The 1,115,000-nt window shown below is 41.1% G+C and overlaps 4 protein-coding genes, 1 long non-coding RNA gene, 1 other non-coding gene and 1 pseudogene across 26 annotated transcripts; 4 read left to right on the top strand and 3 right to left on the bottom strand.

Annotated features, from left to right (window-relative positions):
* Positions 1-124,465: 124,465 nt before the first annotated feature.
* Positions 124,466-130,038, top strand: LOC127697778 (uncharacterized). Its single transcript, XR_007980527.1, has 3 exons — positions 124,466-124,632; positions 128,630-128,708; positions 129,397-130,038. It is a non-coding gene; the product is annotated as an uncharacterized LOC127697778 (long non-coding RNA).
* A 45,415-nt stretch (positions 130,039-175,453) lies between these two features.
* Positions 175,454-183,928, bottom strand: Zbtb18 (zinc finger and BTB domain containing 18). Of its 6 annotated transcripts, XM_052200386.1 has the most exons (5): positions 183,620-183,928; positions 182,129-182,235; positions 181,403-181,483; positions 178,455-179,142; positions 178,245-178,342 (listed from the first exon to the last, which is right to left on the bottom strand). In XM_052200386.1, the coding sequence occupies exons 3-5, from the start codon at positions 181,413-181,415 to the stop codon at positions 178,333-178,335; spliced, it is 711 nt and encodes a 236-aa protein (XP_052056346.1). In that variant the 5' UTR covers positions 181,416-181,483; positions 182,129-182,235; positions 183,620-183,928; the 3' UTR covers positions 178,245-178,332. The 6 variants fall into 6 exon arrangements, with proteins under 6 accessions (XP_052056341.1, XP_052056342.1, XP_052056343.1 ...); XM_052200381.1 differs by having other exon boundaries at positions 175,454-179,142; positions 183,620-183,927; XM_052200382.1 differs by lacking the exon at positions 183,620-183,928 and adding an exon at positions 183,445-183,591 and having other exon boundaries at positions 175,454-179,142.
* Positions 183,929-365,047: 181,119 nt separating this feature from the next.
* On the top strand, positions 365,048-643,638 carry Akt3 (AKT serine/threonine kinase 3). 3 transcript variants are annotated; one of them, XM_052200144.1, is made up of 14 exons: positions 365,051-365,246; positions 374,657-374,840; positions 501,615-501,740; positions 529,081-529,192; positions 543,383-543,527; positions 552,949-553,080; positions 575,575-575,640; positions 576,974-577,042; positions 592,593-592,715; positions 601,636-601,764; positions 611,618-611,832; positions 618,018-618,105; positions 630,167-630,269; positions 638,229-643,638. In XM_052200144.1, the coding sequence occupies exons 2-14, from the start codon at positions 374,795-374,797 to the stop codon at positions 638,312-638,314; spliced, it is 1,440 nt and encodes a 479-aa protein (XP_052056104.1). In that variant the 5' UTR covers positions 365,051-365,246; positions 374,657-374,794; the 3' UTR covers positions 638,315-643,638. The 3 variants fall into 3 exon arrangements, with proteins under 3 accessions (XP_052056105.1, XP_052056104.1, XP_052056106.1); XM_052200146.1 differs by lacking the exon at positions 365,051-365,246 and adding an exon at positions 415,933-415,991 and having other exon boundaries at positions 374,663-374,840; positions 638,229-641,632; XM_052200145.1 differs by lacking the exon at positions 592,593-592,715 and having other exon boundaries at positions 365,048-365,246; positions 638,229-641,632.
* On the bottom strand, positions 391,912-392,018 carry LOC127698008 (U6 spliceosomal RNA). Its single transcript, XR_007980652.1, has one exon. It is a non-coding gene; the product is annotated as a U6 spliceosomal RNA (small nuclear RNA).
* Sdccag8 (SHH signaling and ciliogenesis regulator SDCCAG8) lies at positions 643,281-838,555 on the bottom strand. Of its 5 annotated transcripts, none has more exons than XM_052200139.1 (18): positions 838,386-838,552; positions 827,728-827,877; positions 826,351-826,436; positions 823,670-823,783; positions 821,421-821,546; positions 815,613-815,753; positions 811,017-811,081; positions 810,554-810,742; positions 800,292-800,430; positions 791,030-791,182; positions 785,151-785,285; positions 781,824-781,940; positions 743,502-743,644; positions 716,900-717,027; positions 714,798-714,906; positions 707,554-707,685; positions 652,252-652,378; positions 643,281-643,600 (listed from the first exon to the last, which is right to left on the bottom strand). In XM_052200139.1, exons 1-18 carry the CDS (start codon positions 838,450-838,452, stop codon positions 643,571-643,573), a joined length of 2,151 nt encoding a protein of 716 aa, XP_052056099.1. In that variant the 5' UTR covers positions 838,453-838,552; the 3' UTR covers positions 643,281-643,570. The 5 variants fall into 5 exon arrangements, with proteins under 5 accessions (XP_052056099.1, XP_052056102.1, XP_052056101.1 ...); XM_052200138.1 differs by lacking the exon at positions 643,281-643,600 and adding an exon at positions 650,504-651,649 and having other exon boundaries at positions 838,386-838,553; XM_052200140.1 differs by lacking the exon at positions 643,281-643,600 and adding an exon at positions 707,306-707,408 and having other exon boundaries at positions 652,290-652,378; positions 838,386-838,554.
* An 881-nt stretch (positions 838,556-839,436) lies between these two features.
* Cep170 (centrosomal protein 170) lies at positions 839,437-920,124 on the top strand. 10 transcript variants are annotated; one of them, XM_052200130.1, is made up of 20 exons: positions 839,437-839,533; positions 859,963-860,107; positions 860,922-861,011; positions 864,394-864,475; positions 868,750-868,805; positions 868,891-869,050; positions 870,808-870,942; positions 876,047-876,523; positions 879,516-879,673; positions 879,860-880,153; positions 887,913-888,062; positions 890,836-890,956; positions 892,543-894,360; positions 899,471-899,597; positions 907,800-907,977; positions 910,345-910,515; positions 913,527-913,615; positions 916,292-916,385; positions 917,009-917,060; positions 917,827-920,124. In XM_052200130.1, the coding sequence occupies exons 2-20, from the start codon at positions 860,003-860,005 to the stop codon at positions 918,120-918,122; spliced, it is 4,653 nt and encodes a 1,550-aa protein (XP_052056090.1). In that variant the 5' UTR covers positions 839,437-839,533; positions 859,963-860,002; the 3' UTR covers positions 918,123-920,124. The 10 variants fall into 10 exon arrangements, with proteins under 10 accessions (XP_052056090.1, XP_052056089.1, XP_052056088.1 ...); XM_052200129.1 differs by having other exon boundaries at positions 899,363-899,597; positions 907,800-907,896; XM_052200128.1 differs by having other exon boundaries at positions 899,363-899,597; positions 907,800-907,947.
* Positions 920,125-1,027,440: 107,316 nt separating this feature from the next.
* On the top strand, positions 1,027,441-1,032,118 carry LOC127697090 (40S ribosomal protein S2-like; annotated as a pseudogene).
* Positions 1,032,119-1,115,000: the final 82,882 nt, after the last annotated feature.

The raw sequence follows: 1,115,000 nt of genomic DNA, 5'->3' as shown, positions 1-1,115,000 counted from the left end.
TGCCGCCGCCTCCTGAAAGCTTGTAACTCCCCTGGCCAGTTGGAGGAGGGCCTGAAAGGGCAAGCTCCCTTTCAGGAGCTTCTGGTGGGGGCATTCCTGGGCTCAGGACCAGCAGGAGCCTGCAGCAGGCAGGGCGCCTCCCCCTCATCGCCACACCCGACTCTTCCCTCTCACGGGGAGGACACAGGCATGACTTATTGATTTTTGACCCTGGAAGCACTAAACTAGTTTCTGATGGATTCTCCCCTGAAAGAAACCTTGGCAGCCGTGGTAGCCTCTAGTTTCTGTTTTTAGAAATAGCAAAGGCGACATGAAAGGAAGGCACTTCTGAGATAAGGACTCACCAGATAGATCTCAGCCTCCCCTCTGCAGCCCGATGCAGGGGATGGGCAGGGGGAGGCCACTGCCTTAGAGGCTTAGGTGAGAGCACTGAATTCCTGAGCCTAGAGCCTCCTCTGTACTGTCCCCTCTGCCTGCCTGCCCAGGCCTTCTACACACACACACACACACACACACACACACACACACACACACACAGAGAGAGAGAGAGAGAGAGAGAGAGAGAGAGACAGAAAGGTGGTCACACATATACATAGACTAATCTATATATTATATATTTGTTTTTCTCATGTTCATATAAGCCATATATGTGAATATACAAATACTTGTGTATAAAACATGGATTAACTCACTATATATATATATATATATATATATATATATATATATATATAGTTTTTTACATACCAAATTATATTCATGTATAATTTACACATGCATATCTAGGTATATGTGTGCACACATTTATACATATATATATATATATATGTGTGTGTGTGTGTGTATGTGTGTGATTGGTTTGGACTTTTGCTATGGACTGTGCTTAGCTCTTCACTTAGGCAAACTCATGAAGTAGGGGCCATTCCACAGACGAAGAATTTGAAGCTAGGACTCACCAGTTAGCCATCCATCCAGGGTGACATGAGGCGTGAGTAGCAGAGCAGGAATTGAACCCAGTACCTCTCCTTACAGACGGTGCCTTCGTCTGCTGCTGGCTAGGCTTCCCCAGTCAGTGTGCTGTTGGTTCGAAACCACGACACACCCTGGCTTGGGTTCCTTTTGAGATAAGCCAATGTGGCTACGCTCTTGTTCTTTTCCCAGACTTGGCCCATTTCTCCCCCTCCATAATTTCTGATGCTATCAAAACAAACAGCCAAGGTTCCTGGCTGCATGGGGCTTAATTTGCCTTATTATATAGATGGCACATATTCCTTAAGAACCCATCAAGCTTAATCTAGTGCAGGCCAAGCCGGTGCCTGAGGAAGGGCCAGAGTTCATCCACAGTTCATGTGGTAGAAGTGAATGAGTCACTCCTTAGTGGCACAGCCAGGGCTGGATCACCCCGCGGCTTCCTTCCTTAAATGGACAGAGATTCCAACTGCTGCGTGAATAACAAAGACCTTAATGTCCCACTGGCCAGTGGAGGGCAGGCCGCGGAGCAAAGGGCCCGCAGCAGCTGTTTTTTTCCAGCTGAAGGCTGCAATCTTAACCCTGCTCAGCTGTCATGGTGAGACCTCGTGGGGTCCAGCCGAGAGGGCATAGATGGCTCAGGGCCATGGGTTCCACCCCTGGAAAAAGCGCTATCAGAATCTGTCCCACGGTGTGCTTCACAGCCAGCTCCCTGCCCGGAGAAACACTGCTCTCTGAAGGAAGAGTGGACAGTTTCATTCCGGGGCGGGGCAGTGTTTAAGAATTCAAAGGACGACAAGCCTCATCTTTAACATGATGCCGTTAAGGTCTTCTCTGCTCTCCACCTTCTTCTTCCCCTCTTTTCATTCTTGGCTCTCTAGTCTGCCTTTCTGAACGGGTCTAGATGTTAGGTAGACGGACTTGTTAAACAATCATTATGCAGTGTCCTCCTCCTTTGTTAGAGATGTAAAATGTTACATATAATCAGAGGTCACTCTTCTAGAAACTTTTAGTACTTTCCTGCACGAAGTGCAAGTCTATTAGAAAAGAAAAAGTACTGTAAGATTCCATGTGAATTATGATCGCTCGGGAAAGCGTATTGTTTTCCTGGTGAACAGGGTAATGAATCAAAAAGAACTCCGAGTGTGTGAGCTTGGGGCCAGAATAGCGTAGAGGTTAAGAACTCTGAAGTATTGGGGCTGGAGAGATGGCTCAGCGGTTAAGAGCACTGACTGCTCTTCCAAAGGTCCTGAGCTCAATTCCCAGCGACCACATGGTAGCTCACAACTCTGCGCAGCTACAGAGTACTCGTATACACGAAATAAATAAATAAATCTTTAAAAAAACAACAAGAAGAAGGTGAGGTATGGAATCAGGCTACAGGGCTCTGCTTACTGCTTCCTTAGGGATCTCCGGACAAGTCCCTGACGCGAGATCTCATCCTCCACTTTCTCATCTGAGAATCAGAAACAGCCTTCTCTGGGCTAGTGTTAAAAACAATGAGGTCACATGGAATGGTCCACGGCTAGCAAGAGCTTAGAAAATGAAAACTCTATTTCTCTCCTTGTTTGTTCTTCTCCCTACCCTGTCCCTTAAGGAATCCATATTTTACACACTTAGGGTCCAGACATCACCAGATAGACTTGGCAGATCGTTGAAGGCACAAGTTGGCTACCCAAAAGAATTCGCTCAGTCCCAAGACCTCTCTGTGTTACAGGGCCGATTGTGCGATGGCTGACGGCACCCCTGGTCCCCAGCCAGGCTGCAAAGGCATGAGGGCCTCTTTCATGCTCATGAATGACTGGGGCTGGGGAGTGCCTTTGATGAGATTCTTTGTCCATATGCAAGGGAATGGGGTCAGTGTCCCTTCCCTACAAACACTGTGCCCACATGGCCACCCCGGAGAGAGCCTGCTTTGTTGCTGCTGCTGGTGTTTTATCTAAATGTTCTTTAAACTGACCTCCTTTCTCCCCTGTGTATGTGACAATAATGGGCCCCCTATCAAATGTTTCTGAAGGGAGCCCCAATGGCCTTGGTCAAATGCCAAATAAACAGTGCCCCCCCACCTTCTTTTTGACAGAGTCTGGGGGGGGGTGTACTGACCACTATGGTATCAGCAAGATGGAAGGAATCTTGGGGTTCCTCCCTGCTGAAGAGAGGCTGCAATGCCCTGCTATGTCTGAGCTCTTTGTCTCCCCTGTGAGGCATCCCTGTCCTCTGGCTTGGCAACTGGTCCAGAATCAACAAACATGTTGACTTATGCTAAGTCCCCTTGGCTCTCCCAGCCTCTGCTCTCGCCTGATGCCCAGGGCTATGCCATGGAAATAAGTGTGGCCAAGCGCCCCATGAAGCGCTTGTGGTTTGAATCTACTGAGCATGACCCGCCGGTCCCCAGGCTGCTTGGGTTTCAGGACTAAAAGTGCCCAGTGTGCTTAGAGTTATTTCTTGACACTAATTTTGTCATATTAAATAGCCTTGCAAGTGGGGGCAGTGTGCATTGTAACCTCATCCTGTGAATGAATTTGACACAAACAGGCCTGGAAGAAAACATATCAAAACACCAGGGCAGGTTGCATTCATGGCGGCACCACAGTTAATTTTATTGTATTATTTTATTGCTTAGGTAATTTTTTATTGTTTTATTTCCACAGAAAGTGATAACGATGTGTTTTGCAGATTACCAAAAAACAATTGACCACAAAGTATACGTTCTTTCCTCATCAAGGCGCTAAGTGCTGTCCTCTCCGCCTTATTTTCAGGTATAAATCATTATTTGCTTTGTGTGAGCTGGCGAGCGCTATTTACAAGTCTATTTTAAACTAACAAGCTTACTTTGGAAGGTTAGGGTAGACTTAGAGGGAATTACAGGATTTGAGTTGGGCAATGTCTTGGATGCAGCGCCCGCTTTGATGGACAAGAGAAGAAATGACGCAGTGGGTCTCTGGCTGAGAGGAAGCAGAAGCACACACCGCTTTAGGTTTTCAACGCGCTCAAGTAATTGCTCTTTTCATAGTCAGTTAAAAAGTCGGTACCCCCTGGGAAGCAAGCCTGAGTCTTCCTCTCCCACTGCTTCTCCAAGACTGTAAGGTTCAGAAGAATCTTGGCGTAATTAGGAGAGAACGGGCTTATATTTCACCTGTGTCTAAGGACAGCGAGGCTTTCTACCTGTTTGACCGAAGGAAGCTGGGTGCCTGTTTTCAAGGCAGGGAACCCCCACAGGACCTGCACTGACTCCAGCAGGAGGCAGAGGGCGCTGTACATGGCTCTGACATTACTTCGTTTCCTTGTCCCCTGTTAGGAGGGTCCCCATTCTTTCTCCTCCATTGCTTCCTCTCTGTCCATGAGCGATGGACACATTGATCCAGGGTTTCAGTGAGTGTGCTCTTTCTTTTTCCCTTGTGTCCCAGAGAGATGAGCCGGTGCCGGCCTAGAGCCCGTGTGCAGGCTGCGGCTGCTGAGGGCTGGCACTGCCTGCTGGCCCGTAAGCTACAGCGTAGGAGCAGGGGCATGCCAAGTCTCCACAGAGCAAGTCTCCACAGAAAAGCTTGATGGACGCTGGCTCAGTGCAGGCAGGGTGACAGTCCTCCATTTTGGAGAGGGTGAGGAAATGTTGGGAGACCAAGGGCCAGGGCTGCACAGAACACCGCTGCCTCACTACCTGTTTGGATTTGACGATGAGTATATGGGTTTAGGAGGCTAGTGGGGGACAAAGGGCAAAGAGATTTTCAAATACCCTAGAGCTAACCTAGGGAATGGCTGGAGATGCACTCTGAGGATTTGGAAGGAGGAAGCCTGTGGTGTTTACACAGGCAGTAAACCAACACGTGGAAAACATTAGCTGCCACGGTTACTGCTGGTCCTCACAAATAGCTCTGGTGCAGAGTCAATAGTATTGTTTGGGGTCCAGTGTTGAAAAGAACCAAAATGGGGCCTATGAGATGGTTCGATTGCTAAAGACACTTGCTGCCAAGCCAGACATTCTGAATTCAATCCCTGGGATCCACATGGTTGAAAAGGAGAATCCAAAAGTCATTCTCTGAGTTTTGCACTAAAGAGAACATTCAGGATCGGGGGCTGGGAAAAGAGGCTGATGGTAAGTTCTCAGAGGCGCAGTTTTGCTGTTATGACAGGAGTCTCTGACAAAGGTGTTTATAAGTGATTTATTTGATGGTCTATGAGCAAAGCCAGTTACTAAGCAAAAGCCTGTGTTTTCCCCCTTTATTAGAAATAGATTTTTCTCATGTAATATATCCTGATACAGTTTTTTGCTGTCTGTACTCCTCCCAATTCCTCCCCATGTTCCCTCCCAGACTGATCCACCCCCCTTTTGGCTGCTCATTAGAAACATAACAGGCTTTTAAGGGATAATAATAAAAGATAAGATAAAAACAAAAACTAACACATTGGAATTGGAAGGAAATGAGTCCAAAGAGAAGGACAAGAATCAGAGACCCACTCATTCCCACACTGAGGAATCCCATAAACACACTAAACTGGAAGCCATAATACATAGGTAACAGACCCGGTGCAGACCCACGCCGACCGTCTGTATGCGGCCTCAGTATCTGTGAGTTTAGATGAACTTTGATCATGTTGACTTCGAGGGTCTCCACCCGCCCTGGCTCTTACACTCTTTCTGCCTCCTTTCCCGAGGGCTTCCCCGAGCTCTGAGGGGAGGGAATTGATGGGGCATCCTATTTAGGGGTGAGTCTTCCAAGGTCTCTTACTCTCTTCCTAATGCCTGGCTGTGGATCTGTGTTTGTCTCCATCTGCTGTAGGAGGAAGCTTCTCTGATGATGGCTGAGAAAGGCACTGACCAAGGAGCTTAGCAGACGTCATTAGGGATCACTTTACTGCTATTTTTTTTTAAGAACAGTAGTATTTGGTTTTACCCTAAGTTTCAGGTCCTTGGTTACCCATGCAGCGTCAGAGATGGGCTCCCTCACACGGAGTGGCCTTAATCCAAGTAAGGTATCGGTTGGCTACTCCTGCAAGCTTTGTGCCACCACTACTCTAGCATATCTTGCAGGCAGAACACCTCGTGGTGTTTGCTTTTCTTTTGGTAGTGTGCAGAATGCCTTCCTGTGCCAAAGCTCTACCAGCCCAATCCCTCATGGTCGATGAGTTGGGTAGGTGTTGCCTTCAGCCATGGGGCCTTGCCATCAGTGTGTAGAGAGCAACCTACAGTCTTTGTCAATAGCCTGGGTTGTTTGGAGACTCCCACAAGATGGATTTGGTCAATGATTCAATTAGCTATAACACAGTCCCAGTTTGGGAAGCTTCACTTGGAGTTCTGTCTCCACCATTATTTACTAATTTCATTTAGATTGCCTGCATATATGTATGTATTTTAGGAGGCATCTATTGTATTAGGTTGCTGTATTTCCCCTCAAGTGATCCTTAACGTTAGCTCTCTTGGTATACCCTCCTGTCTCCATCTCCGCCTCCTCTGCTCATGTCACCCTTCTCCCATTCCAATGCTTCCCATGCATTTATAACTATGTGTTCTATGTTCCTTTCCTAAAGATATCTACATGCCCCTGCCCAGTCTCTTACTCCATTCCTAACCTCTGTGCTGTGGTTCTATCGAACGTAGCTAGGTTGTTATTGACTTAACAACTAATATCCACATATAGATGAATATATATCATATTTATTTGTCTTTCTGGATCTGGGATATCTAACTTAAGATGATTTTTTCGTAGTTTTATCTATTTGCCTGTGAATTTCATTGTTTAAAAAATGGCTGAGTAATATGCCACTGTGTAAATGGCCTGTGTTTTCTTTATCCATTCTCCTGTTGAGGAATTGAGCTTATTTTCCAATTTCTGAAAAGCCTGTTTTCGTTGACTTACATGGTGGCTCATGAATTGCCAAAAAGATAAATCTTCATGTGGGGCTGGACTTTTTAGCCAAAAGATTAAAAAATAAAGTGGGAGTGAAAGACAAATCCAAGGGTAAAAGGTAAAAAGGGGGTGTGGTCATGGCTGAATGATGTAGCTCGGGGGTAGAGGGCTTCCCAAGAGTGTACAGGGCCCGGGTTAAATCACAGCCAGCCACAATATTTTTTAAACCTTTACTTGGTCTCTTATAAGTTCAGAATCTGTGATAACTCAAATGTGAACCTATGAAGGTATACCTTTGTTAGCTGCTCCTTCTCAGATAATACACATTAATGAGGAAAACATTTGAACAATATTTAAAAGTGTTGATGGGAGAAAAGACAGCTGCACAAGTATCTCAGAAGCTTAAATATAGAAAAAAAGTCCTTTCTAAACCAACGTATGCTGGACCTCATGGGGTAACACCGCAAAGATGAGGGGTAACACCACAAAGACAAGATGAGGCCTTCATACGGCTTCTAAAATCAGCAGCATCGAGGGTGGCAAGATGGCTCAGCAGAGCAGAGTGTTCATCACGCAAGCCTGGGATCCATCCCATCCCAGGAATCCACAATGGAGGGAGAGAAATGACTTCTGAAAGTTGTCCTCTGACCTCCACACATGCCTTTGTATGTGAGTGCTAGAGGATACATGCACACACTCTAGCACACACACACACACACATGCACACACACATACACACACAGACACACACACACGTGTACACACACACACACACACACACGTGTGCACACACACAAGCACACAGGCAGTGGTATGTATTCAAATGACCTGTGAATTCAACAGATTAGTCTAAAATTTTAAACATATTCCTTTTGTGCCCACCTTCTTAAAAGGAGAAGTCACAGTTCCACTGTGTGCCTTGCGGTGAGCGGTGAGCCTACCAATGGGCTGTAATCTACGGACACTCTTCAGTTCTGTTGCTCTGGATGTTGGCAGCATTTGACGCTACCCACTGTCTCCAGTTCACAATTACTTCTGCGTCCTTTCTCAGTGTATGCCCAGAAGCATTTTTTCTGAGGCTCTTCTTTGCTCTTCCATTGGTCTCCTAACTCTGCTAGGGTTTCATCTCAACGGTTTCTCTTCTTACTCTGAATACTTTCTCTGCACTTGCTCATAAGTTCCCATCAATGAACTAGACAGACAGGCAGAAGTGTGAGCTGCCACACCTTCAGAGCGCTGAGCAACTCCGAGGAAGGCTATTCTAACAACACGTAGGGGACACTGATGGTGGTACCACAGAGGAAGCACCGTGCTAGAAGGCTTTGTGTTTCTGGAGATGCAGGCAGTGACTTTTACAGTTCGATCTCCAGCACACTTCACTTCCATTCTGCATCTTGCTACAGCATCTCGAGTGAGGGGTTTTTGCAACCCCCCTCCATTTCCAGGCTTGGAGAGGAAGAGCGGACTTACATCTTTATATGTTTAATCAGCTCAAAAGAGAAATTGTGGCATGACTTACTTTGCCGATAGGGCATCTGGGATTGGAAGGAGGAAGCCACTGGGACGCTGATGACATCTGTTGATGGTACTGGTAGACCAGTTGGATGTGAGGACGTGGGAGGCGTTGGGGAAGACTCAGTGCCAAACCAGGGTGGCTGGGGCTGATGACACCGTTATACGAGGGAAGGTGCCCAGGAAAGAAAGGAACAGTGGAGCGGTGTGCTGGGCTTGGGTTGCAGACATATCAAGATGCTGTGAAATTTGGATGGAGAGATGTTTAGGAGGCAGATGGAGACACAACACTGTGCTGATCTGCCGTGACTCATTCCAGGAAGCCAAAAGCATCTGAACTGGAAACTTAAAAAATTATATCACACACTGAACACCGGCATCACAGGGATTAGAGAGGTCCTTAAACACTGCAGAGTGCAGTTGTTTATTGACCACCCAAATCCTCTAGAATTCACCCGTTAACCTTCCTGCGCTTTGGTCTCCATTGGCAAGCTTTTTCTTTACTTATAGCTGTTTCCCTTTTTGATTCACTTTCAAAGACTCAAAGGTTCGGTGAACTCTTCGTCTTAAGTCTCTAGCAGTTTCATTACAGATTTTTATCAGTCCGACAGAGATCGTCTATTGAACATTTATTGACTTGGCTTGGGTTTTCCATAAGTGCCCTGTGGAGACTCTCTGAGACTATTGTTCTAGATTTTGTGAGAAGCTTTAATGAAGCTCATGGCAAATCCTCTAAACGGTTCTGGGGCTGGAGCATGGGCATGCCGCTTCAGAGCAGAGCTGGGCATGCACTGCCTCCCTCATGTGGACTCAGCTCTTCTACAGCTGGGAGACCCTGGGCAGGCGACTCAGCCACTTAGAAGTATTGTTCCTTTCTGGAAATGAAGACACTGATGGTGTTAAATCTAGAGTCCTTGGGAGGGTTCACTGTGAGGGAGTTTAATCATTGTAAGTCTTAGCCATTGTTCTTACCGTCTCAGACACAACTACCAAAGAAAACACAACCTGCAGCACAGGGCCATAGTAGATGGAATAAGACGGTGGCAGAAGTGCTTCTTGTCTTGCTCATCAGCAAAGCAGGGCCATGACTAGACTCTCTTGGGTCTAAATGGTGAGGGGAAGCGGTAATATGGAGCCAAGAGTCACAGTTTTCTAAGGGAGAGAAGCTTGTGGAAGGAGCTGCTTCCGGCATTTAGAAGTGAGAATGTTTGCATCATCATTGGGAGGTCTGTTTGAAGTACTTTGGCTAATTAGGTGATGGTTAAATCATGCAGCGCCCATCTGCTGAGCCTTCTTCCATGCAGAATGCATCTGCCTGAAAAGTTCTAGGTATATGCTTTTGTCAAGGAACTCTTGCAGTTTGCACACTGCAAGCCCTTGTGCCGTGGATGGTAAATTACTTTATGAGGCTAATAATAATCATCAGAACCGAGCTAGTTGGAGCACTGAGCATGCGCTTTGTGAAGTGATTTCATTTAAACCTTGTGACTCTGACACTGTTATTATTTCCTCTCAACCCCTGGAGAAACTGAAGTCTAGCAAGCTACATACAGCTCTATGACAGGGCCCAGACCTCCCTGCCATTTCTCTGTGTCTATGTGGATTTTTTTGCCAATGGCTATTTATTAGAACATAGTACACCTGCAAAAAAAAAATGACTTACGATCTATTTCTAAGTACACCTGGCTACTCAAGAGCCAAGAGGAAGCAGCACAGGGCTAAGCTGATCACAGCACCCTGAGATAGTGGGGTGAGTCTTTGAGATGACAGACAGAGGGGTGAGGAGGGAGAGGGAGGAGGGAGAGTGGCCTGGAGATACTTGTGACAGAAGACAGTCAGAGAACTCTTAGGCAGGTCCATTTATAACAATCTAGAAGGTTCTAGCTTTCTTTTCTCCCTAGACAACACTGGGCCCATTATAAACCAGCTGACTAGTCTATTTCCTTTCTCTATACTTTTCTCCTTTCAAGACAGATTTTATTTTTCCAAAATATACTATTTTTTTCCTATCTCTGTTTTCCCACATGTTTACCTTTTACCTGAAATGGCCGACTTCATAGCCCAAGGTGATAAATGCAATAAAATTACTGTTTGTTTTGTGTTTGTCCCTTTGGCAAACACTTACCATGGGCTGTTCCCAAATTCCTATGACTATTTTGCAAGGTGGTGATTCTTTGCATTATGAAGATGGAGAAAGAGAGGCCCACAAGGACTAGGATGTAGGTCTGACTGATTTTTAAAGGCTGTCACTTTTCCCTCTCCCTATGCCTGCCGGGATTTCTAGTCATCACTTAAGATGCAGACCTAATGTTTTCTCTTCAGTAAAGATTTCATGGAATTCTCAGGAGGTGCATACTATATAGCAGTTCTTTCACAGGACATGGATATAGTCAAAACTGGTACATACCAAAGGTATGTTACCATTCAGCTTTCACAGTGTAACTTAGTAATGACAGGGGCAGGTGTATCTTCTTACACCCATGCAATGACACGTCTCCTCCCTCTCTTCCACCTTCCAAGCTAACTTTCTCCATAGCTCATCATGTCATATGCCGCGAATAAGTTATTGTTGAATTAATGGATAAATTAATCAGTGCTGAGGAGCTTGTCTGTAAAGCTGTGAACTTCCTCCTCTAAGTATGTTCTGGGTCTGCATCCCACTCTGCAGTGATGAGCATGGAGCAGATGGTTGGCCACAGGGACCTCCATCCTTGGAACCCAATGCTTCCCAAGCCGGTGTGATGGAAATGATTGAAGACTGAACCAGGCCTTTGGCCACTCCCTTTGTGGCCCCAACAACTACAACATCAGGACTAATAGTGAAAACAATAGTAGCAACTGCACCAAACCTAAGGACTGTGTGAGACTCTGGTCCAAACCCACCACAGAGCATGCAGGAGTCCCTCACATCAAGATTAGTCCACATGGATATGTGTTAAGTGGCTGTTGTGTCTCTTGTTGTCTCCCGGTGTTTGCTCAGCCAAATGTCCAAGCCATTTATGTATTAACATGAGAAGAAGTTATTAAGTGTAACCTCCTAGAGATTCGCCCGCCTTCTTTGTCAATCGTCCCTCAGTCTGTGTCAGTCTCTGACCTACCTTCCTCCAGATTCCGGCCACATTTCTTCCTTCAAAGCATGGTGTGACTTTCATCTCTGCAGTCTGAGCTGATTGCGAACGGACTGAGCTGGCCTCTCTGTTTGAAAGAGTTAACACACCTTCCCTAGCAACTGAGAAAAGCTAAGTTGTCATCCAACAGAGAGTAATACATCTGTACAATGAGGGCTCTAACAATGGGCGCTCGGAGTCCAAAGGAGGAGGCGCATTTGCTCTAATGCCCTGGCCACAGTGTGAATGGCAATAGGTCATTTAACTGCGACTCTCAGAGTTGGTTTTCAAGGAAATAGACTTCACACTGTGCATGTTCCTTCTTACCTTAATATCATCCACCCTCTTTGAACCCCTTGCCCCGGGGTCATTCTGTCTCTCAATTGTCTCAGGCAGAAGTATCCAGGTTCAAGAGATAAAGGTTTCCTTGCTCCTCTGCCTCCTCATCCACCCCAGGGCACAGGTCCAGCTGTAAGTATGTTTTCTGTTGTGCATCTGAAGTAGGGGAGACTGCCAGACAGGAAAGGACTGCCGGCCAAGCAGATCAGGGCTCAGGAAGGCAGGCGGCTACTGTTGGGACATTGGATTCACCTGAAAGTGGTCCCTGTCACTCAAGGCTCTCCTCTCTCGTCCCATAGGCATTCCTGGCCTGAGAGCCTTGGGGAGGTTACACTTTTTTTTCAAGCTAAAGACATTATGCAAATGCTTAGGGAAGGGCCATTAACTGATTAACTGATGAGTATGAATTGCCTTGTCTGATTAGGTGATTAATACCTATTGTGAACTAGCAGAGCCCAAAGAGAATAGAGTCTGATGGAAGGGGACTAAATATTTTGCCCATAGCGTTACCAGCATTTTAGGTAGGTGTGCTTTATCTCATTTCAATCTGACATACAACAAAATTATCTCATCACAGGGGACGAAGAGATGGAGGGTAGGGAAGAGTAGTCTTCAGGGAAACCCAGCTGTGCCTTCTATTCCTGCACACCGGCTTTGGTAGCATTCTCTATAGAAATGGCTGTTTTCCCATTTAGATGAAGAGTCAGGATTGGAAGAGCCATCAATCTGTCCAAGACCCAGAATCAGGAGTGGGACAGACTCACTGCTTTCCTTCAGGATCAACTTTCCATTGGGGTTGAAAAAGTTAACCAGAAAGCATGGCTGGGTTTTAAGAATTGGGCTTGACTGTGAAGATGATGGCTAAAAAGAAATTATGGAACTGGTGGTAGTGCTGTTCACACTTATTATTTTATTTAATCTTTTAATTGTTTGTCTGGTTTTTTTTTTTGTTTTTTTTGTTTTTTGTTTTTTATTTTTTCCTCAAGACAGGCTTTCTCTGTGTAGCCCTGGCTGTCCTGGAACTCACTCTGTAGACCAGGCTGGCCTCGAACTCAGAAATCCACCTGCCTCTACCTCCCAAGTACTGGGATTAAAGGCATGTGCCACCACTTCCTGGCTATTTTATTTAATCTTTACCAAAAAATGCTCATGAAGTAGGTGTTATGAACATTATTTTACAAATGAGAAAACCGAGGCTCAGAGACAGGAACCAGGTGTTTGCATCAGAGTTTGTGCCTTTCTTTCTCTGAGGATGAAGCAATACGGGGCTGGAGGAGAACTCAAGTATAGATGAAAACCTCCCATCTTAGCTTTTTCCATTACTGTAACAAAACACCTGAGATAATCAAGTTAAAAAGAGAAAAGGTTGTTTGTATCGTTCATGGATTCAGAGGCTTCAGTACCTGGTCAATAGGCCCTTGTAAAATACTATTTAAGTTGTACCATTGTTACTAAGAAACAAAGAGGTGGAGGGGACAGGGTACCAATGCCTGCACTAAGGGCATGATTGGGGGATACTTTATATTCAAACTGTGGCAGTACTCAGCGGCAGTATGATGTTCCAGCACCTGGAAGCTGTAAACTCTAGTACATTGAGGTAGCACCTGCTCTCCATAAGGGCTCTGATTTAGAAAAATCCTTAGTAATTTATCACTAAAAGAAAGTGCAGTATTGCCGGGCAGTGGTGGTGCACACCTTTAATCCCAGCACTTGGGAGGCAGAGGCAGGTGGATTTCTGAGTTCGAGGCCAGCCTGGTCTACAGCGTGAGTTCCAGGACAGCCAGGGCTACACAGAGAAACCCTGTCTTGAAAAACAAAACAAAACAAACAAACAAACAAAAAACCAAAAAAAGTGCAGTATTAAGTCCGGTCTAAAACAACAACATACTAGGTAGAAAAATATTACCTTCTCCAAAAAATTGTCTTCTCCATGTTGCCTTCATTAGGAGTTGGGAGTCACATTGATGCCTATTAGGATTAGGGCAAAAAGAAATTCAGTCTTTCTACGTACAGTCTGTTCTAGGAAGGGACTGAATATTCAGCAGACAGCACAAGACCTCTGGGTGCTCAGGGTTGGGGACTCACAAAGAAGAATGCAGGGTAAAGCTAGGGTGCTGAGACCCAGGGGTCTTGCCTGAGACAGGTGAATGGAACCCAGACACGTTCAATGGAAAGACTGTAACTGCCTACATGACAGTGGATGTCAGTCACACAGGGAAGCAGGGCAACATCTGTGCTTCCCTGCCCCGGCATTCAGAATCCCCTTCCCTGCAGATGAGTTCCAGGATGCTAAGATGCCTTCAGACATCCCGAGCCTTGGTGTAGGGGAGCCCCCTAGAAGGTTCCACACTTCTCCAGGCTTCTTCCCACCATCTTTGCACAGTCTTGGGGTGGGGTGGGGGATATTTTCAAACCAATCCAGCAAATGAACAAACCCATGTGGAACCTGAGCAATTTGTTGTTCAACTTTACAGTAAGGCTTGCCTCAGCCATCGTGTGTGCACATCTTAGGATCTGGGTTGGAAGGGAAGGATCTAGCTGGGATCGGGGAAATGTCTGCTGGGTAGGCCCCGATGGCTGAGAGACCATGCGGCCACACATAGGCCACACACACACACACACACACACACACACATGAGAGAGAGAGAGAGAGAGAGAGATCACACACACACACACACACACACACACACACACACGAGAGAGAGAGAGAGAGAGAGAGAGAGAGAGAGAGAGAGAGATCACACACACACACACACACACACACACACGAGAGAGAGAGAGAGAGAGAGAGAGAGAGAGATCACACACACACACACACATGAGAGAGAGAGAGAGAAATATCTTTTTATTTGCTTCTAATTCCTGAGATGCTTTCTTTTTATTTTTACTTATTTACATCCTGATCACTGCCCCTCTCCTGTCTCACTTCCACAATCCTTCCCTCCCCCTCCCTTTTTCCTCTGAGTGGTTGGGGGCCCCCTGGGTATCCCCCCACCCTGGCACATCAAGTCTCTGCAGGGCTAGGTGCAACCTCTCCCACTGAGGCCAGACAAGGCAGCCCAGCTCAAACATCTCCCATGTACAGGCAACAGCTTTTGGGAATCTCCCCAGGGCGGGATGGTTCAGGATCAGGTGTGGAGGGGGACAGGAAGGATTCCTGATACTCTTGAGGGCAGAAACACATTAACTCCATGTGAGTCAAGTATCCATTGCATATGCAGCTATTGATCAACACCACCAAGGCTGATGAGAACTTTTCAGAAACGGTCTATCCCCAACTAGCTCACACACCTGTCTTCCCCGTGGCTCTGGGATCTCAGCCTGCCATCCCGGGATGTGACGTTAGAGCTGTCCTCTTACTTTACTGTTCAGCCTCTGGCTTTTACATAGCTATGCATTTTATTTTATCGTATATACTTTTGTAATCCACTTGTGTAATGAGGCCATGTGGGGAGCTCACGGTGGCAGGGACAGCACAAGTAACTTGCCTGGCCATATTTCAAGTCCTCTCTAAAGAGCATGTGCAATAGTGTGTCAAATCACTTCCTGCCCAGTGGCTGTGAATGGTCTCTTCCCAGTTCCCATCTTTGTAACATGATGTCAGAATAAGGGATGGTCTAGATGTCAGTGTGGTGTGTAACTTGCCCTTGAAGGTCCCTGTATCCAAGACACATTTTCTGTGCTTAATACCTTTGAAAATTTCTGCTAAAGTCCTCTGACAATGAATTGAACTTGAATTCTGCAAATGCATTTGAGCTTTGACTTTCTCAGTATTTGTAAATAAAGTTGAAAAAAAAGATCGCCCCTCCCAAGAGAGGGACACATCAATTCAGTGGAAAACTGGGGCACAGACACATTAGGAGGCCTGGACCCAGAATCCCTGGAGCAGGAAAACAGGTAAATCAGAGCCCAGTTTGTGCCCAGTGTTGGCCATGCTGCCCTGTCACTGGGGTTGGGAGGCAGCTGATGCCAGGTGGGCGAGGAGCAGAGCGGCTGTGCGCTCTCTGAGGTGGCCAGATGGCAGGGAGAGGCCTGCTGGGCACGGTAATGGCCAACCGAGGCATGGACACTTTTTGCTGGAATTTGCTTTCTGTTATCAGGGCGCCAGGTGACATGGGTCATCTTCCGCTTCAAGCCAAGTTACAGGACAACAGAAGAAATTACCACCTGGCCGAGACACCTCGGTGAACAGCTCGCACGCGGCTGAGCCGCGAGTTCGTCCTCCCGGAACAAAACTCGGGCTTGTCTGATTTTAAAGGGCTCCTACTGTCCAGACCTGGGCAGGCCTTCAAGGGCTGAACCCGAAGCCCGGAGCTTTGCAGCTGACCCGAGGGCTCTCACGCCTGCTCCGCAGACTGTGACTCTGTCCCACTCGGCTCTCTGCCTGCTCCCCACCCACCCATTGTCTTGCGTGCAGCTTACATACTGGGAAGGCTGGTAGAGATGGATTTTGCAGACACTGAACAAAGAGACTTTATCAAGAAGTCATTTTACGTTGAGAAAAGAGAAGAAAAAGTAGGATGTTTGTTGGAGGGAGGTAATATAAGTTCACTGCAGGCACTGACTGGCAGGCTTTCCATAGAGTGTCCTCTGTGGCTATAAGATCTGCCGTTCAGCTAAATGGCCCTCTTCAAGATTAAAGATGCTCCCCCCCCACCCCCGTACTGCCCCCAGCCCTCCTGCACGCCCCTCCCCTCCCCCTCCCCCTCCCGCACTCTCACCCCCACTAGGGTCCTGTACCTTCTAGGCAAATGGTAGTTGCTAAAAAAAAATCACAAACCTGAAGAGGCCCCTTCTGGTAAGGTATTGCTTCCCCAGGGACAGACGGCACATTTTAAGTGGCAGGTGTTTTTGATGGGATCCTCCCTCCCACACATTTTATTAACACACATTAACATTTATATATATCTGCAGTGGGGCAAACCACTGCAGAATTAAAAAAAAAAAAAAAGAGCAGGTCCCCATAAGGGCAACTCTGAATCTCATTTGTACTGAACTCCAAGTTAGAGGCAACAGAGTTTCAACAACGAAGGGTGGGAGATTTGACTCAGGGCAAAAGGCTGGTTCTGTCCCTTCTGGGATCACTTCTTTGTCCTCACAAGCTCAGCCTCAGCCACCGGGAGGATGTCACAGAGTCTCGGGGCAGTGCCAAGGCAGAAGGAGCGGGCCCTGAAGGTGACAGGCAGCCAGGGATGAAATGTGTGCTCATCCCTCCTTGTCCTCCTTGTGTGTTTGGAAGAGAGGAAACCTGCGCTCTGCCACCAGGGAGGGTCCCTGAATGGGAGACACGGGCAGGGCAGCTCTACACACAAACCGACCCAGGAGTGTGAAGAGAGGTTCGTGAGAGCTGGGGTTGCAGAAATTTCCCGCTGGATGGCTCTGGGGTACAGCCTAGATCCTTGTCTTGGGTCTTATCAATGGTTACCTGAAGAAGTCTGGGCAGGCTGTGGCGGGCAGAGGAAGGCCCTCAGGCACGAGAGGAGAGGCGGCCAGGTCAGATTTCTGCTTTTGCTCCTAGCCTTTTTGCCTCTCCTATGGCTAACTTCCTTTCCTCCCCTAGACCCTGCTGTGGTGATTTCTCCTCTCCACCAAACGGCCGCAGACGCCATGTTAGCCTGGCTTTCAGTGAGGGGACGAAGATGACCCACAGTTGAGCATGGCCCAGAGGCCAAAGTGGACCCAGTCCACGCTTTCCAGTTTAATGTCCTCTTGCACCATGGAAGCAGCTTGTAAAAACATGGCTGTAACATTGGCAGGGCTGGGTTAGGTAGGGGCTTTGCCTTCGCAGCCAGTACCCAGAGAAAGCCCAGTTGGTGGTTGGAGGCCCTCACCGGAAGGGAAAAAAAAAGGAGAGCCCAGCAATCTTTTTGGAAACATCTGAGACAGGGCCTGGACGCTGCCTGTCACCCAGGGTCATCCTCAGAGATAAGAACACCCCTCCTCCCTCAGCTGAAGCTCCGGAACGGCTGCTCACGAGAAAGGACACGGTGGGGTCAAGCTGGAGCCACCAGCTCAACGCCGAGGCCAGATGGTTCCCAGGAGGTCCTGATGGCTTCTCTGGTAGCCCTGGGCTTTGGGGATGGCAAGAAGATGTAGGCTCAGGGTTGGGGTTAGCCAAGGCAAACTCTACACTGAAAGGTGACATTGGTATCTCTTGTCTCAAGGTTGTATCTCTGTTCCACCTCTTCCAGAGCCTTCTCAGCGTCTCAGGATCTTAGCTCTTCCCTTTTGTCTGTTGACATCCTTTCTCCTATAAATAAGTCTTCAAGTCCCCCCCCCCACCCCCCCCTGCCCCACCCCACCCTGAGACAGGGTTTCTCTATGTAGCCCTGGCTGTCTTGGAACTCCCAGAATCTGCTGGCCTCGAACTCAGAGATCTACCTGTCTCTGCCTCCCGAGTGCTGGGATTACAGGCGTGCACTTCCATGTCTGACATTCTCCATGATTTTAAGAACGGCAAATCTTCACCCACAGGAAGGAAGTTAGGATAGTGTCAAATAAAGTCCTGAATCCTGTGTGGTTTGGTATATCCTAGGAGATCACTGCAAGCATTAGTCTCTCCCTAAATAGAATGGTTGCTGTTCCTGCAGGGGCAGTGGGTCCCAAAACAGCAAGTGGTTGTGTCTAAGAAGACTCTTAAAAATACCAATTTTCTTTTTCTTTCTTTCTTTCTTTCTTTTTTTCTTTCTTTCTTTCTTTCTTTCTTTCTTTCTTTCTTTCTTTCTTTCTTTCTTTCTTTCTTCCTTTCTTCCTTTCTTCCTTTCTTTCTTTCTTTCTTTCTTTCTTTCTTTCTTTCTTTCTTTCTTTCTTTCTTTCTTTCTTTCTCTCTCTCTCTCCCTTCCTTCCTTCCTTCCTTCCTTCCTTCCTTCCTTCCTTCCTTCCTTCCTTCCTTCCTTTCTTTCTTTCTTTCTTTCTTTCTTTCTTTCTTTCTTTCTTTCTTTCTTTCTTTCTTTCTTTCTTTCAAGACAGGTTAATGTCAGCTAAAGACAGCCCTATCCCCAGCCCAGGAACTTTAATTCTTAAAGTCAGTATGAGATTCCACCACAGTGAATCAGAAGAATTCAGGATGCTAGACTAGGTGCCATCGAGACAATAGTTCCCAGCTTAATGGACTACCGAAGACCTGGAGTTTTAGAGGTCAATGTCTGCAGTCCATTACAGTTGTTTTCAAAGCTGTGGGGAGGGAAGCAGAAGATTAGCCTCTCAAGGAAGGACCAGTGTCTCCGTGAGTGTGTGTGTGTGTGTGTGTGGCCCCAGCACGACCTCAGGCCAAGGCCAGCCCGTTGACAGCAGAGACATAGAGCTTGAGATTTCCTCATCCTTTCCCAGGGAACAGAACGGAGGTGCCGTTCCCGAGAAAGCACACCCGAACAGACTTTAGCCTCTGCCAGCTGCTCCTGCGATTACATTTAAATTCACTTAGGCTAATTTCTCATACTTGATAAAAGCAGTTGTCTGTCCAAGTTATTCCCACATTCCTCCACTCCAAACACACCATGAGAAACACGACGGCCCGGTGAGGGGGATCTCCCACTCCTCTCGTCTCTGGCACCCTCCACCCCCCCCCCCCTTCGCTCGCTCGGGACAGCGTCTGGCTTCTGCGGTTTTCAGTCGGGAGCTGAGAAGTGCAGCCCTATTAACATAATATGCTGTGACTCACTGACTCACAGATTGTAGATCAGACTAACATTGGGCTTTAATTAATTATATTAATTTTAGGGGGAAAACAACAAAACTCAAGAGTCTGTGGTGCTTCATTTACTGAGAAGCTCCAAAATGTCTTTTATTTTTAACCACTGCCATAAAAACATCTTCACTGAAATAATGTAAAAAAAAAAAAAAAATCAAGGAAGGGCCTATTACTCAGCGTGATCACGCCCTTTAAAAGGCTTTGACATTTTCTTTATTTTTTTCTAAGGTTTTTTTTTCCTTTTTTTTGAGGAAGAAAAATATGTATATGAGCTATGACATACACATCCATACGAGATCTTCCCCGTTCTGCTGTGCTCTGTAGGCCCTAGTTCCCAATCAGGTGTTGTCCTCGCAGAGAGAGATCAATTACCAAATTATCATAAAGAACTCGCATTTCGTTAGCTTCGTCCCAAAGAATACTCCATGGTAGAGAACTCTCAAATTTCTGTTCCGGACACACGAGTGTAACCCGCTTTCAGTCCTTCCTCATTCAGTGCCTACCCTGCTCCTGGTGCCCGTGCTGGTGTTGAAAATGTGACGATGAAGGTGGAATCAGCAGAGCACGGGCTAGAAGGGAAGGAAATGGGGTGTGGCTTGTTGTGTGACAGAATGAAGAACAGGGCAAGGAGGGAGCGCTAGGAGACATGGGAAATGAGCGCAGACAGGAAGTAGAGCTGCCATGAAAGTCTGGCACATCCTATCATCCATGGACCGACGATTTCTGGCCTCTGAGGGCCAGACACAGGCTGTGTTTTGGGGAGACTAGTGAACAGGGTGGACACAGCCATTATGCTGGTGGAGTTTACAGTCTAGCAGAAAGGTGACAGATGACCAGAAGAACACAGGAGTTACATTGCTATTGTGGAAAGTGCTATTAAGGAATAGCATATCTTTGTTCGTTTGTTTTTCTTTGCTGTTGTTGTTTTGGTTTGGAGGCTAAGGATTGGACCCAGGGCCTGCTGCATGCTAGGCAAGAGCTCTCTCTCTTCCTGAACTGCATCTTTCCCCTTCTTTTAAATTTTATCTTTTGAGACAGGGTCTCATTAAGTTATCCAGGGTGGCCTTTGACTTTCTTTCTCGTCCTATAAAGTAGATAGGATTACAGACCTGTCCCACCAAATCCAGACAAGGTGCTGGATATTGTATTACTGGGGGTTAAGCAATATGCTGAAAGAAAGGCCAGGTTTCTTCGAGAAAGGGACCTGTGAATAGGGACCTCACAGGTAAACAGGAAAGATCTATGCCACTAGGCGCAAAGAAGGGTAAAGTGCATTCTAGGCAGATATGCAAAGTATGAACAGGTGAGGAGGAAGCTTGGAGTTTTCTAGAAGCTGATAAAACCCCACACTGGAGCCCAAGAGAACAGTCAAGGCTGTCCTAGGACCAGAGTTGGACAGGATGGCAATGCGAGAATATATATGATTTAGGCTATCTGATAAGAGCAATAGGAACATCACACACACACACACACACACACACACACACACACACACACACACACACACAGTTTATTTAAAGAGAAGTATGCATGTGCCCGAGGCCTAAGAAAATTAATTATGTCATACACGCAATTTTTTTGCCCCAGCTTTGATTCTTCTATTTGGCTGGTGTCTGTAGACTTCACCTTTCTTGGTCTGTCTGGGTGTGTTCTGTCTGTCCTGTTCATTCCTAACCTAGTCTATTGACTGTCAACTGCTTCCACAACAACGTATTATGTCTACAACAATAAACCATTTGATGACGGACTAGGTTGTTTAGTTACGATATAATTAGTGCCTATTGAGCAAGCAGAAAGCCACCTGAAGTGGTTTGAATGAGAAGCGTCCCTCCACAGGCCCAGGTCTTTGGACACTAGGTCTTTGGTGGTATCACTCGGGAAGGTGGTGCAGCCTTGCTGGAGGAGGTACATCATTAGAGGCAGGCTTTGAGAGTTGATGACGTCACTCCACTTCCAGTTCACTCGCAGCTCCACACTTGCCATCACAGATGCCATCTCTCGGCTTCCTGCTCCTGCTAGCACACCTGCCACTTGCTGCCCTGCCTCTTCCATGCCACGATGGATCCAGCCCTCTGAAACAGCTTGTAACCCAAAATGGACTCTTTTAAAAGTGGCGTTTGGCCATGGTGTCTTACTGCAACGACAGAAAAGTAACTAATGCACCATCCCTCACTGAGCTGACTGCACCGAGAAGGTAAAAGATACCTACACAAAGAATATGATGATGAACACGGTCTCAATGGCTCTAGGGTGTTGTTAACCAACTCTGTTACTGCCCCAAATACCTGAGGTAGAGAGAGTATACTTTGGCTCAGAGTTTTGTGGACTTTTGGTCATCGTTCATTGGTTCCAAGGTGTCTGGGCCTGTGGTGAAGTAGACACGTGGTGGGAGACACAGGGGAGCAGCATGGTTTAGTCCATGGTCATGGAGCAGAAGCAGGAGGAGATAGAGGACAGAATTCCATAATTTCCTTTCAGGACATGACCCATGAATGCAATTCCTACCAGGCTGTAGTTCTTATGGGATCTGTCACCCCACACCCTACAGCCATGCTAGTAGGTACTAACTACCATGTGGTAGTTTGGGGTGCACAGTCATGCTGGATACTAACTATGATGTTGGCCTTTGGGGTGCTTTCAAGATCTAATCTAGAATAGATGCAAAGCCAGTTGTATTTCCATAAAGTAGAAACAAAATATATCATAAGATATAAAGCACAACATGAATATATATATTCATATTTGTATTTTAAAAGACGAGACTTTTGTGGACCACATTTAAAGGCATATTGAGAGATCTATATATGGAAGAGAACAACTTGGAGTTTATTTGTCCAACTACACACTCACTTCTGTGACTTCTCAAAGTGTAGGGCTTTCTCCCCACCAGCAAATAAGCAAGCAGTCCTGCAGCAGATGCCACAGTCTGTGCTCTAATCCAGTTCATTTCTGACTCTACCTTCCTGGAGGTAGTAACAGATCCTTCACACTAAGGGGTCAGGCCCAGAGACAGACTCCTCCCCACTTCCAGGACCAGTTGGTTTGTTGTTGTTGTCATTTTTGAAATAATACATTTATTTCTGCTTTCACATAAAAGGTGAGCTTTATCGAGTGTTTACGAGGGAAGAATGTCCGCCTTGACTTTTACAGGTGTGTCTGTAAGTTAAGATTTTCACACGATACTCCTTGCTTCAGTTCATTTGTGTGAGTGGCTCAGGGCAGAGCTCATGGTCCACCGATCAGTATAAAAGGTTACAGATGGAGCGAGGCACAGGGACCCTGGCTTTCACGGAGACTTCATTGCACAGGTGTGACTGTAAATAGCTTAGACGGGGAAGGCCAGCAAGGTCTACTTATTCAGAGTCTTCTTGGCTTTTCTCCACAGTGTTTCTATATCCCAAGCACAGGACAGGATTCCTCTGGAATGAGGAAGGTCTTATACTGTCCTACATGGGCATGCTTGAGAACTTCTTGATGGTCATCTCTGAAACAGAAAGATGAACAAAAATATCAGAGTTTATATGACTTGCCTTAGGGGGAAGAGAAATTCCCTGCTGAGGGGAGGGATCTATGAGCCAGGAACCACAAATGAAAACCAAATAAATACATTATGTTATGATATCATGACTGAATAAAGCTGAAATCCAGAGGTATACCATATCAATGAATAAGAGGACCTGGCTTTGTAAAGGTATGTGGATCACCTTTAATTGATTTGTAGATGCCGTGTTTTCTAATCTTAAAACAAATCTCAGCTAGACTGTTGATTAGCTCAGAGGGAAGACAGATCAGCAGTGGAACAGAATGTGAACGGCAGAAAGGAATACTCAACACCTGTCAGAGGGTCATGGTTGGTCAAAGGGAAAAAGAATGCCTTTGCTACAACAACAGTCTAGGTAAAGACTTAAACGTGATGGCAAGACTCTTACAATTTTAGAGAGACATAACAGGTAATCTGCTTGGAAGGATATATACAATCTCTCCTTGAGACCTGAGCATGAGAGATGTGTGAGTTTATTACATTATCGCTAGAATGTGCCAGTGGGATGGCTCTGTAGGTAAGAGTCCTTGTCACCAAGCTGGATAACCTGAGCTCAGTCCTCAGAATCCACAAGCTGCAAAGAATGAACAGAATCCTGGAAATTGTCCTCTGTCTTCCACATATGGGCCATGACACTGGCACCCACACCCACCATAAGCAAGTGTAAAATGATTTTTTAAATAAATTAAATTAAATTGAAACCTGTGTCCATCAAAAGGTACAATAAACATAATAAAAAGTCAAATTCAGGGAGGGTCAAGCTGTAAATGTTTTACATCACAAACTCTGAGTATATTAAGAATGACTCCCCACATGGAGCGACCCATGGCACTGGCCACATATGTGACAGAGCATGGCCTTGGTGGACATCAGTGTGAGGAGAGGCCCTTGGGCCTGAAGGTGTTCGATGCCCCAGTGTAGGGGAATGCCAGGGTGGGAGGACAGGAGTGGGTGGGTGGGTTGGTGGGGGAGCACCCTCAGAGAGGCAGGGGGAGGGCGATGAGATGGGGGTTTCTGAAGGAGAGATCTGGAAAGAGATTTGGATTAAAATCACAAAACGATAAAACACAAGGATACCACAAAGAGATAACGACTCTCAGGTAGGCAAGGGGTGATCTCGACAACACAGGTTGCCAACAAGTCAGTTGGTAATGATGTGTCATGCTAGGAAGCCTTGTAAGCTGCTGGTGAGGGCCCAGAGAAAGCTGAGGGAACTATCTTGGAAGACAATCGGATGTTACCCACTATGGTTTAAGATGTGCCTAAAAGTCAGCAGCTCTAGGACTCTCATCTTAGAGAAACACATGTGTGTGCTCAAGGACCTATGTACCAGGTAAAATTGTTAATAGTAACTGAAAACCAAGCCAAATATCCCTCTACAGGAAAGGATAAGTACCCCACTTAAAATTTTATTTTTAAATGCATTTAAAAATTTTAATTAGCATGTAGCAATTGCACTTACTTATGGAAAAACACTGTGATGTTTCATTCCATGTAAGATATGGTAAAGGTTAGATATGAGTAACTGGTCTATCCAGCCCTCAGATCTTTATCTGTGCTGGGAATATTCACAGTTCCTTCTACTAAGCTATTTTGAAAGAATCCAATTAATGGTTATCAATCATAATTATCCTACATGAGAAGTCATGCATTCTATTCAATGGTACCTCTGCACCCACTCAAGGTCCTTTCTCCATCTCTCCCTGCTCTGAGTCCGTCATAACCTCTGGTGACTACCATTCTATTCCTTACTTCCATGAGATCAATTTCTTAAACTTTACACATAAAAATCACATTTAGTATTTATCTCTCTGTGCCTGGCTTATGTCACTTAACACAGTGTCCTCCAGCTCCATCTATGTTGCTGAAAATGGCAATGAGTTTTTAATGTCGAAATAATACTCCACTGCGTGTCTATATATAGATCACATTTTCTCTGTATAAACTGGGTAGTCCTGCAAAGGAAGACCAGTTATCAATAAAAATAAATGCATTATTTGCAACAGGGCCGGACAGTAGATCTAAGAAGACATGCAATGGTCCAAAGAGATGGCTCAGAGCACTGACTGCTCTTCTGGAGGCCCAGATTTGAGATTCCAAGCACTCATAGGGCTGCTAACAGCCATCCGTAACTCCAAATCCAGAGGATCTAACTCTTCTTCTGGCCTCTGTGGGCAACAGATGCATGTAACATGTTACATGACACGATGCACAAATGTACATGCAGGTAAAAATCTATATACCTAATTAAAAACAAAGACTTAAAAAAATACACACAATATGTTTTCTATTTATGTTCCTTCTGCATCTGCCTCTTCAACCTATCCTAACCTGACTACATGGGTCAGTAGCCCTAGGCAAGAACTACTACTATTTTCTGCTAAATTAGCATAATAGTAAAATAATTAATGACTAATTGGCACAGATTAGAGCATCTCTTAACCTTCATTAGAGGAGCTTCTTCTTGTAGATTACACAACACAAGGACCCACAAGTGGTCAAGTACAGTCAATGAGACTTTGAGGTGCTCAGTCCTAAATCAACACCCCTCCCCTCTAGGCTCAGGGATCATTACAAGAAGAGGAAGCAGAAAGATAGCAAGAGTTCTGGTTCTTATCATGCTCTGGGTGGTGCACAGCCACAAGAAAATGGTTTTCTGGACACAACTGGTCAACCGCTTCCTAGGGCAGGCCCCATATGCAAGAGCATTTGGACAACACAATGGTTTTAAAAGATAGAGGACACAAAGCTGGGTAGTTGTGGCCTGTTGGGAGGATAGGGTAAGAAGAGAGTGCCATCTTCTTCCACACTGTGGTAGCTGGCAAGCCTCACTTCCCCATCTAGCACAGATTCAACTGTTCTCTTATGTGCCACTCCCAGGTAAACAATTCAAGATGACTAAGAGAAGCGAATACAGAAGTTACAGTTGACTACAGAGGGAAGTCTCTAGCCAGAGACATCATGGGCATATGACCTACATTGTCATAGGGAGCTGTCTCTTTCTGAAAAGGCTAGTCACCCTCACTTAATCCCTTGCTGTATCATTCTGACATTTTATAGTCATTGTTAAACAAGAGACCACACACCTTTTCCTTATGCATCCTACAGATTATGTGGTAAATTTTGCCTTTGGGAGCCCTATTTTTTGCCAAAGATCACTGCCATCAGATGAAAGATTTATTTTTAATGTTGGGAGTGAAACCTCCGGCTATATGCATGCTGTGAACATGCTCTACCACTGAGCTGCACCTCAAGCCCAAGATAGCTAGTTTGTGAGCCATCACATTCTTTATCTGAAAATTCATCTAGAGTTGGAGATTGGGAATAGAAATCAAATCGCAGAAATGGAGGTCTCATGGAGCTGGGATGTGGCTCAGCTGCTAGAGTGTTTGTCAAGCAACCATGGGTTCCGTGACCAGCTCTGCACACACTGGTGTGACAGTGATCCTAGCACTTAGAGGGAGAGGGAGGAAGAACGGACATTCAAGCTCATTGTTAGCCAGTGAGTTCAAGGGTATCCCTTGGTCACATGAGACTCTGTCTAAAACTAAACTAAATTAAATCCTAAATCCTAAATCCAAAATGGTAGAAGTCAGGTGAGGAGGTGCAGAGAAATATTGCACTGGGGGTCACAGAGCCCATTGGTTCTTTCCAAATTGCTATAATTCTACTCTTCATTAGATTTCACTATGTGCGTCATGCTTTCAGCATTTCTGTGTGCTTGATCTAATTGTGTTCAGATTCTATTTCTTGTGATCAACAAATGTCTCTCTGTCTCTCTGTTTCGTCTCTCTCTCTCTCTCTCTCTCTCTCTGTGTGTGTGTGTGTGTGTGTGTGTGTATGTGTGTGTGTCTGATATTTGTGTGGATACTTACAAATGTGTGTATGTGTGGAGGCCAGAAGTCAGTATTGGGAGTCTTCTAGAATTTCTCTCCACATTAAATTTTGATATAGAATCTCTTACTGGGCCTGGAACTCATCAGTTTTGCTAGACTTTCTGGGCAGCGAACTTCAGATATTTGTCTGTCTCTATCTCTTCAGCCTTCAAACTAGACATGCCCCACTGGGCTTGGCTTTTACATTAGACCTTGCTTTGTCGACTGAACCATCTCTTCAGCTGGTAACCAATGACTGTTAATGAATTCCATTGATTTTGTTATCTCCTGGTGCCTTGGGTAGGACTGTACAGTAAGTAGAATCTGACCTAGGTATGGGTATGCTGGTGGGATTGTGTACACATGTTCTTGAATCAATTCCATGCATATTTTCCTCATTCTCATTTCTACCACTTCATGCACACAGCTTAGAATCCACTACAGTAGGAGTCCTTGCACCACATGCTGCAAACTCTGCCGATGAGGACTCTGACCCTCTACCCCACAAAGCGTCTGTTTGTAAACAGACTAGACCACAGTTGGACCTCATTATGTTTTAGATAAAAAGAAGGGATTACATGGGACTGTTCTCTACTTGAATGAAAGGCCACAAGTGTAGGAACACAGGAGGTTATTATCACAGTGAGCATTACCTACTCAACAGAAACCAGGAAAGCCTCTATGTTCAACTGGTAGGCACAGAATTGTACATGCTGATTGTCTGGCCGTAGTCCTTCCTTCTGTCCATCTCCTGGAAGGCAGCTCAGAAGAGACAAGGGGTGCACAGCCTGAGGAGGACTGGAGCCTCTAGAGTGGATGACAGAACCCTCTAGTTCAGCCTTCTCACTCCTTATTTAGAAGTATTTTCAGCTCTAAACCTGGTGCTGCAGCAAGCAAGCTACCTTGTCCTTTGTTTTGGAATGAAGCTTGCCCCTGAACAAATGCTCATGGTCCCATAGAGAAGGCTCAGAGGGAAAGAGTGCATCCTGCTCTCCCAGAGGACCCAAGTTCAGTTCCCACCACCCATATTGGGTGGTGACCACCTGTAACTCCAGCTTCAGAAGATCCTGTGAGGTTTTCTGGCTTCTGTGGGCACGTGCACACACATGAACATACCCACATACAGATGCGTACATGTAAACACAAATAAATAATAAAATTTAAAATAACCCCAGATGCTCACATCTACAATTCTTCTTCAGTCAAACATCTATTTTGTAAATGGGCAGAAGAATAGACATATACATACCACAGTAGGAGAGAGATACCCAGCTACCCGTAAGCAAAGACAATACATCTTCTACCTTTGATTGGAAATAGGCAAAGTTAACCGGATCTTACAGTTTAATGAGTAGCATTAAAACAAGCAGAATGAAACCCAATAGGATGAGTGTTGGGGCAAGGGAAAGGCGAGAATTAAAGGTATGCAATAGAAAGCTGAAAATTAAATAACAATACAAACACCAGACTAGTGTCATAAACAGGAGACGAGAAACATCACATTCACAGAACAAGAACAGGATGCTTTGAGGAAGGAACAAAAGCAACCAGTAAAACCCAAACCAAACCAACCAACCAACCAAGCAAACAACAACAACAAAACAAAAAACCTCAGAGGCCATAAGAAGTGGCTCAGTGGTGTCAATGTTTGTTTTTTATTTTTGTCAGAGTGAAACTCTAATTTGGAGGCGGCCATTTTCTCATTGTGGTGTGGAATGGAAGAAGAAACTCCATTAGGCTTCCCCTCCCTGACTGAAAGAGGGCGGACAGAAAGCCAACCTCCAGAGAAGAGAGGAGCCGACAGGGAACAGAGAAAAACCAACAGAACAAGAGCGCAGCCTGGATTCTTGACAACTCTCCAGTTCTTACTTGTGCTCTTGGAGAGGCCCCACTGCCTGTGGGTCCTGTGAGATGACCCAGTAACTTTTTAATAAATTCTCCTCTCGGTTCAAAATTAGGTCAAGTTGGTTTTCATTAGAAGACATTAAAAAAAAAAGTCTTCAAAGAAGACAACAGGGCTAAAGGACTGGAAGGTGGTCAAGCCCCAAGTCCCTTGGGATCCGGTGAGACTAACGACGAGATCAGAAGCAGAACTGACTACAGTAAGGGCGCTGTACTCTTGTTCTTGTGTTTAACTTTTCCTAAATATTGCACTGACATTCAGATTATGAATTTGGGCGGCAGGTGCCCCACATGCCGGGCTTTCTGCATTTACATTTATTTTCTTAGCATCTTGAAAGAAAGATGGGGCTTAGCCTGCCAAGTCTCTAAGCACCTTATAATAACCTCTTCAGACATCATATGGAAGGATTAATTTAGCCCTTTCACACATCAGCACAGTAGCAGACACGGACTCGCCTTCTCATGCACCCAAGGCAGCCCGGAAATTTGAACAAAAACCTGTGGCTTTCCCTGACAATACTGTACTCCATTGTTTAAATCTTTAAAGCCATACTTAGGGTATAAATGCCTTTCTAGTCATTTGAATGAGAGAAGACCATCACTTCAGGTTTTGGTCCTTTTCTTTCAGCCCAGCATCCTCTTTGGATGTCTCTGGAAGTTAGGTATTCAGGACCCGGAAGATAAGGCATCCTGGATGGTCTCTGTGGTATGAGTCCAGTAGAGAAGACAGACACAGCTTTAATGAGGAAGCAGAGGGAAGCACAGATGCAAGGCACAGTGACTAGAAGGAGGGGCGATTCTTTATCTCCAAATTGGCGGTGACTTTCCGGTGACTTTCGGCATTCATTTTTCTTTGTTGACTTTGGGTTTTTTGTTTGTTTGTGTGTTTGTTTGCTTGTTTGTATTCCAGGCTGGGACAAGTAGCTTTCTCAACCCAGTCATAGTCCATGAATTGGTGTTTAACCCAAATCCCATTGAATGCTTGGGGAGAGAGTAGAGGAAACATCCCACACCCAAGTGGCCAGCGCCATGAACAAAGGGGAGTCTGGCGGTGCCAGCTCTTGGCTTTAGCTGGGCCCAGCGGGAATCCGAAGTCCCCGTGCCAGGGTGAGGGCAGCCACCGAAGCAGATGCTGGGCAGCTGAGAGGAGCGATTGGTTTCAGAGGCTCCAATTCCTTGCGGTGGGCACCTTCCTCCTTCTCTTGGTGGGAGCTTGGAGGTGGCTGGGGCTGTGCTGTCCACCGCTGGCTGCCAGCTCAGCTCAGTTTCAGAGAGTTGTCACCGGTCTCTGGCTCTAAACACATTTGTTAGGAAGCAACACTGCCTACTTATGAAGATTTATGGAGAAGCAGACAGACATTAGGCTCTGACGCAGACCTCAGGTGAGCGCTCTCCCCGAGGTAGAGGGCTCAGGAATGATAGAGAATGATTTACTCTTCCCTCTGGCTCCGTCAATATTCCAGCCCTGGGCCTGGCCCAGGAGGAGAAGCGAGACTGAGGCAGGGCTTTCTGGCGGTGTTCATTCTTCTTCAGAGAGAAAGAGAGAGACTGGCACTTTTTGTGGCATCTCTCACGGAGGGGGAAGGCCAAGATAAATGGATAGTTTCAAGGTCATTAGCTTCCTGAGCTCACGGGTTGCTTCCCTCTGCCAGAGGGCTGCTTGGAGAGGTTACGGATGCTTTGTGGCTGGACCAGGGAAGCCCACATTTGGATTAGGGGCCCTGGGACCTGCTGCCAGTGGAGAGCCCAGGCTCTGGGCCTGTGAAGTCTCTCTCTCTCTCTCTCTCAAAAATCTGCTCTGAGAGAACATGGGCCATCAGACATGAGGCCTGCTCTCATGAAAATCTCTAGAACCTGTGTTATAGGCAGCAGCCAACTCATCATTGACATTTAGCCTTTCTTATTAAAGTTGAAAAATGTAGATGAGAAATGAAGATGGAGTGGGGTCAGGGGCGTGCCAGGGACCAGAGTTATCCTGGAAACGGGAACAAAGGGCAGGGGATGGGGGCAGGGAGACTAGGAAACCCATTCTTACTCCATTCTGGATCTTCCAAGTTCTCTTGGCTTATACCACACACCCTCACTTCTCCTTCATAAGTTCGGTTTGTATTGCGGCCTTAAATGCTTGAGAGGGAAGTGATACGGAGTTAAAGTTGCATGTATTTATAGCTCTCCAAGTTTATCTCCAAGGCCCGAAGTTGTACACGTATACACACGCCTTTTGACACTGGTGTCTACCTACTACTTTGTGCTTCTCTTGGTGGACAAGTGTGATTCCTGTACATGTTTTCATATTATCATAGAGCACATTATCTGTTTTTCTAGCATTGGGGGTCAAACTCAGGACCTTGCACTTGCCCGGCAAATGCTTCATCTCGTGCCTGCAGCCTCAGCCTCAACCATTGCTGTCTATGGAAGGGTTGACTAGGTCATTCCAGTAATGTCATAATGGGTGTGGTCATTCCACTATTCCTGGCTATCTGGGTTAAACACCCACACCTCTACATCTGTCTATAATTCCATTGCTGTCTGCATTCCTAGACTAGATCAGCGTGCTCTCTCCTGTGCAGGATCGCTGCCATTGTCTCCGAGACTCTATACTTTATTATACAGCTCATTCAGCCATGCATGTGTACGTGTTCTGTGCATTTGCACAGACCTATAATTTTCTATCTCCATTACTAAGGTACTTTATTGAGTGTCTTAAAAAATCCATGTATTTAGATTATTTATGTATTTCTAATTACATCCCCAGCTATTAAACAATTTATCTTCCGGTAGTCTTTGGTTCTCTCTCTCTTTCCCTCTGTCACTCCACGGCATCAAACATGCTAAGTAAATAGTCTACCTTAGACCAGAACCATGTCCTCAGCCTTTCTAAGCTATACCTTTAAGAGATTCAATTGTCTTTGCCAAAATATATATTTCATCATCCTTGCTAACTACAACCATTTGGTTCTCCAAGAACTAGAAAGCCAACCCTGATGTGTGGAGTTGGTAGATGGTATGGATGAGGGAGGAGGTGTTTTGTCTCACTGAAGTCACCTTGGATGTTTATTCTCCCTTATTTGTTCTCACAAAGGCTGCCCCTTCCACCTCTTGTTTGCTCTACCTGCCCTTTTCCCCACAGTTATTTCCCATCTGTGGTCATGCACACCCTGCTTCCGCTCCTCGCCACTTGTGGCCTGGTGGAGCATCCAGCCCACCGTGTGGTTGGCAAATGACCGCCCCCACACACCTGCCGCCCAGTAGAATGACCCAGAAGGGAGCTTGCTACCAGCCGGTTAAACCAGCACTTCTGAGACTTGGCCTCCAGACATGGCATTTCCGGGCAGGAAGGCTTGCTTACTGTTGCTGCGTGCTGAGACCTGGGTGTTCTCCAACCTGGACTTCAGGATTCCCTTAGTGGGCTGCTGGAGGTGGGAGGGGAGGTTGTGACTACAGTCCAGGCTGTCCACCTGGCTTAGCATTTTGGGAAGGGAAAGGCAAGGGTGCAAGGTTACATTATTTCCAGACGGACCTGGCTTGGACAGCTCTGAGATATAGAAAGCCATGAAAATGGATGCCTTTCTCCATCCCAAGGATTCGAGCATGCGGCTTGCATTGTGACCAAGCGGGATATGTGTTTCCACACACTCTGCAGAACTGACGAATGCAGCAGGGGAGCTTCCCTGAGGTGAGGACAGAGTTAAGGGGCTGGAGAGCGCACCCAGGCCAGAGCTTTTCTTCTGCCTGGCCTGGTTGATGGCAAAGGGTATCACAAAGCACACACTCGAGGACCTTCTCAGAGTGGGGCATAGAGCTAGAAGATATGGGGCTCCCGTGCTCTCTTCAGGACCCCCAGCCTCTATCAGCTCCACATCCAAACCAGAGTGTTCTTGCCATGTGAGGATGTCCTAGGAGCCTAGATCCCAGAGACTGGGTGTCTCTCAAGGAGTTGATCCCTTTGGGGTGTTACTGACGAATAGGCACTGATAAAATAAGAGGCAAAGTGAAGTAAACACCCCCTCCCCGGGAACATTGTCCACAGTGGGTTTGTGATGCTATTAAATGTTTTATTTAAGTAACTGCACTTGTAGGTATTAGACAGAACAGTAGTTGCTATTTGTAGTTTAAAGGACCTGGCAAGTTTCATCTGGAGGATATTCAGTCACTTTTCTCAGTGGTATTACCTCCATACCCCAGACAGGCAGATGACAGAAAAGGCTTCAATAAACAGGTGCTGAACAAAAGACCTTGCCATGACATGATTATCATTATGCTTCCGTGATGGGGAGACCTTGATCAAGGGAGAGCTCACTGCTTGTAATGGATGGGGCTGAGGAGACATACAAATGGCTTGGAAACCTGGACTGAGGCCCACTGTCCCCTGGCTGGACACTTGCCCTCATTCCTATTTTATAAGGTAGCAATGACTAATTTCTGCTCATTTTCTTCGGACTACAACCGTCTGCTTTCTGTTGTTGTAATGGGATGACACAGGTTGGATGATTTATAAAGGATACAGGTTTGTTTGGGTTGTGAGGCTGTGAGGCTGTGCTTGGAGAAGACTGTCTTGTTCATGAGCTCACTTCTCCCATCTCACTACAAGGTTAAGACGGGGTGAGCATGTTCTTTTTTTTTTTTTTTTTTTTTTTTTTTTTTTTTTTTTTTTAGAATTAAAGCTTATGGAAAATTTTATATAGATATAATAATGGTAGGGATAAAAGTATTCCTAAGTTGATTGAAAGTAGAATTATAAACATTTTCTGATAAACTTGAAGATTTACATGGAAAATATTTCTGATAAAATTGAAGAAATATATAGAAAAACATGTTAAAATTAAAGATTATCATGAAAATTTTACAGATAAAATGATAGGCATAAAGGTAATTCTAAGTCGAGTGAAGGTGGAATTATAAATTTTTCAGATAAATTTGAAGATTTACATGAGAAATATTTCATTAGCTTATGTCTTTTTATTGGGGAACTGAGTCCATTGTTGTTAAGAGATGTTAAGGAATAGTGATTGTTGCTTCCTGTTATTTTTGATGTTATTTTTATGTTTGTGTGGGTATCTTCTTCTGGGTTTGTTGGAAGAAGATTCCTTTCTTGCTTTTTCTAGGGTGTAGTTTCTGTCCTGGCATTTTCCATCAATTGTTCTTTGTAGGGCTGGATTTGTGAATAGGTATTGTGTAAATTTGGTTTTATCATGGAATATCTTGGTTTCTCCATCTATGATGATTGAAAGTTTTGCTGGGTATAGTAGCCTGTGCTGGCATTTGTGATCTCTTAGGATCTGTATAAAGTCTGCCCAGGATCTTCTAGCTTTCATCATCTCTGGTGAAAAGTCTGGTGTGATTCTGATAGGTCTGCCTTTATAAGTTACTTGCCCTTTTTTCCTTACTGCTTTTAATATTTTTTCTTTATTTAGTGAATTTGGTGGTTTTTTCTTTTTTTATTCGATATAATTTATTTACATTTCAAATGATTTCCCCTTTTCTAGCCCCCCACTAAAGATTTTTTTGTTTTTTTTTTGTTTTTTTTTGTTTGTTTGTTTTTTGTTTTTTGTTTTTGGATAGAGGATTTCTTTTCTTTTTCTTTTTTTTTGTTTTTTGTTTTTTTTTTTTTGTTTTGGTTTTTCAAGACAGGGTTTCTCTGTGTAGCCCTGGCTGTCCTGGAACTCATTCTGTAGACCAGGCTAGCCTCAAACTCAGAAATCTGCCTGTCTTGCTTCCCAAGTGCTGGGATTAAAGGCATGCGCCACCACTACCCCACCGAATTTGGTGTTTTGATTATTATGTTTTTGGAGGATTTTCTGTTCTGGTCCAGTCTGTTTGGAGTTCTGAAGGCTTCTTATATGTTCATGGGCATCTCTTTTTCTAGGTTAGGGAAGTTTTCTTCTACAATTTTGTTGAAGATATTTACTGGGCCTTTAAGATGTAAATCCTCGCTCTCATCTCTACCTATAATCCTTAGGCTTGGTCTTCTCATTGTGTCCTGGAGTTCCTGGATATTTTGGGTTACCAGATTTATGCATTTTACATTTTCTTTGACTGTTGAGTCAATGTTTTCTATGGTATCTTCAGCACCTGAGGTTCTTTCTTCTATCTCTTATATTCTGTTGTTGATGCTTGCATCTATGACTCCTGAATTCTAAGGTTTTCTATCTCTTCAGATGTCTCACTTGGTGATTTCTTTATTGTTTCTGCTTCCACTTTTAGATCCTGGATGGTTTTGTTCAGTTCTTTCACTTGATTGTGTTTTCCTGTAATTCTTGAAGGGATTTTTGTGTTTCTTCCTTAAGGGCTTCTGCCTGTTGACCCATGATCATGTATTTCTTTAAGGGATTTTTGTGTTTCCTCTTTAAGGCTTTTTACCTGTTGACTGATTTTCTCCTGTATTTCTTTAAGGGAGTTATTTAAGTCTTTCTTGAAGCCCTCTATAAGCATCATGAGATATGATTTTAAATCCAACACTTGCTTTTGTGTTGGGGTATCAGGGACTTGCTGTAGTGGGAGACCTGGGTTCTGATGTTGCCATGAGGCCTTGGTTTCTGTTGGTAGGGTTCTTGTGCTTGCCTTTCACCATCTGGTGCTAGTTGGTATTGTCTCTGGCTGGAGTTTGTTCCTCCTGTGGGCCTGTAAGCCTGTCCTTACTTCTCTGAGCTCACAAGTAAAAGCACTGCTGGGAGATCTCTCTCTCCTGGCAGGCTATGCACAGAAGGTTGTGGAGTCTCCTGGCTCCCTGGTGCCAATGGCAGCAGGAAGACTTCTGTACCAGCTGCTCCACTGATTTTATGCCCTGTGTGCTCCTAGCTGGTACCCTCCAGAGAGAAGGTGGAGATCTCCACTCTGTGCTTAGATGTGAAGGCACTGCTAGGGGATCACTCTCTCCTGGTGTGCTGTGCACAGAAGGCTGTGGACTTTCCTGGCTCCCTGGTGTAAATTGAGCATGTCCCTTTATATCTCATAAAGTCACAGCACCATCATCGGGCCCCCACCCTCATGTCCTCGCAAAGAGCCAACCTCCATCACTTATAATGTTAGGAGTAATTCTCAACTTGACACCTCTCATCAAGGAAAGTTCTCTTTACAACAGATGAAGCCTGTTGTAAAAGCCACAAACTCCCTCAAAATGCAGATGTAGAACTTGGTCCCAACTCCCCCTTGAGACTGAAGGATCATTTGAGAAGAGAGAAAAGATGGTAAGAGCCATAGGGGATAGGAAGTTTGCTGTGTCTCCTAGGAATTGGGTCAGAAAAGCTATACCAGGCTTAGGGAAGGCTTTCTTGTTGATGAGCCCTCTTTCTTATTATATCATAAAATTTCCCAAGTATGGCTGCCTAAACAAACTGAACAAAGGCAACACCAAAAGACTTGCCAATGTGAAAGGAAAGAGCTCACAAGGTCTCAACCCTACAAAGACTTTAGGTAATTAAGGAATGCCAAGAGCAGAGAAGTAGTGTCCCACGGGGTATAGCACATCGGTCGATCGATTATGTTTTTAATTGATTATTTAATACCAATTGATTATTTAATTCTGAAACTGAGGAATCATTTCAGCCCTGAAAACATAGACATACAAATAGCATTACATGCACTGAATAGGTTATATTTATATATTTAGGAAAATATCTATATATGTATATCCATATCTATATCCTGTACATACAGACAGACAGAAAGACAGACACACTACCACCACCACCACCTCCTCCTCCACCACCACCAACTAAAGAAAAAGGCCATGAATTTGAGAGACAGCAAGGGAGGAGGTGGAGGGAAAGGGAGAAAATAATGTAATTATAATCCCAGAAGATAAATTTCAACATGTGTTTTTAAAGATTCAAACTTTGTGACTATAGCAAGAACCAAATTTGAGACCTGATGTTAAAGCAACATGGAGAACTTCTTTGCCTCTGGACAACAAGTATCAGCCTACAATCCATGTGGATTCTGGAATCTCTCTCCAGAAGAGATTGATTTTTTTTCCCAATAAGGGCAGACACATCATCCATTCCTGACAGTATCACCCTATCACTCAGCCTTCGCATAGCTTTGTGCTGCTCACAGAACTCCTACATGTGTGTGACCTTGTTTGGTTCCTCCGACTTCATAGCCATGCCTATCACTGTTGCATTTACCTGTGTGAAAAACCAGGAAACAGGGCGACCTTGTCCTCTCCACGAATACACAGCCTGTGAGAGACAGAGCCAAGGACAGCCATCTAGTATTTCCCCTAAGAGATCAACACCAGGGATGGAGGGAAAGTCCTGGAGAATGCAGTGTCCTGGGATCTTACAGTCCTACATTGCTGAAATGTAATGTCACTCATCCGTAGCAAGAACGTTAACTCCCCGTCTTCTCAGAAGAAAAGATCAGAGGTATTTGGAAGAGGAACAGAAGGCTGGGGATGCAGCTGAGTGGTTAAGCTCCTGCCTCAAAGGTTCAAGGCCCTGGGTTCCATCCCCAGAACCACAATAAAAACACTCTAAAAATACAACCACAATAATTAAAGATAAGCTGGGGGTACGGCCCATCCTATCCTAACCAATAATCAAGACTTATTGAGCATACCAGAAACACAGTCATGGCTTAACTCTGTGGAGTTCACCCTGGCTGCTGAGAGCAGAAGATCTGAGAGGGTGGTGTGGGATCCATGAAAAGAAGGGAAATCCTACAAAACTATAGAACCACGCATATCTACTTCATCAGCGTCAAGAAATGGCCCTGATACTGTGGTCACCCTCCTCAGCCCAAGAAATGGGGTTTGTTTTTTGAGTTTTCTTGACTTTGCTCTTATGTGCTTGAGTTGACCACCACATCCCCAATGTCATGGAGAGATGGGAACTAGAGAGAGCTGTTCCGTGAAGTGACTTGGCCCTGGTAGTTGAAGGTAAGTTGGCAGGGCTCCTTGTGGCCTGGGCTGCTGAGGTAAAACGCATGACTGCTCCCGGCAATGGCCCAGACTCTGAGCAGGGATCGGCGCCCACAGCCTGGGCTGCTCACAGTCGGGCCTCTAGTTCCGGCTTTTGCTGAAAGCTGTTACCTTGTTTTTTTCCTGAATCTTCTCTGCTCATGGTGTTCTATTGGAGAGATGAGGTTGCATGCTCCAGGGTCTCTGTTTCCCAACATTCCCAGTTATTAACTTATCCACGAATCAGTAGAGATCACTCATGGTCTTAGGAACTGCTCCCTGTAAGCTCTGCTTGTGCTAGGCTCTGCAAATACAGGACACCCACCCCCCTCAAGGAGTGTCTAGTTTTATTTAGGTCAAAGAAAATAATGGGCAAAGAATACAGAAACAAGGTTCTGAGAACTGCTGTACCCCTAAGATAAAGAGAGCGTTCTGGGCTTGTGGTCTGCACGCCTCTCACGATAGCTGTAAATGAAGTCAAACTCAAAAACATAATCAAAACTTTGTGAGATAGATTTTGATACTATTTTTTCACTTTTTATTAGCATACAAGATATTAGATATCTTTATGGTGTTTTTGAACCAGAGGATTTTTTTAAGCCAATTGTGTAATTCTCAAATGCAAATTTTGGAGATGACCTTACCACATTGAACTGTCAAAAAAGTTAGATGCCTGCAACTTTAGAATGTCTCCCAAAGGCCACGTGAAAACACTTTGGTCACCAGCTTTTGGCATTGTTGGAACGGAATGACAGCTTTAGGATTTGGAAGGAAGTTAGGTTATTGGGAACATGTCATTAAAGTGGATATTGGGACCTCAGCTCCTCACTCTCTTTGCTTTGTGGAGTCATTAGGTAAGCAGGTCTTCTCTGTCATGGACCACCTCCCCCACCCTTCTCCCCCCCACAAGCTACTGTGTCCTCATAGCCCCAAAGTCACAGAGCCAGGCAACCATGCTCTAAAAGCCAAGAATCAAAATAAACTTTCCCTCCTGTCTTAAAATTTCTGCTGCTATGAAGAGACATCATGACCATAGAGATCTGTATAAGAAAAACACATTTAATTGGGGCTGGTTTACAGTTCCGAGGTTTAGTCCATTATCCTCATGATGGGAATCATGACAGCATGCAGGCCGACATGGTGCTACAGCTGTGAGTTCTACGTCTGGATTCTCAGGCAGCAGGAAGATTGAATAAGCCACTAGGCCTGGCTTGAGCTTCTGAAATGTCAAAGCCCACCCGTAGTGACTTCTTCACCCAACATAGCCACACCTATTCCAATAAGGCCACACCTCCAATAATGCTACTCCCTCTGAGTATATGGGGCCTGTTTTCATCCAGACCACCACACCCAATTATAACATGTTTGTTACTAGTATTTTGTCACAGTGATGTAATATAAATGAACTCAGTGCCCTATGAGGTGACCTTGCACTTTCTGTGTCTTTAGAGAGGTGACACATGCAACAAACTGGAGGCGGGTTTGTTTCCTTAGATAGTCTAATGACATCTGCTTTAGATGGTTTTGATCTTCTCATGAAATGAGAAGGATCTTCTCATCTAAGGACCTCATGAAATAAGGAAGGTCAGTCATCTGCCCAGGAGACTGGGGCGTAACAACTGCAGGGGTGGGGTGGGGTGTATTCTCTTAGAAAAGCCTCCACAGTGTGAATGCTGCCACCAGTGTTAACTGTACCACAGACATCATGTCAGTCATCTGGAACCTTGGAGAAAGCATGCAAGATGGGCACTATCGTCTCTTCTCTGCTTATACAACAGCGTGAGGCCTAAAAGGCTAAGTAGCCACAGCTGGCCTCACAGCGAGACACCTGGTAAGTGTTTGAACTCAGTATCAAAGACTCTCCAAAAATAGTCAGGAAGGGAAGTTATGGCCAGCTGTTGCACTTGACACCATATTCCTGGATGCCCCAGGACTTGGGGACAATGACTCAGCAGAGCTATCCTGTAGATGGACTCAGGAGGAAAGGCAGTGGATTGGCTATGTGAAATTTGTCTCCTTTTGTCTGTGTGTTTGTGGAGTACTTACGGAGAAGCAAAGCTTTGCACCATGTTCCCATGTGTGAGGTGACTTGGGTCTGTCACAGTTTGGGTCTGTCACAGGGTAAAAACCTAAAGAAAGAAAATGGAAATAGGGTAGGGGGCCTGCTTGAGATTCACTGCCTCTGATGGAAGTCACTTGTGGAATAGAGGTGGGGGCATGTTCCTTAGGAGGTTGCATATTAGGAGGCTTTGTTATTAGCTGGAAGGAAGAAGGCAGCAGGATACATCTTACTCATAACTGACTGCATTTCTTTTTGTCCTGAGGAAAAACCCCAGGAACATATAGGCTTCCTTTCTTGTTTTACAGATGAGGAATCAGAGACATAAAGAAGGAGAAAGAAGAGGAAGACAAAGAAGAGGAGAGGAAAAATGACAACGAGGAGGAGGAGCAGGAGAAAAAGCAGGAGCAGCTAGAGGAGAAGGAGAAGATGAAGGAGGAACAGCTGGAGGAGAAGGAGCAGCTAGAGGAGAAGGAGAAGCTGAAGGAGGAACAGCTGGAGGAGAAGGAGCAGCTAGAGGAGGAGCAGCTTGAGGAGAAGGAGCATCTGCAAGAGGAGGAGCAGCTGGAGGAGGAACAGCTGGAGGGGGAGCAGGAGGAATGGAAGCAGCTGGAGGAAAAGGAGCAGGAGAGGAGGAGCAAGAGGAGCTGGAGGAAGAGGAGCAGCTGGGGAAGGTGCAGGAGGAGTGGGAGCATCTGGAGGGGGAGAAGCATCTGGAGGGGGAGAAGCATCGGGAGAAGAGCAGGAAGAGGAAAACCGATACATCCTTAGCCACAGAGGTAATTAAAGATAGTGCAGGGTCTTGGCTGATAACTTTTTTCTTCCTTTCAAGAGCTGTTTCCACCATATGGTATTCATGAGGTACTGACAGAGGTCAGCGAACTCTTCCTATAAAGGGCCAGATAGACTCAGTAGGCCATACAGCCTGTTGTAACCCATCATAGCCACTGACAGCACACAGACAAACATGTGTGGCTGTGTTCCAGTAAAATGGTATTTGTAAAAGCAGGTGGCAGCCCTCACTGGTCCACAAGCCATGGCTTGCTGACTCCAGTCTCAGTGTTTTTCTTTCAAACATACCTCTGTGTTAGAGCCAGTGGTTGGTGATTTGGCTCTGGGCTGTGCCCTTCAGAGAAATAGTGGAAGGAGAGTGGTAACGGTGTCAGTCAGAACGGAAAGAAATCACCCAAGGAGGAGTTGAAGAGGAGAGAAGTGGAGGGGAAGGAATGGGAAATGAAGAGACCAGAAACAACCCTTTCCAGTGCCATAACGATCCTCCGTGTGGGGTGCTGATAGCTCAGTGGGTGAAAGTGCTCGCCACCAAGCCTGATGCTCTAAGTTCAACCCCGGAACCCACGTGAAAAAGAACTGACTCTCTCTCAGATTGTCTTCTGAAATCTGCATGTGCACAGTGCCATGAGCACACACGCCCTCCCCTTCTCTGACCCCCTTTCTCACAACAAACAAACAAACAAGATTAAAATGGAAAAGATGCATGGGTGCATATACTACCTGTGTCCAGTGGTGGTACATGCAAGCTTTGCAATCTCCACGGTTGACCTCTCCTAATTTTGAGTGCATCCAGATTATACCTAAAACTAAATTCAGATTATTCTAGAACTAAAGTAGATCACAGCAATCCTTACTCCCCAACCTTCCCCTTAGCCACTCAGGGAAAGCAGGCACATTTAACATTAGTCCACGGTTTCATCCTGTATTCTGTGTAGCAAGTCAGCAGCTGTGGGCAATTGAAGGTTCCTCAAGGACAGCGATGGAGAATTAATATGAGTCCCCAAAGCCCTTTGCTCAGACAATCCAATCCTAGTACTAGTGAGACTGAGATAGGAAGATCATGGGTTGAGGCCAGCGTAGGTTACACACTGCCTCAAGAAACAAAAACAAACATAAACAAAATCAGTTTAAAAGAGCTTCTTAAAACCAATACTGATGGGTTTACATGGTTTTTCAGTTTAGAATCTAAAGACCCCAACAGGATAGATCTTCAAGGCAGCCACTTTCTTTTAAAGAGATATTTTAGATTTGAATTATATGTGTGAGTTGTGCACGTGAGGTCAGGTGGCCACAGATCCCTGGGAGCTGGGGATATAGGCATTTGTGAGCTATTCACTGTGCCTGTGGGACTTGTGCCTTCTGAGAGAGCAGGAGACACTCTAGCGCTGAGCCATTTCTCCGGCTTCAAGAGGCTGAGTCAGGCAGTTTTGTTCGGCATGGTTTTGTCTGTAGACTTTGTGTCTTTCTGGTAGGAAATGCCCCTTCTCCTTCCAAAGAGGCATGGCTTTCAAAATGCCTAAGCCTCAGATTGCACAATGAAAATACTCCCAAATGGTATTCTTCTTAGTTTCATGATTTTGGGATCACCTGGAAATATACACAAGGTAAAGAGCCACAGAGGATCCTTTTTAGTGTCCCTTTCAACTCCGAGGTACTGGCCTTTTCCAACTTTCTGCTACTCCACCTTGGGAGAAGTGGATGTCCTTGGAGCCTAGAGCTTTCTTCAGTTCCCTTTGGGCCTTCCAGCCCTTTTCAATACATTCAGGGCCAGGGAGACAAGAGGTAAAAACAACCGATAACAGATACTTGTGATATGCCCAATTACAGGACCCGAGTGTAACTTAGAGATAGGTTCAAGACAATTTGCCAGGGTCATTTCTAGAGCTCAGTGTGGCAGGAGTAAGGGACCAGAGATGTAACTTAGAAAGCTACACTAGAAGCATTTGTTACTGGTCTTGGTGCCGACTTTCTTTTCTTTTCTTTTCTTTTTTAAATTTATTGATACATTTATTTACATTTCAAATGATTTCCCCTTTTCTGGACCCCCACTCCCCGAAAGTCCCATCAGTCCCCTTCCCTCCCCCTGTTTTCCCACCCAACCCTTCCCACTTCCCTGTTCTGATTTTGCTCTATACTGCTTCACTGAGTCTTTTCAGAACAAGGGGCCATTCCTCTGTTCTTCTTGTACCTCATTTGATGTGTGGATTATGTTTTGGGTATTCCAGTTTTCTAGGTTAATATCCACTTATTAGTGAGTGCATACCATGATTCATCTTTTGGTGCCGACTTTCTATGATTCAGTCAGCTTGCTCCGAGGTCAGCAATCTTGAACACCTAATGCTGTTCCTAGGGAACTGTTCTGGGACTCATGGTGTCTGTACCTGCCACCTCCTGTTCCAAAACCATCTCCCTTTTGGGATGGTTTTGACTACTCACAGAAACAATTAAAAATGGTTGCTCCTCCCCATGACGCTATCTTAACTTAATTTGGATTCTGTGAAGTGGATTTTGATTGCTAGGAGGCTGATGCTTTTTCATTTGAGTGGAAAGAATATGGAAACATTTCTGCCTTGCCCTTCACATTTGATTGATACTTTTCACTTTGAAAGCTAATTTTAACCGATGTGAAAGAAAAATGGGATTTGGAAATATGGGCTCTTTTCATGAATTTTCACTCTGAAAATTCAGGTCATCTGTTTCATTTTCTTATACCTCAGTTTACTCACCAGCCAGGCGGCTTGCTGTGGATGTTAGCCATCTTTCTGTGGCTGTGACAAAATACCTGAGGAGATAAACTCAGAGAAGAAAGGTTTATCGGTCTATTGTTGCTAGGTCCTGTTTCCACTGGGCCACAGTGAGGCATGGCAGATGGTGTCTGGGATATGGAGAGGAAACAGAGGGGAGAGGGGCAGGAATGGATGGTGATAAACAGACACAGAAAGGGGATGTGACCTAATGCTCTCCCACTGAGTTCTATCTCCCAAAATGTGTCTTTCCAACAGCACCAAGGCTGGTGGCACATGTCTTTTGGGGGATCTCTCATATGTAATCCATATACTCATCCTCTAGCTACTGTGAATTCCTTCTGACCCCCAAACACAGCAAGTTATGGATCTGACTTGCTATTACCCGTATTGATCTAACAGGATCCCAGCCTGTTAAAGAGCCCTTTGCTCAAAGCAGTGGGGTTCATGCCATTCCTGGCAAGCGGCAGTCATCCCCATGCATACTCTTCCTGGGACTGTAGACATCTATATTCAAAGTGTTCGTTTCATCTTTAAATCCAGACTGCTGTTGGAATATCCTGCCCCCCACCCCCCAGCCATCTTCCCATGCTCTCTACCTGCATGTCCCAGCTCTGCCTTCTGAAGTAGAGCAAAGCAGACGGACTTTTTGTGTCATCATAGCCCTTCAGGTCTGATTGCTCTTTTACGGACATTCTTTGCAAGGTGCTTGAAGTGCACAGAGGAAGACCATTTCAGGAAAGGCAAATGCACCGTTGTGTTCGTGGTGGTCCCTCCTGCTATTGCCAAGCTCTCAGTTAAACAAACAAAGATGTGTTCCAGTGAAGTGGGAAACCTGTCGGGTGTACTTGTTCAATACATTAGGTTTCTGAGATGGAGGTAGCCCCATTTCGGATTCACACATCACTACATCCTGCCTGGATGATGATCCTTCTCTCCTTTGGAGTGTTTACACAGTTAATGAGATTGCTGCATTTTAAAGTCTGCCCAGGAATCAAAGAGCTGGAGTCTGTTTAAGATTTTAAGAGGGATCCTTTGGCTCCATTCATAGACATTAACACTTGACATCAAGAATCTATAGCACTAGTTAGGAAAGATTTCTTGTCGTGTGAATCTTTATCTCAGTCACTGAAAGAGATACTCATTCACTTGCTCAGCTCATGTTTGTTGAGTGACTATTGAATGTCATGAACTGTTGTAGACATTTGTTATGTAACAGAGAGAAAAGAAAAGAAAAAAAAAACAGACACAAAGCTCCTGTTCTTGTAATGCTGACATTCTGGAAAGGTAATATTCTCAAAATGTGCAAGATGACATTATAATAAATAAATTACGCTGTAAGTTAAAAGATGAGTGGCTGAGGTGTATCTCAGGGGTAGAGCACTTTGCTTAGTGTGTGGGGTAGAGTGCTGGGTTCCTCTCTAGCATCAGACAAAAAAAGAGTAAGTAAGTAGGGAATCACAGAGGCTAAAGTGATAATCAGAGCCTGCAGGGTTTGCACTAGGCCCTCTACACGTAGGTTATGGTTGTGTAGCTTTGGGGCTCTGTGGGACTCCTCACAGTGGGAGCTGGGGGTGTTTCTGACTCTCTTGCTTGCTCTTGGGACTCCTTCCCTCCTAGTGGGTTCCTCACCTACCCTTGAGGTAAGGGTTTGTGCCTGGTCTTATTGTATCTTATGGTACCATGTTCTGTTGACATTCCTGGGAGGCCCGCTTTTTTGGGGGGAGGAAAAATGGAGGGGGTAGGTCTTGGGGACGGGGGAGATGTGGTAGAACTGGGGAGAGTGGAGGGAGGGGAAGCTGTGGTCAGGAGGTATTGTATAAGAGAAGAAAAATTTCAAAAACAGAACAAGGAGAGTAGGCTGAGGCAGCTCTGGGGAGCAGTCAGCAAGCAGCGCCTCTGCATGGCCTCTGTGTCAACTGTGCTCACACTGTCCTTACTCTCTGTGATGATGGACAGTGATGTGGAAGCACAAGTCAGATGGCAGCTCCCTCCCCAATAAATAAGTGAAAGGTGGTAAGCTAAAAAGAACTTTTACGTTTAAAAAAGCTAAAAACGTTTTTAGAAGCCATATGTGTATGTTATGGTAGTTTTGTGTGTGTGTGTGTGTGTGTGTGTGTGTGTGTGTGTCTGTGTATGTGTCTGTATGTGTATATGTCTATGTTCCTGTGTGCCTCTCTGTATGTGTGCCTGTGTGTCTCTGTGTCTGTATGTGTATATGTCTGTGTGCTTGTGTGTCTGTGTCTGTGTGTGCATGTCTGTGTATGTGTCTATGTGTGTGTGTGTGTGTACGTCTGTGTGCCTGTGTGTCTCTGTGCCTGTGTGTATGTCTGTGTGTCTCTCTCTGTGTGTATATGTCTGTGTGCCTGTGTGTGTGCCTGTGTGTCTCTGTGTCTGTGTATATCTGTGTGCTTATGTGTCTCTGTGTCTATATGTGTGTGTATATGTCTGTGTGCCTGTGTGTCCCTGTGCCTGTGTGAATGTCTGTGTGTGTGTCTGTATACGTATATATGTCTGTGTGTCTGTGTGTCTCTATATGTGTGCCTGTGTGTGTGTGTGTGTGTGAGTGAGAGAGAGAGAGAAAGAGGGGGAAGTTGAGACTCTATCTCTCTTGCTCTAGGTCTTATTCACTCTGGTCAGGGTCTTTTATTGAATCTGGAGCTTGCAAGTTTTGGGATAGACTGGGTGGGCAACAAACATCTGTGATCCTCCTGCCTCTGCTTTTCCCTCTCCCCCAGTTCTGGGATTAGTGATGCATGAAGATACATCTGGCCTTTAATCTGGGAGTTAGGTCCCCATACTTATGCAGCAAGTGCTGTCACCCACCTAGCCATCTCTTCAGTCCCCAAATTGTGAGAGCTTTAAAGAAGAAAATGACAACTGAGTCAGGAGCAGGCATGCTGGGATGTAACTAGGGTACACAGGTCAACAGCTGAAGGTGATTTGGAGATAGCGTTTCTAAGACCCAGGCATCAGAGCATCCAGATTTGGCGCTGCATCCCTCACACATTAGAGGATAGTAGCTGGTGGTGTGGGGAATTTGGATAAAAAGAAATCATCTGAAGGATTAGATTGAGGAGAGAGTGGGGTGGACTGCACAGCTGGGAATAGGGTGTCCAGATATGGTCAATAGGCATCAGAATGTGACAGCGGAACAAAGAGATGACCAGAAATGACCAGGAAGTCAAGAAGAATCCAAGAGGAACCAAAATACAAAATGGTTGTCTTAAGTATTTTAACAGCCATAAAGGAAGTCCTGATAGGATGCCTGTATTTGATTGTTATTAAGGTTTGTTTGAGACAGGAACTTACCACGTACTGCCCTCAAACTCAAAGCAATCCTCCTACCTCAGTTTCCCAAGTGCTGGGCTTATAGGCATGGAACTCCACATCCAGCAAGGAAGATTGCCTTTACTTTGTGTGTGTGTGTGTGTATGTGTATGTGTGTGTGTGTGTGTGTGTGTTTGGGTGTGTGTGTGTGTGTGTGTGTGTGTGTGTGTGTGTGTGTTTGGGTGTGCATGTGCATGGATGTGGAAGCCAGAAGCTGATGTGAGGTGTCTTTAAATGAATGCAATTTGGTCATGGCATACTACTGCTTTGGGTTGGGGATTTGATCTTGGTGGGAATTAGGGTGAGTGATATTTCTGCTTAGTTAAGAATAGATGGTATCCATAGGAGAGAGGAAAAGAGTGAGGGAGGGAGGGAGGTGGGGAGGGAGAGAGACATTGAACGCCACAGGTGATATGTGATAACTCTGGAAGATGGAGGCAAAACCCCAGGGTCAAAAATCACAGACCAAATGATCTGCCTATGGCAGGAATTGTAGCATTGACACAATATGACACCTCACCAGCACAGGAAGCAAGAAAAGACCTGGCAGCATATCCAAAGACAAGAAAAAGGTCAAGAAAGGGTCCTTGCCTCTGCATGTTTTACTGAAGGGTGTAGTTGGCATATCTGTCACGGGCTGTATATTATGTACTGTTCTGAGAGCAAACTAAGCCAGGGAGGCAAGGAAAGGAGATGCCCTTACTACATTCTCCAGCTGAGCCAAGATGGAGGTGCTCACACCTCCTCTTAGTCTGTGTTGCAGTTCAATATATCAGGAAGTGTATGCCTCAGGCCTAAATCCTAAGGCAGCTAATGACGTGCTGATTTGAATCTGAAATGTCCCCACAGGCTCATATGTCAGTTCCTTGCTCCCCAGACACTAGTGCTATTTTAGGAGGCCATAGAACCTTTTGGGGGTCTTGGGGGCTACCTGTTGGAACCACGTCGCTGAGGATAAGGCTTTGAAGGCTATATCCACATCAGGTTCCAGTTGCTCTTTCCTTCCTGATCTGCTGGGATGTGGGGGCCGCACAGTGGCACCGCCCTGAACCATGCCTTCCCCAGCACAATGCACTGAAACTCAGAAACCATGGGCCAAGTCAAACTTTCTCCTTTCTGGCGTTTCTGTCTGGTGTTTTGGTCTCAGAGATGCAACAGCAGCTAATACGCTTGAGTGGTGGACGGGATGTTGATTACAAACATTCATGATGAAGGACAGAGCCCTTGTCAGCATTGACCGTCCTCTCCAGGATTCAGGGTCTCCTGAAAGAGGGCTCAACTATCAGGATCATGTGCAAGGATCTGGAACTGTCTTGTGTTTGAGTCCCAGAGGCCACTCTGTGCTAGGCTTCTACAGTGGGCTGTGGACTGGCTCAATGGTTCTTCTATCACAGGACAGCTTTCTGGGGACTCACATGAGTTCTGGGTGCTTAACTGTGAGGAGATTATAGAGGAAGCAGAGAGCTGGTGGGATGCAGTTCACAGAGATGCAGAACGGAATGAGCAGAATCCCCACTGCCTCGTGCGATGATTTTAACTCTTGAGGGTTTATGAGTCAGACTCCAGCTTTAGATACAGGTGTTTAGGAATCTATAAAAATGGATGAGGATTGAACACTTTATTGGGCCCCAAAGAAAACTATTAAATTGAATTAATAAAATTTCAATTTGTGGAAATGGCATCATAATGACTTATTTAATTGCTTAGCTTAGTACAATTGTCCTTTAGTGTCCATGGGGGACCAGCTTGGGACAATGCTCCCACACCTAAATCAGACATTCCTGTGCTATACAAAATGGTAAAATATTTGCATATAAACATATGAAACCCCCAAATAATTTAAATCATCTCTAGATGGCTTTAAACACCCAGTGTAGATTGAAAGTATTATTGAAATAATTGTTTTACTGCATTGCTTAGGGGCTAATATAAAAAACATAAATAGAAGCCCATATGAGTTCATTATAGACACACTTTCCCCCGAGTATTTCCTATCCAACATGGTATGCAGAACTTCCAGATACGGACAACTGACTGTTAATTAAATGACACGTTTGAAACCAACAAAATCTATAGTTTTGTTTTTTCACAAGAATTCCTAAGCAGGCTCAAGAACTGCCAGGAAGCCGCTGCCGCCAATCATCATTTAAATTACTTGTAGCCAAAACATTTCAAAAGCAAAAATTATCATTCTAAGATGTATTTTTGCATCAAAAGAAAAAAAAAAGACTCACTAGATTGGCTATGAGACGTGGGATTAGGGTCCAGAATTGAGAAGTTGTTAGCAAGGTTCTGACAAGGACCCACCCATTCTGGGCAAAAATGAAGCCATACGCCTGCTGCAGGTTAGGAAGGCCTTGTTGCTCCAGCCCCCCATGGGCATGCCTGCCTCCCCCCTCTGCCTTCCACACCATGGTCTCCTTCATGTACTTCAGTAACTCTTTTCTGGAGCAAATCCTCCCATAGTAATCCTCTCCAGAACGCTACAGCAACAAGAGTTCTCAAAGGCTTTGATTGATGGGGTTTTGAAACATGCCTTCTTTTGGGTAATATTTACATTTGATCCCTTTTGGACCAACTGCACATAACTAGAGATTATCACATTGCTGGAAATTATGGGAAGACTCGGAGGCACAGGAGCCTGCCGAGCCCCGAGAGAACAAAGATTAATACCCATTTGTGCCTTGCTGCCCCTGACCTCTGCTATCTGTAAATAATGTTTGGAAAGGATGGGGCGCATCATGATCTATGATATGGTGGCGGCCATTCCAGTTGTTCTGTCTTCAGATGTGATTTATCATTCTCTATGGTGACACAAATCATGGCCCTAACTTGACGGGCTGGCTGGATCTACTGACTGTAGCAGTGAGGACCTGAGTTTTGCATCCTAACATTTTAAACCTGAGTTAGACCTAACACCGCCTGCTTCAATTCAGAACTATGCTGAAAAAGGACACTTTGCAAACTCTTTGGTTTGCTGACTTGGAGCAGAAGCTTCTTTCTGACTCTTGGGAAGACCAATGAGAAGGTGTATGAATAGTGAAACGATCTACTTTTTTAATTTATTTTTTTTCATATTCATTTTATGGGTCTGAAGAGATGATTTAGCAGTTAAAAGTGCTGCTTGCTCTTTCAGAGGACATGAGTTTGATTAGCACCCATCATGGTTGGCTCACAACTGCATGTAACGCCAGCTCCGGGGGAAACCAATGCTGTCTTCTGTCAAGGCTGTTGAGGTGAAATAGCTGTTCCACTATGTGTGTCTGTGTGAGTGTGTGTGTACATGTGCAGGAGGATGCCAGAAGAGGGCATTAGATGCTTCAGGCATCTAATGCTTGGAACTCTTGGCCAACCTACCAGACCAAACAAGGTCTAACTGAAATGAAAACTTGTCCTCGCTTTTCTCTCTTGCCTCCCTTCCTCTCAGCATAAGTAGAACCATCGAAACCAGCCTGCATCCGGCTACCTGCAGATAAAGGGGATGAGGCCTTGGTAGTGTCTTCTCTTGGGACCTGAGACCCAGGTGCATGCTCATTAGCTCTGTCATACACGGAGGGCCGGCAGGCTTCTATAGGCGAGTGCGGGCCTCTGTGGAGAGATGCATTTGTCCCCAAAGCAGGGTAAACAATCAAACTAGATCTTTGCAGTCTGCTCCTCAGTGTAACATGCTCCCTGAAATGAATGGGAACAAGAGGATGTGAAGAGATTCTATGGGAAAACACCCCATTTCTTTGGAGCCTGTTATTTTCTGTAAAGGGTGATTCCTATAGAAAGCACAATAACTTTAATTTTTTAAAAAAAAGACAGTGCATAATTTCTCTTTGGAATAACCTTTGTATTTAATATGATTTATTATTATTTCCTTATATAAAGAATCCAAGGATCTTGGATTCAAAATTAATTTGACTGTTTATTTTTTCCCTTTTGAAACAGAGACTCACTATGCAACCGAGGTTGGCTTAGAATTTGCTCTGTAGCCCAGGCTGGCCTCAACCACCTCACCCTACCTCAGTCTTGAAAGTGCTGAGGTTTCCAGCATGTGACAGCACACCCAGTAAAAGTAACAATTGAGTTACAATGATTCACATTGCAGCCTTCCAAAAGGCTGCAATTATAGGTTATGTATCTATGTTTAAATTTTTTAAATTAAAAATAATTTCTAGATTCATGTTCTGTTTAGACAGAAATTCAGTATCCTAGCCTGGTGGAGCAGTGCGGGGGCTTTTTCTCCTCTGGGGTCCTCTCCGTCTCCTTGTTTCCTTCACAGATTGTTCCCTAGTTTCAAATGCCTGTCAGCGAGCTAGGATGACAGATTTGCCCGTGCTGGTGTGCTGAGGCAGTACATACTTGAGCTCAAGCCTCCTGGAACCAGCTCCTGCGGCACTGCTGTGCCCAGCGGTGACTTTGGGGGCAGGAGTCAAGGTGATGGTGAATCCAGGGGAAGGGGAAGCAGAGTGGTCTAAGTGACTCCCAGCATCCCGCTGGGCAAGGATGACGCCATCCCACACCTTCCTCTATTTTTCTAGTTTTTAGATGTAGATTTCTGAGCCACTCTGGAAACAATAGAACCATCCCCAGTAATGTCCTAAGTGGCACTTGCTCATCTCAGCCCCAGACGGTGAGTGACAGTGAACTTTCGGTGCATAGCAACACTTTGTCATATAGAGTGGGTTATTAATACTACCCCGGAGCCTTGGCAAACGCCATCTTCCACCACATTCCACATTATACTTTTTTCGTAAACATCTTATCTCATCCAACCCAACATAGCTCCTAATTCTTTATATAACCATGAAACTCAGCACCCCACCTTCGTTGGATGGGTCCTTCTCAAACTCGCTCTATATTACAACAACATTAATTGCTATTTTATGCTCATCCACAGACAGACATCTTCACAACTTCTTGGTAACTTACAAGTGCACTAGTTGACAGCATCCTCAATTAGCAGAGTCATTTCCATATCCTGGACATATACATTGATCAGAAAAGATGACAATTTATTTTTAGACAGACGCAGCCTGCATAATTTAAATATATTTCCCATTTGGCAAAAATGGTGTTGTAGCTAATGTATGTTCAATATTTCCAAAAACATTGGTACTTTCCCATAAATATCTTCCATATTTTTTTTCAGTGAGTAATAAAGAAGGTTGAGGTGGGATGTGTTTTAGCCCACCACATTATATCACTCCTATTTTTCCTCTTTGTTGGATGGCAATCAGGGGCCCCGATGCCAAGCTTTGGAAGCAACAGCATCTGGCTCCTTGGCAGAACCCGCAGGCAGACTTGTTGCCAGCCTCTAAGCTGTGTCTGGGTCTGTTGCAGGGTTTGGCTGCAGATGGGCGCTCTGGGTTGCCTCGTGCTTCTGGAAGCCAGTCCTGGCTTTCCTTTTATTCTGAGGACTTTACTCATTTTTATTCATTTGTGAAGAAGGGCCCATCCAAATGTTTTATGAAACCAACACAGGAGAACATTAATGGATCAAGTTTTGCCTTTGAAGAGGCAGAGGTCAGTGGGTGCGTTTAGGCAGGAGACACCACACGCTGGAGACAAGTCCACGCGTGGGCGAGCCTCGTCCCTTGAGCTTCTTTCTATTCCACAGGGCTCTGAAGGAGGATGGATTTGTATTCCTGTCCCTCCCTCCCTCAGGATGGGGCTGTGAGCTTACTGGAAAAACAGAAATGGGGAGTTCAGCCATCCTCAGATGGAGAAAGCCTCCTGTTTCTTTTGTCTTTTTAATAGAACCAGACCCTGAGGATGCAGAACCATGCTGGTGGTCCTCCTGCCCTGCTCTCATCTGTGTTATTGTTCATCTGAGTACGAGCTACACTAAAGAAAAAAAGGGTGCCCATTAAGTCTTAATTTAGTTTGAGCTAAGCACGGACATCGAAGACAGAGCACTCCACTAGCTTTTGCCAAGGCTGTGTGGCCTCTAGGGTAATAGTTTCCGGGGTTTCTTAGTGTTTTGAAATGCTCTCTCCAGCTCGCTGGTGCACTCCTGTGATCCCAGGAATTGGTAAGCAGAAGAAGGATAGGAAGTTCAGGGCCACTCTGGGCAACAGCACAGTAGATTCCATCTCTTAAAAACAACCCAAACCAAAGACACCCAACTCATAGCAACTCACCAACAAAAGAAACACTCCTATCATCTTATCACTTAGACCCACTGAAATCAAAACAAATAAAAAAACCCAACAAACAAACAACAACAGCAGCAACAAAAACTTCCAAGTCTGGGAGTTTGAGGAAGAATTAAGAACAGTAGCTGCTCTTGAAGAGGACCTGAGGTTAATTTCCAGTGCGTACAAGGTGGCTCACAACCATCTGTAACTCCAGTCCTGGGGGATCTGATGCATTCTTTTGGCCTCTGTGAGTGCATGGTACACAGATAGGCATGCAAACAAATCATCATACCCATAAAATAAAGATAAAGGAAAAAAACCAACATGGTACACAGATAGGCATGCAAATAAATCATCATACCCATAAAGATAAAGGAAAAAAACCCAACATGGTACACAGATATGCATGCAAACAAATCATCATACCCATAAAATAAAGATAAAGGAAAAAACCCAACAAATCTGTCTTGCACATGCACTACCACTATTTTAATTAACATATATTTTATTCTTGTTGTGAAGATGTAACCATTCTGTGTTGTCTCCTGGGTGCACTCCTCTCATTGACTCTTTTATCAGCAGCTTATGATGGAATACCTACTATTTAGTCAAACACCAAGTCCTTCTCTCATGGTGTTTAGTTTCTGTTAGAGGAAGGATGCTATGAAATCGACTCCCGAGATCACTGTAGACAGCGAGAGTGCTATTAGGGAAATAAAACCGTAACATGCAGAACATTGTAGTGGAGGTGGAGAGCCATTCAAGATGGATTTGGGCCCACTTCTGGGCATCTATCCAAAGGAAATAAAATTACTATCTCAAAGAAAGCTGCAGAAACTGGGAGATGGTTTGGTTGAGAGCGCCGGCTAGTCTTGCAGAGGACTCAGTTCAGATCCCAGAAGCTATCCTGGCAGGCCTGCAACTCCAGTCCTGGGGGGTCTGACACTCTCTTCTGGACTCCACTGGCACCTGCGCATACATGTGCAAACACACACACACACACACACACACACACACACACACACACACAGTAGTTATGAAAGGTGACGTATATGTCAATCAGCTTGTTGATGCAATCTCTTAAGTATATATCCAAAACATATTTAATATGTGAACTATTTTTTGGTTTTGTGTGACTCTGTGTGTGTGTGAGTGTGTGTGTATGTATGTATGTATGTATGTATGTATTCATGCATGCATATGCATGCTCATGTGTACGCATGCAGAGGCCAGAGAAGGGTATCAGGTGTCTTCTTCTGTCAGTCTCTGCCTTTCTCTCACTGCACCAGAAGCTTGTCTACTTAGGCTACTGGCCAGAGAGCTCCCAGCACCCACTTGTCCTAGTGTTGGGGGATGGTCATATGTGACCATTCATGTTTTTTTTTTTTTTATGTGAGTGCTGGGGCTTCAAACTTGGGTCCTTACGCTTGTGTAGAAAGCATTCTTATTCCATGAGTTGTCTCTCATACCCCTTGAAAATATTATTGTTTCTTCTTATTATTTGGAAGTTCTGTCACTATAGCTTGAGAGTGGCATGACCAGGAGAGATTGTTTAAGAAAGTGGGATTAGGTCTAAGAGGACCTCAGCATAAAGGAGTCAGCCAGTGCTCTTCAAGGGCAGGAGAACTGCAAGAGGCAAAATCAAGGCAAAGGTATCAATGAGGAATGGCCCTGGCACAGCTGAGGCCCAGAAGGGCATGGAGTAATAATCCTGCTGGGTGTCAGGCAGGGCCTTACTCACTGAGAACAGGTTTGTGAGTCATAGAGCATATTCTAGTAGCAATGGGAAGCTAGTGGTGTTTTTCAGTAGGAATGACATGGTTAGTTCCTAAGTTTGAAAGGTCACTTTGGCTACAATGTAGAGGAAGAAAAGACATAAAGAAGTAGTGAGGTTATATACAATGATCCAAGTCCAAAAGATGATATCCATTAATAAAGTTTATGCTGGGTAATACACACACACACACACACACACACACACACACACACAGAAAGAGAGAGAGAGAGAGAGAGAGAGAGAGAGAGAGAGAGAGAGAGAGAGATGCATATGATTTTGGAATAATCTCTTGTATCTAATAGGACAAAATATAGGATTTGGGAAGACTTGCAACTTCCTTGCACCATGAAATTGAAGAGGAGAAAAGCATTATGCTTTCATTTGCCTTCAAGTAAGAACAAGACTAAGCTAAGCCTAGGTGTGGTAGTATATTCCTGTGATCTCAGTACTCTGAGAGGTAGAAACAGAAGAAACAGGAGGTTAGGGCTAGCTTGGGCTACAAAGTGAGAACATAGGAGGGGAGGGAGGGAGGGAGGGAGAGAGGGAGATGGAGAAGAGTGAGAAGAAACAAGCAATCAAAAGGATATAGTCAGCTGGGGTGGGGTCATAGTACCCTGAATCTCAGCACTCAGGAGGCAGAGGCTGTGGGGCTCTGCAAGTTAGAGGCTAGCCTGGTCTACATAAAGAGCTCTAGACTAGCAAGGGCTTCATAGAGAGAGCTTGTCCTAATTTTTTTTTGAAGGTCCATAAAAGCTGGGTGCTGGTGGTGCATGCCTTTAATCCTAGCATTTGGGAGGCTGGGGCAGGTGGATCTCTAAGTTTGAGGCCAGCCTGGTCTACAAAGTGTGTTCCAGGACAACCAGGGCTACACAGAGAAACCCTGCTTCAAAAAACCAAAACATTTATATATCAAAACTTTATATGACAAGAAAATGAATCAAGCAATCTGGGGGTAGGGGATGGGGGCTGAAAACACAGCCTGGCAGACTGCTCAGAAAATAGGAGCAAATCAGACAGAGGTGGCTAGGCAGAGGGGTCTCGAACGCTTTTCTCTGTGTGCTCAGGGTAGGGGCATAGACTTGCTCCTAGCCCAAACAGCTGAGTTCTTAGAACTTCAGCTTCTCCCTCACCCCAAGTTCCAGCGCTCCCCAGATGCTCTCACTGTCTTAGTGTGCTCATAGGACATGGAAGACAATCTCTTCCCTTGGGCTTGCCCGGTAGGCCCTCACTCACGTTTTAGTTCTGAGTTATTGCCCTCCCTAAGCTGAAAACTCCCACTAACACCAAGGAAACTGAGTTTCAACAGAAATGGAGGAACAGTCTCTTCACCATGTGTCAGGAAAAAAAAAAACACAAAGGACTGAAAGATGCAGTCACTAAATGGTGACTACTGTGGGGAAATACAACGTACATTCATGGCATCTGTCGGACTCGCGGGCATCTATAACTGTGGTGACCTGATGGGACTCAGATCTCACATCCCCAACTCTTTTCCTCTTTTAAAAATCACCACGAATGTCAAACGTTGTCACTTCTCGATTGCTTCCCAATCCTGGCATGCTACTGTTTTCTGTGTTAGTCGAAGGGTTGTTGGGTTTTTTCCTTCCATTTTTAGTAAACTGTTATTAAACATTGCCAAACCTCTTCAATTAGGCTAAATCAGTATAATCTACTTAATGTAAATTGAAGTGTTCCGTCCCTTTTGAGTGAGCTAACGCCTCCACCACATTATGCCCATGTGGACAGCAACTCGTCTTTTAAGTAGTTAAATATTGGACTGAATTGACCAGTCATTTGCCTGACTGTATCCATCAATTTATAAAAAGAAATATGTATGTATACACATATACATATGTGTATATATGTATATCAGTGTATATAAGTGCATATGCATCTATATGTATATTTATATATGTGTGTATGTATATATGTGATCACGGTATTGAGCTCAATTTCCTTTGAACTTACTTCTGACTAACATCATATTGGGTAAACCATTGTACATTTCCCCTTTTATACAAAAATTTCACATGTTCTTCTACATTCTATCCCTTGGTTTCTATCCATTTTTGGAAATGTGATGTCAGTTGAATTTGATATCATATATGGATTTGTCATTACAAGTTATGACTGTAATGTGGCTAGTTTCTCATCCTTATCATTGGAGACTTTCAGGATGTTGACAGGGACCTTGAAGTTCCTCATTTAGACAGAGAAAAATCGCTGTTGCTTCTGAGGAAGAAACAGAAGAGTCAGGCTGATGAACCGTGTCTCCTTGGGTAGATGACTCAGGACTTTCCTAAAACATTAAAGTGTTGTCTGGCCTCAAAATTAGCAACTTCTGGGCTTCTTTTTCCTGTGGAGTTCTCTGAAAGCACAGTGCTTGAGTTTGGGTGACTGGGGTCAGCTCCAGGAATAGAGCCTGGCCAGAGCAGGCTGCCAGAACCTGAAGCATCTATGGGATCGTCCCCCCCTTGGCAATGAATTTGAGTGGATACCAGTGTACCCAGCCCATGTGATAATAGCATCTCACAGCCCACCTGGCAGTGGTTCCAGTGGCAGGGTTTTCAGAACCATTAGATCTCCTGATACTCTTGAGTGTGTTGAAAGGTGTAATGCTGATAATCTCTAGCCCCAACCACCACCTAGCAGGAATTAGACAAAGTCTGAGGTGTGTACCTCTGGGGAGGGAGATGGTTCAGTTGGTAAAGTACTTGTCCTCTGAGCATCAGGACCAGAGTGCCAATCTCCAGCCTCCATGTTAAAAAAACCAAACCAAACCAAACAACAATACCCCCCCCCCAAACTAGCACAGCTGCATGCATCTGTAAACCCAGTGCTATATCTACAGAGTCCGTCAATGGCCAGTCAGTTTAACCAAATCATGAACTTCAGGTTCAGTGAGAGGCCTTCATTTAAAAAAAAAAAACATAAATTAAAAGTAAATAAATACAAATAAATAAGAGGTTTGGGGGTGTACTCATCAGAAAAACACTTGCCTCACATGTAGGAGGCCCTGATTTCAATCTGCAGTATTGTCAAATAAGAACATTAAATAAAATCAATCAAGTGAGAATTAACTAAGGAAGTCAACCGTCTTTGAGCTTTGGTCACCACATGCACACGAGTGCACGTGCCCGTGCTGGCAAGTACACACACGCGCACACACACACACACACACCTTGCCTGCATACAAACATTCTGTGGCATGGATGGAGCTTTGTGTCTTCCAGACAAATAGCCCTTGTCTGACTGGAGTAAAAGCTGAGCATGCCCAGGTGCCCCACTTCAGCTGTCCTCAAAACTCCTGACAAAACTCAATTATCCTTCCCTTTTGCTATTGGAAAGTTTACTTTGCTACTCGGATATAGCTCTGAGGACCCAGCTTTCCCTGCAGCCCCACATCTGTGTGTCACATCCTCGGAGGCATGCTGGCTACCCTGGCCGCTCTGTTGACATCTCGTTCCCTCTTCCAGTGCATCCTGTGAAACAGATGAGCTCATTCGTTCACCCTTCCTCCCCCTCCTCCTCCTCAGAACCCAATTGTCTCTACCACTCAGGGAAGACCTTAGCTCCTGTCCTTCTTGAGCCCCCTCCCCCCATGGCCACTGTTCCTGGACACGTCATCATCCACAGCAATGATCCAGCTCACACCCTGGGCCTCTAGTTCCTGAATTGCTTCGTTCATGCATATTTTCCCTCAACTCCTGTGGACAAATCCAAGTTGCCTTTACTCGAAGCATCTATCTCCATGCAGACCATGCCTCACTTTTTTATGCTTCCCATAGGAGGAAAGTCTCCAAGTTGAAGGTCTTATTTATCGTTGGCATTTCTTAATCCCACAGGCTCTCCTAAAAACAATCTAATCTAACTCCCATTTCATTTACTGAACCAGCACGGCTCTGCTCCCTGCTATCAATACCAATGTCCTGCATCAGCACTCTGCCTTCTCCCCACAGGTATTTCAGTTGCTGGGCACAGGCATGCCCCTCTCCCAGAATCCTCTAGTCCTGGGCCTTCCAGGATGCTGTTCTGCCCGGACTCTTCTGCTCCACTCTAGGCTGTGCTCCTTTAACTGTGAACTATATCCTTCACATTTTCCCAAGGCAGCTCTCACCCATCTCCACAGATTCAGGACATGTTTATTCCCCTCACTGTCACGTCGGCTTATGTCGCACTGACACTCCTGGAGTCAATGCACAACTGCCTTCTCCTGACCCTCTCTGGGCTCCTTACAATAGGCTATGATTTTTTTCTTCCTTAATATAACTGAGCTTTCTTTCCTCCTCTTAATATATGTCACAACCACCTACCCAATTGCCCACATGAAGAACCTTGAGGTCATTTCTTATTCTTCTCCTTCCCTTGGACTCTACATACAACCCATGAATATGTCCTAGCGATGCTGCTTTCAAAGCACATCTGCACACCGACCCCAACCCAGTACCACAACCTCTACAGCCCGAGTATCAGGACTCATCATGCAAACCTTTGCTTCTTTTCTGCCTCCACCGTGCCACCTATTCCTCATCTTGCACAAGGCAGAGTTCCCTGAAGCATAAACCAGGTTATGTCTCCATGCCCAGGGCTCTCTGCTGTCTTTGAATTGGGCTTCAGGTAATCCAAGATGGCTGCCCTGCCCTGCTCCTGTCATCTGCTCTTCAATGCTTCTCTGTGTACTCCAGCCTTTCTGTCCTCAACCGCATTCATTCCCATCTTAAGACCATTGTGCCTGCTACCCAGATGGTCTGAAGCATTCTTCCCTCGGGTCTGTGTGTGCCTCCCACACTCCTTCAGGCCTCGGCTCACACGGCTCCTCTTCACAGACTTCCTTGCTCAAGCAGTGCCCTGCTTCCCCCTCAGCCCACAGCCTCTCCCTCTGACAATGCTTATTTTATCTGTTCGGGTGCATAGAAGAGCTCGAAGCTGTCACACTTGTTTGTTTTCTACATCTGCTACTTGTCTCTATCACATTATAAAATGGTAACAGCCCATGGATTCAAGATAAGATGGTATTTCTTTCCATCAGTCAAGGGACAATATCAAAGATGAATATGTCTCTTCCATGTAATCATCATCACCAGTATTAGTCATACTCAGAGAAATGTAGATACATACACACACATACACATATGTATGTATATATATATATGCATATATGTGTGTATGTGTTTACATATGTGCCAGTGTGCTACTCAAGGTGAAATATTAAAAGATCATTGACCTATTAATGTACACATGACTTCTCTTCCTTATAGTTCATGTTGATTAACTGTCCAGAACAGGTGTCTGGAGCTGAGTGGCAACCTCTTTGACTGGGTTTAGTGCATCTAAGGTTTCACCAAGAATTGCCCATGTGCCAGCACTTGATCAAAGTACATGATGGGTCTGGGGAGAGCCCCGTGAGACCTTTGAACTTGAAGCTTTTGTTTGGCTAACACTAGGGGTCATGGGTTGCCTTCACTGATGTGGAGGGCACATCCATGACTATCTGGGGTATAGGCATAAGATCTGAGAAAGCCCTCTGATGATGGAGCTCCTACAGGCATGGACCACAGCTATCTGAGGTGCTGGGTGATAATCCCCAGGGACCAGTCCAGTATAAAGGCCATTTTAGGTAATGCCAAGAGCTATAACGATGGTGTTGTGTGGCTAAAACACCTTCAGCAAAGCCCAAGAACACTAAGGGGGGTCAAACTAGAGGAAGGCAAAGGCATCTCAAGAATCTCAGTGCATTAGGAGTTCACATGGAGGAAATCCTATCCACAAGGGGAAGTGAGTCAGAGCTTGCTTACAGTACTGCAAGAAGACAATTGTACTTCAGAAGAGATTGAAGATTTTATACCCTTAGGTTTTTAATATCCCACCATGTCTTTTCATAAACCACTGTTGAATTTTTCAAAAGTTGTCTTAGGAAGGGTCATCAGGTGAAGCCATCTATGAGAGAACAAACCTAAGGCACACTTGACAGTCAGGTCACAGTATTAAGAGGGCTCCCCACAAGAAGCTTCCATTTCCGATGTTCTCAGAGCCTTCTTGAACATTTGGCAACCACTCAAGAACTATACCTTATCCCATCTTGTGTGAATGTGAAACCAGTGCTGGGTGTATGTAGTGCATGGAAGCAGGTGGTCTGCCTATATAGTTCTCATGCTACTTAAAATTCCCCAAGCCACCTACGGCAAGTGCTTGAAATAAATGGTGGGAATTCATTAGAAGAATCTTGCAAGCATTCATGTAACCCCTAAAGGCCATCCAAAGACCAGGGAGAGGCTGCCAGCCTGCTGTACCTAGTGCCCCAGGGAGCAGTATGGGGAAGACACAGGATCTTGCCCCATCTGAGAATCAAGAAACCCGTCCATTCTCTACTCTCTTGCCAGAATATTTCACCCAGTCATACTGTCATATTTAATAGGCAGCCATTAAAAATATCACCATGAGCACTGGGAGGGTCTATTTCAAGGATAATAGTCTGAGTATACCCATCATCTTCCTGCCTCCTGGGGCCTCCTTGGGACTCATTCTACTGTTTGGTATAAAATTCTTCTTGGGACCCTTGGTGGCTTTTGGAAGGGAGGATTTTAATGCCACCACTCATCTCTGTACAAGGGAAATGGTAAATGAACTATAAAAGCAAACAAACTAACCTGTGCCCAGGCAAACAGTGGCCAGCATGCCATGCCATAGGCAATTGGAAGCAGCAATGAGCCCACTCTCTGTCATTTCACAACTGCTGGGCCATTCCATGTCTCGGAGCTCCCTGGCTCGAATGTCATCTGCTCTTTATATCCTTCCAAGGGCTGATGAAAGCATTCATTACCCTGTTGGGTTGAGACTCTTGACATATACAGTCACCTTGGAAGGATTCCTTCAAATATGATTTACTCATATTTATTTGATCACCAGCCTCTTGCTCATTCTCCATAGATCAGTAGAATCTCTAGAGAGCCAGAGAAAGAAAAGAGATCATCCCTGCTCTCAAGGGGCTGGTGGGTAATGGGAAAGTTTATAGTAAGTCCCAGGCCAACAAGTTTATAGTAAGTCCCATGAGTTGTGAGGTAGGAGAAGGACCGTGTTGGTTGGGATACAGGAGGGGTATCTGACTCAACCTCAGAGGCCTCCTAAAGGAATGCTTTAGGAAGGAAAGAACTTTCACATCTCCCGATCTCCAGGAAGAATAGAAGCTCAGAGAATTGGAAGACAAAGAGAAATTCAAGTGTGGTCCAGATAAATGAGTGAGCAAGGGCCTTTCAGGTTATAGAAACAGTGGGTGTGCCCATCTGAAGGAGGTTAAGGCAGGGACTAAGCAGTGGAGAGTCTTCTAGACTACTCTGTGAATGCTGCTATTTTTTGTGGAGCCTGTGAGAAAGCTGGCCTGATGCTTGCTAATAATTCATTCTGGCAATGAGGACAGAATGCAGGGGAGCGAAGCCAGAGAACAGGTGAGATGAAGGTGTGGGGTTGAAACTAATCAGAGTCCATAACCCACCAAATGTAAGGAGTCTGGTGTGGTGCCCAGCCTTCTGATACAGACAAGCCACTCTTGATTTTCAATTTTATATATGTATGCATGTATGTATATATATATCAACAGCTACAAAATTTGCTTCATTTCTATAGGAAACCCCTCTTTCTAAGGTTAAACTCGAAATTCTTTCAACTCAAGGAGTTTACTCTAGGCCACACTTTGACTTGGAGAATCACAAGTCAGAGTGTGAACCCCCAGGGGCAATTTGGATCACAGAGCTGAGTTATGACGGGCTTGGTGTTCTCAGGGTGTATTACAATTCTTACTTAAATGGGGTGTGACCTCAAAGACACAAAGGATGGGGATCCCAAGAATAGAGGTTGGGCTGCCATGCAAGAAGATATATAAATATGAATGTCAAGCCACTGGGACGTATGAAAGGCTTTTAACATGCCAGAGAGTTCCAAAGTGCAGTGGGCCTCCTTGCCACAATGAGATGATAATGGGAGCGACCCGCGGCAGGGACCACCCACCAGTGGCTTCATTGCCGTGACTAGGAATGAAGGGTCTCCCTGGAACGATTGACACTGGATGGCATTGTCATTTTTAGCACATGCTAACTCTGTGCCTGTGAAAGAAATTGTCTCTGTTAAGCCAGAGCCAGACTATTTATGGACATCCAGGCTCCCACCGCATTCCGGTGCCATGGCCATAGGTAAGAAAAAATGGAAAATGTCTGCTTGGTTTCCACACACTGACCCATAAATTCTCTGTCTGTGCTTAATTAACCGAGGAAGAAATATGCTTCAGGGTCCTCTTTTCTTTCTTTTTCTCTTCATTTTTGGGGGTGGGGGGCCTCAAGCTTAAGTTCAGCACAAACCCCTACCTTCTTATTCATTCCCTTTTCTTCGGCCAACCTTAGGTCACAGTGGACACTGGGGCCACCCACAAAGCAATAGGTCAAAGGCCTACACTTAACCCTTTCTTAAGCCATGAAGAGAGACAGAAATCACTTGCATTCCTTTGTGGAATTCAAAGATCAGACAATGATTAGTCCATTGCCCTTGCTTTAGAAATATACACACATGCACACATACATGAATACACACACACACACACACACACACACACACACACATGCTCACACTCTTGCCATCTGTGCTGTAAAGAGCGAGTGTGAAGCAAGTCTAGCTGACTTATCTATTCCTCCATAGCTCCATAGTTGGGACGACTCAGTGCATGTGGAGAGGGGGAGGCTTTTGTGATTTTCTTTCCTACTGAATGTTCATCTCTAGACTCCACCTTTGTAATGGGGCAAGCCAGGAGTTGAGAGGTGACAGTAGACAGTTGGTGTCGTCTAAGTGGGCAGCACAGTCTTGAGGGTAGGTAGACCAAGAAAAATGAAAATGTGGTGGCGTCTATAGAAGTTAGATGATAGGCATCAAACACGGTGTAGGGGGAAGCAGACATCTATCATGCTGCACTGCACAGCTGGGTTCTAGAGGTCACAAGAGCCCCACTGAACATTCTAGGGACAATGAGAAAGGGGAAGTTGAAAGGCTTTAAACACAAAGAAACAAGAAGACAATGTAACCTTGACTCAGTCATTAACACATTTTATATATACATTTTACATTGTATGTTTTATACATGAATGGATAATATTGCATTACCCATAAATAAGTACAAGTTCTGAGGCAGGAGTTAGGCTTTGCTGGTGCAGTAATGGTAGGGCCTGTGGTAGATCCCTTGACAGTCAGGTAGTATACAGGACCAAGTCCCTGAGTGGATGAGTTGTATGGTCTTTACACTGGCTTGGCCCTTGGACACTTGAAAATGTGCAGTTTCAACAAAGCAACTCAATCCAATTTTTGCTCTTTCTAGAAGATCCATAGAAGACCACTGGGCAGGGTTTCACGTCTTATTTCTTTCCTGGAGCCCCTTTCTACTCCCAGGAATTCTTCTCATTTTTTTAATTTGATTTAAAATTTAATTAATTAATTAATAGTGTGTATTGTGTATATGTGTGTATATAAATGTATGTGTGTTATCTATGTGCATGTGTGTATCTGTGTGTGTTTTCACTTCCTCATTCCTTGTGTATGTTTTCTTACCTATTCGGGTATGAGACAATTAACTCAAGCTACAGGTTTGGAGTGGCTTTGGTCATTGGTCATTGGGGTGGCATTGATCATTTAGCCTCTTAGATCCTTGAGTTAAACTCATCAAGAGCTGAGAAGGCCTTGGTAGCACTTCAAAAGAACTCACGGGAATGTTATACACTCCTGGAAAGTCATTAAGACTGGGATGTCAGTATAGCAATGTACTTAGCATGTGAGGGGCCCTGGAATCTACTCTTAGCAGCAACAACAGCAAGAAGGAAGGAAGGAAGAAAAGAAGGAAGGAAGGAAGAGAAAAAGAGAAAGAAAAAAATGAAGTTTAAGGAAAATATTAAATATTTCTGGTTTGATCATTTCATACTATGTCCATGTATCAAATTGTGACACTACTCCCTAAATTTGTACTATTAAAATTAAAAAAAGAACCTAAATAAAAGGAGGGGAGAGAATAAGTTTTCTTATCCCAAGTGGTCCATTTCACTGGGCATCTGTCTCATTCTTAGTTTATGTTTACTACCTGGCTGTTAGAATAGGCAATTCATTTGTTCTAGACCCTGGGGACACTGAGGGCTGGATCCGTGGAGATTTCTACTCACTGTAAGAAGATTGGGGCTCACAGTGTAGGACGTGTGGCCAGCTGACAGGCCCATAGGAAACCATGAAGACCAAAACTCCACAGAGTGTGAACCAAGGTCTGGTGAGTCCTGACGTAAAAGAGATGATCAGGGTCACTGCGACTGTGACTGCCCAGGAGTGGTGGGGGCATTAGGGGCAGGCACAGGAAACACAGAGGCCTGTGTCAGAGCATTGTTCAGTTCCCAGGGCGCTCAAAGAACCATTAATGACCCCTGAGAAGTCGGAAGTGTTTCTAGCTTGGATTTTGTGCACCTAGCTGGGATCTCACTGTCACCCTTCATGAGCTGGGTGACCGCAGAAAGATCAACCTTGTGAAGCTTCAGAACTGGGTGTGAATTGAATTCCTGTGGAATTTTGGTGGGATTGGGTAAAATGTTTAGAGGACCCACCCAGCATGCAGTATTATGATCCACTTTGGCTGCCCTACCGGACTGGGGTAGAGGCAGGATATTGACACCTAGCAGCTCTGAGAACGGACTAGTGACTATTGTGACTTCCAAATAAGGAGTAAGGAGTCTACCATAGGGATCTTTGTTCTCATTCTTTGCCCCTCCCTACTACCCCATGTGACATACCAGGATGCAATGGCAGACCAGCAGAGAGGCTCACAGCATCAAGGGACACAGACAAGTAGCCTTGACTTCCAGTCCCCAGACAAATAATTAAAGTACATGTTTAGGAAGCTACCACCTTTATACCGTTACATTCAACAGAATGGGATTACAGGCCCCTGTACCCAAGGGGCCTGAGGCTCAGACTCACCATTCACAGGTGGGGAAGAGAACCTGCTTTCCATTGGCTGAGGCTACAGGGCTGGCAAAGAACAGAAGGGGACTCAGAGGAGCTGTGAAGCAAGGAAGTAGAGAGAAACAAAGCAGGCAGCTGGGAATATATTAGCATTACCTACCTGATTACTGCTTTCCAGAAGAAAAGTCTTCCATTGAGAAAACATCTCAGTGGGGTTGGAGGTGTGGTGAGGTTTGAAGGCAATCTGATGACTTCAGCTGACAGGTGATCACTGGTCAGCAGATGAGACTTCTCAGTGCTTACGGTTTAAAAGAAAACTGTAGGACTAGATCTCCACCCATGAGGTACTGTTTCTGTCACAAAATGCAAAATTAGGGGGTATTGCGGCACAGATTATGTAATTCATGCAGAAAATTGTATATTTGTACTGAAACAATGGTTTCCTCCTGTCTCCCATCATGCAAAAACTCCTGGGGCCCTGTGGCTAATCTAATGTCTGGGTGTTGCATGTTGTGATATTGACTGCTTCTAATAGACATGAAATTGTAGCTAATGCTTCTTCATATAAATTCTCCGCTGCTATGTTCTCATTTTTTTAATAGCATTTGAAATTTAATGCCAGAGAGAGAATAGCTACTTGCCTCTACCTAAAGACTGTACACACACTGTGAGTTTAGTTAAAATTTTTCATGAACCCTCATCCTAAAGACATACCTCTGTTGTAAGTAAGATTTAAGCTGTTTTCCCTCAAAAGGCAACTAACTTGGCAGCTCTCACACAGAAGCAGAAGGTCACGTGAAATACCCCCCCAACTCCCCCATGAGCCCCCACCCACCGTGGGCTCCTGTGCCTGTCCCCAGACCGCAATGCTGCTTTGGGATGTTGTAATAAGTTTACAGGCTGCCTTTAGCCTAACTGGAGGAAGCTGGTTACTGGGAGAATGAGTCTCCCTTGCAGCCTAAACTATAACTATCTACTTCCTGTTCCGGCCAGCCGAAACAAGTTGTGTTCCCAGACATAAAGCCTTCCCTGGCGCGATGGTCCAAGGATTGATCTCCTAAATCTTAAGTGCAAATAAAGCTCTCCTCCCTTAAGCTGTTTCAGACTTTTTGTCACAGCAAGGAGGGAAGTGCCTAGCACGAATGGAAACATCTCCACACTCAAGCGGGTGAACACTGTGGCATACCACACTGTGGAGGTTCCTTAGCCACTCAAAGAGGGAAATCTTGACACAAGCTCTGACATGGATGAACCTAGTAAACCTTACACTGAGAGAAAGAAGACTCTCCCAGGATAGATTCAGTGTAACAACTTAAAGGAGAGACTTTGACCTGTTATAATCAAAGACACAATCAACAGATTCTCAAGGGCTAGGAGAGGGCATAGTTTCATAGTTACAGTTTCTATTTAGGGCTGGGGATGGAGTTCAGTGGCCAGGGCACTTACCTCTCTAGGGCCACAAACAAGCAAAACCCAGAGCTTCCATTTACAATGTTGAAAGCCCTCCAGACAGAGAAAGTCATGGGTGCCGGGTGTCACGAATATACTTAATGCCACACGGCTGTACACTTAAAAATGGCAACAATGTTACCCTTAGCTTTAGCATAACCATCAGCAAGCAAGCAAACAGAGCAGTCTGTTTTGCCCTCTGCTCTTCTGCCTATAAAACTGTTTGGTGTCTCTGGAGTCTAATGATAAACTCCTAAATTCTTGCTTGCTAAGTGCCCCGAGGGGCCTGAGGAGGGCAAACCCAGCACTGGCACTGAGATGAGTTGTTTCTGAGACTCGCAGGTAGCTGTATAATGAATGAACAGGGGAGGTGGGTGGGATTCAAATATACACAGTAGAAAGGAAAAAAAAATCAAAGTTTCAAAACAAAGAATGGCTTATAAAACCATGCATAAGGAACTCAAGATCAGAAATGCTATGTACAGGGATAGTGTCTCCAGTCTATGTATTTCTGCTAAGACTTTTGAAAAAAAGAAAAATCAAACATATTTTTTTCTTTTCAAATGCCCAGAGCTGTGTAAGAAATTATTTTGTATTGTCTTCTTCTGAGCGCTGGCTGGCCAAGTGACTGCATTGTGATACAAAGGAAACCATCCAACCTTTTCCTATAGTTGATTGTAGTGTGTGTGTGTGTGTGTGTGTGTGTGTGTGTGTGTGTGTGTGTTGGGGAGTGAGCCTCCTACGCTTGAGACGCATTGCCACAGAGTTCATCAGCTTGGTCCTAATAAAATGAGAACAATATACACAAACTAAACCAAAACAAAAGCCCTGCATCTTCAACTGGAGCTGTTTTCAGGTATCCTCAGAGGAAATCAAGGAAGTACACAAACTGAAGGGCTGAGAGAAATTGTCTGATGGGCTCTCAAATTACAGTGACCCTGGCACCACACATCCATGGGTTTGGTCCAGGTGACAGGTGCTGAGTGCTTACGACGATAACAGGGCAGTGACTGAGAACTGGGGTGCATACCTTCTTATAGGTATCCAAGTAAGTTCTCTCAAAGTGATCTTTCAGTGGTGACATCACTGTGGCTTGCCCCAGAAAGCTTTCATTGCTTCCCACGAGAGTTCAGAGTGGCAAGTATGCATCTATCAAGGAAGCCCATTTCTCCTGGGGTGCAGCTTGGGGGGAAGACACAGTTGCAGCCCAGTAAATGAAGTGGACAGGACAGACCATGGGTTCGCCACCTTCCTAGAGCTACGACCCTTTAATACAGTTCTTCATGTTGTGGCAGTCCCCAACCATAAAGTTATTTTCCTTACTACTTCATAACTGTAATTTTGCGATTGTTATGAATCTTGATGTAAGAAGTTTTTTGGAACTAGAAGTTTGCCAAAGGGGTCTCAACTCACAGGTTGAGAACAGCGTTTGTGCCTGGTTCTGTATACTTAGGCTGACAGCCACAGAGCTAGAGTCTCTCTCTCTCTCTCTCTCTCTCTCTCTCTCTCTCTCTCTCTCTCCCTCCCTCCCTCCCTCCCTCCCTCTGTCCCCCTTCCTCCCTCTCTCCTCCTCTCTTTCTCCCTTCTCTCTCCCTCCCTCTCCCTCTCTTTCTCCCTTCTCTCCCTCTCTCTCCCCCTCTCAGTGTGTGTATATGTAAGTACACATATGTGCATGTATGTATATATAAAGACCAGAGACAGATGTCAAATGTCTTCCTCTATGACATTTCAACTTATATTTCTGAGATAATATATTTTTGAGCTAGGGTCCCTCACTGATCCCAGAGTTTTCCAGTTTGGCTAGACTGACAGGCCGTTAGCCTGCAGGGATCTTCCGATCTCCTATCTTCCTCATATAGGATCACAGGCTTTTACATGGGTGAAAGAACTCAGAGCCGCGTGGTTGGAAGATAAACACTTTACTGACTGAGCCATTTCTCCAGAGCTGGAGTTTTGGCTACAGTCATCAGCGGCAAAAACCAAGGGAGCAGGACGTACACTTGCACAGCACTGACCGGAAATCAGGCAGAAGAGGGACGTAGCAAAATTGTCTAGATGGTTCTTCCAGACACTAGTTAATACGATATCAGAGCTGTGGGTTTCCTGACTGAGCTAAGGAAACGTTTGTGTGACCTGTGACCAGAGCCCCGTCCAGGCCATTCACATGTAAAGATATCTTTGAGCTGGCTCGCGAGCGCAGCTGCCCAGGAAAGCTTTGTGTGACTCTGCACAATAGAGTCACTCCACCCTCCCTGCCAGGGTGCTGGGGTCCATTTGTTGTCCTTGCCACTGCTGCTGTTCTTCAGCTGTCTGCGTGAGACTGCGTGCTTGACGTTGGGCACAGTGTCCCTTTGAGGTGGCTCTTTGGCTTGTCCACTGCAGCTGTCCCACTTGCTCTGGCACCGAGGGAGCAGCTGCCCAGGGGCCCCCTGCACACATCCGGCCCACAAAGCCCAGCATGGGCTGTGTACGCTCTCATTCTAAGAGCTTGCTCAAGCCACGCCTCAGCAGTCACCACTGACCTTGTCCCACGCCCGGTGCTGGCTGCTGTCTTTCTGCCAGTTGTTTTCAGCATTACCTGGGCCCAGTCAGTCAGTCTGCTATCCACAGGGTCTGGCTCAGTGCACACTTTATTTGTGAGGCCCAACTAACCCCAAACCTTGTAAAGATGGAGCTTAGATTACCTGCTAAGGAGACTGGACCAGAAAGCAGGGGCTGAACCCATGAAGAGTCATGAGGAAGCCTGATTCTACTTATTTTAATTTTAATTTGGTTTTATTTTATTTGATTCCTCTTTTGCACCGGGCCTTATGCTGATAAGCAAACCTGAACTCCAGGCCCCCGACCCTGAAAGTCCTGTGTAATTGTACCTTAATTAAAGGTTCTTCTTACTCGGGTTTCCTTGTCAAGTGACCTGCCTGACTTATTAAGATTAGATTATTCATGATTTGTGAAAATCACAAGTTCTGTAGGGCATATCATTAAAATAGAAAATAAGCTCGGTTATCTTGGTCTTCCAGTGTAGGGTGCTAAACTAACAAAATGGACAAAAATACGCTCGGAGTTGCTCTGTCCATAACAGGCTTCAGAGCCTGCCTTGTTTTCAGACTGTGCTCAAGGTGCCCTGATTTGAAAGTGTTTCCCACTCTGAGACAGGTCTTCCTTCTTTCCCTTTCTTCCTTTCTTCTTTCCTTCTTTCTTTCCTTCTTTCTTTCCTTCTTTCTTTCCTTCTTTCTTTCCTTCTTTCTTTCCTTCTTTCTTTCCTTCTTTCTTTCCTTCTTTCTTTCCTTCTTTCTTTCCTTCTTTCTTTCCTTCTTTCTTTCCTTCTTTCCTTCCTTCTTTCCTTCCTTCTTTCCTTCCTTCTTTCCTTCCTTCTTTCCTTCCTTCTTTCCTTCCTTCTTTCCTTCCTTCTTTCCTTCCTTCTTTCCTTCCTTCTTTCCTTCCTTCTTTCCTTCCTTCTTTCCTTCCTTCCTTCCTTCCTTCCTTCTTTCTTTCCTTCTTTCTTTCCTTCCTTCCTTCCTTCCTTCCTTCCTTCCATTTTTTCTTTCTGATTTCAGTTACTTATTTTTTTGCATTTTTAAATTTATTGATGCTTACTTTTTAATTGAATGTTTTGAGAATTTTATATATGACTATTAGAGTTGTATCACTTTTATCCCTTTCCTCTAATTCTTTGTGTCCCCTACCTCTCAAATTCAATTATTATTGCTTTACACACACACACACACACACACACACACACACACACAACCTGATGAGTCCGTTTAGTCTTGCTCATATGCACACATGTTTAGCTGACAAGCTGACCACTCTGGGCTTGGTAACCTAACTAGAGACTTGTCCCTGAAAGGATTGACTCTCTCTCTCTTAGCAGCTATTAATTGGCTGTAGCTCTTCATCTAGGTGTGGGACCTTGTGAGATTCTTCCTATCAAGATTCTGAGCCAATGTCTTCAAGAAGCTAGGTTCCAGGCTCTCTGTGTCCCGCAGCTTTCTCAAATACAAAAATAAATAAACAAAAAAACCCCAAAACAACAACAAAAAAACCTCCAAAAAACAAAAAAACAAAAAACAAACAAACAAACAAAAACAAGTGATAGTACCCCAGTATTTAATTCTGCTTTTATAAATTCAGGGCAAAGCAGGAAGTCACTTGGCAGAAGAAAGATGTAAAATGGTTTATGGAAACATCTTTTAATAAAAAAAGAGTAAGTAGCACTTTGGTGAGGCGATGCTTGACCTCCCATAGTACTCATAGAATAAAGAAGATTGACAAATCATTCAAATGCTTCTTAATGAGTTTTTTTGGCTTTTTTAGAGACTTAAAGGTCTTAGAAACAAATTCTTAGTCTATCAAAATTGAAATATTTTACAAAATTCACAGAATAGTTTTCCCTCAAGCCTTTAGGTTTAACCTACACATCTTGTTATCCTATTTGTACACTGTACAGATTTTTACAACTTCAAGACTTTTTTTCAATTCTGAATTAAAATGTATTAAATACTTAAAGGTATTTATAATGATATGTTAAATTTCTTTTAAAATTTTTAAATCGTCTGATAGAAAAAACTTTCCCAAGTGTCTATATCTCTCCTTGAATTTAATAAAATAGGAACTTCCACATTGGTGGATCTCAAAATGGTTCAGTGAGAGTGCTCAGTGGGTCAAGGGGCTTGCGACAGAGCGTGGTTTAGTCTGAAACACAAGACCCACCTAGTATGAAGAGAAAACCCACTCCTTGAAGTGGCCCACCACTTTCCATGTGGTCCCTGTGGCATGAGTATTCCCCTACAAACATTTGTTAATACCATAAAAAGTAAATGCCTGTACTTTTTATGGTATTAACAAATAAAAAAAGTAAAGTTGTATTGTCTTATAGTTTTCAATTTATAACCATAAATCAAATTAAGTTACATTTGAATTGAATTGTGAAACTGGATTGATTCTTTAAATATATACTGGAATGTTCCCATTCCTTCTAAATATTCAAAATATTTGATATAGCATATATATATATATACATACATATATATACATATATAAGTTCTAAATTTAGTTTAAAATCTTACAATTTTGTTTTTATTCATTTTTTCAGGCTTTAAAATTTTTATTTCATGTTTATTGGTGTTTTGCTTGCATGTATATCTTTGTGAAAATACTGGATCATCCGGAACTGGAGTTATAGAGAGTTGTGAGCTGCCATGTGGGTGCTGGGACTTGAACCTAGGTCTTCTGGGAGAGCAAGCAGCCAGTGTTCTTAATGTTTAATGCTATATATTCTGGGATTGAGACCTTAAGAAAATTGAGACCTATCAATAAAATGAATTTGGGACTGATAAGATGACTTAGTGCACAAAAGGGCTTGCTGTTCAAACCTGCTAACTTGAGCTTGATCCCCAAAACCAATGAGAATAGAGAAAATCAACTCTCTTTACATATATACATGCACCCACACAGAAAAATTTTCTGAATATATAGTATATAATGTATGTATATACATATATATACAAAAACTATATATAATGTATAACACATATATAATACGCATATGTATGTTATGCATGTATGCATATAAAATTATATATATATATATATATAAATAAATAAATTTTTTTATCACACAAATATACTTAGGGACTTGGAGATAGCCATGAACCTAATTTTTCTGTAATCATGTTGAAACACCATGAGATTGTTTATTATCAGTACAACTAGTGCTGGCCTCTTGTTCACACCCCTTAGTTAAGTCCTGTTGGGTTTTAATTTTTTGTTCACTCTTTGAAATCTTCAATCACTACTAAAATATAGCTAACCTCCTCTACTGTCTCCATTACATTTGCCCCTGAATCTTGTGATACACTACTAAGGTCTTACTGCATTGTACGTATTTCCCCAAGTCTTCGCCTGTCTGACTCTCTGTAGGCAGGCAACACAAGGGTAATAGTGTCAGCGGGGCACACTGCTGAGACCCTGTGCTTGAAGGGCCCTAACCAATCTGCCTGGGTAGTTCCATTTTCTGCTGAGAGCGGGTGACAGCAATGGGGTAGTTATTTGCCAATCCTAAAAGCAGGGAGGTGGCTGCAAAAGTCCTGCTAAGGGAGGTAATTGGCCAGTGAACTGTGGTTGATAAATGGTAAGGACAGAAGATGTCAGATCAAGGTAAGGAAAGAAATCCAGTGCTTTGAGCAACTCCAGAAGCAATTGACTTTTGTCTGAATTTTTAAACAAGCATCTTTAGGTAGCAGCTCCATGTCACCGCTCTTAAAGTGAGAGCAGAAGTTTCTCAGTGACAGCTGCGTTAGGCTTGGGTAGGAGAACAGAGCGCTCATCCAGATCCAGGCATTCAGGAGTCAGACGGCCTCACACTGCTCTTGAAGGCCGTCTCCAGGAGGGAAGAACCTCTTCTCTCAGACTCACATTTCTCCTGCTCCCTAGACTTTTTAACCGTGCATTCAAATTGTGATTCAGGAATTATTTGTATGATTACTGGAATGATATCCATCTCTCTTACTCTCTGTGAATTAAGGCCAGGTCTGTTTCACCTCCTAATAATGTCCTCAGCATCCAGTTCAGAATCTCATATCTAAAAGGTTCGCACTGACTCTTTATTGGAGGATGAAGAATGGCTGATTTAATTAAGTAGGCAATTGATTTGTTTATTTGTTTTTGTGTTTTATTGAGTCACTGTTTCTCACTGTAGCCCTGGCTGTCCTGGAACTCACTCCATACACCAGGCTGACCTTGAACTCAGAGATCTTCCTGGGTTCTGGGATTAAAGGCATGTACTACCTGGCTGAAAATTAATTATTTAAGGTAATAGATGGTAGTCTGTCGTGGTCAACACAATTTAATCTATCGTTTTAGTGGTGCTTAAGATGTGTCCAAACGCACATGGATCACCTTACCACAGTGGTTAAGTCACATTGGGTTTTTCCCTAAGACACACACACACACACACACACACACCTTAGTTAGGGTTTAGCAACTTGGTAAGGGAAGGCTTTATTAGATTTATACTTCTATAGCATCATCCAAGGAAGGACAGGAACCCAAACTTGGAGACAGGAGCTGATACAGAGGCCAGGGAGGGATGCTGCTTATTGGCTTGCTCCTGGTGGCTTGTTCAGCTTGATTTCTCACAGCTCAAGATCATACAGGGATAGCATGACCCACAATAGGCTGGGCCCTCCCCGAATCAACCGCTAATTAAGGAAATGCCTTACAGCCTTGCCTACAGGTCCATCTGTGGAGACATTTTCTTAATTGAGGTTCCCTTCTCGAAGATGACTCAAGCACGTGTCAGGTTCCATAGAATTATCAGGTACAACTGACCCCTGTTGACTTGACACACAAACACATCACTTTTAAGCCACAACCTTTCCTTTTTCATTCATCCCCAAGATCTTATAAATAACTTTAAGAAATCCCACAATCTTTACAAAATCAAACACATTAAAAGTTCAATCTCTTTAAAATAGCCAATCTCTTAAAATCCAAAGTCATTTAAATTCAAATTCTCTCATCTGTGGGCTCCTGTAAAATCAAAATTAAACTGAATACTTTCTTACTTCAAAAGGGAAGAACCAGGGCACAATCCCAATCAAATTAAATCAGAACCAAATTTCAATAGTATAAATAACTCAGTCTCCAATATCTGGGATTCACTCACCAGATTCACAACCTTCTGGGTTCTTCCAAGTAGCTTGGGTCATTTCTCTCTCTGCCTTCTTCAGCACACATAGCTTGTCTTCTAGGCTCTGGATTGGCTCCACTCCACTGCTGCTGCTGCTCTTGGTTGTCATCCTGTGGTAATGGCATCTCCAAAATGCTGGGCTCTTCTGCAACAACTAGGCTGCACTTTCATCAATAGCCTGTCCTAGGCTTTCTTCGTGGTGCCAAGTCTCAACCGCTCTCCATGACTCCTTTGATTCCGGGGCTTCAACTACCACTAAAGCTGCACTTTACCAGTGGTCTCTCCAGAGCTCTCTCCGTGCCAAGCCTCGGTTGCTCTCCATGACCCTTTCATGCCTCCAAAACCATCTGGGTGACTCTTACATTACCAAGTTCAGGTACCAGTAGGAGGGATAACCTTGGCTGTCTCTGCATTACTATTGTGTGCTGACTCTCTGGAAACACTTCCCGAGAGATTTCACCTCAATGATACTGGTCTCTTTTTCAATCACAGCTGATTCTTCAGCCCTAGACAACCAACATCAGCTGTCCCAGCCAAGCAAAGGTTTTACTTTAGTTTCTGGTCTTTTGTTAAAAACATCTGATTCTTCTGCCCTAGCTAATCAGAACCACAGATTCTTTACACACCAAAAAAACCCTGATAGGGACTTTGCTTCCCTCTAAGACTTCACAAGTCAGGCCTCTGTCATCTGCTCGGCTCTCAACACTCTTCCCCCTCCCAGCATAATATTTTTAATTATTTAGTAATTTTATACAATGCAACTGATCACACTTTCTTCCCATCCCTCCTTCCTTTGCTCCCCGCCCCCAACAAAACAAAACCCCAAGTCCAAATGGTGTTAACTGTATACTTATTGGAACATGGTCAAACTTTCAGTGGCCTGCCCCTAATATAAAACTGAGTCTCCCCGCTGGACCTCCACCCTTGCCAGAAGCCACCAGCTGTGAAGAGCCACACTTCAGCATCTTTGTCACAGTCTCAAAGGACTCTCTTCTATAGCTTGCTGTCTCGACTGTTTCTTTTTTGGTGGGGAGGAGATTGGGGGCTTTTCACAGAAGCCTTCAATGTCCGGCATTCTAAGCTGTGAATCTGTAGTCATGGATGCCATTGAAAAAAGAAGCTTCCTTGCCCAGAGCAGCCATCAGCAGCACAGACCCTGGACCTCCACATGTTCTCCAGTGTTGATGTCTGCAGTCTGTGCTGCCTCCGGAGGCCATGTTGATGTCTGTTATCTGTGCTGCAGCCAGAAATCATGTTGGTGTCCATGGTCCAAGCCGCCACTGTAGGATCTCAACATCCCTGTCTTCCGAACAGTCACTGAGCTCTCAACAGTCAATGGCTTTTCTAGCCCAAAGTTTCAAAGTCATTTTACAGTCCTCCCCCAAGACAACATGGCCCTGTCTGTCACAGTAACCCCCCACTATCATGGTACCTACCTGTTTTAGTTAGGGTTCTATCACTGCAATAAAACACCAAGACCAAAGCAAAAGGGTTTGTTTTGGTTTACACTTCCATATCACTGTTCATCATCAAAGGAAGTCAGGGCAGGAACTCAAACAGTCGGGAACCTGGAGGCAGGAGCTGATGCAGAGGCCATGGAGGGCGCTGCTCACTTGTTTCCCATTAGTTGCTCAACCTACTTTCTTATACCACGCAGGGCTGGCACCACACACAGTGGGCTGGGCCTCCCCACATCAATCACTAATTAAGAAAATTCCTTAGAGGCTTGCCTACAGGTTGATCTTATGAAGACATTTTTTTTTTAAGTTGGAGCTCCCTCCTCTCATATGACTCTAGCTTGTGCTGAGTTGATATAAAATTATCCAGCATGATATACATATATATGTATACCTGTACATATGCATACATACATACATACATACATACATACATACATATATACACATACACATCTATATATATGTTGGGTAATCACAAACAATTCACTTAAGCTCTAGGGCTATAGTTTTTCTCATTTGTAAAATGGGAATAATTATGGTCTAGGGTATGGGGGTTTGGGTTGGTTTTAGATAGGGGATTACCTATGAAATAATTTTCCACTCTCCCTTTGCCTTATGTAGAAAGGTGTAGAAGTCTTCTAGAGTGGGCAAGCACGTCCATTTTAGAAGCTATAAACAGAAAGGGGTGGATCAGAGGAGGGCTGGTGGTGGATCTGAGATCCCAGAAAACTCTTGAAACTGTGTGTGCAACTTTCAAAGAATACAAAGGGAAACACTATTTTTGTGAACTGTCTTAACCAAAGATCTAAATGATCAGAGCATTGGAAACATTTTAAATGCTGTGATGGTGTTGCACCTGCGGGCTCTCTGCCTGGACAGCTTCATTTACAGTTTCCTCACACATTTAGCATAGTGATCAGTTTAGATTTTTGAAAGGTATCTTGAGTCCACTTTAGACTTCATAGGGAGATCCTGTATTAGGAAAAAATTAACGCTAATTATAGTCTTATTACTGGGGATTCTGACTTAAGCCTTACATAAAAGACAGTTTCTCAAATCTGTTTGCTAGGTTTATGATCCTTTCATTAAAACAACCAACCAACCAATCAAACTTTAGACCTGTTTGATTCCCAGAAACTTCTGACTCCTAGTCTGAGAGTGAATGTTGTCTCTCAAGCTCATTGCCATATTTACAGTCTTTGGTGATGCTGTGTAACGGCAAAAAGTTACCACCAAACACTCTGGTTTCTTAAACCACAATTACCATAATATTGTGGCTTGGCATTTTTGTCCTCATTCATGGTCCACGGGGTAAGGATTCACTGAGCATCTGCTCTGCCGATAGCCCCTTCCTTCTAAAAGTAAGCAGTCTCATTAAGGGTTCACCGAAACGTTCCTGTTACTTCATGAGGGACAGTTAAGGACGGGCTCAGGATTTGTAACAATTTAGGATTCAATGGAGGTAAATTCATGCATTCACATAAATATTAGGAGTAAGATGGAATATGAAATCAAGATGACTGTGTCTGTTCCGAGACTTGCGTATTTCAGCGCTTCCTTTAGTAACAGGAAGTGAACAGGTTTCCAGACCGCTAGGGTGCACGAGAGATTCCTGGATCCTTCATGCCTTCAATTTGGTTGTCAAGGGAGCTATGCCTACTCCAGATCAAACTGTCCACACGGAGGATGAGGGAGCTTGACTACTGGGTAGTACCCACTACATGTGACAGTTCTAGAGAGTTCTGCATAAATCTAGATAGAGGAAATGCTAACTTAGGGCAAGATGTAAACTAAAACCCATGACCATTCCCACTTGCTTTGTGGAAGAGCAAACAACAGTTAGAATTTGTGATGTTGCCTGACTCCCCGCATCCTCGGCTAAAGGAGAAAGGAGGCCTATTTACCATTTTCTCAGAAGTGTGGGCTTTCCAAAGATATGGCAATCACTTTACTTTCACATATATATATCTTGGTTTAGTCATACTGAAGAGGAGTTGGTTTTGAAATGTCAAAGCGCTGGCCTCCAGCAAGTGGGCGCAGTTCCATTCCTAAGGCAGAGTGTGGAAGCAGGCTTAGAGAGGAGGCGGGGCATTGAGCTGGATCCCTATCTGTGGGCTCGCCCTCTACTGAGTGGCACTACGCAGGCTCTGTAATGTAAGCAAAGCTCAGAACACCCACCCAGTCAGCCTGCTGTGTCCGCCTTGATCTTGGAGTCAGCTTCTGGAGTTTGCTTCCTCCGTGTGATGGTTTCTGCCGTGTCCCATGGGGGCGAGTGCACAGTTCAAACGCTGTACAATGTGGCCTCAGCATGGTGAGCCAGAAGCACGTGACAGATGTGTCAGAAGAGACGGCTAGCCCTCCCTTCACGCCTGTGCAGGAGGCTTGAATGGCAGTCTAGGCAATCCTTGAGACATTCCAAGCCTGGGACTTTTAATCCCTGCTGTGCTTCGTGTGACCCTCGCAAACCCCCTTAGTGTTTCATCCCGCATTGGGGTCCACATCTGTAGGAGTGGAGGCCCGGTCGCACAGCTGCTAAAGATTAGCAGCATGTTACTGTTGAACTGACGGATGAGCGCTACTCTGCTGCCTTCTCCTTAGAGAATGAGGAAGGTTTCTACGACATGCATCCGTTTAGGGCTGTGGGAGACCCTCCACTCAATCCCTTGCTCATTCCTAGATCAAACTCCACCTATTCCTCCACTCATAACCATCTCTGCCAGCTTTTCAGCAGTCACCATTGGATGGTAGGGGTGGGCAGAAGCCACAGTCATTGAGAAACTGAAGCATGAAGAAGATGGAGAGGCTGGCCGAACTGGATGTGGTGGCCCGTACCTCTAATCTCAGCATTTGGGAGTCAGAGGTAGATTATGAGTTTGAGGCTAACCTGGACTACATATCCAGGCTATATCTTAAAACAACAAAAGCAAAAATGAGGAAGCTGGCATTGGAAAATAAGTACACATGTACCAAGGAAGAGAGGTTCAATATGTCTTAGAGACTCCATGGGACTCAGGCAGGGAGACCTAGGCTCACATGCCCCATGAAGCTGTTACAAAGTTGTTCTCCCCACCGCCCCCCCCCACTCGAATAGAGTGAGCATGGGTTAATCTGAGATGAGGTTCATATGTATGCAGATCCCCCCACCCCCCATACACAGTTGGTGCCAGTGATAGCCATTAAAATTCATGTCATGTCCAGTGTATCACATGGTGTCATGGACACCTGTTTGTCCCCCCTCTCTGAGTTACCAGTGCTTCAGAGGCAGGGATCCTAAATCCCAGGGCACTTAAGGAGGTAATGTGTGCAGAGTGCCCAGTATTTTTTTTTTTTTACGCTAACACTGGTGAGCTTTTAAAGTTTGTGCCTGGCTTGCCAAAGTAGTTTGACATCCTTAAGCCTATAAAGTAAAGAATGATAAGGAAAAAAAGTCATATTTTGTGCGAAACTCCAGGTAATGTTGTAGCCAAATATCTAGAATAGTGATTTCCCATTATTATTGGCTGGGAGGTAACTCACAGGTAAGTTCTCATAGCCCTCCCTGTGTCACTATGTGTCCGAAACATCCCAGAGAACTCATTCTGAGCCAAGTGAAACTGAAACTATCTTACTTCCGGAAGAACGTTGCTCTTTTCCATCCACTAATGTTTCATTGAACCACTTAGATCTTCCCCCTTTGCTGTAGGTCGAAGATAGTTGGACGTTGATGTCATAATAACAGAAGAGACTTGCACAATACATTTATTTCATTGACATAAAAGGAGGGATTGATTGTCTATGACCAATGCTTTTAACGGTCACTTTCTTAGATGAGAACAGGAGGTCAATAGTTCCCATTCCGATCCCTGAGGATTATGATCAAAATGAACCACACACTGCTAGTTCTTCAAAGGTGTGTGTGTGTGTGTGTGTGTGTGTATTCCTGTGTTATATGAAAGATATCACTCCTCAGACACTGTCCATCATTGTTTACTTGTTTGTCTATTTCCACACACTTCTGCCTTCCCCAGTGCTGCTGCGATCACAATCACGAGCCACCCTCCAGGGCTTTTTAAAATTTGGGTTCTGTGGATCAAACTCAGCAGGCACTTTTTCAACTGAGCTGCTACCTCTACAGCTATTTTGTTGTTGTTGTGATTTAAAAAAACCAAAACAAGACCAAAACCCCAGATGAATTCATTATATGCCAGGCATTGCCCGCAGCACTTTTGAGCCTTGGGCTGTCACTAGCCACGTGGTTCTAAGTTTATGTAGGTGCTGCTGAAGTGAGCATTGGCCTCTTAATGGCAACGGGAGTGGTACAATTAGTGTCCATGTTTTGCAAACAAGGAAAGTGAGGTATAGGGGTTAAATCTTCCATGAATTCACATAGCTCTGCCACAGAGGAACACTGAAGAATGGCTAAAACGGGCACAGCTTTTCTCTTGGATTTGTTGAATGTTTTTATTTATCGTGCCTGTGAAAGTGTGCGAGCATGTCAGTGCTACAGGGTTCTTGTGAGGGACTGAGAGCGCTTGCAGGAGCCAGCTCTCTCTTCTACCTCTGCAGACTCTGGTTCCCAGGCTTAATAGCATGTGCTTTACCCACGAAGCCATCTCGTTAGGCCTTCACAGAACTCCTCGACTTAATAGTCCTCTTTTTGTTAATAGTCTGGAAAATTATTACACACAAGCTTTAATTACTAGTATGTGAAACTGCTCCCTGCCTTAGAGATGTGTATGTATGGAAATGTCTTAGTTACGGTTCTTATTCCCAAGATAAAGGCCATGATCAAAAGCAACTGGGAGAGAAAATGTGTCTTTCGTCTTGTGGTTATTGTCTCTGATGAAGGGAAGTCAGGGCAGGAGGAACCTGGAGGCAGGAACTGATGCAGACAGAGGCCATGGAAGGGTGCTGCTTACTGGCTTGCTTGCCACAGCTTGCTCAGCCTGCTTTCTTATACCATCCAGGACCTCCTGCTTAGAAATGGCACTGCCTACAGTGAGTGAGCCCTTCCACATTAATTCTAAATCCAGAAAGTACCCTACAGACTTGCCTCCTGGCCACTCTGGCAGCGCATTTTCTTAATTGAGCTTCCCTCTTCCCAAATGACCCTAAGGTGTATCAGGTTGACAAACAGCAACAGCAAAAACAAACAAAAAAAAAAAACAAAAAAAAAAAACACCCAACTGACCAACCAAACAGCAACAACAAAACACCTAACCAGAACAATAAGTAAATAAATAACAATCTCAATGCCTTGTGTAGCTAAGCCTAAAAAAAACATGATATTCATATTTATTCATTCACCTTCGAGTGTTTTGAGGGTGATCATTGAGAACTAGGGGTTCACCACACATTTACTCAGCTGACTGGACACTGCACAGACACTGGTTTCTGTTTGCATCTGTACATCTCTCTCTCTCTCTCTCTCTCTCTCTCTCTCTCTCTCTCTCTCTCTCTCTCGGTGCTCTTGTAAGCATTTAAATGAATTCTTTTAGATATAGTCCCACGGGCATTTAATATAGACAAAAATTAGCATTTGGAAAGTTGCAATTTAGCCTGTGCCCCACTCATAATGAACAGTCATAATAGCATGAAAGCACATTTTCCAACTATCTGTACAGGTAGCAGATGCTGCAGTCATAACTTAAGAGACAAGAAAGCAGTCATCAGAGTGCTTCCTGTGGCTCCAGCTAAAACCCTAGCCTATGGCACAAGAAAGAGTGTCTTGAATCCTGGTCAACAAGCTTTCCAGAGAAGAAGCTGGCTCCATCGAACAAGACAGCAATTTCTGAACGGCTTAATTGAATCAACAGGAAGACCATTCTCTTGGCAGTATGTTGAGTGTGTAGTGGGGAGTGGTAACTGTTGGTTTCAGAGCAGACTGAGTCAGACGCATTGGCCACTGCTGTCAACTTAATTGGTGGTGTAGATCCTGCCTCTGAGATTTCAGCCCAGCATTGGGTGTTAAAGCAAGTGTCAGTCATCCTAGGTCTCTTTGGGTGAGTGTGTGAATCCTCTGACATGGTAGCTTTCTCTTGCCTGCCCATTCCTTCTACCTACAGTGAACTCCTGGTAGTGTGCAGACAGGATATGGCACAGGTGACTCTCAAAAGGGAGAGGAGAGTGAGGTTGTTTACTGAACAAGGTTGCCTTTCTGTACCTCCAAACAGCTTTCCTTCGTGAATAATTTGAGGTTTTCTTTTGAAGAGACATGAATAACCACTCCCTACTATGCTAATGGCAGGATCTTAGGATTTGAACCTTGGCTTCGGCGTCTGGTTTGTGACATTTAAAGTTGCATTTTCTAAAATGATGAGAGTTGGGGGACTTTGTTGATTTTGGTTTGTTTTCTGGTTGCTCTATTTTTTCATATAATATATCCTGATTACAGTTTCTGCCCCCAACCCGCTTCTCCCAGTTCCTCTCTACCTCTCCTCCCATCCAGATTCGCCCCCTTTCTGTGTCTCATTGGGAAACAGTGCCCCTTCTAAGGGATAATAATAAAATAAAATAAAATAAAATAAAATAAAATAAAATAAAATAAAATAAAATAAAAAAGACAGAACAAAAATGAACTCACTAGAATAGGACAAAATACAACCAACAGATGGAAAGAAGCCCAAGAGAAGGTACAAGCAATGCTAGAGATGCAGAGACCCACTTGTTCACACACCTGGGAGTCCCATAAACATACTACATGGAAAGCCATACTATGTATGCAGAAAACCTATAGAATGAAAAGAAGAGAGGACAGAACTAAATACGTAAATAAAATAAAAATTTTAAAGCCCTGAAAGGAAAGGATGAGACAAGAAACTTCCAAAAGGGCCGTTGAGTTTGTTTTCTGTTGGCCATCCACTGCTGGGCATGCAGCCAACCCTTAAGAGTAGTTTGTTTCCCTAGTGAAACCCTTGGAGAAAACTAAATTTTCGTTTGAAAGTGGTTATCAATTGCAAATTGCTTCTGGGCTATGGACTGGGGCGCGTGTTCCCTTCTTTAAGCTCTAGGTCTCCAGCTGTTAGAGATCCATGCGGGTCTTCTGCATGCCACCTCAGGTTCTATGAGTCTCATGAGCCTTGATCATGCTGATTTGGAGGGTCTTGTTTCCTTGGTTTCCACCCCTCTTGTTCTTACACTCTTTCTGCTTCCTCTGGTGCAAAGTTCCCTCAGCCCTACGGGGAGAGATCTGATAGAAATATCCCATTTAGAATTGAGTGTTCCAAGGTCACTCACTGTCCCCATATTGTCTGATGGGATCAGAGGGGAGTCTCTGTGTTTGTTCTCATCTGCTGCAGAAGGAAGCATTTCCAATGATGATTGGGCAAGGAACTGATTTATGTTTAGCAGAATGTCATTAGGAGTCATTTTACCATGTTCTTTAGGTTTCTGGGCTATCCAATCTCAGGTTCATGGACATCCAATCTGTATCAGATATGGGTTCCATATCATCAGTCAGATCAGGTATTGGTTGGTTACTCCCATAACCTTTGTGCTACTATTGAAGTTACACATTTTTTTCAGACAAGGCACTATTGTAGATCTTAGTCTGTAGTGGGGTAAGTGTTTAAATTTATTCTTTGGTAGAATTTATCCTTTCAATAGTGTACCTTCCTGTGCCAAAGATGCTAGCCAGTATGGGTAAAGGTTCTGTGTAAGCCCTAGCTTGACTTCTCCATATTCAATGAGTTATTTGGGTGCTGTCTTCATCAACAGGGCTTTGACATCAGTTTATTGAGAGCAACCTATAATCTTGGCACCAGTCCGGGTTGTTTCAGGAGGAGGGGGTTCCCAGGGATCTCTTCAGTCTGGTTGCTTTTAAAAGCAGTCAGTGACAAGATTGGATGTTCCCACAGTGGAGGCTGGCCCCATGAGATGCTGTGTCAGTCTGACCAGTTCCAAGAGATTCTGGACTCATCTATCTGATTCTTCTGATTCCTTGGCTTTCACCTGATATTCTCCACTAGCATTATAATTATGGATCACAGAGGCTGAGATGACATCAGAAATCCCCTCTTGAATATAGTATCTATAGTCCAAGACTGGATATATAGCTTAGGGTAGAGACTTGCGTAGACAGAAAGATTGGGACAGGACATGGGTGTAAGAATGGGGAAATGGGAGAGGGGAGGAACCATAGGAGCTGGTAGAGGTATCTGAGACAGATGTAACATCACCACCACCTTGCCTGCATGGAGTCCTCCCACCCAGAGATACTGAGAGAGTACAGAATAAAGATGTGTGTGTAGACCCTTCCTTTTGTTAAAGATTGGGACCTCCTTTTCTGACATTGGAAAGGCATTTGAGGGTCATAACACACCCTGAGTGAATAGCTTCTTTTCTAGTTAGCTTCAGCAGCCAACTTGACCCAGTCCTGAGTTATCTGAGAGGGTCTCAACTTAGGAGATTTCATGAATCAGATAGGCTTGTGAACATGTCTGTGGAGAATTCTCTTGATTCTAATTGATGCGGGAAGGCCCAGATTACTATAGGTGGTGGCATCTCTTGGCAGGTGGGACAAGGCAGTGTAAGAAACATATCTGAACATGAGCCTGAGAGCAAGTTAGTAGGTAGCATCCCTCCATGGTTTCTGTTTCAAGTTCTTGCTCTGCTGGAGTTCATGCCCAAGCTTCCCTCAGTGAGTGACTATAAGATGAAATGAAGTCTCTTCTCTTCAAATTGCTTTTGATGGTGATGTTTATCAGTTACAGAGAAGTTGACTAGGGCATCCTCTGAAGACTTGATGTTTCATAACCATTGCCATAATCATTAGTTCCAGAAAATGGCCCTTCTTCTTAGGCAGGAAACAGAGTTTGTTTATCTCTGAAGTTGGCCCCTGGGATGTCTGCAGATTAGTTCAAAGAAGACTGGCAAGGGGGCTGTGGCATAGGCTCATAAACTTAAATGTGTTGTCCCAGCCTGGTGGTACTGTTTGGGAAGGTTATGGGATCATTAGGAGGTGGAGCCTTGCTGTAGGGTATGAATCACTGGGAGTGGGCTTTGAGAATTTATAGCCTCAACCCACTTCCATTTCAGTCTGTCTGCTTTCTGCATGCTCTAGAAAATGTGATCTCTCAGCTTCCTGCTCTGGCCGCCCCTATACCTTCCCATCATTATGACTTCTCTCTCTCTGGCACTGGAAGCTAAAGTAAACTCTTCTTTCTATAAGTTGCTTTGGTCACAGCAACTAATACAGGGGCTTGTGGACACTCTTTAGTATAAAACACACACACCACACACACACACACACACACACACACACACACACACACATGGTATAGAGCTAGCCTCACCAACCTTTCTGTAAACAAAGGCATGAAACTTTGAAGCCTAAAATTCTTCCAAGGACACTTCAGTATCCTCTAGCCACCTGCAAACACAATTCTATGATGCCCTCTAGGAAGGAGTCCCATCAGGTGCTGTGTCATAATTTTAGTGTTGTCAGTCTCTGTGTTCTCAAATTTAATGGCTCCTCTCTAAGATGCACATCTTTATTTACATAGCAACTGATGAGGGCAATTTGCTTCAAATAGAAGTTATGACTTATAGGACCATCTATGTGCTTGAAGCACTCTAGAAATGTCATAATTAAGCTGTTACAAGGATGTCGGCTGGGAAACTGCCTTGTATGCATGGTATTAGTCATGTATAATCAACTTTAAAAGGTTTTAAGTGTTAGCACGTGTAAGTGATTTCTTTAATGTTGTCATTCCCTTGAACATAACACTATGGCTTAGGGCTTAGGGCTTGACCATTCCCCAAGGACCCATTATGGGCCCAGAATGCACTTGGCTCTTAACTTGGTGTTTTTGGAAGGTGACAGAGTATTTAAGGGTGGAGACCTGGTGTGGGAGTGAGAGGGCTTTTTAAATCATTGAGATATGGCCTCAAAGAATGTTGAAATCCCCCCTCTCTCTCCATCCTCTGCCATGATGTGTTACAGGCCCAAAACAATGGGTATCAACCAATCACAGATCGAAATCTCTGAAACCATGAGCCAAAATAAACATTTCCTCTGTATAAGTTGATTCTCTCGGGTATTTTCTTATTATGGAAAGCTTGGCTTTCACTTGATATTTTCCACTAGCATCATAAGGTGCTCTCATGATCTATTGCTGTTCAAGACCCCACCCACAGTCATTCACGTCTTATTATGGTCTGTCCTGGGCTCGGGAGATCAGCACATAGTCCTCAGCGCTCGTTGAGTCAATGTCCAGATTACAGTAGGCGAGGCTTCCATCCCCTGGATGGCTTCCTCTGTGACATACCCGGCAGTTGGCCCTGATTGACAGCGTGTTTTATTCTGAAGCTGAGATACTTGGGGTTCTTCTGAGGATGAAGGAACACTCCTCCTAGAACTGGTAGTGAAGGACTCTCAGATGCAGGCCAACCATTTAGAGCCCCTACTATAAGCACCCTCTTTATTAGGTTCTTTCAGACTGGACCACTGTCTACCTGCCATTGTCGCCATGGAAGTAGGTGCCACACAACTAAAATAGCCTTTATTTTCTAGAGCTGCTTAAATGACACAAATAAGCCAAACCTAAGATTCTAAGTCCACGCTTCCCATGATGCATCTAGAGGCAACCGTGTTAAATAAAATGTCTTTTCTCCATCCCTGTCCCCTTGATTCCTGACCCATGCTGATGCACTGTTGTGTGACCCCCATGGTGTGCCATGCTTTCTGTTTCTGGAGATCTGTAAGCAGAAAACTTCCCTTCTTTCCCAGAGTCCTTTCTGTATCCGGGTGTCCGGGCACCACACTTGACGTAGTTTAAAGCTAGGACCTCGCATCTCCAATCTCTACCTTCATGGAGCATGTCTGTGCCAGTCGGGCGTCCCAGGATGTCTATCCCAGGAGACAGAGCTAGGTAGAAGCTGTGTGGCCCTTCTCACTGTTCCTCGGATGCTCCTGGAGTGAGTCACTGGGAAGTCCAGGCTGACCCTCAATCTGTGACCATCCTTCCTCAGCCTTCTGAGTGCCAGGAGGCACCATGCACAGCTGTAGTCTCATTCTCATTGGTAGAATCTAGTTGGTAAGGCAAACCTACACTTGAAGGGAAGGCTTTTAGACCACATCCAAAAGTGCTAAAGGAACTGGAGCCACAATCCACTCGTGGGTCTCCAGCAAGCTACTTTATGAACAGTCCTGCTCGGTTCTGACGCCCCATTTCCCACAGCTATTTTTTGCCGCTTTCCCTTCGCTGGTTCATGGTGGAAATCTGCATATTCAAAATGTATATTTCTTTCAATATTTTATGGCTCCTGCATAGTAATCGTTAACGCCTCAAATTTCTGGGTTGAATTGTTCAAAATATTTTAAATTTGAATTCGAAACTTAAGTTTGTCTTCCTGTCAAGTCATTTCCTTAACACGAATTTGAAGGAATAATAATATACACCCAGAGAACTGAATTGTGGTCCAAAATTAAAAGTAAAAATAGACATTCAAAAACCAAACTATTAAAATGTAAAAATTAGGCTCTGTGAATGTGAAAAGTTGTTACTAGGATTTTAGCTATGGCATTACTTAGATGACAGGAATTTATATTTTTTTGGTGATTTAAATGTTAGTTTGATTTTCATTAATTTAAGAGGAGAATATGTTGAAGAAAATGGTAGATGGGGTATTCAGTCTCCTAACTGATGTGCAGCAATTAGTTCAATGAAGGAGGAGGGGGAAGGAGAGAGGTGGGAAGGAGGGAGGGAGAGAAAGATTTGGTTTCACAGGCAAATAAGAACAGCGAAGCTGAGCCCTCTACATACCAACTTCATAAAGGCGTCTTGAATGGGCTAACCTCAGCATCAGGAAAGGGCAAACCTCAGCAATATAGAAAAGAATTAACTCTTTAAACATAGACAAAATTAAATGAGGGTCCTGTCTTGGAATGAAGGAGGAGTATGCAAGCATAAAACGTTGAGGTGAATGATAAAACCAAAGCAATCAGGGAAGTGCAGGGCAAAGTCCAGAGAAACAGGAAATACTCTGAAGGAAGAATGCTTGAGGAATAATCCCCAGCCCCTCCCTCTTTTATAGACTATAGACAGGCCCCATGCCTTGGAAACCATGCAAGAGGCAAGGTAGACCGGCAGTAACTGGGACTCAAGGGGTAATCTTTGGATCTACAAGTTCTGAAGTTTCCATCCCTTGGATTTTCCATTTCGTTGTGGAAGTCATGGCTTTGTACTATGATGAAGTCAAACAGTTACAGAGGGATCCATGATAAGTGTGATAAACAGAAGGCTCCTAGATACCCAGTCCTCCCATCTTTTAGGAAGGACCTTGTAACATCAGCTAAGCACTCACTATCTTAAAAGCTGCAGGACTGTCTCAAGAGCAGGTCCCAGGAACATGCTCACCCAAGACAGCCCTGTGGCCCCAGAAATATGCTCGCCCTGTGGCCTGCAAGAGGAACGCATGTGTCACTGGCCCTTTGCTGAAACAACCTGTTCCATCTGCCTTTCTTTATCAGAGAAAGAGGAACTCTCTTTATCAAAGACAGAGGGACTCTCTCTTTGTTGTCATGTATAAAATGAAACATTTTTATTTCCTCCTAGTTTTTGACCGTCTTTCACACTGTGCTAATTCTCTTTGTTGTCATTTATAAAATGAAACATCTTTATTTCCTCTTATTTTTGACTGCCACTCACACTGTGCTAATTCCCTTGCTGGAATCACAGCTATTTAAATTTTATGGCCCCTTGATGCTTATTATATAATGTATGGGGCACTCTGATCCTAGAATCTTGTTCTATTCCATTCACAATAGCAATAACCACTCACAGGTCCCCCCCCCCTTGAATTAGACACTGGCATCTGTCCCCAGTTTTAAGATGCTATAAATTACAGTATAATTCAGAGTGTAAATGGCACATTCTTTTTTTGTGTGTGTTAGAAACATTCATTGTATGTGTGTTTTATTTCTCCTCTTACTTTAAGTTCCTGAAGGGGAGGATGATTTCTTACTTACAATTTCATCTTTTGAGGTGTTTAATCAAGAATCCCCAGAAACCTTCATCGACTGTATGTTAACATGTCTATTTTGTGTCCCTTATACCTAGTAGAATCTTCTTTTGTACTCTTGCATATTTCCATAGTCAGACTGTGTTTCACACAGTTTTCTATATTCAACAACAAATATTTAAGATTCATGCAAAAATGCTTTTTGAATGAAGCGTTAGTTGAATAAAGACTGGTTGACTAGGTGGTTGGGTGGGTGGACGGACAGACGGATGGGGAGATGACTGATGGATGATGGATGAGCAGGTGAGGAGATAGGTCAATGAACAGAGGAGCATCCACTCGTAATACTAACCAAGATCTTTTTCAAAATAAGTTTGGATTTACATAAGTCTACTCTTCCTGCCTTCCTTTTAGGACATCTTTAATGCAATTAATTAGTTATCCTAAATTCACTTCAAAAGTTATGAAATTGTTCAGAAGTATTTTCATTTACAAATGATTCAGAGGTTAGGCGACAGTGATGCGCTGTATGCCCCTGACCCTGAGCTCTCCCGAAGCCCACACAGTGCTCCTTCACATACTGCGGGTCTCTGAGCCCTAAGAGAACCACCAAAGCCCACTTCTCTGTTGTTCCTAACAGCAGCAGAACACTCTCCAAAGAGGTCATGAGCTGCCTTAAGGAAAAAATTGATCTGAGGAACAGTAGGGAGGGGAAGAAGAGGAGGCCGGAAGAAGAACCCAGCTTCCTGCTGCTGTCTTGGCTATGCTGTGGCGCCTGCCAGAGTCTCAGTTTCCCCATTAGGAAAATTAGGGCCCTGAGCTGCTTTGTTTCAGGAGTTCCTTCCCTCTCTAGAGTGTCCTGATTCTAGGTGTGCCAAAACAAACAGAAATCTTATCACTTTGTGTACAAGTTCTGCACCGGAAGCCCGAAGCCTGTGTCCCCCCGCCTCATTGCTTGTGGGATACTAAGCCAAAGTCTCCCATTAATCTCAGGAACTCTGTTTGAAATCCTTATGAAAGTGTGGACGAGTTGTATATGGGCCAGGATGTGGGGAGGGGCAAGCAAGAGAGCACGCACCCTGTAGTATTTGAGGCTGAGAACCAATAACAGTCATTTTCAGAGACTTGTACTCTGATTACACAACCTCTCATTTCTAAGTCTATACCGTTCGTAAGACATGACATTGGGTCACTTGGTAATTTTTAAGCCTTTATAATATTTTAAATTCGAATGTTTCTAAGACATACTTTTCCTTTTTTTTTTTTGTTTTTTTTTTGTTTTGTTTTGTTTTGTTTTTTTTTTGCTTGTTTTGTTTTGTTTTAACTGAAGGACTGTGAGCTGGGAGTATAGCTCAAGGAAGATTACATGTGTCTTTGTTAGGGTCTCTGGTGTTGTGATTAAACACCATGACCAGAATTAACTTGGGGCTGCTTGTGGCTTGTTAAGTTTATTTTCTCATACACCTCAGGATCTCTTGTGTAGGGGCAGCACCACTCCCAGGGATCTGGGCCTTCTGATATCAATCACTAATCAAGAAAATGCCCCTCACAACCTTATCTATGACCCAATTTTAAGGAGGCATTTTCTTGACTGAGTTTCCCTTCTCTCTGATGACTGTAGACTATGTCAAGTTTATAAAAACTATATCCAGTACAACATGCTAAGCCTTCATGAGGCCTTGGGTTCTCTGCTCATCAGTAAAAGAATACTTACACCTGTGTAACACTTACTACTTTCCTCCTCCCCTTCTTCCTCCTCCGCTTTCTCCTCCTCCCCTTCCTCCTCCTCCCCTTCCTGTTCCTCTCCTTCCTCCTCTTTCTCCTCCTTCCTCCTCTTTCTCCTTATTCCCTTCCTCCTCTTCACCCTCCTCTTCCCCTCTTCTCTCTCTCTCTCTCTCTCTCTCTCTCTCACCTCATTCTATCAAAGAGATGTATGCATTTTGTTGCAGTTGTCTTCTTTGATTTTGAACCATCATAAAGTTGCTTTTAGGGGGAGCTCACATGCATGGAATAGGAAATGTGTCATTTTGAGCACGGGGTCCCCAATGGAGGAGCTAGAGAAAGGACCCAAGGAGCTGAAGAGGTTTGCAGTCCCATAGGAGGAATAATACTAAGTACCAACCAGTACCCCCAGAGCTCCCAGGGACTAAACCACCAACCAAAGAGTACACATGGAGGGACCCATGGCTCCAGCTACATATGTAGCAGAGGATGGCCTTTTCAGCCATCAATGAGAAGAGAGGCCTTTGGTCCTGTGAAGGCTCAATGCCCCAGTGCAGGGGAATTCCAGGTCAGGAAAGAGGGAGATGGGGTTGGTAAGCAGGGGGAAGGGGGATAGAATAGGGGGGTTTCCGAGGGGTAACAAGGAAAGGAGATACCATTTGGAATGTAAATAAAGTAAATATCTAATAAAAAATAAAAATAATTAAATAAACCCATCAGAAACAAACAAACAAACAAACAAAAGGAAATGTGTCATTTGCCTGGGAAAGAGTAGGAGAGAGACAGATGTTTCCCTCATTCTTTTTGTTCGCAGTCACCCTTGCTGTTGCACATGTTACCACATAAGAGGACAACCCGCACAGAGCAGGACGGCTGTGTGTTGCCTGTTCTTGTGGCTTTCCCAGGACAGGAGGCATAGCTTGAATTGTTTAAGTCTTACTTTAGAGACATAGGTTTAGTGTACATATATTGAGCAATCATTTGTTCCCAACTTCATGAGACTGCACTGGACTATTCCCTGTCCACCGAGCATCTTATTAAGTGGCTCTTGGTGGTTGGACATTTGGTAAGAGACTTACAATCAGACTACCTCCAAAGAATGGATGTTCTTTTTCCTTCTAGTTTACTTTAACACACATGCAATAAAGTTATGTGTTTTTACTGCATATAAGCACCTTTGGACCTGGTAAGAAGTTTCCTAAGAAGTTTCCATCTCTCTCTCTCTCTCTCTCTCTCTCTCTGTGTGTGTGTGTGTGTTATACAGTAATTGTATTGTATGACATATGTATGTCTGTCTGCATGTTTGTGATGATATGCACATAAGTATGTGTATGTATGAAGGGCAAAGGTCAACATTGAGTGTCTTCCTTCATTACTCTTCACCTTAGATTTTTAGGCAGGCTCCCTCAGTGACCCTAGAGCTCATTAGTTAAGTTAGGCTACCTGGCCAATGATCTCTGCGGATCCACCTGTCTCCAAGCTTCCTCGCTCTGAGGATAGACCCTGAGCACTGTACCCAGCTTTAAGTGGGTGCTAGGGAGATGAACTCAGTCCTTGGGCATTAAACATTTTCCCAGTTGAGTCCTCTCTCCAGCCCTCTAGCTTTCTTGTTCAGAGAATGTATCTTTTCTGGGTTAACTCAGAGTCACCCTTGCAAACACGCAGAGCTCCCGGAAGTCCAGGAAATGCTGCAGTCTTGTCTGTGTTGGGCAGGATTTCCTGCAAAGGGTCAAGAAAACATACTTTCCAAATGGTCTTTGTTTAAATTGCAGAAAGTCCTTGTCTCCAATTGGAGAAGCTGGTAGTTGCTGCCATGGCAACAAAGGAAGATGGATAGACCACTCCTTGGCCCTGTTCAAAAATCCCTAATGGTCACCTTCTCAACTAAAGCAGTGGAGAGACCTATGTGTTTCTGAACCTACCCCATGGCTTGCTGCGCTGCTCTAGTTTACCTCATTGGTAAAACAGTACAACTGGAACCAGGAGACGTGAGAAGAGATGAGCTGTCATGCTGGAGGTCTAGTCTTGTCACTAGTGCTCCTGCTCAAGGCATCTTCACCATCTGTCTCCTTGTGACTGATAGAAAGGAGTTCCTACATCCAGAGCCAGAAATAACCCCGTAAATCTCAGAGTGACAATGTCTTGCCTGTCATAAACTTATAAATGGGGTGAGTAAGGGACAGTCATCAGGTGGATAACTGGTCTAGAAAGTGGGATGCCTGCCTCAGGGTCTAACACTAATCTCGCAACAATGAAAGCAACAGTTGGGGCGATGAGCAGAAGATCTTGGATGTGACTCCAAAGATCTGTAGAGCCCAAGTTCTGTCCTCAACAACTAGAAGCGGCTGGGCTCCTGGCTGCAGGTGTCTGTGAGTTTATGATTGTTAGGCTTTCCTATAGGCCCTCTAGGATCTTGTCCTATGGTGATGTCATAGGGTTTGTTTGTGGCTGTTTGGAGGTGGAAGTCCACAATAAATACCCAGGGCCACTTTCCTGGTCAATGTTTCCCAGAATGGTCCCATTAGGAAGCTGCTTTTCAAGGCTTTCTTTCCTTGTGTCCTCAGAACAATCTAATTGCTGTGGATCTGAGTGTAGAGTGAAGGTCAATGCCAACCAAAATACCAGGGATGAAGAAGGCTTCTAACAAGGCTAAAAGCAAAGGCAAGTGATATGGAAAAATATACCAGAAAAGTGGAATGCCACCAGCCTGGCTTTTAGAAAGAGTTAATAGTAGTCATCTGTTGAAAACCAAAAAAGAGGTGCAGTCAGTGATAGGCATAAGAATCTTCGAATTATGGTATGGTAGCTCAGAATTTCCTAGCTAGGGAAGAAGGGAAACTTCCTGCCATATGGCCATTGATAGGACCCTTTGATCAAATCGATAGGATCCCCTATCAATCAATGAAGTCACTAGAAAGAAGCTATGCTGGTTAGCTACCTCAAAAGGAAACAGTATGTCAACTTCAGTCTGGAGTAACTTTATTAATATAATTAACATGGGGGCTTCTATTTTCATTCATGCACTGTTTCAGAAATCCTGGTTACTTTAGATATTAATAAAGTGACACAGAAAATTTTCATACACACACACACACTTCAGAATGTTAACTAGAGTAGAAAATGGAATCTTCATTTCAGTCAACTTCATTATAAGGTCTTAAAGCCACATCTTCCTGGGCTCAGGTCAACTGAATGATCCAGGCATGTCAAGTGTCAATGTATTTGGTCCCAGGTACTATTTCAGAGTCCATTCTCCTCTGCCAGGAAGTTAATTAGGGAATTTAGCTTTCAGTTTGGGTGTCTGAGGACACATAACACTTATAAAAGACAACTACCCACTTTATAAAGGCCTAAAGAGAAAAGCAATATGATTCAATCTACTTAAACGTGAGACAGTTAAAGCTATGCTGCCAAAGGCAGGATGGTAGTGCCAGTTCTTGGAAGGTGAGAGCTAATGTTCTAAGACTTCTGGGGTGCTGGCTGGTGGCATTAGCTTATTGATCTGGGTACTGGTTACAACAGAATATTCAGTTGTAATCATATGGATTTGTGCACACAGTTTGTTTACAAGTTGCAGGCCAGTAACATTTAAGCTGATAGGTAATGCAGAACTGTGGTCAGAGGTACCCCCACAGCGGGATATAGCCTGCTTTATGAAGTGAAGTTTATGCGGGGTTGAGATTGATGGGAGCCCCATGAATCAGTGGTGCCCACTCATTCCTGAAACCTAGAACAATTCTTGGCACATACCAGGCTCTCAATAAACAGTTGTCAAGAAAGTGAATAGATTGATGAGTTAAATATGCACATTTTCCAAACAAAGGATTCAATAACACAGTTGTGTGGATCAGGCAGCCGGGTGATGCTTCTATCTTGCCATGTCCTGAACTTACCTCTCAGAAACCACAGTCTAGGAAGCACGGTCAGCCCTGTGCTGCGAATCATTTAAAAGTCTCATGATGTGTATATGCAGATATGTCTGCATGTGTGTCTTCAGTCTCACACACCCTCAAAGGCTATGTGTTAGATGTTCAGTCACCAGGCTATTGGGAGGTGGCATGCCTTTAAGAGCTGTGATCTAATAAGAAGAGGTTAGCCCCGTTGGGGCTAGCCCTCAAAGGGGACTGTGGGACCACAGATCCTTGATCTCATTGGTTTCCTTTACAGTCATAGTAAATTAAGTAGTTTTGTTTCACTACCCACTCTTGACAGAAGGTTCTGGTATCACCAGGCACCAGAGTAACGGAGCTAACTGATCATGGACTGAGGCCTCCAAAACTAAGATAATATAAATCCTTCCTTCTTTAAACTGGTGACCTCAGGTAGTCACCATGGCAGGAAGAGTCGGCTGCCGCATCTACGTACCTGACAGTACCCACGGTCTCTCACTTTGGATCCAGTTTTGTTCGGTGGGTTTCATAAAGGCTATAATTAAATGAGGCAGAGACCCAATCATTTCTTCAAATAGTTACAACCTCAGTTTGTTCAAGTGCACTCTAGAGTGTGAACTGTTCAAGGGCATTTCCCATCTTTACAAGGCCCTAACACAGAGGCTGGCACATGGCTGATGATGAGTGAGTGTTGGATGAATGGATGCATTCAAGACCGTCACCAGTCTTACTCTATCACAGAAATCTTGCTGCATCTACTTTGTGTTTTTGAACACCGCAGTAAAGTTCTAATCTGCCTTTTCAGGGTTAAGGGCACAGAGGAAGAACACTGCCTGATGGGTTGAGTCTGCACCTCCAAGAGGCATATGCTTTTGACACAGTCATCATAAGTCCAGGCCTGGTCTTTATGGGTCAAGAGTTATGTTATATTAGTTCATGCAGGAATGATGATCTGTGGAAAATGACTTATAAGGATCGAGTGGCACACCTGTGGGGAATCACACATCTATCCTGCTGGATATCTTTGTTATTTTTTTCCTGAATGTGATAGTCCAGATAGCTCCAGAGTGTCTGGGGACTCTCCTCTCTCCATCTCTTACTTCCCCAGGAGGGCTTGGATTTCAGATGTCTCTCTCCATGCCCAGCATTCTCTATGGATTCTGGGGATTCCAGGAACGCTGGGTTATGTTCTGAATGCTTGTACAGTACGTCTTTTTTTCCTACTGAGCCATTCGCCTCAGGCCAAATGTGATATTTAAAGACGTGTTGACTTACAATGAGAACAATACATCAATTCCTTCTTCTTTTTAAAAATTTCTAATTACAATTTTCTGGAAGAATTAGCATGAGGTTGTTGACTGATAAATATAGTCAGAGTAGAGAGAGCTAGATGATCTTGAATATGCATTTAAATTTTTATCAGCATCTTCTGTGTATAAAACAATGTGATACAACCTAGAAGATAACTTCTGACCTCTGGTATTCATGGTTATTTCTGTGAATTTTATATTAATGTTTTTTATGTGACAGATGAATTAATCAAGGTACAGAAGGGACAACTGATAATCCTAACATCACTGATAGGAGTAAATACACAAGTAGCCAGTGCTTGATTAGATCAATGTATAAGTTAGTCACATGGGATCCGAACTCACGCACCCTGGGTCCAAGTTCCTCAGTCTGGAGTGCCAATGTAATAGCTGTGCTTTATGGGCAGCATGAAGATTTACTCAGCAGGTAAATTGGAATAACTCTAGCAAGGAGTCTTCCCTGGGTTGTGGTAGAAATACACAGACAAGTTGATTTCCCCATGCATACTCTCATCTATCTTGTCAATAAACTTTAATAATCATATATTATGGAGCTGGTACTGCTTGTTAAGTACTCTGAGATTTAGATAGATGGCAGGCAAGGCAGAATGAGGAATTTCTCCCTTACAGGATTATTATGAGAAGCTACTAACTCTGGTAGGGACACAGGAGTTCAGTCTAGGGAGAAAACAAATGACTTCTGCAGGGGTGCATGGGAATTCATGGGCGAGCCTCAGAAAAATAGCATTTTTTTAAAAAAAAATTCACTTTAATAATTATTTTCCTTTTAAAATGGTTTTGTCTCAGTTGGTAAAGTGCTTGTTATTATGCGAGTGTAAGTTTCTGAGACGGTTCCCTACATAAGGAGTCTGGGCATGGAGGTAGCAGTCTGGGCATCTGTAACCAGTGTGTACTGATGGTAGGAGGAAATAGAGGCAGGGGGAATCCCTGGGGCTCACCGGCTAGTCAGCCTGCTCAGTCTATGAACCAGGTTCTGCAAGAGACCTAAAGAATAAAGAAGAGATTGGCTGAAGAACATGTGTACACACCCATACAAACACATGCACATGTGAGCACCACGTGCACACACCATACCATATACAACCAGAGATTAAAAAAATAAAAATAGTGTCGTTTCACTTCAAACATATTCAGGTGGCAAGGGGTGCAGTTCCGCGTGGTCATGGAAGGGAAACACAATCAACATTTCCATGGCTCAGCAAAAGCTTCCGTCCCTGCACACAGTGGTGAAGGGAATGAAGCTTGTCTTCTCTGCAGGCTTTTACTCATCTGGGAACCTGTCACAAGAAGAAACTCAGGTATCTGTGCTTTTGTCTCTGTATCCGCAGGTGCCAGCTACAAAGCTTCAGTGTTGTTGTGCGGCCCAGGCCCTCCCAGGAGAAACAAAGCCAGCATAAGCCAGTCACCTCAGCAAGTCAGGCAAGGTAGATATTTTTGGTTGGAACGTTACCAAAACACAGCTTTGCTTCAACACACACACACACACACACACACATACACACACACACGCACGCAAACTTTGTTTTTGTACATCTCTCAAAGCTGCTTATAATATTCCTCAGGAAAGGAATCCACACACAATGTTGAAACCACATGTCTTGGAAAGGAGTCAAAAGATTTATAGCTCGGAGTGGAGAAGTATTAAAATAGCATCTCTATCAACCATAGCCATCCACTGCAAGATCACGGATGCTCTTTCAGTCCACGGGTGAAGGTCATGCAGGGTTTGGCTAACAAGCCATTTTCCTTAAAGATAATTGTGGACACCTTCCTATGAATCTAAGTTTTGTTTTTTATCCATACACACTGATACTATCAGAAATTCCTACTTCATAAATACCTTTTGGAAATCTCAAAGGCCATGGCCATCTCCAAAACCATAGTAGACTTTACTAATCAGACATTTGGCATATGTATGAAACCTAAATACACACTGGTGTATGAAGTCCATGCTACAACTGGCTTTAATGTGTATGACACATTTTCTTGGTAAATAGAGCGGTAGAGTATACCACCAAACTCTGTCACCCTTGACACCAGTGTGTGCTCGCCTCTGAGACTTGACCAACAAGTTTGAAATCATGTCCATCTCTGCCTAACATCTATTGATTTCCTCAGCATCAGAGCCTTGAATTATCCGTTAACCAGTTAGGAGACATTTTATTAAGGCCACAAAAGAGAGTATGACTTTCTACATGGCACATTTAAAGTGTTCATTTGAACTTCAGACAAAAAGTGTTTGGGGATGGGGAGATGCCTCAGTTGGTAAAGTGGTTGCCATGGAGGTGTGAGGACCAAAGTTCAGTCTTCAGGACCCAAGTAAAAAGCTGGGCACAGTGGGACCAGCTTGTTATACCAGTGTTGTAGAGGTAGAGACCCTGGATCCTTGGGGCTCACTGGCTAGCTGAGGTCATTACTGACTTCTAGGTCATTAAGAAACCCTGTCTCGATAAAATGTGGTCACCATCTGAGGAATTTCACCCAAAGTTGTATTTTGACCTCAACAAGCATGCCCACACAGGTGCACACTCACTCACACATGATCAATGTAAACAAACACATATGTACTCATACTCACAAAAGTCATTTGCAAAAGGCACTGATTTAAAAGAGAATGGCTTTGCCCCAGAACTCAGCACTACACTAAGCACAGCTTTCTGCTGTGACAAAATGCCTGAGACATTCAGCTTAAGAGGAAGAAAGGTCTATTTTGATTCATAGTTTCAGAGGTTTGGGTATTGAAGCTAGCAGAAAATGCCTACTTCATAAATTCCTTCTGGAAACCTCAAAGGCCAGGGGCATCCCTCAAATCAGACTCTACCAGTCAGACATCTGACATTGGCACAATATTTTGTACCATTATAACAATGTCAGTCTTCCCATTAAAAGTCTAATTGCCATGATCATGGGTGATGTCACTCTGAAGAAGAGGGGTTCTACTTAGTAGACTGAAGTTAAAAGTGCCAAACTTGATTTAAATCTTTGAAGGAAAACAATCTCTTGCAGGTTTGGCAACAGCTGAATTTCTAATATCCCTATATATTCATTTCATAGATATTTAATTTAGCATATAGTCATATTCTTTTATGTTGATCTATATGATTTTCCATTTCTTTCTTTTGAAATTTTTTGTATGTTTGTGGGCATGTTCACATGGCTGCTGGTACACACATATGTACATGCATGAGAAAGTATGCACATATGTGCAAATGTGTATGGAAAGTAGAGGCCAACCTTGGGTATCTTTTCCTAGAAAAATTGCCACTTTTAAATTAGTTTTTACACTTATCTATTTATTGTGTGTGTGTATGTGTGTGCACACATGCATGTGTCATGGTGTGAATAAGGAAGGTCAGAGGACAATTTGTAGGAGTCAGTTTTCTTCATCCATTATGTGGGTTCTAACAATTGAAATGAAGTCATTAGGCTTGGCAGCAAGCACCCTTACCTACTGACCTGGTCCTTACCTTTTGAGATAGGGTATCATAGTGTGCTTTCTGATGCTGTGGTAAGACATAGACAAAACAACCTGGGGAGGAAACAGCCTATTTCAGCTTACAGTTTAGAGTCTATCATCAGAGGATGCCAAGGCAGGAACTCAAGGCAGAACCTAGAGGCAGGAACCAAAATAGAAACCACAGAGAAACATGCTCACTGACTTGCTTCCTCTGCTCATGCTCACCCCGTTTTCTTATAGAATCCAAGATCGCCTGCTCAGGGGCAGCATTGCCCATAGTGGGCTGGGCACTTCTACATCATTAATCAAGAAAATGTCCCACAGACATACCCACACTCCAATCTGATGGAGGCAATTCTTCAATCGTGGCTTCCTCTCCCCAGGTGTATCAAGTTGACACCCAAGATTAGCTTTCCCAGCTCCCAGCTCCCAAGTCTTCTATCTTCTATCCGCAATACAGTCCAAATCATAAAAGCCATACGGTCAGGTTCTTCACAGCAATGCCCCACTCCTACCAAAAGCAACTTATGGATAACAAGTTTATCTGGGCTCATGGTTCTGGAGAGAGAGTTTATAAGTGGCAGGGGGCATGACAGCAGATGGCCACAGCAGGAAGCTGAGGTCACATCTTCAACTCAAACTACCAGTAGAGAAAATCCATGAACTCTCAAAGACCACCTCCATCAAGGTTCCACTTTCTAAAGGTTCCATGATCCCCTCCAAACAGTTCCACCAATGAGGGACCAAGTGCTGGAATAAATATGTCCATTGGGACATTTCTTATTCCAACCACCACACAAAGTCTCTCACTGGCCTAGAAGTGGCCAACTAGGCTAGGGTGGTTATCCAGTGAGCTCCAGGGATCCAACTGTCTCAGCCACCTCTGACTGGAATTGCAAGTGTTTGCTGCCACACTCAGCTTTTTCTCTGGATGCTGGTGTTCCTATTCATCATCTTATGCTTTAAAGACAGCCATCCCTCCCACCTGACACCCATTTCCACTACCTTCCTTTCCAATTGTCCTCTGTAAAGTTGTATCCCCATTGAAGAGGAATACCACTTCTGAGGTCCCAGTGCTATCCTGGAAAGTCATCAGAGTCACGTGCCAAGGTGCTAGAGAAAAACACGAGATAGCTTCCTCAACCAGCCATACCACACAGGCCTTGTCTCAGAACACAGCATCATGGGAATTTCCTTTCTGCCTGATTCAGCCTGACCCTTGGTTAGGGGTAGAACCGGCCTAGAAAGACTCACTGCAATTAAGTATTTGGTCAGGGTTTCAGAGATACAGTTTTTAAATGTAAAATACAAATTTTATCTAGATGCAAATTAAATACTTTTTTATCTTTAAGTTTGACTGAAAGGGTTTTAGATTTAGTTAGGCCTCGAAGGAAGTTCACTTTCTTGTATTACTCAGCAGACAACATCTGCTCTAACTCAGGGCCATAAGTTTCCGATCCAGAACAGTGGTTCTCTCTCCTGCTGATGTGCAAGCCTTTAACAGTGCAGTGGTTTTCAACCTTCCTAATGCTGTGACCCTTTAATACAATTCTTCACGTTGTGGTGACCCCCAGCCATAAAATTATTTTGTTGCTACTTCATAACTATTATTTTTCTACTGTTATGAATCTTAATGTAACTGTCTGCTATGCAGGATATCTTATATGTGACCCCTCCCAAAGGGATTTCAGCCCACAGGGTGAAGTCTGCTGACCTGGGGTGGGGGTTCTTCCCCACTCTTGCCTTCCTTGAAGGCAATAGAATGAAAGAAATATAAATAAACAGGAAAATTTCCCACAGATTTCAAAGATGTTTTTTGAATAACATTAAAGATATTGATCTTGTTGTTGTCTAGTTTATTGTGAGATATCAATACATTGACCAAAAAACAATTACTAAAATTCAGAATATTCTATTACCTTTAGCTAAGTTATTAAATATGAGAGAATATTATCATACTCTTGAAATTCTAAAGAAAACTAAAAGTTAATAAAAAACACGAAGTAGAATGCTTTTTTGTTTGTTTGTTTGAGACAGGGTTGTGTTTTATAGCCTAGAACCCGGGACCCTCCTGCTTCATCTTTCCACTGCTTGAAAGCAGCATTCGGGGGCTCTTGGGGAGCAAGACTGAAGTGTTAAGTGGCCCATTCCACTCTTTGAGGTTGTACCTTTATTTTCCACAGCCATTTTCTTCTCTGCATTGCTTTGAATTTTGAAGAATTTTCCCATCATCTGTGTGTCCTAGAGTCAGTTACTGATTCCAAATAGAATTCTCAGATACGAGAAATAACAGAACCCAAGTGGACATCTCTTACTGCTTCCATAACAAATGACCACGGACTTAGCCACTTAGAACACATTTCTTATCTTACTGCTGTCAAAGATGGAGCCAGGGGTGGGTCTCCATGGGCTAAGATCTCAGTGTCCAGAGGGCTGCAGTTCTTTCCGGACTTCCTGGGGGAGAGTTGCTTTCCTGGCCTTTTATGGTTTTTAGATGTCTCTGCATCCCTTGCTTCCGAGTCCCTTCCCTCATTTTCAAAGCCATGCAGTTGAGTTGGGAGCCTCTCCTGGTACACAGCTCTCTCTGTTGCCTCCCTTCCTCTTGCTTCTCCTCAGCCATTCTCCTCAGTTCTTGAGAATTCAGGATCATTTGTTCATTACAAGATACTTAGTAACATCTATAGAGTCTCTCTTACCACAGAAGGTCATGTGTTCGCAGGAATTTAGGATGCAGACAGATGTTGGTTCTGTTCCTTGGGTTCTGAGGCCTGGGATAGTAAAAAACTTACCCAGCAGATGTGGGTCCTTAGTTTGATCCACATTGTCCTAAAACAGTAACAGTGTTCTTCAGGATATAGTGAATTCTTCCTGCTGAAAAAATGGTGTTTTGACAGTTACAGGAAGCAAATAAATTTCTCCAAAACTATACCCAGAATATTGAGTAGACAGACATGGCAAAGAGCAGTAGAAGCACCTACCTCCCTGGGCATTACCTTCCCCATGACCTGACCATTAAAAGGACGGGGGCGTTCCACAGCCAGTGAGCTAGCTCAGTCAAGCAGGGACCATGTGTCTCCCAGAGCCCCCACCAACTGCTATTTTAAGGCTCCATGAGGTATGCAGCATTGGTCCTCTAAGAGTTACTGTTACATTTGGAAAGCTTTACTCTTAAGCTTTATTTTTAAGAATATTTGATCCTTAGGGAAGAAATGTATGTCCTAAATTTGCTACACTTGAAAGGAACCAAAAGGGCAGCCAAGATTATTTTCCATTTGACATTATTCTAGCTTCTCCTCCCAAGAGGCAGACACTTCATGGGTCCGCATTTTGGATTTTTGTTGACCATTTTCTTGATGATAATCAATGGTTTTGGATTTCAGCAAGCCATACATTTTTAAAGTCACGCTTTAAAAACAAAACAAAACAAAACAAACAATAAGCTCTCTAAAACTTATAATACATTTTCTTATCCAAATCCTTCCTTTCTCCCGTCCACTCTTCTCTCCTTCCTCCTGCTCCTTCCTTCTTCCCTTTTCTTTTGGGGGTGGGGTACAGCTCTGGGGGCTTGAAGTCAGGGCAATGTGCGCCCACTCTGCTGCTCAGCAGTACCCCCAGCCTGAACTTCCTCTTTTCTTATTTTCATAATTTAGGATTGGAATTATGTAGAATTACATGATAGTCGCCATACTCTGACAGTGTGGGCTGGACTCCATAATTTAATACCTTCATGAGATCCACCCTGTTATGATCAGAGGGAAAACTGTTCATCGGTCAGAAGTTTCTGCTAAAGGAGACATTCCACATGTAAATTCAATACACCTGAAAATGCTACCTGGCATTCCAAGCTTGAAATGAGAGGAAACAGTGTCCTTCTGGGCTCCTTAGGTAGGAGTCAAGACTAAAGTGAGCCAAGGAAGATTTATTTCTTTGCTGGACAAATGGCACAGAATTCCCTTTGATGGTACACCTATAACCAACACAGAAAGAGACTCAGTGTCCGAAAACTCTGCCCTTGATCATGGATCCATTCAAAGTCACAGTAAGGATGACTGTAAAGCATGTGCAGCCCACATTTCCCTTCCTGCTAAAGCAGCCTGGACACATGCACAGGTGGTTTCAGTTACTCAATATGTATGTCTAATTGCTCAGATGTTACCTGCATGATATGGAGAGCCCATAATCTTTGGTAAAGTCTCTTTGTCCCCTCCTGAAGGTTGCCTGCGCCTTCTTCAGAACAAGGCCCCTTTTCTGCATGCAAAGGCTGAAGCCTGCCTTGTTCCTGCCCCACCCTTTGCCATGCAAGTCTCTAGAAGCTGGGCCTGACAAGCACAGCCGTGAGGGGGTTGGGGGAGGGTCTGCCGCCAGCTGTTGCTAATAAAACAACTGCAGCCCCTGCCTCAGTAGCTTCCTCTGACTTCTCATCCCGGTGGTGTTGGCGGTAATTGGGAGGGGAGTTAAGGGAGCATTCCCCTCTCCAGGGAGACAGTAAGAATATTAATATTAATGTGATTTCTGTTCCCTCAGATGGGAATGGATAGAATAAAATGTTTTAAGGGAGGCTGATCAATCATTCCAATTCTGGCAAGAAAATGATGCCTTTGCATTTAAGGGGAAAAAAACATCTGGGTAGAATCAGGGGTGGTTTAAAAAAAAAAAGGAGGGGGGTGGTAATCCCAAATTCACTTCTGTGATAAAGTTCACATTTGCTCCTTCTGAGACCTTTGGCCCCGTCGGGGAGGAAGGTAAAACTTTGAAATGCATCCCTGGAAAATTCAGCACTTGTGTTTCAGTACTCCTTCTGTGTCCTAGGGCTTCAATGAATTATTACCAGAGTCTATGAGGGTGTCTGGGGTGGTCGGTCGGTTATTGGATACGGAGGACAGAGTGGATGCGCCATGGCCTTTCTGACCTTGTGAACCCACATCTGCCCAACGAAGCACTATTCTGATTTCTGGGCAGCTTGAGAAGTGTCTGCGAGCACAAGCCCTGCAGAGTCACAAGGACACGGAGCCCCGCCCTTTCGGAGTCTGGGAGGCGGCTGCTGGCCTGCGATCTGGGCAGCAGTGGGGCCCGGGCCCCCGCCCCCGGCACAAAAGACTTCGGAGGTGGGCAGATAGACATGGGTTTCTCAAGACTTGAAAGGTTTCAAGGTTTTGTTCCTGGAAGTACAAGTGGAGCCTTGTGTGGGAGACAAAGATGTGTGGGCTCGGGGAGGGGGTAGGGACAGTCTGGCCCTTTCAGTGTCCTCTTGCTCAATAGTGACGGGCCCAGCATGGAGACATTTGTGACCTCCAGCCCCCTTGCCAGATGCCAGACGGCCATTAGTTAACCAGAGAAGCGACCTTTCCAGTGACATTCCGCCACCCGTTCACTCCCCCTGAGGAGGCTTTGGGAGTCGGAGCTGGAGAGCAGAGCAAGGTGCAGCTCAGTGGGGCACAGTAAGCTCACAGACAGAGTTTGGGAAAGCACAGGAAGGCAGAGGCACCAACTCCAAGGCAGATGGAGGAGGAGGCTGCATTCAAAGACGCTTTCTGTCTAGTAGGAGTTTTAAAGAGCATTGCGAGAGCCCAACGAGCTGGCTCATTTTCCTGAAGAGCGTTTGCGCGCACACTGTCCATCCCCCAGCCTTTATGTTTTTATGGGAGTCCCTGCTTATCCAGACCCATACGATCTCTCTTCTGCTACTTTAGCGGTGAGACTCACTCAGCTGAGGCTTCTCCATCTCGAGATCTGGCAGAGCGACCTGCGAGTCTCCCTTTCTCATTCCCGGTCCTCCGTCCTCTTTCCTCTCTCTGTCTTTTATCCCCACGTTGGTCCTCTTTCGTGTTCTACTGCGGAAAATTTAAAGTATCATTAACCACATGGAGAAGGCCTTGCACTGGGCGATCCCTGTTGTTTAGAGAGACTTGTTTTCCAGTCAGAATGTCACCACTGCACTGCCACTGAGGCCTCACCTGATCTGTCCCTGAACAGAAGTTTCTGATAAGTTTTGAACCTAATGGGTGAGGAGAGCGTTACCGTCCATCCACTATGATCACAGATCCCAAGAAGATATCATACAGTGCCCCATGGCAGGAGGCTGGCCTCCTTTAAGTGGGCAGATAAGTACCTGCCACCTTTCTTTTCCTAAGCAGATGACTGATTCAGTTACCATTGTTCCATTTTGGACCACACCCAGGTGAGACACTTCAAAACTCCTCCTAGGAACACGCATCCTTACACGTGGTTTCTAAAGAAACCCTATTCTACTCTTTAGTACATGATGTTATTGCTATGGAAACGACGATATTTTAAAGAAGAACACTGGAACTTTCCAAATACAGTATTTATTCTTCTGCTGCTAGCAAAATAATGTGTTTCGCCTAAGAACTTGTTAGGTGGCCTGCAGCTAAATATAAAGAGACAGATTCTTGTTGTGTATAAGTCTATGGGAAAATTTGGACCATCAGCTTTTCAGGATACATGTGAAAATAAAACTCCCTGAAAAAAAATTCTAGACGTAATTGGGGTCTTCAATGAGGCATGTAATATGTTAGAGTTTCTTTTTTGAGATAGCGAAGCCATTTAGATGTGGACCCTGGAAACCCCCTCTGCAGGGTCCACACTGGCGATGCCCCATCAGGTTTCTAAGATTCAACGTTGCTCAGTGGTTTTATCCATCTGCTTCAGTGGCCGCTTATGATCCCTGAGGCTAAAAGGAACAGAATAGGAGATTATATGCACATAACTCTTATGTGCACATTGCACTCTCAACATTAGTTGTAATATCCAGCGACAGCCTTGCCCTGCTAAATGATGTTGGTGTGTTAGTTTGTATATTTGTGGTGCTGGGGACTGAGCCCAGGGTTTGGCACACAGTTGTTAAGTTTTCCCCCTTTAAGCCACATCCCTAGACTCCTCATCTTTAGAGTACAGCTTGGTATTAAATGATGTAGCTTGGGTCTTAAATGCCCTGACCCTCTGTCAAGACCCTTATAGTGGTGCTTGGTTCTCAGCTGGGCACTTCTCAGAGATAGTAGAAACGTTAAGAGGTGGGGCTTGGCAGGACACAGTTAGAGCAGCTGAAGGCACGCCTCCCAAAAGAACTGTAGGACTTTGGTGTTGTCCTCTTCCTTCTCTTGTTGGATGTGTGCCCCCTCAAAACTCCAGCTTCACAGAGTTCTCCATTATTTTTAAATTTGTTTTAATTTATTATGATTATTATGAGTGTGTGTGTGAGAGAGAGAGAGTAAGTGTGTGTGTGTGTGTGTGTGAGAGAGAGAGAGAGAGAGATAGACAGACAGAAAGAGAGAGAGAGAGAGAGGAGAGAGAGGAGAGAAGAGAAGAGAGATTAGATGAGAACTGTCAGAGGTTAGTTCTCTCTTTCCACCATTTCTTCCTGGAGATCGAACTCAGTTCCTCAGGCTTTGGCCATGAGCCCCTCTACCCACTGAACCATCTCACCAACCTGAGTTCCCCATTTTATAGGACTGCCTTGAGGATTAAATGGGAATGCATACAGGCAACCTAGAGCAGGCCTTAGTAAACACAAATTTCTTCTATTCCTTGCTCGTATAAAATAAAATAACCACCACACCCTTGTCCCTTTATCTACTTTCCTCAACCTGTTAAAACTCTGGATTGTTTTTGAATACTCAGTGGCAGGAAGTGTTATGGATCCTGTTTCCATGGGCATCGTTTACTTTACCACACATCTCTCCTGCTAGTAGTTGAGCTCGGGTGTAAGAGCTCACCTGACAAAACCTGTCTGCTGTTCACGCTCTTAGAATTTGCGATGCCTTTCATGCGAGTGCCCTGAGGAGAGGCGGGAGCCATGGTACAAGTCTCTGAGTTTTTATACGCTGGAACGTTCTGAATTTTCAGATCAGAGAGGCTCACACTCTAATAATAGACTGATTTAGACAATATTACACACTGCCCTGATGATATAGCTGAGAAAGTCACAGATCTTCTCATTTTCTGTAATCTTTCTACACTGCCTGAATGGACGGTTGCATGGCTTCTGTGATCTTGCCTGAGGACCAACATCCATCACAGGGTGTCTCACGTTGATCCCCGGAGTTTGCAACACTCAGAAGTCTAGAAGACCTCCATTGCACAAGAAGAGTTGGCTTATTAGTGTAAGTTCATCTTCCCTGAGTTAGAAGATTTCCCCAAGTTTCGATTTCACTAAGGATATTTTTACATTTACACAGGGGAATGAAAGGTTTGCTCATGAACTTCCATGTTTACTAAAAACAGTCAGTGAAAATATTCTTCTTTGCCATTTTAATTGGGCCAGACATAATTAAATTCCCAGCACAATAGGCCTCAGAATAAATCATGCCCGTATAATTCCCCAGAGCTTTGTTCAAGCCACCACGTGGCTCACGGCCTGCAGCCTGCCTGCGTTCCAGGGGACACCTCCTCTTCTTCCCTTGCACCATTGGCCTCTTCTTGGCTCTCTGTCCCTCATTTGATTAGGACACTGTGCCATTACTTTCCTGACCTAATGCACTTTCAGGGCCTTTCTTTGAGTTCTCTTAAAGTTAGAAATGAGATCAAGAGTATGGTCATGCCAGGCATGGTGGTACATGCCTGTAATACCAATACTTGGAAGGCAGAGGCAGGAGGATTAGGAGTTCAAGGCCAGCCTCAGTTCCATGTGGACTGTGAGCCCAGCCTAGGTGTCCTGAGTCCTTGAGAAACAGAGAGCACAGCTCAGGAAGATCATCTAGCCAGCAAGCAGCATGCAAACAGGCAGGAAGGTGTTCATGGAACCTCTGCCTGCTAAAGATCTTGGAGGTTCACAGAAACCTCTGTGCTTCAACCCTCTGCTGCCTGCCTTCTCGCTTGCTGTGTCTACCTGGGGTACAGTTCTACCTGTTTCTGGGCCTACAAATCCCACTTTCCTTTTAAGACCTAAACTAAATGAAATTTTTTTCTTCCTGATAACCCAACCCAAGTAAGTCCTCATACTCAGGTAGCATCTGTGCCAGCTTTCCGAAGGCATTTTAAGCACGTGTATTTTATAATGTACACAATGGGAGCTAAATCAGTAGTGAATGAATGAGTGCATTCTGGGTGATGTTATCCAGAAAGCTTGTGGTTTTGTTTTTTTGTTTTTGTTTTTTTAGGAAAAAAAATCTGAAGTTTTTGCCAGGTGTGGTGGCACACAGCTACAATCCCAGTCCTCACCAGGTCACCCTAGGCTAGAAGACAAAATATTCCATTTTACACAGAGAGAGAGAAAGGGGGTAGGAATGTGTTATGGGGGGGGGGGGGAGAAGTAAACGGTAAAGAAGGAGGAAAATGGAAAGAGGAAGGGTGGGACATGGAGGAGGAAGACGACAGGATGGAGGTCATGCTGAAGACAGAAGGACATATTTGTTTCTCAAGTATGGGAACAGAGCACACGGCTTCACTCATGCCAGGCAAACGCATTTCCACAGAACTACAGCCCCAGTTCAGGTAAGTCAGCTCCTGTCAAGCATTGCAGCTCCTGCAGCCCGGCATGCACTTTACAATAGACCTGAGGACTGAAGCTCTGTTCTCTCGCCCTCCCTCCCTCCTTCCCTCCCTCCCCCTCCCTTCCTGCTACCCCCTCTGTTTATCTCTCTGTGCATTTATGTAGGGGAATATATGTGTGCATGTGTCTCCCCCCCCCTCCTCCTCCTCCCCCCCTCCTCCTCCCCCCTCCCCCTCCTCCCCCCCCTCCTCCCCCCCTCCTCCTCCTCCTCCTTTAGATAAGGTCTCTCACTGGTCTGGAACTCACCAATCCCTCAAGGCTGGCCAGTCCGAGCTCCCCAGGGACCTCCTATCTCTGCCTCTCCAGCACCAAGATTATAAGCATGCATTTCTGCATTTCTGCATTTCTGCATTTCTGCATTTCTGCATTTCTGCATTTCTGTGGTGCTCTCAAGTTGTCACATTGAAAGGCCAGCTCTTCACTGTCACCCTGCCCTGTCCTTCTCAGTGTGCTTCATTTCCATGTTTAGGATTTTGGCAAATGAGCGTATTTTTTAGATTCTAGTGTAAACATCATTTGTTTTCAAATTCTAGCTGCCAAGTTCTGATTCTCAAGGTCAAAGATAAACCTTTTTCCAGTCATAAGTTATTAGATGTTTTCTTTGTGTTCCCAAAGGTCAATCCCAACAAACACCTCACCGAGCCAGGGGACAAAAGTCCAGGTGATTAAGGAAACTGGTCAAAAGACTTCTCTTGTTTCCTTTGTGTAGGTTCACATGGGATGTAAATTCTCATCACATGGGATGTAATTCTCACATGCATCCAGTTGGGAACAACTCAACTGAAGATGCAGGTACCCTTCTTGCTGTTTATGAGATATGCAGTCACTGAGGCTTACCTAGGTTTAGTTTTATTTAACTAGACAATGCTAGGATGACATAGAAATCCTCAAATGCCACAGGCATCTTCAGGCCAAAGGACAAACCCTTCATAATAAGTGGCTTGACCGTGTTGAGGGGTGCGTGCTCTGTCATTGCAAGGTACGCTGGAGTTCTCAATAGAGCTGGAGAAAACAGTACCTCAAACCCAAAGACTCTATTATCTATTAATGTAAGGAACTCTTGTGCTCCTTAAAGAGGCTTAGTAGCCTCCCACAGATTATCACACTCAAACAAGGAAAGGGGGCATTATCCTACAGCCAAATTTCCCAGCAAACTTCATAGGAACTGTAAGTGTGTAAAGGTAGACTTAAAAGATTTACACAACGATGTAGCACATCTAGGTGGCTCAAGTTAAAGTTGGATGTCCTTGTACTTCCATACTGTCCTAGTTAGGTTTCTGTTACTATGAGAAGACACTGACCACAACAGCTTGGGGAGGAAAGGGCTTATTTGGCTTACACTTTCCCATTACAGTCTACCACTGAGAGAAATCAAGAAAGGAATTCAAATAGACACAGAGGAAGGAATGAGTCCTCGAGGAAAGCTGCTTGCTCAGCTTGCTTTCTTAAACAACCCAGGACCACTTTCCTGGGGTTTGGCACTGTCCAGGGTGGACTGTGACTTCTCATGCCAGTCAGTAATTAAGAAAGTGCTCTATGGACATGCCCACAGACCAGTCTGATGGAGGCAATCCTTCAGCTGAGGTTCCCTCTTCCCACGTGACCCAGTCTGATGGAGGCAATCCTTCAGCTGAGGTTCCCTCTTCCCACGTGACCCAGTCTGATGGAGGCAATCCTTCAGCTGAGGTTCCCTCTTCCCACGTGACCCAGTCTGATGGAGGCAATCCTTCAGCTGAGGTTCCCTCTTCCCACGTGACCCAGTCTGATGGAGGCAATCCTTCAGCTGAGGTTCCCTCTTCCCATGTGACCCAGTCTGATGGAGGCAATCCTTCAGCTGAGGTTCCCTCTTCCCATGTGACCCAGTCTGATGGAGGCAATCCTTCAGCTGAGGTTCCCTTTTCCCAGGTGACCTGGTTCATGTCAATTTAACAATAACCAGCACACTGTCTGTGCTAAGGAGCCACAGGACTGAATACAATAGGTTAAAATATATTCCAATTGCTTAATCAAATGAGCAGACTTTGTATCTAACAGAGACCTGCACACATCGCTGTGGGAGGGTCCCTCATGGAGATGAGGAGTCAGTGACAGCGCTGGTTTGCAGCTACCTAACACAACTTGTCTCCCCAGAATGGATATTTTAATCTCTAATTTATTAAAAGATGAAATGTTGGAATGTTGGAGAGATTGAAATCATTTGTCAGATCACGAAGTCCTCAAAACATTTCTCAGCCTTAATAACACATCTGCTCTTAGAATGTGGTCTCTTGGTAATAGCTGTCTGAAAGTGTCTGAATTTAGGGATTATTTGAGACAACAGATTTCCTTCTATTTGGAATTGAATGAGGCATCTGCTCCCTCCCCGTTCGCTTTATGCGATAGTCTCAAGGCATTCATCAAAGGCCAGATCATTTTGAACATCATGATAAAGAAAAAAAAAGACCCCTGTGGATGGTGCAGATTCAGAAAGGAATTAAGAACCTGTAAAGGCAGTGGTTAATGTTTAGAGATATTTTTCTGTAGTTTGTTCTATAATTTTGGAGTAGGGGCTACGGTAGCTCACATTCAAGGAAAGGACACAGTTTTCCAAAATCAACAATTGAGGGAAATTTCTGATAGAAATCTCAGTAGATATTCACGTTTTATCTCATTTGATTCAGTGGAAATGGGCCACTTTGATCACTCCAAAGACCATATACCAAGTTAATGCCCAACAGAAAATTGAGACTAGATGCAATGAGAAACCCCACATACAAATTACGCTCTTGAGCTCACTTCCCAGAGAGCATCTCCTCAAAGATGAACCAGCGCCAGCTTCTAGACTATCTAAGAACAAACACAAGGAACTCAACGAAGTGCAGGGCGGAGCTCGGGCGTTTAAAGGTGCTTCACTTATGAGCGAGCGTCTGGTGCCAGCTTGTCAACTGCAGGTACTTGTTCAAAATCATCTTTTGAAGAGCTGGGGGAGTCGTTGTTCAGTTGGTAAAGCATTTGCTGACCACAAGCATGAGGCCCTGAATCGGATTTCCCAGCACCCATGTGAAAAGCCGTGTGTGGTAACCATACTTCCAAATCCAACATTGGAAAGATAGAGGCAGACAGATCCCTGGAGTTCCCTGGCCAGACAGCCTAGCCAAGTCAGAAAGCTGAAGTTCCCTCTGAGACACCCTGTTTCAAAGACAACAGCTCTGAAGGAACAACATCCAAGGTTGGATTCAGGGAAAGGCGAGGTACAGAGCTGCCAAGAAATCACAATGTGTGGCGGAGGATCTGAGGACCCAAGCTAAAGGGTCCCCAAGGGGAGGGTCATTACTGGTGGCAAGTATAAAAGAAGGCCATCGAGTATGGACACCCTGGAAAACAGAAGGCAATTAGACAGGTGTTCCACCTCTGGTTATTGTGAAGCAGCCGGGCTGTCCTGTATGGGCAGTGATCAGCCAGCTGTACTGTCCTTAGGCAGGGCTCACTGCTACACTTCATCGTCATACTTATGTTTGCTAAGTGTCACCATCTGAGAGTCTAGCTCATTATTGGGCACACTGTGCATGTATATTTGTACATATCCATGGACTGATTTATAGGAAGAGTACTTTTAACAAAGTTGCGGTCTGCAAGATGACAAGATGGAAAATTTCAAAATTCAAAATGAATTTGCCCAATGATAAACCAATCTCTCTCTCTCTCTCTCTCTCTCTCTCTCTCTCTCTCTCTCTCTCTCTCTCTCTCTCTCTTCTCTCTCTCTCTCTGTGTGTGTGTGTGTGTGTGTGTGTGTGTATGTGTGCACTTATTTTTATGTCAGGGTTGGTGTGCATGCATATTCTTGTGAAGGTCAGACATCAATCTTGGAAGTTGTGTCTTAGTAGCTGTCTTCTTTGTTTTGTGAGACAGGGTGTTTCACTAGTATCCGAGGCTTGGACTGGAAGATCCACAAACACATCCAGGGCAGCTTGGCTCTAAATGTGGCCCTTTCCAGTTCTCCCCATGGCTGGAAAGTACCTCTGGCATTTCATGGGGAGCAGAGGGAGAAGGAGGCGTGGAGAGGTGCAGGAGCCGAAACTGTTCCGTGGGAACACAGATGGATGCCTGCTCTGGCAAAACGCAAGCAGCACCACACTCCTGAGAAACAGTCCTGAGCCCCTTGCTTCCACAGGCGTGGGGTGAGGGGTGGTGGGGGTGGGTGGGGGGTGGTGGTGGGGGTGAGGCTCCTACATATTCACAAGGCAGCCCCCCACCGCACCCCAGACATCTGTCTTACCTCCTCCTTTAGTGTTCTGCTGACCCATCACGCCAGTTGCTGCTAAAGGACTCCTGACATCCACCCAGAAGCCTGGCAACTGTCACCTTCTGCTTCTCTTTCTCCTTTATGCACCCGACTGCTTGGGCTCTGCGGTTCTGAGCACCTATAGTGTCTCTGGGCCCTGTTTCTTTGTCAGGGACACAGCTAGCTAGTCCTCCACAGACACCTCTGGGACCTTCTGTTTGTCCCAATGGGCTTTCCCCACAGAAAGGCTCCCTTTACAATGTACCTGTCACTCAGTCCTGGGCGTCTCCAGGACAAATCCTGCCTATTGGCTGTCATTGTGACCTTCCTTCCCTCCCCCACGCTCTCCCTATCGTTCCCCATTGCACTGCTCATTCCATTGACGCTGTTGTCTGTTGTGTTTTCTCCTTCAGTGTTTTCGACACAAGGTCTTACTCCCCCAGGGTAGGCAATGCACCAGGTCCACTGCACTTACTACGTTCTTGCTCCCAAACAGACTCTGCTCTGTTGTGATGGAAGCCAGAGTCAGCCACGGTGACCAGCGGATGTGTCCTGCACGGGATGCGAGTGTCATGTCCAAGGACAGAGTGAGGGGGGAGCACTATCAGTATGAAAGCTGTACAGGGGAGGGGAGGAGGAGCCAAAAGCAGGGGGATGACTGTTGAAGGGTGCTGAGCCCACACTTTTGGTCTTTTTGATACTGATGTTTTGAAGCTAAACATCTGACCAGTGGTATCCACACTTCTAGACTCCGTCGCCCATCATATCTGAAGCCATCACTGGGCATGAAATGACTATGCCTTCATGCTGCCAAGCTGAACACAGGCCTCAGTTTACAACAATGGCTCCTGACAACTGCATCAGAGCCTCAGAGGGGCTTTACAGAGATGGACTCCCAGATTCTATCAGTTGCCCTTGTGCAGGTCTGTCCACGTCAGGACTAGCGCACAATCAGGGCTGAGCACCGTGAGGCAACCTGCAGCTGCCCATGCTTGCCTGGTTTCCCCGTCTCTCACCCTGTGAAACGACCGAGGTCAAACCAAATCTGGAAAGGAAGAGTGGTCCTGACAGTGATGCTACAGTGTATAATCCCGGCCCCTAGGAGTCTGAGGCAGAAGGATTTACCAAAAGCTTGAGGTCACCCTGGGCTATGCAGTGAGTTCTAGAGTAGCCTGAGCTACAATGGGATATCATGTTTCAAAAACACCCCCCCACACACACACACACAACATACAGAGAGAAAGACAGAGACAGACACAGAAACAGACACATAGAGGGAGACAAAGTCAGACAGATAGGTGAGGAAGGGAAGGAGGAAAGGAGAGAGAGAGAGAGAGAGAGAGAGAGAGAGAGAGAGAGTATGAGACCAAAATGTGAATTTTTAAAGGGTAGAAACATTGTTTCTTCTTTTCTTATTTCACTTTCACTTTTCTGAGCTGGGGGAGAGGGTTTCACTTTGTAGCCCCGCCTACCCTGGACCGCTCCACCCCCTTGCCTCTGTATTTGCAGGCCCCCCCCCCCGCCCCCCGGGGTTAGTGGCATGAGCTGCCCCAGCCCACCTTTCCACCCTGCCCCACCCCTCATTCCTTCATCTTGCAGCATCTCCTCCAGACCATCAGTCCCAACACAGCCCATCTCCCAACAGGATTGTCTGAATTTGCATATTTTGTCAGCATCTTCCCAGCCACCTCTGCCACCAACTCCATAATCTTTTCCTCCCACTAGAAGACTCTAAGGGGAGCCTGGGGGGGGGGGAGGAAAATTCAGAATACTAATTGTGTCTTTCTTTAACATTGTGGCATTTAAGTCGGTATCAATTTTTTTAGTTGTAATCTGAAAAATACTGCATTCAGACAATCTTTTTCTCGATGCCTGAGTGTTGAGGTTTCACACAGGAAGCTCAGCTGTCCCTGCCTCCCCTGCTCTCTTCTCTGACCTCCCCTCCTTTCTTTGTCTCCTCCAGACAGGTCCTGCTGGAGAAGCCATGTGGGGTGCACCTTTGGACCCCACTTCTAGCACCTACCTAACACTTGTCTGCTGTCCGGTGTCCTGTGGGGTCTTTCCCAGGATATCTCTGTCCTCTGCATGTTTGTGGTGTTCGGTCCTCTCTGGAACCATGACATTTTCTTCAGCAGAGGGAAGGAAGCACTTTGCCCTCCAGCCGGTGGATGCTCAGGGGTCATTCTAGAACACAGTAGCTGGTTGGATGCTCAGTGGTCATTCTAGAACACAGTAGCTGGTTGGATGCTCAGTGGTCATTCTAGAACACAGTAGCCGGTGGATGCTCAGTGGTCATTCTAGAACACAGTAGCTGGGTGGATGCTCAGTGGTCATTCTAGAACACAGTAGCCGGTTGGATGCTCAGTGGTCATTCTAGAACACAGTAGCCGGTTGGATGCTCAGTGGTCATTCTAGAACACAGTAGCTGGTTGGAAGCTCAGGGGTCATTCTAGAACACAGTAGCCGGTGGATGCTCAGTGGTCATTCTAGAACACAGTAGCCGGTGGATGCTCAGTGGTCATTCTAGAACACAGTAGCCGGTGGATGCTCAGTGGTCATTCTAGAACACAGTAGCCGGTGGATGCTCAGTGGTCATTCTAGAACACAGTAGCCGGTGGATGCTCAGTGGTCATTCTAGAACATGTAGCCGGTGGATGCTCAGTGGTCATTCTAGAACACAGTAGCCGGTGGATGCTCAGTGGTCATTCTAGAACACAGTAGCCGGTGGATGCTCAGTGGTCATTCTAGAACACAGTAGCCGGTGGATGCTCAGTGGTCATTCTAGAACACAGTAGCCGGTGGATGCTCAGTGGTCATTCTAGAACACAGTAGCCGGTGGATGCTCAGTGGTCATTCTAGAACACAGTAGCCGGTGGATGCTCAGTGGTCATTCTAGAACACAGTAGCTGGTTGGATGCTCAGTGGTCATTCTAGAACACAGTAGCCGGTGGATGCTCAGTGGTCATTCTAGAACACAGTAGCCGGTGGATGCTCAGTGGTCATTCTAGAACACAGTAGCTGGTTGGATGCTCAGTGGTCATTCTAGAACACAGTAGCTGGTTGGCTCTGCACCTAAGTTAAAGCATCAAGATTCAATAGTAGCCTGCGGATGTCAGAGACATGGAGAAACAGTCCACATGTCTGCATGCCATTCCACCCTTAGCTTCAGTCAGGATGTAGTCGAGTACCTAGCACGGGAAACCGTCTGCGAAGAAGCCTTAGCTAGGCAAAGATCCGGGAAGGACATGGATAGGAAAGTTCAGAGATGGGTCAGTGGTGGCTTGGAGGTTAGCCACTGCAGCACCTGGCCTGTGTGAAATGTTCACCACCACCACCACCACGATTTGTAGCCCTGGGAGACCCTCTCTATTCACGTGGTCTGCTCCTTCTTAGTGGAAAAAGTGGTCCTGTTTCTCCTCCCTTAGTGTGAGGCACACAGCTATCAGATCACAAGGTTCAGTATTCCTGAAGCATGTGGCAGAATAAATTAGTTTCATCTCAATAGAGGATGGATACATACCCTGTAGAAAGGGAAACAGATGTGACCCTGAGGGTGATCCTTCAGGGGCTGAGTGAGACCTGCTGATACCGTCTGGAAACTGAGTGGGTCAGACATTTGGACCTTGCACTTCAGGCTTCTGGAGGTCCTGGTCTCTGCTCCTCCCTGGCAGCACTGAACTGAGTTCTGGTGTCCATGGAGTGGGCATCTGGGAATCTGGGTCAAACCTGCTTCCTTTCTCCTCCGTCTCTCCGTCCTCCCTCCCTCACCGCCTGTCCAGCCACTTCCTCTTCCATTTCCACCCCAAACCCCACTCCTTATCCCTAAGATGAGCAATAGTCTTCACATCCTAAGAGTAAATGTAAAGCAAGTTTTGTGGCAATAAATTATTCCTGTGTGTATGCCCTGCTACATAGTGTCTGTATATACTTTTTTGTGGGGTGGAGCAAACACACACTTTATACATAGGCTGTTCTGGGGATCTTCTAAATTGCAATAATTTCTCTGAGATTTGGTCACTTTGGACACTAAATGGGACAATAAGAAATATATTTTTAGTATAGCACGGAGCATGAATATTCCGATGCCCATTCATTCAGGGCTGATCTCCAGTGTGATGATGGTCTCCAGTGTGACGATGCTCTCCAGAGCCGATGGAACCTTTAGAAGTTGGTGCTCAGGAGGAGGTCATTGGATGATTTAGGGTGTGTCCATGAAGGAAACTGTAGGACCCCACCCCATTCCTGTCCCTTCTAGTTCTCTCTTTTTATGAGCACCATGAAAGATGCGCTACCTGTAAAATATGTCAGTATATCCATCAGGATATACTGAACAGCCACAGGGACAAAGCAACAGAGCCAAGAAACCATAGACTAAAACTAAGACCCAGAATAACCCTTTCCTTCTTTGAAGCTGATTTTATCAGGCTGTTGTTGTTGTTGACATCGTCATCGTCATCGTCACAGGGCGATTTGTTACAGCAGCTAATACATTCTCCTCTGTCTTTTTCATACTTCCGGAGTTGTTTTGTCGTCTTCCATTGAACCTCACCCCTCCTTTATTTTTCTTTATGCACACTATTTATATTTCTATAAAATACATTCTTATGTGTTCTTGTAACATTCAAGCTCACCAAACTGATGGCTTTCTAGCTAACGAGTATATATTTTCAACAGGACAGGATATAGTAGTCAGGAAATGGTGGGATTCACTCAATCACCCTGCTCAGACAGGATGATCACAGAGAAAAAGCAAAATATCTGGAGGGATGGAGCAGCAGCGAAGAGCAAGTACTGCTCTTGCAGAGGACACACCTTTGGTTGCCAGCACCCACATCAGGCAGGTCACAATCACCTGTAACCCCTACAGCAGTGGGATCTCACTCTTCTGTCTTCCCCTGGCATCTGCACATATGCACGTGCTTATGTGTGTACACACACACACACACACACACACACTAAAAATACCAGAAATAATTTTTAAAAGAGAAGATGGGATTCTCTAGGGCCGTGCTGGATGTTGGGGTGCAGAGGAGGCTCCCCAGGGGTCACTGGTTTGCCCTATCTTTTAGCAAGGCCTCTTCTTGCCCCATCAGCTCTATTGGCATCAATAGACTGTTTAGTACAAACATTTCATTTACTGAACAAAAGATCTCCTCTGTTAAAAAGCAACAGATGAACATTCTTCCACCATCAATATCTGAAAACCTCAGGAAGAGGTTTGAAAAACTATTATCTATTTCTCTAAACAATGTCTTACATTTCCTGATCTAATGTCTAAGAAATCCACAGAGTTGCAGGGATATGGTTTGGTGTGCTCAAATGTTACAAGAACACATACAGAATGTATTTTATAGAAACATAAATAATGTATGTAAAGAAAAATAAAGGGGGGATGAAGGTTCAATGAAAAAAGATGACAAAACAAAAGTATGAAGAAGACAGAAGAGGATGTATTAGTTACTTGTGGTGGCTGTAACAAATTGCCCACTGGGTTAATGGCTTAAAGCCACAGAACTATATTGAATAAGAATTCTTAGGCTGAGATAGGGGTGTCAGCAGCTGTCCATATTCTCCCAGGGACTAGAGGACTATGCTCTGGCTGCTCATTGTCTCTTAGTGTCCTCCACCCTACCTTGGTGATCCACTGTACCACCTTCTATGTTAGATCTCCCTCTGCCTCCTTTTTACAAGGCTGTGTGTGATTACAGTTGGGGCCCACAAGGATAAGCCCATGTCCTTAATGCAATCATATTTTCAAAGTCTTTTCCCATGTCTGAAATAAACAGGTTCCAGAGATTAAGACTGATGCTTCCATGAACCTTAGTCAGTCTCCTGTAGGGGCGGAGACTCTGTGCTAACAGCCACAGGGGACACATTTAGACATAGACATAAGGAACAAAGAGGAGCTAGGCCTGTGTCTTAGGGGTAGAAAATTAAACAAACAAACAAACAAACAAGTTAGTTCTAAGTGCTTCCAATTTCTCCAAGGAGAACTGCTTTCACATTTAAAATGGCTGGCTACATTCCATTCACTGATAATTGAAGACAAGGCTGAGTGACGAGTTACTGTGTGTGTTTGTGTGTGTGTGTGTGTGTGTGTGTGTGTGTGTGTTGCTTAACACAAATCTGTATGTCAGGTTCTCAAAGAAGTGGTAAATATAATCTCAAGACTACCAGAAAAACAAACAAATAAACCTCATTTATGGAGTGCTTCTTTGTCCTTCAGAATGTGCCTTAACATCACAACCTCTAAGAGTGGACACTGGTCACCGTGAGCTCTGCCCCCCCCCCCCCCCACACACACACTACTGCAAATCCACACCTCATGTCTCTTTCTCTTTAGTCACCAGGTTACCCCATGCCTGTCATGGTCCTTGGCACACAGGAAATACTTAATTGGTATGTGTTAAATGAATACTCACAGTCAATGCTTTCGAGTACTTCACGTGTCAAGCGCTTTTTCGAGTGCTTTATATTTACTAAACGTCTTAGGTGATTTGGGAGGAGGGGAAACAGAAAGAGAAGAGAAATGAGAATAAGAGGAGTATAGGAAAGCAGTATGGGATGAACAACTGACTGCGTTTTTATAAAGGAGATAACAGAATATAAGAAAGATGAAAATGCTGTAACCCCGATGTGTATTCAAAACGAAAGTTTTGAATGAATTATGAAATGGACATAGGGTGTGAATGCTGTCAGATCTCTTCAAGCTTGGCACAGATCTTGAATTTAAGCTGCCCTACACCTGTCATGCTGGTATATGAACAGAATGGGATACAAAAAAAAAAAAAAGAGAGAGAGAGAGAGATGCTCATACCCTGAGCTTGCTGTAGATTTAATATGGGTTGGCACACTGCTCTGTACCTTTAATTTTTTTCAAACTCCTATTTATAATGAGGTTCTTAAATGCTTTAACCTCCATTTTAGCCCACCAACCCCCAGAGGGTGGGAAAGAAAGGTAAAGGTTACAGGGGAAGTGGACCTGTTTAGAAAGGTTCTTTGAAGCAACTCCTGTCTGTGTTGTCTGGAAATCGGCAGTTCAGTTCACAGGTTAGCAGAGGCAGCTCGATCCACTTACAAACACCTCAGGGATACACTAGCAGTCTAGCAGTGGCCTAGCACTACCTAGCAGAGACAGCCAGGCCCCAGCCTCAACTTGGTCAGGACAAGAGGAGCTCCAGGAGAAGTTCTGGGCTGTGCCTCTCTCAGTGAAGAGAAGATCAGCAAAGATTTGAGACCCACAAGCATTGCATAGCTAGCTGTACCAGCAAGCCAAGCTCTGCCTCCAAGTCTGTCCATGTGGTCCCATTTATACCCTCGAAACATCAAGTGTCCTCCACATGCCTCAGCTGACATCACTCTGCCGATCAGCCTGAGTCAGCAGAAGTGGCAAGAAACTGCAGCACACCTCCAGAAGTGTTTTGGTGTGCTTCTCTCTATGGAGTCCCAACAAACACAGCTTAAGTATGCAGTGTAAGGCAGACCAATACATGTCTGCGGTTAGCAAAGAATCCTTCATCACATGTCCCTTTACATGCTTGACTTAGCAGAACATTCTTTCATCAGCTTTTTGCCCCAGAAAAACACCATCCAACCGACTTTCTAAGGAACCCTTAAGTTTCCATTTGAATGCTCCATAGAGAAACGTGATGATCTCATGATCTTGTGATAGAAGCAGAACACACCAGTCGAGAGGAGAATAGAAGCCACAGGGAGCATGACAAAGCAAAACAGGAGTTCTTTGACATTGATGACATGAGCTAGTGACTTGAAATGTCAAAGTTGTTTTTGGTTTGTTTTGCTTTGCTTTTTACTTAACTACCTATTACACACCTCACCTTGGAGTATCCACAGGAACTCCAAGAAAGAAAGAAGGGCTTGGCCCATACTGTGCTTTACAATGAGCTTTTGCTTCTCCTTTTCCTTCAAGCATACTTTGCATGAGGTCAACAGTGGGTGAGTAGCAAATTTAACACTGGACACGCTACTTTAGGACAGGACAAACTGTAGAAATTGGCAGAGGAAGGGTACTAGCCAGATGAATTAGCTAGAAACTATAATAATACTATCTTTTTATAGTAATAGTTAATAATAATAATAACAATAATAAAAAATCTTATATTAACATTTTTTGTTGTTGCACAATATTTTTAGCAATTCCTTGAGAATTTCATCTATCACATTCAATGTACTTTGATCATGTCCAATCCTCCCCATAACTTCTCCCAGATCTACTAGCCCCACCCCCACCAGTCTTATGGTATAACGACTGAATCCTTAGAGTGTTTGACTCACTCAAACAGTACTATGAAGCAGATGAGTGTTAGAATTGCTGTCTTATATATGAATCTACAAAGGGCCAGAGTGATCAATGGATTCACTGAAGGCCGCACCACTGATAAAAATTAGAGGTAAGACGCAAATGTGTGCTTACTGATCATTAATCTAGTTTTCATTTTTAACAAAGCCTCCCTTACTATAAATGGTAGGAGGCTCTGTGAAGCATCATTCTAGAGATGCCTAAAGAAAGACATGATAACTGTCAGAAAATGTTCATTCGATTGTCCAGAAGTGCTAGGTGACAGCTATTGGCAGATGAACTTTGGCTGAACAAGTGTCTCAGTGGAGTGGGGGCTTGGGGGAGAGGTAGAGGGAAGGAGGCTGCTCTGGAGCCGTCAGAGGTAAGCTCTCATAGACAAAGATTGACTAGAAGATTAGTAAAATATTCAGGAATAAGATGAGATGCCTGTCCTGGCACATCCATGAAACTCAATTCATTCATTTATTCCAAGGTTAAACACATAATTATTGACCAAATGCTAAGATAGGCATTGAGAGAGATGAGTAGATTCTTCAGATATCTCTGGGATGGAAATCATCTCAGATGCCCTCCGCAACTTTAGAAATCATGAGTGTTTGACATTTTTATTTAAACAGATTTCGAAGACATTTGGGGAAACACAATTGGCATAGACAGCCAAGACCTTCACAACTGACAGATCAATTGTGCCCACCTAAATGTTGCCTCGCTTGCAGTACTGAACGGACACACAAAAAGAGGGCATAGCTCTGAGAACCTTGTGTTCATCTTCCCAAACTAGAAGCAGATGATGTGACGGTGTGGCGGCTGTTTTCTTTCTCCTTCTTTCTGAGCAAAATCATTCCCTTTATTCTCATGCACTCTCGAATGTGAGCTGAAATTCTGAGAGAGGTCGGGTCAGTTCAGTCCCCATGCCTTTGAAATTTTGAAAAGGTAGCCACGTGCTCGTCCGAGGCCTCTCAATATTTGCATTTCTAAGCCCTATAAATTATAAGCATTTGTTTTATGGAACTTGGAAAGATTACTGTTTGTCTCAAATTACACGGGTTCTGCCGGCATCCCACCAGAACACAGAATGCTGGAGCATATGAGATAGAAACCTGACACTCAGTTCTCTGCGATGTGTTAAACAGAGAGGAAAAAAAGAGAGAGAGAATGTACTGCTGTATAAAAAGCTGGATAATCAGGCTCGGGCTGCAAATTAAAAGATTAAATTAGTCAGAGGAACAGAAATTATGGGAAAGGTTCCCCCAATTCTGAACATCTGAGGGGGTGCAGGAGCGGGAGTCAGGGAAATGATGAGGTGCAATCTAATGCTTTTTACCTGACCTTGAGTCTACTTATTTGGTTTAATTTTTACTATTTATTTATTTATTTATTTATTCATTATTTAGTGGTCGGGAATAATTCTAAGGTCTTGTGCAGGCCAGGATAGTTCTTTACCACTGACTTACAGCCAAGCTATTGAGTTTATAATCCAGGTTCACAGTGGGTTTTAGGTAGACCCATAATGCATCTCTAGTTCCTCTAATGTGTTGACGTATGTTTGGGGCATTGGGTAATTGTTCGTTGTGTTTTTTTATTGATGATTTTAAAAAATTATTTATTTTTATTTTGTGTACATTGGTGCTTTACCTGCATGTATGTCTGTGTGAGAGTGTCAGATCCGTCTGTCTGGAGGTACAGACAGTTGTGAGTCGCCAAGTGGGTGCTAAGAATTGAACCTCTATCCTCTGGAAGAGCAGCCGGTGCTCTTAATTGCTGAGCCACCTCTCCAGCCCCTTTTGTTGTTAACTTAAAATATAAAATCATTGCAGTCCCCGCCATGTACAATAGTGTTTTCCATGATTGAAAGTAAAGGGGAAACAAAAATGATGGCCTTTCCTGGTACATTAGCTTCAAAACTAGAGCTTCACCACACAAGCAATCTCCAGCCTGCACCATTTTCCCAGACCACGCCACATTTGTAAGTGTCGGAATAATGATCTCTCTGATAGCAGTAGGCCACAAGAACCTAACAAGTCACCAATAGAGATGCTACAGGCCAGGCCTCCAAGCCCTAGCATAGCTCTGACTTCTATACGCCATGCGCTTTGCTTTAACCTTGCCAGAGGTGATGGCTTCAGACTCCCGTGTCTCCCCCAAAGAACTCACACACAGCGAAATCACTAGCTAGATCAGATCCTGAATTCTTGATGAAACCGATATATACATAGAGATCCTATTTGATTAACAGCTAACTGCTTTAAGGAGTAAAATCTAAAAAGCTGCCTTATTGCACAAACCTGATTTTTTTTTTTTTTAAGCATTCAAACCAGAAGTGAGTTCCCAATGGAAGCTCATGAATGGTTGGAAATTTCATGTGGAGCAGCAAGATGGCTCAGAGGTCAAGGTGCTGGCTTCCAAGGCCATGGTAAAGACACACATACGGGCACACACACACACACACAAACACACACATCTAAATTTAATATGGCCACATCGCATGTAGTGAGCAGAGGTACTATTTTAGGCATCATAGGCCCTGGTAACTTCCAGGCCTTTTCTGGATATGTGATCAGGAGCTGGTTGCTTCCTATGGGGAAACACGTAACCCCTCCCTCAGGACTCTTAAGATTATACCAGTAACCGAGCAACCAGGTGGGTATATGCCAGCCTGAGTTGCATCCTAAAGTCCTGTTTGAAAAAGAAGGAATAGTTGAGAAAATTCAGTTTGACAGTGTACAGAAAACATTCAGTCCACTGTCTATGCAGCAGGCAACCTTTGTAAATTAAATCTTAGTCAATGCCTGGTAAGTTCAGACACTGAGCTGTGATCGACCTGGGGAATAACCATAGTCGGTCCATGTTTGACACTGGTTCATGTGAAGTCTGATTTCATTTGGCGCCCGAATCACTTCCTGTAGTACGAAAGCTCTCGCAGTGCACGGGTGCCTCGGCAAGGGTCACGTGGATAGAGGAAGCAGCAACGTGAGGGCTTATGGGAGAAGAGCCGCATAAGGGCAGAGCCCTGCATGCAAACTGCAAGAAAGGGTCTGCTGTGGTAAGACCAGGACGCCTGTGAGGAAGGGCGTAAGGGGAAGATGAGAGTGACATGTGTCAAACTGCTTGACTTGCCGTGGTGGGTCCTGACGTGAGATGATCGACGGAGGCAAGAGTGGGGCTGGAGCGAGTCAGGCAGCTCACAGGCAGCCTTTGTGCTGAGGAGTGCTTGTCCGACGCCCATTCTTCTATAAGAAGAAGGTGTGCGGTTGTGTTGAGCAGGAGTCGGGGGACACACTTCCCTGTTGTTCCTCTGCTTTCTGAACTGCTGCTAAGAATCACGGGATATGTTAAAAGGATTTTCTAGGTTAGGTCGCATAACGGGCCGAATGCTCTCAGAGTGCTAGGAAAGTACCTAGTGTTCCATATCGCTGAAGTCTCCGCATAGAACCGCTTCAGTAGTTGGGATGGAGATGCCGCAAACACGGGTACCGTGGTCACAGTCACGAGTGTACACAGGTGCTAGGGGCTAGCATGCAAGCACCTGTCTGTCCTTCCTTTGTCTTTCCTTCCTTCTCCCCATCTCCGCACCTCACCTGCAAAGGACCCTGCAGCTTCACTCAGCCTTCCCTTCTGGATCCTTCAGTTTCTCAAGCAGACCTGAAATGCACGCCCAGGACAACAGCTTACCAACACACAGTACTGAATGAGGTGCTTATGAAACAAAATGAGAAGGGAGTTTCCTCGTTATATTTTCAGATAGCATAATTCATGTGTATGAAAGCGTGCTCGCGGCTGAATAGAAAGCAGGGACTGCCAGTTGTAGTGTGGAATCAGAAAGAAAAGTTTTGCTATTCAAAACTGCTTTCTGGGGCTGGGGGATGGCTTCGTTGGCAAAGGGCTTACTGCCCAGGCATTGGGACCCGAGTTTGCCTTCCCAGCACCCATATGGTAGAGCCAGGCATGGCTGTGTGTGCCTGCGGTCTCAGTGCGGGGAGGAGGGAGACAGAAAGATTCCTGGGTGCTTGTGGGCTAGCCAGTGTAGCTGAATCTGTGAGTCTCAGTGAGAGACTCTGCCTTACAAAATAAAGTATGCAGTGATCAAAGATGACCCCAGGGCTGACCTCTAGCCTCAGTGTCAATGTGCACACATGTATTTACATGCCCACATGCACATATGTGCACACACACACACACACACAACCGATCGCCTCCCCACACACATACTCAGTAATTTCTTAGAGTAGGCCTCACTCACTCACTATAGCATGTGCCAACCCAGTAGGCACGATGAGGAGGGCACCTGTTTCTTCTCTATTGCTGTCCACTACCAGGGCTCTGCCGTACAAGGAGCAGTATCGATTTCAAACTCAAAACCACCAGTTTCTTCAGGGAAATTACACTCATGAGTAGATGCTCTTCCCAAAGTAACATCAGCACAAGGGAACACATGGCTGTGGCTTCAGGGCAGGGCATCACGAGGGAAAAACCTGCATTGTTTGCTCATCACTGTCAAACCCTGGGCAGGCAATGTTTTCTTTGGAAAGCTCGGGGTCCTGTTTCCCAGGATGAGTGGATCAGAACAGGGGAGGATGCTGGTCCTCACCCTGTCATCTAGTTTTATAATGGGGAGCCTGAGACGTGGAGAAGGTTAAGTGACTTGTGGGTGATCCCCGGTTATTAATCAGCTAAAGCAGAAAGAGACACAAAAGGTTGTGGTTTGCTCTCTCCCCTCCCCCCCACCCCCACTGCAATGTCATCTTCTCTCTTGACAGAAATGGAACCTGCATCAACAATCTCCTGAGAGATGTCATGTGTGTGTGCGCGCGTGTGTGTGCGCGAGTGTGTGTGTGTGTGTGTATGTGTGTACGTGTGTATGTATGTGTGTGTATGTATATGTGGATATGTATATGTGTGTGTGTGTGTATATATATATATATATATATATATATATATATATATAGTGCATTTTGATTCCACTTTGAGAAAAATGCTGCCAAGCTACTCTCTGGGGAATGGAGCCTCGATGAGGAAAGGAAGGCTTCTGTGCTTAGAGATCACAATGAATAATCATTCCTTTCACACCTAGACTGCATCCCAAAGGCCACAGCCACCCAGAGGGAGATGATCACATGGAGGTGGGCATGTGAGCTGACTAAGGAGGAAAGCCCCCAAGAAAAGCAGAGGACTAGAGCAGCCAGGGACACTGGGGAGAGGTGACCAACAGGGAAAACGAGACATCGAGAAGCCTCATCGGCTAGAGCTCACGTCAATATTGTATTCTTTTTGTACATGTGAAGTATCTTTCTTAAATAGCCATAGAGTCCCATGAGGAACTAGATGGATGCCATTTGGCTAGGCTGTTGAGGGGACCTCTAGCATCTTTCTATGTGGGCGTGCTTTCTAAATTCACAAAGCCATTGGGAAGTAGAGGCCAGCTATAGGAGGAGAAGACTTTAGAAGGGTTCAGGCCAAAATAAAAGCAAGAAGAAGGGCGTAGACTTGAAATGTACATGGGACAAGCAACAAGGGGTCTGTGGCCAACTCGGTGAGGAAAGGCAGTTAGTTACTTTAAGGCAGAGACATTCTGATCTCCCTGAGTTTAGTTTTTCTTTTGTGAAACATTTAAAATAATAATTTACTTGATATTCAGTTATTTATTGAGATAAAGCCCATTATGTTGTCCAGGCTGATTTCCATCACTGGACCTAAGGGATCCTCCTGCTTCAGCCTCCCCAGAAACTGGGAGTGCTGGTGTGTGCGGCCACACCCATTCCTCTTGGTTCTGGAAAAAAAAAAACCCTTGGCTTCCATCCTCATCCTCATCATCCTCATCTTCATCACCATTACTACGAGAGTCTAGATATTCTCAGCATACTAATGTTCCAGATAATATCCCAGATATCAGTGGATATCACATTGTATAGTGTACTTCCTCACCTATAGTAGGTGCTGAAGAAATATCCGCTGGCTTGGGTGTCACCCAACACTTCCCTAAGGACTTGGCGTGCTCGAACCCAGGAAGCCAAAGGTAGAGGGAGAAGAAATAAAAGCTAGCTCTCGCTGAGGTGAGAGTCTCACACTGTCATCTCCAAATGCAGACAGCTGCCTGCTGTGGCCAGAGGCTCCCCACCACAAACGTCTGCATGGTCCTCCAGCTTCCAGAGAGTTCCAGACTCTGGCCTAGTGGATGATATTTGCCCTGGAAGAGCAGCCCTAATTTCTAGCCAAATTTCTCACTTGCAATTTTTTTTCATGAAGAATATCCGAAAATATGTATTTACCAAACCATTTCTCTTCCCATAAAAAGATGGATTCAACAGAAGGAGTATACTTTTCTCAGCCCATACAAGTATTCAAGTTCCCACATGCCTTTGACAAAGCGAACAACAAAAAGTGCCCCAGGGTTACACAAGCAACCCAAGAGCTACAGAGGGACCACACCCTCTCATGAGGGGTTTTCCTAGAGAAGAGAGAAGGAGAGAAGGACATCCCATTTTATTTACAAGAATAAGGATCCTGGACATCGATTTCTTTGTCATGTAAAACTCCCTTAAGGCGACTCTGCTTGGTGTCTTTTTCTTTTTTTAAAGACAGTTTTGGATTGAACATTTATCATTTTGAAATATGACATTTTCAACAGTACTACTGTTCTTATCAAATTGTGACAGTTGCTATTATTGTTATTGTTATCATTATCATTATAATTAAAGCCTAAGGCTCTGGGCTTCCATGGTGCTCGCTCGCAGCAGCTTAATCAAGGACTATCCTTGAAAACACTGCTCCATTTCACTGTTCATGTGAATTAAAGTATTCAGAATTCAGTATCAACAAGCACCAAATGACCTCTCTAAATACACCTAATTTACTGCATCCATTAGGTTTATGATAATAAATAAAACCTCTGCAATGCTTCATAATAGCAGTAACGCCTTTCAAACGACTCTGCACTTAATGGCCAATTTCAGAGCATTAAATGTTGTTAACAATCAATTGACTGGGTACCACTGTGCTTCTGTTTATAAATATCAAATTATATAGGTCACAGTGTTACCTTTGCAGGCTAGTTGCAGAATTTATATCAATGTTCCGAAAAGTAATCGCTAGACATTTGATTACACCTTTTTTTTTATTAGAAATGAGAAAATCCTGACTCTCCAATGGTCCCAGGATCTCTCTCAGATACTCTCTCTAACTTTCCCCCCTCGGGATCAGGTAATTAAAAGTGTATTGATGCGGAGGGAAGTGGAGCACCGCATGGCTTGGCAAAGTGTTTCTGTAAAGTTCTGTCCTGTAGCTGTGGATACAAACTCAAGCTGGTCATGTGCAGAATTCCAGCATGTCAGCCCACTACCCCTCGGCACAGCCAAATGTTTCAGCAGCTGCCCTTTTGTCCTGTTTCTTAAATAAACAAAGAACAGATACAAATTAATGACCTAAATTTATGGCAAAACACACTGCCTTCCCAGAGCAAACAGCCTTAAAAGAACAGATGCTAAACCAACGTTTCTTACCCACAGACCCCCAGAGATCATTCCGGAGAGCACTTCTAGTCCATAGAAGTGAAACTAATCATGTGTTAAAATGTAACGGTTTTGTGCAATGTCACGTTTACAAGCCCATTTCACAAGCTCAGGGTGTGGCCAGGAAAGCACCCTTGGTTTGTTTGTTGGTCTGATACCCCTGTCCTGTTCCAGGGGTCTCAGCAGCTTTTTTGTTTTTGTGTTTTTGCTTTTCCCCCCGAGAAAGATCAAAAGGCCATTTTCTTCTGGGATAACGTCATCAGGAGGATAGAAAACCTTTGTTTTAGCTTCTTCACTGGGAAATGAGAGCTTTATGAAGATGGGGCATTTCGGTGGAACTCAGTACAGAATTTGTTTTCTGCATTTTTTTTTCCTTGCAGTCTGTTTTACTGGATGCCAGGCACACATCACAACTGCCCTCCCCTCCACAGGAACAATGAAAACCTGAGCTCCTCAAGGCTAACTTTGCATCCAGGGACGGAGCTAGGTCACCTCCAAGCAGACGTTAAAGTGAAGAGGTAGAGAGCCCGTTGGCCACACGCCGTGCACTCTCTTTATCCCACACTGTACAACATTTCCAATCTTATTCAATAATTTAATATACATTTTCTTGTCAAGCTTCTTGGCAGCCGGCTATGCAGCTTGCAAGATGGACTGAGAATGCCACAGGTGGGCTGATTAGCGGGTGGCATTTCTGAATTCGAACAAGCTGTTAGCATTATGTCTGTTTGCTTTAGGTACAGATGTGAAATGATTTGACAGTAGATTTCAAAAGTGTGTGAGTACATTTTTTGTATGTCAAACTATGGAAATCTGTTTTTTTTTTAAATTTCACACATTGATGGTATGTATTGTATTTATTAATTTCAGAAAGTATATGCCGTTGGCATGGCATAAAAATTAAAAAGCACTATCCATAATGTATAAAATGAACAGATTGGATAAGCACCCACCCCCAGTTAATCAGAAAGTCTTATCTCGTGCTTGAGAAGAAGTCAGAGGTTGGAATATCATAGCCAGAAATGAGAATCTTTGCAAAGTTTGTTTTAATTGGTTTTGCAAGTGTGATGGCGATTTTAAAAAGAGAGAGAGAGAAGAGAAAAAAAGGGAGAAAGAAAAGAAGTAAAAGGAATAACAACAACCACACAGAACAAATGGCGTGTGGGACATTTGCCAGTCACATCAAGTGACATCTGCCCTTGTCTAAAATTTCAAAGGTGATTTCAGGACTTATAAGGGAAAGTCTGTTTGACATATTAAAAAAGAAAAAGTTTAAAATGAATCTTAGGAATTTAAATGTCCGCGTGCGCTCGCTCAGGCTACCAGATGAATGTGAAAGCTGACATGTAGGAGCTGGTGGGCAGCCTGGGTGGTACAGGTGACTGGCAGAGGTGGGGCTTTTGGCGGAGGGGTCAGTCACAGCAGTGGGGGAGTTCAAAGGGACGATTCATTATCGAGGTTGGTGGGCACAAGTCCACTTTGGAGCTGTGAACAGTTTGGATGGCTCATTGTTGTCTGATGGGTATGCTCCCAGAGTCCTTGGAAAAATCCATCGTTGTTACATTCAGCCGCATCTCTGCCCGTGGAAGAATTCTGCAGAAGCAGGAGATGGAAGAACGCTTCCATCTTTCCATGTGCCCCAGCTCCACAACAGTGTCTCCAGGGGAGGCTCGAACCTAGTAGAAGTCTACACTAATCCACTTACATACAGGCTTGTATGCACAGGAACACAAGAAGTAGGGAGGATCCCAAAGAAACTCATGCTAGAAGCCTAACACCTGTAGGGAGAAGTGGAGACCTCTGGGTAAAAGAGCACTCACCCATTGTCACTTGTCATTACAGCTGGTACCAGGCAACAGGAGAGAGAGGCTCCCATTCTTGCCCCATCATGACCATGGATGTAAACAGCACTAGGCAACCTTGAGGAATAAGCTAACATGATGTCCCAGTCTTACAGACGGAAGACCCACAGCTTAGAGAGGGAATGTGTCGAGGCATTTTACAAACAGACTCCGTTTGTTCGTCTCAGCAGATTTTGTGGTGGGCTGAAAAAGCCTGCTCCCCGAGAGATGGAAAAATATGGGGAGAGCCATTTGCTCTTGGCTGCACAGGTGGACGTTGAAACTCTAAGTATAGCTTAAGATACATTTCTTTTTCCAGATCAGATCCGTTCAACATTTTCCCTGGACATTCTCTGTCTCCCAGGGCACTTTGAGAATGAGCATAGAAGAAACTGGAGCAGTACCTTGGCCCATAGGAGTCTGCTTTCTGGTCGGAGAGACCAAATCATACAGACAGACAGTGTCTATGGTGGTGACAAGAGGAGAAAAGGCTACGGTGGAAAGGAGGTGACCAAAGGGGACATCAGAGGTGGGGGTAGGCTGTGAAAGTGAAAGTCTCTTTGAAGGGAAAGAAGTGGCCACCTTGATTGGCTGGCACCAAAGGCATGCAGCTAAACACGCAATCTTGAGATGTAAGTACTTCGGTGAGATTATGAAACACTGAATCATCTTGACTGGAACAACGTGAGCTAGGAGACCATGATCCAGAGACTGTGTGAGCCTGGGGCTCTGGGGTCACGCTAGAGAGAAAGAAGGCATTCTTGGGTGTTATCATGAAAGCCCTGATAACAATGACTATTCCTCATAACCATGAGGCAAAGCATCCGAAATTCTACACAACAGATATACAAAACAGCTTCGGGAGCACAGCTCCCTGAAAACTGGGTTTCACTATGTGACAAGCAAGCTCGCTGACAGTCATGGATTCAAGTCCTGTGAATGCTGCTTTCAGTCCCCACTCTGGTTTTCCTGGGCACTTGTCTACCTACCTCTGACCCTGTGTATGTATCATTTCCATGCATTTGGAAGTAAATAATTTGAAAATTTGATCCTCTTAGCCCCTAGACCTTTATTAAGACCATTTTTCTGATTGTTCTTATAATTGGTGTCCAGTTATTAAATACATACAAGTTATATATTATGAAATAATAATCAAAATAAGAAGTCACAAGGGAAGGGACATGAAATATAGAGTCTATATAGAAATCTTCAAGGACCCAACCCACATGTGTCTTTGTATTGTTATACCTTGCCCTTGATACCATACTGTAGGCATCTAAACAAAACCTGGTGAATGTTAAAAGGTATTTTCATCATTAGAATTAAGCGGCCTGCTAAGAAAACTTTTCACATTTTACATCTTTGATATGATTGGAATGTGGGTTGTTTTCTCCTCCATCAAAACCAACTTCTAAAATTAGCACATGGCTCCATCCTGGATGTGTGGAGCTGGAATGTTCTCCTGGCAAAGCATCTCAGGAGGTGGGGAGCGTCACACACAGAACCTGCCCTGGGTGTGGTTTCCCCCCCACAGGGCTTCGATGAAGCCCACCTTTCAGAAACGCCGAGGAAGAAGTCAGGACTGCACATCCTTCTTGACATTTGCCCAGCTGCTGTGGCCGTGTCAGCCTCCCCACCGTGGCCCAGCTGCTCCACACTGCTCTGTGTGCCTGGCAGCCCTCATCTGCACCACTGGTTCTTACAACCTGCAAGTATTCCCTGAACTTGATCCTTATCTTCTTTATCAGCCACATTCCATAACTGCTAATTGTGTTCATGCATACATACGACCTTCAAAATAAACCCCAAATCAGGACATAAGTACCAGTCTACATTTATTTTTCAGGACAAGAAAAAGAGTCGCCTTAAAAACAAAACAAAACAAAATACACACACACACACACACACCCCAAACAAACTTTCAAAAATAACAAACTCCGTTGCAATGTGTGCATCTCTGCTAGGAAGCGGGTGCTGCTGGCTTGTCACTGTGAGGGCCAGCGCTTGAGTGATGCATGCAGGGGGATGATGGATTTGAGCTGATCCATCTCCTCTCCCAGGTTGCCTGGTCCCCCCTGTGACCAATGGCAAGTATTTGTGAGACAGCTGGCTGGATCAGGGGTGGGGTGAGGCTGTGTTTCTAGCCCACCGGCCCCTGCACAGATCAAAGGCTCATTAGCATCTCACTCTCACCAAATCAACTCATTGGCTCAGCTGATCTGTGCTGCTTTAAACCTTTCGACAGCTGTAGAATTTGTCAACTGGGCAGGGTTAGGATCTGGTTTTTGACGCTTCAATACACAATCCCTATACTACAAGTACCATATCCGTGGTAATTCTAGGGTTTTGTGTTTGGTTTTGTTTGTTTGGAAGGCTAACCTTTTTTTTTTTTAAAGTATTTCCCAAAGTAATACAATGCTAAGTTTGGGTTATAAATGTGATGTCTAGGCAGAAGAAAATTGAGGGAAAAAGTTTCACCTCACATCAATCAAAGTACTCAAAAAGTGAACTCAGAGTCTCTAGGAAGAAGTAGAAGGCGGAAACTGCAGGCAATGTCACTTGTGCTTCTAGGTCTGTACAGTGTCTCTGTTCATGGGCTCAGCAAACATCATTAAAGTGGACAATATGGGGCTATTGCCTTCCAATTCCCAATTCATTTTTTTCTATCGTTTACTTGTGTATTTGTGTATTTATTGATTGATTTATGTTGGATACAGGGTCTTTTTATGGTGTCCAAGGCCAGCTTTGAACTCCTGTGTTCAAGTGACCCTCTTGCCTCAGCTCACAGACAGCTGGGATAGATAGGTCTGGTGTCACCAGTCTGCTGGGAATTCAGTCCTGTCACCTGACTGCCTATGGAACCACAATCTCCTTCCTGTCTCTACAATCTCCTTAGTCTCCCAGATAGAGACCAAATTACCAGGTCCAGATACATGTCCCTCGGATAAACTCTGGAATGACTTCACACACACACACACACACACACACACACACACACACACACACACAGAGTCTTTTACAAACACAGATGGTCTGGTTATAAGGCCACGAGACTCACTTTTCCCAGAACGGACATTGAGACAGAAGTGGGAACTTTCCGTTTCGTCTCTGCTTGATGGAGGCTCCCCAGTTCTCTGTGTAGGGTGTCCGGTCTTTTGAAACAGGAAGCACATGGACTGCTTTACTCTGCTTTCTCCTTTTAAGAACCTACTGGTTCCCTTTTTGGGGTGGCCTGGGAGGGAAGGGAAGCAGCAGCCGGCTTTCCACACGGTCCCTGACTCGAGTTGTGTTTTCCCCAGTTTCCAGCAGGGCAGCAGCATGATACTGGCCATGAAGCTGACATTACAGGGAGGACTGAGAAGGCTGTGCCCTCCTTACCCGCAGTGACCTTCTCTACCAGTCCGGTTCACTGAGAGTCTATCCTGAGATAGCCAGATGCTTAGGCTATCAAATAAAATAATGAGAACAGCCATTTAGTGAGTCCCAAAATGAAATCACAAAAACTGCTTAAACATCTCCCTACCCTCCCTCTAAGGCTTAAAATAAAAAAATGTGAAAACCCTCTCGGAGCATGGAGAGCAAGCAAGAAACAGCTGTTGAGAGGACCGCATAATGGATAACGGGTCTGGCGAGCAGCTCGGAGAGGATGGCTCTGTGGTCCTAGGCAGGGGTGAGGATGCTCCTGGCAGGGAGAAGGGAGGATGCTAGGATAATCAATCAAGTCGGGAATGCCAACCTTTCCATTTGCAGTGAGGACTTGCTTCTCAGAGGGCTGCATTTTCTCACTCATAATTCTCTTCAGTGGAACATATGAGTGTGACACACACACACATGCACACACACATGCACACACACACACACATACGCACACACATGCACACAGACACACACACACACACACACACACACGCGCGCGCGCGCGCGCACACACACACGCACACAGACACACACACACACCACACACACACACCACACACACACACCATACACACACACACACACACACACACACAGAGCCTTAAGGTAGGACCTTCTTGCTATTTTTTTTTTACTAAGCATGCAATTATGCACGCAAAAGCCCAGTCACACTGCCTTAGGATGCAGGACCTACATTAGTATAACTTAAAAATGACTTGAACTTGGTCCCAGCTACAGAGAGAACAGAGGCAGGAGGATTGTTTGAGCCCACAAGTCAGAAGCCTGGACAACATATCAAGATTCCATTTTTTCTGAGAAAAATAAAAGGGCTGGGTGATCAGTATGGTGGTACGGCAGACTCCGGAGGGGCCCATCCTCAGTACCATTCCCTGCCCAAAGGAGCGAGATGAAGGAGACATTTGAACCAAACACTCCAGTGTTTCCTGAGCCAGGGTGTTTCAGAGTATCCATCCTGAGATCTCTTTTTCTCTTTTATAATGACCCCTTGCATAGCATTTTTATATGGATTAAATAGTATTTCTACTATTTAATGTCTGTTCACTTTTTTTAATAGTTTAAAGTCTTTCTCTGGCCTATCTATCAAGAGTCTAGCCATACTTATTCATACAAGGTTAAATTGTTCTCAGATTAATCCGTCAGTACACGACTTCAATGATGCTAACACAATGTGTCAGGGATCCTAGTTAGCAGCATGCCTTCACATCCAGATTGAGCATCTTGTTAGCACTGGGTAGGTTTTTTTCTTTTTTTTTAATCCTATGCATTTTACTAAAAATAGTTTACCAAAAGAAAATCTGCTGTAATTTAATTGTGCTTAAAAAAAAATCCATCATCTGCCAGGAATTAGTTACATTAACATTAGAATTTGAAACTATGTAGTCAGCAAAAGGAAACTCCGCATAAAAGAAATGTCACCTGTGTTGAAGAAGTAGCTGAATGGAAGAGCACACAGAAAGGCCTAGGGTTCTGCTCCCAGCACCAAAAACAGGGTGGGGGTGGGATGCCAAAATGCATTCGGGGGAGGGGCATTTACCTGTCTTTCCACCTTCATTTCAGTGGGAAACAGAGAAAATCTAGGGGCGACCTGGAGCTGAGGTAGGTAACACAGAAAGCCTTGCTGGGCGTATGAGATAGCTGCATCCTCTTGACACTGACAGGGACAAGGGCTATAGCTGCCCAGGGCTGTCACAGCAGAGCAGCAGCCTCCCACCATGGGTGCCCCACCACCGGCACCCCACCATGGGCACCCCACCACCGGCACCCCACACTGGCACATGCTTCTCCACTCAATGTCTAAGGTAACAGAGCAGTGCCTTCAAAAGCTATAGACGTCCCTTCTCTGCAACACTTCCTCCCAGAGGTGAACAGCCTTATGTGGTCCAGAAAATGCGGGGAAGCTCAGTTTTCTTCACGCTTACGAGCTTGTTTTAACTTATCAGCAAGTTCTGGTGTATGCTGTTTTCTCTCTTTCGATCATGCTGAATCAATGGCTCAGCAAACTCAGCCCGCTTCAAACTGGGGGGCTGGGCAGGGGCTCCCTTTCTGAGGTGTTTGCTAAACATTTGGGAAAGTGGGTGGGGAGACAAAAGAAATGTAGGCAGAAGGGGTACAGAGGGAGAAACAATGTCAAAACAATGAGAAAAGAACAAACAAACAACTAAACAAACAAAAGGCTGTATTGCCTACTTGTGAGGGTGCACCAAGATATCCTGGACAGTGTGGAAGCAACTACAACAAAATTTTAAGGCTCACAAAGGTCAGAAGAACAAGGAGAACCCACAGAAAGTGTAATCTTGATGCCCAGTTGGACACTTGAGAGTCAAGGGATGCTAGAAAGACGAAGAAAGGAACATGTGTCGATAAATCTGTACTATTTGGGCACATCATCTTCAGCTCACTTGAAATCTGGGTGAGCCGAAGCCAGCCTGAAAACCTCAACAAAAGGATGAGCTTTAGTCCTAGCTGCTGGGATCCTCAACTTGTCAAATTCCCTCTCCCTGCTGACCTGCCTAACCCATCCCCTAATGCATTGTATATTCAAGGCAGAGACAGTTGAGAACCCAAGAAAGCAAGCTCATCATAGCTGTGGCATGGGAAATGGGTCCAGATTGATTAGAACTTGTTTCCTGTCTCCTCATACTCATGGAAGTAGTAATAATGGCACAATCAAGTCTTGCTGAGCAGTTGTAATGTGCTAAGGCGAGCACTGTGCTAAGTGACTTACACCACTGCCTCCTTCTAGCTCCGCGGCAATCCCACGGCTAAGTCACCATTACTGTTGTCCCCTGGTCAGGTGAGTTTTAAGCAACTCATTCAAAGAGGAAGCCCAAATTTGACCCCAGGTTACATGGTCCCAGAATCCACGCTCTGTCCCCCACTGCTGTTCTCAATCACAGAACAGGAGTTTCTAGCAACGGGAAAGAGCTGAGATTCTAGAAGACTGGAGGGCTTTAAAAAAAATAAAAAGCATTCAAGGGCTGGAGAGACAATTTGGTTGTAACAGTTCAGTCTGGCAAGATGGCTTAGTAGGTAAAGTAGCTTGGAGGCAAATCCCCGAGTTTGATCCATGGATCCCACCTGGTACAAGGAAAAAATTCACTCTTCCAGGCTGTCCAATGACCAGTACATGCATATGATGGTATATGTGTGAATTCACACATGAATAAATAAATAAATAAATAAATAAATAAATAAATAAATAAATAAATGTAATAAACAAGGATCAGAGTTCATTATATTCACTTATCTGGTCAGTCTGAGGTGCCCAGGCTAACTTGTGTTATAATGTACTTCACCTCCAAGCCACATTTAGAAATGTCCTGTTGTTGTTGCAATTGTAAGATGGAAGGCCATTACTATCCTCTATCCCTACCTCCAGTACCAGGGTTTTAATTCTCTCTACAGTAACGCCATGTATTGTGTAATTAATTAAGCACCTTGAAAATTTTGTGGGAGACAGTTGTCACCTTCTTCCATGTGAATCCTGGGAGTTGAACTCAGGTCTTCAGGCTTGGCTGCAAGCATCTTTTATCCACTGATCCCCCTCACTGGCACCTTCAAATCATTATTTAAAAAAAAAAAAAAACAACTGTTGAGCTTTAAATTACTTGCTAAAACTGGAATAAGATAATAAACAAAGAAATAACTTTGGTTAGAGGGCTGCAGCAGCTTCAGACAAATTGGCTTGACAAGACTCTGGAGTTCCGGAAAAGGACACTTGCGTGCTCAAGAAAGATTACAGAACCCCAAGTCTCAGGGAAGACAATTCTGTTGGGGAGAACAGAGATTGGGGATACTCAGGATGAACATGTATGGGCAAGGGGAATCTAAGAAAAGAAGGAAGGTGTTTGTAAATTTTGTTTGGTTTTTCTTTCACTATATGAAATTTATGCCTCAGAATCTGCTCATGCGATACAAGGAGGTGGTCCCTCTAAGTCCCTCAGGTACAGCTTCCCAAGAACTGACCTTACTCAGGGTTGCCGGGATGACAGAAGGCCCAGCTTGAGATAGGATGACAGCAGGCTGCCTGACTAATCGTGGTTATCACGGCAGATGGAAAACTAGGCAAAACTTTCCACTGCTGAATGAATCTACCACAAAACTGCTCGACAAGACAGAAGGATGTTAAGAATTACTCCTTACTTAACGGAATAAAATTGCTAATTCTTATCCACCCTTTTGATAATTTTCACAGGTCTATCTCCGGTGACCTACGTTTTAAAATCAAACCCCTCCATTGTGTGAGAAACTCACTACAGGGATGTGTGACAATTCCCTGTGCCCAGGATGGTGGATTTCTCTTTAAATGCCTGCTTCTGGTGTCTGCCTGATAGAGGGGCTCTCCTGGGTACCTCTCGGCAGTCATCTGTGGGTCATTCCTGTGGGTATGCACACTTGGATTTGCATTGCCGAGAGAAAGTATGTTTTACACCCACCGCCAGAATGTTTTTTGATCATTTTGGTTGTTTTGTCTTGTCTCTGCTTTTTGTTTAATTTCGTTTACAGTGCAAATAGCCTCAGCAGAAGCTGACCATAAATTCTGGGAAACAGAGCCAGCATCTCATTCTAATTCTTCCTCCCCCATAGACCAGTCCTGCGTGGACCGGGAAGGGCCTCACTCAGTCTCCCTCCACTATTGCTGGAAGGGGAAAGAGCCCCGTTGTCCCCTCACGTCTGCTGCAGGGCGGGGGCCCAGAAGGACCTCAGCACACTGGCGGTGAGACAGAGGGAGGTGGTCAGAGCCAAGGCTGGAGTGGCAAGGAAAGGCTCCCTTTTTCAGATCCAAAGAGCCTTCCAGTGCTGGGTAAGGATGCCAGTCAGTGCTGGAGCCTTCAAACGCTGCTGCGACCCCCTTCCCCATACCAAGGGAGCCCCCTCCAGCAACTTAGCTTAATTAACCTGTTCTGTGATGCCGGGAAATCCCCTCAGCTGAATAGCCCACAAATTGAGCCTGGACGCCCAGCAGATTCTTGTCATGTATGCGATTCAGAGTATTAATTATACTACTGAACCCTCTGTGTCTGCTCTGCCATTAAAGAAGCAGAATTCAGAAGAGTATGCATTTGCTAAGCCAACCCATGCACAGGAGTTGTGATCCGTGAGAGGTTTTGAGTGAGAGGCACCAATGTATGCCTGTACACTCATGTTTCAAAGGACAAAAGTCATGGTAGGGAGATGGATCAGCAGGAGTGAAAGCAAACACGAGGACCCAAGTTCCAATGCCCGGTACAAACCCGGTACAATGCCCGGTGCAAGCAAACTGGGTACAGCTGTTCACGCCTGTGGCTCCAGTACTGTGGCCAGGGCACAGCGACAGGGACTTTCTGGATTCCTGCCTCACTCCAGGTTCAGACATGAACCTGCCTCAAGGGAATTAGGTGGACAATAATAGATCAAGGCAACTTCCTCTGCACAGATGTACACATGCAGAAACACACATACATGTGGTCTCAGTGTCCCAGCAGATGCACACACACACTGCAGAAGGCGCCCAACCTCGGGTGTGCTGCACACGACTGCATCTACAACTTATGGTAAAAGCAGTTTATAAGTTGGGCCTGGAGAAGTATGAATTACTCATAATCGGGACTAGTGTAGTAAGTGAAAGTTAGGTTTGTGTGAGTGTATTCTTTCTCACTCTCCAAATACCTGAACGAGCCATCCCTATCTTTCTTGTGATGGAGAAGAAACAGCAGCTATGTAAAGAGAAGGGAGCTGCATGGCTTAGTCACAGGGTAGTAAGTCTCTATGTCAGGGTTACCTGAGGACCATGTGACCATGACAGTGTGGACTTGATAATAAAAATGGCTTGCAAGTGAGTAGCAGGTGGGTGGTGCATACAGTATGGACATTCATAGCCAAAGGAAGACTCACGTCTAGAGATTTCATAATGCTACCCCAAATGGCATGCCATTTAAAGCTCATGAATTGTTTATTTCTAGAACTTCCCATTTTATTTTATTTATTTATTTTTTGAGCTGTGGTTGACTGTGGGTAACTAAAACCACAGAAAATGAAACTGTGGATAATAAATAAATAAATAAATGGCTACTGGCGGTTCCTCCAAATGGTGTGGGGGGGGGAGGGTCAAGGTCAAAGGATTCTGGGCTCGGGATTGAGGTCTAAGTTCCGATTCTCAATCTCACTTGTCACCTGACTGTTTCTTAGGAATCTGTCTCTCATCCTCCCTTGCAATGAGCTTCCAGTGATTAAAATTCCAGGGAGGAATTGCTGGGATGGTTACAAGGACCTATGTCATAAGTGAAAGCAGTGTGCAAACACTAGTGGGCTATCCAAACACAAGGGACAGAGGCATTTTCATCTCCGGCCACGCCTTCTATGTCTCATGTGGTCTGTGTGTCTGCTAACCTGTTTCCATTGACAGTGAGACTATTGACCTTAGCTCCATGGCTAGGTTAGGCAGCGTGGAGTTCACATGAAATAGGGAAATATGAACTAGCTCAAATTAAAAAATCAAATTAAATTAAATTAAGTGGAAGTTTCAGAGACGGAGTTCAGAACCTTTCTTTGCTCCTTGCTGTGACGTTGGATAAGTTATTGACCCTCACTACTGCCAGTTTCATCTTTCTTTGCTTTCCCCCATTGCTGTGATAAAACATCATGACCAAAAGCAACTTGGGAGGAAATATGTTTATTTGGTTTACACTTCCATGTTACAGTCTACCACTGAGGGAAGTCAAAGCTGAAACCTGGAGGCAGGAACTGGAGAAGAGGCCATGGAGAAAATGTTTTCTTCTCATGACTTGTTCACCTACAAGGGCTACATGCCTAGGTAGGGATGGCACTGCCCATAGTGAGTTGGGCTGTCTCACATCAATCATTAATCAAGAAAATACCCTTACTAACTTGGTACAGTCATTGTGATACAAGAAAAATGTGATGGAGGCATTGTTTCAACTGGGGTTTCTTATTCCCAAATGGCCTTCGTATATGTCAAGGTCACCAAAGGCTAGCCAGCACAGTTTCTTTTACTATAAAGTGTATGTGGATTGGGACAATGGCGTCCCTTGCACTGGGCTCTACCATGCTTACATGGGAGAATGCATGAGAAGCCTCTCTGCTCCAGTGCCTGGTGAATGGTCAGACCAATAAATATGACTCACATCTGTACACGCGCAGCCCTTAGCACACGCACAGCTTCTGCCAGGTGCTGTGTGACTAGTGTGTGCACCATTTGTTGAAACTACTTTTCCAAATCCCACTCAAATGTTATAATTTCCATAAAGCTGTTCTTGATTCAATTTCAACCCAGGCAGGTGAGTTAGAGTGCTGTTGGTCATGAGCTCATTAACAAATCGATAATGTGTATGAATGAATACGAATATACATGGAAATATATTAAGATTAGGATGTGTCTTGATGTCATTGCTGTTGTGATAAAAACACCATGACCACAAATGTCTTGGTGGAGAAAGGGTTTATTTTAGCTCACAATTCCTGCCTGTAGTCCATCCCCGGGGTTGAAGTCATAGCAGGAGCTTGAGTTAGCTAATCATATCACATCTGAAATCAAGAGCAGAGTTAAACGAATGCATACACACTCATTTGCTTTCCTGCTTGTGCCCACTTTGACTTCTCCATTCCTATACAGTTCAGGATACCTCATCTAGGAAATTGTACCACCCACAGTGGGCTGGGTACTCCCACATCAATCAACTTAATGTTAAAAGTCCTCTCCCACAGGCATGCTCACGGGACAGCCCACAGCAGACTATCCCTGCTTTGGAATTCTCTTTCCCTGGAGATTCTAGGTTGTATAAAGTTGACCGTGAAAGCTAATCATCACCAAATATGTTGATCAATTGACAAAACTCTGAGCAGAAGCTTGAAAGACCGTAGCCTGACATTTCTTGCTAGGATAATACCCAGACCTCATTTAATTCAGTGTTCACAGAAAGTTAGCAAGCATAACCATCCCTTGTCACAAGAATGACCTGTAGCTCCTTTTGAATAAGGTTAATAAAACATGGTTTTATTAATTTTCTTATTTTTCTATTGTTTCAACCCCATGGCTGACTGCTACAAACATACAGGTTTTCACAAAAAGTTAGCTGACTTGTTAGGTGTGTCTGGGGAAGCTTAAGTAGTTACTTCTAGATTCTGGACCCTCGTTGCTTGTTTTCTATGTAACCGAAGTCCCCTTATGATACTGTGATCATACAAGGTGGCTCTGCTCAGCAACGTTATCAGTTAAAACATCTTTTCCTCCATAAAATGAAAAGACCCAGCAGTAAATGGCTATGGGCTAATGGGACTAAAATTTTTTCAGTCCTCTAGCAAAAATCTTGAAAATCTAGTTTGAATATGTGTTGAGGAAAAAGATACCATGAAGTTCCAAAGGGGTTGTTGGGCAACTAAAAAGTCTGTATTTTGCAGGAATTTCTGCATAGTGGAGGGATTTGAATGAGAAACGTTTGTCAAAGGTTATCTGGACTAAAATCCTGGTGAGAAATGGTACCCACTACTCACCACTGGAGAGAGGCTCGACAGACTTCTGAGATAAGCTATTGCTTTTGTGTCTGATGCAGTTAGGTCTGCTGGACCTCAGACTAAGAGGCCCTAGAGTCTGCACAGTCCAGAAAGGAATAAAGTCTTTTTCTTCTTACTGCGGGGCTGATGCCCACTCTACTCTCTCATGGGTGACTGATAGTGGAGTCTAGTTTTCTAAATATAAATATCATCTATTCTCTATTGGTCAAGCGCAAAAGCTTCTACTGAGACTCACCATGGCCTTCTTTAGGAGGAAAGTCGTTGGATTTAGCCACCTTTGTACTTGATGAGCAGCACATATATTTCATCTGAGAAAATGACTCAACAGGTCTAACATTTGCCTGTCACGCATGAGGACCTGAGTTTAGATCACAGAAACCACATAAAGCTAGCTATGGTGGTATGCATCTGTGGTCCTAGTACATGCCTGTAATGAGCTGGGGGTTAAGACAGGAAAATCCCTGAAAGCTTCTAGATCAACTAGCTGGACACATGTGTTGGAGAGGGTAAGAGGTGAGGAAGAGGATTAATAAGAGACTTTTTCTCAAACAAGATAGAAGAGAATCAACACCCAAGGTTGCCTTCTGACACCCACATTTTCACTGTGGCACGGAAACACCCACATTTATAGACTGCCTGTGTACACACACATATCTACATACTTAAAAAACAAATTATGTGTATAGCTAAAGAGGTTAAAGGAATGATGTCTGCCACTTGGACACTATGGCTCTGTCCTTACCACTTCCCATTACCCCCACCCAACTCTTGTCCCTTCTTTCATAGCCAGACAAGATTCTTCAAGGAGACCTTCTTCAGAAGTAGCTAGCCCAGGCTGGTAAATAAACAAGGTCGACCTGTTCCTGAGATGGCAAAGCACAGATTTATCTATTCTACAACCTATTGATAAGGTAGACATGAGTCTAGATCAAGTAAAGAAGAAACTACTGGTGTGTCCTGACAACCATTGTAATGTGGCAGATGATATCTCTTTTGAGAAAAAAATTATAAAGGAACACCTTGGTCCTTGATTACATTGGGGGGTTGCCTTGCAAACCGCAACGACCATGTATATGAATGGAAAGACTTGGGAGACTAAGGGGTTGCAGGGGAAGGGCATGGAAATCTTCAGATACCAGGAGGGAGGAAACAGCAAGTGTACAGAGATGTAAAGAAGTCTCATGGGTGAAAATGCAGAGTGTGGAGGTAAAATATGGGAGGGGCAAAGAGAATAGAGCCCAAATTGCTCAGTGAAGTCCAATAACAGCTTCCTGAGCCGAAGGTAAAGGAGTGTGTTAGCTAAGACACAATGGAGAGTCACTGGACAGCTCTCAGTGGGAGATCACAGTGCCTAGAACTGCAGTCCGGAAAATAAAAGGGTCAGAGTGCAGAGAAAGGCAGGGCTATGCAAAGGCTCTGCCAGGAGTCGGCTGAGCCACTGGAGGCACCAGGGAGGGAAGGTGGGCATCTTCAGTCACGGGCAGGAACACTGGCTCTGTGGGCTTGGGAACTGAGCCTACGGGGCAGGGCACTCAGGGAGAAGGAGACTCAGAGGCTGGGTTTGGAGCACAGTGTCTGGGAGGTGGAGGTGTGTGCTGAGTGAGGTGGAGGGGAGGGTTTGGCGTGTGGTGCTTAAGATGCTGGGAGCAATTGAAAATTGGCAGAGTCTCCACATGACTTCATCTGAATTGCATTTCAGATATTAGCTCACCAACTGTTCCGACTTTGTTTCTTTGTTACCTACCGGTATTTCCCGAAAAGAGTGCGTACAGGCCTGATTTCTCAGACCACGGCTGCCCAAGTGGAGTTTAGTCTATCACTGACAAAGTACTTGTTAGAGAAAGTGTTCTCAACAAAGGCTGCGTGAGGATCCTATCCTTAGACTCTGGGCTGCCTTATGCTAGCCGTAAAAATCTTGATCTGATTTTTTTTTTTTTTTTTTGCCCAGTCCTTCTTTCAGTCTCACTTCCATATAAACACACACACACACACACACACACACACACACACACCATGCACACATATACACATGCACACCACAGACACACACTACACCAAAATACATACACACTACACCACGCACACACACAGACATACACAGACACACACATGGACACACACACATGGACACACACACATGGATACACACACACCACACACACAACACTACACACACCACACACACACCACATTAAACTACATACACACCACACCACACACACACACACAGACACACACACATACACACACACAGAGACACACACACTATTATTTTAAGCCCAGATGCTATCAACTGTGAAGGACTGATATACAGGTGAATAACCATGTGTCCTTAAAAGAGTTTACAGATCTGTTGAGGACTCAGTAACAGCTGTATTTTTGGTTCCTGAGCATCCAGTATGCTTAAACAATGAGTTAGGCAGTGTTAACTGCTGGGCTGCCTTCCTAGCTCCAGGTTAGTCTTTCTTCTCTTTGTAACCAAGTATCTGACAGAAACAATTGAAACAAGGAAAAATGTAATTTGAATCCATGGTTTTAGAGGGTCAGGCCATGGTTTTTTGGTCCTTGAATAGCAGAAGTGTGTGGTAGAGGATATTCTTCACCAGGAAGCAAAGAGAGGGAGACAGGAAGGGACTAGGGCCCTCACTTCAAGGAGCTGGACCAGTGAGCCACTTCCCCTAGCTAAGCCCCAACTCCTAAACCTTCCAGAGTATCCCCAAATAGCACCAACAATAACAAGCCAGATAGCAGAATGTGAAAGATTGCTGGACTGCTTATTAATAATGAGAACTTTGATTAAATTAGTAAAGGTCCTAGTGCCTTCTTACCTGTAAAACTGTAGTAAAAACCTTGCTCTGTAGGGCCTTACAAAAAACTACATGATAAAATTAACACACTTGAAGCACTGCTAAGGACTCACTTATGTTCCTAGTCTATGTTAAGCAACTGACACATCTTGGTTTTTATTTATTTTGTTTTGCTTATCTATCATCTATCTATCTATCTATCTATCTATCTATCTATCTATCTACCTACTATCTAGCTAGCTAGCTACTTACCTACTATCTATCTATCTATCTATCTATCTACCTATCTATCTATCTAATCCATCTAGTTTTCAGGACAGGCTTTCTCTGTGTAGCCATGGCTGTCCTGGACTTGTCCTGGAACTAACTCACTCTGTAGAGCAAGCTTCCCTCAAACTCAGAGACCTGTCTGCCTCAGCCTCCCAGTGCTGGGATTAAAGGTATACACCACTACTGCTGAACATCTTGGCCGTGCATTCAAGTGTTAGGCTTAGCATTGGGGTTAATTTAATCCTTGTAGTAGTTCCACAAAACCAGTATTATTTTCTCCATTCATATATGAGAACTTCAAGACCCAGAGAAGAGAACCAATCTCCCCCAAGTGTATGGCAGTTCCATATGTCTTGCTTCAGGGCAGACTGCATTAAGGAAGTATGCTCTCACTCTCAAACTGACCTCTAGCCCTGAACTGGAGACAAATTAAAACTGGCCAGTCAATAAACAATTGGTAAGGATGAAAACTCTTAGTTGCATCCCCTGATTTAAGCGTATCCCACAGATAGCCAGTTAGCATTATTTGATTGTGATAATAAATTAGATTGGCCAGGTATTTTCCTCTTTTATTTTGTGAACTATCCTGGGAGACAAGGCTTATTGAAAAATTAGCTTCTAATTTCCCATGACTGAAACTAGTTTGCTATAATTAATAAGCAAATTGATGGAGTTTTAGACAGTGTGAGCGTATAGTCAGAAGTCTCTGTGAAAATGTTAACAAGAAGTGTGTTCTACACAGAGATGCAGGGGGCAGCTAGGAGGCTGCAAATAGCAGCTCTGGGCTGCACAGAAATGGCTGGCCTCATAGGGGCTGCTGCTTCCCACCCACCATACCTACTCCAGGCGGGCACCCCTCAGGCGCTTTCTTATTCTTCCTTAAAGAGTCTTTTCCCTTTCTCTTCCTTTTTTCTTCTTTTTTTTAGACAGGTCTCATTACTACACAGTTCTGGCTGGCCTGGAACTTGAACTCACAGAGGTTCTCCTGCCTCTGCCTCCTAAGTGCCAAAATTAAAGGTGTGCACCATCTTGGCCAACTATGAAGTCTTTATTTTATTTAAGATTTATTTACTTTTATTTGAGGTGTATGAGTGTTTTGCCTGCAGTATCTGCAGAAACTGGAAGAGGTCCTTGCATCCCTCGGAACTGGAGTTTTAGATGACTGTGAGCTGCCATGTAGGTGCTGGGAACACTCTCGGGTCCTCTGGAAGCAGTGCCCTTAACCACTGAGCCTTCATGCCAGGCCCCCAAAGAGTCTTTTAAATCTCTAGCTTCTTTGCCTTCTAGTTGAGCTGTCAGAATGAATTTGAGGCCAGATTTCCTCTCAGGCTAAACGTTTGTCTAGAGTGACCTCAGATCATATGATTAACCGTGTCTCAAAGCCAAAGCCACCCATGAATATAGAAAGAATTACATCAGGCACCAAGACAAAGAAACAAAGGTAAGGCTGCAGGGAAAATTCACGTGGAGGCTCAAAAGATTGCATTCTAGGAAAGAGCACTTACTGCTCTTGCAGAGAACTGCCTGTCTGTCTGGTTCCAGAAGATCTAACACCCTCATCTGATCTCCAAAGGCACTCCACACACGTGGACCACATAAACTCACACATACACATACACATATATTCACACATACATACACACACACACACACCATACACATATACCCCACACACTCACACATACACACAAATACGCACACCACACACATGCTCACATACACACACTATACACACTCACACACGTACACATATATGCATGCCACACACACACATACACACTAGACACACTCTCACACATAATATACCACACACAGAGACTCATATACACTCACTCACACATACATACACACATATATACATACCACACACACACACCACACACATACACACAGTCAGACACACACACATACATACACCTCACACCATACACATACACTCCCACACACTCCCACATACACACAAATACACACCACACACACAATCATATATACACAGTGTACACACATTCACTCACACACATACAAACACCATACACACTCACACACGTACACACAATATACCCCCCCACACACACTTATACATACACACATATATACACACCACACACATATACTCATGTACATATGAACACCCACACATACACCCTGACACACACACACATACATACACACACGCACAGATGTGGCTAGGGACTGAGACGGTGTCTCAGTGGGTAAAACACCTGTTGTGTAAACATGAAGAAACTGAGTTCAAATTCTCAGTACCCACATAAAAAGCTAGGGGTGGTTGCAGAGGCCTGGAACACTGTGGCTGGAGGGGCAGAGACAGCAGGTCGTTGGATCTAATTGTCCAGCAAGCCTAGCTCCATCAGAGAGCTCTGGATTCAGTGAGAAATCCTCCTCAAAAATAAGGTGGCGAGCGATGAGCAAGGCACCCAGTGGTCCAGGACGGAGAGCGCTGAGCGTGAGTCGGCACAGTTCTCACGGAGCACACAGCAGCAGCCAGGCCTGTTCCTATAGGAGCTCACTGGACCAGAACAGGGGCAGAACAGTTTGTCTGTGTGTCTTCTCTACACTAAACTGAAGCCTTTGTTGCAGCTTGTCATTTTGTGCTCCCCATAGAGTCTGACAGATGGCCGACACTCAGAAAATACCTGTCAAATGAGTGAACCAGTAAGGAGCATTGCCGGAGATGTACCTGCTGGTACTGCGCTAGCCCCACCCTGTAGTAACCACCTGTCGACTGCGAGACACTTACTCTGTGCCCAAAGTTGTGCCAAGTGAAATGCACAAGGATGTCTATTAGTTAACTGATCCTCACAGAAGTTTTTACAAGGGAGATTCTCTTAGCCCATTTTTGTAAAAGAGTAAACTAAAAGACTTAGAGAAATTTTCTATTCTAAAGACTGAGTCACTACCACATATCAGAAATAGTAATCTGTCTGAGTTCCCCTCAGTCCATGAATTTGATCACTCAAATTAATTGTTCTGTTCTAGAAGCATGATTTTCTTTGAGTCAGAATTGGACTCCAAAAGTTGCGTCAAGAGACTTCTTGTGCCCTCCAGGATCCTCAATCAAGCTAAGGTCATTGCACTTTTGGCAAGGGGCAGAGAGAGACTGAGGCAGGGTCTCTCATATCCCAAGCTAGCCTTGAACTTGTTGTGTAGCTGAGGATGACCCTGGCTTCTTAGTCTTCCTGCCTTCACCTCTTACATCCTAAATGCTAGGATTGCAGGTGTGTGTCACCACAGCCAGCCTCGTTGCCCTTGCTGTGCACTCTGTGGGCATGTCTCTACCGGCATATTCAATACATCGTCAGATAATGAATTATCTGGTTAGCTGAGCAGCCTGACAACAGGGACTCTTGTTCACTTACGTTCCCCCATTGTGACTAGCGCAATGCCTGGAATACTGTAAGCGCTAAATAAATGTTTGTGGAGTTGATTAATTATCAAACTCTGAATAAACAATGGTTATTTAGAAGACATGTTGGCTGGAGTCGATTTTGACTCTGATCCAGGGATTTCTTCATGCAAGACCTGAATGGTCCAGGTGATAAGATAACACAATGGTTTCTGCACTTCTCCGTAGCCCATGTGGGGCTGGATTTATTGCCCTCTGGAGTGCAAAGCTGGCCCTCAACTCTGCTGCTCGGTCAACCGGTGACTTTAAGTGTGGGACTGTTGACTGCCACACAGGCTGACCATGGAAGCCAAAAGCTCTGGCTAGTGCTGGGATGGGGGATTTATTATGAGGTGCTAACAGGACCTCTGGGTCCCCTAGGAGGGTGAGCATAAGAGGCTAACAGGGATGGGAAACATGGTACTCTTATTTAAAAGTTTTAATGGAAAAATAAAGGGTGACATTCTAAGCTAAAAAACAAGAAAGGCTTTAGTAAAACACCAACTATAACATTTTAGAGTAGTGAGTCGCAGTCCAAGCTTGGGAGGTAAACAAATTCATTTTGGTCTGAACTTCACCTTCTCTTTCTATCAGAGAGGGGGAGTTACCCTCCATTTTATCAATAATTTCTACTGTACATAATCTGTTTGCTTTTTATTATTATAACAAATATCTAAAATGAACTCATTTTGAAAAAGAAAAGGTTTATTTTGGCTCACGGGTTTTGGGAGTTCAGTCTGTACTTTGGGGGTTAGCTTCCTGGTTGTGGGACTTGTCTTAAGTTATCACACCTCATAGCTAGGACACAAAAGAGAAAAAGAAGAAAGAATTGTTTCATAATCCCCTTCCGGACACACTCTTAATGACCTGTAACTGCCTAGCAGGTCCCGCTTCTCAGAAGTCGCACCATCTCCCAATAGTATTATAGTGGGGTCCTAGCCTTTATGGCATGGGTATCCGAGGGGCCTTTCTGTTCCAGACTGAAATAGATAATACACAACAGGCCGTAGATACTGCACGTGAAGCTGTTAAAGTAGGCCAAGGGTGTGGCAAAGTCTCAGGCAAAGATACCTACATTCAAGCAATTAAAGATACAGTTGGGGGCTGAAGAGACTGTGACTCAGCTCTTTTTTTCTTTTTCCAATATATTTTTTATTTACATTTCAAATGATTTCCCCTTTTCTAGCCCCCCCACTCCCCGAAAGTCCCATCAGCCCCCTTCCCTCCCCCTGTTTTCCCACCCAACCCTTCCCACTTCCCTATTCTGGTTTTGCCCTATACTGCTTCACTGAGTCTTTCCAGAACAAGGGGCTACTCCTCCGTTCTTCTTGTACCTCATTTGATGTGTGGTTTTGGGTATTCCAGTTTTCTAGGTTAATATCCAGCAGTTATTAGTGAGTACATACCATGATTCATCTTTTGAGTCTGGGTTACCTCACTTAGTATGATGTTCTCCAGCTCCATCTATTTGCCTAAGAATTTCATGAATTCATTGTTTCTAATGGCTAAATAGTACTCCATTGTGTATATATACCACATTTTTTTGCATCCACTCTTCTGTTGAGGGATACCTGGGTTCTTTCCAGCTTCTGGCTATTATAAATGGGGCTGCTATGAACATAGTGGAGTATGTATCCTTATTACATGCTGGGGAATCTTCTGGGTATATGCCCAGGAGTGGTATAGCAGGATCTTCTGGAAGTGAGGTGCCCAGTTTTCTGAGGAACCGCCAGACTGATTTCCAGAGTGGTTGTACCAATTTGCAACCCCACCAGCAGTGGAAGAGTGTTCCTCTTTCTCCACATCCTTGCCAACATCTGCTGTCTCCTGAATTTTTAATCTTAGCCATTCTGACTGGTGTAAGGTGAAATCTCAGGGTTGTTTTGATTTGCATTTCCCTGATGACTAATGAAGTTGAGCATTTTTTTAAGATGCTTCTCCTCCATCCGAAGTTCTTCAGGTGAAAATTCTTTGTTTAACTCTGTACTCCATTTTTTAATAGGGTTATTTGGTTTTCTGGAGTCTAACTTCTTGAGTTCTTTATATATAAAAGCAGGCCCAGGCTTTGGTTCCTAGAACTCACACTGGCAGTTTATGATCTCCTGGACTGACTCCGGGGAATCTGATGTCTTATTCTGGCCTCCACAAGCACCAGTACTCAGATGTAGCCCTCCCCGCACACACATACATAACTAAAAATAGTAAAATAAACACATTAACTATGGGGGGGGGGCTGGAGAAATGGCCTAGCAGTTGAAAGAAGGTACTATTCAGTGCTCAGCACTCACACCGGATGGCTCACAACCTCCTGTCAGTCCAGCTGCAGGGGGATGCAATGGCTCTGGGCCAGGCACTGTGCCTCTCCCTTCTCCATGGAAAGGTGGACAAACATATGCAGGTTCTATGCTCTCCCAGAACTGGGAAAGTGAACCACAAGCTCTTCTCCCTGCTTCCACGTCCCTGAGTTCCTAGCCAGTGCCTTCGCACCGGACCATGAAGTCAGCCAGCACTCCGACTCTGAGCATTGCAGTATATACAGACCTGAAGCACGCTGAATGCTGTCCTGAGTGCTCACAAAATCACATGGGAAACCCAAGCCAGCCCAGGGCCTGATTGTCACCATCACATTGACCAATAGCCACCAACGGCAAAAGAATGTGGGCAAGACGATTTTAATTAAGATCACTGCCAGGCATGGTGGCACATACCTTTAATGCCAGCTCTCTGGTGGCAGAGGTAGAAAGAGTTCTGGGAGTTTAAGGACAGCCTGGTTTACATAGTAAGTTTCAGGACAACCAGGGCTACCTAGAGAGATCCTGTCTCAAAACAAGAAAGTAAGGATGAAAGAACAAGAGAAAAAGGAAAAAGAAAAAGATCACCGCCAGGTATCTACCGGTTGACCACAGACACATTGGAGATCCTACAGACGCTGGCTGAGTAGGCCTAGATCTGAAAATAAATCAAACTTAAAGAATATAAGCTCAAAACAACTTGTATTTACTCTAAACAATTAAGTCCTGGGGTCAGTTTCTTATGCGGCTGGAGCTAACTAATACAAGCTTTCAGCCTAGACTGGGGCCAATAAGTTTTTTCTGTGAAAGGCCAGATAGTAACTATTTTAGCTCTGTAAGCCATAAGGCCTTTGTTGAAACTATTTAACTCTGCTGCTGTCACCAAGGGGCCACAGACAACACGGAGAAAGCCAGTCATGGCTGCCTTTGGCTAGAAAGTTGATGCTTGCTGATCCCTGTTCTAACACTGCAAAATCATCACACAAGAGTGTGTACCAGCAAGTTGCCATTGCATACGAACAGCCGAATCTTACATTCTATTAGAATCATTGAAGAGCCCACCACAGACTTGTAGACTGGATGAGATGAAGTATTCAATCTGCCCTTCGCCAAACAGACCCCAAGCTAAGGGTATTGTTGCAAGCAAACTCTTGGCAGGTGATCTTGACCTTGGTAATAGTGAGGGGATGTGATGTAGGAAGGAAATCAATATGGCGTCAGTTGGTGAGCAGGGTAGCAGAGGCAAGTGAAGTCTGGTCCACTGGCACCTCCAGGAGATGGCTAAGGCCATAGAAGGGACAGGAAGCTGCATCCAATCCTCCCCAACTCCACTGTCCTAACAGAGTTTTCCTTGCTGCATCAACTCTACAGTATTGGGGCCTGACCACAACCTCCTACTGCTGCCAGAGAACATTCTGGAACAAAGGGCATCAGCTTACAAAAGAGGCTGACCTAGGAGTGAGGGGCAGAAAGGGAGAGGGCAGCATCCTCTCATACAGAAGCCTTCCCTATGGGGGAGGTGTGGGTGGGAATAAGATGAGATTTTACAAGTGAGAGAACCTACCATTGAAGGGTAGGTGGAGGACACCCAGAGAGAAAGCTGTGTAGAGAAATGTGAGCGTCTAGAGCTAGGTGTGGCTGTTTGACTGTGAAATGTCTCCCACAGGCTCAAGTGCTAGAACCTTGGCCCCATTAAGTAGCACAACATCGTGAGGTGCTGGGAAATTGGGGAGGATCACTAGGAGGAGATAAGTAACCCGGGGCATGTCCTTGGGCCTTCTCATGGCTCCTTTCTCTCTAACTCTTTATCTCTGGTTCCTGAACACCATGAAATGAGCAGGTCTGCACTGTCTAGAAACCAAGCTCTCTGATGCAGTAACTCAAAATAAGTCCTTCAGAAATCAACAGTCTTAGGAAAATCCACATCCAATGTTAGTTGCTGCTGGGAGAATATATCCAAGGCTGCTTTAACAAATTGTTACAAACTTGGGGGCTTACACAACGGACATCCATTGTTCTTCTGTAGTCAGAGGGAGGAAGTCTGAAATGAACATGTGAACCTGTGCTTTCCCTAAACACTCTAAACAGGACCTTCCTCTGCCGCTGTCTAGTTTCCGGTGGATTCTGGCTACTGTGCTGCCTCCATCACCACATCCCCCACACTTCTCTCTTCTTACTGATATTGGACTAAGATCATCCCTAACCTGCTGTGACCCCATTTTAACTTGGTTATATTTGCAAAGTTCTCATTTACAAACAAGTTGGTATTGCTAGGTGGGAGGAGTTAGGACTCAAATCTGCCGTTTTAGGAATGCAGCCCAGACCACAGAGAGAATGAGGAGGCACAGCTATAGGAGGATTGCACACAGGTACTGTGTTGTCACATGTACTCCAAGGACTCACCCATTAACACATATTGAGAAGAAAAGTGTGATTGTCATAAGAGGAAGATGGAAATACGCCTGTGGGATTTCGAAGTGCGGACAACGTGGCTCATTAAGAGATGAAATGATAGATAGATAGATAGATAGATAGATAGATAGATAGATAGATAGATGATAGATAGATGATAGATAGATAGATGATAGATAGATAAATAGATGATAGATAGATAGATGATAGATAGATAGATGATAGATAGATAGATAGATGATAGATAGATAGATGATAGATAGATAGATGATAGATAGATAGATAGATAGATGATAGATAGATAGATAGATGATAGATAGATGATAGGTAGATAGATGATAAGTAGATAAATAGATGATAGAAAGATAGATGATATATAGATAGCCAAATAGATAATAGGTCTAGATGATAAATAGATAAATAGAAGATAGAAAGACAGATAATATATACATAGACAAATAGTTAGGTGATAGATAGATTGATCAGGGGCAACAGTGACAGAGATAAAGATGGACAAGGATAGGCCCGAGGACCTGGAGAGAGTATGGATTCAGCCCCATTGAGATGCTGAACTGTGAAAAGGAAGAAGTAGGCAGGGGCATAGCTTGATGGGATTGAGGGTGGGTTTTATTTGTTTTCTTTTGTCTGCTTTAAGTAAGACCAACTGCATCAGTAGAAAGGACACCATTTCATTTCGAGGGAGGTACTGAATGTGGAGACCCTGAGGCCTACAGCCAGGGGCTGTGACGCAGAGTTCGATGGGTTACCAGGGTCTGGCATCTCTGGAAGATGAAAGAGGAGCCTGTGAGCACAGGTCCTGGAATCCGTTCCTTAGAGTTTTATGACCCGTTGCTCATGAGTGATCCCATACGTTGTCATTACAACAATCCTCCTTGCAACAACCATCCACCCATCTCCCCGCCCAACACACACACACACACACACACCGCAGAGAATAGTTGAACTACATCTTTCTAGAGTTGCCCTTTTGTGTTCCTTTGGTCAAAACTTATCAATAAATGCTTTCTATAGATCCTGTCTCCTCAGGACTGAGAGGAGGAAGCATCAGGTTGCAGGGTGGGTAATTCAGGCCATATTCTGCTGATTGTGACTGTAGTCCCTTAGGCAGGCGGCACAGGATAATTATCGTCACACTACACATAGAAAAGTAAGCTAGGCTCCATCAAGGGGAGCACTCTAGAGAGCACTACTGAGTAGTGAAAGTTTTAAGAGGTGGAGCTTGGATGGAGGTAGGGTTTGAAAGAACCTCTTTCCTCCTCCTGCAGTGACAGGAACAGGCTTGCTTCCTCAAAGGTAATGAATCCAGCTGATACTGGACAGAAGCCTCCAGACTCAAAAGCTCAAGGAAAGCACCTCCTCTTTTTAAGGAACCTCTGGTGTACTGTTATCAGAAGAAAGCTGACTAGTATACCCAGGATCTGAAGAATAGGCAGATATGGTACAGATCATTTTGGTCACACCGGTGACTGGAGCCAAGGAGCACATAGGCTTGAGAAGCAATGACATGTCAGGTAAGCTGAGTTGGGGCAGAGACACAGTCTATAAGAAGAACAAGTGGGGGGGGGGGGAGGGGGGGAGGGGAGAACGGTGAGTTCTAGAATGGAAAGAAGAGGAATGAATCCAAAATGGCGATCATTAACAATAACATACAATCTCAATGTGGAATGTATGGCTTACAAAGCATTTTTACATAATTTGTTTGCATTTAAATTTGCATTTAATCCTTATAATAGCCCTTGGAGAAGCAAGCAGAAAGGTACTTCCTCCCCCCTCCCCTCACTCCCCCCCCCCACAGATGATTACAACTATAAAATGAGTGCTCCTAAGCAGCAATATATTCAAAAAGAATACAGTGAGAATACCACTGTTGTTATATGTCATCGTCGTCGTCATTGTTGTCATTGTCATTGTTGTTGTTGTTGTTGTTGTCGCTGTCATCGGCGTCAGCGTCGTCATATCCTCCTGGATTGCAGTGGACAGCTCTTCTGTAGTTAGGGTTCCTGCTGACTCCTCACAGCCAGCCCAGGCAGGAATTCTCTGGTCATTTGTCTTAAGGTTTCCCACCGCCCCAGCTGATCTCTGCTTCCCCAGCCAGTTGTGTGTGTCCTCCCTGCCTTTCTGTTGCTTGCCACTAGTGAAGGACTAAGAGTGAACAGCCCCCGCTGGAAAACGCAGTTAGGTGGAGTCCCAAGCTGTCTCTCAAGGGTGAACTTCCTTCTTTACAAAATGACTCATCCACCCACCTGTTCCTTAAGCAAACCAGGGAATGCTCAGCGTGTACAGGACTCCTGGGCAGTAACCTCCAGTGATCAGGAGACACCTCTGCCCTCGAAGGCAGAACAAAGTCACACATGAGAAAGAGGTCAGGGCTGTGCAGGGCATGAAATGCAGAAAGGGGGACACACACACAGGAGTCCTTTCTGCTTTCTGTCACAGTGCCGACAACCCTGGAGTAAGTGGCTTCTATGGGGCAAGGGGCTTCTATGGGGCAAGGGGTTCTGTTGTTGTTTGTTTGTTGTTTGTTGTTGTTTTGGCTCACAGTTTTGGAACCTCCAGTCTATGGTCCCATTGCCTTGGGGCTTGTGGTGGGGCAGCACACCAGAAAGAGAATGCTTGGTAGAGCAAATAACTGTGAAACAATTCAAGAACCAGGAAAGGAGCTAGGGTCCCATAATCTCTTTCAAGGTCACATCTATGCTGAACTAACTTCTTCCTGCTAAGTCCCACTCCTAAGGATTCTACCAAACCCAGTATAGGCATGGACTGCTAAAGCAAACTTTTCTGAGCATGAGCCTTCTCTGTCTCTTCCTGTTACTATGATAAACTATCCCGAGGAAGGATGACCATATTCAGGCTCGCAGTTCAAGGGAATATATTCCAGTATGGTGGACAAAGCATGGTAGCAAGAGCAGGAAGCTTCCTGGCAGCCTTTCCTCAGCAGTCAGGAAGCAGAGAGAGGACAGGAAAGGGGGCTGGATTATAAGCACTAAGGCAGGAAGAAGTCATGAGTTCTAGGCCAGCCAGGGCTACATAGCAACATTCTGTCTCAAAACAAACAAACAAACAAACAAACAAAAAACAAAAGAAAATAAAACAAGATTAATGGAGAGGAATGAGAGAGAGGAAGGGGAGGGGGATGGAAAAAGAGAGGAAGCAAAACAAAGGTTACACAAGGTATAAGACGACCTGTCGCCAGTGCACCGTCAGTGTCGTCAGTGACCGTCGTTTACACGGTACAGCAGGCTCACTTGGAGAGTGTTTGGAAATCTCAGAATCTGAGAAATGCGAAGGAAAATCACCTGCCTCCCCTAACAATGGCCAAGGGTTGGTGACTGCAGCAGGGTTCCTAAGTTAAGCAGCTGCAGTGCCAGCTTTGGAGATAGGCAGAGCTCAACCCATCACTCCGTCGTGACCTTGGGCACGCCACTTCATCCTCGGAATCTTGGTTCTCCTGTATCACAGTTCTTGAGAAGCACCAGCTTCCTGAGGCTTGCTGTGAGAATGTGAGAGTCACTATTAAATGCCCGATTCACAGTAGGTCTCAGTGGTCTCAATGGGAATGAGAACAGACGCTCAGGTTACAGGCAGTGAAGGCCATGGCATGTAGGGATGACCATACAGAGGGAGCACGGGAGGCTGGGAAGGGCAGCAAGGGCTCTCTCCAGAGCAAGCCTGGAAGGCACTGACCTCCACACTCTATGGTTCCTATCCTCTACCTCTTTCCTTTCCCTCCAGGTCGAGATGCTGGCAGGAAGCAGCCTGTGGGTGGTGTAGAAGGTGTGGAAGCTGTGACAGTAATACCAACAGTAGCTGTAGTAATAGCTGGCACCTTCCCGGAGGATCGCTGTGTGCCAGGCACAGAGCCAAGCCCCTTTCTCACCTCCCCCTCAATTCCAAGAAGGGGGATGGAAGGATGGAAGGATAGAAGGGTTCTGCTACAGAAGCTAGGTCTGTAATCGGCCTCCTGGAGATTGGGAACCTACATGGATGATGCCTGATTCCCTACCACCAGACCTTCCTAAACCCACCTCCCTGAGACCTGTGTAAGTTTGTGCTTCTGAGAACAACCAAGTCAGTGGGAAATTACACAGAGCCTGATACACAGTCCAGAAAGACTCGAGCGAGGAAGAGGCTGCTTTCTTCTTAGATTGGAACCTGCCCCATGAACCTCAAATCTACACCCCCACAGAAAGCAAGCACCACCACCCTTCAGCCCTAGCTCACAATATGCTGAACATCAATTAAATGTAAACTAAGTCCTAAACACAAAAAGGAGATGCAGTAGGATTGAGTTTGCTGGCCAGAATTTGTCCTGTTAGAAGGCACAGACAAGCTTTGGGTATTCCAGGGCACACACAGAGTCAGAAAAATTAATGGTAGTTTTCTCCATCAAACACAGGATGGTCTCAGTGGTCTCAATGGATCCCTGCTCCGTGGATGATGTGGGGTACAGCCATTTCCTTTACCACTCTGAGTAGCAGCAAGAGGCAGGAAGCACAATGCGAAACAAAACAAAACCACAACAACAACAAAACCAAGTCTCATATCCACACTCCAACCCAGCTATGTGACTCAGGCCGGTCACTTCTCATCACCTATCTGAGCCAGAGATTAGACAAGGTTGAAATCCCATTTTGTGGCTTTCAAGACCCTCTTTAGTCATTCCAATCTTAATTTCTGGGCCATCAAATCTGAGGCAAAAGAAACTGGTTCCAGGCTTCTTCTAGATTCAGCCTTAGTCATCACTCTTGCAGTAGGTTAGGGCATTTGTGAGGCTATGGTGGAAAGTCAGGCAGTTAGGAACTGTACAGCAGGGGTCAGTAAACCGGTGTGTGTGTGGGGTCTCTGTTACCAAGGGGGAGTGGGCTACAAAGCAGAGTGAGTGAAACACACCAAGAGGAAAGGACGGTTCAGCTTGCGTTTTCTAGAGCCAGGCAATGCAAGCTTGCTCGGAATGTTTGCTGGGTAAGTGGGGAGAGAGAGGGGGAGAGAGGGAGGGAGGGAGGGAGGGAGGGAGGGAGGGAGAGAGAGAGAGAGAGAGAGAGAGAGAGAGAGAGAGAGAGAGAGAGAAGCCACAACCACAGAGATAAGCTAAGCAAGCATTCGAGGTTCCGGCACTCGGACTACCCACCTCACAACTTGTTCCCAGGCACCAGGAGAAGACGTCGACTGAATGTTCCAGGTCGGTGGAGAGGGTCCCTCTAAGGACAGGCCCCAGGGGACAGAAACTGCAGGTGGAATGGCAAAGAGAAGTAAAAGCTGAACACAGCTGAGCCCGGGGGAAGTACTAGCCGGAAAGGGGACAGGCCCAGCAAGAGGAAGAGCTGGCACATCTGGATGCCAACCCCTAGACCTGTACACACCCTGCTCACATGATCTTTAATTCTTTCAAGAGATCTGTGAAGTCTGTATTACTAGCTCCATTTTATTTTTAGAATAGAAAACCACAGCTCAGGCACTGGGAACACAAACATCAAGAATCAGGGAAGTGGAAGGAACGTCTGGGATTTGAACCCAGACTCTGCCATCATTCTTCCCATCTCCCAGGGCTGTCTCCTGGGAGAGCAGTATGGAGACTCAGAACGGGGTATTCCAGTGCCTCCACCCCGCCAGTCACCCTACTGCCCCACTACCCCAAGCATATTGACTGACTAGGCCTATGATCCAAACCCTTTTGATCACCCCTTGCTCTGGTGAGACCTTAGCCAGTCCCCTACCTTCTGCCCCAGCAGTGATCTCCAGCACTGTAGATGCCCCTTGCTACTACCTATCTGCTTCCACAAGATAATGAGGATTTCTTCTGGAATATGCATGGAAATGACTCCCCTTGCTCAAGACCCTATAAGAACTGACCCCATCCAACACCCAAAACACACTCACTGTTCTGATCTCTGTCGTGGGTTGGATGGTGGCTTACTAAAAAATACATCTTCACCCTAGCACCCAGACCCTGTGAGTGCGGCCTTACTTAGAAAAGGAGTCTGCAGATATAACAAACTCTAGGATGTTGTCACATCAGCCTTAAGTCCAATGACCAGTGTCATCAGAAGAAGCTAAAGGAGAGACAGCAGAGGCTAGGAGGCCACATAATGAAGGTAGGGGTTAAACTGCAGCCACAGGAACACGTGGCACCATCGGAAACCTGAAGTGAAGAGTTGGGAAGTTTCCTCAGTGGAGCCTCTGGAGGGAGCATGGCTGTACCAACATCTCCCTTCCCTTCCCCTCCCCTTTCCCTCCCCTCCCCTTCCCCTCTCTCTCCCTCTCCCTCTTGCCCTCTCTTCTTCCTTCCTTCCTTCTTTCCTTCTTTATTTCACTCTAGCACTACAAGACAATATGTTTTAGTCACAGAGTTTGTGGGCATCTGTCCTAGTGGCTCTGAGATGATGAAACGCCCTCTTCACGGTGCTCCAACCAGACTGATTAGGCTGAACAAGGCCTCAGGGTGTCTGGGTCTCCGGGTTCCTCGCCTACGCACACCCATCCCTGACTCCAGTGTGTTCTCCCTCCTGCTCACGGCTGGCTAATCTCTGTCCTCCTGTCCTTTCCTTAGAAACGCCTCTGACGCATCCTGCAAGCTGGCCCCACTTGCTGGGCGTTCCCATCCACCACTTTGCTTCTTATTTTGCAGAACACTCTTGAGGGCTTACGACAGTTTTGTTTTTTGCTTGCTTGTTTATTTCAATCCCCAGTAAATGTCATGGTTAGGGACTTCTGCATTCAGAGACAAGTGGACAGTAGCAACTTTTAAAAATTGCTCTAGAGACAACTAAGGTGCTGGGGGTGAAGTCATCGGAGAACCTCCCAGGCCCACACGAAGCCCTGGGTTCCATATCAGCTGTCTTAGTCAGGGTTTTATTGTTGGGACAAAACACCATGACCAAAAACCAAGTTGTGGGGGAAAGGGTTTATTTGGCTTAGACTTCCATATCTTTGTTCATCATCCTTAAGTCAGGACAGGAACTCAATCAGGGCAGGAACCTGGAGGCAGAGGTTGATGCAGAGGCCATGGAGGGATGCTGCTTACTGGCTTGCTCTCAAGCCTTGCTCAGCCTGCTTTCCTATAGAACCCAGGCCCACCAGCCCAGGATGGCACCGCCCACAATGGGCTGAGCCCTCCGCCAGCCGTCACTAATTGAGAAATGTCTTACTGGATATCTTACTGGATGGAAATATTTTCTCAACTGTGGCTCCTTCCTCCCTGATGACTCTAATTTGTGCCAAGTTGACACACAAAACCAGACAATACACTAATCCTTCCCCAAATAAACAGGCCTGGTGACACATGCCTGTATTTCCAGTACCAGAGAGATAGAGTAGAAGGATCAGAACTGTAGGGTCATCCTCAGCTACATGATGAGTTTGAGGCCAGCCTGTGGTACCTGAGAACCTGTCTCAAAGCACAACAGCCATGTTATCCACTGTACCCCTCTGCTTCCTAGTCTCCCAACTCAGAATGACTTCCTCATGGAAGTTCCTTCTCTGGTCTGCCCTTCAGGCCTTACTAACTCTATTTCCATCCTAGAAGACCTGAACAAAGGCTTCTGTATTATCTCCACGCTGGTCTAAACATAGATCCCCTTCCCAGGGTAGCTTAGATAGCTCCTCCCTTAGGAGTTAAATACAGGCATTCAGAGGGTGCCATTCCCTTCCCACTGGGGCCACTAGCTGGGATATGATCATCTTTGTCCATGAAGGTGGACATCATATGAAGAAAAGTTTATCTTCCTCTGGAATTATGGGAATAAACCCAAGAAATGTGGGAAAGGAAGAGGGAGAAAATGAGAGTAATGCTATCATCCAAGTCTTCAGCTCCCTCCCTTTACCTGGTTACTGTGAAGGCTACCATTGTCCCGAACTCCTGTTATATGATTTAATAAATTCTCTTCTTTTCTGAACGCAGCCTGAGCCAATTTTCTGCGTCTTGGCTGAGACAATGTGTGCACTGTCTAGATGGTGTCAACTCAATGACAATGTCGTTCAAAGAGAGTTGGTGAAATTCTGTTTTAACACCGAAGCCAGACTTCGAGGTTTGTGGTGCTCAGAATCATTGACCTTCAGGGCTCACCTTCTGAATCTTTAGCAACAGGGCCTAAGGTGGTTTGAATGAAAATAGCCCTCGCAGCCACAGGGAGTGGCACTATTAGGAGGTGTGACCTTTTGGAGGAAGTGTGTCACTGAGGGCAGGCTTTGGGAGTCCCATATGTTCAAGCCAAGCCCAGTGTGACCCTTTCTTCCTGCTGTCAATCTGGATGTAGAACTATTACCCACCTCTCCTGTACCATGTCTGCCTTCCTTCTGTCAGGTTGCCTACCATGACAATAGACAACTGACTAAACCTCTGAACTGTAAGCCAGCCCCAATGAAATGTTTTCCTTTATAAGAGTTGCCGTGGTTGGGGTGTCTCTTCACAGTAATAGAAATCCTAAGATAGGACCAAGAGCATCTAGGACTGTCTTCCATTAAACTAATTTGTGTGGCTCTTTTTCTTGGGCACTAGACAGCAGGTGTCCCCGAGACATGGTCTTCTTTCCAGGAGGCAGGGAGCCATGAGAGGGTTACTCATAAGCTCACAGCCCAGTAGCTAACACCCTGGCTATCAGACTCTGGGAACTTCACTCACATTAATTCACATCAGTAACTCCTAGCCCCTCAATGGGTTCCTGCATCCCTAGATGGAAAACATACCTTTCTCACCTATGCCAGGGAGCAGCCTTTTGTAGACACAGAACCACCCTTCTAGACTCCAAGCAAATAGAGCAAATATGCTTTCTCTGTTCTGTGCTCCGACTGTCTGACTACCCACTGCTGGCTCACAAGACACACCGGTCAGCATACAGTAAGAGGATCCCTGTTTGCAGTTGGGATCCATGGGCTGTGCAGAACAAGCCAGGTAAGAACACCGGAAATGCGCACGTGGAGATGCTCCAAGACTATGAAATGATAAGCGAGGGAGTTGACACGAAAATTAATTTTTTCACAGCGCTTTAACAGACATGCATTATTTCACTTAGTGCTTGACCGTGGGTTAGAAATTAACTGCTGTTACACCACAAGGGAGAACATATTATTCTCACTTCCAAATAAATATCTTTTCATCGTTTTCCTTTAAATTCAGTCCAGAAACATGATGGGCCCCTATTGTTTTGTCAGCCTAGCACCGGCCTCATTTCTGGGAACCGTGTCCCTGGCTCCTGGGAACTATTCCTCTGCCCCGGCCCCCTGAACATGCAGGCCCCTGAACATGCATATGGCACCACAGGAGACTGCCTGTTGGCACAATGGGACGCACTCTTGGCCCAGCCATTGGTGGTGAGGTGGGCACCTGATCCAAGCTGACCAATCAGAGTCCTCCCCCAAGATTTGGGAACTGCAACTGACAAAAAGAAGTCAGTCTCCCTCTGAGTGTCTGAAAATGAAGACATGTAAATGCAGAAGCAGTTGGCAGCCCTGATCCACCATGTGGACTGAGGGATGGAAAATGCCAATCAGCAGAAAGAGAAGCAGAGGCAAGAGAGGGAGAACGAATCCAGACAGCCTCTGAGGCGTACGGTCTAGCTGCTCCCCCGGCCCAGCCATATTCCTCTTTTGGATCCCACTGAATCCACGTAGCCTTGTGACAAAAAAAAAAAATTCTTTTTGGCTTCAACTAACTTAAGTTGGATTTCTCTCCTTTGCAACCCCAAGACTTTTTACGAGAGCATAGCCCCATTTCAATCTGTGTCAAGCTTGAATTTCTCAATCATTTGTGACTTCAAAATGGAAAAGAGAAAAATCAAAATACCTTAATTAGACTCCCATACAAATTAACTTGCACTCATTCATGTTCCTGGATGACTTCCACACAGAAAATTCTGGGTGCATTTTCTTCTGTCAGGAGTGGATTAAAAACACACTAGAAATAAGGGTGTGTCATGAGATTCTCCATTAAGAAGTTAGTCTTCTTAGGGTCTGGTTGAAGGCGCCACAGTGTGTGAAGTGCATGGGCAGAGGCACCCGAGTTCACTCCACAGACTCCACGTGGAAAAAATTCAGCATGGTAGCAAGCTCTTCCAGCCCTGAGAAGGTGGAGACAGTCAGGCAGATCCCTGAAGCCAGCCTGCAGGCTAAACCAGCAAGCCCTACCTCCTAGTAAGAGACCTTGCCTCAAAACAAAATGAGAGTGGGTATGGAGGCTCATACTGTAACCCCAACACTTGGAAGACTGAGGTAGGTCAATCACTTTTAGGTTTGAGGGCAGCCAGCCTGGGCTACATAGCCTGTCTCACAAAAACAAGGTGGATTGCTTCCGAGAAATAACATCAAAGTTGATCACTGGCATCCACGCGCGCACTTGCACACACACACACACACATACACACACACACACACACACACAGAGAGAGAGAGAGAGAGAGAGAGAGAGAATATCTCTTCTCTAATTTTAAAGCCCATCTGCACGAACAGTATGGTCTTATATGATAATCTATGTAACTAGGTAGCGTCTGACTTCTAGACCTATAGGAATCCCTTTGGCCACTCAAAGCCCCACCAACCGTATCTGAGGAGCAGTCATCTTTTGTGTGCTTTCCTTTGACAGCGGCCTTCTCATACACATGGACCTGTGATGCGAGGTGGCTGAGAGCTGTCCAAAAAAAAGAAAAAAGTTCTGTGGGGAAACTGAGACAGAAAATCCCTTTGCAGAACTAATGGGAGCGTGCTTAGCCAGGCGAACTCCTATGTGATCTTTGATTGTTAAAATGACCAATGACGAAACGTAAAACATACCCGATTCTGTCTCCATCCACTTTAAGTGTGTCAACAAAATAAAACAAATCATGAAATAAGTTCTTGCAGTATAATTTATTTAAAATCTCTAGGGATTTTGTTTTTGTTTTTGTTTTGGGGGGGGTTTTTTGCCTGTTAAAAAATAAAAATTAACCCCAAGCCCACTGAACTTGACCACAGACAAAAAAGCATATTTCTAGCACATGGCTGACATGTGTAAATGTGAGTGCCATTAGATATTAAAATCCCACCAGCCCGGAGAAGCCGCCCACCCACCCCCCACGCCCAGCCCTGCCCCTGCCCACCCTTATCTGAGCAAGCTTGTCTTTGATCACAGGCGCCTCAGAAGCCAACTGGTATATTAGTCACCATTTCTACTCTAATTGGAAAATATTTTCCTGTTCAAGTTCAATCAGTGTTTCAGCTAAATAGGTAAAAGATACCCAAGAACTGAGAGCCGGGAAGAACGTCAGAGGCGTCTGGCTCGAAATGTTTATTTTCAAGATGAACCGATAAAGTCTCTTGTTCAAGACAATCCGACTTAGTTAGCAAGGAACAAGAGCTCAGATTTCTCGTCGTCACCATCCTCCCTTCTGGTTTCTGGTTTTTAGACGCAAGATCTTTCCAGAAAGCTCCCAAACCCTCTCTTCAGCTCCTGGTCAGTCTTGCCTGAGGCAAAGCTATGGATGTCCAAGAAAGTTCCAGGGCCCTGGGGGCTGGTGTTGCTGGGTTGTGGGAGGGCATGCCTCAGGACGTCTGTGTTCAGGGGTGAGGTCCGCATGTCCTCACGTAGCCTTTGCACATGCAAGCCTCACGCTGCCACAGTCCTGCCACAGTCCCGCCACAAGACAGAAGAGCTGCAGGAGGATTCCAGAAGCCCTGGGGGATGTATTCAAAGGATACCCAGAAAAGCCGAGCTGAGGATGTTACCCACACTGGAAGGAAAGGGAGCCCATTAGGGGTGGGGGTTGTGGATGCAGGGCCCTTGCCCTCCTGTGACCTGCCAGCCTCCTCATTAATTGTGGTGGGGCACGAGAAAACAACCCAGTGGCATGGCGCACAGAAGTCACACTGACACAGCCACACGTAGAAGAGAGAGGGGCCCAGTTGCTCGGCAGCTTGAGTGGGAATGTGAGAAAAAAATCGTGGGGATTTCACAGCGCAGGTGGAGTTCGGCGCAAACAACCTAGAGTGTCTCACTAATCATTAGCGATGGCGCCTCTGTTCAAAGTGGGGCTTCAGGGGGCATTTCCTCCTCTTTGGAAAAGACCCTGTACAGATAAGACACATCTCCTTCAGCTCAAGGTGTGCAGCAGGCCATTGCCAGCTCCCCAGGTAAGAGGTCGGGATGGGAATTCAGTCCCACAGCCGCTCTCACTACTCCAAGACTCGCACACACAAAGAGATAGCTAGGTACCCTGCTCTGTGCGCCATCTTCTTTTGAACAGTAGCCATGCCCAGGGGACGTGTGGTTTTCAGAGCTGCTGCTGGAAGGGCGGAAAAGCTTTCTCTCTCCCGGCCATCTCACTGCGAACGGTTTTCGCATTCCTTGCTACCTGAACAGAGGTGATGGCGATTCCACATAGGCTGGCCACCGAGAAGAAAGCCGTTCTCAGGCAGCTCCTATAAATTACCCCCTTCTCGCTTTAATATCAAGTATGATATGTATTAGAGTGCAGGCTTTGGGCTAGACTCAAGTTGGAAGGCTGTCAAATAAAACACAAAATAGAAAAATAAATCCGAAGTGAAATTTATGACATGATTTTTCAACTCCCATTACATTCCACTTAACAAATGCATATGTTTTACAATATCTTTAATAATAATTATTAAACATAGTAAAATACTTCCAAACTTGGCTCATTGCATAATTGTACTTCGAGTGGAAAAAAAAAATTATCTGAGGCCTTGTCAGTGTGCCACTTCCTCCTCCCTCAGCTTTAACAGAAGCAGCCTCCACTGGGATAATCCAAGCTGTGTTCAAGGAGTTGGCAAGTAGGTCCAATTAAATGTGGTTTTACTGTATTCTGGCGTTTGCATATCTAGTTTGCCAAGAAGTAATCTTTCACAAAAAAAAAAAAAAGAAAGAAAGAAAGAAAGAAAAGAAAAAAAGAAAAGAGAAAGAAAGATAGGGAGAAAAAAAACTCTATACTGGCCCAGAATCAGACTGCATGGTATCACATAACTTTACCCCATGGCTAAGATAATCTCTTTTTTTCTTAAATAGCTATGGAACATGTATCATCTATCCATTATATTCCTGTGTGAGCCACAAACACCAACCTGTGTGGAGCATCTTACATTTATCCATGAAAAGACTGGGATTCATCTCAATAGGTCTGTTTATTTTAATTATTAAACTCCGAGGGGTTAGCGCTCAGCCACCTGAGCGTGATGTATTTATTCAGGTGTACTCCCGTCAGATTATTTGAATGAGGCTGTAAATGATCCTATTGACTATTAAATACCCACTCTTCAAAGCGGGAGTCATACACATTCACAGATCTGGGTACCTGGCCCCGGGAGGGACACTTCTCTGCTTTGCAGCTGAACTGCTGGGCAGTTCCTTTGCTGGTGTTTTTACGCTGCCCCCGGGGCCTTCATGGAGGAGCTGACTCGAGCAGAGCCGTCCTGTCCTTTCCGGCTAACCCAGGCTCTCCATGAACGGCCGGCCAGCCGTATCCAAAGTCCAGATGGAAAGCTGTCAGCAAAGAGACTCCTTCCGCTCTGCCTACTGCATGATTCATCCCTGGCAAGAAGACAGGCCCGGAGATGGCCCCACCACCTTGACTCCCATAGGTGAGCCAGGGGAGCAGCACAGGTGCCTACTCTGCAGGTCAGCGGGAAGGGATCGGTCCGGAAAAGAAAGGCCGCAAACCACACAACCTGGCTCATGAGCTCATTAAAAACACGGGCAGAAATGGTTAAACAAAACCCTCTAAAATCTTTACAAGATCGCCAGTCTATTAGGGAGACAGAGCCCGCAGCAATCTCACCCTCCAATGTGTGCAACCGAGCAGCTAATGTCCTTTGGACTCTTGTCTATGGCATCAAGCAGAGGGAAGGTTGTGTCCTTTTTTTTTTTCCAGGGGGAGGGGGTGCTTGTTTGGTTTTGGTTATTTTTTGTTGTTGTTGTTGTTTAAAAAAAAAAAAAAAAACAAATGGTTCAACACAGCAACAAAGAACTTTTTTTTTTTTTTTTTTTTTTTTTTTTACCAGACATGTATTATTCTGCTCAGTGCCTTTTATACAAGCTGATGAAATTGGTGAGATCAAAAGGGAAGATTGTATCATAATAACAAGAAGGAAAAGAAAAGAGAAGAGAGATGACTGTGGCCGGACTGCTTTTGTGAAGTGGCATGGTGTCAAAGAAGGAAGTGGACAGGCTGATTGGGAACTCTGAAGCCATCCAGTACTTGGCCCTGCTACACACACACACACACACACACACACACACACACACACACTGTTGGATCATAGCTTAGCATTTAAAAGTGTCCGACTGAGCACACAGCACAGTCGTATTCTGCTGCTCTTCGGCTAGATGCGCTGTCCGACCAGTGGATGGGCTCACACCCATTTGCACGGCACCATGGCATGACTGTGGCAACACGCAGGGCACATCGGTGACACAGGCCTGACACCGAGACGCTCTGAGCTCTGACCTGGTATACACCACCTTCTCCTGGCTACATGGGCATTGGGCACTCGTCTGTTGGCATTCTGTATATTCGTCATAGTGGTTTTTATACTTAAGACACTCCAGTGACCACCAGTCACAGGTTTTTTAAATTTTTGATTTCTTCAGCAGTAGTGGAGGGGTTGAGGAACTTGACAGCTCTTCCCTGACAACAGTGAAGTCTTCTTTTATACCCCCTCCCCCAAAAAGAGGTGATGTGGGTGTGGTACCCCAGATCAATCAGAACGGGCACAGAGAAAGTTGTCGGAAGGGACCAGCAGTGTATGACCCCAGTGAGGAAACTTACACACGTGTGTTTGCACCACGAGTCCACCTTAAAGTGTGTAAGATTTTCACAATTATGACCCTTCCATTGTCACACAGCATGGAGAAATTGCTTTCCATGAGGACATGCTGAAAACGAAATAAAGTCGAAACTATTACTGTTTGCTGAGTTTAATGTTTTTAAGAGAAAAATCCACATTGAAAAAAATGAAAATAAAAATAATAATAAAGCCACATTGCTGGGAAGGCTTTGTGATAGAAAAACCTTTCACCTTGGTGTAAGAACAGGTCATTTTTATAGCAGCATTGCCCCCTAACATTTTCATAGTGTCTTTCCTCTGAAAGCTTAGTAGTCCTGTACGAACATTCACAGCGGCATTGTGTCAAGGAAGAAGTAATAGGCTGTAGTCCTCCTGTTTTTAGAAATGAAGAAACGGATGTGGCAGAGTGGGACTCCACATTTAAGGCATGGATACGTCTCCCCGAGTTTCCTTTGAAGCTTCTTTCCAATAGCTGACGGTGAGAGGAGGTGAGAAATATTCTAAGAAAATGGGGCCAGTAAGGGGAAAGCCAGAGACTACCACTTGGGCAGCAGAGGACTTTTGAGGTTCCTGGAGGCTGGCACCTCAACACCAGGTCACACTTCTCTGCCTACCCGAGTCTAGCAGCACTGACAAGTGTCCGCTCCCTGCCTGTCCCTGCCTGTACTGAGCACTGCCTCGTTGTGACTGAACAAGTAACGCACTTTATGGAAACCCAAGCAGTCCATTCCTAGCTGGGAGTGTGTGAAGGGAGAGTGAGACGGGAGGATGCTGTCGGGTTTCAGTTCTTGAGGTGAAGGTGACGAGGCCAACAGAGCTCAGGGGGCAACAGAGAGTGCCCTGCTGTACAGAGCCGAGGACTGGGTCAGACTGGAAGGCAAAGCCACAATAACAGCAGCCACCTTCCAACCAACATTCCAATAGTAACTGTTTGTAGCAGACAATGGGTATGGTAACCGTGACAAATATTATAGTGAGAATTTGACCTCAGAGGTATATAACCAGGATGGAGATTTCAGACTTGGTCTTGATCAAAGATGAACCTGAAGCAAGGGATCTGACCATTGTCAAATTTGGCTTCTAAAAGAAGAGGCCAATCCATCTTTAAAATGCCACCAAGGTCTGGGGCATGTGTGAGATGTTTGCCAAGAGCTCGAACCCTCTTCTCCCCAACACCTTGCTCTCAGCCTGCTTCTCACCGCACCAGAGTGAAAGACTTGGAAGTCACGTCTGTGCCAGGAGCTTCAGGTGTTCAAAATTCTAGGTTACTGCCTACCCGGGAGAACACGCCCAGCAGCGACGCGACCTGTGAGAAGAAGCTATCAGACAAACACCACAGGTCTTGACACTGTGGAGAATTTCGGAGCCACTCCAGCTAGACCTTAGATTTTCATAATTTGAATAAAAATTAATTTATTATCTTAAAGACTATCAGCCCAGAATCCAAATATTCATATTTGAGATACAGTTTTGTTTTTTGTTTGTTTTTTTTCTTTTTCTTTTGTTCTTTCTTTCCTTTTTTTCTTATAAGGCTCAACTATTATTTTTGGAGAGATTAAAAAAAATACATACCAGTAAATAAAAACATGAAGATTGAGAGCCTTATTCTTCGAGGCTGTTATTTGACTGACTTTTAAACAACACATCAATCATTTAAAAACCCTTCCATACTGGTCAAGCCTACAGAACGCCTGTTATATTCTCACTAAAGTATTATTTTTACTGCAAGATAAGCACCTTTACATAGCACACTGAATAGACGATGAAAGCTTCCCTTCCCTCCCCCTTTGCACACAAGTGGCTCTAGCATCGCTTTGAGGCATCCCTCAAGTAAAATAACATATAAATAGAACGTGAGAAACCACCACATTTTTCTAGACTTCACACTTACTATGAAAAGCAAAAGTTCTTTGTGCCCCAACATATCCTCTAATTTCTTTGCCTTTTGCTGAAGGTTTACATCCAGTTTGATGTCATTTATTGTAAGGAGCCCCAGAACTATCTGTTCCCTAATCTACAGGTTCAGCCCCCCCCCCCCACCCCGTGTATTAACACATAGATAGCTGGTACTCAGGACAGTAAATAGGCCAATCTAAATTGGAATTTTCATTTCAAATTTATTTCTCTTGCCCCCCCCTACCCCCACCCCAAAATGGTAGAAAGACATGAAGACAACTTGGCTAGAAACCTCAGTTGTGCCGTGGTGTCAAAACCACTCGACACCATAGCTTTCTCCTCTTGTGGTAAATAAACGGACTCGGAGAAAGCTAGAAAGCAGAGCACAAGGTGAGAATTTCAGTTTGTGCCTCAGCAATAATCAGACCCAAGGAAACACCCAGCAGACATCAGTTTCTTTTAGATCATTCACTTGCAAGATCTTGAGGGTTTGGTAATGATCTTAAATTTTCCTTAAGAGATGCCTGTCCTATGACAGTGTGCAGGTTGTGAACCTGTGTCATTTCTCCTCCTGGCATATACAGGGGCACCTTCTTTCTCATAGCCAGGTAGCTACAGAAATAACTTTATAAATCTTGAGGTTTATTTTATTTCTTGAGATATTTTTTTCTCCAATTTATTCTCATTGAGAAGGATTTTAAGTGTTGGAGAACTGTTGAAAGTTAGAAAATGGGATTTTTTTCCCCAGTAAAAACACATAGATGTCACTACCTTCTATGGTAGTTCCAGCTCACTGAACATAGATATTTCTCTTCAGTATTTTAATTATTGAACTACTGTGCTTTCTGCAAAATTGTCCACAGCGACCTGCTTAGGAGGCATTGCTGTCTAGTAAACATGCAAATGATGTTTCAGTATTACCAAGCCAAGGTTAGAGTGTCAAAGAACAGGTACGTGCACATTTTCAATCTCCTAAAAAAAAAAAATCTTTAAGAGATTTGAAAGAAAATTTGAAATACTTTGATCAAAGCTCATCTCAGATAATACGATACACAAAGTGTTAGAGTCATTAATAATCCTCTCGGAGGTAAGGGGAGCCGCATTAAGTATGGTTTTTTTTTTCAATAAAATGTGCACATTGTTTTTATAGGTTTGAGTAAATATATTCATACATGATTTACACTTTTTCTAAATTCTGTCACATACCAAAAGTTAGCTCTGGTCTGGTATGACACATGAATAAAATCATGCTAGTCATGCTTCGGTGACATCTACACGTTTTCTATATTAGGACAGATATAATCTATTTGCACATGCTTACCAATATTAAAACATTTGTTCATGCTCCAGTTTAAATGAACTATAAGTACACCTGTGACAAACTTGAAAATTTGGGACAACTTTTCAAAATTCCTATAGAGTCGAGTTAGGCATGCACATTGACACGTAACAAAAGCCACCTGATTTAATGATTAACCGCAAAGATCTGAAGAGGCTGTGTGCCGGTAGTTTGAGTGAACACAGTCTGTGTGCCACTGGTACTCTGAACGCTGCTCTGCACCCACTCAGTGAAGCTGTTCCTGCCGAAGTGTGCTACATTGTAAACCCAAAGAGCTTTTATTTTTCCTCTCATTCCCCAAAGAGTTACAGCTTCCTACAGCCTAATGGCAAATCCATTTCCAAAACTTAGAAAAAGGGCATACCTTATTGGGGGGGGAATAAGTGACCACAAATTCAAGACAGCCTTTGTTTTTAAAGGATATTGTTAAAGCTACCCTTTTCAACTAAAGAAAAAGCATCATCCCACAGAAAGCTTGAAATTGATGAGATTCATAAATATCAGAGTAGAATTAGAAAAGGTAACTGGATACTTCACACACACACACACACACACTCACACACACACACACACACACACACACACACACACACGTGTCCTAGCTGCCCCCCCCCCCAGAAAAAGCTGATCTCTCTCTCTCAAGTGCTTGGATATACTAGAGGAAAGTAAAACTGTTCTGTATGTCTGAATTGGAGAATTAATTGCAATGTATTTAGCATAAGCAGAGACATGATAAGGTATTTGGATTTTTAAAGAAAAAAAAGCAAAAAGGACTGTTCAAACTATTGGTGCTCCCCGGTTCATTTCTACACAGCCAACCCGTCTCTTCATAGTGCTTCACATTTGGGGTTCAGTTTCTTCCATAAGAAATCACGAAGGTAGGTGAGGATTCTTAAAGGTACTGGTTTGCAAAAAATACTAAAAGCTTAATTTCTGAATGATCTATCAAAATGAATTTCTGAAACTATCAATGACCCCCTAAGGTACGGGTGACCCCTCTGCTGCTGTTCTCTGAGGCCGGGGTGAGGCTGAGCAGTGGAGGCTGGAAACAGAGTCTGCTGGGGCCAAGTGGACTTGCAGTCAGATAAGTGACTGCACACATTTAAACCAAGCAATCACGGATATTTTGCCAGGAGTCCGAAGGCAAAAGGTAAAAATAAATAAATAAATAAATAAATAAATAAATAGAAATATTCTAACATAAGGGACAAAACCGTGTCAGTGTAATAAAGTTGGACTCTGGCCAAAATTAAATTCCTAAAAGTCATTTATTTGCTTTTAAAAACTAAGGCCACCGCTTTATTTTTAAAATGACATTATCTCCAGTATTTTAGTGGCAGAGGACTTTAATCAAAGTGACAAAGCTTTTCTGTTTTGAACTTCAAAATTCACACTTACCTCATCCACTATACTTTATCAGCAGTTTCAAATATTGCAATAAATAAATATAATAAACATTTAGCTCGGTATCTACAATTAAAATTTTCCTAACCAGAGGTATGTGAGATTTCGTTAGGCTAGAACTCAAAGATTTTAAACATTAGAAGAATGAAAACATATAGGCAAACAGTGCAGGAAATTTTGAGATCTGAAGAGATTAAAAAAAGAAGATTGTATCTGATTTTTAAAAATGGGATTGCTCAAGGTTTTTTATAAAATGCATTTTATGTGAATTTGATCTGTAAAACTACGAAATTCAAGGTTAAAGAAAATACAGCTATTTCTCTTATGGTAGTTCAAATAAAAAAATTACTTTGGGAAACAAGCATTTTTTTAAATACTTAATATGAGTAAATATATCATTTTAAATAGTGTTCATCTTTTTCTAACCTTCCAAAAACCTGTTTTTAGAGGCCCATGTGAAGTCCGTTAAGGATAAAATCACTTGGTTCACCTATTAATCTGATAGCATAATTAACTAGGAAGGAAATCCCCAACCAGCATCCTTAGTGTCTTCAACTCCTCGGCTATTCCCCAGGGTACACCTAGCACACAATGCTGGGCCCACAGCAATCCAGGGCCTAATTGATTATCTGAAAGAAACAGATGTTTTCAAAAGTAAGTGAAACCATATTTTTAGCGTGTATTTAGGAATCAGCCAGATGTCAAAGGAGGACCTGATTTTACAGGTTTCCAACTGGATTGCATGACAACTTTCTTCAGTGCAGTGGAGGAACAATAGATTCTTATGACCCTTTGTATAATAACATTCTATGCCTGTTGTGCGGTATTTAGAAGTTATTTCTAAATCTAAGTCAGAATAATGTTGAGTCTATCCTGTGAAGCCTGGTAAATGAAGACAGTCATGGGACTGATGATGTGAGCGCTCAGCCTCTTCAGAAAGCTTTAACTCACAGGAAAATGGGAAGAGTCTCTCACTAGCTAGCTGCTCAGGGACAGCTATGTAGAGACCAAATGAAAATTGCCCCTTCATGTGCAGTGTTCAGTTGTTTAAAGCCAATTTTGAGGTGTGTTAGTTGTATCATTTCCTCCGTTAAAAACTCAATGTATCACTCCAAACTGGAAATTTTTATTATTATACTTTATGATTAAAATCTTTGTGGGTTTCTAGCCAAAGCCATCGAAGAGCTTCTAAATGGTGTGTTTCACACTCTGAATTCCCCCACAAAAAAAAAAAAAAAGTTAACCTTATTGTGGGCTTTTTGGTGTAATTACCTTTGACAGTAATAATGGAAAATTATTTCTATATTTGTCTTTAGGATTAGGAGTTATGGATAGTTTAAGATTTTAGCATTTATACCACCTTAGGACCTGGGCCCCACTGCAATGTAGGGCCAGTGTGCCGAAGTCCTTCTATATACATGTGTTCTATGAATTCCAAGAGTCAGCCAGCCCTCACCAGACACAAACCCAACAAGACAGGCAAGAAATTGAGGCAGGGACAAGGACAAAGGGGAGGGATAGTTCTAATAGTGCCTTACTTAAATATGTTTTAAAATTAGAACTCAAACACTGATCTTTTGAGTGCGGTAAGGACATAACACAGCTCATCTTGAACAACTGAATGCCTGCTAATCCAATTGCCTAGACTTCCACTCATTAGCCAAGCAGTCTTCCAAATTAAGACATCCGGTCTCCTTCAATTTTCCACTTAAAGCCAGAACATGGCAGAATGGATTTGACCAATCAACTTAGGATAAAATCTCGCATGGAAAGTGACTTGCATTGTGTATGGATTTGTAGTTGTGCGACTTATTATGAAAACCTACCTTTGCCAGTTCAAGTTCTTATCTCAACAGTCTTGATCTACACTGGAGAGAGAGATATTTTTCAATGTGCACTTAGTGTCTTCTTAAATAGTGAGAATGTGCACATTTCCATTTGGGGAACCCTAAATCAGTCTAATAATGAGGATGCCATGCACTATACCAACGTCAAAATCTGCCGTGCGACTATAATACAAAAAGCACACAGGGAATTCTCAGTTCATATAATTTATTGCAGTTAGCACACAGTTTAAAAATTCACCAACACACCAATAGTACAAAACTAAACAGCATTATAAGTTATTCCCCCTCAGGAAATAAAACATACTATGATTGTCAAAGCTAGATGTCAGTCTAAGATTTAGAACAAAGGAAGAATGTGAAACTAAGGAAAAGAAAAAGCAATCACTCACAATGACCACAAAAAAAGAAAGAAAAAATCCAAAAAAGTCCGTTCTTTCACAGACATTGATTGTCTTCTCTAAATTAATAAAGATTATTTTAACATAAACTGTATTAAAAAAAAAAACTAGAAACTCTTCAAGTAACTAAAGATAATGCTCCAAGGCCATTTTCACAGCTTTTTTTTTGTTTGTTTGCTTTAAATGCCATTACAGCCAAATTAACATACATTTGACCAAATATTTCCAAAACAGTCCAGCAACACACAATGGAGTTTTCCATTCAGTATCTTAAGCACAAAAATAGGCTATGTTTACAGTAGTTAAGGCGATCAAATTTTAAACAAAAGCAATTAAAAAAGAAAAAGGGAAAAACAACAACCGTCTTCCATGCTACTCCCATAGACCTTATTTGTAAGTGCAAGACAGGAAAACAAACAGTGTGCAAAATGCTTCTGCCCTGCACGCTGGCCATCAGAGCCACACGGCGTCGGGCTGCAGCCTCTGCTGCTGATACACAGTCTACTAACCCCCTTCCCCACGTCAATCAAGGCGGTTCAGTCCTTTCAGCCTGGGGCTTTTTCAGTCCATAGAATCTTTTCATGAGTTAGGGGGTAGGGGGAAGGAAAGGAAATAGGGGAGAAAAAGAAAAGGGAAGCAAAAGGGAGGGAGAGAGAGAGAGAATGACCTATGACCTATTGTCAATTTGTGCAGTAGTTATTCTAAAAACACTCGGCTGGGTACGTGTGTACACCTAAACTTTGAGCTGGCTTGGGTTCTGTGCAATTACAAGTGTGGTATGAATGCACACTGCACATGCGATTCTGGAAGCCGTTTGTAAACATTTATATGTTCCTTGTAATGTAGCGAAGTTATCAATTTGCAGCTTAAGTTTTTATTCAGCTTAACAGTTTCAAACTTAGAGACGTGGGAAAAGTCAATTTAAATTAGATAAAATAAAAATAAAAATAAAAACAGTGCATTTATGTTCTTCGTAACACCAGTTTTTTTCCCAAATGGTGCTATTCTTCTAAGGAAATTAAATAATTTTAAACTCACTCGTTAAAGTTATACAATGCAAACAAAGACAAAAAATATATTGAAACTCATGCATTTCTGTAGCGTTAATATTTACTTTTCAAGACTCAACTAAGAGCATCAACACAACCTGTCAAGTTCTTTGACACCCCCCCCAGCCCGTGTAATCAATTACAGTATACAAGAACAGTAATTCACATTTTAAACACCCAGTTCAACACTGCTGAAGCTGCAATATCCTTTTTCATCTCAAGCAAACCTTCCCAGAGACAGTCCCAGTGACCCAGTGTACTGTCAGATTTCTCTCACTGGGACCATCAGAAAACCAGAAGTTGCCACAGAGAGTTTTAAGTCAACTGCTTGTTTAAAAATAGATAATCCAGCATTTCAGAAATTTTCCATTTGGGTCTAAAAGCATTCAGGTTTCCAACAGCCAGAAAATATTCATGCAATCTGAGACATATGAAGAGGCTAATAAACTGGAGGGGATTTCTACTCTGAAAACAAAACAGAACAAAACAGTGTGGAGCACAGGGAAAGCGCTCAAGACAATGCAGTGTGTACAAAAGTAAGCCATGTGAAAGCGTTTTGTGACAGAACCATTTGTTGAGAAGGTTTTATTGGCTAACTTGGCCTAACCCTCAAAAGAAAGACAGCTCTCTACTTGTGACTTGCTCTAGTTTCTTTTATCAGAATGCTAAGTTAGTGAGATTCTCATGCTATTATTCTAAAGTGCAAAAACAAGTTAAGATCCCAACTTTTCAGTTCCAGGAAACAAGACTGCTTTTAGACCGTACCACAACTATATAGAGATCTATGTATATATATGTATATATGTATATATATATATATATATAATTTATATATATATATATAAAATTATTTCCAAAGTTCTTGAGAGCTATCTTCTAAGGTCCAGTCTCTGACAGTGGGCAAGCTCAGCGCTTCACTTTTGACCGACAAGGAGTTCACCAACTCACAGTGGAACTTGCGGATGTGTCTGTACAGGTCTCCCGACTGCGTGAACCTGCGCTCGCACCACTTGCAGGCATGGGGCTTCTCGCGGGTGTGCACCACGGCGTGACGGCTCAGGTTGTGCGAGTACTGGAAACTCTTGCCGCACTGGGTGCACGTGTAGGGCTTCTCCCCCGAGTGAGTCCTCTCGTGGCGCTTGAGGGTGTACATGCAGGAGAAAGTCTTCCCACACAGGGAGCACGTGGGCACATTGACATCGGCGGCAGGCTTGCTGCGGATGCCATCCTGCTCTCGGAAGTGGGTGCTCAGGTGGATCTGCAGGATGTGGGGGCTGGGGAAGACTTTGTTGCACAGGGGGCACATGAAGATCTGGCCCGCGGGGCTCAGGATGTTGGAGACGTAGGGAAGCAGGCTGCTCTCCATGCCCCCTTCCACCTGCACCCGCTCGCTCTCTGGGGTCATCATCTCATCATCGCTGGCTTTGTCCTCCCGATCCAGCTCCCTTAAGACGGAGTCCTCCCTCAGAGGAGCCAGGTGGGCCGGCTCATACTGTACCCTGTTGTTAGTGCTCACACTCTCTTTCACAGTGCTATGTTCCATGTCATAGTCATTAGTGCCAACATCACTCTCATCACAGGACGCCTCTTTCTCCACCTTCACCTGCACCAGGTTGCTTCTCAGCACGTCCTGTGAAGAGAAATAAGAGCTGTTCAGATTTTCAACTCCTGAAAGGCTGGACTTGACAGACAGGTCCAGCACACAGTCAACATCTGCCGAATCCCTCACGGAGGTGACAGACCTCTGGGACAAAGACTCTGTTGAGCTGCAGGGGCTGGCTACTGTTTTTCCAGCTGCTGTGGCGTGTGGCTCGGCCTCTCCGCCAGCCTGGGGGATGCCTGCTGAGTCTGAGGGCAATCGCATCCACATGTTCCCAGGCTCAGCTGCCAAGTCCCTTTTGCTGGGTAGAATGTTCAATTTGTCATCTTCGCCTTCATCTTCATCACTGGGCAGGTCACCTGCCATGTGGCTACTGCCGTCTGAGAGGCTCTCGACTTTATCTGAACAACTTGAAGCATCTTCTTCTTTTTTGGTGCTGTCTGCCTCTGTGGTGGCTTTCTCTTTCAGCTTCTTTTTGCAGACTTTGACAATGTCATACATGTGGAGATAACTGGCAGCTGCTAGCACGTCCTCAATGGGCAAGTCTTTGAACTGGAGTTTCCCTTCGTACATGAATTCAAGCAGGAGAGCGAAAGCGGGGGCTGTCACAATGTCGCTGTTCAGATGAACAATGTCTCTTTTGTCCAGCTGGTCCTTGTAAAAGAGGTGGAAATACATGCTGCATGAAGCCAGTACAGCTCGGTGTGCCCGGAACTGGGCATCTCCCACCAGAACAGTGCAGTCACAAAGAAAGCCCTGGTGCCTCTGCTCGCTCAGACACTGCAGCAAATGTCTGCTGTGGTCTGGAAACTCCATACTGTCTTCATAACCTGGGGAAAGAGGAGTTTCTCATTAGAGTCTAGTCAGAAATTTAGACTCTAGTCCCCACTTAAAAAATATCCGCCTTAGTGGTGGAGAGTTACATGTCTGAATTTTAAATCATGCTTACACCCCAAGGTCTCCCAAGTCACACATTCGACCTAAATGCACTCGCCAAGGTCTCGCTCACCCCTCTCAGAACTCCTGGTCAAGTTTAGAGCCTTCCTTTAGCTTATTACTGAGAACAAGAATTCAGACCTCTTCCAGAAATTTAACCAACAACTCAATAAATGACATCCCGCAAAACCTAAAAGACAGCTTTAACTTCAAAGGGAAAGAACTCAAAATATCAGGCAAAGTCCCACACAAATTCTGGAAGAGTTGAGAAAACATGTCCAGCCAGTCTTTGTATCACTTCTGATAACCGACTACTGAGAAAGCACAGACTGAACACACACATGTGGCTGAATTGAGGGGAAAAAAATGAAATTGCATAATTAGTCCAGAAATCAGCAAACAACTTACTTTTAAAGTCAGAGTGTTACAACAACAAAAGCCCTGTGTATAAGAACAGATGTTGGTGCTGTAAGATTTGCAGGTACTGTACACACAGAAGATCAGACAGAACTGCACCGACAGATGGGAAAGATCATCTTTACTATGAACAAATCCAAACATTTTAAAAATAAATGGGGGGGGGGGCTGTTTCTTTGTAGATCCTCTACTTCAACAATATTAGCAACCAGAGAGGCTGTTAACTCTGAAAATTTTCATCTGAACTTGATCTGCTATAGGGCAAAAGAAACTTCATATTAAAATTAATCAAACTTTTAGCACTATAAAATGAGGTACAAAAACTTTGTAAGTTAAATATTTAGTATTTTTAAAGCCTTCCTAGAAAAAAAAAACAAAATAAATAAACTTTTTTCTGGCTCTGCCTTAGGTATCCAACAAAAAATACTTTGTTTCAATAATAACTTGATATATTTTGTTTTCCCAGTACCTTCTATTCTTCCAATTATGCATCTTTGCCATGTTTTCTGGCAAGGGAGGAGGGTGAAAGGGAAGGCAAAGATCCGTCAAAATTCATCTGTAGTGGCTAAAACTCCCTTAAGATCAGCGGAACCCACTTCCCCATCCTGGGACCAAAGGCAGGGCTCCCCACCATCTACCTCAGCAAGTGCATCTGAGGATGGATATGAAGTTAATATTCAGAAACGACTTCTCTCCTCCACACTATGCTGAGACAGAGAAACTTTCATCCTAACCCCATACCTTCTGAAAGACACCACCAAGAGAATAAACCAAGATTTACAATACAATCACTTTAAGTGCCCCACAGCTAACATCAATCCTAATCCTTGAGAGGGCTAAAAATAAAGACTGGAGGGTAGCTCACAAGGTAGCCGTGATCAAATTAGGAGGCTGAGAGGACAGAGAGGGACGGAGAAGGAAGCTTATAAACATCTGATCCAGCTGACTGTGGCCATATGGCAGCTGCTGCCCAGATAAAGAGATTAAGAATAGAGGAGTGCGATTACAGCTGTCTGGCCAATTCAGGCAGCTCACATCTACAAGTTCTAAATTAGTCGCTAACACAAAAACTCCTGCAAATAATTATTGTTATGTTGAAATAAAAGATCTCTTAAATATATATTTGAAAGAGAAATGAGGAAACTGGTCAAACTATTCTCCTAAGAACAAAAGTTCTTTTTCTTTCTTCCTTCCTTCTTAAAAAACAAAAAACAAAACAAAAAAACCCCAACAACAAAAACCCTCCGGTTTCAAAAGCACTACAGCTGTATGCTGCTTTCGGTAATGCTTGCCGAATGTTTTGAAGAATAAAGTTTCACAGTGGAATTAATTACACGACCTAGCTTCTTAACCAGAATAATCTCGTGTAAGTTTGAAAGCTGGATTCCAGACAGTTTACTATTTCTGCCCCCCTCAAGCAAAAAGAATCTAAACAGCAGTGAACAAAAGACATCTTAATCCACAGTGATCTCCAAAAGCCATATTCCAAAGCATTTCTTACCATCTGAAAACTTGAAATATTTCTATGTATTAAAGTTATTTACTTGCTCAAATAGAAGAAATAAAATTGTAAACCAAGCAAGCCCAAGACTTTCAACTCCAGTAAGACCATCACTTCATGCTCAATTTCACATATTATTCATAAAGTGGATTAGAAAAGTATTGTGATTTTTAAAAAAAAATGAACTAAAACACCCAAACAGGAAGATGCTCAGCCTAGCGTCCTGCTGCTCCTACCTTTAGGACACATAAACTTGATTAAGTCCTTCCCTCCGAGGCTTGCCGGCTGCAGGTCTGTTACATCGGGGGAAAAGCAGACTAAGAGAGACAGATGCAAAGTGGAGATGATGTTGGAGAGGAATGAGATACCTTCTCCACCACAGATCCGCACACACTAACTCCCTGTCTGTGTGTTAGAATAAAAGGCTGAGGGATGGCAGGCTGTCAGCTGCGCTGACATCATGTTCAGATGGAAATGCTACCTCCAGCTGTGCTCCTCTAATGCCATATGCTACTCCTCTACACTCCTGCCACCAGCTTTTTCTTAGGAGAACTTTTCTCTTCTGTTAGTATAAACAAAATACTTCAAAGTCTTCCTTTTTCCCCCCAAACTTTCTAACAGAAGAAATGGAAAAACTCAGCATATGGAGTCCTACTGTATTTATGGAATCGCAACACTTCTGCCTCAAGTTGGTGGACTGGCTTACATATGACAGCACACTAGCTCCGTGCTATTCAGGAAACCCACATTCACTTTTATTCAACTCCAACGTCTACTTTCAAAGGCAGCTTAGGGATATTTTTAAACCAATCCATTTGACATCTCTAGTCCCGTTTCAACATTATTACAGCATGGTTTTACCCCCTTCCCCTGCAGAGATAATGGCAGCCCTCTCCAAATTGTTGGCAGACTTATTAAGAACTATTACTTCAGCGTGGTTCACCTTATTGTTTCACTCTTACCTAAGCAACTTATCTGGAACCACCTCCCAGGAAAATAGTTCACACTGCCACCGTTAGTGCAAATTTCCACTTCAGCATCAACAAACTCAAACTGCCCTTCTGAAATCCTGGAAAGTATTTCAGTTCAATGAGGCAAATTAATAAACTGACAAAACCTGCTACAGCCACTTAGAATGGCTGTTTGACCACATATCTGTCTTCCTGCTCAGAAAAGTCGTCACTTTTGTCTCGCCCTTGGTCCCTATCACTTTGGGCAAAGGGGTTGTGAACACCAGGAGGGGTGGGAGGCCGAGTGTAGACTTTGAGAACTTTTTGGCTACAGTTTGTGGATCTTTTCTAATGGCTGATGAAATGTTAATGTAACCGGGGCTGGGTCGCTGGGTGCCCTGCAAGGTGCTGCGACATCTATGAACATCAGACATATCTCCACCGACCCTTGGGGAGTTTGGGGAGTAGAAAAAAGAAGCTGGGGCCTGAGGCACAAGAGTCCCAACCCAGGCGACAACCACTTAGGCTCGCCTTTGAAAACAGGCAGGGAGCTGGAGAACAAAACCCCAACTGTGTCCTGCTCTCGCTCACGAGTCACAAACCTAACTTTCTCTAACTTCGCGGTGAATGACATAATTCTGAACTCGTTCGGCACTCTGTGCACATAGATACATTACTTCCCTGCCACACACACACCCTCTTTTCCACAGATGTCCTCGCCCCATTCCACTATATCCGACATTAATCACCCCGTTTACCCAGTGGGGTGATGGTGGGGGTGAGTGACAGTTTAATGAGTCCCAAGCACCGCAATGGCCCGAAGACGTCCACTACACGGATCAACCCAGCCACCTCCACCGCGGACCCTCGGAGGTTCTGTGAGGTTAGGGGGTTTGTTTTTCAGAGGTGGGGGCAGGGTGCCCCGGGTGTGTGAGAGGTTCGGGGGTGGGAGAGGAGATGCAAATCTTCGCGCAGTTCGCGGTGCATAAAGCACTCAGGGAAAGAGGAAGGGTAAAACCACGGGGAAGAAGGTGCAGGGCAGAGAGCCGGTGCAGCAGGAAAGCACCTTCTACAACGGCCGAGAAAACAGACCGGGTCGCGGCAACAACAAAAGAAAAGTCGCAAGAAGCGGCGCGGCGACCGCTCCCCCGCCGCTTGCCGCTGCCGCGCGCCAGCCCCCGGGGCCTCCCGGCAACCGCAACCCGGGCGCCGCGCCCTCCCCCTCCCCCGGCCCTGCAGCTGCACCGGCCCCGGAGCCGCGGCCGTCCCGGGCGCTGCAGCTGCGGCGGCCCGGCCCCCTCCCCCGCCCGCCCGCCCGCCCTCCGCACCGGGAGGCGCCGCCGCAGCTGCACCGAGTCCGCCCCGCGCCGCAGCTGCACCGGCCGGGGAGCGCGGCCAGGCGAGGCGAGGCGAGCCCGCACCGCCTGCCTCCGCCGCACTAACTAACTCCGCCCGGCGGGAGCCCACGGTCGGCAGCGGGGCAGGGCGGGCGCGGGGACTCACACGGAGCGGCCCGAGTCGCCGCGTCCCCGCCGCGTCCTCCTCCTCCTCCTCTGCCGCCGCCGCCGCCGCTGGACTTGTGGGCGTCCTCCGCCGGCCCCCGCCCGCCCGCCGGCCCCGGCCCGGGCCCCGCGCGCCCCCGCCGCCCCCCGCCCGCGCTGGCAGCCTGAGGCGCGCGGCCGAGCCACAGGGCCCCACTCTTTCAACGGCTCCCCATGGCAGCAGCCCAGCGGCGGCCGCAGCCTGCCAGACGCACGGGCGGGAGCGGGCGGGCGGGTGAGCGCGGCGCCGGGCCGGGGGGCGGGGCGGGCGGGGCGCGGGCGGGGGGCGGACGACGCACACGCACGCACGCGGCGGCGCGGCCCAGATGTGGCCCCGCCCGGCCGGGCCGCCCCGTGCCGGCCGCTCAGCGATTGAGCGAAAGCGGCGGGCCCCGGTCTCCGGCCCGCCCCCGGCCTCGGTAGCGCCCAGTAGGAGAGCGGTATTCCGGGAGGGCGGAGAAGCAGCGGGACTGACGGGGAAGCTCAACCAATAGGAGTGACGGTCAGGAGCTGCCGCCTGCGCGCGCCAATCGCAGACAGCGACTGTTGGGTGGGCGTGGTCATTTCGGGGAGGGGCGGGGCTCGCGGACCGCAGCGGTGGCGGCGGCGGCGGCGGCGGTGGCGGCGGCAGTGGCTCCCCTCTGGGTGACTTGGCCGTGAGAAAGTGAAAGGAGCCCGCAGGCGGCGGCGACAGCTGCGTGGGGAGGGGCCTGCTTCCAGGCTGGAGACAAGCGCGCTCCGGGGGTGTGGAGCGAGCGAGTCCTCGTGCACCGCGACGGCCATAAGTATACTTTTTCTCGGGGCAGGTGTCCCGGGGAGGCCGAGCGCGCGGGGCCGCAGCTGGCCAGGGCCAGCCTGGGGCCGCTGGGTCTGGCCCTCCTGCGGTGCACGCCCGGGCCGCGTCCTCGGGGACGCGCCGCCTCCGGTCTGCCTTGTCGGTCACCAGGTGCACGCGAGCTGCAAGCTCCTAGCGGCTGTGCGGGGCGCCTTTTCCTGGCGTCCTCAGTTCAAGTTGCAGCTGCGTTTCTTTTCACGATCCCCCGCGTCCCGTCTGTACTCTTCGTGTCAAGCAAAGACATTGCCCCGAGACCAGTCTTAGACCTTTCCAGTGAGATTGATCCTTGTAGACGCTTTAGTTTGTTCCTTAATTGGTGCGCAAGGAGCCACGGCTTTGTAAGGAAGAGGGAGAGACTTGTGTGGCACCTCTCCCTTCAGTTAAACTTCCTTCTTACCTGTTCTTTGTGACTAACCAGCAAGGAGGAAATGTAGAAAATTTCTGCTCTCAAGATAATGGAAGAAAAGAATAACACACAAGTAAAAAGTTGAGTAACAAGCAGGGGAGAAAATGATTCAAGACAATAAGACAGAAAGCTGCATAGCAAGGAAGTCAACACACTCGTAATTGTCTAAATGAAATGTGTTTACTCTTTGCTATGTGAACCCTGACTGGCAAGCCTTGTTGCTAACCAACTCACCAGGAAACCTTGCAGCTGAGCAAAATCTGCTTTCTCTTTCTTCCAGGACAAATGAGTAAAGAAGTTGAAAGTAATTGTGTGGGCAAATCAGACATATTGAATTGCTAATGAACACACGCACACATACACTACCCCAAATTCCTAAAACTTTGATCTTCTGTTGGAAACAGCGATGGTTTCTACTATTCCCTTAACTCTCTTATATCCTCATGATGGACTGGGGGGGGGGGGGAGGGAGGACGGGGGGGGGGGGGGGAATGTCTGTACTGGTCTTCAGATTCAACCCGAATTTCTTAACCCCATGCTTCCCAGAAGAAAGAACCACTCTCAATCTGTTACACATTATGGGAGTTTACAGGTGGTTTTTGTTGTAGTTTAGTTTGGCTTTTTGAGACAGGGTCTCTGTATACATAGTCCTGGCTGTTCTGGAACTCATCACATGTAGACTAAGCTGGCCTTGAACTCACAGAGATCTGCCTGCCTCTGCCTCCCAAGGGCTGGGATTAAAGGCATGAGCCACCAGAAATACAAACATGTGTGCATGAGCACGTGGGAGGGCTACCAGTATTCTAGATGAATGAAACACTTAAAAAAGCATAAAAAGGAATCTATATGCTTAATGGAGAATTCAAGAGGATAAAAGGAAAAGGGTGTTTGTATTCATAAAGCCATGTTTCACCAATTAAAAGCTAACAATAGAGAATTAAACCTCTTGATAAATACATATAAAGTAGCTGCTAATGTTAGTATATCAAATCATAAATTTGAAAGGAAACTGGGACATTCAGATTATCCACCAGAACTTAGACTCAGTTTAATGGTGTCCAGAATGAAATCACAGCTCTGACACTGGTTTTACACAATGTACCTGAAATGTCTTGTCTCTGGGAGCTAACAGTCCTAGAGACAGACAGAAGACACTGGTGGGTCAAAAGTCATAAATATGGCTTGCTTTATTTTTGGGCTGTTTTCCTGTGAGCCATAACTAGTATCCATTTTGAGAACAGAAAAGTATGTCCAAGAAATACAGATTAAATGAATATTTAAGGAAGCCAGTCTGTCACCCCTCTCTGTTATGACAGTTCTATCCAAGGTCCCTGGTGCAATTGTATTTTCTCTCCTCCCTCCCCCACCCAGATTCATCTAAACTGTACCTTTAGTTCTGGTTGGAAAATCAACATACAAAACAAATAATAAAGTATGATTGGTATCGGAGGTGCTGTATACAGAAGGCTACTGTTTGTATTCTCCATCCGTTGAATCCATGGCAGATAAAACAACGTCAGAGTCCAGATAACTCCCCTTAAGTATGTTTCTGGGCAGAGGTCTGTCCCCTCCTATACAATAGTTTAAACAAATTAATGATGAAACAAACAGACTTGACAGAGCTCATTGTTCTTTTAAAGCTAATAAACTACCCTCAATGCCCACCTCACACAGTGAAAACAAATTTGGGGGGAAAAAAGATACCCACACTAACCTATTGGAAAAAATACTCCACTGCGTTCTCTCTGAAGGAGTGCTGTTGCCACACAGTTCTGGGCTGCCCAGGCTTCTTGGGAGGCTGGAAGTTTAAAAATAAAGTGATATAAGAGATTTCTTGCTAGAGAACAAGTCTTCCACTTCCATAACATACTAGTCAAACCTGACAATTGTCACAGAGTAAATGTTGGTTTGATGAGTAGCACCAGAAAGCCAGTGGCCAGTGAACCACAAGTCAGAGGACTGAAAACCATGATTGAGTTTTATGACAGGTAACATAATCGTGATGAAAATAAATTTTAAATATTGGGTCCATAAACTTACCAACTTCATGTATAGTTGGAACCTTTACTAAAAAAGTAGAATTAGAAGTGAACAATAAAAGATTAGCTAACCCAAGATGTGAGGTTTCTAACAACTCTTATAGGAATCAAGGTATGACTAGAATTCAATCTGATTAATGACTTTTAGGTAAGAGCTTCCTATGTCGCCGAGGCTACAATGGAGCTGTAGAGTCAAGTAACCATCCTGCTTCTGCAACACAAACAGCTACCGTGCTTGGTTCTGATTTCTAATCTATAGATCTGTAGAGAAAAGGCACACTAAAATTAAAAAAAAAAAGTTTGTTCAAGCTTCTATTACTACCTTCCATACATCCTGTGAATGGGATTCTATTCACTTTCTATCTGAGACAGACACACTATGGACTGCTTGAAATCTGTAATCCTCCTGCCTCAGCTTTCCATCGTCCCCCAACCCCTTCCACAGCTCAGGTTGAAATGACTGAAGGAAGGAATAGGCACAGAAACACAGCTGCAAGTGATTTTTTAAAAGTAAATGAACTCATGCCACAATGGCGATCAAGGAGTATATTCCTTAAAAACCTGTGTGTGTGTGTGTGTGTGTGTGTGTGTGTGTGTGAGAGAGAGAGAGAGAGAGAGAGAGAGAGAGAGAGAGAGAGAATACATACATTTGGGACTAGTGAAATTATTCAGCAGATAAAAGTATTGGGTGCATAAGCTTGAGAACCCGCATTTTTAAAAAGCCTGATTGGTACACAAGGTTAGGACACTGAGAGCTGTAGAGCCCCTGAGGGCTGCCTAGTCTGCAGTAAGCTTTACGGCAGCAGAAGCAAGATTTTCCCTCAACAATGTGAGAGGTATGAGCACACCCCTGAATGCTGTCCCCTAAGTCACACGCGTACACTCAGTCACCTGTACTCACACACGTACACTCACTCACCTGTACTCACACACGTACACTCACTCACTCATCTGTACTCACACACGTACACTCACTCACTCACCTGTACTCACACACGTACACTCACTCACTCATCTGTATTCACACATGTACACTCACTCACCTGTACTCACACATGTATACTCACTTACTCACCTGTACTCACACACGTACACTCACTCACCTGTACTCATACACGTACACTCACTCACATGTACACTCACTCATCTGTACTCACACATGTACACTCACTCACCTGTACTCACACACGTACACTCACTCACCTGTACTCACACACGCACACTCACTCACCTGTACTCACACACGTACACTCACTCACCTGTACTCACACACGTACACTCACTCACCTGTACTCACACACGTACACTCACTCATCTGTACTCACACACGTACACTCACTCACTCATCTGTACTCACATATGTACACTCACTCACCTGTACTCATACATGTACACTCACTCACCTGTACTCACACACGTACACTCACTCACTCATCTGTACTCACACACGTACACTCACTCACTCACCTGTACTCACACACGTACACTCACTCACTCATCTGTATTCACACATGTACACTCACTCACCTGTACTCACACATGTATACTCACTCACTCACCTGTACTCACACATGTACACTCACTCACCTGTACTCATACACGTACACTCACTCACATGTACACTCACTCACTCATCTGTACTCACACATGTACACTCACTCACCTGTACTCACACACGTACACTCACTCACCTGTACTCACACACGTACACTCACTCACTCATCTGTACTCACACATGTACACTCACTCACCTGTACTCACACATGTACACTCACTCACCTGTACTCACACACGTACACTCACTCACCTGTACTCACACATGTACACTCACTCACTCATCTGTACTCACACACGTACACTCACTCACCTGTACTCACACACGTACACTCACCTGTACTCACACACGTACACTCACTCACTCACCTGTACTCACACACGTACACTCACCTGTACTCACACATGTACACTCACTCACTCATCTGTACTCACACACGTACACTCACTCACCTGTACTCACACACGTACACTCACCTGTACTCACACACGTACACTCACTCACCTGTACTCACACATGTACACTCACACACTCACCTGTACTCACACACGTACACTCACTCACCTGTACTCACACACATACAAAATAATAAAAGATTTCTTTTTTAGAGACAGGGTCTCACTATGTAGGCTTTCCTAGTCTGGAGCTTCCTCTCTAGACTAGACTAGCTTTGAACTCACAGAAAATACCTGCTTCTGCCTCCCAACTGCTGGCATTAAAGGCTGCACTACCACATTCAGTCAATAATTTTTTTAAAAAACTTAAATAAATTTGCACACATTTATAATCTCGCAGAGCACATTATATATCAAGCCATTCCCCAGGCTATAGACTGTGTGGAATAAGAGCCTATACACTAAATCTCTGAAGTATGATTGTCCAGCATTGGAGGTAATTCCATTAGATTGTCAGCCCCAAAGCCAGAAACGGTGTCAGGAGTTAGAAACTCTTGAGGAAATACTCTTGCATGGGGTGCAGGGGCATTGGGGTCACTCCTGTGTTGAGAGCAGTCTAAGCTACACCAGTAATTCAAAACAGCTGAGGGTTAAGGGCAAGAGAAACAGGTAATGCCGTGTTCCCAGAATGGTTTTTCCTGTGTAGCAAGTTCTCAGCTGCCTACTATAAACTGGAGCTCTGATAGTGTAGCAGCTAAAGCAGGCCAATAGGTCATGCTTGCTTGGAACCAGGACTGTTTACTTCCAAGACTTTAGGAAGAAATGGAAGCAAACGTATTCAGTAGCTTTTCAACCCATAGCCCATTCTGTTTCTTTTCTCTCTTATAATATACATCATGCAGTAAGGCATATGGACCTTTAAGAACACACAGTAGTGCTTTTATAGTCACTTCTCTGCCTGCTTTGTGCATATCCATCATTTGCTTCATGCATAATATGAGGCCTCTCTCCCTCCTCCCCCCTCCCAGTTATGCTAGTAATAGAACTCAACGCCTGTGTATCTAGACAAGTGCAGTACCACCCACCCCAACCCCAACTCCACCCCAAGCTGGAGAAACAAAAAACCTGGCTACCATTTCTTAATGGGAGTTTAAACAGCTAGCTTTTATTGAAATGTCAACCTAATAAACAGGTACAGGCAATGCTACCATCCTTGAAGATCACACATAGACCCCTGAAACCAAATGCTGAAATATAACTGTTGTATTGGAAGGTACATTAATTTAGGTCACTGAAAAATATCTTCATTTCATCTGTGGGTTTTTCTACAATAATCTTACATACATGACTTTTCCAATTGAGTGAGTTCTAACAAGAGAGATTCTGACATTAGTATCCCTCCATTCTCTCTCTTTCCCTCCCTCCATCCCTCTCTCCCTCCTTCCCTTCCTATATCCCACCCTACTATAAATCTCCTAAGGGTATGAATTTCTCTAGAATCCCAAAAAATACATAGTAAATAAAAGTATTTGTTTTGCTTTGGAAAAAGAATAAAGGTTCTAAAGATGTAAATGCTAGCATTCATGATTGCAATTGGCCACTTCCACTGGGCTGTGCTGATGAATACAGAAGTACATCTTGGGTACAGATGAACACAGAAGAAGCCAATGAGGTATTTTCTTCACTTTAGAAAGAAAGCAGCTCAGGGGAGTTGGGGGTAGGGTGGAGGTTAGACCACACACTTGATCTACTTCAGGTACTGAGCAAAAGACAGAAACAGCATCCACTCATCTGCATTCCAAACAGGGAAGGAAGGCTCTCTGTGGTCTGCCTTATTTCCATCCTTCATGGAATTGAACAGGCAGAGAGGAAAAAAGATAAAGATCTGTTCCAAAGTTATCAGTTGAGCACCTGCATTGCGTCAGAAAAACAAATATGGACCGATATTCTCAGGGGTCCTGCAGAATTTCTGCCTTGTGCTAGGTGTCAATGACACATGAATTAATATCACCTCCCTTTATTTATCCTATTATGTATAGATGTCATTGTGATTCTCATTTCAGTGGCTAATATATTGATGTCTGATAAATGTGTAGCAATCGCAACCATTATTTTAAAAGACTTTTAATTAAAATCCTTGATAACAAAGAAATTCTAAACATTTACCACAGAAGTCTTGATATACACCAAATCCAAACTAGTCTCTGTAATAAAAGCAGACAGAAGGTTAGATCTCACTCCAGAATTTACTTTGCCCTTAGTGATCACATGCAATTCAGGAAGTTACTTCCTTTACAAAGAACTAGCATTTATGCTTAAGACTAAAATGATTATTTTTAAAGTACCCATTTTACAATGCAAATGTGTATCTAAATTAAACTCTGTAAAAAAAAAGCATCTTAAATTGAATCTACAGTAATGACTTTATGGGAGACAATAGGGAAAGTGGTTCTTCAGTATGAACTCAGAGCAAACAGATTTTAAATCCCTCTTTGAGGACTTTTTTCTGTCTCTGCAAGCTAATATCTGGCACAGCTTGTACTGAGAACCCATTGCTCAGAAAGTTACTTTGTAGCGCTGAGGCTATTCAACCAGATCTGATCCAAAAGGAAACATTGGGTAAAAACAACAAACAAACAAACAAACAAAAAACAAGCAATCTGTTTTGGCAGTACATGTTGTTACTCCCAACACTGGGGAAACAAAGGCAAGAGACCCAAAGAAAGTTCAAGGCTAGCGGAAGTCTACAGAGTGAGTTCCAGGCCAGCCAGGACTAAGTGGACTGAGCCTGTCTTAAACAACAAAACAAATAACCCTAACTAACAGTCAGTCTACAATGTCAAGCCTTATCTTAGCACTTGGAATAGGGGACAGTTGCAGACACCGGCTCCCCGAGACAGACCGGCCAGTCACAAGAGACTGGGGAACAACAACGAATTCACAATAGGACAGAGACCAATGCAGGCAGAAAGAATGCTTAAAGTGGGGTGTCCATGGTCAGCCTAGGCAGACTAGTAAGATTCCCAAGGGGGAGAAAACCCTTCATCTTTATAGATGAGTTAACTCTCGAACTTAGAGGTGTAAGGGGTGTTATTTTCATCACCTGGAGGAAGGAATGGTTAAGTGACTTAGCAAGATCGTAAATCAAGACTGGTGGGTTCCAGAGCTAACTCATTATAGTCATCAAGCCCATGTGTAGTGCTAGCCAATCACAGGGAAGGACAACGCACGAGTGTTTTCCTGGCTAATAGAGTGAAACTGTTTCTTATAGAGCAGCAAAACAAACACGCAAATAAAACCTTTATCTAAAACAAACGGACCCAAAAAACCGAAAACCCAAAACCCAAAACCAGAATTTGTGGTATTTTATAAAGAAATTATCTATTGGTTTCCTACATTTAAGGGAAAAGTCCATAATCTCTATTGAACCAGACAGATAAGCTTAAAAAAATATAATCGAATAAATTATCTCCAACATCTCTGGTGAAAACATATACTGTCGGCGGATAAAAATGAAGACGCTTTCCTCTCCATAGATGATGATGAGAAGAAAGGCTTCTGAGAGCAGAGAAAGCCACACTGAAGAGAGCTGGATAAAAAAATGCTATCTGGGTGCATTCTGCGACAGTGAGAGATAAAAGATTATATTTTCATTTGCATGGTTTGCTGGCTTTTATTTGGCAGATATAATAACACGGGCGACGCGGAGGCCCATAAAACAAAGTGAGAGCAGCAGTTCATTCGGCGGCAGAATGGAACGGTTATGGCTAAAGGGCTTACATAATTCATTTCAAACCCTTATGCCTGTATTTATTGTTGTTTAAATGAAAATTAAACTCTCAGAGCCATAAGGAGGGATCTGGTCAGAAATGTGATTGAGACTCTTTCTTCGTGCGTGGCTTCTGAGATTGTCAGTCTGCGGTACTTGAAGACGGCCGTGGAGCTAGAATACACTCAGAGCAAGGGCTTTACTTACCCGTTGCCCCTTTTCTGCCTTGCTAATCAACGCTACAACTACAGCAGCATTGAAGTGAGGCATGAGAGAGGTCCTGGGCACTAGCTGTTGTGGAATTTCTAGTTATTGGACTGACCGGAAGTTGTGGCGAAGAGGCACTGTTTAATATAGCATAGGGTTACACTTTGGGGAATGGAGAAGTAATGTGAAAGAAAGGCATAAGCAAAGGATAGGGGCCCAAACATTTTAAAAAGTGGAGTGTCTCTAAATATTATTAAAAGCATCTCCACTACATCATATCTCCAAAATACTTTTAAATCCATGACTTTGAATTACTCTGGCCTTGATTATGAGTGCTTAAGCTGTTAAGGAAGGATTGGGAGCTTTGAAGAAACAAACACGAAACATTAAAATGTTAAATGAAGATCTAGCCTTTCCCAGTCCTCCGCTGTAGGCTCTGAACCCTGGGCCTCACACATATTACACAGGAGCCAGGTCTGGATAAGATTGGAAAATACCAATAATTTCAATACCAATGTAATGGAAATTCAACTGCAAGCTTTACAACAAGCATCTAAAATATAGCTTTACTTTTTTCATATCTCATGGAGGTAATCTATACTACTACCATACAAGGATATAATTTATAATGCCAGTTAAAAACTGCATGCCAGTCAATGTGCTAAAAGGTTAATACTTCTAGACCATTATAATACCTATAATCAAAGTCATCTTAAGGATGAGTTAATCTCTCCTTTCTAAATTTTATTTGTTTTTCTTTTTGAGAAAAGGTGTCACTCTGTAACCCTCAGTTGCCTGACCCTTGCTCTGTAGACCAGACGAGCCTTGACGTCACTGAGCTTCAGCTGTCTCTGCCTCCCAAGCACTGGGGTGAAAGTTATTCGCCATCACATCCAGCTGAACTCTTTCAATCATTTTTAACGACAGTATCCTTTATCTATGCAAGTTCAGTTAAACCCATAATAGTCAGGAAACTCAATGAAATAATACAGCCTAAATTTTCCTCAACGCGAGCCTGGGCACAATGGCGGTTTGTGAAGCTGAGCTGTCGTTCTTCATCTGAGAGCTGCTGCATTATTTTTAGGTAAATCAGTATGGATGTGAAAGCCATTAGCTTGAACTTTCCAAATCTGAAGATTTGATGCCATGTAGGTTTACTATACATAAACCAATGTAGAAAGAAAGATGAATACAAAAGAGAAAGTTATTTTAAGCCACAACTAAGTATAAGAAAATAATTCATTTTCTCACTAATGAGATAATTGATGGATTACATCTTCCTTTGGTAGTAAGCCCAAGCAGTGTGTGTGTGTGTGTGTGTGTGTGTGTGTGTGTGAAGTCTTAATTGCATATTCCTGTAATACACTCAACAAGAGGAAAAAACTACAAGAAATAGTAAAAGCAAGTATTTTGCCTTTGCGTCTGAGACTAAAATGTTACTGTCATACATACAGTGTAGCCCCATACATCTCACTCTTCCTGGGAATACATGTCTTTGTAGTTTATATTTCAATCATCTGACTTTGATAGGCTCCTAGTGGCTGTAAGAAAATCTGAGAAGTAGACAGAAATGGTCATCTAACCTTGATAAGAGGAGAATTTCAGAAAGAAAAGGTCAAAAGCAGGCAAAGCAGATGGAGAGAACCAAATAAGATTAGGCAACATTTAGAAGCACGGTTTTACCAGTTTTCAGTCCATTCATCTTTCACCAATACACACTCATGCATACAGGTATCCACATACCCACATACCCACATACATATACTTGGGTATCCACATACCCACACATGTATATACATACATACACACAGGTATCCACATACACCCATACATACACACAGGTATCCACATACACCCATACATACATACATACATACATACAGGTATACACATACATATATACATATGTACGTACATACATACACACATACATACATACAGATATACACATATACCCATACATATCTACAGATATACACATACACACAAATATACATATAGGTATACACATACCCATATATATATACAGGTATACATATACATATACACATACATACAGGTATACACATACATGCATGCATATATGCATATCCCATTTTAGGGGATAAAACCCAAAGCCTTGTGAATGCATGTGAGGCAAGTGCTTTACCTAAACCTAAGTTAGAGTTACAGTCCCCACAATCTTGTTTTCTTCATGGAAAATACTATGTTTTATTTATTTATTTATTTATTTATTTATTTATTTTTAAAGACAATCTCCATTCGCTGAACTAAAATCAAGGGACACGGCATGGGCAAACATGAGCGTTCCATACTTAATGCCTTGCTCATGAGTCAGCTCCCGGGCACTGCACTAGAATTTTGGGGCCACCACTCAACTGTGAGGTCTACAAACTTTGGAAACAGGAGGATCTTCTGAAACAAGAAGATCTTATGAAAAAACAGAGATTTCTGTTTTCTTTGACAGACCCTGGAGCCAGGAGAAGCATCCCATTCCGCAGGGCCTCTCAGCAAAGGGAGCAATGTTGGCTTACTCAGAAGGGGCATCCAGAGATCGCATTCTCCAAGATGGTTTACATGTTTCCTACCTCGTGCCACGTGCCGCCAAACCTCTCCTCGACCCCAAGTACTTTCCTTCACGCTTTTTTTTTTTTAAATTTGAGTTCTCACAGCTAGTATTATTATTTTTAGGGCTGCAATCTCCCATAGCCCTTATTTTCACTCAAAATTACAATACAGGGGACTATGGCCAATGCTATGCAGATGGCCAAATAGATAATAAAGACTCAGTTCATGAATAATACCCACTCGGAAAGAGGACAAAAGCAACAGGAAAAAAGACCCAAATTGGACAAAATGTGCATGCTATATTTAAAAAAAACCACACACGAGACCATTGTCAGAGATCATTAAGGGTGCCCTGTAGTTTTAATTACATGCCAGTGGCACCAATTTGATGTGACTGTTTGCTCCTATAGTCAATAAAAAAAGTCATAACTGCCATCAAATTTAAATTTAATTTATTTTCTACACAGCCCTTTCTGTTTTCCTTGTTTTTTTTCTTTTATAACATTAACACTTTTTTTTGTTGAAAAATGTGTGAAAGATTAATTTGTAGAATGAGGGAGCCGTGGGTGCACAGCAAAGGACAGATGGAGTGGGTGGGACATGACAGTTTTTGTCTGTGGCATCATTTTGTTGTCGCTATTGCAAGAGAAAGAGAGCTCCTGCTGCCACCACCCTTTCTGGGGGGGTTGCTCTGAGAAGGTGTGCTTCTCTCACCTCAGGCTGGCCACTACCATCTCAGGGTACAACTCCCCCACCCCCCAACCCCCCACCCCCGTATTACCAAGACGAGCCATGAGCACTTCCATTTCCACCACTGAGTTTACATAGAATCCCACCGTACTTTTGTAAAACAGCAGAATGAGGCAGAGTTGTAAGATGAATCTGCTGAAATAAAGTCACGATTTATCTCCTCTGAACGCTGTACTGTAAAATCAAGTGCGCACAGGTCGTTGAGAGCTATCATTTAAATGTAAATGTTTGGGGGTAACAGTCAAAAATTCTACTCGTGTTGAAGGGAGTCTTTTTTTTTTTAATGTCAAAAATCACAATGTAGAATTTTCAACTTGATTTTTTTGCCTTTAAGCAGCTCTGGTTTATATGTAAGTGTTGTGGAGGTTCACTGTTCTAAAGTTTCTTATTGAAGAAGGCAATTACCAAGGGAAAATCACTGTCATGCGGCACACACAGACACTCTGAGAAAAAGTAAGACTTGGAGGAGGAAGAGGGAAATTCAGGACAGCATGTGGGAGGGGAGATGGGAGTTCTTTTTATGCACAAAGAGCTCCATTAACAAAAATCTTTATCTGTTTCCTTCCCCTTGTGAACTGAACCAATGTGCAGTGCCCAGAATATGCGAACGTGATTGCAAATAAACGACTCGTGTGGCGCGGAGGAAATGAGCGAGTGCGTACCGAAACAGACTGCTGTTTGATTCTGTGGCAAGATACAATTTGCATGGAGGAAAATCTCCCCAACACCTTTGCCTCGAAGGTTCCCATCTGTCTTTCTGAGGCAAAGCAAGGCGAAGCGTCCTACCAAAGGAAGTCAGTAGATCCAAAGGAACCGCCCAGTACTGACTCTTCCGCCTCCCCTGCCACTTCAGCTGATTTTCAGTGCTCCTACGGAGAGGGGATTTGAGAGTCAGGTCATTGTATATCCTTATGCTATTTTTCTAACTAGACAGTAGGCTGTCCTGGGGAGGGAAAGTGTCTTGAAGCAGAGTACGATATAAGGGGCAGTGTTCTGCAGTTGTGCCTTGCTGACATGATCGCTCTGCTGGGTTATGGGATGATAGGAAAGCAGTCTGTCTCTGGAGTGGACCACCAGCATCTGACATCGGGCTAGCTGCCTTCACTGCACCCTTGGGACCAGTACACCCACACAGTTTCTGTTTCTGTAAAAACAGTCACGACACTAACAGTCAGTGGGAATTTAGATCCTATCTGGCAGGGAGTCCATTGGCTCTAGCTTGTTAAGAGTCAGGTTTTGGATGTTACCACCATCAGATCGCTGAGGACACTCAAGCCTCCAGATACTTAGTATGAAACAGCTATTCTGTATCATTAGGGAAAATATGGTGTTAAGAATAGATACAATTTAAAAACATACTGCACTGTGATACAAATTATAATATTGTCCGGAATGGGAGGGGGATGAGTCTAGTGTATATGCTACCAACCAGTAAATTATAGTCCACAGAAAGGAAACATAAAGCTGTCTATCATTTTAACTAATTTAAAGAGAGTTGTCTATGCTTTGTTAGTTCTCGCATACTTTCTCCATGGTTCTGTTTGGTAGTTGGCAACCCAGAGATGGAAGGAAAAATCCAGCAAGGTTTTGTTCATACGAACACATTCACAGACATAAATGGGCTCTGAAGAGAGTATCTATCCACAGATCAGTACAACAGTCTCAACACTGCTGCAGATATTGAGACAGTTGCAGCCTGTTATTATATGCCTGTATATGTGTATAATTTTCTCCCTCCCCGGCGAGGACCACAATGCAGAGTGGACTCCTTCTTCCTTTCCTGTAGGATGCATGTAAGTGATACCACACTTCAGAGGATGCCTAGCTCACTGACTACAGAGGAATCCTCATGGGCTAAGAATGGGACGGATATGGTGACCATCTGCATCCCATCTGATTTCTTTTATGGTCCTAAGGATGGGAATGAGATCCTCACTCACACTAAGCCAAGAGCTCTGCCCCTGAGCTACACCCTCACCCTGCTTATTTATTTTTAAGTATAAACAATTACAAACAAGAAAATGTCCATATGTATATGTATATAGATGCATATATAAAATTGCACTTTGTACAAGCTGACTTTCCCGAAGAAGAGTACATTCTCAGTGATGAGAGTGATTTTTTTTTCGGGTCATTACTCTCACTCACAGCCGTTCTCTTCCTTAGTGATAAAACTCAAGCACATGATGCCTTCAAATAAACCGTTTCCCAGCTTCCTTTGCAGCTAGATATCCATATGGTGAGTTCTGGGCGTGTAAGTTGAAGCATTTTGGTCCTCATTAAGAGACAGTCCACATGCCTTTGGTGTCTTTTTGTTCAGTCGCTATCTAATGTCGGAAACATATGTGTGAGGGGTGGAGCTTGGGCTGATATAATGGACCCCAGTGATGGGACGTACATCCGTGTGATGGTTTCTGTTGATTGTAACTAGATGGGATATAGCCTTTCTTAGGAGAAAGCTTCCAGGTGTGTCTGTGAGGGATTATCCAGATTAGAGTAACTGAGGCAGAAAGAGCCACTCACCGTGGAGAGCAACATTTCATTGGCTGAGGTCCTGGACTGAGTAAAAAGAAGAAATTAAGCTAACTCTAAGGATCTGTTGCTCTCGGCTCCTGCTACAGATGCAGTGCCATTGACTTTCTCAAGCTTCTACTGTCCTGCACTCTCTACCATGACTGACAGTGCCCTCACACACAGAACCCGAATAAACCCTTCTTTCCTAACTACCCTCAGAAGCACTGTCCATCTCACTGACTGGAGCTCACAGTCTGGCTAGACCGGCAGGGCAGCAAGCCCCAAGGGTCCTCTCTGTGCCTCCCCAGTGCTCAGTCTATGAGCATATGCCATCATTGCCAGATAGTTGTATGGGTTCTGGGCATCGAGCACAAGTCCTCCTGATTGTGCAGCAAGCACTTTGTCACCTGAGCTATCTCCCCAGACCCCAGTCCTGTTACATATGTAGAATTTTCTTAGAGAGCAGATCTTAAGTGCTCTTGACACACACAATACACACACACACACACAGGTACATGCACAGGCACACATGTATGTACACATAACACATATACATATACTCATATACACACATGCACAGACTTATATACACATTTATACGTAATACTCATATACACACACACATTTGTATACACACACATATATATACACATATACATACACAATACTCATATACATACACACACATATATACACACCTACTCACAAACATGCATACACATACATATATATATACTTATACACATGAACATACATATAATATACATGTAACTATAAGAAGTACACATGCGGGTGCACTCACCTGTGTGGAGGCCAGTGATTGACACTAGGATGTCTTCCTCAAGTTCCCCTCCCCCTTATTTTTGAGTTGGGTTCTCTCACTGAACTTGAAGCTTGCTCTTTCTGCTATGGCCTAGTGAGCCTGCAGGATCCACCTGTTGCTGTTCCCAGCATCAAGTCCTGGGGTTGCAGGGACATGCCAACATACTTGGCTTTTTACCTGGGTGTTGGAGAACTGAACTCAGTTCCCATACTTGTACAGCAAGCGCTTTACCCGGTGAGCCATCTCCCCAGCCTATCCGACTTCATCTCTAAAGGGCCAACTATAAAGACCATGTACTCGAAGACACAGAGCGTAATATTCTTTCATGTTATCTTTGTAAGGAAACATCTCAGGCTCAAACATTTCTCTCTTCTGACGTAAAAAATTAACTATTTCTCAAAGTGAACTCCACAGATGGGTGTGGCATGTGGGTGTGGCAGATGGGTGTGGCTTCGTAAGTGGCTGCTGCTGTTCTCTCAGTCTCTGGTGCTGCTCCATCTCCTCTTTCATGTGCTTCACCCATGATGAGGGAGAATTTTTTAAATTCTATAGAAGGCTTTAAGAAAGCTTCTGTGAGGTTTTAGGTTGTGAAAGACAAAGTAGATAGGATGTTTAAATTTTCTTTCATTATCAGTGTTCTATGCTTTATAGGTTATTTTGACTGGAAGATTTCTGATGCTTATACAAAATAAAATCAGTTAGGATATTTTGGTAGTAGGGTTAGAAAGTCCAAAAAATGGAAGGAAGGAAGGGAAGGGGAAGAAAGGGAAGATAGAGGGAAGAAGGAAGGAAGGGAGGGAGGAGAGAGAGGGAGAGAGAGGGAGGGAGGAAGGGAGGACAATAGACAGGTAGATGGGTAAATGGATGGTTAGACAGACGGATGGATCACTTTTTCTAGTCCTTGAAAAATCAGTCATGTGTTATTGAATCATTGTTCCCATCCAATGTAGGACAATTATCAGAGAGCCTGTTTGAGAAAATATAACTTTAAAAAAGAATCACAGATATAACACAGAAAAAAAAATTCAGTGGGAGTGAAATCCAAGCTCCCAATTCAGCTTACTGTGTCTGTGGCCTGCTGTGGCCTGCTGTGGCCATCAGAACATCATTTTTTGTTTTGCTTTGTTTTTTTGTTTTTGTTTTTTGTTTTTTTATTTTCTATATTCTTTGTTTACATTCTAAATGCTTTCCCCTTTCCCGGTTTCCCCCTCCCCATAAGTACCATAAGCTCTTTTCCCTCCATCCATTCCCCAATCACCTCCCTCCCATTTCTCTGTCCTGGTACTCCCCTATAATGCTGGATCAAGCCTTTCCAGGACAAGGCACCTCTCCTTCCTTCTTCCTGGGAATCATTTGATACGTTAATTGTTTCTTGAGTATTCAGAGCTTCTGGGCTAATTAATATTCACTTATCAGTGACTGGATTCCATGTGTATTCTTTTGTGATTGGGTTATCTCCTGGGCATATACCCAGAGGATTCCCTGGAATGCAATAAGGACACATGTTCTACTATGTTCATAGCAGCCATATTTATAATAGCCAGAAGCTGAAAAGAACCCAGATGTCCCTCAATGGAGGAATGGATACAGAAAATGTGGTATATTTACACAACAGAATACTACTCAGCAATTAAAAACAATGAATTCATGAAATTTTTAGGCAAATGGTTGGAACTGGAAAATATCCTACGTGAGGCAATCCATCATCTTTTATCATGAGGTGAATATTTCCCCCAAAGGTTAAGTGTTGCCACCTTGGTCCCTAGTTGATGGTGCTATCACAAGTGATGGTGTCTTTAGGAGCAGGGCCTAGTTGGAGGAAGCAGGCCTTCAGCAGGGTACAGGGGTCCCAGCCAGCTCCTCTTTCTGCTTCCGGTTGCTATAAGTGAGCAATGCTCTTTCTTTGACCTCCCTGCTGTGATTTATCTCAGCTTAAGCACTGAGATAACATATGCTCTCAGACTGAAGCCACCAACCAGGATAAATCCCTCCTTTTAAAGTTGATTGTCTCTGGTATTCTGTGACAGCAATGGAGAGCAGACAAGACTCCTGAACTTTGATAAAAGTTTATTTCTATGTTCAGAACTATCCAGAAGACATTACTTCCCTTAGCAGTGTGGCTTTTTTGAAGTTCAGTACCTCGCTAGAAGGCTGGGGATCATGAGATAAAGGTATGTGATTGGTTTGTTGACTGCCTAAACAATTTAAAGTAATATTTGTATTAACTACAGAAATCCGAGGTATTAGTGTTCATATAAGGTATATTTGTTTATATTTCAAGGGAACCCATTTTTGGATTATAGGGGCTACCTGCGTAACAAGGCTGGCATACATGACAACTCGATCACTTTTGAATGTTGAGTGTGACTGACCAGGACCCCAGGGGACAGCAGGAAGAGCAGGGAAGAGTCTTGGTGGCGTTTGCTCTCAGTTAACAGTGGGAGGATATTTGCACTTGCCTGGTCCTGCAGGCTTTCAGTAAGAAGGCCACCTGGTTTAAGGGAACGCCTGCATCTCCAGGAGAAAGGAGAAAATACTTTCAACATGATGTGGTATGAATACTCCACTCCTCATCCTACAAAGAAACCACCTAGTATCTTGTCTGCTTTGTGGCTTAGAAGAGGAGGAGGAGGAAGAGGAGGAGGAGGAAGAGGAGGAAGAGGAAGAGGAGGAAGAGGAGGAGGAGGAAGAGGAGGAGGAGGAGGAAGAGGAGGAGGAGGAGGAGGAGGAGGAGGACATTTTTGGCTGCCTGACCATATAGCTCATGAGCTATAGGAAAACCATAATGAGTTCTTCAGCCTTCTCATGTGCTACAGTATGGAACTAGCCCAGACACTTTTTCAACGACATGTCCAAGCTTGAAGATATGACACCTTAGGTCACTAGTTCACAACCTAGAATGTTTACCAGAACTCCCTGGGTGCTGTCTACCTCACCCCAGACTTAACTGGATCCAAATGAACTGAACCCAAGGATAGCATCTGGACATCTAAGGGTATGTGCCATCGAATGCCTCTTGAGTCTAATACTCACTAACAATCAAGAAACCCTGCCCTGGAATGGTTTACCCTGGTAAGTGAACAAAATGCATTGTTCTTGAGACACTGAATGCTACCTCAATATGCTATGGTTTTGATCTTAAATGTCCTGTAAAGACCACTGTTGGCAGATGGTAGCATCCTTAGGCCAAGGAGCCCAGTGAGAGAAGATTTAGTTCCTGAGGGGATGGCCTTGGAAAGGATTCTGGGATCCTAGCAGCTTTCCTTCTTGTCTTCCCATCTTTCCACCAGACACCTTTACCTTTATGTTCTGTGCAGCAGTCACAGGTTCAAAGCAATGGGGCCCAGTGGCCACAGGCTGAAACCTTTGAAAGAAATCCAAGCTGATGACCTCAGGTATTTTGTTACAGCATCAAAAGCTGGAGACTAGAACACAAAAAGACCCAGCTCCTGTTTTCACTTGCTGGTGGCCAAGCAATCTCAAGTAAAACATTACCTTACTGAGGTGGGTGCCCACCTCGAAAGCTGAGGGACAGTCCTGGCATCTTTAAAATGTCTTATCACATTGAACGACACACCCAGCTCCCAAGCATTTGGCCTGAGTACTTGTGAGTATCTGAGCACTGAGAAAAAGAAAGATTGAATAGTTGCCTTTGGACGATTAGCAATTAAGAAACGGTACCCAACAGCCGGGATACTTAACACAATTAGAAGAATTAATGAATAGCTTAGATCATATTTAGTTAGGGACAATCTGGTCTATAGTTAAAAAGATGTTTTCAAAGAAGAGACTTTCTAACCAAATGATGGGCAGCAGCCAGGTTATCATGGCTAAGCCTCTTTCTTACAGCCAGTGCTCTGAAATCTGCAGGAGGGGAGTGCTACTTGAGATAAATGTTCTTTGGTATTTTTTTAATTTGGCCTTCTGTCTTTCTACAATACCAACTTCCATCTACCGAGTCTTTAGATATAAATCTGTTAAGCCAGAATGAATAGAGCTTTTCGGTCTAGTTTGCTTTATCTTAATAGCAAGAATGGAGCACGCTTTTTTTTTCCCCTTCAGGAGTTTATAAATAGTCCATATAAAACCACCCACTACCTTTTCATACACACTCGGTTCATTATTGAAAAATTACACTTGCTTACACCTCCAGGCCTTGCCGCAGCTAAAAGTAAGTTTTTGCACTTCAATATTCATGGCAGGGGAAAAAAAATCAGCAAATACTAATGTTCAAACCCCAAGGGGGCAGCCTGCACACAGATGAAAATATGACCAAGCAAGCACCAAGATTTTGCTGCATGGCACCAGGTCCAGAGGAGACCGCCAAAGCCAAAAGATCCATCCTAAGAAGTTAAAAAAAAAAGAGAGAGAGTCCTCCCCCATATTCCAATTAGCAGTAGCTCACGGGCTAAAAAGTCCACAGAAACCCGATACTGTCTCAGGCCTCAGCAGAAGACTAACAGGGCAGCAACCACATGCAATTTTTTTGCTCGATTCCCATTTCCTTAATAATATGTATCACCATCTTTGCTGTCAGATGTTCTGGTAGCAGGCAAAACAAGTTATTTTGGGTTGTCTGGTCAAACAGTATTGACTCTTTCATGACAGTGTAATCTAAGGAGCCCCAAACACCAAGACAGGCCATTACTGGGGCTATGCTTGCAGGACCAAGACACCTGGTAAGGGAAGCACTGTCACCAGGGATGGAGAAGAGGGCTGATGTGTGGCTACCACGGGTCCACTAGGGGTACGGAAGGAATGAGCAGAGGTGTGCACCCAGAAGATGCAGTCAGAGGATTTTACACTCAGAGGCTCATTTATCCATTGGTTCTGGCTGAAGGTTTGATAAGGGGACATAACAGGTAGAATTCACCTGAAGATGAATTTTCGTAGGAGAGAGATTGAGGTTGGAAGACGGTAGCAATTCTGTTGACAGACAGACCGGCTGGGCTCCCCACTTGATCCCTGGTGTTTGCTAACTGCTTGCAGAGAGCTGTGAGATTGCAGCTCTCTGTTCTCATCAAAATGAACTGCAGCAAGTCAGCAGCGACTCTCGGCGGGGTCGGGTGGGGGTGCGTGGTGCAGAATGCTTTTCTGGCGTGGTATGCTAGTGGAAGCCTGGCACAAGAACCACCCGGTGAACCCGCAGGCACGAGACCACTCCTGGCTCATCCCACTGTTCAGAGAGGCTCTGTTGAGCTGCTTCTCCAGTGTCCCATGCGGTGCCAGGTACCAGGGACACCAGGGCACACACCACACTGACCCAAAGAGGTTACATTCCTGTCATTTGCAAATAATAAAAATGCCAACCACTCTCTCAGTTGGAGTATAATTCATTGAGCTTACTAGGACAGAAAGGGTAGAAACCGAGTCACCAGGGATCAGGGATTCTCGCTACAGTGTGACGGTATTTACTGCTCACTGTACTTTGTCCTTGGAGAAGTCCTGTGAGCATCATGGGTAGAAAGGGAGGTGAGGTACCTCCATCCACCCCTTCAGCTGTCTCCTCCTTCACCTAGGTAGCTAAAGACAAGACCAGCTTTGCTGGTGGAGGAAAGTAGGAAGACAGACACCTGGTAGGGGAACTCAGCTCACCCGGGACCTCACAAGTGAGACATAGTCTACTGTGGTGTGAAATCACCAATGTTTGGCACCCCCTTTTAAATCACAGTGTAGCATAACCTGTGCTGGCTGGAACCTTTAATGCATGATTGTTTCACTTAGGACTTCTAGAGGAGACAAGAAACCACAGACTATAGAGATCCAAGACGCTTTGCAGATTAATAATTGTCACCCAGGCAAGTGCAGCTCCGGACAGGAAGGGATCTCCCCATTGTGTCTCCTCCTTTCAGCGTAGCTGTCACACCTCCCATATGTGCTGCTGCCTTCACACCTGGTTCATGCAACACCCGTTACCTGGGAGGAAGCATTCCCCAGGTCGGTGCAGACAGCGGTGGGATTTTCCAAGCCAATTTCTGTTACTAAGAGGGGAGGATAAAAAGATGTATAAATAGGAGCTGGCTGGCGAGGTGGCACAGAAGTTAAAAGCAAGCTCTGCTTTCCCAGAGGGTCTGAGTTTTGTTCCCAGCATCCTCAGCAAGAGGCTACTCCTGCCTGTAATTCAACGGCGGGGTGGTGGCCTGTCTCCTCTGACCTCCACGTTCTGACTCTTGTATCCCTTAAAGTCTACCTGGAACCAGAGGGGTGAGATTAAAAGTGGCTCATGAAGGCCTGATGCCGGTTTTGCTTGCCCATCCAAAATGGTGCTGTATAAGCTCGTTCTTTTCCGTGGAGCGATCATTTCCCCCGCGAACAATATAACTCTTCAAGAGCAATAGTCTCATTAGCAATTAATTTGTGATTTTAGAGTGTGTTGTGTGTTCCTTGCGCGCTGCCGTAGCATGAACAATACCACTCATCACCGTATTTTAAGTCTATTCACGCCCAGGAAGAGAGTGAGGAAGTGCATTATAATGTAAATTATTCCTAAATTCTAGACATTCAGTTTACCCTGATAAACATCACTTAATTTCAAATTCTCCTATTAAAATATGGAACTGTTGGAGCAACAAGCTCCCCCCACGTAATTGTCAATTCTTAGAAGCCAAACCACCACTGAATCTTGCTTTGAGAGGAATGTGATCATAGACAGGAAGTTCGTGCTTCGAGGATATGGACTGGCTATCTGGAAGAAGCCAACTATTTCATTCACTCTGCCTTCTTCCATTTCTTGGTGTGTGTGTATGTGTGTGTGTGTGTGTATGTGTGTGTGTGTGAGAGAGAGAGAGAGAGAGAGAGAGAGAGAGAGAGCATGCACGCACATGCACACACGCTCGCTCTCTTGTGCATACGTATATGGAAGGTAGAGGTCAACACTCAATGTCTTCCTCTGTACTTCTCCATCTTGTGTTTTGAGGCGGGGGGGGGGGGGGTTGGGGGGGTGGGGAGGTGGGGGGGTGTCTCTCCTTGAACCCACAGCTCCTGGGTTGGCTAGGCTGTCCAGCCAGCAAGCTTCGGGAATCTTCCTGTCTCTTCCCCTCCACACTGAGATTACCAACTTTGCAGCTACACCCAGCTTTTCCATGAATACTGGGGATCTGAACTCAGGTCCTCCGGCTGGAGCCATCCCTCCAGCTCTAAAATACTCTTCCTGTGTGCACTGTGTCTTAAGATGCTGCAAAGCCACAGTTTCATTGGCAAGTGTGGTGCAAGGTTTAGACCACAGACTCAGAAGTTAGACTTCGGGGTTTTAATTGTACCTCTGCCAGTGAATCTGAACAAGTTCCCTAACTCCCTCTTGGGGGGGGGAGGGGTCGAGGTCCTCATCTTGTCTATAAAATAAAAGATGATGTCCCTATCCCCACTCAGTATCTGGCATAATATATGCAATTACAGTGACTACTGAATTTATATCTAATTCTAATCTAGTTCTGAGGCAGGCATCTGGCCAATCCGCAATACTCCACAGTAGAATGAAGAAAAGGTAAGCTTCCTCAGCTGATAACGCTGATAACTAACGGGCGCAGAGACTGGATACTTGGAGGGTATCCAGGAGGGCAGCACCCCTTGCCCTCCTACCTCTTGGTTGACACTACCACACCCACAGCTGCCACAGCTCTTCAGGAGAAACTTAGTCTCTGACAGCACACAGCTCACAGCTCACAGCTCACAGCTCACAGCACACAGCACACACCACACACCACACACCACACACCATACAATCTTGAAACAGGCCTTCCTTCCTTCAGTGTCTTGTATGCCTCTTGCCTCTGCCAGAGAATGTAGCCATTGTCTTTCTCAGAGAACTTCATTTTAATGACACTGCACTGTTCCCAGCAGGAGACTGGGGGTGGGGTAAATTCAGGAGGGCCAGCCGAGTGAGTGTATTTTGTCAGGCATCTCAACTGCTCTGAGGAAGAGCAAGCCTCTCTCAATGAAATTGGCTAGGTAGACGCCATCTCTACAATTATAAATTCACTCAAAGTCTGTCTTCCTCGGGTCGATTCAGGGCCACCATCTTCATTGATAAAACTGCTTCTGGAAGGCTGGTTCACAATGTGATTGGGTTAGAGGCAGAAAAGGAAGTTAAGCCCTTAACCCAATCATGTTTTTGTTTGTTTCAAACCAATCATAGTTAGGAAGCAAAATAGGAGATTAATCTATCAGCTTTGTTTGAGCTGTCATATCATCTTAGTCATCGAAACACATGCCCATCACACCACTAAGATGGCAGCCGGACTCAAGAACCAGGACAAGAATGAACTGCTTGGCACGCATTTAATCCCAGCACTTGGGAGGCAGAGGCAGATGGGTTTCTGAGTTCGAGGCCAGCCTGGTCTATAGAGTGAGTTCCAGGACAACCAGGGCTACACAGAGAAATCCTGTCTTACCCCCCCAAAAAACAAACAAACAAAAAACAAAAACAAAAAACAAAAGAATTAATTGCTGGAATACTGGGGAAAATGGCTTTTCCTCTCCACAAATCAAACACTGGGCACTTACTTGATTGATAAAACATCATTGTTGGGGATAAGGATTTTATTTAGTGAACAATATATGGGATTGAATTTCTGATAAATAATACATTGTTTTTGTATACATATATTCCAAACATTGTCCAAGATACTTTAAATTGCTTGGGAAATGCTTATATAAAATAATTATTAAACACTCTTTTGCTGTGTTAAATTCAGATTTTAAATGGGTGTTTGATATTCTATCTGGCAGCTTAAATTGCACAGTGCTTTTACTTATGGATGCTAATCTGTATTTTTTTCTAAAGTAGCATAAGAGAAGAGAAAACTAAGCATGCACCATAGATGCAGTCTTCTTTACTATTCTCAGGGTTGTACTTTGGGTCTTAGAGAACAAGGCCCAGGAGAAGCTGGCCTGGGTATGGTACCAAATAAGCACCAGGGCCCCAGCCCAGGTCCCTGGAGGTCCAAAGGCAGTTCTTCCCCCCTAGTCTGTTGACAGGTTCTTATACATACACGCAACCATTGCTTTTCTTTTTAAAACGTGATAAAATGCATATAATATTAAATTTACCATGTTAACTACACTCCCCTGTGCCTGCTCAGCCTCTGGCAAAGCTCATCCTATTTACTGTCTGTAAACATGGCCACTTTAGATGCTTCGTAAAGGTGGCATCATACAGTTTTTGAGTCTCTGTGTCTGACTTGTTTTACTTAGCTTAGTCTCTCGAGGTTCCGGGTCTCATCTATGTTGTGACACGAGCCTAATCTTCTTCCTTTCCAAGGCCAAATTGTATAACATATATAACTATTCCCATTTTTGCTTTTTTCACTCACCCATCAATGAATCGCATTCAACTTTTGTCTATTATGAGTAATGCTGCTTGAGCAAATATCTGCCCACGAGCTTGTTTTCAGTTCTTCTGGGTTTATACCTACAAGAATAATTGCTGGATCATACAGTAATTATAGTTTTCAAAGGTTTGCAATTTTAGGGCTTCACGGCAGAACCTTGCACATGCTAGGCAAATACCTGAGCTCTCCCCTAGCTATAGACTGTTTTAAATTCTTTTTTTGAAAGACTACTACACTGGTTTTCCAGCATGAATGCAACACTTCAGCTTTCTACAAATATTATGCATTCTTGACAACATTTGTACTTTCTGTTTTTCTATGGTACCCATTCTAACAGATGCAAAGGGAGATTGCTTATGATTTCCGTAACAAAAACCAAATGAGGAAGTTCAGCTAATTTTTAAAAAAACAATTTGACTGTTTTGTTGGAGTCTGAGGAGCTAATTTTATGGTTCTATATACATCTATTTTTTAAATTATTTTTTAGTGTGTGTGTGTGTGTGTGTGTGTGTGATGCATCTATATGCCTAGAGAGGCCAAAAGCATCAAATCCCCTGGAGCTAAGATTACAGGTGGTTGTGACTGCCAGTGGTGGGTTCTTAGAACAGAACCAGAGTCCTCTGGAAGGCAGCAAGCACTCTTAACTGCTGATCTTTCTCTCCAATCTCTGGACCTATATATTTAAAAACCACTTCCAGACTGCTAACTATATAGTTGTTTTAGTACTTTAGAAAAAAAAAAAGACAAGAAAAAAATTACTCAGACTCAAGTTTTTAAATACTGGCTATTTTTGATTAGTTTAATCTTTGGATGTGGGAAACACATAGGGCCAACCAAACTTCACCTTTTTTTAAATGGCTAATAAAATTCCTTTGTTTAGTATACTATAGTTTATCTATGGCATTTGGATTGTATCCATCTTTGGCTGTTATACATATGTGTGGACAACTCTTTACATGGTCATGTGTTTCCATGTCTCTTGGAATACTTTCTTAGTCTCCAGGGCTGCTGTAACAGCTGGGTGGCTGTGGACAAGTGAAATTTAATTCCCCATGTCCTAGAGGCTTGGGAGTCCATTAACAAGGTGCTAGCTTATTGGATGTCAATGGGGGACTCATTCTTCACAGAGGGTAAAGAAAATGGAGTTCTCTGAGGTATCTTTCAAAAGTATACCAAATCCCATCTACAATGGTGGTGTTTATGTGACCTAATGACTTCCTGAAGACACTGCCTCCAAGATTTAATGCACCAGTTTTAATATATAAATGGTCAGTCTGAGGTAGATGTCTGGAAATGGAATAAGTGAATCACAGGCTAACTCTGGGTTGAGTGAGTTGGGTGCAGACAGACTGCTTTTCAATGACCCTGAACCACACACTTGCTCTACATTCCAACCAGGGACATATGATGAGTAAAATCCAAGGACTTCAGTGGGGCTCATAAGACACAATTCTCAGGGCTGGAGAGATGGCTCAGCAGTTAAGAGCATTGACTGCCCTTCTAGAGGTCCTGAGTTCAAATCCCAGCAACTGCATGGTGGCTCACAACAATTTGTAATGAGATCTGATGCCTTCTTTTGGCAGGTCTGAAGATAGCAACAGTGAACTCACATACATAAAATAAATAAATGAATTTTTTTAAAGGACATAATTGTGATTTGTATCTACCATTTGAGTTTTCTGTCCTTGGTGAACATTCAGCTTTATCAATAGCTCACCATGTCATACCATGGAGAGTTAAACAAGTACTGAACTAGAAGCTTTATCCAACTGGCTAGTCCTTTTTTTTTTTTTTTTTTTTTTTTTTTTTCTGGAACATGCTATACACACTCTCTACTGGAGGAGAACAATGATAATAAATTTTTCTCAGCTTCAAACCCATGAACTACAAATAATGACTGTCCCAGCAGGATACGTCCATGAGTGCACTAGTGGCACAGATGTTATAAGAATAACCAACTAGTTTGTGATTGGCTGCAAGACCCACACCACAGAAGAAATGCATACTCAGTACTGTAAGTCTGGTCAAAAATGGTTGAGAAATCTCGTCAGTTCCAAGGATAACCCTTTTACTATTAGTTTGCTAAATGGTACACAACTGCTCTTGAAATTTGTATCTTTAATCTCACCAGGTACGTTTCTTTGTGTGATGGACACCAGTTAACATAGAAGCTCATAGCTGACCAGAGTGTGGAGAGTAGGTTTCTGTAGAATGCTGGGCCAGCCTTAAACGGGACATCTAGAGCACACTCCCTACCCAAGTTGCAGGGACCAATACAGAAGAGGGAGTCAATGTGTAAAAGTTAGAACTCAGGAAGGGCTGGTATGAAACAGAGATGCTGGGCCGTACAGGACCACTCATGTGATCACAGCAGTGGTCTGCACAGTCCTGTACAAGATCAAGTCAGTCAGCACTCCAGCACGGAGCATGGAGAGTTTCATGACCCCTTAGCTCAAGAGCTGTTGATAGCTGATAGATTTTTGGTTAGGTATGATGGCACACACCCATGACCTCAATACTCCCGAGGTCAAGGCAGCATGTTGAAAGTCTACTTGGTATGTATAGTAAGACCATACACACACACACACACACACACACACACACACACACAGAGAGAGAGAGAGAGAGAGAGAGAGAGAGAGAGAGAGAGAGAGAATTTAAAAACATCGACAAACACTGTTTTCCTCCACAGGGGCAATATAATATACTTTACCTTTAAACTGTAAAACCTCAGTGCTAAATTATTTTCTCCTTCAAGGAAGATGTAATCTCATATTTAACCAGCACAGCATTTGCAGGCTTACAATTAAGTCTGCAGAAGCAATTATTTTCACCCTTATGGTTACAGTCTCCCCCACCTAGCAGAAACCCAAGGATGGAACCCAAGGCCCCACCTAAGGAAGAAGGGAAGCAGGCAGCTGGAGTGAGCCAGGCTGGGCTCCACCTTTGGAAAGCCACATGTGCTCTTGCTGCCCTCTCATTAATAACCAGGCATCTCGCACACACAGGGGCATTTCCACGTATCTTGGAGTAGGGCTTTTTTTGCATTTGATTACACTCAGAGTTCCGTTTTGCCTCATAATCTCTGTTGGCATTCACAGTGAACTTGGCTTTTCCTGGCTGGCTCCATCAGACAATAGAAGTAACCATTTGAAAAGTCCAGCCATGGGAGTGGGGTTTAGAACCGTAGCAGCCAAGCTGATGCCTGGCATTGGCTTCCTTCCCGGGGAGGGGGGGGGGGAGGATGCTGCTGGTTGGAGCAGAAGCAGTTCTGGGTGTGAGCAGAATGGAGAGTCTGGTACAGAATGTCTACTAGAGTGGTGACTTCTGGGCTGGAGTGAGCCTTGAATTAAGTTGGTAATTCAAAGTTGCCATAGAAACCCTATAGGAATGCCCTAACTTTTTACAGAGTGGATTTCATGCTTAAATGTTAGTCTTTTACATTTAATGGTGTACGAAATAGAAGATAGAAATTAGAGAAAGAAAATACACCCCGAGATCTGAATCATCTAAGATACTGAGGTCTTCCAATATTGTCACTGTCCAGCTGATGTAGGAAGAGGTGGGTTCCTGCCCCGGGAGCTGTCCAGGAGACTCTGCGTGCCTTTGCGTGAATGCTGCATTCTGAAAGGCCCTGCTGTAATTCAGCAAGCCCGGCCAGCACTTGAAGCCAAATGAAATGCAAAGATCTTTTCAGCAGCAAACCTCAACCTCAGGGAGGAAAATGCCTGTTAGCTAGCGACTGTGAGAAGTTCCAGCTACTATAACCACCCCTCCCCCCATTGGATTTTACCACTCGACACCCGTGAGAAAAACATCGGGAGGCTCTTTAAAAAAAATGGTTACATTATCAATTAATCTATAGTATGTTTCAAATAAATATTTCCAGTAAATGGAACAAAACCCAACATTTATATGGCTTGCACCTAAATTATCGTCATCTCGAAGCAGATGCAGAATGCAAGACAAGGCGAACAATCCACACTGTAATTTGCCCAGTAACATTGTCTTAGATCTAATTAGTGCTTATGCAGATCCTTTACAAAAATGTGAAAACGGCACCAGGATGTAATTGTTTAATGAATTTAGTGCAAAGCACATCTGCATAAATTCCATTTTAGCTGAAAAAACTAAGTTCAACCGCTATTTGCTCCAGAGCCAAAACATTGAGGATTGTGCTCACTGTACTGCTCTGCTGGCTTGGAGATTTCAAATAAATACCACAGAGTTAAAGCCTCCAGCTGCAGACCAGCCCATCTGTAGATGCTCGTTATATTTGGCAGTATTCTAGAATGATTGTGCCTTACTGCTTGGAAAGTGGGGTGGAGGGTGGGGGGAGGGTAACCGAAAGTTTTGTCAAGAAAAAAAAAAGGTGATACTTGAAATATTTATTACCCGGAAAAAGCTCTGAATCTGACTCTTATCTACTTAGTAATTTTTAAACACCTGTCTGTATGGAGCCTTGCATGCAAATCGGAATGATGCTCTCCTCCCACAGTTAGCTTTGCTGGAAAATCATAGAATGCTGAATTTGGACATAGGTTTATTGAAATTGGAATTTGAACCTGCCCTTTTGCTTTTCTGAGATTTTATTTGACCCATGATCAGTGTTTAATACAAAATATTCAGTAACTTCTATGAGGGGGAGAGAGAGAGAGAGAGAGAGAGGGAGAGAGGGGGGGGGAGAGAGAGAGAGAGAGAGAGAGAGAGAGATGAATCAGGTAAGCTCATTTATGCTGTGGTTAGCTAGGGCTACTCTGAGTTGGTTCTGTTTCTTTCTTCTTTTTGTCATTGTTGTATTTTTTTTTCCAGCAGAAATAAACTGTTAAATCAAAACTGCCTTTTCCCTTTGCAGGCTCGGTTTTGGATGGAGTGGGTGGGGGTGGGGCTTCTGTGTATGTGCTAGGAAAGATGTGGGGGCTTGAGTCAGCAGAATTCTGTAAAATGATAAACTGAATTTGTCCTTATTCATGGCAGTGATCCAGTTTAGGTGCAATCAGCCCGAAAGAAGCATGCCCTGGTGTCCTCGCTGAACCAAACAGTATTGCTCTGTCTTTATTTGGTTTCTATGGTAGATCAAGTTTCAGGCAAAGGTTCCTTGGAGACACTGCAAGGAAGAGATGTCTGCAGCACACTCACAGTGAAGTACCTTGGAGGGGTGGGGCCTAGGACTGTGAAGAAGAAGATGCCTCTCAGAGCAGCAACAGACGCCTCTGACCATGGTACCTAAGGGTTGGGGGCAAGGCGGGGGGGGGGGGGGGGGGGGGTGTGTCACTTGATGCTAGGACAGAACTGAGACAAAAGGGTAGGACCTTATTGCCCCCCTGACTCCTCCTCTTTCCCATCAATTGGGTGTTTGGTGTGCTAGGGAGAGTATAGGTGTGTCTGGGTTCTATGGAGGGTGGAGCACACTTCCCTGTGGGGCTGAGGGACATCTGTGAGCTGACGACAAGTCATCTGCACTCACAAAATTCAACTCACTTATTCTGCCTAATAATTTTGTCCCAGTTGGGAACTGTGCCTGCAAGAGTCTTGTCATCTCTTTTCTTGAAGAACCTGAGAGGAAGGTCAGAGAGATGAAACGTAGGAGCTGGTCTTGAGACTACAGCTACACATCCCTCCATCTCACCCCATCCATCCCACATGACCCTCTTCCTCTGCTGTCAAAGCTTAGGAGCTATGGTACAAACACCTCTCCTCAGCCCCTGTCATCCTGTGTTATGCAAGCTGTACTTGTCTGATATCATGCTTTGCCAGGGGAACATCAACAGAACCTGACATGGGTCACCAGGACAGTAGGAACACAACCCTTTGCCCCATTACATATCAATAGCCCTACCTCCTAATGATCAGAATAAATTTTTCCTGTCAAGATGACATCTCTTGCCCTTTCTCTATTAGAAGTGATAGTGCTTAAGTCTGGAGGTATAAGGTAACCCTTGCTTTGACCCCTGGTGGAAAATTCTCCTTAGAGCCAAACTGCTAATCTCATAAAAGCTGTTAGTAAGTGGCTGGGAAGCACAAATTGCCCAGGTAGGGACTCAGGAATAGGGGTGGGACCATGCCTCCCTTCTATGATTTGGTTACCATGCTCTTTTATTCCACAGGCTGAGGATGCAGTGTCATGAAACGGTCGTTGACTTCAGGTCCTAGAGATTGGTGTCCCACACTGGCAGCCTATCATTCCCAGGAGGCATCACAAACTCCTCTTTGACACAGCTGGTCTCATCTCTCCCTCAGATACTGTGGTTTAGGAAACAGTTGACACTGATCATGGTCAAATGCTTCCCCTCATGTCTCTATTGCTGTGAAGTAGATTGTCGAATGCAATGCAGTGTTCTATAAGGTCCTGTGTCAATGACACAGATACCCAGTGGGCCTCCCAACAGTAGCTGAGGGTCTACATGCAGAAAAACAAAACCTGGAACATGCATCAATTCTAATGAATATAAATCATTTCTCTTTCTGAGCTAGAGCCATGCAACCACACCATCTCCTGTCAAATGACTGCTTGTTTTCTCTGAAGGATGGTGCTCCATCTGAGAACGAGGGTTTGCCTCTGGCTTGCAGGCCAAGACACTTATCAGTGAAAATGACCAAGTCAGTCTTGATGAGTACCGAGTCCACAAGTTTGAGCACCTACAGAGTTTCCGGACTTATGGAAGTAGCCAACATATTTGAGTGCCACCAGTTGTACCAGCACTTAGGTGGCCAAGGACAGAAGTTGGCTGACACTGCCTGGTGAGTCATCTTGTCTGTTTGCTAAGTTTTCTATTCTGCAATAGATGTTCTAATATACTAGAAAGGACACAGTGGAGTGCTTCCCTACCATGTGTGAAGCCCTGAGTTGAAGTCTTGAGCTTTGTCCCCAGAACGGGTTTCAAACTCATAATACTCTTCTTGCCTTGACCCCTTAAATTCTGAAATTACAGGCAAAAGATGCCTAGTTAATGTCCCCAGGGTTTAAAGTCTTTCTCTTTCCAGGACCTTAGCCTAGGCTTTTGCTACTACCCATGTAGCCCTACATGGGATACTTTCCTTCTCTCAAAAGTGGATAATGAAGGCTAAAAAGCTCTTCATGTTGGGAGGGCTTCCCCTTGCCTACCTTTAATGTCACTCCTAGGAGGGACTACTATGCAGTCAGTGCATATCTCAGGCTTGCACTTACAAACACGTATGATTCCTCCATGAACTAAAGCCTAGTCTTGTTTTCTTTTTCCCATTGTCCAATAAGGGATGGTGTGACCCTTGCTACTCTGCGGACAATGGACCATTGTCTATATGAACTGAGGAAGAGAAGCTGGTGTGAAGCTGATGGTTAACGTGGAGACCTGAAACTTCCTTGTGCCTGCTTGCCCTGTGCAATTGGGATACACCATTGCTGTCTAAAGATGGATGTTCCCCAGTCCACCTGACCTTATGACTTGATGGGTTGGAAAGAACTCAGATTAACACGGACTGTTTGGCCACATGGTCACTTGATACCCTTTGTTAAGCACTTCATCTCAACCAGGGCCCACTGGCATGCCAAGAGCTATTCCTCCAAACGGTATATAATTCTCTGCTGCAGATGGCATGGCCTTACTCCAGAACCCCAGAGGTTTTCATTGTGAGTCTCTTATTGCCATAAACTCTACATGGTATCGTTTCCCACCACAGATACCTTGAATCACAGAGTCTCTTGTCATGGTGTCCAACTGGGGTCTCTAATTCTACATTTTTGTTCATCTAAACTTGTTAACATGATGACAGTATTTTAGTGAATCACGGTTTTCCTTATGCAGACAGACTAGTCCTTTTTTAACTGCTAAAACAGAAGAAGAATTAGCACAGGTCTTGGGCAAGATGTAACTATATAGTAGCATCTACTTCATGTCAGTGTAGAGTGCTTCTGAACTCTCTCCTGGAAGGAATGGAAAAGAACACTTTCTCTGGGCACAAGGCCATTTTTCTGTGCTCTGCAAAACAACTACAAACTCTGTCTGTAGTAACGGCAGGCATTAAGACTATTGGTTGCCTGAGTTTGGCTTGTAGTACATACATTCTGAGAGTCTCTCTGGTTTCTGTGGGCCCAAGACTATGATTGGCATGAATCCCTCTGGATACCTTGTCTTTGTGGCTGGGAGTCTTTAGGGTGAAATGTCACTTTCATTGTCATTCATTTGTTGGATTAGGAGGAGGAGCCCTTTTAACATCTTCTCATGCAACTCCGTTCACTTTGATTTGTGACTCTACAGACTCACAAACACACAAAAAAAACTCATCATGGGGTTCTGCCAACAACCAACCATGTCCATTCTAGTGACATAATCACAGACTAAGGAAGTGCCCATTTGGTGGGTTCCAAGGTCCAGTGAGCCTATTGCAAATCATTCAGGCCTGGATTTCTACTTAATACCTGGTTCCTATATGCCCTGTTCCAATAAAGAAAAGCATGAAGAGTCTCCAGATCCTGGGTTACATTTAGAAAAACCAAAAACTTGTGTCCAACAGTCTTTGAGCCTGTGAATATGTTCTCATGGCTCTGTGTAATGATTTGAGTAAAGGGACATACATCTCTTCTGGGAAATAGTATTTAGATCATTGTCATATGTAGTTGCTATGGTAATCAGGGTGTTTCCTCCTAAGGGCTCAAATTCATTTTCAATTAGTGGATGCCAAATCTGAAAACTGGCTCAGGTATAGATAAAGGATTATGCAGTGTACACACACACACACACACACACACACACACACACACACACACACAAAGCCTATGGCCAAAAGTATCCATCCATGATTTTTTAAAAGATTTTGTGTGTTTGTGTGTGTGTGTGTGTGTGTGTATGTGTACACATGTGTCTGTCTGTGTCTCTGTGGAGGTAAACATGAGTACAGGTTCCTGAGGAAGCCAGAGAGGTTAGATCCCCTGAAACTAGAGGTACCAGTAAGTAAGTCACCTGATTATGGTGCTGAGAACTAAACTTGGGTCCTCTGCAAGAGTAATTGTCTATCTTAACCACTGATCAATCTCTTCAGCCTAACTTCTTTTGATGTCTACATGAAGAGCAACACCCTTTGCCAGCTGCCAGCTGTTCTGCTCCTAGGAACATCAAATACCGTTAACCATTTGTACCCACCTTGACTCTGATAGACTAAATCCAACGTTTAACCTCTATGATTTGGAGTCCTACCCTCTTCACAGTTGTCAGGGAGTGGAGTTCTGAACCATCGTGTTCACACTCAGTGGGTCCCATAGAGAATAGCCGACTCCAGGTTACTCAGTATTGAGACCTCTTCCATCAGTGTTTTCTGTGCCATCTCAAGGGCAATGTCCTCAAGTGCCTGGAGTACTGGATCCCTCTCATTCAGTGATGTAAATGGCCACCGGATCTTTTTTCACTGTTTGGCTCATCTTCCAAGGCTTTCCCTGTCAGTAGGTGGATGTTCCTAGGGTAGCCAATCAACCCACTCGCTCCTCTAAGCCTTCTGAGTGGTTGCTCCACCAGTTCTCACAGAGATCACTTAGTGCTTCTGTCTTGCTTGGAGTGGAGCACACTCTCCCCATGCTTCTGGGAGTGAATCTGATAATATGTTCCCAGGGCATAATCTCTCAAGGTCCTGGCAGGATATACAGTTCTGTAGCAAAGGAGAAGGGAACCACATTGACAAGGTTTCTTCTTAGACTTTATCATTCTATTCTACTTAACCTCGTGCTCTCAGGGTCCTGCTCTATACAGTTTCTCAGCGTCTGGGTACACATTAGCTAGTTCTACAGCTTTGTCAGTATGTAATCCCCATTCTCACTCGCCAAGCCAGACAAAGACATAACCACAGAATGCTATGACTGGATTCTGGATATCGTATTATATATAATATATGATAAGACTTGGGCCTGGGATAGATTCTGAAGTGGATGGCGATTAGGCCCACCAAAAGCACCATGGATTTAGGGATACTTTTGATGGCCCAGGAATCTAAGGGAATTTAAATGTTCAGGGTTCTGGAGTGTCTGGAACAGGTGTTCCCACTCCAGGTCTGAGGTTCTCGGTACTATAGTTTAGACAGTGGCTCGGACTCTTCAAAGGAAGCAGAAGAGCCCAGTTGGCTCAGAGGTTGCCATCTGAGACTCATGTCAACCTCCCCCCCCCCCACCCCGCTCCCACTTCCTGTGGGCTCTTGAGATGGTCTTGTTAGCAACTGAGCCTCAGGACGTGTGGGTCACAAATTTTGACCAGTAGTCTCCGGGAGAGCTCCTTGGAGGCTTAGTGGCTATCCTCCTCATAGGAAAATGTCTTGTCTTCATGTGGCACACATACTGCGGCCACCTGCTCACAACAGAGCCAACCAACAGATGAGGGGGAGCTCACATCTGGGAGCTGAGACACTGATATTGCTGATTTCCCCAAACAGCTGTCTCCTGCCTCATCTGCTTTCTCTTTTGAGGAGCTTTTGAAAAATATTTTCTGAAAGGAAAGATATACCTACATAGAAGAATTGAGACTACGGAGTCCCCACATATCTTACCCGGTTTCCTCGTTAGGAGCACCTTGTATTAGTGTGCTACATTTGTTATGATTCATAAGCCTGTAATAGCATATTCTCACCAGCTCTATGGCTTATTCATATGTCTTTTGCTTCATGTAGTGTCCTTTTCTGTCCCAGGATACCAAACTGCATACTACATGACATTTAATACTCAAGTCAGTCCCCTTGAAGTCCTCTGAGCTATGACACATTCTCAGATTTCCATTATTTTAAATGGCTTTGAAATTTTTGATAGTTATTAGAAATAATTTTGTAGGATATCTTTTTTCCTGGGGCTAGACTGATGTTTTTCTTATTGATATACTGGGACTCTAAGGCTTGGTAAAGAGAGCATAGAACATAGTGTCATTGAAGCCATATTATATTAAAGGAACCGTGTCAGCCAGCTTTCCACTACTGTAACAAAGATTGAAAATAAATCATTGTGCGAAGAATGTATTTTTACTTTGACTCATGGTTTTGGAGACCTCTATCTGTGATCAATGGGCCCTGTCATTTTGGAACCCATCAAAATCAGTGTATTATGGCAAACAAACAAAAAAACAAAAAGAACAATAATGTAGAGTCCCATACTGGCCTTTGTAAAAATGATCCCAATAACCTAAAGACCTCCGCTGGGCCTCACTACTTCCCAGTAGTCCCTCACTGGGCACAGAGATTCTAACACATGGATACTTAGGGTGACACGCAAGAGTCAGAGCATAGAGGGTTCACACTTACAGCATGATTTATCACTTCTGGTACTGGCTTTGACCTCCAGAGTACAGCTCTGTCTGTGATGGGTTTCACTGTGCGTTTTCTTACTCTCTTTCTATACTGCCTTTTTGAAATGATGGTTGCTACTCGCAAGCCACACTTGAGGAGCTGAGTTGGGCCCCACCTCCTTGAAGGTCACTATCGATATAAAGTGCTTGAGTTCTTCTGCAAAGGGGACTCGCCTTTTCTCCCTCATTCATTTACTCAATCATCTACTTGAGTCATTATGAATTCATGAATATTTTTGTTTTATGTTTTGTGTTATAATCCCATCCTACTCTAAATTGCTTTTTAAATTGTTCTAACTTTGGTCATTGGGAGAAATAACACATTTTTAAGGAGCTATATTCACTTGGATTGATTTGCTATTTCCTGACATAGTAACGTGGTGCTACTAAGACCACAGAAACCCACTCAGCTCCCCCTCTTCATGTGTGACTCAACCCCATTAACTAGAAAAAAATCATTCTACATAGAAAACGAATCCTAGTCTTTGATCTACCAACCATCTGAGAACGATCATGAGCACAGTGGTCAGATGAATGACAACCAGCAAATCACACTTCATCCACCTGTGCACATGTCAGAGGGAGTAAACTACTTTATTAAAAAAAAAAAAAGAACTCTCAGGGGAAGACTGAAACACACAGCTAGTATCATACACAATTATATTTTAATGCCCAACATCAGACTTTTTCTTACAGTTCAGGTGTGTCTGATAGCCAGCATTATCAGACAAGTGCCAAAGCCTTCCTGACACAAGTGCTCTTGTCTGTTCAAAGGAAACAACCTAGGGGCCGGAGAGATGGCTCGGAGGTTAAGGGCACTGCTGCTGTCACTTTAGAGTACCTGAGTTCAGTTCTCAGCTTGCAACCTCCTGTATAACTCCAGCTCCAGAAGAATTCATGCTGTTTTCTGCCCTCCATCTGTTCTACCCATACATGGCATTCAACACACACACACACACACACACATACACGGGGGTGGGGGTGGGGGGGTTGACGTGGGGGGGGTGGGGGAGTGGAGAGAGAGAGAGAGAGAGAGAGAGAGAGAGAGAGAGAGAGAGAGCTCAGCAGAGTGTGTTTACATGCACCTTAATCCCAGCACTTGGGAGATAGACAATTGGATATCAACTTGATATCTGTTCAGTGCTAACCTGGTCTACATGGTAAGTTTCAGGACAGCCAAGGTTACATAGTGAGACAAAAACAATAAAACAAAATAAAGTATTTCCAAAAAAAGAGCCAACTGACACAAAGACTGCTTTTCAGGGTGGGTACCTCGTTCAATGACAGCGTAACCACTTAGTAAGAACAAAGCCTTGAGTTCTACATCTAGCAACACACACACACACACACACACACACATCTTGTCACTAAAAGTAAATGAATTTGAGAAAATCTCAAAGAAATCTGCTTGCCAAATCTATTTAATTGTTATGCATATCTTGTTCATATTAATGTTCATGAATATTTGGCAAATTATAGGAAGCAAATATGGGGGCAAAGAAGACCTTTCCCTTGTCACACGAACCAGGGTGACACTGTTATTTCACTTCTCTTGGAAACCTAGCCCCACATAAGTGGGATACACACAGGCTCCTAATTCTTCTCTTCTTTCTTTCTCGGGTTGCTGAGCCTATCAGATACTTCTTATAAACTACTCGAAGTTCCTGCCTCCTACGTGGCCTGGAGAACCGTGAGGGCCTATATTTGCTGCTTATCATATGTTCTTTGCTCTGTAAGGATGGCGCATTCTGTGTACCTGAAATGTAGACATGGCTAACCTAGAAAGCATATTAGAAGCACACACAGCTTTTCAAATAAAAAAAATTAGACAAGGAACAAACACTTCCACAAATGCTAGCTCTCCATGACAAATGCGTGTGTTTATAGTGCTAGCCTAACAAAAACACTCTTATCTTGGGAAAGAGGGGAGGGATATGCTGTTTCACAGGTGGAGACACGGGGTTTATTTGTTAAAGTAAAAATGAGTTAATAACTACAAAAAAAATGCTGTAAAGTACTTAAGTTCACAAACACAACTCTGCTCAGAAAGTCACCGCCATGAAAGAAATTATGTAAATGATATCTAAGTCCTGACATCATTACAGAAACAAGTGACCAAGTCTATGCACTATTGGGATCATCATGATAGGATCTAATTTGGTTGTCGGAAGTACCCCACGCCCCAAAATGGTTAGGTCTCAGACTGTCCAAATATCCTGAAATGAACTCAGGCTGGACTATAGGATTTCTGGTGGCTAGATAAAAGCCAGCATTTCTTAGGAACTTGTCAAACTGGTTCCCATCTGCCAAGAGGAGTCATTTCCTCACCTCTGGCAGAAGGGACATATGGCTCCATTTACATGTACCTGTGGTTGCATATCAAAGCCCACACTGGCCTCTAGGACCCCAGGACCTTCTGCTGGCCCTTCTGTGCCCCCAGCTACTCGCTCTCCTTATAACCCGCTCTGTCTCTGCCTTTTTTTGTCTGTCTCTTACCGTCGGATATCTTCACTGTTCTCTCCTGCTTCCCTAGCCCTGGCCCCGCCTGGTCAGTTCTTCCTTTTCTCTGCTCTGGCCTCTTCTAGATACCTCTTTCCTATCTACAATAAACATTTTCTCTAATGATGGAGCAGCCGTGTTGAGAGTCTCTCTCTGGGCCCCCTTGTTTGTAAAAACACCTTTCTAAGGCCTTATTCGCCTCCGTGTTAAAAAGATTGACTGAGCTTCAGGGCTTTCCGGTCCCTGGTTGCAGGGCACTTGCGTATTGCTCCTCCAGGCTCTCAGAAACTGGGGTACTGAGGCAGGAGGAGAACTTTGATTGGGAAATGGCCCCTCCTGGAAGTCCTAGAGATGACAGAAAGCAGGCATGAGGAAGGTACTCGGGGTAAAGAGGACAAAGATCAACATCATAATGGAGGGCCTGGGGCAAACACTGCCTGAGCTGAGCCAAACCAGAGCCTTCTCCACTGTAATGATCAGGGTGATGTGGCAAGAGCAGAACTGAGAATACCCCTGACCCCTTCCATTCTGTCCTCTTCACAGCGCTGGAAATATATGTAAATATATTTCCATATATATATATTTGGTACAGATAAAAATGAACATTAAGAACATGTGAGGACAAATACAGAGGGGGACACTCTCAGCCAGCCATTGAACAGAGCACAGGGTCCCCAGTGGAGGAATTAGAGAAAGGACCCAAGGAGCTGAAGGGGTTTGCAACACCATAGGAGGAACAACAATATAAGACACCCAGTACCCCCAGAGCTCCGAGGGACAAAACCATCAACCAAAGAGTACACATGGAGTTACCCGTGGCTTCAGATGCATAGGCAGCAGAGGATGGCCTTGTTGGACATCAAAGGAAGGAGAGGCCCTTGGTCCTGGAAAGGCTCGATGTGGAAATGTAGGGGAATACCAGGACAGAGAAGCAGGAGAGGGTTGATTGGGGAACAGGGGGAGGGGAGATGACTTAGGGAATTTTTTGGGGGGAAGGGGGACCAGGAAAGGGGACAACATTTGAAATGTAAATAAAGAATACACCTAACTGAAAAAAAAGAAAAATGAAAAAAAAAAAGAACGTGAGGAGAAGAAAATGAGCCAGGAAATGGTGCATATGTGCATGTACACACACATGCATTTGTGTGTACCTGGATGTGAGTGTACATGGATCCATACACATATGGATCTCCTTTCTCTCCCTCTCCCTCTCCCTCTCCCTCTCCCTCTCCCTCTCCCTCTCCCTCTCCCTCTCCCTCTCCCTCTCCCTCTCCCTCTCCCTCTCCCTCTCCCTCTCCCTCCCTCCCTCTCTCTCTCTCTCTCTCTCTCTCTCTCTCTCTCATTTGTGTATGTATAACTGGACATGAATTTTTATGGGGTGCTTTTATTTTTTCTTTTCTACCATCATCAACAACGCCCCCTTTCCTTGACCTCCTGAACCTGACATGGTGGCCAAAGGGGGAAAAAATCATGTCCAGGGAAGCTTGCGGCCATGCCCTCTTTCCTAGGAGCTCTGGTCCTGTGTCTGGACCAGTCATCTGAGGAGCAGCAGGCTCTCTAACAGGAGCAGTTTCCCAGATGACTACCAGAACTTGAAAAATCCCTGCACAAGTGTGTGGAAGGGACGAGAATCAGTATCTCACGATTAGTGAGTTCTAACACCCATGGGCAATCCTTCCCAAGGGTGATGGGATAGTTATGGGCTTTGGAGGATGGTGGTCTTCAAGGTTTAAGGAGCCGCTGCTTCTGAAACTGAGAGGTTTCTGGGGAGTGGGATCTGGTGATTCCGGTTGGGAAATCCTTCCTGGACACTGGGCAGGAGGGGAGCAGAGGTGGCCTTTTCTCTCTCTCTCTCTCTCTTTCACAACTCTGCTGTTTGCTGTTGCTCCTGCACAGGTCTTTGTGTGTTTCTCACTGTTCCCAGTGTGTGTGGGGCCACACTGAAATGCTCACCTGATCCCAGCCAGGGTTCGAGCCTCTCCTTGATCTACCAAGAGATGAAAGAGAAGATTCTTGACAGATGAGAGTGAACCCTAAGGGGGTTGACAGGAGATCTGAGCTGACAGGATTGAGGTAGAAGGGGAAAAAAGAGGAATGGGGACATCCTATGGATCACACTCGTGAGATGAGAAATACAAACTCCAGCATTGGGAAATGATCCTGACTAGAGAATCTTGAGGAAAAAAAATTGTTAAAGGAGAGGCCCAAAGTTGGATTTCTGTGGTTTCTAATTACATAAATATGAACTATGCGTGCGTTATAATGACAGATTTTATAAACTGAGCATTTGTAAAATTTAATTGAGGCTCGGGATTCTAAGAACCTCTGGAAAAATTCCTTCTATCAGGAAAGCATTTTAGAGTCATTCAGAGACTGTTTTCCTATACACAATGCTGCGATGGATTCAGATTCTTTGGGTATATTTCAATTTCTGAAAAAAAAGAAAGAACCCACGTGGTGTGTATCTTCCCATCTTTTAAAAAATGATTGCATGCTAGTCTTGGAGATTAGAATTACAAAAAAAATAATATAAAGAGGAAAATGAGTCCATATGCATTTATCTAAGCAAAACATCCAAATTTGATTTAAGATATTCCAAACAGACCCCCAAAGCTCTTAACATTTAAGAATAAAAACGACTTAAAATGAACCAGAGCCACATGTGGTCACAGAGGCTGACACTGAAATCAGCCAGAAATTGCTGATTTTGCCTCTTCAAACAAAAATGAATTGTTTTGATGAATGAGAACCCTTTAATGAGTTACCATATGACATGCCAGCAGTGTTTTCAATGTCAACCACAGAACATTTTCGTTTGTCTTTTGTTCTGCTACAGCTGCTTAAAAATAATAGAAGGTCAAGGCCACCAGCACAACACTTCCCATTGTGGCTGTGGAGAGGCAAGATGTGCCCACCACCCTTCACCTCAGGAGAGGAGGGCGAGGCTCCCTCCGAGCTCCAAGCTCCCGCTGCCCTTCTTTTCCCCACGCAGAGATGTGTGGCAATTTTGTGATGTCCAAACAGACATCGGTGGAATCACACATTCTGTAATTGAGTGGCTACATTGAATTTTAGGCTCACAAGTTAAGGATAACGTGGGGGAAACTTTAGGAGGAGGCGTGGCATCAGTGGGGGAAGCTGAGTCAGCAGAGAAGGGCACGGGGCGGGGCATAGTGAGAAAAACTACAGTTATATCTTGTTCCAAAGTCCTGGAGATTTCTTCTGTACTCACATACACTTCAGTACTGACACCAAATGGGTATAGAGGAATACTTTCCCACGCCATCCAATTGTGTCCTACAGTTTAACAGATCTTCACAGTGGCTTCCTAGAGTTAGCACAAGCCCCCCAACCCCACCCCATTTTCCATCCCTGAACAGGTCCTACAGGAATATCCTCACTGCAGGTACAGTTTGATGGTTTTGTTCTGGCCTATCAAACCTCTTTCACTCAGGAAATTGCAAGGGATTATAGGATCTCAGCTCTAGGACCTGGGGATAAAGACAAACTTTGCTTTTCTTATTGTATCACAATATCACACAGCGTGAGGGTACGAATGGAAGATTACCCTAAAACCAAGAGCATCAGGCTGGAGGCAATATAGTGCGGAGGTGTGCCAAACAATCCAACTTGGAAACTACAAATGAAAACCCGGATTGGGGGTGTGAGGAGAACAGCAACTTGGGAGCTTTTTTTTGCTAAAAAAGCATTAGCTCCCCACATGGGGCCATGAAGAACAAAGAACTAAATGAAAATCTGGAATCCTTGTCTTCTCTTTGTGTTTGTCTCTGTAGAAGACATGTTAATTACTCATAGGAATGTCTATCAAAAAACAAGTGAGTCCTAACCTATCCCCACCTCCACCCCCACCCCCAAGGCCAAAGGCACAAAGATGAGGGTAATACAGGCATTTCAATGTCCTCTTTGTAAAAGTCTTACTTTACTCCATATTCTTTTTTTTTTAATTTTTTTTATTATATGTAAGTACACTGTAGCTGTCTCCAGATACTTTTCTTCCTTCTCACTCTGGCCCCACTTGCTCGCTGTAGCTATCTTCAGATACCCCAGAGGAGGACATCAGATCTCATTATGAATGGTTGTGAGCCGTCATGTGGTTGCTGGGATTTGAGCTCACAACCTTCAGAAGAGCAGTCAATTCTCTTAACCACCGAGCCATCTCTCCAGCCCCTTCACTCCATATTCTTAAAAGGCAAACTTACAGTCCCCAGTCATTGCTGAACCACATGGTCATGTTGGCTTCTAGGAATAGCAAAGCCTCACAGGTGATGGGCTAGGACTCACCACTTTACCCCATTCCCAGCACAAGCAAAAGCAATCTTTGGAACTAGGCTGCCCTCTCAAGCAATACTTGTTTGGATCATCCTGAAGAACGAGTACTGAGCTAACGAACAGCCAGCTCACACTTTAACCTCAGCTGTTTAATTATGCATGCCCTCATCTTCTGTCTAAAGTGTTCCTCTCTTTAAACCTTAAGTTCATGATTGCACAACCCCCTTCATTTCCCACCCCAGTGACTCTGAGTCATTGGGTCCCTTTATCTGATCCTCCCAACACATTAATTATGCCTCTTTCTTCCATTCACGATTTCTGGACTCTTTAGTTGAGATATTGGGATAGGTAACTGGACCTTTTCTGTCAGTATTCCAAGAGATTAGCCTTTTGCCCCCAAACCCCAGAAACATTAGCAATTGCAATTCTGGAGATCTAGGCTCAGATAGTCCTGAATGTGTATTTCAAAGTCAGTTGTACAAGGGTCATCAGAACTTAGTAGAATAGATGGGTGTACACAGGATAAGGCAGGTTGGCTAGGTACATCCCCCAGCCTTTGGAAGGTTTCAGACTCAGCCTGCATTGGTGCTCCAGGGGACATCTGTGCTCTTTCCTGCCACTCTCTGTCCACCTGAGTTTTGTGCGGCCGACCTCACCTCTGGCTTGCAAGGGTGACTCGAGGCCCGAGCTGCTCAGGCACAGAACCAGAGGCCACATCTAATGAGCTCAAAGCAGTCTGGCCATCCAGATCAGGCTAGCTGGAGCCTGCAGGACTCAGTTCCAGGACTTGTATTACATCTGTTGGGAGGAGAAAGATCCTGCATCCTGAGAAGGCAGGGCTAAGTGAGGCCATCCTTCTGAGACATATGTCCCTGTGAATAGAGAGCTTCGAAGGCTTTTAGTGGATCCACAGTAAAAGTGAAAGGGCTTCTTTTGATCTCAGCGAAGTCTGTTCCCGCTGAGTTTAATGTGCACACTCCATCAAGTGTCCCTTAATTGCCATCTTCCTGGAAGTCAACTGACCTGAGATTCCATTCACTTCAAACTTGGGGTTCTGGGATGGCAAGGTAATTCAGTAGATAAAGGCACTTTACCATATACATCCTTTACAAATAACAACACTGTAACAATAAATAGTAATAATGATGGTTATAATAATAAAAACTCTAGGATCCTGCATCCTCACTTTGAAACAACAAGACCAAGGGTCCTAAGTGTGGTCCAGAGATAGCACAAACAAGAGAAAGAAACTAATAGTAACTGTGAGCTACATAGATGGAAACACATTGGTACCATGATGTTGTCTCAAAGGATCTGCTTTCTATTGGAAAGAGTCCGCCCTCTGGCAAAGCCATCACTCTATGCCATAGTTGGCTGATCAATCATTTTGCTCCCATCAACTTTAATACTAGACTTGAATAATAAGAAAGTTCACAAGAAATGGACACCATGGAGTAAGACATAGGCGTCATTCAGCCATGAGTTATTTTCCTGTTTGTTAGAAACAGAGTTCAGTCAGGTTCATATGTTGACTAACAGAAAGATCCTGATTAGAAAAACCAGAGATGGTATTCACAGCACTCAAGAACCAGAAGCAAGAAGATCTTGAATTTGTGAGCTGTTATGAAATCTGTTTAAGCAGGAAGAAGAGGAAGAAGATGAGATGTTAAGATTACTGTCTACCAAAATGCCGGTTTTTATTTTTGATCTTTTATCTTTAAAACCAAACATCAAACCCAAATCCAAGGGTCATCTGGCGCCACATATTGTCAGTTCTAAATTTCTAAGCTCCCCAGCCACCACGAAGTGAGCAGCCCCTCGGTCATGCCTTCTGCTACCGTATCTCGTCACCACAGAACACCACGGGCCAACCAACCACAGGCACTGAGAAGATACTTGAGACAATCTAGAAAGGGAAAAAGTTGATTTTTTGATTGTTGAGGTTTGGAGTCCACAGTTGGCGGCTCTGCTGCTTTGGGCCTGTGCCAACATAACATATCGTGGTGGGAACACTGTGGAGCAAAATGCTCACCACACAGGCACAAAGTAAGAGACAGAAAAGGGAAGGGCCAGGGTTCTGTAATCCCATAATCCCTGGGGAGAGAATACCTGAAGTGACCCAAAGAATTCTCATTCGGCTGAGTGGCACTATTAGAAGGTGTGGCCTTCTTGGGGGTAGGTATGGCCTTGTTGGCGGAAGTATGTTACTGTCAGGACAGGCGATAATACCCTCCTCCTGGCTACATGTGAGCCAGTCTTCTAGTGGTCTTCAGATGAAGGTGTAGAGTTCTCAGCTCCTCCCACTCCCTGCTTACCTGGATGTTTCCATGCTCCCGCCTTGATGTTAATGGACTGAACTTGCAAACCTGTAAACCAGCCCCAATTAAATGTTGTCCTTATAAGAGTTGTCTTGGTGATGATGTCTGTTCACAGCAGTAAAACCCTAACTAAGACATACTCCATCCCTTAAAGATTCCACTGCCTCCAAATAGCACTAAGACAAGGAGCAAACCTTTAACACACACACACACACACACACACACACACACACCCCTTTTGGGGGACATTTCAGATCCAATCTACCATATGCATAGTTCTTTGACCACAATATTCACCTGAGGTCAGCTACTTCCCTGTGATTGTCTCCCAGTCATGTAGACCATCATGTCCTACATGTAGCACCCAGATGTCCTGTCTGTCCACTTTTTCAGTGACTGTGAACTTGTCTTAAGTGTGTCAGGATTAACTCACTCATGCTTCTCAGTGAGTTCACACCCTCCCAAGGTGTGGGCTCATCCAGTCCTTACACAGAGGAGGTCTTCCTCTACCATCCTTAGCAAAGAAATTTGCTGTATCCCCACCCCAACCCAGGAAGAGGACCTACATACTGAGAGGACAGAGCTTATAAGCAAGGTGGGACTCCTTTGCTACCAGGGGAAGCAGTTGACTTATTCTGTAACACCCAAATTGAACCAAGGCTAGCTTGCTTGTTAGATGAATCATTCTAGATGTTCTTCAACAGTCAGGCAAAGATACAGGAATGGGAGGTACTGATAGCCACTGGTCTCTACCTCATGTAGAAGCACCAGAAGCTTCTTTTCAGTTCCCTGGAAATGATCTGCACAGAGAGCAACATCTGTCTTTCCATCACTAAGACAAATACATGGGAGAAAGATTTAAGGAGGAAAGACATTTTGGCTCGCTCATCATTTCAAAGGTTTCAGCTCATCTTCAGCAACCTCCATTGTTTTGTTTCTCCTCTCTGATGAAGTAGACTGTCCTGGTAGATGGTGTAATGGATATAATCTTTATGGAGATCAGAAGAAGAGAGACAGGGAGAGGAGGAGAGGGAAGGAAAAAGAGTTGGGTTAAAACACATCTTCCCACTTTCTGCTCATGGAGACCCCTGAAAAGCAATAGTGCCCATCTCCAGTTTCTTCCCAGCTAACTATACAATCCGTTTGGACCACCTAGATGTTTTGTTTCTATTTTTGGGGGTGGAGTGATTTGTTTTTCATATCTTTAACACAGTAATAGAGAGGTCTGTCCCTCTCCAAGGTAGCAGTAGAGTTCATGTTTACAAGCAGTAAATATCCCTGTCTGACCAAATGTTTTTGTCTTGTCAGCCTTTTGGGCTTCTGTTCATAAACTCCAAGGGGATATGAAAAGAGCAAAGGACTCTGAAGGCAGGCAGTCTTCATTAGACAGTGCACATGGAAGCACACATGCACCAGGAGAAAAAGCTAGTAACCAGTAGCACAGTTGATGTTTGGAGCATAGTAATGCAGGGACATTTTTTGGAGACCAAATTATTCAGAATCTTCCTTTCCTGCCAATCCCTGGGCCAAGACTTTCACATTGCTCCTGTTATTTTACCTAAGGGTCTTCTCACAGCGGTCACCAATTAGTTTAGAAGCTCTCTTCCCCTTTAGAATTGGATTATTAGCAGCAGAAGGCAGAGATCACCAGAGGATATGGCTTAGCTCTAATGACAATTCACCACCTGTCATCTTTGAATTCTGTCTCTCTGACCCAGCCAGCACTCTAGGGACCATTTCTGGATCATCCCCCTGACTCAAACCTTTCCCTCCTCCTCATCCTAACCACTATAATGTCCTACTGAATGGGCTTACTCTCTGTATATCCCTCACATCTACCTATTTCTTTTTACTTCTGTGATGTTTCACTCCAAGCCACTGCCTCTCACCTGCAAACTGCCTAGCCTGTGGCTTTGAAAATCCCCCTCCCGTTTCTCCTCCTCATGGGTCTTCCCATATGTTCCCTCATTTTGAAATCTGGCTCTGGCAGTTCAGTCCTGTTATCCCAGCAACTCCGGAAGCTGAGGCAGGAGGAGTACCACAAGTTCAGAGCCTGCCTAGTCCACAGATTGAGTTCAAGACTAGCCTGGATAACTTAGCAAGACCACGTGTCGAAAGCAATCAATTAATCATCAACAGTAAAAAGCTGGTAACATATATAACAGATACTGCATTTGTCCAGCATGATTCAATCTAGAGAAAGAGAGGGAGAAAAATTCCAGGGTCTCATTGTCCCCATTAAGGGCATTCTCCCAATGACCTAACTTCCTCCCATTAGGTCTCTCCCTATATCACTTCCCAATACCAAGTCTTATGGATTCATGTCTTTGAAGAGTTGATTTAATTAATTACTTTTCTCATTGTTATGTCAAAATAACTGGAAGATGCAACTTAAAGAAGTGTTTGTTTCAGCTCATAGTTTGAGGCTACAATCAGTCTGTCATGGTGGGAAGGCATAGCAGTGATGTGAGGTGATTGGTCACATAGCATACATACACAGTCAGGAGACGATGCAGTCTGGCCCTTAGCTAGGTCCATCTTTCCCCATTTTTATTTTACCTAGGACCCCAATCATAGGATGGTGACATCCACACTCACAATGGATCTCCCCACCTAACCTAAACCTCTCCTGAAACATCCTCACAGAAATACCCACAGATGTGTCACTTGGTGATTCTAAATCCAGTCAATTTGTCAATAAAGGTAAAGTGTTGCCCAGGTCCTAACTGTAGTCCTGTGGTCTCTGCCCAACTTTCCAGTCTCCTCAGTGGCATGGTGCCTAATACATTTGGTAACTAATGGAAATGCTATACACAGTTGTCAGTTAAATGTATACATTTAAGAAATAATTATGCATGCCTTCAGAGTTTCCCATTAGCACTGTGCAATAGTGTCTCCACACCATGTCTTCATACCATAACAACAGACACAAGGCTCTATTAAAAGTCAGGTCCTAATATGGCCCAGAGCTGCCATTCAGGTCACTAAGCACTTTCCAGCTGCCCTTCACCTAAGACTTACCTTTCTTCTTATAGTCTGTCCTGACAAGGATTCCATAATCTTGTGCATTTGACATTTTCATATACTTTGGCTGAACATGCTCATTGAAAATTAATTAATTTAATTTTTTGATTAGTTAATTATAGTTCTCTTGATATATAATCTAGTTTCTCAGGACTTGGGATCTTGGCTATTGTATGAATAATTTTTTCATTTCCAGTGACAACTCCTATATTGCTCCACCACTGTGCATCCCTTGGGGCTCTCCTCTTCTTCCTTGTGTCTGCTAGCCAGAATGCTACCTGTTTCTATGCCATGGGTCTGGATAGGTTATTAGCCATCTTTCTAATACAGCATTCTAGAATTATCAAAGTACTATTGAACTATAATTGCATAGTTAACACAGACCAAGTTTTATTACAGATCCAGAATTTTCATAAAACAAGATAGTAGGGTCCCTTTTCCTGACTGAATTCCCACCATTATGAAATGTATGATGAAGTTACCCTGTGATTGACATAGGAAAATTCTGCCACAGAGTAAATAATTTCTGATTTGTTGTAAAGAATTTCTAAATTAACCTTCCCCATCAAATGCACCCTTCCTGGATGTGTTTTCTACTAATCATGTTGCATCAGCATAATTAGTTGATGCCCTTGTTTGTGAGGTTTTTGTTTGTTTGTTTGTTTGTTTGAGACAAGGTCTCACTCTGTAGTCTAGAGTGACTAGGAACTCAATTTGTAACCCAGTCTGGGCTTGAATTCACTGCAATCCTACAGATTCAGCATCCTGACTGCTGATATTACAGACAAGAACCACAGTGCCTGCTTAATAGGTTGCCTTTGGAACCAGGGACAGCATTTGTAGAGACAGGATCTTCCTGAATACTCTCTATATTTGGAAACTGACAGCCAAACACCAACTAAATTCTGCCTGACTTGGGCCAGGTTTACTCCGTAGGCTCCATGTCTGATCTCAGTTTCTATTGAGATGAAATATTCAACAGATCATTGATTGAAATTTAAAGTAGTCTCATTTTGTGTATAAAAGCTATTAAGGTACATGGAAAATCTCATGGCTTACACAGTTCTCTCTGAATGCCCTACCAATCAAATGTTAAAATAGCCTTGGCTGAAGTTAAATTAGTATTTCTCTCATAGTTGTAAAGCCAAATGAAATACAGAAAATTAGCATAGAAGTCAATGTAGAGACTTCTTAAAAAACTAAAATTAGAGCTACCTTATGATCCAGCTATAACCCTCCTGGGTACACCCAAAGGGCTCTAAGCTAGCCTATCACTGAGATTCTTGCACATTAGTGTATATAGCTGTGGTAGTCTCAACAGGCAGGAAACAGAACCAATGTAGATGTATATCAACAGATAAATGGATAAGCAAACATATACAATGCAATTTTATCCAACCATTAAGGAAAATAAAATGATATTTTCAAGGAATGTATGGAACCAAGGAGCATCATGTAAAGCAAAGTAAGCCAGACATAGACAAATATCTGTTCCCTTTCATATGTACAATCTAGCTTTAGGTGTGTGTGTCTGTGTGTGTGTGTTTGTGTGTGTATGTATATGTGTATGTGCATATGTGTGTGTATGTGTATGCTTGCATATGTGTGTGTGTGCCAAGAAAGTAGGAAGGGAATTATAAGAGGAGGGGAAGAGATATTAAGGAGAGAGAAAGCAGAACACACGTGACAAAAAATCAGAAGGGGGAACTATCTGGAAAGGGAAGGACTTTGCTGAGGCTCTAAGCAGACACCCCTCTTCTGAGCTATACTCCTAGCTCATAGACAACAGAAGAGATGCTATTAGTTCTTTCTTTATGCATTTTTCTATTTTTGCATTTTTTTAAAGATTTCTTTATCTTATGTATGTGAGTACACTGTCGATGTCTTCAGACACACCAGAAGAGTGCATTGGATCCCATTATAGATGGTTGTGAGCCACCATGTGGTTGCTGGGAATTGAACTCAGGACCTCTGGAAAAGCAGACATTGCTCCTAACCACTGAGCCATCGCTCCAGCCCTATTTTTGCATTTTCTTCATATATTGCTAGCATGTATACACTGCATAAAATAATGAAATCAGTGTGGCATGGTCACACCTGTATATCATTTTATGTTACTAGCCAACACACGTGTGACATTTCCATACATATAGACCATTTAATGTTACTATCTAACACAGTGTGACAATTCCATACATGTATATCATTTTATGTTACTATCCAACACACCTGTGACATTGCCATATGTGTAAACATTTTATGTTACTAGCCAACACACGTGTGACATTTCCATACATATAGACCATTTAATATCACTATCAAACACAGTATGACATTTCCATACATGCATATCATTTTATGTTGCTATCTAATACACTACCCCCTTTTACCCCCTACCAACTCCTGCTATTTCCTTTTCTGTGCATATTTATTTAAAATAGATGTGATAGTGCACACTAGTAACTAGCACTCAAGAGGCTGAGGCAGGAGGATGGCATGCTTGAGACCAGCTTTAGCTGCATAAGGAGGTTTTGTTTCAAAAAGCTCAAAATGTACATGTCAAACTTTCAAAACATACTTTAGTCCTTTTGGTATAACCACAGAGTCATGGGACTGTCTGTGCTCCCTTTCCAGAACAACTCCTTCCCTATACCCATTAGTGGGCACTGCCCAACCACACCACTCTCCCTGCCCGGCTGGCCTGGCAGTCATTACTCTGCTTTCTATCACTGCCGATTTTCCTAGTCATGGAATTGCCTGCAAATGTCACCACACAAATGTGGCTTTCACTGCTCTTTTACTACCAGGTGCTTTCAAGTCTCCCCGTGCTGTATTATGAGGCAGGACCTTCTATGTCCTGAAAACTTCCTTTTTCTAGATCAATTTCCTTTCTTAAAAAAAAAATTCTTTCAAAAATGCATACAACATCAGCATAAATTTCCCCTGGATCCATGCTTGATCATTCATACTCGTGCTTACATGAAATATTGGCTAAACATAAACGTTTAGAGTCAAAGTTTCTTATCTTCATCATTTTGAAGATCACCTCTCCATGGCTGTCAACAGTCCCGCCATCCACCTGACTCTTGCTGCTGCTGGGGATGCTTCAGTACAGTCGATGGAGTCCAGAACCCAGGGTCTGTCAGGCGGTCGCTCTACCATTTAGCTCCACCCTCTCCCTTATTCCTGTTCCCATTAAAGTGGTCTGCCTTTTCCATAAACTTTAGGAATCCCCCCGCCCCACTTTGATCTCTTCCATTTTAATGCAACACATCTCATTGCATAGTTCCATTCTTTTGATGGCTTAGTACTGGCTACAACCCTTCACTTCGAATTTTTCTTCCTTTTTTTAATTCTGGAAAATTGTCTCTCACGTTGTTGATGTGACACGAGGGAGTGAAGAGAGAGCTCTTTTTTGGGGGTGGTTTAGACCAAGAACTAGCCCAAATTCCAATTCTCTGTTTCTCCCCATGTCTTCCATCTGCCTTTAATTTGTGGTCCATGGCTTGTCTGTAGTCTGTCTGTTGTGTGTGTCTGATTGTCCTTGGCTATCCCTATTGCCTGCTCTGAATTTCTTGAACACCACAGAAAACTGGTTTGGAAAAAATTGTGGATACTCTTTCAACCTGATGCCTGCTTGCAACAAGTGATGAACACACACACACACACACACACATACACACATGTACTCATACACACATACATGCATGCACACACACACACATACACACATGTACTCATACACATATACATGCATGCACACACACACACATACACACATGTACTCATACACACATACATGCATGCACACACACACACATACACACATGTACTCATACACACATACATGCATGCACACACACATACACACATACACACATGTACTCATACACACATACATGCATGCACACACACACACATACACACATGTACTCATACACACATACATGCATGCACACACACACACACACACACATACACATACATGCACACAGAACCCCCCTTCTTCCCTCCCTCCCTCTCTCCCCCCTCTGGTTAGGTGAATGAAAGAGTACATAATTTATCATTAAAGCTATGCATTAGCGTACATTGTCAAAACTGATTATAGGGGAAGTGCAGGGCAGAGTAAAGTTATTTATGTTGTTCTCTTACCGGCAGGCAAATCTAAACAGGCTGAACGCACAGTAGGAGAGCAGGTTAAGAACATAATCATAAATGATCGCAAGGCATATTACTAACTTGGTAGCAAAGTCTCGAAAAACATCAGTCTCTTTGAAGGGGAAAGGTGTTTTCAGGAAAAGACAATGACAGCAGTTTCTTTAACTATTTTGTTCCCTGTTTGGTTTCATCCTTTTTTGGGGGGAATCCCTGTGATGCTCTCTCTAAGGTGATCACTAAGCTTTGGTGACACTGAACCTCTCTCTTATCCTCTTCTTTCTTGATGCTTCTTTGAGAGTTCCCCAGCTCCATCTTCCAGCTTTACTGGATCTGTCTTCATCTGAACGTTATGTCTGTTGTGTCCAGTGAATGTTTCCTTGAAGACTTTGTATTTCTAAGATATCTAAAAGTTATATTGTAAACTCTTCTCTTCTAGGGGGTTATTAATTACATGTATTTAAATATTCTTATTGTCTCCCTAGTCCCATATTTTCCTTTTGTTGCCAGGGATTAAACATAGGATACACCGAATGGTAGCTGGGGGCTTGACGGCCGAACACAGCTCCAGTCCTTTTCTCGTACTAAGGGTGGGATGACACTGATAAAGAACAATGTGCAGTGATGTTCATACACATCTGAAAACGTACAAGATCCATTGCCTAGCATGTTAACTTAAATGTTCCGTTTACAGGCTAGATAGAGGGCTGAGTCCTTAAAGAATAGGCTAACAACCAAAATTTTCACCTAAAATTTTAAAGAAGGAAACTAGCACGTGGTGTTTATCAGAGGGGTACAGGCTAAGGCTGGAGGACCTCAGAGCCCAGTGGGAAGGAAGCCCATGGTGGGTGTGCTCTGCAGTGGGAAACAGAGTCCCTAGCTCCTTTCCTTCCATTTCTTCCTTCTTTTGCATGCTGTGTGGGACACAAGTGCAGTGCCTGGGGAAACTGAGGCCAAGAGGTAACCGGAGGACAGCACTAACACAGGCCGGGGCACAAAGCACAGCAAGGCGAAGGTGAACAGCTGGCAGGAGTCCAAGCGTCTTCCTCTCCTATCCACATCCCGACCTTCCCGGGAGATCCCCTGGAGGACAGAGGGGCGAGAGGTGGTTCACCTCTGAGACACACCCGCTCCCAAACCAGGACCAGCCTGGAAAGCACAAGCCAGTCTTTCTTCTTTCCTCCTCCCAAAGCGAAACCCGGGCGCCAATGTAAGACAATGAGGTAACTGTTCAGAGAAAGCAGACATCACTGAGAGGAGCTGAAGGTATGGCTCAGAAGTTCAGCACTTGCCTGTCATGCAGGGGCCAACACCCAAAAGATGGAGGGACAAGGAGGTCGTGTAAGAATTTTAAGTGAACATAATTGTTAGCCCTGGATGGAGAAAATACATTTAAGGTAACTAGTTCTTTGTCATTAAGCGGTAGATAACTGATAAATGGATAAAAGCACGGCGCGTCTAGTGCAGACTCTGATTCCTGACTTCACTGGATTGAAAGCAGTTCTTGGGCTGGGGTGATGGCTCACTTGATAAAGCACTTGCCTTGCAAATGTGAATACCTGAGTTGGAGCCCGACAACCCTTGTAAAAAAGAAATCAGAGCAGCAGCACGGGCATGTAATCAGCACTGGGAAGGTGAGGACAGTGAGTCCTTGGGGCTCACTAGCCAGCCAGTCTAACCTAACCGGTAAATCCTAGGCCAGGAAGAGGATTCTTTCTCAAAAGTTAATTAATTAATAACACTGTGTGTCGTAGCCTTTTCCCTTTGCTGAGACAACTACATCACTGAGTAAAGACCATAACACTTCCAATGTCACATTTGATGGGATATATATTCACCATGTTTAAAAATAATATCCATGGTATTCAATCTTATTCATGAGGTGTTACAAGTGTCACTTGTGACTTCTAATTAATTCGTTAATAAGGTAGAAAGCTCCTGAAAATGACACCCATGTCCAAGGTTGTGCTTCTGGCCTCTACACACATGTGCACTTGCATGCCCACTAACACGCCCACATCTATGCCCACACCCAGTCCCACACTCATAGCTTTTAAGGGAAATAAGAAATAGAGGCCTAAATGTGAGCTAGGAGTGTTGAGAATAGAACAGAAGTAGATTTTATAACAGAGAAATTCATTTGGGGAGACATTCTTTATTTTATGAAGTGTTTCCTTACTTGATAAAACCTTCAGCATACACTTGCCTTAAAACTGAATCTTTAAAAATATGACTTTACCTAACATAAATGTATTTACACTCTTACTTCCTTGAGCTAGTTTATTGCTTTGAGTGCACCTCGTTGGTATTGATATTTTAGGTATTATAATAATGTAAAGGTGGCAAATAAATGCTTCTACTTCTCAGGGAAAAGAATTCAGCTTCATGAAGTGTTAGCATGAGGACGAGGAGGAGCATGAGGATATTATGGGATGCTGCACACACAGCGACACTTCCAATCCGATTTGTTGTTCCAACACCTTCATAAATCATTAAAGATTCTGACTTAAGAATATTTGTGAGGGAGTCAATGAGCCGGGAACCCTGGGTAGTCAGAATGTCTGTATTTTGGAAAACTATCTCCAAACCTGGTCATTGCACACCTAGATCCAAGGGGGATTCCAACAGCCATTTCATCGAACCCTCTCCTTCTCACAGGTGGGATCCAGGGCCCTGGGATGTTGTGTATGAACACAGTACTTGGAGTGTGTTCTCTGCTGTATCATTCAGTGTTCATTCCACCAGCTGGTGTGATTTATTCTCCCAGTGATGCTTTTACAAGTCTGCATCAGCTCAGTTACTCCTCCCTGTTCAAGCCCAGTTGAATGTCCATCACCTATGCTTCTGAACACTGTTTTCCGGGGCGGCGGTCCTCCATGTGGAGGTGCCCTTGCCCTTGGTTGAGACAACCCCCTTACCTAGAGACCATAGGGCTTCCAGTGTCACATTTGGTAGGACATATATTCAACATGTTTAAAAATAATATTTGTGATACTCCGTCCTATTTGTGAGGTGGTACAGGTGTCACTTTTGACTTCTACCACAGAGACCATAATTTTTAGAAATGAGACCAGTCGTGTGGGAAAATATTCTCACCGCTGGTGGGAAAAAAAATCACGTTTTCACAGAGTTTGCAAACAGGGAAATATTTGTGGGTTTGTCTCATATGTTTTGCTTTTTTTTGGCAAAAGCAAAAGGCAGTTTTCTTTGCGACGAAAACGGCCTTTCTTTTTCGCCAATGCTTCACATCCATTTTTGCCAAAGCAAAAAGCTGTTTTCCCAGGAGAAAACGGCTCGAGCTGAAGTAAAAGGGAAGCACTATTTGTGAAAAAAAAAATTCCCATTTCTGAAGACAAAAATCACCTCACTCAATGCAAATGTCACCTGAGGGACCTTGCAGGAAGGAAGGGAATAGGAGAGTGGCTATGGCTGTGACACACATTGAAATGAGAAGAACCAGGAAATAGAAAAATAAGTCCAAGATCACATGAGAGGTAGATTTTTAAATCATGCTCAGAATTAAAACACACACACACACACACACACACACACACACACACCATAAACTCAGAATAATAAGGGTTTGTGGGGAACTTTATGTATTTACCACAAGAAGGGAAAAAGTATGCTTTTATTTTAACCAAGGGTGTGATTAAGTATGCCAATCTTAAAAATAAAGTATCTGACACTTTCCTGCTGTGACTTGGGCTGTTTTGTGTGTGGTAAACACGAAGTCTCCTTGATACGATTGATCATAAATTTCCTGGAAACCTGAATCACGTTCATACCCAACCCTGGTCCATCCCAAGACTTACGTATACAAGTGTGACACAGCAAACCATAAATCAATAATTACTGATAATCTAAGAAGGCTTTTCTTATCTCTGAATACACTTCAATTTAATGCCCCCACCCCTTTTTTAAAAAAATACTGATGGGGAAGGCAGCTTTATGGAAAGTGGAGATGTCAAAGCTGCCCGCTAATAGAATCTCATCAATTTTATTCGTGTGGGTGTGTATGGGGAGTGAACTGAGGGACCCACGAGTGCCACGCAAGCGCTCTGCCACTGGGCTTGAACTATAATTCCAGGCCTCTTCTGGAGACAGGATCTCTCTAAGCCGGCCAGGTTAAAGTTGAACTCTATCTTTAGCTGGGGAGGATCTCGATCTTGTGACCCTCCTCCTTAGACACTCAAGCTTGGATTGAAAGCCCATTTCGTCGTTTTAATTTTTATCACCACCATTCTTTCCGTGCATCAGGAACGGAAATGCAGCCTGCCCTCTGGAAGTAAACTGCTGTTTGTAGCGACTAAGCCTGATACCTTGGACAGCGCCTAAGCGGGTGGGGGATCCCACAATGGGTGGGGTATTTGACTAAGTGAGCCTTCCAAAAACACACTACCGAGAAAAGAGGAGTGGACAGGGAAAGAAGCAGCGTGGAAAGCAGCACACCCTGTTACTCAGTCAGAGAATTAGAGCACTCCGGAAACCCCCAGGGTGCCACTTGGAAGCCTTGGGTTTCCTGTCTCCTAGAATGTCTCTGGAGGCTGGGCACTCCTGTGAGTCTACATCAGACAGATGGTAGCAAGACATCTGGAGTGTGTGTCTGCGGGTGCCGAATTGTCCCTAACCAACAAGGGAAAGGGGCTGTGGCTGGCTTCAGCCCCAGTGGCTCTGGTGTGTGTGTGTGTGTTAATGACCCTCCAGTGCTCTATGGAAGGGTTGTCTGTCACTCTTCCTTCCCCAAAGCAAATGGTAAGGAGCTGACATTTATGAACAGGAACAAACACCTGCCGCCAGTGACTGGTGCCCTGAACAAGAACACATCAGGAGTCTATGATGAGAACTGTTACACTGAGCGTTACCAACAGCAGGCGTTCACTCACACCGAACACGGCATTTATTACAATCAGCCCCACAAGGAGGAACTGCTGCCATCCACACTTCACTGTACAGATGGGGAGGTAAGAAAGTGTCCTGTTTCCTCTTGTGGTGTAGCCCAGAGCCTCTGTCTCTCAGCTCGCATTCGTCAGATGCAGCAATTCATTTATATTCCACTGGGCTTCTGCACATAAACTCCATCTCTGAGTGGGTGGAAGTAGCCCCAACTCACTTCCATGCTGTTCACAGAGTTATTTTCATTATTGGTACATTACGTGCTATCTCTGAAACTCACTGTACTTGGAGAAACAAATGTTGGACTCTGGAAAGAGGAAAATCTGGCTTAATTGCTTTAACTCTCTGGTCACCGTCAGGGTAGGTATTACTCTCCGTCATCACTCACCAAATGTGTGCATTGCTAAGTCTGGATACAATACTGGATACAATACAATACAATACAAAATTGTCAACAATACTGATAGAAACATAATCTGATGGTACTCTGCCCACCACCCTCCATTTCTATGTACAAATTAGGTAAATTAGAAAATGTGCATGCTCCATATATTCTGCTTGAAAACTTGTTTGCACATCATGTAAGGTTGCTTTGTGTAATATACACGCACATATATACATGTATTTATATATATAATTCATATATATGTACATATATATACATACATATACATATATGGATTAGACTCAGTGCTTTCCACATTAGCGCATGGTCTACCACTGAGCAGCATCTCCAACCTTCTTTGTTTTCCTAAGTTTAAATTTTTTGTTTCAATACTTAGAATTGGAGAGAATATCTTAAACATAATTTAAATTATTTATAGGTAAGGATTTGGTCTAGTTTTGGGGAGAGAAAGCTAACACTTAACTTCTCTGTGTTAAGCATTTTCACAGGGCTATCTTATTAATTTTGTCTTGTAATGGTTAGTGTTAACTGTCAATTTGACCAAATCAATAATCACCTAAGAAGGGGCCTCTGAAAATGTCTGTGAGGAGCTATTGTGATTATGTAAACTGAGGTGGGAAGACCTATCCTCTGTGGGTAGCATCATTCCCTACCAGGGAATCCTCGTCTGTGTAAGAGTGGATAAAGAGCTGAGCATACATGCACGAATTCATTGTTCTTTGTGTTTGACTGTGGATGTCGTGTGAGCAATTGTTCTTCAAGCTCTTGATGCCTGAAGCTCTTGTTGCCTGTACATCCCCATCATGATGGACTGTACCTGTAACACTGATCTAAAACAAATTATTCTTTCCTTAAGTTGCTTTTGTCAGGGTATTTTATAACAGCAACAAAGGAAACTAAGGCAGGCCTGCAATAGTCCTGGGTGGTGAATCTTGTTAATTCTATGCTATGGGTAAGGAAAGACAAGGGTGGAGAAGTGGAGTCCCTTGCCAATACATATGCAGCTAATAAGTGGCAGAGCCAAGATCTAAATCCAGGGATGCTGCTTTTCACATCTTACCTATTGCACAACCTTTCCTAGTGTGCAGGGCTCATGGGACAGGTGCTAAAGTCCAGAATCTTTCAGAGTGCAGCAGAAGGTGACAGCTGGACTCTGCTCAGGAAGCTGTGAATGCAGTCTGTTCCGACCCACACACCATACTTGGTTCTTGTTTATAGATGGCAGATGCACACCTGGATCACCACACATGTGTTCTCTCACGTTCATTGTACATTTTAATGTCCAGTTAATCTTAAATTACTCTTTTACATCTGATCTGAGTTTTCTCCTTCTAGAAACAATAGGATCCACTGAGATGGCTACCCAAAACATCTCTCTTTAACATCAGGATCTCGGAGCTTTAGGATACAGCTCAGTGGTAGAGTGTATACTTAGACAAGTGGCTTTGAGTTCTAGCTATAGCAGAGAGAGACGGGGGTGTGGGCTGGGGTGGGGTGGGGAGACAGAGACAGAGAGACAGAGACAGAGATTCAGTGACAGACACACACAGAAAGAGACAGAAAGAGGCAGATGATAGACAGACCCTCAGAGATAAGATCTGTGTCCCCATAGACACTTGAGCTTCTATTATAGGCCCAGTTACTTACTGATTAAATTGCTTCTCTTTGTATGACTTAGTCACCTCATCTGTAAAAATAGAAATAGTAATAGTACATCCTCCACAGGCTCATCTGGGGACATCATGAAGTAATGTACCAGCCCTTGGATGACACCTGACCTTATCTAGGACCCTAAGTCTTTGCTGCCATGGACCAGTCCTAGAAAGGAGTCCTTTCTTGCTGAGGAGCCATGGCGTGGCTGACCAGCATTCTGTGGACACTTACACGCCCTAGTTTTGGGAGCTGTGATGTTTGGTTTTCTGTTCAATGGACCTTGAAACATTCCTGGAGTTTTTCTGTGTACTGGGGATGGACTCTCCCTTTCATGCCTCTCTTGGGAAAGGCCAGGGCATAACTGCTGACATCGTACTCTGGTTATGTTCTAAGACAGAGAGTGGCATCTACACCAGATCCTCATCTTGACTTCCCTGGCATTTGTCTTGACAACACCTCAGTCCACTTCAGTGTTAAAATTCATGAGGGAGAAGCAAGCATCCTATTTAAGACAGGGAAAGCATGCTCATGCATCCAGACCAAGGAAGCCAATGAGTAGCACGTCCAATCCTTGTGCTGAGGGCCACAGCCAATGACAGGAGTGTCTGTTCTTTTTTCCTTTCTTGGGACAGATGTCTCCTCTAACCTTAAGCACCAACTGCCTACACCAGAAATGCCCAGCACTGCCATAGGAAACAAAAAGAATCTCAGGAAGGGCTCACTTTCTTTGTTTTACCTTACGGTCTTTGAGATAGGGTCTCGTTGCATAGCCCTAGATAGCCTCAAACTTGCTATCCTTTAGTCTCTCCCTCCTGAATTCTGGGATTACAGGCAGGGGCAGCCAATCCTCACTCAGGATTCAAGCTTTAGATACTTAGCCAAGAGCTAGACGAAAAGAGAAAAAATAAACCTTCAGTTCTGGTGCTCCTATTTTTAAAGTTGTGGTGGCTTTCATCTGGTCTGTTATGAAGACAAAGATGGCCAGGGAGCAGCAATCCAAGCTTCTTTGGGTAACGCGTTTAATTGCTTTAGCATGAAGTATTGGTATCGGAAAAGGAAAAGTTAATCTGTTATAGACACATTCAAAAATCCCAGACACAATCCATCAATTCTCTCACAGAAATAACAGCTTTACCCTTGTCTCGCAATCTGAACCTAAATGAAGATGAGGTGCTTGCAGCTAGTTTGGCTGTTATTTCCTGAAAATGCATAGGCCAATGTTAACAAGAAAAAGCTAGAATAAGGGGGTGACACAAATCCCTGTGATGAACTGAGTGTGAATGAAACTTCAGATAACTCTGAAGCTCTGTACAACTTGCTGGTTTAAGTGCTAAGTGTCATTGCCCCGTTCTAACAGGGTGCTGATTTCTTCTAGGACGTTACCCAAGCTGCTAGGTTACATAGCTAATGGAGGAGCATTTAAGTGGTAAGTGCATTCTGTTTGAGTCTTTCCCTTTTGTTTGCTTTCACTTTGTCTAAAGCTTTGAGTCTGCTCTTTATAACACCTCAAAAGGAAAAGGATGGAAAGACCTTCCTCTCTGGAAGACTACACAACACACTCACCCTCTCACCTCCAGGAGGAGGAGAGACCCAGTGATTTAGGAACAAGAGCTTCCTCTCAGGCAGATTTAATTAAATACCGAAATGGTAATATACCACTTGTCAGTGATCTCTTTAATTACCTCGAAAGCAACACCTTCCCCCATGTTCATTTTCCGGATGACAAAATTGAAAAATCAAGATTTATGAAATAATCCCTAGGACAATTAAGACAAGGTCCTCTACAATCTCTAGTCTGAGAAAAAAAGGATCATTTCACCTTCCCTCAAGTCTTATGAGGCCAACGCTCATCACGGAAACTTCCTTATGATCCGTCCTAGAAATAATGACCTCTCCAAACTTCCAGAATGAAATCATTTCTTCCTAATATTTCCTGTAAGAGTGGACTTTAAATAAAAACTTAAATACCTACATGTCGCGTCTCCATGTTTGTATCTTCTGCAATTATAACAGAGTGACTTTTAACTCAAGAAGCACGGCAGCTTACATTTTAAGAACAGATTAGCCTCGTCAGCTGATACCAAACGTTGCCACTCCAGCCTTTGTTCAGAGGCTCTTTCCTCGGAGCGCGCTGATCTCGTCCGGGCCACCAGAAGTCAGTCTCCTGACTGGAGGGTAGCTATCCACAGAGACATTTTGGCAGGTCACTTCTCACCATCTTTTGCAGACATCAAGTGGACCAAAAAGACAGGAGGAGCTCAGCTATCTGAGGAAAGCATTTGGTGGGGACCTTGTTTCAAATGGCCACCTCCGTGAGGAACTGCATAGAGAAGCTCCTGGAAGACGTCTGTGGGGGGGTTGACAGATGAGCAATTTCATTTCATTCTGAGTGGTGAAGGGTCAGAGCCAAAGCCAATCTAAGGAATTTGGAACGAAATGCAGGAGAGCGATGCATTTTGCAGCCCAGAGCCTCCCTTCACTCCCTAAAAAGACACTTTTCTCGGCTGCCTAGCTGTCGCTGCCTCAGTCTGAAGAAGCGTTCCTTTCTGTCAGTGTCAGCCTTCCGTTTTTATGACAATTACACTTGAATCATGCATATTTTTTGTGGGAGGGCTTGGAGTTTTTGTATTATATTTTCAGTGTTTAAATGTATCATCATGATGTGATTATATATAAATAATGGGTTTGTGACATTTCCTTACCTGTATATAAGGAGTTCTGATCATATTCACCTCTGTCACCCTCCTTTATCCCCTCCCTTCCAGGACCTGGTTTCTCTTCTCAACTAATCTACTTTCGTGTCTTCACGTGTGTGTGTGTGTGTGTGTGTGTGTGGTGTTTATGAATTATTTTAATTAGTTGTCTTAGTTAAGGTCTCTATTACTGTGTTGAAGTACCATGACCAAAAACAGAGAGGAAAGGGATTATTTGGTTTACGCTTCCACATCACAGTTCATCCTCAAAGGAAGTCAGGACAGGAACTCAAGCAGGGCAGGAACCTGGAGGCAGGAGCTGATACAGAGGCCATGGAGGAGTGCTCCTTACTGGCTTGCTCCCATGGCTTCCACAGCCTGCTTTCATGTAGAAGCCAGAACCACCAGCCCATGGGTGGCCCCACCCACGGTCACTGAGCCCTCCCCATACATCACTAATTAAGAAAATGCCCCACAGGTTTGCTAACGATACAATTGCACAGAGGCATTTTCTCAATTGAGGCTCTGTCTTCTCTGATGACTCTAGCTTGTGTTGTGAGTTGCTATAAAACTAAACCAGAGCATTAGTGTTACCTGTAGGAGCTTGGGAGGTTTACCAGAAAATGCCTCTCCCTCTCCAAGCAACCACGGGCTGGTTATAGGTCATAAGAGGCAAGTCAGCCCTTGTGAGTCCCTCTGCCCTCTGTAGTGACATGCTAGCATTTTCAGTCTAGCATGGGGCTGCCTAGAGTCCAGGAGTCCAATGGCAATGCTGTGCCCAGGAGACAGCATTCCACAGCAGTGCACCCGACCCTAGCTCCTCCACGCGCTCTGCACCCTCTTCTGTGATGCTCTCCAAGCCACAGGGGATAATGCTGATGTTTATTAGGGCGATACATAAAGACATTGATTATTCAAACCTGTTATGAACTTCCGTGGTAACTGCCAGCCATGACAGAGAGGCCTTCCTGACAAAGCTGACACCATTATTTATGAGCATAAACGTGCATACTTACAAGGCAATTCAACAGACACCTCTCATCCATTTAGCCTAACAGCAACAGTAGCCTGCCCACTTGACCCACTGACCTTCCCAGCCACAAGTTTTTGACCAGGTTTACAGTACCACACATGAGTTTCCTCCTATGAAGAGAACTTGAAATCTAGTCATAAAGTGGTTACTTCAAAACAGTCACGACACTATAGCACTGTGGGCACTTTGTAGTACCCAGGGTCCACAACTGAGTAAGACTGTTGATGACGATTCTCCCCACGTGGCCTGCACAGGGCCTTCTGGCAGTAGGAAATCTAGCCAGCGGGGAGGGAGCTTCCAGATGAGTTCCAGCTTCATTTCCCCGTGTTCTGCAAACAAGGCATGTGCTGTCTTCAGCCATAGGGTCTTACCATCTAGTTTGGGTTGGCCATCGATGGCAGTGGAGACCTTTTGAACTGTTTCAGCAGCCAACAACTCCTAAGGAGGCAGCCCATTCTGGCACTGGGACTTCCATCTAATAACCGCATGGCTTCTGGGAGCAGCTTAACCAATCATACAAGGAGCCTCCGGTTCAGCGCTCTCCTACACTGGAAGCTTCTTTTCTTGTTTACATTTTATGTGAAGCATATTCTCTCTCACATCTCAGACCTCCTTTTCCCTCCCTTCCTTTGCCCATATGAGTCTCCTTTGTCTTCTTAAACAGTTGTACGTGTATTTTCAGGTCAAGCACACACACACACACACATTTGTATGTACTGACAGATATATGATGTTATGTATCTGTATAAAAATCTAGGAACTGCAAATGAGAGAAACATTATGGTATTTGCCTTTTTTGTGATTGGTATAGTTTATTTTCAGTCATATCCACTTTCCTGCAGATGATACAACTTTCTTCCCTGTGGCTTAAAAAATGCCATTATCTATCTATCTATCTATCTATTATCATCTATCTATCATCTATCAATCATTTATCTATCATCTATCTCTATCATCTATCAATCATCTATCTATCTATCTATCTATCTCTATATCTAGATAGATAGCACATATCCCTTATCCTCCTTAGATGGACTTCTATACTGATTCCATAATTTAGCTATTATGAGAAGTCTTGGGGGGGGGAACCCTGATGTGTAAGTATCTCTGTGACACACTGATTTAGGGTCCTTTAGAATACTCTTAAATACAAGTGCACCAATCTTGTGACTCCCTCAAGCCGAGTCCCATGGGGAGCCACACAGTTCCTCCTCCTCCAGCCATTGCATGTTGAGCACCTTTGCTGTCCTGTGCTGATCTTACTCTCCGCCTTCATACCTCCTTAAAGAGCTGAGCGCAATATTCCAGGGGTGATCGTGCCAAACGTGCTAAATTACCCCACGCCTTCCTCATGATGTGATGCTTCTGCACATGCAGCCCCAAATCACCTCAGCTTCTACGGCATATTGCGAACACGTCTAATTTATTGTCTTCCACTGCATCAGTCTCTGTTTCCTGCACCTTCTTTTCTCCATGCTTACTTCTGCAGACTCCATCTTCACCCCCAGCACTGGAATTAACCTGTCTGCTTCCCTTCTCACTTCATTTGATCCTCCAGTATCTTTAACCTCAGAAATCCCACACCGTACTCTCAATTGTGAGTTTGCAACTCTTTCTGATTCAATTTCATCTGCAACTCTAATTAACATGGTGTTTACTACATCTCCCCTCCCCAAACCCCACCCTCCCGCCCAGTTTACAAGCAGAAATGCTCAGAAAAAAACAAAACAAAACAAAACAATAAGACAAGAAAACCCGGCTAGCATTAACAGGGATTCCCGGAAACCCTTCCCAGCGCCTTGCCTCCTGGGATAGCCTGAGAAAATGCAATTAACTTTCTCCAGCTCAGGGGACGGTTGTTTCAGCCACTTTACACCATGTTGATGGACAGCTGTGTCTCTTCCCCTAATCAGCCAATTTGGAGATAGAACAATTACAAAAGATGGCAATTATTGAATGCAGTCTGTCATGGCAAAGATGGGGGCTGAGAAGGGAAGGAGGGAAGAAGAAACGGCCTGAATTCTAGTCAGAAGATAAAAAGATCTCTGCTCTCTTGAGGGAGTGTACTCTCACAGGGGCACACTAAAAAGACTGTCGGGGACGGTGGTCAGGCAGGCTGGTTTTCTAGCCCCTTTCCCAGGCTATTCCTAATCACAGGCCAATGGTTGCTTTCCCTGTGTTTTGTTTTGATTAAAGACTCTTCTTGGAGTTTGTTTTTGTTCTATTTTTAATCACACTCTTGTATTTAAACAATTGCTCGAAAGGCATTTCCTTTTATCTCTTTCTGATTTTTTGTTGCTGTTGTTGCCAAAACTTAACTATCTCTCACTTTTTTTTTTTTTTAAGTATTCGAAACAAGTGGAAAGATCTTTTTGGTAATAAGCTCAAGCCATAGAACTTTGAGGAGACAGATGCCTGCTTCCTCTTTCCTCTTCAGCCTCAGAGACTTCAAGTTCTTCCTCTGAATTCACTTAAGCAATTGTCTCAAAACACCATGTGCCTTCTCCGTATCTAATATGGAAGTCTGGCAAGTGAAAACATATCCTCTCCCAAATACAATAAGCATCGATGTTTGTGGTTAGGTTAAGAAAACATCACACACACACACACACACACACACACACGTATCTCTATTACAGCCATTTAAATATATGTAATTGGAATGATTTCTAAGTGCCGTTTTAAAAAAAAAATACAGGAGCAGGAGAACAAGGCAATAGAATAACTCAAGTTAAACCTTGTGGAGCGTGGCCAAAAAATAAATAAATAAATAAAATCCTTCCCAGCATAGGCTGTCAGAACATCATGAAGGAGAAGGGCATAGAGGAGAGATTCACGTTAGAAGATCTTATGAACATTTTACAAAGCCTTTGCCTCTCTCTAACTTTCTTCTGTTCTCAGTAGGATGGTTAAAAAAAAAAAAAAACCTCCACATAAAGTTCTACCTTTCTGGTGAGCGAGGGAAAAGGGAGAAGAAAAAAATGTATGGTTAGAGATGCCCAAGGGAGGTAAGAATTACTGAAGTCAACTGCGTGTGTCCTCCATCAAGTAAACCGAAAATAGATCACGGGAAGCTTGTACCACACAGGCTAGAAGCCTGAAGCAGGTGGAACAGGCTTAGACTAGAAGCTCCTACTGTGTCTTGCACAGATGCACCTTCAGAATGTCTGTAGGAGAAAGCAAGGTTAAACAAGCTGAGGTAAGCCAAACCGAGTTGAGGGGTTGAGCACAGAGCTCGCCTTCCCTTGGTCACGTGGCCCTGCGCTGGTCACGTGGCCTTGCGCCAGTTCCCCTCTCCCTGCCCCCACTCAACCAACTCACTAATTTGTCATGTGCCTCCTCCAATCAGGTTGCAGCAACGATCGAATGGCATGATGGGAACAAAACCTCAAGCTTCATAGATAGAAATAGTAGATCCCTCATACTTAAAGTTTCACAAAGCCACTGGGCGGTGGTGGCACATGCCTTTAATCCCAGCACTTGGGAGGCGGAGGCTAGGCGGATTTCTGAGTTCGAGTCCAGCCTGGTCTACAGCCTGAGTTCCAGGACAGCCAGAGCTATACAGAGAAACCCTGTCTCGGAAAAGCCAACATATATATATGTGTATGTGTGTATGTGTATATATATATATATATATATATATATATATATATATATATGTATAAAAAGAAGGAGGTTTCACAAAGCCTTAGGTATTTTATTGTCGTTGAAGGCAGAATTACTGTCAAACACCACTTGGGGGGAATCAATTTTGTATTCATTAATCATGATCCAGGGATATTAATGCTTTGATTTGCAAACAAATTTGATGGAGAGGGAGTGTAACTCAAGAGTAGAGTATGCTTAACATTTATGAGGATCAAGGGTTAATCTTCAACACCAAAACCATCATCGTCATAATAAGCTTAAAAATTAAAATTACTAGTAAATTGCTCAATCGCATATACTTTTTGTATTTTTCCAGCACTAATCTATTTCAGACAATCAAACTTACTAAGTATTTCCCCACAAGATTTCAATCTTGAAATTGAAATTTATATTTTGGAATTATTCTACCATTTAAATTCTTACTATTTTGCTTTATTTTCCATTTATTTATCAGTGATGTGAAATAAAACATTGAGTAAATCAATACCTGACATACTGAAATACAAACAACATTTATTAGTCAATGATGAGTTACTATGTATTAAATAATACTGTTGAAAGGTTAATTCAGTTCATGTAGGCAGAAGGACTCACCAAACCACAACAACAACTATTTGGGAAGAGGCTATAAGTCAACTCACTTTGCTTGCAGTAATAGAGCTGAGATTAACCAGAGTACAAATATTCAACGTGAACCCTGCAACTGCTACGTGATCCTTCCATGACCTAATTTATTACTCACTGGTCAATCTGCAAATAGCCTGAGCGTTTGAACATGGAAAACATGCCAATTTTTATATTTAGCTTCCAGTGAAACATAAGTGACAAGACCACATATGTAACATGCTATGGAAAAAAACCTGTGTGTGTGTGTGTATGTGTGTGTGCGTGTAAAGTTGACACTGTCCCTTGGTAGTAACACATCATATACTTTTCTTGTTGCTAAGACAAAATACCCAACAACAGTACAACAGTAACATAAGGGAAGAAGGATTTCTTTCTTTCCTTCTTTCTTTCTTTCTTTCTTTCTTTCTTTCTTTCTTTCTTTCTGTTATGGTATAAGAAGGGGAGCAGTTCATAGCGGAGGAGACGGCAGGGGAGCGGGTAAGCTGGTGTGTGTGTGTGGCATTGTACCTACAGTCGGAAAGCAGAGGAGATGAACACTCATGCTCTGCTGGCCCCCTCCTTTTTATTTAGTCTCCTACATTCAGGGTCAGTCTTCTTGTGTCAGTTAAACCTCCCTGGAAACTTCCTCAAGGAAACATCCAGAGGCATGTCTCCTAGACGACTTCAAGTCCAGTCAACTTGACAATGAAGATGAACTGTCCAGCAGCTTGCTAATAAGATGAATATCAAAGAATTATTTGTTTACAACCAAAGGGCTCCTTGGTGGTTAGACAATGATACTGAGACAAAATTAGCATGTGTTGAAAGAAGCTGAATGATCAAGACTCTGGGCCATCTGGACTCCCTGAAGAATCTTAATGTCATGAAAAGTGGGAGAATCAGGTAGCCTGCTCCTCACACAGTGGTGTGCTAAGAGACAGATACCCAGCACCAACTACGAGGTGTTCTTGTCTAAAAATCAGCCCTGCACCTAGTTTGCCTCAAGATCTAAACATCAGTTTGCAGGAAGTACCTACAGAAATGTCCCTACAGGAAATGTGTGGGATGTGGGAACAGGCTGTAATAGTTACTTTTCTTGTGGTCCTGACAAAAACTATTTAAGGGAAGTAGGACTTATTTTGGCTCAAGGTTTGTGAGCATACAGTCCATCATGATGGGGAAAGCGTGGCAGAGAGAATAGGTAGCTGGACTCTAAAATCTCAGTCGACCAGAAGAAGAGAGATCTCAAAATGGGCTATAAGTCATAACATGACCCTGTATCTGTCAGTTGGACCCTATGTCCAAAAGCTTCTACTACGCACCAGGCATTTACCAGCAGGAAACTGGTCAAACGCAGGAGCCCATGGAGAGGGGAGGGGCGGGGGAGAAGAGTTACAGAGGCCAACACACAGTCTTAAAAGCCTAGGCACGAAGACCTGGTACAGCCAAGGAGTCCATGAAACGAAGCAAAACAAACAGCAAAAGAGAAACAAACACTTTGATCTATGGTACACATATAGAGGGGGAAGAGAACGAAGTACCAGAGCTGCCCTTTGACCTCTGTGGTATGTGTACATAAATAACCCCCCCCCCAGGAATGATGTTATTTCATTAACAGGAAAATGAATGCAACTAGAAATAATCATATTAAGTGAATTAAGCGCAGTTCACTGAGGCGAATATCACACGGTATGCACACCCACACACTCTCTAAGTAAATACATGAACAAATAAATCAATGCATTTTTAAAAAATTAAAAAAAGAAACAAGCACAAGAAACAGTAGCCCTTGGTGGGTCCTGATGGGGAAAAGGCAGCCACACCAACACCCCTTTGAGAGGAGCAGGGGACTCTCAAGGTGGATCAGGAATTGGATGGTGCTGAAACACAAAGCTGTCTTGTTATCATTTGATTGTTAGGATTTTTAAAAGCTGCCTCTGCTCAATAGGTATGAGGACTATAGACTTTGAGAGTGAAATGACCTCTGGAGTTTGGTTTAAAATACTCCAGGGAAGGAGGGGAGAGAAGGGTGGGGCAGGATGAGAAAGGAAACAGTTACAAAATGTTAAAGTGTTGACCCAGGTGACACATATGGGAGCCATAAATCACTGTCTACTTCTATTGTGTGTTTAATTTTTTTTCACACTGAAACTTAAAAAAAAATTCTTTTAACGATTTATTTATTTTATGTATGTGAGTACACTGTCACTCTCTTCAGACACACCAGAAGAGGGTATTGGATCCCATTACAGATGGTTGTGAGCCACCACCATGTGGTTGCTGGGAATTGAACTCAGGACCTCTGGAAGAGCAGTCAGCGCTCTTAACCGCTGAACCATTACTGTGCCTCCTGAAATGTTTTTTAAAGAGTCAATGTGTCTACACTTCATTTAATCTGCTCACATCACCCCTCAAGATACTTACATGATAGTTTTGGAGAACATTCGGATAAACCCTTATTAATAAGATCAATCTAAGATGGAAGGAAACAGCAGTCCAACCTCAATTCTGAACTAGTCTGGTCTGCATTAAAAACAAGCAAGGCGTAGTGGTTTAAATAAGAATCGCCACCACAGGCTTGTAAATTCAGACGCTCAGTCACCTGGGTGTTGCACTATTAGGAGGTGTGCCCTTTTTGGAGGAAGTGTGTCACTGAGGATTGGCTTTGGGGTTTCAAATGCTCAAGTTGGCCCAGTGATTTTCTCTCTTCCTGCTGCCTGCACATCTGGATGGAGAACTCTCAGCTGCCTCTCCAGCACATCTTCCTGGTGGCTGCCATGCTTCCCACCACAACGATAAAGGAATAAACCTCTGAATGTAAGCAAGTCCCAATTAAATGCTTTCTTTTATAAGAATTCCTGTGGTCATAGTGTCTCCTCACAGCAATAAAACAGCAACTAAGACACAAGACCACAGGAGCTCACCTCCTGCTCTCTGGGCTCTGCAGAGCCTGGTGATATCAGGGTCAGTCACCATACCTCAAGTGATGACATTTTTTTTTCTTTTTTTGCCCAAATTAAAGATGCAGTGAGCGTACAGGAATGGAGAATTTGTAGTTATAAGATGGCGGTGCACTCTGTTCTTCCTCTTTTTCTATCAGGAGAAGGCTCAGCCTTGCTCCTGCATGGTTGTAACTGCAGCTCAGAATCCCAGACTCTGGAGTGCCCTGCAAAGAGATGCACACCCACTGTGTATAACCTAGAGCTGTATATAACCTAGAGCTGCACCTGGTGGTACACACCTGCAATCCCAGCACTTGGGAGATAGAAGAGGGAGGATCAGGAGATCAATATCATCCTTGCCTAAGTAGTGAGTTCCAAAGCCAGCCTGGAGTATATGAGACTCTATCTTAACAACAACAACAACAACCATCTCACCTAAGTTTTCCTTCCCTACTTCCAACGAGAGCAAGATGCCTTATAGCTCTGCTCTGTCATTGTATCTGTAAGTAGTGCTGGAAAGTGAATCCTGGGTTGCAAGTGATCTAGGCAAGATTCCTTCCACTGAGTGACATCCAACTCCAATCTGTGCATCTTTGTCTATGTGCAGCCTTCCATGATAGGTGAAGGGAGGGAAACATTGCTTTCTTGGGAAAGACCTCTGCTCTATGCATGAGTTCTTCACTCCGGAGAGCTGGGGCTGGCTGGGGTTTAGGGTTTGTGAGTGATGTACTTGGAGAACACAGGGAAGACAAAAGAGAGTGTCTGGGTATAAATGTGCCTTAAGTTTTAAACATAATTTATGGACAATTTCCCTGGGGTCTTTGTTTTGCTGTGCTAACGATTTATTTTAGGTGGCTATGCAGTCTTCATTTTATTCACTAGCTCCCCAATGCAAACAGATCTCTTTTTATACCCAGGAAAAAAATGTGTATCGCGAGTTACCATGTGCAGAGGACGAAAGCTGCTATACTTAAAAGGACCCCTACTCACACCTCATCCTGCAAATCCAAGCACACACAGCTCCCCAAACCCTCTAGGGAGGACAGAGAGGCAGAACACCGAGAGTGACTGTTTGAAGGGTGGAACAAAGGCACATCCACATGTCTTGGAGCAGACAGAAGGAAAAGGACATTTACATAAGACGGGACGCCAATAAATCGGAAGTTCAATGTGCTTACAAATAGACAGCGGCAGGGACAGTGACGGAGGAATCAAATCTCTGCAGCAGATTGCATCTTTCATGTTTCATTTGCCTTTAATTCCTAAAGAAGGCAGAGGTTCAAAGGAATGGCTTACCCCCAGTCTCCTCCTGAAAAAAACTTCTGCCCACCCCTCAAATGCCAACGCCCAGAGACACCCCTGTTGGTTGTACTTGAACAGATCATTTTTCATAAGATACTTATTGATTAGAAGCGATGCTCATCTGAGTCCCAGCCACAAAGTAGGGCTTCAATCAAGCGAAGATGGACACTTCCAGCCTGTTCCTGTGCGCTGACCCATCTGTCACCATCTCCGTGCCCAGAGGGAACAGCAAGCCCTCTTGCTTTCTCTCCCTTCTCTTCACGGCTCTTTGTCATACGCAAAAATATACAGGCAACACATGGATGTATTTTATCTGCTCTAAGCAGAAACTTTTTTGTCAGCTCCGTCAAAAGATGTTTTTTAAATGGGTAGAAATAAATCTCTGAGTAGCCAAGAACAGTTTCACTGGGTTCAACAAGAGGCTAGAACAAAGTAGGAAAAACAGGGAAATTGAAATCAGACATGTTTAAATGACTTTAGACAATGTTTTTTATTTATGTGTAACACTATGCAGAGACATCTGGAAACCAAGACCACATGTTTCTGATGGCCACGAACTTGACACCCTGTGAGAGACAATTAAAACCTTGTTGGAAAGTGCTTTCTTTCCTAAAAAGTCTCAAGATTGTTATTTTGCACTAGCGATGGACAGAAACTGCTTTTTGGTTCAGGGTAAACTGGAAGATGTAAAAAGCTTAGAGTCAGGGCTTACCCGAGGACACAGAGGAGGTGATGTCAGCCAGTGTCCCCATCTGTGCTTGCCCTTCAGGGAAGGAACAGAGCTAAGTGTGAGATGTAACAGTTCTTAGGATAAAATCGGAGGCCTTAAGCAAGACCGCAGGCTGGTCTGCCTTGTTTTCTTCTAACAGGATGCTAGTCATTCCTAAGGGTGGTTATTGCTTTTTTAAAAATTCTTAATATTGATATTTAAACTATAGGTTCATCCAACAAGAATTTAAGGTGCAATTTAAGGTATTCAAGACATTACTGTTTAAAATTTAAAACCCAGTATCTACTCCCTTATTAGGTTTCTTATTATTTTACAAATAGGCAATTTCTTTTAAAGCTTTCCTATGAGGGGAAAAGATTTGGATTCTAATAAAAAGGATTTGAAGTAAAACATGGATCCTGAGATGGCTCATCAGGTAAGGATTCTTGCTGCCAGGCCTGACAACCTGAATTTGATTCTTAAGATCCACACAGTAGAAGGGAAGAAACAACTCTGAAAGGTTGTTCTTTGACCTCTGCAAAACTCTATGGCACACACACACACACACACACACACACACAGATGCACACACAGATGCACAGACATGCATACATACATGCACAGAGAAAGAGACAGAGAGACATGCACACACAGACATACATACATGCACGGAGAGAGATACACATACACACATACATACATACATGCACGGAGAGAGATACACATACACACATACATACATACATACATGCACACACACAGTAACTACTAACAAGCTGCTTTGTTCTTTCAACTTCTCATTTGATATAAAATATCATTGCCCAAAAGATTATGCTATATTGTATTCTTAATTCAAGCCCCAAATTATAGCATTTTAAAATAAAATCAGAGCCAAGTCCCACTGGTATTTGAGACTGTCAAATCATCCTTTCTCCATATTTTCTATTCCAGTGTTTTTTTTTGTTTTTTTTTTTTTTTTGGTTTTTTTTTTGGTTTTTTTTCTTCTTTATCCAACCTGTTCTGTAGACAGGTTTCCAATTTTCATATCCCATCTTCAAGTGTGATTCTACAGGAAATTGCATACAAATGGGAAATACTCATTCTGCTCCAGAAACAAATAACCCTCTAATTTGATAACAAATACATTTCACTTAAATGCAAAGCTCACTTTCACTTCCAAAAATCTGACCTTTATTTCCCACAAAACTCCTATGAAGAAATTCCATTCATGAATTTCATCAGTACCAGAACAAAAAAAATATCTAATTGCCTCTTCTATGAAATCTGTATTTATCAATTATGGCTTTCTCGGGGAAATTCTAATTTGCAAAAATGCTCTGCATTCCAAGCTCCAACAGTTGGAGGTGGACGTCCTTAAGGATGGAGGGGAGAAAAGTTCTTTTTTAAATGGCACATTTACTAATTATAAAATGCTCTTATCTCGCCGCAGCCCCAGCCAACATGAACATGTGCCTTGCACTCAGAAATCCCAGGATTGTCACAACTTGTGCCAGCTGTTGAGGTTATGACACCTGTGCCAGCATCGCCAGCTCTGCCCACTGTCATCTGTTCCAACTGTTCCATCTGCACTGTTTGTACCAATTCTCCCATTTCTGCATCTGTACCTTCTGCAGAACCGTTTCCAACAATGCCAGCTGTGTCATTGGTGCCAAATATGCCAGATGTTCTATTTGTCCACCCTGGGCCAAATCAATGCAGTTTTGTGCTCATTAGTTTTAGCTGGTAGATTCTATTTTACAATTTTTTGAGATGTATTTAGATTGAATCCAGGCAAATATCCCCCTTATGATGATAGCACATCTCTCTGTCCATCTTTTTTGCAACCCCAACTTTATATCTGACACCACGAACTTGGTCAACATTACCTGGATCGTAGTAAAACAGCTCACCAGAACTGGCTTGATATTAATTGTGGTAGAGGATCTCCTACAATGTAAGATTATACACCGACAAAGGCCATGGAACACAGCATCAAATTTCGAAAGTAATTAAAAGAGAATAAACTTTGTTCTGAGAAACAAATTGAGAATGCTCAGAAATCAATATGGTGAGCCGATTAGAGTAATCTGCCACATAATGTCCTATTAGGCTGTCTGTTTACTGGTCTTTTATTGGATAGAGTTTCACATGCAAATTAGTGGTTATGTCATATCTCCCGTCCTCCTCCCCTTCTGAGTTCTGCTCTGGAGAGTATTAGCCAAACCTGTGCCTGGGTGGCAGGGTGAACCCCACCACCCTTGTTACCTCTCAGTCGAATGAAGCAAACTCAGGGTCTAGTCCTCCGACTAGAATCTAGTTTTTCTGCTCTCCCAAATGTCATTTCCACTTGGTGCCAACACAAGCCACTCTTATTCATAAGCTCTTCCAGCTTTAAAATTGGAAGGAAAAAAAGCATTTTCAGGACCACGATCTCAAAGTTCCACATTGCCACAAACCAAACCCTATTTTTTTTTCCATTTTTCTCATTTAGGAAGTTTCCATTAAGGAACTCTGATCCTTAATCTAACAAATTCCCCCCAATTCTTTCTTCTCCCATCATTCTTGGGTGGAGAGGAGAGGCTTGTTGACATTTGAAGACAGATGGCCTACCAGGCATATAGGAAGGAATATCTAAGTACCAAGAAAACCACCTCTCATTTGCTGACCCTGGAATACCTAACTGTACCCTTCAGATACAGTAAATTGCACCCATTACTTCAAACTGTTGGTTATGAAATTTGTTGTTGTTGTTTTGTTTGTTTGTTTGTTTGTTTTTGAGACAGGGTTTCCCTGTATAGCCCTGGCTGTCCTGGAACTCACTCCACATAGACCAGACTGGTCTCACACACAGAAATCCACCTGCCTCTGCCTCCCAAGTGCTGGGATTAAAGGCACGCACCACCACTGCCCAACTAGTTATGAAATTCTTGACCCTAGGTAGAGTGTCAGCTCACAGTGAGAATCACAGATCTGTGACCCATCTATGCATGCATGTGATGACGTACACTCAGCGTGCTTCAACATTCCATACAGGAAACGCTAAGCTCAGAAGGGCATCCATTGCTGATAAACTCACCTAGATGTGATGGTGAATTTCTAGTTATACTCTTCCAGACTGAGGCCTGTATACTGAGGTCCTAAGACCATGGGGCAATGGTCCTTGCTATATCACTGGTTGGGGATCCTCCCTCCATTCGGCATATTCTTCCTTTATAAGGCCTGTGGCCATTTCTCACTATGGTCTTCCATTCCTTGTACCTAAGTTTGACCTGTTTCTGACTCTTTTCCTCGGAACCTTCCCCTAACCCTTTCTAAACATGGGGAGGACCCTGGACCAATACCAATTTATTAAAAGTAGTAGCTTCTTAACAACATATGCCCAGTTCTGAGCTAGAGGGATCCATTCTGAGTCTGCTGACCCTCCTTCTAGAAATGTCACCAACTTCTTAATTCTAATTTTCTGTGTTGTGAGATGCTAGGAAGGAACATCTTAATTAGGATTAAAATAGTCTTCTGACTCGTCGGGAGTGCACCCTGTACCTTCTTAGAACATTTTAATTAATACAACTTCTGCTCCCTGCTGACAAAGATGCTTCCGATGGTGTTTTGGCCCAACATATTTACCGCCTTCACTGACGTGAGTCACTTGAATACTTGGAGGAATCCACACACTTTATGGCCTCATGTAAAATAAGTGGATCATTAGAACTGTCAGGTGGGCATACACAGCTGAGAATACTTCCAAACACCTCTCCGACCTTTTGGACACAGTTTCTTAATTCAAACACCCCCTGGCTCCAAGGATTTGCATATACAAAATAGAAAACTATACAATTCAAGGTTCCGATGGTGTACTGGCTGGTTTTGTGTGTCAACTTGACACAAGCTGGTGTTATCACAGAGAAAGAACCCTCTCTTGAGGAAACGACTCCATGAGGTCCAGCTGTAGGGCATTTTCTCGATTAGTGATCAAGAAGGGAGGGCCCCTTTTGGGTGGTGCCATTCCTGGGCTGATAGTCTTGGGTTCTACAAGAAAGCAAGCAGAGCAAACCAGGGGAAGCAAATCAGTAAGCAACATCCCTCCATGGCCTCTGCATCAGCTCCTGCTTCCTAACCTGCTTGAGTTCCAGTCCTGACTTCCTTTGGTGATGAACAGCAATGTGGAAGTGTAAGCTGAATAAATCCTTTCCTCCCCAACTTGTCCGCTACAGTTTCACACCGAGTCCCACACTGACCTGAGAAACAGTTTGAAACCCTAAAAAACAAATTAATTGATTAAAAACAGTATCTCTGAGCCAGCTGTTGTACTGCACGACTGTAATCCAAGTACTGGGAGGCTGAGGCCGTATTGAGAATCTGTCTCTGGAAACCAACCAGCCAACCCCTCTGAGACTTGGTTTTCTCATCTGTAAAAGAGGAGGGGAGAATATTCCCACATAGCAGACCAAAAGCTCTCAAACTGGGATCTGACAGACAGTGCATGCTGCATCACACTATAATCATCATCGTCTTAGTTGTCGTCCTTAAGACTCATTTTTTAAAAAAGTGGTTTTGTGTGTGTATGTGTGTGTGTGTGTGTGTGTGTGTGTGTGGTGTGCTCATGAACCTGGGTGAGTCTAAGTGTATCTGACTGTGTATATATGACCCACATGCAGGAACATTTGGAAGCCAGAGGAAGAGTCAGGTCCCCCCTGGAACCTGAATTTCAGGAGGTTGTGAGCTACCATGTGGGTACTGGGAACTGAGCCTGACTACTCTGCAAAAGCAGTAAGTAATATTATTATTATTATTATATGTTTACTTTATTTACATTTCAAATGGTATCTCCTTTCCTCATTACCCCTCCAAAAACTCCCTTTCCCATATCCTCTCCCCCTGCTTCCCCCTCCCCCCCCAATTTCCTGACTTGCATTCCTCTATTCTGGGGAATTCAGCCTTCACAGGACCAATGGCTTCTCTTCTCATTGATGTCTGAAATGGCCATCTTCTGCTACATATGTAGCTAGAGCCATGGGTCCCTCCATGTGTATTCTTTGGTTGGTGGTTTAGTCCCTGGGAGCTCTGGGGGTACTGGTTGATACATATTATTGTTCTTCCTGCAGTACTGCAAACTTCTTCAGCTCCTTGGATCCTTTCCCTAGCGGCTCCATAGGGGACCCTATACTCAGTCTATTGGTTGACTGTGAACCAGGGGTATTTTGATCCACCTTCCAAGAAGGATCAAAGTATCCATACTCTGGTCTTCCTTCTTCTTGAGATTCATGTGATCTTTGATTGGTATCTTGGATATTCTGAGCTTTTGGGCTAATATCCACTTATCAGTGAGTACATACCATGTGTGTTCTTTTGTGATTGGGTTACCTCACTCAGAATGAAATTTTCTAGCTCCATACATTTCCCTAAAAATTTCATGAATTCACTGTTTTTAATAGCTGATTAGTACTCCATTGTGTAAATGTACTACATTTTCTGTATCCATTCCTCTGTTGAGGGACATCTGGGTTCTTTCCAGCATCTGACTATTATAAACAAGGCTGCTATGATCATAGTGGAGCATGTGTCATTATTACATGTTGAAGAATCTTCTGGGTATATTTCCAGAAGTGGTTTAGCTGGGTCCTCAGATAGTGATATGTTCAATTTTCTGAGGAACCACCAAACAAATCTCCAGAGTGGTTTTACCAGCTTGCAATCCCACTAGCAATGGAGGAGTGTTCCTCTTTCTCCTCTCCAGCATTTGCTGTCCCCTGAATTTTTGATGTTGGCCATTCTGACTGTGTGAGGTGGAATCTCAGGATTGTTTTAATTTGCATTTCCCTGATGACTAAGAATGTTGAACATTTCTTTAGGTGCTTCTCAGCCATCTGGTATTCCTCAGCAGAGAATTCTTTGTTTAGCTCTATACGCTATTTTTTAATAGGGTTATTTGGTTCTCTGGAGTCTAACTTCTTGAGTTCCTTGTATATATTGATATGAGCCCTCTATCAGATGTAGGATTGGTAAAGATCTTTTCCCAATCTGTTGGTTGCTGTTTTGTCCTATTGACAGTGTCCTTTGCCTTACAGAAGCTTTGCAATTTTATGAGGTCCCATTTGTCAATTCTTGATTTTAGAGCATAAGCTATTGGTGTTCTATTCAGGAAATTTACCCCTGTGCCCATGTAATCTAGGTTCTTGCCCACTTTCTCTTGTATTAGATTCAGTGTATATGGTTTTATGTGGAGGTCCTTGATCCACTTAGACTTGAGCTTTCTACGGGGAGATAAGAATGGATCAATTTTGCATTCTTTTACATGTTGACTGCCAGTTGACCAGCACCATGGTTTTAGCTCCTTTGTCAAAGATCAAGTGACCATAGACGTGAGGGTTAATTATTGGGTCTTCAATTCTATTTCACTGAATTACCTGCCTGTCACTGTCCCAATCCCATGCAGTTTTTATCACTATTGCTCTGTAGTATAGCTTGAGGTCAGGCTTGGTGATTCCGCCAGAAGTTCTTTTATTGTTGAGAATAGTTTTTGTTATCCTGAGTTTTTTGTTATTCCACATAAATTTGGAAATTGCTTTTTCTAACTCTATGAAGAATTGAGTTGGAATTTTTATTGGGATTGCATTGAATCTATAGATTATTTTAGGCAAGATGGCCATTTTTACTATATTAACCCTGCCAATCTATGAGCTTAAGAGATATTTCCCATATTCTAAGATCTTCTTCAATTTCTTTCTTCAGAGACTTGAAGTTCTTGTCATACAGATCTAACTTAGTTAGAGTCACACCAAGGTATTTTATATTATTTGTGACTATTGTGAAGGGTGCCATTTCCCTAATTTCTTTCTCAGCCTCTTTATTCTTTGAGTATAGGAAGGCTACTTATTTGTTTGTGTTCATTTTATATCCAGTCACTTTGCTGAAGTTATTTATCATGTTTAAGAGTTCTCTGCTGCAATTTTGGGGGTCACTTATATATACTATCATATCATCTGCAAATAGTGATACTTTGACTTCTTCCTTTCCAATTTGAATCCCTTTGACTTTCCTTTGTTGTCTAATTGCTCTGGCTAGGACTTTGAGTACTATATTGAACAGGCAGGGAGAGAATGGATAGCCTTGTCTAGTCCCTGATTTCAGTGAGATTGCTTCAAGTTTCTCTCCATTTAGTTTGATGTTGGCTACTAGTTTGCTGTATATTACTTTTACTATGTTTAGGTATGGGCCTTGAATTCCTGATCTTTCCAAAACTTTTATCATGAGGAGGTGTTGGATTTTGTCAAATGCTTTCTCAGCATCTAATGGAATGATCGTGTATTTTTTCTTTGTTTATATAGTGGATTACATTGATGGATTTTCATATACTGAACCATCCCTGCATCCCTGGGCTGAAGCCTACTTGATCGTGGTGGATGATAGTTTTGATGCATTCCTGGATTCAGTTTGCCAGACTTTTATTGAGTATTTTTGCATAGATATTCATAAGGGAAATTGGTCTAAACTTCTCTTTCTTTGTTGGATCTTTGTGTGGTTTAGGTATCAGAGTAATTGTGGCTGCATAAAACAAATTGGGTAGTGTTTCATCTGTTTCTATTTTGTGGAATAGTTTGAAGAGTATTGGTCTTCTTTGAAGGTCTGATAGAACTCTGCATTGAACCCATCTGGTCCTGAGGTTTTTTTTGGTTGGGAGACTATTAATGACTGCTTCTATTTCTTTAGGTGTAATGGGATTGTTTAGATCATTTATCTGATCCTGATTTAACTTTGGTACCTGTTATCTGTCTAGAAAATTGTCCATTTCATCTAGATTTTCCACTTTTGTTGAGTATAGGTTTTTATAGTAGGATCTGATGATTTTTTTTTTGGATTTCCTCAGTATCTGTTTTTGTATCTCCCTTTTCTGATTTTGATGATTTGGATACTGTCTCTGTGCTCTCTGGTTAGTTTTGCTAAGGGTTTATCTATCTTGTTGGTTTTCTTCAAAGAACCAGCTCCTGGTTTGGTTGATGTTTTGGATAGTTCTTTTTGTTTCTACTCGGTTGATTTCAGCCCTGAGTTTGATTATTTCCTGCTGTCTACTCCTCTTGGCTGTATTTGCTTCTTTTTGTTCTAGAGGCTTCAGCTGTGCTGTTAAGCTGTTAGTGAAAGAAATTCTCTCCAGTTTCTTTTTGGAGGCACTCAGAGCTATGAGTTTTCCTCTTAGCACTGCTTTCACTGTTTCCCATAAGTTTGGATATGTTGTGCCTTCATTTTCATTAAATTCTAAAAAGTCTTTAATTTCTTTATTTCTTCCTTGACCAGGTTATCGTTGAGTAGAATGTTGTTCAGTTTCCATGTGTATGTGGGCTTTCTGTTGTTTTTGTTGTTGCTGAAGACCAGCCTTAGTGTGTGTAGATCTGATAGGGTGCATGGAATTATTTCACTCTTCTTATATCTGCTGAGGTCTGTTTTGTGGCCAAGTATATGGTCAGTTTTGGAGAAGGTACTGTGAGGTGCTGAGAAGAAGGTATATTCTTTTGTTTTAGGATAAAATGTTCTATAGATATCTGTTAAATCCATTTGGTTGATAACTCGGTTAGTTTCACTGTTTCTCTGTTTAGTTTGTGTTTCCCTGATCTGTCCATTGATGAGAGTGGGGTGTTGAAATCTCCCACTATTATTGTGTGGGGTGCAATGTGTGCTTTGAGCTTTAGTAAAGTTTCTTTTATGAATGTAGGCACCCTTGTATTTGGAGCAAATATATTCAGAATTGAGAGTTCATCTTGGTAGATTTTTTCCTTTGATGAGTATGAAGTGTCCTTCTTTTTTGATTACTTTAGGTTGAAAGTCAATTTTATTTGATATTAGAATGGCTACACCAGCTTGTTTCTTGGGATAGTTTGCTTGGAAAATTTTTTTTTTTTTTTTTTTTTTTTTTTAAGGTCTGATAGAACATTTTACTCTGAGGTAGTGCCTGTCTTTGTGCCTGAGGTGAGTTTCCTGTATGCAGCAAAATGTTTGGGCCTGCTGATGTATTCAGTCTGTTAGTCTATGTCTTTTTATTGGAGAATTGAGTCCATTAATATTAAAAGATATTAACGAATAGTGATTGTTGCTTCCTATTATTTTTGTTATTAGAGGTGGCATTATGTTTGTGTGGTTCTCCTCTTTTCGGTTTATTAAAAGAAGATTAATTGCTTTTTCTAGGGTGCTTTTCCCCCTCCTTTTGTTGGTGTTTTCCATTCATTATCCTTTGAAGGGCTGGATCTGTGGAAAGATACTGTGTAAATTTGTTTTTGTCATGGAATATCTTAGTTTCTCCATCTATGGTAATTGAGCATTTTGTTGAGTATAGTAGCCTGGATTGGCATTTGTATTCCCTTAGGGTCTGTATGACATCTGCCCAGGATCTTCTGGCTTTCATAATCTCTGGCAAGAAGTCTGGTCCTAATAGGTCTGCCTTTATATGTTACTTGACCTTTTTCTCTTATTGCTTTTAATATTCTTTGTTTGTCTAGTTCATTTGGTGTTTTAATTATTATCTTATTCATGGGTATACATATTCCTAACTTTCTGTAGGTTAGGAAAGTTTTTGTCTATAATTTTGTTGAAGACATTCACTGGTTCTTTAAGTTGGAAATCTTCAATCTCTTCTATACCTTTAATCCTTAGGTTTGGTTTTCTCATTTTGGCCTGGATTGCTTGGATTTTTGGGTTAGGAGCTTTTTGCATTTTGCAATTTTTTTTTTTTTTTTTTTTTTTTTTTTTTACTGTTGTGTCAATGCTTTCTATGGTATCTTCTGCATCTGAGATTCTCTCTTCTATTTCTTGTATTCTGTTGTTGATGCTTGGATCCATGACTCCTGACTTCTTTCTGAGGTTTTCTATGTCCAGAGTTGTTTCCCTTTGTGATTTCTTTATTGTTTCTACCTCCATTTTTAGATCCTGGATGATTTTGTTCATTTCCTTTGCCTGTTTGGTTGTGCTTTCCGGTAATTCTTTAAGGACGTCTACCTTTTTACTTGTGCTCTTCTGTATTTCTTTAAGGGAGTTATTTATGTCCTTCTTGAAGCTCCTTATCAGTATCATGAACTGTGATTTTTAAATCCAAATCTTTCTTTTCTGTTGTGTTGGGGTATTCAGGACTTTCTGTTGTGGGAGAACTGGGTTCGGATGATGACTTGTTGCTTTGATTTCTGTTGGTTATGTTCCTACGTTTGCCTTTGTCATCTGGTTATCTATGGTGTTAATTGCTGTCTGTCTCTGGCTGGTGCTTGTCCCTCCTGTGAGCCTGCAAGTCTGTCTCAGCACCCCTGGGTGACTGGTTGTCCCCTGGCACAGAGTGCTGTGGCACTGCCCAGTTCCTGGGTGCAGGTGGAGCCCAGATGGACCCTGTCCCAGCTGCTCTTCCTCTTCTGTGTTCCCTGTGTTCCTGACTGTACCCACCTGCTCAGTCACCAGAGAGAAAATAGCTGCAGTAAGTGATCTTAACCACTGAACATTCTCTCCAGCCCTGTCATTAGGACTCTTGAATGAACCTCACGATTCTAACTTTTCTAGGTCCTACCAGCTAAATCTCACGAGTTACACCATCAGCTGAAAGTGACACTCTCATCCTGAATCCTATTTCCATTTTTTTATTTTGATGATCAGATTTATGACAGAGGAGGTTGGGTGAGCATAGAGTCAAGCATTGATGCAACAGCTTGCTTTTCTGACCATTAATACACAGGGCAGATTCAATCCATGTAAGGAATGGATTCCAAATGACCCAAGTTAACAGAAGGGAAAACAAAGCATGATTAATTCAGAACAATAAGTGGCACTAAGCTGTGCCATTTAGCAAAAATGTCTTTAGAAAAAGACACATCATCCGTCAACAGCAGTCCTCACCCAGTTTTAAAAAGACATTTTCCATAAAATTAATGTCTAATTTAATGTCTTAAAAGTATTGTTTGTGTATGTGGTGCTGAGGCCCAGGGCCTCTAGCATGCTAAGTGTAAATTCTACAGATGACCCATACCCTATGGCCTGTTCTTTATACTTCAGAGATTTTTGTTTTGTTTTGTTTTCCTTACCATCTGAAGCTTCAGTATTTGGTGGGTGATTAGGATCACCAGACTGTAGTGGCTTTGAAGAAATAGAATGTCAGGATGGAAATGTGGCTTAATAGTAACATACTTAGCATGTGTGAAGCTCTGGGTATAATCCCTAGTATTAAAAAGTCTTGGTAAAAAGTAGAACAGATCAATCGAATGAAACTCTCTTAGGGCAAAGAAAGGTCAGGTATTGGGTTGGGGGCTGCTGTTGGCTGGTTGGTTGGGTTTGTTGTTGTTGTTTGTAGTTTCAGTGCTGGGGAATAATCTCATATATGCTCACAGACATAACACCCCAGAGCTTCACCCACAGCCTTCAGGTGTCTGTGTTTACAGGCTGCTCTGATGCACTGTGAAGGTTGAAAAGATACCTTGCTTTTTAAAATAGACATATTTTTATATGATTTATTTATTCATTTATTGTGTGTGTGTGTGTGTGTGTTTATGAGCACCATGTGAATGCAGGAGCCTAGAAAGAGGGTGACAAGAGTCCTTGGAATTGGAGTTACAAAAGTTGTGAGCCATTATGTGGATGCTGGGAACCAAATATAGGTCCTGTGTAAGAGCAGTGAGTACTCTTAACCCCCAAGTCATCTACTCAATCCTGAAAAGCAACTTTTCTAAGGTCATACCACACGCTTCCTTCTTCACTAAAGCAATCCTCTAGCTGGGGGGTGGGGCTCAACAGTGCCCTAGTTGCAGTGTAAACCCTTATCACCAAAAGAAAAAAAAATAGCTGCTTCTAATGTTGAATTTTGAGGTTTAGGTTTAAACAGGAAAGCTTTGTTTGTTAGTTTTGGTTTGCATTTTTTACCCAGAATGTTAAATGCTAAAATGGTTCAGAAGGAACGGAGTTAATTTTTCCTGTCTGAGCTTCTGTTTCTAGTCCCATTCTTTACTTCATTCGCTCAATCCATTGAAGCATTCAAGTCGATCTGAGTCACAAAAGCCAGAGACAGAGATAGAACATTAGCTCCCAGTTTGTTCCATATGCTCCTGTAGGAGTTCGCCTCACTGTTAACCTTGCTATAACTCCAGATCCATCAGAACACATGTTGGAAGGAGTGATGACACAGACAGAAGCATGTGGAGGAGACGGGTCAGAGTGCTGGTACTTAGTGTGATCACAAATGCACAGTGGTATCTAAACTCCTCTTGGTATGCTAACTCAGGATCCATAGGGACAAGCAACAAACCAGAAAATGTTTCAAATCATCTTAAAAGCAACACATAGCACTTTGTGGTCTAGCCTGTGGGCCATGGCAAATATGTGTGGCCCAGATGTCTCGTGAGGGTGGACAGAGCAGTGACCCCCTTATCCTGAGGCAGCCAGTCCCTCTGGGCTAGTTATATCCAAATATCAGCAACCTCATCCATTGGTCACAAATATTACTGTCTCTGTACATACAAAGAATTGTTAGCTGAAGTTCCTGGAAAAAAAATCACACCTGCATTGAATGCCTATGTAGTAAGCTGATTAATTGATTAGGATGGTCAGTGATTATGAAGAGGCTGGGATGTCGCAGGTCCAGAGCCTAATTCTTCAGGGCTGTCTTTGCTTTCCAGATGGACATGTATTAGTCACCTGTGGGTATGATCTAGCATCCTGTGACTTTTGGGTGGATCCTTTTAGGATGTGCAAATAGATCCTGATTGTCCACTAATCCAGTGGCTAAGGACATCATCCGACAGTACCTCAGGCTTCTAGGTGAGGTCTGCTTGCTTCGCTCTGACCTTCCCACCTGATGTTTTGATTTATGGACTTTCTCTGTTCTGCTACTATAAAAACTTCATGAAACTGTCCCCACATTTGAACACAGTGTTTGGGGTAACCTCAATCTGTGTAGCTAGACTTTGGTTACTTATATTTGGCTCCAAAATAAAGTATCTCTTATTTTCTCTGAGGTAAGGGTTATGTGTTTTTTGTTTTTTTTTTTATGTTGGCTGAACGCTGAAGAACACTGAACAACATAAGCTGGGTACTTAAACGTGTCATTCAGGAGAGGTCCGAGTCTTTAAAGAAAAACAAAACAAAGAAAAATCATGACTTATTCCTTAAAAAAATCCCAGCACTTGAGAGCCTGAGGCAAAAGGATCAAGGCCAGCCCCACCTGGATTGTTGATGGCCTCCATGTTGTAATGATGTCTAAATTCTTTTCAGGGGCATGTGTTTATGTTCTTCCTCCCTCTCTCCCTCTATCTCTCTCCCCTCTCTCTCTCCCTCCCTCCCTCCTGCCCCTCCCTCCCTCCCTCTATCTCTCTCCCCTCGCTCCCTCCTTCCCTTCCTTCCCTCCCCCCCTCTATCTCTCTCCCTTCCCTCTCTCCCTCTATCTCTCTCCCCCCTCTCCCTCCCTCCCTCCTGCCCCTCCCTCCCTCCCTCTATCTCTCTCCCCTCGCTCCCTCCTTCCCTTCCTTCCCTCCCCCCTCTATCTCTCTCCCCTCTCTCTCTCCCTCCCTCCCTGCTGCCCCTCCCTCCCTCTATCTCTCTCCCCTCCCTCCCTCCCTCTATCTCTCTCCCTTCCTTCCCTCCCTCCCTCCTGCCCCTTTCAATTACAATTGCTTTACTTCTGATGTACATAAAGCATTTTAACAGATAAAACCTTTAAAGAGTCACATTGACCAATATTATGGAAGTATAATCAATGGTATATAACAAAATGATTGATTGTCTAAATCATAGTATTCTTGCTAAAACTTCAGGGAAAGGGTGGTTTTACATTTTTCAGAGGCCTGTTGGTACCCAGTGCCACCCTCTTCCCTGTTTTATGTCTTTCAACCTTCAAAGTGTAATGAAGAATGTGCCTTCTCTCTAGTTGTACGGTCAAACAGTCATTCAGAATCTTAAGGTTCCACTCTGAAGGCTGGAGAGAAAGTTTATCTTTTTACTACAGTCTACATTCTGAATTCTAGAGTCATCCTACCTTTTCCAGTCTATGGGCTTCAAATTCATCATGTGTTAAACAATTCAGAACATGACTATGGAATGAAGACTTTAACATGCAGTCTAGTGCTTAAGAGATCTTTATAATTTTCTTTAAAACAATCAAATGGTGTAGACTAATGTTTCTCAACTTATGTGTCGTGACCTTTCTAGAAGTTGCACATCATATATTTATATTACTATTTATAACAGTAGCAAAATTATGGTTATGAAGTGGTAATGAAATATTTTTGTGGTTGGGGGTCACCACAACCTGAGGAATTGCATTAAAGGGTTGCAGCATTAGGAATGTTGAGAAATGCTGACATAGACAGTATTTTCTTTTAGTTTTCTGTAAGATTACTTAATGTGCTATTTAATGACCAGTGGGTTTATCTGTTTTTTGTTTTTTGTTTTTGTTTTTGGTTTTTTTTTTTGTTTTTTTTGTTTTTTTTTTTTTTTTTGGTTTTTCTGAGACAGGGTTTCTCTGTGTAGCACTGGCTGTCCTGGAACTCACTCTATAGACCAGGCTGGCCTCAAACTCAGAAATTCACCTGCCTCTGCTTCCCAGAGTGCTGGGATTACAGGCATGCACCACCACTTCCAGGCTGTTTATCTGTTTTTAAAGTGGGTAATTTCTGGCTGAGAAGATGGTCCAATGGGTAAAGCACTTGCCATCCAGCTTGGCATGCATGAATGCATGGAAGAAGGGAGGGAGGGAGGGGAGATGGAGGGACAGAGAGACAGAGAGACAGAGAGATATGAGAGGAGAGAGGGAGAGTGGGAGTTATAACTTTTAAAGGGAAAATCTTGGAAAATAGAACAAAATAGAACTGTCATCTAGGTTTAGGATGGAACACATGAGTTATTATTTCAGTGGTGATAACGGATCCCCTCTAACCATGAATAGCATCCTCTCCTACCTGAGAGTCAGGTTAGGGGCAGGTGGTAGGTTGATACCCACCTGACAGGTTATCGGGCAAAAACAAAACAAACAAAATGCCACCATGTCCTTTAGAGAGATGTTCAGTGTTACATCCTGGAAGATAAAACTTTGTACCATTATTTATTGAACTCAGATTTTTTTTGCTGAAATCTCAGAATGACCAGATGCCTTCTATTGGTAATCTCTAAATTGTCAACAACACAGCTATGCAGTGTTCGATGCCTGAGCTCCCACAGTGGTTGTGGATAACAAACCCGTGTCATCTTCCTGGACTCTCTCCTTAGGCCATTCCACTTAGGATCAACACTATAGCTTTTAGTTGCTAGTATCCCTCTGGACTTCTACGTATCCTAAAACCAGGAATCATTGGTATGATACAACCTGCCTGTCTAAAAATGAAAATACATATTCATAATCCTTCCAAAGGCTAACACTATGCTAGAGACTATTCACCTACAGAGGAGACACAGAAAGTCTCCAAGGATTAACGAGCTTATTCATAAGTAGCAGAGCATCACAAGCAGAATACAAATGCTATAGGAAACTGTGGGTCTGGTGGAGGTAAGCTTCGAGAGGCAGTGTGAGGGAGGCTGTGGAGGCTCAGTAACTCTTCGACACAGGCATCAGTAGAAAAGACAACATTACTCCAAGGTTGGTGTCTTCAGATGTGTTTTTCTGTGGGAGGCTGAGATCCTACTGGACCCTTTCATGATAATTCTCTGTAAAAGACAGACAGGTGTGTGACATCCTCACTTTACAATCTGCCACAGTTTGTTTTTGTGCTAGGGTTGAACGTGAGCAACTCAATTTTGATTCTGACAATTTTCACAAGATAAAAAAGTCCTACATTTACATGAAAACATGTGAGCTTATGGTTTTTCAGAGATATCGTTAAACATTAAAAGCTCTGCCTATATGAAAATGTTAGCAACACCATTAATTTTGTTTTGAGCTCCTTGAATGTCGAGGGTGGAACCACCGTGCTCCACTGAGTCACAACTTAATCCTCATTTGAAATGTTTAACAACCAGATCGAGTGTGTTAGGATTGGCAGAGCCTAACAGAGCTAGAAATGTTGTGTGATGGCACTGGGTTAGAGAACTTTGCTGACAGGAAGGTGGAAACAGAGACAGCAGCTGTAATGCTTCGAGTGCAGACTGCCTTTGCTGATGTGTAGGACCCTCACTGCCAAAACACAGCACATAGGGTTGAGCTAGGGTCACACTGATGCTTGCAACCCAGCAACTGTCCTCATGTTGAACAATGACCATGTAGTCAGTGCTTACATAACCAAGATGAAGGGGATCTGGTTTGGATTTTGAGCATCTCCTACAGTCTCATGTGTTAAGGATTTGTACCTCAGCATAGCCCTCTTGGGAGGCGTGGGGAAGACCCTAAGAATGGGGACTAGTGGGAGGTCGTATGTTGTCTGTGAGATTCTAGACTCTTCCTCCTCATCTTTTACACATCCCAGTAATACTGTGTTGTCCCGCCACATATGCAAAAGCAATGTGTCCATGTAGCCATAATCTGACTCCTCTAAATCTGTGATTCATAGTAACTGTCCTTCCTTGTAATCTGATTATCTTGGCTATTTTGTTACAGTCATAGAAAGCTGACTGCCTCTTCTTCAGCTTCCTCAGAACCAGCCTCGCTGCTTGCCACTAAATTAGGACTCAGGAGTAAATTAGAGTCACTTTTTCCTCCCATTCAGCCATGCTTCCATGATGTAACTCCAATCTAGGTGCTTATCAATTAAGAGCAAGAAGACACCCCCTAATGAACAGTATCAGGGTAAAGCTCTGTGATAAGGTATGCCTTAATCAAGGCCAGGGTAGCTGGGAGTTTTGAATATGACCTCTAGTGGAGGGCAATGAAGCTAATGATTTGATACTCCTTGTTTTGCTCTTGATGAATTTTAATTTAGAATGTACTAAGTGTGTATGTGTGTGTGTGTCTCTGTGTGTGTGTTGTGTATATGTGTGATTGCAGGCACACATAGCCACTTCATGCTTGTGGAAATCAAGGGACAACTTTGTGGGATCTGCCCTTCCACCTTTATGTGAATTCCAAAGAGCAAACTCAGCTCATCAGGCTTGTGAGACAAGTAACTTTACTCACTGAACCATCTCACTGGTCCTGGTGATTTTAGAGATGGGGTCCTACTGGCCTGAAACTCATTATGTAGCCCAGGCTGACCTCAAACTCACAGCCACCCTCCTATCTCAGTCTCCCAAGTTCTGAGATTATCTAAGTATGGGCCACTCTACCCAGCTACTTACTTGTGGTTTGTGAAGTACTAAGTGGTACTTTAGGTAAAAGGGAAAAAAATTGTGAATTTTTATTCTGCGTTTGTTGCTCCCAAGATGTACTTGATATACAAAAGTTACTCATTTTTTATGCTGTAGCTAAAAACATTGTAGGCGTGTGTGTAAGGAAACAGATCTAAGGTCTTACCTGAGTTTCACACCAGGAAGAACACATGAGCCTTATTCTTAAAACATATCAGGAAGAAATAGAAAGTAAAATAATCAATTAATTAAAAGAAAACCAAACTGAAACTTGGCATCAGAAATCTGATCCAGGGCAAAGTGTAAACCATTGCCCCGTACACGTCCCCACAGCCTGCCTTCTTCCTTGAGCGTCCTGTCAACTGCTGGCTATCCATGAGAGTCTTAACAGTTCATGCTCTTTCCCTGCCTTCTTCCCAGAATGCTCTTCCCAAATGCCCTGAGCGTGCTCTACAGATCACCAAATCTACCTTCCCAACCAGGTGAAGGCCACCTCCACATGCAGAAGCCTCCTTTTCCTTGTCCCTGGACCCTCGGGGTCTCCCTCAGTGTCTGTGCATAGCATATGCTCAGTAGGCTTTCCTTCTAGAAAAGTCAGCTCTAGGCTAGCCCTCCCAGTCAGGATCATTCACTTCATTGAGTTTTTTCTTGAAGCAATTGTCCCTCAAGTCAGCAAGGGACTGAGATTTCACATGGAGGCCTATGTTTCTGGAGGAAAAATGGAAAGGGTAGAGTTAGGTTTGGGGGTTGAACATTTCTCCATGGTCATAGCCACTTGGGCAACTCATACTATTGCTCTTCTTAGATGAGGCTGAGCCAAAGGTGCTAAAGGTTTATTCGTCAGTTTTATTTATTTACCAAATGAAGGTTACATGCATTGTACTTTGTGCAGCCAAAGGCAAACCTATCACAGTGTGACTACCAGCGAGGATGGGCTTTCCTTTCTATAGAGGAAGCCAAGTGGAACAGTAAGATAAGCAGGCTGAGGGAGAGGACATGTCACACACATCATCCCTTGTGCATGCCACAGTCCATGTCTGAGCCGTTGACCTCTCTGGCCTTTCCGATTCTACTCTTCAGTGTCTCTCTGTCACCACAGCAGGGGCTCACCACAGAAAACGACATTTACCTTTTCGTCCTGTTGTTTGGCCTTGAATAAGGGATTTTGCAGACACAGAGATGACCCAGTCATGTGCACACAGAAGAGACTAGGAAGAAGACCAAGTTTTAGTCTCAGGGTCCCTTGCTTGCCTAGAAAGCTTGGAAGACTCCAGGAAGATCCTTGGTGACTTTGATGTGTAACATTAAGATGTTCATAGATTTGTATAAATAGATATACTTTCCAGTGTCTGTCTCTGGTCTTAAATAACGTCCTATGCGTTTGCAGTTCTTTTCAGAATAGCTGCACAGACCCTCTAAATCCAGTTCCTTCAGTTTTCCCCAGCCCCCTACCCCGACCCCAACAGTGGTCTTTTCTGCCTCCTGGCTATTTATCTCACATCAAGACCAGTCTCTGATCTTGGCTTGTCTTGACCAGAACCTGGGATTGGGCTGATGAGAGCCTTGTCTCTACCTGGACTCGCTGCTTTGTTTCCCTGGGGGCATCCTCTTGCTTCTTGCTTGTCTTTCCCTCCCACTGAGAATACAGAGCTCTCTATTTCTGTCTCTGTCTGTCTCTGTCTGTCTCTGTCTGTCTCTCTGTTTCTCTCTCTCTCTCTCTCTCTCTCTCTCTCTCTCTCTCTGTTTTTTTAAAGCATGCATCATAATATAGAATAGAATTCCATTTGTAGCAAAGGAAAGCACACCTAATGTAAGTCTTAATAGAAAAGATTCAAGGTCAGCCCATTTAGGGAGACTCCCAGGGCTCTGTACCTATGTTTAATACAATAACTTTTGACTAAGCTCACAATTGCTAGTTAACTTCTATTACTCGATTAATCCATCTTCATGTGGGCAATCCTCCCACCACTGACTGTCAGGAAGAGGTAGCTCCTCCAGTCTCCTCTCCTACAAGGTCATTAAAGCTCTCAAGGGAGTGGGCACTTTCTTACCACGGGGCGTTGGAACGTGGTTCTCTCTCAGCACAAATAACTCTTAACCCCATATGCAGGCACAGGCTGGTGCCTTCTTATCCTTCATAACTAAGTATTAAATACCACTTCCTTATAAGCAGTCTCCCCGTGCTCTCTAAAAGGACTCCTCTGCCCTTCCCTGTGCCCATTGCATTTCCTTCTCAGAATATGTAATTACATATGTATTTATTTACTTTCCCCTCTGTACTTTCCTTCAGACCACAGGCTGCACAGAGGTGTGTACCATGACTGTCTTTACTGACAGGAACCCATAATATGAAGCACAGCCTCTAGCTCTGGGTAAGCCCTTCCACTGATCTCTAGGAGAGAGTTATCGCCGTGAGAACAGAAGGCCTCATTTCTTTTTGCAAGCTGTTCCCACAGTGCTCAAGAAGGTACAGCGTCCTCATAACTTGGGCTGTGGTTAAGCATTTCTAGCAGGCAGGATTTGGGGAACTGGTTGTGACAGGAGCCTCTGAGCACAGGGTGTGTGGGATGGGTGCCATGCACAATGTTGTCTGCAGCCTTTCTCCAAAAGGCTAGTTCTGCTGCACTTGCTTTGTGAGCCTGCATGGGCTAGCCAAGGGCAACTCACCGGTGTCGACGAAATGGTCTTACCAAGTTCATCTTTCCCATGGCGTATTTGGTTCTCAGACACAGGTTCCATTTATACAAATCTCAATGAGGAGGCCAGGCCGGCACATAGCCCCTTTCATCAGCTTCTCAGAGCCTGAGGGGAGAAGCAGGGAGACTTCTCCACTCTTTCTCTGCTATAGCCTTGAGCCACAGCAGTAGCCTCAGAGGGACATGGGACGGTTATGTTGAATTCGGGGTAAATTGTCACTAAGCTCCAGAGTAATGGATCTCTCCACATGACCTTGTGCCACAGACACTGTGCATATCTGAAAAGTAACATAAGTGAGAAGAGGAGAGGCAAGGGGTGACGGAGGAGAGCCATATTTCCAACAAGAATTCACAGTCTTGTCTAGCCTGGGTCCATCTCTGCAAAATACTAGCTTGGAAGTTGTTTGTTCCAGCTATGTTTTCCATCTCCCCATTTCTACACAGTGGGATGTAAGTGGATACACAGTCAGGACACCTTAGGACCTGATTTTGCATCTAAGATTCATTAGAACTAGGCAGGTCCCTCATGTTGGTATAAATCTTCAGAATCCCTATCCTCCATTAGCCTTTAATGATCTGAACAGTCAATACGAGGTTCATATGTTAGGTCAGACTTTTGCTCACTGTGACAAAAACGGATGAGAGGATCAACTAACTAAAAGAAGGAAATGGATTATTATGGATCATGCCTTGAGGCTCTGATCCATCATTGCTTTGTCCTGTTGCTTTGGGCCTTTGGTGGCACAGAACATCATGATAAGAGGGCTGTCACCTCATAGGTCTCAGGAGGCAAACTAGAGAGAGAGGACAGTGCTGGGATCTCAGTACCCCTATACTACCAAGCCAGTGATGTGTTACCTTCCTACCTTCAAAGGTCCCACCCATCTTTGGCACCATAGGCCAGAGACCAGACAACTATGCAGGAGCCTTTGGGGGGATACTTTCTAGTCAATAGCAGCTCCAAGAAGGGACTGTTGTCCCTCCCTGGAAACCTCACCAGGAGGCAGCTGTGACATGTGCCCTAATTCAGGACAGGACACTGTCTGAAGATAGCTGTGGCAATTGTTCAGCAGTGGGTCAGCCAGACACCCCTGCCAACTGCAAGATTTGCATTGTAGAAAAGTGTGTGTGTGTGTGTGTGTGTGTGTGTGTGTGTACGAGTGTGTGGGCTCATGGGTGTACCTCCATGGAGTGCATGTGGAAGTTGGACCCAACTGTCCCCTTCTGCTGTAAAATCTGGAAGTCGAATCAGGTCATCAGGTTTATGTGATAAGCACTTCCACCCACTGAGAGCCATCTTGCCAGTCCAGAATAAAGGGATTCTTAGGAGCTCTGCACTGTACTACGACCCAAGGAAGTCAGTATCCCTGAGGGTGGCGAGTGAGGGAAATGACTACAACCACAGCCCAGCTCTGGTTCTGACTTCATCTTATGTTGTTACACTTGTATTTTTGGCACCCACTGATCAATGGAGAAGACTCACGGTGATAAAAAGCTGTCATGAATTCAGTCGTGCTTTTAAATAGAGCCTTCTCTAATTAAATTAGATACAGAAGCATCTACACACATTTTCAAAAACGGAATGAGAATCCTTATATAAAGCATTCTACATTGGGTCCCTAGACAAGGCTTGGTGGGATGTCTGGATTCCTTGAAACATGCCATCCCTTGCTAGGTGCCGACAACCCTCGTGGTTTAACCATTGACTTGAGATACTGTACCAAAGGGCCTTTCAGGCAGGGTGCAAAAAGTCATCATGGGATGACAAACCCAGGCATACCTTCAGGTACATATGAGTGAGCCCCAAGGGGCAAGGCCAACAGAACTCACCACAGTGGTGTGAAGAAACCCATCCAGCAGGCTCAGGCTCAGGGCAGGATACAGCTTAGTTGACACTATTAAAGAAAGAGGTGGCAGAATAGGCCGGTGGCTGTTGGTGGATGGAGAGGCACAGGGTATGGCTCAGAACGTAGTAACTGGAGGGCATGCAAGAAATTGGGAGTCATTGTGGAGCCATAGGACAGCAAAGGACGGTGGGTCCTGAAATGCTAGCAGACATGGCACTGCATTGTATTCACTTAATACTGCTGAAGTCTGCAGTCATCTTTTCATCATCAGGGCTGATTCTAGGACCTGGGGCTAGACCAGAGGAGGCTGAGAAACAGAACATTGGCCAGAAAGATGCTGACAGGGTCAAGAGAAGTAAGCAAATTCTTCCAACAAGCCTAAGAAAATGCAGAACATTGCATTCCAGCAATATCACAGAAGTGGAACCAGGCAGAGATGGAGATAGAGACCAGTAGTGAAGAGCACAGTTCTGTTCCCAGCGTCCACATTGGGCAACTCACAACAGCCTCCAACTCCAGCTGTAGGAAGATCTGACACCTCTGGTATCCTGTGCACAGATGTCCAATGCTTGTACTTATACGTGTGTGTGTGTGTGTGTGTGTGTGTGTGTGTGTGCGCACACACGTGTGCAAGCAAACACACACTCACTCACACACACACACAGACATGAGTTAAAGTACTTTTAAAAATTAAAAAGAAAACAGTATCACAGGAATTCAGCACACACTCCTCAAACTCCTGAGAACTTAAGTCGTGGGGTGGGGGTGAGGATGGGGGGCGGGGAGAGACCTTTCCAAGTCTCCCCTCTTTGTGTACTCTTCTTGCAAAACGAGTTCTTTGGTGGGTAAAAACATTAATACTTGTGGCCTTACTTCCCAAAAAAGAAACTGAGCGTGGAACAGCTTTCTGGGCAGAATCTTTGCGAGCTCTCTTGATTCAAATCCTTATTGTAATTCAGGAGCCAAAATCTTTTCCACACCGCCCCCACAGCTCAGCCCGGAGCTGCCTCTCCAGACTGGAGGAGCACTCCCAGGAACAGCCCCTCCCCAGACCAGGCAAAAAAGCTGTGAAGCTTTTGTCTGCGCCTCAGAAACAGGATGATTAATGTGAAAATGGCAATGCTTTAAAAAGGATCCCTGAGAGCCGGGACATCATCTAACTACACTTCTCCACAAACCTCAAAGAATTCCCCACCAAACACACCCACTGCAGCAGCGGAGGACCAGGACAGTGCAGCCTAACAGAAGGCAGGCACACAATGACAATGTTTAGAACAGTAAACAGTTCCTACAGTAATGGCCTAAAGTTGAAACAATGCCTTGTACCAGGGAGGGAACTCCGCCCTGGGGTTAGTCTTTGTGCAAGGTAATACACAAACCCTTCAGAATGAAGAGGAGAGGCACAACCCGGGAGCCCCGCAAGCACACGGCACACTGCGGTCTTGTCTTGTCTTCACTCTAAGGACGGCACATCTTGCCAACTTCTCCCTGAGAAAGACAAGAATCTTGGCAGCAGCGGATTTTGGTTAATTCAAGGGGAGAATTACCAGGTGAACTCGTTAATCTTCCTTCAGGTCTAGGCTAGCCCAAAATTGTCCTTCCGGATAGCAATGGTTCCTAGTCAAACTAAAGTTTCCACCCAGCTCACGTCTCAGGCATCCCAGTCAGATCTGAGGGCTTCCTCGTATTTCTTCTGCCCTGGCCATTCTCAGTATGAAGAAGAATTTCCACAGGCTGGAAAGGCTGCGCTGCTTTCCTTCCCTGCTTTGCCTCTTCCTTACACAATACGGGCCAAGTTCAACACACGTTGTTAATCCCACAGGCCACCAGACCCTGATAAGCAGAACCAACAGCATGTCATCTACTCTTTACTGCATGTGGCTTTGAGCCAATGGTCCTTGGGACGGAGTGACCCACCTCTGCTTTCTTCTTCCCAATGGAATCCTGATCAGCCTTTTCCTGCTTTAAACCAGGTGACACAGGGGAAATTGAGGGCAGAGGGGAAGGGAGAGAGAGGGAGGGAGAGGGAATGCCATGTCTCTAAGAATCACACTGTTTGCTTGGGATTGGCCTAGGAGCACAGGTCTGTCCTAGCCACCGTTCCTGGTCTGGGGTCTGTATTGGATCTAAGTTGGCCAAATTGGCTCAGAGAAGATTTCCCTCTCTGTTTTCTATCCACGTAGCCGAAGAAGCATGCTATACCTGCCACTGTGCGTGGCCATCTCAGAAGCACAAGCTGACACATGCAGATAGGTTGAGTGAGGAGTCCTGGAGAAGAGGAACCAAAACTTTAATTGAGTTATACTAGGAGGCTGCTTGACTCAGGGCTTCCTGGTGTGTGCAATAATAGATGTAATTATTTTATAAAGCTACTTTGGATCGAATGTTGTTACTCACAGCCAACTGTGAGCAACAGGATACTCAAGCATCCTGACTGATATAGTTTATCTCTATTCTTTTCCTTTTCTCTTCTACCTTCTCTCTTCATTTCCCCCCAATTCCTTCCTTCCTTCTTCCTTCTTTCTTTCCTCCTTCCTTCCTTTTTCCTTCCTTCCTCCTTCCTTCCTTCTTCCTTCCTTTCTTCTTTCTTTCCTTCCTTCCTTCCTATCTACCCTTGCTCTTTATTCCAGCTATGCAATGTGACCTTAGGTAAACTCTTTAGCCTCACCCACCTTTGGCACCTACATGTTTAAAGGAGGAGCTAGATTAGAATAATCTGTAAGGTCCTTTCAAATTTCACCTACAGAAGACTGTAGAGTTGAGAGCACGTCTACTGAAAGGACCAGTGCCTCACTGAGGAGGCACGCCACCAAAATGAGCTCACACTTGTTCAAGCCGAAAGCAGAGAGTTGCCAAGGCAGTGAAAAGGTGCCCGGAGAGACCGCAGAGTGAGCTCCCGCTAACGGCAGCCTTCGAGTCAGTGAGCACAGAAAGTCAATGAGGCGAAAGCTGTGCCCCCCCCCCCCCCCCCCCCCCGAGAATGAACAGGGTGAGAATAAACTGACCACAAAATTGTATGTTCCCTTTTACACTTGGCCAGATATACAGTAGATTACCCATCACTGTGTGCCTGCTAGATCTGTCGACCTGGAGAAGACAGCCTGCACTCGTGGAGAAAGGATAGTGGAAAGTGCTAGAACAATCAGAGGGACGGAATGCTGCTAGACAAGTCCAGCGGCTCTGACTGTCCATCTGTGCGTATCACGAGAACATCTTTATAAGTCTACAATGTACTTTGGCCACACTGTTTCGCCTACCCCATCCCCAGTGTTCATGCAGATGTTTTGTTTATTTGGAGTCTCCAGTTATTGTGTTCTGTAGTCACCAAGCCTTGGCTCAATCCAGATGCTTCATAGACACAGGGATTGGAAAACCAAACAAAGATAGGGACAGATGGGAACTCTGCCTGGAAATAATAATAGCATGGCTACTAGTCATTATCAACTCTGGGTGACCACAGAATTATGTGAAGAAATTTAAAAATCTCCACCATGATGCTTAAACTCTACCTCAGTAAAGTTATATTCTGCTGTTCTGTGGTGGAGCCTAAGTTTTGAAGCTATGGGATGGAAAAGAATGGTCCAAACTAGCCCTTACTGCTGGAATTCCCCAAAGGCCCATGCACAAGGCATGTGTCTGTTAAAGGACTAGTTCTCTGCTTGCAGTATTGGGAAGTAGAGGCTAGTGGGAGGTCTTCTGCTCATGGGTGTACCCTTGAAAGACATAATGGTTTAGAGGTTAAGAGCACCTGCTGCTCTTGCAGGGGACCAGAGTTTAGTTCTCTGCACACACACCAGGCAGCTCACTACTACCTGTGACCCTAGTCCTATGGGATCTGACACCCTCTTCTGGATCTGGGAATGCCCATATGCACATGTAGATACACAACCAAGCATGTGCATACATAAATTAAAAAATAAGATATTTTACTTTCCTACGTTGTTAAAAGCAGAATCATAAGTTTTAAGAACAGTGATTAAACTCATGTCTACACGCTTGTATGCTCTAGAAAGCAGTCAAAAAAAAAAAATGAAGGGCACTCATAGATGCTGGGAACTTTCTCCAAGATAATACAGTGAGCAGGACTGTGGTGGCTTGAAGTCATGGGAAAGGTTCTTGATTCTTGAGATTGCATTTTTTAACTAGTTAACACAACAGGATTCAGTAGTATTTATTGTTGTTGTTGTGTTTGAAACTGGGTCTCTCTGTGTAGCCCAGGCTTTCTTTGAACTCACAACCCTCTTGCTTCAGCCTCCATAGTTCGGGGATTACAGGTGTGCACCATCACACCTGGATTGTTAGTATGTTTGTTCAAACTCAGTTCACCAAGTGCACACACCTTGAGTCTCCCGGCCATGCAAGCACATAGCTGTGCTCTCAGTCCATGCACCTGCTGAAATGCTTTCATTCAGGTATCCATTTTTCCTCAGGCCACTATAAAAGCTTGCGACGGACACACAGCTTACTCTTACCACTGTACAGAAGCAGGAAATCAGAGCCGGCAGGGTGTAGAAACTGAAGGCGGCTCTTTGAAACATAAATTTTGCAAGAAAAACCAAGGGATACGGAAAGGTGATTAAAGACCCACTACCCAATGGCCCAGAAGAGCTGCCAATGAGCCCCAAATGTATGAGCCCCACTGCAAGCCTCCAGCCCCGATGTGCAGCCTGCACAGAGCCTGATTCTCATCAGTAGTTCATCACGCTCCATGTGCCAGGCACTGGGCCCAGGAGTCAGTCACATGTGCATTTTTCATTTAAGTTAATAATCTCTGTAAACCTGCGTAGCAGACTTTTCTCCCCCTTACACGCAAGCTCTTTCCCACGTTTAACCCTTTATGTTCTCATCTTCTCTCCTAGAAAACTCTTCCTTTAAACCTCAGTACATGCATTGCCTCTTCAGAAAGAGACAGGCAGAGAATCACTTATTTCAGGGCTCTCAATTATTTTGAAGACTGTACAAGACCTTTACACTTTAAAAAAATATTTTATGTAGGTTATATTTACTAATATTTCCATATGAGGAATGCAAAACCAATTAATTTGTCACTCCATTTAAAATAGCAATAAATATCTCATTGTAAAGTAACATAAATCATATATTCTTAAGATAAAAAGATCATATTTGTCTAGAAGATTACTTAAGTGGCAGTGGTTTATTGCTTTGCAATTCTCTTCAATGTACAGAGAAGATGGATCTGGCGTCTGTAGAGCCTTCCCCATGCAGCCTGCTGGGATACATCGTGCTTGTTGAAATAACTGAAGAAAATCTGGCTTTGTAGAGTTAGTTATGTAGTTAGAAAAGTAAGTGATATATTCGCCCTTTCAGATAGCTACATATTCTTCTTTGATATAGAAGTTGCCGACAGCAGTGTGAAATCAGAAATCAATCATGTCTATGACTTTTTCTACTTATGATACGAAACTATGTTGCCAGGCTCGCACTTGGGGTGGATCTTTCACTCATCCTGAATTTTGGAACATGATGCACTGGTTACGGGTATTTAGAAAACAGTACTCCGCAGAGCTCTCAAATGTTGATACATCTCATTATGCCCAGTCAAAAATTCAATGCAGAAATCTCAACACTGACCTCGTCAAAAAAAAAAAAAAAAAAAAAAAAAAAAAAAAAAAAAAAAAAAGCACTGGGACTCTCCAAGTTCACAGTGGAAGATAAATGTTTTCCAAAGGTTTAGTTTTTACTTGGAAACTTGATCTTGATTATTGGTAACAAATATTGTCAGTTATTTTCCCTCAGCATAGCTGGCTTTGCACGTGTTTCTGTTTTTGTTTTGTTTTTGAGGAAAAACTATCCAAGTCTTCCTAACAGTAATCTCTCCATCAATCATCTTTTAAAAACTATAAAAGTATAGTTACATGAAGAAAACAAAGGAACAAACAAACAAACAAATAAGCACCTGATGTATCTAGTAACTCAAATCATCCCCAGGTGCATTTACCATAGATAAACTAGTGTTCTGCCTTGCAACAGATGTACTCTGTGCATCCTTTCTGCTGAAATTTAGATCTGGAATGTTTCCAAAGGGCCACGTAGTTGAGAGTTGTTTCACAGTCCATAAAGCTATTGGGCATCAGTAGGGCCTTTATTGAGGGGCTAGATGGAGCTTTAGGAGACTATACTAAATCCTAAGTCCTTATATGTGTACAGGGGATACTGGGACAAGGCCCTCCCACTTCCTACCTTTTCCATAGCCTTACTACAAAGTGAGCATCTCTGTGTACCATCTACTCCCAATGGCACAGCACCATGCTAGAAGCCTCACATGCTGAAATCTCTGACACTGGAAGCCCAAATTAATCTCTTTGTAAGTTGATTGTTTCCGGTATTTGCTACAATATCAACATACTTGTAATTTTGATACAAGTTATTGTTAAACATGTGGCAACAATGACAAAATAGAGCAATTATCATAGCATGCTGTAATTAATGCTACGAGGACACCTTTTCTCAATCTAAACGGTATCTTAGTATACTGCATTCAGCCTTTTTCCTGTGCTGATAGGGGAGGAGGTAAATCTTGGGAGAGACAGCACCAGAGTCGGATGTTAGGGTTACTTAAACACAAGGTCTGGGCTATCTCCGCAGTTGATCTGCTAACCAATATGGATACTAAGTAACAGGCGGGTAGCTAAGTAACAGGTGGTAGTACCTAGAACGTAGATAAACTTGAGAATGTTGCCCTCTTTCCGTTGTTCCACTCTGTTGACCTGGTAACTTCTAGCATAACCCTTCCATTATATAGAATTCTCTGTCCCTCCCTTATTTATGTCCCACACTCAATGTAAGGTCCTCTTGAGTTCTAAATCCCCAGTGTCCAGCTTTGTAACTGCCACACTACAGGTGTTCAATCCTTTTATCTTTGAAGGTTTTGTTTTTAAAACAGGATCTCAGTATGTAGCCCAGGCTAGCCTCAAACTCACCATGATTCCTTTGCCTCTGCCTCCTGACTGTTGGAACTGCAGGCATGTGGTGTCACACCTGAGTGATTAATTAGTTTTGGTTGATCAATAAATCCCTCCCTGTTTCCATATGAAGAAGCCCAAACTAGAATGACCGGTGTTCACCCAAGTTCGTGCAGAAATGAAACGGAGTTTTCTGCTGATGTCTCACCAGCTGCCCACAGGGGAAGATGAATCAGATAGACGCTTCCACAGAATAATGTTTTATTCTTGGCCACACTAAAGAATAGGTTTCATGTCTGTCAGACCTAAAGAAATTACTTCCTGGCTTTAGTTGGTTTCAGCTGGTTTTATTGTAGCAAATAACATAATCCGGCCCAGTTGGAACCCTAGCCTAAGGTAGGAATACTCTTGGTCTTTGCCTATAAGCTTGAAGCAGAGGTGTGGACTGTGGAGCAGGACCTCTGTCCAGCCCTCAGCAAGCTGGCCTCAACCCTTTCCTGCCTCCTTGTTCTGCCCCTGCTGCCCACAGCCTGTCATCTCTGCCCTACTCTGGGGACCTGCTGGAGTGTAGCAGTGAATAGGAAATTAGAACCCTCCTACCCTAATCACACTGAAAATGTCAAGCAAAACCCTGAGTGCCTCGCACAGACCTTACACACCCTTTCTCTCCCTTCCATCCACTCCCATCCAGAGACAGCGTCTCATTCAACAACTGAATAGCCAGCTAAAGGTGATATTGGGACAGGGGCACAAAAGGACCTGATGCTTCAGCTGTGGCTCCTGCTTGGGGTTCCAGCTAAAGAGGAGGCTGAGGCAGGAGGATTAGTTGAGCCCAGGTACTGGAGATGATACTGGACAACAGCACGACCTGAAGAGAAAAGAAGGATCTGAGTTCATGCATTTCTAATTACCAGCCTTCCAGTCTGTTCACTTTCTTGGATGTAAAAGAAAGACAGAGACCAAGATTCTAATCCCAGCGCTACTTACAATTATTTTCTCAACTCAGTCCTGTAAAATGATAGATCTTGTGACTACTAGGCCTAGCACCAAATGCTTTCTTTCTCACACAGGTCACCAACAAAGGTCACAGCAGAGTGAGGTCATTATCCCTGTGCGATTCACAGGACCTTCCTCTGTTCTCCACCCTTTGCAGGAACAGTCTTGAAAACAGCATGAGTGGTGAGACCCTTTCACAGGAATAGCCTGAGACCATCGGAAAACAGATATTTGTGATTGTGATTCAAACAGTAGAAAAATTACAGTTATGGCGTAGCAACGAATACAATTTTACGGTTGGGGGGGGGGTGGTCGCCACAACATGAGGAACTGGATTAGAGGGAGGTTGAGACCCACTGAATGGTCTTTTCATCGGATGTCTGCCAGTCAACCCAAGCATTCAAAAACCGCATACCCTCAAACTAAACAAAACAAAAACAAAAACAAAAAATCATTGGTTGGACCCAGCATCCTCTCCTTGAATCAGAGTTTGGGGCAGCCTGGGTGCTGAGGGGATGGGGCAGGAGGGGTGAGCAGTTCCACGCAGGTCCCTTGATCCCAGTGATTTTCCTGTGCTGGCCCCGCGGAAATCTTCAAAGGCACGAGAGGAATGAGCGAGGTTACAGGGGAGCATTATCAGCCGCTCGCCCCCTTTCACCAGCAGGACCATAATCCCCTCTTTGTGCTCGCTGCGAGCGAGCGCAAAGCCACTTGTAATTCCTCTCCCTTTTCCAGGTCCGCCGTGGAGACCAGCCTGGCTCTTAAGTCTCTCGCTCCTGTACCGGGCAGTGCCGGGGCGGGTGGCGGATTCCTGCAAGGCCCTGGGCCCACACAGCCGCGGGCAGCGATTCCCACACTCTCTGCCCGAGGGTGGTGATGCATTCAGATGAGGGGGAGGAAGTGGCTCAGCCAGAGCCTGGGGCAGGCCGAGGCGATGACGACGCTTCCCTTCTGAGTTGTTCAACGAAAACAGCTTCAAGATCTTTAAAAGTGAAAGTGCTCAAACAAACAAAAACCCCTTTTTGGAATCCACACTAAGGGCGTCCAGGGGAAAGAACTAACGTGAGCTCACGCTCAGATCTACTTAGGGCTCAGGATTCCAGGAATTGGTCCAAAACTCCCTCATATGAGTAGAATGGGGGAACATGGGAATTTCTTACTCTAGGGACGACTATTGTGCCAGACCTAGTTATACACTAACCGCTGTAATCTCACACAATTCCGGGTGTGAGATTCACGTTATTATTCCTTTCTTGCTGATGACACTAGAGCATGCATGCACGTGTTTGCACACGTATGCATATATGTACACATATATGTATGTTTACATGCAGACATCTTAGTGTTTATCTGTCCGTCCAGGACCCCACAGACAGGGAGCCCTGAACTTCACATTTCCAGAACAAGTGCCCCGCCTAGAGATTTTCTGCAAATGCCACAGTAAGGAGAAAGTCCCCTGAGTCCTGTTCCTTTTGTTTTGCAAAACAAGGCTAGAGGTCAGAGGCCTGGGAACTCTCCGGGTTTCAGGTGAGTTCTAGCTCCACCTGCTTCCCCAGGTCTTTCATCCCTCTGAGCCCCAGTTTCTTTAACAAGGCTGAGTGTGATCACCGTTGATTTTGGAGCAACGTAGAAATCAGCGTTTGGAAGCACGTTGCCACGTAGAAAGCACTTCTAGATTGTGCCTGTGATAAGACTGGCTTCTGCCTCCACAATGGATTAGATGGAGGATGGGAAAATGCCCTGTTCCAAGTACACCTCTCCCATTCTTTATTATAATTCTTTTTTTTCAATGAAGTGCACGCTGAATTTGGGTTGCTTCCCACAGGCACTTCTTGTAACTTAGAAACAAATTACTAGGTATCCTGTTGGGTCTCTGGTTAATATCCTAGACTAGGACAGGAAAAGAATTTCTTTATTAGGCATGGGGACAGCAAGGGAAGAGCCAGCTCTCTTCACTGACTGCTTGCCCAGGTCATGGCTATACAGCAGTGGTTTTCAATCTTCCTAATGCTGCAATCCTTTAATACAGTTCCTCGTGTTGTAGTGACCCCCCCCCCACACACACACCTATAAAATTACTTCATTGCTCCTCATAACTTTGCTACATTATGAATCATAATGTAAGTATCTGATATGCAACCCCAGGGGTCTTGACCCTCAGGTTGAGAACCACTGCTATGTAGGAATTTCGGTGAGATTTTTCTCAGGCCCAAACTATTTTTTAAAATTCTCCATGGGGATGTGTTCATGGACATCCTTCGGCAAAGGAACAGGAAATATGCTCAACCCTGTCCCCCACTGGCTTGGAAATCTGTGTTCTCTGCACACAGTTGAAAGCAAGCGCTTCTCTGGCCTCTAGAACCAACGTGGGAAGACCTAGCCCAAGCAGTGGAGTGCTTCTGGAGAATTGCTTTCTATACAGTACAAGGGAGCGGAAGGTGGCAAGGATAGGGCTGTGTCTTGCTCTAGTTAAATCTGAAATGTCTCCCAGACTCAAGTGTTAAATGCTTCAACCAGCCTGTGGTGCCATTGGTGCATGGCTGAGTTTAGTAGGTGTGATCACTGCAGGCATGGGAGGGATATCCTGACTCTACCCCCTTTCCTCCATCTTTACCTCCCTGATGCTGGGAGAACTGTCTCCAGCAGAAGTTCTCAACCGGGGTCGTGACCCCTTCCTTTGTCAAACCTCCATCTCAAAAAAAAATACATTACTATTCATAATAGCAGCAAAATTACAGTTATGAAGTAGTAATTTTATGGTTGGGGAGTCACCATGACATGAGGAACTGTCTTAAAGGGTCGCAGCATTAGGAAGGTTGGGAACCACTGTCCTATGTCATGTTCCTGCCATGATACTGTGTCCTCACAGGGCCAAGACAGCAGGGAAAAAACTACCATGGCCTGACCCTCTGGGTCCATGAGTCACAACAAACCTTTCTTTCCTTGTCAGTTTGTCATAGTGATCAAATCTGACTAACAAGAATGTCGCCTGAGGCAAGGATATCCACAACCTGTGAACCCTGATTGAGGTCTGTGAGGAAGAAAAGGCACATCTTTTGAAAAAATAGAGTTCTATTCACTGTGAAAATGTAAGCTTTCTAAGAAAGAATGGTTTGTTTGATTTCACAATTCCCATTCCACATTTTCACTCCACTAACCAGAGAACTTTGACATAAACTTGTAGCTTTGGATTTTTTAAAACCTATTTTTTTTTAATAATAGTTCTTAAACGCTTTAACCTCTCTTCTATCCCAACACCAGAGGTAGTGGGAAAGAAAGGATACAGGGGAAGTGGACCTGTTTAGAAAGGTTCTTTGGAGCAACTCTTATCTGTGTTGTCTGGAAATCAGCAGTTCAGTTCATAGGTTAGCACGGCAGCTCCATCCACTTGAAAACACTTTACAGATATATCAGCAGTCTACTTTGGCAGAATCAGGAGAGCAAACACAAATTAGCAGCAGTGGCACCACCGAGTAGAGACAACCAGGCCTCAGCCTCTCTACAGGTCAGTAGGAGGGACCAGGGTCAACAGGAACACCAGGCCTCTCTCAGCCAATAGAAGATCAAAGAAGATGCGAGCCCTGCTCAGCCCCTGTCATTGTCCATTGAGTTCTATTTATTCCCTCCAAATAAACTTGTTGTTTTAGTGAAAGTATAAGATTTCATGATGTATACCTCCATACCATCTCACAGTGTAATGTTCTGTAGCCCCGGGCTCAATAATTTCTCTGTTATTGTACTATATATTCTATGTGCTGTATTTGTGTCATGGGACAACAGGGGAATAGAAATAAAATAAGATAATAAAGGTTTTTGAAGTCCTCTAGCCAGTACCTTAACCAACAACCCAAGGAACAGCTGCCCGGATGTATAGAATTCAAGTGTGAGGATTCTGCATATATTTGCACATAGTTGCATATTAATTGTACTAATTAATATTAATGACGTATTTCCTCTGGCGAACTTAAAGCCACTTCAGAAACAGAGTTTGTCAATGAAGCTGCAATGACCCAGGAAGTTAACACTCTTTGTAAACCAAGCAATGCTCCATCTCTCGGTGACAGCTCCTGCCCCCCCCATCTGTTTCCCCCCCATTCCACCCTCTCCCCCAACCCCAGCCTTGGGGCTTCCATTGCTTATGTTTGTAGGGTTGTGTCTGCTTGGCTTTCCTTTTCAACAGCTTCTAAAAATGTCAATGTAATTGAATGTCACTTCACTTTGACTCTGGACCCTCCAGGAACCTAACAGGAAGTACACGTAAGAAACAAACTGGCATATTTTCGTGCCAATATTGAATATATTATGCAAAGTGTCCAGCTATTTCTCCTTCGCTTCTTATATCCCTAGACATTTTCCCATGCCAGTACTTAAATTATATTGCCCTTAAATGGAAATACGATGCTGAGGACACTAACTTATTTAATCCTCAGAAGTCACATAAAATAGTGTCTAAAAGGGATTTTTGTTTCAGATAGCTTGCAACAATGTCTCTTAAATTCATAATACCTTCTCAGCAGAGCAGGGTCACACTAATGAGATGCAGAGGTATCTATGACTATCTTAGTTGTTATACCTACCTAAAAGCCTGCTTTGTTTCATGGTGAAAGCCAGGAAGGAAAGTGTCACTGTCCAAATATTTCCCATTATGGAAGCAGGAGACGGGACAGACGGCACTAGGGTTGGTGCCACCTAAAGCTAAATTATCACTTAATAGACATAGTGAGCAGCTGATGTCCAGAAGTGGAGACCAAGCTTCTTGCTAACATGATGAGCAATGGCCATCTGTCCCCACAAAGCCAGGCAGCAGCGTGACCTTCAGTCCCAGGCCTTGCCAGCATTACCCTTTCCCCATGATGAAGGACCACAGAGAGCAGGGGGGAAAAGGCCTGAAGAAATTTCTGTTACCATCAACAGCAAAGCCAAAGTTCTTGTCCCTACGCTATCCCAAAATTTCTCAAAACAAACCACCACCAGCAACAGCAACAGAGAAAGAAGCAACAGGAATCTGGGCAAAAAGTGAAAATGGAGAGAGTGGGGTGATTCTGTTTTCCTTGTAGGAAGATCACACACATAATTAATATGCACTCACAGAGAAAATGCACTGCTGCGTGTGTTATGTTGGAAGTTCCTCCTTGTCTCATTAATCCAAACTACATGAGAATATCGAGCTGGAACAAAAGGCACAGATCAAAACCCCTGATCACTAAACCAAATCACTGGTTGGAGGCAGCTGATCACTAAACCCTGATCACTAAACCTCTATTGAAGACCAGTAACTGGCATTCTGAGGCGACTGCTGTGGTTAGCAGGAAGCACACATTCAAAGAAATAGGTGAGAGCAAACCACTGCAGAGATATGACCTTGCCAGGGAGGAGTTTGTACTTCAGAATTGACTTAGTAAATATATGTGTGAATTTCACGCGTTCCCCCATCTGTCTGTCAACGGAATGCATTCTTTGGTGTGTCTGTCATATAGGAATCATTAGCACCATCAGGACATAAAGAGGGGGAAGAGAAGGCTGCCTCTCGGTGGGAATCTACCACTGGACAGACAGTAAGTTAACCACGTCCAAGATCAACATTATCAGACATGTTTTTCAAAGCCAATGCTGTTCTCATAAAATCTGGCAAATATGAACATAGCCTGTTGTTTTTGAAAAGAACTCTATTTTTCCATAACCTTTTGCTTAGCTCTCAGAATTTTTCAGATTTTTAAAAAATGTATTCCATTTCTTCAGGACTTGATATAATGCATCATTTAAAGAAATCGGAAACATTCTAGAGGGTGGTAGAATTGTCTTGGTTGGTTGTCAATTAATAGAGAGTTCAAAACAACTATTATAGGAGATTCCCAATGCTCCTAGCACAAAGAAGTGCTAAATGTCTAAGGTGACAGAAATGCTAATTAGTCTGATATGATAATTCCATATTACATACAGTACATGTCACACTGTAACCCATAAATAAGTAGAATTACTATGTGTCAATTGAAAACAAAAATTCACTTAAAAAAAAAACATAAGAAATAGAAACACATGAGAAGGGAGTTCTTTGGTTCCCTTAGCCTGTGTTGGATTATGATGAAGAAAACAGTTCATCATAGTGAAAACCATAAAGATTAGTCATAGTTGGACTGAGGGTATAGTTCAGTGGTAGGCTGGTAGTTTAGCATGACAAGTCTCTAGGCTTGATCCCCCCAGTATTATAAAATAACAAAGGTTATTCATTATTTCCCCTAAAGAGTCTGGAGGGTGCACGACTTCAGGGAAGGTTTGAGCTCTAGAATACTCTTCCCATTTTTCTGCTCTTCTATGCTTTGTGTATTGGTTTCTTATGCAAATGTTTGTCATCTCAGACTTCAGAGTTGGTTCACAGTGCTTCATGTATCCTAAGTTTTCACTTGCATTTGGTCAAGGAAGGGGCGTTCTCTGCAAATGTCTCCTGTGTACTCGTTACTTTTCTTGTCACACTGACTAAATACCCAGCAGAAGGTGCTTTCAGGAGGAAAGGTCAACTTTGTTGGCTCATGGTTTCAGAGGCATCAGTCAATCATGGCGGAGAAGGTCTAACTAGCAGCTCATCAGCTCCCACCCAAGCCGCCAAGAAGAAAAAAGGACAACAACAGAGTAAGGACAGACCCACTGATCAACTTTCTGCAAAGGCCCTGCCTCCTATTAGTGCGACCATCTTATTCATCAATTGAAGGATTGGTGCACTGTTTAGATCAGAGCCCTCAGGATATAACCATTTCTGCAAACAAACTCCCAGAAACACCCAGAGGTGTGTCTCACTAACCTTCTATGTACCTCTTAGTCCAACCAAATTGACAACTAACACTAAACACCAGACCTTCTATCCTGTTAGCAAGAGTCTCAAGTCCACACCCAGACCAATCACTGACTAGAGGAAAACAGGCATCTGCCAGTCACAATTGACTTCTGAGATGAAATCTCTGGCCAGCTGCTGCCAGGAGTAAAGATGGGGGCAAAGGCTTCTGGGTGGGTGGAGTATACTACCTCAGTGTCTAATCCAAGAGGCCAGGCCTCATTTTCTCCCCACATTTCAAGCACCTTATAGCATATGGGACTGTCTGGGACTGAAACATGTCCTGTGCATGGTATTTATACTCAAACCTGTTTCTATGTCTTTTAGATATAGAAAAAGGCATTTTTCTATGATTTTTTTCAGGCATTTCCCTGTGATTTTTTTTTTTTTTTTTTTTTTTTTTGCCATTGTTCTAATGTCACCTTTGCCATTTTTTTCTGTCACTTATCAGCATCTCTCTGTTAAATCTTAGGTCTGTCTCTGAGCCTTCTTTCATGTTACACCCTATGTCTGAATTCCTTTGCATGAATAAATCTTACTTTTTCAATTCCTTTTCACTAAAATCAGGAAACTCAAGTTGAGTCTACTTATGGATATTAAATTCAAGGTGATATCGTTGAAACTGTGACTTCAGTTTCTGGGATCAGAACTGCCCATAGCAAGACCATCTGGGTAACTTCCTTCAGTGCCACCCAACAGTAGAGGCATTTAATAGAAGCTGGGAATACAATGGTTTTTGAAAGAAGGGACCTTGTCTGACCACCCAAGTACTGACAGCTACTTTCTGCCTCTCCCCAGAGACAGGCTCATCTCTATTCTAGGTGACAGGTTCTAACCTGATCTATGTCAGGACGTGCTCAAGCATGATACTGCCAAGCTCTGGACATATTGTTTGGCTCTTCCTTATAGAACACTATAAGGAAACGGTTGACCCTCCCCCAAGGAAAATGATATAAACCAAATGTGTGACAAAGAAGGCAGAGTTTGAAACTCGGATTCTTCTTCTCTGTGAATAAGCCACGACTGATGACCTAGGTCTCCCAAGGTTGGCTTTACCTGGTAGGTCAGTGGAGAGAGCCTTTAGCTCCAAGCGTGGCTACTTTGGTCTTACACTTTACCTTTTGGGCTGCAGCTGAGGCCAGGCTGCAAAGCACCAACTACACCTTTCTAAAGACGAAATAAGAAGGAGGTATCACTTATCATAAGTCTCAGGGTCTGTGTCCAGCCTGACCCCAGCTCACCTTTCTATGTCAGAGGTCATTTGCAATAGCAAAAGTGCCTGTGTGGTACCTAGGGCTGATTGCAACTTAAAATTCTAAAGCAGTGGTTTTCAACCTTCCTAATGCTGTAACTCTTTAATACTGTTTCTCGTGTTGTGGTGACCCCCAAACATAACATTATTTTTGTTGCTACTCCATAACTGTAATTTTGCTACCGTTATGAATTGTCATTAAACGTCTGTATTTTCCGATGGTCTTAAGTGACCCCTTGGACCACAAAGGGATTGCGACCCAGAAGTTACAAACCACTGATCTAAAGCACTCTATCTTAAGCAGGGGTGATGTGCACCCAACTTTTATCCCCACCAGCATCCTTATCCCCACCCAACTTCAGGGAACATGTGGCGATGCATATTTCAGCTCTCTCAACTAGGGGAGATGCTAAGACTGCAATGGGGTAGGGGACGCTCAGGCGTTGCTGCATCTTTAGTACTAGTGCAGAAGCCAGGTCTCATGGCAAGGAATTCAGCAGCCCTTTCACAAGTGTCCCTGCCTTAGATGAAGATGCAGCCCAGACTGAAGGAAAAGCGTGGGCTGGAGTCTTAGGCGGGAGGAGGACAGGGGGCAAAGATCTGTAGTGATCACCAAAGCTCTAGGATAGGAACACAATATGGCCAGAATGTATAGCTGAGCAGAGTGATTTGTCTCACAGCTGGAAAACCATAGGGAAAAAGGAAGCGCCTGGAGACCCAGAACCTCCTTCTAGTGGCCAGTAGGCCTCTCATGAGACGGCAGTGGTTAAAGCTTCTACCTGCTTCCTACAGTCACACTGGGAACTTATGTCTTCAGCACATGCCCGGCAGAGAGAAACACATCTAAGACACAAACTCACAGCATTTCCTCTCTCTCCTCTTCTGCTCATTCCCACACTGGCTGCCACTGAACTGGTAAGGTAAGCCAGGGTAGACACAATTCTTTCCACCATTTTCCTTTCCACACCAGAGAGTCAGTACACAGGCTTGAAGAGACAGAATGCGGAACCTATCTTTATGTGTTTTCTTAAAGTGCTCTGCTATTGCCCTGGGCACACAGCAGAGTGCTGGCAGCTGGGAACTAATACTAACTAGAGGAGAGACCACTGATGTGACTCTGCTTCCTAACTGTGAACTTGCGAGCAAGGCCTTGCCCTTGAAATCCTTTTGCCACCATTTTATTGTCTGATGAGGAAGCCTTGAGCTGTTAAAAGTGACCAATGAGATGACATGCCTTGTAAAGAATAGGGTTTCCATAGCTGTCTGCCTTCTGTGCATGGAGAGGGGCCCCGAGTGATACTCATAGAACTGGGACAAATCGGACTTTCGGGTAATTTTAGCTGTACTTGTGTGTGTGTGTGTGTGTGTGTGTGTGTGTGTGTGTGTGTGTGCGCGCTCATTTCAAGAAAAGAACTATTTTGTCCTGTGAGACTGACATACGTGTCACCATGCTTTCTACCTCATACATGTTGCTTTCTGTTGCAAGCAAGCTTTAGGCTTTCTAGCATGTATTTTCTCATTCTAGTGTCAATGGGTGACCAAACCAAGGTCATGTCATTCTTTCCTTCTTTCTGTTCCCTTGTTCTCAGTATGGTGGCTTTTGGTTTCAGGCATATTGTTTTGCAGTCACAAGATGCCTATAGTAGCTCTAAGACTTGTATCATTAGGCAAGAACATTAGAGAGGTAGAAAAACAGGGACCTCCTCTGCTATTTCCTTTTGAAAAGCCTAAAATCCCTGAAAGAAGCTAAGGAGAAGGGCAATCCTGTAGGAGGACCAGAAATCTCAATTAATCTGGACCTCCCCCCAGATCTCTCAGACAGTGGACCACCAAACAGGCAGCATACACCAGCTGACATGAGGCCCCAAACACACATACAATAGAGGACTGCCAGGTCTGTGTTCATTCAGAGATGATGCACCTAACCCTCAAGAGACTGGAGGCCCTAGGGAGTTCAGAGGTCAGGAAGGATTGGGCGTGGAGACAGGGGGAGGGGAGAAAGTATGGGATGGAGGGTGGACAGGGGTGGGGAGAATAAAATATGGAAGAAATTAATTAATTAAAAAAGAAATAAATTACACATATCCACTAGTCAAAAAAAGAAAAAAAGAAAAGAAAAACCTAAAATTCTTTCATAGGTCTTCCTTTCATATTTAACTGTCCAGAACTGTATCACATGTTTTTGATTAATCAGTCACTGGCCAGAGTAATGTGTGAGGCTTAGACCTGTCAGGATTCACCCAAGGAGTACAGCAAAGTACAAAGACAGAGAACGAATAGCCAAGGAATGGTGGACTCCCACATCTAAAACATCATACCTGAGCTAAGACATATGATCTTTACTCTTTACCCCCAATTTGACTGGACTTAAAATCATCTAGGACAGTGGTTCTCAACCCATGTGTCATGACCCCTTTGGGGGTCAAACAACCCTTTTACAGGTTGCCTAAGACCATCAGAAAACACAGATATTTACATTCCGATTTCTAACAGTAGTAAAATTATAGTTATGAAAGCACAACAAAAATAACTTTATGGTTGGGGTCAGCCAGCCTGAGGGACTGGGTTACAGGGTCTCAGCTAGGAAGATTGAGAACCTCTGAACCAGCACACCCTGGGCTTGTCTGTCAAGATGTTTCCAGAGAGGATTAGACCCTCCTTTGTTAAACGCAGCCCCATCCTCACACTGGTGGAGGGCTCAGGAGAAAGCAGGGTTCCCACGCCTCCTTCACTCTGCTTCCTGGTGCATGTGAGCAGAGAAGTGCATGAAGCCAAATGGTCATCTTCAAAAGTGTCAGGAACCAAGGGCCAAAACAAATCTCTACTCTTTATAAGTTGTTCTTTCAGTGCTCTCTCTCGCTCTCTCTCTTCCTCTCTCCCCCTCTCTCTGTCTGTCTGTCTCTCTCTCTCCTTGGTCTCTTGAATAACCCCTTTCCCATGTTCCTGTCATGTTTCTGACAGATTCCATTTAAATTTTTTATAAAAGTAATTATGCTAATATTTTATTCACTTTTAAACTGAGCGATTCAAAAAGAAACAATGAAAAGGTTAAAAAACAAAAACAAAACAAAACAAAACAAAAAAAAAACAACCAAAAAACACTACAAATCCTTTTGCTCCAAACTAATTGATATTAAGATTTGATTGGCATGATTGAAGACATCTTTGTCCATGTAAATGAATACCAAAATGGAGATTATATTTAATTTAATGGTCTTTGAAAGAAAGGTTCTTATCTAGCCATCCAGGGACCAACAGTCATTTTCTGCTCTTTCCTTCTTTCCTTCTTTCCTTCTTTCCTTCTTTCCTTCTTTCCTTCTTTCCTTCTTTCCTTCTTTCCTTCTTTCCTTCCTTCCTTCCTTCCTTCCTTCCTTCCTTCCTTCCTTCCTTTCTTCAGTGCTTTTATCAGGTACTTTGTCATAGCAACAAGAAAAGTAATTAATTCAGTATCTGAAAGCAGCATCTTCCAAGCTGACTTCTTACAGGATTTCTATGGGAGCCGGCAGGGGAGGCTGTGGTGCTGGTGGTGGTGGTGGTGGTGGTGGTGGTGGTGGTGGTGGTTGTGTTTTACTATTCAATCTTCTAGTCTTCTTGCATATGCCCGTGTGTTATTTCCCCAAGTAAATCCTAAGGACAGGAACTAAATACAAAGCTACAGTTTTGCCCAGCAGCAGGCCAAGCAAACAGAAAACTGCCCAGTTAATATGACCATGCATGAAGTTTTATAAAAGCAAGATACTTCTGCTTAGAGCATGTCATATGCAGAGATACCTACCTAAACCTATTCCCCATGATGGTTAATATCCATTTTCATGTTGGTTGGATTTGGAATCCCATGAGACTCATCTCTGGGTGTTATCTTTGAGGATATGTCAAGAGATGTTTGGCCAATGAGAAAAGTCTCTCCTTGACTGTGGTCAGCGGAGGTCCCTGTCTTGTCGGCTTTCTATTATTGTGATAGAACACTGATCAAAACCAACTTGAGGAGGAAAGGGTTTATCTGGCTTACAGTTCCACATCACAGTCCATTACTGAGGAAAGTCAGGGCACTGCAGGGACTCAAGCACGGTCAGGAAGCAGGAGCTGAAGCAGAGACCATGGAGGGACACTACTTACTGGTGAGGCCCCCTGCTTCACTGAACTTGCTTTCTCATACAACCCGGGATCTCTTAGGACTGGAAAGTCCCTTAGTTGGCTGGGCCCACCCACATCAGTCACTAATGAAGAATATACTCCCTGGCTTGTCCGTCCACAGACCAATCTAATGAAGGCAATTTCTCAGCTGGGGTTCCCTCTTCTAAGATGACTCTGAACCATACTAGCTAGCATAGTCTCAGTCTGAGTAATAAAGGGGCGGGGAGGGGGCCAAGCGGAGGACTTGCACTCAGCTTACTCTGCTTCCTGACTGAAGTCACGACCTGACCGGCTGCCTTATATTCCTGTTATCGCGACCTCTGTACCATGATGACCCCACCAAACTGGGAGCCAACATAATCGCCTCCTTCTTAAACTGCCTCTTCTGATTGTTTTGGGTTTGTTGTTGTTTGGAGGGAGGACCTCACTAGGTAGTCTTGACTAGCCTGGAGTTTGCCTGGAGGACAGACTGGCTTCAATCTCATAGAGATTGCTTGCCTTTGTCTCCTGGACCACAGGCGCCACGCCACCATGCCTGGCCTTAAACTGCTTCTTGCAAGGCATTTGATCACAGTAATAAGGAAGTAACCATCACTCCCTGTTTGTAAATCACAGATGGCTGGTGGCCTCCAAGCCCCTCATGCCCTCTAGAAAGAAAATATGTCTTTCAACTAATGTGAGGCGATCCTCAAAAAAAAAAAAAAGTATCATGTCAGGTGGGAGGTGGTGGCAGTGCCTTTAATCCCAGCACCCAGGGGGCAAAGAAGGCAAGTGGTTTCTGTGAGTTCAAGGCCAGCCTTGTTTACTTAGTGAGTCTCAGAACAGCCAGGGCTACACAGAGGAACCCTGTCTTGAAAAACAAAACGATACCAATGAAAAAAAGGGTCATTTTCTGTGTAACCATGTAAACAATTTAGATTTTTGTGTGACTGGTGGTTGTCTTAGTTTGGGATTTGTTGCTGTGAAAAGACATCAAGATCAAGGCAACTCTTATAAAGGCAAACATTTAACTGGGTCCGGCTCACAGTTTCAGAGGTTCCGTCCATTATCGTGGTGGGAAGCACAACAGCATGCAAGCAGACATGGTGCTGCAGGAACCAAGCGTTCTATACGTCTTGATCCAATGGCATCTAGAAGGGCATCTGCGGGCAGCCAGGAAAGGCCTCTTCTGCATTGGCCCACCAGGGCCTCGTACATGCTAAGCACATGCTCTACCACTAAGAGTTACGCACCAGCCCAGAGTTATGTAAACCCTTGCTCATAGATGTGGCACCAAATGACAAGAAGGATGGCTCGATAGGAGGGATGTCTTCTTTAAAATATTCCACAGTATGTTGCAAATAAAGACAAGAAAAATAACCAGAGGTGGCACGCGCCGCAATGGTGCTTCTCAGACCCGTGGCTTTAATTATGAAATAGGATGAAAGCACCGAAATCTCCTTTGATAAGGAAATTAATAACTCTTTCCATTTGCTGCTCCAGTAGCTCATGGCATTGGCTGGTCTCAGGCTCAGGATGGAAGGTCCAGGTCCTTACACTTGTGCCTTATACAATTATTTTGTTGTTGTTGTTTTGTTTTGTTTTTTTGTCAAATTAGTTTTAAATGCTTGGATTTTGCATTCTGCTTGTGTGGAAAAGCTAGATGTTCTTTAACTGTAAAGTGATTACCAAATAAACACTGAGATCTTAATCTAGTTTTTTTAAATGCTAGTTTTAAAAATGTTTATTTTTATTTTGTGTGTATGTTTTTGCCTACATGTATATGTGTGCCGCATGTATGCCTGGGACCCAAGGAGCCCAGAAGAGGGTGTTGGAGTCCACAGAACTAGAATCATAGAGTTGTAAGCAGCCATATGCATGCTAGAAACTCCTGCATAACTGGTGCAGAAATATGAAGCACATGTTTCTGAGACCAAGGGCTCTGCTAGTCACCATGGAGAGAGAAGGTCCCAGCCATCTCTGCAGTATTTGCACACGCTGCCCCATTAACCATCTCCTTCCAACCATCACTGTTTCTGGTACTTTAAATGGAACCAAAGCTTAGGGAAGTACCATAGAGTAGGTAAGATGCTGGGCCGGGTGCATCTTAGAGGAAGGAAGCCTCGGGATTGGCGGGAGACAGGGAAGGAAAGTAAGAATGACACAGAGAAATTCTCTGGTCCTCTGCAGAGATGCTAACTGTACCGAGTACGGAGTTAGAGACTTTTTGTCAGGATCTTTGTTAAGTCATTCCAAATTGGGACCCATGGCTAACAGTCTCTTCAAAGGGGCCCTGTCCTGTCCTGGCCTCTTTCACTTTTCCCAAGGGCTGTTCTGTATTGACCCAGATCCCTCTTCTCCCGCCACAAGCAGAACATCATATTATTTTCCTAATCCTAACAAAGATTCCTTGGAGTCTTTTAATCACCTTTAAATGGTTGTGGAGTTAAATAATAAATAAACAAAACAGGAAAAATACCTTCACTCCTTTTTTGAGAACAAAGACGCTTAGACGGTGCTTGATCATTTGGCCCCGTGGGCCTTCGAGAATCCTCTGTGTCTTTTTGTGCGTGGGAAGACATCACCAAGCTATGAGGAAGTTCTGGCTCCAGACCCAACTCCAGCATGTTGGTGTGTTTTGTGCCTTCAATTAGGCGTGGGGTCACCTCAGATTTCACCATTCACAAATATTTAATTGTACAGACTCACAGGCCTGAGATAGTCGGTTCTGAGAGAGATCAAATTCCAGTTAAAGGGGAAATGTGTTGTTTGGGATTCTTAACAAGGTCCACTTTATCTTCTGGTTTCTACAAACACCATGAAGACTCTCTTTTGTTTGGTTTGGTTTGGTTTGGTTTTTAACTTCTTCTAATAACTCGCTGTTAAATTAGCTGTGCCTGGATAGTTTTACATTACAATCTTCTGAGATCCTCAGTCATGGAAGGAACTAAACCAGGGAAGCAACTGTGTAAACACACAGGAATATACAAGGGCCAAAGCCGGTTCTGTGTGCAGAAAGGCAGCCTTGCGCTTCTGTCTCAGCTGCCCAGCCGCTCTGGGCCGGGACTGAATACATGAGAGGCAACCGTGCCGGTTCCCCACACTACAAATGAAAAACAAGCCGAGGACGTAGCTGTTTAGGAATGCCAGCATTGCGATGCATATTTACCACGGCCCTTCTTAAGCCTCGCTGCCGACGCGTTCACAATATAAACAGGAAGGATTAGAGTGACCCGCGTCCCCAAAGACTGCGGCAGCCCGGGAAAAGCTCCGGTTACCTTGCATCCTGCGCAGCCTGCCCCTTGATGACAAATGCCCCAGATTCGAGCATTCTTTTGTAGTTCATGGGAAAGCAGGCTAATCCGTGCGAGTCCGCCCGCACACAGCCCTGCTCCATTCAACGCTCCCGCACAATGCGCTCTCTCTGCGCGCCCGGCAGCCCGCAGCCGCAGCTCCTCCACCTCGACCTGGCCCGACCCGCGCCGCGGGTTTTGCTCCTTCTCCTCCACTTGCGGGGCTGCTCTCACCCTCTTGCCAGCGGCGTGGGAAAGTCTGCAGCAACAACAAAAAAGACAAGACAAGCCGGTCTGCTGACCTCCCTCCAAAAACTCAGGGTGGCCTCTGTGTTCACCTAGACAGTCCTCTCCCCTTTAAACCTTTCCATCCATTCCCACTCCTTCCCATTCCTTTGCATTATTAGTTCATTAGCTCGCCCCACCTCCCCCAACTCAGGGCCTTATGCTCTACCATCCAGCCACACCCTTACTCCTCCGTTAGTGCTCTCAATAAGCCAGGCCAGGAGAGCTTTTCTGGAGTGAGGAAATCATCTCAGTATCTCTGTGAAGGAGGTACGTTTCACCGAAGTGAGAACTGAGGCACGAATGATCCCGGTGGTTATAAGTTGCCTTGACTGTAAGTTGCCTTGAGTGTCAACAGCACAGATCAATCCCAACCTACAGCCAGTGTCAGTAGGCAGAGACACATCTGGGTTTCCATCTCAACTGCCTCCTTCAGAGAGAAGGAGGTCACGTGCCAATCAAAGAGAGCACAGGCCCAAGGTTGATTCACAGCTCAGGAAAGCATTTGTAGCCAACAAAGAACAGGTCGTCTAGGCGGGGCTTCCTGCTCAGTGAGTGCTTCTACTTCCACTTCCGTCTGCTCGAGGTTTTACCAGGAGAGCTCCCTCCAGAAAGAAGTTGCAACTGTAAGCTGTAACCCAGCAAAATAGAGCAACCTATGGTCTCAGCTGCAAGAGAGGCTGAGGTGGACGGATGATCTAGACCCAGCAGTTCTAGGCAGGCATGGGCAACACAGCAAGACCCTGTCTGGTATCAGTACTCGGAAAGCTGAGCTTTGAGAAACAAACAGAACTCAGCATGGTGACACAAGTCTAAATCTCTGTACCGGGGAGGCTGAGGCAGGACAATTGTGACTTCTAAGTCAGCTGGAGAGAGAGGACCCTGTCTTAATAAAACAACAAAGCCTTCTGCCTCCGACTTTTTTTCATTTCCCTGGATGAAAGGAGGTTGATCCCCAGGGGCCTGTTGACTGGCCTCAGGATCCTGGAAAACACCTGAGGCAGCTGTGCCATGTACCTGAGCATAAACGAAGAAGAGTATAGGACAGGACCAAGGAGCATTCAAAATCCAGAAAGGCTGTGAAGACGTCGAAGGGGCTCAGAGCAGCTGGAAAACCATGCTGAATATACTGAGGGTCAGCGCCAAGTTCGGACATGATTACAGAAATGAAATTCGGGGCTCACTAGTAAACTGGTGTGCCTAGCACACTCAAGGCCCAGCAAAACACACACACACACACACTAAACTTAAACAGCAAAAAGATCTCAACCCTTCCCCTTGCAATAATAGTGAGGGAAGAAAGAAAAGCTCATCATATCCAGGCTCTTTAAAGCCTTTATTTTGTTATTGTCCTGGGGCACGATGTGTGTTGTAGGGTATCATGGTGTACATGTGGGGGTCACGGGACAGCTCTGTGGATCTGGTTCTTTCTTTCTACCCTTATGTGGGTGCCAGGGACCAAACTCAAGTCGCCACGCTTGCCTGCCAAGTGCTTTTGCCCACCTAGCTTCTTAAACTGCAGGCATGATCACACAATAGGGTTTTATACTCATCTGTGTGAGTGTGTGAGGCCCATGAAATTGGCAACTGTGGAAGGGTTTCTGAACCCAGAATGACCAAAAATGAATTTAAAACTAAGCCACAATGAAGTCAAAGCGTTTCCTAAAGCAGTTTCTCACAAGGTATCATATGACGTCCTGCAGCCTTGGTTATAAATGCAGAACACCGTTTCCACTGCGCGTGCGCTCATTTCCCACAGTGCCAGTAAACACTACCCAGAATACCTCAGCTCAGACTTGAGAGTATGTTATGAATTGCAGTGTATTTACTGTAAACACAAAGGCTTCTGCTCATATAGTAACATAGCGGTGTAATTATGGGGAAAAACTTTTAATATTTTCCTCAGCACTTAATCACATTAGTGTTGTATCATCTTTGTATTGTGTTCTGTTAGGATGTCTGAATTTAAAAACTGCCATTTGAAGGCTGAGAAGATTGCTCATCAATAATGTGCTTGCCTTATAAGCCGGAGAATATAAGCTCAAATGCATATTTATTAAAAAGCTGGACATGGTGGTATTTGCTTGTAATCCCAGTACGTGGGAGGTGGAGACAGGAAACCTGGGTCTCACTGGTCAGTCAGCCTTGCCTATTGGTGCGTTCCAGGCGACAGAGAGACCTAATAGGGAAACAGAAAGATGGGATGTGCTTGATGACACCCACATTTGTACTTTGACATCTACAGGCACATGCACGTGCATCAGCACACACACACACACACACACACATTCCTGTTTTAGTTGCTGACTGACTCGAATTCATAACAAATCATTAAATGAATTTTGGCTTGGGATTAGGACAGAACGTCTAGCAGTTCCTGAAATGGCTCTAAGCATACTTCTGCGTTTTTGTACAATGTATTCATGAGGCGTGGTATTCTTAGTATTGACAATTATAAAATCAAAATATTGATCAGCTCTAAAAATGTTGCAGAGAGGCTGGGGAGACGGTTGATTGTTAAAGTCCTCACTACAGAAGTACAAGTTCTACAGTCAGATGCGCAGATGTCCCAGGTGGCCAAGCAACCTCCAGAATTCCAGCTCTGGAAGGTGGATCCTGAGAGCAAACGGGCTACAGGAGGAGCTATGTCTCTGAGCTTTGGGTTTGATTGACAGACTCAGCCTCAACAAGTAAGGTAGACAAGCTATGGAGGATGATTCTTACCATCAACCTAGAGCTTCTGCATACGCGCACACACATACAAATGTGTAATTGCACAAGTGTGTGCCCCTGCAAATGCAAAAGCTTTTGTACGCATACATGCATACCATACACGTGACAAAAAATAGAAAAAATAGAATTAAAAATGTTGACGATGTTCTGTCCTGCAGTATTCAGCCAAGATTTCATTCTTTATGTAAAAATAAATAAGCACTAGTATGCAAACTCTCTTTCATAGGCAATACAATTATATTTATGCCAGAGAATTGTTTTAAAGTAAATTTTTTTAGGAGCTATTGCCAGTAAATTTTTGATTTGCATACCCATTTTATACACTCAGTTTCCCAAGATTTTCTAAAAGATTCTCAAAATCTTCTAAAAAGGAGTTGTGAACAGAAAAAGTTTAAGATCTGTAGGCCTTCTCCTATATTGTTATAAGGGTACAAAACAAAGCAAAGTTGTGAGAGACACTGTAAATATGTCTCAAATGTTTTAAATGCATATATTTTATCATATTAGTTCTACCTGCAGTTATCCTAAGGCAATAATTTAAATATGTCAAATAACTTAAATTTAGCAGTTAATACACAATAGCACAAGAGTAGATCTAGATGTTCATCAACAAGGGACGGCTTAGTTAACCTATGGTAATCCATAAAAGAGAAATGATATTAGTAACAGGACACAAAGCACAGTATAAGAATATCATTTTACCATATTTTGGAGGGGGATCAAAAGTATAACGAAATAAGTCTGGAGGGATAAGTAAAAGTTGTGCTTAAGGACCAATGACTGTTTTGGGATTTCCCCTTTGTGTGTTTTTTCTTTTAATATTTTTAATTGATCTTCAGTGAATACATATTATATGGGTATTAGAGAAAAACAAACTTGCTTTTGAGTTAGGATTTTGCTATCTTCTAGGCCGACCTCAAACTCCTGGTCTCAAGCAATTCCCCTGCCTCAGCATCCCAAAGTAGCTGCCCTAGCACTGTGCCCTACTAAAGCATTTACTTCTAAAGGAGTAGGTGCTCCTGTTCCCTGTATGATGGTCAATGAGAACAGCTTCTCATTTGAAAGGGTTTCTCCATGTGAGTGTAAACGCCTGCCAGGCATCGGAACGTTCACAAGAAAGAGTCGGGTCCCTCTGTATTAATATGTCCACAGAATGCAATGTCCTTAGATCTGTAAACTTAGATCCAGGAAACTTCACTGGAAGGTATTGTTGCTAATGCTTGGCAGATGCCTTCCCTAGAGAAGTGATGTTTGTTTGAAGTGCACAATTCGATTGGCTTGCAGCTCTTGCAGGTGAGTTCAGGTGACTGTAACCGCACACCAGTTAGACCAGTAGCTCCACAGACATGGTTAAATCAGTGAGTCCCAGAGGCACCTGTGCTGAGCTGTGCCTCCAGGTTAACCCTAGGTTTCCACCTGAGCTTACCGTGAAATGGTCACAGGAGGAGTAACTTTTTAAGTGTCCAATGCTTTTATATTGTGTAATATCCTTGCATTGACTTCCTCCAGCTCCCAGGAGCTAATAAGGGACCTCAAGGACCAGGAGCCTCTTCCCTTTGTACTGTAGAGGGCAGATCTACAGTGATGCTCTCCCCTCCAAAATGGACCCCTAGAAAAGAAGAGTTCCTTTATATTTATTCCTGAAATACCTCTGTTATATCACAAGTTAGTGAACTAATTATCGTATTATCATTTTTAACTGTGTTGTTCAAGAAAGACTCCTCTCTCTCTCTCTCTCTCTCTCTCTCTCTCTCTCTCTCTCTCTCTCTCTCCTCCCTCCCTCCCTCCCTCCTTCCCTCTCTCTGTGTGTTGGTGTGTGTGTGTTTTACTGTGCAAATTGTGCAAATAATGTCACATTCCAAGATATTGGGGATTCAGATTTTAGCATATCTTTTGGAAAGATACAATTAAACCCATAACTCTGTCTACACAATTAGCTTCCTGCAGTCAACTGTCTGGTTTTGTATACATGACATTTGTGTCTTGAGGTAAAGATAAAAGGACCCCTCCGTGTTAAGCAAGTACTATACTACTGAGCTACATCCCCAGCCCTGGGATTTTCAAGACAGGGTCTCACTGTAATGTCTAGACTGGTTCTGAATTCACAAATGTCTTCTTTTCTCTTCCACTCCCTGTCTCTGGAATGGTGGGACTGCACACATGCACAAATGCACACACATGCTCACATATGCACACAGCACACATGTATACATCACACTTGCACACATGCACACACATGCTCACATATGCACACATGCACACAACACACATGCACACATGTACACATCACACTTGCACACATGCACACACGTGCTCACATATGTACACATGCACACAGCAAAAATGCACACATGCTCTGCTACCCACAAATGGCCACAAACAACAACAACAAACCCAAATTCTTTGAAGCTAGTATTACTTTTAAAGAAAGCAGAGAAAGTTAGATTTAAGTTGCTTTTTCTAGAGTTATGTCCCCACAATTGGAAAATTTGGATGCCACTGAAGCATGCATCTTAAAGGGCAGTTTAAAAAGAAGCAATAAAATAAGTGACTATGTAGTGAGAAGACCTCAGACATGTATTATATTTGTTTTCAGGACTATTGTAACAAAGCACTGATTGGCTTAAAACAATAAAAATATATTTATTGTCTCCCAACTCTAGAGGCTAGAGTAAGGTGTCAAAACCTTGCTCCCTGAAGCCTGCTGAGGAGAATGCCTCTTTATCCCTGTAGCTTCTGGCGCCCACTAGCAATCCAGAGCTTCATCTGATTCCTTCTACTATAACACATTGTGGCCTTTGCCTTGTGTGTGTCTCTGCTTGTCCTTTGAGGACAAATCATGGTGGGTTAAGGCCCTCTCCACCCCAGTATCATTTCCTTGTAACAAATTTGCAAATAATGTCACACCCGGAGGTACTGGGGATTACCACGTTAGTGTATCTTTTGGAGAAACATAACTAAACCCATAACTATGTCTATAGAATTAACTTCTTATAGTCAACTCTCTAGTTTTTTATAAATGACATTTGTGTTTTGAGGTAAAGTTATAGCAACTTTATAATATGTAGAGCCAAAGACTGCCAAATCAGGAGTATTTTAGATGAGACCAAAATATTACAGATGACTCAAAAAAAAAATCCATTTGATGACTTGCTTCATGTCAGCTTTCAGTGACTATAGCCAAAAGTTTTACTTTGGATCATTGTTCCAAAGTCCCAATCTATAATGTGTTGGTGCTGTTGTTCTTTGGGACAGTAATGGGATAGCCTGCTGTGGTGCAGAACACACAGCAAAATAAGCTGTTCACCTTATGGTGGCCCAGGAACAAAGGGAAGAAGAAGAGTGCGGTACCCTTTGACAGTTACTGGGGAATAACTAGACAGCCTCACAGTAGATCCCCCATCTTCTCAATGTCAGCACACTGGGAATAGGAAGCACACTTAAACCTGGGGCCTGTGGAGGACATGTCAGATCAAAAGCAGAGCAACACTGATGTTTAAACTTCGTTCAAGCTGGAGGTAGTGACTCACGCATGTGATCCTGATGACCACCAGCTCCATCAGTTCTGGACCTGTAACAAGGCAGAGCATCAGAACCTGGGGACAAGGTCTCTTTCCAGGTCATGCTCCAGTGACCTACTTCCTCCAGCGAGGTCCAGCCTCCTAAAGTTTCAGTCATTTTCCAAAATAGTGTCACCATCTGGGGACCAAACTTTAACATAAAGATTTATAGGAAATGTTCAAACCATAATGGTTCCCTGTTTTAACTAATCCAAAAAAAACCCCCAAAAAAACAAACAAAAAAAAACAAACAAAAAAACAAAAAACAAAAAACAAAAAAACCCCACAGTAACAAGATATGTGTACATATCATCAACAGAAGCTACCGGGAGTTGGAGTTAGAGATTACATTAGTTTTATTGATATCACCAAATAGCACTTCATCCCAACTTCAAAATTACAGTGATCACCAGACTTAAACATACCACTGTGATGAACCCCTCTCGCTCTGTCTCTCGGCCCACCTCATTCTCACTATCGACTTTCGTTTTCAAACTCTAGAATCTTTCTAACATCCCTAGTTAATAAATGTCTCAATGATAAAACCCCCAAAAGACGGCTCCAGCTCTCTCCCCTAACATGTTCTTCCACCATTTACGCAGTTGCTTCCGGCAGCACGCACGAGCCCGGCCTTCATCCGCCTACCTTTTCTCTCATTCCTGTTACCAAATTCTGTAAGGGACCCTTGCCCTGCCCCTCATCTAAACCCAGCAGCTTTATATAATTTTCCTCCATCTCTGACTATCTCCCTCACCAGACTTGCCCTCCTCTAGGCGAGATGTACTCACTGAGGCCTTCTTCTGCCTCTTGGTTGTCTCACAAGATTTCCACCTCTGTGTCCTTCTGTCTTAACGCTGCTGCCACCCACAGCTTATCTTCCTGCATCCATGTTTCAGGCCTGTTTCTTGTCTCCCCACCCTTTGCACACACACCCAAACAAGGGGGCAAGTGTGTCGTCTGTCTCATCCTTTGGCCATATAGTAAAAGAAGAAAAAGGCATTGAGGAGGTTGGGAAGATGTCTCAGTGGGTAAGTGCTTGCCACACAGGGGTAAGGACCAGAGTTCAGAGCCCCAGAACCTATGTAAAGCCAGGTGTCATTGTGCTCACCCCTGGTCCCAGGGCTCCTGGGAGCAAGATGCAGGACAGAAACAAAGAATCCCACAAAACCAGTCTAGGCCAGCTAGTTTGGTACACAGAGCAGCAAGAAATCAAAGAGACTCTCTCAAATAAGGTGAAAGGTGATGACTGACACCCGAAGTTGTGTTCTGACCTTCATATGTGTGCCACGGCACACATCTACGACCACACATGCACACACATGCACGCACACATTGAAGGTACAGGGGAGATGGCCCAAGAAGTAAAGCTCTCACTGCACATGTATGTGGGTGTGGTGGTATGCATTTGTAAGCCTAGTGTGCTTGATCACCTACTTTGTATATAGTTCTCTCTCTCTCTTTTTAAAAGATTTATTTATTTTATGTATATGAGTACACTATAGCTCTCTTCAGACACACCAGAAGAGGGCATTGGATCCCATTACAGACTGTTGTGAGCCACCGTGTGGTTGTTGGGAATTGAACTCGGGACCTCTGGGAGAGAAGTCAGTACTCTTAACCACTGAACCATCTCTCTAGCCCCATATGCAAGTACATCTCTCAGAACTACCTGACTGTGTAGGGGTGTCAATCAGCTTCCCTCCAGAGCCCTCTTTTTGTAGCAACTGTCACCTTGGTGACTATCAGTGAGGACACAAACACAAGTTCAGCTTAAATCACGGTAGAGGACACTGCATGCAGTCAGAAAGGTATTTGAGAAAAATGAAAATAGGTTCAGGATCCACTTAGGACATAGACAAAAAGAGTGTGGGTTTTGAAGAAAAGTAGCCTGCATGACTCCAAGGCTCACTGCTTTCATTTCTAGCATCACATGTTGGTAATGTATTCCATACCTCTGGGGTATACACAGAGGCAACAATATCTGCCTTATGGGTTGCAAAAAGTAAGTGGTAGACACACCCTATACACTACCATCTTCGAAGGCCCATTCCATCAATCCCGCTCTTAAAAGAAGCCCTTAGAATTGCAAGGTTCCTTACAGAGCTCTGATTGTGTCTTGTGATATTTAGTGCTAGACATGGTGATATTTTTTGTTGTTATTATCTTGTTTTGTGTTTTAATCCACACACCCTTTGCAGGATAGACTGTTACACACAAGGAGAATTTACACTAGATTATTTATGACATACTCTTCATTGTTTTTCAGCATTACATTTGAAAGGATTTTTTTCCCAGGCAATCTTGCTGACACAGAATCATGTCTGTATTCAGCTGGGACTCCCACTGTTCTTTAGGGATAATTTTCAAATCTTTCTACACAAGTCGAAGTGTAGTTCCCATTGATAAATAACAGCCTCAAGCTTTTACCTCCACACACTATTTTGACAGATCACTACTCCAAGGAAGCCTTTGTGTTTGAGAAAACTAATTTGTCTAAAGGAAGAGGATACTTTCAAATCATACTTCACAAAAAGAAATCATGTCAAAGGACAGGAATAAAGGAACAAATGAGCTCGGGAGTTAAGGCACAAGACAGGAACAGGGAAACTCTCCCATATAAAGAATAAAAAGATCAAAAGTAACACATTAGGGGAAGTATGAATCCAAATATTTCTTAGCTGTAGAAAATAAAGGGACAATAGCAATCCGTGCAGTTCTAAGAGTGTTCAATGGCACAGATGTCAGGGAAACAGGAAAATCCTCAAACCACTGTGTCATGGATTGGATGTGACAGACCTTCTGAAGGCTCATGTACTGAGGACACAGTCCCCAGCTGGCAGTGCCACCGGGGGAGGTGATGGAAACTTCTGGAGGTGTACCTAACCAGAGGAGATGGCACTGGGAGTACTTCCTCAGGGCGCGTGCCCTGACCCCTGTGTGTCGTGACTGCTGTGAAGTGCACAGCATTATCCTACCATGTCCTTCTGCCATGATGATCTATTTCACCGTAGCCGAGAGGCAGTGGACTCAGTGACTGTGGACCATCTGAGCCCACAAGACAAAGTAAAGCCCCCTTCTGCCTCGTTTTCTCAGGTATTTGGTCACAACAGCACAAAAATCTACTTTAGGAAAAGTCTCTGAGGTGTACCTATGAAATCTCAGCAACTCAGAAGGCTGAGGTAGAATGATCACATGCTCTAGCTGCATAGCAAGACCTCAGACACAGACAGACAGGCAGACAGGCAGACAGGCAGACAGGCAGACAGGCAGACAGGCAGACAGGCAGACAGGTAGACAGGCAGACAGGCAGACAGGCAGACAGGCAGACAGGCAGACAGGCAGACAGAGAGGGGAGGAGAGGTAGGGAGACAATTTCCTCATTGCAGCTAAACTTGGCTTCATTATTTTAATAAATAAGTGTTCTAACTTCAAATAACTTGCAATAAGAGGCTCAGCTATAGTCTCATTCCCAACTCCATAAAAATGTGAGCGCCACACTGCTCACCCGAACTACTAGATCATTGGTTGCTGCTGAAAACCAAAAACTATAAGCTCATGGGCCCAGTGTGGTGACATGAACCTGAGGTCCCTATTGCTTGGGAAATAAAACCATGATCATTTCCTGAGCCCAGTAGTTGAAGATCAGCCTGGATAATGTAAAGAGTCCCTGTTTAGAAGAAAAAAGTAAACCGCACAATCATTATTTGTGGTGACCTGTATATGCTTGGCCCATGGGACGTGGCACTCTTAGGAGGCATGGCCTTGTTGGAGGAAGAGCATCACTGTGAGGGTGAGCTTTGGAGCTCCACCCAGTATAGAAGAGGCCCCCCCCCCCCCGGGGGCTGGAGAGATGGCTCAGCGGTTAAGAGTACTGTCTGCTCTTCCAGAGGTCCTGAGTTCAAGTCCCAGCAACCACATGGTGGCTCACAATCATCTGTAATGAGATCTGATGCCCTCTTCTGGTGTGTCTGAAGACAGCTATAGTGTATTTACATATAATAAATAAATAAATAAACAATTCTTTAAAAAAAAAAAAAGAAGAAGAAGAGGGCCCCCATATGGCTGCCTTCGGATCAAGGTGTAAAACTCTTGACTTCTCCAGCACCAACTCCCTTTGCATGATGCTCTGTTTCCCACCATGATGTTAATGAGGAGTGAACCTCTGAAACTGTAAGCCAACCCGAATTAAATGTTTGCCTTTATAAAAGCTACCTTGATTTAGGCGTCTCTTCACAGCATCAAAACCTGATTTTCTTCTGCAGATTCCTTAATAATTGAATTTCCTTATAGAACTTCAAATAGTCATCACTTTAGAGGAGAGCTTCTCATTGACTAAAGCCCTTAAATCCATTTTTCTTAACTAAACTTCATCCCTAGTACCCTCTCCCTATGGCTGTTTAAAACATATTCTGTGGTTGTTGACCTATTGTGGGCCTTTACTAATCTAGCCCTCTGGGTTCAGAGGCTGGCTAAAAGAAAGATTAATTTGAGAGAAGACTAGTAGACACCCAATAAAAATGTTATACTTCAAAATGTTTCCAAGTAAACAGATATTCTAGGATCTAGCTGAAGACTGACTTGGTGCTGGAGTTGTCAAGAGGTCTACATTTTGATCTGAAGGTAGTCAGAAGGGGACCCTCTTTCATACTAGGTAGAGCTTCAAACAGATATATTTGGTTTTGATGTATTTATTTGTTTTTTTTCTGCCTAAAATTAAGGCACATTATAAGGTTTACAAAATGCTTTCACAGAGTTATTAGTCATGTGCAATTTACAACCACCACGCAGACAGTAGAATGAAAGAATCTGGAGAGGAGGGGACAAACTGTCAAACCATACAGTAGCAATCGGCATGGCTGTATGGGATCTGCCTCCTCTCCTCCTCCTCTCCAATCCCCATTCATGTCCCTTCTCATTCTTCTCCTTTGAGACAGGGTCTCTCTATGAAGCCCTGGCTGTCCTAGAACTTACTATATAGACCAGGCTGGCCACTAACTCACAAAGATCCATCTGTCTCTACCCTACAAGTGCTGAGATAAAAGATGTGCATTAACATGATTGGCCTGGACTCTTCCTTTTGAATTTTCAAGATGCTGGTTTCAGGTGAAAGTCTGGAGTACTAGCTCTACCTCTCTGGCTGTTACAGTTCTTGTAAACAAATATTCCCACAGACTAACACACAGGTAGAATACTGTCACTTCCTATGGCCCAGCAATGATTTAAGAAACACTGAATGTGCACTTTCTGTTTGCTTTCATACCCCATCAAAGATGAGAGACACAAGGTTTTCAGGAGAGTAAGCCGATTGCTTAGGGTCACCCAAGTGTAGATCTTTGACTCTATGGAGAGGCAGGTACAATTTTTTGTTTGTTTGTTTTTTGAGACAGGGTTTCTCTATATAGCCCTGACTGTTCTGGAACTCACTCTGTAGACCAGGCTGGCCTCGAACTCTATTTGCCTGCCTCTGCCTCCCAAGTGCTGGGATTAAAGGTATGTGCCACCACTGCCCGGCAGCAGGTACAATTCTTAGGGGGAAAAATAGAATGCTAAGTTTATAACCTTGGAGCATGATTATCTAGTCATAGACTACTTAGAATCCCACCACCACCATTTTCTTAGGGTGCCAGGGATTGAACTCATGTCTTTGTACAGGTTAGGTCACCAGTTTACTACTATATTTTCAGTGTTATGTACTATCCTACCTTTCTGAAAATACATAGTAAAAACAGAAAGGAATGGACCTCTTAGAGACCAAATTGGTTTTATGTACTAACAAGTTGAAACTTAGTATTGACCTAAATTACAACCCAGTTATGAGTGCTCAACCGGGCATGCAGGAAACACTGAGCAATGGCACAAGCCTGTGATCCCAGAGCTTTGCAGAGGAAGAGGCAAAGGATTGGAAGACCTAGGTCATCTGCAGTCATGTAGTGAGTTCAAGGACAGCCTAGGCATGTGACCTTGACACAAAATAAATAAATAAAACATATGGGTGAGGGCAAGAATGGCTAGTTATTTTCATTAAAAATAAAAAAAAATAAGAAAAATAATAAGCTGTTGATAGACTTTCTGGTATGTCAATAGAAATATAGGAGAGGACTGTGGAGATGGCTTATCTGGCAAGGTGCTTGCTATGTAGACTCAAAGACCTAAATTTGAATTCCCTAATACCTATGTAAAAATCCAGGCAGGGTGGTGCATACCTACAATACCAGAGCTGGTGTGGTGGTGACTAAGACAGGTATATCCCAGGGGGCTTCATGGCCAACCAAAGTGGTAAGCTCTAGATTCATGGAGAGTTCCTATCTCAAAATACAAGAAAGAGATAGAGGAAAACATTGAACATTGCCCCGTGGCTTCTGCAGGAGTACACCCTGACCCCCCCCACCCCACCCCCACACACTCGGAAGAGTAGGAGAAAACACAGGAGGTTACACACAGAGTGGTTCTACAGCTAGTACCACAGCCAAAATGATGCCATTGAGCCACTCTACAGATCCCACAGTGAAATCACACCAGACATGAGTCACAGCAGCCCGAGCAGAACCAGCACGGGGCACTGGGCACTGCTACCAAGCATCTATCCCCTTGGAACCCAAGGCGACTGCCCTTTGCTACTGTAGCTGAGACACCAGGCAGCTTCTTGCTTCCTGATTTTGAATCACCAGAGCCTCATCAGAAGTCTAGGGCTGGGGAATCTTATTCATGTGCCAGGGTCCCATGCATCAAAGAGGAATAAGAAATGGACGTCTAGCTTTTTACCGTCCTAGTAATGAGAAGTGTGATTGAGATTCCTCTGGTGACAGATTCCCCTTTAGGAAGAAAAAGACTATGTTGTTCGTGCCTTGCCAACTTCACCCATGTAGCACTCCACTTTCCACCAAGTACATTTCCAGTTAGTACATGCGTTTTAGGTTTTGGTTTTCATTGTTGTTGTTTGGGTTTTGGTTTTGTTTGTCTTTTGATACTTGTTATGTAGGCCAGGCTGGTATCTACCTACCTCTGTCTCCTAGGTAGGTAGATAGGATTAAACGGCTAGGATTAAAGAACTGAGCCACCATGAAACACTTGTCTCTGGGAGGAGATCAAGGAGACAGAGAAAACACAGAAACATATTACCACTGTGTGATAATGCTATGGATAGACAAGAAACTTTCGAGGACAAACTCGGATAGGGGACAAATAGAGCACAAAGCCTCAAGGCAAAAGCAAGGGCACTTTTCCTTCCAAAGTATATGATCGCTCTTACCCCAGCAAGAGAACAGATCTAAAGAGGGCCAACCCTCTTGTCTAGTTACTGTAACTATTGCCAGCCAAAGGAATCGACCTACTTGGAATCAGTGGGCAGCTGCCAGCTGCCCAACGTTATATAGACACTATATCAGTAGTTCTCATGAGAAAATATCTCACAAAAGCAACGTGAGAAAGGACTTATTCGGGCTTACCATTTAAGAGAGGATCTTTTGCAACATGACACAAGACATGGCCCAGGAATGTGAGATCATTGATCAGTTTGCATCTGTAATCAGATGCAGAGAGACACAAGCACTGATGCTTAGCTTACCTTCTTGTTTTATTCAGTCAGTACCCTCAATATAGGATGGTGCTGCCCACATTCAGTCCCAGACTTCCATCCCCTAATTAAATGTCTATGGCATCACCCTCACAGACACAGCCACAGGTATGTCTTCTCAGTGATTCTTCTTAGTGATACCAGCAAGTTGATGCTCAGGATGGTCGTTATTTCATGCAATGAGAATACAGCCTTGAGATCCAGTTCCTCTTTTATTTAAGGGGCTCTGTGTTAGGAATAACTACTTAGGATCAGACAGACCAGAGTTCAAACTTTGACTTTCCTATCCCATCCGCTGTGTAATCTTGAGTTAGACATTTGCCTCTCTGTGTCTATTTCCTCCTCTGGGGATGAAGAGGCAGGTAGTTAACAACGCCCCTGGACTTGTAATCATCATACAAAATAAAGAAGAGAACAATTGTGGAGGTTCCCCTTTATACCCATGTGCAGAGAAGACTCAACATCTGAAGTTTGTGAGCCGTATTCTGTGGCAGATAGAGCCTTCTATGCCTCCCTCCCTTGTGAGAAACAGGCTCTTCTATGAGCAATAACTGTCCTTTATTTCTCTTGGCTCTTCTCCTGATACAAGTCATATAAACAGAGAAAACATAGCCTCCTAGACAACTGGCTAGGTGGGTTGATGGGTAATTTAAAGAGTAAATACACTATCTACATAATCTACAAGAATTTAAAGAAAAAAAAGAGAAAGGGAAGGAAGGGGGGAGAAGGCTATTGTATGCAACTCCATCTTACAGATTAAAAGAGCTAAGGTTAAGAGGTTGGCTTGCCAAGGTTGTGTTTCTAGGAGCTGGCAGAATCTAGCTTTGTATCCGTGTCTTATTGAGTCTACACCCCACCCTTACAGACACTCAATATAACATAATGCAACATAACTTAAATTATGAAACTAGGTCATTGCAGAAGGCATTTCTGTCGCAGAATTCACAAGTCTCACTGTCAAGCTATCATTTATTATTTCTTTTTCTTTTTTCTTTTTTTTCCAAGAGAAATCATTGTACTCTTGAGCTGGCTGGGGTGAGAGAAATGGAGGCCTGGGCTTGATGCTCTCCAAGGTTCTGAAAAGTAAGGTTTGGAATTTAAATTTTAGCTGCCAGTGGAAAGGTAGCATCCTTTTATATTGGCTCTTCAGTTTTTACACTCAGGGCAAAACCATCTGTGAGCGGATGAAAATGAAATAATTATGAAATTTAGGCAGTTCTTAAAAGATGAAGTTTTCAACACACCCACATCCATTCACTAAAATTAAGGGATATGAACTCTGCAAACAGACTTCCTTTATGCAGTTTTGGCTTTCCTCCACAGTTATGAAAGTTAGTCCCTGCCAGCAATGTCTAAATTCATGATGGAGATTTTTTTTTTTTTTTTTTTTAGCACTGCAGTGAATATATCCTCCTACTGATGCATCATTGGTCCTGGAGCATGGCTGAAGCCAGGGTAAGCATCTGGAAGCAGGTACCTGGCAGCATAGGTAAGAAACAGCCAGTAGAGTAAGGATCAACATCAGAATTGGCAGGCTGGAGCCTGGAAGAGGAAAAGTAATCGGAAGGAAAAGAGGGGAGTGGAAATCTGAAATAAAGGGACAAAACAAACAAATGAGCAAACGAACAAACAAGTAAGAAAATCCAGAAAGCTTGAATGGGTCCAGTCAGAAAGGACATGGAGCTGTGGGCGGTGGCGAGTCAGGTCTTACAGCTCCTGGGGAGAAAGGTATCATTTGCTGTTTCTTTCTCTTAATGCCAACTGCAGCAATGCTGTTTCTTTCCAAGTCTTTCTACAGAGCTCCACGGGGGTTGACACTGGGCTGGACTGACATCTGCCGCTACTTCTTGCTGCATTCTGTGCTATTTGGAGATATTCTATTGATATCATCTTCTTTGACCTTGCCTCGCTTCTCCCCCCTCCCATCTCTCCTTCCGCTGTCCTATTTGTAGCAACGGTTCTCGTCCACTAACAAGGGCTCTTTTATCTACTGGTCTTTCTCTTGCTTTTGTTTCTCTCGTCTATTTGGAGTTAGCTTCTTGATAGAAAGCCAGCACGGATTCACTCTTGTCCTTGAGAAACTGTTGAACGCGGCCGACTTGCTAGAACCAGCATGTGACAGTATAAACGAATCTCATAGCAGTATGCCTAGCAGCTTTAAGTTTGAGCCGAGGAAATGACCATTTTCCTCAGCAGAAATTGTCATTGTGCCTTTACAATGACAATCCCAGGTCACCGAGTTGCAAAGACCACATGCATTTAGAATAAATAAATAAAAAGAACCAGCTCCTGTCATATGGATTCTGGCTTCGGCTGTTTGGATGATACCATAGCAGCTGAAGATGTTTGCTGTTCACGGAATACTAATGACTCGGACTATTCTGAACTGAGCTTTCTTGTGAAAGGGGGAAAAAAGATATAAAAGGGAAGCTTATTTTGAGTTGGTCACTTAAAATCATAAGCTAAGTTGAGAAAAATTCTGTGTCACCAATATATGAATATAGACATATACGCATACATCTAGATATACAGGCAGAGTTTTTTTTTTTTTTTCCTGCGTTGCTTTTGGGTTTACACCAAGTCGGAAGTATCACGACTTTTTAGTTATTTAAGTTTTGTGTGCTAACTTTGTCACAGCAGTCTGTCAACAACGGTTACTGACGTGCGTATACACAAAACAGTCGGAGGCCAATGTGCGTATACACAGAAAAGTCGGAGGCCAATGTGCGTATACACAGAAAAGTCGGAGACTGCTCTTGTTTGCCTGACTCAATTCAGCTGAGAACAAATTAACGTAAAATCCACTTATTAGAGATTCACTATTGGTCACATATCATGTGTGCTTTGATGTGCTCTCCATCTCTTCAGTGACTAACATGCTGTGTTAGGGAACACGGAGAAGAAGAGAATTTACTGTCGTACCTAGACAAAGGATTTCCCAAGTGGCTCTGATACTTCACGTTGAAGGAACATAAGCAGATCAGTTTCTTTCTTTTCTTCCTTCCTTCCTTCCTTCCTTCCTTCCTTCCTTCTTTCTTTCTTTCTTCCTTTCTTTCTTTTTTCTTTTTTCTTTCTTTTTCTTTGTTTCTTTGTTTCTTTGTTTCTTTGTTTCTTTCTTTCTTTCTTTCTTCCTTCCTTTCTTTCTTTCTTTCTTTCTTTCCTTTTTCAACTCTAGTTTACTCTGCCTAAAGTGAAGGGGTCAAAAAAAAAAAAAAAAAAAAAACAGCCTGGCCTGACTATATCACAAATAATCATAAGGATTAGGCAAGGCCATGATGGGGACTATCGTAAGCCACAAAGCCTCTATAGTGCAAGGGATTAGGACAGCAGTTTAACACTATGGCTATGAAACAGTGACCACAATTCAGAAGCTAGCCACTTGAAATTGTCAACCTATTCTTCCAAGTACAAGTTAATATGGTTATAATAAATTCAAAATGTACTTCAGTCACCTCCTAGGGGGATTTCATTCCATCAGCTGAATTATTCAGAAATGAAAAACATCATTTGTAGGGGCAGGGAATAACTTGGTTCAACACAGGTCTTTTCATTTTAACAATATTTTTTTATGATACTGTGCATATACTGTGAAGAGGATCATTTAAATAATCCAGGAGCTGGAAGAAAATAAAACACTACTTTATATTTTTTTAATTAATGGCTACCTCCCAGGCACCAGGTTTGTAACAGCACTGTTGGGAAGGGCTTGTTGAGAGATATCCACCCTCAATAAAGAGTTAGCCTTCGAAGTTTGGAGACATATGAGGGAACATTTGGGGCATTCTCTCCAAGGAAAGGAACGTTCCCTGCTTCAAATGAAGGTTGAATGAATGCGCCATAGACTGGAGGAAATCTTTCATGTGCCAGGTCAGTTATCTTCAGTTAAAGATTGCCAGCCTTTCCCCCAAAGTCAAACAAACAAACAACAAAACAAAATACCAAACACACACAAGAACACAGCATGAACTGTCACCACAATTTGATACACCTTTTCAAACAAAGAGAGTTATTTTAACACCCACAAGCTGTGGCTGGCTGGAGGGGGTGCTGCTGTTCACTGGTAGAGTGCTCACTTAACAAATGTGAGGCTTTAGATTCAATCCCCAGCACCACAACAAGTAAACAGGTAAATAGTGAGATACCCATAATCCCTCATACCATGCAGCCCTGAAAACACAATCATTTTGCTTACTGGAAAACTAAAATTATTGTCCTAAGAGTTGTCATTGTCTTGCAAAATGGAAAACCTTTCCCCAGCCCCTCTGGTGCTGGTTGCTGCATTGATTTGATGGGCTCAAGGTTGTCTAGACATCTTTTACTCCAAAGTTACTACGATCACCTAAAATCTATTTAGGCAAAAACAGTTTATTAGCCTTTTATCTCAAACGAATACTCTCCAGTTGGAATATATGAAGAACTATTTGCATGGTGATTGATACTTTTGCCCTTTCAGGGCCTCAAATGGTCATGTAAGGTTTTGGTGAAATGTTGCTTTCATCAATGAATTTTGGTCATTCTTCATCATCGAGTGATTTTATTATAACAGGAAAAAAATCTATTGATAACCATTTTTTCCCAGATATTATCACAGGCATTTGACATGTCCCCAGTGCATGGACGGTGGCATGCTCCATTTCTGTTCCGAGGACCCAGTTGCTGTTTTTTGGGGCTGTGGGTCTCACCTGCTACCAGCTACCTCTCTTTGCTGAGTCATCAGTGTTCCATCTGAGAACTTGACTAAACTTAGCTCATGCCAGAGAGAGCAGCTCGCGCTGGGAAGGTGTCACTGGATTAAATCTCGTGACCTAAGTGTCTGGGAAATACAAGGTCTGCAGCTTTTCTCATTGTGAAACAGGAAAAAAGATCTGTGTTATAATGTGTCATTGATTTTTCCCAGTCACTCTCATATTTTCACTAAGCTGGACCGTTTTCTACAGAAACTCAAGTGGATCAAAACAAAGAAGTGAAACAAACAAGCAAACAAACAACCCCAAACCAAAAGATGTATTTCCTGTAAATAGAATGAATCAGATTGCTACTATATGTTAACTTTTGAAACTTTGTAAATATGCTATACATAGCTTTTCCATTTAGGCTGCCTCTGCCCAGTAGAGTGGCTGAAAAGCATAATAATTGTTTCTGTCTAAATCAGGTTTCCTTTTTTAAAGCTCCTGGAGGGACTGAGTTGATTTCCTGTCCTTATTTCCTCCCAGTCTCACAGCCTAATCCAAACACCAGCAAATGCAGATGAGTTCAGGGAGAATTAGCTTGCACCACTCTAACCCATCTACTTCATTGGGAGGATTTGTCACATGGCCACCCCTGTAAGGCACTGTGCTAAATTTTGTGATTGTCAAGGTGAAAACACAATTTCACATTGTAATGCGATCTGACGTGGGACCTTAGTTAACATATAGCAAGTCAGAAGTGACAATATTTCTCAAAATCAAAGCATATAAAACTACACTCTACAATGAGGAATAGATATATCCTGACAACCCTGGATTTATAGATTATGCATAACTGCCTGGTCACTCAACCAGCACCAGATGAAAAACAAATCTTTGACAAACTAAACTGATGCTTTTTGTATGTGTTATAATGAAGTATTTTCCTTCCCATTTCATGCAATTTTATAAAAGACGTATGTGACCAACGAAGCTGATAATGGATCATGATTTGCAAGTAGCAGTATGGGAGTCTGTGTGGGTAGTTCAGTATGTAACAAAAATAGCAATAAACCTGGGATAGACACTATATGAAAATAAAATAAAAGACAGTGTTAAAACAATGCTATAGTACCCCCTCCCCCAGCTGATTTACCTTTAGAAAGATATTTCCTACCACAAAAGCAGAGGATATTCTTTTACCTGCAAGTGTTCAGTTTAGAACTGATGAAGAACAACTTTAGAAATGGTACTAAAGTTGGGCAGTGGTGGTGCATACCTTTAATCCCAGCACTTGGGAGGCAGAGGCAGAGGCAGGTGGATTTCTGAGTTTGAGGCCAGCCTGTTCTGCAGACTGAGTTCCAGGACAGCCAGGGCTATACAGAAAAACCCTGTCTCGAAAAAACAAAAAACAAACAAACAAAAAGAAAAGAAAAAAGAGAGAAAAAAAGAAATGGTACTAACTGGTGGTCAGGATATTTAAGGCCTTATGTGGCAAGAAAGGTAAATATAGGGAAAAAAGGAAAGACAAAAATTCCTTGGTGTGAATCTGTTTTACTTCCATTCCCCACACTTGCCCCCTATCCGTGATATAGTCCAAAGACGAGTGGACTGCCTCTCACTGTGCAAAAGCCCTTCAGCTGCCCCAGTACTGGCCTGGGCCTCCCAGTTTGGCAGGGAAAAGTAGGACGAGAGCAGTTATATGTAGAAGGTGAAAAACACTAAGGGTAACTTTGCTCTATAGCAACCTGCTCTCAAGACAGCTAAGCCAGCCCTGTGGTAGTGAGACTGCACTCACTCCCAGGAAGGAGTATGGTGCTAACTGATGTAGGAAGGCTCCAAGCACCTTGCACCAGCCCCATCTCCCAACTTCATTAGCTTCATTAAGGTATTAAGGTCCCGACAGTGAGTTTGTAGGAACGTATGCAAACGATAGCAGGACCTTTCAGCTTCACTTCTCTGAGAAGACATAAGAACTACCATTTCTGGGTAGTTCTTAGGCCAAGTCAGTGTGGTTACCATGAGTGCCACACCAGCCTTGGCTGATAAAGGGACCAGGCTGAGCAGCAGTTGATTGAAGGCCTGTGGGGGAGATCCAGCACCAGAGCTCTGCTAAAGCTGGGGGATTTCTATTGCTTCAGGGACGAAAGCCAGGTTTAGAGAATCTCAACATAGGATTGGCCTCTCATCTGAATACACCAGTTAGGGACCGGAAATGGTTAAAGAAAGGCGATTGAGTCAACACAGCCATGTTGGAAGGTAAAGACAAAAGGGTCCACTGACCCCAGGGACACATTCCAGGTGTTAACACAAGCTTGGATTTTAAATGGAAAGAGAATTGGGACAGGGACAAGAGGACCAAAGCTAACCAGGCTTGGCTGAAATGCAAGCTCTGGTTCTGCAAGTGGGCTAGAGGACATCCCTGTTGCTTGTTGAGGACCCAGGTCAGTTCTCTGAGACAGTTGTTTCTGCTTGGAGGGATCTCTTCACGGAGTGATAGGTCTGTAAGATTTTGTTGTTCTCAAACTCCAAGTTGATGGGAGACTTTCAGGTGCCTTTGTGGAGGATGGGCGGGGTCTGGAACAAGGCATTACAGAAACTGAGCATAAGGCGTCACAGCTACTTTTACTTCTGTGCCTTCACCCTTGAAGGAGGATGGAAGAGAGGGGGGGGATAGGGGTGGAGAGGGAAGGAGGGGGAGAGGTATCGTTGGCATTTAAATGGAGACTTCATGAGGGATGTGTATCTCTACACATAGAATAAAACAGGCAGCTGACTAGGAGTGAAGGGGGCAGATGAGGGATGAAGGCAGAAACCTGGGAAGATGCTCAGTGGTAACAAGTACTTTCTGTGCAAGCAGGGTACTCTGAATTTGGATTCTTAGCACCCACATAAACACCAAGGCACGGTTGCATGACTGTCAGCTCAGTGGTGAATGGCAGAACCAGGTAGATCCTGGTAGCCCACCAGCCAGTCAGCCTTGCCCAGAAGCTTTGGGTTGAGTGAGAGACCCTGTCTCAAGATGGAGATTAACAGACAATGACACCAGATGTCCTTGTGTGGGCTGTGCATATGTGTACAGGGTACATGCAGGCATGTGTGCACCGCTCCGCCCACACACACACACATGAAAGTAAAGACTTGAGGCTTTGGTCTTACTTTGAGTTATTCTGTGAGTCAGTGCTTTGGGGGAGAGCTGTTTCTTTCTTCCTTTCCTTCTTCTCTTTTTTGGTTTTGATTTTTTGAGATAGGGTTTCTCTGTGTAGCCCTGGCCCTGGACTCCCTCTGTAGACCAGGCTGGCCTCAAACTCAGAAATCCATCTGCCTCTGAGTGCTGGAATTAAAGACTGTACCACCCTAACCTGGCAGGAAAGTAGATTCTGAGTTGTGGAAACCGAGATATTCTGTACTGGATTAAAAATTGTTTCCAGCCAGGCAGTGGTGACGCACACCTTTAATCCTAGTACTTGGGAGGCAGAGGCAGGCAGATTTCTGAGTTCGAGGCTAGCCTGGTCTACAGAGTGAGTTCCAGGATAGCCAGGGCTATACAGAAACACCCTGTCTCAGAAAAACAAAACAAAACAAAACAACAACAACAACAACAACAAACAAAGGTTGTTTCCAGTTGAGTCCTCTGTCTTCAAGAACAGAGACCACAAAGGGCTGCAGAGGCTGCAACTGTGTGCATAGGCAACAAGAATCTGGCAAACACTGAATGCCTGACAAGCCAAGGAAGAGGTCAGGGCTGTGAACAGCTTTGTTTTCATCCACTGTGCAGTGGTTAATGTCATTCCTTGTCCTCACCATGTTGTCAGTGAATCTAGAAACCCCTCTACCCTGGACCAGCAAGTCTCACTTGCTCACACACTCTAAAGAGTCTAAAACTGCTTGCTTACTTTCTCCAATCTACCTCCTACATGGTTGCCAATGATTCTCCAAAACACGAACCAAGGGGCATTCATGATTCTTCAAGGCTTCTGCTTCCCCCACTGGACAAAAGCCTCGAATCTGGAACACATCAGGATCTAGCACTTCCTATTGCCCTGGGTCTCAGCTCCTGCTTTAGCACCAGCCTGGGTAATTCTGACCTAGCTGGGTATTCGTCATATCTCTGCTTAAAGTTCTCCTTTAATGCTCAGCAATGCTTTTCTTGTCTCCCCAACAGTTCCTTGTACAATGTTCCATGAAAATAATTACCAGCACACCGTAAATCTTCCAATCTGTATCTTGCCTATCGTCACACAGAAAGGCAAGGCAAGAATTTCTTGTTAATTCTTAATTTTTTTTTTCATTTCTCTTCTGATTAACTGTTGTGTGACAAAACATTTTCTGGAGAGATGAAAGGCACAGGACCATTCACTGGAGACAGGGAAGTCACAACAGGCCAAAGTACAGATACCATTCAAATCCAATTTGTTGAACTAATGAGTTTTACTGGGTTACTTACAGGAATATGGCTAATGTTACTCACAGGAACAGCAATGACTCAAAGACATTTACATCACCAAAGCCCACCCTAGCATGGGTGACAGCTCACAAAGCAGAGTGCGGGGCACTCACTGCCCAGCCTGCAGGCAGCTCAACAGGTGGAACCATGTTCTTCCATGTGCCTGAGTTGGATTAAACCTCTTGTGGGCAGCTTGGGTAGTTTCTGCTTTTCCCTGTCAGCTTGTCTGATCGGAGTCTTCTCCTCTGGGAATCTTGAAAGCTCAGCTTCACTTCACTGAAAGGGACTCTTGCTTTTATTGCTTGCGCTATCAGGGAGGGGCTTAGTGAATCGGCTCAGTTTCATGGACTTCCTGATGTTATTTGAGTTGTTTACCTTCCTGCTTAAGGAGCTTCCCTAGAGGATGATCTATTTCCATCTTAGAGGAGACTATTATGTAGCATTAAACAAGTACTTGTTAGCCCCCTAAATAGATGATCCTTTAAAGATACAACTCTGAACAAGTGAGATGTAATCCTCACCCTCTTCCCACCATCATGCCAGCCTACCAAGTGTGCAGCCTGGCACCAAAGATCAACATTCAGTAAGATGATGTTACATGTCAAGCGTAGACCAGGACCCCAAGGGAAGCGTTGCCTAGTGAGAGTTACATGAGACCTAGGTAAGGAGCAGGGAACTATGGGAAAGAGTTTGGATGGGAGGAAGGATGGGGAAAGACTGACATCAAAGGAAACCATATACAAAGTAAGACAGAGCTTGGTGGGAGAGTGGTCAGTTCAGTGCTTTGCTTTCCCCAAATTATAAAGAAAAAATCTCCGTAACATTGACTAGGAAGAGGAGGAGGTCATGACTTCACTTGTACTAGCTGCTATACTTAAGATCTTACTATGTTTGTTGACAAAAATAACAAACATTCGTGATATGTGATGTAATGTTTTGATATTCAATATGTAATATTTGATGTGGAATGTTGACTGATTAAGCTAATTAACAAGCTAAGTAGTTGTACTGGCTGGTTTTGTGTGTCAACTTGACACAGGCTGGAGTTATCACAGAGAAAAGAGCTTCAGTTGAGGAAGTGCCTCCATGAGATTCAGCTGTAAATCATTTTCTCAATTAGTGATCAAGAGGGGAGGGCTCCTTGTGGGTGGTGCCATCCCTGGGCTGGTACTCTTGGGTTCTGTAAGTAAGCAAGTTGAGCAAGCCAGGCGAAGCAAGCCAGTAAGAAACATCTCTCCATGGCCTCTGCATCAGCTCCTGCTTCTTGACCTGCTTGAGTTCCAGTCCTGACTTCCTTTAGTGATGAACAGCAGTTTGGAAGTGTAAGCTGAATAAACCCTTTCCTTCCCAACTTGCTTCTTGGTCGTGATGTTTGTGCAGGAATAGAAACCCTGACTAAGACAGTAGTATAGACATTGTATGATATATTTTAAAATTTTTGTAGTGAGGATATTAAATTTTAGTCATAGCTATTTTAAAGCATATTTTTAGCTAGACTCACCACAATGGACAATAGATCACCTAAATTTATTTTCTTTCCAATTGAAACTTTGTATCCTTGGCCAGGGTTAGGCTAGAACTCCTGATCACTCCTGCACAAGGGGGAAAACCCTGTCTGCCCTCTTTCCCCCAACCACATTCACACAGAAAACTCCAGGCTAACATGTCATCACTCCTTGTCTCCACATTTCTGGCCACTCACCCTATAGTGCCCATCTAGGGGCACAGTTTTTGACCATGTATGTGAACAGTCCCAGCTCCTAGCTGACATGACATCACTCCTTATCTAAGATCTATAAAACCACCTTACTTTACCTCCGGTACAAGACTTCACTGACCTCCACCTGTGAGATTAGTGAACCTGCCAGAGAGCTGACTCCTAATAAATCTACCTTTATCTACCCTTTAATCTGGTCTAATCTGGCCTATATATGCATCGCTGAGGGAGAGGGGAAAGCCTATTAGCCAACTTCTCCCATTCCAACCCTCTCCCATTATAGTCTCTATTTCCCAGTCAATTGTGACAGAATTATTTTCAACCTCAAGTCTTTGGGTTTTAGTGCCTCTCTTCCAAATGACAACAGTCTAGCAAGCAGCATGTCTGAATAATTCTGTCTCTCAAAAAAGGTCACATTAGTCGAGGGAAATGTTACACATTTGAATTGCAATTGCTTGTTATATGTATCCCTTAGATGCTCCTGAGAGGCACATGGTTGCTTTAGATAAAAAGTTTTACGGGTCATACTGGTGTATACTTAGTTTCAATATTAGGATTGTGATGTTAGAAAGAAACTAACCCTGAACTCCTTTGCTAGATGTTAAGGAATCAGCATAATTGAAAAGCTTAAGCCTCAGGTTTTCTTACATAAAGTTTTGTGCAGTGAAAATATCACACATGCTCAGGTTCCTCTGTGACTCAAGGCTATCTCTCAACGCTCTGCTGGAATAGATCAGCCACGAGCACTCATGCTGTCCGAGAGAACATGGAAGTTAACTGACAAGCGACCCCACAGCAGTGTGCCAGGACCAGGATTTACAACATTCAGTTCTAAATACCTGGTCCTTTCAAGTCAAATTCCAGCAGTAGATGCCACGTACATTACATGTCTGAATTGTAAATTTGAATCTTTTAGAGAATTCAGCTTACTGTTTTGGGTAGAATCCTGGAAAAAACACAATCCAGAAGAGTATGAATATTAAAACTATAGATAGTCTTTTTACAAATTGAAAAGCACCTTAAACCAACTGAGCATATAAGGCAATTTTGTTCTTTAATGCCAACCCACAGATGTTTGTTTGAAATAATCATCTTAATAATCAATGATGTATGGAGACTCACCTAGCATGTATTTTAAGGGATGTCTTGTTTTGAGCAATCAGTTTAAACACTAGTAAAACGAAGAATTAATTAGCCTGTACAGAGACTCAGCAAACCAATGCTTTAGTCTGTCAAACCATCTGTTCAGGACCACCCTTCGCAGATTTTGGCATTGTTGAGGATGGTGGAGACAGTACTTCTGATGCTGATGCTGATGCTGGAGGCAGGATCTAATGCTGATGCTGGAGGCAGGCTCTGATGCTGATGCTGGAGACAGGCTGTGATGCTGATTCTGGAGACAGGCTCTGATGCTGATGCTGGAGACAGGCTCTGGTGCTGATGATGCTGGAGACAGGCTCTGGTGCTGATGATGCTGGAGACAGTCTCTGGTGCTGATGATGCTGGACACAGGCTCTGATGCAGATGCTGGAGACAGGCTCTGATGCTGATGCTGGAGACAGGCTCTGATGCTGATGCTGGAGACAGGCTCTGGTGCTGATGATGCTGGAGACAGGCTCTGGTGCTGATGATGCTGGAGGCAGGCTCTGGTGCTGATGATGCTGGGGACAGGTTTCTCCTTTGTATTTTCTACCTCACCTTCCAAAGGTATGGTAAGAAACAAGCTTATAAAAGACCTGGCTCCCTCTTCACTTACATCCCAGCCACAGAGTAAAGCCAAACTCTACAAGCAAGGACCAGGAGTATTGTCCCTTTCAAGTAAGTGCCAAGATGGTTCTATTAAAAAACAACAACAACAACAAAATTCTTTCATGTTGATCATGTCTTAAAGTTTCGTTTTGGTTTTCACCAGCATTGTTTTACATATTCACCCTTAAACAGTTGGGGGAAGGACCCTACTCTTTGTAGAAGGGAAAGACATTTCATGTAAAAAAAATTACCTGAAGGTAAATTAATGAGACAGATTTTATGGGCTTTAAACTATTTTAAACTGGCTTGGGAGGCAACTTAAAAATAAAAGTCTAGAATTCCTAAACCATGTGGAGTGAAAGACAATGTGATTTGAAGCTGGGCTCAGTGATGCAGACTTACAGTCTCTGCTACTTAGGATGGGAAGAAGGAGGGTTAGCTTAGTTACAGATTAGGTTCAAGGTCATCTTGAGCAATTTAAAGGGACCTTGTTGCAAAATTTAAGTATTTTAAAAGGGTGGGGAGTTACAGTTCAGAGGTAGAGCACTGTGGAATATCCTTGGGGCCCTAGGTTCAATTCCCAGTATGGGGGGAAAAAGATACATTTTACATAAGCATGTGGCTTTCTAAAGTAGTTGCCATGTTTGAGTATAGAGTTCCTTAAAAATCGTCAGCCTCCTGCTCTTAAGCCAACTTTGTATAGGGCTGGGAGTATATCTCAGTGGAAGAGTGCTTAGCATGCTCAGACCTTGGAGTCAATCATGTTCACCAAACCAAAGCACCGCGTATTTACGCACTGAAGTATAAACCTGTTTGTTGTTTTTTCTGCTCAGCACTAATCCTTCCCTCTTGTGATGACTGAACTCTGATTCCCTCCAGGGAGCCGGTACTTTATCCACTCACTGTTCACTTAGCCCTGGGGAGAGGACACAACTTGGACCAGACCTTGGCTGACACAGTCTATTGCCATGACTACAATCATTGGCTCAGAGACAACCCCAGACCCAAGCCAGACTAATACGATTTAATTCCAGGACCATGGCTTCAACATCAGTGGGAATGATTGGCTTTCTTTTGGGGTTATCAAGAATGTAAAACTACTTGCTAAGAGACAGCAGATGGGGAACTCAAGCTGAGTAAGGCAGAGGTAAAAGATAATCTTGGGGGCATTGTTTTGGTAGATGTATCCTAGCATGGAGTCACATCTCTGGAATTTTCAGTTATATAAACCAAAAAAAAATATTTCTGGGTTTATAGCCATTTAGTGTGTTTCTATATATGTAGGTTCAGTGAAGAAAAAAAAAACACTAGAGAGAAGTATAGGTTATATACCTACAAGCATGGTATATTGTCCTTCCTTATCTTGCTACCATTAATAATTTGCCTATTTGTGAACTTCATAGCTACACAAAGTGTTTTTAATTGGGGATTTCATTTACAATTCTGAAGACTTAAGACTGAGAAAGAAAAGATGGGTAATCTTTAAGGCTCCTTTCATTGGTGACTTCTGTTTGTTTGTTGTTTGTTCTTGGTTTGGTTTGGTTCTGGTTTTTTGAGACAGGATTTCTCATTGGTGACTTCTTATGTTTAGAATGAAATAACTGGGGATAAGAGATGTCCAAAGTCAGCAAGGAGTCCTTACCTTAGAGCCTAACAGAATGTATGCAAAATCAGCCCTGACATCTCTGGCTTTCCTGTTAGTGCCTGCCCTTTGCCTCGCAGGTTAGCAGCTTGGGACCAGATATGCTGTGGCTATCATAAAAGACACTCCTTGTCTGTGACATCCCAGCCCTGTGAAGCCATCATAGGCTGCTCTTCTCAAATAATAATAATAATAATAATAATAATAATAATAATAATAATATCAGGTCAATATATTTGTTTCCCCAAGGGAAGAGTCAGAGCAAGCACCAAGTTCCAATGAACCTTCGCTGACACTGTTCACTTCTTCAAGTGCTATCCTCAGCACACGGTTAGCACTCCTGCCCTTAGCTATTAATAAGTCCCTCTCAGGGAGAAGTGAAAAGCTCTAATTTTATCTAGATGCAGGCAGCATACATAACCAAGCCACTCACCCCAACATTTTAACAGAGCTGCTAAAAGCATGGCGGTACTTCTGAAACGGTCCTCTCCGTCATCCGCCTGAAACCCCAGTTTGGAGCAGGATGCCCCCCACCTCCCGTGATTGACTTTTCAGCTACTGTAGTTCACACTGAGGCTGTGGGATGTGCTCCTCTGCTCACAGAGAAAGGCAGTTACAGATGAAGAATTCACTCAGGAGTTCAGCGCCACCACATCCACCAAGTCCCTCAGAGGCAAATTACAATGAGGCTTGCTGCAAAGTCTGAGCTTCATCAAAGGAAGATTTGTAAACAAGCCCTTTGCTCCATTCCTGAAACTTCTGAACGCAGAGGCAGGAACACATTATTCTTTCAGGTCCCACGGAGAGAAGTAACATGCAGCAAGCAACCTCTTATAAGCTGAGCTCAATCTTCAAACACACGCAGTGTCCTGCCCGGAATTTCCAGAAACCCACTCATCAGGTCCCCAGTTGCTCAGAGAAATTGTCCCACCATCTTTTCTCTCTCCTTTCCTCTCCACAGTAATGTTCTGCATAGTAAGTGCTCCTGAGAGGCAAAAGTATTAAATAACCCTAGTAAAAAATTCTAAGAGTACTATTCTGGAACTTTTGTGATTGAAAATTTAAGGAAAAAGATTTCAACTATTAACAAGTTTATATATGAAGCACTTAGCTATCTGTACCACACCTCTCTTCTTGATGTAAGGCTTCCTTAATCAAATACATTTCCAAGAGAAAAGTAAGTGCATGGTGGTCCACTTGAACTCCAGGACACTTGCCTAGCATGCACAAAACCCTGGGTTGGTATTCAACACACACACACACACACACACACCACTAGGAGGAAGAAGGAAGGAAAAAAGGAAGGAAGAAAGGAAGGAAGGAAGGAAGGGAAGAAGGAAGAAGGGAGGGAAGGAAGGAAGGAAGGAAGGAAGGAAGGAAGGAAGGGGAAGGGAAAAATGACTCAATGAGTAAAGTGCCTGTATGTCTCCAATCCTCAACACCCACACAAAAGTCTAGACATGGCTGTGCACATCTGTAATCCCAACTCTGAGAGACAGAGACAGGAAGCTCCAAGAACTTGGTGATCACGCTGCCTAGCAAGCTGGTAAACTCCAAGTTCACTGAGAGACCCTGTATTAAATAATAAAATGGACAACAATTGTAGAAGATACCCAGTGTTGATCTCTGGTGTTTACATTCACACATGCATTTGTGAGAAGAGAAAGAGAGGCAGGAGGTAGGGAGGGAGGGAGGGAGAAAGATGGAAAGCCACTGTTTCTGTCTTGGAATAATTGCTGGCTATTTGTAACACTTCAGAAGTTTGAAAGGGGCTAAATGTTTTAGAGCATCCTGTTCCCAACTATAAAATGGATATTTATATTAAATGTTAAGGAAAAAAATGGCTTGGTCAAAAGCTGTGCCTCCCTTTTCATTTTAAGTTACATTTTCTAAGGTCTTTGAAAGAAATGTATACCCATGACACAAATATTTGGTAAAGTTTTCTTTTGCTCTTATATAATTTTCAGCATTGATAAATAGTCTAATACCATTCACAATGTTCACAAATTATGCAAATCAAACATAAGACCTTTAGTTGTGATGCTCAAGTCACCATACAGAGTGACTAATTTTTCCAACTTAGTAGAAGGTAGAACTATGAGTCAGTCAGTGGCTCACCCTAATGAACAGAAATAAAACTTATGCTTCTCCCAGATGGACTGCATTTTATTTTTAAAATATTTATTAAGGCTTATTAGTCTTCTGCCTGAATTTTGTTAATAGATCTTGTCCATATGTGTTTTAAATCTTCAGAATGCTATAGTGTTTAGACATGAATAGTCTAATATTGAGTCACAGGCATGGAATGACTTGGACAGCTAATACACATAATGATCTAATTCACACAGAGCCATAGACATTCCACTAGCTTCTATTGCTGCCCTTGAAAACCATTTTAATATTTAACAGAAACTTTACACTCAGGTAATAGTTCTGCACCATGTGTTTAAATATCATCTACTACACTATAAATGCAGTAATAAGACCATCATGTGTCTGTTGTTCAGACCTTGTCAAATGCCACTCATAGCAGATCTTACTCAATGTCAGGAAATAGTCTTCTTTGAGAGGGCAACAAATAGATGAACAATTGTTGTGGCTTGGTGCTGTTCTTGTGAACCAATCCCCTAGTGAATAAAGGAGCCAATCACAGGTGAGTAGGCGGGACTTCCAGGTTGGATTGAGGAAGAGAAGAAGGAGGAGAGAGTTAGGTCTTTTTTGGGCAGGGATATCATGAGGATAAGATGGAGCTATGAGTGTCTCCAGGTTTCAATGGCAGATCCATCAGGATTCTCCATTGGAGGACTTAGATTCAATAAGGCTTACTCGATTAGGATTTTAGTTGTCGTGCCCTGCAATTGAGTTAATACTGTTTTGGAGCTAAGTTTGTCTCGTGTCTTTCTTCATGCAGTGGCTTGTCTGGGTTCAAGAGAGAAAGGCATTGCAGCAAAGCATGGGTTTGCCAGATGTGCACCACAAAGGCTGTGGGGGATTTGAAGCATGGTGCTGGTGTGATAGCAACTTGCCAGCGGGAACCCAGTGAGCTGGGTGGAGAGATTTTGGAGCACTGAGTCAGAGTCTCCACGAGATAAAACAGGTCGGCCATTGCCTGCCAGTGCATGCCAGTTCTTTTTAATATCTCCCACAACTAACAATCTCAAATTATCAATTGACTTATCAACTCAACAAACCTTCTTAAGGTCAGAGTAAATATTGAAATGAGTCTCGAGAATGTCATATAATCTGTATGTGTGTATTACCTACTAATAGCTATTCCATACTGATGAATTAATATGAGATGGTTCATATACAACTACTGCAGGATACTGAAGAGTCTAATAAAAAACAAAAACACAGATTCTACCTCCTAGGAAATGCATTCAGATGTGGCCTTGTTAATAGATGTAATATGGGAGTGTCACACTAATGGATTTCCAAAAGTATAATGTACTGATTTAAAAAGTTGTTTTTTAAACATTTTAATTTATTCATTGTGTGTGTATACCTGTGGTGGTTTGAGCATGCCATGGTACTCCTGTGGAAGTCTGAGGACACCCTGCAAGGGTCAATTCTCTTCCACTAAGTAGGTCCCAGGCATCAAAGTCAAGCCATCAGGCTTTGAGTCAGGGGCCTTTACCTACTGAGCCATCTTGCCAACTCCAAGATTCTAATTTTAAAGGGCTATGGCTTATGATCAAGAGAGGAAGCAAGGCCCATGAAGAACTCCTTTTAACTTTAAAAGCAAACAGAAAATTATCACGAGTATCATTTGAAAGTTAACAGTGTAGTTGCAATTCCTCAAAGACAAACAGAAGAATGAAGAGAGAGACACTAAACTTCTTTAGAAACTCATGTTCATAGCAAGATTATATAGCAGTCAAAAGCTCGAACAAGTGCTATGAACAAGTCCACAGGGAACTGAATAGCAAAGTTAGATAGCTATGTAGAAGCCTACATAGATGGCCACAGTGGAATCAGAAAGAATAGTAAAGTCACCTTTTAAGGAGGGTGCTTGAGAAATCTTTTAATGTTATGTCGGCAGAACATCTCAGCGTTTCACAAAAGTGCTTTGACTCCAAAAGAGATTCAGATGGGGCATTAGACAGGGGTCTCTAGGGGAACACAACTGGTGTCGGTGTGTGTGTGTTTGTGTGTGTGTATGTGTGTGTTTTAAATTAGATAGATTATCTTACAGATAGGGACGGGTGTGTCCAGCAATGGCACGCTGGAGAGACTGAGAACCTGGCAGCTGTCTAGTCTATGAAGCTGCGTTCATGCAGCCAAAAGTAAAGGCAAGAAGGCACTCAACAGTGTGTTTTTTTTTTTTTTTTTTTTTTTTTTTTTTTTTTTGACATTTCTACATTTGGGTCATTTATGAAAGTACCACTACCTCTAAGGGAGGGTCTTCCCCCACCCTTAGTTAACCCTTCCTAGAAATGTCCTCATAGACCCACCCAGATCCTGACCACTTGACATTCAAGATTAGTTATCACAGATGGATTCTATCTCCCTTTTTCTAATGTTTGCTGCTGAATTATAAAGGAAAATTGGGGAAGGGAGAAATAAGGATTACGAATAGACTAATTATAAAGGGACTATGCTTGCCTTGACACTTGATTTCTTTTCATGTTTATTCTACTATAGTTCAATTGATTCTACTATTCTTTAACAGGCACAAAGTCATTATGGAGTTGTTGCCCTGTCTTTGCTTAGCATTGTAAATTCACCAAAATGATCAAGATATTAGCTACATGTGTGTGTGTGTGTGTGTGTGTGTGTGTGTGTCCCCCAGAACATCTGATGGCCTTCCATTTATACATTATGAGTAAGATGGGGCTTTGCTTGTAACAAGATAATATAATATGTTTATCTAAACAATTATAGGAACTTCCAAAGTTTCTGGTGATGATCTTGTCAAAGATGGGAAAGCCTAAGACATATGCCCTGGATGAGGAGGACTCTGCTCACCATATAGGTTTCTTTCTCTTGCACCGCTGAGTTTCCTTCCCTCCCTCTAGAAGCTCTTTTGTATAAGTGAGTTCCCCATGATGACAGTCTTCTTTGGTGAGGGAATGGTAGTTTCCCCACCCTCTCAAGGTGCTGACTTGAATACTCAGGGTTTCTTCTTCCTCTTTGCCTCTTGTACTTGCAGTTCATAGTTTCTTAGGCATCAAGACCCAGAGACATAAAGGAGGGAAGACAGATGCTTAATGAGAGTATCATAGATCTCTTGATATCAAAGCGAGATGATTTCGATTAGATCCAATTTCTGTGGTCCTTCAGTTTCTCATCAAAACAGTTTCAAAATCTCTTTCCCCAAAGATTCAAGCTTTTGGGAAGGACGATATAGGCAAGGAGGAGATGTCAGATGGGCAGGGAGTTTCGTTTCCCTCATGTGAAGCCATGTGGAGAGGCACTTGAGGAGGCAGAAGTCTGAAGGAAGAGTGGGAGTGTTGAGTAGTTGTGATTCAGGGGTAGAAGCAGCAAGTGGAGGGAGGGGAGGAAGTGACAGAGCTCAGCTGAGCAGTGGGCCTAGCAATCTGGCAGTAAACTGGGAGCTAACAAGGCCCACCTGGAGTGGTTAGTGACAAAAGAAGCATTTGTAGCTCACCAAGAACATTTAATTGAGGAGAAAATAATACGGTGTTTGGCTAGCAGGAGGCTCATGCTGTATCTTGGCCCCAACTTCTTTTGGAACTTTGAAATGGGCAGGAAGTGACGGACAGGTTTGTGTTTCTGGGATGGAAACTGGGGAGGGGGGTTGGTGATATTTCAGCACCCATGCCAGGATTCACGTTATTGGCACTGCAAAGATGCTGCCCTCTCTCTCATGTTTTGTAATCTGAGACATTTCATTGCTACCCTCCTTATTAAAATTGTTCCATTTTATTCTCTGATTAAGTTCTTGGCACAGATGTGCTCTGAGCTAATCATAGATTTGTGCCTTTTAACTTTTTATATTTTTTAATCTTTTTCACAAAAGTTCAACTTCGTTTTTTTTTCCTTCTGTATATTTTATAAGACCTGTCTTCTCTGTTTAGTCATAAGAGCTTCATTCACCTTAGAGACTCCAGTATTCATGTTTTTAAAAAGCCTACAATCCATCTGTTACCATCTTCTCTGATAAATTGTGTCACCCTTTTTTGTTTCCTCCAACTTTTGGCAGGAGAAGCTCTCCAATAAGCCCACTTGCTTCAGATGGCAAGAAGCACACAAGCTTCTGATCACAAGTAGCAGATTAAAACCCCAGGAGGTCAGTAGTCCAGGTATAGCCAGCTGAGTCCTCACATAAAGATCTTGCAAACCTGAAATCAAGGTGCCAGCAGTGACGTATTTCTTTCCGCAACTTGCCTTTCAACCCCACGTGGCAGTTGGTAGAATTCATTTCCTTGCAGCTAAAAGACTGAAGTTCCCATTCTCTTACTGGCTGTTAACTGACCTAATCTGGACACCTTGAGGTCATAAACAGTTAGCTGCCCAGGGCCTCCTCTCCCAGTCCGACAGCTTCTCAGGGATATCATATATTCTGATAATACCTCATATGCAGGCTGGTACCACCCAAAATGGGCTGGCCCTCCTCATCAATCACTAATTAAGAAAATGCCCTACAAGGTTACCTGAAGCCTACTTAGAGAGGCATTTGCTTACTTGGGTTTACTCCTCTCAGACTTATCTAGTACATGCAGGAAAAAAAAAGGTTGGGAGGCAGAGAGTGGGGTACAAGGACTATATTGGCGGCACATGACAAAGTATGGCTCCTTAGGCACAGTCTTCTGGACTGTGATGGACACTGAGCTGAGGCAGGGTCTCTGCTGTCGCTGAAAGGCCTCTTTCTCTTGTGTTCTTGCTGGGGTCGATGGACCAGAGTTGTCATTCCTTAGAGGCCACATGGACCCTGAAGTCTATCACCCTGATGTTTGCACCCATTTCTGTTGTCAGACAATGGGTTTGAAAAAGTGGTTGTTGAGGATAATACCACGCCCAGCAACCAAGGTGGGAAGGACGGAAACATGTCTGTTCTTGGTGTAGCCCATGGATGCCCCTCCAATTCCCACTTTATAGTTTTCTTGATGTCATTTGGCAGCTTTTCCAGGCAGATAATGAAATCAGTGACTGACATGTTGGGGTTAGGCACATGGACAAAACCACACTACCCTGCTTGCCATTCAACTCCCAGATAACCTGGGAAGCCCAGTAGACACAGAAAGGATGTTCTGGGCCCCATGGCTATAACACTACAGTTTCCCAGCATGTGTTTCTGTGTGTGTGTGTTGGGGGGGGGGTGTTGTTCACAGCCTTCTGAGTGTTGATGATGTCATAGATTGTAGTCATGAGTCCCTCAATAACATCAAAGTTGTCATTGGATGATTTTGCCTAGCGGGAGAAACAATTGGTGGTACAGGGGGCATCATTCATAAAGCTGAGGAAGCTTGCCCTCCTGGGGATTCATCCCCTCACAAATATGAAGGCATTTTCAGAAAGGGCAGAGACAATGAACCTTAAGCTCCACCCTTCAGGTGGAGAATATATCTCTAAGGATACTAGCAGTCTTCACAATAAATGTACTTGGCCTTATGATTCTTCCATCTGATGACTGTGCTGGTTAGTTTTATGTCAGCCTGACACAGCCATAGTCATTTGAGAGGAGGGAACCTCAGTTGAAAAAAATGCCTTCATAAGATCTGCCTGCAGACAAGTTTGTAGGGCATATTCTTAACTAGTGAGGGAGAGCTCAGTCTACTGTTGGTGAGGCCACCCCTGGGCTGGTCGTCCTGGGTTCAATAAGAAAGCAGGCTAAGCAATCCAGCCTGCTTTCTTATTGAACCCTCCATTCCCAACACCCCTCCATTCCCTTTGCATCAGTTCCTGCCTCTAGGTCCCTGCTCTGAGTTCCTGTCCTGACTTCCTGTGATGATGAACTGTGATGTGGAGGTGTAAACCAAATCCTTTCCTTCTCCAACTTGCTTTTGGTCATGGTGTTTTAATCACAGCAGTAGTCACCCCGACTCAGATACGGACTCTCAGTCCTGGAAGAGGGAGATGGCCTTTCCTTATTTGCAATCTTCCTTTTTCTTCATCCTGACTGTGGTATGGAATCCTACAGGGACATGGAAACCATGTAGTTGAGATCAAAGAAAGATGCACCAATGGTAACAATGTCCTTTTGCTGAATATGAAGCAGGTTTGGTGAACAGGTGCTCCATATTGAAAACTCAACTACTCCTGTGTCATCATCATGCCTTAGGGATGCAGCTGGTACTGCAGGAAGTGATGCAGTCCCCCAAATGGGGAGGAGCAAAAAGCGGGAAATTTCCAACCTTAGCAAAAGACATAAGCCTTTTTTTCAGGAAGCTGAAAATTACAAACAAAATAAATGTGTATGTCTGTGTGAGTAAGGATAGATTTTTTTTCCTGGTAAGACTGCTGTATGTATTAGTAAGTGTTCCCTTGAGTAACAACTTATAGAATGAATGAATGTATATGTATGTGTGTGTATATATATATATATATATATATATATATATATATATATATGATGTATTGTATATATGTATGTATACATAGAATGAAATATATTCACATATAGAATGAATATATACTTACAGACATAGAAACACACACACATGATTTATTAGAATGACTTGCAGGCTCCACCTAATCCAGCAATGGCTGTGTGTATGTACAGAAGGTCCAAGAATCCAGTAATTGTTTACTCCACAGGCAAGCCTGGGTTTCTCATCTGGCCTCCAGTGTACACTAGAATCCTGAAGATGTAGGCTCTAATGCTAGAGAAAGAATGGCTTTGCTAGCAAGGTACAAGCAGCAGGCAGAGAGCAAAGACTTCCTTCTTACCTGCCCTTTCATGGGCTTCCAGCAGAAGAAAGGTGTGGCCTAGATTAAAGGTGTGCCTTTTCCCCTTGGAGTTCTGGATTAGAAGTGGATCTTCCCATTGTTGGGTTTTAGTTAATCCTAGGTGTAGTCAAAGGAACAACCAAGAATAACCTTGCAGGTCCCTGGCTTTCAGGTGCTCTGTTTTGTGCTTTGTTTTAAAAATGAAGCAAGTTGAAAAGCCACTCATTCAGAAAAAGAGTATTTGTGTATTGGTGATATTACCTTCAACAAACTGAACTTCAGTCTCCACACTCGGAGGCTGGAATAATTAGGATTATTCCACATGAAGACTGGGTTTTGTACAAGTCTAACAAGAGCTTATGAATACCCAACGTTCTACCCGGAAATGATGAATGTGATTAACTCATTTCTCTCCTTCCCTCCAGCTTCTCTTGCACATTGTATCCGGCTTGTTTACCAACCTTGTAATTAGTTTTCACATTCACTTCTGGCTTATGCTATCCTGCTTCCCCCCTTCTCTTTGGTGATACCCTATCTTATGCCATTATATTGAAGATACAGTAGTCTTAGTGGAGATTGTTTTTACTATCTTGGGGGTTCTGAGCATCATTTAAATCTGATAAAATTGCTATCGCTGTTAATAAGTTCTTTAATCTCTTGTTGAAGAGATGTCTAGAAGGTTGCAAAGAGCTAAAGAGATACTGCAGATACTGGTCACTGGAAGAGTTTCATACAGCTAGCAGTTCCTTAGGGGCAAGCCAGGTCTGGCCTTTAGCTACAGCCAAGGACCGAGGAATTTCAACACTTGCAGTTGCCTAGGCTAGCAGTTCTCAACCTGTGGGCTGAGACCTTTTGGGGTTGAATGGTCCTGTCACAGAGGTCACCTAAGACCTCTGTAAAGCACTGACATTTACATTACAAATTATAGCAGTAGCAAAATCCCAGTTATGAAGTAGCAACAAAAACAATTTTATGGTTGGAGGTCACCATACATGAGGAACTGTATAAAGGGTCATGGCATTAGAGAACTACTGGCCTAAAAGCTGTGATTTCAGCTGCTGCTAAGAGCTAAGGACTCCAAATACATCAGGTCTATATAACATGGTAACGCCTGTAAGGGTGCATGCTCTAGGCTTACACAGAGCTGTAATGCCAGAGGGTTCTGTTTGGTCTCCAGTCTGTGTTGAAAAGCTGAAGAAGCTGGGTTCCAATGCCAGCAAAGGATAGCAGCGGTAGCAGCAGCAATAGAATGGGTTCACTCACCATCAGGGAGTGAAGGCAGGCAGGCAAAAGCAGCATTGCTTTCCCTCCAGACGCCAGACCTCTTTTAATCTGAACTGCCGCTAGAAGGTACGGTCTCCTCTGGACAAGGGTCTTCCCCAGCCTCAGCTAATCCAAGCAAATAACTCCACACACCAACATAGAGGCAAGTCTCTTGATTCATCTCAGATTCAATCAAGTTGGCAAGTCAGGATTAACCATCACCACAAGTTTATGTAAAACTTGTATAAAATTCATGAGTTCAGACAGCAATATCTTATTATATAGGATCAATGCATAAATGCTAGTTTCATTTCTATGTGCCAGCAACAAATAATTAGAAAGTCAGATTTATAAACAAGTTCTATTTAAGATAGCTTAAAATAAATTAAGAATAAAATTAACAAATATATAAGATCTGAATATCAAAAATTAAGAATTATTCAAAAACAGACCTACTTTTAGGGGAAAATATTTGAAAAGAGACCTGTATTTAGGAAGGACCTTGACAACATCTTCATATACTGGGAAGCTAAAAGGTAAGGATGGATGATGCATAAAGCAGAGGGTACAGAGAGAGAGAGGAGCTAAACTTCTTTTATCAGGAACTCAATTCTATGTGCTGGAGATTGAACCTAGGTCCTCATGCATGTTAGACAAGTGCTCTGCCACTGAGCCATGTCCCTATCACTGTTATATTAGAGATAAAATTTGGAACACATGTGCTTCATACTTTTAAAAAGTACAAGCATATGTCACGATCATGAATTGGAAATGTTAATATTTTAAAGATGTTTTTTCTCTGCTAATTGATTTTGAGATTCTGTGCACTACTGATAAAAATACCAGTGGGGTGTGTTCATTCATGCATGTGTGTTTGTGTGTAAACTGACAAGATGATTCTAAAATCTTTATGGAAATGAAAATAATCCAGAATAGTCAGAATAATTTTAAAGAGTGGCAATGTTTGAAAATTTACAACTACTTGATTTTGAGACTTATTATAAAATTACCATAATTAACACAGTGTGATATGCACATAAATATGGATGGACATCTGAATTAATGAAATTAGAGACTCCAGAAATAGATCCCTGTGTGTGTGTGTGTTTGACAGAGATTTAAGGATGCTGGAATAACTAGATATCCATTTGTGACAAAACTAAATTCAATCAATCCTTGCCCTTGCACTATATAGAAAAACTAATTGCAGAATAAGTTGGTCTGGCAAACTATTTCAGTAGATTAAGGCACTTGATACCAAAATGGATGACTGAGCCCAAGCCCAAGCCCCAGACCCCACATAATGGAAGGAAAGGATGTCTTCTGACCATCAATGTGCACTCTATGGGCAAGTGTGTCAATTTTCTCCACCTTTTAGATTCTACCAGGACTTCATGGGGCTGGATGACAATCATTCGTGGAGGTGGGAATCGCCATCTTTAGTCATTGTACTGAATAAGCCCTGGTGATATTCCCCACAGATATTCTTAGACATCATGGTTTACCTGCTATCCGGGCATTTCTCAGGCCAGTCAGGTTGACACATAAGATGAATCCTCAAAATTATATAAATAATAGTATTTTCTTGATTTTTATGGATGATAAAAAAGTATTACTACATATTTCCCCAAAACTTCACACAGGAAAGCTGAGATTAGTCACAAGTCCCAATTATTAAAAATTTTTCATTAACTCTGCTTTATTATATATTTATTTACAGACTTGTCTAGGAGATGCCCAAGTGCTTTCTCTCTCTCTCTCTCTCTCTCTCTCTCTCTCTCTCTCTCTCTCTGTATAGAAATACTCTGATGAGGTTCATGAGTAAGTGACCTCAGAAGACATCTGCCTCATTTCCTGTTTTCTGTTATTCAACATTATATAGTGGTTTCCTTTGAGTTTAAAAGCGTTCCATTTTGGAATGTAATTTCTTAAGACACAGGATGTGAAACGGGAAGTGAAATAAAAGGATATTTTAAGATAGAATGGTTATAGGGGAGATTTTAAAAACCAAAAAAAAAAAAAAATCAAAACAAAACAAAACAACATTCTAAAGGGGAGATGAAATACTCCATCCTGCAGGGAATCTCATTAAAGTGAGGAAGCAGACAACTCAAAATAGCTTCCGGAAGTCCCTGAAACTGAGCATATTGACAAGGCCTGTCTTTCCTCAAGAATATAAAAACAGTAAAAAGAATGCTGAAAGCCACCCTGAAGCTAGTCCCACTACTTGAAAGAAGCACAAACAAAATAAATCCCCTTGAAGAAACAAAGACTGAATGCACTGCCTAAAAGAAGCTCAGATCAACTGAGCCCCTGGGAAAAGGTACAGTGAATTATTGTTACATATAATCCAACTACAGGGCAATACATCTGGACTCTTTACTTCCGTCTGCCTGAAACTTCTGATCTTTCTCTGTTTCCCTACTCAGATGAGAGGGTATCCTGGGACTTGGAAGCCCAGGCACCACACATCTCTGAGAGAAAGCCTCCTCAGCTTTGGCATTGTAGCTCCCAGGGGAGGGTATCCCCAGCTGAGGAGCTCAGGAGCCTCAGCCCTGCCATTTTTTTCCTTCTTCTTTTCATTGCTTCTTGGCTTCTTCCAATGATAGAGTCACACCAGGCAGAAAATCTCATGAAAGATATTTATTGGAGGGTTCAGGATATAGAAGGACAAATCCAGTGTGGCCGCCCGCCTCTGCTCCCCTGCAGTGGAGTGGACAGCAGGGAATTGAACCAAGAGCAGGGCTTATGTAGGATTTCTTAGTGGGTGGAGATTTTCAGGACAGATTTCCCAAAGTGAGGATTGGTGGGATTTCAAGTCATGAGCTTGGGGAGCTCAGGGATTCATGGATTTTCCTGTTCTGGGATTGTCAGGCCTTGTGAGAAGCTCAGGGATTGTTGGGTTTTCCTGCTCAGGGATTGGTGGCTTTTTGTACCTGTATCAGGGGTTGGGATGGGAAGATCTTCCCAGCTGAGGCACCATTGCTGCTGAGCTGTTAGGGGAGCTTGGAGAGGCACTTCTGTGGGTAGCTCCTGCTGGGATATTTTACCAACACCTTAAGCTGAGGTGGGAAAGGAGATGCCACCAATGTGGACAACTCCTGTGACAGCTTTAGGCTGAGGTGGAAAATGCAGTGGTTTTGAGAGGTGTGGCCATTTTGACAGCTCAGGCAGCAAGTCTACACTCTCTCTTCTGGTAACCCCCATTCTATCCTCAGTTTCTACAAGATGAGCTTTTTAAGGTTCCACATATGAGTGAGGTTGTGCAGTACTTGCATTCTGCTTGGCAGTACTTAGTGATGCCATAATATTCTATTATGTATGTATGTCACATTGTCACTCATTAGCTGATGGATATTTATGCTGTTCCACATTTTGGCTATTGTGAAGGAGTCTTTTACTCTTTAATATCATACGTTCTTATCATGTCGGCCAATATTCTAGCCTCTGTGAGATGAGTCAAGAGCAAAGAATCATTAAATATTATGTAATTAATTAATAATTTCCCTTCAGAAAAAGTACTACCTCTCCATTCTATACCAGTGGAACGGAGGAACTGGAAGGAGATAGTTATCATATGGCAAAATAATATAAAATAAAATTCACTAATAAGACAAATATAACAATTTATCTGTAAATTGTTATACTCATAAATATGTATATACATATGTGCTGCAGAACTACTGTACTCAAAATGGAATTTAGCAAATTTCATCATGAACTTCTGAATATATTTGTAAGAATTATTAATTAACCTTGAAAATTACACAGTCTCCTGCTATGAAATACAAAGCAATAGCATAAGTTGTAGTTTGTAGTAAAGGTAGGTTTCCACATGAGGAAATGTGACCAAAGTCAAGCATATATATGTCTACATGGAGCTGCCATTTCTAATTTAGGTATTTATCCCAGAGGAATGCATATATTTGTGTGTTAAGTGACAGTCAAGTTGTTGGTTTTTCTACGCAGGTCTGTCTGCCTACTCCACAGCACAGGTCACCTGTCTGCCTGCCGCGCAGGCTGCGTGGGCCACGTGGGCCAAGGGGATGCGGTGGAGATGCGGGCCGCAATGAGATACACCAGGCCAAACAGTTCCACGTGGGACTTTATTTAAGATGGGGAAAGGGATAGTGGGCGGGAAGAAGGAAGGAAAAGAAAGAGGAGGGGGGAGAGAAACACTGCCCAGTTATATATGGGGAGCGTTATATACAGGTGATAATATAAATTACAGGTAAAGGTGGGCCATTGAATTCTGGGTATATGGCAGCTATTGCCTTGGCAACAGGCCTATAGTTCTAATTGTCACCTATATGATGTCACAGGCCTTGTAGGTCTCAGTACCAACACAAGTATGCTCATAGACATACTTGTCTTTATACTACCTTATAACTACTCCACAATGACAGCAACTTAAATAGTCATCCAAATGGAATAGGTTTTCTTTCTTTTTGGCTTTAACATCTATCTGTCTGTCTGTCTGTCTATCTGTCTACCTATCATCTATCTATCTTTGTGTGTGTATGTGTGTGTGTGTGTGAGTGTGATGTTCTATGCCACATCGATGAAGGTCAGAGGACAGTTTGTAGAATTGATTCTCTTCTTCTACCATGTGGAGTCTGGAAGCTGAGCTCAGGACATTGGCAAGCACCTTTTGGTGGCAAGCACCTTTTCCCTTTTTAAATGTGACATAGCCATACCTGGGATATATATAGCAATGCATTTGTATCTTGAATGTTCCCCCAAGGCCTGCATGATTGTATCAAAGGCCTGGTTTCCAGCCTGTCCTGCTATTGGCATAGACGTGGAATCTTTTGAAGGTTAGGAGTCTGTCACCATTTCTGTTTTGCTTCCAGAACACCATGAAGTGAGTATAACCACAGAGTCTGTCACTGGTCCAACTCACCAGAGACTAAAATCTACAAAACCATGAGCCGTCATGAGATGTACATTCCTTAAACATGTATTATCTAAGGTATTTTGCCACAGACAGATACATAGAATATTGAGAAAAGAAGCTAGACTTTTAAAACATATACAGCATGTTTCCAGATGTATGAGTTTTGATTTTAAGTGGGTAGAACCAGCCTCTGATGTTAGTAGTTATGACTGTGGTTACTGTTAGGACGAGAAATATGGGTAGGGCATGTGTGAGTGTGTGGGCTCGCCCTGCTTTATGTTTTGGCCTAGGTGATAATTACATGAATAGTTCTGCTTTTTCATAACTCACAGAGGACTCACACTAATCATGCTTCTGTCAGGCTACAAGTGGAACGGTTTGCTTTAACTCAGCCTCAGGTGTGGTCTTGGGCCTTCTTGCTTGGAGCCTGTGTAGCAGCATAGTGTGTCATCACAGTAAGAATGGGAGGGAAACTCTCTCACCTGTGCTTGACATGAAGCAGAAGAAAGAAAGACGCTGGGATGGGGTTGATGCTCTAATATCCCCTGCAAACACACACTCCAGTGTCCTAATGTCCTTTCTCTGGGCCCACCTCTGAGAGTATACATCATTGCCACATAACACCACAGTCTGAAGACCAAGCCTTGGGGGCGGGGGGACTACTACAGACGGAAACTATAAGGCTAGTTTCCTTAGTTCCATATCCATGCCTCCACCTTTGGTGCTTTGCTCTCTCTCTCCTCCCCTCTGCTCCCCTCTTGGCTTGTCTTCCAATTCCTCTCCTCCTCTTTTCATCCCTTTCCTTCCTCTCTTGATTTCCTTCTCATACATTATCAATAAACATTTTTTTTAGATTAAAGAGTTTAAAAAGGTAATTCCAAATTCATAAAAATCGAGGCAATACATAGCTAGCGGACAGTTCCTCACTAAGGGAAAGTGTTGAGCTGAGCTACTCCAATTGAAATCCACAGACTAACGCATGTCCGAAAGTGTTTGCAGTCAGTCCATATCACAGAAGCCCAGAGACGGGGAATAACTATGCAGAACGTCTTATAGCACCAAACAGCTTTTATTTCGATTGACTCTAATAATAAACACCCAAGGTTTGTATTGTATATGTCCTTTATGTTTAATGTTATGTTCCTAGTAATTCAAATTGTTGTGTTTTCTTACATATTAGTGTGTCGATGTAATATGTGTGTGTGTGTATGTATGTGTATATAAAGAAAGAGAGAGACCACTCTTTCTCAACATAGTTTAAGCTTGTTAAAGGAAAGATGATCAGAGATGACCAGCAGTAATAATGTCCTACACATCAAGGCACATAATGCGTGCCTTTATTCCCGAGCTCTGGGGGCAAAGGTCGGACAATGGTATCTTCAAGATCAGCCTGAGTAAGACAGAGTATGAATCCACGGCTCATAGTCTGCATACTTGTCATTGGTTAGTGACACATTATTTTTTCTTTTGGAGGTTGCAGAACCTTGAAAGGTAGGATACAACTGGAGGAAGTTAGTGTCCTTATAGGCATGTTATCCCTGGGTGGTTTATTTTGTATGTGTTTTGTTTTTTTGTCTTGTTCTCTTCCTAGTCCACCATTTAATGAACTCTGCTGCTCTACCATACCTTCCCTGAATCTTCTGAAGTTATGAGCAAACATCTCTCTCTCTCCTTTACATCTGCCACAGTGATGAGAAGTAATTAATAAACTAGGCTATTTCAAATGGGAACTGTGAGGCAAGCCCAGGCTACACAGGAAGGTCATGTCTTCAAAACAACAAACCAGGGCAGTGTCTTTCAAAAAAGAGGAAAAGAATCCCAGGACAGGTAGGACAAATGGAAGCCATCAAGAAGGTAATCACCAAATTGTGCAATGGTTATAGCAAGTGTAAATAAACTATATGCTTAGTTACAAGATAGAAATGGCAAGACTTCATGTTTTAAAAATTCATATAAAATATGAGTCTACAGCAAAGTGTAAGAACAAGACACCGCTGTGCAGAAGAGAGCAGTGAACACATATGTGTGATGTGCTCAGCTTGCTGTCTCTATTCCTACCTGAGATAAAATCAAGCACAAGAGAAAATCATGAGGTCAGGAGAGAAGCTGAGCACAAACTACGCAGAAATCCACTCTTTACTTCTTACTTAGAGAACACAGCATGTTGTATTACAGCAAATATTTGAAGACCATGCTCATGCATGATAATAAACTATATACTATAAACACACAATAGAATGAAACACAATAGAATCAGCCATAGTTGGTGCTGTGCTTTTATATACATACAGGCAGGATCCAAGACTTCACGCATTCTAAATAAGTGCTGTACTAATGGGTTGTACCCAAGCTTACGTGTTTTGTTTCCACACAATTGGGAGTTCAGTTGGTATGTTTACACTAGCATTACCACAAGCACACGAGTATTGTATTGTACTCTGGATGTCAAAAGGGGAGAAATATGCAAATGTTACAGAACTACATACATAAAAGGATGGACCCGTTTGTATATATACTTGCATATTGATATTATGCATGCATATGAATGTGACTACCTCAACCCTTTTATGTTGTTGTTGTTAGTACTTACACCCTTCTTTTTGTCCTTTGATTTTAGAATACCCTTTTTGTCTTTTTCTGCTCCTGATGCTGTCCCTCCCCTCTCTGTAATGGCTCCACACCTCCCAATAGTATCCTCCTGGAAACTGAGCCTTTAGCACTTATCTCAGCAAAGGACATCTGGCATCCATACTGTGACAGTTGTCTTTGTAAATTTTTAATTGAAAGTTTTTGCCTTAGATAAGTATATGCATTAGATATATGTCAAAGTTCTAATTCCAAAAAAGACACAAATTTAGCACAACCTGTGTGACAGTCTATTATATTTTAAAATTAACTTTGTGTTCATGCACGAATATGTTGAGGTTCAAAACCTAGAACCCTGTATCTGTTCAGTATGTGCCCTACCATGGAATTACATCTCCAGCCTTCAATTGCCTTCTTATAGTTGGCCATTATCCTTGCTTGCAAGAATTGCCATACGCATCAATAATTTCTCAAAGTCACGTATTTTGAACATTTCTGTGACAGGAAAATATGGTTTCTAATTGGAGGGTTAGACAGAATCCTCTTTCTTCTAGATCCCAACGTTGTTCTTATTATTTACCTCTAGTAGGTTTGTTATTTAACCTTTTCATCTCCACTATACTGCAGTAGCTGTTGTAGCACATGTCATCGACAGTTTGGAATTTGTTTCCACAGGCATGATTTATATATTAAGAATCAGTTGAATTTGAGGAAGTTATTGTGTTAATCATGAAGAAAATGGAGAGAGAATAGAAAAACCTTTGAATTTGTTGTGTTTTATTGAGATACATTCCTTGAGTCAGAACTAAAGAAAGGGCTTTAGTTCTGTGGCTATAAAATATAGTAGTTTTGTTTTCCCAAAAATCAAGCTACTAATCATGTAATTAGTAAATGGGTTTTAAAAAATGCTTTGGGGTAAAAATTAAAGAAGCTCTTCTGGTTAATATAGAACTGAAGATGACATAAAGGTAAGGCACTGTGGTGTCAGATTTAACTCTGATGCTTTATAGGGAAAGCTGGGTAGTTGGGGTGGCCACCCTCTGTGTAGGATCTAAAGGCCCATCTTCACAATTTTGGAGAGTAGCTATGAAATTTGTAGTGAAAAGAACAACTTAGTGGGGTGCTGACTTATCTCCTGTTGTTGCCCACGGCATAAGGATATTTAATTTAAAAATAATTGGCACATTCTAGAACATTTATTATTTAATGTATTATGATTTTCTTGAAGTGATTTGGGTTGATAAATCACTTGTAAATTTTAAAAGTCACCTATTCCTGTTTCTAAAGTTATGATATTGTGATTTTTAGAAAGACATTGATTGAATTCAGGACAGTTCTCAAACACAACTGGAGTCAACTGCTGAATCGAGGGGTTGACAAATGAGGACTCTGTTACCAGTTTAATCCCCATATGGGCCAATTAGTTTCACATTGAGAAGAACGCTGTTCCAACGCCACAGATTGCACCATTAACCCCAGTCAGTAGTCTTCAAATTGAGTGTCATTGATCACAAGAGGCCCAGGTTTGAGTGTCAATAGCTCAGCACAAACCCATCATCACCTCTGAGACAGGGGCGCCTCTTACCGCCTAAACCTTCATCTTGGATGTGACAGAGAATATGGTAGTAGGATGAAGATCTAGGCCCCTCTGTCCTTCCATTTCCTGTAACTCACTACATTATTATAAAAGGGAAAGTCACCTTTGCATAGCTTCACATTTTTTTTAATGGAATCTGTATGCTGTAGTAAAAGGAGGTAATTGCATTATTGATTAGCAATACCAAGGGCAAGCAACAATGAATGAATTCATTTTATTGATACTTCATGGCACCTTAGAAGTTTTAACATTGACCCAAATATAGAAGAAAAAGCTAAATGCATATTTTCTAGCTTCCTGAAACCTGTAACTTTTAGCAAATAAAAATTAATCTCAAAAGTAGAATTGTATCAAATGTGGCATCTAAAAAAGGTAGTGTCTAAAGCAACTGACTGATTCAGTGTATAAATTTGACTTCCTCCTGTTTATTCTCAAAACAAACAAAATCTTAACTAATTTCTTGCTATAGAAAACTTTCATAGTTATCTTGAATTTGAGACTAAGCTTATAAATTATTTCAAAGGGTAATTTGGGGTAAAATGAAGTCAAATTAAAGTAATTTAAAAATAGGCATTAGAACAAATAGTGTCATTCTTACAGTTACTTCTGCAAATCCATAATAGATGTTTTGATATGAGGATTCATTTAGCATAGCTATCTTTTAGTAATAAAATGTAATTAAGTTAATGGTAAAACTGATATTAGCAAAAAGCTGGTTTAGCTATTCTTTGTAACAAAGCCAACACTTTTGAATCTTTATGAATCTTTTGAATAAAGCCAAAAAAAAAAAAAAAAAACCCATGGAGAATAAAGGAACGATGATTTGAATGTGAGCCTGGGAGCCTGGGTGAATTCCATTTGTGGTTCATTCCTCAAACAGGAACTGCTATGTCTAGGTCCCGAGCCTGCGGGCATTTTTTTAACACCAGAACTCATGCTGTTCTCTGTCATATCTGCTGCAGCACGACTATTTTCACACCCTCAACACCTTCCACTTGCTATCTCTCCCTGTCATGAGCTATCCAAATTCCCAAGAGTGTTTTTCTCCCCCTCCCAAAAGTACAGGAGCAAAGGTTTCAATGAGTAAAGTGGGTTCCTTGTTCTCATCTTGTGAATGTGGAACCCAAGTGAGAAATACCAGCGGTGCTGAAGATGAAACAGTAAAAGCTGTAATGTAAGTGCAGCCCTGACAAGGTCTGGCTAGCACTCCACTAGAGACTCAGAGAACCGAGGCCACCCTACGGTTGGGCCTCTTTGGGTAGAGGAGGATAACAAAGGTCTGTAACAGAGAAGTTTTCTGGGGAGTGTTCTTGGGATAAGTAGCTGGGGGAAATATAGGAGGGCAAATAGGGTAGATGGTGCCACTATTACAAAGACCCTGTTGGTACTCCAAGGACCATGGCAGGTGAGTTTTGTGAGGAGCCTGTAGATGCATCATGAAAAAGCTGGGAGAACTTATATCTCCCAACCCATAGTAGTATCCATGTTGTGGTGATACAATCTATATAGTACAGGGACTTTTTCAGTGGAATAAAAGACAGGATACTTATCAAAGTTAACATTCCCAGTACTGAGAAAATGTCTAATTTATTCACCTGAGGAATGAGTTGCAGATGTGGGCATGGATCACAGCAGCCACTAGTGTGCTATCTTATAGTTAGGTTACTATTGCAATGGTAAAACACCATGGCCAAAAGTTAGTTAAGGAGGGTAGGGTTTATTTGACTTAACTTCCACATTGCTATTCATCACTGAAGGAAGTCAGGAGAGGAACTCAAACAGGATCATAATCTGGAAGCAGAAGCTGACACAGAGGCCATAGTGGCTTGCTCAACCTTTCTTACAGAATTCAGAACCACCAGCCCTGGGAAAGCACCACCCACAATGGGCTAAACCCTCCACATCAACCACCAAATAAGAAAATGCCCTATTGGTTTACACACAGCCTAATTTTACAGAGGCATTTTCTCAATTGAGGTTCCCTCCTCTCAAATGACTTTAGTTTGTGTCAAGTAGACATAAAACTATATCACACAATATTAACATTCCATCTTGGGGGGGGGCATAAATCAGAAAGGAAAGAGTCTAATTGAAAAGTAATGTTTGTGTGTCAAGTCAGCAAGCAGACACACTGGCTAGTGTTTTATGTCAATTATGCCAACTTTTCTTCCACTGCTGAATACTTTGTATCTATGCAAATATTTTTGAAGTGGAAACTTAAGGGTTATTTGGAGAGTCAGCTGGATGGTGTTTTGCTGGGGCAAATACATGAAGGAACATTTCATTAAAGTGGACCCAGGTGTGAAAGACTAAGGCCTACTCATGAATGTTTCACTGAACCAGACACAGGTGAAAGTATGTTCTGCTAAAGCAAGCACTAGAAAGGACACATAAGGATTCTTTGTTAACAACACATATATTGGTCCACCTTACATTTTATAGTTGAGCTGCATTTGTCGTGACCCCATAGAGAGAAATTCACCAAAAAAACTTGTGGTGGTGTGCTGCAGTTTCATGATGCTTCTGCCAACTCAGGCTGATTGGCAAAGTGATGTCAGCTGTGCCAGATGCATGTGCTGAGGCGAGACACATGAAAGGCACGTGATGTTTGGAGGGCTATAAATAGAACTCGACAGACAGTGACAGAGGCTGAGTTAGGCTTGCTTTAGAGCTGGCTGCTATGCTGTTTGGTCTGGAGTCTTTGCTTCCCTGAGAGGCTAAGCAAACTTCTCCTGGCGTCCCTCTGGGTCCTGACTGCTGATTTGCACTGAGGCTGAGGCCTGGCTGTCTCTGCTAGACAGCATCACCACTGCTGATTCGTGTTTGCTATCCTGACTCTACTGAACTGGACTGCTGGTGTATCTGTATCTGTGAAGTGTTTGTGAGTGAAACCAGCGGCCACTGCTAACCTGCAAACTGAACTGTTGATTTCCAGACAACACAGATGGGAGTTGCTCCAAAGAACCTTCCTAAACAGGTCCACTTTCCCATATCCTTTCTTTCCCACTACCTCTGGTGGGTGGTGGGCTAACAGGGAGATTAAAGTGTTTAAGAACCATCATTAAAAGTAAGGTTTGAAAAAATTAAACAGGTTATAAAATGTTTAAGAACCATCATTAAAAATAAGGTTTGAAAAAATTAAAGTTACATATTTTCACTTCATATTCTGTCTGTCTGTCTGTCTCTTCCTTTCCCCTTCTCTCTTCCCGTGCTAGAGATGGAACCCAGAGCCATGCACATGCTGGACAGCACACACCCACACTCTCCTAGCTCCCATATTAGCTGTCATGCTGTAGAGCTCCCCACCGACCCTTCTTTTAGTATTTATCCCTTTCTTTTGTTCTTCCCGTGACTATTTAAGAATGATTCTAAGAAATTATCCATTTTTCCCTTATTTTCAATCTCTCTCCTAGCTGAATCCTTCCAAGCTACTGTTCTGTTTCTCTCATTCTCAATGTTAGTATTAAGGATAAAACAATATATACCATCTCTTGGAGCCCCTGGTGGCCACAAGTTAGTTTTCCTTCTCTGCTAACATTCCTGAGGCTAGCAGGAAGAAGACCTGCTGGGCTATACCCTGACTGTGGGTGAGGGTCCTTGAGGTGTTGCTTGCTGAACTGGGAAAGCTCCTTAACCCCTCTAAACTTATGCTGAGTTGATAATTCCATAATTGTCAAGTTATAGGACTGAAACTCGGTGCTCAGTGATAGGAAATTTGCCTCATTTGGATGAAGCCTTGGGTTCAGTCTCCAACAATGTAAAAAGAAAAAAAAAATCCAAACTATAGCAATTACTATATGTAGTTGAAGGTTTCAGAAGCATATTTAGATTTTATCAATATAGTTTGTCTTCTCCATTTTATGCATATCTTTATGTCTAAAATTTTGCCTCTTAACAACTTTTTTGTATCACACACACACGCATACACACACACACACACAAACACACAGCATGCCTGAATCTAAGGGTTTTTAATGGTTTGGTGTAATCCTCGTCTAAGTAATCTTTTCTCTGAGAACATACCTTTACATTTTTACTCTTTATTTTGTGGCATCTGTATCTTGTAATCTATAGAGTTGAAATTCCATTGGGTTCAATGTTAACATTTTTATGTAGACCACTCACTATGTAACTCACTATGTAGAGCAGGCTAGTTTCCAACCTGCAGAATTCCACTTGCTTCTGCCTCCTAAATTCTCAGATGATTTTAAACCTTTTAAGAAAAAATTCTGAGGAATCAATTCAGGGCAAGATTCTCTAAAATATTTAATAACATTAATGTAAATAACAATGTACAAAAATAGAAAAAAATTGGCACATATTTATCAAACAAAAATATAAACATAGAGAACATATTAATTAATTTTGTGTCTTTAACACCTGCTAACTTAAATATATTTTATTCTGTATAATTTAATATTCTGTATATTATTCATGTGCGCACATATCCAAATAAGAGAAAATATTTACACATCAGGATATACTTTGTTTTGAAGTGGATATGAAAACTCTTCATTTTGTCTTCATAGTGAAATCAGCTTAGCACAAGATCAGTTGTTGGCCCTTTGGCTTCTTATCTCTCTCTGCTGAGTTCAAAATGGTTGCATCTCCTAATATCTGGAATTCTCTTGGGTCTCAGTTAGGCTTAACACACACAAACCTCAACATACCCAGCATAATCCTCTTTGTAGTTATAGCCTTTTTCTTCCAGAAAATAGGCTTAGAGTGTCCACCAAAGCCGCCGTGTTTCTTGACCTAAGCACGCCTTCCCTGGGCAAACAGGGCGTCCTTGCCCTTTGTGCACCATGTCATTTCATCAGGCTGGTACTTGCCACACTTCTTGCAGAAAACCCAGCATTCTTTAGGAATGTTCTCCATATTTGCAGAAGAATATCAGCTCAGAAGGAGATAGGCAGGGCCCAAAACAGAAACATTGACAATCTACTTTTTAATAGGAATTAAAATTTGAAGTTTCAACAGAGAGTTCAAGATATAAAAGGGACTATTTTTAAACAACCCTATTATGAAGAAAAATAGAATTCAGATGCATTCATTTTTTTTACAAATATAAAATAATGGAAAAATAACAAATAAAGGAGATGTGCAAGGTAGGTTGGGCCCACCACCCACAGTGGGAAGGAACTGTGGGAAGGAACTGGAGGATGTTGTTGAGCTCATCATGCCAGTGGGCTTCCATGGCATTGGGTCAAAAGCCCAAGATATGGTCCCCAAAATTAGAGGATTCTGTGGGCTCCGATCTAACTCCAACTTGAGAATTTGCAAATAAGCTTACTACATGTTTCAATGCAGAAAAGAGAGGGAGAAGGGAACAGAATAGGGCCTTCTGGCAGAGTGAGAAGATTCAAATAGGCTGGGCAAAGAGAAGCTAAGAGTTGATTGGGAACAATGTGGCACCCATGTCACAGGGATTGCAATGGAGGAGCTGGTTCTAACACTCATAAGAACCCCAGGGCAGATGTCCTGAAGCACTTGCTCATGGATATGTGCCCTGCAAAAACCTGTGCTTGTTCGAGTGGTTCTTGTTACTATTGTAACTATCTTAAAAGTCCTAATTCTCCTTCAACAAAGGGTATGGCATTTTAATTTTGTACCTGGCCCTGCAAATCACTTAGCGTCTCCTTCACGCAAAGCTGGCTAACACGGATCCATGCGGGTAAGGACTGTCCTGCCCCTTACTCAGACTGCCTTTGGGATGGAGGAAGCATACAAGGTGGAAAAGTGAAGAAACAGAACTGGTCTGCTGTCCCTTCTATTGCTACTGGTCTAAAGATGTCTCAAATTCGTAGTTTGACTTAAAATCACATTAGGAATCGAGCACTTGAAACTTAAAAGTGGCCATAGTTTTGTCTATTAGCGAAATGCCAACTGAAAATTTTGCAACTAGATTTTCTTCTATCATAAGCAAGCCTTGCTAGAATGTTTGTATCTTTCTACAATGTCGGAATCTATTAATTAAGGATACATTTGAAGGCTACTCCAGTTTTATTGGCTTTACTTACTTCTCTGAGTATCTTGGCTTTGCTTGAAAGTCTTGACTATGGTACCTTCCAGTTTTACATTCCACTTCATCCCTAAATACCAACCTCTGTAACAATCAGATTATAAGTCACAGGTATCAGGAAAGCTGAGAAAGGGTTAATTAAGAATGCCCACTGGATTGAGATAGACTTTATCCAGAACATGGGTGGAGAGCTCATGCAAATGTTTGGTCACTTCATAACCAATATCAGATCTATCTAGGGCAGAGCTATCTGGGCGGGGTCAGGCTGGCTTGCAGTTTCAAACTGAACAGTGTACAGCAATGAAATTGGGCTGAGCTAAAGCCAGGGACAGAATCGTAAACCCAGCAACTGGAGACCTTGTAACATACACACTGGGAGGTTTGGCAAATGGCATGTAGTTGTGTGATATGGGCCACATTTTTAGGCATTCTTCCTCTTCTGTTTCACGTGAGGAGCTTTTACTGTTCATTGCTCTGGTATATTTGATAAACACATGCATGCTGTTTCTGATTAGGTTTGATAACTCCATGTATCCAAGTTCTGTTGACTTAATTAGAACAGTAAGTGGTATTTTTAAAATGGACATAATAATATCAGTTTGTGCCTTATGATTATGCTAAGCAGCTGGTGGCTGTTCTTTGTAAGTTCTGTGTGCCCAGCATCTTGAGGCATCACTTGCTCAGACAAGTTACCAAGTCATTTTGTGTTAGAATTTGTACTAACATCAGGTGGGTTTTTATTTTTTTATTTTTTTAAATCTAGGACAAGGTATAAGCCTGAAAGGTAAAGCTCTATACAACAACAAGGAAGTATCTATCCTATGATGAGCACAGCCAAATCTCCATAGCTCCTGCTAAAAAGAATTAACTTGCACTTATTTAATAAAATAGCACAGAATCAACAATTGAAAAAATAAATATAATAATGAACTTGGAGTATATTTGAAATGTTCCATTTGATTCTGTGCATATTTTAATTAAGAGAATTTTTCTTTTTTTTTCCTTTCCTTTTTTTTTTTTAATGAATGAGGGAACTTTCTGGAACAAGACTGTATTTACCTGAAATAGTTGAAGAGTTTGGGTAACTACCCAAGTGAAGGTTGGAAATTTACTGCTATTAATTCTCTGCTAGTCGACACAGAGCAGACTCTATAGAACTAGAGATGCACACCATCTGAGGAAGATAATATTGTGTGTTAAAGCAAGGCTCTGGGATGGCACTATGTATACACTTACTGCACACAGAGATGCCCCTGCCTTGCCAGCAATAATTACTATGTGTGTTTGTTGCTTCGGAATTAGAACGTGAGTTCTAGTTGGAAGCTCCATCAACAGTTGTTTGATGGTGGCTACTACCTTCCTGTGATCCAAGGATCTTGAAAGGTAAGTATCTAGAGAGTGCTTAATTTGGTAACAGATTTATCTAAGAGAGAGAATGAAAATATAAATAAAATTCATTTATACTTTAGTAACAAACTAGGAAAAAAATAAGGAAAGTGGGAACTTCCCCTAGAGGTTTAAGTATTGCACTTTCCTATAACCCCATAATGGTGACACCATCTGTCTTCAGGATTGTTCATATAAGTGAAGGGCTTATGCCTTACAGTTAGAGGAAAGGGTGAAGGACAACTCAGAGTGGTAACCACTGCAACAGTTAGTAGTAGCAACTCATAGTCAGTTCATGCTGCCACAACAGACAGGTGGCTTAGCCAGCAGAACTTTATTTTTCACAGTTCAGATGACTGTGAATTCCAAAATCAACCATACATCTCACATAGTGACTGGTAAGGGCTTACCTCCTGGATTGCACTTAGTAATCTTGTCAGGGAGGATACAGGCTCATGTCCTACATTCTTTTAAATTTTGATTTGGTTTAGCAGTTTTGAGTCAGTGTCTTGACATATTCTAGGCTAGCATTGACTAGTGATCTTCCTATCTTAGCCTACTGAGTACTGGGGTCATCTGGATGTACCACTATGTTGAGTGTGGTGGGCCTTCCTAGGAGGGAAGCTAGGATGTTCAGGAGGGGGTTCACTCCTGATCTTGTTAACCTTCAGAAGACATCATAAAGCCATTACATTTGGGTTAGAATTTTAGTCCTAATGGCAAAAAATTGGGGGAGGGCAAAAATCTTTAGTCCATTAAATATGGAAATAATATGGAAATTATATGGAAATATGGAAATAATGTCTGTGTTAATCACCTTCCTGTTGATGTGACAAAATACCCAACAAAAGCATCTTAAAGAAGAGAGAGAGGTATTATGGTATTATTTTGACTGCCAGTTTGTGGGTACAGTCCATTGCAGTGGTTAAGTCATGATGATAGGGACTGGGGGCCCATGGCCACATGTAGTCAGGAAGCAGAGAGAGAGAGGGGGGGGGGGAGAGGAAACAGAGAAGAAAGATGTGCTTTGTCCTTTCATAGGACATGAAATGGTGTTGTCCATAGTTAAAGTGTGTCTCTTCACCTTAGTCTCTGCACTCAGTCTAGGAACTCCTTCACAAACATGCCCCCAGGTTTCTTTCCTTGATGATCGTAGAGCCTATTATCCATTCTTAACCATTAGTCTCTTGTCAATCTGACACCAACACATATACTTTTAAGCCATCTCTCTACCTCTTGACCTCATGGGCTCATGGCTATCTCGTGATATAAAATGCATTAAGTCCAACTTGAGAAGTCCTCATAGTCTTTAATGGTTTAAACATCTATCGAATGTGCAAGAGAAGGTTCTCCTCTAAGACAATCTCTTTATTGTGAGCCCTTACATTAAAAAGGAAGACATGTACTTCCAACACATAATGATACAAAGTAAACCTTCTCATTCTAAAAGGCAGGGATGGATTAGCAAGCAGATATGGGGCTAAATCCATACCAAAACACAACAGAGAAAATACCAGTTCTTAGAGTTCCCGTGCTTAGCACCTGGGAATTATGATGGCTTTGTCCGGACTCCAAAGGGCTTGGATATTCCCTACAGTCTGTCTTTTCTTCCTGTAACAGAGCTTCTCTCTCGGTTCAGATCTACTCTATGCACGAAACTCCCATTGGTGAACATCCCAAGGTCCTGTTATCATCAGGATCATAGGGTCTTCACTGAAACTCAGACTTGCCATCACAGCTTCGCACAGTGGCTGCCAATCAGTATTAACCATCACAACTTCTAAGTTATCACATTGGGAATTCTTTATTAATCATCCATGATCTTCACTAGTTACAGCTTTGGCTGACAATGTATGCTCTTTCCCCAACGTTTCTCTTGTTGAGCCAACCTCACTTCACCACCAGTCTTAAGTGATTTCTTACTAGCACAGCATCTGTGGGAGTGATTTGCATAAAACTTCCCTTGAGCTATCTTCCATGTTTCCCAAAACTTCTTTCTGAGCTCAATGTTTTTATTAGGTATTGAACACGTCAGAGTTCTATTATGGAAGAAACTCAGGACATAACTTCTTAGTGGATACTTGCCTGTCATTCAGGACTTTAGAAGAGTGAGTAATGTTTGTTTTGTGAGCCTGGAGATATTTGTGTCTGTGGTAGCAGCTATTATATCAATCTGAATATACTCACATTTACAGTAAAATAATTTTAGCTTGTCTACTACTCACTATTTGGGTATTTTTTCTAAAACTTTAAGTCACATAGGTTATTAAAGCAATAATAATTGCCATTTCCAAATGAGGAAATTACATCCCAGAAAAATTAAGCTAGTTATCTGAGATGACGCAGAGTATGTGGAGGGAGGATTTGGACTCAAATTTACAAATTCCAAAGCACCTGTGTCTTTTTCAATATACCATGTACATCTCCACTGGAAAACACTATGCAAACTGCATACACTATATGTAGATCCATTTGTCCTTTTATTTCTTCAGTCATTAATGTGGTCAGTATTCTGTGTTTTGTGCCATGTCTTTTCATAGGGAAAATTCACTTTTTTATTCACACAGTGAAACAACCACTTGTTTGCTTAGTTTGCTTTGTTACATGATATTCTTGTCTGAATGTTTAAGTCTCTTCCTGCACCTCAGTTTATATATTGAAATTCTAATCCCCACGGTGATTGCATCTACAGGTGGGATCTTTAAAGGTAATTAAACCCTAAGGTAGGAGCCCTCAAGAATGGTGTCAGGCCCTTACAAAAGAGGCCCAAGGTCTACAGAGTGAGAGAAAGTCTTTACTAGCTATGTATATAACAGGGGATTGTTATCTAGGTCATATAAAGAACTTAAAAAATTAAGCTATAACCAAATTATCCACTCATCTGTATCCTATATATGTAGACGACTTGAAACAGAGAGCTTTCAAAAGAAATATAAATGGCCCATACATGCATTAAAAATGTGTAATATCCATAGCCACCAGGGAAATGCAACTGAGATTCCATTTCACCTTGGTGAGAATGGCTATCATCAAGCTAGCAAGCAGAGGCTGCAGAGATGGCCCAAGCAGTGGGTTAACAAGGCACATGTTCTGGGTAAGCGTAAGAGCCTGAATTCACGTCCTCAGCTGCTGGCTGAGGTCCTCCGTGTCTCTTACTGTAGCCATAGTGGGGGTGAAGGGTGGGAACTGCTGGCAGCAAGTTCAGGGAGAGCCCGGCTCAAGGGAATATGGTGGAGCCCCCCTCCAAAAAAATCAATCTACTACCAATGCTGGTGAGGATGAATTGGGCAGATACATATGGAAATTTGTACGGCACTTCCTCAAGACACTAAAAATAGAACTACCGTGTGGCCCAGCCTTATCACTCCTGATTGTATGCCATAGAAATACCTGCCCTATGTTTATTGCAGCATTTTCCACATTAGCCAAGACATGGAATGTCCCAAGTTTTCCATTAGTAATTCCATTAGTGAATGAATGAAGAAAGAGAGTGTAGTGCACATATACAATGGAATTTTATTCAGCTATAAGGAATAAACATCAGTTTCAGGAAAATGGGTGTAACCAGAAGTCACCTTGTTAAGGGAAATAAGTCAGACTCATAAAGATAAATGCGTCCTCTCCTATGTGGGATCTAGATTCAAATGTATATATATTTGCATATATATGATATGAAAGTGAAAGGAGACTCTTCAGAGAGAGTCGGACAAGAGAGGGTAATGAGGAATGAAGATAGACAAAGTACCTGAGATGCATACACGAAACTTCAATGAAAGCCACTATTCTGTATATTCATTCAAATAACACCTCAAACAGCGTTGTGATGGTGAATTTACAGTAACTGATTCACTACTGAAGGGACAGTAGTGAAGAACAACGCTTAAAATGAAATAACCTTAAGAAAATGCCATTTCTGTGAAGAAAACTTGCATTTCAATTAAAAAAACCTGACACGCTCAGCAATTTAAATGGGGAATACCCACTTAGATAGAATGCCAGAATACCGAAGGTGGTCTGCGTCTGATCTCAGAAGAAGCCCAGGAGTGAATGATCAATCACTCAGGGCCCAGCAAGGCATTCAGAAGCAGGAACTGGGCCTGCACCAGACACCAGTCTCCAAGTGTTGTCACCTTGTACTTCAAGGTCTTCAGAAGAACAAGAGGTTTTGGCTATTTTATAAGCTACTGTGTCATTTATGGCAGCATCCCGAGGACCAAACAAACCTGATACCTTGAAATTCCCAATGCCCTTCTAGTTTAAGGTAGCCCCAAGAACAGGTGGAAATACTGAAAGAAGTACCTCTCACCATTAAACTTACTCCTCAGTAGGAGTGAGCATTTTCCTTGCAGTGGATGTTCACTACTTAAGACTGTTCTGCCTGTAAAGAATGAGAGCTTTCTCTCCCAAATCAGGAGAGACATGCTATGGATCGACACGCAGCTGCACCCAATGTTGCTGGACTATAGCGAGTCCAGCTTGGAAGCGTGGGGCGCCAGCCTGCCAGGCTTCTGCCAGACGTAGAACAGCTCCTGGGAAGAGGAAGAACAATGGCATAGGAATGCAGCGCTGGTTAATAATTTGGTACTAAAAGGCTTGATTATAGGAGTTTGTGAAACTACAAAGCTCAACAGCAAAAACAGGGCAGAAATAAAGGTGTGCAATTTTCCCCAATTATGGTCTATAGTGTATGACCTTGTCTAGGTAATACTTTAAATTTTAATTTATCTAGGATTTGATATGATTCGATGAGACTAGTAGCGTTTTTGAGGCAGCTTGGCCTGTAAGTTTAGTTCTTATCAATTGGTAGATGTTAAAAATTACAAGCAAATGAAAATCTCACTGCTGATGAAATCCAGCAATTCGGGAGTCCCACAATGTCAAACACTTAAGAGCTGGGGCTAGACAGGGTGTTGCAGGCCTGCAAGTCCAGCTCTCAAGGTCGCTGAGTCAGGGTGATCATGAGGTCATGACATCACTGAACTGTAGAGCAATTGAAAGCCAGGTTGGAGTCTCTCTCCTCCCTGAACACCAAACTCATGGTGGGGATGAGGAAAAGGGGTGTGTGTGTGTGTGTGTGTGTGTGAGAGAGAGAGAGAGAGAGAGAGAGAGAGAGAGAGAGAGAGAGAGAGAGAGAGGGAAACAGAAACAGAGACAGGGAGAGGAAGGACACACACACACACACACACAGAGAGAGAGAGAGAGAGAGAGAGAGAGAGAGAGAGAGAGAGAGAGAGAGAGAATATGGTAGGCACGAGCAATCACAAGGAATCCCAGGGAAACAGATGAGCCCCTCTACTCATCTACCAGGCACAAGGCTCAGGCTCCCCTCCCTGCCCTAGTTCTGGCGGTGGTACTAGGGGGTAGGAGCTTGACATTATTTGTAGCAGTGCTATTATAAGGACTATTTTAAAAATATTTACTTATGTGTCTGTGTATGTGGAGCTGGAGTTACAGCCATTGCAAGCTGCCCGACATGTGGGTGGGCAACTACACTGAGGTCTTCTGGAATAGTAGGGAGGTGCTCTTAACCACCAAGCCAACTCTCCAGCACTGCTTTCTTAAAACAAACAAGTCCAACGACATGTCTTGGGTTAGTATAGCATACAAATCTGACCCATTTTTGTGTTTTATATATCATGAAACCTGAAACACCATCATTTTGCCAACAGTCAATGTTAGAGGTCTGATAATTGTAGGAATGGGTGCTTTTTGGACAAACTGAACAGAATTAGGACCTACTCATGCTAACTCACAACTTTCATGTACCATGGGGGAAGGGGAAAGGCAGTGAAGGAGGACTTAGACTTTTCTGTTTCCATGTGTTTTGTTTTAGCTGGGGGTTTTAGCTTTACATATAGCTTGCCAAGTACCTTGCCACTGAGAAAGTTTTGTTTTAGAAACAGCCACAGAAACCACGTTTCACTTACAGATGTGGAACATAAAATGAAACACCTCCACTAATCTTTTTTTCTCTCTTATTGGACTCCCAATTCCTGACTACACATCAGGCAAGCATTTCATAAGGAAAAAAAAATGTGGTCTTTAGATGGGTTAGAGGGATTCATTCCTTCCTCAGGCAATTTTTTTTCAATAGATAAACATTATTAAATAGTGTTAAAAATAGGGCTTTACTGTAAGGAACTTTTAATATTTACTTTTCCTTTAAATGGATATACTATTAGAAACCAGGTCGATTTGAGTGATAATCAATCCTTTGATTGACAGCTGTCAAACTTTCCCAGTGCCTGGGAGAGGGGACCTAAGTGGGCCACTGAGCGGTCAATGCAGTAGTCATTTTGGCAACTAGCCAGATTGACTCATTATAAGAGCCTGACTGCTTTGATCACTCCAAGGACATCTTGAGGAGACTATACTCTGGTTGCAGAGAAACTGAAATTGAAGTCCATGATTTCCTGCTTCACAGGTCTTTCAGAGATAACCTGTATCAGCTTTGGAAAGCAGTACTCCAGGCAAGAAAAATGTTGGCATGCTGGGGATTGAACCTGTGACCTTCTGCACCCTAGGCAAGTATTTATCACTAAGCTACATCATTCTTAAGGGGTGTCCTCAGGCAAAAGGTACCGTCAGCATCTCTGCCTTAGAAGAAAGACTTGGTACAAAGTAGCATAGAGTAAGTATTGAATTAAAGAAAGAATAAATCAATGGATAAGTCTGAGAATTATATAGAATTTGGCAAGACAGGATTCCTTTGTGCAGCCCACACTGGCCAGTTTGTGATTGGGTCCTTGAGCTAATGAATGTCGGAACTGGGCGCTGTGTTGTGATTACTACAAACACAATCATTTCCTCACCTCCTAGTGTCATCAGGGTGTTTTGGAGTCATTGGGCCCAATGAAGGATTTCTCAAATGGCCTTTCCATGCTTCCCGGGGACATTTGCAGAATGTTCAATGGGCAGAAGTGGGAAGAGGAAGAGGCAGCTCCAGCCCTAAGAAGCCATGGCAAGTGGTAGAGCAGCCAAGGAGTGGGGACAAGAGGCGGCTGGTCATGGCAGTTAGACAATACAGACTGCAGGACGGATACACGGCACTACCACCACTAGCCTAAGGGTTATAACCACAGCCCACATTCATTGCTGCCAATTATTCAGAGAGCCAACTGTTGCACTTCAAGACTTATAGGCCACTGGCAACCAAAGCCAGAATAGTCTTAACCCAACTTCTTAAAAGCTGTTTGGTTCTAGTTTTTAAGGTTTGGTAACATAAACTCTAGTTCTCTGGCTAGAGCTATATAAACCTCTGAAGTCTGTCATCCCAGCCTTAGCAGCTCCATTAGACCTCCATCATGACCAGTGATTTTTCATCTCGATGGAGAGCCAGCCAGCTCACTGGTAACTGTGCAGCACACACAGACATGACACACTCTATAGTGTAAAACAATAGAGCAGGAGAAGAGACAACAGAAGAAATGCTACAGGAAGAAACCCAAGGTACTCAGCTGATTCTTGCAATGGGAGAAAATAACAGGTTCTTCCCAAAGGCTAGAGCTACTAGGATTACTATCGGTTTGCCAGGTGTTTCTCGAAGTGATGAAGCAGGCTCAGAAAAAGTAAACTTTTATGACTTCCTGAGGTGTGAGCCCATGGTAAGATAAGGATCATTTTCTAAAAACCAGTCTCTTCTGTACTCACTCCCTAAGACATGAACTTCAAAAGCAACGTCTTCTTAGCACCCCAAGTCCATGCAACCAACATCTCCCACGAGGTGATCTGAGGGACTTGGGATGCCACTGCAACCTCAAGCCCACGTGTGCCTGGCTCTTGGACCGGTCGATGACACCTCCTGGGACTGCCAGATAGATATCTGGCTCGCACAGCCCCCGGCTCCACCTCGCCCAGGTGAAGTCGAGAACGCGTTACCTCGCCCTGGGCCCTCTCGGTGCGGTGGGTGTGCGCGCGCGGGGAGGAGGGGGAAGCCGGGCCCCGCCTCGGGTGCCTCGCGGAGCGCCACGCGGCCGGGGAAGCCCACAACTTCCCGGCGGGAACGCTGGCCCCGCGGCGCGGGCTGCTGGGGAAGGTGTTCTCGCGAGAGGAAGCCGAGGGGCGCGGGTCGCCGCGGGTCTGAGGGGCGCGGGGCAGCCTGGGGGGCGAGCGCCCGGCTGGGGCGAGGAGCTGAGGCGGCGAGCGGGACCGGGGCGCGGGGAAGCCGCTCCTGCTAGACGCGGACAGCCAGCCCCTGACGTCAGGAGTTTTCCTCAAAGTCAACAACAAGCCCCGCGGCGGCAGCGGCAAGGAGCTGCGACGGCGGCCCCCGGAGGGAGGAAGGAGGGGGCGGGGAAGGCGGCCGCCCGGTCCCCGAGGCGAGGCCGCAGTCCGGGGCTCCGAGGCTCAGCGCGCTCGACCCAGCGCCTCCGCCCCGCGGCCCCGGCGGCTCGCCCCGGCCCCCCGCCCGAGCGGTGTTTTCTAGTGATGAATCGAATTTGTAGCCGACATCCGATTCCCAAGTAGAGTCTCCGCCTCCTCCTCCTCCTCCTCCTCCCCGCGCCGCCGCCGCCCGCCCTCCTCCTCCCTCCGCCCGCCGCCGCCCGCTCCAGCGCCGCGGCCCGCCCGCCCGGCCGGCTCCCTCCCTCCCTCCCCTGCAGCCCTTCGTCTCCCCTCCCGCCGGCGGCACCGGGCTCCAGGGGGCCAGAGGCTCAGCGGGGTGGGGGGGAGGACAGGAGGGGAGGAGGAGGGAGGGGGACCCCCGAGTCGCCCCCTCTCCTCCCCCCGCCCCCCCGCTCCATCCTCCGCCACCGCCCGAGCAGCTGCGGGGCCGCCGCCGCCGCCTTTGCAGGTAACAGCCACCGCCCCCAGCTCTCGCCCCCTCCCCGCTTCGCCGGCACTCCCCGAGGGCCCCGCGGCTCCCTCCCTGCCTCCCTCGGGCGGGGGCGGCGGCGGCGCGGGTGGGTGAGGCGGGGGCGTCTGGGTGTCACCGCGGCCGCCGGGGGCGTGGGCGGGGGGCCGGGGTCTCCCCTTCCTCCTGAAGCTTTGGGGCCGTGGGTGTGGAGGTGGAGGCCGGGGGATGCCCCGCGTGGGTGACACCGACATCCCCCTAGCTTTTAGGGGTGGGGGAGCGGCGGCGGTGCGCGGGCGGCCCGGGAGGGGGTGTTCCTGGCCTAGCGGTACCGTGAGCTGCGCGTCTGCGCTGCCCGGCCCGGCGCCTTTAGCTCGAGTCCGGTGCCTTCGCCCAGACTCGGTTGGCCGCGCGGCGTGGGGAGGGGGCGGCGGGCCGGGGCTGGGGGCGGCGGCGAGGTTATGTAACGCGAGCAAGCGGCCGGTGGCAAGTCGGTGTTTGGGTTGGGGGGGAGGGGCCGTCTGCGCATGTGGCGGGAGTGCGGGCGAGGATGCACCGGCGTCCCCGGGGTCTCCTTCCTTAGCCAGCTACCCACCCCACCTCACCGCACCCCGCCGGCGCCGGGGAGAGGACGGTGCTGATGGGGTGCGGGTGTGCGTGTGCGAGGTGGGTAACGTGCAAGTCTGTGTTTTTAATAGTAGTGGGGTTTTGATCCGCTAGGGAGTTGTGTGCTAAGAATAGAAATGTGCGGAAGATGCTGGGTTTGGCTGATCTACTGATGCTGTCGCTGCTGGCGGCGGCGGCTCAGGCTGCAAGTAAACAAACCAGCTTCTTCCTTGTCCACCTCCTCTGCCTCCTGCGCATCTGTCTGCATCAGCCATGATGCTAGCTAGTGAGGCCCCTTGGAAGCCCGAAGTTGAAGCTTAAGCTGGTGGCATCCATAGTCCTGATGCTGAGGCGGGCTCGCCCCTTGTTTGGGATTTCCTGGGAATCTACACTTAGGTTAGAGATAACTGAGTCTCTTTAGGGCAAGGCCTTTTTTTTTTCCCCTTTTTTAAACAGTACTAGTGTTTAATGTTTATCTTTAGAAAACCGAAAAAAAATGCTTACCCGTAAGTCAAAGCTTAGATTCTCTCAAATGTCTTCATCAAAATAATGTTATGAAAATAAAATTCATTTCACAAGTGTGAATATATTTTGGTTCAAAGCATTGATGGATTGTAATCGATAAAGTTTACAGATAGAAATTCAACAATAAAACCTGTGTATCTGTATAGATTAAATTATGTTATTAATAGAGTCAACACACTTTTGGTGCGTTCTGAAAAGGGTATAGAACAAGAACTTCCTATGTAATAAAATAACAGTTGTCCCAAATCTTTAATTTAGACATGTGTTCTGTATTTGGTAAAGCAAAGTCCTTTTTTGCTAGAACTATAAATTTCCATACAGCCATTGAATTTTGTTTATGGTAGAAACTCATTCATTATATTTGCATTTAGGAAAATATTGGAAAAGCCAAAAGTGGAAGAGTCTAGTAAAGATGGTTTAGGGATTGAAGATGGATATGAATATTCCAGAAGATAGGATGTCTAAAACGTGTTCTTTTAAAAAAGTATTTTCATAAGTTGTCTTATAGAATGTATTACCAGATACACAGTTAAATTCAAGATGCAGTTCAAGAGTGAATTTTGTTCCTTTTGTCAGTATAAAATTTTGATTCTGTTTAAAAATCACTTTTTAAAAACCAGAGATGATCCCAGTATCTATAGCTTGAGGTTCGAATTTTAAAGTTAGGGAGAACATATGTTATTTTAATGTTTGTGTTTTGTTCATTTGCAGTAGCATAGAGATAATACCTATCCCAAAGTAGTACTACAAAAAATGATGAAATTGTTATTCAGATTCATCTTGTCCCCTCTACCATCTTCTGTAATGATGAATGATTAAATTTCAACTTAAGATTATTTTTTTCTTTAATTTTGTTCTTTTGCATTCTATGTGGAACAATACTTGAAAATTCTTTGGACTTTCTTCTTCTTCTTTTTTTTTTTGTAATTATATTTATTATAATTTTGGAGTAGACAGTCTTCCTGTGTAATTTAGGCTGCCATGAAACTCAGTCTGTAGCCTAGATTGGCCTGCTAGGGATTTTTCTGCCCCAGCCTCCTGAGTGCTGGGATCACAGGTGTGTGCCGCCATTACAGGCTTGTTTATGTGATTTTTTTTTCACCTAAAATATTTTAAATACAGTTTCACTCACGAAATAAATATTAAGATGAGGAGTGTGCTTTGGAGGGGTAATGGTTGTTTTGCATTACATTCAGAAGATCAGTGTCATTAAAGTTTGTACATTTAAAGATAACTGTACATTTCGTCTTTTGGTTAAACTTCTGGGACAAAAGTTAGCATGGATTTCAGTGTGGGGGGTTAGGAGTTTTAAACTCTCCAGACTTTGATATTAATTAACGTGGAAGTTTCTTAGGCTTCTTTCTGAAGAGGAACTTGTTTCATACATTGTTGTAGACGTTTAGCTTTCATTTAAACTTTGCATCTTTTCATGAAGTGATAACTAGTTATAATTTACTTTGTAATGCCCTTTAGTTGAAGACTTTGTTCCTAGGATGGTGATTCTTGGTAGTGTGTTAACTGGATGGGAGTCATGGTTTGGTGAGAGGTTGGCTTTACAGTGATTGTGTTTATGGCCCTAAAAAGCCAACCAATTTGGGATCATTTTAGACTTGTAGAATAAAATGCAAGACAAAAATTTATTTGGTTTATTTTGTAATTTGACTTTCATTTTCAAGTTACTCTGAATTAATAATGCAAATATTCTTTATGGAAGGTTTGTGAGCAAGTCTTTGAGTAATTTAAAGTTGCTGTTGAGCTCCAGATTTCAGCATGTGTATCTGTATTCTTAATCTTGTTTTAGTGCACTAAGTGCTCTTAGCAAAGGTAGGCTAATGTTAACAGATGTGTTATTAGAGTCTTTAACATCTGATAGAGTTAGATTCAGTTTCCAGTTAATTGTAACTATGTGCCCAACCTTGCTATATGCGCTTTATATATTGTAATTCATTTACTTCAGGACAATCTTGCTGCAATTTTGAAAGTGAATTTCACATGAGAAAACACTTCATGCAGCACAAAAATCCTTTCATTTAAACATTTGTATTAAATATACATATATGTATCTATTTCAAATTTATAATTTCAAATATGTAAATGTATTTCAAATATATAGTATAATATATGTTATATAGTATACATTATACTGTATATTATAATCTATACTATTAAGTTCCACAGAATTAAGTTAATATCGTTTTAAAAACTATATTGATTAAACTAACATCTCTTTCATTTTAATTGTTTCAAATGCTAAAATATGTCAACTATTTACATATTTTATTGTGGTGTCCTTCATCCACTAAGAAGTTAATTTATTTCTTCAATAAGGAAATCTTTAAATAACAGTTGGTGAGTAAGTTAGCATATGCTTTTGACTTATAAATATGCTTTTAGTTCTTAAAAAATTTAAATATATTTAAAGATTAATTGTCTGCTCTAGGTATTTTATATTTCTAAATGGGTACTTTTGCTTGTATTCTAAAAGGAAGGTAAAATAGTTTACTAGAAGAAAACAGAAAATGTTCAGATGAGACACTGTCTCTTCTATATTAATTAAGAAGACCTCTGACTTTATTTGGGTGTCTGGGGGATTTGGCAGAAAGGAAGGTAGAATTTAGCCAGTAATGTAGTTTAGCCCAGATGTGGTCTGAGTTGAACGACTACTAGTTGCTTTGTATTAACTGTATATTAGAGTTTTAGGATAGGAACTATACATAATCATGATTGTTGTCTATAATTCCGCTTCTATATATGAAGTTGATTGTAGATTTCAGTGTAAAGAATCTTAAAATTTATTGGCTCTGAAAAAGCTATCAAGCATCCAATGCTGCATTTTCTTCACAGCTGAGGAAATTGAAGCAGAGTCGAGAACAGTTATCTAAGTTTTTTGGTCTGTCTGGTGCTCTTTTTAAAGGAAACCTTGAGATAAACTTTATTAGGGATTCTAATCCTGGGGCTGTGTTGGAGGGGGAAATTTGTCAGTAATTGTTGGCATTTAGTTTTTGTGTGTGTGTATTAAGCATTTTCATTTTGTAGTTTGAGAAGCACCTGAGGCAGATTTTGGCATTTTTTGTATATATTGAATTAACGGGCTGCCTGAGCCAATGCTCTGTAGTTCTCAGCCTCATACACAGTTATGCAACTTTTTACATTAGAAATCAAGGGACTCTTTTCATCAACAGCTTGTCTATTGGTTTATATGAAGCTGAGGATAAGCATTTCCCCAGTGTTTTAAATCAGAATATTAGATATACGACCTAGCACAAGCCTTTTAATAATGGATATGGTTGAGATTGTACATTGAGGATATAAGAGAAGAAAAGGGGGAAATGCTTTGCATTTTTGTAGATAGATTCTAAAGTTATAAAGTGTGTTTTAGGACTTAGCTAACTTTCAAATTTTAAAGTTCTTATGGTTCTAAAATTTTCAGGCTTTAGAAAAAATATTGCCCAGGGTGTTCTTACGGTGTTCTGAAGAGAGGCACTGTGAATAGGGTAACAACTCCTGGTAAGGGCAGATTACCTCAGAAGTATTTAAGACAGAAGCTGCCTTGAATGCTGTTTCCACATCAATGTGATCACTTTTGCATATATCCTTTTGAAAGCTTGATATAGCCTTGTGCATTTGTCGTGGCATATAAAATAGTCTTTTGGAGGGGAATTAAACCAGGGTATGTGTGTCCTAACCCCACATAGCTCCCTCTTTTTACTACTTTTATCTTGAGTCATGGTCTCACCAAGTGGCTTGGACTAACCTTGAACTTAACTATATAGACCAGAAACCCTCCTGCCTCAGTCTCTAGACGAGTGGAGATTATAGTCATGTGCTACCATCCTGGTTTAGATTTTCTTACAACATAGCTATTGAAATCTGAAACTACCATAGACCCTAAAGTAGTTCCTCCTGGTCATCGTTTATTTTTAAAAATATCAATTGTATTTGAATTAGTTTCCTTTATTAATCCAGAAATCACAAATAAAGTCTATAAAATTGTAGCATAGAACATTATAGCCAAAGAAGATCTATAGTTTAAAGTTATTTTGTGTTTTAATTTAGAAATAAACATCTAGGAAGCCATGTTTTGTGGGTCATGTTTGTAATCCTGGCACTTGGGGAATTGAGACAGGTTCAAGCACATTTTAGGATACATAGATAGCTCTGGGATAGTGTGGGATAGTGCCTCAGAGATGACCCCCCCCCCCCCCCCCCGCCCCCAGCCCCCAGGAGGTAATTTACATTTAGGAAGTTACTAAAGTAAGAACTTTGCACTTGTAGGAAAGGGTACCTTTCAACCTCTTTTAATGTTATTTCATTGATGATGGTTTTGTTGATACTTTAGTTTTATTTATTTTTTGGTTTACTTCAAAACAGTTTGATAATTACATTTGAAAGTTCGTATTTGATAGGAAGCAGAGGAAGCTGATTACTTTAATTACAGGTGGTTGCTTTCACTGAATGTCCCTACATATGGTAACTTTGGGGAATATTGTCTTTGCTTTTGGCTACAATTTTCTTAGGTTCAATTAAGAGTCCAAGTAATATAAGTGAAAGATCTTGGATAACAAATACATAATAAACTTGGAAAATACTTAAGATTCTTTTTTAGTTCTTATCTCAGAGTAGACAAAAGGTATTAACTTACTAAGTTTCATATTGTTTTGAGTGATATCCTAAAATATGTTCGATACTTTATAGTTTTAAATTGCATTATTGGTTGCTGAAGTAAACAAAAAGACTTTTGAAAACTCTTTAAAGTACCAATAAGGAAATATTCACTTCTTTACTGTTTCTTCACATAATGAGTAATTTTAGGTAGCAATGAGGTTTCTTTTAGTTGGATTTGAAAATTGATGATCTTCACAAAAAGTGCTTTAAAATGTCAAGAAAAAATAGAGTAGTTTTAATGTAATCTTTTCTTTGCAGAAGACTATGGAAGGCCCTAAGTGTTGAACATGGTTTAATATATGTGAATTTTAATTATTTAGATATAATACTTTCCTAATGTTTAAATTTAGTTTTGTTTTAAACATGGTGTCTTGCCATTCTTGCTGTTGACTTACTAAACTTGTTTGCTTAGTTTATTCTTTGTTATCTAAAGCTTTTACATCTTTGTTCATTCATCTACTTACTCACTAATTCTCTATTTGTTGAATAAGTGCCAGACACAGTCAAATTGCTTTAATAATTTATGTTATGATTTAATGAAATTAAATATGGGAAGTGTTTTGTACATTATAAAATGATATTCAAATAAAATTATAATCATCAAATTCTGTAATAGTGTATCATGAATGAAAATATCTTTACTACTGAACCCACTATGAATTGTGTGTGTAGCTTTTTTTAATAAGAATGATAAAAATTAGATAATCTAGGACTGAAATTTTGAATGCAGTAGACTTAAAAATAAACCAAATTTTATGTTAACTTAATGGAGAGATCCTATTTCTGTGGAAGTTAATATGGAAGGCAAGTGGAGCTTGCCTTACCATTGGAAACAGGTGACAGCATGTTAGCTCACCTTATGAACTAGTGTTTCTGTAACTTGGAGACTGAGTGGAGAGTGAGGGTGACTGGAACAGTGGGCAAGAACCTTGAACACATGGGCACAGGGAGAATTTCCTGAATAGAACACCAATGGCTTATGCTCAAAGAACAAGAACCGACAAATGGGACCTCATAAAACTGCAAAGTCTAATATTTAGATTTTAAAGTTTTGTTTCAAGATGGTACCATTTTAGTCATTAGACACAGGAATGATTTTTAAAGTTGAAAATTGTGATTATGGATAGAATTTAGCAACTGTTTAAGATACAGTGGAATAAGACTATCTCTAATACTTAGGTTCAGTGACCTTGATAAAGTTTGTTGTTTTAACTTAATGTACATTTTAAAAATACAATTCTAATATATAAGCATTGATTTCTCTCTCTCTCTCTCTCTCTCTCTCTCTTTCTCTCTTTCTCTCTTTCTCTCTCTCTCATTTTCAGAAACAAGTCCATTATAAAAAAGATAAATTGATTTGGATCAATCTGATTCAATTTCAGGAAGACTTATTCTCTTAGTGTTCTTCATAAGGATATTCCAGAATAATTTACTTTAATTGGAAGTATCTCTTGGATATATCTACTTATTCTACCTGTACTCCCAAGAATGATACAAATTCTCTTTCCTTCAGCTTATGGAAATGGAAGCAGAGTAAAGCTTGCTTTACCATTAGAAACAGGGGGGGGGGGGGGAAGGAAGGGCGGAAGGGCGAGAGAATGAGAGTGAGCGAGGGAGCAAGAGCGAGAATGAGCAAGTGAGCGAGAGAGTGAGAGCGAGAGAGCAAGCAAGAGAGCGAGTGAGCAAGAGAGAGAACTAGAGCAAGCGAGCATGTGCCCAAGCGAGCTGATTGTTCTTACTGGAGATGGAGCTCAGCTGTGAGAGCAGTGCCAACAGGAAGTTATGGAGTGCAGCTATGGTGGTGACATTTTGCACTAGTCTTTTCCAGGATTTAACTTACAATTCCTTATGCATTATTTGGAGTTAACACTTTCTTTCTAGTTTTTTTTCTAACACTTTTTTTTTCTAGCTCTATAATATGTAGTCACTTGGGTTCTTCAGGATATGATGTAAATCAAAATAAAATGAAATTTCAGTGCTATGTTTAGAGCTTTTATTTTATCTTGTTTGTACTGCTTTTAATTTGAAGTGGGTATTAGTTTAAATAATGTGACTGCTTCCTCTATCAGTATTCAGTGTGGGAATTATTGGTAAATTATCTCTTATTTTAGAATATTTAATGTTAGAGATGTTTCATGGGGACAAAATTGTAAAAATTTCCCAAACTTACTTTAACAAAGGACTTATTTTCTATAATTTCTTTTAGTTCAACACTATCTTGAACACGTCCCCATGGTTATGCTTTTGAGTAGTCCTGTCCCTGCCTTTGTGTATTGTGCATGACATTTGCAGAGCCCATTATAAGGGGGGTCTTCTGTGGAGCTAGTAGCCTCTGTCAGGTTCTATGGAGGATGTCTAGTTTTGGTCACTGATTGATAAGTGGGTAGATTTATATTGGAAGAGGACTTGTAGTCTTGTTCAGCACTATCTGGGACTCCAACTTTGAATTTAATGCTATGTACTATTTATGAAGGTCCAACATTATAGAATAGTACAGTTAGTCTATGTACCTATTTTTTTTTCTGTTTTCTTAAAGTTTATGTTGTGTGTCACTTAACACTGGTCCATATTTTTGCAAATGTGGAAGCACTTTCACAAAGTTCTGTGGCAACATTTCCCCTTTTAGATTGGTAGGGATAATAATGGAGTTTGTTAAGCTTATTGCTATATATGTAAGGATGCTTAGAAGAAGAAGCCTTTTTACTAAGTTATCATGTAAAGACCTAGGGATAAATTTGTAGTCAATAATATCTTAGGAAACACTGTTTCTTCTAAGCAGTTCTTTTCTTCTTTGTATTACAGACATTAATATTGAAACCTATCATATTTTTGAATTAGTAGTTTTCCTAAAACATTTCATTCCAAATTTTTGACTTACCTTTTACCAATAGAGTTTTGAAATGAGGAGTGCCTGTTTAGGAGTAAGGCACTCTGAATTCAGATTTTGGCTCTACAACTTACTACCTTAAAATCTAGTAACTACTTATTCTCTGTGAGCCCCAGTTTCTCAGTTCTGTGATATGAAGTTGTCAGTAGTGCCCTAACAGTTGTGAAGTTGTCAGAGAATGCAGATGAACAGTTTTGGCACTTCTTTTCTACTTTTGTATTTCCTTTGTTCCACTGTATCTACCTAAGAAAATAAATGACTTCTTGTTGTATACTTAATGTAATTTACCTAAGATATTTTTAGGACAAGGAAGATTATATAAATGTTAGTTTCTTGCAACATTGTATTTTACATAAAGCAATTAAAACTACTTACAAATACTTTGACATAAGTTTTTGAAATTAAAGGGATTTGGGCCACTTTTATTCTTTCTCCCCTTTATCCCAAGTACACAGTGCAAAACATGCATTCTGTAGTTTTGTAGATCTGACAGTGATTTTGTTAGGACATTTAATTTCATTCTCTGTCTAATTAATTTCACTACCTGTCACAGTACTAGAGTAGTGTACTCACAGAACTATTTAATAACCCCATGTTTGAAAAGCCAGACTTCATGTGCGGTGAGGCCAACTGAAGACATTTACAAAGACTTAGTTGTTTGTTATTTCTTTGTGAGTCCAAGAATGGAGAAAAAAAAAGAAATTCTTTCTTCAATACTTCCTTCCAGGCTGAGTCATCACTAGAGAGTGGGAAGGGCAGCAGCAGCAGCAGCAGCAGCAGCAGCAGCAGCAGCAGCGAATCCAAACCCTAAAACTGACCTGCCAAGCACCATTTCTCGGAGTTGGGGGCTCAGAGGGGAGCCATCATGAGCGATGTTACCATTGTGAAAGAAGGTTGGGTTCAGAAGAGGGGTAAGTTCAGTGCTCAGCAGAACTACTGAGCAGTGAGTGGGATGCCGAGAGCTGGTCTGTCCTCTGGCGCTGCTACATCAAGAGGGATGTGCTGTGTGACAGGGCTGGAATAATGTTTACCATGCATGGTAGGAGTCTGCTCATTTAGGGATTTCCTTCTAATCCTTTGACTATTTTATAGTTTTAAATTATAACATTAGATTTTTGCATGCATTGTCCTCGGATTCAACAGACTTCACAGAATTTAACATAGAAAAGAACTCTTATGTCTATATAATATAATATATTAATATTTAAATAAAAATATAGCATTGTGCCAATTTGTATGGTACCATAAAGGCTTAATATAGTAAGGCAAGGGCTTATATTTAAACTTTAAACAGACCCTAAATTAGGTAAATTAAAGCTCTTCCATAAAAGTTCAAGTGTGGACAGTGATTTTCTTTGTTTAATTTTATAATTTTTGTTTACGTGATCTATTTTTACTATGTATTTCTTGTCTACTCTTTTTAGATAAAGGCATTATTTTTATTATTAAATAACTGCTGTAAAATTTAGTTTTAATTTGAGTGATCACCTCCCTACTTAATCTATATGTTCAGTAGAGACCTGGACTTCAGGCTAGTTGCTCAGCAACTGTTCCTGTCTACTACATGGCCAAGTGCAGTGGGATGAAGGATCCTGTTAGGTCCTATTTGATAGTTGGAAGTTACCTTTTAAACATGCATTTTTATTTCTTTGAGGATCTTTGGTTAATGCCTATGCTAAAGAGCTGTTGTCAGTTGTTGAATGTAATTATACATTACGGAATTTTAAAATAGGCCTTATCAAGTTAAAATTTACATACAATAAAATTCCAAATAGCATTTTAATGAGTTGTGCCTAAAATTTATGGTGATGTAACAAACACCATAGTCCTGAAATAGTACATTTATGTCACTCGAAGAAGTGTCGCTTTTACTTCACTTACTGCTTCTCTTTTAACTTTGGTAATTACCTGATGTATTGTCTCTGACTATAATTATGCTTTTCAAAGATTTCAGTTTAATTGACTTATAAAACCCATAGTCTTCTGTGTCTGTTTTCTTTCCTGTTCACATTTCTCTGATTTATCCATGTAGTTTATGTGAAAAGAAGAACTACTTCTGGAAATACAATTCTTCATTTATTTGTTTATTTTTAACTAATTTTCTTTTTGAAACAGAATCTCACTTTATACCCAAGTTGAAGTTAGACTTAACGTGTAGGTCAGCTTGACGATCCTCCTGTCCATGGCTCTTTAGTACCGGGGCTAGAGGCATGTTTTACCACTCCTGGTTTTGACTTTTTAATACCTGGTAGAAATTTGGTTTGTCTCTGGATATTGTGAATAAAGTTTTTATGACATTGAGTACATGCCTTTTATGATATATTTTCATGTGTATTGGGTAATAACCAAGGTTAAGCTTGCAGGTTATATGGTAAGTGCCTGTTTACTTTTATAAAACTGCCAGTTTATTTTCCAAAGTGGCCGTTTGTGTTGTGATGTTTGTCTTTTGCTTTATTCTCATATACTTGGAAAGCATTCTTGGATTTTAGAGTTGTGTTTTCTGTTTTCTTTCCTAACTAGTTTGTATCATTTCTTTCATTTTTTTTTAGAGGGGAGCAAAGGAGAGGAAATGGCAAGCCACTTAAACCTTTAAAAATTTCCTTTATTAGTTCCTAAAATTAGATCCTAAGCTCATTTTAAGTTTCAAATGAGATAATGAATCTGGCTGTCTGTATATTCATGCTGTCTAAGGCCTTAGGGTGGGTCTTGGAGTCTGTAAAATTGTATCTTTTCTAAAGTACCATGATGAAAGGTTAGTGTTTAACTCATAAACTATATAATAGAAAACAAAGAAAATGGTACATAAGAAATTTTGTTGTAGCCGGGCAGTAGCGGTGCACGCCTTTAATCCTAGCACTTGGGAGGCAGAGGCAGGCGGATTTCTGATTTTGAGGCCACCCTGGTCTACAGAGTGAGTTTCAGGACAGCCAGGGCTACACAGAGAAACCCTGTCTTGAAAAAGCCACGCGTGCATGCATGCATGCATGCATGCAAGAGAGAGAGAGAGAGAGAGAGAGAGAGAGAGAGAGAGAGAGAGAGAGAGAGAGAGAGAGAAATTTTGTTGTTCCTGCATTGGTCAGAGAAGGTCTCCCTCCCTCTCTTTTTTTCTCTCTCTCCCTATCCCTCTCCCCTTTCCTTCCCCCTCTGTTTATCTGTTTTCTGCATTCATGTTCATGCTTATTGAAAATAAGCCATCTGAACATAATGTGAGTAGTACTGAAATGTATGAAATGAAATTTAAAAATCCTTCTATACTTTACCTCTTCAGCTGGTTCCTCTCTTTAGAGAAAGTTATTGTAGACTTTGTTTTTAATTCTTCTGTTGAACAGTATCCTAATTGTGCATACCATATACAATGCTGTATTTTCAGATAGCCGTTTTCTCATAATCTAGTGTTTTTGTAACGAAAATGAAAAAAATAGCTTGAAGACCTGTTCACCCTTTCCTACCTTCCTTTTTGGGAGGAGTCGGGTTTCCAGCTAAGACTGATGTTAGACCATCACTTTTGAGAACTTTTATTTCTATATTTGCTTTTTGTAAGCTACATTGAATACCCAACATTCCCTCCACGGATTGTGTCATCTATAATATTTATTGTATATTGTCAAGGCTTATAGTAGTTACACTTGTTGAATCTGAAAATCAGTGACTAATATTATGATTATTTAATGCTAGTGATAGGATAGTGCCCTGAATATAAAAGAGATTTTCACACATCAGCTCTCAATAGCATGTCTTCTGTAGTTTGCATAATGATTCTTTTTCTTGAATTCTTTTCTTTCTTTTTGATTTTCTTTTCTATTTTGACTTTTCAGACAAGGTCTAACTACATAATCTAGGCAGACCTTCAGCTTGTGTTTCTCCTACCTCAGTCTCCCAAGTTTGGAATTGTAGATATTGGCCAGAAGGTGACTTTCCCCTGAACATTCTGATGGCCATGTTTCCCCCCAATGGTTGTAGGACATATGCCTTATTGATTGTTTAGCTTTTTATTCACAATGTTTGAAGTGCTAGTGCACTGTGTTTTGGACATGGTACCCACAAATACCATGGAATGTAATTCTCTGTCAAGTTCCACGCTGTCTTCGTTCTCATGCCATTATTCTTCTGTTTTGGACTCATTTTACACTTTTCTAGAGTGTCTCCTGAACTGATCCTTGTTTTCAGGAGGAATGTGTATGGGTGGTTGGCAATGTAGTATTTAAAACTGTCCTTTTGACTTTCATGTCTGGTACATTTCTTGACTGTATATAATTCACATTTAAATTGCTTTCATTCAGAACTGTGAAAGTTGCATTGTTTTGCTTTTAGTAACCAGTTTTGCTGAGGAGAGCTTTGCTGTTCATGAGTTATTTCTTTGTAAGAAACCTATTTTTCTCCTTTGGAACCTGTTGATGCTTCTGTATTCTTGGAATTATGAAATTGAAGGAAGGTGAATTGCATACTAATTTTGTTCATTGTGTTTAAAGTTTTAGTGGACAATTTGAATATGAAAGTTTAGGTCTGTCTTCCTTTCTATAGTTTTTTTTTTTTTAATGTCTTTGGTCATTTTTTCTCTTGTGTATTTTCTTATTGCCTAGAGCATCTAAATTAATCTGAGATGTAAAAAGTTTCTTTGTTTTCCATGTCTTTCTAGGAAGGAGGAGAGAAATATTTCTTGGACATTTTATTTACTTTTTCTTCCAGTATGTTACTGAATTGCTTCTGCTTCTACTTTATATTTCTAGGAATTCTTTGCAGTTTATAGTTGCTTTTTCTTATAATAGTTCAGAACACGATATTTTATATAGACGTTTCCTTCTCTTTAGGTGCTTTGGTTAGCTGATTACAGTTTCTTCTTGGTGGCAGTTTCTTTAGTAGTCTCAGGTACTGCCAGGGTTGGGGACTGGCAGTGTTCCTCTGTTTTTACTGTTTCCTCTGTATTGTTGACAAGTAGGTTTGCTGAGTTAGAATTTGTGATGATAATTAACTGTACTCTTGAAAGCATGAGTTGAAACACTAGAATGAATACAATTTGGCACCTTCCACTATTAGTTCTTTTAGACAATTTCAGTATTATTTGAGTAATACTTTAATGTTTTAGTCAAACATATTTTACAGTGTAAACTGTTGCTAGGCATTTCTTTGGCTCTAAGAATTTCTCTTACCCAAAGCATTATTTTTTTTATACTGGTCAGATAATTATAACCTGGTCTCTTGTGTATTTGTTTGGAAATATCTGTCTCCTACACAGTGTGGTTTAAGCAGTATTAGATTAGGTCTGAGTGTAGAAAGAAGGTATTAAAATTACTTACTCTAGTGAGTAAAATATAAAAAGTTAGTATGAAGTTATAATCATTGCTGAGAGTTGCTCCGTGGTTGTCCAGTGGTTGAGCTCATCCTCCAATCACTGAAGAAAGCCAGAATCCAGTTCCTAGTTTGAATATAGTCCTAGTTCTCAAGCCTATACGTTTGAGTCAGTTCTTGATAAGTTAGCTCCTTTCTGGATACTACCTTATTTGTACTTTTAATGTTAAGTCCGTTTTTGAGTAAATACTTTCCCAGACAATAAAGAAAAGGAGCTAAATACTGGTATTTATGTAGGATAAATGCTTTCTCAATCTCGTTTGTTAGAGATTTATCAATAATGAAATGATCTTGGGTACTTTGTTATAGCAGTTGAAGATGGTGATTTTGATGGCACACACATAGCATTACTAGTGTAGAATTGACAGTGATTACTAAGTATGGGCTAAGCTAATACCTGCATTTTCCTCTGTGGTAGACCTAAGGAGCACCTTCCAGGCTAGCTTTGTGTAGCATAGTAAGCACCTGTATATGTAACAAATGCTTATTGTATTGTTCAAAAAATAGTCTATGGATGTATTCTGGGTGACTCCAAACCTTTTAAGCTAGATGTAGAGCTTTGCTTCCAGTTTTCTGAGTTTATTATATCTCTTGGTAATGTAGGAATATAGTATATTAATAAAATGGGAAATTCAACAAGTTTACAAGATTTACATGATAAAATTAAATAAACTGCAGTAATAATAAAGAACTTTTTGTAACTTCTAAAGTTTTACTTTTTTAATAATACTATTTTTAAATACCTAAATATTTTAGCCTACTGTTTAATACTGTGACGAAATACCTGAAATAAGCTATTTTGTGAAAAGAAGAGGTTTATTTAGTTAGTATTTTGGAGGCTCAAGGGTTTGTTACCTACATGTGCTCAGATTTCTTGTAAGTTCCCTGTTGGGTGGCTGATGGTCACTCTGGGAGAGTGAGCTCCCACATGTGAGGACAGGAGATAGACAGAGGGGAAGAGAGGCAGGGATTGCTTTGTTATAAGTGTTCTCCTGTGTGAACTAAAATGATCTTAGGAAAACTGCTCATGAGGAGCATGGCACCAATGATCCAAAGGACTTCAACTGTCACTTCTAAAGCTTTTACCATATCTGCAAGCTGCTACTAAATCTAACATCACAAAAGATGCTTGGGTGTCCTTATCACACCCCAGCTGGAGCACTAAGTAGTAATTTATGAATGTAGAAAGTCAGTTCTTTGATCACATATTAGGATTTAATGTCTTAGCAGTCAATTAATTCATAATATGACTTGGGAAATTAATACAAATTTATGAGATAACTTATTGAAAACATTTTCATTGATACCTATGTGTTACGCTATGTTGTAACCAGTTGTATCTTTAAATAACTATTTTTCTTATTTATTTTCTATTTACAATACCATCATGTTTGTACCTGTCTTGCATTATATGAAATGGTTGAGTTAAAGTAGATTTGGTAATGTAACAGTTTTGTCCATAAAATGTCTCATAGGAACTAAATCCTACCATGCAAAATACAGTGTAGTAACATAAGGATCCTAAGCAGGCTTTGTTGTGATTTGTGCTATTGTTCATCTAGTAAAATGAAGTAATTTGTTGTGGAAAGAAAAACATTTGCTTTAGGTGCAAAAGATTGAGAGTCTTTCATTTTTCTTTACTTTGTATGTGTTCCTTTGTTTACATTTTATTTATGAAATCACTTTAGAAATAAATTGTAAAGTGGATAAGGATGAAAACAACAACCTGATGTCCTGTTTACTACTTAGCATCAACTTTTATCCATAGAGAGTAAATAGCTGTGATGACTGTGTAAGCCATATGTCAGGGCAGAGAAGTATATTGCAACTAACATTGAATTAGTTAGTTTAAAGTTTTTGTTCTTATTTTTTTGAGGCAGGTCTCATGTAACCAGGACCAGCCTTGAACTTGCTCTGTAGTGAGACTGGCTTTGAACTTTGATCCTCTGACTCTGCTTCCTGGGATTACATATGTGCACCACAAACAATTTTCAATTTATTTTCTAATGGCTGTGAAAATTAGAGATTTAATTAAAGTATGTGTAATATGAAATTTATTTTCTTATTTTTTTCAGTTTTCATACACTTATTTTTTTAAATTGTAAGCAAGAGAACCTAATAGAGAATACCATCAAATGATAAACTTTCATAGTTAAGTTTAATAGAGTTAAGGAATTGTGAAGTTGCTGTGATGCTGGCATATACTTAGGTGTTTCCAATTAAGAGTGAAATTGTGTATACTGACTTGAAGTTTCATTCAGTTTACTTATGAATGTTAGTTTGTTTTCTGTATGTACAAAGCAAATACTTTGCCAGGAAAACATATCTATTTCTTAATGTTAGTTTAAAGATTTTCTGTTTAGGGGAAAGGATATTCACCAACCCTACATCTGATAGAGGGCTAATATCCAATATATACAAAGAACTCAAGAAGTTGGACCCCAGGGAACCAAATAACCCTATTAAAAAATGGGGTACAGATCTAAACAAAGAATTTTCACCTGAAGAAATTCAGATGGCCGAGAAGCACCTTAAGAACTGCTCAACATCTTTAGTTATTAGGGAAATGCAAATCAAAACAACCCTGAGATTTCACCTTACACCAGTCAGAATGGCTAAGGTCAAAAACTCAGGAGACAGCAGGTGTTGGCGAGGATGTGGAGAAAGAGGAACACTCCTCCACTGCTGGTGGGGCTGTAAGATGGTACAACCACTTTGGAAATCAATCTGGCGGTTCCTCAGAAAACTGGACATGACACTTCCGGAGGACCCTGCTATACCTCTCCTGGGCATATACCCAAAGGATTCCCCGGCATGCAATAAAGACACATGCTCCATTATGTTCATAGCAACCTTATTTATAATAGCCAGAAGCTGGAAAGAACCCAGATGCCCCTCAAAGGAGGAATGGATACAAAAAATGTGGTATATTTACACAATGGAATACTACTCAGCAATTAGAAACAATGAATTCACAAAATTTTTAGGCAAATGGTTTGATCTGGAAAATATCATCCTAAGTGAGGTAACCCAGTCACAAAAGAATACACATGGAATGCAATCTCTGATAAGTGGATATTAATTGCCCAGAAGCTCTGAATATCGAAGGCACAAATCGCATAACAAATGACTCCCATGAAGAAGTATGGAGAGGGTCCTGATCCTGGAAAGGATTGATCTAGCATTGGAGGGGAATATAAGGACAGAGAAAAAAAGGAGGGAGGTGATTGGAGAATGGATGGAGAGAAGTTTTATGGGACATATGGGGAGGGGGGATCCGGGAAAGGGGAAATCATTTGGAATGTAAACAAAGAATATAGAAAATAAAAATATTAAAAAAAATTTTCTGTTTATAAGGTCAAGTTATCTTTAAAGAATCAGAATTCTTTTCATTTCTACAAATCAGGCACAAGCCAACTTGTGGCTCATGGTGTGATTGTAGCCAAGTAGAGTTGTAAACACTGCCCAACATTGCAATCTTAATTAAAATATTGAGGATTTTTTTCTGTTGTTTAAGTTCTGTAGTTTGCATGTGAACTTTGTAGATGTCAAAATCATGTTGCCATATCTAAAGGTTGGACATTCCTGCATGCATTTTAATTCTCTTTTGTGCTCATATTTTACTGGGTAGGATCTCTAATACAGTGTTTAATAAGAGAATGTGTATTTTTACTATAAATTTACTGTTAGCTTTTATCTTTCCATTTCTACTATTCATCAGGCTGCAGTGCCTTCTCTCTGGTGTACTGAGTTTTATGAAATGCTTTTCCATTTTTTCTGAAATATTTTATTGTTTCTATTGAAGTGAACATTTTCTTTTTCTTTTAATATATTGATGTGCGAATTGTCATTCTGGAATAAATCCTCTTTAAACAACATGCACTTTAAAATGTTCTATTTCGTTTCATTTTCTTGAAGTAGTTTTTAAAGAATTATTTTATACAGAATTAAAAATTTTATATGTAAGTGGATTAGTTTGTTGTAAATTATGCTACTACTGCTACATAGAACCTGCTAGGTATGTATTTTAAAATATAGAGATAAAATGTAAGTTTTGTTATTTGCTGTCTAATGGGATGCTTACAGGAATTATTAATACCAAGTTGGGAAGGTTTGAACTGTTGGACAAGAAGACTTAAAACCCCCAATAATAGAAAAGGTGAAAGTTTTTTTCTTGTGGATTCCGCTTGTTTTTATGTCAGTTACTGCTTAGATCCTAGTGGGAAATACAGAGCTGTACTTGTTGAGCTCATAGTTTTTCCTGAGTGATTGTCTTTACAGCTTCTATTGTCTTTGCATCAGAAAACTTCTTTAATTACTTGTTAGCATTCTGAATTATCTCTTGTGCTAACACATTTCTGCAATGGTATTTTTTTCTGTATTTTAACCTATGCTAGTTTCTTGTTGGCACTGCTATATTTTTCTTTTTGTCAGTGAAAATCTCCTTCAAAGCTAAACTTTTGGATCATTTCAGTATTTTTCCATAGCTCACAGTCTTTCAAAGGCAGAATGTTTGCTCTTGTTTGTTAGATTCCTGAAATACCTGATCTTTGCCTTCTTATGGCTTTGTATTTGGTTATTATATACATCTTTCTATTGAAAACTTCCCAAGATTGGGAGCTGTTTGCTAGTTACTTCAACATGCAGCTTGATCATAATAATTAATGAATGCATAAAGAAGAAATCTCTAGAAATTCACAGGGGCACAGTTTTCAGGGCAGGGAAAAGGCAAAAGTGCTAGATCAAAGATATGCAAGCAGTCTGTGTTCTGCACAGCGTCTGTCTTTGTCAGGGCAGTGCTTGGGCTCCTGAACCATGCCTCTCTGAGCCGAATGGTTCTAGAATTGGTCCACATTATTATTAGTTAGGAAAGAGGGACACTAGAGTGGGAATATAGTAGTGTTTATAATTCTGGAGGATTGTTATACATACATAGGCTAGAGACATTGATTTCTTTCTTTCTATCTATCTATCTATAATATGTATATATATATATATATATATCATGGATATGATTTCTCTACTTTTAGTACTTATAGTATACTTCTAAGTTTTTCAAAAATAAATTATCAAATTTCAAGTTTGAGAGTAGGGTTTTCTCCTACAATGTGGGTCCTGGCAGTTGTCAGTCCTTTATTTATTGAGCCATTTTGCCAGCTCTGCTTCTGACATCTTTAATTATAATATTACAAGACTAAGAAGAATCTTTCTAGTATTGTATTATTTATTTCATATATTGTAAGTGAAATATCACTATATCAAAAAGCATGGTTTTAATCATTGTAAATTTGTTATATTAGAATATTATAATCTATCATCTTTCTGTTTAAAGTGTTAATTTGCACATTCATGACATATTTATTAATACATAAACACAATTTTATGTACATTATTTGTTTGTTTGTTTTAAGGAACTTTCACAATAGACTTCCATAGTGGCTCTGCAACCTGGCAGTCTCATCAGTTCTTTTTCCATGTTGTAACTATATTTATTTTCAGTTTTGAAAAATTGACTTATTTTATCTATATATTAGTGTATGGCTACCATGAATGTGCAGTGCCTGTGGAGGCCAGAGGAGGGCGTTTAGATGTCCTTGGAAGTGGAGTTACAGATTGTGATCTGCGATGTGGGTTCTGGGAACCAAACCTGGGCTCTTTGCAAGAGCAAGTGCTTCTACTCTAACCTCTGAGCCGTGTCACTAGCCTGTTTGTTTTCTTGGTGATAACCGTTTTGACTGGAGTTAAGTAGAATCTCAAAAGTTTTAATTTATACTTTCTGGTGACAAAGGATGGTGACTACTTGCAAATATTCATCTTTCAGTTTGTATTACTGTTTTGAGAAGCTTATTTGTTATAGTTTAGCAGTTCTTTATTTTGCTTTCCTGAGCAGTGTAACAAGTTCTGTTTTTCTACTTTATAGGCATTGAACTGTTTCAAGATGGCTGTGATGTTTGCCCTCCTGTGTTCTCTAATTACTGTGTGACTAATGTCTAGACACACAATACATAATATTATACATCATATTAGTGTCTGGTATGGAAATATCTTGGTTTGTCAGTATTTCTCTTACAACAGGATACTTAGATGCAGACTTGGTCAGTACAGGGAAGGACGTGTGACAGTTTGTGTATCCCATAGGCATCACTCTGCCATGGTGTTGTCAATAAGTTGAAATCCAGAGGCATTTTCCCTGTTCCATTATCCTTCAACAGAATTTATTTTTATGTTTTGATTATATAGCATTTATCTGTGTCAGTTTGCTTTATAGATATTTACAATTGGCAGTTCTAGTACAGTGTTGTGTAAAGGTTTCTATTTTTCTTTTTAAAACAATAATTACATTTACTTACTTGTTTTGTTTGATGTGTGCCCACCGTGGTATATATGTGGAGTTGAGACTACAGCTTTATGGAGTTCTTTCCTCCTAACATGTGGGTCGCAGTGACTGACCTCAGGGCATCAGGAATATCTGCTAGTGCTTTTACAGATGAACCATGTGAGTGGTATAATTCCTGCTCTCTTAACCCATTGTTTTAACTAGTACATATTAATATTTTTAGTTTTTGCTATTACATTGCTATTTTATTTTACATTTATTTACTTCTGAGGCTTAAGTAAAAGAATGAATGGTTTTTAATTTTTAGTTTTTATGCTATGACCACTCTTTAGTCTTACATCCTTTATGTTCTTATTTTTCTGTAATTCCTTTTTTTTAACCTTCAGAATACTTTATCTTATTAATCATTTTTCTAAATACATTCTTTTGTATGTCAATAAGACCCAGAAAAGGTAAGTTATAACTTAATGATATAAGGTTTAAGGTAAGACAGAGGGTAGACAATCTGTGTTTAAAGGGTGAGAGATTATAAAGATCTTGTCTAATCATGAGGCAGGTAGAGTTTCAGGTGTACTTATAATTCCTATCCCGTAATGTTCACACCTTAAAATAACCTATATTTCTTGAGTGTAAGAATGGACCATGACTATCATCCATTCAGTACAATGTACACCTGCTGCTATTTCCATTACTGGTTTCAAGATGTAGGTGATCAGGCAGCAAGGAGTAACCAGCTCTCTGCTGTAGATGTTGTCTGTGGTAAGGACATCTTCTAACTTAGTGGTCTATTTTTGTCATGTAAAAACTTTTGAATCATTACTTTTTTTCTTTAAGACAGGATCTTTCTATGACAGAGGTTGTCCTTGGATTCTGAATCCTCCTATGTTAGCTTCAGGCTTGCACTCCCACATATATGAATACGTAGTTTAATATACCAAATTTTCCCCTCCCAGTGGAGATCATATTTAGAAAGTCATAATCTGTATTATGATTATGACTAAGAAAGTATTTTGTTTAGTTAAGTAACATACAAATTTCTCTTAGAGAAGGTTCAAGAAATGCATAGTATTTGATAGTAATTTCTTCACATCCTGTTTTCCTCCTCAGGATTTTTGAATTTTTAATGCAAATATTATAACTGTGTGTATTTGATGTGTTCTTTGTACTTGTTAGTGTAAGATATACATGTGTGCATACAGGTATACAAGCATGTGGAAGCCAGAAGTATATATCAGGCATGGTTCCTAGATTGCTTCTCACCTTTATATTTTAAAATAGACTCTTTTACTCACCCTGAAGTTTATAGATTTGAGTCGACTGGCTGACCATTGCACCCCTCCTCTTGGTGCTGGGGTTATAGAATGGGCTACCATGCCCAACTCTTCACATGGGTTCTGAGGATTTGAACTCAGGTCCTTATACTTGCTCTCCAAGCACTTTGCTGACCAAGATGTTTCCCCAGATTCTAGAACTGATTTTTAGAGGAATTGTACAGGATAGTTTTAAAATTCTTATAAATATAAAAAGTTGGTGTCTGCTGACAATACAGAGAAGTCAGCTAATAGTAAGAAAAGCAAAGATCCTTCCCCATTGTGCTGATCTGGTAGAAGACAAAGCTTCAGTCAAGCTTGTTTATAAGTTTCAGCTCTCTGCTTGTTGCTTTAGTGTCTCAGTGACCACAAGTGTGGTTTCAAGACAGACAGAGGAGAAATGGCTGCTGACTGTTTACATGGCCCTTGATACTAAGAAAACAGCAGCATTCTCAGAAATTTGCTGTTTTTTTGTGGGCAAAGGCCAAGTCAGTTTGGTATACAACTTGGAAAAATACCATCCTGAGCTATGTAGAGGTGGAGTACCCTTAAGTTCCTGTCTGTCATGAATATGATTATAAATGTGATACTTTTTTAGTTGTCAAAGGACTCAGCCTGGAATTCCCTGGGAAAAGAGATTCAAGTTTTGAACCACCTAGATGAGCTTCTCTTATCCACTGAATGAAGCTGTAGATTTAAAGTCCATAGCATTGACGATGCTAACTCTTGGAGTAATCTTCAGGCAGTGATAGAGAATCAATATAGATTTTAGCAGTAGGATGGTTTTGTTTTGCCACAATAGAATTGCAGGGCTGCCTTGAAATTTCTGAATGGGACAAAAGTTTGAAGAATTTTGAGATAGAAAATAAATCATGCAATATGAAATCAAAGAACGAAACTAAAATTCCACGCTTCTTCATATACTTAATTTAACTAAAATCAAGAACGTTCATGTGCGTGGGAGACCAGTGTAGGCTATACACTGAATGCTTGCTAAAAACCTCAAGTCTTTCCCACCTCAGCGTACCCCAAAATAAAAGAAAATGGAAATTTTTTTTGAAAAAGATGTCTAAAACACTTGTGAAAAAGCATAGTTACAGGTGTTAAAGTACAATTCTCTAAGACCCTGAAATGAGCTAAGTTACTGTATTAAAGCAGTAGTTAAGCCTTTCCTCTTTTCATTTCTACCTCCTCAAAATATCATTAAAGACTATCTTTGTCCTTCTCATACTTCCTTTTCTCCCTTTCTCCAAATATTATTAATGACCGCCTTCCTCCCTTTCTGTAACTACACTAGCTTTGCAAATAGAGGAGGTGTTATTTGGTTAACAGATAGCAAGTTTTTTATTCCTTAAATCAATGACTAGGAATACTAACATTCTCATTCAATATGTCTGGTTTGAAACCCAGAAACCAGTCCATCCCCCTGTGCCTTCCTCTTTGCATCCTTCTCTGTCTAACACTCATTATGTTGCACAGGCAGTCCTTTTGCCTGAGCCTTCTAGTACCTAGCCACTTTATTTATTAATTAGTGAATGTTTATTGCATTCTTTCCTATCATATACTTAATACTATGTGTGTAGTTACTGTTGAAATGTGTCCCAGGTGCCTACTCTCTAAGGGGAGGATAGAGATAATAAACAAGTAATTAACAGGAACATTTTATGCGGTGATACATGTTATGAAGGAAGTAAGCCATTGATATGTGTTAGGAAGTTGTGGGTAAATAAGATAACTGCAGGGGCGATCTTTGATGTAAGTCTTTGAATAGGCTGGTCTATATACATACACATAGAAAATTTGTCTTTTAAAGTGGTTTAGTTCACTGCCATTTATCAGTTCTATTATGGTACAACCATTCCCTATGACTTATATAATTTAGGTTTTTTTTTTTTTTGGTCTTGAAAGTTTGTGTTCATTAAACATCAGACTCTTATTCTTCTCCCAGTGCACAGCATCCACTGTCCTTCCTGTATTTATGTGTAGATAGAATCTGTGAAAGGTTGTGATGTGTAATACTTTGAGGAATTTTCACTGTAATGAGCCCTCCAGTCTGTATCCTGACCTTAAAGGCAGATTCTAGCAGGTTTGAATAACAGTCAGACATACAATAATAGCAAACATTTATCTCCTTTTCTTTCTCCAATCCCTATCAAAATGGAAGAAAAAGAATGAGATAAGAAGAGATTACTACAGAAGACAAAAATAAATTTCTATTCTTTACAAAATAATGCTGGTAGACTGGCAGTAATGGACTCCAATGAGAACATTACAGCCTATACAGCACAGTGCTAGCCATTTAAAGTACAATACTGTGATTTTCTGAAGTCTCCAAGAACTTCAGCATTTGAAGGCACCAGATCCTAGGGAAGGTAGGAGTCAGAATATGATTGAGAAGCTAACAAGTATGGGCTTCCAGTTTTACACACATAGTTTTGAGATGGATAGTTAGTTTGAACTCAACCCATAGATATAGGAGATCAAGGTTTATTCTTTGCACAGTCATTGAGAACATGCCTGGGTTAAAAAACAGGGTAGTAGATAGCTAATTAGGTTAAAATGGAGAACCCAAGGTAAAATATACATTTGAATACAGGAACTTTGGGCTGTCGTTTTCTACTTTTTTCCCCCAGAACTTCAGCTCCACCTCTCCTGCCTACCTTCTGTGTAAAGCTGAAGATATGCCAACGTCTTCGTATGCTGGTAGCTTACCACTGCAGCTCCCAATTGTTAAGCCCTTTCTTTATATTGATATTTCAACCATTTCTTTTCAGTGTCTTATGATTAAATATAAACCCAACAATCGGGGCAAGAGAGATGGCTCAGCGGTTAAGAGCACTGACTGCTCTTCTGAAGGTCCTGAGTTCAAATCCCAGAAACCACATGGTGGCTCACAACCATCTGTAGCAAGATCTGACACCCTCTTCACTACAGTATACTTACATATAATAAATAAATAAATCTTTAAACCCAACAATCCAAGGCCATTGTACATGGCGGAAATCCCAAATATAAAAATGAAAGGTTAAACCAACCAAACAAGAGCTTGTAGAGGGACTCACTGACAGGCGAGTGCAGTGGGAACAAATAGATATCAGAAGAGGGTCAAAACACAAAACCCCCAAACAGTAAAGTGGGTTGGCATAGATAGTTCTGCACATAAAGCATTTGTGCTAGTCTGATTAGAGTTTAATTCCTAGAGCTCATGTGAAGGTGCTTGGAGAACATCAACTTACAGTTGTCTCTAACCTCCACATATTGATCCATACCTATATTACACACCATATGCACAATAATGATAAAGAACTAAATTTAGAAAGCTTAAAAAAACTCCATGATTGTCAGAAAAGACACTTAAATGATATTAAGAGAACATAAATAAATGTGTGAACATCAACAAAATTAGAGAACTCAAGATGTTGCTCATAGAGTGGGTAGTTGAGCAACTAAACCTTGATTTTGCTTTAATTAATGCTGTTTTGTGTTGTCCCCCTCAATGTCTCTCTTTAGCCCCCACCCCCCACCCCAAGCCACTATCCCACACACATGGTTTTGCTTGGCTTTGGCTGAACTGGTAATTAACATGAAATTCAGGCAAACCTCAAACTCCTGCCAATTATATGTCAACCTTCTAAGTGCTATAGATTCTAACTTCACCATATCCACCTTCTGTGTAGTTCTAGAGAAGTTGAAACCATCAGTGGACTGTCTACTAATGGAGAAATCAGAATGCTTGAAATGCAGGTCTTATTTTCTTCTGGTTCTCTTATACATTAAACCCTTCATACTGCTTATATGCCAATTTATCAGGAGCGTATATATAGTGAATACTTTTTATGGATGGTATTGATAGTGAAATGGAAAAGAATACTTGAAAAGAAATTGCCATCAATGTTATATATATAGATGTGTTCTAACTTCTGTTTGTCACATACTTGTTTGAAACTTGAGTCTTCCTTTTTGAATACTGTGATTAATTTTAGCTAGATTCTTAGACCAAACTTAGAAAGTGAATTCTTTTTTTTTCATTTTAATATTTTTATTTTCTATATTCTTTGTTTTCATTCCAAATGACTTCCCCTTTCCCAGATCCCCCCTCCCCATATGTCCCATAAACCTTTTTCTCTCCACCTATTCTCCAATCACCTCCCTTCTCTGTCCTTATATTCCCCTCCAATGCTAGATCAATCCTTTCCAGGATCAGGACCCTCTCCATACTTCTTCATGGGAGTCATTTGTTATGCGATTTGTGCCTTCGGTATTCAGAGCTTCTGGGCTAACTAATATTCACTTATTAGAGATTGCATTCCATGTGTATTCTTTTGTGATTGGGTTACCTCACTTAAGATGATATTTTCCAGATCAAACCATTTGCCTAAAAATTTTGTGAATTCATTGTTTCTAATTGCTGAGTAGTATTCCATTGTGTAAATATACCACATTTTCTGTATCCATTGCTCCTTTGAGGGACATCTGGGTTCTTTCCAGCTTCTGGCTATTATAAATAAGGCTGCTATGAACATAATGGAGCATGTGTCTTTATTGCATGCCGGGGAATCCTTTGGGTATATGCCCAGGAGAGGTATAGCAGGGTCCTCCGGAAGTGTCATGTCCAGTTTTCTGAGGAACCGCCAGACTGATTTCCAAAGTGGTTGTACCATCTTACAGCCCCACCAGCCGTGGAGGAGTGTTCCTCTTTCTCCACATCCTCACCAACACCTGCTGTCTCCTGAGTTTTTGACCTTAGCCATTCTGACTGGAGTAAGGTGAAATCTCAGGGTTGTTTTGATTTGCATTTCCCTAATGACTAAAGATGTTGAGCAGTTCTTAAGGTACCTCTCAGCCATCCAAATTTCTTCAGGTGAAAATTCTTTGTTAAGATCTGTACCCCATTTTTTAATAGGGTTATTTGGTTCCCTGGGGTCTAACTTCTTGAGTTCTTTGTATATATTGGATATTAGCCCTCTATCAGATGTAGGGTTGGTGAATAAAAATATGGAACGCTTAACGAATTTGCGTGTCATCCTTGCGCAGGGGCCATGCTAATCTTCTCTGTATTGTTCCAATTTTAGTATATGTGCTGCCGAAGCGAGCACGCTTTTTGAATTCTTAGAAACACCTAATAACTTCGTATTTTTTCTGTGGGGGAAAGATCTTTCATTTGTGGTAATTAGATTCTTGGATTCTCAACAACTTTTATGTTGTTCCTTTGGTTAAATACTTTAAATTTACAGGGTCTTTATAGCATATATGTAATTAGAGAGTAGCTGTGATGATTAAGTGAAAATAAAGTAGTTTAATCACTCTAGTTAGCTACTGGACCTGAAAGGACATATACATTTTAAGTTTTTGTTTTCAGTTTTTCTTTTTCTATAGTTTGTGCTTGGAGGGAATACTGTTTTTCTAGATCTTAAGGCATGTTGTATATGAGTTGATGATATGTATGTATGTATTTATATTTTTGGAGTAGCAATTTTGTGCTTTGAAATACTTTCTTAATTATCTGACCTCTCATACTGTGAACTAGATGAGTGTCCAAACACATGGACACTCATCTAGTTCACAGTGTGAGAGGTTCAGACTGTAGTTCAGTGGTTTAGTAGTCACTTTTGATTTTGCCAAGTAAAAGTCTTATTCCAGTATAATTTCAAAACATTTGTTCTGTTTTTTTTTTTTTGTTAGTTTTTGTTTTTGATTTGAATCCCGAATTGTGTGACTGTTTGTGATACATTTACTTTTAAAAGGGTAGCTTCATGTGTTTGGAGGATTGAGGTTATTTGACTGTTTGACTTTATTGTTAGAAAATGATCTGAGTTGTGAAATCTAGTTCTCAGTGAAAATAAACTAGAGGTGGTGGTCATTAGTTTTCTTCCTACAGAGATAAAATGGGATTTCTTGATGCCTGCTTGAAGCTGTTGTTTTATTTTTAGAGCCATATGAATTTTGTCTTTTTCTGTACTAACTTTTTTCTTCCTCATAGTTTGGCCTTTTTATTCTTGGAATGATAGAAAGGAAGGGGCATGTTTATGCGTGTGTTTACAATTCTGATTAATGTGCTAAAACTGTAGCTCAGAAGGCAAAGTGAGTGGCTGTGCAGTGTGCACAGCAGTGATGTAGGTCCAGTGTCCAGCATTGCCTACACATGGCTGCACAGGCCATACTTGTAGTACTCAGGAGGGGGAAAGGAGGACAGAAAGCGGAATTGTATCATGCTGCACGTAGCACGGCAGGGTGGAGGCTAACCTTGACTACATGAGACCTGGCCAATTAGTAGTTGCAAAGGTGAGTTCAGTCTAGTTGTCATTGCCAAAGGGATTCTTTATAATGTCTGCCAGCTTGAATCATGTTACTTGCTTTCATTGTTTCTTGTCTTTGTGGCCTAGATTATGTATTTGGATAAATTCCATAATCTCAGCTGGACTAAAAGCTCTTTTGCTAACTTTTATCTTTTGAATCTAGCATATAATTATCATTCATGACATTTTAATAAAGTAACAATTCCTCACAAGTAAATGAATAGAAAAATAATGCCAAATAAAGGCTCAGACTTTTCTTTAGTATTATAATCATATCCTTTGCTTTGGTCAACACTGAATTTAAAAGGAAAGACTAATCAAGGTGGTTCTATAAATGACTTTTATTATTGTTTGTCCAAGAACAGTGAACATTCCCTAGAACAGGAAGTGACTTTTCAAAAACTTTTGGCAAAGCTAAGAAGCAGTACTGTCCTTGACCCTTAGATCAAATGTTTTAGAGCCTGAATTTTTAAAATAATCTTCATTAAAAAAAAATAAGAAAGAAAATGAACATTTTGATTAAGTGGAAAATTTATTTCATTTTTATTTGGGCTTTTTGTACAAAGAACCTGATTAAATTTGCTAACAAAGTAAAATTTAATTTTTTCTAGTTTCATTTTAAAAAATGTTTTCTTTCAACCTTATAATATTATAAAATGAGCTCAGCTGTGGATTAGCAGATAAACATGTTGATTCAGCCCAGAGCTACTGAATGGAGCCTGGGGACACTTTGTTCATTACTCTGCTCCATGGCATGGGGTTTCTTCCTTTTGTCTATGTTGAGGGAAGGGGACTGAAATAAGCTTTACCTGAACTATTGACAAGAGCAGGGAAAAAGGAATTTTCTACTACTTGTGTGTAATTTTTGTTATTAGCATAAAGACAGTGCACACATCCCATGTTTATTGTGAAATACCCATGTTGAATGATTGCTCACAACCCTGTTTTGCTCATGCTTTTACAAAGCCATTCTGCTTCATGCTTTGTTTGGAATAGTCTGTCATTTAAATATATGAGTTGGGTGTCTTATGATGTATTACATTTTTAGGGCCTACTTGAGTTGGGAAACAGAAAGCACTCTGCTATAATCGGCAGAGTTTTATATACTCATATGTATAAGGCTATGGTAGGGATTTCATAAAGTTTACATAAACTTGTTATAATAAACCAGAGTAAGGTGATCCTTGGTATTTCAAAGTAGCTTTTAGAATGTAATCAGGATATATAAGAACTAATGTAACATAGCCCTATATTCTTTTGTATATATTTTGCTGTGAATTTTAAATGAGAAAGGAGACTTTTTTTTACAAGCTTACTGAGCAGTTTAGTATCATTTCCTAAAGGGTGTATTATTAATAATGTCTTTTTATGAATAAATTGTTGTTTGAGAAATACTTAGAGCAAAGAAAATACAAAGTTTTGAGGTGCTGAAATTTAAAAAGATTAGATTATACAATTTCAAAATATGCTTTGCTAGGTTTTACAGACTTCATTGAGAGTGTTTTTGTCTGGAACTTCTAGAATGGAATCTGATGGAAGTTGGAGGTGGGAGACAATGGGTAGTAGCATATTTAGTTAGAACATAATGGTTATGTTTAATTATAATTTCACTATAGTAGTAATGATTATAATTGACTGATTAATATTCATATTCTGTTTCTCTGACTACTGTCTGATGTTTGCTGTAGAATCCCTATGCTTAACTTTTTATTGGTAGAGTGAGGACTCTTGAATCTTTTGATTGAATTATTAAGTTGAAATTGATTACTAAATAGAACCTGTTGCCTCTAATTTAGCCTGACTCAAAATAGACTAAAGCAGTTTTGAGAACTGTTGTAGGTGTTGGCTGTGATGTCTCGATTCTGTTGGTTTACCTTTTCTAGGTGCGTGGGCTTCAGAAAGGTCACTGCTGCCCTTTATTTCCCTCACTCAGCCCTGCCCAACTTTGGTCATGAAATACCTAGTCAGGTTTCATCAGCTTCCCTCCTATTTTCTGAACTAGACATCTAGCTGAGAGTTATATGAAGGGGTAATTAGTAAGCATTAAAATTTTTCAAATGATTAAATCTAGAGTTTGTGATACATGTGCTTTTAAGCCACTGGTTCTCAATTTGGGGGTCACAACCCCTTTAGGAGTCACATCAGTTAACCTGCATATCAGATATTTGCATCACAATTAAGAACAGTAGCAAACTGCCAATTTCTAGACAACACAGACGGGAGTTGTTCCAAAGAACCTTTATAAACAGGTTCACTTTCCCCATATCCTTTCTTTCCCACTACCTCTGGATGGTGGTGGGCTAACAGGGAGGTTAAAGTGTTTAAGAAACATCATTAAAAATAAGGTTTGAAAAAAATTACACTTACACAGTATAGGAGCAGTGTCTGAAGAATTCTGAAGAACTGTCCAAACTAATGTAAATAAAGTATTAACCAAGTTAAATAGAATTGCTGAAAATTTTGTATCCTACAAACCCTCCAGGAAGCTAGGAAATGTAGTCTCATCAGAATATGGGACTATAACACTGAAGAGGAGGAACTGGGAGCTGTTCAGACTTAGGAGAAGAGTGAGAGAAACACACATTGATAGCTGTGCTTCTGACTTTAGGTTCCAAAACCACTTGGAAGGTAGGGAACAGGTTCTTGCAGAAGATAAAAATGAAAAACTATGATGGGAATAGGGTGGATCAGAAGTAAATATGTAATAGATACACATGTAGAAGAAAACAAAACTCTTCTTCCTCCTCATCCTCCTTGCCCTTGTCCTCCTCTTCCTCTTCCTCCTCCTCCTCCTCCTCCTCCTCCTCCTCCTTCTCCTCCTCCTCTTCTTCTTCTTCTTCTTTTAAGGCAGGGTTTCTCTGTGTCTTTGTGTGGACTTGGGTGTCCTGGAACTCACTCTGTAGACCAGGCTAGCATCCAGCTCAAAAATCTGCTTGCTTCTGCCCATCAAGTTCTGGGATTAAAGGTATGTGCCACCATCACTTTGTGAGAAATCAACTCTTAATTTCAAAGAAAATGTTATTTAGAAAAAGAAAATAATCCATTGGAGTCCCTATGTTCAGTCTGTTGGTTGGCTGTGAGCCATGGGTGTTATGATCCACCTTCCAAGAAGGATCAAAGTATCCACACTTTGGTCTTCCTTCTTCTTGGGCTTCATGTAGTCTGTGAGTTGTATCTTGGGTATTCTGAGCTTTTGGGCTAATGTCCACTTATCAGTGAGTGCATACTGTGTGTGTTCTTTTGTGATTGGGTTACCTCACTCTGAATATTTTCTAGCTCCACCCATTTGCCTAAGAATTTCATGAATTCATTGTTTTTAATAGCTGTACTCCATTTAATAGCTGAGGTACTCCATTGTGTAAGTGTACCAGCCTTTCTGTATCCATTCCTCTGTTGAGGGACATCTGGGTTCTTTCCAGCTTCTTGCTATTATAAATAGAGCTGCTATGAACATAGTGGAGCATGTGTCCTTATTACATGTTGGAGCATTCTCTGGGTATATGCCTAGGAGTGGTATAGCCGGGTCTTCAGGTAGTAGTACTATGTCCATTTTTCTGATGAACCACCAAACTGATTTCTAGAGTGTTTTCATCAGCTTGCAATCCCACCAGCAATGGAGGAGTGTTCCCCTTTCTCCATATCCTTGCCAGCATCTGCTGTCCCCTGAGTTTTTGATCTTAGCCCTTCTGACTGGTGTGAGGTAGAATCTCAGGGTTATTTTGATTTGCATTTCCCTGATGGTTAAGGATGTTAGACATTTCTTTAGGTGCTTCTCAGCCATCAGTATTCCTCAGTAGAGAATTCTTTGTTTAGCTCTATACCCCATTTTTAAATAGGGTTATTTGGCTCTGGAGTCTGTCTTCTTGAGTTCTTTGTATATATTGGATTTTAGCCCTCTATCAGATGTAGGATTGGTAAAGATATTTTTCCAATCTGTTGGTTGCTGTTTTGTCCTATTGACACTGTCCTTTGCCTTACAGAGCTTTGTAATTTTATGAGGTTCCATTTGTCAATTTTTGATCTTAGAGCAAAAGCAATTGGTGTTCTGTTCAGCAAATTTTCCCCTGTGCCCATGTGCTCCAGGTTCTTCCCCACTTACTCTTTTATTAGATTCAGGGTATCTCATTTTGTGTGGAGGTCCTTGATCCACTTGGATTTGAGCTTTGTACAGGGAGATAAGAATGGATCAATTTATATCCTACATTTTGACTGCCAGTTGACCTAGCACCATTTGTTGAAAATGCTGTCATTTTTCCACTGGATGGTTTTAGTTCCTTTGTCAAAGATCAAGTGACTATAGGTGTTGAGTTCATTTCTGGGTCTTCAATTCTATTCCATTGATCTACCTGCCTGTCACTGTACCAATATCATACAGTTTTTATCACTATTGTTCTGTAGTATAGCTTGAAGTCAGGGATGGCGATTCCACCAGACATTCTTTTATTGTTGATAATAGTTTTCGCTGCCCTGGGTTTTTTGTTTTTCTAGATAAATTTGGAAATTGCTCTTTCTAACTTTATGAATGTTTGAGTTAGAATTTTGATGGGATTGCATTGAATCTGTAGATTGCTTTAGGCAAGATGGCCATTTTTACTATATTAATCCGACCAATCCATGAGCATGGGAGATCTTTCCATCTTCTGAGATCTTCAGTTTCCAATGGAGCAGCTAGAGAAAGGACCCAAGGAGCTGAAGAGATTTGCAGCCCCACAGGAGGAACAATAATGTGTACCAACCTGTACCCCCAGAGCTCCCAAGGACTAAACCACTAACCAAAGAGTACACATAGAGGGACTGGACTCATGGCTCCAGCTACATATGTAGCAGAGAATGGCTATTGGTTCTATGAATGCTCGACACTCCAGTTTAGGAGAATGCCAGGTCATTCCCCTAAAAAAGTGGCGGGGGTGGGGGGTTGGTACAGGGTGAGGGGGGGATGGGATAGGAGGTTTTTGGAGGGATAACAAGGAAAGGGGATACTGTTTGAAATGTAAATAAAACAAATATCTAATTAAAATGTTAAAAAAAAGAAAAAGTATTTACTTCTTGGAACACCTCTGAATACTTACTTAGCCATCCTTATGATATAAGACTTATGATCTAACCAAATTTTAAGGTACAAATGCCTTGAAATGGTGTGAGTGGGAGGTGTGGAAGGTGTCAAACTATAAAACATTTAATATAAAACAGTTAAGATGCATGTGGTTCTTTATATATATTGGATATTAGCCCTCTATCTGATGTAGGATTGGTGAAGATCTTTTCCCAATTTGTTGGTTGCCGATTTGTCCTCTTGATGGTGTCCTTTGCCTTACAGAAACTTTGTAATTTTATGAGGTCCCATTTGTCAATTCTTGATCTTAGAGCATACGCTATTGGTGTTCTGTTCAGAAACTTTCTCCCTGTACCGATGTCCTCAAGGGTCTTCCCCAGTTTCTTTTCTGTTAGCTTCAGAGTGTCTGGCTTTATGTGGAGGTCCTTGATCCATTTGGATTTGAGCTTAGTACAAGGAGACAAGGATGGATCAATTCGAATTCTTCTGCATGCTGACCTCCAGTTGAACCAGCACCATTTGTTGAAAAGGCTATCTTTTTTCCATTGGATGTTTTCAGCCTCTTTGTCGAGGATCAAGTGGCCATAGGTGTGTGGGTTCATTTCTGGATCTTCAATCCTGTTCCATTGATCCTCCTGCCTGTCACTGTACCAATACCATTCAGTTTTTAACACTATTGCTCTGTAGTATTGCTTGAGGTCAGGGATACTGATTCCCCCAGACTTTCTTTTGTTGCTGAGAATAGTTTTAGCTATCCTGGGTTTTTTGTTATTCCAGATGAATTTGATAATTGCTCTTTCTAACTCTGTGAAGAATTGAGTTGGGATTTTGATGGGTTTTGCATGGAATCTGTATATTGCTTTTGGCAAAATGGCCATTTTAACTATATTGATTCTACCGATCCATGAGCATGGAAGGTTTTACCATTTTTTGAGGTCTTCTTCCATTTCCTTCTTCAGAGTCTTGAAGTTCTTGTCATATAGATCTTTCACATGTTTGGTAAGAGTCATCCCAAGATACTTTATACTGTTTGTGGCTATTGTGAAGGGGGTCATTTCCCTAATTTCTTTCTCAGCCTGCTTATCCTTTGAGTATAGGAAGGCCACTGATTTGCTTGAGTTGATTTTATAACCTGCCACTTTGCTGAAGTTGTTTATCAGCTGTAGGAGTTCTCTAGTGGAGTTTTTTGGGTCACTTAGGTAGATTATCATGTCATCTGCAAATAATGATAGTTTGACTTCTTCCTTTCCAATTTGTATCCCTTTGACCTCCTTATGTTGTCGAATTGCCCGAGCTAGTACCTCAAGTACAATATTGAAAAGATAAGGAGAAAGGGGGCTGCCCTGTCTAGTCCCTGATTTTAGTGGGATTGCTTCAAGTTTCTCTCCATTTAGTTTGATGCTGGCTACCGGTTTGCTGTATATTGCTTTTACTATGTTTAGGTATGGGCCTTGAATTCCTGTTCTTTCCAAGACTTTAAGCATGAAAGGATGCTGAATTTTGTCAAATGCTTTTTCAGCACCCAATGAAATGACCATGTGGTTTTTTTCTTTGAGTTTGTTTATGTAATGGATTGCATTGATGGATTTCTGTATATTGAACCAACCCTGCATTCCCAGGATAAAGCCTACTTGATCATGGTGGATGATCGTTTTGATGTGTTCTTGGATTCGGTTGGCAAGAATTTTATTGAGTATTTTTGCATCTATGTTCATAAGGGAAATTGGTCTGAAGTTCTCTTTCTTTGTTGGATCTTTGTGTGGTTTTGGTATCAGCGTAATTGTGGCTTCGTAGAAGGAATTGGGTAGTGTTCCTTCTTTTTCTATTTTGTGGAATAGTTTGAAGAGTATTGGTGTTAACTCTTCTTTGACGGTCTGATAGAATTCTGCACTGAAACCATCTGGTCCTGTGCTTTTTTTGGTTGGAAGACTTCCTATGACTCCTTCTATTTCTTTAGGGGTTATGGGACTGTTTAGATGATCTATTTGGTCCTGATTTAATTTTGGTATTTGGTATCTGTCAAGGAAATTGTCCATTTCCTCCAGATTCTCCAGTTGTGTTGAGTACAGGCTCTTGTAGTAGGATCTGATGATTTTTTGGATTTCCTCAGTTTCCGTTGTTATATCTCCCTTTTCACTTTTAAGTTTGTTAATTTGGATACTTTCTCTGTGCCCTTTGGTCAGTCTGGCTAATCTTGTTGATTTTCTCAAAGAACCAGCTCCTGGTTTTGTTGATTCTTTGTATGGTTCTCTTTGTTTCTACTTGATTGATTTCGTCCCTGAGTTTGATGATTTCCTGCCTTCTACTCCTCCTGGGTGAAATAGCTTCTTTTTGTTCCAGGGCTTTCAGGTGTGTCATTAAGCTGGTAATGTATGCTCTCTCCATTTTCTTTTTGGAGGCACTCAGGGCTATGAGTTTTCCTCTTAACACTGCTTTCATTGTGTCCCATAGATTTGGGTATGTTGTGTCTTCATTTTCATTGTGTTCTAAAATGTCTTTAATTTCTTTCTTTATTTCTTCCTTGACCAAGGTATCATTGTGTAGAATTTTGTTCAGTTTCCACGTGTATGTGGGTTTTCTGTTGTTTTTGTTGCTATTGAAGACCACTTTTACTCCATAGTGATCTGATAGGAGGCATGGGATTAGTTCGATCTTCTTATATTTGTTGAGGTCTGTCTTGTGACCAATTATATGGTCGATTTTGGAGAAGGTACCATGAGGTGCAGAGAAAAAGGTATATTCTTTTGCTTTAGGATAGAATGTTCTATATATATCTGTTAAATCTAATTGGTCCAAAGCTTCAATTAGTTTCATTATGTCCCTGTTGAGTTTCTGTTTTCCTGATCGGTCCATTGAGGAAAGTGCAGTGTTGAAGTCACCCAAAATTATTGTGTTAGATGCAATGTGTGCTTTGAGCTTTAATAAAGTTTCTTTTACGAAAGAGGGTGCCCTTGCATTTGGAGCATAGATGTTCAGGATTGAGAGTTCTTCTTGTTGTATTTTTCCTTTGACCAGCAAGAAGTGTCCCTCAGAGTCTCTTTTGATGACTTTGGGTTGAAAGTCAATTTTATCTGATATTAAAATGGCTACTCCAGCTTGTTTCCTGAGACCATTTGCTTGTAAAATTGTCTTCCAGCCTTTTACTCTAAGGTAGTGTTTGTCTTTGACCCTTAGGTGTGTTTCCTGTAAGCAGCAAAATGTAGGGTCCTGTTTACGTATCCAGTCACTTAGTCTATGTCTTTTTATTGGGGCATTGAGTCCATTGATGTTACGAGATATTAAGGAACAGTGATTGTTACTTCCTGTCATTTTTGATGTTATTTTTTAAATTTGATTGGTTAACTTCTTTTGGGTTTGATGAAAGGTTACTATCTTGCTTTTTCCAGGGTGAAGTTTCCCTTCTTGTATTGGTGTTTTCCTCCTATTATCCTTTGTAGGGCTGGGTTTGTGGATAGATATTGGGTAGACTTGGTTTTGTCATGGAATATCTTAGTTTCTCCATCTACGGTGATTGAGAGTTTTGCTGGATATAGTAGTTTTGGCTGGCATTTGTGTTCTCTTAGAGTCTGCATGAGATCTGCCCAGGATCTTCTAGCCTTCATAGTCTCAGGTGAAAAGTCTGCTGTGATTCTGATAGGTCTTCCTTTATATGTTACTTGGCCTTTTTCTCTTACTGCCTTTAATATTCTTTCTTTGTTTAGTACATTTGGGGCTTTGATTATTATGTGAAGGGAGGTATTTCTGTTCTGGTCCAGTCTGTTTGGAGTTCTGTAGGCTTCTTGTATATTCATGGGCATCTCTCTCTTTAGGTTAGGGAAGTTTTCTTCCATAATTTTATTGAAGATATTTGCCAGCCCTTTAAGTTGTAAATCTTCATTCTCATCTATGCCTATAATCCTTAGGTTTGGTCTTCTCATTATGTCCTGGATTTCCTGGATATTTTGGGTTACAAGCTTTTTGCATTTTGCATTTTCTTTAACTGTTAAGTCCATGATTTCTATGGTATTTTCAGCATCTGAGATTCTTTCTTCTATCTCTTGTATTCTGTTGTTGATATTTGCATCTCTGTCCCCTGATTTCTTCCCAAGGCTTTCTATCTCCAAAGTTGTCTCCCTTTGAGTTTTCTTAGTTGTTTCTACTTCTGATTTTAGATCCTGGATGGTTTTGCTTAGCTCCTTCACTTGCTTGTTTGTGTTTTCCTGTAATTCTTTAAGAGATTTTTGTGTTTCCTCTTTTATGACCTCAGCCTGTTGACCAAAGTTCTCCTGTATTTCTTTAAGTGTTTTTTGCGTTTCCTCATTATTGGCTTTTGTATTCTCCTGGATTTCTTTCAATGATTTTTTGTGTTTCCCTTGCAAGGGCTTCTAACTTTTGATCCATTTTCTCCTGAATTTCTTTAAGTATGTCCTTCATGTGTTCCTGTACCAGCATCATGACCAGTGATTTTAAATCCAAATCTTGTTTTACTGGTGTGATGGGGTATCCAGGACATGCTGGTAAAGGAGAATTGGGTTCAGATGCCTTGATTTCTGTTAGTGACGTTCCTGCGTTTGCCTTTTGCCATCTAGTTCTCACTGGTGTTAGTTGGTCTTGTCAATGCTGGACTCACCAGTGCAAGCTGCCCCTTCCCAGGTGGCCTCTGGTGCCCAGCTTATCTCCTGCACTTCCTGGAGACAAGGTGCTGTTGCCCAGGCTGTTCAGATCCCAAAGCAGACACCTGAAGGCTCCCGCTGGAGGCCTCAGGACTGGAACCTAAGCTCCGTGCCACAGGAGCAAGCTGTGCTGTGAGCTCCCAGACTGCTTCTGGGTGCACACCAGGCCTCCCGCACTTCCTAGAGCTTAATGCTGTGGCCCAGGCTGTTCAGATCCCAAAGCAGGCACCTGAAGGCTCCTGCTGGGGCCCGCTGGATTCACCGGAGCACACTGACTTCTCCCTGCTGGCCGCCCGGAAGCCCCTCTTGCCTCTTGCAGGACCTGGAGATGTGGTGTTGCTGCACAGGCTGATCCGGATCCGGAAGCGGAGAGGTCTGAGGGCTACTGCCAGAGGCCTCAGGACTGGAGCCTAAGCTCTGTGCCACAGGAGCAAGCTGTGCTGTGAGCTCCCAGACTGCCTCTGGGTGCTCACCAGGTCTCCTGCACTTCCTGGAGATGAGTGCTGTGGCCCAAGCTGTTCAGATTCCAAAGCAGGCGCCTGAAGGGTCCTGCTGGGGCCCGCTGGATTCACCGGAGCACACTGACTTCTCCCTGCTGGCCGCCAAGAATTGTTTTTGATATTCTGGGTTTTTTTTGCCTTTCCAGATAAATTTGAGAATTGCTTTTTTCATGTCTTCGAAGAATTGCATTGGGATTTTGATGGGGATTGTACTGAATCTGTAGATTGCTTATGGTAGGATGACCATTTTTACCATGTTAATTCTGCCAATCCATGAGCATGGGAGACCTCTCTATTTTCTGAGATCTTTTTCCATTTCTTTCTTGAGAGACTTGGAGTTATTTTCATACAGATTTTTCACTTGTTTGGTTAGAGTTATCCCAAGATATTTTATATTATTTGTAGCTATTGTGAAGGGGGTTGTTTTCCTGATTTCTTTGTCAGCCTGTTTATCATTTCTGTAAAGGAGGCTACTTATTTATTTGAGTAAATTTTATATCCTGCCACTTTGCTGAAGTTGTTTATCAGCTGGAGAAGTTCTTTGGTAAAATTTTTGGGGTTGCGTATGTATACTACTATATCTTCTGCAAATTGTGATACCTTTACTTCTTCTTTGCTAATTTGTATCCTCTTGATTTCCTTTTGTTTGTCTTACTGTTCTAGCTAGCACTTCAAGTACTATACTAAATAGACATGGGGATAGTGGGCGTCCTTGTCTTATCCCGGGTTTTAGTGGGCTTGCTTCAATTCTCTCTCCATTTAATTTGATATTGGCTGTTGGTTTGCAGTGAATTGCTTTTGTTATGTTTAGGTATTGCCGTTGAATGCCTGATCTTTCCAATACTTTTAACATGAAGGGGTGTTGTATTTTGTCAAATGCTTTTTCTGCATCTAAGGAGGTGATCATGTGAGTTTTTTTTTTTTTAAGTTTGTTTATATAGTGGATTACGTTAATGGGTTTTCATATATTGAACCAACCTTGCATCCCTGGGATGAAGCCTACTTGATTGTGGTGAATGATGGTTTTGATGTATTCTTGGATTTGGTTTCCAAGAATTTTTTAATAGATATTTGCTTTATTTTCATTTCAAATGTTATAACCTTTATTCTGAAAACCCACCATCCTATCCCCCCTTACCCTGCTTACCAATTCTCCCCCCCCTTCCACTTTCCTGACTTGCATTCCCCTGCACTGGGGCATTGAGCCTTCACAGGACCAATGGCCTCTCCTCTCATTGATGTCTGAAAAGGCCATCCTCTGCTACATAATGTAGCTGGAACCATGGGTCCCTCCATGTGTACTCTGGTTTTTGGTTTAGTCCCTGGAAGCTCTGGGGGTACTGGTTGGTACATAGTATTGTTCCTCCTATGGGGCAAATTGCAAGAATTTTATTATTTTTTTGCATTGATATCCATAAGTGAGATTGGTCTGAAGTTCTCTTTTTTGGTTACCACACAAGGTTTAGGTATCAGAGTAATTGTGGCTTCATAGAATAAATTAGGTAGTGTTCCTTCTGTTTCTATTTTATGGAAAAGCTTGAGGAATGTTGGTATCAGGTCTTATTGGAATGTCTGGTAGAAAAATCCATCTGGCCCTGGGCCTTTTCTGTTTGGTAGGTTTTTAATGACTTCTATTTCTGTATGGGATATGGGCCTGTTTAGATAGTCTTTCTGCTCTTGATTTAACTTTGGTATGTGGTATCTGTCTAGAAAACCATGTATTTTATCTAGATTTTCTGGTTTTGTTGAGTATAGGCTTTTGTAGTAGGATCTAATGATTTTTTTGAATTTCCTGTTTCAGTTGTTAGGTCTCCTTTATTTCTTCTGATCTTGTTAATTTGGATACTGCCTCTGAGTACTTTAGTTACTTTGCTAGGATTTATCTATCTTGTTGATTCTCTCAAAGAACCAGCTTTTGCTTTTGTTGATTCTTTGTATTGTTCTCTCTGTTCCTATTTGGTTGATATAGGCCTTGAGTTTGACTGTTTCCTGCCCTCTACTCCTCTTTGGTGAGTTTGCTTCTTTTTGTTCTAGAGCTCTCAGGTGTTATTAAGCTGCTAGTGTAAGATCTCTCCAGTTTTTTTATTGGGGCACTTAGTGCTATGAATTTTCCTCTTAACGTTGCTTTCATTGTGTTCTGTAAGTTTGGGTATGATATTCCAGGAAGTCTTTACTTTCTTTCTTTCTTGACCAAGTCATCATTGAGTAGAGAGTTGTTCAGTTTCCACGTGCATGCATCTGGGCTTTATGTTGTTTTTGCTGTTATTGAAGATCAGCCTTAGGTCATGGTGGTCTGATAGGGTGTATGGGATTATTTCAATTGTCTTTATCTGTTGAGGCCTGTTTTGTGACCAATTATGTGGTCAGTTTTGGAGAAGGTACCATGAGGTGCTGAGAAGGTGGTGTATTCTTTTGTTTTAGGGTGAAATGTACTATAGATATCTATTAAATCCATTTGGTTCATAACCTTTATTAGTTTCACTGTGTCTCTGTTTAGTTTCTGTTTCAATGACCCGTCCATTGGTGAGAGTTGGGTGTTGAAATCTCTAGTATTATTTTGTGGAGTTCAATGTGTGTTTTGAACTTTAGTAAAGTTTAATTTATGAATGTGGGTGCCCTTACATTTGTGACATAGATGTTCATAAATGAGACTTTCTCTTGTTGGATTTTCCCTTTGATGAATATGAAGTGATCTTCTTCACCATGCTTCATCACATTTGGTTGAAAGTCCATTTTATTGGACAGTAGGATGGCAACTCCAGCCTGTTTCTTGGGACCATTTTCTTGGAAGACCTTTTTCCAACCTTTCACTCTGAGATAGAGTCTGTCTTTGTTATCAAGGTGTGTTTCTTATATGCAACAAAATGCTGGATCTTGTTTGCATATCTAGTTTGCCAGTTTATGGCTTTTTATAGTTGAGTTGAATCCATTAATATTGAAAGAATTAAAGAGAGATGACTGTTGGTTCCAATTATATTTGTTTTTGTGGGTGCTTGTGGTTCTCTCCTTTTGGCTTTGTTGTGAGATGCTTAATAACTTGTCTTTTCTTTGGCTTCTTGTCTTACCTTCCTTGTGTTGGAGTTGTCTTTCTAGGATCCTCTGTAGAGCTGGATTGGTAGATAGATAGTTTGAATTTGGTTTTGTCCTGGAATATTTTGGTTTCTCCATCTATGTTGACTGAGCATTTTGCTGGGTATTTGTGTTCTTAGAGTCTATATGATCTCTGACCAGGCTCTTCTGGCTTTCATAGTTTCTGCAGAGAAATCTGGTGTAATTCTTACAGGCCTACCTTTGTGTGTTACTTAGCCCTTTCCCTTGCAGCTAGGATGGCTGAGTGATCTAGGTGTTGTGTTCAGGTTGCAGTCTCCCCTGGAGGTGTGGGTTTGAATCCCACTCCTCACATTTTCATTTTCTTGCTAAAAAGATAATATGAGATGAGATAATTATTCATACCAACTACTCTGGGACCAAAATTAACAATAATCTAATCCTATAGTGCTTATGTTCTATGTCTCCCACTCCTAAACTTAAACATTTTATTTGTATATGCTTTCAAATCAAATCTTTTTTTTTTAAAAAAATTGGATATTTAATTTGTTTACCTTTCAGATGTTATTCCCCTTACCAAGTTTCCCCTCTGCAACCCCCCATCCCATCTCTCCTTACTCTGCTTCTATGAGGGTGCTCTCCCCCACAACCCACTCCCACCTCACCACCCTAACATTCTGTGTTCACAGGAATCAAGTGTTCACAGGACCAAGGGCCTCCCCTCTCATTGATGCCAGATAAGGCCCTTTCAGCTCCTTCAGTACTTCTAACTCTTCTATTGGGGTCCCTGTGCTCAGTCTGATACTTGGCTGCCAGCATCTACATCTGTATTGGTCAGGATCTTGCAGAGCCTCTCAGGAGGCAGCTCTATCAGGCACCTGTCAGCAAGCACTTCTTGGCATCTGCAATAGTGTCTGGGTTTGGTGTCTGCATGTGGGATGGATCCCCAGGTGGGGCAGTCTCAGGATGGCCTTTCCTTCAGTCTCTACTCTCTGTCTCTATTTCCTTTAGAGAGGAGCAATTCTGGGCTAAAATTTTTGAAATGGATTGGTGGCCCCATCCCTTAACTGGTCTCGACAGGTTCTCCCTCCCATTTTGTTGGGTATTTTAGCTAATATCATCCCCTTGGTGTCCTGAGAGGTTCTTGCTTTCCTGGCACCTGGGACTTTCTGGTTGCTATCCCCCAGTTCTCCATCCCCCATTGCTACACACCTCTGTTCAATTTCCTGACCCTCTGTACATCTCCTCTATCTCTTCCCATACCTGATTCTGTCCTTTTTCCCCTCCCCCTCTTCCCTTCCTGTTCCTCCCTCCCAAGTCCTTCCCACCCTCTACTTCCCTTGATTATATTGTTCTCCTTTTAAGTAGGACTGAAGCATTCACTCTTCGGTCTTCCTTCCTCTTGAGCTTCATGTGGTCCATGAGTTGTATTGTGTGTTTTCCACACTCTTAGCAGTGAGTACATACCATGTGTGGTCTTTTGTGACTGAGTTACCTTACTCAGGGTGATATTTTCTAGATCCATCCATTTGCCTGTGAATTTTGTAAAGTCATTGTTTTTAATAGTTGAGTAGTAAATGCATTTGGTTCATAACTTCTGTTTGATTTCATTGTGTCTCTGTTTAGTTTCTGTTTCCATGATCTGTCCATTGATGAGAGTGGGGTGTTGAAGTCTCCCACTATTATTGTGTGAGGTGTAATGTACGCTTTGAGCGTTTGTAAAGTTTCTTTTATGAATGTGGGTTACCTTGCATTTGGAGCATGGATGTTCAGAATTCAGAGTTTATCTTGGTAGATTTTTCCTTCGATGAGTGTGAAGTGTCCTTTTTTATCTTTTTTGATAATTTTTGGTTGAAAGTCGATTTTATTTGATATTAGAATGGCCTTTTCCAGCTTGTTTTTTGGGACCATTTGCCTGGAAAGTTGCTTTCAAGCTTTTTACTTTGAGTTAATATCTGTCTTTGTCACTGAGGTGTGTTTCCATGTACAGCAAAATGCTGGGTCCTGTTTATGTATCCAGTCTGTTGGTCTATGTCTTTTTATTGGGGAATTGAGTCCATTGATGTTAAGAGATATTAAGGAATAGTGATTTTTTTTGTTAGAGGTGGAATTCTGTTTGTGTGGCTATCTTCTTTGGGTTGGTTGAAAGAAGAATACTTTCTTGCTTTTTCTAGGGTGTAGTTTCTCTTCTTGTGTTTGAGTTTTCCATCTATTATCCTTTGTAGGGATGGATTTGTGGAGAAATATTGAATAAATTTGTTTTGTTATGGAATACCTTGGTTTTTCAATCTCTGGTAATTGATCAAATAAAAGGTGGGTCCCTCTTGGGCCAGGAATTTGAGTAGAAGTGGTTGTCTCACCTGTGTTCTCAGGATTGTCAGCACTCCTGGGAGACCAGCTCTCTATAGGTAGGATTTGGGTATGGACAGCTGTGGCACAGGATCAGCTCCAGATGCAGATGGAAACTGGAAGGATCATGTAATCCATATCTTGAGGCTGGAAGATACAAGTTTCTGACCTGGATCTTAGCATGGAGATCTTGTGGCATAGTGGTTATGAAAAGCTTTCAAACCAATTCTTACACTGTGTCTCTTTCTCCCTCTCTTAGTTTTGTCTTCTTTGAAGTCTCTTTTCTTTAGCATTTCAGTAGTAGTGATTATTTTATAACAAGGTGCTTTTGTGCTTCTCTATTATTTGCTATTGTATACTTAAAAGTTAGGTTCAAGGTTATTAATTGTTTATAAACAATGGGTACCTTTTTGTATTTTGCTAATTTAAATGGATATGAGATTCACTGAAGATATTGGTTATTCTCTTAACAAAGGATTACAATAGACAATGGAGGTTCAGGCCATATAGCTAGAGGAGGTACTTCCATTTTTAAAATAGCTGTGCGCAGTAATTGAGTATCCTGCTTTTGAAGGTTACTGGTTTTTTTTAAACATATAAAGATTTATTTATTATATGTAAATACACTATAGCTGTCCTCAGACACTCCAGAAGAAGGCGTCAGATCTTGTTATGGATATAGATAGTTGTGAGCCACCGTGTCGTTCTTGGGATTTGAACTCAGGATATTCAGAAGAGCAGTCGGTGCTTTTAACCACTGAGCCATCTCTCCAGCCCAAGGTTACTGTTGTTTATTACATTAATTAGCTATTATGCTCTCTAATGATAAACTTGTAGCTTAGGATGCTTACTACTTATTATATAGGAGTTCCTGCTCTGGAGGTGTTGATACCCAAGATTTATACGTTTTAGAATTTAAATTAAGAGTACATCAAAAGAGATCATTTGAATTTTCAGGAGATGAAAGCATAACTTTGTTCTGGACATCCCTTTGTGAGGAGAGTTAGAAGACAGCCTTAGATCAGTGAATTTCTTAATGTTTTCATATTAAATCATGATTCAGAATCCTTGATTAAAATCTTCCATTAGGTTCTCATCTTATACACAAGAAAAAAATCCAAACTGATTGTGATAATCATGGTTCAGACTTTCCTAGTCAGAGGTAGAATTCCAATGAAACTAATAAGGCTTTTTAGTGGGAAAGGACTGTTTGCAAGATGAACAGAGTTGGTTAGCTCTAGTTTCACACAGCCTTTTCTCCATCACCATTTTCTCCATCGTTTCATTTTGTATTGGAATGGACACAGGGACTTTTGTAATTCTAAGGAAAGAATGAATAAGAAAATTTTGTTTTACAGTCACTCTTATGATAAGTCTTTTGCTAGCTGACATTGTATAAGGAAGGCTACTTTGAGGAGGTCCTTCTGGTCATCCACTCAGCTAGTATTGTCAAATGAAGGTACAGGCTCAGAGGACACATACAGGTATGGACTTAGGGTAGTCATCAAACAAATCTGCAGTCCTGTACAGAGAGATGGGGCATGGAAGCTCTCTCTAGGAGGCAGGTTTTTTTTTTTTTTTTGTTTTTGTTGTTGTTGTTTTTGTTTGTTTGTGCTAAAACATACTTCAAGATAATTTCCCAAAGATAGATTCCTGAGTACAGTGGAGCTCAGTCTTTTATAAATTTTTGGCTTCCTTGTCCTCTGTATAAGGTTATGTATAACCCGGTTGGTAATTTTGAACTACCAGGTATTTATTAAAAATGTGAAGAGTGTGAAGGGAAAGGGCATGAAATTCATCCCAAAATGGAATTCAAGGCACTGATTGTGATCGTTACTTTGATTTTTTTTTTTTTCTTCTTGGCCCTTGGAAATCTCTATGATAGAATGGTCACCTTTATTAAATGTGAAAGACAAGATTGGAGAGAAGCCTCAGCAGTTAAGAATACTGACCCTCTTCCAGATGACCTGGGTTCTACTCCAAGCATCTCCATGGTGGCTCTCAGTTATTTGTAATTCAGGTTCCAGGTATTTGTGGGTCCCAGCATGTACACGGTGCAAAAACATACAGGCAGGCAAACCACTTACACACACACACACACACACACACACACACAGATAGAAAACACTTTTTATGCGGTCAGTAATTTGCAGTGTTGCCATTTCCCCCTTGAGGCAAATGTTTTGTGTATGCACATGCTTCAGTGTAATATCTGCTGTTCTAAGTTGAAAACTTAGGAAATAGGATGTGATCATTTTTCACCTTTACTCGGTTTTGTACATTGCTTTCTAAAGTGATTCCTGTCAGTTTACTTCCATTGGCAGTTATGGAAATGACCAGGGTTTTTATGCATTTACCATTGTGTTTTTCAACTTCTAGTTGCTTAATGTATAAATTAGCATTTCTCTAGTTAATGGTAGGATTTCTTAATTCTCTTTCCTATTTATTACCATGTAGTTATTCTTGTAACTGCCCTTTTGTCATCTATACTCTATTCTCACATGTTTTTATTACTGAATGATTTGTCATTTTAAAACTTATTTATTAGAATCGTAGTATTCTTGATATTAGCCATTATATTACTTGAATGGTAACTATCTTTCAGTTTGTGGTTTTTCTTATATTGTTACATATTTTCATAATGCCAAATTTTTACTTTAATATTGACACTTTTACCTGTCTTAAAGTTTTGATTATGTTATCCCTATTATAACTTATGTTGAATTTATAATTTATTATTTATTGCTATATAGCAGATTATCATCAACATCTATTTTATGAACAAGAAAACATCATTTTTTTTCATTTTCTTTCTTTCTTTCTTTGAGCAAGAGGATGGGAGCAAGGCTGAGGATCCCTTCTAAGAGCCTGGTCTCACTTAGGTTGAAGTGAAGTTGAACCTCATGGCTGAGGTTATCTGAAAAAGTATTGCTGGAGGATTTGCTTGTAAAGGTAGTTCATTCCTCTGCAATAGCCGTATGAGCTGTTCACTGCTGAATTATTTTACCAGCTCTCTTGCTACCACTTTTATGATTGATTAAATCACTGGATTAATTCATAATCCCTCTCCCCAAAGTATGAGATTGAGGAGGGGTTGAAAGTAACAACCATTCTGGCAACAAATCTGTGTTATGGAGCTATCTAGGGACCCCAGCCACTGATAATCTGATTAACATACAAAAGTCTCTTCACTTGGGGAGTTTCAGGGATCCTAGAGACTTTTGTGTTAGGAATGGGGACTAATACAAACATAAGAAAAGTTCTCCTATCACCAAGGAATTTATAAGGCTTTTCTGCCAGGAACTTATGAGCTAGAGATGAAGCTCATATATGTGTTTAGTATTAAATAACAGGCTTCAAATAAGAGTGTGAAGATCATTGGAGGCCAACTACTAGACCTCAGTAACTAGAAAAGGCCAACTACTAGACCTTAGTAACTAGAAAAGGCCAACTACTAAACCTTAGTAATTAGAAATTCCTTTTTCCTTATAAGCAGCCTATAGTTCTTTAATATTTAGTTCTTCTTTACTCCACCTGGATTGGAGTATATGTGTTTGATGCTAAGGTGTAAGTCTTGTCATATTCTCCTTCCAATGGTATAAATGTTTAATGAAAATCTGCTATCATTGTCTGTTTATGCATGGGTATGTTTTGGAGGTTTCTATTCATGTACTTCTCCGCTATGATCTAAATATTTTCTCTATCCTCCAATTTGTATGTTGAAGCCAGGTAATCCTGGTGTGTCATAGGCCTTTATGTTCAATTTATTATAGCTGTCCTGACAGACTTACTCCTTTAGCTCATTTTCTTTGCTCCTTTTTTGTATATATAATTTATGTATTTGTTTATTTAGTTAGAGACAGGCTCTCTGGAACTCAATATGTGGACCAGGCTGACCTGGAACTCAGAGATTGGCCTGCCTCTGCCTCTTAAGTGCTGGGATCAAGGGTGTGTGCCACCACTTTCTTTTTCGTATTTGCTTTGCTGCTCTTGTCTCTAAAAGTCATCAAAAGAGGAATAGTTAAATACATCTATCAATCTTTTCTGCATTTTAGTTTTTTAAGTCCTGTGAAAAATTCTGTTGGCAATCTTGCTTTATAAAAAATATGTAAATATCTCCCTTTTACTGAGAAAGTAATGGGTAAAGATTTGTGAAATACAATTTTATGTTAAAGCCATCTGCATTGCTGTTACCCAAATGTCGCTATTATAAGCATCTGAAATTCTTACAGGTTTGGAACTATAGAAATAATTTTTGGTACACAAATAAGGATAGATAAGTTATATAATTGTATTTACATTGCTGTAAAATACTGGGAAAAAAAAAACCAGTAATTAACCTTAGGAAAAGAAGCAGGTTGTGAATGGAGCAGTTCTTACACAGGGCTCTGTTGGTATTTTTTATTGTAGACCTTATTAATATTTGAGTTTTGACAAATGGACATATGACCTGTTTAATCATTTTATGAACTAAGCCTTGTGTTGGCATGGTACAAATTTAGACTTTAAAGTTCCTAACTACCACTCTGCAGCACAATATCCCTAGCATAGCACATAATGCCATTGTCTTTCTTTAGAGGATCATCATTTCCCAGACAAGCTTCATAATTTATATTGTAGAAAGTTGTGTAGTTTTTCTGCATATAACACTATTTCATAGTTGAATTTCATCTGTATCTTCTTCATATTTATCTCGGAGAACCAGTTTGTGACTTCTTAAGGAAGCAATCTTCAGATTTTGTAAGATTAAGTTGAGTTTTTGACTATCTTGTGTAGTTTTCTATCATTACTCTTACCATACTGTATTCATGATTTATTTCTTTATTGTCCTTGCACATAGCTACCAAAAAGCCTTAGTCTAGTTTTTTGAAAAATATTTTTATATGTAGAAGAGGTTTCATGCTCTAATAGCCTACAGTGCTTAATAGAGACACACATGCAGAAAAACAATATAATAAATGAGGCAATATAATAGGCAAGGATTCTAACTTTCAGAGGAAGTCTTTGATATGAGTAGTGGTAATAGGCTTGGAATCCATCTTGATGGAAGCATTTTAACAGGTCTTGCTTAAAGCAGCAAACATGGTAAGATATAGAGGATTCATGACTTGTAAACATGAGAGAAAAGGAAGAACAGGGACAGATTGTATCAGGCTTAATTGGGAAAGCAAAATATTACTGTCTAGGGAGAGTTAGGCTTTCAAGTGCTTTTGAACAAAGATTTAATATGATCAGCTCAGTGCAAAATGATTACTTTTATGCTTTGCATAGTGTTTGTTTATTGGGAAAGAGGGAGATGAGAGATGAGGGATCTGTTAAGATATTTTGTATCAATCCATTATTATCTAAAATACTCATTTTCTGTAGGCATGTTGGCATATACTTTTAATTTCAACACTGGGGAGACAGGTGGGTCTCTGTGAGTTTGAGGCCATGCTGGTCTATATTGTGAATTCCAGGACAGCTATGTAGGTATGCAGAGAAATCATGTCTGAAAAATAAACAAATAAAAAGATATTTTGTGCTCAAAAGTACAGTGTTAAGGTATCAAATATAGAACAGTCAGCCATATTTTAAGCATGTTTGTCCATATATTTTACCTAGACTAGATTTTACTGTAACTCTGTTAATAGTTTTAATCTTTTCAGAAGGTGATGTATGTTAGTGGATTTATTGGCAAGTTCATTTTAAATGTAAATGATTATGCCTTGTTCTAGCTGCATTGTGTTTATTTTATAACTTTGTTCACACTCTACTCCTCTCACTCCCTTGCTTTAACCTTGACAGTTGCATCCTCCTAGTAATGATTGCTTTACACTGTGTGATCCCCTCACATAATGCTCACTACATTATCATTGATCATTTTTTCTTTTCTTTCTTTTTATCAGTAGAAGTTCTTGTGTTTCAGGCCTCAAGGAACTGATTGTTTATCATTCCCACGGTTTGTCTATGCTGTATGATTAGATAAACTCCATTGAGGCAGATATTTAATTTGTTATGTGTAGCGAAGCACTGAGTCGTGTAAGAGGCAATAGGGGAGCAGTATTGCATGAAAACTGCGTTTAAATTCTGGTTTTAGTTTCTTTAAGCTATATTTTCCTCTGTTATAAATTGTAAAGTCTCTCAGTATTTTTCTGTTTAGATTATCATAACAAAGTATAGACTAGGCATATAACAGAACCTATTTCTCAAAGTTCTGGAAGCGGAATGCCTGAGATGGAGAGACCAGCAGGGTGGAGCTTGGGGGACCATGGTTCCTTGCTTTGTTCTTCCACACGGAGGAAAACACAAGAGCACGTTTGCCTGTGTTTATTCCTTCAAGGGCCTTACTTCCATCACATGGACCTGTTCTCATGACTTCACTGAACTCTAGTCCTCTCCCAAAGACCCGTGTCCAGATATATCACACTGAGGAGAAACACTTCAACATGGAAACTTTGGAACAGACACATGTAGTGTACAACACTGTCTTATGTTGCCTTTATAGTAATTTATGGAAAGGATTCCACACTGTATCTCTAACAGAAAGAGTGAGACAATCAGTCTGTTTTAATTATTTCTCCTTGGCATAAATTTTGCTTCTGTTTTCAAATTTTCGAAAGAACAATTCTTTTAATAGTGAGTCGTGATAGCATTAGTTAAGAAGGGGACTATTGGAAGAAGAACAAGGTTGCAGATGTGGTCTTGAGAGGTTTTCTTCACTGCATCAGCTGGCTTACAGAGATAGTACTAGTGACATTGAGTAGAATAGAGATGCTCTATATTCAGACACACATAACCTTCAAATAGAATTTTTTGTTTTCAAGCTTTTTTTTTTTAAATTTCAGTGATAAATTGAGTGCTTCTGTGAGCTTTGGAAAGCAGAAGTATCATGTAGATACATGTCTACAAATAATTGTAAACTTATTTTAATGGACATGGAGCAGTTCTACTTTACATATATTTAGATATTTTTAAATTATACGTAAGACCTGTTCCTACTTCTGGTCTTTGCATCTATACTTTCTGTTTTCTAAGTTAGTCAAAGGCCGATTTTATTAACCTTTCTGGAACTGTTAAGAAGCTCTGTTCTTTCATATTTGGCAATAATTGTCTCCACATTTACTTTATAGAGTCCTCTTTGGTGGAACCTACAGGCGGAGAGGAAGCACAGGATTCATAAGATGGGCGGGTGAGTGACGGAGAATTTGGGGTAGAACCTGGTAGTGGTTCTTTTTATAATGTAGGTATAAATCATTTGGGCATTAAATTGTCCAAGTGAAAACTAAAAGAACAGAAATGGTATTAAGGCTTTTTAATGCACATTTACATGGAATACCTATTTTGCTACCTATACTATTGTCTACTATGATTTTCTTGCATTTCGTAGTGATTTGGCATAGAGCCATAGTTTGGAGCATCAGTGAGCAGATAGTATTTACCAAAGTAGATGTTTTCTTGGTGACTGTGGTCAAGGATATATCATTTTATTGGGGTTTCAACTTCTCTGTTTCAATAAAAATTCAGTTCTTTAGCAAAAATTCAGTTCTTTTAAGCAAATAAGCTTCTAGAACCAGAATTCAAACTAGACTGTAAGAAAATAGAAAAGTCTCTAATTTATATGAACATAAAATAATCATTTATAAAATCCTTTATAAATAAAATATTTCATTCAGAAGGAAAATGATCACCTTTTCTATGTTATACAGTATATAAGCTGAAAAGGGGATTTTGGACAATAATTCAACCTTATAACAATGATGTAAACAAAGGGGAAAAGGCAGTCCTGGCAGGAGAGCCACCCATGAGCCAGAGTGAAAGCTCTAGCAACTGTGGCAGATAATCCACTAGTCCTGCTCCTTCAACTCCCTTGAAAACTTGGTGTGGGTTGTTGCACACTCTTGGTTTACTCATGAGTTTCTGCCTTTTTTTTTTTTTGTTGTTGTTGTTTTGTTTTGTTTTTTGTTTTTGTTTTTTGTTTTTATTCACAGAGTGGTTCTTTAGTAAAATGGGACTGATTGTAATACTGAAAAAGAAAATGTTTCTAGGAATTTTCCCAAACTAAACCTTGCTCCTTAATTTTCTTCTTTTTCTGTTTTGTTATAAACAAAAGAGCCCAAGTAACTTTGAAAAGATGAGTAAGCACACTAGAACATATGATTATTTTACATTTAATTAGAGTTCTTGAAAATTCAAACAATTTGCACATGGTAAAATGTAAACACTGACTTTTCTTGGTTACAGGGTGCATTATTTTAGAGAAGCCAGTTTTTTGAGTTTGACCCCTGAGGCAAACCTGTTGTCATGTAGGAAAGAAATTAACATTGCTATAGTCCTCTTAAACATGTTAGTGACTGTATCTCTAAAACCTTTTACTTAGGGTGAACTTGTAAGTATCACCATCTTTTTAAAGTTTAATATTTTTTCACTTGTTCACTTTACATCCTACTCACTGCCCCTCCCCTTGGTTATCTCCTCCCACAATCCTATCTAGTTTCCTCCTCCTTCTCCTTTGAGCTAGTTAGCCTCCTCTCCCCACAGCATCCCCCCACCCTGGCACTTCAAGTTTCTTGGAGGCTAGGTACTTCCTCTCCCACTGAGGCCAGACAAGGCCGCCCAGCTAGAAGAATATATCTCATCTGCAGGTGACAGCTTTTAGGATAGTTTGTTCTAGTTGTTTGAGATCCACATGAAGAGCAAACTGCACATCTGCTACATATGATCAAGGAGGCCTAGGTCCAGCTGATGTAGTTCTTTGGTTGGTACTTCAGACTTTGAGAGCTCCAAGGGTCCAGGTTAATTGGCTCTGTTGGTTTTCCTGTGGAGTTCCTATTCCCTTTGGAACCTATAACCCTTCCTCCTATTCTTTCATAAGAGTCCCCAAGCTCCACCCACTGTTTGACTGTGGGTGTCTGAGCTACTGCTGGGTGGTGGAGCCTCTCAGAAGACAGCCATGGTCCTATCTGCAAGCGTTGAGTATCATTAATAGTGTCAGGGGTTGGTGCTTGACCATGGGATGGGTTTCAAATTGCGCTGGTTATTGGTTGGCCATTCTCAGTCTCTGTGCCATCCCCTGTGCTTGCATTTCTTGTAGATGGGATAAATTTTGGATTGAAGCATTCTTTTTTTTTTTTTTAATTTTTTTAAATTTTATTCGATATATTTTTATTTACATTTCAAATGATTTCTCCTTTTCTGGTCCCCCACTCCCCGAAAGTCACATAAGCCCCCTTCCCTCCCTCTGTTCTCCCACCCACCCCTTCCCACTTCCCTGTTCTGGTTTTGCCCTATACTGCTACACTGAGTCTTTCCAGAACCAGGGGCCACTCCTCCGTTCTTCTTGTACCTCATTTGATGTGTGGATTATGTTTTTGGTATTCCAGTTTTCCAGGCTGATATCCACTTATTAGTAAGTGCATACCATGATTGATCTTTTGAGACTGGGTTACCTCACTTAGAATGATGTTCTCCAGCTCCATCCATTTGCCTAAGAATTTCATGAATTCATTGTTTCTAATGGCTGAATAGTACTCCATTGTGTATATATACCACATTTTTTTGCATCCACTCTTTTCTTGAGGGACACCTGGGTTCTTTCCAGCTTCTGGCTATTATAAATAGGGCTGCTATGAACATACTGGAGCATATATCCTTATTACAGCATTCTTAATGACAGTATACTTACTAAACATGAACCGAAAGAATCATGGAGAGACGAATGACCTCCTAAAGAGGCTACTGGAGAAATTGTCATTTACTGACTGTAAAGGCTTTTGACTTATAATGAAATAATTTTACAATAATTTTATTCCTTTGCTCTACTTGTGTTTAGTGAGCCCATAAAAATACCTTTACATTCTTTGGTAAATCAGTCTTGACTGCTAATTTTTCCCCCCAACTTTTATTTCTGAATGCTGTTGGCTAAGTGATTGGTTGTTTGCTTTTTAAAGCATTCTAGCTAGCTCCAAGATTTGTGCCTTGGATAAGAAAAGATTTATGTGAGCTACAGTATTTGAGAATTAGCATAGCAAGAATTAATACATTTCTTATGATTGATACTTTTGAATATATTCACTTTTTATTATGTTTGGAAAATATTTATTTAACGGAGTTATAAAGTATTTACTATTTGTTAGTGCTATGCAGTGTTGTTCAGTGGTTCCTTTCCCCACGGATGAATACACAGTAGGTCATGTCCATGATTTCATTGAGAGGGCAGTTTAGGAAGGAGACAAGCCTGTAAGGTAAATTACTATTGGCATACACTAAATAAAGTTGGACAGAAGGAAGAGCCAACAGCTGTTAACTGTGCTGGAATGACAGAGATAAAGAAGTTGTATCTTAAATTTTATTTTCTTTCTCTTACTAATATTAAAATTAGCATAAAAAACAACTGGTTTCATACTAGGGACTTGCATTTTAACTTGATGTAATCTCGTTTGTCAGTTCTTAGTGGTGTTCTAGAGGTCTTTTACCTTCTTCATTATATTTGTAGTTATTTTACTGTTTTCAAAGCTTGTGTGAGTGAGATCATTTTTCCTAATTTTTTCTCAAGATGCTTGTTATTAATATGTAGAAGAAGTAGTGGATTTTGTGTGAATTTTATATACTTCTACTTTGCTAAAATCATTTATGAGATCAAAGAGATTATCACATTTTAGTGTGTTTAAAGTATAGGCTTATATATATTATCTGCAAATGGGGATAATTTGAGGTTTCCCTTTTTTCTTTGCATGTCTTTTATTATTATTATTATTATTATTTTTAACCTTTTCTGATACAGATGTTAAAAGCACTGTACTAAGAGTGGGGAGAACGGACACCCTTGTCTGGCTCCTGATTTTTAGAGGAAATACATTTTTTTCCCTGTTTAGTCTAATGTTGGCTGTATATACCCTTTATCATGTTAGGGGGTATTTTCTTTCTAACTTTTAAATTTTTGTTATAAAAGGGGTCTTTTTTGTATTAATTGAAATGATCCTATGATTTCTGTCTCTGAGTCTACTTATAAGTTGTATAAGACATATTTTACTGATTTGTATATTTTAAACCATCCTCTCCTTAGAATGAAACCTTGATATTAGAGAATTTTTAAATTGAATTGTTGAATTCCTTTTGTAAGTATTTTATTGGAAATACTGGTGCCTATATTCATTTAGAAAACTTAGTGTGTACTTTTCCTTTTTGTTCCATCCTTCTCTGGTTTGGATATCTTGATATACTTGTTTTTTAGACCTAGTTTGCTACCATTCTTCCGCTTCTTGTTTTATGGAATAGCCTGAAGAGAACTGGGTGTTAGCTCTTTAAGGATCTTGCAGAGTTGACAATTCACCTAGTACTGGACTTTCCTTTTGCTCATTACAGACAGATCTGTTTGTTTGCATGCTCCTGGTTTAATTTTTGTAAGTTGTGTATATCTAGAAGTTTCTCCATTTTTTCTTTTAGATTTTCCAGTTTTGGAAATATGTATGATTTTGAACTATTTCCTAAGGAGCCCCAAGATTTAATTCATCTTGTAATATGAGTATTTTCACTATTAATTTTACTAATTTAGTTCTTATTCATTGTTTTGGCTAGAGGTTTGTGGATCCCAAAGGTTTTAGTAAGTTATACTTTCATTTTATTTGGGGGATTTTTAATATTTTCTTCCTAACTTTAAAAATGATTTATTGATATAAGTCAGAATTAGACTATTCAGTGTATATATCTTTGTAGTGTTTTTGTAGTTTCTTTCTGATTTCTACTTTTATTCCATTGTGATCTGATAAGACACAGGAAATACTTTGATTTGTTTTCTTGTTTAAGTTTGTTTCATAAATTAATGGGCTTCTAAGAAAAAATATATACCATAATTGGATGGAAAATTCTATAGATGTCATTTAAGACCATTTGATCTATAGATAGATGAACTCTGAAGTTGCTTCGTTAATTTGTTTTGTACAGGTGAACTATCTATTGATGATAGTGGGGTATTAAAATTACCTGTCATTACTGTTTCTGGACCTGTTTGCCTTGTTAATTATATCTAGTAATGTTTGTTTTATGCAGTAGGGTATACCAATGGCTGTTGTATACATACTTGCAATCAGTTTATCATTATGGATTGATTTCTGTATTGATGTATAATGATCTTTATTTCCTTATTTTTTCATTATTTTAAAAATGTTGTGTCCATGTGCACATGTATGCACGGGTGCATACCTGTGGAGAGTCGAGGAGGGTGGGCTCATCCCCATGGATCTGCCTTAGTCCCTTGCTGCAGGATCTCCTACTAGCTCACAGCATCTGACTAGACTGGTGACTAGCAAGATCCTATTTCTCCTCAAAGTCCACCCTTCCCTGAGTACTGAAGTTCCAGGTATGCTTATATGGATGCTAGAGATCTCAACTCAGAACATGTGCTGATACAGGAAACACTCTTAGCCACCGAGCTGTCTTTAGCCTCTTTTTTACTTCCTTTAACTAATTTTGAGATAACTTTTGACAGGTATGTGGATACTCATCCTTGCTTGTCAATTTCCATTTGTTTGTGGGATTTGTTCTTCTACCTTTATTCTGGGTATTTCTTTGCCAATAAAGTATGATTATTGTAACAATAATTAGAAATAGTTTTAAAATACTTTACTATTTTCAATTAATTGATTATATTTTTGTGTGTTTGTGCATGGGTGCATGTGCATGCATGCACACACGTGCATGCTTGCACATGCATGTATGTGCTTCCACATACCAGTGGAAGTGAGGGAATGGGAGTTTATTCTCTCCTTCTCCTATATGAGCCTTGAGTATCAAACTCAGGTCATCAGGCTAAGTGGCAAGAACCTTTACCACCTGAACCATTTTGTTGGCCTGGATTTTGTTTTTAATTCAGCGAGTTAATCCAGAAATAGGCAGCGTTTATCCATTAGGGTTATTGTTGGGATGTTTGTCAAATCCCTCAATGTTTTTCCTGATTAGGTTGAGTTCTTTTTTTGTTCTGTTCTTTCTCCCCTATTCATATAAGTGGTTTTCTGGTTCAAGGAGTTGGACATTATTAATTTCTAGTGCTCATTTACTCTTCCATTTCTTTCATTACACGATTCTTTCCTGACATCTTTTTTGGAAATGTCTTCCTTCTGTGTGTGTTGGATACTTGTATGTGTTGTCTGAGCTGCTAGCTTAATGACTTGTAATTGCTTAAGTTCAAGCCTTTTCTCAACTGATCTTTATTTCAGTTTTAAAAGAGAAATTTGCTTAGAAACAGTAGTTCTGGTCAACAGTTTACTTTCAAGACTTGAAATAAAAAAAAGCTATTTTTTGCTGCCTTTTAGGGTATCTGCTGAAAAATTGACGCTATTCTGATTTGTTTGTCTTCATAAGTGAGTTCACATTTTCCTTTTGCAGCTTTTCCTATTGTATCCTTGTCTCAGTATTCTTAGCATGGTGGAGCGATTCTTCAGTTGCTGTCCTGTCTCCTAAGGGTTATAAATGCTTCTTGTGCTTGGATGATATTTATTTTCATAGACTTGATGAACTTTCTATTATACTTTCACTGAAGAGATTTTTTAAAATAGCTTTAGTTTTTATTTTGATTCTTTTTGCAATTTCATAGATTCTTAGGTAAAGTTTGCTCTGTCAGACATTTGCTGTACTTCGTTGTCTGTGGATTGGCTTATGTCGAGGGCCTGTGACGTTTTCCTTTTCAGACTCATCTTGCCTTGCCTTTTCATGTTCCTAGTGATGTTGATTTGTAATTTCCGCATCCGTTGGATGGCTGTCTTCAGTTTATTTTGAGAGTATTCTTATTGAGCAGGCTTCTCTTAGGGGCTTCTTCCTTTGTACCACTCACACACAGAAGAGAAAACAGTTTGTAAAAGCAGTAACATCAAACCAAAACACATACAGAAACATATTTGGAGTCAGTTGATTACAGGGGTAAACTACAAAAATAAGGTATGTAGTTGATTAATTATTTTTTAAAAAAATGATAGAGATAGGGAAAAAGAAGAAGGAAAATCACACAAAAAGAAAAAAAGGAATGAGAAGGATCTTAGAAAGATGGTAAAAAAAGAGGATTGGCTAAAACTTCTAACTGCCCAATATAGTAAACAAAAATAAGGACAAATGTTAGCAAAGTCAACATTCCATTGTGTTCCAGTAGGAACTTTACTTTTCACTGCCAGGAGCTGCTGCTTGCCTTGTCTCCTCAGGGAGCCTGTGGACTATACAGATTGTCTGTCATTGCAGTTCCCTAGTTTGTACACTTTGAGGTGGTTTAATGCTCAAACAGTGGGGCTCCTCCAGTGCATTGGAGAGTGTGGGAAGTGAACAGAGCTCTAGCCACAGTATTGGATGCCAATTCGATTGGATGCTTTTGATTCGATTTTCTGCTTTGTACCTCTCATCCCCTCCCGTACCTGATACTGTCCCCCTTTTGTTTCCCCCTCCCCCTCCTCCCTCACTCCCAGGTCCTCTTATCACTCCACCTCCTGCAATAATCCTGTTCCCCCTCAATGCAGGACTGAAGCATCCACCCCCTGATGCACTGTGGGTTGTATCCTGGGCATTGTGAGCTTTTGGGCTAATAGCCCCTTATCAATGAATACATCTTATGTGTGTTCTTTTGTATCTGGGCTACCTCACACAGGATGATATTTTCTAGTTCCATTTGCCTGTGAATTTCATGAAGTCATTGTTTTTAATAGCTGAGTAGTACTCCATTGTGTAAATGTACCACATTTTCTGTATCCGTTCTTCTGTTGAGGTGCATTTGGGTTGTTTCCAGATATTATAAATAAGACTGCTATGAACATAGTGGAGCATGTGTCCTTTTTGTATGTTGGAGCATCTTTTGGGTATATGTCCAGGAGTGGTATCGCTGGGTCTTCAGGTAGCACTATTTCCAGTTTTCGGAGGAACCACCAGATTGATTTCCTAAGTGGTTTTACCAGCTTTCAGTCCCACCAGCAATACTGGAGTGTTCCTCTTTCTCTACATCCTCATGGAGCATCCATTGTCACCTGAGTTTTTGATCTTCGCCATTCTGATTGGTCTAAGGTGGAATCTCAGGGTCATTTTGATTCACATTTCCCTGATGATTAAGGATGTTGAACATTTCTTTAACTGCTTCTCAGCCATTCAAGATTCCTCAGTTGATAATTCTCTGTTTAGCTCTGTACCCCATTTTTAATGGGGTTATTTGGTTCTCTGGAGTCTTAACTTCTTGAGTTCTTTGTATATATTGGATATTAGCCCTCTATCGGATGTAGGATTGGTAAAGATCTTTTCCCAATCTGTTGGTTGCCGTTTTGTCCTATTGACAGTGTGTCTTGCCTTACAGAAGCTTTTCAGTTTTGTGAGGTCCCATTTTTTTTTCCAGTGCTGACCTGTCACAGTGAAGACATTGTTACACTATCTCCTACAATGAGATTTACACCTTGTGCTCACTTTGGACCTCTCTTAAGGATAGAGATGCTAGGCTCTTCATTGCCTTATCTTATAGAGGAGGTTTGGCTTCAACTCCGTTTCTGTGGCACTGGGACTCTGTCCTTGGGATTTATTTTCTTAACTTTCCCTCCCTCCCTCCCTCCCTCCTCCCTCTCTCTCTCCCTCCCCCTCTCCCTCCCTCCCTCCTTCCCCCTCTCCCTCCCTCCCTCTCTCCCTCCCTCCTTCCCTCCCTCCCTCCCCCCTCCCTCCCTCTCCTCTCTGTATTCCTGTTTTGTTTTACTTTGTTTCTCCCCCTTCCCTCCTTTTGTAGCCCAGCTGGCCTGGAGATTTGGGCAGCCTTCATGCTTCAGCCTCTGGAGTGCTGAGTTGAGGCAGCACACAGGCTCGCCTTGTCCTCGAGTTCATTCTTTCTCACTGTTCTATCACTTCTCTTGTGCCTTGTGCTTCTCTTTGTCTAGGGAGTACTCTGTCCTGGGTGCTCTGCCTCCTCTTACTCAGGGAGTCACTTTTTTCTATTCTGCTACATTGCTCTGAACTTAGTATTTTATTCTGACCAAAAGAAAATTTATAGCTTATTTGTACAGACTACATTGGCACATAGTATATTTCACTCCCTGTGTTGAACACTTATTTGTTTTTCTCCAAATTACATGTTATTCCCCTCTCCTTAATACATACTAGGCTTCTCTCCTTTAAAAACATTCTCTGTAGTTTTTGCATGACAGCTTTTATATGTCTCTGATTTTTTAGAACCATGAAGATCCAATTTCTGCATTCTTTACAGCACTTAGTGGTGATATGCCATAATTGTGGGAAATGTGGAAGAGAACACTAATAGAGCCAGAACATGCATTATTCTGCTTCCATTTCTAATTGTTACACAAATGCTTTCTTTTCTTTTGTTTAGAATATTCTGAAGACAGGAAATAAAACTAACTAGGTTGTTGAACTAACAAACAAGTTAGAGAGGAGTTAGGTGGAAGAATGCATATGCTGTGCTGTTGTTTTCTGGGCCAATTTGATTACAAGGAATCTTGGTCAGGTATAAAGAGTCCAACATAGTTGAACTTTGCTACCCATACCATCCCCGTTTTTTTATATACATGCATATTTTCATGAAAACATCATACATGCTAAATCTGTTAGTTTTATTTGAAAAACACTGGGTCCATGTACATGAAATGTCTAAAATAGTCAAATTCTTAGGGACATAAAAAATTTCTAGGTACCAGGGGAGGAGCAAATGAACACAGATAATAAGTGATTCAGTGTTTCTTTTTGAGAGGATGTAAAGTTCTGAGATCAATGGTGGTAATTGCTCAATTTTGAGAATGTATTAACATCATGAATGCTTGTATTCTTTAAAATAGTGATATTTTAAGGAATGTAAATTGGTTCATAAATAATGATTTGGAACTTAACTCAAAAAATTTATTTGTAATAGTTTTGTGATAGAAAGCTCTGTATGAAGACATAGGTTGACATTCTCTACTACAGTTGGGTTTGGAAATAGATTTCTTGATATACATAATATTTAGGCAAAAACTATAAGAATGATTTGGAGTAATTCAGGTGAAGTTACTGGGCGTACAGTTACAGTTACTAGCTGCAATGCAGTCAGCTCTCACAGGTACTTCATTTTGTCACTGTATTAGATGTAAATAAAGACTTGGCTCCGGTACTGTAGCCTGTAGGCCAGTGGGCTCTCAACCTGTGGCTTGTGGCCCCTGGCGGGTGCATTGAACAACCTCTCACAGGCTCATCTAAGACCATCGGAAAACACAGATATTTACATTGTGATTCATAACAGTAGCAAAATTTAAGTTATGAAGTGGCAATGACAATAATTTTATGGTTGAGGCTACCACAACACGGGATTTATTAAATGGTCACAGCTTTAGGAAAGTTGAGAACCATTGCTATAGGACAGTCAAAAGTGATAAAACGGTTATTATAAAAATGGTTATTATAAAAAAATATCCTAATGTTTGTGGGGGAAAAGTGATTTTTTTGTATTTCATGGTTAGATTATAAATATTTTTTATAATTTAGATCATAACATTTTATAATTTTAAGAATTTCATGAAACCGGAATTAAATTCTAGTACTTGTTTATATGAGGCTTTTCCCTCAAGTGTTCAACTTTTACTATGTAGAGATTTTTGTGTTTAATTCCTTTGACAACATGAGGTTAATAATCATAGAAACTTGTAGATATTAACTGTTGTATCTGTTTGCAAACCCATTTATTAAGAAAACATTCAAACAAATACTTTTATAAAAGAGGAGCGTATACCCAGTGCCCGTGCCGTCTGTCACTGCCAGTTTAACATGGTGTAGTTCATTTATCTGCATAGAGCCTTACTTCTTTCTTCTTTTGCTATTTTCCATCTAATCACTGTCACATATTCATATGGACATTTTATTTATTTTCAAATGACAAAAATTTAAAAAAATATGCTACATTGATCATTCTTTAAACATTGAGCTTTTAAAATGAAAATATTTTTCATTAAAAGCTATTGGTGAAATTGAAGCTATTCATTAATGAACTCTTAATTTTTTACATATACATTTTTCTAAATATTAAGTATGCTTATAGAATAAATTGTTATGAACATAAATTATAACATAAGCAAAATGCTAGAAGAAAATCATTTATGTATTCTTATTATTCCAAATACTCATTTTACAATTAATAGTAATTTACTAGGACTTCATAATTTTTTTTTGTTTGCTTGTTCCCTACTTAAATGTATACCTTACTTGACTTCCTCATATTTTACATTTCAGATATGTCTCTTCATTGGAGTGCTATTTTATTGACTTTCTTAGCTATCCATAAGATATGAAGAGAGCCCTTTCTTACTCAGTTCTGAGCTGCTTTGGCTGTGTAAATTCTTGGCTTTTCTGCTGTTTGACTATATATTTTGTCTATTATCAGTGAGTTCCAACTATTTCTTAAAGTGTAGTGTGTTACTTTACATCACTGTAACAAAATAACTGAAGCACTTACAAAGAGAAAGGACTTACCTTAAATCCCATATAGGAGGAAGTTTATAGCTTGAGACTGAGCACCCACATTCGTTTTCACATGTGATCAGGGTGTCCTACATGATGAAAAAGGCTGCAGAGAAAATTGTTTACCTGGGAAAGTAGAGAACAAGGAGAATGGGACCAGAATTCCACAGTCTCCTGTGAGAACACAGATCCCGCTGACCTAAGAACTTCTCATTAGGCTCCTAGAACTTGCTAGCACTTGCCATGTAAAACACGGTCTTTAGTGGCACTCAGTAATCAAACTGTAGTTCCCAGTACAGAAACTGACTTCTTTAAGTGTTGTAGTTTGATACTTAAAGCCTTTTTATGGTTGCCTCACTGTCATTATAAATTTACATCCTCAAAACAGAGACTGTCTTTTTTGGTTAATGTATTCTATCTTTCCTATGATAAATCACTAGGCTTCTTTAGGTCACTGAGCTAGAAATGCCAAGATCTTCTGATTTCTATGCATGTGATACTCTCTTGTGCTGTTAATTAAATATGTGTGTGTGTATATGTGTATGTCTGTGTGTTATTTGTTTGTTTATTTATTTGTTTTTAACCAGTTGTAGGAATTTTTCTCCCGAAGGAAACTTACAATATCATGTTGGCTATACATTTCTCTCTCTCTGATTCTGTAAACCCATGTATTTTCTGCACTCAAGACAAGGTAGTTACTGTTCTGTTCTTAATATGAACCAGATTCTCATTGTAATTCAGCAACTAAATTTGAATGGCCACTTGTTTCTTTCCTCAGTTGAGAACAGTACACATATATACCATACAGATCATATTACAACATTTCTAAACTATAAATTTTGATTCTGCTATATTGATAGCTACTATATTGATATTTCTGAAGTATCACTTTTGCTATTGAAAATATAATCAGATTCTTTTTTTGCCAGACTTGATAGGTTTAGGGATTTCAAAGAGAAGGCATCATTTTCTAGTTAAAAAATTGATTTTATATTAGGTATATAAGTGTTTTGTGTGCATCCATGAGTGTATGTGCATGCGCTGTCCACAGTGGCTAGATAAGTGGCTAGATCTGAAATGTGGGTGCTAGGAACAGATCGTAGGTCTTCTGCAAGAGTAACTAGCATGTGCTCTGTATTTAAAAGATGGAATTAGGAAATATAAAGAGGCAGACATCTTCTTTGGCTTTTTGGAGAGGCCATTGAAAACTTCCTAGAGGATATCTGCTATTTCTAAAGTTCTATTTAAAATTTTAATTTGAAAAAATGTATTTACTGACTGTATGTGTATGCATGCTGTAGTGTGCATGTGAAGACCACAGGACAACTAATGGGAATCGGTTCTCTCCTTCTATCGTGTGGCTCCCTGGGGGATGGAGCTTATGTTTTTAAGCTTGGCTCAGGTGTTCTCAACTGTCCTCCAAGAGTCTTCTCCATTAAAAAATAGTGCATGTCACTGGTACATTTACCTGGGTAGCTTCAAAAAGGAAGAAAAGTTATCAGCAGGGAATTATTGGCAGTTTATGAGGCTGTCCTCATTCTGATAATTTGAACATCTACTTTAGTCAGAGTAGTAAAACTTAATTTTAATACTTTTTAAAGTAGAAATTATTTTTAGATTATCTATTACTTTGTTACCTGAAATAATTGAAAGGAACATTCAGTGGTTATTTTTTTTGTGTGTGTGTGTGAGGCCTTATAGAAGATAAGGCAAGCTTTGTAGTTCCCTACTCTTCAATTTAAAGGAATCATTGGATGTTAGCAGTTGGCCCTACTAATATTCTATATAATTTATCATTTACTAAAGAGCAAAGATTTGCAAAACACATTTATTGCTCATATGTGCTTGTAAAGAGAATTGTTTACCTTAATTACCAGTAAACAGTGAGAATGTGATTAGAATCCCACGATCTAATATTTTCAGAATGAACACACAAGGAACAATTGATAGGCTTAACAAGTTATTTTATATACATTGATGAAAATGAAAGCTACCTTACATGTTTGATGGTAGCCTAACTTTGGTTTAGGATCAATCAGGATGGAGTGTTTTTGTTTTTTTTGTTTTTGTTTTTTTTTTTTTTTTTAGTTTGATCGTTAATGGGTATCTTATGAAAATATTTTTCTTTCAGTTCTTCATATCACTGATAGTTTATTATAAAGTCTGTCACATATCTCATAGTTATTACAGGATTTTTCAATCTTCATTTTATAATCATTGAGGTCATTATTACTGTCAGTCAACTAAACTGATGTTGGGGAATTTGTTTTGTTTTGTTTAAGAGAACACGAACACTTCTGGTTATTTCTTCTTTACTACAGCCTTAAAATGATGGTTTTTAAACCTTAGTTTTACTTTGTAAAACCACCAAGCGAATATGCACCAAGAATAGATAGAAGTGTAAATGAATTTACATTATTCAAAATTCTAGAATTAGACATCTGCCTAATGAATGCTGTTCTAAATGTTGCTAAATGATTAATAGTAATTAAAAGGTTAAATACAAGCTGAAGAAAGCTTTGAATTTTGAAATGTTTGCAACAGCTAGTAATCTGACTGATGCAGACGTTTTTGTCAAAGTTGAAAAAGTTAGAGCTAATTAATTTCTTGGGAGACATATGATGAAATTGTAGGTGTGATAACATATTTGAGTAACATATGGTGGTTATGGGGCACCTTTCTAATGACTGAACAGCCAGTTAAATAGAGACTCTGCACCTTCTTTTCTTTCATTTCCATTCTTTGTTTCCATGTATTTTAAAGTGGCTTTTGTTTTCTAGAGGTCAGTTTTCAGGATTTAACAGTTTGTATTTAAAACGTTAATATGAACATCAGTTTCTCTTCTAAGTGGGCATACATTCTAGTTACTTTTTTCTTTTAAAAAATATAGTCATTTATTCCAGTGTGTGTGTATAGTTTAGTTAGTGGTATTAAATATATCACATGAATGGAAAATTGTATTGACTGCTTTATCCTGATCACCCTTGAAAATGGTACCATAGATACGCAGCATACATATTGATTTTAGGAGTTAACTTTTTCCCTTTTGTGTATAATAATTTCATTTTTATTCTCTTTAAGCATTATTACTTAAGGTTCTTGAATATTGCTTGATTTGGGGATTGAAGTTATTTTAGGCATTTGTTTATTGAAATGCCATTCTATCCTGTTCATATTTTATTGATAGTATTTTGAAACAAGACTTACCTAACAGTGACATATAGCTTATATTTTTATTTTTAAAAGGTTGTATTTTTACCAAAATATTAGATTTGAAAAGTGGCATACAAGTTTGAGTTTTCTATTATTCAATGATGCCAACTGTAAGGTAAGAGTTAAGAGTGCAAGAAATGTGTGTGTGCTGCAGAGCTGGCTATTGGAGGGTTCTCCTATTAATTTCTCAATATTCTGCTAAGGTTGATAAAATGAAAAAGGAAGCAAAGGTTATCAATTTCTAAGTTTTCTGAAATTGAATCAAAACAAAAGTAGCATTTGTATTTAAAATAAAAATAAATGAAAATAAAATATAATCTTAAACTTTAAAGGAAAGTGATGGGTAAATTCTACAATTATTTAGTACATATAAAACAATTCTAGTTTTGCCTAAACGTATTGATCAAATATTATTGTATTTTAAAATGTATTTAAAATATTTGCATATAGTTAGGAAATTCTAGTCAAGTCTAGAAGTGCTCCAAATTGGTCTACTTTTTTGTCTCACACATTTGTTTTTATTTAAATTGAACATCCTGTCATGAATTTTGATATGAAATCTATTGTATAAATCCTTATTATTCGAAATATGTTGCAAGATTTTCCCCTGTCTGGTGATGTGCTTTTAGCCAATGTGGGCCTGGTGAAGTGGTTTAACCTAGCATGGTGTGAACTCAAGTCTTTAGATAAACAACATGGCAAACAGTAAAGCATCAGCATTAGTCACTTAATGATACAATTTGTAAAATTCAGACCATCACTTAATATCTGTGAACCCTCAGTTTTAAATATAGCAGAATTCTTTGAAGTAATAGATTACTAGTTCAGAAATTAACTTTGGAGACTTATTCTGGAACTGTAGACTTTAAATAATTTTAAAATGGTAAGATTAATAATGATAAGAATCTTCTGAACAGGCTTATTTACTTTGCAAAACTTAGCAAGCATTTAAATAGTGCAAAATGGTTAGAACTGTAGAGTGACACTGGCTTTCCTTATCAAACTATAAGTTGGATTGTTTTTCCTTAAAGTATAAAATAAACAATTTTGCATGTCTAACAGGTGGAAGTAAAAGAGAAATGGAGATGACTTTTATTTGTTAAGATATTTAATTTAGAGTTAGTTTTGAAATTTCTAAGTCTTGAAGGAACTTATGCCTGAAAAACAAGGATTTGAAAAATAAAAAGGGTTTGAGAACAAGTGTACTTGATTATCTTACTAATAGCACGGAGAAGTCCATTTCCCATGAATCACTATACCTCCTGTCACATAGAAACAGTTTGCTTCATGCAGTTTTAGTCATTTTTAGACAGAAGATCATTGATTGTTTATCAGTCAGGCGTAAAAGAGAATCCTGACGTCCTTCTTCGTTCCCTAAATACCTTGCCTTTATAAAAAGGCATATGGCATATATGTTAGCTGATCAGATCATTACAAATGAGTGGCAAGGAGGCAATTAAAACTTAGTAAGCTCACTGTCGATGACTTCATTTTAATATTTGTGCTTGACATGAAAAGTTTTAAGAACAGATGATCCACAGTCTAGTTTGAGATAATAAACATATTGTAGGTCTATCCCTTTTACATGATTTAAACGCATGCCAAAGTATCTCAAAATTCAGATTTGTTATGAAGATACTAAATGTATTCTTTAGAAATATAAGAGTGACTAATTGATCTTATTCATTTCTAGTTGACAGGTATTTTGAGAAAAAATGTTTGACTTTCCAAAAATTTCCTAGAGTCATAATTCCTTCCTTCCTTCCTTCCTTCCTTCCTTCCTTCCTTCCTTCCTTCCTTCCTTCCTCTCTCTCTCTCTCTCTCTCTCTCTCTCTCTCCCCCTTCCTTCCTTTTTTTTTTTTTTTTTTTTTTTTTGAGACAGAGTGTTACTGTGCAGCCCTAACAGACATGGTCTTGGATTCATAGAGATAAATACATCTCTGCCTCCTAAGTGGTGAGATTGAAGACATGCAGCACCACACCAGCTGCAGTCCTAATTTCTTAGGGAACAGTTTTGAGATTTGTATTAAAGTCAGTAGATGAGTCAACAAGAGAGACTCCAGGATAAAGAAGTTAAGTTAAATTCTCTTAACTTTTAACTTTTGCTTTAACAAAAGAATACTTATTGCTTTCTTAAAATGCTTTTATAATGCATTCTCTTTTTTTGTTTGTTTGTTTGTTTGGTTTTTTCAAGACAGGGTTTCTCAGTGTAGCCCTGGCTGTCCTGGAACTCACTCTATAGACCAGGCTGGCCTTGAACTCAGAAATCTGCCAGCCTCTGCCTCCCAAGTGCTGGGATTAAAGGCGTGCGCCACTACTGCTTGGCATAATGCATTCCTTTAAGTATATTACTATTGTTTTCCTAAGGAAATGGATTGTATGTAAGCTAACTGATAACCTCTTCCTAGCTAACATTTAGTTTTTAATTGTGTATATGGGAGTGTTGTATGCTTAGCCTGAAAAATTGTATTTAAGTGGTTAAGTGGAGTCACAGAGTATTTTTCCTTTGGTTGTCCTGTTTTAAGGTTCTCCCAAACTGGGTGCTTCTGTCAGAAGTTCCTTTTTAGGGTAGACTGGTGGTATGTACATGTACTGTCATTATTAGTTATTCATTTATTAATGTCTTAGATTTGCATGAAAAGTTATTTATTTAGCGTGTATATTTGAAGTTTCTTTTTTCAAGTGGAGAGTTCTATACCAGGCTTTATTTTGTTAATCCCACCCAAGATGTTCATTCCTTTACCTTTGAGTTTACACTGCATGAGTAAGATGCATGTTAGCGTGTCCTGTATTTGGGAGGTAGTATCCTATTTTTTAGCTATTTTAAGATGTTCTTTGCTTTCTTAAAACTTGAAGTGTGTGTTTGTGTTTCTTTTGCTTTCTCCCTTTTCCCTTTTCATTTCATCTAGGTTTCATGTTTGTTAGTGATATTTTTAGATGCCTTTCATCGATCCAGGAAATTCTTAGCCACTGACTCCTCTGATGTATTCTTTCTGATCTTGTATAGATCAGAAAGAATTAAAAACTTGGGAAAAATCTTTTGTATATATACTTTACATTTTATGACCTAATATTGTCCTTCTTTTTAAAAGGTGTTTTTATGCTTCTGTAGTTTTTCTCTTTTTTTCCTTTCTTTATTAATGAATTATTTTTATACACTCCATATTTTATTCCCTATACTACCACCCCTGTCCACTCTTCGACTGTTCTACATCCCATACCTCCTTCCCTCCCCCTGTCTCCATGTTGATGTCCCGACCCCCTACCCCACCTGACCTCTAAACTCCCTGGGGCCTCCAGTCTCTTAAGGGTTAGGTGCATCATCTCTGGATGAACACAGATCCGGCAGACCTTTATTGTATGTGTGCTAGGGGCCTCATGTCAGCTGATGTATGCTGCCTGTTTGGTGGTCCAGTGTTTGAGAGATCTGGGGGGGGGGGTGTCCAGATAATTTGAGACTGCTGGTCCTCCTACAGGGCTGCCCACAGCTTCTTTCAGCCTTCCCTAATTCAACAAGAAGGATCAGCTGCTTCTGTCCATTGATTGGGTGCAAATATCTGCATCTGACTCTTTCAGCTGCTTGTTGGGTCCTTAGGAGGGCAGTCATATTAGGTCCCTTTTTGTGAGCGGCTCATAGCCTCAGTAATAGTGTCAGGCCTTGGGATCTTCTCTTGAGCTGGATCCCATTTTGGGCCTGCCACTGGACTTTCTTTTTTTCAGACTCCTCTCCGTTTCCATCCCTGTAATTCTTTGGGACAGGAACAATTATGGGTCAGAGTTGTGACTGTGGGATGTCCCCCCTCTCCCTCATTTGATGCCCTGTCTTCTTGCTGGAGGTGGGCTCTATAAGCTTTCTCTCCCTGCTGTCGGGCATTTCATCTAAGGTCCCTCCCTTTTAGTCCTGTGAGTCTCTCACCTCCAGGTCTCTGGTGCATTCTGGGGGGTCCCCTAACCTCCTGTCTTCCGAGGTTGCCTGTTTCCATTTTTTCTGCTGGCCCTCAGATTTCTCTGTCCGTTATCATGTGTTTCTGAGTTCTCAATTGTTCTTTTCTTTCATATTACTTTTTTTGATTTGTATGTTTTAGGGGACACAGTATACATGAGCAATTCAGAGGACAAATTTTGGTTAATAAGAGGATCTGTTCTCTCCTGCCACCTTGTGGGTCCTAAGGATCAGACTCAGGTTTTTAGCCCTGCTCCAAAGTGCCTGTACCTGCTGAGCTGTGTTGTTGGTTCTCATGTTATTTACAATTTTCTATTTTACTGGTGGAAACTTTAGGTTAGACCTTTATCTTCATTAACATAAGATAAGCACACTCATTTTTAACTTATACTAGGATAACTTTGACCCTCTGAAATTCTTCAAGGTGTATTTTTTTTAATGGTTTGTTGTTTTTGTTTCCCATCTCGCTTCTGGCATCTTGGCTCCTAAGGTACCAGTTTTAAATGCTGCTGATTTTTGTTATTCATTGTAAAAACTCAGTGTTGTAAAAACTTCACATGCATTCTGAAAAATTGCTTCTAGAAGGAATTTCAGGGGACAGGTTCCTTCAGATTTTTGCTTATATTTTTGCCAGTTGATCATATGTAACATTGTTACCTATTTGTTTCTTATTAAAGACTCCTTATTTATTAAGTATTATTTCCATGACATTGACTTTATAGCCACCAGTACTTTTAAGTCATGACTGAATGAAGCTTTTTTTTTAAACAATAGGTATTCTATAACAACTTTCTTGCACAGAGAAATACTATTGGTACTTAAACTTACATTGTGGGGACTCATTTAAATAATGAAGTCATTGAGAGCAAACAAAACTGAAGAGTGTGGAACTAACTATACTTCATAATGGCATTGCTTGTCGTGATTGAAAACAACAAGACAGAGTGATACCTCATCCACCCACATCTGGGAACACAACACAGGGGTTATTATGCATTTAGATTATTTGCTCTTCTACATATAAAAGATGACTCTTAGAACAGCTAGAATGTTACTGAATTTTTTATTATAAAAAGTTTTAATGAGTAGATGACTTTGCAAATGCGGAATTCTGTAGAGAAGACTGGTTCTGTGTGCTAGGCATGGTAATAGTAAACCATATGTAGATTTATATGCTTTGAGTAGGTTACCTCTCCCTTCTCTCTACATTTGGAAAGAAGCTTGATTTCGTATCTTTATTATAACTTGAAGGCACTAAAATTCTGGAAACAGAAGCCGAGGGGGTTGGGTAGATTGGGCAGGCATGAGAACTTGAGTTCTAGTCTCAAAACACATATCAAATGCTGTGTGTCATAGTGTTCCCTTGTAACCTAAATGCTGGGTTAGCAGACATGGGAAGGTCTCTGGATCTTGCTTAATTTATGAGCTTCAGGCCGATGAGAGTCCCTTTCATTGGAGAGGTGGATAGTGTTCCTTAGAATGATTTTCAGGTCTGTTCTCTGACCCTCACATCGAATTTGCACATTAATACAGGGCTATGAATGTGCATGTGTGTGTGTGTGTAGGATACACACATATCCTAGAAGTACTAAAAATCCAAGCTCAAGGGCTGATATCTTGGCCAAATTAAATTGTGTGAAATTTATGCTACAAAATCTTATTTGTTTTTTTGCACCAGTAAGATATATTTGTAATTCTTATATGAGAGTGGTTTGTCAGAATTAACTTACCGAGCATTTTAAGTTGCTCTTAGTGGACTGTGCCTCTGAACAGCCTACTGAAATACTATGTAGTTGTTATATGATTAAAAAAAAACTTGTTATTTAGATATATTCTGAGGATTTACACTAAGATGTGACCTTTTAACTCTGTTAGTAATAGGAGAAATAAAGTTGCTGATTTTAAAAAGAAACTTTATTTATTCATCCCCATAGAGACCCAGGTGCCCTCTCCCCTTCCCAGGTCTCTAGCAGATCCTAGAATTTGCCCCTCCTATTTTCCATTCTCTCCCTTGCACTCCCTACGTCTAACCTTCCCCATAGCCTGCTCTCCTCTTCAGCCCCTCTTTCACCCAGTCTCTTCATCCACCTCTGTTTTATAAATATACAAGTATAAACAAGTTTTTTAAAATACAAAAATCTGACCTGAACGTTGGAAGCAGACAATCAGATGTGTTTCTGCCCTCCCTTCTTTCTCAACCCTTTGACCCTTTCTGCCTGTTACCCTCATTCCCTTTCTCCCAGCCATAACCATATTACTTTGATGCAATATATGCTTGCTTTTTAAACCACAATTATTTAGAGGAATTATTTTACATACTCATGTACACATGAGTAAGCGCCTGCAAAAACCCTAGCCTTTGAATCCACCACAGCTGGAGTGGTACGTTCCTGATGTAGGTACTGACTGGGAACCGGAACTTAGGTCCTCTGCAAGAGGAGAATGACTCTTAATGCTTATATCATCCCTCCTGCTAGTCTACATAGACCTTTTTAGTTTAGCTTCCATTGTTGGTTTTGTGTGGTATAATTAAAACCTAGAACCGAGATTCTCGCCTCTCTGGCTTATGTTTCCTATTGTTCATGCTTCGGCTACTTCTCTGTTAGGAAGTTCTTTACCCTAGTAAACATAATTATTAGGGAACACAATTAGTTATCGTAGTATTTCTTAAAGTTGTCTCCTTAAAGAGGCCTCTGTGATTGCCGGCAGCCGGCATTGTGTTCACATCCATTCTGTTCTGTGCTCTTCTTCCTGACAGACTACTGGCTTCTCTTCTGTCAAGGTGCAGATTTCTAAAAGCAGAGATTCATGTTCACCTCCTTTTGTAATGCATCCATTGCCTGTCATAAGAGTAGAACACTTAATATTTATGTGAATAACAAGGGGTAAATGATATTTATCAACAGAACTTATTTAATTAAAAGTCTAAAAAGTTAGATTAATCTCCAAAGTACAAATGAAGGCATACTTTTATTTCTTTTTTTGAATAATTTCAAAATTACAGAAAAGTAGTAAGAGTGACACCCCTTTCTATTTTGTGATAAGGTAGATGCTCTGTTACTCTTACTTGGCTCTTTTTTGTAGCAAGGAAGAAAAATTTTTTATAAGAGTATCAGCTACCAAGTCAAAAATGAGTTTTGATCCATCACTCACTCACTATAATTGACTTGTACCCCACTCAGATTTTGCCAGTTATTTAATTAATATATTTTATTGCAGGATTTTAACTCAAATACATACGTTGATTGATAAGACTTGTTGGTTATTTTTAACCTAAAATGGCTCCAGAAGTTTTTTTTTTTTTTTATAACTTTGATCCTTTTTCAAGACTCCATACTAGTTTCATAGAATGACCACATTTTAGAATTTGTCTAATGTCTTTTGGTGGTGAGATGTAGACTATATATTTGGATTATGTTGTAACAGATTCGATACTTTATTTTTTTTCTTTAATTTTTTTTTACTTATGTATATATCTATTTGTAACAAGTTTTACTGTGTAGAAAGCAAACATCTCCATTGTTAGAATTTTAGGTATTTCTTTTTTTTGAATCCACATATTTTTTTTTATTCGATGTATTCTTTATTTACATTTCAAATGATTTCCCCTTTTCTGGGTCCCCACTCCCCGCAAGTCCCATAAGCCTTCTTCCCTCCCCCTCTTCCTCCATCTACTTCTTCCCACTTCCCTGTTCTGGAATTCCCCTATACTGTTGCACTGAGTCTTTCCAGAACCAGGGGCCACTCCTCTGTTCTTTTTGGACATCATTTAATATGTGGATTATGTCTTGGGTATTCCAAATTTCTAGGCTAATATCCACTTATCAGTGAGTGCATACCATGATTGATCTTTTGAGACTGGGTTACCTCACTTAGTATGATGTTCTCCAGCTCCATCCATTTGTCTAAGAATTTCATGAATTCATTGTTTCTAATGGCTGAATAGTACTCCATTGTGTAAATATACCACATTTTTTTGTAACCATTCCTTCGTTGAGGGACACCTAGGTTCTTTCCAGCTTCTGGCTACTACAAATAGGGCTGCTATGAACATAGTGGAGCATGTGTCCTTATTGCATGCCAGGGAATCCTCTGGGTATATGCCCAGGAGTGGTATAGCAGGGTCCTCCGGAAGTGTCATGCCAGTTTTCTGAGGAACCTCCAGACTGATTTCCAAAGTGGTTACACCATTTTACAATCCCACCATCAGTGAAGGAGTGTTCCTCTTTTTCCACATCCTCGCCAGCACCCGCTGTCTCCTGAGTTTTTGACTGTTCTGACGGGTATGAGGTATTTCTTACTATGTTCAGCAGAAATTCTTGATTATAGATATGTTAATATACAGATTTTTGCACATCTGGCTAATTGGAGCTCCTCAGATTCATGTGGTTTAATATGTCTCTACAATCCTTTGAACACCCTTTACTTTCTGGCATATTCCAGACACACCTTGTAAAATCTCTGCCTAGACTCTGGTTTTAGAGTCTGTTGTTTTCTAGAGAATATATTGGGTCCTTTGCATTTGCTTTTGTTTTGTTTTACTTTGTTCTGATAGAGCATGATACTTAGAACTCCAGCTAGATTATGTATTACAACTAGATTGTGTGATTCAGTGTCAGTGTTATTTGGCTCTCTACCTAAATAAAATTAGGAAATGTATGTATGTGTATATGCTCTGGTTCTCCACCTTTATTTTTTTATTTTTAAAAATTAGATATTTTTAATTTACATTTCAAATGTTATCCCCTCCGAAAATCCCCTATCCCATCCCCACCCTCCTGCTCACTAACCCTTCCACTCCTGCTTCCCTGTTCTGGCGTTCCCCTACACTGGGGCAACGAGCCTTCATTGGACCAAGGGCCTCTCCTCTTATTGATGTCCAACAAGGCCATCCTCTGCTACAGATATAGCTGGAGACATGGGTCCCTCCATGTGTACTCTTGGTTGGTTTAGTCCCTGGGAGCTTTAGGGGTACTGGTTGGTTCATTTTGTTGTTTCTCCTATGGTGCTACAAACCCCTTCAGCTCCGTGGGTCCTTTCTCTAGCTCCTCCATTGGGGACCCTCTGCTTAGTCCAGTGGTTGGCTGAGAGCATCTCCCTCTGTATTTGTCAGGCACTCAGGAGACAGGCTCTGTTTCCTATATCAGGCTCCTGTCAGCAAGCACTTGTTGGTCTCCCTAATAGTGTCTGGGTTGGTGACTGTATATGGGATGGATCCCCAGGAGGGCAGTCTCTGGCCTCTCCTTCAGGCTCTGCTCCATGCTTTTTCTTTGTATATCCTTCCATGGGTATTTTGATCCCTCTTCTAAGAAGGACCAAAGTATCCCCACTTTGGTCTTTCTTTTTATTGAGCTTCAAGTTGTTTTTAAATTGTATCTTGGGCATTCTGAGCTTCTGAGCTAATTAATATCCACTTATCAGTGAGTGCATACCATGTGTCTTCTTTTGTGACTGGGTTACCTCACTCAGGTTGATATTCTCTAGTTCCATCCATTTGCCTAAGAATTTCATGAATATTTTGTTTTTAATAGCTGAGTAGGTTTCCATTGTGTAAATGTACCACTTTTTCTGTGATCATTCCTCCATTGAGGGACATCTGGGTTTGTTCCAGCTTCTGGCTATTATAAATAAGGCTGCTATGAACATAGTGGAGCATTTATTCTTATTACATATTGGAGAATCTTCTGGGTATATGCCTAGGAGTGGTATAACTGGGTCCTTCGTTCTATGCCCAATTTTCTGAGGGACTGCCAAACTGATTTCCTGAGTGGTTGTACCAGCTTGCAATCCCACCAGCAATGGAAGAGTGTTCCTCTTTCTCCATATCCTTGCCAGTATCTCCTGTTACCTGAGTTTTTGATCTTAGCCATTCTGACTGGTGTGAGGTGAAGTCTCAGGGTTGTTTTGATTTGCATTTCCCTGATGACTAAGGATGTTGGACATTTCTTTAGGTGCTTCTCAGCCATTTGGTATTCCTCAGCACAGAATTCTTTGTTTAGCTCTATACTCCTTTTTAAAATAGGGTTATTTGGTTCTCTGGAGTCTAACTTCTTGGATTCTTTGTATATATTGAATATTAGCCCTCTATCAGATGTAGGATTGGTGAAGATCTTTTCCCAATCTGTTGGTTGCCGTTTTGTCCTATTGACAGTGTCTTTGCCTTACAGAAGCTTTGCAATTTTATGAGGTCCCATTTGTCAATTCTTGATCCTACAGCATAAGCTATTGGTGTTCTATTCAGGAAATTTTCTCATTGGCTCAAGGCTCTTTCCCAGTTTCTTTTCTATTAGTTTTCAGTGGGTTTCTATTAGTTTTCAGCAGGTTTAGTGTAGAGTTCTATCAGACCTTCAGAGATGACCCAATACCAATACTCTTTAAACTAATCCACAAAATAGAAACAGAAGGAACACTACCCAATTTGTTCTATGAAGCCAGAATTACTCTGATACCTAAACCACACAAAGACCCAACAAAGAAGAACTTCAAACCAATTTCCCTTATGAATATCAATGCAAAAATACTCAATAAAATTCTCACAAACCAAATCTAAGAACACATCAAAACAATCATTCACCATGATCAAGTAGTCTTCATTCCAGGGATGCAGGGATGATTCACTACATGGAAATCCATCATGTAATCCACTATGTAAACAAACTCAATGTAAATTTCCTGTTATGCTTTTGAAATAAGAAGACTCATTGTTACAATGTCATTGATAAAGGGCTTCAGTGGCATCTTCGTCCTAGTTTTAGAGGGTCTCTGAATTGTCCCAGCATTCCTGTTCTGGTAGCACATTAAACTGCTTAAGCCTCTGGCTATAGAAGAGCTAGACTTTCTAGAGTTGACAGCAGAGAATCACTGGGATTCGTGAGAAGTCATACCGCATGGTGAAACATTCACATGCTCTAGAAGAAACCAGTCCCTTCTGTTTAATCTTGTTAACTTACAAGATTGGTTTACAAAAGAACAACTGTCAAACACTCAGTTTTAAATGGAATTTCTCCATCAAATCTTTTCTCTCAGAGCTCAAGGAACTCCACAGAAAGTGTTAGAGAGACAGTGGCGATAGAGGACATCAGGATAACAAATCCCTCTAAATCAACTGAGTGAAGGTCAAAACCCACAGAAACTGAAGCAACAGGCACAGGGTGTACACGGGTAAGAACCGATATCAAACTTGCAAGGACTGGTCTTTCTCAAGCTGACATGTGCTTCTGCTTCTTAAAAAAAATAGATTTCCTGGGGTTATTGTATAAGTGGCTACTCTGTGTATGTGGTTTCTGATGAGATCAGAACATCTGGAGAGCCAGTGTGCCCAGGAAAAGGGAAGGAAAGAAATTGCACAGAAGCAAAAGTTGCTGCTTTTGGGCCGGCTTCTGTAGGCACTCCTTCCAGGTGGAGGCTGTGCTTGTGCTCTTCACTGTCACTGCAGGAAATCCTCTTGAATTTATTCAAGTAAAGCAAGAGATTTCAGTGTCTTTTCACCCATTTTTAAAGCAGGTTGCATTCTTGTTGCCTGCTGAGATCAGTGTGGTGGGGGAGCAGTGAGTTGTCACATGTATTGGCACTGGGGCAAATGAGACTGACTAGAGCAGTGGGGTACAGTGGGGAGATAGGAGGAGCCTGAAACTGGCATAGGTACAGATAATTCTAAAGAGAGATAATGAAGGATCTGTTGGGGGAAATAGGAAGAATGCCACAGGTCCCATCTTGGTTAGTACTTCCCTTCATTGTTAGGCCTAGATGTCAGGCTAAGTTAGCCAGTCATGGGTAGAAAAGTTAACTGAGTTTAGTGAAAGTTTGTGGCATTGTCTTCAATTTTCATAATTTAGTGTGTACTTGTGTGGAGCAAAGCTTTCAGATTACAAAGGAGCTATCAGGGAACTGAAGAAACATACACCAATTACGCTATTCTGTTATGTAAAAGGTTATAATTTCATTGAGTTTGGAGAAGTAAAAAGCTGAAAATGTTGACCCTAAGACTTGTGTTAATTGAGATAATATTTAGAAAATCTGGCAAGTGAGTAATCCTAAGAACTAATTGTTTAGGAATTAATTTAACATATCTATCACTTTGTGATAATTTAGGTAATGAATGTGGGTAGTATAAAATTTCTATAACATTTATAGTATTGATCACAAAGGCTGAATTAGTGTCGTCAAATATAAAGAATGTTCTTTTCCATGTCAAAGCTGTTTGGAGGGGTTGGAGAGATGGCTCAACGGCTAAGAGCACTGACTGCTCTTCTGAAGGTCCCAGGTTCAAATTCCAGCAACCACATGGTAGCTCTTAACCACCTGTAATGATATCTGACTTCCTCTTCTGGAGTGTCAGAAGATAGCTACAGTGTACTTACAAATAATAAATAAATAAATCTTTTTTAAAAAAAGCTGTTTGGAAATGACAGTTTATGGTTACTAAAGTTGAATTGTTTCAGAACCTTTAAAATGTCTGTGTTATAGCATTGTAATACGTAATACCTTTCAGGTGCATACATGCTCAATTTGAGATGTATTCAGGTATTCAGGTTTTTATATTTTCCAGACCTGTCAATAACATCTCATCCAGTGATTTTGGTATTGTACCTAAGGTAAAAGATATCTTGTTATGTTAAATCAGTTAAAAAACATCCAAAAATTTGGTTTTTCAGACCTATATACAGTACCAAGTCATTTCAATTCTGATAGGCTAAGCAGATATCTGCCGTTTCTCTGGAGCTAGTAAAGGATTGGTTGGGTGAACTGTAGATTGGCTAATCAAAGTCAATTTACTATACAATACTAGAGTTAAAGTTTCTGTAGGCTGTGTAACCTCTGGAAATCCCTTAAATAACTTTCTTACTGCTTGAGCTGTTTCACTGTCCTTGTCTGTCTACTGTATAAAGAGTAGTGTGTTCAAAGTCAGAATTTTGAAGAAATAGCAAGATTTGGAAGATAAGGACACTAAGCTTGCTCTGCTTCTCAAATACTATGCGTGTATAGGAGAGTCTGGGGAAGGCAATAAGAGGACTACTGAGTTTGCAGACTACAGATTGGGGCTAAATGTATAGGGAAATTAAGGGTCACGTACTAAATGAGCTATTTTCTTTTTTAAAAGAAGAAATCCACCTGTAGTTTACTAAAGTATGTATGGATACTATATTTGTCTCAGGAAGGAGCTAGAAAGAACAGGAAAGATTACTGTGCACTTTCAAAGCCAAGGGAGAAAGAAAACATCTCAATTTGAGAAGAATGTAAAGAGAACACTTAATGATAAGTTTATTGGTCATCTCTAAGTAATTATTGTCAATAAAATTGTAGTGATAAAGTGCAAATTATTAGTGTTTCAAGAAACAAGTATTTTTTAAAGATTTATTTATTTTTATTATTTAGTATATGTAAGTACACTGTAGCTGTCTTCAGACACTCCAGAAGAGGGTGTCAGATCTCTTTAGGGATGGTTGTGAGCCACCATGTGGTTGCTAGGATTTGAACTCAGGACCTCTGGAAGAGCAGTCAGTGCTCTTAACCGCTGAGCCATCTCTCCAGCCCCAAGAAACAAGTATTAAAGAAATGGTAAAAGCATAGATTCATCTTTGAACTGATTTTTGGCAAAAGGAAAGAAAGTAGACTGCAGGAGTTCAGAGAAAGATGGTTTTGAGGTGGAAACATGGTGAATATGTTGAATATGTGGATGGAGAAGGCATCCAAATACAGAAGGAAATTTTGAATATTTAAGAAAAAAGTAAAAAAACAAATAAATTTGGAGAAAGAAAAAAGTCTGGACACATGAAAGGGAGCTAGCTCTCGAAATGGCCTTTGATAGACAGCAAGGAAATGTATTCTGAATAGGCTCTCTGACAGTGAGCTGAGACCTTGAATCTTAAAGTTACATACATTTAGTTATAAGCATTGTCCCTTGTTTCCTCATAGGTAAGGAGGATGGAGTATGGGGGGAGAAAGTAATAATCTTATTGTGTCAACTAGAAATGAGAAGAAATTTCCCAGAGTTGCATGAATTACAGTGGTCTCATTTGGCTTAGTTTTCATGACTTAATATAGTTACCTTTAGAAGAAACAAACAGAAAATAGCTTATGAAATAGGGCAGAGAATAATAAAACACGTTCAGTGAAAGAAAAAGATAAATGAACAAACTGTGGGTTGGCCCTAGCTTCTGCACAGAGCTAGGTGCGTGGGAGAGAACATAAAGCTTGGAAAAATAGAGTACAGAATACTAGAGGTCATGAAAAAATAGGAAAGTGAACTTAAAATGTCAAAGGAGAATGCTTATGAGCAACACTGCCCTGTCTGCAAGTACTGCAGTACCAGATGCCAGTTCACCACTAGATGTCGCTCTGACTCATATGGTTAAGATTCAGAGTGTTGAAAATCAGACACTTAACAGTGTTTGCAGATATGCCCTGGTGGTCTGGAAGGGTCCGTTCTACTCGGTTCTTGTGCGGGTGTTTTACTTAAACAGTTGATTTGGAGAGATTAGCCTCTTTATAGCGAACCTTAAACTTTGATATTTTGAATGATTAAATGCTGTTTTTATGTTGCTGATTTTTTGTTGTACTGTGTTGATCACATTAATTTTTCTGACCCGCGCACTTTAAAAAGTTTAAAATTATGCATAAAAATCTATAAAGATATTTTCTCTCAATATTTTATTTATTTGCTGAATTGGTTATGGTTTTACATGGACTAATAGCCATTTATTGATACTAACAAAAGTGGTCAGATATTTTTAAGTGGTCAGAATTAAGCATGTTAACACCAAGACTCCAAGTGTAAAATTTGACTTCTTGCAATTTTCTAGTAGAACAAACAATAATAACTGAAGGAGTGACATTTGGGAAGTGAGTCGGATTTGTTACCTACCCACAACGTTTTTCAGCTGCTTCTTTCAAAGTCTGAACTATTTGGAATGCTTTGTAATATGATTATTTTTCAAATATAAAAATATGTAAAAACAAGTTTTTATATATCCCCAGAATTATATATAACATTATCTACGTACACTATGTAGATTATAAAATACATTTATATTCCTCTTTTCAGTTTATTAAATTTTTTCCTTTGATAGAAATTAGTTGTGAAATTATATTACATTATTAGAATTGTTGATTTGTAGAGTATATGGTAGAGTATATGCAACAGAAAATAATACTGTTGCAGGTTTTTGCCTGTGATTTACCTAATGATATATTCCATTTTTCCTTATAGTCCTCTTATTATTAGTAAGATATCACAAGTTCTGTAAAAATTAATTTTTAGGTGTGTTGGTCATCATTCTTTGTTATAAGTAAGGCATATTATACTATCTCTTTTAATAGGTTTAGTTTATCAGGAAAGTCCTTTGCACAAATACAGACTGTGTGGCAGAGACTGGTAAGACACAGGGAAATAAAAACATACCTTCTCTAGAGTAACTAAACTGGAAATAGGCTGAAGAAACCTTTGATATTTAACATAAAATTGCTTATTATACTCACTGATTAGGAACTTACTTGAAATAGTGTTTTAGGATAAAATTATAGGTAATAGTTTAGTACTGTGCTTTATGGGGATACCCTCCTTTAATCTCTCCCCTTTCCATGGCTTGGTGGAGATGAGTTTGCCTTTTGAACTGATTGTGAACTTGCTGTGATAGTGTGAATGGTAAAACAGCAGAACAAAGCCAGTTACACTGTCCTACCAGTATACCTAACTCTACTTCTGTAAAACTGTGTTGAAACAGTCACTATAATTCTATAATTCTGATTTTCAAAAAGTATTTTCTATAACAATACTCAGTATTGGGAAATATGATGTGAAAGTGCTTTTAAAATTAATGAATTACTCTTGAAATTATTCTAATTTATCTTTTAAGCCTCAAATTTACCTTGCCATGTAACTTTCAAAATGACTTTTTTGTTATTGTTTTGTTCTACAAGGAAGAAGTACTTGTTTTATTTCTTTAGAATTTTATAAACTATTTTATCTTCCTTTTTACAATATTTGTCCTTGTTGTGCCAGGAACAGTAAGTTATAATAGAACTATCTGTCTATATCCTCTATTATCTCTAAAGGCCTTAAGTATTAGGAGCAAATCTAGATTTCTTTTTTGTTGTTGTTATTGTTTGTTTGTTTGCTTGTTTGCTCACTTGCTTTCTTGCTTGCTTGAAATGGCTTCCTGGGAATGTAAAAACCGTCTTGACATTATCATATAGGGCCTCTATCCTGCCAGTGTACTCACAGCCTAACAGAACCTTTGCAGCTGGTGAACTCCCAAAGCCCCTTTTGATGAGTGTTTTAAACTCAGCATGGCTGCTTGCAGTCGTTCCTTTCCTAAACTGGCTCACTGCACCTCATGTTTATACTCTTTGACAAAGAATTAATTCTCCAGAGGTAAAACACAGGCCGAGATTTCAGATGCTTCTTTGTCACTGTTCTGGTTCATTTTCACTTTAACATTAAACATATTCACAAAGTTTACTGACACAGTCAAGGGAAAGATCACCCTTTCCACTGTTCTGATAAACTTCTTATTTCTTACAAAACCAGGTCGAACTGTTGACAATAAAAAAAATCAGATATGCCGAAATGGTATGCTACCTCATCTTCATGGAGAGTATAGTATGCTAGTGTAAAATAAACTCAAGCCAGAAGTTTAACCCACCCCGTCTGTGACCTACTTCATCAAATTTGGGCATTTTCCATCTCTTATACTATGTTCTCTGTGAATAAAAGTCAAAATATGTCTAATACAGATAATAGCAATTAGTGACCTAGTTACTTATCAACAAACTGGTTAACAAGGTTTCTTTGAATTTCTTTATTTTATCTTTAACTAGTTCTTTTCTAAAATAAAATACAGGCTTGCTTTAGTCCTACTTAGATTAAAACTATTTCTCAAGGTAAATAAGTTTATTGAAGTCTAAATATGGGATCAATTTTCATTTATCAGCTAAATAGAATATGATGCAATAATTGGTGCTGCATGCTTGCTTAATATAACAGTTGCATCTTGATTTAATTAAATTTAACATTGAAAACACAGTGAGTACATTTGTGTGTGTGTGTGTGTGTGTGAATTTTTAGAGCCAAAGCTTAAGTGGACAGAAGAATGTCTAAAAAAAGAATAATTCTCATTCTAGAGAGTTAAGGTACTAATATTACCCATTACCAGTTAGTTTTGTGACCCTGGAAGAATACTTTTCTGCTGTTTGCTTTTTAAAATGAGAAGGTCACTAAAATCTCTTCAAGTTTTAGTAAGCAGTATTGTGTTTAAATTAACATTTTAAGAGTCATATCTTCTGATTTTTTTCATTCAAAACAATTTTTTTCATATAATAAATTCTGATTATAGTTCCGCTTCTCCTTACTTTTCCCAGATCCTCCCCATCTCCCAATCCTCCCAAATCTCTAGCATCTAAAAAGGATAGAGAGAAAAATAATAAAATAACATAAACTTAAAACAAACTTCAGTAAGATAAAACAAATGAACAGGAAAAAGACCAATAAAAAGCACAAGAAACACACATAGATGTAGAGACACATTTATTGGCATGCACAGAAATCCCCTAAAACACTAAAATTGGAAACTATAAAATAAAAGCAAAAGACCTTTAGGGTAAGAAAAGAAAAAAAAAAATGCCCAGATCATTATATGACCAAAAGCCTTCCAAAAATACCATTGAATTATTTTTGCATTGGCTATTTACTGCTTAAGAATGATTTGTATACCCAGTGAGACTCCATTAGAGAAAATGTCATTTGTAAGTGGTTATTAATTGGAGAAAGCTGGTTAGGGGACTTGTGTCCACTTCCACTCTCAGTTCTGGGATCCATCGGGTTCCCAGGCCTGTCTGGGCTTGAGCATGTTGCCACAGTCTCTTTGAGCTCTGCATGTTGCTCTGTTGTGCTTAGAAGGCTCTGTTCCTTTGCTGTTCTCCATTCCATTTGGTTCTTACAATTTTTCTGTCTCATATTCAGCAGAGTTCCCTGAGGGAAGGCGTCTGATGGAGAGATCCTATCTAGTACCGAGTTTCCCAGGACATCTCACTCTCTGCACTGTGCAACTATGGGTCTCTGATTTATTCTCATTTACTGCAGGAGGAAGCTCTGATGACGGTGGTGCAAGACATTGATCTCTAAGTATAGAAGAATATCAGAAGTTATTTTGTTGCTATCTTCCTTTTTTTAAAAAAAGTTTAACTCCCCCCCCACCTCCCCACCTCCCCACCTCCCCCTCCACCTCCCCCCAGCCCAAGACAGGGTTTCTCTGTGTAGCCCTGGCTGTCCTGGAACTCACTCTGTAGACCAGGCTGGCATCGAACTTAGAAATCCGCCTGCCCCTGCCTCCCAAGTGCTGGGATTACAGGAGTGCTCCATCATTGCCCGGCTAAAAGTTTAACTTTTTACACTCCATATTTTATTCCCCCTCCCCCCGACTGTTCCACATCCCATACCTCCTTTCTCCTTGTGGATGTACCCTTCCACCACCCCACCTGACCTTTAAATTCCCTGGGTTCTCCAGTCTCTTAAGGGTTAGGTGCATCATCTCTGAATGAACACAGACCCAGCAGTCCTCTACTGTATATCTGTGTTGGGAGCCTCATGTCAGCTGGTATATGCTGCCTGTTTGGTGGTCCAGTGTTTGATAGATCTCATGGATCTAGATTAATTGAGACTGCTGGTCCTCTTATAGGGTCACCCTTCTCCTCAGCTTTTTTCAGCTTTTCTCTAGTTCAACAACAGGGGTCATTTGCTTCCCTCTATTGGTTAGATGCAAATATCTGCATCTGACTCTTTCAGCTACTCGTAGGGTATTCCGGAGCACGGTCATGCTAAGTCCCTTTTTGTGAGTGCTCCATAGCCTCAGTAATAGTGTCAGGTCTTAGGGCCTCCCCTTGAGTTGGATCCTACTTTGGGCCTGTTGCTGGACCTTCTTTTCCTCAGGATCCTCTCCATTTCCATTCCTGTAGTTCTTTCAGACAGGAACAATTATGGGTCAGAGTTGTGACTGTGGGATGTCCCCCCTCTCCCTCATTTGATGCCCCGTCTTCCTGTTGGATGTGGACTCTATAAGTTCCCTCACTCCACTGTTGGGCATTTTCATCTAAGGTCCCTCCTTTTGAATTCTGAAAGTCTCTCACTTCCCAGGTCTCTGGTTCATTCTGGAGGGACCCCCTCAACCTCCTATCTCCTGAGGTTGCCTGTTTTCCTTCTTTCTGCTGGCCCTCAGGGCTTCAGTCCTTTTCCCTCACCCAGTACCAGATCAGGTTCCCCAATGCCCCATCCCTTCCACTTTCCCTCCCAGGTTCCTCCCTCTCTCCACACTTGTGATTGCTTTCTTCCCCCTCCCAAGTGGGACTGGGGCATCTTCACTTGGGCACTTGAGTTTGTTGACCTTTTTGAGTTCTGTGGCTAACATCCACTTATTAGTGAGAACATATCAGGTATGTCCTTTTGGGTCTGAGTTACCTCACTCAGGATGTTATTTTCTAGTTCTATCCATTTGCCTGCAAAACTCAGGATGTCCTCGTTCTTCATAGATGAGTAGTATTCCATTGTGTAAATGAACCACATTTTCTGTATCCATTCCTCTGTCGTGGGACATCTGGGTTGTTTCCAGCTTCTGGCTATCACAAACAAGGCCACTATGAACATAATAGAACACATGTCCTTGTGGCATGGTGGGGCATCTTTTGGGTATATTCCCAAGAGTGGTATTGCTGGGTCTTCAGGTAGATCTGTTTCCAATTTTCTGAGGAACTTTCAGATTGATTTCTAGAATGGTTGTACAAGTTTGCAATCCCACCAGCAATGGCAGATTGTTCCTCTTTCTCCATATCCGCGCCAACATGTGTCACCTGAGGATTTGATCTTAGCCATTCAGAATGTTGCTCTTCTTTATATTTCAAACAAAATTAATGTCAAAGACTTTAAGTGCTACTAAGATTCGTTACTGATATGTGATATGAAGAAAAGCTAACAACGTACTTTAAACAATTGTCAACTTGTTTCCTACTAGAAAAAAAAATAGACATTATAGAGCATGGTTTTTTTTTTTTGTTTTTTTTTTGATATATTTTTTATTTACATTTCAAATGATTTCCCCTTTTCTAGCCCCCCACTCCCCGAAAGTCCCGTAAGCCCCCTTCTCTCCTCCTGTCCTCCCACCCACCCCTTCCCACTTCCCAGTTCTGGTTTTGCTGAATACTGCTTCACTGAGTCTTTCCAGAACCAGGGGCCACTCCTCCTTTCTTCTTGTACCTCATTTGATGTGTGGATTATGTTTTGGGTATTCCAGTTTTCTAGGTTAATAACCACTTATTAGTGAGTGCATACCATGATTCACCTTTTGAGTCTGGGTTACCTCACTTAGTATGATGTTCTCTAGCTCCATCCATTTGCCTAAGAATTTCATGAATTCATTATTTCTAATGGCTGAATAGTACTCTATTGTGTAGATATACCATGTTTTTTGCATCCACTCTTCTGTTGAGGGATACCTGGGTTCTTTCCAGCATCTGGCAATTATAAATAGGGCTGCTATGAACATAGTAGAGCATGTATCCTTATTACATGGTGGGGAATCCTCTGGGTATATGCCCAGGAGTGGTATAGCAGGATCTTCTGGAAGTGAGGTGCCCAGTTTTCGGAGGAACTGCCAGACTGATTTCCAGAGTGGTTGTACCAATTTGCAACCCCACCAGCAGTGGAGGAGTGTTCCTCTTTCTCCACATCCTTGCCAACACCTGCTGTCTCCTGAATTTTTAATCTTAGCCATTCTGACTGGTGTAAGGTGAAATCTCAGGGTTGTTTTGATTTGCATTTCCCTAATGACTAATGAAGTTGAGCATTTTTTAAGATGCTTCTCCGCCATCCGTAGAGCATGTTTTTAATGATGATGTGCCTAACTAATTTAGTGGTGCTGGTCAATTTCAAACTTATGTTTTAACAGTTTCAGATTTCCAGTTTCCCAGAAACTCCCCAAATTGTTTTTGGGGTAAAAGCTAACTTTCCTATTAGCTCTTTCTTTTGTTCTAGCTTTTTATGTAATGGGGCATGAATGTTATGACTAGCTTCTGATCAAGGAAGGGTTCTGTGAATACAAATCCCATATGGCACTTTGCAGCATTTAAAGTGGGTGTTTTTCCTTCATGACATCTTCCCATAGTGACAATGTTAGTATTCCAGCAGTCATAGCTAAGTGACCTAGTATAGTTTCTTCTCTTTAAAGGATCTATGATATATTTTTGAAAGGATACCCCAGAGACCTTAAAATTATTTTGTGCCATGATTTCTTGTGAATAGAGTCCTTCCTGCCTTTCTTTTGAGGACTAGGGTTTGGAGACTATCCTTAGGAGGAGAAGTAGATTTGTGAAAATAAGGAAAAGGGCAGCAGTGTGCTTGCTGTATTATCTAGAGAAATATCAAATGTGGCATCTGATTATTAATGATTATATTTAGTCTTCATGAAATATAGTTTTCATATCTAATATTTTTAACTGAGTTTGCTTTTTAACTATTCTTTTGTTGAGATTTCCAGTTGTAGCAAGACATGTGACAATTACTACAGAGGATTTTTAAAAAATAATAATTTGTCAAATTGTCTTGGTAAATATATTTTGAATATTGAGACTCAGAGTACAGCCCAACTGGCATGAAAGATATTTAAGAAAGAGAAGTTCCATCCATTTAAAAATTTCTCTTTTTAATACTTTCTCTAAAACAGTGTTTAAAATTTAATTTGTGTTTCTTTTCTTGTCTTAATTTTGTTCTAGAAAGTAACAACAGAACCCAAAATAAACTGAGTTAGTAATAGAGTAAGAAGTAGCTTATGTTGCAGTATAGTTGCTGCTTTCGTTATACTAAATCATTTAAACAACTTTAATAGAAAATTACAGAAATGTGAGGTTGTTAGTATTTAAAACAATGACCTTGAATATGGCAAAATTGGCTAAGAAGTTGAAATAAACAACAATATATGATGAGTACTAGGGGTACTGGCTGCTGGTAGAGTGTGTACATTTGTAATGTGCACACCGCCCAAATTATTGTTGAAAGAAATATGCAGCACCTTCATTTTCTGTTTATTGTAAGAGTTGGTTGGTTGGGTTTTTAATTTCCTTGACATTATTAACAAGTGGTTATTGTAACTTTTTCTTGTTTGTTTGTTTGTTTCTGTTTTGAGATAAGGTGTGGCTAAGTAGCTCAGACTGGCCTGAAACTCAAGATCTTGTTTCCTCTTAATGCTCAGATTACAGGTATGTGCCACCACGCCCAGTTTGAGTCTTGTTTTTAGTGAAAAGTATTTATAAGTATAGTCATAGAATTATCACTAGTAAAAAAAATTAAAGAATTTTAATGTGAGAAAAATGAATATTCCATGTTAAATTAATACTTTTGTAAATAGTTGATCTAGTGGATCTTGCATAATATCGGTTTGTTTTGAGGGGAAAACTCAGAAACCTAAAAGAAACAAATACCGGTTTCAAAGACTAGCAACATTTCTACAGAATATACAAGTTTATGCTTCATGAAACAGTAGACTGACGTGAAATACTAAGTCTCTGAAGAACTAGGCTGGAATTTATAGTGCTAGTTCTCTGTATTTACTATTCGGAACATGTAGTTAGATATGTGATAACGTTAACATTAGTGATGTAAAGTTCCTTGATGAAGAGATGACATTTGCTTTAAGAACACATTTTCATAACTTGAGCAGGCATTTGACTGAAATTGTTTCTCTTGAATTTTGTAACTTAGAACTTAATATTAAATATGCACAGAGGATGTTCGTAGAAATATTGGGGTTTCTGAAAGTTTCTTAACCTTCTAAAGACTATTAAATACAATATGAAGAGTAAAGAGGGAAGTCAGTATGCATTTGTTCTCTCTTTGCCCTGTATGCCTGAAAAAGCGCATAGTCTAGAACCCTATATAGTTTATATTTGCTTCTATATTTATCTACCATTAACTTTAACTATGAAATTAAGAATAGTAAAGGATTAAAAAAAGAATAATAAAGGATTAATAACAGTAACGTAAACTAGACCATTTGTAATAATATACAGTGGTATGTAAGCATAGTGTTTTTCTCTCAAAATAACCAGTTATACTGTCTCTCAATGTTCTTGTGATAATGGGATGTGTCTGTGATGAGATAAATTTAAAGTAAAATGTCTGTTAGAGAAATTATAAAGCATTAGGCTATTGACGGATTACTCAAATACAGGTACTATGATACCGCAGCAGCTAACTACCGACTGAGACAGCTACCAAGTATGTGATGGATATACAGTGTGAATACAATGGAGGAAAGGACGGTTCACTTCCTGTGTGGGTGAAGCAGATGGTGGAAGATTTCATCATGCTAATCAGAACAGAACAAAATTTATCAACTCTTTATTTCTGTTTGATATGCCAGACAGTTACTGACCATGGGCAACTGAAGCTGCATGGAATGTGAAACCATGTGTAAGGGCATCAGCTGTACTGTGACAACAGTTAAATTGGAGGCTTCAGTGTGAGAGCCAAGTCACCTGTTGAATTGCAGAGTTAGGCAGAGTCTCTCCAGCACATTTCAGGCTGTTCAAGCAGGGTAATAGAACAGAGTGCAAAGATTGGTAATATTCTTTGCAAATAGTATGGTTTTCAAATGAAATTGCAGCTGCTCATCTCTCTGACTGCTGTGCAAGAAAATAGCCACGGACAATATGTAAAGTAAAGGTGTATCTGTGGTCCAGTAAAACTTTACTTAGAAGTTTCCAGGTTCTTGCAGTTTTCTTTGCCCATCACATGGGAGGAATGGCAAATTTATATTTTCTACAATTCATTCTTTTCAAAAGGAAGGAAAGGCTATGTACTGGAGTCTTCATATCAAGATATTTTCCATCAAATTTATTCACCAGAATTAGAATGAGTAAAGGCATAGAAATCTTGAATGAAATGAGTCCTTTTATGGAAAGACAGTGAGAGCTTTCCGTAGTAGCTCCTGAGGAGGTCTCTCTGGTCCTCACAAGGAGCACTGATGATGCTCTTCCTGTGGGCTGCAGGGATAGGAGCACAGTGCTATTTTGTAATGAACATCTCTAACTTTAAGTTTCAATGCTGTGATATTTTGGCAGTTTCCCTTGTATGTAGTTTATTTTTGGTTAAATGATAGTAAAACATGTAGTGAACTTTTAGGAAGAAATTATAGGAACTAAAAATTGTACCTCCAAACCCTAAAGCAGAGTTAAATCATAGTAAATAGATACATAGTAGCTGAATAGATAAGGTGGGCATGTCAATAAGAGGCAAATTAGTTCTCATTGACAATGTTCTCTTCCTGGCACTTGTGGACACATGTTCAGCACACTGAAAGAAGCTGAGATCATTCATAAGATTGATTCATATTTCCGAGGACCTACAGAATGCTTTTCTCACTTTCATAAAAGCATAAATGTGGTATTGAGCAAGAATAACATCGTTCCTGACCTTCCAAAGAGAGAGCCAGTGTGTTGTTTATATTAAGAAGAGAAAGTGGTTTCTAAACCAAAAGCTAAAGAATGAGCTGGCTGTGGTCTGTTGGTGAAGACAGGCAAGAGGAGAGTTATGTGGAACCAGCAGTAACAAAGGGCAGGGTGGACAGGGCTCATCAGGACCCAGCTCTAGAAGAGGCATTGTATAAAAAGTGAACATAGAACTATTGAAGCTGGAAAAGGAAGAGTTTCCTGTGTCAGGAGATCTTGAGTGTTTTGAGTTTTGCCAGGAGATTAATGGAAAGTAGTAAAAAATATTTTAAGTTGTAAGTAATTTTCATCTGTAAGTATGTTGAGACTGGTTTGGAAGAGGTATATCCAAGAGCTGTATAGTCCAGCAAGGTAGTTATGAGCTAGCTATGATCTCTTGAAATGTGGTTGGTATGGCTAAAAAGCAATTTTAGATATTTTAACAAATTTTCTAATTTAAAAATTGGAGCAAGTTAAAATATATTTCCATTTGAGTATTTTTTGAGTATTGACATGTCTCATAAGATGCTGGAAATTTGCTATCTGAGTTGGGCTGTGCTGTAAGTATAAAAGGCACAATAGATTTTAAGTTCATTGTGTGAAAAAAGTAAAATATTTTCTGTGCTTGTTGAAGTCATATATTTTGTATATATTTGATTAAAACATCATTCAATTTAATCTCATCTGTTTCCTTTTGCTAACTCAAATATCTCTGGCTTTTAGAAGCTTTTAAATTATGTTTATCTTTGACAGACTCTATTGGTAGCCAGCAGTCATCCTAGCGGCTCTCTCAGGTGAAAGTGGCATTGTGTTCTGTGCTGGGACTATGACAGCTGGGTAAGGAAGATTTCTGAGAGAGCCATCAAGAAGCTAAAGTTGATAAGATGTGGCATTTAAGTAAGAATGTTTGCTCAATTAGTGGTTTGGAAGAAAACAGCAGCCTTAGTTTTAAAATATGAGGAATTGAATAATAACTGAATGTAAAATTCAAATGTGTAAACAAAAGTTATAAACATGAAACTTCATTGACAATTTGTGCTCAAAAGTTGAGTAGTTATACAACTGGACTTTATTTTTAGTTTTGTTCGGGATTGCTTTGTGAAATTATTTTCTATTCTTTAGTTATATAATTTTCCATTTCTTAGGTTGTAGCTGAATAGCAGATTTACAGTTGAATGGTGTACAATCTGTTTCTTTGTCACTATTCGCTTCCTTTAAGTAAAGAGTAGGTCAGAGATCCTTACGCTGTAAAGGTAAAAGAGGTCCTTTTTAGCATGTAAATTTTCTACGTTATTTCACATTTAATAATAGGAGATTTATATCTACCTATATTTTTATTTGAGGTTAAGTTTATTTCTGTTTAAAAGAGAAGGTACTTTGGTTTTATGTGACTTATTATAGTCTTATTCAAAGCCTTATTAAATGTTTGGTACTTTCTGTTGTCAACCTAAGAAATAAGATGCTTCACTATCTGCAGTTTCTAGTCTTTTAAGCATAGAAAAGTAGTCAAGACAGTTTGTTGACCCCAAGGAGACCTTTTAGTCTTTGGCTTGTTAGACAACAAGGCCGGTACTCTTCATTGGCATTCAGATCACAGGCAGCCATTGGGCTCAGTTCACAGCCAAGCACAGCTTTGGGATTTAGACAAAGCCACCCTGGCAAAGGAACCCAGTTGTCAGGGTAGCTGGCTGGACTGTAAGGACTGTTGCATAATGGGGAGACCAAGTAGAACTATTAGGATGCAAATGTGAAAAAAATGGTGGTGCTAACCTGCAAAAACAAACATTTCTCTTTTGGTGAAGAGTATTCATTGTTGCTTTCTTCTGTTTAACTTCTCTGGGCCTTAGATGTAGTTGGAATGTATTAGTTTATCTTAATCTCTGTCCATAATGCTAATCTACATTTAGAATCAACAGCTAATTTGTAGGAAGAGCCCAAAGGGCTTCACTGTATTCTTTTCATAATATACAAATATGTCCTGGGCCAGTTTTATATGTATTGTTTATTCTAGGTTAGGAAAAGGAATCAATCCTTTTTTGCTGTTGATCTTCTTATATTTATAACAAGTTGTTTATATCATTTCCACCTTGTAATTTCTGGTGGTTGACTCTTAGTTGTCTTATACATAGTGTAGCATCATGATAGATGTTAAAAATAATACTATTAAATTCTCAGGATAGTAAGGTAATTTTATTTTAATAATATCTGAAGGAAATATGCCTCTTCTCACTTCTCAGTTTTGTTCCTTTCTATATTGATTGCCAGCTTTGCTTTCCTATTTTTTCCTACCTCTTTATCCTCAGCCAAATATAATGCCATCTATGCTTTGGTAAATTCTGTGTTAGAAAATTGGGTATGAGAAAAGTGGGAAAGAGTTCTTTTTTAAAGCCAGAGTCAGAGAATAGCAGTAGTAGCCATGCTTTATTGAGTAGTTATGTGTAACTGTGTAAATTTTCTCATTTAATTCTTAAGCACTGCCTTATGAGGTATAAGATGAAGTCCCCATTTTGCAAATGAGTATACTGAGTCAAAGAGAAGCAAAATGGTTTGTTTAAGCTTATAATTTTGTTAACAAGAAAACCAAGAAAAGCTTTGAGGATCTTGGAATATTAATCTGACTGAAAGGAAAAGGTCATGGAGAAATGTGAATGAGAGCAGGACCAAAGGAAAGTACAACACAAATGGATCCCACACCTGCCTCAAAGAAAACAGGTGTGACTGACTGAGCTAGTCTAGGGGTGGACTGCAAAGGTCACTGCTGTGTGTTCAGATAGTTTACATATGCTGTTCAATTGTACATAAATTCATTGACTTGACCCATCTAAGGGGACTTGGAGGTTGATTTAAGAGAACATGAATTTTTAGTATTTGATACCTCTCTTGTTTCAGATGGTCAGATCTTTGATGTTCTTTTAGAAGGTACGCTATATTTCTCCGTCTTAGTTTTTATGCTTTTCAAGGCTCCTACCAATATGGAGCAATAAGGGTCATTAGGAGTTAGAAGAAAGGAAAGTGACAAAGATGTAATTATATTTTAATTTAAAATTGCAAATATATAAAAAGTTTGATATTTAATAATGTTTTTACGTGATTGAATAACACGATTTTTAAAGAACTCGTTATGTTCATTTTTGGGTAAATAATATTATAGGGTTTTGATTTACTTATGATCTTTGATATGTATATGCCTTCAGTCACTTATGTATTCATGGATATTTTTGTTGATAAAATACTCTGAAATGCTGACTAGGCACAGGTGGTACAGTGGCATGCAGGGCTGACACAGTTCTGGCCTTGTGGTCTTGAGAGTATGTCTGTCACTGTATTGGATTGATGAGTTTCAAATCTGCCACACTTTACAGACATTTGTACTTTCTAGGTTGTGTATCAATGCACTAGAAAATCTTTGTGGTAGAATTTGTTTGGGGTTATATAGAAAACTCATTTGTTTATTATGGTTAGCTGTTATACTTAGGTGTTCTAAAGTAACCTTTATTTCATTCAGCAGTATGTGTTCTGTCCTATCCATGCTATGTAATTATAGCAATAGTTATTGATATGCCATACCTTTTAATTGCTATATAGTATTTCATTTGCTCACCAGTACCTCGTTTACTCAGTCTTCATTCTGTAGAATTTAAAAATATTTTTCTTTCAATTCAATCAACTACAGTAATTTCAGTCTCTTCCAAAACTATATAAAACCAATTTTAGAAAAGCTTTACCTTTTGACTCATTATTGCATGGTTTAAAATCAAAAGTCCCAGTTTTTCTTTCAGTATTTTTGATTTGATTGTTTGCAGAAGGTTCTTGTTGAATTAAGGTTGAGTTGTCTGTTTCCTTTTGTCATTACCATAAGAGGTAAGTCCTAAACTGGTCATTTTACTTGGAGTGTGTGACTTAGTATAGCACAGTAGTGAACAGGTAAAAGCAAACAAAAGTGTAGGAAAGCAGCTAATTATAGTAATTGCAGCTGGTTTCAAAGTACTCCTAACAGTTTGTGCATGCTGCTTGCTTGAAAGCATCAAATGGGTGCTAGTTGTGAAATAGAACACCTGTTTGTTGTTGAGCATGTGTTTATGCAGATGATTGTTGTTGTCAAAGCACCTTGATGTAGAGTAGTCCTGTTTACATTTACATTCTCCCCAAAGGATTAACAGTGTTCTCTCAATAAATTTGCAGTCTATTCTCCTCTCAAAGGCTGCTGTTTGGAGGGTGGTGTGAAAGAGGCAACAAGTGCTTGCTAATCACTTGAATATACATAATTAGCTACAGTCTGGTGCACTGGAGTCTTTGTAGGACTCCATAACAATACTGATTGGCAAATGCACAGAACAATAGCTGTGGCTGTATATAGTTGTTTAGAGTACTGATTGTGTTTTTATTGGTATTCTTTAATTTTTTGAACTTACTTTTCATTACAGGCCCTTTTTACTCTTTTTAATGAACCAGTGTCAGATACCTAGCAATTCTTTAAAGTCACCATTAATAATAATGGTTCATATTTATTTACTAGGGTCTGAGATTGTTATTCAAAAACATATTTGACATATTCTGGAATTCCAAATATTGAGAGTCATCAAGCTTGTTGGGTAGTTCAACTTAATTCCTAGTGAAAACCTGCTTCCGTTCCCACTCTGATCACACATCCATTCAGTCTGCTGTCTTGCTCCCATTAAAGTTGCAGACTGATGGTTCCTAAGACATTCTATAAGTTTAAGTGTGGTTTTCTGTTTTCTGGAAAACACCCTGATTGCACTGTCACACCTCAGAAATTCTGAATGGCAGTGTTAATAGAGAGGACAGTTTCTATAGAGAGGTGTTTTTTTTTTTTTTTTTTTTTTTTTAGGCCTGCTTCCTTTAGCTTCCTATTGCTGACTAGTTTGCCTGAGGATTCTGCATGTGACTGACCACATTCTAGTTTCTAAAACCCAGGTGCAATGTGGTATGTATCATAATGTGACATTTGAGATTGTAGATGACACATGAGGGAACAAGTAAATGGACATGACATGGGATGGGATAAGTTGTGACCACCAAGTTCAATAACAATGTGCATTTTTTTCTATTTTTACTATTTGGAAAACTGAACTGGACTGCTTTTTATTATAACTTTTCTTTTTTTTTTTTAATTCTTTAATCTTTTTTCACAATCCAGACTTTATCCCCCTCCTTGTCCACACTCCAACTGTTCCACATGCTATCCCCCAGCCCCCTCCAAGAGTATGTCCCCGTCCCCACCAGAACTCCCCACTCCCTGGGGCCCCAAGTCTCTTGAGGGTTAGGTGCATCTTCTGTGACTGAGGCCAGACCCGGCAGTCCTCTGCTGTATATGTGTTGGGAGCCTCATATCAGCTGGTATATGCTGCCTGGTTCTTATCTCAGTGTCTGAGGGATCTCGGGGTCCAGGTTAATTGAGGCTGCTGGTGTTCCTATGTGGTCGCCCCCTTCCTCAGCTTCTTCCAACTTTTCCCCAATTCAACCACGATGTGTGTGTGTGTGTGTGTGGGGGGGGGTTGTCACCAGCTTCTGTCCATTGGTTGGTTGTAAATATCTGTATCTGACTTTTTCAGCTGCTTGTTGGGCCTTAGTTTTACTAGTTACTTTTATGCTGTAGAAGAATATGAGTAGCCTGATGAATTTATCCTGATGTAGAAATGAACACAGAGCACCTAAAAAAGGACAGTCTGTTGAGAGCTTGCATAGGGCAGGTATCAGGAAACAGCTTTCCCTATATTTGAGTATATCTCTCCCACAGATGAGAAAGCTTGACTGTGTGGCAAGAGGATCCCTCCTGTGTACTCTGATTGGAGGCTGAGGGCCTGGGACATGTAGAAACCCTTAACTTTCTCTCTGATGAGTTCTGAGTTGAAAGCATGAGCCAAAGCTAGGAAAGCTGGAGGTTTTGCTTAGGCCTCGATTGCTCTCCAGTGCTTGTTCTTTGGCTGGTTCCCAGCTGGTTGAAGTTAAAGGTATGGTGCCTGCAAACAAGCCCGAGCTGCTAGGACATAGACAGATGCACTCTAGTGCTTCCAGTTCGGCTGGCATTGGGCAGGTTTTAATGTTCTGGAGACTTAAATATAAAACCTTATGATATCAAAGGAAATTATACCAAGATGTTTTTATTGGTATAAAAATAAAAATGCACCTAAGACAAATCTGTAATGCTCCCACTCTCACTGGGAAAACTGAAAATATCTATGAACAAAATTATGTTTTACATTCAGGATAAGTCATTAATAGTTTTGTTTCTTTAACTTTAGTGTGTGTACATAGTTTTGCCTTTTTGAAATCAAATATTTTGTACTGACAACCAAAGGCTGGTTTAAGGTCTGTCATTACTTTGTGTGTGCATGTGTGTGTGTGTGTGTGTGTGTGTGTGTGTGGGTGTGTACATTTGTATTTTCTTGAAGATCATACTGCAGTTCAGGAGTCAAAGAATTTTATAAACTTCTGATAATGAACAAGAAATGTTTGATGGATGTTCCTAGAAGTTTCTACAGTGGACAGTCAAATCATTTGCTGGAGTTATATGTCCTGAAACAATAAAGTTATATTGATATATACAATACCTTGTTCAGGGATTTAATAGTTTCAGTCTACAGTGTTCAAACTGTCCGTGATTAACCTTAAACCATTGATATCACAGGATAAGATGGAAGTTCTCCACTACATCAAAGAAATGGAGTTGAATTCTGTATCCTAGATTAACTTCTGTGGCTAACAATCCTGTATTAAAATTTTTAAATTTTTGTGTGTGTTTCTATATTTGTGTGCGTAGGGGATATATGCACATGCCTATATACATGAAGTGATGATGTGTGTGTGTGTGTGTGTGTGCGTAGGGGATGTATGCACATGCCTATATACATGAAGTGATGATGTGTGTGTGTGCGTAGGGGATGTATGCACATGCCTATATAGATGAAGTGATGATGCCAGAAGAGGATGTTGGGTATTTACCCTTATTATTTTTGTCCTATTCCTCTGAGACAGGGTCTCTCACTAGAGAGAACCTAGAATGCATGTGATGGCCAGAAAACTAGTAGTTACTCTGTCTTCAGACTGCTGCCCACAGACTTGGGTTGTAGGCAATATGGACAATCCCCTCTCCCCCACCTTTAACATAGGTGAGTGCTATCCAGACTCAGGTCCGCCTGCTTGTGTACCTTTCCACTCCACTTCGCTAGTCCCCTCAAGTTCATTCTCTTTCCTTATGTCGGATGTGGATAGATGTTGAGTTTGATATTTGTACATTTCTTAGGATACGTTTTTTAATTTTCTAAAAATACTGTGACATACAAGGATAGAAATTCTTTTTCTGTAGATGAAAAAGAAGTTCAGAGCTTCATAAGTTATAAATATTTCTACTCTGTTCTTTGAAGAATAGTTTTCAACCTTAATCTTTTGATATATAAGTTACAAATAAGTTAAGAATACTTATACTAATAAACCTAATATTACAATTTGATTTATGATGACTGACTCTATAAGTCAGTGTCCCCATCAGCTTTTTTCCCCTTTCTGTTAGCAGCAGATACCAGGTTAAGTTGCCTTAATCTGCTTTTGAGCAATGACATATATTCAGTATGTTTATGTAGGTTAGGTCCTATTAGTATTAGTATTAGTATTAGTATTTTATTATAACCTAGTGCATGCAAGGAACCTGGTGAAGACTGAGCAGGCTGATTTTTACACAGTAATGACATCTCTGAATTGCCCAGAGACCATCCATGTCTAGGCTGTCTGTGCCAGTGCTTGAGCTGAATGGATCAATAGTATTATCTTACTTGCCTTGATTTGATATTGGTAGAATGTGTTGAAGAATGCTACATGTTTGTGTAAAGCAAGCTCTTTTTTTTTTTAAAATCTCTAACATGTATGTATCCCTGTTTTCATAAGGATTTTCTACCTTTAAGAGCTGGGTGAATAATGAGGGAGGACTAATAAGGCTCTTCTTTAGTCTGGCCTTTCTGATCCATTTTAGACATTGCCCCCTAGTTTTTTTTTTCCTTCTCATTTGTTTTGGTAACTCTGTTTGGCTATACGATTGTTGATAAAGGACTTTCTTTTGGGTTGAGAAAGAGAATATTGGTTGGTAAGACTGGAAAACCATAGTATATTTCTTAATAAAATTGAGGCTTATTATTTTGAGAAATTATACTTGTAAATTATAAAAATTGAACTTAGATAGAACTGAGTCACCATATTGAATAAGTGACATTTTTAGGTTGTTATATGTGTTGAGTTGTAAAACATTTTTAAGTTTAGTAGTTGTTTGAACTTATTTTTAAAATTATACACAGCTTTTAAAAATTAATATATTTAACTTACGCATTATCTAATATGAACATAATCAGTACCTGCCTGATATAGTTCTGTTTAACCACTAATCTTTTAAATGTAAGTGCCTGATATACATAAATACCTTTCTTTGTACATGAATCCTATGACTTTGAAAATTATGTAGTTTTATGTATTTATTTGTAAAAGTATTTAAATAAAATAAGCCAAATTTTTAGGTAAAGCATTTACTTATAAATATTCAGTATTTGTAAAAATATATAAATAAGAAAGCTTTTCATAATAAATAGGTACTGCTTCTTCACATTCTTTACACCAGCTGCGAAGGCTTTTTTTTTTTTTTTGGCTGTATTATATCGATCCTTTTTATTAATACTAAATCATATAGATCAGTTATTGATTTATATTACTCTTAAAAGGGAGACTTGGAAGAATTAAATACATTTGAGCTACATATTCAGAAGTGCATAATGGTCTTCAAAAGAAAGGCACAGGTACATGATCTCTTCAATAGTCCCACTTAGTTGTCATGGAAGACCCAACTTCTTTGGTCATGACTTCACTCTTAACCCTTAGAAATTCCATGTGCTGTTAGTAATGTCCTTGCTCTAGGGTATTATTCTTCTCTCTGAAGTATAGATAAAACTGAGGTTCACTGAACTGTTAATCCAATAGGTACATCACCCTTTCTCAAAGAAGGGCATGACTCTACCCTCTTCCTTCAAATGTAGCACTGTGTGTCCATTGAGTTAGCTGGTAAAATGTTCTTTCCTATCTTCAGAAGGTAGTTCACTAGTCTTGATTTACCCCCTCAGGAAAAGAAAAGTTCCCTATGGAACACTGCCAGCATTTTATCAAATGTTTTCTCAGCACTCGAGCTTTGCTACTTGTGTACATGATTCCCTTTCCTGCCACAAAATGTCTCAGAGGGAGTACTTGTTTTTTTTATCCCTCTCCAAGCAGTGTCCAAGAATTGATCAGAGGATAGTTAAATGAGTTTTATCTTGAATCTCCTAGAATATGTATTAAAATTTTAGTTTTCAAGAATTAGAATTTTCAGATTGGGATAATGGAAGGTGGGCAGTCATTTATCTGTACAAGTCTATATCTTATTGTAGAAATGAGTAACAATGTATTTTAGTCGAGAGGAATTTATTTATAATTGTTAAAATATAAGAATTTTTCATGAAATATAGAAAAGTATCCATGTTCTATACTAAGTCTGATAATCTCTGAAAATTACCATATTGATATTCCTTTTTTTGCTTGATTACTGATTGGTTTAAATAAGAATTTTCTATGCATTAAGCCTACAAAACTAAGAAATACAATTAGCAGGACTTGTAACTTTGTAAAGTATAAAGAAGTAATAATCAGCATACTGAATAAAAAGAGTAGATTTATTGTTGTTTGAATTTCCTCCACCTTCCTCAATTTTTCTTGAATTTGTCCCTTGTGTTGTTGCAGGTTTTGTTTCTCTTTGTCTCCCAGTCTTACTGAGATGCTGGGTACAAATCCTAAGCCTTGCACATATTAGGCAAACAACTCTTCCACTCTCCTGCATTCTTACCTGATTTGATGACTGTGTGTAAATCTTTGGTGGGTATCGGGGCCCAATTTCCCTCTCCTGTCTGACTGAGCAGGATCATATGGTGCAGAAAAAATTCCTACATACAGCAATATTTAGAATTATTTATATGTTTTAAAACATTTTTGGATTACTTGGAAAATAAGGGATTATTGTGTTATTTCTATAACTGTTGATAGCTAGTCTCTACTTTGAAGTATAGGGATCAAACCGTTGAGTTAATAGAATCACAAGGTGAGAATATTTAATGCAATGTACTGAATGAGTAAGAATTTCTATAGAAAATTTAACCTGGATTCTTAGATCTGGCGATGGAGGGGCACTGACTGCCTTCTGTTAAAACAGAAAAAATAGACTTAAATCGACCTACAATCCCTCCTTCCTTTCTTTGTCAAGATGTGACAGCCATCTATGAATACTGATGAATTCAAGAAAACTCCTAAGCTAGACATTATCTTGACAGCTGGTGGACAGATGCCCCTGATTTGAGTGTGAGACTGAAGTATTCAAAACATGCTCCTATGCCAGCCAACGTCATTTACCTTATATTTGGATTTTTGTAAGTTATGTTGTAATAATAGTTATTGATAAAGCACCTAGTTATAGCTAGATAAATTATTTATGGCTTTTTAAAAATATAACAACATGTAGTCATCTTTGAAAAGTTTCTTTAGATCTTGATACTTAGAAACTGATGATTTATTTTTTTTTTTAAGAAAAGAGAGGGAATATGTATCTTTCACATATTATAATAAATGCTTTAAATGAAATAACAAATATTGAATAAAAAGTAGTTTTGATTATTTTGAAAATAGTTAATCAAGGCTTGGGATGTAGGTCACTTGGTTGTGTACTTGGCTAGCATGTAAGAAGCGCTGTGTTCAATTCCTTGTACTGTATTAGTGATGGTATACATCTGTGATCCCTGCACTTGGGAGGTAGAGGCACAGGAAGATCCCAAGTTCAAGGTCATCTTCAGTTATATAGCATATTCAAAGCTAGGTTGTGGTACAGGAACCCCTTATTTCCTTTTTTTCTGTATGAGAGGACAATAAAAATAATTGTCCAAATTTATTTTTTCTTCTACATAGGATATTTCCTTTTTGACTTAGGTTATAAAAAATTCCTTCATTATTGCTCACATCTAATATAATAAAATATTTGAGGTGTCTTGTCATATTTACCTTTCTTAGTCAAAGGTTTGTTGAAGGAAATAGTTTTTATATAATATTTCTATATTTAGGAAGATAGTTTTTTAGTGAGATTGGGAAGGTCTTACAGGGTTGTCTATTTTGTAATCTCTAAGTGTATGTGTGTATGTGTGTGCGTGCGTGTGTGGTTTTACTGAAGTGATTTGTTATTTGTATACAAAGGCCTTCTTTGCCATTATTGCATTTATTTAATTAATTATCTATCTATCTATCTGTCTGTCTGTCTGTCTGTCTGTCTGTCTATCTATCATGTGTACATGTTGTGTCCCATGTATGCAAAGGCATGTGCTGGCCACATTGCATGTGTGGAGGTCAGAGGACAGCTTGCAGCATTTAGTTCTCTCCTTCCTCTATGTGGTTTCTGGAAATCAGTCTCAAGCTGTCAAGTTGTTAGGCCTGGGGACTGGTGCTCTTACCTCCTGGGCTATGATGGACTGTAGGTTTTGGTCTGGGAACATTGATAGTTCCTGAAATTGTTTAACAGTATGGGTGTTGAGAGGGTATTGTTTTGTAAAACAAATTTTGGTAATTACGTTGTAACATGAATATAGACAGAAGATGTGCTAAAATATATTAAAGTTCTTAATGTTAAACATTTGGCTCATGAGAATAACATAACACCTGACCTTTTGAGCTATGAAAATTTTAATGACTAGAAAATAAAATTATTAATTATAAAAAAATGTGTTTAGAAATTACTTAAAATATTTTATGTTTTGTTTCTTGGTGATTTTGAGTTGAAAATGGAAATTTATAAACTGCCAAGATAACCTTCATCTGGAACCTTTTTTTTTTTTTTTATTCGATGTATTCTTTATTTACATTTCAAATGATTTCCCATTTTCTGGGTCCCCGCTCCCCGCAAGTCCCATAAGCCCTCTTCCCTCCCCCTGTTCCTCCATCAACTCCTTCCCACTTCCCTGTTCTGGTATTCCCCTATACTGTTGCATTGAGTCTTTCCAGAACCAGGGGCCACTCCTCTGTTCTTTTTGGACATCATTTAATATGTGGATTGTTTCTTGGGTATTCCAAGTTTCTAGGTTATTATCCACTTATCAGTGAGTGCATACCATGATTGATCTTTTGAGACTGTGTTACCTCACTTAGTATGATGTTCTCCAGCTCCATCCATTTGTCTAAGAATTTCATGAATTCATTGTTTCTAATGGCTGAATAGTATCCATTGTGTAAATATACCACATTTTTTGTATCCATTCCTTTGTTGAGGGACACCTGCGTTGTTTCCAGCTTCTGACTACTACAAATAGGGCTCCTATGAACATAGTGGAGCATGTGTCCTTATTACATGCTGGGGAATCCTCTGGGTATATGCCCAGGAGTGGTATAGCAGGGTCCTCCGGAAGTGCCATGCCCAGTTTTCTGAGGAGCCGTCAGACTGATATCCAAAGTGGTTGTACCATCACTCCCACCAGCAGTGGAGGAGTGTTCCTCTTTCTCCACATCCTCGCCAGCACCTGCTGTCTCCTGAATTTTTGACCTTAGCCATTCTGACTGGTGTAAGGTGAAATCTCAGGGTTGTTTTGATTTTTATTTCCCTAATGACTAATGTACATCAGATATTTAACTCCTTCAGCTCCTCCATTGAGGACCCCATGTTCAGTCTAGTTGTTGTCTGTGAGCATCCACGTCTGTATTCGTCAGGTTCGGACAGAGCCTCTCAGGAGACAGCTGTATCAGACTGCAAGCACTTTTTGGCATCCTCAATAGTGTCTGGGCTTGGTAACTCTATATGGGATGGATCCCCAGGTGGGACAGTCTCTGAATGACTTTTCCTTCAGTCTCTGCTCCATACTTTGTCTATATATCTCCTCTTGTGGGTATTTTGTTCCCTTTTCTAAGAAGGACCGTTGTATACACACTTTGATCATCATCTTCTTCTTCTTCTTCTTCTTCTTCTTCTTCTTCTTCTTCTTCTTCTTCTTCTTCTTCTTCTTCTTCTTTTTCTTGTTCTTCTTGTTCTTGTTCTTCTTGTTCTTCTTGTTTTTGTTGTTGTTGTTGTTGTTTGTTGTTGTTGTTCTTCTATTTCTTCTTGTTCTTCTTCTTGTTCTTCTTGTTCTCCTTGTTCTCCATCTTGTTCTTCTTCTTGTTGTTGTTGTTGTTGTTGTTCTTCTTCTTCTTCTTCTTCTTCTTCTTCTTCTTCTTCTTCTTCTTCTTCTTCTTCTTCTTCTTCTTCTTCTTCTTCTTCTTCTTCTTCCTACTTCTCCTCCTCCTTCTCCTCCTCCTCCTCCTCTTCCTCCTCCTCCTCCTTCCTCTGCTTCTTCTGCTCCTTCTGCTCCTTCTGCTCCTTCTGCTTCTTCTGTTTTTTCTGCTTCTTCTGCTTCTGCTTCTCCTTCTGCTTCATGTGGTCTGTGATTTGTCTCTTGGATATTCTGAGCTTTCAGGCTAATGTCTACGTACCAGTGAGTACATACCATCTATATTCTTTTGTGATTGGTTTACCTCACTGAATATATTTCCTACTTCCTTCCATTTACCTGAAAAACTCAGGATGTCTTTGTTCTTCATAGCTGAGTAGTATTCCATTGTGTAAATGAACCACATTTTCTGTATCAATTCTTCTGCATCTAGGTTGTTTCCAGCTTCAGGCTCTCACAAACAAGCCCGCTATGAACATAAAGGAACATGTGCCCCTGTGGCATGGTAGGTCATCTGGACTCTTATTTCCGATCTACCTTGTCCAACAGCAGCTGAAAGTTTATGTAATGTTACACTAATATCCATGACTGTATCATATAACTCTAATATTCTGTGATTCTATGAATATAGTAGTTATAGAAGGTTATCAAATGGATAGAATAATACTGGAATAATAAATTATGAGAGTATTGCTTATGAGAATATTGTTGGTAATTGTATTTTACATTTTAATATATTATTGAAAATATAATTTTATATGCTCACTTTCCAAGATGTTTTAGAAATGGCTGAAACAACAGGGCAGATATAAGAAGTCATGAAGGAGTGGCAGGACTGTTGGCAGTTTGATTGGCCCCAAACTGCCTGCTGTATACCATTTTGTTCATCAGTGCTGTAACCTTTAAGATTTAAAAACAGAACCTCTTTAGTTGGTTTAATTTTTTAATTAAGGCAATTTTATGATTGTTGACAATTCTGAAGTTTTAGGTCAAGTCAGATTGAGACTGTAGGATAAAAATATTATAAAATTTTTGTAATATTATAAAAATGATATATTTAATTTTATATCTATTTTGACATTAATGATTTAACACTTACATCGAAATTTCTTTTTAATAGTTACTTTATGCTTAAATTTTGTCTTAGTAGGAATATGTAGAAGAGATTTTTCTCTATATATCCTTGCTTCTCTCCTAAATATGTATAACACATAATTTATCATTTTAATAAGTTTTGGACATATAGCTGCTTTCATTTCTTTTGTTTTTGGGTTTTTTTTTTTTTTCCATTGCAATATTCACTTTATAGTTCAATCAGAACACAGCTTCTCTCCTAAAGGGAACCAGTGCAGGCAATGACACCTCTTCAGTAGTATTCATTAGTTCTCAATTTAAACCCCCCCATTAGGGATTATCTTTTTTTATTGGATTATTTTTTATTTACATTTCAAATGTTATCCCCTTTCCTGATTCCCCCCTCCCAGAAGCCCCCTATCTCCTCCTCCCTCCCCTTGCTTCTATGAAGGTATACCTCACCCACCTACCCAATCCTGCTTCCCCGCTCTCAATTCCCCTACACTGGGGCACCTATCGAGCCTTCATAGGACCAAGGGCCTCTCCTCCCATTGATACCTGACAAGGCAGTCCTCTGCTACATATGCAACTGGAGCTTGTAGTCCTTGGTTGGTGACTTAGTCCCTGGGAGCTCTGAGGAGGCTGGTTGGTTAATATTGTTGTTCTTCCTATGGAGTTGCAAACCCCTTCAGCTCCTTCAGTCCTTTGGTGCTTCAGTCCTTCTTAGAAAGAAGAACAAAAGCCGGGCGGTGGTGGTGCATACCTGTAATCTCACCACTCTGGGAGGCAGAGGCAGGTAGATTTCTGAGTTCAGGGCCAGCCTAGTCTACAGAGTGAGTTCCAGGACAACCAGAGCTATACAGAGAAACCCTGTCTCAAAAAAACCAAATCCAAAAAACAAAGCAAAAAAAAAAAAAAAAAGGAGACAAAGTGTAGAGCAGAGACTGAAGGAAAGGTATCCAGAGATTGTCCTACCTGGGGATTCACTCCATATACAGTCACCAAAACCTGACAATATGCCAAGAAATGCTGGCTGAAAGGAGCCTGATATGGCTGTCTCCTGAGAGGTCCTGCCAGAGCCTTACAAATGCAGAGGCCGATGCTCACAGCCAACCATTCAGTGGGCTGCTTTCATTTCTTATTTGTCTGTCATAAGGCCAAGGAAATTAAGGGTGAATCTAGAGACTTACAGTTGATATTAGTATAGCCAGGATTGCCTAGTCATTCACTAAGTCCATTTGTATCTATTTTCACTCAAAAAGTTTACTTTTTCACAGTTTATACTATCTTCCAGACATTTGGAAGTTATGTATAGTTGTTACACTGAGTTGTAGCTACTGAAAATTGAGCAAAGATAATAGATTATTTCCTCTAATCTTGGCTTATAGGCAACTCCCATGTTTAATCCTCTTTGTATTTTTCCTTCTGAATGCAGACACGAAACTAAGATGTTGGAGCCTCTAGGAAGATCAAGTCTGTGTACTCTGGGTACATGTGGTACATGATGGCTCACTGAACAGGATGATCTGATTTCACCTCACCTGAGCCAAAATTTTTTGCCAAGCCACTAAGATCTTTTGTTAGTCAGACTTTGTCACTGTGACACATACCTGAAAGAACAACTTAAAGGGTAAAACATTTAATTTATCTCACTTTTTCTGTGGCTTCATTAGTCCATGGCTAAATGAATGCATTGCTCTTGGCCTCATGTGAAACAGAATACTATGGCAGGAGCATGAAGTAGAGGCTGATTTCTCATGATACATAGCCAGTAAGCAAAGAGAAGAAAAGACAGTTACGGAATAGACTTTTCAGTGTATACTGCAACACTTATTTAAGTAGCCGCATCTCTTAAGACTCATAGTCTGCCAGTGATGAATGCCATTATAATATATATATATATGTTTAAAAGAATTAAGCCATTGATAGTCTGAGCCACTCATTTCCTAAAACCCATCACCTGGCAGCCGATTTCACTGTACTTGATCTTCTTTAAACACATTTAATATCCAATCATAATATTAGCGATTTAACTCCTTTAGCAGCTAGCGTTCCCTTCACTAATTGATTCAACAGTATTTACAAAAAGTACATTACTCAAAAGTAGTTCTTAGTTATTTAGAATGGAGTGAAGAATCAAGAAAACAAATTTGAATTAGGAAGCAACAAATTGGGTGTGGCTCCATTAATAGGAGTTAGTGTGGAAGTCAGTGACAAAAAAATGAAGGATAGTGAGAAAAAGTCATGATGTGCTATAGAATTGATTTAAAAAGCCTTAGAGGTAATGAGTACTATACACTCATATAGGAGAGCACTTTTTTAGAGTTGATAAAGTAGGATATTATGAATAAGAAAATCTAGTCTCTATGAATTTTGTAGATTTTAAACACTATTGGATTTTAAATTGGAAATTTGTCTCATTCCACATATAGTTTGCAAGTGTATACTTGCTTGTTCTGATGACTATGAGCACATTTGTGATATAGTGAGGAAACATGGGATGGCTGATGGCTGATGGGGCAGAGCTGTAATCCCAGAGTGTCAGCTGGAGTTTGGACTCAGTACTTGAAGTCTTTCTCTATTCAGCTATTCTCTAAGGTACATAAATGAGTTCTAATATATATATGTATATATATATGTATATATGTGTATATATATATGACTTGCATTCTTATGCCTAAACATAGGCAATATTTATCTTGTATTTTGAATATATAAAATATTGAAAAGAATATTTAAAAATTAACCAGCTCATTTTGCTAGTATTCTTATTGAAGTTTATAGAATTTAACCTTTTGTGCCTCAGAATTGGATTTTATCAAACACTAAAAGTGGAAAAAATAAAATGTATTTTAGTTTGCTTTTAAGAAAGATAATAGCTATATATTTGGGTTGGATGTAAGCTCTGAAGTTTTAATGCAATTATGATGGAATAATTATGCTAACAAAAATTTTAATATTTGGCAAAATTATCATAAATCAAGTATACATGAACATTTGGGATTGCTTTTTTTTGTTAGGTGGAGTTGTTCTTCCTGCTTCCAGTATTCTAATAGGCTTTATTCTTTGAAAATTAAAATTCATACTTTTAAGGACTCGAGAGTGGGGTCCCACACCTTGCCTGGGCAGCACAGTAGGGCTGGCTCTGGTATTTGTTGGGCAAGGTAAGCCAGTCCCACAGCGCACTGGATAGCTGCCTCCCTCCTGGCCTTCCTAGTGTGTGAGTGCAGGAGAATAGGAGAGCTGGCCCTGGTGGCATGGCATAGGAAAGTTGGTCAGCTGACCCACTGAGCTTCCACCTAGGCCCAGATCCAGGCCTCTAAGTAGGCCCACCTGAGCATCCACCCAGTCTGAACTGCCAGAGCACATAAAGGGGCTAGTCTACAGATTCAAAGCTGCAGAATCTGCATGACACAGAGCAACAACAGGACATCCATATTGAGTTGCATTAATACTCCAGTATTGAAAGTATAGCAAAAGCCAGAGACCTCAAACCAGACCAGTGACTCAATGCAATAAACATTTGCAAATAAAGCTGTTTGGGCAAAAAGGTGTACTGTATGACACACTTCAACATACTGCAGCTTCCATGGGAAAAATTATCTTTTAAATTTAATTTTAATTTTTTGGGGTTTTTTGGAGGAGGTTTATAAAGGCCAAGGGTGAATATGAAGGGTCGGGTGGATGAGTTGGATTCGTGATAATGATGTGAAATTAACAAAGAATCAGTAAAAAGTTGAAACCAATAGAACAGATTCTTCTTATAAAAGTATAGTAATATTAACAAAACGATTATAAAATAAATTGTAATTATATTGCAATCTCTTGTATACTTCTTCTACAATATTAATGCTTTTCCTGAACATTTTATGTGAAGAACTCACCAGTACAAAAGGCATGTTATATTTTAAAATAGTGAATGATATACTCAGATTTGTCCTGCTCGGATGTTTTAATAGTTCTGTGTAGTAGTCATGAATCACAAATGAATTGGGCTTTTGTTACTAATATAGTTAATAATTTATGTTACAAAGCCATTCATTATTAGTAAAAATTCCAACTGCTAAGATTAACCCAATAACAACTAGAAATGTGTTCAGTTCATTTTTCCCATTCTTACTCAGATTCCAACTGCCCCATTCCTTTTTTTTTACCCGTGTATCTTTGATTTGTCAGATAATTGCTTTATCCAAGCTTAGCGCTTTCTAAGGGAAGTTGGCTAACCTACTAGTCCTGTTGTTTAGGTAGCTTTGTCTATCCACAGATAAGCTGAACCTAGACAATTGACCCAGGAACTCCTGGAAGGACTAGAGTATAAAAGACTGAAGCAGCTAAGAAAAGAAACTAGCATTTTGTTAGGATTTCCAGAAGGGTCAGACAATCATTTAATGATGGAATAAAAACCTCTGAGCAAGCTAGGAGTTGGTGGTGGAGAGCTTGTCAAGAGAGAATTATGGAGAGATGCAACTGGCCTGGGGGAGGAATGAGAGACAGACAAGGAATGTGATGGACACCAGACCTCACAGAGCCCGTAAACAAGACAATGGGACCTTTTCTATCACTTTGCAGCTCTCACTTGCAGGAAGTTGGCTCTGTACTGCCACACGGTGCAGCCCATTCCTTGGGTTTCCTACAATGAATATCTATCTAGCTCATCATTGCCATACGGTGCAGCCCATTCCTTGGGTTTCCTACAATGAATATCTATCTAGCTCATCATTGCCATTTGTGGTCATTATCAGTATCCATTATTGTTAGTGATCATCCTCATCCTCATGGGTGAACTTTGTTCCTAGTAATCAAGAGTGCTGAAGAGCAGTAGGATAAAAACAAAACTCAGGGTAGATCTCTGATAAGAGGCCTGCTTTGGGCACGGTTTTACCTTGGACTTTTCTTCTCATCAGGTTTATGTCTTATTATAATAAGCTTCTTTTTGACTTCTGGCTCTTTTAGTTTGAGAGCATGTGATAGATATTCTTATTGCTTAATTTACCTCTTTTAATATAAGATAAACATAGTGCACTGGTACATTGTTCAAAATTCTCTGGAAATAAGTGTGACTATTAACTTTCTTGCATTACAAAGCCTTACTTAGGCATTTATCAATATTGTTAACAAACCAATAGACCATGGCATTCTTACCTAAGTACTTTGTCACAGTGCTGAACAAATATTTAAGAGTAATCCGCATATTATAAATTGTATTTGGAATTGCACACCACTTGAAGACTTTAGTTATTTATATTTAATTAAAATCATTCTGGTATTCCAGTGGCATATATGAGCTCTTAAATATACATTAAATCAAAATTAAAATGTTTTCTAAAATTATGTGCTATGAAAATTTCTTGCAACTTTGTCCTGTATAATGTTCGTTCTCCTTCAACCCTGAGGTGAAGGATGTCACAAATTTCTTAATGAAAGATACCCTTTCCTTAAAATGTTAACTGGTCTCTTGACAAACATTTAGAAAAAGCTTTTGAAGTGGACAGTGGAATTTGGAAGGTTTTTGTCATAGTCAGGATGTAAAACACCTTTAGGTGGTGTTTTGGTTTGGAAATGGATGGGTTTACCCACAACCCTTGAGCACATTATGCAGCAGGGTGTCAGAAGTCCTGCCAATCATTATTCCATTGAAATTTCAGAGCTTGCTTTCAATTTAGGTTTTATACCTAAGTGGAGCTTTCAGCCTTTAAATATATTCCTAACTTGAAGTTGTAAAAATTAAACCAAATTCTTGCTTTGTATCATTGTGTGGGTGATGAGATCAGTCACTTTTTTTTTAATTACAAAGGTGTTTTTGTTATGGAAAATGGCCCAAATTATGTCATGTCTCTTCCATGTATACAAAGATAAACTTGGGCTAGTGAGATGACCTAGTGAGTTGAAGAGCTTACCACCAAACCTGATAACCCATGAAAACAGAAGTTATTTTCACATGTTGTCGTTTGTCCACTGCACATGTTACCCAAAAGCATAAATAAATATAAGATAAATTAAACAAAAAAGCTTTTACAAAAAAATGTAACCTCAAACTGACATCCTTTCAACTTACATAATAGGAGATATTTTTATTATTTATTTACCTTTTTTTTCTCATTTTATACTCCAGATTTTATTCCCTTCCCAATCCACACGCCAGCTGTTTCACATCCCATACCTCTTCCCCAACCCCTTGTCTCCACAAGGATGTCCCCAACCCCTACCACCTACTCAAACCAAACTCCCTGGGGCCTCCGGTTTCTTGAGGGTTAGGTACATTTTCTCTGACTGAATCCAGACCCAGCAGACCTCTACTGTATGTGTGTTGGGGGTTTCATATCAGCTGGTGTATGTTCCCTGGTTGGTGATACAGTGTCTGAGAGATCTCCAGGGTCCAGGTTAATTGAAACTGATGGTCCTCCTACAGGGTTGCCCTGCCCTCCTCCTCAGCTTCTTCCAGCCTTTCCCTAATTCAACCACAGGTGCAGCAGCTTCTGTTCATTGGATGAGAGCAAATATCTGCATCTGATTCTTTCTAGCTGCTTGTTGGGTCTTTTGGAGGGCAGTTATGCTAGATCCCTTTTTTTTTGAGTGCTCCATAGCCTCATTAGTAGTGTCAGGCCTTGCGACCTCCCCTTGAGCTGGATTCCATTTTGGGCCTATTGCTGGACCTTCTCTTCCTCAGTCTCTTCTCCATTTCTATCCCTGCAGTTCTTTCAGACAGGAACAATTATGGGTCAGAGTTTTGACTGTGGGATGGGAACTCCCTCACTTGATTCCCTGTCTTCCTGCTGGAGGTGGGCTTTACTAGTTCCCTCTCCCCACCGTAGGGCATTTAATGTGTTTTCTAAAGCAAGGTTATTCATTTTTCTGACATTAAATTATACTAGAATAGTTACTATATATGCTTCTCTGAATATTTTTAGAAAGGAAGTGATTTTATCTGTTTAGTGGATTTATGCCTTTTTTTTGTTTAACACCAAACATTATCTTGATCTTGTTAATGCAGTTGTATTACCAATATTGAAAGTATACAGGATCACAAATGTTGCTGGTCAGTATTTCCCAGACAAAACAACAAACCAGTGGGAATCCAACATAATGCCCTTTTTAGACTTACTCCTTTTTGACAGTGTTTAGTAGACTGTAAAGCAGTATATGGAGGTGGTTGTATGACCGAGTAATAGCATCATTAAGGGAAGTTACCATATCGTAGTAAGGGGTAAAGTTTATCTCTTTTTTTATTGGATATATTTATTTACATTTCAAATGATTTCCCCTTTCCTGGATCTCCCCTCCTGGAAAGTCCTATAAGCCCTCTTCCCTCCCCCTGTTCCCCAATCCACCCCTTCTTACTTCCCTGTTCTCATATTCCCCTGCACTGCTGAGCCTTTCCAGGACCAGGGGCCTCCCCTTCCTTCGTCTTGGGCACCATTTGACATGTGCATTGTGTCTTGGGTATTCCAAGCTTCTAGGCATATATATATATATATATATAAAATAGTGCATACCATGAGTGTTCTTTTGTGATTGGGCTGCCTCACTTAGGATGATATTCTCTAGTTTCTTCCATTTATCTAAGAATTTCATGAATTCATTGTTTTTAATGGCTGAATAGTACTCCATTGTGTATATATACCACATTTTCTGTGTCCATTCCTCAGTTGAGGGACATCTGGGTTCTTTCCAGCTTCTGGCTATTATAAAAGGGCTACTATGAACATAATGGAGCATGTATCCTTATTGCATGCCAGGGAATCCTCTGGGTATAGCGGGGTCCTCTGATAGTATCATGCCCAGTTTTCTGAGGAACTGCCAGACTGATTTCCAGAGTGGTTGTACCAGCTTGCAACCCCACCAGAAGTGGAGGGAGTATTCCTCTTTCTCCACATCCTTGCCAGCTTCTGTTTTCTCCTGAGTTTTTGATCTTAGCCATTCTGACTGGTATGAGGTGAAATCTCAGGGTTGTTTTGATTTACATTGCCCTGATGACAAAGGCTGTTGAACATTTCTTTAGGTGTTTCTCAGCCATTCCATAGGTAATAGCTTAGGGAATAGCCATTCGCTATTCCTCAGGTGAAATTCTTTGTTTAGCTCTGTATCCCATTTTTAATAGGGTTATTTGGCTTTCTGGAGTCTACCTTCTTGAGTTCTCTGTATATATTGGATATAAGCCCTCTGTCGGCTGTAGTGGTGGTAAAGATCTTTTCCCAATTTGCTGGTTGCTGTTTTGTCCTTTTGACAATGTCCTTTGCCTTACAGAAACTTTGTAATTTTATGAGGTCCTATTTGTCAATTCTTTATCTTAGAGCATAAGCCATTGATGTTCTGTTCAGGAACTTTTTCCCTGTGCCCATGTGTTCAAGGGTCTTCTCCAGTTTCTTTTCTATTAGTTTCAGTGTGTCAGGTTTTATGTGGAGGTCCTTGATCCACTTGGAGTTGAACTTAGTACAAGGAGATAAGAATGGATCGATTTGCATTCTTCTGCATCCTGACCTCCAGTTGAACCAGTACCATTTGTTGAAAAGGCTATCTTTTTTCCACTGGATGGTTGTAGCTCCTTTGTTAAAGATCAAGTGACCATAGGTGTATGGGTTCATTTCTAGGTCTTCAATTTTATTTCTTTGATCTACTTGCCTGTCACTGTACCAATACCATGCAGTTTTTAACACAATTGCTCTATAGTACTGCTTGAGGGTGGGAATACTGATTCCCCCAGAAGTTCTTTTACTGTTGAGGATAGTTTCAGCTATCCTGTTTTTTTTTTTTTTTCTGAAGAAAAACACATACACTTTAATGCATTAGATCATCATTTAAAGACAAAATGCAGTTGCCTCTGTAATCTACAGAAATAGCTACCTTGTTGCTGACTAATGATCTTTCACAGCCATAAGTGGCTTAATTCATCCCAAAAGAAATTTACTCTTCTCCCATAACTTGTTCTCTCTCTCCCATTTCTTTATTTTTTCATAATAGTTAAGACTAATTCAATATCCTGCATGAGATTCCTACTGTATTCTTTCTTTTCTCTTACCTTCGACACCAACCCAGGACCTCATTCAGTTTCTCACCTTCATTATCTAATTGCATTATTAGAAATGGATGCCATCATTTCTTTTTTTTTTTTTTTTGTTATTCTAGATGAATTTGAGAGTTGCTCCTTCTAACTCTATGAAGGAATGAGTTGGGATTTTGATGGGGATTGCATTCAATCCGTATATTGCTTTTGGCAAGATGGCCATGTTTACTATATTAATCCTGCCTATCTAAGAGCATGGGAGATTTTTCCATCTTCTGATGTCTTCTTGGATTTCTTTCTTCATACACTTAAAGTTCCTGTCATACAGATCTTTCACTTGTTTGGTTAGAGTCACACTAAGGTACTTTATATTGTTTGTGGCTATTGTGAAGGGTGTCCTTTCCCTAATTTCTTTCTCAACTTGTAGTTTATCTGTTTTAAGCCAAGGCAGAAATGCATTATATAAATTGGTTATTGGATGGAGCTCCTTGTTTCTTCTGATTGTAATTATGTCTAATTTCTAGAGTAAGCTAAATCTTTTAGAATATTGGAATAATGTTATCACTGATAAATATATTTCAAAGTTTAGCCTAAGTAGAAATTTTTGGGTCTTTTTTTTGTCGGAATAATGTTTCTTTAAAATATTTTACTTTCAATGTCCCCCACATTGATTAAAAGGATACTTGCAGAGAATTGTAATAGTTTAGACTGATTCTTTTACCCCTTTATAAACTCTTGAGGATTCCTATGAGCTCTAGTTGGATGGTGTGTTTAGAACACAGTTGATAGTAGTTAAGTAAACACATGACACTTTTATCTGAAGAATATTGATACCCCATTAAAGTAAGTTTAAACCAGTAAAGTAATGGAACATAATTTTTCTTATTTTCTATACTCTTTGTTTACATTCCAAATGATTTCCCCTTTCCCAGTTACCCCCTCCCCTTAAGTCTCATAAGCTCTCTTCCCTCTGCCTGTTCCCCAATCACACCCCTCCCATTTCTCTATCCTGGTAATCCTCTACAATGCTGCATCAAGCCTTTCCAGGACCAGGGCCTTCTCCTTCCTTCTTCTTGGGAATCATTTGATATGTTGATTGTGTCTTGAGTATTCAGAGCTTCTGGGCTAATTAATATCCACTTATCAGTGACTGCATTCCATGTGTATTCTTTTGTGATTGGGTTACCTCACTTAGGATGATATTTTCCAGTTCCAACCATTTACCAAAAAAATTCATGAATTCATTGTTTTTAATTGCTGAGTAGTATTCCATCGTGTAATATACCTACAACATTTTCTGTATCCATTCCTCCATTGAGGGACATCTGGGTTCTTTTCAGTTTCTGACTATTATAAATAAGGCTGCTATGAACATAGTGGAGCATGTGTTCTTATTGCATGCTAGGGAATCCTCAGGGTATATGTCCAGGAGTGGTATAACAGGGTCTTCCAGAAGTGTCATGTCCGGGTTTTCTGAGGAACCGCCAGACTGATTTCCAGAGTGGTTGGACCAGCTTGCCACCTCACCAGCAGTGGAGGACAGGCTAAGAAAGAAAATAGGGAAATGACACCCTTCACAATAGCCACAAACAATATAAAGTATCTTGGTATGACTCTTAAGCAAACAAATGAAAGATCTATGTGACAAGAACTTCAGGTATCTGAAGAAGGAAATTGAAGAAGACCTCAGAAAATGGAAAAATCTTCCATGCTTGTGGATTGGCAGGATTAATATAGTAAAAAATGGCCATCTTGCCAAAAACAGTGTACAGATTCAATGCAATCCCCATAAAAATCCCAACTCATTTCTTCATAGAGTTAGAAAGAGCAATTCTCAAATTCATCTGGAATAACAAAAAACCCAGGATAAAAAAACTATTCTCAACAGTAAAAGAACTTCTGGGGGGAATCATTATCCCAGATCTCAAGCCGTACTACAGAGCAATTGTGTTAAAAACTGCATGGTATTGGTACAGTGACAGGCAGGTAGATCAATGGAATAGAATTGAAGACCCAGAAATGAATCCATACACCTATGGTCTTTGACTTGATCTTTGACAAAGGAGCTACAACCATCCAGTGGAAAAAAGAGGAGCCTTTTCAACAAATGGTGCTGGTTCAACTGGAGGTCAGGATGCAGAAGAATGCAAATCGATCCATTCTTATCTCCTTGTACTAAGCTCAACTCCCAGTGGATCAAGGACCTCCACATAAAACCTGACACACTGAAACTAATAGAAAAGAAACTGGGGAAGACCCTTGAGGACATGGGCACAGGGGAAAAGTTCCTGAACAGAACACCAATAGCTTATGCTCTAAGATCAAGAATTGACAAATGGGACCTCATAAAATTACAAAGTTTCTGTAAAGCAAAGGACACTGTCAAAAGGACAAAGCAGCAACAAATTGGGAAAAGATCTGACAGAGGGCTTATATCCAATATATACAAAGAACTCAAGAAAGTAGACTCCAGAGAGCCAAATAACCGTATTAAAAAATGGGGTACAGAGCTAAACAAAGAATTTTCACCTGAAGAATTTTGAATAGCTGAGAAGCACATTAAGAAATATTCAACATCATTAATCATTAGGGGAATGCAAATCAAAACAACCCTGAGATTTCACCTCACACCAGTCAGAATGGCTAAGATTAAAAACTCAGGAGACAGCAGGTGTTGGCGAGGATGTGGAGAAAGGGGAACATAATTTCTTAGTTTTTTGGTTTTTTTTTTTTTTTCTTTTTTGTCAAAAGAAAAGAAAAGTTGATAGATATTGGAGCTTGGTAACAGTTCACTAATGCTGTTAAAGTCTTTTTTTTTTTTTTTTTTGAGCCATAAGATGTTAAAGAATTTTGAAGTAGACAAAAATATTTTCTATATATTCTTGGATCTACATATATATAAAACATACATTTATATATACATACATGATGTGTGTGTATAATTAATCATAAATATACTTATTTATTTGATTTATATAATTTATAGATACCAAGCATACATTTTGTGTGTGTGTCTGTCTGTCTGTCTGTTTGTCTGTCTGTGTGAGAGAGAAAATTATTCTATACTGTATTCTTTCAGTCTAGAACTGTGCTTGGCACATTACTATGTAATAGCAGAATTTCTAACCAAACAAAACAGCTCCAGGGTACATACAAGGAAGTGTTTCTTCTAGGTTTACTTGTATATGTGAGTGAGTGTTCTATGTGCATTAATGAAATTAATCAGATGAGGTTAGTAAAAGGTCATTCTCATGGAGGCCTTATCTTTGAGGTTGCTGTAGAAATCTTACCTCCAGTATTATACTTTATTCTGTTGGAATTTTCAGAAGTACTAACAACTTCAAAAACCCTTCAATGATCTTATATTTGTTAAAAGGTTTTTCTTTTTTGAGTTAAGAAAGACATTTTACAAAGTGGACTCATTGCTTAATTTTGTTGTTCATTTTACTAGATTGCGGTGCTAGGCCAATACATTAAACCTAGGCAGTTCTGTTGCTAATTACACAAAACTTCTCTTGGTATCAGATATTCAAATCCATTTTATGAATATGGTAGAGAGAATAACAACTGTAAAACAAAGCAGTATGCATGTAAGTGACTGTTAGCGTGCATTTCAGAAAGGATAAATGCTCACCATATGGTACAATTACTGTGTCCAAGTTTTCAAATTAGCTTCTCTCATCCTCCTTATTACTGTCTTTAAAAAGAGAGGAAAAAACCCAACATGATTTATCTACTCTGCAGCAGAACTCTTGACGCAAAACAGCAGCCCAGTTCTGTCCAGTTTTTTTTTTTCTTTAGCATAATAGAGGCTGTCGGACTTTTTTTTTATACTAATTACTGTGTGAGCCTCAGATGAACCCCTTCAATTCACAGGGCTTTGTTAAGGGAGGAGCTGTCAATGTGTCTGCCCGTTTGCAGCTGTGCTGTGGCTTTAGCTTGCTTAACATTATGCTGCTTTTTAGACTTGACAGAAGGGATTTTTTTTTTTTTTTTATTAAGGCAAAGCAGCCTTGTAGCGAAATGGTTTAAGCAGCTGCATTGTAGGGAAGCACAAAGAAGTTATTATTGTGTCTGTTTTGGGGGGGGGCGATAAAGGGGGAGATATTCGGCTGCTGTTGATGCCGATTGTTGACTTGCCATCTGCCAGATAGGGAGAAGAAAAAAATGACAGCTCCAGCAGGGTGTTCAAGAGGTTGTTTGCAGAGACGCATAAACATGTGCAGATGTCGAACTGAATAATAGCTAGAACTGGGGACGGTTTATGATGCTGCTGATGTTTGTGCATATACAGAATGAATGTATGTGTGGATTTGGTTAACCAAGGGTACATTCTAATTATCATTGTTTTCCTGCATGTCCCCCTCCTCTGAGTTTGTTAATTAGTTTAGGAGTGTAATACTTCCTTTTCCTGTCTTGTTCATGTCTAAGCTTTTAAAAAAATAACTTTCTTAAATGGCAATATAAACTTTCTTACTTTTCTTCAAAGACATAGATAACCAAGTTTATTAATGTTAGATCTGAGTTTCTAACAGGTAACAGGAACTTTTGATTAAGTATTCTTTTAGTTCAGGTATCATCTTAGTGATTCCACTGACAGTTTAACTAGTCAGTACTTTAAACTACCATTTGAAACTGGGTTGATTTATTCTGTAGTTTACTTCTAGATTAACTTAATATCACATCTATTTTCTTGAGTAATTCTATAAAACTTTAAACTTAGATGTTTCCTGTACTGTAAGAGAGAGAGAGAGAGAGAGAGAGAGAGAGAGAGAGAGAGAGAAGGAGGAGGAGGAGGAGGAGAGAGGGGGTGGGAGGGGATTGTGTTACTCGATAGCCTGGCCTTTTATTTATTTATTAATTATTTTCTGTCTCTTTGTTTTTGTTTCTATTAATGACCAAAATTCTCATCAAGCCTTCATGGGTTGATTCTTTCCCTCAGCCTTCTGTGCCTTTAGGTCTTGAGTTTTGAATATCTAGAATCGTCTTAGGTTCAGATGTAGAAGTAAGTGTATTTTTCCAAATGTTTTACTTTCATCTCAGATAATTGAAATGATGCAGTGATGTTATATAGAGGTTTTCAAAGTTTTTTTTTTTAAATCCTTCAGTTTTTGGTAAACGTTCACTAACAGTGTGAGTGAAATAACTAGAAAAGAGAGCCCTGATTTTTAAATTTCGCCTTTAAAAGACTGTAGGGATTTTTAATTGAAAAAGAAACTGCTAGAAGAATTACTAAGAAAGATTGCTTACTTTGAGTTTTGGTATACTCTTGCTTTTCTACACATGATGGTTATTGCATATTTGTTAAGTAAAAATGCCTGAAGTATGGATGAAAGGCCAGCATCCTCATAGCTTTAGGACCATGAAAATGTTTTTCTGAAAGCATTATTTTCTACTCCTCATAAGAAGTTAAGTCTGGTCTTTGTAAGGGAAAATGTATTTTATTTTCAGTTTTTTCTCCAGCAACTCTACTCTGCTTGTTGAGAAAGCATAGTTAACAGGTTCACTGGACCTATCCTTTGCCTTTGTATTTCATTGGGAAATGTAGAATTATCCACATAATATTTGTATTTTCACAGCCAGTTCTGAGACCCTTCCTAAGTTTGGGACAAGCAACTGACATTTTTCACATATAGTTTTGTTAAATTGAGAGTATAATTTGCAGAGGTCAGCATGTTAATGAACAGCTGGCTAAAGCAAGCTTGAAGAAGGCGAACTCGTCTGCCCACGCTGCCCTAGTCACTTCCTTGCTCATTTCCTCAGAGGCGTGTAACAAACCTTAGTACAGGCAAGCACATGGAGAAGTGACTGAAATATCAAAGGCGGTTTAAATGTGAAGTTAAAGGGACAGATTTAAATATCACTTATCTTAGATAAGTGAGCTTGTATGCCTCTTAAACTGATCTGAGTCTGAAAAAGAAACAATGCCTGCTGTTGCAGGGACTTGAAAAGACTAAGTGAGAGGGATAGTACATTTAACACTATGTGCACACCCTCAGGAGGAGCTGTTACTAGGATTTTATTTCATTAGGTGTTAATAAAGTCTAGAGATCGTCAATACTGCAGTCAAAGTGTTTGTAAAGTGTTCTATTGGTAAGGCCGTTTTAAGGGAATGGTCACTGATAGAAGATTTTTATCTTGGAATCCAGTGTTTAGTGAGGTATTGTTGTTCCATAAATCTGAAGGGAAATAATTTCTTTAAAGAGAATGTTGAGAAACTGTTAATGTAAATATTTTGGAGATGTATAAGTGGCTGTTGTTCACTGAGAGTTTCATAATTTATACATTAAAGTCACTTTCCTATGGAAAAATGAGTATGCATTTATTAAGAATACATTAAATTACATCTTCAATAGTAATCTGAAATTATTTTTGGATTATGTTTTTGTCTGCTATCACAAATACTAGTAGTGAACAAATAATACGAACAGTACTGTCTTATCGCCTGAGGAAGTTTAAAAAATTATTTGATGATCTGAACTCTTTATTTTGTAATAAATAACTGTCAGCATTAAGAAGAAATGCTTTTATTGTGCTAATGGAGTCAATGAATTCCCTAGAGTATGAGTAATCTCCACACAGATGTAGGTGGTGGGTTTAAGCTTTTTCTTTTCAAAATGTTTTTCTTATTGTCTATTATATAAAGTATGAGTCAGTAATTTTGTGTGATGACTAAAGCAAGGGATGCTGTGCTGGAAACTGCCTTAATCAGCACCAGAGGTTGCTTCATAGTAGTAGAGAAAATGACAAAGCAGAATTTCAAACAAGAAATTGGTTGTGCTAGGAAAAGTGGTATGACTTTAATCCTCATAATCAGGAAGGGGAGGCAGAAGCAGGTTGATACTATGAGTTTGAGGCCAGCCAGGTCTACATAGCAAGTTCCAGGACAGCCAAAGCTACAAAGAGAGACCTTGTTTCTAAAACCCATTAATGATGATGATGATGATGATGCTTTACTGACATGATACTTGTTTAAAATGCTATTTACCGGAAGTAATTTGCATAAAAAGAAATGGGAATGTTCACATATGTGAACTGTTGTATAACAGATGAAGAAGAATCCACTTAAAATATATGTATAAAGGCATTTTTATAAATGAATATAATTGTACTTCATGTATTTTCAGAACAACTAAAAAAAAAGATTTAGGTTCTTCTAGTGTAAATGGTATATAAATATATTTGAATTACACCACAAGAAAATGCTACATGAATAGTAATTTTAAAAACATTGGCCAGTATGTTGAAAACAGAATATTTCACTGTTTGACATAACTTTAATGTATCTTGCAAAATGTTTTGGCTTAAAATTTTTAATGAGTTCTTAGTCTCAAGAATATCTGATTAAAGATGGTAAACTTGTTAACACATATTAGAACAGAGGATGATTAGCTTTAAAAGTAAGAAATATATAAACCTATAAGTAGTTTGATGGCCTTCTTTCCTTCCTTCCTTCCTTCCTTCCTTCCTTCCTTCCTTCCTTCCTTCCTTCCTTCCTTCCTGCCTTCCTGCCTTCCTGCCTTCCTGCCTTCCTGCCTTCCTGCCTTCCTGCCTTCCTGCCTTCCTGCCTTCCTGCCTTCCTGCCTTCCTGCCTTCCTGCCTTCCTGCCTTCCTGCCTTCCTGCCTTCCTGCCTTCCTGCCTTCCTGCCTTCCTGCCTTCCTGCCTTCCTGCCTTCCTGCCTTCCTGCCTTCCTGCCTTCCTGCCTTCCTGCCTTCCTGCCTTCCTGCCTTCCTGCCTTCCTGCCTTCCTGCCTTCCTGCCTTCCTGCCTTCCTGCCTTCCTGCCTTCCTGCCTTCCTGCCTTCCTGCCTTCCTGCCTTCCTGCCTTCCTGCCTTCCTGCCTTCCTGCCTTCCTGCCTTCCTGCCTTCCTGCCTTCTGCCTTCCTGCCTTCCTGCCTTCCTGCCTTCCTGCCTTCCTGCCTTCCATTTATTGACTAAGCAAGTCACTTATTTGAGACTGGAACATAACACATAGAATAGGAGCTGTTGCTTCCTGGCATCTTTGTGAAAAGATGTTACCATGTGCATGCATACATGCTTGTATGTATGTGGGTGCACATGTGTGCAGGCCCATGAGTGTATGCGCGTGCTTGTGTGCTTGTGTGCATGTGTGTATGTGTGCTTGTGTGCATGTGTGAGTGTGTACGTGCATGTGTGTATGCATATTTGTGTGAACATGCATGTGGGCCCATGAACGTGTTTGTGTGCACATGTGTGTGCAAGTATGGCAAGTATGTGAACTTGCATGCATATGTGTGTATGTGTGTGCATGCATGTGTGTGTGTGTGAGTGAGAGAGAGAGAGAGAGAATATTATAAAATGACCATTATTTTTTTCTTTCTATTTGCGATTCATTCAACACACAAGGTAGTTAGCGCAGTCTACTTTTCATTTTAGTTAAAAGGTATTTTTAATTGTTTTCTTTTACCCTAAAACATTCATGAGATTGTGTAGTTTCAAAAGAATATAATTGTATAATTTTACTAATTAAAAAACTAGTTTTTTTCTAAGTTAGAAAAAGACAGTTCCTAATTGAGAATTATAACTTAAGTTACAGGAAAAAGGAGGGCTTTTCTTAAAAGTACATATAAAATCTAAAGACCCATTTCTTTTCTATTTGAGCATATGACAATTGACTGGCTGTATAAAACAAATTTTCTGTCACTGCTTGTAGTAACTTTAATCTCCCTTTAATATGCCATGTTTTTAAAAGCTAGGATTTTTCCTTTTTATGTAGTGTGTGTGTATGTGTGTGTGTGTGTTCATGTTAGTGGTGTGAAGTTTAGGCATGGATAATAATCATTTACCTTATACATCAAGCAGTGATGGTAAGATTAGCACTTTTATTATGCTAAATAAAAGCTCTATCTCACTATTGGAATTTTCAGGATTAAGTCTTTTATCAAAGTGGTCAGTAAATAAGTTATAGAAACATTTTCCTGCATAATGTACTTTTTAAAGAAAAGAAATAAGACATCTATAGTGTGATGAGCTAGTGTAGTAAAGGTATTTTATACTTTTAGAATTAGTTATGAAAATTCTGAGCTTTGATTCTACAATATTAACTTACCTTTGTATTGTATTTTATTATTCTTAAGTGATTTTTTTTTTAACAAATAAGCTCATTGGCTGTTTTTTATTTTCAAGAAGAAATTTTAGGGTTTACCTTGGTTGTTAATTTGTGAATTAGTTTATCCATATGAATGTATGTTGCCTCTTAATTTAAAAAATATTATAAAACCACTGATCTATAGAGAATAGAATGATAGGATATACATATTGACATAGCATTGAACCATTATATTATTTTAAAGATATTTTAGGTGACTTTTATATGAGGCTTACAAACATTTTTCTTACTGGCATCTTAGTTTTGTAGAAAGTTTACAAAAAGCATTTCAAAACAATCATTGATGTCCAAGTACAGAATAGATAAAAATACTAATATATAATGAGTAAAATATACTCATTTCTGGTTTTTAAATTGGAGTTTTATTAGAATGCTAGTTTATTAGAATTGTTTTTTTACTGAAATTTCTGACTTGTGTTATGTAATACTGCCCTCAGAGGGCCAAGGTAAGTAAATTCATTTTTAACATTGAGAAGTGGCTTTTGTGGTATTTATTTGATGTTATAAGCTTGATTTTTGGAGGAGAATAAGTCTATTTGAATAGTTGAGTTTGAATAGTTTGATTTCTCGTTGCATTTCTTTGATTTATTCTGTCTTTTTAAACATGTTAAAGATATCTGGGCATTTCAATTTGATGACAACATTTAAGCACAGTTCTCTCTTGAAAAATATTAAACAGTTGACCGAATACAAATTGCTACATTAATTCCATACACAAAGAGGATAAGAAAATCATCCACCTGGAAAAGTCAGAGTTTACTTGTGTCTCTGTGTGTTACTTTCTCATGGATTTAACTATAGATAGGAAAGTATTTAAATTATTTGTATTTGTATCCCTACATTTGGATCTGTATATTTGACATCATTCATTGAAATGGAAGCATAGTTCTCTTTCAATTGAAAATATAGACATTTAAAATTTTAATAAAATATATTTAAGATAAAAATAATATATAAAATATCAGCAGTTAAAAATGTAGGCTTCTTCCAAGTAATTGTAAAATCCAAGTATAATATGTAGTTTAATGTGTTTCAGAATTCAGAGTGAGAGTGTGCCATGAAAGAGGTGCCCAGGGAGAAGGGATGCCAACGCACTGACATGCAGCCTTTCTTTGTACAATTTTTGTGTTTTATTTTTAATGACATTAGAAAGAAATGAAATATCTGATAGTATAGCCAATTTATTGCCTTTTCAGGGTCATGTGATTTTTGAATTAAAGAAGGATTTCTATGAAAGTGTTGGCAGCTATTTTTTTTTAAATCAAGATTATGAAAACAGGACCAAGTACAATAAATAATGAAATGGAAGCTTTTTTATATATGGTGTTGCGTGAATGTGTGGAGGCCAGAGGTCGATATCAGGTGTCTTTGTCCACCACTCTCCATGTTAATTTTCGAGGTATAGGTAACTCATTTGGAGCTCACATGATCCACCACACTGACCGGTCTGTGAGCCCCAGGGTCACTTGTCTCTGCTACCCAAGTACTGGAATGCCAGCATGCACGTCATGCCAGCATGCACATCATGCCCAGCTTTTTATGCAGGTTTTGGGGATTGAACCTAAGTCTTCATGCCTCTGTGGCAAAAACGTTATCAACTATCACCCTAGTCCCTAAATTTCTTTTATTTCCCTTAAAAAAAGAATTTAAGACATGACTACTGTGTATCTTCATATCTTTCCCTCTGTTAAGTCTTTTGCCTTGGTTTCTTATTTATACCATAAGACATTTTAGTTTATTAGCAAAAAGTTATATAATTCTTATTGTGAGCAGATGTTCTGTGTATATTATAAATATTAATCTATTTTTTATTACTGCTGTCTTCATTTTGCAGAAGAGGGAACCAAAGCCTGAAGAGAGTGGTTTGTCACTACTTACTTAGTGTAATGAGTGGCATAAGTGTCACTTGAGTCTGGACAGTTGGGTTCGGATGCTGTTTATATAGCTGCCTATTCCAGCATCATCCGTGTCTTCTACAGGCTTTCCTCTATGGCTCAGCTTCCTGGTGGTGTCTCCGCAGTGAGGATATTGCAATGCTTGCCCCTCATTTGTATGAAGTGATCCTTTTGGGGTGAAACACAGGGCTTAGCTGAGGATTTTTAAGCAAAGTCAAGTTTTCTTGTAACCTGATGGCAATGGACATCTTAGATTATTATTTAAGGAAAGCAAGAAGTTTGAAGGGCATGAATTTACCCTTAAAATGATAGATGTCATGGGTTTGATGATACGTATTTTTCAGGATCCCACACCATTAGAAGTTGATCATTAGAGAGATGTTTAGGGGAGGGTGTAAAATAAAGTGCTATTCTTCCCACTAATTTTATAAAGCAGGTGGAACATTTTGACTGTCCACCCTGTCCCTGCCCCAGTACAGGCCTCCTGATGAGCGAGCTCTTTCGCTGTACTTGCACAGTTGAGACCAAAAGGGCGGTAGGGAGTGACCCCAAAGAGTTTTATACTGAGATATCCTAAGTATTTCTGCCATGAGTGTGGCAGAAGAGTGAAAAGTTATGTACCTACTCAATTAATAGTTCTTTGTTAGCCTGATCTGTTACAGGTGTTGAACAGACTTGATGTATAGGTTTGTATTATGGTTACATTGCCTCAATATTTGATTTTATTAAGACTTTTACTAAAATTATATATAAAATACTACTTAGATTTAAATATGTAGAGAGTATAATGTGCTAAAAATAGAAAATGTTTACAATATGGATGTTAATTTTTTTTCCTAATGAAACTATATTTAAGTTTAAATAAGTCAGTTTCTTTGAAGAATTTTTTTCTTACTGTATTGTTTAGAAGCAAGGTCTCTCTTCATAGCTTTGGGTATTTTTGAACTCATTATGTAGTCCCGGCTATCCTCAAACACACAGAGATCTATTTTCCTCTGCATTTGCAAGACTTTCTAACATCTTCACATTATTAAAATAGTGTAGGAATGACACTGTTTTATTAATAAAGTATTAATAAATATTAATATTTAATATCCATGTTTAAATGAGGTATGGTGTAGAAATGGAGAGTTTTTGTAGTAATGTAGAAAAAGACAGCTCTGCTTTCATAGTGTACAGGGCGTAAGTGAAAGCAAAATAATAATTTAGCTCACATTTAACTCAGCAGGAAGCGTAGTGCAGATTGAGTAATTCTCCACAACATATCTTCTTCTCTGTAAACTAATCTCAGGGTTTATTCTTCATTACATTGCCAGGATGCTATTTTCTGTTGGCGAGATTATGTGTAGCATTGAGTGTTCTCCACTCCCCTTTGGTTTTCTCAGTAACGTTTGATACTGTAATATTGTTACGATGTTGTTTTGTGTAAAAGAATGATTAAATGTATTATTTCTTGGTGGAAAGTTGCCTGAAAACCATAGGTTTCATGGTTTAATTAACCAGGTTGTTGAGGATCATTAAACAGATATCATAATGCTTAAAGGTCAGATAGTCATTATTAAGATTATGGAACATTTTAAATGCAATGCAGATAAAACACTTACTTAGAGAAGTTAAAAGTTGGCCTTCTAACATCTTACAGAAGTGGCTCTAAAAATTCTAAATAATGCAGCCTTTACTATAGTACCACATATTGTGGTGACCCCCAACCATAGTTATTTTTATTGCTACTTCATAACTAATTTTGTTACTGTTATGAATCATAATATAAATATCTTGTGTTTTCTGATGGTCTCAGGAGAGCCATGTGAAAGGGTTGTTCATCCTCACCCCAAGGAGTCACAGCCCACAGGCTGAGAAATACTGCCTTACAGTATTGCCTCATGGATTCTAACCTTCCTTAGGAAGTAGGCATGAAAACTATACTTAATATAAAAATGACAATGTCATGCATTATGCAGTAGAAGGAGGACTGACTGAATTTCTCAAAATAATCATGAATGAACATACAGAGAAATTGGGTACATCTGGAAAGCATTTAAGGCATCCTGAAAGTACAATGCAGATTGAACAAAATCATAAACAACTTCTGTGTCACAAGTTGCAGTGGTAATATTGTCCAGTCCAGGAGTAGACTGACCTCTGAAAGAGGAGAGTAGGTAGTCCCTTCTCATTTTAGAATCTGCATAGAAGCAACAGAATGTTGAATTGTTGAAATATTGTGTATTGAATTTGCCACAGACAGCAAGTAGTATCAACTACCTTTTTCTATAGGCACATGTATAGACACTTGGAAATGTCAGTCACAGATGTTGCATTACTTAATATGGTTAAAGACATTGCATAGGTATAGTTCAGCAGTGATTAGTTAAAGGTAAAGGAATGAACTTATTTGAAGGAAGCAGTGATGGAAAATGATACAACCATTCTTTATCAGAAGTGAATAAATACATTTTGATTTAGAAAACTTGATTTTGGGTATGTCTGTATCCTAAACTATTATGTCGAAGCTGATTTCAAGGTTCTGGATTTAAGCAATCCTCTTTCTTTAGCCTCCTGAATATCTGGGACTTCAGATGTGCGCCAGAGTTCAGCTAAATATGTCCTTAAATTTTTCTCACCTCTTCAGATTCTATATTTCATTCCTAACACTTCTTACTATGTAGGCTTTGATTTCTTAAAACTTACTTTTAATAGGGGTTCTCAAATGCTTCAACCCCACCCCTTCTAGCCCACTGTCCAAAGGTAGGGGAGAAAAGATGGTAAATAGGACAAGGGGATGTGGGCCTATTTAGAAGTAGTTCCTTGGGGCTATTCCAATCTCTGTTAGTCAGGATACCAGCAGTCCAGTTCAACAATGTCAGGATAACAAACACAAATCAGCAGCATGGCACGATCTAACAGAAACGCCAGGTCTCTGCCGAATTGTGTCTGCTGTGTCCTATCTGTACTTCTCCAAACAGCACAAGTCCTCCCATGGGTCTTGCCTCAGCAATATACCATGTGCGTCGACCTCACCATGGGAGTCTGTATTACTTGACATATCCAGAAACTTCCACTTCATTACTAGACTTAATATTTTATGAGGGTTGGATTATACCTGCATAATCCATTTGCACTTGTACTTGCATGTATTTTGCATGTACGTTGCATTTGTACTTGTATGTATTTCAACATTAAATTATTTAAAAAGTTTAAAGACTTTTTATTTTCTGTGTTTTGGTGCTTTGTCTGCATGTATGTCTGTCTACCACAAGTACAGAGGTCAAAAGAGGGCCTTAAATCCTCTCAAAGTGGAGTTAAGGATAGTTGTAAGGTACCACATGGGTGTTGGGATCTGAACATGGGTTCTCTGGAAGAGCAGTCAGTACTCTGAACCACTGAACCATCCCCTCCAGCCTCACAAAACTACATTTTTTTTTAACTGATTCTATCTATTATACATCTTTATCCTAAATTGTAAAAACCTGTTTATAAAGCATACTCTGTGATGAGTCACCTGGAGCCTATATTGTCTTTGGTGTGTTCTGTAGACAAATCTGGTTTTTGTTTTGTTTTTTAGTGTATTCAGACTAACACATAGTTAAGCCAGTTGATGACAGCTGTTCAGGGATGTTGGTAGAGATCACAGAAAAATTTAGCACATTTTATTTACCAAAGGGTAAAGAAATACAGTATCTGAGTGTCTCAGTGAAAAGGAAGTGACAATCTAAACATTAAAATTTGTAAAAACTGCAAAAACTAAATTTAGACATGTGTATGAGTGTGCATGCACATACATGGATATCACAATGCAGACGTATATATCCCTATGTGGGCATAAGTTTATTAAAATATTAAGCTGAATATTGAAATAATAACAACCAAAATCTCTTTAATTTCTTTTGGATCATTATTATTTTTTATTAAGTATGTTAAATAAATATGAGAATATCTTACTGAACATCACTCTTAATGGAATAATTTACTATTCTCCGAGTTATAAACTATTTTATTTAGATTTAAATAATATATTTTAATAACAATATGAAAATCATTTTCACTTTAATTTATATAGTCCTTGTATATTTAAAAAGTAGTATAAAACTTTGCTGTGAAGAACATGAAATAAAATACAAAGATTATTTTTAAAATATCTACAAAACAATAATATTGATTTCAATGAGAAGCATGTTTCTTCTTCCTGAGAGACATAAATAGGCTTCCATGTATAGCTTATTTGATTCCTTTATATAAAAATACAATAGGCAGGTTTAAACAATTCAGATGTTATGCTGTATTTACCATCATGTACTTTCCTATATAATACTTGGTTTTAAGATAGTTAGGCTATATCACATATTGTTACATTACACAGTATCTTTGTTTGTTTGTGGGGATAATATTTGCTTATGAAATCTGCTGATGGAAAAATGCTTGCTTTATTCTTTTAGGAAGTTCATGTGTTTGAATTTACTTTGCATTTGCCAATAAATAAACAATTAAATGTTTAATATGAATCATGAGATTAAATAGATTTTTATGCAGATGGTGACATTGTTTTTTTTTTTTTTTTTTTTTTTTTTTGGTCTGAGGTTAAAAAATGAAGTCCATGAAAACTTTGAAGAGTACCGCTGGAGATAGGTTATTGAAATGTTTTAAGTTTTATGAAATGTGCTATTATGTCTAGAGGCATTTATTAGAATTGTGTGTTTGTGTGCACATGCATGCATGCACAGGTATGAGAATGGACATACATATATACAGGTGAACATACACATCTGTGTGCATATGTGTGTGGAGGCAAAGGTTGAAGTCAGGTGCCTTCATTTATCTCTGTCCACCTTATATAGGATTTCTCACTCGAATCCAGAGCCTGCACATTCTACTAGGTTAGCCGTATCATTCCAGGGAATTCCTGTTTTGCCTATACTGGGATCACAGCCTGGCATTTTTTTTTTATTCGATATAATTTATTTACATTTCAAATGATTTCCCCTTTTCTAGCCCCCCCCACTCCCCGAAAGTCCCGTAAGCCCCCTTCTCTTCCTCTGTCCTCCCTCCCACCCCTTCCCAGTTCCCCGTTCTGGTTTTGCCAAATACTGTTTCACTGAGTCTTTCCAGAACCAGGGACCACTCCTGCTTTCTTCTTGTATCTCATTTGATGTGTGGATTATGTTTTGGGTATTCCAGTTTTCTAGGTTAATAACCACTTACTAGTGAGTGCATACCATGATTCACCTTTTGAGTCTGGGGAACCTCACTTAGTATGATGTTCTCTAGCTCCATCCATTTGCCTAAGAATTTCATGAATTCATTGTTTCTAATGGCTGAATAGTACTCCATTGTGTAGATATACCACATTTTTTGCATCCACTCTTCTGTTGAGGGATACCTGGGTTCTTTCCAGCATCTGGCAATTATAAATAGGGCTGCTATGAACATAGTAGAACATGTATCCTTATTACATGGTGGGGAGTCTTCTGGGTATATGCCCAGGAGTGGTATAGCAGGATCTTCTGGAAGTAAGGTGCCCAGTTTTTGGAGGAACCGCCAGACTGATTTCCAGAGTGGTTGTACCAATTTGCAACCCCACCAGCAGTGGAGGAGTGTTCCTCTTTCTCCACACCCTCTCCAACACCTGCTGTCTCCTGAATTTTTAATCTTAGCCATCCTGACTGGTGTAAGATGAAATCTTAGGGTTGTTTTGATTTGCATTTCCCTAATGACTAATGAAGTTAAGCATGTTTTAAGATGCTTCTCCGCCATCCGAAGTTCTTCAGGTGAGAATTCTTTGTTTAACTCTGTACCCCATTTTTTAATAGGATTGTTTGGTTTTCTGGAGTCTAACTTCTTGAGTTCTTTATATATATTGGATATTAGCCCTCTATCTGATGTAGGATTGGTGAAGATCTTTTCCCAATTTGTTGGTTGCCGATTTGTCCTCTTGATGGTGTCCTTTGCCTTACAGAAACTTTGTAATTTTATGAGGTCCCATTTGTCAATTCTTGCTCTTAGAGCATACGCTATTGGTGTTCTGTTCAGAAACTTTCTCCCTGTACCGATGTCCTCAAGGGTCTTCCCCAGTTTTTTTTCTATTAGCTTCAGAGTGTCTGGCTTTATGTGGAGGTCCTTGATCCATTTGGATTTGAGCTTAGTACAAGGAGACAAGGATGGATCAATTCGCATTCTTCTGCATACAGCCTGGCATTTTTGAGGGTTCTGGGGATCTAACTCTGATGGGGAGGCTTGCAGAACAAGTGCTTTTGCCTGCAGAGCCATCTCCTCAGCTCCTAGACATTCTTAAATTCATAAAAATTGTTCATAAAACCAGGTGGGATATGACTAGTGTTGGGAGGCTAAAGCCTAGAAGATTGCCTGAGTTCAGCTGGGGATGAACCTGGACAGTACCAGGGAATCCCATCAAGAAAGGAGAAGAGCTCCAAGAGCTCTGAGACTGCGGTTGACTTTTCTGATCCTTTATCTTTATCTTAAAGAAGGAATATGATTTGAACTAATGCTGGATTTAGATATTGCATAGTTTTACCGTTTCTTCAGTCAAAACAAGTATTTCCAGGCTGGAGAGAGCTACTCTGTGGTGAAAAGCAGGTACAGCTCTCAGAGGACTCAAGTCTGGTCTCCAGCACCTGTGCAATGCTGTTCACAGTCTTCTATTTCTAGCTCCAGGGAACCTAAACTCTCTTCTAGACTCTGGGGATACTTGCAATAACCATGCACATACCCTATATATGTATTAAAATAATACAAATACATATTAAAAAGAAAGGTTTGTAGACCTCTCCCCAGCTCAAAAGACAGTTTTTGATTTATGATACACATTTATTGTTTTGTAATTATATGGATATTCCTGGATAAGTACAATGCTGATTATAAATTGTATTATTTAGCAGTGGTTCCCTTTAATAATAAAAATCTAGTACAAAATTTTAAGAGCTTCTATATTATGTCCCCACATAATCTGTGTAGGCACTATGGTAACTCTTATTTTGTAGTTGGGATGTGTGGGAGGGTAAGCTCCCTCCTTTAGTTAAGCAGTGGTGTAATCATGGTTCACATGTAAGCTATATGCCCCAGAGTCTGGCTGCAAGCCGTCACATTACAGTGTAAGGTAACTCAGAATGGCATCAAACAGCAGTTCTAATCAGCCTCCAGACTGTGAGCTGCAGGTGTGTGCCAGCATGTCTGGCCACTAAGACAATTAAGAAGTAGAGAATTTAAAAAAAATTTAGAAAACAAACAAATTAAAAAAAAAACCCTCAAGCCTGGTTTGCAAAGTTTGGTTAGTTGTTTAATCTGAGACACATCAAGTAGGAGTTGCCACAGGTAACTTCAATAGCAATATTATGCTTATATCTTAACAATTTAAGTTTATTTACTGTTACTAATTAGGGTCTTTAAATTTCTTTGGGGAAGTAGGAATCTAATCTCATGTCCTATCCTAAGTTATAGGAGCATATTTTTAATATGACTTTTTAATAACTGAATTCTAAATGGTTGATTTGTGAGATTTGTGAAAATTAGTGCTATAATTACATCAAATCAGTTGAACTGTATTGTGTCTGTTTTAATAAGGCCAAATTTATTTTACCTATTTGTTATTACTATATATTTTTAGCCTAGCCCATGTTAGCATAAAACGTTGAGGCAGGTTCCTAGTTTATGAGTATGGATGCAGTGTTCTCCACTGGTTCATCTTTCATCCTGCTTCTAACTTTATCTTTTTTTTTTTTTAAAGATAAAGCTTCTTCCATAAAACCTAACTTTAAGACAGAATTGAATACTTAGTACCCCAATTCACGTTTAAGAGCAGAAGCCTGGATTATGTTTAATCATATTTTCTAGTTAGATATCTGAACAAGTGTGGACATATACAATCAAATACAAATCAGAGACTTATGGAACATTTAATCTATTTTTGGTGTACACATATAGGCCCCTATGTCTTCATCAGAAAGCTTTAAAAACTACATGATGATTCTTAGTGAAATATTAATGAATAGTGGAATAAAGTTTATATATGTATACTGATTTAAAATGAAGACATTAAACAATGTAATTTGACACTACATTAACCACTTCAGGAGACCCAGAGTGGAATGTCTATCACTCCATCCACAACATGATCTGTTTGAATAGGCTGTGAAAATTTTAGGCTTTATCCAAAACAAAATTATCATTTGTGCCCTTTTTAAAATCGTGGGAATCTCCTCAAAACCATTGGGATTGTTTGTTTTAATATAGGAAATGAATTATTAATTAAAACGAAAGTTGGCCAAGACCGATACATTCTCACAAATACATTCTCTCTACTGCTTATAAAAATGATTTGGTGTTTTATAAGAAATTGAGTAGAGCTGCATCCTTTTCTCTCATGATAGTGGATTATTAGATTTATTTTTTTGTGTTTGTTGTATAAACAAGTCTTTGGGAGCTGGAGAGATGGCTCAGTGGTTAAGAGCACTGACTGCTCTTCAGAGGTCCTGAGTTCAAATCCCAGCAAACACGTGGTGGATCACAACCTTCTGTGATGGGATCCAATGCCCTCTTCTGGTGGGTCGGAAGACTGCTATAGTATACTTATATATAATAAATAAATCTTTAAATAAGTCTTTGATAATTGTACATATAAAAGCTGTCTTTCACTTCTTAGGGTAGATAGATTAAACAACTACAATGCTGTCTTATAACAACAAATATTTCACAATCATGCCAACCACAGCAGAAAAAACAAGTCATGAGCAAGACTCTTCCTTCAACAGGTTTCAGAGAAAATCTGTTCTTTATTCTTCTTTCTGGTGGATCAAGGTATTTTTTAGTTTGTATTGAATCTTCTGCCATTGTTTCCACGGTCTTCTGATTTCCTCTCTTTCTTCACATGTCATGTTTACTCTTTTAAGTGCGTTTTAAGTTTATTATTTATTTGGGGCTACCAGGATAACCTAGGAAAAGCTGTTCAAAAAGTTTGTAACCTCCTTGCCTCTATTGCAAAATGAGATGATACTCTCTTTTATAGAATAAGGTAATTCCAGGGATTGAGATTTACACTTCTTCTTTTGAAAGTTTATCTTTTAATAATTACATTACTCCAAAATTCCAGAATCCTTTTTGGGAAAGTAAAAAACCATACTTGGAATGGTGATCCCATAATATTGATTATAAAGCTGAGAAATTATGTAGTCATAGTAATATTCATTACTTATGTGGTTGTGGTGATTTTAATGTTGTTTTGCATTTTTCTTAAGAGATATATAATAGACTAATTTTCAGAGAACTGTTGACAGCTCTAACGTCATAATTTTTTATTCACTATCATCCGAACATGTAAATACTTAAGATGATAAAGGAAAATTAGGTTTAGAAATACAATTTTGCTTTTGCTTTCAATCTTACATTTTCTGAATGAATGTGTTCAGTTCTATTTTACATGTTAAGAAATGATTCTAAACATAATCCACACATCAAATGAGATACAAGAAGAAAGCAGGAGTGGTCCCTGGTTCTGGAAAGACTCAGTGAAACAGTATTTGGCAAAACCAGAACGGGGAACTGGGAAGGGGTGGGAGGGAGGACAGGGGAAGAGAAGGGGGCTTACGGGACTTTCGGGGATTGGGGGGGGGGGGCTAGAAAAGGGGAAATCATTTGAAATGTAAATAAATTATATCGAATAAAAATATATATATATATATAAAAAAGAAATGATTCTAATTTATGATTTGGTCTTTATACTTTTCAGATGAGTTTGTTTCATTTTATCTTTGGTATGATTATGAAATTATCACTTGCTATTCATCTTGACAGTATCAGTATAAATCTGTTCTTGTTAACAACAGTATTTGGAACCTAAATGCTACATCAATGATTAAATATTGTCACCTAACAATATAAAATTATATAGGAAATCATAATTAAATAGGAAAGAAATAGTAATGGCAGTCAACACAGGAACAACTTTTTGGTGTTGAATAGAAACTTAAGTAAACATTGTATGATTGCTAAGAGTGAAATTTTTTTTTTTTTTTTTTTTTTTTTTTTTTTTTTTTAGTAAAAGTAGAGAAGGCATCAGGTATATGTGTGCTGAAATTTTTCTTATCTACCTGTATGCATGTATGAAATATTTACATATGCTTGTATCTTTCGTTTATTTATTATGACTATCAATCAAGTGACAGACAGTAAGTAGAGGGTACGAGAGAGTCTATTACTGCTAGTCAACAAAGAATGGCAGTAATTACTACTGAGACAATAAAAAAATGACCTCCAAGGGCAAAGGGTAGAATTTTGGAAAACATGTTTGCTATCATGAGCTTTAAAAGCTTCTCAGTGTTTTAAAGAGTATTTTTTTAAATGAAATTGATTAGTGGTAACAAATATAACTATGTAAAAGTGTTTCAACTGTGAAAGTTGAACTGTTTAATCAGTAAACTAATATCTGTATGACTAATACATGATTTTTAAAAATGTATAGTATACAAGAGTTATTCAAGATACAATCTGAATAAACTAATAGCTATTTGAATAGGCTTCCCTTCTTCAGTTACCCACTTGAGATTTATTCTCTTCTTATATTTCAATCAGAGCAATACCCTCTAATAGACTGAATGTATAAATAGAGAAGAAAGTCCAGCTATTTGTGTTTAGGTGTAGGTAGAAAGAACTGCTGTACAGTGCTGCACATTTTTTACTGAACGGTCAGGTATAACCTTAACTTGTAGTCTCTTGCCTTTGCCTTCCTAGTGCTAGGGTTACATGCCACCATGCTGCTCAGGAAAAGCTAGATATAGATATATCATAGATATCATATATATAAACATGATACATATATGTTAATGTATATATGTTACATTAAATGCAATGAGTTTGCTCTTTTGGTTTTGTTTTCTTTATACACTTGGCCAGCCTACAGTTTACTCTGCAGACCAGATTGGTTTTGAACTCAGAGAGATCCACCTGTTTCTGTCTCCCGAGTGTTGTGATTTAAGGAATGCTCCACAAGCCTATCATGTTGTTAGTGTAAAAATACGTTAGAGCAGAAAGATGGGAAAAGCAATGGAGTATACACAAAGATAAGATGAATCTGGAGGTGATGAGTTAGTAGAAGCTGTGGTGAGTTAGGCTGAGAGCAGTTGAGAACATTAGCAGAGGCTGGATGTAAAGGAGTAGTGGGTCAGTTAAGATTTGGCTGTCAGGGAGATACTGAGGAAGTTTGTTCTGACTTACTACTGGTAGTATAAGGGATGGTAGAAGTCGGGTGCTAGGTTTAAACTTAGTGGGAAGAACAAGCTGCTTTGTATCACATGTGACCTTTTCAGGTTTTTGTAGTTCTGAGATTCAGCACTTACTAACAGCAGGAGACCAGATAACCACAGGGTTCCCTCGTCCCCTTCAGCTTTTTCTCTTTTCTCTTCCACCCTTCTCTTTCCTTCCTCCTTTCTTGCTGATGCACTTAACTCCATAAACCCTCCACCCCCAAGTCTTGGTTTGTAGCTCAGCATGACCTGGCATTCATGGTGATGCTCCTGCTTCAGCCTCCTCTAGTGCTGAGAAAACAGGTATGAACTGCTATGCCTGGTTTTCCACTGAACTATTATGGCTCTGCTGTTTCAAATTGAGTCTATTTTGGTAGCTAGGTGGAAGTCATGTGTAAATCTAATAAAAATGTACATATCTGTACAGTTAGTCATGCCCTATAACTATATTGTGTTGCATTTGTTTCTATATGTGACTTTGGTGTGGTTTTGAGCTGTATTAGCTCATGTTCTTTCAGTTTTGTGACTTGGTCACAGCATTGTGTGAAAGGTTATTTTTTTAGAAAGAGGAAGTTAAGGTCGAGATTAACAAGAAAATACATCCTATCATAACCCTAGAGTCTGAGGCCAGAAGACTGAGTTTGAGGCAATCCTGTGAGATGTGTCTTAAAAAAGGAAAAGGAATTAACTTTTTCCCTCTTGTTTGAAAAGGAAAAGCCAAAAAGGAGTATTATGATCATGAAAGTGGAACATGTATTTCATCCTCTGCTTATAGTCTGTTTTCCCTGTAATTCATAAATACTGTTCATGGAATTACCAGGGCTTTCTAAAATGGCTGAAAATATGCTTAAACAGCCAACTGATAAATTGAAAAACTGAACAAAAGCGTATTCATAAGAATGATTCTCTGAAGGAATAATGGTCCAAATGAATAATCAAATTATGGAATCATTAAAAACAAAGTGTCTGGGCTTATTAAATCTTAATTGTAGACTTATTTTCTTTTGTAAGTCACTAGAAGAAAATTACTTGTTAAAATTTTGGAGGTCAGTGTTATGGGACATGTTAAACTATAATTATTTTTTTTACCTAAACATTACTTCATTTTTGTCATTAAAACATATGCTCTTTCCATGTAGGAGAATATATAAAAAATTGGAGGCCAAGATACTTCCTTTTGAAGACAGATGGCTCATTCATAGGCTATAAGGAGAAACCTCAAGATGTGGACTTACCTTATCCCCTCAACAACTTCTCAGTGGCAAGTAAGTGAATAACAATTGTTAATTCACCACAGGTTCATTTATCTGCATGATGATATGTGCCAGGTGTGTTTATGGATCTGAGAAACTGTTGTTAAAGTTTATTTACATTTAACAGAAAGAAATGATCAACTCTGTAAGAAATTTCAAATCCTGTGACAGGGATTTATATAATCTTACACAATGCAGTATAGTTTACCATTTTCTGTATTTAGAGTTGAATATAATGCATAATGTCCTGCCTATACAGCTTAAGTGTTTTTATATAAAATGTAAATAAGGACCTGTGATCTGGGTTGTAAGATGTTACCCTACTTTCTGCATTACCTCACAGAATTCCCTGTCACACTGTTTGGCTGTTTGGCTTATTATATAAATGTTTTTCTATTAGAAATAATTTCCTGGGATTATTTTATATTTTTAGTTATATTCATATTTCTTAGGAATATCTAACAAAATGCTCATAGTTTACTTAGAAATGTTGTCTTTGTTGAATTTGTTTAATTAAAAGATGTCCTTGATGATAACAATGATTGTTTTTATTTTCATATTTGACCAAGTTTTTAAATGATTTATACCTACTTCTCCAATTAAAGAATCCTCCTGTGTTTATCCTGAACTAAAGCAGTTTTAAGTTCAAATTGGCATATAGAAGAACTAGGTACAGTTACTTGTATAGTGTTAAAATTTTTAACTAGATGACCTTTCTATTTTAGTTGGGTGATATGTTAGAAATGTTGGAAAAAGATGAGGGAGAATTGATGTTTGTGAACATAGTTGAATAACTGAGCGATTCAGGAAAGAAAACATTTCTTAAGTATTACAAATTCATTTTACCACAAAAGAATTTCAAACTTTATTTTCAGTTTTTAAAATAAAGCTAAAAGCATATGGATTTACAAATAATTGAAGGATAATATTTCTTCTAAAATTTTATCAATATTATCAAAAAAATTTATGTGCAACATATTTTGATATTTACTCCTGGATACTTCTCTGAGAACTTCCTTGGGAACTAATTCTAAAACCCTCTGCATTCATATCTGTACTTTCTTGTGTAGAGAACTTTTATTTTTGAAATGAAAGCTTCTTATCATATGTTTTAAATGTATATATTTTTGTGTGTATGTATATATTAAGAAAAACAGCCTTTTCTATCAAAACATGTTCAAAACAAAAGTGGCTCTTGTAAACAAAGAATTATTTAATTACCTTGACAACAGGAATACTGTGTTGTGGGTTTTTAAATTGTTTTAAGACATATTTCAGCCTAAAGGAATTGTGGTTGAACATTTGCTTATTAATGTGGTAGAAATTACCTTTTAAACGGTTGTCATGTCCTGCTAAAGAAATGTCCATTTTACCAGCAAATCTATTGGTTTGTCTGAAATTATTTATAAAAAAAACAGAAAAATCTCTATCTGCTGATCAAAATGCAGCATTTTTTGACCTTATGAAATTTCACACCCCAACAAGTTTTAAAGACATACTGTATGTCACAGTCTGCCAACATCTGCTCTAACACTTCCACTGGCAGAGGCTGAAATAAGTGTGTACTTGTGGAGAGAGATCCTATTTAGTGACTGACAGCTTCTCCACAAGAGAAATAGCAGTTGACATCTGTAATTTTTACTTGCACAACCAAGTACTTGTTGGTACTTGACTCTTGCAGGTAAAGTAGTAGTTGAATACCTAATTTTCAGAAGTATCACCTTAGATCCTACCATGAGTCCATTTAAAATTTTATTATTTGTAAAGCTTTATTATAACATTAAATTATATAAATAATTAAGGAAATAATACCTTCATTGCAACAGATGTGGATGCTCACAGCCAGTTACTGGACTGAGCACAGAGACACCAATGTTGGAGTTAGGAGAAGCTGAAGGGCCTTCAGTGGGAGGGGAGGCCCTTGGTCCTGTGAAGGCTTGATGCCCCAGTGTAGAGGAATGCTAGGTCAGTGAGGTGAGAGTAGGTGGGTGGGTGGGAGAGCACTCTCGTTTACAAGGTAAGGGGGGATGGAATAGGGGGTTTGCAGACGGGAAACTGGGAAAGGGGATAGCATTTGAAATGTAAATAAATAAAATATCCAATTTTTTAAAAAGGAAAAAAAGGACACTTATGAATTAAATGGTTCAAATTTCCACTTTGACTCAAGCTCTGAATGTTACTGGGAGTTTAAAAATTCTGATCCTAACTAACTTTTTTTTTAATCAACAAACTGAGCATTTGTTGGATGCTTTGTAAGGTAGAGTTTGACCCTTGAAAATTAAGTAAATAGTAACCAAAGGAGGAAGTATTATAGGCAGAAGATGACAATGCTTTTATGAGGCATCAATGGCAGAAACCTGCACAGCCTGTTTTCTTTGGCTGGCAGTTAGCTCCCCACTTGTCTTGTCCTCCTGTGGAGTATTGTTCTTTAGCAACCATATAAAATAAGTGCAGGAGAGCATAGCTTTATTCCTAGTCTCTAGTAGCAGAGAAAGGTTATTTCAGGGAGCCCATGGTTTGGCCAGCCCACATGATCTGTGAACTCTAGGTTCATTGAGAGACTACCTCGAAGGGTAGAGTGCAGAGTGATTGAAGGTGATACGTGTCTTCACACACATGTGCACATACAAGTACTAATATGTATATGTGTGTGGTCATACATGAGCATTATACTTGTATATGGACTTTAATAAAATTTTCCAGAGATAGCCTTTTTATTCATTTGAAAAAATTATAATATGATCCAGAAGGATTTTAAAATTGATTTTTTCCCCAATACTCATTATATAGATTTTCCTCCCTTCTTAATGACATTGTCCAGGCTAGGGGGTAGAGTATATGCTTAGCATACATAAAGCCTTGGGTTCACACTGCAGTACCAGGAAAAAAAATCCCAAAGCCTTTGTTCTCACTGATTATACTACTTAACTACTGTTTGATTGAAACTATTTTTGATGATTTCCCCAATGACCACCTCATTTTTATTAGTGGGGGGAGTCAACATTTTTTCTTCCTATGTTGTGTTTATGGCTAAGGATCTTATAAACAAAAGAAAAATGTACATACACATTTGTCTAGCATTAATTTTATCTAGACTTTGGAAACTAAGACCCAAAGATTTGTTTGTTTTTGTGCTGTGGGTACCCCCACTAAGGTTTCAGTTTGCAACCCTGAGGGGCCTGGAAGTTGCTATATAGGCCTGCTCCAACCTAACAGAGACCTGCTTGTCTCAGCATCCCCTGTAATGTCATTAAGGCATGTGTATTAATGTAAGGGTAGATAATTGTGGGCAAATATGACTGGGAATATGGGTAATATAATAGTAATTGGCTGGGGAAGACTGAGAAAGGCCTGTTTGTTGAGAACTTTCTCTTGATAACTACCTTCAGAGATAAAGGCATTTGTTCTAGGAAGGAAGACATTTGTTAAAGGAGGAACTAAGACCTGTTTTAAGGAAAAGTCAGAAAGTCTTTACTAGATTTAGTCCTGCTTCAGGGGAAACAAGCAAGAAAACATTGAAAATGTCCTCCTTGCTTTTTCATTTTCCCTCAAATGCCAAGGTTAAAATCCTTCATTAAGTTTAGAGCTAAGTTTCAGCTTTAATTTGTTTTCTGGGTTGGCATTGAGTTGCATTTCATTCTGGTGACCAAACTTTTGGGATGGTGTTACCCTCTGTGCTGTCAGGTTTCTCTGTGTTCCTATTTGCAGGAAGTATAATTGCATATTTAATAAAAATCTAGCTTAGAACTTCATACCTTGTGTATTACACCTGTATCTACAGGGTTACATTGTTTATAAAATCATAGTTACAAACTGTATGCCTTATTCCCACTTTTTCATATATTCAGACCAGGCTGCTCTCCTGAGGATTATATTAATTTCACTGTAAATTATTGCCACTCTGTGTGTTAGCCTTTACTTGACCTAGGCTGATCTCAAGATAGTTGCCTATTATTCCTGTTCAGTATTTCAGGTCTGTGTCTGCTTGAGCAGAAACCTGCTCTATTCCCTCTCTTTTCCTTTCCTTCCCATCAGTCCATTCCTAGCTCTGCTGATTTTATTCCTCTGTTTGAAGCTATTATGTATGCCTAGAACTATTTTCCTGGAATGACTCATTCTCTTAGTTTCTGATACAGACTCTTAACCAGATCTCTGCATCTCGTCTGTGCCACTCATGTTCTTCTTTGACTTGTCTGTCAGAAGGATTTTTCTAAAATTACATCCTAAGTATGCCACTCTCCCCAGGAAAACTCTGCCTTGGATCTTCATTGCCTGCTGGATGTCATCCAGCTTCCATAATGTCTCATACTAGGATCTCTCAATCTGGCCGCTCCTTTAAACTCCTACTCCATATCTCTTGTGCTCTGCAGTTCTGCTTCAACAGTGCTGAGCTGCTTATACCTCCCTGAAAAACATTGATGCTCTTCTGCTCTTTGTCTTGGCTTCTGGTTGGAATGTCCTCATCTTCTGTTTGCCTGTGTCATTTTCTTTTGTCTAATTCATTTTAAAATTTCTTTTTACTCAGTGTAGCAGTATAGGGCAAAACCAGACCAGGGAAGTGGGAAGGGGTGGGTGGGAGAACAGGGGAAGGGAAGGGGGCTTATGTGACTTTCGGGGAGTGGGGGACCAGAAAAGGGGAAATCATTTGAAATGTAAATAAAAAATATATCAAATAAAAAAAAGAAAGATTAAAAAAAATTTCCCCATTCATTTATTTAAAACTATTCTTCTGCCTTCCTCAAACGGGGGTTTGCATGCACATGCGTGTGTTTATCACTTTGTTTCTTGGTTATCTGGTTCATGAATATGTCTTACTTATTGGTCTGAGTTGTTTGGGGTCAAATAGTTTAATCTTATCTCCTAGTGTCTACATATTATGACTTTAGTAAGTATTTGTGAATATCTGAGCACATGCTATGTAGATTTCTCCTTTTTAGATAAGAATATGAAGCCTTTGGAGTAATATTTTGTTTAAGGTTATCTTACTAGGTAATAGTATTTAAAAACCAGGATTAAAATGATCTGATTCAAGGCTGAAGAGATGGCTCAGTATTTAAGATTGCATACATAGTGACCTGAGTTCAACTCCCAGAAACCTATATCAGGTGACTCATTACTGCTTATAACTCCAACTCCAGGGAGACCGGAGTACCTCTGGCCTCCATACATACCTACACTCACTGGAACATACCCCTATCCATAATGTATAACATTAAAAGGAAAATTAATTTTTAAAAGAAATCTTACAGTACCCTGCTGTCATTTAAATGTTGTTCTTTTCCCTCCCTACAATCTTATATTAGTCAGTGCATTACATACTTATTCTCCTGTGGAAAACATGTAAAAGAAGCCACTGAAGGGAGAAGAATTGATTTTGGCTCATAGGTTTGGGTGTTACCATGCATTAGAGGTTAATCATTTTGCTTTGAGCACATAGTGAGGCACTGGTTTATGGTGAAAGCAAGTACAAGAGTAAAATGGTTTATCTCATGGCCAAGGAACAAAAAGAGAAAGGACCAGGTTCTTACAGCCATCTTCAGGGATATGGGACCAATAACTGAAAGACTCCACCTCCCAAGAACTCCAGGCTAAACACCAAACATTGGAAATGTGTCTTTGGAGAATATTTAAAACCTGTAATTGCAGAAAGTTTTCATCTTCACTTTTCATTGATTTAGAATATAAGAACTGTTAATTAAATTGTTAATTGGCCATTGAATGTAGAATGGAAATTTATAATGTACTAAAGGATGTGAATAACAACATTTGACAGTCTTTTTTTTTTAATTGGATATATTACTTCTTTACATTTCAAATGATTCCCCTTTTCTGGATACCCCCTCCCCAAAAGTCCCATAAGGCCTCTTCCCTTCCCCTGTTTCCCAATCCACCCCTTCTCACTTCCCTGTCCTGGTATTCCCCTACACTGCTGCTCTGAGCTTTTCCGGCTTCTCCTTCCTTCTTCTTGGGCATCATTTGATACGAGAATTGTGTCTTGGGTATTCCAAGCTTCTGGACTAATATCCACTTATCAGTGAGTGCATATCATGTGTGTTCTTTTGTGATTGGGTCGCCTCACTCAGGATGACATACACCAGTTCCACCCACTTGCCTAAGAATTTCATGAATTCATTGTTTTTAATAGCTGAGTAATAGTCCATAGTGTAAATATACCACATTTTCTATATCCATTCCTCTGTTGAGTGACATCTGGGTTCTTTCCAGCTTCTGGTTATTATAAATAAGGCTGCTATGAACATAGTAGAGCATGTATCCTTATTAATGCTGGGGAATCCTCTGAGTATATGCCCAGGAGTGGTATAGCAGGCTCCTCTGGTAGTATCATGCCCACTTTTTTTTTTTCTGTTTGTTTCTTTGAGAGGGCCTATCCTATGTTACCTAGACTAGCCTTAAATCCCAAATATCAAGGAATCAAACTCTTGAATAGTTTGAATTATAAACATTTATTTTTTCACTTTGCCAGAGATACTACTTTTTTATTGATATATTTTTTATTTACATTTCAAATGATTTCCCCTTTTCTGGGTCCCCACCCCACAAGTCCTATAAGCCCTCTCCCCTCCCCCTGTTCCTCCATCTACCCCTTCCCGCTTCCCTATTCTGGAATTCCCCTATACTCTTGCACTGAGTCTTTCTAGAACCAGGGGCCACTCCTACATTCTTTTTGGACATCATTTAATATGTGGATTATGTCTTGGGTATTCCAAGTTTCTAGGCTAATATCCGCTTATCAGTGAGTGCATACCATGATTGATCTTTTGAGACTGGGTTACCTCACTTAGTATGATGTTCTCCAGCTCCATCCATTTGTCTAGGAATTTCATGAATTCATTGTTTCTAATGGCTGAATAGTACTCCATTGTGTAAATATATCACATTTTTTGTATCCATTCCTCCATTGAAGGACACCTGGGTTCTTTCCAGCTTCTGGCTACTACAAATAGGGCTGCTATGAACATAGTGGAGCATGTGTCCTTATCGCATGCTGAAGAATCCTCTGGATATATGCCCAGGAGTGGTATAACCGGGTCCTCAGGAAGTGTCATGCCCAGTTTTCTGAGGAACCGCCAGACTGATTTCCAAAGTGGTTGCACCATCTTGCAATCCCACCAGCAGTGGAGGAGTGTTCCTCTTTCTCCACATCCTCGCCAACACCTGCTGTCTCCTGAGTTTTTGACTTTAGCCATTCTGACTGGTGTGAGGTGAAATCTCAGGGTTGTTTTGATTTGCATTTCCCTAATGATTAATGATGTTGCACATTTCTTAAAGTGTTTCTCAGCTCTCCCAAGTTCTTCATGTGAAAATTCTTTGTTTAGCTCCGTACCCCATTTTTTAATGGGGTTATTTGGTTCTCTTGGTTCTACCTTCTTGAGTTCTTTGTATATATTAGATATTAGCCATCTGTCGGATTTAGGGTTGGTGAAGATCCTTTCCCAATCTGTTGGTTGACGTTTTGTCCTTTTGACAGTGTCCTTTGCCTTACAGAAACTTTGTAGTTTTATGAGGTCCCATTTGTCAATTCTTGATCTTAGAGCATAAGCTATTGGTGTTCTATTCAGGAACTTTCCCCCTGTGCACATGTCCTCAAGGGTCTTCCCCAGTTTCTTTTCTATTAGTTTCAGTGTGTCAGGTTTTATGTGGAGGTCCTTGATCCATTTGGAGTTGAGCTTAGTACAAGGAGATAAGAGTGGATCGATTCGCATTCTTCTGCCTGCTGACCTCCAATTGAACCAGCACTATTTGTTGAAAAGACTATCTTTTTTCCACTGGATGCTTTCAGCTCCTTTGTCGAAGATCAAGTGACCATAGGTGTGTTGGTTCATTTCTGTGTCTTCAATCCTATTCCATTAATCCGCTTGCCTGACATTGTACCAATATCATGCAGTTTTTATCACTATTGCTCTGTAGTAAAGTTTAAATTCTAGGATACTGAATCCCCCTGAAGTTCTTTTACTGTTGAGAATAGTTTTTGTTATTCCAGATGAATTTGAGAATTGCTCTTTCTAGCTCTATGAAGAACTGGGTTGGGATTTTTATGAGGATAGCATTAAATCTGTAGATTGCCTTTGGCAAGATGGCCATTTCAACTATATTAATCCTGCCAATCCACGAGCATGGAAGATTTTTCCATTTTCTGAGATCGTCTTCGATTTCCTTCTTCAGAGATCTGAAGTTCTTGTCATATAGGTCTTTCGCTTGTTTGGTTAGAGTCACCCCAAGATACTTTATGCTGTTTGTAGCTATTGTGAAGGGAGTCATTTCCCTAATTTCTTTCTCAGTCTGCTTATCCTTTGAATATATAAAGGCTACTGATTTGCTTGCGTTGATTTTGTAGCCAGCCACTTTGCTGAAGTTGTTTATCAGCTGTAGGAGTTCTCTAGTAGAGTTTTTATGGTCACTTAAGTATACTATCATATCATCTATCTGCAAATATTGCATGCCAGGGAATCCTCTGGGTATAGCGGGGCTCTCTGATAGTATCATGCCCAGTTTTCTGAGGAACTGCCAGACTGATTTCCAGAGTGGTTGTACCAGCTTGCATCTCCACCAGCAGTGGAGGAGTGTTCCTCTTTCTCCACATCCTTGCCAGCACCTGTTTCAACTGAGTGTTTGCTCTTAGCCATTCTGACTGGTGTGAGGTGAAATCTCAGGGTTATTTTGATTTACATTGCCCTGATGACTAAGGATGTTGAACATTTCTTTAGGTGCTTCTCGGCCATTCGATATTCCTCAGGTAGAAATTCTTTGTTTAGCTCTGTATCCCATTTTTAATAGGGTTATTTGGCTCTCTGGAGTCTACCTTCTTGAGTTCTCTGTATATATTGGATATAAATCCTATGATTTTGGCTCTCTGGAGTCTACCTTCTTGATTTCTCTGTATATATTGGATATAAGCCCTCTGTCGGCTGTAGTGTTGGTAAAGATCTTTTCCCAATTTGCTGGTTGCTGTTTTGTCCTTTTGACAGTGTCTTTTGCCTTACAGAAATTTTGTAATTTTATGAGGCCCTATTTGTCAATTCTTGATCTTAGAGCATAAGCTATTGGTGTTCTGTTCAGGAACTTTTCCCCTGTGCCCATGTGCTCAAGGATCTTCCCCAGTTTCTTTTCTATTAGTTTTAGTGTGTCTGGTTTTTTGTGGAGATCCTTGATCCACTTGGAGTTGAGCTTAGTACAAGGAGATAAGAATGGATCGATTTGTATTCTTCTGCATGCTGACCTTCAGTTGAACCTTTTGTTAAAATGGCTATCTTTTATTGGATTGTTGTAGCTCCTTTGTCAAAGATCAAGTGACCATAGGTGTGTGGGTTCATTTCTGGGTCTTCAATTCTATTCCTTTGATCTGCCTGCCTGTCACTGTACAAATACCATGCAGTTTTTAACACTATTGTTCTGTAGTATTGCTTGAGGTCCGGGATGCTGATTCCCCCAGAAGTTCTTTTACCGTTGAGAATAGTTTTAGCTATCCTGGGTTTTTTGTTATTCCAGATGAATTTGAGAATTGCTCTTTCTAACTGTATGAAGAATTGAGTTGGGATTTTGATGGGGATTAAATTGAATCTGTACATTGCTTTTGGCAAGATGGCCTTTTTTACTATATTAATCCTGCCAATCCAAGAGCATGGAAGATTTTTCCATCTTCTGAGGTCTTCTTGGATTTCTTTCTTTAAAGACTTGAAGTTCCTGTCATTCAGATCTTTCACTTGTTTGGTTAGAGTCACACCAAGATACTTTATATTGTCTTATGGTTATTGTGAAGGGTGTCATTTTCCTAATTTCTTTCTCATCCTATTTACCCTTTGAGTATAGGAAGGCTGTTGATTTGTTTGAGTTAATTTTTATCCAGTCACTTTGCTGATGAGTTCTCTGGTGGAGTTGTTTGGGCCGCTTAAGTATACTATCATATCATCTGTAAATAGTGATAATTTGACTTCTTCCTTTCCAATTTGTATCCCTTTGACCTTCTTTTGTTGTCTAATTGCTCTAGCTAGAACTTCAAATACTATATTGAATAAATATATAGAGAGTGGTCAGCCTTGCCTAGTCCCTGATTTGAGTGGGATGGCTTCAAGTTTCTCTCCATTTAGTTTGATGTTGGCTACTGGTTTGCTGTATATTGCTTTCATTATGCTTAGGTATGGGCTTTGAATTCCTGTTATTTCTAAGACCTTTAACATGAAAGGATGCTGAATTCTGTCAAATGCCTTTTCAGCATCTAATTAAATGACCATGTGGCTTTTTTCTTTGAGTTTATGTAGTAAATTACATCGATGCATTTTCGATATATTGAACCATCCCTGCATCCCTGGGATAACGTCTATGTGATCGTGGTGAATGATAGTTTTGATGTGTTCTTGGATTCAGTTGGCAGGAAATTTATTGAGTATCAATATTCATAAGGGAAATTGTTCTTAAGTTCACTTTCTTTGTTGGATCTTTTTATGCTTTTAGTATCAGCGAAATTGTGGCTTCATGGAACGAGTTGGGTAGTATTCCTTCTGTTTCTATTTTGTGGAATAGTTTGAAAAGTATTAGTGTTAGGTCTTCTTTGAAGGTCTGATAGAATGCTGCAGTAAAACCATCAGGTCCTGTTCTTTTCTTGATTGGGAGACTGTCAAAGACCACTTCTATTTCTTTAGGGGTTATGAGACCGTATAGATGGTCTGTCTATATGATCCTGATTAAACTTTGGTAGTTGGTATCTGTCTAGGAAATTGTCCATTTCATCCAGATTTTCCACTTGTGTTGAGTATACACTTTTGTAGTAGGATCTAATAATTTTTTTTAAATGTCCTCAGTTTCTGTTGTTATCTCTCCCTTTTCATTTCTGATTTGTTAATTTGGATACTGTCTCTGTGCCCTCTGGTTAGTCTGGCTAAAGGTTTATCTATCTTGTTGATTTTCTCAAAGAACCAGCTTCTTGTTTTGTTGATTCTTTGTATAGTTCTTTTTATTTCATTCTTTGTTGATTTCAGCTCTGAGTTTGATGATTTCCTGCCTTCTAATTCTCTTGGGTGTATTATCTTCTCTCTGTTCTAGAGCTTTCAGGTGTGCTGTTAAGCTGCTAGTGTATGCTCTCTCCAGCTTCTTTTTGGAGGCACTTAGAACTGTGAGTTTTCCTCTTAGCACTGTTTTCATTGTGCCCTATAAATATGGGTATGTTGTGCCTTTACTTTCATTAAATTCTAAAAAGGTTTGATTTCTTTCCTTATTTCTTCCTTAACCAAGGCATCATTGAGTAGAGCATTGTTCACCTTCCATGTGTATGTGGCCTTTCTGGATTTTCTTTTGTTGCTATTGAAGACCAGCCTTACTCCATAGTGATCTCATAGGAGGCATGGAATTAGTTCAATCTTCTTATATCTGTTGAGGTCTGTGTTGTGTCCAATTATATGGCCAGTTTTGGAGACGGTACCATGAGATGCTGAGAAGAAGATATATTCTATTGATTTAGGATCAAATGTTCTATAGATATCTATGAAATCCATTTGATCCAAAACTTCTGTTAGTTTCACTGTGTCTCTTTTTAGTTTGTGTTTCCTTGATCTGTTCATTGAAGAGAGTGGGGTGTTCAAGTCACCCACAATTATTGTGTGGGGTGCAGTGTGTGCTTTAAGCTTTAGTAAAGTTACATTTACGAATGAGGGTGCCCTTGTATTTGAAGCATAGATGTTCAGAATTGAGAGTTCTTCCTGGTAGATTTTTCCTTTGATGAATATAAAGTGGCCTTCTGTGTCTTTTTTTTTGTCCAGCTTCTTTCCTGGGACCATTTGCTTGGAAAACTGTTTTGCAACCTTTTGCTCTGAGATAGTGTTGTTCTCTGACACTGAGATGTGTTTCCTGTATGTAGTAAATTGTTGGGTCTTGTTTATGTATCCAGTCTGTTAGTCTATGTCTTTTTACTGGGGAATTGATTCCATTGATGTTAAGAGATATTAAGGAATAGTGATTGTTGCATCCTGCTATTTTTGATGTAATTTTCATGTTTCTATGGTTATCTTCTTTTGGGTTTCTTGAAAGAAAATTAATTTCTTGCTTGTTGTAGTGTGTAGTTTCCCTCCCTTTGTTGGTATTTTCCATTCATTATCCTTTGAAGGGCTGGATTTGTGGAAAGTTACTGTGTCAATTTGTTTTTGTAATTTTTGTAATTGAGAAATTTGCTGGGTATAGCAGTCTGCGTTGGCATTTGTGTTCCCTTGGGTCTGTATGACATCTGCCCAGGCTCTTCTGGCTTTCATTGTCTCTGGTGAAAAGTCCAGTGTAATTTTGATAGGTCTACGTTTATATGTTACTTGACCTTTTCCCTTACTGCTTTTAATATTCTTTCTTTGTTTAGTACATTTTGTGTTTTAATTATTATGTGATGGGAGGAATTTATTTTTTCTGGTCCAATCTATTTGGAGTTCTGTAGGCTTCTTGTATGTTCATTGGCATCTCTTTCTTTAGGGAAGTTTTCTTCTATAATTTTGTTGAAGATATGTACTGGCCCTTTAAGTTGGAAATCTCCACTCTCTTCTATACTTAAAATCCTTAGGTTTGGTCTTCTCATTTTGTCCTGGATTTTCTGGATGTTTGGGGTCAGGAGCGTTTTGCATTTTTCATTTTCTTTGTTGTATCAATGATTTGTATGGTATCTTCTGCATCTGAGATTCTCTCTTCTATCTCTTGTATTTTGTTGATGCTTGGATCCATGACTCCTGACTTCTTTCTGAGGTTTTCTATGTTCCAAGTTGTTTTTCTTTGTGATTTCATTATTGTTCCTACCTCCATCTTTAGATCCTGAATGGCTTCTTTCAATTCCTTCATCTGTTTTGTTGTTTTCCCTTAGCTCTTCAAGGGCTTCTCCCTGTTTACTTGTGTTCTCCTGTATTTCTTTAAGGGAGTTATTTATGTCCTTCTTGAAGCCCTCCATGAAGCCCTCTGTCAGCATTTTGACCTGTGATATTAAATCCCTATCTTGCTTTCTTGGTATCTTGGGGTATCCAGCACTTGCTGTTGTGTGAGAATTGGGTTCAGATGGTGCCATACTGCCTTGATTTCTGTTAGCAACATTCCCATGTTTGCCTTTTGCCATCTGGTTATCTCTGGTGTTAGTTGGTCCTGCTGTCACTGGCTGGTGCTTTCCCCTCCTGTGTGCCTGCAGGTCTGTCTCGGCAACCCTGGGTGACTTGCTTTCCCATGGCACAAATTTCTGTGGTGCTGCTGAGTTCCTGAGTGCAGGTGGAGTTCTGTTGGGGTGTGTCCCAAGCGATCATCTACTCTGGTGATCCCTGCCTACCAGTCTGTCCCTCTACACAGTCACAGGAGCAAAGATGGCTGCATGTCACCTCTAAGCACAGGACTCTCTCCAACTGCCACCCTGCAGGGCAGATGACCCCTGGCAGTGTCGGTGCCCAGCTGGATGGCTGTGATGGTGCTGAGCTCCTGGGTACATGTGGAGTCCTGGTGGGGTATGTCCCAAATGATCTTCTACTCTGGTGATCCCTGCCTACTAGTGTGCCCCTCTACAGTTACAGGAGCAAAGATGGCAGCACCTCTGACATTTATTCTAATTTGAGTTTATTAGATCAAATATCGACTGTGAATGAAGGTGTCTTCTAAATGCAGTGAAATAGAGATGAAATTTAGGAATTATTTTTAAGGATGGTATAACTGTAACTAAAAGTTAACATGAATCATTTTTAATAATCATAGTTTGAGAAAACATGTATATTGAGAATTGTTGAGATGTATTTTCAACTCAAATACATGTACTTTGAGTTGAAAAATACTGCTACAAACACATATTGTCACATGGTACTTTGAGCAAAGTAGCTTTTCTATCCATTAGCCATGATTTCTGATATTTTACACCTATCATCTTGTACTGAGTTCTTAGATTGTTAAACTTCAAAGAGGGAAAAATTCCTCGGTGGAAAAGTGAGTAATTGCCCAGATGTCTTTTAGGTTCATCCTATTTTTACAAGGTTCCTTCTTCCTCTGTGTGGTAAGCAGCAGGGTGTGCCAGCATCTGTCCCAAGAAGCTCCTCCTAGAAGTCTGCCTTATGTGCTGCAAATGTTGCTCTATCCTGAGAATGTCTGGTTTCCAAAACTTTTCTTTATTCTCTTTTATAAAAGATAGGATACCTACATTCTTAGCTTGCCCCTCTTTTTAAATGAATGTTTCCTATCTAACCTATTTTTTAATCACATTGAAAATAGAAAATTATGGGTCTTAAAACTACCAAAATCATTTTCATGGCTGAAAAATGTTAGATTCAGATTTCAGGTTTGGAGACAAATCAGTTCATGGTTCAAATCAGGACATATGGAGAGAAAAATTTAGATTTAGCACTAATCTTGTATATCTAGAAGGGCCATGTACTGGTTGGTTTTGTGTGTCAACTTCACACAGGCTGGAGTTATCACAGAGAAAGGAGTTGGGGAAGTGCCTCCATGAGATCCAACTGTGAGGCATTTTCTCAGTTAGTGATCAAGGGGGAAGGGCCCCTTGTGGGTGGTGCCATCTCTGGGCTGGTATTCTTGGATTCTATAAGAGAGCAGGCTGAGCAAGCCAGTAAGAAACATCCCTCCATGGCCTCTGGATTAGCTCCTGCTTCCTGACCTGCTTGAGTTCCAGTCCTGACTTCCTTTAGTGATGAACTGCAACGTGGAAGTGTAAGCTCAATAAACCCTTTCCTCCCCAGCTTGCTTCTTGGTCATGATGTTTGTGCAGGAATAGAAACCCTGACTAAGACAGGCCATTAGCTGTCTAGGTAGATATGAATTATGAAAATTGAGAATAATTAAATTTTAAAAGTTTGTTGATCATATATTATCTTACTTGGAGCCTAGAGGGTTAAGTTTTATATATAGGATTTGACATAGACACTGTGTAGCCTTATGTGTAGTATTATCATTCTACACATAGTAGGTGAAGAGAAAAATGGGTTTAGTTGCCAAAATGAAATTTTTTATTAGATGTTTTCTTTATTTACATTTCAAATGTTATCCCTCTTTCTGGATTCCTCTCTAGAAACCCTCTATCCCATCTCCCCTCCTCCTGCTTTTATGAGTGTGTTCCCCCAACCACCCACAAGAGCATCTTTTGGGTATATGGCCCGGAGTGGTATAGCTGGGTCCTCAGGTATCCAATTTTCTGAGGAACTGCCAGACTGATTACCAGCTTGCAATCCCACCGACAGTGGAAGAGTGTTCCTCCTTCTCCACATCCCCAACAGCATCTGCCGTCAACCTGAGTTTTTAATTTTAGCCATCCTGACTGGTGTGAGGTGGAATCTTAGGGTTGTTTTGATTTGCATTTCCCTGATGACTAAGGATGTTGAATATTTCTTTAGGTGCTTCTCAATCATTGGATAATCCTCTGTTGAGAATTCTTTTTTTAACATTATAAATATTTTTATTAATTATTTTTATACACTTCATATTTTATTTTCCACCCCACCAATCCCTGTCCACCCTCTGACTGTTCCATGGCCCATACATACCTCCTCCCCTTCCCCTGTCTCCATGTGAATGTCCCCACCCTCCAACCCACCTGACCTCTAAACTCCCTTGGGCCTCCAGTCTCTTGAGGGTTAGGTGCATCATCTCTGAATGAACACAGATCTGGCAGTCCTCTACTCTATGTGCGTTTGGGGCCTCATGTCATCTGGTGTATGCTGCCTGTTTGGTGGGCTAGTGTTTGAGAGATCCTGGGGGTCCAGATTAATTGAGACTGCTGGTTCTCCTACAGGTTTGCTGTCAGCTTCATTCAGTCTTCCCTAATTCAACAGCAGGGGTCAGCTGCTTCTGTTCATTGGTTGGGTGTAAATATTTGCATCCTACTCTTTCAGCTGCTAGAATTCTTTGTTTAGCTCTTTACCCCATTTTTAATAGGGTTTTTGATTCTCTGAAGTCTAACTTTTTGAGTTCTTTATATATATTGGTTAATAGCCCTCTATCGTATGTAGGATAGGTAAAGATCTTTTCCGAATCTGTTGGTTGCTGTTTTGTCCTAATGACAGTGTCCTTTGCCTTACAGAAGCTTTGCAATTTTATGAGATCCCATTTGTCTATTGTTGATCCTAGAGCATAAGCCATTGGTGTTCTATTCAGGAAAATTTCCCCTGTGCCCATGTGTTCAAGACTCTTCCCCGCTTTCTCTTCTATTACTTTAAGTGTATCTGGTTTTATGTGGAGGTCCTTGATCCACTTGGACTTGAACTTACAAAGGAGATAAGAATGGATTGGTTTGCATTCTTATACATGCTGACCTCCAGTTGAACCAGCCCCATTTGTTGAAAATGCTGTTGGATGAACTTTAATAGAAAGTAAATGCCATGGAACTTGTGAAAGAAGCAATATGTAATAGTTAACTAGGGTTACTAAATAGTATATTTTTGAGTTGTTAGCATGAGTTCTGGATGATAGGTTTGAAAGTAGGAAAGGAATTATTGATTATATAAGCATTTAAGTTAGAAATTAATACCTTGCTTGAGCATCTGGTTATATCCTGTGGAGGTAGGTGTATATCTTCAAACAAACAAGCTGTCAGCTCTTCTGTTACGAGCCAGCTCAAGTCTTCATTAATTCTCCCTGGATTATGTTAACAGTCTCATAATTGGTTTCTTATGTTCAGAAATTCTTTTCTCTGAAATACTTGGAATATATATATATATATATATATATATATATATATATCAAAAACAACATTGTCCAAATACCATTCTTTCTCTCAGACAAAGAAATCTTAGAGTTGCTCCATTTTTTTTTTAACACGGGGAAGGTGAATTATTATTATTTTTACTTATCCATAAACATTTGTATAAAATAAAAAGTATATAAATGTACATATATATACCTCATATCTTTTTAATATTTCTCTATATGACTTAATAGTCTATATTTTTGATGTGGTAGTGGTAGAGATGGAGCCCACGGCCTAACATATTCAGAAACCTTGATGAGACCCCTTAATCCTCCAGGATGTTTTTATGCAGATTGCTACATTTTGTTAAGTTCAGTACCATGCACATTTTAAGTGTTTCGCTTTGAGTGACTTCTTAGACTATTTTATATACTTAATTTGTTGAACATTGGATGTGTTTTTACTTCTAATTTATAGCAAACTTTCAGATAAATGGGAAATTAAGTCTAATAATAGGTTTATCTCACTGTAAGAAGTAGATGCCTTATTTGAAAATAAAACAGAAAATGACAGTGTAAATTTCGTCAAATCTCTTTTGAAGAACCAAATTTCTGTTGGCTAAGGTTTATGCATGTGTCAACTGTTGCCTCTGTATAGTCAGAAGTTCCCTTGTTCTTTTTACAATTTTGTGATGTCTTTCTGAAGAAACTCTTGCTTACTGTTCATTGGAGAGATACTAAAATTAAATTGTTTTTTTTTTAAATCACTGCTTCTTTAAAGGGGGAGATGATGTGGTAGGTAAGGGTTTTAAGAGAAAGCAGGCCAGGATTAATAAGCTCCAGGAGTTTACAATCCTAGATCCGAGAATGGAAGCAAACCCTACCAGAAGTAGCTTTCTCTGCACCTGCTCTTCTGTTTCTGTCACTGAGCTAGGTCAGTCAAGGTCGACCATCTATTGCCTGCCTATAATAGACAGACTGTTTGTTACTAAATTACTTTTAATTACTTTTTAAAAATTTTCGATTGGTTATTTTATTTACATTTCAAATGTTATTCCCCTTCTTGGTTTCCTCCCCACAGACACCCTAAATCATCTCCCCCCCCCCCCCCGTTTCTATGAAGATGCTCCCCCATGCCCCTCCTGCCTCACTGCCGTAGCATTCCCCTATGCTGGGGCATTGAGCCTTAACAAGACCAAGGGCCTCCCCTCCTATTGATGCCAGATAAGGCCATCCTCTGCTACATATGCAGCTGGAGCCATGAGTCCCTCTGTATGTATTATTTGGGTGGTGGTTTGGTCCCTGAGAGTTCTGGGGAGCAGGGAAGGGATCTGGTTGGTTGATGTTCTTCCTATGGGGTTGCAAACCTCTTCAGCCTCCTTCAGTCCTTTACCTAATTTCTCCTTTGGTGTCCCCATGCTTAGTCCAATGATTGGCTTCAAGCATCCACATCTGTGTTGGTAAGGCTCTGGCAGAGCCTCTCAGGAGACAGCTATATCAGGCTCCTGTTAGCAAGCACTTTTTGGCATCAGCAATAGCGTCTGGGTTTTGTGTCTGCATGTGGGATGGATCCCCAGGTGGGACAGTCTCTGGATGACCTTTCTTTCAGTCTCTGCTCCATACTTTGTCCCTATATTTCCTTTAGACAGGAGCAATTCTGGGTTAATATTTTTGAGATGGGTGGATGGTATCCCTCATTTAGGGGCTGTGCCTAACCTCTATAGGTTCTCTCTCCCCTTTGTTGGGTGTCTCAGCTAATGTCATCCCATTTGGGTTCTGGGAGCCCCTTGTTTCCCTGGCATCTGGGACTTTCTGGAGACTACCCCAGTTTAACTTTTTCCTTGTTTTCTCTTCTTGTGTTCCTAGATATCAACCTGACATACATACTCTATTTTTGAAACTGTGTGATAACATAATTGACTTATATATGAAGTCAAGTTTATCATATGTAGTGGGTCTGTATAGGAAGAGAACTGAGAGATTGAAAATACATATATATGAGGGATATTAGAGTGGTTTCAGGCTTTAATCCAGGTAGTCATTCCAAAGATGGCTGTCTCACAATAGAGAGCCAAGAATCTAGGAGTTGTTCAGTACCTGAGACTGGATGTCTCAGCATTCCCAATCTGTTGCAGGAGTCCCAGAGAAGTCCTAGAGAATTGCTGGGTCTTCAGTCTATGTTGAAATCTTGAAGAAGTAGTTTCTAATAACCAGAGAAGGAATGTCTCAGCAACAGGAAAGATGAGCTTGCTAGTGAAAGTAAAGGCAAGCAGGCAAAAAGCAAAACTTTCCTTTTTCCATGGCCTTTTCTATGCACTGTCACTAAAAGTTGTGGCCCAGATTAGGGTGGACCTTTCCACCTTAAATGATCCAATCAAGAAAAATTGCTCATATGTGTGCCCAGCTGCTTGGTTTCTAGTTGATTCCAAATGTAGTCAAGTTGAAAACCAGTATTAGCCATAAACGTTAAGCTCTAGTGAATATTTAGAAAGTTTTTATTGGAATGCTCAACATTGTACCTAGTACTCAAAGAATTAAAAATGAAAGAAACCAATCTTTAAAAAGTTGTTCATATGTGCCATTCCCTTTCAGATAATGTTATCTCCTTTACTTGTTACAGGGATACTGTGAGGTAAATATTGTGTTTCCTATTTTGAAAAGCTGTGTGATATGTTTCTTGGTAGTTTTTAGAGCCAGAAATTAAATATATGAGTAACAGAATGCAAACTCCAAATTCTGTGTTCATTTCATTACTCTACAGATAATAGTTAGTGGATCTGAAGAAGTTGTAATGTAATAGCAAAAATACTCTGTGATACTTGGAATTGGTACTTGATATGGTTTGCCTTGGAATTGGTACTTGATATGGTTTGCAATTAAATTCTGGAGTAAGTTTTACAATTAAAATACACATTTTAGGAAAGGGAGATTCATTAGAAACTAGACTATCGAGAAAAACCTCTCTCTCTGGAGATTGAGATTCTTTAGAGAAATAGTAACATTTTAAAAGACAGGCTAGATTCTAGGTAAAAATACTGTTCTAATTTTAAAAATTCTCAGAAACTCAGGCTGAATATCTTCCCTTTTGAATAAGTAGGTATGGAATTCTCAAGAATGAACCAGCTCGATGGCATGTTATTTCCTGTCTCGCTATAGAATGAAACCCATTGGAGGAAAGGGTGTCTTAGCTAGGGTCACCACTGCTGTGATAGGAAGCACCTTCACCGAAAGCAGTGAGGCAGGACCTCAGTCAGGGCTAGGATCTACACAGGAGCTGATGCAGAGGCCATGGGGGAATGCTGCTTACTGGCTTGATCCTTAGGACTTGCTCAGCCTGCTTTCTTCAAGAACCCAGGCCTATGAGCCCAGGCCTATGACAATAGGCTGGGCCCTCCCACATCAACCACTCATTAAGAAAATGCCTTATAGGCTTGCCTACAGCCCAGTCTCAAGGGGGCATTTTCTCAATTGGGGTTCCCTCTTCTCAGGTGACTCTAGACTATGTCAAGTAGACATAAAATTAGTCCTCACAGAGGAATACCTGAAAGAAAGAAATGTGGCACTTGAAAATAGTTAAAGGACTGCTTCAACCATCCCAGATATTTGTTTTACCAAAGTCAGAATTAGGCCCTAGGAATTCCATTAGTTTATCTGGTGGATTTTGTTTGTTTCTATAATGTCGTTGCTATTTATTGTCTCATTTAGTAACTTACAAAATAATTTTATTGATACAGGTAAATTTTGCATTTCAGATCCCACCATAAGAGGAGTGCTTTTACAATAAAAACTGTTTTTAAGTATAGTGTTTAGCTTAGAACAGATAGGTATCTCTTGAAATGGTTCATTAATAAAACAAAACAAACCCTTTTCTGTAGTGTGGTGCTGTAATGTGGGTAGAGAGAGGATGGGTATTAGTCATTATCTAAACTGATGTATTGTATAAACCACCAGATACCAAGTCTACTTTGATGCATAGCTAAGGATCCTTGTATTTTTGTCTTATATTATCTCTAATCCTCACATTGTCTTCTGTGATGCCCTTTCATATTTTAATAGCAAAAAATGTTTGCTTGTTGCTCTCCAACTCTAATCAGTTCTGATCTGAAATCTATAGAAAATGTTTGGTTGAGCATATATACTTTTATATGATTTAGTCTTTGACTATTTCTTTCCTGTAAATTACTTTGCAACTTAAAATTTTAGTTTCTACATATGTATGGTTTTAAAAATAACAATTAGAATCATGATTACATACCCATTGTAATTGGTGCTTTAATCCCATTTTAAAATCTAATAATAGGGAACTAGGAGATCTATGAGAATAAGGAAAGGATTGATATTGAAAAACCTGCTACATCAGTTGTTTTACTTTTTATATTTACCACAAGAAACATAACTTAAATATTATTCTCCCCCTTTTAAAAACTAGATAGTAAAGCAGGCCTATAAAGATTAAAATTATCTTACAGCCTCAAAGCAAGTAAGTGTGATCTAACACTTAGCTTGAGTTCATCTTGAGATTCTTCAGGTAAAGATTAGTCAATACCCACAGAAAAATATGATCTTGCAGATCTGATACATGGTACATTCACACATACATATTCTCAAAGTATATTTTGAGTATGGTGAACCTATATAGGATACATAAAGGTAAATGTCAATATAGCAATAGATATATTGATTATTTTTTAAAAAAAATGCTTAATTTGAGCAGATCATAGAACTGTCCTGCATCATAATTTTGATACATGTAAAGTAAGGCAGAAGCATTAAGTCCAGTGCTTGTTCTAGTCTTCCTCCTTACAGCAGCCTGTCTGCTGCTCAGGGCTTCAGGGGGACAGTCTTTCCAGTGGGGAGTTCAGGAGAGGAATGCTTACAGTCCTCCTAACCAGCTCGCCAGTATCATTGATCAACTCTTGTCATTCTTATCTAGTATATAAAGATACAGAGTAGGGAACACTTCCATCTGGGAAGGAGTAATGGTGCAGAGAAGTTACTAGTATATAAAGCTTTCAGCATTGATCTTCAAATTATAACAGCAGCCACAGCATAGACACTACGTTTTACAGGAAATACCATCTGGATATTCTTGATACATTATATACTTATCAACATTTTGGCAAATTGTATTTGAGTTTCACGTGTTTGTTGCTTCTTCTGAATTATTAATGCTAAATCACTGCCTTAGTGTCCCCCGGTCCCATATTTATCTTGCTTTAAAAGCATTTGTTATATTTCTAGTAATGTTAAATGAGGCCTAAGGCCAGAGTGGAAGGAGGGGCCTTTCAACCTCAGGATTTAGAAATAATATAGAGGAATTGTTTTGGGTTGGAAACAATACATAATCAAGCAGATGCTAATGGAAAAATGCAATGCAGGGGAAGAGAAAAGAGATTGGGGTGCTGTTTGGAAGTTCCGTAGAGAAGAGTACATTGCCCCTTTATTATAACAATGTTTCTGCTCTATAATAAGGCCTTTCATTGCAAGTTCAGCCGTTTTCATTCATTTGTTTTGTGCTCTGCTTCCTCTGTTACTAATTGTCAGCACAATAGTCTTCCAACTATGAAGTCTCAGTGTCCTTTTGGACCAATTTGTCATTGTCTTTTTCTCTCACCCCAACCCATGCACTCAGAATCTATTACCATGGTTGCATTTTTAGATATTTTGTATGTTTTAAAATGGCAGTACTTTTGAAACATGCCAAAATAGTTCATGGTAATTGAATCATCTAACTAGCAACAGTTACTGCTTTCAAAATGCATACTAATAGTTTCTCTTTTATAGGCTATTCTTATAATTGAAAATATGCATATAATACATTTAAAACAATATTTTAGTCATTTTGAACCTTACTAGAGTCTATATTATTTGCAGATATATTGTTTACCTTATAAATCATTCTATGTTGTTGTGACTTTACAAAATTTTATGTCATTTTCCCATCAGTAATTTTTTGTTATAATTTTATTTTGACAATGATAAACAAAATTGTTATAGACTGACAGAGCTGAATAAATTCTGTTATATATTTTAAAAATAGGCTGTTTGGTAGACTACTAGAATTCACAAAGTTTGAGTTTCAGCCCAAAACCCTTATAAAGCTGAGTATGGTGGTACAGGGCTATATTCTCAACACTCAAGGGATAGAGAAGCAAGATGATCAGAAGTTCAAGGTCATTTTCAACTAAAAACTATGTTTGAGGCCAGCCTGGGGTACATGAGACCTTATCCTAAGGAGAAAAAAATATTAAACAGAAAAAGTATTTAAGGTATTATGTTGCATTTTGTTACAAATATTGTCAAACTGTACTCTTAAAATCATTGTAGATTACTTGTTATATATAATCACAATTTACATTCCATGACTAGTATATTAGAATGAATGAATGAATGAATGAATAAATAAATAAATAAATAAAAATGATTGTTCCCAGTTTATTATTTTGTGTCTACTAAATGCTTGTTACTGTACTAAATTTTTTTCAGGAAAGGGTCGCACTATTCTTTTGTGTTTGAATTATTATTTCAAAGTAAATACAGTTTATTTTTAGTAGGAATTTCATGTGTGCAAAGTAAGTTACTGTAGAACACTTAATACATGTATTTTTTCATGAAAGGCAGGATATGGTGGATAGACAGTCAGAAAAATATTAGTGGTGAAAATGCTGACTCTCAAAATATGCTTTTAGTAAATAGTGATATCCATGGTAACCATATGCATTAAAGAAAAACTATTTGGAGAGGGTCATGATTTAAAGCTACGAATAGTATCCCATAAAGGTACCGAAGTAGTATTCTAAAATGCCAGATTTTGAAATACAGATCATAAAAGTAAAGAACGTTTGCCAGAATAGAAAAATTATATTAGTAACCCAATCATAGGCTCCTAATTGTTCACTTTGTTAAGCAATAAAGAATGAGAATTTGTTTTATTTTCTATTTCTTTGCATGGAAAAATATATGTTGCTTTTGTGTAATATGTTTTTGACTCAGGAACAGTAACTAGAAATGTGGTACCGGCTGTAGGCTGTTTGGGAGTCAGGTATTCATCATTAGTAAGTAAACATGTTTATCATGTAACGTAATTGTTAATGTAGCGCATAAGTCCCAGCCATGAGAAGAAGCCAAAGAGGTTGATGTCTTTTTCCTGGGCTGGACCTGACCTGAGAAACAGTACCATCGACCAGGATTCTGCAAGGAATGTTTCTTCTCTATTCTTCCCTGTGCAGTGTTAGAGCCAGGAGCAAAGATGCCCAACCTCTTCTTTCCCGCAGTTAAGTTTAGCAGGTGAAAGTTCTTTTCTTTGTAATGAAAAGGTATCATAGAGAAACTAAGCTCAGAGAAGGAGTAGGAGGGCAACAAAGTGGACTAGGTCTAGTCTCCTTGTTTTCATAGATTACTCAGTTTTCATAGACAATTTTTCTAGCACTTCTTTTTTTTTTTTTTTCAGAAGAGCTTGGGATTTGGATTCTGAAACTCTTGACGTATGTCTTCAAACAGCTTCTTGCAAGCTGTACATTTTGAACAAACTATTTAGCTAGTTTGAGCCTTCTAGATTTGCTCATTTACAAAATGGAGGATAATTACACTGTTTTTTTCTTTAAGGTAGAAACATTTAGAAACCAGAGTGCAGCATTTGGCACATAATGGTCATTTAATGCTTGTGCTGGAATTGCCGTCTATTGGCCACAGACTTTGCCTATCTTCAGCATACTACATGAATACCTTTAAGATGGAGTTGTAATAGACATCATTTCTTCATTTATTTAGTGGAGGGAGATGGTCTCATTATAGAGCATTAGGCATCCTGTAACTCCTTATGTAGATCAAGCTAGCTTCAAACTCATAGAAACCCTACTGCCACTGGTTCTTGAGTAATAGAGTCAAAGATATGTGCCACTATACTAAGCCTTAGTAGAATATTTTTAAAAGGATAAAAGTAGTATTTAAAGATTAAAAAGGTTGAAATAGAATTTTAAACTTTTTAATAAAACCTGAACAGATGATTTCTTATCATTCCTTTAGGAAATATATACGTATACATGTTAACTGACTTTCAAGTTTGCAGAAAAATTAGTATTTCAAACAGACTTTGTCATCTGTGGTTTAGAATGTTGTACAGTAAACAGAGTGTTTGAAATTTACCTTGTAGTTGATTACTCTGGAGAGCTTAACTAGTGTAACTGCTTAATGTAAGAGCCAGTTTAACAGATTTGAGAGTGGATGCTCCCTGTCCGGGAAGAGTAAGTTGGGCAGTGCTAAGGAGGACGCCCGGTAACCATCTCTGTGCTGCCCAGATGACAGCGGCACAGTCTTATGCAAGTGTCATACACAAAATTCATCTGAAAAGTCAGTATTTTGTGGTATAAGATTGTTTAAGTTCTGGGAGTGCTTCTTTAGGTTAGCTTAGATTGGTTTTAGTTAGGAGGACTTGTCTACAGGTTAGAATAGGACGTGGAGATCATGCATTATTAGTATGTCGGTCAGTTTTTCATGAAATTAGGAGTCCTAACATTTGATACATTTATATTTATTTTCTTTTCTTGATGAATTATCCTTATTTAATATGTAGTGGCTTTCTGTTTCTCTCTGTTGACTATTTTTACATAAAGTACACATCATCCAGCCATCAGAACAGCTGTGCCAGCTTGGGTCTGGTCGCTGTTGGCTTGGTAGATTGCTTTTCACCCTTTGACTCAGACTTAGGGCAATAGTTTAAATTGATATTAAGAGATGTTTATTCATTGTCAGAATTTTGTCAGCTCTTTTTCTGGCTAATCCAACTGTTGTTCTTTGACCCTTTCTCTCCCCTGTTAGTATTGGGATGTGTTGGTTTACTGCACTGAACATGATGATGAATTCTTTTCTGTTGTGAAATTTGCTCTTTTCCATGCTCTTATGATTGATGTGGTCTTACTCTCTGTGTTCCGTATTCATGTGACAGAGAGGCTCCCCCCTCCAAAAGAGGCAGATACTGGAAATGATGCAAGCTTTTGAAACCAAAAGCCCAGCTCTAGTGGCACCTCTTCCAACAAGGCCATACCTTCTAAGTCTTCCCAACTGAGGACCAAGCATTCTAAGAAGTGAACAGATGGGAACTATGCTCATTGAAGCTAACAGTCAGGAACAGGATGGACAGAAACAGGAAAAGCAAGGTTAAATAAATTCACAGGGGTTTGAAAAGGTCATGAAGGGGTAGAAATGAGAGATTAAAGTGGAAAAAAGAAGAAAAGAGTAATAACCAAGATTATTTATATGAAGGATTAAAAATAAAGAAAAATTTAGCAATGTGTTTGTTAATCTAATGCATTAAAATTAAAATAGTATTAAATGGGAAATGGAAGAATTCTAAGCCAGAGAAAAGATAAGAAGAAGGAAGAGTGACCACCAGTGAATACAGAAAAATAGATTAACATTGAAAAAGGAATAACAGATAGCATGATATAAAATACACTAAAACATTATTAAAAGTTTAGTAAAAAGGAAAGGTAGAATACAAAGATTAAAAGAAAAGGTGAAGTATTGGCTGGAGCTTCTCTCTGTGTGTGAGCCAGGTACATATATTGGGAGGGATTGTTGAACTTAAAGACTTTTGTCTTAAGTGAGGGTGCTTTGGCTCCTCTGAGAAAGGGAACAGAATGCTCACAGGAGCAATGAAGGAGACAAAGTGTGGAGCAGAGACTGAAGTAAAGGCCACCCAGAGACCACTCTACCTGGGAACTCATCCTATAAACAGTCACCAAACCCCGGCACTACTATGGATGACAAGAAGTGCATGTCAAAAGAAGCATGCCATGGTTGTCTCCGGTGGCCTTCCCTTTCATCGTGGTTCTTTGTCACTGCCCTTCCAGTCATACAGAGCAACACAACGGCACTTCTCTCTACCTCTGATCTATCACCTGAAGGAATCACTCACTGTCTTATCAAGCCCATAGTTTAATTTTAGCGTGTGAGGGTTATAGCCTCTTACTAAGGGCAGGACACCCCATGTCTTACTTGACTTATTACCATTTACAAGTGGCTTCTCTTTCCTTTCCCTTGTGAAAGACATGGGACGCTAATTCATATATCAAAATTAGACTATGCTTTGACGTCTTCCTAACAGAATCTAATTAGTTCCTGGCTGACTGATTTTAGTGACTGTTTACATTAAGAATTAGAGACAGTTTATTGCTTGAGAAAGACTTCACAGTGATAAAAGCTACCCTTTTAAGAGGTTTGATAGTATAATACAATGTCAAGTGAAAAACAAGGGTAATAAATGAATGAATAAATGAAATTATATACATGGAAATGACAAGTTTGTGCCCAAAAGTAAACAAAACATTCATGGAATGATTATGATCTAGACTTTAAAGGATTGGTATTGCTATGACAATTGGTGCTTTAAAATGGAAAGGCTTAAAAAATAAATATGTGTTTCAGATAGTAGAAGCTAGAGAAGCAAAAATTAAAGATACAGGAAAGAACAAGACTTGTTTGGGAAAAAAATTGAAGTGTCTGGTTTAGCAGGTGGAACCAGTCAGACTGAAGATGGGCTCCAAAGAAATACTAAGGTCAGATTGTGAATAACCTTGAACAGATATTTGTGGAAATCTCTTAAGTAGCTGTGTATTTTGTTTAGAATAACACTGTGTATTTGTCAGCTATTTTTTAATGGTTTAAGTACATGCATATTTAAAGAGATACTTAATTTTATTTATAGAATGTCAGTTAATGAAAACAGAGCGACCAAAGCCAAATACATTTATTATCAGATGTCTTCAGTGGACCACTGTAATAGAGAGAACATTTCATGTAGATACACCAGAGGAAAGGTAAGAGACTTACTTGTTCATTCTTAAGTTAAAAAAATATTGTAAAGATGTATTTGTAACTGGATTCATTATTTTTAATTAGATACAAATATATTTGCATTGTGTTACACTTTATTGTTCTGTTTCTGTTGTCTTGCATGTTTAAATAGGGCTGGAAAATGATAAATCACCCTTGGACTACTTTATAATAAAGTTCTTCTGAGAAAACGGTACACAAATATTTTTTTTAAATTGAACACATTTTATATAAAAACTATTATTGTGCTTATGTTTGAAATTCAAGATGAACTGTGGTAGTAAAAGGTTTCAAGTATAACTGCCTGTATGCATGTTAGATTCAGATGGCAAAATGGGAAGTATTCTGAGATGTTTGTCTAAAGGTTTGAATATTAGTAAATAATAGGATTGATTAGTGTAACTAATCAATGTCCTGTGACTGATGAGCAACAGCATTGAGACTGATCAGCTCTGAGATGTCCATGGGCTATATTTCTCATCTTTTGATTGACTCTTTCAGTACCTATGTTGCCACTGTTTATTTCTGTCTTAATATCCTTTAACCTGATGGCCTTGTAATGAGTTGGGTCTTGCAAATTCGATCAGAAGGTTATTTTCCTATAGATGTTATCATAATCAACAACTTTTTAAAGTAGAATATTAATAGCCTTCTTTTCTAAATGAATAGCTTATTCTATCATGCTTCTCTAAGACTTTAATGAAAACAAAATAATCTTTTAAAATCCCAATAAAATGACCAAAGAGAAAACTTTTTTTGTTTTTGCTTTTTTTTAAATACTCTGTAGGGCTTTTACAAGCTAGGTTTTACAAGCTCTATCACTGAGCTGCATACCTAGCCCTAATTTTTTTATCCTGAAATATTACTTTTATAATACTTTCAGTCAATAAATTGTGATGTATTTTAGGAATATAAAAGAAAAATACCAGTGTGGCAGTAATGATACCTAATTTTCTATCCTTACAGTATTGAAGTGTATGTAGGCTTGTGTGTATACCATCCTCATGCCTAACTTCCATTCATATACCTTGGGCTTTCAGCACACTCACAACATAGACCTCAACACAGAGCTGTGGTCATAATAGCTCGTGTGTCTCTGGGGTTTTGGTGTCAAGCAGCAATTTTCCCCCAAGACCTACCCTGATTTTGGTAGGCTAGGTAGGTCCTCAGGCTACATATTAACATAGCTTTATTCCTTTTCCTTTTCCCTTTTGTGTATGTGTGTTTTGCCAGCATGTATATCCATGTACCACCTGAAGAATTCGAGTTACAGACAGACGGTTGTTAGCTGCCCTATGAGCACTAGGAATCAAACCTGGGTTCTTTGGAAGAGCAGCCAGTGCTCTTAACTACTGAGCTGTCCCTCTAGCCCCTGCCCAGTTTTTAAAACAAGTATATCATTTCTATTATTTTTGTTTGCTTTTTGTAAACTTCTTGACATAAGGATCATATCTTGTTTTGTTTCATTTTTTCTTCTATTAAAATCTTGAGCTCACAGTCCAGGATGTGATGACAATGCATTTACTAGATGATAGATTAATGCAGTGCTCCCTGTCGTTGGATTTCTTTGAAAAATGTTATTATGAATGGATTTTTAACATTTACTGAAGCTTGATTGAGTTTGCCCATTTTTGCTCCCAAATTTGAATATAAGCCGTATCTTTTTTAATTTGGGTTGGAAGGGCTTAGACAGTTTCTTGCTCTGCAGTCCAGGTTGGCCTGAAACTTACTATGTTGCTCTTGTGTCAGTGTATCTGCCTTGACTTCCTGAGGACTGAGATGAATATGATATGTGAGGTAGACAACAGCTATGTCAGCTCTTGAGCCTCTAAAGTCCTTTGGCTTTCCTTCACTATCTGTCTACTCATTGGAAGAATCAGTTTTCTCTCATTTATTTTTAAGAAAATGGAAATTGAGTATGTGTTTCTATAGTCATGAAGCACCTGCTGTCTGCAGACTTCATAGAGTGCTCCCATATAGTGTCAGCAAGGACTTAGAGGTGTCTCAGAGTTCAAATCTCTGCAATGTTCCAGCCCCACTCTGAAGGTTTTTTTGTGTTGTAAACTAGATGGATTCTTCTTGTGTGTGCAACTTTATTTCAATGGATAATTTAAGATTGGGATATTTTTTAAAAAGTGGTGAGTTTATGTTTCAGATCTTACTGACTCATTTTTTCTTCACAGTCATTAAATTATGAATATATGGGTATGCACTTGTATACGCTTGTTCATGTGTATGCCTGTGTTCATGTGTGTGTGTGTGCATGCATGTGTGTGTGCATTCCTGTGTGTGCACATGAGTGTGTGTGTGTGTGTGTGTGTGTGTGTAGGCTTTTAGATTTTCATTTTAATTTTTGGCTTTATATTTTCTGTTGTCCTTAATAGTAATACTGGTTTTAACTAGAACCCAGGTTTATTAAATTTTTAACTTGAAGCAGTTTCCCATATTACTTTTTTTAATAAAAATGTTTTAAGATATTTTACTGCATTTGTTTTTAAAATTAAGTTTATGTTAACTTATGGTTGAAAATATAAAATGCACATATTAGTGGATTCCTTGTCATATATCTATATCTGTCTCCTCAAACATTTATTTAAGGTCATTAAGAAAGCATAGTATGCTGCTATCTATGGTCTACAGTAGTAGCACAGCATAATTTTTTGCTCCCATCGAACTGTGCTCATACTCACTAATCCGTCTTTAACCATCCGGTTCTGCCCCTCTACTGTGCTCATATTCACTAATCCGTCTTTAATCATCCGGTTCTGCCCCCCTACTGTGCTCATATTCACTAATCCGTCTTTAATCATCCGGTTCTGCCCTTCTACTGTACTCATACTCACTAATCTGTCTTTAACCATCCGGTTCTCCCCCTCTTACAGGCTCTGTAGCCTTTGGTCCTCACTTTTCTCTTCAAACATGGGAGATCAACACTTTGAGATTGCTCACATGCATGAGATACTATGGTTCTTTCTGTGCCTGGCTTTCTTAACATAAAGTTCTCTAGTTCCTTCCACGTCTTAAATGACAGAATTTTTTCCTTTTTTAAGAGTGAATAATATTCTACTATGTGTACATGTTATATGTTCTTGTACATGTTATATGTTCTTTATTAATTCATCAGTTGATAAATACTTATGTTAGTTCCACCTCCAGACTGTGTGAATAGTACTACAGTGGTTATGGTCAAGCAAATGCCTTTTTGAATGGCTAATTCTCTTGGGTAAATACCCAGAAATGGTATGGATGGCTGGATCATAGGGTAGTTTGAAAATTTTTTGAAAGATCTGCCATACTTCTTTTGACAGCACCTGCTACTAGTAGCACCACTAACACCTGCCATCATCTATTTTCTAATATCTTTAGTAGCGAGGAGTGTTATGTTGCCTTGCTGTGGTCCATGACGTGCATTTGCCTGAGTATAGAAATGCTGAGAATAATCTTTTGTTCATTTTTAATTAGATTACTTATTTATTTGTTTTTTGTTTGTTTTTTTTTTTTTTTTTGGTTTTTGAGTTAAGTGTTTCCTTATCAAAAAATAGGAACTGACTTCTTTTATTTCCTTTGTGGGGGAAGGGTGCAGAGAGATACAAAGTTTCATTTTTGTCAAGATGTAATTCTAGCTAGCCTAGAATTACTTGTGTAGATCAGTCTAGCTTCAAACGTAGAGAATTTCTTTTAAAAAACCAAAATTATATTTTACATATATGTCAAATATTTTCATATATGTCAAATATTTTTTCAGACCCTTTGGCCTATTTCTTTTTTTTTCTTTTTAAAATTTCTTATTTTTATCTTTTAATGAACCTGGGGATGTCTAGAAGCCTACAGAGATGGCAAAGAAACAAAAATAACATTCATATTCATTTGAATGAGTCATCAAATCTTGACTTTCTGGGAAAATTTGCGACTTTTTGGGACAAAAAATACTCCGCACAGTATATACCATGTGTTTTGTTTTTGGTTTTTTGTTTAATTTTTTTGTTTTGTTTTAAACGATTGCACATTATTTTTAGAGGCCATAGTATATACTTGCTTGGCTTGGGGGTATCGGTTACTTTCTTTTTTTTCATCTCTTTTATAAATATTTTCTTTATTTACATTTGAAATGTTATCCCCTTTCCAGGGGAAACCCTATCCCCTATCCCCCATTCCCCTCGCCCTGCTCACCAGCCCCTCATTCCTGCTTCCCTGCCCTGGCATTCCACTACACCGGGGCACGGAGCCTTCTCAGGACCAAGGGCCTCTCCTTCCTCTGATGTCCAGCAAGGTTGTCCTCTGCCGTTTGTGGTGGTGTATGTGGTTGTGCTAGGATTTGATGAAGGTGGCAGAGTCAGGGGTGTCATGAGTTCCAGGCCAGCACAGCCTATTTCTGGTTTCATTTTCATTCTCCTGTTTTCTTACCTTCAAAGTAGTTTTTAAAATTGGTGTTCATTTTGTGGCTTGTGTTTTCAGTGTTATAGTCAAAGATCACTGGTGAGACAGGTGTCATGAAGATTTCACCTTTGTTTTCTTGTAGCTTTGTAGCTTTAGGTCTATATTTTGAAGTATGTATGTGTGGTTTAAAATAAGAATCACATTTCATTTTTTTAACATATTGACACCCATTTTTTCCAAAACCATGTGTTGTAGAAAGTCCCCTTTGGCTTTATGTAGTTGTATCCTGAAGAGATGGCCATGTATGCTAGGTTTTATTATTTCTTCTGTATCTGTGTCTCTCACTCTGTGTCTTTATTCAGATTCAATATAGTTTAAGTTACCATAACTTTAGAATGTGTATATATATTTGTGTACTCTTTGATCATTTCATAAATGAATATGATGTATTTTGACTATAACCATCCCACTCCCCACACCACTTTGAATCACCCTCCACCCTTCCTAGCTTCATATTTTCTTCATTTAAAAAATAATGTCATTCATTGAATCCAATTAGTACCATCAAAATGTGCATGGGTATGTAGGAATATCTATAGTAGCGAGAGCAACCTGTCAGTGTCCATTTTCCTGGAAAAAATGTATTCTCTTTCCCCAGCAGCCTTCAATTGCCCAGGCTTCTGAGCTGGGACTGTGGCCTCATGATCTCCTTCCAGTCCATGCTGCAGTGTTGACTGGCTTTATCTTACAGAAGCAGCCATAACTGCTGTGAACTCATGAGGGCAGCAGCCCTGTCAGGTCTAGCAGACACTGCTCTTTCTCCCCATCCTTCCATACCTGTGACACTTTTTTTTTTAAATTTTTTTATTCGATATAATTTATTTACATTTCAAATGATTTACCCTTTTCTAGCCCCCCCACTCCCCGAAAGTCCCGTAAGCCCCCTTCTCTTCCCCTGCCCTCCCACCCACCCCTTCCCACTTCCCCATTCTGGTTTTGCCGAATACTGCTTCACTGAGTCTTTCCAGAACCAGGGGCCACTCCTCCTTTCTTCTTGTACCTCATTTGATGTGTGGATTATGTTTTGGGTATTCCAGTTTTCTAGGTTAATAACCACTTATTAGTGAGTGCATACCATGATTCACCTTTTGAGTCTGGGTTACCTCACTTAGTATGATGTTCTCTAGCTCCATCCATTTGCCTAAGAATTTCATGAATTCATTGTTTCTAATGGCTGAATAGTACTCCATTGTGTAGATATACCACATTTTTTGCATCCACTCTTCTGTTGAGGGATACCTGGGTTCTTTCCAGCATCTGGCAATTATAAATAGGGCTGCTATGAACATAGTAGAGCATGTATCCTTATTACATGGTGGGGAATCCTCTGGGTATATGCCTAGGAGTGGTATAGCAGGATCTTCTGGAAGTGAGGTGCCCAGTTTTCGGAGGAACCGCCAGACTGCTTTCCAGAGTGGTTGTACCAATTTGCAACCCCACCAGCAGTGGAGGAGTGTTCCTCTTTCTCCACATCCTTGCCAACACCTGCTGTCTCCTGAATTTTTAATCTTAGCCATTCTGACTGGTGTAAGATGAAATCTTAGGGTTGTTTTGATTTGCATTTCCCTAATGACTAATGAAGTTGAGCATTTTTTAAGATGCTTCTCCGCCATCCGAAGTTCTTCAGGTGAGAATTCTTTGTTTAACTCTGTACCCCATTTTTTAATAGGGTTGTTTGGTTTTCTGGAGTCTAACTTCTTGAGTTCTTTATATATATTGGATATTAGCCCTCTATCTGATGTAGGATTGGTGAAGATCTTTTCCCAATTTGTTGGTTGCCGATTTGTCCTCTTGATGGTGTCCTTTGCCTTACAGAAACTTTGTAATTTTATGAGGTCCCATTTGTCAATTCTTGATCTTAGAGCATACGCTATTGGTGTTCTGTTCAGAAACTTTCTCCCTGTACTGATGTCCTCAAGGGTCTTCCCCAGTTTCTTTTCTGTTAGCTTCAGAGTGTCTGGCTTTATGTGGAGGTCCTTGATCCATTTGGATTTGAGCTTAGTACAAGGAGACAAGGATGGATCAATTCGCATTCTTCTGCATGCTGACCTCCAGTTGAACCAGCACCATTTGTTGAAAAGGCTATCTTTTTTCCATTGGATGTTTTCAGCCTCTTTGTCGAGGATCAAGTGGCCATAGATAGGTGTGTGGGTTCATTTCTGGATCTTCAATCCTGTTCCATTGATCCTCCTGCCTGTCACTGTACCAATACCATGCAGTTTTTAACACTATTGCTCTGTAGTATTGCTTGAGGTCAGGGATACTGATTCCCCCAGATTTTCTTTTGTTGCTGAGAATAGTTTTAGCTATCCTGGGTTTTTTGTTGTTCCAGATGAATTTGATAATTGCTCTTTCTAACTCTGTGAAGAATTGAGTTGGGATTTTGATGGGTATTGCATTGAATCTGTATATTGCTTTTGGCAAAATGGCCATTTTAACTATATTGATTCTACCGATCCATGAGCATGGGAGGTTTTCCCATTTTTTGAGGTCTTCTTCCATTTCCTTCTTCAGAGTCTTGAAGTTCTTGTCATACCGATCTTTCACATGTTAGGATCTTTCTGTTCCATCTTCCTTAGTGTTGTGAGCATTGTGGGGAAGGGTGTGATTTAAATGTCCCATTCAGGAGTAAATGGGTAAACACTCCATATTCTCTCTATATTTTGTCCAAGGATGGATCTGTGTGTTAACTTCAACTCACTATATAAAAGAAGCTTCCCTTATTAAGGCTATGTTATAAAGTATAAAGATTTGCATTTCCCTAATGACTAATGATGTTGAGCATTTATTAAGGTGCTTCTCAGCCATCTGAATTTCTTCAGGTGAAAAATCTTTGTTTAGATCTGTACCCCATTTTTAATAGGGTTATTTGGTTCCCTAGGGTCTAACTTCTTGAGTTCTTTGTGTATATTGGATATTAGCCCTCTATGGGATGTAGAGTTAGTGAAGATCTTTTCCTAATTTGTTGGTTGCCGTTTTGTCCTTTAGACAGTGGCCTTTGCCTTATAGAAACTTTATAATTTTATGAGATCCCATTTGTCAATTCTTGATCTTAAGAGCATAAGCTATTGGTGTTCTGTTCAGGAACTTTCCCCCTGTGCCCATGTCCTCAAGGGTTTCCCCCAAGTTTCATTTCTATTAGTTTCAGTGTGTCTGGTTTTATGTGGCGGTCCTTGATCCACTTGGAGTTGAGCTTACCACAAGGAGATAAGAATGGATCGGTTCACATTCTTCTGCATGCTGACCTCCAGTTGAACCAGTACCATTTGTTGAAAAGGCTATCTTTTTTCCACTGGATTGTTTTAACTCCTTTGTCAAAGATCAAGTGACCATAGGTGTGTGGGTTCATTTCTGGGTCTTCAATTCTATTCCTTTGATCTGCCTGCCTGTCACTGTACAAATACCATGCAGTTTTTAACACTATTGTTCTGTAGTATTGCTTGAGGTCCGGGATGCTGATTCCCCCAGAAGTTCTTTTACTGTTGAGAATAGTTTTAGCTATCCTGGGTTTTTTGTTATTCCAGATGAATTTGAGCATTGCTTTTTCTAACTCTGTGAAGAACTAAGTTTGGATTTTGATGGGGATTGCGTTGAATCTGTAATATTGCTTTTGGCAAGATGGGCATTTTAACTATATTAATCCTGCCAATCCACGAGCATGGAAGATTTTTCCATTTTCTGAGGTCTTCTTCGATGTCCTTCTTCAGAGACCTGAAGTTCTTGTCGTATAGATCTTTCACTTGTTTGGTTAGAATCACACCAAGATACTTTATATTGTTTGTGGCTATTGTGAAGGGTGTCATTTCCTTAACTTCTTTCTCAGCCTGCTTATCCTTTGAGTATAGGAAGGCAACTGATTTGCTTGAGTTGATTTTATAACCTGCCACTTTGCTGAAGTTGTTTATCAGCTGTAGGAGTTCTCTGGTCGAGTTTTTTGGGTCACTTAAGTATACTATCATATCATCTGCAAATAGTGATAATTTGACTTCTTCCTTTCCAATTTGTATCCCTTTGACCTCCTTATGTTGTCTAATTGCTCTAGCTAGAACTTTAAGTACTATATTGAAAAGATATGGAGAGAAAGGGCAGCCTTGTCTAGTCCCAGATTTTAGTGGGATTGCTTCAATTTTCTCTCCATTTAGTTTGATGTTGGCTACCGGTTTGCTGTATGTTGTTTTAACTATGTTTATGTATGGGCCTTGAATTCCCGTTCTTTCCACGACTTTTAGCATGAAAGGATGCTGAATTTTGTCAAATTCTTTTTCAGCGTCTAATGAAATGATCATATGGCTTTTTTCTTTGAGTTTGTTTATGTAGTGGATTGCATTGATGAATTTCCTTATATTGAACCATCCCTGCATCCCAGGGATGAAGCCCACTTGATCATGGTGGATATCGTTTTGATGTGTTCTTGGATTCGGTTGGCAAGAATTTTATTTAGTATTTTTGCATCGATATTCATAAGGGAAATTGGCCTGAAGTTCTCTTTCTTTGTTGGGTCTTTGTGTGATTTTGGTATCAGCATAATTGTGGCTTTATAGAACAAGTTGGGTAGTGATCCTTCTATTTCTATTTTGTGGAACAGTTTGAAGAGTATCACCTCACACCAGTCAGAATGGCTAAGGTTAAAATCTCAGGAGACAGCAGGTATTGGCAAGGATGTGGAGAAAAAGGAACACTCCTCCACTGCTGGTAGGATTGTAAAATGGTACAACCACTATGGAAATCAGTCTGGCGGTTCCTCAGAAAACCGGACATGACACTTCCGGAGTACCCTGCTGTACCTCTCCTGGGCATATACCCAGAGTATTCCCTGGCATGCAATAAGGAAGCATGCTCCACTATGTTCATAGCAGCCCTGTTTGTAATAGCCAGAAGCTGGAAAGAACCCAGATGTCCCTCAGTTGAGGAATGGATTTAGAAACTGTGGTATATTTACACATTGGAATACTACTCAGCAATTAAAAACAATGAATTCATGAATTTTTTTAGGCAAATGGTTGGAACTGGAAAATATCATCCTAAGCAAGGTAACCCAATCACAAAAGAATACACATGGAATGCAATCATTGATAAGTGGATATTAATTAGCCCAGAAGCTCTGAATACTGAAGACACAATTAGCATATCAAACGATTCCCATGAAGAAGGAAGAAGAGGGCCCTGATCCTGGAAAGGCTTGATCCAGCATTTTAGGGGAGTACCAGGACAGAGAAAAGGGAGGGGGAATGATTGGAGAATGGATGGAGAGAAAAGGACTTATGGGACATATAAGGAGGGGGAACTGAGAAAGGGGAAAGCATTTGGAATGTAAACAAAGAATATAGAAAATAAAAAAAATATATTTACAAAAAAAAGTATAAAGATGTGTTTAGTATATCTCTTTAGCAAAATGTTAATTGTACTTTCTCTCTTAGAGCTCATAAACCACCTGGCCATAGATCCTTGGCCATGTTTACAGTACCAGACATGAGTTTTCACCTGTGGAGTGGTCCTAAGTCAGACAGTAGTTGGTTACTCTCTTGACAGTTCTGTCACTATTGCACCCATGGGAATATCTTTCTAGTCTGATATTGTAGCTACAGAGTTCACACTGTAGAAGACTGTTGATGGCTTTTCTTCCCCAGTAGCCTGCTCTGTACCAGTTAGTACTGTGAAAGCTATCCTGCAAGGATATAATATATATTATTATATATAACACTAGACAATTATATATATAATATATACATAATGTCCAAAAATCATATAAAACATTTGTACAGAGATTTAAGACAATGTGGTTAAGACTACAAAGACAAATAAATGCTATGGTATTAGATACATAGGGGCTCCAGATAATAGAATTATTTTACAGCTAAGCATGTATGCTCAATGTATTTATGGCCAGGGAATTCTCTATAGAAAGAAATTATAAAAACCATAGAATAAAAAATAGGTAAAACTTTTGTAATTACAATTGCTAGTAATGGTTTTAATTGTAAGTTAGGCCTCTCATTAGTGAAAATTAGTGGCCTCCAGGACCAATGAGTTGGGATTATCCAGCATGAAGTATTCAGAGACTGCATGGATAATAAAAATGGATCTGATAGAATGTAGCACAAAGATTAGACAATGAGGCTTTATATATATGCCAATGCACTCTCAAGGGATTTGAGAGAATGAGGGAAAAAATTAAATTAATGGTTCCTGAAATTTTTCTAAATTGTCTAAAGATATAAAACCCAATATCAGAAGTTGTATAATTTGCAAGTGGGTAAAGTACAAAAAACAATTTCTATGCTAGTAAGATTGTTAAATATCAAAAGTGAATGAGAAAAAAAAGTTTTTCTTCATGGGAGCAACAGAGCAAAAGGTAACATTACAATAGAAAAAATTGATATGGGAAAACATATTGAATAAAATAATAATTTGGGATAATGGAATCATATACTCAAAATGCTGAAGCCAAGTAAGTGCCACAAAAAAGAATATGTCCCAAAAATAAAAGAAAAATTAAAATTATTTTTAGTTTGAGGCATCATTGAAATGGCTCGGTAGGTAAACTTGTTAAAAATACCTCCTTTAAAAAGCAGGCATCAAATTTTAGGGAAATAATTTTATCCATAGGTAGGATGTGTACAAATAAAATTTAATTGTAGTTTCAATAGCTTTTAACTGAAATTTTATTTTCCAATTTTTTCTTTTTTAAAAAAATTAATATGTATAATTTAATCTTTTATTTATTTAATCTATTCATTTATTTGCTTATTTTACACTCCAGATTTCATTCCCCTCCTGGTCTACCCTCCAACTTTTTAACATCCTATACCTCCTCCCTGCCCTGTCTCCACGAGGATGTCCCTGTGACCTCCCAAGCCCCACCCCACCATACCTTTCCACTCCCTGGGGCCTCCAGACTCTTGAGGGTTAGGAGCATCTTCTCTGACTGAACCAAGACCTGGAAGTCCTGTGCTGGATATGTGTTGGGGCCTCATATCAGCTCGTGTATGCTGCCTGGTTGGTGGTCCAGTGTGAGAGATCTTTGGTGGGTGGGTTAACTGAAACTTCTAGTCCTCCTACAGGGTCACCCTCCCCCTCAGCTTCTGCCAGCTTTTCCCTAATTCAACCACAGGTATCAGTAGCTTCTCTCCATTGGTTGGGTGCAAATATCTGCGTCTGACTCTTTAGGCTGCTTGTTAGGCTGCACTCTTCCTGAGTGCAGTTGTGATAGGCCCCTTTTTGTGAGCGCTCCATAGCCTCAGTCATGGTGTCAGGCCATGGAGCCTCCCCTTGAGCTGGATCCCACTTTGGACCTGTTGCTAGACCTTTTTTACCTTAGGTTCGTCTCCATTTCCATCCCTGCAGTTCTTTCAGACAGGAATATACTTCTTTCTTCACTTCCTCACCAATGTGTTGTCACCTGAGGTTTTGATCTTAGCCATTCTGATTGGTGTAAAGTGGAATTTCAAGTTTGTTTTGATTTGCACTTCTCTCTGATCATTAAGGACTTTGAACATTTCTTTAGGTGTTTCTCAGCAGTTCGAGAGTCATCTGTTGTAAATTCTCGGTTTAATTCTATACCCCATATTTTGATTGGGTTGTTTGGTTGTTTTGGTGGTTACCTTCTTGAGTTCTTTATATATTTTGGATATTGGCCCTGATAAAGAAAGAAATTAAAGACTTTTTAGAACACAATGAAAATGAAAACACAACATACCCAAATCTATGGGACACAATGAAAGCAGTGCTAAGAGGAAAACTCATAGCCCTGAGTGCCTCCAAAAAGAAAATGGAAGGGCTGGAGAGATGGCTCAGCGGTTAAGAGCACTGACTGCTCTTCCAAAGGTCCTGAGTTCAAATCCCAGCAACCATCTGGTGGCTCACCACCATCTGTAATGAGATCTGACACCCTTTTCTGAGGTGTCTGAAGACAGATACAGTGTACTTACATATAGTAAATAAGTCTTAAAAAAAAAAAAAAGAATATTTACCGGGCGGTGGTGGCGCACGCCTATAATCCCAGCACTCTGGGAGGCAGAGGCAGGCGGATTTCTGAGTTCGAGGCCAGCCTGGTCTACAGAGTGAGATCCAGGACAGCCAGGGCTCTGCAGAGAAACCCTGTCTCGAATAAACCAAATCCAAAAAAACAAAAACAAACAAAAAAAAACAAAAACAAAGAAAATGGAGAGAGCATACATTACCAGCTTAATGACACACCTGAAAGCCCTAGAACAAAAAGAAGCTATTTCGCCCAGGAGGAGTAGAAGGCAGGAAATCATCAAACTCAGGGCCAAAATCAATCAAGTAGAAACAAAGAGAACCATACAAAAAATCAACAAAACCAGGAGCTGGTTCTTTGAGAAAATCAACAAGATAGATAAACCCTTAGCCAGACTGACCAAAGGGCACAGAGAAAGTATCCAAATTAACAAACTTAGAAATGAAAGGGAGATATAACAACGGAAACTGAGGAAATCCAAAAAATCATCAGGCCCTCTATCATATATGGGGTTAGTGACGTTTTTTTCCCAATCTGTAAGTTGCTGATGTCATTAATATTTTTAAGATAATAGTTTTATTATATTTATGAGAATTTAATAAATGTATTTTAATCTTTTACACTTTACATCAATATACATAACTCCTCTCAGATCTACCCCCTCCTCCATACTCACCTCTGGTTTGTGTGCCTACTTTTCTTTAGAAGATAGTATATAGCAGTAAATGTCCTGGTCCTCTGGCTCCTATAGTCATCCACCTCCTTTTCTCATGATTTCCCCTGAGCCTATGTAGAAGGGTTGTGTCGTAAATGTATTAATTGGAGTTGGGCACACACTGAATTTTGACTAATTGTGGCTTTCATTAATAGTTTCCATCTACTGCAAATGGAAGCTCTTTTGGTGAGGGAGAAGTGAGAGCTACACTTACCTGTTATTTTGGCTATGATTGTTTAGAATGCAATTAGAGGTTATACTGGTTTAGGAAAGTAGCAGTAGTAGTTTGTCTTGTAAGGCTCATGACCTCACCAGCCACAAGTGGTTTGTTGTATTTACAATACCAGGCACAAACTTACTCCTGTTGAATGAACCTTATGTCAAGTGGGTTGACTATTGATTACCCCTATGGTATTAGTGCTACTATTTCACTGTTCAGTATACATCGTTCTGGTTGTTATTGTGGGTCACAGGCATTACAGCTAGATAGGACTATTGCTTACCTTTTTGCTTGCAACTCACATAGCTCCTTCTAGTTCTGTGAGAGCTCGTTCTCAGGGAGTGAGCTTTAATGCCAGATTGTGATTGATTTCCCCCAAATACTGTGTCTTAAGTGTGTGGTGTCTTCAATATGGTTTTACCTTCCTCTTCTGGAAGGCAGCAAAGGGCTACAGCAGTAGCCTATATTGTTTGGGTGTCTCTTGGACTCTCTTATTAGCTCAAATGGAGCTTTTCCATGTCTGGCATTTAAGGTTTTTATTGATAGTCTATGGTTTTGTGAGGAGTATTGTTACCACAAAGCCACTTCAATTATATTATGTATCTGTGTTTATGTGTATGTATAGACAAACATATTATATTCAATATTAAGTGAGCATAAAATAATACAATTCCCATATAAGTCACTCCTGACCCTAGGTTTGTAGATCATTATCACTAGGGATGTTAGCAGAGAGGGCAGGAGACTACATTCATCTTAAAATTTATAACAGGTTTAAAATAACTTACTGTCTTCTGTTAATAAGATTGAACTCATTTTTCTAGAGAAGAATGGACAGAAGCTATCCAAGCTGTAGCCGACCGACTGCAGAGGCAAGAAGAAGAGAGGATGAATTGTAGTCCAACCTCACAGATTGATAATATAGGAGAGGAAGAGATGGATGCGTCTACAACCCATCATAAAAGAAAGGTAGATAGCAATGATGACTTATTCTCCAAGTATACTCTTTATATGCTGAAAGCCACGTTTGAGAGAGACATGAGTGAATTTTCATATTGCATGTATAACTTTATGAACCTACAGTACCTGTTGCTTACAATGGAGCAATTGACCAGCACTTTAGCCTGTGATGTTCATGGGACTTAGAAAGGAGTGGTAATTGATGTACTTTATAGATAACATTTTATCTTGTTGGTAACAGCAGTTTGGAAACTTAGAAATGTTTGCAGCTCCATAGGAAGAACAATATTAACGAACCAGATCCCTCAAAGCTCCCAGGGATTAAACCATCAACCAAAGAGTACACACTTGGGAGCCATGGCTCCAGCTGAATATTTAGCAGAGTATGGATGGCCTTGTTGGGCATCAATGGGAGGGAGGAGAGGCCCTTGGTCCTGGGATGGCTTGATGCTCCAGTGTAGGGGAATGCCAGTGTGGGGAGGCAGGAGTGGGTAGGTCGTTTGGGGGAACACCCTCATAGAAGCAGGGGAGGGAGCTGGGAAAGGGGGGTCTCCAGAGGGGAAAGCCTGGAAAGGGGATACCATTTGAAATGAAAGTAAAGAAAATATCCAGTAAAAAAAAAGAAAAAAAGCAAGCAAGCAAGCAAGAAAAACTTCATTCAAACTTCAAAGCTTCCTAAAGGGAGACAGTGTAAAAAAAATCAGTACCTCTTTACTTGTTTCTCCTTTGTGAAAAATAATTTATGTATATGTATATGACTACAAAGATCACTTGGTTGGTGTAATTAATATGAAACTTGCAAATAAAAGGACTTACAAAACAAAAAAAATTAAAAAAGGAAGAATGACTCTGGTTTCTGCCTGTGCTTTCAACCTTAATGAAAGCTACCTGGCAGGTGAGAAGTCTTTTTTTTTTTTTTTTTTTTTTGCAAGCCTTGGTGATTCTTTTTTTTTTAATTATTCGATATATTTTTTATTTACATTTCAAATGATTTCCCCTTTCCTAGCCCCCCCCCACTCCCCAAAAGTCCCATAAGCCCCCTTCTCTCCCCCTGTCCTCCCACCCACCCCTTCCCACTTCCCCGTTCTGGTTTTGCTGAATACTGCTACACTGAGTCTTTCCAGAACCAGGAGCCACTCTTCCTTTCTTCTTGTACCTCATTTGATGTGTAGATTATGTTTTGGGTATTCCAGGTTTCTAGGTTAATATCCACTTATTAGTAAGTGCATACCATATAAATAGTACCTTTTCTTTTAATTGCTGCTCATTTGCCAACGAAGAAGGAAAACATAACCTTTTTTTCTCGGTGCTCTAGATTAATATATAATATTATAGGAATTATAAATAATATTTTCATTACTATAAAGTTTTAAAATAACTTCTTTATGTAATATATAGTATTTAAAATTAGTCTAAGTGATTGAGTATTTGAAAATTCTCACATATAAGAAAGAATGGCCAGAAGCTATGCAATCTGTAACTTGATCATTGATAATAGATTAAAATGTCATTTACATGTGTTTGTTGAATATATATTTGCTGTTTATTTTGTAAATTATATTCAGGTAGGGGGTAAGATCAAATGGTCAAAGTGTTATCACTGATGTTTTGTGAGTTTTGTTTAATTAATTAATTTTGTAGTGCTGGAATATTGAATTAAGGAGTGTGTAAGAGCTCCTAACCCACCAAACCCCACCACTTGGTGCTAGTGTAGTGACCAGATGCCTTTCAAGGGAAAGTGTTGGCTTCAGATTTTTTCTCTTTTAATTAACCATTTTATTTATTTACATTTCAAATGATAACCTCCTTTCCGGGTACCCCTTCTCAAATCCCCATCCCATATGCCCTTTTCCTCTCCTGCTTGCCTCTATGAGGGTGCGCCTCTACCCACTCACCCCCTCCAGACTCACTGCTCCTCACTGCTCTAGCATTCCCCTACACTGGGTCATCGAGCCTCTACAGCACCAAGGACCTCCCCGCATTGATGTCTGACCAGGCCATCCTCTGATGCATATGTAGCTGGAGTCTCAGCTCCCTCCTTGTGTACTCTGGCTGGTTGTTTAGTCCCTGGGAGCTGGGGAAGTCCAGTTAGTGGTTATTGTATATGGGGTTGCAGTTCCCTTCAGCTCCTTCAGTCCTTCCCCTGTTTTTTCCATTGGGGTCCCCAGGCTCTGTCTGAAGGTTGGCTGCGAGTATCTGTAACTGTATTGGTCAGGAGCTAGTAGAACCTCACGGAACAGCCATACCAGGCTCCTGTCAGCAAGCACTTCTTGGCATCTGCAATACTGTGGGGGCTTGGGATCTGCAGATGGGATCGATCCCTAGGTGGGATGATCTCTTTTCTTCAGTCTCTGTTCCATTTTATTTTTTTGTCCCTGTCTTTCCTTTGGACAGGAATATTTCAGGGTTAAAAAATTTGAGATGTGTGTTCTTCCACATGCTGTCAGTGGTTTTTTAGTGAAATAATACAGTTACAACTTTGAGAATTCACTATGTGAAGTTTTTTCTTTAACATATTATTTTGTACTTGATGCCTATGAACAATTTTCTTTTTAAGTTTAATTTTCCTGCACTTTATTTTATATGCAAAATACAGATATTTTGCTTAAAAGTATATCATCGCACCAAGTGTGTGCAGTGCCCAGGGAAGTGAGAAGAGGGCTATCAGATTCCCTGGAGCTATAGAGAGTTGTGAGCACTATGTGGGAATCAAGCCAAATTTTGGGTAAGAATGGCCAGTGTGCTATCCAGCCTTCATAGGACCAAGGACCTCTCCTCCCATTGATGCCTGACAAGACAGTCCTTTGCTACATATGCAGCTGGAGCCATGTGTACTCTTTGGCTGATAGTTTAGTCCCTGGGAGCTCTGGAGGCTCTGGTTGGTTGATATTGTTGTTATTCTTATGAGGTTGCAAACCCCTTCAGCTGCTTCAGTCCTTTCTCTAGTTCCTCCATTGGGGACCCCATGCTCAGTCCAATGGTTGGCTGTGAACATCCGCCTCTGTGTTTGTAAGGCTCTGGCAGGGCCTCTCAGGAGACAGCCTTATCAGGTTCCTTTCAGCAAGCATTTCTTGGCATCCACAATAGTGCTGAGGTTTGGTGACTATCTCTGGGATGAATCCCCAGGTGGGACAGTCTCTGGGTGGCCTTTCCTTCAGTCTCTACACTCTATCTCTATATTTGCTCCTGTGAGTATTTTGTTCCCCTTCTCAGAAGAACAGAAGCACCCACACTTTGGTCTTCCTTCTTCTTGAGCTTCATGTGGTCTGTGAATTGTACCTTGATCATTCCATTTCTTCAGAGGTTATAGGACTGTTTAGATGGTGTGTCTGATCCTCTTCTAACTTTGGCACCTGATATGTGTCTAGAAAATCATCCATTTCATCCAGATTTTCCAGTTTTGTCGAGTATAAGCTTTTGTAGTAGGATCTGATAATTTTTTTTTCATTTCCTCAGTTTTCTGTTGTTATTTCTCCCTTTTCCATTCTGATTTTGTTAATTTGGATACTGTCTCTGTGCACTCTGGTTAGTCTGGCTAAGTGTTTATCTATCTTACTGATTTTCTCAAAGAACCAGCTCCTGGTTTTGTTGATTCTTTGTATAATTCTTTTGTGTTTCTATTTGGTTGATTTCAGTCCTGGGTTTGATTATTTCCTGCTGTCTACTCCTCTTGGGTGTATTTGCTTCTTTTTTGCTCTAGATCTTTCAACTGTGCTGTCAAGCTGCTAGTGTAAGCTCTCTCCAGTTTCCTTGTGGAGGTACTCAGAGCTATGAGTTTTCCTCTTACTACTGCTTTCACTATGTCCCACAAGTTTTGGTAGGATGTGTCTTCATTTTCAATAAATTCTAAAAGGTCTTTAATTTCTTTATTTCTTTTTTGACCAAGTTGTCATTGAGTAGACCATTGTTCAGCTTCCATGTATATGTGTGTTTTTCATTGTTTTTCTTGGCATTTAAGACCAGCCTTAGACCCTGGTGGTCTGATAGGGTGCATGGGAATATTCCGTTCTTCTTGTATCTGTTGAGGCCTGGTTTGTGACCAATTATATGGTCAGTTTTGGAAAAGATACCATGAGGGGCTGAGAAAGGTATATTCTTTTGATTTAGGGTGAAATGTTCTATAAATTTCTGTTAGATCCATTTGGTTCATAAATTCTGTTAATTTTACTTTGTCTCTGTTTAGTTTCTGTTTCCATGATCTGTCCATTGATGAGAGTGGGGTGTTGAAGTCTCCCTCTATTATTGTGTGAGGTGCAATGTGTGCTTTGAGCTTTAGTAAAGTTTCTTTTATAAATCTGGGTGCCCTTGTATTTGGAGCAAAGATGTTTAGAATTGAGAGTTCTTGGTAGGTTTTCCTTTTGATGAGTATGAAATGTCCTTCCTTACCTTTTTTGATGAGTTTTGGTTCAAAGTCAATTTTATTCGCTATTAGAATGACTGTTCCAGCTTGTTTCTTGGGACCATTTGCTTAGAAAATTGTTTTCCAGCCTTTTACTGTGGGGTAATGTTTATCTTTGTCACTAAGGTGCATTTCCTGTATGCAGCAAAATGCCTGGTCCTGTTTACATATCCAGTGTATTAGTCTTTTTTTATTGGGGAATTGAGTTCATCGATGTTAACAGATAGTCAGGAAAAGTGATTGTTACTTCCTGTTATTTTTGTTTTTAGAGGTGGAATTATGTTTGTGTGGCTATCTTCTTTTGGGTTTGTTGAAAGATTACCTTCTTGCTTTTTCTAGAGTGTAGTTTCCCTCCTTGTCTTGGTGTTTTCCAACTAATATCCTTTGTAGGACTGGATTTGTGGAAAGATACTGGGTAAATTTGGTTTTGTCATGAAAAATTATGTTTTTTCCGTCTATGGTGATTGAGAGTTTTGCTGGGTATAGTAGGCTGGACTGGCATTTGTGTTCTCTTAGGGTCTGTATGACATCTACCCAGGATCTTCTATCTTTCAGAGTCTCTGGTGAGAAGTCTGGTGTAATTCTGATAGGTCTGCCTTTATATGTTACTTGGCCTTTTCCTCTTACTGCTTTTAATATTTTTTCTTCGTTTAGTGCATTTGGTGCTTTGATTATGTGACAGGAGGACTTTCTGTTCTTGTCCAGTCTGTTTGGAGTTTTGTTTTGTTTTTTTTTTTTTTGTTTTTTTTTTTTTTTTGGCTTATTGTATGTTCATGGGTATCTCTTTCTTTAGGTTAGGAAGTCTATATTTCTTCTATAATTTTGTTGAAGATATTTACTGACCCTTTAAGTTGGGGATCTTCACTCTCTTCTATACCTATTATCCTTAGGTATGGTCTGCTCATTGAGTCCTGGATTTCCTGGATGTTTTGGGTTAGGAGCTTTTTGCCTTTTGCATTTTCTTTGACTCTTGGGTCAACGTTTTCTATGTTATCTTCTGCACCTAAGATTCTCTCTTTTATCTCTTTTATTCTGTTGGTGATACTTGCATCTATGACTCCTGAACTCTTTCCTAGCTTTTCTAACTCCAGGGTTGTCTTCCTTTGTGATTTCTTTATTATTTCTATTTTCATTTTTAGATCTTGGATAGTTTCGTTCATTTCCTTTGCCTGTTTGTGTTTTCCAGTAATTCTTTAAGGGATTTTGTGTTTCCTCTTTAAGGGCTTCTAGCTGTGTGCTAGAAGTACAATTCTCTTGTATTTCTTTTATTATTATTATTACTTTTATTTTTATTTTTATTTACATTTCAAATGATTTCCCCTTTTCTGGCCCCCCACTCCCCAAAAGTCACATAAGCCCCCTTCCCTCCCCCTGTTTTCCCATCCACCCCTTCCTACTTCCCTGTTCTGGTTTTGCCCTATAATGCTACACTGAGTCTTTCCAGAACCAGGGGCCACTCCTCCATTCTTCTTGTACCTCATTTGATGTGTGGATTATGTTTTGCGTATTCCAGTTTTCTAGGCTAATATTCACTTATTAGTGAGTGTATACCATGATTGATCTTTTGATACTGGGTTACCTCACTTAGTATGATGTTCTCCAGCTCTATCCATTTGTCTAAGAATTTCATGAATTCATTGTTTCTAATGGCTGAATAGTACACCGTTGTGTATATATACATTTTTTGCATCCTCTCTTGTATTTCTTTAAGGGAGTTATTTATGTCCTCTTAAAGTTCTCTATCATCATCATGAGAAGTGATTTTAGATCCGAATCTTGCTTTTCCAGTGTGATGGTGTATCGGGGACTTGCTGTGGCAGAAGAGTTGGGTTCTGATGATGCATTGGTTTCTGTTGCTTATGTTCTTGAGCTTGCCACCTGCCATCTTATTATCTCTAAAAGCTCCTAACCTAAAACATCCAGGAAATACAGGACACAATCAGAAGACCAAACCTAAGGATAATAGGTATAGAAGAGAGCAAAGATTCCCAACTTAAAGGGTCAGTAATGAGAGATATAATGAAGGCTGCCCGCCCTCAGTATAAGCCCGTCCTTCCTGTCATCCTGGTTGTATCAGAACTCCTCAGAGTCCAATTGTCTTTGTGGTCCTGTGATTCTGGGATACTGACACCCTGGGTGTGTCAGAGCTTCTGGGAGTCAAGCTGCCTCTGGGACCCTGAGATCTTGGTGTGACCAAGCTCCTGGGATCCTGGGATCCTAGGATTCTATGATCCTGGGCGTGTTATAGGGCCTAGGAGTGAAACTTCCTTTGGATGTTATGGGACTGGCTGCAGAGTCCACGCCCAAGGTAAATCAGCCCATACAGGAAAGTAAAGCCCTTAAGCAATACGTTTCCTCTTATCCATTTAAAATTCATCCAAAATGGGGATTATTATAGTATCTAAGTCTGAGTGTTGTGAGTCCTAAACTGAGGAGCATATTTTGTATTTATGTATACTAAATATAGAATCAGTATTGATTGTTATGTTAGTATCCTGCTTTGTCCTATAAAACTAACTAAGCATCGTACAGATTGTCTTAGAATTATTTACTAAAATTTGATTTTACAAATAAAAACTGGATAGAATGTATTTTTCAATATTTGGAATTAAATTTGGGACCTCACACTTGTAAATCTTCTACTACTGAGCAGTATTTCTGTTTATTTATTCCGCATCAAGATTTTATATATATTCTCACTAAGTTGCCTCAAGTGTCCTTGAACCCATGATGTAACCCATATTGGCTTTAACTCAGAAAACTCCTGAATTAGCTTCACAAGCACTTGAGAGAACAGGTCTCCACTGCAAGCTGATCTAATAGAAATATTTTTAATATACTTGTGACTTGAGGTCTTAACCATATATAATTTCCATTTTATATACATATACATATACATATTCGTATATAATTTTAGATGTACGTGGTAATTGAAAATAGTTTTAAATTACAGGAGTTTATAGAATGTATGTTTATACCAATGGCTGCTCTATAATAATTCCAATGATTTAATTTAAAGTGGTCCAGTAGTAGAGTCTTTATATGTGACAACGGCATTTAGAACATTTTGGGTATGTGAAGTGTCATTTTTAGTGCTTTTAGGTGAAAAATAAAGAGGGTACTAACATAGGCCATGGTGAACAACAGAATCAGTTTGTGGCCTGATCATGAGCCTTGTACCTATTTATTGTTATAGAAGTACCAGATGCAATGGAAGCATGCTATTTCTTATGGTTTTGTTGCTGGCTAAACTATTTTGCTGTTCTTACATAGATCTTCAGATACATGATTTTCGGCTGCCCATGTTCTGGCCTTGAAAAATCCAAAGAAAACTTTGTTATGCTTCAGGGTTTGGTGTTTACTTTTGCATTTGGTACCTTCTTTTGTGGTTCTGCACAGTTTCTCTGTGCATGTGATTTATTTGCCAGGGTCTCACCAGGGTCTCAGTACATACTTTCCTTCAACAAGGTAGCCACAGCTTCCACACAAAGAAAGTTGCCTCTTTAGAGTTTTTAATAGAGAGAAAACATTAATTGTCAGGGCTAAAGGCTGGTTCTAGAGACTATTTAATCAAAGACAATTTGAGAATTGTCAATCTGAAAGAGAATGGGAAGGTTGAGACGAGGCACTTGAAAGAAGAAAGGAAATGAGGGAAATTATGTATTTATACATAATTTAAATCTATTAAAAATGCCAGACAGATAGAAATTAAGAGTTGGGGAGCGAGAAATGGAGAGAAAGGTGTGGGCATGAGAGACTACTACTTACTGGGAATAAGACAGCCATCTTTGGAGTCCGATAAGTTGGTCCTTAACATCTGAGTTTTTAAAGCTATTAGTGGAATTAAATATGTCTAGTTATCTATTATTTTTCTAAATGACTATATTTGTAACTGTTTTCTACATATGGGCAACTATATGCCTGAATTTTAGTTGAATTAGTAAGTATACATTACTTCTGTCTTTTTGACATTTACTTTTTCCTTTGAACTATATATGTTAAGATGTTATAATTTGACATTTGGATAAATTATCAAAATGATTGGCAAGGGATATTAAAATTTCATGTAGGCTTTCATTTATGAAATATTTAAAATTTTGTTAGTATATACATTAAGGGGAATTATCTGTAGTTTCATTGCAATATCTTTCTCTGGTTTTACTATCAGAGTGATTCTGGCCTTATAGTGTGAGTTGAACAATATTTCTCCCATTTCAGTTTTCCGGAAGAGCTTGTACAGAATTGGTACCTTTTTTCTTGAAATGTTGTGGACTTTACCTTATTGTAAAAATGAAATATAAATTCAGTTCTTACACTGGGCTGTTCAGCTTTCTTGCTACTTCCTCAGGTCACTCTTCTGGTTTGAGATCTAGGGGATTTACTCATTTCATCGCAGTGACCCTTACTGCCATAGAGCTGTTTGTTCTCTCATGGTCTCTATAGTGCCTGTAGGTTCTATACTGATGTCACTTTTCTTAGTTCATCTTGATAAGTTTTATCTTTGTGTTTATCTTCCTCACCAATTTACCTGAATGTTTATCGTTTTTGTTTGGTTTTGTTTTTTTGTTTTTTGAAAATTTTTTGTTTGGTTTGGTTAGTTTATTTTTACTCCTTCTATTTTTTCAAAATAAATGTTTTTTAGTCATATTTAAAACTGTGTTTTTGAATACCACTTTTTCTGAGGTAGCACTACTTAAAGCAAGAAAACCTGAGAACTTGAGAATATTTTACTTTTTAAAGATTTCCTGTCACTTAAGTAATACTATAACTGATGGAGAAATTCTAGGTTCAAAATAATTTTGACAAACTTTGGAAATTACATAAATTATTTTTGGTATCCCAGATTGCTGAAGAGACAGACAGTGGAAGTATGGTTTTGTTTTTGTTTTTGTTTTTGTTTTTTTTCTCATTGGAAATTGATCTAGAAATTGGTAGGAACAGTATCAAGTATACAGTGCAAGTATATTTAAGCAAGTAACACATTGTGTCAACTATTTATTTCATCATGGTTTTCTAATTTATATTTTTCAGACAATGAATGATTTTGACTATTTGAAACTACTAGGTAAAGGCACGTTTGGGAAGGTTATTTTGGTTCGAGAGAAGGCAAGTGGAAAATACTATGCTATGAAGATTCTGAAAAAAGAAGTCATTATTGCAAAGGTAACTGATTGTAAAATCCAGTGAATTAAGTTTTCTGTATTATGAACCTGCATTCATTCTTGTAAGTGGTAGTATAGGGATTCTATGAAGCAATCAAAGTATTTATTATAAACTGTCAATTTTAAGGTTTTCAGTATAATACTATGCAAATTATGATGAAACTGTGTTATTCTCTTGAGGAAATATTTTTATTATAAATTTAGAGGAAGTTTTAAACTATAAATTTGTGATCCACATCACTAATTACATTAGCATTGCTTTCACTAGTTTTTCATACTGAATATGCGCCATATTTTCATTGTCTGTTCATCAGTTGAAGGACAGTTAGGCTGTTTCCATTTCTGGACTGTTGTGCTAGAGCAGAAAATGAACATGGCTGAGTAGTGTCTGTGGAATGGACTTCTGAGTCCTTTGTACATATGCCAAGAACTGGTATATATAGATCATTAGTTAATTTTTAACATCTATTTATTTATTTATTTATTTATTTATTTATTTATTTATTTATTTATTTATATTCCTTGTTTATATTCCAAATGATTTCCCCTTTCCCGGTTCCCCCCTCCCTGTAAGTCCCGTAAGCCCTCTTCCCTCTGCCTATTTCCCCAATCACCCCCTCACACTTCTCTGTCCTGGTATTCCCCTACAATGCTGCATCAAGCCTTTCCTTCTTCTTGGGAATTATTTGATATGTTGTGTCTTGAGTATTCAGAGCTTCTGGACTAATTAATACCCACTTATCAGTGACTGCATTCCATGTGTATTCTTTTGTGATTGGGATTTGCTTTTGGATAGCTTGATTTTTATTTCTTTATTCTAGTTATTAATCCTCTGTCAGATGTATAGCTAGCAAAGATTACAGTTTTGTGGCCCCATCTTAACCTGGTTAATTGTTTCTTTAGCTGGGCATCAGCTTTTCAGTCTTATGAACTCCCAGTTATCAATTGCTGGCTTTAAACCTTGGACACAGGGAGTTCTATTCAGGAAGTCCTTCCTGGTACCTGTATCTACATTTTCCTGTTTTCTTCTACCACTTTCATTTTTCAGGTTTCACCTTTAAGTTTGTGAACCATTTTGAGATAGGTTTTTGTACTGATTGCAATCTTATGCATGTGGGCATCCAGTTTTCCCAGCAACATTTGATGAAGATTTATTATTTCCTCAAGCATGTATTTCTCATCTTTGTCAAATATTAAATGACTGGAAATACAAGTATTCTTTTGTCTGGGTGTCTAATCCTGTTCTAATCATCTTATGTTTGTTTTTGGGCCTATAGCATATTGCCCTTACATACTTTATTTTCCTTGAGGCTTCTGTGAATGAAAATGTATCCATGATTACTCTCTCTGTATATTTGTTGTTGGTGTATAGAAAAGCAATTGATTTGTACAAGTTGGTTCTTTATCCTCTTTCTTCATTGCTGAACTTATTTATAGAAGGTTTCTGGTAGGATTTTTGGAATTTCTTATACAATATTATGCTGGGTGCAAATAAGAATGGATTTGACTTTTTTAAAATTTTCTTCTGTTGCCTTATTGCTCCAGCTAATACTTCAAGCACAGTGTTGCGAAAGAGTGGGTCAAGTTCATATCTCAGTGTCATTCCTGTCTTTAGTGGTGTGGCCTTAAGTTTAGGACATCATTGACTGTGGGTTTCTTATTTATAGCTCTCTTAGTCAGGGTTAGTATTGCTATGATGAAATGCTATGGCCAAAGTGCAGATTGGGAAGAAGAACAGAATGGGGGGGCGAGGGGGCATCATAGTCCATCCATGAACGAAATCAGAATAGGAACTCAAGCAAGCCTGTTACCTGGAGTCAAGAGCTGATATAGAGGCCATGGAGGAGTGCTGCTTACTGAATTTTCCCTGTGGCTGCCCAGCCAGCTTTCTTTTAGGCTCCAGTACTGTATATAGCCAAAGAGTGGGACCATGCACAGTGGGCTGAGCCCTCCTACCTCAGTCACTAATTAAGAAAACGCTCTACATGCTTGCCTACTGCCTGATCTTAGGGATGCATTTTCTCAATCTTCTCAGATGACTAGCTTCTGTCAGGTTGACAAAACTAAGTCAGAACAATAACTTATTATGTTTAAGTATGTTACCTATAGTCCTATTTTTTCTAGGACTTACATTATGAGGGCATGTTGGATTTTATCGGAGGCCTTTACTGCATCTTTTTGAGATAATACTGTGTGTATTTTATCCTTAAGTTCATTTATGAGGTTTTGAATTTTTTTAATTGGTATTTTTAGAGAAGATTTCTCTGTGTTAGCCTTGGCTGTCTAGGAACTCACTTTGTAGACCGTGAACTCAGCGATCTACCTCATGAGTCCTGGGATTAAAGGAGTACCCATGTCTATTGACTACATTTACTGACTTGTATGTGTAACCATCCCTTCATCTCAAAGGCATCTTGGTAATAGTTGACAATCGTCTTGACGTTTAGGTCTGTATTTGGTTTGTAACTATATTATTGAACTTTTTAAAAATCTATTCATGCCGGGCGGTGGTGGCACACGCCTGTAATCCGAGCACTCTGGGAGGCAGAGGCAGGCAGATTTCTGAGTTTGAGACCAGCCTGGTCTACAGAGTGAGTTCCAGAACAGCCAGGGCTATACAGAGAAACCCTATCTCAAAAAACCAAATCAAAAAAAAAAAAAACAAAAAAAAACCCCCAAAAAACAAAAAAACCTATTCATTAGGGATGTTCGTCTCTAATGTTCTGGGGGTAGTTTTTTTATGTTTGTTTTTATTGTGTCTTTCTGGTTTTGTTACCACAGTCATACTAGTCACATAGAAGAAGCTTGGAGTGTTACTTCTGCCTGTCTGTGTCTTAATAGTTTAAGAAGGACTGACTATAGATCTTTGAAAGTAGATCTGTGTAGTAGATTTCTGTTCTAAGTGAGTCTGAGCCTAGACATTTTGAGTTGGAAGCCTTTTTGTTACTTTTTTAGTCTCCTCATGTATTGTGGATCTGTTTAGGTTGTTTATTGCTTGCTTTAATTCTGGTGGTTTGACTGAATCTATAAAGTCATCAATTTCTTTTAGGTTTTCCAATATAACGAAATGCAGTTTTTAAAAATATTCCCACATCTTATTAAATTCTTTCGTATCTCTTATATTTTCCTGTTCAGTTTTAATTCTACCAATTTGGGTTTCCTTCCTTCCTTCCTTCCTTCCTTCCTTCCTTCCTTCCTTCCTTCCTTCCTTCTCTCTCTCTCTCTCTCTCTCTCTCTCTCTCTCTCTCTCTCTCTCTCTCTCTCTCTCTCTCTCTCTGGTTAGTTGGTCAGAGGTCTGTCCATTTTTTCTATCTTCTCAAAGAACCAGTTCTTGGATCCATTGATTCTTTGTATTATGTTAATTTCTATTTTTAAGTTTCTGCTTTGGGTTTTCCCCCCTTATTTCTTATTGTCTACTGGGGTTTGGTTTGGTTTGGTTTTTCTAAATTATTGAGTTTTATCCTTAAATCTTTTTTTTTCTGAGTTCTGACTTTTTAATGTTGGCACTTTGGGCTATCCATTTCTCTGACAGGGCTGTTTACAGTGAGTACTAGTGGTATTGCATTGTATTGTATTTTCACTTTCTTTTAGGTCCATGAAATATTTATTTCTTCCTTGATTTTTTTTCTTATTGGGTCCTTTTATCATTTAGTAATTGGTTGTTTAATGTCTGAGTTTGTGTAGTAGCGATTTGTTTGGTGTCAGTTTCGAATTTTATTATATAATGTCACACAAGATACATGGAATTATTTCAGTTTTTCTGATTTTGTAAATATTTGTTTTGTACATCAGTGTGTAGTCTTATTTTAGAGAAGATTCTGTGTACTGCTGTTAAATCCATTTGTTGTATAATGTCATTTAAATCTGATGGGCTTTTGTTGTTGTTGTTTGTCTAGCTGATTGCTGTTATTTGTCTGTGGCAGAAATGAGATACCAACTATTAATGGGTTGATGATCTGGGTATTTAAATTCATTAGTACATTTTTTGTAACATTGGGTGCACTGCAGTTTGCATGTATATTTTGGGTAATACTGCCTTCTTGGTTAGCTGTTCCCTTTATTACAATGAAATGTCCTTTTTATCTCTTCTGATTAATTTAAGTTTGAAGTAGATTTTGTCACATATTAGGATAGAGATACTTATTAATTTCTTGGTCTTGTTTTATTGATTGAAGTTCTTTTGTCCATTCTTTTACTCTTAAGGCACACCTTAACTTTAAATCTAAGATGTGTTTCTTGTAGACAACAGATTGATGGATTTTCTTTCTTGATGTATTCAGCCAGCCTGTGTCAATAATTGGATAAGTGAGATCATTGATACTTGATGTTATCATTGAAGCCTGTGTGACTGTCATCACTATGTTGTTAGGGTGAAGTGGTGTCATTTGTGTCCTCAGTGGTTCTTTGTTTGACAGTTATGGTGGTGTAGTTCCTCAGTCATATTTGTGTCCTCAGTGGTTCTTTGTTTGACAGTTATGGTGGTGTAGTTCCTCAGTCATATTTGTGTCCTCAGTGGTACTTTGTTTGACAGTTATGGTGGTGTAGTTCCTCAGTCATATTTGTGTCCTCAGTGGTACTTTGTTTGACAGTTATGGTGGTGTAGTTCCTCAGTCATATTTGTGTCCTCAGTGGTACTTTGTTTGACAGTTATGGTGGTGTAGTTCCTCAGTCATATTTGTGTCCTCAGTGGTACTTTGTTTGACAGTTATGGTGGTGTAGTTCCTCAGTCATATTTGTGTCCTCAGTGGTACTTTGTTTGACAGTTATGGTGGTGTAGTTCCTCAGTCATATGGCTGTGCTTATTTATCAGCTCTGCTCTACATTTTTCTTCTTTTATTTTCTTTAGTTTTTGTTTGTTGGATATAATTTTTAAGGTTGTTCATATTATGGAAAGTTTTTGCTTCCCCTTCAATCATGGTAGATATCTTTGCTGGGTACATTATTTTAGGTTTGCTATCATTAGTCTTTTAGGACTTGAAATGCATTGTTTCTGGATCTTCTGAGTTTCAAAGTTGCCACTGAAAAATCAGCTGTTACTCCAGTGGATTTTACTTTGTATGTGACTTTTCCTCCCTCTCTTGCAGCTTTCAATACACTTTCTTTTTTCATAAAATACTTAGGATTTTAGCTATGATGTGCTGTGAGGAATCTCTTTTCTGGTCTTGTCCATTTGTTCTTCTACGTCTGTCTTGTGTTTGTATTAATATGTCTTTCCTTAGTTTCATGGGCTAGTCTGTATCATTTGTCTGGGATTCTTTGCTCATATTTATCACTATAATTAGAAGCTTTAGTCTTTTCGCGGCATCCTACATTTCCTGTATGCTCCTTTTCTGTTTTTCAATATATATATATATATATATATATATTTTATCCTTTGTGTATTTGGTCCAGTTCTACTTCATCTTTGAGGCCTGATAGTTGATCTTCTACTTGATCTATTCTACATCTAAGGTTTTCCTTTGAGTTTTCTAGTTGGGTTACTGGGTTTTTCTAGTCCATCTTGATTCCATTTTGAGTTCCCTTCAATATTTCTATCTTTTTATTAAATTTCACTTAAAAAGTCTGGATTGTTTTTGTTATTTCTATCAGCCTTCTATTTGTGTTTCCCTGGGCACCACTCATGCATTTATTATGTTTAAGTTATTTCTCTTTAAATTCATTGCGCCTTCTTTGTGTCTTCTGTAAGTTCCTTAAAATATTTAAATAAATTTGTGACTGTTCTTTTAAATTCCGTGTCCTCCAGGTACTTCTTGGCAGTTCCCATTGGCACATACATAATCTTGTTTTACCTCTCCAAGTAGCTTTAAAAAAAAATCCTGAGAAGAGAAATTAAGGAATAATGAAAAAAAAAAGTGGGGGAAGGAAATATTTCAAATTGAACTCTAGTTTCTTAGCCAAACTTTCAGGATAGGGAGGTGAGGGCCTTGATTTAAGAGCTTTAAAAGTCAGCTGGGTGGTAGTGGTGCACATCTTTAATCCCAACACTTGGGAGGCAGAAGCAGGGGGATTTCTGAGTTCGAAGCCAGCCTAGTCTACAGAGTGAGTTCCAGGACAGCCAGGGCTACACAGAGAAACCCTGTCTCGAAAAAACAAACAAACAAACAAACAAACAAAACAAACAAACAAAAAAGAGCTTTAAAAGTATGATGTGTCTTCATCAGAAGCAAACAGACAAGTAGAACTAGATTGCTAATTCATATATGGCTTGTGGAGATGGGGATCCTTGGAAGTTACTGTGCTTTATTTAAAACAGTGTGAGTTCTGCCCCCTGTTCTTCTGTCTATACTTCATCTTCTTTTTCAGTCTCGTTCTTTTTCTCTGCCCTGCTGGGAAGGAGGTAAATGCTTTCAGACATAGTATATCTTGATGTCAGCTAGATTGTGACAGTTACTCATTAGAGACCTATTGTCAATATGCAGAAAATCATGAATAGAACAAGGATCTGGTTATGTTGGTGTTGAGCTATTTGAAGACAGGAGGCAGTCTTGTGAAATAAATAAGACCATTATTATTGGAGCTAGATATGGATTAATACTCTGTTTCATCTGTGCTTGAGAAATTATATTCTGTGAACTTTAATTTACTAAGGTAAGTCATAGTCATAAACCAAAGTGTCACTCTTGAGTCTTTGTTAATAGTGTAAAAATATTTTCCTGCTGGGGGCTGGAGAGATGGATCAGCGGTTAAAGAGCATTGACTGCTTTTTCAGAGGTCCTGATTTCAATTCACAGCAACCACATGCTGGCTCACAACCATCCATAATGAGATCTGACACTCTCTTCTGGGGTGTCTGAAGACAGCTACAGTGAACTTACATATAAATAAATAAATCTTAAAAAAAAAAAAGGAACCAAACCACCACCAACCAAAGAGTACACTTCTTGTACACATGAAGGGTCCCATGGCTCCAGCTACATATGTAGCAGAAGATGACCATTTTAGACATTAATGAGAGGAGAGGCCATTGGTCTTGTGAAGGCTTAATTCCCCAGAACAGGGGACTGCAAGTCAGGAAATTGGGGCGGGGGATGAGCTGGGGGAGAAAGGATGGGATAGGCTTCTCAGTGGGGTAACATGGAAAGGGGTTAACAGTTGAAATATAAATAAAGCAAATATCTAATAAAAATGTTTGCCTGTTTTTTTTAACTTGCTATTTTCTTTACTTCTGTTTCTCACTCAAGCACAACTGTCATAAAGCAGTGAGAAAATTAAGAATTTTAAAGCATATATCTTGGAGGGTGAGTGATAAAATTAGAGAGAATGATTACCCCCCCCATGACCTCAGGAAATAGTATCCCTCTGAAACTTCTCTGAAAGAAATTTGACTTAAAGTCTCCTTATTTGGTATTTCAAGATGGTTGAATATATGGAAATCTATATTTCAAAGGCAATTTTATAAGAACATTATTCTTCAAAATCTTAGTACTTCTAAAATTCTACATTTGTAATCACCATTAGGAAATGAACTTTCAAATAAGCATTGCATTGTTTTAGCCACAAAATTTTCTCACTTTTATTTTTAATTCTTGTTTTGACATGTTGCTGCTGTTAAATATAATTAAAAAATTGGCATCAGTGTTTATTTCTTAGTTTATATGTACCATATCTTCATATAAAAGCTAATTAGTATGTGAAGCACAATACCATTAAATTTGCATTAAATGAAAAATTTCTGACCTTATAAATTATGATAGGAAATACATTTTAATGTATTAAAGATTGATCTGTTTTATTATGTCTTAATTATGTGATCATAATGAAGAATTTTCTTATCTCTTATCTCTAAATATCTTTGCTTGGCTGTGTACATGTGGTTAAGTTGATCAAAGAATGTAGAGGAGGAAAGGTCACAAAATTTCACAAAATTTACAAACTTATGTAGAAAAATATGTGTAATGTGGCTATTTTAACAAAATAGAATGAATATACCCCATTTTTCTAAAGTACCAGATCATAATTCTACAATATTCAGTTGGTTTGTGTTTTTTGTTTTTGTTACTGTTTTAATATTTTTCTAGCTACAGACACAGATTACTTAGCACACTAGCCCACAGCAGGTAAAGACTAACCCTTCTGTAAACAGCTTTCTTGCTGCATATAAAGACCTTTTTGGTTGAGGCATGTGATTTTTAGAATGTTTCAGTTCATTTTAAACCTAATAATATCTCAAACCACCCCATTAGAACATGGTATCTTGTTTCTATCTTGGGGTACATTGATGGTCCTCTAAGGTTTCTTTGTGCTTTATTGTACTTAGCAGTGGAGCACTAATAAACTGAACAGTGCAGATCCTGTCATGTGAACCACCATTCCCTACAGTTCCCATTGGAACACACTGCCAAACTTACATTTTTCAGTAGCATTGATTTTTCCTTTTCTGTTTTATTTATAATAGCATATAAATTCCATTCATATAAATTGGTTATTTATCTTCTTCACTAGCCTGTGAAATCTGTGAACAAAGATATCTTTTTATTATAAAATAATTTTATACCTGTATTATCATTAACTTTTTTTCTTTTAAAAAATTATTTTTGTTCCATCCATTGCACCCTCCTCTCAGTCCTCCCACCCACAGTTCCTCATGCCACTCCTCTGACCCCTTGCCTCTGAGAGGGAGTCTCCTCTACCAGGGCTCCCCTTCCATGGTGCCTCAAGCTTTTTAAGGATTAGGGACATATTGTCCCACAGAAGCCAGACCAGGCAGTTCTCTGCTACATTTATGCTGGCAGGTGGGGGCTGGGAGGACTTGAAACAGCCTGTGTATGCTCAGTCTCTGGGAACTCCCTGTGGCACAGATTGAGAATGCTGTTTTTGCCATTGTGTCACCTTCCCCTTCAGCTTCTTCAATCCTTTACCTAATTCCACCATAGGGGTCCCCAACTTCAGTTCAGTGATTGAGTGTAGATATCCCCTCCTGTCTTCATCAGCAGCTGGTAGCGCCTCTTAGACGATAGCCATGCTAGGTTCTTGTCTTCAGTCTCTTCTCCCTTTTTGTCCCTGAAGTTCTTTTAGACAGGAACAGTTCCGGGTCAGAAATTTTAACCAGGGGTTGGTAACCCTGTCCTTCCTCTGGAGGCCCTGTCTATCTACTAGAGATGGACTATTCGAGTTCTCTCTTCCCATTGTTGGGCATTTTGGCTAAGATCACCCCATTAAGTCCTGAGGATCTCTCATCTCATAGGTTTTTGGTACTTTCTAGAGGGACCCCCAACCTTCCACCCCCAAAGCTACATTTTTTTTCCTTTCTCCTGTCAATCTGGGCTTCTCTCCTGCCATCCATACCTGATCCTGTTCCCCTTGAACTTCACCCTGCTCTCACCCAGATCCCTCCCTCCCTGTCTCCTATGATTTTCTTCACCCTTCTAAGTATAATTGAAACATTCTCTCTTGGGCCTTTCTGCTTCTTAAATTTCGTAGGGTCTGTGGGTTGTATCCTAGGCATTCTGTACTTTTTACTAATAGCCACTTATCACTGAGTACATACCATGCATGTCCTTTTGGGTCTGGGTTATCTCATTCAGGGTGATATTGTCTAGGTCCATCCATTTGCCTGCAAAAATCATGATGCCCTTTTTTTTTTTAATATTTTTGTTTGCTATATTCTTTGTTTACATTCCAAATGATTTCGCCTTTCCCAGATCCCCCCTCCCCATATGTCCCATAGACCTTCTTCTCTCCATCCATTCTCCAATCACCTCCCTCCTTTTTCTCTGTCCTTATATTCCTCTCCAATGCTAGATCAATCCTTTCCAGGATCAGGACCCTCTCCATACTTCTTCATGGGAGTCATTTGTTATACGATTTGTGCCTTGGGTATTCAGAGCTTCTGGGCTAATTAATATCCACTTATCAGAGATTGCATTCCATGTGTATTCTTTTGTGATTGGGTTACCTCACTTAAGATGATATTTTCCAGATCAAACCATTTGCCTAAAAATTTTGTGAATTCATTGTTTCTAATTGCTGAGTAGTATTCCATTGTGTAAATATACCACATTTTCTGTATCCATTCCTACTTTGAGGGACATCTGGGTTCTTTCCAGCTTCTGGCTATTATAAATAAGGCTGCTATGAACATAATGGAGCATGTGTCTTTATTGCATGCCGGGGAATCCTTTGGGTATATGTCCAGGAGAGGTATAGCAGGATCCTCTGGAAGTCTCATGTCCAGTTTTCTGAGGAACCTCCAGACTGATTTCCACAGTGGTTGTACTATCTTACAGCCCCACCAGCAGTGGAGGAGTGTTCCTCTTTCTCCACATCCTCGCCAACACCTGCTGTCTCCTGAGTTTTTGACCTTAGCCATTCTGACTAGTGTAAGGTGAAATCTCAGGGTTGTTTTGATCTGCATTTCCCTAATGGAAACTAAACAGGGACACAGTAAAACTAATTGAAGCTTTGGACCAATTTGATTTGACTGATATTTATAGAACATTTCACCCTAAAGCAAAAGAATATATCTTTTTCTCAGCACCTCATGGTACCTTCTCCAAAATCGACCATATAATTGGTCACAAGACAGACCTCAACAAATACAAGAAGATCGAGTAATCCCATGCCTCCTATCAGATCACTATGGTGTAAGAGTGGTTTTCAACAAGATAGATAAACACTTAGCCAGACTAACCAAAGGGCACAGAGACAGTATACAGATTAACAAACTTAGAAATGAAAAGGGAGATATAACAACAGAAACTGAGGAAATTCAAAAAATCATTAGATCCTACTACAAAAGCCTATACTCAACACAACGGGAGAATCTGGAGGAAATGGACAGTTTCCTAGACAGATATCCGACACCAAAACTAAATCAGGATCAAATAGATCATCTAAACAGTCCTATAACACCTGAAGAAATAAAAAGGGTCATAGAAAGTCTCCCAACCAAAAAAAGCACGGGACCAGATGGCTTCAGTGCAGAATTCTATCAGACCTTCATAGGAGACCTAACACCAATACTCTTCAAACTATTCCACAAAACAGAAACAGAAGGAACTCTACCTAACTCATTCTATGAAGCCACAATTACGCTGATACCAAAACCACACAAAGATCCAACAAAGAAAGAGAACTTCAGGCCAATTTCCCTTATGAATATTGATGCAAAAATACTAAATAAAATTCTTGCCAACCGAATCCAAGAACACATCAAAACGATATGCACCACAATCAAGTGGGCTTCATCCCTGGGATGCAGGGATGGTTTAATATAAGGAAATTCATCAATGCAATCCACTACATAAACAAACTCAAAGAAAAAAAACCATATGATCATCTCATTAGATGCAGAAAAAGCATTTGACAAAATTCAGCATCCTTTCATGCTAAAAGTCTTGGAAAGAACAGGAGTTCAAGGCCCATACCTAAACATCGTTAAAGCAATATACAGCAAACCGGTAGCCAACATCAAACTAAATGGACAGAAACTTGAAGCAATCCCACTAAAATCAGGAACTAGACAAGGCTGTCCTCTCTCTCCATATCTCTTCAATATAATACTTGAAGTTCTAGCTAGAGCAATTAGACAACATAAGGAGGTTAAGGGGATACAAATTGGAAAGGAAGAAGTCAAATTATCTCTATTTGCAGATGACAGGATAGTCTACTTAAGTGACCTGAAAACCTCCACCAGAGAACTCCTACAGCTGATAAACAACTTCAGCCAAGTGGCTGGTTATAAAATCAACTCAAGCAAATCAGTTGCCTTCCTATACTCAAAGGATAAGCAGGCTGAGAAAGAAGTTAGGGAAATGACACCCTCCAAAATAGCCACAAACAATATAAAGTATCTTGGTGTGACTCTAACCAAACAAGTGAAGATCTATACAACAAGAACTTCAGGTCTCTGAAGAAGGAAATCGAAGAAGACCTCAGAAAATGGAAAAATCTTCCATGCTCGTGGATTGGCAGGATTAATATAGTTAAAATGGCCATCTTGCCAAAAGCGATCTACAGATTCAACGCAATCCCCATCAAAATCCCAACTCAGTTCTTCACAAAGTTAGAAAAAGCAATGCTCAAATTCATCTGGAATAACAAAAAACCCAGGATAGCTAAAAGTATTCTCAAAAACAAAAGAAATTCTGGGGGAACCAGTATCCCTGACTTCAAGCAATACTACAGAGCAATAGTGTTAAAAACTGCATGGTATTGGCACAGTGACAGACAAGTGGACCAATGGAATAGAATTGAAGATCCAGAAATGAACCCACACTCCTATGATCACTTGATCTTCGACAAAGGGGCTGAAACCATCCAGTGGAAAAAAGATAGCCTTTTCAACAGATGGTGCTGGTTCAATTGGAGGTCAGCATGCAGAAGAATTCGAATTGATCCATGCTTATCTCCATGTACTAAACTTCACTCCAAGTGGATCAAGGACCTCCATGTAAAACCAGACACACTGAAACCAATAGAAAAGAAACTGGGGAAGACCCTTGAGGACATGGGCACAGGGGAAAAGTTCCTGAACAGAACACCAATAGCTTATGCTCTAAGATGAAGAATTGACAAATGGGACCTCATAAAATTACAAAGTTTCTGTATGGCAAAGGACATTGTTAAAAGGAAAAAACAGCAACCATCAATTTGGGAAAGGATATTCACTAACCCTACATCTGATAGAGGGCTAATATCCAATATATACAAAGAATTCAAGAAGTTAGACCCCAGGGAACCAAATAACCCTATTTAAAAAATGGGGTACAGATCTAAACAAAGAATTTTCACCTGAAGAAATTCGGATGGCCGAGAGGCACCTTAAGAAGTGCTCAACATCCACTTGATTGATTTCAGCCCTGAGTTTGATGATTTCCTGTCTTCTACTCCTCCTGGGTGAAATAGCTTCTTTTTGTTCCAGGGCTTTCAGGTGTGTCATTAAGCTGTTAGTATATGCTCTCTCCATTTTCTTTTTGGAGGCACTCAGGGCTATGAGTTTTCCTCTTAGCACTGCTTTCATTGTGTCCCAAAGATTTGGGTATGTTGTGTCTTCATTTTCATTAAGTTCCAAAAAGTCTTTAATTTCCTTTCTTTATTTCTTCCTTGACCAAGGTATCATTGAGTAGAATATTGTTCAGTTTCCACGTAAATGTGGGTTTTCTGTTGTTTTTGTTGCTATTGAAGACCACTTTTACTCCATAGTGATCCAGTAGGAGGCATCGGATTAGTTCGATCTTCTTATTTTTGTTGAGGTCTGTCTTGTGACCAGTTATATGATTGATTTTGGAGAAGGTCCCATGAGGTGCTGAGAAAAAGGTATATTCTTTTGCTTTAGAATAAAATGTTCTATATATATCTGTTAAATCTAATTGGTCCAAAGCCTCAATTAGTTTCATAGTGTCCCTGTTCAGTTTCTGTTTTCTTGATCGGTTCATTGAGGAAAGTGCAGTGTTGAAGTCACCCACAGTTATTGTGTTAGGTGCAATGTGTGCTTTGAGCTTTAGTAAAATTTCTTTTATGAATGAGGGTGCCCTTGCATTTGGAGCATAGATGTTCAGGATTGAGAGTTCTTCTTGTTGTATTTTTCCTTTGAGTAGCAAGAAGTGTCCCTCAGAGTCTCTTTTGATGACTTTGGGTTGAAAATCAATTTTATCTGATATTAGAATGGCTACTCCACCTTGTTTCCTGAGGCCATTTGCTTGTAAAATTGTCTTCCAGCCTTTTACTCTAAGGTAGTGTTTGTCTTTGACCCTTAGGTGTGTTTCCTGTATGCAGCAAAATGTAGGGTCCTATTTACGTATCCAGTCGGTTAGTGTGTGTCTTTTTGTTGGGGCATTGAGTCCATTGATGTTAAGAGATATTAATGAATAGTGATTATTACTTCCTGTCACTTTTGATGTTATTTTTTAAATTTGATTGGTTATCATCTTTTAGGTTTGATGAAAGGAGGTTACTATCTTGCTTTTTCCAGGGTGAAGTTTCCCTCCTTATATTGGTGTTTTCCTCCTATTATCCTTTGTAGGGCTGGGTTTGTGGATAGATATTGAGTAAACTTGGTTTTGTCATGGTGAAGTTTCCCTCCTTATATTGGTGTTTTCCTCCTATTATCCTTTGTAGGGCTGGGTTTGTGGATAGATATTGAGTAAACTTGGTTTTGTCATGGAATATCTTAGTTTCTCCATTATGGTGATTGAGAGTTTTGCTGGGTATAGTAGTTTTGGCTGGCATTTGTGTTCTCTTAGAGTCTGCATGAGATCTGCCCAGGATCTTCTAGCTTTCATAGTCTCAGGTGAGAAGTCTGCTGTGATTCTGATAGGTCTTCCTTTATATGTTACTTGACCTTTTTCTCTTACTGTCTTTAATATTCTTTCTTTGTTTAGTACATTTGGGGTTTTGATTATTATGTGACGGGAGGTATTTCTGTTCTGGTCCAGTCTGTTTGGAGTTCTGTAGGCTTCTTGTATATTCATGGGCTTCTCTCTCTTTAGGTTAAGGAAGTTTTCTTCCATAATTTTATTGAAGATATTTGCTGGCCCTTTAAGTTGTAATTCTTCACTCTCATCTATGCCTGTAATCCTTAGGTTTGGTCTTCTCATTGTGTCCTGGATTTCCTGGATGTTTTGGGTTACAAGCTTTTTGCATTTTGCATTTTCTTTAACTGTTGAGTCCATGGTTTCTATGGTATCTTCAGCATCTGAGATTCTTTCTTCTATCTCTTGTATTCTGTTGTTGATATTTACATCTATGTCCCCTGATTTCTTCTCAAGGTTTTCTATCTCCAAAGTTGTCTCCCTTTGAGTTTTCTTAGTTGTTTCTACTTCTGATTTTAGATCCTGGATGGTTTTGCTTAGCTCCTTCACTTGCTTGTTTGTGTTTTCCTGTGATTCTTTAAGAGATTTTTGTGTTTCCTCTTTCATGACCTCAGCCTGTTGACCAAAGTTCTCCTGTATTTCTTTAAGTGATTTTTGCGTTTCCTCTTTATTGGCTTTTGTATTCTCCTGAATTTCTTTCAATGATTTTTGTGTTTCCCTTGTAAGGGCTTCTAACTTTTGATCCATTTTCTCCTGAATTTCTTTAAGAATGTCCTTCATATGTTCCTGTACAAGCATCATGACCAGTGATTTTAAATCCAAATCTTGTTTTTCTGGTGTGGTGGGGTATCCAGGACATGCTGTTAAAGGAGAATTGGGTTCAGATGCTGCCATATCGCCTTGATTTCTGTTAGTGACGTTCCTGCGTTTGCCTTTTGCCATCTAGTTCTCACTGGTGTTAGTTGGTCTTGTCAATGCTGGACTCACCAGTGCATGCTGCCTCTTCTCAGCTGGCCTCTGGTTTACAGCTGACCTCCTGCACTGCCTGGAAACAGGGTGCTGTGGCCCAGGCTGTTCAGATCCCAAAGCAGACACCTGAAGGCTCCCGACCGGGGCCTGCTGGACTCATCAGAGCACACTGACTCCTCCCAGCCGGCCTCTGGGTACCCCTCTGCCCTCTTGCAGGTCCTGGAGATGTGGTGTTGTAGCCCAGGCTGTTCTGGATCCCGAAGCAAAGATCTGAAGGCTCCTGCCAGAGGCCTTTTTTTTTTTTTAAATAGCAGAATAGTATTCCATTGTGTATCCATTGAGGTTATATCAGAGTTGGGGATCCACCCCCAGAATATCTTTTATTGTTGAGAATTGTTTTCCCTATCCTGGATTTTTTTGTTTGTTTTAACATATGAAGTGAGGGACATCTGGGTTGTTTTCCGTTTCTGGCTATTACAGGTACAGCTGTAATGAGCGTAGTGGAACACATGCCCCTGTGGCATGGTGGTGCATTTTTTTGAGTATATGCCCAAGAGTAGTATAGCTGAATCTTCAGGTAGATCTATTTTCCAGCTTTTTAAAGAACCACCAGAGTGATTTCCAGAGTGCTTGTAAAAGTTTGCAATCCCACCTGCAATGGACAAGAGCTCCTCTTTCTCCACACTCTGGCCAGCAGGTGCTGTCCATTGTGATTCTTATAAGGTATTATCTGAGGGTCATTTGGATTTGCATTCACCTGATGACTAAAGACTTTAAAAATTTCTTTAAGTGTTTCTTGGCCATTCGAGATTCTTCTGTTGTGAATCCTCTGTTTATCTCTATACCCCATTTTTATTTATTTTTTTGGGGGGGTAACTTCTTGAGTTCTTTAATATCTTGGATATCAGCCCTCTATTGAATATAGGGTTAGTGAATGATTTTCCATAGGTGTAGGTTGCTAGCTTGTTCTGTTGATGGTGTCTTTTGCCTTACATAAGTTTTTGAGTTTCGTGAGGTCTCATTTATCTGTTGCTTATCTTAAAAGCCTGAGCCATTGGTGTTCTGCATAGGAAACTTCTTTTTATGCCAAAGAGTTTCAGGCTCCTACTTTCTCTATTATTAGTTTCAGTATATCTGACTTTATGTTGAGGTCCTTAATCCACTTGTACATGAGCTTAGTGGAAGGGGATAAATATGGATCTATTTTCATTCTTCTATGTATAGACAGTCAACTAGACCATCACTATTTATTGAAGATGCTTTCTTTTATCCACTGTATGTTTTTGGCTTCTTTGTCAAAGATCAAGTATCCATAGGTGTGTTGGTTTATTTCTGAGTCTTCGATTCTATTCCACTGATTGACCTGTCTCTGTACCAATACTATGCAGTCTTTATCACTATTGCTTTGTAGTACAACTTTATATCAGAGATGAGGATCCACCCCCAGAATATCTTTTATTGTTGAGAATTGTTTTCGCTATCCTGGAACTTTTTGTTTTAACATATGAAGTCGAGAATTGTTCTTTCTATGTCTGTAAAGAATTGTGTTGGAATTTGGTGGGGATTGTAGTGAATCTGTAGATTGCTTTTGGTAAGATGGCGATTTTTACTGTGTTAATCCTACCAATCCATGAGCCTGGGAAATCTTTACATCTTCTGAGGTCTTTTTAATTTCTTTCTTCAGGGATTTGAAGTTCCTGTCATACAGATCTTTTACTTGTTTGGTAAGGTATTTTCTGTTATTTGTGGCTATTGAGAAGGGTGTTGTTTCCCTATTTATTTCTCAGCCTGCTTATCATTTATATAAAGAAGGCTTCTGATGTGTTTGAGTTAATTTTATATCCTGACACTTTGTTTTATCAGCTGTAGCAGTTCTCTGGTGGAATTTTGTGGGGATGCTTATATATACTATAATATCATCCAAATATTATACTTTGACTTCTTCCTTTCCAATTTGTATCTCTTTGATCTCCTTTTGTTTTCTTTTTCTTTTTCTGAAAAGCATGTTCTTTTATTGAAAAAGGAAATAAAAACATTTTATGATAAAACTGAAGATTGACATGGAAAATATTTCTGATAAAATAGATACATAGAATACATGTTAAAATTTACAATTTTCATGGAAAATTTAAGAGTAAAGTGGTAGACAAAACATTGTCAAATTAATTGAAAAAGGAAGTAGAAACATTTTATGATAGAATTGAAGATATATGTGGAAAATATGTCTGATAAAATTGTAGAAAATGTAGAAAAACATGTTAAAATTGAAGGTTATCATATAAAATATAATAATGATAGACATAAAAGTATTACTAAGTTGATTGAAAGTGGAATTATTAGCATTTTCTGATAAAGTTGAAGATTTACATGGAAAATATTTCTAATAAAATTGAAGAAATATATAGAAAAACATGTTAAAATTGGCTATTTCATAGAAAATTATACAGAGAAAATAGTAGGCATAAAAATAATTCTAAGTTGATTGAAAGTATAATTATAAACGTTTTCAGGTAAAATTGAAGATTTACATAGAAATTATTTCTGAAAAAAATTCAAGAAATATATAAATAAAATATCTTAAAATTGGCAATTTCATGGAAAATTATACAGATAAAATGGTAAACATAAAAAACCTTTCTAAATTAATTGAAGATGGAATTAAAAGCATTTTGTGATGAAATCAGATTTAAATGGAAAACATTTCTGATAAAATACAAGAAATATAGAAAAACATGTTAAAATTGAAGATTATCATGAAAAATAATGCAGATAAAATAGTAGACATAAAAAATTACTAAATTAATTGAAAGAGGATTACAAACATTTTCTGATAAAATTGACGATTTACAAGAAAATTATTTCTGTTAGTCTATGTCTTTTTTTATTGGGGAATTGAGTCCATTAAGAGATATTAATGAATAGTGATTGTTGCTTCCTGTTATCTTTGATGTTATTTTTATGTTTGTATGGTTATCTTCTTTTGGGTTTGTTGGAAGATGATTGCTTTCTTGCTTTTACTAGGGTGTGGTTTCCCTCTTTGTGTTAGTGTTTTCTATGTATTATCCTTTGTAGGGCTGGATTTGTGGGAAGCTATTGTGTAAATTTGGTTTTATCATGGAATATCTTGGTTTCTCCATCTATGATGATTGAGAGTTTTGCTGGATCTAGTAGTCTGGGCTGGCATTTGTGTTCTCTTAGGGTCTGTATGAGACCTGCCCAGGATCTTCTAGCTTTCATCGTCTCTGGTGAGAAGTCTGATGTAATTCTGATAGGTCTGCCTTTATAAGTTACTTTCCCTTTTCTCCTTACTGCTTTTTATATTTTTTCTTTGTTTAGTGAATTTGGTGTTTTGATTATTATGTGCTGGAAGGACTTTCTGTTCTGGTCCAGTCTGTTTGGAGTTCTGTAGGCTTCTTGTATGTTTATTGGCATCTCTTTCTTTAGGTTAGGGAAGTTTTCTTCTGTAATTTTGTTGAAGATATTTACTGACCCTTAAAGTTGGAAATCTTTGCTCTCTCTTCTATACCTATAATCCTTAGGATTGGTCTTCTCATTATGTCCTGGATTTTCCGGATGTTTTGGGTTACATGCTTTATGCATTTTGGTTTTCTTTGACTGTTGAGTCAATGTTTTCTATGGTATCTTCAGCACCTGAGATTCTTTCTTCTATCTCTTATATTCTGTTGTTGATGCTTGCATCTATGACTCCTGAATTCTTTCCAAGGTTTTCTGTCTCCAGAGATGTCTCACTTTTTGATTTCTTTATTGTTTCTACTTTTACTTTTAGATCCTGAATGGTTTTGTTCAGTTCCTTCACTTGATTGTGTTTTCCTATAATTCTTTAAGGGAGTTTTGTGTTTCCTTTTTAATGGCTTCTGCCTGCTGACCCATGTTCTGTATTTCTTTAAGGGATTTTTGTGTTTCCTCTTTAAGGGCTTTTACCTGTTGATCCATGTTCTGTATTTCATTAAGGGAGTTATTTAAGTCCTTCTTGAAGCCCTCTAGCAGCATCATGAAGTACCATATTAAATCCATCTCTTGCTTTTCTGGTGTGTTGGGGTATCCAGGACTTGCTGTGGTGGGAGAACTGGGTTCTGATGTTGCCAAGTAGCCTTGGTTTCTGTTGGTAGGGTTCTTATAATTGCCTTTTGCAATCTGGTTATCTCTGGTGCTGGTTGGTTTTGCTGTCTCTGGCTGGAGCTTGTCCCTCCTGTGGGCCTGTAAGCCTGTGTCCATACTCCTGGAAGACCAACTCTTTTCTGTCAGGGTCTGTGCACAGAAGGCTGTGGAGCTACCTGACTCTGGAGGCAGGAAGACCTCCTTTTGTTTTCTAGTTGCTCTAGCAGAATTTCAAGTACTATATTGAATATATAGTGTGAGAGTGGGCAAACTTGTCTTGTACCTGATTTTAGTATGATTTCTTCTAGTTTGTCTCCCATTAATTTGATGTTGACTGGTGGTTTGCTATATATTATTTTTGTTATGTTTAGGTATGTGCATGTGCCATGAATTCTTGATTTCTCTAAGACTTTTAACATGAAGGAGTGTTGTAATTTGCCAAAGACTTTTTTCAGCATCTAATGAGATGATCATGTGATTTTTTTTCCCTTTGAGTTTGTTTATATAGTGGGTTATGTTAAAGGATTTTTGTATGTTGAACCAACCTTGCATCCCTGAGATGAAGCCTACTTGATTGTGGTGAATGATGGTTTTGATGTGTTCTTGGATTCAGTTTGCAAGAATTGTATTGAGTGATTTTGCATCAATGTTCATAAGTGAAATGGACCTGAACGCCTCTTTCTTTTTGGGGTGTTTGTGTGGTTTAGGTATCAGAATAACTGTGGCTTCATAGAATGAATTAGGTAGTATTTCTTCTGATTCTATTTCATAGAATAGTTTGAGGAGTATTAGTCTTAGCTCTTCCTTGAAGGTCTGCTAGAATTCTACATTAAAAGCATCTGACTCTTGGGCTTTTTTTTGGGGGGGGAAGCTTTTAATGACTATTTCCTTAGCGATTATTGGAGTGTTTAGTTTACCTCATCTTGATTTAACTTTGGTATATGGTATCTGTTTAGAGAATCATCCATTTCATCTAAATTTTTCAGTTGTGTTGAGTATAGGCTTTTGTAGTAGATTTTGATGATTTGTTGAATTTCCTTAGTTTCTGTTATTATATCTCCCTTTTCATTTCTGGTTTCATTAATTTGTATAGTGTCTCTGTGCCTTGTTAGGTTGCCTAAGGGTTTATCTATCTTGTTTATTTTCTCAAAGAATCAGCTCTTGGTTTTGTTAATTCTTTGTATCATTCTCTTTGTTTCTAACTGGTTGTTTTCAGCCCTGAGTTTGACTGCTTTTTGCCACCTACTCCTCTTCGGTGTGATTGTGTCTTTCTGTTATAGAGCTTTCAGATGTTCTGTTAAGGTGCTTGTTGGGATCTCTCCAATAACTTTATGAATGCACTCAGTGCTATGAATTTTCCTCTTAGCACAACTTTCATTGTGTTTCATAAGTTAGGGTATGTCATGTGTTCATTTTCATTGAATTCTATAAAGCTTTTGATATCTTTCTTTATTTCTTCCTTGACTAAGTTATCATTGAGCAGATTTTTGTCAGTTTCCATAAGTATGCGGACTTTCTGTTTTTGTTGTAGTTGAAGTCTAGCCTTAGACTGTAGTGATCTGTTGGAATGCATTGGATTATTTCAATCTTCTTATATCTGTTAAGTCTTGTTTTGTATACAGTTTTATGCTAAATTTTGGACACAGTTACATGAGGTGCTGAGAAAGTGGTCTGTAGATATCCATTAAATGTATTTGGTTTCATGCCTGTTTAATTTTTGTTTCAATGGCCTGTCCATTCGTGGGAGTGGTATGTTTGAAGTCTCCCACTATTAATGTGTGAGGTTCAATGTGTGTTTTGAGATTTAGTAGAGATTCTTTTACAAATATGGGTTCCTATGCATGTCTCAGAATTGAGACTTCCTCTTGGTAGACTTTTCCTTTGGTAAATATGAAATGTCCTTCCCCATCTATTGGAAGTGACCCTTCACCCTCTTCTATTCCTATTATTCTTAGATTTAATCTTTTCATTGTCTCCTGAATTCCCTGGTATTTTAAATTAGGAGCTTTTTACACTTTGTATTTTCTTTGACTAATATGTCAATGTTTTTTATGGTATCTTCTGTGGCTGAGATTCTCTCCTATCTCTTTTATTCTGCTGGTGACTCCTGATCTCTTTCCTAGGTTTTCGTCCTCAAGAGGTGCCTCTACTTGTGTTTTCTTTGTTGTTTATACTTTGAGTTTTAGGTCTTGGAACATTTTGTTCAATTCCTTCACCTGCTCAATTGTATTTTTTATTTGCTTAAGGGATTTGTTTCCTCTTTAAGGACTTCTAACTGATTGCCCATGTTTTCCTATATTTAAGGGAATTACTTATATTCTCTTAAAGGCCTCTTTTATCTTCATGAGATGGAATTTTAGATCAGAATATTGCTTTTCAGGTGTGTTAGGGTATCCAGTGCATGCTGTGGTGAGAAAACTGGGTTCTGATGGTGGCAAATTGCATTGGGATCTTCACTTATTTTCTTGAAGTATATTAAAAAACCAAGCAAAAAGATGTGTTTTTGCACACTTAATTTCTGTTCTGAAATGTTTAATTTAGAGTGAAAGTGTGTACTTGGTGATTCCTTTTTAAGTAATTGACTATTGAGATTATTTTACAACCATCAAAAAGTTGTATCTTTATATCTCCCTGAATAAAATGTATTATAACTGTGAAAATATCAACTAAATTGTAGTATAGTGTTAAATGATAAGTCATTTGCTTTAAGGGGAAAGTCCTTAATTTTTTCCATCTTAAATACTTTTCTTTCTTTAAGTTTATTAATTTGTTTTATACATTACAAATGGTGAAGCCACATGGTCGCTATTGGGAATTGAACTCTGGAACTCTGGAAGAGCAGTCATTGCTTTTAACTCAGCCATCTCTCCAGGACCTTAAATACTTTTCATGGTTAATTTTATGTCATTATTTATAAATTTTGGTCAAATATGAGTGAGTTATTTAATTTATATCTTTTACTGCTCAGAATTAAATTTTTAACCTGAATTTTCGGTTTAGTGATGGAGGGGAAGCTAAGCATCATAGGACCAAACTAGTGATTTCTAATGTCCTTTTCTGCCTATAAGCACTGTTTCCTGATTTCTGAGAAATGGTGAAATTTTTGTATTATTAGTACTTAGAACATGTAGTTATAGTTTGTCTTTTCTTTTTAGGATGAAGTGGCACACACTCTTACTGAAAGCAGAGTACTAAAGAACACCAGACATCCATTTTTAACAGTAAGTACTTAGAGGACTTTTATTATGACATTTTACATTTAGTGAGGTTTTTAGTATAGAATGAAACTATGACTATTTTAAGTAACATTAACTTATATGTACTACATTTTTATGACAGACTGTAAGTTCAGTTTCTTTAAACTGTTGAGAGATGTGTATTCTTTATGATATGCATTTGTGATCCCCCTATTATCTATGTACAACTTTTTAGAAACTTTTTTCTTTTCTCCCATGAATCTCCCTGACTTTAAATATGTCCACATCACAAGAAGGTCACTTCTGTAATTTTAAATAATTCATTAATAAGGTAGACATTTAAAGTTTATTGTTCAACTAATAATATAATACAGGCATAACATTTCATGACTGTATTCCAGTATCAAGGAATCTGACAGGAGGCATTCCACGTGTTTGAGGCCAACCTGAGCTCCCTAGTGAATCCTAGAACTACCAGAATTACAGTGTCAGAAATATCTGAAAGGAGAAAAAGTGAAGATTTTATATTTCTTTTGTTTGGTGTCTTCAGACAAACAAATGACTACACAGCTTCAGTTTTCAAAGGTCAAATTTTTAAATGTACAGACTCCATAAAAACAAGACCTTTTGTGATGAAAGTACAGGAATGTAAAATTAATAAATGCAGAATAAGTTCTTCTATCTTTTCTTCCTTAGAAAAAATATAAGTAGTGACTTAATGTATGTAGAATGTTTTCAGGTAGGCTATTTTCCATCCAGTCTGGTTATCTGGGTACTAGATAATAATTGCAAAGCTTATGTATGCCTCTTGTTTGTACAAAGCATATTAAGATTAAAATGAAGAACTACAGTTTAAAATTGGAATCCTTTATTAAATAGTCTAAGATTATCTAGACATTTTCACAACTATAAGTAGATACCTCGTCTTTGTTAAATTGTTTTATGTCTATATTCCAAGGTAATAACATTTTAGTATCTTCTTGAGACTTGCAAACCCACCAGGGTCTACCTTATTGAGTTTTGCTATGTTTTAGCCTTAGTATATACAAAGTAACACTGAAACTATTTTGGATATAGTTAATAAGAGCAGCAATATTCCTGAGGAACTTTTACTAGAGTTCCTTTAGAGACTGCAAAAAATAAAAACTAGCACACTGAGTTCTAAGTCGGTCTCAGGTGACACAGTGCATTGAAGTGCTCATCACAGTTACCAAATGCACTTTTGTTTACTGTATTCTCAGAAAGCACTACTATGAAGTAAATGTAATCGTATGGAACAGTATCATTTCATCAATTATGATTTTAAGTGTTTTATTTTTGGTACCATTATTAACATTGTTTTCTTTTTCATTTTAAGTCCTTGAAATATTCCTTCCAGACAAAAGATCGTTTGTGTTTTGTGATGGAATATGTTAATGGTGGAGAGGTGAGTCAAGAAGTCAATCTAGCATTTGCATGGAATACATCAATAAAAGCATTACATACAGTATGAATCATGGTGCTTCTTAGCTCCACAGGGGTTTGCATAGTTCTTCCTGTGGAGTAGAAAAAGGATGGGTATTTCTAATCAAGTGTTTCGATCATATTTTAGCATATCGTATTCTTTATTTTACTTTACTTTTGAAAGATAAGCATGCTTTTATACCACAATTAGCTGATCTTTTTGTTTGTCCTTGAATATTTTGGTTAGTAGTGAAAGATGATAATGAAGAAATTTAAGTGATCTTACAATTTCGAATAGAAATTAAATCACTTCACTAGTACTTTTATCTTCATCCTATTTTGAACAAAATCAATGTGAGATAGAACTGTAATATATAGAAATAGTAACTGGAAATACTTTAAATATCTAACTTTCTGAAATATACTAAGTAGAAGCTTGTATTTTATACTTTTAAATATTCTTATTTTCCAATCTAAATAAATAACTGATATAGAATATTTTTCAAAAATTGATATTTAGAATTTATGTCTAGATTAAGAATATATATCTAAATTGATATTTAGAAATTATGTTTCCTGAAATTTCCTTCACTCACATAGTAATTGTACTTGAATGTAGAGATAGTACAGATTTTTCTGACATTGCCTTTGCTACAGAGGAGTATGTTGGTTCTGTTGTGAGCATATTACAGTTAGAATACCTAATCCTCAAATACAAATAAATTACTAAAGGACAATTCTTCATTAAAGATAGACTTTGAGTCCCCTTTTATTAGTGGACTGAGTAATTAGAAGTTCAAATAGAGATGATAGCGTGCCATCAGTGGATGAGCACAAAACAAAGAAAACTTGAGCACTAGAATAATAATAACCTAGACATAGAATATGTGGAGCTTCATTTAGATATCCATGAAAATATGAAGATGATGATGACTTGGTGCTGTGGGACTGGCACCTTAAGAGTTAGGTTGGTGGTATGGGTTAAAAACACTATTGTGAGGATTCATACCCTATTTATTCATACCCATGTGAAATTGTTGGATATATTCAAATTATGAAAAAAATTCAGAACAAGGCTATAACATTGATTTTTTATGAAGTTTTTACTATCCTTTTGAAGAACTGTGTGTTGAATTAGAATAATAAAGGGGAACAGATTTGGGAGATATTCACCTAAGGGTTATAATTTTATTCAGAGAGGTGAAAATGAAATTAATGGAAGTTCCGTGCTGGTACCTGTCAGAATTTAAAATACACATATTCTTAGAATCTGTTCTCAACTTGATGAGATACAGAATCTCTTAAGAGATGGGTCTCTGGACATGTCTGTGAAAGTTATCCAAGGTAACTGAGGTGGCAGGACATACCCTCTAAGTAATGCTATTCCCTGCCTGGGACTCTAAGCATTCATCATTCATCAGCGTTGACATGGAGCTGTGGCTGTAGCATGACCAGCTGCCTCAAGCTTCTCTAACTTCCCCACCTGCTTGATTCTAGCCTTGAAGTGTGAGCCAGCATAAACCTTACGTCCTTTAGTTGCTTTTGTCAGGGCATTTTTATCCCAGCAACAAAAAAGCCCTCAGCAATTTCGTTTCCCATAATTATAATCCCAAGAGATAAAGATATATGACCAAATAGTATATGGATAAACACATTTATTATATGAGTATGGTGTCTTGAATGAACATTCAGTAAGTGGCTGCTAAAATATATAAAATGTTGTAAGACGAGAGAGTACAAAGCATGAACTCTCACTATTATGTGAGAGTAATGTAGATCATGAACATGTGTACATGCCTTTCTTGGCGTGTGAATATCTCATTGTCTACGGGAATTTTGAACTGGCCTTGTGACTCAGTACAGGGTGGAAGGAAGGCTTTTCACTGTGAGTTCTTTAGCTTGTGTATTACATACAGATATTGTGTATTTAATATTTAAAAATAAGCAAATAGATGGATGACTAGGAAAGAGAATTATAGAGGAAATAGAAATCTATAGGCAAACCTGAGAGGAGCACGAAGTACAGGGCAGGCCACAAGTCAAGATCTATATAATTAACTTGTAAAGCCTAATCACATTGTAAAGAAATCACGTGCTAATATGCTAAAGCCATGCTCAGTAATTTAGCTGATGTTCAATTTAATGAGAAGTAGAAAAGTATTGGAGAAATGTAATGTCTGAAAACTAATTTCAAATTTGGTTGAAGAAGTTTCCATTTAAACCTTTTGCCAAATTGTCTTCAGCTATATACGTTTTAAAACTTACAAATTGGCCTGGATCTCTCACAGGCTTCAATTTCATCAAAGATATCATGCTATGGTAGAATCCTGTGATCTGACACATTGTTGCTATTCTGTTGAGTTCTCTGTAGGTACTAAGTAACCTACCATTTCTAGGATTGACTCCTCAGGCTTGTTAGCACTGCACATAGTTTGTTGTATTAATGCCTTTGATAAAATTCATTTTAGTTTTTGCATATGACTTTCAGTTACATGTCATTCTTGAAATCCTCTCTTACTTATTCAGATTTCTCATTATTTGGCTGGCATTTTCTCTTCTGTGAACTAAAATCATCTCATTTTAAATTCACATAAGACAGAAGTGCAGGCAGTCAGCATTTGAATTCTACTTACTAATTTGTGGAGGTGTGATTTGGGTGATTTTTAAGTTAAAAGTATTTCAGATTCATGGTGGTGCTTTTAAAACTTGATTTTTTTATTAAATTTGTGGTGCTATAAATATCTTTATTACCAGGAATCTGAGTTATTAAGCTTTATATAGGTTATGTCAGAATTCTGTTGCTTTCACTCAAATCTTTTTTAAAATTCTCAAGCCAAGAAAACTACATTATAATAATCATATTAACATCTAAAGTTCAAGGCAAAATACGCATTATTTTATACTCCATTGTATAATATAATTTTATAGTATTTCAAAAGTAGTTTCCTAAACTATCATGGGACTGCAGCTAAAGTTAACAGAAGACAAGTCTCCTTGTCTAACCTGGTAAGCTGCTTAGCACTATGAGCAGGCACCAGGCAGCTCTCAGTTTTCATGATTTCTGTGCATGGGAGCAAGAGTGCAGAACGGCAGCTTCATGGAAACTAGACTCGGTAACAGTTGCTTACCCCAGAGTGATCCTTACAGGAAACTTCAATTAGGAACATGCACAAACGCGCGCGCGCGCGCGCGCACACACACACACACACACACACGGGGGGGGGGGGGAATGACAAAAATAATAGGTAAATATTTAAAACTATGACCCCCAAAAGAGCACATAATCTTTTGTACTGTTTGTATCTTTTACATACTAAAATACATTTAAAATCCTTTATGATGATTGAGTTACAGCATTGCAGTCATATTTCTCAGTGTTTTGAAGCTATAAGATATGCATCAGAGTTCTTTTCAGCTTGGAATTATTATGTGAGAACTATTGTGAACTTATAGAACAAAACATGTTTTTTAAATCACGGGTATTTTTAAAAATAATGACTTTGTTTATGACATTTTCTTGTGTATACACAGCACATGCGTAGAGGTAAAGTACACCTTTTGGGACTATGTTCTGCCACATGGATCTCAAGGAATCAAATGAGATCACAACGTTTGACTCCGTTGACCTTACCTCCTGAGTCCTCTCACTAGCTGCTGTTACAGCGTGGTCATGTATAAACATGATACTTGTTGTTAACTTCACCCTCACCTTTCACTCCTTGTACCTTCCTCACACTGATCCTTCTCCTGATCCTTCCTCCTTCTAGCTTTGTGTTTTAAATATCAGGATTTCCAGTTCTTCCTTGTTGGTTGAATATTACATTGTGTATGCCTGTGACATTCATCGATGAGCATACAGGCTTATTTCATATTTTATATTTAATTAATCATTCAGAAGTAAATATGGATGTATAAACCATCTCAACAGTGGGCTGGCTGGTGACCCCTTTTGCATACCCCAGAGCAGGTTAGCAGGGTTACAGAGTAGTTCTGCTTTTAGGTTTTAAAGAACGGTTCCCATGGTGGCTGGACTGACCTACATACTACCATCAGTGAGCCTCTCCTTTACCTTGCATCCTGTTTGCTGTCTTGATAACAGCTATTCTTACTGGAGTCAAGTAGAATCTATGCAGTTTGGATATACATTTCCTGTTTGGCTAAAAAAAAAAAAAGTGCACGTTTTCATTTACAAGATACTGAACTCTTTTATAAGAACTATCTTTTTCAGTTCAGTTGTTCATTTCCAAATAATTGGATTATTTCAACTTTTGCTTCTTGGTAGTTTGACTCCTTCATATAATCAGAATGTTAACCCTCTGTTACATGAATAGTTAACAATGCTTTTCTTCCAATTTTAAGGCTTTCTATTCACTTTGATAATTGTTTCCTTTGCTGTGCATGAGCAATTTAATTTCAGGTAATCCAGTTTGTCAATTCCTGCTATTATATTTGGAGCTATTCAAATTGTATTCAGACAGTTATTGCTGTGCATATTCCTTGAAGATTTCTGTTAGTGGTTTTAGAGTCTCAGGACTTTGGATTCAAATGAATTGAATTATTTATAAGTGAAAGATACACATAGTTTCTTTTTTCTTCATTGTAGACTCAAATTTTCTAGTTCCATTTTGTAAAATATTTTATTTCATGTGCTAGAGTTTTTGTTTGCATGTATGTATGCACTGCTTGCATGCTTGGTGCCAGAAGAAAGCTATAAGATGACATCAAATTCTTTGGAACTGTAGTTACAGATGGTTCAGATCTATTGTGTGTATACAGGGAACTGAATCTTAGTCCTCTGCAAGGTTAAGTATTTTTAACCACTAAGCTATCTCTCTTGCACCTTTAGTAACATTTATTAATGAGTAAGTCTTCCTACCCATTTTGTAAGTTTTGATTGCTTTTAGGTGATTCATGGGTTCCTTCCTGCTTTTTCTATTTAATTCTGTTGGTCTCTGTATCTGTATATCTATTTTGTTGTTGTTGTTGTTGTTGTTGTTGTTGTTGTTGTTGTTGTTGTTGTGAGGGCCTTGCTAGCTTTGATATTATGGCTCTGTGATATAATCTGAAGTCTTATTTTTTTTTTTACTTGTAGTATTGCTCATTTGCTTAGATCGCTTTGGCTATTCAGAGTCACGTATGCTTCCATGTAAATATTAGTATTCCTTTTCTAAGTCTGAGAACAACTTCTTTAGAATTTGGCTAGGAAATGCACTTGTACATAGAATGCTTTGGGTGATATAACCGTTTACAATAATAATTCTGTTTATTCACAAATATGGAAAAGCTTTTTCACTTCTAATGTCTTCTTTAATTTATTCAGTGTTTTAAAGTTTTCATTGTACAAGTGTTTACTTCCTGGCTAGATTTATTACTAGGTAATAGTTCTTGTGTAGGCTTTTGTGAATGACATTATTTTCCTGGTCAGCATTTTTGTTACTTGTATATTGGAAAGCTACTGATTTTTGTTTGTTTGTTTGGATCCTGTTCAAAGTATTTATCAGACTTAAGAGTACTTTGATTGGGTTTTATAGTCTTTTAATATAGTCTAGAAACAGATAAATTGAGTTCTTTTCTATTCATCTCTCTTATTTATTTGTACTGCCTTAATGCTCTGGTTAAGAATTCAAAGACTACAATAAATATAAGAGTAGTGAATAAACACTCTTGTTCTTTATTTTAAAGAAAATATTTTAATTTTTGCACATTTAATGTACAGTTGCATATATACATGCATATATATATATATATATATATGTGTGTGTTTTAAATTGCCTTTTTATGTGATTGTATTATACTTTATTCCTAATTTCTCTAGGATTCTCATCATAATGGAATACTGAACTTTGCCAAAACCTTCTCTGCATCTGTTGAAATGATTGTGTAATTTCCACTTTTTCTTCTGTTTATGCATCATTTATATTCCTTGCATATCTTGAACTATTAACTTGTGTATCACATTTTATTTATTGATTTGCATATGTTGAACTATCCTTAAATACCCGAAATAAAACCTGCCTCATCATTATGTAGGATTTCTTCAATATGTTATTGCATTTGTTTTCAAATACTTTATTGAGTAGTTTTACATCTTTATTCATTAGGGGTAGCTTATTACTTTCTGTGATTTTTCTACTTTATTTTAGATTTCCATGAAGGTAATACTGCCTTACCAGATGAATTTTGATAGCATTCCTTTTCTATTTTGTGGAACCTTTTGAGAATATTACTGTTTTCTCTGGAAAATGTGATAGAATTTGGAAGTAAATTGTTTTGGACTGGGGCTTTTCTTTTTGGGGAGATTTTATTAGAATTTCAATTTTATTCCTTGTTGTAATTCTAAGTAGGTTATGTCTGTGTAATTCGTTTAATTTTAGTATATAATATATTGAAATGCTTACCTGAGTTTTCTATTTTATTGGAAGATACATTTTCAGTTAGTATTATCCTCATATTGTCTTTAATTTTATTATGTTATTACTCAACATAATAAATCTTCTCTTTTGATTAGTTTGTCTGCGGGGAGGGGTTCCAGAGTGTTTAATTTTTGTTGTATTGTTTATATTATCCTTTAAGATTTCATTTCATTAATTGTTGCCCTCATCTCTAATCTCTATAATTTGTTTGTATTTAATGCTTTTGATTGATTGTATTCCGGTTTTCTTGAGTGTTGAAGCTGCATCATTAATTTTTAGTGAGCTCTCTGTAATTTAAACTCTTGAATATGTTTCTCTTTTTTTTTTTAATTTTACAATTTTTAAGAAAATTTTCCCTAACTTCTTTAATATGACCCACAGATCACATAAGAACATCTTATCCAATCTTTATAAGTTTGTATACTGTTCATAGTATCTTTGCTATGTATTTCTCAATTTCTTCTGTCATTATCTGATTAGACAAAATATGCATTTAATATTTAAAGTTAAGTCTTGCATGTTACCTATTTTATAGAAAATTTTATGGCTAGGCAAAATCATGTGTTTCACAGCAGTTGATTGGAATATTCTACAGATAATACCTCTTTAAATGTGAAGTTTCTTGATTCCTTTTTTTTTTCTTCCTGTGAAGGTGGGTTTGAAAAGGATGTCTGCATTTCTTACTTTTATAATATTTGGACCTAGCTTTAATACCCAGTACTGGTTGCTTAGTGAAATTGATCATGTTGATGAGTTCTCTCTTTATTGTTGTGCATTAACTCCCTATATCTCTTGAACCTAAGTTGAACCTGAATCTTCATTGTCAGAAGTGTAGCTGCTCTTGCTTGCCCCCGTTTTCAATTAACTTGGCATAGGTTGGTGGTTTTTGTTATTTTTGTTTTGTTTTGTCTTGTTTTTCACATTCATGCACTTTTATTATTGAAATGTCTTTCTTGAAGACATCCAGCAGTTGGATCTTGCTTTAAAATCTACCCTGCTTGTCTGCCTCTTTTGATTGGACATTTAAGACCAGTAATGATTGAAAGATATTTGCCATAATTTTAAGATATGTATTTGTTGCAGTTCTTCTTTTCTGTGTATGTTTCCCATTAAGTATCATTAAAATGCTGGCTTATCAATTGGCAATTACTCCACTTTGTACTTTTTTGGAATATCTTTAATTTTCATTAATTAATTAATTATAGACATTACTATATTAATCTTCATTAGTAGTTGTAGTAGTCTGATTTGTATTGATCTGATAAGCTGTATGAGAAAAAGCATAATAGAGAGTAAAAGTTATTTAACTTAGAAATTGCAGTTGTTGTTGGGGATGTAAGGGCATGAAGTCATGTCAGGAACTTGGGGGCAGAAACTGAGGCACAGACCATGAAGAGGTGTTGCTTACTGCCTTGCTTTCCATGGCCTGGTCAGCCTATATTCCTATACAGTCTAAGATCATTTGCTAAGGTGTGGCTGAGTCCTCCCACATCAATAATTAATCAAGAAAAATGTTCCCTCCAAATTTTCTACCTATAGGCTGTTCTAGTAGAGGCATTCTACTGAGGTTCCCTCTTCCTGGATTTCCCTAACTTGTATCAAGATACAAAACAACAAAAACAACAGCAGCAACAAAACCCCAACCAGCCTATGAGCCAACCAACCAAGCAAACTAGCTAGTAGACAGTTTCTGCCACAGCTTGAAAAGATGTTTCCATGTTTTCCTGGCTTTTATGGCTTTTCCCAAGACATTATTCCTTGCACTTTATATTTTTTCTTCTCCCTTTTAATATTGTCTCTTTGTTTGGTATCCATAGTCTTTTTAAAGTATGTATATATGTGTGTATGGGTGTGTGTGTATGTATGTGTGTATGTGTGCTTTTTGAGATAATTATCTTGTTTCCCATTTCCATTTTCTCTTTCCAAACCTTCTTATATACCCCTTCTTGCTCTTTTACAAATTCATGACCTCTTTTATTCATTAATTGTTGTTACACACACACACACACACACACACACACACACACACTTCTAAATTTGTAAGTACAACCTGCTCAGTCTGCATGGTGTTACTTGTATGTGTGTTTTCAAGGCTGAACCTGGTATGCTCTTTCCTGGGGATGACTTTGTCCTGCTCTCAGCCTTCCTTAATTGCCTGTAGTTCTTTGTGTAGGTTTGAACATTGCAAAAGGGGCACAAAGAGTGTAAGAGCCAAAGGACCAGGGAGTTTGCTGTGAGATTATGTCTCCTAGAAATACCAGAAGCTACAGCCAAGAATTGCACCAAGATGAAGATCCAAATACAAGACCAACAAGGACAAGAGCAATACTTGCAGTCTTTTAGAGCAGGACATGGAGAAGGTCTTTTGTTTCTTATATCTATGTAGCTGCCTGCGGCCATGGAGAACCTGGTACCTGGAAAGAAAGCTGGGGCTTGATAGGATAGGCAGGAGAGAGAAATATGGAGCCAAGACAAAGTTCTCTGATCAAGGCTCAAAGTTTTAATTTTTAGTTCTGCATTTATATTGGTAAAGACCCAGCATTAGTTTCATCTGGGTTCTTGTTTTAAAACCAGCCTCAGCAGGCAGTCTTGTTTCTAAAGAATACTGTGGTAAACAGGAGACTCCACCCCAGGTGGGCTAGGCAACTGGGCAAGGCAAACAAGGTCTGATTAGCCTGCTCAAGACTGGGGAAAGTAGTATTCCATTGTGGAAATATACCACATTTTCTGTATCCATTCCTCCATTGAGGGATACTACTCAGCAATTAAAAACAGTGAATTCATGAAATGCTTAGGCAAATGGTTGGATCTGGAAAATATCCTAAATGAGGTAACCCAATCACAAAAGAACACACTAGGAATACAGTCACTGATAAGTGGATGTTAGCTCAGAAACTCTGAATATCCAAGACACAATTCACATTATCAAATGACTACCAAGGAGGAAAGAGAGGTCCCTGGTCCTGAAATGCTTGTTCCAGCATTGTAGGGGAATACCAGGACAGAGAAGTAGGAGGGGGATGATAGGAGAATGGGTTGAGGGAAGAGGGCTTAGGTAACTTATGGAGAGGGGGAAAAATCAGTTTGAATGTAAACAAAGAATATTGAAAATAAAAAGTTTAAAAAAAAAAAAGACTGGGGGAAGGGTGCGTGTCTACTTCAGTTTAAATGCCTCCCGTGCTCTAATGCCTATTTCTTTTTCTGATTTGGGAATCTTGTACTCCAATTTCATTGGATAGATTTTCTATGCCTTTATTTATTGTTTTGCTTCTTCTCTTATCCTGTCAATTCTTGTGTTTTGTCCTTTGGTTATTTTTCAGAGTCATTTAAAGTTGTAGTCATGTTTATGTTTTCTTTATTTTTTAATTTAGTAATATTTCCTTAACCTCATCTTCAGTCCCATATAGTCTATATTCTGCTTGATCTAGCCTATTTGAAGTCACTTTTCTTTTATCTACTTTAAACTTTTTTTTTTGAAAATTTCATATGCATATATAGTTTATCTCGATTATATCCACTACCTCATCCTTCTTTTCAGCTTACCATGACCATTCCCCAAATCCATGCCATTATAAAGAAAGAAATACTTTTAATGCTTAATTCAACTAGTGCTTCCTTTATGCTCATGAGTTTGGGACATGAACAACCTACCAGTGACACCCTTCCAAAGCCATCTTTTGCCTATAGTTCCTCAGATGGAGATGGGGCAGTTGTATCTGACTTGGTATTATACTGGTCTTATGCAGGGAACATAAGTGTGAGTATGGTAACAGCTGTGCAAGTTCATGGATACCTGTGCAGACGACAGCACTCACTCTGCCTGGCTACCTTCTTTTCACACCTTATTTTCTCATGTTGTTTGAGTCTTGGAGTACAGTGGGGGGGTGTTGATATCGATGGCTCATCTATCACTGAGCACTCAAAGTTGCTTATTCTTAGCACTTTGAATAAGAATGCACCTGCATTAAACTTTACCCATTACAGTAAGAAGCTCATTTGGCCAAGGCTGGGAATAACACAAATCTGTGGGTATAGATAAAAATATTTAGAAGATAATTTGATAATATAACCATTACAAAACAACATCAAAGGATTCTCTCTTAGAGAATATACCTTCTCTAGCTATAAGTTTTAACTCTGCTTACATTACTAAGCACGAATTCCATTTTGTGGAGCAGTACTCAAATCCATCAAGAGTTGTTGATACCCATAGACAGTCTTGATTATTCCAGGTGGCACAGCTTGCCTGGCAGGTCTGTATGTTATAATGCAGTGTTAAATGCTAGGAATTAAATATTTTCATCATGTTTTTTATTTCTAGTATTTCTGTGTCCCTGTATTTATCAAATCTCAGTTTTCTTGCAGAACTGTGTTGCTGACTATTATGTAGGCCTGACATTAATGTCTTTATTTTATCTTCTTGTTAAAAGTGCCCAGCATTTTTATTTCAATATCTTATAATTCAGTTTTAAGCTTCAAGCGATTCTATACTGCCTTTTTTAAGTTTCTAAGTTAGAATTTATGCATCAGTTAGTGTGTATATGCCTTTGAAAATAAAATAATTTAGTGATTTTAAAATGTATTGAAGCTTATTTTAATAATCATATTCCAGATAATCATTACCTGTTGTACTCATAGTCTCAATCATTTTCATTAGAAAACAATGCAAAAAATCAAAAGTAATTACTTTCATTACCTCTCTCTTTAGGATTGATTAACAAAGGTTAATGTTATAGACATGTAAATTATAGAGATATTGCTTCTTCATATCAAAGTTTAATACAAGATTTTTTTTTGAGTTATACATAAAATCCCTGAGATTGATTAGGATAATTGAAAAGAACCTTAGGTCAATCTTGCTCTGAAGCAGTGGCATAATGGTCACTGTATTACCTGCTGTTTATGATGTGAACATTTGAAGCCTCCTCCATATTTCCTCTGAGGATGTAACAGAGCTGTATCTTCTCTTGTATATTTCTAGTAGTTCAAACACTGTAGGGTGATCGTTTTAGAGCTATGCTCATTTTATGAGTATGTGTGTTTTACATGTCTGCCTGCCTGCCTGCCTGCCTGCCTGTCTGTCTGTCTCTGGGTATGCACCATGTGGATGCAGTGCCCATGGAAGCAAAAGAGGAGTTAACATAACTGTTAGACAGTATATGGGTACTGGGAACAAAACTCTTGTCCTTTGCAAGAGCAGTAAATGCTTTTAACTATTGACTTTAAGTATAATAGTACCCTGAGATTCTGCCCCTAGTTTAACTAAATTTTAGGATTTTACTTAGTTTCTTGGGTTTAACAATTTCCTTGTTATCAATAATTCTAAAATTGAATTATAACATCAATTGTATATTTAAATTTCAGTAGTTCAGAATAAAGCCCATTGCTCCTGTGTTCCCATCACCAATTTTTTTCCTCTATATTGTTTTCAGCAACTCAGCCAGCCACAAGAAAACCTCAACATCATTGATCTCTCCCTTGGTCCAAATTCCTCTGGAGTATTGATTGTCTTGAAGGGTGCTTATGGTTTCCTTAGTCGTTGGCCCTCAGAAGCACTCGTCGAGATCAGACATACCTTCTGGTGTTCCCAAGCATACACATTCTTCCCAAGCCTTTTATAGTACTTGCCATGTTTCAGCAGTGTCCTGTCCTGTGGGTTAGTGCTTTTCCTTTAATGTCTGAAGGTTTCTATAGCAGTTAGTACTAATAGCTGATGAGTAACTTTTGTGTACTTTTAGAAATTATTTACATGTCCTCAGATTGTTTTTATTACTTAAAGATTATGATCTTTTTGTGTGCAAAAGTTTTTAATACTCCTTATCTATGTAATAGAATTCCAACTCTACCGTGGTAGACAACACCATAAATAAGCTAGCCTCTCTCCATCTCTTACTTCATCTCCTTCATCTCCTCCCCCTCCCCACTTTTCATTCTAAATGTGTATTATTCTTTAGCCACATAATTCCATGTTCTCTACTAATATTTGTATTTTGCATAGGGAATGTGTGGATTTTGTAAAGGGAAATTGGAGAATAACAAGGAGATCCAGGAATGAGAGGGAAGATGAGGATGGTTGGGAATGGAAACAATCAAAAGCACATGTAACTATGAAAGTCACAGTGCAAGCCGTTTTCTACATAGTGAATATGCACCACCCACAAATACTGCTTTCTACAAATGATTAATCTTCCCCTACTGTGTGCGGCTGCTGTGCTAGGTTACATAGAAATACAAAGGTGGATACATTTACATTCTAAGTAGTAATCTTTTATATCTCTTATGTTTTCCTTTGGTGAAAAGTCCTAGCTTTTCACAACTTAAGTGTAGTTTATCTGTGGCATATCCCTAATCATCCTAGGTACCAAAGTGTTGTTAATAACCATATCATAAAATATATTGCAGCCTGCTGTTTTTGTGAATATTCATACATCTCCCCCATTAAAGTAGAATTCCTTGATGGTGGGGATTATGTCTGTTTTTTGTCATTTTGTTGAGGTTTGATTTCTACATGGAAGGTTATAGGTATTTACTGAGTTTGGAGATGATCCCTAACCACAGGCAGAGCTGTAAATAAGACAGTGCTTGTTGTCCCAGTGACAAAGGATGCTGGTGGGGTGACACAGGAGTGGATTGGTTGGGGGGGAGCACCTGCTAGAGGCAAGGGGAGGGGCCATGGGCTTGGGGGACTTGTTGAGGGGAGACTAGGAAGGGGGGCAACATTTGAATTATAAATAAGTAAAAAGGAAAATGAATTATTGTAGCCTTCTGTTTTCTTGCCCTAGTGCACTACAGAGTTACTTTATTGATAATTCATGTCCATTAATGGATATTAGATTGACATGTTGGTTTAACAACAGGGTGGACATGATGGTCCAGCAGGTTAGGACACTAATGAGGAAAGCTGTTAAACCACAGCCAAGAAAGAGAACACAGGCAGTGCCCTAACCTCCAAAAGCCAGACGGAGAAAGGATTATAAATAGATCATTGGACTTTGCAATTATAGATCACTGCTTGTCTTTACACGAGTGAATTCCATAAAGAAGCAAAAGTAGACATCATATGGCAATGAGTTCTAAAATACAGAGTTCTTCCTCTTAATTATAAAACTTGAGCTGATATTTTTATGGAAGCTGGCTGCCAGACAAAATGTAGCTATATCATCTATATAAAGACCTAGAATCCTGAATACATTATATTAATTTAGAGAGGCTCTATATCTCTTTTGACAGTGGATAGCCAGTGGTAGAATTGATTTTTTTTTCCTTAAGAGATCTAGAGACTTAAAAAGACTATTGCAGCAACATTGTGATCACAGCGGCCGTCGACACCACTGGCATGTTAGACTCGGCTTGGCAGTGCCAAATTTTTCATTTTTTTTCTTATTCTTCAGAAATAAAACATCAATGCCTTCTCAGCATTGGTGTCCCAAATTTGACAAAGCATGGTAATAAAGTAGGTAACATCATAGTTTATATATGTCTTATAAACTGTTTGCCACTAATATAACTAGTGTTTTTTTCAGTAAGTTTTAGCACTATCACAACTCTTTCTCCCCTGTCTTTACTTGGTTCAGTGATCACACACAAGTTTATATTAAAAATGATTTAGGTAGACATAGGCATAAGAAAAGGAAGAAGGGATGAATGCATAAGAATTCTGTTACTCCACATTGCTGTTATATGTTAAACAAGCCTTGGCAAGCCATAATTCTTAGCAATTTATTATGAGTTAATGATTTTTATGGAAATACCTATTTTCTGACCTTACAGTTCAAAGCACATTTTTCTGATTGATTTTTCTTAATCATAGATGTGTTTCGTGTGTCCATTGTGACATCTTAGTAGTTTATTCAGGACCAAACAGCCTTTCATTCTTGCCACATTACTTTTTTTCCTCCATTTATTACTTGTCCTTCATTTCTATAGAAATTCTTTCAATTTTGTAAAGTAGAGACTGATGTTTATTACCAGTTCTATATAATTTGATTTTATGGACTTGTATATTTTATTATAATCCATATTTACTCTATTAATTGTATTTAAATATGTATTAAACAAACACAAAAATCAAACCTGTTGCACTTATGTTTATATAGGATGGAAATATTTTAGATTAGCAATCTTGGCAGATTTCCTAATAAAGTATAATAGTTCAACAAAGATTGAATATCAGTTACTAGCTCCTGCTTCTTGACACCTATTGTTCTAAGAAATTAGATGTTTTTATGATAAGTTTAGTGTTGTTTAACTTTTTGTGGTACTGGGAATGGAACACAGGGCCTTACAAATATTAGGCAAACACTGTCCCTATAAACCATTCCCTCTGCTGAGAAATAAGATATAGAGGCTAATTACTGAGTGATAAAGCTAGAATTGAATTTGTAGTCACAGTAAGAGCCCAGCAGATATTTTTTGACTGTTGGCATAATTTTGATCGATTAGGAAATGAATGGGTTTATAATGTACAAGATCACAGGAGAAAAATCACAGTTAAAATGCAAACAAAAGGGGTATACTTTGCACACATGTGAGGAGTGATGGAGGCCTCAGGCCAGTTTTAGTTAGTACTGTTAAACAGAAAACTTAAAGTCTTGAAAATACTTATTACAGCAAGTGTTATTTCAAACTTTCAAAGTATTTCTAGAAATATGAGAAATAGCAGTTTAGACTATGACTAGCTTACATAACTGAGTTTGAGTAAGTCCACATTTTTTCTTGAAATCAAATATAACAAATAAAAACAACATTCATGCTTGTATTCATTTATTTTGATAATGTCAATATTTATTCCTTGTAAGAGTGGAACAGCAGTATACTTAGAAGGAAATGCAATCTAATGATGCATACTTTTTCCTCTGGTACCTGAAGGTTAAATGGGTGGCAAGCAGAATGCCTTAAACAAGATTGGTATATTGATTAAAACGCTGATTTAACAGCTCGCAGTTTCCCCTTGGAAACCTGCAAAAGATAAGCCAGCTGCTGTCTTAGAGTGCTCAGTGTCCACTGAGAGTACACTATCTATCATCACAATATGGTGATGAGAGGTGTTTTATGTTTGTGTTAATTTCCCCCACTAAATCAGTAATTATTACAATCCTGTCCCTGCTGTTTACCCTGCAGCTGTTTTTCCATTTGTCGAGAGAGCGGGTGTTCTCTGAGGACCGCACACGTTTCTATGGTGCAGAAATTGTCTCTGCTTTGGACTATCTACATTCTGGAAAGATTGTGTACCGTGATCTCAAGGTAAAAAAAAAAAAAAAAAGTAATGAAAATTGGTTTTTTTGCAGAGACTGTAGGGACAAACAGAGTAATTACAAAGTTACAGAGTTTTGAGACAAGCACTTTTCTTAGGAATGTTGTTGGCTGTAGTTAGTCTGAAATTTCACTCTCTGATAAGTAAGTGGCTTTTTAATGATTTTGGTTTGCTGCATAAAAATTCTCTTGACTATGCAACACAAATCTACCAAGAATAGTTCAGTTTTCTGTAAATGCCCTAGTTACAAAATTGGTAAGCATCTGAGTCAAATTTGCAAGTTCATTTTTATATTCAAACTTCATAAAATGTTTATGAAGAAGCTTCAATAACAAGGTTATAAGAAGGAAATATCTATTTTCATTATAGTGTTAACTTTTTGATAGGATCATTTTCCCCACATATTTTTCTGTAAACTCAGTAGTTTGCTTAGTTTTTCATTTGTCAGAACCCAGTATTGCTTGTGTTGGTAAAACATCTCTGAGCTCTTGTGAGTAGCCCTTAGAGCCAGAATCACCTGAAAGGCCAGGTGGTAAATACTTGGGCCTATTCTACCTGTCAAGGTATTTATTGGAACCATTCTGCTCTGCCACTGAAAGGTAAAGGCATCCCTAGCCATTATGTAAACCAATATATTTGGCCATATGTAGTCTTTACTTAAGAGGCAGTTGGAGGTTTAGATTTGATTTATAAACTATAGTTTGCTGCTTCCTTCAGGAGATCCTGTGAGTAAATGGTAATTATCATGATGCAGTCATGAATAAGGTTGGCTTTGTTAAGAATTCTGATCATGGCATATTTTCAACAACAGATTCGTATTTTAGCATCTTCCTTAAAATGTTAATCCTAGGGCTGGGAGCACAGCTCAGTGAAAGGCACTTGTACACATTAGATATGGCACTGAGTTCCATCTGAGGACGTGGGCAGCTCTTTCTGTCCCTAACAGACAGGGAAGCCAGGAGTAGCAGTCCACCTGTCCTCCACCCACTTGGGGCACTGTCGGTATATTTGATTTTTATTAGGTTCTTTTATCTCTATCTCCTTCCTAATCCTTATTCCACCCTGATCTCATCCAACCCCCAACACTATGTAGGAGAGAAAGGTTGGAGTGGAAAGGGGATGTAGACCTCTATAGGCCCACCCCACTCCCAGCATCTCATTGGCTCTCAGGTGGCCAGATGTGATGATGCTGTCTCTTTCTCACTGGCTCACTCCATTGCTAGATCCTGCCTCAATGGTCTCTGGTCATGCAGTCAGATTCTAGGTTGGCTCAGGGAGGAAGTATGAGTAGTGCATGCTCCAGCTTTGCAACTTGGTTGCGGGGCTAAATTCATCCTACAGAAACTAAAACTCTCACTGTAGAATACTGACGTATAATCGCAGATGTGAGGCTGCCCTGGGTGATTTAGTGAGACTCTGCATCAAAATAAAAATATAGGATTGGGAGCTAGCTCCGTGGGTAAAGTGCTTGCTGTGCAGTGAGGGACTTGAGTTCTGACTTCAGTACCACATCAAATCCAGTGTGGCCACATGTGTCTGTACTTTAGCACTCAGACAGGGAAGGCATAACCCAAATGGCAAGATTCAGGTTCAGTGATGTCTCATAAAGTAGGTTGGAGAAGTGACTGAGGAAGAAATCCCAGGATCAGTCTCTGGCTTCAGCATGTTCTCACAGGTACACTAAGTACAAATTAACCAAGTGATTGTATTTATATTGGTTAGTTTTGGACCTTGAAATATGGTAGAATTCAGCTTCTTATAAGGAATCTCTCCAACACACACGTGTGTTCATATACACACTGCATGCACATACCAAATGTGTGTGTTTAACCCAGCAGGCTTGCTTACTGTGGGTTGAAACATCAGTACATAGGGGAAAATTGAAATCAGGTGGTTACGCTTACCTGTTTAAATTTGATTAACAGTTGCTGATCATATTTAGAAATAGAAGTTACATGAAATTTTTATGGAATTCCATTTTGTATGAAATTTTGTATGTATCTAAGAAATCATGATTATCCCCTTACTCCTATCTTGTTTATATAAGACCATTTGTAACTCTTAACTTTTATCTAATTATTTAAGCTTTGTTTATAGTTTTTACCTAATTATTTTTATCTAATTATTTAGCTCATTTCAAGATGTTCCTATCACTTTATTTTCTTTTAATTTTTTTACAGTCCAGTCATTATCTATCTCCTAGTCCACCCTCTGCTTTTCCTCATTCCATGCCTCTTTCTCCCCACCTCTGTCTCCAAGAGTATGTTCCCACCCAACTAGACCTCCCCACTCCCCGGGGCCTCAAGTCTGTCAAGGGATAGGTGCATTTTCTCTCACTGAGGCCAGACCCAGCAGTATATGTGTTGGGGGCCTCATATCAGCTGATGTCTCCTGCCTGGTTGTTAGCTCAGCATCTGAGGGATCTGGCGGGGTTGGGGGGGGCAGGGGTGAGGTGGGGGTCCAGGTTTGTTAAGACTGCTGGTCTTCCTATTGGGTTGCCTTCCTCCTCAGCTTCTTCAAACTTTTCCCTAATTCAACCACTGGCGTCCCCAGCGTCTGACAATTAGTTGGTTGTAAGTATCTGAATCTGACTCTTTCAGCTGCTTGTTGGGCCTGTCAGAGGGCAGCCATGCTAGGCTCCTGTCTATAAGCACACCATAGCAAATATTGTCAGGTGTTTGAGCTGGATCCCAATTTGTGCTAGTCACTGGACCTCCTTTCCCTCAGTCTTTTCTCTTTATTTGTCCCTATAGTTCTTTTAGACAGGAACAATTCTGGGTCAGAGTTTTTGACAATGTAATGGCAACCCCATCCCTCCAGTTGATGCCCTGTCTTTCTACTGGAGGCAGATTCAACAAGTTCCCTCTCCTCACTGTAGGGCATTTCATCTAAAGTTCTTCCTTTGAGTCCTGAGAGTCTCTCACCTATCAGGTCTCTGAAACATTCTAGAGTCGCCCCCTTCTCCCCAGCCTCCTGAGGTTGCCTGTTTCCAATCTTTGTGCTAGCCCTCAGGTCTTCAGTCCTGTCCCCCACCCCACCACCAACAATACCTGATCATTTTCCCCTCCCTGTCCTCTCTCCCACTCATGTCCCTCCCTCCTTTTGCCCCACTCTTATGATTGCTTTCTTCTCCCTCCCAAGTAGGATTGAGGTATCCTCACTTGGGCCCTTTAGACTTTTAACCTGCTTGAGTTCTATGGATTGTATCCTGGGTATTCTGTACATTTTTTTGGCTAATAGCCACTTATTAGTGAGTACACACCATGCATGTCATTTTGGGTCTGAGTTACCTCACTCAGGATGATATTTTCTAGTTTCATCCATTTGCCTGCAAAACTCATATTGTCCAAAGTACTAATAGCTAAGTAGTATTCCATTGTGTAAATGAACCACATTTTCTGTATCCATTCTTCCATTGTGAGACATCTGGGCTGTTTCCAGCTTCTGGCTGTCACAGGTAAGGCTGCAGTAAAATTAATAGAACACATGCCCCTGTGGCATGGTGGGGCATCTTTTGGGTATGTGCCCAAGAGTGGTATAGCTATATCACTCTTGTTTACATTTAAGTAACTGTTTTAAAGAATAACCTTTATAAAATATTATTTCATACAGTAATTATAAAATGTAGTATATATTGTTGTATAGTCAATTAAATTATAAGTGAAGGATTACGGTACTGTATTTAAAAATAATGAACTATACATCTACTTCATCTACTTCATCTAAACATCTACTTCAGGTATGATTAAATATCATCCAAATGTCATTCCAAAATGAATACAACTCAACCTAATGATTATATTTAGCTTATTTTAAAATTATAAATATGACATAATTCATCTTCTTTATATCTATCTATATATTGAGTATAGATACTTTAAAAAGTCTAAAGATAACATCAAAAATAACAGGAAGCAATAATCACTAATAATTAATATCTCTTAATATCAATGGATTCAATTCCCCAATAAAAAGATATAGAGTAATAAATATTTTTCATGTAAATCTTCAATTTTATCAGAAAATGTTTGTAACTTCTCTTTCAATTAATTTAGTAATGTTTTTTATGTCTACCATTTTATCTGTATTATTTTCCATGATAATCTTCAATTTTAACATGTTTTTCTATATATTTCTTCAACTTTATCAGAAATATTTTCCATGTAAATATTCAGTTTTATCAGAAAATGTTTATAATTCCACTTTCAATCAACTTAGGAATATTTTTATGCCTACCATTTTATCTGTATAATTTTTTCCATGAAATGGTCAAGCTTAATGTGTTTTTCTATATATTTCTTCAATTTTATGAGAAATATTTTCCATATAAATCTTCAATATTATCAGAAAATGTTTGTAATTCCACTTTCAATAAACTTAGAAATATCTTTATGCCTATCATTTTATCTGTAATTTTCCATGATAATCTTCAATTTTAGCAGGTTATACTATATTTTTCTACAATTTTATCATAAATATTTTCCACATATATCTTCAATTCTATAATAAAATATTTCTACTTCCTTTTTCAATTAATTTAGCAATGTTTTTTATGTCTACCATTTTACTCTTTAACTTTCCATGAAAGTTGTCAATTTTAACATGTTTTTCTATATATTCAATTTTGTCAGAAATATTTTCCATGTAAATCTTCAATTTTATCATAAAATGTTTTTACTTTTTCAATAAAAATAATGAAAAATAAAATGAATTTTAAAATGTTTAGTTAGGTAGCATAATGATAGCTATTTTCTAAGCATACTTAGAAATTGCTATCTCTTCATGAGTTTACCTTTTCCATCACTACTCATATTTATGAATCATACATATAGGAAATAAGAAGGCAGAGAAGCCTGGAGTTAAGGAAAGAGAATAGTTTTGGAATTACTAGGTAGATCCCTGTTAGTGGTGATAGATAGAATTTATAGAGCTCTAAAGAAGACTGTTCGTTTGAATAATGACATCAATATTGAATATAACAGTCAAAAGGGTCTTGTTTAGTATTGTCTCCAAACATTTCTAATCAACTGAATTACTATCATTAAGGATTTTTTTCCCACATAATTGGTGATGACATTAGATTTAACTCATTGAAATATATGCAAGTACTTTATGAGTAAATACCCATAATGGAGTCATGGTATGTAGGCCCTAACTTTACCAGACATTTAAAGGTTCTTGGTACTCTCAATTTTTACTCTTTAAATGTTGGATTAATTTAAACTTTGAAATACATGTATAGTATATGATAGGAAGCATATGACTATATATCACAAAATGCACATAATTAAGAAAGCAAAATTTAAAATTTATATCATGTTATTTGCATCTTCAGTTCATAAAGCGATGAATGACAGAAGGGGATCATTTAGGTGGCATCACAGAAAGTCAAAGCTGGTGTCTATATTTGAGACAATGTTCTGCAAGCCTAAAACATTGCCTCCTTAGGGTAACAGACTAAATTGACACCAGTAAGATTATTGGAACATGGATATGTTAGTCAGCTTTCTGTTAATGATAACATAATATTTAAAAGTAAAGGGATTTATTTTAGCCCATAGTTTTAGTGACTCCATTCCTTTCTAAGACTCCATTCCTTTGCTCTTAGACCTCTGATTTAAAGACGTCAGGTAGCAATTAAGGAGCACATAGAAGAACCAGATTTAACTCATCAGTGAAAAAGCAAAGAAGAAAAGGGGCATTCCCGCCTTCCACTAGGGCTCTTCCCACGCCCCACTCCTAAAGGCCCTACAAGTGTATACAAGTAGCTTGTATTCATCAGATGTAATTGTCATCTCAGAGGCTTACTGCTGATAAACTCACCCTTTTGAGTTCTTTCTGAACTCTGGCTGTCTGATTCAACTCAGCTTTCTGGCTCAAACCCCTCTCCGAGATGACAGATTAGATCTGGCTTTCTGCTTCTCACTGAATTGCACTGCTTGGCCCCAAACCAGCCCTGGCAACATGTTCTAATCTCCTGACTCCTCTTATTCTTTGGGTCCAGCTGCCTCTACTGACCAGCACTGAACTGCAAGAATGCACTTACAGACTCAGCCCCTGCCTGACCCCCTGCACTACCCTCTTAAGTCACCTCTTTCCTGTTGTTTCTATTGAGAGTTAGGTGTATGCTATCTGACTCATATTATGTCAGCTCTTCCTCTGATTCCTCATTTTTTCTGCCCCTCAGTTAGATGTCAGTTTCAAACATGGCTACTTCCTTCTACAAATTAACTTTACCTTCATTATTTGGGATTAAAGGTAAGTACTAAGGGTGTGTCTGCATTTCAGCCAGATCACAGAGACCTAGATCTTTGGTTGTTGTTCCTTGCAGGAGCAGCCATGTTGTGTAGAGGATTAAAATTCCTCTACACAAGTGCCCTTTCTCTGCTCTCCTAACAGCACCACTCTGCACATGAAGCCTTTAAAAGCCAGCTAAGGTACAAAGCAGAGCACTACAAATCATATTTCCTAGTCTAATGTGCCTTTGCTTATAGCATTCTTCCTAGAGTCTAAATGAAATCTAGATAAGAAAATGCAAATGCATTAGATTATGTGCAGTTATTTTAAAAATCTTTGTGATATGTGTCTATGTGCATTTACTGTACCTATGTAGATGTGTGGATATCACAGCATACCTTTGGAAGTCAGAGCACATCACCTTGTGTGTCAGTCCTCACCTTCCAGCTTGTTTGAGACAAGGTCTCCTGTTTATTATTGCCTGCACCAGGCTAGTTGGATCCAAGGATTTTATTTGTACTTCCTATATCACTGCAGGGACACTGAGATTGCTCTTTCCGTGGGTCCTGGTATCCACATTTGGATTACAAGCCTTGTACCAACTGAACCATTTTCCCAGCCCTTGAATTTACTTTTAAATTTTATTTTTTTATTTGTGTGTGTGTGTCTTTCTGCCTGTCTATTTCTGTGCCTGTGAGTGCCCACAAAGACCGGAAACTGAACTTCAGGCCTTTATAAGAATATTGGGTACTGCTAAATTCTGAGCCATCTCTCCAGTCCCCAAACCTCCACAATGTTCATAGCAGCCCTATTTGTAATAGCCAGAAGCTGGAAAGAACCTAGATGTCCTTCAACGGAGGAATGGATACAAAAAATGTGGTATATTTACACAATGGAGTACTATTCAGCCATTAGAAACAGTGAATTCATGAAATTCTTAGACAAATGGATGGAGCTGGAGAACATCATACTAAGTGAGGTAACCCAGTCTCAAAAGATCAATCATGGTATGCACTCACTGATAAGTGGATATTAGCCTAGAAACTTTGAATACCCAAGACATAATCCACAAATTAAATGATGTCCAAAAAGAATGGAGGAGTGGGCCCTGGTTCTGGAAAGACTCAGTGCAAGAGTATAGGGGAATTCCAGAACAGGGAAGTGGGAAGGGGTAGATGGAAGAATAGGGGGGTGGAAGAGGGCTTATGGGACTTGCGGGGAGTGGGGACCCAGAAAAGGGGAAATCATTTGCAATGTAAATAAAAAAAAAATAAATAAAAAGAAAAAGAAAGAAAAAAATAAAAGTTTAAAATCTAAAACAATATAAAATAAATGAAAATCTAAAATAAATCTAAAATATTTGAGTGACTGTTTTAGATACCAAATAGTTTAAAAACCACATCATCAAAAATTGAATTAGGGCCAAGTGTGATGGCTCACACCTTTAATCCAGGAGGATTTAATTTAAGTCAGGAGGCAGAGGCCAATGGATCTCTGAGTTCAATGTTAGCCCAGCTCCCCACAGTAAGTTCTAGACCAGGCAGGGATACAAAGTAAGACCCTATCTTTAAAAAGACCTACCCCTCTCCCCACGATTTAGATACTCATTTTGATCAGTTTGAGTAGACTCTAATAATCTTATAATAAATTTGTAAACTTTTACATGCAAATTAATCTGAGATACCTACAGTAGCTGGACTTCTTTTTACAAAATTAAGATTCATTTAGAAAGAGATTGGAGGGAAAAAGAGAAAGTGAGTGTTGGCATCCTGTGGAAATCAGGAAATCAGCTTCCCTGGTGGGAAACGTTCTTTCTTCCCACCCCTGCTCCAGCGGGCTTGCAGTGCCCCATTCAGCACTGGAGACAAAGCCTGATAGCATAGTAACCTAGAAAGTTTTATTGATTCCTGTTTGGTTTCATTGTAATAAATAATTATTAAAGCTTTTGTTATGTTTTCAGAAAGTAACTTTGCTCAAATTATTAATATGTCATATGAAATTCTGTTTAATAAAGAATATCCTTAATATATACTTGTATTGCTTAATAAAAATTGATATCATTTTAGTATACCATAAAAATTTGAAGATCTCTTTCAAGAATCTTTATAGTCCTTACAAATACAGTATTTATTTGTAATGCCTTGGAGTCTGTGTCCAGACAACCATATTCTACACTCTTCTCCCCCTTGCCTTATGCTTCATCTGTTAACATGTGATGTGAATCTCAGATGAGATATGAAGGTATCAAATTTGGTGCAATTCAGAAAATTTAAAAATAGATTTTACCCATGATTTATAAAAATGTTTATTTTTGTACCTAGCAGTTCGGAATACTTTTTTTCAAATGCAGAGAAATAATATTATATTTCTTTGTTTAAAGACTATTTTGTGATGCATATAAATCACATGAACAGGATTGATGCAATATACAAAAATCTAAATTATAGTGGGGTTTACAGTAGTATTGAATATTTATCCATTTCTTCTTATTGTTATTTATTATTTGAACTTTTACAAAAACCATAGAGTTTACATACGAGCGTATAGGATATGTAAGGAGTTAGGTCTGTTAACTACAGCCATGTCTCTTTCCAGTGCTCTATTAATCACTTTTCAAAACCGTTCTCTTGTTGTTGAAGCTTATAGAATAAATTATGCTGTTTTCACACACAGTTGGAGAATCTGATGCTAGATAAGGATGGCCATATAAAAATCACGGATTTTGGACTTTGCAAAGAAGGGATCACAGATGCGGCTACCATGAAGACATTCTGTGGCACACCAGAGTATCTGGCACCAGAGGTAGGGCCAAGTTCACTTTACAGGGAAATAATGCCAAACGTTTAAATATTGTTGACAAGTAGCAATATTGACTATTTTTTAAACAAGATTTCAACCAGAATAATAACTTTTAACTCACATGATGGGGTATTTTATGACCACAAACATATTGAAAATTACATTTTTTATAGTTTTTAAGCACATGTTTTTAATAAAGTAGATTGGATCATTTTTTTCTTTCTATCTATTTTATTTTCTGGTTCATTTGTTAAAATAGGCTAATTGAGTAACTTCTGTAAGCATATTTATAGTTTTATGAAATATCTTGGACTTTACCTAGAAGCAGAGCTTATAGTGATTGTTGGTATTTGGTCCTTGACTACTGGAAATTGTTGTGTTGAAGAACCTGAATAAAATTACTTACTTACATTTTGAAGCTTATAAGAAAGGATGAAGAGGAGGTTTCAAACCCTTATTCTAATATTTGTTGTGTGTCTTCTCTATGTTGAGGGATTTTTTTATAATATGCCAATATAAGAACAAGATGGAAAATGACTGTACTCTCAAGGAAATTTTATTGGACAGAGACTATGTATAAAACATACATACATGTGTATATATAAACATATTGTGTGTGTATAAAATATATATAATATAAATATGTATTTATATGTGTATATATATATACATATATATATATATATATCAATCATAATGCTGTAAGTTCCATCGTGAAGAATGAAAGGAAGATAAAGGAAAAGAAGATAGACTGTGGTGTAGTAGCTTTCTTAAGTATGCCAGTTAGTATTGCTGTGTCTCAACCGACTCAAATGTTCGGTGATGGAACAGTTTCCCGTAACCTTGCACTTCTGTACATCAAGAATGTACATGGGTCCACACAGGTGAATTCTTTCTGTTCACATCTGTGACTTTAGCTGAAAGACTTATCAACAAGGTAACTGCTTAGAGACTAAAATTATCTAGAAGTGTCTTCACTTGTGTGAGTGTGCTGCTGCTCGGTGTCCAGTGGAAGTCATTCAGGTTGTTGACAGGAGCACTTAGAGCCTCCTTGTGGCTCAGGCTTCTTCAGAATGGCCAGGGTTCTTTGGCCTGGCACATGTCCTAGGAGCAAATGAGAAACAACCTTGTGCTTACTCCCCCCTCCCCTCTCTCTTTTATTTCAGATTTGTTAACTATTAAAAGTTCCATTTTAAAAATCCTTTATTTTTTTATCATTAGGACACAGTTCACATGCCATATAAAATTTTAGGTCAACAGTTTACTTTTTCAAATGTTTAAAGTTGTGCAACTATCACTTGTAAATCTAACATGTTCTAATCATTCCAATTATGACTTCACCTTTATTAGCTTCTCATTCTTTCTCTCTAGGCTATTGTAAATCTTCTTTTTCTTTGAAGCTTTTTCTGAACATTTCATGTAAATAAAATTATATGATAAGGAGCTTTCTAGGTCTGGCTCTTTCCCTTACAGATTATAACTTTAACCCATATTGTGCTGTGCTTTGGCTTTTATGAAGAATGCTGCTGGGATCACTCATACGTCCGTCATCTCATTTCCTGGCCTTTTGTCCATGAGCTCCACATCGCTTTGGTCATACGCTTATTTCTTGAAGTAGTTATAAACATTCCCAGGTTAAGCCAGCACTGGCATTGAGTGTTCCTCCCACTTTATAGAAGTGTGTGAGATCGGAGTCACTGCAGAAGAATTTGAGTAACAGAATCTTCCACAGAGAGGTGACTGAGGAAAGGGACAATTGCTCAGATCTGTGTGCTAAGGAGGAGGAAACCAACACAGAGAAAGAGTTCTGTATATAAAGCAGCTGGAAGGGACTGGAGCCAGAGTAATAGGCACCCTCAGAGTGTTCCAAGGCTCTGGGGCTGATGCCACTGAGAGCCTTCTTAGGTGACCAGGATTGTGTTACCAAGCATCACTTTGTTCCTGTGGTATCTGGAATAACAATATGAAGCTTAGTGAAATTCATTGTCATGTTAATAGTCTATATACAGCTAGAAGGTGATCCGGGGTAGACAGTAGTGCAGCAGTAGTGCAGCAGTAATGCAGCGGTTCTTCTCTTCCCACCCCTCTCTCTTAAAATTATTCTTTGAGAGTTTCATCCATGTAAATAATATGTTCTGATCATATTACCCCTCCATACTCCCTAGGAGTATTAAGATTCTAATTAGGGTTTGCTAGCTCATAAGGCCTACCTTTTCTTCTGTAATCATATGAATGATGGCCCAACAGGAAACAGGAATCAAAAGAAATTAGAAACTAGAATAAATTATGTATATATTATCATGTTGCCTTACAGTATTGGTTTTTTTAAAACTAGGAGATAAATTAACATTTCAAAAGGCTTAGTAATTATAAATAAGTGCTAATATTTAAAGTATATTTCCAAGTATTGTTGCCTTGCCAAACATGTAATTTTCTCTGTTATAGATGGTAGAGTTTAAAACTCTGTTTTCGTTACAGAGTGAGTAAAAATTTAAAAGTGATGTTTTTGTTTATTCAAATATAAGATCATGTTTTCGGGACAAGTTTTGTTTTTGTGGATGTCAGGGTAAGCAATGCCTTTGTTTCTTGGCATTCAGCCGCCCTTGCTATACATTTGTAATGAATGATGGTAGTCTAGACTTAGAATACCCAAATTAGTTATGTCACAATTAGGAGAAATTATTCTGAAGAAGATAAAAACTCATTCCAGAAGCAGATGATCTTCTAAGAAACAAAGATACTGTTTTCTGTGCAGGCATCATCAACTGAATGACAAACTAGGCACTGAATACAGAGTTCTGTCATTTCTAAGGGTTTACAGTATTCAAGAGATTATCCATTTTTAAAAAATCATTAAGTAGTCATTTTTATGTATTTAAGATGTATTGCATTTAATTATTTTATGTTTATATGTTGGTGAATATAGGCATTGTGAGTGCGTGTGCACACAGTGCCATGTACATTTGCCAGTAAATGAACAGCCATGTTGGAATGCAGAGGTTTGAGTTCTGTAGGTAAGGGAGTCCCTGTAAATTGCAAGCCAGAGGTTATAATAGAGTGGGATTTACAAGCTCAATTAGAGAGAGGTTATCTCACACTGAAACCTGCCTTTTTCTTTACTTTCAGATGATGTTTACCACTTTTTGAACCATTCATTTCTGCTCTGTACCATTATCAATGTTGATCTTTCCTCGGTAGGAGGTCAGACATGAGTCAGACTAGGATGCATCCCTGACTACCGCTCTTGTGTCCGACTCCCATCACTGCTTGTGTTTCCTTCTGCTCTGAGAATACTTTCTGAACAGACTGTGGCTGTCTCCATTCCCACCAGTGTGCTTTTACCTTTCATTTGCTTTTGTTTGCAGTCGTTTGCTATTTAAAGGAAGATGGTGTATATATTGAAGATTCCTCAAAAAGGATATGAGATGCACCTAAAACCAGTTTACTAAGTGTCCTATGTGTCAGCTTATAGCATATTTCTAAATGCTTATGTTTACATGGACTCCCCTTATTTTGTGGTAAATACCACCAGAAAATATGTCTCCTCAGTAAAATGACATTAATTGAAAGAGAGAACATCTAAATAAATGTTATCTCTTTAGTTGATTTATGAATAATGAAAAAGGGTAATAACTTTAGTGGCAGTTTACCAATAGGAAAAAAATAATTTTTTAGGTTAAGTTTTGATGGACCTGTAAACTAGACATTTCACATGCAGCATCTCTGAAAATGCATTGATATGTATACAGCTTTAAATGAGTTCATTTTTCTTGTTGTAATTCAAGGAAATAAAACCAACCCATTAAAAAAATATGGACCAGAAGATGTCTTGAAGATTCTATTTTTGTAGTCTGTGCAGTGTTTTAACACCTTTAACTTATAAAAAGAATTTAGAAATTACAAATAAACTCTTTTAAATTTGATTATTTAGTTTGGCTCCTATTAGATCCAGATGATTTTATGCAGTGCTAATTATTTGGAGTGTCAGCTTTGCTTTGGAGTTAGCAGTACCTGCTCAACTCTCCAACTGTAAAACAGTTTGAAAATCAAATGTAGCTTACATGCAAGACCCAACAAAATTAAGAGTGTTAAGTGCGTTTTGGCAGTTCGCGTTTATTGTGCCCAGTCCTCAAATGCACCGGCAGATAATCATCTGAACGTTAGTTATCTTCCACATGCTTACGTGATCACACAAAAAGTGCATGCTAAAAAGAAGCAGATGGTGACAGATGGGCCAGGTTGAGGAAGGTGGTTTGGGAAACCCATAGAAATACACTTCTGAAATAGCGTAAAAATCAAACTCTTTGATAACCAACTTAGAAAAAACATGGAGATTATAAAATGAGTTGGTTTTTGAGAAATATATAATATCAGCTCTAGTTACTGTTAAAGATGGAAGTATGCATGTTTATTTTATCTAAATGTAGAGTGGGCCCCTGTGACTAAAAGTGCAGTTAATTCTCCTTGGTTTGCAGAGCCCATTTCTAAAAGCATTTAATGTTAGAATTCTATATAATTTTTTTGAGATCTGTTTTTAATATCTGAAATAACTTAAAAACATCTGAAATGCATTTGAATATTGGTGACTTTTGGTGAAGAAATCTTGTACTATGGTAAATCAATATAAGGAGAAAATTACATAAAAATTACATAAAAATCAGAAATATACACTAACTTTATAAGAAGTAAGTAAATCATGGAATAGATGTGTGTGCGGTGATGTAGGTGAAGGGAACAGATAGAAATAAACTGAGAAAGTTTCGATCACTGAGGAGTCAGTGTGAGGAGAGGGCTCGGGGTGAAGATGCATGTGGCCTGCCACATGTACATCCACAGTCTGCAGGCAGCAACAGGAGTGTGCAGAGGAGTCCATGGAAAGATCTGCTGTATTCTTACAAATAGGAAATTAGGCTTAGACTCAGCATGGTGAAAAAGAGTTACTTAGCTAACATTGTTTTGAACGCTAACATTTTATTTAATTATGAATAATTTTTCCAACACCTGTCCCTTCCTCTTTCTGGCAGTCTGAAAAGATGTCATCCCCAGTATTAAAGGGAAGTTAAGTAAATTTAAGTCTCATCAGGGGCACGGTAATTAGTTCTAGTTGTTGTCTGCTTGATGGTTAGAATTCATATTTAAGAACCTCTATCAGATGAGTTGCCTTGTTAGTTGATTTAATTTATTTCTCTACTATGGACCTATTATGGGTAGCATTAACAATTATGACAATTTGTCCAATAATTGGATATTGTTTAAAAGTGAAGTAAAACAGAATAAATGCCCTTCAACTTTTACAACTAGTGCCATTTACTAGTTTAGAAGTTATGAGTTTTTATGCTAGCTACATTTCACATACACTTCTTTTTAATATGATGAATCAGACTATTTGGTAGGATTTTAGTTGAAGCACAAAATGTAATTGTAAATTCTCTGAATACTGAGGATATAAAAACAGTAACCTTATGTTGGAATACTAATGATGCCTATTTTTACTTGTGTCACATGGTCCAGTTTCTTAGAATTCATTAATGTCTGTTGCTTTGTAATTAAAAGGCAGTATAAAGAACTGCACGAAGATATATGCATGTTTGATTTAATTCCCAATATTGTATATGCTTAGATTTTTTTCTTAAGGGATTTTCCTGTTCTGACATTGGTTTGCTTTTGAATTGTGATGTTAGCTGCATTCAGTCAATTTTACATGTAAGGAGGTAACAAAAAACATAAAACTTAGATCAAATTGCATGTGATATCTACAGATGGCGTATCTTAAGAATTAAAGCAGTAGGCCAATAATTATAATATGTTATATAAAATAGCAATATGCAAAGTATTGACAAACTGGATCTCATACTTACAAATTATATACTGCTTTTGTAACTATAATCTCTTAAAATCTGAATAAGAAAACTTGTCATTTTTATCAAATACCATTTATGTGAAAAACATAAAAAGTCTTTATAAACAATGAAGCATAGATACATATATAGCATATATTTCAGTTACCTGAATAGTGAGGCTACCAGAAAAAATACTGAAAACGTGGTAAATTGGTTCAGCCGAGTTCACAGTTTACTTTCACAACATAGGTGTGTAGACAGTTTGTTTAGATGTTTGATTTTTCTCCCATCTGTTCTGTCAGGATTATTGATTGAGCAGCAAGCCACTCCAGGGCATGCATGCATTGCCTCCTTATAATTGCTAGCCTTGGGTGCATTGTTTGGCCTGAGTAGCAAACTGATAAAGGTGTCCTTTCACTCTTCCCATAAATCCTTCTTGGTAAAATAATACTGGAATGAAATGCTTTTGAAAATTCCTATTTTATTAATATTGAAACATTTAGTTGATGTCATTCTGAAATACAGTTACTTAATGTCATCTTTCAAAATCAGTAATGGTTTAAGAGCATATTTGTAGATTAAAAATTGGGTTTGTTGTTGTTATTTGCTTGTTTACTTACCAGACTTTTAAAAACAAGTACAAGTATTTTTATGAGATGTTACCGAATGTTTGATGTTAATTTACCTGCTTGAATATTAGGGTTTTGTTTCTGTTTCTGTTTTTTTTTATTTGTTTGTTTTTTTAATGTCTGAGAATAAAGCAGTTTCTGGGTTCTGGAAGAGAAAATGAAATTCAGCCTCTTTCCTGGAGATTGTGCTGTTTGACTTCTTTCTGATGTGGTCTCTCCTCTCTTAGTGGAATACATTCACTTTCAGTCGTCGTCTTTTGTCCCTTGTCTTTGTGGGAATTGTGTTGAGTGGATAGGCTATCTAAAATTACTAAGGATAAGATGTAAGTCAGCACTAGATGTCTGCATTCCTGCTTGCATTTGGAATTTTGGGTAAAAGTCTATGTTGCTTTAAGGTAAAAGACACTTATGTAATTTTCAAGATCAGTCTTTTACTGGTTTCTTCTTTTGGAGTATGTTCTGATCTGCAAGTACAGCCTAGTAAGAGTGAGAGGTAACGTTGAACGAGGTACAGTAATTTCCCTGTTATTGCACCTTTAGACCACTATCTTTGATACCGTTTTCACCTTTACAGTGATCGTGAAATTGATGCGCTGGTTTGCTATGGAAAGTCATCATTAGAAGAAACCAGAGAGATTTTTTTAACAATTAGGATAAGAAGTGCAAATTTTACATGCTACTAGAATTTTAGGAAAAGACGTACTTTTAGTAACAAAGAAAATTTTTGTCCAAAAAATAATACAAAGTACTTAAATTTGGAATAATTAACTTGATTTGGAAAATTGAGACTGTTTCACAGAATTGCTTAAAAGAGAAAATAGCTGAATAGTGGAATGTGTATAATACAACAGTCATTTTAATTTCTATTTCTTGGACATTTCACCGTATAACTTACATAAAATCTTTGTAGTTGATAGCAAAGCCTCTTAAGACCGTGGCTGAACTCTAGGGTACCTTCTCAGCAATGCTGAAATCTACATGCTAGTAACACAATGCATTACGTCAGTATTGTTGACCACAAAGAAATACCACAGACAGTTCCAGTTACGTCTGCATGGATCTACATGTCAGTGAAAGTCTACATGCCAGATGCAAAACTACCTATATTGAGAATCAGTGTTTATTTTACAAAGCTAACTGAAATTATTTTGTTTTCTCAAATAGATTTTCTTACAATGCAGTTCTGATTTTTCAGTTGCTTTTTCTCTTCAAAATGAAAACCTTCATTTTATGTACTCCTACCCGTCTGGCTGAAAACCAGACATTTAAACAAAAATAAAGGATTGCCAGTTTTGCCAGCTGGGGATGAGAACCCGGCTGGTGAAATGTGGGTTCAGAAGGCAGTTAATCCAGCCTTTATGCTTTTTATGGTTTTATGAAAAAAGAGGTTAAAAGCCACATTTGGCTCCTTTTCATGTCTGCCACTGTTTTGTTGGTGTTGTAGGAATGCAGTTAAAGAGTAGTTAGATTTTTGTTTTGTTTTATTATTGGGTAAAATCCTGTATCGGTTAGATAAATGTCCAGAAAACAGTACACCTCACTAATGAGCTGTTCAGCAGTCACTGCTACTTTAAAAGGTACAGGCGGGATTTCCTTTTAGAAACGAGAGGATTCTTAGGCTCCCTGACTCCAGCCCTTAGTTTCTATTTTTTTGTTCGCATATTACTTACTCAGATACAAAAATGTGAATGATTTTTTTTTATTAAAAACTCTCCAAATGTTTCTCTTTCAGAAAATATTTTATTTACACACAGTAACTGGATTTGTGATCTTAGATTACAGAGTATTTTCATAGGTTCATAAACCCAATAAAACAATGATATTATTTGAGTTTTTGAAATTTTCTCCATAATCTTTAAACATTCATGCCTGTCATAGTAACTTTAATGTGACTGTCAGAAATACCTAAAAATCAGTAAAGCATTTGATTAATCCAAAATATGAATGTTAATTGATAAAATTCACATGCTAGAACAGGTTTCCTCAAAGCTTGACAGGGTCAAATAAACTGAGGTTTAGTATCAGTTCTAATGTAGTTATGTAAATAAGGCAGAAGACATGGTCTGTGGATGAGGAACATTCTATGGAGCAAGAATCACATTTGCAGTTGAGGGTGTGGCCTTAGGCTCTAGTTGCAGCTGTATAGGAGTCTGTGGTAAAAGTAAATGGATTTGAAGAGACTCTTGCAGTGTAACCAAAGTGATAGCTTTATACCGTAATTAATTAAATTGTTATATATTTTATATTTTTCTTATATATTTTGAGAAGTATATGTAAGGACATATATCACAAAGATCCCATCATTTCCCTTTTTCATTTTTGAGACAGGGTTTCTCTGGCTGTCCTGGAACTTACTCCTTTTACCAGGCTGGCCTCTGACTCAGAGATTCACTTGCCTCTGCCTCCCAAGAGCTGGGATTAAATGTGTCTGCTACTATGCCTCGCTGAAGTTTATTGCTTCTAAGGCTTCAGATATAAAAGTATACTATAGTTCAAAACAGTAAATACTGATATTCATTTGGTTTATTTTCTGAAAGAGTTTAAGGAGTTCTAAAAGTTGTCATATTTATTATTTGTTTGCCATACCCTATAATGATCATCCTTACAATTGTTAGGTGTGCTCATCTTTCACAGTTTGCTTTGTATTGATGCCTTTATTTTAGATTTATTTTGTGTGTATAAGTATTTTGCCTCTGTGTGTATGTATGCATCATCATGGGCAGCAGGTGCCCAGAAAGATCAGAGGAGGGTGCCAGATCTTCTTACACTGAGGTACAGATGGTTGTGAGCCATCATGCCTTCTCCAGTAGTTCCAGGTACTCTAAGTCACTGAGCCAGCTTTCAGTCCTGTTTTCTTTCTTATTTTAAACTTACTTTTTAAAGTAAAATGGCACAATATGTGCTTTATCACCAGCATGGCCTAAATTTAAGTTGTCGGAGGAATCAGAATGTAAAATGCAGTAGACGTATGAGATAATAAGAAACTAGTATCTGATGCACTTCATTTGATCCTGTAGATACAGATGTATTTTAAATTTATTTTAACAAATTTTTCATGATCTCTCCTGGATTTTTTGTACACTGAATGTTTTTGAATATATGTTAACTGCTTTGTGTAAGTATTTGAAATTATATTTTTATACAAAATTCACTTCTTTGGAATAATGCTTTAAAAGTTAATGTACATGGATTGGGCATGGTAGTCCAGAGGAATACAGACAGATCTCTATGAATTCAAAGCCAGGTTAGTCTACATAGCAAGTTCCAGACCAGCCAAGACTGTATAATAAAGCTGTCTCATGATGATGGTGGTGGTGGTGCTGCTGCTGTTGTTGTTGTCATAGTCATTGTTGTAAACATTTGTCATTTTTCTTGTTTTACTTCCAGGTATTAGAAGATAATGACTATGGTCGAGCTGTGGATTGGTGGGGCCTCGGTGTTGTCATGTATGAAATGATGTGTGGGAGGTTGCCTTTCTACAACCAGGATCATGAGAAACTCTTTGAATTAATACTAATGGAAGATATTAAATTCCCCCGAACACTCTCTTCAGATGCAAAATCATTGCTTTCAGGGCTCTTGATAAAGGATCCAAATAAACGGTAAGCTTCAATAATGGTCCATAAGTTACTGATGAGTTGGTTAGAGTGTTTTGTGAAAATTAATTCAAATATGCCTAACTTCAGGGAACATTGTATTTGGTATAAATATTTTTCCACTGAGAAATGACTTATTTGTGAATGCATAATATAGAGCAGTGTAAAAATTCATCAGCTATTTCTTAACTTGAAAGTATTATATAATCTTACCATATGAGAACTTTTTAGAAATTCTTTATTGTACTATGAGAAAGCAATTTCTTTTTTTTTTTAACTTTGAAAACATTTTATTATAATAAGTTCTTTTTTTTAATTTTTTTATTCGATATAATTTATTTACATTTCAAATGATTTCTCCTTTTCTAGCCCCCCCCCACGCCCCGAAAGTCCCGTAAGCCCCCTTCTCTTCCCCTGTCCTCCCATCCACCCCTTCCCACTTCCCCGTTCTGGTTTTGCTGAATACTGTTTCACTGAGTCGAGAAAGCAATTTCTTAATTATTAACAAGATCTTAAATGTTTATCTTATTGGGTAGGAGGTTACCTTTTCTTCTTTGAGTCTCCAGGGTTTCATATTCCTACGGACTCACATCAAAGCAAGAAAAGGTGTTTGCACTCTGTTCTCCCCCAATTAATTTATGTTAACATTTCTAGTTTTTTGTTATTTAAATTTTTCCCCAATGTGGCTAAAAAAATTGATTTTAAATGCAAGACAGCATGATTTTGTTTTTACAGAAATGTCTCAGTTATGACCTAAACTCTCCTAAAACCTTGCTCGGCTACTGCAGTTTGTTCGGTTTAATCTATTAATTCTCAATATGCTCACAAGAGACTTGTCAGATGTCTTCTGAATATAAAGCACCCCATAATGTCAGAGATACATACAATTTTTGTTTTGTTTTCAATGAGAGGTGAAGAGAAGGAGGGAGAAAAGGAGGGAGGGGGAAGAAGGGAGAGAGACAGATTTCCCCCTGAGTTCCAGAACTTTCTTGAAAGTTCATTAAATTCCAGGCATCTAGAGGATAGACAACTTGATATGTTTTTGATTGTCCAGAACACCTTACCTAATGTTTTGTTACACTATATTGTGATTCATGCTTTACATATATCTGAGACCTTGGCACCAACCTAATTGTTCACAACCATCTGTAAATCCAGTTCCAAGGGCTCCGGCACCCTCTTCTGACCTCCTGAGGCAGCAGACACGCACATGATAAACATGCATGTTTGCAGGTAAAACACTCATACATAACATAAAAAGTAAGTTTAAAAGACAGTAAGTTTTTAAGAGTATGTCACTGCTTTCAGCAGAAAAACTCACATAGCAAGAAGACTTTACCAGCACTTGGTGTTGTCAGGAACCATTCAAAAATCCATACTGAGCATTCTCAGTGACTGTGGTGTTTTCTTAGACTTATGAAATGTTTTTTGTCCATCCTCCCTCCATTCCAGTACTTTCTTGCAGTTTAATCTGCCGTTTTCGTGGCCTTCCAGAGTAGATTAAGTAGATAATATAAGCATTTTATGTACAGAAGTGATTTATTTGTCCATGGTCTCAATGAAAATTCATGTGGAGTAGGCAGAGAAAACCAATTCCCAGTCTGTGCATTGTGTTTCCTATGCATCTTGTGTATGCCAGTTTCTCAGTGTAGGTCTTGAGATGTGTTGCATTCAAGATGATTATGTCACAGTTATGTAAAAGCAGCATCTGCTGGAAGGTTGTGTGTAAGCGGAGCTATGCCTGCTAGTTCATCGTTTTGAGGGAGCGGAACCTAGTCTTTGGCTTGTTTTCAAGGGCAATGAATTTTTTCTCTTCTTATTCTGACTCTTCTATATATCTTTGGTCATTCTTTCTTATGTGGTTATCTCTGTAAGTGGTGACAAAACACAGTCTTGCTTGTGTTTTTTGTCTCATTTATCTACTGTGGCTCATTCATTCCCATTCTACAAATAGCACATAATTGGGAACTTTTGAATATATGTTAGGTAAATTTCAAGGATGTTAGGGCACTGGTACATATTTTCTCCTTTCTGAGACTGAAAAGCTGATACAGGCTTATGAAGTCCCGTTATATAAAGTACAGAGCAGCCAGACCTCTGTGCTGCTACATCCAGGTGTTGAGAGCTCAAAGATAATAATAACATGAACAAGTCTTTGTAGACATTTATAGACAAAGGGCAAAACCCCCACACTTCATATTCTCAGGCCAGTTTGTATACTACTGCTCAAAAAATCATCATAGCCTAGTGGAGGAGACTCTGAGATCCTGAGCTGGCCCTAGGCGGCCTCGGGATTTACACTGCCATTTAGGCATCTTTTACCTGTGAAACTGAATTGTGCCTAAACATGGTCCCTGAGAAGTTCGGTTACTAGGCTGCAGAGTACGAGTGGGTGACATTGAAAGATGAAGCAGGTGTATTAGGTCATGAGGATCTTATGTTTCTTAGAAAATAAACTTTAGTCACGGAAGTATGAGAAACCAGAAAAATGCTTTAAAGAGAGAGATGGTGTTATGAGGTACATGTGATAAGGAGGTCAGCCTGGCAGTTGTGGATTAGAAGAGTAAAGGGCAGCAAGGCAGAACACTTTACAAAGCCTACCTGGCAAATATATCACTTAGGATGCTGAGGCAGGAGGATTTGGGGTTTGAGACAAGCCTGAGCATCATTTCTTTAAAACAAGTAACAGACAAAAAATTTCTAGATAAGAAAGTAAGTTCCTTTTGAAGCCAAGGTTTTTAAAAAATGTATACAATTTTGAGAGTGAGTAAGTAGAAGCGATAAGGAAGTTGACATGGAATCTGAGTGACATAGAGCAGAAGCAAAGGCAGAGGCTGCTAGTGCTGGATGCTGAGAGTAAATAAACAAACCACATCTGGGTTTCTCTGGGCAACCTAGATAGAAATGTCAAGTAAGGATCCGGAAGAAATGAAACCAGTGCTTAGAAGAGCCACTGTAGCCAACAGTTGATTTGGGTGTCCATTGACTTTGAGCTACCAGAAAAGTAGCACAGAAAGAGTAAGAGGAGAGCCGGGGACAGAGAGCTGGGAAACCTAACAGGCTAGGGAGCAAATAAAGCCAGCCTCAGCCTCTGGAACACATGAGCAGACACTGACTGTCTCCTTTCATTGAGCTGCTTTACGTGATGCCTAAAGTTTTCTGATATCCTTTACTGAATTGCTTTGAGTTCTACCAAAGGATCAACCATTATTGGGCTTTATTTCTTTTTCTCTGTTACTCTGTCTTACTCTATTACTCTGCATGGCTTTCTTTTAGCACTGAGTGCAGCTTACATAAAAAGCATCACTTCATGGTGGGTGCAGCACTATAGGAAATGGAAATTCTGTGATGTTCCTCCTGGTTAAGAACACATGGAAGCTACAGGTTTATTTGGCATTCTGATATTGGGAGCATAATAATTGTAAGCATAAGTAAGTCAATTCAAAGTGTATTTTGACATCATTTTGAAGTCTTTACGTTGTATATTAAGAGCCATTGACACTGAAATTTTTGACAGCTTCACACTCTGAAGAAGCTTGTGCTAATAGATTTCAGCTTCTAAAATTCTCTCTACAACTGTAATTTCAGGCATCGCATGAGTTCACAGGCAGTATATAATATATTTTGACAAACATGGTAGCTACATCCTAAGCCAATCTATTGCAAAAGTACTGAGGTTTTACACAAAAATGAATAACTGAATCTGGATTGATATATTTTTTTAAACTTGTAGAATGGCTGCTTCTCTACTTTATCCTCTCAAGTATACATCCAATGCAAACAGTATTGTAAACTATAAACAAACTAAACTGTGTAGGGAAAAGGAGTGCTGATTTTTATGCATACTTGTTTTATTTATACTTTGAAATATTAAATTCTTTTCAGAAAAAAAAACATTTTGGTGTTTTCTACTTTTCTTGTCTCTTAATTGAAGCGTAGAATGACTGACAATCCAGTACTGCTCTCTGCCCTCCCAGGAGTTGGCCACCTACCAAGGAGAAGAAGCATATTTGGAAGAACAGTGAGTGTAGGGTCAGGGCTAACCCTTAAATAGAATCACCAGACTGAAGGGTCCCAATATGAACTCTGCTATAGTATCATACAGCCTAGTGTCCATCTCTGGAGTGGGGTTTAGGAATTTATTTAAAGAATCCTCTGTAGATTCTAGAGAAGGCTTTCTTGCAATTAACACCCATACTGATTGCGTCAGGGTCCATCCTGATGGTATCAGAGGAGCTCGGCCCTTCTTGGACACGCGCCCCTCCCATCTGTAGCCAGCACTCCAGAGAGCTGGCCCTTGCTTACTTTCTGTAGCTGTCTGTCTGTTCTCTCTACCTGGTAGTGTGTTGATATTGGTGTGCATCAAATCACCAGCACTAGCTGTTAGATTTCTACAGATGTTGAGAGCTATACATTCTATTAGTCATTCATTTTATCAAATTATGCAAATTAAATCAAGAATAGTGAAAGCAAAGTACTAAGTCACAATTTATCACTCTAATGATTTTGTTCCATGTTACTGTTATTTTGTTTTTCTGAGTTGTATCCATGTGGAAGCAATATATAGTGGTTTGATTTTCAACTGTTATTTTGAAATTGGGCCTTTAGGTTTTCATTCCTTCTACCAAAATGGGCCAGTCATCTATGTCAGTGTTTGGTGCTTTGATTCTATAGAATTCAGAACTGTGGGAGGAAGGGTTAGTCGTGCAGACTCGTGTTTCTGTGACATTGTCAGTGCAGCAGCAGTAGGTAAGGGCAGCTCGGACAGAGCTTCTGTTCACGGACGGAGCTCCCTCTCGGCAGGCAGCGCTTGTGTCTGCTGCTGCTTTGGCTTTCTCCTCTGGCTTAACAGAAGCAAAGCAAACACACCACAACTAAGTGGTGATCAGACTCATTTGTAGTTGAATTTGGAATTGAGTATAAATTAAAGGTTTTCTGTGAAAAAATTGTGTCCGATTTATAATGGAAACATTCTATACCTTTAGTATATATTATGTTTTACATCCCTTATAACAGTAACAATTGTAATAAACTCAATCATGTATGTGCACCTGTATATGACCAAATCCAAAGAGAGTTGCCTGTGTTAGACCCAATTTCAGTTTCTTCCTTCATTTTTCCTTTCTTTTCTTGTTTATTTTTTTCTTGTTTCTTTTTTTAAAAGATTTTATTTATTTATTTGATATATGATGAGTACACTGTAGCTGTCTTACCAGAAGAGAGCATCTGATCCCATTACAAATGGTTGTGAGTCACCATGTGGGTGCTGGGAATTGAACTCAGGACCTCTGGAAGAGCAATCAGAGCTCTTAACTACTGAGCCATCTCTCCAGCCCCTCTCTTCTTGTTTCGTTTTTACCATCCTTCCATTCTTATTTTTCATATGTATTTTCTTTTTAACAAGTATATACTAAATTGAATCATAGAAGCCAGAAAACCTTTTTTTTCTTATCAAGTCACATATTGTTTAAATAAAAATAACTTTAAACTTAGGGTGTAATTTTAACTTTTATATTTTATATTCTGAATTGTATAGCAAATTGGACTACAGGGATATTTCATAGATAATGATATTGTTTCTATACCATTCTTTTGAAATATGAATATAATCTGTGAAATTTTATATGGGACAGTGATGTCCAGAGATAGTTCTTTTTGGACACTCATGCTTTTGGTCTCTTTCTGTAGCCCTGGCTGTTTTGGAACTTACTTTGTAGACCAGGCTGGCTTCAGATTCAGAGATATAACTGAATTGACCTTCCCAGTATTGTGAATAACTACACTAGAGTCACAGATCATTTTCTAACCATTTATTTACTTCAGAATTCACATTAACAAAAGAACATTTGAGTCATTAAAAAAGGAACAGTGGAAGAAGCACCCCATGCTTATACGTGGTGCTCTCCATGTATTTTTAAATCTCGTAACCCTCAAAGCAGGTGCAGTGTCTGTGCTGCACAGTTGGGGCTGCTCAACTGTTGGTTACCCTGCCCCTCTCTCGGAAGGCCAAAGCCCCTTGCCTCTTCAGGCCTCTCTCCAAAGCCTTTTTGTCTCTTACCTTCATCTAAGGGCATTATTACTTAGCATTATTCAGTTTTTATTTGTATGGCTATACATTTCAAAAATTATTTAACCACACTAAATTTTCTCTACATAAAACTTGTTCATTTAATTTTGTTCTATTCTTGCAGCCTTGGTGGAGGGCCCGATGATGCAAAGGAAATCATGAGGCATAGCTTTTTTTCTGGAGTAAACTGGCAAGATGTATACGACAAAAAGGTAAGATGTCTTTAAGGTTCTCTGCACCTCAGAAAGTTACCTCAATGATAAACTGTAATGACACAATGACATTTTCCATTTTGCTTTGGAATGTTGAAAAATTACAGAAAAAAATTTAGTATTTAACAAATCTATGATTTTATTTAAATTCTCTTTGTTACTTGTAAAATATTATTTCCCATAGGATGATTGCTACCCATGATGTTTTCCTACTTTTATTGTAATGTGCGTTGTCCTTGTTGGCTTTTGTTCATTCTTTAGACTGTCACACTTAGTGCAGCCTGTTTCTGGAGTTCGCTATGCGTTCTTGGACTGCCTTCAGGCGCAGTGGCTCTCCAGCACTGGGCTCCCGGGGTTCTACCACACAGGCCTGCATTTACCAGTTTTGAATCCTACTTTGCCTTTGGACATTCTTCATACAAATACTGATTTTGATTTTTAAATGCTTGCATAATTTGTGTGTGCATATATATGGAGGGCGCAGGAATTGAAGTCCGATGTCTTCTGCCATTTCTTTTCCTGAACCTGGAGCTGGGATCTGTTTGTCTCTGTCCCCAGCTGTGAGGAATCACTGTGTGCTACCACATGTAGCTTTTTATATAGGTACTAGAAATCTGAACTCATATTCTCATGTTTATGAGCCCAGTACTTAACCTAATGAGATAGCTCTCTTGCTCCTTATATAAAATTTTAATGTGAAAGTTTGATGAAATACAGTAATTTACTTAGAAATTTCATCTAATTATTTTGTCTTATCTAGCCAGTTTAGATTTCCTTATTTTTATCTGAAATGTGTTTGTTTTGTGCCAAATACCTTTCTCCTTGAGCCCCTTTGGAGGATCACAGTACAAATGACATGGGAGAGAACTGGGTATTTCATTTTTATATAATGTTGTTAGCAGTAGGAAATGTGGTGATTTTCTTCCCATTCCTATAACTAAGCATTTAACATAATTGTCTATTTAAACAATCTGTTCAAAGCTCTACTTCCACCCAACTCACATAGAATTTCTCACATGTAAAAGTACTGTGGTGTGTGCTAGATCCTTCACAGCCTCCATGGGAATCAGGGGCATTCTGAAATGCTGGGATAGATGACTGCATCCACTTTATATCACTGGTGGTGTCCTCACAGGATGCATGTGTACCTAAGACGGCTTCCACAAGCTGTGCTCTGCCTTCATCAGGACTCTCCACCACAGAAGAACTACAAGTGGTACATGGTCAATGACTCTCTTTGACATAAAATACTATAAAGTGTAACTTACTATCATCCCGCAAACATACCCTGTCCATGGAGTACTCTTTCATAAGAACAAGAGGGCAGGGTGTGTGATTCAGTAGCAGGGCTCTTGCTTGGCATCTATGGGTGCCTGCATTTCATCCCCTGTACCACATATACAAAATAAATAAAAATAAATAGAACTAGAAGGAAGAAAGGAAACATTTCTTTAAAAGACAATGGTAAGGATGCATTGTGGCACTACTAACCTAGAAAAGGAACTTCTCCATCCTGTGAGGAAACATTTGTGTAGAGCATGGCTTTTCTTAGTGTTTAGATGGTCACATGAAATGGCTGTTAGCAATACTGAAGAAAATCAATGTCTCCTGGACTACATATGTCCAGAGGAAAGATAACACTACAGTTAAGATAGACAGGCATCCAACTTTGAGGATAGAAATTGACAAAGAAGCAGCCAAAATGGAACTATGAAATTTCGGTAAAGAAATTATTTTATAAGTGTAAAGCTTGTTATAAGACATATGATCACAAAATGTCATTTTCTGTGAACTGACTAATTCTACCATGGACTCATACCTTCTATAAGTGTCCTGCTTTTCTGGTAGAGAATGGGTATTTTCAAACAACCTTACATAGTTGGGAATGACCTTACTGCAGCACCCTTCAATGTTGTATCCTGGTTCATACAGCACAAAAAAGTATCCAGCTCTCAGATTTTCTGATAACAGTAGCAATTGTAACAAAGTTAGTAACAAGTCTAGAACTTTGGAAATATGAATCATGAAATAAACTGTGAAATTAGAAAATGTAGGGTTTTTATATTTTTAAAATGTGTAACTTGGACTAGTGAGATGACTCAGTAAGTAAAAGGCACTGTCTCCAAGCTTGGGGACCTCATTCTGTCCCTAAGATGCACATGGTGAAAGGGTCTTACCTACTCCTGAAAGTTATCCTCTGACCTTCACAAGTGAGCTGTGCCACATGCAGACCCTTCTGCACACACTCAAGTAGGTAAATGTAATAAAACATCGTCAAGGTTGGCATTTGCCAATAAATTTTGTATGTTTATCATTTCATAAATTAATCCCCAATTAATGCCTGTTTTCTAATTAATTTTTTTTCAGACAGGGTCTCACTGTATATCCCTGGGTAATCTAGAACTGACTGTGATAATCAGACTGGCCTTGAACTCATAAAGATCTACCTAACTTTTTTTCTAAATTTTTGTGGTAAACTAGAGATGACATATTTAGTATCTTTAAACCAGATCTAAACCATTCTCTGTAAAAGAAAAAAAGTAGAAAATTAACTAATTGTAGAGGAACTCAGAAACACAGTTGGAAGAGCTGGTCTTCTATTCCGGACTCTTAGCTTGTCCCCCTTTTTAGAAAGGGACAAAGCCACTTGAGTCATAGAAGATTCTGATAATCTTAGGACCCTTAAGCTGGGAGACTCTTCTAGAGGGTGTTTGCTCGTATGACTTTGTCGACACACCCTTTCCTCCTGTTTAAGACAGGGGCTTCCTGTGTATGCTCTCTTACCTCAGACTCAAATTCCTCCCTCCTCAGCCTCCTGGGTACTTGGATTACAGGTATGCACTCGTAGACCAGACTCACACTTTACTTTACTTACATATTGTAATATTTTAAGAATCATTTACTTTATGTGTATGGGTTTATTGCTTGCATGCATATGTGCTCAGTGTGTGCGTGTGCATGCGTGCGCATGTGTGATGTCTACAGAAACTATAATGTTACATGCCATGTGGGTTCTGAAGCCTGGGAACCAAACTTCAGTCCTCTCTAAGAACAGCTTCAGAGTTTAAAGAATTAGATTAATTTGGATTTTATTGATTTTTCTCTCTTCATGGGTTTGTGATTTTCTTTATTTACTACACATGTGTGTCTGTCTGCATTGGTGGTAGGCCTTGACCCCAAGGCCTTCTGTGCTCTGCCCCTGTGCTGCATTGCTAGCCTCATTTGATTATTCATCATTCACTGCTTTGAGTTTACTTTACCTTTCTTTCCCTAGTTTCTTTAAGTTGAAATGATAATTATTGTTGTGAAACATTGTCATTGTTGTTGCTGTTCTTACTAACTCATCCCTCAGTTAAGCCCAAATTTTTTTTCTAGGGTAGTGGTTCTTAGCCTGTGTGTTGCCACACTTTTGGGGGTCACACTTTTGCCACACTCTTTCACAGGAGTCACTTATGACCTTTGGAAAACGCAGATATTTGCATTACAATTCAGCACAGTAGCAAAATTTCAGTTATAAAGTAGTAATGAAATAATTTTATGGTTGAGGTCACCACTATAACTGAAATTATATTAAAGGGTCACAGCATTTGTAAAGTTGAGAACCACTAAACTAGGGACTGTTCAGACTGTTTCTTTAGTTTTAAAATGCATTTTAATTTAATTTTAAAAAATATTTTATTTATATAATGTGGAGAAAAGAGAAAAAGAAAAAGAAATAATAGGGGGTGAGGAAGAACCTAATGGGTGTTCTGAATTTAAAAGTTCATTGAACTTTCTTTTTGCATCTTGGTTAATTTCTATCGTGTGACTTTTTTTATAATAAAGTTTTTTTATAAAATGAAAACTTTAAATTATCAGGGACAGAGGGGGGAGGAGGAGAAGAAAACACAGATTCTGCTTTTCCTCTATAACATGTTTTTACCAAGCTGCGTCTGTGGATATGGGACACATGTTCTGTGAAGTGGCAGATGGTGCGGTTCATGTCGTCAGCATCCTTCAGTGTACTGGTGCCATCGGTTACTGACAAGCAGTTGTTGAAATCCTCAGCCACAATTGTAAACATCTTTTTAATTTTGCATTTCTTTTTTGGTTTTGTTTATTTTTTATTTTTTTCGATGATCCTATACATGCAAGGCCAGTGCTTTGCAACTGATCTGCACTCCAGCCCTGCTTTCTGTATATGGAAGTGTTGGCTGTATGTAAACACTTAAATTTAAGATTGCTACATCTTGATGAATTTTCCCCTTAACCCATAGGTTATTTGTTGATTTTCTTTTATTAAGTATACACTGTGTGTGTGTGTGTGTGTGTGTGTGTGTGTGTGTATTATCATTTTACTTTTATTTGTTAAATTCTAAATAAGTAGATTCTGTTTTAGCATGTAGTTTATTCTTTGTTTCTTATTCACTGCCTAACATGAGACTTAATGAAATGTGATGTGTAGCTATCTTCATTTAAGTCATTTATTGACAGTTATCTGTTTGACTTTTAGATTGTCTTTTTTGCCTTTCTCTTTGCCTACCTCTTTTATGACTTGTTCAGTATTTCTGGTTCCACTTTTCCTCTCTTCGAATGTTACTAGTTGTGTCTGTTGTTCTCTTGGAAGTAATGCGTAGACTCTGCAGTGTCTGGCTCACTCCTGGTCTGCTCTCAGCTGGAGTTACATCACAGAGAGGAGCAGACTTTTCTCCCTTTGCCATTTCTAGGCTGCCATTTTCTAAGAGTTTTTTTCTTTCATACAATAAATATAATAGTATATGGTAAGTACACTTTTTGCTTATAGATAACTGTTCTGATCTTTGAGGTTCTAGGGATTAAACTGAGGCTGCATGCTTGCTAGACAAGCTCTTCATCACAGGGCTGCACCACTAACCTCCCAGCAATAGTGTCTAAAAGTGATTAAAATGCTATAAATCCATTGACTTCAGATCAACACATCTACCTGGTGTTGTGTTTCCTGTGCACTTTTCTTTAGTCAACATTCTAAGACTGACTTTGGTTCTATACTTCAGGCACTGACTTTGCTTTGAAAACATTCATAGACAGGAAGGTTAAGGGAAACATAATATTGAAAATCATGGAAATAATAATTTAAGAAAGGGAAGAGGAGAAAGGATAATGCAGTAATACGTGGCACGTCTGACCGGAGCGGCAGGGAGATTGGGTGTCAGCATGTTGATGTCATCGTACTCTGAGCACTGCTGCTTCTGGGTTTGGTGAAAGGAAATACAGTGTGTAGTCCAAGAACCTTTTTAAGTGTTCTTGGTATAGCAGTACGAAGAAGAGGCTAGAAAAGAATCTAGTTACAAGTGTGCCTCAGAGATCTATGCTAACTTTCAGGGACCTAATAGAACAGAGTGAAGGCACCAAGGAAGCAGAAGGAAGTGTGGAGTGAGTGAGTGAGTGAGTGAGTGAGTGAGTCTGTCTGTCTGTCTGTCTGTCTGTCTATGTATCTATCTACCTATCATCTATAAATAATCTAAAGAAATAGGCACTGGTTTTAGTCTAAAAGTACAAAGAGAAAGACAATAAAGAACTTACTTTGATTTTAACTCAAGAAGTTGTCTAAGGAACCAATACTTGAGTGAGAGCAAGAAAGAGTGCAAATGTCTGTGGAGCCAGAAGGTAGAGCTGGAGGGTGAGCTCCTCTCCAGGGAGAGAAGGATGATAAGGTGGGTGGGACATGCAGGTTTGTAGTGTAGTACAGGGATATAGATGAGTGCTTCTAAAAACTGGGAAACACCCATGGTCAGGAATGAGTTTGATTTGAGAACATGTAATTGCAACATCTACCAAACTCTTTGGTGAAATGTTATACAAATGTTATAGTGAAGCTTTCCATTGGACTGAGGCAGGGACATTCTACCACAACATTAGAATGTTCACTTGAAGAGTTGAGGGACTGATAGCAGTTGTACAGATGTTACTGACTACGGTTGATTTCACGTAACACAGAAATGAAAAGCTAAAGATAGGTCTCTAGGTATTGTCAAGTTGGTGTTTTTCTTGTCACACTCAAATGATGGCTCATTTTAAAACGTTTAAAGAAAGGCATATTCCAAAGCATTTCTTAATGTCTCTCTCTCTCTCTCTCTCTCTCTCTCTCTCTCTCTCTCTCTCTCTCTGTGTGTGTGTGTGTGTGTGTGTGTGTGTGTGTGTGTGTGTGTTGCTTCTTATAAGAAACTCATCTAAAATAAAATCTGGGGGAAAAATCATAGTGAATAGAAGCATTCAGTGACCAAGTGTTTGAGCAGAACCAAAGGAAGCTGTGCTGTGGCTCTCAGTAGATGTTAAACATGACAAGTGACATGTGTCAGGTGAAAATGCCAGGAGACAGTCTTTAGTGAAAACACAGTTTGCACTAAATTATAGCATCTGTATGGGAAGAAACACTTAAAATACAAAAAGCACCAATAGACGTGCATTTATTCAACACATAAAAAAATACCCCTTTTCACAATTTAAAAGATTCAACTTTGCCTTTATTTTATTGGTTGACTATTATATAGTTCATGGATTTCTGCTATAATTTTTTGTTTTCTTCTTTCTTTGATTTTAACTTGTATGCAGTGCCTACTTTGGTGGTTCTAGTTTATGGCATATGAATATTTATGGTGTATAAATATGGTATAGACCTTGATTCCTTCGATATGTTTTGCATAGGATTGAGGTCAGATATGTAAACTTCAATTAAATTATATGGTTTCAGAAAAAATAGACTTGTTTCAGATTTCTAGTTCTATGTCAAGAATACGTTTAAAGCATTGGTATAATAGAGCTTTTCTTCATATAACATAGTTAAACAGTATATGACATAGTTGAATTCATTTTATGTATGTGTTTTATATATTCCTGCTATTTCCAGTATATGTATACATGTATACACAAAACATAAGGTGGGTTTTTAAAATGAAAAGCAGGGATAAAATAAACTAGAATTCCACATGAGATTAGCTACTATATCATATTGATTTAAAGAGGTAAATATATAGTGCCAGATTACTAAATCTAAGGGTACTAAACATTTTTTTGCAAATGTCTATGCCCTGGTGTTTTGACTGTTCTATACTAACACATAATAATTGAGATTGGCACAGGTTGTAAGGCAGCTAAGACACTATAAGCATGGCCTGTCGCAGAAAGAGCCAGCTAATATTTGTTTCTTAAGTACCTCAGCCTTAAAATAGAAAATAAACAAAAAAATTAAGCGTACAGGTGATAAGTGATTCAGCCACTAAGGGAAGTCTGGGGAAACTTACTTTCAAAGATCTTAGCTCCATTCATGTTCATCCCCAGACCCAATAGAAATGCGGATGGTGATCTACTCTTAGGAATGTAAGAAAATTATCTTTCTGTATTCTTCTACTTATACTGTAAAGAAACATAAATATTTCACTATAGAAAGATAGTGTATATTCATATATGATTTGATGAAAAGGCAATGTGGAGGAGTGTGGGGAATTGCAAGTTTCCTACTAGGAAATGTATGTGAGTTTGCACAAGTAGACCTAATTCTAAACATGCATTTTCATAACTGAAGTTAATGTCTTGAACAGGTTAGCTCACTATCACAATAGCCAAACAATCAAGATAATCCACACAAAAGAAGACAGGATGATTTGACAGACCGTTTTAGGAGTTCTTACATAGGACTGGCTGATCCCATGCCCTTTGGGTTTGTAGTGTGACAGTTGGCACATCATGGTGGTGAGCTCAGGGTCAAATAAGCTGCTCACTTACAGCAGCAAAGAAGGAGAAATAAAAGTAAGAAGCCTTAGTTTCATGGTTACCTTCAAGATCAGTCTTCAGTGATCTCAGACAAAGCTAGGCCCATCTCTTAGAAGTTATCACCTTCGTGAAATCAGGGAATTTATAAGACAACTTCTGTGCACATTCTAGCGTTATACTGCAGTAGCCCAGAATCTTGATTGACTGTTTCCATCATTTAGAACATTTTTTAAAATCGCAATCACTTTCAAAGTAACTTCTGTTGGAAGTGTAATGCATTTGTTAGGAAAATATATTGTTTACACTTAATAACATGGTTGGTATCTTGTTGAGTTAGCACATAAAGGCTAACATTTATAGTTAGGTGTTCCTGACCTGCTAGTACTTATCATTTTTTAAAGGGAAGACTATACTGTTACAACAGAAACAGGAATGCCTTAAGAGAGGTGTCTAGGGAAAAATAAAGATGGTGTGATAATATTGGCTAAAGACAATTTTTTCATTTTTTTAAACATTTATTTACTCACTTTACATATCAATATCACCCCCTCTCCTCCCAGTTCCCCCTCAAACAGATTTCTCCCCCATTCTCCCTCTTACTTTTTATTAATTATTTTATTTATTTACATTCTAAATGTTGCCACCCTTCCTGGTCCCACCCCCCCCACCCCACCTTTGGGCTGGTGTTCTTGGGTTCTATAAGAGAGCAGGCTGAGCAAGCCAGGGTAAGCAAGCCAGTAAGTAACATCCCTCAATGGCCTCTGCATCATCTCCTGCTTCCAACCCTGCTTGAGTTCCAGTCCTGACTTCCTTTTGTGATGAACAGCAATGCAGAAGTGTAAGCTCAATAAATCCTTTCCTCCCCAACTTGTTTCTTGGTCATGATGTTTGTGCAGGAATAGAAACCCTAACTAAGACAGGGAAGAATAAAATTTCTTAATAATAAAGAATTAAAATTTATTGCACTGTCTTCTAACTGAATCCACATACCTATGGTCACTTGATCTTTGACAAAGGAGCCGAAAACATCCAGTGGAAAAAAGATAACCTTTTCAACAAATGGTGCTGGTTCAATTGGAGGTCAGCATGCAGAAGAATGTGAATTGATCCATTCTTATCTCCATGTACTAAACTTCACTCCAAGTGGATCAAGGACCTCCACGTAAAACCAGACACACTGAAACTAATAGAAAAGAAACTGGGGAAAACCCTTGAGGACGTGGGCACAGGGGAAAAGTTCCTGAACAGAACACCAATAGCTTATGCTCTAAGATCAAGAATTGACAAATGGGACCTCATAAAATTACAGTTTCTGTAAGGCAAAGGACACTGTTAAAAGGACAAAACGGCAACCAACAAATTGGGGAAGGATATTCACCAATCCTACATCTGATAGAGGGCTAATATCCAATATATACAAAGAACTCAAGAAGTTAGACCCCAGGGAACCAAATAACCCTATTAAAAAATGGGGTACAGATCTAAACAAAGAATTTTCACCTGAAGAAATTCGGATGGCTGAGAGGCACCTTAAGAAGTGCTCAACATCATTAGTCATTAGGGAAATGCAAATCAAAACAACCCTGAGATTTCACCTTACGCCAGTCAGAATGGCTAAGGTCAAAAACTCAGGAGACAGCAGGTGTTGGGGAGGATGTGGAGAAAGAAGAACACTCCTCCACTGCTGGTGGGGCTGTAAGATGGTACAACCACTTTGGAAATCAGTCTGGTGGTTCCTCAGAAAACTGGACATGACACTTCCGGAGGACCCTGCTATACTTCTCCTGGGCATATACCCAAAGGATTCCCTGGCATGCAGTAAAGACACATGCTCCATTATGTTTGTAGCAGCCTTATTTATAATAGCCAGAAGCTAGAAAGAACCCAGATGTCCCTCAAAGGAGGAATGGATACAGAAAAATGTGGTATATTTACACAATGGAATACTACTCAGCAATTAGAAACAATGAATTCACAAAATTTTTAGGCAAATGGTTTGATCTGGAAAATACCATCCTAAGTGAGGTAACCCAATCACAAAAGAATACACATGGAATGCAATCTCTGATAAGTGGATGTTAGCCCAGAAGCTCTGAATACCGAAGGCACAAATTGCGTAACAAATGACTCCCATGAAGAAGTATGGAGAGAGTCCTGATCCTGGAAAGGCTTGATCTAACATTGGAGGGGAGTATCAGGACAGAGAAAAAGGAGAGAGGTGATTGGAGAATGGATGGAGAGAAGAAGGTTTATGGGACATATGGGGAGGGGGGATCCAGGAAAGGGGAAATCATTTGGAATGTAAACAAAGAATATAGAAAATACAAATATAAAAAAAGAAAATACTGGATATTTATAATGAACTGCAGAGACAGCTTTACTGGTGACTGCTGTGGGAGTAAATCTGATGAAATTTTGTAGCAAAATTTTAGAAGTGCAGCCTTCCCCATATACCTGAAGCTTGTTTCTCTCCAAATGTTTCTAATCCCCTGCTCCCATGGTGAGGTGGGGTGCAGCACCTCTTTTTGTGAATGTGTTGACTTGATTTTGACTAATATTGGGTAAAACTACATATTGATTTTTATTTCCTTGAGATAGATAGAGTGTCTCTGTGTAGCCAAGAGTGGCCTTCAGCTCGCAGTCCTCCTCCTGTGTCCTGATGCTGGGATTGTAGGTGCGCACCACTAAACCTGGCTCAGATAGTCATCATTTTGTTTATTTTTGCTGTGCCTGATCCCATTTTCCAACTTTTAAAAATAGATTCGGTGTAGAAAATAAATAATTTATTTACTTTTTCTTATTAGATATATTCTTTATTTACATTTCAAATGTTGTCCCCTTTCCTGGTTCCCACTACCCCATACCTGAAAATCCACTAACCTATCCCTCTTCCCCCTATTCACCAACCCACCCATTCCTGCTTCCCTATCCTCGCATTCCCTTATACTGGGGCATCGAGCCTTCTCAGGACCAAGGGCCTCTCCGCCCTTTCATGTCCAACAAGGCTATCTTCTGCTGAGTATACATCTGGAGCCATGGGTCCCTCCATGTGTACTCTTTGGTTGGTGGTTTAGTCCCTGGGAGCTCTGGAGGTACTGGATGGTTCAAATTGTTGTTCTTCCTATGGGGCTGCAAACCCCTTCAGCTCCTTGGGTCCTTTCTCTATCTCCTCCACTGGGGACCCTGTGCTCAGTTCAATGGTTGGCTGAGTGTCCCCCTCTGTATTTGTCAGGCACTGGCAGAGCCTCCCAGGTGACAGCTGTATCAGGCTCCTGTCAGCAAGCACTTATTGACATCCACAATAGTGTCTGGGTTTAGTAACTGTATATATGGGATGGATCCCTAGGAGGGCCATTTTAACATAGATTTAGTGATGGTGAGAAGGGGGAAACATATTTCTACTAATCCAAGAATCAAAGTGTGTTTCTTTCTGTTAGATTTTGGTAAAAACATGCCAGTTTCTTCATCCTGCTTATTATTTTCTTATCCCTGTAAAACTTATATTCTGTTCTGATGAAACTCACAAGTCCTGGTTCTAAGCATCTTGTATTCAAAGGGAAGCCTGTGTGTCTCTCCTGTACTTTGGAGCCCAGGTTCTGACAGGTGAGAACCCTGTTGCTGCTGCCCTAGTCACTCAGGGCCAGTACAAGGCTCCACCCCACCCCTGCCCCTGCTCTGAGCTGCTCCAGCCAGTTCAGCCCTCAGCCCTACCTAGCATAAATACCACAGCACCTCCTTCAGGACACGCCCTTTGAGGGAGGAGTGAAAGCTGCAGGTGCAGTTTTTCACAAACCTCAGGATTGCTAAGAATTCTGATTCTAAGGCAAGGGTGGGCATCAGGGCTTGTTCAACAGAACAGAACTTTCGTTGTTTTATTTTACAATAAAGGTGCAGTGTAGTCTGTGACTACAGAACGGTGTATTAAGTTGCCTTTAGCTTTTCTTTCTTCGTTGGTTTCTGAAGCCCCACTGGGTCAAGGATGATCTGTGATCCTCCTGTATCAACCTTCTGTGTGCATCACCATGCCCTGCCAGTTAGGTCTTTAATATTAACCATAGATCCAAGTACCAGGAAAGAGGGAGAAGAAAACAAGCGGGCTTAGCTTGTGCCGCATGGGAAGAACCACATTGTAGCTTGGGATCCAGCCTGTAACGGCCCTCTACACCGGCTTTCATTTTATGTTAGACAGAAAGCCGTGCACCATGTCTGCCTTACACAGGGACTCACCTTTTAGTCATCAGTACCATTTGTTTGACTATTTGCTTGCAAATTATATCTTAAAGGTAAGTTCTCCTGAGTTGAAATCCATTGACAATATTCTTTTTTCTTATAGCTTGTACCTCCTTTTAAGCCTCAAGTCACATCTGAAACAGACACCAGATATTTTGATGAAGAATTCACAGCTCAGACTATTACAATAACACCACCTGAAAAGTGTAAGTAACTGCACGGGCGGCAGGCGATGGCAGTGCTGGAGTGCTTGGACACAGTCTCCTCCAGAGTCGTGGCTACGTCACAGAGAAGATCCACCTGGGTTTTTTATTGCATTTCTGTAAGAGTTTGCACTGCCCCATGAGGGCACAGCAGCAGCAGGACCAGCCTTTCCGGGTAGGACACTTGAGGTCACAGCAGCTGTGCTCCTTCCCCACTGCTGCTGTAGCAGTCCTACCACGTGCTGCCTGTGGGTATTTGTGTCAAGTAGGAGCATTCCCTAGTCCAGACTCATGTTCCCGCTCCTCGCAGCTGCAGAGCCTCACTAGCTCTACCTCCTCAGTATTTAGTCATTTAACTTTACTTTAAAATGACTTTTCTTTAAATAGTAGAATCTTTAAAGGAAATTGAGTTTGTATATCCTTTCCTTTAAGAATGCACACGACTGTGTGTGTATACCATCTTGTGCCATTCTGTAGGCCCTGATGTGTGCCTTGTATTCTGAGAGGTGCCATACAGAAGTAGGTTTTGATGAGGGAGGATAGGGTACAATTATGAGGTGATATTTGGAAAGCTAAAAGAATCCCAGGTATAGGTCTATACTATCCTTTAGCATCTCTTCCTCTCTTTTCCTTGTTTTAACATTTTCTCTACAGTTGGTTGATACTGCTTATATGCACTGAACATCTGTGAAACAGAAAAAGAAAATGAAATGCTATCTCTGTAGTGGTCATGGTTACAAAATTTTATTGTTGAAACATAAACTAGGACTAGGACTCATCTGGAGTCAGTGGCCCTGCATTTGAGAGAGTGCATGCCCCCCAGGGAAAATGTCTGTGTACATGTGCACTTCTGGTTCTTTTATGCTTTTACATTGACAAGAAATGCTTAACTTTCGTACGTAAAGATGTTGACGCCCAATATCGCATACAGCTAGAGCAGGGGTCACCAGCAAGGGACCAACTAAGTTCTAAGATGCCTAAATGCTAACGGGAGCTGCACGTGGTATTGGTAGACTTTCAGTATCACTAAGAAGTTAGAGAATGTTAAAACTCCTTGGACTTCTGGGCAAGTAGTTAAGGGTACTCTGAGTAGAAATTATGGGCATAGGCCTTGGCCTCTGGTCTCAGCATGGGATGTACTGATATAACTGTTCAAAATACTGGGAAACACCAGTGAGTAGCTGAACAGACTAAGAGAAGTGCTTACCCTGAGTTCTTGCTGGGCTCTGCCATTTGGATCAAAGGCTAGTTGCATGCACACCATCCTTCCCAGGGCACCATTCTCCAGTGACTTCCTTTTTCAGTATATATCCATGTTCTCACCCAGAGAGCCCCATTGATGTCATAGTCCAACAAAAAGTGCAGTCTGACCACACTCCATTCTACTCTGACACTTCTGTAACATGATATTACTGAAAGGATCTCATGACATAATGACTCTTTGTCCCCATCCCTGATAGATACTGCCTTAACAAGTATTTATTAAATGAGTGAACATAAAAGGTGACCAGAGCCTGGGAGGGTTTGGGTCAGGAGGAGGCCCTGCTCTCAGAACAACACTGTTGTCCTAGTATATCTGGGCTACCTTTCTGTGTCTTTCCTCCCCACTGGCACCCATAGTATACTTTAGGATAGGAAGATCTTGGCATCTTTTTGGAAAATAGGTTGGAGGGACTCTCATTAGCCTATCTTCTTCTGGATTCACAGAATCCTTTATGCCTTAACCTTCTGAATTTAGAAATAACACATCTGGGCCTTCTCACCCAGGTTGACTCATGACATGCCCCATCCTCAGTGTCAGCCTCTTTAATATGATTTCTTGAACACAAGTTTTGACATTTGAGGATTCTTCTTAAGAGAGCTGAAATCATGATTTGGGGGGAAAATAGCAATAGGTAGGGCTTAGGAATGAAGAGTCATGAGTAGATAGTTCACTTCAGAAAGGTAAAAGTGAAATCCCAATTTTCAAGATAGAAAATCCAAAAGCACGGACTGCAATCCAGAGCCTGCCTCATGCCTCATTTCTGGCATTTAGCTGTTCTGAGACATGATGCCTCAGCTGTGCCTGACAGGGAGGTACAGGAACTCTGGGATAATCCCTGAAACCCATGCTTCTCTAGGGTGTGCCTGACAAGCCAGCTCTTACAGAGCATTCTAAGCTGGTAGCCTGGTTTTTAGGATTGACATGAAAAGTGAGCTGTGTAGCTCCAGTCTAAAAAGCCCCTAAAGACGTGTAATAGCATGAAGGTCAGTAGCATAGACAGCTGAAAACTCTACCAAGTCTCAGCTAAGTGAGCTTAGAAGCTATTAAAAATACTGTTGTAGTTACTCAGCTGCTGTTTCATGATTAACTTGCACTCTTAGCCTGAGGGGTCAAGCACCAGGAAGGACATCTTAACTCCTCCTGTCTTCATATTTGTGACTCAGACTTATGGCAGCCGTCTTGATAAGAATTTTTATGTTTATTTCTTAGTTCCTAAGACCCCTGAAATGATACTAAGATGATGACTAGGAAATGCTTCATATGCACTTAAGTTCAATTTTTTTCCTTACCTGCATTAATCAACCCAAGTGGGCCAGTTTGTATAAGGCTTAGTGTCTGGCAGGTTTATTTCTGGAGTTACACAGTGGCTACACAGCAAGCCCTTGGGTTAGCATAATTTCCAAAGTAGGTGCTATTAGCCTGTGGATCTGACTTCTGTGGACATCAGAAGTAGAGTGTGACCCTGCTCTGCTGCTGGGCCCTAGACAGTACAGCAGCAAGAGTCCAGCCAGTCTGGTGTGTGCCTGATAGGGCATGCCACAGACTGGAATTAAGGAGAGGCTAGGGCTTGGGCTCCTCCCTCCTTCTTTAGGATCTCTTGGATGGAAAGGCAAGTGAAAGGGTGGCTAAGTCTCACTCTTCCTAGCTTCTGTTGAAGGGGAGAAGTCCCAGGAAGTGCAGTTCTTGGGTCTGAGGACAAAGGGTAGGGCTTTCGCTTTAACAGTTCATAGATTCTCAAGTTTCCCCTCTTGGAAGAGAAAAGAGGCAACAAACCATTACTGTACTGAGAATAGTTTCTCTGGTAGCCTTGAAACCATTGTCACAACTCCGGCCTCAAAATTTGATCCCCAAGTCCACAAGATGCCATTTTTCAGCAGTTGTCTTCCTATTGTTACCTTGGTTTTATGAATCAAACAATTTAAATTATTTTTTAAAGAATAAATCAGCAGTTAAGAAAGAAAGCAAAATGTTCCATTTTCTGCAAACAGCTGCAGCAATGTGCCAGATTGTCCTAACTGGTGTTAATTAATTGAACAGATTTTAGAATGTGTTGTCTTTCATTACATCCATCAATAGCCCTATGCTTTCCTCTCACAGAAAAGGAAAATTTCTTTGAGAGAGAGTTGATCACTTTTGCTACTGTCTAATTACATTTGTTAAATGTTCTGGGGCTATGTGGGTGCGGAGATTCAGATATGGAGCTGTCGCCTGTAACTTTTGGTCATGTAAATGTACTTATGTTCCTGACTGCTGTCGTGTGCCAGCATGGTCGTCCTCTGGAGGACCAGCTTCACAGACACTGACTAGGTACCCTGTTTCCTAGCTCCCTTCACTGCAGCCCCTGCCAGGACAGCACAAGGACCAGGAAGCTGCTGTCCTCAGTTGGACATAGTCAAAGAACAAGCCTCATTGTAGCCAACCCTGAGGGGTAGTCAAGAGCTGGCTTTGAGGAAAGATAGGCCTGTCTGGGCCTCATAACCAGACTATAAATTCAGATTTGTTCTTGTTCAGAAATGTGGTGTGTTATTGAAGCTACAGTGAGGCTGTCTTAATTCTCTGGAGACACCCACAAGTTCACCCTCTCTCTCCAAGGCAAGACCAGGACCTGTCATGTAAAGCCCTTCTAGGCCTAGGCTACAGCCAGGATCCAGAGCAGTCCCTGTCTTCTCTCTGGAGTAGAAAGAGCACACAGCTTCCTTACACATAGCATCTGCACTTGCTGCAGGTTCGCTTCAGAGAAACAAAGCTCTTAGTGGGGAAAGGTGTTTTTAGAGGTGATTGACGCATGTCAGAATTGGAACATTACTACTTCAACTGACTTACAGAGATTTTATGCTCTGTGACTCAGTGATGGATACCTCAAACACATCCCAGCTGAAGAATTTGATCTAGGAGATGCACACCATTGCCTTAGTTCTGAACCCATCTTTTCTTAGGAGGCTGAGATTTCCATCTGCCTCAGCACTCTGTAGGATTGCTGCTCAGGTGCTGATAGGCAGCTGTCTCTCTGCAGAGGGGATTGGTGTAGTGTCTAGGACTGTGTGCATACCCACTGTGTGTTTCTGCCTACTGCACCAATAGTTTCTGATGCTTTTGATCTGGAAAAGTTAAGCCTCACTTCTGAGGTCCTTGTGCATTAAGAAGAGAATATGGGGCCAGGTGGTGGTGGTGCACGCCTTTAATCCCAGTACTCTGGGAGGCAGAGGCAGGCACATTTCTGAGTTCGAGGCCTGGTCTACAGAGTGAGTTCCAGGACAGCCAGGGATACACAGGGAAACCCTAAAAACCGAGAGAGAGAGAGAGAGAGAGAGAGAGAGAGAGAGAGAGAGAGAGAGAGAGAGAGAGAGAGAGAGAGAGAGGAGAGAATGAATATAAATGAATATGGGAAATATTTTTAGAATCAGATAAAAGAAAAAAAGCCTTTTTATCGGGTGCTTACAGTTTCTGTTCCTGAAATTAATGCTCCCAACGGAACCTGGGAAACAAAAAGAATGGAACTACCTCACTTAATGGATTTAAGGAAATGGAAATATTTTTCTTGAGAAAAAAAAGATTGTAAGGCTAGAGAAAGATGATGACTCAGTCATTAAGAACAGCTGCAGCTCTGTGGGGCCCTCGGTCAGTTCTGAGCCCACACTGTGGGGTCACAAATGACGACTCCAGTTCCCAGGTGCTTCAGTTGGTTTATATTGCTGTGATTAAAAAACATGATGAGAAGTAACTTGGAGAGAATTTATTTGGTTTACAATGTCCTGATCACAGTCCATCCTCAAAGGAAGTTAGGAGCTTCTGGGCGGAGCCTGGAAGCAGGAGCTGCTGGAGAGGACATGCTCACAGGACAACTCCCAGTGGCTTGCTCAGCTCGCCTTTTTATATAATCCAGGGTGTGTGTGTGTATCTGTGTGTTTCTGTGTCTGTGTGTATACCCAAGGGTGACAACACTCAGAGTGTGGTAGATCCCTGCAGACTTGCTACAGTGCAACCTGACGGAGACATTTTCTCAATTGGAAGTTCCCTCTTCCCAGATGACTGTAGCTTACATCTAGTCCGTAAGTGTGTTGGGTAACCAGCACCCAGGGGATCTTAGCCATCCTCCAGACTATGAGGGCACTTGCACTCATGGGTTTTATGTAAACACACACCTACCCCCACACACAAATAAAAAATAAAAACAGATTGTATTTTAGAAGGTTGTACTGGCTAGTGTATCCTGATTACAGGATAGTGTGCAGTGGACTCTGTAGATGAGCAGGAGTGTCTTAGATGGAGCTTTCTAGTACTTGGCCACACCCAAGGAAGCGCTTTATAATTGTGGACTACAATCACAAAACAAGGAGGGAGGGGCTTGGTTCTTTGTGGCCCTTCACATACGGGGAAAGAGAGGTAAGAGAGGGCAGTCACAGATGCCGTCTTGCCCCCAGTTTGCAGATTCTTTCTCTTAATAAGCCAGGAGTTGAAATCTGCCCATTTGTTTTACATATTCTTTTTTTTTTTTTTTTTTTTTTTGGCGGTGGTGCAGGTTTTTTTTTTAATTATTATTTTTTTATTGAATATCGTCTTCATTTTACATTGCCAATGGTAAAACCTTTCCTGATATCCCCCCTCCCCTAAGACCCCCAACCCCTCCCCTTCCTCCTTCCCCCTGCCTCCATGTATATGCCCCCCTCCACCCAACATATTCCCTCATCCCCTCCCCCCTCAGGTTCCCTTTGTTGGGGCCTCTGTTGAGCCTTTACCAGACCAAGGACCATTCCTCCCACTGATGCCCAACAAGGCCTTCCTCTGCCACATTTTTGGCTGGAACCATGTGTGCCCCTTGGTTGATGGTTTAGTCCCTGGGAGTCTTGGGGCATCTGGGTGGCCAAAATCATTGTTCTTCCCATGGGGCTATAAACCCCTTCAGCTCCTCTGGACCATCCTCTAGCTCCTCCATTGGGGACCCCGTGCCCAGTCCAATAGTTGGTTGTTAGCATCTGCCTCTGTATTTGTAAGGCTCTGTCAGGGCCCCTCCAGAGACAACCATGGTATGCTCCTTTTAGTATGCACTTCTTGTCATCCATAGTAGTGTCAGGGTTTGGTGACTGTTTATAGGATGAATCCCCAGGTAGGGCTGTCTCTGGGTGGCCTTTACTTCAGTCTCTGCTCCACACATTGTCTACCTTATTGCTCCTGTGGCTATTTTGTTCCCTTTCTTAAGAGGAACCAAAGCTCCCTCACTTAAGTCCTCCTTCTTGAGCTTGGTGAATTGTAACTTATTTTGAACTTTTGGGCTAACATCCACTTATTAGTGAGTGCATACCATGTGTGTTCTTTTGTGATTGGGTTGCCTTGCTCAGGATGACACTTTCTAGTTCCATCCATTTGCCTAAGAATTTCATGAATTCATTGTTTTTAATAGCTGAATAGTACTCCATTATGTATATATACCACAATTTCTGTATCCATTCCTCTGTTGAGGGATATCTGGGTTATTTCCATCTTTTGGCCATTATAAATAAGGCAGCTATGAACATAGTGGAGCATGTGACCTTATTACATGTAGGAGTGTCTTCTGGGTATACTCCTAGGAGTGGTGTAGCTGAGTCCGCTAGTAGTACTATGTATCATTTTCTGAGGAATCACCAAACTGATTTCCAGAGTGGTTTTACCAGATTGCAATCCCACCAACAATGGAGAAGTGTTCCTTTTTCCCCACATCCTCTCCAGCAACTGCTATCCCGAGTTTTTCATCTTAGCCATTCTGACTGTTGTAAGGTGGAATCTCAGTGTTGTTTTGATTTGCATTTCCCTGATAACTAAGGATGCTGAACATTTCTTCAGGTGCTTTAGAGCCATTTGAGTTTTCTCAGTTGAGAATTCCCTGTTTAGTTCTGTACCCCATTTTTAATAGGGTTATTTGACTCTCTGGAGACTAACTTCTTGAGTTCTTTGTATACACTGGATATTAGCCCTCTGTTGGAGGTAAGGTTGGTAAAGATCTTTTCCCAATTTGTTTGTTGCTGTTTTGTCCTATTGACTGTGTCCTTTGCTTTACAGAAGCTTTGCAGTTTTATGAGGTCCCATTTGTCGATTCTTGTTCTTAGAGCATAAGCCATTGGTGTTCTGTTCAGGAACTTTTCCCCTGTGCCCACACATGTTTGAGATTCGTCCCCACTTTCTCCTCTCTATGCTTTAGTGTGTCTGGTTTTATGTATAGATCCTTGATCCACTTGGACTTGAGCTTTGTACAAGGAGATAAGAATGGGTTAATTTTTTTTGTTCTCTTTATTCTAGCTTAAAATTTTACTATAAGAAAATAGAGACTAGTAAGTTAATCGATAGTAAATGTTGACTAATATTGCTTAAGATGAGTTTGCAGTCATACCTAGGTCACCAGGAAGAAAAATCTACAAGCACTTTGGAGACCTAAAGTGTTCTGTAGAATTCAATGTAGATTTAGAACTTTGTTTTCCTGAAATGCAAGATCCTTGAAAGTAGAATTCCTTTTCTTTTTTCAGTAACATTTTTCCTAAAGCATTGAATCTTGAAATTTTGATGTCTTAGAGATGATTTTATAATATTTGTTTGTAGACAGGTGTATATAGAAATCATAGTTTTTTAAACTCAGCTTTACTGAGAAGTTGACGAGACATACTCTCTGAGTGTGTAGGCAGAGTAACAGTAGAGACGTGAATGACAGCGCTGTTTGCCACCCACAGATGACGATGACGGCATGGACGGCATGGATAACGAGCGGCGGCCACACTTCCCTCAGTTCTCCTACTCTGCAAGCGGACGCGAATGAGTTCCTTTCAGTCTGTCTCTACACTGTCATCTTAGACGTTGCCACTGAGAATGGTTCCTGGACATCTCCACCAGTCCTCGCTCTTCAGTTAGCAGGGCACCTCTGACACCCTGACCAGCCAAGGGTCTTCACCCTCGCCACCGCTCACCCACATAAAACCATATACACAGACACTCCAGTTTTGTTTTTGCATGAAATTGTATCTCAGTCTAAGGTCTCATGCTGTTGCTGCTACTGTCTTACTATTATAGCAACTTTCAGAAGTAATTTTACAATCTTTGGGAGTCATGAGCCCACCCTTCATTTGTGCATCAAGTGTCATCTTCTTTTGGTTTTTGGTTTTCCCTAGCAGTGAAGGCTAAATGAGATACATTGATTCTAGGTACATTTTTAACTTCCTAGGAGATAAATCAAGAACTAATTAGACTAAGAAGATTTAGTTTATATTTCTGAACAAGCAGTTGTTGAAGGGTGGTGGTGTGTGTATGTAAGAGTTTAGCAATGCATGTCTGACCAGCACATGAAGTGTGTATCACTGACATTTGGCTGGAAATCCTTAGGAAACATTGAGTGGACTGAAGGGCCAGTGAGATACACGTTTCTTTTTTTAATTCCTGCTGGCTATTGTGGAGGAAGCCCAGTGCCACCCATGGATGCCCAGGTTTCAAGGGCAGATGGACATTGTTCAAGCAAGTACTGAAGGTGCAGAGCCACCTGCAGAGTCTTAGGATCTACTTTGTACCACAGAGTATCTTCCCCTGGGCTTGGCAACCTTTTCCCCTTCTTGATATTTATCACCTCTGATGGCTGAAGAATGTAGACAGTATAATGATCCTGCTGTCGCCAAAATCTAGACACCAAGGTGAACAGGTGTTTGCCTTACCAGTTTTGAAGTTTTTACTTTCAGTTATAGGTAAATTAGCTTTTTCTCAGATGTTAAAACTTTGAATGTCCTTTATGGTTTTGTTTATATTACAGTAGTATTTATTTTTTAGTGATAAGAATTGTGTTGTCATGTTAGCAAGCGCAGCTCCAGTTCACAGGTCATTGCCTGCGTTTTCTTTGGACCCATGTGCGAGGAATGTACACACCCATTAGAATCATGCACTTTTTCTCCTATGTTTAAAAAAAAAATGGTAAGGCTCTGGGACTATCTGTTGGTTAGAATCTGGTTAGACTCTTTGGGAGAAGAGATGCTGTAATTTAACCTCTTGGAGCTGAAATGAGAAAATCCCCAACTCCCCAACGCCAAGGGGTTGGCGGAGCAAATGGTTGGTGATGGTTGCTCACTGAGTGGATGTGAGAGGAGAGCCTGGAGTAGAGTAGTGAGAAAGCTGAGACCAGATGGTGGTGAGCAATGAACTCTACTGGGCAAAATGAACGCCTCACAGATATTCACATGGTAGGAAGTAAGGGACAAGAAGCTGATGTGTTTATTCTTATCAAGGTACATTCATTATTGAATCAAGCCATCAGGGAAAACAATAAAACAAAACACCTCTAGCTTTTATTTTTCTGTCCATACTCATGTCTCCCAACCCAGACATTTCTCACTGACAGGGGACATGTATGCAAACCTCATCTTCCTCCTTCATTAATGATGATCTTCAGATTAAACCCTTTGGTGCTAGGAGCTGACACTTTCCAAAGCAGACTATGAAGTCTAAGGATCAAAGCCTCTCTTGCAGCAAGCAAGAGGGCAGCTGCTGCTCCAAGGAGAGACCGTGGAAATGGATTCCAGTTACTGACAGCTCCCAAATGGAAGACTGCAGTGTGACAGTGTCACTGCATTGTGTTTTTGAGTAGGAAGTCATGTTCTCATGCAAGTGTCTTGGCCTCTAGGCTCAGACTTTGGGAAGCAGAGCCGCTGCTGGCAGTGGCTGGCCGCTGGGACTGCTGGGGTGTAAAGGGCATTTTACTAAGGCAGCTAAGACAGACTCAGTCGTAGATTTTGTCCTAATTTTTCATGTTTCTACCTGGGTGAGTTTACCCTTAGTAGGAAGTAGGAAGTTAAACAGACGTACATTCTTACATCTGCAGGCTTCTTTTTTCCTACATAGAAGTATGTTGAATGTTTCACATTGACAAGAAAATAGATTAGGTGGTGTGTCCTTTAAGTTACCTTGCATCCATTCTGTGAGAAAGAAGTAGGAGAGAAAGAAGAGCAAGAGCAGGCTGAGCCTGGCTGAAGTTCAGAGCAGTTACTCCCTCCGCGGGGGGCAGACACACAGCTAAGCACACAGCTTCTTTTGTTTTGTCTCTCCTCCCAAGTCTTAAGGTAATTTCATGACCTTGGCCAAGGATACTTTGTGAAGATTAATGAGGGGACATAGACAATGCCTCAGGCTGGCCACTCCTCACACCTGCCCCTAGGTCCCCAGCCATTCGAGGGGTTACTCATCCCATCCCTGACTCCCTGAGTGCCACCACAGATGCATTCTTGGCTTTGAGTTCAAGAATTCTTTCCTTCCATCCTCCACCAGATGTCAGTGAAAAGGCAGAAGTAAAACAGGTGTGGGGAGAAGATTCTAAAATCTTCTGTTGCCTAGGCCTACAGCTTAGGGTTCTGGCAGTTGAAGTGGCCTGAAACCTGGCATCATGTCCAGACACAGCTCTGGCTCTGTGATTCCAGCTCCTACCAACTCCACCTTGACCTCTTGTCTCCATGCAGGGCTGTCTGGGAGGAAAATGGCCACTTCTGCTCAGACTGCTGCCCGCGTTCTCACGGCTTTGCTCTCTACACTAATAACATCAATTATTCCAGTATTGTTTCCGTTTCCCACTGACCTCCAGCTTCTCAGAGCTGACTTCCTGCAGGGGCCACAAGCTTCTCTTTCCCTCACTAACTGCAGGGCCTCCACCACACCTCAGTGTACACACTTTGCTGCTACCGTCTGTACTGTCTACGTCACAGTTCCCTTAGCTTGCCCCTGGTAGTGCATTACAGGCAAGCATGAAATGTAAAGTATTTATTTAAATAAAGAGGAAGCCTCTGAGTTGGTCATCGAGTCACCGCCCTGTAGATCCGTAGTCTGTGACATAGTTTGACTTTCTAGTTCTGCTAGATCCATACAAGAGCTGGTCATCTGGTTAAGGGTTTGAAGCAGACACAATATGAACCCTGATGCTGTCATCACTGGCACTGCTGGCCGCACTGCAGATGTTTGTGTCCTTACGTTTATGACCCACAGGGTGTGAAATAACTACCAAGAACCTGATTTTGTACACTGTCCACCTCAGTATCTCACACTCTCTGATAGGGACACACATTCCTTCCTTCGGTACAGACAGCTTGAATAAAGCCCTGTGTCAACCGCTGCTTCTCTGTTTGTTGTTGTTGGATACGGCTCTACAATTTCAGAAAACTAAATTTCCTCCTTTTCTGGAAAAATGATTTTAGCCCCGGCTGTTACTAACCCTGTATGAAGGTGTGATAGGAAGAGAGGTAGATTCTTCTTTCATAAACATACAGGGTGTTCTTACTTGACCAAAATGCCAATAGCATGCTTGTACAAACTGATAAAGGGCTAGGAGTGGAGTCATTGGCCGCCAGCAGTAGATTTTAAGGCACATCTACTGGGATGGCAGATGAAGAGTAGGTTGCAGACCCACAGGTCGTAATAAGAAAGGGTGTGGGCCCAGAATTCTCAAGGAATGCAGCTCTCACTAATGTCTTCCTGGTAACATACTGCTCTGCACGCTTCCTGGCAAGTGTATCTTTAACCCTTCATGTCAGTCTGAAGTAACTTAGACATGAGTAATCGATGGCTAGATGTCTGGATTACGTTGTTTTGGACGGGGTGTCTTTCCGATTTTTACCTCATAAGCTACAATTGTAGAACTTGGGGCTTTGCTCTTTTGCGTTCAACAGAGAGGAATGACTTTGAGGACCAGTCAGGCATGCATATTTCTCACAGCCAAATTTGGGGACATTCTTACATGTGCTGTCCTCAAAATCAACTGGGGTTGGCAGATCCATGAGGCTGAAATAAAGTGACCTCTACAACTCTCTAAAGGTGCTATTTTTAGAATACTGTATAATTTATTCCTGGTATACAGAAAACAGGAGTTAGGACAGTTAAAACATGTGACAGCTTTATGTCTAGCACATTTGATGAAGCCAGACAGAAACTTGTGATCAGAAGTTGTGCTGTCCTCCGCTTGCACCTTTGCCTTGCCCCAGGGATGAGGAGGGCCTGTGCACTGCCATGCTGCCACCACGCCATGACCTGAGCGGCACGTGGACGCAGGCCTCGGCTGAGAGCCCCGGGCTGCTGGGCTGCTGGGCTGCTGGGCTGCTGGCAGGGAGGGGGAGGTCGCACATGCAGGCTTGTCCTTAGTCTTTGATGCCTCCCTCAGACGCCATGACCATCTCAGCATCCAGGCTTTATTTCCATCTGTCTGCTTTTGGTTTTTGGTTTTGTTTTTGTTTTCTGTTGCTGGGGAAGGAACCCAGGGCCTCATACATGCTGGGTGCGTGCTCTGCCATCAGCTACACCCCAGACCTTCCGGTGTCCGTTTGTATTCCTTTGAAGCATTGAGGGCTTGACTGTATAGTAGAAATACTATTTTAGATTAAGAATATGATCTGTGTACAGATATTTGATATACTGTTAAGTAAATTTTCTAATTTCACATACATTTGTTTTTAGGCTCCTCTCAAATACTGCTATTGAAGACAAAAATCTGACACCATCGAGCCAAAGATGCCTTTTTGGGGGAGGGGGAGGGGTTTGCTTTGTGTTGTTCAGAGAATGGGAAGAATAATGCAGAGTGCTTCCTGAGTGCACACAGTTCAGTGGGAAATACTGGGTGCTGGCTAAAGGCAGACATGGTCATGAGGGGGAAGAAATGGTGACCGGCAGGAGGAGAGGTGGTCTTCGGTACACTTTGGCTGACTTCAAACATGTGCCTTTCGGTGTGTTTTGTCATTGCTACAAAATGAAAAGGAAACAGAACAACTCAAGTCTTTAGAAGGGTTGTTTTATTAATCCCTGTGCACACTTTAGAGACAACGTAAATCAGCGACTTGCAGCTGTTCTGAGCACACACTCCCTCCCGACGAGCCCTAGCCAGTTGATGCTGAGGCACCCTGTCTGTAGCACAGGGCCAGACCATGGCATGGTGACCAGCCCCCTGCAGTCCCCGGTGGTGTTGCCCTGGGGAGGATTCGGTGCACTGTGGCACATTAAGTACAAATCAGATGAATGTAAATATCTCTTTGTAAATCATTTATTTCACTCTGTTTCATCCAGGTCAGCAATCAGATTGTGGCATGCTGGGTAACTGGAAAAAAATGATAATAAAAAGTAAGTTTAAATAGATCCTGGGTATTTGTTCTCTTCATTTGCTGATCTGCTCAGCTGTTATCACTGAAGTTTTAGAGAAAAGGTTTCTGTTGCTAAAAATGTGAAAATTATGTGTAGAGCCAACTGTACTGAAAATTTGTATCATATCCCCTGCTACCAGAGACCAGAGAGAGCCCTATCGGTACCAAGCCATATGCTTCTAATGCTTTCCTTCTGAAAGCAGCCTGCACTCCAGACCTCTGTGCACGTCTGTCTGTGGGCATTATGACAGTGGGCTGAACTATGTGTTAAGAAACTGATCTGACATTGGATGGGCAAACATGGGAAAGATTAGGATGGCACAGTCACAGAAAGTGTCTGTGCATTGTAACATGTAGAGAAGTGGTTTTACATTCTCAGAGATGTTCCACCCACTTGCTAGAAGGTAGGATCTATGATATTGAGGTCTCATTTCTAAGGTTTTGCACTTATTGGTAGTGGGGTGAGCCAAGGGATAGGGAAGTGTCAAACCGTCCCCTGGTGACCACACTGACACTGTACGCAAGCCTACAAGGTAGAACATAATGTCTCTAGTTCTGCAGTGCCTTCAGTGCAAGATGACCAGCTACAGAACTGACAGTCTGAGGAGAGCTGTCTATGGTAGCCCCAGAAGTGCAGTTTCCACTGGGCCAGGATGGTGGAGCACAGGTCCGCCTCCCCGCCTCCCCCCCCCCACCCTCTGCCCCTGCCTTGTGACTAGACCCAGCATTCAAGGAGAGAATTCTGCTGCCTTGTGGCATCTTTGACTCCCTGGTAGGGAGTTCTAAGTTGGGAGAGTGAGACATGCTGGAAATGTTTTTTCTTTTTCCTTTTTACCCCCTTTTTATTTCCTTCTTTTTCCTTTTTACCCCCTTTTTATTTCTTTCTTTTTCCTTTTTACCCCCTTTTTATTTTTCTTTTTCCTTTTTACCCCCTTTTTATTTCTTTTTCCTTTTACCCCCTTTTTATTTCTTTCTTTTTCCTTTTTACCCCCTTTTTATTTCTTTTTCCTTTTTACCCCCTTTTTATTTCTTTCTTTTTCCTTTTTACCCCCTTTTTATTTCTTTCTTTTTCCTTTTTACCCCCTTTTTACTTCTTTCTTTTTCCTTTTTACCCCCTTTTTATTTCTTTCTTTTTCCTTTTTACCCCCTTTTTTATTTCTTTCTCTATATTTTCCCCTTTGGAAAAGGTCATGCGTGCATTTCAGGTAGATGTTACCATGTGTGAGTAGCATGGTAATGAATTGTAATGAATTGTTATATGAGCAGACTGGTTTCTCACAGGGAATGGAGGTGGAACTGTGGCAAAAGGCACAGCAGGACAGTGTGAGGTTAGCCATGAGAGGCTTTTCAGAGCCCAAGGGAGCTCTGTTCTCAGACTCTTCCACAGGAGCTCTGGAACATCCGTCAGTCACCAAAGCCTGAGACCAATTTAACCAGCAGACAGGTTCCCCATTAACGCTGAAGCCAGCCTTCTCTGAACAAGCTGATATTGGTTCTGAAAGTGATTAATTGGGATACCCCTCTTGCCCGGTGCTCTGAGGATAGCCCGGGAAGACTGCTTATACTGCCTGGTATCCTGTATCCCCAGACACAAGGGCTTCTAACCCAAGAGAGTGACTGAGCATGAATCAGCATATTTCAGAAGTCAGAGGTGAATGGACGTGGGCAGAAAATCCCTCCTTCAGTTCAGATGAGTGAGTCCCTGTGGCCGAGGATGGAGCTTTGCAGTAGGATCTTTATTAACCCAGAAATGCATCTCTCTGTGAGTCTTTGGGTGCCGTGATTCCCGAGGCCTTCTAGTAATGTGGTGTCACAGGGCTCCCTGTTGCCGCATGCCCTACCTTTCTGCCTGGGGACAACCTCTGGGGATGATAGGATGTGAGGCAACACAGGAACAAATGAAGTCACGTGCTCATGGAGCAAAAAAGTTGTCCCTTTCCAGTCAGCGTTAGGCTTTGTTTTGGGTAGGCACAGTTTCTTATTGCTACTGCATATCTTCCTCAAGTCTAGCACCCCAAGTGCCTCTACCACACTGCCTGCCAGAGTGACATTCTTCAGTGCCACCTGACCTTCCCACACAGTTACCCAGAGACACAAAAATGTGAGTTACTATCATAGTCTGACCTATCTGCAGTCATGTGTCAGGAGTGCTACCAATGCCACTGTGGTCTCAGTCTAGAAGAAGGCATGTCTAGGGAATGTCCTCAACTTTAGCTTGCGACAACTATCTTCCCATTCAGCCCTCACCTGTCACCATAGCCCCTGGTGTGGTCCCTCTGGCCTGTGACTGTCCTAGGGGTAGAGGAGAGATCCCCTTGCTTTCTGGGGTCCAGCCTGGTATAGGTGGCCCTCGTGCTTGCCACTTTTCCCTTCTACCAAAGCCTTCTCCCCCAAACCTTGGGTTTTGTGCTCAATTTATTTCTGAAATTTATTTTAAACTTGGCCTTTTAAGAAGTGAGATGAAGGAGTGACCCCCAAGTGTTGACCGGGTGGTCATGCTTTAGGGTCCCCAGCCCTTCCTGCTGCTGGGTTAGATTCTTGCTTTGTAGTCCCAGGCTGCCATTCCTTTCTTTTCCTTTCCACTGAGGTCGGACTTTTCACTGTGTGGCCCAGGCTGGTCTCAGCTCAGCTCCTAATGCCTGCCCACAGGCTCCTCTGCCCTTTGTGTCCTACAACCACTCGCGTCAGCATTCTTTCTGGCTCTCTGTACATTGCCCCATGTGGTGAGGTCCCTAGACTCTCTGTTCCTATGCCCCTGGCAGTAGGCATCTACTTTTAGGGTATGGGCTTTCTCAGTGGTCCTTTCAAGCTTGCTCTGAGGTGACAGACCCTCTCTGTGGCTTGCCTTCCCTTCTGGTGCTCTATACACCCAGCTACTCTACTTTCCCGTACATGACTCCTTCATTGGGCTATATCATCATTCCATCTGCCTGAGAGAATATGAAATGACTTCTCTCCAGTGGCCCCATGATCCTGTTGATACTGACAGTGACTACAAAATTCAGTGGCACTTGGACTGGGCTCCAAATGGGTCCTAACATGTACTTGAGATGCAGAGCATGTGACCTCCAAGTTCAGATCCTACCATGATTCTCGGGGCTTGCTGTGGTATATTCATGAAGAGCTGAGCAGCTGGCTTGACAGCATTCTAAAGGGCAAGATAGGAAGCAACCCAGGATGACCAACCCAGACAGGGAGAATAACGAGTATCCGTCTGTGTGTTACAGCTCCTCTGCGTGGAGGGTCATGAAGGACATCTAATATATATCAAGTGGTAATATCTACCAAGCTCAGCAGGGCCCACCAGACCCTAGAGTCTCCCCAACATAAGCCAGAGCTTCTGGTAGGAATACCAAGATTCTGGTCACTGTCAGCTATGAAGTAAGGCAGGAAGTCACAAGTCGCCACATGGCCACCCATCTGAGCTTTTGAAGACAGCTGTGGTCCTTCCATGGATGGTCTGCTGCCTCTACAGAAGCCAGAGCCAGGAAAAAGTAAGAGAGGGTGGAGAGACTGTCCTCAAAGAAAGCAGGACTTCATGTGATGGGAGGCAGCTCTGTGTAGGCCAGAGACACGGATGCTCTTGCAGGAGCACCTGCAAAGTGTCTTCTAAGCATGCAGCTCAGCACCAGAACTCCTCCAGGGTCAGAGGACTCCCAAGCCATTTCTCTGCACAGGGGCAGGTATCTGTTTTATGTGAATCATATTTCCATGGGAAACAAATTTTAAGAATTCCCAAAGGACAGACAGTGTCACCGACAGCAGAGTGGAGCCTCTGGCTGCCTTGTGTTTGAAAGCGTTAAAAATGAAGACAACATTGACATTTGGGGTTGTAATGTGACGGAATTGCAGTCTTTTAAAGGCAAGAACCACTTATCTCCTCTGCATGTAATATTCAGTGTTTTGTTCACTTGTCTAATTGGATTAAAATATTTAGCTCCCTTTAAAAACTTGATTGTGAATTTATATTGCAAAATATAATGTCTAACTCAGAAAGCAGAAAGAGGAACAAATGTATCTGAAGCAATATAAAATTCAACATTTTTCACCCACAGTTCCTATTCTGGAAGTACACATTCTTGGACAAAGGGAGCGCTTAGGACAGGCCTCTTAGATGAAGTGTACTGTGTTCTTCAGTATTAGTGACAAACAAGGCACCTGGATGAACAGCTAAGCTAACTGTGTGCTGTTTCAGCTGCTTGGGGAAGTCTCTGTGACTTCCCTGTGATTATGTTCGAAATGCAGCCCAGGGTCTTATGTCATTCTCTAAAAACACCCAGCAGCAGGGAGTTAATGACATCGTAGCTGCATATGTTCAAGTTGATTTAAAAAAATATGCAAGTCACTTTGGTTGACAGTGTCTTGTACACAGTTTTGAAAGAATCAGGGCAAACTTTAACAGAGTCAGTTTTTATTTGAAAAATATTTTCTGGGAATGTATCAGTGTTTATTTTTGAGACTGACAATTCGGGTGAAAATCAGTATAAAAACAAAAAAACAACAATTTGGTTGAAATCAAATTGTTTGTTTTCATCTATTTAGAATTCTTTCCAAAAAATCCTGGTTCAGGAGGAGGCTTTGTAAATTATTTTATTTGGTATACTTTCTGTTCCATTCATAAGACACCATCTGCCTTGCAGGTAGTTAACTGTGTGTGGGCCCTGAAGTCAGCTAAGCAGAGCTCCTGGGCTCTGGGAAGGACAAGATAAGAGCGGCCGCCTCTAGGTCTGCCCCTTGTCTCTCCACTCTGCAGCAGCCAGTGGGGCTCGGCCGCCCTCGCTTGAGCGCCCATCACCAGACTCCGTCCTGTGCCTGCCTCTACCCACAACAGGCCGAGCCTCCCCTCTCTAGAATTCGCCTCTCATGCTTATTTTCAACTCTATTCAATGAGTCCTTTGATGTAATGAGATAATGTCGATGATCTTGAATATAATCACATATGGCTGCTGGATCCGTGCACAACTTTAAATCAAATTAGAAAGTACATTCGCTGCCAAGAATGCTTAAAAGTCATAGGGCCAACTGATTAACCACTGACACGGCAGCTTCCGACTCTGTTTTCTAAACTGTGAGTGATTCATAAGAAGGGACTCAAAGGGAATCCCTCCCCAGACTGAATGCTGAGGACTGAGCAGGCAGGCTGCTCAGGGTGACAGCTACTGCAGGGTGCCAGGCAGCTGAAACCAGAGTTACCCAGTAAGGAACTCAACCTCATCTTGATGGAAGAAACATCCCTCCTAGTGGACAGAACCTTTCTGTTTTCTTCCCTCTCCCAGACCCATTCTCTCCAAAAACAGAATCCAGTTTCCTCACCAGCTGGCCCCACTCTTCCTGGCCAGATGTTACTCTTTGGGTTCTAGGCTTCTGACCCCAACTCTGCTCCAAACTTTGCCAAGTCAAGCCTTGCCCCTGGGACCCATGGTCCTCACCCACCAGCCACCCCCACACTCCACTATGGCAGCTCTGGCTTCTCGGGCAAGTACAGCAAGGAGAGAAAACAGGTGCCTGGTTCAGGCCTCACAGTCAGGCTGAGAGGGCTATGCCAGAGTAAGGCCAGGCCAGTATGGTCAGGCCTACACACGGCCTTGTAAAGGCCCTTTTCTAAAAACTCCTCCCAGTGTGAGTGAGAAGTTAGGAAAGCTCCAGTTTTAGTCAATGCTGAGGGAGGAGCACACTATAAACTAGCTGGAGGGTCACCCTGCACCCTGCCCAGTGACTTTCCCACCACATGGCAGCTATGGAAGCACTCCAGCCAGAAGTGGCGTTGGTACATAGTCACTCACAACCAGGACAGGTTTCCTTCATGGGCAAGAGACTGTGTGTGACTCAAATCTAAACAGAAGCCATTTAGAATAATCAAGGCTTAGAAACAAGGCATTTCCTGTTGGAGCCCACACTCCTTTCCTGGGCTTAGGAAATGGAGCCAGTCCGAAGGACGTGACTAAGTCCCCAAGCAGCTGTCTGGGTCAGAAAATACCCACTGTCTTTTGGGTTCTGAGCAGACAGACATTTTCAGAGTCTGACTTGCAAAATTAAGCTATTATGCTTAATTCATCCAGGCTGAGAAAATGGAAGCCTTCAGCCACACCATTGCCACACTGGACACAAAGGCAGCCATAAGCCTCAGATGCCCAGCAGTCCAGCTGGAGACAGGTTACAGCACAGCCTTTCCCTTCATAGCCCTAAGGAGCCTCTTCCCCAACCAGATACAGTCAGTCAGACTTTGTCTTGCTTACTTCAAGGGTTCCTTTTGTAAAAATCCGTTTATAAAATTCCAGATAAAAATTCATGTTTATTTTGGGCAAAAAAATGAATCACATTAGTCCAAGGCCACCAAGTCCCAGCACATGGAGACTACTGCAGCACTTGTGCCAAGGAGTGGACTCTGGGTTTAGACACTGGGTTTAGAGCTTGCAAAACCTCTAACTGCTCCTAATACTTGCAACAGGGAGCTATTACCTCTGCCAAGTTTCTTTCGTCCTGGTCATCTTAAAATAACACCAGGATAGAATTTCCATGTCAGGATAGCACTACCCTGACATGCCCAGGTCCCTTAATTCCCATGCTACAGACGAGGATAGATCTCAGGAGAGCCAGGGATGACTTGGCCAAGGATTCCAAATGGAGGAATGATAGTATAAAAGGACCCATCAGAAATGCTCCAGACAGGCCATTATCAGAGAGCAAGGGACAGACAAGTATTGCTACTGGCAAAGGAAAACCTTTTCCTGGAAAAAAAATATATATAATATATAATATATATAATAATGTATAATATATTACATATTATAATATATAATGTTATATTATAACATATAATATATAATATATATATTAATCCAGTGAATTTGGAAATTCTTGGGCTTTTAAAACTCAGGAAAAGAGATCTAAAAATATCTCTGTTCCATGTTAAGATCTGTGTGTGCCATGAGAAGGCTGTGATTAGTCCAAAGGCAAAGCTTCTCATGCCATAGAGCCCAGTCCTTCCCCATATGTCACAGCAGCCTAGTCACCAAAGGTGGCTCTGTTGACTATGGAATGTGGTGAACCAGATCTCCCTTGGACCTGTCCACAGACCTGGGTTATGACCAAAATCCAGTTCTTCAGCTAGGAGACAGACTCAACACTGAGCACTGAGAACAGTCCAGATGGCCCTGTCACTGCTGGCTCTATGGGAACTTCTCAGGAAGGGGAGAGGGTGACCTCGAGTATGGGAACTTCAGTCTGCTAAGTCCCTAAGAGCCCATTGCATAGCACTACCCTGACATGCCCAGGTCCCTTAATTCCCATGCTACAGATGAGGATAGATCTCAGGAGAGCCAGGGATGACTTGGCCAAGGATTCCAAATGGAATTGTTTCTGGCTACAACTCCAAAGTAAGAGGTTCTTTCTGCTTTTATAAACTACCCTAATAGCGTATAAATGGAAGCTCCTGGGTCCTGCTTCCAGACATGCCTTGGAGTGTCAGGAGTCACCACAACTGGGTGTTTACATACATTCCAGACCATGGTCAGTGTATGGTCAGACCCTGCTGACCTGCACCCTCTAGCCCTCCAGTGCATACTTCTACCATTGTGTGAGCCCTCTGCCTGGTGTCCAATTTGGATCTTTCACAACTGTGAACTTGAGGCAATTTACAGAAGGACTGAACAGGCAGAGTTTCAAGGCAGGTCAAGATTGTCAGCCCAAGGTCCTTTTGAATGGAGAATGAGTAGTGGTCTTTCTTCCTTTCATTTCCAGAGGCTTCCCCACTAACCACTGCAAGCACACGCAGTCATCCTTATCTTCACAAATTGCTTGATGGGATAAAACCCCCAGAGCCTCTCTGACGTGAGAAGCTGCTGAAGAACAGTAGTTTGTGCCACCCGTCCAACTCACCTGGGCTCTTTTCCGCCATTATCTAACCTGAATGGGGACAGCTTGGGTTCTGGAGTCAGACTTAGGTTCCATTTGCTGTGCCCCTATTTGCTAGCTGAATACGCTTGTTTGAGCCTCAGTTTCCCTATCTGCAAAATGGAGACAATAATATCAGCCTTGCTGGCTTGCTTAACTAGGCAGAGTGAGTGCATGTTTTAGACAGTGGACTACTAAACTGGACTAAGGCATCTGATTACTCTCAGGAGACCTCCCCTCTGGGAGCATCTCTCTCTTCTACTGTTAAAGTCCTGCCATCTCGGAAGCAGTCCGCAGCTGTCTCCTCCACGTTAGGCTGACTACTGCCCTTCCTCTTCCCCGCCCAGTCTTCCCCACCAGTGTCCCTGCATCCCGTGGCTGCCTTTGGTTGCCTGGGTTGATACGTGTGCCTGAGTCTGATGAGGGACAGCCTCAGCTGATGCTTTTTCAGACACTAATTGGCAGCCCCCTCTCCTCTCTCCCCTCCCCTCAGCTTATGAACTGACCTATGTGATCCTTAGGGATTTAGGCCTGTGACACTACAGCCCGTGTCACACCGTGGGCGCCGCCATACAGACCTGGGCTGCCCTCCCCTTGCACTGGAGTGGCTTCTTGTGCTCCCACGCAGCCCCAAGGGCCTGTGTGCATTCCCATTCAGCACTGGGACATTGGGACTCGGGCTGTGACCGGTCCCCCATGTGTCTTCCCGCCCTACCTGGGCTCGCAGTCGGTCTGCTTCCTCCGACAGGCTCTGTCGCTCCAGGAGAAGCTGGTTCTGTCTGTTGAGCAGCTGCACCAGCTGCTGTGCTGTGGCCTGGCCGTGCTGATCCAGCTGCTTCAGTCTGCAGAGAAGAGATCTGAGATGGGTTCTGAGATCTGCTTGCTTTGGAGAACATCAGGGACAGTGACAGGTGTTAGCTCCGTCAGTTATATGGGCCCACAGTCCAGTACTATGACAAAATATTTGGGGAAGAAATGGCTTCCTTTGGCTTATGTGTTCATAGGTCTCCGCCCATGGTTAGCTAACTGCACTGGGCCCGTGAGTCCTTAGCTGTAGCGCCTGGGCTGTGGCAAGACTGCTTTCAGTGCTTAGGCACATGTGGTAAAGAAGTCCTCACTTACAGGAGGTTAGGATATGGAGAGAGGAAGCCAGTGTCTCAGGACTACACTCAAGATCAAACCCCTAATAACCCCACTTCCTCCCACTAGGTTCCTCTTAAAGTTCCAGTACCTTCCTATGGGGGGGGGGGGGATCTAGGAACAAAGCCTTCAGGCAGGAACCACTGGGGACAGTGAAGCCGGAAGCTCCTGAGAGAGTGCCCAGGTGCAATAGGCTGGCCATAGCTCTGAGGCCACTGGCTAGCGCTTGTTAAGCTGGATACCTTCTAGCAAATAACACGGGAGGCCGCAGCCCCCTCGACATGTTCTTGATTAGAAAAGACTCTGGGCAGTTGAGTAGAGAAGAAAGCCTGGAGTAGACTCACAAAGAGATAGAAAATAAGGGGCCTAAATGCTCCACTGTGCACGCGGAAGCGGCTGGGACCGGGCAGACTGCAACCCTAGATGTGATGGGTGAGGCCCCAGAAACACTGAGCTAAGGGCTTTCCGTTATTAATCCAGTCAATCACGGGCTGCGGCCTGTTGACCAGATGTCTTCAAAGAACCTAAATTTGTCCCTCTGCTGGTAGGCCCTCCACCCCAGACTTGCTAATTCCCTCCAGCCATTATCCTCATCTGTCCACAGACAGCCCGTGCAGTCACTAGCACATGTGCCCATGGGAGGCAGCTTTGGGTTAAATTTAGAGTGTAGCTGCCACCCAGCTCGTCTCTGGAAGAAGAGGTGCAGTCTGCCTCGGCCTCAGAGGTCAGGAGCAGCATTGCAGAGCAACCCCTAGCCACAGGAGAGGGGTCAGTGCTCCCACACCTGGTGGTGCCTGCAGGCAGCTGCTGACCTGGCCCTCCTCCCTTCAGGCTTCCCTCGGGGAGTGAGTGCTCTGGTGGGCTCCAGCCCAGGCAGCCCACACACTTGACTGAAGCAGGGCATACCCCTCCCCCAGCTCCCTTTCTCTGCATATACTTGACTTGGCTGGAGCGCTGCCATCTCTTGCCAAGCAGGTGACCTCCCTGCTCTCAGTCACACCAAGGTCAGGGTGCTTGTCAGCTGGAGCCAACTGCTATGCAGGGAGGAGAACAAGAGTGCAGAGCCTGCGTCCTGCGTGAGTGTCCCCTCCGCGTGCTGCCATGGGCCTCTGATGTACTGCAGAGCAGAAGGACCCAAGGGCCTGGCTTCGCCTCCTCCACAGTGGCCATCACACCTGAGCAATGGCTCCTTTCCTGCCTGTGTCTGTAGCACATCTTTCCTCTGCCCCAGGGGAAGGAAAACTCAAGTTTCCCTGGGGAAAGCCACAGCCAATGCAGCCCTGGGATGCCTCCATGCCTCCACTCTGACACCCTGTCACAGAGCAGGGTTTTCTAGGGGATGAGTCTCCCTGTGACAGGAGACAGGCCTGCATGAAGTGCATGTGAACCACCTTGCCTGGGAGTACTGTTGCCTAGGCGACTGCTGACATATCTATGCACCCCCTTTCCTTGTTGCCCCTGCTCTGATGGAGCCCTGGAATGGTTCCCACAGGGCTACTGACAGCTTTTTTGTTTTTCCCTGAGAAGCAATTAACTGTTCCATGTTCCAGTGAGGCAGGTGAGAAACACCATGGCTAGGAGTTGAGCTGTGTAATCCCAAGGTAGCTTCCCTCAGATGAAGTCCTACTGAGGAACTGACTTTTGGCTTCCTGCTGCTGAGAACATGAGCAATCTTTAAGCCTAGGGTGGGGCTGGCAGGTCATGGGAGGCAGGAGAAGCCCAGAGTTGGCTTGGCGACCTGCTGCAGCACTAAGCTGAGAGGAGTGAAACCCGGATCCCTGTCCCCACTGGAAGGAGACCCTCCTCTACCCAAGCCTCTCTCTCAAACTCACGGGCTCAGTGCCCACACCCCACTGGTGCTGTAGCCACACACCATGCACCAGATTTGGCTAATGTTTTAAACCACTGATCACTTTATAAAGCCGCTCTCAGGTATGATTTCCACCTTTTAAAAAGACATGCCCCCCCCCCCCACACACACACACTCTGTACTGGGGACAGCTCTATACTGTCACTCCAAATTCAGCAAGAAACACAAACATAAACCCAGTAACTTAAAACACCTCAACTTCACATTTACTGAAAAAGTAAAGACAGAATTTAGAGACAAGGAGAAATGTTGAGGAAATTCACTCTATGGAAGTTCTCTGGAGATATATTATGACTGCCAAGAAAACAGATTTTTATTTTATTTAAAAGATATTTTAGAAACATTGCCCAGCCCAGCTTGCACTCTGTTAGTGAATTCTTTATTACTCTCAGTTAGAAGCAGTTTCTTGGACTGTTCTATAGACACATAAGCTATATTTCAAATTTCTTGGTACTGGTCATTATACTAATTTTTTTAAATGACTTAAATTGACAGCTGCTAGCAGTCACCATTCGCTGAGTTCCTGGGTTTAGAACTCCATATTGATTATGCAATTATAATCCTCTGCAATACCTTAGAGTCACCACTCCTGTTTTACACATGGAAAACTTGAACATGATGGGTTAGTTAACTTGCATAAGTCCTGTCCATCTACAGCAGAGACTGGAGTTAAATCTAGGTGGTGCTTAGTTGGCTACCTCACAAGCAAGCCGACCTTCAGTAAACACTTCTGAAGAGTCCAGCACTGTGTTACTCAGCTTTGTCTGGCTGTGGCAAAAAACTGAGATGACAACTGGAAAGGAGGAATGCCTGGTTTATCTTGTGGCTTCTCAGGTTTCAGATCAAGCTTACCCTGCTTTGAGGCAGAGCACCATGACAGCCTTGTGGCTGTGGAAGCCACTCACTTCATAGGAGCCAGGAAGCAAAGACGTGTGGTGGTTTGAACAGGTTTCACTCCCACAGACTCATGTGTGTGAATGCTTGGCCAAAGGAGTGGTGCCATTAGGAGGTGTGGCTTCATTAGAGGAAGTGTGGCACTGTGGAGGAGGGGCTTTGAGGTCCTAAATGCTCAAGCTATGCCCAGTATGAAACACATCAGGCTCCAGCTGCCTTCAAAGAAATAAAGAATGTTCAGTTCCTCAAGCACCATATCTGCCTACAGGCTGCCATGCTTCCCACCATGATGACAACCAACTAAATCTCTGAAACTGTAAGCCAGCCCTAATTAAATGTTGTCCTTTAGAAGAGTGGCCATGTTGTCTCATCATGGCAGTGAGACCCTAACTAAGACAGAAGTTGTTATTGGAACTGGGATATTGATGTGTCAGGTCTAACCAGGCTTTTGTTTAGAAGAATGTGGATTCTGGAATCCACAAAGCAGTGGAATGCATTAAGCTGGCTTAACGGGCCATACTAGTCAAAGTGTGGAAGACAATGGCGCCAAGGGGACCTGGCTGAAGGTGTTTCAGAGAAGAAGAGCATTAGTGTGTTGCCCAGAGATCATTCTTGTGGTAATTTGGTGAAGGATATGGCTGCTTTTTGCCCTTATCCAAAGAGTCTGGCTGAGGCTAAAGTGAAGAGATTTAGATTAATTGAATTGGCAAAGGAAATCTCAAAACAGCCTAGCATAGATTCTGTCCTGTAGTTCACTCTTACAAGAACATTTTTGATGAAATGTAGCAAGCTTAAAAAGAAAAATACAAAATGTATGGTTCAAGAGAACGGACACCGGAAAGTGAAATGGAGCTAAATGTGTGTTCAGGGAGATAAACAGATTAAAGATATTAAGTGGAATTAGGGAGTGATGACCTTGGGGCAAGACCCCACCCAGCTAAACTTCCATCTTGTAAAAAGAAATTAAAGAAAAGCTCCAGGTATGGCGGGGACTCCTTTAATCCCAGCACACAGAGGCAAGCAGATCTCTGAGTTCAAGGCCAGCCTGTTCTGTAGAGCAAATTCCAGGACAGCCAGAGTTAGGCAGTGAAGGAGACCATGAAAAAGAGAGAGCTGGTGAAGATGTCACCGAACAAGGGGACCAACCTTGTTCCAGCCCAGCAAGCAGCCGACTTGGCAGTCTTGGCCACATGGCTCTGGCTTTAGACTCAAAGGTGTGTTTCCTTCTGCAAGTACAGGAAGCTGCTGGGACCAGGTGTGTGGCCAGGGCATCCATGGATGGCGGCCTAGGAGTCTGGATTGCTTGGGAGACCCCAAGATGTCAAAGGTGCCAGAGCCATGGGTGCCTGCCGAGGAAAGCTGCTACCAGGGAGTGGAAACAGCCCAGAGAGAGTGTGCTGCAGCCAACAAAGGCAAGGGAGACGTGAGGGCAGAGCGCTGGCGCTGGCGCTGGTGCTGGCGAGCATGCTGACATCAGACACGGACATGCAGAGTTTGGACTTTGCCTCGCTGATTTTTGGTCTTACTTTGGTTCAGTCTTTCCTCACTGTGCTCCCTTCCCTACGTTTTGGAATGGTAATGTATATCTTGTGCTATTGTATATTAGAAGTATGTGATCTGTCTTTTATTTTGATGTTATAGAAAATTACAGTTAAGAGATTGCATGCAACTTAGAAGAGACTTTGAACTTTGGATTTTTAAACATTGTTGAGACTGGGATAGACTATGGGGACTTTTGAAGTTGGACTAAATGCCTTTTGTATTATTTTATGTCTATAAACCTATGGGGAACAGGGAGTGGAATATGTTGTTTTGAATAGAAGTGGCCCCCACAGATTCATGTGTTTGATGCTTGGCTATAGGGAGTGGTACTATTAGGAAGGACCTTATTAGAGGAGGAGTGGCCTTGGTAGAGGAAGTGTGTCACTGTGGAAGTAGGGTTTTGAGGTCTTAAATGCTCAAGCTGTGCTCAGTATAAAACATGTTCTGCTTCCTGTAGATCAAGATGTAGAACTCTCAGCTCCTCCAGCACCATGTCTTCCCTCTGTGGTGATAACGGACCGAATCTCTGAAACTATTAGCCTGCCCAATTAAATGCTTCCCTATATAAGAGTTGCCTTGGTCATGGCATCTCTTCACAGCAATTAAACTCTGGCTAAGACAAAGGTCCAGGGTCCTCTGTCCGCCTTGTGCCCAGAGACCTGACTTTCTTCCAGCATGCCCCACCTTAAAGGTTCCTCCACTGCTCAGTCATGCTACAGGCTAAACCAAACGAGAGCAAGGACTAAGGTAATCCCTGCCCTCGGAGGGTGGCTGTTGCTTGTGAAAAGAGGAGTTATGCTGAATGTGAGCACAAAGCAAACAGTTGCAAAGGCATAAGGAAGAATGGTCAAAATGGCACACTGCTGGTGCCTGTCACTCACTGAGCAGGCTCTGCCCAGGCCAATGTGCTTAGTGCTTTGCAAAACTGCAACGCTAGTGCTCTCTATCATTCCACTGAGTGGGAGAATAATCCCACTTTCATGATGAGAATACTGAGGCATGGCCTCACAGTCCATGGGCTGGCAGGTTGCGATGTGAAGAACTGAATGATGCTGGTCTGGTAGGGCCAGACACAGCCCCTCAGCCTCTGGAGACCCAACCTTTCCTATTCTCACTGGGGTACTTGCATAGGCTCGTCTCTGCCTGCTGCTCTCCCCACGGGGCAGAGCTGCTCCCAGAGTCAGTCTCATCTCATTCTGTCCTTCTGACACATGGAGGCTCACGGCTTCAGCCCTTTCCTCCACAAGCTGCCCTGTGGAGATGTGTGTAGAGGGCGGCCTCTTCCAGCAAATGTTCTGCCAGGTTTCACAGGACCTCAGGCTGCACATTAGGCCCATGTCTCATCCTAGCAATGTGTGGACAGTGGCCCACTGCGTTCTAGGGACCTTGTGGCACCTTGGGAACTGTGGCTGCCTCCTGTCCTTGTCCTGTGAAGCACCTTCCGCCCTCACAGTAAACGGCTGGTCCATGAGAAGGGACACTTCTTTTCACCAGGCAGTGCTGGTGTGCCTCGGGTACAAGAGGACCTCTGGGACGTGCATGTGGAGGACCACCACTTCCGGACAGCAACCGACTGACATGTCTCTAGGAATCCCAGGTGTGTAAGGGGTAACAATTTCCATGACAACAAAGAATGGAGATGGAGATGGGAGGGGACCCATGTGTGCTGTCCAAGCTCCTCTCTATTGAACTAACAGCCATGATCTTAGCCACAAGGCAGGGGCATTACCAGAAAGGGCACTGGTGAGAGCTCTGTGATACGGAGTAAGTGTAAAATACAAATCAGCTCCATAAAGCCGCACGGGCAGGGATGAGCTGACGCAGGATGGCGCGGTGTGAGCTGCCAGCCGGGCCCTCGGCCGCAGACGCCCCGCCCCTCCCTCTGCAGGAATACCGTGAACCCACTCGGGCAGATACACACACTCAAGTCTCTCTGTTGTCTGTGCGACGGGGAATCTAGATGTGGTGTGTGAGTGCCGAGGTATAAAAACTAAATAAACGAGTGGGTATGCAGTGAGGTGTGTCCTGCTCTGCTGTGCGGTCACCACCTGTGTCCACACCTGTGAAGTTTGGCTGCACACATTCCACTGGACGACTCCCCCAGACAACTGGAGGTGACTTTTGTTTGGTGTTGATTGTTTTGTTTCGGAGCTTTTGGTGTAGTAGTAAACTGTCTTTTGTTCAGAAGTATTCTTCGACCACAGCCTCTTTGCTGTGGAGATTCTGACAGGATCTTCCTCCCTCTTCTTAGAAGCACATTCCCAGGATGCTTAGACCCACACATTCTCTGGGGGTGGAGTCTACTGATAAAATTAAGGACATTTCAAAACAACATATAATCTTAAAACTGTAACTATTTTAACTGTAAAATATGCTCAGTTCTCCCTTGCTGCTAGTGCGTCTCTGGTATTGACTAAGCACTCACTGCAGTCCTGAGTGCTTCATTCATTATATAACTCAGTCCTCTGCATGCTATGGATGGGAACAGAGGAAAGAGTTAGACTTGCAAGCTCAGAGGACTAAAGGAATAGTGCTAAGAGAGCGGAAGCGACCAGAGTGTCCTCAGCTGTCGGGGCTATTTAGTCTCCTCCTCTCTTCCTGCCTTTCCCTCCCATATTCCTGTGGGGTGTCCGCAAACCTGTAAGCCCATGTTCCCCAGCACAGGGCTGGACCTCCCCGGTCCTGATGCCTCTCTCTATAGGCTCTCTTCCAAAACATCTCCAGGAACTTCAAGTATGTACGGGACAGCAATTGCCACGGCCATGAACAGGCCCTCTCCATCTCAGATGCTCTTATTCCAGCCCCTGGCTCCAGGTCTGAGATGCCATGGCACTTGATATTCTGGCTGAGTAACCTGTCCAAGTAGCTTCAAAGTCACTCTGCGGCACGCTGGGTTCCCCAGTGCTCTCCCCTCTGTCCTCTCCTGCTGAGCACTGTGTCATCATCCCAGACTTCTGCCCACCGCCCATGGGAGCTCAGGTGTCCTGTAACACTGCACACCTCTTCCTTCTACCTTGACATACTCGCCACAGCCAAATTTCTCAACAGTGCCTGCAGTCCCAGCAGTTGCATCCTAGATGGAGACAGCAGGATCAAGAGTTCAAAGCTAGTGTCAGCCACACAAGAGAGATACCAACCTGGGCTGTAGAAAACCCTGGTTCAAAATAAACACCCCCGAAAATCTCTGAACTTCCTTCTGTGGTCTTCTGCTGCTACTTGCCTTTCCAAACTCAGAGTCCCCACACTAGCTAGACTGGAAGGATCGTTAATCCTGCTCAATCCACTTACATCATGTCTGTTTGATGGAAACTGTTGTTCCAGCGCTGTGGCCATATTCCCTTGCCTAATAACAGGGTCCTTCACTGTCTGGCCCCTTCGAAGTCCCCTCTCTTCACACAGCCGGTATCTCAGCCCTTCCAAAGATAACTCATTTCAGAAAAATACTACATACAAATTAAGTACTCTCAGTTATCACTAGAATTTGAAAATCTTACAACAGGTGAACAAACAGGAGACCTGGAAGCAGGGATAACTATTCAGAATTCATTTATACTGGCTAGTCTGCCTCAGCTGGAATCCTCTCAGTTCAAACTCTCCATCTAGAAACCAAAGTAACACTTGCAGCCTGATTCCAAGCCCAGGCTTGGGCCAGGTGCCTGGATATCCATACCCTGGTGCTGAGGAGTCCTAGCATAAGAACTACTGGCATTTGAAACTCACTGGAGTGAGCACACAGCCAAAGTGAGTTGTTTTGAGAAAACTGTGTGTGGTTTCAGTTGTCAGTCAAAACAATGGACTATTTAAATGACAACCATCTTTTTCTGCTCTTAAAATGTTTGATGTCAATCATGAGAACATGGGTAAATCCTGGGGCCACTCTAAAATAAGGAGCGACACCAGAATAGAGGTGAAGAAGCTCAAGGACAGAGGACAGAACGTCAAGGGGAGAAGACTATGAGCAGTGTATGGGAACCAGCTCGAGGTGTTGCAGAATATGAACAGCATGCGGGACCCGCTTGCAGTGAGTGCAGGCCTGCGGAAAGCCACGTGCCACACCCTTCCCCTGTACTCAGAAAACTGAGTTAATAAGGGGGCACCAGAGACCACGGGGCCATCAAGCGAAAGCGAGCAGTACCTGGTGGGTAAGGAAAAGCTCAGGCAGGAGACAGCAAGGCCCCTCGCAGCTCTCCACCTTCTCAGACCACAAGAGGCCATCTCCCCATCACCAGCCACACAGTCCTAACACTGCACTCAGTAGAAGGTTTGAAAATCCAATTACCCTAATTACTGTTCGAGGTAATTAATTCTGGTGACTGAACCATGCTAATTTAAAGTTGTATACTTTGTTCCAATACTTAAAAATTGCCACTGCATTTTACATAATTTCCTCTCATTAATGTGGTCAGACAGATCACATGATGAAGAACTCATGCACAGGGTTAAAATGTTGTCAGTGGCTGCTTTGCAATTTAAACGTCCTTGGCCAAAAACCACCCTGGTTCAAAAGTGATTTAAATGATTCTGGGGAGAGTTTACACCATCAATGGAGAGGATTTACATTCCCAGAACTATTGCCCCTTTCTTTTCTTTTCCCTATTGGTCGTGCTGCCTAGAGAGACAGAACAGGATGCTTGAGGCAGTCATGGTGGCAAACACCATGAGGAAGCTGAGAGTAGCCAGAGAAATCATATTTCAGCCCGTTATGAAGAAACTTCTGCCAGACAGTGTGAAGGTGAGTGCCCCAGTGAGGCAGCCTGTGGAGGCAGTTAGGACAGGGACTGAGGTGTTCGACTCTGGACTTGAACCTTAGAGGGTTTCAAAGTCCTTCCTTCCTTCCTTCCTTCCTTCCTTCCTTCCTTCCTTCCTTCCTTCCTTCCTTCCTTCCTTCCTTCCTTCATCTATCTATCTATCTATCTATCCATCTATCTATCTATCAATCAATCAATCTATCATATATCTATGATCTATCTATCATCTATTATCTGTCTGTCTATCTGTCTATCTATCTACCTACCTACCTACCTATCTACCTACCTATCATCTATCTGTCTTCTGCATACTGGGAGAGCGTACTAGTTCTAGGCTATGTGTGTGCTCTACCACAGAACTACAGTCACAGCCCAGACCTCAGGGGTGTGGTTCAGTGGCAAAAGGCTGTCTATCACTCAAGTAAAAACTCTGAGTTACATCCCAGTTGTAAGGAAAGGACAGGAAGAAAAGGAGGAAGATGAGAGGAATGGGAGAGTGAGTCAATTTGTCTGTCTTCTGTAGAACACTAAGCATAAGAATTTAGGCAAGAACCTTGAAACAGTTGACCCTCTGCAGCATGCTAGACAACACTGGCCATGCAGGTTCTGAGGCCTGCAGGAGCGAGGGAAGAGAAAGTTCCTCTTCTGCACTTCTGCTAGCTCAGTGAGGAGAATAGATCTGGTACTGTTTTTAATTCTTTCTAAATTTCCAATCTCTTGCATGCTGGTGGTTTTGTGCAGTATAATATGCACACAGCTGCATTTTAAAATTTCTGTGGTTTTCTGGCTACCCCGTGTCAGTTCTTGCCTTGTGGCAGACTAGTAGCAAATCATTTCAGGCCAGAGCCAGTAGCAATCACTGAGACCAAAGAATAGTGCTGGCACTGGGGTGGGGGGTGGGGGAATCTGCAAATCCTCAAGTGCCCCAGGGATGCTTGCTGAGGCGGCTTCACAGAGCCACCTGCTGAGTAGCACTCCAGGAGGAGAGGTGTTCAGGCCTCCTGAATGTGCTCTGCTGAGCCTCTGACAGTGCAAGAGCTCCACCGCGGAGTTCCTGCCTAAAACAGTGCTTCCACTAGAGAAACACCTTAGAGCATCCAGGGACAGGCACAAATCCCTCCTCTGTTACCCTCTTAGAGGGTCAGGGCTACCTTCAGCCTGACCCCAGTACTTTTGGGGAACTGGCCATGGATAGGTGATTCCAGTACATGGATTAAGGACATGAAGTGGCAGGCCAAGCATTTCAGACTCTTCATTAGGGATATAGCTGGGTAGCAAAGTACTTTGTGGCATAATCAAGGACCTAGGTTCCATTTCAGAGTCTCAAAAAACAAAATTGTTTTATTTTGAACTTTAAAGAACCCAGAAAATCACTTGTTTAAAGCCTGAGTTACACCAACTAGTTCTTCCTAGAGTAGGAACAGGGCCCTGGTTAAGCATGGCTCCACTTCTTTAAGACAACAGGGCAGGGGAAGGGGTGTGGCTGAAAAAGCAGTCTGCAGAGCTGAGCCTAGGTCTCTGGAGCTGAGGCAGGAAAAACCCTTCTTCATATCACCTGTCAGCATCTGCACCCTGTGACACACAGCGGCTAAAGAGTTGCAAGAATACCACCAAGAAAATCCATATTCCTCTATCTAAGTTCTGTGGGGGTGATCTGCTCTAGCTGGTTCCTCCCTCTCCCTCTCACCTCTTGACTGCTGTTCTTTCTCCTTAAAAAGTTACTTTATAGCCAGGCAGTGGTGACACACACACCCATTTCATCCCAGCACTTAGGAGGCAGAGGCGCAGAGAGGCAAAGACAGAGGCAGAGGCAGATGGATCCCTGAATTCAAGACCAGCTAGGTCTACAGAGTTCCAGGACAACTAGGGCAAACAAACAACCACCCACCTTATTTTAGTTTATTTATGGGTGGTTTTGCTGGTGGATATGATATGGTTCCTACAGAGGCCAGGAGAGGGAGTTAATCCCTTGAACTGGAGTTAGACAAGTAGTTGTGAGCCACCATGTGGATGCTGGGAATCAAATCAGGATCCCCTGCGTAAGCTGCAGTACTCTTATCTGTTGAGGCGTCTCTCCAGGCCCTTCCCTGTTTCTCTCTTTAACGGTCTTCAGAACTCCTTCCTCAGCATCCCATGTCACCCTTCCTGTCCTCTGCTCTACCATCCAGGATTTTTTTGAGCACACAGTGAGGTGCATATCCCACTTCCTTTCCTCTTAGATACTACAGTATTTCCTAAAGAAAAGTGAACCCTTACAGAACTGATTACTGTCAACTACATTGCTTTATTATTGCTACAGATAACAAGTCTACCTAACTGACAGCTGACCTAAAGCTGTCCCCTGTGCCTGCTGCAGAAGAGAGCTCTGCACTGTCAGGCCGGTCTTTCCAATCTGGAGCAGTTGGCACTCAGTTTCACTTTGGTGAATGCTCTCCCAAGTTAAGCCAACAATGGTCTTAGAGGAAGATCTGCAACCGTCACGTGTGGGCTTCACTCAGCCGATGCCCTGGGGCTTGGACGCACACTGCCTGTTTGGGGAAGATTCCCTTCTAATAAAGTCCTGCTGCCCTAGGGGACTTCAGCCCTCATGGAGAGTGTCAAGTGAGGGCCTCGGCCATTTCCTTCATACTGGACCATCCTTAGGGAGGCCAAATTGGTCACAGAGGTGTGATGGAGGAAGAGTGAGCCCACCGGCAGCTAAGTAACCAGATTCCGTCACTACGGTGTACCTATTGGCACTCATCTTAATTAGGTTTTAATGCTAGTAATTTGATAACAACTCCTGGCTATGGGCTAGAGAACTGTCAGTGCTGAACGCTTTTTATTTAGTTTCTCTTCCCTCTGCTCTGAGGCAGCCTCCCCGCTGACCCTTGTCAAAGAACCCCATCTGCTGGTTGCCACGGTAACTGAAGGAGACCAATTGAGCTGAACAGAGCAACTCAGAAATAAAATCTGCAGCCAGAGGAATTCTGCTAAGAGTAATAAATCATTTAGTAAAAGGGGGTTCTCCACACGGTGATGAGTGTTGGGATAATATGATGGCATAACTCTTCCAGCTAGAAGGTCCGTGACAGATCAGAGCGATTAGGCCTGCTGGAGGGCTCATTTGGTTTCCAGTGGGCTCCGGCATCGCAACAGACAGATCCAGCCCAGTTACGTGCCACTGTGGGGGGTCTGGCCCACAAAACGTTCTTATTTTATGGAGTGGCAAGAAAGCCAGCTGAGGCTCCCAACACACCTTATTCATTTTTCTTTAAGAAAGTGTAAGTTAGCCAGTGTCCGAGTGACTCATCCTAAGTTATCAGTCAGCAGCGGCGGTGGCATGTGCCAGCCTGAAGCATCTAAGAGGGCAGGCGATGTATCCCTGGAGGTGGCAGGACTCTTTGTAAGTGTGACCCAGGATGGTCTCAGAAGGGTCTAGGGGCTTTGCCCCCTAATTTTGTAAGGCTCCCTTGCACTGAATGATGGGCAGAAGTTAAAGACTTGTGCCTAGTCCTAGGAATCCTCTGGAGACAGAGGCCAAAGGAGCTGCATTGTCAAAACAAAAGTTCCAGGTCGTGTGAGTTGTGCTAGTCGCTAAGCATGTCCCCCTAACCTGCCATTTCCTTGGATGGTCTGGGCAGAGACACAGTATCCTGATAGCAGATCAGGACAGTGGAGGACACCCGGTACAGACAGTGCACGAAGCCTTCTCACCCCGCCGGCCATTCTCCTCACTGGCTGCCTGGTGCCATTTTAAGAGGCAATGGTCTGGGCCTAGGTGTACCCTGATCCTGAGAACACACTAACTCGTCCTTGGAGATGATTTTCAGCCAAACCAAAGGTAAACTTTGTTTCCTCCCTTCTGGATGCTGCCAACAAACTGCTTCTGTCTTAGTGTTCAGAGAAGAGGAGCAGCTGTGCACTTAGACCCTGCAGCCCGCCTGCTCTGAACCCAGGCCGCACGGGCCCAGACGACAGACACAGCCCCCAGTGCGGCCGGCCACCCCTTGCTGGGCAATTGTCCTCCTGCAGGTGCAGCCAGCCACAGGGCTCCACAGGGGCCACGGGGGCGCGCCCGCTTGCTCTGCCTCTGGATACCAGTGGCTGGGCCAGCACCCCCTGCCCACCATGAGAGGGCCTGCACCTGGCGGGAGTGGGCGCCAGCCTGCAGGGGCCCAGCTGGGTGCCTAGCATCTGGCTAAGGAGGCTCCACAGGGGCTTCCTGGGCCTCTGGACTTTGGCAGAAGGAGGGGATTAAAGGGAGCTGGCAGCTGAGGGAGGAGATGGGCGAAAGCTTCATTAACCCCACGCTCCCGGCCCAATTTCATTCTCCTGAGAAGCAATGAGAAAACCAGGTTGATTTCCCTGCGAGGCACGAGGTGCTGTGGGTTCGTATCTGCTGTCCTTGATTTTAATCCCTTATTTGTAAACAAATAAATGAATCATTGTTTGTTGATAATCATGGACAACCCAAATTTTAATTAAAGAGAAAAAAATTTTGGCTAATAGAAAGGCCAAAGAAATATTACAGCCCGTTTTAACTTCTAGGTAGTAATTAAGCATCTCATGTGATTTAATTGAAACTGGCAAGACTTAAGAACTCACTCAAAGAGGTGAGAATCAGAAGGTGCTGGGTGACCCCCCACGTGGGCTTCACCATCAACCCTCAGATGTGCCCTGGAAAACTGTACTTGTGAGTCCTTGAAAATCTGTCCAGTGGGCAGTGCTTTATGCCAAGGCTTCTGTTCTTGATTTTTGTCCCTTTTGACAAAGTTACCACGAGTTTCACTTCTAAGCCCTACTTAGAAATTCCCCTCCAAATGCTTTGTCTCTGCACTCTCCCAAATTCCCCTCAGAGTTCAATTCCCAGACACTCTTGAACTCTGCACACAGCGCCAGTTTGAGCCTGCACAGAACAGGCAGTGTATGAATTCCACTCAGAGACAGTGAGATTTCTCTAACACAATCTGCCCAACCTGAACTCTTTCCTTCAGAAACAGTTTGCTTTTAAGACGAAACTCCCAGCGTGAAGCTCATAGGAAGCGGCATGTAGCAGACAGTCGTGTGGCGCTGGGCGTGCGGCTCAGGGTGACAAGGGAGCGTTGTACTTTGTTTCCTCAGTGCCATGTGCATAATGTGCACGTGGCCGAAGCTGACACCAGACATGGGAAGGAAAGAGTCTTGGGGGGCGGGGGATGTGAGGGGGGGAAGACAGAAAATATGTTGATAAAAACAGTAACTTCTGTTAATCTACATTTTCCAGTCACTGTCTTAATTAAGAATGTTAGGAAATATGTTACAGTTTAATTGCATTGTTTCAAGAAACTCTGAGGCTGACAAGTTCCAGGCTGTGTACACTTGGAAAGAAAACGGGATCAGAGTGACAGTTTCTTCTAATTGGTGAATAACAATCAGAATTAGGCTTTTCACAGATACCGGCCCCCAATGAATCCCAAATTCACTTGACAGAATAAGAATATCCTAACATTCAACGTGTTAGCGAGAAATGGGCTCTGGAAAAAAGGGAGGCGGGCGTGTTTCAAATGTGTAAGAGCACAATTTCAAACACAAATGCCAATAGTTATTTAAGGTGTCGTTAAGAATCTCCACAGGATTTCTAGATGACCCCATTTAACAAGAGCAAAGTCAGAAACAATGCCAGTTTGCAGACACATCGCCGTCTCTAACCGTCTTTCTCCTACTCCAACATGGTTACATGGGCCCTAGCTGCCCTGGTTCCTTCTGCAGGAGGCCATGTGTTGCTACCACAGACAAAGAAGAACGCACTGTCACTGCTCCATGTTCTGAGGGAAGCTGTGCTAGACACACATTTCACATGGCTCTGATTTTTCATGTTTTTATTATTGTGATGTGCATGTGTACATGAGTATATGTGTGCACCTATGTGCATGCACCTGTGTCCGTGTCCGTGTCCATGTGTGTGTGTGTGTGTATGTCTGTCTGTCTGTCTGTCTGTCAGCATGTATGTGTAGTATATGTAGAGGTTTAGAAAACACCTTTGTGGAGTTGGTTCACTCCTTCTACCCTTACGGGTATCTAACCCAGATCATCAGGCTTACACAGTGAGTGGCTTTATTTGCTGACCCATATGGTCAGCTCAGTAACTCAATTTTACCCTATAAGTTGCATCCTTTCCTTGGTTCTGTTTGTGGGGAGGGGTGTCCAGCTGGGGTCAGATGTGACAGGCAAGGCATCAATATTCAGTATGCTCTGTTCCCACAGGGCTCAGAAAGACCAGGAGCTGACCAGTCACTCGCAGAGCTCTCAAAGGTTAATGAAAATTTGTTGAAGGGTTCTCTCAGGACCAACCATTGCTTCCTTGGCTGTCCTCAGCCATTCGACCTTCTACAGGCCAACTTCTGATGCCTGAGCCTCAGTTAGCTATGCACTCTAGAAGGGGCAGCCCCTCTAGATTTCCTGCATGTACCAAGTCCCTCACTCGCAAGGCAACAGAGCGCAATGCTTGCCTTGCAATGGCCATGCGCTGCAGCACGCAGGTCTCAGTGCTCAGCTCACTCACGCGTGCTCGCTCACTCGCTCATTCTGAACTGTAAAATAGCATCTGAGCCCTCAGCTGAGCCAGTGGGTGACAGGTATGGCCTAACAGTCCAGTGGCGTCACTGGAAGAGACTGGACGATCTACAGGCATAGGAGGGCATGCTGTCATGTGCGCACTATGACCTTCACAGATTCATCTATCTCCTGGAATCAGGATGGGGACTCAAGCCCTTGGGAGTTAGACAGCCTTCCTGCAAAAGGCATTTGTCAAGGCCTGAGAAGTGTAGGACTGAGCCTGGAGCCCCGTGGCAGACAGAGGGACAGCACATGGGAGCAGGGCTGCAGCATGACTAATTAATTACCAAACTGGGGGCAGAGAGGAGCGTTCACAGGGGCCTAGAGTCCAGAGAACCCAGCCTTGTAATTAACAGTTGAAAAGTTCTAGTCAATTCTCAGAGTTCGAAGAACATTAAAAGAATACGTAATGCTGCGGGAGGAAAGCAGCCGCCGCCCCAGGGCCAATGGCCTCTCCAGCAGCGGCAAGGCTGCTCCCCTGCTCTGAGGACCATTTGTTCCATTACACAATCTCCTGAAGCCATTTAGAGGGAGCTCAAACAACTGCCTGTACCAACGCGACACATGGCTCCCATTCCGACTCTTTGCTAATCCAGACGCTCCAACCATCTTTCTTTAAGATGCCATATGGTTGGCAGAAGCCTGTAGATCTAGCAGCACATCTGCTTCTGCCTTTCTCCTTCCCTCCATCCCCCAACAAAAGAGGGCTAGGCTAGCACGGCAGCCTGAGAGGAGGCTCGCTGTGCCCCTGCCTGGCTGGAGGCTCCTCTTATGCGCTCTATCACAACAAGGCTTGTAAGGGGTGCTTAGGCATTATTTGGGGCTCCACCATTTTTAATTGTGGGGCATGGCAATTTTCTTTCTTTCTTTCTTCTTTTAAGTTTTTTTTTTTTTTTTTTTTTTTTTTGGCCTATTGATGATTTTAAAACAAAATTTGAAAAATAAAACATAGAATCTTGTTTCCCCAAAATTTGATTATTTTAAAGCCACTTCTGAATGGCCTACTGGATTCTTGCAATGCCAGAGAGCCTCCACTGTTGCTTGAGTAGTTTCTTTTTGGTCAAGGAAGACAGACACACTGAGAGAGGAACAGATCCCGAGCTGGCTTTGTTAGCTAGCTAGCGGCTGTATGCTAATGAGGCAGCTCCACGAGGGGCTTTTCTGGTGTGATGAGCGAAGACTGTTGACACTGTTGAAATACTGGCTCTCCTGGCCTGTGAGTCCAAGGGCTGTCTCCTTGGAATCTGGCCCCCAGTGAGACAGTCTATTCAACTGTCTGATGACTGAAACCTGGCTCTCTGTAGCTCTGAACAGTTTGAGAGTGGGGGAGAGGGTAGAAAATAGTCTATCAGGCCCATGGTCAGAAAGACAGCAGTGAAACCGACGGATTTCTTCGGCACAGATACATATGACAGATGATAGATCGTGAGTGACAAAGGCCGTGAGGAAAGCCTCAGGAACAAAGTCCTGAGAAGTGCAGGTGAGGGGTGCAGTGCCCACCTCTGTTTCCCAGTGCCTGACACTCAGCACATGGGGCTTGCCTCTTGCCCCATAAGGAGCAAACCAAGCGTCTGACCCCCTTTAATGTGGTTTGGACCTTGTGCTGGCTAACCACATGCAATTTCTCAGGCCTTTGGGAATGCGGTAAAGGCAGAAAGGAAGTGACTGACTATTGTGCTGAGGCCACCAGCAGAGAGCAGTGGAAGGCAGAGGCATGTCTTGGGTGCTGTGTGTGCTGTCTGAAGCATGTCTTTCTTTGCCCCAAGACTATGAGACAGATCCTTATTTCAGTTTGACAGAGGAAGAGACTCAGGTTTGGACGGAGGGAAGGAAACAACAACATTAACAAAAAAAGTCTTTAGCAAACTTCTGTAGGTAGGAAGTTGCCAAACTCCAAGGCCCAGCACAGGTCTCACAAGGGATGCTAGGTCTGCTTATGTAGGTCCCATTGCCCATAGGGTCCATACTGTGGGCCAGTGCACAATGACGCCAGCTGTCTACCGTCAGGACGCAAACAGGGCTGTCAAGCTATAAACCCGTCACTTACAGTCTACAACATGAATAAGAGTCCACCTAACTGAGATGGAAGGCCTGGGGATTGGCCTGAGAAGCACAGGGCTCTGAGACAGGAAGGCAGCAGCATCTGAGCCTCCTTGAGCACGGTTGCGGATGTGTTCTGTCTTTAGAATTGCCTTAGTGGCCTAGGGCTGCACGTTACAAAGATCAGTGGTTTTGGGTTAAGTTGGCCTTTAACATCGTGAAGGAATGTAGCTTAGGCACATTATATCAAGAGTATATGTCTTAACATAAAATTCATGTAGTAGATAGGATACTACTCAAAGAAAATATACCAGCACAAACTATATAACAAGAAGCTGACTGCTAACACTCTTTTGGTTAACTAGTCTCATGGAGATGCAGGTATGCAGATGACAAATTTGCAGGTAAAATAAAACAGACCTCACCTGAAATCTGGGCATGATCCTAAGCAAATTCTTAGAAGACTGTTTCTTGATTTACAGTGGGAAGCGATGCTACCTACCCCTCAGGACTATTGGAGAACTGGAGACAGGACAACAAGTGCCCGGCCCACGGTGGAGCCTGAATAAGTGACTTCACAGTTACTGCAGTTGTTACTTTAATAGCACGCTGCTGCGCTTAGACAAAGCTCTTTCTACAAGCATTAGCTCAGTCAACCGAAAACAGCTCTGCAAGGAAGATGTCAGCTAACGAATGAGGCGACTGCAATTCAGTGACACAGACACGCTGATAAACAGTACAAGACTCTCCATTCCCCTTTCTTCTTCTCTCCTCCTAACAGAGTCTGACTATGTTGCTCAGGTTGACTGGTACCAAGTTCCTGGTTCAAGCAATCCTTCTGCTTCAGTCTTCCAGTAACCAGGCCGACAGATGTGTGCCATGGTGCTCAGTCATATACTGAAGCCTCCCCTGTGCCAAGTGTTTCGCTACCCATTCCTAACATGATGCATTACTAATGCCACCATGATGTCATTTTACAGAGGCTAAGGAGCACAGACGGTATCTTGTCTCCATTTTGTAGATAAATGAACCAGTGTCCAGGCCTGACCACAATGCTAGTTCTCTCTCTTAAGCCCACAATGCTAATGATGAAAACAAAGTAAAGACAGGATTAAAAGGCAAACTTCTGTGAAATATCTGGTGTCTATGCATTTGCCACCTTGTCGTCTGATGAGATCTAACCTAAACCATCTAATAAGGATATCTCCTAGTATATAAAAAAATTACCTCTTTATCAAATGTCATATGTGCTACCTAATTCTAGAGCATTCTGGGGTCAAATACTCCATGTTGAATACTTTCGTTTAGCCTGTGTGCTGGATGCTATACAGCACAGTTAAGGACTGAGGCAGGATTCTATAGAAGCAAGCAGGGCATGGCGCATGCATTTGAATGCATCCCACACTCAAGCGCACACCAGCAAAGTTGTCATTACATATCTGGAACCTAGTTTACCATCACTATAATTGTCAGAGGTTTCTTTCCATGAGAATAGACTTCCACTAAAAATTAGCTCTCGATAGAATGTTTCTAAAGTGAAATTATGTGCAAAGGATCCTGGAACGTTGGTTAGTTGTTGATCAGATGCTGACATGAAGTCTGTGTGCGACAGTGAGAGCTGGATTATGGTGCACATATGTGCCTCACCAAACTGCTCTCTCCAAATAAAGCCACTGTACTTCTCTTCTAAACTCAACTCCTGTTTCTGGTGGAGAGGCAGGAAGCTGCCTTAGGTGCGTGTGCTTCCAGTCCTTCCTGTGTCTTCAGTGCCAAGCCACTCTTGGTTTCCCCCTCTAGAACTCACAACTTCCAGGGTTCTGATTATAAGACAGACTTTAATCCATTGAAAAGCAGTGAGCTTGCTGGGCAATGGAGCTGGATGAGCTTCCTCCCATCAGACTTGTGAGTGTCTGTCTCCCTAGCCTGCCCACGTGGGATGGACCCTGAGAAGTGATTGCCTACAATGCACTGCGTCCTGACTCACAGAGTACTGTTGACTTAGTACTTCCCACAAGACAGGCAGAGCCTTGATTTGAATCAAAGAGATGATGATATGTGTGTGTGTGTGTGTGTGTGTGTGTGTGAGAGAGAGAGAGAGAGAGAGAGAGAGAGAGGAAGAAAGAGAGAGAATGAAAGAGAGAGAGAGAGTCAGTTTTACTATGTAGTTCTGGCTAGCTGGAACTCACTATGTAAACCAGGGTGGTCCAGAAAATAGGAGCTCCACTTCCCTCTGAATCCCGAGTACTGGTGTGCACCACCATGCCTGGCTTAGACCAAGTGCTCTCATGTACTCTTCCTTAGGGATCTCAGAGGCATTACACAGCAAACTCTATGTGGTCAGTTCAGAGCCAAGGACTTGTAACCTGCAGTGGCCTCCATGCCTAGATTTCCGCAAAGGAACAAGGACCCTCCTCTGTCTCAGGAGGTCAGCAGGAGCACAGACATTAAACATGGGTGTGTGCCAAGTGTTGGCTATCTTCAGCACAGTCATAGCTCACTGCCCTCCGTCGGTGCTAACTGGACCTCAACAAGGAGCCTTTGCCAGTGAGAGAGAGGCAGGGCAACACTTACTCCTGCTACACTCAGGATGTAAACACCCTTATGCAATGGTCCATGAACTGGAATGGCAGTAAGAGGGCCAGCCCCAGGGACTACAGAGGGCGGTGGCCACACAGGGGAGGCGACAAACAGGAGCAGCCTTTCTCCTGCTGACCCCTGGGTCAGGCCGGGGTAGGAACAGGGAACAAGGACTGTAATAGAGACCACAACAGAAGATGAACAAACTTCAAAGGGTGGAGATGAGCAGCATTTTATATAAAAAGAAACGCTGCCTGTCTTCTAGAGACTGCACAAATTGTTAACGCAAACAAACAGCTGTTTGGAAAGAAAACATTATTTCTAAAACCCAGATGAAGTTCTATTTATTACATTTCAGAGACATTCAAATTATAGTGTCTGAAAACTATCCTACTCTGGATATCCGTGACACCTAAATTATCTGAAAATTGGAGAGGTTAAGTCAAAACTGAGACTTCTCTGTGAGCAAGACTCGGAGTGAAAGTGCCTTTGTTTCCTCAGAGGCTCCGGATGATAGATCTGTGTCGGGTTCAACCAAGTTGGTGGCAAGTTCCAAGACAGGAGCTTTGGGAAGCCAATAGAATGGTATCCAAAATACCTTCAAATTCTAAATGCAAAATTCTGTTGTCACTAGCTCTGCTCAGCTCCTGACCCTGTGTGTGCCCTGCTTCTCTCTGCACTCCAGGGTGCTAAGCCACAGGCAGGCACTTGCCCCGAGTTCCCTCCAGTCTCAGCACTCGCTGCTGCTAGCACAGGCCAGTCACAGGAGGTTCTGGGCATGGCAGTCTCTGAGGCAGGCCCTAGGAACAGAGGAGGGTCCACTTCCACCTTTGCCAGTGACCAGGAAATGCCTGCCCATTTCCCAGTGTTCTCAAAGACTGGCTGTCACATTTCAATCCATTCTGGCTAAAGAAATGTAAAAGGAACCAGGATCTACTGGGCCTAGACAGAGTTAATCTGGGAGTTAAACGACCGTGTTCAATCCAGTGCAGACTCTAGGTTTGTTCCTCCTGTTCGACTCAGACTAAATGCATTGAGTTCATGTTGAAAAATCAACAAGTGTGGATGTGGACACATGCACAGGTCCACGGCCCCGTGTCCTCCACATGTGCTTTCCATGTACTCCCTACTATGCAGCAAGCTAAGCCTGAATGACCATGAGCACAGGAGCTGCCACGCTCTGCTGGTGCCCTGCCCCGCCCTGCCCCGCCCTGCCCTGCCCCGCCCTGTCCCGCCACCAGCTTGCCCCCTCTCAAGCTACCTTCCATCCCACAAACCTTGCAGGGTGCCACACAGCTCTGTTACTTAGTGAAGGCTTGAGATTTTTCTAATGAAAGGTGTTATGGTGTTATGTAAATACACAGTATTATTTTGTCTTTATTCCAACATTACTGGTTTAAAACAGTTCAGTGTGTACAAATATGTCTAATAATGTGTATTTGGTTTTTTTTTTTTTTTTTTTTTTTTTTTTTTTTTAGTAACTGCGTGGTATTCCAGTTAACTAAGACATACAACCTTGAATGTACAACAAAATTCAATATAGTCTCAGACAGTTTTTACTGGTCTCTGTCTCTTTCAAATGAGGTTTCTGCTAGATGAGTTCATTAAGCATTATAAACATTTGCTTGACTAAACAGAATTGCCAGGCTGTGACCTTCTGTGACTATCGGCAGAGGCAGATGCAACGGTCAGTGTCTACAGAGTAGCCCTGGCCTGTCCCAGGGGATGGAAAAAATGGTGTAAATGCCCAAGAACAATTAGAACAAAAGATACCTAAGTTAACAATAATAAGAAAAAAGTTCAAAAGTTGTACCAATGCTACCACATGCATTAAACTTCAATTTATAAAACTTATCACTGAGGATTAATGGTTAATAAGGGCTATGTTAGCTCTTTGTGGCCAGTGTGGCTACACTTCATGAGTGTCCTTTTGCTCAAGCACATTAAGAGCTCTGAGTTAAAAGGATCTACAGCATCTACCCATCTCCCCATTGAAGATTGCCAGTGAGTGATTCCCATCATTCACCCCAGTTCCCTTTGCCTCCCTTAGAAACACACATCAGTCATCTACCTGGCCAACCTTCTAAGAGGTCTGACTGAAGGAGAGCAGGTGGGTATGTGCCTATTTGGTGGAAAGGCACCTAGGATCAGAGGTGGCCAAGTGCACTTCCACACAAATGCCTCCTAACGATGAAAGGATGACAATGGCTTTCCAACAGACTTTAGTGAGTCACACTGCCACAGATGACGCTTTATTTGTCCCTCTTTACAATGAAAAAAATCTGCCTGTGGATTCACACCATAATTAGATTGCACCATAGAGGCAGGAGGAGAGGTGGGTGGTTTGGAGGTTAGATGGCCATAGAGATGTGCTAGGCTGGGCTGAGAGAAGGCTCAACAAAGCGTAGAATACCAGGAAGCTGGTCACACATGGGTAGCCGGCCAGAAGGTAGGTACTGCTTCCAAGACAGCAAACGGTCTTGGGTCTCCAGTCTAAGGTTGTTTTCGGAAGCAAATGCTGAGTGGAAGTGCTTAAGCCTGCTTTACATACATTCTGCACAGCCTTAGGAAGGACTTGCCAGCATTTTCTTGCTTCCTGTCTTACCTGTTCCTTCTGTGTACCACAGCCTAGCTCTGCGTGCACTACACTGTGCCTGCCTCTTTTCACACTAATACATACTCTTTTCATACTAATGACCTCCCTTAACATCGCACCTTGGAGACAGCACTTTGCTGGTCCCTTTGGTACTCAACCAGTGTTGTGGACACATGAGTATTGAGTGAAAGTGACGTTTGATGGCAGCAGCACAGTGGCATTGTCTGTGCTTCTAAAGCTCCCGCTTGCTCTGGACCACAGGGCACCATAGCCTAAAGTCAGACCTGTTTACCTCTTTAATACTGAGCCTTTCAAAGAACCACCACCATCTCTGTGTTCAGTTAAACAGAGTTGTTTGCGTTAGTGACTGCCATGTTACTTTTGCCGTCCAAAGAACAACACCTCCCCCCCCCAAAAAAAAAACTAGGAAAAGAAAACTGGATGAGAGAGGATAATGTCTTGGTGCAGAATGGGCCTTGGGGACTTTCCAGGAAAGCAATAGCAATTTCCTTGGCAGCAGCTGGGAAGCCAACAACATTATGATGTTGCTGACGCTGGGTAAGTGCAAAACAATACAGATGCTGATGGTTCCTGTCTGACCCAAAGTCAGGAGCTTGAAGGCAAAGGAGGACATACATCAGTGCACGCTACTTTCACACCTTCACTGGCTCATCAAGGGCTTTCTGAGCAGCCTCCATGTTCTCTATACCGAACTGAGATACAGTGGCGAACAAAACTAGACTCTCTCCGAGGCGGTGGAAGAGCCACTAGCAGGAACCACACTTCTGGGAGTTTGCAGAATCATCTGGCAACGTCCTCATCTTCTTAACCTTTATCAAAAGAGACTCTCTTTCCTGACTGTCTCTCAAGTCCATGTTCCCTCACACAATCCTTTATACACTGAGGGTTATCTGGGGAGGTAAAGGTGATAAAGAGGAGAATCCTGGGCCTTCCATGATACGGGTTCCGCCTCTGTTAGGTCAGGAAGCGGGGATGCCAGGGGTGATGCTAAACCTCTGCCCAGCAATCGTCTCACAGATACAGCCTCCTCTCAGAGAAGCCCTACTTATTTATATTCCAGACTGGCCCTGCTCTTCAAAAAGGTCACAACTACTTAGAAAAGACAAACTTGTGTGACAGGGAGGGGTCCAGGTGGCTGGGAGGGGCTTAGAACTCAGAAAAGGAAGTCACATAGAAAGTGCGTCCATTGCCTGCAAAGCATTATGTGTTGTTAGCTGAAAACAACACTGCATAGCTATATTCAGATATACGGGTAACCCAGGAATAAGGGATATGTGAACAATAAATTGACTGTCTCACTGCTAACAAACACTTGTGTAGGATGCATCTCGGAACAGCCGAACAGTGTGACGCAGCTCAAAGCTGGTAGTCAGCGCGAGAAAGAGAAGTGGTTCCTACTGATGCAAACGATCACAGAGATAAGAAAGTTGGCTTGCAGAGCTTCTTAAAGGCTGCCAATCACATCAGAAACAGGTATAGGAAGTGAGTCCTGAGAGCCAAGCTGCAAAATTAAAACAAAGACTTTGGGGCCTACTGGCCCCAGCCACACCTGACGGTCAGAGACGAGCTTCAGAGGCTCCGGGACAGGCCAGACTGATCGGTGTACTTTCCTTTGGATCAACCTTATATCTGACTGTATTTTAGTAAATTATCCATGTAGTTGTATTTTGACAGCTCTCTTTACAGCAGTAAAACAAAATGTGTGCATCGCAAATGGCAAAGATTCAAATTTCAGCTATGTTTATCCAAAATAGCACTGAACTGCTTCTGTACTTATGCTATACTGCCTACAGCTTCACGGAAGGGGAGACAGATGGGATGAATTTAGCAGGGAGACAGCTGTGCCTTGAAGAAGAGACTAGCAGAGCTCTGCTACCAGGCTTCATTATGCATCAAGGTACCAGTGAAACATGTATCCGTAAGGCAGCCAAAAAAGTGTTTCTCATTTGACTCGTGATAATTACCTTTTCTCAACAGCTGACAACGTTCTAAGTAGCATTAAATAGGTATAATAATTAAGCAAAAATACCCCACAGGCCATGCCTTGCTGAGGATGGAGGTTCCCTTCAAGAGTGCTGGGGAGCTGGGTTGGAAGGGCCACAGACAACGCCTGCGACCCACGGGACGTGCCCACCACACTACTTGTGGGAGTCCGTGTAAGTAGGAAAAAGAGAGGTGGGGCTGCCTGGGGCTGCTGGCTGGGTGGAGGTGATATGTCTGAGAGGAAGGCAAATGAGTCCTACGCCTCCAGCTGGCTACACCTCTTTACTCCTTTAGGGCAATTCTGGATGTCCGTGTCCTGCTGCACGCAGGAGGCAGCACAGTCTTGTGTTGGGAGCACAGACTTTGTAGTGCGTGGAGCACATGGGGCATTTCCCCTTCTCTGAGCCTCGGCTTCCTCAGCTGTGGGCTGTGGGGTGAGAGGGAGCGCAGTGCAGTGATGAGGCTGCAGGAACGTGAACTTGAGTGGGAACCGGCCGGCCGTGGCTTTGCTGTGGGAAGCCAGACTTCCTTAAATGGCCCTTGCCGTTACTGCCCTGTTGAAATTAGTTTCTTTTCCTTTCTCCTCTGTCCAACAATGTGCCCCAGATTTAAATTAACACAAGCATATCTGAAATGTCAGCATTTTGGTATTGTCATTTTTTATTTTACATAATAAGCACCGTTTAAATCTGTTGGTTGTTTCAAGTTGTGTAAGGACATTTCTACTAGGTAGCAAGATGTTTAATTCAATTTTCATTGACATCACACTGTACAAATTAAATAATATAGCTGTATAAATCAAGAAAATCAAGAAGAGAGTCAGCTCATGGATGACGGGCTCCAGAGGCCAAGGTAGGCTCTCCAGATTGAGGCCGGCCTGGGCTGCACAGTGAGACTGTCTCATAAAAAAGCCAGAAACTACGGGGTCATGAGCACAAAATGACAGCCAGGGGTGTGGTCTGAGGTTGAGATTCCCTCATAACAAGGTTATGTGCTCTTGACTGCCATCAGGAAGAATGTCCCTAACAAGACATTGCTGGGACCACATAGGACCAAGCTCAGATGGGTCCAGGGGCTGCCTAGAGGGCCTGCAGCCACACCAGCCCCTGGTGATTATTTGCGACAGAGACAGGTATCTCTGGCACTGCAGCTGTATTCTGTTATCTTATTGGAAGACAGAAGTAAACATATAGGTCAGCCTAGCAGTGGTTTAAGTCAACACTGGCCAGATGCTTGGCCTTCTTGCTTTGGAAACAGCAGTCAGTGACAGATACGCAGTACTCTGACTGAAGAATGAAATGTGAGACACACAAAGGCTGCCTGAGGCTGCAGGTGTGAGCATACAGGTATGAACTTTTCAGATTCAATTCTGAGGGACACAGATCCAGGCATTAAGAAGAAAGCATGCACAACAGAGGAGAAAGTAGACTAAGGTGCCACACCTTCTCAGCGACGCCAACATTGTGACCAGCACATCTGTGCCAGATTCTGTCAGGAAAAGTTATCCACAAGGCATGCTGCCAGTCTACAGGAGGATGTGACAGGCCATGTAACAGACACAGACCACCCAAGGAGGTGTCCGCTGTTTGTCTTCCACAGTGTTCCCATATTCAATTTTAAATGGTTATCACTGGATGGCAGATTTTAGAAGAAAGGCTGGTAATTAGTACCAATGAAGAATATGGACACCTGAGTGAATGACTTTTGGTTTATGATACCTTTCATTGCTGACTTGACAGTGAGAGTGTCAAGAGAATAGACACATGCTCACTCTGGGTTATTTATAATATTTCTACATAAAGTTATACAGCAATCAATCAAGTAGTTGTTACAAAGTAAGATGAATCTGCCCAGAGAGAACTAAAGGCCAGCACTGTGCATATGGCGTCAGTGTCTGTGGCACGTGTGACAAACACCTACGCTTCCTCAGACGTTCCCTCTGAGTTCATCACTGTTTTTTGTGACAATCTGCTACCATAGAATTCTTAATTTGAATAAAACAGATTTGGTTGCTTCCCTCACCAGATTAATACACAGAGCCTTAAAAACTTGTAAAGACAAGACAGCTAGATGATGGTATTTAACATCTATTAAAGACAGCATCTATACAAAGGTCTTCAGGACAATCTCCAGCTCCTCCAGCCTAACTCCCCCATTCAAAGTTAAATATAATCAGGATACAAAGTCAAAGAACGTCACAATGATGGCCAGGGGAGAAGGCTGCCTTTAGAGTACAAAGGAAACACAAAGTATAATCCCATCACCATAAAGTGACAAGCAAAATATCATTCTCATTTGAGTTAATTGTTATTTTTAAACCCCTGTGTGGTGGCACCGATGACAACTTGCGGGAGCTGGTTCCAGGGATAGAAGGGATAACCTTGACTTCTGAGCCATCTTGCTACCTCCACTCTCTGTGCATAAATTCAAGAGTGACCTGCTTCCACCTGGGCTGACCTCAGAAGAATTTCACAGCTTTCCTGTGAGGACTAAACCAGCTCTGTGAACTCAGGTCGCCTGCTTCTCCCAAGCCGGACCCTGAGCTAACAGAAGTTCTCTACTGACCAGGGCAGGACCTGGTAACTCTCCTCAGACCTAACCTGTGACTGATGTCAACCCAGAGAGAAAGCCAAGAAGTTGGAGTTTCCACCATGTGGCCCACTCCTGGTTCATCCCAGGGATGAAGGGTAGGGAGACTTGGAAAGCTAGGACGGAGTGTCTGCACCACAGTTCCCTCAGCTTCTGGCACAGATCAGTGCCCCACTAATCCTCATTCTGAAGATACATGGCTGAAGTGTAGAGACCTTTCAGACTCATGGAGTTATTTCTAGTAAACACTAGACAAATAGGGAATGATTGGTTTATTGAGTAACATTGTAAATGGACTTTGCACTTGAAACGTGGCAAAGGCAAAGTGTTCTAATAAACTAACTCACATTTATAAGCATTACAAGGGAGAATTACTATTGCAAATTAGGTTGCTAAGTGAAGAATGACCACTTAACTAATCCATTTTGTAAATGTGGATTTAATACACTGGGTTTGCTTAGAGTGAGATCTAGTGACAGCAGCTTGGCTTCCTATCAGCTGCCTTTGGAGTCAGATGTTTTGAGTCAGGGTCATTCATTACATTGCAGAGCCTCTGGTCTCCCAGAGTGATGAGCAGGGTCAAGAGGAGGAAAGCCAAGCTGCCAAGTGCTTATGACATGAACACTTCTTCAAGGCGAGGCAAACAAACCCTCGCAATTTCCCAGGAATTTTATCCCTTCATTAGAAAACAAAGATCCCTTCTTCCATAGCGATTGTAATTCTCTTTAAAAAATGTGCCCTAGAATTTTCTCCTCTTGTGTATTATGGGTTTCTCTTATCCTGTGTATTACATATAAATGAGATTAATGCTGATCTTGGTTATTAAAACAGTAATCACAGTAGACGGTAGCTGTTTTAAGACAGGGACTCTTTAAGCAGCCCATGCTGACATTAAGGCACTAAGTTTTTCAGCTCACTGTCCCAAGGAAACCAGCAAGCTGACGTCCTGTGTCGCTGTGATGGTGGGGTCTATGTGACGTTTCCTATGGACACCCAGCTAGCGGGTAACGCATTTGTTATATGCACTGAAATACTGATTTGGTGAATAACTCATGTGTTGTGAGGAGCCACAGAGTTCACTGTGCAAAATTCAGGGGCAGTGAAGGAATCCTGGTCTACAGCTGTCACTGCCAAGCAGGATACCTGGCAGGGGGGCTAAGAAGACAGCACAGGTTTCCAGACAATAGTTTTTTGGTATTGTATCTTGGCTATTGAATAATTTAACTTCTCTGAGTCCCAATTTGGATTTTTGAAGGAAAATATTCTTATTATTACTAAATGAGATGGTGTGTTGCTTTTAACTGCAGCCAAATCCACACTGGCCATTGAAAATCAACTTTTCTTTCTAAGCCTGATCTCCAGCCTTTGCTTAGTCACTGTGGAAAATACTTTAGATAATCAGCTTAGAAGGAGGGACGGTTGGCTCTGGCAAGGAGTTCAGGGGTTCAGTCTGTGGTTGCTTCCCTCTGTGACCAGGAGCCTTGGTGTAGTGGTGCCAGATGGCAGGCAGTAGGCAGGAAGATGATCCACTCAACTCATGGTACTCAGGAAGCAAAAATGGAGGAAGCTCAAACCCATATCCTGGTCAAGGGCACACCCCAAATGTCCAATGGCGAGAGCCTCCTAAAAAGGCTTTGCCACCTCCCATTAGTACTGAGGACCCATGACAGGGGCCTTTTGAGGACACAGTCCTACCCGTGGGTATGACAGGACACCCTGTTGTGACCTCAAACAGCAGGACATGGAGAGACCTTCATGAATGGAGACAGCACTCCTCCAATTTCAGGAGGACCAAGCACGGATTAGGCTTCTCTGCCCAGCTGACTAGACCCAACAGGAAGTTCTGAACTCTGTCTGTACTGGCTAGTTTCGTGTGTCAACTTGACACAGGCTGGAGTTACCACAGAGAAAGTAGTTTCAGTTGGGGAAGTGCCTCCATAAGATCCAGTTGTGGGGCATTTTCTCAATTAGTGATCAAGTGGGGAGGGCCCCTTGTGGGTGGTTCCACCTTTGAGCTGGTGCTCTTGGGTTCTATAAGAGAGCAGGCTGAGCAAGCCAGGGGAGCAAGCCAGTAAGGAACATCCCTCCATGGCCTTTGCATCAGCTCCTGCTTCCTGACCTGCTTGAGTTCCAGTCCTGACTTCCTTTAGTGATGAACAGCAATGTGGAAGTATGAGCTCAATAAACCCTTTCCTCCCCAACTTGCTTCTTGGTCATGATGTCTGTGCAGGAATAGAAACCCTGGTTAAGACACTGTCCTCCCCCAGTTGGTTCTCAGATGCTTAGCTTGGATCCTTAGTCTAAGAGTCGCAGCCTCAAAACAAAGGCAGCACTAATAACCCACTGTACAGTGCACAAGTTTCAGTTGTGTGTTTTAAAGGTCACCGAATAGATAACAGCTAGAGAGTTGAAGCAAAATACCATATTCATCAGTGAAATGGGGAACTCAGCAGCCTTCATCTGTTCTTATTTTAAATTTACCACAGTATGTAAATTAGAGGATTTAAAAAGCATCAGGCAAAATCTCAGCTAGGTGGGAATGAAAAGCACAATCAGAATTGAGTGTGTGCTGCTTCAAGTGTGAGCGTTTGCCAAATGGAAAGGGGCTTAGGTTTTACTACTAATCTGAGCGTATGCAAAGCCAATAGAAAGATCCCAATTACTGTTAAATACCCAGAGCGGGGATTTGCCACTAAACTGCCGCAGAGTATTGGTCTCAGGTTGGCTTTTGTGAACATCTTACTTTATGTCCTGAAATCATCACAGGAGAATACCACACACAAAGCTGAACTTTAAATACACAGTGCCAGTCACACAGCCCACAGAAAACAAACCAAGTGCACTTTGGATCAGAGACTGAACTACCTGGTTTGAAAACCTTTTTCTTTTCTTTTTTTCTTTCTGTAGCTGAATAGCCAGGAACTGAATAGCCTGTTCTTTTAGCCAGGAACAGCAGTTATTCTATCAACTTCACATTTCCAAACAGGATTGATAGCAGAACCAGATAGCCCGCTCCCTCGCAGGGTTTTCTTACACATCCTGAACATTCACACTATATAGAAATGTACAGAGGCGGGTTTGGAATTCACACCCTTGTGGATCTCAGTGGGCCAATATGTTACATTGAGACATCAGCCTACTATTTCAACAACACCCTGTCTGGTTTCCATGGAACAAGCTACCTTCAAAACAAAATGAGCCACATTACATGATGCCAAGGGGAGAGCAAAACTCAAGTGCCGCCATCTCTTCTCACACGAGCTTCTCCAGGCTGCACAGACCCTGCAGGCTTAGGTGCCATCTGAGAGCAGTCTAAGCCTCTGGCTCTGGGAGCACCTAGGTTACCACAGAGCATACCCTGTGGCACAAAGAGACAGACACCCACTGAATCACCAAACTGAATCCTGATCTCAGAAATTCTGTGCCTCCTAGTCTGAATTCACAGTCTTATAAATATTTTTATTATTTCCTGTTCCACCTAGCAACATAATGATATTTAATAACATTTTTAAAATTGAAGTACTAAGATAAATACATTCTTGGCCTCACAGTGCCCATTTAAAATGCACTCTGCTAGGCTGTGGGCAATCGGTACCCAGCAAGACTCCAAGTCTGCACCTGAGGCATTTAGATTCCAGATGAAAACTAGCACAGGGAGAGTGCACAGTGAACGGACTGACTTGACTTATCTTGAATGTTCTGAAGGCTGGGAAGGATCAGACTGAGAATCCAGCCTGGCACAGTGGAGCGTCTAAAACATACAAACAAACAGACAGACAAACAACAAAAACTGAAATGTACCTGCTTGCTTCCCAGAAATGACTAAGTTCTAAGTTGTGCCTACAATTGATGAAGGTGGAAAGTCCGCCCAACTATAATTCTAGATTAAGAATCCCACTGAAGGGGGAGGGGAGGTGCCTGACAGTCAGGAGGAGACAGCAAGGAGGAAAGGGTGAGGAGCCAGGTCAAACCTCAATAAAACCAACCAACCAACCAACCAACCAACCAACATCAAACAAACAAACACCCCATAGAGCTATAAAGCAACAGCAGAATTTGGAGCTAGAGATAAATCTAAAAGGCCAAATGTTAAAGCAAGGACTCCAATTCTGTTTCCCAGATGAGCAACACCCACACTGAGCCAGTTCCTACTGTTTGTATTTTCCTTTGCAAAAGAAACAAACTTAGCACAGAAAGCTGTTTGTACTTAAGTTAGTGAGTACAATGGAAGACAATGAGCCAATAATTCCCTGCCTAGAGGCAGATAGTATATTCCTGTGTGTGTGTGTGTGTGTTTGTGTGTGTATAGTAAGAAGGAGAGACAAGCATTTACCTGGCATTTGGAAGAAATCATTTGGCCATCTGAGAAGTGGGACTCCAAAGGGCTGTGCAAAAAGTTCGCAGACAGCTTGGTGGCTTAAATATTCGAACTTTGGGTTACAACATACAAGTAAGTCACAAAATTAATTTGGTGGGCCAAAATCAACTTTCTAAATAATAAAAGTAGGAAATCAATATTGCAAAGCCCATGACAAAATTCAGTATGATTTCATGAAGTCTTCTTTCAGTATGTATGCATATTTGTGTGTGAATACTAGTCTTCAATGCTAAATGTATGCATTACTTGAGACCTACACTAAACTGCATATATATATATATATATATATATATATATATATATATATATATATATATATATATATATTTGAGTAAATATATGTGAGGGAAGAGCTGAAGTAGCCTTGGTTTACTCTGAATTGTAGGGAGCAAAGAACTTGTGTTTCCCAGGAATGTGTGTACAAGGATGGACAGGCAGGTGAGCAGGAAGGCTCCAGGGTGGGACCTGAGTGTTAGTGACCAGGCATCCTGTGCGTAGGCGAATGGTAGACATGTGCTCCAGAGTACAGTGTCTCCAGCACACAAATGTTTTAGCAGCATCTGTGTGTATTTCAAGTCTCTGGGGACAAACAAAGGAGACACTGAGGGTCTGTGTACACACTAGCTAGAGGCAGAGGCTGAGTTCACACCCATGAGACAGTCAAGCTAGAGCACAAGGAATCTGCCATCTTGGATTCATATCTATGTCTATTTACATGTTGCAAAAAAAAATGGAGCACCCATACATGCGTATACACATGCATGCCCCAGTTCTAGCCTGCTTCCTCTTCATATATTTCCGTATTTTGAATGTTTGGCAGCTAATGATTAATAAAAACTTTGTGTTCAGCAAAGTGTCATTTTCTTGACACTTTATGATTCCATTGAAGACAATTTATGTAATTAATCTTGTGATGCTTGACATTTTGTTTTAGTTTTGTTCTGTCTGTCTGTCTGTCTGACTGACTGAGACAGGGTTTCTCTGTTGCCCTGGCTGTCCTGAAACTCTCTCAATAGACTAGGCTGGCCTTGAACTCAGAGATTCTACTGTCTTTGCCTCCTGAGTGTTGATGCTTGACATTTTTATGAATAAACATGTTATTTATGTAAAGATTTTCAACATTCTTTTCAGAACTAATAATCTTGGGGTCTTAAGCAGTACAACTGGCCAAAGTTGTACTCCCACAGAATGTCATCTTTAATCTTTGGGCACTAGGACAGCTCTTTCGTGGAAGCTGTGTGCACAGTGGGACTCAGTGTGGCTCTACCTGCAGTGTAGGCAGAAGCCAGCTGTGGTGGGGAAGGGCGGGGCGCATCCAGGCGAAGTCAAGAGGAAGGACAAGTTGCTAGATGGTGTCTTCTGGCTATGACCAGGGAGCTGCACCAGTGCAGTCACGACATGGTCCTGTACTGACATGTCCACCATTGACAATGCCAGTTAATATGCTAACAGGGAGAGAGAAAAAAATCTTAGAAGGCCTCACTCTATATGAAGAGCTACAGCCAATCAACTGCTGTAAGACCATTACATCAAAACAACCTCATACATCAAAACAGCACTAGCTTAGAGCACGGAGTCAGAGACTTTAAAATCACAACTTTAGGGAGGCAGAGGTGGAGCCGAAGGCGGAAGCAGAGGCAGAGGCAGAGGTGGAGGCAGGGGCAGAGGTGGAGGCAGGGGCAGAGGCAGAGGCAGGGGCAGAGGTGGAGGCAGGGGCAGAGGAGGAGGCAGGGGGGGGGGGGGCGGAGTCGGGGGCGGGGGCAGGGGCAGGGGTGGGGGCAGGGGCAGGGGCGGGGGCAGGGGCAGAGGCAGGCATCTCTTTTGAGTTTAAAGCCAACCTGGTCTACATAGTGAGTTTTTGGACAGCCAGGGCCACTGCATAGATTCATTCTCCAATAAAACAAAACAAAACAAAATAAAACAAAAACCAAACACAAATAAACAAACAAAAGAACACCCCTAATTAGGGTTTGTAGATTTTATATACACACAGGCATGAAAGTGTAACAGTATGTATGTATGTGTGTGTAACATGTATGCATGTGTAACAATAATAATTACAGAAAAAGAGGTCATGAATTTGAAGAAAAGTAGGGAGTTGCTGTGAGGGGGAAGAGGAGGGATGGAAATGATGGCTAGGGAACTCAATGAGAAGTACTGCCTAAAACATCAGCAACTGCAACAGGGAGCATTAGAGACTCAGGGACAGAAATTACTTTAAAGACAAGAGACACAGAAGTATGTGTGTTTGGTTAGAATAGGAAATATGGAACCTCTTTCCAAGTGTCAATTTTTAAAGATGTTTCTGCATGGTCAGGTGACAGAAGACAAGTTTCCACCCTCAGTTATATGTTGGTTCTCTTATAAAGAAATCATTAGCATTGTGAAAAGTCCCATTTTAGCTGATTAAAAGGAAAGTCGTCATAATTTACATCTTAGCACACATGTTTTAGTACATCAGGTTACTGGGGAAAGCAAAAGCTTGAAAGATACATATCCCTTCCCACTGACTGCCTTAAGACTGGTGACCTCAGAGTCACTTATGGACCTGCTAACTACCTCAGGAGGTAGCCCCATTCAATGGGGCCTCCAAAGCCTTCCAGTGTACGGACCAACTACTAAAGCAATGAGTCAGCACATAGCCTAGGTCGACAGTGGGCGCCATTGCTGCTCTAATGAGATCAGATCACACCGGACAGCTTCAGTTAAAGCTCAGTGAGTGCCCACTGGGGGTTCATCATCACACACACAAACTTTAGGTTTATATTTCTTAATGACAGTAATTAGAGACACATGGGCTGGGGAAGATCCCCAAATGTGATGTTATAATTAAAAGGTGTAAAACCCTTGTAAATGTTACACATTTTTTGAACATTAAGTTCTGTATTTTTTTTTCACTTTTGCTTTTCCATAATTTGAGGAAAACCATTAAAGATAAAGTGTTGGTGCGTGTGGCCATCTGAGACCAACCTTGAGGACCATTCTTCAGGAGCCACCCACCTTATTCTGACACACAGTCTATCATTTGGCCCTGGGCTTTAATTCAGCTAGGCTGGCTAACATGCTCGCTCCAGGGATCCTGTCTCTGTCTCCCCGGCCCTCGGCAAACATTTTATACCGAGCCTTGGAAAGATGATGTATAGAAAGTGAATAAAGATGTTACAGTCACTTAGTGAGGGCCTCCTGAACTCAGGCAGAGTGCAAAAAGAAAGGCACAGAAAGGACTACATCGGTAATGAGTTTGTAGTCTGCTAAGGCAGACATTTCCCTCTTTGTTCTGTTTTTTGTGGATGGTGTCTCCTGATAGAGATGCCCTGGGCTGGAATTCCCAGTGTTGAATGTATTGGCACGTTCTACCACGCTGGCACATGTCAGACATTCGGGACAATTATGATTTCCTGTGCCTTTCATCAAACTACCGTCTGAACCACCGTTGAGTAGAGGGTCATGGCAAGTCTAAGGACCTGCAGGCTCCAGACAGCAGCCAAACGCTGGGCAAGGCTGTGGCTGCGCTGCAAGCACCCTGTAGCCCCAGCGCTGTGAGTGCCTGCCGGGCATTCACGGGCAGAGGCAGCCCCAGGGCTTGTTCTAGGTGTCAACAGGGTGGAGCAGAGAGCAAGCAAGCAGGGTGGATGGCAGTTCTCATGTATAAAAGGGTAGTTTGTTTCTCTTACTGACAGGTGTTGCATATGATATTCCTCTAAATCAAAATATGCACTGTTTCTCAAGGCCACCTTTTAAGAACTGGGTCTTCAATAAAAATATGTCTCACACCTTCGGGGTATTGCAAGGATAGGAAAGGAGCAGACAGTCAGGGACACAGCACCGTTTCCCAAGTGGCTCATCATGGTAAACACTAAAACCTAAGGAAGGAAGGAAGGAAGGAAGGGAAATGGGCGGATGCTTCCATTCACCTCCAACTCAAAGTGAACCAATCAAAGAACCATCTTCACCCACAGGCGTGCCTCTGCACACCTGGCTTGTTCTTCCTGTATTCAGAAAGGAGATTTAACACTCTGTAAGAATTAACCTTACACTTACTACACCAGGAATCAACGTTAATCCATTCTGAAGGTTCTTTGTTTCAGTGACTAAAGGCTCTGGCCACCAAGCCAGGCAACTGGAGTTAGATGCCAGGCACCAACATTGTAGAAGTTGAGATATAATTCCTCTACAAGCATATTCACACTTAATTTAAAAAAAAAAAAGTAAATGACTTTAAAAAAATAATCTGCCTGGATGTGGTGACACATGCCTCTAACCCCAGCACTCAAAAGGGAAAGGTAGGCAGCTCTATTGAGTCGGAAGCTAATGTGAACTACTCAGTAAATTCCAGGTCAGCAAGAGCTACTTAGGAAGACCCTGCCTTCAAACTAATGAAGTAATCTAAATCCACTTAAAAATACTGTATTTCCAACTATATATTCTTCTATCAAACTTATCCTCCCAAGGCCTTATGGGAAAATTAGTTTGGTTTCCTATCTGTGACAGCATAGCTGCTGCCCCTACATTTCTGCCCCAACCACACCTACGACTCTCACCCCCATGGTTATCAGTCCAGTAGGAACCAATGTGGAGGTTGATGCTTCCTTGGGCAGTGGGAACTTGCTTGGTGTGAGAGGTCTCCACTGGCCCAGTTTCTGGGCCGGGTGAGGCTGGTCTCCTTAATGCAGGGACAGAAAGCAGAAAATAAACAGAAAAGCTTTCCTCTCTGGGCTTCCAGGTTAGCTTTTTTTTTTTTTTTTTTTTTTAAATGATACAAAAGAAAACAAAGGTGCTTGTGTCAAATGTGTTACTATGTTGTAAACTTTCATGTGACTACAGCAGAAGTGCTCCAAATGGGTCATCACTTACTCCACCCATGATAAAATGGGCCAGCATCTGAGAGAGACGTCATTTCTCTCAGAAGTGTGCCACACACAGGTCCTCCTCAGTACAAGGCTGCTATGGTCAAGCATAAAGGGACAGTGGTGCTCCCAGCAGGGATGCTATTCTCCTCAAAACCAGCTTTGTTTCTTCCCAAGTGTGGTGATGCTACTTCTATTAAAAACAATTGAATATTAATTTAACTCAGAAATATAACTCCTAAAATACTGATTCTATGAAAACAAAGAGGAATGCTTTAAAGATTCAACAAACCTTGATATCCCACACACAAAGAAAGGTGTGCACAAAATAAATACAAAAGGGAGACCAAATGACAGTGCCACACATGTGCAGTTTACCAAATGTCTGTGTGATGGCAGTTTATTTAGGAAAATCAAAATTGAGTACAGCAAAGATGCAGTTTGGGAGGTCTATCTGGAAAAAACAAGCAAACAAAAAAAAATCCCAATAATATTGTGCCTAAAACAGGTTAGTCGAGTACAGAAGAAACTATCTTGACTGGTGTGTGTGTGTTACACTGACTCCTGCCCTCCCAGTGTTTTTCTCTTGCTTTTTTGCACCAGTCCAGAACACCATTGCACTCCTCAGAGCACACAGCTGAGTGAGTGGGAGCACCAGAGAACAGTAGGCTAGAAGTCAGAAAACAGTCCTCCCTGGCAGACCTCTGTTTCCTCACATACAGTGTGCATACACTGAGAACGGGGGTGAGGAGTGGGTGTGGGAGACAAGAGCACAAGAGAGGCACAGAATAGATAAAAATATTTAGGAGCGAATATAAAAATTATTGACAATAAGTACATTGGAGAAAAGTAAAGTCATTCAGATATGTTCATTACAAAGAAAACACAAAATTGGCCACCTATATAAAACCATTAAAATGAAATTTAAGTTTCCAACATAAAATACTTGTTTGAGGACCTTCTTTATTATATCTTAAGGCTCTAATGATATGTGAAAACTTTTGTTTAATAATAATAAATGAGCTAAAATAAAAACAAAAACACACCAAAGTGAAACTTTGGCTCAATGTAAAACTCTAAACAGATCCAAAACCCAAAGGCCAACATCCTCACACAGCCCTCACTGAACACGCAAGGACAAGTGCAAGTTCTGATGCCCTTCCGGGAGTCATTTTAATATCACACACATACGACAGGAACCTGATTAGGGGAAACAAGCTACCACAGAAACAGAGGCCACCTCCACTCAAGTCTTTAGCTCTCGAAAAGACCCAAGCTCAAGTTAGGCCCAGGGTCAGCCTGAAGCAGCACCTCACAAGGCCTGCCTATGACAGTCTGTATAGACGGACAACAGAACAGTTAGTACAAGTTTCACAGGAACTGCTTTGCCACGCAGTGAGGCTTGTCAAAATATGGGTTTTTAGATAAAAAGGAAATTAACTAGCAGATTAATGCAACATTTTGTTCATTAATTGCTAACTAAAACAGTGCCTAAACCGCCTTCTATGCTGAGGTCATTCCAAACTGGACTCTACTCATGTATCAGCCCTCCATCTAACTTCCCATCATCCTTCAGCACTTGCCAGTCACACAGAGGCAAAGTAACCCCATGGGATATTAATTCCCATGCTGCCTGGGAGTCTATATACATTACAAGTTTCTTTTATAATTCAGCTATTCTAAGAGTCTCAAAATATTTCATTAAAAATTAATGTGTTATCCACACAAATGGCAAATATTGAAAACTAGGAATATAAATAAAAAATAATAAAAATAGTAAGCCTACTAATACTGAGGAGGAAGGGAGACATGTGAGGGGGAGAGCATGTGAAAGAGAGAGAGGGCGATTTTAAACATCCGGTTTCTATTCTGGACCATTCATGGAAACAGACAGACACAGCAAGTCGAAGCCAAATATATTCCCTGCTCTGACAGGATTTGTTTTCTATCTTGTCATTATTTCTTACTGCATTCTTCCTAATAATATTTCTGCAGTGTTCTAGATTTGCTGACTGACATGCCAGCCTCTTCAAGCGCTTAGCAGGGAGAACTAGAGCAGCTTGAGGCACAGCCACAGCGCCAGGCTGCTTTGCGAGGCTTCTGGCTGGGGCGTGAGGAACGGCTTCCCACACAATGGCATGCTACATGGGGTGCAGCCCCACGGTACACGGAGTTCTCAGATTCCCTTCAGCGACCTTCTGAGGATCCAACACACAACCCCTGGTCCACGGCAGCAGGCAAAGATGGCTGCGCCGGCTCACAAAGACATACAAGCTCAGCACACAGTTGCTGACTGTCTATCTCACAAGAACTATCCCGTAGCGTCCACACTCTGCATCACAGGGCTCTGAGAAGAAGTCACACCGTTTACCAAACTCAAGCTCCAAGGCACTCATCAGACACCAGAGCTGCACTCCATGCAAGAGACTGCAGGGAGGAGTCTGAAGACGTCAAAGACTTGTTTAATACTGGTTATAAAAACACCCCTTTGCATCAAAATAAGTGTCCCTCTTTATTGTACTCTGATTATTTTCTATAGAATTTAAATTGTACATAAAATTATAATTGTGCCTTGTTTTATGTAAATTGATTGTCTCAATTATTGGGAATGGATTGGAATGTTAATGGACTATTTTGTTGGAGACATGCCAAGCAAATCAGCAAAAAACTAACAGCTCTAACGAGAGGTATACAGCCAAGCATTTACATAAATTAGGGAGACGATGTGGTCTCAAGAATCGATCTTGCAGTCTGAAAGGAGAAGGAGTTTTTCTCCAAGAAGATTAAATTACCTTTGATGTTTAATGTCAGAAAATTCTGTGACTGGAGATTCTAATTTGGATTTATTTAAAACAAAACAAACAAACAAAAGCAGGAGCCATATTTGTAGAAGAGCACCTGCAGCCTCACACTTTCCCCTTATCTGCTGCGTACAGAACAGGTTAGCTATGAAGAGCAGGGGTCTCTCCTGAAGACTGAGGAGGGATACAATGACCAGCGGCGTTGCAGCACGCATGGATGCTACAGTCCACTTGATTATCTGAGGAAAGAGCACCTCAGGAAACTGCTGCAGACACATCCCAGCCTTCTGCCTCAGACTGCCTGCCTGACCTGTCTCCTGCATGCTAATCTGGTATCCATGAAGTCACACACACACACATCATCATCACCATATTGGGATCAAGGGTACAGGAAGACCTCAGCGCTTGTTTCTCAGAGGGGTACATGGTTTTTGCAATTAAGGTATAGCCACAGATGCCAGAGGTATGCTCATACATCTGCCTCAAACTGCCAGCCTTCCAGATGACGTCGTCCACAAGCCCTCAGCATCAATGCTGTAGATGTAGGTGTAAAAATCACCTCTGGGTAGAGCATGGTAAACTGTTTCTTTCACAGCAAGACTCAGAACTGAACGTAAGAATCATGGATTTAGATCCATTTGCAATATTTTAGGAATTGAAAATTTAAACTTTTAATTATCTTAAACTTGAAAAGAGCCTCTTTTTCCAAGGAAAATGGGCCTTATATATAGGCATACATATAGATGTATGTATACAATATAATGTAAATTATTTAGCCAGAAAATAAGGATTTCTGATTGTAAACTGTTTTGAATGCAGTTCTATAGTGGAAGAAAGCTGAATTTGAGGCTTTTCTTCTTTTTTTTCTATACCATGTTCAGCAGTTCTAGGAGTCATAAACTATTTCCAGTGACAGCCAAGACTGGTCTCTTCTAAGTGCTGGCCTGGCTTGTATAAAATAACTTCAACACAAAAAAAGTCTGAAGTCTATATTACATATCTATGTCTATAAATTTCAAAGATCCCAGAGTTTTCTGACAATTAGATGGAGATTAAAATTCTCTGTATGGAGAGTTGCGGGTGTGGTATATGGAGAGCAACGGGTGTGTCTGTGTGAAGAGCTGCGGTGTGTTGTGTCTGTGTGGAGAGCTGTGGGTGTGGTGTGTGGAGAGCTGCAGGTGTGGTGTGTGGAGAGCTGCGGGTGTGGGGTGTCTGTGTGGAGAGCCATGTGGTGTGTGGAGACCTGCGGGTGTGGTGTGTGGAGACCTGTGGGTGTGTCTGTGTGGAGACCTGCGGGTGTGCTGAGTGGAGACCTGTGGGTGTGGTGTGTGGAGACCTGCGGGTGTGGTGTGTGGAGACCTGCGGGTGTGGTGTGTGGAGACCTGTGGGTGTGTCTGTGTGGAGACCTGCGGGTGTGCTGAGTGGAGACCTGTGGGTGTGCTATGTGGAGACCTACGGGTGTGGTGTGTGGAGACCTGTGGGTGTGCTGAGTGGAAACCTGCGGGTGTGCTGTGCTTGTCTAGCCCAGGAAGCCCTGGGTTGGGTCCCATTCCTGGCACTGCATAAACTAAGTGTGAATCAAGGGCACTTAATGCCGCTGCTAGATATTTATAAGAAACACCCTAAAACATTTGCTTCTTAAACTGTTATTCATTCACATGGATGACAGGAAGAAAATGGACCTGTCCATGTCTATATAAAAATTATTTTATGAATATTTATTTTAAACCAATTAAATGTCTCCAAAAGAATGGTCCAGAAATGATCAAGACACCACAAAGCCAAACATTGACTTTAATCTGTTAATGAACTCTCCATCACCAACAGGACTTGCTTCCCTAAGTGTGTCTTCACCTGCACAAAGTCAGCATCTTTCTAAGCTGGAAAGGTATTGGTCTCCTTCAGCATCACCAACCAAATGTGGAAAGCAAGGTGGTGGGCACAGTAGCCAGTACTCTGGCCCCTGCAGCCTCCATTCAGTGCTGCTGCTCTTGGGCCACGCCCAAGCCCACGCCCACGCCCTCCACTGCAGGTGGCCCCACAAGTCCAGTGCAGCCCTTCCAAGTTAGAGGGAATGGGTGACAAAACCCCACAAAGGTGGCCTAGAATCAGAATGTCCTAGAGTGCAAAGCTTTGGCAGTCCTGTGCATCTATCTGGGAAGCGTGCTCATCTCCAAGGGCATCCAGATGTTCTGGTTTTCTCTTTCTCTATCTTTACTTACTAATTACTTACTATTAAGTTGGAATTGTAAAATAAAACGTACAAGTTACTATGCTACATACTATGTAAAATAAAACGTATGTTACATAAGTAACTTACTATGTTATTTAACAAAAGCATATATTCTGTTCCATATGCCAGACAGTCAGCCCAAGCAAGTCATGCCGAGTTTCTTTCCTCTTCTCTTAGGCAGCTGGATCACTGGGAGGAAATGTTACTTGCACAAGGTCAATAGCAGGTTCAGAGGCTAGGAACCCAGGCAAAGAGCCTGAAGAAACTGCCCTACCCACTAGGCACCATATGTTCCATTAGGAACTAAAAGTCTTTATAGAAGCTCATCAGTTCTTGCTGTAAGGCAGGGAACCCTTGAAGACGACTTGGCCTGAAAAGTCCCTAGTAGAGAATTTGACTCTTAGATATGGCAGGAAAGGAGAGCTGCTGGTGAGCTTTGTGTAGGCAACTCTGGGGACCTGGCACCCTCCTCGGCCTCACTGACTAGCTGGAGAAACAGAGAGGACACGCCGTGAGGGCAGAGTGTGAGCCAAGGCAACAGACAACCTTGTGTCCCTAGACTGCATGACACACACTAGCAGCAACTGTAGGCACTGAGCATAAGCTCTTGGCCTCAGAGTCTCCTGAAACCAAAAGACAACACCACTACCCAAGAGAACTGGCCCGAGGTGAGTTTCAAAGGATTTCTTGCTTTGGGAGTACACACTTTTGCCTTCTCTGACTCTGGGGAAAGCTTTCCTCTTCTTAAAAAGGTATCTCTATTTCTATGTTTAATATAAACAAACAAGTAAATAAATGGTTTTCCTGTTACAGGTGTTTCACTAAATACCAGATTTTGTGTTGAAGCTATCTGGGACTCACCTCCTCAAGGGATAACTGCAATTCCATGAAACTGACAAGGAGACAGTTGAGCACTGTAATGTACCATGTTTATTCACCCCTTGTGTATTAAGGTGTGTGAGTCCTGTGATGTGTCAGTAGTGTGTTTGTCTAGAATGTGCAACCCTGTGTCCCATTAAGACAGGCCTCTCTCTAAATCTGGAATTAGGCTACTGGCCAATGAGCCCCAGCAATCCTCCTGTCTCATCTCCCACAGCACTGGGATTACTGGCACATATAGCCATAGCAGACTTTTCTACGTGAGTTCTGGGATCAGAACTCAAGTCTTCATACTTGCATAGCAAGAGTTCTTACCCACTGAGGCGACTGCCTGGCTCTGAGCATGAACAGTGTATAAAGACATGTTTCACACATGATCTGATTTGCTCTATAACGGCTGTACATGACATTCAGTCTCTATTACTTTAAGCACAAGGAAGTTAAGGCTAAAAGTTCATCTGGCTTGAAAGATCACAGGGTTATCAAGGACCATGGCTGGCTCTCCTCCCTATCCAAGGTCACTGCCTTTATACAGCTTGCTATAACACCAGAGAAGGTGTGCGCTCTTGCAATGAACTTAAAATATGAATGGAGGGAATAAAATAGCATGAAGGAATACAAGTCAGCATTGATGGGCCCACGATTGGAGAGAAAGGAGAGCTGTCTGCGTGGGTCTTCTTGTGCAGCCTGCAGGGAGGGGAGTCTCAGGAATGGAGTGTAGTACTCAGGCTTTCTCAGAATTGAGAAATGAACACAAAGATTCCAAAACAAACAAACAAACAAGACAAGACAAAACAGAAAGGAAGAAACAGACACATCATAGAAATGCTCACAACCAAGGAAGGACATGACTCTGCTGGCAAAGAACAGCAAAGGGTAGGGGATGAGAAACGCACACAGAGGAATATCTGGGTGGTCCGCTTCCCTGGCCAAAGACAAGGCCATCAGACTGTTCTGCCTTCAGTCCAGTGTATGAAGGGGATGCGAGGAACACAGTGAAGATTTCAGTGACTATCTCAGAGCGTGGCTAGAGGCCCGGGAACTCCTGACACAAGAGGGCAGGTGGAACCTACACCCAGCCATGAGTTCTCTGTGGACTTCCTTCGGGTAGTCCCTCACAAGAATGGGTTTACTTCCAAGGAATGTGCAAGACCTTTCCAAGAACATGGTGGAAAACAAAATAACTTCTACAGGAGATGGGACCTCCCCCTCCCCTGGGCCTGGTCACTGAGGGGGGTGGAGCATCCACCTGTCTGTGGTGTGATGGTAAATGTGAAGGCACGGGCTCTTTGGGGGAAAAGGAGTTCAGATTCAGAGTTTCACATTTCTGTGACATAAATACTTCTATCATGGTCAATTTTAACCTAGAAATGTAATGCAAAGTGGCTTGTGTTTCCAAAGATTTATTACTACCCCAGTACACTTTACATCTGCCACTAAGGAGGCCACAGAAAATCCTATTTTCTTCCCCATCTCCACCATAAGCCAAATGAGAGTCAAAGGGAAGGTCTGAGAAAACAAAAATATGCAAAGCAGAACAAAGGCCACACCATCAGAACAACCGCATCAGGGATAAAGAGCTCTTTGATGAGCTAGCTATCAGTAGAGTGGGATCCAGGGGGACGGTATTAGTCAGAGTACTGTGACAAAATAATAAACAACTTAAACAGGTAGATTATGTATTTTGGCCATGGATCCAGAACTTTCAGTCCACAGTCCTAGGCCCCATTTACAGGACCATGGCAAGGCAGAATGCCAGAGCAGCGGAAGTGTTCCTTTTGCAATAGATAGGGAAAAGAGGAGGGATTAGGCAGGGGACTGGACAGGATGGGTCCAGGTCTAAGTTTCAAAGCATGCTTGTAGGCCCCTTGAGGTAGGTGCTCTAGTGGCCAGGCCCTTCCCTAAAGACCTCAAACCATCAGGCTCCACCCACAGAGCACTCTAATGGCTTTAATGGCCAGACCCAGCCTCTCAAGGTGCAAGTGAACAAGCTCCACTCTGCAGAGCAAAAAGCCCAAGATCAGGTCACAAAACCTACCACATCTCAGGCCACTCTGGAAAGCTCCATCTCCAAGAAGGACTATTTAAAAGTCTGTCTTCCACTCAGTTCTTTGCTTCTTCTCGCCTGAGAAGGGGCAGTCAGTCTCCTGTGTCTCTCCCAATAAATCTCATGTGAGGTTTGTTGCATGACTCCCGACTGTCAGGATACATTTCTATTTAGAGCTGTAACACTTGCATCAGGGATCCCTTTCTCTCAGAGCTGTAACACACACAATGCTGCCTGTAAGCTTCCTCCAGTCAGGTTCCATCACCTCTCCAAATAGTGCCACCAGCTAGGGTGAAGACTTCAACACCTTTGATCCCAGCACTGGGGAGGGAGAGGCAGGTGGATAGTTGTCAGTCTAAGGCCTGCTGTGCCTATGTACATGTTCCAGGCTAGCCAGGGGCACATAAGAAGACCATATTTCCAAACATCAAACCCAAACAGACAAAGGAATTCTACACACAAACCTGTAAAGAACAACTCTTATCCAAACTATGAAAGAGAGCACAAAGTTTGAAAGTTGGCCACCTGAAATTATCTATATAGAAATACAAAGGTAGGAATATGGGAGAGAACAGAGAGTACATGCAGGAGCTGCCAGAGAACATGATGTCCAGCTGGGGTAGAGAGCAAGGAGGGGATGATGGTCTCCTCCTTCTCTTCCTCCTCCTTCTCCCCCTTCGTTTCTGCTCTGCTTTGTCCAATCTCCTGCCACATGTAAGGCCACTGTGCTCTGTCCTTGACCATCCTGAGCAGGTTCTGCCTTTTCTGTTACGTGCACTTTCACTTCTCTTCAGCACTGGGTAGCTGCTACTTTGGGCCCCTAGAGCCTCTGGTGTCTATTCTACCTTTATGGTCACTCTGCCCCCTTAGCTAGACCAGAGCTGCTTAAAGACCTCATGCACTTTCACTTTAGCATTAAGTGCTAAAGAAATGCTAATTAGCCCTGTGATGAGCTATCAGCAGAGGGGGATGGGGGGCTTTATTAGTCAGAGTACTGTGACAAAATAATAAACAACTTAAAGGGGTAGATTATGTATTTTGGCCATGGATCCAGAACTTTCAGTCCACAGTCCTAGGCCCCATGGTTACAGGACCATGGGCTGGTATGTTAATAAACTAGAAGATATAAAAGAGAACTCAGATTAAGGTGTCAACATTTAACATTTAATATTTAAGATTACAAAACGTATTAGGCAAAGGAACAAACCTGGCTGCAGAAATGATGATTAACCCCTGTTTAACTGAAAAGTGCTACATTAGGATAATCAAACTTCTAATCAGAGTTAGTTAATCTACCAAAAAAGGAGAGAGAGAGAGAGAGAGAGAGAGAGAGAGAGAGAGAGAGAGAGAGAGAGAGAGAGAGAGAAGCCTTCAAAAAGAGTTGACTAGAGATGAACTCAAGGCAGCCTGAGTTCCAAAGCAAGGCAGTTTATATTAGCTATAGGGGAGAAATTCCATTTTAAAACAAAAACCCATGTTCCCCCTGTAATATAAGAAGAATAGATATTTAACTGCTCAGAAGCTGGGACATATGAGGGACAAATAGGCTATGATAGGGAGCTTATAGACCAGTGACAACACCGTCTGACACTACCGACAGATATCACAGATGGAATATACAAACTAAAGATGGAGCAGAGAACCAGGCCGGGACAACAAGGTGCTTGTCACAGCCTGGTGACCTGAGGATGGTCCGCTGTGTAGCAGAGAACAAACTCCTGCAAGCTCTCCTCTGACTCCCACACAGGTACCATGACTCTGCAGCCTAAATAATTTAAAACAATAAAGTATAAAGCTAATGTAAACAATGGGTTATGTTGATCATGACCTGCTGATGAAGGTTTATTGACTCTAACAGTAAGAGACTATACGTGCTGGAGGACTGCAGGCACAGAGTAAATCTCCTGCTGTGTGTGTGTGTGTGTGTGTGAACCTAAAACTTCTGAAAAAAAAAAATACAGTTAAGGAAGAAAAAAAAATGAGTGTGCCTAATTCCCAACCATGCTCAAAATGTGTTTGTTTTGTTTTGTTTAAAAAAACAAAAATGTGTCCCCCCTTGAAATTTCCCTTGGAGCCGGTTCCTATGCTGACACTGGCTCGTGCTGAAAGCCCTACACTGAGCACACGGAATGTGCACACATATTCACACACTCACACAACATCACAGCTACATTCCAAGTTACAGTCCAAAATGGTCAAAAATCAAAAGTTACATTCAAAATTCAGAAGGCTTTTTCCCACAGAAATAACATTATGTAAACATGGTATTTTGGTTCACACACTAAATCACAAGAACCAGTTTAACCCATAATGTAAATAAATGATGCTCTGGAATGGAAGGAAGCCTCTGTACTTCCTGCTAATTCCCAGAATCCACTGCTCAGAGGTGGGTGCACGTTGGAGGTCTAAGGAGAGCACTGACTACAGGATGTTGAGTAAACTCTATGCTGATCATGGCTCTACAGACTTTATTGTGTTTAGCAATTTTTACAACCTTACAAGATAGCACTTTACAGAAAAAAATAAATGAAGACAAAACTTGCAGAGAAAAGAGCTTGCCATGACTCTTAGGGTGAGACAGTAATGAGAGAAAGACCTTACCTACAATGTATACCCTTTTACTGCCTCTACATTAGGTCTTAGGAAAACAGCACTCAGACTATAAGCTTACACATTTCCCTAGGGCAGGGATGTGTGCTTGATCAGCAATACATCCAAGCACACCCTAATAATGTTATATATTCAGACATTATACCCATGCTAACCCCATGTAGCTAAGGCTTGCTCTCTAGGGTACCATTACTGGGATATGGTGGAGCCTTTAGGAGGTGTGACCTAGTGGGAGATCACTGGTGCAGGGCATGCTCGTAGAGTATGATGGGGTTCTAGGCTCCCCCTCTTCCACCCCCCTCGCTTTCTAGACTCAGTGTATGTAGGTTTGCTCTGCAGTGAGTTCCTGCCCAGTAAGCAAGAGGACACTTTAGTCATGGACCACCACAATTGAGATCCAAATGAACCTTTTCTTTCAGTAAATAAGCTGTTTTAGGTGTTTTGCTATATGACAGAAACAAACTAACAAAACTAAGAGCTCAAGATACACCTGGTGATTAAATGAAGCAGCCTTCCTTTTCCACTGAATGTGTAGCCAAAAGTATAAATGATATAATTATGCCTTTGGTATTTCCTAAGTTTCTCTTGCTGGGCTCTCTTCATGTTTCATGTGCTCCCAGGTGGTCAGATATTACAGCATCCGCACTGTTCTATGAATGTACCACAGGTGCTGTTTAAAGTAATTCATCAACCGAAAATAAAATCCCAGCTCCTGAAGGCTGGAAATATCCCGTGTGCTGGGAGGCGGCCATCGTGCTTCAGGTCAAGCATGGCCCCTTGACGTCTTAGGCGTGTTTCAGCATTGCACAGGATAAAGCATTTTAGAGAGATTGCTTGGGAACCACAACTGACTCATAATTCTGCCACAGTTTTAAGAAAATGGTAAAGTTTCAGCACTGTACAGGATAATGTATTTTAGAGAGATTGTTTTGGAACCACAACTGATTTATAATTCTGCCACAGTTTTAAGAAAATGGTAAAGTTTTCTAAGCAGTTCTCATTATCCCAACTCCCTCCTTTCCACTATATAACATTCCCAGCTTGTATCCTTGGATGCCATTGGTGAAGCAAAGATTTAATTCACATAACCCTATGGCTGACGAAACCAATGACAAGGAAAATCTAAAAAAAAAAATCAAACAAATGCCCACCCCCAAAAAAATAAACAAAAAAACTAGTTAAAAACCAAATGTTTAGCATATTAATCACTTACCAATTTCTTCATTAAAAACATAATTGTATGTTATAGCATAAAGGTATGTAAATCTAAAATAACCCAGACATTTTGTAAATTCACATTTAATAGTATGCTGTCAGTTATAAAAACAGACTCGCAAACAGCATATCCAAAGGAGGCCCTCGCTATGCAAAACTGGTGGTGACAGGATAGGAGGCAAAGATTACACATCCATCTGCTTTCGCAGAAGATTAGATAGACGATCTGCTTCTGAATTACAATTCATACAATCTCCCCCCACCTCTCAATCCCTGTGTGTGTGTGTGTGTGTGTTACATTCACATGTGTGAATATGTGTGGAGGCCAAAGGACCACCCTGAGGTTAGACCTCACCTTCTACCCCAAAGCAGGACTCCTGGGATGTTCACACTGTCTGGCTTTTTATATGGGTTCCAAGGATTCAAATTCAGTTTCTCACCCCTGACATTTAGCCATCTCCTCAGCCACCACAATGCAGTCACTGAGAAGGCATTGTATTGCTGGTGCAAGAGTGCTTTTCTGTACTGCAATGGGCTAACGAATTAAATGAACTGAATTACTATGACAAATAAATTTATAGTTAAAAAATGAACAGAAACATATGAAAACCAAAGTGATCACAACACAACATCGATAATGAATTGTACCTAAATGTTCTTTTTAGGGAAGACAGCAAGTCAGATGATCAGAGCTGGTGTTGTAATGCAGGTCTATGGGACAAGGGGATAACCAGTAAGATATCAAGTTACCATTCTCAGTAAGTTGTTTTGGCTTATATAAACCAAATTTCAGACCCTGTAAAATGCTCACCTAATAGGCTTTTAGACTGCAGAAGAACTGATACGACAAGCCCAGAGCTTCCGTTCTCTTCTGCTCACCACCTCCTGAAACGTGCAGTTGTGGTGATTCCTCTAAACTAGAAAGGCCTACTTCAGGAGGGTATCCCAGGGATAGGGACATATTTTTAAACCCTTGTACCCCAAATCAAGCATTAAAACTTTGGTTTCTATAAGTCAGAGACAGGATGTCCTTTGCAGGTGGCCAGTGGGGGCCAAGCCCCTGGTGCCCCATCCCACCTTCCCCCTATGGTTTGGAGAAGGCTCGGAGGAACCCAGAGTGACTCCCTGAGGACAGTGAGCTGTGCCACAGCACTCAGAACTGTGGGGTTGCCACGCCTCAGCTAGCTATTTTGTGTGGACTGGCACTCCGTGAAGTGAGGCCTCCTGGGAGACCCTCCAGGTCCCAGGAGGTATGTGTATCAGGAGGATAGCGGATCCTCAGCCTCCCTTTTTCTCCCCCCTTGACTTCTTTCTTGTTATAATTTAGATATGAAGGGTTCTCAGATGCTCATGTGTTGAAAGCTTAATGACCTGTTGGTGATGATTCTGCGAGGTGACTGATCAGAGGAGAGCACATGCCTCATCAAAGGATGAGTGCATCACTCACCAGACTACATGGGGTGGGCGTCTGTATAGGGAGTAGGTTACTGAAGGCCATGCCCCTGAAGACTATGCTTTGCCTGAAGCTCCGGCCTTCTCACTTCCTATCCCCAGAGACACAATTTTGCTCAGGTACACTCTCTTGTGGTGTCCAGCTTTGCCTCATCCCCGAAGCAATGGAACAAGCCAGAGAGAGACTGAAGCCTCAGAGACTAGGATCCAAAATAAGCCTTTCTCCTTAAGTCTCAGGCTTCTTGTCACAATGATGCAAAGCTTACTGAAGAGCCACTAAGGGGTAAGCATCGTTTGTCTGTCAGCTTTCACCAGGGTGGCATCAGGCCCAAAGCAACAGGATCAACAGACTTTGCACAGAAACCTTTAACCCTGAACTAAAAAGTTTCTTTTCTTCTACAGTGATTACCTAGGCTTGGGATGGAGTGTACAAAGGTGGCTGCCTCCCAAGTTCAAGTACACAGGGTGTTCTCTACCCATGGTAGTGAGCACAGTAGTCACCAGGGAGTCACCCTCATGAATCCCTTGAACACAGTACAGAATGGATGAGATCCCCACTGCCCACAGAGTGTGCAGATCTGGCCTCTGCCCACCTCACCTTTACCTCAGCAGTAAAGCCCTCAGGCCCTCCTGCCATTGCAGGGTTCGGGAAGGGGCTCCTTAAGTCCAAAATGAATCCCTGCTTAATGCATGCTGGTAAGATGGCTGTTGGATCTCAGGAACTTTACAGCCTTGCCTCTTTTCCTAACTCAGCATCCTCAGATTTCTCTCAAACCCTTTTCATAGAAACACAGCTTTGAGAATTCTTGTAGAAATTGCTAAAATATTCCCTTATTATGCCATGAAAACAGAAGCAGAGAACGTTCGAGTAAAAACATTTCATTTAAACTAAATATAAATGTGAAGATTTATATTAAAAGTTATTATTTTATAATAATGTTATTATATATGTATATATATATATCACTTATTGTATTAGTTAAATAAGAAAAATGTCATGTTTGGTGAATAACAAATACATTTTAGCATCAACATATACTCTAAAATATCAAGATGAAACTAAATCCATATTATAGAATCAAACAAATTATAATAGCTGTATATTTTTTCTAGAGTTCTTGTTTTCTGAATGTATAATATGACACATTTATAGCATTCATTTTTTGTCTGAAAATGATGAGGTGCAGATTATAATTTCAGGTTTAGATTCTGGGTATTTCTTGGAAAATTGTGAATAGTCTTACTTCTACAAAATCAAAATGTTGGCTTATTTAAAATCTAATATATTCTCTATTTTAACAGTGGCTTTTGAATAAAGTCTACATTAACAAAACAGAATGTGAGGATTTCATACAGATAATCTCCTGGTTTACAGAATTACCAACTATACACTCATTATTAGCTCGCCTTTTTCAACTAGCAGCTTTGATGGCATTCTGCACTTGCAGATTAAGATTAAGATTAAGTGCACTTGCACTTAAGATTGCTTAAGCTGCTCACTTCTTATCTGACAGGAAAGAGTCACAGACTGTCCTGCTGACAGCAGAGCCAGGAGGGCCAGGCTGGGGACAGAGTGTAGCCACAGGAGGGTACACTCCCCCAGCAGGACTCTTCTGACCTGGCCTCAGTCCTTCACCATACCCAGGGGTGTGCCTCCTGTTTGTTTTCTAGGTAGGAACACAGGACTAGGTATTTGGTTTAAAACAGAAAAACAAAAAACAAAAACGTTAATTTTAACATGGACTTTCAGGACTATAGTCACTCAAGAAGAAAATCTTTCTTTCTTATTCACTGAAACTTTGCTGATCTTTACAACAATAATATTCAATGAATTTACATCTATTCCAACTTAAGACAAAGCCAAAACGGCAACCAACAAATTGGGAAAGGATCTTCACCAACCCTATATCTGACAGAGGGCTAATATCCAATATATACATAGAACTCAAGAAGTTAGACTCTAGAGAACCAAATAACCCTATTAAAAAATGGGGTAAAGAGCTAAACAAAGAATTTTCACATGAAGAACTTTGAATGGCTGAGAAGCATCTTAAGAAATGTTCAACATCATTAGTCATTAGGGAAATGCAAATCAAAACCACCCTGAGATTTCACCTTACACCAGTTAGAATGGCTAAGATTAAAAACTCAGGAGACAGTAGGTGTTGGAGAGGATGTGGAGAAAGAGGAACACTCCTCCACTGCTGGTGGGAATGCAAGTTGGTACAACCACTCTGGAAATCAGTCTGGCGATTCCTCAGAAAACTGGGCATAACACTTCTGGAGGACTCTGCAATACCACTCCTGGGCATATGATTCCCCAGCATGCAATAAGGACACATGCTCCACTATGTTCATAGCAGCATTATTTATAATAGCCAGAAGCTGGAAAGAACCCAGATGTCCCTCAAAGAAGGAATGGATACAGAAAATGTGGTATATTTACACAATGGAATACTACTCAGCAATTAAAAACAATGAATTCATGAAATTCTTAGGCAAATGGTTGGATCTGGAAAATATCATCCTAAGTGAGGTGACCCAGTCACAAAAGAACACATATGGTATACAGTCACTGATAAGTGGATTATTAGCTCAGAAACTCTGAATACCCAAGACACAATTCACATATCAAATGACTCCCAAGAAGAAGGAAGGAGAGGTCCCGGTTCCTGAAAAGGCTTGTTCCAGCACTGTAGGGGAGCACCAGGACCGAGAAGTAGGAGGGGGTTGACAGGAGAATGGGCGGCGGGAAGAGGGCTTAGGGAACTTATGGGGAGGGGGGAACCAGGAAAGGGAAAATCATTTGGAATGTAAACATAGAATATATAGAAAAAAAAAAGACAAAGACTCTTTGCTCTGAACTGTGTGTGCCTCCTGTACACACCCCTTTGGGAGCTGGCTGCTCTGCCTTCCTATATATCCTTGCATCTCATGTCATGAAAAAGTGGTAAATAGCTACTTCAGATTTTCAAATCACTTGGCCTTTTCAAAACCACTGTCTGCACCTGTTCTGCACCAACAATTGCTCTGGCTTACATGACTGGTAATGTGTGAGTTCCCAAGGCCAACAGATGTTTTCTGTCTTACTGTGTGGCTAGCACTGCTTGAATGCTTCCTCTTTCCCAAGGCAGTTTTATCACTGGGATGACTAACAGTCCTCTCCATGCATTGCGAAGGCTGCTTTGTGGCAACAGAATCTCTTTTGTCCATTTTTAACCTTATCTTTAAAAGTGTGGTTGCTCCTGAGGCTCAGTAGCCCTTTCTTACTTCTTATTGTTTCCTCCTGATGACCATTTATCTCCAAGGATTCTAACATTCCCCCAAAGTCAAGAGAAATTTTTATCTCCAGTCTAGACCTATCTCTCAAGTTCAGCTTCCTAAACACGCATAAGTCCCACCAAGGGAGCACCATATCTGCTTTGCTGTTTTAGTCCCAGCTTGTGATGGAGACCTAGTAGCACATGACACATAGTGGCAATCAATAAATATTTGTTTATTTATATTTGATTTATTTATTATAAATGATGAGCTCAATCATTCACTTGCTCTCGGCCCCGTAGTTGGCATGCATGTTTCTTTGTGAAGGCCTTAATTTTACAGCTGGGAATGAAGATGGCAAAAGCAGCCCCTTTCCAGGTGTGCCTCAAGGCACATGAAATAGTGAACAAACATGCATTTTATGAATTAAATGCAGGATGCCAGGGCAAAGGGCGAACTTTCAGGCTAAAATATTTACTCCTTGGGACCTTACAAAGACAAAAGTTTGCTCATCCCTCACATAGGATACTGTCTGGTTCAAGGAGATGTTGTATAAGTTAACGGACAGAAGATACTCGCTCACATTTTGTTCTCATCTACTTGTACTTTAACACACTCACAGGGGATGGCAGCCCACATTCTGGTGCTCCCCCCTACTTAACGCAGGGAATCATCAAGGTCTGATACACTGCACTACTGTCTCCTCCAATGTCTTTACCTTAAGTTTAAGAAAGTGCGATCGATATACATTTCCACTTTCTCCTATGTATATAAATAGAGACAGGGAAGGCATAGGTCTCTGGGGGATGGAGTAAAGATGGGAACTTGAAAGCCATGGTCCACGAGAAAGCTGACGGCTGCTCAGAATGCAAGTCCAAGTCCACAGAAAGCTATTCGCTGTTGCTACAGAATGTATAGACTTTATTTTGAGGCAACTCTATGACCAGAGTTTAGAAATGGCATATCCATAAAAGAGGACAATATTTATTACAATAAAATAAAGTGCCAAGAAAATACTACACAAAAGGGAAAAGGAATTTGGAGTCAACCACTCAAGATTTGAGTTTGAACCTTACCATGTATTCCATAAGTGACTTTGTGCAAATCCATTACTCCCTGTGAAGTGAATGTCTTCCTCTGGAAAAAAAGAGTAGTCACCTCTGATGGCAACTTGTGGTGACTACTATGAGCCAGTGGCTTACTCCATTGTGTGATAAAAGCATCATCAACACCAGCACGTGGGTAGACAGGGAAGCTCAGACATGCTCACCTACGTACTTAAAGGAACACCACTTAAAAGAGCCCACTGGTCTGCACAGCGCAGCCTCAGCTACGGCCTAACCAGCCTCAGCTCTTCTGCACATACTATCTTCTATATGGTATATTAGAGCCTGAGAACTACGAGGAGAGGTCTAAATCCCGGTTATGCTAGAACAGTCTTAGCGTCCACTTTAAAGGGGATGGTCTCACCAGTGTTCTTGCATAGGCTCAATCCACAGCCTTTTGAAAATAGGAGAAGAGAAGGTGTGTCTTTCTCTGCATGCAGTGAGAACACCCAAATCTCAGAAGCAAACTGCAGAGAAATATTAGGTATTGAGCATATACCTGGTTACTTTAACAAACCTAATTTCTACTTACTCCATAGGGACTCTCCTGTCTATGCTGTGGAAACCCTCAGCACGCAACCAAGCCATCCCGGGTCAACAGCCCCACCTCACCTTTCCTTCATCGTCTCGTGCACCCTCCCATGTTGGATGCACTGCTCCTCCAGTTCATCATTTCTCTTCTGTAACTTTTCTAGCTTGTCACACAAGTATCTTTTTTCTTGACTGAGTCGAACTATTTGCGATCTAGAGAGGATAAGAACACAGACATAGTAGATAGTTGAGATTCACCTTCCTAGAATGCATTTTTATTGTATAAAACTTAGTATTATCTTAAACTCTATACTTAAGACATAGTAGTGAAAAACAGTTATTTTATATCAAAAAGATTTCAGAAAATCTGAAATGCCTAGTAGAAGGATAGATATTACATCCTAGAGACTGCAGTTACAGCACTGCAGAGGCCTGAGAGGTCACAGTCGGGACCTAGTACAATGGGGGAACCAACAGAGACCAGAACCAACAGATGTTTACTGTGGTGACAGCGGAGGACTCTCAGGACATAAACTATACATTCAGTATCTTGGGTGACAATCCCAACTCTTACAAAATAAGAAAGGTATCTAAGAAGAGTTGTGTCTTTTAAAACTTAAACCCCAGCACTGATGGTACTTCCCCATCCATGCCTACTCTCCCAGCAGTCAGAAGTCACAGTTTTAATTTCTCCACATCATGAGTAATTTTTAAGTTAATAACACCTTTGACATAAAATTAGTTCCCTCCCCAGAAAGCAGTGGTTCATTAATCAAAGCTACCCCTTGTCTTTTGCTCTATAGGGAAGACTTTGGATTTGCTAAGGGGAATCTCACCCCACAAACTGTTCATCCCAAAGAGCACCGTGCCAGCAGGGGTGGGGCAGACTCCATCCACCTCACTGCTCACTCTGCTCTCCTCCTGCTCACATGCATCCTAAAGGCAGCTCGCCCAGATCAGGACCTTCTCTGTCCACAGGTCAGCAGGCTCTGAGACTACCTCTGTTTACCCAAACATCTCCTTAGAGTCTGTCTTTCTGAATTATGCTGTATGTCTCCCCTTCCTTACAGTTTGCAGGTGAGACAAAATATACCCCCCTGCTCCCCTTCCTCTACGTGTGTGTGTGTGTGTGTGTGTGTGTGTGTGTGTGTGTGTGTGTTTCAAGACAGGGTTTCTCTGTGTAGTCCCAGCTGTCATAGACCTTATTATGTAGTCCCAGCGGGGTTTGAACTCACTGCCTCTGCCCTGAGCGCTGTAATCAGAGATGCACAGGACCCCAAGCAGCTCAGGTACTCACTCTGCACTTGCCTCCTGGTAAGAATGCATCCACTCAAAATCACACCCAATGCAAAAGTAATCTAGAATCCTTAATAATATTTTGAATTAAGTACTTGTTCAAAAACTAGCATAGTTAATATAAACTATATTACCACATACACTGAAATAAATACCAAAGAGAAAAAATATCCTTAAACAAAATTAGGAAAAGAATAAAACCCATGGAAAAGAGCCAGCACTTATTCCTAGGCTGCTTTTAAGAAGAATGGTGCCCTTTGCAAAGAAAAGTAGACTTTATAATATCAAAATATTAAGTGCTTACATATAAAAAAACCCCACATGTTTGAAAAGCCATATATTTATGTTTAGATTCATTGTAGTGCTACCTATAGAGAGAAACTTGGTCTTGACCCAATACGTGCAAACTTTATGCAGAATTTTGTCATCAGGACATCAGCTATCTTGCTTACGTGATAGCAGATAAGAGTCTGATAATATGGCTATTTCTTAGTCTTATTTATTGACCTACAATATAATATTTTGATAAGAAAGGGGAAACATTAAATATCATAAGCACAATACAATTCCATCTTATAATTAAGTTACTTTGAACATGCACCAAATACTAATACTGATAACTTCTGTGTGGTAGAAGTTTTCCCCTTTGTTTGTCCATCTTTTTCTGTATTTTGTCATCTTCACAGTGGATCTGCATTTTAAAAGTGCTGAGCTCTAAAGGGGCAATTCCACCTACTGGGCACCCGATGCCCACACTCACTCTTTGAATTAATTTCACTTTTTGCTGTCACATATTTATATAGGAACATATGTACTAAAAAGAATTTAATTCAACACTTGGCAAAATTGTACACACTAGTAGCCTTAAAAAGTGTGTCTGGCTTTTGAAACAATTCCCACTTAGGCATCTCTAGTAAAATAATCATTAAAATATACAAAGTTATAGTTGTATTGTGACGAAAACAGTAAAAGGTTGGAAATGTCATAAACATATAGTAGGTTTATCATGTAGACAAACGATGCAATTACGGTTTTCTTTCTGGAGTATTAACTAGGAAAAGTGCTTACTAATGGGACACACAGAAATCAACTGTAAAATGGCACAGACTATGCTCCTATCATGATATAGGCCACTTTACATGACATATTTACATACATGTAAAAGGATTGACAAGAAGCATGTCAAGAGTCGCAGTGATTATCTTAGGAGCGCAATGCCACAGGAAATGCTTCCGAATTCTTCTTTATGAGTCCCTACGGGAAGGTATCCTTAACAAGCACAAAAATATAGATGCTGGTTTTCAAGTACAGACTGCTATAATATGTGCTATTGTAATAATCCTTTCTGTGTTGTATGTTTTGCTTTCCCCCCTTTATTTATTTATTAAAATAGCATATAATTTATATGACCAGCTTCTGTCATACAATACAGCCTCGCTATAAGTGTACATACGTCATCCTTTATTTGGGTAGAACTGACAATAACACGATACAGCTAGTGGTTTGCAAAGTGAAAAGAGAAAACAGAACACCACACTCACCCACTCCCATAGAAAAGGAAAAATGACTCCAATTCATTTTCATAGAAATGTAGGTAATTTCTGTCTTTCCAGAAGCCTGAACTTTCCCTGCATTTTATGTAGCAGCTATAGTGTGTAATTGCATTTGCATGAATGGAAGACATTTTACTACTATAATTCAGATTACAATGATAATTGCTTTTAAAGGAAAAATATGACACCTTAATTTTTTATTCTTTTGGATTGTGGTTTGACTTTTGGTAACAATTAGCAGAAGGCCACTGTCAGCCTCCTTTTGTAGAATATAATTTTTGTAGCAGCTCAACCTAACATCCTCTGAACATGCAAGTGAAAAAAACAGTTCAACCGGGTGCGTGTTCTTTTACTTCAATTAAACTCACACAGTTGGATACCTACTGCTGCCAAAACAGTAATATAATTTATACATTATAGTCCGCATAGTAAAACTACACTAAAAGTCATTTAACAATATTTATAACACCATAAAATACAGTGTTAAAATATATGAACTGCAATATGTACCAAAATTATAAAATTTGTTTCTCATCATCAGTGATTAAAACCAGGATCATTACTCTAGCTCAATACTCACAACCCTGGTGACAGATTAGAATTCAAATCTTAATGATCAATTTACAATTAACAAGATAGAAGTGAAACAAATTAAACCAACCATTATATATAACGAGACCCCGTGGACTCCCATTGTTCCTCTTAATTACAAAACGCAAATCACGAATACACAACGGGCAGGACTAGACATCAATCCACAGGCCAGCAACCCAGCAAGGCACAATGACAGGAAAACCAAGAGAAGCACAATCACAGGGACCTAGGTCTGTGCTCCTTCCGGTGGGGGTGGGGTGGGGGGGAGGGGAAGAGAGAGAGAGAGAGGGAGGGACGGAGGGAGGGAGGGAGGGAGGGAGGGAGGGAGGGAGGGAGGGAGGCTGAGACCTAGATGAACTTTGCTTGCTCTCAGCAGCACTGGCTCTGCCGGCATGGGCTCAGGCTCATCTTCAGCCAGTGTCCAAAATTCCCTAGGTTGTCCCAGAACAGGTTTTAGATCATAGTGCAAACTGTGCCTCTAACATTTTAATGTGGATTTTCCCAATGTCTAGGGAGAATACGTATTTCTTTCACTTTGACAAAGAAAAATAAGTTGTATCAAAGATATTTGAGTATATTCATTTACCTCCCCCAGCAACCTTGTAGCTATAGCTAAGCTCTCAGTGAACTACAATATGGAGGGAATGGGTCGCTAAAGTTTATGTTCTACTAAAACCAGCCAGAATGTCTGCCTCATGCCAATTAAAAATTAAATTGAATTAATTCTTTTGCCTGATGGTCAAAAACAAGCTATAAAAGAGGCATGGTATGAACCAGGATGCCAGTCTTCATTTTAAAATGGGACATGCCATTCAGAATCCCCAGGGTTTCAGGTGCTGCTCCTTGCACAGTAAAGAATACACACACTGCTAAGCACTGGGCTGATGGCTACGGAGGCTTCCGAGACAGACACAGTCGTCATTGTCATAATACGATATACAGTTTACTTAGGGAGAAACACACACACACACACACACACGTGCACACACACATACAATTACGATACATTTTCTGCAAGCAACCTTGCAGGAGCCCGAGAAGCAGCAGGAGGCTATGAGGGAGTGGTGAGCCCATACTGTGCGTGTCTCTAGTGACTCCTCACAGGCTCTAGTCAAATGCCTAGATCTGTGATGGGGGGGAAGCACATTTTCAGTGTTTTGAATCCATTTGTTTAGTGTGGCATTCTGAATAACACAAAAGGTTTACAGAAATTTTAGCAAGGAAAGGGGGAAATATCTTTTTATTATCAACTAAAAAGAATCATGTTTTATTTTTATTAAAAATTTACTACAGTACTTTGAGAATAACCTGAACCACAACTACTACATGGATTAAATAATTACTCTGGAGACTGAATTTCCACAATGAGAGAACTTTTAACCTCAAAGGCCAGCAGAGATGATTTACTCCAAGAGCTTGTCAGGGTACACAGAAGCATGTCCAGAGGTGATAGGTCTTATTACATAATGCTTCATATTTTAAAAGAAATATCTGGGCCTCTGGGGATTTATAGGTAGTTTCACAGCAGAAGATAACATCAAAACAGAATGTCAAATGGCTATAAAGGAGAAGGTGAGCCTCGGAACTGGGGAAGAAACGAGGCAGGACTGAGGAGAAACCAAAGCACACAAACACAAGCTCTTAACAACCACCGCTCACTGCCTCTACTGCTGTCTTGTGAAACAGAAACAACTGTGGAACATACAACAATCTATGGCATATTCACTACCTACAAGGCCTGGGCTTTGAAGAACTCAGAGAATTCTGTATACTACTATTTTAATCCTTCAGACTGAGAATCAGGTGTTACAGCTTGACCCACTAAGTCATGAGCTCCATCTTTTCTGGGTTCTGTTTAGTCCTACATATTTCATCACAGACTTTGCCCATTAAAAAAATGCTCCTCATATCTTGCCTAGTTAGTGAAGTTTGCGTGTGCTGTGAGAGCAACCCCTGTTACTTAATGGGGGTCAGCAAGCAATGCAGGGGCTTACTGCTGCCCTCCCCAGCTCAGGCAATCACAGAAGGAAATCCTGGATCTATGGTATTTTCCAGTGGTTAGTTTTCACCCAGCACAGTTTAACAACTAATCACATAAATTTGCATTGTATTAGGCACTATAGGCAGCCTAGAGATAATTTCAAATATGTGGGAGAGGGCTTAGGGTGTTGCACAATGCTGGGCTACTAGACTAGCATGTGTTAGGTAGGTCCTGGGATCCATTTCTAACACCACAAAATATGAAACGAAATTAAAAAATGAAATATGTGGGAAAATATGAGCAGGTTCTATATAACTCCTGCATTGTTTTATGTTACAAATGTGATCATTTGTCATCTGTGGATCTGGGTGTGGTGTAAGTCCTGCAACCAATACCATGAGGTTGTCAAGGGGTGCCTCTGTGTGTGTGTGTGTATGTGTGTGTGTGTATGTGTGTGTGTGTGTGTGTGCGCTCATGCTTCTCATTCCTGTCATTAAATGTACTTCCAAATCCCATAACTATCCTGCAACGTGGCTTTAGAAGCACCTTTACAAAGCTGAAGTGTAAGGGCAACATGGTCAACGTTACGTGTACAGAGAAAAGACTGACAAGCCAAGATTTCAATCCAGTTCCTTCTGAATCCCAAAGAGTTCCTTCCTGAATAGTGCTTGTCAGCTACAAAGGAACAGGCTGGCACCAGCAGTCAGACCAGCATGTGGAGGGTAGCACCACACCTGTTTTCCTATTCAGTTATCACTCACTCAATAACTATGCACTGGGTGCCATCTATCTGTCAGATGTGACGGAGCATGTGCAGTGTACCAAGCAGCAGTCAGGACTGAGGGACGGAGGCTCAAGCTCACTACACTGGCATCATGTGAGACTGATTAAGTTAAAGAAGGAGAGTAAGGGCCCAGGGACATATCACAGGTTAGCCCCAGCTCTCAGCGTAACAATTACATCCCAAGAATGTCTACTTTTCTAAGGGAAGTTAAAGCTTAATGTTTCCCCCCTGGGCTTTCCAAACATTAATTCTATGCCTGAGCAGTACTTGCCCCTCCTCTCCTTCTCTCTTAAGAGCCAGACTCTTGTTCTGATGCCTAGGCTGGCTTAGAACTCCTTAGCTCCAGAAATTCCCCTGCCTTAGCCTGCTGAGTAGTTGAGACTGCAGGTGCATGTGTCTATATCCAGCAAGCCTGAACTTTCTTTAGCAGATATAAATACCATGGCCGTAAGAAAGACTCTAGACATTGGTAACAGCAATACGTAGGCCAAGACTCTAACTCTCCCACCTACAAGCTATTCAAACAATTATGCTTTTTTTTTCATGTTTAAAAATAACTAATTACTTTTATATGCTGCTGTGAACGTTAAGTATGTATTATACAAAGCATGTTTTCTTCCTCAGTGTCCCAAATGACTGCCTTAAAGACAGCTTTTGTGTGTTCCTGAAAATCTTGGAAATAGACTGAAATGCCATTATCTATATCAACAGAAGATTGTAGACCTGTTTGACTTACTTATATTCTTTATTATGCTAATGCTATCTTGGCCTTTGTTCCTGATTTTCATGGTTTTAAGTTATAAACACTATTAAAAAGCCAAGTACACATACATAACCATGAAAATATCAAAATCGGTTGCCGGAGCAGCCTGGGGACAGAGTACTCGCTCAACACACACCAGGCCCTGGGCTCCCTCCTTGGGACAGAATGGTTGTCTGGATGGACAATCACAAAAATATTCATACAGAGAAACCTAGTTTCACAGAAAACTTACATTAACACATGGCAAATTTTAGTGTTAAATTACAGTAGAGTAAAAATGCAATTTTAAGGCTAAATTTTGGCTATAAGTAAAAATATTCGAAAAATAATGTATAATGTTACCCAATCACCTACCTGCTCTTTAGTGAGACTTTTTCCAGTTTCTTGGCTAACATGCAGCATTCTTCTTTTAACTTTGTCAGAAATGTGTTCTGTGAGGTCAGCAGTAAATACTGTTCACTTTCTAGAAATAACAATAGCCCACCAATATGAGTCATCTGTAGCTTTGCTCTGTAACACTTTTAATACACAGTGCTAAAGTGCTTCAGATCATTATGCCCTGCCTAGATCCGCCAGATCACTGCCAGTGTCCTAAGTGAAGGACTTGTCATCTGGCGGGACAGAGTCTTGTGAGACATTTATTTTCATAATAAACTTGTATACCAGGAACAAATTTGATCATATCAGCTTGTGTAACATTTTAGCATGCTCATAAACTGTCAAATGTCTCAAATGAAGTCATAAATACTTATATCTTTGAAGTATGCAAGATATTATATTTTTATTTTGACAATTTTACTATAAACAGTGTCAAAAATTCTCACAACCAGATAATTCGAAATTAAAACCGAGGAATTCTCTGCTACACTGCACTTGGTGATTGTTGGTTCTTATCTGCCCGTGTTTTACCCCCTTAGAGCTCGGATACGCTCCAGTCTTGAGGTGAAATACACAACTGTCCTTAGAAATTTTATCATACTTTCGGAGACTAAGGAGAGTGTGATTTGTGTATTTGCAAAATAAAAGATCTTAAAGATGATTTTAACAGTTAAAACCTTTCCCAACTCTCAGGTTCTGCCCCAAACTCTTGGTCCAGGATTCTACTAGCAATGGGCCAAGGACAATTTCTCCTATGAACTTCTCTTTGTGTTAGTTTTATAAAAAAAAATCTACACAATCTTGTGGATTCTTTTTTTCATTTCTTCTGGCTAAATGCTAAGAAGAAACTCTCTACATGAGGTATCATGATAGCCAACTTTATAAGTAAATAAATCCTTTAAAGAACTTCAGGTTACCAATAGGTGAAATCATTCTTTAACATATCTTTAAATATAATATGCATTAAGTTCTGTGAAATTCAACTGTAAATAATTTTCCCTTTTCAATTTTCGCTAATGTTCGGAGTGGGGGAAGCATACAGCATACAAAGCAAAATAAATCAAGGCTCTAAAATTAAGCAACATTTTTTCTGGAAGAGACAGGATCAATTAAACGTTTGTTTTAATGGTACAATCAGCGTGGAGTATGTGGTGTGGAATTATAATGGCTGACACTGTCTTGTTTTGACTAACACTGTCTGTGAACACACAACTCAAAAGCGAAAGGAACTACATAACGCTCTGACTGCACACATCAAACTGCCTATTTTCAAAGTGCATTTTACTTTCAAATTAAAGGTAAAGAGTTACTGGCCAACTCAGTCTGCAGAATAGTGCCAATGTGATGAAAGATGGCGATTTTGGGCCAAGCTGCCAGCTGTGGTCAATGCCTTGTATTAGTGAATTTTAACAGCAGTTCTGAGAAGCTGACGAATGCAGAGGATTAAGCATCACTCTAGACTGCATTGGGGGAGGTGGGGAAATCATACAAATGCTAAAAATGTTCGAAGCTGCAAAGATTAAATAAAGGAACATATCAATTTGGAGGCACTGAATTACATCCAGCTGCGACAGTGAATTAAGAACCGATTAATGGCTAAAGCTTTTCTCCAGTTTGGATGCTGAAGCAAACTCATTAGGCTTTTAGAGTAGCTATAATGTGTGTACTGTGGGAACTGTTCAATGCTATTCAGGAGACTCTAACTGTAAGCTCAGAGCATTTCCCGCAGAGCTTCTGATGCTATTTTCTTTATATAACATGTGTGCCTGAAAACCCAGCCAAAAACAAGCCCTTTGTTTTTCTACTTTGTTGTGGTCTCTCTCAGCTTTACGTTTCTTGAACACAGGTAAATAAACTCATAATCCAGATGGTGCAACAGATGTGAGAGCAGCACTCTGAAGTCAACAGACAGTGGGCAATACTTCCCATTTTCTCTTTTAAACGCTAACTAATATGTAATTCGGAATCTCCGGTGTAGTTAGCATCTGCTCCCTTCGGCCAGCCAAAGGTTACAGGTGTTCCTGATGTCATTTCACAGTAAGGCGTGGGCCCGGCTCTAATCTCCCCCTGCCACCCACCAGCTTTGTCGTGCTGGGTCTCCATTTGCTGTATCTTCTGTGTCAGCTCCTGTTCTCTCTGCTGGGCCTGAAGGGCTTGGGCCTTTGCTTCGTTGCTAAAGCTTTGCTGAATGCTATCTTTTTCCAGTCTGCAAAACAGAGAGGAGACAGACAGAGACGTAATCTGCAGGTGCACAGACCTGCATCATTCCCCCACAGACCACAGGCTGCAGACAGGTAGTAAACTAAAGCAGAAGCAGCTAATCTTTCTGTAGTCTCCCCATTCTGCAGGAGAGAGAAAAATCCAAAGGACTCTATACAGTGTAGTACACTCACAGAAGTCCAGTCAGACTGAAAGGTGAAAATTAAAAATTTAAACAAAATCATAACAATGAAAAGGTTGGATTTTGTAACCTGATTATTTGTGTGTGTGTACGCGCGCGCGTGCGCGTTGGGGAAAGGCCTGGAGCCTTCAGAAGTTTACCTTATAAGCCCCTTCCCCTGAGAGCCACCTTGCTGGCCCTGACTTCACGGCACACAGGCTTTCTGTTCTGTCTTGTGTTGTTAGCATCAGCCGTTCATCTTCTGGGTAGTCACTATTTCCTGAGACTGGGAAATTCTAGGAAGAACGTGACTTAATTCTTAGTCTTGGGAAAATTTACTTTAAAACTAAGCCTCGTAGACTACTTCTGGCTTTCTTCCAAGATGTAAGATACAACTTCAAAAATACTGGCAGAGGCCGTTGAGAGGCCAGCGCCACACGCCTGCTCTCATTAAGAACTTTCGTACACCAGGCTGCACACCGTGGATGGACAGGAGTGTGGGCTTGAGCTACTTCCTCATCTCTTCATGCTAACATTTCCTTTTGGGTCATGCTGACAGAATTGCAGGATGAAGACAACATCCTATCAGTGGCTCTCTTTACAAAAACACCTTCTTTTTCTTGTTTCATTTTGTTGAGACTGATCTCACATAGGGAGGATGGCCTCAAACTTGCTAGGTAGCCGAGGAGTACCTGGGATTTATGATCCTGTCTCTATCCCCTGAGTGCTGGGTTAGACACATGCGCCATCATGCCCAGTGTTGTGAAGTGCTGGGCGCTCACAACAGGGATTTGTGCACGTCAGAGCACTTCACCAACTAGGCGACATCCCCACCCAGAGAGGAACTCCCTAAATAAGCTGAGGCGGAGGGGGAGCACGGCCCTGGTCACACCGACATTGGGCTCATGTTGCACACCACATCTGAACCCTTGCTGGGTGGGTTCTTCAAGCTCTATGAGAAGCAACATGAGGGCTTCCTTCAATTAAGGGACTCGCTTATTTCCAACTCTGATCTCCTTGTGGGCATTTCTCATCCATGCTGCTTTAGTTTACTAATTGAGATATTTACTGCCTAGCCTTTGCCAAACTAAAAATAAACAGTTCCATAAAGCTATCGCTACCAGTCTATGTACCGCTGTGGAACTTCAATTCACTGGCTTCTAATTATATGGCAACATAAGGGAAGCCTGTACTGAGATTGGTCAATGTGTGTAGTAGTGTTGTAGTGTAAAGCCCAGAATGAAAATACACCCACACCTCACTCAAATGGAATCATCAGGGGTCCATGCTAAATGTGAAATAAGGTCCCTTCTGGTACTTCTAACAACAACACCCCCTGGATGTGCTCCAAGGTCTTGTCTCACACTCAGTTCCAAACTAGTATATCGCAACAAATGGATAGTCAGACGAGGCTACTTTTGCCTCCCCCTTCACACCACGTATTTTCTGGCTAAGGATCACTGCACATGTTTCTTCCTCTTCCTGGAATGCCCTGGCCCACCCAGCCAACCCCCTATACGATACACAGTAGGCCTCTTGGGCAAACCTTAAAATTCTACCCTTTCTCCTGTCTCTTCTAAATCAACTATTCTGCCCTGGGTGACCTTGGCACGTTCTGCATCCACCCTATAGTGATGCCATACATTTATTATTGGTTTACATGTGTGTTTCCTTTATAATCTTAAATTTTCTCTATCCTAAATCTAATCAGGACTCAGAACATTAAAAATAGGCAGTGCATGCTAAATGACTGGGTGTTCCTAAGCTCTGAGTTGCAGAACCGACTGGGCTGAGGGAGGACTGGAGGGGAAAGGAAGGGAAAAGAGGGAGGGTAAGCCTTTAGGTGAAAAGGGAGGATCTGTCCAAGTCTCTATGAGCAGGCAAAGCTTTTTAAGGTCTTAGAACAGAGTGTCACACTAGTTCAGCTTATAGTAACACTGCACGCCATAGGTCCTTCGGCCGAAAGGACTGACTTGGGAGCCTTCTGTGCTCTTCCAGTCAGCAGCCATATCCGAGCCTGAGCACAGGACAGGGCCTAGAGATGTATAAATGAGATGACTCTGTGTTGACTGTGCATCAGAGAAGGGAAAAGGGCATTACCAATAGTGTGGGACCAGTCAGACAGACACTGCATGGTGCCAAGGACAGACTCACAGTTCCCAACATAAATCCTAGCAGTTAGAAGCTGCCTGGTAAGTGATATTTCAAGCTGACTAAAGAAAGAACCACAGGATAGCTGCGCTCTCTTCCCCACTGGCTGTTCCTCTGCCCTCCCCCAGCTGCTGCTCTACTTGCGAGGGTATATATGACACTTTCCATGGAAGAAGGAATGGTACATTGCTGATTTTTGACTTCCTTCCCCCTTTGCCAGCCCTCGGCTGTTCCCCTTTCCCATTATACAATCTTTCTGATAAGGCCAACTTCTCAAGAAATCATAGACCATCATCAGATCTGAAAGGAAATCCAATTTTCTTTCATATACCATCTCATTTTAGACCTAACCAAATAGCAAAACACAATCAACTTTGAAAACCCTGATGGCCATAAACAATTTGAAATTCATTCATAAGTTACACAGTGAATTATTTCAATGTAGAAGTAAGAATAACACTATCTTTCCTCAAGGAAAACTCTTTCATAACACTCTAGAGAGAATGTATCAATGAACATAAAGAGTTAACTAAAACCACTCGTGTTCACATGACCCACTAAGTATTTTTCATTCTGTATGTGAAAGACATTATACTAGGCATCGTGTCTATTGAAAATAAGGCTTAGTGGGTCTTGACTCTAGAAGGGATTTCAGATTAGGCAAAGACAAACAATAACCTCTATGTTATAATGGTCCATGAGAAAGGTAGAGATGGAAGGCTACTAAGAGTCAGAAAGCTCAGAGACTAACCCACAGTAGCTTGATTAACTCATGAAGACATCCTCTCCCACCTATAGGCTTTCTCTCATTAGTTTTCTCACAGTTACTGATGGTCACATTTAACAAAGGTTGCACTTATCCCTATGTGGTTCTGCAAACCGGAACTCAAGCAATAGTTGTAGGGAATTTCTTAGTAATTATATTCACACTGGCTAAAAACTAGAAACAACCTAAATGCTTATTACCCACTCTATGACTCACGTGTGTGGAATCGCCTAGCCAGAGAGAACCTGGAATCCCATCAGGAATGGAAGAAGCTATGGTGTACAGGACTCCTGGATGAATCCTAAAAGCAGCATGTGTGGGAGCCATATTTACCATCTACCATCTTGTGTACTTAGTGCTCTAGACTAGGAAAGCCTACATGATGGCGGTTCCATGGTGCCAGACCAGGGTAGACCATGTGTCGCCATCCTGGTGATGGGGGAAGGGTATGAGAGACGTTTTGGGCTGACAGGAAATGATATGTGTCACAACTGTGATACCTCAAACACTTTATATACTTCTTACAACACATGCAACCACACCTAAAATTTGCCACTACTGCCATGTGGGTCAGTTCATGCCTACGGCCCCAGCATTGGAAATTGTTGAGCCTGGCTAGGACTGCCTAGTAAGTTCCCATATCAACAAAATTTGACTTTTATTGAACTTAAGTTTGCTTCAATAAAGCTAATTATTAAAAGAAGCAAATACTGTAAAAATGGGGACACATCCCCTTCTTCTCCAGTGACAGCCATAGCCATGACCTAAGAGCTGACAGGCTCATGCTCGCTTGTTGAGACAGGGCCGCAGAGTGTAGGCCCAGCTGGCCTGGAGCTCTCTGTACAGTCGAAGAACCTGCCTTTGCAGTCCAAGTGCTAGGCTTAGAGGTGTGCAAACCGTGACAGCATTTTTTTTTATTTGGTTGTTTTTAATAAAAGAGAATAACAAGGACTGATGGGTACTAGACAGGCTTCAAAAATATGCCAAATTGTCCAGTGTGCTGCTGCATGTCTTTAATCCCAGCACTCGAGAGTCAGAGAGAGATTTCTGTGAGTTTAGGGCCAGCCTGGTATACAAGGCAAGTTCTAGGACAGCCAGGGCTAGATAGATAGAGCTTAACCCAAAAGAAAACAAAACAATAACAATAACAACAACAATATCCACGTATACTTAGCTTTTTTTCCTCTTTTCTCTACTTATGGTTCTGGCTGACTACATTTTCTAAAACATCCACAATGCTACTTATAATTGTATTTTCCATATCACTGATTATATTAAATTTTTCCATTTTACAATGTTAGAGAACAAAAGTGACCTGTTAGCTCTCTATAAAGTTATTGATAATTCTCAAGTACAACAATCATTCTCCAGTCTATCATTTTTGGACCTATAGTGTTATCAATATCACTAAGTGGTGACTAAGGCCTCCCTCCCATCTGACACATCTCTCCTTAATTTACTCTGAGACCTGGAATGCCACCATTGCACATACAACAAATACCTTGGGGGCCTAAGTTGTTTATTTTTAAAGCACAGCCCTTTGTGGCAGTCACCTCCCTGGTTGAAGAAACTTCTGAGAAGCTGGGATCCAAGCTGGGAAGTTGTGGAGCGCTTGCATAGCATGTCCTATCTCTAGAGTCACTACCACTACTGCCATGAAAGAGCATCTGCAACAACAAAGCTTTGCACAGCTTACACGCTGACTAACCAAAGACTCTTCTGGAAGGAATGTGGAGAGAGGCAGAAGGCAGGAGCTTGGCGAGGGTGGTAGTTTGGACACTCGGTACCCATTTGTCTCAGATCGACGACAACACTAATCTTGATCACTTGGTCTGTATCATTAACATACTTGGAAATGTTTAATGACTGTTCTTATGGGCTAGGGAAGAAATCTTTCATTTGTAGAGTGAAGCAACATCCACTATAGGCATTTCCACTACAACCTGTTTTAAAGTACCAGAGACCCATCACTGGCCTAATGGCTGGGAAGAAAAATACGAGATTGCCCACATGAGCTGGTATCAAGCAGCCTCGTAATGGATGGGGTTGGGTGAGCTCTCTCGGATTTCTCGGATTTGTAATTAATAGGCAATCTGTTAGAAGATGCAGATATTATGCAAATATCTTATTGTAATAACAATATCTGATTTGCAACGTAGATGAGATACGATTTGCACGTAGTGATGATAACGACCTTTCTACTCCCATAATCCCTTATGCATATTAGTTACTATTAGCTAGTTGGTTATTGTCCTGCATGGAAGAATCTCCTTTTTCCATGAGTTTACTCATCTCACTTTGGAGTTCTGGATTGACTCATACTGTACTCAATGCATGATAATCCATTTTGACTACTGATTTGAAGATTCAACTCTTCCTGCAGTCAGGTAATAGAGCCCCATTCAAACTGTTTCTTGTGTGACAAGCCCTTTTTGTCCTTGTATGTCAAGTCTTTCTAGCCCAGGATGCCGTGGGCTCATTTTATATGGCCTTATGCTTTCTTGGAACCAGCATTTGTCCAGGAAGTCCTTTTATGCATTCCAGTGGAGAAACTAACATGTGTCATTGGGGCATCAACCTCCTTGTTTATGTGGGTGTTGAGAATGTTTCAATAATACTAGGCTCTTTATTAATAACAGGAAAAAATTTTAAAATCCTCTTAGCTACTGATCATTTGACAAGCTAGCATTTACTAAAGTTTATCACAAACTAAGTTCTTTCCGTGTTTTTTATATCCCTCCCACCAACCTCATTGGATAGGCTGCTTTTTTGTTTTCATTTTACAAGTAAGGAATCCTGAAGGTTATATAATTCTTCTTGGTTCCTCAGTTAAAGGTATAATCTAGGATTCCAATACTCTCTGCCTTTGACATTCAGGGATTTGCTTCTCTTCAGTCACTTATAAGAGATGCAGAGAAACTATAGAGGGTTAAAAAGACTTTGGGATCTTATGTCAGTCATCCACACATGTAAGTCTCATGTGTCACATCCTGAAGGCCAGGATGTGACTAACCACTTCCCCATCTGTCCTGTATGTTTGGGGCCATATCTTCCTAGTGTGTACATCTCTTGTGCCAAGGAAGACACCACCCTCTGCATTAAAACTGAAAGGTATCATGGACAGTCTTTGCCTTAGCTGATAGGACTTCTAGGAAATATTGTTATGGACATCTATCTGAATGTAAATGCACAAGGTACTGACCTTTGCTTGCTCATGAATTTATCTACAGCTCCTGGGTGGTGCCTAATATAGTTGTATAGTCAATAAATACTTAATGGACAAATGAGCAGATGAATGAATGACTGTTAGGAGAGCATCCTAAGAATCTTCCCATATGCATGTCTTTTTGACTGACAAAAAAAGTGATGAGAGAATTCCATTAACTAAGGATTTAATTTTGCTTTATCATCATTATTATTCCAAGGAATAGCAATACAAAATCAGTCATAACCTTAGCAGACAGCACAGTATTTTTCATGTTTTTAGATGAACCAAGTGACTTGGCAGTGCCTGGCTACTGCCAACAGTGACTGTGTACTTATATTTAAGTAAACATCCAAACTCTGAGGAGGGGTAACGAGGAAAGACCCAGGTTCTATAATCTTCCTTCCTTAGTGGCATCCCCCATCCTTCCTATGATAAACTGCTTTCATTTTCCTTGCTGGAAACTGTGTCAGAACTTTAAGTGCAATGTTGAGATCTAAGCTTCAGATCCAAGCATGAGTCAGTTCTTGGAAAGAAAGCAGAAACTAAAAGGAGGTCAATTTCTTTCAAAGAAATATACACAAAGGAAAGGAAATATTCAACAGACATCTCTGAAAATACATCTCCCTCAAGCACTGTTCTTACAGCAGTTCCATACACTTGATAACTCACCTTCAAGGCAAAACAGGAGGCATGCACATCTAGATAGTGTCTGCTCGTATTAGACACATCTGGTCACATTCACTCACAAATGGGCACACAGGTGTGTACTTGGTTGGTTGCTGTGTGCCCTCACATTAGGAAGAGCTCTGAGTTATACCAGCCCTCTCTTAGAACCGATCAGTAGACTCTGTGGCTTCATCCAGCATACGACTGTGCCTTCTGTTTCACGAGACACAGTCAGATGCATTGACCTGTCTTTTCTTCCAACGAATTCAGAGATTTGGAGGAGATACTCTTGTTTTACAGGAGGTATCTCAAGCTTGGAATATTAAGATATTTCCTTTCTCTCTTTTAAAAATATTTATTTTTATTTATGTGTATCTGTATGAGTGTACGGCATGTGTATGCTGGTGCTTGTGGTGGCCAGAAGGGAGCATCAGCTCCCGGGATGCTGTAGCTACAGGTGGCTGTGAGCCAAGTGACAATGTGGGTTCAGGGAACAGAACTTGGGTCTTCTACAAGAGCTGCATGCTCTCTTAGCCATGGAGCCCCCTTCCCAGCCTTACATGGGGACTTGCTCAGGGCCACCTGTACAGCTAGTTAACTAGCAGACCTGGAAGAGACCTGTCTTCCGTCCCCAAGCCCAGTGCCCTTTCCATTCCACAGCACTGCCTTACATGCAGGGAACTAGTGCTTCCTCAAATAGTGCAATGCCCATCCAGCAAACACTTAGGCAACTTCTTTATGAAAAAGACAAAGTACCAAGATGTGCCAATACACAAAGCACAGACCCTGCCCTGGAAGAATTTCTAGTGTAGTAAACAAAATAAGCAATGCTTTCTATTTTTTAAAGTGCAAGGCTACCAGAGTGTAGTAAGTATTAACTAAATTCTTACTGTGTTACTCAGGTCCATGAGCTAAGGGTGAGGGAGTGGCTCGTGACTTATACAAGTAAAGGACAAATAAAAGAGGAGGCTTATACAAGTAAAGACTTAGTCTGAGTTGAACTTGAACTTACAAAGGCTGGGGAGAATACTGTGACAAGCTAGTGGCCAGCATGTGTACAGACCGGGAGAGGAGGGGGAGCCAGGTGCCTCTGGAAACCCGCAATCATCTGGCACAGTCGGAGGCCGGGATGTGTATGTTGTGGGGTAGCAGTGAGCAGTTGGTAGAGGGGAGATTACTGAAGAAAGATGAGACTAGAGATGGAAGCAGGAGCCAGAACTTGAAGCTATTTTTAAGGCCCTCATCCCGAGGGAAATAGGGAGCCAATGTAGGGTTTTAAGCAGGAGAGTGTTGTGATCACACCCGTGCTTGAGAAAGATCACTCTGGCGGCAGTAAGGGAACAGATGGAGAAGGGACAACATTAGAAGCAGGAAAAGCACTTATTACTACAGCAATAGTAAGAGCAATTTCTACAATGGCTTCTTTAGATGTGGTAGGAACCGCAGGTATATACTTAAGCTAAATGACCATCAAATGTGCACTTGACTAGTTTTCTGTTTCACTTTCTCTCATTGGCCCAGGGCAGGAGTGGGTGGGGGATGTATTAAACGATTGTTGGACAAAGTTCTCATGAACTGTAAAGCACTTCTATGGCCTGTTTTAAGGTACCATGTGCCCAAATTTCCACACTAAAAATGAATACAAATCTGCTGCTACATAAATAAGTTAGATGATGATTTTTGACTTTGTATCTTCACATCATCAAAAATTCCTATTTTCTATCCATAATTTGTCCATGTAAAATTTGTCTAAGTCTTTGATCCATTTATGCTTTCTTCCACTGTAAAATATCAATATATTCAGGTATCAGTCCATCTGATGAATAACTTCAAATCAGGCACTAATAGGATCATTATATGGCCTTCCTATCAATAAATAAAGGAAGCACATCACACTCAAATAATAGTGAGCACTGATGAATTCCTGTTCTGCTATTAAAATCTTAAATAGTTTATAGGATATTAAACTACATGGAGAAGTTTTAGGATCTTTGTTAGCTATTAAATTTATTGATAAATATGACAAACAGCAAGAATTATTATTAAGCAAATTTTTGTAATAACTTTTTCATCAAACATGACAGTAGTGCTTATTCATCTGGAGTGTAAGGACAGATATGAGAGCATTCATCTGCAATAGAAATATGTTTAAAATAATATGACTATGCCAATGCTTTCTTAAGCAAACCACACCAAATTCAATGCTCACTTTCAATGCTGGGGAGACACTGTGTCATTTGCCCACTCTGGAGCTGAGAATCACTACACTTTTATGAGAGGCAACAGAACTGAGTGTCTTCAGATTCCCACTGTCTCATTCTCCACAATGAGGTAAATGCTGCTCGGGCCTCGATGATTGGGCTGTCATGATTTGACATTTTTTCTGCTTGGCTTCAGAACTGCGCTGGGGACAGCTCTTCCCTCCACTCTTCGGTCTCCTCTACCCCACAATGCAGCAGGGCTCAGTGGTCCTCTGCTTCCTTTTACCCCCTAGCTACATCATCCCTCATAATCCCTCTTGCTACATCCAGCTGTCTCCATCTTGATGACCTGATCCTTCGTCTATTCTAAAGTTATTTTCCAACTCTCTTCTATATTTCTACTTTTTAGGCATGTCTCAAGAAGAGGAATGTAAGTAACTGGAATCCCATAATACCTCTGAGAACAGCGTGGGCTTTGAGCTATCATCGCTTTACTGATAGTAGGGCTATAACATTCCTTTCAACACAGGAGGAAGAATTTAAGTAACTAGGTCTTAATGTCTACCAGGCTTGGCACCAGAATCCCTTATGTGTTATCTCTGTGTCCTAAAGAGGTCTAACATCCTACTCAATGAAAAAAAAAAACAAAACAAAACAAACCAGGGTCCTTAATAGTATCTTTCCTTATAGAACAATGCAGATATTACACATACAGTATTTTTAGCTTAATGATAACATAGTAAATTCAAAAATAGTAATTAGTACAATCATTATATTCATTTATTTCTTAGAAGATGACTATCCAAAGTGAAGCAGCAATTATAATAATCTCAAAGATAATCAGCCTGAGGAAAATAAAACCTTCTGTGTGACAGCTAACAGCTACACAGGGAAGGTGTGTTGAACCGCGGATGTGCTCTTGAGCGCCAGGGCACACCTGGGCCCAGGCTTCAGCCCTGGCCCTTCTCAGGAGTATGCTGCCAACATGGAACCTCTCCTTGGTCAGCCTCAGGGTTCTCCTTCATAAAGTCATATTGGGATGCTGTGGGGTCTCCACATGAAGCAGTTAGCATCGTCCAGTCTGGGTCACCATTTAAGGGGTGTCTACAGCTGAGCCACTGACTAGAATCTAGTTGGTTTCTTTATCAAAGTTACTTTCAACAACTTCTATCATGTCAAAGATGATGCTAAGCTCTAGAATCTTTGTATTATCATGCTGTACAGTCTATCTGTTCTTTTATCTTATTCCTCCTCAAGAGATGGTACATCAGAACAGGAATAGTCAAAATGAGGCTAGGCTTCTGCCAACAAATTTTAAAAAAGCAAATATTACTCCATTTTATTAAAAGACCTTGTAACTCTAGAAATCAGGGCCTGGCATTTAAGCTTACACAGTGTAACTGTGTCTATGTTATGTAACATGAGGGGAAATGTAGGGACAAAGTTTAGAGTTAGCAAATGCCAGTACAGAAGGCTATTGAACATCTGAGATGGAGTCAATGGAATGACTCCATGCTGTGAAGCAGACTCAGATGGGGAGAGAGCACAGGAGGAAGGAAGAAGAAGAGGCAGACCATGTCTTTATAATGTGTTATCCTGATCACATAGAAACCATACTATTTTCTAACTATTGACTTAAATAAGCTATACAATTAAAATTAATGATACCTGCTTCCTGTTACTTAAGAAAATGTGTCTACTAAGTATACATGTAGCTTATTTGCAATCTTTGCTTTTTGTATGTATTCCATGTTGGGCTATCCAAGGATAACCTCCTGGTCTACCTCCCATATCAAAGCATTATTTTTAACCCAGTGTTCCACGAATAAAAATAACAGTACTGCTAAAATATACTAAATGGATATGTCTTCTGAAGGCATACATTCAAAATTCAAAACTTTATAAAAAGTGTTATTACAACAACATTCTTTTTAACCTTGAAAATGTTCTAACTTACATCAGTCATTTTTGAAAGGGAGAAGAAAGGATAATTCTAAGAGGACAGTGAGAACAGCTAGGGCTGAAGAATGTCCCACATCATATGAGATAAATGAGAAGCCTGGAAATGTAACCCGGTGGCAGAGAGCATGCCTGAGATGTGTGAGGTACAGCCCATACCACCCTTAAACCATGAATGCTATCCCTTTTGGTTTTTGTAAATTAAATCTGGTTTTAAGTAACTCTGAAAATAAACCTCCACATTTAATATTAAATTACAAACCAAATTACAGAGTTATTCAACCATAGGAAGATATCATTTCTGTACATGAATACAAACTCAAATACAATTGGAAAATGTTTAGCATTTGATCATCTTTATTTTTTAAGTGAGAAATCACAGGTTGTCTGAGAGTTTTCTAGGGATTTCTGTACTCAATTTCCAGCAATCATGTTCCCGGTCTTCGTCATTTGTTTTTAGTAAGAAATGAACTCTTTCCAAGTTCTCCCAGAGACCATATAGTTATCAACCTGTTAGCTAGTTTAGTGAACTACCCCTACCTGGTGAGCTAATCTTCTGCTTTTCTAGTTAAATCTCTCCTTATCTGCACCTTGAGGAATACAAATAAGCCACGGAATGGTTTCAAACTTCCATAAAAAAGACAGTGGAGCTGAATTTCTGGAAGAAATCAAATTTGAAAACCCAGAAAAGGGGGTGGGGGAAGCTAGGACCACACAGACGAATTCCTCTTGAAAGTCCCAGTTTCAGGCATCATTATCATTATAAGATGGTTATTTATAGAAAACTCACTGGTGGAGTCTCCTTGTAATAAGGATAAATTATAGGCAACTTCCCCAGTATTTGCAAAGAATTAACATGAAATAAATGCAAAGCTCTTGATTTTAAGAGCTGGCTTACTGTCATGATTTGCTCCACTTCCGTGGAGTCCATGCATGCAGACGGAGGTGGAGCCTTGTGCTGAAGGGTGGGGATATTTCAGAGTAGTGCTTAGCTGTCCATCCTTTTAAGCCTCAGGCAGAGACTGTTGACAGATTTATATACCAAAGTATTCATACTAATGGTTTATTATATTAAATCTCAGAATCAGATTTGAGAGTATCTCAAGTCACCCAAATGCCCCCTAATTATGTAAATGCCAATGTTACCTTCAAGAACAATCATAAAAGCAAAATTGGGACAGAAGATATGGAAGCCCTTCTGGCAAGGTGACTGGTATGGGTGTCGGTAAGGAACCTGTATACCCTGCACCCATTTCAGAGGGCTGGCTGAGCTGGAAGTGGATGGCATCTCCTTCCTTCTCCTTCTAGGAACTGCGCAGCCTAGCGCCAACGCACTGCTGGGAGCAGGAGGGGAGATACAGTGATGGAGACTTAGAGCAAGTAATTGCCACGCGACAGTTTATAGGAGCCTCACCATAAACCAACCCAGAGTTTCCTGTGTATCTTTAAAATCTTTCTTCTGAGAGATGTATAGAGACTTAACAGGAAGTTTCCATGAGGTATGGGCTTTTATATATTTACCTGATAAGCTGCACTGCCAATTAGTCCAATTAGACTTGTAGAACATGGGAAGCGCAGTATACTTACTAAGGAGATGGCCATTCTACCCCTGCTGCCACTAAACAACTGTGGCCTTGGGCAAGCGACTTAGCTTCTATGCACATCAGTTCTCAGCTATTACAGCAAGTACTGGATGAGGTAAATACTTTTATTAACCCATTTAGTTAGCCTTAAGCCTAAATTTATAACTGTTCAAATATAACAATGAACATAAATACTGATACATAAACTTACAAAGTTTTCTACTACCGTGTCTGTTATCTGTGGAGAAGAATTGTGGCTTCTTCATTTTAAAACTTTTAAGTGGTGCTTTGTGCAGCTGGAATAGAACACGTGCTCAGTCAGTGATGGTGAACAGCAACCAAGCTGTTACCCCTTTATTGAAGAAAACCTTGCAAGACCCCCTTAATGAAAGGCCCTGGATGAACTACCCTGGGTACCACAAACTTGACCTATTTGGGGGAAGTTACTTGCTCTACCTACGAAGGAGAGGCAGGCAGCCCAGTCTATGGACTGAACATTAGAGTGCAGCACTAATTGCTGTAGGGTGTTTCTGTTTGAACCCCGTGGATCGTGTGTATTCCAGTTAGCATGGGACACACATGTATTCCATGCTACGGCACTGACAGAGGAAGGCAGCAGTTACTCTGACAGGAAAGGTGGCAGAAGTAGCTCGTTACAATAGAAGCAAATGGACTCCAGTCGCTCTCAAGTAAATTTGAAATCATGTACTATTTTCCCTCCGAGACAGAGCCGTGCATAGCCTTACTCAGACTAAAACGAGAGCAAAAGCGCTCAAGTCCACAAGCAAACAGGATTAAATAAACATCTTATTCAATTGATAACCAAAGTCCGGGTCCTCCTATTTACTGGCAAAAGGGTGTCGTGGATCCTAGATTACTTGGAAATACAAAGTGTTCCAGGCCTTCAGACTCAGCCAAATGCACTCTGCTTGATGCCGACTGCTCTGGGTCAGACTGTGAGCACTACTCGATTTCCTGTCTCTAGTCTCTAGGAACGTGTGTTCTGAAAACCTGAAACCAGCCGTCCATTTGCGTTGTCATCTTTGATACTGCCACCCAGTCGCTCCCCCTCCACTGGCATCTTCTTCCTGGTCTCATAATGCAGGAAACTTTTCAGATAGTGTGGGAGACAAAGGCTTGTGTGAGCTGCAGGCATGGAATGAGCAAAGGCTATTAGCAAGGATGGAAGAAAGTTTAATTTTAAATTGTCCAAGAAAACAAGAAAGCCCTCTCGGCTTGCCCCCCTATATGTCATTCCTATTTCAAACCGTACCTCAATGTGCAGGAGTCTGCCTGAAAGCTACCGAAGGCCACAGAAGCCAGGGCCACCCCAGCAGCACAAGCTGACTAGCAGTTTGTGGTTGACAAATGTGTATTTTCAAGCACTCTCCTCACCGAAATAACATGCTGGACTTCACAAAATGAACAGAGACTCCGAACAAGAGAAAACAAGCCACAGCATCTATCCTAACACTGCGAATTCCTTGGATATTACAGATGTCACCCAACACTGCATGCATTTGCTTCCATATGTGAACAAAACTGAAGCGTCACAAGATGAATTTGAATGGAATGTTAACCTTCACTTTATTTATTTATTTTTTCTTTTCTTAGCTGACGACACCATTTTAGTATTATCACATCGGAGCTTCTGGCTGGGAAAAAAATAAATTAATGGATGGATTTGAAAAAGCTTGGAGACTTAAAAAAAAAAAAAAACAACTTTCAAATATCTATCCTTGATGGTGCAAAGAGCCAAGATGAATGTATTTCAATTGCAACTTCCAAACTAAACTCACAAATTACTACCATTATGCTAAGTGTTAGCTACCCCACTGTGCAGTTTTGCTTTGTGAATTTTTACCTTCCTCTATGAACACTTTTAGCCACGGATCGCACAGCCTTTCAATGTTTTCTGCCTTTTCCTTTAAATAAACTGGCTGTGGCTCCTTCCATCTGGTTCCCCTTCCGTCAGCAACCCTGCACCTGTTCACACCTCCTCTCCTGTTGGATTCCACTGAACATTCCCTCCTCTGCCAGGGCTATTCTGGCACTGGCAACCTTTCTGTCATTCAATCCATCTGTCAGAAGTGAACTTTGTTTACCGCAAGCTTCTGCTTTCTTCCTCAAGAAGCGAAGCCCCTCAAGGTCACTGTCAAGTGCACTGTCGCAGGGACTGAAGTCCTCTCCTGCCAGCCAGCAGAAGATGAAGTTCTGTTGTGTAATTCACTTGTGAAAATTACTTTTGAGTTCGGGAAGACAATAATTTGGAGTTGAAGTAGTAAAGACGGGGTGTTCTAATGCTCGTCTGTAGAAGCAGACAGCTGATATGTGTTTCCTTTATGTGTGTCTGCACTTCTCTTTATATGGAGTAGGAACTACATGCATCAGAATCAAAATAAAAGTTTTAAAGTGAAATCAAAATATCACAAACAAGCTTACACTATGTAAAACTCGCTCCATAGTATGCGGCATTAACTCGAGGGATAAATATTTTCTCTAATGGATTAGCCAAGGGAGAGAGTATTCCAATTAAGAAATTTTACACTGAAAGGCTTAAAATGTGCAAGCATGTACCATTTCGATATTAAGCTAAGGATTAACACACAGCTCCATCACTGCCTTGAAAAACTTATAATCCAGAACCTACACATCAAACCATGCACATTTTAAATCTAACATTGAAAAATAAGGTTTTGCTTAAATAATAACAAAGTGGAGACGGCCAAGTGAACAGTCTACCTACGGAGGAGTGAGCTGCCCGGCACATCAGCTCTGCGAAGGACGCGACCCACAGAAATGAAGGGAACTGGACATTTGGGTCAATCGATTGTTAGCCTCAGCCACGGGATACTTGGTCTCTCAAGGCAGCAGAACCCTCTCAGGTTTAATTGCTTATTAGTATTTTCAGAAACTATTATTGTCCAGAAAAGAAAAAAAGCAGTGACTATCTTCAAATTTATGAATTCAAATTTAAAAGGGGAAGCTTTTTTTTTTTTAAAGGTATGTAACCAAAGCCCTGTCACCAGGCACATCTAAACATCACATGACAGCATTCATTCAGGGGGCTACAGGGGATTGCACAGGATCACCTTGAGAATTAATCAGGCCTCAAATGCTCATGTTAACCAGAAGTCTACAAATGTTTTATAAATTCCTTAAAAATTAAGGAATTCAATCTTTTGAAAATTGAAAGCAGGTTTTAATTTTTAACCAGTCGAGAAAACACAAGGAATTTAAAATTTAAACTTGAGGGTTTTGATTGGTTAAATATGCACAATTTATAAAACATATTTTTCTCAAAGCAGTTTTCCGGACATGTGAAGGAAAATCATTGTGTTGCTAAATACAAAGCCAAACAAAATTTACAGCTTAAAATCTAACTGAAGGGATATTTTTTAGCACCAATTCCCAATATATTACTAACCCTAAATATATTATTTAAATCCTTCTTATGTAATATGCAGTAATATTTAATATATGGATTCTGTACTGAAAATATGAGCTCAAAGGGGAGTATTCTTTTTGTATCTCTCTGAAATAGAATTTCTACATAGTTTCTGCTTTATGTGGAGAAAATTTCAAAACTGTTGTGCCCAGCAAGCTTAATGCCTTTCTGGATATTCTTTCTCTTTAGGGCAATCTGTGTTTGGTGGGTGTTTGGTCACCGGGACCCCTGCTTCTGAATGGCACTGAGTTAGCACTGGTAAGTAGACCCCTTCGGTGGCGGATGAAAGAAGCGAGCGTCAGCAGAATGCTGGTCTCATAGAGGCTGCTCGCACTACAGTGAGGGGCACGGTCCCTAAGACACACTACCTTCCTTTGGAAGTTAATAGATAAGAACAGAAACAAGTGGGAAAGATCACTGAGCCATCACTTGCAGCCACACACGGGCGGGCGCCTGGATGCATGCTCCCACACACGGCTCCCTTCTGTAAAAGCCGAATGCGTCAGGGCTACTCTTGCAGAAGGACTCACTCAGGAATTCAGAGAATATTTGCCTGCCTAATATGCAATTTGTTTATTTTATCTTTGAAACAGGAAGACTAGGAAGGAGAAAGTTTTATTTGATAACAACACCTTAGACATAAATTCTACAGGAAAAAAAAAAGCAGCACACTTATGTTGCCAGGTTGCAGAAGAGAAGAGGAAAGCCGTTTCTAAGGGCAGTACTAGGTGAAGACGGAGCTGATGTCGCTCACATCTTTAATGCCAGTTTTCCTAAAACAGCATATGGGTGTAGGATGCAAGGTAAAACATTTAAGCTCCTTAATAAAGAACTGATGTTAGCTTCTCTTCATATTGAACGTGCCTAGCTGCTCTGCTTTTCTAAGAACTGCACAGGCTGGAGACACTATCATTTCCCCTGCTTCACTCATTCCTGTCTGCCAACGTTATTTTGACAACAGAGGATATTCATTTTTCACCCTTTTTTCTCAGTTACCTTTAGGCAAAACCTGCTTCGAGACATGAAAATATTGCAGTACTGTAGGACAAAGACCTGGGAGGTTTTCATAGACTTGATGAGAGGGAAGACGGGTTTGCAAGATTCTGCTAAGAGTTAGAAGAGATTAAATGACAACTTTAAATCTGCCACAATCATTTACTAATGTGCCGCTATATCAAATAAGTCTGATTTTTTGACAGCACTAAATTAGATTTATTGCAGAAACTGCTGCATAAATAGCATATGGCTATGCTATACCACCTATTTCAAATCCCGGTAACGTTTCCCCCTCCCCCTCCAAAATGAATAATGTGAGCCAAGCTATAAACCTTCTGGAAAAGAAAAAGGGAGAAAGAAAGATACAAGTTCGGAAACAGATGTAGGAGACCTGGATCTTGTTGTCAAAGTCACAGCATTTGAACAAATATGCTGACCTATCTGGAATTGTGGCTTCTCAATGCACAATTAAATTTAACAGGTTGGCTTCTCAGTTTTGCACAGTAATTTGATTTTTGTTTTAAGGTTTGGGCTCTAAATTATGCTTAGATTTTGTTGTTCAGTTCACAATTACCTGGAGCAAAAAGGATGAGCAAGTGGCTCTAAGCCAGGCATAGCTAAAATCAGGTTATAACGAATTATTAAGGAGAAATGCACATGTCACCTGGTTGCTTTTAGTTTCCATTTGTGAGAGATGTATGCGGTAGAAATCATACCAGGAAGTCTTTTCTAATCTTAGGTATGGTCCTGATGCTGCGAACTGTGGATAATACACAGAGCGGTCACTTGGTGTGCTATAGTGGGGATGACAACGGCAGAGCCACACATGCTGCAGCAGTCAAAGCTCCACCGAAGCTGACATTGAAAACTCATGCAATGAATTCAGAGATGGGCAGCTCCTCCGTTCTCAGCCTCTCTCCAATAACCAACCCCACCCCCAAGTTTGACACACTCCAACTCAATTCTCCCTTTTGAACAAAAGTTTCAGTGTGTCCATCGATGGGAAAGGCATTGCAAGGTCTTCCCGCAGACCAATGGGCACACCACTGCACACATCGTAGCACTGAGCTACCCCGCAGGCTCCCTCTCTGTGGTCAGTCTTCCCAGCTGCCCTATCTGTTACTGTCTGATTAGTTCTGCTAAGGAGCCCCTCCCCTGCCAGCTTTCAGTGCCATCTGTTCTACACAAGATGGCTGCTGCCCAGCAACCTAACACTGCCCTCCTACCTGGCACCCGGCTACCATCCTTACCCCAAAGTGCTAACACAGGTTCTCGCTGCTGGCAGAGTCAGGGTTTCATTACTACTACTTTGACAAGTGCAGGGTTGTTTGTAATTTCTCTTTTATCCTGATTTTGATTGTACAACCACCTCCCACTGATTCAGTTTGCTTCGGTTTTGTTGCTCACAGATTTTACTCTCCACATTAATCTCCCTCTGGCATGTTACTGCATCTGTTCCCTTTTTTATTATTAATTTTCAAATTCCCACCATTTTTGACAAAAAAGGAGGTAATCTACACTCTGTTTCTGCCCATTTCATTTTCTTTAATTTGGAAGATAAGTATGAAAGCATGCCAAAGAAGTTAATTCTCCGTTAACAGTTTGTTTTCTGGCATCCCTAAGCCTTTGTACATGAAAGACAGACAGGGATAAATGTTGACGATATCGCAGCAACAGCGTCGAACCGTTCCTGACTCTAATGAAAAGCAAACACATAAAGCGGCATCTAAGATGTTATCAGTGCTATGAGTGGTCTCCAGCGCCATGATCCCCTCTACATTGACAGATAATTCTTTGTGAAAGTCAGTCTGGGTGCAGGATCAAAATCTGGGTTCCTCTACAGTTCTAACATGGGCTTTCCTTTTGCTGTAGATGGATTTCATTATTCCTTAATAGGATTATCATCCTTTCTCAGCCGAAACACTAAAGACCCATTCAACCATTAAGAATTCTGAATAGATGTCTTCTTTCAGGGAGAGAAAGAACCCAAGTGCCAGCAGTGCTCACAGTAGAATTTAAGGAGCCCTGGGTTGCAATGCTGATGCTATTAGCAAAGGACACTATCAGGAAGGAAAAGATGGCTTTCCCTCTAATGACAAAGACTAGCTAAGTTTAGAAAGGAGGAAGTACTATCTGTAGCCTTAATTTGTCAACACTATAACCTTGCCAAAGATGGCTAGCTAGAGTAATGGATCGTGCCCTTAGTTGGCCTCAAATTTTCTAGACTAAACATGGTAAGGACTCATCATCATCATCATCATCATCATCATATTTTACATGAATTCATTTTAAAGCATTGAAGTCTCTGAACACACAGAAGCACAGAAGAACAGCTCCTGTGATGTTACATATCCGTTCATCCTCATCAAGCCTCAAGTACGATTTGTAGGAAATGAAGGGCAGTTGACAGAACAAGGTTGTGTCTAAATCAAGAAAAGCCAGCCTGCTGAAGCACACCGAGTCAGCTTCCAGAAGGCAGGCCTGCTTACCAGCTCTCTGCCCCTCCACATGAACCACTCAGGACATGGTACTTTGTTTTTAGATGTCATGTACAAGTAGAAGTACATTCATATAAAATTACCCTCCTACATCGGGTCCATTGTTTTGGTAAATCTTTTAGTCAGTAACAGGCTCTTCTCTGGTAAAGATAACAAAGTTTCCAAGGCTGACATCTTAGAGTACCTTCTCTGAAGAAGTAATTCCTCCTAGACCTCAAAACCCAAGCAGCCCATTTTTCTTCCCTTGTAAACTCCAGGACACAAGAAAGAGACTCAGTTCTCTCCACAGTGACAGGAAGTGTGCTAAAGTCTGCACAGAGCCACTGTGGAACATAGATGTCACTTAGCTAGATGTCTGCCTGACAGGCTGCTCCCGAGTGCGGCTTTAACCTATGACTTAGTCCTTGCTCTGACATGAAACTGACTGTTTCACCGACACCCCCAACTGCAGGCTTCCATGGTCTAACTGTGCGGTGGCCTATTCCTCATGAGGCTGACGTCAGTCTGTGTCAGGTTACAGAGAAGACTGAAACATTTCCCAGCCTCTTAAACCATCTTAAGATTCTTAGTAAGCTTCATGTCTTGGATTTATCAATCAATGAGTGACTCACTGTGTAATAAGCATGTGGTTATTAAATAAAAAAGGAGTGCTGTCTAACAACTGACCTACTAAACAAATCGGGGAAGGAGGGAGGAGGTGGGTGAGAAGAAACTAAACACCACTGAGCGGATAGTTTGTTCCCTCCCCTCCATGTATCTTACAATACTATGGGAGGACAGAACTCTCTTCTAGAAGCCTCTGACCTGGGAGCATTGTTCTAACACACTGCTGCCTTCCCTTTCTATTTTCAGTGAACTTGATGCTCCGTGTTGTTGAGTCAGGCAAGTGGTGTGGGCAATACTTTCTCAGCTTCCTCTGGGCGTCTTCAGGAAATGAGTTGGCTGCTGCTGCCACCATGCTCCAGGCTGTGGGCCTGTGCAGCAGGGGAGAAGAGCGCATCCCCAGCGTCGATTTTCATTACACACACATTTGGGCGTTGCAGCGCTGAGAGGAGCGAGCCAGGGAACACTAAGCAGAACCTGCAGACACACATTTGCTGGCAGACTCTAAGTCAAGCTTCGCTGCCCGGGGCCACACTGAGACCAGGGTGTCTCGCCTGTCAGACAGGTGGAGAGACCACGCATAGGCAGTGTGTGTCCACCAGAGCAAAATGGAAGGCCTCTGCTTTCCTGGCTCTCTGACAGCCTACTTTCCCTGATACTGGGTGGGGGAGGAAAAGAGGATGCAATTTATAACAGCACCAAGGCCATCTATTTTGAGCCTTGAAGATGTTGGTTGCACATATATTCATTTAAAATTATTTTTGACACGTTCTCTGCTTAATTTATTCATGAAAGGAGTATAAGAGGGGGAAAATGAGCTTAACTTTTAAATGGAAACTTTAGGCTAAAAATTCTTGAATAAAACTCAAGAGGAAAAAGCTGAAGTTAACCATGAAACATAAAGAAATACATTGATGCTACGTGTCTCCTTCAAATGAGCCCAGTGGGGCTCGGGGCTGGGACCTAAGCTAACTGATAAATGCTATTCTTTTTCCTTTTTTCCCCTTAATAGAAAAGAGTAGTGGTGAATTTGTGCTAAACACCTGATGCCAACCTTGGTGTTGGGGGACTAGAAATAAAGAGAGGGTTTGGTTCTGGCTCCTGAGTTTAGATCTTACAATCTCAAAGTCTGCCTAGCTCTAAACTATGTTCTTTAAGAAAAAAAAGTTTGTTTTTAATACTTCTGTGTGTGAGAGTGTGACTGTGGCATCTACTGGCCATCTTCAAACCCTTCTTTTCTTTCCTTTCCTCATTGTAAATCCCTTCCCCTTAGAAGACTTATCTTCTTCATCTATTAAGGGATCTTCTCCATCTAACTCTATGTTAGCACTGAGACACAGAGCATCTCAAACTTCTTGTAATCAACAAGGCTTCTTTGAGCTCCTGCTCATTTGTAAATCACTAATTTTGTAAAAATGCAATACACTAAATATGCATTCACACTAATTAAACTGCTTATCATTTTTTTAAAAATGACACCCACTCCGGTCTTTAACAGCTCTCTCATTTACCAGTTGTTGCCATTTAACTGCATAGGTGCTGTGGGTATGTGTAGCTCAGTAGTTGCTGTGTACATAGCATGCATAAGGCCCTGAATTCAATCCCTAATGCAAAGTAAGAAAAGGGAGGAGGAAGGAGAAAAGGAGTATGTCCACACATTGATATATTAGTTTCTGTACTGACACAGTGTTCATGTTTCTCACGCCATAGACTAGCAGCAAGCAGACACTGCTGGACGGAACCAGAGACCGCAGCACATGCTCAGCGCACTCTTGACTTCTTGCTACCTGCAGTCAGAGTTCATTCTCTAAAATAAACAACTAAGCAACCTTATGAAGCATCTGCTCTTTCCTTACCCAGGGTCCTTCACACCTTGCCCCCTAGTGACATAACTTCCTCCTGCACAGCGTATCTTTTCCCTGGGCTACAGAGCACCATCTCCCAAAGGCATGCACGTGCATCGAGACCCAACTGGCTTCCAAGGGAGTAATCCTGAAATTGAAGATTTCGAAAGTGAAGCTCGGGAAGCCATACTCTTAAAATTTGAAATCAAAGGCATCTCCCTTCTCTTCAGTTTCAGAACGAAGCATTTGATCTGTGAGATAGAACAATCTGAAAGAAAGAGCCATCCTCAGACAAGGAGAGCTCTGCCCTGGATGGTTCCACGATGACACCACAGTGGTGCTGGTGCCAGTCCCCCAGTCCTAGAACGAGGCAAGCCAGCTGCACTTGCTCTGTGTCTTCCTCTGAGGAGTTCTAAGAACTCAGAGAGCCTTGACCCATGCTGGTGGATGGAGCAGTCAAACTAAGTCAAGAAAGCATTTGTAGCAGTTATTATCTGGAAGCCGAATGCCAGTCACTCCAGCTTCTGGAATGCTCTAGAAAGAAAGTCTTAATCACCTCTTGTTGCAATAAACCTGCCCATTATAGTAAGATAACCTTGTATCTTTCCTGCTGTCACTTTTCTCAGTTTCAAAATATAAAAGTTCAACTGCAACCTGCTATCTATTTAGGTCAGAGGTTGGGCCTTCCCATACAGGCCATAAAAGTAAGTCAGGGCAAAATGATGATTTATTAGTCTCTCACTTAGATTGCTACTCTGAGAATTCTTTGAAAAATTACTTATGTAAAAGGGGACATAGGGACTTTCATGATAGTCACACTGATAAAAATAGGAGTCTGCGGTTTCATGATAGGCACATCTCTTATTAGCACTTAGGGCAAATCAGGTCCAAGGCTTCCTACATGAATTTCCTTCCAGGTCGGATATGAAGAAAGGAAACAGAACGTAAGAGAGGGTATGTTAATAAGTATGATAGTTATGTGGAAGAGTGCCCACCACTGTGAGTAACTAGTAAGTCACACAAACATTCAGAAATGGTTGCTTTAGAGTTTTGTTTCAAATTAACCTGTCACATATACACAAAAAAGTAATCTTATAGAGGGATTCAAATCTTGTAGTTCTGTAGATGTTTGGATTCATTAAAATTAAATATGTAAAGGGATTTCAACTTTTCTCCTTCCTCTTGTTAAAAATCAAGTTCAAGAGAATGATAGTTTCATTATGAACAACTTAAATGGCCAACGAAGGGCGAACAGAAATGGCCCTGACAAGACTCGTCTGTAGTAATGGATATTCCTACCAGTACACAAAGCTTCAGTGAACACTTATTTCTATTACAAATTAGCGTTACTGTTTTTCTCAGTTGTCTTTTAGGGAACAATCACATTTATCCATTTGCCTAGTAATTTACATAGACTTATAGCCTAATGAATAAGGGATTGGCTTGGCAGGCAAATTACTGGGGTTCAGAATTCGTTTTATAATATATCAGTTGAATGACCTTATTTTACTCATTTTACTTCTCTATAAACTGGGAAAAAGGAGCCTATATCTAATGAAGTTCCCACAAGGACATTGTAGCTGGCCTTTTGGCCGGTTCCTGGAGCACAGCACGGGTGCTCAGTGAGTGCCAGTCTCTGGTGTAAACTTTATTCTAAAGCTATTATGGGGATCATGACACCCAACAGAAACTAAAGTGAATATACTCTTAGCCCTTAGAAGAGATTTCCCTCAAGAAGGATGGAGAAATCAAGAGAAAGGAGTTCTCTGTTCTACAAGGAGTCATCAGTAAGGCTGCAGCAGGGAAATTGGGGTTTGGGAAGATCCTGAAAAGAAGCTAAGTCTACAGTTAGGTGCGAGGAAGCCCCTGGGGTGTTTACTTGTAGAGAGTTGTGAAAGGAGAAGAGATCCCACCACTGTAAGGTCGCTGCATCTGGCTGGAATCTGTCTGGAAATGAGCAGTGAGGATTAGTGGGGAGGGAGAAAGTGGGAGGGCCAGAGTCTGCCAGAACGGCCTAATGTCCACGCTGAGTGACGTGGACCGCTGTGACAGTTGGCCCGATGGACAGCGTGGAGAGTAAGGTGGCAGTCAAGATGATAGAGATTTGACTCATTATTTAACCAGCATCTCCTAACATGGCCTTCATATTTATTTTTAAAATTTGGCTAGAATGTGTCACTCAGAATATTGGAGAGTGAATGGGGAATGTTTACTTGCTGTGCAGTTCTGCACTTCAGCTGCAGATCTACACCAAAATGCAAGACACCTTATTCCCATTTACACTCCCGGGTAGACCGAATGATAAAGAATGGAGGGGTGTTGGGGGTAAAAAGTGTGTGTGTGTGTGTGTGTGTGTGTGTGTGTATGAAACTCAGCCCAAGAGCTAAGTGTATACTTCAGTGTAAAGGAGTGATGTGTCTTGTTCCCTGGAGCTTTAATTGTCATCTTTTAATTTATTATTTTTTCATGAAACATGATCATAAATGATGCATACAATGCTTATGAAAAGTACTATACCTAAAAGTAGTCAATTAAGCTTTATTTTCAGAAAGTGGGCTTGCATTTTTGTAGAATTTGGGTAAGTGAAGCACAGCAGAAAAAGCTTCCCAGGGAAGCAGGCACAGGCTTTTCTTTTAAGAACAAAGGACTCAGTTGCCACGCGTGCACTGCAGCGGTGACGGCATCTCAATACGCTCTACTTGCCGGAGTTGGTCTTGACAAGTGGTACAGACAGACAGTGCAGGGAAACTCTACAGACTTTAACTCCAGAAATTAACTCCAAACAAGAGAGAACGCAAAGGGGCAAAAACAGCATTAATATTTATTCACCAGTGCTAGGTCACACCAAGACATTAAATGCTTCCCACTTCTGTGGCTTAGCAGTGCTTAGCACACAAATAGTTGCTTCTCAACAGAAGTCTGACAGGAAAGGAAAACTAGCAACATTATCAGGGTGCAGCTAAAGTTTCAAATTTTGAGGATTAAATAACCACAGGAAGTGGGCTAATAGTGGGGTCTAGTGCCACGGTGACAGCCTTTGAAAGGGCACTAAAAGAACAGCTATTATTCTGCAGTATTAAGCATTTCTCCTCATAAAAGTGTCTCATCTGTTGGGGCTTCCCCCAGGGATCAGACATGTCTACGTGCTTTCTTTTCTCTCTTCCCTTTTGCTCTCCCCTCTCTCGCTGCTTAAATCAGAAGGTGTCAAACCATTTGGAAGATTATCATAACAAAATGTTTTTAACAAAGTTTGATTTTAACAGAACTGGAGGCATCTTAGCACTAACCCAAAACTTTGGGAGGTTCACCAACCTCTAGGATATTTTTTTCTCCAAATGCAGGCTGTTAGAGTAGTGCGTTTCTCCATCTGTCGTCAGACCGTGCTCAGAATTACATTGTCATATTTAATGTAGAAGGGATCATTCCCCTTTCATAGTTTAAATTCAACATAGGACTGTAATTGGAAGACCAGTGTTCTCCTATTTTGTAAATTAAATTAAATATCATAAACTTACGTGTGTATGTAGACAAAATTCCCTCTAAAAACTGAGGAGACACTCTGAGAACTGAACAAAGTCTGAGCTTGAAGTGAACTGAAGCCTGCACTGGGAGCACTGTAAGAAGACTCCAAGGTGCTGAGACTACATCTCTGTCTGAATTTTCCTTTCTGTGTACGTTTATGTATGTGCATATGTATACGCACATGCATGTGCAGGTGTGTGCATTTCTAATTCAGCAAACTCACAATGCTTGCAACCTAGGGTCCTGTTCTAATTTTGAGTGATTTGTATGCTCACTGAAGTTCACAACAATGCTGAGTGCGCCTCAGCATGTACATACCTCGAGATGAAAGCATTGCAATTAGAAACCTCGCTGCAGTAAGCATGTTCACAATGTTCTGAAAGCAAGCAGTCCCAATCAACTTCATATCTAATTTTACAGCTCCTTCAGAGACACACTGCTTATTTTTGTATCAGCTCCATCTCAGTCTGCTCTTAGCTTGTCTCTTCCTTCTGTCTCTTTCGCCACTGACAGAATCTGGTTATTTTCATAAATACATTTCCTCATAGTCTTCATTTCCACATTTTTTTATTAGACATAGGATTAGTGCTGGTAGTGGTAGAAATGCCATTCCCTCCTATCGATGAGGAATCACTGAAACCCTTGAGCACTGCAGACAAACGCTTTTGTAATATTCCCGTGATTCCTGCCACACTCGTCATTCACAAGTCTGGCTGCTTTGCTTGCCTCATCTCCACTTTCCGTAGTATGCCTAAAAGCTGTGTGTGAACTGACTAAGAGTAACAACTGTCGGGAGCCTGTGGCAGAGCCCGGCGGGCCGCCCTGGGTGCCGAGTGCACCGTGATTAGGGCATACCTGGTGAGGTGCAGCTGGCGCTCAGCCTCGCCCAGCAGCTCGGTGACTTGCAGGCACTCCTGTCTGGCCCGAGCCGCCTTCTGCTGCTCCTGCTCCACATGCTGCTTGCTTTCGCTCAGTTCCAGTCTCAACTTCTCTATTTCCTTAGGCAGACGGAGGGAGGGGAAAATCCATAGTAAATATATACACTTGAACTCAAAACTAGTTCCCTTTCATTTCTTATACAAGTCTTAATACAATAAAGAAATCATCAGAAAATGCAGACTAGCTTAAGTTCCACAACAAAGAGAAAAATCACAGCCACAAGGACGTACATGAAGTAACTATGTAAGTAAGAAGTCTGATTTAAAACATGAAACAACTGAATGTGAATCTTGAAAATGACTGAGAGTCTGCTTTCATGCAAAGGCTTGCTCTCTGTAAAGAGTAACAGCACTCCTTTTAAAATGTAATAGAGCATTTAAGAGATATGATCAGATACAGGCAGTTTTATTTGGATGCCATAGAAACCAAATTAAAGGTTAAAACAATTTGTTTTGAAGAAAATATAAAGTGCTAGAGTAGCATAAGCATGCTATTTAATATTAATAGTATTTATAAACAATTTAGGGACAGACTCAGCAACAGGACCATCATCAGCCTGAGTGCATGCGGCTTCGGAGCTTACATATTAGCACCTGTTCTGACAGGTGGGTGGAGCACGCCAGCATTCCCAGGCACAGATACACACACATGCAGGCACATGCATAGCAGTTCACTATTTGGTTTGAGGAAGGAACTCCTTATCTTACCAATACTCAAATGTTTCAAAGCAAAAGTATCTTATTTTGTACATATTTTTACGTTAAAGTAAAAATATTCATCACATAGTATCTATGACATTAAGCAAACCAAAGGAGCTGGACATTAACAAATTGGACTATAAAAACAAGAAAAACTAAAGGCACATTTTCAACTTTGTACACAATAGGCAAGAAGCAAGTTTCCTATACAAATGCAGTATACTTTCATGTCTGACCAGTGCAGTATTACACGTTTAAAATGATTTGGTGTCTTTTACCAATATTCTGAGTGATCTTCAGCTACATTCCATTCATCAACTAAGATACAGAAGATGATTCATTTCTTTCTTATATTTATGTTATCTTCTGCTTATCCTATCAAAATTGTATATTATAATAATATGATAAAGTAATTTGATATAAGTTCTCAAATATTATTTTATTTTTTAAAAAAATCCATACACTTATAGGTACATTACTTTCATGCAGAGTAGGTTTTTATATCTTTCAGATTGGAATTCCAAAAAATAAACATTTATTTTTTAAAAAAATATTTTAAGTTATTAAAGTTAATACTGACATTTTTGCAATCTTACAATTAAATATAGCTAAAGATGTGAAACATAATAGGAAAGTTAGTTAGTTTTATTTGCCTAGAATTTATGAAATTTAGAGCAAATAAATCTAGAAGTGGAGTTATGTGTTGGCATTAAAACTTCAAAACTTTACTCAGAATTTGCTTTTACATCATGCTATTTATAAAAACCTGTGCTAAATATGAGCAACCCAGAGAATTCCCATTTTTTCTTGATCCAGCCGGTAAGAATACATGTGATAGATGAGACACTTCCATGAAGACAACTAAAATACAACATACACACACCCAAACAAAAAACAAAACCGCAGCAAATGAGTTAACAAAGAAAGCACATGCGTCAGTCATAAAGCATGGGCAGATCGATTAGCATGGGCAGATCGATTAGCATGGGCAGATCGATTAGCATGGGCAGAAGAGTGGAGGCAATGGGAAGCCTTTACCAAAGCCCCATGGCTGAGAGACAGGATCACAGCGTCAGAGACATGGACTGCAGGTCATAATTTCATATGGCTAGCAGGAGACAATGGTTTGAATAGACAGGTAATTTTAGAAGCTTAGTTTTAAAAACTGGATCAATGTGTATGATCGACTTTAGACAGCAAGGAATGACTGATGGGGAACTCTGAACAGAGAGCAGAATGTTCCAGACAGGAGAAGACAGACATACAACAGAAATATAAGAGGAAAATGGTGGTTTCTTAGAAAAAAGGAGACTATTCGGTTGAGGAGATATTGCGGTAAATAAAATGTTTGTAATGCAAACCTGAGGACCTGGGCTAGATCCCTAGACCCCATGTAAAAGCCAGGCCTGAAGGTGCCACCCTGTAACCCCAGAGCTTAGAGAACACAAGGGTTCTAGGAGTTCACTGGCCAGCAGTCTAGTCTACTTGGCGAGCTTTAGGTTTAAGAGAATCCTGTCTCAGAAGATGAGGTGGACAGTAACAGAGCAAAATACCTAACACTGACCTCTGACCTACACACACATACACACACACACACACACACACACACACACACATACACACATACAGAGAGAGAGAGAGAGAGAGAGAGAGAGAGCAGATACACTAGTGCATTTCACTAAAAAGATACAAAAGTGACAGAAAGAAAACAAATCTCAAACTTCCTTTAGAAGAATTGATTCACTCTGTAAGCATTTCTCAACAACACATGCACTTTATACCATTTTAATTTGGCAACAGCTGTCTTCATATCCTTACATAGTAAAGTGGCTACACTAGAATTCAGTCAAGCCTACAGCAAAGAACGGAGTTTCAAGAGCTCACAGTCAGAGCTTTAGCACTTTCTGCCTCTGTGACCTTGGACAAGTCACTCAACACTCAGGCATCTTCGCCAAGCTGAAGTCAAGAGTGATGACTGGGCTAGCTCATGAGGCTGTGGTGAAGAACAGAGAGGATGAGTGGAGGTGTTGGGGCAGGGGAAGCCTCAGCGAGCCCATCTGAGGCATCCCTGCTCCCGGAGGGACCACCCACAGACAGTAGGGTATAGAATGCAGTTTATTTAAGGCATGGGTAGGGGAGTTAAGGGAGTAATAGAGGCAGAGAGAAGCAGAGAGAAAGAGAGAGTAGAGAAGCAGAGGCCGGCCATGACCATGGAGAGAGGGGGAAGGGAAGAGACCAAGAGGGCAACAGAGAACAGGAAAACAAGAGGATAAGAGAGAGAGGAGGGGCAAGCATCCCCTTTTACAGTAGGCCAGACCTACCTGGCTGTTACCAGGAACTGTGGGGTGGAGCTTAGACAGAAACCTAAGAATGAGATCAGCAAAGAATGACCTGGCAGAGGTCACATGGCTGTCCCTGAGCACTCCTAATTGAGGGCTGAGAGTAAAGCTCATAGTAAAGCACCTGCCTAGGACATATGAAGCCCTGGGTTCGAATCCCAGCACCACTAAGCAACAAATCAATTTAATCTAACAAACTTTCCCTCTTCTATAAAAGCACTATTTTGGTATAAACTGAACAAAATTTTATCTATTCTAATTTCAAAATGCAAAATTCCTTTTTGTTAGGAAGATGGAACTGGCAACCTGCTTCTGATTATGTGTGCCAGCAAAGGAGCTCACTGGGACAGATAATCAAAACCAACAAATAATCTCACCAGCTGGATGGAGGTTCACCACTTAGCTCTCTGAGTCAGGAAAACCTGCCATGGCACCAACTCCAACAGTTAGAAGAGAAATCTCTTGCCAGAAATGCCATGCTCCCACTGGCAAGATAACCCTGTGCCTCACCCAACTAGGTCAGGGCCGTTTCCTGGCTGCGGATTAGTGGCTCGGGGAGGAGAAAGCAGTGGTGGTCATAGGCCAAATGTCCATTCCTCTCAAAGCACACTATTAACCTGATGTCTGCAATGCAACTGGATGCAGCCATCTTTTGGCCAGCTGGGTTACAGGAGGTCCACATAGCTTTACACCTCACCAAAAGTCACACCTCAAGTCATAACTACGAGAGCTGGAAGTGGAGCTCACTGTAAAATGCTAGCCTAGCATGTGCCCACACAGAGACACTATCCTCAGAAACAAAAGAAAAAAATAAAATAAAACCAAAACTATGACTACAGCAACCAGAAGGACAAAATGTAGACACTGTTATAAATGGCTATTTCGAATCTCTGGCTATAGGGGTCACAAGCTGTAGAGGAGAAGTCACTACTGTTATTCTGATAAATTGGCACATAATTAACTCTTCTAATAGTTATCCTTATTTTTTTTTTTTTAGAAAGGTGTCTGAGTATTTTGCTTGTATGTCTATATACATACCACCTGAGTGCCTGGTGCCTGCAGAGGAGAAAAGACACCTGATCCCATACAACTGGAGTTACATGTGGATACTGGGAACTGAATCCATGTCCTCTCCAAGAGTAGAAAGTGCTCTTAATGTCTGATTCATCTCTATAGTTTCTATACTCATATTTTCAATGGCATATCATTAGAAATTAGCTATCATCTCTTTGCTGGGAAACATAGTAGCTGGCATGTAACTACAGTCCTAGCTACTTAGAAAGCTGAGGCAGGAGGACCACTCACGTGTAGGAAGAATTCTATGACAGTCTATACATCACTCTAAAGATATAACTCAAACCCTCAGATAAGTTTAGTTCCAAATCAGTAGTTCATTACTGATACATAACTGATTCATTATATTATAACAGAAAAATTTTCCTCTATTGAACATTATTTTTTGAGTTAATTTTCTTCATTAATGTTTTATTATTTGGGGGATTAATAGCCTAGCATTGCTTTTGAGCTGGGTTTTGGTGTGTTTTGGAGGCTGGCCTCAAATTCTAAGATGCAAATGATCCTCCTTGTCTCTATCACATAAATACCAAGGAATAAAAGTGTATGTCTTCACTCTGGTTGCCCATTTAAAATAATTTATTTTTCTAAGTAACTGACATTTCTCCACAAGTATTAAACATTAATTGTCAAGTAGTCAACTAATAACATTTTCAAATACTGAAATATCAAATTACATTTTTAACTTACTTCTGACCCTTTTTATCTGTCTTATATCAATTCTTTACGCCATCCCTAGTGCACCTTAAGAGGTCCTTGCAGGTCAAGCATAGTAGTCTATGTGTTTAATCTGTAAAGTCAAGGCCAGCAAGGCTCTGCTTCCCTCAATAAAGAGTTCCTACTTTTCCTTAGAAAGGTTTCCTTACTTAAAAACACAATAGTGTGTGTGTGTGTATGTGTGTGTGTGTGTGTGTGTGTGTGTGTGTGTCCTCAGACAGCTGCTACCTTACAGATAAACTGGAGCGTTTGTCTGTACATGAAATCCTCCTCCTTTGAAGACTATCTTCCCTCAGAGTAGTAGAGAACCTGCTCCGTCACCTTTAGGATTGTTATGACACTACTGAAGAGTCTCTCTGATCTCTCACAATTGCTCTTTAATTTGCTTTTTCTTTTCCTGGTAACTTACAACAGTGTTTCCCACTCATTTTGAAGTTTAATGAGAGCACAACCTCAGAGAATAAGTGTTCATTCTTTGTGTCCTGTGAGCAATTACCCCTTTCAATAGGGAGGCTTGCCTCAGGTTTGGCGTTTAGCTTGGGGACACTACCTGGAATGGCTATTTTTAAATGTTTTAAGACCAGGCACTCTGTATTTTCTAGACAGTCTTGGCACTAGCAGCAGCCAGGTTATCTACTGGACAGGTTCCCTAAATTACTAGTATCTTCTACCCAGAGTCAAACACCTGGAATCCTCTCTCTATTGAAATTAAGAAAACATTATGTTGTGTTTTTACTCCCCTCAGTTAGTTCCCTTACACATTTACATAACATTTTTAATTTTCATATAAAATTATTAGAAAGCACAGTGTTTCAAAATTTTTCTTATGTTCATTATCTATACCTCTTCAGTTTCGTCCAGGCTTGTTAAAGGCTACTTTTGCTACAATGATTAGACGGGTGGGTAATCTACAAAGGAAGAGCTTCGCTTCCAGTCCTGGTTGCGGAGGCTGGGAGCTCAGGACTAGCAGCTGTGTGGGAAAGGAAGGGCAGGCCCATATATCAAAGCAAACGTAACTGCAGGCCCATACAGCAAAGCAAACGCAACTGCAGGCCCATACAGCAAAGCAAACGCAACTGCAGGCTCATACAGCAAAGCAAACGCAACTGCAGGCCCATACAGCAAAGCAAACGCAACTGCAGGCTCATACAGCAAAGCAAACGCAACTGCAGCCTTGCCTTGGAAGACTCCTCATGCACATAACAAGTCTAGTCCATGATCACAGGAGCTCAGAAAAGACACTAATGCATTCCCAGGGCGGGGCCTCCAGACTCAAACACCTTCACTTTCTCCACACTCACCCATCCCCAAACTATCATACAGGCAATTAAGACTTTAAACATAAGCTTTTAGGGGACAAATGTAAAACATAGCCAGATTCCTGTTTGGTTCTGTTTTTGTTTTTCCCTGTTTGTCTGTTTTGTCCTTCTATTGTACTGCTGGCAGTGACTGAACATACAGATGTAATGAGGCTTGGCTAACACAAATTATTTTATTATGTATTGTTGAGCAAATATTCAGTTCTAATTCCCTTTCCACTGACAGGAGAATATACCTCATTTCTCCAGCAACTCTGAACCTAACCATGTGGTTTCACTTAGCCAATGGTATCTTAATATAAGCAGAAGTTGTTTGGCTTTACCTTCATGCTGTGATGAATCTCCATGAAAAATGTGAAACAAACAAACAAACAAAAACCACAAAAACAAAACAAAACAACAAACGCCCCCAACATCATCTAGTGTTGCTGCTGCTGCCCTGTCAGTCTGGACCATACAAAGAATACACATGAAGAGAAATAAAAACCAAACTGTGACCAGACAAGCCACGGTCTGAAGCAGACACCCCAGTGCTGTCCAGATCAGTTTCCTACCACTTATGAACAAGTATTTGTGATCATTGCATCAAGAAAACATCACTGACTTTAAAGAAATAAGAACTGATACACTATATATTATTTTGGAATTTCATTTGAGCTTTGAAGTTACTACATGAAACACATAAGACAGAAATCTCTGTACGGAGAAGAAACTGAGGATTTCAAAAGAAATATATGGGTGTTAAGAAGTACACTGGGGTCTTAACCCAAACTGATACTTTGCCTCCAAATACCCTATCAAAGACTATGCAGTAACCTTCAAAACATTTCTACCAAGATCAATAAACATCATTTTGGTATCAATTCATAAACACACACAGTATTTTATAAACATGCATAAATGTAACAGTAATCTCATGAAGGAACTGTAACCTTCACATGAGATGCATGTTCATATTTTCAATTTTTTAATTCTTATTCTCTTTAAAGAATTCTTATTGTGATCTTATAAAGTTAGTTTTACAGTCTTGTAACTTAAAAAGTGAAGATGTACTATATATGTAGTTTTTAAATTACATAGATTAAGAACTAATACAGAGTTTCATTAAGAAAATTCCTATTGTATATTTCTCACAAATTTCTAGGAGAGAAATACAAAAGTTATATTGCCTTAAACCTAAAGAATACTTTTCTTGGAAAGCAAATGAAGCAGACAGAACTTATTAAGCCTGCTCCCAAATATTATTGAATTGAAAATTATTTTGCAGCTGGGGGTGCTAGTACACATGGGCCCTCCCAGCACTCAGGAGGACATGGGTAAGTCAGGGCTACCAAACACACTAAAGGCCAGCCAGGATTACAGAAACCCTGTCTCAAATGTTTTTAAATGCTGTCATCTTTAATATAGGGTGACTTATTTGTGTTATAGAAGGTGAAATGGGATAAAAGGACCAAAATACAAGAGAGTAAGAAGACTAGAATTAGATATCTTTGCACAACCAGAAGGAAGAGCACGTGGTTTTGAAGCTGACATAATTTGACAGTGTCAATTTATGACTTGGAAAGCAGTGGTCACATTAATACAAGCAGCTTTGAAAAGGAGAGCAGTCCGCGTATGAAGCTGACTGCTAAGGCAGAGCCACCTGCCCCACGATGTATGGACAAGGACAGACCTGCTAGCGACTCAGCAGTGACCAGTGGACAGTTTGCAGAACTTACTCTGATAGGACTGATTTCAACCACCTGTGAGAGGCATGCTGTCTAGAGGGAATCTAAAGCTCTGCTGGATAAGAGGTAGAACATGATCCTTTGTGTGCAGTAATGAAAGATGTTGTAGGTTTGCAGTGGTCACAGCTACAGCCCAAATGGCGAGGCATAAAATGTCTGATTGTCACAGAAGGTTCTATTGACAGTACCAGAGTCGAGCAAGGAACAATTTATTTTTAAGACCTCCCATGGAAATAAGTCTATGTGAATGAAAGGATAAGTGGTCCCTGAATCATTTTGGAAAGGACTCACAATGGTGCCTGTCACTGCAGCAGATAGAGGTTTGCGGAGCCTATCCTAGGGATCCCCTGCACAGTTACTGTTGCTGGTGGCATGTAACACTGGTTCATATGTTTTTATTGTGGGCCTGAGAACAACACTGATACCATATGTCCAGGCACTGCCTTAGCAGTGTGTATTTTAAAATCTCGTTTTGTATTCATGACAACCTTGTAAAGATAAGCATTCTATTTCTGTTTCCCAGGTGAGGAGACTGAAGCACACGCTAAGGAACTACAGAGGATTATATCGTGTGAAGCTGGGATGAGAGATGGGTGAGACTAATTCCAATAATCTTTCTATTATACCACTCTCTAAACACGCCTACATGTCGCATAAACTAAAAGCCTCACAGTCCAGTTTGGCACGGGGAGAAGACACAAGCAACAGGGTCACTGGAGAAGGTAAGACTCAGATGGCCTGGATCAGATAACCATGATTACCATTCGTCATGCAGACAAAGCCATGGTCACAGGTCCCTCTGAGGAAACATTTTCATGCCAGCACAGGCCGATGTAGGTCTGGCTTCTTATTAGCCCTCCACAAGAAATACATGAAATTCTGTGAAGTTTCTGTTTTTCTAGTAAATTCTAAATAACTTTCTATTGTAAGCAAAGCCCTTAAAGAATTTTTAAAATGTCCTTTTCTCTTCCTATAATTTTAGGAGAAATAGCAACAAATGAATTCTAAACAACTTCCTGAAGGCTAATGTGGCTCTCAGGGAAAAACCTGTGCATAAAACAGATGAATTAGGGCTAAGAAAGACATCTGAGATGAATCAGATTCAATTACACTATACCAGCACAGTAGATTTTTTTGATTAAGGCAAACTTACAACCATTATTCTTTCATACTAGTTGACTCAGCAAAAAATAAGAATGTCTACAGCTCTGCAGTTCCCACCTGAGAGCTGATAGCTCCACCTACACGGAGCTGTAAGGACAGGAAGTAGGCGGTAAAAGGGGTAGTTCTTTCCAGTCTCAGGAATAGAAGTAGTTTGGTTTACTCCAGACAAAATATCAGGTCATTTATAAACTCCACAATTTTTCTTTAAAATTTGTTGCGTTTTTGCCCCTAATTCTGTCATGCAATTCCACTGTCCTAAAAGAACAATGGTTGGACATAACAATCTTCCAGGTGTGATACGCTTATATGTGATTCACATTGTAACCACCATAGACAAAGATCTTGAATACAGTATTGTTAGAAATAAAGTAACATTAAGACAACCTAGATGAGGTAAATTTTCAAAGAGGATGTGATATTGAAAAGCTATGAAAGAAAAAAGAAGTAATAATGTTTTCCAATGATGCATGGCCAAGAGTAGTTAAGGTTTCATGAACATGAGTAAGAGTCAGGATCACAGATGGAAATGGATAAAGATTACCCAAAAGTGTAGACTAAAATGAGGTAGCATTAGACAAGAAAATTCTGAGGTGAGAGATGATTCAGCTAAGAAAGGGTTAACTCTCCCAAATGAAAAGACAGTGGTGAAACAAATGGAGAATCCATAAATAAGGACAGAATCAGGACTATGTATCTCCTGATTGTTGATAACACCATTCATCATGAGTTTTGTTTAGGTTTACAGTATCAGGTATCAGTCTCCCTCCCTATGATGGCTTTAAGTTCAGTCTGACAGCTGTTGGTTGGTCATATCTTGCTAGGACAGTCATTACTATTTGCAAGATTTGCAGCTAGGTGGGGACATTGATCACTCTCTATGTCCCAATGTACTCAGCATCTTCTAACACTATGAGAGGTAGCCTTCAGGGAGGGGCGTCCAGGTTAACACCAGCTTGACTTCTCCATATCCTGTGACAAAAGTATGCAGAATATCTTATTCTCAAGTTCTGGCAGTTAACCGAGAACAACAACAATAATATCCTGTTATTGTTTGGGAGGGAGGATCTTAGAAACCCGTGGCCAACAACTCTAAAGTAGCTATCCCACAACAGGCACCAGGGTTTTTGGAAGTCTATGGACTTGGGGGGACCATCATACCCCATATGAGAGGCCCTAGTTTCTATGAAACATCCTACTAACATTTTGCTAAATTGATATACTATCTAACTGCCACTTAAAAACATATCTTTATATACACCATCAGTACATCTCTCATCTCTCACTGAAAAGGCTTCTTTGCAATAGATGGAGGCTATTACAGAGAGTCACAAGTAGTCAAAGTACAGAGAATCAGTGTTTATGGAATGTTCAGCCCCAAGTGAGGCATCTATAACACAACTTCAACACTCAACTCTGAGGAACATCAAGGAAGCAGAAAGGACATGAGAGCCAGATGACGGTGAACTGCTGTGAAGTGTCTTCTAAACTCACAGGGATGCTGCACTCATGACAGCACAGCAGCTGTGGTTGCTGAACAAGGCCTGCCCAAGGCCCCACCAGTCTGCATCCCTGTGTAGATGTGGGAAGAGCTTGCTAGGCTCCACCCCTAGTTGAGGGCCCAGGAAAGAAGAATCAGGTTTGTGCAGGGATGAGCTCCCTAAGAGGTTGTCGCATGCCTTAGTGGTTGGTCCTACTATTCCCACAGGGATACAGGCAACACTGATAAAGAGCTTTGTAGAAAAGCTAATTTGTATAAAATTATATTATTATTATTATACTATTATGGAAGAGGAGGAAATGAATTTAATGGGGGAATATGGGGAGCATTGGAAGAGTTGGAGGGGAGAAGAGATGAATATAATCAAAATGAAATATACTTCTGTATGAAAAAATATGAAGATTTAAAATTCTTAGAATCAGGTTTTCACTGTTTGAATATAAGCAAGTGCTTTGATAGCTGAATTGTAAAAACATTGCTGCTACTCACAATGATGGTGAGAACCTACCACTTGAGAAGCATACCTGTCTGCATCCTACCCAGGATGGGCCATTCATTCACTTTCTATGTGGAGAGTCCTTGGTTTCTGGCCTGGAGTTTAGTGTCAGTGCCTTGAAATGGAGGAATTTCATTCTTAAATTCACTCATTTTGGTGAGGACTACTGTATATATGACACACACCAGTCTGCTGAGTTCAGAGCACATGTGTACCTCCCATGACATGAGCATCTCACAATACTAAATGTAATGTTATCAAAGAAATAGGTCTAATTGCCACATAAAAGCATCTCCATACAAAAACCAACTGGTATATCTGTTTCTCTCTGAATAAAGAACAACCTATCCAGAGAGTAGTAGAAAGATTAGATAACATTTTGAGAAAGGGTAAGTGTGCTAGTTAGTTGGATTTTTTTGGGTGGCAGAGCAACACACACACACTCCAACCATCTGTGAAAAAAGAACCTCCTTTAAGAAAATCCCCTCACAGACCTGCCTGCAGGCCAGTTTGATGAATGGCTGATACAGGAAGCCTCAGCCCACTGTGGGTGGCACCACCCCTGGGAGGGAAGCCTGTTGGTCCTGTGGAGGCTCGATGACCCAGGGTAGGAGAATGCTAGGACCCTGAGGCGGGGGTGGGTGGGCAGGTGGGGGAAGCACCCTCAAAGAGGTAGAGGTGGGGGGAGAGGATAGGGAATTTGCAGAGGGGAAACTGGGAAGGGGGATAACATTTGAAATGTAAATAAATAAAATAACCAATAAAAATATGGGTTAAAAAAAGAAAAAGAGAAAACATATTATAAACAACAACAACAACAACAACAACAAAAAGTCTACAACTGTGACTACACTTGTTTCGCATGTACAGGCCCTGGGTTCATGGCTATCTATCTCCACACAAGGAAAAGCAGAAGGGAGGAGAAGGGGGGAAGGAAACCAGTGTGAGAAAGAAAGGTAATCTTAACAATGAGGAAGAGAAGGCTAGTTTCTCCTTTTCTCCAATGAGAAGAGAATGCTAGCTTCTGGTCATGGTATTGGATTACAGCAGTAGAAAGCAAACTAAGCCAGTATGAATGTTTGCAGTCTAAGAGAAAAATGTGGCACTAGACACAAAAATAAATATGTGCAAATCTATCTAGACTACTAAATAAGGAGCAACTTAGATTTTTCAAGAGTAAGTTTGGTAATATAAAATTTCCCCTTCCTAAAATGACAGGCCACTGTAATGAAACACATTGAGTTTATTTTAGTAAATAATTTCAATATATTTCAATAGCCCATCTTGGCACATTGGAAGGGGTAATACTTAACTATGTTAAATGGAAAAAAAAATCTTTATTCTTGTCATCTGTGAAGATCCTGGAATTTGCCACCACAAATATCCAGGGTCTGTTGTAACTGCCAAGATAACAGCTTCTTAAAGTTTCCAGTCTATCTGAGTGACACCCAACACTTCGAGAATCACTAAGTTTAACACTTCAGCAAGTAAAAATGCCCTCAGTTGGTGCCAGGCCATACAGGGCAGTATTTCTCTATTTTGTTTTGTTCATGGCTATATCATAAGATCTCTATTCACACAGTTAATAAACTTCAAACACTCTGGATCTTTGGCAGTTTCTTAGTTCATATAGTGGCCTATCTCATATACTATAATATACTGAGACACAGACTACCACAGTCTTATGGGGTTGTCTGTGAAGAAATAGAACTAAAAAGATTAACTCTGCTTTGTGTCATAAATAAAATCTCCATATTAGAATGCTTAACAACAACAAAAAGCTCAAAACAGATGAGTTTCTTACTTTCTAGAAAGAATTTCTTAGCAATATATTCAATATTCCAGTTTAATAGAGAGAGAAATCATTTTCTATTTAAATGCTAACATAGAATTAACTTTATATGCATGTTTTATATATAATATCTAAATATAGACATATATTTAAAATATATGTATGTTATATTATAAATTATAATATATTACATATGCATGTATATAATACATTCAAATTGACTTTATACTATTTAATGCCATAGAGCCTGAATGGTGTTAGTTTCTAAAAGAGATACCAAAAGAAAGATTGGCATGGTGATTTGTACTTGCGGGCAGGAGCCAGGCCAGGCTACATAGGAGGTTCAAGGCCAACCTGAGCTGCCTGAAATCTTGTCGTAAGGAATGAGAAACAAACAAACTACTAAGAGGAGAAGCCGAGAAGAAATTGAGACTCATTTGTTCTTCTAAGAGAGCGTAGCACAGTCCCTGGGCAGAGAAGCAGGAGGTATGACTGATGATGAGCGCTCCCATTCCTAAATGAGAGCAGCCAATCCAAAGGAGTCTTGAAATTGTGTTTTCAGGCAAATTAACGCAATGATTAGGAAGCTGTCAGGATATCCAAGTGACCCCAGATAAATCCTGGAGCCTATATAAAGGTAGGAGAACCACAATACCACAGTGTTGTCCTCTGACTTCCAAACACACACAGCACTCATACACACATAGACACTAACCATGAATGCAGAAAGTAGGAAAACAGACATTTCAAATTGACTCCACATTTATTTTTAAAAAGTCACACTAAACTAACTTAGTCCTTTTGAAATCATTTCAAAAGCATGTTGGATCTACAATAACTATGATGGAAGAGAGAAAAAAGTCTAGAGTTGTTTGTACTGGCTGGTTTTGTGTGTCAACTTGACACAGGCTGGAGTTATAACAGAGAAAGGAGCTTCAGTTGGGGAAGTGCCTCCATGAGATCCAACTGTGAAGCATTTTCTCAATTAGTGATCAAGGTGGGGAGGGCCCCTTGTGGGTGGTGCCATCCCTGGGCTGGTATTCTTGGGTTCTATAAGAGAGCAGGCTGAGCAAGCCAGGGGAAGCAAGCCAGTAAGGAACATCCCTCCAGTCCTGACTTCTTTTTGTGATGAACAGCAATGCAGAAGTGTAAGCTGAATAAACCCTTTCCTCCCCAACTTGCTTCTTGGTCATGATGTTTGTGCAGGAATAGAAACCCTGACTAAGGCAGTTGTTTCTTTAAAAACAATCTGAAATAAAAATAGGAAGTTCTAACAGAGACTCTAACTGGTTGATTTGTGGAAAATAAGACACTGGTGAACTCAGTCCTACTGAGATGTACATAGCACTCTCCTTTTCCCAGTGGTCAGCGATTTGCACTAAAGAGGAAGTGGAAAGGCTGTAGAATCCAGAGGTGGTCTGCAGCACCAAGGAACCAGTGTTCTCCAGCCAGAACAGGGCAGATACACACATGGAGGCACAGTGGTTATGACAGCAAAGACAAGACATTTCCATGTGCAAGTTAGGCAAAACCCTAGTGTAGCGAACCAGAATGTAGGCACCACCCCACCACTAACTGAAGAGCTATAGGCATTTGATAACTGCTGGGAGAGAAGGAAGGGGGCTTTGCTCATGGCGGGACCATACACCAATATAGGTTCCATTCCCAAGACAGGCTAGGTAACACAAACTAGATTTGGTGGTGAAGTTGGATGAGAAGGGGCTCAAGGGTCGCGATGTTTGTAATGGGAGATGTTGAAAGAAGTATGTTTAAAACACGCTGCATGAGTCTCAAATACTGTTCAAAACACAGGATTTCTCCTTTCTAAAAAGACAAACCCCATACAAAAAGAACAGACTTTTCTTACATCAAGAAATTGTTTTACATGCTTTTCATTAATAAAAACAATCTAGTAAGTACAAATGCTATAAAGAAAATACATTATAAACAACAACAACAACAAAAAGTCTATGACTGTGACTACAACACTTGTTTCGCATGTACAGGCTCTGAGTCCATGGCTATCTATCTCCACACAAGGAAAAGCAGAAGGGAGGAGAATTGGTGAAGAGGAGACGTGGGGGGGGGGGGGAGTGTGCAAACCAGTGTGAACAAGAAAGGCAATCTAAACAATGAGGAAGAGAACACTAGCTTCAATTGCTGGCTTTATCACCAATTGCTAAAATTATACAAAGCAAAAATAAAATCCAAAAATTTCAGTTTGAGAAAGAAAAGTATTAATTTACTTCTTTAGATAATTCCTTCCCTTAATGAAAAAACAAACAAACATGGTTCTGGAGACATGGGTCTGCAGTTTTAAATGTATACTGCTCCTACAGAGGGGCAGAGTCCAGTTCCCAGTACCCATGTCTACAGCTCACAGCTACCTGTAACTCAGCTCCAGAACAGCTAATGCCCTCTTCTGGCCTCCACAGGGAACCGCACTCAGGTGACAGACACACAGATGGACAGACAGACAGACATACCCACGCAAATAAAATAAATGTTAAAAAGAAAACTCCTTAAGTCCTCAATTCAATACTGTAAATGATTATGAATAGTATATGTTTGTCTTATACATATAATTATGTATATTATATATATCAGATATCCATTCATGCAGATATGTACACAGGGATATGCACTATCCATGGAACATGCAATTTGTCTCAGTCTTGTCCTTTATTCTTACTGAAATGATTGCTTATCATTTTGATAAAAGTGTTAAATTCACTGATACATATAATTTATACCACTTCTCCCTCAAATTTACAACCATCAAGCTACAGTAAATAAGAGAAATCATTACAATATTCTGGCTTAGTTCTTAGAAGATTTATATCAGGAAACATCTCAAATAATAAAATTAAAACTCCAGGAGTCATGCTACATTAAATCCACCATGGATTTCATACCTTATTATTCTACTTTGGGGTTATTTTATGCCTCTATCAAAGTATAAATATTTTCCAAAAGAATAATTCTCTTGACAATAGGTTGAAAGTGAGATTAAAATAATTTGGTGTGCACTACTCACACTGACTCGTGGGGCTCCCTCCGTTCCTACATGAATAGGACTCTGAACAAACACAGAAGGAAAGGTAATAAAAAAGCCACAGTCAAGAGTCTCATAGACAACAGGAGATAATAGTGTGACGGTGTTTCCAGGTAACATAAAGATGATTTTGCTACCTATTAAAACAATATATGTCAGCTGAATATATTCTATCCATAAAGTTATATCTTATTTTGCTATAGCAAAACTTTATATGTAAATTTAAACACATAAGATTTATTATTTTTCAGTCTTGGAAATGTCTTCATTATTAGATTTTTAATGCTATCAGGTTTTGTATTCTAATCTCAAAAATGACTGAAAGATATTATTCATAATAGTAAATTAAATAGGTTAAAGACTTGTTCAAAATTTGTAATACTTTAAATGCCTTCTCAGTGTAAAGGTCATTCATTGTGGAATTTCAATAGTCAAATACAGTTTTTTTCATAATCATAGGTATTGATAAAAACATGAGTATATTTTAATGACTCAGCAAAACTGGTATAGGTATAAAATACTATTAAAACAACAATTTGCAAAGAAAAGTGAACAATTAGCAGCCATTCTAATAATAAGCAGAGTTTCAGTTATGATATCAACTATTAAAAATTATTTTTTAAAGAATTAGTTCATTTTCTTGCAAACAGAAAAACAGACAAAAATATTTTTGTCCACTAACAGTGCAGCTTTTATTATTTTTATACTACCATAAATTAATTCTTACATATGAGGCTACTTTTAAGGCTATCTGGAAAACAATCAGTTAAATATTCTGATTTCTAAAGCATATATATCTGAAATCTCTTCGGTTACTTGAGAGCCCCTGCGTACATTTTTAAGGTCATCTGGCTGAAATACTGTGCTGGTGATCTATCTTAGAAAGTATCCTCAGCCCATTCCTAAAGATCTTGCTTGTGTAACAAAGACATGTACATTTAGAAACAAAACCTAGGACTGCATACAGAACCGGAGAGTGGGAGGAAGTGCCCACAGATTCCTAAGGATGGTGCTCTTCAGTCCCCACCTGACCCCACCCCATCACGTCCCAGCACAGAACCCAGCCGGCCAAGGCCATCCACTGGACAGGAGCCCAGGCTCCCATCTTTGCTATTCCATGATTTCCTACAAATGAGGAAGGATACCCAATCACAATGCTAAGTAGTCATAGATAGAAACAAGCTTCAACAGACAATAATTCACTTTTAAAAGTACTAAAACCAAAAAAAAACAAAAAACAAAAAACAAAAAACAAAACAAAACAAAAACTAAAACCCCCATTTGTTTTCAATAAGAACTTTTTCTTCTTCTTTTGTAGATTCTCTTACCTAAATTCATCTGACTTAATGCAGTTTGTAGCTCTGACTCCTTTAGTTTTTAAACTGCCTTTGTCAGATAATACATATAATGTCTTCATATAAAAATATATTTTCTCAGACTTTCATTTTATCAAATTCACTACTTCATGCAAAATTGGGAGCAGAATAAAGCAATTCTCCTCTAACAATTAAAGCTTTCAGCATTTTACCCACCCCAGGTCTCTTAGCCTTTTACTTCAAAAAGATGATTTTGTTTTTATAGGGGAAAAACATTTGAATTTGTTCTAATCAACTTTATCACGGAAAAATGGAAACCCTCTTTTTGATTCTAGATGACATAGCAGCACTGTGAGACTGGCTGTCTCCACCATCACCTCCACCCCGACTGCTTTTGTTGTTGGGTATCCCTGCTTACACTGGCTTTCAGCATGAAGGAGGAGACGTGACTTGAGGCACACTGAAGCACCCAAGTCCATAGGCTGCTGCCTGGATGCTTCTGGAGAGATTCGGATACCCTGCCCTGACCACAAAGCAGACCTGTGTTAACTTACCTCCTAGCTGTACTCTGCGGTGCACAGGACCATGGGGGCCTCTGTTCCCTGGAAAACTGGGCAAATTCATCTTATTTTGTTGGAAGGTTTTCACCAAAACTAATGAGATGTTCTTACATGACGAGGAAACAGCAAATTTTAACAACAAACAGTTTATTTATAGAAACACAACTGATTGGAGAAAAAAAAAAAAACCTTCTGTACTGAGCATGGCGTCCGTGATCTCACCTTATGGGGAGTTTTTAGAAAGATTGACTTTAGTTATGGCTTATAAAAATGTTTCTGTAAAATTCCATTTGTAGAACTTATAAATTTATTGCACTTGGCTTTAACCAGAAAAAAAAAAGTAACCCATTTTTTCAGGCTAATTTTAAACAGCAGCCCCAAATGTGAAGTAGATGTTTTTATTAATAAGTATTCTGAGTGCAGTTCTTTTAAGTTCAGCAAAGTACAAGTAATAAATTTATCTACTCAGTTTGGGGAACATGTATCCAACCATGAGTCCTAGATACATGTGGTGGTGGTTTCTCATTGCTACAAAACACTCCAATTTACATTAGTAAGTGGCTATTCTGGATGTTAGAAAACCAGCACTGTTTCCTTTATTTCCTGTTGATAAAGAACAATAAAGTCGGCACAGAAAAGCTGGGCTGAGGGAGGGATGAGGACAGAGCAACGCCCATGGAGAGAAGCGTCGCAGAGTGAGCGGTGCTCCAGGCGAGGGCTCCGACCCTAGTCTGAGTCTCCAGTTTAGCCCGTACACTGAGATACTAGTTACATGAGAAATTAGTTTCAGACAAGTTCACGGCTACTTTCCTCTTCCTCTAACAATTTCTTAACACATATTCAAAATTTCCCAATTCTAGAGCAATTCATATTTTTAACAAGTACACATGTGCGTCTGGATATGCACAGAGAGGGCATCAGATTCTGAAGCTACAGGAGGTGTGAGGCATTCAGCTTGAGTGCTGGGAACCAGGCGTAGGTCTCCTGTGCACGCAGCACTTCCTCCTGCCAGGGCTTGACAATGAAAGGCTTTTCCGTTCTCTCATATTTTCTTGAACTTCTTAAATTTTGGAAAATATTATTCCAACATAATAATTTTATTGATTATTGATTATTTGGAAATTTCACACCATGTACCCTAATCACAATCATTTCCCATTCTTCCCAAGTCTGCTCCACCTTTTGTGACCCCCCCTCAAAAGAATAAAAGATGTGCAATTTGTGTTTCTCAGATACTAATTGGAACATGGTCACCTTCTCAGGGCCACCCATTAAAGAAAACTGAGCTTGCATCCACCTGCACACTGCCAGACGCCACAATTGTGGAGAGCTACACTTCAGCATTCTTATCACAACTTTTAAGAGTTCTCCACGATGTTTTTCTATCTTTGCTGTTATTTGGGGGGGAGGGGTTGTCAGAGAAGCCTTCTATGTCCCTCTTTCTCAATGTGTCTTCAGTATTGACACCCTGATAAAGTAGCTTCCTACTTTACAATCAGTGGAAGCACTGTCATAGATATCCACATGGTTTCTGGTGACAGCGGGACCACAGATATCCACATGTTCTCCCACCTCAGCAGGTGCACGACCTCTGCATGGTCCCAGGTGGCAGTTCAGACCACTGACATTAATACAGCCCTGTGCTGCAGCACGGCCACAGACAGCATCACAGCCCACAGCAGCAGCACTGGCCAAGGACATCAACATGACCATGGCTGCAGCGGGACCACAGACCCAATCATGGCTCTCTCTCTACGGCAGTAAGGACCATGGACAATTAATACGGCCTCAGATGGCACCACGGGCCATTCACATTAAAGGCCCCTGGCTCGTGCAGAGCCCACACACATCAGCATAAAAATATTTTAATTATGAGTTCTTTTACTTATTTGATTATTCTTATTCACATATATATGCATGTATATATATATAATATATATGAAAATGTATATACACATACAGAAATACACATACATATATAGTAAAAGAGAATTTTTTCTTCTTTTTTTTCTCCCTTGACAAGTTCATTATTGACATAAAAAGCAGATTTTTGAATATTGGTTTGTATTCTGCTTCTGTGCTTAGGTATTTTGCATGCCTACAAGTTTTCTGATAGATTATTTAGAGTCACTTATGGATAAGACCATGTTGCCTACAAATAAGGATGTTTTGGTGTCTTCCTCCCTGCTCTGATTGCTCTAGCTCAGACTTTCAACATAAAACTAAGCAGTGGGCATTTTTGTTTCACTGGTCATTTTAGAAGAAAGGCTCCCAGCTTTCCTCCATTTAGAATAATGGAGGCTTATAGATTTGCCATGCATGGCCTTCCGTGTTGATGTCTATTTTTCTATACCTAGTTTCTTTGCGGCTTCTATCATGAAGAAGTACTGAACTCTTATAAAGAGTTTCCCTGCATCTATTGAGAAGATCACATGATTTCTGTCCTCAAGTCTATTTGTGGGGTTTCTTTAACAAATAGTGCTAGGACAACTGGGTATCCACATATAAATAGATGAAACTAGATCCATCTATCTCACACAGTGTAAAGATAAGTTCAAAATAGATAAAAGAGCATAATATAAGATGTAAAAGAGATACACATATACAATAGAATTCTATTTGCTTGAAAGGAAAAATGAAATTACAGCATTTTCAGGAAAATTAATAGAAATGAAGATCATCAAATAATAGTAATCCACAATCAAAAAGGACAATTTTTGCCTAGTTTCTTTCTATATGCAGAGAGTGCTTTCTTGCCCCCTCTTTGTGTGTCTGTGTCTGTGTGTGTATGAGCATGTATATAAAATATAGCATAAATGATAGGTAGGTAGGTAAAAAGATAAATGGATGGATGGATAAATGGATAGATGGATGGATGGATGGATGGATGGATGGACGGACGGGATGGAATCAGGCAGGCAGACGGACAGACAGATGGACAGACAGACAAGAAAAAAGGCAGACTATGAGAGGGGATGGAGAGATTCTTTAAAGGGGATAAGTGGGCAAGAAAAGGTAATAGAATATGTAGACATAGAGTCAGAATGGGGCAGGACCCACCTTGGAGAGCAGAGAACCAACAAAAGTATGGCAGGAGCTTAGGGGAGGGCAAGGGAGGTTGGTGAATAAGGAGAAAATATGATATGTAAGAAAATGTTACAGTGAAACCCATTTCTTTGACAAAAAATATTTTTAAAAGATAAACTGAAAAAATTAAATATTTCTTTACTTAACTAAATTATGTTGAAGGTAAATGGTCTGGTTCTTTTTTTTTTTTTTTCTTTTTTTCAAGACAGGGTTTCTCTGTGTAGCCCTGGCTGTCCTGGAACTCACTCTGTATACCAGGCTGGCCTCGAACTCAGAAATCCGCCTGCTTCTGCTTCCCAAGTGCTGGGATTACAGGCCTGCGCCACCGCTGCCCAGCGATGGTCTGGTTCTTAAATGCAAAAATACAATGATTTTGTTTTTTAAACATCAGTCAGAACTCCTATGGCTCTGGGCATATGGAGATGTTATCTTCAGGCACTTATCACAGGACTCTTCCCTGCTGCGATCCATACCACACTGCTCAAGCCTTTGAGGAAAATACAACTAGTGATAAAAATGTGTATGTGACATCAGCCAGAGAGGGAGGATTCATTATATGTCAGAAACTGGATCCCAGAGGCTTGACAGAATGGACCCAAACAAAACTGACCAAGGTTCTGAGAAAGAGCCAACTGAGGGCGGGTCACCACCCAGCTCCAGGGTGGCAGCCATATGCCATTAGGGAGCTTAACTGTAAGTTTCTTCACTACACTCTCAAAATGAAAGGCGTGGCTTACACACAATCCAAATGATGACTAAACTGAAAGCTAGACTAATGGCTGGCCACCCATTCTGCACGCTGGTCCAGGCACCTCATGCTCCCTTATCTCCAAGACTCTTGTAAGGAATGAAGAGAGGAACACAGGAGAGGGGTGAGGGCAGACAATGTGGATACGAGCATAATGTTAGTAAATACAATAAATTACTAATATTTATTGTGCAAGTATATGGCATTCATTTGGCTCTGCTGGTCAACAGAAACTGCCTCTAATTTTATACTACTGTCTAGAACAGGAGATGAATTTATTATCATTTTATAGAGAAGTAAACTAAGGGCATGTTTGGAACCTTGTTGAGGCTCGCCAGGCAGCACATAGTAAAATGAGAATTTCACTTCAGGCTGTCTGCTTTCGGGGCCTGAATTCTTGGCCATATCCTTCGTCTAGCCCTCTACCCCAATCTGTAGGGTGGGCACTGGAGCACAGAAACGTAATAGGGATGGTGGTCGACTAGGGCCTTAGCCTCAGTGAACATTCCAAGGGAAAAGACAGATGTACTTAAAGAAACAATACTGCAATTTATTAAAGCAAGCAAGGAAGCAAGGTTCTGTGAGAGAACAGACGTCTGAGTGAGACCAAAAGTGAGGGGAAACCTGATGAAGCAAGAGCAGGAAGTGCAGTGAGAACGATGGCCTCTGTCCAGCACTGACAACTGGCCACTGAGGGTCTGAGTAGAGGAAGACCATTCTCAGACAAGACAAAGCAAAACCAAACAGCACTATTTGCTACCCTATACACCCATGAGAACAAATCTCATACAAACAGATAAAAATATCAAACACTTTTAGCAAATATATAAAAGTCCTTAGACCTTTTTACCTGAAATAGCAAGAACTCTGTGCAATTATTTAAAGGTCTCTCTTTAGCTTGTTTATGCTGTCTGTCAAGCATGCGTCCCTTCAGCCAACAGAAAACTAACTGTGGTTGGGTACTACAGAAACCAGGGAGAGCAATATGGAACCCACCTGGGCGTATGCCATTGTTCTCACAAGCAGCCCGCTGCTCCAGGGCTCTGTCATCTGTCCTGTGAGTGCACCTCCTTTTGCCATTCAGATAGGAGTTAAACGGGATATTTGCTTAGTCTCTTTTGTGGGCTAGCCTTCTCTAGCCACTAATTCTCCCTACTCACTAGGATAACCTGTAACTTTTATGACAGGATGATTTTTTAAAATAATGACTTAATACAGTATTGAGAATCTGCCCATTTAAAGTTTATGAACAAATTGTCTTTGATATCTACAATTAGGCATCCACCACTGCAATACATTTAGAACATGTTGTCTTGCCCAAAGAAACCCCATGCATGTTATCAATCACTCTTTTGCCTTTGGTCCCAAGCGACCACTACAATTTCTATCTATATATGTTTGTCCATGTGGATGCTACACATAAACAGAATTATACAACATGTTATTTCTCATGACTAGCTTTTTCATTTAGCACAATGTGTTTAAAGTTAACCCATGATGTAAAATGTAATTTTTTTTGAAACAGGACCTTACTATGGAGCGCTGGCTGACCTATAACTTGCTATCTAGACAGGTTGGCCCTGCAATCAGAGATTGGCCAGCCTCTGCCTCCTGAGTGCTAGTATTGAAGGTGCGTGCCATCATGCTTAACTGGGAATTCCATTTTCTATTTTTAAGTACCACAGAGACAGTTATACATATTTCATGTATCCATTCATCACTGATATATACTACTTACTGCCAGAATTGGATATTAGGAAATGTGGCTATAAACGCTCAGGTGCAAGTTTGTATATAAGAATGGTTGGCTTTTCTTGGGCATATACTTAGGAGTCATATGAAAATTCTATGTTGAGCGTTTCAAACAGCTGCCAGACTGGTTTCCACAGCAGCAAACCTACCAACAAAAAAATGAGGGCTCTGATTTCTTCACATCCTTGCTAACATGGTACTACTGTCTCATTTCATTTATTGTGTATACATATATGATGCAGGTACATGTATGATGCATGCATGTGCATGTAAGTGCACATGTGCCAGAGTGTACATGTGGAGATCAGAGGACAACTTTTGGGAGTCTATTCTCTCCTTCCACCAAGGGATCCAGGCGTGGGCTCTGATCCTCAGGTTTGCATGGCAAGTGTTTCTGACCACTGAGCCACCTTACCAGCCCACTATTGTCTTTTAAATTAGAGCTATGTTTGTTAGATATGGTGTGGTTCTGGAAATCAGTTTGGTGGTTCCTCAGAAAATTGGACATAGTATACCAGACCCCCAGCTAGACCACTCCTGGGCATATACCCAGAAGATTCTCCAAAATGTAATAAGGACCCATGCTCCACTATGTTCATAGCAGCCTTATTTATAATAGCACAAGCTGGAAACAAGCCAGATGCACCTCAACAGAAGAATGGATACAAAAAATGTGGTACATTTACACAATGGAATACTCCTCAGCTATTAAAAACAATGACTTCATGAAATTCTTAGGCAAATGGATGGAACTAGGAAATATCATCCTGAGTAAGGTAACCCAATCACAAAAGAATACATATGGTATGCACTCACTGATGAGTGGATATTAGCCGAAAAGCTTGAAATACACAAGATACAATTCACAGACCACATGAAGCTCAAGAAGAAGGAAGACCAAAATATGGATACTTTGGTTCTTCTTAGAAGGGTAACAAAATACCCATGGGAGGAGATACAGAGAGAAAGTGGAGAGCAGAGACTGAAGGAAAGACCATCCAGAGACTGCCCCACCTGGGGATCCATCCCATATACAGTCACCAAACCCGGACACTATTGTGAATGCTAACAAGTGCTTGCTGACAGGAGCCTGATATAGCTGTCTCCTGAGACAGTACCTGACAAATACAGAGGTGGGTGCTCTCAGACAACCATTGAACTGAGCACAAGGTATTCAATGGAGGAGTTAGAGAAAGGACCCAAGGAGCTGAAGGAATTGCAGCCCCAAAGGAGGGACAACAATATGAACCAACCAGTACCCTCAGAGCTCCCCAGGACTAAACCACCAACCAAAGAGTGCACGTGAAGGGAGGGGGCCATGGCTCTAGATGCATATGTAGCAGAGGATGGCCTTGTTGGGCATCAGAGGGAGAAGAAGGCCCCAGTATAGGGGAATCCCAGGACAGGGAAGGGGGAGTGGGTGGGTTGGTGAGCATGGGGAGGGGGGATGGGATAGGGTATTTTCAGAGTGGAAACCAGGAAAGGGGATAACATTTGAAATGTAAATAAAGAAAATTAATAATAATAATAATAATGATGATGATGATGATGATGATGATAATAAAAAGATATTGTATGGTATGGTATCTCACACTAGTTTGGTTTACATTCCTCTGACAGTTAATGATAAGTGTCTTTTCATATACCTTTTACCATTTGGTTATTTTCTCTAAAGAAATTTCTATGCAAATCTTTTCTCTAGGCATAAAGCAGCCTAACATTTTAGTATTAAAATGTAAGCATTTCTTACATACTCCCAATATAATATATAGCCAGTAATACAACACGTGCCTATAATCCCAGCTCCTAAGAAGCTGAAAAGGAAGAATCATAGTGAGATCTAGGCCTGACTGGGCTATACAGCAAGGCTCTCAAAACAACATAAAACAAAACAAAGAGAATTCTGAGAGCAATAATGACATTTCGTTTTTCATTGGAATTATTTGGCCTACTTGTATGTGGCATATACATCTTATTAACTATTACAGTAAGGGGCTGGAGATCTGGCTCAGCAGTTAAGAGCACTGACTGCTCTTCTAGAGGTCCTGAGTTCAATTCCCAGCAACCACATGGTGGCTCACAACCATCTGTAATGGGATCAGATGTCCTCTTCTGGTGTGCCTGAAGACAGCTACAGTGTACTCATACACATAGAATAAATAACTATACTATTACATTAATAAACACATAGAAACACAGTAACTGCAGCTCCCTTGCAGCCTTGTCATCTGTAAGACGGGACTGGGCTAGGTTATTACTCTTGGGTCGTAAGGATCCCTCTCACAGTGCTCTTTATTATTTGGGACTTTCCCTTCAATCATTTACATGTGGCCACTGAAATAAGAGACACTAATGATAAAAGTTGGCTCTTCTTTTTTCCTTTCTTTTTTTCAATGTTAGGAATGTAACCCAGGACCTCTTGCATATTACGGAAAGGCTTTACCACTGAACATATCTCAATCCCACTCCATACATATTATTGATAGATACCATAAAAGGCATTCTCTTAAAAATCCTAAGTGATAGTACTTATTAGTAAGTAGCAACAGTAGAGGAATGGAAATTTTACTAATCAGAGTTTTCAAAGACCATTACTGTGTTTCCCTCTGAAGATACCAAAGTGCTACACTGATGGGTTTTGATCACGGTTGCCCCTTCGGAGCCACAGAATTTGAGGACATGTAAGTAATGGCCCAAAACACAAGTCTTATCGTAAACACTACTAGAAGGTCACCTTCTGAGATGTTCCCCGTCTTTTCTTTCCCACTTTTTTCTCTTTTCTCCTGTGCCTGTTTGCTCCCTTGGCTGTGAGGTGAGTGTAAAGGGTGTTGTTGCATTCAGTATGTGACACTTTAAACCTCAGGGCTTCCCTAAGGGGGAAAAAGCAGTTCAGTCTCACTTTGTGGTTACAGACTGCTGAGACACACTGGAAGATATACCACACATAGACTCTCAAGTGTAGCTATAAAAAGATACTGGATCAAAGTCATTAGTGTGTTACTGTCATGGTGCCAGAGTGCCACATGACATAGGCATGTTCTCCAGCCTAGCTTTACCTGAAATTAGTAGAGCCTTAAAAAGGTAGGGCCCACTGGGAGATCTCAGGCCATGGGGACATGAACCTGAAGGAACAGTGAGACCTCAGTGTCTTCTCATTCCTTTCTTTCTTCCTGACACAAGGTGGGTTGGTCTGATCTGTCACACACAGCACAATGTGTGGCCTCACTCCACATCTATACAACAGCACTAATGGGTAGTAGACTGAAACTCTAAAATTATTAGTCAAGAAAAACCCTTTGTCTTTGTAAGTGACTGTTTTCAGATGTTCCTTACAGTCAAGGAAAGATGACTGACATTTGAATCTTCCTTTAGCATAAAGCATTTCTTGTTCTTATCATATAAACCCTTTATGGCTTAAGTCACTATGCACCTTTGATAGCCCAAAATTAACTCCTGAAAGGGGGGAAATATGCTGAGGATCTGAGAAATCTTTTGTTTTCATTTTAATTATTAAAAACATACTTAATTAGTAATATATTCTAGCTCAGCTGTCTCCAGAACATCCATACTTCATTCTATAGATGCATTTTGAAGGTGCCAAGAAAGAAGATAACCAGTTGTGAACACTGTGCTTCTCAAATAGGAGTCACAGATACATCCCCTTTATCATGAGCTCACACCATGACATACTCTAGCTGAGAATGTTGAATTTCATATGTTCTACAGAAGCTACCAGATCCCCAAGTTCCACCTTTGACAGGTTGCTGATGCTTAATAGTAGCCTTAACTTAGTGTCAGGGTTCAATTCTTATAGAAAATTAAATGATGACTGCCTTGTAATTAAATTAAACTGTATAAAAGGCTAGGCATTTGTTTCATTATTAATCACAATAATGAGAATCTGATCTAAAATTGCTGAGAACAAATTCTTTAATCTCAACACAGGTGCCATTTTTACAAAATGAGAATGAATAACTGGAAAGTGTGGAGTGACATTTGAGACTGTGCAGCTCTTATTTATTTTATTAATACTTAATTCAAAATTCAAAGGGGGGAGAGAATATGATCGATAAATACAAAAACTTAAAACCAGAGGGGAAAATGCTTCACTTCTCAGGCTTCTAAGTTCACCTGGAAAGGGAGTGGATCCCTGCGAGGTTTCCTCCTTGCCAAAGCAAGGAGTTTTGAGGCATGGTTATGTGGCTCTGTGCTGGAGTTCATACACAGCACACAGGAGGCAGCACCAGGGGAAAAATGTTGTCTTTGGATTCATGGCACACAGATAAACCCTGCATAATCTATGTTTCATTCCCCCATCATAAGACATTGGTAATTCTCCATGTATCAAGATAACCCAATTGTTTATTTCTAGGAAACAAACTCCTACTCGATCCTAATATTGCCAATAAAATGTTATTGTGTATTTCAGAATGTTGGAAACCTTAAGTTTTCTGGTTAGATGTGGTAGAAATATTTGTATTCTGAGCTACTCTGGAGGCCAAAGTAGGAGGATCACTTAAGTGTAGGAGTCCTAGGACAGCCCTAGGAACATAGTGAGAATCAGTCTCCAAGAAAGGGGAAAGAAAGCTGGGTAATACAGTTCAGCGGTTGAACTAGCATTGTAGCACGCATGAGGCCCTGGGTTCCCTCTCAATATCATCTAAAAATGTGGTGTGGCAGAGACTAATACAAAAATAAATTAAAAATAAAACAAACTTTTCTAAAGTGTATCACCTTATCAGCGCCTGACGCCAGGGCCTTCAGTGTAAGTGCACACTTAACTGGGGGCAGCCCACTGCAGATGTCCCTGCTCCACGGGCAGACAGTTCATAAAAGAGCACACAGGAGATACTGTTAGCTAACGAAAGGTAGAGTCAGAGACACGGAGTTTCCTAACTTTGTCTCCTTTCTCACTCCTTTGCTCAAGCTGCCATGTTGGGCCTTCTAGCCAAATGCCCTTTCTGCCCATCTGTGCTCGGCAGCATCCTGACCACCTTGCAAGGGTGCCATCTTCCCGTCTTCCAAGTCCCCAGGTCCTTTTGTAGTTCGCTGATAGTGACATAAGAAATGTGCTTGCATAGCTACCTTACCTGTTTTCTTTGACAGAAATTCATTATAGGCCAGCACAATGCACAAAACATATGGCTGCTGGATTAGAGCAGCAAGTGGACACTAAGGTGACTGGATTTTAAATCTGCCAAGGCTTTGCTTTCTTCAAATTCTGACCTATCATCTTCCTGTAGAAATGTACATAAGTGGCCACATTAAGGTGATTAGCATAAAAAAATAGAAGCAATACAAAAAATGTTTAAGATAATATTAAAGAGAACACAAGACTATCCCCAGGCTGTAACTGTAACATGCAATATCATAACTGCATATGAATACAAAGCAGAAGGTAAAACAAACAAACAAAAAACCAGTCTGCTCCATTTTATCATATAGAGTCACTAGCTTCTGTCAATGTGCCTATGTTTGTACAGTAAACACTGTTATAAATGTATACACAGGTATTAATTAATTAGGAAAGTTCACGCTGGATCCTGGTGCTAATATTTCTGAGACATTAAGGCATAGTGTAGCTGTCCTATGTCTAATGCCTGTCAGCTTGCTGGCCTGCAGGGACACATTCAAATAACTGCTGCCACCTAATAGTAAGCAGACTTGCAGGCTTGGCAGGTAAGTAGGCGCTGTGAAGGCCCAGCAGGCTAGCCTGGGGAGGCAGCATTTAAAGTTAAAATAAGTATGCAGAATTCAGCTTACCGTTTTCAATTCCTATGCAAAGGAAAGAGCCTGTTAACCAATGCTTCGCTCATGAGGTGGATTACTTCTCAATGGGTATGTTTTGTTTACTATTTATGCTTTTGTCTCTTAGATAGGCTTAAATCAACCCTTTCCACTGAGATCAATACTATTTGTCTATTTCTATTTATCATTTAATTGTTTAAAAAATAACTATGCTGAAGAGAATGGTCACCTATTCTGGAAAATTAAATTACAAATAAAAGCCAATAATATGATTATTCACATGAGTATGTATGTATGTTTCTATGTTTTAGTCGGAGATATACATATCCTGTCACCAAAAATAACTAGGAAAGTGTTAGTAGGCAGCTGAGCAGTGCAGGCTGTGCAGGCAGGAAGGCCCTCGACCTGCTGTCCCCACCACAATGATCTGGAGCTGTGTTTCTGTGATGACAAAGCAAAAGCATACATGGCTAATTTTGTGAATTTTACCAACATAGTGTTGACTTAAATGAAAACCTTATTTGGCATGGTTCTTTAGAAAAATATGCTCAATAATTTCAGACCTTTATGAAGTAGAGATATGTTAAATTATCTGCATAACCCAATAAATTCTATTTTGTACCCAGGCATCAACCAAGATAAGAACAAAAGACAGCGGCTTATTAGACAGACGCTAGGTTGAAGAATTTTCTCAGCAATCTCAGTTAGGCTGTGATAGAAACACAAATTTCTCTAAGTATGCTGAACAGCGCTTGAGGGCATACTTAGGGAAGCTTTAGTACATCACACACGTGGAACCAGATTCTCCCTCGTGGGCTGCAGCCAGCGTGAAGTTCACACTACATTAATTTGCACTTGTCGATATGCTGCTTTGCAAGTATTCTTACGGCATGTTCAAATGTGTATTCTGAGTCCCCAGCTAGAATATAAACTCCCCAAGGGCAGGACCTGGACGTGCAGTTATTTACCGCAGTGTTTAGTAAGCTGGTCTGGGTAAGCCATACCCCCAGGAGCTGCCGTAAGACAGAGGAGAGGGGACAGGAATGTGTAAGACTACAGCACTGAAAGAGAGCGTGAAGAAGATGGCGAGCGGTGCTGTCATCACCAGGACCACGTGACTGCACGCGCCAAAGCCATGCCCGTGTGGCCCCCTCCCAGGCACTCAGTAGAAGGAGAAGTGTGAGGCGGGTGGTGGCTGGATAAGTCTCTGAAGTCTAGCTCTCAGACTTCACATTATCTCAGGCTGCTGAACAGGGTGTATAGCTTCAGAGAGATGAGAGCGGCAAGAGATTTACTCTAATCTGTAGGTGCTAACGTTCCAAGTAGAAAAGACGAACACTGCAGTTACCCACATCCAACAGATACGACGGTCTCTTGCTCCATGTTCCCAGAATTACATAGTATGCTCCAGAGGCCCAGAGTCTAGGTCTTGAGGCACATCACCCTGTTACTCAATAAAGGAAACTATTTCAGGGAAGTTCATTCCATGGCCCACTCTAACAGTCTATTCCAATCTTCCTACAGTCAGGCAAGTCTTCCTGTGCGCCACAAGTCACAGTAATTAAACTGCTGTGGTCCTGACTTTCCACATTAAACACTGAAATCAGATCCTCCTAGAAAGAATCAGCCATGAAAACCCCGACACAGGGTTTCCAACATGTCTACATAAAAAGGTACAACCTTCCTTTATCTTATTTCTCTGGTCTTAAAAGAGCCTGATTTTTAGGAGCTGCAGGGTTTAGTTTGGTCTCTTTGTATCAAATAGACAGATTTCCTCTAAATATCTAATGAACTGACTTTATGAAATAATTCCTGCATTGACGCACTCCATGCATAATTTCAGTTCTAAAGTGCTGACTCACACTGGTTAAGAGCAACTTTTAAAGCCTTTTTCCCCCAAGCATTAATTTTGATGTTTTTGTGTATGCGGCCATACTCTTAATCTTAAGTATTTGCTTTTATTACTTCATGAAGAACTTTGAGCTATTAAATGCTCCCTGCTCAGTGTTAAGTATCACTCCAAAGATCTACCATATGTATACAACTAAGAAAAGGCATGTCCATTTTCTTACTTCTAAACAATAAAATTTATACTAACCTCTAAGTTAAATTGTAAAGATATAATAATGCTGTTTTGTACTTTCATCTAAGCCACATGTTGTTTATTAAGCCATTAATAAAATGTAGACCCAACCACCACGTACTCACCTGGAGATGCTATTAGATGTTTGAGAGAGCAGAGATATAGCATGCATTGCTCCATAAAATATTCTAAGGTAGTAAATTATAATATGTTATAATTCAAGGCTGATGTTTCCCAGTAAGGCATTCTAGTAAGACTAAAGAACCTTCTGCCTCAGAGAAGGACCAGCAAACTTCTAATATCTGGGTTTTGTGGGCTATGTAGCCTCTGTCATACCTTCTCAGCTCTGCTTTTTTTTTTAAAGATCTTTTTTTACTATTTTAACTAGGTACATATAGGTGTGTGAGTGTGCATGTGACTGTAGGTTCCAGCAGAGGCCAGAGGTGCTGGACACCTGGAGCTGGAGTTACAGGAAGTTGTGAGCTTACAACGTGGGTGCTAGGAACTTAACCGCAGTCTTCTGCAGGAGCATCAAGTGCTTTTAACTGCTGAGCCCCACGTAGCTCTGCCCTTAGACCAGGGAAGAAGCAAAGGCAGCACATAAGTAATGTTCATGTGTTTTCATAAAACTTCACTTGTGAAATTAGGCAGATGCAGAGCTGGCATGAGTCTCCTTTTCTGCTACGAGGAATATAGGCCTCAGGTGGAGCACGTCAGGAATATAGGCATAGGTGGGAGCACGTCAGGAATATAGGCACAGGTGGGAGCACGTCAGGAATATAGGCACAGGTGGGAGCACGTCAGGAATATAGGCCTCAGGTGGGAGCACGTCAGGAATATAGGCCTCAGGTGGGAGCACGTCAGGAATATAGGCACAGGTGGAGCACGTCAGGAATATAGGCCTCAGGTGGAGCACGTCAGGAATATAGGCCTCAGGTGGAGCACGTCAGGCATATAGGCCTCAGGTGGGAGCACGTCAGGAATATAGGCACAGGTGGAGCACGTCAGGAATATAGGCATAGGTGGGAGCACGTCAGGAATATAGGCACAGGTGGGAGCACGTCAGGAATATAGGCCTCAGGTGGAGCACGTCAGGAATATAGGCCTCAGGTGGGAGCACGTCAGGAATATAGGCACAGGTGGAGCACGTCAGGAATATAGGCATAGGTGGGAGCACGTCAGGAATATAGGCATAGGTGGGAGCACGTCAGGAATATAGGCATCAGGTGGAGCACGTCAGGAATATAGGCACAGGTGGAGCACGTCAGGAATATAGGCATAGGTGGGAGCACGTCAGGAATATAGGCACAGGTGGAGCACGTCAGGAATATAGGCATAGGTGGGAGCACGTCAGGAATATAGGCATAGGTGGGAGCACGTCAGGAATATAGGCATCAGGTGGAGTACGTCAGGCGTGTGCTGATGCAGTGTTCTCAATGCAGTCCCACAGGACACTTTCAGAAGCCCTTACAATTGAGTGAGATCCTGAGCTGAGAACAGCCTGGGCTACAGAACATAGCACGTTCCAGGCTAGCCTGGGCTACATGGTGAGAGCTTACCTCATAAAACCAAAAATAACAAAGAAGGGCCAATACTTGCAGCTTCCGGCTCCATGATCAATGTCTCACAAGTTTCAGTGACTTTCATCGTGGACAGTCTGATGGGCCAATGGGCCTTTGGTTCATCTCTGTGGTAGTCTTTCCCTGTCACTTCAGCCCTGGAACAGTTCTCAGAAATGTACACCCCTCCAGTCTCTGCCTTGTCCCAGCCTAACTACTGCTGGACCTGTACTGGGGCGGAAGGAAACAGGTCCTCTAAGTGGGGGAAGCTGGTGATCTGTGTTGTCTTTGTCCCTAGCAGGAGCCTAGATAAGAACTCGGGCTGCTGGGATGTATACATACACAGACATATGTCAGGACACGACACAGATGGCCATCCATGCCCTAAGCTTTAGCCTAAAGCCTTTGCTCCTTTCAGGATAAAGAAGAGTGACTCGCACACCTCCCTACACAGGGTGCCTGGAAAAAAAGAACCTGAGATGTGGGAGACAAGTCAGTCAGGAAAGCACTTGCTGTGCAGGGTGAGGACATGAACCTAGAACCCGGAACCCAGAAAATGCCAGGCATGGCGAGCATTGGTTTTGTTTTGAAGTTAAGCATCCCTTAATTCTTTTACTCCTGGCATCACTACAGCAATCTGCAAGGCAATATACTCTGTATAACAAGGGGGTGGAGGAGAAGATAAAGCAACAGGAGAAATGACCTCAGAAACACACAGCTGTCACTGTAATACATTAATGAATAATGCTTTGAAAACCATGTTATGACAGTCCTGACCAGGAAGGGGTTCCCATTGAAGCTGCTGTGATGTTTCTGACGATGGACCATCATTCCTTCTGTGGCTGATTTTTACAGTTCCTCTTGCACTTGGGACGACTGTCTCAAAGGAACCTGCAGCTTTCCCGACAACTCTACCTTCTTTTTCTAAGAAACTATAACCATTTTCTGCTGTTTGCTAAACCCTCTGCAACCAGACCCACCACTTCTACCACCAGATCCACAGCTGTCCCCATAGGGACTGCCTGAGCATCCTCCGCCAGCCCTGCCCCCCTCATGGACCCACAGTTTGATAACTGCTGTCTACCATAATTTTCAAAGTCATTATACTTTCCTCCACTACCAGTTACTTCCACCAAAAATTCTCTCCATCATAATAACACCACATTCTCCTTCACCACTGTATCCACCACCTTAGTTTCCATACCCTGGTCTACCACTGCCACAGTCTCCTCTATCTATAGCCAGGATTACCGCCATAGCCGTCACCATCTCCTCTAAGTGCATTGTATCGACTTCCATAACTACCTCTGTTGCCACCACCTCTGCTACCATAGTCTTTTCTACCACCAATGGTTCCTAACGACCACCAAAATTACCTACCCCCATCCCCCAGGTTTTCTCCATTAAGTAGCAAGATCCACCTCCCTAACCTCTCTGTGATCAGCAGACTGCATCTCTTGTATAGAAAGAGCCCTTCTCACTTCACAATTATGCTCCTTGACAGGGTGGTATTTCTGAATAACATTTTATCAAATGTGTTATGGCCATCCAAAGGTACAAAGGTAAATTCTCCTTTTCCCACTCTGCCTGCCTTCCAGAACTCAGATAGCTTCAATGTGCACACACTTTTCAAAGCAGTCTCTCAGACTATATTCTTCACTATCTTCTTTAATACTACAAACAATTTTTTTTCACTATTCAATGAGCACCAGGCTTTACAGACGCCTCTCTAAACTGGCTTCTTTAATTCTACCACACTCCCACTAACTTTGTGTATCCCAGTCCACATTGCTTCATCTATCTCTTCAACACAAAATCAAAACCAAAGCCAATGAAATGTTCTGGAAGGGTCTCATATCACCACAGTCTGTAAGCATGCCCCTGTTCTCTAGACATTCTCGTACCCTATCATCTGCAGTTTCAAAGCTCAGCCTGACAATAAACAGCTTCCTCAACTGCTCTGGCCTCTCTGGATCACACCTCCCAATCCCACCCTCTCTATGTGCCCTTGTGCTATATACACCCCTAAATTACATGACAAATTTAAAATGGGGGAAGGAGGAAGAAAAGGAGGAGTAGAAGAGACAGAAGAATAAGGGAAACACAGAGGGCTATGATAGTACCTTTAATATCTCATTTCTCTTTTCTGAACAAAATGTTCTGTGCTTTTACTTGCCCTGGACCCTGATCAAAGGCTAGAGGCAACAAAGAAACATCTTTGAGACTCAATTATTAAATTCAAAATTAACAAAGAAAATTCCAAGGATGCATCTTCTTTCATTTCAAATGAGCTAACCCTGTAACGCTAGGGTTTCCTAAAAGCTCCTGAATCTTGAATCTAGAGCTCTGGAATGACGCAGTTTGCCTTTCGGAGTCTCTGGCCCCTTCTGGAATGTGAGGAGAAGCAAAGTCCCATCCTGGCCCCACACGCTCACAGTGTCAGGCAGAGGGTGAAGGCCTCTGGTAGGGTGACTGTGGCAGTATGGAGCACAAAGCCTTCAGAAGGAAACTTAATAAATAATAAAGAAAGCTAACATTTTTACTAAGTATTCTTTTAACTTCCTTTTAAAGAGGACAGCACTGTAGCATTTGAACAGACAAAGACACACCTGCTCTACTTTGTGGAATAAACCAACTGCAAAACACTTTCTGAGATAAAGAAATGTGAACACAACCTTGGTATTATTTGCTACTAATTATTGTTAATATTCCTCAATGTGAGAATATGATAATATGAGCATTTCCTTCATAGACAGATAGTAACATATTTGTAGGTGAAATAATAAATATCTGAGATATGTTTTAAATATTTTTGTAAAAGGAGAAGAGGTAGAGGAAGACAATAAGAAAGAAAAATTAGAAAATGATAAGATGGAAAAATATGATAATGAGTTGAAGTAAAAAAAAACTGTGAACTGGATGGAACAAGATTGACACACACTGAATGTAAGTACTGGATGCACAGGTTGTTTATAATGTTCCTTTTGTTTCATATGCTTTTAAGTTCCCATGATGGTGTGTGTGTTATGTGTGTGTGTGTGTGTGTGTGTGTGTGTGTGTATACCTGATGTTTATAAAAACAGAAAGAAAGTAAAAAGAAGGAAAGAAAAGACGGAAGAAAAAAAGGAAAATAAAACAAGGCACAAAGTTCCCAATCTGCACACCAAATGCCTTTTGTTTTCCGTGGTGCAGAAGCAGCCCCTGAGACTGACAGCAGCTCTCCAAGCTGCAGGGATACAAAGGAGCTGATGGGAAGGGTAATTCACCCATGGGTCCTGACACAATATAAGAAGAAAAGAAGAAAGTGGGCGGAAGAGACAGCCATTGTTCCCCCTCTAACCTTTCTTTCTAATTATGCTGGAGTCAAGGCTCAGGTCATGAGGAAAATCATTCCAGTGGTCAAGCATTTGCCTGGTTATGTATACATCAAAGAGGCCCTTGTGCTCACCACATTCCATCTCAGTTTCCCACCTACTTTCAAAGCCTATCAAGTGGTCAGATTAGCTAAAATATGAATAAAATGATGCATTATGGGGAACACCTGTTTGCAAACCAAGAGAGAGCCTCCTGGTTATGATGACTGTATGAGACACGGGGCTTTAAAATCAAGTATGTTTTATATCATGGTCGGTACTGCAGATAAATGCTTGGCCTGTCCAGCTTTTCAAAACTAAATGTAAATTTCTCTCCTGGGTGCAGATGGTAGCCAAGCTAAATAGCTCTCCGGTCTTACAGACAGAAGGTCAGGTCATGGCTGAGAGACCAAAGAACAATTGCTTCTTTGCTGCTCCAAATCACCCAGGGAATGAGAAGCTACCACTTCTGAAACTGTCTATTCAGTACAAAACAGCTACAAAGAGCACCTACAGCGTCCCCACATTCTGTCCCAGGACAAACGGGAGCAAGTAAACCTCTCCTAGCCCTCCACAGCTTACTGCCACACACTGTGTCCTCCCGAAGGCACATCCTCACTGAGACGGCTCCACTAATGATTAGGGGAGCTTGGTATCCTAGTCCATCAGGGAACACTGACAAAGGCGGCCCTTCCTTTCAGCTTTAGCACCATTATGGGTTGATGGAGAAGACAGCATTCTAAAGGAGCAGATGCTAGAAGGGGTTGAAACAGGTTACTCATTTCCTAAGGCACTCTCTCTTGTTACTGTAGGGTTTTGTTTTGTTTAGTTTAGTTCTGTATTGCTAAAACATGATAATGTAATTTTAAATCATTCCCGAACTCTTTGCTTCTGTGTTCTATTAGAAGAAAGTATTATACTTCTGGAATTTCGTATAATAACCCAAAAGATATTTAATATTACAGAGTATGGCAGTGTAACTGTAAAAACTTGTAGGGTATCAGGGGGAGGAGAGGACTCCATTTGCTTAGTAGTCCAAGGCTTTCAAGCCCAACTGAGGAAACGTTCCATTCTACTATCAGGGACGCCCCCAACTGGACAAAGTAAAATCAGTACATGTTAATATTAAAAGATGGTCTAAGATGTAGAACTCATCATAAAGTTTGCATCTACTCATATAAAAACTACGTTTATTCTGGCTGTCTGGGTTCGGGCTGTGATTTGAAGTGTTCTGCACAGAGCTTCATTTGCACTTCCATATTTAATACTTTCCCCATTGCCTTTGTGTCATTTGTCATCAACAGCTGATGGCTTGAAAGGGAAAATATGTTGAAAATATGATAGAAAGCCTTGCTTAGAAATGTGCTGTAAAATTATCTGGAGCATCCTACTTCTGAACTGTACGGATATCTCTAAATTATTGATACTGATACCTCGGTCGTATTATTTTAATAGAATACACAATCTGCTTTTCTTGGCTGTAAAGAATGCAAACCTTCAATGGCCTATAATGTAACATAAAAATAGAACATCAAAAGTCAATCTGCCATAACTTTCTCTTTAAAAGCTTTCCCCAGAGTCAATTAAAATTGGAGTATCTATACAATCTCAACAGAGTTATAACATAAAACATCTGTTCAAACTGAAATTGAAGCAAGTAGCATTTTCCCTAACATTTCTAATTTCACTGTATTTAGGCTTCCTGAGCAAACGTATTCATGGCTATCTTAGTTAAAACTGGTCCAACTCTGCCAACAATCAATTTGATTGACATATTTACATATCAACTCATCTCATCTTACAAATTTTAAAGTTTCTCATTTAAAATTGGATGCAAGTTGGCATCTTTCAAGAACTTTTATGTACGTATATTTTAGGTTCAAACTGTGCATTAGAACATTTTTAAACTTTTCCTAAGTAATAGATACATATCCAAATGTATATTTATGAACTGTCAAGTTGGAATTTCATATGCAAGCAGTTGATTCTCACCACTTCATGTCAGGCAACTATAAATGAAATTCTTTTAATAGTATAATCTGGGGCCTTACATTAGTTAGAAACATTATAAGAGAAATGAGTGGCTCAGGGGTAAAGCCACACCAACTTCAGAAAACATGTTACTAACAGCTTAAGAGCTGCTTGTCCCTTACCTGATCTTTCATCTCAAGATCCTTGTGAGATTTTGCTTTGTATTCTCTGTGTTCCTTTTCCGCCTCATCCTTCTCCATTTTGGTTTTATTTAACTGAAAGCGCATTTCTCCACACACCTGTTAGATTGTAAAAACAGATCAGTAGCCTCTGAGATCGGCAGGGAAATGTCTACAATTAGATCTTTTGGTGCCCCCTAGAGGAAAAACAGATAAAGTACAGCAAAACTTTTCTAAGACAATTGAATATGGTCTAAGGTTTGGAGGCAATACAAGGAAGTACTGAGAGATGGCTCAGCAGGTAACGATGCTTGCCACCAAGCCTGGTACCTGAGGTAATGCAAAGGCCCTGCCTAGAATGAGGAAACTTGTTCCTTCAAGCTGTCTTTTTAGTTGCATGAATGCCACAATGTACATTCATTCCCCCTCTTAAAATCAACCAAAAACTATAAAATAATGGAATGCATAACTAACGAATCGAATGAAGTAAGTTTCCAGGATTACCTTTTATAAAATAGTTTAAAATGAATATTATCAACAAAAGTCACTGTCATCTGAAATCACACGAGCTAAAATCAGTAATTAAAACAGTTAAAGTCTGTTATTATTCACACAGGTGGTTATTCTATATATATTGTAAAATATCTCTTTAAAGATATCATCAGCTAAGCTTTTAAGGAGATTTTTACAGGGACATTTTTTTTTTGCTAATAAACTATATTACTGATGTTTAGGTGTTCAATTCCAGCATTTACTATAAACCATATAGACAGCATTAACCATATTGTTGTAGGTATGCAATGTGACTTAAATATCATCAAATAACTTCAGGTAAAATGGATATTATTAACGGGTAAAAGTATTATTGGGTAAGAGTCATATGCTGGCTTTAAGCATGCTCTACAATTATAACTGTAGCCATCTACAGAAGAGGAAATATACATTTAAAGTGAAATAACTGTGATATTATTAGATAATGAGTACATATAACATCTTTAAAAAGTTGCAAAAAATATTCTGTATGCAATTTTTTTTTCTAGTCCAGGTCACTCACATGGAGAAACATAGTTAAGAAAGAGAATTATCAGGAAAATCTAAACAAGGAAATGATGAGCCTCTGCTGTAACTGGGAACCTGTAGAGAGCTGAGCTACATCACAGCTCTTCCTCTGATTTCCAAATCTGCCTTTTAATGGTTGTATATTATCTAATGGTTGTCCTTGCCTGAAGCTTTTCAATTTGGCATTTCTTCAAAAATGAGTTTTAGAAGCTTTAGAAATTAGTTTTGTTATTATTGAGATACTAAACTACAGTAAAGTATGTAACCTGGATGCCTTCCTTTGCTCAAATAAAAAGCTCTTTAGAAACAATAAGAGCACCAGAACTTGAAGTTCTGACAAGACGGAAGCGCAGCCAGCACTGTCCCTCCGGGGCATCAGATGCACGCACACACAAGTCAAGCCTTCACACACCAGAGCTGATTTTTCCATTCCAGAAATTTTAAATGCAAAATGCTAAATAACCTGCTTCAAACTGTTGGCTTCAGTAGATCTACAGATGAAGTGAACAACTCACAATTTATAAGTCAGAAAAATAACAATTCCTCAATGATGAAAAGCAGCGACTTTATCTAAATGTACTCCATAACAATCGTCTGAGTGAGTCCTCTAAAGAGTCACTTCACTCTGCAATTTTAACTCTCACCTTCTTATCCTTTCGACTCATTGCTTACTGCATTCATCTACAACAAACTTCTAAAATAAGTCTAGGCATTATACTGAGCCAGAATTATCATCTGAGGGTTGGAAGCTCTCTCAAAGTCATTCGCCTGGTGTGCCACTCACTCTGAGTGTGAGTCCTGCTGGACAGCGAAGACGCAAGCTCACTCTTTCCACTGCTACACTTCATTCAAAGGTGTCTCCTATATTGAACGGCAAACAAGTGCCATTACTTCACCTACAAACCTGTATATCCATTCCTCTGCAGACCTGTCTGCACCCCTGTCTCCAGACAGACAGACAGACAGACAGAGCAGGTATGCTGGCAGACAGAAGCTTTAAGTCTCTTCATCAACCAGCATGATTTTAGAAGTCAATGGAGAATTAGAAAGCAAAGAGAAATAGCTCCTTTTGTAAGTTGTATAAGTATAAATTAAAATAATGTAAAAGCCAAAAATAATTATGATTAGTTAATTTAAAGCAACAATAAAACAAAATGTATTAAAATTTAAGGAAATAGGATATTGTGCTATAGTATTACCTGCAAATTTAATGATAAAGAATGAATTGATTTCATTTATATATTATGTTTGGAAATTCTTACTAGTCAAGGAATTTACTTGAAATCCAGACAAACTAATATTTCTTAAAATAAATCAATTAAAACCACAACATGTTTGAGTTCTCACTTCACTGGTCAGAGAGGCCCAAGACACAAATATATAACTTAACCAATAAAATAAGAATTTATGCTAAACATAAAATTTAATTAAAAATTTTGTAGAAAATGTTGATTTTAAAAGTAGATATGAAACAGAAGAGAGAGGAGGAAACTTCTTATATCAAGCAAACCTTTCAGAATAGTTAAGCAATTGTTGGAAAGACTAGGTACACACTATCTACAGAGAAGAATCACCCCTTGCTAACTAACTTAGGAAAGTTTTGTTAAAGATGCAGCAATTATATAGAACTATCCACAAGTCTGTCTTTGCCAATTGATTGTTTGCTACAAATTAGCTTCGGATTTTCAGTACCATAAAGTAAGGGCAGAGGAAGAGGGCCTTGTAGTAATGGCTATTGATAAAGGTCACTAAAGTAACCTTCATTATTCTTGAAATAAAAAGACTTTCTATTCCAACTTCTTTCTGACAACATATGGAGCTTTGGATAATAAGAAAAATAGTTTCAGTGGGAGGCAGAGGCAGGCCGGATAACTGAGTTCCAGGTGAGCCAAGTCTACAGAGAGGGGAAAAAAATAAAAGAAAAAAATGAAAAAGAAAAGAAAAATGGTTTCAAAGCAGATGAGATTGTTCACAGGCTATCTGAAAACCAGAGGGATATCTCACAGTGGAAAGAGAAAATGGACTCTGACCTCCATAGGAGCACCACAGCATGTGTATGCCTGTAGACAACACACATGCACACACCACACCACACATATGCACATACACAAAACACACACACACACCACCACATCCATATATAATACATACATACACACATACATATCACACATACAATAATAAAAATAATACATAAATAAATTTAAAGAAAAAATGTTTTCAAAGAAAACACGTACTTAAGCCAATTATTAAACCAAAACTTGTTCAGACCTTTGTGACGTCCATTTCCTGAGACGCAAGCTGGTTCTGAACTTCCTCTAATTGGCTGACAGCTGAAGTCTTCTCCCTTGTAACCTTTTCAACCTGGGCCTCCAGCTGGGCAATATTCTGAGAGAGAATCAACATCTGTAAGAGGAAACAAAAAAATCAGCAACGGTATTTGAGAACATGAAACTTAAAAAGTTATCTCGTTAGTTTGGTGTCCGCCAGCCCCCGGGCTCAACATTATTTCTCCATGGGTTGGAGATGTCCACTTCTGTACTTCCTCAACCCACCTCATGACCTGGAATGCCTCTTTCCTTCCTATTCATTCCCTGGCCTCTCACCTATAGTCAAAGTGCAAGACGATAAAGTCTAAACTTTATCTAAACTCTGATATAGCAAATATGTTACAAAACAGACTGCAATGGAGTCCTTTAAAAGGGAGAATGGTGAAACCAGAAACTCTTTGGTCTTTTCCGCATGATCATTAAACATTAGAAAGAATGAGACAGAGAGACAGAGAGAGACAGAGACAGAGAGATACCTTTCCCCCAAATCAACAAGAGTTCCTTTGTTGGTATCCTCCCATTATCGAGTGTTCCTCAGTCCTGTTAGATGTGCAATTATCTCCATCTTCCAGGAAGCCCCCCTTGACTTCCAGTGCCCAGCACAGAACAGGGGTCTGTCACACCAAGGGCTGCTCCTTGGCTGCTGTGCGTGGGAACTCTCTGTACCTGCTGTTCTCACCGTCGCTGTCCATGACACCCTGGCTGCCCTGGCATGGAGTCCTGTAGCATCTTCAGTGTCCACCTCATCACCCTTAACTCTTACAGTAAGAGCTTTACAATGTCAGATGTCTACACTTGAAATGTATATACTTGACCCACATGAAAATAAGGAGCCATGAAGATACTTTCTAATTTAGAGCAATGAACTAATTGACTTTTCTGAAAATCAAGGAGAATTGTGCATTTGATTTATAGATATTTATAGGTCACAGACATTAAAAGATTTGTCTGAAACTTCATTTGCACAGAGCTTTGTGAATAACAAACTACAAAGTATCTTTGTGCATATTATAATCTGAATTAATAATTAAAGGTCAAGGGAAAATAAACAGGGCAAATAGAGTTATCATTTAACTTCTGTAATTTAAGAACTCAAGTTCATGATTATTCATTTCATAAAGCTGTAATTATAGGTCTTCTGGACCCATACAGGAGTAGTCAATTTTAGTGGCAAGCTAGTAAAACTAATACAGTACATATTTATATGGAGATAAATCTGTTAAGAATGCTCATATTAAGAATGCTCAGTGTTTAGAATAAATACACAGATAATTGTTTGCTAATTGTAAATTCTGTGTCCGTTTCTATGACAGGGCACACACCAATCCCTCCTCCCCTTACCCCCTGTCATTTAGCTCCTCTGCCCACGACCTGTCTGCTGCCTCCTGTCACCCACTTCCTGAGGCCTCCCTCCTGTTGTCACACCTTCTTTTCCCCCACGCCCACCATCTGGAAGTCAGCATTACACTGCAGGAGTTTCTCCATCCACATCTGTTGCAGAGCCAGAAGTAACACAGACAGCTGCCACACGGCTGGGTGTCTAAGGCGCTGACATCAGGTAAGTCCTTTAAACTCTGACAGGGGCAAGAAGAGACAAGGACGCCTAGGCTGGGAGAGCTTGATAGAAATTTCTGCAAAGTGGTTTCCAGTACATTGACTATTGCATGAAGGGGTAGAAGAGATATAACAAATTAGGGATTCTGGCAATGGGCTATTGCCAAGGGAAGCAACTAAGAAAATGTGTGGACTATAGGGGGCGATCAAATAAGCATATGAGAAATGACGGCCTGAAGAACACACCAGAGAGGCTCAGAGAGCACATGGAAGGCAGGAGACAAACTCACAGCAGGGAGCATGTGTGGGGGACTGATGCAAATATGGGCAGGTAGACAGGGTGCCTGTCCTCTAGAGCCTCCCATACAATGGGAAGTGTGGGGGGGGGGGCGGTAGTCCCTTGAGTCTTCCTATGGTTAGAACGCCAGGAGTACCTGGTTTTACACTAACTTTACAATGTAATTGTAATGATTAATTGGCCACTTTTCCTATTAGACTGTATTCCTGAGCTTGGTAGTGTGTGTGTGTGTGTGCACATATGTGCATGTGGGCATGTAAATACATGTGTGCTCATTGACGCTGAGGCTAGAGGTCAGCCCTGGGGTCATCTTTGATCACTGCGTACTTTATTTTGTAAGGCACAGTCTCTCACTGAGACTCACAGATTCAGCTACACTGGCTAGTCCACAAGCACCCAGGAATCCTTCTGTCTCCCTCCTCCCTGCACTGAGACCGCAGGCACACACAGCCATGCCTGGCTCTACCATATGGGTGCTGGGAAGGCAAACTCGGGTCCCAATGCCTGGGCAGTAAGCCCTTTGCCAACGAAGCCATCCCCCAGCCCCAGAAAACAGTTTTGAAAAGCAAAACTTTTCTTTCTGATTCCACACTACAACTGGCAGTCCCTGCTTTCTATTCAGCCGCGAGCACACTTTCATACACATGAATTATGCTATCTGAAAATATAACGAGGAAACTCCCTTCTCATTTTGTTTCATAAGCACCTCATTCAGTACTGTGTGTTGGTAAGCTGTTGTCCTGGGCGTGCATTTCAGGTCTGCTTGAGAAACTGAAGAATCCAGAAGGGAAGGCTGAGTGAAGCTGCAGGGTCCTTTGCAGGCGAGGTGCGGAGATGGGGAGAAGGAAGGAAAGACAAAGGAAGGACAGACAGGTGCTTGCATGCTAGCCCCTAGCACCTGTGTACACTCGTGACTGTGACCACGGTACCCATGATTGCGGCATCTCCATCCCAACGGTTCTATGCGGAGACTTCAGCGATATGGGAAACTAGGTACTTTCCTCAGGTAACACACACACACACACACACACACACACACACACACACACACACACTTTAAGTCCCTTTAGACTTTGCCGGGAGGTGGTGGTACACGCCTTTAATCCCAGCATGCTAGGAGGCAGAGGCAGGCGGATTTCAGAGTTTGAAGCCAGCCTGGTCTACAGAGTGAGTTCCAGGACAGACAGGGCAGAGAAACCCTGTCTCAAAAAAAAACAAAAACAAAAAAAAAAAACAAACAAAAAAAAAGGCCCTTTAGAAAAAGAATTGTATCAAATTTGGATTAATAAAAATTGGATTACTTGTATTAGATTAATTTTCAGTTCCCCTGAAATGAGATTAAGAAAACTAAGCTACTTGGCCAAGTTCACTCAAAAATATACATAAAAGTTGCAGCAAGGGTCTATGGGGGGCTTCTCTGTACCCACATGAAGGCACAAGAACACTGTCCTGCAAGCCCACTGTGCCTTCCCTAAAATAAAATGGTAACAGACACAGGCTCAATTTTATTCAGTGCCTACCATAAGGTAGGCATTATGACATTTGTTTTCAAAACATCATCTCATTTAATCCTGTCAAGTGCTTAGAGCATTCATTACTCCTGAAGATTAAGGAGGTCCCAGAGCTCCCACTGGCTCACCCCACACCACTTTCCTAGAAGAGAGCAGCATGGAGCTGCTGGGGGTTGCTGACCCGGGTTCCTCTCATCGTCCTCATCCTCAGGACTGGATGGAGATCAGCTCTGCCGAAGCTCGCCCAGTGTGAGAGATGCCTGTGTCTGCTGTCTCTGTGGCTCAGGGAGTGGCCAGCACACCTCCTCACGGTTTGTCCTTCCTTTGAAGATGCTCCTTCATCTGAGAGGTTTTATATTGTGAAGCCACTGAGTCAAACGGTTTCCATGAAATGGGCCCCTTTCGAAATTAAATACCCTAGGTGTGAACATTAGCTGTCTTTGTGAATGATGCTATTTTCTCATACACACAAAACTGCACCTCTCTCATGCCTTTTTCCGGGAGAACAGAGGCCACATCCTTTCTTGGAAGCTAGATTCTAAGTCCTACCTATTCTTTGGACCTTAGCTAAACACCACCTTCCCACAAGGCTTGCCTTGATCACCTGCAGACAGGACCAGCTCTAATGTCTGCCTTGGTCCTGCCTTTGCACGCCACGGACCGTCTATCCTTCCCTATATGCTATTCATACTTCATTCGTAAACACATCTGTGAGCATGTGCTAAGTGAGAGGTGTGCCAGGCAGTGAGGATGTTAGGTCATGCATGCCAGGGGCTCCCAGGAAGTCAGAGAAGCCATCAGTGAATAAGAATTTGACATCACTGAGGTATGGGAACCTATAGAGAGAATCCTAGTTTTGCTCTGAGAAGCTCTGAAGGAGACTGCTTCAAGGACTCAGAAGGATCAAATAAAACAAAGATTGATTCTCCTGCAATGGAGGTGAAGCCTGTGAGATCTACTTCTTCTGCAGTAGAGACCATTTCTTTTGATAGGATACAGCAGTGCTGATGATAAGAAAGACTGCTGAGGAGGGAAGGCGGACGCTCAGCAGAGCCTGCTCGCTCGCTCGGCAAGGACTGCAGGAGCCGCCTGAGGTGGAAAAGGGCCACGAATTGGGGAGAATAAATGTGACCTGAAACTGTACAGAGCCATATTGGGGCAGTCTTGCACTTGGTCAGAGTTTGACTTTGGTCAAGGTTAACTTCTCCCAGTTAGCCAGGATCCTGCTCCACCTAGGGTGGAGCGCTCGAAGTAAAGGTTAAGTTCATTGTTCCTCCAGGTATAGGGATTCCTGAATTAAACAGGTGACCCACCCAGCTGCCGGAGCAGTCAAGACGAAGACCTCCAAGAGAAGCTAGACAACTTCCACCGGAACTCAGCCTGGAGTCTGGGGGGAAGGGTTTGCCCAAACTGTTAAAAGGTCCGGCGCCATTAAAGTTTACGGCTTTGATCAGTGAACATTGACTTGGCCGCACGTTCTTTTCGCCCCTCTTCCCTATAACCCCAAGATTCTCTCAACAGGTAACCCGGTTTACATGTGGCTGCGGGCAGCTACATGAAACCACTCTGAAAAGCTACGGCCATGATGCTCTCCCCTCTCCCTGAGTGACATGACTAACTCCCAGCGACCTCTTAGGGCCAAGATGTTATCCTCACCACTGGATGCCATAACTAATTCCAACCGTATCTCTGGGCACATAATCTGCTTCTACAGCAGTTCATTAATGAGGTGACTTTTCTCAAATGTAGCTGTCATTACCACACTGCCCAATGTGAAGACTCAACGTGTGGCTTCCTGTCGCATTTGACTGACATTTCTAACACTCATGTAGATTTTAAGAGCATTGGTGACTTAGTTCCTCTCTATGTCTCCACACTTCACCCTCTGCCAGTCTACCCCTGACTCCCGCTGCTCCACCACCTGGGCGGTGTCCAAACCCCAACAAAGCACAGAGCTGCAGCTCCTATGGGTGTGGGCTTTTCCTGCGCATGGCGCTTTCCTCCCTTGAACTCCACTGATCACCTAACTACCCTTCCATCTTCCTAGGCCTGAGCTCAAACTCCTGACAAAGGTCTCTCATGGCTGTCTAGGCTGGGGAGACTCGATGCATTTATGAATGTGTTTGCTGAACAGCCACCTTCCCAAGGTCTGCCTGCTGTCTCTGTATCCTCTCAGAGCAGCGCTGGCTCTACAACTACACCCTCAGAGATCCCAATTCATCTGCTGAAGCTCAAAGGCAGGCAGAAAGAGATACACAGGAGCGAGGGGCAGGCAGCGGGCACGAGCATCCAGGCGTGCCCACCACCACTGCCAGGAGCGCTGTGCCACTTCCTTGATAGGAAGGACTAAAACTGTGAGAGGAAGCCAGCCCTTCCCCAATGCCATCCACCCATCAGACCCCTCGGCTGGGGGGCAGTGTCCGGCGCGCGCTTGCGCTGGCGCTCAGCTCGCGGTACCTTTGACTCTGCATCTTCCCTCTCTCTGGTTACTTCCTTCTTTATCATCTCCTTCTCCAAAGCCCTTCTTTCCTGCTGAGAGGCGAGCTCCTTCTCCAGCCTCTCTGTCTGCCTCTCCAGCTCACTCCTCAGCTGCTCACACTGGATCAAAGCCTGCAGGTAAGAGAGCGAGAAGGGCGGTGAGGAGGGGGAAGGCACCCGGGAGAATGAGGCAATGATACCCTCTCTTATTTAAGATAGTCCAAACCCCCTCTACAGCCCACTTCATGACTGCTTACCCACACTACTGACTGCCATAGCAACACCCTGATGTCACACTCACTCACAGGTTTCCATCTCACAGTTGAGGCTGCAAGTCCAGTCAGCTGGAGACTTCTGGTGGCCTTGACAGTGGCCACAGAATACTCAGAATTTGAAAATAAGTTCAGAAAAGCTAAATGCCTTGGTATTTTTAATTGTGTGGTGTTAGCACTTCATAGGATACACATGAAAAACATACTAGCATCTCACTTTTAATTCTTCAAAATAGACAAATAAAAAATTTTAAACATGCCAAATTCTGTATTTTATTATGCATAGGTATTCACTAACACTCTATTAATAATGTTTCCTTAATATAAGATTTAGTTTATTACTTTTAAATGCAAAACTTGCTGTCTACTGTTATCAGGATGGACATCTTGCAATATCAGTAAAAGTTAATAATTGAAAAAAGTCACAATTTTCCTTTGAGCACAAACTTTCCCACTATGTTTTCCAGAGATCAAAACTCCCTCAATTTCAGAGGGGATTGACATCCCACAGTCAAAAACCCTGCCCAGAATTGTTCCTGTATAAAAGAACTGCAGGGACAAAAAACAGAAAAGACTGAGGGAAAGGCGGTCCAGTGACCAGGCCCACACTGGGACCCAGCTCAAGGGGCAGCCCATGGCCTGGCACTGATGCTGTGCTGTGGTGTGCTGACAGACTGCAGCCTAGCATGGCTGCCCTCTAAGAGGCCCAACAAGCAGCTGACAGACAGACACAGGCACTCACACCCAACCATTGGACTGAAGTCAGGGAACCCTGGGGTGGAATTAGGGAAAGGCTGGAAGAAGCTGAGGAGGAGGGTGACCCCATAGGAAGACCAGCAGTCTCAACCAACCTGGACCCCTGTGATCTCTCAGACACTGAGCCACCAACCAGGCAGCACACACCAGCTAGGGAGGCCAAGGCCCCCAACAGACACATGTACAGCAGAGGGTGCCTGGTCTGGCCTCAGTGGAGAAGAGGCACCTAACCCTCGAGAGACTTGAGGCCCAGGGAGTGGGGAGGCCTGGTGCAGGGGACATCCTCTTGAAGACAGGGAGGAATGGGATGAGGAGCTGTGGGAGGGTGGATGGGGAGGGGGCGATGACTGGACTGTGAAAAGTAAAACCTCTTTCACTTCCTTTGGCCACATTCAATATAATACCATTGTCTATAATGTCCAACAATGAAACAGAACTGCACACTACATATAAAATCCCAATCAAGTTAACCCTCTGTGGTACCTCAGTCCTCTGGCATTTTTTGTGCCCACAGCACTGGCCCAACCCAGTTTTTACAAAGCTCAGAAGTATGATTATAAATTGGCCAGTCGAGAATGGTTAAGATAAAAAACACAAGTGACAGTTCATACTGGTAATGACGTGGAGCAAAGGGAACACTCTTCCATTGCTGGTGGGAGTGCAAACTTGTACAGCTACTTTGGAAATCAATATGGCAGTTTTGTAGAAAATTGGGACTTGATCTACCTCAAGACTCAGCTATACCACTCCTGGGCACACACCCAAAGGATGCTTTATGCTACCATAAAGGACACTTGCTCAACCACATTTATAAGAGCCTAATTTGTAATAGCCAGAAACGGGAAAGAACCTAGATGTGCCTCAACCAAAGAATGGATAAATAAAATGGGTTGTATTTACACAATGGAGTATTACTCAACTGATAAAAAAAATAACATCATAAAATTTACAGGCAAATGGATAAAACTAGAAAAAATTAATTCATGGTGAGATGACCCAGACCCAGAAAGTCAAACATGGTATGTCCTCACTGTTAAGTGGATATTTCAGGGAGGGAGCAGGAATGAAATCTCTTTGGGAAGGATATTGTGGGTGGACTAGGGGTGGGTGGAGATGGGATTAGGAGGGATCAAGTAGGAGGAAGATGGAGGGAGAAAGTATTGGGAGAGACAACTAGAATTGGAGGGACTTATTGGGGAGATAGAAATCTAGTACAATGGAAACTCCAAAGAATCTACTAGGCTGACCCTAACTAAGACTCCTAGTGATGGAGACACAGATACAGAACCTGAATCGGCCGTCTCTTGTAATCAAGCAAAACTTCCAGGAGAGGAGCTGGAACAGCAAGCCAGCCACAAACCTACAATTTGTCCTACCTACAAGACGTGTGGTGGTAAAGATGGCTCAGAAACTGGGGGAGTGGCCAACCAATGTCCAGTCCAGTTTGAGACCCATACCATGAGAGGGGTCCCCACCCCGACACTGTCTGGAGGGCCAGGAACCAGAGGCTGGATAGCCCAGACACCTAGGACTGAACCAAACACAACCTAATAATAGTCTGCTGTACTCCTAGACCAGAGCCCAGCATAACTGTCATCAGAGAGGCTAGCAGCTGATAGAAGCAGATGCAGGGACCCACAGCCCAACATTAGTGGAGCTTGGGGAATCCTGCAGAAGAGGGGAAGAGAGGATTGTAGGAGCCAGACAGGACAAGAACATCACAAGAAACCCACAGAATCAGCCAGGGAGGCCTGCATGGATCTGACCTAGGCCCTCCTCACATATGCTAAGCTGTGTAGCTGAGTCTTCTTATGGGTCTCCTAACAGTGGGAGCAGAGGCTGCCTCTGACACGGTTGCCTGTTTCCGGGACCGTCTTCCCACCACTGGGTTGCCTCACCCAGCCTTCATATGAGGGAGGGGCCTGGTCTTACTGCAAGGTGATGTGACATGTTTGGTTGGCATCCCTGGGAGGCCTGTCCTTTTCTGAAGGGAATCGGAAGAGGAGTGGTTACGAGGGAGGAGTGGGGGAGGCAGTGGGGAGAGAGGAAAGGGGGAAAGCCGTGGCCAGGATGTAAAATATGAGAGAAAAAAATTAAAATATTTGAAAATAAAAATAAAGCGAACAAACAAACTGCACAGTCACATTTGTTGACGGTGGATATGGAGACAGCCGTCTCAGTGTGCACCACTTCATGCACAGTCATGCTGCCCTCTGCCTAAAGCAAACACAGACAGAAAACAGCTAGGCTACGCGGCAAACTCTCCTTCCTTCATCTAGGAGGTAGTCATTTTCAGGGCTTTCTTTTGCAACGTTTCTGTTATCCTAAAGTATAAGAGCCAATTTCAAATGTGTCTGGTTAATCAAAACTAAATACAATTTGGTTTTGATGAAAACCAGTTCTCCAAGGGAGTTAGCCCCAAGTTAAATCTTAGCTGAATGCCTTAGAAATTAGGAAATTTTAAATTAGATTGTAAAAGAAATGAGAGTGACTTTTTTTCCATTACTGAGCCCCTTGGAGCCTGAAATACCGTTAGGGAATACTGAATTCTGTGCAATTGTACTAGTAATAATCATTTTCCAGTAATCTAGTAAAAAACAACCAGTAACTTTACTGATATAATGAATACTACTGGTATAAGTACATAGAACCAGTATATCCAAAGAAATTCCCAACTGACCCAAAACTTAGGCATTAACATCATTAAGTATGAGACTAGTAAGAACACCTGGGAGCCCAGCCAGCCCAACACCAAGAGGGAAAGAATCCAGTTTTCACAGAAACCGGCAGAAATGGTCTTCATGGTGGCCTTGCAGTGGGGAGATTCAGTGGAAAGCCCAAGGTGGAGCTGTCAGTCATATAGACAAAGTACTGATGACTGGCTGCTGTGTGGAGGAGGCTTCTGATGCTCTCCAGTGGGGGTGGGGGATGGGGGGGGAAGAGGGGTAGCAGGAGCAAAGAGTAGAAATGTAACCCTCAGGCTACAAACTGGTGATGGAGTCTGTCACTAGGTATGTGACCAAGTTCACGCATGTTAAATAGATCTCATTTTATACACTTCTAAATTGTTTAACATTTATACTTGGTTACAAGGAAAGAAACAGTAAAATTTAGTAACACCTGAAAATAAAATATTTAGTCACATATACATGTATGAATACGTGTGTGTGTGTGTGTGTGTGTGTGTGAGTGTGTGTGTGTGTGTGTGTGTGTATGTGCACATGTAGAAGTCAAAGTCCTCCTCAACTGCATCTCTACCACTTGGCCTGGAGCTCACCAGTTAGACAGACTGGTTGGCTATTATGCCCAGACACAGGTCCTCCTGTCTCCACGGCCCAGCAGATCCTAAGGCGGGTCCCAGTGCTTGAGCAGCAAGCAATCACCTTACCCTTGGACCTAAATCATGGAGCTGGGATCCCTGAGATCTAACCCTGTCTCTAACAGGCGACCTCGCCCAGGGCTTAGGAGGTGTTCACTCTCATTACAGAGTGTTTGCAGGACACCGGTCCTCGTAACTCAAGGGCTCCCATTTGCTCCGTCTCTAGACCCACAGCTGATGGATAACCACCAGGAAACTAAATCCCCCAGGGCTAGGTCACACCGACGATGGTCGTGTCCAAGAGGATCTGCACCCCATTTTCCTGGGGCATCTGGTGTGGTGGGTTCCCCTCTTCCTTACTGGGTGTTAATGGTCGCCAGCCTTGAGGATCTGAGAAATTGTGCTCTCCCAAGCCAGTGGATTCCACACATGGTTCCGCCTCTGTGGTCATTTCATTGCTGTTCATAACAACGTTTATTTCAAAACAGAACTTACCGGGTTTCGTATTTCTATTTCTAGTTTTATTAAGCCAAAGGATAAAAATTACTATCGTAAAGAAGTCAAACATTTTCGACAACAAAACTGACATCTGTCAACTGACGTTTTAGCCCAGGAAACCTATTTTATGACATCTCTAATCTCCCTCCCAACTGTTATAGTTTCCTAGAAATTGTAGCAAAAGACTCATAAATAATAAATTAATATACTACAATGATTTATTATTTACTGTTAGTTAACATAAAATTTAAAACTTACAAATATGAATTTATTTTTGTGAAGCAAAGTCCATTAAATAAAAATGATCGCCAATATATTTAAGATTCTTACTTATGAATAAAACATGGTATTGCTTTTAATTTATAAATACTTGCTTACAGGAAACTCAATAAGCATACACTGAGACTATTCACATAGTCATGCATCAGTTAATGACCATGTTCTGAGAAGTGCATACCATATCATTTTACACTTACATAAGCTTAAATGTTGTAGGCCATGTCACTGTCTCTGAAGCAACCAGGAGACACACTAAATATGTGAATGAGGCTGCTGCTGGTGTGAGCACACACACACACACACACACACACGCACACACACACACATGTAAAAGTAATACAGTCTAAAATAATGATAAACAGTACAACACAAATGAAGGCCAGTAACACAGTTGCTTTTATCACCGAGGGTTATATATAATATATAACCACATATGCCACATTCTGATGCAACAGTCAGCTTGCTAACCCCAGCATTGCCACAAACATGCCTGCAAAGACAGCAGACCCACTGGCTGAGGGAACTGCCAAGCACTGACAGCTTGGTTTTGTTTTGCATTAGGCATGACTGCCACGTCCCAAGTGGAGTCCAGTGCTCAATGCTTTTCTGGTCTTTTTTCCACTGCAAATTTCTTATTCTTGCTTTTTTACTTATTTCAAAATCCAAGACTCAGAATAAAAGAGAAATGTTTTTAAAGCATTACTGAACCTTCTATGCTGCCACTTGTAAAGAGCTCTTCATTGCTCACTGATCTCCCTAAGCCCGGACCTGCACACGTCACTCAGCCGCTTCCTCCTCAGACAGGCAGGCAGGCAGGCTGGAACTTTTGCTATCTGTCTCTTAAACTTTATCAACACATTCTACCCTCATTGATTCCCAGATTATACGTTTTTTTCTCCTTAAAGATCACCTCCAGCTGCCGTGTAAGTTACATTTCCACTGACCACCTGCCTGCGTGCAGGCTTCCTACGTGGTGGCTAGCACAGAGTCTCTACGTTTATCAGGACGGTTCAGTGTTCTCAGCACCCAGGTGGGAAAAATACGGCTTTCAAACAGGACATAATTATTAGCCCAGACCACAGATCTGGAAAGTGGAACACAGACCGATGCTGGAGAGTACTTCCACACCAGTACCTGAAAACAGCATTGTGAGCTTCTCATGCCTGGTATTTGTTTTATTATAAACAGGCCAGGAACTTTCACAGCCACTGGAGGGTAACAGTGCCATAAAGCAATGCTGGCTACCTTGCATGCAGTATGAACAATGGCCACTAGGTGGAGGCAAACACCAAGCAAACACCCTGGATTAAAAAGTGCTTCTAAACTGAAACTATCCACACTCATTTTTACTACTCCTCCAAAGAAAATTTGTATGTCCTATCAGAACTTACGGTAAAAACTCGTAGACTTCATTTCAATGAAACTACATTTCAATTCAGTGTAAATGCCAGGTGCACAGCATACAATGCCCACCTTGCACATTCTTTTTCCTTTTTTAGATTCTCTCCTCTCTCCACTCCCCACAGTCCCGCTCCACCTCCCCTCTGCCACAGATCCTCTCCCCCCTTTTCCTTCAGAAAAGAGCAGGCTTTCCAGGGATATCAACCGGACAGGGTATAGCAATGTACAGTACGACTGGGCACACACCCTCATAGCGAGGCTGGCTGAGGCAGCCCAGCAGGAGGAAAAGGACCTGAGGAGCAGGAAAAAGACTCGACGACTCCCACTGTTAGGAGTCCCACAAAACTCTAAGCTAAACAACCATAGCCTATTTGCTGAGGACTAGCACAGACTGTGGCGGGCTCCATGACTGCGACTTCAGTCTGTGGGGCCTGGACGCTGTGCTCAGCTAACTCTGTGGGCCGTGTTCTCCGAGTCTTCCTCCCCTCTGACTCCTGTAGTTCCTCCTGCTCCTCCATAGGGTTCCCTGAGCTCTGAGGGTAGGGACCTGATGGGGATCTCCAACTTTGGTCTCTGCATCCGCTCCCATCAGCTGCCAGAGGAAGCCTTTCTGAGGATGACTGCACTAGGCACAATCTATGGCCTTGCTAGTTCTCAACCATTAATTTAAAAAATTACTAATTGTCTAATATCACATTTATTTTTAAAACTACTGACTAATTTCCCTTCAGCAAGCATTAGCTGGGAATGAATATGCAAATGGCATGAGAGAAACACAGTGTTACATGTCTAGTCCCTCAGTGAGGACGGCTACCGAAAGCCACTAAGACTTCCTGTAACTCCTCTGAGTGAATCTCAGAGGAGCAGAGATTCACTCAAACAGGAAATGGGAGTGTCTACAAAGACTGCCCCTGAATGGTGCCTCCTCTGAGGAGGATCAAGTCTGCCATCTATGACACGGGCACAGCAGCTGGCACTACCTCAGGGAGCTCAGAAAAATGCTCAGTTGTAACCCACCATCCGGATATGCACGGAAGAGTGTGGTGGATGATAACTCAGAAACTTGGAAAAAGGCCATGCTGAAGAATTCTCTCTGAATGTACTTCAGTAGAGGGATTCCCTAAGGGGTATTTACAACCCAGAAACCTAAGACTGTGGGAAGGACAAGGACACACTGGAACTGGGGGAAGCCAGGAGAGCCGTCAGGAGGCTACTGCAGTAGTCGGCACACACGGTGTAAGAGCACAGCGGAGTGTGGCCGGTGAATGAACAGCGGGTGGACAGGGGACGGGTGTCGTGGGGAGGTGGGGAGGGGCTGGGGATAGCGTAAATGCTGTAAGTTTGCGCTGCTGGGGACATAGAACCAGCGAGCAAACCATCAGCACCGGCACGGCAGATGGACAGTTGGGCTGTGTGGAAGATGCTCATAGCAGATGTAGCTCATGCAAGACCAGTGACAGGGAAAGGTTGCATGCATGTTCAGTGGACATGGATGAAGAAGGAATGACTCCCAAGAGATCGGACACTGGTGGACAGGACTAGGAAGTCACACTGCGGTTAGTAAACCAGACCCAAGAGCCGCTCACAGAGTCACAGCGAGAAGACCCCCGAGGACGGTGCCAGCTAAGCCAGGGTAGAAGCCTTCCAGGAAGACAGACGCTGACACTTCCACAGCCACTCACTGGGTGCGGGTGAGTGACATGAAGACAACATGAGGGAGGGGCTTGGTAACCAGGGAGCGAGCAATTAGTACGAACAGTCTAGAATTTGCTGGAAGCCCGATGCACTTGCCCACAGGTGATGAGAACGTTACCTGGACAGATATCACCAAGATGACGGGGATTAGGGTTGGAAAATAACTGGAGCAGGACCAAGATGGCCAGGCTTCTTAGTTTCACTGAGGTTTTTCAATTATAACTTTGAAATCCTAGTTGATGATTGGATGCTATAGGTAATGGCAGTAAGAGAGTTTTTACTTCTGAAAACACACAATAGGCAATTTTGGTTCAAGGATCATTGTGGGTTTTTTTCAAGTGTGAACTTCTACTGGCGTCGTAAAATGTCCATCTTGAAAACAGAAGGCAGCTTTCCAGTCAATGGGCGTGAGCTTGATTTTAAGTGATATTAAGGGACTTTACTAACAGTAAGTGTCTGTGTACAACAAAATATAGCATTCAACATCTGTAGCGTGGGTTTGAACTATCCTAGATAAAGAAGATGCGGTTGTCTCATTCTCCCGGGTGCCTTCCCCCTCCTCACTGCCCTTCCCCCTCCTCACCGCCCTTCCCCCTCCTCACCTCCCTTCTCGCTCCTCCACTCCTGTCATGGAAGCCCGTGGTGGACTCTCCTCAGATCTTGAGAGATGCTTGGGGCCAGAAGCCAAGCTAGACCAAAACACGCTGAGCCTGCCTGCAGTGACGCACCTATCTGTACACAGCAGCACTATCTGTGAACAAGATTATGCACACCGGGCTCCCAAAGCCCTTTCCCACATTGTTCTACACTCTGAGTAGTGGCAGAACCGAAATATTTACAGAAAAATAAGAACTCTCCAAATAGTAAGTTTTTTGGCTTTTTGTTTAATTTAGAAAAGTCGACATTTCTGGACTGGCATCTGATTTGTGTGTTTGCAATTAGTTTAGTTATGAAAATTAAGCAGAGACATGTACACGTGGAGGGCGGCTGTGCTCTAGCCATCTCCAGCCACTAGACTTGCCTTGGTCTTTTCAAAGTTGGCCTCCTCGGTCATCTGCACAGCGTGCTTCACCTGCTGATAGGCGCTGGCCTCTCGCTCCTGCACCTCTGCCAAGCTGCTCCGCACCGAAACTAGCACAGACATTAAGTCATCTCTCTCTCTGTCAGCACAAAGAGAACACAGCAGGTAAGAAAGGAGCATGTGTGGCACTCTCAGAGGTCAGAGGAAAGGAAGCATCCCTGTGCATGAGGAAAGCTATGGGCCTGCTCAGCGCGCAGCCACACAACCCAGAGAATGGGCCTCTGTCCTCCTGCCCACCGCTGGCAGCGGGGCAGACAGACCGAGGCGGTCCAGCCAGGGCCACATCTGCACGGGACAATGAGTACCCTTCTGTGGAAAGGGCTGGCACACGCGGGACCGTGGAGCGAAGCCTCGGCAAGAGGGAATGACTTGGAAAGGGGAAGGGAGGGAGCTGGGTTAGCAACCCCGGTCAGAAGATCTTGCGCACATCAAAGGCAGCTTTACCAAGGAGGAAGCTCCGGTTAAAGATTTGGAATATTTGAAGAGAAACCTGGTGTCACTCCTTAGCAGGGGTGGGTCAAAGGCTGGGTCGGGCTGTCTACTCCGGCTGCTTGCACTGGTGGAAACATTTCCCTTTACATCTTTCCCATGGCCTCGTTTTCATCTCTCCCGCCTTCAGTGAAATTCTCTCAGTTAGTTACGAACAAACCCTGTAGTTTATTCTGCTGTTTATTTCTGCTTTTTATTTCAGTGGGCATTTTTATGGACACCTCAAGTCCTCCAGTTACACATATGACACTCAAATTGAACAAAATCTTGGCTACAGGTATTGGTCCCGGGCAAGCCCCACCCACTCCTAAACAGGCCCCCGATGTCCACTCGGCGGGGCGGCTTGTTGGGTAAGCAGAATACCAATGTTGGGACACGTAAAATAGCAAGGATCCAGCTTCACAGGTTAAACAAAGTCCATAACAAATTGCCAGGCTATTTCACAACTTATCACTGTATAGCAATCCCCAGTAGAGGGCGCTAGAGAGACAGCTCGGTGGAGAACTTGCTCTTTTTTTTTTTTTTTTAAATCAAAATATATAAGAACTCAGGCTGTTCTACAAACTTGGCAAAAGTGTTTCATGTGTTTTACTCGCCATCATTAACAATGACACTTTTCTTTCTTTTTTTATTTAATTTTTTTATTTTTATTTTCTATATTTTATTTTATTTTTATTTTTTATATTTTTATTTTCTATATTCTTTGTTTACATTCCAAATGATTTCCCCTTTCCCAGTTTCCCCCTCCCCATATGTCCCATAAACCTTCTTCTCTCCACTCATTCTCCAATTACCTTTCTCCTTTTTCTCTGTTCTGATACTCCCCTCCAAAGCTAGATGAAGCCTTTCCAGGATCAGGACCCTCTCCTTACTTCTTCATGGGAGTCATTTGTTATGCTAATTGTGCCTTGGGTATTCAGAGCTTCTGGGCTAATTAATATCCACTTATCAGAGATTGCATTCCATGTGTATTCTTTTGTGATTTGGCTACCTCATTTAGGATGATATTTTCCAGATCCAACCATTTGCCTAACAATTTCGTGAATTCATTGTTTTTAATTGCTGAGTAGTATTCCATTGTGTAAATACACCACATTTTCTGTATCCATTCCTCCATTGAAGGAGATATCTGGGTTCTTTCCAGCTTCTGGCTATTATAAATAAGGCTGCTATGAACATAGTGGAACATGTGTCCTTATTGCATGCTGGGGAATCCTCTGGGTATAGCAGGGTCCTCCAGATGTGTCATATCCAGTTTTCTGAGGAACTGCCAGACTGATTTCCAAAGTGGTTGTACCATCTTACAAACCCACCAGCAGTGGAGGAGTGTTCCTCTTTCTCCACATCCTCGCCAACACCTGCTATCTCCTGAGTTTTTGACCTTAGCCATTCTGACTGGTATGAGGTGAAATCTCAGGGTTGTTTTGATTTGCATTCCCTAATGACTAATGATGTTGAGCATTTCTTAAGGTGCTTCTCAGCCATCCGAATTTCTTCAGGTGAAAATTCTTTGTTTAGATCTGTACCCCATTTTTAATAGGGTTATTTGGTTCCCCAGGGTCTAACTTCTTGAGTTCTTTGTATATATTGGATATTAGCCCTCTATCAGATGTAGGGTTGGTGAAAATCTTTTCCCAATTTGTTGGCTGCCAATTTGTCCTTTTGACAGTGTCCTTTGCCTTACAGAAACTTTGTAATTTTATGAGGTCCCATTTGTTAATTCTTGGTCTTAGAGCATAAACTATTGGTGTTTTGTTCAGGAAATTTCCCCCTATGCCCATGTCCTCAAGGGTTTTCCAGAGTTTCTTTTCTATTAGTTCTTCACAGAGTTAGAAAAAGCAATTCTCAAATTCATCTGGAATAACAAAAAACCCAGGATAGCTAAAACTATCCTCAACAGTAAAAGAACTTCTGGGGGAATCAGTATCCCAGACCTCAAGAAATACTACAGAACAATAGTGTTAAAAACTGCATGGTATTGGCACAGTGACAGACAAGTGGACCAATGGAATAGAAATGAAGACCCAGAAATGAATCCACACACCTATGGTCACTTGATCTTCGACAAAGGAGCAGAACACATCCAGTGGAAAAAAGATAGCCTTTTCAACAAATGGTGCTGGTTCAATTGGAGGTCAGCATGCAGAAATTGATCTATTCTTATCTCCTTGTACTAAACTCATCTCCAAGTGAATCAAGGACCTCCACATAAAACCAGACACACTGAAACTAATAGAGGAGAACTTGCTCTTGAGGACCCGGGTTCCGCCTGCACTCACACCAAGTGGGTCCCCACCAGCTCTACATTCAGTCTCCCAGGACGCACTGCAGCCTCTTAGCTGCCACAGGCACCTTCATGCATGGAGACAAGCTAGCAAATGTAAATGCAAAATAAAAATACAGCTTAAAACTGCACATGCCCAGGTGCCAAAGAGAAAAGTGAGGTGGTAAATTTTCCACACATACAAGTAGAGCAAAAGTACACTGAATTCTGCATGTGCCATCGAGTGCACTGTCAGTGTGACCAGCTTTCTCACGCAGAGCCAGCCACTGCCAGATTATAAACTGTCAGAGAAGAAGCAACTGGGACAAAAAGAAAGAAAGAAAACAAATGAAAGGAAATGAAAAGAAAAGAAAAGAAAAGAAAAGAAAAGAAAAGAGCAAAGCAAAGCAAGCATTGGCGAGCGGTCTGGATGATCGCAAACTGATTTCCGATACCCTTCTAAACTAACCAATGACTCCATTTCACAAATCTCAAGAAAAGATTTCAAACTATCTGTGGTATTTGGAAAACAGCCACATTTTTAGAAACATGCAATGCTGAACACATTCATAAGAGCTCTTTTTGTTAAAAACAAATTGTTACAAATAGCATGAAATCTGTGGAATGGTGATGAGCTTCCCAATTTGTCTTAAATTCATGAAAATTACTTAATTTTTATTCTAAGTGAAATAAAAAAACAGTAAATTGTTCTGATTGAATATTATGGAGCATAATTACGTGGGAAAGTAAGAGACTCAAAAGCAGATTTAATCATTCTAAAGTAAAAAAAAAAATGAATGCAAGCAAAACAGAATTTGTACTTATTTGAGTTTCAAAACAGAAGTATAACCAACGTAAATGGGGATACACAACCAACAAGGACCTATGAACCTAGGAGAAAATCCCCGTGAAGTGTCACAGGCCAGTCTGAGAATCCTGTGCTCACTTCCCTGAGAGTTACTGATGGCAAAGCATTCTAACTCTAAAGGTGCTATCCTTTATGTGCCCTGATACTACAGCATCAAGGACGAGGTTCCCAGCTCCAAGAGTCTGGCAAGCAGCTCAGTGTGTGTAAAACAAGGTAACAGACTCCATGAGGCCGAGCACAGGCACATCTGCTTCTCGTGGGAGACAGCTTAATCCACTTAGTTTACTTTCAGGGGATCCTCTGTCAATAGCAGTATTTGTCACATAGGAGATGCGCAGCAGGGGCTGAAGAGATGGCTCAGTGGTTAAGAGCACTGACTGCTCTTCCAAAGGTCCTGAGTTCAAATCCCAGCAACCACATGGTGGCTCACAACCATCTGCAATGAGATCTGACTCCCTCTTCTGGTGTGTGTGAGCTACAGTGTACTTACATATAATAAGTAAATAAAGCCTTAAAAATAAAGGGATTCACTTTAAAAAAAAAAAAAAAGGAGATGCGCAGCAAAGAAACGACAAGAAGAGCATTGCGTGGGGCCACAAGCGGCTCCTGTGGGGCACTTGCTGCTGAGGCTGGCACTGAGCCCCATGCCCAGGATCTACATGTGAGGTAGGAGGAGCTGACTCCTGAGAGATGCTCTCCGACCTCACATGTCTGCCATGGAATGCATGTGTGCTCACACAAACACATGCATACAAAAACACATGCAAAATTAAAACCATAAATTAAGCTACTTTACAATAGTTTAATCTGTTTGTGAGTCTACTGCTTTTCCATATTAAAATAAACTAAAAAGCTCAAGTGTATAAACAAGGACACCCATAGCTGGAAGACTATAAGTGATACCAAAACAGAGTTCCCAGTAATAATGCTGTATGGTTGAAATGGGAAAGGTCAAGTTATTATTTAGAAGCACAAAGTAAAAGTTAGTTCTTCTAGTTCAAGATGTTTCAGGATATAAATTCATCGATACTCAAGTCAGAGAAAATCATTAAAGATGAGCCCCAAACACCGACATTTCCTTAAGATCGTCTTTTAGGAGATGGCAAACGAGCATCTGCATGGATGGGTGTGAGCCGCTCCGGCCACAGCCATGGCCACGGCCACGGCCACGGCCACGGGAGGTTACAGGGGCCCTCCTGGCAAGCTCAGCATCCTACACTAGGGACTGCATTTCGCCTTTGGCTGTGTTTCAGCTCCACTCCTTGCCCAACACTGGATACTCAGAATATAAGGAACTCTGGGTGGCAGCCAGGGCTGTCAGTGGGGAGCCTCGGGCCCTTCTACCCTCATCTTCATCTGCCTGTCACTCTCGTAGCTGATCTCCCACTCTGCACCCTATACTTTCTTCTTGCATCTGCAGATGAGTGGTTACTCAGAAATGTGAGGATACCATGGCAGGTAGCCAGGTGGACTGTGGGCAGATGCATCCTCCTCTAGAAGCTGTGTCCAGAGGACAAACCCAGTGCTAGGCCTGCGGACAGTGGGACAAAGTAGAACAGATACATATGACATCACATTATGAAGCTAAGTTCTGCAAAAACTTAAAAAACAGCACACAATGAGTTCAGGGTCTCAGCCAGGGAGTTTCCTGGGGAAGCTGAGCCAGCCATGTGACCTGAGCTCATAGTACTCCAGAGCCCAGGTAGAGCGCAGGCAGGGGTGGAGACAGCACACAGAACAGTCTGCATGCATGCACTGGAAAGGCCTTTGCAAGCACTCACTACGAGTGCAGCACCTCAGAAACTTAATGCTCTGTCAGAGTAGGGAAGCCCAGGCGAAGATCCTAAACAAGGTCAGCCCTGGGTGTAACTACACAAAGAAGGCTGCCTCAAGAAGCATGAATCAGTCTCATCTTGAAATACAGAACTACTAGGAAATAAAGCTTTAAGGCATTGTTAACTTTAAGCGTTTGCAACATGCATCGCTTTAACAAGCATCCTTATGCCTGTTTTTAAGGGAAATCTAGAGGGCTGATGAGACATTCCTTTGAAACTCACTTTTGGAAAGCTTCCGGCTGCAGCTGTCCGATGCCAGCTGGACAGAAGCCTGACAATGATGACAAATGGACCAAAACCCCAGGACAGCACTGCCAGAATCAGAATCATTTCTCCTCCAAAAAAAAAAAAAAAAAAAAGAAAGAAAGTAACCAGGATGTCTCTAAGGAATTTTCAACTAGGGGTTGGGGATTTAGCTCAGTGGTAGAGCGCTCAAGGCCCTGGGTTTGGTCCTCAGCTCTGTTAAAAAACAAAAATCAAAAAACAAAACAAAAAACAAAAAAAAAACAAGGTAACTGGAATTTTCAACTACCACCTTGAAAACCATTAAAATTTGACCACTATGAAAGAGAATAAAAGAATTTAGCATTACTTTTACCAACTTAAAGGACAAAGCAGCCTGAGTAGAAGGCACTTCAGAAGATTTCAAACCAACTTAAAAAATGCAAGCAATATTAACAAGTTTTAAGTTCCTCACTATGATCCCCAGTACAAAACGCCACAGACACATGGGTGGTCTGGTCTCCGTGCTAGGCCTCACGCCTTCCCTGTCCACCACACGTCACTCACAGTGCACACATCCAGAACAGCTCTTGCTGGAGTGTGGAAGGAGTGGCTGGTGACTGCTTTCACAAGTCCATGTTTCACAAAGCTCCTGCAAGCTCTTTGGATTTATCATATTTAAGGTACAATTCTCAAATTCTACATAAAAATTATGTAGCATGTACTGACCTTAAAACCACAAAACTAGAAATCCAAACCCAAGACATGCTGGGCGATTTCGAGGTCAGCATCATGTCCTGCAGGAAGCACTGTGCATTAGAACGTAGGAAAGGCCTAAATACCAGACCACACAACAGGAGACTTACAGACATAAAAATACGAAAAGCAGAAACCTTTCACCCTATTCTGTTACTAAAGCGGAACATAAGGCCACACTGCTGACGCAGCAGAAATGGGAAGTAGGCCAGTACTTCCTCTCAGAGGCTGAGATCAAATTTAAGATAACAAAAGCAGAATTCATTGACAAGAATCTAATGTCTAAACAAAAGCCAGACAATCGATCAATATAAACACTGTAACCTCCATCAGACACTTAATCAATATAACACTGTAACCTCCATCAGACACTCAATCAATATAAATCAATGTAACCTCCATTCGGCATGTTCTCTACAACCTAGAAGGCCAACGCTATGGGGTGCACTCTGATTTTATTTGTTGCTTGATTTCACTAGACTAACTAGTTAAAACTGTTACTAGTTAGTTTAACTAGTTAAAACTTTGACATCTACTATAAAATATTATAGTAATCATTTCATAATATCTCCATGTAAAATTAGTTGCCAATGGTATTAAAGACTGCTTGAAACAAACCTTGAATCCTCGTGGCCCCTTTTCTACTTTTCCAGTGTTGACTACTGTTAAATATCTGGTGTATTCTTTTAAATCTTTTTCTATATACATATATGACCCTAGAGAAAATATCTACTGTCATATTTGACCTAGAAAATCAAATGGCTCTGTGTTGCTGTTATCCTAGGTAATTTTATTTACTTTGGAGTTAGGCTTGCATTAGCCAGTGTGGATCCTCTACGCTTCTCCACACATGTGCGTGCAGACACACAAAGCCTGTGTGAACTGTGTGCGCGGGTATACGTATAATTTTTAATTTTTCATATTTATTTACTCTCTCTCTGTGTGTGTGTGTGTGTGTGTGTGTGCCACATGCATGTGCCACAGCAGCACCATAGAGGTCAGAGGAGAGCCTGCAGGACTCAGGTCACTCCGTGCACTATCTGGATTCCCAGAGACTGAACTTAGATCATCAAGTTCTGCAGCAAGCACCTTGCTGGCTGAGCCAGCCATCTCTCCAGCCACGATTCTTCCAGAAATCAGCATAGTTGACACACACCACTGTTTATTCCTTTTGAAGAACACTCAGGTTTTTGCACCCTTACAAATAATGCTACAAAAGCATTCTTTATGCATGTTCTACTGTGCGTGCACATGAGCTTTTCTTTGTAGGAAACTATAATGCATAAATTAAATATGAATAGATAGTGCTACATCATACTGCACAGTAGCTGTGCTGATTTCATAGTGTCACCAGTGGGGCACGAGAATCCTGACCTCATGGAACCACATATCATTAGTCCTCAGGAGAATCATACACCATTAGCCATGAGCAGTCCAATGGAGTAGGCTGTTCTTAGTCAGTGAGCGTGTTCTGATAACTGACAGCTTCCTCACAGCTCCTTCTCCTCACTCACAGTGCAACTGGACAGTCTGCCAAGTTTTACTTCAAAGCTGCTTACATATTCTGTTAATTAGTTACATGTGGCAAGCATTTCCCCAGTCTTTTACTATAATTTGCAATATTTTAAGTAAATTAAGTCAATTAAAATTATTTTGTAGTGCTGGGAATTAAACCCTGGACACGTGGATCCATGTCACAGTGCCGAGCTACATACATATCGAACCTTATGTTCTGTGAGACCAGATCCTGCTCTATAGTTCAGTCTGGCTTGGGATCCACTACTTTAGCCTACTGAGTGCTGTCACGATAGGTGTGGGTTACCACGCCCGATGCCTGTGAGTTCAATTTTTAATGAGTAAAGGGAATAATTTGCTTTGCTCTTTATGACTTTCACTTTTGCATGTCATGCTTAGGATACAAGGCTAAAGCTATCAGTTTTCTTCCAAGGCTTTTATAGCCTGAATTCCATTTGGCTCTTTATACATAATTCAGTTTGTAAAGTACAGTTCTATTCTTTTTTTTATCAAGTAGAAAGAAAAATTTAATTTCTCTGAGCCACTGCTTCCCAAGTTATAAATGGACATAATAGTATCTGCCTCACAAAATGCATTTTAAGATTAAAGGAGACTATACTTTTCAACTGCCTAGCTCAGGCCTGGTCAAATAACAAACACTTGCTATTTATTATTTGGATAGGAAAAGTATTTTCATGTGTATGTTTGTGTGTGTATGTGTGTGTGTGTTATTAATGCACGCAAAAGCTTTAATAATAATTCATGACATATTTAACAAAATCAAGACCATCAGCTACCAGTCACCCCTACTGGCAAATCAGGTTTTGTACAGCAATCAGTACATTAATCATGTGTGGAAGTCACAGTCACTGGAAACATTAAACCTTCTTGTACTCTGTGAAGTACCAAGGCTTTAGTGTTTAGTATATAGATACAGCTCAGCAGAAGGCCGAACAGTTACAAAGCACTGCATAGATATCATCATCTCAACTACTGTTCCAAACACCTAGTATGCTCTAAAAGTGAGAGCAGAGGCCCAGAAAGGCTGGGTGACTATAGTGAGATTACCCAGAAAACAGTGGAAGAGCTAGATTATGTATCCAGGGCAGTCCTCACCAAAGCTCAGCGCTCCTGTTGACCAGGTAAAGATGCCTTTGCAGGTTTTCCCACAAAATAGCAAAACAGAATGCTCCATCCAGAGCAAGAAAGCACGTTGTCTATAGGTCAAGGCGCACAATACCTGCCTGCCTCTAATGACCAGCCACTCCCTGTCTGCACACCAGTTCTGCCTGTGGGGGTCTCTGAGTACTGAGCAGCCAACCCCTCTCATCACAAGCAGAGCCGCATGAGCAGCGAGGCCACCAAGGCCAGGGACCCAGAGTTGAAGCGACTGACAAGACCTCAGTGCGGCTCGCAAGCGGACACGCAGTATGCTAAAGATTCAGAGGAAAGTATGAAGTCAGCTGACAACCTAGTGGGTGGGGCTTAGTGAGGGAATAACTCGGAAATAAATGCAGTTTGGGCTTCTGAAATGAGCAGAGCAGACAGAGACAGGACAAGACTACTGAACACGGACTCACAGACTGAAAACAGCATTGCATTCTATAATAACCCATCATTGCCAATTTCTACTGCATAAAATTTTACAGAAGAGAAAAGACTTGCTTCAGGGGAAAGAAACTAGATCAGGAGATGCACATGGAGGGAGGCCTGTGGTATTTCAGCCTGGGCAAGAATTTGGACAGAGTTCCTTTGTAACCACCCCCTTGTCAGCCTTCCTCTGCCGATGCTGTGACAGCTGCATCCTCTTCCTATGACATCAGAATATGCTTTGCCACAGGCACATGAGGAAGATGTGCCAATAGGTCATTCTGCCTAAACCACACTGTAAATCCAAGTCCTGATGCAGTCTAAGGAGTTCCAATCACGCTCACCTTGTGAAGAATACTGTTGAGAAAAGGGTAACGGAACGGGGTGACCCATGAGGATTATCTATTTCAGTTCTCTTACCTTATATTAGATTTGAACTAAGAGCTAAAATAAATGACTTGTTCCGTGATGTTTCCCCACAGCTGGCACTCAGACCCCTGCCACCCTTTCTTCACAAAAGCTACAGTGAAGAGACCATCTAAACTCTGGTTTACTAGGAGCTGAACTTAACTGCATGTGACTCAGCATCGGATCAAAGGACACAATGCCCTTACAGACACGATGTCCTCTGTGGTCAAAGACTCTGGATACAAGGCACACTTACTTAGTCAGCGTCTCGATGGTCTGGATGTGCACGTTGCTATGTGTCTGGGAAAGAACAGCTTCATGCTGAGCACATTTCAAACAGAGGCCACCCACACGGCTGGCTGTGCTCGCAGACAGAAGGGACTCTTTATGCTTCAGTTTTTCCTTAAGGTCCTCACAGGTTTTCTGGTATTCAGCTAAGTCTTTCCTAGAAGAAAGTGAAACATTCTAGGCTAAGTCCAGGGAACAGCACAAGTACAGAGGGCACCATTACCACCGTGTGTGATGCTGCACACAGGAGACACTTTACATATGTATCTTACTAACTCTCACCACAATGTTGAAGCACAGGAGTGATTGCTTTATTTTTTTTTTTGTACATTATGAAGTAATTCTAATTGGATAACACCTGTAGTTCACCAACTGCTAAAGTCTATCTTCAGAACCTTTTGCTGTGTCTAGAATGGATGACTTCATTTTACCTCACAAGCATCAGCTGAGATTCCAGAAGGTCAGTCTTTGCCTCGTATGTGAGCTTCAGCCTCTCCTGTGGAACAAGGCAGGAAAGCACATTTTTGCCATGTCTTGTTTTCATAAAAAAAAAAAAATTCTAAATAGTAACTCAGGGTTTTCTCTCTAACCCACAGGAGGATCACGGCTGCAGGGCTGCAGGGCTGCTTTCCCTAGCTCACTCCAATTCTGCTATTCTATTAGGTGAATGTCAATGCAGAACCATTGGGCCCAAAATGGTGACTGCTTACGATTTTTATTTTCTTTTAAAACTGCACATACCAAGTCTTACCCTTAAACGTGTGACTTTGCAGAAAGTTGATTGTCACTTAGTAGGTTCATAATGGTAAAGTACAAACTTTATCAGAATTCCCCGTTGTAAGTGAAACATGTTTGGCTTGAAATATATACATATTTTGAATAGAAACGTTAAAAGTTTAATGCCTACCATGATAAGCCAAATGGACACCCCATCTGTAGGCTGACTCTGAATGCAATCTACAGTTTAACAAGCACTTTTTAGGTATCTACACAAAGGTCCCTCAAACCTCGCCAAGAGCTTGTACTCTTGAAGGAACAGACTGGCACATGAGTCTCCGTGAGATGAACAGGAGGGAAGGCACAATTATGATCCAGTTAAAAGAAATACAGCAGGCTTCTTAGGGCAGGAGTTAAGGCTTGAATAAGGATATCCAGGACAGAATCTAAAGCTGTCACACCACACTGAATCTTTGGGCAGCCTGACTGGATCATCACCACAAGGTAAAGTGCTACGAGAAGGAGCAGCTGGATGTGGGAGGAACAGGAGAGTGTGAGACAGGAAAGAGTATAAATGCTGAGACAATTGTTTATCCAACCCATGCAGCTGAGGCACTGGACATGCGCTGAAAACTTAGCAGACTGAGGGTAGCATCAGAATAATTGGGGAAAACAGAGTTTATAAGAACTAACTCCAAATGCGTAGGTAAGAGGTCAGACTGTGAAGCAGATAACCCACCAATAAATACTGAACAGTAAGTCTGTCGTGTGGAGATACTCACGAGTCAGGGGGACGGAAGTTTATAACTGATCAGTTCTGAGACAGAAAAAGGCAAAACTCATCCAGGTTTCTGAACAGAGTGAGAAAGTGAATGCCAGGGCTAAAGATTATTTCAGAACCAGGAAGGAGAGAAAAGAAATTCCCCAAAATAATTCAAGCAGTGACACATGGAAGCAAACAATAGGACAATAAAAAGAACTCAAAAAGCAATATGGCCACGTTGAGGGAGAACCAATAGTATGAAAAATCCTATTAATTTACAATGGCATAGACACCACATTATAAAACTAATACCAGAGCGGCTGAGAGCCAGAGATCAGCTGTAAGGAAACCTCCCTCAGATACTAAGATATAAACAGGCTGAAAGTGAAGGACAGGAGAAGAGAAATCCCACCACTCTAATGCTCGTGTTTGAAAAAATATGACTTAGTAAAAATAGCAAACTCTGCAAGCTTTTTTTAATCATGGGAGGAGTTCAGAAATGAATATTATACTTATGATAGTATCCAAACTAAGTAAGGACTAGTTCTAATGAAGGATATTTGAGTCCTTTCCTCAGAGGACCTAAAAATAGCCAAGCATGGTGGTATACTCCACGTCCACTGCACTTCAGAGGCTCAGGCAGGATGATCATGAGTTCCAGGGCCTAGATTCTAGGCTCACCTGAAACAGACCAGGGTCAGCGCATCCTGAGCTATGCTCAAAGACCCTGTTTCAAGAAAGCCAAAGGCCAGGGATGCAACTCAGCAGTGTAGTGCTTTGCCCAGGGGTGCTCGGTCCAAGTTTTAATTCCCAGAATCTCAAGGACAAAAAATAAAAAAATAAAGGTTAAAGATGACTTAAATACATAGAGTTGTATGGAATTCACAAAGATGGGTGAAATGGTGTTATAAGGGCATTCATTCCCAAATGACATATATTTTAAAATGGCAATCTAAATCAAACTCTACAATGTATTTGGAAATTTGAAAGGCCAAAATAGTAAAGATACTCGTGGAAAAAGAATAACATTCTATATGATGTGGTCTAGGATTCAGGCTATAATAATCAAGACAGTTCAGTATGAGCACAATGAGAAATAGAACCACTCTTGACCTATAGAAAAGGTGCTGAGATGCAGAGGAGTTTTCCCAGGTATGTGCTCACCTTACATGTGCAAGCTGTTGGGTTGACCTTCAAAACCACAGGCACAAAATGTGTAAATTATGAAGACCCAAGGCTATTTTTTCAATAAATAGAACTCTAATATATCGATAAACACATAAGACAAAACCAAAATGTGATCTGTGTGCTTCACATCATATACCAAGATGAATCATATACCAAGATGAATTTACATCTAAATGTAAAAGGTACATCTATACACTCCAGAAACTACTTTAAGAAAATATTCTGTGTCAGAAAGGGACTTTTTAAGCTACAGAAAGCGCTATACAATGAACAAGCAATGAAATATTTGTAACTAAAGCAAAGCAATTACCTACCACAAGAATTAAAAAGATTCTTAATGAGACTACAAAACTTACTGCACACAGTAAAGCATGTGTAAGTATGTGCGTGCATGTGTGTGTACATGTATGTAGTGTGTGAAAAGCCATGTACCTGAATATATATTAAAAAATCCCCCAAATCAGCACATCAAATAAATGTACTATAATAAGGAGCAGAAGCACTCTATAGCACACTTTGCTATAAGCTCAGGGGTGGCCTGGGTTCATGGTGAGTTCCAGACCAGCCTAGAGAGACCTTGTATGAAAGAAACAAACTCATAGAAAACAAATAAACAAAAACCCCAAGCAAATGCACATAAGTTCATTAGAAGCACTGCCAACAATGTATAAAGAAGAGAGTGGAGTTCAGGCTAAGTCCTGTGTCACAGACAGGGTGTAAACTGGTGAGGAACTGCTTGGAAGGCAGCCATTGATAATCAATTCAAGTTGAACATTGACATAGCCTGAGACCAAGAATGTGTGAGGTGCATCCCCACAGACATAATGAATGTTCTCTGCAGAAACAGTCACACAAGCCCCAAGCTAGAAGCAACACAAATACCCTTCAACACTAGGTAAGTCTTGTGTAGCACATTTGGGGCTCCTCATTTGGGTAAGTCATTTGGTGGCTCCTCAATGAAGATTGCTATGCTTCTGCTACATGCAGTGGCATGGATAGATCGAGAAATGCAATAGTAGGAAACAAGGACAAATTGTTGGGGCATACATGTAATCCCAGTACTTGAGATGCAGAGGCAGGAGGACTGAGTTCAAAGCCATATTTGGTACCACAGTGAGTACCACCTTGGGCTATATAAGACCTGTCTCTAAAAGACAAACTAAATTTAAAAGAGAAAACAGGGTAAGAGAAAGAAGGAGGGGCTAGATAAAATATATACCATTGTAAGACATCTATGTAACCTTTTCTTAATTGGCAAGATTCAAGTAGAATGTGTTCTTGGTAAATGTTCATGAAAGTCAGGATGTTGATTAGCTATGGAGTGAAGAGACCCTGGATGGCAGGGAACACAGCACAGACATACGAGGATGCTGAGCAGTGGTGGCGCACACCTTTAATCCCAGCACTCTGGGAAGCAGAGGCAGGAAGGTTTCTGAGTTCGAGGCCAGCCTGGTCTACAGAGTGAGTTCCAGGACAGCCAGGGTTATACAGAGAAACCCTGTCTCAAAAAAACAAACCAACAAAATTTTGTGAGTACTCTTTTAGAGTAAATCACTAGGCTGTGAACCTTTGAGTACTTTAATGAATTCATATTGGGTTGTGCAGTAAGAATATTAGGGAAGAGCTGGAGAGATGGCTCAGTGGTTAAGAGCACTGACTGTTCTTCCAGAGGTCCTGAGTTCAATTCCCAGCAACCACATGGTGGCTCACAACCATCTGTAATGGGATATAATGCCCCTTCTGGTGTGTCTGAAGACAGGTACAGTGTACTCATATACATAAAGTAAATAAATAAATCTTAAAAAAAAAAAAAGAATATTAGGGAAGAGGCTGTTGAACTGGTCCATGTGGTCCCAAAACTATTACTAGGTAGAGATCACTTGCAACTGTAAAATGAGCAAGTTGAACTTGCTATCAGGTGCTAAAGTGAAAACAGGAGATAAGGAATGCAGATAAGAGTATAGTCAACTGGCTGGGAAAGTGTGGGGAGGAAAGGAGGTAAAAATGTAGGGTCATGAACAGGATAAATTGAAAAGAAAACAAAACAATCTTTGAGAAACTAGACATCAGACTTGCTAAAGAAAAGGCTATAAGTGATTGCCTTGTGTGCATCCAAAGAACAAGGAGAAACATGGGCAAAGACCTGGAGAAAGCAGGGGATGTTACAGAAAGGAACCAGGAATGACTCGAGGACAGAAAAACTCAGTAACGGACATGACAGACCCATCGGGCAGGCGGGCAGGCTAAAGGCTGGGTGTGAGCAAGTGGGACAGAGCCACCTGAGCCACTAAGGCCAGAGGGGGGGGGGGAGCGAGCTGGAGGGGAGGAAAGGAGCTGCAGCAGCAGAAGCCACACTCACCAGCTCCAGCCTCCACCTCTCAGCATCACCAGTGGATGCAGTTTTGCCGGTTTCAGCATCACCGTGAGAAAATGGTCTCTTTGCAGCTTCATCCACCCTAGAATCCTCTCGAGTCTTAATCCAAGAATTCTGCATGTTTCCCTAAAACAAAACACACCATTAGTTGCAGCTGACAGTCAACATTAAGAAAACATGCAGACGATCAATGGAACCATGATTCCCAGCCACGAGGAAAATGTGTGTGCTGAAGCTCTGCTAGGCAGAGGGTGTTCCAGGGTCAGATGCCCACACGGGCAGGAATAATGCAAATATCCAAAGAGAGGCCTGGTGCCTGCGCACTCGACAGTCTCAGAAAACAGACGCTCCAGAAACTGACAGCCCTTTATTTTCCATATTCCGTGTGCTTCATATAATTTGCTAGGAGTCCCAAGGATAAACTGTAAGGATTTGAGCCCTAGCAATCTGGCTGCAGTATGTACATGCCTTTTACGTAATGAGAGACATGATTGTTCTTGCCTCTGGATTCCTGATAGTGCTTCTAAAAGTCCTGCCATTTTTAGAGTGAAAAGACCATATTTTGGTATGATACTTGGTATTAGTCCACAACTGCCAATACAAGAGTTCCTATGACCTTCATAATGATGCAAATGTTTGAGTGATGGAATTTTTATGCTAATAAGATGACATAGGTTCCTTCAAGGCTTCATGAATGGGGGCATGGTTTACCAAAAACCTTGTTGAAGGGGGAACTCTTAGCCTCCCTGTTCTCTGTGGATAAGAGACGAGACTTGAGACTGACTTGCCGATGGCTACTGGTTTGCTTGGCCACTTGTGGGAAGACACTTTATCTAGCGCCTTTCCAAGACTGTGCTGGCAGGAAATATTTAGTCCTGGTAAACAACTTTGACACACGTGCAGCACGGCTTTGCTATGATTCAACATTGGCATGCTAATGAGGTGCACCTTAGTTCTCCTATCACAATGCGACATGCCCCTAAGCGAGGGCTGCTGGGCTTTATAAGGGCGGCAAAAGACAGGCTGGGGGTGGGGGTGCGGGTGCCCGTGTAGAAGAAGAAAAGGAAGGTCCTAAATAAAGTGTTGCAGAGAAGAACCTGGTCATGTCGCGTCTTTCCTTGCGGGACAAGGTTAGGTGCCGGCAGTTGGTGGCCCGTCCGGGGAAGGTTCAGAACTCTCAGTGTCAGGAGCGGTACCGAAAAGCTGAACAATAAAGAGTGTCCGCAGAAGAATCCTGCAGAGGAATCCTGTTGCTGTGCGTCGTTCTTGCTGGACAGACGATAGGTGCGCGACAGCCACTAACAAGTCAACCATGCCTATGTAAGGAGCCTTCTTAAAATTCCAAATGATAGGGAGAATTCTCCAAATTTGAAGAATTTCTGGGTTGGTGAACACATCATTGTGCTTTAATAAACTTTTCTCTAAAACTGACCCTCTGTGTATTTCATTTCTCTAAGTCATTATTCTCTTTTTAGACAAGAACTTGAAAGCCACTGGCATTGGTGGCAATTGAGGTTTTCAGGATCACAGCTCTAAGTCAGGAAAAGCTCAGTTCTTAAAAGACACTGCAATACTCTTAGGACTAAGGCACAGTGGAGAGAGGATGCTGGGCGTTGAAAGCAATGAGAAATCTCAGTTTTCTGGAAATGTTTTGGTTCTAGTGTGTCATTTAGATGAAACAAACAAACAAACAAACAAAACCTTCCATAAAGAGTCGGCCTCCAGAGAAGCTTGGTGTGGGAAGGAGCTCAGCCCTGCAGGAGTGCTCGCAGACAGTTCGCCGTCACTATTAACTGAAATGGAAACTCAAGGGGTCTTTGGAAAGTCAGTTGTATGGTGGTCTGCTGGGGCATGAAGGAACGTGAAGGAACGTTTCGTTAAAGTGAACACAGGTGTGAAGGCTAAGGCACTCTCCTAAAGACATGTTTGGCTGAAGCTGACACAGGAGAGAGGATGTTCTGCTAAGCAAGAAAGGACACCCAGTGAAGGATTCTTCAACAACAACACGCATATACTAGTCCGCTTTACACTGTAAAGTTGAGCTGCATTTTGTCAGGACACCATAGAGAGAAAGAAATGAACCAAAACCCTTATGGCTGTGCGGTAGCTTCTTGCAGCTTCCGAGGACATGGGTGCAGAGTGATGTCAGCTGAGCCAGGCGCACGTGCTGAGGCATGGCATGGCGTGTGGAAGACACGTGATACATGGAGGGAATAAACAGAACTTTGACGAACAGTGGCGGAGGCTGAGTTTGCATTGCTTATAAAGCTAGTTGTGCAACAGTTTGTTGGGCACAGCTTCTCAGATCATCGCTGAGAGAGGCACTGCCAGGAACTTCTCAGGGCATTCTCTGGGTCCCTCTTGCTGACTCAAGCAGAGGCTAAGGCCTGGCTGGCTATCTCTGCTAGGTCATGTCTCCACTGTTGATGCATGTTTGCTATCCTGACTCTCCCGAACCGGACTGCTGGTTTATCTGTGAAATGTTCTCGAGTGGACAGAGCTACCACTGCTAATCTGTGAACTCAACTGCAGATTTCCAGACAACACAGATAGGAGTTGCTCCAAAGAACTTTTCTAAACAGGTCCACTTCCCCTGTATCCTTTCTTTCCCACCCTCTGGTAGGTGGTGGGCTAAAGGGAGGTTAAACCCTTTAAGAACTAATATTTTAAAAAAGGTTTGAAAACTTTACAATTAACAGAGGTAAAGTAAAAAGCGGTGAGAGAAGGAGACTAGGGAATGAATCTGGGTCCCAGGCCAACACATCTGCAAGCTATTGTGTAAGTAGGGGCGTGTCTTACAAGATCTGCTCATATTCTGTTGCTTCTGAAATCAATCAAGGATGAGGTACTAATTCCTCTAGAGAAACTAGCTAATGTCTATAGAACACAGATAGTAGGCCCTTGATATATAACATTATTATTCTTTAGAAACAAGTGCTTATCTTCTATGGATAGCTTTTAAAACCTTGAATAGTATTTAACCAATATTCTTAAACCCTTAAAATCATTGAAAACCTCTTATTTACTTACTGTAGGAAATATTAGTACAGAAAATGACTCAGAAATGTTCTACTTGTAAATTCTATCCTATTTGAGTTTGTACCAACATCTCTGATAAGTAACATATTTTAATATTTTACTTTGAAGTTACAGAGAAAGCTTTTTTGACAGGAAACTTTCATGGGGATTCAACTATGATTTTAAAAGATGATTGATGCATACTGTGAGTAGTTTAGTTTTAATAATACCATAATGGTAATTCCTTTATAACATCTAGGTCATCAACCAGCCCAGACATTCCAAATCCTGGGGCCTTGCCTGCAAAGGCAGGGACAGAATTGAGGAAAAGAATTCTTTCTTTTCTGGGAGAAACCTCTGGGCAATAAGGTTTGGCTCAATGCAAGCATCTCTTACTAATTTATACAAATAGGCAACAAAACATGAGCTTAGGTAACTGGATTTAAGGGGTCAAGGCAGCCTGGGCTCCAGTCCTTGCTTTACCATTTTATAGCTCTGTGACAGTGTATCAGTTACTTAACTACTACATATTTTAACTTCCTCCTCTGAAATACAAATGATAACAATTGCCTTGTATAACTATTGTGAAACTGAAATAATACAAGAAAAGTAACAGGCTTGATACAGTGCCTGATACAAACCCATTAGTCATGACAAATGATAGTTACTATATAATTATTTCAGTCTTTTACAGAAGAGGAAACTGGGACACTGGGAAATCTAAGTTCAAAATAACCTACAGCAAGCATGGCTGAGACATAGTATGTCTATCTGAGTCAGTAAAAAAAAACCTAGTTTTCCTTGGGAAAGATAATATCCCTAACTCACAAACACTGAAGATATGCTAAAAAGTTTTATTCATATTAATTCCAACACTGAATCAAGTATGCACTGGTGTAAGGCCTGTTCACCTACACGAGTAAGCAGCAAGCACAACTGTTCAGCCACAGTGGATACCACAGAAGGCTAAGGGGGCACGCCAGCACGCCCACTACAGTCACGTCAGGGCCTGCATCCCTTTCACTACATGTGAATGAGTAAGCCTGGCACCACAGCCTCTCTGGAACTTTGTCTACTCTACGGTTATGACTAAAGTTTCCTTTTGGCAAATCCTCTTTGCTCAGACTGAAAGGCAGATGTGCCGCGACCACCGCTTCCTTTCCCGCTCACTCCCCTGCCTCTTACTCACTGTCTGCCTGATTTCCTCTCTCACTTCACTTCCTCTTCTCCCACTTCTTTGCCACGGTATAGATACTGAAGACAAGACAATGAATAATTGACTCACTGAGAAGTGATTATATACTTATAAGAAAAGCGCAAGACTATTTTTCTAAGGAGCTATATCCAAGTACTTTTTGTTGGGTGATACCTTTTCTTCAATTAGACATCAAAATTATAAGCACTAAGGTGGAATATTTAACCACTAATATTAGTAATCTTATAAAGCTTCGAAATAGTTTTATATCAAGGAGTAAGTAACTTGTCAGAAATGTAAATGTCAGCACAGAAAACAAACAGAATACTAATCATCAGCCCACTGATGAGTTTTCAAAGTCAACACAAACAGATGCTTTTCAATGGCAAATACACACACATACACAAAAAACAAACAAACAAACAAACAAACAAACAAACAAAACTTCAAGGACCAGAAAGGAAATGCTGGGTCCGTCTGGGGGAAGCAAGCTACAAAACCAAAATCATATGACACATAAGTACATTATCAAGACTCTCACATATTCTTCTTCATAGAACCGATTTACTAATGATGCGTACATCTAGAAACACCAAAGTCCATGACAAAGTAAGCTGCCACTGGCAAGCATCAGAACTGCCCCTGCAAGGTAGAATTTGTCTACCTTCCAAGGGTCTTTAGACTCTACAGAGTCTAAATGGTCTCTACAGAGTCTAAAGACCATTTGATCCATTCTTCAAAGTCTGGGCCAATGATACTAGAGACAAGAGGCAACTTGAAGCTTATATTCCTAGGATCCAACCAGACAGGAAAAATCTTGGGGACCCTCGAGGGATGGAACCCAGGAACTCCCACTGTAGACCCTGACGAGGGTAAATCTTCTCAATTACCAATAAAGGAAATAATTACTATGAGCAAGACTGATTAAACTACTTAGTAAATACCATGAAAAACAAACCCTGCAGACACAGAACAGAATCTTGCTTCTCAGACTCACAGGCCAGGGTTCTTCCTACCACACATTACTGCTCACGTAATCTTACAGCTCAAGAGAAGCATGGAGAAAGTCAACAGATCTGGGTAAGACGCTGAAACATTCCTAGATTAGCACAGCTCCTCCTATAACACATCTTGTGCTTGCAGGTTGCTCTTTCCATATGGAAAAGGCACAAAGGCATGGAGAAGATACCTGGGGACCTCCAGGCCCATGTTCTGTCCCCTGAAGACCCACGCCACCACAGTTGATTCTAACTATTAAAGCGCACAAATTTGAGCACGGCATTCTCCCCAAACTTCAAGGAGAGATGGGACAATTATGTCCAAACTATGGATCATGGGCCATATGTACCCCGGAATAGCTATGAATGTAATGTATCCCAACACAAAATTATCAACTTATTTAAAATTCCGTGAGATAATTTGTTTGTGGTTTTTTTCTTTACAACTCAACTTCACAGTTCTTGAGTATGAACTTTGTAGACAATAATATTATGTGAAAAGGTTGGACCCAGTTGAAAAGCTGGGAAAAGGGTAGGAAGAAAGATTCAAAATAAAAGATTATGGTTATAAACACCACTCACAGACGCATCCAAGAATGTTTGCTCCCTCAGTGTCTCCTCGTGTCTTTGAGATTTCAGTTCTTGCTGGAGCCTTTCATTCTCAAGTACAACTACTTGCACCCTATTTTTCATTCCGGATAATTCATCCTTTAAAAGGCAGAAATCAAAAAACATTAACGGTTTTAAGAAACACATTAATTACTAGGAATTTGACAGGAGATAAATTATGGAAGATTTATACCATCATATTCCTTATGTACAACAATTATATTAAGGTAAGAAAGGAAACCCAACCCTCAGTTTTCTAGGGTTAACTCGGAACTAGGTTTCTAGCATTTGGGTTCCTTAAAGGATAGTTAACGTCTGCTGGCGGCCATATCACAAGGTGTTATTGTTTCGTTTCTACAAGGAATCAAAGAAAAGTCTTAGTTAAAATAGTTATCTAAGAGATTTTTCAAAATAAGGCAATCTGTTGAAAAGTAAGTAAAGTACTAACTATCAATGACTAAATGTCAATAATGTGTGAGGACTAAATGGAGGGAGAGAGACAAGGCATAGAAATATCCAGTGATTATCAACTGGTACCCAGAAGAACTACAAATGAAGCAGACTGGAATAAATGAACCCTTCTGTTTGGCCTAGCATCATGTAATATAAGCCACTAAGGAAGTCACAACTTGAATAGCTACTGAGTGGTAACTTACTTTCTGAAAACAAAAAGTTCTCAAAAATAGAGATATATGAATGCTTATCTTACTGTTCATCACTACTATAATCACAAGTTATTGTGTAATATGCAGATTCATTTTACCAAAGTTAGGAAAAAAACATGTAATTAAATGTTGGGATTGGAAAAATAAATTCCAAAAGTCCAGTTCTTAGTCCAACATGTAATTAAGCTTGGAAGGTATCAACTCAATCCCTCTAATAAAAATCTTTAACAATCTGAAAATACAAATTCTTCTTAGACCCACCTAAGAATTGAAATCACAGAGAAAGCATACTTAGAACTACAACACTGGAACAGAAGCCTCTACAAAACCTCTGCAGAAGCCAGTACTTAGGGAGAAAAATCCAAGTAATAGCTGATTCAAGGCCCAGTGTGGGTCAGTTTAAGGTTTAAAGACTCTAGGGAGATCTAGTAGCCCTCAGAGTTTTAATTCCATGGCTACCAAGTACTCAAGGTAAAAATTAGAAATAAATCCACTCATGCCAGGAAGGGGGAAGTGGAGTTTATGAAATATCCCCAGGACCTGCATCCTCTATAACAAGGCCTTACTTAGATAGAAACGCTTTGAAGGACCTATAAACACCATCTTTATGAAAACCTTTATGGGCTCGGTGAAATGTGAAATGTGAAAGGGGCTCCCAGGGTTGGACAGCACCTTATCTCCTCCATGACTTTCCATACCAATAGGGCTCTCTTGTATTAGAGGAGAAATTCAACCTACAGAAATTCTTTCAAAGACTCTCTAGGGAACCCTGAAGACAGAAGAGGAGATGATTCCAAGACCACAGAAGAAAATTTATCTTGATGTCTACAATAAAAACAGACCATAAAAATAGCCTAACCCCTAGTCATAAAAACATAGTAAAAGCCAGTTCTAGTTAGGCCTTTGTTCTATGAGAAATATCAAAGCAACCTGGGGGAGGAAAGAGTTTATTTAGCTTATACATCCTGATTACAGTCCACCATTGAAGGAAGTCAAGGCAGGAGCTCCAGGCAGGAGCCTGGAAACAGGAACTAGAGCAGAGCTGAACAGGACTCACTCACCGGCTTGATTTTTATGATCACTTGGCTTGCTTTCTTTTATAATGCATAGCACTGCCCTCAGTGGGCTGGGCCCTCCCATATCAACCAGTGATAAGAAAATGCCCTGCAGACATATTCACAAGTCAATCTGTAGGAGGCACTTCCTCAACTGGGGTTCCCTCTTCCTAGAGGGCTCTGTTTGTATGAAGTTGACAAAAACAAAACAGCCCAGCTACTTAAACCAGTTACTATTACTTAGTACACTATGTACAGCACTCTAACACCAACTTTAACAACAAAATAATAAAACTACTGAGCAATTTAACAGTCAGAAATGGCATGAAGGACAGTACCACAGAAGAGTAGTTATTTTCAGTGGATCACAGGAAACATGAAAACTAAGAATTGCAAACTTTTATATAAGGTATGACTGACATACATTGAGGTCCTAATAAGAACAGGAAACTTGTATACAAGGTATGACTGACATACACTGAGGTCCTGATGAGCATCTTACCTTACAGAACTTGACTTCTGCTTCCAAATGGTGAATATATTGAGACTGGTCGTTAATGATAGGAACGAGGTTTTGCATGGTAGGCATGTTACCATCCTCACATTCTGACAGCCGCTACAACAGAGAGGACAAATTAAGCAGCTCCAGATTTAGCAGAGAATCATCTGGTTACCCTCTCTACACACAATTTAGTGTTGGCATGACATAAGCAAAGACTAGACCACAGTGTACCAGATCATAGTGTACACAGGGGATTTATTTCTCTATTCTACAAATTCCACAAGAATAAGACATGAATATCATTTTTAAAAGACAGAAAAAAAACAGTTATTAAAAGCACATGACACATGAAGTTTCTTTTTCAGAGCAGGACACTATAACTGGCTTGGGATGGGCTACCTGCTTAACTACTTAACCACGTGACAGTCCCTTCAGGAATGGTGCCAGAGAAGAGGAGTGTCCCCTGAAATTCACACCAGCTCATCAAGGAAGAGACATCACAAGTCAAATGCACACCAGGGAAGCAAAATTCTGTTTCAAAGGTCATGTTAGAAAAGCTAGAGTTGGGGCTTTCAGTTTGTTGTTGCTGCTGCTGCCGAATGGATTTTTTCAGGTGCAGAGGCATGGAGGGGTGGAGGGGTAAACATAGTCTAGCAGCAGTTCAAAATTATGAATTCTGGAACACAGATCCTCTAAGGCTGCACCTTAAAGGGGGCACACAAGCTGCACTATGTAGCCCAAGGAGACCTTTCAGAAAAAGTTCTTAAAAACCAAATGTGCTGTTGGTTTTTAAGGAAGATGGAATCAGGAAAAGGGAAATGAGAGTCAACCAGCCAGCCTGATGGGAAGGCTTGCAAAGAGAACTTTTCTTCCTCACTCAGATGATTTTTATAGCTTTGGCAGAGTATTATTCCTGGCTAATGTATTTTCTGCATTAAGAGCTGGGCTGGGTATAAAAGAATCAACTCTGAACTAGGTCAAAATTATAGTCTAGGCCTTAGGTCCACCCAGTTATGTTACAGGCTTGCTAAAAGGACACTGTGCCCTAGTCCTGGAATTTCCACAATCATTAAAGAAATGATATATTTAGAATTCTTTAGAAATCTATAAAGCATGACATAAATATTAACACATCGTAGTAGCAGCGGCCTCCTCACAATTCCAGTATGTGTGACACCTTGTAGGGGTGTGGCAATAAACCTGGTGGAGAAGAGAAATGCCATAGGCTGCAGCAACTTCTCAAGTGTCCTGATGTACTATATAAGGTCTGAGATGGCTCCCAGCAAGGCCAGGGCAGTGGCTGCTTTCCTGATCCTCACTGAAATCTCCCCAGCACTGGCCCCTCCCCTACAGGCTCAAGGGCAGATGAGTCAGACCCAGCTAAACAACATATGCTTGGCCCCAATTTGTTCTTGAATACATAACCATGCCTTAATGGGCTGAAAGACTGTATGTGAGTTTATGTACTAATCAATAGCGTTAGATCTGCACCCCAATGCTGCTCTCCAGAGTCCAAATCCTAGGAATCTTCCTGGGCTCCGACTCTTCGCCCATTTCCTGGTCCCTGGTCCCACAACAACTGAACGTAAGCCTGTGTGCTGCACTCTAGAAACACGTGGCTTCCCTTGACATGCAGTGTCATAATGGCGCCCTCACCGGAGCACTGCATTCTTCCAAGCACATACTTTTATGCTTAATTCTTACTTTACAAAAATTCACTTCACTCATGTATTCAATATTTATAGCTATTGATTATAATTTCATAACAACACGTTTTATCACTCAGTGCATTTACTACTGCTGGCTTTTGGTTTTTAAAATGCACTGAAGAGCAAAAGGTAAAAGGAGTGCTTTCAAGTCAATTAGAGGAAGTCGTAGAGCTGTTGCATACTCAGAAGTGCTTATCAGCTCAGAGGACAGAGCAGAGTCCTGGTCTGTGGAACCCCTGGATCAGGGAGGGAGGAAGGGCTCTTTAATACACACAGAGTGGCCGCTTTACAGATGCACAGGTCTATCTACAGGAGTACATATGATAGTGTGGGAACCTGCACTGTGTATTTATACATACTAACCATGAACTATGCTAATTAGAAGTCACTACCATGTCAGACTGTACCATTAAATACACTCTCAAGTCAATACAGCCTGTTAGAAGTATGTAGGTGTTATAAGAGTAAAACCAGGTACTATTGAAATGGACAGTAAATCTAGGTTTTTTTTTTAAATTTGAATACATAGATATCCAAACTATAACAAACTTTTCAAATATAATTTCCAAGAAATGATGCATAATTTCTCACTAATTACAACACTAAATAAAACAGCATTACAAAGGAGAGGGCCTAACATTACAATTAGTAACTTCTACAAATGATCAAATATAGATATGAACTTCTCAAAAATATTACTGAAACATTAGGCCTTTGTATTGACTGTCACTTTTATATATTCGCTAACCACTGCAAAATACATTTATCAAGCTGTTCTCTTGGCCATATTTTTGAATAAGAAAAAGGTATTTAAAAAATCAAGACTCCTTCAGTTCCAACCATTAGAGGTGGAAGAATGTCTCTCTAGAATGGCCATAATCTGGACCCGTGCCACATGCATAAGCGGACACAGGAAACTGAAGCAAATTTAGAAAGCCAGGCCTTTGTCAGGCTTCAAAGGGTGACACTCACCGAGGGGGACAACTTTCGTCTTCGTGGTGGAGATGTCTCATTTTCCTTACTTGTTTGTTGACGCAACAAAGCTTTCAGTTGATTGACTGTAGGGCGAAAGCAATGGATTTATCAACCTTGCTTGAGATTCATAAGTTATGCACTGTTCAGCTATAAATGTCCGTCAAAGACCATGCATCAAAGAATATGTCCTCACTTAACATTAATGGGAGATAAAAGAAATTAGAAGAGGTAGGACCTAGTGAAGAGCTGGGGATTTGATTATTAAAACAAATTATTAAATTAAATTCGATTATCAAGCTATTAAATGAAGGAAATCTTCAGGTCACTGGGGAGAGTGGGATTCCACCTCTTCTTCCTCTTTTTCCCTTCCTGGTGTGAGGTAAATAGTCTTACCAATCTGCATGCATCTCCCTGATGTGCTGCCCTGACATATATGCCCAAAGAAGCAAGGCCAATCAACAATGGGCTGAATCATGCAAAACTATAACCAAAACAAACCTTTAAGGTATGCTGGCAGACTCCAGTAATATCATCACTTGGGAGACAAAGGTAGGGGCATGACCACAAAAAGTAGGCATGCCCACCTTGCCTACAAAGAGGGTTCCTGGCCATCCAGGGATTCATACTGAGACCCTGTCTCAGAAAACAAGTATATTCTTTATAGGTTTGTTTATGTCAGATGTTGTTATAGTGATAGAAAGTAGACTAACATTTTATTACATCAGTACAGCAAATATTGCTTAAACTTCTATTAAGCAACAAGAACTTTGCTATTGGCTGGGGATACAAAGAAAAAAAATCAAAACTCTACCTCTTGAGTAAGAATTTAATAAGCCAGTTACATCAGTAGATATAAGCTTTTAGTATAAACGTAGAGCTGCACACACAGCTTCAAAGGCAGGGAACACAATCCGTGCTTGCTCTCACACAGGTGCTAACTGCTGCACTGAGCAGGAGTTCAGCACACAGGAAAGAGTGGAAAGATGTCAGGAGTTTCAGTCACAAGGCACTGCAGGTGTAAAGGTATACATGCATGGTCAGGGGTTGCTAAGGGATGGCTGCTTTCTAAGACAGATGGCTCAGATGAGACTTGAGAAAGGATGGCTAAGAAGACAGCATGGAAAAATATGACTGGAGGTGTGTGTTAGGAAATACTGTTATGGTAGGAAAATATTGTTAATCCATCCTAAGGATTTTGGACTTCAGTCTATAGGATTTTGGAAGTTAAAAGAGGAAAGCTGAGTAAAGGAATTTTATTGCTCTTCTGTTACCCAGCAATAGAAACTTAGTGTAGAGTGGCCAACTGGGCGGAGCCAGGCCTGTGGAGGTGGAGAGTCCGCTGTGGGCCATGCTCCACCTGACAGTCACACTCACCAGCATGGCTGTGCTGCAGTTCATGCCAGGCTGCCCCTGTGTCCTCGTTGTCTGCGTGGATGCTGGTGGAAGGATCCAGTGCTTCTTCTACAGTGACATCAACTTCTCGCAGGGCACATTTCAATTGGTGAATGCTTCTATTGGCACGTTCTGCAACAAAAACCTGATTAAAGTCAGGGCCAATAAAGTGGTGGAAATCACCCAGATCCTTGGCCAACAAGGCACCGTGAAAAGATGTATCTGGTTTAGGGGAACCTTATGGCACAAAGCAGAATTCTAGCTTCAGCTAGCTAAAGAACAGAGTGGGTAAGAGAAGATGAAATCCAGTTAGAAATCCAGTTAGAAATTAGACTTGTGGATCTCTACCGTCCCTGTCCAGCTCAGTGAGTGTGATGCAATCAGCAAGGAGGACTGGCTAGCAGAGCTCCCTGGTAACCACTGGCTCGGGGAGGTTCCTTCCTTAGCCTTGGTGCTTGGGACTCACCTGCCCCACCAAGATATGAGGTGAGCAGACAGAACCATTCAGGAGACTCAGTCCCTGCAAGCTCTGGTCTAGGGAAGCCTCATTTTCTCTACATCCCTACATCTCCATATTCCTGCCCCACCAAAAGAAGCCAAGCTGCCTGTCCCAGTTCTGATCAAGAGTTGGACAGCTGGGTTAGCACAGTTACAACCCCAACTGTGCAGTCCTGGCTGACTCCATCTCACACGCAGATACTTGGTTAGCCGATGACCACCCCTAGAGTGGAAACCGAAACTAACCAGCACACAGTGACATAAGCTATCTACCATCAAATACTTTAAGGTATACTGTTGTGATAGCTCATCTCTAAAAATAGCCTCAGGGTCACACTGCACTTCCTCACAGGCCTAAATTTGCATTAACAGGCTGCAGTGACAGTTACAGCTCATCTTTACAGGGGTGAGCAGGTTTTACTTTCTCTGTACTGAATGATTGTTTAGGAGCTGGCCACCCTGTTGGAGAGACACATAAAGAAGCTAGGGAAGGACAGACTCTGAGACTACTAAGGGCTCCTCGACTCTACCGGTCTTCAACCTAACTGCTCAGTGTGGCCTCCAAAAGATTCCAGAGACCATTTAACTGTAATGGCATGAAAATGAAGCTGGGGAGAAAATTTCGTTAGTAAAGTGCTTGCTCTGCAAACATGAGGGTCTGGATTCAGATTCCCAAAACCTTTGTAAAAAGCTGCATGTGGCAGAGCACACATGCAACCCCACTGCTGGGGAGGGCAAGAACGGGTGGACTGCACAGGTTCACTTGTCAGCCAGTCTAATTGAATCTGTCAATTTCAGCTTACATTTCAACAGAAAAAAGAAGAGAGTAATCAAGGAAAGACACTCAAGGCTATCCTCTTCCTCCATATGTACACACACAAGAATAAGCACATGAACACACACACACATACACACATACCACACCACACAATCAGACTGATAATTATCATTATCAGTCATCTATGAAAACACATTTTATGAACATGTGTTCTTTATTTTCTCCAATGTTATTAACTTTTAAGTTTTATTACTTAAATATTCCATGTTACAAAATAAGCAATATGGTTACTTTACTTACAGAAACTCTCATCCTCTACATGAATAACACTAAAAAGAACCAGCCCTTCTGGTCTGAGATGAAAGATGAAATCCTATTGTCTTCATGGTGAATTTAGCACCACTGTTTTTTGTATTCCGATCTGATTTCCACACAGACCTTCCTCTAAACACAAACCTGGTGCTGAGTGATAACCAGGCCTGTTCTCTTCTTACTCACTCTGGGTTTAAGAAAGTCCAGATTAGATGCAGTCCTATTTCAGCATTACAAGGAGCAGCAACAGTTTTGTAAGATTCAGTATTTTCTAATCAGACTTGTCAATGGAAAAGGAAAAACGAAGTGTTCTATGACATGCAATGCAGTTCAAACATTTAGATTTCTGCCCTTAAATCTACAAATAAAGCACTTGGCTTTTAGCATCCATTAGAAAGGAAACAGAGGGTTTGACTAACATTGAAAGTATGCTCCACAGAGCTATCAAATTACTTCATTTCTAAGACAAAGAATAATTATTTATGTATACTTACTCTGATTAAAAGCTAAAGTTAGTTAGGCAAAAAAGGGAAATCTTACATGAAAAAAAATGCACAATGGTAAGTCCCTGTGTGTACAGTTCTTTCATGAGATTACAATAATGGCGGGGTTCCTGCTTTATATTTATTTTGTAGGGCTTGGGATTGAACTCTGGGCCTATGGGATGCTGGGCAAAAGGCTCGACCACTGAGCAACATCCCCAGCGTGTGGGCCAACTTGCAGAATCCCTTTCAGTCCTGTTTCTAACACTATTCTATTCAGTCTTTCAGAGCCACACCAGCATTACATGCTAAATTGCATCAGAGATAATACATGAAATTACTAGGCACTGAACTCAACAATTAACCTTCCTCTAAATGTGAGTTTTGGTTTCTCTGTTTTGTTTTTGCACATACTCAATCAGTAGTTATAAGGATCAGAGAAAGAATCTTTGCAAGAACTAAATCCTAAAACTAAGATCAAGTTAAATGACATTTTAAAATTATTTTAGCATCACATTTCAAAGCACTCTAAGTGGTTTCAATTCTTGACAGCAGCATGACAAACGGACTTAATCCTGAAGGATAAATGAAGACAATTCACGACAGATGACAAGCCATGGCTCTTTAACTGAAGCCAGCTCACTGGGGCCCACACTTAAGGAAATAGATTAGACGGGAGGGACCTTTATCATTTCCTACCCTGCTGCTCCTGGCAACAGCTTTATCTAACTAAGAGCCAGAAAGAACATCCATTTCCTCTGTTCACAGAGGCCACTTGCCTTTCATAGAATACATCCTGATTTCTTCTCTCCAGCACCAACTGTAGGCTGTATATAAAACTTAACTATGAATATAAATGCAAATAAAGCTGCTGCATCTGGCAGGTCTCAGGAATATAAATGCAAGTGAACATTATTTCTGTAGTCCATTATCTAAATATCAGACAGTACAATGAGCTCCTAAAAGGGTTTTAAGCTGAAGACTGAAGTCAAAGTGTGTCTTATTAATTTCTCAGTCCAATCTCTTTTCTCCCATGTTTTAACCCCTGGCTCACCATTGAGCCTCTCTTCATAAACGCTAACTTTTTAAAAGATAGCTTTAAACTTTTAAACAGACAATTATGTGCATGTGCACACATATGTTTTTGATCATATTTAACATCTACTAGTCTTCCTCTCTCTCCACCCCTTCCTCCTCCTCCAAAAGTCTTCTATTTAAATGTGGTTTATTTTGTTGTTGTTGCTTTATAAACCTGCAAGTCTAATTAGGCCTGCCTGCATGAGTACAAGTGTAGAGCTATTTAGGAACATGACAACTTCCCAGTAGCTACCCCACTGAAGAAGGACCTCTACTCCCACCCCCACTCCCAAGCCAGCCATAGACTTGTCAATAGCTCCTCAGCTAGGGGTAGAATTAACAGGTTTTTCAGAAAAATACAAGTGTCCCTCAGTGTTAAGACCAAAAACTACATTCATCTAATCAATTATTAATTTCTGTATTTTCCATCTGCCTGGGAGATATGAAAGAAAAATGTCCTAGTGTCAGGGGAGGGGACCCATCCTGCAAAGTGCCCAGCTGTCTCTGAGAACACATACAATGAACCATTTCCTAGCCTGAAATGTGAGAGGCCCTGCAGTTCCTGACACAAGCTTAGACAAGGCCGACAAGCAGGAAAAAAAAAAAAAAAAAAAAAACACACACACACACACACACACACACACAGGAAGACAAGAAAAACGTGTCTGTTTATACTTGACTGGACCACAGCCCAGTTTAGAAGAAGACTCTCATGGTTTACTAGGGAAATAGCAGGTAACAAAATCATGAGAAAAATAACCTCATCCAAAGTTGGACCTGCCAAGTCTGTAAGCAGCCAGCACAATAGTCAAAGTGGCTAATAGAACTTTACAGAAATAAAAATGTCTCAACAAAACTGTGACCCTAACTCTAATGGCTGAAAACATGCTGAAGCGGATGGCACCAGTGGAAAAACAACCTCAATTGACAGTATGATTGTCGTAAGAAAGCAGGGCCCGGAAGATTATCAAGGACAGGTGTGACGCGGGAAGTTTGAGACTAGTTATGTCCATCCTGTGGCATGCACCTGGCACTTTGCTGGCACCAGTTTGGCAGGCTAATACACCTTTTACCATTGGGGATTAATTCCAACTGGGCTGGCAGAGATGTGGGTAGAGTCACCAGACAACACGAGCTATATTCATAACTGTAATTACTTTCTTGAGTCTCTTGCAAAGTCTTGCAATGGCAACATCGTTGTTTCTAAACACAGTGCCATTACTGTTTCAGGCCAGATGACTTTGTCTTAGGAACTGGGCTATGCATCTTTGCCATAGCCCCTGGCTTGTACTCATGAGATGCCAGGATCACTCCTTTCTACCCTCAATTGTGATGATCAGCTACGTCTGGAGACATTACTAAATGTTTGCTTGCCAGACAAATTGTCCCTAGTTGAGACTCACTGGTTGAGATTAATACAGCAAGATAGCTCCTGCTGAGTCTTGCGGAGCTATGCCAACTGTAAGTGTTAAACCCACCACACATACCACACTAGTATACTGCAGTTGCAGCAGCCTTGTGATGAGGTGCAGCATTAATAATAACATGCTGTTGTCACCAGTGCAGATAGGGCAGAGTATAACCAATGTCTGACCAAGCATCAGCTCTAGCTCTGCTCCTCCAAACCTTTCAGTGGCTTAATGACCCAGGTTTCTGGGATGCGTGCAGAGGGCATCAGGATACTTTCCTTTACCTTTGGACTCATGTGAAAACTTTGTCATGAGCGGTTAATGTCACTGAAGTTCAAATCTTTAAAGAACACCAAGATAGAATAGAATTTTTCTCATTTTCCCAATAGCTTGTCATCTTCTTTCCAGAAGCACAGTAAACTACCCTTATAATTTTATAATGCACTGGAAACAGTTATGGTTTCAGGGCTGCCTCTATGAACACCCTTTCTGTTTGTTGTAGGGTGACTACTGTGAACATCCTTTGTTGTTGGGGTGACTACTATGAACCCTTTCTGCCTGTTGTAGGGTGACCATTGTGAACACACTTTCTGCCTGTTGTAGGGTGCCTACTGTGAACACCCTTTCTGTCTGTTGTAGGGTGACTACTGTGAACACCCTTTCTATCTGGTGTAGGGTGACCACAGTGAACACCTTTCTGCCTCTTGTAGGGTGACTACTGTGAACACCCTTTCTGCCTGGTGTAAGGTGACCACAGTGAACACCCTTTCTGCCTGTTGTAGGGTGACTACTGTGAACACCCTTTCTGCCTGGTGTAAGGTGACCACAGTGAACACCCTTTCTGCCTGTTGTAGGGTGACCATTGTGAACACCCTTTTTGCCTCTTGTAGGGTGACTACTGTGAACACCCTTTCTGTCTGGTGTAGGGTGACAATTGTGAACACCCTTTCTGTCTGGTGTAGGGTGACTACTGTGAACACCCTTTCTGTCTGTTGTAGGGTGATCACAGTGAACACCCTTTCTGCCTGTTGTAGGGTGACTACTATGAACACCCTTTCTGTCTGTTATAAGGTGACTATTGTGAACACCCTTTCTGTCTGTTGTAGGGTGACTACTGTGAACACCCTTTCTGTCTGGTGTAAGGTGACCACAGTGAACATCCTTTCTGCCTGTTGTAGGGTGACTACTGTGAACACCCTTTCTGCCTATTGTAGGGTGACTACTATGAACACCCTTTCTGTCTGTTGTAGGGTGACTACTGTGAACACTCTTTCTGTCTGTTTTAGAGTGACTACTGTGAACAACCTGTCTGGTGTAGGGTGACCACAGTGAACACCCTTTCTGCCTGTTGTAGGGTGACTACTGTGAACATCCTTTTGGTTTGTTGTTAAATTTCATCCACTACCTATTTTGCTTCAGTAGTGGAGCAAAAAGAAAATTGGGATTTTGTTTTTAACTTTTGTTTTCAACTACCCTTAGTAGCCTTGAACTAGAAATCCTCCTGCCTCAGCCTCCTCAGCACTGGAATGGCCTATTTCATCGCTCCCTGCTTTTTGATTTTTGTCCTAGTTTAAAAATAAAAATAAAAAGAAAGAACCATGAAAGCTAAAAGTACTAAAACCAACATGAATAATAAACAAAAATGTTCATAATTTTTACACCCTCCCAAAGTGCTTATATATGTATGTTTGCATGTCTTGTGTGTATACATACATACATATAAATACAAATAACATATGGCAAATAATAAAAAGAAAAATCAAGAAAATATTTATGGAAATAGAAAAGAAGAAATGCAAGTTTTGTAAGTAAATCTGAGAAAAAGAGTAACTTTCCCCAAAGATAAACATGCGTTCTTAAGTAGGGCAAAGGTCCAGATGACATCACTGCTAGCTGGCACACATGCAAAACTCTCCGTTAGTAGAGCTATTGCACAAGCCTTCTGCAGATACGCAGTCTTCCCTAGCAGGATCTAGAGAGATGTGCCATTCACATCCAAGTAAATCATCCAGCTTTTCCAACTACATCATACACAGAAGGAAGGGCCTTCCTCCAGGTGTCCTGCCACAGCCCCTTTGCACGTCCAAGGCACCAATTCAACTTCTTTTCAGTTTCACAAGGCTTGAGCACGATCCTCATCCTTTCTCATAGTCTGGCTCAGAGCAAGCAAAGGGCACTGGCACTTGAGGGAACGGGCGTCCCCACTCTAAGTAGGCCTGTACTCAACTTTCTTCCTAGATACAAACAGAAGAACAGGGAAAGCAGGGGAGAAGGAAGCCAGCCAGCGGGAGTGAAAAGCAGGAAGGACAGAGTGCCCACACTCCTCTCCTCTTCCTCATGTCTTTCATCAAGTCCCTGACACACTTGGCCATCTTGGCTCCCATAGGCAATAATTCTCACACCCTGTTCAAGCTTTGAATTCTACAGATGAGGAAACAGAAATCCAAATCCAACTTATGAACTGATCCACGGTCACACAGATACTAATCAGCAGATCGACAGGAAGTTCCGTCATCTGCCGCCTAGTCACACATTCTCTCCCGACTCTGTCATATTCTCCACAGATTCCATCCGCAGGCTGAAAAGCCAATGGTGTGAAAGGAAAGGGGGGGGGGGGGGAACATAACAGAGCGCACATAAAAGAGGAAGTATGGGCTCCTGCTCAGAGCACAAGCTTGCCTGAATGGTAACCCACTCAGAAAAAGGTGAAAAGGAAACTTTTGGTCAGGTGATAAGCCGCATCCATACCCCAGGATGCACCCCAGGATGGCGCAAGGCTCTGTTAGTAGGGACAGATAACCCATTACCTTGTGATCCCTGTCCTTTTTAATACTGAAAGTACATGCTCCAATGTGTTAACACCTAAAACATTCAGTAAATAAATACTTGGCGGCCTGCCGAGAGGTGTTCCTAGTCCCTTCTGGTCGAGAACTGAGCTGTGTTTCCCAGGACACCAGCAATATGCTCACTCTGACTATGCTGGAGATGCTCCTGCAGCCATGTCATAAAAATGAAGAATACTAGCAATTTGTGAATGGACACTTATTTTAAAATCTCAGGAAGAAATAGGAAGAAATACCAATACTTTATTATTCTTCTAGTATGCATAAACTAAGGAGGACATTTTATAACACAATTCTTAAATACTGGACACTCTTGAAATAACAAATGGTGTCATATTCACCACGGTTTGTCCTCTTAAAAACAAAAAGTTTACTTTAAAAGAACTATTCTCCCTGAAAGTGGTAACAGACATTTGACTCTGCTCAAGGTCAGGACTGACCCCACTTCGTTGCCTCCTCCTAGATATGGTTGCATATGCTCAGATGCACAAAAGCTAAGTCACTAAATCAAGAAACAATACATCCCGAAAGCCAGGAGAAACTCAAGTTCTACTTCTTTTTTTGTTTTGTTTTGTTTTTGTTTTTACGGGTTTTGTTGTTGTTGTTTTGTTGTTGTTTTGTTGTTTTTTTTCAAGACGGGGTTTCTCTGTGTAGCCCTGGCTGTCCTGGAACTCTGTAGACCAGGCTGGCCTCGAACTCAGAAATCTGCCTACCTCTGCCTCCTAAGTGCTGGGAGTAAAGGCGTGCGCCACCACCGCCTGGCTTCTTGAATCATTGTTAAAATGATACCTTAATTTTTTCAAATGTTCATCTCCTTTTCTATACCCCTTATTTGTCATTGGTCAAACGTTTTGACCTTAAGTGGTTATCACACCAATTATAAATGTTCAAGTTATCTTAATTAGAACTTCACATTATTGTTACTAGAAGCCATAGCAGTACTGCTACACACATCACTACAAGATTTGTCTTTTATAGTGCTGGGGATTGAACTCAGTACCTTGTCCAGGCCTAAGCAAGTGCTACTCTGGCAAGCTATACCTACTTCTCTAAAATTAGTTTGAAATTAGCCCTATGACTAATTCAAAATGCTTACTATTAGACAATCCCCTAATGTGTGGGAGGAAATGAAGTCCTGAGTAAGTGTGTGTTGTTGACATGAGTACAGCCATGTCAAGGACCCAGTGCCTCAGACCCATCAGAACAGCAAGGCCTTCCCTAGGTCAGGCTGTGGTGAGTGGCAGGCCTCCCCTGGTCAAAGTCTGGATGCACCTGACATTTAGCTGAAACCAGTACATGCAGAAACTACAGACCACAGCTTCCTCATCCCAGTTGACTGCAGCAGCAGACTGTTCCCCTAATGAGGCTGAGTTTCCAGACTGCTGCTGCCGTGCCTCCGTCTGAGACCATGGCCCACCGCTTCCAGCTTGAGCTTACTTGTCTGTCATTTCTTCATTATGTTGCCCCAGTCAGATCAATCGTGTGACTACATCAAAGTGATCAATATTAGATAGCCCACCCCCAGTGGTCAAATAAAAGCCCAACATTATGTCACAGAAGAACTAGATGCAAAAACCAACTAACCAACCAACCACAACAACAACAACAAACCGAAAAACTTAACCAATCTAAAAAGAAGTTATAACCACTTATATCATTGAGCACAGAGTTTTCCTTGATTCCAACAAAAAGGTTAGAAGCAGTTACTTTGGAATCCACCAGCTCTTGAAATATCAGTAGGGGGAAGACTGCATTTAATTCCACCATCCTAGAGTTTGAACACTGAGGATGCTAACCATCTGTAACACCACCAATAGATACAGATGACAAACAATAGCCTACAAAGCCCTAAAGAGATAAACTTTTCAGTGTACTCAGAAAAAAATTTAAATTTTACAGGAAGCAAATGTTAGCAACTAACATTTAATAAGCATTTGTGTGTCAAACATTGGTTACCACCCTTATTTTAAACCACAGCAATCTGCAATTGTTTTGATTTTTGTCTTCCCCAATAATCCAAAGAATCCACACTGTAGAGACTCGTGGCTGATTCATCTCCTATTATTGTAACCCATATCAGGCATTCGGTATATTATTTGCTGAATAATTCAGGTTATAAATGATTCAAATATTTGAACTATGGGCCATAGCATATGGGGATTGTGAAAATGAAGAATAGGAAAAAGTATGTCATAACCTGTAGAATAAAGTTGTTGGTGAAATTTTACTTTCTGTGTCCCACATTAATGTGCCCATCTCGCCTTCCTTCTTTTCTACATGCCAGACAAGCATGCTAATACTGAGCCACATTCACAGCCCCTAGCATGCATTTCTTGCTACAGATGAATGATTTTTTTAAGTTCTGAAAACAAATCAGTTTTATGTTCATTATTTGTTTTGTTCATTTGTTCTCTATAATAATCATGTTGTAATTGACACCACAAATTTACTATAACGAAGCCTCAAGTTTCCAGAGATTTTGCATGTGGTCAAAAGAACAGAGCTAGCTAGCTCTGAGTATGGACAACACTCTACCAGATAATCATTCTTCTGATACTTTGCTCAGAAAACTTGAATTAACTAAAATAGGCTTTGATTATAGTAATTATGACTTGATTAATAATAAAGGCATAGGCTTTAAAGGTGGATACGCCTGAATTCAATACCTGCCTTTGCAGCTACCAACCAGCTGTGTGAGTTTTGACCTGCAACTCAACCTCTCTGAGCTTTGTTATCCGGACTGGTAAAATGAGGTTATTAGTAAGATAAAGTTCTAAATGCTTTGCTATATGAAAATAACGTAGATCAATAAATATTGTATTATTTCAAAAAACTACTAGTGTTTTGTTTCTGGACTTATATGTCAGATTTGCTATACTACACCAGAATTTGCATGTTTAAGAAATATAAATAAGAAATTTATTGGATTAAACAGCCACAGTATGGCAACAGGGTAAAAGTGGCATGGAATTGCCCATGAATTTGTTCTGGCACTTGTTGATAAGACACTTAAATCAAGATGTAGGACCCTTGATGGGTCAGGTAACCACAAGAATCAGAGGTAACAATGCTGCTTAATCCTAAAAACAAAACTAAAAAATTTCATCCATAAGATCAGTGCAACATCCGTCTTCTTCCTACACAGCCTGGCTAGTGCTCAAGGAAAGTGTCTGGAAAAAACCCCACTATTGCCCATGGTACTACTAGGAGCTACTAGGCACTGAGATTCGGAGCAACTCACCCCTGAGACTCCGTTGGTATTGACCCAGACTGTCCTCCAGGGTAGAGTTCCCTGGGGACTTCGCCATGGGGTCAGAGAAGGGAGTTATGCTGGAAAGTGTCCAGTGCACCCCTCCGAGGACAGGCCTAGCGCTGGGGGTTAGGGGATGCCTGCCTGCTTCCTGTCGCTGCTGTCACTAGGGAGCCAGGAACCCCGGACCGAGCTCCGGGGGGCTCTTCCTACGCCCTGGTCCTCATGGTGAACGTCGGGAATTGTAGTTCTTAGGCTCAAAGCCTGCAGCCTCGAGAGTCCTATGTGCCTACCAGCTATACTACGCTTCCCAGAGGGCTATGCGCTCGGGGCGCCACTCCGGCAGTTTAGCGGCCTGAGCCGGTTGCCAAGAAACGGGTTGGCAGGCCGCGCCCTTTCCCTTTTGCATAGCTTGGATTAGTCCCGCTGTCCTGCCATCCTCTGCCAACTGGATCGACCTGCTGACAGAATGGGCCCGGTGAATGATTTAAACTCTTCAAAACGGGCCGGTGTGGAGCCCTCGCAAGGAGTCACTGTAAACTCGATTTTAGTTAGGATTTCTGTCAAAATTGTTTTTCTCTAAAAAATGAAGTGTAAATCTTCCAAACAGCTAGACTATGAAGGCGGCAGACACTGCAACTCTTAGCTTGCCCAGAGCCCCGCCCTCCGCGAGGAATTGGCGCGCTGCCCGCTGGGAATCGTAGTCCTGGTTGGTTGCGGTCCCACTCCAGCCAAGCGGCTCTTCATTGTTCAAGCGGGTCTTGGGGGCACGCCTGCGCAGTGGGCAGCTGCGAGAGCGTGTGGGTGAGACCCTCTGCAAAGCCCCCTTTCATTGTCTGGGTCTGGCGCGTGCGCAGTGAGGCATCGCTGGGCCCTGGCTGGAGGAGGGAGAGGGCCTGGCTCGTTGCCTTTTGCGAGGCGCCTGCGCACTGGGCTGCCGCTCGCTGCCGTTCCCGCTATGTGTGGGGCGTGTGTGGAATAACGTTATTGCCCAGCGGAACCGAGGGGCCCCCCAGCTCCACAGCGGCGGCGGCGACGACGACGACAACGGCGAGGGGGTGGGGGGAGGACAGCGTGGCAGAGACTGACGGGACGCGCCGCGCCCCGCCTCCCGGTCCGGTCCCTCTCTGCGGTGAGGGGTAAGTGATGCGCTGGGGTCGGCACGGCCCGGGATTCTGCACATCCTCAGCTCCGGCGGCCGGGGCCGGGGCGCGGCCCGCGGCGGGATGGAGTGCGGGCCTGGAGGCCGAGGGGCGCCTCCCGGACGCCCCGCGCGGCCGCCGCCCTCCCCTCCCCTCCCCCATGGGCTGCGGCCGCTGCACGGGGCCGGCTTCCCCTCGGTGCTCCCGGTCCTCTTCTGTTCGCTCCCGCTTTGTGCAGCCGCCGCCTGAGCTGCCTGGGAACGCTGCGGGCGGAGCATCGAAGGAATGGCTGCGCGATCGCTGGGGAAGGGAGTTTTCCAGGGCGCCCATCCCTTTTGTGGGGCTGGTTTCGGGGTGTGAGGAGGGCGGCGGCGGTGGGGAGGGGGTGACGGACGACGAGCCTTCAGATGGCGTTAGGAGGGCGTGGAAGACGTGCTGTCACGCAGCCTGCCGGACGACTGCACCCCCACGTAGCCTCTAGCTCGGTAGTAAACCCACGGGAGGAGCGAGTGGCTTCCTGTGGGCTTCATTGTCCCAAGATTCAGTTGTAGGGTTTGGGTATAGTTCCCTTCCATTTTATTCAAAGGAGAGAAATAGCAGCTGCGTGACACCTACAGGAAGACGAGGAATTGTGTCTGTGCTAAGTCATATGATCTCTGTTTTCTGGTCTTGAGTATGAACTGTCGTCCTGACCCACGATCCCCAAAGAGTATAAAGACAGGCTATACAGGCTAGAGTCCCAAGTCTGCCAAGCTGATCAATATAAAATTACTAGGTGACAATGAGGGTTGGGCTTAGGTAGGGCCTGACAGCAAAGCTGTTGTTTAGCAGGGAAATGAACCAGCAGAATTATTTTTTCCACTGGGTGGGTAATGCCTTCATGTTCCTAAGGGAATACATTCAGATACGCTTAAAGCAAACAAACAAAAAACCAACAACAGAAAAAATAGGGCAGCTATGTTTTAGTTTCTGAAATTGATTGGTTTTATTCTGATAGTGAAAATTCAACCACTGGAGAGGAATTTGTTGAAGCAGACAATACATTTATTTGAAAATGCATCCTTTAAAATCATTTGAAGCCCTGAACTTATGGTATTTGCAGTGCTTTGCCAACCTTTTTGCTTAAAACAAGCAGACTGTAGGATGAAGCAGGATGAGGAAGATAATGTGAGAGTAACATTACAAACACAGAACCTAAATCTTTACTGATAAAGCCCTATGTATTTAGCCTTCAGGGACTGAGGAATTCAACCCTGGGAAATAGCAAGTTACAAAACAAGCAGTCTGTATTTTTGCCATTGTTTTAAAAAATAAAACCTGCTCAGCTTTTAGTTTTTTCTTTTGTAAGTACTATAAAACGTTGGTGTCCTAAAACAGGAGTCTTAAGTGGGCTTAACAGAAACTAAGAAACTAATGTAGGCAAAGTGGTTGACTTGTCTGCCAACTCTGAAGCCGTGGAAGGCAGAGCCAAACAAACCAAGATCTGTACTGCAGTGCATTCCCTCCTGTTTGTATACCCTAGGCCCCTTGTCCTGCACAAATATATAAAACATATTCTGCATGCTTCTGAGTGGTCTGTATCAGTTAACTCTGTTCTCACAGTCGTATTACTTTAATCCTTATGTTGTGACATACTATTAATTATACTGAGTGCAGCTTGAGTTTTATAGGCTAACAGAAAATGTGCTTTTTGTAAAAAAAAAATAAAAATTGGTTTCCCTGCTTATTAATAACCAAAATGAAATATATGTCCTAATATTTTATAGCATGAAAAACTCTATAACCTGTGTTAAAAATAAAATATACACACAAGAACTTAATGATGTTGGTTTTTTCTTTAATGAATTATATTATTCTCAACTTACCTTTTAATAATATTTGGGGGGGTGCTTCTTTTACTAGAGTGGATTTTTTTTTTTTTCCGTTTTTCGAGACAGGGTTTCTCTGTGTAGCCCTGGCTGTCCTGGAACTCACTCTGTAGATCAGGCTGGCCTTGAACTCAGAAATCTGCCTGCTTCTGCCTCCCAAGTGCTGGGATTCATGATGTGTTTGGCTTGGTTTAGATTTCAGCCAATTTTTTTTTAAAAAATTCATAAACAAATTCCATGTATGAATTTTATTTAGTAAAATTTTAAATATCTTACCAATACATTTCATGGTATCCTAAAATTTTTGTGTGGAATACATAATCTTCATGTTTCTTATTTTAGCATTAGAATAAACATCAATTCTGCATGCTGATTTAATATCAGGGTTGTTTTTAAAATTTCATAATTAGTAATTTGTTTCATTTTCTTACTACTTTTTGTTCACTGGGGGAAGGGGTCAAAACTCAATTTTATTATTGCATATGGTAGTGATCAGATATTGCACCTCTGGTGGTAAAAGCTTAATATTTGAACTTTGTATCTGTATGGGTTTGCTTTCTCTTTTTTTCCATGTGTGTGGTGTATTTGCATGCATGTGTGTATGAATATTTGTATGTGTTGAGGCATGAATGTATGCCTGTGCACATGGATGCCTGAGACTGAAATCTTCCTTGATTGCTTTTCTACGTTGTTCATTTCGAGGCTTTGTTGAATCTGTAGCTTATGAATAAAGCTCACCTCACTAGCTAGCTTATTCCAGAGATCTCCTCTCTTTACTTTCTGAGCCTAACTGTACATCCCCACACAGGTCACCAAGCCTGCACACCATTTACATGAGTTCTGCCTGTCTGAGCCTTCCGGTCGTCTTGCTTACTCAACAAGTCCTTTAACAGACCCTGTATGGTTTATTCACTTAACAAAATTCTGTTCCTGATATTTTTCACCATTTAATGCATAATGATTTTTCTTCTATCTTAAACATCAAACTGTTAAGTAGTGAACAATTCTAAGAAGAATATGATAGGTAACACTAAGCTATAAATTGCCTGTATAGTTGCAAGTTGTTCTAGAGTACTTAATACACCAATGTTTGATGGATAGATAATGATTAAAGCATTAAGCATCGACCTCTTTCTCCCAGATAGGGTCCTGTTTAGTGGAATAAAAGCCGCGGACCATCTTTTCTCCTTTAATTTTCCTTAACAATGAAAGTTTTGAGTAACTAGCCTTGGCGAAGTAAGCTTTTGATTTACTTGCTCTAATATTTTATGAGGGATATGTTCAGTAGTGAGTTCACTTTTTTTGTGGTATAAAAGAATAAGAAGACATCTGTAATTGATTAAACTGGTTATTTTGTCCAGTTTAGTTGAAATGATTGTGCAACAGGATATGTATTTTTTTAGGCAAAGTAACATAGCAAATATGAAATTTATTTTCATGTCTAACAAAAGCATAGAAGAAACTCACAGGAGGAAAGCTAATATAAACGACATCCATGCAGTATTAACAATGCAAGGGGGAAGAATCCCAAGCATTGTATAGAACTGAAACCAAGGGAAACATAGTGGGGAATAAGCAACCATTTTAGTGCACTAATTATTATTAAATGCTATAGAAAATATTTCTTTTGGGGGGCATGGTATTATTGAAAAGGTGAATTATACCTACAGTACATGGAGCACTTACTAAATGGCAGGGTTATTTTTTTTAAAACATCCTTCTTTATCACAGTATTATCTTATACATTTAAAGTTTAAGGGGTTAGAGAGTTGGCTCAGCAGTTAAGATCACTAGCTGCTCTTCCAGAGGAACTACAACCAGGAGGTAGTTCTCAACCTCCTGTAATTCCAGCTGCAAGGAGCCAGACACTCATGCTTCAGACAACAGAGACACATGGTGAATATTGTACATGCAGGCAAAACACATAACGTTTTAATAAGCACAACATTAGTCAATAACTTTCTATAGCCCATATCACAGAATTGTTGAGTCTGTAACTGAACCTTTGTGTTTTGAACATAAAGTCAAACTTTTTTTGACATCTCTTTTTAGTAAGTTAAGTGGTAATACCTGTTCCTTTATTGTCATTAATAAAATGCTGGAATTGGAAGCATTTTACAAGTCTTCTGTACAATGTGCCCCATGTTGATAAAATTCTTGAGATTCAGCTTTGCCTCGAACTCTTCCCTGGACTTGAAAGGAAGTCTATTTAACCTTCAGAAAGTTTAATGAAAGGTTGTTACTGGAGTCCTAGGCCAGAGGAGGTCCCAGCTAATGAGATTGAGCCATCTGCTCTGTGGAGAGTAGAGAGGAGTGAGATGCAGTATGGCCACACTTGAATGAAGACAATAGCTCTGGGATTTTATAAGAGAAGGAAAAAGATAGGGAGCCAGGATCATTTATATCAAATATAAATAGCCAAACTGTGATCCGATAGATTATTGATTACCTGCTTCTGCTACATCCTGCTAGCACCAAGAAGTCATTGCTGCTTGAAGGGAGATGATTTCTCACACTAAAGAGAGAAGCCTAGGATCCTTCCAGAAAGTATAAGACAACAGGGCTAGGTGTTCCTACAATTCAAGATAAGAGTGTAGAAAAAGGACTCTTGAATAGGCTGGAGAAACAAATTGAGATCCTTTGGGACAGAAACTGTCTTTCTTCATGGGGAGCCCTGCTACAGTGTTCAACATTTCTGTAGTAGCATTAATTATAATAATGGCTTTTGCTATGACATTTTCATACAAATATTATATTTTGATCATCTCTTTGTGTCTGCTCGTCTCATCTCTTTTGCTCAAACACACACACAGTCACGTGCACACACAGGGTATATAGACCCTAGGAAACTAGAAAGGAGCTCATAAGAGGGTAACATAATCTTAAGGGGACAGGAAAGATAACACATGTGAGTTGGAAAGGGGAATACCGGAAATAGGGATTATAGAGTAGGGACAGAGGTGGGAGAGAAACGGAATGGAGGTGATAGCCATAGCTTAAGGACTTATAAAAAAGCATGCAATTTAAAGCTGATTTTACTATCTGAATTCTTTGTTAGCTGTAGTTCTAGTTTAAGAACAATACAGTAAGATTCTCAATAATATTTTTCAAAATATCCACTTGCAACTTCATATTTGTTTAGTTTCTTTTACCTCTCCTGTCTCTAACTGATTTGAGACAGTTGAGTCAATGTGGTTTTTTTCCCAGTATAATTTCCATATTTAATGCAGTTATAGTCTGGCTGTATACCTATTGCTTATTTAAAGCCATATATTTTTGTTTTCAGTCTGACGTTGTGTCATGTCTTTAACAACAGTAATTTTTTCTCAGTTCTGAGACATCCAGGGGAGAGAATCATGGTTCTTGAAAGTTACATTCTTGTAATTCAGGATGGTGCACTTCTGTACTACTTTCCTAATATTAAAGTACTCTTTCTTATGAACTGATGTTAATAAGTCATAAGTTTTCTTTGATAGTAGTTGTAGGTTTTGTTTTATTCTACTGTTTTAAACCATTAGAAACTCAGCAACCTTATGTTGGTTCTCTTTTTGTTTTCTGAAATGTTTTTGCCTGAAAATTACTGATTCAGTCTATATAAATCTCATATATTTACTAGTCTCACATACTCCATTTGTAACATGGGTGATATTTCTGAAGCAAGATTTGCCCTTACAATCTACTCAATTTTATCTGTTTTAATGTTACTATAGTACAAATTTGTTGAAATTTTCTTGAATCATGATTCTGTCTTCTCATGCAAGGGATTATAGCTTCACTTCCTGGCGTTTGGACATTTATAAATTTAATAAATATCTCTAATGTCTTCATCCTGTCCAAATACTTGTCATAGCCAAGGATAAAACTGTCCAGATTTATAAATAGAATCAGTGCCGCATAAAATATGCTGGGGGTGGAGAAGTGATACAAAGGTAATGAAAATTATTTGTAGTTTGGTTTCTTTTCTTTTTTCCTTGAGGACAAAGGAATTGAGTGAGACTAGGAGTTTTGAGGAAGTGGATGATAATATCACTATATGATAATAAAGTTGAGTAGGTAGAGGTGCTATGAAGTAGAGTTATCAGCACTGAGAAAGGCATTACTATTAAGTTTGTGACAACTGTAGACTCCAAACACTACAGCATAGGCTGAAATGAGGACAGTCATTTCCCTACAACTGCATTTAGAACAGAGCTGCAGAATTAAACATGGAAACTGGTTACAATTTTTAAAAATAGCATTGATAAAACCTAAGGCCAGGTGACAGAAGAGAAGGCAAAAGAAAGTGAATAAAATTAATCAAATTAAAGAGTGAGGGGTGGTAAACTTCCTTTTTTATTTTCAAGGTGTGAGTCCATACAAAGGGTTCCAGTGGTTCAATATTTTAACCAAATTCCTTCCTACCCATTTTGTAAATACTGGATTACCACTTTCAACAATGTAATGAAGTTCTTTTATTATATGTTAAATGTATCTCTCAATTCAAACAATTACAAAAATTAATAATCTTAATTCTCCTTACATCTTTGACAGGAAAGAAAGGCTCACTACACACTGTATCTTAAATGCTGTTATTTCTGAGTGTTTGAAAAATCAGTCTTCAGAAACAGTGCTCACTATCCAACCCCAGATATTTAACATCCAGCTTAAACGAGGGGAAAAGACATGTAGGTATATGGGTGGAGAATATTCTCACAGGCAGTGTAGTTCTACAAGGAATAGGATAAGTGAATTTGAGAACAAAGGGGCCACTGTGTCTGGAGATGAGTGAGAGATGGGAAGAGGAGGAGGAATTAAAATGGAATGGAGCTTTTATTGGTTGATGTTATTTAAGTGCCGTGGGAATTTATTGAGGACTTTGAAAGGATTGTTTTATAGATAGCGGGGAAGGGGTGCAAATATGGAAATAAAATGAGCTAAGAATTAATTGGAGTGATATAAACTGTGTTTAGAGTAACTGTGTTGGTGATAGTGAAAGTTGTCCATGTCTGGCTTTACAGAATCAAGAGTTTCCACAGTTAGGAATCTTTTTTGAACATCTAAGTAAATATATCAAGAAGGTAATGGGATATATAAGACACAAATTCTGGGGAGAAGATTTAAGGATTCTTAAAATTTAAACACCACCACTAAACTGGAAGGAATGAATTGTGTGGTACCTGAGAAATCAAGGAGAAAAAGGAATCATGGAGATAAGAGTGGCCAGTCACTTTATCACATTTAATCATTTGAAATATGCACACACACACACACACACACACACACCCTCTTATACTGGCATAAGATGACCAATCTTCATTCTTATTTGTTAATAAGAATGCGTGTGATAACTTTTCCTATAAATTAATCATCTGTTTATTTACAAGTAGGGCTTCGCTGACTGTAGGTAGATGGGCAGTGATACTCTGTTGAGTAAGAATTGATCAGGTGGTACCTCAATGTCACTAGTTGTGTGATATTGAATGTTACTTTACCTCAGAAATTCAGTTTTATGTTCCATTTAGTTAGTGATAGATTACTTTCTTGGAGGCTTACTATAATAAATAAATAAATAAATAAATAAATAAATAAATAAATAAATAAATAAATAAGTAATACTTAATGGTGGATATTTTCTTGCTTAGGGCCTCAAAAATAATGCCACAGCATTACTGTAGGATGTGAGGAAACACATTGGCTGAAGTTAAATTTTTTTCATTGACTATAGAAATAATATTTATCTCTCCTGGATTCTATGTCACTGGGCAGTTTGGCGTGTCATTTTACAGCATTCTTGTGGTGTAGAAAAAAGAGGTGTGGTGCCAGGAGTGGGGAGGGGACAATCTTTAAAATAAGACTTCTAATTCTGCCTGATAGTATACTAGGTAAAAGTTTATTACTTGTTAAATGGAATAACAAATCACAAATTCAAGCCTTAGAGCTTAAATAGGAAGGACTCTTGCACTTGTTGGAAAACGGGTGGGGCCTGAATACCTGTATAAGGATGGCACTGTGTACCTACAGAAGGGAAGCTGCCTGGCTGGAGGGGCGGGGGTCCTTGCCCAAAATGTGGGGCCATCCTGGCTCCCGCCCTGTGTACCTGTAGAGGAAGTCTGGCTAGGCGGGGAAGTCTTCCCTCAGGTCTGACAGCTGGAGGCACAGGCCTGTTCCATTGCTCCTACACAGTGGGTTTTGATAAGAAGAGGCAGCCCATGGTTTCAAAGCTTTATTACAGAGAAGTAGGACAAGAAAAAGAGAGAAAGAAGTAAAGAGAGAAAGAAAAGATAGAGGGGTAAGAGCTGGCCATAACCACATGGAAAGAGAGGAGAAGAATGGGGAGAGAGGGGGAACAGGGGCAAGAGAAAAAAGAGAACTTAAGGGCAAGAGAGCTAGGAAGGCCCAAGAAGCCCCCTTTTATAGTGGCCAGGTAACTGTGGGGTGGGGAAAACCTGGCTGTAGCCAGGTGACTATAGGGGTGGAGTTCATCCAGAACAGGGGGCCTGGCCCATGACTGATGGCCACAGGATTACTGAGTTGAGTCAGGAGTATGGAGTTGGTGTCAGGAGCCTAGGTATCTGGGAGCGTGGCTCACTGGTTCCGTCCCTTGTAAAATGCTCTACTGAGTCTTCAGAGTTAACCTCACTTGATAGGTCGAACCCTGTCCTACAGGGTTTGGATTTGATAAGTATCACCAGGGGATTGTGCAGAGAGAGATTGAAAATATGTTCTTAAAAATAAAGTGGGAGCTATAGGAAAATAACTACAAAAATGGTATATGCTTTTGTCAGTGCCTTAGTTAAGGTTTTTTATTGTTATGATGAAACACCATGACTAAAGCATTTGGTGTACATATTACAGTCCACTGAGGGAAACCAAGTCAGGAACTTAAACAGGGCGGGAACTTGGAGGCAAGAGCTGATACACAAGTCATGGGGGAGCAGGAGTGCTGCTTACTGATTTGCTCGGCCTGCTTTCTTATAGAATCAGGACCGCCAGCGCAGGAATGGCACAACCTTCAATGGGATATTAATCTCCATCAATTAATAATTAAGAAAAGGCTTGTCTGTAGCCCTATGTATTAGTTGTGAAAACTCCAAGAGCTACTTTTAAAGTTTTAGCAAGTTAAATATCTGCTGAAGGTCTTTTCCTTAGAGATAGCATCATGAGTACTGATTCTGTTCCCTCCCAAAGGCTGCATCTATTATTATTATTTATTATTATTATTATCATTATCATTATTCACTTTACATCCCACTCGCTGCCCCTCCTCCTGGTCATCCCCTACCACAATCCTTTCCCCCTCTCCCCTCCTCTTCTCCTCTGAGAGGGTAAGTCCTCCCCTCTCCCCCAGTATCTCCCCCCACTCTAGAACATCAAGTCTCTGCAAGGCTAGGCGCATCCTCCCCCTCTGAGGCCAGACAAGGCAGCCCAGCTAGAAGAACATATCCCACCTTTAGGCAACAACTTTTGGGATAGCTCCCCGCTCCAGTTGTTTGGGACCCACAAGAAGACCAAGTTGCACATATGTGTGGGGAGGCCTAGGTCCAACCCATATATGCTCTTTGGTTGGTGGTTCAGTCTCTGAAAGCCCTGAGGGTACAGGCTAGTTGACACTGTTAGTCTTCCTGTGGAGTTCCTATCCCCTTCAGAGACTGCAATCCTTCCTCCTATTCCTTAAGAGTCCTCAAGGTCCATCCACTGTTTGGCTGTAGGAGTCTGCATCCATCTGAGTCAGCTGCTGAGGGGGAGTCTCTCAGGACATGCTAGGCTCCTGTCTACAAGCATAACAGAGTATCATTAGTAGTGTTAGGGATTGGTGATTAACCATGGGATGGGTCTCAAGTTGGACGAGTTATTGGTTGGTCGTTCTCCCCGTCTCTCCTCCATCCCCCATCCCTGCATTTCTCATAGACAGGCTACATTTTGGGTCAAAGGTTTTGTGGGTGGGTTGGTTCCTCCACTAGGCTTCCTGCATGGTTACAGGAGGAAGGCCACATCTCTTAATATAGTTGCATTGAGGATTAATGTTAGCATGAATTTTGAAAGAAATATTTAGTTACTTTTCTCCTTGTTGGGATTAGATTCCTAATAGAAAGAATCTGCAGAACAGTTTTACTTTTTGATTTTCTTCTTGGTTTTACAAAAGGTATAGTCCTAGCATGGCAGGGAGGGCCTGGTAGCTGGAGGGCCTACTCCATGGTAACAGGCCCATAGGGTCTGACTTCTTTAAAACTATTAGAAAGCATTAGACATAAAACAGATTAGAAAGCAGAGAGCTGCACCATAAACAGGGCAAAGCTGTAAGTCTCAAAAGCTCGTAAGCCTTTGCTGTCTAGGCCTGATGCCTCAAAAGTTTCATGAATTCCCCAAACAATGGTCAGACTGTGAGGATTTTAATGGCATTCAAGGTCCAAACTACAACAAATATCTTCATTTAAATCATACCAGAGAGCTGAAGAAATTAAATGATATACATGCTACATAGTGGTATGTAGAGATTGAAATAAAAAGAGTAATGGGGAGTTGGACAGGAGGAAAGAAATGTAAAATTGGAGAAAGTTCAATTTTGGAAGGGAAACAAATTGTTTTATTGGAGTTGGGGGTTGACATATGAGTTCACCCAGGGTCAGTATATCATTTCCTAACAATAATTGTTCTTTTGTTTGTTTGTTTTTTGGTTTTTCGAGACAGGGTTTCTCTGTGTAGCCCTGGCTGTCCTGGAACTCACTCTGTAGACCAGGCTGGCCTCAAACTCAGAAATCTGCCTGCCTCTGCCTCTGCCTCCCAGAGTGCTGGGATTACAGGCGTGTGCCACTACCGCCTGGCACAATAATTGTTCTTAAAATTATTAACACTTGGGGCTAAGGAATTAGATCACTGATTTAGGCACTTACCAAGCACATGTGAAGACTGGAGTTCAGATCTTAGAAACCTAACATACACACTGGGAAGGTATGGCAGTCTGCTCATAATCCCAGCCCTGGGAGGTGAGATTATTAAAACTAGCCATATTGATAAGCTCTAGGCTTAAATTTGATTCCCTGCTTCAATAAATATTGTGGAAGAGTAATTGAAGATGATTTCCAGCACCAGCATAAGGCCACCACATGAATGTACACTCATGTGCACTCACATGACTCTACACACATGAGAAAGAAGGAAAATGAACATTTTCCCCATTAGATACACATACATACATTTTACCATCCTAAGCATTAATGTCTAGTATATATACACAACACTGTACAGCCAGCACCACTATTCATTCATAAGACTGAAATGAAGAACTATTAACCAATAGCTCCTTTAGTGCTCCCATCCCCAAGTCCTAGCAACTACTTTCCTCACTCTATGATTTCCACTACTCAAAGTATTTCATATAATTGAAATCATATAATGTTTATATTTCTGTGAATGGCTTATTTTACTTAACATAATTGTCTTCAAGGTTGATCCATATTGTATCAGGTATCAGAATTCCCTTCTAACATTGATCAATACTATATTGTGTGTACCATATATTATTAATTCATCTGCCCATGAACACTTATATTGCTTCCTATGTATTGACTGTTGATAGTAGTAATGATTTATCTGTGTTAGCTGCTTTTCTGCCTCAAAATTGCTGAAGTTGTTGTTCAAGTAAAATAATACTTTCAAGTGTTTTGTGCTGGTTGTGTTTGAAAATTGTCCTCTTTGACAAAATCTCTTATTTCACATTCTCAGAAATTAGCACACATTGTACTGTTTTTATTGAATTCTTAGAAACCTTGTAGAGTCAGGTAATGATGAACATAATTATCTTCAGATGGAGAGCCAAAAGAGTACAGTCTAGACTATGAAAGAACACAGGAGATTCAAAGGTTAGCTAGAAGATGAGAGTTCATTTATTTTCTAATTTACTAACTTATTTTTAAACATTTGCTGCTACCTTTATAAATGAATGTACTAATCTCTTTTGCTTTTTTGATTACAATATCATCTTATTCATATTGCCTGCTATAAATGCAAACATTTGATTGAAGACATCCCTCATACAAAAAGCGCTTGGTTTCTGTTTGTGGAGCTTCAGTAACTAGAGTAGCCAAACCATCTGTTTAACAAAAGTTACTCAGTTCTACAAAGGAAAGCAAGTCACACTTTATATTTTTTATAAACTGGCAGAGAAATCTTGATAAAAACTCTTCATGCCTCAGTCATGCAAATGTGTAGCATTTTTCTGGTAAGACTATTCATTGAGGATTTGTTGATTTTTATGAAGGAAATTTATTATGCTGCTACCTTTTCTCATTAAATTGAGTCTTTTGAAAATGTATAATAAAGTTAGATACAATATGAGGCTTGATACTTAGAATGCCATATATTATTTTGGTGAACAAATACTAAGTTGTTATAGTTGTTCTTGGTTCATATTTATATTAACTGCTTTTAAAGAAGAGTTTTTGATTTATATGGTAGATAATAAAGGTAAAATTTAGGCATTTATTCCAAAATAATGAGTATGAGAACAAAAGTATTCCCTTGCTCCTCTCCCCCTCTTACAAAAATATTCTTACTACTGGTTTTTCATGTGAGCATAGAGTCAGTATCTTGGTAGGAATCCAAAACCAGCACAGCTGCAGATTTATTTTTTGTGAGGAACTGTACAAATGAGGGTGGGGATTTAAAGTAAATGAAGTTTTCCCAAGAACAACGTTTTTCATTCTCTGTCCAAGATCAAGTTAATTATACAACCACATTGAAAATTTTAGTGGTGTGTGTGTGTGTGTGTGTGTGTGTGTGTTTTACTTTCTCTGAGATACTTCCTCTGACTGTCCATCTTAAAGAATACCACCCTAAACTATTACATCATCCTTTTCTCTCTGCTTTATTTTTTCCCTCTTCTACTGTCAGGGAAGCTACAAGCTATTTGTTTATTTTAGCTTCTATGAGATTAGGTGCTTTTTCTATCTTAATTCTCTACTTTCTTCCTAGTATCTGTAATATTTAAAACTTAAAAATGAAAATGGATTTTTTATCAAATTTCTATAATGTTGGAGTATTCTTTGGAATTGATGTATATTATTTGTGTTCATTTCCAAGGAAATACAGAATTTTAAAGATAATATATTTTTACTTATATATGTTTGTTTCTTACATATGAAGTTCTTAGAAAAATGTCTAATATATGATAAATGGTTAATAAATTCTATTATATACAGGATCAGGGAAAATTAGGAGCTTGCTTTTTCAAACCCCAGTGTTTGATGCTTAGTCTGTATGTGAAATGAAGCAATAGTTATTTCTTTCATTTTCAAATTCAGAGCATCAGAGTCAAAGACTTTGATGTCAAGCATCAAATAATGTCAGGCATATTATTTGTTAGAGCCTGATGTCAGTGCAAGAGATGAAAAGAGAATCTTTAATTTGTGTATTTAGTTATAGTTTCTTCTGTTTCTTTTAAATGCTTGCCATGATAGGGAAAAGCATGATACAAGTTATAAAATCTTATGGGCTAGTTCATCCAGGGGTTTATTATATTTATATAGTTTATGAATTTTACTGATGGTCAAAGGACAAATTTGAGAGGTGAAACTTATCACTTAATTGTTGTTTTTTAACCAAGTCTCAGTCGTTCTGTTTTGTCAATGGAGACTCAAGAGCCAGATGCTAGGGAGAAAGCCTGCTAACTAAGAGAGGCAAAGAGAACACCCAGTGGCCCTTCCTCCTCAGTTGACATCCCAGAAGGGATTTGCTCTCTCCCTCCCACCCTCCTACTTCCCGTGTCTCTGTCCATCCTCCGACTCCCTTTTGCTCTGTTTTTTCTTTTCCTTTTTTATTATTTATTCATTTTACATCCCGATCATAGCCCTTTCTTCCCAGTCCCATCCTCACATACCCATCTCCCCTTCTCCTCAGAGAATGTTGTACCTGTGTGTTACTTTCTCAGAGATGCTTCCTCTGACAGTCCGTGAGTCCCACCCTGCCCTGACATCAAGTCACAGCAGGATTAAGTACATCTTCTCCCACTAAGGCTAGACAGGGCAGCCCAGCTAGAGAAAAGGGATCCAAAGGCAGATAACATAGAGTCAGAGACAGCCCCTGCCCCAATTGTTAGACCCTCATGAAGACCAAGCTACACGTCTACAAATATGTAGGGGGCCTACGTCTAGCCTGTGTACACTCTTTGGTTGGTGGTTTAGTCTCTGTGAACCCACAGGCCCAGGTTAGATGATTCTGTAGGTCTTCTTATGGTGTCCTTGACCCCCCAACTCCCTCAGTCCTTACACCAAGTCTCCCACAAGTCTTCCAGGCAGCTCTGCCTAATATTTGGCTGTAGGTTTCTGCATCTGTTTCCATCAGGTTCTGGATGAAGCCTTGCAGAAGACATGTACATATTCAGTTCCTTTCAACTGGTTACTGGCTCCACCTCTTGACTTTATTTAATCCTGTTCACAATTTTCAAGCAGAAAGTTCTTGAATTAAAGGTGTGTGCTAAGGCTGAGCCATACCACAACTAAAAACAGGTTTCTTCAGTAAATAACAGTCTCAGGGTTCACAGTGTGATCAAATATCCTGCAACACTTTATTCCTTTTTGTTTCAAGTTTCACGTAATTTATTTGGAAAAACATATACTCTGGAAACAGCTAGGCAGTGAGTCAAATCTTTAGAGGTCATTATCTCTCATGCTTCCTGGTAACTTGAAAAAAAGTTTTCAAATGATATTTTATCATCAAATAAAGTTGGAGAAAAGCCCTTTCTGCTCAAGAGTGATAGTCCTATTGTGAGGCCAGCTATTTATTTCTCTGCAATAGCAGAGATTATAGGGTAAGATGAGCCTTATTCTGTGTAAAGCCATCTGGTGATGAATCAGCCAGCTGATTTGCAGAGCATAAGGATGGACTATCCTTAACATGTGGCCTAGTTCAAGTAATTCATGCATTAATTATACAATAGGTATATAATGTAAGGAAGCCAGCTTTTTGGCACGGATTGTGCAATGCACTCTTTCCTAGTTCTGTAGCAATGCTATTGTCTGTCTCAAAACTCCATTATAATTCACATCACTCAGCTCCCTCCTGACATCACTTCTCAATTGAGTTACATGTAACTACAAGCAGCATTTCAAAAATGTATGTTTTAAATAACAGTAGTGGGTTTCCCTCTGGCGTTTTCATATATGCTTCCTTTTCTTTGATTGTTCTTTACTTCCCTTCCCCACCCTCTGCTCTTTCTTTGTCTTTCTCTAACCCTTAGATCCCTTTCCACATTTTAAACATATACTCAAGTAACCTATTTTCCTTTTCTCCCAAAGACTCCTCTCCACTTCATAGTCCTCTCCTAGTCTCATGAGCCACATACATACTCACAAAATTAAAATCTAGAATCCACATATGACAGAAAAGGTGGGATTTTCCTTGCTGAATCTGGGTTACTTTATCTTTAATATACTAATTTCCAACTATATTCGTTTTCTTGGGAATGGTATTTTTTTTATGGTTGAATAAAATTGCATTGTATATATGTACATTTTCTCTGATTCATCTGTTTGGATGCAAAAATGAACTGTTCCCACAGTAAAATCCAATTTTAAAACTAGTCTAGAAAGGTAAGGATGTGACTGTGGTACTAAGTAGGCTTATGCCTGCCTGACATCTAAATATTGGAATGTTAAATTATTGTCATCTAACTGCTGAGAAGCCAAGCCCAGTGTGACAAGAAGATAAACTCTAAGAGATTGCTAAAGAGGAGCATAAATAGGAAATAAGGGCCAGATTTACTCAGTAACAGGTTAGGTGAGCCTAGAGAGTTCCAGGTTACATGAAAGCCAAGAATTCTAAGTGGAGTTGTCTTTTATTCATTAAAAATACCCTCTGCAGTATGTTAGATTTGATCTCTAACAGAGAGGGGTGACGTGGGCAATGGTAGGAAGAAGAAAGGAAGGTTGTCAAACAATTACAGTGGGTAAAAGGTTGTTCTAGGCTAGACCCTAGAGATGAAGAAACTATGACCTTCCACTGGCATGGGTGAGGTCATCTCATGTCTCCATTCCAGTCTGGAATAAGAACAGCTTCCTGTTTCCATCTAACTTCCCAGCATTCTCTAAAGGATTTAGTTCCCTGAGGCAAGATTCTTTTGTTTGTTTGCCCTAGCAACCTTGGATTTGGTAGTCGGCTCAATAGGTGTGTGTGTATATATATTTAAGTGTATCATTTATTTTAGTACATGTATACTTGGTGTAGCATCTAAATAAGTTGAACTTGTCTGTCTCATTATTAACTCTTTTTCTAATGTTTTGGAATCCATTGTATACTATGTATAATCACATATGCAACAGCAGAACTTCTTGCTTCTACTGAACTATAAATAAGTTGATCATTGATGACCAGCCTCTCCTCATCTCCCAACTCCTAGCCATTCCCAGATATTACCATTATACTCTCGATTTCTATGAGAGCAACATTTTCAAATTGTACATACCAGTGAGGTTTTATGTTATTTCCTTTTTCTGTGTCTAGCTTATTTCATTTAACCAGAGAGTCTCCATTTCCATCAGTGCTGTGTCGAATGGCAGAATTTTGTGCTTTGTTATAGTTGAACCATATTGCCTTCATGAGTATATGGACACTTTGCTTGGTTTCTTGGCTGTTGAGGTTAGTGCTGCAATACACTTGGGAATGCAAATGTTTCCCTCATATATCTATCTCCTTTGTATATATACCTGTGAATAGGGCTACATCATCATGCAGTGGCTCTATTTTTTTTTTAATTTTTAGGAACTTCCAGAATGCTCTTTATAATAGCTGTGCTAATTTACATTCCCATTTGAGTTCCTACCAGCACTTGTTATCTTTTAGGGTGTTTGGACAGTACCTATTTACTGTATTAAGGTCACATTTCATGGTGGTTTTGTCTTCTATTTCCCTGATGTTTACAGCTGGCCACTTATGTCTTCTTTTAAGAAATATCTGTATGAGTCCGTTACCCATTTTGAAATTGCTTGGGAGCCCACATAGATGACTTACCTGCAATCGCAGCACTCAGAAGGTACAGGCCTGAGGTCCCTGGTGCAGTCTGGTTAGCTGGGCTAGCTAGATCAAGAAGATACCCATTGTCAAACTCTCATCTTTCCATGTTCTCTTGCCACATACCTGCAAACACAAAGATACCACAAATACATACACACATGAAAAAAGAATGCCTGAGGGAGTGATGGGGAAGCTGGCTTAGCGATGCCTGGAGAAAACAGAGAAGGGGGCTCTGTATTACATTGCATTTCCCAGAAGAAATGATCCTGAGTGGACTCAAGGCCATCACCTTAGCCCAAAAAGGAATATAATACCCTGCATATTGAATGTTAATGTTTTTATTTCATTTTAGGAAATGTATATTTTCAAATTTTAAGCTTTATGAAAATTTAAATAAGATTTGTAAAAAGCTATTTTAACTATATTATTTTATGTAATTAAAATTATATATAAGTATATATATAAATAATATATTTCATAGTCACAATATTGTTATTCACTATTTAAAGACAGTCTCACAGAAAGTAAAAATTAAAGGATGCTTTGTAGCATATGAATATTTGTTTAAACTGATTTTCAAATTAAGAAGTTTTTGTCCATCTATGCTTTTTGTGCTTAGATTGCTCTGTTTAAGATGAATTGATGTCAAATGATTATATCACATAGTTGTTTTCATTTTTGCTCCCTTGAAAAATATACAACTGTTGACCTACTTACTGTGCAGTGTTTTAAAATTGTTCTTCTGGGTAAATGGAGTATGTAAATTATGCAACATATTTACAAAAATTTTCCTTTAGTTCTGGTTCTCTATTGGCTTGACTGTGGAGACTGTATTCTAAAATAGAGAAAGAAATACTGCAACACAAATTTGACAGAAGGCATATGTAAGACTAAGCATACGTAAGACTAAGATCTAGATAGCTGGGTGACTGGGAGACTTAACAAACCACATAGACCAGACAAACTGATTAAATAAGCTGAGAAAGTAAAAAGACTTATTGTTTTAGTGTCACACGAAATTATTTGCTTATTTTGGTAAAAGTTGAATGTATCAGGTATGTTTTTTTGTCAGCTTGACACAAAATAAGGTTTCTTGGAAAGAGAAAACCTCATTTGAGAAAATGCCTTTATCAGACTGGCCTGTAGACAAGCCTGTGAAGCATTTTCTTGGTTGGTAACAGATGTGGATGGGAGGGCCTGTGCCACTGTGCCACCCCTGGGAGAGTGGTCCTGGAGTGTACAAGAAAGCAGCCTGGACAAGCCAGGATGGTATGTTCCTCAATGGCCTTTGCTTCAGTTTCTCCTCCATTATCTTTCCCTGAGTTCCTGCCTTGGCTTTCTCCAAAGATACCTTGCAAATAAACCCTGACCTACCCAAATTGCTTTTCATTATGGTATTTTATCACAGTTATCAAAAACCAAACTAAGACAGTCACGTTTAACATAAAACATACAGGATTCTTAACAGAACATTGGACGGTGTTGCCTTTAGTGTATACATCTATTTTATTGTAGAATGCTTCTTTCCATTATAATAAAGTTTACTTCCTAGTCAAGGGCAGCACATTATACATATTAGGAAAAGCTGAAAATATTCTTTGGCTTCCCAGTAGATGGTATCATGACACTAGGTGTAAGAGAGAAAACTAAGGAACATGACATTTTTACAGTGCCTGTGGTCATGCAGAGTAAAAATAGTAGACTAGGATCCAGACTCACCCCTTAATCTTACTGACTCAAAAGTCTGAAATTGTTACTGACAGTGCCATATCCCATAGGACAGTAATTGTTAAAAAGTCAGTCTACAGTCCTGGGTGTCCCTGAAGGCAATCTTTTCAAGGGCGGGGTTCATGGGACCAGATGTTTAATGTAATCAAAGGACTTTCTGCTTCTTGTTGCATTTCTGTTAGCACACATGATACAAAAACGATTGTGGTAAATGTAAGCTCAGTAATGGACCAGACTGTATGTTGTACATCGGCATTAAAAACCATTTTAAAAATCCACTAACTTTACCTAAGACTATCTCACAAAATGGTAATAGTAAGTGTAGACTTTAAAGTCACACTTTGTAGTGTTTTGCAGGACTAGAGGAAAGTACTTACAGAGTACTTACACTCTGGGCCAGAGTACTATGGCTATCTCCAAGAAAATGAGTTGGGTCACTATGTGACTTGTGAGCTAAACTAGGCCCATGCTTTCATAAAACATCAGTTGTACTTCAGTGAATGGCAGATTGCTAAGTAGAATATTTGTCAAAATGAACCTCAAGAAAAAGTGACAGGATTTTATTTTCAATGATAAAATTTTAGGTGTCAAGGATATAATTTGAAGCAATGAATTCTGTCTGTGAGCTTAGTGCCCTAATATTTAAAGACTATTCTTTTGACATGGGTAGTGATATTTAATAAATGTATTTTAAAGTAGTACAAGTGAAATATTCAAGTATTTGGAAGATCTACATAATTCTGAAAACTGTTTTTCAAAAGACCAATGTATAATGTTACAAAAGCCCACTTAAGTGGCAGATGAATTTGTGCAAAACTGTGTGTGAAACGCTCATTTGGTACAGTTTCCAAATTCCATACAACCAAGAAACTGGCTTTGTATAGTTATTTGTTAGTTTCTTTTAAAACTCCCTACAAATATTGTAAAAGATTTGAAAGCCCTTTTCCATATGTTGTCTTTACATATTTCTAGTTCAAAATTATGGTGAGAGAGTAATGCAAGAAGGTAGGAATTCTTTTCTTTTAATTCAGATGTTTAAAAGATAACCCATATTTTAAGTAGTGTTATTTTTTTCTATTGTAGAGGGGGATTTTGTTTTACTAATATTAGTAATTTTGAGTGAAATTTATTTCTTTAAATAAATCAAATACCAGTTTTTCATATATATCATAACCCTTATAAACAAATACTTTTAGGGGTTCCCCCCTTTTTTAAGCACTAGAGACTACTAAAAACCAAAAATATAAGAATTGTTACTCTAGGAAAAATGCATTGACAAAGTAAAGAAGCAGCTCACACCCGAAATCGCAGCACTGAGAAGGCAATGGCCAGAGGACTGGTCCAGTCTGAGGCTATTTAAGCAAGTTGCAGGGAGGAGAAAAAGGAGGAAGCAATTGGATTTTATATTGTTCAAATTGTATTCAGTATCTCTGCATTTGACAGTCACCAACGAGGTGTCTTTGGAATTGACAGTTACGCTAGTTGGATAGCAGATATACTCTATAAATTTCAGTCTTTCTCATGCTGTCCTCAGCAAGTCGTTTATTTATACAGCACAGCTTTTTATGTTACTGCACTACTGTGCATATTTACTTTGAAATTACAGATAGAGTCTAGAAGTCTTTTAGAATTGTAATAAAAATTACTAATAATTGACCACCTTTTTATTTACCGTCAATTTTTCCTTTTTAACGGGACTCTGAGTGGAATTTTCTGGATTATGACACTGATGAGAATGTGGCATATTGGAAGAAAATGTTGAGGGCAGTTCTGTTTGAGGCCTACTTTCTGGGATGGTGACTAGATACTGAAGAGTTCCTACTGTGTTCTTGTTCTCATTTGCAGGATAATGTAGCTTGGCTAAGGATTCAGAAGCTAAGCAGAAATGAGCTTAACATCCTGGTTTTTGGTGAGCAGTGGAGGCACCCGCCACAGGCTGCCACGAGAAATGATTTTTGTTGGAAGAGACGACTGTGAGCTCATGCTTCAGGTGACGTATCAGCCTTCTCTATATGCAAGTACTAAGCTTAGCTGGGAATCAGGAGCTGTTTTCACCTCACAGAACCAGAGCATTCAGTCGGAGGTCAGATAGACTTCTTTTAGTTCAGACTTACATTTTCTTGCTCACCTAACTCTCATGTCACCCTAGTATCATGTACAATAAATTCTGTATTTTGAGGATTATTTTTTGAAAATGAAAACTTACAATAAAGTGTGTTTGAGAGAGACACAGAGAGATGTACATATAGGTACACTCACCCGTATTTGTAAAAAAAAAAGTTCCAGTTTTAAAATTCACATTTTAAGAAATAATTTTGTTCATAACATGTCACATTATATTCCTATTTATCATCTAAGTCTGAGTTCCTTATGCAATGTGTGTTATAATAGTAGTAAAGGAAGAAAGCCTACAAGGTAGCAGTTTTTAACAGTATGATAGGTAAAACATTAGAAAATAATTTACTGGATATCTATATATCAATTTCACAATTTTTAAACAATATGTACTTTGATACACTCAACAATATAAATGAATTTAAATGCTCTCAGAATTATAATATGGATATAATACAAAGAGTATTTTAAATATTTAGCTACTTTCCTCATTCAGACATGATGCCAAATTTATGCTGTATCATAACACAGTTTAAATTTCATGTGATCTACTTTTTTGATTTATCCCTCTATTTATCAGCTGAATATTAATGTTGTATGTATAGGTAAAAATCTTTTTTGTTACTTTAGTATTTTCTTGTAGTTTAATTTTAAGCTAATTTAAAATTTAGCTTAATTTTTCCTTTTAGTCCCGAAGTGTGGATAAGCAACATGCAGTAATCAATTATGATGCATCTATGGATGAACATTTGGTGAAAGATTTAGGCAGCCTAAATGGGGTAAGTTAGGCAGTACTTTTTACTTTGAATATTTGATTAATGTTAATAAAGTTTCAATACTTATTTGTATGTTTTCCTTTTTCTTTAGTTGTGTTTTCGTCCTGATACTTGAAAGGTGGATAGGACATTGAAGTCATATGTAGACGCAGCTAAGGAACGAATAGAGGAAATAAGAAAGGCATTTAATGGCATGTGATAAAGATGAGACTGAGCATAGCCTCAGCCTGTGTCTGTGGTTAATGTGTGGGAGAACAGGAAAGGCCTGGCTGGCAGTGAGAGTGTGGAAGCTACCTTTGGGCACAAGAGATAGGATCTCTGTTTTATAAAGTAAGAATGAAAAGGCAGATTGGGTGCCAAATGGTGGAGGACCTCCTGTAGTCTAGTGCTGGGGAAAAACCAAGAGATCTGACCGTTTACCTTAACACACGTGCTACTTCTTCTGAACACTAGGATTCAGTCTTGCTGCTTTCTTTTTGTCTTTGTAGTTATTTTTTGTAACTGTGATAGATTTTTTCTTATTTCTATCTGCTATTTCTACATTTTGCAGAATGAAAGTAATCACAGGATATGAGAGAATATTGATAAACTGAATTATTTCAATTTCTTAATTTTCCTGTGGCACTTTAGTACTGGGAATGGAGCCTGCCTCTTCCGTGCTCTTTATCTCTCTAGTTCAGTATACTTTTAATACTATTGTAATTCCAGAATTTTCAACATCGAAATAAAAAGTAATGTCAGAACTAAGGGAAACCAGTGAAGTGCTATTTGTAAGCCCTTAGTTATATTTGTAACTATAATTAAAAATAAGTTTTAATTATAACAAGTGGTATAACCTTGGAAAAATTACTTAATCTCTGTGTTCCTCAGTCTTTGAAAATAGAAATAAAATTATACCTTACAGTTTGTTGTAAAGATGAAAATAAGTAAATCATTTTAAACATTTAAACCAATATGCAGTAAACATTCAAAAAGCATTCATTTATTGTTATTATGATTTAGTTATTTTAAAAAAAAAAGATAGCTAAGACAGTTTTACTACTCAGGAACCTATGTACTTTTCAACAAATCCATTGCTGTACATACATTATTTTTAACTGTTTATTCTTAAATTATGTATATGTGTGTGTGGACATGCGAATGTGAGTGAGGGTACCCACAGAGGCCTGAAGAAAGCTTTGCGTCCTCTGGAGCTGAAGTTGCAGTTGGTTTAAGTTGCTGGATGTGTGTGGCTGAATCCAAACCAGCCCTCTGTAAGAGCAGCAAGCACTCCTGCCCACTGAGCCATCTCTCTTGCCCTTGTTAATTTATATTTTACAAAAGTATTTAACCCTCTGTCTTAGCTTATTCAAGCCACTATATCCTCTAAACTGAAGCTCAAAATATTACTTGCATTCTTGCTCCTTTTACCCAATCACAAAATATATTTCCAAGGGACCTGAATATATGTTTTTATCACCAGAAATGTTGTTAAAATAAAGCAGAGAGAATCGAAACTAGTTTCCTTGGCGCACTTTGGTGGTCCACGTTGCTGTAAGTGTGTGGAAGCTTCTCTGTGAGAGAGAGTTTTATTTACCTTCAGTCCTCCTGCCTCCTCCCTCCACTGAGCACTTGCCTGTCCCCTACCATCCCACTCCTATGCTTGTTACTACACACAGCCTACATTCTAGCCTAGGCCTATTGTTTGCCTTTTTTCAGACTAGAGTTCTATGAGAACATGAGTTCAGTACCCCAAAACATAAAAAGTTGATGTGATTGCCTGCTTTGTAATTCCACTGCTGGGGAATGAAGACAGGTGATTCTTAGTACTTGCTGGCCAGAAAACCTAGCCAAACTGGCAAGCCCCCTGTCCCAGTGTGACACTCTGCCTCAAAAACCAAAATAGACTGTAAAGAACACTGAAATTGACCTTTGGTCTCCACAAACAGCAGCACTGATTTGTGTGTATAGTTGTGCGCACACATACCCATACACTCACCCACCACCCCCCCACACACAATTATTTACGTTCTTGGGAAATACTTCATGGTCTTCATTGAATGAATCTGACTGACAGAATAAAGATATCCTAGTTTCTTTTTGTCCTTAGAAAAGAAATACTCTTTTCTCATTGATTCTGGGTGAAAGGAAAGTGAGCTAGAATTGTCCTCATTTCCTGGAGAGACAGAATGATAATTTTGTCTATACTATGATTATATCATTATTGTCATTCTATAGTGCTCCTGTCTATTCACTGAATGATTGAGTTTTGCTTTTTTGTTTTGTTTGTTTTTTCCTGTCTGTTTGCATATATGCACATTTAAACTGAACTTTTTCAACCGTCCTCTAATAGCATAACCAAAAGAAAAAGAAAAAAGAAAAAAACCTACAAAGATATCTCCAGATGTCTTCTTGGAAAACTGATGCAATATGTCAGGCATTGCAGTAAGAAACTAAAGGATGATAATTTATCTCTGCTGCTTTATTCTGTGTCTGGTTCTTTCACTACCATTAGTAACTATTGAATTCTTGAGATGTGACTAGTCTAAATTCCAAAGGTTTCACACACACACACACACACACACACACACACACACAGAGGAAATACCTTACTAATTTTTACTTCTTGAGATAGTATTTTTTTAGTATTCTCGATTAAATTTAAAATGCATTATCAAAACTAATTTCAATTCTTGTTATAAGCCTACAGAAAATTACAAGTAGCTCATATTGTTTGACTGGGAAATTATGACATATTTTTTGTAGTGCTGTTCTAAGTAATTCTGCTATCTGTCTTATTATTTTGGTAATTTTCAGCATTGTTATAAATAATTGAGTAAAGATAAAAGCATCATGATGAAGATATAGAAGAATTCCAATATGTAGAAAGAATCCATTCACTAAAATACCATAATGTATCTTAATTTTAAAAGAGATCCAAAGAACCATTATGATAGTTGTAAAGTAGCCCACAATATGGCCTAGTAGTTAAAGATACTTGCTGGTAAGCCTGAGGAGCTGAGCTTAATTCTCAAAACTGGTGAAAAAGGAACTAATTTCAGCAAGCTGTCCTGACCTCCACATGTACAGTGTTGCACAATGAGTGTATGTTCATTCTCTCTCTCCCCCCCATGAATGAATGAATGAATGAATGATGTAGTGATATGTTTTAAGTAGTGTTTTTCATTGGAATTAGCTTTTTTGACTTTATTTTAAGACAAATTACAAATGCCAAAATTCAACCTGGTGGTGTCAATAATATTGACAAAAGGTTTAGTATGAAATAAGTATCATGTTGTAGGATGCTTGGCATGTTAGGATGCAGTTCACAATAAGTACTTTTGAGTAGTAGGTTGGTGAGTTTCACTGGAATATGCTATACAGAATAACTTCTTTTTCCTTGTAGACTTTTGTGAACGACGTAAGGATACCAGAGCAGACTTACATCACTTTGAAACTTGAAGATAAGCTGAGATTTGGATATGATATCCTTATATAATTTGATGCATTTATTAAAATGTTTAAAAATATTTACTATGCTACAATGTAATATCTTGTTATAAAGAATTAATAATATTGGAGATTTGTGCTTATTGTTTGTCTTAAGTTACCATGTTACTACAGATGACCCTGGGAAGCTTGATAATGCTGCCCATCTCTCTCTGCAGTGCTACTTTACATAATCTGGGTATTAAAGAATGGAGCGCGGAGGAGTACTATGGTTGTCTCAAGCACTATCTGCCTAGGATTCATGCCAGGTGAATCACAAGGGCCCAAGTTCGTCTCTTAGGAGGATATGAACATGCACCTGCCTTCACTCTCGTGCTGTGTTGCTGGTTTAATTCAGTTTTACATATTCTATGTTTTCTGACACCAATATTATATGACTAGAACATTTTCATTTCGTGTGTATTCAAAGTTTTGTTTAAAACTTAGAGTCTAACAACTGGACAATTACATGATTTTACTGTCCTTTAAAGAGTAGTATCAAGGAAACTAGTAAAATGAAATAATAAACTAAGCAATAATAAAACCATTTCTATATGTAGTTTATTAAAGTAAAAATATTTCCCATTATGCTAAACATTTCTCTTGAGATTTAGCTTTTAAATATTTACTGAAGTTCAGATAATTTAAAATGCATTAACAATCTGGTAGACTTAGATCATTTTATCAGAGAAAGTAGGCTCAGATCACTTAAGTTGATACTCAAATGTACTATCACATATTACAAAAGATAGAATTTTTAAAGTTTAAAATTTAAACTCCAATAGGTTTAACCCACATCTTTTACACTTACACTAGAAAAACTGAAAAATATGTAAGTTAAATACTTATTTGTTATGTATTTTAAATCTTTTAAAAATATGTATGGTGTGGGATGGCTCAGCTGGTAAAGTTACGTGCTACCAAGTCTAGCAACCTGAGGTCAGTCCCCAGGACCTACACAGCGGAAGGGGGGCAGTATGTATGACCACCACACATGCACACATACACCAAATAAAGTAATGTAAATGTTTTAAATTACATTATTAGGCAATCTTAAGAGTTATCTTTAATCAGCTTAAGGGCAATAAAAACTTAATAAGCATATTTTATATACAAGTACCTGCTGTAATTAATTTACTATTAGCTCTTTTAAAACAAGAACAAATCCTAAGAAATTCAGCTTTTAATAATTTTATAAAGTTACCTTTGAATTTGGATTCCAGAAGAAACAATAGCATATTCAGTAGAGCACACCTTTAGTCCTAGCTTCTCTGTGGCTGGAAAAGGGAGATGACTTGGTTATGGCGTAAGGACTCTGTCAAGAATAGGAGGAAGGCATGACAGAGGAGTCAGTTAAGAGATAGCCCATGCCTTTGCAGATTGCACATTGTAATCTATCAATAGCAAACTAACCTTCCCCTGCCCCACAGTCAACTCATAATACCTCTAAAAATTGTCTGGGGCCTTTTAAGTTTTTAAAGTTTTAAGAGGAATCTCTAAGGGATTCCTCTGAATCATAGTCAGAATTGAGCTAGCGCTGCCTCTCAGATGCCCAGGGAAGCTCATGTAATTTCTCTGTTCATTTAACATTCCATGCTGAAATGAACATGGCAGAAATCTTATTCCGTGGGACAGAATCATTTTTAACCATTTTATGTGATAGCTATATTTGTTTTTGTATTAGCTATACTAGATTAGGGAAATTGTCATGCTTTCTTCATATATCAAATTAAGTTTATAGCCAATCTCAAATACTGTACCTGGGAGAGGAAAGCTCTGATTAGTAACATTTTACCTTAATGGAGAGACAATTTTAAAGCACTGAAAAAATAAACTTCAAAATTTATTCACAAAATGTATAGATTTAGCCTTGTCTTTCCCAATACACCCCTCGAAAAAAGTTTTAATTTTTAAATAAACTTTAAAATTTTTTATAACTTATTGACATAAGTAACTGCATTTCTATCATTTTTCTTGATTGGCAAATTGAAAACTGCTTGTGAAAATTTATACAACTGAGAAGATAGAGCTTGTAACGTATAAAAGCTGGACCTTCATGTCTAGTTGCTTTTCTATTGCTATAAAGATGCACCATGACCAAAGCAATGTATGGAAGAAAACATTTAATTAGGGGCTCGCTTACAGTTTCAAAGGGTTCATATATGACCACCGCAAGCAGGGAGCGTTGCAGGAGCCGGGCAGACCATGGCCCTAGGACAGTAGCTGAGAGCAAGTTGGTGGCAGGAAAAGCTGGCGGCCATTTCATTCAAACCACACCATAGCAGTCTCAGATCCCACAGGTGAAGTCTTCTGATTTCCACACATAGAAAAAACAAAACATTTGAACATAAGAAATAAGACCCGTCATTCTTTCTGAAGTCTTAGTTCGGGGGATACCTTAGAGGAGCCCTGAGGAAAAGATGTTCATGCATCTATAAGAGGTAGCACTAAAAAGTCCTCATAGTAGTCTATATTCATTCATGTTTTCATCTGAAAACATAGGTATCACTATCAACTTTTTAAGTGCTAGCATTTCCATTGAAAAGTAGTTATGCTGTGAATTTTCTCTTAAACTCTTAATTTCTAAGGCAAAAAAAACCCCAAAAAACAAACAAACAAGCAAAAAAAAAAAAAAAAAAAACCACAAAACCTAGAGCAGTGGTTCTCACCTTCCTAATGCTGCGATCCTTGAATACATACAGTTTCTCATATTGTTGTGAACTCTAACCATAAAATTAATCTCGTTACTATATCATAATTTTGCTATTGTTATGAATCAAAATGTAAATTTCTGATTTGTAGGCTATCTAATGGGGCCACAACCCAAAAGTTGAGATATACTAGATGATTTTCATTAAATGTTTAGTTATATGAATATTTCTGTGTAACAGCAAATACGCATATGAAAAAAAGAGAAATTCTACTATTCAGAGTCATAGGAGGCTTCTTTACTGACAAACTTCCATACAGGATTCAATAACTAGAGTCTTTGAGATCACGGGATTCTGTCCACTCACCAAAGTATTTGTTGCAGAACAGAGGTTAATGGAATTGAACAGAGTTGTTTATAGGTCTTAGAAGTTCTGTTCATGAGTTTACTGATTTTATTACTCCCCCCCCCCACACACACACCACACATATACACCACACTGATTACAGTTTTCTACCCTTGAAGTGATTGATGAATGCTTTGAATTAGTAAAGGATGGTAGTAGAATTTAGTACATAATTATAAAATTGCTTTCATTGTAAGGTTAAATTATAGTGGGAAATAGGACCTCAGGAGGATTGATCTCTAATAAGAAGCCTTGTTGTTTAGGCATAATAATGAAAGCATTCATTATATCTAAGCACTTGTTCTCATGTGTATAGAATCATTGTTTGATAATGTAACATGACCTTATTGCAGTGCATGGAGGGAAGGGGATAGTATGGTTACATATGAACCCTAATTATAGCATTCATTTTCTTTGTATTTGCAAAATGAACCTCATTTTTATCAAAGTTCATGAAAATCTGGGTAATCAGTTCCTCAGGATTTGCTTTTGGGTATTGACTCATGAGATATTTTTATACTTTTGTGACTAGGTAGCTATAATTTTCTTCATTTGGTCCTGTCATATTGCTGCTAATGAAAATTAAAAATGTTTGTGTTCTAATTCTTTGAAGGCCAGTATTACCTAAGATTATAAATATTTATTAGGTTTTTAAAGGTTAATATTTATTAATGGTAAATTATATATTTTAAGTATTTTTGTTATTAAAGGGAATATTCCAGGCTCAGGCTACATTCCAAGTACTCTGTGGGCTACCAGGAATATCTCAAATTTAAAAACAGACTAGAGACCTGGTCTATAAAATAATTTTTTGTTAAGTCTGGATATGTGGTTCAGTGGTAGTGTGCATGTGTAGCATATGCAGGGTCCTGGGTTTATTCTCTAGTACTGTACAAATAGATTATAAGTACATGATAATAATTCTATAAGTTACTCTTGAAGTAGGACAATTTCTAAATTATATTTGGTGAACTTTCTGCATTTTTTCATGTTATTAATTTTTGATTATTTTATTTATTTACATTTCAAATGTTGCTCCTCTCCTAATCCCCCTCCAAGAGTTCTTTACCCCATTTTCCCTCCCCTTTGCCTCTTAGAGGGTACCCCTCTACCCCCAGCCACCCCCCCAGAAGGGCATTCCATTTTCCTGGAGCATCAAGTTATATGCACAGTGACCAGAATTTTGGAGTATATTCTTCCTTAGCTCTATTTACATACAAATCTCTTCACTGTAGTACGAGGAGAAATGAGGGTCCCTGAAGAAGCTCTTAAGGTAAGCGTTCATCCTTGTTGCCAGCCTTGTTACTAGACTTGACTTCTTTGATGAAAGCTTCACTTTGACTTTAAATGTTTTGTAGCATGAGAAGTTTACCATTCAACTTCAGTTGTCCCAGAAGTCTTCAGAATCAGAATTACCAAAATCAGCAAGTGCCAAAGGCACAGACTCAAAAGTGGAGGCTGCAGCAGAAGTGCCACACAGAGCCACAGAAGCTCTGAAGTCTGAAGAGAAACCTGTGGGTGAGTGGTCTGCTCGGTCTGGAGAATGGTCTACAGTAGCCCTGTCTATGGATATCTACCGAGGGAGGGGAGGAGAGAGGAAGCACACACACCCCACATCAAGCTGGTACTGGTACCTACCGAAACTGACTGTGGAAGCACCTAGAAAGCAGGCAGCTAATGTTCAGAGTGCGAGGTCCCAGGCAGAAGAGAATGTCACTTAGGGTGAGACTTCCAAGCAAAAACAACAACAAACTAAAATATAGAAAGGTAGTATCATTGCTCACAACATCCAACAGAAACTGATTGGGGAAATTGAGGCAGTTAGCTGCAGTCCACAATTGAACTGACTCCTGGTACCCCAGAGTCCTAGAGCCAAGTTTCCAACTTCTCGCTTTCTCTGCAGATACTTGCATATTAGTGGATAAACAATAATAATCTCTGTGAAAATAATTTGTCTTAGTTGTCCTCAGGGACGCATGTTGTACTTTTAGGCTGATTTGTTTCTCTCTCTCTGTCTCCCTGTAATACAGTTAAGGGGACTAACCCACCCAGACCTTGGAAGACACTTGGAGAACAACATGCTTGGGCTCTAACATGGGCCGTGCTCTGACCCACTTTCTGAGTTAGCTTCTCACTGAGCTCCAACAACACACAATAGTTTGTCAATATAAACACAACAGTTGTCAATATAACATATATTGCAATAGTATAACTTCTTTGGAAATGTTTGAAGTCATACTCAGTCTTAAATATTTTTTGTTCTCATACACCTATCTGTACATGCATAAAAATAATGTATACTAGTGACTAATTCCAGAGTACATTTTAATAGAGCCAGTTTACCCTAGAAAACATTGACAACTATGTCAAAATGTACCCCATATCTTAGATATTTAAGGAAAGTAATTCCAGTATTTGAAGGAAATAATAGTTTAAAGCTGTAGCTTATTATTTTATATTGTCTATATTTCTCTGAATTATAAATGAAATAAAAGGGAAATTTTTAAAGATTTTTTTTTTGTATATGAATGTACTATTTACGTATACCTGCATGCCAGAAGGGGGCATCAGATCCCAGTATAGATTCTTATGGGCCACCGTGTAGGTGCTACAAATTGAACTCTAGACCTCTGGAAGAGCAGTCAATGCTCTTAACCTCTGAGCCATCTTTCTAGCTGGCAAAAGGGAAATTTTTAATACAGTGTTAATAATTACAAAGATACTTTACATACAAAATCCCTTCAAGTAACAACTGTATTAAATTGATAAACAGTACATTTGCTGAAACTTAAGATTTGCTAACATTGAGTGAGCACAAATGTAGTTACCATCTAATACCCACTGTGTCATTTCTCATACCAAAATTTGCTTAGTTTCATCTTTTATATATTTAGACTTAATGACATTCCAGATCAGACTATTTTTATTATTCCCTTGGTAATTACTATGTGATTCCTACAAAATTCTTCTACCTAAGACACTTTTGTCTAAATACTCAATGATCCTTTTTTTTACAGTTACAGATCTCAGCTATATATCAGAGAACCCTCTAATACTTAACAAAAAGCAATTGTCACACAGAGCAAGTTGCGTTATTTAGACATTGCCAATGTGCATTCACTTAGTCATACCCAGTTCTGTTTAAGTTCATGTACAAATGCTACATTGCTGAAACTAGAGTACGTTTAGTCAACTAAGTAAATTTAACCTCACATAAAATGTATTGTCTTGTCTCATCTGCTTTAGAAGGATATTTTTCTACCCACTTTTTTTAGATGTTTCTGCTATGCCCCGAGGCACTCCATTATATGGGCAGCCATCATGGTGGGGAGATGACGAGGTGGAGGAACAAAGAGCTTTCAAGGCCAATGGCAAGCCTGAGGAAAAAAGTCATGAGCCTGGGACTTCAGGTAAAATACCTCAATGGCTGTGACATCAGATTCTTATTGGGCAAGTATTTCTAGTCTAAACAAAAGTCACTATACTCTGAAAAATGATCTATACTATAGCTTCATTCTTAAAATGGCTTTGCACTTGTAGTGTATTGAGTCTCAGATAAATACTAAATATAGTGTATATAATACAAAATCTTGTTACATTTTGTTTATGAAGTTGTTTTTAAAAATAGGTTAATAGCATTAACTGGACATTTTAAATATTTCAAAATGATCATTAAAATGAATTTATAAAAGTAGTTACATATGAGTTAAATGTTTTTACTTGATTCATTCTCATATTCATTATAAAATAAAATTTCTGTTACATTCAGAAATATGATACAAAGTTGTAAGTTTTTTAAAGCCCTAGCATGCTCATTTTATTGAGATAAGATAGCAGTATGATTCAAAGTTCAACAGCCAAAGACTAGAATCAGTTATGGTTTTGATTCTCACATCATAACTAAGGAACATGTTCTGTTCTTGGTGGTAGACTTAAATGGTGACCAGTATCTAGAAAAACCAAGATTTCCAGGATTAATGTAGATATTGTTGCATAAAGTTGAAAAAGACATCAGAACTGTCTTTTGGAGCTGATGGAGCCAGTTTGTTTAGTAACAAACAGATAAAGATCTAAAACTGGAGGAATTAAGTACAGACACCAAGAATCAGTTTGAAAGACATATTATGTCTGACTCTGAGGCAAAGAGTCCCTGTCAGAACTCTTTCAAGTTTTCTTTGACTTTATTTACACAAAGCAAGCATGACAGTTTTCTTTTTTTTTTTGCCTGCATATCATGTTTATTCATAAGTGGATATTAGCCTAGAAAATTGGAATACCAAAAACATAATCTACACATCAAATGATATCCAAGAAGAAAGGAGGAGTGGCCCCTGGTTATGGAAAGATTCAGTGTAGCAGTACAGGGCAATACCAAAACAGGGAAGTGGGAAGGGGTAGATGGGGGAACAGGGGGAGGGAAGAGGGCTTATGGGACTTTTGGGAGTGGGAATTCAGAAAAGGGGAAATCATTTGAAATGTAAATAAAAAATGTATTGAATTAAAAAAAAAAGAAACTATGCATGACAGTTCTCTTAGCTGGAAAATTATGAACATTCTGTTTTTTGACGTAGTCTACTTAAACCGGCATACAAGTCTAAAAAAGCTGTGAACAACCAGTAGGTCCTATGATGCTGAACTTGGCAAATTACTCTCCACAGCTTTCTTGTTTTTTCCCCCAATTCTTTTTCTTTATATTATTTAATATGCCTTCCTGTCATGTTAAAGACAGAACTACTGCCTGATACTGTGTATGAAAGGATTGTAGTGGCTCCCGTACATGATTCCTCTCGTAGCTGTACAGTGCAACAGACAGGATTGTTAGCTAGCCTTGCCATCTCTGCTTTGGTATCCACAGTACTTACACACTGATGTAGTTACCCTCACATTCAGAGCTGCTGCCACCAGCATTCCAAGTTATACAGTGTTTGATCAAACTAGCAAAAAAGAACAAAACTTGTGTACAGAAGACATGCTGGGATTTGGAAGAAAACCTTTTCCAAAAATCGTCAACACATCTCTCATTAGCTTCTGGCAGATTCAGAAGTCACTTGCTGTTTTGACCAGTCTCTGGCAATGCATGTGAGATTATCACTATAAAACCCTTGTTCCCCTTGAAGCATGGTGTGGGGTTTTTTTGTCCCTAGAGCATATGAGCAGTGTCACAGGAAACTGATACTAGAAACTGTTGAAGTTCTTTTGGGAAAAAAGTTTCTTTAGGAATGAGAAGCAGGAAAAGAATACCAGAAGTCAGTTAAGAATATCTGCTTTATTTTTTATTTTCTTATTCTCTTCATTTTATATATTACCTACTTCTGTGTCTTTCTTTCTACTGCTAAGTCATAATTTAACTTTTAAGTTTAAGTTTCAACCTTATTTTTATAAACTATACATAGTAATTATGAACTGATCTTCAGTTCTGAAACAACCACAGTGACTTTGTTTTGCCTGCCAAGTAGAATTTGAACTTTTTGATTCCTGATGTACCTGGTATCTCATTATTATTCTTTCAGTATTATCTCCCTTTGTACTCCCACATAAATTGTGCTTAATTCCTGCCTCCTCCCACAATGTGCATGGTGTAAATTGCTAAATGATACTATACTTCTGGTATGTAATACTGCTTCATTCACTATTTTTGCATAAATGTTGACTAAACTAAATTCCTTACTTCAAGTTCCATATATTCTAACTTCATTTTGCACTAAGGCTAATTACCTGATATGTGGAGGGTGAGGGGATATAACCAATTAGATGGGTTAGAAAACATAGATCAATTTAACCATTTTACTATTCTGAAAATAATTACATTGTATTGAAAATTAAGGAGCCACTAAAAAAAATGTTAAAATTCTGAGGTACATAACTTGTAAAATCCCATGGTCATGCCTATGACTGGTGAAAGTAGAAGCCTGACAAAGGGCGGCCAGCACTCCACCTCGCTGTCTCTGTTCATCTCATCCACATGCTTCATATGCACGTCATCATCATGGCAGTATCTAAAGATGGCAGTTACTGCTGTTTTTGCACATTTTATAGATAAAAGAGTTGAGACACAGTGATGTTGGTTTACTTACCAAAGACAGTACTATTCATGAGATTCCCAAGATAAATACACCCAGTTCTCATACAGCAGAAGGGGGGCATGCTTCATTTGACTTTGAATTTGAGGGAAAGTAACTATTAGTGACCATGTAACAGAATTAATTTCTGATCAGTTCTACAAGTAATACCATAGTTAAACCCTCTCTCAAATGTGGAGGATGGATGGATGGATGGATGGATGGATGGAGCCAGCCAGCCAGCCAGCCAGCCAGCCAACCTGGGCTACATAAGCCCTATCTCAAAATAAATAAGCAAAACAAAACCAGAAACAAATATAAATTATTAGCTGTTAATGTCTTCTAGCTTATGCATATAGAATCAATTTTAGCTTAGTTAGTAGATTCTTGATAATTGAGGTTGATTACAAAATATTAGTATAAACAAATACTATCTCCTGTAGTTTAATTTGGATTAAATAAAAATAGATGTGAATAGAAATTAACATCAAAACACCAGAATATGTTCTAGCAATGTTATGAGAGATTAAAGCTGTTTAACTTTTCTAACATATTAAAATTCCTTAGCAGTTATTCTAGTATGAATTTCAAAAGGACCACTTGTCTTCAGAAAGGTGAATCTGTATTCACATACTAAAATTTCCACATAGTCTAACCTTAATTTTATAATTGAGTTATTGAAAAAATAAACTATTTGTCATAAGTCATTATGGAATATCTATATCATTACCTTCTTAGAGAAAGCTAAGAACAATTCAAGTTTTTCCTTTATTACTGAGAATCATCATTGTTAAGTTATTGAACAATGATACCTTACAGTAGTGTTCTCCAGAGCCTGAGCCTCTCAGGCTCTGAATATTGAGTGCCACTGAGATACCATGTTTTCAAGGCCAGTTAAATCTGCTCTTGATTTTCATCTTACCTCTCTGCTTGATATAATAATTTCTCTGAGATACTTTCACTTTTCATTGGTAAACCCAATAGAGTTAATTTTGAAAAAGGCAATTTTTACTTTGTGTATTTCTAAAATATTCTCAGCCCTTTGTATATTTTTTTGGCAGTATGAACATGGCTATCGTGATTATTACTATTTTAGCCTTATATCCTCTATTATCTTAATGGCTATTGTGATTACTACTATTTTAGCCTTATGTCCTCTATTATCTTATATATCTTATATCTTTTATACCATACCCCACATACAAGACTATTGTTCTCATTTTTATGAAACATAAAAGATTCTTTTTATGATTTCACATTTAATATCTGATAATGGCATCATTATAGCACCTAAAGAATTGAACAGAGATGTAATATTTGAAGATATTTCAGAAGACTAAGAACTTTGTGTAATTTTCAAAAAATGATTGAAAACGGCATGTTCGCCTATATTACCTTTTCTCCCCAATAAACTGTAAGATTTGTTATGAATCTGCTTAAAATAAAGTTGGTATTTGAGCCTTAGGGAAATTTATTTCAATTTAATTCTTATATGATTGTAGGCTATCTCGGGAATAGTCTTTTATTTCTCAAACAAAGGATACCTTAATCTTCACCTTCTTTCTTGTACATCTGCACTACCTAATATCACCTGTTCAGGCTATCTTGTCACAGCTGCATGCAGTGCCTGCACAGTGGAGGAGCTGTTAGAGTGCTCTGTGTTTGCCTGCTCCCCTGCCACTCGCTGCTTGCTAGTCAGCTTTCACCCGTGTCCCTGGGGCTTTGTACACATTCTGCTATACAGAGATGCAAACTAAGTTTCTTCCAGACTTACTGGCTGACAACGGAATTTTCTGTTTTTGCATTGTTTCTTTCATACTGCTGCTTGAATGGCCATGCTGCAAGCAAGCCACATGTTTTATCACTAACTGCTTTTACCTAATAATGTGTGTCATCTCCCAAGCTTCCATAATACCAATTTTGTCCTAGAGTGGGGTCTCTGAACATTATGATTGAGACTGGTAAGTGGAATTGTTAATTCCAAAGCATCGCTTGTGTATTTATTTCATATCTCCATCTTCACTTGACTACCTCCTCACTATTAGAGCCCTACATTTATTCTCAAATGGTTCAAATAGCCCATTCTGGTGACATGTTTAGGTAATTTCTGCTTTTTCTGTCAAACTGTGTGTGTATGTATGTGTTTTGTCTATACATGTGTGTATGTACACAGCATCTCCATCAGTACTTGAGTTCTTTCTCACCTTGATTTTTCCTGCTTTGTCTTTTTTTTCCCTTTTGGCTTTACTGCTGTTCACCTTGTAGCTCCTGGTGCTGTTGGAGCAGAGTCAAGACCATTTCATGTCTGTGACTTCTGTCTGTCATACAAGTGCAGTCGTTTTCATCCAGACTGTTATCTGCCTTCTGATTCTCAGAATAGTAATGGTCATTACCATTGGCACTTATGACTACAGACTTCCAAATATTTTGAATTTTCTCTCCTTTTTCTCATTAGGGTGCAGCATAGATGCCAAGCACGTAGAGGAACAGTCTGCAGCTGCAAGTGAAGAAGCACTTTTTCCTTTCTGTAGGGAACCAAGTTATTTTGAAATTCCTACAAAAGAATTCCAGCAGCCATCACAAATAGCAGAGAGCACTATTCATGAGATTCCAACAAAAGACACACCAAGTTCCCATACAGCAGGTGCAGGGCATGCTTCATTTACCATTGAATTTGATGACAGTACACCAGGAAAAGTAACTATTAGAGACCACGTGACAAAATTCACTTCTGACCAGCGCCACAAGTCAAAGAAGGCATCTCCAGGAACTCAAGACTTGCCAGGAATTCAGACAGGAATGATGGCACCAGAAAATAAAGTAGCTGACTGGCTAGCACAAAACAACCCTCCTCAAATGATGTGGGAAAGAACAGAGGAGGATTCCAAGAGCATTAAAAGTGATGTTCCTGTGTACTTGAAAAGGTTGAAAGGTAAAGTGACCTTCAGAGATTCCTATTGTATCATAAGTTACCAGACAGACTACTACTACAGATACAGTGAAAAATACCTTTTTCAAAATTCAATTTTAAAGCTCAAAAGCAAACAATGCTGTTCATGTCCAGATTTTTCATTCATGTTAGCCTTTCTTTGTTTTCTTGCCAAAACCACATTGATTTGAGGATGGCATGTTACTTATGTCATTTAATATCTTTACCTGTAGAAATTCGAAATCTATTAATTATACAAAGCAGAATTTTCCAGAAGATAATATCCATCATTTTCTTGACTTAAAGGAAGGATATGATCCTGCACGGATTTGTTGTTGTTGTTGTTTTGAGACAGGGTTTCTCTCTATTGCCCTGGCTGGCTGTCCTGGAACTTACTCTGTTGACCAGGCTGGCCTCAAACCGTCTGCCTCTGCTTCCCAAGTGCTAGGATTGTAGGCATGTGCCACCACTGCGTGGACCTAAAGAAAAGATATGTACAGTTTTTTTTCCCTCTTGTATCATGCTTTCAATATAGTATCATTTCTAGGTTTTGAAAACAAAATAAAGCTACTTATATAGACTGAAAGTTCTGTGTACACCAGAAAGTCACATTACTTATAGAGTGCTTCAAACTGTAAGCTGTTGCAGAAACTTCTCACAATCAGATGCTTTCAGTTTAGTACATTTACTAGGTATTTACAACTCTAATGTAAATTTTGTGCTATCAATTGTAATTTGATCTTCATTTGTGGACATTAATTATATTGTACAGTAATATTAGCTATTGAATATACTTTATTCAACACTTAGTCACAGTCATTGCATGTACATTGATTGTAACAGCTAAGCAGCTTTCTTCCCACTGGTTTTGTGATTTGAATTTATTTTGGAATTTGTGTTACTCTGTCTTGTGTTTTAATACACTGTCAATAAGGGAATGGTTTTGAACAAATGATTTTGAATTTGACAGTTCTGTGGCTTTTATGGGGAGAAGATGAATTCTATTTAAAAAACTGCTTTTTTGGGGCCAGGGAACATATATAGTCTACTGTATTCCTTAACCCTTCATCTGGGACTTCAACATATGCTATTATCTAGTGACTTCATTGTTAATGACAGGACTGACTCTGGCTTTAATTATAGTGATCAGCAGTCATCTGGCAGATTTGAGTTCTGATTGTGACATATTTACTCCTGCTATATATATTTGAATCATACGCATGCAAAGGTTAAAGATAACATGTAAAATGACCGTAAATTTGATGAAAAATAATGATTAGCTAGTAGTATATCAGAGGTAGTATATGCCTTGAAAATGAGTCTTCTTAAAACTCATATGCTTACTGAATAGATGAAGGATGAAATGAAAAGATCCTTTAGGAAGATACCATTGGAAAAATCTTTGTTAAGGAGCTGGAGAGGTAGTTTAGCTGTAAGGACCAGGTTTAATTTTCAGCACCCATATGGTAGCTCCATACCATCCATAAAGAGGGGATGCAGTGTCTCCTGTAACGTCCGCAGGCCCACGCACTCACAGGGTCAATTCACATGCATGCAGGCAAAGCACTCATAGGCATAAAATAAAATAATACTTAGAAGAATCTGTGAAAATTCCTTTATAGCAGTATAATTGTTATTTTTTCTGTATTAATTATTCTTAAGCCGTTATTTTAGTATATTCTTTACTCTTCACCAGGACCTATTTGAGCCTAATTAAAAGTAGAATCATTAATATCCACATAAACACTGTCTTTATACTGATCAGGGTATATATTTTAAATTTTGCCAAAATTAGTCTAATCACTATTGACCTTGAATTATTCTTTCATATTTGACATTAGCCTATTTTGAAAGCCATCCAAAAAACCCGTTCCCAACAATAACTCACTTTGTATCCCAAATAGAGCCATGTTATTTATTTCTTCATACTTATTTACAAATGACATTTAACTTTTTTCAAAATTCAGAGCTGCTACCAATAAATAACAGTTTCCCACCAGCTTATGAAAGGGAAACATTCAGATTTTGAATAAATAGAGATAGATAGTAATTAGTAACAATTTATCAAAACTTGGACTTTTAGCAACTATGAAAATCATTTGATATGAGATATAGATGGATAGATAAATAGATAGATAGTAGATAGATAGATAGATAGATAGATAGATAGATAGATAGATGCCTTGCTCCTACAAGAGTAAAGTGCATGCGCTTTGGGACAGTGAAGAAAATAATGTTCACAAAGCCCATACACTTTAACCCTTTAGGAGAGTTGCAGCTTCCTTTATACCAACTTCTCACGAAGTACAGCCAAGCGACTGAGGGGCAGTAAGTGACCGTCTATATTCAGGCACAGTTAGGGATCAACAGGGGGTGAGAAGCATACTAAGCACTTCCTCGTCTTTTTTGCTGAGTAGAAACGTTAAGATTGCAACTCTGATCTAAAATGCCTCAACTTTTCTCCTTGGGTAATACACAGAAGCACTAGAAGGACTAGTAATTTTCTAAGAATGAAAATGACTGATCTCTCCAACAGATTAGTAACTGGAAAAATAAGAAACTGGTGTTTTTCATTAAAAATTCTGAATGTAAGTTTATTTGGTCCAACAGGGAATATTAGAGTTTGTTCTTTTGAACCTTAACAAACTGAATTCCTATTCAGTTTATCCAATACAATATGTTTTAAACAGTGCTATTATAAAATGTGTATCTAAACTCATAGTTACATCTCTGTTTGGTTTTCATACACTACCCATGATTCCCTAAATTAATTATCATGGCAGAGATTCCACTAATTAAGCATATCATTTTCTTTTCATAGTACTTTTTGGATAGTAAATAATTTGCAGTTTACATTTGTCACATTTGATTTTTATGTTAATCTGTCACTTTGAATCTGCCTTATCTTTACTGTATTAGTGCCCTCTGAATGTGCTTCTGATTTTCTACACAGAATTGTTTTTTCTCTACTATATCATGTCTTTCTTGTGTCCAGGAAACAAACATGATGATGGTACACAGAGTGATTCAGAGAATGCTGGGGCGCACAGGCGCTGTAGCAAACGTGCAACTCTGGAGGAACATTTACGGCGCCATCACTCAGAGCAGAAGAAGAAAGTCCAGTCTAATGAAAAGCATCCAGACCAGGCTGCTGTAAGTCAAACTGCTTTTATGATTGCATTCTTTGATGAAGATCATTCCAGAAAGAGAAGGTCATATTCTTTTACTCAAAGTTCAGGAATCTTATGTCAGGAAACTACTTTCTCAACACCACATACAAAACTTGAAAAAGCAAAATCTCCACCAGCAGATGCCAAAGTGGTTTCTTTGTCTTTACAGACTAGCTCTACGCATCACAGAGGGGGGCATGGTGTTCCACATGGGAAATTGTTAAAACAGAAATCAGAGGAGCCATCGGTGTCAATACCCTTCCTACAAACTGCATTATTAAGAAGTTCAGGGAGTCTTGGGCACAGACCAAGCCAGGAGATGGATGTAATGTTAAAAAATCAAGCTACTTCTGCCTCTTCAGAAAAGGATAATGATGATGACCAAAGTGACAAGGGTACTTATACCATTGAGTTAGAGAATCCCAACAGTGAGGAGGTGGAAGCAAGAAAAATGATTGACAAGGTAAATAATTGAAATTTGAGTATGATGGTAGTTGTGGGGGGGGGGGCTGTTGACTCTTGGACCTTATTGGAGAGCTGATGTGAAATGTTCTCACCAGGTGGTGATGGGACTTAAAGGCTTTGTTAGGGCCCTAGAAAACTAATAGCAAGAGCAAAATGTTTCCTGCTCTCCTTTTCACTTTCTTCTGAATTTTCCTAAGTTTTAAGTCTTCTACACTTAAACTACCTGGGTCTTTTTAAGGAATATAAACTTCCTTGGCTTTAAAACTATTGTCCTTTTGTATTTATTTCTGTTTCTAAACTGAACAAAGAAATAGATTTCTATATGCATATCAATGCTAACTGGTTTCTACCTACTAATTTTACTTTGGGAGCAGATGAAAAGCATTTGCTTTGATTAGCTTTACCCATATTTTGTTTGTTTCTCTTTACTACTATCTGTGGTGAAATCAGAGCAAAATCAGTTTTCATCCGTTTTTTTTGTTTTTTTGTTTTTTTTCATTTTAGTCAGGCTTATTCCAGTCCCAGTCCTAATGATTTCTCTATATTTCAAATATTTCTTTGATGATACTTGCTTATATACATGCTGATTGTTGTATAATTTATAAAGTACTTCCCAATTTGTTATGATAGTAAATAGTGGACCTTAGAATGAGCTATTTATTATACCACCTGGAAAATAGCAACCTAAGTTTGACTAAATATTAATCTCAAGTTTAAATTCTTTTTATTGTAAATATGCTCATGAGTGAACAACATTGATATCACTTAAGTAGCTAAAATATACATATTGAATCAGAGTCTAGGTTAAAAATGAAAAAACACAAATGTGGTTTGTGTGTACATTAACATTTAGAATATTCTAATTTCAAGAATCATCCATCAAAGAATGACCAAGATCTAACCCTCTGGGATGTAAGCAAAAATAGTATGACTATGTTGACTTTTAATTCTCAATATATTATTTTTATTTTGGAATTTGTTCTATGGTATTGGCAATGCATTCACTGATATACATGTACAATTTTTAAACATAAATGTATTGAGTCTAATTTTCTACTGTTAGAGTGGTATAATGCATGACTTTTAGGGGCCTGTTAGTCTTGAAAATAAGTGTTATATGTAAGCAGTACTTTTACCATTGTTAAAAAAGAAGCATGGGCTTTAAAATACCATAGACAGATCACTCCACAGTTGATTAATATTTTTCCATTAAACATTATTTTATGGTTATATATATTCATTAAGAACAAGGCTGTTTGCAAGCATCTGGAATTAAGTGTATAAACTATATGTACTATTTATCCTCTTGGGTTAAATCAACCTCTTTAAGCTTAAGTGTCATTTATTTAAGAAATTAAGACTACTTTTTAGGTTCAACAGGAATTCAAAAAACACATAGGAAGCTTGCCATGCCATACATAGCTGTATGAAGAGGACCTCTTAATTATTACTTTTTATATTATTTTTATATTTTTATATTATATATTTATATTATATTTTTATATTAGTCATTTGTACATATGACTGTCTACTCAAAGTCTGGCAAGTCCTAGAAGTTCTTTCAGCACTTAAGTGGTTAAATGAGAAATCAGGGTAGACATTTTTAGTACAAAGGACAAGCCTGGCCTGGGGCAGTGTGCAAGAAAAAAGGCATTTTTACAGATAGGCCTACTTAGGAAAGTGATAGGAGTGGGGAGTTCATGGAATACTTCATCACTTTCAGAATGGAGAAACCCAAGATTTTAGAGCAAGGACCATAAAAGAATAGTATTATGCAACTGGATAGCTAATTCATCCATTCTTCAATTGTATAAACCAGGAAAAAAAACTAAAACCAAGATTGCTTCAGAAAAAAACAAGAGTCACTCCATTGTCATGTGACTGCCACAGCAAGAGGGCTAGTTAAAGCTAGAAGCTGAAGTCAGGCTAACTTAATATAGGCTTTGCTAGAACACACATGGAGAACTGGGTTTAGACATCTGAAGAAGATGAAGTGATATGTGGATGAATGCAAAGAAAATAAAGGACAAAAAAAGCTGAAATACGGCATAAGCATTCCTTTGAAAGAACTAGAGTAGTAAACAGATATGCTCAGTCATCTGTAGCACCCTCTTTGAGTATGTATGATAGAAGTTGGAGCAGCTGTTATCCAACTAAATTTGTTTCATCTGCAAAACTCCCCTACAGTTTTATTTCCTTTCTTATTCCATTGTACTTTCATTGATAGTGTGCCAGACTTTGTATGAGGAAAAGATTATTCAAATTGAAAATTCTGTATATTCTTTGTCTCAAGAAGTACGTGTTTAGTGGGATATATGTTCAAATAAAGTTATACGTTGAATGCTTTGAGAAGTGTAACATGTTAAAGGAACGTCTCAGGTTAAAATCTCTTCAGCAAAGAATTTGTCACTTAATTTAAATAGTTAAAACTGTTTAAATGAGTCTATAGACACTATGATCTTGCTGCATTTTAGTCTTAAGCATAATCGTTGCTGTACTAGTTCTATGGTTCTGTCCTTATTCACCTAAGTAGGGAAAGAACTATAATCTCCATACTATAAGGAACTGTCCTCAGTATTCTCAAAGAGTGCTGGATTTAACTGTCAGCTGAGTTAATTTTGCAGCATATATAGAGATAAAAGGATAAAAGAAAGAGTTCACACACACACACACACATATGCCAATCTTAATCAGAAAATGAAGGCCAGGAGTAGCCAGGTTAAGATATTATCAGTAAAGGAGAAAGAAAGGTTTGTTCAGAGGACCACAGTTAATTTTGCAGAGAGAGAACTTATAAGCTAAAAAAGGAAAACAAAGAATTTAAACTATTTTTATTCAGAAAGAAGCATGAAGAAAAAGGTAAGAGTTATATGGTACCTTATTTTTAAAATGAAAGTAAAATTCCTATAACATAGAATTAGATATTTTAGGCATTGAGAATGAGCAGTTCAGTTAATATTCACCTATAATTCCAGTACTTGGTAAGCTCCAGCAGAAGGTTTATCAGTTGAAAGTCATCTCAGAAGTATCTTTGAAGCTGTGATACATTCATACTGTTGTGTGATGATGGCACTGTCTAATTCCAGAATGTGTAGCACTGTAAAAAGAAATTGCACTTAAGTACGTTTTTTTCCCATTGTTTTGACACCTTAGCAACTATCTGCCTTTAGTCTCTCTGCGTTTACTTAGTCTGGATATTTTATATGAACAGAGTTATTCTATATGTGACCTTTAATGTCTGGCTACTTTTACTTAGAATAAGTAGATGAAGATGTCTTGAAGATTCATCTATGTTATAGCATACCATTCCACTTCATTCTTTTATGTCACTGAATCATAAATCATTCTATTTTAGAAACTTTTATCTAATCATCCATTGACAGATGTTGTGTTTGAGTCTATTTTTGACTATTATAAATGATGCTGTGAACAAGAGTGTATCTGTATTGTGCTGGCAAGGTGACTCAGCTGTTGGGAGCACTGGCTGTTCTTTCAGCGGACCTGGATTCAATTTCTAGAACACAAATGGCAGCTTACAACTGTACCGCCAGTTCCAGCACCTCATACAAACATAATGTGCAGGCAAAACCCAATGTGCATAAAATAAAAATGAAAAAAAAAAACAGAAAGACTTAGACATATATATATATATATATATATAATACAATGAATGGTAAATCATCTTTCCTAACCTCTTTCTGAACTCTTCAGAGACCCAGCTCACCTTACCCAAGGCCTTCTTCCTTGGGGAAAGAAATGTTCAGGTCTGAGACTTGACTATCCTTATTTTGACATCTTGATAGAATTAAAATGTGAGGGCATCACTGTTCTTTAAGCCTACAAAAACTTAGTGTTAGCTTTCTAACTTCCATGAGGAGATGAATCCTAAGTTTAGTTGATTAGGACTTTTTTTTAGTGCTAAAACTCATTATGTTAGATATGTACTCTACCACTAAGCTATGCCCATGGTCCCAAATTTTTCATTTAATAAATTATGTATTATTGCTATGAGATTATCATTTTGTCTAAATGTGTATTGTTATAATTATGACATAGTTTTCTCCTCTCCCTCCTTTTACTGGGCTCTGCTTCCTGCTACAATGAGCCGATCTCCTATATCAAATATTACTAAGTGTAATTTTGATCTGTGCACCTTTTTAATAGATGGGATATAAACATCCATGAAACTTGACTCCACTCTTTAAAATGGAGTACAACCAGTCCCCAGCCCTACTATTGCCATTTTGAATTGAAAAGTATGACATTTCAAAGTTTAAAAGTAGTTTGGACTTTTAAATAATGGCAATAATAACTTGGTAATGGAAAAAGCCAAAACCAAAGGCTTCATTTGTGTTATATACTCCAGTCTGTTAATATCTGAAGGGATCGTTTTTTTGTTTTTCATTTGTCAACTAAATTTGAGACTGGAACATAAAAGTATAATCTGATATTCATAGGAGTTTGGTTTTCATCATAAAGTGTTTCTGTGTGGTTCTTTTGGGTGTGTGAGTGTGTGTTTGTGTGTGTGTGTGTGTGTGTGTGTTAGACTTTAGTAGTAAAGAAGAAATAAGTCAGACAAATGTTTAAATATCCTGTAGTACCTGGCCTAATTGCCTACACTAGTAAGTACTATGCCTCAGTAACCAGTTTTTAATTTGTTTAGAGTAGCCACTGAGCTATAGGTGGGAATTCTATAGTAAAAATGATATGTTCCTATCCTGAGGTAAAGATTGAGAAGGTATTCAAAGAACACGCAGTAGTGTAGAGCACATGCAGTAGTGAGACAAAAGGTACTGTCCTCTTTCCCCAACATTAGAATCCTCAGGTAAAATTGGTGTCTTCCTGGATCAAGGACACAGTGGTAGGCAGCATGTGAATGTCACTTCTCTCCTTAGACACACAAATCATCTCAGTCATCTGTCAGTCCTAAAGAGCTCCTTTTGCATCTGCCCTGGGAGAATTATAAATGGACTAGCAAACTTCTGTGAAGATTTCAGAAAGGAATGATACAGATTAGATATTTGTATGTCCAAGAGCCAGATTTTGTTATGAACAAATTTGGAGTTGTGATTGACACCAGGTCAGAGGATGGCAGGGAGAAAATAAAGAACTGAAGGCTAACAAACTACAAGTAACTTGAGGTATTCATGATAATGATGACAGGTAAGCCACTTTCTATACAGGTGATAAATAATGAAATACATATGGATGAAATCTTCTAGTGATAGAATCTAGAATCAGAGATGGAAAACAAATTTGGTGTCTGAAGAAAGTTCTAGACCATTATCAGATGACATGTCAGAGTGTGGTATTTTAGAAGTGCAGAAAGTATACAGATACGGGCTGTACACTGTCCACATGCAAGATGTCACAAGTGAATGTCTGTGTGCCTGCACACAGAGATGAATGCATTCTAGGTTAAACACAGCTATCCATTGTTATCTTAATTTTTTACAGTATGTTGTAAAGCTGGCCGTGGTAGCTTATTTATTCTGTAATTATAGCTCTTGTGAAGCTGAGGCAGGAGGAATTTGGTGAGTATGTAGGTCAGTCTGGATTACAGTATGAGATGCTCATAAATAATAAATTAATTAACTAAATCATAAATGTGAAACTTAAAAGCTTTTTGCTACACTGGAATTCTTCCTGCCCTGTATGGGAAAAAAAGTAGTTGGCAGTTCTCTAACAGATATACATATAGGTATATCTCTGATAAGAGAATGTATAGAAAATTGCTAGGAGTGCTATCTGTTGCCTTCAGCTCCCATTAGAGCTGAAGTATTCAGGGTATAATTTGTTACCTTTTCAAAATACTAGTCTATTAACAAGCTCATTAACAAGTCATTTTTATTAGATGTATTTTGAAGAGATCTACCATATTCTTTGTTGGAAACCACCGGTGAATATATTTTAAGAAGCCAAACTTATGTCTGATGCAATTAAATACCTCCAAATCAGAAACTATAATTGGCATGCCACAGTGATTCAAAATATAAGAAAATATATATGGTTATGTTTTTTACCTTCAGATTTGAGTTTGATTTTTCTGTGGTATAAAAATAACAAAATGAACCAGTAAATTTGAAGTGAACCATTTTGTAAAAGACACACACAAGCCACTTCTGTACGTTGTGTTGCTTTCCTTATAAATCAGGATAAAGTCACAAAACCCAGGTATCCCTTCTTTGTCACACTGCTGTAACTGCTTAATTCACTCTGTTGCTTAGCAAGATGAAGCAAAGAAACTATATTCCCATCTATACTCTGGTTCCCATGTACCATTAAGGTCTTATTTATCTTAAAAGTTAATAATTTGCAACCTGTACTTAAAACAATGATAATTCTAACCAAATTCTTGGGGGGGGAAACCAAAAAACTTGTCTTTAAATTAAATTAAGGCCGGGCGGTGGTGGCGCACACCTGTAATCCCAGCACTCTGGGAGGCATAGGCAGGCGGATTTCTGAGTTCAAGGCCAGCCTGGTCTACAGAGTGAGTTCCAGGACAGTCAGGGCTACACAGAGAAACCCTGTCTCGAAAAAAAAACAAATCCAAAAAATAAATAAATCAATTTAATTAAGTAATAAAGCCATCTAGTGGTAAAATTTTCACATTTCACTGAATTTAGAGATAGGGTCTCTGCTTTACTGATGCACATCAGACTTTACCAGGTCCCTCTATAACCATCAGTTCCTTTTCTGTCTTGATGTAGCAGACATGTCCAACCTACAGCCTGTGTGCTACATATGTCCCAGTGTAGCTATGAATACAACCTATATGTCAATGAGAAGTCCTGTATCAATGTGAAGAGTTGGCACCACTGAAAGTGTATTCCCTTATAAAAAAAATGAAGGTTTTAAAGGATATTTCTACAGAGTAGTAGTTCAGTGATGTATTTTTTTATTGTAATAAACAATGTCCCATACACAGTAAAGTGTATGCGTAAATTTGTAGACATTCATCCTGTTAGCTGAACAAGTTCAAACTGAATAATAAAATGAAATGTTAAGTGTAATTCAGTATAGCTCTTTTTACAGACTGTTTGCAAGGTCTAATATCCACATCCCTTCATGTGCCAGAAAGTCACTATCCCTGGGCTCTTGCCTGATGGGAAAATGCATTCCCATGGCTCTGTGTTGAGCTTTTCAACATGCTGACAGTTGGTAGTCACTTACTCATTGATAAAGTTGATCTGTGTAAGCAGGTCAAGACCCTGCATTTCAGACAGATTGCTATACTTTGTGTGAAAGTGATGCAATGAAGTTTTGTTTGGAACCTTAGGAAATTATAGGTATAAATACAAGTGTTTTATGTATGTATATATATACATAACTATAAACAACCATTTTTAGTAAAAAAGCAAATAAAAAGAGGCATGTGTGTCTACTTTTCTAGCATTCTCCAGGATGGAACAAGAGACAAGCTGAAAATGCGCTCAAGCGGTCTCTTGACTCTCCCATGATTTCAATTTCTAGTGTCTTAAGTCCTTTAAACAAATCTAATGTAGTATTTTGAATATTTAACTTCATCAACTGGAATATTTGCTAAATACTTAAAAGGATAATAACATCTACAGCTGCTGGCTTCATGTCTAGTCCAGCTGGGCGTCTCCCTGTCATTACATGTTTCCCTTGTTTCTGAAATTACTAGGTGAGGCTAATATAGGATTTTTTTAAATTTGCTTTTGATACTATTGATATTCACACACTAATCTGATGCCCACATTTATTTTCATTTTGAAACAAATTTTTCCTTCTAGGTATTTGGAGTAGATGACAATCAGGATTATAATAGGCCTATTATCAATGAAAAGCATAAAGGTCTCATAAAAGACTGGGCTCTCAACTCTGCTGCAGTAGTAATGGAAGAAAGAAAGCCATTGAGTACACCTGGGTTTCATAACTCAGAGGTATGCAATTCTTTTTATAGCATAAAATTCAAGTTTTCATCATTTGGAAGTTATTTTAAGTATTTTTATATATATCCCCTTGTGAAATGATTAAAAACTAAATTTGAACTATTTTTTTTTATTTTGAATGAAAACATAAAGCAATTTTGGTTTAGGGTCTAGTTTTCATTGTTCTTTCAGTGTTAGTGAGGAAAATAATTACGATTCAGCAAATAAGTAATCTACATATTCCACTTTATGAGTGGCACAATGAGACAAAACAAGAATTATACTGTGCTTATATTCTGTGAGGGTTATGTGTTTGCAGTTAGAAGATTTAGTAGGAAACATGAGAGGGATACACTTGATCACCACAGTAAGAGTCAGTGTGTTACCTGGATATAAGGAAAGTGATGTAAGAACAGCTGAAGACAGCTTGACCGCATAGCTATGATATCAAAATTCCATTCCAATCTATGTAGCAAAAGGAAATATAAAATAATTGCATAAGCTTGGAGTGTTACTTATTCACATAACAGGCAGAAACTTCTAGTGGAAGGAAGCCTTCAAGCTGTTTTACAAATAAGGAAAATGCAGTGGATAGAAATTAACTTGGCTGGTATCTTAAATCTTGTCATTTGTGAAGCCAGAATTTGAATCTTAAATGACTTTGTATGTATGTATATATATATTTTAGTTTGAGGTGAGCATCGTGTGTACGTATGCATGTGTGTGCATGCATGAGTTTTGCACATGCATGTGGGAGCCAGAGTAGCACATGCATGTTCTCCTCGATTACTCTCTGCCTTATTCCTTTAGGACAAGGACTTTCACTGTGCTCATCAGCTGCTTGTTTTTACTGTTGATGCTGTGGTCACAGGCACACACAGTCATGATCAGCTTTATATGTGGGTGCTGGGAATTTGAACTCAGGTTGTCAGGTACTCTTAATCACTGAGCCATCTGCCCAGCCTTTTTCTTAATTCATCATTTTACTCATTAGATTAATTTTCTCTAAGGAAAAAAGTTATAGTGAGTGGTGAATAAATACAAAATGTAAATAAAACAAAATCCAATTATATAATATTACTATTTCATTTATATTCCTACAAATATGGTTTTAGGGACAGATAAATAGACCTATATGTTCACTGAATAGTGTTAAAATTATTCCCCTGTGGTTTGCTGTTTTCTGAAAATTGTCAGAACAATTGCAGCTTCTTGGTGTTCTTTATTTCTCTTAAACTTTGGAAAGTTTTATTCTAGTTAAACAGGTGATACTAATGCTGCCAGGCAATGTGTTGGTATTTTGATAAATTCAGGGAAAGGTTTTTGTAAATTACTTTAGATTTCCTCCTCTCTCTTCCTCAATGCCAGGTAAAATTCATATAGTTCCTGCCTTTCTAGCCTTCATGTAACAGGCCATTAGAACAAAGAACAGCATGCCATAAGTATATACTAGTGAAGCCACTCTGTTGTGGATATTCTTTGCATAGTGCAGGGTCAACTGGCACTGCCTTCCATGCTCAGAGCTGTAGACTGGTATTGCAAGACCTTGGAACAGAGTCCAAGAAGTCAGTTAACTTTGTTTCCAGCTTGTCTATATACATCATTCTCTACATTTGACTATTTTAATCTATTCTTGATAACATACATTATATTATTTACATGAATCATTATTTTTTCAGTATTGAACATCAGTTTGGTCATAATTAACACAGTAACTTTTTTAAAAAATAAGTTTTGTAGCTTTACATTTTTGGTGTGAATGACTGCCTGAGTTAAGGTTTGGATGATAGGTGTCTTTATTGTTTACAGTACAAGAGATTGGACCTGCCCTTGTGCATGCTAAGCAAGAGCTCTACCACAGAACTATATACACTCAGACTCCCTTTCTTTTACCTCACTGGGTTTCACAGGTTGGTCCCACCTCTGATTACAGCTTGAGATATATAATTTTTATATTACCCTCTGCTTGTAAATGCTAGGGTATGCCCATGAGTTAAGTGAACACTTCACTAGAAGGGGCCAAAAGACATTTGCCTTAAAGACAGGTCTAAACATAGATGGGTCTGGGATCAGATTAGCAAATTGCATAGAGTGTGTTATTTTCCGTTTATATATCACAGAAATATCGGGGTTTGGTTTCTTTTTTTTTTCTCTAAGATATATTTATTTTTATTTATATGAGTACACTGCAGCTGTCTTCAGACACTCCAGAAGAGGGCGTCAGATCTCATTACAGATGGTTGTGAGCCACCATGTGGTTGCTGGGAATTGAACCCAGGACCTCTGGAAGAGCAATCAATCAGTGCTCTTAACCACTGAGTCATCTCTCCAGCTCAGGCTTTAGTTTCTAGAAATCTATTAAAATATAACCTAGTATATTTGATAATTCTTGAAACCCTGAAACCAGTCTGAGAGTAGAGGACTAACAGGTAATTTTAATAACCCTTTAGATTCTCTTCCTTTTAATGGAGTAAAACTGATTGCACTGGGCTAGCTGTGAAGCTGTGCTATGTATCTGTGCTCCTCTGGCCACCCAGTAACACTGTACTGGGCACCATGCTAGTGTAGAAGAAGCTCAGGAAACTGCACACTGCATGCATGGTGATAGCACAGTCTGGTTGAACGGGGCAGCCAGCAAGGCTTCACTTTAGACATGAAGAATCAAGACATCATAACAAGCTGGGTTTGAGACATGGCTTCTGTGTCGTAGACTGTGACTGAATGCAGTTCTCATGAAAATCAGCACTGGCAGGGTTGCTGCATTCTCTCTGTTTTTCTTCTTTAGGAAGCCATATCTTCATCTGGAAGCAAACGTTGGGTTTCACAATGGGCAAGTTTGGCTGCTAATCATACAAGGCATGATCCAGAAGAAAGGTTAATGGAATTGTCTGCAACTCTAGAAAATGGTAATTTCTTTTTCTTCCTTCATTTTTTTACCTTTTCTCTCTTCTTTTTTTTTTTTATGGATCATGCATATTTAAAAACAAAATAAGCTAAACTTAATATAGTAAGAAGTAAATTAAGCTTAAATGAAGTAAACTGAAGACCTTATTGTATATATTATACAAGAAGCTATTTTATACCACCTAACCCCAAGTCCTTTTTCCATAAAACTTTGGTGTAGTTCATAAATCAAACCCTCCAAAGACAAAAGGATACCTACTAAGATTTAATATTTCATTTTCAGACACTCTGCTTTTTCATTGTAAATTTTTGCTGTTCAAGTACAATTTTAAAACTTCAAAAATTACCCTTTTTGATATGCCAATCTGTTAGAAAAATATATAATTATCATAGTGTAATCATAAAGATAAGGTAATAATTTGTACATGAACCATATATGTATGAATTTATATTATGAATTAAGGTGTCCAATATTGGTTTAATTATTTTTATTATATTTATAAATAATGTCACCTTGTACTGCATAAGTATATATTATTCTAAATTATCAGTTTATACTTTAAAAGTTTTATAATTAATTTTACACATTTAAAATGCAAAGCAATTAAAGACTCACATATCATCCCATCACTTTTAAATTCATTTAACTATGACCAAATTTTTTTTTTGTCTCTGTCTTATTACCTCAAAAGTATTTGCTTTTGCATTGGATCTGCTAAATTTAAAAAAAAGAAAGGAGTCATTTATTTTAATAAGCTGCCTTACTTAATATGCCAGAAATTTATGGTTTGAAAGTCCCTTGGTTGAGGGCTGTAGAGAAGGCTCAGCAGTTAAGAACACCAACTGCTCTTTCAGGGGTCCTGAGTTCAATTCTCAGCAGCCACATGGTGGCTCACAACCATGTGTAATGGAATCTGGCGCCCTCCTCTGGTGTGTCTGAAGACAGCTAGAGTGTGCTCATATAAATAAAACAAAATTTTTTTTTAAAGTCCCTTTGTTTACAAAATTATGGCAAGTCCTGTCACTTTTTACTATTTTCACATTTTTTGTTGATGTAGATTGTCTTAAGGGTTATACTGTTGTGAAAAGACACCATGACCAAGGCAACTCTTATAAGAGCAACATTTGACTGGGGCTGGCTTACAGGTTCAGAGGTTCAGTCCATTATCAAGGTGGGAACATGGCAGCATCCAGGCAGGCATGGTGCAGGAGGAGCTAAAGAGTGCTAGCAGAATACTCACTTCCAGGCAGCTAGGACTAGGGTATTAAAGCCCACACCCACAGTGACACATCTACTCCAACAAGGCCACACCTCCTAATAGTGCCATCCCCTGGCCCAAACATATACAAACCATTACATGGATTTTCTTTTTTTAATTCCTTGCTAAGAGCTATGGAATTCTGCCTTTAAAACAAAAACAAAAACAAACAAAACAAAACAAAACAACTTAGAAAGTACAAATTTTCACAATGAAGGCATTTATTTTATACTGAGGGTATTTTTAAACGTATACTGTAACTAGTTGACATTCCTTTTATGTGTGTTCTTTTGCTCTCATGAATTTCTGCTTTGGTATTTTTATTTTAGAGACAGATACTGGTGAAGCTGGTGTTTCCCTAAGAAGTACTATTTGTGCAACTTCCTTGGCTAGTCAGGGAGAGAGGAAGAGACGAACTCTTCCCCAGCTCCCAAATGAAGAGAAGCCACTTGAGAGCTCCAGAGCAAAGGTCATTACCCAGAGGTCAGAGATAGGAGAAAAGCAAGACACAGAACTGCAGGAAAAAGAAGCCCAAGTATACCAAAGTGAGAAGCACGATGCAGACCGAGTCCTGAGTAAAGTGAGCAGGGCAGTCAATGGTGAGAGTCCTAAAACTGCTGGAGATTGTAAAGCCCTCCTTCACTCAGGAAACTCTTCTAGCAAGGAGAAGAGTGAGACGGATAAGGAAACTTCTTTGGTAAAACAAACATTGGCTAAAATCCAACAACAGGAGCAAAAGGAACAGACCCAGTGGACTCCTACTAAATTTTCTTCAAAAAATGCTTTAGGCCATATAGATAAATGTAGGGAGGAATCTTCTAAGCAAGAGTCCCAACTAGTAGAAAAAAATTCAGGACATTCTGTGAGCAAAGGAGACAGAGTAGTACAAAATGAAAGCAAGAGAAGAAAAGCTGAGGAAATTCCAAAAAGCCAGACTTCAAAAGGAGACAAGAAAGAATCTTCCAAGTCATTAGTCCGCCAAGGGAGTTTCACCATAGACAAACCCAGCGCAAACATCCCCATAGAACTTATCCCCCATATCAATAAGCAGAATTCATCTGCACCCACTGCCTTGTCATTGGCGTCTGCTAGTAGACTGCGAGAAAGGAGTGACTCCTTGGATACTGATTCTAGCATGGACACAACCTTGATTCTAAAAGACACAGAAGCAGTAATGGCTTTTCTAGAAGCTAAACTGCGTGAAGATAATAATAAAACTGATGAAGGCCCAGACACTCCCAGTTACAATAGAGACAATTCAATTTCACCAGAATCTGATGTAGACACAGCCAGTACAATTAGTCTGGTTACTGGAGAGACAGAAAGAAAGTCCACCCAAAAGCGGAAGAGTTTCACTAGTCTCTATAAAGACAGGTGTTCCACAAGTTCTCCATCCAAAGATGTTACGAAGTCAGGCAGTAGGGAGAAAATTGAAAAGAAAGCAAAAAGCCGTTCTACAGATATAGGTGCAAGAGCAGATGGTCGCAAATTTGTACAGTCCAGTGGAAGAATCCGGCAGCCTTCCATAGACTTAACAGATGATGACCAGACCTCTAGTGTACCTCATTCTGCTATTTCTGACATTATGTCATCTGACCAGGAAACATACTCCTGCAAATCTCACGGGAGGACTCCACTTACCTCAGCTGATGAACACAACATACATTCCAAACTGGAAGGAGGAAAAGCAACTAAGTCCAAGACTTCTCCTGTTGCCTCTGGTTCAGCAAGTAAATCCACCACTCTCCCAAGGCCACGGCCCACCAGGACTTCCCTCCTGCGGAGAGCCAGACTTGGTGAAGCTTCTGACAGTGAACTTGCTGATGCTGACAAAGCATCGGTTGCTTCAGAAGTGTCCACTACAAGTTCCACATCAAAACCACCCACAGGAAGGCGAACCATCTCTAGGATCGATTTATTGGCTCAGCCTCGAAGAACAAGACTTGGCTCATTATCAGCCCGTAGTGACTCTGAAGCAACGATTTCAAGAAGCAGTGCATCTTCACGCACTGCAGAAGCTGTCATTAGGAGTGGAGCCAGACTAGTGCCATCAGATAAACTTTCTCCTAGAACTAGAGCTAACAGTATCTCTCGGCTATCCGACTCCAAGGTCAAAAGCGTGACCTCCTCTCACGGCTCTCCTTCAGGTAACTAGATCGAGATTTTTAATAACATTAGTATGTTCTTCGTGTGGGCTTTTTATATTTAAGAATTAAATTTCTTTCTTAGCAAAAAAATCAAGAATAAGGTAAAAATTAGAGAGTTACTATCTCCTATGTTAAAATGTAAAATTCCCATTAAAGTCTTAGACAAAAGTGCCATTAAAGACTTACTAATTAGTCTTAGTAATTTCAAAATAAGATATTAACTGAACAGATTTAGGAGGGTTTTTTTTTTATTTGATAATGTCAGATTTGTCAGAATTATATTAGGAATTACTATTTTAAAAATAATGCTATTCTCTTAAAACCAGGTGTTTTAGATTTCTTATGAACCTGAAGAGAAATAATAATACCTTTTCCCATCCTTTTGGAAATAAACAGCTGATTAAAAAGTTTCATATACTTACACATTTATAGCTGGAACTATTGAAAATTAACTTCATTTATTTCAGTGGAAGAAAGTGGATTCATGGGGCAATCACTAAGCATATGTGGGTCAGATTAAACTGGAAATGTAATTGTGAGCATTATCTTACAATGTACTCTTAGAACATTTACCTGGAGGAATTATCTGACTGTCACAACAATCACTTCTCATTGTCTCCAAGCATGAAGTGCTATTGACTTAATTGGCTGCACTTGTATCTGAGATGAAGCCGCTGAGAATATGTGGCTACAGCTGTGAGGCAGCTGTTTGTGTGTATCCTCCAAGCGTGTTCTTATTACCTCACAATCAGCTGCATGCTTGGGTGTGGCTGCAAAGGCCAGTCAGAGTAGACCCACCGTTCCCAGACTTAAAAGTTTATGATTCTTTACCAGCAAGCTAAGTGAGCCCTAAATCTTGAGTTAAAGTGGAGGAACATTGGTGTGTAATCTTCATTTTACTTTTGCTTGATTTATAATACATCCTTCACTACTCAAAACCAAACCAATGGTACTTTGTAAATGCTTTTTCTTTTCCCACTTTTTGTCCTTTTCACTGCTGCTTTTTTTTTTTTTTTTTTTTTTTTTTTTTTTTTTTTCTCTGCTCCTGTTTTGTTCTGTCTCCACTGGTCAGTGGCTGTGGTAATTACAATCATAGCCTATGGTAGGACCAAATGTAGACTGAAACTTAATGGAAGATAAATGATACTTTCTTTGTTATTCTGACCTGTTTCCACATGTCAGTCTTTGATTGATTATTAATCAGTTGATTACCAGGTATTTTTATTCATTTATCTCTTACGACTCTACCTTCTTAGCTCAGTCCCTTTGTGCTGCTGCATTCTGAACTTTGATCCCTGATTTCTTCTGCAACAGTACTTGTTCTACCATCTTACCTCCATTTAACACATTTAGATGTTTCCTCCTGTCCTAACATGAGCTGTGATGTAAGTGTGTGTTACAAGGAGCACAATGTAGCTGCTTCTCTGATCATTGACTAGCTCTTACACGTGAGGAGTCTGATTTTTATTCCTTACTCTTTAGCATGAAGGGGCTTATTTAAGATGTGGTCCAATTAGAACCACTTGGCAAGTTTGAAAAACAAGATTTCATATTATATATAGACAGTAATTTTTGTTTCTGCTTTGAATACTTCTGCTTTGAGATCTTGGTACTCCTCTGTATCTAAAACAAATAATAAACCCTTGGATTTCTTAATGAAATTCCCTAGGGAAAATTGACTTAAATGTTACTTTTATTCTTTATACTTACTAGTTGGATATTACATAATTACAGTTACAGAATTTAAGATCTAGAAAGGATATTTAGGGAACTGGTACTAGAAGATGAAATAACCTGCCCTAATCAAATCTTGGAGCAGAATGAGAACCCAGGATCGTTTACTTGCTGTTGCTACTTTGTTAAGAAATGTTGCTGTATCCAAGGTTCCATAAAATGCTAGTATCTGTTATGTTATTACTAGAAATATATACACAGCTGATATGAAATACTGATGTTGTGCACTAAAGCATAGAAATGCTATTTTATCCAGTCCATGTCAGTGAAGACTATACTAAATAGTTGTAACATGGAATGATTGCTAGAAGGTTTATTTGATTTTAACAATTGAATGTCTTTGATACTATAACATTTTTATTTGCGATAACTGTATATTATCTTGAGTGAGAAAAGAAAAGAAAAACAAAGAAGGCTTAAATGAACATAGAATCATACTGATCAGTGTTTCTATTCTCCATGTAACATTAAAGACCTTGGAGTTATCTACCACCTGTGATACAGTCCATATTGACACATGTAAGAAGTATCCTGTAGTATTTTGGACTAAGTTATTAATTTTTTCCTTTTCATCTAATATGGTAAGCATTGATGACTCAGAATGCCTAGTAATATTGGTAACAATTCTCTTTTTGCAAACTCTTGAATTTGCTTCAAGGGTTTAATGACTTTGCTTTTTCTGTTATTCTTTTGGTAATTAAAATTAAGGACCCTAAGTTATCAAAGTAAGGACCAGCAGCATTGGTGAATACACTTAAGTCCAGAACATGGGTTGCTTAAGCAAGGGGACTTGAGTAAGTTCCAGGCCAGCCTGGCTACTGAATGTCTTCCAGGCTTGGACTGTATAGCAAAACCCTATTCTGTACTAGCACTACTACTAATGATAAAGTAGCTGCTGTTCATTGTTTTAAGTACATAGTTTAGAAAGTGTTGTTAATATTTTTAATTTTTTCTTAAATATTTTCTTTATTCTAAATATCAAAATTCAAACTGGGAGTTAAACAGTTGGCATACACAGCTTGTGTTAATTTTTTCTTCACGTGAACAGTAAAAATAGAAAGCATTCCCAGAGAAATGTTTCTCCCCAAATGATCTTACTGCTAAGTGCTTATAAATATACACAACAAAACTTGTTTCTACTTTAATTCCTCTCTTAAGTCCTAGGATATATAATGCAAATGTGATTCTTTTCTTTTCTTTTTTTTTTCTAAATTGGTAGTTGTATTTTAAGATCAACATAGCTTTGTTACATTAAAAAGGAATATTAACAGCTATGCATTAATAAATCCTTTTTTATTCTAGACATAATAGATAATAGTATTTTTGTAGTAAACATAGTTTATACCTTCAGCAAAAAAGAAATATTGTATATTTTATAACTAAATTAAATTTTATTTTGGGCAGAGAGTGTATATATATGCATGCATGCATTGTAAGACGATTCTGTTTGTTGGGTTAAAATAAATTAATAATATTATAAACAAATAAGTTTCTTATGGCCTACAAGATTAAAATAATCTTGAAACTTGCTCTCATTAGATAATGATATTTTAAACATCGCCAGTATGGATTTTCAATTTAGTAATCTATTAAGTGCCTTAGTAAGATCAATCTAATAATATAAATTAAATATATTTTTGTAAATAGTAGAAAATTTAAGAGAATAAAAGCAACTTTTAAATTTAATCTAGATAAGTAAAAAGTTTGAAAACCTTTTATGATCTATTTTCCTGTCATGTCACCTTCTCCTCTTCTTTCCTCCTTTATGGAACTCCCAGCCTTTGGTTCAGTCAGTCTTCCCTGCTCGATTAAACCTTTCTAGAAACATGCTTAGAAACACACCCAGAGTTATGGTCCCATGATGGTTTGAAATCTTGTGAAGTTTATGATGAAATACTATCACATCCCTCTTCAGAAAAAGAAAAGTATTTATATATGCTTTTTACAGAGAACCATGCGTTTCGTCTACATAGGCCTATTTTCTTGCACCTATTAGTCTAGATCCTAACCTCAGGAGAGCAAATAGTTGTGTGAGTACAGGCTCTGATTTGTACATATTCCCCCTATAGATTTCTCTGCTTTAATCCGTCTTCAGTGGCAATGTATATCAGTTTTATCTAAGAGCCAGCCTACTTCAAGGAAAGTACAATTTGGAGAAGTATCAGGAAAAGTATGAAATTCCAATGGAGGATGGGAAAATTCTGGGCTTCACCTACCTACTATATGGAGTAGGTCAGGCTCATTATTCAGAACTATTCGTAATCACTTGCTAGCCAGACATGTCATCTAAGTGCTAGGTATACATTAGTTGTTAAATAAACATTTTCTGCGTTTGTGGAGTTTACCATGAATTAGACACTAACTTCTCTGTTCTTTACTTGTTTATACTTTACTAATTACTTGTATATTTGATTTTCCTATTAACTAGCAAAATGTCTACATTAATTTGTCTTCTAGTTTTCAGTGTGTCAGCAATAACATTTGTAAATGTCTTTACTAACTGTAAGTGAGAAAGTAATTGCCACTTTCCTCAATGAAAATCTGAATTATCTCTTGTGCCTTAAATGTCAGTGATTGTGAGGTTTTGTAGTCTCATGCTATGTAGATTTTACACCATTGTCTATTTGACCATATGTTTTTGGTGTTAAAGCAGCAGAGAATTATATTGAAGATGCTTTGTTGTGATCTTTTACCATGTAAAAAGTTTTTTCCAACCGTAGCATAACAGGATGTTGAATGACAGAGGTAATGTCTTTCCTGCCATCAAGGCATAATTCCTGGAGTAGGAATTATGCACATATGTGTGCTAAGAAGAGAGGGTCGCTTCATCTCTGTGTTCAAGTCCATGTGGCATGAGGAAGTCTTTTCCCTTTTTGTTTTTGTCTTGTTGCTGTTTTTGCTGTCATTTAAAAAACATCCATGTCTCTACTCAAAAAGTATGTGCAACTGAAAAACACCCATGTTAAGCATTTATGACTAGAGCTTGTTTGTCATTAGTGAACTTTTCATCTGAATGTTTATTCGCTACACTATGAGTAACACGGTCTTTTGATTGTCTTTAATCATTGTTTTTAATTCACCAATGTAGAGTGTTTCAATCTTTAAGGAGTAGTAGACTTAGAATTTTTTTTTTTTGAGGTATGTGTGTTAGTTACTGAAAATTGTTCTGTTTGTGAACGCTCATGGTGATTTTGAAATCATGATTTTTATTTAAAAATTTTTAAATGATAACATAATAACTCTTTTTTTAATAATTAAACAAATTTAGTAAATTCAAGATGGAGGCGCTTTCCTACTGATTATGCTTCCACCTCAGAAGATGAATTTGGATCAAACCGTAATTCCCCTAAACATACTCGTCTACGTACTTCTCCAGCCCTGAAAACCACTCGCATGCAGAGTACTGGATCAGCAATGCCTGCTAGTTCTTCATTCAAACACCGAATTAAAGAACAGGAAGACTATATCCGAGATTGGACTGCCCATCGAGAAGAGATAGCCAGGTTGGTTTTTTGTTCTTTTATCAGCAATGGGGACTGGAGAGAAGTGGCTCAGCAGTTAAATGACAAAGAAGAAGAAAACCTGGGTTTGGGTCCCAGTACCCACATAGCAGCTCGTGACTTTAAGTCCAGTTCCTGAGCAGCCAATGTCTCTTCTGACTCCACAAGTTCTTGCGATATATGGTACACAGGCATACACTCAGAGACACACATATACATTTAAAATAAAACAAGTGCTTTTTAAAAAAATTAAAAACATGTCTCTTCTGACTCCACAAGCTCTTGTTGTATATGGTACACAGACATACATTCAGGGATACACACACACATACATATAAAATAAATATTTAAAAAAACATTGCTGGTTAATAACAAAAGTTTACTTCTTTTTACAAATTATCTAAGAAATGAAATCCTCAGGTCTAATTAAATATTTTATTAAAAGAATTACTCTATCAGACCTTTCCTTTTGTTTTCATTTAAATTATTTAATTTGCATGCTGTTGATATAGAGCAGAACACATCACAGAATTCATTTATTTTGGTTCCCTTCCCACTTTCTAAGATTTCTAGTAGAGATGTCAGGAAGGATAACTTTTGAGAGTTGGTTTAACTCCATATAGTTAAGATTTGTTTGATCAGTGTAAAGATTATTCTCCTTTTAATCTAATCTAAAGGAACAATCTGTTACAGATAGACTACTAATGATACTGGCAACTTTAAATAGGCATATTTTTACCTTTCTTGTTGTTGTTTGTGTTTTGAGACAATTTTGCTATGAAATCTAAAGTGAATTGGCCATTAATTTGGGATTATTCTCCCAGACCCCAGTATAGTGCTTACAGGTATGCTCTGCCTGCAGGTATGCTCTCTCTGTCTGCAGGTGTGCTCTGCCTGCAGGTATGCTCTGCCTTGCCTGGCTTTCCTTATATTTTGCAAATGTATTAAGTGCAGTTCAGCTCCTTAGTCAACATGATTATTATGAATATTAAATGATTGCTTATTATTAACTTTAAAGACATACAGAAGGGCTGGAGAGATGGCTCAGTGGTTAGGAGCACTGACTGCTCTTCCAGAGGTCCTGAGTTCAAATCCCAGCAACCACATGGCGGCTCACAACCATCTGTAATGAGATCTGATGCCCTCTTCTGATATGTCTGAAGACAGCCACAGTGTACTCGCATACATAAGATAAATAAATCTTAAAAAAGAAAAAAAGAGACATACAGAAAGTAAAACTCACATTATGCATTTGATTAATTAATAACCCAGCAATTAAACATTTTAGACTCAACAGAAGCCAAAATAGCTAAAATCTAAGGAGTTTGTTTAATTCTAAGATTTTTTAAATTTTTAAATTTTTATTTGAATTTCTTTAAATTAATAAACACATAAAATATTTAAATTATCTTAAATATTTTATTTTAATTTCTAAATTTTTAAAATTTACTTAGAATGCTTATGTTGCCTAAACATTTTTACTATGTTATATGTGAATTGTATTTTTCCTTTACATTAAGACATTAGATTTTATTCTTGTAATGTTATAAGTAATGTATGTACACTAGTCCACAATGCTTTCACAGCAGCATCAATTTTTACCATAATTTGATGTTGTTTTTCTTTGTTCAAGTCTGTGCTCAAGTTAATGAGACAACTTACTAAAGTCCTTAAGGGAGTTGGTGTATGTCTTAGTCAGGGTTCCATTGCTGTGAAGAGTCACCATGACCAAGGTACCTCATATAAAGGACAGCATTTAATTGGGGCTGGCCTACAGGCTCAGAGGTTCAGTCCATTGTCATTATGGCGGGAACATGGCAGTACACAGGCAGGCATGACACTTGAGAAGGAGCTGAGAGTTCTACATCTTGTTCCAAAGGCAGACAGAAGACTGTCATACAGGCAGCTAGAAGGAGGGTCTTAAAGCCCAAACCCACAGTGATACAGTTCCTCCAGCAATGCCACACCTACTCCAACAAGTGCCCCTTGCTGGGCCATACATATTCAGACGACCTCAGTGTAATTAGAGAAATGCACGCATAGTCAGATAATACTGAAACACTCTGTTCTGATCTCAGTGCCAGAAGTCTTGCTTTGGTCCTGTCATTGTTCCATCTTGCTGTGCTAGGTCAAGGTCAAGTGGCACCAGAGGCCCAGAACAAGCCTGTCTCATCAGAACAGTACCCCTGACACTGCTATAAACTAGAAGGACCAAAATCCTTTTACCTTTGGCAGTCAGACCTTTCATTAATCCAAATAGAGGAGAGTGAAGAAGAGAAGAAAGAGAGCAGTGGCTCCAGACATTGCTTTCCCATGGTTTTATTTCTTACTAGGATTGGCATTGCTTTTGTCTGTTTATTCTATAAGAAACTCTACACCCAAGCCATTCTAGCAGTTTTCATCCCTAGCTATCTCTATATTGTCAGTAGAACTGTACTATTAGCATTCAGCCTTCTGGATTTTATTTTTTAAAAGAATATAAGCAAGAGAACAACTGTTGATGATGATATTGATGTTTTTCATGAAAAATGAGAAAGGACCAAAACTATGGGGGGTGGCATTCAGTGCTCTAACAGAGTAGTACTAAATTAGGGTAATATGAGAAAAATTATTTTCAAAGGCTTTAAATCTGACTAGATAACTGAAATAATTCTATTTTATGGAATATTGACAATACCTAAACAAAACTTAATAGGCATTGAAAAATACTTGAAATATTTGTAATTGAGAAATGTAATCTTAAACTTTATTACAAAAAGTAGTTTGTGCTCTGATGATAAATCCATCTTTTCATTTTTCAATGAAGACCTGCTACATTCATAGTTATTTTCCTGTATTTAAATAAAAACAAGGTTTATCCTGAATATATAATGTATACTCAAAATAGAGCATACTTGGTCTTTTACTTTGTAAAAGAAGATTTTTCTTACAGATATTCCCAATACATGTACCACAGTACAGACAGCACAAGATAAACTTCTTTCTAGTGGGAATTTGATAAATTTTAGTGATTTATAAATTCTGTGGTACACAATCCTAGATTTTAACCTTTGCAAGTGACTAAATACTTTCAACCTAAAGGTTACAATGGAAGATTATATAATTCACATTTGAATCACATGGAACTTAGCAGTATTATAGTGTTTTAAATTCATTATTATCCTTTTTAACTATAACATTGATTTAAATCTTTGGTAGACATAGTACTAATGTTAGCATTAGTGTTTGGCATTGAGAAAAAGTTACTAATACATGTTAGATTTTAAGAACAGAAAAGATAATGATAATTTAATTTCTTTAGGACTTAAGTTTTCTGTATATCCCAAAACTTTTTGAGAATTTACTTACAAATGGAGTTTAAGGCCACCATTAAGTTTTTATCAGTTTTATAAAATATTTTGCTAAATTTTTGTAGTCAAGAATCCCAACTAGTGAACATCCATATCTTTAGTGCAAACTCAAATAATTTTATATCGATTTCATAGTAAAAATACTTCAAAGTTTTCTAGGTTTCTTAGTACTAAAAAGTTCTTAAAGAATTTTCTTAAACTATTGTAAGTCTATAATAATGTATTTTATATCATACATCTTTAAGAAGATAGATCTTTAATTTATTGAATAAGAAAAGAGCCATTTCTAAGCACATGTGTGAAAATCATAAACTTTCTGATCTAAAGTACTTTTTTTTTTTAAGACAGGGTTTCTCTGTGTAGCCTTGGCTGTCTAGAACTCACTTTGTAGACCTGGAACTCAGAAATCCGCCTGCCTCTGCCTCCCAAGTGCTGGGATTAAAGGCATGTTCTACCACTGCCTGGCCCTAAAGTACATTTTTAAACAGATAATTCCTTTTTCTACAAAGTACATGAAGTTTAATCTCAGCTTCTGTCATTTGTGGTAGAAGAACTAGCAGTGTGCTGGATCTTTACATTTGGTTTATATTACATAAAGATGATACTTTAGATCATTGGGATTGTTTTTCCCTTACAACGTTGTAATAAAGGAAATAAAATTAAATATGGATTGATCAGGCTTTGAAATTGGCAAGTAAATTTTTGATATTTGCTAAGGAAGTATTATTTCATATATCCCCAAATAAGATGATTTTATTGGGGATTTGAAGCAGAGGAAAAATGAGAGAAGGAGCAAAGATTGTAGGCTGAGAGTTTTAAAGCAAAGCAGAGTACTGCATGGAAAAATGCTGGATTATAGTCCAGTAGGTGAAACCGAGAAACTTTATAAAATTAAGTCAAAAACTCTAGTAACCATATAATTTAGACCCATTATCTGGATTGAATAGATGCCTTATTTCTATTGGAATGTTTCCTTTTTGGGGGGGGGGTTGTTTTGTTTTGTTTTTTGTTTGTTTTTTTGGTTTTTTTTTTTTTTTTGGTTTTTCGAGATAGGGTTTTTCTGTATAGCCCTGGCTGTCCTGTCCTGGAACTCACTCTGTAGACCAGGCTGGCCTCCAACTCAGAAATCTGCCTGCCTCTCCCTCCCAAGTGCTGGGATTAAAGGCGTGCGCCACCACTGCCCAGCTATTGGAATGTTTCTATAACTCTTTTCTGGCATTTTTATTTTCCTTTCAAATTTTCTTATAGTAAATGCTCAGGGCTTGTATCTGTGTTTTTGAGTTAGGGTTTCATGTAGTCCAGGCTGGCCTCAAGCTTAAGTTGAGGATACCCTTGAGTTCATGATTTTGTTGTGTCACTTTCAAGTGCCTGTATTACAGATGTGTGCCACCACCCTGACCACCCGCTTACAGTTGTAGTAATAGGTTGTTATCATGAACTCAACTTTAAGAAAGGACTTGCCTGTTTCAGGATGACATGTTTAATTTTGATCAGACAAATTAATTATGGCCAAAGTAGGGCAGAAAGGGTGTCTTGATTGCTGGGCTTCAATACTTTGATAGGTGGACCTTGGTAGTCAGACTCAGGAGGAGGAAGTAGCCAAATAAAGGACTAGACCTTGGTGGCTAGCTTTAGGAATGTCATCTAACAGTTTTTAGCAAGGCAAAAGGAATGGGGAAGAAGGACAAGGCCTGTGAGAATCATGTTCGCCATGCTAGAGTTTTTCAATGTATATCTTATACACATAGTCTGAAGCTAATTTTATACATTTTTAATATGCCTGAGTTTAGATGCAACCTATAATGTAAGATCAGGTAACGAAATTTCCATTTGTTTTGTTATATTGATACTTATAAGTTTTGTTTTGAAGTATTTTAAATCCAATAATTTTAGTTTAGGGATATTAAACGTGTATTACATAACACATACCCTAGCTTACTCTCACTCACATCAGCAGTTAAGTCTGAAAAGTTGCATGCTAGTGTGGTGTAATGCAAGGGTCTAGTAGTGTTCTTATTCTGTACCCTTAGCCCACTAAGTTGACATTGACTTCTAGACTTCATTTTTATTACTTGTATAATAACGTGATAAAATCACTCAGAGAAGGCATTTGTGAGGATTAGATAAGGTGATTAATGTTCAAGTTCCTTATAATGGTACTCTATTAATTCTAAGCTCAAGAAGAGCAGGGGGCCCTAATTGATTCATTGCTATCCCCTCGGGATGCTGAACAGTACCTGGCAAGTAACAGGTGATCAGTAAATACTGATTGACATTATCCCTACATTTTTGCACTTGTATAACAAAGTAAAGTTGCAATTTCTTACAAAGATTATATATGTGTATATTAATTCACCTTACAACAGTTTGTCAACCCCAAAACTTTAACACATCTTCATATTAAAGTTGGTTAAATTTTTACACAATTGCTATATTCCTTGAACATCTTTCAAAATCCCATTTGGGGCCGAGAGAGATGGCTGAGGTTAAGAGCATTGTGTCTCCCACAGAGGACCCAGATTTGATTCCCAGCACACACATGGTGGCTCACAGCCAGTCATCAACACCCTCTTCTTACCCCCTTGGGCATCAGCTGAACATGTCTGCCACATATATGTGTGTGTATGTATGCATATGCATAGACATTTAGGCAAGCACTCATACATATCAATCTAAAAGAAATTTATTTTTAGTCTTAAGCCCACATTTTATATAACTTTTTAAAAAGATTTCTTAAGTATATACCCGGAAGACTCCCCACCATGTAATAAGGATACATGTTCCACTATGTTCATAGCAGCCCTATTTATAATTGCCAGAAGCTGGAAAGAACCCAGATATCCCTCAACAGAAGAGTGGATGCAAAAAATGTGGTACATCTACACAATGGAGTACTATTCAGCCATTAGAAACAATGAATTCATGAAATTCTTAGGCAAATGGAAGGAGCTGGAGAACATCATACTAAGTGAGGTAACCCAGACTCAAAAGATGAATCATGGTATGCACTCACTAATAAGTGGATATTAACCTAGAAAACTGGAATACCCAAAACATAATCCACACATCAAATGAGGTCCAAGAAGAACGGAGTAGTGGCCCCTGGTTCTGGAAAGACTCAGTGAAGCAGTATAGGGCAAAACCAGAACAGGGAAGTGGAAAGGGATGGATGGGAGAACAGGGGGAGGGAAGGGGGCTTATGTGATTTTCGGGGAGTGGGGACCAAAAAAGGGGAAATCATTTGAAATGTAAATAAAAATATATCAAATAAAAAAATAAAAACATTTAAAAATTAAAAAAAAAAAGTATATTCTATCATTCTAGGTCCTTCTCTGTGAAAGGAGCCAAATTGTGTTTTATGGCAACAAATATAGAATGTGAAAAATTCTAAGAATTGCAATCTCTTTTTAAGATGTATGGGAATATCAATAATACCATTCTGTTATTTCTCTTAAAGTTTTTTGTTTTTTTTTATGCTAAGAGAAAACTCTTTTCACTTTAATGTGACTACTAACTAGAGGTGACCTGGAGGCGTGACTGGTAGACTAGTGCTTGCCTGGCATGGCATTGTGGCATACACATGCCATCCTAGTACTCAGGAGCAGAGGCAGATGTAGCAAGACTTTGTCTCAAAACGAACAAACAAAATCTGTAAGTAGTTATTCCATGATTTCATGAGCCCGTATTAGTGAACACAAAGCTTTATAGACTGGAGGAGTAAAGTACATCTGGTCCTTCCTTGTACAGTCACAGACAGGTCACTGAACTTAACTAGTGAGGTCTATTTATTAACAAATCAGCTCAGTCCTACTTCAGAAGAGCATATGGTCCTCCGATGACATCAGATAGAGAATGCTGTGCATTGTCACACAGCGCTTCAATCCATGCTGTGAGTAGTGTCGCACAGCGCTTCAGTCTGTAACTTGTTGCTTCCTCAGGACCCTTGGGTCCAGCTTAGGAAGCTAGCTTTGTGTTCCCAATGTCATGAACATGAGTTCTTAGAATCACAAAGAATGTCAGTAATGCTAAAATACAATTATCAAACTATTTTGCAGTATAGTAGCTGATGATTCTTGATTAACAATTTAGTAAATGTCATTAGTTGGGTAACTTTAAGTTTGTAAAAGTAGTCCCTATAGATGACTCTAAACAACTATCATGTGATTTCTGTTGGTGACAAAGATCTCTAGCCTTGTCAATTTCACTGTAGTGTGATGCTTATATTTATAATTGAAGCACTAAGCATCAGTTAAGTTAGTGAAATGTTTTTGTTTCTTGTTATCCATGTTCAGATACTTTTTGGGTTTTTTGGGGGGTTTTTTGGTTTGGTTTGGTTTGGTTTGGTTTGGTTTGGTTTGGTTTGGTTTGGTTTGATTTGGTTTGGTTTGGTTTGGTTTGGTATTTCGAGATGGGGTTTCTTTGTGTAGCCCTGGCTGTCTTGGAACTCACTCTGTAGACCAGGCTGGTCTTGAATTCAGAAATCTGCCTGCCTCTGCCTCCCAGAGTGCTGGGATTACAGGCATACACCACCACTGCCCGCCTTCAGATACTTTCTGAATTCTGTCATTTCCAAATTTAAGATCTCTGTGACATGTTAGTGCCAAGAGTATTCAAAATGTATATTTAAAGATATTATCTTACAGACTATTTGGAACTTAATTCATTAATGTTAGTATTTGAAATTAAAAATTTATATTTTTTTGTGTACCAAAATAGTAAAGAGCTTTCCGAAGAGTCTTAAGTTTGGGATATCTAGCTGTAATTAGAGTTACAAGTTACATGACTGCCAAAATTGATTGTTTCTAGAGCTGTTAATTTAAAGGAAATTATATTTCTTTTCTAAAATTATTGCCAGGATCAGCCAAGATCTTGCTCTCATTGCTCGGGAGATCAACGACGTAGCAGGGGAAATTGATTCCGTGACTTCCTCAGGCACTGCCCCCAGTACCACAGTAAGCACTGCTGCCACCACCCCTGGCTCTGCCATAGACACTAGAGAAGAGGTAGGAGATCTTCATGGAGAAATGCATAAGGTTCTTGCTTTTCTTAATTTCTTTTGCTTTTAGCTTTTTGCTTGGTTTCTTTTAGTTATGTCGACCCTCCCTGTCTGCACGCAGATCTACATTCCCAACTTTGCTTTAACAAATTTATTTTTTGTAACAATTAGCAAAGACTGAAAGGCTAATATTTGGTCTACTATTAACATAAAAATGGAAAATTGATTAGTTGTGAGCACTTTGCCTATTGATTACCTATCTATAATCTTACTTGAAATGTGAATATAGATGTTATTTGGAAGGTAAAATGAAGTATAACAAATGACTAAGATTTCAATGAAGTTTGACAGTAAAAAGAAATTGTCACTACTAGTTAATAGCAAAGAAGACAACTTCTACAGTTTTTAAAATATTAATTTTATTGACAGATATCTACCATATTGTTTTTAAAAACTGAAATATATATTATACAAATACTATTTCTCTCATATATACACATAAATACTCAAATATTCTTAGAAACCCTGGAATATATAAGTTAGCATTTATAGAGTGGCGCCCACCCAGAACCATGGCTTCCAACAATACAGTTCCAGGAGACACCACTTGCATAATGTTGTTCCACACAGTATCTTTAACTTAAAGTTAGTGATATGTGGTTTTTCCCTCGTACCTATCAAAACTTGAGAATATTCCATCTCTTAGATAAAATGGTATGGAGTTTACATACCTTCCCCTGTATACTCACCTCTGGACAGTAGACTACCCCCTAATAGCATGAAGGTGCTCCTGCTGTATTGTTTACAGAGCTGTGATTTAAAAAAAAAAAAAAAAAAAAAAAAAAAAAGAGGTCCATATATGGAATTTACCATTTATATATCTTGTGAAATTTAGCACCTCTAGTAAACAAACAGCATTTAAAAAATATTTTCAAGGAAGGTTGACTATAGTCTCTAACCATGTTGGCTATTTTTATCTTGAGAGAAAGTGTAAACCAAAAGTTAACCTTTTAAAGGAACTAATTTGTCTTTATATGGACTAAAAACTAGAAATAGATTTGTTTTAAATGATTGAAAATATGAAAATAATAGTGATTTATAACATGAAAATCATTTTAAATTCACATTTCAGTTTTATTGCAGTATAGCCATTCTCATTTGCCTAACTGTTGTCTGTGGCTGTTTCTGTATTGCAATGAAGAGCTGAGTTCTCAGGCAGACCATATGGTGGCAAAGCCAAGAACACTTACTATCTACCACTTTATAGAAAAATGCTGCTAGTCCCTCATACTGATAACTCAACTTCTTCATTTTATTAATTTCTAAATAGTAACCAAAAATGCCTAGCCTTTTGGACATTTAATCCTGGTAAACTGTCCTGATAATCTTTTCTTCTGTTGCTTTTTGTCTCATTTTTTTTCTTATAAAGCTCCTTAATGTTCACTTCTTGTTTATTTTTTGTTTGTATGTTTTCTAATTTAATAAATGATAATTTCATTAATCTGTGTAGAGTTTTGTTACCACACTGATCAATTACAAATGTATATAAAAATTGTCTTTGTTGGTTAAAAAAACAAAACCAAGAGGATCTTCATGGTGGCAAGACATACACATGTCTCTGGTACATTTAAATAATATTATTTTCTCAGCTTTCTAACTAAATTTTACCTAACATGGTTATTCATTCACTGAGCCCCAGTTGAATTGCTGAACATTTCATGGAATAGAGTTTCATTCCCCTTTTGTTTTATTTAAGAATGTTACCCTAGTTATTCTTTCGTCGGTAAACCTGTTACTTGGTGTTGCATGTCCATAGTCTGCACTATCGATGCTAGGACATTAGTGTTACTGTAAGAAGATGTATGTTCTTTATCATTGTTAAAAGTTTGATTAAGACCAAAATACTTATTATATGGATTAATTTTGTTTCCTTTTATAAATTTAATTGAATTTACCATTCATGTATCTTGTGAAGAAATTTGGCACTGGATTTGGGGAGGAAAAGGAAAAAAACAAGATAGAAAACTAAAAGAAAAAGACACATTATTTTGTGCTGGTAAGGCAGTGTGGGTAAAGTGAGCTCGTGTCCACCTACGTGGCTCAGGTTTTTTCTCGTAAAGCATCTACTTTACCCCCTTCGGAGAACATCTTGATCATGAAAGAATTGAATTTAGCATAGTTAAGTATTTTTGATCCTGAAAGTAAGATTAGCATAGATGAACATCTACTTTATAGAAGAGACCTATTTGGCGTGCTTATTTAAAAAGTAATTGGTTTATTGAAGATGTCATGCTTCTGTTACTACTTGAGATGAAATCATTTCTCTCTAATAAGAATTATAATGCCAGTATTTCTAGACTTTTCACTATTCTGTTCTCATAAGGGTTTGCTTTTGTCCTACTAGTTGGTTGATCGTGTTTTTGATGAAAGTCTCAACTTCCGAAAGATACCTCCATTAGTTCATTCTAAAACACCAGAAGGAAACAATGGTCGGTCTGTTGACTCAAGACCTCAGCCAGCAGAGCATCCTGACCACTTAACAATTACAAGACGGAGAACCTGGAGTAGGGATGAAGTAAGTAAGCTGCAGACTTTGACGTGTGTCTGAGAGGCATCTCTGCTGTGCCATAGTAGGTAATGTTAGGCTCCAGTTATGTCAGGAGTACCAAATTCATTATTTTGTTATTAAATAGAAAGAGTTGTCCAAGCTAAGATAATAATGTATACAAGAGTCAAGATTAATTCTAAGTTAACCTAAAAACCAGTGTTTCTTTTATATATATATATATATATATATATATATATATATATATATATATATATATATATATATATATATATTAATTGATATATTCTTTGTTTACATTTCAAATGATTTCTCCTTTTCTGAATTCCCCCTCCCCGAAAGTCCCATAAGCCCTCCTCCCGCCTCCCCTGTTCCCCAATCCACCCCTTCCCACTTTCCTGTCCTGGTATTCCCCTACACTACTGCATCAAGCTTTTCCAGGACCAGGGGCCTCTCCTTCCTTCTTCTTGGGCATCATGTGTTATATGAATTGTTTCTTGGGTATTCTGAGCTTCTGGGCTAATATCCGCTTGTCAGTGAGTGCATACCATGTGTGTTCTTTTGTGATTGGGTCACCTCACTCAGGATGACATTCTCCAGTTCCACCCACTTGCCTAATAATTTCATGAATTCATTGTTTTTAATAGCTGAGTAGTATTCCATAGTGTAAATATACCACATTTTCTATATCCATTCCTCTGTTGAGGGACATCTGGGTTCTTTCCAGCTTCTAGCTATTATAAATAGGGCTGCTATGAAAGTAGTGGAGCATGTGTCCTTATTACATGCTGGGGTATCCACTGGGTATATGCCCAGGGGTGGTATAGCGGGGTCCTCTGGAAGTATCATGCCCAGTTTTCTGAGGAACAGCCAGACTGATTTCTAGAGTGGTTGTACCAGCTTGCAACCCCACCAGCAGTGGAGGAGTGTTCCTCTTTCTCCACATCCTCGCCAGCACCTGTTTTCTCCTGAGTTTTTGATCTTTCTGACTGGTATGAGATGAAATCTCAGGGTCGTTTTGATTTGCATTTCCCTGATGACTAAGGATGTTGAACATTTCTTTAGGTGCTTCTTGGCCATTCAATATTCCTCAGGTGAAAATTCTTTGTTTAGCTCTTGTCTTAGTCAGGATTTCTATTCCTGCACAAACATCATGACCAGGAAGCAAGTTGGGGAGGAAAGGCTTTATTCAGCTTACACTTCCACGTTGCAGTTCATCACTAAAGGAAGTCAGGACTGGAACTCAAGCAGGTCAGGAAGCAGGAGCTGATGCAGAGACCAGGGAAGGGATGTTTCTTACTGGCTTGCTTCCCCTGGCTTGCTCAGCCTTTTCTTTTATAGAACCCAAGAGCACCAGCCCAAAGGTGGTACCACCCACAAGGGGCCCTCCCCATTTGATCACTAATTGAGAAAATGCCCCACAACTGGATCTCATGGAGGCACTTCCCCAACTCTGTACCCCATTTTTTAATAGGATTATTTGGCTCTCTGGAGTCTACCTTCTTGAGTTCTTTGTATATCTTGGATATTAGCCCTCTGTTGGATATGTTGGTTGCCATTTTGTGCTTTTGACAGTGTCCTTTGCCTTATAGAAACTGTAATTTTATGAGGTCCCATTTGTCAAATTCTTGATCTTAGAGCTTAAGCTATTGGTGTTCTGTTCAGGAAATTCTCCCCTGTGCCCATGTGCTCAAGGCTCTTCCCCAGTTTCTTTTCTATTAGTTTCAGTGTGGTTTTATATGGTGGTCCTTGATCTACTTGGAGTTGAGCTTAGTACAGGGAGATAAGTATGGATTGATTTGCATTCTTCTGCATGCTGACCTCCAGTTGAATCAGAACCATTTGTTGAAAAGGCTATCTTTTTTCCACTGGATGATCATAGCTCCTTTGTCAAAGATCAAGTGACCATAGATGTGTGGGTTCATTTCTGGATCTTCAATTCTATTCCATTGATCTACCTGCCTGTCACTGTACCAATACTATGCAGCTTTTAATACTGTTGCTCTGTAGTACTGCTTGGGGTCAGGAATACTGATTCCCCCAGAAGTTCTTTTACTGTTGAGAATAGTTTTAGCTATCCTGGGTTTTTTGTTATTCCAGATGAATTTGAGAATTGTTCTTTCTAACTCTATGAAGAATTGAGTTGGGATTTTGATGGGGATTGCATTGAATCTGTAGATTGCTTTTGGCAAAATAGCTATTTTTACTAATTCATCCTGCCAATCCAAGAGCATGGAAGATATTTCCATCTTCTGAGGTCTTGGTGGATTTCTTTCTTCAAAGACTTGAAGTTCCTGTCATACAGATCTTTCACTTGTTTTGTTAGAGTCACACCAAGATACTTTATATTGTTTGTGGCCATTGTGAAGGGTGTCATTTCCCTAATTTCTTTCTCAGCCTTTTTATCCTTTGAGTATAGGAAGACTACTTATTTTCTTGAAAAAACAGTATTTCTTAAAACTATTAAACTAATCATTTCGAAAAATAAGAAACTTGAAAGATAGCCCAACATTTAAGAGCTATTGCTGCTCTTGCACAGGACTAAGGTTTGGTCTCTAGCCTCTAGTTTTACCACTATTGTCAAGTGAGGCGATACCAACACCCATCATGAACATTTACTACTTCGCTTGTCTCTGAAGAGCTAGTGGTTGTTCTCTTTCTCATCTTTGAATTCATAGGATTTGGTAAATAAGTAAATAATATAGTGCTCTACTTCCATTGTCCCTATTATGATAATGTAAATTAGAAATATGAGAGGCAGAGTCATGGTAATAATTAAAGAGGATAAAACAGGTTGTTTTTTAAAATGGGGTGACCAAAATAATAGGGAACATTGGCAAGTTATTTAACAAAGACACTCTGTGATGTTTCTTCTGCTTTCTGGATTTACTTACTCTAATTACATCATTTGTTTATTTTAAGTTAAAATTATCATCAATAGTTTGAGTATAATGAATTGCTGCTAGTGTTCTTAGTAGTTATTCAGTAACTATACATTACTACACTTTTTTCTGTTTCAGGTCATGGGAGATAATCTGCTCCTGTCATCAGTCTTTCAGTTCTCTAGGAAGATAAGGCAATCCATTGATAAAACAGCTGGGAAAATCAGGTACTAGTAACGACACTGATGTGGGTTCTTACTGCTGCTCTTACCAGTTACTTCAGATATAAGGAGCAGTCTTGGCATATCAATGGCCCTGGTCATAAACTCATTGCTTATGAGAATTAACACTTTCAGTTACTAGTACTGAAATAGTTTTTCTTCTTCACAAAATATTAGTAAATAGTTTAAACTTAGCAAACTCTTGAGGTTTCTATTACTCAATCTGGACTCTAGTGTCTTTGAGTAAGGTATCAGGCTAAGCTCTTAAGACTGTGGAAGTCTGTGATGCAGCAGCCTTAAATGATTAAAATCTACGTAGACTGTTCAGCTGTAGGTCCACATTCTTAATAAAAACAAGTAGCAACCAGGGCTGAGGATAGAGGCCAAACTCTGTGACAGTTGAGTGGCAGGGCCACCTTGTCCTTTGTGAGGCCTTGGAATTGTTCCTCAGCACAGAACATAAATTAGAAAATAAACAACCAAATAAATATAGTTTTAAAATATCCCTGTTTTAAAAAAATAATAGTGTGATTTGTACTGTTTGCTTTCCTCTTAATTTTTTGTAGTTTTTAACAGTATATGAGCATGGTTCAAAACTATAAATGTTTAAGATATAATTATATTATACATACAATATTTAGCATGTGTATATGTATTTTTTTCTTCCTTTAAGTTCAGTTCTCAAGTCTCAACAGATGGAATCATGATCACTTGTTCTACATCTAGGGCTTTTTAAAACTTAATACCTTTATGTTTTCAAAAGTATCTGTAAAATATTGATAGGTCCTTAGTATTTGCTTGAAATTGGGGCATACTGCCTTAAGAATTGAATATTCGGCTTTTTTATAATGAGTCTAGGTAAACAGGTATTTTTAATTATTCTAATGGCTACACTTATTAGTATGCATTGATTTTTCTCCAAGATGGAAAGTACAACTCTATTAAACTTCACTGGAGCAAAGGCGTGTGTGGTAGCTTGTTTACCTGAGTGAGTCAGCCTGGGCTCAAGCTCCTTCTGCTTCACTCACCAAAAATGTCTGAGTTTCATTTGCTTCGTTTAAGTATTAACTGTACCATTCACGATTGCTGTTCTCACCGAAACTCAGTTGGTCTCCTTTTTTATTATTGAAACTACTGATTAAATAAATGAGATGAAAACTACAAATCAATCTAATTTTGGTGAATTAAGCTGGAACTGAATAAAAATTTGAAAGGTAAGGATCACAGTTAACTTTCGAGAAATTAACTATTAAAATACTGAATTTTCTGAAGTCTGATCTTATATATCAATCCATTGTTTGTACTTTACTCATACTTGGTAATCATGTAATTAGAATTCTGACACTGTCTTGCATGAGGTTTATTTTCCCTGTGATCATATCAGACCTAAGTTTGCTGATCTCATTTTCTTTCACTAGTAAGAGGTCTCCTCACCAGTCACCCTATCCATCTGTGATGCTCTCTCTAGTCAACATGGGCCCACATGCAGATGCACTAGTGTTCGCTGGGGTGAAGCCCATTTAAAAGCTTAACTAATTAGTTATTACACAGAAATTAACAAATATCTAGGCCTCGGTCATATGCCTTGCCAATGAATAACCAGAGAAAGAGTTATGCCTCAGGAATATTTGAGTAAGAGCCTGACTCAAATATTCGGTTTAACTGACGATGAAACACATCCATATATGTGCTGGTAAAGCAAAGCAATTGCTGCTGTTTTGAATATAGTTATACTCTAAAATTAAATATAGAAGTGTTAAGCAAAGAACCATTCAGTGAAATGAATGTTGACTCTGCAGTCTTAGATAGGAGTTGAAAAGGGATGTGCAAGGCTCTGGGTTTGATTATCACCAAGAGGTGGGTGGCTGTTCATGAAAAAATCTCCAAATTTATTCACTGATTGATTTTTGGCTGTATGTTATTTGTAGCATTCTTTTTGACCCCTTCACAGTTAAGTACAGGACATAGCTATTTATTACTGAGTTTGTACTTAATCCTAAAAAGCTATAGATACGTAATAAATAAAATGTGTGCTCTCAATATATACTGTTGTCCATGAAAATGTCACGAATCACATTGTATGATCATGTGTGGCTTGCTGATGAGAAAGCTTGAGTATATCATATAATTTTATTCTACCTTACTGAAATACACATCCCCCTCCCTAATAGCTACATCCTTATCCAGGTAGTCACTCACACAACTGCCTGCCTTGTACCTTGCTGTTGTTGACTCTTGCATAGACTCCCTCACGGAAAATGCTGTGGGTTTGACATTTAGTTAGACTTGAGTCCAGAGACTCTAGAGATTAACACACTGCCTAATTGATTTTACTGTTTTTAAAATTTGATGGTTGAGAAAAACATTAAAGATCTCTATAAGTAAGATGAATTTCAAATGTTCCATATTTTTATTACCTTTCATGTGAGCTTTGAGTTCTGGTATATGAAAAACTTATGACAGGTTTTTATTAAAATAAAGTTAAATATCTTTTATGAAATTCATCATTGAAGCTTGAGGCACAGATATGATGAACCAATGCATAGGATTGAACATTATGGATTAGTTAAGATGGATAGTTAAGATGGATAGTTAAAAATAAAAGAGGGTATGTATAGAAAAAGTATTTTTTTTAAATGTGTGATTTCTGATAACCAATTTAGCTGTGTTTTTTGACTGTAGAATATTGTTTAAAGACAAAGACCGGAACTGGGATGACATAGAAAACAAGCTAAGAGCTGAAAGCGAAGTCCCTGTCGTGAAAACCTCAAGCATGGTATGGGGGTTTTTCAGGTTTAAAACATTTCAGCAGCATGGCTTCATTTGTAGGGAAAAGGCATAGTTTGAATGTTTGTTCATTTACATTCTAAAACACTGTATGAATGCGTAGATTCAGTTACATTTCATCCAGTGGTGTTTAAAGTATCTGCTATTTCAAGGCTACAGAGAGCATTAAGGAGGATCTTGTATTTATTAATTACTGTGACGCATCTTGTTCACATAACTTTACATTATGAAAGAAGCAGCTTAAAGTTTAGAACTTAAATATTAAATTGACATAATTTCTATTTAAAAAGCACAGTTTTATCAGATTTTTCTCCTATGTTGATATTTCACTTTATATATTAAAAAAAAAAAGACCTCACCAGTACCATTTTAAAATGTTACAAAGTTGATCAGATGTTTCAAAACTGTCCTTTCTTTATTAGTAAATTAGCTTGAAATTTTATTATTGTTGTTGAACAAAATTTCATTATTAAAGATTATAAATTGGATTTTACTTGCTAGATGTCCTTGGTGTAGCTACTAATGCAGTACCATAAAGATAATGAGTTGCATTTCTTGTAATATGAATGTTTTAATTTAGTAAGCTAATTTGGGATATTTCTTTCCCTACAGGAGATTTCTTCTATTTTACAGGAGCTGAAAAGAGTTGAAAAACAGTTGCAAGGTAAATTTACTACTAAATTAAGTAATGATGCTTCCGGATATGGTAGTGTATAGCGTTCTGGTGGATGCTTGTAATGCCAGTATTCAGGAGGATGAGTTTGAGACCAGCTCAGTGTATACCATTTCTAAAAATATATTTCGTATATTCTTAATTATTAAACTGGTTGACTGAATATATCAACCAGTACTTATAAAAGTATAGAATTGAATATCTCCAAGTTATTCATAAAAGGAAAGTTTTACAACACTATAAAGGACTGGAGATGTCAGTCTCAATCCTAGAGTATCTGCCTAGCATGTGTAAGGCTCTGACTTATTTCCAAGCCCCATAAAAGTGAATGGATAGATAGTTCCCAATATAAAATTCTTCTGTTGTTTCACTTTTGATCTAAAGTGTTGTATGCAGATTGGTCTCGACCTCACCATCTGGAGCTCTTGATCCTCCTACACCTCTGAGGCACCATGCCTGGCACAGAGATCCTGAACATTTGCTGAAATTTGTATTGATAAAATCTGGATGTTAAAAACATAACCAGTATTTTCCGTACCTCACTATGATAGTAAAAGCAAGATCCAGAAAGTTCTTGGCTTTTTCCCTTCCAAGCACTGTTCACAGTCACCTAAAATAATTATAGGGACTGCAGAGTCCTAGGAGAAGCACTCAGGTTACTAGCTTACTTTAGCTAAAGTCTCTCTTAATGATAAGCAGTATTCATATCCATACTGAAAACAGAATTATATCTCTTTTTACTTTTTATTTCCTTCAGTGATAAATGCCATGATTGACCCAGATGGAACTTTGGAGGCTCTTAACAACATGGGATTTCCCAATGCTATCCTGCCATCTCCACCAAAACAGAAGACCAGTCCTGTTAATAACCACAGCAGCCCTAGTCAGACTCCAGCACTTTGCCCACCAGAAACTAGAGCCCTACACCCTGCTGCAGCAGCAGCAGCAGCCTCCACTGAGTTTGAGAATGCCGAATCTGAGGCTGATTTCAGTATCCATTTCAATAGGTTCAACCCTGAGGGGGAAGAGGAAGATGTTACAGTACATGAATGACGGTCCCTTGTTTGTTAGAGACGTTACCCATGCAGTGACTAGGGGTATTGGAAGCAGCATGATGTTCACATACAAAACAAGAGAGCTTGGTCAGCAACAATCCTGTTATCTTTGTCTTCTTGATTTATTTATTTATTTTTACTTCTAATGTGTCATACCAGTCTCTTCAAACTACTCAGACAACCACTTGAAGCACACTTAGCAAGAGGCAGCTTATGTCAGCTTTGCCTTTTGTGGTTCTGTGATTTTCAGATTAAATCATATCATTGCATCCTTTCCCTTCATAGTTCTTTTTGTTGTTTGTTTGTTTGAAGCCATGCTGTGACCTACAAACAAACTAAATTACCCACATTTCTGAGCCCCTGTGTCTCCTGTGCCAAGCTGCTCCCTGAGATGAACTTCTTCATCTGCTGTACAGATTGTTAAACCTTTCAATTTGCTTCTTAATACTAGGGTTTATATTATTACTCACAGTCGCTGGACCCAGTGTCACCCCGCTCTGTCGAGTGAAGCAGGCCCTCCACAGCAGCCATCCTGCGTCCTGAGACTTTCCAACATAGTGTGATTTATAACTGTTGCTAAGTAATTGTCTTGGGGTTTATGGAAATTAACTATTATGTTTGCACTAAGATTTACTGGGAGTGATAGATGGACGTATGCGTATGTCATTAAGGACTGACATTTGTACATAGGAAGTTGACAATACTGTATTTGTTTTAACCCCACAGTGTTTTACTCCACTTTTCATACAGAGCTATTTGGCACTTTTTTTCCTTTTTTCCTTTTCTTCTGTTTTTCTTTTTTAAGGAAATAAGATTTTGTCTCTCCTTTTAGATTAAATGAATAGAAAGGTTAAACTTGACAGATAGTTTAGGTGAAGTATATTTTTAAAATTAAGAACATGTATATTTGTCCTGTGTTACCAAGTTTTTATGTTGCAGAAAGGCCCCCAAAATGATCATGAAGTTAATTTTTCTTCATTAGGAGATGTGAAGAATCAGTAGTTGTGAGAGTAGTTGATAGTTCCACTCCCAGTCATTGAATTGCTTCAGTGTTTCCCTATAGATCCATAGTAACCCTTTGTCAGTCTCACACATTTGTAAGGACCCTGCAAGACAGCAACGACGACTAAGGCTTTGGGCTTATAGCTACTAAAAACAAAGCCTGTGAAAAATATCTTCTCTAAACTTCGTTTTCTTTTGTTTTGTTTTCTTTCCAGTAAGCTCACATTTCGATAAGTTTTTAAATAAAGGAATTATTTTTGTGTTTCCAGAACACTATAATTTGGGCGAATCTTAATTCTTTTAAATATATTAATAGGCCTGGATTTGCTCCAAAGGCTCATCAGTCTAAAAAGAATAAACTGCAGCCTTGTGATGTGGTCTTTGATATTTTAGCAATAACCTATGCTACATTTGTTTTAAGGAAAAGGTAACTATTCTTCAAGATTTTTTAGGATCTAAGAAGTCCTATGATGTTGGATCAGTTAATAAAAATGCAAAATGTTTTTATAAGATGTAAAACATAAGTCTGCTGTGTAATGGATCTCATATTTTTTTTAATTAAAAAACAGAAAAGGATTTGTTCTCCTTGTAAAGCTAAATTCACAGTTCTTATGAAGTAAAACTTCAAAAGGGTTTCAACAAATATAAAAGCAAAGTGAGTTGCTTTGAAGGAATAAACAAAACATTGAAGCAGGGTCAGTCCATTTCAAGAAAAAATTATACATAATAATCATGATTGTTCCCTCTTTAGTTAACGTTTGGTACTGAGTCTGTCCACATGAAGAATACAAGATAAGGAGTCTAAGAAAGTATTAAATTATCTACTTACGTTATTGTTTGTTTACACAGTTTTGTTCAATTATAAACATTTGGCCTTTTACTATGTTATTTTTATTTTGTATGAATACATTCTCCTTATTTATTTTTGTTACATTTATTACGTTATTTTGTTATGCATTTACAACTCCATTTTTAAATAAAGTGTTTCTGGAACTTTATGCAATGATCATAGATTTCATGTCTTTTACCATGTGATATATTTTCACTTATCAACTTACCAAACAACTGTTTATATAGGAACCTTCCAGTTTTAATGAATATATGATCATCCAAAAAAGTATTCTTAATGAATATGACAAATGTAATACAATAGCTTAATACTCTAGTGTAACACACATATATGTATGCATGTGCACATACATACATACACACACACACACACAAAAAATTATTTGTAGTCAGCTTTGAATCATCCAAAAGCTTTCTGACAGTAGTGTATTGGGGGAACAAAGGAGTTTAAATATTTTGAACATCTTCAATTTGAGAACTATTTTTCAATCAATTTAGACTATTTTTCATTCTCAGTGGAGCTCAAGAGTCTTGAATGTCTCCCTGTTATTAATATCATGAATTTCACAGCTTGATTTTGTGGCTTTCCATATTCTAACCCTGTTATATGTTTCTGTCTCCTCAGTATAATCCACCCCCCTGGGCTCCTACAAACCTCTGGACTATACTGGGCAGTTCATCCCTCCGTCTGCCTGCTCTTCCACCCTGTACCGCTCCCCCACAGTCCTGCAATTCCTCAGGCCCTACCTACATCTTCACAAAACTTCCTTCCTGGATACCATAGCAAGCTGTCCTGCATCCTTTCCTTCCCCCCTTCATATGGCACTACTTTAAGCCACTCCAGGTATTTCCTGGGTAGACCCCATCCTTCTGCGCCATTTAACTTCCTTTGTGTCCTTGGACTTGCCTTTTCCAGGGTAGACATATCCTGTCTGGCTTCTGTATTATTTAACTTCCTTCATGGGACTGTTTTCTGTGTCTGGCAGAAGTAACTCTTAAGGGATTTCATTTGAATGTTTTGAGATCCAGTCCTATTCCTGTGGATGTGATCCTTCAACTCTGATCTATAAAATGAGAGCTTCATCTTATCTAAGGTTCTTGTAGTTCAAGGGACTATGAAATATGCTTCAAAAACATTGCGATATTCTTATATAAACTCATTGAAGTCTCCTAACCCATCAGATTCAATTTCACCCAGACCTAATTCATTCGGTAGTTTCTGTCTTAACATACTAAGCAGTATTCTCATTGAGGCTCCTGACAGTGAACAGAAGCAAACTCTCCTCAATCCTGCACTGGGAGGGAGACAGTGGAAACTCAGAGTTGAGTAACATCAGGTGAAAAGCCCATTTTCCTCTGGTACCATGAGAGGTTCTCCATCTGTCCCCTGGCTGATCTTGAAGCGAATACTCACTGCTCTATATGCACATATTCCTTTTAGGTCATTTTCATTCTGATCTGGTTGTAGCAACTCTGTAGCCCTTCTCTTCCCTGTGTCCTCATGCTTCACCTGACACCTGCTGTGGCTGCCTGCAACCACAGGTGAACTGGAGACCTAGAAGAGAATTCTGGGGATAAATCGGGAGGCGGCAAAAGAGAAATGAGTCAGGATGACATTTGCCAATCAAGACCGAACTTTATTATTCTAGTCAATATATAGCCTTTAAAGTAAAACCCTGCCCCCCCCCACCACCACTTTAAAGAGACATCCAAGAACTCAATGGCTCCTCTTCTCAGCGGGTCGCCTGCTGGGGTTAAAGGACTTCAAGTCTCACAAGTCCCAGGATGTTTCCAGGTGAGACTGCCCTGAGGCAGCCTTGATTTCCAGGAGAAAGCAGCTGTATTGTTCTCAGAAGAACAAAGGCCAGGGATAACACAAGCAGAAAGCTGGGGGTGGCGGCCAGGAATGTCACAGACTTGATCTAATGGGCTGAGAAGTTCAGCTCAATGCTGTGGGGGAAGGGACAATTTCCCCCTTAATTATTTATTTTTTAAAAAACTCAGTGGATAGATATATTCGTCAAAAGACGACGGGCTTTAACCAGTGAGGGAAAGCAGAGGCCTCGGCCCCCTTAAACATTAATTGACATCTTTTTCAGGGGAGGGGAAATAGACTGCCTTAATAATTTAAGGACAGTCTTTCAATGTCAACCCCTATGCAGCCGGGCGTGCTTTTCAGGGAAACTCGGAAGCAGGACATTTCCTTTTCCCTTGCAGTGCCTCGCCTTGCACCTCAAACTGATGCCCATGTTTGTTAAATTAACAAACATGCATAGATCCGATTTCTATGAAGCCTCCTTTTTGAGGATCCGCTGGTAAAGTAAATGCTCTGTGAATATGAGCTGGCTAGCTTTCATAGCCGCCCATCCTCAAGTCCTGGCAGCCATTGCTGTAACAGCCCATCTTCTAGTGTTGTATCTGAGAGATTCCTGCTTGAAACACAAAAAGAGATTAAGAGGGGAAAAAAAAAAACTGCTTGGACAGTATCCGGAAGGCCCAAGGCGTTCAATTTGATTGCAAATTTGTGACTCAGGCAAGAGGCCTGGCTTGCAAATTAACTGCAAGAGCACAAAGGAACCTTTCTTCCCAAGTAAGTGAGAAGCGGCTTAGGGAATGCCTTTGTGAATTAATTATACTTACCAGCAGCTTTAGGGTGTGTTTATCTGTCTTAACAACCTCTCTGGCAGCCATCATACTCCATCTTCTTTTTGAGAAAAGATACAAACCGACCCTCTGCCCCAGATTAAAACAGGATCTGGGCCGGTCCATGTATTAGTCAGAGGGTAGCGCCATTTAACCATGGCATAGGAATCGGAACTGGTAGGGTGCCAGTGCCTATCTGCTGCAGATTGACCATTAGAATCAGTCTACAGGAAATTTAAAATGAATAAAACAAAAGCAATGTGTGCTTTGGGTGACCTGGGGGGGGGGGGGTAATAGATTCCCCTTCTTTGTTTTAAAAAGCCAGTCTTTAAGGGTGCGATGAGCACACTCGACAATTCCTTGACCCGTTGGATTATAAGGAATTCCAGTTTTATGTTTAATACCAAATTCTTTACAAAACGAGATAAAGTTCTTACCAGAGTAGGCTGGTCCATTGTCTGTCTTAATGACCTTGGGTAATCCCATGGTAGTAAAGGCTTGTAAACAATGATTGATTACATTTTTAGAGGCTTCTCCCGAATGTAGAGAAGCAAAAAGAAATCCTGAACAAGTATCAATGCAAACATGTATAAATTTTAATTTTCTAACGTCTGCATAGTGAGTTACATCCATTTGCCAAATTTGATTAGGTATAAAGCCTCATGGATTAACCCCTAAGTGAGGAACTGGTGCTAATATAAGGCAATTAGGGCATTGTTTTACAATCATTCTTGGATTAACCCCTAAGTGAGGAACTGGTGCTAATGTAAGGCAATTAGGGCATTGTTTTAAAATCATTCTTGCTTGCTCCTTTGTGATCTTATGATGGAGTCTTAATGAATGGCTAGAAAGATGAAATTTATCATGATCACGTCTAGCCATTTCCACGGGTTCTAAAACTAAAACCTCTCCTATTAGAGCTCTGTCAATGCACTGATTGCCTTCAGCTAAAACTCCAGGAAGACCGGAGTGAGCTCTTATATGGCCAATGTAAAAGGAATTTTTCCTAGCAAGAATGATACGTTGCAATTGTGAAAACAAGGATCCTGCTGGCGTATTAAAATTAAATGTGCCGCAGGTCTCTAATTGTGGTACAGAAAATGCAACGTAAGCACTGTCAGTAAAGAGATTAAAGTTACTACTTACAGATTGAAAGACACATAATACCACTGTCAGTTCTGATAACTGAGCAGAAAGCCCAGGGGTCTCTATAACCACCTGTTGATTATTAATAAGATATCCAGCTCTTCCTTTGGAAGAGCCGTCTGTGAAAATTAAAAGAGCACTATGCAACGGCTGTAAAGATGTCATTTCAGGAAATACAACCTCATACATATTTAAAAACTTATTTATCTTGAGGATAATGGTTATCTATAGTCCCTTCAAAGCCTATTTGAGCAAGCACCCAATCTGTGCTATGTTGTTTTAACCAAGCATCTTGATCTACGTTATGAGGCTGAATAATAATATCTGGTTCTTTGCCAAAATAAGTTAGTGTCTGCTTTCTTCCAGCACAATTACTTGGGCTACTGCCTCATAATATGGCAAGATATTACGCCTTGAAGACACCCTCAAATGAATCCACATCAGAGGAGCCTTTTGCCAGAACAAACCTGTAGGCTAATGAGTTGTATTAAAAATTAGCAGATGCAAAGGTAAAGAGTAATCTATATAGGTAACAAATTGATTTTCAATAGCTTTCTCCACTAGCTGTAAAGCCAAAAGTCCTTCTGGAGTTAATAATCTAGGGGATGTAGAATCAGCATTCCCCTTTAGAATATCAAATAAAGGTCGTAATTCTCCTGTAGTAAGCTTTAAATATGGGCGAAGCCAGTTAATGTCACCCAGTAACTTTTGAAAATCATTTAAAGTTTTTAAATTGTCCCTGCGAGTAATTATCTTTGGGGAAAAAACAGCTTGATCTGTAAGTTTGAAACTCAGATAATTATATGGATCCTGGGTTTGTACCTTCTCTGGAGCTATTTGCAATCCTTTAGGGGCTAAAGCTTGCTGCAAATCTTTAAAACATAAAAGCAAAGTCTGAGTATTTTTTTTCCTGCAACCAAAATATTATCTGTGTAGTGGACAAGGTAAATATCCAGCCACTGTTGTCTTACAGGCTGAATGGCCTGTGCCACAAACTTCTGACATAAGGCAGGACTGTTAGCCATGCCCTGAGGAAGAACTATCCATTGATATCTTTTCACAGGTTCCATGAAGTTAATAGAAGAAACACTGAAAGCAAATCTTTCACAATCCTCAGGATGCAATTGAATAGTAAAGAAACAATCTTTTAAATCTATAACTATTTTATAAAATCCTCTAGGAATAGCCATGGGAGATGGAAGACCAGTTTGTAAAGCTCCCATGGGCGACATAGTTTCATTAACCTTTCTTAGATCTTGTAGCAATCTCCATTTACCAGATTTTTTCTTGATAACAAATATTGGGGTATTCCATGGAGATTGAGCTTCTCTGAAATGTCCTGCCTCTAGCTGCTCCTGCACTAGCGAAGAGGCAGCTTCTGTTTTTTCTTTAGATAAAAACCACTGATCAACCCACACAGGATTATCATTAAGCCATTGAATTTTATCGGCGTGGGATGCAGGCAAGACAGTGGTCATTACTGAAAATGCCCCAGACCTCTAGTGTTAGTTAGGCTGGGGGCTTTCAAACCTTTTAATGCCTTGCCCTTCTTTCCCAAGCCCCTGAGCGGGCAAAGATCCTTGCTCTAACTTTTGCCTAGGGACAGTTTCGTTAGGACTACACACAATCAGATTCATTTGTAATAAAAGGTCTCTCCCCGAAAGGGTAGTAGGCAAGTTTTGCATAACATAAGGCTGGATTTGTCCTGAATTTCCCTCTTTATCTTTCCAAGTTAGAAGTCTCGCACTCTGTTTTGGACTATTAGCATATCCGATGCCTTGGAGATGCATAAGTGTCTCCGTCAAAGGCCAGCTAGATGGCCAGTCTTGTCCTTTAATAATTGTTACATCAGCTCCTGTATCTATTAATCCTTCAAAACCCTTTCCTTCAATTGTTAATTTAAGGTTAGGTCTCTTCTTAGTAATAGATTGAACCCAATACACTCCGGAGGAGCCAAAGCCCTCCTGTCCTCTTTTATCCTTAACAAATTTGAAAGGCAGTGGATGTAAAGGAACCAAAACAAGTTGAGCAATTCTTTGGTTAGCAGGTATAGTTATGACACCATGAGGGGAAGCAGCCATAATTTCTATTTCTCCCTCATAGTTAGTCACTGTCTATAACACCTGGATAAATCTGCAGCCCCTTTACAGTAGAACTGCTTCGTCCTAGAAGTAATCCCCAAGTTCCTGCAGGTAAAGGTCCAAAGACTCCTGTAGGCAGAATCTGGACACCCATTTCTGGGGTTAATACGACTAGAAGGTACTGCAGATGTCCAGTCCCGCGCTTCCTGGTGTTGCTCTGATAAGCTCAAAGATAGATTTTCCTGGCTTGGCAGGAGCTGCATGACTCCATAAACTGTCCTGGTTGAATCAGGGCCTGGGGTTGGCCCCTTCTCCTGTTTCCTGACACCGGTCAGCCTTGAATATCAGTGTTAGATATTCATTTGCATTCTCTAACCCAATGGTTTCCTTTCCTACACTTAGGACAGATTCTTGGGGTGCAAATTGATTGCCTGCTTATAGCACCCCTGTTGTTAGGGCAATCACTTTTAAAATGACCCAGACTTCCACATTTAAAACACTTTTTATTTCCTCGTCTCTGCGAAAGTATTCCCTGGATGGTGGTTCCCTGCAAAGCTGCGGCCATTGCTAGACCCTGATTATATGAGGGGCCAATTTCAGAACAGAGACGAATATAACCAGCCAACTCTGTCGTCCCCTGTGAGGTCTGATGGCCTCACGGCAGGCTGCATTAGCATTCTCATAAGCTAACTGAGTGACCAATGGATTTTCTGCCTGAGAATTTCCAAAAATTCTATTAGCTGTTTTCAATAATCTGTTCACAAAATCCTGAAAAAGTTCATCAGGAGCCTGTCTGACACCTGTTAAGCTTCCACTGAGATCTCCCTTCGATGGTAAAAGATTCCAAGCACGGTGGGCAGCCATCGCAATCTGCGCATACACTGCGATAGGAAACCCAATCTGATTAGTATTCCCTTCATATACACTTTCTCCCAGTAACATATCAGCATTCCATTCTGGATGGCCTGCCTGAGTATTTATAGTGGCAGTTCTTTTACTAGCCTCACACCACTCAGAACTCCAAAGCAAAAAATCTCCTCCTGACAAAGTAGCCTTACACAGAGTTCTCCAATCCTGTGGAGTTAAATTCGACTCTATCACAGTATCCAATAAAGCCTGTGTAAAAGGAGCTGTAAGGCCGTACTTAGCCACAGCTGCCTTTAGTTCTTTTATCACTTTGAATTCCAATGTCTGATATTGTCTAATCCTATTCTCCTGGTCTTCGATCTCAAGAACAGGAAAAGCTAACAGTTCTGACGTATCCTGCCCTTCTCCACGAGCCTGACTTACAGCTCTTTCTAGAGGCGATTGGCGCGTCTCAAGATCATTGTTCTCTCTAGTATTTGATACCCTTTTTAGCTCCTGTAATTCATTAGTCAATTTCAGTAACTTAATCTTGAACTTCAACTCTCTGGATCTCATCTCCCATAACCAAAGTCATAGGTGGAGCAGAGGGCCCATTTTTCCCCATGAAATTCAGCTGTTCTCTTTTTGGGATGAGCTACCTTTTCTATAATTAGCTCATCAGCACTATCTCCACGTTTTTGTAACTTAGAGTGGAGAGGGTCCTTTTTTGAGGAGGTCTTCTCCGGCAGGCTTTCTTCTTGAGATTCCTCAAGTTCTTCCTGCATAATCTCTAATTCCTCCAGGGCTCCTTCATCTATAACATCCTTTATAAGTGTCCAGAGGCAGAGGGTAATATTATCTGCCTTGGCTGCCTTTAGCGAATTACCAATTCTTTCCCAAGTTCTCTTGTTTACCGTTCGTTTTTCTTGGAACCATGGGCAGCAAGAATCTATCTGATCTAAGAAATCTTGTAACCTTTCTTCTTCAAACCCTATCCCTTTCTCCTGAAGCAGCTCCTGAATGCTGTGGGCACAACTCTGCCGAGAACGTTCCTGCCCCATCTTCCACTATCTATCCCAAGCAGATACTGTGCTGGGTCAACACTGTTCTGCTTGCTTAGCTGTATCCTTCCGCACCCACAACAATAGTTTCAAAGGATAAAATCTTACACTAGTGCTAGCATTTAACTCCTATAGTTGTTTACCTTGCAGGATACCATCTTCTTTCCGTTTTTCTGCGAAGGTTCGTGAGATAGGGTCACCTCAGGAAATTCTCCTGTATCAGGTCAGTCCGTGTTCAAGGCGCCAGTCTGTGGCTGCCCACAACCACAGGTGAACTGGAGACCTAGAAGAGAATTCTGGGGATAAATGGGGAGGTGACGAAAGAGAAATGAGTCAGGACGACACATTTGCCGATCAAGACCAAACTTTACTATTATTCTAAACAATATATAGCCTTTAAAGTAAAACCCTGCCCCCCCACCCCCACCCCTACTTTAAAGAGACATCTGAGAACTCATTGGCTCCTCTTCTCAGCAGGTTGCCTGCTGAGATTAAAGGACTTCACGTCTCACAAGTCCCAGGATGTTTCCAGGTGAGACTGCCCTGAGGCAGCCTTGATTTCCAGGAGAAAGCAGCTGTATTGTTCTCAGAAGAACAGAGGCCAGGGATAACACAAGCGGAAGGCTGGGGGTGGCGGCCAGGAATGTCGCAGACTTGATTGAATGGGCTGAGAAGTCCAGCTCAATGCTGTGGGGGAAGGGACAACCTGCTATGCCACAGTCCAGTTAGGTCTTAAACAGAATCAGAGGCTCCCCAGAGCTGGGTTGCCACCCATCTCTGAGATACAGTTTGGCCTACAGTTGCATGCACATTACAAATCTCCAAGAAATAATCCACAGCCTGTCTAGGTTTGGGAAGCTTTTATGTTACTTGAATGTGGGAGTGGTCAGTACATAGGAATCTAGCAGGAATATCTGAGCCTTGTAGCTATATATTCAAAGCTTTGTTTAAGCTCCCTGAGCCTAGCTAAATCTCTTCACCACATTCCTTCCAAATGCAGTTTCCTGAACCATAAAGCCACCCCCTTGCTGACTCCTCTATCTGGCTGATGTCACCACCTGGAGCCATTGTTTATTGGAATGTTCACTGTTCTGCATTGGTCTTGTATACATTTTGTTCACCGAAATCTTTCCCTCAGTTTCACCACACTGTTCAAGCTATTCCAAAATCCTATTCTGAAGTGGGTGGAAGTTTGTAGTTTTAAGGCATGCAGTATTAGATCTAGAATTGGCAAATATTACATAATTCAACTACTTCATATTTGAGGTAATTGAGGCACACATAGAAAAGAGTATGGCCTTGTTGGATGGTGTACCAAGTGTGTTAGCTGCATTATCTCCCATGACTCTTGAGTTTATCTGTTAGAGATTAAGGAACCTGCAATTGGAGAATAAGTTTCCCCAGTAGTCCAATTGGGATTTGAATCAAGATCTCCTTGACTTAGGTGTTCAGATTATTCATGGTCACTCATCAGTAGTTTTCAACTTAAACAGCTGCTAAACTTGACCAAGCCAGTGACCCTATACTGAACCACCCTTTACATCAATGGCCACAGCCCCAGAACAAGTCCTACTTTGCAATAGAAGATGGAAATCCTGCTGTTTCTGGTAAACAAATGAGTGAACCAGCTCCTACAGAGCTGGATGTTGAGTCAATGAGAACTCTGACCATGGAAACTACCTCTTGTTTTAAAAGTGAAAGCCAGAGCTAGAATAGAAAACTGGTAGCCCTGCATCGAGGCTGTCACCAGAAATGTACTTCCAGCATTTCCCACCTATCTCCGGGCAAGGTGAACTAAAATAAGAGGAACTGTCTTGCTCTCTACTGTTGTGCTAAAACTACTTGGGGGTAGGAGGAGGAATTAATGCCAGCGCCACTTGTAGATATAAATAACATAGGGGTTCCAATGTCACTTTGCAATACTCAGGGTAGTAGTGGCAATAGAGTTTCATTGAAAAAAATTTTGAATGAGATTAATACAAACATCATTTTATTTACAGCTCCTGTGCCCTACCCTCAAGTCTCCAGAGTTTTGACTCTGCCTACTTCCTCCTTGAGTAGAGCCTCCTCAGTAACCAAAAGAAGTCTCATTGCACTCAGTCCAGTTTCTCAGACTTGACATGGGCACAGGAGACATGAGTGAACTGCCACATCTGTTCTCCATTGCCAGCCCATGATTGTATCCTGAGTCTCTGAAGTAAAACACCAACCAACCCTACAAAACTTCATAATGTGCCCGGTAGTCGTGCCACACACCTTTAATTTAAATACTTGAGAGGTAAAAGCAGGAGAATCTCTGTGAGTTTGAGATCAGCCTGGTCTACAAAGTGAGTTTCAGACAACCAGGGCTACACAGAAAACCTTTTTCAAACAACGACAGCAACAAGACCTTCATAATGTATAACAGGAGGGGTTTTTTAAAGACATAAAAATAGTTCCATGGTATCAGAAAATAGTGTATAAGTTCCATTTTAAATTGTAGTTTGTCCTGCAATGTAATCATTTACTTTGCAAGAGAAATCTCACATCCATGAAAAGGCATACATGATGCTTATAGGAATAGCATTTATAATAGCCAGAACCTAGAAATGTAATCAGTGTTCACCAACAAATAAGCAGTTACACATTCATAGGATAACTTTGTATTCAGCAATGGGAAGGAATAAGCCAGCTACAGATGTATGTGGTAATACCAGTTTAAGAACATGTGGAAAGAAGCTGACACAGCTGAGTTCATACCCTAGGACCCAGTTCACATAATTCTAGGGAACACGAACCCAGCAGCCACTGAGCACAGATGGGAGACTGGAAAAATGGAAAAGAGGAAGTGACTGAAAAGGGTAGCAATATGCAGGAGGGTAGGTACATTTGATGAGATTCATCAGAAGCCCACATAAGGGGTACTCAACATGTAAATTATTTCTTAAAAAATATTCAAAGGGCATAGATGTCTTTTAACTTCAATATGCAGGATTCATCAAAATCCTTGAGGGTAGGTATCTTCATTTTCCTGCTTCTCTACACTGATTCTTGACTCTCTAACAAGCCTTTTAAATGGGGAAGAATCATTATCGTTTCTCCAAATCAGCTGTCTCCCACATTGGAACCAATCCAGGAACCAAACCAGCCTTCTAACCCCAATTTTCAGAGAACTCAATTTTTAAAGCTACAAGCAATGGTCATGGCAGTAGTTCCATGGAACTGAATTGCTTTGCCTTTGGCTCCCGAGGGTATAATAAAATGTTGAGTAATCTATACCTGCCTTCGCTTCCGGATTCTGGATGGAGAGAGAGATGCCCAATTTCCAGTGAGCTTCCCCATTCGGCCCACCACAAGCAGTGGTCACTCTGCTGGCTTACATCCTGTCAGATTTCCTTCAAGTATTTAATCACCAGAGAGAAGATCATTCTTCCCTGAAGAAGGTAGAAGTCCAAAGGAGGCAGATAAATTATTTCCAATATGATTTGAAAAAAACAAAAGCAAAAAAACAAAAAACAAAATCAGTTTTGGTTCCTAATTGCTTTCCTCTTCCTAGCACTAGGCTTAAAGACCAACCAAATTCACATTAAATTTCACATTAAATGGATGTTTGTTGGATGGATGGATGAAAAGCGGAACAAACATCTGGAATCTGCTGAGATGCCACTAAGCTTATGCACTTAGTTTATTAGGGAGAGACAGGATGCTCCTCCATTGACGGAGACTTGATAGAGATGCTGCTTTGACAGAGACTCTTGTCCAAGCCAGGTGCCCTTTCCTTAGACTTCTCTCTCAAAGTATCAATTTTCTTAAATAACCACTAATTTCCTAGGAGTTAAGTAGTCTGCTAGGATAGTCTAATTTGAAGGAGAGGCCTTCCTTCCTGAAGAATGTCAATGACAGCAAGAGAAAGAGTTAGTAATGGAAGAGCAGGTAGAGGCAGGCTAATGTTTATTATTACTGTGGTGTCAAAAAGCAAGAGAGCAGAGCACAGCAGAGAAAGGATGCAACTGGGTTGTGTCTTTTTAAAGCTAGCTGTAAGGATAGCTAGGGGCAAGAGAACAAAGGGGTATGAAGCAAAGCAAATGTTTTGTCTTTTAGATTAGGACAAAAATGTCAGCTTCCTAGATTGTATTTTTTAAAATCCACTTAACTTTTTTTTTTTTGTTCCTGAGACAGGGTATTATGTAGTTCAGGCTGGCCTCCCATTCACTGTGCAGCAGAGGCTGGCCTTGAACTCCTGGTCCTCCTTCCTTCACTCCCAAGTGCTAAGATTACAGGTGCGCATACCACATGGAGTCTACCTGCCCCTTCCTCAAACAAGAGACGACACTGGACAGCCGTATGTCCTGTATCTGTCATCATTTGGGGAACACGTTGTAGACTTCTAGTTCTGGGTGCTATTTTTCATTCCTACGTGAAAATGTTGTATGAAATAGACATGGTAACTAAAGATTGCCTCTGACTCCTCAGTGTGTCAGCAGGGCATGCTTCCCTGTGAGCCATTAGACACGCTTCTTGCAGTAAGCAGCAGGAGACTCGTGTGCTTTCAAATGACAGGAAGATTTAAAAGCACTGGTGCCTGGGCACTCGTCGGGTGATACCTTGTTCATGCTGCCTTATTTACATTGGTTTTCAACTTTTAACTAAGTAGCTGTGTTACACATCCTCCCTTCTGTTTCTATCAGAAACATCTGAAACAGACCGGTTTATGTTTGGTTCACAGTTTGAGAAGACTCTCCGTTACCCAGAATCGATTGATTTTGCTAGGGGCCTGAGATGGTACCTCCTGTCATAAGTGTGTGGTGGAGTAAAAGTACTCTCTTTTAGGCCTGGAAGCAAAGGAAAAAGAAGATCCCCATGGTCTCCCTTAAAGACACCTTCTTAGGATTATAGGCACCTCCCACTTGGCCTTTCCTCCCAAAGTCCCCACCACCTTCTAGTAGCCCTGCCCTGAGGACCCAACATCTAGTATTAGTCACATCCCAAATACAGAGATAGCCAAGATTCACTCTAGTTGGATTTAAAGAGTGCAAAACATAAAAAATGCTTTTCCTCTTAGAAGCTAAGATTATAATGTTGACATAATTAAATTTGTCTTATAAATGGCAGAGATAACCCACCTAAACCTTCATTCACAGGCTGTGTCGACACTTGCCCATTTGTTATAGTGATGAGCTGCATACCAGAAAGAATGAGAAGAAATTCCAGGCAGCTCACTTTCCCAGATTACCAGGCCAAAGAGAAATTCCCCACCCTCTACCCAGCCACCCAATGGTGGCCTTAGTCTTCAAACAGAACTAACTGGCAGAACTGCCGCTTGTTTCTCAGGAGGCTTTAGGGTAGCTTCAGTTTCCCCCAAGACAATATATGGACTGGGAATAGGACCTGCTAAGTTGTTTGATGAAGGAATTCAGGCTGTTCAACAGCCATACTCTTCCAAAATACCTGGAATCTTGGGACCCAGGTGTGTGTTGTCATCCATCCCATAGTGAACGTTGTCCCAAGGCAGCCCTCGGGCTTCTTGTTCTGTTTGGTTTTGTGACAGTCTTACTTGGTGGACCAAGCTGAACTGGAACTCAAAACAATCCTGCCTCTGCCTCCAGTGCTAGCACTGTGGGGTGTGAGCTGTCCTACCCAGCCGGTCTGCCCTCTGAGGGTAATCCTAGAGACTACAGCAGTGGCAGAAAGGGCCCTTCCTTCCTTATTAGCATTTGCACTGTGCAGTGTAATGAGCCTACTATAGACCACTCCAAGAGTTTCTCAGTGGTAAGGACCCCATTGCCACATTGATCTGTGGTGCCAGAGAACTGAGATTGTCACACACGTTTTCAAAATAATTCGGATCACACATACACCGTACACCAAACCTACCCACAGCCTCCCCCATCCAGGGCAAGGCAACTCCCTTCTTTCCTTCTATCCTTCCTTCTGGTTTTCTTTCCCAGGTTTAGAAATGTACCTTGACAAAACTGAATTCCTTTCTAAGATATAAAATGTGAAGAGCTAACATATCCATGTATTGGGAAATTATCAATATAATCAAATTAATTAATATACTTATTGTGGTGGCTTATATTGTCCACATGGATCACCTGGGAAAGGAGCCTCTGGGCATCCCTGTGCAAGATTGTCTATATTAGGTCAGCCTCTCGGCATACCTGTACAGGATGTTCTTGTTTAGGTTACTGGAAGTAGGAGTAGCCACCATACATGTTGGGCAGCAACTTTATGAGGTGGATAGAAGACTGAAAGAGGAGAACGGCCTGAGCAGCAGCATGCCTGTGGCTACCTGAAGCTAATGATACAGTGTAACAAGCCCCTCGTCCATGATGGGCTAGATATGAACCACAGCAAATGCTTTCTCCTTCAAGCTGCTTTTCTGGGGGATAGTTTATCATACAAATGAGAAAAATATCTAAGACTGTCAAGAATTTCCGTAGTTACCTTTGTGAGTGTATTAAAGATCTAGTCTTAGCAATGTTTAAATATATAATAAATTATTCCCCACTATGGTTTAAATATATAATAATTTATTGCCCTCTGTGCTATATATTAGAATCCCAGACTATAGTCATCTGATCTCTGAGAATTTGTACTATTTGACCAACCCCATCTCTTTCCTCACACCTTCAGTCCTGGCTTCCTGTTTCTGTTGCTTTGACCTTATCAGATTCCACAATTAGGTGAGGTCAAGAGCTGTCCAGGCTTATTTCACTCAGCACAATGTCCTCCAGGTTCTCTCATGTGTCTGATCTTAGTAGTTTTGCATTGTACTCATGTCCCAGATTGTCATGTGAATGCAGTATCATGACAGCTTTTCCTTATATTTTCTTCTATGAATCCTTTAACTTTAGCTCATCTATTTACTTTTTACTACTACTACTACTACTGTCTATTTTGACTTAGCTTTTGCTAATAAAGCTCCTGTACAACTGTAACTATTCTAGCACCATTTGTTGAAAATATGTTTCTTATACCTTCCTATCCCTCCATACCTTTACAAGTTTTTGCCAGGCCTTTTAGCTTTAGGGATTCTAGCGGCTTTGAAGACTGTGATGGTTACTTTTAGATGTCAAGTGTGTCAACGTAGAACCAGCTAGTGTCTTGGTTGAGTAATGTCTTTTTCAGATGGACCAGTGGACATGCCTGTGAAGAATTATCTTGACTGCTAACTGTCCTAAACCCTTCTCTAAGTTATCTGTCCTCAGGGTAGTTTATCACAGCCATAAAAATGAAATTTAAGAAAGAAAGATATATGTTGTTGTAGACTTTATTTTTTTCTTTTTCTTTTTTTTTTAATATTTTTATTTTCTATATTCTTTGTTTACATTCCAAATGATTTCCCCTTTCCCAGATCCCCCCCTCCCCATATGTCCCATAAACCTTCTTCTCTCCATCCATTCTCCAATCACCTCCCTCCTTTTTCTTTGTCCTAATAATCCCCTCCAATGCTAGATCAATCCTTTCCAGGATCAGGACCCTCTCCATACTTCTTCATGGGAGTCATTTGTTATGCGATTTGTGCCTTGGGTATTCACAGCTTCTGGGCTAATTAATATCCACTTATCAGAGATTGCATTCCATGTGTATTCTTTTGTGATTGGGTTACCTCACTTAGGATGATATTTTCCAGATCAAACCATTTGCCTAAAAATTTTATGAATTCATTGTTTCTAATTGCTGAGTAGTATTCCATTGTGTAAATATACCACATTTTCTGTATCCATTCCTCCTTTGAGGGACATCTGGGTTCTTTCCACCTTCTGGCTATTATAAATAAGGCTGCTATGAACATAATGGAGCATGTGTCTTTATTGCATGCCGGGGAATCCTTTGGGTATATGCCCAGGTGAGGTATAGCAGGGTCCTCCGGAAGTGTCATGTCCAGTTTTCTGAGGAACCGCCAGACTGATTTCCAAAGTGGTTGTACCATCTTACAGCCCCACCAGCAGTGGAGGAGTGTTCCTCTTTCTCCACATCCTCCCCAACACCTGCTGTCTCCTGAGTTTTTGACCTTAGCCATTCTGACTGGTGTAAGGTGAAATCTCAAGGTTGTTTTGATTTGCATTTCCAGGGTGAAGTTTCCCTCCTTGTATTGGTGTTTTCCTCCTATTATCCTTTGTAGGGCTGGGTTTGTGGATAGATATTGGGTAAACTTGGTTTTGTCATGGAATATCTTAGTTTCTCCATCTATGGTGATTGAGAGTTTTCTGGGCATAGTAGTTTTGGCTGGCATTTGTATTCTCTTAGAGTCTGCATGAGATCTGCCCAGGATCTTCTAGCTTTCATAGTCTCAGGTGAGAAGTCTGGTGTGATTCTGATAGGTCTTCCTTTATATGTTACTTGGCCTTTTTCTCTTACTGCCTTTAATATTCTTTCTTTGTTTAGTACATTTGGGGTTTTGATTATTATGTGACAGGAAGTATTTCTGTTCTAGTCCAGTCTGTTTGGAGTTCTGTAGGCTTCTTGTATATTCATGGGCATCTCTCTCTTTAGGTTAGGGAAGTTTTCTTCCATAATTTTATTGAAGATATTTGCTGGCCCTTTAAGTTGTAAATCTTCACTCTCATCTATGCCTATAATCCTTAGGTTTGGTCTTCTCATTGTGTCCTGGATTTCCTGGATGTTTTGGGTTACAAGTTTTTTGCATTTTGCATTTTCTTTAACTGTTGAGTCAATGGTTTCTATGGTATCTTCAGCATCTGAGATTCTTTCTTCTATCTCTTGTATTCTGTTGTTGATATTTGCATCTATGTCCCCTGATTTCTTCCCAAGGTTTTCTATCTCCAATGTTGTCTCCCTTTGAGTTTTTTTAGTTGTTTCTGCTTCTGATTTTAGATCCTGGATGGTTTTGCTTAGCTCCTTCACTTGCTTGTTTGTGTTTTCCTGTAATTCTTTAAGAGATTTTTGTGTTTCCTCTTTCATGACCTCAGCCTGTTGACCAAAGTTCTCCTGTATTTCTTTAAGTGATTTTTGCATTTCCTCCTTATTGGCTTTTGTATTCTCCTGAATTTCTTTCAATGATTTTTGTGTTTCCCTTGTAAGGGCTTCTAACTTTTGATCCATTTTCTCCTGAATTTCTTTAAGTATGTCCTTCATGTGTTCCTGTACCAGCATCATGACCAGTGATTTTAAATCCAAATCTTGTTTTACTGGTGTGATGGGGTATCCAGGACATGCTGTTAAAGGAGAATTGGGTTCAGATGCTGCCATATTCCCTTGATTTCTGTTAGTGACATTCCTGCGTTTGCCTTTTGCCATCTAGTTCTCACTGGTGTTAGTTGGTCTTGTCAATGCTGGACTCACCAGTGCAAGCTGCCTCTTCCCAGCTGGCCTCTAGTGCACAGCTGACCTCCTGCACTGCCTGGACCCACCGGAGCAAGCTGTGTCCTCCCAGTCTGCCTCCGGGTGCACACCAGGCCTCTTGTACTTCCTGGAGACTGAATGCTGTGGCCCAGGCTGTTCAGATCCTGAAGCAGGCATCTGAAGGCTCCCGCCAGGGCCTGCTGGACTCCCTTTATTTTTTTTTCTAAAGTTCCCTTGGCTTGCCTTTACCTTTCCTTAATAACTAATGATTCTGGCATTTACTTTTTATGGTCTATATATTAAGGTTTAAAACTAACTATGGGGGCGGATTAAAAATTAGGATGGGGTGTCAAATGTACTTTCGAATGAACTTTGCTGCAATAGGTTCCTGAGTCATGTTTGGTTAGCTTATTATCCTTAATGGGCAAATTATCCTTTCAGTACCCAAGTCTGTCTTCAGGGTCCTTCATTTTTTTCCTCAGTTTTTCTATAAAACATTTATCGATAGATAGATAGATAGATAGATACATACATACATACATACATACATACATAAATAGACATATAGATAGATACATATATATAGATACATAGATACAGGAAAATACAGACAGCCAAAACATAAACACATAGATTATACAGACACACACACATGTGTATACTTAAAAAGATATATGAAAAGTGGTGATCTTGATCCATTTTTCCTGTCTGTCTGTCTGTCTATCTATCTATCTATCATCTATCTATCTATCTATCTATCTATCTATCTATCTATCTATCATCTATCTATGTTTTCTTCTCTCTGTCAGAGAAGGTCTCTTGTAGCCCAGTCTGATATTGTGTGTTAGGTCAAAAGTAAGCTCCAAAATGGTAGTGCCGCTGACAAAGTCCTAAATGACAATCTGGGCTCAGCTCAGCCTGGACTCTCACTGGATAAACAGAAAGATTGCTAGGGGGTAAACAAAAATCCTAAACTCTGAGAAGGCTTGTGAGTAGTTCTGTTTGTCAGAAAAGGCCATTACTTGCCTTATCTCCCCCCCCCCCCCCACTATAGCCAACTACTTCCAGAGGTCATTAGTCCCTGATTAATGAAACAAGCCCACAACAAATCAAAGACCTCCCTCCCCCATTCAGGCTGTTTTGACTCACATATTCCTCCACCCCCACACACTGCTACCTGTCCCCTTAAAATTGGCAAAATTTTTCAGGTCATTTGCTGGTCTCTCTGTCCTTAAGAGACAGCCTGGCAGTTTGGTTCTCCATAAACTTTTCCTTCTTCCCATGGGGTGGTCTAGTCTGCTGGTTTCACTGTACCTGGATTCACATGGGATAGCTGGAGAGACAACCTTGAATTCATGACCCTTTTGTTGGGCCCCTTTCCTCTCCCTTTCCTATCCCTTTGCTCACTGGTTTCTCACAGGCATGCTTCCTAACCTTGCTTCTTCCAGTACTGGCATCACAGGTGTGTGCAGTCATGACCAGTTTAACAATACCTGGGACCGAACCTGACCTTGCTAAGAAAGCAGTTGACCGTCAAAACTGTATCTCCAGTGCGCTGCTTATCTTTCTTGTCCTATCTAAGTCCCCAGCTCCAGGCCACAGGCCATCTGTATTGAACCTTCATTCCTATTCTTTATTATTACTGGAACACCATCTTCTCCTATGGGGGAGGGGACAAGAAAAATGCATCCAGGCATCTCAGCCCAGTGGCCCAGAAGCATACTTGTAGGAAATGTGCTTGTGAGAAACCAATGAACAGGGGATTGTAAGGGTCTGAAAATTGCTGAGGGAAGATCCCGGATTCAGATGGTATGCAAAGACAAGGAGCATTTATTCTGCAGAAACACCCACCTGGTGAGTCAACCATTCTCCAAAATGGCGACCCCAGACAAAGGCACAAAGGCCTTAGGGAACTGGTGGAACTGTCTAGAGGGATTAGGTAATCTGAAATTTTATTGATGGATGCTAGGGAGTCACGGGTGTGGTCTGCATTCCTCTGTCTGGAATTTTTAACCTTGTAATGAACTAGGACTTCCCAGCTCAGATGGCTCTTTTTGAGATAAGATATTTCCTCATTTTTGTGGTTATCCAAAGGCTGTTCTTTGGGCGGGGGTTTTTATGATCTTGTTCTGGATTTTATGGTCTGTCCCTGGTGTCTTATGACTTAGTTGCTGGGATTTATGGCTTATTCCTGAAGCTGTTACCTTACAGATCTTTTTGAAATCAGGCCTGGTCCTTACTTGGAGATAAATGGGGTTTATGTTGCCCTTTCGGGTAGAACTGGGAGAGGGAAAGGAAAGGGACGCTGCAAGAGGTGGCTCAGAGGCTGAGTCGGCCTCATGCAGCAGGAGACTCTGGGGTTGTCCCCAGCCTGGGGCAAGCATCTGGACTTCAAGCTCTTCCTCCCTGTTAGTAGTAGCTGAAGAGCTGCCCTGTGGTGAGGGTGGGGCAATAAGCTTCCAGGTCCTCACCTTGTGACGTTTGCTGGCCAAGCCAAGCACGCAGCTCCTGCCACCAGAGGATGGTGTTCCAAAGAGCCAGATACACGGAACACAAGAAGTAGAAATGTGCGAGCAAGAATGGGTTACAAAAATGATACAGGGACCCTAGGGATACTAGGGACAACAACCACAGTGTCACTACACCAAGGTCTACACAATTACAGCTTCCTCGCTTCTCCAGTTCTGCTCTGTGGGGTAGACTACACTTTCCCTCCCAAGGTCCTGGCACTGTTATGTAAATCATCTCTGGAGGCTTCCAGTTGATCAGCTATGCATTTGCTTCTTTTTTGACTGGAACTTGAGCCTCACCAGCACATAGATTGTGAATGATTTATGGGCTGGCCTATCACAGGTGCTCCAAATTTATCCCAAAGTCGTGGATCGCACTCTTGTTTCTGTTTCTGATCCTAATTCTCTTGTTTCTGTTTTCTCTGGCAGGTTTCACAATAATGAGCTCTTGACGAATGCTGTTGCCAGTCCCTGAGTAGGCTGGCCATTGCTTATGTTTGATCTCCTCTCTTCTCCCTCTGTTCTACACAATATGCTGCTCTTTCTCTGACAGCGTACGGGATAAATGTTAGCTGCCCTACAAAATTCAGGATAATGTCACTTAGACAATACCATCAGAAGACCTGTCATTCTCAAACACAGTTAAACCTTTTCAAAGGCTGATGCATATTTTCATTTAGCATTGCCTCTTGGTACCAAAGAAAGGCATATGTCCCCTGGCTTATGTAGTAAACAATATACATTGTTTTTATATTGTTAAATGCACCCTTAAAACATTCATCCCTTTAGCAAGCAAAAAGTTCTAGGTAGCCTCAGGGTATGAAGCAGGTGCTGAGCAATTTAGTTGTCAGTTGCCTGCACTGGAAGAATATAGTGACTGACTATCCAGAGATATGATTGTGCTATCTACAAGCTTTGGAGCAAATCCAAAGTACTTCTGCATCACACATACTATGGGAGAATTGTCAGCTTTACAAAAGTAAAAATCCTCTAAATGATAACCTTCCCAATTAAATTAAAACTATCATTTGATCTACCATACTTGGCTTTTTTTGAAAATGAAACTTGTTCTAGTTAACTTTCTGTCACCAAAACAAAGTACTCAAGACATTAATAGACTCAAATAGAGGAAAGGTTTATTGAGGTGCACAGCTTTGAAATTCTAACCCAGATCTGGTTGATCCTGTAGCTTTTGCTCTTGCGGTAGGTTGGTCACAAACCAGGACAGAAAGATGAGAGCAGGACCAGTTCCTTCATGTCCAGGAAGCAAAAGAGAGAGACTCCCACAGCCTTTGAGGGCACATTCCCAGTGATCTTCCCACTAGGATCTGCCACAATCTTCCAACAGTGCCACTCTGGAAACCAACCTTGAGCCATTGGGAAGATTAAAATCCAAACAATAGGCTAATTCTTTGGGATTCAGTTTACTTGGAATAAAAACACTATAGGCCCTGCTATTTGTCCTCTAATTAACTATCACTTAATGTTAACTGCCCTCTAGGTACGACAAATTCCCAGAAGAGGCAATGACAAAAGAGAGTTTACTTCACAAAGATATTCTATTCCACATCTATTCCACATCTGAAAGTGGTTTCTAAGCCTGCAGGTCAGACTTGAACCTCATTCTCTCTTAAGTCTTTTCAGAACATTCTTTGCTGCTCCTGGGATACTGTATAACCCTTTTAGGACAGGCAAGGAAAAACTATAATTGCATCAAGCAGCTGGTATCCGATCAGCATGTGAACACCAAGTTCCAAATGGCAATGCAGTTTAAATTCACCATGTGCCAGAATTATGTATTGATCTTCACACCAGTCAGCAGCCCTGTATTCTGGAATGCACTTCGATAATTCTAATCGGTTTTGGCATGCTTTGTAAACCTGCCTATTGCACTGCCACTGCTGTGACCGCTGACATTTCTGGGATGGCATTTGATTCTGCTTTACCCAGATCTGTTCCAAGGCAGCAAGTCATTTATTATTGACAGATGGAAGATGGGTCTCAGTTTTCTCTCCTCCTCCTCCTCCTCCTTCTTCTCTTCCTCTTCCTCCTTCTTTTCTTCCTCCTCCTATTCCTCCTCCTCCTCTTCCTCTTCCTCCTCTTCTCCCTCTTTTTCTTCCTCCTCCTCCTCTCCTTCCTCCCTTCCTCCTTAAGAAGGGTTAAAACATCAACCAAAATGAAGGTTTGCTCTATCAAAATGATAGAAAAGAAAGTGGTCTGGGATCTGATCTCCCATTGGCTGTACATTTCAATGAATGGTTAGTGAATTGGAGAGTCAAGTGAGGTGAGTTTGTGAAGAGAAGAATTCTAAGTCCAGATATAAAGGCAAATGACTTGCATAACACTGAGGACCCTGGGGTTTAAGGGAGTCAGTGGACCAGGAAAAGCAGGTAGGGTCAGGATCTAGGCAGTGGTAAATGGATAAGTTCCTTCAAAGTCCACTCACTGACGACCTATGAAGTACAGAAAAATATCTAGATATTCAGGGTGGTCTAGACAAGAGGTCGAGAAATGAAACAAGGTGGCCTTAAGACCCAGTTAAACAGTTCTTCCTATAAGACTCCAAGGATGAGATTCATATACATTTACACCAAATTAATTTTTTAAAGGATGCTAAGGAAAGCTTGACCATTTTTCTTTTGAGATAGAATCTCATTATGCAGCTCAGACTCATTTTTAATTCATGGGCTCAAGTGATTGTTTGGCTTCAACCTCCAAGTTGCTAAAACTTTAGACCTGCCCTAACACGCATAGAACATTTGCTGTTTTGGCAGGGCTTATCAATTACTTACTGATCTGTAGATGTCAGAATGTCAGAATTTTGTGAGTCACAAATGGAAGAGATTGGACATGAACAATTCAAATATATTCAGCATCCTAGACAAAGAAAATAAAACACTTGGAGTTGCATGGAGATTCATATGCAGATCTTCCAGAACCTCATGTATAAAGTGATCTTTTAATGCCTTTGATTTTAGGAGAAAAGTAAGCATTCTTTGAAAATCTGGCTGCCAAACTTTAATGAGAATTTCCATAATGTGTTTTTTTAGCTTTCTTGATTGGCATTGTGAAAGCCACCAATTAGAAGAATGCTGTGGAAATTATGACCTAAGATGATGATATTGGAGCAGGAGCCTGGGAATCTGTTCTGTGAGGAGACAGAATGGAAGGCTCATTTGGGTGAGATAAGATCATCAGTAGATAAGAGTCTACTTTGCATATCTAGGTAGGTCCTGCTACTAATCCATGTCTGGAATATCACAGACTTGGAAAATGACTGAGCTGTTGGCTTTGTTTGGCTGCCTAGCAGACAGCTTAAACAAGCTTGGGAGCTGGGGTTAGCTCAGAGTGGGCTGATCCCAGCTCAACATTGCAAGGCTGGGAACTCGAGGCAGTCAGTCCAGCTGTAAGCCTTTTGTCTTCCTTGCAGTAGAGGACCAGCTGAGTCATGTTCTACTCCAACAATGGCAGAAACCCAAATGGAAAGGGGAGACACATGGACCTTCTTAAATAAAGTTCCTGTGCAGAACTCCCAAAACTCTCATCTTTACCCCTATTCAATCAACACAGGCAGTTCCATGCATGGCCAAGTCCAAAGTTAAGAATGAGGGAAGTTCACAAGTATACTGAGGGAAGAAGTGGATATTTATAGTCAAAAATGGGTAGCCTGGAGGAAGACTTATGGCCAATAACCTATCACCAATCTCTAAAAAGAAAAAAAGCACATGTTTGTATTCGCTTGGGTGCAGAATTGATGGGACAGGGAAGTTAGACGTTTCCGATGTGGCAGGGAAGTATTTGCCTCACAGATTCAGTAGGCACCCAATGTAGACTATTTGTGCTCTCCAAGACTGATACTGATAACCCAGAGCATTTGACATTCTTCAACAAGCCAGATGAGATTACCCAAGGCCAATAATAATTTTAAGCAGGGGGAATAGGGAGAGAAAAAATATTTTTCTATATTTTAAAAATTTCTCCATAGGCATGCATGTGCAGATTCAAGCACATGTGTATGAATATGTGAATGGAGGCCAAAGGCCAGCCTTGAGTGTCCTTCTTCAGGAGCTATCCACCTGAGTTTTGAGGTCTATCTCAAGGACCTGAGGCTCAACTGTTTGGGTAGGCTGGCTGGCCCGCAAGCCCCAGGGATCCTCCTGTCTCTCCTTTCCTTGCTGGGATAATAATCACAAACAAACAGGCCCAGCTTTTTAAGTGGATCCTGAGATTTGAAGTCAGGTCCCCATGCTTGCATGGAAAACACTTTCCTACTTGATGCATTTCCCCAGCTTCCAAAGCAAACTCTTCATCCTTTATGGTACTTGTCTTAGAAAAGAAAAGGCTTTGGCTGTCCCTCAACACACATTTCCCTCCAGCCCAAGTGCAAGCACCAATGATGTTTGCACCTATATGTTCCTCATTTGTTATTTAACCCTTTCCGAGTAGCAGTAAAACCTCATCAGTCTTCAGTCAGCCACAAACAGGCACCTCACATCTCATCCTGGAGAATGAGAAGCCATTAGTCATTGGCTGGGCAAAAGCAGTTATGTCACCAGGCTGAAATCTTCCTGTAACTCCTGAGTGCAACTCTTCAGTGCATAATTATTTTTGGCAGGCTGCCTATGTTGTTCATTGATCTTAGTTGGTGACCTGGGCCTATTCTGCCATGTGTCGGTCCTCAGCATGTCCCCATCTTTGGGTTGCTTTCTATCAGGTTGATCCTTCCCAGAATGCCATTCTCTGTTTACTAGAGTGCTTCAAGGATCGAGAAGATATGTCTGTGATTTTTATGTGTATAAGGAACCTGACACAGAAATATGAGTTTCTGAGACTCTTCAGAATTAAGAATGTATATGTGGAACTATATGTGGAAATATGTCTTCCAGTCAACCCCAGACCTTTGCTCTGCTCCCAGCTGGTCTCACCATGTCCTTCAGGCACACCTTGATTAAGAATGGCTTCAAAGTTGCCCTCGCTGGGCCTCTCCCACACCAGTGCTTTGCCATAAAGTCTCTGGTCACCACTACTCTCATCAGTGTTAACACCACAGAAACACTCTAAGGTCTCAAGTCACTGGGGTTCCAAATCTCCCTGGGAAAATGATCTTTGAACTACATATACCAGGGAAGGTTTTGGTAATTCGTATTTTATCACCAGTAAACTGTTCTACATCAAGCTATATTAATCTCCAGAGTTCCTCCTTATAAATAATGCTTTTGAGGCACTGGCCATTCAGGTTCCTGTGACTACTTCATTCTGTTCTTGCTCATTCTGTAGTTTGCCTGACAATGGATGGCCCATAGCCTTGTATAGCAAGGTAGTACTCTACATGTGGATATTCAGTAGGCTTGTGTTTTCTTGGCATTATTTTCAGAAAGGGATGTATTTATTAGTTGACAATTTCATACAAGTATGCAATGTATCTTGATCATATCTAACTCCAACTGCCTCTTTCAATTTCTCAAACAACCCTCAACATTCCCACATACATATATCCTTTAATTTAAAAAAAAAAAGGATTTTCTTTGTTAGCAAGTCCCATTAGTGCTGCTTGCTGCAGTGTCCACTGATCTCCTTAGCTTGATCTTGTACCGATAACCACAGCTGCAGAGAGTTCACAGTCCCTCATCTATGTACATGTTCTGTCCAAAAATGTCATAGCACTTCTCCCTATTCTGGCTCTTACATTCTTTGTCTCTGCTTCTTAGATGTTCCCTAGTCCTTGCATGGTGGGAAGTTGATACAGATATCTCATTTAGGGCTGATCACTTTGACTGGTTATGATTCTCTCCGTTAATGGCTGCCCACCCAGAAATGGACTTCTTTAGATGCTCTCCTTTAGACAACCTTCTTTAGGTTGAGAAAAGGAGTTGTCTGTGTGTATAAGCATAATATTTGGAAGGCAGTTTGGCAGCATGTCCATTGGGAAACCAACAGTAGCAGCAGGGTCACACCATGGCCCATGACATTCTGAGACACAAAGGTCTCAGAACCTTTTGGCCAGGTTTACAGAACTAGCTTTTTTTTTTTTTTTTTTTTTAATTCCATCAGTTGTCTCATAAGTGAAAAGTAGCATGGGCCACTTGTGCATGGCAAATTCATCAGTGTTCAGGTAGAATTTTTAAATACAGGGAAAGGTGATTACTAAACAATCCATTATTTGACAAGCTTCGATAGACTTCCTACAGACACATGTCTGATTGTTAATGCTAATTGGAACCAGAAAATGAATGGGTAATTGAAATTCTCAGTTATCCCCACAAACGCTATTATAGTTGCCGTGGTTTTGTTGTTGTTGTTGTTGTTGTTGTTGTTAACGAGTCAGTTCAGCTTGGCCAAATTTAGTTTGAATTACATTTAGTTAAATTCCTTTTCTTGTTGGCTGCATATCTGATAAGGATGGGCCACAGCATACAATTCTATGGGGGCTTAGTGAGGAAGCCCGCTGTATAGTACTCAGTTTCTAAGACACTTCCTTTCACTTACCTGCTGACTCACTTCGTTAGAAACCAGACAGGGCCCTTCTTATGGACCCTCATTCAGCTTTTGTTCCTGCATGTATGTTTAGCTCCATGATATCATTGACTTTGCAGCATAACTTTGTAGGCTTAGAGTTTTCAAAGCCTACTTTATGTAGGGTTCCTGAATGCTTCAACCTCCTTTCTAGCCCACCAACCAGAGTTGTGGATCTGTTTAGAAACAGTTCTTTGGGAAAAATTTGACTCTTTAATGTCAGGATACCAGCAGTCTATGTCAATAGTACACAGCAAACAGGAATCAGTAGTAGCAGTCCCATCCAATAACAAACACCAAACACGAATCAGTAGCAGTGGCTCAAGCAGAAGCAGCAAGAATCATTCAGAATAACACAAGAAATTTGATTTATTTCTCTATTTGATTAACACAAGAAATTGAAACACAAGGTCTTTGATGTGCTTCTTTCTATAAAGTGAAGACCCGCAAAACATTGTGTGGCCAGTGAAGACCAGCAAAGACCAGCAAAGTGTTGTACAATGGCACAGGGCAAGGATACCCTTTCACTGTCTGTGGGGTTCTCTTTCCAACCAACACAGGCCTACTCCAGGAAAACATCACATGCCCTCTCATGTGTCTGCTTCAGCAAAACATCCTCTCACAAGACGGTTTCCAGAAAATATCACATGACACAATTGAGTTCCCAAAGAAATTTTCACTTCATACCTACACCATCAAGGTCATTTCAGCAAAGGGTGTGGACCGTTTTGTGGACTCAAGCTTGTATATTTCAGGTCTTCATTGTCTCCATTGTACATCCATCTTTCCTCCCAACTCTGAGCTCTATGGACTGGAGTCTCCAGCATCAGACATAAAAATAACAGCCTTTCAGAGATAACATAACCAGTAATTAGCCCACAACTGTGTAAGGTTAAATCTCTGTGTTAAAATCCCTTGTGTCTCTTTTCTACATCTGCCATCATTATCTGTCTGGTTCCTGTGTCTTTGTGTCTGCGTGCCCACATCCATCACTACCATCCCTAGTTCTTTCACTGTCTTCTGTATTTCTATCATCTCTGTCTCTATCTTCACTCCTTCAGTCTCTGTCCCCCTCTCTAAGATCTCCATCTCTGCCCCTATCATACCTGTCTCCATTTCTAAACTTATCTCTGTCTGAATTTCTCTAGCATCTATATCTGTATTTCTGTCTTCTATAAAAATCTTCCAGTGCTTCTGGTCCTCTGGAAATCCTTGACTACTGTAGTTGTTGTGGTCAAATGCTTCCCAGTGGAAAGGCAGCACTTGGGAAGAAAAGTATTACTAAGGAGGAGAAGCCAGGGGCACACTCTGGAGCCCTTGGGTAACAGTGAGAGGCATGGTAGGTAGAGAAAGGCTGACTGCATTTTCTGAGTTCTGGAAGGACGTTGTTTTATTTCCCAACTCACAGACTAGTTTCATTTTAGTTTATTTATTTACATCAAGCACTTCTTCTCAGTCTCCCCTCCATTCATTCCCCTTCCCTTCTCCTGTGAGAAGATGGGGGCCCCCTGGGTATCCTTCCACCCTAGCACATCACCACCATCTACTGTTAGACTTGATCCCTTCAAGGATCTGATGCACAGCAGTTTGGTTATGCTGTACCTTGATGCGGTTTTCTTCTTATTTCTGGTGTTGGGGGATTTAGAGCTTGTGTCTATAAGCTGATCATTTGGACCAACTTTGGAAAGGTTTTGACTATGACTTCTTCAAATATTTTCCCCATTATTCCTACTCACCTCTCATCCCAAGGGTACAAATAGATGGACTTAGCCTCGCTAACTTTGCTCTGAGGCCACATTCATTTTTTAAGTGTTTCCCCCTTGTACTTCTCTTTTAAGCTAGCTTCTGTTGTAGCCTTTAGGTTGATTAATCTTTTCTTCTGAGGTACCCATCCACTATTAATCTCTCTAATATCTTTTTCATCTTAGATTTTATAGTTTTGATCTTCAGTAGTTTGATCAATGTCTTTTTTAAAAAAATCTTTTTATGGGTTGGTGAGATTGCTCAGTGGGTAAGGGCATCTGCCCTAAACTTGGCAACCCAAGTTTGATCCTTGTGACTCACAGGATGGGAAAGAATCAAACACCACTAGCTACCATACGTACCCACAGCAGGCATGTGCCCCTTATAAATACATATGGAAAAACTTCTACTATTTTTCACAACTACTTAATGTGCTTCATCTCTTCTTTACTTTCTTGTATAAATGGGCCATAGTATTTATAACCAGTCTGATGTTCATCATCTCCAGTTCTACTGCCTTTGCTATTTCAAGGTCTATTTCTATTAATTTGTTTTTCTTCTCACTCTGGGTCACACTTTTGTTGCTTCTTGGAAAGCCTAATAAATTTGGCTTGATGCAAAACACCTCTCTTCTTGAGTGATGGATAACTTTGTATTTCTAAAACATTCTCGAGCTTTATTCTTTTAAGATTCTTTTTAGGCTAATCTTCATTACATGGGATCAGCAAAGTCTTTAGTCTTAAGTTCATTTTTGTCTCTACATTGATGCAAAACCCTTTTTTTGGGGGGGGGGGACGAAAGTTCTTTTTTTGTTTGTTTTTTTTCCTTTTTTTGTTATTTTTTTATTCGATATAATTTATTTACATTTCAAATGGTTTCCCCTTTTCTAGCCCCCCACTCCTCGAAAATCCCGTAAGCCCCCTTCTCTTCCCCTGTCCTCCCACCCACCCCTTCCCACTTCCCCGTTCTGGTTTTGCCGAATACTGCTTCACTGAGTCTTTCCAGAACCAGGGGCTACTCCTCCTTTCTTCTTGTACCTCATTTGATGTGTGGATTATGTTTTGGGTATTCGAGTTTTCTAGGTTAACAACCACTTATTAGTGAGTGCATACCATGATTCACCTTTTGAGTCTGGGTTACCTCACTTAGTATGATGTTCTCTAGCTCCATCCATTTGCCTAAGAATTTCATGAATTCATTGTTTCTAATGGCTGAATAGTACTCCATTGTGTAGATATACCACATTTTTTGCATCCACTCTTCTGTTGAGGGATACCTGGGTTCTTTCCAGCATCTGGCATTATAAATAGGGCTGCTATGAACATAGTAGAGCATGTATCCTTATTACATGGTGGGGAGTCTTCTGGGTATATGCCCAGGAGTGGTATAGCAGGATCTTCTGGAAGTGAGGTGCCCAGTTTTCGGAGGAACCGCTAGACTGATTTCCAGAGTGGTTGTACCAATTTGCAACCCCACCAGCAGTGGAGGAGTGTTCCTCTTTCTCCACACCCTCTCCAACACCTGCTGTCTCCTGAATTTTTAATCTTAGCCATTCTGACTGGTGTAAGATGAAATCTTAGGATTGTTTTGATTTGCATTTCCCTAATGATTAATGAAGTTGAGCATTTTTTAAGATGCTTCTCCGCCATCTGAATTTCTTCAGGTGAGAATTCCTTGTTTAACTCTGTACCCCATTTTTTAATAGGATTGTTCGGGCAAAACCCTTTTATTGATATGATGTTTTTCTAACCTAGCTGGAAGTTTTATATTTTATATTTTGAATGTATTCAAAGGCCCATGGTGTATGCACTGTGATACTATGGGGACGTGTTGTAACCAATGGAAGGTAGGCCTTAGTAGAAGGAAGTTAGGTCACTGGGATTGTGTCCTTGAAGCTATTTAGACCCTGGTTTGGCCTACTACAGGTTGCACAAGCTTGTTTCATGATGCATTCTCCCCCATGGTGCCTACCCTGTTTCAGGCACTGAAACAGGAAAGCCAATCAGCCATGTATTTAAACCCTGGAAACCAAGAGATGAAAATTATTTATTTTCAATAGATTATATCAGACATTTTGTCATAGTAACAGAAAACTGATTAATACCAGTGGAACAAAACAAAAACAAAAACAAAAACAAAAAACCCAAAGTATTCCTAAACAATGAGATCCTAGGATCCTTTCCTCAGAAATGCATTCTCAGGGCTCAGAGAAAGGCTCTTCAGGCATCTTCACACACACACACACACATACACACACACACACACACACACACACACACACACACACACACACACTCACCCTCTCTGTTGAGCTCTCTAATCCCTGTATATTTTGTAAACATTAGCTGCCTCCATACCAAGTTCTGATCTTGCTAGGCCTTAAAGGAAACCTTTCTGGGCCAAAGCCCAGAAACTCCCTCTGGGAACCAAATGGGGACAAGTTTAGGACATAGTTGCATGAGTCTCTCAATCACGCGCCTGTGATGTTTATGTATATATGAAACTTACTGCTTCATATGCTGTGTCTGCTGCTCTTCCAGTTGTTTGGGAAGGATAAATCTGGCCCATGTTACTACATCTTGGTAGAAATAGAAATCATAGGTAAATTACTTCAGGGATAAAGGATTTCATGGTAAATATGCTTAATCTGAAAGTATTTTTAATTACAAGTCAACCACTAAAACACACACACACACACACACACACACACACACACACACACACACACAAATATACCCAAAGCTATGATGCCAAATAAAATCATTTATACATATAAGCTACAATTTTTTGATACTTTCACAACTAAAATAAAACACAAACATTCAGATTGTATCTCCTATCTGTAAAGTTTGTGGGTTTTTTTGTTATTTTCATTAATTACTGTGAGTATAAATGTCTAAAAACACGTAATGACAAGATCTTGTTTTGAATCATTATATCTGAAGAGTGTTATATTTTTTTCTATAAGAATCCCTTGAAAAATATGCTCTGTTTGGGCAGTGGTGGTACATACCTTTAATTTCAGAACTTGAGAGACAGGGACAAAGGATTTCTATGAGTTTGAGGCCAGACTGGTCTACAGAGAGAGTCCAACGACAGCAAGAGCTACACAGAGAAACCCTTTCTCAGAAAACCAAAACAAAATGACTGACTAAACAAACCAACAAAACAAAACAAACAAAAAAAACCCATGTTATGATGTTTAAAGAAAATTTTAAAGTAACTGTTTTATGTTTTAAATAAAAACTGTCTCTTAGGGGCAGCCACAAAGGCTGAGTGGTTGAGGGCTAAGAAGTATGACTTGTGATCAAAGAAGACACTAACTTCAAAGTAACAAATGCCTTAAGTTCTAGCCCTGTGTAGTGCTTACATTTCAAGGAGTAAAAATAAAATAAAATAAGATAAGATAAAATAAAATAAAATAAAATAAAATAAAGCCTAATTCTTCAGGTACACAAGCCATTAGTATAGACTCATTTAAAAAGTAGTTGTGTGGGGATGAGTGGCTTAGTGGTTAAACTCACTTGCTGCTCTGACAGAGGACCTGTACCTGACAGGTTCCCAGTACCTGAGGCAATTCATGAACATCTGGAGCTCTAGCTTCAGAGGTGACAGTGTCTTCTGTCCTCTTCTGGACTCTGAAGACACTGCACTCAAATGCGTATACATACACACGCATAAAAATAACCTCACTTAGTATGATGTTCTCCAGCTCCATCCACATATCAAATGATGTCCAAGAATAATGGAGGAGTGGACCCTGGTTCTGGAAAGGCTCAGTGCAGCAGTATAGGGCAATACCAGAACAGGGAAGTGGGAAGGGGTGGATGGAGGAACAGGGGGAGGGAAGAGGGCTTATGGGACTTTTGGGGAGTGAGGAGTTAGGAAAGGGGAAATAATTTGAAATGTAAATAAAAAATATATCGAATAAAAATATATTGAATAAAAAAATAAAAATAAATATTTTAAAAAGAGTAGTACTGTATAGGTTCACTATTTAAATTCCATTGTGTCTTTTTATCCTGCACTGACATTTCCCAAACTATGTTTCATGATATCTCCTGATACATTTTCAAGAAATACTAATGTAGACTCTGTGGATAAATAAACCTACAGGAATAAATAAGTTTGTAGAGGTATACATTGATGTCCTCTTTTCAGATATGTATAATGCACAGTCATGTTAAATATGTGACAGACACTGCTTTAGTTTGTTTAAACTAATACTTTATTAAATTCCACATGTCTTGTCTTAGGAGAAATGTGTGATTTGAGAAAAAAAGGTATGGAGTGGGGGGGTGGTACTGGAAGGATCTGGGAGGAGCTGGGTAAAGGAGGAAGTGCTATCAGAATATACTGTAGGATTCTTCCTTCTTCTTGAGCTTCATTTGGTCTGTGAATTGTATCTTGGGTATTCCAAGCTTCTGGGCTAATATCCGCTTATCAGTGAGTGCATACCATGTGTGTTCTTCTGTGATTGGGTCACCTCACTAAGGATGACATTCTCCAGTTCCACCCATTTGCCTAAGAATTTCATGAATTCATTGTTTTTAATAGCTGAGTAGTATTCCATAGTGTAAATATACCACATTTTCTGTATCCATTCCTCTGTTGTGGGACATCTAGGTTCTTTCCAGCTTCTGGATATTATAAATAAGACTGCTATGAACATAGTGGAGCATGTGTCCTTATTACATGTTGGAGAATCTTGTGGGTATATGCCCAGGAGTGGTATGGCAGGGTCCTCCAGGAGTATTATGCCCAATTTTGCTCTGGTCCTTCTTAGAAGGGGGAACAAAATACCCACAGGAGAAGATACAGAGACAAAGTGTTGAGCAAAGCCTGAAGGAAAGACCATCCAGAGACTACCCCACCTGGGGATCCATCCCATATACAATTACCAAACCCAGACACTATTGTGGATGCCAACAAGTGCTTGCTGAAGGAGCCTGATATGGCTGTCATGTGGGAGGCTCTGCCAGTGCATGACAAATACAGAGGGGGATACTCTCAGCCAACCATTGAACTGAGTACAGGATCCCCAATGGAGGAGCTAGAGAAAGGACCCAGGGAGCTGAAGGAGCTTGAAGCCCCATAGAAGGAACAACAATATGAACCAACCAGTACCCCCAGAGCTCCCAGGGACTAAACCACCAACCAAAGAGTACACAAGGAGGTACCCATAGCTCCAGATGCATATGTAGCAGAGGATGGCCTTGTTGGACAGCAAGGGGAGGAGAGGCCCTTGGTCCTGAGAAGGCTCGGTGCCTCAGTATAGGGGAAAGCCAGGACAGGGAAGCGGGAGTGGGTGAATTGATAAGCAGGGTGAGGGGGATGGGTTGGGGGGGTTGGGGAGGGGAAACCAGAAAAGGGGATAACATTTGAAATGTAAATGAAGAATATATCTAATAAAAAAAACAAAGAATGTAAAAGGGAGGATGGGATAGGAGGTTTCTGGGAGGGGGGCGGGACTGGGAAAGGGAATAACATTTGAAATGTAAATAAAGAAAATATCCAACTAAAAAAAACTTAAAAAAAAAAAAAGAATATACTGTAGGAAAGCAAGTGTGTTGTTTGGCAAGCTCTGCTCCAGGTATTAAAATATTTATAATTACAGTATGATGTCATGACTCTTGTTCTTGTTAGGATCATGCCATAGTCTGGATTCTTTGTCTATTACTTATTTCTATTTGATGATATTTTAATGCTATGCTACATAAAATGTAGTCACTAGTCCTGTTCAGCTATGACATTTCAATCAATATAAGCTTCAGTTCCACAAGCCAGATTCTAAGTGCTTTGTGAGAGTCTTCTAGTTTGTATTTTTGCTTTATGGAGCCCATACTAAATATCACAATAATGCAAGTCTTCATTATTTCTAAAACATACAATAGCTTTCCAGAGTTCCCAGTCATCACTAAAAACATTAATTAGTCATCATAAAAGCTTTGTGACATAGAAAAGAGAATGCCTTCCTGCAGGGAAGCCCGCGGGTTTTTTCACTTAAGGGACACTTGAGTTGTTTGGTTTAACTGATTTGTCCATCAGGAATTTGCTCAAGTCCCTTGTGGTTATCTGCATGTGCTACTAGCTGCAGCCTGAAGTCTCACCATTTCATGTTAGGAAGTGATGGAGCCAAAGAGATTTATACAGGGCCTGTGAAGAGTGTTCCTATCCCAGGTGCAGCAGGAACCCAGAGATCTCTCAAGAGGGAATAAGCTTTCTCCTGTCTCTGTTGTATTATTTATTTATTTGTCTTTTTATTAAATATTTTCTTTATTTACATTTACATTTCAAATGTTATCCCCTTTTCTGGTATCCTCTCTAAAAACACCCTGTGCCATTCCCCCAACCCCTGCTCACCAACCCAACCGCTCCCGCTTCCCTGTCCTGGCATTCCCCTATACTGGGGCATCGAGCCTCCTCAGGACCAAGGGCCTCTCCTCCCTTTGATGTCCAACAAGGCCATCCTCTGCTACAAATGCATCTGGAGCCATGGGTCCCTGCATGTGTACTCTTTGGTTGGTGGTTTAGTCCCTGGGAGCTCTGGGGGTACTGGTTGGTTCATATTGTTGTTCCTCCTATGGGGCTGCTTCTACATCACTCCTTTCAGCCTGTGTAGCAGAACACCAGGTCACACTAAGGACTGAAGAGATGGCTTAGTAGGTAGTAGTTCTTATTTTTGCATATGACTTGAGTTTAAATTCCCAGCATCCACATAAAACAGTAGGCATAGTGTTATGTGTGTGATATAATTCTAGATATTGGGAGTGGAGACAAGTGGTGAGCCTCAAGTTCTGTGAGAGATTTTATCTTAAGAGGAATAAGGTGAGAGTGACAGAAAATACCTCTGCCCTCTGTGTGACTGAATGTGAGCACACTCACTGGCACATTCACGTGCACACACCACACATCGGTTCCCCACACCACACATCGGTCCCACACACGTATTTTCAAATGTATGTTTGGAATGTACAAAGGGGGACACAGTTCCACACTTCTTTATAATGAACAGGAGCCCCAATTGCAGGTCTATGTGGGAACAATAACCCTAAGCTTGATACAGTAACAGAAATCTCCTCCCTTTATGATGACTCTGTATTTCTCAGTAGTAGTCCCTCTCCAGGACAGTGCTGGGAGGCTACAGAGGGAGGGAACAGGACAGGGCTTTATGGCAAAGCCAGAGAAGAGTCTCTGTGGGATGTTAGCCAGAGTGAATAACAACACAGGATGTCTGCTTCCATTTCAATTTTAGCCAAGTGACCACTTTTATCCTAATGCTGGGCATTTACTTTGCCTATTTTTCTGTAACTTCTCCTCTTCTCCCTATTTTCTTCTCAGTATGCTCTCCTTAACACGTTGGCTTCCCCTCCCCCAACATGCAGGGCTTCCTCACTCTTTCTCCAACTCTGCCCCCCACAGTGTGGGTGTGGTTTCTGGTTGGCCATGGTGTCTGACCTTAATGGCTGCTAAAACAGCATGGCTTTCCCTTTCCCTCCAAAAGCCTCAGCTGAAGTTTAGTCTGATGGTCCTGGAGTTATTCTTTGAAAATCTAATCGAAGAAAGGGATTTCAGACTCACATCTGTGTTTTGCTCACTTCATCTTCATTAGATGGGAAATAACACAGAGATCCCCAGCTGGATGATATGCAGAGAGTGAGAGACATTGGAGTGCTCACTCCTGAATAGGATGTCTTCAGCAAACCTTTCTCTCAGGGATCAGCGATGAGGAGACAGAAGATTGCAGAGGTGATGGATGACCTCCAGATGCAGCAGGACTGACGCACATAACAACTCACAGAGATATGGCAGCACGCACAGAGACTGCACAGATTCAAGGCAGACAGTTCCCAGCTCTGAGAGAGGGGAAGTGGACACAAATCCCCATTCCTAATCAAGAAGCTATCTGCAATGGATACCTACTTGTACAGGAAAAATTTGTCTTCTCCAATGAGGTTCACTGGCTATATTAACCACACTTCCGAGTGTAAGGGTCCATAAGTCACCAAAGAATGATACTCCAGACTCAAATAATATGTAAACGCAAAGAGTGTTTTATTCTGCAGTAGTCCAGCATGCTGGAGTCTTCCATTACCAGAATAGAGAGACAACCCAATGAACTTGCAGACTTGATTTAGGCAGGGAATTCTGGTGTAGTTAACCTCTATGCTAATCTGTTGGGTCGATCTCTATGGACATTCGATAGATTTATAGGGGCTGGAAACTTGCTTCAGAGGTCTGGAAACTGTTGTTGACTCATTGTCCTTACCTCAGGCCAGGACATCTTGGGAACAGAAATTTTGGCCTAGTCCCTTTAACTGCCAATTCAAAGCCTGTCATGGAGTCAGCCTAGCCTTCTCAAGAGTATATCTCATGTCCAAGAGTAGATGGCCAACACAAGATGAGCTCAATGGCATTTTTGTAGATTTTTTTGTTTGTTTTCTATAACTTTGTTTGGACATTTTGTGTCTTATTGCTCTTTTCCTCACACATTTTTGTTTCTGATTTTGTAGTTGTGTGTGTGTGTGTGTGTGTGTGTGTGTGTTTCTTGTTTTGTAGAGAGAAAAAAAAAGGTTAGAGTTGGGTGTGTGTGGGGGTACCAAGGCTCTGGGAGGAGCTGGGAAAGGAAGAAGTGTGATCAGAATATACTGTAGGAAAGCAATTTTTTTCAATTAAATTTTTTTAATAACATTATTTTTGAGCTTTCACTTGGGTCCACTCTTAAAATCTTTTATTAATGAGACTAAGAAACCCTCAACAAGGGACCTCTAATTTCCCTGTATCATGACTTTAAAGATGCATGATTAATTTTTTTTCCCAGTAAGGCTTTTGTACTGAAGTTGTAAAAATATCATGAATTTTAGAATCAAGTATCTTTGGGCTTGAGCTTTAGCCCTTCTTGTGCCATCCATGTGGTTTGTGGAAAGTTGTGTGATTTGTGAGCCTTACTGAATTTATAAATCTAACATAGGTGATTGAAGGGATTAGGTAGAATGGTCATTACTGTTGTCAACTTGCCATGAATCACCAGAGACAAGTTGCTTTGCATGCCCTTGAGGAGCATACTGAGTAGACAAATGGATGTTACTCTGAATGTGGGTGGCACCATTGCCTGGACTGGGGGCCCAGACTGAATCAAAAGGAGAAAGGGAACTGGATGAGTGCTCATACTCAATGCTTTCTGCTTCTTACTGCAGATCTGATGTGACCAGCCACCTCATGCTCCTATTCCTCTGACTTCCCCACCCCAAAGTAGGCTGTGCCCTCAAACTGTGAGCTTTCCCTGAGGTATGGTGGTTAGAACTTTGAAGTAGCCAACAGAGTGGAGCAATAATATAATATTCCCAAAACCTCCCTAGAATAAAGTGGTTGACCCACAAAGTTCATTGGACTACAGTTCAGAAGAAAGTTGTGTGTTTGGCTTACCTTGATTCTGACCCAAATTTCTTGCCTATGAACTGTAAAATAATCTGGTTTTCTATTCCTAGGAGCCATTGACTGATATATTTCTACCCAAGGCCAGAAGCACAAAGAGATTAGAAATTTAGAAGAATAAGGTCAATCTTCTCATTTTATAAGAATCTCAGGCTTTGCTCTCCAAATTGTCTAGGTTACTCATAAAGGGCACAAAGAAGCCTGGAACAGGGGAAAGGCATGGGTTCAGATCTGAGGCTGGATCCAGCTGGAGAATCTGAAATGCAAGGAGCAGCTTGGTACAGGCCCACTGGTGATGGTCATTCCCCACGCTGGTTGCTCATGTGTCGTGATCTTCTGGGGGCACCTTCCTTATTCTTGGACTCTTACTTTCCAAGTGTAGCTCTCCAGACTTCCCATCAATCCCATGAGATACTAAATATTCTCCTAATAAATTCTTTGTGCCTATTATTTGCATCAGAAAGTGCCCATATTTTGATATTAAGTAGAACCCGTATTTTAAAGATGTCTATCAGGCTGGTGAGATGACTCAGTACTTACCACCAAACCTGATGACTTCTAACCCTGGGATGTGGTAAAGGCAGAGAAAGGATTCCTACAAATTGTCTTCTGACTTCCACACATGTATGGTTACATGTAAACATACACACACAAATACATGTATCCCCTACAAAATATATATACACAAGCCTCTAGAAACATTCAACATATTTTAATTAGTTTTATTTGCTGGTTCTAGTATTTTTTTGAGCTAAAATGATCTTCCCAAGCAATTGCCTACTCTTTCATGGAAACAGAACTGTCAAAGGAGCAGTGGATTTAATTGAAATAAATTGTCATCTCTCAGGAAATTCTGAGGCCAACGGAGAGGGGGCAGACATTTATTATGGACTAGCATTACCTCTCTGCAAAGCTTAACCTAATATCTTCCCAAATTAATGTTCTGAGACAGACCAGCCTTCCCAGCCTACTTGGGTTAATCCAATTCCCCTCCCACTCTCCCTGCCTCCTGGTCTGTTGAAGATGCTCTGACCATTTCTCACTTACCAATTATTGAGAAAACTTACATTCCCTTTGAAAGATGAAGCCATGCAATTTGTGGATGTTTCTGTCAATCTGGGAGCCCCACACCTGTTGAGGTTACTGTTCTGTCCCCAGAGTCACACTGTGGCGAGCCCATTGGAGCCTACCCTTGAGCTCAGTGTCCTGATGTTCTGTCACATTCTTATGCTACTTCCTGCCCATCAATTATATTGACAGCTAGTCTAAGAAATATTTTTTCTTAGGATCTGAGTTGATGGGCTTTTATCCTCTCCTTCATAGCTCTAATAGAAAAATGTATAAAATGGAGGCGAATGAAGGGAAGGGAAAAGAGGAGTACAGCTCATAAGCCTCCAGTGTTCACCAAGTGTTGGAGTTTTAATTATGACTGTGTGGTTATAACAATACTATTATTTATTTAGTAATTGCTCTAGGCCACACTTCCCATAAAGTGATAAGCATGGGTTATATAATATACTTTAAGTCTATTAATGACTTAGTGAAATAAATATTACCCTGTTTCACAAAGTGGGCCATTTCATAAAAGAAGGAGGATTCCTTACTGGCTATGTTCCTCACAGCTTGCTCTGCCCATTTAGGGGGTGTGGGAGACAGAGTCAGGACCTGGGAAACAAATTCCCTAGACTAGCATCGAGGTGCAGATCTACCATACTGTGCAACAAGCAAATATTTTTATATAGCCTTAAGACTAATGGGGAATAGATATAAGCTCTGGAGTAGACGACCATCCCATTGGCACTATGAGAGGTGCCAGGCTGCCAGCATCTGAGGAGACTTCTTTAAAGATGGGGAAGCAGCCTCCACCCTATTTGGGGCCCATTCTGAAGTTCCAGTAGTTTTAAGAATCCTCTATTTAAAAAAAAAAATCCTCTATTTTGTGTCATGCTGTATGCCAGTGGACATGGGCACTCATATTCTTAGAGCTGTGCTGAAGCCTCCCTCACTGTTCACTGGGCCCCACCTGGGGCTGCAGCACTCACAACCTAGGACCACTAGTCCAGGGCACCACCCACAATGGGCTGAGCCCACCCCCACCAATCACTAATTAAGAAAATGGCCTACAGGCTTGCCTTCCTACAGTCTGGTCACATAGAGGCATTTTCTCACCTGAGGCTCCCCCCTTTCAGATGACCCTAGCTTTCACTAAGTTGACATAAAACTAGCCAGAACACACTCTATTGTTCATTAACTATTTATGTACATTTTAAATGCTTATTGTACATATTTAAGGTATACAGCAATCTATTTCAGTGTGGAGAAATTAGAAATTAACATATCCATCTCCCTTCTTGTGTGTGTGTGTGTGTGTGTGTGTGTGTGTGTACATACTCAATGATCCACATGCATGCATGCATGCACATCTGAAATCTCTTTTCTCATCATATATTCAGTATACAGTGCAACATTATCATCGACAGTCCTGCTAGGACTTGAGAAATTTCTTATATATTTCTTATATATGCCTCTCCTAGTGGAAAAATGAAGCTCCAGGCTAACCAATCAGAAACTACCATCTGCCTTATAGTAGAGGCAATAACCCAAATAAAGCGACTGAGCCATTGCAGCCCTTGTGATGGTTCTTGGGACTCAAGCCTGAAAGGAAAAGAGAAGGCCAAAGGAGAAAACAAAATTCTTTCAGGTGAGCCAGAAGGCAGAGGAGGTGCCAGGTTGGTATCCTGCCAGTGCCTGTATGGTAAAGAAGTCTTCTGGAAACCTCTCACACAACTTCTTGCTAGGTTTAGTTAGGGCTAGTTTATATAACTTCATCTGAAAATAGGGAAAATGAGTCCATTTATTTTATTGTCAAAATGCTCAGCTACAACCAGGATTGATGTGTTAGTAAGAAACAGGGGAGACTGGTGATTAGGAGGCAATGATGTGATGTAGTCACCGAGAAAGGACCTTTAGCCCTAGAGGGAAGTTCTCTTAGCAACCTCTGCACTTACTCAAGGCTCCTGTTATGTAAATGTTCATTTACTTTCTTTAAAGATACACCCAAGGTGAGTATGAACACTCTGGACACTGAGGCAAGCCTGTTGAATTTGAGGCCAGCCTGGGCTGCAGTGTAAGAAAGAACATGTCTCAAACACCCTCAGACAGCTAGATTTAAGGTACTCTCTTAATTGGTAAGAATCAGATCAATTATCAATATTGGAACCAGTGTCTAGCATAGAAAATACCATTTGGGGGGTTGTTTTGGAACACTGGGTGGAGTCTAGGGCCTCACACATACTAGGCAAATGCTCTACCACCGAGCCACACCACTCCTATCTTACACCATTTTTTTTTTGTGTTTCTAAGTGCTGTATAACAATGAGTAACTTGTTAAATTATTCAAAATAAATTTTCTTATTAGATTTTTTTTTTTAGGTAAAGAGAACACTGAGCTTTGTTCTGAGGAATGTTTCCATGAATGCCCAAGATGCTTCATTTGCCTCACTCCAGAAATGGCTGTAAAATTATTACAACCCAGAATAATTTTAGGAGTTAAACAATATATTTTAAGAGTTATAGGCCGGGCGATGGTGGTGCACACCTTTAATCCCAGCACTTGGGAGGCAGAGGCAGGCGGATTTCTGAGTTCGAGGCCAGCCTGGTCTACAGAGTGAGTTCCAGGACAGCCAGGGCTACACAGAGAAACCCTGTCTCAGAAAAAAAAAGAGTTATATACAACATGTAATGTCTACTAAAAGCACCCCTTTCTAACTTTAAGCTAATGCACTTAAAATGAGACCAAGCCTGTTGAGGTAGAAGAGAAGAAACACAACAAGAGAGCTGTTCCAGGGTATTACTCCTGCACTTAAGCACTTAGGATCCAACTGTATCAGAAAAGAACTTCACAATTAAAAATACCACTTGAATGAAAATGGAGAGCAAGCATCCGTGAGCAGGCTTCAAGCTCTAGTATTCTTTGTCTATATTAACCTCTCACACTCAGAGATGTAATAGCAAAAGTGCTTAGCTTTGCGGTGTCAAAGCTATACAAATCTAAGTAGCGTGACAGCACAAAACTGCTTTGATGTGGGTAAAATAATACATAGTTCATGCAAGATGAAATTTGTCTGAAGTGTTGGTCCTTGGGTAATCAATTCTGAACACTTGGAAAACTATGCTAATGAAGAAGTCAGGGAGGAAGAAAACTTAATTTTTTCAAAGAGTAGGAAATTTAGGGGACTTCTGAATGAGGAAAAAGCAAAATGAGTCTAACATCCAATTGAGTTGAAATATACAAATGAAAGAACATGCAGACATTGTCTTTCAAGATCTGATTCTTGCCAGGGTCTTGGGCCACAGGTGATCCATTGATTCTCTTTAGTGAATGCAATATAGAGTCTGCCCCCAGTAAACAAACAGACATATGTAGGAAGAGGAGGAGACTGTTAAGAGGAGGCAAATGCAAAGAAAGAAAGGAACCACTAATGTTTATTTTCTCCGAGACTGAAGAACTTTGTCCTCTTCCTACCCCACGAGAGTGTTTATGGGTCTTGAGCTGAGTAGCAAGGGCAGGTGTCTCTGCTGATACATAGTGATTTGTGAACAGCAGATGTACTGCTTCTTAGGTGTGTTATTTCCAGTTCTGTAATGCCGAGGTTGGAACTGCCCAGCCAGGGCCACACCATCTTGTAACTCTCTTCTAACTTTAATCACTAACAGTTAACTGTAATTATAATGATTTGATTCCCGGAACTAAAGTGATTCATTTTTCCAGATTCTTCTATGCTCCATTGTCCCCTAGTAAATGGCCAACCAGAAAAAGAAATGTTAACTGGTTACCCTATATTATATATTCTTAGAGAAAAGTGAGTGTTCCTCTTCTAGCACCTAAGGATTGCCAGTAGCTCTTCATCTCAGGATGAAACTTCATTCCCAAGTCCCTCCCTACGCTTGGGCTCATTCTTCATTGAGCTTTCAAAGATCTTGTCATACTGTGAGTTCATATGTTCAGCTGCCCTCCTGTGTCCTAAAGACACTGTTCCCTTGGAGTTATCCCCTGCCTCCAGCTTTTATACTTCTGTCCTTTCTTCCTCAGTAACCCCTAAATCCTTGGGGGCAGGGCTGTGGTATATATGTAACATTTAGGACGGAACATTCTTCATTCTCTTATTCTCTTCTCCTTGGCCAGTCTTGGATTTCTGTGTTGATCATCATGTATCTACTTTAAGCCGAGTTTCTCTGATGGGGGTTGAAAGATGCCTTAATCTATGGGTATAATGATATGTTAGGAGATTGTTTACTTTCAGGTCTATTTAGGAGAATACTAGCAGTAAGTTCTATCCTAGACTCTTTCATCTATCCTAATAGATGGTTCTTATCCTTATAGTAGTGACAGACATTGGTTTTATCTTGTGAAGAACATTTTAAATTCAAGCAAAAAGTGGTTGGTGACTCCCAAGCCTTTCATGTCACTATTGCACCAGCCATCAATGTCTTCCCCAGTTGGAGATTCTTGTAGCTTGCAAGGTTCCCAGCTGGGTAAAACTGATGATTGCATTTCTCACTCAGTAACATGCATAGCACCTTCCAGTACTCTGAAAGCTAGCCAGTAGAAATGTTAGCTTTGAATATTTAGATATGTTTCATCTGTAACACCCATCGAGGCCAGGACATTATAAGGGGCATTCAAGGGAGGAGAGATAGGATATACTGGTATAGTTAGATAGGAATTATGGGACAGAAAAAGATAAATTAGGGTAAAGGAGGAGACAGTAGAGGATGGAAACTGGGAGGATTTAGTAATACTAGTCTTGTCACAAAAAAAAAAAGCCATATGGAAATTATGATTGCTGAAGTTTCCTAAACTAGTATACATATATAAAAAGAATTAAAATGGATTTGCCTTATAACAGTCAACAGTGTCCCTACTAGACACCAGATGCTAACAAACAAGCAGCTTTTACTTTTACTTTTACTGATTACTTTTTCCAGTTGTTGGCAAGTGAGATCCCAGAGACAACCCTCTATGTGTTGCCTCCATCAAGGCTGTAATCATTGCTCTCGGTTGCCCTCAAGAGCCTGACAGTAAGACTCTATTTGCTGAAGTCACTACATACTTGAGTCCTGGAACATGGAGAAATCAAACTGGCACTGACCTTACATTCTTTTTAACTGACTCTTAGTGGTTGCCCCCAGCAATGGCAGAACAAAAGGAGAAAACTTTTTACCTCTTTCCTAAGCCCTTCTTCTAAAACCTGTAGGAAAAATGGCCCCAGTCTTCCCCATGCTGCTGTCTGTGGTATTAGTAACCTTGAACAAATCTATTACCTAAAAAGACAGTCTAGGTCAAAGTCTTCCTTGAAACCCAAACCCAAAGGCTTTCAGAACACTGGGTCTTTCTCACGCTAAGTATGTGTTCTACCACTGTCCCGGGGTTACTGACTTTAAAAAATTTCCCTACCGGTGAAATCTTGTTGCATCCTTGGGAGCTGTGCCCTATATGTTGCTTTTGGCATAGCCCTTGTGTTGTATGAAACAAACATTTTAAGCTTATAGTTTCATGAGGGAATTTGGGGAGCAGAGTACAGCCTCATTCTAAGGTATTAAAGGAGTGTTTTCAAAGGCCACCAGTGTTCCCGACTTACTCTGTTCTTGCTGCCTGTCAGACTCGGAGTGCTTTGCTGCCTGCTTTCAGTGCTTGTGTTTCTGAAGTTTGTGATCCATGGAAAGGGTCCAGAATGACATCAGTACCCCTAAACCATAGTTGGGTTTAACATTTTAATTCTCCTCTAGGTCATAATCCAAACTATGGAGAAAATCAGGATATTTCATCTCTATTTTGCAAAGTGCTTTAAATTTTCTCAAAACCTTTCTAACTACAAAATTAAGTGGACGTCAGAGACAGCCTCTGATCCAGTTGCCAGGGGACCCACATGAAGACCAAGCTGCACATCTGTTATAAATGTGCAGAAGGCCTATGTCTAGCCCAGGCATGCTCTTTGGTGCCTCAACCCCTGTAAGCCCCCCATCAACCCAGGTTGGTTCCCTCTGTGGGGTCCTTGACCCATCTGGCTCCCTCAGTCCTTCTCTCAACTTTTCTACAAGACTCCTTGAGCTCTGCCTAATGTTTGGCTGTATGTCTCTGCATCTGTTTCCATCAGCTGCTGGATGAAGCCTCTCAGGCTCCTGTCTGTAAGCATAACAGAATCATTAATAGTGGCAAGAATTGGTTCTTGCCCATGGGATGAGTCTCAAGTTGGGCCAATCCTTGGTTGGCTATTCCCCAACTCTCTGCTCCATTTTTGTCCCTGTGCTTCTTGTAGGCAGGAAACATTTTGGGTTGAAGGTTGAGTGGGTGGGTGACTCTGTTGTCTGTCTGGGAATCCTAGTCCTGCTGTGACTCAATTTGCCAGGGCTGGATAGTATCCATGGGGGAGGGGCTTCCCCTTGTCTGAGGATAAGAGAAGTGGGATAAGGGGAGATGGGGTTGTGAGGGTGGAACTGGGAGGAAAGGAGGGAGGGATTGCGACATGGATGTAAAATGAGTAAATAAATAAATCAATTAATGAACAAATCAGAAATCTAAAACAAGGGATTTGGATAACTAACCATTGATAAATGACAAATCACCTTTAAAAATTAAGTATATTTATTTCCCTCTCTTAAAGAAAATTTGAAATCACATAAAGAGTGGGTGAATGGCTCCAGTTGGTAAAGTACATACATCATCAGCATGAGGACCAGAGTTCAAATTCCCAGCACCCATGTAAAAAGCTTGGTGCAGCAGCATGCACATCTGTAACCAGGCCCTTGCAGGGAGGAAATGTGTGGAGACAAGTAGATCCCTGGAAGTCTTTGGTCAGCCAGCTTAGATGAAATAAGGAAGTGAGAGTCCCTGTCTCAAAAGTAAAATGGAAAGTGACCTAGGAAAACATCTGACCTTGACCTCTGACCTCCACATGCACATGCACACACACATACACACTGAAACAAAGGCCTACAATATGCACAAGCAGCATTTCAATGTGGAGACATAGGTCTTTGTGTTGAATGTAGAAAGAATGAATAACTCCCAAACTATTGCTGAGAAATAAGGTTCAACATGACACCTAATGTTGGATGTAGAGCTTCTTCACTTAGAGTAATGTTATGTTGTTTTGAGAAGATTTTGAAGCATTATGAACTTTGGTATATTTGATCAAGACAAATTTACCTATCTGTGAATTGGCAATATCCTTACAAAGGTTGGTAATTGGTTGTTAACTTATGATGACAAAACACCTGAAATAATCAAATCCTAAGTAAGAATATTCTTTCTTCTTCTTCTTCTTCTTCTTCTTCTTCTTCTTATTATTATTATTATTATTATTATATGTGATGGTGGTTGTGTGTGTGCTTGCACGTGTGCCAGGGTATGTGTGTGGAAGTCAAAGAACAATATTCAGGTGTTGGCTCTTGATGGTATATTTTTTTAATCTACTTTATTTGGGTTCTTTTTATTTCTACCTTCCTTCTAACCCTTATTCTACTCTAATCTCTTCCAACCCCCCTACACTGGGTAGGAAGAAAGAAGGGTAGAAGGGAAAGAGGGTGTAGGTCTCTTTAGACTACATACTGCTGATTAGGGTTGCTGGGTTCTTGGGGCAAGTCTATATAGTCAGGACATCTCCAACTTCTTGTCAGATTACAACAGCAGCAACCAGGAGCAGCCCCCTCCTCCTCTTTCTCTTCTTCTTCTTCCTCCTCCTCCTCCTTCTTCAGAGTCCTCCCCCTCAAGTCTGTCTCTAGGCTTTGGCATTTATACCCTCTCTAGATCTCCAGAGTCTTTAGAATTAAACTGTGCAGCTGGCAGAATCACACTCCTGCCAGGGCACCCATGAGACAAATAGTCAGCTGCTGTGGATAATCTGAGGCAGCTGGCGCCCCATGTCCCACAGGTGGGATTAAACCAAAAAAAAAAAAATGTTCCCTTAACATAACTGGGTTTTTAGAGACCAGAAGTCTCATTACAGGTGCTCTTCTTTCACCTCAGGTGCTCTAGCAGATTCTGTGGCAAGCACATCAATCCACTGCACCATCTGGCTAATCCAAAAGAATTGTTTTTAAGTCACAATCTAAGACTTTTCGGCCATAGTTACTTATTCCTGGTGCTTTGGGCCTATGGCAGCACCGGGGCAGAGGATGTTCATCTCACGGTGCCTATGAAGAGAAGAGTGGGCAAGGGTCTGGAATGTCAATTCAGGTGCCCACCCTCCAAATATGTCCCTTCCTCTGCCTGGGTTCCTCTTCTCAAAGGCATCCACAGAATAGGTACTGCATCTTGAACACTTGAGCCTTTAAGGGATATTTAATATCCAAACAACAGCTTGGGAAGGTTAATGGTTTAATGCTCATGTGGCCATAACAGTGAAAACAAATTAGGAAATATAGACTTTGGGGTCATACTTTCATAGGCTGAAAGATGGTTGATTGCCTATGCGGGTCTTGGTTTGGCTCTGCCACGGATATGCAGGGCCGGAGTTTTAGAGTCCTCTGCTCTCTAGCCTAAGATTCTGCCCAATTCAGGCATTTCTACTGCAGCAGCCCTGGCAGCAGGTGGCAGTCTTGCCCATGACTGAATTCTCTCGGTGACAGGAGATCACTTTTTCCACCTCATTCTGTCACTGATAGATAGTTCTAGAAATCAGGTTTTTACTAATTATGTTGAAGTGAATTCTTCTCCCAGAAATTCTCTTGCATGTTCCGTGTCTGCTTTCTGGACCTCTTCAATTTAGTCTTTATTCTTGTTTTATCTGAGATATTAAGCTGTCTGTTCACCCTGACATTAAACTCATTAGCTTTTGCAGTGCTTGGTGGACCAGCTGGCTCTTTCCATCAGGTAATAGTGTCTTGCTTTGTGGAGGAGCCTCACAGAATTGTAACTCCTGACAAACTGCTGCAGAACATAGGACTGGAAATGCTGCTCAGTGGAAGAACACTGACCCAACATTCTCAAGGCCCTGGGTTCTATTCCAAGCAGGGGGTATAAAAGAACAGCACATAAATAGATACTGAGGCAGATTTAGCATTTGCTTTCCTATTGGGGTGCTTTTCCATCTAATGAATTCTTTCTACCTTTTTCCTCCCTGCAGGACACCTCAGGAGGCTAATTGTGATTTAATACCTCACTCAGGTGCCCTTGCTTTTTTATCCTGGTTGATATGGGTTAATGGGAGACCTCTATAGAAGCTTTGAGAAGGGGTTGTGGGGAGGAGGGAGGGAGCAAGACAGGAAGGGAGGGAAAGATAACAGAAAAAGAGAGGCAGAGGCAGACAGACAGTCAGACACACACACACACACACACACACACACACACACACACACACGAGAGAGAGAGAGAGAGAGAGAGAGAGAGAGAGAGAGAGAGAGAGAGAGAGAGAGAGAGAAAATAAACTAGCCAAGGAGATATCCCACAGAGCCAGCCCCTAGTACCTGGTTCTTGTTAATTCCCTAGCCCTGTAATAGACCTTTATTCAAGTCCTCCTAGTTAACCCTTGGAGAGCGCAACCTCTTTCTCTGACACTGCGGTGGGCACACAGGAAGCACAAATAACACAAACACACTGAAGCATTTGAGCTGTGCAAGTGCAGGCCTCCTGAGTCTGCACGTGCAAACCTAGTTGACTTAAGCTCCTAGATCCATGATTTTGAACTTGGCCCCAGGGAGGTATTCCCAGTTGGTGTTGAGGACTTGTGACTGTTGGTTTTTATAATTAGCCTTCCTTCTCACCAACTAGCCAACAGTGTGCAGGTTTCGTGAAAGTGCGGTCTCCATCTCTATCCATGGAGAGGCAGTATAGCACCACGAGGAAAGCTGAGTTTTGGAGCAGAGAATGAAGTTTGAAGCAGAAGCCTTGCAACACTGAAAGAGAAACCTGAACTCTATGAACCTCAACTTCTTTATATACAGAGAGACAGAGATTGTTCATAGACCAAAAAAAAAAATCTTTATAGATAAAAAGAATGTCTGAAAGACATGTTTGTGAGTTTAGCAAAATATGTCTGCCAATCTCTTATGCTCTGTTTGACCCATAGTAGGGATTCAGCGAATGGTGCTTTCATACATAGAAAGATAGAAGGGGAATAACTATTTCAAAACGATCTGATGGGAATAAGGATCCCAGATGAACTATACGATCTGACAATGGAAGAAGCACAGACCACCTACGAATGGTATGGAGTGAGCAGAGAGTAGGCAGGAGAATGTTCCCTCAGTCCCAGAAAGGGCAGAATAATCTTAGTGGGGATGGTAAGCATTTGAAAAGATATGAGTGGGACCTTTCTTTGTAATCCTGATTGTCTCCTTGAATCTTTGTCTCTCCTGATGAGTTTGTTCATTGAGCACTTTCTGTCTTCTCTTTTCTACTCCCAACACACACACACACACACACACACACACAGAGAGAGAGAGAGAGAGAGAGAGACAGAGACAGAGACAGAGACAGAGAGAGACAGAGAGAGAGAGACAGAGAGAGAGACAGAGAGAGAGACAGAGAGACAGAGAGACAGAGAAACAGACAGAGACAGAGAGAGGCAGAGAGAGAAATTTTCAGAATTCCCCACCTCTTTGCCAAGGTATAGTTTTGTTGTATGGATTAGTCCTATTTGTTTCTTAATTCATTAGTTCCTGCTTCCATATTTATTACAATACTAGCACCACTTTCCTCATGACAGTTGATGCTTTATTAGTTGGTTTTGTTCAAACCTTAATAATTTGTCTTGCTTCTGCTGTAGTTGTTTTTCAGAAGGAGTCTTTATTGTCTGCATTCTTTAGATAGCCTGAAATTTTTGTTTAGACTTCTTTTCAACACAATAATTATTTAGGAAGAAATTCTAAAATGTCCATGTTATCATTTCTAACTGCAATGAGAGAATACCATAGGTACAAAACCTTTGTTTAAGTTTGATATGGAGTCCAGGAGGCCTGGGGTGCTCTGTTTTGCATAGGATTGCTTCAAACTCCAAACTATCTGCCTTGCAAGAATATACTACTGCACATAGATAGAAGAAGCATGTGTTTGGATTTGCTAAACAATTCAGTGTTTTCATTTTCTGGTTGTAGGTAATGTTACATAAGGGCTTTACATCGAGTTTGGTTACCTTGTTGCTAAGCCACAAAATTAGAGGGCAAATTAAAGTCTTCTTTTATTACATTTTTTCTTCATTTTTAGCTCCTTGCATTTCAGTGTGTCGCCCTTGTGAAATGTTTTATAAATAACTGTGGACATCTTGTTTGTACATCAGTTTTTTTTTACCTTTTGTAAAGAGTTTCTCATCTCTTCCTTGAACCTGGTCTGTCCTGGTGTTAAACATGAGTTTTAAAATATCGTTTGACTAGGAATACAGAGGCTCTCAAGGGTGAGAATGGCGACTCAGCACCACGGACAGCTCCCCATGCCGCCCAACTTACCCTTCTTGGCAAAGGTTCCAGGTTAGAATAGCGCAATGGAGAATCACCTGCAAAAAGGAGAATTGGCTTCTGTTTTTTGTGTGAGATTTAATCAAAAGTTAATAGACCTTCAGAGATGTTGTGGCTTGAATGTGAACTGTCCTACATAGGCTGACCTGTTTGATGACTTGGTCTCCAGTTGATGGTTCTCTTAGGGAAGGCTATGGAATCTTGTTGGACAAAGTAAGTTATTGGAAGTGGGCCTTGAGCTTACACACCCTGGCCACACCTGCTATCCCCTCTCTGCTTCCTGAGAGTGGACACACTGTTACTGGCCAGCCACGTTTCCTTCCATCAGACTGTCCTTGCCCACCCACCACCTTGTCTTCTCTGACGGTCTCCCTCTGGAACCTTCAACTAAAGTAAATCCTTTATCTGCTAGGTTGCTTTTGTCAGAGTATCTTACCCCAGCAAAGAGAACATAACGAAGACACAAAACCAGGAACTGTCCAAAGCAGAGTGTTTATTGTGTGTCTTTAGCATCAGTGTCCTGCTGGGTAAGAAAACCTTATGACAAGGCGTACCTCATGCTATTTTGGCTGAGGTGCACTTTTATAAATGTATCCAGTTAGGATGTGAGGGCAATCTGGATGCAACCCTATTAACACGTTGATCCTGGCGTTGGTTCGGTTTTTCTAGTTGGTTAGACAGGTGTCCCTTTGCTCTTCATGTATAGCCCTCTTGAAGCTATACATGAAGAAGAGGATGGCCTTCCTTCCCTAATAGGAGGACTGGTCTTTGGTCAAGAGCATATATAGCTGTGCTTCCCTGCTAGAGCTTCCAAACAAGCCTCAGATTTATCCAATCAAATTTTCTCCTGGTTCATCATTCGTCAAACATGATTCTGATTATAAATCAGCGTCCCACATAAATGCATCTGTGTTAAAGGAGTGTTCAGTGTATAATACCAATAATAACAGTTCACTTCGGGTGACTACAGAAAGTTCCAGGACAATGCATTACCCTGCTTCTACACAACTAGTGTGATGATGAGTCCCCCTCCAGAGACACCATCCCTTTCCGGTGTCAGTTACATCTGTAAGGTTGAGAATTAGAACTTAAAATGTCACAGCTTTGCTCCACTAGTTGCTACATAGCCTTCTTCCCGTGAGCTCCACCATGAGCACTCTAATGTCATGCTGTTCTTGTCATAAAAGCCTGACAGAAGGGCCAGAGAGCCCTGCGATGCTTCAACCAAATCCCCATCTCCCAGTTCCCACATTCCCACTGACTGGCTAGCTGACTCACACTGTCCTAAGTATAACAACTCCTGAGTGCCTGGTGGGATGGAAGGCTGGCACATTCAAGCAGCAAAGGAGGTATTCAAACCTTTGCTTAAATCCTGGGAGAAAACTTTTGGCTAAAGGAAAGTATCTTTTAACAAATATTTGTGCTTGACTAAAGAAGAGCGAACAAAACAATTAATATACGAGTATGATTATCTGTCTTCTCAACTAGTAACAGCCCAGTTATTTGTTCTTTCTTTTTTTTTTTTTGAATTGGATACTTTCTTTATTTACATTTCGAATGTTATCCTCTTTCTCGGTTGAGTATTTGTTCTTATCATCCAGATTTAGCACAGACTAAGCCTTGAGCAAAATGACAGAGGGCATCCAAGGATCGCTCTGAAATAATTGGAAGGCCACCAAAACTCCGGACAGTGGCTGCCAGAAAGGCATATAAGTACTTTTCTTCTATCTGATCACGATGAAGGCAGCTCTGCTTTCCTTAAGGTAATTCCTTACATATTCATTGCCCCCAAAAAGCTATCCTCATTTTTTTGTGAAGACTGTTTCTCTATGAAGTCAAATGGTCCCAGTAGTTAGTCAGTGCTATTACACACACACACACACACACACACACACACACACACACACAGAGAGAGAGAGAGAGAGAGAGAGAGAGAGAGAGAGAGAGAGAGTGTGTAGGAATGAAGACAAACAAAGATCACATTTACAAAGCCCTTCACTGGACACCTAGTCTGCCATTTCCTAATATTTATTGTGTTTTCCTTCTTTGCAGTTCTTGGTCTCCTGACACTAGTTGTGGGAATTCAGGGATTCATATAGCCTGCAGAAAGTGACTGTTGATGTTCTCTGTGAGGTCTCTGTGTAAAGATGATCTTTTCAAAACCATGAAATGAGTCAGCGGCAATAGCAGGAGGAGAGTGAGGTCTCTGTTAGAAGCTAGCTGGCACACAGAGTTCTGAGGGAAATCCCTGGCTTCAAAAGCACGGGGTTTGCCTTAGTTACATTAGAACAGGAGGGTAGGAGACTGGAAGCCCCGGAGAACAGAACTGGTCTGATTTCCTATCTAGAATCCCGAGGACTACCTCTACACAGACACAGACACTCAGACAAACAGTCACTCATACATACATACATACATACATACATACATACATACATAAAACATACAGACACAGAGACAGACAGAGACAGAGATCTCACAGAGCTCTGCCCCTCACAAATGGGTTCATTCATTCATGGGTTCATTAGTTGTGTCAAAAAATACCTCCATCAGTACAGTATCCAGTGATTCAGCAGCGTGTCTTAGCCCTACTTCTGTTGCTGTGTCTGAGACAGGATAGGTTTATTTTCAGGAGTGCCTTTGGGTGAGGGTCTTCTTGCTGGTGGGGATTCTGCAATGTTCTGAGGTGGCACAGAGCATAACATGGCAAGAGGCACAAAGTTAAGAAAAAAAGCCCAATTAACTTTACAAAAATGTCACTGGTGTTTTATAGAGCTTGTGTTTGGTGGATGGCCCTGGGGAGTGCATTCTTACCTTTCTATATCTCAAGTCTTTATCCTCCCCTGCACCCCCCTCTCCCTCTTCCCCATCTCTGTCTCTCTGTCTCTGTCTCTCTGTCTCTGTCTCTCTGTCTTTCTCTCTCTCTCACATGCACACAGAACACAATTTATACCACTTTAATTTTACTTGTAAGAAGGTTTGCTTCTGTGGGGATTAGTCTACGTAACAGTTTTCTCATTAGAGAAACTAAATGACAAGGAAAACACAACCAATTTCCACCCACTCACCCTCCCCCCCAACCATACCCACTGTAATAACGTTAACACAATGAAACAAAACAGAGCAAGAACATATGAGTTTGTTTCATCCTCCCATCTGTAATTCGGGGTTCACCTCTTTTTTTTTATTTTACCTGTGTAATCGTTTGCTTCCATGTATGTAGGTTCACTGCTGCTTCATGTCTAGATGGCCTCAGTGTGGAGTGGAGAGCTCCTGCATGAACTGCCTCCTTCCATGTTTTCTTCTTTTAAATTATTTTATTTTAATTTCTCTTCTCCCATGGCTTCATCACTATGACTACATTACCCCAAAGGAATTCCAATTTTCAGTCCTTTGATTGACCCCACTACCTCCTTCCCCCACGTCATTGTCATTGTCTTGACACTAGGAAGGGAACCTGGACCTCTTGCATGCTAGGGTAGAGCTCTACCCCTGAACAGAGCTGTACTCACTCCTCTATACTTGTCTTAGCCCAGGATAGACTTGAATGCTTCAGCCTCTGGAATTGCTGGGCTTATAGCCTGCACCACCAGGCCTAGCTCAATGATATCCATATTATGTTAAGGTCAACATTCATCTCCTTATCAGCTATTTACATTTTCCCAGAGTCTATAAATCATGGTATCTGTGAAACTGTCCTGTCGTGATGCTGAAATCTCCGTGAAGCTATTTGCCCCATATCCACGATAGAGTGGGCCCCTGATGTAGCTGAGAGATGCAGCAATCAATTCCCCCCTCCCCCCCAAACACCTCGCACCCACGCATCAGGCAGCAGTAGCTTTCCAGCTGTGACAGAGGAGACCCACCTCTGGCTGGGTGGTCTCCCTATGCTCCTTCTGAGGGACATAACAGAGCTGGTGACAAGTGTGCAGTGCATTTCTTGAGGCCATTGGCATATTGTCCTTGACCATCCTTGGATGTGTCCAGTGGGACTTGGACAGCTTGATGGCTTATCCCAAGCTCTAGCTTGATTTAAAGCAGATAATAGAGGCAAAAGCCCTCTGCAGCTTGGGGGGACTGGAGATGCAGATGTTCCATGTAGGGAGTTTTGGAGGCTGAAGCTTCTGATGAATGTGTCTCTAATAGGTAGCTCCAGGCTATGGGGTTTGTTAGAAACATTTTTTTTTTCTTTCTCTAGATTCTTTTGTACTTTCTGCAATAGACATGTATCAATAAAACATGTGATGCAGTTCAGAAATTGTTGTCTCATGCTGCTTTTGTGATACTTCTGATTGATGGAAATCTAGGCCTGACTCCCCAAGCAAAGTGGATAGCATTCATTCTGATAAGCATTCTTACTTTTTAATTCATTCTAAGAATGTTTAAGTCATGTATTCCATGTGATTAAATCAAGAGACTCGGAGACTGGATGAATATTCTGATTACTTCCTGGTAGCCGCCTAGGCCCATTACACTTTGAAAATGGAGATGATACAGTCATGAGGGCTGGGGATGTGGCTCTGTGGATAACACCATGTATGGTGGGAGAACAAAGACCTAACTTCAAATCCTTACCACCCTTGTAAAAGGCTACACATGGCCTGCATGTGTATTTGCCTGCAGCACCCAGTGATGGGAGTTAGAGGTAGGTTACCCATGAGAGCTCATAGCCAACAAGCCCAGCTGATTCAGCAAGCTCCTGGCCCACTAAGAGACCTTATCTCAAGATGCTAAGGCAGAGAAGCATAGAGGAAGACCCTCAAGACATCTTCTGGCTTCTGTGTGGACATATACCTGCACACTCATGTGCATGCACACAGAACAAACACAAATTAGTTAACAATTAATTACAATGAGAATTAATTAATTACAAAAGCCAAGATGCTTTCTTTTAAAATAGAACATCCAGGTTCTCTTAGTCCCTCAAGCTAGCCATATTCTTAGGCTTTTTAGATTTGTATTATAGACAAATGAGTGGTCAGGGTTCTTTTTACTTGCAACCTCTTTGGAAAGCATCTACTTTATGTTCACATTACAAGTTGCTAAATACAGGCACATGACCTCAGGGGCAGGCATATACAATTTTGCCTCTTTTCCCTTGAGAAAAGAAACTTATCTATCCTGGAATCTAGCTGGGGCTTGAAATTAACAAGTGTGCATCCACAGACACACAGACTTGAGGGAAGCAATATTAGGGAATTTTCAAGACTGAACCAAAGGAAGCCTTGGAGTGTCTGCTTCTACTGTCTCCAAATTCAGCCTGAGAAGTCTGTATAGCTAACCTGCTGGATGACGAGAGGTTGGTGGAGAGAACTGGGGTATCTTAGTTTAGGGTTTTACTGCTGTGAACAGACACCATGACCAAGGCAACTCTTATAAGGACAATATTTAATTGGGGCTGGATTACAGGTTCAGAGGTTCAGTCCATTATTATCAAGGTGGGAACATGGCTGCATCCAGGCAGGCATGGTGCAGAAGGAGCTGAGTTCTACGTCTTCATCTGAAGGCTGTTAGTGGAAGACTGACTTCCAGGCAGCTAGGAAGAGGGTCTTAAAGCCCACACCCATAGTCACCTACCTACTCCAACAAGGCCATATGTCCTAATAGTGCCACTTCCTGGCCCAAGCAGCTATAAACCATCACACAGGACTTCCAGCCAAAAGCCCGTCATGTGCACAGAGCTTACTGTTCTTCTTTACTCTCTGTGGCTGTGATAAACACCATGACCAAAAGCACCCTGGAAAGGCATGAGCTCATTCATTTTATAGGTTCTACAGTCTATCACCGAGGAAAGCCACAGCAGGAGCTTGAAGCAGAAACCATGGAAGAACGTTTTTTACTGTCTTGCTCAGATTCCTTTACTATACAACCCATGCCTGCCTGCCTAGGGATGGCATCACTCACAGTGGGCTATATCAATCAGCATTACCCTTCTACACCAATCAGCAATTAAGAAAATGTCTCCTAGTCATGGCTACAGACTACTCTGATCAAGGCAATTCTTCAGGTGAGGTTTCCTCTTTCCAGATGATTTGTGTCAAGTTGATAGGTGACGCTATGAAACTCACCTTCCATACAACACAGGTGGATAACATATGGGTGTCATGTGATGTGTGTGTGTGTGTGTCTCTGTGTTCTGTGTATTCTGTGTGTGTCTGAGCCTGTGTCTATGTGTAGGTCAGAGGAAAATGTTGAGTGTCCTATTCTACCATTCTGTGCCTTGAGCCTATGAGACAGTCTTTCACTGAAAATGGAAATCAGCTGGTGCCAAGCAAACCCCAGTAATCCTCTTGTCCTTAGACCTTGGAGTTACAGGTACCTGTGGTTGTTGTGTCCCCTGCCTAAGCTCCAGGAACAGGCTGAGCGATACAGACCCCACCCAGCTTCCCTTGAATCCACAGATAAAAACCACAGACACACATAGTTGTTCAATTCCAACTTGCCTCTTCATCTCAGTTTCTGGATACTACTTATCTCCCACCTGGAGAAGCATGCTCTTATCAATACTTTTAGCTCCGCCCCTCTCCACCTGGCTTCTTTGTGCCAGGTGGATATGGTTAGCTTTTCTCATGGGTACTGGGATTCGAACTGAGGTCTTCACGCTTGCACAGACAATCCCTCTAGCTGTCAAATTCTGGTTCTTAAAAGAAGGTTGGTGAGTGAATTTGGATGGAGAATGCTGAGGGGCAGATCCATAGAGAAGACCACATCTAAAGAGGGCAGGAGTGGTTATATGTTAAGATGGTGGATGAACATTGTCGATTATAACTAGAATATATTTTCATTTCAGTTATAGGCAATATATCCAAAGTCAGAAAGCCAGTGTTCTGTTTTTTTTTTTCTGGGCAAAGATTATTGCAGAAGCTATAGAACAGAGTGTACTACTGATCTTAAAAATTAATCCTAAAGTTCAATTGAGAACAAGGAAGATTGCAGTTCATAATTTACGATGGGGAGCATTTCAGAGTTGATTTGGTAAGAGGATTCATTAAGCCAGTATCAAGCCATGCCATTTTAATTGTCGCATTTAAGTATCTTTAATTCTGATTTTTTTTAATTAGCAGAAGCAAATAAAGAGAGTCTCTTTCTACCCGTGGGGAATCGTGCTTCTTTATTTCAGGTGATTTCTAATTTGTCCTAGTGATGCAGCCATTCTGATAAACACAGTGATTACCAACATATTGTTAATTTCCTGAGATGTCCACCCACTGCCTCAGTGTTTGCTCTTATACGATCAAATGGGGCAAAGGGCACAAAACCGCATAATAAGTATTGATGACTTCTGGGAAAGCTAGGCACGGGAAGTGTCAGACAAAGCATGATGAAAAAAAATTATTTCAGTGCTGGAAGAGGCTTTATTGATCGTCTATCTACGTCTTCCTCTCTGTGTCATACATGTGCATAGGCATACATTCCCACAACCTGGGTATTAAATGTCAGCCAAAGGTCAGTGTGGTAAAGGCTTCATCCCTGAGGTGGGGCTACTTGCGAAAGATTCCTTTTAGAAGAAAAAGTTTAGGAAGACATTTGAGGTAACTGGAGGCATGTCCTTGAATGGGCTAAGAGTCCCCGTGCCTTCTCTGTTGTATTACTTCAGAGTAGCCACAATAGGTGGCTGTGTCCCACCGAGTATTCCTACTGTGATGGACTGCTGCCTCAGACTTGAATCCAGAGGGCCAAGCCATGCACTAAATCTATAATTAAGTTGACTGTGACAAGTGTTTTGTCACAATGATAGATGCTAACTAATATGGACACACAAACACACACACACACACACACACACACACACAGCAAGACACATAGGGTACTAATAAAGATCACATCTGTGTCTTTTATATTTCAGGTATGACTTATAATATTTTGTATTAGCTTATTTAACACTGAAAGCAATCCTGCACACTAGATTTTCTTACTGTGTGCTATGCTGTTTGTTTATAAGATAGAATCTCCCAAAGCCAAGGCTGGCCTTGACTTAGTTTTGTAGCCAAGGGTGACCTTGAACTCCTGATCCTCTAGCCTTTTCCTCCCCAGTGCTTGAATTTTAGATATGTATTGCCACACCCAGCTGCCACCTCTTCTTACAGTAGCTAGGGAACCCAAAAAAGTGCATACCAACACCACACAGGAATCAGAAGGTCAAACAGGATGCTGTCTGAGCCGTGACTTCCTCTGGAGATGCTGGCTGTCCTTCTGCCTCACCCTAAACCCATGATCAGAGGCCTTTAGCAGCTCTCCTCACAGCACTTTCCTGGTTCTAGCCTCAACTCCATCTTGGCTGGCTACTCCAAGTAGCTCTGGATGGCACTGGTGAGCCAGGCCCTTGACTGGCTGCAAGCGTGGAGTTCAGAGTTCTAGTTTACCCTCAAATGACTTTTGTTTGTTTTTTATTTTATCTTATTCAGGTTCTATGCCAGAACAAATGATCTTCTTCCAAAGAATGGAACATCTACCCACTTAGTGTTTTCTTTCAAAGTATTTATGAATACCCAGTAATGTTGAGTAAGTACTCAGTAGTTTCCTATTAATTCTTCTCTAACTAAGTCATGAGAGGGCAGGGACCTCACTGGTTGTATGCACTTGCTGGACCTACAGAGATTCCTATCATGACATAGGAGCTCATTGTAGGGCTCAGTGCTCAGCTTCCCACCACTGTAACAAAGCACCCGAGTTCATCAATTTATAAAAAGTAAGGGTTTATTTAGGGCCCCAGTTCTTGGGATTCCAGACCATGGTACAATGTACCTTCATCTGAATGACAATAGTGGGTGATCCATGACAGAGCAAAACTGCTCACATCATGGCTGAAGTCCTCTAGATTCCCTATGACCTGAAGATGTCCCACTAAGGCCCCACCCTTCAAAGGTTCTACTTCCTCTCGTAGCACTATCCTGGGTTACAAACCTTAGACACACAGGCCTTTGGGAACTATTTAAGATATGAACGATGGCAAATACTCTTTGGGGATTGGGACTTAGTCTCCCCCTGGGGTCAGGAGAACTGGAGTGAAGACTCTTTAGCCAAGTTGCAGAATAAAAAGAAAATTCAGTTCGGTAGCTCTAAGTTCAACATGAGCTGAATGGCTCAGGATCATCAAGCTCTAGCACCAGTTGGAGCCCAGCCACATTAGTTTCTGATTTTGGTGACTTGCTCACCACCCTAAACCTCACTTGGTTTTTCACTTGAGAAGGAGCAGAGCTTGGGTCTTGTCTCTGGCTTGGTCAGGAAGGGAAGGCAGTGAGAAGATGGTGTATCACCAAGGCTTGGGTCTGCCTAAGCACAGGGCACCAAGTCTGACTTGTGCTCTGAAAGTTGTTCTGGGGAAAGGTCTGAGGACCAAGGCAACTTAGAAAAGGAAAAGGCAATTTGGGGCTTACAGTTTCAGAGGGTTTGAGTTTGTGATCATCATGGTAGGAAGCGTGACAGATAGCTTGCAGGCATGATGCTGGGAAATTGCTCATATCAAGACACAAAGCAGAGAGGGATTGGGCACTGGGCACAATGTTGACTTTTGAAACCTCAAAGCCAGTGATATATTTCCCACAACAAGGCCATGCCTCCCCGAACTAGGACATGCTCCCTAATCCTAATTCCAAATAGTTCTACCAACCATGAGCCTATGGGTGCCATTTTCTTTCAAACTACCTTACCCCTGTGCCTCTTTAATGAAAAGAATTATACTTACCTTAGCTCCCAGGATTCAATGATGCAATATACTCCCCTACTCTCACCTTGTACATTTCAGCATATTTCTTGGACTGTTTTGGTTTGATTTTTGTGTGTGCAATGCTCTATGCTGCATAATTGTAGAGAATGCTCTATGCTACACAATTTCCCAGTGAGTGTTTTTCCATACAATATTTATTTCTATGCAGTCTGTAATAAACCAAGTGGCAAATAGAAATATTGGAGGAAGGACTTTAATAGTATTTTTTCAAATTTGTTTATTTGCAGAATTTTCTTTCACCTGTCTGTTTGGTAGAGCATACGTTCTTTTTGTATTACAAAACTTTTAATTTATTTTTCCTTCTTATTATTTTTGAAATTAACATCTTTTTGATAGTTTCATACACAGATGCTATGGGGTGTGATCAAATTGATACCCATTACCCATGTACCCTCCTCTCACTCCTGTTGACTTGTTCCATGCTTTCCTATGTTCAGTTCATATCTTTTCTTTTAGCCCACTGAGTTCAATAAACTTTGCTAGCATCAGCAAGGGTGAAGTGTTGTTTACCAGGGCATGGGCCACTTACCAATGGTTACAGCACTGAAGAAAACAGTACTCCCTACCTACCCCAGCAACTATTAACTACCAGTAGCACTTCAGAAATGGGTTGAAACTTCTGAGCTCCCCCCTCCACTCCCCTGTTCATGATGGACTGTTGAAGGGCCTAGTGTCTTACAGTATTTTATTGGTCCCTGCAGCTGCTGGGTGAACTTAGGGTCTATAGAAAGTACTTTGAGAAATACTGCTTTGAACAAGGACACGCAGTCCTGACACATCCAACGTATGATGTTAAATGTTGGATGTGTGTGAGAATTATTAGTTCAGTTTTAAAGTGCTGCTGAGCAGGCATGAAGTTTGAGCCCCACAATAAAGTGAGATGTGGGATGGGTGTGGCTGAACATGGTGGCATTCACCTTTGGTCTGCTACCTAGGGGTTTAGCTGGGGGCGGGGAGGTGGGGGCAGAGGGCAGAGACAGGTGGATTTCAAGCTAGTCTGGTCTATATTGCAAGTTGCAGGCCAGCCAGAAATAGGAACACAGAGTGTTCTGGCTCTAAACCACCACCACCATCACCATCACCAAAGCAGCAAAAAGCTAGGTATGGTGGTGGCTGGCTCTTATACCCCCAGTACTGGGAAGGGAGGCAGAAACAAGTGGATCTCTTGGGTTCTCTGGCCAGTCAGCCTAGCCTAATTGGTGAACTCCAGGCCAGTGAGGCAAAACAAGGTGGATAGATAGCTCCTGAGAGTCATGCCAGAGAGTGATTTCTGGTCTACACATCTGTGCACACATCTGTGTATGTACCCTCAGGAGCATTCATGCACTTGTGCATGCTTGTACGCATACACACACACACATGCACACTCACATAACACATGTACACACACACACACACACACACACACACACGCACACACACACACACACACACACACACACACACGCGCGTGCATGCGCGCGCGCACGCCAAAGAGGACTGGGGTGTACTTGGTTGTGGAGCATAAGATAAGCATGCTTGAGGCCCTGGGCTTGATCCCAGCACCCCAAAATCATCAGAGAATACCAGACAACCCAGTAAGCTTGAGGAAAGCAACGTGTGCTCCATCCTCACCAGCTAACTGGTGATTACAGTGGGATTTCAGCCACGACGTCATATGTTTTACTTTGAGTCAGACATACACATCCATATACACAGAGACATGCAAACGCACAGACACGTGTGCATACACATACACAAATAAAATTAAAAAAAATATTATTACTCTTTTCTTAGTGAAATCAAAGCCAGAAAGACTGAAATTTGTAAGCTGTGAGGTAGATACTGTGAGGCCCCAGAAAGGGAGACAGGGAAGGTGGGAGGAAACACAGAAAGCAGGGATGGGTGAGTATGACCAGCCTGTTCTGCTTTCTCACTTTTACAAAGTATCAGAGAATCATGGCTCTGTCAGCTCTTTCCTCAGCAACAGGTGGAATTTCATGATAAGAACTGATTGTTGGGATTGATGTCAGGAGAGGACTAACACTGAGGTTTGTCACTCAGAGTTCTGCTCAGAGGCAGAACTGCCCCATATGGGGTCTGGAGTGTAGGGAATGCCCTCTGAACTGTAGAGAAACCCAACTCTGGATGGGGGTCAGTTTTCCCTGCTAGGCCAAATCTCAGAGCTGATGAAGGGACCTAGCCCAAAGGTCAAGGTTTCTTCTGTGTGTGTTTATCTTACCTGGCTAGCCTCCTGCCTCAGACATGGACTCTTCAGGGTACCAAGACAGAAGCTGGGATGTTGCAAGATACTATCCATTAGCTTTGAGGCAGTGAGAAGCCAGTGATTGGAGGGGAGAGAGGTGGAGAAGCTAAGGGAAGTGAGGGGCAGAAAGGAGCCGCGGATATTCCGATGGCTTTAGACATATTTCTGGTGTTTTGGAAAGGTTAGAAATATTGGGATAAGACTTTATCATTGTAAATTGGCATTATGTAATTGGGAATTTTATATACATAAAGATATTTGTTTAACTATTTAAGAATCATGCTTTTCCAGGTATTTGGGTGCCGAGCAGGAACATGGGACTCTCGCCATTACAGAGTCTGTGGCAGGGTGGAACTCTTTCCTAATTATTACCCACTACTGGGAACAGAAGATGAATGAGACACCCTCTCTGTCTGCTAGGGGCTCTCAGTTTCCACACAAGCACACACTGATGCCTCATATATCTCCAGGCTCTAGACATGGCAAATACAAGAATATTGCATTCCGTGTCTACCTAACATCTTTTCCTCAAACCATGAACTCTGAGACAAACGTTGCCTGGAAGTAGCCCTTTCTGTGACATTCTCCTCAGGAATGGATGGTTGCTCTCCTCTGGATGGACTACAATGCTGCCCTGGCGGCTTCCCCACCAAGCTCGTGCTCCACGGCTCAGACACCATTGTTTCGTCTCTTTGTGTCCTTGGGTAATTCGTCCACAGAGATATAGTTTTAATCAAATTGTTACTGTTACTTGACAAAGAAGGAAAATTGGACTCAACACAGAAGAGGGCTTTCCCTTACAGCTAGTCCATGGCAAAATCTAGGAGTTTGTCTGCTCCCTTATCTCCAGTCTTTCCCCATTTGACTTCCCTCCATGCTGATGTCCTGTAAGCTGATAGCTGAGGGGAAGTGGGAGTGGGAGAAGCAGCCTATTTCATGTGCTTGGCAGTCAGAACTGGCCAGAGCCTTTGACAAACAAGATTCCCAGATTAAAGAGTGCCCACCTGACTCTTGAAAGGATTTCCTTACATGCCGGGGAATCCTCTGGGTATATGCCCAGGAGTGGTATATCGGGGTCCTCTGGAAGTATCATTCCCAGTTTTCTTTCTTTTTCTTTCTTTGTTTTATTAGCATTGTTTTATCAATCCAAATTTATTGGCACAAATAACAAAGCATTTCATAGTCTAGTTATATTCAAGGAATAATCATGTATAAAATAATTGATATTGTTCCTTCACAACTCTCTCTCTCTCTTTTTTAATTTATTGATATATTTATTTACATTTCAAATGACTTCCCCTTTTCTGGACCCCCACTCCCCGAAAGTCCCATCAGTCCCCTTCCCTCCCCCTGTTTTCCCACCCAACCCTTCCCACTTCCCTGTTCTGATTTTGCTCTATACTGCTTCACTGAGTCTTTCCAGAACAAGGGGCCACTCCTCTGTTCTTCTTGTACCTCATTTGGTGTGGGGATTATGTTTTGGGTATTCCAGTTTTCTAGGTTAATATCCACTTATTAGTGAATGCATACCATTATTCATCTTTTGAGTCTGGGTTACCTCACTTAGTATAATGTTCTCCAGCTCCATCCATTTGCCTAAGAATTTCATGAATTCATTGTTTCTAATGGCTGAATAGTACTCCATTGTGTATATATACCACATTTTTTGCATCCACTCTTCTGTTGAGGGATACCTGGGTTCTTTCCAACTTCTGGCAATTATAAATAGGGCTGCTATGAACATAGTAGAGCATGTATCCTTATTACATGGTGGGGAATCTTCTGGGTATATGCCCAGGAGTGGTATAGCAGGATCTTCTGGAAGTGAGGTGCCCAGTTTTCGGAGGAACCTCCAGACTGATTTCCAGAGTGGTTGTACCAATTTGCAACCCCACCAGCAGTGGAAGAGTGTTCTTCTTTCTCCACACCCTCTCCAACACCTGCTGTCTCCTGAATTTTTAATCTTAGCCATTCTGACTGGTGTAAGGTGAAATCTCAGGGTTGTTTTGATTTGCATTTCCCTAATGACTAATGAAGTTGAGCATTTTTTAAAGATGTTTCTCCGCCATCAGAAGTTCTTCAGGTGAGAATTCTTTGTTTAACTCTGTACCCCATTTTTAATAGGGTTGTTTGGTTTTCTGGAGTCTAACTTCTTGAGTTATTTATATATATATTGGATATTAGCCCTCTATCTGATGTAGGGTTAGTGAAGATCTTTTCCCAGTTTGTTGGTTGCCAATTTGTCCTTTTGATGATGTCCTTTGCCTTACAGAATCTTTGTAATTTTATGAGGTCCCATTTGTCAATTCTTGATCTTGGAGCATATGCTATTGGTGTTCTGTTCAGAAACTTTCTCCCTGTACCGATGTCCTCAAGGGTCTTCCCCAGTTTCTTTTCTATTAGCTTCAGAGTGTCTGGCTTTATGTGGAGGTCCTTGATCCATTTGGATTTGAGCTTAGTACAAGGAGACAAGGATGGATCAATTTGCATTCTTCTGCATGCTGACCTCCAGTTGAACCAGCACCATTTGTTGAAAAGGCTATCTTTTTTTCCATTGGATGTTTTCAGCCCCTTTGTCGAGGATCAAGTGGCCATAGGTGTGTGGGTTCATTTCTGGATCTTCAATCCTGTTCCATTGATCTGCCTGCCTGTCACTGTACCAATACCATGCAGTTTTTAACACTATTGCTCTATAGTATTGCTTGAGGTCCCAGTTTTCTGAGGAACCGCCAGACTGATTTCCAGAGTGGTTGGACCAGCTTGCAACCCCACCAGCAGTGGAGGAGTATTCCTCTTTCTCCACATCCTCACCAGCACCTGTTTTCTCCTGAGTTTTTAATTTTAGCCATTCTGACTGGTGTGAGGTGAAATCTCAGGGTCGTTTTGATTTGCATTTCCCTGATGACTAAGGATGCTGAACATTTCTTTAGGTGCTTCTTGGCCATTCGATATTCCTCAGGTGAAATTCTTTGCTTAGCTCTGTACTTCATTTTTAATGGGGTTATTTGGCTCTCTGGAGTCTACCTTCTTTAGTTCTTTGTATATCTTGAATATAAGTCCTCTGTCAGATGTAGTGTTGGTAAAGATCTTTTCGCAATTTGTTGGTTGCTGTTTTGTCCTTTTGACAATGTGCTTTGCCTTACAGAAACTTAGTAATTTTATGAGGTCACATTTGTCAATTCTTTTTTTTTTTTTTTCTGTTGGCACCACCTTAAAAAACATCTGGTAGCATTTTATTACTTCTCAGTTCGTTGGGAACTCTAAAAACTTCTGGCCATTAAATATTTTCTTTTTCTCTAGAGGAAAAATGGTAGATGGAAGGGAACTAAACATTTCAAAGGCAAACGACTGCTTTTTTGCATTTTCTTATGGGGCTGCAAGTGAGTAGCTGCTAATGCCCACTGGCAGCCAGCATGTGTCGTCTGCCTTTGCATTTGAATCCTACTAAGAAACAAATAGTGAATTATCATGGGCAGATAGGGTTTCAGCATAAACCATCCTGTACCATTTGCATGGTTCTGTTATGATAAAAAAGTCAGAATTATAAAGATATTGATACATCTTATCTGTAACAGACTATTAAAAAAACAGTCTATATTGGATGTGTTAGTATAAACTTAACAGGAAAAAACAGTCAATAGCAAAAAGTTATCTTTAAAAATAGGTTAATGCTAAGAATAATAGCTTCACATTTTTGTTTAAAAATAAGCTTAATAAACAAGAATACAAATTTCAGTTCAAAACTTAGCTCTTTGACATGCACTAAGTCTTGCATACAGCAGAAAATACATATTTCATAGTTTTCACATTACATATAAAAATGAGGCACTGTTATACAGAGTTGAATATATTCACACAAATAGGTGTTTCCATCTCTTCTGCAGGCTAGAGGTTGTTCATTGGTTTCTGAATGTCAAAGTGTTTACAAAAATAAGTCTTCTGAAGGAGGGGCATAAGAGAAACCAACAAATGCATCATCTGCCTCGAGGACACTAGCATTCACTATAGAATAGTCAGAAGACACGCACACAGAATAGGGAACCGTTTCTTCAGTGAAGACGGCGTCAAAGTTACTGATATCATCTGGTCCAGCCACATTAGGGTTGAATAGAGGTGGGATCTTTTTTTGTATGAGGTCAGTCCAGCTGAGTGACTCAAAAAAGGATGATTCTGTATTTCAAGAAAGTCTTCTTTGGCACCAAGTCGATTTTGTCTTTTTTTTTTTTTTTTTTCTAGGAGTTCTTCTGGAATGGGCAGGAGGTGAGGTTCACTACTGGTCTCAAGTTTAGGGACTTATGAAGGATATTATCATACATTTCAGCAACATCTCGGCAGTAAAAAGGAGGCAGCCCATACAGCATGTCAATTCCTGATCTTAGCTCCAATATGTTCATAGCAGCCGTATTTATAATAGTCAGAAGCTGGAAAGAACTCAGATGTCCCTCAACAGAGGAATAGATATAGAAAATGTGGTATATATACACAATGGAATACTACTCAGCCATTAAAAACAAGGAATTCATGAAATTCTTAGACAAATAGTTGGAACTGGAGAATATCATCCTAAGTGAGGTAACCAAGTCTCAAAAGAACACTCATGGTATGCACTCACTGATAAGCAGATATTAGCCTAGAAGCTTGGAATACCCAAGACACAATTCACATATCAAATGATGCCCAAGAAGAAGGAAGGAGTGGCCCCTGGTCCTGGAAAGGCTCAGTGCAGCAGTGTAGGGGAATACCAGGACAGAGAAATGGGAAGGGGTGGATTGGGGAACAGGGGGAGGAAAGACGGCTTATGGGACTTTTGGGGAGGGGGAAATCCAGGAAAGGGGAAATCATTTGAAATATAAATAAAGAATATATCAGAAAAAAAAGAACAGACTTCCTTTCTTACAAAAATGGCACTCCCTCCTCTTTGGTCTGAGGGTTTTGCTGTTGTTGTTGTTATATTGGTGTGTGTGTGTGTGTGTGTGTGTTTTGGTGGCTCCATGTACTTTGCCTGCTGGCAGCAGAACTCCCAAGCTGGTATTGCTCTCTTCTGACATTCCATTGATGGTTGTCTCAAGAGTCACTGCCTCAACCTCATGCCATAACATTCTCAGTTTTTCCTATTTAGAGGATAAAATTAGGGCTGGCAAGATGGTTTAGCGAATAAAGGTTCCTGTTGGCAGCTCTGACCACCTGAATTTGAGCACTGGGACCCACAAGATGGAAAGGAGAGAACCAGGTCCTCCAAGTTGTCCTCTGACCTCCACACATACAACATAACAAAAGTCAAATTTAATAAAAGATGAAAATATTGCTTCCTGCCCTCTCCAGGAACCACGGGCTCAGGTGAGGTTATGTTGTGTATTCTAAACCTTGTGGAATGTAGGCATAGGGCTGAGGGCTCTGTTTGCATTAGAGACTCCCCCTTCCCCATAGAAAGCTGTTAGAAACTGTCACTGAGTAGGAGGTGCTTGTTGGGGACACTGGTGACAAAACTAATTCTATAATTACACTTTGCACTTCTCATCTCCTCCTCAAGTCACAAAGAGATTTATACATTCTTGCTCTGAATAGAGCCAGTGGTAAGGCTAAGATAAAAAAAAAAAGTTACAGATAAGGCACCTGTCATCAGAGCCCAGTGGGGAGATAGCCAAGTGGAAATAGAGAGCCCTGTACACTGGCCTCTTCTCCTGAAAATGTCATTTATTGCAACCCCCTAAATGGTGGTTTTGGCACAAGGTCTACACTAGATTGTGGAGGTTGCTGCAAGGTGATTCTCTTCTACATGGGTTCATTTCTACATGAGGACTGGATGGATTCCAATCTGCTCCTGTGGCTGTGAAGTAGGAGGCTGCCCTGGGATTTCTGCCACTCAGTGCATGCTGCCCTCTACTGGAACAAAACTGGAAAAGAAGAGGTCCTGATTCAGGTGCTCTTAGTTCCCCTTGAAGGCTCTTTCACATCCCAGCATCCCAGGCTATTCCCCTTCTTGTAGAATGACATTATAGTTGGGAAGCTGAATGTTCTCCAAGACATGAAATGATGGAACCTTCCAGAGTGGGACCTAGAGGAAGGCCTTTAGGTCACTGGGACCATGACATTGAGTGGAAATAAAGGGTCCCTAGACTCTTCTTGTTTTCCCTTTTGTGTCTCAGTCATAAAGTGAGTAGCTTTGGTACACTAAGTACCAAACCATGATGTGCAGGCTCAACCCCAGCCTAAAGCAGCAAGGCCAACAGAAACCTCCAAAGTTACAAGGAAAATGCAACCTTTCTGCTTTATGAGTTAATCATCTCAGGTGTTTTGATACAATGACACTACTCTAACATAGAAGCTGCAGAGAGGGAGCAGCCCTACATGCTTGGTAAACATGCCTGGATATGGCTGAGTGGGCCAGGGATAAAGCCCAGAACAATCTGAACAGTTTCTATAGACAATGGAGAACTAGCACGACATGTCCGTCCTCTACAACAGTACTTACACATGATGTAGCAACATCCACTGGGCTGCGGGGAATCAGCTCTATTATGGAAAGTAAGGCTAGATGACAGTTCAGCGTTTGGGCCTGGGGACGTAGCTCAGTAGGTAGGGTGCTTACCCAACATATACACAACACTAGGTTTCCTGCCCAGCTCTGCTTAAAACAGACATGGTGGTACATGCCTAAGGTCCCTGCACTCAGGAGGTGGGGAGTAAGGCGGGGCAGAGATTCAAGCTCATTCTCAGCTAGATAGTAAGTCTCAGGCCAACCTGGGGCCACAGGAGAATGTTTCCAAAAAAAAAAAAAAAAATAGAAATCCCAAACTGCATGCATTTCAATTGTCATTCCAGAACATTCTGGAGAGTTGCCTGCCAGCCCCAGAGACCCTTAACTCTCTAGGGAAATAGTCTCTGGCTTACTATTTGCTATCGATTATGGTCCAGACTCTGTGAGGTTACATGGTAATTTTTGTCTGGCAAAGATGCTAATGGTTTCTCCTTGCAAAAAGATTCTGCTGCCTCCCAGCACATTGACCAATGCGGTCTGTAAATTAGCATACTTTTTCAGCTGCTCCTGATGGACTGGTGAAATCTCTGCCCTCCAAATTGTTCTTGCTATAGCATTCCCATCTTGTGGTGCTCTCCGATGAAGTCAATAAATCTCCGCAACCCTGGGAGGAGGATTGTTGTCGCCTTTTGAAAATTATGCTTTGACAATTTAACCAAAGCCGCCCCCCTCCCCAGGGGGAAATGCTAAGAAGTGATGGGTTATGATCAGAAGTGAGGGAGGATGAACCAGGCTAGGCTGGCTTGAGGGTCATTCTCAGGCACTGAGAGTTCTAGAGGAAGGTTCCCCATGCAAGTGGTATGAGGTCATGTGTGCTGTGAGAAACACTGGAACTCTAGTAAGAGAACCAAAGTAGGGTTGATGAGAGGATGGAGAAGTGTATCATGTATTCTGAACTTGGCAAAGAAGAATGTTGCTATCGCTGCATAGGGACCAGGGGGACAGTGCTCCAGCACCTTGGGAGTATCCTCACTTAGGATGTGCCAATGGGTGGTCAATACTCATGTCTATAGATCTAGAACATAACTTAGTAACAATAGTAAGAATTGTGGAAGCGATTAATGAGGGTCTATGTTTCCGTTGCTCAGAAGAACTGCTAGCTTTCCACCTGTGACTGCTCTTTGTCACCTCTGCCATTGATACTGTGAGGAAGACATTTCAGGAAAAGAAGTAACTCATCCCTTGTCTGTTTAGACCCAGGATATGATCATGTACCCTCGGCTGACCAGGAACTCACTCTGTAGACCAAGCTGGCCTTGAACTCACAGAGGCCTGCTTCTGCCTCCATACTGTTAGGATTAGAGGTGTGTGCCACCATGCCTGGCCCTTCATCCATATTTTCTCACAGCTGTAATTACTATAAAAAGATTAAAACTCAAGTTGTTTCATTTTAAATAACTCCCTAATCTGTGACTCCCCCCTCCCCCCCTCCCCCCGTTCTCCTTCCCTCCCTCCTGTCCTCTCTCCCCCTTTTTCATTTCTCAAATACATCTTTAGGGCAGTGCATAGGCTCCTGAGTTACAACAGTAGACAGAGTTTTTGTTCTGAGGAGAGTCTACTTCCCAAGAGGAGGGGACACACACACACACACACACACACACACACACACACAAACGAACAGACTCGGGAAAGAAAACTCCTTCATGACACTAAAACAATATGGAGATTATAGCCTTCCTATTTATTGTCTTGCAAAGCCACCACCAAACAGCATTTTCCTCCAATCATAGCTGGGAAGATGTCTCAGACACATCTGCAGTTCTCTTCTTCCAAGACCTTTGGTACCAGTTCTCTAGCTTGTAACAGACAAAGCTGCTGGAGGCAGCCATGCTGCTGGCAGCTGAACGCCTCCACACAGGTTCATTCCAAAGGCAGCGACTGAGACCTGGGCTGCTGCCTCCAGTCCATTTCAGAGTTACTATGTATGTTTGGTGGCATAAGTCCTTGCTGAGAAAAAGTGGGCGTTCTTATGTATTAAGTGCTTAGGAAACGCCTCCTCATCAGCAGAGCAGGGGGCAGAGCTGGAGGGGCAGCTAAGCTCCTGCCCAGCTAGCACTGCACCAACAAGCCCGAGCTGCTCACCAGCTTTAACTGGGCACAGTGGTTCTTTAGAGGCAGAAGTGAGTGGGCCAGAGATCAAGAGCTATAGAATGAGACCCCGACTCAAAGAAACAAATGAACAAACAAGCAGGCAGGGATCCCGAAGGCTGAGCAGGAGAGGGGGGCAGGCATGAGCTAGCTGGGTCACAAGGTAAATGTCTGGGGCCTTTTTGGCTTTTCCCAGGTAGGCTGGGAGAAGCTCCTCAGGTGGTGGGCTTTGGCCTTGTTTGTGTTCCTTGGTGTTTGACAGCAGTGAGTGAATGTCGCAATGGACAGGTGGGGACAGCAGAGGTTTGTGCCTGTTTGTAGCATTCTTGTGTAGGCTCAAGACTACAAGGTACAAGACCACAGGTACAAGACCACAACCCTACATGGGTCATAGATCCCTACATGTGTCATAGATCCCTACATGTGTCATAGCTCATGTGTCTATGTCAGAATTGGAGATTCCTCAGCCAGCCTTGGCTGGGTGGCCTAGGTACTGTGGTTCCCCAGCCATTGACAGAAGTCAATGTTATCTCTTGGTCTGGCCTAGGAGAGTTCTGCCTTTGAACACTGGTCACATTATAGCTCTTGTCCTTAAGACCTGTGGCCCTCAACACTTGATGTTCCCCGAGAACTCTTACAGCCTCTTTGCCTTCCTCAGCCTCAGCTATTTGGCCTTTCTTAACATCTCTCCACTTCCCCGAACCTTTCTCCCTCCAAGGCTGTTCTCAAGCTGTTAAGCTAACTTCCTCTTCAACTGTGAAACATCCGACTATCTGGCCACGTTCACAGTTTGGCCTGCCAACTGCTCATCTGTCACTGCCAACTGCTGCTCCTTTGACTCTGCCATCACTTCTACGCTGCTATCTCTGTTGCTTCTTTTCTGTGTTACTAACTGAGCCCACAGCACTGAAAGAAAAGGAGAGACCTGATGGGGCTTCGTGTTGCCACACCCAAAGAGGCAGCACGGGAGTGTGTCTCCCAGGTGACTCACTGGGTATCCTGCTTGCAGGCAGACAAGAGCTGTTTGTTTGGTCCAATTACTGCCTTGCCTCTTGATCACCAACATCATACAGATTTGGACCAATCCCTGCTTTTCTCAGCAGTCCCCCTGCTAGGCACCAAGGGAAGTGCTCCTTGTCTGGGGCATAGATAGAAAGAGTCCCAAGGTCATCTAGAGTGCTCGGAGGCTGGTGGTAACTACAAGAAGGCTGGTGCAAAGTGTTTTGAGTAGCCCTGGCTTAGACTGCACCTTCTGAAGCTGGGGCAGGCTGCTTCAATAATGTAGTTTTCAAACTGGACCTGTGGGAAGCCCTATCCGGTGGTGTTTCTACAGAGATTGGCTGGCCAGCCACTTGAGTCTTTTTACTCAAGGCTTCTTGGAGGAGCACAGAGAGTGCAACAGCTACTAATTAGGGGATTGGCTTGCTCTGTTCTCACCCATCTTTACCTATGTTCAAGAAAATGAACACCAGGAGTTTTTATAGTATAACTTTGTAAACCTTAGCATTAACACTAACAGTGATTTAGAAAGGGCTTAATGCTTATCCAGGGGTCCTGAAGAAAAGAGGGTCCTTCTCAGTCTCAGCCAGAGTTGAAGTGTATCCTGTGGGCTGTTGGTGCAAGATGTGGCTGGCACAGAAATTCAGGTAATATAGACAAACCTACAATAGATCAGGGATAGTGGGGTATGGAGGGCAGAGACTGCACGCATACCTTTGACACTCAATAAAGCCCTATGTACATGCTGGTCAGAAGTCCGCAGTTATGAAAATATGCATACCCATATTCTTTGATCAGCACTTCTCAGATCTGCTTCTGAAAAGACCACTTCTTTGGCTTTCTATGGCATAGAATGAAAGAATGATGTCCAGACCTTGGACTGAACATGCAATCCTTCACCCAACTCCACCAGCTTCTTCTACCTTTCTGAAATTATCTCTCATCAAGATGTTACCTTGGTCTTAGCAACTTTGTTATCATCACTATGGCCTGAACATTCTCTGAGATATCATTCCTGCTTCTGACTGGTTTCCCCCAGACAGCTTCAATCTCCATGCTGTGGATGTTGATACTGAGGCCTTGCCACAGCTCAGCTCACTGACCTTCTGTTTGTCAGTTGTCAGACCTCTGACAACCTCTGGTCCCACTGAAGTCGCCTCTTTGGAATGACAAAACAGAGCAAGCACAGTCTTGTTTATGTGTAGCTGTCTGTATTTACACTCCTGACACTCATAGATAGATAGATAGATAGATAGATAGATAGATAGATAGATAGATAAACAGATCAACATACAGACATGTGGGAACATTAAGTGCAAAGCGTTCATTCTTCCTAAGAGTAAGTGTGATGATATCCTAGAAAGTCCTCCAGCATGTATGCTTGCTTATTTCTTCCTGGGCACAACTAACTACCATAACCATGGAGAATTCAAACACTGCTTTGTTCTTCCGAAGTTTTTATAGTTCAGAAGTTTGGGAACTGCTTGGCTGGAATCTCACAGGGCTGAAAATCAGGAAGAAGTCACTATAGCCCCATGTCTCCCATCAAGTTCACTTCCTTGGGAGATTCAGTTCCTTCAGTTGTAAGAATACAATTCTCATATTCTTGTCATCTGTTGGGGTGCACATATTTCTATCTATTTATCTGTCTGCCTCTGTGTGTGTGTGTGTGTGTGTGTGTGTGTGTGTGTGTGCATACTTACATGCACACACTCAGCTCCTAAACTGTGGGGAGGAGCAAGTGAGTTTCCCTGTATGGATGAGTATTCATGACATAAACATGGTCATACCAAAGATACCCATGCCTCAGACTCATGTGTCAAAGCCAACCTCAGGTCAGGCTCAGGTGAATGGCAAAGACTTCTGGTTCAAATACAGATATTGATAACTGTTTGATCTTTAGTTAAAAGGAGTGTATGTAAAAAGTACAGAAGCATCTTCTTTGTCAGAGATTACTGCATGACCATACTTGCCTGAGACTTCTTCCTTACTGATACCTAACACCAAAACCTCCTTCCAAGATTATCTAGCCCACTTCCACATTCATGGTATGTGTATAATAAACTTACTGCTGGTGCATGCATCTCCATTCACATGCATGGCCTACTTGCTCCCAGCTTTATATTATATGCATCTTTTTCTTAATCTCCCATTCCTCACAGTCAAATCTTCAGGACCCAGCCACATGGGTTGAAGCACCAAACTAAACTGGGTTCTTGTCATAGTGTTCTACCCATGTTTGAAGCCTACAGAAGGGTTTCTTCATGGAATCTCCTTTATGTGTTGTGCTTCTAACTCTCCCAGTCTCTGACCTCTAGATCCAGAACCAAACGGTGAGAAGGTTATTCTGGCTACACCAAGGGCATCTCTCTTTTGCTATATGCTTGCCCATAACTTCATCCTTGGATTCATTCATGGTTCCATCCACAGTCAGAAGAGTTTGGTGTAAGCATGAGAGACATCAGAGGCATCTTTGAATCATGATTATTATGTGTATTTATCACCAGTGAACTTGGTAGCTGTAGGCCATTTTAATTCACTTCTTAAATTATATTTATAATTTCTTGGGCTCTGATCTGAGTCCTCCTTTCTGAGAAGAGGACCTATCATTTTCATCAGATTCTTTAAGAGCTGTGAGATGGTTGGCTCAGAACAGAAATCCATACCTAGAGTATTAGATTAGAACTCTGATAACTGGATGGACTGTGTGGAAAATCCACTTTGGTAGGAGGAGCATGGGCTTGGGAAATAAGTGACCTTGGTTTTGATCTCATTCCCAGTGTCTTGGTCATGAGGCTTTAGGTAACTCAACTTTTCTGGGCCCTATTTGTAAATGGATACAATAATAACAAAACTTATCTCTCATGATTAGATAGTTAAAAACTGTGCCAAGGTCCTTTGCAAACTGTCAAGTGCTAGCAATTGTTTGTCTTGTCAGTGTGAAAAGACATTGAGGAGTTGGTGGGTTTTATGGTTACATGGAAAATGTCCCCCTACAGAAGCCTGAGCTTGAACATTTGGTTTCCAGCAGGTGGTCCTATTTGCTGAGGTTTTTGGATCCTTCGGTGATGGGACCTAGATAAAGGAAGTGAGTCTGTTCATGGTCCTTAGAGATGTACAGAATCCACCCTGCTACGCTGTGCATTCTACAATGGACTGTACTCTCTCAAGCCACGGGCCAAAACAAACCCCTCCCCCTTAAGATGTTTTTGTCAGGTGTTTGCCCACGGTGATAAGAAAAGCAACTTGTATAGTGTGACAGAGCATTATTAGTATTGAAAGTGGGGATAAAACCCCTTTTTATCAGAATTAAATATTAGATCCTATGTACTTTGCAAAGTCTGTTGCTCCTGCAGACCAGAGACATTTTACAACCTTCATGGAAGATTCAAATATATACAGTAGGAGTTTAAAAACATCTAAGCCATTTGGACAGGAGAAACCATTTTTAGAAATGTCCCTTAGGAATATAGCTAAGGTTATATACAAAAATTGTAGGAGAACAAAATTGGAACTAATTAAATATTTAGCAATAGAGATTATTTAATGATACTGGAAATATTATTTAAACATTAACATTCCATTGCCTTTAAATATTTAATATGAAAAGATACTAATAATAAATAGTTTAATATAAAAATAACAAATCTGTTTATTCTTCAAAGACATTTAGAAGGATTTACATAAAATTTTGAAAATGTTTGACCACATGTGATGAAATTTTGCGAAAATGCACATTTATATATTGATTTTATATTCCTTTTTTATTTGAAAATGAACTCCAGGTATTTCTAATTACTGAGTCCTATTTTCATATCAGTTAATTATCAGTGATTCATCAATTAACACATAAGGGGTACCAGGACTTTGAGGATCAGGCTGAAGTCCTACCCTGCTGTGTATGATGCTCTAACTCTAAGCTGACTGCTTGTAAGCTCAGGCTCTCTGCGCATCTCAATCAGTCTCTGAACTTCTGCTTCCAGCGTTATCCCAAAAGCCCTGCTCTGAGCTCTGTCCCAACATTCTGCTCTCCTATGTGGCTCTTTCCACACCCCACTCCTGGAACTAAAAAACAACAACAAAAAAAATCTATCCTTTTACTATCAACTATGAGTAGTATAGAATAGTGTCTCCAAAAGTGAACCCCTGTATCATCTGCTCCAAACTGCTAAATACTGGTTGAAAAATCAGATCCCTGGTTCTTACTCTAGACTCAAGGCTGAATACTGTCTGTGGGAGTGTAAAGAGGTCTCTGCTGTTGTTAGATTTTCTATGTGGCTCTTTTGTCCCTAAAGATTGAAGATCATCAGTTCACAGCCAAGAGGTTGGGCATAAGCCCAGAGGTTGTCAGCTTCTTTGCCTCTACAACTAGTGGGGATTCTTGGTACTGTTACTTCCTACTTACACTCTAATACATGCCTTGTCATCTCTTGAATCATCAATATCCTTTCACTTATGAGTAAAAAAAAAAAAAAAAATCAATCCACAATGATACTAATGCAGGCAGTGCTTGCTGGCTTCCAATCCAATCTTCTGTGTCAGCTCCTATGTCTAAGATGGGGGGGAGGAGACCTTTTCCTGTGTAACCCAGGGCTTCCCGGACTGTTTTACTTGTAGTCATGTGCCACCCATCTCAAGCGGCCCTGGTTCCTAAGTACCACCCACTGTCAGCCAGTCCCACACCCAAAAGTAAAATGGAAATTTCTTTTGAAATCCGGAGTGGCAGATGATCAACTGAACTGAGAAAGAACCAGACATATGAAAACCTCTTTTACTGAAGCCTTTGCCACTGCCAGAGAGGATTTCAATCCAACTCTTAAAAGCAGGGCTAATTCACCTCCTACAGGCTGTGCTGCCAGTTGGGCTCAGGGCCCCAAGCAGAGAGTGAATTGGAGATAAGAGGCTGGGCTTTGTTCCTGCAAGAAAAAGCTTTCCCCACTGGGCTGGGGGTAAGCTGACAGCCCCTGCTGGAGTTGGAGATAATGAAACAGGGAGGCTAAGATGGGAACCAGCCTGGGTCAGGGACCAGCCTTTGTTGTCTGGACCACAACCCAGAATGGGGGCAGTGAGGGGATCCCAGTATGTGACCTTGCTGTGTAAGGTATAGACTGGCTGTGTCCTTCTCTTACTCACTTTTGAGATGAGACAAATCTTCATAGATAACATGCCTCCTGGGTGGAGACTGTTTCACTAAGGACACATGCAATGAGAGAAAAGCAGAGCTTTGAAACCCTGGTAAAGGGACAACTCCAAACGCACACAGAATGCGTGTATACCTCAGCACGGTGGGCATGCGCCTCAATGCCTAGGACGTGCACTTTAGCATGCTGGTCATGTACCTTAGCACCCTGGGCATGCACCTCAACACCTGTACATGCACCTCAACACCCTGAGCATGCATCTCAACACCTGGGCATGCACCTCAGTACCTAGCACGTGCACCTCAACACCTGGGCATGCACCTCAGTGCCTAGGACGTGCACCTCAATGACTACCCTGAAGTAGGACATGTACTTCACTCTGTAATTTGCTTATGTTTTCTGTATATCCAGGGCAGAGATCTAACTGTCCTTGAGATGTGGATTCTTTCAAGGAATTAATGCAGAATGTCAGTTAAGAAAGCACAATATGGGCACCCTCCAGCCCCCACAATAGCACGTAATGGAGATTGTCACCAACCACAGGATTTCTACATCCCTAACCGCCTCCCAAGAGGGCTAGTCTGAACTCTCTGCTGTTAGGAGGTTTAACACTGCAGACCACTGGAGCCTGGAACATAGTAACATACTTCTTTGCTTTGCATTCTGGAACTTTCCACCATATCCTTGGGAATAAGAGTTTCTAGTCCCATTGAAGGTGCATTCAACATGGGTCTAAGATAAGTCAGGCAGCTGGGGAGGGGTGGGTTCTTCAGATTAGCCTGTCTCATTCTTGCAGTGGGATTGTTCTCCCATAGACCCATGAAACTCGCTGGAAGTGCGATCTGGTGCCACTAAGATCCAAGGTCCAGGGCCCCAGCTCTGTTTCCAAGTCACATCTTTCATTCTACCAAAGCTTAGAATATCAATCAGGTCTCTCGTAAAGCAGCCTCTGGTCTTCTTGCCAGAGAATCAACATTGGTTATGAACAATAGGGACACATCTGGTGTGGGAGAATATGAATTGTTAACTACTACTTTGTGGAATATCTTAGAACCTTACAGAAAATGACACATCAGATTTTTGATTTAGTCATCTAGAGAGCCAGTAGAGGACAGCTGCCAGATGAAGGTGTGGAGGTGTCCGAACTGGTGAAAGGCATCCATGTAGGGAGAGAGCTCTGGCCCCTTGCTGTATGCCGTGCATGACATGTATCATCATCAAAAGTACTTAAGTTGGTTTGTATGTGTGTGATATATGCATGTATACATGTTTGTGTCAGTGTACATGTGTGCACAGGTATATAGAGAATAGAGGTCAACATCAGGTGTCTTTGTCTGATGGTATTCTGTACATCTCCCCCCTCCCAAGTCAGTCTCTCACTAAACCTGAACTCACCAATTGGCTAGACCAGCAAGCCCCAGAGACCCTTCTTTCTCTGCCTTCCTCAAGGTAGGGGTTATAGGCACACACTGCTATACCCATTTTATTTTTATTTTTTATTTTATTTTTTATGTGAATACTGGGATCGAACTCAGGTCCTGATGCTCGCATGGCAAGCACTTCCCCCAGTGAACTAGTCCCCTAGCCACTCTTGGTTGGTCCTGTTGTGCTCACTTCCTGCTTCTAGCCCTGATCTAATGTAGCCATCAGGGACAGACATCTGTTTCCCCACCACAGGACTTCTTTTACTTACAACTAGTAGAGTCTAGGAGATTTTGTAAAAACCAACTCAAAACAAAACAAAGATTCAAATGGATAGGCTACAAGGCAGCTTTTATAAATGTCACACAATTATTTGTCTGTCCCCTCGATTAAGTTGGATTACTGTAGAGCTCTTCTCTACTTGAGAAGTATTGCTTGCAGACTGAGTTAAATTTTGGGTTTTATACCCTCAGCATCTAAAGCAAATAGATCAATGTCAAAAAATTGGATCAGCTATGAAGATGCTTAGTTAGTTATGTCATGCAAAAATAGTCATCTTGACTAAGTCTTTAGAGAGTTGAGTTGTAGGCCTGGGGAAATGTCTCAGGGTTTAAGGGCCTGTTGTGCTCTTGAAGAGGACTCAAGTTCAGTTCCAAGCACCATGGTCAGAATGCCCATGACTATCTTTAACTATGTCTCTAGGGTATCTGATGTCTCTTTTTGGCTTCTGCAGGAACCTGCACTCACATGTGTACACACACACACAATCAAACAAAACAAACCTTAAAACAGAGAAAAATTGAGTCATTTGTTGATATTGTTTATGTTGGTGCAACTTTGAGTCTTTCTATTAAGTCTTCATAAATGAAAGGGCCCGTGGGTTAGCTTTCTGCAATTGTAACACTATCTGAGACAATCAACTTATAAAGAGGAAAGTTTTATTTTGGCTCACAGTTTTGAAGCCTTGATGCTGAGGTTTGTTGGGCCAGCAACAGCTCTGAAGCACAGGAGGGAGCAAGACTACTTATCTCAAAGCTGCTGACAAAAGAGAAAGAAAGGAACTCTGCCTCCTTTGGCATTATACTGTCAGTGATCCAGAAACACCCAGGGACTCACCTCTGAAAGGTTCTCCAGAGCCTAAAGATCAGTCCTTTGACACATGAACCTTTGGAAGACACTTAAATAAGTCACAACAGCCCTTAACTTTGAAATATCTGCTGCCTTTAACTTGACTTAATTGTGTTCTCTGAAGACACAGGCTGTGGTCCACAAGAGAAGTCCTTCTCTTAGGAAAGATAACTGTCCGCATACAAAGAGGAGAAAACATTTTTTCTTTGTTTTCTTTTGAGGGAGAATCGAGCATCATTTATCATCATCCCCAAGAAATAACTAGCATCTAAATCTAACTAGCATTTGAAGAAACAGGCTTTCTGTCTCTGGAGTCCTGCTCATACCCATAACTAATGCCTAACGCCACGTTCTGTGATGCCTCTGTCAACGTGACATTTATAACCCTTCCCCCTTGAGCTTTCTCTTGAGCAGTGTGCTGGAACAGTCCTGGTGAAAAGGCTGTATACCCAGGCCCAAATATCTTTAGAGAGCCATGTATTGTTTGCTGAATGCAAACACAGGACCAGGAATGTCTCTCTAGGACCTTCCTGTTGTGGGTTGCCCTGGTGCTGTTTGCATTTTGATTTTAATTCTGTTTCCTCAAGAGGGGCTGCCTCTCCCATGAGGGGTAGATAACACACTCAGGTGATCTCACTGAACCTTCTCCCCATTCTGACTGGTCAAATAAAGGCTAGAGCCAATGGCTGGGATGGGAGGAGGAAAAGATAGGACAGGAGGTCTCAGAGAGAATGGAGGAAGAAGAGGTGGAGGGAAAGTGGAGCAGAACCACATGGTCTGGAGAAGTCCCAAGTGGCAAGGAGTCTCATAGCTGGGGAATAAATTCGTATAGCGATAGATCTACCCAATCTAGGCATACAGCTTATAAATATAATAACTCAGTTGTGTGTTTTTTTGGGGGGGAGTAAGACATTACTGAAACCCCTTCCAGCATCAGGATTTAGACACAGGTAGGACCACTAAGTCTAGGATGCCCGTGAAACCAAACTTAACTGTGTCCAGAAGAATCCTGGCTTTAGAGATCAGGCTTGTGCTGTCATACCAACTCTTGCTAGCTTACCTTTTCTTTTTGCTTTATGATTTTGGGTCAAACTCTTGTTCTATTCCAAAGATTTGAAAATAAATAAAATAGAATGAAATACCCAAAGAAAATATCTGAATTACGTATTTATTGTGACCCAGTCACTCCATTGTCACCTGCCCACTTCAGCCCCTAGTGGCCTCCGGAGCAGTGTACCCACTAAGGCACCTGTCACTGTCTCTGCTTTGCAGGTACTGAAGGCAATGCTGAAAGAGTCATTGCCTAAAGGCACATTGTCAAAGAAGCCTCCAGAGCTGCCACCCTCAGACTATTTCTTATCACCCAGGACCCCTTGGAAAGGCAAGATCAAGGCTGCCTCTTCTTAGACAAGCCACTCTGTTGCCTTTCTGAGTTTCTTCCGAGTGCGGTTTTTATTGTCCTACTTTCTTAGTCACTGCTGCTACTTGTACTGTGTGTCATTTATCATTGGTGCCTAGAGTGGGCACATATGTATATATTTAAAGAGTAATGCTTTCCTATTCAGTGTAATGTTTGAATTAGCATAAAATAATAGGTTTCCTTATGTCTTCATTGTGCATACCTTGCAGGCAGAAATGTGAGGCACAGAACAACTCCATGATTTATTCTAGGACACCCCACTAAGGGACAAGATGAACATAAACATTTCAGAGCATCCAACTTCCACTTCAGTAATTTTTCCATCTTGAGTTTGCCTGAACTTGCTTAAAATTTAGATCCTGTCATTTTTTTAAGAGTCTGATTTTCTCTCACACATGGTCCCCAGTTTAATATATATGATTTTTATCTACTAAGTTTTATCTACATATATATATATGTATATATATATATGTAACTGTTTATGTAATATATTATATATTAGGAATATATAAGGAAATATATATATTGCTGTAGCAGCCATAGGCTGAGGGAGTAAGCCATGTTATCTGGCAGAAACAGGAATGTTCCTATCAGAGCTGAAGTGATTTCTCTACAGATAAAGAGCCAAATATATTTCTAATGGAATTTTCCAAGAAAGCAATGTTTTTTGAATCTAGCTCCCCAGTCAGTATGTTGGCCAGATAACTAAGAAGCCAGAATTATTGGGTTTTACCTTTTTCAAACCAGCTTCACTAGTTTGATTTGTTTGGGTGTAGTTTTAGTGAATCTAAAACTGTGAGTTTACCAAATTGCAGTTTTAGAGATATCATTGGGTATAATGGATATAATATATATCCTTTATATAGTATATATATGGATATATACTATATAGTATATTTATATATAGTATGATATATTTCTGTATTATATAATATATTATATATTATGCTATATATAGTAGAGTATATAACATATACAGCTATAAATATTTATGTGTGTGTGTGTGTGTGTGTGTGTGTGTCTGTAACGTGAGTGTTGAAATGACAGGTCACATTGTCTGTTATCAGACTGTTATTAAGACAAAGACTCTTGGCACACACATGCTCCACCATGAGGTGATGGTGCCATCAGGGCCCCTCTCTTTGAGCATTGCTGGGCTCTGCTACTTCTTGCCTTTCCTTTTCTTTTCTGTTAATGAGGCGTCCCAGCACACAGTTACACCGGTTCACCCAGTCATGTAACATTCTCTATTTAACTTGAGACTGGATCCCTACCCTTCACACACTCACTGCCATAAACAGACATGAGGACAAGCTCTGTGCTCACCCAATGCCAATGGACCAATGAAATAAATGATCTGGAAGCAATGATAGCAGTTACAACAGCAAACTGCTATATAAGAGGTTCTCTGGAAGCAGGAGGGAAGATGTTAAATTTGTCTTGGGTTGAGGATACAGGTGAGCATGCAAGTAGTTCAAGAAAGGGAAGTGACTCTGGAGATGAGTTATGGTCATACAGAGGTGAAGGTGTCATTACTGTGGCAAAGACTGGCTGGTTATTCAGGAGCTTTGAATAGGCTTCCTACAGAGTTACCTTTCTCTATGGTCTGGAGCTCTTGAAGCCAACAAAATCTGTTAGAAATGATACTTTAGAAATGATACTTTAAGGCCTGGTGTGTAGATTTTTTTAGTATTCAGTTTTTCATGTGTATTACAGATAGTACAGCAATTATAAGCCATGAGTTAAAGGCAGTATGGTTTGGGTCTAGAATGTTCTCTAAAGGCCTATGTATTAGGTGCTTGGTCCTAAGTTTAGCTTCATTAGAAGGTGGAAACCTTTAAGAGGTAGGACCTTATGGGAGGTTATTACATCCTTGGAGTCATGGCTGGGAAGGAGTGGGTGGGTCCCAGCCTCTTGCCTTTCTTTTAATGTGTCCTCCTCTTTTGAGACAAGTGGCTTTGCCTGTCGCTGGGACAAAGGCAATGAAACCAACTGCTCACAGACTGAAGCTTTTGAAACTACAAATCTACATGAACCTTTTTGAAAGTTTATTTATTACAATAACAGAGATCTAATGCAATAGGGGGACCACGGGATGGGCTCGGGAAACACCCTCCTGCTGATTGCAAGGTGTATTTTGGGCCTGATGTATTTGGGTAATAAGCTTCTATGATGTATGTGTGTGCACACATGGTGTGTGTTAGGGGAAAGGGCACATATGCCTCAGTGCATGTCTAGAGGTCAGAAAATGACTTTACAGAGTAGACTCTCCCCTTCACCCTTTACTCAGATCTGGGGATCAAACTCAGGTGACAAGACTTTTGTATCGAGTGCTTTTACCCAATATTCTAAATTGGGGGAGGGGATGGTTTACTGAGGGAGTCAGTATCATTTTTTAATTATATTTTAAAAATCTGTAATTTATTTTATGTACAACAATAAAGTTCATACAGGAAACAGCACCATTACAGAATGATTTGATACAGTTTTAAACACAAGAAAAGAAGGAAAAATTCCAAGTTACAAACCTTTCCCCCCAACAAATTAAAATATGACTTTTTCTAACTGGGTGAATGTGACAAATGTATTCAATGACTAATCATTATAACTAGACATGTCTAGTTCCCATCGCATGAGTGGTCAATGGAACTGTAAAGAAACCATTGTGTCAAAGGAATAACGTGTGTTGGGTTCTTTTGGGATTCAGAAATTGTTCTTGCTACTTCACTGACCAGAAAGTGAAATTTACATATCTACCATGAAAAAGGAAACCTATGATGATGTTGAAGATAGGAAAAAAAAGCATCATGTATGTTTTTATTCGGGCGTTATAACCTGGCATTATTTCTAAAACTCTAATTTGGTAAACTCAGAATTTTCGGTTTACTTAAACTACACCCAAACAAATCAAACTAGTGAGACAGATACAATCCACAAGACTGGCTTCTTTGTCACCTGGCCAGTAAACTGACTGCGGAGCTAGATTCAAAATACATTGCTCTCTTGGAAAATTCCATTTGAGCTATATTTGGTTATTTATCCGTAGAGAAATCACTTCAGCCCTGGTTGGAACATTCCTGTTTCTGCCAGATAACAAGGCTTACCCCTCAGCCTGTGGCTGCTGCAGCACACCCAGTTTGCCTTTTAGTGCGTTAGCAAAAAAGGAAGTCTGGGGGAAAGACACGCTTGCTCCCTATAGAGGCAGAGAGGACAGGTAGCAAGGCCAGGGAAAAAACAGGGCAGGAAGCGTGCTGTGTGTCTGGAATACATTTCTGGCCTTTCCCATCTGTACCTAGAGCTCCCATGCCCTAACCAGGTCACACCACATCTTATATTGTCATTGCCACATCAGATGGTTCTGACACAAAAGAGACTTTTATGGTTCCTGACACAATACATTAGTAGAATACATTAGAGAATTAAAAAAAAAAAAGATGTCTAGACACTGACATTCTTTGGGCAGCTCATTTTGTGTTTATTCACTTTGGCATCCATATTGGTTGTCTGTTATGTAACAGATGAGTCTAAGGTTTGTGCAGAAGAAGCTGCCTGGGGTGAGGCCGCGTGGGGCCTGGACTGGCTGTGAGGGTCTGCTTGAGAAGGCTCAATCATTGTAGCTCTAGGCTTGAAACCTCAGCTTCTCATTACACAGGCAGAGATATGCGCAGCATGTCAGCTTTCTTCACACACAGTGAGAGAGGCTTGGGAGAGAATGAAACAGTGCAGAGTAACTGTCATGACCTGTAACTCTTCGTGTGTTATGAACAATGTCACAACTATTACATTGTTATAACAACTGTGTTATAGTTGGGCTTAGAGATATTTTCCCAGCTTCCCCTTCTACCTACAGTATCAGCCAGGCAGACCGTAATCTTTGCACTGGTTGATTGTCTTCAATATTCCAGACCATGCGAAACCAACAAAGAAAGAAAGAAACAAACAATCCTTGATGAGTTATCAAGTTGAGGACATCCTAGCCTTATGGATCCCCATCTGTGACTTTATGAGTATCAAATAGACCTTCATGCAACTAAAGATTGACATGATTTTCTTTGGAAATTTTGTTTTCTGGCCAGGATGCTTGTTGATACATTGCATGGGCCATAAAAGAAAGTAGAAAACAAAGAAAGTTAAAGCAGCAATCCACATATGATTTGTAGGTATCATTAGTGACATGATGTAAACTACGTACTCACGGTGGGATTGATTTATTCAGGGGCTACTCTTAAACTTGCTACCCTTTGATTAATGGATAAAAGAAGACAACTTTGGGGAACCGTGGGTGATTTGTGTTGACTTTGACATCAGGGAAGCATTGGTTCTAAGAACTGACGCTATAGCACGCCACACAGCTCTGAGTGGAAAGCACTGGCTTCAGCATCTACTTCTGAGAAGAGATGGTAAGAAATGGAAGGGGCCTTGATCATGAACCAGTACAATCTTTTCATTTTTACATCATAGAGACCAAGGCTCAGGGAAGAGGAGAAACTCATTCTGCATTTCCCACTGGTTGGTGGCAGAAGTGAGGTGGCCAATCAGCTCTGACTTCTTTCTCTGGAGTCCTTATCTCTTCGTGTAGTCACTGTCCCCAGCCTACTGACAGGTGCCTAGTGGCAGTCATTAACTTTTTCAGCACTCTTATGTAATTTTAATTTTTTTCAAATCCTATTTCTAATGATGGTTCTTAAATGCTTTAATCTCCCTTGTAGCCCACCACCATCCAAAAGTAGTGGAAAAGAAAGGATACGGGGAAGTAGACCTGTTTAGAAAGGTTCTTTGGAGCAACTCCCATCTGTGTTGTTTGGAAATCAGCAGTTCAGTTCATAGGTAGAAGGCAGTGGCAGCTTGATCCACTTGCAAACATCTCATGGATACACCAGCAGTCCATTTTGGTAGAGTCAGGATAGCGAACATGAATCAGCAGTGGTGACACAACCTAGCAGAGGCAGCCAGGCCTCAGCCTTGGAGGAACCAGAGCTAACAGGAACAACAGGAAAAGTTCTCCACTGTGTCTTTCTCCGTGAAGCAAGATCAGAAAGACTGGAGACCAACAAGTGTTTAGCTATGCAAGCAAGCCAAGCTTGGTCTCCGTCACTGCCTATTGAGTCTTTTTTATACTTCTTCCAAACATAATGTGTCCTTCACAGGTCTTGCCTCAGAACATGCACCTGTCTCAGCTGGCATCATTCTGCCAATCAGCCCAAGTCTATGGAAGTGGCAAGAAACCACCAGAAGTTATATCATGTCTTTCTCTTTATGGAAGAGAAATACAGATCAACTATGCACTGTAAGGCAGACCAATACATGCATGTCTTTAGCAAGGAATCCTTCATCACGTGTCCTTTCACGTGCATGCTTTAACAGAATATCCTCTCTCCTGTGTCTGCTTCAGTGAAACATTCCTTTGGATTTAGCCTTTCACCTGTGTCCACTTCAGGACAACACACCTTCATGTGTTTGCTCCAGCAAAACATCATCCAACAGACTTTCCAAAGAACCTTTAAGTTTCCACTTTATTTTCATTCCTTGCCAACTGTTCTTCAGACAGTTGCAGAATGTGAGAATGTAATGATAGATAATTTATGTGTACGTGGCATGTGTGTGTGCATGGAAGCCAAAGGACACATGAGATTCTACCTATTAATTTCTTTTTTTTTTCTAGATGGGCTCTCTCATTGGTCTGGAACTTATCAAGTAGTCTAGAATGGCGGAACAGTGAGCCCTAAGAACCCGCCTGTCTTTGCCTCTCTCATCTTCAGTCTCAGAGACAAGACTTTTGTAGACTTACTATTTTTAGGAATTAATCTCAGCTTCATTTAATTCTCTAAACCCTACGAGGCTGTTATTACAACCATTCTCCTTTGATAGCCGAAACTCTCAACCAAGGTTGCATGGGTAGTAAATATTAGCCATGGCCCTGAAATCCTGGCAGTTTAGCTCTGGAGCTCATAACCTTTGGCAGCAGGTTGTAACTGATTGTGATTTTACCAACAAAGCTTTTTCTCGGAGATGAGGCTGTTTGGGCAGAGCAGGAGTCTTGTGCTGCACATAGAATCCATCTATGGATTCCTATTTAGGCTTCAGGACCCACTCCTTTAATGATATCTTCCAGGACTGCCTTTAAGATGGGAGGCCATTATTTTGCCACCAGATTCTGAGAATATGCCTCACTGAACATTTTCCTACTTAACAATCAGTAGATGTTCTCTTTTTAGCTATCTCCAAGGCAGGATTTAGCCCAAGGAAATGGGATGCATGGGCCAAAAATGGCAGCTCTGGGTTCTAGTCCCAGGCTAGCAGTTGGTTCGGCTTCCAGCTTGCCTGGTGACTCTGAAAAATCCATCAAACCATCTGAGCTTTGATTTTGTAGAAAGAAATGTTGACCATTCCATAATCCATGGTGGAAGTGTTGATCCAAGGGAGACTTGCTAATGTACACTGCAGCCCAGCATCAGCTGTTGGGAGAGCAGCTGTCCCGTACTGTCTATCCATCACCCCCCAGATGCTTATAGCATGCAGGCAAAGCTCATTCTTCTACTATAGAGACCCTAGGTTAGTTGCTTTACCAAGAAGTCAAATGGAACTTTACTCACCAATAAACCACCTAAACTCACAGGTCTCACAATGAGTTACAAGGCAAAGCACTGCTTCATTTCTGGGGGATTTTCCTTCTGTGTTTTCTGTAGCTAGGTGGGATCTTAATTCACACACAGTGCAATTCCCTGATTTGAAGCACATGATTTTGATGCCGTTTTACAGCCACAAAGCTATACAGGTACCATCACAAGACAACTTTAGGATATTTTACTACCCTTCCTCCTAAACCCATGCTTTCTCACCTGCAATGGCATGAAGCATTGAGTCTTCTTGTCAAACATGTTTAATCTGATTAATGAGAATTGAGGCCTAATTTCCAGTTTATAGAAAACATTGGGAGGGAAAACAGTTAATGAACTTGATGAAGAAGCAATCAGGAAGTCCAGAGACAGGCTGCATAGACCTAGCCTGTTCTTTTCACAAAGTCAGTGTGTAGAATCCTGACATAGAAGGGCTTGACATGACTTTCAGATTGAAAAATGTCAAATAATCTGATGTATACATCTTAATTAGATTCTGGTTAGAACAAAATAATTCTAAAAGAAACTTTTGGATCAAGTTGAGGTATTTGAATATACATAGAACTAGGAAATTATAGTTTTCTTAGATATGCTATTTGAATTGTAGTTAGATGGGATAAAGTTTTTATTTTTTAACTCTTATTCTCATTTTTAGCATTATGGTTAAGCTAGGGGCCTATGTGTTATACACATAACTTGCTAAGATGGTTTGACTAAAAATGGCACCCGTATGTCCATAGGGATTGACACTATTAGGAGTTATGGCCTTGTTGGAGTGGGTGTGGCTTTCTTGGAGGAAGTGCATCTTTAGGGATCTCACCATCTTGGAGGAAGTGCATCATTGAGATCTCAGAAGCTTAAACCATGTCTAGTGCCTCACAGTTAATGCCTGCTACCTGTTGATCCACATGAAAGAACTCTCCCCATCTTCTCCAGGACCATGTCTGCCCAGATGCTGTCATGCTTCCCGCCATGACGATAATGGACTAAACCTCTGAAAGCCTAAGCTAGCTCCAACTAAATGTTGTCCTTTATAAGAGATGCAGTGGTCATGGCGTCTCTTCCCAGCAATGAGTTGTAACCTTTGGTTTTGCCTGTCTCTCTGTCTATCTTGTCTCTCTCTGTCTGCCCCTACCCTTCTTACGTACTTGAAGCGAATATCTGCAGCTATTAGTGAATCAAAGGAGTTTTAGTGCACACTCTGAAAGCTTTTCTCACTATTGACATTTTTTTTTCTCATTTTCAAAAATGTTGGACAGGAAAGAGATTATTTGCTCCATGATTTACAGTTTAGCTATGTCATCCCAGGAAATGAATTTGAGATCATTCCAAGGGCAAGGGCCTATGTTGTATGGCTGTAGCCCTGGTACCAGAGCCAGTCATCAGGGCCGTACAGGTGTCTGTTGTTAACCAGGGCACTAGAGAAATTCATGCTGATGACTAATTCTAAAAGTGTTGCTGGAGTGGAAGGCGCTCTGATATCCTTCACTCTTTATAGCCCTAGCTTGGAAAATGAAAGGGTGGTAATTGCAGTAGGGTTCCCAATGCCTGCCAGCAAAACAAACTTTTCTAACTTTGCTCCCTGAGCAGTTGATGAAAAAGAAAATAGAAATCAGCCGCTCTCCCAATTAGCATCACTCAAGTTCACTGCTGTTTCTGCCCAAGCTGAAGCAAATCTGAGAAGTAAAATCCTGAAACAATACATATCTCCCTCCTCCCCCTGGGCTGCTGAAGGTTTACTATGGCCCTAAGGAGAGGGTTTGCAAAGCTCTATTCTATCACTCATGGGTCACTTCAAAGACCAGCCTTGGTGGGAGGTGGCTTTCTGGGGACTTAGAGAAATATCAAAGACTTCTGAAGTAAGGAAAAGCAATATTAACCGAGCATTGTTTTCATCCTCCCTTCTCTCGTTCTTCCCTTGACTGCTACTGCTAGGAGATGAAAAAGAACTTTCTCCTGTCACAACACAATTTTTATTTTGAAATACAGACTTTGTCATTTCTTCTCTGTAGTATTGGTTTTAGGACAGCAGAGTAAATACTAGAATTGTAACACATACCCTGGGAAGTGTTGAAAAGTCATTGTGGGCCTGAGGGAAGTCTAAGATCCCATTTCTCATCAGGGTCGTGCATCTCAATCCCCCTGAAGATGTCTAATTTCAAACATTTACCTTGGTACTCCTACAAACCAGTGATTATGGTACAGCAATGTATACTTCTCAGATATCATATTTACTTATGATACAAAAACAAACAAACAAAACAACAGTAGCAACAAAATAAAAATCCCTCCTTTACACAATAGATTTGATCAGGTTTTGAAAAACAATCTCTATACTCAATTGGCACAGGGAGATAGCTAACTTCGCAAGAGTGCAGACAGGCCTGCTGTTCAGAGGAACCTGCCAGAAACCCTGAGAACACATGAACCCAGGGGCAGCCTGGGGCAGGAATCTTCTGATTTCTGTCTGTGCTCGGACCTGATCCTGGGCCATAGAGCTACATATACAAATGCCACCACAAGAGAGCTGGTCTACCAGGAATGCTTATTCCTTCTTGCAAATCAAAACAACCTTGAGATTTCACCTCACCAAGTCAGAATGGTTAAGATCAAAAACTCAGGTGACAGCGGGTACTGGTGAGGATGTGGAGAAAGAGGAATACTCTTTTATTGCTGGTGGCATTGCAACCTGGTACAACTACTCTGGAAATCAGTTTGGTGGTTCCTCAGAAAACTGGACATAGTACTACTGGAGTACCCTGTTATACCACTCCTAGGCATATACCCACAAGATTCTCCAACATGTAATAAGAACACATGCTCCACTATGTTCAGAGCAGCCTTATTTATAACAGCCAGAAGCTGGAAAGAGCCCAGATGTCCCTCAACAGAGGAATGGATACAGATAATACACACACACACACACACAATGGACTACTACTCAACTATTAAAAACAATGAATTCATGAAATTCTTAGGCAAATGGATGGAACTAGAAAATGTCATCCTGAGTGAGGTAACCCAATCACAAAAGAACACATATGGTATGTACTCACTGATAAGCGGATATTAGCCCAGAAGCTTGGAATATCCAAGATACAATTCACAGACCAAATGCACCTCAGGAAGAAGGATTACCAAAGTATGGAGACTTTGGTCCTTCTTAGAAGGGGGAACAAAATACCCATGGGAGGAGATACAGAGACAAAGTGTGGGGCAGAGATTGAAGGAAAGGCCATCCAGAGACTGCCTCACCTGGGGATCCATCATATACTGGTATACTGTCACCAAACCCAGACACTAATGTGGATGCCAACAGCACTTGTTGACTGGAGTCTGATATGGCTGTCTCCTGAGAGGCTCTGCCAGTACCTGACAAATATAGAGGTGGGTGCTCTCACCAACCATTGGACTGAGCACAAGGTTCCCAATGGAAGAGCTAGACAAAGAACCTGAAGGAGCTTTCAACCCCATAGGAGGAACTACAACAGGAACCAACCAGTAGCCACAGAGCTCCCAGGGACTAAACTACCAACCAAAGTGTACACATGGAGGGACCCATGGCTCCAGCTGCATATTTAGCAGAGGATGTCCTTGTTGGGCATCAAAGGGAGGAGAGGCCCTTGTCCCTGATAAGGCTCGATGCCCTAGTATAGGAGAATACCAGGACAGGGTAGTGGGAATGGGTGGATTGGTGAGCATGAGGAGGGAAGGAATGGGATAGGGTGTTTTCGGAGGGGAAACCAGGAAAGGGGATAACATTTAAAATGTAAAAAAAAGAAAATATCTAATAAAACAAGAAAAAAGTAAAACAGTATCACAAAAGTTGTTACATTGGGAGAATGGGCTGTTTCTCCAAAAGAGAACAGTTTGGTTTTTCTAGAAAAGTCTGGACAGAGGCCCTGCATTGTGAGAGCAAGGTTGGTTTCTGCACTTCATGCCTCTGCCAAGTCTTGTATTCCAACTCTGTATCTGCCTATTACATACTAAATTTTTCTCCCTCCAAATGTGAGTCCACTAGGAGTGGCCTCTAGCTCTGTAATCAGACTTCAGGCTAAGCGGCTTCCTAGAGGGGAGGCAGAAAGTGTACACGAGGAGGCGTGCTACACCACTACAGAGCTTGATGAGTTTGCTAGTTCCTTCAAAGTGAGCCTGGGGATTATGTGTGGGAATGGATCTTGAGGATGAGGAAGGAATAAAAAATGATCTGCCAAATTTATCAATATGGGCCCACTTAGTGGAAATTCTAAATTTAATACAGAAGCTCCCACAGTTGGAAAAGGTGTTGGAAGTTTTATTGATTGGTTGTTTGAAGCACATTTCATAGATGGCCCACTGAGAAGGAGCTAGAGGATACCTGATATCCCTTGGCTGGATGGAGAAGAAGAAGAAGAAGAAGAAGAAGAAGAAGAAGAAGAAGAAGAAGAAGAAGAAGAAGAAGAAGAAGAGGAGGAGGAGGAGGAGGAAGAGGAAGGAGGAGGAGGAGGAGGAGGAGGAGGAGGAGGAGGAGGAGGAGGAGGAGGAGGAGATTTTAAGGCTCAGGGGTACATGTTAGTTCTTTAGCCTGTGGAAAGCTCCATGTATAATCTTTAGTATTATTATCAAAAACAAAGCCATAACTCTCTCTCTCTCTCTCTCTCTCTCTCTCTCTCTCTCTCTCTGTGTGTGTGTGTGTGTGTATGTATGTATGTATGTCTGTGTATCTTCTAGGACAGGGCCAACCCCACTGGAGTTCATGCAAGGGGAAGCAAAAATTAAACCACTGCTCTGTCAAAATATTTCTTAAGATCCAGTCCAAGAAAAAGCATGCCCAGAACAATCCAATCAATAAATCGGCAAGTGAATTGAACAGACACCTCAGAAGAAAAGGCTGTGTGTGAAGGTGCACACCAGTAGCCTTGGTACTCAGAAGTTGGAAGCATGAGGGTCAGCAATTTAAGGCCATTATGCTATGTAAAGAATTCAAGGCCAGCCCGGTCTATCCCATTGAACAACATAAGAAAGAATGAAAAGTAAAAATGGACAAAAAGGATATGAAATCATGTCTGCTGTCTTTAGACACCATGGAGATGCAAATCAAAACTACAGTGAAAATTCTACCTCAGGTCACTCAGGATGATTGCCATCAGGAAAATAAATCATCTCTAATGACAGACAACAAAGTGTGTCGAGGAAGAGGCACTCCTCTTATACACTGCTGGTGGGTAAATGGATTAGTGCAATAGATATGGAAATTATAATGAGGGTGTCTCAAAACAGTGAAAATGAAATTACCACAGAATCCAGCTATCCCATTCCTGGTACATACATATCTGAAACAATCTCCCTCAGCAATACCTGCATACCTGTACTACCCATGGGAAAATATTTGGAAAAAATGATGACTTAATAATTATCATAAAGAAGTATATGGTGTTCAAACAAACAAAAATATTAGGCGGCAATCATTTAAATGCTGATTTCGTGTTTGATTGAATAAATGACTATTAAATTTAAAGTGCAATAATAATTAGGTTCTGGTTCTTTCTCTTTCTTGACATTGCATGCAGAAATATTTACAAATGAAACCATTTAATATATGAGGTTCTGCTTCAAAATCATGTAAAACAGAAGAACTTGGAATGCATTGCTCCAGTACCCAACAAGGAACATTGCATGATACCTAGTCAAGGTAGACTTTCATTTTTCAAGGACACAGTCATGTTTCAAAGCTTCTTTTCTTTTTTTTTCATGGTATAATGAAATTTATTTCCACTTGTAAATGGCACAAATGGAGAAATGCAAAGGTGTTCAAGTACAATAAAGTCATTTTTATAGGTGAAAATAAATCATATTATTCCAGTGTCCAAAACAGTGTTATCTATGTTTAAAATGCTAGACATTTACAGAAGCACAAAATTACTAAGTTCTGCCTTATGATCTGAAAAAGTTTTCAATTTTTGAAAAGGATGTATAGAAAAATTAGTAGTAGTAGCAGGATGGGATCTCCAGACAGTTTCTTTAGTGTTATGTTTACTTGATGTCTGGGCAGCCAAAAAATCCTAATGACTATGTACAAAGCTCCACTTACTAGCAAGGCCTTGACTTCAGGCTGTGTTTCACCTGTGGGTGTGACTTAAAATGCAGGACTCTTCATCTCTAGATATGGAAATGTGCAGAAGAGCAGAAGCTCTTTAAAAAATATAAACATGCTTTCAGCTAACATTGTTTATACAGTGCAAACACTTTCTGATGTCAAAATTTAGGGTTAGAACTAAGTTTAAAAGAAAAGTTATGTGCAAAGGGCAGGGGATCTAATTAGGAATAAAATGTCTCAACATATGAGGCTTTGCATTTTTAAAATTCAAAGCTTCTTTTCTAATGGTGAAGATCTGAGTGTGGATTTTGATATTAGGAATGTGCGTAGGGAATTACCTCCGTATGACTTCGAGCCCAGAGTTAGAGTGAGACGGTTGACCCATGAGGATGCCAAGGAAGCAAAGGCTGAACACCTGCCAGCACTAGCTCAGCGCTTCCCCTGTCACTACCAGCACTTGCTTGTTGGCACACTGACACAGCAAAAGAGTTGATGCATCTTACTCAAACGCACACCTCATTTCCCTGGTGCCACAGCATCATGAGGCAGCTGTCTAAAGATCTTGTTTAATAAGTTCTGACAAGGAGTTGCAGGGTTTCTCTGCAACTTGGTGAGCTCCAGGGACTCGAGGCTTCAATGGAGCAAAGAATATGGGTCTGGAGTCTGACTCACGGATTAACCTATGGTGCATCACTGTGTAGTGGGTGGCGTTTGAATAAGATACTTTGGTCCTTTCTTCCTTCTTTTTTTTCTTTTTCTGTTTCCTCATCTATTAAATTAGACTAATAGCAGCAACGATACCTTCCCAATAAAGCAGTTGTGACTATTAAATCAGATACTGTAATGTCCTTGGGGACTGCTTAATAAGTATCATTATCGTTATTACAATCAACTCATCATTCTGGCTGTTTGCTTGCAAGCATGTGTGGCTCCCTTTCAAATGCAAGTCCTTGCTTTGTAACAAAGAAAGGGAAATGTATTGGAAATAAGTGGAAATCTATAGTTCCCAGGCAGTCACAACATACTTTCCCTTGAGAAGTTAAGCACCTTAAAAATTGCATAATATTATGAACTTTTCAGAACATGGGATGGTTTCTTCAGTTTTAGGACCTACAAAGTATGATTTAACATTCTATTAGATTGAGGGATGAAAGTTCATTTGTATTAAATGTATTAAACCAAGGGAAATTCTACTTGAGTTGAAACCCACAAGAATATTATTTTCTTGGTCACAAATTAGAAAAATAGGATTTCTAAGAATATCAAAGCAAACTTGTTGCCTGATGCACATGGGAAATGTCTGGGATGATTTGCTTCTGAGCATTCACTTAAGGTTGGGTATATGAATTTTCTTATTGGAAAATTCATTGGAATCAAAGAATCTATTTAGAATATTTTATAACTGTGTTAGAAAATGTGTCTCCCCCTTTAAAAGAAAACAACTGTTTTTGTTCAAATGAGAAGGGCAAATGATACTACCTCAATTTAGTTTATTTAAACAGACCTGGGGTTTAAAATTTAAATAGTAAGTCATTATCAGTGGAGTATTAGAGACAATTCCTAATGAAGATTAATCTTGCTTTAAAAGTTTGTAATATTCCTAGTAAAAGCAAGTATTGAGTGAACCTTTGTATTAAAAAATATTTTATTTATGTGTCTCTCTGTGTACATGTCTCATGTGTGGGTGCTCTTGGAGACCAGAAGGCAGCAGTAGACCCTTGGAGCTGGAGTTAGAGGTGACTCTGACTTGAGTGTTGGGAGGTAAGGTCAGGTCCTCTGAAAGACCACCAAGCATAGCTAACTGCTGAGCCATCTCTCAAGCCCCAACATTTAGAATTATATTAATATGCATGGTAACTTAAATACACCCACTCAGAAAAAAACTGTGTGTGTGTGTGTGTGTGTGTGTGTGTGTGTGTGTGTGAGAGAGAGAGAGAGAGAGAGAGAGAGAGAGAGTCTTCAATGAAGAGTTCAGACTCCAAAATATTCCTTTCAAAGAACAGCTTGTTTTCACGGACTTTGAATTTTCTTTCACAAGTCCTTTAAGAACTCAAACAATCACAATTATCTGGGTAATTTAGGGAGGCTAAACAGGAAGATTGACTATATTTTAAAAGTCTATAAACATCCAAGCCACGATGTTATCACTATAACTTCTTTAACCTTGAAAAAAATCTACCATAGTATTCAGGAAAAGCAAACAGTGTACTTGTATCCTGACTTTTATCCTGTGAATAGCTGTGGAGAAGAAATGTAGTCTGGGCTGAAGGTTCTGTAGATTAGTTTGTATTGCAACTATTATTTCACTTCAATCCAAGTTTTATTTTTGTCATTTGTAAGAGTTTACTGTGAAAGTGGTAGAGAGAAATCCATTTATTTGTAGGTTAACTAAAACAAAACAAAAAACAAAATAAAGCAAAACAAAACAAAATGTTGATCTGAAGTAGCATATTCAAGAATTGAGGGGTATAGAATCTAGAAATGTTAGCATAGCCCATGGTAAACATTAGACATTATTCTTAGATGTCAATAAAGAATTGTCAGTGGCTAAAGGGTTGTTTGTTTGTTTGTTTGTTTTGAAAAGGTGGATTTAGCTGGTAGGATATTTGGAAATGGAGATTAATTCTGTCAGTCTTTCTTCTCTCTCCCCCGAGAGTCAAACCTCTTCTGCTCTGACAGCCAGGCATGAAAGAGTTCTCCGCTCTCTTTCTCTGGAGCACCATGACTTTAATCCATCAGATTGTTTTATAACCTTAGGTCTCTGAGGGCCTGAAAAAGAAGTTTGCTCTGTGGCATCTACTGCTTCCTCTGGCTGCCAGTATGAAGTAGCATTGGACATGAGTTTTAGTTCCCTAACACCAAAAGGAACCATATCTTGTCCCATGACCCAGATCCCTTTGACACTCTTCAGGGTGGCTCCCCTAACCTCTGCTGAGACACACAAAGACCTTGGGCAGTTAAACTAGACATTGCCTAGGTATGTGAATCACCCTGAGAAATGGGCATTTTAAAACAGATGCTTCTTAAAGTTTCCTTAAAAAATATGAGGAAACTTCTTTTGGCCAGAAACCAGGTTGATGGACACGTCCCTGAATGTGTCTCAAATCTGGAGTGCCAAGTAATAAGAAATAGACACAGCCAAGGAAAAGATGGTCCTGCCCAGACTGAGCTATCTCTAGAAGGACAGCATGCTTTTCTTTTCTTCTCATCCGCCCCCCCCCCCCCTTCATTTCTTTGGGAAAAGTGAAACTTCCCATCAGAAAGCTTTCCTGTGCATTGACACAAGTGTCCACAGGTTTGGCCTCCACAAGTTTACTGAGTGTGAATAGTGACTAGACAGGGTTTATTTTCTCACTAAGCAAGTCATCCTATGTTGTAAAGAAAGGTGAAGGAGTGTGCATGCCCACAGCCTCTTGATGAATGACATAGGGACTGTCTCTAAGGAAACTTTCTAATCAGTTTTAATCCTTAAGATTACTGGTGGTCCCTCTTGGTGTTAAATGCCAGGGAGTTTATTACACTGTTTTATTTGCTCTGTTAGAATGGCATTCTGTAATCTTAGCTGTGTATATTATCTTTATCCTTTTGACTCCCTTATTCTCCTGAGTAGAACATTTAGATTAGAAATAAATGAACTTAAGTGGTAAACGTGCCACCATGCCGAAATCCTCCATTTCGGGCCTGAAGAGGAACGCTGTGTAGACCCATAATTTAATGTTATGAGAGGGGTTATACAGAGAAGAAGCAAGCGTTCAAAGTGACTTATGCCTGGCGGTGTGTAATTGTCAGAACTTGTCTCAAGGTAAGTTGAGAACTGATGATGATCCTGGCCTATGTCAGTGATGTAATTGTTCCTAGAGATTGGGAAGAACTGATACTCATTCAAATAGGTTAAGAAGATGATGAAAATATTTAGGGCCAACCTAGAGTTGGAAAGAAAAGACTGAGCCTCTCTCTCATAAAGAACACAGTGGGGTGTGATGATCAATGAATTACAGCTACGTTTGTATCTTCCAAGATCTCCTAGAAACCCATTCCCTTCTGGTCCACTGAAAATCAAAAAATTGAAGAGGTCAATGGCATGTGAAAGACCAGCGTTTTGGGTGTTTACTTCTAAGAGCACTAAAGTCATTGACTTAAGACTAAGGTGTTTTGTGTGTTTGTTTGTTTTTATCTGTTTTGTTTGTTCAGTCACATGATTATAAGAGGCTTGTATATAACAATAGCAATGTTGCAAGGACATGGAAAGAGTGTTAGAGTTCTATGGTAGAAGCAGTTAGAAAATTACACTATACTTCATATGCACATCAAGGACTGAGAAATAAGCTAAGGCCCAAATAAAAGTTAGAGAAAATCCTTTCTGTTTTGCAGTAAGGCATCTCCTCACTGTGAGTATTCACTGGCCTGGATAGCAAGTGTCAAGTTGTGATGCAATATGCATCCACCCATGGGATCTACCCATGGGATCCACCAATATGCATCCACCAATGGGAAGGTCTCAAAACTGCTATATCCTAGCGTTTTATCACCACAAGGTACTGTTGTGATATCTTTAAGGAGCTGGAATATCTTAGTGTTACTGCTGCTGGCATGATGGTGTGTAACCTGTCAGCCACTAGGTAAGGAGCAACGAGAGCTAAAGCCTGGAACAGGATGAGAAACTCATCGGGGTTACATATAAAGCGTGGCTAAGTCCTGGGCTAGAGCTATTAGTTTCAAGCCAGTGGTCCAGGCCTGTTGGTCGCTCTTCCCTGAGCTGATAATGGGTCCACAGATGCTGAACAACATTGAAAAACACATCCAAGAAAGGCTGTTCAAGCTATAACTATCATTTACACTGTTTGCTATATCCAGATACACAGGGCTTTTATTTTCCTGGTTGGCTCATACATAGCTCCAGCACGTGATTAGCGTGGGCTGAGGATTAATGCCCTTTGTAACGAGACCAGTCAGACACATGAGGCCAAAAGATAATTTCTTTTTAAAGTGTGCTATCAATCTGAGTGTGCTGTGTGGCTGGCTTCCCAGATGGAGCATAAGCCTCAGGAAAAGCTCTCCACCCGGCTCCCCACCTCCTCACATGGGCTTTAGCAACTGAGTGTTGACCAAAGAACACCCAGAAACCAAAGAATCCCAAGGCCTCCTCTCAGATTGTGAGACTTGATGTGCAGAAACATGTAAGGGCTGGACCAAGGGTGGGACCAGTTACACCTGCTACTTCATGCCTGCACCTGAGGCCCATCCCATGTAGAGTTAGTTCTTGTCATCACTTGATGAAATCATGGTTATCAGGGATAATTGATGAGCATACACATTTAAGGAATCAATTTTAAATATTGATAAGCTTACTAGTAAATCTCCAACCAAAATTTTCTATCACATAACGTGTCTTCAGAGTTTCCCTGAGACCTTTAAATAGAACAATTGTTGAGAAAAAGGAGTCATAGGGAAAGACCTTTTTTTTTTAAATTGGAGAATAAGTCTTTATTTTTGCAACAATGTCAAAAGTAGTAGTTCTCAAGTCAATCTAATACCTAAAAACATTTGGAGAGATTTTTTAAAAGCAGATTCTTTGTAATTCTTATTCCCAATTCATGGTTTGGGGTGGGCCCCGGGAATCTAGGTTTTAGTAAACTTCATCCTAAGATATTCTGTTGCACAGTTTTAGGACCTACTATCCTAAAGGTGTTTGAAAACAGAGAGTTGATGTTAGAGTTAAACTTAAATCTATGTAGTCTTCATATACATTTGACATCCTAGCAGACACGAGGCAGTGGACATGCACTGTTTTGTTAACAGATGTAGCTACAGACTGTGATAAGTGCAGTTGGAGAGAGTGTGTATGAGATTCTATGAGGGAAAGCCATTGAGATGTAGCTACAGACTGTCATAAATGTCATAGGGAAATGCTAATGGAACATTCGCAATGCTATGTGATGTGGGAAAGCTAATGGGAACATTCTATTTAGAACAAAAATGCAGGAAAGAGAGCTTGAAAAGTTGACAATAAACTGAGACCTGATGGGTGAGTTTTCACTGGCCAGAAGAAAGAAGGTGGGAAAATCTTCCACTGAAGGTAGTGGCCATTTGTGCAAACCATAAAGTCATAGTCTTACATCTAAGATCCAGAAGGTAGTCAACATGGTTGGGGATGCAGTGTGCAGTTGAGCATGGGGTAGGGGGCAGGAGAAGGGGCAGGGGATGGAGCATGAGGATGAAGGACAAGAGACTTCACTTCCTGAATTAGAAATCCATTAACATGTCAAACTGAAGACTGGAACTCAAGTGAGTTACAGCCCTGATGGAAGCAACTGAAATGGAGACAACTCTTGAGTTTGTCCTATGGCCATGGAAACTTTGGGATCACCTATGAGCAATTCCAGGAGCTAAAAAAGCACTTTGAGAAAAGACTGTTGTCCTAAGGAGGAAACTCTGGAAGCCTTGGCTGACAAACTCAAACTGACCAAGAGCACAGTAGGCTTTGGTTCTCCGAGATGAAGCTCAAGCGGTTGTCTAAGGCCCACAAGAATTGGGAAATGTACAGTTACCACTCGACACTAAGAGGGACCACTAGGCAGAACCCTGAAGAGTCCTCCCAAAATTACCCTGGACTCTCTGAAGCTTCAGAAGCCTTGAAGACTCTCACACTCTCTTCTGGGCACCAAAATAGAGATGGCATGTCACAGGATTTCTGACTCCCTAGATTAGACTCTTTTGCTAATATTTTTTCAACTTCCTTATTGGGGCAGGGGGTTGTTGTGGTTTACGTCTATCGCTGGTACATTATTAATAAATCTTGCATTCATAGGAATAAAAAAGAAATCCATTAACATTATGGGTTCCTCCTTAGAAGGAAGGTGCCTTCTGGTCTACCTATCCTCTCTCAATCTCTCCCCTGCCTAGCTCATGCCTGCTTTGAGCTCAGATTGGACAGCCCTTTAAGCAGTCCTCAGAGCTAGTCAACACATCCTTAGGTAGCTAATCCTGCATGCCTTCAGTCTTCTCTTTTCTTTCCATGTAGGCATCTCTCATAGAAGAGAGGATTCTTAACTGAAAACAGTACATTTGTAACCATAGAAAACCAAGCTTTGGTTTTGGTCACACCTTATTCCTACCTTTGGTAATTTCCCAACCTAACAGAATTTAATCAGGAGCTCATTTCTTTTTCTTAAAACATGCTATCTATGTCGTCACTCCCATCCTTGACCACTAAGCTACCAGGGCAGGATACAGCTTGTACCATACTCAGTACACCAGTCCAACCACAGACACTAGGTAGACATCTCCTGGGTTTTCTTCTTGCTTTTACCACTTGCTTAGTTCAGCTGCACCATCTGCACAGAGCATAGGCAAGTGAGTGCCGGAACTAACTAGTGTAAATCTGAAACAAGCACACAAAGCCACGTGATGCCGACTTTGTCTGAGCTGAGTTTTTTTTTTTTTTTTTTTCCATGCCAGTGTTTTCTGGCTTATCGAAGCCACTGAATGGTGTGTGGTGTTTAGAGTCCTGCTTTTGGTTTAAAAAGAAACAGATCAATTAAGGTAGCAATCTGATACCTGGTTTAGAGCTCAGCAGAGACACCGAAGCTTAATTGGACATTGTTGTCTATGCCACTGTGCCTTACACGTGTCTTTAGTGTATCTAGGAGGAGTGATGGATTTAGTTAGGGATTTGCTTTGGTTCTCTCAGTCCAACAGAGTTTCTGATTTACTTCAGTCACCCCCTGCACTTAACCCATTTTAAGGTAAAGTTGTATCCTCTTTTATATATAAAGAATTACAGCCTCTCTCCCTTCACTTTATTCCCTCCAAACACTGTCATATACATCTTCCCACTCTCCTTCAGATTCATGACCTCTGTTTTTACGAATTGTTATCGCATGCATGTGGTTTCTGGGCTCACCATTTGACACTAGACAAACAATTGGTGTGCTTTTCTTTGGGAAAAGCCACCTCTCCTGCTCCCAGCTTTTCTCGGTTGTGTAGGGTTGGGGCCTGTGGGATTTTCCCTGTCCAGTTTGGCATGTCATTGGAGTCATCCTTGCTTAGCTCACCTTGGAGTAGTCATGTTGCTGAGACTGAGTGTATCTTCTGAAGTTACCTGAGTCACAATCTCACAGCAAGTTTGCTGATCCTTTGCCTCTTCCACCATTCTCTGCTCCTTCTTCCACTATATTTCTTGAGCCTTAGGTATGGGAGCATTTTGTAGATGCATCCACTGGGGCTGAGCTCCATAACTCTGCATTTCAATTGGCTGTGGATATTCTGTAGTGATTGCCATTTGTTGCAAAAAGAAGTGTATTTCATGAAAGGTGAAGATAACATTCATCTCTGTGGTTAGCTTTGGGGTATAGGAACAAATGTTTATAGGTTGTTGTGAAGAATTGTGCTGGTTTAGTACATTGGAGGTTGTAGATTCTCCTTCAATAACAATGACATTGCTAGCATTGAGCAATTAGCAAGGTTTCCAATACCAGGCATGATTTCTGACTTGTTGAACAGGTCTGAGGTCCAACGAGAGAGTTGTTGGTGGCCACCGTCAAGGTATGCCACTACTACAACTGTGTGGCTCTGCTTTTCATCTTACCAGAGATGTAGGAGCTCTACTGAGCAGATGAAACACAGAACACTAGACTGTTTACCCTACACTCACCATCAGGTGCTTGGCTTGTGGCAAGTACTGATAGACTGCTCAGAGGGTGGGAAAATGCTGCCTAAGATGGGGAGCTCAGCCTGGGTGAGAAACGATGCAGGCTGAGACCAAAGCTGGCGTTCCTCACCCCAGGTGGTGGGACACTGGACCTTGCTAGGAAACTTGGTAGGTTGAGTGGGTTCAGAGTCCCTGGCACCGAGGCACTCACCTGAGACGGTCATCTCCCCACCAGATTCCTGGCCTGGAACAAATGCCACACTTCCCACATAAGGAAATGTGGGCTGTGGTCATATAGTCAAAACTAGAGTTCTCCATGCTAATGAGCTATGTAGAGTCCCTGAGGTTTAGCCGGTAAGCTTCCCTTCTTGGAAAAGGTATTTAATCCCTGGTCCACTCTGAGGAGTTGGTAACATCCATTTTCCACGATATACAATCAATAATCGATATGGATAAACATGAACTGACTCTTTCATGGAGAACCGCCGTGGTGAGCATGGGGAAGGCCTTCCCCTACAGAGTCGCAGCCTAAGTCTCCTGTAGAAGGCCTCTTTGTACTTTCAGACAACTGCCGCTAAGCTAAGGTCTTTCAATGATGAGCTAAGCCGGATCTCCCCATTCTCCTGGCCCCATGTTCGTAGTCATCCTCAGCCCATGGCTCCCAATGATCGGGGTCTCACCGAAGGCTAGTGGACCCCTGGTCCATCTTCATTCGTGACTCCTCATGGCTGGTATCGCTACAAGTCAGGGATGGGTTGCTTTTTTTAAACCCTAAAAGTAGAGCAGGAAGAGAAACACAGGGACTTGGTGGCACCATATCAGCAGGGCCGAGGTGGGGGAAGAAGGCATGGAGCCCCTTTATATTTGGATGTGCATGAATGGACTTAGTATGCCTGCTCATGTACCGGACACTGTCTGCAGAAGTCTGTGGGGGTTCTTGGCCCGGCTAGAGTGGCCAAGAAGTTGTGTTCTCTGAAGAAGGGAGGACAGTAGGATCGAGGTTGCTGCTGTGGTCCTGGAGCTACATGGAAAGCCTGTGGTGTGAGCAGGGAGGGTGGGGAGTGGTGATCGGAGTTTTTGTTAATGGTCCCTTGGACTGTCTGGATTTAGACAGGGGTCAGTGCAGTAGCTCTGACCAAAAACAAAAGTGCGAAGAAGACAGAGTGTCTGTCTTCAGAGTGGGAAGGCCTGGGACTTTTGGGCTAGTGCCAGCGGTTTCTCACCGTGGTGACCTCACTTCTCACATAAGAATGTGACCTCTGGTCACAAAGCACAGAACACATAGTTCTCCGTGCCAATGAGGTATCAAGATGGGCCTTGCAGTTTGGGCCAATGAGCTTCCCTTCCAGGACATTCCTTCCTGCAAAAAGGTATTTAATCTCTGGTCCGCCAGGAGGAAGTCGTATGCACCCATTTTCCACGATGAACAGTGAATAAACAGTATAGACAAGCCAGGACTGTCTCTTTCTCTCTCTCTGCAAGGGTGGAGAAGGCTTACATTCTTGAACCACATCACCTAGGTCTCCCCCAGAAGGGCCCTCTGTGCTCTGGATGCCGCTCAAGTAAGCTGGAGGGTCTCCCCCTCCCCCTCCTGGGCCTGGGTTTGTCCTCGCAGACCCATAGGTCCATTCCCAACTCTATAAGATTTCCAGCTGTGACTGGACACCCGGAAGTTAGGGAACCCCAGCTTCGGCCTCAGCCTGCATTTTCTCACGCAGGCTCTGTATCCCGTCTTAGACTGTGTTTTCTCACCCCCTGAGCAGTGTACTTCCCACAAGCCCAGCACCTGATGGTGATGGCAGGCATAGGGTAAATGTAGTCTATGGTTCTGAGTTTCATTTGCCCAGTGGAATGGATAACCACACACCTGTACAGCTATCCTGCCATGTTAGTTATGGGTGCGGCTCATAGGCACCATGAGGATAGGACTGTTAATGGCCTTCTTCATTAGAAACGTGCACAGTGTTTTTTCATTCTGTGAAAGCTAGTCCTCACCGAGGGGCCATTAAGGTTGTTAGAGCTCAGGAGTCTCTGGGCTCCTTTTTTGCAGTACACAGTGTTCAGCAATTGGGACTTACCTCCTACCTCTGGGGGGAACCAAGGACAACAGCAGTCTGTCTGTTATATAGCCATATATCTTGGGAAGCTCTTGGATAGCCTTGACCAACAGCTCAAAAAGAACATCTTATGCCTGGTGTGAGGTTTCTTGTCAGGTTGTCTTTGGTTCTTGAGGGTACACTGTCAACTCAGATGAGAAAAGTTCACTAAAACTCTGTATATTTATGCACAGATTATGTATATAATAAGTTTTGTTTTGTACATAGGTAATAATATAATTTCTCCTGACAAAGAATGTGTCTATCATTTTTAGCATTGTAGTTAAACACTGATTGAAGAAATTGGGATTGTGACTCTTCTTAGGCCTTATTTTTAATGGTTTTTAATTTTTAAGATTTATTTTTTATTGTTTTAAATTATGTGCATGTGTCTTCCTGAGGCTAGTCTTGTAGGCAGCTGTGAGCACCTGTCTTGGGTGCTGGGAGTGAAACTCAGATCTTTGGCTAAAGCTGAGTATTTTCAGCCACTGAACATCTCTCCGGCATCTGTTTTGTTTTATAAGAGGTCTCACATGAAACCCAGTCTGGACTTGAATTTGTCATCTTTTGCCTCAGCCTCTTGAAATATGGGCTTAGATACAGGTGTTTACCACACAGCTCAGCAATTATTAATTTCATTATGGGATGTATGTTACTTTCTGTATATATTATTATATGTTAATAATATTTATTGGTTACATTGTATGGAAGCTTTATATGAAAGCTCTAAGTTATGTCATATTACAAATTCTTATCTGGATCCTCTATTATCATGAAGCATTAAAATTGAGAGCAAGTGCTCTGTCTTATATACTTCACTGGACACAGTTCTCCATCAAATCTGGATCTTAGAGAATGGTCGTCTTTTCCTAGTGTGATGGCTAATCTTGACTGTGAACTTGATTGGATCTGGAGAACAGGCTTCTTTGGCTCTTGTGAGAGCATTTCCAGGAAAGGTTAACTGGGAGGAAATGACCTTCCCTCCACTAGGGTAGGCACTACACTCTTGTAGCAGCCCAGCTGTGGAGGAGTGAGACAAATCAGAGTCACCTGCTTGTCTGTCTTTGCTCCCTGCTGGTGAGTCCATCTGTCTAGTGGATGTTTCTGTTGTTGTTATAGTTGTTGTTACTGTTGCTTCCATCCATTTACTGACATTGGCACTCGGTTTCTTTGGCCTTTCAGCATAGACTGAAGCCAGTAACTCTTCAGGAAGCTTCCAGGTCTTCAGCACCACATTGGAACTGCTGAGGTATTCAGTCTTGTGTGTGTGTGTGTGTGTGTGTGTGTGTGTGTGTGTGTGTATACATATTCCTTCCTAGTTTCATATTTTTTCTTGGAGTCAGATTGTAAAGCCTCCATCGTCACTTGGCCACTGTAAGTATCTTGACTTAGATCTTCCATTTCACCAGTCAGAAGGGATTGAACCTATGCTGTAGATGGTGATGGATTATCTTCCTCAGCTGAGATTGCACCTTGAAAGGTTCCTTCTCACTTCGATGATCCTAGCAGTCTTGGGCAACCCAAGCAACGTCAGAAAGTCTACATCGTACTTCAAACCCAAGAAAGCCCTCCAGCTCCTGGGAAATCATTTCAGAAACAAAGCCAGGAAAGCCTTGACTGTGGAGGGACCTCTCAGGATGCTGTTAAAGTGATGGAGAAAGCCCTTGATACCTTCCACTCACCCAAGTGCCTCTCCATGCCAGGGAGCCCACAGTTCTCAGTCTCTCTCTCTCTCTCTCTCTCTCTCTCTCTCTCTCTCTCTCTCTCTCTCTCTCTCTCTCTCTCTGTCTCTCTCTCAGATTCTCTGTCTCTGTCTCTCTGTCTGTCTGTCTGTCTGTCTGTCTGTCTGTCTCAGACAGCAAAGACAAAGGAAGGACCCCCCAGAGACATATTTGTTAGTAAACACTGGCAGAGATTAGTTTGGATAATTTATGGAAGATACTGAGTGTTAAAATCCTGCACTTGATTGAGAGAGAGTCACAGCGGTGGATAATAGCAGGTCATGATTAGGGGGCAGTACTTAAGAATTAGAGAGGAGAGAGGGGGAGAATAAAAGGTAGACAAGAGTATGAATGTGCTGTGTATGGATAGCAGTCATCTTCATGTTAAATGATTAATGAGACCTAAAGGAATCAGAATATTAAATTTGTATATGCCTTCATCCCATGCCTTTTTGTTGTTAAATCTTAATATGAAGAAGGGCACAAACCCACTATATATTTGAGTTTCCTTTATCTCAACAATTGTTCCAAATTAGAGGGTGGGAATGTATTTGCTTTTGTCACCCTAGGTACCTACTGGTGCCAGGTACCTAGTAGGTCTTATACAAATGCTTATGAATAAAAACTCTAGACTGGTTCTCTATCAAATATTTTAAGATGAATTAAATGTTTATTTAATTTATCAAGTGTTCATAAATTGTTCCCAAAACAAGTGTGGTAAACAACATTCCCAAACCCACTCTCTGAGGTCAGTATCTCTTGGGATGCCAAACCAAAAACATCAAAGAAAACAAAATCACAGGCAACTATGAATATAGCCATAAGAATTCTCAATACAATGCTAGAACACCAGAGCACACAAAGCACTATGCACACAGTGAAAGGGCTTATCCTAGGGAGGTAGATTTGGTTTAACATTTGCAATCAACTTAGTGCAATTCACTATGCCAATAGAAGGAAAAAAAACCTTATCATCTCTGTAGAGAAAGCATTTGACAAAACTCAACATCTTTTCATGATTGAAAATAAAGCAATGAAAGGATTCAGAAAATTTTCTCAATTCAGTAAAGGGCAATTTCACAAAACCTTACCACTATGCGGGGGAGATGCAACAGCAGGAAACAAAATCAAAGGTACCCAGAAGATGCAGGAGGAAGCAGTAAAACTGCCTCTATTCATGGACTTGATCATCCATGTGCAAAATTCTTAAGTAATCCACTAAAAAAATTATTAGAACTTATCAACGAGTAAAGATTAAATATTTTCAGATTCAATAAACAACACAAAGATGAAATTGAGAAAATACATGCACAATGGCATCAAAGAGAATAACATGTAGAAATAAATCTAACAAAAGAAATACAAAGCTTGTACTCTAGAAACTACAATACACTCTTGAAGTAAATTAAAGAACGGCAAACTGCAAGATCCTACATTTGTAGGGATTGGGATAGTCCAGGATGGCAGGGTTCCTCAAACTGATCTCCAGTTTAATATGATTAATATTGTTATTCTCGGGTTTCCGCACCAAATGTTGGGTTCATAAAAAGAGAAAGAGGTTTAGAGAATATGGTATACGGGCGGTGTGAAGGAGGAGATGCCTCAGCAGGCCCATGCCCAGGCATCCCTTCCCCCTGAGGGACCAGACACACACAGACATGGTATAGAGTAGAGTTTATTCCGGGCAGAGGATGGAAGTTAATGGGGTAGTGGAGGCAGAGAGAGGGAGAGAGAGGGAGAGAGTAGAGAAGTGGAGGCCAGCCATGATCATGTGGAGAGAGGGGGAGGGGAGGTGAGCCCAAGAGGCCAAGAGGGGCAGAGAGAAGAGAGTGCCAAGAGGCAAGAGCTATGTGAGAGAGAGAGAGAGAGGGAGGGAGAGGGAGAGGGAGAGGGAGAGGGAGAGGGAGAGGGAGAGGGAGAGGGAGAAAGAGAGAGGAGGGGCAAGCAGCCCCTTTTATAGTGGGCCAGGTCTACCTGGCTGTTGCCAGGCAACTATGGGGCGGGGCATACCTGGCTGTTGCCAGGTAATTGTGGGGTGGAGCTTAGACAGAATCCTAACAAATATGATTTCTCTTCTGTCCAAATTATCCACTCGATTCTACACTTCATAATAGTTTTACAAGGGACATTGGAGAAGCATTATTTACAGTAGCTGAAACAGGTAGAATATGGAGAAATTCTACATATGGAAAAACAAATGTCTATTAGTTGATGAATAAATAAACAAATGCAGTATATCCATACAAAGAACCAGTTGACCAAAAGCTACATAAATGTTACTCACAAATTAAAGTATGAATGATCCTTGCAAATACTTTGCTAGTGAAGGAAAATTGTGAAGGGACACACATTGTCATTCTATATCAATGTCCAGAACACATAAATCTAGGTCTAGACGCATACTGTAGTCTAGTGGTTGCCTACAGATGAGAACAGTGTGGAGAGATGTGTTCAGTTGCGGGGTGACAACTAGAGTTTGGGTTTTCTTTTGGGGGTTATGAAAGTCTTCTAAAATTGATTGTGGGGTGGTGGTACAACTTGGTAAATATATTGAAGACCCTTCAGTCACTTTAAGTGTGGACTTTACTTCAAATGGGTGAATGGTATGGTATGTGTACTATATGTTCATAAACTATTTCCCCAAACCAAAACAAAAGGATGTTAATGAGTTTGTGTAAGGATTTTTATCCAGTTTACTATATGTAGAAATAGATTTAAACAATGCCTTTCAAGCTCTAAGATAAATTTATAAAAGCTTTGGGAACAACACAAAATTTTATCTGCACTAGAAGATAATCCAAGTGGGGTGTGGTGGCATAAACCAGTAATCCCACACGCTGGTGACTGAAACAGGAGAATCCTGGGCTAAGTAGCTCCTATCACAGTTTGGGGTGGGGCACTGATAAAACTGGGTCAGGTTTATTCTGAAACCCTGTCCACTTTCCACATCCTGGGGATGAAGCTTTCCCAGGGAGCTTCTTATTATCCTGCATCAGGGCAGTAAACTAACATTGCGTGTTTAAACACATTTCCAACTGCTAGTAGGATTTGGATGCAACTGTGGCAATCCACATAAAACTGAGCTCCCTGGTGGCTCCTGCTTAGCACGTGTGACACCCTGACATTTAACAACAATATCTGAGAAGCAATTTTCATGCTACGCATATTTCCCTAGATCATTCTTAATACGAAGTGAGCTTATTAAAAATCCCTTTCCCATTTGCTTCTCGTTCTCCGCATCTCAGGAACACAATGGTTACCCTGGCTACTCCCTCTGTTCTTAGCTGTACTCATTCTTCCCTCTGCCTCCACACTCTGCCAGTCCTGTCCTGATAGCTCCTGCCATTCCTATGCCATGCCATACTCTATGTCCAAACTCTACTCAGTGTCCCCAAATTCCAGCATTTCCAGTAGAAACCAAGTCTGCTCCACTTTTATTCTCTAGTCACTTTTAATCCTATTTTTGCTCAACAAAGAAAGATCATAAGGACAATGTTCATAGTAACAGACAAAGGAAGCCAAGAAGCTGTGTGTTGTTGCTACTGGTCACAGGGTTCAATATCTTAAAAACCAGGAGAGACAAGTTAGGACTGGAGGTGCTACTCTGACTTGCAGAAAACTAAGTGAATCTCATGCTTTGCATTCTGGAAGCTTCTACCTACTGTAGCAGCTGAATACCAGATGCTATCAGTCTTCATCAGCCACCGGTCTGAAGCAGAGTCTCTGGTTCAGCCCAGAGTATATCAGTCTACCTGGCTTGGAAGGCCCGGGATTTTTCTGCCTCAGTTTCTCCTCTCACATAGGCATGCTTGAGTACTTTCATAAGTGCCTTTATTTTAACCTTTAAGTAGTTTCTAGGGATCTGAAGATCTGAATGCCTGGTCCTCCAGTTTGCAAAGCAAGCACTTAATCTACTGTGCCAACTCCTCATCCTCAGAACATCCTTGGAAAATTAAGTTCTTTGTGTACTTGGTGACTGGCTTTGTTTTAAACCTCAGAAGCCATGACTCCATTTGCATTGATGTATTGACCCTTCAGATGTATTGACTTTCAAATCTCCAAGGTTGATAGAATACAAAGACCTTTAAAGATCTAAAAGAATCCTAGATGAGCCCAGTCTTTAACACAAAAGCCTCAAGAGAGACTCTTTAAATACCATCCCTAAACCAGGCTGAAAGGGGTTAAGATGTTTGTCAGTTCCACAGCATTCTGATTGCTTTTCAAGTTATTTGCCAGTCAATAGTATTTATTGAGTGATTGTCCTCTGTGTATCAGGCACCAATTTAGCTTGCAAATTGCATGTTCTGCAAAGAGAACTCTCTTACCCCTTGGCCAAGGCAAGTATATCTTTCTCTGCAAATGAACTCCTTCTGGGAGTTGCCGTGACATTTTGGAAGCTCCCAGGGGAGAGTGGAAGATATTGGTACTCTAATCTCATATAAATAGAAAAGGCAGGCTGGGCTTAGTTGTCCTTGGTGCCCATACCCATCCCCCTTTTACTCTCCTCTAGGTTGAAAGTTGAAGTACAAATTTGAAATGTACACTGGGACAGCCTAGGCTGACTTTGGCCATTTCTCTTGGTGGGCTATTTTTTGGATTTGTTAGATCCAGTAAAAAATAAAAAATAAAAAAATAAAAAATAAAGGTTTTGGGAGAGAGGAAAAGAACAGAGACTCTTGCTTAGTCATATATAGGAGAAATGCTCTGGGGAGTGTTGACTTAAACCAAATGGCAGAGTTTCAAAAAGTTTGACTTCCATACTGTACTTCGATGGGTAATGAAAGGCGGGGGCATGTAGCAAGATTGATTTAAAAAAATAAATAAGGATGTTTTGTCTGTATGTATTTCTGTGCCTCCCATGGGTGCCTGGTGCTTTTGAAGGTCAAAAGAGGGCATCAAATTCCCTACTGGACTTGGATACAAATGATGGTGAACTGCCACATGGGTGTGGGGATTGAACCAGGGTCCTCTGCAAGAGCAGCAAGTGCTCTTAACATTTGAGCCACATTTTCATCCCCACATACAGCAAGACTGAGAAATCTGGCTCCCCATTCCAATCCTGCCTGCGACCCATATGCAAACTATTCCCCCTCTGCGGCTTTCCAGACCCAGAGGTGCTTAGTTCACTCCTCTGTTCCTCACATAGCACTTGGCTAAGGCTGACTTGAGGTGGTTGTAGCTACTGACATTGGCATCTGAGCCCAAATGTCTCCTCTGTAACTCTTCTGTGCAAGTCTTCATCTTGTTTTCTTGTCAAAGGAGAAGGGAAAGTCTTATCTGTAAATGAAAAGGAGACTGTCCTGTCAGACAGGGCTCACACTGTGGACAGGATATCAAGTTCAATTATTTCTTTGGACTTTCCCAGCTGTCTAAGCAAGATCAGACTTTATATGTGAGCTCTAAGCCAAAGGGAGAGGCTCAGATATGTCCTAATTTTCTCTTTTCTAACATCACCAAGCATTTAGAGTTTGATTTGGTACCTCAAAGGATGACACTGAGCCGGGTGTGGTGGTGCACGCCTGTGATCCCAGCACTTGGGAGGCAGAGGCAGGTGGATTTCTGAGTTCGAGGCCAGCCTGGTCTACAGAGTGAGTTCCAGGACAGCCAGGGCTATACAGAGAAACCCTGTCTTGAAAAACCAAAAACCAAAAACCAAAACCAAAACCAAACAAACAACCAAACGAAAAAAGGGATGACACCGAATCTCTAGATCTGAAAGTGGGTGTTGTAGAAAATATATAGCTGGGAAAACAGAAGAAAGGAAGAAACCTTTCTTGGGAAAACATCAAATGGTGGCTCTCTGGGGCTTAAGCTTCAAAGGAGAATTAGGCAGTGGTCTTAGTCAAAGACAAGGAGTGGATCCCCCATCTCTAAGCTGGCCTGTCTAGATAGCAATATGAAGATCAAGTCCCTGGAGGAAATCTCCCTATTTTCTCTAGTAATTAAGGAATCTGAGATTACTGACTTTCCCCATTGGGAGCATCCTTAGACAGTGAGAGTCTAAAGATCATGCCATTACAAAAACAGACTTGAGATGGCCAGCAGACCAAGGCTTTTGGCATTTTTTGGGAACTACAATTGTCAAATTGGTTTGGGTATTGGCTACTCCAAGGAGCTAGCCACTGCTGTCCGAGGAGCTACCATCTCAGCCATATTGTCCATTGTTCCAGATCAGAATGGTTCCTGGAGGAACACGGAAGTTCCATCCTTGCACCATGCAAGGTGACAGGCCACTGTGGCTTTGTGCTGATGAGCCATACCCCTGCCCACAGAGGCACTGGCATCATTTCTGCTCCTGTGATCAAGAAGCTGCTGCTGCTGCTGGCCAGTGTTAATGACAGCCACGCAACTAGGGGCTACACTGCCCCTCTGGACAACTTCACCAAGGGCTCCTCTGATACCATTTCCAAGATTTACTGCCAACTGACCCCTTACCTCTGGAAAGAGAATGTGTTCATCAAGTCTCCCTATCAAGAATTCACTGGCCATTTTTGTGGAAACCCATACCAGAGATTCCACGCAGAAGACTCAAGCTTCAGTTGTGGCTACCACATAATACTTTTATACCAGAAAAATTAAGTGAATTCAATCTGGAAATAAAAGGAAATGGCTATTAGCCGTATCTTTGGATATCATGAAGATTCTTTAAAAAAAATTTCATTTTAAAAATACAAAGTACTCTTAGTTCTGGCAGGGGAACTAAGTGTGCTAAGAATGGGAATCTGCCTAGACCACATTAACCATTGGCTACAAGCAGCACGTTCCCCACAGAACATATCAGAGTCACTGCCACTAATAAATGTAGCCAAGGCAGGGATTGTCCAGTTTGACTGTTTTGTGTTTGGGGAGGCGTGGGGGAAGAGATAACAGAATAAGAGCAGTTCACATGTGCGGAAGGGCAGTACAGAGGAGCAGACCCTCACAGTCTCAGGAACTACCCCAATGACCACCTTCAATCCTCTCCATCATAGGAGCTTCTAGGTATCCTAAAGCAATATTTAAGGAAAGCACAGTTTCTGATAGCTGTTTCCATTTTCATTCTGTGGCTAGCCACGACTGCTAATGCTACCGCTTAATAGCTATTTGCTGTTGGTGAGATTGGATAAAACCACTGGTTCCACATAGTGCTTCCTTCTAGACTTCCCTGGATGTTACCATTTCCAGTTTTATTATGACTATTGCCTGAATTCATTGTGGCCATTGAGTATTAGCTGTGCATATAATCATGAATAAAGCATAGGCCGTGCTCCCAGGAACCTGTGGTCTAGTTGGAAGGGAGAGAACTAGATTACTGAAAAGCAGAAGGATAAACACTTTGTGGGGTGTGGACAGACTATGCTATAAAAGGCACAGAGGAATAGGTTCCCTTAAGGACTAGGACCTCTCCAGCCATGCAGGAATGCTTGAACCATCAGGAAACAATATCTCCACATCAGGGTACACAGTGTTTAACCAGACCTTCCCTACTCAGGGATACCATTGACACTCCTCAGGCCCTGGAAGGGTACTGAGTTACTAGTTAATGTAGTTATTCAGATATATGTATCTTAGATGCACCATTCATATGCAAGAAATTCTTTTCCTATTCTGGAACATTCTGTCTTCTCCATTCCAGACATTAGAGGCTAACATGTTAAATACTTGGTGCATAACCTACCACTGCGCAAGTAATGGATTAGCTTCTGCCAAACCAGGAAGATGTGATCTTGCAGCTTGAGAGGATGTTTGAATTCTTTCACCATAGCAACACTAGTATAATAGGATGGTCATGCTTTGATTGATATCCACATAGCCTTAGCAATTGGGGTTATAATTAGAGGCAATAAGCAAGGAACTGATGGCCAACACAGAAATTGGAAAGTATTATGAGAAACATTATGCCCTGTTAATCAGAAGCTTCCTTAGAAATGCCCTTATCGACCTGTCCTGGAGGAGATCCTCATGGTGCTGATTTAGAGAAAGGCTACAAAGGAGTTCCAGGTCACACGCTGTTTACCTTGAGGCAGCACTTTCAATCACTGTAAACCTCTTGTCCCAGGGAGGGTTTCCCTTCATCCCTGAACAAGAACCCTTCAGAAAGTTAAAGGCTCAAGCTCTTCTTCCAGAGGCATTTCTGCAATTCTGTGGGCCATGTCCAGCCTGGGGTTACTATAAGAATCAGCAGCAGCCTCTACCTAAGTCAGGTTCTAGACCTACTCTCAGCATGATGACCGTGCCAAAGGCAGAGGCTGTGACTCTGGGAGAAAACTAGCCTTGACCTTCATGCCATGCAGAGAGGCTTGGAAGTGGGCTGGCTAGTAGCTGGGACTTGTGGAAGCATTTTGTCCTGGTTATAATTGTGGGATATGAGGATGTTCCCCACTAACCCGCAAGCACACCTTAGCATGTTTGTCCTTGTTGAGCTCAAATAACCTATTCATCCACGCATTCATGCATTCATGCATCTATGCATCTATGCATCGATGCATCCATGCATCCATCCATGTATCCATCTATGCATCCATCCATCCAACAAATATTACCCAACAGTATCAACAGTTATTATGCCTATCCCTTTTCCTTGGTTCTAGAATGTTCTTCTCTCCTGCACATATGTTGACTTATGCCCCATCATTCTTTTGGTTTCATGTCAAACCTCTTATTCCAACTAGAGCTCAATTTCACTTCTTGCTTTGCAGAGTTCAGCATTTCCTGGTGGCCACTGTGAATCACAGGGCATTGTTTCAGCTGGGTCTGCTTTGCATCTTAGCAGGGGCTAAGAGCCCCTTAGTTACAGGAGCTATTGTTGCTAGACTTTGGGGCAGTGTTTCTTTTTTCTTTTCTTTTTTTCTTTATATATATATATATATATATATATATATATATATATATATATATATATATATATATATATTCTTTGTTTAAATCTAAAAGCTTTCCCCTTTCCCAGTTCCCCCCTCCCCATATGTCCCATAAATCCTCTTCTCTCCATCCTTTCTCCTATCTTTCCCCCTCCCTTTTTTCTGCCCTGGTACTCCCCTACAATGCTGGATCAAGCCTTTCCAGGATTAGGGCCCTCTTCTTCCTTCTTCATGGGAATCATTTGATATGCTAATTGTATCTTCAGTGGGGCAGTGTTTCTACATGATTATGTTAGAGCTCAGAAAAAGTAGGAAACATAAAGCTGGCTTAGCTGGAGTCTGTGTTTGTCGTGGTAGAACTCATACAGGAGCATACAGGAGATGAAGGCAGTTTACCCTCATAGTTATGATTTGAGTCTAAAGTGTCTCCCACAGCCTCATGTGTTTCAACCCTTGGTCCTTAGCTAGTGGTGCTCTTTTGGGGAGGCTGTGGGACCCTTGGGAGGTGAGTCCTAGCTAAAAGAAAGGGATTTCTTTTTTGCTGTTGTTTACTTTTATTTTTTCACTTGTTTACTCTACATCCTGCTCACTGCCCCCCTCCCAGTCAGCCCTGCCCCATGGTCCTTCCTCCATCTCCCCTCCCCTCTCCTTTGAGCGGTGGAGACAGAGATATGGGATAAAGGAGGTACCCAAGAATCAATGGGGGTGACCTTAGCTGTGGCTCAGTACATTGGGGATATGGAACCTAAAGAGGTCGCTTTCTGTAGCCAAGCAGGAACCCCAGTGGAGTGATAAAGACACCAACCCACCTACAAAACTTTCAACCCAAACTTTATTCTGTATACCAAGTAATGCAGACATAGGGGAGGGAGCAGAGACTGAGGGAATGGCCAACCAATAACCAACCCAACTTGAGACCCATCCCAAGGGCAAGCACCAATCCCTAACACTATTAATGGTACTCCGTTATCTTGACAGACAGGAACATGTCCTCTAAGAGGCTCCACCCAGCTGCTGACTCAGACAGATACAGACAGCCACAGCCAAACAGTGGATGGAGCTTGGGGACTCATATGGAAGAATAGAAGGAAGGATTGAGGGTCTGAAGGGGAGAGGAACTCCACAGGAAGACCAACAGAGTCAACTAACCTGGACCCTTGGGGCTCTCAGAGTCTGAACCACCAGCCAAAGAGCACACACACACACAGGCTGGACCCAGGCCTCCCTGAACATATGAATTGTAAGTGCAGCTTGGTCTTCATATGGGTCCTGAACAGCTAGAACAGGGAATATCCCAAAAGAAAAGGATTTCTAGGGGGCAGATTTTAGAGGCATAGTCATGTTGCGTTTCCAGCTTGCTCTCTTGTGGCTCCCTGGTCTGTAAGCTCTGGGGCTGTTGTGTTTTATAAAAAAGACAGAGCCAGGGTATGCTTGGTAGAATCAAGGCACGGTGTGAAGAAGGATAGGAATGTCTCTGTGAGCCCATGCTGAGGCATCCCTTCCCCCTAGGAGGTACCAGCCATAAGACAGATATAGTATGGAACAGAGTTTATTTAGGCCATGGGAAGGGGCGTTGAGGAGGGAGTAGAGATAGAGAAAGGCAGAGAGAGAGAGAGAGAGACAGAGAGAGAGAGACAGAGAGAGAGAGAGAGAGAGAGAGAGAGAGAGAGAGAGAGAGAGAGAGAGAGAGAGAGAGAGAGACTAGCCAAGAACACTTGGAGAGAAACAGGGAGGGGAATGGGGAGAGAAGGCACAGAGAGGGTAAGAGGGTAAGAGAGTGAGCAGTAGCAAACTGTGCCTTTTATAGTGAGTCAGGCATACCTGGCAGTTGCCAGGTAACTGTGGCACGGAGCCTAGAAGGAATGCTAACAGCTGCCACCCTGCTTTTTCTGATGTGAAGCTGTGAGTCAAAATTAATCTCCCTTCCCTTAAGTTGCCCCTTCTTATGCGTTTGGTTGCAGAGAGGAGAAAAGTAATTAATAGTCTTTCTGGGCTCTCCATTCACCTAGTAAACTAGACAGCTAGGTTATAAAAGGGGAAAAGGTTAAGTAATGCAATTCAACCCAGGAACTTCACATAAGTATTTCATTCAGTTCTTACAAAACAACAGCTTCTATAAAGACAGATATTTAAGACTCAGTGTTTATCTCAGGGGAGAAAGATAACTGTCATGTTGGCCCTGGAAGATGGCTTTGCTCTCAGGAAAATCAAGAGCTGACCATTAGAGAGAAAACTTTTTTTAAAGTTTTTATTTTATTTTTATTTTTTTTAGAAAACTTTTTTTTTAAAAGTTTCTTTCTTATTGGGCAGTTTGCAAATACTCCCACAAGTTGGTATGTAAATCTAACAGCTACAAAATGAAAGGCACTAGAGGGAACAGAGGCTCTACTGTGTTTTGCTCTGACTCCACAGATAGTGTCTCTCATGGGCACCATCCTTGTAGCCTGTCTGCAGCAGTCTGTGGGGGGTTTGAATTTACTGGTTCTAGTCTGATGTTTACTTACAATGTCCTCTTTTCCCATGATTCTTCTGTAAGATGTTTTTACTCCACAAAGTAGGCAGATTGTCCCCAGCAACAAGATGTCAAAGTGGCCTCTTGGGAAGCTCACTGGCACTCTTCAGCAACAGGGGGAGGTAGGAAAGGAGTAGTTACTACCAGTGGCCATGATGGGTGTTGGGAACTGCTGGCTACTGCTGATCCCTGGGGTGATCAGCTGGGAGAAGCGTGGTGAGGAGAGCAGTTCCTGACCAAATGGGCACCAGGGGAAATTACCAGAGTCAGAGTGATTAATTCCAACAGGGGAGCTTTTTTTTTTCTTTGTATATTTAAATCAGGCAGCATGTTAGCTATCTGTAGAAATGAGCCAATGTGTAACTCTCTCCTGTGATATGACATATATGTCTTCTGAGGAAACTTCTTGAAGTTGGCCAGCTCCAAGACTCTGTGCCTGAGGGATGTTGCTAGAGGGAGCTGGTGCCTATGCTGCCTGTGGTACTTTGGTTGTGACCATGAGAAGACTCCTTCTCTCAGCTGAAGTGCCCCCACATGTGTGGAACCCCCTCCTCCAGTGCTCTCCATATGTCTGTTAGGTCTTGTCATTAGTGTCAGGATAGGTGACTGCCCAGCTTTAGCAGGGGCTTCTCACTTGATGACTTTCTTTCCTTGCCAAGTCCCTGGATGTAGCTTGGACAGTATTGGGGACTCTCTTTTCTCCTTGATCTTATTTTCCAGTCTCTCTTCTCAGCTGCCTCTATCCACATGGAGAGCCAGGCCTCTCTGCTGGGTGACTCCAGCTGTCACAGCAGCGTTTCTAGCTACAGGACTGTGGACATATGGACTTTGGGCTTTTACTCTCTGTAAACTGTAGCAACTGTACTCTCTGTAAATTGGAGCTGATGGTCAGAGGCACCAACAGTCACAGACTTTCTGGCTCCTTAAGTCAGATGCTCTTTCAACTCAGATGTGAGGAAGGGGTGGGGGTGCAAATGTAGAAAAGGAACTAGAGTGTCAGTCTTCTACATGTAAAATGGGTGGTGTGGAAGCACGTGTCTCACAGAGCCAGGCACACATCAGTTCTTCAAGAGCTATTGATTCTAATGGAACTATAGCTACTCCTTAGGCCTAACCATTAAGGGCTCAAAAGTCATAGAGAGCTGAGATAGCTCAGTGGTAACTCTTCTTGATTCTCTCTTGTAATTCTCTTCAGGCATTTTAAAGTTGCTTTGCTTAGGCAATAGCTATCCCTGATGTAAGAATTGCATCCATTAAACTCTGTTGTTTGCTCATTTGCATATAACATTTTAATTTTTATTAGATATTTGCTTTATTTACATTTCAAATGTTATCCCCTTTCCTCGTTTCCTTTCCAAAAACCCCCATCCCATTTCCCCTCCCTGCTCAACAACCTCCTCCACCATCACTTTCCTGACCTGGCATTCCTCTACACTGGGACAATGAGCCTTCACAGGACCAAGGGCCTCTCCTCTCATTGATGTCTGAAAAGGCCACCCTCTGCTACATATGTAACTGAAGCCATGGGTCTGTTCATGTGTACTCTTTGGTTGGTGGTTTAGTCCCTGGGAGCTCTGGGGGTGCTGGTTGGTACATATTATTGTTTCTCCTTTGGGGCTGCAAACCTCTTAAGCTCCTTGAGTCCTTTCTCTAGCCCCTCCATTGGAGATCTTATGCTTAATACACTGGTTGGCTATGAGACATGGGTATTTTGATTCCCCCTTCTAAGAAGGACCAAAGTAGTCATACTTTGGTCTTCCTTCTTCTTGAGCTTCATGTGGTCTTTGAATTGTATCTTGGGTATGCTGAGCTTTTGAGCTAATATTCACTTATCAGACAGTACATACCATGTGTGTTCTTTTGTTATTGGAGTTCCTTACTCAGGATGATATTTTCTAGTTCCATCCATTTGCCTAAGAATTTCATGAATTCATTGCTTTTAATAGCTGAGTAGTGCTCCATTGTGTAGATGTGCCATATTTTCTATATCCATTCCTCTGTTGAGGGACATCTGGGTTCTTTCCAGCTGCTGGCTATTATAAATAAGGCTGTTCTGAACATAGTGAAGCATGTGTCCTATTACATGTTGAATAATCTTGTGGGTATATGCTCAGGAGTGGTCTAGCTGGGTCCTCAGGTAGTACTACATCCAATTTTCCGAGGAACCACCACACTGATTTCCAGAGTGGTTTTACCAGCTTGAAAATCCCACCAGCAGTGGAGAAGTGATCCTCTTTCTCCACGTCCTCTCCAGCATCTCTTGTCCTCCAAGTTCTTGATCTTAGTCATTTTGACTGGTGTGAAGTTGAATTTCAGGATTGTTTTGATTTGCATTTCCCTTATGATTAAGGATGTTGAACATTTCTTTAGGTGTTTCTTGGCCATCTTGTATTCCTCAGTTGAGAATTCTTCGTTTAGTTCTATACCTCATTTTTTAATAGGGTTATTTGTTTCTCTGGAGTCTAACTTCTTGAGTTCTTTGTATATATTGGATATTAGCCCTCTATTGAATGTAGGATTGGTAAAAATCTTTTCCCAATCTGTAGGTTGCTGTTTTGTCTGGTTGGAGATGTTTTGCAATTTTATGAGGTCCCATTTGTTAGTTTTGATCTTAGAGCATAAGCTATTGGTGTTCTGTTTAGGAAAATTTCCCCTGTGCCCATGTGCTCCAGGCTCTTCCTCACTTTCTCTTCTATTAGATTCAGTGTATCTGGTTTTATGTGGAGGTCCTTGATCCACTTGGACTTGAGCTTTGTGCAGGGAGATAAGAATTAGATCAATTTTGCATTCTTCTACATGTTGACTGCCAGTTGACCCAGTACCATTTGTTGAAAATGCTGTCTTTTTTCCACTGGATGGCTTTAGCTCCTTTGTCAAAGATCAAGTGACCATAGGTGTGTGGGTTTATTTCTGGGTCTTCAATTTTATTCCATTGATCTACCTGCTTGTCACTGTACCATGGTTATTTATATGTACTATATTTATATTGTACCTCTGGTTATTTATATGTATAAATAACCAGACTCTGGTGAAAACTATTCAGAGGAATCTCCTTAAGGAGCACTGAGGTCTCCTTGTAGATTCCAAAACAGTAGAACCCTGAATACTGAGAGTCTTTGTGCTCCAGAGACTTGAACAGACATGGCTTTGTGCATATTTCTCTAAAGGAATTCCATTAATGTGACCTGAACTCCAACTCTCTGTGTCCCAGTTTCTTCATCTGTTAAATAGGAGTAAAAGTTATAATAAATGGCACAGAGCACAGAGTGGTTGTGAAGATGTAAACAAGTTAGTCTTAATAATTGTTTACAATAGTGTCTGGTACTCAGTATGCCTTGTGGTTGCGTCATCATCATCATCATCATCATCATCATCATCATAGCTTATGTTGGGCTAATTGCCTCCTTAGGATGTATCTGTTGTAGTAGGTATAGAAATGTCCTGGTTAGTGTTTCAACTTGACAGAATCTGGAGGGAGATTAGTCTCTGGACAAGCCTACAGGCTGTTATACTGGTTGTGTCCATTGAGATGAGATTTGCACACTATGGGTGGCACCATTTCCTGGCTGGGATCCTAAATGATATTAATGGTGAAAGGAATCTTGGGCAGCAGCAGGCATTTGCTGCATTGTTTCTAGCTATGTGTGTGCTGTGCACAGCTGTGCACAGTTGCTTCAGTTTCCTGTTGCCTTGACTTCCCAGTACTGATGGACTTGCAACAGGGTCTGTGAGTGAGCTGAGGAAAACACCTTCTTTCTTAAGTTGCTTTTGTCAGGGTGTTTTATTATAGCAACAGGACAAAAAAAACCCCACAAAAACACAAAAACAAAGGCAGACATGGTTCATGGATACAGTTGTGACCTGTGGGGAACTGTACCCCTGTTTTATAAAAGAGATAGCCCTGAAGGAGGTGGAGATGGCAGTCTCTGCTCCCATTTTTCAGATGAGACAAGGAAGAAGTAACTACTATGCAGGCTACCTGCTATGGTCTAGGTCATACCACATCATCAGGGAGATATAGAACAGAGATAGAAACGGAAGTTTCAATGTCTTTTAAGGCCCAAGCCTATAGCCACACGCTAAGCTACCTAGTGTCCTTCCCAGGCATTTTAAATAGGTATTTTCAACCCAAACCCATGATGTGGCTGGTTCTTCTCACTGGAAGAAACTATAGATGATAAATGATAGCTACAAGACAATGAAATGCTAATATACCCACTTCACAGTAACTGTGAAGTAAGCTGAACGGAGAAAACCTGAAGTTCACTTTCCCACTTTCAATTAGGTTACACAGGCCATTAAGCCAAGAAATAGGAGCTTTCTGGAGCTTTTGGACAGAGTGTACAGTAGCCAGATCTTATTGTTATGCAAAGAAAAACTGAACATTCAAGGTTAAAGGCCCAGAGTCCAGCTGAAACTAACCTCATCTCTAACACTAGCCATGTAGGAAAGAATGGAAAAGGCTTTTCTTTTTTAAATCACATAATTATCTTGCATATGCTATTTGTAATGGAACTATCTAATTGATTTCTTAAAAGATACATTGTCAGTAGTAAGGTTGTCTTGGCTTTGGAAGATGTGCTGGTGATGGGCCATTTTAATTATGAAAACCATTATCTTGGTGTAACTTTGTTCCTTTATTTTAATTATGTGACTACACCTCCCCCCCCCTCCCCCCCGCCAGCCCCGTTCAGCCTGATGACATGAAGTTAAATAGATTTCAGGAGGTTATGTGTAGAACCCTTCAATTTCTGCAGCCTACAGTCTTTAACTCTCTATATGACCAAGGAGTGTTCTTGAGCAGTTAAGGGACACTCCTCACAGATAGGGAGGTCCTTCCCTGTCTTGTTCAATACTGTTGCCCCAGTGCCCAGTAGAGCTTCTATTCTCAGCCAGCTTCTTTGGGTGAATTGGATCCCATGAATCCTGACTTCTGTTGCCTCTATAACTTCCAGCACATAAATTTGGAGCTACATGGACAGGGACAGTTTTCAATGAGGCAGAATGTAAAGGAAAATGGAAGGAAAAGAAGTCCTTACCCAGGAGTCTGGTTGGAGTTTCCCACCAGTAGAGAGCTAAGCATCCAGGAAATTACCACCTGCCTATGACCATTTACCCTTTCCAGCCACAAACTGGAGCCTTCCTAGGAACCTCACTGGAAACCTATCCACAGGGAAAGGATAGGTACTGACTCTCCTGAGCAACTCAGCTTCACACTGTTAGATTGTATTTCCATGCAAGGCATCTCCCTCTAAACTCACCGAAAAAGAAAGGGAAAGAGAGAAAGGAAAGGATTTTTAAGAAACTTTCAAGGTATGTTCTGGCTGGTTTTGTGTCAACTTGATAAAAGTTAGAGTTATTTGGGAAAAGGAAACCTCATTTGAAAAAAATGCCCCTACTAGACTAGCCTGTGGGCAATCCTGTAGTGCATTTTCTTGATTAATGAGTGAACCAGGATGACATATACAGCTCTTTGTAGTGCCATCCTGGGCTGGTGGCCCTCAGTGCTACAGAAAAGCATGCTTACATCACTGGGAACACCAAGTGATCAAGCAGCATAAATCCACACACATATGGACAGGTTATTTTTAATAAAGAAGTCAGAAATACATACTGGAAAAAGACAGCATCTTCAGCAAATGGTGCTGGATGGCCGCATGTAGAGGAATACAAGTAGATCAGTACTTCTCACCTGCACAAAACTCAACTTCAAAGGGATCAAAGACCCCAACATATGAAGTCAGATACACTGAACCTGACAGAAGAGAAAGTGAGGAATAGTCTTGAAGTCATTGGGATAGGAAAACCTTCTGAACAGAAAGAAGACCATTAGCACAGGCTCCAAGATCTGAAATTAATAAACAAGACCTCATGAACTGAAAAGCTTTGTACAGCTAAGGACATTGTCATTTGGACAAAGTGGCAGTCTATAGAAAGGGACAAATTTTGTTACCAACTCTACATTTTATAGAGGGCTAATATCTAAAATACAAAAGAACTAAAAAAATCTAGATATCAAGAAAACAAACCAATTAAAAATGAGGTACAAGTTTAAACAGAATTCTCCAAAAGGAGCCTCAAATGGCTCAAAAATACTTAAAGAAATGTTTGAGATCCTTAGTCATCAAGGAAATATAAATCAAATCAACTCTGAGATTTCATCTTACCTCTTTCAGAATGGTTAAGATCAATAAAACAGTGACAACGTATGCCGGCAGAATGTGGAGTAAGAGGAACTTATCCATTCCTGGTGGGAGGGAGTACAAACTTGCACAGCCACTATAAAAATCACGAGGATGGGAAGCCATCTCCTTCAAGATCCAACTCTATCTCTCTTGGTCATTGCTCAACCATGTTCATTGCTTCTCAATCTGTAATACACAATACATGGAAAATAACCTGGATGTTATTTTCAACAGAAGAATGGATAAAGAAAATGGGATACATATACAATGAAGTATAACTCAGGCATTAAAAAATGAAATCATGAAACTTACAGGTAAATTGATGGAGCTAAAAAACAATTATTCTGAGTAAAGTAACCTAGACCCAGGAAGACAGATATTTTGTGTAGTCTCTTACATGTAAATATTAGCTGTTAAGACAATAATAACCAAGCTGCATTTCATAGAACCACAGAGGTTAGTATAAAGTAAGGGACTAGAGAGAACAGAAATAGCTCTCTAGGAAAGGGAAATAGAGTAGATAGTTATGATGGGCTTGGGGAATGGAGAGACTGGAACAGGAGGATCAGGTGGAAAGAGGGACTGTTCTACTAAAAGAATATGGCAGTAAAATGACTCTTAATGACAGTCTGCTATGCTCATAGATCAGTGTCTTATTTAGCCATTGTACTGGCAGGTTTTGTGTGTCAACTTGACACAAGTTGGAGTTACTACAGAGAAAGAAGCTTCAGGTGAGAAAATGCCTCCACGAGATCCAGCTGTAAGTCATTTTCTCAACTAGTGATCAAGAGGGGAGGGTCCCATGTGGGTGGTGCCTTCCCTGGGCTGGTAGTTTTGGGTTCTATAAGGAAGCAAGCTGAGAAAGCCAGGGGGAGCAAGCCAGTAACATCCCTCCATGGCCTCTGCATCAGCTCCTGCTTCCTGACCTGCTTGAGTTCCAGTCTTGACTTCCTTTGGTGATGAACAGCAATGTGGAAGGTTAAGCTGAATAAACCCTTTCCTCCACAACTTGCTTCTTGGTCATGATGCTTGTGCAGGAATAGAAACCCTGACTAAGACAGCCATCATCAGTGATGCTTCCTCCTGCAACAGATAGGGACAAATACAGAGAGCCTCAGCCAGACATTTTGTGAAGAGTAAAAAGTATTGGAACACTCAGCCCAAAGAGGGGAGATCTCCATAAAACCTGTTCCCTTGGGGTTCAGGGAACCCCATGGAGAAGAGATAGAAAAAGTTTAAGAGCTGGGTGTGTGTGGGAGAGATGTAGGACACCAAGGAAATAATGCCCTCTAAATCAATACAAACAATGTCCTCTAAATCAGTATGGCACACAAGAAGCTGAGGCAGCATGCAAAGAGGCTGCATGGGTCTGCACCAGCTGGGGTCCTAGAGCTGAAAGGAGAAGTAGACCATCCCTGACCAAGAAACAATCTTCAATTGATGACCACTTGCAAATGAAAATTTAATATTTTCCGAGAGGAGTCAGTGGTGACAGGAACTATGGGCTGCACGCCCAACAGTAGGTGGCCAACGGAAAACAAACTCAGTGGCATCTTTGGAGCGTCCTTGTTTTATAAAAATGTCATGTCTGGCTTTTCCTTTTTAAAATTATCTTACTGGGTTTTTTGTTAGGTTGTTTCATTTTTAGGCAAAATTTTATATTTTTATAAAATCATTATAAAAATTTATATAAAATTTTTATATAAAATTTTATATAAAAATCAAAAGTAGAAAATATTTTATAATATATAATATGCAATGTATTATTATGCTGTATATTATGGCTTCCAGTTGAGTATTTATATGGGATTCCTGAGTGTGCAAACTAGTGGGTCTGTTTCTTGTGCCTTTTCTTGGGTTCTTTTTGCTCTGTTTGTTTTGCCCACTTCTGGTATGTTAGTTTTGTTTTAGCCTACTATATTTTATTTCATTACACCATATTTTCTCATTAGCCCTTAGAAGCCTGTTTGGGTTCTAATAAGAGATAGAAGGGGGTAGATGCCAATGGGAAGTGGGTATTGAGGATCTTGAAGGAGTAGAGGGAGGGGAAACGGTAATTGGGATATAGTATGTGAGGGAAAATAAATCTATTTTCAATAAAAGGGGAAAAACAAAAATAAACCTCTTTTTCCTCAAGTTCCTCTTGGTCATGGTATGTTACTGCAATAGTAACCCTAAAACAGTGAATGAGCTGTATGTCATTAAAACGGTACAGAAGACTCCTGCTAATCAATTGCTTCTTGAGGAGCCCTTCATCCCTTCTTTTTTTTTTTTATTTTTTATTTTATTTTATTTTATTTATTTACATTGCAAATGATTTCCCCTTTTCTGGGTCCCCACTCCCCGCAAGTCCCATAAGCTCTCTTCTGTCCCCCTATTCTTCCATTCACCCCTTCCCACCTCCCTGTTCTGGAATTCCCCTATACTCTTGCACTGAGTCTTTCCAAAACCAGGGCCCACTCCTCCATTCTTTTTGGACATCATTTAATTTGTAGATTATGTCCTAGGTATTCAAAGTTTCTAGGCTAATATCCACTTATCAGTGAGTACATACCATGATTGATCTTTTGAGACTGGGTTACCTCACTTAGTATGATGTTCTCCAGCTCCATCCATTTGTCTAAGAATTTCATAAATTCATTGTTTCTAATGGCTGAATAGTACTCCATTGTGTAAATATACCACATTTTTTGTATCCATTCCTCTGTTGAAGGACATCTAGGTTCTTTCCAGCTTCTGGCTACTAAAAATAGGGCTGCTATGAACATAGTGGAGCATGTGTCCTTATTGCATGCTGAAGAATCCTCTGGATATATGCCCAGTAGTGGTATAACAGGGTCCTTTTGTGCTGGTTGGAAATGCCTGCCCTCATGCTTTTAAGTATTCTCTTTTTCTCTTGAGTGTTTATTAAAAAAAAAATTATTACAGTTGTGTGTGTGTGTGTGTGTGTGTGTGTGTGAGAAAACAAGTTTCAGGAGTGGATTCTGTTCTTCTGCCATGTGTGAATTTCAGATCACCAAGGCTCTGGGGCAAGTGCCTCTATCCTCTAAGCTGTCTACCATTTAAAACAAAACAACTCTAATTCTGCTTTATACTGGATAATTCTGTTTGTTTTGTTGTTGTTTGCTCCTTTTTTCTTTTCTTTTTTTCTTTTTCATGGAAGCCATTAACCATGAGTAGAGAGCCTGGGCATATCCTCAGGATGCTGGGGGTGACAGTCTCTACCTCCTCACCTTAGACCATCAGGGTTTGGGGCAGGTGTGTAAGTTGTCCTCAGATTTAAGTGGAGAGACAGAGGTTGGGATCCAGGGCTTGTGCCCTAGAACCTGTGCTTGCTATGGGCAGTCTTTCCTCCTGTTGTGGTCTCTGGCTCTGCCCTGTGACAGTAGGGGTTCTAACGCACGGCTCTCTTCTAGCCCCTGATACCCTGTTGGGAAAATTTGGGGAGGATTATTGTCTTTAGATGCTACAGTCCTCAGAGTGATGTTTCAACATGAAAATGTTTAATAGCAAATTAAAGAGTATTTGGCATTGATATTTTTTTCTCTCTCCAAACCAAGCCAACATTTTCTAAATTCAGAGAAATGGTGGTCATTATTATTTCATGTTTTGTCTTCATGAGAAGTCATTACACTCATATTATGTTTATGACTTTGAAATGATCAATAAATAAGCAAGCACACAGTTATCTAATCATTTTGTCTACCGAACCAAGTTCAGGATGGATTTATCCAAACCCAATGTAGTCATATTGTTTAAAATAAACCCTTTGCCTCTTCCATCTTTAAGGCCCAGCTCTTTGAAGTTTTGATTTTTTTCCTTCTCCACAGAACACATTTCTAATTTTCTCTACATCCTGATGTTGTTTCTTTCCCTACTTCTTCTAAATCTGGATTATAGTTATAAGCACTGAAGAAGGAGTTGACTGTGTATTTAATAAAGTTGCTTATATTATTCTGTTAGAGTCTGTTGTTGAAATTCACCATGCTGGTTATTTATTAAACACAGATTTTTGAAAATTAAAATTGTTTATACTGTGAACTAAATAGCATTTTCAAAAACAAGTAATAAATATTATTTACTTTCTTTGCTGTACTTTATTACTGTCTGCGTTCTTGGGCTTATTGGTCTGTTGCAATTCTGGACGACTCATTCGCATTCTCTGTCTCCTCTACTCTGTGTTCAATGATGTCTTACTGATGGTCTGAAGTTGGTCTTGTGGAGTGCATTCTGGGTAAAACGGGACTTTTCTTTGTGGAGTAGAGTTAGCCATTGAAGAGCTGCAGGCTATTATTAATGTTTTATTTCAATTTGGTCCTACCTTACCTCTCAGAATTGTAGAGCCAATACAAAGACTGAAAAGTGAGGGAGGTTTTTATTTTTAGTCAATAACTGGGGAAGTGCAAGACAGACTCTCTTTTTTCTTTTCTTTCTTTCTTTCTTTCTTTCTTTCTTTCTTTCTTTCTTTCTTTCTTTCTTTCTTTCTTTCTTTCTTTCTTTCTTTCTTTTTTTTTTTTTTTTTGAGACAGGGTTTCTCTGTATAGCCCTGGCTGTCCTGGAGCTCACTCTGTAGACCAGGCTGGCCTTGAACTCTGAAATCCTCCTGCCTCTGCCTCCCAGAGTGCTGGGATTTAAGGTGTGCATCACCACTGCCTGGCTACAAGACAGACTCTTAAATCAGCTTCTTCACATGGTAAAGGTCAGGAGGGCACAGGTTCAAGATGGAGGAAAGAGGAAAACTGGTTAGGCTAATCAGGAGGATGGAGTATTTTGTTTTTTCTGGGGATGGACAGAGATTCTTCAGGAATTCAGTTGCTACATCTCCCTGTTGCTCTTTGGTTCTTTCTAGTCATGGCACAGCAATTGTCAATTGTTGCAGCAGCATGGACTGGGGAGGTCATTTGTCATGAGGATGAGACTACAGTGGAGTTACAGATTGCCTGGGGACTACTGTGGCAGCATATTTTACTCTAACAAGGGCTATTTCTGTGTCTGTGTAATGAGCCTGTTTCCTCGGGGGAGGCACTCCATCTTTCTGAACTTCTACCTCCTCCACTGTAAGGTGTGTCTGTTGTGAAGTCATTGACCTGCTTGACTAAAACAAGCCAGGTTGTGGATAAAGGAAACCACATTTTAGAGGCAATTAGAATTGCAATTTGGGAAAATACATATTCAACCAGTGTTGAAAAATGTGCTGAGGTTTCACAAAACACGGTGGCCATATTTGTAGCTTTAAACCACAAGGAGGCCTGGTAGTCCAGGAACTGTGGCAGTTGCTGGTACCACAAATTAAGCTGTCTTGTAAAAGAGGGTCTGGGCAAAGTTTCATACTCTGGTTATTCCAGGGGAAGATTTTCTTGTTCCAACAGAGGCTAATGATGCTCCAAAGGTCACTTTATGTCTGGAGTTTGGCGTATCTGTGGCCAAGCTCTGCTCACACGTGCTCTCTGCTCATATGTCTGAGATCCACCTAATGCTGGCCTATAGACTCCATTTTCAGCCCTCCAGCAATGTTCTTCCATTTTGATTTTTTCCTGGGATACAATCAAAGAGATCCTCTCATAGGATGTGCTTTAAGAAATGATGGCTCTTACAATCAACGTTACCTTTCTTTACTTTTTCTGTGTAGTAGGGAGGGACACATCTGTCCATAGTCGGCAGCTGCTGCCTTTGTCATTTGCAAAAGTAGTAATCCCCTTTCAGGCTGCTGGTTTTCTGTTGAAGACTATGCCTTGATGGGGCTTTAGGGATCTTAATGGTCAGGAAAACACCCCGCATGCCAGACTTTCTTGTTTTAACTAATTATAAAACTGCACCAAATCCACCTACACAGTAAATGAACAAGAATTTTGAGATTCATTAGCTCAAGGAAGAAGACTAGATGACAAAGCAGAGACAAGCAGAGAATTGTAGAATTCTAAGTGGTGCCTGCAACTGGACAGGGGGCTGCCCTTATCTCTAAGAGTGAAATCTATCCAGGGAGACATTTCTGCAGGAAGATCGGGGTGGGATGCAACCACACATTGTTCCCAGTTCCACTGCAACATGTAATAAAAGTGTGGGATACTGTCTTAGTGGTGAGTTGCTGAATCAAAATGAGCCAATTAAGAGAGTCATAGAAAAACCTAGTGAACGAAAGGAATAATGCATGAAGAAGCATCCTGTGGACCTCATGGCCTGGGAATTTACAGACGTTTGGGGGAGGGAGCCAGCATTGGTTAAAATCGATTGCAGCCATCCCAGTGACCTGAGTCCAATAGCCAGAACTCACATGGCAGAAGGAGAGAATGAACTCACTGAGTACATTGTGTTTCACGCAGAGTCATCTTCATCTTTCTCAAGCTGCTCTACCAATCCAGCTGCCTGACCTCTCCTTCCCCCTTCTCTCTTCTACTTCCTTCCCCCAAGCTCCTTTCTAGAACTGACAAATCTCTTACCCATACCTCAAAGGTAGTGAATGAAAACTGGGCCTTAGTAACCCTCTCTCATAAGCACACTCCTTTGGCTTGTTCATTTTTGTGTCATTTCTCCCTGAGGTGTCTGCAGAGAGAACAACTACAGATGCTCCTTGACTCATGGTGGGGGACCACACCCTGATGAACTGATCTATCATCACCTGTCAACACAATGCTCTTAGAGACTTTGTTCATCCTCAAGATCTCAGAGCTGACTGGGTGCTGGCCGGGTGCTCTTGCCCAGCATAGAGTATCACGTCAAATCTCAACTCGAAGCCTCACAGTGTGAAAGAGCCCTTTCCCATCTGAAGGAGTGGATCTGGGTTTTCTACACAGAGATTGATCCTTGAGTGAATATTTAGAGTAGACACATGGAGCTCCTAGTCTGGTGTCAGAACCAAAAGGCAAGAATGGCCAGTGTCTGTTGCGTATTTACTCCTTGGTGCTGGTCCCCTGCTGTCTTCCTATGTACTAGATATTTATGCCCCTTTCAGATGGTAGCCCTTTACCACCTTCTCTGGGAAGTCTTCTATGATTTACTCAGGTCCAGTAGGTCTCTTTCGCTGTGTTCCTGTGCCATCCCATAATAAATCTTTCTTTCACAGGGTTGTAGTATTGTCATTTCATCTAGGGCATGGGCTTCTGGTGGATAAATATAATTCATTCTTGTGGTACATGAGCTTTCCAGGATCTCCCACATGGGAAATGCCCATGGCCATTTGGATGGCTGGGTGAATGAATGAGAGAGTCAGTCAAGTTGGATGGAGCTATGAATGTTTAGGAAGACCTAGAGAAGCAGTATCCAAAGAGCTATGGGCGTGCTTTTCCCAATTAAAGCTTTAGCTTGAAAATGATTGGTTTTGAGTTGGGAGGAGAGAGCAATGTGTATACAGTTCAAAGGGTCCTTAGGAGTCAATCTTACCGTCATCAATTGTCAGGGTTTTGTGTGGATTGTCAGATGGGACAGTAGACTGGGAGAGCAGAAAGCAATAGCAACCACTCTATCCATTTTCCTGGAAATATTTGCCATAAAGGTGAGGTGGATATGGAAATGCAAATAAAGGTTTGTATTTATACCAATCATAGTCTCCAAACCCATGCCACACACTAGTCCTTGCAGGCTGTAGAACCAGACTATTTAGTTCTCTTCTAGTCGGGCTGAGATGCTCCAATGCACTGCCCCTTTTGTGGCAGCATTATGTACTGTAAAAGCTTCCACTAAATGATCTTTCCTTGCTTCCTCTAATGTTTATTATGGGTGGAACAGGCCGAGTGGTTGTTAATGGTTGCAGTAGCTGCAGAGGCAGAGATGATGTAGACAGAGAGTCAAGGCATCAGAAACAACAGAAGATAGTGGATGTGTAGAGAATATCAAAGGCTCCAGAGCCTCTAATCCTCAGAATGGAACTGTCAGTTTCTGGTTACTGGCCTGTAGATTAGTAGGCCAAAGCTTTTCTCTGAAGCTGCTTAACAGGAGTGTCCTTTATCCATACCTGGGCATCTTTGATGTCGGTCAGACCTTGGTCCTGAGGTTAGAGAGTGAGACTATCAAGGGGGGGGGGGGACTTTACTGAGACTTCCTGTTCAAAGCTGTAACAAACCATGGATGCCTCCATTTGAAAGCACCTTTAACGCTTTCCTGTAATCAAGTTAAATACAGAGTGTCCTGCTCCGAGGAGGGATGAGGCAGTGGCAAGGGCAGCAGGCTACGGATGTCCGACTTTGCCTTACTCTGTCTCAGTCTGTTTTCACCAGGACAAGCTAAGAGGGTCTTTCTCATGCCCAGATGCTTCTTTATGCAAGTGAGTTTGGGCTGGATCGCTCCATGCGGAAGTTGAAGCTTCTGAGAACGAGGGTTCCAGTAGGGTTGTGGCCCAGGCCGGGAGAATCTTTCACCTTTAGGAGAGCCTCGTTCCTATCCACTCATCACTCAGATGGTACCAGTGTGCTTTGTTGACTTATCATGCCAACTTACTCAGAGGTGAGATTGTAGGGAATATAAATTCAGTTTTTAAAAGCTGCCAAGCAAGGGCGTGATTCATTTTCAGATTTTCACATTTACCTCTGCATGTGGGAGAAGACATATACAACAGCGTTCTTTAAAAGACTGACTCATTCATCCTTGCTTCCGGCTGGTCTGGATTTCTCCTTCGGTTTGGAATTTGCTGTGTCACATGCATCTACCTCTTTTTTTTTTCTTTTTCCTCATATGGAGCCTGTCATTGGCCTTGAACTTGACATTTTTTAAGAAAAAAAAAAGACCTAAGTTTTTAGGTCAGCAAGCCCAGGAATGTACCTGTCTCTGCCTTCCTTGTACTGGGATTGCATAGGCATGCTACTATGCTTAGCCTCGAGGGTTCTAGGGGATCAGACTCAGGTCCCATGATTGTAACGCAAAAGCTACACAGACTGAGTTGTAATCAGCTCCCCAATTTGCCTGAGTTCCTAATTAAAATCTTTATTTTTCTGGCTAGGAAATTTCTGCATGCAGTATGTGTGATATGAGGGTGTGCTCTGTATGTGTGAGTGTGTGTGTATGCACATGTCTGTGTTGTTGTGTCTATGTGCACCTCTGTGTGTATGTGTGTGTGTAGCATGTGTGTGTGTTCCCCTGGTGTGTGCCTGTGTATGTATATGTGTGTATGTCTTGTGTGTGTCTGTGTGTCTATGTCCTGTGGGGTGTGTGTGTGTGTGTGGTGTAATGGTGGTTTTGTGTCCTCCAGTTCCCATATGGAGAATAAATCACCGCAAAACTGAACTTCTTCACAGAGACGTATTTCCAGCAAAATGCAAACCAGAACTGTGTTTTATGATTATATATGTTAGGAGAATACTATATACTCTCACCTGTGTTTTCCATATGGTATATATCATGGCAACTCCAAACGAATTAATGGGTGGAGGATCTAAAAGGAGACAGGATAAGAGGTAGGAACAGATGTGATGTTTCACGCTCACTTCTGATGACTAGAAATGTGTACTTTGTGGTTTAATCTTTAGATGCACAAAATGCTTTGCTTTCACTGCCACCTCACTCATGTGATTTCATTTGATCTTTTTCTCTTACAGGTAGGTTAATTTTTATTCCCATTCTGTAGGCTATAAGCTGATAAGTGGGTTGGGCAAGCTCTGTAGAGGAGCCAGGATGAAGAGCCAGGCTATATCGTATCGCTTGAGTATTCATCTTTACCCACTGGCTTCTGAGTCCTCCACCTGCCTTTTCTCATGTTCAGATTGGTCTCCATTCAGAAGTCAAAGTATTACTTTAAAGATGTAAATCATTCCATGGAGCCCACCTCACCCCCACCCCATGTACCCTATCAGGGTTCTTTGTGTTCCCTAGTGTAGTGCCAAACAATCCGGAGTCCCGATAGTTGCCTACAGGTTCCTGGGTGCTCCCATCTCTGGCTGATTCTGCCCCCCTCGCCTTCTATTTTCCTTCATTATTCTCCAGTCTTTATGGCCTTTCATTTCCTAATGTAGCGTTGGGCTTTTGCTTGCACTTTCCCTTTTCTGGGATTTTTGTGTGGCAAGTTCCTACTCATCACTTGAAGAGAGCACCCCTTACCCCATCCATTGTAGTTTAAAGCTCAGATCAACCACACACCTCAGTAAACAAGTGTGTTGCTATTGTCTTTAAAGGTTTTGCCACAGTGAACCCACAGCCCGAGGGAAGGCTGGGGTTGGCAGTCCTTCAGCTGTGTAGAGCTCATTATTTCCCTCTAGTGATCCCCAAGATCATGAATTTTTATGTATATTATCAGGTGAACATGTTTAGCATTCACAGCTAGCAGCAACCTGTTTTATTTTTCCTGTAGGTTTTATGACTTTCAAATTCACCGATTTGTTTATTTATTTCATCTCCCTCCACTGTAGGCGGCCAACTGCATTGGTTAAAATAGCACCTGGTACACAGAAGGGGGTTGGGATATGTTTGTTAAGATAATGAAGCCTCTCTTGTCAAGAACACAGAAGTTGGAACTGGGTAAGGATACCAGATAAAATCAAAGCCTCAGGAAGATGAAACAATCCCCTAGTTGTTGGTGGACATCTTAGATGTTAACTCTTTTGGGTCTTTAAACTGCTGCTACCAGCCCTCAAATAAAGTAAATGTAATATGTACCATTATTTTCGAAAAGATCAAAGCCATAGCAAAATTAGCAGATTTAAACATTGGGGAGACCTGTGGAAGTTTCCAGCCAAAGTCAGTGACTGTAAATCGATACTGTTTAGTTAATATTTAACGCTGAGACCAAACGGCAGGCATTTACTGAGCTGATAGCTCCCATCCTTTCGGGAATGTAGTCCAGCCAAGCCACTGGAATACATACTTCCTGTGAGTTTCTGCTTCCTATAAATGTCAGCTCTTGTTCAGTCATTAGATGAATGAAGAGCAAACCACAGTGAACCTGTTGTGGTGGGGTGGGGGGCAGCCACCACCCCACCACAACAGCTCTTATCCCTTATAGCAGACCAACGTTTGCCTTTCTCTCGGGAAAATCACAGCAGTTCCACCGGAATCAATGCTAACTTGACTGGCTCTGGAATCAATTCAGATAAACTCCTGGGCACACCTGTGAGGGGTCTTCTTGATTCCATTAAAGGAAATAGCAGAATGCACCCTGACTATGAACAGCAGCATCTTGAATGCTGGAAGAAAATTTTTTGAATGATTTTGGTTTTTGCCTATTTCTCTTTGTGTCACTTGTGTCTTCTTTTTTGTGCTGAGTTCATCTGCTCTGCTCACCAGATCATCTGCCATGTAATCGATGCCACCATCCTCCATTGACACCCCATTGACACTGCCATGCTCACAGCTATACCACCAACACACACCTGACATTGTAACCCACCATCTTTGGCCTTGACTGAAGACCAAAGTCTTTCTAGGAATTCTCCGAGGCCATGGGGCCAGATTAGTTTTAGACCAGAAGTGGAAGCCACCAGTTCTAAGCACTTCTAGTATGAAGCCAGGCATAGCTGGATTACCAAGATTGTATCATGTAAATCAACCTAATAAATCTATTTTTAAAGTATGTTTTACTGATTTTGTGACTCTAGAGAACCTAGACTAACACATATGCTAATAAGACCATATTATATTCCATCTGGTGAATTTTTCTTTGTGAGTTTTAGCTTCACTAAATACACACACACACACACACACACACACACACACCACAAGGGAATCTGTTTTCCTACATATGAAATTTTTTCAATGGCTAACCCCCCTCACCCACCTACCTGGTCCTTAATTCACCCACCACTTACTGGAGCAGATGGCACAGTCCTCTTTTAGATGCCAAATTGGCCAATAGTATTCATACAGTACTTTCTGAATTGCAGCTTCAGCTACAACTGTCAGGCTGGGAAGCTAGGAGGCCACAGAGCTCTTCAATTCCCTGGTCTAGTTAGCAGCTTGTCTTTTTGTTGTTCTGGAGCTTAGTGAGGGGAATGTAGTCAACTTCAACATGGTATGGTCCTTTTTATTCTTTGGTATCGATTTCTTGGAAATAGCTTCCAGTCTTCTGGAGGCAGTGCCAGCAGAGCAGGGACATCAGGAAAAATGAAACAACCCTAATCTGCCTCTTCTTGAGCTCTCAACAATTGGTTTCCAAGTGAAACATGCAGTCATCAGCCTTTACGTTTAGACAGAGAACCAAACAGCATAAGTTACTGACTTTCCTCCACTGAGAAATTTCAAATTACCTGAATCGACTCCTGGTTAAAGAAAAGTACCTTCTGTCTTGCTCGAAAATCAAGGGGGAAGGAAAAGAAACAGAGCAATTAGATTGTGTCGAGGGTCCATCCACAAGGGTGTCACTTGAGTTTTGTTTTGTTTTGATTTAAAGTCACAGTCCAGGGCTAGAGAGATGGCTCAGTGTGTAATGTATTTGCTGTGCAAGCATGAAGACCCAAGTTTGGATTCCTCAATACCCACATAAACATTGGGTGTGATGGTATGTCATTGTAACCCTACTGCTGGGAGGCAGGCAGATCTTTGGGTTAGCTGGCCAGCCTGTTTAGTCAAATCAGCAAGCTTCTGGTTCAGTGAGACCTTGTCTCAAAAACAGTGCTGAGGTCTAGGAAAGACTTTATGACAATCTATGGCCTCTGAACATGTATAGGAGTACACACAAACTCACACACACACACACTTGTAAGAGGATATATTTAGATGTAACACACACAAACACATAAACATGACGCAAGTCATAATTCTTTCAGGCTCTGCTAATACCAGAAGTCAGTTTATTTATTTATTTAAGAAATTAAATTATATTTATTAGCTCTATCTATCTACCTATCTATCTATCTATCTATCTATCTATCTATCTATCTATCTATCTATCTATCTATCTATCTAATCTATCTATCTATCTATCTATCTATCTATCTATCTATCTATCTATCTATCTATCTACCATTTGTGTGCATATGTGTGTATTGTAAAGGTCAGAAGAGAACCTGTGGAAGTTGGTTCTTTCTTTTTACCATATTGATATTGAAACAAGGTCATCAGGCTTGATGGCAAGCCCCTTTATCCACTGAGCCATCCTATTATCCCAAGAATCCAATTTTAGACACAGCACAAGTTGGCACGTTCTTTGTGACCATAGTTTGAAATTTTTCCTTCCCTTGGTGCTCCTTGTAATTTTTTTCTGTATTTCAGGCATTCCCCAAAGGTCTCTACTTGAAATGTGTTGGTCCACAGATTGGCACTATCAGGAGATGGTGGAACCTTTGAGGTAAGGCCTCAGTGGGAGGTTTTGGATCATTGTGATAGCCCCATGTTTCCTCTTTCCTTTGTACTTCCTGTCTGTCCTGAGGTGAGCAGCTTTCTCCATGTATTTCCTGCCCAGATAGGGTAGACTTCCTCACCACAGGCTCAAAAGCAATGGACCAGTTGGCCAGGTATTGAAAGCATTAATATTGCAGCTGATATAAACCTTTTTTCACTGTAGATTGATTATCTCAGATGTTGCAGTACAGCACAGGACAGCCAGAAAGCATGCCTCTCTGGGGGCATTCTTATAGCTTTTTTCTTGTTGCTGTGACAAAATACCTCACAGGCAGCTTCAGAAAGGAAGGATTGAGTCTGTGGGAGTATGGCTCAGTATATGGAAGATGCTGTCACACAAGCGTGAGGACTGGAGTTAGGGTCCTCAGCACTCATGTCAAATGCCATGAGGGCATGGTAGCCTGCTGATAATGCCAGCAGTTGGGAGGCAGAAGCATAGGGGGCTCAAGAACAAGCTGGCAAGCTAGCCTAGTTGAAGTGAGCACTGGACCCAGCAAGAGACCCTGCATGGGAAATAAGTAAGAAGGTAGACAACCCACTTCAACCTCTGGCTCCCTCATGACATGCATGCCACACACTCATATTCACCTATACATGAGAACACATACATACCAACATACAAAATAAAGAAATGGCTTATTTTAGCTCAGGGCATGAGGGAACATAGTTTATCACACTACAAGAGGCATATAAGCTGGCTGTCTTCCTTTGTTTTTTCTTCAGTCTCTTTTTATACCAGCCTGGTACCACCCACATCCAGGACAGGTCTCCATTCTTCATATAAATTTTTGGAAAACTCTCTCAAAGATAACATCAGAGATGTGACTTGTAGGCAATCCTATATCCAGGCAAAGATGAAGAACCTTTAAGGTTCTTCGTGTAAAGGTAAAGGTAAAGGCCAATGACTAAGGGCCCACAAGAGCCATGCTTTCTGCATTCCACTTGAGCCAACTTTAGCTTCCAACATAGAAAGGAGATGCCCTTTTAGGAAGTGTGCATGATATCACATAATGTCCTTTATCTAGATTATTTCTCTATGTGAGCTAATCACACTGAACAGTTTGAGGGGAAGAAAAATAAATGTAGGATAATATATCCTCCCCTTCCCTTTGAGTTGGAGGTAGACTGTGCACACGATCAGGATGAGGAGGGAGGTGTTTCGTTGACTATATACAGTTTCCTCACTATTCAGGGAAGAAAGATCATCAATGCAGTGAAGACCTCTGTGGCAGGTATTTTCTGATGTGGCCTTAGTTAAAAGCCCTTGCCCTTACATTTAAAGCTGGCCTTTTACAGATGAACAGTTAGTTAGTAGTGAGAGGATGGGGGAAGAGAAGATCGTGTTTGTTTAGCTTTGCTTTGCCATGTGACATTTCTTCCAGAGATGAGCAGTAAAATCCTTTTCTCTTAAGATCTTTTCTAAGAACATAACTCTCAAGGAAAAAGACCTTGCACTTTGTGGGAGGGAGAGGGGTAGGGAGTTGGGGGAGGGGGAGAGGGAATGCAGAGTGGAGGGGAGGAGAGGGGAGGGGAGGAGAGAGTAGGAGAGGAGAGATTGTAGAAGGTAGAATAAAGCTTTCTTTTTGACACTCGTTAACAGAATGTTTGTTTGGGGTTTTAGACAAGTAGCCTATGTATTCATTTTCACAAGGTCCTCAAGTTATGTTGCTGGCTCTGACTTCAACTCTGGCAGTGCCTACATCCTTAGCTTCCAACACAGTGCCAGCTACCCCTCTGGGCACAGTTAAGGCCAGGAAGCTGAGAAGGAAGGCAGTGGCACTAGCAGCCCTCAGGCACAATGATGTCACTGTGACTGCTACAAAGAAAAACTCCAGCAGCAGCTTTACCTTGGTCTCCATGGAAACGGGTAACGGATTAACAATGAAAAGTTGAAATATCTTTCTAGGGATCTGCTTTTAAGAGGGAATCTCCTAAAACTATTCACTAAATTATGTTAATAGATGTAGCCTGCTACTCTCCAGGCAGACATAAGGGGGGATAGATCTGCCCTGTGCTTCAAAAGACAGATGCAGGACCCAGTGCAAAATGAAGCAGTTTTCTTCTCTTTGAGTCTTTCCATTAAGGAACTAAGATAAGAGAAAACAAGTTCCAACCCATGGCATTCTAGTATCTGCCTGCTTAAGGTTTTTGATAGACAAATGAAATGGAACTTTCTCATTCCTAGATTTCTGTTAGATTGCACTTTTTATTTAGCTTTGATCTTAAAGTAAAGACCTTTTGGAAGTTTTATTTAATCTTTAGTCTAATAGAGAAGATTGCTTGCTCTCTTCTCTGTGTGTCTCTGTGTCTCTGCCTCTGTATCTCTCTGTCTCTCTGTCTCTCTCTGTCTCTATCTCTGTCTCTCTCTGTCTCTCTCTGTCTCTCTCTGTCTCTCTCTCTCTCTCTCTCTCTGGTCTACATATGTAGTGAACAAGGTAAAGAAGGTCAATCCTATCAGAGCTGAAGGCTCTCCTCATCTATGAGTTGGGAAGGAGCAGCCCAGGGTGAGCCATCTGCAGCAGCCTTTGCTGGAACATTCTGAGCTAGCCCCGCCTCTCTAGCTATGGCTAGGAAGCCACAAGCTATTCTTATAAGTACCGGAGGTAGAAACTTCATCCTTCTGATGAGTCAGGCCCTAGACCAGTCTCCTTCTTGTTCTTGGCTAGGAGCTAGAAAAGTCTTTTATTTTGTCTTAGCCAGAGGCAAGAAATGCCAGGAGGAAACTCACCTTTCTTATATCTCTACTCTACAGGAACATCTTTGCCTCTACGTGAAGGTATGACTGATGCACCAGTCCAGACACCCTTCTGGTGAACTACTTTGGAACTGGATATTTGAATTTTCCTGGTAAAATTGGGTTGTATCTAAGCCCGAATTTCAACTCATCTTCTAAGTGACGTTAGGCTCTTTCTTAACTCTTGAGGGGAGAATGTTACTGGGACCAGTAGCCTTGGAGGCCATTGAGGGTGAACCTTACTTCCTGTTTCTCTGGTAACACTAGAAAGGTAAACAGTAGCTTTGCTATTCTTTAGGCCTAGTGATCTAAAGAGTGGAATAGTTCTGGCTTTGGGTGGAGGCAGGATATTCAGGCAGACAGATTAGAATACTATATATGGCAGTTACTCCTCTATGAGTTAATCCAGTTGGACCTGTCAATCACCTGGCAAGGAGTCCATCCCACAGGAAGTCTGATCCATCTGAAGACATTCTAAAGGTAGGAGAATAGTAATTATCCCTGAATGAGATGCGGCTACTTATCTTTCTCAAAAGTCCTTTCTCTAGGCCAGTGGTTCTCAGCATTCCTAATGCCTGGACCCTTTAATATTGGACCCTCATGTTGTGGTGACCTCCAGTCAAAGAATTATTTTGTTGCTCCTTCTCTAACTATAATTTTGCTACTGTTATAAATTGTAATGTAGGGGGCTGGAGAGATGGCTCAGCAGTTAAGACCATTGATTGCTCTTCCAGAGGTCCTGAGTTCAATTCCCAGCAACCACATGGTGGCTTACGACCATCTGATGCCCTCTTCTGGTGTACATGAAGACAGCTATAGTGTATTCATAGAAATAAATAAACAAATCTTAAAAAAATAAACTGTAATGTAAATATATGTGCTTTTCAATGTTTTTATGTGACCCCTGTGAAAGGTCTTCCCACCTCCCAATGGGGTCAGAACTCTCTGGTTGAGTGTGGATGCTCTAGGCAAACTCATGGAGCTTCTGCCATGCAGCCTGCCTGCTTTCCCTCTTACAAGCATAACTTATTATACCTTCCCTCTTTTACTTTAGGAGCTGCCCCGAATCATGAGCATGCTTTCTCTGACACTGGAATTTCTCCATTATTTTTCTTTATAAATGTCACCATCTTTTCACTTTCTGCATGTGGTCATGGGGTAAGATGACTTCACTGGACCTCAACGTAAAAGGCATAGCTTTCTTTTCCCCTCTTCTCTATCTCCCTTCTCCTGGAGCTGTCAAGATTCACAACTCACCTACCCCGTTATTCTTATTCAAACTCTAATATTGTCCTTGAACTTCCTTCCCAGTGCAGTTTCAAATTCTTTCATTAATGAGACTAAGAAGCCCCCAAAAGGGAATCCTAGTTTTCCTGGTAACATGGTAGGGAGTGCTAAATTAGCTCCCAAAGAAATGCATTAAAAAAAAAACCCTCTCATGAATATGGGGTAACTATCCTTAGCTGTTCAAGAATGATGACATCAAGGGCTGTCAAAAGGATCCCTATTTCTGAGACCTGGCCATCTCCATCCTCCAGTCACCTTGAATTCCCTCTGGGTATAGACGTGGCAATGTAGGTAGTCAGGTAAGACCTTCTTATAAAACTTGCCTTTGTCCATGACACAACAATAGTGTGCTATCAAACAAAGTGCAAACAAAAGAATGGTTTTTCCTTGAGCTTTCCAAAGGGGACACACTAGAGTTTAGCTGTGCATCTGAGATCCTGCCTTACGGGAGCACTGGTTGGAAGGTCTCTACATGCTCACCTGTGCAGCGTTCTTGATGGGAAAAGCAAAATGGCACACTAATGGTGCATCTCTGTGGAGAGGAGATAAGTACCCTCGTTAGGAAGGCTTCGAAAATGAGGGATTGGGGCATCATTTGATCTGATTTGGGTAGCACTACACTCTAAAGCCTGCATGTATTAAACCAAGGTGAATTAGAGCAAAAGCTCAGGCTAGGGAGGAGGAAATGGAAAAAGCCGGTTGAAGACAAATCCTTAATGAGTTTTCTATTGAGGAAGCCAATAAGCAGCTTGTTAGAAACAGGTCAGGGGAAAATATATATATTTATATATTCATTCTCCATCTATCTTTTGTGTCCGGCTTGCAGTCCAGAAAGCCTTAATTCTGTGGTCTATTACCATCAGAGCACGAACATGAATAACAATGACATCCACTGTTAATGGCTTTCAACATGACAGAGTTGTCTGGAAGTACTGTATGCTGGGAAGTCAGGCTGATTTTTTAACAAGGGTCTTTACACTGTCCTTCCAATTCCTGCTGGGGAAAAAAAGCAGGATACATATCTGGGAAAGATTCTAGGTTTTTTATGGCCACCCTCCCTCCACTCCCCATGGCTACCTCCCATGCCTTTTATATACCTTACCCAGCAAGCTGGAAGCCCTGAATTCAGTAGCCAACTCTGCGTAAACCAGACATGGTGATGTTTAACTATCAGCCCAACACTCCAGATGTGGATGCAGAGAATCAAAAGTTCAAGGTCATCCTTGGTTATATGGCTTGTTTGAGGTCAGTCTGAGCTATATGACCCTATCTAGAAAGAGGACTCTCAGAAAATGTCTACCTTTTGTCTTCGGTTCTGTTACTAATCCATGTATCACGCAGTAGAGGAAGTTTGGGGACATTGAATCAGATAGTTCCTCTGTTATTGGTGCAAGCTATCACTCAGATTCTTCATTTGTAAAGCAGAGGTGATGGTAATGAGCAGCTGGAACTGTCGATTAAGGTTTAAATGAAGTAATATATGTAAAATGTAGACTTTGCATTATCTGAGAGTAAGTTCTAAACTACTTATTCAAGGAAATCACTTTCACTGGTATCATAATTTTCAGTCCCTCACACTTTCCCACTTGTGACCTCACAGCGTAAAATAAACTTGGCAGGTGTGATTGAGTTAAGGACCTTGAGATGGGGAATTATCTCGGATCATTTTCGGTGGCTCAGTGCAGTCACATGGCTCCTTTAAAGTAGGAGAGTTCAGTGGGCAGTGCGCTTGCCTAGTGTTTACAAAGTCCCAGGTCACATCCCCAGCACTGACTAGGCATTGTGGCATGCTCCTGTATTCCTAGCACTTTGGAGGTGTAGACAGGAAGATCAGGAGTCCACAGTCCAACATGGCTACATAGTTCATGGCCAACCCTGGACTACGTGAAACCTTATTTTGGGAGAGGGGTTGGGAGGAGAAAGAGGGAGGGGAGAAGAAGAGAAGGAGGGAAGAAGGATGAAGGGAGGGGGAGGCAGAAGAAAAGGCCAGAATGATGACCAGTGAGGTCCTCCCCATCTCACTGCTTCTCTCTTGGAAGGGCAGTGGTTCTCAGCCTTCCTGTACTAGCTGGTTTTGTGTGTCAACTTGGAGTTATCACAGAGAAAGCAGCTTTGGGTGAGGAAATGCCTCCATGAGATCCAGCTGGAAGGCATTTTCTCAATTAGTGATCAAGGGCAGAGGGCCCCTTGTGGGTGGGGCCATCCTTGGGCTAGGAGTATTGGGTTCTGTAAGAGAGCAGACTGAACAAGCCAGGAGATGCAAGCCAGTAAGGAACATCCCTCCACGATCTCTGCATCAGCTCCTACTTCCTGACCTGCTTGAGTTTCTGTCCTGACTGCCTTTGGTGACAAACAGCATTGTGGAAGTATAAGCTAAATAAACTCTTTCCTTCCTAACTTGCTTCTTGGTCATGCTATTTTGTACAGGAATAGAAACCTTGTCTAAGACACTTCCTAATGCTGAAATCCTTTAATACAGTTCCTCATGTGGTGACCTCCTAACCATAACATTATTTCATTGCTACTTCATAACTGTAATTTTACTACTGTTATGAATTATAATGTATATATCTGATATGCAGTCCATAAAGGGATCACAACCCATAGGTTGAGAAACGCTGCTGTAGAGGGAGAAATGAATGCCCAAAGCCAGAAAAGACAAGGAACAGATTCCCCATTGAAGTGCTGAGGAAAGAAAGCAGCCCTGATTATACCCCAACCTTAGCCCAGTGAAACTCACATCAAAAATTTAATTTATAGACAACAAAGTGGTAGATGGCATGCTTAATATGAATGAGGCCGTGTGTGTGTGTGTGTGTGTGTGTGTGTGTGTGTATGCTGTGATTTGTGAAGTTTGTGGTGATTTGTTATGGCAGTCATAGCAAACGAAGTACATTCACTTTAAGCATTATTCTTTATCCTGTACCCAGAATGGACTTTATAAAGTCATTGATAATTCATGCCATTTTTTTCTGTGCCATTTCCCCCTCCAACAGTGTTAGTCTCAGAAGTCTCTAAGATCTGACAGAGGCTCTCCAGGGCAGCCAGGGAGCCTCCTCAGTACCACCTTTAACCAACGCTCTAAACACCTCCCATAATGTGGCCATTGCTACTTCTCAGATAACTCAGGCTCCACACAGCTCATGGTCCTGCAAGGCCTTTGGGTCTTTGTCTCCACTCAGGTCCTCTCCACCTGAAATGACTCTCCCTCAGACAGCTGCCAGGGCAGCAGCGTAAGCATGCAGACATGGCCAGCTTTCTCTGTCTGGTGCATGCCTTGCTTCTGCCATTTGCTATATAGGCATCCCAGACAAGTCCCTGGGTGTCTGGGTGTTCCATTTCCCTCACCTATGAAATAATAACTACAGCACCCACGCAGAAAGAATTACTCTTTGTATACAATTTAGGACTATAATATGTTCTGCAAGGTCAATGATTTCTGTGAAAACCAGCTTAGCATATTTTTGACTTGTGCTTTTAGCCTTAGTTCAATGCAGTACAAGGCACTCGGCATTTGAGAATGGCTCCACTCCATATTAAAGAAGAGATAGATATCCTTAGTGAATCTGGAATTGAACTGAGACCTCCAGGTTTATTTATTTTTCCAAGGTTGAATGTTCACAAAGCAAATAAGAGGGAGAACCACCATTTGAATGCTGGTTATTTGATGTCTTGAAGTTTGTCATAGGTAATTTCCCATGTCCCTTCTAGCTGAAGCCTTTCCTAGCAGGAATCTCCAATGAGGCTTCTTGGTCCCTCCTGTTTCCTGCTCTAAGTAACATATTTTATTTACCTGAGTGATGATGATGGTGATGATGATGACGACGACAATGATGACGACGGTGATGACAATACATATAATGTCACCCAGTCAAATATCTCCAGGAAGCATGGGCTTGGGACTAGTAGAACTCAACATGCATGTTTCTTCAGAATACCCATCAAGACTCAAAAGGTTAACCATGAATCAGTCGAGGGGGAAAAGTCAGTCCCTAGAGGACTCCTCAAATCACACAATATAAAGATTGGAATTTGTAACTCTTATACTTGGGCTGTGATTTATAGAAATTGCTGAACTGTAGATTGTGGCTTAAATCTAAGTGCATTGGTACAGGTCATTGATGGTTATCATATGTTATCTTATTTGAAGATATTTGTCCTTGGATTTGGTTGGCATTTTGCTGCCATATGCAGACTATTGACTATTCAAATACCGCTCAACTTAAATTATAGATTTAAAAACATGGGAATGGATGGCATTTCATTTAATCACATTGCAAAAGTCAAGTGGGGGCTGGAGAGCTGATGAAGAACATTCACTGCTCTTGTGGAACTCAGTTCCCAGAACTCACACAATGGCTCACAGCCAGCTGGAACCTCAGTGTCAGGGATCCAGTGTCCTTCTTTGACCTCAGAGAGGGCATGCATGTACATGGTGCACATACATACACTCTGGCACACACATAAAGGAAAATAATTGTTCAAGAAAAAGCCAACCACTTGCCATAAATCAATCAGGGTTTTAATGCAGAAATAAACACTCTTCTGTTTTTCCAATTTTTCTTTCTTGTTGTAAAATATATACATATGTCATCAAAACTTCCATGTTAACAACTGTTAGAGCCTTGCTGCTTTCGATCCACTGCCCCCCTTACCAATTTGTTCTGCCCAGAACTTCAAATACTATATAAAATATAGGAGAAAAATCACGTGTCATTGATCTTTTCTGATTTGAAGGGATAAGATTTTTATTGACAGTGTCTGGTGGGCTAGCCATGCTCCAGTGGATTGCCACACATCTGAGAGTATAGGGTAGCACCAACTGTACTTGGTAGGTTTATGTAAGGAAGCGAATACCAACTTGGGTAGGAAGGGAAAGGAGGTTAGACCTGAGAGGCATGGAGGGAGAGGGGGAATATGATAAAAAATACACTGTAGAAAAAATCTCAGAGAACTAACAATGAGAAAAAAGATTTCAATTTCTCAACATTGAATGTGATGTTACCTGCAAGTTTTAGTACACAAGTTTTGTTGTGTAGGGAGAGTTCCCATCTATTGAAGATTATTAAGTGAAATTATTACTTTTATCTTGAAGGGGTATTGAGTTTTGTCAAACGCTTTTTCTGCATGGAGACGATTATCTGTTCTTCTCATCTTCTTTTTTCCTTGATGCTCACTGGTGATATTGATCAATAATTTTCTTTGCTTGCAGTGTTTTCTCTGGGTTTAATGGCAGAGGAATGCTAGTCTAAGAATGTCTAAGTTAGGAACTGTCCTTACTCTTCAGACAGTGTCCTCCTTTGGATGATTTTGAGGAAGAATGTTTATTCTTTAAGTGGTTGGCAGGAGTCAAAATGAAGCTGTTGAATTTGGTGGTTTTCTTTGTTGGGTAGCTTGTAATTACTGACTCAATTGCTTTGCTTCTTATATGTCTGGTGATGATTCTGCTCTAGTAAACTGCGTACTTCTAATAATGTGACCATTTTATAAAGGTCACTTAATTTGTTGATGTACAGACATTTACAATATTCTCTCATAATTCTTTTTATTTCTGTAAGGTTGGTAGTAATGCCCCACTCCCACTCCATACTTTGGCACTCTGGGACTTGGTATTGTTGGAAGTACTATGGATAGAACACAGGGCCTTGCACACTCTAGGTCCTTGCTCCTGCTCAGAGCTCTAGCTCATAGCTCGGAGTAATATTTTTTATTAGTCAATGTAAATAAAAGTTCAATAACTTTCAAAATCTTTTCAAAGAAACATTTGTATGAACTTTCCCCTACTTTCTACTTCATTTGTCTTTATTATTTTTCTATTCATGTTTGTATAAAGTTCATTCATTAGTCATACTATAGTTATATATAGAGAGAGTTAGACCTGAGATTTTTTTTGTCTACTGTATTGAATGTACTCATAGTCACAATTCCCTAATCTTTCACCTGTCTTCTACTATCCATGTTCATTCACAAGTCCTCTAGAGTCATGTCTTTTCATTTCTTGATTGAACTCTCTTCTTTATTTGTCATTGGTTGGAATTACAATAAGTCTTTTTACTGTGCTGTCCCAATAGAATATTTCATCTCCTTTAATTTATTTTCCATATTCCATAATTGTTCTTAAATAACAACATGAATTTTTCCTTTTTATAATATGGACATGCTGCTATTTCATTTCTCTCAAGCTTCAGTAAAGACTAAACTTTGACCATGATTCAGAAATGTCCAACCCATATCCTATAGGTTACATATGGCCTAGGAGACCTAGAAAGGCAAACCAATAGCAATCATAAGTTTACAATATTATGAAATATTTTTGTGATTTTTTTTGAAGATCCAATTGTGTGGTTCTCAAGTGTGAACTCTGTAGATGACATTTTGTTGGGATGTCAAAATGTTGGACATATATGAAAAATCTATCACACATGGCCTCTAGCCTCACCACTTGGCTGGTCTCTTTCTTCATACACTTTCAACAACCTTAATTAACCACTTGTGTTTCCACAAAAGTACATGTGTATCATTTGTAACCTTTGCTTGAAAACATCTTTCCTTTCCTCTTCCTTGGTTAAGTTGTACTCACTGCTTAACACTGGCCCAGGATACAATCATCTGGAATTCTCATACCATTCTCTCTCTGCTCTGGGTTAAATACTATTCATGCTCATAGCACCTTTTATATACAACTATTGTAAGACTCCTGACCCTTGGTCAGTGCTACTTACTTTGAGACACCCCGATTGAGACCCTGAGATGTATTTGGGGTAGATCTTCAAATAGTCCCTCAAGGCAAGAAGGGTTGACTAGAAGGGTACTCTGAATGGCTATTACAAGTAGTTTTTATACTTTTTAGGGGAACAAGTTACATCAGCAAGGTTACAGTTCAAACTTATTGGCTAAGCATATTGACCTTTAAATCTATTGGTTAGCAAGCGTGGGCAGATCATGACATGCATTTGAACTCTACCTGGGACTTTCCAGAGGGTCAGGTGACTATCAGTCAGCATTCTGCAATTTTTCTGAGAATTATTTTTTTTTCACTCAAGATTATTCCTGTGGGTGGAGAGTGAAACTTGGCCTAGCCTTGACCCCAGGCGGGAGGGCGGAAACTGTAAGGAGGGCATAGGATTGAAAAAAGGCCTTAGGCTCCCTCACTATCTTGGCACTGAGCTCATCTTATCCTATAATCTTTTGTTTATGTAAGAATGTGCCCACTGTACAACAGGTTAAGGAAACTCTGGTTTCTATGTTTTAATGCCTATGAGAATTAGGTATTAAATCTTCATAGAATGAACAAATGGGTAAGTCTCCACTACCCTAATGATGCAATATCTCTTCTTATACTACCAGAGAAATTAAAAGCTACGTTATTATTAATAATTTGGAAATGACCTGGCATGGCTTTGGTAGATGTGGAATGACATGGTTTCTGCCCCTGGGACAGGACCAACAGACCTAGGCCTCCACAGGTGTTTGATGGCTACTGTGGGCATAAGGCTTGTTTGTATAATTATATACATATTTTCATGTCTGGCCTTTGAGGAATGTCTTTCCCGTTAATGGTTAAAGTTAATGACTCGATGATAATCAGAGATCAAGAGTTGGAGGCAAGGGTGTGACTAATGTCTCAGCGAAACAGACAGCTCTTAAGGCTGTGGAAAAGAACTCTTAATACATGAGTTCAAAAATTTATAATTTCTCAACTATGCAAAATATAAGGATGCAATATGAATTACATGAGGTACTTCAGGAACAAAAGAAGCTGTACTATGAGCCAACTTGTCAGAAAGAAACTAAGGAAGGAGATAATGATATTTGATATTTATGGAGTAGTGATCTCAGGAGATCCCACCAGCAAGGTTTTTTTTTTTTTTTTTTTTTTTTTTTGCTTACAAAGGTAGATTCCTGAGTTCTTGGTTAGCTTAGGACAGAGCCAGGTTAGGACCAGGTGTGGTAGAAATGGTAATTTTAGGGTGGGGTCCCACCCAGCTATCTTATCAGAGGCAGGCAGCTCAGTGATTTTTTTTTTCAATGTTAAAAAAATGTGCTTGCTGTCTGCTAAGAATCAAAGGGCTGGGGTAGTGGGATGCTTATGAGCTACAAGAGATGAGCTATCCAGAGAATTTTTAGAATACCAAGGCAGAACTCCTTTGAGAACTGTCAGGAGCAGGAGAGAGGGAGAGACAGAGAGAGAGAGAGAGAGAGAGAGAGAGAGAGAGAGACAGAGACAGAGACAGAGACAGAGACAGAGAGACACAAAGAGATAGAACAAGTTGTCTGGAGATCTCCAGAGAAAGACGGAGAGAACAATCTGCAAGGCTGTTTCGCAGGGATTAGCTGCCAGCTTGCACCCACGATTTGACTTCCAGTTGTTTGTTTTTGCCACTCTAAGACATTCCTTCTTCAGAACCCCTCTACAAGCCGAGGCTGGTTTTTGGCATAGAGACACTGAATAGATGAACATGTACATAGAAAGGGTTTGATGGATTTCTATACTCTTTTAATAAAAAAGATAAAATTAGTACAATACATATGGCTTTTCTTAAACATTTATTGATATAAAATTCTTTTTTCTCCCATTTTTATAAGACACAAACTGTATTTTTCTCTCAATTAGATGTTATAGATTTGTAGCCCAATCACATCTTTCACTTGAAACCATCCTACCCTTCTCCAAACTGCCACTTTTATTACTTTCCATTTCCACATCTTTCTCCCAGTCCTATGACCAAGTGTACCCCGAGGCAGGGGTTATTTTCCCTTTACTGAGGGAAGCTTCACAACTGATGCAGGACCAGCAGTTTTTCCAGCATGCAATTTGTTATGACTTTAGATAACATTCTACTCTTGTCTTTGTGGAATATTTTCAGGGATGACTAGTTCTTCCTTGTGAGTGGGCTGTCTTTTGATTTTGGTTGCAGCAACAGTCAGCACTATATTATATTGCTTCACATATTGTATTGTATTGCATATTGCATTGCCTCCTGTAAAGGGTCAATTTGATCCATCAGAGTTGGAGAATGGCCAGGGAAGAGTGAGGTCAAGTCCACTGAGAGGCAGAGAGTTTGTACAGCACCTCTATAAAGTGACCAGTCATTTCTACAGTGGTTATTTTGTTTAGAGAGGAGAAACAGAACTTGACCTTAGAAAAGTGGCATTGTCTGGAAAAGTAATTTCAAATTTCTGTGGGTCCAAATGCTTCCCTTGAAAGATGTTAAAAGAAAAATGTGCTCCTGCAAAATTTATGTCAAACCTAGTCTCCCATCACATCACATACTCATTCTGTTGCTAGCTTGGGCTATCTTATTCTTTTCCAACTGTTTTCATTTTAATTAACAAAACACATTTTTGTGCTTTTTCACTGCGCAGTGTTTTTTCTTTCTTGAGAATATCCAATAGCACTTCATTTCTCTGAATTATGTCCCCTCTAAAATGTAGCTTGCTTCAATGAACTTGTGCTTTCCTATGAAACTATATTTTTTCCTCTACAAGCCCAAAGAGCTTCCTTCAATTTCCCCTTTATTATCTATATTGCAATAACTTACTTTTAGTATGGTTTGCACTGTCAAAATATCTGTGTTGACACCTAGCATAGTGTCTCGAGTCTGGTTCAACAAGTCACAGTTGAGTGCACTTTGAGAGACAATTGGTCTAGAACAGGGCTCCTCAATCTTCCTAATTCTCCTACCCACACAGTTCCTCATGTTGTGGTGACTCAACCACAAAATTCTCATAGCTACTTCACAATTGTAATTTTGTTATTGTTATGAATCATAATGTAAATCTCTTGTGTTTTCCTATCGTCTTATGGGATTTCCCAAAGGGACCATGACCCATTGGTTAGGAAACCCTGATCTAGAAGATACAGAGAGAACTTGGAATTGGGAAACCCAGAGACATAAAGGATGTCGATGCTGGCGACACTTCCACCACAAAGGCTTGGAATGGAAGGTGCTGACTCAAAAAGAAGCTACATTAGACATTTTCAGAACAAGTGTGTTTTCCTGCCCTCTGGGAGGGAGTGAAGGATGTAAAAGACAGAGGACGTCTGGATGTTTTGCTCCGTAGTGCCTTATTCTGCATCAGATATTCTAGGAAGACAAAGAATGTGACTCTCAGGTCTCAAGGGGGTGGAAGATTGGGGGGAGAAGATGCTCTCAGCAGGATGAAAGTTTTATGCTGAAAAGAAAAAAAAATGACCTCATCCTTTTGTATAAAGAGCATTTAACTTATTTTGGCAACCCCAGGGAGCCACTGGTATTTGGAGAGAGAGTTTAGATAAAACTAATGTCATCCATTTGCACTCAGTTCTTCCAGTGGGCTCCAGGTCTGGGTAATATTTGCTGTTACTGATGGAGGTTTGATTTACAAAGTCTACCTCTGCAGTGCTTCAGACTCAGACCCTGGGGGTCCATGGCTGTTTGTCACATCCGAAAAATCCTGAAGTACACATTTACCCACAACAGGCTCCTCAGGCTGACTAGCATAACAAGCAATTTATAGTAGAATTAAATTCTATTCATGTAGGGACACTCTTACACTAAGCTGAAGTTGATTGGTAAATCGTGAAGTAATTAAAAATGCAACATCTTGGGTAGATAAGCACTTAGAAACAAGGATTTTCTACATTATGGGAACAAAGACTTCAGAGTACTCTCTCCTGTTTGTTTGGTGATGAGATGCAGGGATATTTTAATTCTTTAGCTCTAGAGTAGTCTGCACCGGTGTGGTGTTACTACTTGCACAGGTATGGCTTTCCCTTTCTGCCTCCCATCCCCCACTTACCTTCACCTGTTTAATAGCTAATTAGCATCAGATGACTCCCTCTAGGTGCAAGTTTGCCAACAACTGTTTGCTTTCACAATCAGCAGAAAGTCAATCACCTCGATGCATGATTTCCTGCTTTCTTCTAAAACATGTAAAATGAGTCTGGATACAAGGCGGCATCCAAGGTGCATACAAGCTTTCAGTTTGCTGTTTTCATTATGGAGTTTGTCAGGAGGCCATGTTGTTGTGTCTGTTGGCCGATTCTCTTCATTCAGGTGATTGCTCATGGAGAACAATCTCAAGAGAAAATGATGACAAATGATCTGAGGATATTAGTTAACTATTCTCCCATCGTGCCATATCCTCTGGGGCTTGTCTCCATGCCTATTGAGTCTTAAAGTAGTTTTCTTTTGCTGTTGAGATCAGTGTATGCATGTTTTTGTATTTGTTCAACTAAAACCACATAGAATCAAAATAATATTTTATTCCAAGTTGAAAGGCTGAGGAATCAAGAGTGTAACAACAAAAAGATTGTATACTGAGAACTGGGGAGAGGATAAAAAGTAGAACAGCAAAGGGGGAGGAGAGAACCCCCTAAATTAACATTTTGTTAGTTAAGCTATGCATATTTATTTAAGTAGCACATGTATTTATTTTGAGACACAGTATTAGTCTATAGTCTGTCTTCCCAACCTGTGCATTAGCCACCTAAGCGTGGGATTACAGGTTTATGTTATGCTCAGTATTATATTTTTTTCTAAATAACATCTAAAATGTTTTATTGATTATTTGAGAATCTTACATCATGCATCCTAACTGTGGTCACCTTCCAGTTCTCCCATGTCCATCTTCTTCTCCCTGTGACCATCCCTCCTTCCCTCCAAAAAAGGAGAAAAAAGAAAGGAGAATACAATAAGTCAATTTTGTGTTGTCTATGTGCTCATTGGAGCAGGATCACATTCCTAGTGGCCAGCCCCCAAAAGGGAAGGTGAACCTTTGTCCACGGGCATCCATGCCAGAAGCCAATCTGCAGCCAGTGAGGGGCAAGGCCAGCTCTCCTGTGCCCATGAACATCAATGTGGCTTCCATTGGCAACCCACACCATGGGCTTCAGAGGTAACAGGGACCACATACATCAACAGGGTTCCTGTACGATTCAGGAACACTGACTTACTCATGACCCTCAGCAACTGCACAGATGGCAGGCCTCAATTTGTCCTTAGACCACAAGACATGCCACTCACATCAACATGCCCCGCCCCTCAGTCAGCCAAGCCCAGTACATCTCTAAGGCATCAGTCAGAGGAACAGGCAGCTGGTTTATATCCATGTGGCTCTCAGGCTTTATCATGGCCTGGAGAAGCAGCATGGGCCACAGTCACCAGCCTGGCTTCTGGTGACATGACTGACAACTATTGTCCTCTAAGGATGTCAAATCCAGAAAGTGGCCTTTGCAAGAGGGATCTGGTGGTTAGGAGGCATGTCCAGGGGCTGGGTCTGAGTCAGCACAAGCTCCAGGTTACTGTACACTATCTAGTTGACCCTACTGGGCCTGACAGCATGACAACCCCAGTCCTCTCTCATCCAACACTGTCACCATGTCTCTAATTCTGCCTCTCTTCAACATTCACCAGCCACTGTTTATCTCTTTTTCCCATCTCTCCATCACATATTTGGTCATTATAGTTGTTGTGTTTATAAAAACATAAGGAGAGAGAGAATAAGTTTGTTGGATGCGTGGGGAAAGGGAAGCCTCCGCAGGCCCATGCTGAGGCCCACCCACCCCGCAAGGGACTAGCCACACAATGGTATAGTATAGAATAGAATTTATTCAGGGCATGGGGAGGGGCGTTGAGAGGGTAATAGAGACAGAGAAAGGCAAGGGGTGGTGGGAGAGAGAGAGAGAGAGAGAGAGAGAGAGAGAGAGAGAGAGGAAGAGAGAGAATGTGAGTAGAGGAGCAGAGGCTGGCCATGAGCACATGGAGAGAGAGGGGGGAGGGGAATGGGGAGAGGGGGGAGGGGCAAGAGGACAGAGCAAGAGCAAGAAGGCAAGAGAGCAAGAGAAAGAGGAGGGGGCAAGCATCCCCTTTTATAGTGAATCAGGCTGTACTTGGCTGTTGCCAGGCAACTGTGGGGTGGAGCTTAGATAAAAGGCTAACAACAGTAGCACTTGCTGCCCTGAGGGGGCAGGTGGACCCTGGGTGTCTTCCACCCACCACCCAAGCATAAAATAACATTTGAGATATACACAACAATACAAATAATCTCCACATAAGTGTAAAGTTAATAGTGTAATGAATGCCGGAGCCTGTCATACAACCTAGGATCTTTAACACAGACCCATGATTTACACATCAAACACATTGTTCTCTTAGTATGCTCCACTACTTTTCCCTCCTGCTATCGTCCCATAAAAGTTCTTGTGAATTTTGGGTTAGTTTTACCCATCATTTCTTCTTTGTCAAAGATTGAAGTACTAAGTACCCCCACTTTGGGCATAAAACTAAAAATTTTTCAGTAACTACATAAATAATAAGCTACACACCTACCTAAAGCCTAAAGAAAAAAAAGAAAATAGAAAAGTATAAATATAAAGAATCTTTAGAAATATAGGAGATGAAATGAATGTCAAAACTAAGCTAATTAGGTTTTCTTAATGGGAGTAAACTCACCTAACAAAGAAACATTCCCAGGATGCATTGAGAAGCAAACACCTGGTAACACAGCATTCAAAGGAGCAATGAAAGTATCTGGAACATAGCAGTTTGGCAGAGAAATATGAAGCAAGAATATTAAATTGCCAAGAATTCTGTTAAGAAGTCTAGTCCTCAATGATGCTGTTAAAAATAATGAAACCCTACAAGCCAAATGAAGTTTTGAAATACAAAAAAGCAAATAAATATAAGTAAAAATTAATTTTCGTACAATAGTGATGGCAGGTATTTTATCCTTATCTCCCAGGCTTTGATAAGATTTTGGAGACAAAAAAAAAAAAAAAAAAAAAAAAAACCAAAAAACTGGGACCTGAGTGTTTTATCCATGGATATTGATGTTAAAATCTGGGTACCAAACTTTGCCCCGTTGCAAGCACATTTGTATAAACGATTTATTTTATTTAATTATGTGTATGGTGTGTGCCTCTGTGTGGGTGTGTGCACATGAGTGCAGGTGTCTATGAATAAAAACTGCCTGGAGCTGGAGCCGTAAGTAGCTGTGAGGCAGCCAACAAGAGTTCTGGGAGCTAAACACAGGTCTGGTGCAAGAGTTGTGCATTTTCTTTCCTGCTGAGCCATCAGTCCCAGAGAACACATCTTCTTTTCCAAAACTCATTTAGTTTCAAGCAAACATTGACCATATGTCAGAGGAAACTAGTTAAGTTCCTCATAATAAAAATAGTATAGTCTACATAATTTGGGAAAAAATGAATTGAAATTAAAAAATAAATGTCAAAAGTAGAATTCACAGCCTCACCACAAATGTAAGCATACAATTAGAAATAATTCTTAGACTTCAAAAGAAGTAGTTTCATTTCTGAGAGATCTAGAAAATAATGAAAATATCAAAACCAATAGTCATTACTAAAGGTATAAACAGAATTAGATTCATGTCTTGAATACTTTCTATTTGTTTCTTTTAAAAGCAATAGTAAAAGCCGGTTAACTAAGTGCTTGATTTCCAAATTGAGGGAGAACTCCCAAGAAATATAATTAGAAGGAATTGCTTGAGAATTTTTGATAAATATAGCCTAATAGATATGAATTACAAATAGTCAATCAAGAAAATCCAAGAACAAAACAAAATAAAACAGACACTGGTAATAGACTACAGGCTAATGAGCCTTGGAAATGGGAGAAATGATTCTGAACGCAGCACAGGGATTTCTGCTGAGAGCAGCGGCCAACAGCTATTCAGGCAGCGGCTCTTCAACAGGACCAGGGCATCTTGTTAAGGAACTTTACTATCCACAGTGCCACCCAAGGCATCATCTCAGAGAAATAGGAGAATCAGACTTGGAAGGAACATCTGGTCCTGGCTGGTCAGTATCTGAGCTTAGCCATGGGCCAGTGCTGTGGTGAGCTCTGAAAGCCAGGCTGTGGTAGAGCAGGAAGCTGACTTTGGCCTATGGGTGAGCACTGAATCCTTGACAAGAAAGGATCCTTGTGGGATCCTTTCCCCAGAATGTGGTCTCTTTTGGTTTGATGTGATATCCAACCATCTCAACAGGAAATCAAAGCCCTTGAAAGGCAAGAGTGCCAGGATCACGTAGATGCAACACTAAGAACAGAAAAAGGAAAAATGCTTTTATAGGCAAAATCCAAATAGTTTAAGAAAGAGTCTGTTATTAAGGCTATAACCTAGTGCAAAGGAAGGTGGTAGGTTTTGTTGTTGTTTTTATTGTGTGTTTTATGTTTTTGTTTTTGCTTTCTTCCCCTCCCAACTAGAAGTAGGCAGAATTAGTTTGGGAAGAATTCAAAGCTCAATATAGCAGGAGTTGTAACACCACCATCAGTTGATAAGTCTGCATGGGGCACTCAAAGGATTGAGGGAAGCTGTTTATTGCACTGGAAATATACAGGCAAACTCAACAAAGGTGCAGAGGGTGAATCCAGGAGGAACTGTGGCAAGCCTGTCCTTCCGTGGAGTCTCACCATGTTGCTCACCTGAATGTAAGTGCCCAGGGATTTCTCTCAGGCTCCTTCATGTGAGTATGGAGTGCCCAGGCCTCCCTTTTTTAATTTTTTAGTAGGCCAAACTGACAAACATTGCCCAGGAACCCATGTGAACAGAAACAGGCATTCACCATAACTGTTGCTATTAGCATGAGCTGTCAATTGTGGGCAGGTCCCAGGTAAACTATTCCAGGGCCTTAGAGAAGCTAGGCAAGGGTCAGTCTCAAAGTCATTGAGAATGTATAACTTAGACAATGTAGGTATGCTAAATTAATCACGTTGCCCATATAAAATAAGTGAATTACACTGAAAGACATTTTGAAAGTTGTCAAGATTGGCCATTAAAAAAATAACTGGGCCTCTTTACCTTCATAATCAAATTCCATAACATTTTAGAACAGGTCATTGCAATATGATTAGAACTTTTCCAGTCTTAGAAAGGGAGAGATCCCATTTGCATATATAAAGACATATAAAAGGCAATGATAGTATATCACAGTGGACTGTAGATGAACCATGCTTTCTAACATGAAGGTGAAAAGTCTCATTAAACACCCGCTCATAGGGACTTGATGCACCTTAAGACTGTAAATAGCTCCTGACTCAGTGGGGTCCATTCCAGAAATTCAAGAATGGAGGAGAAGAACTCTGTGAGGGGGAACTGGGAGGAGGGCAATATTTGGGATATAAATAAATAAAATAATTAATTAATAAAAAGAATGTCTCATTATCTACAAATGAATGGATATATAGCACTGCTGTATTGTGTTCCATGAAACACAGACCACATTTCTAATTACACAGAAAAAAATGCTCAACAACAAAGTTATTCTATTTATGATTTTAAAATAAAGCAAAAACATCTTCTCACCTCAAAATCTGAAAATATGCATTTCAAATTGTTAATGAGACAAGACCGGTCAATTATCCTCTGTATTTCATTTAGCTACATTTCATTAATCCTAGAAGAAGTGCCCATTAAAATTGATGGAAAGAAACACAAAAGGCATAAGCATTGCAAAAGAATTTTGAAATGTTTCCTCTCAGATGATATGATTCCCATCGGAAGAGGCTCAGGAAGCCAGCTGGAATATGGTTGCAGACCAGAAGAGCCCAACGAATGGAAGTTTATGAATACATCCAGTACAGCTTGTACACTGTCAGCGTCAGAGCCTGGATGGCTACATCACCAGCCTCAGATGTCCCCCTTCCTGTGTAGAGAAACAGGGCTCACCTGTGAGGAGCCAGGAGCTGTCTATTCTGACAAGTGTGACAGCTGTGTAGCAAATGTCTTCATACTTCAAAAATAATAAACCTACTTTTGTTTAAATGACTGAAGGCTAGAATTGGTGTCTTCATTTTCCCCATGTCTAGAAGAGGGGTAGTTTGTCGGGTTGCTGAAACAAACTGCAATCCCCTGACACTCTCACTGTAGATTGGATGTGAAACATGTCCCACAGGGACGTGTTCTGAACTCTTGGTCCACATGTGGTGGAGCTGATTAGGAGGAGGTGGAGTCTTCAGAGGGTGGGGCCTTTAGAGATGATAGCCTGGGTCTCTGATTTCAGTCCTTGGGTTCACTTCCTCTCCCTGTGTACTGTGAGGGGACTCTGACACACCTTGTCATCACTGCCATGTCTCCTCACTTCCCTGGGACAGAATTAACCTTCTGAAACCATCAGCCCAAACAAATCTTTTCTCCTTTAAGTTGTTTCAATAAGTTATTTTAGTTACAGAGACGGAGAAATGGTACAACCACAAACAATGGGAATTTAGTTCTTATAGGTCTGCAGGCAAAAGTCTAAGATCAAGTAGCTGGCAGATTGTGTGTCTGGTTCATCAACAGCATGTTCTGTGTCCCATATGGAAAAGGGAAAGGTGGCTCACTGGGACCTGCTTAATTAATAAGGTTACAAGTCCCATTCATATGAGTCTGGTCCAGTCTTCTGATCACCTCTCTAAATCTAACTTCTTTGTGTGTGTGAGAGAGCACATGTACATGTCTGAATTTGTGTGTGTGTGTGTGTGTATGCATGTGTGAATGTGTACATGTTCATATTAATGCACATGCCTGAATGTGCGGGAGTGTGTGTATGTACATGTGTGTGTTTATGTGAATGAGTGTATATATATATATATGATCATGTATGTGCACAGTGTGTGTGTGTGTGTGCTTGTGTGTATTCCATGGTGTGCATATAGAGGTCAGAAGATAACCCCAGGTGCTGCTTCACGTTCCACCTTGTCTGAGACAGTATTTCTTTGCTGTTTTTTGTTTGTTTGTTTGTTTGTTTTGCATATTCCAGGTTAGTTGGCCCGTGAGCTTCAGAAGATTCTCTTATTCCCACCTTTCATCTTCCTGTCAGAACACTACAGTCATAGACACACACCACCTGCTCTGCTTTTGGGTAGGTTCTGGTGACTTGAAGTTGGGTCCTCACACCTGTGTGACAAGCAGTTTTATCTACGGGGCCATCTCTTCAGTCACAATCTCATTTTTTAGCTCTACCACACTGAGTATTATGTTTCAACATATGAAATTTGAGGCATATACAGATACACAAACTATTGTAGTAAGAAAAAAAAATACAGGAGCCAGAGAGATAGCTCAGTGGTTAAGAGCACTGCCTGCTCTTCCAGAGGTCCTAAGTTCAGTTCCCAGCAACCACATGGTGGCTCACAACCATCTGTAGTGGGTTCTGATGCTCTCTTCTGGCATGCAGGTGTAGATGCAGATAGAGCACTTGTGTACATTAAATAAAAATAAATCTAAAAAAATAATGGTCTATTTTTAGAAAAAGAAATTTATATATATTTATATATATATATATAAATCACACACACACACACACACACACACACACACACATATATAATTTCCTTGATGTTCACATCATCAATAAGATAGGATGAAATTGTTGTGAAACTGAAAGGAAGAGAATGCATTTTGTATTTCTTTTTTTTTTTAATTTATTTACATTTCAAGTGTTATGCCCTTAGGCTTCCACCCTATCCTATCCCCTCTTCCCCTACTTCTATGAGTGTGTGTGCTAGCTGTTCTTGCTGTCTCTGACTGTGGCTTGTCCCTCCTACAAGTCTCTGCATCAGTACTCCTGGGAAACCAGTTCTCTCTGGGAAGAATTTGGGTATGAAGAGTTGTGGTACAGGGTCAGCTCCAGGGTATAGACCGAAACCCAAAGAATCCTGTCCCAAGCTGGTTCCTGTGTCCTGATGACTGTAGGAGGGTCCCTCTTGGGCCAGGAATTTGAACAGAAGTGGTGGACTTATCTATGCTTGCAGTTGTGTTGGCTGTCCTGGGAGATCAGCTCTCTCCTGGTGGTATTTGTGTATGTAGCGCTGTGTCACAGGATCAGCTCCAGTGCAGATGGAGTCTGGAAGCCTCCTGTTCCAGGCAGCTCCCCGGTTCCTGTGTCCTGACGGTTCTGGGAGGGTCGTCTGCGCAGCAGTGGTGGTTTTACCTGCACTCACAGGCTTGTCTGTACTCCTGGGAGGCTGGTTCTCTCAGGTGCTATTTGCGTTTGGAGCCCTGTGGCAGAGGATCAGCTCTGGGACAGATGGGAACCTTTTGTATTTCAAATAAGCATAAAGCATTGAGCCAGTGGGCTTCTAATATGTTCCTCCCCATAATGTAAGTGCAGATAATAAATATAATGGGATATTATCCCACAATTAGATTACTAATATGTTGATATGAAGTGAATACAAAAGAAAATTCTCTTAGATGGGTGTTTTGGTTACTTTTTCTGTTGCTATGATAAAGTATCCCAACAAAAGCAATTTAAGGGAGAAAGGGATTGATATGTCTCATAGTTCAAGGGTCTAGTCTATTATGGTGGGAAAGTAAAGTGTCAAGAGCTTGAAGCAGGGAGCTCCATCACATTTATAATTAGCCACAGCGAGCACTGTTGCCATTCAGCTCACGTTCTCCACTGAGGAGGTCCAGAATCCTTGCTAGGGAATGGCACCACCCACAGTGGCTAGGTCTGCCCACTTCAATAATGTAATCCAGATAATACCTACAGATACATCCAGAAGCCCGTCTCCCAGGTGATTCCAGATTCTGTTAAGTCAACAATTAACATAACCATGGCAATGGGCCAGTGTGAACAGGAGTTTCAGGTTCCTCGTGGACCAACTTGTTATTTGCAAAGGAGCAGGTATGATGTTCGTGTGTCCAGCTCACTAATGGTGAATTCCCTTTATGACTCCTTTGTGACTCCCAGGCCAATGTCTTTCAGTTCCCTAAGGAAGATAGTAGTAAACATTTCTCATTGACAGTTCTCTTGCTGGCTTTGAAATGAGTAGCATAAGCCTCTAGACACTATGAACTGAATTTTGTCCACACACTGAAAGAGATGGGACAGGACCCCAGCTCTTGATGGGAATACCACAGCCCAGCTCAGCCCTTCCCTATAGCCTTGTGAGACCTGAGACATCTGAGCATCTCCAGGACTTCTGATATGACCAGAAGGAGCTTCTGAAGGCTACCCTTTGTGGTCATTTCTGCCATTTGGCCACAGAACACTTGAGCACACAGCTGGCTTTGCTTTGATTCATTTACAAACCTATTTTCAACTTTTGTGTTCACAGCCCTGTTCTGGTATCTTTCACATCACAGTCTCTTTTCCTTCCCTGCCTGGCTCCTTTCTGTCCTTCTGCAAATTTTCTTTTGAAGTTTCTCTTCCTCGTCACACATTGTCCCTATATCTTTCAGGATTTTCTACTCTATGACAGCCAGGCACATGGAACAATTTAAGGGTACTGGCCCAGGAGTTGTAAAGAATCATAGGAGAGAATCATTCATCCTTGGTCAGCTAGGTGCATGAGCATCTATCCTAGATGCTCCTTTGCAATGACAGGTTGGTCGAGAACATGTCTGAAACCTCTTCTCACAGATGCTCAGTGATCTCATGAGTTGGTTGTACCTCCATGCAGTACTGGAGCTGATAGTAGCAATGTTCCTGGTGTGCTGTAAGAAAGGATGGCACAGATGGCTGCAGGCAGTAATTTGTCTTGAACTTGCAGCTGTCTCCCCTGGATCAGGCTCATGATGTTCCTAAATCATCGCAGCCTCATTTGAGAGCCCCATTTAGACTGAGAGCATTGGACTCTCATTCCTAGCAGCCTTCTGATTTATATTTCCTGTGGCATTGTTTCATTTTCCTTACCAATAATGTGAACAAAATAAAAAAGAACAGATGCCAGAAACTGGGGAATTCGTTCTGACTGTGATTCTCCCTTAGATTAGAAATGCCCTCAAGAAATTACATCAGTGTATAATCAGCACCACTCCTTTGAGTTCTAGAGATAAACAGAGGAATAAATCAGACCCTCCAATGCCTGACAGTCTAGTTGGTCACGGTTTGTACACAACCATGAATAACTGTAAGCAAATCAGACCCCAAAATGATAGAAGAAATATAGTTTGGGGTTGGGAACTTACAATATTTTTTAATCACTCATCACTTTATGGACAGATGAGAAATGTGGAGAAATGTTGGGGAAAGAGAAAGAATTTGGAGAGAGTCATTCAACTCCCTCAAACCTTACCTGTGGGAAGGTGCGGCCTTACTTTCTATTTACTGTCAGCTGTGTGTGTGTGTGTGTGTGTGTTTTGAAGGGAACTGTCATGTCTGATTCACCCTGAGAAGTACAAAGGGACAAGAACAGAGTCAGGCTGGCTTCTGTGCAGCTGCAGAGGGGAAAGGTGTGTGAGAATAGCCTATGTCACCCTTGCATGATGTAAAATGTGCCTCTGGGTCAGAGCAATCAGACAAGACTGTCAAGACTGATGCTTCTTCAATGTCCTCTTCAAGAGCTCAGTGGAGAGGCAGCTCCAATCTCAACAGAAAGTTTGGAGGTTCTGGGCAAATGGTAGGGCTAGAGAAGTTATTCTCAATATTGTTGTTTTCAGAACTTTTTATGCCTCTATTAATAACTGCAGATCCTAAATTGTTTTGGTTGACGGGGCTGATAGGTATCAATTCTTCACTGTATTGAAATAAAACTGGAGCAACTTTAAAGATGTTAATTTGTAAATACATTTTAAAACAACAGCAATAAGTTCACTATATGTGAACACAAGCAAATTCAGATTGAAAATGACAAATTTTAGCATGAAAATTAGAGAGGAATGATGCTCCTATCTAGGATGCTGCCCCTGGTGGAAGTGTAGGAAAGAAGTTCAACTTGACATCTTTGATATCTTCTTTTGACAAACTGAGGTACATCATTTAGTCCCTGAATAATTCCACTCTGTGCTTATGAGAGAGAACATGAGGATACCAAGTCAAATCTTATATGTTGTGATAGTGAGCTTGACCTTGTGAAATCCCTGAAACATCCTAGTACTTCCCAGGACTTCTGTAGACACTTCCAGGATTGAGATGTAGATATATCCATTGCTAATTACTCCAAATATGAGAGGGTTGAAAGTATAGGTCAACACAGTGAATGTCTTGGGGATAGAGAGATAAATCATTTGGCAAGGGGCTTGTTACTCAAACTTGAGGGTTGGAGTTTGATCCCAGAAGCCACAATTTTAAAAAGGGCCAGGTGTGGTAGATGCACTTGTAATTCCAGTGACGGAAAGGCAGAAACAGCCAGATCCTTGGGTTTAACTGACCAGCCAGCCTAACCTCCTTGGCTAATGAGAGACCTAATGTCAGAAACAAGTGCTTATGTAGGGATGACACTCAAGTTATCCTCTGATACCAACCTATCTATCTATCTCTATCTCTATCTCTATCTCTATCTCTATCTCTATCTATCTATCTATCTATCTATCTATCTATCTATCTATCTATCTATCTATTTGATACATGTGAATGTGCACCTGCACTCACACAAACATGCATACATGTATACACTCACATATATTTCACATATGTGCCAATATATACACAACTCATATCACACAGACATACAGAGATGGGGTGGGAGACAGAGAGAGAGAGAGAGAGAGAGAGAGAGAGAGAGAGAGAAAGGGAGGTAGAGGGAGAGATAAAGAGAGAGAAAGGGAGGTAGAGGGAGAGAGAAAGAGAGAAGGAGAGGGAGAGAGAGAGGGAGGAAAAGGGAGAGAGGGGGGAGGGAGAGGGAGAGAAAGGGAGAGGGAGAGAGAAAGAGAGAGAGAGGGAGGGAGAGGGAGAGAGAATGAGAGAGAGAGGGAGGGAGAGGGAGAGAGAATGAGAGAGAGAGGGAGGGAGAGGGAGAGAGAATGAGAGAGAGAGGGAGGGAGAGGGAGAGAGAGGGAAGTAGAGGGAGAGAGGGAGGGAGAGGGAGAGGGAGAGAGAGAGAGAGAGAGAGAGAGAGACAGAGACAGAGACAGAGACAGAGACAGAGAGAGAGAGGTTTTTCCTATAGGAAGAATACAAAAAGAGGATCAAGAAGACCTAAGCATCCTTCCTTAGTCAGCAACATTCTTCCCATAAGAGGTCAAAGTTGAAGAAGGAAGAGAAGAGAAACTCTTTAAAGACTGTGAGTTTTAATTGTCACTTCAACACAATCTAGAATTCCTGGGGTGGGAATATTATAGGTTGGCTTGTGGGCATGTTCGTGGTGGATTATCTTTATTATGTTACTTGAGATGGGAAAATGTACCTACTGTATACAGCATCATTACTTAGGCAGGGAATTTTGGATTGTATAAAATTGGAGAATGTTGTCTGAGGACTAGCATGCGGATACAAATTCATTGCTCTGTGTTTTTGACTGTGGACATACTGCAACTAGATGCTTCAGGTTACCACTGCCTTGACTCTCTCCAGTGATAGACTGTAATTTGGAATTGTGAGCCAAATAGGACCTTTCTCCTCAAAGTTGTCTTTGTCAAGGTGTCTTATAGCAGAAAAAGGAAATGAAGACAAAAACTAGCCCTTTCAATTTAGCATTTGTGAAAGCTAACCCTGATTGTCAACTTGACTGACTCTGGACTGGACTAAAACATGAACTGTTGGGCCTTCCTGGAGAGACTTCCTGGACCAGGTTATCTGTAGAGGGAAGAACCACCCTAAATGTGGATGGCATCTTTTTGGTAGTGTCCCAGACCAAAACACATGGAAAAGAGGAATTATTGCTTTTTGCCTACTAGCCTTCACTTTTGTTGGCAAGTTTATCTAACATACTGCGCTGTATTCCTTTGCTGATATTAGAAGCAGCTTTTCCAGATTTCTAACATATATTGAGGACTAGGAGATCTTCAGGAACCCCCCAGGTCTTCAGTGGCATATTGAAATTTTTGAGACATTCAATGTCATGGACTGAGTGACTATTTCTCAGGTGTGAGACAGCTACTGTTGGCCAACTGTGACCATATCATCCAAGCTAATCTAATAGACTTCTACTAATACATATTCACTTTATTAATTTTTCTACTAAACAACCTTGACTAGTATAGTATTAGATTTTGAGCTAATCATCAGAGGATCCTTTGGTTACCTAAAATAATGAAAGAAGACCAGATGCCTACATTATTTCTTTCCTTCCTTCCTTCCTTCCTTCCTTCCTTCCTTCCTTCCTTCCTTCCTTCCTTCCTTCCTTTCTTCCTTCCTTTTTTTTTGGGGGGGGGAGGCAGGATCTTGCTATATAGCCCAGGGTAAACAATTTATCCTTTGCTCCAATCTCCAGAGTACTGTGATTCCAGGTATGTGCCACCATATCTCCAACAGAATTTCCACTCAAGTGACCTGAGAAGAAGGAGGAGGGAGAGAAAAAGAAGAAAAGGGAGAAGGGAGAGAAGGAGGAAGAGGGTGCATTCACTGGATGCATAGTGAATAGAAAATAAAAATAAAAATTCCTGCTTAACATATTGGTTAAAACCCACATTAAGCAAATACCGAGGCCCGAGATGCATCATTTGGGTTGATACACAGGAAACAAGCTCAACTGCCCTTAGGCTGCAGAGTCTCATCAAGGCATAAATGCAGCATGACCTCCTCTTAACTCTTCTGGTGCTTGTGAGTGAAAGAACACAGGAAGTCATGGTCTGTCTTCTCATAATATCTATGGAGAAGTGTAGAAAATACTGGCATCTAATGTAGACTCACGAGAAAGGGCTTGTTGGAGCCCAGATGACAGAGACAGGATTGGGTCTTATTAGACCACATTTATAGCTTGTGCTTAGCTTCAGTTCTGAGGAGCTGTGTGAACTGCGGGAGCTGGATGGATATGAGCTGCCTTTTCTCCCCCGTCTGAGGAGATTTGAGGATTCTGGTACCCAGGAGGGGCAGGCATGTTTAACAAGGCTGTTCTTTGGTCTCACGGTAGTATTCCCAAGCCTTTCAACCGTGTATAAAACCTGCCTTTCTACCTTCCCTTCAGATGCCAGACTCACTGTGCAGTTCTGTCTGTGGCAAGCTTCATTCTAGCAGATTTTAAATGATGCTTCCAGAAGGGAGACCTACTCTAGGTTGAGCTAAACCCCAGGCGGGCAGCCTCTCATCACACCCCTGGGTCTCTTCTTTCTTCTCTTCATTCTGCATCTGGGAATGTAGCCCTTTTTGTCCTTGAGTCCCCCTCGGACCCTCTGTGTTTGCCTCCCAAACCCCATGGGTTTAGTTAGATAAAAGGAGCTTCATTACAACTACTGGCACAAGCAGAGGACCTGGAGCTGAGCAAATAAGACCATATTAGGGTGTTTGGACATAGTGCGCTAGAGAAGGGAGATGCCCTGTCAGCACTCAAGGAGAGCCTCGAGGCCAGCAAAACTCATGGGGAAATGCCCCGGGTGGATCAGCTTCCTCACCAGAGGAAATTCCTTCCTCCCCAGCTTGCTCCCCAGAGCAAATGACTGGTGAAGAGTGAAAACGGGGAGGGGGGACGTACTCAGGTTTACCTTATACCAGGTTCTGTGTGTAAATCAGTATACTTATCCCTAAGAAAATTCTAAGAGCTAAGGTGTTCCCTGCCTTGAATACCACAGATGGGGGGGGGGTGAGGTATAAGCACCTGCCCAAGTCACCACTAGTAACACAGTGTGACTGTGCTACCCAGGCTGCTCTTCCTACCCCGTGGTGATACCTTTGTCTCCTGGACTTTGACATGCTTGCTACTCAAGTACACAATGTTCCCCACAGCTCTGTCACTTATTTTGTTCTGAAGGAATCATCTAAAACCAAATCAAGGACTTTCTCCTGCTTTAGTACTCTGCAGGTGAGGGTGTGATCCTTCATATTTATTATTAAGTTTGAAAGGTCATAGAGGAAAAAAGACTAGGAAAGGACTACTTTTGTAAATTGATTTTGATTTTTTTTTCCAGGAAGAAGTGATGTGTAGAAAAAATCAAAATCTTTTTTTTTTTAAATTTCTTTCTCATCTTTCCAGATTTCTCTACATTCTTTACATGTAAGAAAGTCCATATAGTAATTAATATCCATGTAGCCATAAATTCTCCTCTGTGGGTTAGAAACAAATTATCCCTAAAAACACTCACCCCATTCCTTTACCACTTGTCCCCCAGAGGAGACAAGCCATCTCCTAACTACAGCTTTGAATTAAGATCTGGTTTTAGCTCCTACTGAGCAGTTGCTGTTTCTAATGAGATACTGGTTTCCCAGCACTGAGCTCCCTCTTCTCTCTGTCCACTTCTTCATTCTAAGACAGAGGAAGCTCCTTGGTGGCCATCTTTACAGAATGTTTCAAGAGTTAATGAGCCAAGAAAGAACTGCCATTTTTTTTTTTTAGCTTCTTCGGGAAGAAAAAAAGTACAGCCAATTTCTCCTCCTTCGATGTATTTTAAGCATCAGAGGCTGTCTTATCTTTTTCTACACAGCCACATCCTCAACAGACTCTACTCCTGGGTTTGCTGAAGGATGGAAACTGGGGCATAGTTTTTAATTGAAAAGTGATAATGGGAAAAGATTCATGCCCCTTCTTCCATAGTAGGAAGTCAGAAGCATAATTAACTGATAATGAGAATAATAAAGTAGGATTGGTCCATCCCATTATGCATCAGCGAGGAAAGCACAAAATAATATCAAGTTGTTTCCTATGTTTGCACACAAGTTGTTTGCTTACTTGGGGGGGTCTCCACATCAAAACAAAAGGTCCTTACCCGATGCCATAAAACAGTCAGAAGAAAAATGTCCCAGTTGTGCTTTGTTACTTCCTTGGCCTTGGAGACATTCTCTTTTGCCAGCCTTTCTTTCCTGTGTGTAGCTCTCACCCCCTGGTGAGCGCTAGGAACAGTGCCAGTGGGGCCTGAGATGCAGCGCTGAGTGCTGTGGGGTAGAACACCCGGTGGACGGCTTTGGATTCCACCCCAGCACTACGGGAAGAAGAGTGCCCTGGCTTGCCTTTCATCAACCTATAGTAAGTGAGCGGCTGCTGCTACTTCTGCTAACAATAGTGTTTGAGATGGAATGGAATCTGCGAGAAACTCTTTTTAAACTCTCGCTCTGCAGATTAGCAAGTACCACAGGGATTCCAAAGAGCATGGCTCACAGCAAACTGGACTATTGGCAAGACTGCCCAGATTCCCTTTCCTCTAAGAATGGTCCCAGCTGTGGGGTGGTGGTTCTTAATCAGCCTCCAGTGGCTAGCTCTGCCTACAATTCTCACTCCCCAGGGCAGCTTGCCTCTGGGCCTGAATGACAGCTTAAAGGGCATAAAGGCTGGCCCATCCTGGGACTACTCTGATGGGTCCTGCTGGTTCTCAAGATCCCCACAGGACACTGAAGTTTTATGGGCTCCACTGAGTGCTTTTCTGGTAGCAAAGCTGGGTGGGGTGTCCTTTAAACGACTGCCTAGCTAAGAAAGCAAACAAAGCTATGTTTCCTCCTGCAGACAGGCTAGCACCAACCACAGAGAGGTAAAGATGACAGGGATGGTGGTGACGTTTCTGATGCTGTTGGCAGCTTAACATCTGAGATTTGTGTGTGTGTGTGTGTCTGCGTGTGTGTGCATGTGTGTCTGTGCACATGTCTCAGCACATGAAGACAACCTACAGAAGTCAGTTCTCTCCTTCTACTACATGGGTCCTGGAGTTATAGTTTAGCTCAGCAGGCTTAGTGAAGTGCTTCTTTCTACCTGCCCAGCCATCTTGTTAGCCCTTCTTCAGAGTTTGAATGGAGACTTGTTCTAGTTTCTTCCTGAGTAGTTTTCAGGACTTTAGTCATGGATTAGGACAGCATTATTGGCTTCTTTCACCATGAAGCATCATGTCTTGGTTCTCTGTCCTCTCTGTGAACATCGTGGGACTTTTTGGTCTCTGTGACTATGTGGACCAATCTAGTAAAACTTTTCTTGTATTGAGCACAATTAATTCTATTTCTCCGGAGAATGCTGGCTACTATACATTGAATGCCAAGAGGCAAATGACTTGATTCTTATACCTCCTATCTAGAAGTGAGGTCGATGCTTGCCCAACCTCTTTGTGTTTATTATGCACAGTCTGCGTCACACTAGGAGATGGCCAGAATAGGAAGGTTATGCAGTGGATTAGGGTGTGGTCAAGCAACCCTAGCAATGATGATAAATGTAACAGGAGTGAAAGAGAACTCCGAGTGAGGTTGACAGAAGCCATCCAAACTGATTCACTGCGCAGGTCATTGAAATCCTGAGCATCTCTAGTTTCTATTCCTTATTTCTATGTTAGTCAAACAAGCAAGCAAGGAGGCAAGCATGTAAACAAGCAAGCAAGCAAGCAAACAACAATACAATAAAAAAAAAACAGGACAAAAACAACTGAAGGGAGAAAGTGTTATTTTAGCTTACAGCTTGAGGTTGCAGCCTATCGTAGCAGGGAATTCATGCAGCTTGAAGGTTGCAGCCTGTCCTAGCAGGGGATTCGAGCAGCAGGAGCTCAGAACAGTAAGTGGCACCCATTGCCAAGAGCAGAGAATGAATGAATAAGTATATCTGTCAAAACTCAGTTTGCTTTCTGTGTTTCATTTGATCCAGGGCTCAATTCCCCAACATGGTGCTGTTCAAATTCAGGATATGCCTTCTCACCTTGTGGTGGTTTGAATATGCCCATGGGAAGTGGTACCATTAGGAGGTGTGGTCTTGCTGGAATAGTTCTGGCCTTCTGGGAGGAGGTGAGTCACTATAGGGGTGGACTTTGAGGGCCTATTTTTATATCTTAATATTCTCCCCCCATGAAAAGAGGGGCAGCTCCAGGCGAAGATCGAAGATGTGTTTGAAACCAGGAAGGGTGAAAGGTTTGCAAGGACCTGACTAACTGGATTGTGAGTATTTCTGATTTGGGAACACAAAAGGAAGTGTTGGGGTCCCATGTCTGAGGAGGGACTGCCTTCCTAGAGCTGAGAAATCACTGTAGGACAGACAACAAACCATTCCAGGAGGTATTTGCTGCTCTGGGGGCTGTGATAGTTGATAATGATTAGCACCTTGATGGCATTTAAAGTCACCATGGAAACAAACCCCTAGACATGGTTTTACGGAGTTTCTGGAGTAGGTTAATGAAGGAGAAGACCCATCCTCAGTGTGGACTGTACCAGCTCATGAGTTAGAGTCCTGGGCTGAATAAGCCGGATACAGCGAGCTGAGCTCCAGTGCTCATCACTGGTTCCTGTCTGCAGATGCGATGACCAGAGCTTCAAGGGCCCACTGTCATTATTCTTTTTGTGTGCTGTACTGGACGCTGAACTTATTATAAGCCAAAGCAAACCCTTCTTTCTTCAAGATGCTTTCTCAGCCATTTTGTCACGGCCGTAAGAAAATGCTAATAAGGATTCTTAGTCAATGCATGGTAACCTGAAGTCTAAGGATGAATTTAGTTTTCAGAAATTTCGGTAGCTGAGTTGGAAAACTATAGCAAGACTAAGGGTGTGCTTTGCTGTTTCTTATCTAGTTTCGATGCCTTCTTTTCTTGGTTCTGGTAGATGGGTGCACGGTCCTCTGGTTGTTTTGATGTGTAGCTTGCTTGTTTTCTACAGCCATCTGGACATGCATTGGATGACTAGTTTCTCTTCCCACATCACTGAGCAACCAGAATTTCCCAGGTCATCCATCTTGGCTCTGTGCAGAATTGATTCTGAGGACCTTCTAGGATCTTTCCCACTCCAGGAGATGTTGAGAGAGAGGAGCTTTATTTCTAGAAGGATTTCTCTTATATCTAGTGTAATTAGATTTATGAGAAGAAGCGTAATCTTTTCATGGTGTCACAAAACAGAAGCCAGGCAACCATCTCCTCTTCCTCTCTTTGTCTCTGTCTCTGTCTCTGTGTCTTTCTGTGTCTCTGTCTCTGTTTCTCTCTCTTTCTCTGTTGCACAGAAATCAACAACCTTGGGTGTTGTTAGTTAGGCTTGTTTTTTGAGATAGGGTCTCTTATTGGCCTTGAATTTCACAACTAGGCTAGTCTGAGTTGCTAGTGAGACTTAGTGATCCTCTTGTCCCCCCTCCTGCATGCCTTGGGATTACAAGCACGATCCACCACACTCAGTATTCTCTCTCTCTCTCTTTTCTCTCTCTCTCTCTCTCTCTCTCTCTCTCTCTCTCTCTCTCTCTCTCTCTCTCTCTCTCTCTCTCTCTCTTTCAGTGTGGTTTCTGAAAAACAAAGTCAAGTTTTCCTGTTTGTGGGTCAAGCCCTTTATGGACTAAGCTATCTCTCTCCAGCTGCCTTTTATGGATAGAACATTTAGAGCTATAATTATTGCCCAACTGGGGGAACTTGTCCCCTTGTCACTGCCTTCAGCACACACTCTGTCCTCTCCTTCCTGGAGGCATATTTTAGTTCTGTGCTTAAATGTCCCTTGCATCTTTGTTCAGCTGGCTTTATGACCTTGTAGAAACACACAGTATATAAATCTTAAATAAATAAGGATAAGCCATCTTCCTCCTCCTTCCAAAATAGAAAATAACCAGGATGGTTTATTGGAGAGATAAGGAGATGGAAAGATTGTGAGAAGAGAGAAGTGGCCAAATTGAAGATAAGTGTTAGGCCTTCTGGAGATTGAGATCAGCATTCACAGAGAGCCCACAGGCTCTTGGCCCCGAAGAGGAGGAATTTAAAGTGAAATTGCCTTCACTAGTTTGCCTCTGGGATTGAAAGGGACCATTTCCATCTGAGATAAAATGCTGCCCTTCTGATTTCTCAGATCTGCTTGGCAGTATCCCTCGCCAATATACCTGCCTCCCTCACCTCATTGCTGTTGATGGCCATCTATCTGAAAAGGGAACGTTTTGGACTGCTATCCCCATCCCCCGGGTGGCAATCAGAGTACATTGCTATTTCAGTTTTTCTATGATGAGGATTTTCTGTTTTTAGTCATATTCAGAGAAAATGGTAGTTCACATTTCCGTTCTTTGGATTGTTGACCTATTTGGCTGGATAATCAGTGTGGGGCATGAGCTTAGATTGTGTCCATTTGGTATTCAGGAGCATCTGCCTGAGTCTCTCTGCACCTTTCTCGTACGTGACAGGGAGTGGTCGAGTGAAGGCATATACTCAGTTCTCTGCACTTGTACGCATGGAAAAGCATGGCAGATGAGTGAGCTGTCGGAAGCAAAGCATATTGAGATTGGAGCTACTGACAACCTCCGAAGGAAGTCAAAGCATGGTAGGGTTCTTCAAAATCCACATCTTTTATTATCAGCTCTACCACTCACATACTAACAATGAATTCATCCATCCTATTGAATCTGCTAAGGTGGCTTTTGGACACCGTTTCTGAACAAAAAGCTACAAGTAAAATGATGCCTAGGTATATCCATTTGCTGGGACTCATGTCAACATATCGTGCCTTGACTGGTTTTAATAACAGAAATGTATGGTCAGATTCTGGAGGCAGGAAGTTAAATATAAAGGTCTTAACAAGCTTGGCCCCTCTGGGGCCTCTCTGCTCATCTTGTCTTCTTAGTGTGCATTCAAATGGTCTTGCTCTGTATACAGGCATCCTTTGAATATACTCATGTAGCTCACTCTCCTTGCTGGCACAACAGTTAGATCAGGGCAAGCCTTAATGCCATTCTGAGTTTCTGCCTCACCACTGGGGTGTTGAAACACCTGTCGATGTGCTACTCAGTAAAACACTGGGGCGGGGGTGTTCCTTCCTCCACGCTGGGGTTCCTGGTCACTGACAGGCATCTCAGGGAAGGTGGAAACACAGTCTAAGGTAGGTGTCCCAGCCTGTGTTTCTGTTTTTGCTTAAGTATTTGCTGCATATTAAATCTTTAAATTACCCCCTCAAAACCCATGTGTTAAAGTCAGGAGTGGTGCCATTGGATTGGAAGGTAGTAGGTCCTTTAGGAAATGGGATTTTGAGGGAGGCCCATTTGGGTCATATCATTGAAGAGGATTGTAGGACTCGGTCACTTTCTTCTGCTCTGTCACTTGGCTTGAAACATAAGCAGATTTGCTCATATTCATGCTTCTGTCATGATGTACCTTCTTGGAAACCCAGAGTCATCCTGTCTCCCACCCAGCCTGGGTGGGGAACTCTGCAACTGTGAGTCAAGGCAACCCTTTTCTTGTATAAGTTGATTATCTCAGGCATTTAGTAGCTAATGCTCTACTCATATAGCCTCATTCTGATGTATTGCTTCCTTACTGACGATACAGTGTGACTGATCACATCAAGCTCCTGCTACCATGCCTTCCCTACCATAATGCCCTGGATTCTTTCTTAAACAATGAGTACATAAATATGGCCTCCTTTAAGTTGCTTTTGTAAATATTTTGCCATGGAAACAAAAAGAGCAACCAATACAGGAAATATTTGCATTTATTATTTGTCCACAGTCAAAATTGGGCCTGAGAATACCAAGAAACCCTGCAATATGTTCCTGAGTTTTAGATACATTTCTTTTTACTTTGGGTGAGGGGAGAACCATGGTCACACTCCTACTGATAGGATTACTACGCTACATAGAGTCACATATTGTCTTAGTGTTTATATTGCTGTTATAAAACACCACAGCCAAAAGCAAATTAAAGAGGAAAGTGTTTATTATTTCATCTTATACTTCCAGCTAACAGTCTGTCACTGAGGGAAGTCAAGGTGGGGACTTGGAAGCTGGAACTGAAGCAGAATCCATGGAGGAATGTTGCTTACTATTGTTTCTGTGGTTTTAGGACAGCTGACCACAGTAAGTGACTATTGTTGCATGTGCTGCTTCCTTGTGTGGAGAAAGAGGAACACTCCTCCACTGCTGGTGGAGTTGCAAATTGGTACAACCACTCTGGAAATCAGTCTGGTGGTTCCTCAGAAAACTGGGTTTGTCACTTCCAGAGGACCCTGCTACATCACTTCTGGGTATATGCCCAGAGGATTCAGCAGCAGGTAATAAGGATACATGCTCCACTATGTTCATAGCAGCCCTATTTATAATAGCCAGAAGCTGGAAAGAACCCAGGTGTCCCTCAACGGAAGAATGGATACAAAAAATGTGGTATATATACACAATGGAGTACTATTCAGCCATTAGAAACAATGAATTCATGAAATTCATAGACAAATGGATGGAGCTGGAGAACATCATACTAAGTGAGGTAACCCAGTCTCAAAAGATCAACCATGGTATGCACTCACTGATAAGCGGATATTAGCCTAGAAACTTGGATTACCCAAGTCATAATCCACAAATCAAATGATGTCCAAGAAGAACGGAGGAGTGGCCCCTGGTTCTGGAAAGGCTCAGTGCAACAGTATAGGACAATACCAGAACAGGGAAGTGGGAAGGGGGAGATGGGGGAACAGGGGGAGGGAAGAGGGCTTATGGCATTCTTGGGGAGTGGGGAGCCAGGAAAGGGGAAATCATTTGAAATGTAAATTAAAAAATATATTGAATAAAAAAAAATGGCTTCCTTGGTCCAAAGTGATATTCTGTGAATCCAGTCAGGCATTACAGTCAGGCATTATGGTGTCACATTGGCCTTGATTTCTGTTGTCATTAAGCAGAGCAGTGCCGATGGTCACACTGGCTTTGATGAGGGAGCCCATGGCCACATTCACTGTAAGGCTGTTTTTCAAGTACTGGGGTTTATTCCCCATGGTCTGCCCATACTGCTTTCTTATTCATTTCAGGACTACCTTGCCATAGGTGGTGCCACCCAGAGTGGTCTGGGCCCTCCCACATCAATCATTAATCAAGAGAAATGCCCTACAGCATTGCCCTCTGGCCGATCTTATGGAAGCATTGTCTCAATTGTGGTTTCCTTTTCTTGATAAGTCTAGTTTAAGTCAAGTTGTCAAAACAACAACAACAACAACAACAACAATTACAATAACAAAACAACCAAGGACAGCCATCGTGCACACATAATTCTACCTATAAGTTGTTTTTCCAGCCTCTCTTTGTTTCTGGATGAATTTTCTGACAAAGCTGCTATAGCTTCAACAGAAGCTGTATGTATGTCCTGAATGAATGACCAGAGGTACGTGCTTCAGCATTTGTTACTGGGTCTTAGAGCTGCCCTTGAATGAAGCCATAGTATAGCAGCAACCTTTTCCCTAGATCACAGTAATATACCCAGCTGACCCTTTGCAAGCCAACCAGAACTTTTCTACCCTAGTCAACTGGTTGTAGAGAATTCTGTAGAGTGTGTGTGCAAGTTATTGGTGCAATAGGACAGGTAACATTGAAACTTGATCACTTGTTTGTACAAACTATTTATGCCCAATAGCCCTTAGTCATGGCTGATCCTAGATATGTCATCAAGCACTGTACAGAGGCTTGCTGCTGTGCCCACACAGCTGCTTGAGTTGATTGGTCTGGTGCATCTAGCTCTTGATTTGAGAGCTCTGATCCCATGAATGTTTGATGACCTCAAGTCAAAGCTCTGTCTCTGCAAAGATATAGGAGTCTGGGAGGAGATTATTTTCAAACGGACTCACTCAAAACTCCTAAACTCTAAAACTTCTAAAAATATCAAAATTCCGGAAACTTTCCAGGTGTCCTTACCACAGACATTGCTAGCACCATGGACTCTACCAGCCCTGTTGTAGAGCACCAGCTGTAAAGTATTTGCATTTACTAATCACCAAGTTGAGGGAATTCTGCCTAAGTGGTAAGAATTTCAAGATTCCATACTTTCTTGTCATTTTATTATTTGGGAGAAGATTTTTGGCACATCTCCAAAACTGCACTGATGCAGTAGATTCCTTAATCCTTGCAGAGTTTGTCAACTATGTTTGTTTGTATAATATTAAGACATCCAAAGTACTTGCCACTTTATGCCCAGCAGGTTCAGCATCCATGTCATGCCCATAGCCAGCTAGCATGCTGCTCCTTGGAATGCTCTCTTCAGACAACACAACAAAGACAGCAGGAGGGTACTTGAACCCATGGCATTGAAGGTGAAATGGCAGTGTATATCCACTCCTAACCCACAGTGGACCCTGCTTTGGTCTCCTTCCAGGAGAATGCAGGAGAGCCTTGGGATGCTGATTTCTGATAATGAGGACTGAACTCTTCATGAATGGAGAGTCTTCTACGTGCTTCTCTTCTTTTTTTTTTTTCATTTTTATTTTTATTTATTTATTTTTTATTTACATTGCAAATGATTTCCCCTTTTATGGGTCCCCACTCCCCGCAAGTCCCATAAGCCCTCTTCCGTCCCCCTATTCTTCCATCCACCCCTTCCCACTTCCCTGTTCTGGAATTCCCCTATACTCTTGCACTGAGTCTTTCCAGAACCAGGGCCCACTCCTCCATTGTTTTTGGACATCATTCAAAGTTTCTAGGCTAATATCCACTTATCAGTGAGTGCATACCATGATTGATCTTTTGAGACTGGGTTACCTCACTTAGTATGATGTTCTCCAGCTCCATCCATTTGTCTAAGAATTTCATGAATTCATTGTTTCTAATGGCTGAATAGTACTCCATTGTGTAAATATACCACATTTTTTGTATCCATTCCTCTGTTGAAGGACATCTAGGTTCTTTCCAGCTTCTGGCTACTACAAATAGGGCTGCTATGAACATAGTGGAACATGTATCCTTATTGCATGCTGAAGAATCCTCTGGATATATGCCCAGTAGTGGTATAATAGGGTCCTCAGGAAGTGACATGCCCAGTTTTCTGAGGAACCGCCAGACTGATTTCCAAAGTGGTTGCACCATCTTGCAATCCCACCAGCAGTGGAGGAGTGTTCCTCTTTCTCCACATCCTCGCCAACACCTGCTGTCTCCTGAGTTTTTGACCTTAGCCATTCTGACTGGTGTGAAGTGAAATCTCAGGGTTGTTTTGATTTGCATTTCCCTAATGATTAATGATGTTGAACATTTCTTAAGGTGTTTCTCAGCTCTCCGAAGTTCTTCATGTGAAAATTCTTTGTTTAGCTCTGTACCCCACTTTTTAATGGGGTTATTTGGATCTCTGGGTTCTACTTTCTTGAGTTCTTTGTATATATTAGATATTAGCCCTCTGTCAGATTTAGGGTTGGTGAAGATTCTTTCCCAGTCTGTTGGTTGACGTGCTTCTCTTCTGAGGTTCTCTTTTGGGTATAGATGTCAGTCAGTATTGATTAGAGAGTAAAAGATGGACCGTTTGAATTGTGGGGGAGGAGGGACCTCTCACTCTCTGCAACCCCTGGGGATTAGATTCCAAATGTTGAATTTTCTAAACACTGAAAATTTATAGTGGCACATCACAAACTTCCAAACATTGTGCTTGTGATATTTGTGGTGATGGTAGAAAGCTTCCTTTGTCTCCACAGGACATCCTCCAGAGGGACCAAATGCTTGCATTCCCTGCCCCCCCCAACCCATTTATCAGCCCCATTTTATTTATTGTCTCAGATAGGGTCTCCTTGGCTGCCAAAGACATTAATAAGCTTACATCCGTAGCAGAATTTAATCTGCAAGTATCTATTGCCATTGGAGCCATTAAAAATTGAAGACCAAATGGCTTTCTTTTAATCCTTTCAGGCCTCTGTTTCCTTATCTTTTCTACCCATATAAAGCTGCATCCTCAGATAGAAAGCAGTGTGAACAGAGTGTGTGTCTGAGGCCAGAAGCTTAGAAACGGCAGGAAAACAAAAGCTATTATCTCCAGCAAGGGAAGCCTCTAGTTCACACTGGCAAGGACCCCAGCAGATGTGTTTCTAACAGCAGATAGCTTTAGGTAAGCAAATGCCTTTGTTCTGAACTTGTATCTAATCTTGGTGAAGCAACTCCAGACTAAGACCTGTGTACACAGAGCCTTGGGTGGTTATTTAGAGTGGATCGTATTTAGATGGTTGATCTGTAAAATCAACTTCCGTGTTCGTCCTTTCATGACCTCACCATCCCCCCCCCAAAAAAAAACTATGCAGGAGGGATCTGATTCTGAGAGTCACAGAGGACTCAGAAGAACAGACAAAATAGTCCCATAGTCTCCTCCCCCATGGGACTTCATTCTCTATAGAGGTAAAGGCAGACAAAGCGGGGGTTGGGGGTGGGGGTGGGGGGTGAGGTTGGGGGTTTGGAGGGTTGAGGAGTGGTGGGAATCATTGCATCCCATGAGTGAGCCACTTCTGGAAAGAGGCCCATCCAGGAGAAGTTGGCTTGTGGATGCTCTCTATGCGGTTTGATGCTCTCTATGTGGCTTCCCAGATATTCTAGGATAAACTAGAGGTGAGAAAATGTCATTGTGCTAACTCAGTTGTTCCACTAGCCTGTCAAATCCATGTTTCCACCATGACTGTCTCCTCAGGGGGCATACATGGATGTTGGGGATCTAGAAGCTGGAACTACCCAAGAAAAATAGTGACAACCAGAGTTCTTTGTACTGTCTGAGTGGGAGACAATACAACTTTGGCTAAAATCAAGACTTTGCTGACATATGTGTATCTTCCTTTTGAGTCCTCTAGAAGAGCTCAATCCAAAGATTTTCAATCCAAAGATTTTCTGATTTATCTTTGAGACATTCTCCTATGTTGAGCCAAGTTCTCCTCTGCGAATTTTATTTCTTATATGACACATTTCTTTCTTAGTTGGTCTTTTTTTCTTCTCTTTGGTAGCTTTTTATAAACACTTCCCGTGACTTTATATCCCAGACTTAACTATCTAGAACACCATGCCCATCTTTCACTTTGAATCTGAGTGTTCTGTGCTAGGATTTTTCATTTCCTGGACCTTTGTCCTGGTTCTATGGGTCTCATGGTTTTTGTCTGTCTGGGTTAGTGTTTCTCCAGGCTAGATTCTTAAGCCTCAACTATGACTGTGTCACTAGATCCCATCCAGCTTTTCTCTTTATTCCTCTTGCTAGAACCCTGGTCAAATTCTCAGCACTAAGTCTATCCCTTCTCTGATTCCCCACAAGAGTCAATACCCACAGCTCCCACTTAGAACAGAAGAGTTGAAAAAGCCTCAATTGCACTTATTTGTTAAATGTAGAATCAATCAACCCAATTTGCTCAAGCATTAAATGATTAGAACAGGCATAGTATGTAATCCAAAGGATTAAGAGCTACCTTTTAAACAAGGGTTCATATTAGACCAAAGAAAGCAATGAACATCTTCTGGTTGAGTTTCTGAGAATAAGACTAATTGATGGAGACTCCAGGTCAGGGCAGAGTGCAGACTTCACAACAGAACTGTCATTACTTTTCCACATAGAGATGGCTTTAATGGAAAGTTTCTAACCGTGGGTCTTCTTTTCCTACAGCCTTGATCATCCAGATATGCAATTCATACCAAAGAGCTCATCCATTCAAACATACATTTTAGATTATAATATAGTTCATATACAATGATGGTTTGGTGTGGAGATTGTTTGCTGCTGCTGCTGCCACCAGTGTGTGTGTGTGTGTGTGTGTGTGTGTGTATACCAAGAAGAAGAGATAAATGATAGAACTGATTGTAATGACATGCCTTACCTGCAAGGCTGGCTCTCCTGCTGTTACATCAAGTATTCACTTGGGTGGCTGAGTCTATCTATCTATCTATCTATCTATCTATCTATCTATCTATCTACCTATCTGTCTGTCTGTCTGTCTGTCTGTCTATCAATATTGTTTTCATACGCTGAAATAGAGTTTGGTACCAGATCAGAATTCAGTAAATATGTACAGTTTGACTGAGCTAAATAGCAGAAATTTCCTAAGGTTGTACAGAACCTAAATAACCCAGCTTATATTTCACAATTTACAGAGCGAAAGAAGTGCAACTAATACATAGTGAGTGCCCATCACAGCTAGATGGCAGATCAGAGATCAAGCCAAGATTTTGTTGACTCTAAACCGAGAGCATACTGTTTTGCTTTACCTGATCTGGATCTGACAACTTTTAAAAAAGTGATTTGCCAAACTGTTAATCAGATGTACTATGATAAAGGTTGACTTTTGTTAATTAATCTCTAAGAGTTTAAAATTTGGGTTTTTTTTTGTTTTGTTTTAAAGACATTGAAAACAGTACAGTATTTTAAATTGATCATTTTCTTGAAAGTGAGATGTTTCCTTAGGGAAGAAGACTAGAAATACTAGCATCTTCTGCCTAAATTGCTTCCTGGTGCTGTTTTATATTGCTTCCTAAGCCCTGGAAGGTGGATTAATGGCTTCTGAGTGACTTGACATTAACAATTTTCTGTGACCCACTTTTATATAAAACATTCTACTTAGGAGTGAAGAGGGGAAAAAACAAGAAAAGAGTGAAGGAAAATATCTAAATGGAGAAATTTCTATTAATGGAGAAAAGTATTTGAATTTATTTTAAACAATATTAGAGGAACTGCAAGCCAAAATGAGACAATGTATATAATATTCTGAGGAAAAAGCCTGAATATAAATGAAAGTCACCCAAATGACATTCTATGTCTTTCCTGCTTGATGGAGTAACTTGGGATATTGGGAGTCTGCTGATATTTTCTTTGGGGTAAACCTCCTCTCCCCTATATGTAGAAGGGTGTGTATATGTATATTACCATGTAAATGTACATGTATATGTGATTGATTGTGTACATAAATACACATGAAAGTGTGGGGATGACTGAGGATTGGAGTAAGATTTTAGTTTCAGGATTGTTCTTTGAAAGATACTGTGATGTTGTTAAAGTCTAACCAAATCATTATATAACACTGCTAGGATTTATATCCCCAAATATGGGGATTGAAGCAATTAATCAATCAATCAAGCAAGCAAGCAAACAAACAAACAAACAAACAGAGAATATTCTATATGCTAAAGAGGAAAATCTGGAAGAGGACTTTCTAGCATTATCTTATTTCACCTTCTGTGGTTAAGAAATTCTTGAGGTACCTTTTTTTTCCCCCTGTGGTAGGGTTGGAACTCAGGTCTTCACAGAGATAGGCAAAAGGCTTCACAGCTGAGCTTAACTCCATACTCTCCTAGTAATTCTTATATTGACATTGATTCACAATGAACTTAGATTCAAATGTGAGATTATAAAAGATGGAAAAAATTCTATATCATTTCCCAAGGAATATAAAATACAAAAAAATGACTTTAAAGTCTTAGCATGGTGGTACATGCCAATAATCTTAGCACTTCTGGGATACTGTGTTACTTTTCCTAGGGAGACAGGAAAAAAACATCTACTCACCCAAAGAGTGCGTTGACAACAGATTGAAGAACCGGTTCCACCCAAGTCTACCTCCGGTCAGCCAGTGAGCTTATTTTAGAGTTTATTATAGGAGTACGGATGAGGAGCTACTTAGAGGAACATGAATATAAACAGGAAAATCTGGAAGAGGACTTTCTAGCATGAACATGAATAAATCAAAGGCAGCTCCATCACTGAAAAGCTCTCTCTGGCCTGGGCCGTGCCTCATTAAGGCAGAATCATCCCGCACAGCTAATACAGTCCCATAGATCAGAGTTTCCTCTCTACAGATGTTACTGCTCCCCTGACCTTAGTGACGATTTTTATGAATCTAGCAAGTTTCTGAAGCTTCCTAAAAATGATAAGTTTTATTTACTTCCTGAGTTTGAGTCTTAAGGAGACTTCTTCCTCTTTCCAGGGTAATAGTTCAATTCAAAAGAGATAGCTACACAACAGAAAACAACGGCTTCCCAAAGGAGACTAAACGTTCAGGGCCAGCGTGGACTGCATGGTACATTCAAGGCCACACTGTGCTATGTAGTGAAACCCTTTTCTCAACAAGCCCGGACTGGGTATGGAACTCAGTGGTAGAGAGCTGACATAGCCCTCACAGATTTAGTATGGAGAACAGAAAGATTTTGAAATATTGTTACTATTAATTAGCATGGTGATTCTATTTTTTTATTTTATTCTAGCTATGGTTTTCTAAAGATAGGGATGAAGCAAAAAAAAAAAAATAATGCCATTATATATTTTTTTTATCCAGAACAACTTATAATGATGACTTTTTCATCAGTAGCTTAAAAATGAAGCTTTTATTTTTCTGTTCAAGTTCTGATGGCAGACTGATCCTGTCCTCTGTCCTCCATATGCACCTGCTCACATGGGTGCACCTGCATACCCTGCCACACACACATAGAACCTGAATTCAGCCTGAACCCAAATCTGGCTTTCTTCTTTACACATGGTCTCATAGAGCTAAGCCCAAATTTATGGGACAATATAAAGACAAAAGACCCCAAAGGCCAACTTAGCTTTTCTTTCTCCTTACACAAACATTATTTCATGCCAGGCTATTAAAACTATATACCCACACGGCAGAAGGTTGGAGGGAAAGTGACTAGAGTTTAATGCTGGGATGGAGCGAGATCAAACAAACAAGCCTTATATCACATTCAAACCCAAGGAAAGACTTAGATGATGGCTTTTAAGAAACCAGCATGGGGACTTCTACTCAGGAGAGAGACCTTGAAAGGGAAGCCGGCACTAGGACTTCTAGAATAGTCAAAAGATTATTCCCAGCGAAGGTTTATGTCTTGATCCTGCAGTTCAGTCATGCTTGTAACAACATGGGTTGAAAGGAAAACTATTTCCTAGTCAACCTGGAGTTAACTGAGCAATTAGATTAGCTGAAATACTCTGAGCATCTGGATTAATTAAATTTTTAGTAGAAGAGTGATACTTATAACCATTTGATTACACAGTGGGGTTCAAAGCAGGGTATATCATGCCCTGGATCTGAATACAAAACAGCCAAGCAGGAGCTAAGTGTCAGAAGTTGCCATTGGGGGAAGATTCTAGAAGGCATGAAGTAGGGTATGTAAGTAACACCATGATCATTAGCCAATCTGTAGAAGATCCATACTTAATACATTATATAGATCACTGGCTAGTATGAAAACTTCAGTGAGTTACTTGGGTGTCCAGAAGCATATGGTTATCTCTGATATATTTTATTTTTAGTCTTCCAAGTGGATGATTTATTACCTTTGGAGCTGGATTGACAGACGATTTCATCATTCATTAACATGAACAGTTAGACCTCAGAGTGGAGGTGGAGCTGAGCTTCTCCCTCAGGTGGGAGCTGAGTTTGCCCCTCTACATTTGCTTCTGGGACTCTCCAACCTCCCCCCCCCCCACACACACACTGTAATCCCCACAAGAAAAGGTATGGCTGTCTTTACAGCATGTTCAAAAGACAGTCGGCTGACATCCTTTGTTGCCCTGAAGTTTTTGTCAGATTGTACCAAAGCTTGACTAGTGCCATCTCTCTTTAATTTCAGCTGAACTGAGCATTGTTTTGTGAATGTGAGATACGGGGAGTGTCAAGCTGGTGTCTAACTGTCTTAATTGCCGTCCTATTGCTATGAAGACAGAACATGGCCAAGGCCACTCTCACAAAAGGGAGCATTTAATTGGGACTGGCTTAGTCCATTATCACCGTGGCAGGGAGTATAGCGCCACGCAGACAGACAGACAGACGTTGGAGTGGTATCTGAGACTTTTACATCCTGAACCTCTGGCAGAGAGAAAACCTGGGCCTGGCATGGCCTTTGAAAGCTCAAAGCCCAGCCATACTGACATACTTCCTCCAAGAAGGCACACCTCCTAATCCTGTTGAAGAGTTACAGTTCCTGGGGACTAAGTATCCAAAGATAGGAGCCTATGGGGGCCGTTCTTATTCAAACCACTGAATGAAAATAAGGACATGGCCACACCTAGGTATGGCTGTGGAGAAGGGATTTATGGTAGATATAAGGGAGAGTACTGCTAGAGGCATCTAGAAGGGTCCTGACTGAACTGAGCCATGAAAGGAGGGGGTGGGAGCAAGAGAGAAAGAGAAAAGAGGGGGAGAGAGGGCAGGGAGACCAAGAGAGGAACCAAGGTCCAAGAAGACCAAAAGAGTGCGTGGCCAGAATGTCAGGCGTATATAGGAACGAGAAGCTGGGGGAAGGAAAGCCTGACCCCTGTTTTAAAGAGCTTTAAGTTAGAGGGTGGGGTGAGAGGCTCTGAAGGAGCCACTTGTACTGAGTGAACCTTGTTCTGGGTTTCTTTGGGACCTGACAACTACCACACTAACATTGGCACTATATGAAGAAATTATATTCTTTTAGAACTTAGACATGTGGACTTGGGCTATTTCTGCTTGAGAACAGTACTGAGGTAGGAAAACAAGACGTAAAAGCGCAGTTGCCTAGCTTTCTGAATATCCTTCCCTTAGACTCCATCTCAGTCTTAATGATAGAGAACAGACCAGCAAAGATAAATGTCATTGAAGTGGGTGCCAGGCACCTTCTCTGGCCTTGCCGTCTACATCAAATCTGCGAAGCACTCCTGCCTGACTCTTAAAAAGACCAGCTCTGTGATAGTCTTTTTTAATTTTATATATATATATATATATATATATATATATATATATATATATATATATATATATATATCTGTCCTGGTATCCCTTACACTGCTGCACTGAGTCTTTCTAGGACCAGGAGCCTCTCCTTCCTTCTTCTTGGGCATCATTTGATATGTGAATTGTTTCTTGGGTATTCTAAGCTTAGGATAAAATGGCAACCAACAAATTGGGAAAAGATCTTTACCAACCTTACATCCAACAGAGGGCTAATATCCAAGATATACAAAGAACTCAAGAAGGTAGACTCCTGAGAGCCAAATAACCCTATTAAAAATGGGGTACAGAGCTAAACAAAGAATTTTCACCTGAGGAATATCGAATGGCTATTCCCTAAGCTATTCCCTATCGAATGGCTGAGAAACACCTAAAGAAATGTTCAACATTCTTAGTCATCAGGGAAATGCAAATCAAAACAACCCTGAGATTTCACCTCACACCAGTCAGAATGGCTAAGATCAAAAACTCAGGAGAAAACATGTGTTGGCGAGGATGTGGAGACAAAGGAACACTCCTTCACTGCTGGTTGGGTTGCAAGCTGGTACAACCACTTTGGAAATCAGTCTGGCAGTTCCTCAGAAAACTGGGCATAATACTACTGGAAGACCCCGCTATGCCACTCCTGGGCATATACCCAGAGGATTCCCCAGCATGTAATAAGGACACATGTTCCACTATGTTCATAGCAGCCCTATTTATAATAGCCAGAAGCTGGAAAGAACCCAGATGTCCCTCAATAGAGGAATGGATACAGAAAATGTGGTATAATTACACTATGAAATACTACCCAGCTATTAAAAAGAATGAATTCATGAAATTCTTTTTTTATTCAATATATTTTTATTTACATTTCAAATGATTTCCCCTTTTCTGCTTCCCACTCCCTGAAAGTCCCATAAGCCCTCTTCCCTTCCCCTGTTCCCCCATCCACCCCTTCCCGCTTCCCCGTTCTGGTTTTGCCCTATGCTGCTGCACTGAGTCTTTCCAGAACCAAGGGCCAGTCCTCCGTTCTTCTTGTAGATGTGTGGATTATGTTTTGGGTATTCCAATTTTCTAGGCTAATATCCACTTAGTGAGTGCATACCATGATTGATTTTTTGAGACTGGGTTACCTCACTTTAGTATGATGTTCTCCAGCTCCATCTATTTGTTTAAGAATTTCATGAATTCATTGTTTCTAATGGCTGAATAGTATTCAATTGTGTATATATACCACATTTTTTGTATCCATTCCTCCGTTGAGGGGTACCTGGGTTCTTTCCAGCTTCTGGCTATTATAAATAGGGCTGCTATGAACATAGTGGAGTACGTATCCTTATTACATGCTGGGGAATCCTCTGGGTATATGCCCAGGAGTGTCATAGCAGGATCCTCCAGAAGTGACATGCCCAGTTTTCTGAGGAACATCCAGACTGATTTCCAGAGTGGTTGTACCAATTTGCAACCCCACTAGCAGTGGAGGAGTGTTCCTCTTTCTCCACATCCTCAACAACACCTGCTGTCTCCTGAGTTTTTAATCTTACATTCTGACTGGTGTAAGGTGAAATCTCAGGGTTGTTTTGATTTGCATTTCCCTAATGACTAATGATGTTGAGCATTTTTTAAGATGCTTCTCAGCCATCCGAAGTTCTTCAGGTGAAAGTTCTTTATTTAGCTCTGTACCCCATTTTTAATAGGGTTATTTGGTTTTCTGGGGTCTAACTTCTTGAGTTCTTTGTATATATTGGATATTAGCCCTCTGTCGGATGTAGGGTTGGTGAAGATCTTTTCCCAATTTGCTGGTTGCCAATTTGTCCTTTTGATGGTGTCCTTTGGGCAAGTGGGTAGAACTGTCATCCTAAGTGAGGTGACCCAATCATAAAATGAGCACCGCTCTTAAACACAGTCAGTTCCAAGTACACTACTGAGGCTGGGGTAAGGGCTGGACATTTCCAGGTTCTTAGATCATATGAATGGAATAAAGGTGTATGCAGATGGAAACACAATAGAAAAACTTTATTCAAAGTGAAACAGCATACAGATAAGACAGGAATACAATATCAACAGCAATAGTGGGCCACAGGAATGAAGAGACTCAAGGGCTCTGGTTATTTTTTTGAGCTCCCTTTTATAGGTTCATGAGAAGGAGAGGTTTGGTTTCTAAGGGCATGTGTTGGTAGTTCTCTATTATGAGTGACATAATAAGGTATATACTATACTTTCTCTATTATGAGTGACATAATAAGGTATATACTATACTTTCCCACAATGCATCTGATCTTATCATGTGCATTCTCATATGCATATGTATGATGACAGACAGGAGATTTCCCCTGAAAGTTCACTTTGAGAATACAGTTTACACGCTATAGCATATCCATCCCAAGCTTGGTAAGTCTGGATCAGCCTCCCTACTTGCATGGCCAGACATGACTACAGGACAAAGTCTAGCAATTAAGTCTGATAACTGTTAATGAAGAAAGAAGCATTTCACTGTTCAGAGAAGGGTTTACATGCCGCTCAATGCAGCTGTGATGTTTCAAGGTTTCTAATAGTTTGCTAGGTACATTGATTAGAGTTGGATACATGGTAGGTGTAAATACAGTTCCAAGATTGTACATCATTACAAGAGGAGTGTGTGCATAGCCCAAATCAAGTGGAGTTTCAGGCTGCTAAGCTAGTCCCTATGTTAGCTAAATTCAAGTCTATCAAGTCAGGTCCTGTTTGGCAATATAAGGTAGCAAAGGATTTCTAGCATGGAAGGACAAGATTGACTGGATCACAGAAGTAGGCTTTGGGATTATCACCTTTGTGTTTCTGGTGTATATTGTAGAGGCAGGGTCTGGAAAGTGGGAGCAGTTATTAGTGCTTCTGAAAGCAGAAGTTATGACATGGCCTCTTGCAAACAATATTACTGGTACAAATCCTTGTCCTTAGTATAGACAGTATGTAAAATTCCATTCTGATTGCCAGTTTCCCAAGCATGCATTAGTACAGAAACCAGACCTTTCCTCCCCATATTATTAAACTGTAGACAAAAACTCACTTGTCTCTGGTATAATTTTCAAAGTTAGAGAGAGAGAGAGAGAGAGAGAGAGAGAGAGAGAGAGAGAGAGAGAGAGAGAGATTTCTTTGTACCACACGAGAATCACAGTAAGTGCTTTCGAAGACTTTTAATAAGCAGCAAGGCTAGTCATATTAGGGAAAGGAATTTAAATTTAGCATTAATAAAGCTATTAAGCATATTTCCTGAGAAGTTATTAGTATTCAAAACACATAAGGAACTCCATACAACTCATTAGCATAAAAACAACTAATACCTTTAATCATCGACCAACTCTGAAGGATGCAAATGCAAGCTAATCTGTTTAAAAAAAAAAGTGTCCCAGGGTTGGACTTGGCTCAGTGTGGAATGCGCGCATGAGGCTCTGGACTCAGTTCCCAGCATGGGACAAAAACAGTTCTCAAGGGTGGTCTTTATGAGGACACAGATCAGAATCATCTAACATCTATTTAAATGTTTTTTAAATATGTTTTTTAAAAAATAAGTCTTGATGAACATGTGGACGAAAGTATACCTGAGTCCACTCCTGGTAGGAATGTAAATTGGTGCAACTTTTGTGGAAATAGTGTGGAGATTCCTCAAAAAATTAAGACTACTCTGTGATCCAGCAACCTCACTTATGCGTATACATCTGAAAGAAGTGAAGAGAGGATCTGAAGAAATATCCGTAATCCTATGGCTATCACAGCAATACTAAGGTATTGAACCATAAATGTCCTTGGTGGGGTGAGTAGCTAAATCAAGTGTTCTACAGACAGTCTTAGATAAATAAGGAGATCTTGCCATTTGTCATCAAGTGCTGTCTTGAAGGATGTTATGCTCAATGAAACAAACCAGACACAGACAGACAAGTTCCATGTGACTTCACTTACATGTGAGATATGGAGATGGTATTTGGACATTCTAGCAGAGAACACGATGCTTAGAATTAACAATACTGCATTGTAGACATATAAACCAACACTACATGGTACACATAAAAACCAGTATGGGCTATGCTGTGAAATCCTGGTCTCTCATAGCAACAAACTGTTGGGTAGATCATATGTTGTATTCTTAACAATAAAGCTGAAACAAAGGAAACTAAAGGGCGAAGACAAGGAAATAATAACAACAAAATGATTGACTTTGAAATGTGTTGGGTGTGTCTCTAGCCATGTTGGTGTAATGGTATCAACAGTGCGTGCTTACCCCCAAATGGTTGTATTACATATGCTGTACACATACATAGCTTCTATATGTAAGCAAAAAGAAAGAGAATATCGCTATGCTACCTATGATTTTTTTTAAACTGACAAATCTTACAACTGTAGTATATTTTAACATGAATGAAAATCTCTCCCTGTGTTGCTTTTCTGTTATTGTAACAATTACCTGGGATGATCAACTCTCGGAGAAAAGGTGGATATTGGCTAATGGATTCATAGGCTCCAGTCCGTGACTGATTGGCCTCTTTTCTTTGGAGCTTGTATGGAGGCAGAACATCATGGTGGGGTCTAACAGTTACTGTTCTTGATGCTGTGACAAAATATCTGACAAGAAGTAACTTTATTTTCATGTCTGTTCTTGGCCATAGAGTTCATCATGGTGGGGGAGGCAGGGTGGTAGGAATGTGAGGTGTGTGGCCACATGCTGGCCTCTTCTGTTGGGATGCAGAGCAAGATGGACGCTTCTTTTCAGCTTTCCTTTGCCTTTTGCCCCCTCCGTTCAATCCATGGCCCCAGCCCATGGGACAGTACTATTCATCTTTAGGGTAGGTCTCTATTGTTAAACTCTGCAAACATTCTCAAAGACACCTGCAGAAGTCTACCTCATTAACAGACTAGATTCTTCTCAGTCCAATCAAGTTGACATTCAAAATGAACCATCTCAGAGGGAGTGCATGACAGAGCAACTTCATGGTCAGGAAGTAAAGGAGAATAGAGGATAAAGCCCCATTATCTCTATCAAGAAAATGTCCCTAATGACACAAGACCTTCTCTTGGGCTGTACTTCCTAAAGTTTGCATCACCTCCCAGGAAGTCCACTGAGGAGGCCAAACCATAATGGGCTTTGGGAGACATTCTACATAATAACTGTGGCACCTTCCAAAGCCCAAGGTCCAACAGCCATAATGACAATAGAGTAATTCATCTGCAAGATGTTGGTGCTTACGGCCACCAGGTCGGTGCTGCTCTCTTATCTGTAACACCTCACCTCTTCCAGACATTGTATAGAAAGGACCCAGTGTAGCTGCCCGCAGCCACATGTAAACCGGGTTACCTGTTGAGAGAATTTTGGGGTCATAGGGAAGAGGGGCGAAAAGAACGTGCGGCCAAGTCAATGTTCACTGATCAAAGCCGTAAACTTTAATGGCGCCAGACCTTTTAACAGTTCGGGCAAACCCTTCCCCCCAGACTCCAGGCTGAGTTCCGGTGGAAGTTGTCTAGCTTCTCTTGGAGGTCTTCGTCTTGACTGCTCCGGCAGCTGGGTGGGTCACCTGTTTAATTCAGGAATCCCTATACCTGGAGGAACAATGAACTTAACCTTTACTACGAGTGCTCCACCCTAGGTGGAGCAGGATCCTGGCTAACTGGGAGAAGTTAACCTTGACCAAAGTCAAACTCTGACCAAGTGCAAGACTGCCCCAATATGGCTCTGTACATGTCCTCCCTTTTTTTATTAATTTGAACACGAGGAGGTAGAAAACAAGTGGATAAATATCCTTCATAAGAAGGCGGGCCTTAACCAGGAGGGGAAGCATTGACCGTAATTCCTCTTAAATATTGTATAACGTCTTTTTCAGAGGAGGGGTAATAGGCTCCCTTATTATTTTAAGGACAGCCTCTCGACGTTAACCCCTATGCAATTAGGTGTACTTCCTGGGGACTCAGAAGCAGAAATTCACCTCCCCATGCAGTGCTTTGCCTCGCACGTCTCGCTGGTACCCATGTTTGTTCAAAAACAAACACACATAGATCTGAGTTCTATGTGGCTCCCTCTTTGGAGATCCACTTGTGTAAGTTTTGAAGCCAGGGGGGTCTGCAAGTGTCTTTAACAGACATGCAATCTCTCCATCCAGGTGAGCCTGGGTGGAGACAGCCTGTCTGCTTAACAGACAAGGTCAAGAGTTAAAGGTGGAATAGGATTAACTTGTCCCAGAAGTATCCAATTCAGTTGTAAATTAACAACTTTAAGGACCCAAGGCTTGGCCTCTGAGATGGGAGAGGTAGCCTTGTGTATCAAGAGATATGCTGTTACTTCTCAGGAAAAGTGGAGACTATATGTTAAATTAACACAGCTGGCTGAAGATTGTTAGCCATCCTCAAAATTGGAATCTTCAATATTGGAATTATTTCTAGACCAGTCTATGGTTGAGTCAGCTGAACACAATAAGGAGAAGAGTCATTTTAACTCTTCTTTAGATTAATTTTTCCTAAGCTAGCTTAACAGTCTCTATGTTCTGTCCCACAAAGTCTAAAAGCTTGAAGCTAGGCAATTTATCTAACCTGGGACATTTGACAATTGAGGTAAGTCAAGAACATATACCCAATATAGCTCTTATGTTACCATGGTCTGGGCATTCAGCAAGCACAGTCAGCATATCTTCTGCAGCATTCTGTGGAAAAAACAGAGGACATGCCTTCTCCCCCAATATTAAATCAGGATCATGGCATATGTTAGTAAGTGAATTCCTTCATTTCACCTAGACATCAATATGTCTAATTACAAGATGTCATATACATTTAGCAAGGAGTTTCTTGGCATCCAAATTTTAAAATTTTTTTTAAAAACATGCAAGCATAATTTAAATTATATGCACAGGGACACAATTTCCCCTCTCTTCTTTCTTCCAAGAAGATAGTTTTATTAATTTAAGTTGGAACACAAAGTATAAACCATAACATAGGCAATAACTATGTAATTATATAAAATATAGTTGCTTTTTCTGTTAGAGCAGTTGCAACTAGACAGCCTAAAAATGAATCATTAGTCACATGTACATATTTTTTTAATCTTTTAAATTAGAAATATGAATATCATTTATCTGTAATAACTAAGTCCTCTAGGATTAACACCATTACGTGGTAGAGGTAGAAATTGAGGACATCAAGAACAAATCTTTATAATTTGATGTGCACAAAATATAAAATTATTTCAAATACCTAAAGGACAGTCATTTAGAGAACATATCCTTTGTTCTTAGAAATTTGAATCACATTTGTATAAACTGTAGAAATTAAGAATTAGCAGTATTAAAAATGGACCAATTTTAAGCAATTATAAACCATGAGCTATGTATATCTACTATTATTAAAAGCTTGACCTTTAACATCTTAAAAATAGCTGCTATAGCACCCAATTCAGGTATCTGTGTTGAAGCAGGGAGAAACTTAAAGGAATAAACATGTGATCTGATAGTACAAATTATCTTTTGGATAACAGTTATTAATTTTGCCTAAAAATGCTTGCCATGTAATAGACCAACCATTAATAATAAATTTGATTGTTGCTTGAAGCAAGGAACAAACGTTTCCTACCTTGAAAACAGAGGTTTAAGACCTTCTGTGGCAAGCTTAAAATGAGGTAAATAAGATAAAGCCAATTAATATATCCTAACAACTTTTGAAAGCCATTTACCTAAAAATTCTAAAAGTCTATAGGAGCAAGGGCCTGTAACAAACATTCTATGAACATTATACACTGAAAATTTTAAGATCTTAACTTCTAGTATTGAAACAGAGACAAAACACATTTTTTTTTCTGCCCTAGGATCTACCTTTAGTCCTTGGCAAGGACTAGACCTGAGCCTTTTAACTAAGACAGGATTAAACAAAAGAAACCTGTAATTTCATGGTCAAAGGAACCTACTTGATATCAAATACATTTCTACAGAGATATCCTTTTTAATCTTGGAGGGTTAAATTTTGCTCCTACCATTGTAGCCTATAAACTTGTGGAAAAGTGGCAATGGGCCTCTAAAACCCATAGCTGTATCACTCTCAAAATTATCTTAATTACAAAATGTTAACAATTACGAGCCTGCAAACTGAAAACTGTAGCCAATGACACACTGATTTTTATTGTAACTCAATGTTTTCTTGCAATATTAGAGCACAATTGTAATTTTGGAAGCAAATCTCAATTTTAAACAATCTATTTTCTTTAAAATTAATGGCAAACACATATTTACAGCACAAGGTTTGTATGCCAGTTCTTATGTTCAAGTGTATAACAGTGTACCTTATTAAAGAGACAATATTTTAAATCTTAATCTTCATTAAGTCTAATCTCCAGGCCAAGATTCACATGAAACACCATGCCAATTTAGGAGCGTCCCAAAGGCCTGTATTTCCTGGATTGCGTCATGCCACGTGGTGTTCAAAATGGCGGCTACCCTAAACTACCAGCCTTAATCGTCATGCCACGTGTTTGTTTAAAAATGGCGACTACCCTAAACTACCAGCTTTCACCTAACATTTGTTAATAACATTATACCTTTTAAATCATGTCCAGTGACTTAAGCCAATACTCTATAGTCAAGTCATGCAAAATATACCTTTAAATCCAATTATAAACAAGAACAAGGCATGAGTGGCGTTAGGCCACGTGTAGTTAGTTAAGATAGCTCTAACACTGAATCACCAGTTTTAAACTAACCTTTTCTTAATAACACTATACCTTTTACATAATAACCAATTAATTTATAACTCTTTAGTCAAGAAATGTAAAGCCTTATATCATTAAAACCAATTAGAAACAAGTATAAAGCGACTACATGAATTTCACAAGCCAAACCAAGGTCTTCCCAAATCTCGAGGTTTCTGGGCTTTTAAGAGCGGCTTTTTCCCCAGCCATGTTTCTGTCTTGGGTGAGTGAGCTACGCTGCTGCAGCGTGGCTTTGAATCAATCCCCACACAAACTGTGGCTAGCTCAAGAGGTTACCAGCAGATGTAATCTTTACCAATTTTTCTTTTTAACATGAAACAGTCATTCACACAAAGACACAGAGAGGACATAAACATACACATAGACAGACAGTCGGTGCACCGGGACAAACACGGAAAGATACACAGAAAGTTAAGCGTGCTTGTTAAGCAATTGCATCCATTTTCCTCTTTAAACAGCTCTTAGAAGCTGTGGACATATGCCTATTTTTAAAAACCCCTTTTCGCCGAAATCAGCTCTTACGAGCTTTGGGCAAATGCCTACCAAATTCCTTCCCCATATTTCCCTATCTTATCAACCCAAGCAGTCCCTGCGCTGGGTCCACACAGTATGCTTGAAAAACTGTATCCCTTCCTTGCACTCACAACAATAGACACGAATTCACTAGCGCTAGTTTTGACCTCTATGTTGCTTACCGTGCGGATACCATTAATTTTCACCTTTTCCGCGAAGCTTCGCTGGATAGGGCTACCTCAAGAAATTCTCTCGTGCCAGGTCTTCCCACGTTCAGGCGCCAATATGTAGCTGCCCGCAGCCACATGTAAACCGGGTTACCTGTTGAGAGAATTTTGGGGTCATAGGGAAGAGGGGCGAAAAGAACGTGCGGCCAAGTCAATGTTCACTGATCAAAGCCGTAAACTTTAATGGCGCCAGACCTTTTAACAGTTCGGGCAAACCCTTCCCCCCAGACTCCAGGCTGAGTTCCGGTGGAAGTTGTCTAGCTCACACACACACACACACACACACACACACACACACAAACATTTTAAACAGCTTTCCTTTCTGCTTCTACACACTTCTCTGCACTGACTACCTGGATAATTCTTCATACTTCAAAATATTGTTCAGATGTAAGTCTCTTGGGAAGCCATCCTGACCATTGCAGGTAGAGTACATTTCAACCAGCAAGCATTACATTCCTTAGTCAAGGATTTGGCCTTAAACTGTAACGATAGTATTCAGGGGCTACTTACCTTGTGCAAAGCAAGATGACTCATGCAATAATATTTATATGGTAATCTGGGGTGAGGATAGATTCATTTATCACTTCCCTTGGATATGATATAATATGATATGATAAGATATGATATAATAATTCATAGTTCTCTGATTCTAGAGTACTTAGAATACTGTTTTTCATTTGGGGGTTATCCTTCTTCAGGGGACATTTGGCAATATCTAGAGACATTTCTGATTGTCACTATTGACAATTTCTGATTGTCTATTGACATTTCAGGTGTTAATGTTATAACATCCTAGTGATTTGGATTCTGGATTTAATTCTGTTCTAAATATCCCACAATGCACAGGTAGTCCTAGCCCCCAACATGGAAGTATCTGAGTCAAAACATTGCCTTGCTGGGGGTAAGAAATTATGAGTGACATCAGCAGCATGAGTTTGAGATGAGAGGGGTCTGGGATTATGCTGGGAGGTCTCTAGAGTATGTACTCCACAAGTTGGAGGAATCTCTCAGAAGCTGATTGGATGCAAAGGATGGGACATATTAGGGGTGGGTTGGCCACAGAAGCGAAGTTCCCTAAGCTGGTATCAACTCCTGAAGTCTTTAGAATCCACTTCTCTGCTTTGCAGATCCCAGTTCCATGCATAGCCACTTCATTAAGAGTTACATGGGATCTAGAGTCCGAACACCAAGATGGACAATCTCACGTGATATTGATGTACAAACCACAAGACATAACTCTACTTTATAATTGGACAGACAATTATTGAATAAACCAGACACTTGAATCATCCTCGCCAGATAAGATTCTAATGAGACATTGACAGGTGCAATAAACCTAATCCAATAAACTGAGATCAAGCTATATTTTTGAGTTGTGTCTTTGAACATGCACACTTTTTTCTCCTTAAACATTTCCTTGTCATTTTCCTTAAACAATATAGTATGTGTGATAGCTTATATTGACTTCCAATTTGGCATGTTCTCCTTGGAGTCAAATCTTATCATATGTATTACAAATTTTCTAGATTAGATGGGGAACAGGCATTTTAAATGCAGGTGGCAAATGCCATGAGCTGGAATCTAAGACTGCCTAAGATGGGTAAAGCTTTTAGAGTACCAGCATCCACCACTCTCTGCTTTCTGACTGTGGGTCCATGTGACCAACTGTCGCATACATCCACTGTGGCTTCCCTACCATGATGGATGCCTCCAATTGAGAACAAAAAGAAACCTTTCATCCCTTACTGTTTAAGTATTTTTCACAGCATCAGGAAAAATAACTGATGAAGAGAATACATACTATGGGAGGAGAGGCACTTGGTCCTGTGAAGGCTTGATGTCTCACCATAGGGAAATGCCAGGGTAGTGAGGTGGGAGTGAGTGGGTGGATGGGGGAGCACCCTCATGGAAGCAGGGGGAGGGAAAATGGGATAGGGGCTTGGCGGAGGGGAAACCAGGAAAGGGGATAACATTTGAAATGTAAATAAAGAAAATATCCAATTTAAGGGAGGAGAGAGAGAGAGAGAGAGAGAGAGAGAGAGAGAGAGAGAGAGAGAGAGAGAGAGAGAGAGAGAGATACTGAGGACTGAGAACATTG

Source organism: Apodemus sylvaticus, chromosome 12 (genome assembly GCF_947179515.1).
Source record: "Apodemus sylvaticus chromosome 12, mApoSyl1.1, whole genome shotgun sequence".
Taxonomy (NCBI): Eukaryota; Metazoa; Chordata; class Mammalia; order Rodentia; family Muridae; genus Apodemus; species Apodemus sylvaticus.
The sequence above is the reverse complement of the archived record's forward strand: the minus strand, read 5'-3'. Positions and strand labels throughout refer to the sequence as shown.

Bases quoted from the DNA above. Each gene is read 5' to 3' on its own strand.
- Akt3 (XM_052200144.1), top strand. From the start codon at position 374,795: ATGAGCGATGTTACCATTGTGAAAGAAGGTTGGGTTCAGAAGAGGG. The intron at 553,081-575,574 runs GTAACTGATTGT...TTTTCTTTTTAG, and splicing joins AAGAAGTCATTATTGCAAAG to GATGAAGTGGCACACACTCT. The intron at 630,270-638,228 runs GTAAGTAACTGC...TGCCACCCACAG, and splicing joins AATAACACCACCTGAAAAGT to ATGACGATGACGGCATGGAC.
- Sdccag8 (XM_052200138.1), bottom strand. From the start codon at position 838,452: ATGGCGAAGTCCCCAGGGAACTCTACCCTGGAGGACAGTCTGGGTCAA. The intron at 827,878-838,385 runs GTGAGTTGCTCC...TTTTTGTTGCAG, and splicing joins ATACCAACGGAGTCTCAGGG to AACGTGCCAATAGAAGCATT. The intron at 717,028-743,501 runs GTATGCCCTAAT...TCTGTTTTGCAG, and splicing joins CGCCAGCTGCACCTCACCAG to ACTGGAAAAAGATAGCATTC.
- Cep170 (XM_052200127.1), top strand. From the start codon at position 860,003: ATGAGCTTAACATCCTGGTTTTTGGTGAGCAGTGGAGGCACCCGCCAC. The intron at 870,943-876,046 runs GTAAAATACCTC...TTTTCTCATTAG, and splicing joins TCATGAGCCTGGGACTTCAG to GGTGCAGCATAGATGCCAAG. The intron at 917,061-917,826 runs GTAAATTTACTA...TATTTCCTTCAG, and splicing joins AGTTGAAAAACAGTTGCAAG to TGATAAATGCCATGATTGAC.